Here is a 1,117,032-nt window from a genome sequence, read left to right on the forward strand (position 1 = left end):
CAACCGGCTGTGGGGAGAGGCCAGGGTGTATGATGAAGATAAAAGTGCAGTGCCCAGAGGTGAGAGTTTCAGGCGGTGCAAATATTCTTGTGTAGTCTCATCGTTGATGGGAGCCTCAAAACTGGAGTCCCCATTGGTCATTGAAAGATGAGGGCACCATGATGCAGATCTCCACGGTCTCACCAGGGTGCCTGGCATGCACAGTGACAGTGTGGTGACTTAGACTAATGACATGTCCTTGTTCTCCCCTAGGTTTGCCACCACGCACCCAATCGCAGGACCCCAAAGACCCACCCCTGATGCCAGAGTCCCGCCAGGCTCCAGCTGCGCCTGCATCACGGCCGCTCCCTGCACCAGGCACCAGTGCAGATGCCAGCACCTCGGTGGGCATTCGATCTTTAGCAAGAATGTTGGTGCACAACAGTGAGGGCACTTCACACTCACTTGAGGTGCAGGCAGAAGCAGAGTGCCCAGGGTGCCAGCGGTTGGAGGACTGCTGGAGACCAGGACGATGCTGAGTCAATGGCAAATGATGCGCCTCTGGAGTCGTCCATTAGGCAGCAGATGCTGGATATCCAGAGAGATGTGTGGGAGGATCTGACGGAGATCCTAGAGGGTAGGCGTGCCACGGTCTCCATTGTGGAGGAGTCCATGCGGAGCATCAGCACTGTGTCGACCCTCATGGCCGAGTGCACTGCCTCCTCCATTGAGAGAGTGGCGACTCTCATGGAGAGGCAGATCCAGGAACAGCAGATCCAGGGAGACCTTGGTCCAGCAGAATGCAGAGATGTGTGCAAACCTGCACTCCATCACGGTAGCCATAGGTGAGTTCCTGCAGTGGCAACACAAGAGGGAAATGGGGCACCTCGACATCCCTCCAGGTGCTCCTTCCTCTTAAGCATCTGCCTTAATCAGGGGTTCCTGGGGTTGCGTTTGGACCTGCAAGCCCTCACACATGCACTGACCTCACATGGTCAGTGTCAGTGTGGGAGATGGACAAGGCACCCAGTACCCCAGCTAGGTGCACATCCATCAATGGTGAGCTCCAACCTCATGTTGGAGCACATCCTGGTTTTCATCTCTGCAGGCTCCTCTCAGGGTGCTCTAGATGATGGCAGCAGTTCTTCTGCCCCTCTGGCGGTGCCTGTGGCATCTGATGAGGCTGTGGCGACTGGGCAGATGCCAGCTGTGGCACAGGCCGCTCCCTCCCAGGTGGGGCCAGCACAGGCTTCATTGGCCACAGGACAACTGCCAAGGTTCTCAAGGCCAACAAAAGACAGCAGAGTCAGCAGGCTGTCTCCAATGCCGCTGCCAGCGAGGGGGGAGCACTAAGACATATCACCTGCAAATGTAAGTTTAATACACCATGAGCATAAGAAGGACTGGTCATGTGTGATCTTCTGTTGTTCAATGTTTTGTTTATTTTAACTGGTCTGGGGTGAAGACCAGAGAAGGTTCTGTTAATTTGTTTTGACTGTCAACATGAGATAAATTTTCTTTTTTCATAATGGCCCGAGTATACTTCAGCTTTTTTATTTAATGTGGTTCAGGGTACGCCAGTATGTAATGCTGGATGTGGCTGGCTCGAAACTTTATTGCACAGGCACTGAGTGGACTTTGGGTGCAAATGAAAGGATCATTTCAGACATCCGGGATGGAGGTGGTAGCCCTGGCCTGAGGTTGAAGCAAATCTTTGGCAGCCTAGCTGAAGAAGCGTTGGATCAATGCGTCCCTGGTGTCCCTGCCTCCCTGGAGGTTACCGAGATCCGCCTCCACACTCTCAGTGTGCTCCTCACTGGGCTCCTCTTCTGACTCACTACTGGATTCATCATCTGCATCAAGATCCTCTTCCTCCAGTGGGTCCCCCCTTGCCAGTACCAGGATGTGGAGAGTGCAGCTTGCCACCACTATCAGTGACACCTGCTCTGGGGATGTATTGTAGTGCTCCCCATGAACGGTCCAGGGATCAGAAGCGAACCTTGAGAAGACCTATGGTCCTCTCTACTACCGCCCTTGTGGAGACATGACTGGTATTGTAACGCTGCTCTGCCTCTGTTCTTCAGTGGCAGAGAGGTGTCATGAGCCAACTTTTCAACAGATAGCCCTTGTCACCCAGCAGCCATCCATCCAGTCAGGCAAGAGCGCTGAAAACCCTCGGAACCTGGGAGTGTCTCAGGATGGCCACATGTTTGCGGGCGATTGCACCGTGGACATGGGGGAATCCAGCAATTGCTGTAAACCCTCTGGTTCGCTCAGCCGCTGGTCTTGTCCGTATGGAAATGAATAAATGTCATTTCCCACCTCAACAGAGCATCTGTCACCAACTTGTCACAACTGTGGACGGCTGATTGGGAGACTCCACACAGATCCCCCACTGAGCCCTGGAAAGAGCCGGAGGCATAGACATTGAGGGCTACTGTGACCTTCAAAGCCACTGGCATGAGGTGTCCACCCACACAGTCAGAGCTGATCTCAGGCCCAATCATTTGACAAATGGAGGTCACAGTCTCCCTTGAGAGGCGGAGCCTCCTTCAGCATTGCACCTCGGACATATTGAGGTAGCTGCATCACTGCCTGTAAACCCTGGCAGCAGGATAGTGGTGTTTGCTGTGGCCTCTTCCGCCTTGGACTTCCTGCTGGCCCTGTGCCCCTTGTGCCTGCGCCTCTCCTCCCACAGGTCCCTCCCCTGGAAGCTGCACTGGGACACCTGGCCTCCTCTCCCTTCTGTCCCTCTCTTCCTTCTCAGAGGAGGTGCCACCAGCAGAGACCACAGTCCCCATTACCAGGGTAACGGAAGGCTGTCTGATACCTGGAAGGGTCCACACGGTCTGAATTCTCCAGGGGCCTTTGGAGACACCAAGAAGTCCTGAAATGAAGCCTGGAAATGCTAAGAATGAAGCCCCGAACAGAGATGAAACTGCCAAGTATAAATAAGTAACACAAAAACAGAAACAGAAATACCTGGAAAAACTCAGCAGGTCGGGCAGCATCGGCGGAGAAGAACAAAGTTGACGTTTCGAGTCCTCATGACCCAAGTCACCAGCAGCAAACTATCTGTCAAATTCCCCACTACTGACACTGGCAATGCTGCTGAACACTTTTATCCCACCCGTGGGTAAGGTTTTTGAAATTGTGGGCTGCCCGCCTGCCTGTTTTACCCGAGGGACGAGTGCGAAATCGCACGGGCAACGAAAAATTGCCGTCAATTGGCTTTTTAATGGCCTTAAGTTAATTAATGGCAGGCACGGCTCCGACACCCACTCACACCCGCCAAGTGAAATATCGCCCGCTGCTTTACGCTCAATCAGGTCGGGTGCGCACCCACCTGCAGGACGCAAAATTCTGCCCGAAAAGCAGGACACCAAAGAAGAATTGTATCTGTCTGGAGGAGGTCATGTCCTGGCATTAGAGAATGCAATTATAATATCCCTCATTACTAAGTCCATTTGCACCAGAAATCCTGGTTGAAATCATTATATGTGATTAGTACGGAGCTGTTAAATCTTCTTCAATCTGCAGTGAACTTCTAATTAGGTACTGCTCAAAATACTGGGCTGTAAAATTAACAATGGCCACGAGAGGGAGAAGTACTACAGGGAGCACCCCATCCACTCACTGATTTCAAAATGTAATTTATTAGGTTGTGTTTGTCCTATTACAAAAGAAAGAACTCTTGTATTTAATAGTCCTTTTTATTAATTCGCAGCATGTGGGTGTCATTGGCGAGGCCAGCATTTATTGCTTATCCCTGTACAACTGAGTGAGTTGCTAGGCTATTTCAGAGGGCAGTTAAGAGTCAACCACATTGCTGTGGGTCTGGAGTCACGTGCAGGTCAGATCAGGTAAGGACGGTAGATTTTCTTCGCTAAAAGACATGAGTGAACCAGATCGGTTTTTATGACAATTCAGTAGTTTCATGGTCATGAGTACAGATATGAGCTTTTTATTCCAGATTTATTTAATTAACTGACTTAAAATTCTCCAGTAACTGTGGTGGGTTTTGAGCTGATTTAGAGTCGTTCATTCAGGAACATTAGTTCAGCTCTCTAAATTACTGGTTCAGTAACATAACCACCATGCCAGCATATTTTGCAATGACAAATTAATGTTACACACATATTAGTTATTACATCACAAAATAAATTTGAAAACCTTGATAACAAGGAGCTCTGAGTGTTGTTATGTCAGGATAAAGCAGGCATAAGGGGAAGAATTTTAAGTGCCCCTGCTGGCGGGTTTATGGGGGGGGCCCCATAAAATCCCCCCGGTTGCCCTTCCCACCGCCCTCCCACCTGCCCCAAACTGTCTGCAATTATGCGGCCAAAGCTGCCCAACTGCCCTCGCCCCAATTGAGGCCCTTAAGTGGACAATTAATGGCCACTTAAGGGCTGCTCCCTGCCAGGCCTCAATTTTGAGGCCTCTGGGAGGATGTCAGGGACAGTGGGGATGGCCAGCAGGTTACCCTACCTCAGACAGGAAAAGTGTGGGGGGGGGGGGGGGGGGGGGGGGGGGGTGCCTGCATTACTGATCTCCTTTCACAATCAGGGCCACCTCTCCCCAACACCACCCCAGCCCCCCACCCCATAAGGGCTCCCACTGCCCCTCACAACTTCTCCATGAAGACCTGCAATCCCTCTCCTCCTCACAGGGCCTCCCCTTCTGTGCCCACCGTGACAATCCCCTGCACTTACCTCCAGCCTGGTTCCAGCACTGAATCATGGGGCTGTAGCCCCAGGAGTGGTTAGCAACCCCAGTGGCGCTGCTGGGACTTTAAAGCTGCCGGTCAATCAGTTTGGCCTGCCGCTGTCTGAGGTGGGACTTCCTCCTGAATGAGGGGCAGAGGTAATTAACACTCAATGGCTGCAGGGTAGCTGACTTCAGCAGAGATGGGAAATCCTGGGCAGAAATTTTCGCCCGGTGGGTGGGTGTGTGACTGACCCACTCGAGCATGAAATGAGGCGCGTTGACGTCGGCTGAATGTGCGGATGTCAACGCGCAATAGTTTGGTTGGTGGGCGCACACTTGAGTCAGCAGCACGCCCACCGACAATACAAATGCTTGTTAAGGCCATTAAATAATCAATAACTTACAATTTTCACTGCCCATCCAACCTAACGGTTGGCGGGCAGTCGAAAAGGCCAACTGGCCTTTTCATTTTTTTGGAAACCTCATCCACGGGCAGATAAAGTTTCCAAAAGCAAATACAAATAAAATAAAACTTTTAAAATTGAATTAATAACATGTCCCTGCTCATGCGACAGAGTCACATGAGGGGACATGTTTTATTACATTTTTATTTTCTTTATTTTCTTTTTTTAACAGCACTTCATCTCCCTGAGGCAACTCAGTGCCTCAGGGAGATTATGCAGCGCACACTTGCACACATGCACCAAGTTCACACTTGGCCCGCTTGTCCTGCACCCCCCCCTCCCACTTCCCGCACAGGGACTGCTCAGCACTGCCGCTCGCATTTCATGCTGGGCGGGCCTTAATTGCCCCACCAACATGAAATCGTGGTCTGGTCCCAATCGCGGGTGGCAGTTGGCTTCCTGACCACCCCTGCCCACCCCCACCGAGCCCACCCGCCAAGGGCAGAATTCTGCCCCCTGTCACCCTTTAAGTTCTGCCAAGGTATTTGCAGAAAAATATTTTTAAAATCATCCTCCTGAAAGGCATTGTTATTGCCTCTCTCAGATGATTAAACTTTATTCGTACTATACTTGCTTTATGATAATATCAAGTATCAATTCTGGGTTCCTATTATTTTCATTCTTCAAACATATCACAACCTATGTGGGATATCAATGCGTTTGTAATGTTAGTAACAGACAACTTTACATGTATCATTTAGAACAAGATATCCACCCTTCAGGATCATGGAGGCGATGGTGGATCTACATACCTTTGTTTTAAGCAGCCCCTCAGGATCGAGGGTGACTTGCTCCGACTCCGGTTCGATGGGTTCTGAAATGGCTGATAAATCCAATACGCGATCTGTAGCTCTGCCCAGACGTGGGGCAGGTGGTGTTTGAAGAGTTGGGTAGATGGGTTGTTTGAAGGTCTGTGCGCTCATTCCAACACCTCGACTTCACCGCTGCACACTGCCAACGAAGTCTCTCGATGTGTTTGGTGCCTTCCCGAGTGAACTTTTGGTCAGTCACATGCTCCCATGAGTAGGAGGGGGTGTTTGACCTCTTCAGGGATGCTTTGAGAACATCCCAAAATCTACATGACCATTGACTGTGTTACATATCATTGTGTAAAAAATGTGTCCCATACTATACCTTTAGCCTCATGTTTGTCAAGCCCCATGCCCCTCTCTGCAGCACTCTTAAAACCCAAGTCCCACATCCTCAAAGAATCTGGACCTCACTTAACATTTTTGCCCTTCCTTTCCAGGGCTGCTATACTGCTTCCCATTGTCTTGGTAGTGACTTGCTCCCCACTGCTGCTTTTTCGCCAATGGCTGCTGCTGTCACCACCAGCATTGCAGCTCTCTCTGTGTCCTCCTGCAACGTGCCCACTGCTTTGAGCTTGTGCCATGCAGTCTGATTGCTAGAAAGCACCAACCTCAGCTGTTTAAACCACCTGTCGACCTCCACCCTATTCCCTGCTCCCTATTTCAGTCTAGGCCTGGAAGACTGATTGGTAGTCAAAGGCTGTTCCTTAATGGATCTAAGTGTACCAATCAGGGAAGAGCTTCCAAGCACAAAAATTTAAACAAATTAAACTGCAGATGTTGGAAATCCGAAAATGCTGAAAACACTCAGTAAGTCAGGCACAGATTCTGTGAAGGAAAATGCTAAAGTTGACGGTTCAGTCATAACACTTCACTAGTGGTTACTGATGAAAGGTTTTGCTGAAATTGTAACTTGTCACTTCTCTCCAAAAAGTTCAAACACCTCAGGCTCAAAGTCTGCAGTGCATACACAGAGAAGGATGGACCCACAGAACAGCTGAAAGGAATGAGCCAAACTTGGCCCATGGGTTAAGTGCCGATGCATTGTTACGCTTCAGCACGTTTAACAGGAATTTTTATCCATCTAAAGATTATAATAAGACCAGAAAATAGACTTAGTTTTTTCTAAAGTTTACAATATGCTGTAGTGCCTATAAAATACAGGGTTATAATTGATCTGTAAACGTAAATGTCTTACACCTAGTGCACATCCTTCACACTCCAAAATGTCAACATAAAACACAGAGAAAGAAATCCCGTGATTTTTCTGACTTTGAGACTTGGGAAGTTTTCTGACATTAAAGGTGCTTTATAAATGCAAGTTGTTATTGATAACTTGCTTCTCCCCAAAGGCTGCAGCTGAAGATTTGCCTCAACATGCAGCAGATACTTAATTATGGAATACACTCACTTAGACCACTTCCTTACAATGATTACTTCCACAGTGATTGTGCGCTCATCCTTAATTGCCTTTGGAAATATAGTGTTGAGCTATCTTCTTGAGCAATGCAGGCCATGTAATGAAGGTACTTGGACAGTGTTATTAGATGGGGAGCGCCAGGATTTTGACCTGTGATGACGAAGGAATGATAAATGCAAACAGCGCTCCTGAACCAGATCACAGATACCCTAGAATCCTAAAGTAAACGCAACAGGAAATAGTTGAAATTCCAGTTCACTTCTCTGGAGCTCCATAAGAGCATAAATACACATCCTTTACCCGAGGCTAGAGGAGAGTAAACCTTATTCCAATATTCAGGAAAAAAGTGATGATCTTGAGATTTAAAGACAAGTAAACTTAACAGTTTTATTAAATGCTCAAAAGCAGACAGACCATAAGCTGCTGTCAGCATGGATTCCGAACCAATTAAAAGTCAATTGTAATTTTTTTATAGATGAAATATTGTGACATGGTATTGAGATTTGGTTTATATTAGTATCGCTGATATCTGTTTGCTGGCTGTTAGTAAATGGGGTTCATTGAGTCTGATTCTTTGAGTATGGTTGTGCGCTGTAATTAGCCATCCATAGTTTACGTTGGTGGAGTATTGCAGTGTTTCCATGCGCAGTGATGTTTGCCTTAAAGAGGGAACTAATCTGACAGTACATATTTATTTTGATTTGCATCAGCCATTTTCTTTTGTGGATCTTTTAGTTTTAACATTAAGTGTCAAGTCTAAAGGTGCTCCCTCTGTTTTAATCCTAACGCGCTTGTGGTTCTATACAAGACCGTGGTCGGTTGTGTTGCAAGCATTTCTTTCATCTTTTCTGACATTGTTGTTCATGTTTTTGTAGGCCTGTCAGTGGGATTTTGTAAATATTGTTCACTTTAGTTATGGATGTCTCCCATTTCCTTCAAGTTTGAGATTTAATGACACTTTTAGCTCAAAATATAGCATGGAGCTGAAGAGGCCACTGATACTGGCACAATGAGCAGAGAAAGGGCAAGTTGTGCTGATAGAGTTGGTCAATAATGTCTTGTGACAGGTCATCAGCAATATTTGATGCTCTGTCTTAATGGATTAGCAGAGTTCAGTTGGGACAGTCATCAATGCACTACAAGAATCCAGGTAAGAAAAAGCAATGATTTCCTAGGATCAGATTAACAAACCTGATCATTATTCAATGCCGCCATTTGTATTTCCTCCTCCCACTTCCCTGCCCCCACCCCTCGCACCACCCCAAGATTATAAAGTGCATATCTATAGTTGGGGATTGGTCTCATCCTAACTGTGATGCTCTCATGGTTGAACAGCCTTCCAATACTCATTGCACAAGTTCCGATATGCATAATGCCACTTGAGCTCCCCGGAGGTTCTAGAGCTCTTGCTGGTCGATTGGAAAGTATGCTTGTGGGGATGCCAAATCAGCTCAGGTCCATACTATACTGATATGTGTGATCAAATACCATTGCCAAGTAAAACTGGATATACTGCACAACATAAAAACAATGCTGAACAATATTTACAAAAACCCATTGGTTAGCATAAGAAAAATGAACAGGTAAAAAATCCCAAAGATATCAAAAAAGACAATGGCTCAGATTTTACAGTCAGCAGTGAAGCAAGGATGTTTGGCTCTGACATTGAAGAAATCCTCGCTGAGAGATCTTCTGATATCTGTGCTGAGAAATTTACCTTGCATGATGTGCAACTGATTGTAGTGTAGTTTAATGTGGTTTCCAAGCATTGAACTGCAGTGATTCCATCAGCAGCCAATCATATTAAAGAATTCTCACAGACAGCCAACAAGGGAATGAAAAGCACGAATAATCAAATCAGTTTTTAAAAATTTTATAGAGTGAAATAAAGACTGAGATATACTAAGGGGATTAACATAGAATTTGAGATATCATGAATAACCATTAAAAATAATGATTTTTAAAAATCTGGTTTGAAAAATCTAGTAATTAAGGATAATGGAGACATTTAACAATACTCCACAAATATAAAATCATGTTTTGAAGGTCAGGTTGATTGGTCAGCAGTAGTTATTCCTCAGACCACCATTAAACGCCCAGTTACATCTCATCGAACAACGTTTAACTTTTATGGGGTTTTGAAAAGTGTTATTAGATTTGAAAAGAGGACCTCATTGGAGAGTCCTCATTGTCCAAGTATGTCCAAGTTATAAACGATTTCATCATCTTTTGTGGGTCCTCTCATGAGTAAAAAGTCCAGTAAGGGACTTGCATAAACATCCACGGAACTGGCCATCCGTATTTGTCATTGTTGGTGTTTGGGGAATCTTTTGCAGCTACACCACTTCTAGCTTTCCTCTGGGCATGTCGGAGCTTGGATTAGATGGTCCTTGAAACATGCTGAACCAAATTTCAGAGCTCACTGCCCTGCCAGCAGACCAGCTGCAGTGTTCTCTCTGCAGAAATGTGTAAGGTTCTTTTTCAGCCTGTCCTCGTATCTTTTGTACTGACCACCTTGACGTCATTTGCCCTGAAACTGTTCCCCATAGAAGATCTGTTTGGGAATTCCGTAGTCATCCATGTGGGAGACATGACCTGCCCATCCAAGCTGGATTTTCTGGTGGGTGGTCTCCATGTTGAGTTATGATCAGCCCAGCACCGAATTGTTTGTGATTTTGTCCTGCCATCGAATTTTCATGATGGACCTGCGCCGTCTTTGGCGGAAGCATTCCAGAGCTTTGCTGTGGCACCCATAGGAGATCCAGGATTCTACACCATGCAGCAGAGTGGTAAGGACAATGGTGTGGTAGAGTTTGATTTTTGTCTTCGGCTTAATGCCATGCTGCTCCCAGACACGATCATGGCGTCAGCCACAGACTAACTTGCTTTCTGCTTGCATGCATGGATATCTTCATCATTGGTGGCATCCCTAGACAGCACACTGCCAAGATATGAGAATTTTTCAACAGCCTTGTGACAGGTGCTATCAATGATTATGTTTGATTCTTTATAGTATGTTCTTGGCATTGGCTGAAACATAACCTCGATCCTGGAGACACTGATTTGGAGAACAAAGTTTTTGGCAGCACTCGAGAACTTGTTTGCATTGTCTTGATGTCTTCTTTATTGTGGGTAGTTAGGGCACAGTCTGCTTACAGGTGCTGTCTGGTTATTGCCTCTGTGACTTTGGTGGAAGTTGGCAGTCTGGAGAGATTAAAGATCTTCCCAGAATAGAGCCTAATGTTGATGCCTGCAGGCATGTGACTGGTGGCCTCCTTAAGCATTGCAACTAAGAAGAGATTGAAGAGTTAGGGAGATACAATGCACTCTTGCTTTATATCACTGGTTACTGCAAAAGCATTGGACACCTCGCCACAGGCACAAACACGTCCAACCATGCCATCATGCAGCAGGCACTGGATTTTGACAAACTTGCTTGGAGGGTAAGTGCCAAAGACTAGATTGACTCACACTACCAAAAGCTTTAGTTAGGTGTCTGAACAGCATTGGGGAGGTGGTGGCATAGTGGTATTTTTTTATTCATTCATGAGATGTGGGCATCACTGGCTTGGCCAGCATTTATTGCCCATCCCTAATTGCCCTTGGTCAGAGGGCAGTCAAGTGTCAACTGCTGCTATGGGTCTGGAGTCACATGTAGGCCAGGCCAGGTAAGGACAGCAGATTTCCTTCCCTAAAGGACATTAGTGAACCAGGTGGATTTTTATAACAATCGGCAATGGTTTCATGATTTTTTTGTTAAGTTCAAATTCCGCCATCTGCCATGGCAGGATTCAGACCCAGGTCCCCAGAGCATTACCCTAGGTCTCTGGCTTACTAGTTCAGCGACAATACCACTGCGCCATTGCCTCCCCCAGGTACCCAGGATAATGCTCTGGGGACTGGGGTTTGAATCCCACCATGGTGACATTTGAATTCATGAAAAAAAATCTGGAATTAAAAGTCTAATGATGACCATGAAATGATTGTCAAAAAAACCGATCTGGCTCACTGATGCCCCTATCTGCTCTGGCCCTCATGTGACTCCAGGTCCAAAGCAGCAATATGGTTGACTCTTAAATGCCATCTGAAATGGCTGCCACTCAGTTCTCAACAGCAATTAGGGATGGGCAATAAATGCTGGCCCAGCCAGTGTATTCCACATTCCATGAACGAATAAATTTTAAAAATGGCATATATCGATCTGCACTTCTCTTATAGAAAAGAGGAAGTTCTTGCCAGATCAATTGGTTTTGCTGATTGCTGAGGGGGGGTGGTGGGGGGTGGAAATTTGCAGTGCAACCTGTGGCAGAAGAGTGGGTGACAGACTACAATTTAAGAATTTACATGTTAATTTGCATTTGTGCTAATTCCTGAAGTTGCTGTGACAGCTCACGATCAGAAACCCCCGAATTCCAGACCAAAGGAAGTGCATCCAACACAACAGAAAAAGATGTAAACAATTATCATGCATAAAACCACACATTTAGAAGTTTCATTTGTGCAGTGCTTTATCATATCTCGCAGAAATGTTTGAAAGTGCTTCACTTAAAAAGAGTTACTTTGAATAGCCGATGAGCACTCACTGTAAACCTCACACATGAAAAATGCCTACTGGCTTGAAATGCCAGAGGGTTGCCAGGAGTGCTGGAACTTTACCTCAGTGTGAGTTAGCATCTTCAAGAGGGGAGGAGTCAACATAGAGAAAACTGAGAAAATAGGGGAAGGAAACCACTCGTACAGAGTATTAGAGAGATGCAATTGCCTGTACCACCTTAACCAGGAATGAATCACTGCCTTCAAGACAACTGAAACAACGACAACTGAAACTGAGGGACAGAATTAATCTCCACTTGGAGAGGCAGCATGGCTTTGTCAGGGGGAGATCATATCTAACAAATTTGATTGAATTTTTCAAGGTGGTGACTCGTTGTGTAGATGAGGGTAGTGTAGTTGATGTAGTCTACACGGACTTCAGTAAGGCTTTTGACAAAGTCCCGCATGGGAGAATGGTCAAGACTGGTTAGGAGCCCATGGGATCCAGGACAATTTGGCAAATTGGATCCAAAATTGGCTTAGTGGCAGGAGGCTGAGGGTGATGGTCAAAGGTTGTTTTTGTGATTTTATGTTCTATGACCAGGCGTACCGCAGGGTTTGGTGCTTGGTCCCTTGCTGTTTGTAGTGTACATTAATGATTTAGACATTAATGTAAGAGGTATGATCAGTCAGTTCACAGATGACACGAAAATTGGTGGTGTGGTAAATAGTGAGGAGGAAAGCCTTAGACTACAGGATGATATAGATGGGCTGGTCAGATGGGCAGAACAGTGGCAAATGGAATTTAATCCTGAAAAGTGTGAGGTGATTTTGGGAGGACTACAAGCAAGGGAGTACATGATGAATGGTAGGACCCTAGGAGTTACAGAAGATCAGAAGGATGTTGGTGTGCATGTCCATAGATCCTTGGATGCAGCAGGACAGGTAGATAAGGTGGTTAAGAAGGCTTACAGGACACTTGCCTTATTAGTCAAGGCATTGAATACAAGAGCAAGGAGGTTGCGATGGAACTGTATAAAGCATTAGTTAGGCCACATCTGGAGTACTGTGTGCAGTTCTGGTTGCCACACTATAGGAAGAATTTGATTGCAATGAAGAGGGTGCAGAGGAGATTCGCCAGGATGTTGCCTGGGCTGGAACGTTTCAGCTATGAAGAGAGATTAGATAGGCTGGGGTTGTTTTCCTTAGAGCAGAGGAAGCTGAGGAGGGACCTGATTGATGTGCACAAAATTATGAGGGGCATAGATAGGGTAGATAGGAAGAAACTTTTCCCCCCTAGTGGAGGGGTCAATAACCAGGGGGCAGAGATTTAAGGTAAGGGGCAGGAAGTTTAGAGGGGATTTGAGGAAAAGATTTTCACCCAGAGGGTGGTGGGTATCTGGGAACTCACTGCCTGAAAGGCTGGTAGAGGCAGAAACCCTCATAACATTTAAGCAGTATTTAGATGAGCACTTGAAATGCCATATCATACAAGGCTACGGGCCAAGTGCTAGAAAATGGGATTAGAGTAGATAGGGGCTTGATGACCGGCACAGACGCAATGGGCCAAAGGGCCTCTTTCCTTGCTGTAAAACTCTAAGACTCTATGACTAATATGTAAAAGTTTGGGGTTTGGAAGTGGGAAGAATGATACAAAATTTGCCTCACTCTCATCTCATGTTCTGAAACCAATTAGTGTTCTGATTGAACTTTTCCAGAGCCATCCATTCAAACAAAGGATTCCATAGAAGGTATGTGAAAGGGTTGTGAAAAAGATGACAGATTTTGTCAGAAAACCTTCCAGCCACTTATACAGTCATTAGAAAACAGAGAAACAACAATCTTTTTTGCTCCTGAACAAAGAAATAAGTGATCATAATAAAGGTCTGCTCAGTGAGTACATCTGTCATGAGCGAATTCGACAGATGAGAAGGCATATCAAATATCAATCACAGCCAAAGCCTGCATTCTGGTAATTGCACACACTTAGTTAGAAAAACTGCACTCTTTAATTGGTATTCCATTTGCTAGAAACACTAACATTGTGAATCCACCTCTAACATTCTGCTAATTAAAATATACATTTTTTTTAATGAATTTAAATCTTGTCCACTGGGACTGTACATTAGCAGTGTGCTCAAGGACAGGCATATTGGTTACATTTTCAATGGTTACTTTGTTTTGTTCAAAGCACATAAATGTAATATATATGAATTAAACTAACAGTTCTGTGATTTTGCTCCCTGTGGATCAGCAGACATATTTATCCTAACAGTAGGGGTGTCAGGCTGTGTAATGCACAAGACATTATCAAGGCCACTGATTCAGTGACTGAATAGCTAAATTAACCTTTTATTACATAGCCAATATTTTAGAAATTGAATTCTGCAACTGCTCAATTTTCTGTGAAAACTGTAAATCAGTGACCTTGATTATTCTCACATGAACTGATGAAAGGTCTTTATTTCAGATATATTCCAATCCCTCCAAAGTCATAAAATGGTTACAGCACAGACGGGGGACAGCGCAGAATGGCCCATTATGTCCGGGTCGGCTCTCTGCAACAGAAACTCAGCTAGCCCCACCCTCTGGTCCTTTCCCTGTGGCCCTACAAATTATTTTCTCTTCAGGTCCTAGTCCAATTTTCTTTTGAAAGCCATAATTGAGTCTGCCTTGTTACAAGTGTGAGGATTTATTAGATTGTTATGTTTTGGGGCCATGTTTTAATATAGGATAAAATGGAGGAATAAAGAGGTGATGTGACCGGATCTGAATTCTGTTGACAGCAAACCTGGGGTGTTTGTTTGTTAAAGATTAAGGGAAGGGCCAGGCTGTTTTACTGGGAAGAAGGTTCAAGGTGTTCACACTTGTAGACCATGGCGGAAGCATTGCGTTGATGATGGATAAACTGTGAAGGCAGAATCTTCCACTGTGGGGACTTAGTCCAGCGATGGGTGGGATAGTTAGTGTGATTCCCGCTGGGTGACAAGGTGGGTGAGCACGCATGTTCTCCTGCTTTTGAACTTATTAGTTATGCATCCACGAGGAGCCCAGCGAATTTTGTGGCAAGTGGAGCAGGAAGTCGCCCGCCCCACCCTTACCTCATGGGGTCAAAGGTCCTGGCACCATATCTAAACAGCACCCAGACAGACATTCACTCATTGCAGGTCAAGAGTTCCACATTATGCCTCCAGAGTCCTTGTGGCCGCAGCTCGTGCCAGACAAGCTGGCAAATGTGAACAACCACATCCCGGCATGTACATAGGTGCCTCCGGCATTGCCTTTCACTCATCTCTAGATAAGACCATTGGCGATACACCCATACACCAATGCTTGCCATTGCAGTGGTCCATGTTAACCAGCCCCTTGGCCTCACAGAGGCCCTGTTGCCTCTTGCTGCTCAGACCCTGCCAACCAGCAAAGGGTCCTCCTTCTCCTCATGTGGATGAGAGCCATTATCAATACAGGGTTTGCCTGCAGCCTATATCATCAGTGAATGTGTGAACAAATTAAAGTGATACACTAAGTAAGCATGTCCTTTACAGTTTTCCCTCCATCTCAAAGTCAACAGGCAAGTGCTAAGCCCCTCGTAGGCCTCTGTCTAAATATAGCATTACCACTCCACTCCTTCCAGATAAAGAACATCCTGGAGGAGCAGAGATGTGTGTTCCTCCCATTCATACATGGATGCGTATGGAGATATCGCTTCTTGACCAGGATGATGAGAGCCATGTGCTAGAAGCCTCACTCAGACACTTTTCCGCTTGCCTCCACTACCCTCAAGACCCTATAGAGAGACCATTGTCTAAGCAGCATAGAATGATTAACCACATGATCCCTTGTCAGCCTGACTATTCACCAAGGATGATGGAGGTTTGGAGTCATGAGTTGGCTGCCCTCCACCATCAGTGCCCCTTGGAGGCATCCACCTCCCTCCCTCCCTTCATCCCTGCCTCTGGCTGCAGCCGATGGCAAATGGCACAGTATGAACAGCAACTCCACACCTGGCTGGGATCTTCATGTTATGAGACGTATGAGTCGGGAACAAAACCTGCTGCCTTGTGGCTTTCACCATAGAGAGGAAAGCACAGGTGAGCATCTTTGACATCCAGTTCCCTCAATTATTATGGTTTCCCTTTGTTCAGCCACTTGTGCTGACCTTGAACTCCACCCACCTGAAAAGACCCTCCTTCCACCTCGAGGGATCTCACTGACTAACTGTGTGCTCAAGGTTAGTTTGGAAAAATGGTATGCGTCACCTTTCAAACTCACTCCATTGCCTTCTACCCTCCCACCTTCACCTACCATAGACTCATCCAATATCACCATTCCTCTCCCCTCTGTCATTCTTAAAACTCCCATTACCCTGGACCCTATCACTTGCCTTTCCTCCCCCCAGAGCTGACACCCATTACCCTGACCCTGCCCCCTTCCATTATCTGACCCACCTGTCGTGTCTCCTCTCTGTACCCCCACCCCCCACCAATGATGAGACCTTCACATACCAGAATTTCACCCTGGAACTGCCACCCTACAGTATCTCACTCCCCCTCTGACTGTGACTGTACCCTCCAATCACCGGTAGCCTGAATGCTCCCCGCAGGACCCCATCTTTGACACCACTGACCCCACCCTCTAAAACATTCCCCCTCCTTCCCCAGACATTCCCCCCCATCTTCCCTGGACACTCTTCCCCCCATCCCCTGAGACTCTTTCCCCACCTTCCCCAAACACTTTCCCCCGCCACAACCACCGCTATCTAGGACACTTGTCCCACCCTTCCCCGGTAAGCTTGCTGCCCCTGTCCAACCTTCGCTCCACCCTATCCCCCTCTTCTCACCTTCACCTGCCTCCCTCATCCGGCCTTGGCACAGCATTTGCTAATGGGACCCTAGTGAAGCTATGCAAGGTCCCCAAGAAAGAGAAAGCAACACCTATTGACTTCAAAGTCGTGTAAGAGGTGAAGGTTGCCAGGTGCATGCCACTTATATACAGTTGTAAACTGAACAATCTAAACTTTCGCTGGTGGGGAACCTAATTTGGAAGATTAATTTAATGTTAGTGCAGTGGCCTTTTAATTAGGATGCATGAGATGCTAATGTAAGCAAATGAGGTTCTCAACCTCATTTGTCAGGAAACTCAACCCACCTTTAACCCACCTGCAGTCAAGAGAACATAACTCACACAGTTTATCCCACCATCGAGAAAGAGGTTTTTTGCCTCCCACCAAATTAAGTGCACTTCCCAGCACAGTTCCAACAGCAGGCGGAAGCGGAAAATGCTACCTTTAGCCTTCGAATCCCAGGGAGGTGTTAAGAATGTCAATTTATACATGGTTATACATTGAACTGGCTATTTAATTCCAAGATAGAATAGAGTTAGGATCTAAAGCATAGCTGATCAGCATTTCTACCTGGATACAAGGCCCATGTGATTCATATTGTAATGCATTTTGATATTTTGTGTATTTCTGTGATGCTATAAGGCCTCCCTTTGTTTCTTTTTAATGTGTGTTATCTTTATACTTGCTTCAAAATGTAACCAGTTGTGAGGTAGACCAATGTCCTGAGCTCAGAACCAGATGGTAGAAACATAGAGTGCGGAAGAGATCAGGAGAAAGGAGAAGATATATGACCGAAGACATCAACTCTGAGGCTTAAATGAAACTTTAAAAAAAATTAAGACTGGACAAGGATACACAGACACAGATGTGTCAGGACATACCACTGGGGTGATGAATAACCACCAGACCCCCTGTTTACAGAAACTGTCTTAGACAATGGTCTCTCGGGTCCATGTGAATGGCTTTCTTCCTGCCTTACCAAGATACAGAAATCATATCCATTGCTGGCAGTTACCTGGAGACATCCCCTGTTGAGAGCAGGAAATGACCACGTGCAGGTTATCTTTACATGGCAAGGGTGGGATTGATAATCCAATCAGATGACTCGATTTAAGACATTACCTTATATGCTGAGAGATCCGGGGAGGTGATGGTGTAGTGGTATTGTTGCTTGGCTAGCGATCTAGAGACCCTCTGGGGACGTGGGTTATAATGAAAATCTGGAATTTAAAAACAAAGTCTACTGATGACCACGAAGCCATTGTCAATTGTTGTAAAAACCGATCTGGTTTACTAATGTCCTTGAGGGAAGGAAATATGTCATCCTTACATGGTCTGGCCTACATGTGACTCCTGACCCACAGCAATGTGGTTGACTATTAATGCCCTCTGAAATGGCCCAGGAAACCATTCAGCTGTGACAAACCGCTACAAAGTCACAAAAAGGAATGAAACCAGATGGACCACACAGCATTGACCTAGGCACCGGAAACAACAACAGCAAACTCAGCCCTGTCAACCCTGCAAAGGCCTCCTTACTAACATCTGGGGGCCAGTGCCAAAATTGGGAGAGCTGTCTCACAGACTAGTCAAGCAACAGCCTGACATAGTCATCCTCATGGAATCATATCTTACAGATAGTGTCCCAGACATCACCATCACCATCCCTGGGTATGTCCTGTCCCACCGGTAGGACAAACCCAAAGATGGTGCCTGGACAGCGGTATACAGTTGGGAGGGTGAGTCCATAACATTGACTCCGGACCCCATGAAGTCTCATGGCATCAGGTCAAACATGGGCAAGGAAAACTCCTGCTGATTACCATGTACCACCCTCCTTCAGCTGATAAATCAGTGCTCCACCATGTTGAGCACCACTTGGAGGAAGCTCTGAGGGCGGCAAGGGCAAAGATATACTCTGGGTGGGTGACTTCAATATCCACCAGCAAGAGTGGTTCGGTAGAAACTACTACCAACTGAGCTGGCCAAGTCCTAAAGGACATAGCTGCTAGGCCGGGCCTGCGACTGGTGGTGAAGGGACCAACATGAGGGAAAAACATACTTGACCTCATCCTCACCAACATACCTGCTGCAGATGCATCTGTCCATGACAGTGTTGTTAGGAGTGACCACGGCACAGTCCTTGTGGAGACAAAGTCCCACTTTCATTTTGAGGATACCCTCCATCGTGTTGTGTGGCACTACGACCTTGCTAAATGGTATAGACTTCGGACAGATCTAGCAATTCAAGACTGGACATCAATGAGGCGCAATGGACCATCAGCAGCAGAATTGTACTCGAACACAACCTGTAATCTCAAGGCCCAGCATATCCCCCACTCTACCATTACCTCAAATCAGGGGATCAACCCTGGTTCAATAAAAAGGAGGGCATGCCAGGAGCAGCACCAAGTGTCAACCTGGTGAAGCTATAACACAGAACTACTTGCATGCCAAACAGCATAAGCAGCAAGTGGTAGACAGAGATAAGCGATGTCACAACCAATGGATCAGATCTAAGCTCTGCAGTCCTGCCACATCCAGTCACGTATGATGGTGGACAATTAAACAACTCACTGGAGGAGGAAGCTCCACAAATATCCTCGTCCTCAATGATGGAAAAGCCTGGTACATCAGTGCAAAAGATAAGACTGAAGCATTTGCTACAATCTTTTGCCAGAAATGCCAAGTGGATGATCCATCTCGGCCTCCTCCGGAGGTCCCCATCATCACAGGTGCCAGTCTTCAGCCAATTCGATTCACTCCACATGATATCAAGAAATGACTGAAGGCACTGAATACTGCAAAGGCTATGGGTGCTGACAATATTCCGGCAATAGTACTGAAGACTTGTGCTCCAGAACTTGCCACACACCTAGTCAAGCTGTTCCAGTACAGCTACAACACTGGCATCTACCCGGCTAGATGGAAAATTGCCCAGGTATGACCTGTACGCAAAAAGCAGGACAGATCCAACCCGGCCAATTACTGCCCCATCAGTCTACTCTCCATCATCAGTAAAGTAATGGAAGGGGTCATCAACAGTGCCATCAAGCAGCACTTGCTTAGCAATAACCTGTTCACTGATGCCCAGTGTGGGTTCCGCCAGGGCCACTCAGCTCCTGACTTCATTACTGCCTTGGTTCAAACATGGACAAAAGAGTTGAACTCCCGTGCTAAGGTAAGAGTGACTGTCTTGACATTGAAGCCGCATTTTACTGAGTGTGGCATCAAGGAGCCCTAGCAAAACTGGAGTCAATGGGAATCAGGGGGAAAACTCTCCGCTGGTTGGAGTCATACCTAACACAAAGGAAGATGTTTGTGGTTGTTGGAGATCAGTCATCTCAGCTCCAGGACATTGCTGCAGGAGTTCCTCAGAGTAGTATCCTAGGCCCAACCATCTTCAGCTGCTTCATCAATGACCTTCCTTTCATCATAAGGTCAGAAGTGAGGATATTTGCTGATGATTGCATGATGTTCAGCACCATTCGCGATGACTCAGATACCAAAGGAGTCCATGTCCAAATGCAGCAAGACCTGGACAATATCCAGACTTGGACTGACAAGTGGTAAGTAACATTTGTGCCACACAAGTGTCAGGCAATGACTATCTCCAACAATAGTGAATCCAACCGTCAACCCTTGATGTTCAATGGCATTACCTCACTATCCCCACTATCAATATCCTGGGGGTTACCATTGACCAGAAACTGAACTGGACTAGCCATATAAATACCGTGGCTAAAAGAGCAGGTCAGAGGCTAGGAATCCTGCAATGAATTACTCACCTCCTGACTCCCCAAAGCCTGTCCACCATCTACAAGGCACAAGTCAGGCGTGTGATGGAACAGCCCCCACTTGCCTGGATGAGTGCAGCTCCCACAATGCTCAAAAAGCTTGACACCATCCAGTATAAAGCAGCCAGTTTGTTTGGCACCACATCCACAAACATTCACTCCCTTCACCACCGGCGCACAGTAGCAGCAGTGTGTACCAACTACAAGATGCATTGCAGGAATTCACCAAGGCTCCTTAGACAGCACCTTCCAAACCCACGACCACTACCATCTAGAAGGACAAGGGCAGCAGACAGTTGGGAACACCACCACCCAGATGTTCCCCTCCAAATCACTCACCATTCTGACTTGGAAATATATCGCTGTTCCTTCACTGTCGCTGGGTCAAAACCCTGGAACTCCCTTCCTAACAGCACTGTGGGTGTACCTACACCACATGGACTGTAGCGGTTCAAGAAGGCAGCTCACCACCACCTTCTCAAGGGCAACTAGGGATGGGCAATAAATCCTGGCCTAGCCAGTGAAGCCCACAGCCCATGAATGAATGGAAAAAAAGACTAGGGTCAGAAAGGGGTATAAAGCCACAACTCCCAAGGACATTGGGGCTGCTGCATCCAGAAAGTGTGATTTAGTCAGTCACAGAAAGTTGTGTGAGGGAATTAGTTCAGCGGACCGACCATCCGGGAATGAGCTCCTCCACACGGGTCTTACCAAGCAACTGGTGTTGTAAATATATACTATTGCTTAGTAGGTTCATAAAGGTTTTCCACATAAAGTGGAAATTGTATCCATAGTTTGTTTCGTGTTTTTGATGCCAAGTACAGGGTGAGGGCAGTGAGACCCCTAGTTAAGAGTCTTACAATGTTGTCCATGAGATGGGCTTTGAGAGGAGAAAGGTGCATTGGAAGCCATTGTAAATTCAGATTACAAGGTCCTCCTAAAAGGTACCCTGGAATTTCACAGACAGGGCAGTCTGCCAGGATCTGAGAGAGAGAGGGAGCAGATATAAGCAGCAAGTCTCTATGGTTTTCCATGCAGGAATGTGGGTGGTAACTCACAGTTGGATTGAAAAGACCGAATTCGTGAGTATTTAAATTATGGCTGGATGATTTGTCTAGCTTGAGTTGGAGGGAGAATCTCCAGGAAAACCCTTACCATGAAAGGCAGCTCTGACTTTAAAAGTTACCAGACTCGGAAAGGAAAAGGGCAAAAGTAAACCCTTGGGAGCTAAGAACCACTTTGGACTGAGTCTGGGAGGACTGAATGTCTGCTTAAGGGACAGTGTAAACTAGAATCGTGGAGTGGGATTTTCAGTTGCATTAAAAGTCAAAGGGATAAGTTCTGCTCTGTAGTTTAAATTATTATTTGCCTATGAAGAGAAGTGTGTAGTCAACGTTGCTTTTAGTTCATTTGTTGCAGTAAAAGTCTAAGTACTTGAAATCTTGTGTGATCCTTTGAGTTGATCACTGGGAGTTTGAATTCCTTTTTCAAAGTTATTGGTCTCTACAGAGATTGTAACAAATTGGGGATTTTATGGGATTTCGAATGCACAGGCTGAGGTGGGTACACTGGGATTTGCTGAAGACTAAGTGAATAAGATTTTCACAATAACTTTCGCTGCAATCATTGAAAAGTTAAAATCGCTATGTTAATTGCTGCAGTGTTCCTTGAAAGAGAGGACCTATCATTGAGTGCTCTGCAACAGTTAACAAAGGTTAATTTCAAAGCAGTGACAGAAAAGTCAGAAATAGATTTAAAAATTGGTGCCAAGAAGTCGTAGATAATTGAGGTGTTGGCTATACATTGAACCTTGAGGAAGAAAAAGTTAATCCAGATACAATGCAGATCAAGTTGGTTACAATTCAGTTACAAATGAAACAACTTGAATTGGAAAAAGAAAGAGAAAAACCTTGAAATCAAAAGACAGGAGAAAGATAGAGAATTTGAAGGAGTAAGAGAAAGGGGAAGCCTTGAATTGCAAAGAGAGAAGGAAGCCAGAAAATTTGAACTGGACAGAGAAAGGCTTTGATTATCTGGACAGAGAGTAGCAGGCAGGCTTGACAATGGGTAAGATTTAACTCCTGGACCTGAATTTCATACTTGGCGTGCACATCAAGTTAGCGGGAGTGGAAGTGGATGCGGAATCTGCTCCCAGCCACGGTCGCAATGCAAACTCGATTTCATGCTGCATGGCCCAGAGTGAAACGTGCCCTCTTAATGGTTGGAAAGGGCCGGGCGGGGGGGCGGGGACGGGAGCTTGTCGGGTGCCAGGTCCCATGGTGGCCCGGCAGATGCTTTAAAATCGGCAGAGGCAGCTCCCTGAAGGCTGCCAGGGGAGAATCTTCGGAGTCTGTCCTGGAGACTGGAACAATGGCCTCACCAGTGGCTGGAAATGTCAGCTGATCGCCTCTGGATAACTACAGCAGTAACATACCAAAATGCTACTGTACCCCTGGTGAATCCCAAAGATAAAGAATTTTCTTAGTGCAGCTCTCACTCTGCTGCCATGCCCCTTGCTGGAAGTGTGGCAGAAATTCCATTTCTTCTCTTTGAATAATTAATTCCTCCTTCATGTCTTTTCTTTGGTTCCCATATTCTCCATTTTACCAGCCAAAATATTACAAATCACTTTTGTATAGGCTTTCTTCTATTTGTTAGAACAGAAAGTTTGAATAATTTCTCAGTTAACTTATTGTAGTAAGTTAAACTCTGGTGAAACTAAATCTTTGGTCTAATTATTCAGCGATTGGTTAATGAAGCAAAGTTAACTAAAGTGCCTTTACTCTCAAGATATTTTCCCCATGAAATTTAAGGATGAATAAAAATTTTGAGTTTGGTTCCACCTGTTTACCTTAGGCATGGAGGCTTCTGTTCTGCCATGTTTTGTTAATATGTTTACTGGTGTGACCATTAACACCATATATTGTTATGTTCATTTGATGTGAGTGCCAACATGATATAAATTTCGCTTTTGTCTTAATGGCCTGAGTATGCTTCACTTGTTTTGTAGGTGCAGGGCATGCCAGTATCTAATGCTGGACATGAGTGGCTCTAAACTTTATTGCACAGGCACTGAGAGGACTTGAATTCCAAAGGAAAGGGTCATTTCAGACATCCATGATGGAGGCGGCACCCATGGCATAAGGTGGAAGCAGGCCTTTGGCAGCCTAGCTGAAGGAGCATTGGATTAAGGTGTCCCTGGTGTCCCTGCCTTCCTGAAGAATCCAGAGGTCTGTCTCCATGCCCTCAGCGTGCTGCTTACTGGGATCCTCTTCTGACTCGACACTGGATTCATCATCTGTGGCCTGTGGAGCTGCCTCAAGATCCTCTGGCTCCAGTGGGACCCCCTTGCCAGAGCCAGATTGTGGAGAGCACAATATGCAACCACTATCAGTGACATCCACTCTGAACGGTTCAGGCATCGGAAGCGCATCTTCAGAAGGCCTATGGTCCTCTCTATCACCGCCCTTGTGGAGGCATGACTCCTATTATAACGCTGCTCTGCCTCTGTTCTTGGGTGCCGGAGAGGCGTCAGAAGCCACCTTTTCAAGGGATAGCCCTTGTCACCCAGCAGCCATCCATCCAGTTGAGCTGGAGCAGTAAACAGCCTTGGCACCTGTGGGTGTCTAAGGATGTAAGCATCATGGAAGCTGCCAGGGTACATTACACTGACTTGTAGAATCTGCGTCTTGTGGCCACACACTATCTGGACGTTCATCGATTAAAAGCTCTTCCTGTTGACTAAGGCACCCGGCTGACACACTAGTGCCTTGATGGCCACATGTGAGCAGTCAATTGCACCCTGGATGCGTGGAAACCCAGCAACCGCTGCAAAGCCTCTGGCTCGCTTAGCCTGGCTGGCCTCGTCCGTTTGGAAATGAACGAATGTCAGTATCTGCCTGAACCGAGCATCAGTCACCAGCTTGATGCAACTGTGGACAGCTGATTGGGAGACTCCACAAAGATTCCCCACTGACCCCTGAAAAGAGCCGGAGGAATAAAAGTTGAGGCCCACTGTGACCTTCAGAGCAACTGGCATGGGGTGTGCACCCACATAGCTGGAGGTGATCTCAGGCCCAATCATCTGACAAATTGAGGTCACAGTCTCCCTGGAGAGGCGGAGCCTCTTTTGGCATTGCACCTTGGACATATTGAGGTAGCTGCATCGCTGCCTGTAAACCCTGACAGCAGGATAGTGGCATCTTCTGTGGCCTCTTCCACCTTGGACTACCTGCTGGCCCTGCGCCCCTTGTGCCTGTGTCTCTCCTCCCACAGGTCACTCTCCTGGAAGCTCATAAAGACAGCTGGCCTCCTCTCCCTTCTGCCCCTCTCTGCCTCCTCAGAGGAGGTGCCATCATTGGAGAGCACAATCCCCATTACCGGGGTTACAGAAGGCTGCCTGGTGCCTGGAAGGGTCCACACGATCAAAATCCTCCAAGGGCCTTGGAGACACCAATGAGTCCCGAAATGAAGCCTAGAAATGCTAAAAATGAAGCTCAAAACAGAGATGAAGCTGTCAAATTCAAATAAGCAACCAGCAGCAAACTATCTCCTAAACTCCTCATCACTCACAATGGCAATGCTGCTGACCCTTTTTATCCCGCCCTTGGACGAGGTTTCATTAAAAGTGGGCTGCCCACTTGTCGGTTTTGCCCGTGCAAAGAGCGCAAAATCGTGCGGGCAATGTAAAATCAAGTACAATTGCCTTTTTAATGGCCTGAAGTGGCACTTTAATTGTTGGCGGGAGTGGCTCCGACACCTGCGTGCGCCCGCTGACCTGAAGATTGCTCGTGTGGGAGATGACTTCGGGATGCTTGCCCAATGTCATCTCACGCTATTTAACACCTGTTCGGGTGGGGCATGCGTCCACCCGCAAAACGTAAGCTTCTGCCTCTGCTTTTGATTTGACAAGGAATATTCACCGAGCGCCTAAAGTCAGTGAGGAAGGTGCTGGAATATATTTTGTTGCGTTTGAGAAAATTGCTACAAAGTTACAAAGACCTAGAGAAATTTGGATGATTTTATTAAATAGTGTTTTGGCTGGGAAAGCACTGAAGGTTTATTCAACCCTTTCAGATGAACAGTCCTAAATTATGATATGGTTAAGACTGATGTGTTCAATGTCAATCCCAGAAGCTTAGAGAAAAAAGTTTAGAAATCTGAGGAAGAGACAGAATAAGACTTCTGTGGAAATTACTAGAGAAAAAGAAATGTTTGATAGATGGTATAGGCCATTGAAACTCGATCAAGTTTTTGAAAACTTTAGAGAGATGTTGTTAATGGAAGAATTTAAAAACATTATTCCTTCAGGAATCAATCGAGGCATAGATTACAAAAGTAGGGAGATCATGTTGGAGTTGTATAGAACCTTGGTGAGGCCACAGCTGGAGTACTGTGTGCAGTTCTGGCCGCCACATTATAGGAAGGATGTGATTGCACTGGAGGGGGTGCAGAGGAGATTCACCAGGATGTTGCCTGGGATGAAACATTTAAGTTATGAAGAGAGGTTGGATAGACTTGAGTTGTTTTTGTTGGAGCAGAGAAGACTGAGGAGCGACCTGATCGAGGTGTACAAGATTATGAGGGGCATGGACAGGGTGGATAGGGAGCAGCTGTTCCCCTTAGTTAAAGGGTCAGTCACAAGGGGGCATAAGTTCAAGGTGAGGGGCAGGAGGTTTAGGGGGGATGTGAGGAAAAACTTTTTTGCCCAGAGGGTGGTAATGGTCTGGAAAGCGCTGCCTGGGAGGGTGGTGGAGGCGGGTTGCCTCACATTCTTTAAAAAGTACCTGGATGTGCACTTGGCACGTCATAACATTCAAGTCTATGGGCCAAGTGCTGGTAAATGGGATTAGGCAGGTAGGTAGGTCAGGTGTTTCTCACATGTTGGTGTAGACTCAATGGGCCGAAGGGCCTCTTCTGCACTGTGATCCTGTGAATCTGGTCCCACCTGATTTTAAACCTGACTGTAAAGTTTCTAAACCAAAGGAAGTGGCTGTTATGGCTGATAGTTGCAAACTATCCCACAAAAGCAAAGGTGGGGACAAACCTTTGTTTGCAAACCCACAGAGAAGCTGGAGAGAAAAGGTTTGATAGAATCAGGCTCTGGTGAGAAGGATGGTAGAGGTGAGGAGACAGGTACTTCCCAGAATATTAAAAAAAGACAGTGCGGGAGATAAGTATGATTCAAGGAGACCAACATGTTACTTTTTCCAATAAGCAGGGCATGTAAAAGCAGATTGCTGAAAGTTAAAAGCTAAGCCAGTGGTATTTGTAGGTGTGTCTATTGCTTCTACAGAAAATGCTGTACCAATGAGTCAAGCTTGTAACAACCAAAACCATCTACAGTGTCTGTAGATCAGAACATTAAGGATTATGTAAGTTTTATATTTGAGGGTGAAGTAACTCCATTCTTGTCTGATAAAGGAGCTAAAAAGATAGTTATTCTTCGTGATATGGCATCAGCCCAAACCCTGATGTTAGCAAAAGGCATTAATTTCTCTCCAGAAAGTTGACTAAATAAAAATATATTGATGCAAGGAATTGATGGAGATTGTTTACTTGTTCCATTGCATACAGTGAAGTTAAACCGTGCTTTAGTCAGAGCTTCTGTTATTGTGGGAGTGGTGTCCAAATTGCCAGTTAATAATGTTGACATTATCTTGGGAAACATTCTAATGGGAAACCATGTGCTGCTTCCAGATCTCTTGAAGTGGTTAAGAATAACTTTAAGTTGTCAGCAAGATCAGTGGACTTGAAAAAAATATGCCTTTCTCTGAATCTGTTGTAAAGGACAATAGTTTAAATCAAGAGGTGCCCAAAGAGTCAAAAGCTTAGACTTCTGAGATTAAAAGGACACTGAAACCTCAGCCTGACAACAGGAGTGAAAGACAACTGGAAACAAATTGAAGCTATCTGAATTAAACCTGACTGCAGACCCTAAGCCACAGGTGTCAAAGCAAAAGACAGCAGCAGCATTCCACGCTAATGGAGAAACAAAGAGAAAGATTGCTTAAAAACATAATGGCTTGGCTGCAACTAATGCTGATGCTGTGGAACTATGAAGGTGTATTAAAGTTTTGGAGCGTAAATTAAAATTTCAAAGGAATGAAGCAATGCTCTGGTGGAGAAGAGTTGAGAAAAACTTGTGCTATATGGGGAAAAGAATTTAAAGCAATCCAGAAAATGGCTAAAGAAGCGTTTCAAGATTTTCGGACTGATCACCGAGGTGACCCTTAATGAGTTTCTTAATGTAACATTGAAACAGGAGGTGGACAATTTGGCTGTTCGGCTGGCTGAGGTGCTTTTTCCCTGGCCTGGATAATAAAAAGCCTACGGTCATAAAAGGGAAACGGAGATCGGGGTGGAATTATCCCAGATTTGCGCTAAGCGCAGTAGTGGATGGGTAAAATGAGGTTTTACCTGCCGGCCGTGATGGCGGGTTTTCACACTATATCGTCCCGAAGCCGCCACATTATTTATGCTCTCCCGGGAAACATGACGTTTCCATGGCGGGCGGGCTCTTATTTGCCTGCCCACCATCACCTCGCCATTTCACCATGCCAGGCACCATATTTAAAGCCCAGCCACAAGCACACATCTCAGTGCTTCCAGACCATGACTGCTGCCATGGAAGACATAATGGCCCGGAAAGGCAAAAAGACTGTAGCCCCCCAGCTTCAGCGCCACACCTCTGGAATGCCTTTTGGACGCTGTGGAGTCCTGCTAGGATGTCCTATACCCCCACTCTGGCTTCAGGATGAGCAACGGCATCACCAACCAGGCTTGGGAGGTGGTGGCAGCGGTGGTCAGTGCCAACGCCCTTCAAAAGAGAGCATCCACTCAGTGCCACAAGAAGATGAATGATCTCCTTCATTCCGCCAGGGTAGGTCACTCTTCTCATCATTTTCAACTCATGCTCACAAACCCACAGGGGCACACACACTGCCAGTTCAAGAGACATCACCATTCACTCTCTCACACATACCTTCATTGTCCTCATCCCGTCCATGGGACCAGTCATCACCCACACAGGCCAGGCATACTTATCATACCATTAGCACCTCCTTTAGCCAGAACCACCACTATTAACAAGCCTTTGAACTTCTGTTTATGACATCTTTCGCAATCCCTCCTTTGCCTCCACCTATCACTGGCCTTCTATCCAGCTTCACCTGTTCTGACCCCCTTAAACAGTATATATTTCACCACATTTCTACTTCCCTTCAGCTCTGAAGAAGAGTCACATGGACTCGAAACGTTAACTCTGTCTTCCTCGCCACAGATGCTGTCAGACCTGCTGAGTATTTCCAACATTTTTTGTTCTCCCTAAACTTGTCTCACTTCCTCCAAATAAAAGGTGTGGCTATGGGTACCCACATGAGCCCCAGTTATGCCTGTCTCTTTATAGGGTATGTGGAACATTCCTTGTTCCAGTCCTACTCAGACCCCCTCCCACAACTCTTTCTCCGGTACATCGATGACTGTTTCGGTGCCGCTTCATGCTCTTGTCTGGACCTGGAAAAATTTATCAATTTTGCTTCCAAATTCCACCCCTCTATCGCCTTCACGTGGCCTCTCTGACACTTCCCTTCCCTTCCTAGATCTCTCTGTCTCAATTTCTGGTGATAGATTGTCCACCAATATTCATTACAAGACCACCGACTCCCACAGCTACCTCGACTACAGCTCCTCACACCCTGCTTCCTGTAAGGGCTACATCCCATTCTCTCAGTTCCTTCGCCTCCATCACATCTGTTCCAATTATGCCACTTTCCAATACGACGCTTCTGACATGTCTTCTTACTTCCTTAACCAAGGTTCCCCCACCACTGTGGTTGACAGGGTCCTCAGCCGTGTCCGACCCATCTCCCACACCTTTGCCCACACACCTTCCTCTCCCTCCCAAACCATGATAGTGTCCCCCTTGTCCTCACTTTTCACCCCAACAGCCCCTGCATTCAAAGGATCATCCTCCACCATTTCCGCCAACTCCAGCATGATGCCACCACTAAACACATCTTACCCTCACCCCTCCTGTCAGCATTCTGTAGGGACCGTTCCCTCCGGGATACCCTGGTCCTCTTCTCCATCACCCCCAACACCTCATCCCCTTCCCATGGCACCTTCCCATGCGCTGCATGTCATCATCATCCTCCTGCAATCGAGCGACAATTAAGGCCTCCACTGTGTTCCCATGGCAGGAGTGTTATCACAAAGGATATTTTCATTGCCATAAGCCAGACTGGAGTCAAATGTTCTATGGGGTCATCTCACTGCATGTTGTCATCATCATACTCCAAAGCTCTAGTAGCTATGAGGGCCTCCTGAGTACACCTGCTTCATCTAGCCAGTGCAAGGGCCTCATCCCCATCATCGACGCCCCTGAGGACCTCCTCACTCTCATTCCTGTCGGCATCCTCCTCATCGGAGAAAACCTCCAGCTTCTCCACCTCCTCCTCAACCTGCTTGTCTCCCCATTGCATCACCAGGTTGTAAAGGGCGCAGCAGACGATGATGATGCGTGACACCCTTTGTGGACTGTATTGCAGGGCTCCACCAGACCAGTCCAGGCACCGGAACCTCATCTTCAGTATCCTGATGTTCTGCTCCACCAAGTTGCAAGTTGCAGCATGAGCCTCGTTATACTGTTGCTCTGCTGCAGTCTGAGGCCGCCACATGGGTGTCATCAGCCATGGCCTCTGCAGGTAGCCCTTGTCCCCAAGGAGGCATCCCTGCAGCTTCTGTAGACCCTGAAAGACTTCAGGAATCTGCGAGTGACTTGGGATGTAGTCATCGTGCACACTGCCTGGAAACCATGCGCATACCTGCAGGATGCGTTTCTGGTGGTCGCACAACAGCTGCACATTCAGCGAATGGAACCCCTTGAGGTTGATGTAGTTTATCGTGTGTTGCGATGGAGATCTGAGCGCCACATGAGTGCAATTGATGGCACCCTGCACCTGTGGGAAACCCAAGATCTGGGCAAATCCAATTGCTCTTGCATCCTGGCTATCCTGGTCCCAGATGAAATGCACAAATTTGTGTGCCCTCGCAAAGATGACATCCATGACCCCATGGATGCATTTGTAGGTGGACGCTTGTGATATCCCACAGAGGTCACCTGTGGAGCCCTGAATGGAGCCACTGGTATAGAAATTGAGCGCCACGGTCACTTTCAGGGCCACTGGCAGTGGATGCCCTCCATGTCCCCGTGGCACCAAATCCTGCAGTAGCTGGCAGACATGAGCAACCAGTTCCCTAGACAAGCGCAATCTTTGGCCGCACTGGTTCTTGGTCATCTGCAGGAATGACAGGCAGTGTTTATAGACCCTGGGTGTCATTAGGTGCTGACCAGCGACAGCTCGCTGTAGGTCTTCGGCAGCATGTGCAGGAACACCCAACAGACATTTCTTCCTGAGGCTGCTGGTCCTGCCTCTGCACAGCCTGGAACCTCAGTTGCTCGCTCCTCCACCATCTTCACTCTCTGTAGACCATCAGGCATACAGCTAGTTCACCAGGCTCCGTGATCTTGATGTAGTCCTCCTGCAGGATGGAAGCAAGAGACACGTGGTTAGCCTGGGTGTACTAAGAACCTGTCCTGGTTAAGTATGAAGGCCCCTTAATGATTCCCGGAGAGTGCTGCCTACCACTTGGATGGCCAGAGTTTATTGCGCTGCATGGCTGCCTGAAACTCCACCACCTCCGCCCCACTCCACCCGACCGACTGGCAGCAGTTTTGCCCACTGGACTGCATGCTGTGCTCTCAGCTCAGGTACAGGCATTCTCCTAACCTGCGCTGCACTGTTAACTTGAACCATGGGAGGGACTGGTCCAAACCTGGATGCTGACATTGCAAGGGGCTGTGAGCATCTCCATCAGTGACTGCTCCATAGCCAACTTTAGTGAGGAGATTGTACAGTGTGTGCAGTCATCCAACTGCTCTGCAGTCCGCTAAAATGCTCATGACTTTGCAGTCTGTGCTGGGGGTGGTGGGGTGGGGGAGGGGGGAGGTGAAAAGCTTTGGAGCACTTGATGGCACTTTTATGTCTCTGCATTGCTTGAGTGGGCAGATAAGCTAGAAGACCGACTCCAACCATATCAATGTGGCTCTGTCTGAACTGTCTGAGTTGCAGACGAATGGTCACTTTATACAGGTCTCCTTAATGAGTGGCCACTTTCCTTGTCCACCTTACCCTCCACCCTGAATTGTGCGCTACATTCAATGGCAGGCCCTTGCCCCCCACCCCCCACAAGTCAACTCAATGGCTGGGCTGCCCTTAACCCCGATCCCCCCCAGCATACCCCTCAAACTTGAAGTCCAACAGGCAACCCTGGCGAGCGCTGTGCAATGTTACTGTGTACTCACCTCCGAGTTCCCCTCAAAGTGCAGCCCGCCAAGTGGACATCACTTATGTGTTGTTGTGAAACACATCAGCGTGTTTTCCCGCTGATGTGAATGGATGATCCAGTGGGGGGGGCAGGATGGTGAACGATTCCGGTGGACAGGCCTAATAATGATGTGCTGATGTATTACAATGAGGTTCCCAATGCCCAATGGTGGGAAACGTGGCCCGCCATCAGCTGGCTGAGCAGACAATTGCGAACTGGTTTCACACCGTCGTAAAACCGATTGCGCCATATTGTCTGCTCACGCTACTGGACACGCCTGACGCCGATGGGCATGGAAAATTCTACCCCAGGTGTTGGAACATGGACCAAATGGTTCACAGACTGATTCTAAAGAGAAACAAAAGGACATATTGAAGCCACATGCGAAAAAGAGTTGTAACAGAAGATCTGATCTCGATTTACAACTTACACCTAATGGAATTTGAAAATCACAGGGATTGTCTGCAAGTTACCCAAAATGAATCATTTGGGCAATCTTTTAATCAAGGACATGGAAATGCTGGGAAATTTACTCAACATGAGAAAGGAGATTTACTGCAATGCATCACAGGATGCGAAGCCACTAGCAATGAAACAAATTCCCATTTATATGAGAGGAAGAACTTTAAAAATCTACGTGATGTGAACTTGAACTCCTAAATGTTAAATGCATTTGGTTGATGCAAGTTAAACATTGTGGTGCTGCCAAGAGGCACTGTTTAACGGTGACATGTGACAATACGGAAGGAGAATATTACTTGCACTGTATGTAGTAAGTTAGCTATTGAAATGTGTAGAATGTTTTAAGTTGTTATATTTTGGATAGTGTTTTTGAGAACTCATCACTGTGGTGATGAGTTTTCATCTTTTAGGGTGGAGGTGTTACAAATGTGAGGCTTTATAAGATTGTTATGTTTTGGGATCATGTTTTAATATGGAGTAAAAGGAAGGAATGATGGGGATCATGCAATCTATTTGAATTCTGTGCAAAACAATCCTGGGGAGTGTTGGGGAATTGATTGTTAAAAATTAAAGGGGGGCCCAAGTTATTTTACTGGGAAGAAGATGCAAGGTGTCCACACTTTTAGACAATGGCAGAAGCATCTGTACTGACAATGGATAGATTGTTAGTCTTCAAGTCCCAAGGATGTGTTAAGAACATCAGGTTGTAAACAGTTAAACTTAAAACTGGCTAATTTATTCCAATATAGAATAGAGTTGGGGTCTAAAAGATAGCTAATCAGCATTTCTACCTGGATACATGGCCCATATGATTCATGTTGCTATGGGGATGGACTTTAACAGAGAAAGGGTACATAGGAAGCTGTAAGTTTTAGGGTTTTGAGGTATAAAACCCTTTTAGTAAGAACATAAGAACACAAGAAATAGGAACAGGAGTAGACCATTCGGCCCCTCGAGCCTGCTCTGACATTCAATAAGATCATGGCTGATCTTCTTGTTTATCGATTTCCACGTTCCCATCTATCCCTGACAATCTTTGATTCCCTTGCCTAACGAGAATCTATCTACCTCTGCCTTAAAAATATTCAATGACCCCGCTCTAAGTTCCAAATTCTTAATTTTTAACAATGGGGTGCTCAGTTGTGTCTGACCTAACAAGGTACTAATAACTATTACTTATGAATCAAGTAGAATTTATTAAGCAAGATGTTACATTTATGTAATAAAAAACAGCGAAGACAGCATGGAAGTTTCTCATCTTTCAAGGTCATAGGATTCTTCAAGCGCTGCTAGCACAGGTGATGCCTTTCTTCTTATGTTTCTGAAGTGATATTACTGTGTCTCAGAAGAATTATAACACAGAAGCCATGGTAAAACTGTGCCAACAAAGATATTGTTTTTCCACCTTTTGCCCCTAATTCTCATTATTCCAGAATCACTTATTTAGAAATAGTCCAAATTCACCTCTTCCATTGGCTTAAGGTGTGTTGTTGCCCCACCTCTGTAACTAAAATCATGTAGACAGAAGACAAATGCTCATCTATTATTCCCTGGGACCCCAGAGTTTACATTCCATTATAAACAGGTACTAAACATTGTAGATACAGAGTAGTTACAAACAAAGTTACACCCTCTTCAATATATATTAACCCAAGTCCCATGGATACTAAAGCCATTAAGAGCAATTGTTAATAACACTTCCTACCATAATGTCAAAAAAAAAGTTTTCCTCTAATACAGATGTTTTGCCCTACAGTTGTGACTAATTAATTAAACCAGTGCAGTAAAGTCCCACCTTTCGCGACTTCCTTGTTCTCACATTCGCTTCCCCATGCTAAAGCCTTTGTACACCACATCACCTATCGCGTGAGCCATTGTTCACTTATCCATGTTTTCTTTCCCATCTCTCCTCTTTTCCTGGGGAGATGACAGCCCTGTCAGAGCAGAGACTTTGGCACATTTTAATGGGGAGATTGTGTCAAAGTTTCTGGAAGTGGAATTCCTTCCATTGGTCCTGGCCGTGGACATTTAATTCTCTTTCTTTAAGCACCTTTCCGACAGGGGTGAGAAGCAGTGTCTAGAATAATTGCAGTTGAAGTGCAGCCTGAATGGTGTGATTAACCTGGAAATGTCTGAATCTCTCAGTCCAGAGCTGCAATAACAGTTCTTTCTGTTCAATTTTGAAAAGCTTGCCGATTTTGCCTGCACATTTGAGGTGATTCATTTTTTTCTTAAAATGAGAATTATCTTTTTTTAACCTTTTCAATATATGTCTTGTATTGCTCAGAGGCGCCCCCCATCTGTCCTATACAGGTAGCACAATTTGCTGCACTGTAACTACAAAACCAATGCTGCCCTTGCGTTGCTGGAACCAATCTAATTGACTCCCATTGAAAAGCATGCTCATCTTTCACAATTTCACCATTTGCAAGGTTTCGCAGGAACGTAACCCTTGCGAATGTTAGGACTTTACTGTACATGCTTTTGTACAAAGAAACATAGAATTATAGAAACTAAGAGCAGGAATGGACCATTTGGCCCTTCGAGCCTGCTCTGCCATCCAATATGATCATGGCTGATCCTTTATTTCAATGCTATATTCCCGCTTTCTCTCCATACCCCTTGATGCCCCTAATATCCAAAAAATTATCCCTAATATCCAAAAAATTAGGAATTTCTTTCTTGAATATACTCTGTGACCCGGCCTCCATAGCCTTCTGTGGTAGAGAATTCCACAGGTTGACCCTCTGAGTGAAGAAATGTTTCCTAATCTCAGTCCTAAATGGCCTGCCCCGTATCCTGAGACTGTGGCCCCGGTTCTAGACTCCCCAACCAGGGGAAGCATCCTCCCTGCATCCAGTTTGTCTAGCCCTGTTAGAATTTTATACGTTTCAATCCGATCCCCTCTCATTCTTTTAAACTCTAGTGAATACAGGCCCAGTTAAACCAATCTCTTCTCTTCTCATGCAACAGTCCTGCCATCCCCAGTATCAGCCGAGTGAACCTTCGCTGCACTCCCTCTATGGCAATTATATCCTTTCTTAGGTAGGGAGACCAAAACTGCATGCAATACTCCAGGTGTGGTCTCACCAAGGCCTTGTATAACTGCAGTAAGACATCGCTACTTCTGAGCTCAAATCCTCTTGCAATGAAGGCCAACATACCATTTGCCTGCTGCACCTGCCTGTTTACTTTCATTGACTGGTGTACAAGGACACCCAGATCCCTTTGTACATCCACATTTCCCAATATATCACCATTTAAATAATACTCTGACTTTCTGTTTTTCCCACTGAAGCGTACAACTTCACATTCATCCAGTTATACTGCATCTGCCATGTGTTTGCCCACACTCACAACTTGTCTAAATCGCCATGAAGCCTCCTTGCATCCTCCTCACAACCCACAACCCCGCCCAGTTTTGTGTCATCAGCAAACTTAGAAATATTGCATTTGGTTTCCTCATCCAGGTCATTTATATACATCGTGAATAGCTGGGGCACAAGCACTGACCCCTGCGGTATACCACTAGTCACTGCCTGCCATCCAGAATAAGACATATTTATTCCTACTCTCTGTTTCCAGTTTGTCAACCAATTCTCAATCCATGCCAGTATATTACCCCCAATCCCATATGGTTTAATTTTGCCCACTAGCCTCTTATGTGGGACCTTATCAAAAACCTTCTTGAAATCCAAGTACACCATATCCACTGGTTCTCCCTTATCTATTCTACTAGTTACTTCCTCAAAAAACTCCAGTAGATTAGTTAAACATAAACCTTTCATAAACCCATGCTGACTTTGTCTAATCCCTTAATGCTTTCCAAGTGTTCTGTCACCACGCCTTTTATAATAGATCTAGCTTTTGGCCCAAGATGTTAGGCTAACTGGTTTGTAATTCTCTGTTTTTTCTCTCCCTCCTTTTTTAAATAGTGGGGTTACATTTGTCACCCTCCAATCTGTAGGAACTGCTCCAGAGTCAATAGGATTTTGGAAGATGACCACCATTGCATCCAATATTTCCAGGGCCACTTCCTTTGATATTCTGGGATGTAGATTATCAGGCCCTGGGGATTTTTCAGCCTTTAACCCCATTAATTTCTCTAGCACCATTTTTCACTAATATTGATTTTCTCCAATTCCTCCCTCTCACTAGACCCTTGGTTTCCTAACATTTCTGGGAAATTATTTGTATCCTCTTTTGTGAAGACAGAAACAAAATATGCGTTCAAAGTCTTCTGCCATTTCTTTGTTCCCCATTATAATTTCCCCCGTTTCTGACTGTAAAGGATCTATATTTGTCTTTGCTAATCTTTTTCTTTTCACATATTTATAGAAGGTTTTACAGTCAGTTTTTATGTTCCCTTCAAGTTTACTCTTGTACTCCATTTTCCCCTTCTTGATCAATCTTTTTGTCCAGTTTTGCTGAATTCTAAACTGCTCCCAATACTCAGGCTTGCTGCTTTTTCTGGCAATTTTATGTGTCTCCTCTTTGGACCTAATACTATCCTTAATTTCTTTTGTAATCCATGGTTGAGCCACCTTTCCCGTTGCATTTTTGCGCCAGACAGGAGTGAATAATTGTTCTGATTCATGCATACATTCCTTAAATATTAGCCATTCCCTATCCACTGTCAACCCTTTTAGTAAGGCTCCCCAATCCATCATTGCCAACTTGCGCCTCATACTCTCATAGTTCCCTTTATTTAGATTCAGGACCCTAGTTTCGGATTCAACTTCTTCACTCTCCATCCTAATGAATAATTCTATCATTTTATGGTCGCTCTTCCCCGCACTACAAGATTGTTAATTAATCCTTTCTCATTGCACAATACTCAGTCTAGGATAGCCTGCTCTCTAGTTGGTTCCTCAATGTATTGGTATAAAAAACCATCACATACACACTCCAGGAAATCCTCCTCCACAGTATTATTGCTAGTTTGGTTTGTCCAATCTATATGTAGTTTAAAATCACCCATGATTACAGTTGTACCCTTATTGCATGCATCCCTAATTTCCTGTTTAATGCCTTCCCTTACATCTCCGTTACTGTTTGGGGGCCAATAGACAACCCCCACCAATGTTTTCTGCCCCTTGGTGTTTCTTATCTCCACCCAAACAGATTCCACATCATGATGTTCTGAGCCAATATCCTTCCTCACTTTTGCATTGATTTCCTCCTTTACTAACAGTGCTACCCCAACTCCTTTCCTTATTTGTCTGTCCTTCCTAAATACTGAATACCCCTGGATGTTCAGTTCCCATCTTTGGTCACCCTGCAGCCATGTCTCCATAACTGCAACTATATCATAACCGTTAATATCTATTTGTGCTGTTAATTCGTCTACCTTATTGCAAATGCTCCACACATTAAGATATAATGCCTTTAGACTTGTATTTTTAAGCTTGTTAGTCATCTTAGCTTTATTTTGCACCATGACCCCATTTGTTTTTCGCCTTTGATTTTTCTGCCTTCCACTTTTTCTTCTTAATTTTCTGTCTTTTGTTTCTATCCTTGTGTCCCCCTCCCCTGTCTCCCTGCTTAGGTTACAATCCCCCTGCCATTCTAGTTTAAACCCTCCCCGACAGCACTAGCAAACACCGCCCCGAAGACATTCGTTCCTGTCCTGCCCAGATGCAACCTGTCCTGTTTGTACTGGTCCCACCTTCCCCATAACTGGTCCCAATATCCCAGGAATCTGAATCCCTCCCCTCTACACCATTTCTTCAGCCATGTATTCATCGAATACATCCTGTCATTTCTACTCTCACTAGCATGTGGCACTGCTAGTAATCCTGAGATTACCACCTTTGAGGTCCTACTTTTTAATTTATGTCCTATCTCCCTATATTCAGCTTGTAGGGCCTCTTGCCTTTTTTTACCTATGTCGTTGGTACCAATATGTACTATGACCACTGGCTGTTCACCTTCCCCCTTCAGAATGCCCTGCAGCCTCTCCGAGACATCCTTGACCTGGCACCAGAGAGGCAACATGCCATCCTGGAGTCTTTTTTGCAGCCACAGTACCGCCTGTCTATTCCCCTTACTAATGAATCCCCCATCACAAAAGCCCTGCCACTCTTCTTCTTCCCCTCTTGTGTAGCAGAGCCGCCCATGGTGCCATGGACTTAGCTCCCGCTACTTTCCCCTGAGAAGTCGCCTCCCCCAACAGTATCAAAAACGGTATCTCTGTTAGAGAGGGGGACGGCCACAGGGGACTCCTGCACTACCTGCCTTCCTCTACTCTGCCTGGTGGTGACTCTTTATGCCTGGTCAGTCTTTACCTGTGGTGTGACTAACTCACTGAACATGCTGTCCAAGATAATCTCAGCATCGCGGATGCTGCACAGTGAATCCACCCGCAGCTCCAGCTCTGAAATGCGGTTAGGCAGTAGCTGCAGCTGGACACACTTCCTGAACACATGGTCGCCAGGGACACTGGAAGTGTCCATGACTTCCCACATAGCACAGGAGGAGCATATCATGGCGTCTGCTGCCATGACTTCCTTTTAGATTAAGCTCATTAGTTACTCCTTTTCAAGAATACTAACTACACTAGGGATCTTATTCAACTCCAAACACTCCCACTACAGTCCAAAGTCCTCACCTTATTTTATTTAAGCTAATGGACTTAGCAATTTAATTAGTAGAGAAAGTAGAAATGGAAGTTCTCACCTTACCCTACTTACCAATCAGCTGTCTTCCCTGCGTCATGTCACTTTTTGAATCGTGACATTCACTTCAAACTCCACCCCCTGAGGGTCCTGAGGGTTCACCTCTCCTCTCTGGTGTCGGCCTCTGCTTTTCGCACCCTTTTATACTGCTTTTGCTGGCCTCTCCTCTCCAGTCTAAAATTCACCTTCTCCCAACCCTAACAGCAAATTTTAGTTAATTGCTAAATTAAAGAAAGACTGCAATTTAACCATTAATTTAACCCTGAAACTCCCTCAGTCACCGATCTCCAACTGAAGCTCTCTACTGCAGCCAAACACAGCAGTCCTGTGCAGACAAAGATAAGGTGTCATCCTAAGTGCAAACCACCTTTTAGCCATTTCTCCAAAACTGACAAAAATATTTTTTATTGGCCATGGTACAATTAAAACAACGTACAACTGCTTGAAACCAGACTTTAAGGTACCTTGAAAGTCATAAAAACCATTAGCACCAGTTCCTTGCAAACAGCTGCCATCCTGTTCCCAGCCTTAACTGTAAAGTGTCCCACTAACAGAAACTCAAACTGAACTGTTTATCAAGATTAAAATAAAAACCATAGATATTACTTCAGACCAGTGTAGAGCCTTAAAAATTAGCAGTATTATCAAAATCTTACATTGTAGGATCGGACTACAACGTTCTCCTAAAAGATACCCATGATCTTCACAGACAGGTTAGTCTGCCAATGGCTACAGCTGCTGGGTCACCATTGTGGAGGGAATCCCTCCACAGGGCAGTCTAATGTCATAGTCGTAGCCAGGCAGCAGGGAGGGCCTCAAAGGCATTCTGAAGTGCTGGTCGTCTGAAAATACCATTTCGTCTGATAATTGGCCAACTTAACTTGCCTTTAACTCAGCTCAATTGCAGGTGGGTTGCCTTTCTGCCCCCAATCCCTGGCTGGCGGTAGGGGCGGGGGGGGGAGATTGGTGTGGGGGGGAGGTGGTGGTGGTGGCAGGTGGGAGATGGGGTTGGGGGGAGATGCAGGATTGTGCAAACTGGCATGCCAGCCAGTGGCACAAAATTGCTTATCCACCTGCCTCCTTTACATTGGGGTGAAACTTTTGCTTATGGTGTCATGATTTATTAAATCAAATGATTATTCTTGTCATGGGTTAAAAGGGGTTAAGAGGTCTGGTGTGTTGATATAGGCCAAGGATTGAAGGATGTTATTCATTTATTGGGATGTGGGAAGGAGTCAAGAGTAATAATGACAGAGGCAGACTGTACAAGACAGAAGAGTAGATTTCAATGATCAATTATATTTTGATGCACTTATGCATCAGTTGCATTTTGGAAGGTCTAATACAGGCAGGAATTATACAGTAAATGGCAGAGCCCTTAAGTGCATTGACGGGCAGAGGGATCTGGGTGTACAGGTCCACAGGTCACTGAAAGTGGCAACGCAGGTGGATAAGGTAGTCAGGAAGGCATATGGCATGCTTGCCTTCATTGGCAGGGGTATTGAGTATAAAAGCTGGGAAGTCATGCTGCAGCTGTATAGAACCTTGGTTAGGCCACACTTGGAATATTGCGTGCAATTCTGGTCACCACATTACCAGAAGGATATGGAGGCGTTGGAGAAGGTGCAGAGGAGGTTTACCAGGATGCTGCCTGGTCTGGAGGTTATTAGCTATGAGGAGAGGTTGGAGAAACTCGGATTGTTCTCACTAGAGTGACGGAGATTGAGGGGCGACTTGATAGAAGTTTACAAAATTATGAGTGGCATGGACAGAGTAGATAGTCAGAAGCTTTTTCCCAGGGTGGAAGAGTCAATTACTAGGGGACATAGATTTAAGGTGAGAGGAGAAAACGATAAAGGAGATGTGCGGGGCAAGTTTTTTACGCAGAGGGTAGTGAGTGTCTGGATTTCGCTGCCAGAGGAGATGGTGGAAGCAGGTACGATAGTGGTGTTTAAGAGGCAGCTTGACAAATACATGAATAGGATGGGAATAGAGGGATATGGACCCCGGAAGTGCAAAATGTTTTAGTTGATGGGCAATATGATCGGCACAGGCTTGGAGGGCCGAAGGGCCTGTTCCTGTGCTGTACTTTTCTTTGTTCTTTGTTCTTTGTTATACCAGTCATTGAGAAGTTTGCTAAGTGACAACTTGTTTTTCAATTGCATGTACTTCTGCTTCCATGGTAACTAGGGTCACCTGCTCAGGGATGTTCATGTCCTGGCCCTTTTGGATGGCAGAGCTGTTTAGGAACAGCAAATTATAGAAATGCAGGACACGAAAGCTGGAGCCTACTGCAGAACACTTCCTGACACTTTTATGAAGTGAATTCTTCAAATGCACATCTCTGCGCTCACCTACTCATCGGACTTGCATTCTTCAACTGGGGTGTGGGGGTAGGACAGTGCTGGAGTGTAATATCTGGTGGGGTACATCTTTTTTAAATTCCCCCTCATTCTCCTTTCCTTTATACCATCTTGCTCCTCTTCCTTCATGACAATGTCATGCAAAGCTTTGTCTGCAGGGAATGGTTAGCGTACTTCTTAGCCTGCACTTTGCTGATGTACAAGGAGGGTAGGTTCAATATCCCTATGGTCTTATACTTCTACAGGTAGTAGAAGGTAGTCAGAAGCAAGCCTAAGGCAGTGCAGGTTGGTTACAAAGTGAATCTTAAAAGTCACTCAAAAAATTTATTCCAGCTGTGAGTATAAATGTCAGAAATTCAAGGCCCCAGTGCCTCTAGCCCTCGTTGCCATACACAAGAATTTGATGGCTGGAGTCTCGAAAGACAAATCATGGAAAGGGCCAAAAAATGACTGGAAATTTGGGAGGATCAATTTGTTGGGCTCAAGACCAGGCTCGAGCAAAAAAAAAATCAGAGCTGGAACTCCAGTACAGTATTGTGGGAGTGCTGCACTGTCGAAAGTGCTGTCTTTTGGATGAGACATTAATCCGAGGCCCCATCTGCCAGGTCAGGTGAATGTAAAAAATTGGCACTATTTCAAAGGAGAGCAGGAGAGTTATCCTTGGTGTTCTGATAAATATTTATCTGTCAATCAATTATTCTGATCCCCGTAGAGGCCGATAACTTTTAAAGGAAATAGATCACATGAAGCCAACAGAAAGAAAACTGATGGACAAGATTTTACTTCTTAAAACTTTTACTGTAACAAACCATCTAAAACCAACAGAATTCAAACATTAATTAACAAAAAGGTAAATTTAACTTTAAATAGTTGATACAACAAAGATACATTTCACATAGATACAAGCACTCATTTTTATTCTTTCACAGGGTGCAGGCATTGCTGGCTAATTGCTAATCCCTAATTGTCCTTGAGAAGGCAGTGGTGAGCTGTCTTCTTGAACACTGCAGTCCACGTGTTGTAGGTATACCCACAGTTCTGTTTGGGAGGAAGTTCTGGGATTTTGACCCAGTGACAGTTAAGGAACAGCAATATATTTCCAAGTCAGGATGGTGAGTGGCTTGGAGGGGAACTTGCAGGTGGTTGTGTTCCCATGTATCTGCTGCCCTTGTCCTTCTATGTGATAGAGGTCATGGGTTTGGAAGGTACTTCAAAGGAGCCTTGGTGTGTTGCTGCAGTGCATTTTGTAGATGGTTCACACTGCTGCCGCTGTGCATCTGTGGTGGAGGGAGTGAATGTTTAAGGTAGCCAATCAAACGGGCTTCTTTGTCCTGAATGGTGTCGAGCTTCTTGAGTGTTGTTGGAGCTGCACTAATCCAGACAAATGCAAAGTATTCCATCACACTCCTAACTTGTGCCTTCTGGACGGTAGACAAGCTTTGGGAGGCAAAAGTTGAATTACTCGGCACAGAATTCCCAGGCTCTGGCCTGCCCTTGTAGCCATATTATTTTTTGGCTGGTCGAGTTCAGTTTCTACACAATGGTAACCCCAAAAGGGTGTTGAAGGTGGGGTATTCAGTGATAGTAATGCTTTTGAATGTTAAGGGAATGTGTTAAATTCTTGTTGGAAAGATTACTTTGCATTACTTCCCATACAAATATGGAACAGAGTGCAATCTCATCGTCTTTCCAAATCAACCTCCCCGCTGTAGGATCTCTCACATCTCACTTAATTGTTTTAGTCCTTGAGACACATTCGCCTGTAGTCATATTCCATCTGATGCCTGGATAAGGTCAACACCAATGAGGCGCACATCTATGAACCCTCTCTCATTCAAGTCACAACAGTCCTAATGGCACAGAATTCCCAGAGATTCCCTCCTCCGACCCCTTTAAATGGTCTGGCAGGCTCTCAAAACACTGAAACAGCAGCAATGGGTCTTGTCCAATTCACAATCTCTTGTCCTTCCTGTCTTCAGCTCTCCACCCTTTTCAATTATATAACACGCACCATAACACAGCCTCTGTTCCATTCTCCAAGGCCTGCTTCACCGTAAGCATCTGTTTGAAAACTGCCAAACAGAAAACTATTCCACTCGGAGAGAATCTTGCTTGTTTTTTCACACAAATTTTCAGCATTTTCTGAGCGGCCAAACAGAAAACAGAGGCTAACCCAACCCCATTGCAATTAGCTTTCTATTCATCCTTTGATTCTTAGCTTTTCATCCCCATGGCAACCTTAGTTCACATGGGCATTTCTTGGAATCTAATTATGTCATAATCAGGAAACCAATTAACCCTAAGATAAAAGCAAAAAACTGCGGATGCTGGAAATTGAAAACAAAAACAAAAATACCTGGGAAAACTCAACAGGTCTGGCAGCATCTGTGGAAGGGAGCACAGTTAATGTTTCAAGTCTGCATGACTCTTCAACAGAACTAAGGAAAAGTAGAAAAGGGGTGAAATATAAGCTGGTTAAAGGTGGAGGGGGGGTCATTGGGACAAGAGAGCTGGATAGAGGGCCAGTGATAGGTGGAGACAACCAAAAGATGTCACAGACAAAAGGCCAAAGAGGTGTTGAAGGTGGTGATATTATCTAAAGGAATGTGCTAATTAAGGGTAGAAAGCAGGACAAGCAAGGTACAGATAGCCCTAGTGGGGGTGGGGTGGGGTGAAGGAATCGAAAAAGGCTAAAAGGTAGCGGTAAAACAATGGATGGAGATACATTTAAAAATAATGGAAATAGGTGGGAATAGAAAAATCTATATAAATTATTGGAAAAAACAAAAAGGAGGGGGAAAAATCAGAAAGGGGGTGGGGATGGAGGAGAGAGTTCATGATCTAAAATTGTTGAACTCAATGTTCAGTCCGGAAGGCTGTAAAGTGCTGAGTCAGAAGATGAGGTGCTGTTCCTCCAGTTTGCAATGAGCTTCACTGGAACAATGCAGCAGACCAAGAACGGACATGTGGGCATGAGAGCAGGGTGGAGTGTTGAAATAGCAAGCGACAGGGAGGTCTGGGTAATGCTTGCGGACAGACCGCAGGTGTTCTGCAAAGCGGTCACCCAGTCTGCGTTTGTTCCCTCCAATGTAGAGGAAACTGCATTGGGAGCGAATGCAGTAGACTAAGTTGAGGGAAGTGCAAGTGAAATGCTGCTTCACTTGAAAGGAGTGTTTGGGCCCTTGGACGGTGAGGAGAGGGGAAGTGAAGGGGCAGGTGTTGCATCTTCTGCGGTTGCATGGGAAGGTGCCGTGGGAGGGGGTTGATGTTTAGGGGGTGATGGAGGAGTGGACCAGGTTGTCACGGAGGGAACGATCCCTACGGAATGCCGCCGGGAGGGTGAAGGGAAGATGTGTTTGGTGGTGTCATCATGCTGGAGTTGGCGGAAATGGCAGTGGATGATCCTTTGAATGCGGAGGCTGGTGGGGTGATAAGTGAGGACAAGGGGAACCCTATCATGTTTCTGGGAGGGAGAAGAAGGTGTGAGGGCGGATGCGCAGGAGATGGGCTGTACACGGTTGAGAGCCCTGTCAACCACCGTGGGTGGAAAACCTCGGTTAAGGAAGAAGGAGGACATGTCAGAGGAACTGTTTTTGAAAGTTGCATCATCAGAACAGATGCAACGGAGGCGAAGGAATTGAGAGAATGGGATGGAGTCCTTACAGGAAGTGGGGTGTGAGGAGCTGTAATCGAGGTAGCTGTGGGAGTCGGTAGGTTTGTAATGGATATTGGTGGACAGTCTATCACCAGAAATTGAGACAGAGGGGTCAAGGAAGGTCAGAGATAGACTATGTGAAAATGATGGAGGGGTGGAAATTGGAAGCAAAATTAATAAAATTTTCCAGGTCCTGACGAGGGCATGAAGCAGCACCGAAGTAATCATCGATATACCGGAGAAAGAGTTGTGGGAGGGGGCCGGAGTAGTACTGGAACAAGGAATGTTCCACATACCCCATAAAGAGACAGGCATAGCTGGGGCCCATGCGGGTACCCATAGCCACACCTTTTATTTGGAGGAAGTGAGAGGAGTTTAAGGAGAAATTGTTCAGTGTGAGTACAAGTTCAGCCAGACGGAGGAGAGTAGTGGTGGATGGGGATTGTTTGGGCCTCTGTTCGAAGAAGAAGCGGAGAGCCATCAGACCATCCCGGTGGGGGATGGAGGTGTAGAGGGATTGGACATCCATGGTGAAAAGGAAGCGGTTGGGGCCAGGGAAGTGGAAATTGTTGATATGATGTAGGGTGTCAGAGGAATCACGGATGTAGGTGGGAAGGGACTGGACAAGGGGAGAGAGAATGGAGTCAAGATAGCGAGAAATGAGTTCCGTGCGGCAGCAACAGGCTGACACGATCGGTCTGCCGGGACAGTCCTGTTTGTGGATTTTGGGTAGGAGGTAGAAGCAGGCCGTCCAAGGTTGGAAGCTGTGCAAGGAAGATCTCCAGAGGAGATGAGGTCAGTAACAGTCCTGGAAACAATGGCTTGATGTTCAGTAGTGGGGTCATGGTCCAGGGAGAGGTAGAAGGAAGTGTCTGCAAGTTGACGCTCAGCCTCTGCGAGGTAGAGGTCAGTGCGCCAGACAACAATGGCACCACCCTTGTCAGTGGGTTTGATGTCAATGTCAGGGTTGGACCTGAGAGAACGGACTGCAGCAAGTTGAGAGAGAGACAGGTTAGAATGGGTGAGAGGAGCAGAGAAATTGAGACGACTAATGTCACGCCGACAGTTCTCAATGAAAAGATCAAGAGAGGGTAAGAATCCTGAGGGAGGGGTCCAGGTGGAGGGAGAATATTGGAGGTGGGTAAAAGGATCCGTTGAACGGGGAGAGGACTGCTGCCCAAAGAAGTGAGCACAGAGACGAAGGCGGCGGAAGAAGAGTTCAGCATCGTGCCGAGCCTGAAATTCATTGAGATGAGGGCGTAAGGGTATGAAACTAAGTCCTTTGCTGAGCACTGAACGTTCAGCGTCGGAGAGGGGAAGGTCAGGGGGTATAGTGAATACACGGCTGGGGCTGGGATTGGAAGACGGGATGGGGACAGAGGGACAGGCAGGGGTGAAGGGTCCTGGATGGGTGTTGGTGTGGATGAGTTGTTGGAGCTTGCGTTCCTTTGCACCTGAAAGAAAGAGACAAAGTTTCTTGTTGAGGCATGGGATGAGACGAAGAATAAAATGAAACTGGGGGCACGTGCAGCTTTGAAAAAGGGTGCGGCAGTGCCCTCACACCTTCTTCTCCCTCCCAGAAATATGATAAGGGTCCCCCTTGTCCTCACTTATCACCCCACCAGCCTCCGCATTCAAAGGATCATCCTCTGTCATTTCCGCCAACTCCAGCATGATGACACCACCAAACACATCTTCCCTTCATCCCCTGGTGGCATTCCATAGGGATCGTTCCCTCCGTGACACCCTCGTCCACTCCTCCATCACCCCCTACACCTCAACCCCCTCCCATGGTACCTTCCCATGCAACCACAGAAGATGCAACACCTTTACTTCCCCTCTCCTCACCGTCCAGTTTTTCCAGGTATTTTTGTTTTTGTAACCAATTAACCCTCTTTCAGGATATTTCCCAGTCTACATTGGTCTTAAAGGGACATCACACAAAAAGAAAGACTTCCCCCCTCCTCACCATCCAAGGTCCGAAACATTCCTTTCAAGAGAAACAGCTTTTCACTTGCACTTCCCTCAATTTAGTCTACTGCATTTGCTGCCCCCAATGCGGTTTCCTCTACATTGGAGAGACCAAACGCAGACTGGGTGACCGCTTTGCGGAACACCTTCGGTCTGTCCGCAAGCATGACCCAGACCTCCCTGTTGCTTGCCATTTCAACACACCACCCTGCTCTCATGCCCACATGTCCATCCTTGGCCTGCTGCAATGCTCCAGTGAAGCTCAACACAAACTGGAGGAACAGCATCTCATCTTCAGACTAGGCATTTTACAGCCTTCCGGACTGAATATTGAGTTCAACAACTTTAGATCTTGAACTCTCTCCTCCATCCCCACCCCCTTTCCGATCCCCCTTTTTCCAATAATTTATATAGATTTTTCTTTTCCCACCTATTTCCATTATTTTTAAATGTATTTCCATCCATTGTTTTATCTCTACCTTTTAGCCTATTTCAATCCCTCCCCCCACCCCACCCCCACTAGAGCTATCTGTACCATGCTCGTCCTGCTTTCTACCCTTAATGTCACCATTAGCACATTTCTCAGCTAATATCATCACCATCAACACCTCTTTGTCCTTTTGTCTATGACATCTTTTGGCAATCTCCACCTATCACTGGCCCTCTATCCAGCTCTACCTATCCCACCCCCCCTTAAACCAGCTTATATTTCACCTCTTTTCTATTTTTCCTTAGTTCTGAGGAACTCGAAACGTTAACTGTATTCCTCTCCACAGATGCCAAGTTTTTCCAGGTATTTTTGTTTTTGTTTTGACACAAGAAGAAAGTATAGGCTTTTTCCAGCACATGGGTCATCAGACAACATCACAAAAAAACAGGTTATCTGGTTATTATCACATTGTTGTTTGTGGGAATTTGAGAGTGCAAATTATCTGCCAGGTTTCCTACATTACAGTTCAAAAAGTACTTCATTGTTTGTAAAATGATTTGAGTCGTCCAATGGTCTTGAAAAGTGCTATATGATTGCAACTCTTTTTTGATAAATAACTTGCTGGCTTGACTGCCCTCTGCAATCACCTGCAGTCCTATATCATCTCTTAAATGCAACTTTCTGCTGATTCCCTCTCCCCTTTTAGTCCACCACGGACGATAGAGCTTTTATCTATCTTGGGTCTATTGCCCAGAACTCCTTCCCTGAACCTTTCCATCTCTCTGTGTCTCTATCTTCAAAAATCTTCTCAAAACGTATCTCTTTGATCACCCCTACAAATCTCACTCTTTCAGATTCAGCATCAATTTACTTATATAATATATAATTCACAGGCCTGAAATATTAATTCTGTTTTGTTCTCCACAGATGCCTGACTTGTTGAGTAGTTATAGCATTTTCTATTTTTGTATCAATTTTCTTACACCTATTGTCATGATCAGAAGACATTTTATATATATATATCTATATATATATATACACATACACACACGCGCATCATCCTAGCTGCTTTATAAAATTATTATTTTTCTTTTAAAATGGACAAATGGCTGGACTGATAAAATGGGCACTGCTGACTGCACACTGCACACGATGGTAGCTCTGGAAGTTTCTGAGCAGTCTAAAAGTGGACAAAGGCTGACACATCAAACCCCTGGAATGTGACGCTCCTTGCATTGTATAAACATTCCAGCGAAGCCAACATAAAGGATATTAGATGAGTTGTCTACACCAGTCAGCTTTGGTTAAAGGCAGAGGTATTTGTAACTCCTCATCTCCTACATTGTGCCAATGGTCCTATAATTACCTGCTCAAAACACGGTGCATTTTAACCCGGGGAGCCTCATTACCTGAATAGCCTCAACCCAAACTGCCCTGTCACATGACCAAGACTTGGACTGTTTGAATTGCTTTAATTATACAGCTTTTGGTTTCCATCTTCAGCCTGCAGTTTAACATCTGATGGAGCAAGCTCTGGCTAGGTTGGACAACAAGCACACACCTAACCTGACTCTGCTGGGAAACTTTTGTACTATCACCTACAGAACTGATTAAATCTCTGCATGCCTACTTCATCTTGGGACATCACCACCACTGGGCAAGTGAATCTTACACCACTGGTCTTCAACCAGTCAAACTCTGCAAAAGAATTCCTCATGCGACTTTGATTCTGGACTCATGTGAAGCCATAATTCTTATTTTTATCAGGGTCTCTGTCCTGAATCCCTTTCTTTCCCTTATCCCTCTTTTACTGTATGAATGCAAAAAGGGGCAGACATTGCAAAATCCCTTTCCCGCATTGTGTGTGTGTGTGTGTAAAGTAAATCAACGCTCTTATTTTACCTTATCTCGAGTTTTGCTGTGGGGTTATTAATAGAGGATTGGATCACTCCAAACCAAAAGGTTGGAGAACATGTGCCACCACTTATAAAAGAGGGAAATCAAAAATTAAAAACACCTTTCTGTTTACAGACGGGTAGTGAGCAGAGAAAACAGGGCTGTTCAAAGTTAAAACCCCTCATGTCATAACACTATTTATGAGGTTCCACAAGACTTTTCTTTTGGGTGAAGTAGCAAGATGCCCCTGGATGACAAAAGAGATAGAGAGTAAGATGAAGAAGAAAAAGAGTGCATGTGACACATGTCAGGTGGATAATACAATTGAGAATCAGATTCAATTTAGAAGGTTTTGAGGGGAATTGGAAAAAAAAAGCAAATATGAGAAGCAAAGAGAGAGTACGAGCAGATACTGACAGCTAACATCAAGCGGAATCCAAAAGTCTTCTATAGGCACAAAAATAGTAAAATGGTGGTAAAAGGAGGAGTGGGGCCAATTAGCAACCTAAAAGGGCATTCATGCATGGAAGCAGGGATCATAGCCAAGGTACTGAATGAGTACTTTGCATCTATCTTTACCAAAGAAGAAATGCTGCCCAAGTTATACTGAAAGAAGAGGGAGTTGAGACACTCAATGAGTTAAAAATTGATAAAAAGGAAGTATTAAATAGCTGTTATGTACTTGAATTTGAAATGTCATCAGGACCGTAAAAGATGCATCCAACGATACTGAGGGAAGTGAGAGTGGAAATTGTGGACGCCGTAATTTTCCAATCCTCCTTAGATCTAGGGGCGGTGCCAGAGGAAGGGGTGTAAGGATAAGCCCAGCAATAACAGGCCAGTCAATTTAACCTCGGTGGTGTATATTTAGGGTTCTATATCAGTTTGAAGTAATATTTATGGATTTTATCTTAACCATCTTTTTATAGTTCAGTTTGAATTTCTGTCTGCTGAGTAAGACTATTAAATAGTTAAAAGCAGGCTGAGAACAGTCACGGAGGCTGTATTGGTGTTAGGAATATGGTTGACTCTTAAATACCCTCCAAACAAGGGCAATTACGAATGGACAATAAATTCTGGGCTAGCGAGTGATGCCTTCATCCCATGAATTAATAAAATAAAGGTTTGTCTGGCTCTGTGCAATTTGTGACAAAAGCACAATAATTTTCATAATATTTTTCTGGTTTATTGTGAAGTAGGTTTATGGTTGGGTCTGTCTATGTGATTTAATTACATTTGGAGTCAAGTAGACTGCAAGCTTGAAATCAACAAAAGAAGCTCGGTGCTTGATATGCTAATGAGTAAACATGGATGCTGGCTTAACATGTACTGTGTGGAGGGAATTTGCATTTTTAGATTAATGAGGGATTTTTGGATTTCAAAGGGATCTTTGTCTGTTTACAACTAGCCAGATAAGCAAGGCTAAGGAGAGTGTTTTTTTTCCTCAAGGTTACAGACAATATTGGCAACATGAAAGTTTTGATATGATAATACTGTTTCAAAGACATAAGGAACAATAGAATTTACATATTAAAAATAGAGAAACATATATAAGAGAGAATGAAAGGCTATGTGGGAGAAGACCATGTAAGATCTAACAGGAGTATATGAAATCGCCTTAATGAAGCCTCCAGCCATTTATGCATACATCTGCTATGTAACAAAACTGAAGTTGGGGAAAAGCCATTTGGAATTCCACTGTCAAGTGGGTATTGTATTAACTTGCTGGTTCTGTTTTAAATCTAAAATCAATTTTGGACTGTTGCTTTAAAGAGGGTGTAACTGGGGGTCAGCTTAATTAGCAATTTTAAGAGTTATTATAGTAGTAATTGTAGTCTTATGTATGTGCTTGAAATCTTTTATTTTGTTAATAAATATTTTAATTTAATTTTTAAAATCTCTAAAGGTCTTGGTGGACTTATTACTTTTGAATTCAGTGCACACATCTTCTTGTAATAAATACAAATTGCAAAACCGTTGTGATAGCGCAACCAAGTTTCCCTTGTGGATTTGGGTCCACCTGGAATACATCATCTGCCACGTCATAACAAATTCAAGATCTCTTTGTCAGCTTTATAGAGATAAGCAAAAGGTTTGAACTCAGCAGCTTAAACTTAGTATGAATCCTATTTAGCTTGAATCTTATTTTTAAACAGGAACCATGTATTTTAATTAGGTTTTCTAATGCTTTGATGAATTCACCATATCTGAAGAATAAGGACATCTATGTTTCATGAAGATATCCTGCTTGGAATTACTACCAACATTTGCTGTTAATTTCCTTAGTATCTGTGGGAGTAGGTTAACATGTTTATGTGAATTGTTTGCAACAGTTTGCAGTATTGATAAGAGGATTTAGCATTGATTTTTTAGCTGCAATATGTCTCTAAAGAAGACGTATCATTTGTTCACAATGGAATGTACCTTCTGGGGCCCAAGAAGTAAGAGATGAACATCTGTCTTTGACCTACATGACTCTAGTTCCAAAGATGGGGTGATCCACCACTCCTGAATCCAAGGAGGATTGGAAAATTATGGCCAGTGCCTCCACAATTCCCACCCTCACTTCTCTTAGTATCTTGGGATGCATCTCATACAGCCCTGGTGACTTATCAACTTTAAGCAGAGGTGACAGGTGACAATAGCTAATAAAAGGAGTGAATTCAGACTATTTCCTCATCAGCAAGACTCAGAGTCTTCCTTGGCACAGTTTCACCATTGTTCCTGGGGCTTAATTCTTCTGCAACACAGTTCAACGTCAGATCACTTCAGAAACAGATGAAGAAAGACGTCTGTGCTGGCAGCATTCAAGGAAGTCGAGGGCCTTGAGGGATAAGAAACTTTCACGCTGTCTTTGCTGTTTCTTCTTAAGCATATTTCAGATCTTGCTTAACAAATTATACCTGATTCATAAATACTTTGTTAGATCAGGTACAACTGAAGACCCCATTGTTATAAATTGAGAATTCTGAACGTATATATTTGAATTAAAAGGATTTTATACCTCAAAACCCACAAAACCTACAGTGGTTGGGACGTTTCTAGGAACAATAGTTCAGGACAAAATTTATAGCTGCTTGGCCAAATGAGTATTCATTAAGGAAAGCCAGCACAGATTTGTTAAGGGCAAATCGTGTTTAACTTACTTGCTTGAGTTTTTTTGATGAGATAACAGAGAGGATAGATGAGAGTAATGCAGTTGATGTGCTGTACTTGGACTTCCAAAAGACATTTGATAAAGTGTCTCACAACAGACTTGTGAGCTAAGTTAGAGCTCATGGAATAAAAGGGACAGTATCAACATGGATATGAAATTGGCTGAGTGACAAGAAACAGAGAGTAGTAGTGAATTGTTGTTTCTCGGGCTGGAGGATGATTTATAGTGGAGTTCCCCTGGGATTGGTGTTCTTCTTGAAATACCTGGCGTAGACTTTGGTGTACAGGGCATAATTTCAAAATTTGCGGATGACACAAAACTTGGAAGTTTAATGAACTGTGTGTTAAACTTCATATTGATTTAGGCAAGTTGCTGGACTGGGTGAACAAGTGGCAGATGAAATTTAAATGTAAAGTGATTCATTTTTTAGGAAGAACAGGAGGGGTAATATTAAATAAAATGTACAATTCTAAAGGGGGTGCAGTATCAGAGGGTCCTGGGGCTATATGTGCACAAATTATTGACGGTGGCAGGGCAGGCTGAGAGCATGGTTAATAAAGCACATGCAATCCTGTGTCTTATAAGTGGGGACATCGAGTACAAAAGCAAAGAAGTTATGATAAACCTGTATAAAACAATGGTCCAGCCTCAAGTGGAGTATTGTGTCTCGTTCTGGGCACCACACTTTAGGGAGGATGTGAAGGCATCAGAGAAAAGATTCACAAGAATGGTTTCAAGGTGAGGAACTTCAGTTACATGGATAGATTGGAGAAGCTGGGCTGTTCTCCCTGGAGAAGAGAAGTTCAGAGGAGATTTGATTGAGGTATTCAAAATTATGAGACGTCTCGACAGAGTAGATTGAGAGAAACTGTTCCCACTGATGGAAGGATTGAGAATCAGAGGAGACTGATTTAAGATGATTGGCAAAAGAAGCAATGCTGACATTAGGGAAAACCCTCTTTTAACGTTGTGAGTGGTTCAGGTCTGCAATGCCGGGTGGTGGAGGCAGATTCAATTGAGGCTTTTAAAAGGGAATTTGAAAAAAAAGAATTTGCAGGACTATAGTGAAAAGGTCAGGGAGTGGCACTAGGTGAGTTTCTCTTGGATCGAGTCAGCACAGATACAACGGACCAAATGGCCTCCTTCTGTGCTGTAACCATTCCAAGACTCTATGGTGTTTTTAATCTGGAATTGGGGAATTGGATTGTAGCAGCTATAACACAGGTCTTGAAAAACTATTGCCCAGAAATTGTTTACTCCCATACAAGCTGAGGGTGTTCCCAGGAGCATGGAATTGGCACAAGCTGGCACAGATATTGAAGATGTCTCCCAGAGTAATGCTTCATCATAAAACCCACACCCTGCTCAAATGTCTCCAGCTGCGTCAGTACAGGCCCAGACAGCCACTGCATCCAGAACACCTGCAAAGCAAAAAGATACGAGGCCACCTGTATTGATTAAGCACAAGGAGATTACTAAACCAGGCTCATCCCTAGAAGCAGACACTGAAACCAATAATTATCCATCTAATTTTTTGTCTACTACACCTTGGATTTATATAGCTCACTTAGCAAAATAAAAATGTTTCACATAAGTGTTCGCAAACAAAATTTGGCAGTGAGCCACATAAGGTCACTTGCGTTGCCAAAGCCTCCAGAGCTTTGGGCCAAACGCTGGAAAATGGGATTAGCGTTGTCAGATCTTTGTTCACTGGTGTGGACACAATGGGCCGAATGGCCTCCTTCTGTTCTGTAAACGCCTATGAGTCTAAGGGGATATTAGGGCAAACAACCAAAAGTGTAGTCAAAAATTGGATTTTATGGAGTGTCTTAAAGGAGGAAAGAGAGGTAGAAAGGCAGAGAAATTTAGGGAGGGAACTTCAGGATTCAGGGCCTTGGCAGCTGAAAGCATAGCCACCAATGGTGGAGTGATTAAAATCAGGGCACAAGAGACCAGAATTGGAGCAGCGCAGATCTTGGGGGGGTGTTGTTGGACTGGAGGAGCTTACAGTGATGGGGAGGCGTGAGGCCATGGCGGGATTTGAAAACCAGGGTCAGTGAACACAATGGCGATGGGTCAATGGAACTTGGTACAAGTTAGGATATGGACAGCAGAGTTTTGAATGAGCTTAATTTTAAAACGGGTGGAAGATGGGAGGCTGGCCAGGAGTGTGGCAGAATAGTCAAATCCAGAGGTAACAAAGACATGGATGAGGGATTTAGCGGCAGAAGAGTTGATGCAGGGTCAATGTTATGGAGTTGGAAATAGGCAGTCTTCGTGATGGCCTGGGTGTGTGGTCAGAAGCTCATCCGGGAAAAATACAACACCAAGATTACAAACAGTCAGGTTCAGTCTCAGACCGATACCGGGGAGAGGGATGGAATTAATGGTTAGGGACTGGAGTTTGTGGTGGAGACTAAAGACAATAAAAATACATGATTATGAAATAAATGACACACAGTGAGCATCTTCACAAAGGCAAAGTATAAACTAAAATAAACTGGATACTGAAAAGGTAAAGTGGTATTTAAAAGTATTGTATCATTTTATTTTGGATGAGGCAGAAATCCAGGACGAAAACTCTCATCTGACCAATTATCAGTTTACTCTCAATCTGCAATGAAGGGATGGAAGGTGCTATCAAGCAATAGTTACTCATCAATAACCTACTCACCAATGCTCAGTTTGGTTCCATCAGGGCCACTTGGCTCCAGACCTCATTACAGCCTTGGTCCAAACATGGACAAAAGAGCTAAATTCCAGGGGTGAGGTGAGAGTGACTGCCATTGACATCAAAGCAGCATTTGTCTGGTGTGGCATCAAGGGGATGGGGGCCTGGGGGGGGAGGGGGGGTGGAAGCGCCCTAGTACAATCAAAGTCACGGGGAATCAGAAGGAAACTCTCCACGAACTGGTATCATACCAAACATAAGGAAAGATGGTTGTGGATATTGGAGGCCAATCATTTGAGCCCGAGCACACCACTGTAGGAACTCCTCGGATTAGTGTCCCAGGCCCAATCATCTTCAGCAGCTGCCAAGGCAACAACCCCCTCTTCGCAACCTCCACCCCACCCTCACTCAGCTTTGGCCTAGGATTCCTCGCTGATCCTGGCTTCTAGTGGACGCATTGTCGACAGCTATCACCGCTTCCAGGATACAAGACTTCCGCCCCTGGGGTCCTTGTTCCTGGGGAAGGCCCACCACGGGCCACTTAAGTGCCTGGTTGGTACTTAATACCTGCCTGCCCCAAAGGAGACGATGTGGGACTCTCGCAAGCTCTCTAGCCCTGTCACTTGGATTGAATTCTGCTCATCGTTTCTAAAATCTTTCTCACCACTGAGGTAAAAGTGACTGTTATGTAGCTGTTGGGTTTATTCTTACACCCTTTTTTGAACAATTTGTAATTCTCCAAACCTCTGGCACCACCGCCGTATCTAAGGAGGTTTGCCAGTACCTTTGCAATTTCTGCTCTCACTTCCTTCAGCATCCTCAGTTGCATCACATCCAGTCTTGGTGACTTGTCAACTTCAAGTACAGCTAGCCTTTCTAGTACCTCCTCTTAACCAATTTTAGCCCATCCAGTATCTCAACTATTTCCTTTCTCACTATGACTTTCTTCTTCCTTGATACAGACGGATACAAAGCACTCATTTAGTACTTCAACCATGCCCTCTGCCTCCATGCGTAAATCCTCTTTTAGGTCCCTAGTCAGCTTACGCTCTCCTCTTACTACCCTTTTGCACTTTATATGCTATATACTAAAGACTTTTGGATTTCTTTTTATGTTAGCTATCAGTTTCCTCTCACTCCCTCTTTACGCTTACTATATTCAGCCTGGTTCTTATCAACTTGACATCACCTTACTCTCTATCTCTTTTGTCATCCAGGGAACCCTGACTTTGCTTACCCCATCTGTCCCTTTCCTGGGAATGTACCTTGACTGCAACTGAACCATCTCCTTTTTAAAGATAGACCATTGTTTTGCCTGCCAATCTTTGATTCCAGTTTACCTCGGGCAGATCTGTTCTCACCCCACAGAAATTGGCCCCCCTCCAATTAAGTATCTTGACTCTAAATTGCTCCTTCTTGTTTTCCACAGCCAACCTAAACCTTATGATATGACAATCACTGTTCCCAAAATGTTCCCTAATTGACGCTTGATCCATCTCATTCCTCAGAACCAGATCCAGCAATGCCTCCTTGCTCATTGAGCTGGAAACATACTGATCAAGAAAATTCTCCTGACCACACTTCAGAAACTCTTCCCCCCTCTCTGCCCTTTACTACTAACAACCTCAACAATATATTAAGATTATCAAAGTCCCCCATTATCAATATTCTTTACTTTTTGTGCTTCTCTATAATTTCCCTGAAAATAATTTGTTCTTCTCTAATTTTCCAATTATAGAATCCAGCCAATACTGTACCTTTTGAGCCAGGTTGCCATTATTCCCATGACATCACATTTCCATGTGGCTCTCTGTGCCTGCAACTCACCAAAGTTATTTACCGTGCTTCTTGTGTTTACATACCTGCATTATAATTTAATTCTTTTTGCATTCCCCCTTAGTCTGACCTTACTTAATAGCCTTACCATAGTGCTACCTGTGTCTCCTAATCCTTCGTACATCTCCTGGTTCCCATGCCCCTGCCAAGTTAGCAGTAAGTGGGGAGGTGATGGTGAAGTGGTAATGTCGCTGGACTAGTAATCCAGAGACCCAGGGTAATGCTCTGGGAACCAAGTTCGGATCCTGCCATGGTAGATGTTGGAATCTGGAATTAAAAGTCTAATGATGACCATGAAACAATTGTTGTAAAAGCCCATCTGGTTCACTAATGGAAGGAAATCTGTTGGCCTTGCCTACTTGTGACTCCAGACCCACAGCAATGTGGTTGAGTCTTAAATGCCCTATGAACAAGGGCAATTAGGGATGGGCAGTAAATGTTAGCCTAGCTAGCAATGGCCACATCCCAAGAATGAATAAAAAAAAGTAGCAAACCACCCCTGTGAGGATATTGGTCCCAGCTCTGTTGAGGTGCAACCCATGTAGCCTGTACTGTTCCCACCTCCCCTAGAACTGGTCTCATGTCCCAGGAATCTATAGCCCTCCCTTATGCATCAACTCTCCAGCCACACAGACATCTGTTCTAATGTCCTATTTCAATAGACTTGGCTTAAAGGTCAGGATTGGCAACTCAACATTCCTGATCATAGGGTATTCAGATAGGATAGAAGAGGGAGGGGGGGGGGAGTGGTTTGCAATATTGATCAAGGAATCAATTATAGCAGTGAGAAGGGATGATATCCTGGAAGGATCATCAAATCAGGCCATATGGCTAGAAGTAAAAAACACAAAAGGGGCAAACATGCTGTTGAGTGTGTATTATAGGCCCCCAAACAGTCAGGGAGAGATGGAGGATCAAATTTCAGAGAAGCATAAGAATAATAAGGCAGCATTAGTAGGGGATTTTAACGACCCAAATATTAACTGGGATAGTTTTAGTGCGCAAGAAAGGGAAGGAGCAAAAATTCTTGAGTTAAGTTAAGGGAGAACTTTTTTTAGCCAGTATGCAGAAAGCCCAACAAGGGAGGGAGCAGGTCTGGACCTAATATTTGGGAATGACCCTGGACAGGTGAAAGGCATATCAGTAGGGGATCATTTTGGAGATAGTGACCATAACTCATTTAGATTTAGGATAGTTATGGGAAAGGATAAGGTTGGGCCAGAGTTCTAAAGTTCTCAAATGTTCTAAACCGGGGAAAGGCTAATTTTACTAAGATGAGATACGATTTGGCCCAAGTGGACTGGGAGCAGCTACTTGCAGATAAAACTGTGTCAGAGCAGTGGGAGGCATTCAAGGAGGAAATAGCGAGAGTCCAGGGCAAATATGTTCCTGTAAAGACAAAGGGGGGACCAGGTCTGGAGAACCGTGGATGTCAAGGGACATACATTAAGAAAAAAAACAGAAGCTTACTGCAGAGTCCCTAGAGGACTACAAAAAGTACAGAGGGAACTTAAAAAGGAAATTAGGAAAGCTAAGAGAGTGCATGAGAAAGCATTGATGGGTAGAAGAAAAGAAAACCCAAAGAGGTTTTTTAAATATATAAAGAGCAAGAGAATAACTAGGGAAAGAGTAGGGCCAATCAGGGACCATAGAGTTAATCTGTGCATGGACCTGGAAGACGTGGGTACAGTCCTCAATGAATACTTTGCATCAGTCTTCACAATTGAAAAGGACAACGCAGGTATAGACATCAGGGTGGAGGACTGTGAAATATTAGAGGAAATTAACATAGAGAGAGGAAGTACTAACGGGTTTAGTGGCCTTAAAAGTGGATAAATCCACAGGCCCAGATGAAATGTATACCAGGCTGTTGAGGAAAGCAAGGGAAGAGATATCAGGGGCCCTGGCAGTAATTTTCCAATCTTCTTTGGCCACAGGTGAGGTGCCAGAGAGCTGGAGAACTGCTAATGTTTTTCCATTATTAAAAAAGGAAGAGATAGACCAGAAAATTACAGGCCAGTCAGTCTAACCTCAGTGGTGGGCAAGTTACTAGAAATAATTCTGAGGGACAGAACATATCTGCACTTGGAGAGACACTGATTAATCAGGGATAGTCGGTGTTTGACAAATTTGAATGAATTTTTTGAGGAGGCAGCCACTCAGTGACCTCCTTGACCCTGGCATCAGTGAGACACCATACCTTTCTAGATTCATGTCTGCAGGTGCAGAAACGTTTTTCTGTTCCTCTAATTGTCGAAACCCCCATCACTATTGCACCCGTGGTGCCATGGACATGCCTCTGGCTTCATGCCCCAGTGGAAACCATCACTCTCACCAGTGAATGGTGGTTGGACAATAATGTTCTCAAAGGACTCCTGCACTCCCTGAGGGTCTCACAGTCCCCCATTTCACCTCTGCCTGCAGCCCCTTAAGCTACGAGGTGACCATCTCTAGAAAAGGGTTGTCCAGGGAGCATCCACTATATACGCCAGGGGAAGGAGGAAATTGGGAAGTGGTAGTGACTGGGTGCAGTATTGGTTATTTTATTTTTAAAAATTTGTCCTGGACACAGTAATAATGTATCTTTAGAACAGGCTGTGTGGGTTGAAATGTACTGTGTGTGTTGTATGTGTGTGTGGTTAAAGCTGAGCAATGGACGTGCAGTGTTGTGGGCGGCCAGGGCGGGGAGACACTGGGTGGCTCCGTGTTCGCTTTCCTGATTCAGGCTCTTTCTCCGTGAAGACTGCGCTCGGGCTCCACTCCCACAAACAGAAACAGGTGGCGGCAGGCGGAGGCGCCGCGTACAACCCGAAGCGGGCTGCTCGCAACACGATACACCATGAAAACCACTTCGTTTTATGCGGCGAGGGCCGGGGCGGAATAAAGAGACAAGTTTGCACAGGGGAGGAGGAGGAGGAGGAGAAAGAGGAGGAAGGCGAAAAGGAAAGAAAATCTTCCTCCTGCTTTAATCTGGGCTTGGGCTGACGCTCTTCATTTCTGCTTCGGAGAGAGAGAGATCCTTGTTGTGTACATATTGTTGTTCCCGAGAGGAGTAATGAAAGTGACCGTCTGCTTCGCGAGAACCAGGGTGGTTGTTCCTTGTGGAGATGGAGCCATCACAGTGCACAGCCTGATCCAGCAAGCGGTGACCAGGTACCGCCGAGCCATCGCCAAGGTGAGTGGGGAAGAGGAGCGGAGTGGCCGCCGACACAATGTAGCGAGCGGGGCTTCACAATGTATCCAACTGACGAGCCGGGAGCAACATGGCGCTTCCTGATATTCATGCTGGATACAAGGTTTCAGCTCCCCCTGCATGAGAGGGAAGGAGGGTGAGTGGAGAGAGAGAGAGAGAGAGGAAATAAAGTACAAACCGCAGCCTCAAAGTTACTTCTCCCCTCGGCACCCTCCACCTTCTCCTGCTCAGTTTGAAGTGAAAAGTTTTTTTTTAGTAACTTTGTCCCGTCACGAGCTCGGTTATTTGTTCCCTCTGCATCTCTGTCTCCTCCCCCCCTCCCCCTCCTCCAAAAACATAATTGGTGTGAGGTGAAATGTGGCGTCTGAGGATTGGGAGGAGAAGGTGATTCAACTCCAGCCCGAGGCTTTCCCCAAGCACGGAGGCCTCGGAGAGCTTTTCTGGGAAGTGTTTTTGACAAGAGTTTGCTTTTCACGTTTTTGAAACGATTTGTTAATCCGGTAGATCAGGCCCGACAGTGTGGGAAACGAAATCTCGGTTTGCTGAAGATCTCGAAATCACAATTATGAATGGGAATTAAAAGTGTTTCTTGTGCCTGTGCACCCACCCCCCCCCCCCCAGTTCGAGTAAATCTTGCCACTGAGGCGATTAGATTAGTTGGACCACAAAGTGGATTCTTGGGGAATCAGGGCCAGAGTTTGATGGATACATAGAAATAACCGACGCAGATGTAGCTTCAAACAACAAAAATAAATGAATTTGTTGTACTTTAGATGGACACATTGCTCCCCTTGAACTGGTGTCCAATTTACATTCACCTCATTACAGTAAGTAGGTTGAATTTCAGTTTAAAACTCGCTAAATGAGTTTTTTTTGCAAGCCTGTTGAGTAATTAGACTAGAGGTCACTTTTTTGTAAAACTGTTAAAAATTAACATGTAACCATTGGAAAATTCGGCCAATGGATCTGAAAATGTAATTTAGTTATATTTACATGTGCCTTCAGTACAGCTCAATTATTTTCAAGTTAATGCACCATTACAGTATACTAAAAATGTGTTCAGAAGCCCATTAACGTTGTCATTTTCTTTGTATAATTTGCTCCAGCACAAACAAGTTCAGTGTAATTTTCACGAGCTTGTCAATTATTTTGAAGCAGTCAGAACAGTTGTGACCTTGATATTGCTGTCACGTGCATCTTTTAGCACTTGGCAAAAAGCAACATTGGATGTTTCATTAGGACAGTGTTTATTGTTTACCACAAATACACTACATATCACTGAACACAATTTTTACATTTTGCTGTCAAATCAAGTTGGTATTTAGATGAGCTAGTTGTATGCCAAGTCCATTTGAACTGAAAATGGAGGTTTGGGCCGAGTTGGGTAATTAATTGTGAGAGAAATTAAATTGCCTGCTCTATGAATGGACTATCTTTTTGATCAATAGCTGAAGCCCATAGGAGATGTAATGGTAGATATTAATAGAAGCCTGATGTAAATCTATTACTTCATAGTACTACATAACCATTGGTTAATCATGCTTTATATCCCTGGATCATAATTTGTGATTAATTTTCTGAATACTCTCAGAGCTATATTGTAAAGTATTGATTGTGTTTACCTATAAGCAACATTTTACAATATTTTAATAATTGGCTGAATAGTTTGCTTGAGGTAATCTTTTGGATTGATTTTAAAGAATACAATGACATATCCTTTATGTGTTATAATCCTTGCCACCCAGGCAGCAAGCATTCTAATGAGGCAGTATATGATTATTGAATTCTTTCATGAGAAGCTTAATTTTAAACATGTCATCATTGACTATAATCCTGGGGGTTATCATTGACCAGAAACTGAACTGGACCAGCCATATAAATACTGTGGCGACAAGATAAGGTCAGAGGCTGGTAATTTACAGTGAGTAACTCACCTCCTGACTCGCCAAAGCCTATCTACAAAGCACAAGTCAGGGGTGTGATGAAATACTCCCCCCCTGCCTGGATGAGTGCAGCTCCAACAACACAAGCTCTACACCATCTAGGACAAAGCAGCTGGCTTGATGGGCACCCCCTCCACCACCTAAAGCATTCACTTCCTCCACCACTGACTCTCAGTGGTAGCAGTGTGTACCATCTACAAGATGCACTGCAGCAACTCACCAAGGCTCTTTCTACATCACTTTCCAAACCAGCAGCCTCAAACACCTAGAAGGACAAGGGCATCAGATGCATGAGAAGACCACCACCTTCAAGTTCCCCTCCAAACCACACACTATCCTGACTTGGAACCATATCGCTGTTCCTTCAGTGTCACTGGGTCAAAATCCCAGAGCTCCCTTAACAGCACCGTGGGTGTACCTACACCACATGGACTGCAGTGATTCAAGATGACAGCTCAACATTACCATCTCAAGGGCAATTAAGGATGGACAATAAATGTTGGCCTAGCCAGTGCTGCCCACATCCCATGAAAGAATAAATAGAAAAGTAAACTTTCTAGTCTGTCTAATGTCTAATTTTCTAATGGTCTTACACTGGATAAAGCTTTATAACAAAATTAACATTTGTTCTTGGCTAAAGCAAGTCCTTCAACATCTGAGAAATTGGTGGTTGCTTTTTAGGTAAAGAGAGGCTTTCAATCATAGTTTTAATTCCAGGTTTTCAGCAGATCAAAAAGTCATATAAAACCCTGCATTCAATTTACCAATTTTAAATGTGAAGGCAGTAAGAATAAAAGCATGATAAAGATGTATTGTGCAAGAACATTGGTTAGGAAGGAAGGACCTTGTATTTATATACAGGTAGCACTTTAGCAGGTCTCTGAGAACATTTCAAAATACTTCATAGCCATTTAATTATTTTTAAAGTGCAGCCAATGTTGATATGTAGAGAAATGTGGTGGTTGCTTTGCACACAGCAAGATCTCAAAACAGTAATGAGATAAATGTTCAGTTATTCTACTTCTGGTGGCCTTCATTGAGGGAAAACTTGAACAATTGGGGAAAGCTTGCTGCTCTTGTTCGAATAGACAGACTTAATGCTTGGTTTGCTGTCTCATCTGAAGATGAGCACCTCTGACAATACCATGCTTCTTCAGTAATATACTGAAGTGTCAGTCTGGATGTGCACATATCTTGTGGTGGAGTTTAAGCAACCCTCTCATTCAAGTGGAATAAGTCATGCAGTTTTGGATACCCCATTTTAGTTCTTCAACAGCACCTTTTAAATCTGTGATCTCTACCACCGAGAAGGACAAGGGCAGCAGACAGATGTGAAGGAAGACTGCCGCCTGCAAGTTCCCCTCCAATTCGCACACCATCCTGAATTGGAACTACATTGCTGATCTTTCACCGTCACTGTAAAAAACCAAGAACTGCTTTCCTAACAGCACTGTAGGTGTACTTAAACTACATGGACTGCTGGTGTTCCCCACCACCACCTCAAGGGCAATTAGGGATTGCTAACAATGTTAACACCCCATGAACTAATTGGGAAAAAAAAGCTGACTCTGGCTGAAACGTTGCCACGGAGAAAGCAACAGGGAACTATAGGTCCCACAAATGCCCGGGTAATTCACAAGAGATGCAAAGCTTGAACAAATTACTTTTGTTTGCAGAGAACTGGTCCCTGCATATGAATGTATGTCACTTCTAGCAAGCGTCAATGAGCCACGTTACAAGCTTGATCAAATGCCTCAGCTAGTCATAGTCAAGTTTCCAATCACTCAGCACCCTTCTCTCCTGTAGTATAAATTCTTGTGAAGGTTTGAAATTTGGCATTCTTGCATTTGTCCTGATGAGTGCAAGATGAAAAGCTTTGGCAACATGTCTCTCTTTTCAGCAATATTCAAGTTCTATACCACCAGGCAACTGTTTGTTTGAAATAAAAAGTTTTGGGAGCAATGGAAAAAGTGCAGCTTTGATTCACTAGGATGCTCCACAAAAGATGAGGGGTTGTGGTTGGGTATTTCAACCCAGCTTGAAAAAGCAATAGTATATAATTTTATGATGCTTTGGATGTGTAAATATTGAAAAATTATTTCTACTGGTTGGTGAACTGGCAAGAAGGGGGTATAATTTTCAGAATGAGTTGAAGGATTATAACACAAAGAATTACATACAATTTACAGCATAGAAACAGGCCATTTAGCCCAGTTGCTCTCTGCTGGTGTTTATGCTTTCATGAACCCTATCACCATTTTCTTCTATATATTTAAACTATGGAATGTCAGTCTGAATATTGTAAGAGAAAATTAGACAAATGTTTTGGGGGGGGGCGGGGCGGGGGGCGGTGTGGTGAGGAATGGAAATCATTAAAACTCAGCTGTGATATCTGTTGTGTCCAGATAACCTGCCAGCAGTCTCATATAGGCTCCTAACCTGATCCTTGTAAATGGTAGAGAGGGTTTAAATGATCAAGTGATGTGCCACTCAGAGTACCCAGTCTCAACCCTGCTCTTGCACTCAGTATCTATATTTCTCATGGGATATTGGGAAGGGAGCTGAACATTTTGGGCCCATCTACCCCGTTCTTAGCCAGTATTTTCCCCCATAACGCTGAGTCAAGGCTGTTTTCATGATGAACTCTTGCTGTGATATCCTGGGGCTGAAATGACTGGTCTCTAAAAACAACCATCTCTCATTGAATCAAGTATGACTCTATGGATTTGAGGGTCTTAGTGTTGGATTTTGCTAGGGCCCCTTGATGGCATGCTCAATCAAATGCTGCCCTAAATGTCAAGGCCACTATCCTTGCCTCTCCTCTAGCATTAATCTTGATCCAAGTCCGGATCGGAGTATTTCTGGTGAAACCCAAACAATATCAATAAGCATGAAGTGTCTCCTGATTGCACTATTGATGTCCCTTCCATGATTTCAGCTGTGTGTTTAGTGTCAGTTTTTGTCATTTATTCTACTATTTCTTGCTCCCTTATTCTGGAGGCATAATCACAGAACCAGTTTCTTTTCCACCATTCTCTCAGTAGAATAAAGGGAACCAGCTCACAGCTGCCAATTTCCAGAATCCAGCCTAAAAAGATGCAAGCATACAAATGATGATAAGATTCCCCATGTTCAAGTACATATTCCAACAAACCTAGCTCAGAAGGTGATGGTGGACCCAACTTTTGGATAACTAGCTTCAGACAACACAGTCAGTAAGATTACTCCACAGCCCAAAAAGGCTTTGCTAGTGGCATTTTGTATAGATTCTTTCAAAAAAATACAGAATATTAATGTTGTGGTGGCATTCCAGCAGTTCTTGTTCCTGGCATAAAGCAAGGTCTGACTAAAGCTGCCGCTGCTTTAGTTCAAATTCCAAGAGACTGTTTTCTGGAAGCCAGATTCTGGCATGTACACTACTAATCTAGTTCTCTTATCCTGGCAGACTCATAAGCCAGGTATTTCACCAGCATAGAGGTAGATTTAAACAGCAATTCTGATGGTCCTACTCTGCATAATTTTCCGGAAAACAAACAGGCCAGTAAGGTAATACTCATATTGTATAAACATATAAACACGGAGCAAGGGACACAGGGAGGCGGTGGCATAGTGGTATTGTCACTGGACTAGTGACCCAGAGACCCAGGGGAATGCTCTGGGGACCCAGGCTTGAATCCCACCACGGCAGATGGTGGAATTGAATTCACTAAAAATCTGGAATTAAAAGTCTAATGATGACCATGAGACCATTGTCGATTGTTGTAAAAACCCATCTGGTTCACTAATGTCCTTTAGGGAAGAAACCTGTCGTCTTTACCTGGTCAGGCCTACACGTGACTCCAGACCCGCAGCAATGTGGTTAACTCTTAAATGCAACCTCCCGCCTACCCCGATAACCTTTTAGTCAATAATCTGTCTAGCTCTGCCTTAAAAATATTCAAAGACTCTGCTTTTACCACCTTTTGAGGAGGAGAGTTCCAAAGACTCACGATCTTCGGAGAAAGAATTTCTCCTCATCTCAGTCTTAAACGAGCGACCCCTTATTTTTAAACTGTGCCTCTGAATCTCAGAGCTCTGCAATCTCTCACTGTTGGGCCATATGCTTTTTTATTCTTCCTGCCAAAATGGACAAATTCACATTTGCCCACATTATACCCCATTTTCCAGATTCTCCCACAAGAGGAAACATCCTCTCCACATCCACCCTGTCAAGGCCTCTCAGGATCTGAAAGGTTTCAATCAAGTCACCTAAACTCTAGTGGATACAAGTCTAACCTGTCCAACTTTTCCTCATAAGACAACCCGCCCATCCCTGGTATTAGTCTAAATCTTCTCCAAACTGCTCCCAACACATTTAGATCTTTCCTTAAATAAGGAGACCAATACTGTACACAGTACTCCCGATGTGGTCTCACCAGTGCCCAGTACAACTGAAGCATAACCTCCCTATCTTTGTACTCAATTCCCCTCAGAATAAATGATAACATTCTATTAGCTTTCTTAATTACTTGCTGCATACTAACCTTTTGTGATTCATGCACTAGGACACCCAGATGCCTCTAAATCTCAGAGCTGTGCAATCTGTCACCATCTGCTTTTTTATTCTTCCTGCCAAAATGGACAACTTCACATTTGCCCTCATTATACCCCATTTTCCAGATCTTCGCCCACTCACTTAATCTATGTCACTTTGTAGCCTCCTTACATCCTCTTCACAACTTACTTCCCTACCTATCTTTGTGTCGTCAACAAATTTAACAACCATACCATCTGTCCTTTCATCCAAGTCATTTATATAAATTGTAAAAATCGGAGGCACCAGCACTGATCCCTGTGGCACACCACTTGTTACATCCCACTAACCAGGAAAAGATCCATTTATGGCTACCCTCTTTCCTGTTAGCCAGCCAATCTTCTATCCATGCCAATATGTTACCCCCTGCACCATGAACTTTTATTTTCCGCAATAACCTTTGATGTGACGCCTTATCAAATGCCTTTTCTTGCATTCTGATATCCAAAATATTAACTGTAAATTGGACATTCTGGTTTTTTAATATAGACAGTACAACCTCAATAATCATGCAACCTTAAAGAACAATATGGGGGAAAAAAACACCTCACTGAAATACATTGAACCCTTAGTAATATTTTAAATATTTAAACAAAAACTAATTTATCACCCAGCCACATTTTAACCATGTTCAACATCCAAAACTAATCCCACAGAAGACTAAGATAATTTATATTCTGCACAAATACTGACACAAAATGTGTTAGAAGAAAATATTGCTCAAATCAAATTCTTGTTTAAAGAAAGGCTTGTAACAAAATGAATCCGTTGTTTTTTTAAGCTGTGTTATGGTTTCAGCAGGCAATGTCCGAGAATTTGCAACAGCTCGTAATTACATTTCCCAGTTATATAATGTTTTTTTTTACAATCAATTTTATGTTGCTGTAATCCTGAATAATTCACATCATTCCCTGTTCAATGCCAGACATGCCCCTTCTCACACTTTAGCCAAAAGGATGAACTAACAATTGTGTCGATTCTAGTCTGTAAAGAAGTTTGAAAAAAAAAAGGACAGGTTAACTCCATTTCGCTTTCCTCACTTGTCTGTGGAAAAAGAGTCTTGCATCCAGTCAGCGCCTTCACAATGTTTGGAATACCGTCAAAGAAAAATCACGGGAATACACTTGCATCAATTGCCACTCTATAAAGCAGAACATTAGCAAACTGCCTTAATGGCTTGCTAATGGAACAAGGCAGCACAATTTGCAAGCTTATGCATACTTAAATATTCTACTTTGGAAAAATCAACATTTAAAAAGTACATTCATTGGTGGGCAGCAAGACCACGCTTGTATTATCAACATGAACACGTCACATTTTCCAAGCTACATTTCTTATCCATGCTGTTGGGGTCAGCACCTAGCAGAGACCAAGCAATTTACCTCAAGTGAGAGAAAGCAGAGCCAGATTGTGGATTGCCCTAGTTCAACATAATTATTATTCGCAGTATTAATACAACCCTTCTCTCCTGCTTAACTGTTGGCTTACTGACCTAGTGATCTAAATGGAACTTCCAACTAAACATAAACAACAAATAGGAGGGAAAGAGTTGGACTTGCAAATATAATCCAAGAGTTTAAGATTCACTGGCAATTTAAGCTTTGCTCCCACCATTTAGGAAATCTGATGTCTCAGAATTTCAACTGTATATTAATTAAAAGCATCTTCAGAAGCAACCCTCTCTGTTCATAACGTCTATCCGCATACATATTCCAGCTAGTTTCTAACTCTTATATCCTGTAATATCACTTGATGTGGATTTCCAAAGAAAGTAAATTAGGGCATCAAACAAACTTTGAAGCAGACTTCAACCAATTTCAACTAACCAATTTCGACCAAATATTTACACAGAACAAGTTATTTTTTTTCGATGATATTCCTTAATGATCACCAATTCAAATGCACCTTTGAGTATGTAGCTTGAACACAAAACAAAAGTGACCACCAAAAGGAAAGATCTGAAAAAGAATCCAGTTTTCTTTGCATTAGCCATCAATATCATACACCATATAAATTGAGGTTATTTGACAGAAATTTGGATGCTGGAATGGAAGAGTTATGGTTCTGGGTCAGCAGGATTTCCTCTCTTGTTCATGGCTGTTCCTATGTCCTAATGAAAATGTCCAGTGCTGGAAAATTCATTTGCAGTATTTAAAAAAAAAATATTGCACCCTATATTGCCTGTGAGACAGTGTTTTATGAATAAGACCAAATTCAAAATTAGGAACCATCAATAATCTATTTATTAGCATTATACTTATGTGCTTACTGATGCTGTTATTAATCATTTAAAACCATTTTGAACTAACAGAGCAAAGGAGAAAGATGGTTCTGCCACTGTTCAATTAAAATTTGCATTCCCAGTCGCATCTACCTGCAGAACCAAACAAGGCTTAAGCAGCTCAGAGTGGCAAGAATTAATCAACATATGACAAAAATAGGTGCCAGAAAATTAATTCCAATTTGGAAGACCACCAGACTGCTAATACTTGAACCATACTTTTAGATTTTAGGTTCCAGGGAATCAGACGTGCTCAGAATATATACCCTTCAGTGTGCCTGTTCAATTAAATATGTGGGACTATTTAATTCAAACAGTGAGAACTATTACACTTAAAAGATATGTCACACACCTCTTACTACATTCTTGCTGTTGGTGCCATTTGTGCAGTGTCGCTGCATTTTAATTTTTTGCTTACTTTAATTTACCTTTTTGAGAAGGACTGCAATAAAATGCAGGAAGACATTCGTCCATATTGAAATTCATTTGCCAATTACATGGTCATTCTTCAAATTAATGACTGTCTTCCTGTAAGAGGTAGCATATTTAAGAAGCATGAGAAGGATAGATACTACTTAAAACAAATAAATGTGTTAATGGGGTAGAGGAGCAAAAGGATCTCGGGTTAAAGACACAGTGGTGATGAATAAGCACACACAAAAAAACTGGGGCTCATTTCCAGACGGATAGAATTGAAAAGCAGAGAAGTTATGTTAAACTGGCATAGAACCCTAGTTAGGACATTCTGGAAGTACTGTGAACAGTTCTGTTTTGTGTTATCATAAAAACGACAGAGGCACTGGAGAATGCCCAAAAAAGATTGACGAGTGGGGTACCAAAACTGAGAGGTTATACCCATCAGGAAAGATTGAACAGGTCTGAGGTTCTTTTCTTCAGAAAAGAGAGGACTGAAGGATGACCTGATAGAGATCTTTAAGGTTGTAAGAGGGTTTGATGAAGTTAGATATAGAGATGCATCCGCGTGGAAATATCAGGACCAGGCGCCATAAATATAAGATAGCCACTAATAGAAAATTCAAGAGAAAGTTCTTTATCCACTAGATAGATAGTAAGTGGAACAAGAAGTTGAGGTGATTTGTATAGATGCTAAATAAATACCTTTCTATGGCTTTCTCCATTAAATGTTGAGTGAGTTAGAGGGGGAAGGGTGGGTGGAGGCTAATGAGGAACATAAATACTGGCACAGACCTGTTGTGCCAAATGGCCTGTTTCTGTGCTGTAAATAATCTGCAATGCTAGGTAAGATGGTAAAATATGAAGATCATGGATCATCTGAGGAAGTCTGACCAGGGTTGAACAATGAAAACTGTAATGTCAGTTTGTTGTCTGAAAGCCTTGCTGGTCCAGGGAAGGAAAGATAAGAAGGGGGAGGAATCATGCCACAAAATACTTTTTTTAAAAATAGAAAACTATTACCTGCAGATATTCACCACTGGCAAATTAAATGATAATGTCCTTGATAGTAGAAATTGGAGATGGTTACTGGAAGGAACAGGACTGATGGTTTAACTACATTTCATTTTTCCATAATTATATTCATAAGTATATCCCCAGATGTTCCACTCTATTATCCATTTAAATTTTTATTATTCCTAAAATATTTCTGTGTAATTAATATTTTTTTTAAATTGGCTATTCCTTGAAGATGTTAAAGAGATACCATCTTGCCATCAGCCACCTAATTGCCATGTATTAAGAGATGATTCAAAATACTATAGGGTACAATATTAATCAGGTGAACATCGAAACAGAATAAACCCCTCAAGACTGCATTCAATTAGACCATGGCTGATCTGTACCTTAACTCCATTTATCTACCATTGTTCCACATCACAGAACAGCAAGTGGCAAAAAGTACATTTGGCAACAGATTTTATGCTAATCACTTCCATTTCCTACATCAGTAATTCGTGGCCTTTGTGAATGAGATTGCTACTAAATGTTTCATGCTGTGGCTCACCAGGAACCAAGATGAGGTGGTCCAAGTTTTTCACCTCAGCCCCTTGCAGCTATCTATCTGAACTAGAATGCAGCTCATGTCTGTAACAGAAAAGCAGTTATTATATGCAATATATATATTTTAATGGACAATATCAACAGGATTTAAACATTAGTAGTTTCATGCTTTGTAGCCAATTAATAGCCAACAAGTCCATTTCCTAACAATTAAATTGAGAAAACCAAAACGTCTGAGATCTAAAGTGAACAAACTACAAGACATGGGGCTGAGGGGGAGTAGGGTGATCCATTGCCTCCATTGTCCTTATAGCTGAAGTGAACATTTGACAACCAGCTGGTTTTGTAGAGCTAAGATATTACAAGACAAGTAAAAAGAGAAAACCTAAAAATATTTGACTAAAAGATCACCCTACCAGTGATCTGCATCCAAGAAATAGGAGAATGGCTATGAGACGTTGTGGCATATGAGAACAAAGCAGACAGTGAGAGTAGCTTGAAGCAGTCATGAATCAGTGTGGGTGAGTTCTATTTTTAAGCATACTCAAAAATCAAACAAAAATCAAATTTGCAACTTTTGCTTTGAACAAGGATCTCGAGTATAGAAATAGCATTATGATATACTTCATGGAATTAATCTACCCTGGATAGGCAAATTTTGGACTCTTATCATAGCCAGCTTAACTTGAAATTTGAAATATTTTGATACATAGTTGAGTCCCATATCCAATTCAGAAGCTGAATTTGGCAAACAAAACTTAGCGCTTTACTTTTAAAAATACCAAACAACCAGATAAATGTAATTACCTACTCTACTGTTAAGAATAGTATGCTATATTTTGGCCAAGTTAAATAAATCAACTAATTATAAATAAAAAGCAAAATACTGCAAATGCTAGAAATCCACAATAAAAACAACAGAAAATGCTACAAATACTCAGCAGGTCAGGCAGCATCTAAGAACATAACATTAGAAGTAGGAACAGGAATAGATCATATGGCCTATGAAGAAAAAAACAGAGTTAACATTTCAGATCAATGGTCTTTTGACAGAACTAGGAAAAGTTAAGAAGGTTTTAGACAAGAAAAAGGGAGGGGGAAGAAGGTGGGATAAAAGAACAAAAGGGAAAGTCTGTGAGATGGTGGAAAGCAGCAGTAATTAAATGCCGGAAGGCCAAAGGACAAATTAAAACAAAAGATGGTCTAGAGGAGGCATGAACGACAGAAAGATGAACAGCCGCTGTCTGAAAGCAAAACCAGAAAAAGGAAACGAAATGGGAACAGACATTACACACTGGAATTGTTGAACTCGATGATTCAAGAGGGCTGTTACGTGCCTAATTGAAAGACAAGGTGCCGTTCCTCAGGCTTCTGTTGAGCTTCATCAGAAAACTGCAAGAGGCAGAGGAGAGAGAAGTCAGCATGAGAGCAAGGTGGAGAATTAAATTGTCAGGCAACTAGAAGCTCGGAGTCATGTTTGTGGACTGAACAAAGGTGTTCCACAAAGTGGTCAGCGCAGTGTAGAGCAGACCTCACTGGGTGCAAAATACAGCAGACTGAATGGAGAGGAGTACACATAAATCACTGTTTCACCTGGAAGGAGTGTTTGGGGCCTCAGACGGTGAGGAAATCTGAGGAAAAAGGGCAGGTGTTGCATTTCCTGCGTTTGGGCGGAAAGGTGCCATGGGAAGGGGAGTAGGTGTAGATGGTGACTGAGTAGTGGACCAGGGTGTCAGAGAGGGAATGGTCCCTTTGGAATGAAGTAGAGGGGAAGATCTTTCTGTGGTGGCATCACCCTGGCGGTGGCAGAGGATGATCTGATGAATACGGAAGCTGGTGAGGTGTAAGTTGAGGACAAGGGGGAACCCTATCTTGATTCTGGCAAGGAGGATAAGAGATGAGAGCAAAAACGGGGCAGAAGTGGTCAAGGTCTCTGTCAACCATTGGTGGAAAGAATCTCCAGTTGGGGATAAAAGGTGATATATCAGATGCAATGGAGATAGGGAAATTGGAAGAATGAAACAGAGCCCTTACATGAAGCAGTGTAGGAAATGCATGAGGAAGTGCAGTCAAGAACCTCTGGCAGCCAGTGGGTTTATAGTAAATATTGTTCGATTGCCTCCATTTCTGGGAACAAGCTGAGAAGTTGAGGAAGGGAAGGGAAAGTCAGCAATGGACCATGTGAAGATTAGAGAAAGGTGGAAATTGGAAGCAAAGTTGATGAAATTTTCCAGTTCAGGCCGATATGTTCAACGTGAGAACAAGTTCAGCCTGACAGAGGGTGGTGGTGGTGAATGTAGCCTAGTTGAGCCACTGTTCAAGGGAATCATTATGCTCCTGTAGAAAAAATACTTAAAGATTCACTGAGTTCAGACTTACACTGACAAAAAGATGGCTTGAATAAAAATTAATTCTAGAAGATGGCACATATTTGGATTTTACTATTGCAGCTTATCCAACTAAATGGTTCTCAGCATAGTTTTCTTCACAACAAATATTCAGCAAAACACTCCACTGGTGAGGAGTTTCCCCTCTCCTGAAGATGTTGATTTATGCTGGTGCAGTCAGCTGGCATCTGCCCAAGAGAGTGCCATGGGATACTTTACATCCATCTGACAGGGTGGTTTCATGTCTCAAGTAAACATAGACACCATTGACAAAATAGCCCTCCCTCAATGTCCATCTGGATCATATACCCAAACCTCTTGAGTGGGGCTTGAACCCTTGGCCATTTGTAGGTAGGAGTGCTCCCACAAACCCAGAGCTGACTGTGGTTTATATCCAAGCACAATGATCAGTATTTCATTATTCCTGTGCTGCTGTGACGTTGGAGGAAATGTTGTTTTAGGAGGGCAAAAAGGCAGAGTTAATTAGAAATGCAAGGACTGGGGTGGCTAAATAATCAGAGATTTGCTTGGTTCATTTTGATAACTGAATTCTGCCTGACAACAAACTCCTCTTTTTGTCTATGACATCTTTTGGCTATCTCCACCTATCACTGGCCCTCTATCCAGCTCTACCCGTTCCCCCCCCCCCCCCCATCCCCCCCCCAAACCAGCTTATATTTCACCTCTTTTCTATTTTCCCTTAGTTCTGTTGAAGAGTCATACGGACTCGAAACGTTAACTGTGTTCCTCTCCGCAGATGCTGTCAGACCTGCTGAGTTTTTCCAAGTGTTTTTGTTTTTGTTTTGAATTTCCAGCACCCGCAGTTTTTTGCTTTTATCTTGGGTGGCTTGGTTGTTAAAGGGTGTCCAGGTTATTTATCTGGGAAGAAGGTGCAAGATTTTCATACCTGTTGACAATGGCGAGGCCATTTGTGATGTCTGCGGGTAGACTTTTAGTCTCCAGTTCTCACAGGGAGGTGTTAGGAATGTCAGATTTTATAAATGATTATACTTTAAATTGACTTTGAGAGGGGAACAGGTCATAGAAAGCCATTGCAGTCTTGGCTCGCAGGGTTTTCTTAAGATATCCCTGAACTTCTCAGACAGGTCAGTTTGCAAGAATTTGAGAGAGAGAACAGAGAGATAGAGGCAGCCATTCTCTATTGTTCACCAAGCAGAATGCAGGTGGGAGCTTGTGCTCCAATTGATGAGACCAGATTTGTGAGCATTTAAATAAGGCTGGGAGATACACCTACCTTTGGCTAGAGGGAGGAATCTCCAGGGTAACCCTCACTGTGAAAATCAGTTCATGGATTAGAAGCTATAAAAGGAATAAAGAAACAAGTCATTGGGAGCTGAGAATAGCTTTGGACTGGTTCCTGGAGAATGAAGTGCGCACTTAAGGAGAAAAGTCATGTATAAACGTGAGGTAGGGTTTTCAGTCGTTTCAAAAATTAAATGGGGAAAATTTAAGAGTAAGTTGTGTGCTGAAATTATGTTTAGGCAATGTTGCTTTTAGTTTGTTATGGTAAAAATATAGTTGCATATACTGTGGCGACAAGAGCAGGTCAGAGGCGGAATTCTGTAGCGAGTAACCCACCTTCTGACTCCAAAATCTGGTCACCATCTACAAGGCACATGTCAGGATGTGATGGAGTACTCTCCACTTGCCTTGATGAGTACAGCTCCAACAACACTCAAGAAACTGGGCACCATCCAGGACAAAGCAGCCCGCTACACTGGCACTCCACCCACCACCTTCAACATTCATTCCCTCCACCACCGACGCACAGTGGAGCAGTGTGTACCATCCACAAGAAGCAATGCAGCAACTCACCACGGCTCCATCAACAGCACCTTCCAAACCTGCGACCTCTACCACCTAGAAGGACAAGGGCAGCAGATACATGAGAATACCGCTACTGCAAGTTCCCCTCCAAGTCGCACACTATCTGACTTGGAAATATATCGTCATTCCTTCACTGTCGCTGGGTCAAAATCCTGGAATTCCCCCTCTAACAGCACTGTGGGTGTGCCTACACCACATGGACTACAGTGGCTCAAGAAGGAGGTTCTCAAGGGCAACTAGGGTTGGGCATAGCCAGTGACACCCAGATCCCATGAATGAATGAAAAAAAGTACAATTCTTAAAACTTGAAGTCTTGTCATGTGATTTAGGGAAATTCAAATATCTAGTATTCTGTCTCTAAAGGGATCATAACATGGAAGAGAGAGGGATGTGGAAGGCCTTGAGTTGTCAAATTATAATGGCACGCAATTCTGTTCATGTAACAGAGCCATTGTGATAAATTTCACATTTAAAAAAATAATTTCTTAAGTTTATTTTGGCTTCCGTCTTAACTTCAATTATAGTAATTTATTTTCTCTCTGAACATTTAAAGGTGAATGGAATCAGTGATTTTAACTTATTGGTTTTCTGTTGTGTGAGTGATTGGCTCCTTACCTGCTTGCTGTCATCACTGTCGCTACACACCAAGACATCCCCTTGTCTTGGTGCCAAATCTCTACCATTGTTGGGAAAGGGGAAATTCACACCACAGAGATCACTAAGTCTTTGTGTGTAGCTTTCTTCAAGGTCAGCGGAGAGCACCTTTGCTTCACTGTTGACAACAAAATCTGGGCCAAAAATCTAAGCTAGTCTGTGCTTATTGTTAATGTTGCAAATACTGTGACAATTGAGTGCGTGATCTGGCTGTGCTTAAGAGTCCTGATACTAATCGGGGAAAGGTTATGGCATGTATATAAGAACCTGTGTAGGGAGAACTATATGGAAGGGATAAGTAGCCTGCACTTAGGTTATATTGAGTTTTGTGAATAAACCTACGTTGAAGACAGACTGGCTCCAGCTTCTTCCTTTGCCAGATGGATGTTCACTTCATTAACACTTATTGCTGATGATATTTTGCAGAATTGCAAACCATTCTTTAGACAGGTCATTCTATTAAGTCTCTAACATTTTTCTGATGTATCTGCAAAAACAAAATGACCTTAACAGCTCCATGATACAGAAGCAATGTTAATTGGGTCCAGTTGTGTCAAAGTAATTTTAAATGTGGATTTTGATTGATCTTGTTAGGCTTTTATGTCTGGATGCTTTTGGTATGGCTCAGGTTTGAAATGGGGGAAATTTCTTTATCTCTAGCTGGACTTGTACTTTGCATTCTGTCCACAAGAAGCAGGCAAGGTCATCAGTAATGAAATGAAAACAAAGTGCTGGAAAAACTCAGCAGGTCTGGCAGCATCTGTGCAGAGGGAAACAGAGTTAATGTTTCGAGTTGAATATGACTCTTTATTAGTAATGAAGTTGTGATGATGGGCAGCATCATTATAATAATATAATTTTGATAATTTGAAAAATTGCATTTCAGTCTATGTGTTTACACAATGTGAAATGTGGGAGAGAAATGCAAATTATTCCCATTACTTACTGTAAGTATGAACACTTAATAATTTGTGTGCTTGACTTCAAAGGTGGGGTAGGATGTATCAATGTTCCATGTTCGGCCATTAGAATTTATTTATTCTGTATCAAACTCTTTGGTTGTTTAGATGTTTCATGTATAACATCTCAATAACAAGCACTTGTATTTATATAGTGCTTTTAACATAGCAAAACGTTCAAAGGTGTTTCATAGGATAGGCACTTGAAGGCAATAAACTTGCAGGGCAACAGGGTAGAGTGGGGATTGGGACTGACACTGAGATTGGGATTAACACTCAGCCATTTAAGGAGATATGTGGGCAGATGACCAAAAGCTTAGTCATAGAGGTTGGTTTAAGTTGTGTCTTGAAGGGGGAAGGAGTTTTAGGGAGAGAACTCCAGAACGTACAGCCTTGGCTAGTTGAAGGTCAGGCTACCAATGTTGGAGGGATTAAATGTGGGGATGCTCAACAGGCCAGAATTGGAGGTGCACAGATATCTTGAAGGGTTGTGATGAGAGATCAACAATTTGAAACGTAAGCTCTATTCCTGTCTCCACAGATGCTGCCCGAGGGGAGTATTTCCAGCATTTTCTCTTTATATCTTGGAGGTTGTAGGGGATTAGAGATAGGGAGGGGCGAGGCCCTAGTGAAGTTTGAAAACAAGGATAAGAATTTTAAACTCAAGTGATTAACCTTGTTTAACTGGGAGGCAGTGTTGGTCAGCGAGCAGAGGAGTGGATGGCTGATTGGGCCTTGCTGCAGTTAGGACATAGGCAAGTGTTGGATGAACTCAAATATATGGAGGGTAGAACCTGAAAGGATGGCCAGGAATCCTAAAAGGAAAGTCAAAAAACTGATATAATACAAGGAAATAAGTGAAATATCATATTCATCCAAATAGACATTCATTTCAAGAAAAACTGAAAGCATCAGTATGAAAGGGGCATATTTAACTCCTTATAGCCTCTATGGAGTTCCCTTAAGTATTGAATATTTTGCTGATTTTTTTTTTTTTGCTTGTGTGAAACTTTTTGGATTGTAAAGAAATTTGATCAAGAATTGAACCTGCTCAGAGTGTTACATTTTTTGACTTCCAAATTAGCAGCGGATGAATTGGCCATTGTAATTGTTCTGTTGAGTAGTTTAATGGATTAAGTTGTTAGTCCTGGGCTGTCTGTACATAATGCATTGTGGGGGGAATAAAGGAAATGGGCTTCAGTTCATCTGAAGTCTGTTCACGGATTCTTGTTGCAATGTAGGAGAATACGAGACCCATAATACTGTCTAGAAATACTGGGCCAAGTAGAACCTGAGCCAATCCTGTGGTCCAGCAAAGCTAAAGTGTGATATTATGTGGGTTTAATGCCCAGAATACTTGGAAAAAATGTGTAATTTACCTTCCACAAGCTTGAACCCTCAAACATGCCAGTCAGTGCTGCTTTGGCATTTTTAGTTGCATTGGCAATCTCAATATAGAAGAACATTGTCTTGGTTAGGATACCTTCATATTAAATGTCCATTGTATGTTCTTTTACAAAAACATCATGTCAGGATCTTTCCATCATCGTAATACCCCAGCATTCATCAGTGATCACGCTACATAACAACAAACTTGCAATAGAGGTAGCTACTGATAGCTCTCTAGAATATCTCATTGAGTTGTCATCCTTCGTGCATGAGACCTGATCACTGAGTATTGATTGTTGGGCTTTTGGAGGTAAGAGGAGGGGGGGAGGTGCTCATGTTCAAGCTCCATTCCAGCTGTGTCCAGGGGCACAGTTTCCAGTCAGAGTCATGGGTAGCTATCGTTCAGGATTAGGAACCTCAGCTGATTTTGAATTTAATTCCTCCTGAGCCATGAATGCAGAGGCTGATTATCATGCTCCAGCAATTGCCCTGCCTGAGATCAGCATATGGCAGATTCTGGGAATGGAACCCAAAACCTGCTAATTTAGTTTTGGACTGGAATACACTGACCCACGTAAGGCTTTTTTGCTGCTGTTAATTTCAATTCTGGGAGAGTCGTGTCTGTTCTTTTTATCCTGGCAAATCCACTTTCCTTGTCCTGGTAGCTGAATGCAGATCTACAGAAAACTCTGTCTATCATTCTGCAGCCAGGATAAAGAAGCACCAGTGGAAAAATGCCTTTGAACAATTAGATTTACTTGGCATAAATTTCTGACGGTCACAGTTACTTAATGTGTATCTCTTGTGCAATCGTCCATCTCTGCCAATATTTTCTAATAATATCTGACTCCCTCAGTTGGATTGTTGCTTTGTAATTCATTGTCCTCGATCAAAATGATTAGAGATACAGTTTGGCTAAACAGAGAGAATGTAAATCTAATACTGTGAAATCAGCGTGACTGAGGTCCATGATCGGTTCCCTTTCATTTCAAGTGCACTACCAGTACCTGTGCTTTGCAGTTGATTTCATATTAAATAGATTAGCTTTCTATTGTTTGGGCTTTGTAAAAGAACCTACATTGGCTCCCAGCCCACCCAACTCCTCAATTTTTAAAATTGTGTTCAAATCCCATTCCCATCTCTGTAGCCTCCTTCTGAGAGAACTGTACTGCTCCAACTCCAACCTCTTGTGCATTGCCCACTTCCTTCACTCCACCAGCTACAGCCATATCTTCTGTTCATAGGCCTAAGTTCTGGGATTCCTCCCCTAAACCTTTCAACCTCTTTCTCTTCCTTTAAGATACACCTTTAAATCTACCTCTTTGGCCAAACTTTTCGTCGCACATCTTAATATCTCCTTTGACTCAGTTTTGATTCTTGTCTGGTTGTGCTCCTGTGAAACTGCTTGGGATGTTTTACTATGTTAAAGGTGCTATGTAAATACAAATTGTAGGAATTATTTCTCCAAACAATGGTGCTGTTTAAAGGGATACTGTACCTGTATTGAAAATGCTCTCTCCCATTGTTGCTTTCTCTTCAGTGAAATTACAAGTTTTTAACAAAAGATGTTAGCTCAATTATCAAACAATATGTTTTCCCAATAGCTAAGGAGAAAACCTGATGCTTTGGGAATTAACTCTAAAATTTTCAGTTTTCATAGATTCTTGAGTAAATGATCTGATTAGGTCAAGCTTAAATCACAATATGTACCTCAAATCCCCAAAGGCCTCTTCATGTTTAGGATTATGGGGTGCCAAAAACAGTATGCTTTTGACTTGATTTGAAATGGTTTGGGGTGTGCATTGATGAACTGGTGGCAGTGTTACTTCGGAATTAGCATGTTGATCTGGTACCAAAGCCATGAGTTGCGCAATTATCTGTGGTGGACAACTTGTCAAGCTTTTGTTTCACATTTGGGCGGAGGCCAATTCCAGCCTGATGTGAAGCTGCAATGTAAGAAGTGCCAGGAGGTTCACTGAATTTCCAAGAATCTATATTAATTCATTTTTCTAACTGCGGCCAGTGATTTAATTTTGGTTTGCTGACAGCACAATGCAGTACTCTACTGTATGTAGATATCAGTGTGAGACTGGCATCTGTAGGGTAATTACAGGCATAGAGAAACACTGAGAAGGAAATAATTCAAACAAAAGATGTTGATAATATCATAAACTATAAGGATAAGATATAAATGCCCTCATAATCCTGGAATTAAGTTGCAACCTTGCACACACTTCATTGCAAATGTACCCTGTACTGAAATAGGCTGTCGATATACACTTACCTGGAGGATTGCAGGGTGTGCTGTTACATAACATTTTGCAGTAATTTGAAACCATTTAGTGTGTGCATTGATGTGGCAGTGCTATTTGATAATCACGTTGCTGATCTGGCACTGAAGCCAGAAGCAAGTTGCTGGCCTCCCCCCCGGTCAGCAGACTTTCCTGCTCATGTGAAAAATGGACATTTGGACAAGGCACAAGAGGGTGTCTCACATCCACGGAGCTGCACCTCATCAATAGTCAGTGCTTTCAGGAGAAAATTATGGGGTGCAGGATGCAGATGAACGTGTATATACAAATCATTCTCTGCATTTTGCTTTGGCATTTGGGTATATGTGATGGGGCAAGGTGTGCATCAGGTTACATATGTATCCACCCACTGAGTGATAACATCATAGAATGGTACTGCACAGAGGAGTTACCCGGCCCATCATGTCTGTGCCAGTTCGTGGAATCACATCTAACAGTAGACACAATTGGGAAATTCTGTGTATGTATTTCAGTGTCAGTGCGATGCCAGGTGCATCCCAGTGATTGGCTGATTGAATTAAATAGTATGTTCCTTTGGTTATTCCTAATAGGAAGAGTACAGACCGTACTCAACCAGCCCATGCTTGCAAAACTCAAAATCAAATGTCTAAAGTTAGATGTGATTCCCTGATTGGGCAGCACTTCTTGAACAATCCTGAGTACACTAATAGCTCCACTAACATCCAATTTAAGATAATTAATTGAGCTAATAACATGGCTCATTTATGCTTGCTAGAAGCAACATATGCAGGGGCCTGTTCTCTGCAAACAAAAGGAATATGTTCAAGCTTTGCGCCTTTAAAAACATTTCCCGGGAGCTTTGGGGGCCTATAGTTCCTCATTGCTTTCTCTATGGCAATACCTTGGCCAATCGGAGTTGACTTGTAAACCAGAGGGAACCCTTTCCTCCTGTAGTATAAATTGTTGGTTGAAAACTGGCATTCTTGCATTTGTCCTGATGAGTGCAACGCCTCTCTTTTCAATAACATTTAACATAATTCCCAACTTTCATCCTGCTGTCCAGAAGCTGACACTTTGCCTCCCGTACAATTAAATGCCCCCGCCTACCTTATTTCCTGCTCCTGGGATCTTCACTAGATACGGTCTGTTAGTTTTGTTTTTCTTTTCACAGATGCTGTCTAACCTGCTGAGTATTTCCAGCATTTTCTGTTTTTATTTCAGATTTCCAGAAGTTTGACAGATTGTGACCAGACCCTCTGCAATTTCCACCCTTGCATCCTTTACTAACAATGGTCCATCTGGACTGGATGCCTTTTTTATTTTGAGCACTGCCATCCTTTTAATTACTTCCTCTTTATCTATTTTTAGCCTTATTAAATTTTTCTGCTATCTTCTCCTTTGGCATCCTCGCCCTTAGAGAAAACATATGCAAAGCACCGTTAGTACCTCAGCCATGCCCTCGAGAAGAACTTTTTGGCCCCTAATTGGCATTCTTTTGTCTACACTTTCAATATTTATGTGTTAACAAAAGACATTTGGAGTCTCTTTTTACTGCTAATCTGTTCTTGCACACTGTTTGTCCCTCTTATTTCCTTTCTCAGTTCTCCTTTCTCAGTTCTCCCCTGTACTCTTTTTGTAATATGGCTTGAATTTCTACTTTTGAATCTGACATTTAACATACCCCCCCTCCTTGTGGCACTGTCCTGACCTATCCCCCCTTTCAAGGCATTCCATTGCTTACCACCTGGACCAGGTCCTTCTTCCACTCACTGAAATTAGCTCTAATCCAGTTAATTATTTTCACGTGATTTTTCCTTGTCCTTTCTCATAACCGCTCTAAAGCTAATATTCAGATCACTGTTTCCCAAAAGCTCTCCCAGTGAAACATATTCTATTTGCCTCATCTCAGTCCCCAGAACTAGATCCATTGCTGCTTCCCTCCTTGTGGGGCTGGAAGCACACTGATCGAGGAAGTTCTCCAGTACACACTTCAGGAATTACTCCCCCTATTTCCTGATACACTGTTACTATCCCAGTCTATATTAGGATAATTGAAGTCCTCCATTATCAGTACTCTGAAGCTCTTGTGTTTTTATGAAGTTTGCATGCAGATTTTCTCCTTGATCTCATTCACGCTATTTGGTGGCCTGTTGTGTACACCCGGTAGTGTTAGGAAATCGAGGTAATTTAACTTATATTTGTATTTGTGAGTATTAGGAATGAGTTTTAGCTTTAAAGTTTAAATTTGATTTGTATTTCTGTATCTGTGTGTTAAGAAAACTCAAATGGAATTTTAGTTTTACTTTAAAAAGGTGCTTGCATTTTTAATGAGGAGTTTTACGACCTCTAAAGAGAAGGTAAATTTACAAGGGTAGAAAGATTGTGCTATTGTCTAGCAACAGGGGCCCAGAGAGGCAGGTCCCTCCCACAGAGACACACACAAGATGAGAAATAGCAGTTGTTTTGGAAACTGTTTAAGTGCAGTTGGTTCTGAAAGTTGCTGCCAGGAGAGACTGGAGCAAAGGGGACAGATAGACAGTCCCAAATTAAGGAAAACCCCAAAAATCCAGGGGAGCGGAAGAAGAGAATGTCCAAAGATGACCTTCTAGTCTTAGGAAGGGTAGAAACCTAGAAAAGGTCCTGGTAAGTAAAGTTAAGAGTGAGGGGCAGAGAGAGCTCCAAGCTTCAGATTTAAATGACAAAAGCTGCAGAAAGCAGATTTAAAGTGAGAACAGCTTGCAAGAGGCAAGAAGGTCCAAAGAGACAACTGAAGGTCTGTAACTCTTTGCTATGGGCATGTGAAGCAGTGATACTGTTGATGGCTGAGTCGGTAAGAGTGAGTGTGTAGAAGACAGCTTGAATGCATCTGGTGACCCAGGGAAGAGGAACATCAGAAGGAGAGTTTGAAAACCTGGCGGTGAACCCTTGTGGAAGGCATCTGAGAGAAAGCATTGGTTTGGGAGAAGATTCCAAGGTGAGGTCGTGGAGATGGGAAACCCTTGTGTGAAGGATGGAGTTCAGTGAGACTGGTTGGCTCACGGTGTGACAAGTGTCTGGGGGATTTGAGGAGAGATCCATAGTATCTGTTTGAGGTGGCATCTGTTACTTGAGGTCAGAGTGTGGTGTGTCTGACCACAGTGTGCCATTGGTTTACATGGACTGGATACTTAATGTGTACCTTAGATTATAAGAAAGCTGTTGTAACTTGTGTTATCCTTACAAATCTGTATACACCTGCAAAAGTATAGTTGTGAGTGAAGGAGTATTGTAATATATTTCATCTTTCCTTGTTGAATAAATGTTTTATTCTTTTGTTAAAAGTTCATCAGCTGACCCCTTGCCTCTGTTCAGTAGCTACTCTGCGCGTATCTAAACAAACAAATGAAAGTTAGGATCTATCAAGCTGGGTTCCACTCTGGGATCAGGCTTGCCCAGGGGTAACCTCAGCTGGGATCATAACAGAAGCATAATAGCTTCTCTATTGTTCCTTAATTCTAATCAAATAGATTCTGTCTTTGAATCCTCAAGTACATCATCCCTTTCTGTAACAGTATGCTTGATGAATACTGTCAACCTCTTCTTTTGACCTTCCCTATCTTCCCTGAATACATTGTAGCCAGGGATATTAAAATGCCCGTCCCTCCTCTTGTTTGAGCCAGTAGTGAAATAAAAAGAATGCAAAGTAACAAAGGGCCTGTTAACACCACTGAGTGCACGGCTAATATTTTCCAAGTTCAATAGGGCTTTTAGTGTGTGTTCTGTTTGTAAATGTGGAAATTTAAAAGTTTTTATCATTTTGATATATAATAATTTTTCGGATCAACATCAGCTTTGGGTACAAAAATCTCTTCCTTTGATTCAGTTTCAGTTGTCTGATTATGCTCCTGTTAAATGCCTTGGGATGTTTTCCTACTTTAATGGCTCCATCTAAATGCAAATAATAACCTTGAAAACCTGAGTTCAAACCCCTGGATGTCAGTTTATAGATTTGAACTCAAGTTTTTTTTAAGAATCTGGAAATAAAAAGTTACCATCAGTAAAAGTAAAAATCACCATGAAGTTTTGTGTAAAAACCCAGCTAGTTCACTAATGCCCTTTCAGGAGGGAAACATGCTGTCCTTATCCATCTGGCCCATGTGTGACTCCAGTCGCACACTAATGTGGTGACTCTTAACTGCCCTCTAAAGTGCGTAACAAGCCACTCTTTTGTATGAAACAGTTGCAAATAAATACTGCCATTCTTTTATTGCCACAAGCTCAAGTTCCTTGCAGTCCTAACTTTAGCGTGGGTCCAGAAAGTGAATCTTGATGAGTAAAGACTGATCAGTGATTCTTTTTACAAAAAAAAATTGTACGGTGCTGCTTGGTTTATATTAGCCAAGCAATTGTAAAGCCTCCAATTTCTGTACTGATGTTTTTTACTTCCCTTGCTTTGTTTTTATCTGCTGCAGGTAACGAACTTGTTAAATTTCCAGTAGAAAGCTAAGTTACGCACAATATATGATGTGACTGTGCTGTAGCGTGCTTGTAGGGAAGACACACTTTTCCAACTTGGAACATTCCAAAAGTGATAAGATTCATTCTTGAAACATATTCAGGTTATTAAGCTGTGTTTTTGGGTCATGGCCCTGAGCCTTGAGTAACATTGGTGTTGTTTTGAAGGCGGTTTGGAAACTTGTAACTTGTTTTTATTTGTGTGTGGAGGGGTTGCTACTCAACATTTATAATGAAAGGAACCTGTCTTCTATATCAGTATTCTATAACTCTGTCAGAAGTGAGGACATCAGGCCAAAAATCAGTTAAAATATCAATTAAATATCTTCAAGTAATGTAACAGTAGAAATAAGAACTTTAAGCTGTGAGCTGAGCCGCATTTGATTCAAATGATATTGGTATGATTGACAAGATATCTAACTGGTATTTTCTTTTTATGGTTTTTGGAGACCGATAATTATAGTTATCATGAAACTGGCGGCTAATTCCATTTGTTCTAATACCCAAATCAGATAGTTAGTACAAAATGTACAAGGTTGCAAATATTACGAAATGTTAATGAGGGTTGGAATGTGTATCAATCCTGCATTTCTTGTTGTGAAATGATGTAATGAGCTGTTTTTCATTAACTAAATTGAGTTACTGTATTTTTGCCAACTTTTACGTAACTTTCCATCAGTGAATTAAACGCGGTCCTGTTTTATTCATACAAGAATTTAAAATCATCATTTGACTTTTGTCATGAACTCGAATCTTGCAAAACATGCAAAATTTATGAATGTGCTTGTTATGACCAGATTTGCACAATTATAAACAATATAATATCCAAGAGTGAGTGGTGCAAAGGCAAGTAATGGACATCGCTTCCTCCCCATCTCCCTAGTTGAGTGGTCTTGTTGATCATAGAATGACATTGTCTTCACAGATTCAGAACTATAAAGGAATTTGCTGCTGAAAGAAGCCATTGACCCATCACACTTTGCTGTTGTTAATTTGCTCATTGGGGCTATGTACTTTAATTGCATTTCCCTGCTGTGCCTCCTTACCTTTTGGTTTTTTTCCCTCAAATTTATCTAATTTCTTCACAAACATTGTTATTGACTGAACTTTGGTAGCCACTTGTGGTAAAGAATTTCATATTGCAGTAAGAAAACGTAGAACCTCTGCTTAAAACTGCTAAATCACATCCTCGGAATATCCAAAGCACTTTACAACCAATTAGTTACTTTCAATAACTGTTACTGTTGTTAGCTAAACAAAAGTAGCTGTAAAGTCATAATAAAGCTGAAACTGCTCATTCTTAAAAATGTGAACTTGTTCACTTTGGCAGGAAGAATAGAAAAGCAGTTTACTATTTAAATGGAAAGAGATTGTAGAACTTAGTGATAGCGAGGGATCTGGGTGTCCTGGTACATGAATCACAAAAAGTTAGTATGCAAATACAGCAATTGATTGGAAAGGCAAGTGGAATGTTAGCATTTATTGCTAGGGTAATGGAATATAAAAGTAGTGAAGTTTTACTGCAGCTGTACAGGGCCTTGGTGCAACTATATCTGGAATATTGTGTACCGTTTGGTCTCATTTGAAAAAAATATATGATTGCATTAGAAGCAGTTCAGAGAAGGTTCACTTGACTCATTCCTGGGATGAGGGGCTGGCCTTATGAAGAAAGGTTGGGCCTATACCCATTGGAGTTTAGAAGAACAAAAGGTTATCTTATTGAAACATATAAGAACCTGAGGGGACTTGAGAGGGTAAATACCAGGAGGATGTTTCCACTTGTGTGAGAGACTAGAACCAGGGGACATAGTTTAAGAATAAGAGGTTTAAGACGGAGATAAGGAGAAATTCTTTCCTTCAAAGGGTCTTTAGTATGGAATTCTCTTCCACAGAAAATAGTGGAGGCTGAGTCATTGAATTTATTCAAGGTAGAGTTAGACAGGTTTTTGATAGACAAGGGGGTCGAGGGTTATGGGGCAGATGGCAAAGTGGTGTTGAGACACAACCCCAGATCAGCCATGATCTTATTGAATGGCGGCACAGGCTCAGAGAACTGAATGGCCTACTCCTGGCCTAAGTCCTATGTTCTTATGTATTCCGCGGGTCTGGCAGCATTTGTGGAGAGAGAAACACTTTAATGTTTCAGGTGGATGACCTTTCATCAGAAATGCAGCAGTATGTTGGCTCCCATACAGTTAATGAGGTTGATGACCAGTAGGTCCATTTTTTGGTGATGGTTCAGGAAAGAATTTTGGCCAGGATGCTGGGCAAACTCCCTTTTGTCTCTTTCATGTCCATCTGAATAGTTAAATACTCATCCAAAAGGTGATAGCTGATCTCCCTGTTTCTTTTTGGAGAAAACACCATCATCTGAACCCTCCAAGAAAAGAAGCTCTTGATCCCTCTGCCCAAATCACTGCCCTATTTATAATCTCACTTTTTGTTTATTGCTTTACATAGAATTACATTAAAATTATAGCACAGGAACAGCAGATTGAGCCCAACAGGTCCATACCAGAGTTTATGCTCCACACAAGCCTCCTTCTATTCTTCACTCCTTCATTAACTTATTTAGCTTCCCCCTAAATGCAACTATGCTAATTGTCTCAACTATTCTGCATGGCAGCAAGTTCTACATTCTAATCACTCTTTGGGTAAAGAAGTTTCTCCATAGTTCTTCATTGGATTCATTTGTGGCTATCTTTAGTTTTGGACTTCCCCATAAGTGGAAACATCCACATCTCACCTATCAAACTACTTCATAATTTTAATGACTGTCATTAATTACTCTTTTTTTAGAGAAAAGAGGACCCCTGCCCATTCAGTCTTTCCTGATAAGTTCTGATGTCACCTTTGTGAATTTAAAATGACTACCTATTAAAACTGTAGCTCGGTATCAGTAAACTTTTAATTGGAGGGTGTTGCACAGAGTGCTCAGTGTTCAAAAAATGGATCACTATGAAAAACAATGTTATTTTGCTGAGCAAGCACCTTTTGTAAAGTTACAGTGACCTGACCTCAGAATATAAAATCTCCAAAGTTGTCTTTGGCAGAAATAAGAAAGGTATGTGAATATCTAGTTTTTGAGATGTGAATCCACATGAGCTTCCACACTCCCATCAGAGACTGACAATGTTTTGAGGATGGCCAGAATATTTGGTAAATAAATTCAGTGTCCAAAGCAAGTATTCCACCAGGACCTTCCTCCGAGTAAAACTGATTACCTGGGAAAGGCCATGCTTTGATCGAATGAGTCAAAAGCTTGCTCAAATCAGTGTAAGTACAGCTGCATAGCTCTCCTGCTTTAACTTCGTGTTTCCATGTTGTTGGGGTGGCACAAGACTTCATTGAAAGCAGAAGTGTCCATTTTACATTCATATCTGTTTTAAAATATTCTGAAACGGTCTCCTCAAATTTCAGAAGCTTAATTTTTTTGAGATATGTTCATGTTATTCTGAGTCAGACATTGCATTGCTGATCATCTTGTGGTCTTTCTTTCATTTCTGTATAATTATAAATATCATGTGGATAGATGTAATTAATTATAGCTTGAATAATGGACCCTGACAACATGGTAATGGTCACCTTTGACAGTAGGTAGGAATGATGATGATGAGTTGCCTGTGCAACCTCAGATGCAAAATTTTACACACAAAGGACTGATTGCTACTCCTGTGGCACCCTGTTCCCATTCATAACAAGCATGAGTTTCAGATTCTACCTATTGAAAATGCACATTATTGTGAACACAAATGAAAAGATGGCGTATTGAAAACCTGAACAGTGAGCACCCAGTCATGAAAGTTAATGCAGAGATGAGCATTTAGATATAAATTTCTGCATGAATAAGATGAAATGTGTTGGTGTATTTATCTACTATGTACAGACCAGTAGATGAGTTATTTATGAACACTGATTGGATTGTGCTATATATCACAGCATATTAGACAGGGTAGGGATGCCAAACAGAAGATTGATCCTTTTGTACAATAGTGGGACAGAAAATGAGGGCTGCAACACTGCTCATAAACGAGACAACTCGTAATAACTTGAATTGACATACAAATCCCTATTGGCCAGTATGAGCGTATGACTAGGCATTGATTAACTAGGTGTTTAGGAATTGGATCAGTAAGATTAATATTTATAAGACTTGACTTTTAGCTTTGAGTATTTAGCTTGCTGACTCACTGGCTGTATGAAAAGTTAAGTTAGCAATGGTCAATCATAAGATTCTGAGGAAATATTTGAAGACATTGCATACGAAGTTTGTAATTTGATTCTAACAAGGTTCAGAGTAGCACATCAACTTGGATTCCTTCATAAACTTGAAGGGCTAAATTGAGAAATCTAATTTTAAATGGAGTTGATCACTGTAATGGCATTTGTATTTCTAAATATAATCCTTTATTACTTCTAGAAATGTTTACATTCTTGTTTGCAAACCTCTGCCGTCTTTATCCTAACTTGCACAAAGTCCTGCTCTCCCATCAGCCTATGCTTTCTGATCTACATTGGCTCCCAGTCAGGCACCACTTCAATTTTTAAAATTCTTATTGTTTTCAGCTCCCTCCATGCACTTGTACTTCTCTACTTGTAACCACTTCCAGCCCTGCAACCCTTCAAGATATCTGCACTCCTACAATTCTGTCCCCTTGTGCATCCCTTTTTTAAAAAAATCACTCTGCCGTTGGCAGCCTTCAAGCTGCCCAGCTATGAAGCTCTGGAATTTGCTCTGTAAGCCCCTCCACCTCTCTACCTCCATTTCATCTTTTAAGATGCTCCTTAAAACCTACCTCTATTACCAAGCTTTTGGTCATCTCCCCTAATATCTCATGTGGCTCGGTATCTAATTTGGTTTGATAATGTTACTGTGAAGTGTTTTGAGGTGTTTTATTACTTTAAAGATGCCACATAAATGCAAGTTGTTATTTTAAGTCTTTTAAACTTTCTGCTATTGCCTTGTTGGCGCATCACTTTGTGTGGTACAGAGATATTCAGACTAGCAAGGTTGCAGATTCGTTCAAGCCCTGATTCATTAGCTGACTTTAGCCAGCACAACGATATGCTTTTTGCCTTCATGTGCTTGGGTGGGGTGGGGAGGGGGTGCAGGTGTCATTTGGTTGGGAAATATCAGTGAATTTTCTCAAAACCAGAATCACAGGTTTTCTGGACTTTAGATGAGGACAAGATTAGCTGCATTGCCTACATGGTTAAGTAAGTTAGCACCAAACATTTTTTTTGACTGAACAAGGAAAATGAGTTTAGGCAAGGGGTTGGTACTGAGTTAATATAAACAAAAAATGCTGGAAATAGGTCTTGAAACATCTGCAGAGAGAGAACCAGAGTTCTCTCTGAAAGGGCAAGGGCCTTTCTTTAGTTCTGAGTTCTTCAATTCAGCTCTTCAGTCCAGCATCTGCAGTAATTTGCTTTTGTATTGTGTTGGTAATGGGTTACTGTTCATGGAACCATAAATCTTGCATGAATCAAGTGTTCAGAAGAGGAGAGCAAGAAGAGAAAAATTTTGTGGAGGGGAGTAAAAATCTTGCGGAAATGCTACCCTTGAGAATGACATCGGTTAAATTAGCTGAAGTATTACTGAAACTTCGGTATTCAGTCCCCAAGTGATGCAGAAATCCACTTCTTGGCAAATGGCATAACCATTGAAATATGCTAATAGGTGAAAGAATGCCAAACGGAATTTAATGTGGAACACGTACGAAATGCTGCATGTGAGGGAAAATGACACGAACTTCTCAAATGGTTTTGAAATCACTAAAGTTGAAATTGAAAGAGACCTCATAAGTGTTAATAGATAAATGGTTAATTGGTATGTGTAGAAATGAACAAAGCCAATTGAATTTTGAACAAAAATAAAACAAATTACAAGTTTGAGAAAGTTGGTTGCTCTGGTCAGACCACATCTGGCATTTTGTGTGCAGTTTTGGCCCCTGGGATGCAAGGGAAACATTCAGGTGTTGAAAACCACAAAAGAGGAGCCATGAAATGAATCATCAGTTTTCCAGCTCTGAGTCGTGCGGAAAGACTGGAAAAACTTGGGCTTTTCAGGAGGGAGATGTATTGTGATTTGTATGGAGATGCATAAGAGGGTCAGGTATAAAATTGCTTAAAGTTGGGAGAGGATGACAAAGATTGAGTAATAGGGAAACATGAAAGGCCTAGGATTTCAGTCTTTGGCAATACTGCTTTTTCAACATCGTAATATTGACCTTGATCCCCATAGCACTGTGACACCGAAACCCTAATCCTTTATCACTGGTGGCTGGGTGTGTATACCTGATGCCATCATTTCACTTGACTCCCTGCTTACCTTCCTACATTACACATCACCTGGTATGCAGCAATCCCTTTTACCCTCTGCATTAATGCAGCATCCCCATCACCCTCATCCTTGCCAAATTCTACTGGCGCCCTAAACCCCAGAGAATTCAAGCCCGTACTTTCCAATTCACCCACAGTTTCTTATCTCCTTACTCCTATACATTTCTTTCAAAATAAACTTAAAACAAATGGCCTTCAAATTGGCTTTGTAGATAAGTGGATTCGGTCTCGCTGAGTTTCTTTGCTTTCTGACACGACATTTTGGGGGGCCTAATTAACCACCCAGCTTCTACTGGCATCTACAAAGGCTTTCGGAGGTGGGCGGGGGGGGGGGTGCTGATTAACCACACAGCTTCTAGTGGCATCTACAAAGGCTTTCCTACCTCTGTGTGGAATGCTGTGCTCCGCTAGGGTGAATGACCTGATAGAAGAGAAAAAAAGTTACAAAGTGGGCTATAGAGCATTCTTTCTTTTCATAATTCGTGGTTTAAAACTGGAGAATCTTCCCTTTGTTTCATCCTCCTGTGACAATTGTTCCGGAGTAATCCAATAACAATAACCTCCCAGTATTCGGTCGATGTAATTTCAGCTCCTCTGTCAGCATAATGTTCATTGTGTTGAGATGATAGTAAATTAATGATAAGGCTCTGGGTTCAGGTGTCCGTAAATGATTCGCTCTTTACTCATAATATGTCATCAGAACTTGCCATCTAAAACTGTGGAGTGATTATCGAAACAATTCTGTGTATATTTACTTAGCTTTTAGACCAGCAGTCAATTTTTGAGAATTGACTGGCACAAAAACTCCTGGCAAGTTGCAACATTTTGAACAGGAGCTATAACAATGGGGATTTTTAACTTCTGGTTTGTGTGGGTTAGGGAGGCTGTATATTATTTGCACTTTTAAATTAGTTTTCTTGCAAAACACTGTATACTCAACTATATTAAGTTTTAAAATTCATTTATGGGATGTGGGCATCGCTGGCTAGGCCAGCATTTATTTCCCATCCCTATTTGCTCTTGAGAAGGTGGTGGTGAGCTGCCTTCTTGAACCGCTGCAGTCCATGTGGTGTAGGTGCACCCAGATGCTGTTAGGGTGGGAGTTCCAGGATCTTGACCCAGCAACAGTGAAGGAACGGCAATATATTTCCAAGTCAGGATAAAACTTCCATGTGGTGGTGGTCCCATCTGTCTGCTGCCCTTGTCCTTCTAGATGGTAGTGGTCATGGGTTTAGAAAGTGCTGTCTAAGGAGGCTTGATGAGTTCCTACAGTGCATCCTGTAGATGGTACACACTGCTGCCACTGTGTGTCAGTGGTGGAGGGAGTGAATGTTTGTGACTGGGGTGCCAATCAAGTGGGCTGCTTCGCCCTGGATGGTAACAAGCTTCTTGAGTGTTGGAGCTGCACTCATCCAGGCAAGTGGAGAGTATTCCATCACACTCCTGGTGTGTGCCTTGTAGATGGTGGATAGGCACTCCTCTGAGGAGTCAGGGGGTGAGTTACTCGCTGCAGGATTCCTAGCCTCTGAACTGCTCTTGTAGCCACAGTATTTATAATAGCTATTCCAGTTCAGTTTCTGGTCAATGGTAGCCCCCCAGGATGTTGATAGTTGGGGATTCAGCGATGGTAATGCCATTGAACGTCACGGGGCAGTGGTTAGACTCTCTCTTGTTGGAGATGAGCATTGCCAGGCACTTGTGTGGCGCAAATGTTACTTGCCACTTGTCAACCCAAACCTGGATATTGATCGGGTCTTGCTGCATTTGGAAATGGACTGCTTCAGTGTCTGAGGAGTCACGAATGGTGCTGAACATTGTGCAATCATCAGCGAACATCCCCCACTTCTGACCTTATGATGGAAGGAAGGTTATTGATGAAGTAACTGAAGGTGGTTGGGTCTTGGACACTGCACTGAGTAACTCCTGCATTGATGCTCTGGAACTGAAATGACTGACCTCCAACAACCACAACCATCTTCTTTTATGCTAGGTATGACTCCAACCAGCGGAAAGTTTCCCCCCTGATTCCCATTGATTCCAGTTTTGCTCAGGCTCCTTGATGCCACACTTGGTCACATGCGACCTTGATGTCAAAGGCAGTCACTCTCACCTCACCTCAGAAGTTCAGCTCTTTTGTCCATGTTTGAACCAAGGCTGTAATGAGGTCAGAAGCTGAGTTACCCTGACGGAACCCAAACTGGGCATCAGTGAGCAGGTTACTGCGAAGCAAATGCAACTTGATAGCACTGTTGATGACCCCTCTAATCACTTTATTGATGATGGAGAGTAGACTGATGGGGCAGAAATTAATTGGTTTGGATTTGTCCTGCTTATTTTGTATAGGGCATACCTGGGCAATTTTCTACATTGCTGGATAGGTGCCAGTGTTGTAGCTGTACTGGAACAGCTTGGCTAGGGGCGCAACAAGTTCTGAAGCACAGATCTTCAGTACTATTGCCGGAATATTGTCAGGGCCCATAGCCTTTGCCGTATCCAGTGCCTTCAGCTGTTTCTTGATACCATGTGGAGTGAATCAAATTGGCTGAAGACTGGCATCTGTGATGCTGGGCCCTCCGGAGGAGGCTGAGATGGATCACCTACTCAGCAAACATGGTTGAAGATTGTTGCAAGTGCTTCAGCCTTATCTTGTGCACTGATGAGCTGGGCTCCTACATCATTGAGGATTGGGATATTTGTGGAGCCGCCTCCTCCAGTGAGTTTTTAAAATTGTGTACCATGATTCACTACTGGAGTTTAAAAAATTAATTCTTGGGATTTATTGCCCCATCCCTAATTGTCCTTGTTCAGAGGGCATTTAACTGTCAGTCACATATAGCCCAGACCAGATAAAGGACATTAGGGAACCAGATGGGTTTTTACAACAATCAACAATGGTCTTCATCAGACTTTTAATTCTAGATTTTTTATTGAATTCAAATTTTGCCCTCTGTCATGGTGGGATTCGAAGCTGGGTTCCCAGAGCATTACCCTAGGTCTCTGCAGCACTTGTCCAGTGATAATATCACTACGTCACAGCCTCCCTTAAGTGGCAAGACTGTAGAGTTTAGATCTGATCCGTTGGTTGTGGAATCGCTTAGCTCTGTCTATCACTTGCTGCTTCAATTGTTTGACACACAAGTAGTCCTGCATTGTAGCTTCACCAGGTTTGCACCTCATTTTGAGTCTGCCTGGTGCTGCTCCTGGCATGCTCTCCTGCACTCTTCATTGAACCAGGGTTAATCCCCTGGTTTGATGGTAATGGTAGAGTGGGGAATATGCCGGGCCATGAAGTTACAGATTGTGTTTGAGTACAATTCTGCTGCTGCTAATGGCCTAAAGCACCTCATGGATGCCCAGTCTTGAGTTGCGAGATCTGTTCAAAATCTATCCCATTTAGAACGGTAGTGCCACACAACACGATGAATGGCATCCTCAGTATGAAGATGGGACTTTGACTGTGCGGTGGTCACTCCTACTGATATTGTCATGGACAGATGCGCCTGTGGCAGGCATGTTGGTAAGGATGAGATCAGGTATGTTTTTCCTCCTTGGTTCCCTCACCAGCTGCCGCACATCCAGTCTAGCAGCTATGCCCTTTAGGACTTGGCCAGCTCAGTCAGTAGTGGTGTTGCCAAGCCACTCTTGGTGATGGACATCGAAGTCCCCCACCCAGAGTACATTCTGCACCATTACCACCCTCAGTGCTTCCTCCAAATGATGTTCAACATGGAGGAGCACTGATTCATCAGCAATGGGGAGGGGGGGTGGAAGAGGGGGAGAGCGGGCTGTGTGTGGTAATCAGCAGGAGGTTTCCTTACCCATGTTTAACCTGATACCATGAGACTTCATGCGGGCTGGAGTCGATGTTGAGGACTCCCAGGGCAACTCCCTCCTGCCTGTATACCTCTGTGCAGCCACCTCTGCTGGGTCTGTCCTGTCGGTTGACAATGGTTTCATGGTCATCATTAGACTTTTAATTCCAGATTTTTTTTATTGAATTCAAATTTTACCATCTGCCGTGGTGGGATTTGAACCCTGAGTCCTCAGTGCATTACCCTGGGTCTCTGGATTACTTGTCCAGCAACAGCACCATTATGCCACCGCCTTCTCTGGAAGGGAAATTAAGGAAGCGTAGAACCAGCAAAAAGCCATTGGCACAGCAGAGAGAGAATTTTTTTTTGTATAGCGCCTTTCACATTCTCAAGTCATCTCAAAGAACCTCAGAGCCTCTTTTTGCAGTGTAATCAAGTGTTTTCTGTAGGTAAATATGGGCAGCTAATTTATACCCAGCAAGGTCTCTCAAAATGGCCGTGAGATTAAGTAGTTCATCTGTTTTGGGTGATGTTGGGAAAGTGATAAACATTGGCCAAGACATCCTCCCTGCTTCTCTTTCTGTGGTATTCCACTCGCCTGTGCAGGCCATGGTTTAGCATCTCATCTGAAAGGTGGCACTTCTGACAATGTTGCATTCTCAATGGGGCACTAATATTTCAACCTCGATTATGTGCTCAAGTGCTAAGCCCACAACATTTCCCCTGTCAGGTTAGGATGCTCCTGCTGAGCCAATCCGGTACTTGCCAAGCTCCTAACTTTCATGCATATTATTTAGCCCAGCATTACCACTACCCGATTTATTCAAACTCTTAATGGAAGGTTTTTGCAAAGTTCCTCTCTTGCCCTCGTTATCTCCCTCCAGCAATTGTAACTGAATGCAATATCAGAATGCAATCTATTATTTACATTGGGTTGCATAATTTGTAAGTTTTGGTGATTTCTTCGACTGCCATTTACATTATTCCAGCAGCTTGGGAAACAGTTTGAACAGCAATTGAGCTAAGACAGGGATGATAGGTTGAGATAATGAAATGCTCTAGTTTGTAAAATATCTCATTCATGCCTTTGTTACCTTTAGGCTTGCCCATTCCAGCACACTCCAGGCTGATCTCCCACTTTCTACCCTCTGTAAACTTGAGTTCATCCAAAGCTCTGTTGCCTGTGGCTTAACTCACACCAAATCCTGTTCACCTCTCACCCCTGTGCTCCCTGATCTACATTGGCTCCTGGTCAAGCAAAGGCTCAATTTTAAAACTCCCATCCTTGTTTTCAAATCCCTCCACGGACTTGCACTTCCCTAGCTTTATAATCTTCTCCAGCCCGCAACCGCCCAATAGATGTGCACGTCTCATTCTGGCCTGAAGCATCCTCAATTTTATTTGCTCCACTATTTGTGATCGTGCTTTCAGTTAACTCGGATCTAAGCTTTGGAATCCCCTCCCTACAGCTCTCTACCTCCCTATCTCCTTTTCCTTCTTTTAAGGCATTTATTAAAACTTGCTTCTTTAACCAAGCATTTGGTCCTATGGCCTAATATCTCTTTATGTGGCTCAGTTTCATATTTTGTTTTATAATACTTCTGTGAATTGCCTTGGTACGTTTTATTCCATTAAAGATGCTGTATAAATACAAGTTATATTTGTACTAAAGGAATTAATTAGGATTAAATTAACAGCATTCAATGGGAACCTGACTGTACGCTTAAATAATCTTAAGTATTATATATCATATGATTAACCTTTTTATAACCCTGTTTGCCAGACATCGAAGACCATAGAGACAGGCCTGTATACCTTTTGAGGTGGTGCTTTTGGGCAGTGAGCTGCTTTACTAAGAGTAGTTTTCATCTGTTGCTTAATGATTATTAAAGAAGGAGCTTCCTAATAATTCCTCTGATCTAAACAAGAGCATGGACTGTAGTAAAATGCTAGGAGTAGTGAAGTGTGCAATGTCCCATTCACAGTAGCAGCTATTTCTCAACAGAGCTGCTTCTGTAGTTATTGACCACTTGAAGGAAAATAATTAGATTTATTTTGGTTTAAAAAATGTTTTTATATTCAGCAGCTGATTACTAGTCTACAACTCCATTTTGCAGACACTCCCAATTCACTAATTTTTGTTTAATTACAACATTAGTATAGTGCTTAGATATCCATTGTCAATGCAGTGATAGACAATTAACCTAGTTTCAAGTATATCATCATGCCACACTGGTGCATGAATCTGAGATTTTAATTTAGGGACCTGTGACTATATATGTGGCACACGGAAGCTTATTTGATGTATATCTTTCTGATGAGAATATACTTAAAATTCTTGAATTGTTTTATCACTGCTGATAAAGCAGAATTTGAGGCCACACTTCAGTACAGTCGTATTTGTCAAATAAATTACTGTCTCTTTGACCTGATGGCTTAAAGTAATGACAACGTGAATATAGTTCTTGGCATAGGGAGAGCATCAGCTAATTCAATTAATTAACTAGAAGGATATTGGTGACTGTTCAGGTACAGTAGACTGTTCATTTTACTAAGATGAAAGCAAAATACTGCAGATGCTGGAAATCTGAAACAAAAACAGAAAATGCATTTTCTGCTTTTGTTCATTTTACTACCTGGATTCAAGTCTGTCAGCCCATAACACAATGCATTTTTCAGGTTTCAGGTTTTTTAGGTTGTTAAACTGGTTCAAACAAAGCAAGGTGCAGCATTGAGTAAACAGGGGCATTGCTTGCTTTGTTTCTTCCAGGACTGTTTTGAAAATGACAGAAGTTTAGCCAGAATTGTGATTCTGCTGTGAAAAATGAATTAATGGCAGACTTGAAATAGACAAGGTTTATGAATTTGATCATTTACACCATATTGAGATTCTTTGTGGTTATTTGATCCATTTCAGGATGTTTCTCAAGAGGCGTATTTTATTCTGTGAAATTTTAAGGTATTAATAGTTTCCTCAGCAGCTACTTTTAGATATAGAAATTCCTTGAAGAATTGCTTACAGTCAAATTGAGTTGATTTTGTGAAATTTGTGAGTCTGTGAGCAAATGAATATCAATGCCATCATATCTTAAATTTTGGGGGCACAAACCACGAATGACCCGTTCACGCTTGGTTGCAGTACACCAAGTCAAGACTTACCTTGACAATCAGCCCAGTGTCTACCATGTTCCTATTGTTGACCTGAAATCTGTTTGAAATGGGATTGTATTGTCATTCAGAGAAGATAGTACTTTGACACTGGGTCTCTACACTGGCGTCCTGATTTGCTGAAGATAAATATAGCATGCTGCTGTTACAGCTGGACTGCAGTCTCTCGGCAGGCTAGTCACACTTGCTCATTGTTGGTGAAGGGAAGCCTTTGGAGATTTTGCTGCTTAGTGAAGTACTTGCACCTGTTTCAACTATATATCTCAAACATGTGCAAAAATGCCATTTTTTTTTTTAATCCTGGAAGTGCTGCTATCAATTTACTGGAATTGTCACGAGGTTATGCCCCTTTATTTTTGAAAATATGATCTTTCAACTTTCAATGGACTGGAAATTTTGCAATTTGAACAGAAGCAGAGCAAACTGCTTAAAAATGCAAGGCCACATTCCAAGGTGAAGGTGAGAAATAAGCAAATCACCCTCGGGGGAGTGTGAAGAGAGAGACATTTCCAATAGTCCAAACATCCATTGAAACTCATAACTGTCCAAGGAAGAGACATTAAAAACGCCAAATATTGGATGTCGAAACAAGAGCTGCCACAGACAGACAAACCCAAAACCTCTTGGAAATACACAATGGGTGAAGCATTTCAAGACAAGGTTGCCCAGTCACTTAAGAGAGATTGCAAGTGACACAGATAGTGTCAAGAATGTCTTCAGCAGAGGAAACATGTTGAGGGCTGTTCTCTCTCTCTTTTGGAATAAGTGTGACGCCCGTTTCGAGAAGCCCACTCGACGAGAAACCTACCAGCGAACTGAGATCTTGTAATAATTGTAACATCATCTACATCTGACCTCACCCAAGAAACCAGCTAGCCTAAATCGGCCACAGCGTTTAAAATCTATGCCTTGAGGACAGTCAAAGGACACTTAACCATATATTATTTTACCTTTTTTTTAAGTTGGACTCTTAACTACTCATATTTCTGAAATGTGTGTATGTGTGCGCCTGAATGATTGCATGAAGGCCAAATGCTTGACGTCGCATATTTATTATTTTTCCCTGGTTTAGTGTCTCATAAATTTGCTCTTCCTTGACTCAAGAAAACCTTGTTTGATTGGCTCCTTATTGTTCACAGCTTAAATAGTTAAATGCATTCTGATCTGGAAAAGGCATATCTTCATGTGAAAGTAACTTGAACCTTTGTTGTGACCAACCAAAGGGACACATTTTACCCCTTCTCACCAGGCCGTACCAGTAATTCATTGACAAATATCCCTTTGAGCTTTTATTTTGCAGCTATGAAAGTTTTGAATACTCTTTGGGAAGTCATGGTTTTGAGTCAATATTGAGTTTTGAATGTGCCATTCTTTGCAGCTCTTTTACGTTGAGCTGGTACAAATCTACAGAAACTGAGATGCTTATTGCCTCAGGAGAAGTTTGATCGAGAGTTGTCTCCTGAATTTCAAATTAGATCGGTGTGATGCTGTATAAAGCAGTTTGTATTCCAAAGGCCGGAGAGGTGTTTCATTAATATTGAATGCTTATTCCAGAACTTTTTTTCCCCAAAACCTGGTGGTGTTATTGTAGTAATTATAGTTTTGGGAAATGGGGGACTGTAGCTTTAAGAATAATTCTGTTCTGTTTGATTACATGATCTGTGTAAACTGATGTGTTAGCGCGAAGAACCTCTACAGGAGAATACTTCTTTAGTTATGGAGTTTGATGCACATGTATAATTGCTGCTGCTGCCTTGTAAATAAAGCCAAATGTTTCCACTAAGAAAAGGTGACTGATGATCAACTCTATAACAAACTGGCGACAAAGATAAATCAGATTTGGTGCTGTACCTTGCCCAGCGATTGTGAGTATCTAAGTTTGTTTAAAAATAACAGAAGATGTACTCGTCAGAAATGCCACAGTTTGGCAGAATTGATCACTTTGAGCCAGCCATAGACAATTGGTCGCAGTATATAGAACGTCTTGCATTCTTCTTTCAAGCAAACAAAAATCATGGGCGAAGAAAAGAGACCGATCCTCCTGAGCATCTGTGGGAGCAAAACCTGCTGTTTAATTTGAAGCTTGATGGCCCCAGTGCCCCAGATTCGAAGACTTTTAGTGAATTAGTGGACCTCGTTAAGGGACATTTTCAACTCAAGCCCTCAATCATAATGCAGAGGTTCAGGTTCAATTCACGGAATAGAGCCCTGGGGAGACAATTGCTACCGACGTGGCGAAATAAAAACAGCTAACGGAATATTGTGAATGACATGCTCAGAGATCGTTTAGTATGTGCGTGCAGGAAGACACTATTCAGCAAAGATTGCCGGCTGAGATGAATCTTGATTTTAAGAAAGCATTATAAATAGCGCTGGCGATGGAAAGCGTTTTAAGGTATTCATAAGCAATTCAAGAGACGCAAAGTAGCACCGTGTTCCAAGTCGGGTAGGAACAAACAGCCGAAAGTGACGCGAAAAGCTGGGGCTCCGCTGCGAAGTGGGAAACAGCTAACCGAAAAATGAGAGGAAACAGCGTTGCAGCTAAATCGAAAAATAACTTTCATTGATGTAGAAACAATCAGTCTTCTAGCGATTGGCAATTTAAAAAAAGTAGAATGTTATTTTTTGTCACAGAAGTGGATACATAATGAGACATTGCAAAGCGAGATTTAAACAGGCTTCCAAACAACAAACGAAGTCCAATGAAGTCTGTGCTGTAGAAGAGCCTGAAACAACCAATTCAGACATTTTATTCATTATTTAACATGAAAGTTGGGAAGACGGAACCAATATTTGTTACAGTGCAAGTAAATGGTAAACCATTAAAAATGGAAGTAGTCATGGGTGCTTCTACCACTGTAATAGGAGAACACACTTTCACATACTTAAATAAAGGTGATCAACAATTAAATTTGGAACAAACATCTGCCAAGTTGAAAACATACACGGGTGAAGAAATCCAAGTAAAAGGCATCATCGGAGCAACTGTTAATTATAGAAACTAATCAGCACAGCTATCAGTGATGGTGGTAGAAGGTGAAGGGCCAAGCCTTCTAGAGTGAGATTGTTAAAGGAGATTAAATTAAACTGGTTTGAAATCTTCCAGTTGAGAGCAGATGGACTACCAGAGCTGCTTAAAAAAAAAATGACACCCTCTTCAAGGAAGAACTGGGAAAAATCAAAGGCCTACAGGCCAAGATTTATGTGGACCCAGAAGCAAACCCTCGCTTCTTGAAAGTAAGACCGGTGCCATACACCCTGAGAAGGTTGATGCTGAGCTGAACCAGCTAGAGAGGCTGGGTGTCATTAAAGTGGTTCAGTTCTCAGGGTGGACAGCACCCATTGTCCCTATCCTTAAACCAGACCAGACTGTCTGGATCTGTGGGGTCTATAAACTAACAGTCAACAGAGCAGCCAAACGGGACAGGTATCCTATTCGCAAAATTGAAGACCTGTATTGCAAACTAGCAGGAGGAACAATGTATACAAAGCTTGATATGAGTCACGTTTCTCAGCAATTGGAGCTGGATGATGTCCCCCTCCCCCCTGGGAATTTGTCACCATAAATACCTACAAAGGGTTATACCAATATACACGCCTGCCCTTCAGTATTTCCTCAGCCTGTGCCATTTTTCAGAGGACAATGACGAGCTGACTGCAGGGGCTACCTCAGGTTGTGGTCCACCTGGACGATGTACAGATAACTGGATGCACAGAAAAGTAACACTTGGCTAACCTAGAGGGAGTCCTGAAACAATTTTTACAAGCAGGAGTGCACCTGAAGAAGGAAAAATGCATTTTTCAAGCAAATGAAGTCATCTATTTGGGTCACCGGGTAGATGCCCAAGAGTTACACCCGATTGAAGAGAAGGTTAAAGCAATAAGAGAGGTGCCTGCACCCAAGAACACCTCTGAACTGAAATCATTTTTAGAGATGATAAATTATTTTGGATGGTTTCTGCCAAATTTATCCACGGTTCTAGCCCCTCTGCATTCACTGCTAAGCAAAAAAAACCATCGTTGGTTTTGGCAGGCACCCCAAAAAAAGAAACCTTCATGAAAGCAAAACAGCTTTTACACCAACAAATTTGAAGAGTGTATTATGACCAGATGAAGGAATTAGTGCGAACCTGCGATGCACCCACCCCCTATAGAGTCATAAAATGGATGACAGCACAGAGGCCACTTAGGCTATGTATCCAGGACGCTTACTACAGCTGGAAAAGGATATTCTCAGATTGAAAAGGAAGGTCTGTTGTTTATTTTTGGTGTAAAAAAAATTCCACCAATACATACACGTGTGACACTTGATCAGACCACAGACCACTTTTGGGCCTGTTTAGCGAGGAAAAGGCTATCCCTCCCATAGCCTCTGCAAGAATACAAAGATGGGCCCTAATTTTGGCAGCATATGAATACATCTTTGTACATAGACCAGGAATTTATATAACAAATGCTGATGTCCTGAGTTGCCTTGCTTTGCAAGAGAATGAAGAACATGTCCCTGTTCCACAGGAACTCATCTTAGTGATGAATTTTCTAGATTTCTCACCAGTCTCTGTCAGGCAGATAAGAAATTGGACAAATCGTGATCCAGTCCTGTCTCGAGTGAGAGACCAAGCGTTACGTGGTTGGCCCCAGGAACCAGTCTCTGATGAATTGGGGCTGTTCTTCAACTGAAGACATGAGATGAGCAGTCAAGGTGGTATTCTATTATGGGGTGCACGGGTAGTAGTTCCTCCACAGGGTAGGGAACCACTTTTAGTAGAGCTACACAGTGCCCATCCAAGGATCTCCCGAATGAAGACCATAACGCAGAATTATCTTTGACGGCCAGGGATGGATGGCGATATTGAAAATGTGGTAAAACACTGCGCGATGTCAGCAGCTACAAAGGTTGCCGGTGGCAGCCCCATTATACCCATGGGAATGGCCTGGTAGACCGTGGGTGAGATTGCACATTGATTACGTCGGTCCTTTCCTTGGAACCATGTTTCTACTGATTCCAAGTGGTTAGAAGTTTGAGGTAAAGTCACCAACATCAAGCGCTACTATAGAAAAACTACACCAGAGCTTTGCTATTCAGAGGCAGTCATCTCAGATAATGGCGCTGCATTTACGAGCGCTGAGTTCCAACGATTTATCAGCCTCGGTGGTATCAACCATGTGAAGACGGCACCATCCAACATCAAACGGACTGGAGGAAAGGGCAGTACAAACTTTTAAGATAGGAATGAAAAAGTTAACAGGTGATTTGCTAGAGATCAAACTTGCTCATTTTCTATTTCACTACAGAACAACCCTTCACATTACGACAGGAGCAACACCTGAAGAAGTACTGATGAGGCGCCGTCTTCAGACAAGACTGAGCCTAATACTTCCCAATTTGGAGGGGAAGATGGAGAAAAGTCAAGGGAACTGAAAAGCGACTCATGATTTGCATAGTCGTGAGAGAGAGTTTACTGTTGGAGTTGCAGTATATGTAAAGAATTTCGGTGGAGGACCGAAGTGATTACCTGGTAGAGTAAGTTCTGTGACCGGACCATTGTTATACCACATGGAAGTGGAGGGTCAGATTACCCGTAAGCATGTGGATCAGTTAAGAAAAAGAGAGATACCCCAACAAGGTAATGTTCCACCTGTAATCATTACTAAACCAGTGGTTTCTGTTGAAGATGCTCAACCAAGGACAGACATGCCTGATGTCAGAGTGGAAGTCACTGAACTGCATGTGCCTAATGAGGTATCTGATGTTAATGCGGCTCCAGAGAATGTTTCCTACAAAAGAATCTGAAGTCACAGAGCTGCGACATTCCACACGGATCAGGAAACCTGCTGAAAGACTCAACTTGTAATTTCATGACCTTTGTAAATATTGTACTGTCATGAGATAAACATTCCGGTAAATACAAAATGTACAGAAAAGTTAAAGGGGGAGGAATGTAATGAATATAGTTTTGAGAAATGTTGGACTGCATAACCCTGAATAATAATAATCCTGTGCTGCAAGATCACATGATCTGTGTAAACCAATGTGTTAGCAGTGTGGGGAACCTCTACAGGAGAGCGCTCCTTTAGTTATGGAGTTTGATGCACACGTGGATTTGCTGCTGATGTCTTGTAAATAAAGCCAAATGTTTCCACTAAGAAAAGTTGCCTGAAAATCAATGCTATAACAGTTATGGACTAAGGACTTTGGCCCTTTCCTTAGGTTTCATAAATTAAAATGGGGCCCTGAAGTGCTTGCTAGACCTTTAATTTCTTTTCCTGCCACTTGCTGCCTGTATCCAATATTGTCTGAAACCTTGTTTCCTTTTCTGCTGTTCTAACTCCATTTCAGTTAATGGCACTTCAGTGTAGGCTTTTAAAATCCAAGTTTGTTGTTACCTAACCACCACCATTTTGCTTATCTTGTCTGATTTCCTATTCTCTTCAACCTTGGTGATGCCCTGCACTGTGGGTAATGGAACTTCTTTTTTATTAATTCATAAAATATAAGTTGGAGAGGCATGCAATAATGGTCTTGTGCTAGAGACTTATTGGAATGTGTTAATGTGTACTTTCAATAAATTACTATTTGATGGTTTAATTTGTGATTTGTTTTCATTTTAGGGGATGTATTTGTCGTTCTAGGATAGATTAATTTAAACCACTTAAATAACTCGAATAAGTTGTGAACAACTGATTTTTAAGTAATTAGTAATTGCTGATGTATCTTGTTGGGATAAACGTCAAGGCTCAGGTCATGCTCTGTGGTGAAAAGATTTATAATGGGTTTAACTAACGATGCAGAGTTAGCTGTTTTTGCATGCAAAGATGATCCCTCTTGTGTAAAATATAATCATTGTGCTTGAAAGAAATGACTAACAGAGGCAAAGGACCACAAAGGTGCATGACCGGCTTTACAGGACTAATGTACAGTGGTTTGTGAGCTTGTGTTGATATTTGATGGGAGTCAAATGTATATATTTAAATTATTCGAGCATGAGGATTGAAGAGGTTGTCACAGATTCTTGTTTTTACTGTAAAAAGTGGCAGTCCGTGAAGGTCAGTTCACCTTGCTTCTTTCTCTTAAAGGTCTCCTACCTCCATCCCTGAAGATACTAAATTATACTGGGTTATGGTTCTGGGTATGTTTGCAGCTCTGCAGAACCTGTATGTGAGCTATGGTAATGAATATTGACAAACCCTGACTCTTAATGTGCATAGTTCTGTATTGTACCGCCTCCTTCCCCAACATCCACACACAGGCATTAGCCATTGACTGGCAATCAGGAATAGGGACTGTGAATGATTTTGTTTTCTTGTTACCCTTTTCTTAGCTTGGGCTTATACTGAAGCCAATTGTGTTACTCTTGAGCTGTTTAAGCTGATGAGATCAGGTGGCTAAACGCAGACCAGAGATGCCCAATTCTGGCCTGAGTGGGCCTGGTCTGTATGGTGCAGTGCCACACCGAGTAGTGCATTTAGTCATTTAAGGCAGCATGAATACTAAACAAATTAATAAGCTTTCATAAACTCATTTTAAAGCTTTAATATTCATGGGCAGTGCCAGATGAGACTTAACGCTGTAAATGAAAAACCTTGTTAAAAAAAACTTACATCAGACTTACTTCTTGGCAGTGAAAATGCCTCGAGCCATCAATGGGCATGTTTCTGCAACATTTAAGATCACACTAGACAGCTTGTTCTTAATGACGTGATTTCTGATTGAATGATTCTGAACAGATTTCAGCAGCTTTTTGCAACTAATGATGCACCCTGATAGAACAGTGGGGAAGCAGGCAGATAAATGAGAACGAAGTCCTATGTTCACAGATACCCTGAACAAGGTGGACTGGAGCAGGCCAAGGCAGCAAATATCTCTGGTATGAACAAAATACTGTTTATTTGGGGTGGGAATAAAACCCTTCAAGGTACTAGGAAATGATGCAGCTGTGCTGCTGCATTTTGTTTTTGATTTGAAGTGGAAATCAAATTACAAAGATAAAACAGTTAACATTGCAGCTTGGCTTGTTGCCAGAACTAGGTGCTGAGCCCAATTCTGATGAAAGGTCATCAACCTGAAACGTTAACAACTCTATCTCTCTCTCCACAGAAATTGTCTGGCCAACTGTGTTTTCAGCATCTCTCCCTCTCTCTCTATCTCTCTCTCTCTCTCTCTCTCAGATTTCCACCATATGCAATATTTTGCTTTACCAGTTTGCTTGTAAACTGACTTGAGGCTGCACCACAGGAGGTTGTCTCACCTTCAGTTTGAAATCTCCAGGATAGAATTCTGCTGTAGTGTTAAAGCTTAACTCAAAAAGTGCAAAGGAAGGTGATTATTAAGAGAGTGTTGCCAGGCTCCCCCCTGTGCATTCAAAACATTGAAAATTTGCTGGCTGGGAGAAGAATCCTGTGGAGAGACATTTCTCGCTCTCGTTCTCCCCCACCCTGAGTTGAGCTAAATTTTCAGCTAGGTATTATAAATCATGTTCTGCTGGTTAAAAATCGGCACTGTAACGACTGATCTGGGATTACAGTCCTTGAGACTTGCACCGATTGGCATTGCTCCCGATAACCCTGTGCAGCACTCTGTGCTGGCTTCACCACTCCCCGTTTAATTTTCAAGCTTTCAACAAGCAAGCCGGTCACCTTTTAAATGTATTGAATTACAGAAGCTGCAGGACTGGTTTTCCTTGCACAGTGAGCTCCGGATCCCACTTGAAATATTGCAGGAGTGAAGTGAAGTTGGTTCCCTGCAGTAACCCACTAGAACATTCTCCCCACCATGGTCCTTTTCACATATTGAGCAACCAAGTGGTTTTCAGAGGGCACACTGACAGCAGGTACCTAACCATCCTCCTGCCTGGGGATCAATGTACTGTATTGAGTGGTTTAAAAAGGAGAGAATTGCGTTTTAAATGTTCCATCTGTTGAAGCTACATTTTGTGGACATGTCGCAGGAAAAGCTTATTTCTTGTGTGAACGTGTTTTGTACTGTTAATCGTTAACCAGCATAAAATTTTGCAATAGATATTGCACTCCACTGTAACCTTGTGGGTAAATGGGTAAAACCCCTGCCTGATGTGGCAAAAAGACTGGAAGGCCTGATATTCTGTTTCTGATTTACCTTGTTAGCTGATGGAAGCAGTACAGTTGGGCTCTGTCCCTGGATAATAAAGGGGCAAATATTAGTCCAAAATCTTCCTCCCTGTTGCTATCCAGTGACTGCTACTGGAGAAAGTACATGTGCTTGAACATTGGTTGAGAAAAGGAATGGGCTCAGTTGTAAGTTTGGGTTCATGCCTGCATTATAAGCAGTTGAGCGAGTGGGACAACGGAGGGATGCTAAAATTTGTGGAACCGTACCTCAGTAAGGCTATGGCCTATTGGAGAGGACCGAGGGAGAAAGGACTTGCATTGAACTTCCAATGTCCTTAGGATATGCTGAAACAATTTTGAGCCAGTGGATTACTTGTTGCGACATAGGCAAATGCAGCAGCCAAACATGTGCAGCAAAGTTAGACACAAACCAACTGAGACGAATGACCACTTATCTATTTTTGTGCTGTTGGTAAGAGGAGGAATATTGGCTTCATCGAGAAAACTGGGTACAGGGAAACCAAAATAATTTATTTGAAATTTTAGGTGGTCTATTGTTAATCCACTTGGTGCCTTTGAAATTTCAAAGGCACCAAGTTGTTATTGTTTACATTCTAATTTGTTTAAGTCATGTAAAGTTTACTGGAATGGACTGCTGATGCGACTCGAAACCTTTCTGCAACTGTTCCATTTCGTAGGCAGAATAAAGAAAAATATTTAATGCTGTTCCTGGTGTTTTTGAGGATGGAGGGGAACACACCTGGCTTGAACCTCCTCGTAGTGGCCAATGATAAAGCAGCACTGGCAGAAGTCTAACAATGGGTGTGGTGCCTAGAGCAAAGATAGCACAGAACGCTTGGAGAAAATGCATTAATATATGGTGGCTCATTTTGACTGAAATCTAATATTCTAGATTTTACAACTTAAATTTACATAAATTATAGTTAGCTAACATTTCACGTCATCCTATTCTGGTACTGAGACTGCAAACGTTTTCTCCCACTCAGGAACTTCCCGTTTTGATTTCCCCATGGTTAATTCCAATTTCAAACCAGTTCCAAATTTTAATCATCTTGTTAAGAGAAAAGGATATTTAGGAACAAATGGTTTGCAGAATAGGGAGTATATTCAGCTGTTGTGAATAAAGCAAAGTTGCTTTTTTTTTTAGGTACATTTATTCTACACAAAGTTGGAGGCACTACAGAGAAAATAACTTGACTTCTTTCCACTAAAACTTTTGTCAGATGTTGATTGATATGTCTATTTCCCCATTTTTTTGGAAAAAGTTGAATGTGTTTTGAATTTCAAAAGATATTGAAATGCTTTATTAAACCTGAAAACACTGGTGTAAACATTTTCTCAAAAAAAAATTGGCAACTGATTTGTACTCCACCTCTTTTAACCAGATACAGATTTATCTTGATCAAAGTATTAAAAGAACATTCATGTTGGGCTTAGCTTCCTTGTACTCCTTTAATCCTCATATTTTCTTCTGCAAGTACACTGAGCATTTGGAAAGTTATTGGTTGTTTGGGCAAAGCACTGGGATCTGTGAGCATACAGTCATAGGCTGCCAGCTTTGCATATCCTGTGCTATGAAAACAGAAAATGCTGGAAACACTCAGCAGGCCAGGGAGCATCTGTTTCTCTCTCCACAGTGTTTCCAGCATTTTCTGATTTTATTTCAGATTTCCAGCATCTACAACAGCTTTCACATCTTGGTGTATTATTGCTTTGCTGATTGGATTTTCTGTGTTCCTTACCATTTCTGCAGTTGTCTATATAAACCACTGACTGTGGTAAGATTCATCTTTCTCCCTCTGCTCTCCGTATCATTCTTGGAACATAACACAAGAAATAGAAGCAGGAGTAGACCATTCCGCCCCTTCAGCCTGTCCGCAATTCAATAAGATCATGGCTGATCCTCCAAATGAAAGGTGTGGCAATGGGTACCTGCATGGGCCCCAGTTATGCCTGTCTCTTTATGGGGCATGTGGAACATTCCTTGTTCCAGTCCTACTCAGGCCCCCTCCTACAACTTTTTTCAGTACACTGATAACTGTTTCACTGCCACTTCATGCTCTCTTCTGGACCTGGAAAAAAATGATCAATTTTGCTTCCAATTTCCACCCCTCCATCACTTTCACATGGTCCATTTCTGACACTTCCCTTCCCTTCCTTGACCTCTGTGTCTCAGTTTCTGGTGACAGACTGTCCACCAATATTCAGCACAAGCCCACTGACTCCCACAGCTACCTTGACTACAGCTTCTCACACCCTGCTTCCTGTAAGGACTTCATCCCATTTTCTCAGTTCCTTCACCTCTGTCGCCTCCATCATCTGTTCTGATGATGCCGCTTTCCAAAATGGCACTTCTGACATGCCTTCCTTCCTTCCTTAACTGAGGTTTCCCACCCACTTTGGTTGACGGGGCTCTCAACCGTGTCCGACCCATTTCCCGCGCCTTTGCCCTCACACCTTCCCCATCCTCCCAGAACCATGATAGTGTCCCCCTTGTCCTCGCTTTTCACCCCACCATCTTCCACATTCAATGGATCATCCTCCGCCATTTCTGCCAACTCCAGCATGATGCCACCACCAAACACATCTTCCCTTCAGAAATGGCAGAGACACTTAATCAATATTTTGCCTCAGTTTTCACAGTGGAGGACACTAGTACCACCCCAATAGTAACAGTTGTGCAGGTGTAGAGAAGGAGGAACTTAGAACAATCACCATCACTAGAGAAAAAGTACTGAGCAAACTATTGGAATTAAAGTGTGACAAGTCCCCAGGACCTGATGGCCTGCATTCCAGGGTCTTAAAGGAAGTGGCAGCGGAGATAGTGGATGCATTGGCTATAATATTCCAAAATTCCCTCGATTCTGGAAAGGTTCCAGTGGATTGGAAAAATGCTAATATAACGCCCTTATTCAAAAAAAGTGGGGTAGGCAGAAAGTAGGAAACTATAGACCAGTTAGTTTAATGTCTGTCATTGGGAAATTGTTGGAATCCATTCTTAAGGAAGTAGTAATGGGGCATTTGGAAAGTCAAAATGCAATCCATCAGAGTCAGCATGGTTTTATGAAGAATAAATCCTGTTTGACCAATTTGCTAAAGTTCTTTGAAGATGTGACAAGCAAAGTGGATAATGGGGATCCTTTAGATGTAGTATACTTGGACTTCCAGAAGGCCTTTGATAAGGTGCCGCACAAAAGATTAATACACAAGGTGAGATCACACGGAGTTAGGGATAATATATTAGCTTGGATAGAGGATTGGCTAACCAACAGAAAGCAGAGAGTCGGGATAAATGGGTCTTTTTCTGGATGGCAAGTTGTAACTAGTGGGATGCCACAGGGTTTGGTTCTTGGCCCCCAAGTATTTATAATCTATATTAATGACTTGGATTCAGGGATAGAGGTACTATAGCTAAATTTGCCGATGACACCAAAATAGGTGGGAAAGTAAGTTGCAATGAAGAAATAAGAAATGTACAAATGGATATGGACAGGTTAGGTGAATGGGCCAAAATTTGGCAGATGGCGTTTAATGTGGATAAGTGTGAGGTTATCCATTTTGGTCGGAAGAATAAAAAGGCGACTTATTATTTAAATGGAGCGAAACTTTAGAATGCTTCAGTGGAGAGGGATCTGGGTGTCCTTGTGCATGAATCGCTGAAAGCTAGTATGCAGGTACAGCAGGTAATAAGGAAGGCAAATGGAATTTTGGCATTTATTGCCAAAGGAATAGAGTATAAAAATAGGGAAGTGTTGTTGCAACTGTACAAGGTATTGGTGAGACCACACCTGGAGTACTGTGCACAGTTTTGGTCCCTTTACTTGAGGAAGGATGTAGTCGCATTGGAGGCGGTTCAGAGGAGGTTCACTAGATTGATTCCAGAGATGCGGGGCTTGTCTTATGATGAGAGATTGAGCAGGTTAGGCCTATACTCGCTAGAGTTTAGAAGGGTGAGAGGAGATCCAATTGAGGTATATAAGATGCTAAAGGGGATAGACAAAGTAGATGTGGAGCAGATGTTTCCCCTTGTGGGGCATTCTCAAACGAGAGGCCATAGTTTTAGGCTAAGGGGTGGTAGATTTAAATCAGAGATGAGGAGGAATTACTTTTCTCAAATGATCGTGAATCTGTGGAATTCACTACCTCAGAGTTCAGTGGATGCTGGGATACTGAATAAGTTTGAGGAGGAGATAGACATACAGATTTTTAATTAGTAACGGGTTGAAAGGTTATGGGGAGAGGGCGGGAAATTGGAGTTGAGGCTGAAATGAGATCAGCCATGATCGTATTGAATGGCGGGGCAGGCTCGTGGGGCTGAATTGCCAATTCCTGTTCCTAGTTCTTATGTTCACCCCCCCCCCCTGTTGGCATTCCATAGGGACCCTTCCCTCTGGGACACCCTGGTCCACTCCTCCATCACACCCAACACCTCATCTCCCTCCCACAGCACCTTCCCATGCGATCGCAGAAGGTGCAACACCTGTCCCTTTACCTCCTCATCATCCAAGGGCCCAAACACTCCTTTCAGGTGAAGCAGCGCTTCACTTGCACCTCCTTCAATTTGGCCTACTGCATTCGCTGCTCCCAATGAGGTCTCCTCTACGTTGGAGAGACCAAACGCAGACTGGGTGACCGTTTTGCGGGACACCTTTGGCCTGCCTGCAAGCGTTTCCCAGACCTTCCTGTTGCTTGCCATTTCAATACCCCATCCTGTTCTCATGCCCACATATCCGTCCTTGGCCAGCTGCAATGTTCCAATGAAGCTCAACGCAAACTGGAGGAACAGCACATCATCTTCCGATTAGGCACTTTACAGCCTTCAAGACTTAACATTGAGTTCAACAACTTCAGACCATGAACACTCTCCTCCATCCTCACCCCCTTTTTATCCCCTTTTTTCAATATTCATTTTCATTTTTTAACTTTTTTTTATCCACTTTTTAAAATTTATTTTCATTTTTATTCATTATTTTATCCCCACCTTTTATCCTATTTTCAATCTTTTTCCCACCACCGTACTCTCCCCTCGCCCCACCCCCGCAAGGGCCATCTGTCACTTGTTTATCTGGCTCTTTCCAGAGTGCTTACCCTTGTCCTACTTTATCACATGCTGCTTTCTGACCTTAATGCCACCATCAGTACCTCATTTAGCCAGTACCACGATCATTACACCCCTTTTTCCTTTTGTCCATGAGATCTCTGGCAATCTCTCCTTTGCCTCCACCTATCACTGGCCTTCTATCCAGCTTCACCTGCTCCACCCCCTTTAAATGCTATAAATTTCATTATATTTTTACTTTAGTTCTGAAGAAGAGTCATAAGGACTCAAAACGTTAACTCTACCAATCAGAGTCCACTTGGCAACCAATCAGCACTCTCTTACAGTATAAAGTTTTGTTTTCCCTGATATTGGTATTCTTGCGATTGTCCCGATGGTGCAAGACGAAAAGCTTTGGCAAAACATCCTTTTTCAGCAATACTCCAGTTCTGCCCTACCAAATGACTGAAAAACTATTTTGAGAAACCAGTGAAGTCAACCATTCCTTCGTAGCTACAGTAGTTTATTTTGTCATTTTGGCTTACGCAATTTGACAAGAGTGGGGATGATTATGATGGGATGAAGTGACAGGAGGCCAAACTGGATTACTTTGCCTAAATGTGAAGAACTGGCTTTTCTTATTTACCAAGGAAGTGGTTGCAAGCTGAAATTATTCCATGACATAACTGGTTGCCCACTTCAGCCTTGGAGGAACCCCGAGCTCTGTGAACGAATTAGGTTTGGTATCATCCACGTATGACATTGAGGCTAGAAGATGTACGAGGAGACAATCCTGACTATTAAGCCCATAGGTCCTGTTGCTTGTCAGACTATAAGAAAAACAATCTTAAAAGGATTTTTAGACACATATTGTAGACTGATTGTAATTTTGTTTTGAAGTAATGTTCTGATCATGCTGATAGCTAATGTTTGTATGTCACTTCACTTTTGTGTATTACTTAACCCTTGTGAATAGTTTAACCTTGTGTACATTGTTCAGGTGGCTTTTATTTTTTGACTCTTTTGTTGCCTCAAATGTCATTTTTTTGCTTTAAAAACTTTCAAAAACAAAATTTAAAAAAAATATTGATTTTCTTTTTCTCTGCTGGAATTGGATGTCTCTGTCGGGTTTGTAATAACTCGTGGCTTCCTGTGTGGAAGAATTCTGACTGATGATTCTGATTACCTGTTCATATTGTAGCCTGCTGCATTTTTGCACATTACCAGATTACATGGGAAGATAGAGACAAAAAAACAAATTCATCTTTGAGCTACAAATGCTGCTTACCTTACTGAGTGTAGCCTAACTTAGAACCAGATCAATACACTGAGCAGTTAAACATAGCCTTGATATATTTAGATACTTGAGCTGAAAGGCTGAGCAGGCTGTTTGACGGCTAGATGTCCAGCTTATTTTCGCTGCTATCCTGAATTATATTGCACTGAGTGCTCAAAATGTCAGAATGCAAGTTCACTGTAGCATTTAAGCTCTTCCCCACCCCCGCCACTCCTGGCAAGTTCCATACCTCAGTGCTTTCCAATGGAAGAAGTTAAAGCTCAGAAGGTAAATTAATTAGCGATAGCTCCTGTGAATCATCCCTCATAGTAGGCACAGACTTGGGGTTGTGAGCTTCAAACATAATGATAGTCACTGTTTTTCAAAGTGAATACCATGCTTCTAAAGGCAGTGGGGGCAGAGATATACATGATCCCAAATTAGGATAAACATTTTACTATGAATACCTACAGATTCTGTTATCTTCTCTATTCTGTTATAACTGCCTGTAATTCATGTCCATTATATCTCATTTAGTCGCTGACATTTGCCTTTTCTTGTGGCATGTAGGCAAAGACAATATTTGTATCATTCAAAAAGTTAATGAAAGCTACAATAAAGAGAAATGTCAACTCGGTAATTATAAAGAACCTTTCTTTAATGGAGAATGAATGGACAGCTGCCATCACTTTTCTCCAGTTAATGCATTATGGATAATTTCTTGCATTAAAACAGAAGGATCTCCTGAGTGGTATTGGCACGACTTGGTATTCAAATACTCACAAAAAAGGGTGTGGCTGTTTGACTTCACTGAGGTTTTAATGCTGTCATCAGCAGAAATAGCACAAATGGGGATTGACTTCCACTCTCAAAAAAAGCATGTATTCAAGTTCAATTTCACCTAACAGTCTTAAGGTTCTGACTTGTGTGTGTGTTTGAGTTTAGTCTGTGCAGATTTACAACAGTAAACAGTAGCGGCGAGAGCAGAACGATCCAATATTTACTTTATAGATCAGAGGACATCTTGGCACTGCTAAGGTTTTTTGTGTGATTGTAGACTGAGTGTGCCATCAGTTTTGATATTGCAACTTGTGTGTTTCCCTTGGTTCATTTAACTTTGTCTAGCTGCTGATCAACTGGTTCCTGACCTAATGTTTTGTGTGGAGTGAGCCTATATTGTAAAATAGCTGAATTTCGCAAGGGCATTTATGCTGGATGAGAGTTCATGGTGCTGAGATTGTAGTGTTGACCTTAGCATTTCTTTCTGGGAAGAAGAAATATCCCAACGCTTCGCTTGTATGTGCATATCTAATTCAGTCCCTGACATGCAAACAGAAAAACACTGAAAATGCACAGAAAGGCCACCAGCATCTGTAAAGATGAAACAGGATAATCCCTAATATGGAGACCTTCTTTAGAGCATCATTTCCTTTTCATGCCAGTAACTACTGACTCGCTGATCATATATAAGTAAAGGGTTTCAAAAGGTTATTGAACTAAGACTAGTATATTTAATAAAGCATCATCATGAGAATCTGACTGGCCATTGGGTTTCAGGTCCAGAACATGCTCCCCTGCTTACATTCAAAATGTTCTTGTTCATACAGGCATTCTGTAAATGTGGGTGTGTCTCTCTTTGTATGTGTGAGGAACTCATTGTTCATTAAGTTGGTGAATGACTAATTTTGCTGCTGACACTGCCTTCTTGTCATCGATTGCCCCTCTATTCAAGGATGATGCTTACTCTGCCATGGGTCTTCATTTGATTGATCCTTGACCTGCATGTCTTTGGGCACCTGGGGCAGGGCATCCCACGAGCTAGTGGCACAAAAACAGAAAATGCTGGAAAAACTCAGGTCTAGCAGCACCTGTGGAGAGAGAAACTGAGTTAGTGCTTCGAGTCCGTATGACCCTTCTTCAGAGAGGACTCAACGGATGGTCGTATGGACTCGAAACGTTAACTCTGTTTCTCTCTCCACAGATGCTGCTGGACCTGAGTTTTTCCAGCATTTGCTGTTTTTCTTTCTGATTTCCAGCATCTGCCGTATTTTGCTTTTAACCACGAGTTAGTGGGATTTGGAGTGCAGGATTTGCTTCCTTTTCTTCTGCCGCTGCTCTGCATCATTAAGACATTGGGACTCGCAGCGTGATGTCACTTGATGGGCAGGTTTTTGTCATTCTGAATGATTAGTAGCAAGCTCCTTCCAGTCATTAAGGTCAACGCCACTGTGCTTCAAGGGGAGCGTCGAAGTGTCTTTGAGACACTCTCTTTCCTCCTTGGGACATTGGTCATTTGAGTAATTTTGCACTGTTACACGAGATCAAAAGAATTCACATGTTACTGGAAATAGAATCATTTCAGGTTGAGTCCTGATAAAGGTCTCAACCAAAATGCTGACTTGTTTTGTTTTCCTCTCCTGCTGACCCTGTGCTGTAATTCCTGTAATTTCTGTTTTTATTTTGAATTAGATCAATCTTGCAGGATTTCAATTCCAACACAGCTTTGTTCCATATGACTGTGGAGTGTTGTTTATGCTGTGGCAATGATATACCATATTGGAAAATTTCCTAAGTTTATTTGGTCAATGGCTACAACTTCAAACTTTTTTGATTTTGTTTCATCTAATACCTATTGAGGGATTGTAATGAGCAGAATGAGTTATAACTCATTTAAACATGGGGCTCAGCTGTTTATGGCTGAGTGTTTCGGAACCATACACATCAGTGGCATCCCAAGAGTAATCTGGTTGTGCTGAGGTCACTGATCTCAGGTGGTTTGTTAGTAAGTGTGTTACTATTGGTCTCAGAAACCCTGGGGAAGGGAAAAGTCAGCCACATTCCCTAGGTTTGACCACTGTTTACTGACCCCTGTCCTAATTTATGTACATTTTGTCTGTAAAACACCATACTGGGAACATAACAAAATTTAATCATCCTGCAGCTATAATGTGGCAGTGCTTTAATAGCTTGTTGATACTTGATATTAATGTTCACACTTGAGGAATGATCATTTGGCCAAAGTACCTGAGAATGCGTGGCATCTATGTCATTGTACTCCAATCATACGGCTGTGCTACAGAAGAGGTGAAGGGGGAAACGGTTGGACAAGGGATGAGGAGAAGTCAAAAATTGTAAGGCAATCCAATTCCCAAGTAGATACCCTAAACCAGTTAACCAGAATGCTCCAAGCTTGGCTCAGCTCTGTATAAGTTGGCTGATTTCAAACATTGCAGTAGTTAATGTGCCCAGTATCCCTGACTGAGGGGGAATCAGTTGGGGGTTCTGATTCTGATCTCGATCCATATTGATTATGGAAATTCTTTGATGCTGGACTCTTTTTGGCATTAAGAACGGGAGCAGGTACAGTTGTACACATTGTAGGTTTTTTTAAACGGCGTGTTACAAGTGTGTTTTTTAAATATGCAGTGGAGAGTAGCTAACTTATCTTCAAGAGAAGTCTTTTTAAGTTTGAGGCATGTGGGATTTCAGATGGATTGACTAATTGCCTCCTGCAGGCGATTTTGTGAAAATCCTTCAATTTTCTGATGCCAAAATAGTAATTAATCTTTCCTTCCCTCCTCTTTTCCCCCATCTATTGTCATAATGATGAAATCAATTATTCAGGTTACTAGCATAATATGTCATAATAAATTACATTAAAAATGCTATTCTATTGTATGCTGGAATCAGAATTTTCAGTTAGATAAGACCAACTTATTTCACTGATTTTATAGAAATTTCATTCCATTGTCTTGTATGAAGGCAGCACTATAAAGAATGCGGCAATCCTGGCAGTATCATTGGCCAGAAAAGATACTAAAATTGACTCGAGCAGCAACACAATATACATCTGAATGTAGATTTGGATTCAGTATTTTCTTTACTACATTCATTTGCTTATCCCCAGCCATGTTATCAATCAGATGATACTTTGTTACCTTTTGGCCAATCAGGAATCTATTCAGCCACTGGCTGACTTGTCGAGGGGGAGAGGGAAGTGTTGGAGTACAATCTTAATGCATTGCATCCCATTAACTGGTCACTTGTTCCTTAGGTAAAAAAAAAAATGGAGTTGTGAAAATTTCTGAAGTAAGTGGTTTTGGCTGTCCCATTTTTGTTGTGATTAACCTGACACATTCATTTTTGTTTTAACTTGGACTCATCTGTTCCTTGGCTTTGGTCCATTTCTTGAGTACCTACTCAGGCCTGTAGGCAGTCCCAAAAGTCAGGAAATAACTTATTTCAATATAGAGCATGCATTGTTTACAACGGATTACCTACCAACTTCAAATAAAGAATGGGAATGAGTAATTGCAGTAGCTCTTGCTCTATCCTTCTTATAAAACCTTAGGGAATATGTGCAATACTTAAAATAACTCCCAAGGTAGAGTGCACTTCAGTCACATCCTTTTTTTTTTGCTGTATGGTTATTAAATCTTGTGCATCAGCCACTCTTTTCAAACAATCTTTTATTTAATATTGAAAGATTGTATGCCTTTTAGAGAATGTTGTGATAAAGTTGGGTTCGCTGAAGATTATGACACTGAAGTAAGTTTTCTGAAGACTGTATAAATAGCGCAGTATAATTAGACAGTAAGGTTCTTTCAAACATTGAAAACCTTCAATATAGACCAACCCAAATGGCTTACAAGAAGACAGTGCAACCTTAATTGCACTTTGGAATAAATGATAATTTGGAAATTCCAACCCTCATATTAGAAATCCCTAACAGGCAAAAAAAGGAATGAACAAAATCATCAGAGATTATTATGCCCTAAAAATATAGAATACAACGTTCTGTATGTAACAAAATCAGATGGTGTGTGGCTTAATGAGAAGTTTAGAGTGTAAAACAAAGACTGGGCAAAGGAAATGAGAGTGGAAAACCAGCAGAAACAGTTACAAGAAAAGACAGCACTTGTTTTTGTTCAGTATACAGCAGTTTTGGAGGTCAACCATTATTTAAAAAAATGTTGTTTATAATTTGTGATAGTTGAATAAAATATTCAACCGACATGCCACATAGTTAGCACCTGTCAATTGATTACTAACATTGGTTAATGCTGACCATGTGACACCATCAACTCACTGTCAGAAAAACTTCCACTTGTTTTTGGGTGGCTTGCTATTTATATTTTCCGCCACTGTGTCTGGTTAATCCTCCAATGCAGGCATTTTATCCACTGTGTTGGGTGTTAATTCCCCTCCATTCTAGGTTATTGAGGGTTGCTGCTCTCTTCTCTGCCTCATGTTGATATGCATATTTCCAGCATGCATTGGACATGTTTCACTGGACAGACTCATTAACCAAGGAACATGCACTCAACCTTGGAAGAGGAAAGATGCTTAGAAAACTCAGATTTAGCTTCCTTATACTGAGGGTGGCGAAGGTCTGGAATGGACTGGTCAGAGGGCCAGTGGAGACAGTGTGGGTTAAAAATTAAAAGGGAACCAGACATATATTTGAGGGAATGGGTGATAAATTAGTGTTAATTTTAAGAACTAATGTCAGGAAGCGATATTAATGTATATAATGTTATTGGAAATTATTTTTTTAAATAGAGATTTAGTCTGTGTGTGTGTTAATTGGATTGAAGCCAGCTAGTCTGGGTGCTTTAATGTATAGTAGTTTTGAGATGTAAACAGGGGTAGAGGGTGTATTTGCATTTTGTTGAATAGAGCATTCAAAGACTGGGAGTGAAATCTTGCACCTAACTCGGAGACACTAAGCAATTTTATATTGCTAGTAAAATTGGTACTATGAAAGGGGTTCAAAGGACTTGGTGATACAATCAAAATTTGTGTTCAAAAGGGACGACTAGGTATAATCTGAGAGGAGTTTGTGCAGGTCAGAAGCATGTAAGATCTAAACTTGTAAGCCTACAACTGTCTGCAAAGGAACCAAATTGAAAGGAACCTCATTTTGAATTCATAAGGTGAAAAATGTTTTGCCTGGTGTCTGTTTAAGTCTATTGGTTATTGTTACCTTATTGGAGATTAATTTGGGAATTTGTTAAAAGTTACGATAGTAGTAATTTGTAGCCATGTGTCTGTTTAATTTGTTGTAAATTAATAAATGTTTCATTTAGTTTGATGTAAAATTCTCTGGAGATCTGGTGGTCTTATTCCTGAATTTAGAGCTGCAACTCAAAACATAGGCTTTGAAAATATAGGTTATGACAATTGTTTAAAGTTCCCCTCTGGGATTTTAAATAACTCAGCCTTTACAAACTGCTGTGTCATAACACCAAGCAGATGGACTTAAGTTTTGCATTCATTCTGTACTTTTCTATGTTCCTATTCATATGAATAAGAATTCAGTGAAATTGGTGCAACCAAAAAAGACAAAACCTGAATTTATTGAGTTGTATTACACTCGAGTGAATATGCAGTGCAGAGCATTTGAGTAGTCATTTGCCCTTTTTCTTGGTTTTGGCTCAGCTAACTAATGATTCTCTCTTTATGGCAGACTTAATTATTGTTTACAAAGATTTGCTTTGTTGCTGAGCAAACAGAGGGTGCGCTTATGTAGAAAACCGGGTAGATGCAGAGTATAAAACAATATATATTTTTGTATTTTCAGAGGTACTGAGATTTGTAATCTCAACCATTGAATTTCTCTTGGGTTACATAAATAAATTTGCAAATAATTTCTGTTATGTTCTTGTAGAGATGTTACTTTTACAATTACAACCAATGGGTAACTTCCCTTTAGTCAGCTTGGCTTACTTGGCTCCAACTGAGTCCAAAGGTCTAGATTCAACTCTTATTTAGCACATAATTACTACAGGGCAGTAATGATGCATTGCTGGAGGCAGTTTAAACCGATGAGGTATCTGACTGTTATGTGGATATGAGAGATCTCTTGGCATTATGCAAAGATAAATCTGCAGTTCTCCCAGTATCCTGGTGAATATTCTTCCATCAACCAACATGCATGTGGAACCTTGTTGTGTAAATTGCTTCAGTCAGTGTTTGCCAAAGTAACTAAAATGACTAAAATTCAAACATAATCCATATGCTAAACACTTTGATGCATTCTGAAGATGTGATGAAGCCCATATAGCTGCACCTTGCATTTTTTCTTTCCCCCAGGCATAGGTTACTAAAAATAACGAAATGCAATAAATCTCACATTTGATAGTAATAGATATCACTTTTTGCTAAATCAAAATTTAATTTTGCTTTGCAGCAGATTTGAGGAACTGTATTCCTTTGTGTCTTTTTTAAAGTAGAAATGCCAAAATTTCAATACTCTGAGAATAAACTTCTTTAGTAAGTGCAATGAGAAATTTTCTACTAGCTGAAATCCACAGGGTGCATTGAATCATTAGGATACTGCACCACAGTGATGGGCATTTCCAGCCTTTTGGTCATAGTGTGATTGGCATGTATCCTAGAATTATCAGTAACGACATTGACATTTTTACTGTAACAATGTAAACATTTTTATAGTGTCTGGAATAGATTTCCTTTGCTTTGTGGCAGCCAAGGATGATGCAACAGAAGCTTGATTGTCATACAGCATTAAATAACTGGTTATATTGATGCAGTGTACTTTTGTGAATATAATCATCCTTTTTGCACAGTACTATAATACTGTTTTAAACATACAGACTTTCTTACATTTGCCCATTTGTGCAGATACAGACATCTCTATCTCCACTTATTCCTGGGATGTTAATGTGTTGGTGTATTAACCTGTATAGTACTGAATTTGTTCAAATAGAGATTCTCATTTGCTTCCAATTTTTAAAAAATAATAATTTGCTTTGTAAGTTATTTTGTGAAAGTTAGGAACCCATCTGCCACGAAAGGTTTTCTTGGAGCCAAAAACATGCAGCAGGTCTTTCAGCATTTGTAATGAATTAAGGCATGTCAACTTTTTGTTCATTAGAATTGGACTTTTTTGTAGACTCATAGGTATTTCTTAAATTTTCCTATTATGCCAGACCTGCTGAGATGTTCCACGTGTGAAAAATGTTTGATTGCACAATGGTTTAATTTTAAGGAGTCTTTATGAATTAACTCTTTGATTCATCACAATTGGGAACCCTGCTTATTTTTTAGCCTTCTGTTTCAAAACTGGATTTACTTGGTCTTGTTTCAGTCATTATCCATTCTGATCAAAGTTGACTCCATTTATATTATCCTAATATTTAGGCAGGCTTTATTAATGGACATGTTATATAGCAAAATGCTGGTCTTAACTTATTTCTTGTATATTTCCAAGCTCTTGTACTTCATTCCACAGACTCATTTATTCTTTCAAGGGATATGTGTGTCGCTGGCTAGGCCATGTCTTTGAGAAGGCTGTTGTGAGCTGCCTCCTTGAACCTCTGCAGTCAATCCAGTGCAGGTGCACTTACAGTTCTGTTAGGAAGGGAGTTCCAGGACTTTTGACCCAGCGACAGTGAAGTAACAAGCAATGTAGCTCCGAGTCAGGATATTATGTAGCTTGGTGGGGATTTTGCAGGTGGTTGTGGGTTTGGAAAATGCTTTCAAATGAACCTTGCCTGCTGCCCTTGTCCTTCTAGGTGACCGAGATTGGGGGTTTGGAAGGTACTGTCGAAGGAGCCTTGGTGAGTTACTGCAGTGCATCTTGTTTATGGTACACACTTCTGCCATTGTGTTTTGCTGGTGGAAGGAGTGAATGTTTAAGGTGGTGGATGGGGCGCTAATCAAGTAGGCTGTTTTGTCCTGGATGGTATCAAGCTTCTTGAGTGTCGTTGGAGCTGCACTCATCGAGGCAGGTGAAGAGTATTCTATCACACTTCTGACTTATACCTTGTAGATGGTGAACAGTCTTTGGAGAGTCAGGAGGTGAGTTACTCACCAGAGAATTCCTGGTCTCTGACCTGCTCCTGTTGCCACAGTATTTATATGGCTGGTTCAGTTAAGTTTCTGGTCAATGGTAATCTTCAGGGTGGTGTTAGTGGGAGATTTAGTGATGGTAATGCCATCGAGTGTCATGGGGAGATGGTTAGCTTCTCTCTTGTTGGGGATGGTCATTGCTTGGCACTTGTGTGGTATGAAAGTTAGATGTCACTTATCAGCCCAAGCCTGAATGTTATCCAAGCCTTGCTGCATATGAACCTGGACTTCTTCAATATCTGAGGAGTTGTGAATAGTGCTGAACACTGTAGTTATCAGTGAACATCTTTACTTCGACCTTAATGAATTCTAATCGTAAGGTGATACTTATAAAAGGGGTGGGGAAGACTGAAGTAATTGGACAATCAATCAGTCTTAGGGGTGAGAGGATGGAGAGCTTTGAAGCCAGGTTTGCTTATTTCAGCATTTTAGTTAACGGGGAAGAGTTCAACTATTAGATTTTCCAAAAACTCCTATATGAACTTAAATGAAAGAGATTTTATTGGTAAGTTGAATAAAAAGAATATCTCATACTTTCTGACAGGTCCCAAGGTATAGAGTGGGGCAGTGGTGATGTTGGAGGGGTGTTGCTGGATTATTAGTACAATAAAATAGCAAGACTGTGACATACTGTACATTGGATGCAAAAGTAGAGTTGGGTAACTTGCATCAGCTGACAAATTGATAGCTCCAGGAAAGATGTCAACTTGAAATCTAAACTTTTGAGAGAGGCTGAGCCCTCCAAGTAAAACCCTTAATGAAGAAAGATTTTAAGATTTTGTGTGAGGAACCTTCGAACCTGTTGTTGAAAAGGGCTGAAAATACCTCATGATATTTTGATAGATATATTTGATTCACTGCATCTTTTATTGATGGGTGTCACAGAAGGGTTATAGATTTACACTTAAATGTGTTTTTTGTTTAAAAGCACTTTTTTTTTTAAACAAGATCACTCCCTCAAAAAAACAACTTTTGGTAAATTGCTTACTGACTACTGGCTTATTATTTTGGCTCTGCATGAAATACAGTAGAATGAAGCCAGTCAGACCAATATAGATAATTATTTGTTTTCCTAGTCCCATACATCTGTTAGTAATCACCAAGCACTTTTCAGTGCAAAAAAACAATTAACACGCATGATCAAACTGTAAAGTAATGGCATACATTTGATCAAGACAATCCTATTTTGTATGGTGTTTGGGATGCCTTTGTGCATCTGTTATGGAGTTTGCTGTTCAAAGCCAAAACTGTTTTTTGCAAGTTTTAGACTTGATATTCTAGTTAGCTATGATTTTTACCTTGGCCACAGTGATGCAGGGCCAAGAGGACTTTGTAGGTAGGCACACAAATGGAATTTTGAAAATAATTAAGTTGTAGAAATTGAGAGGTTCCTCTGTTTCTGCTAAGTGTTCAACGGCCTTTTGTGTGAAACCATTCCAAAGAAAACCATTTATCGATAGGATGTCGTTTTATCCTTTTCACCAAGGTTCAAAGCTCCTGCGTTATTTGGAATAACTTCAACAGCTGACTGTTAATGCCTGCTGCTTTTGTTTTCATGGGATGTGGGCATCACTAGCAAGGCCAGCATTTGTTGCCCATCCCTAATTGTCCTTAAAAAGGTAGTGGCGAGCCACTGCCTTGAATTACTGCAGGTCATCTGGTGCAGGTACACCCACAGTGCTGCTAGGAAAGGAGTTGCAGGATTATGATCTAGCAATAGTGAAGGTCCAGCAGGCATTGTAGTTCCAAGCCAGGGTCGTGTGTTGCTTAGGAACTTGCAGGTGGTGGTGTTTCTATATGCCTGCTGCCTTTGTTGTTCTAGGTGTTAGAGATCGGGGGTTTGGAAAGTACTGTCGAAGGAGCCTTGGTGAGCTACTGCAGTGCATCTTATATACGATACACACTGCTGCCACTGCATTAATGGTGCAGGGAGTGAGTATTTAAGGTGGATGGGGTGCCAATCAAGCAAGTTGCTTTGTCCTGGATGGTGTCAAGCTTCTTGAGTGTTGTTGGAGCTGCACTCATCCAGGCAAATGGAGACTATTCCATCACACTCCTGACTTGTGCCTTATAGATGGTGGACAGGCTTTGGGGAGTCAGGAGGTGAGTTATTCACTTCAAAATTCTCAGCCTTTGACCTGTTCTTGTAGCCACTGTATTTATATGGCTGTTCCCATTCAGTTTCTGGTCAATGGAACTTACAAGATATTAATATTGGGGGATTCAGTGATGGTAATGCCATTGAATATCAAGGGGCAATGGTGAGATTCTCTCTTGTTGGAGATGGTCATTGCCTGGCACTTGTGTGGTGTGAATGTTACTTGTCACATCTCAACTCAAGGCTGAATGTTGTCCAGGTCTGGTTCATAAGGACGCGGACTACTTCAGTATCTGAGGAGTTGCGAATGAAACTGAACATTTTGCAGTTGTCAGTGAACATCCCCACTTCTGACCTTACGATGGAAGGGCAGTCATTGATGAAACAGCTGAAGATAGTTGGGCCTAGGACACGATCTTGAGGAACTTCTGTAACAATGTCTTGGGACTGAGATGATTGGCTTCCAAAAACCACAATGATCTTCCTTTTTGCTTGGTATGACTTCAACCAGTGGAGAGTATTTTCATGATACCATTGAATTCAGTTTTGCCAGGGCTCCTTGATGCTGTACTCAGTCAAATGCTGCCTTAATGTCAAGGGCAGTGCCTCTCACCCCATCTCTGGAGTTCAACTGTTTTGCCCACATTTGCTGCAAATGACTTTGTGAATAAACATTAGGTAGTTTATTCTCTTTCGAAAACAGTGTGACTGAAATTCAGCCTCAAAAATGATTGAAAAATGTTTTATGTAATCCAGAGACAAATGATTTACTTAGCAAGCCTAGATCTTTGTGCACAAGTTCTCCCTTCCTAGAAAGTGAAGGCTTGCTTGTGGTAGCTGCCATTTGTGCTGGGCATAAGAAAAAGTACTTAGTCATTTCAAAGGGAATGGAGTATAAAAATAGGGAAGTCTTGCTAAAACTATACAAGGCAATGGTTAGACCACACCTAGAAATCTGTGAACAATTTTGGTCCCCTTATTTAAGGAAAGATGTACTGGCATTGGAGGCAGTCCAGAGAAGGTTCACTAGATTGATCTCTAGTATGGAGGGATTTTCTTATGAGGAGAGGTTGAGTAGGTTGGGCCTGTACTCATTGGAGTTTAGAAGAATGAGAGACGACCTTATTGAAACAGACAAGATTCTTAGGGGCTTAATAAGGTAGATGCTGAGAGGTTGTTTCCCTTGGGGGAGAGTCTAGGACCAGAGGGCATAATCTCAGAGTAAGGGGGTGCCCATTTAAAACAGAGATGAGGAGGAATTTCTTCTCTGAGGGTAGCTAATCTGTGGAATTCTTTACCGCAAAGGGCTGTAGAGGCTGGGTCGTTAAGTATATGCAAGGCTGAGATAGGCAGATTTTTAACTAGTAAGAGGGACAAGGCAGGAAAGTGGAGCTGAGAATTATCAGATCAGCCATGATCTCATTGAATGGCAGAGCAGATTCGATGGGCCAAATGGCCTACTTCTGCTCCTATGGCTTATGGTATTATGGTGAAATCGGAATTATAAAGCGAGGTTCTCCTGACTACTTGTTCTGGATTGCTTTTTTAAAGTTTGGATTGGTTTTCCATGGAAAACTTCTATCCTCACTTTTGGTTCATACATTCTTTTATCTCAGTTGTAATTTGTTTCTATTTTATGAATGCCAATTAAACAAATAAGCGGTGAGGAATTTGCATATATCAGATATAGGGGTATAATGTGATTTGATGAAAGAATACCTGCGTAACCCCACTAGGATCAGATGTCAAGATTTGACAAATATGAATCGCACTATTTTTATAATATGGATAATTGTGCTTTTCTCCATGTTATCTGAAGCCAGTTAGACCTCAGGAATAGGGCCCACCTGGTTCGAGTTTATGAGGATGCTGTTGAAAAGTGAAGAGATTGAACATACCATTTGAGGAGCAAAGGGGAGCTTTTAAGAGGAACCCACAAAGCAGTGAGGTTTTGTTTGTGATCCTCCCAGTATAAGGCCAAAGTTAACATTAACACAGATTGGAAAATTTTGCAAGATGATTCAGTGTATGTAAAAGAAACGGCAATTTTTAAAAAGCATGTGCGTCACAGTTGAAACTGTTGGTAAAATCATGGGTGTCTTGGAATGCTTGATGTGCTGAAAAAGGTGGAGGGGGATAAAATTATTGATATGGAGATGGTTGCAATACTGCTGCTTCATTACTAACTGCTGCTGCTTTTGGGATGCAGGGATTCCAAGGGTGCGTGGATGAAATCCGCACAGCTCAATAATGGGACCATTAATTTGGAAAATTAACATCTACCTTATACTGAAGATGCATCATCTTGCATTCAGGCAGTGCCTTTAACATAGTGAAGCATCCTAAGATGCTTCACAGGGGTATTATCAAACAAAATTTAACACTGGACCATATGAAGAGACGTTCGAATAGATGATAAAAAGCTTGGTTGATGAGGTAGCTTTTAAGCAGCATATTAAAGGACAGCAGAGAAATTTAGGGAGGGAATTCCAGAGCTTCGAACACAGGTAGTAGTGAATGCACAGCTTCCAATGTTAGGCTAATTAATATTTGGAATGTGCAAGAGGCCAGATAGGAGGAGTGTAGAGATCTCCAAGGGTTGTAGAATACAAGAGACGATTTACTTTTCCATAAATTATGTCGATCGTTGGAGGTGGAACCGAAAAGGGGAGTACCTGAAAAGGTGAAGCAGCTGAAGAAGTAAGTTATTGTTCGGTCTTCATATAGCATTGATAATTGAAGGTGCTCCCCTGGAGAAGATTGCCTCAAACAATACACATGATAGAAAGAACAATAGTTTAAGTCAAAATAATTTGGAGAAAATTTCTGTCTACATAAATTAGCAGCCCTCAAAATTGCAAATTAGCAAGGCTAGACTCTCCCCTTGATGTGACTGCTTTTAAACTTCACTCATATTTATCATTGATACTGAATAACCAAAATCAGATTAAAGTGAATTATAAACTTGAGAGTACTCTCTTCTAATTTACAGGATACTGTATGCTATCAATGAACAAGCCAAAATTGAACATAATAGGGACCTTTGAAATCACATCCCTTATTTATTTTAGACAAGGCTCAATCTCAGAAATGTTTTTGTAAATATTGTATGGCCATAGTGTGAAAAAAATGTCTACAAGTTTCCAAAAGTTGTACAGGAATTCCTTTAACCATTCTCAAAAGAAACACTTGCTACTGAAAATTCCCAGGTACGTTGGTGGAATTTTGCTTCACAAATACTCTTTTGTAAGTTTGGAATTCCTTCTGTTTCAAGCAGTTTCAAAGAGTTGCTTTTGCTCACAACGGCTAGTTATACTGCAACCGTTGAATTCTGTTCATCTTTGAGCTTTTTCAGAGAATCACCTTCATGATCAAATCTGCCTTTTGAATAGGCATTTTTATTGTTGAAATACAGCAATGTTAATGCTAAGTGTGTATCTTTTTAATACTTTAAGTCAGCAAACTAGTAAATATAATTGCAGAATATTTTTGGTTTTCACATCTTTGGTGTGAATGAGTTGAAGTTCACAAGGGTGTTTTGTCTCCAATTTGGATTAACTTCAGCCCCAGGTTTAAAACCTGCAGTGAATATTATACTTCTTTTCCATTGACATGCAACCATAATGTTTGCACTGTCTGCTATTACTGTACATCTTCCATGGGTGTGAAACCTGTTGCAAGATGAACAAAAAGCACATGATAGCTATTTTGTTTTTTTGGAACATCACTCTTTCTTGATCCTCCACTGAAAACGTTTGAGGTCTGAATTCTCCCTGAAAGATAATTTGGGACAAAAAGAGAATTGAGTGCTGAGTCCAGTCCAGTGAAGTAGGCTGACTGAACCACATTCCAGCTCTGAACCAAAGCCCATGGTTACGGTCCTAGACAACCCTTGCATTGTCCTTGGACACCAGTCTTAATGGCCTGAATTTTACGCAGAGATGGTCGCCCCTCCCCGCCGCCCGACCATAAAGTGGTGGGTGAGCCAGCTCCGGTTGGCTGTCAGGCCGTTAATTGGCTCAGGCTGAGACTTCCATCCCCATCTGGGAAGAAGTCCCCCACACCCCACAAGAGCTGCCTGCCAATCAGATAGGCAGCTCTCTCGTTCCAACAGCATCACCGGGATCGATGGCCACTGCTGGGACTGTAGGCAGTTCCCAGTGATGATCGTCAAAGGAGCCAGATTAGAAGGTAAATTGAGACTGGTAAAATGACAATGGTGGCAGGAGGAGGCCCTTAAGTCACCATTAGTTGGTCACTTAATGGCCCCATTTGGCCCAAGGGCAGGCAGGCTGGCTCTCTGATGCTTACCCTGTTGCAGGTAAAATACCAGTAGGGGTACCAGAGGGAATTCCAGAGCTTCGAACACAGGTAGTGAATGCACGGCTTCCAATGTTAGGCTGATGAATATTTGGAATGTGCAAGAGGCCAGATAGGAGGAGTGTAGAGATCTCCAAGGGTTGTAGAATACAAGAGACGATTTACTTTTCCATAAATTATGTCAGTCCTTGAAGGTGGAACCTTAAAGGGGAGCACCTGAAAGTAGGGGTGGGTAGGCAACAAGCATGGTTCTGCTGCTATGGCACTCCTGGGGTAGGGGGATGGGGCCAAATAATTCCTCCCAATATTGCTTTGTCTCAGAACTGTACAACCCATCTAATGCTGCCAGGAGACTTTTTTTAAAAAAAAGTGACTCTTAAAAAAGAAGTGACTCAGTGCCTTGCCTGTGCATTTGACGAGGCAATCAGTAATTTAGTCTGATGTACAGCAGAATCAACAGGAAATGTTTTTGTTTGGTACAGCTCTTGCCAATGGAGCTGTTGTAAGTGAAGAAATTTGAACGAGGATGGTCCTTACAGTCTGCTCAAAAAATGTCAATGGTTGTCTGTCTCTTGGCACAAATTGCCAGGTTTTAATCGCCAGTTCTGGTCCAGCACTTTTCTGAGCAGGAATATGTGTGAAAGAGCAGGAGCCTGACTGAGCTTCAATCTTTCCACAATTAAGTTAATAAAACTAATAAACGCATTTGAAGTTGTAGCATTGAAGTTCATAGCTTTTGTGCACCAAGGGCTGGATGTATCATCTTTGTTTTGACTCTTACTGGGATAACATGTCCCTGGGAATCTTGCAATTTATAGACTTTTATGTTTTCTCTCTTTCTAAGTTTGTCTCTTCTTCACTTTCATAAACATCCATAAGAAAGATTTGGGTTATTTCACTTCACCCTTCCTCTTAACAGCTATTTTTTTTTACCCAGTCTGTGCTTGTGGTGGTCCTTGTCCAGATTTAATATGAGGAAGTTTCCATACAAAACCATGTCTCCCTGGAGAAAAGTCCATGGCATTGGATAATTAATATGTTTTAAGTACTGGGTATTCTTCAAATGAAATTAACATGCTTCTGAACCTAAATACTATACTGGAAAACACCACACCTAAAAGCTGTTTGCCCAGATGAATGCTGTTATGCCCTAAATTGCTAAATTACTCAGACACAATTCTATAGCAACAGTTTATGATTAACATTTGGATTTAAAGTCAAGCCTGTAGCTCAATTATAATGCTTCACATATGTGAGTCAAAGGCTTTTCCTATTGATTTGTGGGCAGAACATGTAGAGATGCTCCATTATCAAGAGCTTTCTACTGACCAAGAAAGAACTGCAGTTGGAAGATTTCAAAAGTCTAAATTATTACCCTGGGAAACACCACACCCAGCTCAATGAACTGCTGGTTGTCCTTCCTGCCTTTTGGAGCTGATTGAATCTATTGCTGCCATCACGTTTTTGGGCCTTTCTATCCTTCACTTACATTTTTGGCCTTTGCATTTGAGACCACTCAATTAGGTGAGTCCCAATTCTTCTATGCTTTTGGGAGCGTTTTCATTTGTTTTGATCATGAAGTACGCTTTCAGTGATGTGCCCAGGATGATGAACAGAATTTTTGTTATTCTGGAATCGAACTAAACTATGCTTCCATAGGATAAGTGACAGAACACATCAACTCAATTTACTTCCAGTTATGGTGCCCTAAGGAGGTGTTGATGGACCTTCTAGATATATAGCAGTCCTTTTGCTAATTAGCAGTGGTAATATCACTGAACTAGTAATCCAGAGGCCTAGCCTAATGCTCTGGGGTCTTGGTTCAAATCCCACCACAGCATATGGTGGAGTTTAAATTCAATTAATAAATCTGGAATGGCGACCATGACAACTAACATTAATCGTTGTTAAAACCCATCTGGTTCACTAATATCCTTTAGGGAGGGGACTCTGCCATCCTTACCTGGTCTGCCTTACATGTGACTCTAGATTCACAGCAACGTGGCTTACTCTTAACTTCCCTCAGTTCAAGAGCAACCAGGGAAGGGCAACAAATGCTGGTGTTGCCAGCAACGCCCATATCCCATGAAAGAATAAAGGGGAAAAAAAATGACACCCAGTCAAATAACAAGTAGAAATCCAAACTAGCTTTTCAAAAGAAAAGTAATTAATTAAAAGTTAAATGCTAACCTATTCTTTGGTAAATCACTCTTATAGCACTTGCCACTGAGCTGTGCTAAGTAGAATTTCATCACTTGGAAGATCCAAAATGGCTACCATGTTTTGGACAACAGCAGCTCGAGTAAAAAAGGTTAAGATTTCCTGAATTTGATTTCATGTTAACAGATTCATAGACTGAGTAAATTGCACAGGTGTTTTTGTTCCAAAACAGCTTGTTTTTTCCCTCAAACTTCACAGGCAGCAGATAAAGTTTGCAACATTTGTAACTCTTAACTACTTGTTGCGATGGGAACCATGCTTTCAAAGCTGCAATTTTTTTATCGCCCATTTCTAGTTAACCTAAGATGCTGTTGATGGACTACCTTCTAGAAATATGGCATCCTTTTGCTGATGATTGTAAAGAATTCCAGGATTTTGACCACTGACAATGCTGAAATAAAAGTACGTGTTGAAGTCAGTATAGTATCTGACTTGCAGATGATCCTATGATCTTGCTGCAAATGTCCTTTCTGGTGGTAGAGGTCACAGTGCTGTTCAAGTAAGCTTGGTATTTTGGACAAAATTCTGACTCTTGCTAGCACTGAAACTGTGCAGTCTGATGCTTCATTATTCGTTGTTGTCTCTATTTGTCACACTTCTTGTCTGACATCTGGTACTGGGTGAGCAGAAATTTCCTCCAACTCAATATTGGAAAGCCCCTGCCACAAACCTCATTTCCAAGCTTCTGACTCCATCCTTACCAGACTGTTTGTAAACATGAAGTCTTATTTCACCCCGAGATGAGCTTCTGATCACATATCTGCCCCATGACTAAATCTGCTGAGTTAGACCTCTGTAACATCACCCAAATCTCCCCCTGCCTCAGCTCATCTGCTGCTGAAAACCTCTAAATTTGACTTCCAATAGGCTCCTGACTCAAGTCTCATCTTCCACCTTGATAAACTTGAGCCCATCCAAAAATCTGCTGCCAGTATCCTAACTCGCATCAAATCCTGTCCATACACTTCTGCGGTTGCTGACCTATGACCTATGTTGGCTTCCAGTTAAGTAAGGCCTCGATTATAAAATTCTCATCCTAATTTGAATGTTTTGCTCTGTTAAATGTGCTGCATACATCCAAGTTGTATTTTGTATTCCCCCGACCCCAATTATCTCTCTGAACTCCTCACCTTTGCTTAGCATCTGTTTTGCCTTTTTTAATTTATTCATCCCTGGGATGTGAACACCACTGGCTAGGCCACCATTTATTAACCATCCCTAATTGTCCTTGAGAAGTTGGTGGTGGGCTGGCTTCTTGAACTTTTGCCGTTTATGTGGTGAAGGCACACCCACAGTGCCAATAGAAAGGGAGTTGAAGAATTTTGACCCAGTGATAGTGAAGGCTATATTTCCAAGCCAGGATGGTGTGTGGCTTGGAGGGGAACTTGTAGGTGGTGGTGTTCCCATGCGTCTACTGCCCTTGCCCTTCTAGGTGGTAGAGGTTATAGGTTTGGAAGGTGCTGTCAAAGCGCCATTGCCATCAAGCCAGAGGATCAACCCTGGTTCAATGAAGAGTGCAGGAGGGTATGCCAAAAGCAGCACCAGACATACCTAAAATGAGGTGTCAACCTGATGAAGCTATAACACAGGACTACTTGCATGTCAAACAGCATGATCAGCAAATGATGATAGACGGGGCTAAGTGATCCCTCAACCAATAGATGAGGTCTAAGCTCTGCAGTCCTGCCACATCCCAGTCGTGAATGGTGGAGGACAATTAAACAACTCACTGGAGGAGGAGGCTCCACAAATATCCCCATCCTCAATGATGGAGGAGCCCAGCACACCAGTGCAAAAGTAAAGGCTTAAGCATTTGCTACAATCTTCAGCCAGAAGTGCCGAGTGGATGATCCACCTCAGCCTCCTCCGGAGGTCCCCAGCATCACAGATGCCAGTTTTCAGCCAATTCATTTCACTCCACGTGATATCAAGAAACAGCTGAAGGCACTGGATACTGCAAAGGCTATGGGCTCTGACAATATTCCAGCAATAGTACTGAAGGCTTGTGCTCCAGAACTTGCCACGCCCCTAGCCAAGCTGTTCCAGTACAGCTACAACACTGGCATCTACCCTGCTATGTGGAAAATTGCCCAGGTATGTCCTGTACGCAAAAAGCAGGACAAATCCAACCTAGCCAATTACCACCCCATCAGTCTACTTTCGATTATCAGTAAAGTAGTGGAAGCACTTGCTTAGCAATAACCTGCTCACTGATGCCTAGTTTAGGTTCCACCAGGGCCACTCAGCACTCAGCTCCTCACCTCATTACAAGCTTGGTTCAAACATGGGCAAAAAAGCTGAACTCCTGAAGTGAGGTGAGAGTGATTGCCCTTGACAGAGTGCGGCATCAAAGAGCCCTAGCAAAACTGGAGTCAATGGGAATCAGGGGAAAAACTCTCCGCTGGTTGGAGTCATACCTATCACAAAGGAAGATAGTTGTGGCCGTAGGAGGTCAGTCTTCTCAGCTCCAGGACATCACTGCAGGAGATCCTCAGGGTAGTGTCCTCGGCCCAAGCATCTTCAGCTGCTTCATCAATGACCTTCCTTTCATCATAAAGTCAGAAGTAGGGATGTTCGCTGATGATTGCGCAAATGTTCACCATTCATGACTCGCCAGAAACTGAAGCAGTCCATGTCCAAATGCAGCAAGACCTGGACAATATCCAGGCTTGGGCTGACAAGTGGCAAGTAACATTTGCGCCACACAAGTGTCAGGCAATGAGCATATCCAGCAAGAGAGAATCCAGCCATTGCCCCTTGATGTTCAATAGCATTACCATCACTGGATCCTCCATGATCAACATCCTGGTGGTTCCTATTGACCAGAAACCAAACTGGACAAGCCATATAAATACTGTGGCGACAAGAGCAGGTCAGAGGCTAGGAATCCTGCGACGAGTAACTCACCTCCTGACTCCCAAAAGCCTGTTCACCATCTACAAGGCACAAGTCAGGAGTGTGATGGAATAATCCCCACTTGTCTGGATGCGTGCAGCTCCCACAATGCACAAGAAGCTTGACACCATCCAGGACAAAGCAGCCTGCTTGATTGGCACCCTATCCACAAACATTTACTTCCTCCACCACTGTTGCACAGTAGCAGCAATGTGTGCCATCTACAAGATGCACTGCAAGAATTCACCAAGGCTCCTTCAACAGCACCTTTCAAGCCCACGATCAGTGCCATCTAGAAGGACAAGGGCAGCGGATAGATCGAAACACCACCACCTGCAAGTCCCCCTCCAAGCCACTCACTATCGTGACTTAGCAATATATCGCTGTTCCTTCACTGTCACTGGGTCAAAATCCTGGAACTTACTTCCTAACAGCACTGCGGATGTACCTACAGCACATGGACTGCAGTGGTTCAAGAAGGCAGCTCACCACCACCTTCTCAAGGGCAACTAGGGATGGGCAATAAATGCTGGCCCAGCCAGCGAAGCCCACATCCCTGGAATGAATTAAAAAAAGAAAGGATCCTTGGTGTGTTACTGCCCAGTATCTTGTAGGTGACACACACTGCTGCCACTGCGTCGGTGGTGGAGGGAGTGAATGTTTTAAGGTGGTGGATGGGGTGCCAATCAAGCGGGCCGCATTGTTCCGGGTAGTGTTGGACCTTTTGAGTGTTGTGGAGCTGCACTTTTCCAGGCAAGTGGATACTATTCCCTCTTGATTTGTGCCTTGCAGATGGTGGACAGGCTTTGAGGAGTCACGAGGTGAGTTACTCTCCACAGAATTCCCAGTTTCTGGCCTGTTCTTGCAGCCACAGTATTTATATGGGTGGTTCAATTCACTTTCTAGTCAATGGTAAGTCCCAGGACAATGATAGTGGGGGATTCAATGAGGGTAATGACATTTAACGTCAAGGGGAGGTGGTGAGATTCTCTCTTGTAGGGTATGGTCATTGCCGGGCACTTGGTAAATCACTTTTGGATCCATTGTAAGTCTGAAGTGCAATATAAATGAAAGTTTGTAGGGATTGTGCTTAAGGCTTTAACAGGAACTCTTAGACTAATAAATTTGTGTTCTATTTTACTGTATGTATACATTTGCATGAGTGCAGTTGTCCAGATTCTCATAAACAGTGTAGAATTATTTTGCACATTGTAGTAAATTGGGAAGATTTATGCGGCTCTGCTTGTAGAATGCGTAATTTACTTTTTAACGTTTCAGCAAGTTAGAATACATTAAAAATTGACTTGGCTTTGCCCTTTTTGTAATTACTTGCGCTTTCCTTTGACTCTTCATGGCCTCAAGCTCCAGGGAAGGCAATACATTTTTCATTAAAATATTTCTGTGGTTGAGCTGAGAATTGCACTTTAGTTAAGGGACATGCCAGTCTGTAATGTAGCAGTCCCAGTTGTAGATCCCATTACTTTATAATTAGGAATCCCTCCAGCAGGGTTATCAATTCTTCCTTGGAGCTTTCTGTGCTTGCACACATGACACTTGATGGATAACTAATCAAATTGCATGCGCTAAATTGCATCTGGGATTTGATTGCATTTAAAAATGATCTTGCCTGATTCTGATTGTGTTCACTGATCCCCCTCAGCCCCATTATTGCACTATTTTGTGCCATTATCCCGAGAATGCCAATTGCCAATGTACAAGGCGAATACATGCGAGCAAGAAGCTCAATATTTTTTCACATTTATATGTAAGAGGACACTGCTTCTTGTCAGGCTCACATCAGCTAGCGTTGAAGATATTATGCCTAAGTGCCTGTGTAGAAATGACAGCTTTTCCCTTTCACCAATTCTCTCTCTCACACACACACACACACACCCACCACCCCTCACTGGCCACCACCCGTGAGTTCTATCCTGCATTCAAAACCAGCCTTTTCCTCGGTTTTTTGGCAGCAGTTGCCGATGTAGAGAAATTTGTGCCCACGGTAGAAATATGCTTTTATCTGACCTCAGGATGTGTTGATTTAGAGCCATGATCTCAGACCATTTGTAAGCAACGTCAGAGGAGATCAACCCACAAGCCATCAGTGACGAAAGAAGTTGTGGCCTCTTTCTGCATAACGACCTGGCTACTTTATGATTGTGTATTTTTTTTATTGTTTAAACAAGAGCCTGATTAGGCATCAAATTTCTTATGAAAATCTTCTCAAGTCTTGTGACTTGCTGACCTGATCTCTCTCTCCAGTGCACTTAGAGGTGTTCTAATTTCAGGACTCTGAATCTCGTTATTGCCTTTGTCAAAAGAACGCCTGTTACCAAATGACTAGCAGGTTGTGCTGAATTTTATACAGTCAACTGATCTGTCGTCTTTTGCAAAGTTATCCATATACATCTGAGGGCAATCGCACTCACAACTTCAATCTAATTTTTTAAGGTTGTGGCATTGTGGTATGGACACCATATTGTCTGGAAACTGTCGACTTTGGTATTGCTGCAGTGTTTCCACATGTTGTTTATACATGACCTCTTTGCCGTTACCCCAGGTGCAGTAGAAGGCCAGAATGCCTCAATTAGTAGCACAGTGTACTGTATAGATTAATCTTTTTGCCTTTGTAGTATACATACTTGTGAGATGAGGTTTGTCCACCTATTGTTGGGTATTGTTTGGGAATTTAGCTTTTAATACTGATCACCTAAAAGATGGGAAATGCATAAATCTGGTGGAAAGGTTGCGTGGAACATCTTGCCCCTTGTTTAATAGAATACATCTTAGTTCAAGTATGAGGACCAGTGGCACCTGATACCTTGAAAGCTACCACAATTGAGGAAACTTATGACCAGTTAGTGATTGCCAACAGTTAACCATATGGAGCCATTTATATTTAACAATGGCATACATTAAAATCGGTTACACTTCTAAACCAGATCTTAAGACAACAAGGTTTGATGTGTAGCAGTAACATAACATGGAACAAGGAAAAGGAAGTTGGCCCTCAGTCCACCCACAAACACACAGACCCAACCATTGACCTTCCTTCTCAAACCAATCTCTTGAGAATATCTTTCATTGATATTCTTGTAATCAAACAGAGTATTCACCATTCTGCTATCTATACAGTTCAGCTGAGGCATAATGCTGCATTGGCGGCCTGGGTCTGGGAACAAAAATAAACAGGCAACATTGATATTTGAGTTGGCTGTGCGCTCTATTAAATGTGGGCCTGAATATAATCAAGGTTGGGTTCTGCTTTTGAAGTGCTTTTATCTTCAAATGGCAATCAGTCTTGGGGTTAAATTAGTATTGTCATAATATTTTAAAGTTTTAAGACCATAGGACATAGAAGCAGAAGTAGGCCATTCAGCCCATCGTTCTGCTCCACCATTCAATGAGACCATGGCTGATCTGATAATCCTCAACTCCGTTTTCCTGCCTTTTCCCCATAACCCTTGATTCCTTTACTAATTAAAAATCTATCTATCTAATCTTGAATATACTTAACAACCCAGCCTCTACAGCCCTTTGCGGTAAACAATTCCACAGATTCACCACCCTCTGAGAAATGTTGTTCCTCCTCATCTCTGTCTTAAATGGGTGACCCCTTACTCTGAGATTATGCCCTCTGGTCCTAGACTCTCCCACAAGGGGAAACAACCTCTCAGCATCTACCCTGTCAAGCCCCATAAGAATCTTTTCCGTTTCAATAAGATCACCTCTCATTTTTCTAAACTCTAATGAGTACAGGCCCAACCTACTCAACCTCTCCTCCTAAGGAAACCCCTCCATACCTGGGATCAACCTAGTGAACTTTCTCTGGACTTTCTCCAATGCCAGTATATCTTTCCTTAGTCAAGGGGACCAAAACTGTTCACAGTATTCTAGGTGTGGTCTAACTAGTACCTTGTATAGTTTTAGCAAGACTTCCCTATTTTTATACTCCATTCCCTTTGAAATAAAGGCTAATATTCTATTTGCCTTCCCTATTACCTGCTGAACTTGTATGTTAGCTTTTTGGGATTCCTGCATGAGGACTCCCAAATCCCTCTATGATTTAGCTTTCTGCAGTCTTTCTCCATTTAAATAAAATTCAGCTCCTCTATTCTTCCTGCCAAAATGCATAACCTCACATTTTCCCACATTATATTCCATTTGCCAAGTTTTTGCCCATGGACTTAACTTGTCTATATCCCTCTTTGTGTCATCTTCGCTACTTGCCTCCCACCTATTTTTGTGTCATCTGCATATTTGGCGATAGTACATTCCCTTCCCTCATCTAAGTCATGAATATTTATTGTAAATTATTGTGGCCCCAGCACTGATCCCTGTGGCACTCCACTAACTAGTTACAGGTTTGCATCCTAAAAATAGCCCCCTTATCCCAACTCTCTGTCTTCTATTAGTTAGCTGATCCTCTATCCATGCTAATATACTACCCCAAACACCATGGCCTCTTATGTTATAAAGTAACCTTATAAGCAGTACCTTATCGAACGTCTTTTGGAAATCCAAATATATTACATCCACCGGTTCCCCTTTATCTATCCTGCTTGTTACCACCTCAAAGAATTCTAATAAATTTGTCAGGCATGATTTCCCCTTCATGAAGCCATGCTGACTTTGCTTGATTATATTATGCATTTCTAAATGCTCTGCTATTAGATCCTATATAATAGACTCTAACGTTTTCCCAATGGCGGATGTTATGCTAACTGGCCTATAGTTACATGTTTTGTGTCCCTCCCTTTTTGAATAAGGGCATTACATTTGCAGTTTTCCAATCTTTTGGGACTTTTCCAGAGTTTAAAGATTCTTGGAAGATTACCACCAGCGCATCCACTATTTGTGTAGCTACTTCCTTTAATTTAAAAATGTTGGTGTCGCAGGTAGGTGAAAGTGATGGTTTGAGGGGCTTTTCTGGAATGAGATTTGCAACACACATATGAAGTGTTTGCACTGCAGCCATTCCTTTGGTACATTGGCTTAATAAATTAACTTGTATACTTTCACTTCTCAAATTGACATAAAGGATTCAAAACAGTGACTGGAGAAGATGGCTTTATTTTGTGCAGAGTATTTATATTCAACAGATTATTTACAAAGAATCTAGTGTTTTTTTTGGAAGAACAAATGGAACATTTGCCTTTGGGCGCCACCATACTGTCATCTGCGTTTGACTGAAATCTGAAGCTATGCTTTCCGTTCCAGCATGGATGGAAATGTTATTCTTGGCATTTGTTCATAATAATAAGAACCTGAAAGGGGCATAAGGATAGGGGATCTAGGGATGTTGTGAGCAAATCATCAAAAGCATTATCCCCAGGTCAACAAAGCAATTCAAATGTGAACCAACCACTCGGATTTATTTCTAAGGATATAGAATTCAAAAGTAGTGAAGCTATGTTGACTTGTTTAGGACCCTGGTCAGGCTGCACTTAGAGTACTGTACACAATTCTGAGATCCATAGTATATAAAATACATAGAGCACAGGGGAAAGTGCAGCAGTAAGATTTGCAAGAATGGTACCAAAATGGAGAGATTTTAGCTGTTGGGAAAGGTTGAACAGATTGGTGTTTTTTACTTTAGAAAAGACAAGATTTGGGAGTGATTTGATTGTTGTGTTTAAAATTATGAATGGGTTGCACAGGGGTAAATGTGGAGAGAATGTTTCCACTTGGGAGAATCCAAAACTCGGGGCCATAAGTACAAGGTTGTTACTAATAAATCCAATAAGTAAATTGAGAAATTTCTTTACTCACAATGGGTAGGATATGGAACTTGCTAGGATAGGAAGTGGTTGAGGTAAATAGCATTAGGTTCAAAAGGAAATTAGACGACTACATGAGAGGAAAAGGAATAGAAAGATGTGCTAAAAGGTGGAGGTGAGGTAAATTGTATGGGAGGAGACTTGTGAAATATTAACTCCAGCACAGACCAGTTGGACTAAATGGCTGTATATTCAGAATGCACACTATGGTGTATGTTCTATTTAAGCTGACAAATACATCAGTGTTTTCAATAGGAATTACTTCAACATTAAGCTGTTTGTAAAACTGGTGGGAAAAAAGGCAGCTGGTCTTCAAAGATTTTTAGCAAATGAATGATATGGTAAAACAAATGTTCTGTTGGCTGATTTCACTTGGGATAAAATAGGAACCTATTAACAGGAGTAAGCCGTTCAAACCCTTAAAGTTGTTGTGCCACTCACCTAGATGGTGGCTGATCTGCACCTCAATCTCAATTACACCTTTGATCACAATATAGCGTGTACAGCACAGACCAATCGACCCAGCTAGTCAATGCCAGCATTTATGCTTCACCCCTCTTGAACTCCGATAGCATGTCCTTCTATTCTTTCTTATGTGCTTTTTTAGCTTCCCCTTAAATGCATCTGTGCTATTTGCCTCAACTATTCCTTGTTCCACAGACTTAAGACTGACTCTTTGGATAAAGAAGGTTCTCTTGAATCCTTTACTGGATTTGTTCGTGACTATCTTATAATTATGGCCTCTGGCTTTGGGCTGCCCGCAAATGGAAACAGTTTCTCTACCTCTATCCTATCAACTTCTTTCATCAGCTTCAAGACCTCTCTCAAGTCATTGGCTCAGACCTCTCTTTTCGAAGGAAAAGAGCCCCAATCTGTTCAACCTTTCCTGATAACTATACCCTTTTGGTTCTGTTATCATCCTTGTGAATGTTTTTTTGCATGTTCTCCAATGCCTGTATATCCACAGTTATCAGATGCCCTACAGTTAAGATGTTACAATTATCTTCTGTGTCTTTGGGCTTAAGAGAGGAAAGATCTGCTAGGGTGCTGCCTGTTGTCAGGGATCTCCACTAAAGTAAGTGTTTTGGCTGAAAATCGGATTGGATTCAGCAGTCCAATATTCTGCTGAAACTCAGTCATTTACTGATGAAGATTAGTCACTTACCCAAAGTACTGTCAGCGCCTGTGGAGTTTACTTTGGAACAAAAGTCAGAGCTTTTGAAAGTGGGGATAAAAATGTATTTACATTACGAGCGTGATGTGACCAATTGACCGTATAGTTCTGTAATTCATGGAGACAAAGGACACTTAGCAAGCCTTTACACTCTGGTTTAATAAGTAAACTTTATCCAAGCATAGCCATTTAACATTCACTTATTCATTAACTTTACACTGGACAAGATTAATTTTGTATATAATCCAGCACTTTTCACCCCTTGCTAGTTTAAAAAAAATCTACTCAAAAGCTTTTAACCCTTCTTGTCGTAGCAGTTTGACCTTTTATCTTTCATCCATGTCATTTGATTTCCCCCTGGTTTTGTTCACTGCTATAAGGGGATACTTTGCCATACTCTGTCATGTCTGACGATGAGTCACACTTGAACTTTTAACCAATGTTTTTTCAAATGCTGACAGGTCAGCGCACTTCCAATATTTCTTTTATTGGTTTCTCCTTTCATTATAGGCAACATTTTTATGTAAGAAAACCAGTTTAGTTTTATTTGTCTCAGCATCTAGTTGTTTGAGTGCCCTGTGTCCTAGCCTGCTCGCCTCATGCAGCCGGGCCAACCTTTCTCAGCAGCTGATCACCCCTGGTAAGAAATACTTTCTCATGAGTTGAATTTATTCTACTGACCTGAAAAACCTGTAAATACTTTCTTGGATTTACCTTTGTTTCATAAAATATCCTGCATTGTCTAAGATGACTCCTGAGGCTAAAGTACCCTAAGTTGAGAGGTAATTATTGTCATATGATGACAGCTTACAACAATTCTTGCCCTAGAATCAGAAACTTGGGGTTCAAGCTCATCTGCTGGCTTGAGCACAGCTTCTTTGCAATACTGAAAAAGTGCTCAGAGGTACTCAAGCATTGTAATTAAGGTGAATGTTAAACAGAGGTCATGTTTGCTAGCCAGGATATAAAGGACCTGTGGCTGCATTAGAAGAAGAGCAATAATTTGTTCTGGTATCCTGGAAACCTTCCTCAACCATTAAAAATATAGATTTTCTGGTCATTCATTTGCCCCTCTGTGGGTTTTCACTAAGTCCAATTTGGCTGCCATGTTTGCCCTCATAATCAGAGTGACTGCACTACCAAATTGGCTGTAAAGCCTTTGGACATGATCAAGTGCTATATAAATACAGTTTGTTGATTTGTCTTTTGGTGCCAAATGTGTAAAGTACCTTGGGATGTTTGTTTTTTGAAATGTGTGCTACTTTAGGTTCTATATGTTTGGACTGATACTGATTCAAATGTATTCTACAGGAAGTCAAAATAAAATTGCTTTTGGGTTCATTTGCATATCATTTGCATTTATATTAGCTTGTATATCAAATGATCAGCAGGGAAGCTGTGACAACTCTTGGTAAATGCTGTGTTTCAGTGGAGATTGTTGAGAGTCCATCCTCAACATGTTTCATACAGATTCCTTTTTAGATAATATCAATGTAATCCTGAAAATTTGTGGGACGTTTTGAGAACTGTCAGGCAACTCTGGTTTGCTGAATATTCTTTTTGTTAACACACAATAATACCACATTCAAGATGGTGGGCGACCTTGACTTATGGCTTTCTAGCCATTTTCTCCCTCCCATTCCTCCTAAAGAGGACTCCTTTCAGTTTTCTTTCTTCTCAGTATCATAGGATATAAAATAAATGGAAAAGATGCAATGCAAGTTCACTAGCATGCTACCTTGGCTGGGGGTGGGGTAGGAGTGGCGCTACAGTTATGCGAAGAGAAGTTGAGGCTTTGTGTAGTTCAACCAAGCAGCTTATGGAGTCTTATGAAGGAGGCCTTTATATAGTGTTACAATAAAAGAAGTTGACCAAGATTTTCCGGCCCCGCCATGGGCGAGGCGGCACCCTAGCCAGAAGTCCATTGACTTGCGGCGGGACCGGAAGATCCCAGCGGCGGGCGGGTGCGGAAAATCTCGCCCATTGAGTTTGTTTCCTCTAGTTGGCAGCAACCATGACAAGCAGGTACAAATTTAAGATAATCACAAATAGAACAAAAGCGAACTTTGTACTTGTAGGATTATTAGGATGTTGAATTCTCTACCACACATTTTGGACATGACAGAGATCAAGCAATGTGGAAATTGGGTGGGAAAGTGAAGTTGAGGTAGATCATCACCTATGAGCTTGCTGAACAGTGAAGTAGGCTCAAGGGACCCTGTGTCCTAATCTGCTCCTGTTTATGTTAAAACATTGGTACGGCAGAGCCCATTAATTCTTTTAAAAGGGAAATAATTGCTTGAAAAAGAAGCATATCAAAGGGCGCAGAAGAACATGTGATTAGACCAGATGATTCCTGGAGAAAGCTACCATCACAAACTCGAGCCAAATGGGCCTCTTTTTGTATGTTGTAACTTTCTATGATTTCAAATGGCATAAAAAGCATGCTACATAGCAGCACTATATATTATGAACCTAAGTTTTATAAGTGCCCCACAAATATTAATTTTCAAGGATTGCTGAAATCAGCTACATTTTACTTACAAAAACAACAATAATAAACCAGCAACTACAGCTTTGAGTTAGCAATTAGAACATTGCACAAAGGGAATACATGATCGATTATTTTGTCGTTTTGTTTTTATTTGGTAAAAATAACTTAAGGAATGTGTGATTGGAGTAGCAAAGGTGCATTTTTACATTAATGAGTCTCAACATGCTCGGCTTTGAAACTTGAAGACCCGCTTATGGTTGTTTAAAGCTCAGAAAACTGCAGTAAACAGAGAACGATGGTGAAAAATGTGGGTGCTTGTTTTTCTTTTCTCTCACCTGCTTAAGATGCAGACCTTTCCATTCTTATAGGCGCTGTTACAGGGGTTTTGAAAAAAAGCTAACTAATTTCTGCCAAAAATGTTCTGTTCTGAGAGCGGTTAAGATTTTTTTCTTAGTCTTTCATGGGATGTGGGCATCACTGGCTAGGTCAGCATTTATTGCCCATCCTTAATTGCCCTTGAGATGGTGGTGGTGAGCTGTCGCCTTGAACCGCTGCCGTCCATACACACTGCTGTTAGAGCTGGAGTTCCAGGGTTTTGACCCAGTTGTTAGAGGTTCCCTGCCTCAACTGTCAAGAAATCTGCAAGTTTAAAAAAAAAAGCAGATTTGCAGTGTTGTGCACCTCCATCTTTTATAAATAAAACAGCACGTGTGGCCTCCAGAGAGCTTTGATGACTGTCTTCAGAACCATAAGTTAACTTAGGAATGATAAGGTTCAGAGTGAGTCATTGGTTAGCTACTTGACTGGGAGTTCTTCCATCATGTGCTTGACGATATTATGTTTATACCTCACAATTAAAATTATGTAACAGTTTGAAGGCAGATATGTGAGGGCAAATGTTTCCATGCTCCCCACCCATTGTTAAGGGTGTGCGTAAATTGTGTATCCATGATACACAAATGAACCATTATTTCTTCACAATCTGTTCTACATTTCTTCAGAGGTGGCATAACATCTACATTGCTGTTTAGACTCTGAGATATCTCAGAAACTTGGCAATAGAATTTTTTAATTTCCACTTTTCTAAAGTGGCAGTGCAAAAGCAAAACACTGCGGGTGTTAGAAATGTGAAATAAAAAAATTTGGAAATACTCAGCTGGAAATACTCATAGGCAGTATCTATGGAGAGAAACAGAGTTAACATTTTTGGTGTTTCATTCTTCTCTAATAACCCTTGGAGGATGGTTCTAGCGTTACCAGCAAATTTCAGGCTCTTGCTCAAGCGGCAATTCTTCAGGTGTGATACTAGACTGCGGGAGTTGGTGAGAAGCCGCTGAGCTCAATCCTTTTAACTTTCACACATGCGCGCTTTCAGTGAGGGTCGCTGTATTGCAATCAAAAGCAGGAACTTCAGCCACTTGCTTTGTTCCCTCTTCCCTTCGGTTCTTAACTGCAGATGTATTGGGGGCTAAGTGAAATATTTTCACTTTTGTATTGGCTGAGGTCAAACTGTGAAGAAAGTGGGGGACTTTTTGTCATATATGACCTATTGTCATTCAATGTTCAGTCCATATACAGTACAATGCACCTACTTACTTGAGGTTCTTTTTCAAACAAATCTTGTATTGAACTGTCCCTTCCTAAGCAGTTTAGTGCCGACAAGTTCAGACTAGTAAAAGGACATGTTAAGGTTGATGTCAGGCAGTTATTTATATTGAATGATAAATATATAAGAACATAAGAAAGAGGAGCAGGCCTGGACCATTCACTGAGCCATTCAGTATGATCATTGCTGATCCACCTCAATTTCACTTCTTCATTGTCCAAGTATTCCTTTGTTCCCTTAGTATCCAAAAATGTGTTGATCTCTGTCTTGAGAATTTCCAAAAACTGAGCATCCACAGCCCTCTGGGCTAGACAATTCCAGAGATCCACAACCCTTTGAGTAGAAATAAAATTCTTATCTCAGGCTTAAATGGCTGACACCATTTCCTATATTACAACAGTGCCTACACTTCAAAAGTACTTCATTGGCTGAAAATGCTTTGGGACAACCAAGGCGGTCTATAAAAGCTGCCAGCTCTTAAATGGAAAAGTTCAGCTGGTCAACAACTCGGTCAATCTGGGACCTCCCTGGATGGTATGGCATAGCTAATCCTTTGATAGGCTACCTGACCCATTGAAGGATCACCGTTTTATTTTTAATGTTAATAAAGAGACAATTATCATGCACCCAACGAACAATTAAGAGTTGTCTTGGAACTGTTTTATTTTATGCAGGCATGAGATTTATAACGACCCTTTAGCATTGCAGCAGGTTAAATACAGATTGGAAGGCTGTCTGCCAAATTTAGTCTATCCATCTCCAACTGCAGTATCTTACTTTTTTTATATGAATGATTCCAGAGTTTGGTTGCCACTAGGGTCTCCATTTCATGAGGAGAGATTAAGTATACTGGGCCTACATTCCCTGGAATTTAGAAGAATTAGGCGACCTCACTGAAACATTAAATTCTAAAAGGGTTTGGCAGGGTAGGGTAGGTACTGGGAGAATGGTTCCCTTGGGTGGGGAGTAGAAAACTTGGGGTTGGTGGGGGGCGCTGCGGCACCACCGGTCTCAGAGCAAGAAAAGCTAGGATGCTGCACCATAATTACATACAAGCTACGAATTAAGACCAGGAATAGGCCACTCGGCCCTTCAAGCCTGCTCCGCCATTTAATAAGATCATGGCTGATCTGACTGTAACCTCAACTCCACATTCTCACCTACCCTCGATAGCCTTTCACCCCTTTGCTTATCAAGAACCTATCTACCTCTGCCTTAAAAATATTCATAGATTCTGCTTCCACTGCCTTTTGGGGAAGAGTTCCAAAACACACACAACCCGAAGAAAACATTTCTCCTCATTTCCCATCCTAATCCAATTTTCACCTTCAATATGACAGTTCTACTGAACATTTTGGATCATGAAGTAGTAGTATTCAGGTTCACAGTCACCAGTCCTGCTCCAATCAAACTGACATCAGTTCAAATTTGGAATTCAAGTGCAAGGAAGCATTGCAATACAGGTGCAGGTTCACGTCAGTTGAACATTTTAAATTTCAAAATTAACTTCACAATTTCTCTCAGCTTCTCGGAATGCCACATCCAAATTTGGTCCTCAACCAACAGCCAGGTACCCACTTCCAGCAGGATTTATAGTCAGGAGTGAATCCCTGCTGGTTTTCCCTGCTCTTAATCTAGGAACACCAAAATACCATATCCAACTTTTCCATTTAAACCCTTGTTTTTCTTATACTTTTCAAATCTGTCCATTTGCTACTCGCTCTTCAGGTTAAGATACATCTGTTTTGTGCGAATGGAAACAGTAGTGTTCCCATTGCTTAGTGCACTAGGTAGGAGTGTGATAACTGATTTTGGTGTTCCTAGGTTAGAGCATAGAAAATCAGCAGGGATTTACTCTTGACTATAAACCCTGCTGGAAATGGGTGACTGGCTGTTGGTTGAGGACCAAACTTGGATATGGCATTCTGAGAAGCTGAGAGAAATTGTGAAGTTAATTTTGAAATTTAAAATGTTCGAATGACGTGAACCTGTATTGCAATGCTTCCTTGCACTTGAATTTGAAATTCGAACTGATGTCAGTTTGATTGGAGTAAGATTGCACATCCTATATTGGTGACTACGGGGAGATGGTGGCATAGTGGTATTGTCACTGGGCTGGTAATCCAGAGACCCAGGGTAATGGCCTGGGTTCGTAATCCCACCACGGCAGATGGTGGAATTTGAATTCAATAAAAATCTGGAATTAAAAAGTGATGTTGACCATGTTGATTGTCGAAAAAAACCCATCTGGCTCACTAATGTGCTTTAGGGAAGGAAATCTGGAAATCTGCTGTCCTTACCTGGTCTGGCCTATATGTGACTCCAGACACACAACGATGTGGTTGACTCTTGGATGAGCAATAAATGCTGGCCTAGCCAGCGATGCCCACATCCCATGTTTTTCACAGCGAATAAAGAAAAAAAACTGAACCTGAGTCATGATGCAAAATGGATTGTCATATTGAGGGTTAAAATTGGATTAGGATGGGAAATGTTTTCTTAGATAGATTCTTGATCTTATTGAATGGTGGAGCAGGCCTGAAGGCTGACTGGCCTACTCCTGAATTCATGTGCATCCTGAACAAAAGAAAAGGTTGTGCTGTTATGAACTCAACTACCCCTGGGTGCGTTCTGTTGCAATTAACATTACCTCATGCTGGCTGCTTCCCACCGTATGTTTTTGTTTAAGCTGGAGATGCTTTTCTCATGTCAAGAACCAGCTGTAGGTCTGAAACCACCTCATTAACTTCTTAGTACTGTCACTGTATTTCAACTATTTTCTTATTGTGGCAGTGACAGCCCATTTATGTGAAGTTTCCATCTTTTTCAAACCTTGTATTTTTATTTTACGTAATTGTTTTCATTATCATCATTTTCATTATTACTGCTGAGTTTGGGATCAGTCCATTTAATGCTAACAGATTTTTTCACAGTGCTGAGCGAGAGTGATTATTGAATTGCCTTGTGCTTGGCCTCATACTTCCTTCACTTCACCATTGGCGGCTGTGCCTAAGTTCTGGAATTTTTGCAATTATAAAAACTTAAAATGGAGAAGGGGGCCATTTGGCTCATCGTACCTGTGCAGGCTCTTTGAAACGGTTGTGTTCAAAATCATTGGTCAAAGAATTAGAAGAGATTTGAGGATAAATGTTTTCAGAGAGTTGTTGAATCTATGAGCTCTGGTTATTGACCCACCCTCCAGACTGGATAGGTTTTATCTATCTGCTCTCTCAAAACCTCTCATCAACTGTATCAGTCACAACCTGATAATACATAATTCATAAGCTTACTCCCATACCCCCTCTTTTAGGCTTCAATCCTGTAAACTGTTCTTCCTTAAGTGCCTGTCTAACTCCCTTTTTAAAATATTTATGAAATCAACTTATGCCACCTTTTCAGGTCAAGGGTCCCTGATCCCAACAACTCTCTGAAAACATTTCTCCTCAAATCTCTTCTAAATTTTTTACCAATGATGTTGAACTACACTGGAGACTAGAGTGCCCAATCTGATAAAGATGATTAATTTAATTGGAAATACAGTTTCCTTCTATTTAATTCTCATCCAAGCTCTTTCTTAAAAGAAAGTTTGCTAATTTGTGTGTTCACTACTAGGATCACTTCTGTTTGTGATAATCTCTTCAGCCACACACTATGGACAATCGACACCATCTACATGGCCATGAAACTGCAAATCTACATGTCCATAGTAGTACCAACTGCAATCTATGCCAGCGAGACATGGAACTACATCAAAGCTGTCACATAAGTTGGACGTCTTTCACCAGCCCTATACATGTAAGATCATGGGCATCACGTGGAGAGACAGATCACCAACAAGGAAGTGCTACAGAGGATTGGTCAGAGGCACCTGCAGGACATTGTGACGGAGAGACAAATGATGCTGGAAGGAGATGTCCTTCACCTCCCGGATATACAGCCCATCAGAGTGGTAGTAGAATGGACAGCACCAGCCAGAAGACAACGACGGCCGGTCAAGGGGCACCTGATGAAGTACATTTAAGGAGGGCCTCCAAGAGTCGGTGTCATGGACAGGATTCATGTGTTTTACTATTGTCCATGCTCAAAGTGTTTGTATGTGAAGCGTATGTGTTTTCTCACCCTCAGAATGGTTGTACCAATTTAACTAACTTCAATGGCAAGCTTTTTTGTGAGTTTTAAAGTACAACTATTTATTATCCCACACTTGACTTGGAGGTTTAAAAAAAGCAACGTCACTTAGATACAGGTGAAGAAAAAAAATGGAGCTACAATTTGGGATTATTTCAGTCTCTTTCGTAGCAGGCACGTAGTTCTTGCAGTTAAATTGCCAGGAGGTTGGTAATCAGGTGAACTTGAAGTTGGGACAATTTGGCGCGAGTTCTCCCACTCTCAGGGCGTTGCTACTTATTACCTTGGCTGTTCAGTTGACTACAGCTGGTTTGATGGCTCTCTGCTGGTCAGTCTGTCACTGCAGAGCTGATTCTGTTTTAAAAGCAGGCAGCAAACATGGCTGTCTCATCCATGTGACCTGTTACAAGCCCAAAGTCCTTTTCCAAGTAAGGTGGTATGTTAGGCCGCTAAACATCCTGTGTTGTGGTTTCTCACACTTTGAGAGATTGAGACAGCCAAGGTCTTTTTGTGTTTGGATGAGGGCCCATCACAATTCAATGAAAGGTGGATGGGATCCATTTCACGTTCATCTAACACCCATTGCATTTTGATGTCCTTGGTGAAACATGGAGAATGAGGTATCTGCAAACCCCATTAACTGTAGGTTTTGGCCCAACCATTAAACAACGGGATATGTGAATCTCACAAGTGGCCACGAGATTGCTTCACCCAGGTCCATGTTTAATCAGGTATTGGATGCAGACTCTATTGTCTACAGTTAAAATGCCAGAAGTCACATGGTATTCTGCAGCCATCTTAATAGCTTTTGTGTTCACTTTTTAAAATATAGCTTTAACATTTGTAATATCTTCATGCCTGCACTGGGCATGACAGCGGGATACCACCTGGGCTGGAGCAAAAGAGATTGCAATAGACTGGGGCCAGTGGCGGAGTCTTGCAGCCCATTGTCCTGTCTGGGGCTGGAGGAACTAAGTTTAAGTAAGTCTAAGCCTGTTTTTGATGTACGATAATGACATGGACTTGGGGTTACAGGACACAATTTCAAAATTTGCAGTAAGCAATGATGAAGGTAATGTGAACTCCAAGAGGACATAGGCTGGTGGAATTGGCAGACAGATGGCAGATGAAATTCAACTGAAAAATATGAGGTGATGCATTTGGCAGTGTTATGATTCCAGCTGATGCTACTACTGGACAAATCAGATCCCAGGGTGGAACCTGGCTCAATAGATCCTAATTTTTATTTTTTGTTTAGATATGTGGAGAATGGCTACTGAACAGGAGTCAGCTAATGAACTTTTAACAAAAGAATAAAACATATTTATTCAACAGGAAAAGATGAACTATATTACGCTACTCCTTCACCCACAACTGTATCTTTACAGATATACACAGATTTGCAAGGATAACACAAGTTACAAAAGCTCTCTTATGTTCTAATGTTCACAGTAAGTACATCTGTGGTCAGGCATACCACACTGTGAAACCAAGTGACAGATGCCTTATCAATTCCTCCCAGATATTTGTCACACCATGAGCCAACTGGCCTCACTGAACTCCGTCTTTCACACAAGGGTTTCCAATCTCTACTCTCAACAAACTTGCTTTGGAATCTTCTCCCAAACTAATGCTTTCTCTCAGATGCCTTCCACAAGGGTCCACCTTCAGGGTTTCGAACTCTCCTCGATCACCACGTGCATTCAAGCTTCCTTCCATGCACTCTCTCTCACTGAATCAGCTGTGCTAACAGAACGCCACTGCTTCGCATGCCTATAGTAAAGAGTTACAGACTTTCGGTTGTCTCCTTGGATCTTCTGACTTCTTGCAAGCCTATATTGCTTTAATGCTGTGTCCTGCAGCTTCTCTCTTTAAGCTTGGAACCTTTCTCTACTCCTCACTATTAACTTCATTTAACTGGACCTTTTCCAGATTCCTGTTCATTACCTTTGACTAGAAGGTCTTCTTGGGTCCCCTCTTCTTTCTGTTCTTTGGTGAAGTCTGCTTCTTGCAGTTCCCTCCTGTCCAGCTGCTCCTGGAAGCTGGTTTCTATTTTAGTTTGGGACTTGCTAATTAATTCCTTATGACAACAAGCATTTGTATTCATAGCCCCACATCAAAGACAGCTAATCTCTTTATAACTACTTGGAGCTGTCAATCAAATTGTGAATTTATAGGTTATGGAATAAATCAAGCAGCGCCAATCCTATAATAATATCCCTCATGCTTATGTCAACAAACAGTGAAATAGAAAGCACTAATTTTTTCAACTGCATGCTGGATAGTCTTTTTTCAAAAAAAATTAAAAGGATCTGGGGATTTAGATGACTTGACAGTTTCAAAGAGCTTGTCCATTTTTTCTGCACATTCATGTCTACTCTTAACAATCCTAAAAAGTACTTTACCCCTCCAAATAACTTGTACAGCATTAGACCTTTTCCTCAAATATCTAAAACCCACTTTTGGAAATCCCAGTAACTAAATTGGACCTGTTTGAAGGCAGCTGGACAATCTCATATTCAGCTGCCTCCGTGAACCATGGATGATAAAGTACAACTTGCCTCTCTCTGCCCCCCCCTGGCAAAAATGATGGGTGCTGTGTTATGGGACAGCACCTGCGTGCTATTTTGGATAAGGCACAGAGCCCTTCTGTCTCTGCGAAAATTAATACCATTGAGTTGGAAAGAGAAGAGCTGATGTCCACCTGGAAATCTTTTAGTGTTAACTCTTGGATAACCTCAAGAAAATTACCTTGTGAACTTTTTGCTTTTATATCATTTCTACACCATTTGTAGCATAATGGATGGATGGCGTGAAGTGAGTTTCCCCACAGATTTTTACTTCCAATATCTTTGTCTCCTCCTCCTGTGAACCACAGATCATTTCTAAACTCTACTGGCCACTCTCCTGCACCGATGCTGATTAGGATTTTGGAATGTGGGTGCTTGTAGATGTGAACATGTACTGAATCGCTCTGGTTCCAGTGCATCTGCAACCATGTTGTCTGAATTTTGTAAAATTCTAAATAACATTTCAGCAATATAATTGCATCATCTTTACTTTAGATTTTAAAGCATCTTGAGAATATAATTTATAAATGATTTCCAACATTATCGTTGTGGCATCTAATACAATATGCCACAACTAAAAGTGTTTGCCTCACCTACCATTTTTAATACTTTCTGTGAATTTCTGGGTAGAGTTATGCCAACAAAGCCTGCATTAGTTGCACATTCGCCCTACATGTTTTGACATGTTTTGTAGCCTTCATCCAAACAAGTTCTTTTTCATTTTTGTTGCAAAACATACTGTTTAATTTTGGGATGACTTAACTATGAAAAAAAAGGAAATATCACCGTATAATTTTGTTTTGAATTATACAGTCGAAATGCTTGCATTGCAGATCACGCTGGGAATAAGTGTCTGTTTCACAGAAAAGTCTTTCAGTTGTCCAAGGCTGGATAATTATGGGGAGAGTCATTTCTTTGAAGGAACTCAATCATTTTTAAAGATTCAAGAAAATAGTAAGCTAAAAGATATCAGTGTTTTTGTGTATTTTTTTTTGGCCTCATTACACTCAGCTCTTTTATAGGCCAGAGCAAAATAAAACTTGCATTGCTTTTGATTTTTGTGATCCTTGCAGTACCTATAATCTTTGGATAATAATATCCAACTCATCTGTTTTCATTGGTTGTTGCTTCCTGTGGGGGCTCCGGATGATGTGGTTGTCAACTAACCTTTCTAATTGTGTCAATATTCACTTTGGAATATTTTTGTAATATAGCCATTTGTAATCCAAGTTTTCTTTTATTTCTTGAATTCCTGGGGGAATGTCCGTTTTACATTGAGTTGCATTGCTTCTACAGCACAGGAACAGGCCATTCAGCTCAACTTGTCTAGGCCACTGTTGATGCTCCACCCGAGTCTTTTCACATCCCTCTTCAATAATTCCACTAGAATAACCTCCTATTTCTTTCTCCAACTTGTGTTTATCAACTTTCCTTTAAATGCACCTATGCTATATGCCTCAATTACTCCTGGTCATAGCCATGTTCCACACTCTATCACTGTCTGAACAAAGAGGTTTCTCCTGAATTCCCTATTAGATTTTTTTAATGGCCACCTTATAATAATGGGCTTTAGTTTTTACACTTTCTATAAATGAGAATGTTTTCTCTACATTTGACCTATCAGGCACTTGCAGAATTATAAAGACTTTTATTAGGCCACCTCTCAATCTTCTGTTTTCTAGAGAAAAGAGCCCTGGCCTGTTCAGCCTTTCCTCATACAGTATATCCTCTCAATTCTAGAATCATCTTTGTGAATTGTTGAAAACTGTTTGCCTATTATGCTGTCCAATGGAGAATTTATCAGTTTTAGTGGTGTGTCTGTTAAGTCACACCTCTGACAGACTTGAGTAGCTTGGGAAAAGCCAATTTACATAACTGAACAGAAGGTGCAAAACCAAGCATAGTTGTCCAAGATGGTGCATCCTACTTTTCAGCTTGGTATAAAATATAATTTATTGTATTTGAATGTCATCTTGGTGAAAGATTTGGTGTGTTGCCTGACGTTGGTGACATATTAATACTTTATCAGCAAATATGAGAGGCTCAGTAGCTTGCTTTCTTAATTTTTTTACCTCTTTGCTTTGCTAATGTAGTACCTTACGCTGGGGTGTTATTCATGTATGAGCATTGTTGTAGACAGGGATGAAGGAGAACCAAAACCTCTGTTCCCTTCCCTTACTGTCTGTAATCAGTGTTTTGAAAGGGAAGCTGTGCGTTTCTCAACCCCTGAGTGTGTGATCAATTTGAATAACCAGCGGTAAGCTTTTCATGGGTTTAAATAAAGAGGATGATTTGTTTAGGCACGCACCCAGAAAGTATAATGCTACGTCACTCACTTAGTACTCTCTCACACGCATGTGCACACAAAAATACAGTTAATCAGAGTAGTGCACTTTTACAAGTCATAAACAAAAGAATAGTTTGTGATTCACATGTTTGGTTAATCTTGGGAAAAAAACCTGTTGCCGGCCCAGTGAAGAAGGCATTTTCACTCCTGAATGGCATTTTTGGGGGATTCAATAGGCAGAGTTGTATATCAGCATTATTGCAGCATTCCCTCGAAGAGATGGACTTTGAGCAGGTCACAAAGTTAATTACATGTAATCTCGTTGCCAGGAGGTCAGGTTTCTGTACTGGTGGGCTTGAAAAGGAACAGGCTTGGAGACCTTAGGATGTTGTAGTCTCCAGGTCTTAAAAGGTCTGCTGCCCTTTCTGCTGCTGTCTCTGCAGTTACTGTTCTCTGTCCTGCAGACAGCACATGAGGCTTTTTTAAGGAAGGTGACCAACATGGCTGTCTTACCATGTGGTCATTCACTGCTCTCTCCCTATGGTGTTGGGCTAAAGCTGATTAGCCACAACCTGGGTTTTTTTGTGCAGGCATTCACCCTGTGTGTGTGGTTGGGGGAGTGTGGGTGAGGGGAAGTGGCCTTAGACAACCACTCTCTTTGTTTCTGAAAAAGATCTATTCAAGTCAGGAAACATCTTCAGGATAGTTTCAGGATATGGATATTAACACTTCTTAGCTTGTAATGTGTCCTTTTGTCGTTTCAAGACAGTGTGACAGCTTGTGGAAACTACAGATCAAGTCAAGTGATTCCCGGTGGCCATCTTTTGCAGCATTTTAATGTCCATTTTTAAAAGGAAAGTCAGTTACAAAAGATTCCAAACTGATTCCAGTTCATTTTTCTTAAAGTTTTTTGTATAGGACATGCCCCTATTGGGCATGACAAGTATAGAAAGCAATAAAAACAGAAAATGCTAGGGGAGGTGGTGGCATAATGGTATGATGACCACAAAACCGATTGTCGTAAAAAACCCATCTGGTTCACTAATGTCCTGGCCTACATATGTCTCCAGATCCACAACAATGTGGTTGACTCTTAGATGCCCTCTGAGCAAGGTCAGTTAGGGATGGGTAATAAATGCTGGCCTAGCCAGCAACACCCATATCCCATGAATGAATAAAAAAAGTACTCAGCAGGCCTGGCAGTATTAGTGCAGAGAGAAACAAAGTTAACATTTCAAGTCCAATATGACTTGTCTTTAGAACTGAAGAGAGGTAAAAGTGTGATGGGTTTTATGGTGTTGAAAGAAAGAGGGGGTGTCAAGTGGAGTAAAAAGGAAGGTCAGGATTAGAGGGTGAGGGAGATTAAATAATAAAGATGTCTTGGAGCAAATGTCAGAGAGAGAGAAGAGAGTGGGAATGGTGGTAGTAAAGGAACAAAGCATTGGTCCAGAGTAGGTGTTAATAGCAGAATAAAGGTCAGCGCTGTCTGAAATCAAAGCATGAGAACAGGATGCAGAGTGTCACTAGGAGAAAAATACAAAATGAAGGACAGAGTTCATGGCCCAAAGTTGTCGAACTCGACGTTGAGTCCAGAAAGCTGTGAAATGCCTAACTGGAAGATGAGGTCATGCAGTGGGCTTCACTGGAACATTACGGCAGGCCGAGGACCGAAATGGGAGCATGAGAGCAAGCTCATGAATTAAAATGGCAAGCGACCGGGTGGGGGGGTGTCGGGATCAGACTGAATGGAGGTGTTCTGCACCCAGTCTGCATTTGGTGGTCTCCCCAGTTTACAGGAGACCACATTGTGAACAGTGAATACAATAGACTGAGTCGAAAGACGCACAAGTAATTCAGATCTCCGGCATCTGCCGTATTTTGCTTTTATTTAAGCATAGACAGCAAGTGTCAGTTGGTGAAGGGAAGTGTTTTAGTTGAGCTTGATTCTGTTGCGACCCATTGTTGTTGTTGGTAACAATGATAATAGGCAACATAGTGCCTTTAATGTAGAAGATGTCCCAAGTATTTGACAGGATTAGCATTCAAAAATTGACATTGAGGAAGGAGGTATTGGGAGGCGTGACCAAAAGCTTAACTAAAGAGGTAGGTTTTCAGGAGGAAAGCTTCATCTTTGACTTTGTTACCTCTAGACGTGACACTTCTAATCCTCTCCTGGCTGGCCTCCCATCTTCCACCTGTGGACTGGATGTTATTTTCACTAGTGTGGAGTTTTACTTGGAGCTGGTATACTTAGTCACTGCCTTTGTGCCCTCCAACACGGTGTGCTTGGCCAGTTCCCCGGGCAGCAGCAGGCACATGGTGGTCTGGATCTTCTGGGAGCTGATGGTGCTGCACTTGTTGTAATGGGCCAGGTGGGATGCCTTGCCCGCGATGCTCTCAAAAATGTCGTAGACGAACGAGTTCATTATGCTCATGGCCTTGGAGGAGATGCTGGTGTCGGGGTGAACCTGCTTCATCATTTTGTAGATGTAGATGGAGTACTCTCTTTCCTGGATCTTTTCCTTTTCTTGCCGCCTTTCGGTGGTGCCCTCTTTTGGGCTTTCTTGGCGCCCTTCTTGGAAATTGCTGCTTTCTTCTCATCCGCCATAGTTACAGTAAACTGAAGCATGTTGGGCTAGCAGATTGATGGCACAAAGGTGCTAGAGAGGTGGTGATGATAATTGTTGAATCTGAAATCATGTCTTTGGATCATATTTCTGAGGGGCAGCGTGTGGAGGAGAAACTGGAGGGGCCCAAGGTCAGACTCTCTGGAAGGCCCAGAGGTAATAGTGTGGGGGCAGGAAAAAAACCCATTGAGGGAATTCTCTGGCTACAACTGGATAGGAAACACAGGAACCAGGCGAGTCACCCAGAACGTTTCAGTAAGGTTAAAAACAAAAAGCTAAAAGCTACTGCGGATGCTGGAAATCCAAAACAAAAACAGAATTACCTGGAAAAACTCAGCAGGTCTGGCAGCATCGGTGGAGAAGAAATCAGTTAACGTTTCGAGTCTTCATGACCCTTCGGCAGAACTGAGTATAGTTAGGAGAAAGGTGAAATATAGGCTGGTCTAAGGTGGGGGGGCGGGGGGAGAGAGAAGTTGAGGGTGGGATGATTGTGGAGATAAGCAAGCAGTGATAGGAGCAGATAATCAAAAGATGTCACAGACAAAAGGATCAAAGAGGTGTTGAAGGTGGTGATATTGTCTAAGAAAAGTGCTAATTAAGAATGGAAGGCAGGATACTCGTGGGGGTGGGGTGGAAAGACTAACAAGGTTTTAGTTTTAGATTTAAAAATAAGGGAAATAGGTGGGAAAAGAAGAATCTATATAAATTATTGAAAAAAAAGGGTTCTGTTCTCCGAAAGGATTTCCGCCTGTCTCTTCTGCCCTGCTTACCTTCATTGCTTTCCATTTCTCTCCTGGTGTTTGACAAGGTGTTTACTAAAACCCGCTTTCACAACCATATCTCCTTTCTCAGTGACCGTCTCCGACTCACCCCATGTGGATTTCAACTGAAATTCCATCCCTCTTGTTTCGAACCCACCCAGGATTACAGGTATCTCCGGGACATAAAACGTTTCTCGGACTGCTGTTCCCGTCGCATTCTGAGATCCACACTCAGTGCCATGCGCCGCCATATGAACACACTCAACCTCTCCCTCCAGCAGCACGCCGCACCCTTTTTCAAAGCTGCGCGTGCCCCCAGTTTCATTTTATTCTTCGCCTCATCCGTCGCCTCAACAAGAAACTTTTTCTCTTTCTCTCAAGTGCTAAGGAACGCAAGCTCCAACAACTCATCGACACCAACACCCATCTGAGACCCTCCACCCCTGCTTGTCCCTCCGTCCCCACCCCATCTTCCAATCCCAGCCCCAGCCGCGTATTCACTATACCCCCTGACCTTCCCCTCTCCGATGCTGAACGTTCAGTGCTCAGCAAAGGACTTAGCTTCATACCCTTACGCCCTCATCTCAATGGATTTCGGGCTCGGCATGATGCTGAACTCTTCTTCCGCCGTCTTCGTCTCCGTGCTCACTTCTTTGGGCAGGAGTCCTCTCCCCGTTCAATGGATCCTTTTACCCACCTCCAATATTCTCCCTCCACCTGGACCCCTCCCTCTGGATTCTTACCTTCTCTTGATCTTTTCATTGAGAACTGTCGGCGTGACATTAGCCGTCTCAATTTCTCTGCTCCTCTCACCCATTCTAATCTGTCTCTTTCTGAATTCACTGCACTCCGTTCTCTCAGGTCCAACCCCAACATTGTCATCAAACCCGCTGACAAGGGTGGTACTGTTGTTGTCTGGCGCATTGACCTCTACCTCGCGGAGGCTGAGCGTCAACTCGCAGACACTTCCTCCTACCTCTCCCTGGACCATGACCCCACCACAGAACATCAAGCCATTGTTTCCAGGACTGTCACTGACCTCATCTCCTCTGGAGATCTTCCTCCCACAGCTTCCAACTTGATAGTCGCCCAACCTCGGACGGCCCGCTTCTACCTCCTACCCAAAATCCACAAACAGAACTGTCCTGGCAGACCGATCGTGTCAGCCTGTTCCTGCCCCACGGAACTCATTTCTCGTTATCTTGACTCCCTTCTCTCTCCCCTTGTCCAGTCCCTTCCCACCTACATCCGTGATTCCTCTGACACCTTACGTCACATCGACAATTTCCAGTTCCCTGGCCCCAACCGCTTCCTCTTCACCATGGATGTCCAATCCCTCTACACCTCCATCCCCCACCAGGATGGTCTGAGGGCCCTTAGCTTCTTCCTTGAACAGAGGCCCGAACAATCCCCATCCACCACTACTCTCCTCCGTCTGGCTGAACTTGTTCTCACACTGAACAATTTCTCCTTTAATTCCTCTCACTTCCTCCAAATAAAAGGTGTGGCTATGGGTACCCGCTTGGGCCCCAGCTATGCCTGTCTCTTTATTGGGTATGTGGAACATTCCTTGTTCCAGTCCTACTCCGGCCCCCTCCCACAACTCTTTCTCCGGTACATCGATGATTACTTCGGTGCTGCTTCATGCTCTCGTCGGGACCTGGAAAAATTTATTAATTTTGCTTCCAATCTCCACCCCTCCATCATTTTCACATGGTCCATCTCTGACACTTCTCTTCCCTTCCTTGACCTCTCTGTCTCAATTTCTGATGATAGACTGTCCACCAATATCCATTACAAGCCTACCGACTCCCACAGCTACCTCGACTACAGCTCCGCACACCCCGCTTCCTGTAAGACTCCATCCCATTCTCTCAGTTCCTTCGCCTCCGTCGCATCTGTTCTGATGACGCTACCTTCAAAAACAGCTCCTCTGACATGTCGTCCTCCTTCCTTAACCGAGGTTTTCCACCCACGGTCGTTGACAGGGCCCTCAACCGTGTCCGGCCCATATCCCGTGCATCCGCCCTCACGCCTTCTCCTCCTTCCCAGAAACATGATAGGGTCCCCCTTGTCCTCACTTATCACCCCACCAGCCTCCGCATTCAAAGGATCATCCTCCGCCATTTCCGCCAACTCCAGCATGATGCCACCACCAAACACATCTTCCCTTCACCCCCCCTGATGGCATTCCGTAGGGATCGTTCCCTCCGGGACACCCTGGTCCACTCCTCCATCACCCCCTACTCCTCAACCCCCACCTATGGCACCTCCCCATGCCCACGCAGAAGATGCAACACCTGCCCCTTCACTTCCTCTCTCCTCACCGTCCAAGGGCCCAAACACTCCTTTCAAGTGAAGCAGCATTTCACTTGCATTTCCCCTAACTTAGTCTACTGCATTCGTTGCTCCCAATGCTGTCTCCTCTACATTGGAGAGACCAAACGCAAACTGGGCGAACGCTTTGCAGAACACCTGCGGTCTGTCCGCAAGAAAGACCCAAACCTCCCTGTCGCTTGCCATTTTAACACTCCACCCTGTTCTCTTGCCCACATGTCTGTCCTTGGCTTGCTGCATTGTTCCAGTGAAGCCCAACACAAACTGGAGGAACAGCACCTCATCTTCCGACTAGGCACTTTACAGCCTTCTGGGCTGAATATTGAATTCAACAACTTTAGATCTTAAACTCCCCCTCCCCCCATCCCCACCCCGTTTCTCCCCCCTCCCTTTTTTTTCAATAATTTATATAAATTCTTCTTTCCCCACCTATTTCCATTATTTTTAAATCTAAAACTAAAACTTTGTTAGTCTTTCCACCCCACCCCCACTAGAGCTGTACCTTGAGTATCCTGCCTTCCATTCTTAATTAGCACTTTTCTTAGACAATATCACCACCTTCAACACCTCTTTGATCCTTTTGTCTGTGACATCTTTTGATTGTATGCTCCTCTCACTGCTTGCTTATCTCCACAATCACCACACCCTCAACTTCTCTCTCCCCCCGCCCCCCCCACCTTAGACCAGTTTATATTTCACCTTTCTCTTAACTATACTCAGTTCTGCCGAAGGGTCATGAAGACTCGAAACGTTAACTGATTTCTTCTCCACCGATGCTGCCAGACCTGCTGAGTTTTTCCAGGTAATTCTGTTTTTGTTTCTGTAAGGTTATTGGGAAAATGGGAACTTGGCAAGATTTATCTCACTCCACACTCAGCCTAGGTGCACTGAGATGATTGTAGTATTGTTGCAATCTCATTGGCTGAGATTAGCTAAATTAACCTTGCCAGTCTCTTGTAACGATTTATGGACTTGTGGTTTTCTTTTGAAATAATTATGTTGTCAGTTATATTTTGTCTTCTACTTGTAAGTGCAGTTAAAATATGAGAACAAAGTCCCAACAATTCGTTGTATTGGAGAAGCAAGAAAAATAAGAAATAAGCTCAGGACTGAAGTTGGTTGCCAATCAAGTCCTTTTGTAAAGTATTGCTTGTGCTGAAAGTATGTTGGCATTGTTGTAAATATTATAACCAAATGCACGAGCTGCAATTTGTCTAAACACTGCTTCTCTTATTTACGTTGGTTGCAAATACAATCCAAGCACTACAGTTCCTTTATGCATCATAGTTAATGGGCCGATTTGTGTGGTCTCATTGAGAGAGAAAATTATTCACAATATGCCTGCTAAAGTGGTTGTGATCACCCTACTCGCAAATTCTATGCGATGAGTATTTCCTTAATAGTGGCTGCCGACTTGGTTTTATCCTTCATGATAATTATGCATTCACAGTCAGATCCACCGAGGTCAAGCCGGTGTTCTTCTCTGACCACTGCCTCCTACTGGCGGACTGCCACTTGGAGAAGGACCTGAGGGTGGGCAGGGGGGCATGGAAGCTAAATGTGCAACTGCTGACCCCAGAGAACATTGAGGAGCTCAAGAGGGATTACAAAGGTTGGAGAACCGTGAAACCCCTCTTTGAGTCCCTGACACACTGGTGGGAAGTGATCAAGGGAAGCATCAAGAGGTTTTTCATCCGCAAAGGCGCCCAGAAAGCTAGAAAGGAACAGAGGGAAATGTCCCGACTCCAGGAAAAGATGCAGAATCTGCTCCGGCTGCAGTCGATGGGGGTCGATGTCAAGGAGGAGCTCCAAGAGGTGAAGGGCCAGCAAGCCTCGCACTTTGCCTCGGAGGCCTCCAAGATCATCTTCCGTTCCAGAGTCCGCTCCGTGGAGCAGGATGAGACGTGCTCACGTTTCTTCTTCCAAAAGGTACACAGAGAGCGCTCTGTGATCAGCAGCCTGAAGGAAGAAGACGGCTCAGTAAAGTCATCACGGTCCGACATTCTGAGGATCAGCAAATCCTTTTATGCCGGACTGTATGACGTGAAGCCCACGGACAGCACGGCCTCCCAGTCCTTCCTGTCCTCTATCACGGAGGTCTTAGACCACAGTACGCGGGAGAGCCTAGACAAACCGCTAACTCCTGACGAACTGACTAAGGCCCTCGAGTCCTTCGAGAAGAGTAAAACCCCCGGAAGCGACGGCCTGCCGGCGGAGTTGTATTCGGCTCTGTGGGACTTGATCGGCCCAGACCTGCTAGAAGTGTACGAGAGTATGCTCCTGGCCGGCAGCATGTCAGAATCCATGAGGAAAGGCATCATCACCCTCATCTACAAGCACAAGGGGGAAAGGGAGGAAATTAGAAATTGGCGACCCATTTCACTGTTGAATGTGGACTATAAGATTCTGTCCAAGGTCATCGCCAACCGGGTCAAATCCGCTCTGGAATTGGTGATTCACCCTGACCAGACCTGCTCTGTGCCAGGCAGGAAGATCTCTGACAGCCTGGCGCTGCTCAGGGATACGATTGCCTATGTACAGGACAGGGGTGTGGATACCTGCCTCATCAGCTTGGATCAGGAGAAGGCCTTTGACAGAATATCGCACACCTACATGGGGGATGTGCTCTCCAAAATGGGGTTTGGGGAGGGAATTCGAAATTGGATCCAACTGCTCTACACTAACATCAGTAGCGCAGTCTCAATCAATGGGTGGGAAACAGATAGCTTTCCGATTAAATCTGGAGTCAGGCAGGGCTGTCCTCTCTCGCCTGTCCTTTTCGTGTGCTGCATAGAACCCTTTGCCGAGTCCATCAGGAAGGATCCGGGCATAAGAGGAGTGACGATCCCAGGCAGTGGAGGCACTCAGGTAAAAGCCTCCCTGTACATGGACGACGTCGCCGTTTTCTGCTCGGATCCGCTGTCGGTGCGCAGACTGATGCACGTCTGCGACCAGTTCGAACTGGCCTCGGGAGCCAAGGTAAATCGTGGGAAGAGCGAGGCCATGTTCTTTGGGAACTGGGCTGACCGATCCTTTGTCCCCTTCACTGTCAGGGCTGACGGCCTGAAGGTGCTGGGGATATGGTTCGGAGGGACCGGGGCATGCGTTAGAAACTGGAAGGAGCGAGTGGCTATGGTGAAAAGGAAACTGGGCATGTGGGAGCGACGCTCCCTCTCCATTGCGGGTAAGAACCTGGTCATCAGGTGTGAGGTACTCTCGCTGTTGCTGTACGTGGCGCAGGTCTGGCCCATTCCACACTCCTGCGCGACGGCGATCACTCGAGCCATCTTCCGCTTTATCTGGAGGTCGAAAATGGATCGTGTCTGCAGGGACGCGATGTACAAGCCTCTAGATAAAGGGGGAAAAAACGTGCCCAACATCGCCCTCATACTGATGGCCACCTTTGTGTGTGGCTGCATCAAGCGGTGCGTAGACCCTCAGTACGCAAACACCAAGTGTCACTACGTGCTGAGGTTCTACCTGTCCCCGGTGTTGCGAAGGATGGGTCTGGCCACGCTGCCGCGGAACGCTCCAAGTAGTTGGACCGTGCCGTACCACCTGTCCCTGGTGGAAAAATTTATGCAGAAAAACACCTTTGACCACAAGTCCATCAGGCAGTGGTCAGCACGTAACGTCCTAGAGGCCCTGAGGGAAAAGGAGAGGGTGGACCCTGTGGGATGGTTCCCCGAGCAGACTGTCAAAGTCATTTGGCAGAATGCCTCATCGCCAGAACTTTCCAACAAGCACCAAGACGTAGCTTGGCTGGTGGTGAGAAAGGCCCTCCCCGTCAGATCCTTCCTACACGCCAGGAGTCTCACCCCCTCTGCACGTTGCCCTCGAGGTGGCTGTGGTGGGGAAGAGACCGTTGTTCACCTCCTTGTGGATTGTGCCTTTGCAAAGAAAGTCTGGAGAGAGATGCAGTGGTTGCTGTCGAGGTTCATCCCGAGCAGTTCTGTGACACAGGACTCTGTGCTCTACGGGCTGTTCCCAGGGACACACACCGAGACAAACATCAACTGCAGCTGGAGGATCATCAACTCGGTGAAAGACGCGCTTTGGTCTGCCCGAAACTTGTTGGTCTTCCAGCACAAAGAGTTGTCCCCGACCGATTGTTGCGGACTGGCACAATCCAAAGTCCAGGACTACGTGCTGAGGGACGCACTAAAGCTTGGGGCAGCTGCCGCAAAGGCGCAATGGGGAAGGGTCGCTGTCTAAGACCTTTCTACCACAGCGCACCGAGAGACTGGGAACTGTTTAGAGCCCCTCGGGCTGTACAGATCAAAATGAAAGGCTGTAAATGATTGTAATATTGTTTGTACTGATGCACCTGGTGATACATTTTGTAAAAGTTTAACCTGGATTGTACCCTTGTAATGTTTTTGAAATGGTTTTGAATGTGATTGAAGATTTTTTATGAATAAAGTATATTTTTACAAAAAAAAAAAATAATTATGCCAGCAGCCACTCCTCTCTTGGCCTGAGTTCCTAGTTCCAACAGTATCATCACGTTTCGTCACTCTTAATCTTTTTTTTCTGACAATTCTAGAAAGTTGCAGGCTTGCCTTTTTCAGTTGACACAAGCTTCTGTGACAGTCTCTATACCTCGTAAGATTGCTGTAACACTTCAATCTCTTTGAGCTTTAGCACCAATAAGGATTGCCGTAACCTCGATCCTTAAATGTTTGCAGTGTTTATTAAGTTGGTGAGGATTGCACGTTTTTGGGTATAGGGAGCAGTGCAAACTAGTAAATGCCTTTTGATGTGTCAAATTTGAAAGTGACTGCACAAGTAAGAACCAAACAAGTGTATAATCAGAACACACTGTGGTGTGCCACAAATGCTTCTATTCATCAATGTTGAATGAAGAATGTGCTCAAAATGCTTCATTAATTAAAACAGGAAAGTTCCAAATGACTTCCCAGCTATATTTTTGAAGCTGAATCAGAGACACTGTAGCATGGTTCATACTGACATTGTGCGTCTTACACATCATACAGAGTAATTAATTATATTTGGCCTAAAACAGCCGAGGTGACTTCGTTTTTTAAAAAAACTTGCCGTGATATGGTTAGAGGGTGCATCGGTGTTGAATGTTGAGTGCAGAATGATTGGTAAACCTGACAAACTACCTTATGGTACATGATGGCTTCCTGACTACTCCCATCATCTTGTTAACTTGCTTCCTCTCCTTAATGAATTTGGTGTCCATGCAGGGAGTGGCAGGCACTGGAGCTTAACTAACTTGTCTCCTTTGTTTAAAAAAAAGACCCAGTGAAGACAAATGACTTTTGATTCAATATGCGTTAAGGAATGTATTTGCATTTTGCCTGCGTTATTTATTTTCTATTTTTGGCTGTAATTTGCTTTGTTGGTAAGTGCAGAGTGTAAAAGGTAGATGTTCTGAGGAAGCTGAAAGTCTGGGTTTTACTGTCCATCCCTTGAAATAAAAAAAGCAAATCTGAGTTCAGGTAGCACCTTTATCAAATCCAATGAGTTATTTTTAGAATGTTATTGCTGTTATGTAGATGATCGGGACGGTCCAATTACACACAGCAAGATCCCACAAATTAGATGAATGGTTAGCGAAGGTTCCATGGAGATTTTGGAAAGGAGGATTATTAACCAGGATGCTGGGAGAGCTCCCTTTTCCGCTAAATTCTGTTGCTGGAATCCATTGACTTTGTCACCTCCAGACTTTGACTACCCAGTACCTCAGTACCCAGGAATGGGCAATAAAAATGCTGGCCTAGACAATGACATCCATGTCCCATGAAAAAATTCAAAAAACTCCCCTTATTGGCCCCCTATTTCTACCATCTAAAGTCTAAAGCTGTTCAGAACTCTGCCATAAATATATATATATATAAAAAATATATATATAATATTTTTATATGCATACATATATACGTAAATCACTTGTATGATAATTGACCATTTTTATGGAAAAATGTGTAGAGTTGCAGAACTTAGTCTCCAAAATATGATAAAGGTGGGATCATAAATTATTGGCCCTGCTGATGTATTGTATATACATGGTGCAACACCTGTATTGTAAAGTAGTATTTGCCTGCATTACCTAAGCAACTCCATTGGGGACCTGGTTGTTTATTGAAGATCTGTGCATGCACTTTCTACTATGCAACACATATTCTCTTTCTGGTTGCTCTTTGCCAATTGACTCAAAGACAGAAGCAAATCAACAGTGAACAATGGTAGAATGTGCAAATAAAAAAGATGGCTAGATGGTTATCAATGAGGAAATGTGAAATAATTATGAAAACAATGAATTCTTTCTAAACATTCAGGAGTGCCCTCCACTGAAGGAGAAGGTCAACCAATCACACCATTTAAAACAGTTTTTAAAAATAATTCAATTATCCATTTTCCTCATTAGCTCAATGTTCTCAAGTTTTGTAGCAGAGATACTGAAGAATAGCAGATGCTGTCAGACCTGCTGAGTTTTTCCAGGTATTTTTATTTTTGTTTTGGATTTCCAGCATCCGCAATTTTTTGCTTTTATCTGAAAAATAGCACGTTTCAGTATAACATGATTAAGCTTGATGAGGATAAAACTAGAGTTTTAAATAAGATGTTAATGTTTTCACCCAGAGAGTGGTGAGCCTGTGGAATTCATTACCACAGAAAGTAGTTGAGACCAAAACGTTGTATGTTTTCAAGAAGGAGTTAGGTATAGCTCTGGGGTGAAAGGGATCAAAGGGTATGGGGAGAAAGCGGGAGCAGGCTATTGAGTTGGATGATCAGCCATGGTCATAATGAATGGCGGAGCAGGCTCAAAGAGCCGAATGGCCTACTCCTGCTCCTACTCCTAGTTTCTATGTTTCTATGTTTTGCTTCAGAAAGCAGTAGAGAGAGGAAAAAAAACTCTATCCTCTTGTTTATATTTAGTCTAATAAACTGCCTGAAAAATGAGTGATTACTTTTCAAAAGCACTTTAGGATGTCTCCCTGAACACGAGGAGCATTTCATAAATACATTCTTTCTCTCCCCTACGTTTAAAAGGAGGCTTGATAAGTACATGAGTGAGAAGAGAATAGAATGACGTGAGGCCACATGGGAGAAGGTAATTAAATAGAGGTTTTTATGGAATATAAATACTGGTATAGGCCAATTGGATCAAATGTGTCTGTGTTGTAGGATTGATGTAATTCTGTGTACGATTCTGTTTGCTGACATTTGTTACAAAAATAGAAAATCATTGTAAATCAGTGGCCGTGATGATATGTTGTGCATTACATGGCATTCATACTGATAAAACTTCAAATTTTTGTATTAATCTTTTTAAAAAAATTGTTGGGTGACAACACTAAAAATCAATGCAGCATAAGTGAAGATGTTCCTCCAGATATTGGCTCCAAATTTATCTTTGGAAAAAAACTAATTTATCCCTCAACCAGCCCTATTTTCTTGCTGTATTTTGAGGTTATGAATGTGTTCTTACTGAGGCAGGGGGGTAGTTGGAGGAGAAACTGTCAAAGATTAGTATGTAGTGAATTATAAATCACATGGGTTATCAGAAAAAAACAGCAATTTTCAACGCAAGTGTACTGGAAGTAATTAAATAAACCAAAAGATGACCACCTGTCTCCATCAAGTTGATGGTAACTTTTACTTGAGACTTCAGGACATGCCAAATTAGGTTAAAGTGCTAGTCATATTCACTACTGTAGTTAATATCCATGCTGAGTGTTGTATCTTACGTAATAAATTATTGAATATATAGGAGTCCTTTTAAGTGGGGAACATCTTTGTGGCAAGCTGATGTTGCTCTCAGGCAACATCATTAAAAAGTGGGTTTTATAAATTTTTTTCAAAAAGTGCGGGTTGTGCTGCATTAACCGCCCTTGATAATCCTCATCAAAATTTTGTTTCTTGCTTTTGTGCAGTGCTACCTGCTAACCAAATAAATGGATCAGTACCAAACAACTATGCATACTAAACAATCATGTCACCATGCAGGTGCACCTTCTTTATATAGAACAAATTTGTGACACAACACATTCCCTGTTAACTGGTATGCACCATACACAAAGACTATATTGTATATTATTGCACTTTGTAGTCTGACCTGAAGAACTAACTGCACAGATTCCATTCATGCACAGAGTAATTATTGATAATGTGAAACAATGACTTTCTCTGAAGGTGCATTTATGCCATGAATTCCATTTGGAGCTGTGGTATTGGTTCCAACCAGGTATTGGTTGATACTGCCTGGCTCTGATTAGAATTTTATCACCTAGGAGAATGCACTGTCAATTTGTGTGTTCCCAGGCAGGTAACACATACCCTATCTTGTGCGATCAGTCTTTTGAAACTTTGCATTGTTTGTCTCTTTATCTCATCATGTGTGTTTATTATTTTGAATCCTCTTTAACAATGAGTATTCTGTCAGCCACACAAAGGGCTGAGAAAAGGTTAACGGCATAAGTGCTAGCTTGGCTTAGTTGGTAGTGCACTCACTTCCGAGGTTGCAGGTTTAAATACCTTTCCAGGGAGTGAGCACATAATCTGTGCCATCACTTCAATGCAATATTGATGGAGGTGCTGAGTTGACAGAAGTGATATCTTTTGGATGAAACTTGGCAGAAAAAAATGTCACTGTACCATGCAAAGTAGGGTAGGGAGTTCCAGTGGTCTCTTCACCAGCACTCCTCCCTCACCAGCATCGCCAAAAATGGACTACTTCCTGTTTGAAAACTGGTTACATACCAATTTGTTAAAATTGATTCATTGAATATCAAATGTTTTGGCATCTCTGAAGATGCATAAAGGCACTGTGTAATTCAAGTTCATTTATTCATCTTTAATGGAGATTTTCTCGCCTTCCTTCTATAAAGGTTCATTTGTTCTAGGACAAATGGAAGGAGAGAAAATTCTGCATTACACATTACATTATACAACAGGAGCACTTTAGTAAAAATTAGTTCCGTTATGGGTATGTTTGTTGAAAAGGAACAATACAAGTTAGCCTATCTTTTTAAGTATTAGATTTTTGGTGCTGAAACATGAGAAAAACTCTCCTGTAGCCCAACAGAATTTGTTTGGTAATTGTAAATCAAACTTGTTAGGTTGATTCTTTTTCCAAAAGGTTTTGTACATGGAATTAACAGCAGGCACATCCATGTTGGTGCTTGTCCACCATGCGAACAAATGGTTCTAAACACATTCTTTAAATGGTTTTCCTTTATTCATGTATTCAATTTAACATTGAATGTTGGCAATGTTTAGGACTCAACCAATAACCTTACAAGTAAAGTTCACAACTTCATAACTCTGAGTAAAGATATTTCTTCTGCTCTCCAGGTCAGACAGTTTAACTCTGGGAATGAGAGAGCTTTTAGAAATGATAATCTAGGACAAAATTAACAATCACTTGGACAAATGTGGATTAATTAAGGAAAGCCAGCAGGGATTTGATAAAGGCAAATCGTATTTAACTAGATTGAGATTTTTGAGGTGACAGGATTGATGAGGGTATGCATTTGATGTCATCTCCTACTCGCAGCTTCCCTCCCCAACTCTCTCGCCCACCACTTTCCTCTCCAACTCTCTCACCCGCCGCTTTCCTCTCCAACTCTCTCGCCCGCCACTTCCCTCTCTGACTCTCCCGCTCGTTTCTTCCCTTCCTGATTCCCTCCCTGATCCACCCGCTCACTGCTTCCCTCCCTGACTCTCCCGCTTCCCTTGCCGATCCTCTCTCAAGCCCTCACTCACAGCGAGGTTTCAGGAGAGGGAGGTGGTGAGCAGGAAGGTTGGAGATCGTAGCAAACTCCATTATTTCCCATTTGGAATGGATCTTTTTCTGTTTAAAGTTGGTGGTCAAATCAGGTGTGGAAGAACCCCATGTACCTGGGAGATGGAGTTGACAAATTACTTCTGAATAGGAGGAAACTCTGTACTTAGCTCTGCAGAAGAGCCTTGTGTATTAGAAATAGCTGGGGTAACTTTGAAGAGGTTTGTGATGAGAAATATGAAGGGTGCTAAATTTGCCATTAGAACCAACCAAATTGATACGCAGCTGTACCCAGAAAAGATTTGTGATATTTTGTGACAGGGGCTTGTAGCTAAATAACTGTTATGGATGTTATGGTGTCTTTAATATGCCAAGGAAAATGAGCTGAGCACAGTAACATATTTGTCAGGCATTGTCCCAATCCATTCTGGTTGAAGCTTTTATTATCTGCGCTGTAGAAAGTAGGTCAGGACAAGAAGTGCAAAAAAACAATTAACCATTACTAAGGTTGGCCAAAGTTTTGGCTCCTCCAAAAACCTGTGGTCCTTGCTGTTAATACTGAAAGAACAAAAATTGATCAAAAATGTTAAGTAATGATATTGAGAACCTGTGATGACTGATTAATTTTATATGTGTAGGATAAAATCTTGTCAACCTAGGAAACTCTGGGATTGAGACAAAATGACCTGGGAGACATTGTCCTCATTTCTATCAGTTTTGTGGAGAGGAATGTATCGCTAAAGATAAGCACAGGCATTTTATGTGCTTTAAATTGTACACTCCATAAGCATGTTTTATGGGATTGCCAAATGGATGGAGGAAAAAGATATCAACTCCAATCTGCTATTAATGTTAATGTGCTGTTTGAAGACCCTTTTTTCCAATCATTGTAAAAGACAAAGAGGTGATTTAATTCTGCAAGAATTCACCGAGGCTCCTTAGCCAGCACCTTCCAAACCCATGACCGCTACCATCTAGAAGGACAAGGGCAGCAAATAGATGGGAACACCGCCACCTAGAAGTTCCCCTCCAAGTCACTCACTGTCCTGACTTGGAAATATATCGCCATTCCTTCGCTGACGCTGGGTCAAAATCCTGGAACTCCCTTCCTAACAGCACTGTTTATGTACCTACAGCACATGGACTGCAGCGGTTCAGGAAGGCAGCTCACTACCACCTTCTCAAGGGCAACTAGGGATGGGCAATAAATGCTGGCTCAGCCAGCAAAGCCCGCATCCCATGAATGAATTTTTTAAAATAACGAAGAGTCTCAATGAGCTGAATGGGGAGAGCTTTCTTTGGTTAGGAGTCAATTTATGAGGGGTTATGGCAGTGAATCCCCCACGATCAACAACCTCGGGGATTGCCATTGACCAGAAACTGACCTGAACTGGCCATATAAATATTGTAGTGACTAGAGCAAGCCAGAGGTTGGGAATTCTGCAGTGAGTAACTTAGCTCCTGGCTCACCAAAGCAGTCTACCACCTACAAGGCATAGGTCAGGAGCGTGATTGAAGACTCTCCACTTGCCCGGATGAGCGTAGCTAAAACAACACGTGAAGCACGACACAATTCAGGACGGAGCAGCCCACTTGATTGGCACCCCATTCACCACCTAAGCTTTTACTCCCTCCACCACTGACACACAGTAGCAGCTGTGTGTACCAACTACAAGATGCACTGCAGCAACTCACGAAGGCTCCTTCGACAGCACCTTCCAACCGCATAACCGCTACCATTTAGAAAGACAAGGGCAGCAGATACATGGGAACACCGCCAACTGCAAGTTCCACTTCAAGCCACTCACCATCTTGACTTGGAACTATATCACCATTCCTTCACTGTCGCTGGGTCAAAACCCTGGAACTCCCTTCCTAACTACACTGTGTATGTACCTACACCACATGAATGGCAATAGTTAAAGAAGGTGCCTTCTCGAGCGCAGTTAGCGATGGGGAATAAATGTTGGCCTTGCCAGTGATGCCCACATCCTGTAAATGAATAAATAAGAAGTGAGTGGGGGAAAGGAGAAAAGTGTCAGGCAGAAAATACAATTGAGAACCAAGAGGAATACAGAAGGTTCAGAGGGGAGGTGAAAAAGCATATTAGAGAAGCGAAGAAGGACTATGAGAGAAGACTGGCATCCAACATAAAGGGGAATTCCAAAGTCTTCAATAGATGTATAAATAGTAAAAGGGTGGTAAAAAGAAGAGTAGAGCCACTTAGGGACCTAAAAGGGAGTTTACACATGGACAGCAGGGCCATGGTTGAGCTATTAAATGAATACTTTGTATCTGTCTTTACCAAAGAGGTAGATGCTACCCGGGCCATGGTGACAGATGAGGAAACTCTGTCACTAGAAGGGTTCAAAATTGATAAGGAGGTGGTATCGGATAAACTGTTGGTACTTAAAGTTGACAAGGCACCGGGACCGGATGAGATGCATCCAAGGATATTGAAGGAAACGAGAGTAGAAATTTCAGGGGCACTAGCCATAATCTTAGTCTTCCCTAGTCTCGGGGGGTTGTGCCAGAGAATTGCAAACATTATGCCCTTGTTAAAAAAAAGTTGTAAGGATAAGCCCAGCAGTTACACACCAGTCAGTTTAACTTCAGTGGTGGGCAAAATTCTAGAAACAATTATTCGGGATAGAATTAGTAGTCACATGGAAAAATATGGGTTGATAAGGAAGAGCCAGCATGGATTTCTAAAGGGGAAATGGAGTTTAACAAACTTGCTGGAGTTTTTTGAAGAGGCAACAGAAAAGGTCAATGAGGGTAATGCTGTTGATGTGGTGTACATGGACTTTCAAAAGACATTTGACACAGTGCCACGCAACAAATTTGAGATAAAAGTTATTGCTCATGGAATAAAAGGGACAGCAGCAACGTGGATATAAAATTAGCTGAAAATAGGAAGCAAAGAGTAGTGGTCAATGGATAATTTTCGGGCTGGAGGAAGGTTTGTAGCGGAGTTCCCCAGGGATCAGTATTGGGACCCTTGCTTTTCCTGATATATATCTTAATGATCTAGATCTTGGTGTGCAGGGGACAATTTCAAAGTTTGTGGATGATATGAAGCTTGTTGCAAGCTATGAAGAGGATGGTGTGGAACTTCAAGAGGACATAGACAAGTTGGTGGAGTGGGCAGGTAGGTGGCAGATGAAGTTCAATGTGGAGAAGTGTGAGGTGTTGCATTTTGGTAGAAAGAACATGGACAGGCAATATAAAATAAGGGGTGTAATTCTGAAAAGGGTGAAGGAGCAGAAAGACTTGGGTGTATATGTGCATAGATCATTGAAGGTGACAGAACAGGCAGAGAGAGCAATTAATAAGGCATATAGTATCCTGGGCTTTATTAATAGGGGCATAGAGTACAAGAGCAGGGAGGTTATGCTGAATTTATATAAGACCCTTGTTAGACCTCAGCTGGAATATTGTGTAGAGTTCTGGGTGCCACATTATAGGAAGGATGTAGACACATTGGAGAGAGTGCAGAAGAGGTTTACAAGAATGGTTCCAGGGATGAGAAACTATGAGGATAGATTGGAGAGGTTGGGACTGTTATCCTTGGAGAGAAGAAGGCTATGAGGAGATTTGATAGAGGTGTTCAAAATCATGAGGGGACTGGACAAAGATAGGGAGAAGCTGTTCCAGCTTGTAAATATTCCAGCTCGTAAAAGGATCAAGAACGAGAGGGCACAGATTTAACGTGATTTGCAAATGAAGCAAATGTGACGTGAGAGTAAACTTTTTCATACAACGAGTGGTTCGGGTCTGGAATGCACTGCCTGGAAGTATGGTGGAGGCAGGTTCAATCGAGGCATTCAAGAGGGCATTAGATGATTATTGGAACAGAAACAATGTGCAAACATATGGGGAAAAGGCATGGCAATGGCACTAGGTCATAATGCTTATTTGGAGCGCGGGTGCAGACACGATCGGCTGAATGGCCTCCTTCTTTGCCATTAAAATTCTGAGATTCTGTGATTTATTTACGCTGGACGATTGAAGCATGGATTGCTTTGCCAGAAGCAGCAACCATTACAGCTTTTATGGAAAACTGAATAAATATTTAAAGCAAAAAAAGATATAGGATTAAAAGAGAGCTGGATAGTGATATTAGTTTTTCAAAGAGTCTGTACAGGCACAACGAGGCAAGCAGCCACCTTCTGTGTTTTAAACTTCTGTGGCCTTATGGCATATGGCATGATTTGAGGAAGAAGTGGCTGGAGCACTCCCCACGTCTTTACTCGTTGTTTCTCACCCTACCCCTCTACCCTATGCCCCCTTCCATTGCTTTGCCCCACTCGGTCTTGAACTGCAAATAGCTTTGAGGCAATGAAGAATTTGCAGTATAAGCACAACCTAACACCAGCTCCTGTAGCTGATAAAATGAGTCAGTTGTAGAGCACTTCTAGAAAGGAGTTTGGTACCCTGAATTCTTTCTCCTTCGCCCTCCGATCTGATTGTAAAAAATGGAATTTCCAATTCAGATGTAAGTTGCATTTTATTATTGCCTATATGTTGTCGATTTGAATAGTTACTATGCTGACTATGGCACTTGCAGCTCTAAAGGCAGTAGTTGTACATATCAAATTACCAGATCATTGATTTAGCATTACAGTTTAATAGAATGTACCCAGAGTGATCGTTCACCCGCTTTATGGTTGTTTTTGTTTCTTTTCATTTAAACATTTCTTTTTGTTTAGTAAGCCTGTTGTAAGTTGGAATGCACAACCTGCTACCCATTAAGGCTGCTTATGTTGACGTTGTTCAGTCACTGCTTCTGCAGAGCATTTGTTTTAACAGGACTATCAAGTTCGGTGACTCCATTTGTTGTTTCCAAGCCCTGCAGAATATATTGTTGTCTAAAGTGAAGTCCCATATGGCCAACATTTGAATCCTGTCTAAATTTTACAATGATATCTTTTGGTTCTGGCTGAACTGCTACTAGAGTTAGTTGAGAAGTTACAAACCTTAAATTAAGCCCATAATAAGAAAAGGCGCAGTGTTCCCGGAAGTTTGTAATTCTTAGCTGTAACTGTTAGCAATACACTTCTCCCTGTCGAGCATTGTTGGCCGATGCTTACTTCCTGTTTATATTGTAATAGGTGTGTATACTTGTGGAAATTCCTGCCTCTTACTGCACTTCGCACCTTTCTGTGCTCGGATCCCTCGATTCAGTTTTCTCCAAGCTTGAATGTAAAAATATTGAGGCATTTAAACAGTGTAATTTAGGGGTCTTTGGTGTTTGGGGAGATTTCCAATTTTGCTGTGTATATTGGTTCTCTCATTGTCTTCCTTGATTTGCTTGACGTTAGATGAAATCACTTCATCGTTATCGGCTGCTTGACCCCACTCATACCTTTTTTCACAGCACTTGCACCAAAGCCAGTACTGTACACTATAGCCAGCGTGTCTAAAATAGCTTCATTTCCCACTTGCCACATGTGGGGAAATCAGCAGGAATCCTGCAGGAAAAGCAATCCTTAATATTAAGAAACTATAGCCTAGCCCCATTAAGCTATGTGTAAAGAGTTCCCCCGTTGAAGGAAGTGAAAGCATGTTGAAGTATTTTATTTGCTACATGACGACTGGGTGCTGTGCAGTGATTATGGAGGGTGCTGCTACTAAAAATTTCTTTGACACAGCTGCTGTCACAGTGCAGTGCATGACTGCTCACCTTTAGTGGCTGACATGTGACATGAGTATTTGCAGCATAAATGGCAAGCAGTGATTGAAGAAACCAAAGTCCAACTACAACCCCTTGACTTTCAACAGCATCACCATAGCCGAGTTTCCGGCTATCAATATCTTGTGGGGTCACCACTGACAAATTGCTTAACTGGACCAGCTGTATCAACACCTTGGTTACAAATTCAGAGCAGAGACTAGGTCGTCAGGGGCAAGCAGCACAGCTCATGTCTCCTACCATTTGGCTACCATCTTGAAAGGCTCAAGTCAGCAGTGTGACAGAATGCTCACATGCCTGGATAGATGTAGTCCCAATTATACAAGATTCTCATTTGCCATCCAAGACAGAGCCATATACTTAATCACTGGACCTACTATCCATCACCAGTACACTGCAACAGCAGCATATATGATTTGCATGATGCACTGCAGCAATTTACTATATATACACCAAAAGCACCCCCCTCTCCTGCAACTATTAACACTAAGGATAAGAGCAACAATATTGTAGGAATTTCATCCTCGCTCAGCCAGTCGGGGTCTCAATCCCAGTTCATCTCTGGGAGATTGTTACCAGATTTCCCCCATCCTTTGCATATATTTTGGACCATGTGGTGAATATGGTGGCCTGACCACCAGTTTGGCGAGAATCAAAATCCTACTGGACATTTCTGATGTGGATATTATATGGTACATCACTGGTGGATGTCAAGACCAGTGGATAAAATGCAAACCAATATTCCATCACACTCCTGCTTTATTGGTGGCGGAAAGACTTTTGGGAATTAGGAGATGAGCAACTCGTGGCAAAATACCCAACTTCTTGACTTGCTCTTGTAGCCATGGCATTAATGTGGTTGTTCCAGGTTAGTTCCTGGTCAATAATGACCTCCAGGATCTTGATGGCAAGGAATTTGGCAGTGGTAATGTTGTTGAATGTTGAGGTACAGTTGTTTGACTCTCTTGTTGGAGACGGTTATTGCTGGCATTAGTGTGACATGAATGTTACTTGCCAGTGAGCAGCCCAAGCCTGGATGTTTTCCAGATCTTGCTGCACGTGTCCATTCCATTCATTGTCTTAGGAATTGTAAACGGTGCTGAATGCATGGCAATCATCACCAACAGTCCCACTTGTGATTTTATGATAGAAGAAAGGTCATTGATGAAGCAGCTGAAGTTGATTGGACCTAGGACTTTGCACAAAAAAAATATCCTGGGCTGAGGTGATTGGCTTGGTTTGTGTACGGTGTGACCGCAGATACTAGAGATTTTTCAGTTTTACTCGGGATCCTTGTTGCGAACTTGGTTGAATGCTGCCTTGATGTCAAGGACAGTCACTCTCACTTCATCTCTGACATTTCAGCTCTTCTGTCCATATTTGATTGAAGGTTGTAATGAGGTCTGAAGCCAAGTGGGCCTGAAAGGACCAGAACTGAACGTTAGTGAGTAAGTGCTGCTTGATAGCACTAATCACTTTCCTGATGATTCCCAATTATTCCAGTTCTGTTCGTAATCAACGGTGCTGTTCTCAGTTGAATATCTGCTTGATTCGGTTGAAGGCTGCTACTCTCGCCTCACCACCTCTGCTGTTGTCTTTGTCACCTCCAAATTCAATTTCTTCAGTGCTTCCCTTTGCATTATTCACTTGCTGCTGCTCTTTCCCATCTCCAAAAGCCACCTTTACTAAGCTTATGGTCACCTTCCTTAATTCTTCCCTTACCATTGCTTGCAATCTGTTTTCATCTTAGTAATCACCCCCAGATGTTTTACGATGTTAAAAATTTCAATATGAACATGTTACTAGTTTGAGTGGGCTGAAACAAACCCATATGCCACTGCACTTGCTATCTCTATGGGTAATTTATAGGAGCAGGAGTATACCACTCAGCTATTTGAACATGCTCTGTCATTCACTTTGATCTGAGCTGATCTGAACCTCAACTCCATTGACGTTTCTTGGATCCATAAACCTTGATGCCCTTATTGAACCAAAATCTATTGGCCTCAGTTTTGAAAGCTCCAGCATCCACATCCTCAAGGCAGAGAATTCCAGGTTTCTACTCTCCTTTCCCACCTAAGTGGCTATGGTCTAATTTTAAGATTATGTCCCCTTATTCTTGATTGCATCATCGGTAAAAAATTATAGAACACTGCTTGTTCTTTTGCTGGAACTGTTCCCTGGAACTGTCAGCAGTAAATTTACACCACAGATAATGGCCATTTTAAACATAATTGACTCTATTCTCCACTTTCACAGCTGTGTGAAATAATAACTTATTGTAGCGCTTGAGTCAAAAGCCGTGTAAACACAGATCAAATGTGATTCTAAGCTTTCATTTCTGTGTGCTGATAAAACAGCTCCATCTCGGCTGACTGTTCTTTCTGTGCGAGTCTGGATTCAGTCCCCCAACTCCCCTCCCCCAGGCCCACCATTCAAGGTATTGGGTGAAAAGGTCAGACAAGAAAAAGCTTCAGTCACTTGCCAGGAGGGGGCTGGAATTCAAGCACTAGATCAAAAGTTTAGTGTGAAAACTGCATTTTAAAAAAAGTTTGTGGTCTTGGGTCGACAGTGGAGGCATTGAAGATCTGAAAACTTTGTACAGAAACCTGATTTCCATTAAACATGACCTACTTAGAATAGAAAAGCTACTTAACATGTATACCTTTTGCATCCTGGACTTGACTGTTGCTGGTCTTTACCTACTACTGTACCATGATTGTGTAAATCAAGTGATGTAACAATTTTTCCTGCTTCACTTGCAAACTGGATTTTGCATCTTCATGTGCTCTACTATGTTTTGGACGGCGGGACCACTTGGTAGGACGTGATGAGCTGTGAATCGTTTGGCCTGATGCATTTCAGCGCAAGTGAACAATACAGAGTACCAGTTATGATTCTATTAATGTAACCAGTGCAACTTGTCTTTGCTTAATACAGAATCTTGAACTGACTAGACATCTTCATAACATGATCATCTAGTTTCATTTAAATAATTATGAACTGCACATCAGGATTTTCTGTCTGAACCTGGGCAAAACTGGGCCTTGCAGTTTTCTGTTCAAAATATCATTAATTGGTTATGTGTCTGTCTCGGCACAAAATCATAGGGAAGACCTGGCAGGTAATCCTTGCTGAGCATATGGAAACACAGACTTCCCAACATGATGCGCAATGAAGGTTTTCTTGTTTTCCCAGATAAACCAATCAATTGCTTATTGTTTACAATCTTCACGGGGAAATTTGCATTTTAACTATGTTTTAGAACCTGTGGGTATACATTTTGCTTTAAAAGCTCAACATTAAAAAAACTAAGTTTGTTTCCAAATCCATTCTCTGAAAAATGGTAAATAAAAATCATGAAATTAGCTGTGAATTATTCCTTGATAAATCTGCTAGGTCATAAGCATTAGATACTGCTTTTCGGTGTTGACGTGCAACATGGGGAATAGACACTGAATAGGTAACTCCAAACAGGCTAAAACCATCATTATAAAATCAGCTAAGAGGTAGCAGAGTTGGAGTATGGTCACTTACAGGCATTGGGTCAAAGTTGATGCAGGGCTTGGGGCCAAACGCCTGAACAAATTCCACTTTAGTCAGTTTTTTTCCCTGACATTCTGCAGGTTAGTATTGTAGATAGAGTAGGCAAAAGAAAGTATAAATCTATACTCAATGAATCCCCTCAAAGTTTAATGAATAAACTACTTTAAAAGCAAAGTATGGTTGTGAGGGTGTTCAGATCTAAATCAGACTTTTGTTAGCAGAGTATGGAACTAAATGAAAAGTTTGGTTAGAGTTGGTAATTGTTAGGCAGTTAAAGGCTTTCTGAAATGTGACTGCTGCATAGCCGGATGTCTTGTACTGATAGTGGTCATTGAGGTTGGTAGTACAGGAAACCAGAAAACTGTTTCATGGCTTGTGGTAAATATAATGCTCCTGTGTCTTTTAATCAATTGAAAGCTAAAAGAAGTATTTTGTTCCCATATCTTTATGGGAATTAAGTTCCGTGCCAGAGGTTTAAATGTGCTGTCACTGGGCCTGATTAACAAAAAGCATTGTAAATGCCAAGTTAGAAAATGGAATATCATAACTTTTAATAAAACAAAGGCAAGCTTGCACTTGTTCAGATCAGAACCCGTCAAAGTGTTTCAGCACATTTGAAATGTATGTTGTTTTGTAGGTAAAGCCGCAACTAAATTGCATACAGCAAGATCCCACAACAGCAGTCAAGTGAATTACTGGATAATCTATTTCAGTGCTGTTTCTTCAGGGATAAGCAGGAAAAATCCATCGCTCCTCTTAGGACAGTGTCATGGAATTTTTTGTGTCCAGTGAAGAAAGCAAATGAGGCTTCCGTTAAACATAAAATAAGAGCAAAATACTGCAGATGCTGGAAATCTGAAATAAAAACAGAAAATGCTGGAAAAAATCAGCAGGTCTGGCAGCATCTGTGGAGAGAGAAACAGAGTTAACATTTCAAGTGCATATGACTTCTTCATTGCTAAAGAGAGGTAAAAATGTGATAGATTTTATTCTGTTTAAGAGGGGCTAGATTAGTTTTTATTCATTCACAGGATGTGGGTTTCGCTGGCTGGGCCAGCATTTATTACCCATGCCTAGTTGCCCTTGAGAAGGTGGTGGTGTGCTGCTTCCTTGAACCGCTGCAGTCCATGTGGTATAGGTACACCCACAGTGCTGTTAGGAAGGGAGTTCCAGGATTTTGACCCAATGATAGTAAAGGAACAGCGATATATTTCCAAGTCAGGATGGTGAGTGACTTGGAGGGGAACTTCCAGGTGGTGGAGTTCCCATCTCTTTGCTGCCCTTATCCTTCTAGGTGGCAGTGGTCGTGGGTTTGGAAGGTGCTGTGTAAGGAGCCTTGGTGAATTCCTGTCAACCATCTGGGGGCGAGTGCCAAAATTGGGGAGCTGTCTCACAGACTAGTCAAGCAACAGCCTGACATAGTCATCCTCATAGAATCATACCTTACAGATAATGTCCCAGACTCCTCCATCACCATCCTGGGGTATGCCCTGCCCCACTGGCAGGAAAGACCCAGCAGAGGTGGTGGCACAGTAGTATACAGTCAGGAGGGAGTTGCCCTGGGAGTCCTCCACATCGACTCTGGACCTATGGAGTCTCATGGCATCAGGTCAAACATGGGCAAGGAAAGCTCCTGCTGATTACCACGTGCTGGCCTCCCTCAGCTGATGAATCAGTGCTCCCCCATGTTGAACATCACTTGGAGGAAGCACTGAGGGTGGCAAGGGCACAGAATGTACTCTGGGTGGGGGACTACAATGTCCATCAACAAGAGTGGCTCGATAGCACCACTAGTGACAGCTGGCCGAGTCCTAAATGTCATAGCTGCTAGATTGGTTCTGCAGCAGGTGGTGAGGGAATCAACAAGAGGGAAAAACATACTTGACTTCATCCTCACCAACCTGTCTGCCATAGATGCATCTGTCCATGACAGTATCGGTAGGAGTGACCACCACACAGTCATTGTGGAGACGAAGACTTGCCATCACATTGAGGATGCCCTCCATCGTGTTGTGTGGCACTACCACGGTGTTAAAAATGGGATAGATTTCGAACAGATCTAGCAACTCAAGACTGGGCATCCCTGAGGCGCTGTGGGCCATCAGCAGCAGCAGAATTGTACTCAAACACAATCTGTAACCTCATGGCCCGACATATCCCCCACTCTACCATTACCATCAAGCCAGGGGCTTAATCCTGGTTCAATGAAGGGTGCAGGAGGGCATGCCAGGAGCAGCACCAAGCATATCTAAAAATGAGGTGTCAACCTGGTGAAGCTATAAAACAGGACTACTTGTGTGCCAAACAGCATAAGCAGCAAATGGTAGACACAGCTAAGCGATCCCACAACCAACGGACCAAATATAAGCTCTGCAGCCCTGCTTATATCCAGTCATGAATGGTGGTGGACAATTAAACAACTCACTGGAGGAGGAGGCTCCACAAGCATCCCCATCCTCACTGATAGAGGAGTCTAGTACAGCAGAGCAAAAGATACGGCTGAAGCATTCGCGACAGTCTTCAGCCAGAAGTGCCGAGTGGATGATCCATCTCGGCCTCGTCCGAGGGTCTCCAGCATCACAGATGCCAATCTTCAGCCAATTCGATTCACTCCATGTGATATCAAGAAATGGCTGAAGGCACTGGATACAGCAAAGACTATGGACCCTGACCATATTCCGGCAATAGTACGGAATACTTGTGCTCCAGAACTTGACGCGCCCCTAACCAAGCTGTTCCAGTACAGCTACAACACTGGCATCTACCCGGCTATGTGGAAAACTGTCCAGGTATGTCATATACACAAGAAGCAGGACATATCCAACCCTGCCAATTACTGCCCCATCAGTCTACTCTCGATCATCAGTAGGGGTCATCTTGCTTAGCAATAACCTGCTAATTGATGCCAGGGTCACTCAGCTCCTGACCTCATTACGGCCTTGGTTCAAACATGGGCAAAAGAGCTGAATTCCTGAGGTGAGGTGAGAGTGACTGCCCTTGACATTAAGGTAGCATTTGACTGTGTGGCATCAAGGAGCCCTAGCAAAACTGGAGTCGGTGGGAATCAGGGGGAAAACTCTCCGCTGGTTGGAGTCATACCTAGCACAAAGGAAGATGGTTGTGGTTGTTGGAGGTCAGTCATCTCAGCTCCAGGATATCACCATAGGAGGTCCTCAGGGTAGTGCCTTAGGTCCAACCATCTTCAGCTGCTTCATCAATGACTTTCTTACCATCACAAGGTCAGAAGTGGGGATGTTCGCTGATGATTGCACAATGTTCACCATTCACAACTCGTCAGATACTGAAGCAGTCCATGTTCAAATGCAGCAAGACCTGGACAATATCCAGGCTTGAGCTGACAAGTGGCAAGTAACGTTTGCACCACACAAGTGTAAGGCAATGACCATCTCCAACGAGAGAGAATCCAACCATTGCCCCTTGATGTTCAAAGACAATACCATCACTGAATCCCCCACTATCAACATCCTGGGGGTTAATTTTGACCAGAAACTGAACTGGACTAGCCACATAAATACTGTGGCTACAAGAGCAGGTCAGAGGCTAGGAATCGTGCGATGAGTAACTCACGTCCTGACTCCCCAAAGCCTGTCCACCATCTACAAGGCACAAGTCAGGAATGTGATGGAATGTTCCCCACTTGCCTGGATGTGTGCAGCTCCCACAACACTGAAGAAGCTGGACATCATCCAGGACAAAGCAGTCCACTTGATTGGCACCACATCCACAAACACTCACTCCCTTCACCACCGATGCACAGTAGCAGCAGTGTGTACCATCTACAAGATGGTACAAGTTGGAGTTGGAGCAAAATAGAAGATCAGGGATAGGTGGGAGGTCAGAAGAGATTTGACCAAGAAGTCATGGATACAAGGCAAAGGTAGTGTGAGACTAGATTATGTGCTCATCTGTGGAGTCAGATTTGAACCCATAACCTTTTCAATCAGGTGAGACAGCCAAAGCTGACACCAAGCAATAAGGTTTAACAGCTTCCTACAATAATTGTTGACAATTAGTGTTAATGGAGCTGAAGACAGAATGAATTCCTGGGAATAATTTAAGTTACTTTACTTGCTATGACATAAACCAAAGTTGTTTATTACCTTTACCTGATCCTCATAAGAAAACTTTAGGGGAAACCCCTCAAACCAGAATTCAAATTTTTTTTTGGAATCTTGCCTCAGTACAAATGGAAAAATTAGTGTCAACTTTGTTGTGACTGACGCTAATACCTATTGTTTTCCACTTGCGAAACAAGTCCCTGTAAACCTGAATGCTGTATTGAACATATTTCCAATGAAAGCTGTTCTGCTGTTTGTTGATCTTTGTATATTTGAATTGAAACCAAACCATTGGATTTTTATTTTTTAAAATAATGATTATGCCATGGAGTGGATAATGCATGGGTTGCTGACTCTCTTGGAGGGAGACTTGAATTAATATACATTGTCAAATCGATGACTGTATCTCAGATACTAATACGTGGCTTCCTAATAACTTGCCTCTGTAACTGCTTCCAGCTTCCATTTCAATTAATTTGATTATCTCTCAGTATTTTGGTAAATTTGAAGTTTTAAATAAATTAAGCTTCAAAATTTTCAGCCTCGGCTTAATGTTTCCATTTTCGCTTTTGAATTAAAGTCTGTGTGTCCAAGGCCAAGTCCAGAACCTGAGCACATAATGCAAAAGCAAACTGCTGCAGATGCTGGAATCTGAAGTAAAAGCAGAAAATGCTGGAAATACTCAGTTTGTCTGGCAGCATCTGTGGAGGAAGAAACAGAGTTAACATTTCAGGTTGATGATCTTGCATTGTATAATCTAGGCTGACACTCCTGTGCAAAATTGAGGGAGTATTGAGTTGGCAGAGATGCTATATTTCAGATAAACGATCAAACCAAGGTTGAGTGAAGTTTTCAAAAAAAAAGGTAATGGCATTATTTAAAAAAGAGCAGGGGAATCTCTTGGGGTCCTCAGCAGCATTTGTCCCATCATCATTACCGGCAAATAAAGAGATTAATTGGTTATCCATTTTATTGCTGTCTATGGCCCTTTGCTGTATGCAAATTAGCTGCCCTGTTTACTAACACAGCAGTGTGACTTTACCTCAAAAGGTAATTAACTGGCTATAAATGTGATTTGGTATTCGTTAAGGATGTGAAAGCACTATATGAATGCATATCTTTTCTTTACATTTTTGGAAAAGGAACATTCTTGGCAGCACTTCAGAAAAATACATGTTGAATATTTGAAGTAAAACGGTTTAGCTTGAAATAAATGAAAGCAGTTATTACAATAATGATAACTACTTGTGTTTATATTTGTGTTTGTGTTTGAAGTAGAAAAATGATCCCACGGTGCTTCATGGAGGTGTAATTGGACAAAAATAGATACTGAGCCAGAAATGATATTAGGATAGATGACCAAGAGCTTGGTCAAAGAGGTGGGTTTAAAGAAAGTCTTGAAGGACAAGAGGGTGGTCGATAAGTGGAGAGGTATAAAGGAGAAATTTGAGTGATGGGACAAAATGAACGCAGGCCTGGACAAGTCAAGGCATGACTATCAATGATAGGCTGAAGGGGTTGCATATACAAAGAACTCTGAATTGGAGGAGCAAGTAGTTCTGACAGCCTGCATAAATAACATAATTAATCAGTCAAAAATATGGATTTTATTTGTTTGTAGTGAAAGGTTTTGAAGTGTAGTAAGTTGAAAATGTATGATTTTGGTATCTTTATAAAGCTATAAAGAATGTTTTGAAGTGAGACATGGTTTACACAGTAACAGAAGAAATATCCTTAAAAGTTAGTCAGAAGGGCTAATTTCTCTTGTCTGGGGAAAGTCTTAGTTTATCTTTGCAAGAGTATTCCTTACAGCTCAAGCCTAATGGTCATTCTGTCCAGCTTGACTTGTTTGTAGTTGTTTTACTCAAATGGCTGCCAATTTAGTTTGGGAGATCAAAACCAATTGAGGCTAATGGAACAAAAGCAAAAAACTGCGGATGCTGGAAATCCAAATCAAAAACAAAAATACCTGGAAAAACTCAGAAGGTCTGACAGCTTCGGTGGAGAGAAACACAGTTAACGTTTCGAGTCCATATGACTCTTCAACAGAACTTAACAGGCTAATGGAAGTCCTACTGTTTCCTGGCATTACTGTAGGGATTGTTGTGATACTTTTGAGTGATTTTTATCTTCCGCTCTTTAATTTTTTATTATCATTTCCCCACGCTCTTTATAAGGTACCTTGTTAGTTGCAGTTTGAGAAGCTTTTGCTGCCTGCTTCTCTGTACATACATTATTAAGCACATTGGCAGTTCCTTGCTCACTGTTCACATTCTTAGCTTAGAGTCACAGGGTCCAAGCCTCACTCCAGGACTTGAAAATCAGAGGGAGTGCTGTATTGTTGAAGGTGTAGTCTTTTGATATGTTAATTGGAGGCCTGTCAGCTGAACATAAAAGATTAATTGCACAATTCATAGAGGAGGATGAGAGTTTTCTCAATGTTCTGGCCAAATGTTTTATCCCACAAGGAACTGCGCTAAAGCAGATGAAGATATGGGGCAGGTGGCTTAAAGCTTGCTCAAAGAGCTGGGATGTCTTAAAGGAGGAGATTGACGTAGGCAGGCAGAGGAAATTCATAGAGTGAATTTCAGAGTGTAGGACCTAGGTGGCAGGAAGTATGGCTGCCAGTGATGGTGGGCTTGCACAATATGCTGGACTCGGGGATCAGAGAGGTCAGGAGGGTGCTCTTAGGCTTTAGGAGGAACAGAGATAGGAAGGGGCAACAACATGAAGAGATTTAAACATAGAAAGATGTTTAAATTTGAGGTATCAGGAGACTGCGAGCATAAGTTGTCATTTATCTCATTGCTGTTTGTAGAGCCTTGCTCTGTGTAACTTTGCTGCCATGTTTCCCAGTAGAATAACAGTGACTACCTTCTGAAAGTAATTCATTGAATGTAGAATACATTGGAATATCCTGAAGATTTGAAAGATGCCGAATAAATTCAAGTTTCGTTCTTTAACGAAATGCTGCTGTCAGCGAAAGAGGTGAGGGCTTTGAAGAAGCAAGGGACTCTCATCAGTTCCCAGGATTAAGGTAAAAACAAAAAGCTAAAAGCTACTGCGGATGCTGGAAATCCAAAACAAAAACAGAATTACCTGGAAAAACTCAGCAAGTCTGGCAGCATCGGCGGAGAAGAAATCAGTTAACGTTTCAAGCCTTCATGGCCCTTCGGCAGAACTGGAGCATAGTTAGAAGAAGGGAGAAATATAAATTGGTTTAAGGTGGGTGGGGAGTGGGGGAAGAGACACATTGAGGGTGTGGTGTGATGATTGTGGAGATGAGCAGATAATCAAAAGATGTCACAGACAAAAGGGTCAAAGAGGTGTTGAAGGTGGTGGTCTTTGTCTGAGAAAAGTGCTAATTAAGAATGGAAGACAGGATATTCAAAGTACAGCTCTAGTGGGGGTGGGGTGGAAAGACTAAAGGTTTTAGTTTTAGATTTAAAAATAATGGAAATAGGTGGGGAAAGAAGAATCTATATAAATTATTGAAAAAAGAGCGGGGGAGGGGGGGAGGGAAAGAAACGGGGTGGGGATGGGGGGAAGGGGGAGTTTAAGATCTAAAGTTGTTGAATTCAATATTCAGCCCGGAGGGCTGTAAAGTGCCTAGTCAGAAGATGAGGTGCTGTTCCTCCAGTTTGCGTTGGGCTTCACTGGAACAATGCAGCAAGCCAAGGACAGACATGTTGGCAAGAGAACAGGGTGGAGTGTTAAAATGGCAAGCGACAGGGAGGTTTGGGTCTTTCTTCCGGACAGACCGCAGGTGTTCCGCAAAACGGTCGCCCAGTTTGCGTTTGGTCTCTCCAATGTAGAGGAGATCGCATTGGGAGCAACGAATGCAGTAGACTAAGTTAGGGGAAATGCAAGTGAAATGCTGCTTCACTTGAAAGGAGTGTTTGGGCCCTTGGACGGTGAGGAGAGAGGAAGTGAAGGGGCAGGTGTTGCATCTTCTGTGTGGGCATGGGGAGGTGCCATAAGTGGGGGTTGAGGAGTAGGGGGTGATGGAGGAGTGGACCAGGGTGTCCCGGAGGGAATGATTTCTACGGAATGCCGCCGGGGGTGGTGAAGGGAAGATGTGTTTGGTGGTGGCATCATGCTGGAGTTGGCGGAAATGGCGGAGGATGATCCTTTGAATGCGGAGGCTGGTGGGGTGATAAGTGAGGACAAGGGGGACCCTATCATGTTTCTGGGAAGGAGGAGAAGGCGTGAGGGAGGATGCGCGGGATATGGGCCGGACACGGTTGAGGGCCCTGTCAACGACCGTGGATGGAAAACCTCGGTTAAGGAAGAAGGAGGACATGTCAGAGGAGCTGTTTTTGAAGGTAGCGTCATCAGAACAGATGCGACGGAGGCGAAAGAACTGAGAGAATGGGATGGAGTCTTTACAGGAAGCGGGGTGTGAGGAGCTGTAGTCGAGGTAGCTGTGGGAGTCGGTAGGCTTGTAATGGATATTGGTGGACAGTGTCTCTTCCCCCCCCCCCACCCACCTTAAAACAATTTATATTTCTCCCTTCTTCTAACTATGCTCCAGTTCTGCCGAAGGGCCATGAAGGCTCGAAACGTTAACTGATTTCTTCTCCGCCGATGCTGCCAGACTTGCTGAGTTTTTCCAGGTAATTCTGTTTTTGCCCAGGATTAAGGACCTGAAATGTTAACTTCCTTTCTCTCCACAAATGCGGCGTGACCTTCAAGGTGTTTCCAGCAAATTCTGCTTTTGTTTCAGATTTCCAGAATCTGCAGTATTTTGTTTTTGTCTTTAATCTGTTGCCCTTGGGCCATGGCAGTCAGTTCTCAAAGCTCAGATTGCACAGTCCCAAATTAAACTTGCATTTATTTGCTGTTATCTCCTGTTTTGAATTTTAGTGTCCTGGAAGGGTTGTTAAGGCATAGTTTGTATTACAGCAACCTTATTGTTGAATGAATTCCAAATTAGAATGTCAAAATCTGTTAATAAATACAGCTTGAAGTATATGCAAATTAAGGGGAATATGCATTCAAACTTTCTCCTGAGCCTTCTCAACATTGCAAAAGGAAGCTTTTTAATTATTTGAAGTTTGAGGCATTTTCCCACTTCTTTGTTGTTCTACATGTCATTAAAATTACCCTGTAACTTGGTGTTTGTTTTATTTGGGGTACAGTACAAACATTATGCAGAATTCAGGCTTTCAGTACAACCAAGCTAGGAATTTCTTCAGAGCCACAGTGTCTGTTGCACAACAGGTGAAGTTGTGTCAGAGGAGTGGGAACAAGCCCTGAGGAAGTTCCTACCAAGTATCACGTTGGCTATTGTCATTTACTTGAGTATTTAAATGAGGCTGTGAAATTGGATGTGGCATAATTACAGAGAAAGCGCAGTGTCTTGAACTTAATCCTCCAGGCTGAAGAAAAATAATCGGCTGAATTAATGAAGGACAAATGTTAACATGTGGAAAATTGTATCTTGCTACGTGAGGGCTGATTTTTCTTTTGGTGAAGTAGATAGCAACAAAACCAGAAAACGCTGGAAATACCCAGCAGGTCTTGCAGCATCTGTGGAGAGAAAACTAAGTTCAAGTTTCAGTTGGATGACACGTTTCATCGACCTAAACGTAAACTCTGTTTTCTGTTCTTATTTCAGATTTCCAACATTTGCAGTATTTTGCTTTTGAAATAAATAGCACACCTGACTAAGAAGTCAAGTATTAGCACTATAATTTCTGTTGAAGAATTGACAGGAGTGTAGACTTCGTAGCCCAAAATTATATTAGTTCAAGTCTTCTCTCTTGCACTCTGTACGCATCTTAATGTTCACCCAATGTTAAATGATAATTGATCAGGGCTTTAAGGTAAGTAGTGAAAATCTGTTTGCACTGGTTCGTGAATTGATGATGAGGAACATGATCACAAGAAGAGAGAAAGTTTATTATAATTTTTTGAGGAGGTAACAAGCAGGATAGACAAAGGGGAACCAGTAGATGTGACATATTTGGATTTCCAAAAGGGGTTCGATAAGGTACCACACATAAGGCTACTTAATAAGATAAGAGCCCATTGTGTTGGGGGTGGTATATTAGCAAGGATAGAGGACTGGCTAACTAATAGAAGACAGAGAGTTGGCATTTGAGGGGCATTTTCAGGATGGCAACCTGTAACCACTGGAGTGCCACAGGGATCAGTGCTGCGGCTACAATTATTTACAATATATATTAATGACTTGGATGAGGGAAATTAATGTACTATCGCCAAGTTTGCAGATGACGCAAAAATAGGTGGGAAGGTAAGTATTGAGGATGACACAAAAGAGTCTACAGAGGGATATAAACAGGTTGAGAGTGGGCAAAAACGTGGCAGATGGAATATAATGTGGGAAAATATGAGGCTATGCATGTTGGCAGGAAGAATAGAGGAGCTGAATATTACTTAAATGGGGAAGAAAACTGCAGCATTGTGGGATTTGGGGGTCCTCATGCATGAATCCCAAAAAGCTTACATACAAGTTATTAACCCTGGCAACCCTAGCAAAACTGGAGTCAATGGGAATCAGGGGTAAAACTCTGCTGGTTGGAGTCATACCTAGCACAAAGGAAGATGGTTGTGGTTGTTGGAGGTCAGTCACCTCAGCTTCAGGTCATCATTGCAGTAGTTCCTCAGGGTAGTGTCCTTGGCCCAACCATCTTCAGCTGCTTCATCAATGACCTCCCTTCCATCATAAGGTCAGAAGTGGGGATGTTCACTGATGATTGCACAATGTTCACCATTCGCAACTCGTCAGATACTGAAGCAGCCCATGTCCACATGCAGCAAGACCTGAACAATATCCAGGCTTGGGCTGACAAGTGGCAAGTAACATTCATGCCACACAAGTGTCAGGCAATGACCATCTCCAACAAGTGAGAATTCAACCTTCGCCTCTTGATGTTCAATTGCAGTACCATCACTGAAACCCCACTATCAACAACCTGGAGGTTAATATTGACCAGAAATTGAACTGGACTAACCATATAAATATTGTGGCTACAAGAGCAGGTCAGAGGCTAGGAATCATGCGACGACTCACTTCCTGACTCCCAAAAGCCTGTCCACCATCTGCAAGGCACAAGTCAGGAGTGTGATGGGATATTCCCCACATGCCTGGATGAGTGCAGCTCTGACAATGCTGAAGAAGCTGGACACCATCCAGGACACAGCAGTCCGCTTGATTGGCACCACATCCACCACCGACGCACAGTAGCAGCAGTGTGCACCATCTACGAGATGCACTGCAGGAATTCACCAAGGCTCCTTAGACAGCACCTTCCAAACCCACAACCACTACCACCTAGAAGGACAAGGACAGCAGATAGATGGGAACACCACCACCTGGAAGTTCCACTCCAAGTCACTCACCATCCTGACTTGGAAATATATTGCCGTTCCTCCACTGTTGCTAGGTCAAAATCCTGGAACTCCCTTCATAACAGCACTGTGGGTGTACCTACACCACATGGACTGCAGCGGTTTAAGAAGGCAGCTCACCACCACTTTCTCAAGGGCAACTAGGGATGGGCAATAAATGCTGGCCCAGCCAGTGAAGCCCACATCCCGTGAATGAATAAAAAAAATGTTCAGGTAATAGGTAAGACAAATGGAATGCTGGCCTTTATTTCAAAGGGAATGGAGTATAAAAATAGGGAATTCTTGCTAAAACTATACAAGGCACCAGTTAGACCACACCTAGGATACTGTGAACAGTTTTGGTCCCCTCTTATGTAAGGAAAAATATACTGGCATTGGAGGCAGTCCAGAGGAGGTTCACTAGGTTGATTCTGGGGATGGAGGGATTTTCTTATGAAGAGAGATTGAGTTGGCTGGGCCTGTACTCATTGGAGTTTAGAAGAATAAGAGGCGACCTTATTGAAACATATAAGATTCTTAGGGACCTTGACACGGTAGATGCCGAGAGGTTGTTTCCCCTTTGGGAGAGTCTAGGACCAGAGGGCATAACCTCAGAGTGAGGGGGTGCCCATTTAAAACAGAGATGAGGAGGAATTTGTTCTCTGAGGGTAGTCAACCTGGAATTCTTTACCACAGAGGACTGTAGAGGCTGGGCCATTAAGTATATTCAAGGCTGAGATAGACAGATCTTTAATCAGTGAGGGAATGAAGGGTTATGGGGAAAAGGCAGGAAAGTGGAGTTGAGGATCATGAGATCAGCCATGATCTCATTGAATGGCGGAGCAGACTCGATGAGCTGAATGGCCTACTCCTGCCTTATGGTCTTATGGCCTTATTAAAAGGAAAATTAGAAGGATTTTTTCATAGAGGGTTATTTAAATATCAAATGCTTTACCACAAATGGCCATTAATGCAGAAACCAAACATCATTTAAAAAGGAATTGGAAAGGAATTTGAAAAGACATTACAAAAGTACAGATAAATTAGTTGACAGCCCCAGTTGAAAAGTTAGTATTAACCCAGTGGGCCAAATAGCTTTCTCCTGTTTTGCATTTTGTGAATCCATATAGCAATTCTGTAACAAAAAATTCCAGCATTTTGTTTTTGTTTCTGTTTCAGATTTCCAGCACCTGCAGTATTTTGCCTTTAGCAATTCTGTAAATTGCTATACTAACTGAGATTCCAGCAGTCTTTCTCTAAAGCGCAACTTTCAGTTCATTTTGTCATAGTGGCCTATAACAGGTTAGCTGTGAACATTGGGGCACATGAAGACCTAAGCAAACTATTAAAAGTTGCACAAATTGCTTGCTGTATTACCCAAGTAATAGCAATAATTGCACACTTGTAAAAAATGCACTTATTGTCAAATACTTGGGAAATGTAAGGCAATGTTTTACCCCAGCGAAACACTGGAAAGATGAAAGCTATCATATCATCATCAACCCAAAGCAGAAAACCCTGTATCCTAAGCACTGACTCCATTCTAATCTTTGACCACTGTCTCAGGCCAAATCAGGCTTTTTGCATACCATGTCCTGTTCAGAGCATAGGAGCAAGAGTAGGCCATTCAGCCCCTTGAGCCTGCTCCACCAGTTACTTATTTCGTGGCTGATTTGTATCGTACCTCCATCCAACTGCCTTGGTTCTGTAACCTTAATACCCTTGCTTAAAGAAAAATGTCAATCTCAAAATTGTTTTGCAATTTTCACCATTTGAGCCTGAGCTGCATTTCTGATCCCATATCTTTTCCATTACAAGAAATACTTCCACCTCTTTAACATTTCAGCCTCTGTCAACCTTACCCCAGCTGTCCCTAAATCCACCACTCATGTAGTTGTCAACTCTGGAATCAATGATGTAAATATTTACTTCACTGGCCCCACATCTTGCATGTGCTATAAATTACAGTGTGTCCAATATCTTAATTCATGACCAGTTCTATTTGCCCCACACTCTGCCTTTGCTGACTTGGCCCTCCAATGTCTCAAATTGGCTGTGCTCTTCTATATCTTGAAATCCTATTCCCCCTCCTCCCCAAAAATATACTTATTCTCTGACTCTGGCCTCTTGTGCGCTCCCTGCTGTTTGCCGCACCTTAATTTGCTGTGTTTGTGCTGCAATCTTTCCCTGTAGCCCTACAAATGTTTGCTTTTTATGCACTTATCCAAATCCCTTTCAAATGATACTGTTGAAGCTGCTTCCACATGTCTTTCAGGCTGTGCATTCTGGCTGGTTAAGGGCTAAATGTTGGTTTTGGGTACAGGATTAACTCCTGGCTCCTTCTCTCATAATGCTGTGGCATTTTTTTGTCCACCTGAGGTTCAAGCCTCACTCCAGAGACTGTACTCCACTGAAATGTTGATCTGGACATGTGCCAATGAGAGAGTGCTGCACATTTGATTGTGGGCAGAAGTGTCAATCTAAATTGTGCTCGTTCCTCTGGAGCAGGGCTTGAACCTGCAACATTGTTACTCATAAGCGAGAGTGCTGCCTCTGAGCCAAGGCCAATACCTACTACATACTTGACTCTTGCAGTCTAGCAGTAATTGTTTATTAGTAATAAAAGTCATCACCCTAAACAATATATGGAACAATCAAGCTTGACCTGCAATGAATGACTTTCACTTTAAATCAACAGCCGCTATTTTAGGCATAGTGCCGGTGAGCAGCAAAAAACATCCACCTCTCATTCAAACATCAGTGATCTATACAAATGAAATCGATTCCAAGCTGCACTCTGCACTCTACCTGGTTGTTTTAAAAATGAACCTGCTACAATGAATGATAACCTTGCCCCAGTCATGGAACTCAGCATTTGCCATTTTCTACCTTACCCTCTTGTGTAAACTACCCAATAAATGAGTTCCTTGACCTCTCATGATTCCAATGCTCAACATATATTGTATTCATCGTGTACATGGTAAATTTTGATAGCTTTGCTGAATTGTACAGCCCTGATAATTGACTGCATGAAGGGGTAGTTTGCACGTTGTGCTGTTTTTGCCCACAGTGTTTCAGTGGCTGAGAAACAGAAATGTTGGAAATACCCAGCAGAGGTCTGCCAGCACCTGTGGGGAAAAGACAGGTTATGTTACAGATCAGCGACCCCATGTCAAAGCTCCTAAGTATTTCGAGCATTTTCTGTTTCTCAAATTTCCAGCACCTGTAGTATTTTGCACTTGTGTGTCAGTGACTTTTGTGAAGTATTTTTTGGGACACCAGAGCTGCATGGGTTACTTAAGTTAATTGAGGGTTGAGTTTCTCTGTGCGGTACTTTCGTTCTCGGAAATTATAGACCTTGCCATTGTGAGGAACGGAGAAAATCTTATCGAAATCGCTATTTAATGCCCAATTAAGAGCATAAGAACTAGGAGCAGGAGTAGGCAATTCAGCCCCACGAGCCTGCCCTGCCATTCAATACGATCATGGCTGATCTCATTTCGGCTTCAACTCCAATTTCCCGCCCTCTCCCCATAACATTTCAACCCATTACTGATTAAAAATCTGTCTAACTCCTCCATAAATTTGTTCAGCGTCCCGGCATCCACTGCACTCTGAGGTAATGAATTCCACAGATTCACGTCCCTTTGAGAAAAGTAATTCCTCCTCATCTCTGATTTAAATCTACCACCCCTTAGCCTAAAACTATAGCCTCTCATTCTAGGATGCCCCACAAGGGGAAACATCTGCTCCACGTCAACTTTGTCTATCCCCTTTAGCATCTTATATACCTCAATTAGATCTCCTCTCATCCTTCTAAACTCTAGCGAGTATAGGCCTAAACTGCTCAATCTCTCCTCATAAGACAAGCCTCGCATCTTTGGAATCAATCGAGTGAACCTCCTCTGAACCGCCTCTAATGCAACTACATCCTTCCTCAAGTAAGGGGACCAAAACTGTGCACCGTACTCAAGGTGCGGTCTCACCAATGCCTTGTACAGTTGCAGCAACACTTCCCTATTTTTATCCTCTGTTCCTTAAGCAATAAATGCCAAAATTCCATTTGCCTTCCTTATTACCTGCTGTACCTGTATACTAGCTTTCAGCAATTCATGCACAAGGACACCCAGATCCCTCTCCACTGAAGCATCCTGAATTTTCTCTCCATTTAAATAAGTCGCCATTTTATTCTTCTGACCAAAATGGATAACCTGTCCTTATCCATTTGTAAATTTCTTATTTCTTCATTGCAACTTACTTTCTCACAATTGGGCCAGCATATTTTGGATCCATGCTTACCAGTAGCTGGTTTGAGACTGCTCACGTAAGTAGCAGAAGAATGAAGCCAGACTGGCCTGGAAGTGAGTTATTCAACCCATGCAGCACTCAATCCCTTTATTAAATTCTTCTGCTTATCATACTTAGGGATATTTGGAATGGAAAATTTTCCATTTTTTTCCAAGGTACTTGGTGTCATTATTAATTAACAGCAACAACTTGCATTTGTACAGTTCCTTTAATGTAGTAAAATGTTCCAGGGTGCCAAGGAAGCTTACCAAGCAAAATTTGACATTAAGCTAAGTCGTGAGCTATTCGGACCAATGACTACCAGCTTGGTTTATGCAGCAGGTTCTAAGTGGCTTCAAAAAAGAAGGGATAAAGAAAGGAAGACTTGCATTTATATAGCAACTTTCACAATGTCCCAATGTTGCAAACTGCTTTACAACCAGCATTGTACTTTTGAAGTGTAGTCATTGTTGTATTGTAGGAAATGCACAGCCAATTTGCATACAACTAACTCTCACAAATAGTAGTGTGATAATGACCAAGTAATCAGTTTATATGATGTTGTTTGGGGGAATAAATGTTGACCAAGAGGCTGGGGATAGCTCCCCAGCTCATTTTCGAAACAGTACCATGGAACCTTGTACATCCAAGAGAGCAGATTGAGTCTTGGTTTGTCATCTCAGTGAAAAGTTGGCACCCCCGACAGTGCAGGACTTCCTCAGTGCTGCACTACAGTGTCAGCCAAGATTTTTATGCTGAAGTTCTGAAGTAGAGTGGTTGGGGATGTTTAGGAAGGGAACCCCAGAAGTTGGGGTCAAGGTAGCTGAAAACATGGCCACCAATGGTGGATAACTTAAAATTGGGGCTGCTGCACGAGAGGCCAGGATTAGAGGAGCACTGAGGCTAGAGAAGGTTACTACAACAGAAACAACAATTTGTTATATAGCATCATTAACATAATAAAATGTTCCAGGGTGCTTGACAGGGGTGATAAAATGCAAAATTAGACACTAAACCATGGAAGGGAGGAGTAGGGGAGCTGGGCAAAAGCTTGGGCAAAGAGGTCGATTTTAAAGAAAGCAAGAGAGTTGGAGAGGTTTACTGAGGGAATTCCAGAGCTTAGGACCAAGACAGCTGAAGGCCTGGCCACCAGTGGCACTGGGGAAGCTTCTAGAAACAATAATTCAGGACATAAGTAATAGTCATTTGGGCAGATGCGGGTTAATTAAGGAAAGCTAACATGGATTTGCTACGGGCAAATTGTGCTTAACTAACTTGCTTGAGGTTTTTGATGAGTGAACAGAGAAGGTTGGTGTGGGTAATGGTATTGATATGGTGCACATGGACTTGCAAAAGGCATTTGATAAAGTACTGCACAACAGACTCATGAGCAAAGTTAAAGCTAATGGAATAAAGGGGATAATAGAAAAATGGATACTAAATTGGCTGAGTGACAGGAAACAGACTCTTGGTTAATGGATGTCGTTGGGACTGGAGGAAAGTTTATAGGCGAGTTCTCAGTGGTCGGTGTTGGGACTCCTACTCTTCCTGATATTGGTTAATGACCTAGGCCTTGGTGTACAGGGCACAATTTCAAAGTTTGCGGACAATACAAAACTTGGAAGTATTGTGAACTGTGAGGAGGATATTATAGAACTTCAGAAGGACATAGACAGGTTGGTGGAATGGGCGAGCAAATGGCAGATGAAATTTAATGCAGAGAATTATGAAGCGATTTATTTTGGTAGAAAGAATATAAAACAAAGGGTTGGATTGTGAAGTGGGTGCAGGAGAAGGAGGACCTCTACGTATACATACATAAATCAGTGAAGGTGGCAAGACAGGTTGAGAGTGCAGTTAAGAAAGCATGCAGCATCCTAAGCTTTATTAATGGGGGCATAGAGCAAGGTGGTAAACTTGGATAAAATACTGATTCGGCCTCAACTGGAGTATTGTGTGCAATTCTGTGTGCCACACTTTAGTAACCATGTAAAAGCATTGGACAAAGTGCAGGAAAACATCATGAGAGTGGTTCCAGGAAGGAGGAACTTCAGTTGCGGAGATAGATTGGAGAAATTGGGAATGTTTTCTTTGGAGAAGAGAAGATTCTCATGAACCTCAAAATCATGGTGGGCCTGGACAGAATAGATTGGGAAAAGCTTCTGCCATTGTTGGAAGGATTGAGAACCAATGGTGACACAAAGAAAATCTTTTTCATGCAGTGAGTGGTTAGGACCTGGAATGCAGTGCCTGAGTGTATGGTGGAGGCAATTTAAATCAAGGCATTCAAAAGGGAAACAAAGGCAGAAACAGAAAATGCTGGAACAACTCAGCAGGCCTGACAGCATCTCTGGGGAGAGAAATTGTATTGACGTTTTGAGCCTGTACAACCCTTCTTCAGAGCTACAGAAGTAGAAAAGGGAGTTGGGTGGGTAATTATATGGAAAAGGAGAAACTGCAGGCTTAAGAAGAGAAGGGCAGGGGGAGGAATGGCACGATTGTATTGCTCCTTCAGAAAGCCCGACACAGACACGAGGGCTGAATGGCCTCCTGTTGTATCCATTCTGTGGTTCTGAGATGCATTTAGCATCTCCCTTGGTCCTTCTCCCCATCCCCTACTAATTTGTATGGCACAATTGGGAATTAGCCTTATTTGGAGTAGCGCTGCTTTGTCATGTACGGTAAACAGACCAATAAAATGATGTGTAAATAGTCTTTTGTGTGGTTAACAGTTTTCATTGTGTAGGGTGATACTTAACAAAGAGAGACACCTAATAAAGAGTGAGGTGTAAAAGATGGAAGAATCCTTGCTGCCACATGATAATCGGTGGCTAGCTTCCTGGCTTGAAGTACTTTAATTAAGTTGAGGCACTTGTTCAAATGCCAAGAGCAATGCTGGTTATTTATCCAGTTCCTTTACCCTTAAATAGATGCTTGCAGTTGAACAAAGCTTATATGCATTCAGCTGTTATCTGGGGGATTGTTGCTCAAAAGGAATTCATATCTTGTGGCTTATACTCCAAACTACAACTAATACAGGAATTGTCCGGGTGACTTCCCCTGTATAATGTTTTTGTACACGAAGCAGTGAACACAAATAGTTGCTTTTGATGTGTGACAACAATGACAACTTGCATTTATATAGCACCTCTAATATTAGCATGCCTCCAAGTGCTTCACTGGAGCGCTATCAAATAAAATTCAACTTCAAGACATGTAAGAATTTATTAGGACAGTTGATCAAAAGCTTGGTTAAAGGTAGGATTTAAGGAGTGAGTCTTAAAGAAAGAGAGAGGGGTAGTGAGGTGGGGATGTTTATTGAGGAAATTCCAGGTCTTAAGTCCAGACAACTAAAGGCAGTGTCCCCAGTGGCAGTGATTAAAATCGGGGCCCTCAAGGGGCTGGATTTGGAGGGGTACAGATGGCTCAAAAGATCTTAACCTGCTACAAGTCCCATTCCCCTATCATCTTTGTACTTGCTGACCTTCATGGGTTCTATGATTTTAAAATTCTCATCCTTGTTTTTAAATCCCTCCATGGCCTTGCCTCTCCCTATCTCTGTAATCTTATCCAACCAACCCCACAATCCTCTGAGATATCTGTGCTCCTCTAATTCTGGCCTTTTTGTGCATTCCCAATTATAAATGTTCCACCACTGGGGCCTTGCCTTCAGTTGTCTAGACCACAAGCTCTGGGACTCCCTCCCTACCCCTCTCTGCCTCTCAATCTCTCTATCTCTCTTTCTCCTTAAAGATACTCCTTAAAGCCCACCTCTCTGACCTATTATCTCCTTATGTGGCTCAGTCTCACACTTGGTTTTATAATGTTCCTGTGAAGCTGCTTTGGGCATTTCATTGCATTAAAAGCATTATATAAGTATAAGCAGTTATTGTTCTAGGGCTAGAGGAGGTTATACAGATGGGGCGGGGGGAAACTGCAGAGCAACTTAAAACAAATATGAGAATTTTAAAATTGAGGGATTGCTGAACTGAGAGTCAATAGAAATCAGTGAGCAGAATGAGAAGAGGACTTGGTTTGGTGCGAGTTAGGGTGAGAGCAGAGTTTCCGGTAAGTTCGAGTTCATAGATGATGGAAGCTGGGAGACCAGGCAGAAGAGCATAAATATATTAGCAGGATTCAATAGTTCTCAAATATTGTGATATGTGCTAATAATCATTTAGGAATTGGTGGAGGGGGAGCAAGAGGAACACTTTAAATATTTATTTTCTATAAGCAGCTTGATAATAGACACCAAAATCTGTCCCAGTTGAATGAAGAAAATAATTTGTGCATCTAAATTGCTGTTCTTGTTCTTTAGCCAGTGTTCACATCAGAATAAAATAATTCACATCTTCACAAGGTCCAACTGCTCGAAGGACAGTGTAATGTATTTTTCATTTTGCCCTTTTTCTCTTCTGTCTTTAACCAAATGGCCTTTGTTTATCCATGAAACGAGACAGAATGTTTTGGGCAGGCAGCTCCGCTATAGAGAGCACCACAGTCAAGCCCGGGGTTGTCTTCGACTGCTGACCACACCTCAGGCATTCCAGTAAAAGCAGAATCACAGAATTTCTACGGTGCAGAAGGAGGCCATTCAGCCCATCGTGCCTGCACCGGCTCTCTGAGCATTTTAACTTAGTGCCAATCTCCTGCCTTTTCCCCATAACCCTGCACATTGTTTCCATTTAAATAATCATCCAATGCCCTCTTGAATTCCTGAGTTGAACCTGCCTCCACCACACTTCCAGGCAGTGCATTCCAAACCCTAACTACTCGCTGTGTGAAAAAGTTTTTTCTCACCTTGCATTTGCTTTTTTGCAAAACGCTTGAAAACTGTGCCCTCTGGTTCTCGATCCATTTACGAGCGGGAATAGTTTTTCCCTATCTAATCTGTCCAGACCCCTCATGATTTTTTGAAAACTTCTATGAAGTCTTCTCTTAGCCTTCTCCTCTCCAAGGAAAACAGTTCCAACTTCCGTCATAACTGAAGTGTCTCATCCCTGGAACCATTCTCATAAACCTCTTCTGCACTCTGTACAATGCATTCTCATCCTTCCTATAGTGTGATGCCCAGAACTGTGCACAATACTCCAGTTGAGGTCTAACCAGTGTATTATATAAGTTCATCAAAACTTCCTGCTCTTGCACTCTCTGCCCCTATTAATGAAGCCTAGAATACTGTATGCTTTAGAAACAGCTCTCTCTATCTGTCCTGCCACTTTTAATGACTTATGTACATATACACCCAGGTCTCTCTGCTCCTGCACACCCTTTAGAATGATATCGTTTATATATATCAGGAAAAGCAAGAGTCCCAATACCGACCCCTGGGGAACTCTACTACAAACCACCTTCTAACCCGAAAAATACCCATTAACCATTACCCTCTTTCCTACCCCTCAGCCAATTTTGTATCCATGTTGCTACTGTCCCTTTTATTCCATGACCTACAGCTTTCCTCACAAGTCTGTTGTGTGGCACTGTATCGAACGCCTTTTGGAAGTCCATATACACCACATCAATGGCCTTTCCCTCATCGACCATCTCTGTTACTGCTTCAAAAAACTTCAGTTAGTTAGACACGATTTTCCTTGAACAAATCCATGCTGACTTTTCCCAATCAATCCACATTTTTCCATGTGACTATTAATTCTATCTCAAATAATTGTTTCGAGAAGTTTCTCCACCACCGAAGTTAAACTGACTGATCTGTAACTGCAGGGCAGACCTTTACAACCCTTTTTGAACAAGGGAAGAATGTTGGCAATTCTCCAGTCCTCCGGTACCTCGCCCGAATCCAGGGAACATTGAAAGATTATTGCCAGTGCTTCTGCACTGTCTCACTTCTTTCAATATTCTTGGATGCATCTCATCCGGTCCCAGTGCCTTATCAACTTTACGTACCAACAGCTTTTCCAATACCACCTCCTTATCAATTTTAAACCCTTCTAGTGTCTGAGTTTCCTCCTCTGTCATCATGGCCTGGGCAGCACCTACCTAGTGGGTAAAGACAGATGCAAAGTATTCATTTAACACCTCAGACATGCCTCTTGTCTCCATGTGTAAATCCCTTTTATGATCCCTAATTGGCCATAACTCCTTTTACCACCCTTTTACTATTGATGTACTTATAGAATACTTTGGGATTTCCTTTTTATGTTAGCTGCCAGTCGTTTTTCATAATTCCTCTTTGCTTCTCATATTTGCTTTTTCACACCCCTTCTGCACCTTCTGCATTCAGCTTGGTTCCCAATTGCATTTGCTACCTGACACCTGTCATAAGCACACTTTTTCTTCTTAATTTCTATCTCCTTCGTCATCCAGGGAGCTCTGGATTTGTTTGTCCTACCCTTCCCTTTTGAGGGAACATACCTTGACTGTACCCACCTATCTCCTCTTTGAAGGTAGCCCATTGTTCAGCTACTGTTTTTCCCACCAACCTTTGGTTCCAGTCTATCCGGCCCATTGCTCCATTGAAGTCTGATCTGTGCCAGTTGATTATTCTCACTCTGGATTGACCAATGTCACTTTCCACAGTCATCCTGAACCTTATGATACAATGATCACTGACCCCTAAATGTTCCCCGACTGCCACTTGATCTACTTGGCCCACCTCATTCCCAAGAACCAGATCTAGCAGTACCTCCTTTCTTGTTGGACTAGGCACATACTACTGTCGGAAACTCTCCTGAACACAATCTCGGACCGCTTGTCCCTCACTGCCCTTTACACTACCACTGTCCCAGTCTATATACGGGTAATTAAAGCCCCCCATTATAACTCGTCTACGATGTTTACACCTCTCTGTAATTTCCTTGCTGATTTGCTCCTCTATCCTTCCCATTAGCTGGTAGTCTATATATTACACTGAGCAATGTAATTTCACCCTTCTTATTCCTTAGTTCTAGCCAAATCGACTCTGTCCTTGAATCTTCTGACGCGCCCTCTTTCTCTAGTACTGCAATACTCTCCTTAACGAAAAACGCCACCCCTCCTCCTTTTTCCCTTTCCTATTTTTTCTGAATACTTTGTAACCAGGAACATTTAGCACCCAAATCTGCCCTTCAATAAACCAAATCCCCATTATCACCACAACATCATAATCCCACAAGGCATTCTGTGCCTGTAACTCCCCAATTTTATTAACTATACTCCGTGCATTCACACACATGCAGTGCAACCCTGATCTAGACTTCATTACTTGCTCCCTTACTCCGACTCCATCTATTAACTTACTATTCTCTATTTTAGTACTATCTCCCTCTCCCAACATTCTGTGCACCCTGGTATGACTTTCTAACATTCTCTCCTGGTTCTCACACCCCTGCTGAGTTAGTTTAAACCATCCCCAGCAGCACTAGCAAAACAATCCATGAGGAACTCAGTTGGGCTCTGTTCAGATGCAACCCGTCAGCCTCGTACAGGTGCCATTTCTGCCAAAGCCAGCCCCAGTGTCCCAGGAATCTAAAGCCCTCCCTCCCTGCACCACCTTTCCAGCCACGCATTCATCTGCCTTATCCTTCTGTTTCTGTACTCACTTGCACTTGGCACTGGGAGTAATCCGGAGGTTACTACTTTAGACATCCCACTTGCTAATTTTCTACCTAGCTCCCTAAAGTCTGACTGCAGGACAACATCCCCCTTCCTACCTAAGTTGTTAGTATCAATGTAGACCATGACCTCTGTCTGTTTGCCCTCCCCCACGAGAATATCCTGCAGCCATTCTGTGAAATCCTTGACCCTAGCACCAGGGAGGCAAGAAACCACCCTGGAGTCACGTTGATGGCCACAGTCTGTCCCCCTAACTAAAGAATCCCCTATCAGTCCTGCCCTTCTACTCTTCTTCCTCCCCTCTGAACAGCTGGGCCACCCGTGGTGCCATGGGCTTGGCTGTTGCTGCACTCCTCAAGGATCCATCGCCCTCACTGATATCCAGAATGGAAAACCTTTTAGTGAGCGGTTAGTGGGAACTCCTGCACTATCTACCTGTTTCTCTTGGACTGTGTGGCGGTCACCCATTCCTATCTGCCTGCTTGTCCCTAATTTGCGGTGTGACCACCTCTCTGAATGCATAGTTCTCTGCCTCACAAATGCACCTCAGTGACTCCAGCCGCTGCTCAAGCTCTGAAACACAGAGCTCGAGCGTGTGCAGCCGGCGACACTTCCTGCACATGGATTCATCTGGGTCACGAGAAGTGTCCATATGCCACAGGACGGGCATTCCGCTTGGCTGAGCTGTGCTGCCATGCCTTAACCGTAAACATTTAAATCACTTTTTTGCTCAAACTGTAGTTACTTTTACTTACTTTAACCTTACTCTTGTACTGTTAACTATAAACTGCAGGTTAGTAGAAAGTATAAACTCTTCGCCCTTACTCGAACCAGCTCCCTCTCGTGTGCCTATAAATTCTTACTTTCCCTGTGCTTGTTTAGAAATTTACATTTCTGTACTCGGCCTGTTTTCAATTCCCAACTGTCTCTCCACTAGGCTGTTTTACCCCCGAACTCGCGCTGTTTTACCCCCCGAACTCGCGCTGTTTTACCCCCCCGAACTCGCGCTGTTTTACCCCCCGAACTCGCGCTGTTTTACCCCCCCGAACTCGCGCTGTTTTACCCCCCCCCGAACTCGCGCTGTTTTACCCCCCCGAACTCGCGCTGTTTTACCCCCCCGAACTCGCGTTGTTTTATCCAAGTAGAAAATTATTTTATAAAAACAAAAAACTACTGCGGAAGCTGGAAATCCAAAACAAAAACAGAATTACCTGGAAAAATTATTTTAGTTGGACCTAATTAATAAAACTTACCAAAAAGTACAGTTCCTACTTTATTGTAAACCTTATGAACAGAATACACCTTAAGCGCTTACCAGATACTCATCAGATACTCTCCAACCAATCAAATTGCTCCTTTCCTGTGATGTTGCAATTTGTTTTTTTTCACACTCCTTTCAAACGCAGCGCGGGCCGGTTCTAAGCAGCTGACAGGTCAGCCTCTCCGATTGCTGTTCCCGCAGGTGAGCCATTGATATTTATCAGGATCAGGACCTCCTGATTTTTCTCATGCACAGGCCTCGGGTTCTGAGGCAGATTGAGCACACTTATCGCCACTCCTCATGCATTTGGGTAACTTGGCACAGGCTGGGCAATGAACCCAAGACTGCCTGTTCTACCTTTCCAAGTAACATATTGTCTCTAGCTACTGAAAAATTGGGGAGCTCAAAACTACCCAAGAATTGATGCCATCCTTTGTTGTCATGGTAGGTACTTTGGTTTCTCCTCCCTCCTCTGTGTGGGTGACAATTTTGCCACTGTTTTGCTTAACACTTTTAGAACACATTTCTTAATTTGGATATTAGTTTGCGCAAGTTTAAGTTCAGATATGCTTGGTACATAGCCTTGGCAGTCATCAGGCCACCCACGTATGTTTTGGGTTCAGTTACAGTCCATTCACCTTCAGCCTTCAGTTGTGCCAGCTCTTTAGATTTTCTTTTTGTGTCCTTCTGAGCCTTTGCCAAAAATTGTGATGCAGCGCATTTGCTGGCATGGACCCTTTTGAAATGATAAGATTTCAAAGTATGTGAAACTTGTGCCAAGCTCAGTGATAGCTTTGGTTATTGGAAAGCTGCCTTGAAAACATCTATGACTCCAAGGGACAGTGAGTGCCAGGTCCACAAAGTACCAGACTTCTAACTGTTCGGCAGGGACTCAAATAGAGCAGGCATCACTTGTGGGAGTGATTGTTTATCGGAGTGACCAAGATGCACCTATTTAATAATGTTCGGCACCAACTTGTGTGTCCTTTGATTGTGTAAGGGTAAATAGCAATAAATCAAGAGAGCATAACTTTAAAGTAATCGTGAAGAATTAAAGAAAAGGCAAGAATAAATTTCTTATCCAAAGCAAATGCAATGTGAAATCCCCTATCACAAGGTACAGTTGAAGCAGAGTCTGTAACTATTAAATCATTACTTGCAAAAGCAGAGTATTAAACGGTATGGGAAATGAGCAGGAGAGTGAGATTCAACTTGAAATCAGAAAATGGTGGAAAGACTCGACAAGTCTGGCAGCATCTGTGGAGTGACATACAGAGTTAACCTTTCAGGTCGATGACTGGCTCATCGATAAAAATCGCTTCAGATATGATTGTCACTAGCTCTCCTCAAGCATTGTTTCCCATTTCACAGATTGCCCTAAGCACTCAGCTCCTGTTTTTTTTATTTAAAGCCGAACCTCAGTAGCTCTGCATGATCTAACTTCCTGTCTCCAGTCTTTCCTCGGGTTTTGGAGGGTGCCATCAGTGGCCAGCTTCTGCCAAAGCGGTTTGAATCCCTTCAATTTGACTTCTTGCCTGTTTAAAGTCACTAACCGCATTCTATGCAACTGTATTTTATTGTTTCATGCCCTTGTTGGCATCAGTGTGCACTTTAAAGCGATTAAGACTGCCACCCTTGCCACCTCTTTATGGTCCAGCCCTGTCAAACTACTCTCTATTGCCTCCTTTTCTATCTGTTTGATGCCAGCACATCTTCTGAATTGTCAGCTCCTCTCCATTAACTTCAATGTAACCTCTGATGTACCCATTGATTGGCTTCTTTCTTTCATCTATACGGTGTGCTGAGCAACATTATTGTTGAACATGCAGCTCACATTCACATGTAGGTCACTTATGATCAATTAAGTGTGTCCATCATCCCTGTCAGATTACAACTGTTGCATTATTTTTGGACTATCTGTTGAACAATTGGTTTGCGGCTATGGTACAGGAGGGCTAGTAATCTACAATCTGAGTTTAAATGTCAGCTGCATTCAACAAATCTGTTCATGTGCACTGGCAGCGGTGGGGGTTGGGAGGGGTAATATATTTGCGTGAATGCTGCAGGATTGTCATTAAAAACCCATCTGGTTCACTAATGTCCTTTGCCAAAGGACTCCAGTCCCATGTTACATGGTTAATCCTTAATGCATTCTGAAGCGGCCTACTAAACCACTTGGTTGTACAAAGAATTGCTTAGCGACGGATAATGAATGCATCCTTGTTGTCCACATTATGAGCAGAGGATGGAATGTCACTGGTTCTTTATGGTGAGAGATTCTTTGAGACTATTTCCTGAAGTGACTTCTCCTTGACGGTATTTGTATGTTCAGATTAGACCATATTCAACAGATAAAGTAGACCATCCATGTTCATTTAATATTGACCACCATCTTAAACTTGTATTTCTTTTTGATTTTGTTGTTCACTTAATTCTTTTTTCATTGAAGTTTTAAAAAAAAAACATGTTGGATAAGAATGTGATAAGAATGTAATTTAATTTTAATTTTAGGTTTAATTTGCTGTTTTATTTTCAGTGAAATCGCATTAAAACAAACCTATAGTTTTCTCCTAGTTATATGTCGGACTAAATATTCTGGCATTGACTTGAGATGCAAATAGGAGATTCGTGCCTGTTGGCTAGAAATGGCTGATGAATATTCTGTTGTCCTATGTCTGAAGAGAAAATGTGTCGGGCTGGTAATTTAATACTGTCTGCTACATGAGCTGAATCTGGCCCAGCCCCCTGTATTAACCCTCTTGAGATTACATTCTCAGTTAAATATCCTCTGGAAACCGAATATGATTTTCTTTTGCAAATACTAGAATGTAAACATAATTGGGTGTGGTGGAGTGGGGGGTGGGGGAGGGCAAATACAGAAGTATTTTAATACTGCTTACTGATGAGTTGTGCGTAAGACGGAAGAGAAAATGATGCTAGTGGACTAGGATGGATGTATTGTTGTCCACAATCCTCCTCCTAATATTTGCCATATGCACGAAGCACTTGCTGATTGAGCTGCAGTGATGTGTTACCGAAGCCCATTCCTGCAAAGTCAGGATAGCTTTGAGTAGCCTGTGATTGCTAATTCGAGCATACTTCCTTGATCCTTGTGAAAGCAAAAGCAGCTGCTTTATTGTTTTAGTATTTATTTTAAGAGTGTCTTGGTTTCACAGATAAACAACTCAAAAGTTATTTACTGTGAGGTGCACATACACTTCTGTGGGGGTAGCACTGTTATGAAAGATTTTGTGAGCCAAAAATAAATCCTTTCATTATTTTCTATTGATGTTTCTATTTTGACCTGGGTCAGGATTCTTAGACGTCTTTTAAAGCCTCTTTTACAAAATTCTGAGCTGAAACATCATCTATACAAACCAGCTTTCTTCTATTAAAAAACTGTTAACGTGTCAGTAAAGCAAATGCTACACAAGATGGACAGTATTCACTAGAACCTACCCAGTAGGCGGAAACCAGCAGCTTATTGTAGAGTCATTTAAATGTAAATGCATGCTTTTTTTTAATAGTGCAGCTTGACATAGCCAGTGAATGCTGTCATAGATTGGAACGGGCTATGGTATAATTAGCCTAACTGCCCTTGTGCATGCAATACATTTTAACATGGTATCTGTGTCATAATTTCAAGAGTAGTGTTCGGTTGAAACCAAGGAGTCTCCTAAAAATATGAGAGAATACTTGGTTGAAAGATTAAAGAGAAGTGTGTGGAGTGATGATTTTAAATTAAATAATTTAGTCCCCAATTGTTTTATTACAGTAGTGCAGTAATGTATTTAAGCTGGAGGAGCTGGTTATATTTCTTTGTGTTGTTAGACAAGGATTGGCAATGATCCCATTATTCCGAATTTAATAAATTCGGGTACAGTTGTGAGAAAAGAAAATATTTGTAATCCACAACATGTATTGTGGCTAACCTTAAGAACTAATCACAGTACCTAATTTGTAATTTCCCTGTATGGGATTATCAGAATATATTTCCCTGTGTGCCAATTTAAGAACCCTCTGCAAATTAGGTGAGGTGTTGATTTGTAGGGTATGAGTTTTTTTGATGTGATTCATCTTGTTAGCGCACTCGAACACAATCTCTGTCCTTTGCTCCCCAACCTTGGGATCCCTGAATGTTGTAATGGGCAGAAATCCAGGAGCAGAGGTCAGTGACTTGTGTACGTAAACTCTGTGTCATTGACCTCTGTTTCGTTTTCTGCTCAAACTTCAAACTGGTGTGAAGAGTTACTTATTTTTCAGAATCTAGCATCCTTAGCCATTGCCCTTGTACTTTGTATTTCCTTGTGAAGTATGCTGGCTTCAGTATGTTGTGTGCATTGATGAGGACTGGCATATGAACCCAAAGCACTTTATTCTCTCATCAAAATATGTTCTGTTGGAGGACCAACTTTTAATGTTTACTGGAAACCAAGGCAGAGTTGATTTTGATACTCACTCAGTGGAAGGCAACGCTGATTCTTAACCTTGCACTGGGGTTTTGGCTTAGATTATGCAATCAATCTAATGAACCAGAAGCAAAAATAGCAGCAATTGAACCAAGTTTCCAGGCAAAGAAATAACCTGAATTTATTTAGTGCCTTTCTTGCCAAAGCTTCACAGTTAATTAACTTGTTTACGTTTAACATTTCATGCATTTTTTTGAGGTAAATTTTACTTGACCTGTACTGTTCTCAGTGCATGGTAAAGAATTTATACACAGCATTTTAACTGCTAATGTTAACTCCTTGTTAATTTTTGACTATCATCATTCCACTGGTGCCATCATCCCGATAAGGGAAATTTGCCTTTTATCTGTTTGAGTCCTTTTGGTCTTTGCTAAGTATTCTATCGCCGAATTTAAAAGAGATACTCAGAATTGCAGTTTATCTCAAAATATATGTAAACAACACTTTTTGTAATATTTGTTTTCAGGCAACGTGCAGCCTAAAGTTATCTGATGAGATTCACCTCTTGCTGTCATTTCAATCTTGTCTTTTTTTTTGGTCTTTTTTTATTCTTTCATGGGATGTGAGGATTACTGGCTAGGACACCATTTATTGCCCATCCTGAATTGCCCTTGAGAAGCTGGTGGTGAGCCAGCACCTCGAACCACTCCAGTCCATGCAGTGTAGGTACACCTTCAGTGCTGTTTGGGAGTTCCAGGATCACCCAGCGGCAGTGAACGAATGGTGATAGAGTTCCAAGTCAGCATGGCGTGAGGATTGGAGGGGAACTTGTAGGTGGTGGTGTTCTCATGTGTCTACTGCTCTTGCCCTTCAGTGGTGGAGGCTGCATGTTTCAAAGGTGCTGTCGAAAGTGTCGCAGCAAGTTCTGTAGTGTATCGTGTATGTGTTTAGTAAAATAACAGTGAAAACTCAAGTTTGCTGTTGGAGGTTTCCTCCAGTCAACTTCTGTGGCTAATATTTCTTCCTCTTTCCATTAGGATCCAGGCTACTGGGTACAAGTGCATCGTTTGGAGCACAGTGATGGCGGCATCTTGGATCTTGATGACATCCTCTCTGATGTTGCTGATGATAAGGACCGAGTGAGTTTCTTGCAATTACTGTTTGCCTCCTTAATAATCTTGAGAATGGAATACAACGTTAAAAGTTTGGGGTACTATTTCTAATGTTTAGAAAATGTTTATGCCTGATATTACTGAGGGCTACATTGACATCATCTCTTGCAGATGGAAGGCTGCCAACCTAGATAGTTAATGTTGAACACCTACTGTGTTGGGGAAATAGACCTTGAATGAATAGATATTCTCAACTCTGAGACCAGGAGACCAGCGCCTCGTCTTAACTCGGCAGTCTGTTTCATCTCGGAGATGTACTGAAAGAAGTGCAATTGGCTTTGTCCTGCCTGGACTGCTCAGCTCTCTATTCCTATTGGAAGCGCATTTGTGATTAAGAGGAATTCAAGTTTGGTTGTGATTGCCCCTTGTTTTAAAAGACACCCACTGCCTATACCCACACATGAAGAAGGCTTCTGCTGCCTGTCTCCATTATGAGTTCTGACAGGAACTGGAGGAAACAAAAAGGTTCATATTTCTCTTTACCGTGAGGTTTCAAGAAATTAGGGGTAACTGGGGAAAGGGAAAAAGATTGAACACAACAATATGGGTGAATATAAAAGCAGAAGATGCTGAATGCACTCAGTGGGTTAGGCAGCATCTGTGTTGAGAGGAAGGATGGATTAAAGTTTGAGGCCAGAGGACCAGAGCCCTCTAAGTAAACAGCCTCTATAGGATTGAGGCAACTAGTGGGAGGAAGCAGGCATTACATCCCTTTTCCAGTGTTCTTTCACTAGTTGTGACCGGTTTACGTACAACTCCCTTATTCAACAAATTGGTAGTTTATTACCGATAGCTGGAGGTGCATTGTACAATGTGCTGTAATGCCCAGATTTGGGCTTTCAAATCCTTTGCTTTCACAATGAAAATATTTGGCTGTTGGTAAAGTTGGCATAAAGTAACTTTTTCCAAAGACCTAATACTTATTGGCTGCTGAAATAAAACAGAAAATGCTGGAAAAACTCAGCAGATCTGACAGCATCTGTGGAGAGAGAAACAGACTTCATGTTTCGAGTCCGTAAGACTTTTCAGATCAAACTATTTAGTCACTCTCACTGTTGTTAATGTTACTTTGCTATTGTGTAATGGGTCACATGAGAAATTTTCATGCAGCTAACTGCTCTGTAGATTAATATTTTTAACTTGGATTTCTGTTAAATGTCATGAGGTGAGACATTACAATACTATCTCAGCCTGAAAAATACATAGTATCACAAATTTAGATTCTGATTCTGGAGAGAGCGTTTTGAGCTCTAAGACTAGAATGGAGTGGTGGTGATTACAGATCTATTATTGTAATGTTTGCTCACCATGAATATCTGCAATTTAAGACGCTAATGTGGGGTGCGGATTTTTTTTTTGGTTAAAGGGTTCTCTTTGAACATCATAGTTATTTCTAGTAAAAGCAATCTCTTCTATAACGGAAGTGGATGTTTGCCCCCTTTCCGCTCCTTTTAACATCCTTGTTGATTGCCCAGTAAGCCTCATCTCAAGTTCCTCCAAAGAATCCTCCCTTTAATTCCTCCTTCAGCCTCTGCACTGAGTGATGACACATCCTCAGTGATTTCAGTTCCCTTTGCTAGCTCTCGAAAGTTAGGGCTCCCTCTCCATAGAAAATTTTCAATTTGTATATGCAGCCACTTATTTGGCTTTGCCATTTTCTGTGGCCTCACTGATTTAGATCATCAATGAGGCTATCTAGAACTACTTCTTCATAGTCCTCATTTTCTGCATTCCCTTACCTGCTGTTGATGCCACTTTCTTCTGCGTACAATAACTGGGGTGGGTGGTGGGGGGGAGTGGGTAGGAGAGGGGGGGAGCCCCCAACTTGCTTCTCATCTCTCAACTATTTAGCATTTACTCCTCCGTTCGTTATGACACATCTGGAGCTGTTGCTCTGCATGATCACTGCCTCGCATCCCATCCCAGCAAAGCTTTTGCCAGCCACCTCCCAACTCATGTTGGCACATAACTTAACTCCAAGTCCAAAGGGACCAAACTTGAGTGCAATTGATGTACAGTGTGCTGAGGCATCCATTGCCAAATCACATTGCCGTGTACTAGGCTTTGGAATTCTCTACTCAAACTGCATAAGATTTGTATTATTTTGTTTTGGAAAACATTTACTTGATTATCATGATGTAATTTTCAAAGCAGTCATGAGAGATGCACATATTTGGGAATTTTCCCTTAAAACAGATTTGTTGATGGAGAACTGATGTTAAATTTAATAATATTTGTTATTCCTGGTGACCATCAGCTTGGCCATAAATTGCAGTGTATGGAGCTTTGTAGTGTTTTGAACTGTCATGCAAATAGCAATGTTCAGACTTACAAAGGCACAGGTGTGGAAGGATGCATTGCACGATAGCCAAGGAATTAGTTTTTTTACATGAATAGGACTAAAATTGTTTTTTTAAAGTAAAAAGTGGCATAGGCAGGTTAGCACAAGAAAACTATAATCCGTTTCACCATTCAACAGTTTTATTTAGATTTCAGAATAGTTCTGCTACTCCGCCCCTTTCCGGTTTAACTTCATTCTTCATGAAACGCAAGAAAGATTTCTGAGGTGAAAACCTCGACTTTGTTCAAAAAGCATATAAGTGCTGTGATGAGGGGTCTTGAAGGAATTTTTCGATGGATTAACTAAATTGGGCTGAATAGTTTTCCTTATTTGTAGCTATCTTGTGGTTTCATGGGCATTGGTGGTTCTCTGATAACTTGCCCAGATAATAATTCTACATTTGAGTCTTAAAAGGTTGTAGGGAACAATTATTTTCACCTCATGTCCTGGGGTTGCTGGATATTGATCTGATATGTGAACCCTTGTGATATTTTCCCAATTAGCCTGTAGATGCGGAAGGAAGTTGCACTGTATTTGTTGAGGCTCACTAACTCGGCATGGACCAAGGATTGGATTTGGGGCCTTCCTGGTTGTCTGGTTTACTTACACAGTTGCAAGTAATCATTGATGTGTATGTGTCTGTGTACGATTTCACTGAGGACAATTGCATTCAAAATGTTTGAACTAAGAAGTTGTACTTGTCCCCATCATAGATTTCAATGAACCTTTAAAATTCAGAGCAAGAGAAAGTCTTAAAATTCTATTAAATAATTGAACTGCATGATATAAAAATGCTAATTATTACCTCTGGCAGGTCATGTGTTTATCACATTTTGCATACTTTCCAACATAGAATTTTAAAAAATAAGTTAATTAAAATAATTACAGAGAAATGTTTACTAAACAAGTAGTTGGAGTGATTTTTGAGTACGATTTTTAATTACTTTGATTTTCAGCAATATCTTGTATCGTTGATCATTTATTTTCTGCAGCCTCTGTAGAAGCTGGGTGACTGAGTGAATCCTTTCCCACACATGGAAGGAATAATAATTTCCCATTATTATTAATGGAAAATAATAAAATTGGGGACACTGGTTTCTCCCCTCTCCTTTTGATCAAAGATTTTTGATAATTAATGGCATTTTGAAGGATAAGAAAGTGAAAACGAGAGCCCACAATAATTATATTGACCCATAATTGTCCGTTGGATTTTTCTTAAAAATGATATGATCCTAGGATCTTAAACGAGTGATCACAGAATGCAGTGCATTTACTAGAGAATAAGAAACCGCCGACTGACTATAGTGCAGATGCCATTCAAGTGGAAGAAGTGAATAAGAATGTGGTAATGAGAGGGGACAGGATAGTCAGGTGGATAGACCCTGTTCTCCCTAGCTGCAACCAGGAGCTCTAAAGATTGTGTTGCCTGCTTGGTGCCAAGGTTTAGGACATGTCCTCATGGCTGGAGATAAACTTTGAGTGGGAGGGCGAGGATCCAGTCGTTGTGATCCGCATAGGAACCAACAACATAAATACAACTAGGAATGATGTTCTGCTAAGAGTCTTTGAAAGGTTAGGGTCAAAATTAATTGCAGAATATCAAACATAATCATCCTTGGATTGTTACCTGAGCCACATGCCAAATGGCATAGGGTCATGCAGATTTGAGAATTAAACGCATGGCTCAAAGAGTGGAAAGAAAGGGTTTCGATCTTGGAGTAATGGCACCAGTACTCAGGAAAGAGAGAGCTGTTCTGTTGGGTTGGGCTTCACTTAAACTGGGCTGGAACAAGTGTCCTGGCAAACCACATAAGTTGGGGCTTTACAGAGTAGGGAGGATGGAGGGGTTGGGGTGGGAGGATGTTGGTGTGCATGCACAGGGTTCAGATGAAAGGAGATTTGGACATCCAAAGAGCAAAGTCAAGGCAGCAGAACAGTGAAAAGATGTGGGTAAATGCAAGCCGAATGGGACAAGAAGGGACAGAGTTTAACAATAATTGTGCAGCAGTGAGTAATGTCCAGACAGGGATTAGTAGTAAAAAAAGAAATTATTGAACTGTGCTTTTTTTATTCTTTCATGAGAGGTGGGCATCGCTGGCAAAGCCAGCATTTGTAGCCCTTCCTTAATTGCCCTTGAACTGAGTGACTTGCTAGGCCATTTCAGAGGGCAGTCATGAGTCAACCACATTGCTGTGGGCCTGGAGTCACAGCTAGGCTAGAGCAGGTAAGGGTGGCAGATTTCCTTTCCTAAAGGACCTCGATGAACCAGATGATAGTTTCAGGGTCACGATCACTGAGGCGAGTTTTTAATTCCTGATTTTAATTGAATTTAAATTCCACCTGCTGCCATGGTGGGATTTGAATCCACGCCCCAGAATCAGCCTAAGCATCTGGATTACTAGTCCAGTGACATTGCCACTGTCTGTCCCGAAACAAAGGCAATCTAATACTTGCGGGGAACTTAAGTCTTCATGTTGACTTGACCAATCTAATTGGAAATGATGGTTTAGAAGATGAGTTAGTAAATGTTTTCGTGACAGTTTCCTGGAACAATATATTTTGGAACCACTGAGGGCTAAAGCAATTTTAGGTCTTGAATTTTGCCCTGAGGCAGGGTTAATTAGTAACCATAGTAAAAGACCCACTCGGCTAAAGTAATCATAATAATTCGACATTAAGTTTGAAGATGGCATACTCCAATCATAAACAAGAAACTTAAACAAAAGCAATGACATAGGTATGAGGGGAATGCTGCCTAAGGTTGATTGGGTAAACAGACTGAAAGGTCTGGCCGTAAATAAACAGTGGGAAACTTTTAAAGAAACAATTCAAAATATGCAAAAAAAAATACATTCCACTGAAAAACAAAAACTCTGTTTAAAAAAAAAAGACCCATCCGAGGCTAACTCAGGAAGCTCAGAACAGCATTGGATTAAAAGAAGAGTCTTATAATATGGCAACGAATAGCGGTAAGTCTGCGAATTAGGAGTGCTTTAGAAACCAGCAAAGGGCCACCAAAAAGCTGATGATAAGGGATAAAATAGAATATCGGAGCAAACTATTCAGGAATATAAAACAGATTGTAAGAGCATTTACAACTATAATAAGGAAAAGAGGATTTAAAAAAAGGAAAAATATGCATTGATCCCTTAGAAGCAGAGACAGGAGAAATTATTATGGGGAATGAGGAAATGGCAGAGATGTTGAACAAATATTTTGTGTCTGCCTTCACAGTAGACGACGCATGTTACATTGTGGAAATAGGGGATAACCTAGGTGTAAAAAGACTGAGGAAATTAATGTCAGCAGAGAAAAGGCTTTTTTCTATCACGGGATTTCTGTCACTGGCTAGGCCATCATTTATTGCCCATTCCTAATTGCCCTTGAGAAGTGAGCTGCTGCCCTGAACCGCTGCAGTCCATGTAGTGTAGGTACATCCACAGTGCTGTTAGGGAGGGAGTTCCAGGATTTTGACCCAGTGATAGAGAAGGAATGGTGATAAGAGTTCCAAGTCAGGATGGTGTGTGATTAGTAGGGAACTTGCAGGTCGTGGTGTTTCCAGACATTTGCTGCCCTTGTCCTTCTAGGTGAGAGAGGTTGTGAGTTTGGAAGGTGCTATTGAAGGAGCCTTGATGAGTTACTGCAGTGCATCTTGTGGATGGTACACGCTGCTGCTACCATGCATCAGTGGTGGAAGGAGTGAATGTTTAAGGTGGTGGATGGGGTGCCAATCAAGTGGGCTGCTTTGTCCTGACTGGTGTTGAGCTTCTTGTGTGTTGTTGGAGCTGCTTTCATCCAGGCAAGTGGGAAGTATTCCATAACACTCCTGAATTGTGCCTTGCAGATGGTGGACAGGCTTTGGAGAGTCAGGACGTGAGTTACTTGCCTTAGAATTCCCAGCCTCTAACCTGCCCTTGTAGCCACAATGTTCATGTGTTCAGTTTCTGGTCTACGGTAACCCTCAGGATGTTGAGAGGAGGGCATTCAACGATAGAAATGCCATTGAATGTCAAGGGGAAATATTAGATTCTCTCTTGTTGGAGATCAACATTGCCTGGCACTTGTGTGGGGCGAATCTTACTTGCCACTTATCAGCTCAGGCCAGAATGTTGTCCAGATCTTGCTGCATATGGACACATGTGCCTCAGTATCTGAAGTGAAACTGGAGGAACTTAAGCCTGACAAATCCCCATACCCTTCCCCCAAATGCTGGGGTTCTAAAAGAAATAGCTGCAGAGATAATGGATGCTCAGGCTTTGATTTTCCAATGTGACATCTCAAGAAAGGAGCAAGGGAGTGTAAGCTGGAAACCACAGGCCAGTTCAGCTGACATCTGTCATCTATTATTAAGAAAATCTTAACACACTTAGAAAATCATAGCATGATCAGACAAAATCAACATGATGTTACAAAAGGAAATTGTGTTTGACAAATTTATTTTTAAGTTTTTTTGAGGCTGTAACTAGTCGGATAGATAAGGGAAACCAGTAAATGTCATAGACATGGATTTCAAAAAGACATTCAGTTGCTACTCAAAAGGTCAATAGGCAGGGCAAGGGCCCATGGAGTTGGGGGTAATATTTTTGCATGGATAGAGGATTGGTTAATGGGCAGGAAACGACTAGGAATAAATGGGGATTTCTCAAGTTGGCAGGCTCTGGCTAGTGTAGTGCTGCAAGGCTCAATGCTGGGGCCTCAGCTATTCACATTCTATATTAATGACTTGGGCGAAGATGATACAAAGCTAAGTGGAAATGTAAGCTATGAGGAGTAGAGATGATGGTGTAATGGTAATGTCATTGGGCTAGTAATATAGAGGCTCAGGCCAACGCTCTGGTAACATGGGTTCACCAGGACAGCTGATGCAGTTTAAATTCAATTAATAAACCTGGAATTAAAAGCTGGTCTCAGTAATTGGTGGGCAATCGCTGCAGGAGTTCTTCAGGGTCGTGTCCATCTTCAGTTGCTTCATCATTAACCTTCCCTCCATCATAAGAACATAAGAAATAGGAGCAGGAGTAGGCCATTCAGCCCCTCAAGCCTGCCCCATCATTCAATAAGATCATGGCTGATCTGCCCGTGGTCTCAACTCCTCTTTCGTGCCAGCTGCTCATAGCCCTCAACTCCCCGATATAACTCTGTGGGGTAGAGAATTCCAAACATTCACTACCCTCTGAGAGAAGAAATTCCTTTGCATCTCAGTTTTAAATGTGTCCTCTCATCCTGTAACTATGTCCCTTAGTTTTAGATTCCCTTCACGAGTGGAAACATCTTCTCAACACCTGCCCTGTCAAACCCCCTCAGAACCTTGAACGCTTCAAGAAGAGTACCCTTCATTCTTCTAAACTCTAATGAATAAAGGCCTAACCTGTTTAGCCGTTCTGCATAAGTCAACCCCTTCATCCCAAGAATCAGCCTAGTGAATCTCTTTTGAGCTGCCTCCAATATCAGTATATCCTTTCTTTACGGGGACCAAAACTGCAAACAGTACTCCAGGTGCAGCCTCACCCACATCCTGTACAGTTGTAACAAGGCTTCACTATTTTTAAACTCCAACCCCCTAGCAAAATTCAATTTGCCGCCTTGATTTCTTGCTGCACCTGCGTAGTAACTTTGCGTGTTTCATGCACAAGAACACCCAGATCCCCCTGTGCTGCACTTCTATGGAATCTCTCTCCATTTAAATAATAGTCTGCCTTTTGATTTATCCTAAAGTGCATGACCTCAAACTTTCCTACATTAAACTCCATTTGCCAAGTTTTTTGCCACTCACTCAGCCTATCTATACCCCCTTGCAGATTCCTTATATCCTCATCGCAACATGGCCACCCGCCCCCCCCCCCCCCCCCCCAATCTATTTTTGTATCGTCAGCAAATTTGGATACATTACACCCCTCTTCCAAGTCATTATGTAGATTGTAAATAATTGAGGCCCTAGGACTGATCCTTGCGGCACTCCACTAGTTACGTCTTTCCAACCTGAAAAAGACCCATTAATCCTGACTCTGTCTTCTGTGTGTTAACCAGTCCTCAATCCATGCTAATACATTACCCCCAATACCGTGAGCTCCTATCATGTGCAATAATCTTTTATGTGGCACCTTATCGAATGCCTTCTGGAAACTCAAATACACTACATCTATTGGTTCCCCTTTATCAACTCTGCTTGTTATATCCTCAAAGAAGTCTAGCAAATTTGTTAAACATGACTTCCCTTTCACAAAACCATGCTGACTCTGTTTGATTGTGTTAATCTTTTCTAAATGTCCTGCTATTTCTTCCTTAATAATGGACTCTAGAATTTTCCCAACGACTGATGTTAGGCTGACTGGCCTATATTTTCCTGCTTTTTGTCTCCCTCCATCCTTGAACAGGCATGCCATATTAGGGGTTTTCCAATCCGCTGATCCCCTCTTGGAACCCAGTGAGTTCTGGAATATTTTGACCAATGCCCCCAACTATCCCTGCAGCCACTTCCTTTAAAACCTTTGGATGCAGAGTATCAGATTCTGGTGACTTGTCTGCCTTTAGTCCCATTAGTTTGTGAAATGCTTTGTCCCTCGTGATAGAGACTGTTACAAGATCTTTCCTCCCATTAGCTCCTTGCTAATCTGACATCTTTGGGATATTCATTGTGTCCTCCACCATGAAGACCGATGCAAAATATTGGTTTAAATTATCTGTCATTTCCCTGTTCCCTGTTATCAATTCTCCAGTCATACCTTCCAAGGGTCCCATACTCACTTTGGCCATTCTCTTTTTATATACCTGTAGAAGCTCTTGCTGTTTGTCATAACATCAGAAGTGGGGATGTTTGCTGATGACTGCACAATTCACGACTGCTCAGACACTGAAGTAGTCGTGTCTATATACAACAAGATCTGGACGATATTCAGGCTTGGGCTGATGAGTGGCAAGGAACATTTGGACTAGACAACTGCCAGGCAATCACCATCTCCAACAAGAGAGAATCTATCCATGTCTCCTTGACATTGTGGCATTGCCAATGCTGAATCCTCCACTGTCAACATCCTGGGGATTACCATTGATCGGAAACTGAATCGGATTAGCTATGTAAATACTATGGCTAGAAGAGCAGAGGCTGGAAATTCTGCAGTGAGTAAGTCCCCTCCTGATACCCCAAAGCCTGTCCACTGTCTACAAGGCACAAGTCAGGAGTGTGATGGAATACTCTGCACTTGCCTGGATGAGCGCAACTCCAACAACACTCAAGAAGCTTAAACTATCCAGGACAAAGCAGCCCACTTGATAGGCATCCCATCCACCACCTTCTATAATAACTGCCTCCACCACCAATGCACAGTGGCAGCAGTGTGTACCATCTACAAGATGCACTGTAGCAACTCACCAAGATTCCTTTGACAGCACCTTCCAAACCCACGATCTCTACCACCTAGAAGGACAAGAGCAGCAGATGCATGGGAACACCACCAGCTGCAAGTTCCCCTCCAAACTACACACCATGCTGACTTGGAAGTATATCACCGTTCCTTCATTGTCACTGGGTCAAAAGCCTGGAACACCCTTCCTAACAGTACTATGGGTGTACCTACAGCACGTGGACCGTAGCAGTTCAAGAGAGTTGCTCATCACCATTTCCTCGAGGGCAATTAGGGATGGGCAATAAATACTGGCCTAGCCAGTGCGTCCACATCCTGTGAACGAATAAATAATAAAAATAAGTAATGTTGTTAAAATCCCATCTGGTTTACTAATATCCTTTTGGGAAAGGAAATCTGCTATCCATGTTCTGGTGAAGAGTCATACAGACTCGAAACGTTAACTGTAATCCTCTCCGTAGATGCTGTCAGGCCTGCTGAGTTTTTCCAGGTATTTTTGTTTTTGTTTCGAATTTCCAGCATCTGCAGTTTTTTGCTTTAATCTGCTATCCTTACTGGGCCTGGCCTACGTCTGACTCCAGTCTGACAGCAATGTTGTTGATTCTTAACTGCCCTCTGAAACTGCCTAGCATGGCACTCAGCTCAAGGGCAATTAGGCATTGGCAACAAATGCTGGCTTGCCAATGATGCCCACAACCCATGAAATAATTAAAATAAAAGGACACAGGGAGGTTGCCAAGGGATATAGATAGATTAAGTGGGCAATAAGATGGTAGATGGAGTATAATTTGGGGGAGTGTGAGGTTATTCATTTGGTCATAAGACTAGGAAAGCAGAGTATTTTTTATAAGATGTGAAACTTGTAAATGTTCACATTCAGGGGGTACACAAAGTTAGCTTGCAGGTACAAGATGCAATTAGGAAGTCAAATGGCATATTGGCCTTTATTACAAGGGAATTGGAGTACAAGATGGAGGAACTGTTGCTACAATTGTTCAGAGCTTTGGTGAGACCACACCTGGAATACTGAGTGTAGTTTTGGCCTCGGTATTTAAGGAAGCATATACTTGCATTGGAGGTGGTGCAGCGACAATTGACTAGATTGGCCCTTGGAATGTGAGGGTTGCCCTATGATGAGAGGTTGAGTAAATTGGGCCTATACTCTTTGGAGTTCAGAAGAATTGAGAGGTGATCTTGTTGAAAAACTCTGAAGGGGTTTAGCAGGCTAGTCACTGGGAGGTTGCTTCCCCTAAATAGGGAATCTAGAATACTGGGGCACAGGGTAAGGAGCTAATCATTTATGACTGAGATGAGAAATTTCTTCACACAGAGGGTTGTGGATGCTCCATCATTGAATATATTTAAGGCTGGGATAGACAAACATTTGGTGTCTCAGGGAATCGAGGGGTATGGGGTGTGGAAGGGAAAGTGAAGTTGAAGGTGATATTCCTCTGCAGTGCATATTGGACCTATTGGGATTGAGGTTGAATTAATCTGATTCAGATTGGCACGCACTGATCTTTTTCAAGGTGCAGGTCATAAGACCCTGCCTGTTAGAAGCTGTATGCGCTTTTGTGGAAGTTAGTTACCTTCTTCCAGCAATGCAATGTCAGCTGATATGAATATATTTTTAAGCTCTTGAGAGGAGGGGGATGTCTCGATGAGAATTCTAAAGATCAGAATTCAGTGAAGGGCTACTGAAAGCACATATAGCACCAACAGTTTTTCTGGAGAGAGGGATGATTTGAAGACTCAGCAGCAGACAAATTTTAATTGCACCCCGTTCTCTCAATCGTGCTTCAGTTATGTTAATGAAGAGAGGTGGGGGGGAGGATGTAGTAATCACCCTGTATTTTTTCAGTTTCGATGAGCTTTGTGCATAGGCTGCCAGTGCTGCAGTTACTGGCATGCGAGCTGCTTCAGCTGTGCGGTCGGCCTCCGCTCCCCATTCATGATGATGTGGGGATTCATTGCCATTGTTGTTTCTCAATTTGTCCTTTTATTTTGCCGTAATCAACCTTAGACAATGCTTGTAAATGGAAGTGATTAAGTGATGTCTAATTACAGTATTTAGACTGCAGAGGTGGAGCCTATTAAATATTGAAGAATCCTGACATTGTGTTGAAATAGCATGTCCTTTGTGTGATTTTTAGGAATCAATCAGACTCTCCCATCTGAAAAGGAACATCTTGTAAGTGCTTTGATCATGTTCCATGGAGCTTACACTCTTGAGATCAGGCTGTCCTTCTAACTAAATAGAGTGTTAGTTTAGAAGGATCTCCAGGAGTAGCTTGGTTTACACATGGCCAAATTCCACTCCAGTGAGCTGTTGATAAGCTTATAAAACATTAGTAGACTTGCTGTGGCATTACATGGTAACATGGAATGTCAGAGGATACAACAGTTAGGGATAAATCATCTGTTGTTCTCTCTATCTATTCTGTCTTGACCCCTCATGTTTTTGAATACCTCGATCAATCTCTTAACCTTCCCTCGCCTAAGGAAAATAGCCACAACTTTTCCAATCTATCCCTCATCCCTGAAACTATCTCTGCTGCACCCTCCCTAAAGCCTTCACCTTCTCCCAAAAGTAAGGTGCCCAGAAATAGACACAGTGTTCCAGATGAGGTCAAACCTGTGTTTTATGAAGATTCGTCATAACCTCCTCGCTTTTGTATTCTCTGCTCCTGTTTATAAAGCCCAGAATCCTGTATGTCTTTTTAACCATTTTCTCAACCTGTCCTTGCCACCTTCAAACAGCCTGTGCACATCCATTTCCGAGGTCTCTCTATTCCTGCACCCCCTTTAGAATTGTACCCTTTATTTTGCATTACTTCTCCTTGTTCTTCCCACCAAATGTATCGCTTTAGAATTTTCTGCTTAAATTCTATCTGCCACCTGTCCACACACTCCACCAGCCTATGTCCTAAACTGTGAAGTTTATCACTATCCTCCTCACAGTTCACAATACTTCAAAGTTTTTGTGTCATCTGCAAATTGTTAATATGTACCCTGTACACCCAAGTCTAATTCATTGATATATAACAAGATAAGTATACAAGTGAGAAAGGAATAGAAGGTTATGCTGACGGAGTTAGATGAAGAGCAGACTCATCTGGAGCACAAACATTGACATGGATGAGTTGAGCCGAAGAACTTATTTCTATGCTGGAGGTTAATTGCAAGTTAAATTTGCTCTCAGTGAGCCAATTTTGCAGGACAGCAATGCTGGAAGATGAAGATTAGAATTAAGTAAAATATCTGTCCAGAGTGCTTGAAATAAAAGAAGTTTGTTTAATATTATAGTGATCTTCCGCATCCATAATTGTCAGGAAGGCTCAATTCATTTGGGCAAGGAAAATGATGGGTTGTGGGATGCCTTTTTAACGTGGTGGTAGTTTGGGGAGTGGGAGTGGAAACACTGGTTTGACTGGCAGATCCACAGGCCAGCTCAATCAGGGAGAGGGTCAGAGGTCAAGCTGCTGTCCAGCTGGGAATGAAAGACAAAACCACATAGTCTGGAGGCCAGCCCTGGAAAATCTGCTGAGACAGACGGACAGGGGCTGAGGCTTCCCGAAAAGTGAGACAATGTAGGTTTAGAGAAAACCTTGTTCAGAAAACTTACGTTAGTCTGGTAACTAGGACAGAGTGTTGTCATTTATTGCCATCTTTACTATGTGGAGTTCTGTTGAATCACGTCACAATTAGATAAGAAAACACTTATTCCTCATGTTCATTTACTGACTGTAAAATAAATTAGATCGACAGTTCATATCTGGCCTTGTTTGACGAAAGCATGATCAGACTGCCATTTGAGAGGCACGTGTGAGATTACAGTACCTAGTCTATGCAGCATGAGGTTTTCATTGTCATGGCCTGAGTCATGCTGAAATGTGGCTAGAATATTAGGCAGTAAACTACTGATTGTATGGAATGGAGATTTTTTTACTGAGAGACTGACAACACTGAATCCAAGAGAATAAATATCTAGTGCAGACCTGACACAAGTGATAGGAGTTTATATGGACAGGACATAACAAGAACATAAGAAATAGGAGCAGGAGGAGACCATTCAGCCCCTCAAGCCTGCCCCCTCCATTCAATAAGATCATGGCTGGCCTGCCCCAGCCCTCAACTCATTTATCATTCCAGCTCCTCATAGCCCTCAACCCCGCAATATTTCAAAAATCTCTCTACCACCTCTTTAAATGCTTTCAGTGATCTAGCCTCCACAACTCTCTGGGTTAGAGAATTTCAGACATACACTACCCTCTGAGAGAAGAAATTCCTTCGCATCTCAGTTTTAAATATGTCCCCTTATTCTGTAACTATGTTCCCTAGTTTGAGATTCCCCCACTAGTGGAAACATCATCTCAACATCTAACCTGTCAAGCCCCCTCAGAATCTTGTACGTTTCAATAAGGTCACCCCTCATTCTTCTAAACTCTAATGAATAAAGGCCTAGCTTGTTTAGCCGTTCTTGATAAGTCAACCCCTTCATCCCAGGAATCAGCCTAGTGAATCTCCTTTGAGCTGCCTCCAATATCAGTATATCCCTTCTTAAATGCGGGGACCAAACTATACACAGTACTCCAGGTGCAGCCTCACCAACACCCTGTACAGTTGTAACAAGACTTTCCTATTTTTAAACTCCAACCTAGCAAGAAAAGGCCAAAATTCCATTTGCATTGTATATAACATCAGAACAACTGATTTATAGTAATATAATAATCCAAATTTTATTTTTAGTAGTCGGCATACTGCAATTTTTAAAAGTGCTTTGGAGATTGCGTTACATGATTGTCCATTATTCTATGGATGAATGGCTTTCCGTTATACATCTGTTGTATATTAAATTTGGTAGTTAAGGGGCATGTTTCATCGAAAATGTTAGTGATCACTCTGGCCCCATGCCATGTTTCCAACAATGACTCCACTTCAAAAGCACTTTATTGGCTGTAAAACACTTTGAAGCATCTAGCGGATGTGAAAAGTGCTGTATAAGTGCAAGTCTTTTTTTCTGAGCAAGGCTAGCCTGCTGCCTGCAGTACCATTTAGGTCTCTGGATGGTGATGCAATGCATTTTAATATCAGGGGTGTCAAATCTTATTCATTGTAGATTTGCCCAGCTGGAATTCAGAGAGGCAAATGTTTGCACATCTTCATAGAATCACATAATCTAAATCACACACCTTGATTATTTGCTCAGAATGCACCCCCTCGCCCCCCCAACCCCCACTTCACCTGCCAATTTAGGTGAAAATCTGGGCCACTTCTCCCTGCTAAGATAATTCTCTTGTCCTCATTCTTCCCTCCATGTCCCTTTTCTTTCTCTCCTGTCACCATAAGACCATGAGGGGTAGGGACGGAAGTACTCCATTTGGCCCTTCTAATCTGCTACGCCACTCAACGAGATCATGGCTGATGTGATAATCTTCAACTCCACTTTCCTACCTTTGCCCCATAACCCTTGATTCCTTTGCTGATTAAAAATCTGTCCATCTCAGCCTTGAATATACTTAACGACCCGGCCTCTACAGCCCTCTGTGGTAAACAATTCCACAGATTCACCACCCTATGAGAGAAGAAATTCATCCTCCTCTCTGTCTTAAATGGGTGATCCCTTACTCTGAGATTGTCCTCTGGTCCTAGACTCTCCCACAAGTGGAACCAACCTCTCAGCATCTACACTATCACGCCCCCTAAGAATCTTAGATGTTTCCATAAGGTCACCTCTCATTCTTCTAAACTACAATGAGCACAGACCCAACCTACTCAACCTCCCTTCATAAGAAAATCCCTCCATACCCAGGATTGACCTAGTAAACCTTCTCTGGACTGCCTCCAATGCCTGTATATTTTTCCTTGGATAAGAAGACCAAAATTGTTCATAGTATTCTAGGTGTGGTCTAACTAGTGCCTTGTATAGTTTTAGCAAGACTTCCCTATTTTTGTACTCCATTCCCTTTGAAATAAAGGCCAACATTTCATTTTCCTTGCCTATTACCTGCTGAACTTGTATGCTAGCTTTTTGCGATTCAGCAATAAATCCCCTTGTGCTGCAGCTTTCTGCAGTATTTCACCTTTTAAATAATATTCAGCTCCTCTATTCTTCCTGCCAAAGCGCATAACCTCACATTTTTTTCCCATTATGTTCCATCTACCAGATTTTTGTCCATTCACTTAACCTGTATATATCCCTCTGTAGATTCTTTGTGCCATCCTCACAATTTGCCTTCCCACCTATTTTTGTCATCTGCAAATTTGGTAATTGTGTATTCACTTCCCTTATCCAAGTCATTAATATATATTGTAAATAATTGTGGCCCCAGCACTGGTCCCTGTGGTACTCCATTAGTTACAGGTTGCCAACCTGAAAATGCCCTACTTATCCCAACTCTGTCTTCTATTAGTTAGCCAATCCTCTATCCATGCTAATATACTACCCCCAACACCGTGGGCTCATATCTTATTAAGTAGCCTTGGGTGCGGTACTTTATTGAACGTCTTCTGGAAATCCAAATATATTATAATACTGGTTCCCCTTTATCTATCCTTTTTGCTGCTAACTCAAAGAATTCTAATAAATTTGTAAGGCATGATTTCTCCTTCATGAAGCCATGCTGACTCGGCTTGATTATATTATGCACTTCTAAATGCGCTGCTATTACATCCTTTATAATAGACTCTAGCATTTTCCTAATGACAGATGTTAAGTTAACTGACCTATAGTTGCCTGTTTTTTATCTCCCTTTTTGAATAAGGGCATTACATTGCCAGTTTTTCAATCCTCTGGGAGTTTTCCAGAATCCAAGGATTCTTGGAAGATTACTACCAGTGCATCCACTATCTCTGTAGCTACTTCCTTTAATATCCTAGGATGCAACCCCTCAGGTCCAGGGGCTTTTAGCTCCGTTAGTTTCCTTAAAACTTTTTCTCTAGTGATAGATATTGTATTTATTTCTTCCTCCCACTTTTGTTCCTTGATTATTTAGTATTGGTATGCTATTAGTGTCTTCTACTGTGAAGACTGATGCAAAGTATTTATTCAACTCCTCTGCCATTTCCTGGTTTCCCATTATTATTTCCCAGCCTCATTCTCTAAGGGGCCTATGTTCACTTTGGCCACTCTCTTCCTTTTTATATATTTAAAGATGCTCTTGCTGTCTGTTTTTATATTACTTGCTAGTTTACCCTCAAAGTTTATTTTCTCCCTCTTTATTTTTTTTTTGGTCATCTTTTGTTGGTTTTTAAAACTTTCCCAATCCTCTGGCTTAACCACTAACCTTTGCCACATTGTATGTTTTTCCTTTCAATTTGATGCTGTCCTTAACTTCCTTGGTTAACCATGGTTAGTTTATCAACTTCCTAGAATCGTTTTTCCTCATTGGGATATATCATTGTTGTGAGTCATGAACTATTTTCTTAAACGTCTGCCATTGTTCATCAATCGTCTTTTCTGCTAAACTCCTTTCCCAGTCCACTCCAGCTAACTCTGCCCTCGTTCCATTGTACTTACCCTTATTTAAGTTTAGCACAGTTGTTTCCAACCCAAGTTTCTCACTCTCAAACTGAATGCTAAATTCTACCAAGTTACGGGCACTGTTTCCTCGGGGATCTTTTACTGTGAGATCGTTTATTAAACCTGCTTCATTACACTTTACCAGATCCAAAATAGCCAGATCCCTGGTTGGATCCACAACATATTGCTCTTGGAAATTGTCCTGAATACACTCTATAAATTCTTGCTCATGGCTACCTCTGCCAATTTGATTTTCCCAATCTACAAGAAGATTAAAGTCACCCATCCAGTTGGGGACTTATTGTTGTGGTGCTTAATCCAAAAACCCTTTGTTTGTGTAGCCAATCTTTCAAGTGACTCACAGCAAACTCTCTTGGGATTAAATCAGAAGTTTAGTTTATTCACACATTCAAACTTGAGGTGGGAGAGCACGATCGCAACTTTACACACACACAAATATATGGTAAGAGGGATTTTACAACTATGAATAACTTAACAGTACAAAGAGCCACAGAAATGGATATCGGTTCGCATGATTGCCAGAGTCCAGGAAGTCCAGATCCAGACCTCTCATGGAGAAGTTGGAATCCAGGCAGGTTCCTGGCTGAAGGCAGAAGTGCAGAATTCCTTTAAAGATGATGATGGCTAAGTGAGATGAGGTTAATATTCAGAGACTTGGTCTGCTTGGCAGGTGGTGGCCAGTGGCTTCCAGCTAAATGGGCTTCGAGGAGGACTTGCTGTAGGGTGCTTGGTTAGCCTGGACTTGTGCTATCGGTTGTTTGCGGCTTGGGGTTAAATCAGCAGACTGCCCTGCTTCGGAGTTCTCACTGTGTCTCAGGATTTCAAAATGGTCACTTGAATCATGTGTCCTCCTTCCACCACAATTAGATCATAAAGGGATGTTTACCTGATGTCTGGATCTGTCTTTTGTTTTGTGACTTATAATGTCCTAGTCATTACCCTCTGAAACTATTCCGGGTAGCTATTGTCTTGGTAGACCCTCGGACTCCATGAGAGGGGTAAGCTTATAAAGATGCAAATGACATCCATTTCCTTTCAATTGTTTCTTTTTGAAATTAACATTGACAGTCTCAGGTGAGATTCCATGGGCAGCATAGAACCATAGAACCATAGCATGTCAGGGAATATCCCCAGTGCAATTCATATAATGTCTTAGTGATCACCTTACAATTCCAGACACCAGGTGACTTGTGGCAGCAATCTTTTGGTTCAGCAAAGTTCATTTTTAAATAAGCGAAAAAGAATAATGTTTGATTTCATAATTCATGATTTCTTGAATATTTTATGAACATGTCACCGTGCACATCTGTTTGGCAAAATGTGGCACATTGTGCTATGCTGTGTTGTTCAATGGCTGGATGTGGGTTCATATCTTTGAGTTGCCACCCTGTAAGGTTTTCTGAACTTAACCACACCTTTTGAGGAAATGCCAAATGAAGATCATGTTCTTCACAAGATAATTTAGTTTATTTTTCTAATTTCTTATGTACGAATGTGTGATTGGGCTGGAATTGTTGTGGTCTTCTGCATTTGTTACAAGAAAATTATTACAAAATACATAGCTAACAAGCAGGCATTTCTTGTGAATCTTGTTTTTGTTTGATGTGGTATTCTATAGGTATGTTAAATTACTTCCCTGGTTTGGTGGCATTAAAATCAGACGTGCTTGCACTTATTTCCAGCATGTTGTTGGCTGTCCCGACAAATCATTTTCAGTTGTTGACTTCGATTTGTTCTTGTGCCAGATTTCAAACAGCATCTAGAAACCCTGTTTATCTGAAGGTTGTCAAGTTATAAAATTGGATGAATAGGCTATGACTATCACTCGATCAACTTGGATCAATCTCCAATGTTTAAGTGGATCTTAACAGGTCAGGCAGCATCTATGGGGAGAGGAAGGCAGGGTCAATGTTTCAGGTCATTTTGTCCCTTGGTTAGAAATTGCTGTGTGTTTTCAGCATTTCCTCATTAATTTTAATGAGAATCTTTCTGCCCTTGCTTTCTCAAATGTTCAACAATGCAGAGAAACATTTCCAATCTTTTGCAGAGTAAAATCAAAGCACATTTTGAAAACACAGTTTAACTTTTCTTACTCAAAAAAGTTATATTGGCAATTACAGGGGTGGGCAAGGTTATGCAGTCCATCAGATCAGCTTCCAAAAGTGAATGGAGCATGAATTCAGTATTGTTTTATGGGCATGAAATGAGTGCACTGATGACCAATTTAGCAAAGCTGAAGCCTGTGTGCAATCTGCAAGGTTGTTTGCCAGTTGTTAAATTGGTCAGCTCCTTTTTGTCTTCATGCAGCTGGCTCCAGAGTCCATTTCCAACACACATTCCTAAATTGGGGTCGACTCATTCGAGCTTGGTTTTCAACCTATTGCCCAAAATTAGTTAGGCACGGAGTTGTGTCAGGTCACCCAGTTGGTGTCTGCAGTTCACCAGGATTGTGATAACGAAGCCTGAGGACTGATTTTGGAAGGCTGTCAGGTTATCCATTCTGGCGTGTCATTTGGATCACATCACACTCGACTTCTGGTGCTGTCCAATTCCTACCCTAATATCTTTGTATCTCAGTACTTCAAATATTGGTGCAGTTCTCCCGCAAGTTATACAATGTCTGCCTCCCTGCGTTACCCATTCCACTTGTACATCTCATTCTGTAAAATAAATAGTTAAATCCGAATTGTCTATGCACCTACCTCTTTTAAGTTGTGTGTGGATCTCTAGTCCTAGAATTTGTGAAAACGTGGGACATGTTATATCTTAAGCTAATAAAAACAAAGTGCTGGAAAAACTCAGCAGGTCTGGCAGCATCTGTGGAGAGAGAAACAGAGTTAGAGTTTTGTGTCCAATATGACACAAAAGACTAGGAATCCTATGGCAAGTTACTCATCTCTTCACTCCCCAAAGCCTGTCCACTATCCATAAGGCACGTCAGGAGTGTGATGGAATAATCTCTGGCCTGGATGAGTCCAACGACGCTCAAGAAGCTTGACAGCATCCAGGACAAAGCAGCCAGCTTGATTGGCACTCCATCCACAAACATTCACTCCCCCCACCACTGATGCACAGTAGCAGCAGTGTGTACCATCTACAAGACGTACTGCAGGAACTCAGCAAGTCTCCTTAGACAGCACCTTCCAAACCCACGACCACTACCATCTAGAAGGACAAGGATAGCAGGGCAATATCATGAGAATCTTTGTGCCCTTGCTTTCTCAAATGTTCAACAATACAGAGAAACGTTTCCAATCATTTGCAGAGTAAAATCAAAGCACATTTTGAAAACACAGTTTAACTTACTAATCAAAAAAGTTATATTGGTGATTACAGGTGTGGAAAAGGGAACATGGGAACACCACCATCTGGAAGTTCCCCTCCAAGCCACTTAGTATCCTGACCTGGAAATATATCGCCGTTCCGTCACTGTTTCTCTGTTAAAATCCTAGAACTCCCTCCCTAACAGCACTGTGGGTGTACCAACAGCACTATGAGTGTACCTACACCACATGGACTGCAGCAGTTCAAGAAGACAGCTCACCACCATCTTCTCAAGGGCAATTGGGGATGGGCAATAAATGCTGGCCCAGCCAGTGATGCCCACTTCCCATAAACAAATTTTAAAAAATGCTTTTATATGTTAAGTATATCTGTTCCCTTAAGGAGCTTGAATTGTACATCTCTTTGAACCTTTTGCTCAGAGCAAACAATTGCGCCCTGTTTAACTTCTTAGCGTAGTTTAGAAGCCTTAATCATAGTAATTTGCTTTTAATTTCTGCACTGTCTTCCTTGTTCAGTGTTCCTTACTGTAATATGGTGCCTAGGTCTGTACACAGTACTCCAGATGTTCTCAAACAATAACTTTGTACAGACACTTATCACCTCCCGTGAATTGTATTCTGTACCTGGCTCTCACCCTAAAACCTGGTTAGCTTTCTTTTATTGCTGTTGCACACTCTACCCTTTTGAGCTAATATCCATCAGTGCCCCCTAAATTTACCCACCGACATTTGTCCTGAAGCTTAGGGCTATGTCTGTTATAATGTTACTGTATCTTCTTTTCCCTAGTTTCAATACTAATTGTTTGTCTACACTAAATACTATTAGGTAATCATCAGCCTACCTTCTTTGTGTTAGGCTTTCCTATCCCCAATTGGTTGAAACCACTTTCCTTCTCCAAATTTGGTGTCAGCTGCCAATGCTTTTCTCCTTGGCACAAATCATTTGTATACATTACAAACAGCAGTGGCCCTAGCATAGATTCCTGTGGCACCTAGCTGGTAACTGCATGTCATGTTAAAATAAGTTGCATTTATTTAGCACATTTCATGACCTTGCATTGTACCAAAGCACTTTGCAGCCCGTGAAGCACTGGTTAGGAAATGTGGCAGCCAATTTGCACACAGCATGCTCTCACAAACAGCTACGAGGTAATGACCAAATATCCATTTCAGTGATGTTGGTTGAGGGATAAATATTGTCCAGGAGCCTGGAGAGAACTCCCTTGTTCTTTTTTGAGTAATGACTTGCAATCTTTTATGTCGGGCTGAGAGGGCAGATGGAAACGTGATTTGCCTCAATTTTAATAAAGGTCTGATTCTATTGACACCGTAACTCCAGGGAGAGCACTTGCCATACATCCTGACGTGGTGACCTACAAAAGAGCAATGCAGATGCATCTAGAGTTTCAAACTGATGGAAACAACAATATTTGTTTGAGATGTTATGCAACAAATTGCCTCAGCACTGGAAATTGTCAAGAAGTGTGGCCGTCACTTAAAAACAGACCAATGTCAAATTGTTTCTGTGATCAAAATTGAGATCCATGGACATAATGGATCAGTTGGACAGAGGTACCCCCATGATTCATTAACTCCATCTGTTATCCAGGTGTAAGCACCAGACAAATGTGCCATTAGAGTGGTGCATAGGTCTGAGCCCAGGAAAGCTTGAGTTCTCAGTTACAGCTTGGCATTTTCCTGCAATGGAGCATTGCCCCTCCGGGCACTTCAGATGTAAGTGTTAGTGGTCAGCATGGGTCAAGGCCTGGGAATGGACTCACTGGTCTGCCTTTGGCTTCAGGAACGATGAAGCATAAACTGAGGTTGAGAACAAATTACATTTTTTAAAAAAAAGATTCTAACTCCTGACACTGTTTCGATGACATCTGTGGACGTGGAAATGAGACTTCTAAGTGGTATCAGGAATCGGTGTTTAAAAAGAAAGGGTACTTCTGACATTGCAACACTCCCTTAGTACTGCAGGGAGTACTAAGGTTCTCACATCAATAGACTTGACTCCGTTGTAATCTCAGGCACTTTTGTCCATTTTTGAACATGTGGGCTGATTTCTGATCTGTGGGCGGTATCCCATTTCTCTGATTCTGGAATAATAGTGGCCATGTTTGAATGATTGCATAAGCGTAATCTTCGGCTGTCTTTTGTATGAAAGTCCACCAAAGTCTATAACACTCCCTCAATCCTAATTGCTATGCTAACCTAAGTTAAGTGCTTATGTTTTGGTTGAACTTATACCGGCATCCTTCTGTATTACAATGGGCTTTTGCAGTGTGCCTTTAGTTGCCTTGGCCTAAAGATCTGACCACTTTATCTGAAATTTCTATTTCTTTCTGTACTTTCTCTGTGTCCCCTACCCACTGGAAATTCAAATTCCATACTTGCAAGACTTATCGCTTCCTCTGTGAACTCAATATCATTGAAGATATTGCTATACTTGATCAGTTGAATTCTTGTCACTTGGCATCTTTTGGTGACACCACCATTTCCTTTTCACCTTGTTACTAAAAATATAATTCCAAAAATGCTAGGCCTTATAATATTCTTACTATTCTGACCTCCGTTTCTATTTTAGTTTCCCTGATCAATTCTTTTTACGCTCCTTCACCTTTTGACAGTTGTCTTCGTCCATCATGACACCAGTAGCTTTATAATTTAGCAACAGTCTCTTTTTTTTTGTCTTTATTCCCCGCATGACTTGCATTGTTACCCTCTTGGGTCTTTATCCTCTGTTATCCTCCTTCCTTTAGATGTATCTGTTCTGAACATAATATTTCTTAAGGTTTCCTTTTCTCCCTTTAAAGTATTGTCAGTCCAATTTGTGTAGCTCAGCAATCAGACCTTTAAAATGCATTATTCATCATCAAATATTTCATCATTACATATGGCAGCCAATGCCAGTGCTTTATTGAACTATGCAAATTTGGCCAAAAGCCTCATAGATTCCCTCCTGATTTTCTCTCCTGTGTAAAGGTGGGTAATTTGTGCTGACGTACAGTTCTGTGGACAACAACTGTGGTCATTCCATTCAATTATGGAACATTTAAGATGATTCCAATCTTTTCCTCGCTTAACATCTGTAGTTCCGCACTTCTTAATGGCAATGGTGATCAGAAGTAGGTTTACTGTTCTCCTCGCCCTAACCCACAGATGTGGCAGTCAACTCTAATGCCTTTTCTACTGTCTTGACCTAGATCAGCTAAGTAAGTCAACACTCATTGAGGAATTTGAACCTGGGCCCACCCTTGTCCCTGCTCATTTCCAGACTGAACTAATTGATCTGAGCGGTACCATTATCAAAATCCTTAATGGAATGTTCAGTCACAAGTGACTTGAGCAATTAGCGCAATTGCAATTGCACTCCCTATTATAAAGGTGAAATTTGTGCATCCCAATTGTTTTGCATGTGTAGCTGGTCAGTAGTTGAATTATATGGAGCAGGAAGAAATCCAGTTTGTTTGCGGATGTATATATGTTATATCAGTTGTCCTCTGTAGTGGTGTGGATTTGAAACCACAGTTGGCCTCATTGTGCTTAAATGAAGCATATGTCCACTTATAAAGAACAGGATGAGAACAGGTTTGGGCTGAGTTTTAATGCCCTAACTGTACCAATGGGCCTGATTATTCATGCTTCCCTGTAATCTCCCCCAGCTTTACAATATACAGCCTCCCTGAACTTTCCATTCTTCTGATTTCATCCTCTTGTGCTCTCACCCTTCTTACCCTTCTGGCCATGTTTTCTGCTGCCTAGGTCCCACACTCTAATTTTCTCTTGGTACCTCTCTCCAGCCCTCTTCTTTTTATAACCTTCCTAAACATCCACATCTTTGAGAAAAGCATTTGGTTGCCCTTCCTAATCTCCTCCTCTACTTTGGGTTGGTATCTCTTTTTACAGTTTTAAAAAAAAGTTCAGCGTGCCATATGAATCCAGGGGACTGTTCTTTTGCCGATAAACTATTAGGTCTTTTACAGAGTCCTACATAGGTAGCCTGAAACCTCATGCTATTCCTGATACTTACTGTAGTCCTGAAGACCTAAATAAAACAATTGCCAATTGTAGATAGCAAAATGTATGAGAGGTAAATATACGTTGCTCCTGAATGATATAGGCTTAACAGATGTAGAGTATGACATAATTTAGTGACACTTTATAAAAGTTGCATAACGTACAAGCAATGTTCTCCCCTGATCAACATAGGGAAACGTGTCAACCAATCATTAACCACGTTTGAATATGAGCCTTTAAAGTGAGGCCCCATCAGCCCCCTCGGACGGATGTGAAAGAACTCACTGGATTCTGATGGAAAAACAAGGGTGTACTCACTGCTGGTCAACAGGAGCTGGAATTCAAAACTCGAGGTCAACTTCTTGAGACTCAAGTTCCATGTCTTGGAGAAACTTTTGTTCGATTTGTTACTTTTAACTGTCCATATAGAACAGAGAATAATTGATCACATTTAAATGGCATCTTTAATATGGGAGGGAAAATGTTCAAAGGTGCTTTGCAGGAAATGAAAGGAAAATAGTGGCTGATAAAATGCTATTAGAAAATTGTGCAATTTGACTGATTGGTTATGAGTTAACTTATGGTTTTAAGTAGGTACGTTTAAAGAAAAAAATTGAGGCACTGGATTGAGTTTGTGTGCGTTGCTGTTTGTGGTTGGCAGCTTTTTGCCTACCTGTCCAAGTACATTAGTGTGACTAACTTAACAGTGGGTATGTGAGCCATTCAGCCGTAGCTGTGAATGAGGCTTTGCACATGTTGCACTTTGAAGCACAACATACACTTTGACATGCACTATGGGTACGTACCAGCTGCAAGATATTTAATTACATAAGTAAAGGCATGGTTTAGACAGAATTAGTGCAGTAGAGAGCATTGAAATGCAATTCATTTCACTCATACGGAGAGAGCTTTGCAGCTAGCTTTTAAGAGACTCTGAATCAATTGGATATACTGGTTATTTCATGTTTCCACTGCATGTTTTCTGTTTTACTGTTCCCAAAGATTTCTGTCACTAGATTCTTGTTGTCTTGTCTCTTGGGTATCCGGTTTCTGGGCTATATCAAGTATGATGATCAGGTTCAACTACATTGATGATTTTGATTGACATGGGTTAGCTTTTGCTTTGTGCGCTGGATGAACAAGGGGGATTGCGTGTCCCGGCAGCTGCATTCAGGGGTATACAAGTGTGGATGATTTGAATCTGGCCAAGCTCCTAGTACTTGATGCCTGTGTACTCATCAGCTTCAACCCTTTTTTGGACTGGATCCCCTGTGCAGCTTTTACAATGACGTACACTATCTCCAGAAAAAACGCTGAAGCCAATTTTCATAATTGTGGAGAGAAAATGTGCAATTGGAAACTTTCCTCCCCTATTTTCTTCTAGTCTCAAATAGGTCTATACAGATGCTGGCAGCCCTCTGGTATCTTAGCTGTGCCCCTTCATCTGTAGCACCATTACCCTCATCAACCCCCTCTGATACCTCCTCAGAAAAAAAGCAAGTTAGTTAAATCTGTGCTGGCTTTTGTTAGTTAACCATCATTTGCCCTAGTGAGTATTAATTTTGACCTGAATTATTGTCTCTGGAAGTTTCCCCAAAACCCTAGTTAAACTGACTAGCCTGCAGTTGCTGGGTTTATCTTTAGACCCTTTCTTGAACAAGGATGTAATCTTTGCAGTTCTCCGGCCCTCTGGCACCAGCTCTGAGTCTAAGGAAGAATGGAAAATTACAGCCAGTGCCTCCACAATTTCCACACTCACTTCCCTCAAAATCATTAAATGCATCTCATCCAGTCCTGGTGCCTTATCAATTTCAAATACAGACAGCCTATTTACTACCACCTCCTTATCAATTTCAAACCCTTCAAGTGCCTGAATTACTTCCTCTTTCATCATGATCTGCACAGCATCGTCTTCCTTATATAAGAACAGGATTTAGGAACAGGAGTAGGCCATTCGGCATTTCAAGTCTGCTCTGCCATTTGTTAAGGTCATGGTTTACCTGATTGTGGTCTCAACTCCATTTTCCTGTCTGCCCTCCCATAACCCTTGACTCTCTTTTCTATCAGAAATCTATCGAACTCACCATTGAATAAATTCAATTGCCCTTTCCTTGGTAAAGACAGATGTAAAGAATTCATTTAATACCTCAACTGTGCTCCCTGTCTCCATGCGTTCATGCCCTTTTTGGCCCCTAATTGTCTCCACACCCTCTTTTACTAGGGCCAGAGAGAGAGAGAGAAATCATAACCCCTGGTGCTTCTTCTGTTTGCGGGCCCCCTTATGTCTCCTCCTCACACCCCAATCTCCTCACTCCCCAATCTCCTCCCTGCTATTTTTGTCTTGAGTACAAATTTTCTGTCATAGCTGGAAATATTTTTGCACCTCTGGAATATTTGCAGCATGGTTTCCCTCTCAATGATCCAGGACAATGCACATCAGATTATCCTTACCAGGTCAGCTTATGTCCCATTGTGGTCTCCTGCATATAAACAAGTTAACACCCTGATAGGATTGGTCACCTGGAGGATTCCAGAAGCGAAGCCCTAGTCGTTCCCACACTTGATGGCTGAGCTTCCTGACCATCTCCCACTCGAAGGCTGAGATTCCCGACCTCCTCCAGCTCAACGGCCAGGATCCCTGACCTCCTCCGGCTCGACGGCTGAGCTTCCCGACCTCCTCCTGCTCGATGCCTCTCTTCCAAGCACTTACTCCCAAGGGCACTGGGGAGAGGCATTGAGTGGAAGGAGGTTTGGAAGCCCGGCTGTCGAGTAGGAGGAGGCCGGGAGCTCGGCCGTCAAGCGCAGATTTGCAGATGCTTGACGTAATGTGGTACGGGGGACAGAGGAGCTGCAATATTGTGTCAGGAAACTGTGAGGCAGGTTGTCGGGGTAAGGCCATTAACTTAACGCAGAGGCAGGCACTTTACCTTGTTCATCTTGCACTCCAGGTCTGAAGAAATCACCCACCATGCCCTTCGTCACTAATACCCAACAACTAGAACTCCCCTCACACGAGGCAAACAAGAAAGGAAGGACTGAGGGTTTTGGCACTTCCTACTAGGTCATTGATTGCTGCTGTTCTGGCAGTGTGTGGAAAGTGCTTGAGTTTGGGTCGTCTAAGAGTGTGGGCCCTGCCTTTTAACACCTTTTACTATTAAAATGCCTATGGAAGACTTTGGGATTCCCTTTAATGTTAGGTAGCAGCCTGTTCTCATACTCTCTCTTTGCTTCTCTTGTTTGCTTTTTCAATTCCCCTCTGACCCTTCTATATTCAGCCTGGTTCTCGGTTGCATTATCCACCTGACGTCTGTCATAAGCACAATTTTTCTTCCTCATCTTAATCCCCATATCTTTTGACATCCAGAGAGCTCTGGATTTCATTGCCCTGTATTGATTTGACCGAACTTTCCTCTTCATGGGAATATATCTTGACTGTGTCCATTGTTCCTTTACAGTTTTGCCTGCCAACTTTAGTTCCAGCTTATCTGGGTCAGATCCATTCTTGCCGCATTGAAACCAAGCCAAATCTTGCCTGATTTCCACGTAAATATGAACTTTCCAGCAGGAATTATTGAGAGAGCAGAATATTAACCAGGGTGCTGCAAAATTCATAATACATTGAAGCACATTTGCCTAGTGTTGAAGAGGCACTTTCAATCCTTCCATTGCAAATCCTTTGATAACTACATTAGCATATGATTACACTTGTAGCTTGGTACAGAAATGCTGCTATCATTCTTTAGTGTTAGGTGGATTTGGGGATAGATTTTGTTGCAGTCCATTACCATGCATTGGATAAACTCTGTTGCCATGGCAGTCAAATCAGAACTGCTCAACTCTCACTTCCTTGTAGAAAAGCCTGTCTGCCTGGCGGTGAACCTAATCCAATCCAGTCTAGCCCAAGCTCTCTGCTATTTTCTTCAAAGCAGTTTGAATAATACGAAGATGGCGTTAACCCAAAACTAGTAACAGAGCGAAATTTCTATGTTTTCTAACGTGTTCATTTTAAAAGGCCGAAAGAATATTCAATATGCTATTGCCCACTTGCCTAGATGTTGTCTGGTTAATTGTATGGGTGGGTTCATGTGTTTGTATTTGGCATTAATCAGCTCTAAAGCACCACACGAAGTAAAAAATGACTATCCTTGCCATTCATTTTGGTTTGAGTCCAAGTAATGGATGATTAAGCTACTTTAGCCGTCCTGTAGCTGGGCAGATGAATCTCAGAATTCAACAGTGGTTAACCCTGTAGAGGCTGCAGCTGGATGCCTTATTGTCGTCTGTAGTCAGGTTGCTAAGTTAGTATGAAAGAGGGAAGATTTCTCTTTGTTGCCATGTGAAAATAACCAGAAATCATGATGGATAATGTTGTTTTATAAGCTGATCACATGAAGTTGCAAAAAATAGCATTAGCCATTCCTTTATGGAAATACTGCTGTAAATTGAAGAGTTCAGATTGTTCTGGAACCCACAGAGGACGGACTTTGTTTGTGTGACTGTCGCTTTCGGCCCCATTTGAATAGAAAAAAACTGCAATGAATGTGAAGGAAATCTCTTGAAAAATAGTAACGGGTGGGGAATAGTACATTTTTTTTCAAGAAATATTTTCTTTAAAGAGTGGCTTATATTCCTAGTAGTGTCCCTTTGTCAAGCGAAGTGTATGGTGCCTTTCTCTGTTCTTAATGCTCCATTTTTCGCATTACTTCTTCTCTGGAACCGTCTCAGAAACAGCTTTTGACAGCTCAGTTTAAGGACACCAGGTGCACATTTAATTTGGCAGGCTCGTTCTGATCTGAGCTGAATGTCTTGGTTTTCACTGATTGCTCAGTGGGGATCTTGTCTTGCTGATTGCAGTGAAGTAGCTGAGATCATGGGCAGCTTCTCTGGGAAATACAGATCTACGGACATCGTGAATGATTCCCTTGCCTCTACTCTTTTTGTTATGGTGAGACATATTTCTTGTGTATTTTCCGCCCCCCCTTTTTTTTTTGCTCCTTCCCTCTAGGAGGTCGTTATTTAGGTCCAGCCAATCATTGAAATAGCTGTTTATGAGTCTTATTCGGGTGTTGGCAGACCATTCAGGTGTGAAGCAAGACCTTCATCCTCCCTGTTGTCCATGTGTGCACTTTCCATCAGTGGCTTTTGGACTGCAGTTAGGATTGGAAATCCCAGCTGATTCCACCCCACTCCTACCATTGCCAACCCACTCTCTATACCTGGAAAGCTATGGCCAGTTATAATGACCCAACCATAAGACTGACTGAGACAAGTTCGTGAGGGAGGCCCATAGTCTTAATGCTCTTGTTCTTTTAAAAAGCCGTCAGTATATTGGAGAAGAACACATTACTTATGCTCTGCCTCTAATTTTGAGGTGTTGACATGCTTTCTACAAGTGGGAAAAAAAACATTGGGGAGGTTAGCGTGAAAAGCTGGGAGGGAGTAACCTTTTCCTGTCTCGCAGATTTTTGTTGGAGTTTGGGGAAACACCAGACAGAACAACTATAACAAAACATCTCGAACCTTGAGAATAAACAGTTTAACAAACAAAAACCTACAGACTCCCTTGGTTCACTTTAGCCATTGTGACACAGACTGACAAGTCTGGAATTGGGATTTCTTTTGCCAGGGTTACACACTGGGGCACAGCTCACAGAACTGGTGAGAGTACAGACTGTCGCTACGCAAACCCCAAAATAAACTTGCCACATGTAAACTCTGAGAGGGTCTGCGTTTATAAAGCGAAAAGGCACTAATAGCTCAGAGAATGGTGATGCAACATTTTGTAAAAAAAAAATAAATTGTTTCTCAAGAAAGTAACGGCAGAGCGCATTATTATTTGAGATTTATGGAAAGTGCTGTACTTTTTTGCCCCTGGATCATTTACAATGAAAGAGCAGTTCTTTGGACTGGAGGAACCAGCTGGCTTTTGTGTTTAAAATTAATCCAGCTACCGTAAAGCAGATATTCTGATGGAATGGAATTGAAGAGATCAATTCGTCATTTTTTGGTTATTTGCACTGTTACTCGCCTAGGGAACACGTGTTCCTCACATGCATCTACTGTGGAAAAAGAAATGGATACAGAACGCAATCTCTGTATGATTTGAGGGTTTTCTCAGTGGGGTAGGACATAATTTAATGCTTGGCTGCTCAGAATGTAACCTTTGATCTGCAGCAGTCGCTGAGGGCAGAGGCGTGCATTGCTGCTCGGTGTGATGAAGATATCTGGCGCCTCCTTGTGGATAACTGAAAATATTGCCGAGACAAACTGAAGGATCGCAAGATTCTGTTGAAAGCTACTGAAGTTATTGTTTGCAGTAAAGTTAGAAGTGTTGCCTTGGTCGGGTTTCAACAGCTTGCCAGACAGGTTTTTGAGGTAATGATATTACAAAATAGCTGGTATAGTATCGGTCCCCCACCTGCAAAGAAAACAAAAGTTGAACGTCAGAGCAATGTGGTTGCAGCAGGGACCTGCCTGGGCTTGAAAACCTCTCCGCACGTGTTTTTCACCCCCCCCCCCCCCCCCCCGCCGCGTTTAATCATTCCTCATCTTCACAAATAGCTATGCCAGGGAAGCATCGTATCATCGCTGAATTTTTTGGAGTATACATTTTACACCTGTGTCATGAGTGCCATTTTAATGGTGACTTAAAATTTAATTTAGATCCACACCTGAGCAAGAAGAGTCAGCTCATTCCAAGGCTGTGTAATAAGAGTGCTGCTGCTTTTCTGTTTCATATTACAGGATTACCTCACATTTTTGAAATTGTTATTATGGGTTATATAAAAGATTTGCTCCTCATTGGAGTTCACTGTTTATATTTTTTGTTTTCAGATCAGAATACCACAGTAATATTTCTATTCTTGAACTTTTCAACTCTGTTCCTCCTTCTGGCCCCACTCTGAGTTGTCAAAAGTGCCATGGGCAATGGCTATTTCATCTAAAGTGTGTGGTGCCTCAGTGGGTAGCACTCTGGCCATTCAAGTCAGAAGGTTGTAAGTTCAAGCCCCACTCTAGAAACTTAAGCCTGAAAATCTGTGATAATTCAAGTGCAGATTGAGGGTGTGCTACATTGTTGGACTATCATATTTTAGAAGAGGGGCTAAACTGAGAGTCCATCTACCCTCATAGATGGATGTAAAAGGAAAGGGCAATGGTTAGCCTCCAGTATTTCAGGCTTTGATGAAAAGCCAGGGTGTATTCATTGGGGTTCTGGTCAGCATTTATCCCTTAATCGACACCTAAAACAGATTACTACTTCATTGCTGCTTTGTAAAACCTTGAAGGGAGTCAAATTGGCTGCTGTGTTTCTTTCATTACAACAGTGGCTCTCCATCAGAAGTATTTCATTGGCTCTAAAATTTTTTGGGATAGCCTGAGATTGAGAGGCACTATATACAGTAAAATCCCGATGAGTCGAATCCCAAGGGAATGGCCTCCAAATATGCGATAAGCGGAGCTTCATAATAGCCGAGGATGTCCTGTTCTTACATGTATATGTCTCTATGTAACACGATATGCCTACAAATGCGGTCCATGTCAAAGATAAAAGATTCAGATGCTGAATGAAAACACAGTAAAGCTGTAAATGTGTGAAAAAGTCTTTATTCAATTTGTTCACACCTTACATTGATCTGAACTTGCACATTTCCAGGGCTTTTCATTGAAAAAGTCTGAGAGTTAGCTCTGGAAAAGTTCCATCATCTTTTTCTGCTTAGTGTGCATATTTTGGACATGCACAGTACAATCTGCCATGTCATCAATGCAGTCAAACATGTTTTTGGTCTTCTTATGCTGTATTATGAAACCCCAGAGCATCTTTGTGACCATTGCAGCATTGACTGGGGCAACAGGCGGGTGAGTGGACTGGCATTCATTGGACTCTTTGGGGTTACCTCCTCTCTCAGATGAAGAATGTACTGCATCTACAATGGCATCATGTCAGTTCTGTCATGCTGGAATTTCCAGGTTGGTCTCCCACAGTAAAGTGAAACGTGCCTCGTCATGGGTTGGCTGTCCTCACACTGCTCCTCTTCATTCATTGTTTACAATTGTAACTCAGCATGGCTTAAGCAATTGGCGATTGTGGCTTCCATCCCCATCTTTCACACCTTTTTCATCATGAACGTGGCCTCCAGCACGGTTGGATTGTACTACTCCTTATTGATGGCTTGGATAACTTGAGCGATCAGCTGCTGTCGGTACTGGGCTTTCAGGTTCCTAATTAAACCCTGATCCACTGGCTGGAGCTTGGCCATGGTGTGGGGAGGCAAGAACAACAGTCCACTGATGCAGGGAAGTTGTCTGTAAGGATGACAGTCTTCCTTTTCTTTTATTGACCTGTTTTGTCCACTTTCCTGATCCATGCCTCAAAAATGCATGAAGTCATCCCAGCAATTTTGTTAGCCTTGTACTGCACGGGTAGTGTCTTGACATTTATGAATCATCATGGTTTCTTGGACTTCCTATCACAGGAAGCATCAGCTTTTCGGTGCTATCCATGTCGGCACAGATCATAGCAGTGACACTTTCCTGACTCCGTTTTCCCCAATTACAAATTTCGCCGTTAAAAACATGGTAAAAGAGTCCAGTTGCATCTGCTTTAAAAATGCCTCTTGGTGCATACTCGTCGAAGACGTTAGTGAGACCATTTTGGAGCCAATCATCTGTCATTGGTGCTGTAACTGCCACACCCTCACGGCTTACCACGCAGAATATGATGCTGTGTCTTGTCTTGAATTGGTCCAGCCATCTGTTGCTGCAGCTGAACTCCATGTGGCCCAGCTTCTTTGCCAAGACAGCTCCCCTTGCCTGCAGGATTGGACCAGAGATGGGAACGTTCTCTGCTTGGGTAGCCTTGAACCGTGTTAGCAGAATTCTTCAATGTTGGGATAGCCAGCCGTTTTCATCCCCTGCCTTGCCGGAGAGAGTGCCTGTTTGTTGAACTGTTCCAACATGTTCGCTTTGAGTTTCATTTTGGTGGACAAACTGGGTGGCGGAACCTTTGCTTCACATCAAGGTTTTCCACTGGCTGTATCAACTTCACCTTCTCTTTGATCGACAGTGCTTTTAAATTTCTCACAGGTTTAGCCATACTCTCAAGTTTTGTATGTCATTTCACAGGGAGATCTCAATGTCAAATGATGGCTTGCCCCGCACTCCATGATTTTGTGCTCTTGTGTGCTTTATGTTTGACTCATCCAGAATTGCCAGTGCAGAATTTTGGCTTTTCACGGGCATCAATTCTACAGGATTTGCTATTCTGCTGGTGGGAGCAGTTGACGACTTCAGCATAACTGGAATTTCATGTCATCTGAGTTTGACTCATCGCAATTTCACAGTTATTTCAAACTTAATTTGCAAGTTTTGATGGTTAATACTGATAAGCTCTTCATCTCTGTACATGACAGCAGATCCAATCTGATCCTGAACTACCTAATTGCGATGCGACCAGTTGTTGCATTTTATTATTGCCTTAACTATGGTTTCGGAATTGAGCCTAGGACCTTCCTGCCCTGGGTGGCTGAGAAACCATGGCTTTACCTTAAGAGAGATTGTGTGGCTCCTTTTATTTTTAAATCAGGTTTTTTTTCACTCCCTCAGGTGGCAATTTGTGCCAGGATTTGGGTGTCAACAGTCCTGCATTACATTAACAAACTGGTTAGTATGGATGTTATTCAGACAGATGAAAGTTAACACAGAGGTGTGTGAAGTGAAACATTTTAAAGGGCGCGCAGGAGCAAAAAGTCCCCGTAAATCTTTGTCAGTGGCGGGACAAATTGGGAAAGCTGATTTTAAGAAGAATTAAATGGGATCCTTGGCTTTATTAATGGAGAAATGGTGCACATAGAGGCAAAGCAAGGAAATTGTGTAACCTTAATAAACCACTAATTATTTCTCAGCTAGAGTACTATGTTCAGTTCTGGGCACCACACTTTAGGAAGGATGTCAAGACCTTGGGAGAGAATGCAGAATATATTTACACAGATGCTATCAAGGACGAGGGACTTCTGTTGTGCGGAGATACTTGAGAAGCTGGGTTGGTTCTCTTGGAGCAGAGCAGAGAAAATTAAGAGGTGATTTCATAGAGTTGTTGAAAACCATGAATAGTTTTGATTGATTAAACAAGGGGAAATTGTTTCCAGTGGCAGAAGGGTAACCAGAGGACATAGATTTTAAGTTGATTGGCAAATGAACCGCAGTTATTTTTTAAATTTGTTTTTACGGGACATGGGCATCATTGATGTGGGCATCGTTGACTAGGCCAGCATTTATTGCCCATCCCTAATTGCCCTTTGAGCTGCTGCGTGGAACTGCTGCAGTCCCTGTGGTGTAGGTACACACACACTGGTGTTAGGGAGGGAGTTCCAGGATTTTGTCCCAGCGACAGCGAAGGAACGGCGATATATTTCCAAGTCAGGATGGTGAATGGCTTGGGGGGGAACTTCCAGGGAGTGGCGTTCCCATGTGTCTGCTGCCCTTGTCCTTTGAGATGATAGTGCTCATGGGTTTGGAAGGTGCTGCCGAAGGAGCCTTAGTGAATTTCAGCAGTGCATCTTGTAGATGGTACACACTGTCGCCACTGTGCATCGGTAGTAGAGGAAGTGAATGTTTGTGGGTGCCACTCAAGTGAACTGCTTCGTCCTGGATGGTATCAAGCTTTTTGGGTATTGTTGGAGCTGCACTCATCCAGGCAAGTGGAGAGTATTCTATCACACTCCTGGCTTGTGCCTTGTGGATCGTGGGCAGGCTTTTGGGAGTCAGGAGGTGAGTTACTCACCGCAGAATCCCTAGCCTCTGACCTGCTCTTGTAGCCACAGTATTTATATGGCTAGTCCAGATTAGTTTCTGGTAAATGGTAACTCCCAGGATGTTTATAGTGGGGAATTCAGCGAAGGTAATGTCATTGAATGTCAAGGGGCAATGGTTAGACTCTCTCTTGTTGGAGGTGGTCATTGCCTGGCACTTGTATGGCGCAAATGTTATTTGCCACTTGTCAGTCCCAGCCTAGATATTGTCCAGGTCTTGCTGCATTTGGACGTGGACTGCTTCAGTACCTGAGGAGTTGCGAATGCTGCTGAACGTTGCGCAATCATCAGTGAACATCCCCATTTCTGACATAATAATGGAACAAAGGTCATTGATGAAGCAGCTGAAGATGGTTGGGCCTAGGACACTACCCTGAGGAACTCCTGCAAGGTAGGAACTGCGAAGATTGACCTCCAACAACCACAACTCCAGTTTTGCCAGGACTCCTTGATGCCACACTCGGTCAAATGCTTCCTTGATGTCAAGGGCAGTCACTTTCACTTCACCTCTGGAGTTCAGCTCTTTTGTCCATGTTTGGACCAAGAGTGTAATGAGGTCAGGAGCTGAGGGGTCCTGGCGGAACCCAAACTGGGCATCAGTGAGCAGGTTATTGCTAAGAAAGCACAGCTTAATAGCATTGTTGATGACCCCTTCCATCACTTTACTGATGATCGAGAATAAACTGATGGGGCGGTAATTGGCTGGGTTGGATATGTCCTGCTTTTTGCGTACCTTGCAATTTTACAGAGCCGTGTAGATGCCAGTGTTGTAGCTGTGCTGGAACAGCTTGGCTAGGCATGCAGTAAGTTCTGAAGTCGTCAGTAGTATTGCGGGAATATCGCCCAGTGCCTTCAACCATCACTTGGTATCATTGGTATCACTTGGAGTGAATTGAATTCAGTGAAGACTGGCATATGTGATGCTGGGGACTTCGGAGGAGGCCGAGATGGATCATCCACTTGGCACTTCTGGTTGAAGATTGTCACAAATGCTTCAGCTTTATCTTTTGCACTGTTCTGCTGGGCTCCTCCATCATTGAGGATTGGGATATTTGTGGAGATTTCTCCTCCAATGAGTTGTTGAATTGTCCACCACCATTTACAACTGTATATGTCAGGACTGCAGAGCTTGATCTGATCTGTTGGTTGTGGAATTGCTTAGCTAATGCTGTTTGGCACGCAAGTAGTCCTGTGTCGTAGCCTCACCAGCTTGGCAACTCATTTTTAGGTATGCCTGTTGCTGCCCCTGACATGCCCTCCTGCACTCTTCATTGAACCAGGGGTGATCCCCTGGCTTGGTGGTAATGGTAGAATGGGGGATATGCTGGGACATTACAGATTGTGTTCGAGTACAGTTCTGCTGCTGCTGATGGCCCATGGCACCTTATGGTTGCCCAGTCTTGAGTTGTTAGATCTGTTCGAAATCTACCCCATTTAGCATGGTGGAAGAGCCAGACAACGCAATGGAGGGTACCCTTAGTGTGAAGACTGGACTTTGTCTCCACAACGACTGTGCTGTGGTCACTGCTACCGATGCTGTCATGGACAGATGCATCTGCGGCAGGCAGGTTGGTGAGGATGAGGTCATGTAGGTTTTTCGCTTTTGTTGGCTCCCTCAACACCTGCCGCAGACCCAGTCTAGCAGCTATGTCATTTTGGACTCGGCCAGCTTGGTCTGCACTGGTGCTACCGAGCCACTCTTGGTGATAGACATTGAAGTCCCCCATCCAGAGAACATTCTGCGCCTTTGCCACCTTCGGTGCTTCCTCCAAATGTTGTTCAATATGGAGGAGCACTGATTCATCAGCTGAGAGGGGACGGTACATGGTAATCAGCAGGAGGTTTCCTTGCTTGTGTTCAATCTGATGCCTTGAGACTTAGTCAATGCTGAGGGCTCCCACTGCAACTCCTCCTGACTGTGTACCACTGTGCTGCCACCTATGCTGGGTCTGTCCTGCAGGAATGGTGGCGTCTGGGACATTATCTGTAAGGTATGATTCTGTGAGGATGACTGTCAGGCTGTTGCTTGACTAGTCTGAGACAGCTCTCCCAATTTTGGCACCAGCCCCCAGCTGTTAGAAAGGAGAACTTTGCAAGCATGACGGTGCTGAATTTGCTATTGTCGTTTCCGGTGCCTAGGTCAATGCTAGGTCCGGTTTCATTCCTTATAGACTTCATAGTGGTTTGATACTTTTTTTTGGGAAAAATATACTTTATTCACAAAATATCTGAAAGAACATTACAAAACATTTCCAAATGGTCATCATAAAAAGTGCAATCAGATTCAACCTTTACACCTGGATCACGAGGTGCTTCAATACAATCAATAAACACCACAGACACTTCAAGATGGCCATTGCAGACAGACAGTGCAATGAGATTGGAGTTATCGACATATATCATGTTGCACTCTGTGGTGCTTCAATACAAGTATGATACATTTAGTATTCACTACATACATTCATTGTGAGCTGTGCAAGGGGCTCTAAACAGTTTCCAGCCCCTCGGTGCACAATGGCTGAAAGGCCTTAGACAGCAACCTTTCCCCATTGCGCCTTTGCGGTGGCTGCCCCAAGCTTTAGTGCATTCCTCAGCACGTAGTCCTGGATCTTGGAATGTGCCAGTCTGAAACGCTTGGTCGGGGACAACTCTTTGCGCTGGAAGACCAACAAATTCCGGGCAGACCAAAGAGCGTTTTTCACCAAGTTGATGATTCTCCAGCTGCAGTTGATGTTTGTCTCGGTGTGTGTCCCTGGGAACAGCCCGTAGAGCACAGAGTCCTGTGTCACAGAACTGCTCGGGATGAACCTCGACAGAAACCACTGCATCTCTCTCCAGACCTTCTTTGCAAATGCACTGATTTCAGAGGGTAGTTAAGAGTCAACCACATTGCTGTTCCTGAACTAAATGGGTTTTTACAACAATCGACAATGTTTCACGGTCATCAGACTTTTAATTCCAGATTTTTATTGAATTCAAGTTACACCATCTGCCATGGTGGGATTCAAATCCGGGTCCCTAGAGCATTACCCCGGGTCTCTGGATTATTACACCACCGCCTCCCCAAACTGAGGGAGGATTTTTTATAAAACACAGCTCATTGTTATGATCTGAAATACACCGCCTGAAAGGATGGTGGAAGCAAATTCAATCGTAACTTTCAAAAGGGAGTTGAATAAATACTTAAAGAGAAACAACAAGGATTATTTGGATAGTTCGACCCAAAGAGCTGGCACATTGCAGGTAAGTTTGGTCCGGTCCTCACCTGGTGATTATTGGATGGCACTTATTGCTGAACCTATTTTTTGCCTACCGCTCAAGTGCAATATATGGGCACCTGTCATCTGTTATAATTCCTTACCGCTATCTCAACTGAGATTAGTATGCTCAGCATCACTTAAGGATTCAATCTTGTGACCGTTTTGATCTGTATGGCTCAGTACTGTAGTAGGAAATGCACTTCTGCACTAAGCTTTTGAGGGAACATACTCTATTATGTCATTGACACATGGAGTAGCTCTGGTTTTAAAATGCCAGAGCCAAATGCTAGGCTAAAAATTAGACTTTTGAGACTTGACTGTTGGTGTTACAGATAGGGGTAAGAAATTTGTTTTGCTAAAGGACTACTTGGTATAATGTTTTAGTTGAACATCCTTTAGCCTTTGACCTGGGTTTAAATACACCCTGGAGTAATAAGATAGTTATGAATCAGCTTCTGTACCCACCCTATATGAAAATCCTCAGTGGATAGGATCCCCTGCATGGCATTTCTGCTTGGATTGGCCATAAATGTGGTTGGTACAGGGGACCAAACACTTCACAGTGAAGTATTTAGGGATGAGGATAATATTTGGCTAAAACAGGTAGTGAATAGAATTTCTCAAATTAATTCTTATCATTTTCTGGGGGGGATCTAGAAAGCCGTATTTCTGCGTCTATATCTTTGTTTGAAAACGTGTGTGAAAAGAAATTTGTTTTCACACTTGTACCTCTGTGGCTTCACAGTGGTCTTTCCTCACCACATGAGCAGAAAGACATACAAAACCTGTGAGGGATCAGTCCACAGATTTAACCGTTTCAAGTCAGCAGTTCTGTTTTTTTATGGAATTGTGTACTGTATATCAGCGTCAACTAAATCATAGGGAATAGCAACAGAAAATGCTCAATCAAGTTCACCAGGAAAGAAATGCAATTAGGTTTTGGGCAGAAAGCTTCATCTGAATGCGCCTTGGACTCTCAATTACCCCTCAAAACTTCAAAAGATGTCAAGAATTGAGCAGATCGTGCAGGACTGTAGACCAGACTGCGTGAATGTGGCAGGTTTTCCTACCAGAAGGATATTGTTGAACCAGGTGACAATTCATAAATTTATTGAACTCGGTTTTTCAATATACCATAGTGGGATTGAAGCTCAGGATGAATGTTGCTGGTTCATAATCACTGCATTGCTCTGACTCTTCTGACTTGCAGTAGTTTTATGTGGTGCCAAACCAAAACATTAACTTTATTTCTTCAGATGCCATGCATTTCCAACCTTTTCTGGTTTGGCTTTTGGTCTTCATGTTTTCTCTGGTATCAAATTGGGATTCTCAGCCTCCCATTGTTCAGTTTATCTACTCACTATCTCGCTGTTGGGTGCATTCATCCATTGAACAGATGCCAGTGGATGCAATCCCACCAAAAAGGTGCTAATGTTGTCGTAAATTGCAGTCTGCAGAAATATTGAAACTTGTATAGTAATAAAAACAGAAAATGCTGGAAAAACTCAGCAGGTCTGGCAGCATCTGTGGAGAGAGAAACAGAGTTAACATTCCAAGTCCGTATGACTCCTCTTCATAGCTGTGTTCTTCTTGTGCTCTGAAGAAGTCATACGGACTCGAAGCATTAACACTATTTCTCTCTCCACGGATGCTGCCAGACCTGCTGAGTTTTTCCAGCATTTTCTGTTTCTATTTCAGATTTCCCATCAGTATTTTGCTTTTATGCTGAAACTTGTAGCTTTTTCCATTAAAAGATACAGCTAAAAAAGTAAAATGCTTTGTAACTCTCTGAACAGTTTTATTTTACCTCACAAAAACTATGTATTTTATAAGGCTTATAAGAAAAAATTTTTAAAGAAGTGCCAGTATGTAAAATCCCACAATGTAATAAGTGCCTAAATCAGGGCTTAAATTTTTACCCAAACAAAGCATGACATAGATGACTTATGTTTTACTAAACATCCTTAAGTAATAAAATCTCCTTACTCTAAGAAGATGGCTTGACCTGCGTTTTAACATTTAATCAGCGCATAAAACATTCATTCTTGATGTACAACAAATACATTTTCAGTTGACTGTTTGTTTACCACAAAAGTGTTCACTTAGCTTATGGGAGGATTAGAACTGACATCAGTACCAGCAGGGGATTTCTGATCAGGTCGGGTGGGAGATTGGGGGTGAGGAGTCAGACAAAAAAGCAGGCTACATCATCAGACTGGTAAGGGCTTTGCCGGTGACTTGGAAGCTCTATGAAACAAAGAAATCTTCAAAGTTTTGAGATGATTCAATCTTAATTTCATATTTGAGCAGAAGTTCCTTTAGCAACTTCATAAATTTGTTCTTAAATGGTTAACAATTCTGTTTTGCTCACCCCGGCATGCTTTCATTTTGTGGCTCACTTGGAGATCCGAAGATTTATGGCATCAATTGCATCAAGTCTGACTCGTTCCAGTAATTTCAGACTGCACAAACCAAAGATAAATTTGTGTGATAATTGCATGAAATGATGTTCAGCTATGAAGTATAAATATTACCTTCATTGCCTCGAGAAATAATAACTGTAAATTGCACTAAAAGCATCAACTCCCAACCATTTGTGATGGTTTGCTTTGTGGCTTGACTGAGGTCGTACTTCAAGCTATCACTTTACGACAGCAGCACGTTGTACTATTAATGGAGTTTTGTTTGGGTTCTTTCATTCCTGCTGTGGTCAAATTGTTTGCATCTCTGATGAAAGTAAATTAAGGCTCAGTGCATTGGCACTGATATAGTAATCAATGTATAGGGTTAAGAAGCCGTGTATATGTGAAGAAAAAGTGTATGTAGGTTTGATTTGGGGGTGAGGTGGGGGAGCGGTAACGCACTCAGCATTTTCCGCCAAGTCAACAATGAAAATCTGAATCATATTGACTCAATTTGTGATTGAATTAATTGATGATTATTCTTAGTTATGTATGAAAAGAGTAAAAGCTGCAGGAAATTCCAGACACTTAGTGCTGTTTTCCCCCTGTTTATTCACCAGTCCATTTCACATGGTAATCACCCTCTTCATGATTAAGTGTCGGTGCTAAATTAATTTCTACAAACTTGAATCTGTGATCCCTTGAGTTATTCTCTTCATGTAATTTGAACTAATAGTCCAGAGGATACGTTTCAAGGTCAAAAAGCCCACAGGCAGATTTTCCTGGGCATGCATCTAGATATACTGGATTGCCTGGTAATTCTTTATTGAAATGGAAGGCAAATTGGGCAGGATTTCTTTATAGCCGTGTGTGTCCTGCCTTGCCTTATTCCCTGGGATGCACTGAGTCCAGGTAATTGGCTGTGCTTGGTTGTAGACCTAGTAAAATCTCCCTTCAAGTTCTTCATGTCTCTGCTCATAACCCATACCTTGACATGAGGCATTAACCATGTGACTTTCTTCTCTGATTCACCTCCAGTGATTGTCTCCATTGTGAATCAGTGAGGTGTTTTGAGGGGTGGTCAGGGCAGTGGGGAAAAGCATAACTAGAGGCCATCAGTATAAGATGGTCAACAAGAAATTCAGTAGGGAATTCGGAAGAAACTTCTTTACCCAAACTACTTTACCCAAAGAGTGCTAAGAATGTGGAACTCACTACCACAGCGAGTGGTTGAAGTGTATCATATAGATGCATTTGGGGAAGCTAGACAGATATTTGAGGGAGAAGAGAATAGATGGTACGATGGTAGATTTTGATGAGAAAAAAATAAGAGAAGGCTCACTTGGAACATAGACATCAGCATGGACTGGTTGAGCTGAATGGCCTGTTTCTGTGCCTTATATTCTAGGTAATCTACTCTTTTGATTATATAGTGTAACATTCTGCATGTTTAATTGATAGCTATTTTGCATTTTGAACACAATCTCTCTGTTAAGTCCATTTTAGAGAGCTCTTTCAGTTTAATCCTTCACCGTTTGGATGCCATTTTTGGAATATGTATGTTGTCTATTTATTTCTTCCTTTGTGCAGTACTTTACGATTGTTTGTATGAAATGTTACTTGCCATTGTTTGTCCACTTAGATATTTTGCCCAACTCGTTTAGTACTTCCCAAGCTGCCACCTCCTGATTACCCACCTTTGTTAGTTTGATATCATTTACAAAATTGTCTAATTTCCATTTGAGCTTCTAAATCCAGATCTCACAAACACCCTAATCAAAACTACTCCCCTCCCCCATCCACCCTGACGTAAATCCTCTGTCTGATATATACTTGCTGTTATCTACGGCTCAGCAGGTTTCTTATTCAGCCTCAAGCTTTACTCTGAATCCACGCTGCTTTAATCTTAATTTTGTGTGCAATTTTGCTGGAAACTAGCAATATTAAAGCAAAATACTGCGGATGCTGGAAATCTGAAACAAAATCTCAGCAGCCCTGACAGCATCTGTGGAGAGAAAGACAGAGGTTACGTTTCAAAGAAGAGTTGTATGGACTCGAAATGTTAACTCTTTCTTCCTCTCCTCAGATGCTGACAGACCTGCTGTGTTTTTCCAGCACTTTTTGTTTTTGTTTGCTGGATACTATCTGGATGTCTAGGTAAATTAACTTATGGGATTTTTCGTAACTCTCCTGCACTGTTTCTTATCAAGGAAGCAAAGGATTGCTGCCTCAGAATCCATTTCAACTGCTGCTTATTGGGTTATTTTTGTTGTGTTAATATGTAAGTGAAAGTGCAAAATGCAATCTAGTATGCACCGGTTTGGCATGTTTTCCATCTGGGTTGATGATAATGGTGAACTTAATTTAACTCAATTGTTACAAAGCTCTATTTCCTTGAGTGGCAGAACATACGGTCAATTTCTAACTCAATGGACTCTCACAATGGAGAACGATTGAGAAGTCCATGCAACCAGGCAAAGGTTGCCATTTCGCAAAATTGTGCTATTAAGATGGGGATAATTCTATTACCAGCGACTTTTGTACATTGAGTTAATCATGTCACATCAGGCTTTATCTCCATCAATATTTTGTCCCCAAACTTTGGTAAGGTTGCGCAATTTATCACAGGGACTAATTGAGGCAGAATATCATTGCACCCTTAAACAAAATACAGATAAACATTTGAGGCAGAGGAAGGTAACAGCAAAAGAGAGCAGTGGGCTTGTTTTTGGAATGCTCCAGTGAAGGGCCATCACAGATATAATAGACTGAATGGGCTCCTTTCCTGCTGTAAACTTCTCTGGTTCTGTGATCTCGTTGAATTGATTCAAATGTGTTTTTTTGTAAGAATGTTGCTAAATTCTTGTGAAGCTATTCTTGTGTATGAATTTTTGTATTGTCAGTGATCTCTAAATGCAAAGTGACATGGGTTTGGCTAAATGGGAGCATAGTGGCTATGTAACTCGACCAGAAGCAAGATTAATAATTCAGAGAATGTGTGTTCAAATCCCATCATGCCAGTTTGAGAACTTGGATTCAGTTTAAGACACATCTTAAATGAAAAGCTAGCAGTAAAAGTGACTATAAAGCTGTCAGATGGTTGTAAAAAATCTAACTGATTTTGTCATGTACTGTAGGGAAGGAAACCCTAGTGCCCTTATCCAAGCAGACCTGTATGTGGTTCTAGCCCCATGCCTATGTGATTCCCTCTGAAGTGGCTTAACCAGCTAGGAATTCTGGTCTTCAATACTATCCAGTCATCCCTGATTAAAATAAAGTGTGTAGACATCAAGTAAGGACAAGTTTGGACTTGACTCTAATGTTCTCTCGAGTCAAATGGACTGTTGACACTCATTGTTGAGGTTCACACCTGAAGAATGGGTACTTCAGTGTCCTAGAGGAGGGCAGGTGGTGGTACATGGGGCACATTACACAGTCAGGTAGTGGCATTTCTTGGTGGGATGTGACCAATGCATCGTAGTCTTGGAAAGAAGATTTTCTCAGCAGATGAAGTTTAGCAGGCTTTTATCTGGTCCGCAGTTCATGCTTTGGAAGAAAAGAATTAGTGTAATAAACAAAGATTTAAATACATTAACTGGAAATATTTTTAAGATAAGCAATGACCATATATATGCCTGTGTGCACCTTTCTTAGTTTGTTCAAGGCTGCCTGAAAGGACCATTATGACTCTATTGGGAAAATTGAGTTACATTGAATATACAATACACGAACATTACTTATCACAGATTATATGTGTGCATATATTAGAAATGCTAAAAGTTAATTGCTCCTTTGTTGCATGTTCAGAGCTATTATCTATAGGGTTAATTTTTCCCTTTTACACCTCAAAGCTAAATTGTATTTGAGACTTGCTTTACAAAATTAATGTAAGACAATCGTGCTGACTCGTTCCTACAGCATTATACATTACTCAAAGCCCTCATAATTCAGTCAAAAACACTCCCTGTGGTGCTGTTGCTAAAAGAAATGATCACATTATGCCAATGACAATTGTCATATAGGAATGGAAATGAAGAAATGAGACATCAGTCTTCCTTCTATCTGGTCGGTACACCTGTTTGTTCTGACAGGACAAATAACAGGCCTGACACTACTGCACAGACATTGATAAATGTGGTTAATGCTGGGTCTCACCGTGGAAAATCAAGCATTACTCAGTTGTCAGAATCATTATTAAACTTGCAATAAAACCACCGCTGGCAACTTGGAATCAGTGCTTTCCAGTGCAGAGGGGTTTAATATTGGCAGCAGCAGCAGGTATCTCTGTTTAGTGATATTGCAAGTACCTCAGTACATGCATCTCTCTCACTGAGGTATATGCACATCACTGAACAGATCCCTATACTTTGAACATTTTATATATTATATCTCTGAGGTACTTACACAAAATATATATTATAGGTACATGGGATGGATGATAAGTACACAGTCATAATAAAGAAGCAAAATTGAGCTGCTCAGACTTTGTCAGGTTTTCTGCCAGTTGGTGGTGCTCAATCGGAAAAGCTCTCCGAATGGCATGGTGTTGAATTGTGATGTATGCTGCACTTATGATGCATGCTGAATTTTTCTGCATCATATCACCTATTGCCTTCAAAAGAAACATGTCTCTTAAATTAGACCTGGTGACTCCTTCATTTGTTATTCGCCTTGTTAGTTAGGATTGTGGGCATGGTACTCTTATCCTGTTAATTCAAATTAAACAAATTGTTCATTTCTACACTAGCTATGTATTGCATGTGAAGAAGTTAAAAATTGCTGGGAGGAAATGTAGTTTGAAAATTGTTGTTGGGTGAAATGAAACAAATCACAAGATGCTGTTAAGATTTTTGCAACCATTTTACATTGCTGGTGCTGACCTTTTGGACAGCCATGTATTTATTGACCATTTAAATGATAATTCTGATTTCTATCACTTGTGCTCCTTAACTCCTGATGAATTGTGATGTGAATCTACAGATGGATGAATATCTTGCCCTGAACCTGTTTTTTTCCCCCTCCCGCTTCCCTCATTGAAATTATAATGGCCACAGTTATAAAATTTTATTTTTGTGGAAGGCTGAATAATTCAATTCACCAGCTGTCTTGACTGGTTATCTGTAAATGCCATGCATTTGAGCACTGCTACAGATCCAGAAGGCTGCTTTGCTCTGTGATGTAAGACACAGATCTTTATCATTAACTTTATCTAAGTTCACTCTCTCTACAGAATTGAAATGGGAACTGCTTCTTCAGTTTAATAAAACAATTAATTCCTGTTTGTAAAAAATAAAATCAAAAAGATATCTACATAAAGGCCTGATCTTAAACTCCTTATACAGGATTCTTAATATTTTGTTTCAAACCTTTCAACAAAGGCACTTTGACTCACGTATTCAACCCCTTCCTGAATGGGGCACTGATGGTCATGAGAGAGATGAATGCCACTAATATGTTGCTTCTTTTTGTAATAAGCCTCCTTGATTTGTTTTTATAGTGCCAGCTTCTCCTTGTTTCGCATCATACTGCACCCGCTATATGTGTAATAAAGCCCTGCTGTGTTGGCAGGTAGCCAATCTGCTTCCAGGCCTCTGTCAGTGACACTTTTGTCACTGATTGCTTGGAATTGCACATTAGTCCAGGGTAACTTGCCCTTTGATCTTCTCACCCTTCCTGTGGAGAAACACCTGTCTCTTCCTTGACAGGACAGCTTGGAAGGCAGACCTGTTATGTGGGGGATGGAGGCTGCAAACTATTTCATGCACAGTGAGTCATAGCTTCTGTGCACTCTAGCATTGCATTACCTGACAAATCTGCATTGTTTTTATTTTTGTTCAAATTATAAGGCTGCAATGAACTGCAAGGCCTGGTCAATTGTGGCGTGGAACAGACTATATATTCCTGGTTGAAGTCGCACTGATAATTCCCAAAGGAACAAGTGAGTTACCATGGGAGGTTTCTCACCATGGAATAGAAAATATTTCTTTTGCAATAAGTTTCCTCTAATTTCCGTAAATGGATCACCATGATTTCAGACATTGAGATCACAAAGCTCCAAAGTGCTCAGAGATCCTTATGTTGAATTTGACCCTTTCTCTCACAGGGAATCTGAATTTGGGACCAACGTCTGTCTGTAACTTCAGTTTAAATACCATTTGAGATGCTTTTGTGAAAGAAAACAAAAACATATTGAGTTCCAAAGAAGTCATATTGGACTCAAAACGTTAACTCTGTTTCTCTCTCCACCGATGTTGCCAGATCTGCTGAGTTATTCTCCAGCACTTCCTGTTTTTATTTTATATAAAAAGATATTACTGTCCAGAGCCAGGTCAGGATTTATGGGGGCACCAAGAATAATTGCCTTCCCTTGGGCAACCCCCTGTTTACCTCCTTTCTACAGCTCCCAGGGAGCTTTTTATTTTGTAAATATATCTGTGATGTTACATAGACAAATCATTTGCTTTTATAAGGAAAATAAGAGCTCACCAACTTTATGGGAGAGGGGGAGTGTGGGGAGAGATCTGGAGAGAGAGAAAGAGAGAGAGAATAAAATGGCAATGGGTGGGGGGTGGGCGGGGGGGGGGATGATATCCAATGTGCAAGAACCACATTAGGACATACTTGACAGTCAGGCAGCTGCCTTGGCACAGTGAACAGGCGGAGAAAGAGCAGTGACGTACCTTTCAATAAAACATTTTTTTGTTTCTTGCTGTGATGCATTTCTAAGCCAGCTGGTCCCCACTTCCCTTCAAAGCAGCGGGAGACATAGACAGGATAACATTAGTGCATCTGTCCCATGTTAAAGTAGGGATGTTTTATGAACTTACAAGATTCAGACATGTACTTGCATATTTAGTGCGCTTTTTTAAAAAAAAACCCTTCTTCTCACAAGGGTAGGTATTATTTCCTGGGGCGGGGGTTCCTGGGCACCGATGAATTCTGACATTTTGTTCAAGGTCAATCTCTGCTGTGCGAGTACAGACGTTGAATGCTGCTGGGCAGTTTGACAGTCACAGAATTGTTATAGCACGGAAGGAGGCCATTCAGCCCATCATGTCTGCACTGGCTCTCCAAATGAGCAATTACCTTAGTGCCATTCCCTACCTTCTTCCTGCAACCCTGCACATTATTCCTTTTCAGGTAACAGTCCAATTCCCTTTTGAATGCCTGGATTTAACCTCCACACTCAGGCAGTGCATTTCAGGTGTTAACCACTCACTGTGTAAAGAAGTTTTTCCTCGTGTCACTTTTACTTCTTTTGCCAGTTACTTTAAATCTGTGCCCTCTCATTCTCGATCCTTTCATGAGTGGGAACAGTTTCTCCCTATCTACACTGTCCAGACCCCTCATGATTTTGAATACCTCTATCAAAACTCCCCTCAGCCTTCTCTTCAAGGAAAACAGTCTCAACCTCTCCAATCTATCTTCATAACTGAAGCTCCTTATCCCTGGAACCATTCTCATGGATCTTTTCTGCACTCTCTCCAATGCCTTCACATCCTTTCTAAAATGCGGTGCCAAGAATTGTTCACAATACCCCAGCTGAGGCTGAATTAGTGTCTTATACAAGTTCAACATAACCTCCTTGCTCTTATGCTCCCTGCCCCTATTAATAAAGCCTAGGATACTATTTGCTTTATTAACCATTCTCTCAACCTGTCCTTCCACCTTCAATGACTTATGCACATATATACCCAGGTCCCTCTGCTCTTACACAACTTTAGAATAGCCCCCTTTATTTCATAGCGAGGATCAGTGTGGAGTTCAGGCATATGCCTTCCCGCAGGAGTCAGAATTGTCATCAGAGACAAGAACATTTGTCGGTTTCTCTTCTATGTTTTTACCTACATGTGTAAGAGGGAGATTGAATTTTTATTTGTTCATTCATGAGATGTGGGCCAGCATTTATTGCCCACCCCTAATTGCCCTTGAGAAGGTGGATGGTGATGAGCTGCCTTCTTGAACTGCTGCAGTCCATGTGGGATATATTACAGCCAATTGTGACCTCCTCATCCAGTGACCAGGAGCACACTTTCAGCAGTGAACCCTGGACAGTGACTGATTCATTTTGTTTTTCCTGTGAAACCGAGAGGTGCTGCACACAATTGGGTAGCATCTTTCCTGCCACCTTTCTGAGATGGGCAAACTTGGCACAGACCAAGGACAGGACTGGAATCTTCCTGGTTTGGATCGTTGTGATGCTGATTGAACTAGTTGAGAGAGGCATTGAGGCTAGACTACCTCTTTCAAAGAAAAACAAACACTGTCAAGATATTATGATACAAGTTTACACCCTTCCTACTTCTTAAAAGTGTTGACATGGATTGGAATGTAACTCTTTGGTACCCAAGAAACCTTTATTCAAATCTCGACCTTATGTGGCAAGTTATTTGTCTGATGGTGGCATTGCTCCCTGATCCTGTTCACATTTGAGCACCTTCCAACAAGGGATTCACTGTATAGCAATGCTACAGATATGCAGCAAATTGTGCAATCTTTCTTTTATTCTCTTGATCTGGATGACGCTGACAAGGCTATGTTTATTGCTGAGCTAGTGCCCTGCGATTGTGATGATGGGTTGCTGCTTTGAACTGCTATATTCCGTTTAGTGATGGTGCCCAACGATGGTGTTAGCTTGGCAATTCCATGCTACTCACCCAGAAGTTAGGAAGGCAAGTCTGGTTGATGCTTGATTTGGAGGTGAGGATGTTCTCAAGAAGTTTGGGCTCTTTCTTTTTTGGAGTGCAGACAGAAGAATTGAGTTCTCAGGACAAAGTATTCCAATAAGGCACAGATTCATAAAATGAATATGACTACGTTGTTCATGTGTTACATTTTGCACTGTTGAGCAGCTTACTGTGGGAGCTAAAGTGAGTATAACTTGCATGTACTAAGCCACATGTTGTAAAGAGGAAAAGAATAATGCTAATAGGCTGTTCAAGGTATAAAACTTAGCTGGAAAATGTAGCCATTGTTTTGCATGCTGCTTATATCAGAACACATGGAATGATAGATACAAGCCATTGAATCAGAGCTGCAGAGTGCTGCTGTCTTTTTTTTTACAAATTTCTTAATGACTGCATTAATGCTGCGCTGCTTTGTCAGTGTAAGTTGGGTTGGGTTTAATTAGCATGCATAATAAATGTATCCTCCACATTAACATAGCAAATACTCCTTCAAGTCCGATCCAGATCAGTTTGTGCTTTTTAATTAATTAAAATATAGTGTTTAACCCATTTTTTGCTATTAATAAAAAAGGAACATTTGAATTTATGTAGCACTTTTCATGACAATAGGGCATCCCAAAGCACATTGTAGCCAATGAAGTACTTTTCAAGCACAGTTACTGCTCTAATACCTCTTCTAGGCCAGTCAAAAACACACAAATTAAGAGCTTTCATTGATCCAGTTTCTCTCAGCATGTCCCAATGTGCTTCACAGATTTTGAAGTGTGGACACTGTTGTAATGCAGGGAAATGCAATAACTAGTTTGCTCACAAGGTCTAGCCAAGACCAGTAAATTGATGAGTAGCTAATCTGTTTTAGTGCTTTCGCTCAAGTGGCCAGGACACGAGGAGTACTCCCCAAGCCTTCAAAAATTGTTAATCAGATCCAAAGATAGCTAAGAGCTCAAATTTATGTTAGTCACTTTATTCTTATAGTTTTGCTATTTAAATAACATTTCTTTGTGTTGTATGAAACCATTGGAACACAAGTGTTTGTGGTGATTTGGGTTTGAGAGTAAATTTGAAATGTATGAGGGCACTGATGCAGGTGCCCATTTTTCAGCTGGGAACCCAAGACAGTGCCAGCTTATTTACTGGAAGGAAAGGGTTGGGTGCTATCACAGGGAGGGTAACATCTGTTGTGGTTTTATAAAGATATAAAGGCACCAATCACTAATAAGGGATTGGGTAAACACATTGTGGGTTCATTTATTTAGACTAGGCACATAACATTTATACAAAGGCTGAAAGCTTGAAGACATCAGAGCTGTGTTCTGTTCTGCTCACAAGGCAAATGTGAAACTGAGACTGGATCCCACGACACACTTCCCTTCTAGTGATGTCATGCTGCTATCTCTTAAAGGCATACTACAACACCATCATACCTCTCATTGTTAAGACTGTTCTTGCAAACCATGTCCCATGCATATAAACCATATCTCTTGGTCAGTCTGTCACTACTGGATACCAGTTCTAAAGAAGTTCTGAAATGTAAAGCAGCTAGGTTGTTGAAATTGCAGCATTAGTGGAACTACAAGTGCATTGGATTCAACAAAATTAATAACAACAAAATTAAAGTTCTGATTGTTCATCAACCTGAAACATAACTCTTGTTTCTCTCTTCACACATGCTACCAGACCTGCTGAGCATTTTCTGCTTTGAATTCAACAAAATTAATTTCAGAATATTAAACGATATTCTTCTAAGCAGAGTGACCAAACTTAGTGCAACTTGTAAGAATCATATAAAGCTTCATCTGTAGTTGAGAAGGCATCAGTAATGGGATACTATTATTAAGCTTAGCACAAAAATGTACTTGGTATTTGTCTTGCATTTTACATGGCACGAGTAGAGGATAGGGCAGGCTGTTGAGTTAGCGACAGGATGTATTCGTCATTGCTTAATAAATAAATATTTATTTATTTAAATTAATTTAATTTATTTGTGTGGCACTTTGCCAATATAAATTGGGCCTAATTAAAATCCATCAAGAGTGAATCCTCCACAGTTGCATAATGAATATCCCCTCAACTTAGGTGAAAATCAAGTGTGCTTATGTTTACTAGCAATGAAAAGGTTAGCTTTTATTTATTACAGTTTCTTTTCTGCTCCACTTCTATACATAGGTGAAGAAATGTAGATAAACACTGATTAGAACATAGAAATTATTGAGTGTTTGCATGAGTGTAAATTTTCTCTTTGTTACACCACAATGCTTTTGAAATAGAGTGTATGGGAGATTTACTCACTGAACACAACATGCTGGTTATAGATAAGTTCATGTTGCAGTTGAATGAGCTGCAAGTCCAAAAAATTTGTATTTAATATGGTTTTTTGAAATGTGTTTGAACTGTATTCTTAAGGACAGAATCTACTTTCCTCGAGAGCTCCCTCTGCTGGATGCAGGAGACTTTTTTCTTCATTGGATCTGGGTGACTGGAAAAGCCAGCATTTATTGCTATTCAGAAGGTAGTAGTGAGCTGCCTGCTTTAACGGCTGCAGTCCATGTGCTGTAGGTGCTGTTCAGGGATGGAGTTCCAGGTTTTTGACCCAGTGACAGTGAAGGAACTGTGATATAGTTCTAAGTCACGATGGTATGTGACTTGGAGGGGTACTTGTGCTGGTGTTCCCATGCGTCTGCTTCTTCTTGGTGGTAGAGGCGTTAATGGACCATAACAAGACAGGATTATAATTTGAACAAAAGTAAAAAAAAAACTGCAGTTGCTGGGAATCTGAAATAAAAACAAAAGGCTGTAAATACTCAGGTCTAGCAGCATCTGTTCATGTAACTGTTACAGTAATAGTGTTACTGTTTCAGGTCAATGATCCTTCATCAGAACCATCAGGGTTATAATTTAACTTGTTCCTACTGCAATTTCATTTTTTGTTCACTTATGTTACAATCTGTTTAGATTTGGCGTGCTTAACCTTTAAGCTGGTGAAGTATGCACTTAAAAGGGATACACAGTTGTCCAAAGCCAACATTCCTCAGAGTTAATTTTAGAGTAGCATGTAGCTACAAACCTTCTGCAAAAGTACTTGAAACTAGATTTACCTGATTGAGAAAAATGAGCAAACTCCTTCCACTTGCCAAACATAGTCTGATTCAGTCTGCAGTAATTTTTAAATGTGTAAGGCTTCCTTCCCTACTATTCAGTCACATGTGCACCCCACTTAGACAGGGAAGGACATAGAGCCATGGCTATGTCTCTGATGCTGGGTTGCTCTATGAACTTGCTTTTGGAGAGTGTGCATTGAATTAAGTTGCCCTGGAGGTATGACTTCAAATTAATATGATTTGTGTTCACTGGGACCCTAAAGACTAATGATCCTAATTTTGGCCTCGCTGAATCTTAATTGCCAGGCACTCATACTTATTCTTCTACCAATGTACAACCAATTTAACCAGTCCTCCTGCACTCACTTGTTGGTCCCACTTGGTGGTGCACAAGAATGCTGGTAGGATTATTAAGGGAACATTGTAATATACATTCCTCGAAGCATTGGTCCAGTATGGAATTAATTAAGGGCAAAATTCTTATTTTGTTTAAGTTAATGTAAGTGGCAATATAATTTATATATAGCATGTGTTTCAGCCAGGTAGCAGACCATCTATCCAGCTTAACTAGAACTTTGCCCGCCCTGTTTAGGAGACAGATTTTCATGTTCTTTGATATAGGTGGGTGTAGAGCTGCCTCTCAAAAAGTACAAGTATAAATGTTTAGAGATGGAAGGGAGAATCTCAGTGCACTCTAGATTTATACTAAAGTCAAGTAGGCTTACAAATTGTCCAAGGGAGTCCAAGAGGTTACATGCAGAAAGAAGTGGTCTGAAGCAAAGCTGCAGCCTGGGAAATTTAGCTGTGATGTGAGGTCGATCCTGACTTGGGGCTTATGCTGCAAGTTTATTGTTGGTGGGAAATGGTTTAATGATTAAACTGGTAGTATAAAGAAAGAACTTGCATTTGCAACTGTGGAACATCCTGAAGCTCTTCACAGCCAATCAAGTACTTTTAAAAAGCAGTCATTATTATAATGATGGGTAAATGTACCCTAATTATGTGAAGTCTTGGAGAACATCAATGCAAAGTATTGTAGCATACACTGAGGACTAACTTAAAATCTCTTCTCCAAATGGCTGTGGGTACTTGGTCAACTGAGGAGATTTGCCCAATTTTCCACTACCGTTACAATCCATGTGTTAACCTGGGGAAGTGGCAGGTAGTTGGTATACTCTGGCAACTGTCAGAGTTGCTCCTGGAGGTAAGTTCAACAGCAGCACAGTTTAGTTTACCATTTTTCTTTTTAATACCCTGCACCGGCACTGTGAGCTAGCTGACACTTATTATGTCACAAGGAATGCTGAACCACATCAGTCATGACAACAGGTAGTAGTGAATCAAGGTATATCACCACCGAACCCCTCTAAATCAATGTTAGCATCCAACTACAAAACCACAGAGCACTTCCACACTCTTAACCAAACTATATTTCACCTCATTCTCTACAAACCTGAAAGAAAAACTAAAACTCAGCATTGAAATTGCAGCCCTGGGACACTGTTTGGTTGACATTATTGTTCCAGGATATAAAAAAGGCTGCATTTCTTGGCCAATCCTGGATGTCTTGAAAGCCATCTCTCATTTCATTTCCTGTTTTATTCATGTAATCCTTTATGTTTTTCCTTTTCAAATACTTTTCAAATCCAATTTCCTCCTGAACAATGTTGAAATCATTCCTTGCATTAGACATTTGTGGTACAAGACATTCCATGTTCCAATAATCCTCCTTGTGGGGAGAAATAATTTTCAATGCCTTTTTTCCATCTTTAAATCCTCAAGTTAACTAGTTCATCAAATAGTGAAAATAATCTGATAATTTATCCTTTGAGTTTAGATTCCCTTTACTATCTGTGTCATGCTAAATTGGAGCAATATGGAAATCTGCAGTGCAGATTAGCATGAATGATTTCAATGATCTCGAATAATCAGTGATTTAGCAGCAGAGGTGGCTGCAGTATCTGAAGCACTCTGCAAATCTCCCTTGAAAGTTGACCAGAGTTTCACTGCTTCAGTAAATCAGCATTTTAAAAAATTGGCTGCAAGCATTCAGTTTAGTTCTGATTGTAAATTAATTCCTCAAGAGGGAAAAAAAGAATTTCAATTAGTCAAATAGGTTAACTTACCCAACCATTGTGTCTCAGTCCACCAGGTCAGCCACTATGATGGATGTAGTCATGAGCACATTACATCTGGAACACCACTGCAGGCTGTCTTGGGAATAAGGGCAGCCTGCAGGTGGGCAGGCTCCCAGTTGCTGTCTCTACAGTGCATCCACATACAAAGTGGCAACCTTGACATGGTTGTAACAATTCTACCCTGATATTTTTTAAAGATTGTTATAAACTACATATTTTAACTGGCAAGTCATTTTACAGTCATTTTGCCACATCTCTTTTAAAGTATCAACACTGACACTATCATCATTTTAATTCTATTAAGCAAATACACCCCATCAGCCTCCACGTTCAAAGGATCATCCTCCGCCATTTCCGCCAACTCCAACATGATGCCACCACCAAACACATCTTCCCTTCACCCCCCCGGCAGCTTTCCGCAGGGATCATTCCCTCTGGGACACCGTAGTCCACTCCTCCATCACCCCCTAAACCTCAACCCCCTCCCGTGGCATCTTCCCATGCAACCACAGAAGGTGCAACAGCTGCCCCTTTACTTCCCCCCTCTTCACCGTCCAAGGGTACAAACACTCCTTTCAGGTGAAGCGCTGTTTCACTTGCGCTTCCCTCAATTTAGTCTACTGCATTTGCTGCTCCCAATGCGGTCTCCTCTACATTGGAGAGACCAAATGCAGACTGGGTGACCGCTTTGCGGAACACCTTCGGTCTGTCTGCAAGCATGACCCAGACCTCCCTGTCACTTGCCATTTCAACACTCCACCCTGCTCTCATGCCCACATGTCCGTCATTGGCCTGCTGCAATGTTCCAGTGAAGCTCAACGCAAACTGGAGGAACAGCACCTCATCTTCCGACTAGGCACTTTACAGCCTTTCGGACTTAATATTGAGTTCAACAATTTCAGATCATGAACTCTCTCCTCCATCCCCACCCCCTTTCCGATCCCCATTTTCCAATAATTTATAATTTAAAAAAATATATATTTTTCTTTTCCCACCTATTTTAAAATTTATTTCGATGTATTGTTTTATCTCCACCTTTTAGCCCATTTCGATCCCTTCCCCCCACCCCACCCGGGCCATCTGCCACTTGCTTGTCCTTCTTGCTACCCTTAATGTCCCCATTAGCACGTTCCTTAGATAATATCACCACCGTCAACACCCCTTTGTCCTTTTGTCTATGGCATCTTTGGCAATCTCTTCTTTGCCTCTACCCATCACTGGCCCCCTATCCAGCTTTACCTGTCCCACCCCCCTCTACCAGCTTATATTTCACCTCATTTCTCTATTTCCTTAGTTCTGATGAAGAGTCATACGGACTCGAAACGTCAACTGTATTCCTCTCCGCAGATGCTGTCAGACCTGCTGAGTTTTTCTAAGTATTTTTGTTTTTGTTTCAGGTTTCCAGGATCCGCAGTATTTTGCTTTTACATTAGTTTAGCCGGATTGCTAAGCTACTCAGATATTTAACAACTGTTTCTAAAATCCAAATGATTTAACCACAGTGTGAGCAGTATTCTCTTTTCTCCCTGTCCCATTATGTAGTAAGCATTGTCCACAGCCTAGAAGGCAGAAAGATCAACATATTGCTAGGCCTCTGTCAGTGCCATTCTGAAACCAACAACCCAGATAGTCAAAGATGGGTCAAAGAAGTAAGACCCTATTCCAATACTGTGTTAAAAATGCATAGGTACAGCCCGACAAGCAACAATGATATGCCAGCCAGTCTCAGTATTCCTTCTAGAACAGCATTTAATACTTTATTAATTGAAGCACCCTTTTTCAAATGGACTATTAATCACAGATCCCCTCTCCCTATCTTATAATACTATGTAAAGCTCATTATTACTCACTCGTAAGGCCAGCCCTGCATTATACACCCTCTGGAAGATCTCTGTGGATCCCTGTTTGAGAACCACTGTTCTCAACATGACAGGAAATGCAAACCAATATTGTGACTGGCAGTTCACTACACATATTCTCTTGTCAACCGATAAGACAATTGCTTATTAAGGATTGATCAGCTATTTACTGAAGTTAGCAGTGGCATGCATATTATTTTGTATATATAAAGAGTAAGTTCAACCTGCCCTAGGGCCATTTTGAGGGAATCCCACTTTTTTCAGAATCCAAAAAACCCAGATATTTACTAAACGAATGAAACCATAAGGTTCAGTGTTTAAATCAAAAAATGTTATGCAAAAATCTAAGAACATGAATACTAATAACTGCATTCTAGCTTAAATAGTCAGCTACATTAAAGATATGAAAAATACAATGAAAACAGTTAGACTTTAAACCGAACTTCCTAATTCAACTTTCCTTCAACACCCATTTAATTTAAACCCCAATAAACTCAAGTCAGATAACTATTTGAAATAAGAGGATTAACCACTTGATCTGAGTACTGCTTTGAAGATTCATGTAAGGGTTGAGATTTCTTTGACCTTCCGCTTGCTTCCAGCAAGCTTTTTCCTTTAAAACTCCTCCGACTATCCCACAGTTATAGACTTCCAGTTCAACACAGGGGTCGCTAACGTCTTGAGCATAGCCACCTTGGGTTAGAGCCCTCCTGATTTTAGCATTCTTTAACCCAGGATACTCGCATTGTAAGCTCCCTCTCTGTCTCTCTCTCCCTGTCTTTTCGCAGCTTGACTATCCCTAGAAGTTCAACTCACTGTTAGGAGCCTTTCAGATAACAAGAGTTTTAAATTCTTCTAACCACCACATGCTATTTCAAATGAACTCGGCTGGAAAGAGATGTTACCTGTTCTGAAGCAAGGTTGTTCTAAATTCCAAAAAAATCCTGCTTGAAATGGAGCTACATCCACAATCTGCTCACCCCCTACAATTAACTTTTCGTTGATCCTTTTTCTATTATTTCTCTCCCAGGCAAATTGGTCACATGATCATTTACTAGAAGCTAGAGAAACCTAGGGCTGGATTTTACAGGGTGCTGTGGTCCGTGGCTAAAAAGTCAATGGGAAGCCTGCCCAGAGGAAGAACTACGTCCTGCTGTTGTTTAATGATCAATTGACCATTAATAATCTGGAGTTGGGATTTCCGCCCTCCAGGGAAAGGATATTCCGCCTTGGAGAACTGCTGGCCAATCGGATGGCTGGTAGCTTTGTATTTCCAGCAGTGGCAGGCTGGAGCGTCGGCCACTGCTGGGACTACTACTGGAGATCGTTGCTGGAGCTGGAAACCAAGGTAAGTGAGGGGGTGATGGGGAAATATCTTTGGGGTCAGACTGGCAGGCCCCGGTGAGGGTTGGGAGGGGCTGCTTGGGGTCAGGTTTGAGAGGCCAATGGAAGGTTAAAGGGAGAAGTATAACTTTGTGGGGGTGGTGCCTCTGATGGGCATGGGCGATTTTCAAATTTGGTTCACCCCGACTCCAGCCTGTGCAGCTAAAGCTGCCAGGCTTCTCACCAGGCTGCCAGGCCTCCCCTTGCTGTTGCTAAAACCAGGGCAGGGGTAGAATGAGGCCCTCACATGGCCATTAACTGGCCGCTTGAGGGCCTGAATGGGTGCATGGGTGGACGGGCGGCCCAATACCTCCACAGCCGACCTTAAAATGTCATACAGGTAGGGGGCTGGCGGATCGGTGGCAGGAAGGTCACATGCTGGATTTTAAGGGCCCTCCCTGCCTTCAAACCCACCGGCGGGGGAGCATAAAATCCAGCCCTTAGTTTTTAAAGGGACCATCACGCCAACAATAAAATATAACTTTACAGGCCACCAAGTTTTAAAAATATCAGTTGTGAGCCAATGCTGGTTCTACAGTATTTTCTGCTTGTTTTGAAAGAAAACTTGGGGTAAGCAATTAAGACGGTAAGGAATGTGAAAGAAAACTTGAAAGGAATGACTATAAAACAAGGTGTCAGTGTGGAAAGCAAGTCATACACAGGCACTTCCTAATTCACACCCTGCTTTCCTGACACCCCTGTGCAAAAGGCAGCTGCTGGCCAAGAAGCCAGCAAATCGATTTAGAGGTCAAGTCAACACTTACTACAAAGTCAATTTCATCAAGCCACACTCATTGCAAAGCTCAGGAAAATAACTATGTAACCCGGCTGTTGTGCACTGGCTTAGGTTTCATCCTGGAAAGTGTTTTCAAGAGTGAAGTTGCAACAATGCCTATTTACGAGGGATAGCTCATTTTGAAACTCTGCTAAATTCAGTAAAATTGGTTCATGAAGTCGATTGGGTTTTTTATGTGACCTGGAGAGGAGGGAGGTGACAGAAGTTGGGGGGGTATCTCTAAATTCTCTGTGGTATTTTGAGTTTCCAAAAAGCATTTGAAGTTATTGCACAAAATTAAGATCGTGGGTTAAGAGGCAATCTATTAGCGTGGATTAAGGATTACTTCATGGACAGAAACAAGAGTGGGAATAAATGGGAGATTTTTGAGTTAACGGCTGTAACTGTGGAGGGGGTGATGGTGTGCTGCAGGTACCACAAGCATCATTATTTTGGCTCAGCTATTTACAAACTATATTAATGACTTAACTGAGGAGACTGATTGATTGTAATGTATCCAAGTTTGCTGACAGTACAAAATTAGGTGGGAAATTAAGTGGTGAGGAGGATGTAGGGAAACTGTAGCAGGATATAGGTAGATTGGGCAAGAACATGGCAGATGCAATACAAAGTGATGAAGTTTGGAGTTATCCACTTTGATAGGAAAAATAAAAAAGTATTTTTTAAATGGTAAGAGACTGGGAAATGTTTGCATTCAGAGGAACCTGGGCATCCTTGCATGTGAAAAAGCAGGATATATCGGATGAATACGTGGCTGAAGAGATGGCGTGAGGGGGAGGGTTTCAGATTCCTGGGACATTGGGACCGGTTCTGGGGAAGGTGGGACCAGTACAAGCTGGACGGGTTACACCTGGGCAGGACCAGGACTGATGTTCCAGGGGGAATATTTGCTAGAGTGGTTGGGGAGGGTTTAAACTAAAATGGCAGGGGATGGGAACCTATGCAAGGAGTCAGAGGAGGGGGAATCAAGGACAAAAGACAGAAAGGGGATAAGAAAAGTGATGGGCAGAGAAATCAAGGGCAAGGATCAAACAGGGCCTCAGTGAAAAATAGTGGGAATAGGACAAGTAATGTTAAAAAGACAAGCCTTAAGGCTTTGTGCCTTAACACAAGGCGCATTCGCAATAAAGTAGATGAATTAACTGCGTAAATAGATGTAAACAGGTATGATATAGTTGGGATTATGGAGACATGGCTGCAGGGTGAGCAGGGATGGGAACTGAACATCCAGAGGTATTCAGTATTTAGGAAGGACAGACAAAGGAAAAGGCAGTGGAGTTGCATTGCTGGTTAAAGAGGAAATTAACGCAATAGCGAGGAAAGATATTAGGTCCGACGATGTGGAATCTGTAGGGTAGAGCTGAGAAACACTAAGGGGCAAAAACGTTAGTGGGGGTTGTATATAGACCCCCAAACTAGTGGTGATGTTGGAAATGGCACTAAACAGGAAATTAGAGATGCATGCAATAAAGGAACATCTGTCATTATGGATGATTTTAATCTGCATATTGGGCAAATCAAATTAGTAACAATACGGTAGGGGAGGAATTCCTGAAGTGTATATGGGATGGTTTTCTGGACCAATACGTTGAGGAACCAATTAGAGAACATCCTAGACTGGGAATTATGTAACAAGAAAGGAATAATTGGAAACTAGTTGTGCAAGGCCCCTTGGGGATGAGCAACCATAATATGATAGAATTCTTCATCGATATGGAGAGTGACATAGTTGATTCTGAGACTAGAGTCCTGAATCTTAATAAAGGAAACTATGATGGCATGAGATGCGAGTTGGCTATGATGGATTGGGAAACGTTACTTAAAGGGATGATGATGGATAGGCAATGACAAACGTTCAAAGAATACATGGGTGAACTGCAACAACTATTTATTCCTGTCTGGCGCTAAAGTAAAACAGGAAAGATGGTCAAGCCATGGCTTACAAGGGAAATTAGAGTTAGTATTAGATCGAAGGACGAGGCATACAAATTGGCCAGAAAAAACAACAGACCTGAGGATTGGGAGCACTTTAGAATTCAGCAAGGGATTGATTAAGAAGGGGAAAATAGAGTACGAGAGTAAGCTTGCGGGGAACATAAAAACTGACTGTAAAACTTTCTATAGGTATGTGAAGAGAAAAAGATTGGTGAAGACAAATGAAGGTCCCTTACAGTCAGAAACAGGGGAATTTATAAGAGGGAACAAAGAAATGGCTGACCAACTAAATACATACTTTGGTTCTGTCTTCACACAGAACACAAATAACATACCCGAAATGTTGGGGAACACAAGGTTTAGTGAGAGGGAGGAACTGAAAGAAATCAGCATTAGTAGGGAAATGGTGTTGGGGAAATTGATGGGATTGAAGGCCACTAAATCCCCAGGGCCTGATAATCTACATCCCCCAACCATATGAGCAACCATAATATGATAGAATTCTTCATCGATATGGAGAGTGACGTAGTTGATTCTGAGACTAGAGTCCTGAATCTTAATAAAGGAAACTACGATGGCATGAGGCGCGAGTTGGCTATGATGGATTGGGAACTTAAGGAAGTGGCCCTAGAAATAGTGGATGCATTGGTGGTCTTCTTCTGAGATTCTATAGACTCTGGAACAGTTCCTACAGATTGGAGGGTAGATAATACAACCCCACTATTTAAAAAGGAAGGTAGAGAGAAAACAGGGAATTATAGACTAGTCAGCCTGACGTCAGTAGTGGGGATAATTCTAGAGTCCATTATAAAGATTTAATAGCTGAGCACTTGGAAAACAGTGGCATAATTGGACAGAGTCAGCATAGATTTACGAAAGGGAAATCATGCTTGACAAATCTTCTGGAATTTTTCAAGGATGTAACTAGAGTTGATGAGGGGGAGCCGGTGGATGTGGTTTATTTGGACTTTCAAAAGGCTTTCAACAAAATCCCACATAAGAGATTAGTGTGTAAAATTAAAGCGCATGGGATTGGAGGTAGTGTATTGAGATGGATAGAAAACTGGTTGGCAGACAGGAAACAAAGAGTAGGAATAAATGGATCTTTTTCCGAATGGCAGGCAGTGACTAGTGGGGTACCGCTATTCACTATATATTAATGATTTAGATGAGGGAACTAAAAGTAATAGCTCCAAATTTGCAGATGAGACAAAGCTGGGTGGGAGAGTGAGCTGTGAGGAGGATGCAGAGATGCTTCAGTGTGATTTGGACAAGCTAAGTGAGTGGGCAAATGCATGGCAGATGCAGCATAATGTGGATAAATGTGAGGTTATCCACTTTGGTAGCAAAAACAGGGAGGCAGATTATTATCTGAATGGCTATAAATTGAGAGAGGGGAATGTACAACGAGACCTGGGTGTCCTCGTACACCAGTCGCTGAAGGTAAGCATGCAGGTGCAGCAGGCGGTAAAGAAGGCAAATGGAATGTTGGCCTTCATAGCGAGAGGATTCGAGTACAGGAGCAGGGATGTCTTGCTGCAATTATATAGGGCCTTAGTGAGACCTCACCTGGAATATTGTGTGCAGTTTTGGTCTCCTTATCTGAGGAAGGATGTTCTTGCTATTAGAAGGAGTTCAGCGAAGGCTTACCAGACTGATTCCTGGGATGGCAGGGACTGACATATGAGGAGAGATTGAGTCGGTTAGGATTATATTCGCTGGAGTTCAGAAGAATGAGGGGGGATCTCATAGAAACCTATAAAATTCTAACAGGACTAGACAGGGTAGATGCAGGAAAGATGTTCCCAATGGTGGGGGAGTCCAGAACCAGGGGTCACAGTCTGAGGATACAGGGTAGACCATTTAGGACTGAGATAAGGAGAAATTTCTTTACCCAGAGAGTGGTGAGCCTGTGGAATTCGTTACCACAGAAAGTAGTTGAGACCAAAACATTGTATGTTTTCAGGAAGGAGTTAGATATAGCTCTTGGGGCGAAAGGGACCAAAGGATATGGGGAGAAAGCGGGAGCAGGCTATTGAGTTGGCTAATCAGCCAAGATCATAATGAATGGCAGAGCAGGTTCGAAGGGCTGAATGGCCTACTCCTCCTATTTTCTATGTTTCCACGAATCATGAATCGCAAAGTTAACATGCAGCTACAGCAAGCAATTAGGAAGGTAACTCATATCCTAACATTTGTTACAAAGCGATTGGAGTATAATGGTAAACAAGTCTTAGTATATTTATATAGGGCATTGGTGAGGCCACAGCTCGAGCGCTATATGTAGTTTTGGCCTCCGTACCTGTGAGCGGGCATACTTAGAGGGAGTGCAATGATAGTTCAGTGGATGGGATAAGGGGATTGTCCTATCAGCAGAGATCGAGTAGGCTAGGCATATATTTCCTGGTGGTTAGAAGAAAGAGAGGTGACCTAATTGAAATATATGAAATTTTTAAGTGGGCCATGACAGGTTAGATGCTGAAAAAATGTTTCCCCTGGTTGGGGAATCTTGAATACGAGGTCAGAGTCTTAGATTAAGGGGTCAGCCATTTAGGACTGAAATGAAAAGTCTTCACTCAAATGGTTGTGAATCTTTCTCAGAGAACTGTGGAAACTCAGTTGTTGAATATATTCAGGAATGAGGCCGATAGATTTTCGGATATTAAGGGATATGGGGATAGTGTAGGAAGCTAGGGTTTAAGCAGATCAGCCCCATGATCTTGTTGAATGGCAGAGTAGGCTTGAAGGGCCAAATGGCTTACTCCTCCTATTTCTTATGTTCTTAAGGAGGAAAATCCACTTGATTTGTTTCTGAAGATATCCTGATCTAGCAGCAAACCTGCTGTTAACAGCTCTTGAAATGGTTACTTATGTGTCAGTCTTGAATATTGCAGTGAAAATGCACCCATTGGGATATGACCAGACTCCTCACCTGCAAATAACTCATACAGTATGAGTGATGTCTCACACAATACAACACTTGATGGGGCCATGGCGGGCTAAGCTAAATTTTATTCCACTGAATCACCAAATTAGGTTATTCGCTTGTCACTGCAGGTCTTGGCTACTTTTTTTCCCGACAATTGAAGTGCCCTTGAGTCTGTTTCCAGTTAATAACTATCACTTTTTAATTTTGGAGGATGGGATGATAGAAGGAGGTGGGACACATATTGGAATCGACTTGTGTATTCACTTCTTGTGCATTGTTGCATATTCTTGTAGGTTTGTGAGGCATGTTGAACTGCTGCAATTGAAGCAACTTGCTGCTTTCCCAAAGTTTGCAATTTGTAGCACAGAATGAAGCTGATAAAATCTTGAGTGAAGGATTGTTTTTTAAAGGAAGGAGCTTTTAGCACTTGCACTTAAAAACACATCTTGGTTTATGTTTTAGGCACCAAAACCTGTATCAGCCTTTGAAGTCCATATTTTGCTATGGGTTCAATGTTGGCAAATCTGGTTGCCCAAAGGCTGAGTTTATCGTGTTGTGCAGATGGCTGAGCATGTTAAGAAAATATAGTTGAGCTTTTTGTGATTACTGTCTTCAGTTTGTGTTGGTGCTTTGTTATATTAATGAATAGAAACCTTTCATTCTGACTTCACCCGGATGTTGCACAGATTCATCATCTTCTGCCGTTAGTGATACAGTTGGGGTGAAAATATTGCAACTTGCAGTGATAAACATCTGTAGTTTGATGTTTTGTCATAACAATAAACACATGCACTTAATTCTGGCTTGCTCGTTTCCACGAGTTGGCCTATTGGGTTTGTGCTTGGAAATTGGTGTTCAGTACTCAGTTTGATACTTTTTTTGGAGGACTCAGTCTGGAGCCACAACCTTTATTTCTGACAATGGAGAGAATCCCTCAAGAGGTAATGAAATGGGCAGATGATTGGGTGTTCTTAAAATTTTGACTTAGACAAAATACACAGCAATATCTTCACACAGGAAGGAAGCTAAGTACAACACAAAAAAAAAACAAAAGAAATATTATCCAAAAACTGCAGATGCAGGAAGTCTGAAACAAGTTCAGAAAACACTGAGAAGACTCAGCAGGTCAGGCCCCACCCATGGAGAGAGCAATCTGGGTGTGGACCGTCATCAAAGTGCGATGAAAGGTTTGGATCTGAAATATTAGATGTACCTGTACTCTGAGTGGATACTTCTTGGCCTGCTGAGTGTTTCCAGCATTTTCTGAATTAGTTTAAAATATTGTGTTCTGTTTACCAAGGAAAGAGATGAAAATATAAATAAATAATTTGTCAAAGCTATTGTCCGCAGGTATTCTGGCAGACGATTAGAATGGACACAATGGATGTTTTACTCTGTTTGCTAATTGCGCTGATTTTTAAAATATATTAATATTGTTGGGACTTGGGCAGTGCTGGCAAGACTGACATTTATTGACCATCTCCCATACTCCTGAAAAACTGGTGGCGAGCTGCCATCTTGAACCAATGTGGTGTTTTGATAAAAGATTGCTGGGCTACTGTGGCTGGATTAACAGAGGTAAGTTGCAGGTTTCCTTCCGTAAAAGACAAAGGTGAACCATTTGCTTTTATGACATGGTCACTTTTTATGGATAACAGCTTTTTAAAATTTACAGTTTGTAAACAAACTAATTTTAAAATCTTAAAACTGCTACCGTAGGATCTTCACTCTTGTTCTCTGGGTTATTAGTTTAGGCCTCTGGATCACTAATCCAATTACATAACAACTACATGATTGTACTCAGTTTGAGGTTTATCTTTTCTGTAACTACTTCTGTTTTAAAAGCAGTTGCAACAATTCATTTTGTTTCTTTGTCCTCCTGGTCACTAAGGTGGAGATCAATATGCTGACAAATGGTGAAAGGCAGACAGAAAGATAGATGTAGATATTATGCACCACTTGAGTGTCAGCTGTGACTCAATTATTACTCTTGCCTCTGAGCCACAAGGTTTTGGGTTCAAGTTCCAAGTCCAGGGTTTCAGCCCAAAAATCGAGGTTGACACCGCAGTGCATCACTGAGGGAGTGCTGCACTGTCGGAGGTGCCATCTTTTGGATGAGACGTTAAACAGAGGCCTCATCTGCCTGTTCAGGTGGGTGTAAAATATCTCATGGCACTCTTCCTTTGTTTTCTTTTATTTTTTTCTCAACAAAAGTTCCTTTTACCAACACTCTGGTGCTGTTGCCCCCCCATTCTCCCCCTACGCTTGTATGTATGTTCCACTTTTTCATCTCTCATAGGTGACCACCGCTTTGTGCAAGAGACTTGACTGGGAACATTGACAAGGTATTTGACTGCAGGGGATGTAATAGCCATACTGGAACATATCCTTACCTGCACCCATGCACATGCGCTGTCACAGGCACTGCTGTACTGTATAGCCATCAGAAGTGATAAGCCAAGCTGATTCTTTTCATCAGTCCTCCCATTCCCCCAAAGAGAAAACCCTGTTTAGAGTCCAATCATAGCAGCCCCATTGATCAACCAACTCTGCACAGACCAAGGGTCCAACATAATGTATTTCTAGTATGTAAGATTTGCCTACACGGTGGCTAAATTTGCTGTGCCGGTTAGCACAGCTAGCCAAAGATCAGCATCATTAAAAGACAGAAACCTGTCGGATAGTGCTTTAGCGGTTGACAAATGCCAGTTTTTCCTGTTAGCTAAACTAGTTCCACGTTGTACACTAAGATTATTGGCTCTTGCCTATTGTTCCATTTGGTAAAAGAGGGACTATGAACTGTCAAGATTTGGACAAACAAAATTACAAATATTTTTTTTATTTCCCCCCCACCCTAGGCTTACTTTGCAAAAATGGTTTGTCTTGTAAGGTTTTTAAAAAAATACTGAGGAATTTTTTTGAAACTCTTGAGGTCCCCTTTATAAAAATATATTAACCCAACCAACAAACGTGCTCATACCTCCCTTTTATTAATGAAAAGCACAAGAACATGTTGTATTTGCCTGTGTGCCAACATCTGGCTGCACCATTTGTCCCTCTTTAATGGGAGCAAAGCAGCTTTATAAGAACAAGCAGGATGCAGTGTCACGTTTTGAGAAATTAATGACATAGACAATTAGAAGACTTTGATCTTAATCCAATCATTGATTTCTGGTAGTGATGATTAGTTCTTTTCATCTGTAGCTCCTCGAGTACAGTACAGACGCGTGATGGTCTACTGCTCATTAATATGGGGGCATATACTCTGCATTCCATTAGGAATATTTTCTCTAGCCTCCTTGTCATGAAGCTATTAATGTATATAATATTATTGGATAATATTTTTCATTTTAAATAAAGGTTTAGTCTGAGAGTGTGTCTTAATTGGATTAAAGCCAGCTAGTCTGGGTGCTTTGTGTACTAGTTTTGATATGTAAGAGAGATAGCATGCATTTGCATTTTTTTTGAATGGAGCACTCAAGAAGTGGGGTGAAAACTTGATGCCTTTCTAGCAGCTACAAAGCAATATGTTTATATTACTAATAAAATTGGTACAATGAATGGTTTTCATTGTTAAAAGGTGAAGTTCAAAGAGGCTGGTGGGACAATGAGAATTTGAATTCAATCAGTGGTGGTAGGTATAACAAAAACAGAATTACCTGGAAAAACTCAGCAGGTCTGGCAGCATCGGTAGAGAAGAAATCAGTTAACGTTTCAAGTCTTCATGACCCTTCGGCAGAACTGAGTATAGTTGGGAGAAAGGTGAAATATAAGCTGGTCTAAGGTGGTGTGGGGGGGGGGGTGCGGAGGGGGGGGGGGGGGGGGGCGGAGTGAGAGAGAAGTAGAGGGTGGGATGATTGTGGAGATAAGCAAGCAGTGATAGGAGCAGATAATCAAAAGATGTCACAGACAAAAGGATCAAAGAGGTGTTGAAGGTGGTGATATTATCTAAGAAAAGTGCTAATTAAGAATGGAAGGCAGGATACTCAAGGTACAGCTCTAGTGGGGGTGGGGTGGAAAGACTAACAAAGTTTTAGTTTTAGATTTAAAAATAATGGAAAAAGGTGAGAGAAGAAGAATCTATATAAATTATTGAAAAAAAAGGGAGTGGGGAGAAACGAGGTGGGGATGGGGGGAGGGGGAGTTTAAGATCTAAAGTTGTCGAATTCAATATTCAGCCCGGAAGGCTGTAAAGTGCCTAGTCGGAAGATGAGGTGCTGTTCCTCCAGTTTGCGTTGAGCTTCACTGGAACAATGCAGCAAGCCAAGGACAGACATGTGGGCAAGAGAACAGGGTGGAGTGTTAAAATGGCAAGCGACAGGGAGGTTTGGGTCTTTCTTGAGGACAGAGCGCAGGTGTTCTGCAAAGCGGTCGCCCGGTTTGCGTTTGGTCTCTCCAATGTAGAGGAGACCGCATTGGGAGCAACGAATGCAGTAGACTAAGTTAGGGGAAATGCAAGTGAAATGCTGCTTCACTTGAAAGGAGTGTTTGGGCCCTTGGACGGTGAGGAGAGAGGAAGTGAAGGGGCAGGTGTTGCATCTAAAACCACGGTCATTGACAGGGCCCTCAACCGTGTCCGGCCCATATCCCGCGCATCCGCCCTCACGCCTTCTCCTCCTTCCCAGAAACATGATAGGGTCCCCCTTGTCCTCACTTATCACCCCACCAGCCTCTGCATTCAAAGGATCATCCTCCGCCAACTCCAGCATGATGCCACCACCAAACACATCTTCCCTTCACCCCCCTGGCGGCATTCCGTAGGGATCGTTCCCTCCGGGACACCCTGGTCCACTCCTCCATCACCCCCTACTCCTCAACCCCCACCTATGGCACCTCCCCATGCCCACGCAGAAGATGCAACATGTTTTGGATTTCCAGCATCCGCAGTAGCTTTTAGCCTTTTGTTTTTATCTCTGTGGTAGGTATAACTTCAGTTTTAGAGTGCGCAGAGCGGAGGCAATGTGAGATCAAAAGGCAGCTGTAAGCCTCCAACTGACTCCACAGGAACCAAGTGCAAAAAACCTCATTTTGAATTCGTAAGGTGAAAATGCTTTGCCTGGTGTTTGGTTAAGTCTGAGTTGCTGTTGCCTTAATGTAGATTAGTTTGGGAAATTGTTAAAAGTTATAATAGTAGTAATTTGAAGCCATGTGTGTGTGTGTATGTATATATATATATATATATATATATATATATATATATATATTTTAACCTGTGTAAATTAATAAAATGTCTCAATTAGTTTACTGTAAAGCCTTGAGAACTGATGGTCTGATTCCTGAATTTAGAGTTGTATCTCAAACATAACACTTAAAATTATAGGTTATGACAGTTGTTTAAGGTTTCCCTCTTGGACTTTTAAATAACTCAGCTTTACGAATTGCATCGGTCATAACACTCCTGCTCCTTATGTTTTTTTTTCTACACTGCTGAAGGTGGTGACTGATTCCAGAGTCAGTAATGTCAGCCCCCTGGTAACTCATTTAAACAGTTGGTGTTTATTATGTGAGTCTGGGCAGGGAGTTTTGGTGGATTATTTGATTGTGGGAGTCATTGCAGCTAAGTCAAATCCTGCCCTTGCTTAATGTAAGTGCATAGACACACTGCAACTTTCCACTGGTGCTTATTGGATAGTGACCAAGAAGCCTAGCCAATTCTCTTTAACCCGAATCTGAGCAGCGCTGAACTGAATTATGTAAGCTCTCGGCTGCAGCAGCTGAGTTTGATTAACTCAGCACAGACCAGTGAGTGGACTTCATTCAAGCTTTCTTGTTTGTATGTCTCAGCAGTGGATTTATTCACTGAGCCACAAAAACAGCTCTGTCCTGAGTAGTTCATACTGGTACCTGTACGAAAGTTATGCTTTCCAATTATGAAATCCAAGTAAGGTAAAGGCCCTGAGTTTGTCACATAATGTGGAAAATATGAAATGCATCATTGTACAAGCATGTTTGAATGATGTGAAACCTATGGCGTCATTTTTCCAGCATCAGGTTTACATCAGTAATTTACTTACACTCAGTTATTCGCACTTTCTACAAAGGCAGTACCAATTTTTCCATGGATATCAAAAGCTTTTCGGAAAAACCAGGCATTGCATTTTTCTTTTTGTTGCCCATGTCCTGTCTGCTAGGGTTGTCGGATGATCCTATTTAAGTAATTGGCCATCTTTATAAATCTAACCCTCTTGAAATATGAAGTTAGCATTGCATTTTTTAAAAAATTGGTTGGCTGAGCAAGTTGAATCTGATAATATTGTTCTTTGTTTCCATATGGAGGTCTGACAATGCATCAGAGTCACTTCTAAGAACTAAATCCAGTACCTGATTGCCGTAGTTTCCCCATTAATATGTTGTGTTAGGAAACAATTATTAAATCTACAAATGTTTCAGTCATCTTGCTTTTAATTCTAGGTGAATCATCAAAGGTACACGTCCAAAAGATGAACTCTTTCCAAAAATGCTATATGATCTACTACGATTTCCAGCATATACAGTTTTTACTTGTTTGCGTATAGATTCAGATATTAGATTAATTTCTTGGAGCTGCTTCTTGATTTACTTTTGCAAGTTAAGGATAGTATTAGAAGACCATTACTTCTCCGCCACCCTTCCTTCCTTGAATGTGTGCATGTGCAAATAGGTGCTGCGAACAGTATCTGGCTTGGGCTGACAAGTGGCAAGTAACATTTGCAGCACACAAGTGCCAGGCAATGACCATCTCCAACAAGAGAGAACCCAACCATTGCCCCTTGACATTCAATGGCATTACCATCACTGAATCCCCCACTATTAACATCCTGGAGATTACCATTGACCAGAAACTGAACTGAACTAGCCATATGAATGCTGTAGCTACAAGAGCAGGTCAGAGGCTAGGAATCCTGCAACGAGTAACTCAGCTCCTGACTCCCCAAAGCTTGTCCACCGTCTACAAGGCACAAGTCAGGAGTGTGATGGAATACTTCCCTCTTGCCTGGATGAGTGCAGCTCCCACAGCACTCAAGAAGCTTGACATCGTCCAGGACACAGCAGCCCGCTTGATTGGCACCACATCCACAAACATTCACTGCCTCCACCACCAATGCACAGTAGCAGCAGTGTGTACCATCTACAAGATGCACTGCAGGAATTCACCAAGGCTCTTGAGACAGCACCTTCCAAACCCATGACTCTACCATCTTGAAGGACAAGGGCAGCAGATAGATGGAAACACCATAGTTCCCCTCCAAGTCACTCACCATCCTGACTAAGGAAATATATCGCCATTCCTTCACTGTTGTTGGGCCAAAATCCTGGAACTCCTTTCCTAACAGCACTGTGGGTGTACCTACACTACATGGACTGCAGCGGTTCAAGAAGGCAGCTCACCACTACCTTTTCAAGGGCAATTAGGGATGGCAATAAATGCTGGCCCAACCAGCGAAGGCCACATCCCGTGAATGAATAAAAAAAAATTGATGACACCTATGACAGTGTTTACAAAGTCTAGGTACAGGCAGCGAGAATGGCACTTGGATTGAGGTGCACAAGGACCTGGCCACCATGAAACCATAGTCCAGTTAGTATCTACAACAAAAAAGGGCAGACTCTCTTTTTGGAAGAAAGGAAGGGAAGTGGAATTAAGTTAAAAATCCAAATAGCCTGCTAGAAAAGTGGATTTGTTTCATGCTTTGTCCTTTTGCTCCTTAGAATACCCATACATTTTTAAGGCTGCCTGTTTAATTTGAAGTTGCATCATTGTCTCGTGTGGAATAATTTCAAATTAAACACTGTTTTTGTCACTTCTGTGTTAAACCAACGTTGTTATTTATGTGGAGCTTGATTTATGCTTTGTAAAGCAAGATGACTTTTTGCTAAACATTAGCATATTAGTATTTTAATGCTATTCGGTGTGGCCTTACGCTGAATCATTGTAACATTTTTGAAGCACAAGCAGATGGTAAGCTTATCACATTAATAAGACATTTTGAACACACAATGTTAAGATGCAAGGCACTGTTCAAGAACCCTTTAAGAGTGTTGGTAAATTTCAGTGTGAGTGGCAGCTGGAACAGTCAGTGACATTGATAGAACAAGCCTGTAGGGATCGAGTAGATATGTTATGAAAGGTCTGGATAATTGCTGAATGGGTAACTTGAAATTATTAATAGCTTCTTTGACAGTTGTTCCAGATTCAGTTTCAGTGTACACTGAAACCCAATAGTTGGACTTCTTTGTGCCCCTTGAAGTGGGTTGTTTTCTTGTTAAGTTTTCTTCACATGGTTCAACTCCAGAAATGTGTTGCTCTTAGCTTTACAGAATTGGAAAAAATAAGTTCTGTCTCTGGTAGGATAAGTGAAAACAACAATGAAGTGTCAGGTCTGAACAGCTGGTCTGGTTTGGAAAATTGTAGGAAGCCATTTGGCTGCACTTGAAAATTACAATGTGTGACTGTGGGAAGATGTCAGAGATCATGGAGGGGGTTCTCGAAGGCAATCTGTTAGTTTAAGGAGAGAGTAAAACTCGATATTTTTGAAAAAACAAAACAGAAAATGTCAGTTGGTTTGCCTTGTGGAGCTGTTAACTTACTGTTGGTCTGGAGTGGCTGATTCTTGCCTGGCACTGGTGTGTTCAGGTAAAGGGTTTTAGCACCAGTTCGTAATGGAGTTCTGGGATCAGTAAGTTAGAAGAAATGAAAGATAGACTGGTTGCTGGGGTGTGAAATTTTTAAATTAGAGTAACCTATCTTTTTTTTTAATTCAGTGAAATTGTGAACAGAATTTAATTATAGCAATATGGAAATTTAATTCAAAACACTTGCAAATGCCTTTTATTTAATCAGGTAGGCTAGAGAATCTCTAAACTTATCTATTGCATAATAACACAAGGAGAAATTCAACTCATTTTGGTTACATGCTCCCTATTAATTGAGGTGTACTCAATTTAGCCGAGAGAGAGGTTAGATGCAATGTCAAGATGCAGGCACTCCTGTGTGGGTTTGGAATACTGCTGCACTTTAACCAGCTATAACTGTGCAGACTGTCACGATGGAGCACTGGTCAGCTTCTGATGGCTTCTATACCCACCTTCCCAGTTAGGTCAATAATTTGCCTGGACCCAAGTAAGAGTATCACAAACCTTTCAGATTCCATTAGTTAGCTAAAGTACCTGGCCAATCATCAGCAGTGCATTGCAGTATCCGCAACATACCTTTGTTTATATGGTATCGGTTTACCAAATCTGTCAAAGAGAGATCACTTGATTTGGACAATGTTTTATGTTGCCCAGTGGATTATCTTACAACCATTTTGACACCCAAGGTATACTACTTACCCTTTCCTCGTTTCCACAAATCCTGGCAGCAGAAAGGGTTGGGTTACTAGATAAATGACAAGTGTGTTGTTTAGTCCTTGTTAGTTGGACAGCAGGTATCAGGTGTTTCTAACGGGAGATGTAAACATAGATTGTATCCCAATATTCCACAACATGTTGCAATATTAATACAAAATACAGTGTGTAAGAAATCCCACATAGCAGGTTCAAAAAACATAGAATGACAAAATTACCCGGATATCTACTTAGTACCTTAATTTGCCTATACAGGCTATATACTTGCAATTTGGGCATCTCATTCTGTTTCCCGGTCATTCCTGGAACTGCACACTTGTGCCACTAGCTGGAGCTTCATTAGCTGCAGCCACCCCAAATCTACAGAGACAGCATCACATGCACTTAAGGAATTTCACTTTGTTTGTGGACAAAGCCACAGGAGATGCACTATTTACTATTGATATGACAACACAAATGCAAAACAGTTTGCAGCTCAAATGTACTCCCAGAACATCTCAGACCTGTTTAGAGGTTAGAAGTATTTGTTGCTCAGGTAACTTGCTGATGCACAGTGTTATCATGCTGCATATAGTGATATGCTTCTAACCCATTGCTGCCAGAAAGAATGGGAAGTGAAGAAGAATGCTGCGTGTAGACTTAACACACCCTATGAGGAGAATAAGGAAACCCGAGTATACCTGTCAGCCTTTCACAATGGGGTGAATGGCCTCTGTGCTGTAATTGGCTCTTTGACTCTGGCAGACGTGCTTTGTTTTTGAGTACTATCTAACCGAATCAGGGGGAAAAAAATGGCACCACTGTCAGCCTTCTTGTTGGTTCCCAAATGTTACTTTTGGCAGTTCAGTTTTAAGAGTTGAACTTGCTTTAGAAACAGTAATTCAGGACAAAATTAACAACCTTTTGGACAGGCATGGATTAATTGAATGAAAGCCAAATGAAAGGGTCAATCAGGTTTAACTAACTTGCTCTGGTGAGGTTACAGAGTGGATGAGGGGAATGCAGTTGATTGGTGAACTTGACTTCCAAAAGTTATTTGATGAAGTGCCAAAAAGTAGGCTTGTGAGCAAAGTTAGAGGTCATGGGATAAAAGGGCCAGTAGCAGCATGGATACAAAATTGGCTGAGGAAAGAGTGGTGGTGAATGGCTGTTTTTCAAATTGAAGGAAGGTTTAAAGTTTAGAGTTTAGTTCCTCAGGTGTTGGTGTTAGGACCCCTGCTTTTCTTAATATATATTAATGACCTAGACTTAGGTATACAGGGCACAATTTCAAAATTTGCAGATGGCACAAAGCTTGAAAGTCTTCTGAACTGTGAGGAGGATCATGTTAAAACTTAAAAAGGACATAGGCTGGTGGATTGGGTGGACAAGTAGCAAATGAAATTTAATGCAGAAAAGTGTGAAGTAATTTATTTGGCAGGAGGAATAGTGAGGGCCAGTATAAAATAAAAGGTATAATTCAAGAAGGGGTGCAGGAGCAGAAGGACCTGGGAGTAACTGCGTACAAATCATTGAAGATGGCAGGACAGGTTGACAGAGTGGTTAAAAAAGCTTATGTGATTCTGGGATTTATAAACAGGGACAGGGAGTACAAATGTAAGAAAGTTGTGATAAACCTGTACAAAACATCACTTTGGGCCTCAGTTTGAGTGTTGTCTAGTTCTGGGAACTACACTTTAGGAAGGATGAGAGGGTGTGGAAAACATTAACAAGAACAGTTTCAGGGATGAGGAACTTCAGCTACAAAGATAGATTAGAGAAGTTGAGACTGTTCTCCATGGAGTGAGAAAGTTGAGAGGAGATTTGATAAAGGTAATCAAAATTATAAGGGTGTGAGAATCCCTCGCGGAGCCTCACTTAGGTTCAGAGCCGTACTATGGATGAACAGGAATGAGTGACTCAATACCAAGCCATGTATGAAAATAAGAATCTTTATTGAACAACTATTAAACAATTATTAACGATTAAAAGAAAATGAAAGAAAGATAACTTTTTGAAAAAGAAAAATAATTTTATATATAAAGTATATATAGAAAGAAAGGAAGAAAGACGACTTTACATACATACTGTATTACAAATACATACTGTACATACTCTATTACAAATATTAACCCCAAATCGGTCTGTTCACGACAGCTCCCCAAAATGATGAAATTCCCCTTGGTTCATCCATCACCAAGTCTCCGAATAACCTTACATGGGGGTGGGCACTCCGGTCAATCACATTGTCAACAGCCTCCCATAGTCTTGAGTGGTTGACTAATCTACTCCAGCTGCAGCCCTGAATGTTGGCTTCTGTGCCCCTTTAAGTCCATTTTCTGGCTCCATGCCAACCTTTTCAGACTTTTTCAAAACAAGGGTCTGGTAACCATGAGCCCTTTTCAAAGTCTCCTCACAGGCATTGCAAGGCTTTGCAGACTTCGCAATATTCAAGTTGTTTACGCATTTTCGATGGTGGCTCCCATCTGCCATCAATCACCTTGTGTGTCCATCAATCAAACTTCATCTCCTGATTCCACAACCATAGTTGACCACCCCATGTTCAAGGTAATTCATTGTCCTGACTTGTAGTTCAAGAGTTGAATAAGTAAGAAAAATTACTTCTGCAAAACAAAGACTTTTAGTTTACTAAGTCTAGCTTGAAAAGGGAAAACAATGATGTAGATGAAATACCAGCTATGAAACCTGAAGTGCTGTAACCTGCAAGGCTACGGACCAGGTTGTGGAGAAACAGTGGGCTGAATGGCCTCTTTCTGCACCGTAACCTTTCTATGGTTCTGTTGGCCAGTATGAAAAACAAGGTCTTGGGAAAACACATCCACAGTTAGTATGACTACTGATTACTATTGATTTTTATAATATAATTTTTGATAATTATTTGACTTGATTAAAGCACAGTAACAGTTTAGTTTTAAATCAAGATCTACAAAGTAACTTTAAATATTCAATATAGGCTTAAAATCAAGAGCAAAGCAGAAGTAAAATTCAAAAATATAAAATTGCAAAAAATTAGTGGCTGCAGGCATGAGGCCGACAAGATTATGAGGGGCCTGGACAGAGTAAATAGAAACTGTTCACATTGGTAGAAGGATTGAGAATGAAAGAGAACAGAATTAAGGTAATTGGCAAAAAAAAAGCAATGACGACATGAGGAAAACCTTTGCCTCAGCGGATGCTTAAGATCTGGAATGCACTCCCTGAAAATGTGGTGGAGGTAGGTTTAATCAAGGCATTCAAAAGAGAATTGAATAATTATCTGAAGAGAAAAAAAATTGCAGGGAGAAGGCAGAGGAATGGGACTAGCTGAGATGCTTTTGTGGAGAGCTGGCATGGACACAGTGGACCAAATGGGCCTCTTGTGCTGTAACCATTCTATGATTCTATTTTGAGGCTCATGATGGATCAACAGGAGCTAGGCATTCAGGATCAGAAAACCGCTGAAGGGTCAGAGGGAGTAGAGAACTCAGTGACACTGAATGCAGTTTGACCAGGAAGAGAAGCCTAAGAGTGATCATAAGCTGGGGAGACAGGGAAACTCCCAGGATAGAATGGAGGAGGATGGTAAACTCCAGAGTGGCACTGAAAAGATTGGGTGTCGGAGCCCTTTGAATAAGACTGAGGAAGGGAAAGCTCCATGTGCCCGTGTGAGAGATGGTAAGAGAGTTGTGTTGCAGACTGAGATAGTAGGGTTACAGGGGAAGACTGCCTCTGTAATAACTCTTAGAGTGGAGAAAATAATTTATCGTTTTAGGGCTGCATATAAAACCAACCAGAGTGCATTATTTTGATAAGAAAAATTCTAAAACTTTGCAGTGGAAATTGAGTTCCCAAATGCCAAAAAGAATGGGATTTTCGATAAATCTGAGCAAATCCTCCATCCTTTTATATGTAAAAATGTTAGTGCAGCAAAATAAGTTTCAAAGCGTCAAATATTTTGAAGCCACATGCTGCGTAAGAAAATAAATCTTGCTCCTTTAACCCATGTAGTTCCTTCAGATGCTTACATGCTTCCGGTTTATTTCCTTCCATATAAATGAAGGAACGTTGGCTATGCCTGCGACTTTGTGTAATTTCTGTCTCCCAAAGCATTCTTAGTTTAATAACTTGCTGTCACCTGTCTGCAGATTGTTTTCAAGTCATTTTCTGAGTTCATGATTTGTGGCGAAATCAAGCCTTTTTGTGGTTCTTCTGATGCCTTTTGCTCATGTTTTAGTTTGGCAGCTGTGTCATGGGCAAATTACTTTGCCCTGGATTTCCTGGTGGATGATTAAAGAGCAGAATTGCCAGCAACGTGATAGCAGTTTACTTGGCCGACCTTTCAACCAGGCAAATTAAAATTAAAACTGGAAATACGAGAGGGCAAAAAATGATCATTGGGGTTGTTTGCTAAAATAATGCATGTACAACTCCTCTCAATAAATTATTACTAGCGAGGAGGGAAGCCGAATCTCATGACCTCCCTATAGTTTTTTTTTGTTTATAATCTTCGTTCATGATGAATTCTTTTCGGATGGGTGCCTGAGGTCACCATGCCAGTTATTTTGCTGCTGCAAAAAAGTAGGACACCTACAAACATCCTCTGGATGATCTAAATTATTAAAGTCTGATTTTGCTGTTTTATTCTTTGTGTTTCAAGTAATACGAGATAGCACTATGGGCCAGCAGGAGGTACATTAAATACTGTCAGTGATGAGGTGATGGGTAACTAAGTCTCAAGAGGGTAGCCTTGAAGAAGGTAAAAGCCAGGACTGTTGTATAGTTGGTGAATGATCTTTGACTATGCCAGAGTGCAGACAGGCAACACTAATTAGTTTTTAAAGTTTAATATAAGTCTCTCGTCAAATAGTCATGTGCCCTCACCCCCACACCCATCACCCCTCCACCCCCTTTTTTTGGGAAATAAACAGAAATGATCCACCAGCTAGCTTGCTTCTGTTGCAATTTTTATGGAGCATCTGCTCATAGATATGAAAGTATAAACACAACCTAAATAAATGAATCAGTCGATTCAGCAGGGTGTAGCTCAGATTGGTTGCTGTTGCCTTTAGTAGTGACTTATTAAAATTTAAATCTGTGGCATTTTCCCCCATGTACATAATTAATGGCAACGAGAAAACAGAAGTAGCTACAGCCGTGAGAAGATCCTCATTGCCAGTCGTTTAATTATTGTCATTATGAATAATTTGGAAATACCTACAGTGCTTTATAGAAGCAATGAAAATAACAGACTGAGTGCTGATTATGATAGATCGATTTTGAATGCTTTAAAAAAAAAAGTAGTTTAAGTTTCAACTTCCATCCACTTATTGTGTCCTTTGCACTGAGATAATTTCTCTTTTGCATTCTTTCTATTCGTAATTAACGGCGTGGGGTGAAGAATTCAGGTTGACTTTTCTGGTGGCGTAGTGTGCATTAGTCTCGCTCCAGGACCAGATGCATCTTGTCTGAGCTTATTGTTGACTCCGACTAGTACTGATTTTTAAAAATGCATCCGGCAGCATTGCAGGATATGTCAGTATCCAGTTGCTGCTCACCAATTTTACTATATCCTAGAGCATGTAATAACAGTGGTAGGAAAGTCTAGTGGAATTTGTGTGCCAGTGCAATGTTGACCTTGGACCAAAGTGTCCATACAGGAGTAAAATTGGTTTCTTTTGTACTTTAGGACCCCAAGTGTCAAATTTGTATCTAAAACCGAATGATATGGCCCGTTCTTCATCCTGGGAGCAGACTCTGATTGCGATTCACAATAGTTTTCTGTAGGGTTTTGACAATCCAATTATTATCCCTGGCAAAATGGAAATGGAATGAAAATAAAAGATCTGCTGTGTGGCCTTGACTAAAAGATGACTGCAGAGCTACCAAGTGCTTTCAGACATATTTACTGGGTGTGATATTTGGAAAGGTGTTAGAAGGCAGTAATTGCACTGTTCTAATGTCCTAAATTAAGAAAGTAATGACATTAACTATGGGTGCAAAGAAGGAATAGTTCACAAACTGATCTGATGCCTTAAGTGTTCCATTTGAATTTCTTTTTGTTTTGTCACTTTTTTTATTGTAAATTCTTTTTAACAATTGACAGGTATGTTGTGTGGAATGCAGCACAATGCAGTTGAATGGCGAATCATATACCTTTTTCCAGTAGGACACAGTAAAATATTCTAAATGGATAAATGGTTTCAATGCCATTTGTCAGCAAACAAAACCTCAGGTGGTAAAGAAAACAAACAAAGAGACCCAATTGTTCAGATGGGTTTGGGGTGTGATGGAACTACCTATATATTGTAAAACAAAAACAGAAATACCTGGAAAAACTCAGCAGGTCTGGCAGCATCGGCGGAGAAGAGCAAAGTTGACGTTTCGAGTCCTCAGAGCTGTTGAAGGGTCATGAGGACTCGAAACGTCAACTTTGCTCTTCTCCGCCGATGCTGCCAGACCTGCTGAGTTTTTCCAGGTATTTCTGTTTTTGTTTTGGATTACCAGCATCCGCAGTTTTTTGTTTTTATACCTATGTATTGTATTTGGACGTGCTGATAGATTGAATCTTTTGAGGCTATTTCAGGCAGGGTCTTTGCTGTGATTTTGAAGTTGAGGTGCTTGCTATCTTCAGATTTCAGGTGTGCAGTGGTGCTGTCATTCCTTATGTGACCTGAGAAGGATCTAATTAAAATGTAACTCATTTCCCAAACTATATGGAGGCACTATCTCCTCATTTGTACTGCTGTGCTCATCATTCTTCTTTGGTTCATGAATACGAGCAATTTTACCCACCAACTGTGTGCAATTAGATCTAATTAAAACCTCACATCTGCTAATTATTAGCCAGGTGGGCTTGGTCCACATTTGTCATGTTATTCAGTAATTAAGTATTGCTTTTGAAAATTTCTATAGTTTGAAGACCAACCTTGTGAAGGCGCATTTACTTTGGTGCCTCCCTGTCACAGCATGCAGTTCCTTAATGTGTAATGTTGACCAATCTTCAATGTTTACATTTCCTTAGCATATAAATGTTTTAGTTTTGCTTGTAAATTAACAGCTAGGTTTCTTTAAAGGGAAGGGAAGGTGATATATCTGATGGTCCATGTCCCTCAGTGTTATTTCTAGATTGGGCTTTTCTATTGACACTCTGTTAGATGATGTTTAGCACATTGTCATTGGATGTGGAGAATTTGATTGTTTCTAGCTTGCTCTGTTTCTTTTGTGTCTTCCCTTTCCTTCCTTTCTGTTCCCGTCTGGCTGCCATTCTCTCTCTCCCCCCCTCCTTCTCTCTCTCTCTCTCCCCCCCTCCCTCTCTCTCTCTCTCCCCCCCTCCCTCTCTCTCTCTCTCCCCCCCTCCCTCTCTCTCCCTCCTCCTCCTCCCATATTTTAGCTCATGATTCATTCTCTCAACCCCAAGCTGTTTTAAGAATAAGTGGCAGAAATCCAGCTGGCTGATTTCTGCATGAATTTGAAACAGTGGGTGGCCTCTGAACATTGGAAATCAGCTGGTTTGCATGTGTTCAGAATGCGCACACGTTGACACGTTGGACTTGTTGCTTGCCTTTCCACCTAATTATGCAAATTGGCTATATTTGATGAATTGCAGCAATGTGGACATTGCAACCCTATAAAGCCCGCATTAGCTTTGTTGACACTGTCAGTGATTTTATAACAGAAACATGGAGACTTGCATTTATATAGCACCCTGTCACAACCTCAGGACTTCTCCAAATGCTCTACAGCTGATAAAGTACTTTTGAAGTGTTGCCTCTGTTGTCGGAAATGCAGCAGCCAATTTGTGCACAGTAAACTCCAAAAAGCAGCAATGTGATAATGAACTTTTGTGGTGATGTTGATTGAGGGATGAATATTGGCCAAGGCATTAGGGATAAATCTCCTTCTATTTTAAATAGTGCAATGGGTTGGTTTTTGTTCATCATACAGGGCAGCCAGCATTCAGTACTGCACTGTACTCGAGTCTCTGGGTACTTGAATGCACCACCTTGTGACTGAAGAGGCAAGAGTCAAACCAATTAAGCCAAAGCTGTCTCTTCACTTGAACAGAGATTTTTGCAGTGCTTGTAAAGTAACTAGGTTGCTGATGAGTCTTGTTGATGAGTTGTACGCTCAAAACTGAAGAAATGTCTCATTGACCTGTCTGTTTTCATGTTTCAACTTGGTCAGCCTCACAAATGCTGAGATTTGGTGCACAGTGATCTGTGGCGGTCTCATGCTCTAAATGTTATTCATATAGGTTCTAACTCAGGAAAATAGAAGACAAAGGTACTCTGAAAGGTAGAGAAAATAGGGGAAAGGGAGAAGTGATATTCTTGAAACATTTTTTGAAATTTATTTTAATTTTTTGTTACTGTAGTAAAATTTGTTTTGGCCTTACTGAATGATCTGCAGAATGACCAAGTTACCTAAAATTCACTGAAGCCATTAATGGTCTATTATTAAGTATTTCATGTTTTCCTGACAGAAGTAACAGAAATATTATTCCATGATGTTGTGTCTGACTTTTGGAGTCATCTTTAGTATTTATTCAATATTGCAGCAAAGGACATGTACATTTGAATGGATTTAGGAAAATTTAAGAATTTAAAAAACACTTAAATTCCACATCTAATTTTATGTGATGCTACTTATAACAGATGGTGCAATGACAAACTCTCCTTGTTAACTAGGAAACAACTGACAGTAGTTAGAAAGTTCTTCCCTAATTGTTGCTAGCAATACATAATGTGGTCAGTTTAGCACAAGCTCGACCCTTGGTTTCTTGGCATGTTTACACTTTTTTTTCCATTTTGTATTCGTGCTTCAGTTTAAAGCTATACCTTTGATTTGCAAATTAAAATGAATAATGCATATTTTTAAGATCAGTTTAAAAATGCAATAATATGGGATGGATTATTGCTCACTAAAGAATGTTGTGGCTTTTTGTAAGGAATGGGGTATAGAATTTATAAGGCAGTGCCATGCGATCACTCTTATGACCATCTCCCTGGCCTGTCCCCATCCCCCCTCCGCCAACTACCTGATGATATCCCATTCCTTTCCCTGTTGTATTTCGTTCATCGTTGGCAACGTCACTAATTTCAAGCATGTGAGGAATTGAAACATTGATCCCATGTTCTACCAGAACATAAGGCACATCAGTCCATTGCTACATCACCACATGGTTGCACTCTGCTTCTCAAATTGTAGGTGAGTTTTAAAATTGTAGAGTTAAAATGAAGCAATATGTATTCTGCATGATACCTTGCAATTATTGACAACCATTCTAATGGTTGTTATAAATGTACAAGTATGAATTCTAGGCACATGTGAGCAAATATATATGGACAGAAAGCTTGAGGGCATGAGCAGCAGTGCTAGATCTTCTGGGTTCTGCTCCAGGCTGAGGTGAAACTGAGGCTGGATCACGTGACATTTAAAGTGATGGCATGCTGCTATCTCTTAAAAGCATATCACAACAGCTCACTGACTTGATTTAGTCAATTATTACATTCTTGCATCAATTTTGCTTTAATTTGAGGGATGAGATAGAAAATTGTTGAAGACACCAATCCTGGTCTCCACCAATGCCCAAGCACATGCTCCCCATTAGGGCTTACTGGACAGCAAATGAGAGCAGGATCTTGGCTGATTTCACCCCTTTCCTCCTCCCAAGGAGACTTCACACATGAATTTTGTTATTCTTATTCAAATAAGACTCTGTATTTTATTTCACATGGGTCAGGAATACGCTGTCAGGTCACCCCCACTCTCAGGCTACACTCACTTTTTTATTGAGTGACATTCACAGCTAAACGGATGGACATATCCACAGTTCTTTCTCTTTGCTGGGTTGTTGTCGAAAGAGGTTTCTTAAGGTGAAGAATAAAGAAATGGAGAAAAAAATTGCGAAAATAAGCCTACAAATTTTAAATGGGGTGGGGATGGGTGTATAAAACAAGTATATTTATAAAACTGGGGGCATGCCTCTGTCAGTTCTAGGTGACCTTACCTGGAAAAACTTCAGTACTCATATAACTTCACCTGAGCAAAGGGCAGTAATTATATAAATGTTTAGTCACTTATTTACTGTTGGTATCTGCATGTATAAATTGGGTCTTGGCACACTTCCTTTGTGTAACAGGTGCTATAATGATCTGTGCGCTCCATGGCCTGTAAAAGTCGACATTTTGGTATTAAAAATGCATATTTCCTAATTGACCCAATTAGCATATGCAAATTGAAACTAATTATCATCATTTGTTAATGGGTTATCTCTAATATAATAGAATTTTCAAATGTAAGTAAAATATTTCTAATTAATTTGCATATAAATTAGTATTTTACAGACTATTTTTTGGCTAATGACTGCAGAGGTCTGCAATCATAATCATGCTGAAAAGTTTATGGTCCTATTTCTGCACTTAGTCCTGGGCTCTGATTGTGACTAAATGGGGGAAACTGCACCATGATCGGATTGGCCACAAACAGTTATTTGTTGGTAATTGTCGACTGTGGCTTTTGACCCTGCTTCAGAATTCCAGTTTCTTAGTGAAAACGCACTTGAAGAAACTCATTTAATCTGATTCCAGTAATTATTTCTCCCCTCCCCCAGAGAGTTGGGATAGGAAATGAAGTACCTTTAATTGCTATTTTTCAAAGCTGTTTGACCTTATTTCAGTGTTCAATTTCAATTTTCACTGAATTTGAGTTTTGTTCTTAACCACCGCCTCCCAGCATTTGTCCTTTCATGTTCTTAGTGCTCTGCAGAGTCTTGCTCAAAGGACCATTCATGCACCCAGTATGTTGTTCAGAAGTGACACAGCCACCCAGATGAGGGTAAAAATAAAAATACCTGGAAAAACTCAGCAGGTCTGACAGCATCAGCGGAGAGAAACACAGTTAACATTTTGAGTTCGTATGACTCTTCAACAGAACTAAGGAAAAATAGAAGAAAGGTGAACTCAATATTCAGTCCGGAAGGCTGTAAAGTGCCTAGTCGGAAGATGAGGTGCTGTTCCTCCAGTTTGTGTTGAGCTTCACTGGAACAATGCAGCAGGCCAAGGATGGACATGTGGGCGTGAAAAATGGAAATAGGTGGGAAAAGAAAAATATATATAAATTATTGGGAAAAAGGGGGATCGGAAAGGTGGTGGGAGGATATTGAGTTCAACAACTTTAGATCATGAACTCTCTCCTCCATCCCCACCCCCTTTCCGATCCCCCTTTTTTCCCAATAATTTATATATTTTCTTTTCCCACCTATTTCCATTATTTTTAAATGTATTTCCATGCATTGTTTTATCTCTACCTTTTAGCCTATTTCGATCCCTTCCCCCCACCTCACCCCCACGAGGGCTATCTGTACCTTGCTCGTCCTGCTTTCTACCCTTAATGTCACCTATTAGCACATTCCTTAGCCAATATCATCACCGTCAACACCTCTTTGTCCTTTTGTCTATGACATCTTTTGGCAATCTCCACCTATCACTGGCCCTCTATCCAGCTCTACCTGTCCCACCCCCATTAAACCAGCTTATATTTCACCTCTCTCCTATTTTTCCTTAGTTCTGTTGAAGAGTCATACGGACTCGAAACGTTAACTGTATTCCTCTCCGCAGATGCTGTCAGACCTGCTAAGTTTTTCCAGGTATTTTTATTTTTGTTTTTGTTTTGGATTTCCAGCATCTGCAATTTTTTGCTTTTTGCTGAATTACTTCCTGGGCCAGGGTTAATAAAGGAGAATCTTCATAGAATGCCGGTAGTTATAGCACAGGAAGAGGCAATTTGCTCCCCAGTGCTGGCGCTCTCCTGCAACCCCATTACCCTCAGCCTTACTTCAAATATTTATCCCATTCTCTTTTAAATAATTTTGTCTTTACCTCAATAGTGGTGAAGCACCCCATGGTCTGATAGCTTCCTGTTCAAGAACCTTTCCTTTCCCTTGCCCCTTGGTTCTTCCAGTGAGAGTCTTTGATTGCCATCCACTTTGTCTATTCACCTCTGGATGGGAGCAACCTTTCACTGTTTACCTGCAGAAAGGTCTGCAGGTTTTACTCGGTCCTTCATTGGCTCTAGCTCCTCTGGTGGTGCTGCTCCCCTCACCACACTAGTCCAGGCTATGCAGAAAACACTGACCCCAACACCCATGTCATTCCCCGGTGTCCCTTCCCCTGCCACTAGCCCCCACTTGAAGCTCAATCCACCTGATCCACATTCTCCCTCTCTCTTTACACCCACCCCACCTCACCACACTGCCCTTTAGTGAAGTGAGAGTGTTTGCTGAAAGCAGTCTGACGAGTGCAATAAAGCTTTTTGACACATTACGATTTCTTTTTGAAACTGAGCAACCATTTCCTGGTTTTGTGACTTTGGTAAACCTCAGCAGCTTAGACATGGTAACTGTACCGATACTGGAGTTTGTGGTTACGCGCCGTGGGAAGCGTGCACCACCTCCTTTGGGAGCACCATCAAGTTTAAACACGAACCCAACAGATGTAGGAACTTGATGTTACTACAGAAACGGTCTGACTTTCCTTGTGGTTCTCTTAATGACTGAAAATATAGGATTTATTTCTTGTAAATCTGCAAAAAAAAAAATTTCACATTTCTGCAGAGTAAGAGTTTTGATGTATGTGCAAAGTTCTCCTCCCTTGGGCTTCATTAAGAAGAAGATGGTGGCTGGGGACTGACAGTTGCTTTGTGAGCCACAGCTGGCTAATTTTATGAGAGCAGTTTATCAGACTGAGTAAAAGAATCTCACACAGCTGCATGCTTTCTTTGTCTCATTTCACTTTCTCATTTAATGAAACTTCTGCTCCTGGGACATTTGGATTTAGGTATTGATACTGGGATATTATGGTTCTGGAATAAATACATGAATGTGCTCGAGCAACATATTAATTTTCAAACCACATCTACCATGTATATTTGTACTTTAATGAGGTAATTACAAACGGTGCTTCCGCATCCAGTTAATGTTGAGGGAATCAAGTTGATTGTATAGCGAGTTCATTTAGATCTTGTTGGAACATTTTATTTAAGATTATTGGTTAATTATGTTTTTGCAGAAATTAAGAACACTCATCTGACTTCATTGCAAATGAGAATTTTTGAAATGGATAAGGTCAGGGTATATTTGATACACTGAACTGCAAAATGCTTACAACTATGAGATGATGGGTTATTTTGCTGAAGCAGTAATAATCCAATACAATAATATATATTTGGTAATGACAAAGACAGTAATGTTCAGATATATATAGCAAAGGTTCTCCCAACCCAGTCAACCCCGAAAATTCCTCCTCACTAACAGCAAGTGACTTGTGCCAGCGGTGGGAGATTTGTCCCACAGACTAGTTAAGCAGCAGCCTCACATCGTCAACTCATGGAATCATACCTATCAGCCAATGTCCCAGACTCCTCCTTCGCCACCCCTGGGTGCATTCTGTTTCAGTGGCAAGGTAGACCTGCCACAGGTGGTAGAATAGTGGAATGCAGTCAGGAGGAAGTGGCCCTGGGAGTTCTCAACATTGATGTTGGACCCTATGAAGTTTCATGGCATCAGGTCAAACATCGGCCAGGAAACCTACTTCTGTTTACCACCTCTTATCCAGCAATACATAGGAAGCTCAAACCCAAGCAGGACAGAGCAGCCATTGCCTTACACATACAGTCACTCCCTCCATCACTAGCACACAATGGTTGCAGTGTGTGCCATCTACAACACATGCTGCAACAACTTGCCAAGGCTTCTTCAACAGCATCTTCCAAATCCAGATTTTTGCCACCTAGAAGGACAACAGCAGCAGAAAAATGGGAACACCACCACCTCAAGGTTCTCCAAGTCTCTCAACATCCTGATTTGGACTGATATTGCTGTTCCTTCATCGTTGCTGGGTCAGAATGCTGGAACTCCCTACCTAACGTCACTGTGGGAGCACCTTCACCACACGGACTGCAACAGTCCAAGCTCACTATCACCTTCTCCAGGGTAACTTGGCATGGGCAATAAATGCTGGCCTTGCCAGTAATGCCCACATCCCAAGAATGGATAACTATATAACAAAATATAAAAGTCCACCCCCAATGCCCAAAATGAACAAAGATTCTTTGATGTTTTTTAAAGCTGCATTGCTTTTTTTCGTTTGGAGTCTGGTGCAATGTTTAAGGCTCTCTCATGAAGTTTTATATAAGGAGAGTATTTACCAAGGAACAATTATTCACACAATGAAAGCAGCATTAAAGGGCATTTAGGTAGATGTAATAAGTTATTAGTACAATTAGATTTTTATGTATACAACTTTACATTTAGTTGATCTAAAACACTCCCGCTGCATTACTTGCCTTGTTTTGAATGGCAAGACCCATCAGTACCTTCTTTTTGCAAAAGCCAACCATGCAAAATAAGTACAGCGCCTGTCACCTTGTGTTTTCCTTTACTCTTTAATTTCTGATGCTGATTAGGCGAAGCTACTCTGCTTGACAGAGTGAGAGAGATGAATTAACATGAAGACAGTTCAAATGATATGGTCAGTAAAACATGCTGCACTCACAGTGATATCTGCGAATGTTAATTCAGCTGTTTCAGCATACTGAGCTCAGTAACTTTTAAGTCTATATCCCTAATGATTGTTTAAAAACACTGAAAAGTATCAATGAAAGGAGACATTTCAAAACCGATGTTTAATTTGTTCTTCGCAATGGTTTGTGTTTCAAAGTAGGCATCGATGATGCAGCTCGACTCAATCTTTTGTTGCCCGACATAAACAGAAAACAAATCTGTGCTCACCAAATCCTAATGAAAAAATATTGACAGACCAAACTATTTTTCCTGGCAGTTGTATTTTTGTGCCTAATGCCAATTTTTTTCTGACTTCAGTTCATAAGGCATTATGTTAGTGACTCAATGCCACTTCTTCAGATGACATCTGGTGTTATCTCCATGAATAATCCATTAAATTTAGTCAAGAATGTGGTACAGTAGTTTGTAATAGTGCTGGCCACAAGTCTGCCTATCTTCTTTTGTTGGTTTGGTTAAAATTATGACTATCATGACTGGTTAGTGAGCATGCCTGCTTGTACTGTTCACTGTTAAGCATTGGTGTTTTACATATAGTTGCAAAACCAGAAGATTCCTCCCTGTAACTAATTTACCAGTTGTGTAATTTAAAAGTGTTTTCACTGAAGTACTGTGGTCCTTTGAAGGGTTTCATTCTGTTCTATCAGTGTCACGGAAATCAGCATCCCCCTAATGTGGCTGCAAATGAGAATGCGTTGAGGTGTTTAAGTGGAAACCCACCAAGACATGGATCAGAAGAAAGTCTTCAGTGTCACAGACAAAGCTTATACAGTCAGAACTGTTGCAATACATATAATTGATGCCCTGAACAATCTTCGATTGAAGGGCAGCTTGAAAATAGTTATTCTGTCCCAGACACTGCTGAATTTATCTAATACTCACAGTTGGAAATATTGCATTCTAGCAACCCAAATAAGAATAACAGTATATTCATAGGGTTGAACTTAGCAGTATACGTATATAATTGATTTTGGTCAGTCTGATGTGTACATTTAAAACCAGATTATCTAGTCATTATGTCAGTGCTGTTTGTGGGACCTTGCAATGCGCAAATTGATTGCCTCATTTCTGGCATTTCAAGAGTGACAACAATTGAAAAGTACTTAGCTGGATGTCAAGTGCTTTGGCCGTGAAAGGTGCTATAGAAACAGAAGTTCCTACTTTCTTTTACAAAAGTCAAACTACTGAGAAATTTATCCAGAGAGTTTTTGTTTACCTGGTATGAAATTACTTTTCTCTTTCCCCTAGGGGCACAATGCAACCACTCAAGTTGAGAGTATGTAGGCATAGGTTAATAGAGTGAAGGTTTAGGCAACTCCTAAGTGCATGTTAAATTAATGTTGGAATTTAACCAGTTAAGATTCTAGGCTTGAAGAACACTGGCCAACCTCTCATTACTTGACCAACTGGTATTGCTTAACCCATTACAGCATTGGTCTACAGTGGGGGGGTGGGGAACCTTTTTCTCATCAAGGGCCACTCACACATAGACAAAATTGGTTGCGGGCCACACGACAAAAAAAACTTCATTAATTTTTTTTTGAGAGAATATAGAAACATCCAACTTGCCCACCGCTTTAATGTGATGGCTGAGCCTGCTTTTCCTTAATGAGCCTTGTTATGTCTGCTGGCACAGCTTCTGTGTCTCAATCACAGCACTCCTGAAATTCAGCTCAACTTTTTGTTTGCTCTCCTTTCTTATTCTCTCTGTCTTTCTGTCTCTCTCTCTCTCTCTTTCTCTCCTTTCCCACTTTGTCTATCTGTCTGTCTCTCTCTCTCTGTCTCTCCTTCTCCTTTCCCACTCTGCCTCACTCCCAAACCAGCCCAAGGCAGTGACTCACCAACCCCAAGGGTCTGGCCAAATCCCAGTCCAAGGCTGCACCTGAGCCTGGAGCTTGAATTCACAGCTCAAAAGTTATCGACGACAAATTCAATACCAAATGCCTTTCAGACTTCATTGGGTAAAGTTACTACATCAGTAAATGTGGCCTGTTGAACATTGTACTTAAGCCAGATAATTTTAGGTAAAAGCCAAGAAAGGTTTACTTAGGGAGTGAATGGCTGCCTGCTTAAAGGATGAGTTGGTGATTTTCAGTTAGATAACTTGTCCCGGTCTATGTGCTGCGGTGCATCCATTACTTTTTTATGAAAAAAATGCTATGAAATAAACATTTGAATATTCACTGTGATGTTAGGTTTTATTTCCATAAGTTGCTTCTGAATGATTTCTCCTTGTGCAAAAGCATTTTCTCGAATAAGCAGTTCAATTCCAATTTACAACTGAAATTCAGTATTACCGTTTGCGTGTTTAACTGATTTACATGCACCCAGCTGATTTACATAATGCTAAGTGTGCCCTCATTTTGGACTATTAAGTGCCGATAACATGGAGTGCTGGCTCTCAAAATAGCACAATGGATGAAGTTTTAGCAGTTTGCTGTTGGGCACCTTTTAGTGACCGGTTTACAGCCACAGTGGCAAAGACCAGTGGAACAGTCACTCATCAGGGACATGCTCGTTTTATGCAATCTTCATACAACAAGAGACACGGTGCACACAGAGAATAAATGTCCTATTTTTCATATACAGGGTCGGGAAGGTCAGCAAGGTGTTTGTCACCTTGAATTTATTCATATCCTTTTTTTTATTAAAGCTCAGCATTGAAGTTGCAGACTCTTTGTCTTCAAAGACATGAAGTGAAATGGCTTACTTAAACCTGTCAGGTGTCTGTGGATACATGGTCAAGGATGGACCTGAAATGACATCCAGTCTGGAGATGGAGGATAAAAAGACAGACAAAATAAGATCGAATGACTAAAGACCCAGAGGGGACAACACTGGATACAGATGAGAATAGACAATGTGTGGAAAAATTGATAAGGAGTGAGGAGTATGAGACTTTCTATTGCGTATCAACCCGGGGGTAAAAGACTGCACATATAAAATGGTACTTAAGCCACAGCTTGATGCAGATTTTTATGACCTGTGACTGATGTCTCCCTTGTCAGTCTGCATGAAACTCAAAATTGTAAATGGATTTTGCGGTATATGTCATATTACTAGACACATTTTTTGGCATGTTTAAACATTGACCTGCATCCGAACCATTGTGGAAAATTTCAAATTCAACCTCAGATCAGTGGTGTTTTAACTGGCTGTACCTGGGGCACCGTTATAGGTGCTCCAATTAGAGTTAGTATCACTGCAGTAGGAAGGGTGAAAATAAGTACCCATCCCTTTTACTCATTGCTAACCTTGCTGAAAAGTGAGCATGGTGACTGGATTGGACTTGGCTTGAAAATGGCCCATGATGAGCAAGCTGTTTACATCTGGGCTTATTAGTGTGAAAAACATTTTTGGCAAGATTTTGACCACAGTTCCTATGGAAGTGTACTGCAGAATCATTTGATACCTTTGAGGAGGGAAGCAAATTTGTGAGTTCACTGCCACCTCCTCAATTAGGGATGGTCAATAAATGATGGCCTAGCCAGCGACGCCCACATCGCGTGAATGAAAAAAACAAAAAGGTGGTGGGGAGAGCAATGAGGAAGAAATTAGAGAGAAAAATAAAAATATACTTGTTCTTTATTTTTGCGATTATGGACAATGCTGGCAAGTCGGCACTTATTGCCCAATCCTAGTTGACATGATGAGGTGTTTTTTTAAATTTATTCTTTCACATCATGTGGGTGTAGCTGGCTAAGCCAGTATTTGTTGCCCATCCAAATTGAGGTGGAGGTGAGCCGCTGCCTTGAACCGCTGTGGTCCATCTGTGTAGGTACACGCACAGTGCTGTTTTAAAAAAAATTCATTTATGGGATGTGGCGAGTCGCTGGCTAGGCCTGCATTTATTGCCCATCCCTGATTGCCGTTGAGAAGGTGGTGGTGAGCTGCTGCTTTGAGCTGCTGCAGTGCTGTTAGAGAGGGAGTTTCAGGATTTCCCAGTGATAATGAAGGAACAGCGATATATTTCCGAGTCAGGTTGGTAAGTGACTTGGAGGGGAACTTCCAGGTGGTGGTGTTCCCATCTATCTGCTGCCCTTGTCCTTCTAGATGGTTGCGGCCGTGGGTTTGTAAGGTGCTGTCTAAAGAGCCTTCGCTAGGTTCTGCAGTGCATCTTGTAGATGGTACACACTACAACCATTGTTCGTCGGTGGTTGAGGGAGTGAATGTTTGTGGATGTGCCAATCAAGCGAATGCTTTGTCCTGGATGGTGTCAAGCTTCTTGAGTGTTGTTCGAGCTGCACTCAACCAGGCAAGTGGAGAGTATTCCATCACACTTCTGACTTGTGCCTTGTAGATGGTGGATAGGCTTTGGGGAGTCAGGAGGTGAGTTACTCGCTGCAGGATTCCTAACCTCTGACCTACTCTTGTAGCCACAGTATTTATATGGCTAGTCCAGTTCAGTTTCTGGTCAATGGTAACTCCCAGGATATTGACAGTGGGAGATTCAGCAATAGTAATACCATTTAATGTCAAGGGGCGATGGTTAGATTTTCTGTTGTTGGAGATGGTCATTGTCTGGCAATGTGTGTCACGCATGTTACTTGCCACTTATCAACCCAAGCCTGGATATTTCCCAGATCTTGCTTCACTTGGCCATGGACTGCTTCAGTATCTGAGGAGTCGCGAACGGTGCCAAGCATTGTGCAGTCATCAGCGAACGTCCCCACTTTTGACCTTACGCTGGAAGGAAGGTCATTGATGAAGCAGCTGAAGATGGTTGGGCCTAAGACACTACCATGAAGAACTCCTGCAATGATGTCCTGGAACTGAGATGATTGGCCTCCAACAACCACAACCCTCTTCCTTTGTGCTAGGTATGACCCCAACCAATGGAGAGTTTTTCCCCTGATTTCCATTGACTCCAGTTTTGCAGGACTGGAAGTGGCAGGACTACAGAGCTTAGATCTGATCCATTGGTTGTGGAATCGCTTAGCTGTGTCTATCAATTGCTGCTTATGCTGTTTGGCACCCAAGTAGTCCTGTGTTGTAGCTTCACCTGGTTGACATCTCATTTTTAGGTATGCCTGGTGCTTACAGATTGTGGTTGAGTACAGTGTTGCTGATGGCCCAGCCTTGAGTTGCTGGACCTGTTTGAAATCCATCACATTTAGCACAGTGGTAGTGCCTCACAACACAATGGACGGTATCCTCAATGTGAAGCCGGAACTTCGCCTCCACAAGGACTGTGCGGTGGTCACTCCTATCAATATTGTCATGTGTGTGGCAGGCAGGTTGGTGAGGATGAGGTCAAGTATGTTTTTCCCTCACCACCTGCTGCAGACCCAGTCTAGCAGCTAAGTCCTTTAGGGCTCAGCCTGTGGTGGTGCCTCTGAGCCACTCTTGGTGACATTGAAGTCCCCCACCCAGAGTGCATTCTGTGCCCCTGCTACCCTCAGTGCTTCCTCCAAATGATGTTCAACATGGAGGAGAACTGATTCATCAGCTGAGGGTGGGGGTGGGGGGTGGTACGTGGTAATCGATAATCTGTAGGAGGTTTCCTTGCCCATGGTTGACCTGAAGCCATGAGACTTCATGGGGTCCGGAGTCAATGTTGAGGACTCCCACGGCAACTCCCTCCCACCTGTATACCACTGTGCCGCCACCTCTGCTGGGACATTATCTGTAAGATATGATTCCGTGAGTGTGACTGTCAGGCTGTTGCTTGACTTGTCTGTGAGACAGCTCTCCCAATTTTGGCACAGCTGCCAGATGTTAGTAAGGAGGACTTTGCAGGGTCAACAGGGCTGGGTTTGCCCATCTTGTTTCCTGTGTCTAATTGGGTCGCCCGTCCGGTTTCATTTCCTTTTTACTGACTTTTTAGCAGTTTTGATACAACCTAAGGCCATTTCAGAGGGCATTGCTGTGGATCTACAGTCACATGTAGGCCAGACTAGGATGGCAGATTTCCTTCTTGAAAGGACATTGGTGAACTAGTTGGGTTTTTACAACAATTGACAATGGTTTCATGGTCATGATTAGACTTTTAATTACAGGTTTTTATTGAATTCAAATTCTGCCATGGTGGGATTTGAACTCCGGCCCCTTGGGTTACCAGTCCAGTGACAATACCAGTCCAGTGACAATACAACTACGCCACTAAAATTCCAACCAGCAGCGAGTTTACCCCCCGATTCGCATTGACCTCAGTTTTGCACGGGCTCCTTGATGCCACATTTGGTCAAATGCTGCTTGATGTCAAGGGCAGTCACTCTCAACTCACCGCTGGAGTTTAGCTCTTTTGTCCATGTTTGGACAAAATTTGGACCAAGGCTATAATGAGGCCAGGAGCTGAGTGGCCCTGGCAGAACTCTCAAACTAGGCATCAGTGAGCAGGTTATTGCTGACTAAGCGCTACTTGATGACACCATCGACAGCAATTTCCTGATCATTGAGAGTAGGCTGATGGGGTGGTAATTGACCAGGTTGGATTTTTCCTGCTTTTTGCAGACAGGACGTACTTGGGCAATTTTCCACATTGTTGGGTAGATGCCAATGTAGTTGTATGGAACAACTTGGTAAGGGTCGTGGCTACTTTTGGAGCACAAGTCTTCAGTACTACATGGAATGTCGCAAGGACTATAGCCTTTGCGGTACCCAGTGCCTTCAGCTGTTTCTTTATATCATATGGAGCCAATTGAAGTGGCTGAAGACTGGCATTTGTGATGCTGGGAACCTCAGGACGTGGTCAACATGGATCATCCATTCAACACTTTTGGCTGAAGATGGTTGCAAAATGCTTCAGCCTTAACTTTTGCACTGATGTGCTGGGTTCTCCCATCATTGAGGATGGGGACATTTGTGGAGGTTTCTCTTCCTGTTAGATTTTTAATTGTCCTCCACCATTCATGACTGGATGTGGCAGGACTGCAGAGCTTTGATCTGATGTGTTGCTTGTGGAATGGCTTAGCTCTGCCTATCACATTCTGCTTCTGCTATTTGGCATGCAAGTCGCCCTTTGTTCTAGCTTCACCAGGTTGCCACTTCATTTTTAGGTATGCCTGGTGCTGCTCCTACAATCTTAACGAACCAGGGTTGATCCCCTGACTTGATGGTGATGGTAGAGTGAGGCTATGTCGGGCCATGAGATTACAGTTCGTGGTTGAATGTAATTCAGCTGTTGCTGATAGTCCACAGCGCCTTTTGGATGCCCAATTTAGCAGCTATGCCCTTCAGAACTCAGCCAATTTGGTCAAGTGTGCTACAATTGAGTCACTCTTGGTGATAGACATTGAAGTTCCCCACCTAAAGTGCATTCAGTGCCCCTGCCACCCTCAGTGCTTATTCCAATTGATGTTCAACATGAAAGAATACTGATTCATCACCTGAGGGGGTTGGTGGTGGGGTGGGAGTTTGGGGTTGCGCAGTAGATGGTAATCAACAGGAGGTTTCCTTGCCCATGTTTGACCTGATGTCATGAGACTTCATGGGGCCTGGATTCAATGTTGAGGACTCCCGGGGTAATTCCCTCCCAACTGTATGCCACCGTGCTACCACCTTTGGTGGGTCTGTCCTGTTGATTGAAATTGAGGGATAGGATAAGAATGTGGAGTTGATGTGGATGCTCAGCCATGATCTGGTTGAATAGCGGAGCGGGCTGAATGGGCTTTATGGCCTGTTCTTGCTCCAGTTTCTTCAATTCTTATGTCCTTAAGCATGCAGGTGATTTGCCCTGCTAAACTCTGTGCTTTAGGCTGGCTTTTAAGGGTTGGGGCGGAGGGGACTCCCTGAGCCTTGGCTTCACCAACCCACACCGAAACACTCTGGAATGACGTCATTTTGACGGACTGGGTATTCAACACGGACAAACAAACCTTACAGGCGAGTATAGATTTCTCAGTAGCATGAATTAGAGACTGTTAAACATATTGATGGATTTGCACAGGTCAGATAGCTGCCAGACCAAATTAAACATCCAATACATTAAAAATGTCATTCCATTGAGAAGAGGAATTGCACTGTGGTGTTGGTCCTCACATCAGTATTGAAAACTTGCATGAAATATCTCGTTTCCCAGAATGTTTGTGTATTATTATTTTGAAGGCAATGGGAAAGAAATCAAATAACAGCTGAACACTTCTACCGGTTATACAGGGCCATACTTGAATGCCCCAGATTCAATCCAGGCTTGAGGTGAGCCAGCTGACCTCAGCACTGTCAAAAGCCAAGTATCTCAGCTGCTGAGAATCTGAAAATACTGGAAACACTTAACAGGTCAGATAGCGTCTGTGGAGAAAGAAACCAAGTTAGGGCGTCAGGTTGATGACCTTTCATCAGAACTGAGAAGTAATCTTGTGAAGGTTGTGGTCGGGGCTTTACAAATGCCCCTGTGCTTCTGGGGGAGGGGAAGATTTTAGAAAACGTCTGCTCCTGATTTCTGGGAATGAATAGGATTGGGATGAGCTGTGATGCCTCTCACAGCCGAGTTGCCTGTCAAAATGTGATGTTATGGTATATATGAAATTAGTCACTGGAAAACAGACCAGCTGGTGATTTGTGCCATTGGAACAATACCCCACAGAAATGCAAAACTTTCAAGTGGAGGAGAAGATTGGTGGAAGGAAGAAATCAAATGCAATCTGTGCTGGTGTGAAGTAAACTGGGTTAAATGTTCATATTTAGTCAATTCCCAAACGATTTTGTGTGTTAGGTTGAACTACACTCTTCACCTGAGCTGTGAGTACCGCCCCTTTGAGAAGTAAGCAGTGAACGTCGAGAACAGTATGGTTATGCCAGTGAGATTTGAACTGTTTTTGAAGACAGTTTTGATCAATTGTTAGCAGGCTACAGTTGGTACCCCCAAAGCAAATGCAGAACTAGGACGCCAAAAGCATTTAAATGGTGCAGTTTAAGTACTAACATCTGTTAGTTCATGCCACCCTTCATTTGCAGCTGTCTTACAAATCAGACGAATGCTGTGCTTGGACAGGCTGTACAGCAGGGGTCACTGTCGGGTTGTTGAAGGATGGAGTAAAAATTCTTCTCCCAGATGAAATGTTGTACAGCATTTACTAGGCAACGGCTTGAATTTACTAATCTTTGGCATTTGTTGCCTATTCTGACAAAATATTAATGTTTTCAGTAGTTTTTAGCTTTCATTACGGTTTTATTAAGCATCTATCAAAGTAAATGCACTGCAAAGGCGTACAATGAGACATTCAGGGTAGGAGAGGGCCCATGTTTAATTCCTGATCCCTGACGAATTGAACTCTGGTGGCAGTTCGGGGGGATTATATTTTGCTTCAGTGCACTTGGGATAGAAAGAAGAACCATTAGTTAGAATGCGTGCGAGTGTTAGCTATCTAGTGATTCTCCAATTTGTAGTACAAGTGCATTAATGGTTACAAGGATGAGGCTTCACTGTGATTAATTGTGTGTAACTACACTCAGTTCTGTTGAAGGGTCATGTGGACTCGAAACGTCAACTCTTTTCTTCTCCACCGATGCTGCCAGACCTGCTGAGTTTTTCCAGGTAATTCTGTTTTTGTTTTGGATTTCGAGCATCCGCAGTAGTTTTTTGTTTTTATCTTCACTGTGATTGTTCCCCACTCATCCCCAAGTGCCACCCACCCCCCCAGCAATGTGGTGCACTGCACAAATAGCTGACCCACTACTGCTGCTCTAGACAAACACATGGAGAGCGATGCTTGGATGAGGTCTTAGCGGTGGTTGGTGCCTGTGGAACCGGACGCACATCTGGAGGGAAAGAAAACTGGGAAGTCAGAGTACTTAACTAGTTGTAAAGTGCCATTGGTGGAAGGGGTGGGGAAATGGAAGTAAAATGGAAATAATAAAAAATCAAATTCTTAAATTCTTTCTTCCAAGTTATTGAAGATTTAAAAGTTTGAAGCACTTGGCGCAACCTACAAAGTGGTTGGAAGTTAAAGCAAAATATCTGACGTGACATTTTATTTTTCTGATGTGGGAAGATAAATACTCAAGCTCCAAGGACAGTTGTTAATGTGTTCTGCATCTTGACACTGTAGAAGCCATTGATGGATACTAAGAATTTATCAACTGATCCTATTGGGTGGTATTATCTTATCAGGGTGGAATAAATATATTCTATCGTCATCTGTGGTCTGGTTTCTCAAAAGCGATTCAGTGTAGTTAGTGCAGTTTTTCAGAAAATGACCAGAAGCAGTTGAGAGTGATTCCTTTCTTGCAAAGACACATAAATTAAGGCTCATGGCATCTGAAACTTGCAAAGGGAATTGGGAGTTTGCATGCTCAGTTGAACATCATATCTGCAACTCATAGCTTGTATTTCTTGGGTGACTGTGTCTGGAAAACAACTGTCGCTAATTTGTTTTTATCAGAAAATGACTCTCTCGCTACACAGCTAAACCTGCTGGTGTGTATGCTGCAGGACCACAGGCTTTGGGATCTTTAACCTGCCAAGTGATCTGCCAGCATTGCAGTGAGTGACAATTTAGGATAATTGGCCAACGTTTGCTAATTTCCAGCTGCCGAGGAGATCTTCCTGCAAAAACTGATAATTGTGTTGAGGTCTATGAAGGGGAAGGGAGCCTGGATTGCAGAAGACTGAATTTAAAATCCTTTAAGTTTCAAATTGAGTAAAGCTGATAATGATTTGGCACTATTAAATACTTAAATAAGAGCTATTTTCTTGGAAATGCTACATTTTATGATATTTAGCATATGGTACTGCTGCTGGATCAGCTTGAAACAACATTTCTTGTTTGTATGGAGTGAAGGATATGGCTTGACATGCTAGCAAAATGTCAACACCTCTCATGAAGTCAAATAAACTCATATTGTACCACCTAAGACATAATTATCATAGCATTTCAGCAGACTAATTAGGAATGTAATGCTCATGTCAAAGAAAGAACTTGATCTAACTATAATATTTACATCTCACTGATGAAGGCGGTTTAGCAGATTGGAAAAATATAGATTTCAAAAACATGTATTGACGGAGTGAATTCTCTGCCTTCTGTGCATAATGGCAGTGTTAGTAGAGTCTGTTATGATGAATATTATCGATCACCTAATTTTCAAAAGAGCCCTGCTACACAGATGAGCAGACCTTGGCAACTCCATTTTTCAGTGTTCTGTGGCTGTCTCTCCCCAGATTAACTACAACTTTAATTTCCGTACACTGCAATCTATCACAAGTTGGCATGTTGAAGACTATCTGCTACTATACAAATCACACCTATCCCAGCTCTGAACATTCACACAGAATATTATATTATAAGCTTCCAAAAGATGTGATAACAATTCTGTGTGTGCCATGAACTGAAGAGACTTGGCAATATCTGAGAGAGGGAGAAAGAGAGGACAAAGCAAATTTTCCATCAAAATGAAGCAGTTAGTCATGTGCCTTGAACATTACAGGATGGAAGTTATATTCTGGTTTACACAGACTATGTTGGGTCAGGAGATGCAGATATGCAATGAGGTTTTGATTTTTGTGAAAAATATAACTCGATTAAAAAAGGATATGTAGGACTAAGTTTGTGTCTACAAAGTTGTATGCATCATAAAATTTACAGCACATATGGCTATTTAGCACTTCATTTATTTGCCGTTGCTAGTTATTCGACATGAATCTAATATAATTTTCTTCCCCCATTTTAAAAAATATAGACCCAATGACCTGATTCTCCTTAAGTAACCTTTTAGAGTCCAGTGTTGCTGCAAATGCATTTTTTGATCTATTTTCTCCTCTTCCCACATGAAAATGTTGATTGTGATAAGATTCCACAGCCACTGCTTGCCACTTAGTACCTTTCCCAAATGGCTGTTATCATTACGTGAGCGCTTTGATGGTGGGCATCAATAAGTTAATGGACTGGAGGAAGCATAGGGCAGCATCGCTTCCCAGCCCAATAATCCAATCATCCCTTTTGTATTTTACACAAAAGTTTTATTGTGTTGATATCAAATATCTGTCTTTTCTGTGATGGAAGGAAATTGCCTTTGAGGCATTTTTAAACTGGAGCTTGCTTAGTTTGGATTCCTGGAGATGGATATCTGGTAACTTTCTCACTTACGCCATGACAGATCCCCAGACCCAAAATAAAGTTCTACGGTTTGGCTTCTGGGACAAAGGAGCCAGGCTCCTCAGTGTAAACAGGGAGAGACAGCCCATTATAACACCACCTTCTAGAATCTGAATTAAACTCATTGTAGTGTAAGAGTGTCTTAAATGTATAAGAAATAGTGTGAAACAGTCTACTTTTTCTTTATTCATTCAAGGGATGTGGGCATCACTGGCAAGGCCAGTGTTTGTTGCCCATCCCTAATTGAACTGAGTGGCTTGCTAGGCCATTTCAAAGGGCAGTTAAGTATCAACCACATTACTGTGAATCTGGAGTCACATGTAGGCCAGACCAGGTAAGGACGGCAGATTCCTTTCCCTAAAGGACATTAGTGAACCAGGTGGGTTTTTACAACAATTGAGAATGGTTTCATGGTCATCACTACTGAGATTGGCTTTACGTTCTAGATTAATTAGCTGACTTCAAATTTCACCAGCTGCTATGCCCCCAAAGCATTAACCTGGACCTCTGGATTATTAGTCCAGTGACATTACCACTACGCCACCATCTCCCTCAACTGCTGCCAGTAGAACAATTGTCTGCAGAAACTTCACTCTTCTTTGTGATTGCCAAGGGGGAAAATAATTGTGAAGAAAATAATCATAGGAACCTCATTGGGTCATAATATCAGGTTGATGAAAATTGGAGGAAGTTGAGTTTTTAGCTGTTCGTTGGAGAATGACAGTGAGGTGGAGCTGCTGGTCAAAGTTGGGCAGAACATGGGTTGCGGTGAAGGTCAAATGAGTTAGTGGTCCAGGGCCATAGCTTGTTTTATAGATCAGTGATTGCAATCATGCAATGCGTTGTTGAGAAATGCACTCCAGAGTTGGTTAAACAATGCAATGAAAAATAAATAAAGTAATCTGGATCACATAATTTGTGAGTGTTAGTTAACAAGTGGTATGTGCTTTGAATTTCTGTTTAACACAAATCTGTGTTCATATATTTCAGGAATTTAATTGACTTCAATAACATGTATCCTGTTTTGTGCAGTTCAAACATCAAAGAGAAAACATTGAGGTTCCTTGTGTGGTCGAGGATCTCCGTATCCACATTTTGGTTGACTTTATAATTTTGGGAGCTGAACAGGAGTTGTAGAACCAGAATAGGTAAACAGGGTGAGTGAGACTAAAAGTGGCAATGAGCTGATGAAGGATGAGATGGTTGATTACTAGGCAGTTGAAGTACCTATAGCAATATTTCCAAATAGTTCCTATGACAGGCAGGAAGCAGAAACCACTATTGTGTAGGTAATGTACTGAAAGCTGAAATAAACTGTGGTTCTTTGGCCGAGATTTAGATAATAAATAAAAGAGACATAGAGCAAAGCTGATCATATGCTCATGATGGAAGGCGGAAATAAGATGACAAAGTATTCTGATTTATGATGATGGCTTGTCAATTAATGTTGATGGCCTATGATTCATTTCCAATTTAATACAAGCCGTGGGTTCTCAAATGACTGTAAGGTCAGATTTTTCATACGGAGTGATTTCCTAAACACAGGACATCGGAAGTCAGATCCTTCCTTAATTTCCTTTGGGCTTTCTTTTGCCCAGCTTGCTTCAACCTTTTTCCGCCATCATGAAAAATCTTTTGCCATTTTTCCCGTTACAAGTATCATATTCCCATGTGTAAGTTGAGATGTCACTTTTTTCATATTGGCCTTTTGGCGATCCTTGTGCACCTTCTTGAGTAGCCTCATACCAGGCATTTGGACTAAGTGAGTAGCCCACCTTAACAATGCCTATACAACCATTGCTCCTGTGCTTGGCATATTTGGTCTCCTGAAAACCCAGCACTTCCAGCGGTAATATTGCATGGCACATAAAAGTTTTCCAGGAGCATACTGGTATAAAAATTCCAACTCCAGACTGATAAAGAGACCAGTTTTCTTACAAGATTCTGAGAAATGGTCCATGATGATCTGGAGGTCCACTTCTCTGTGGACAACAGTGCACAGTCATTGATAAACAGAAGTTCCTGAACCAGTTCTTCAGAGGTCTTGGTTTTGCACTTTCAAGGCAGAGGGGGTACCATTTGCCATCTATTCTGAAGTGACTATACATTCCCTTATCTAAGTTCCTGAACACATAAGTAAGCATAAAAGCAAACTAGGTGGGAGCTACAACCCTGCCTTGAATCATTAAAGTCAGGGACGAGGTTGGAAACTCTACAGAAGTTTCCATTATAATTGACAGGAGTTGATTGAAAGCTTAGATTTCAGTGTGACACGTTGCTCCTTGACCTTTCATTTTTGGAATGACAGAATGCTTCATACTGGACAATAGAATCAATCACATTTATAATGTAATTGTTTCCATTGTAGGATGGATAAATGAATTGGAACTTGTTTTTCTCTTCACACAAACAGAGCCGACACACATTAATTATGGGGGATTGGAAAAGGAGGATGCTGATTGTGGAAGTTCCTTCCCACATACTTAAAGTAGGATTTCCTCCGCAAATGCAGTACATCCACTAATGGTGATTTGTGATAAACATAATGTAGTCAAAACAATAAGGACTCCACAACATTGCTGTTGAAATGACTAGTCATTAGCCATATGGAAGGAGAATCTGAATTGGGAAACAGATTTGATACTCCGGGAAAAGACCAAATACCAGCCCAATTTGAACTGATTTAATGTTTTTGTTTTTCAGTCCAAGGTCCCAGGTTATAGTGGTGGGAATTGAATTGAATTTCCCAACCAGTTCACCAGCGGCCTACATCTGATTTTGCTGACAGCCTAAGGAGGATGGAGGATTTTCAACCTCTTCCTACTAATGCCCTAGCCTGCTTTGTTTTCAGACTTGAAAATTGAATGTGAGTTTTAGATAGTATGAATTTAAACTGAAAATAATCTTGGTGAATTCTTCTATAGTCTTTTAAAATGTAGTGAGGAAAATTAGTAATGAAAACACTTAAAAACTGGACTATGTGAGATGTAGTTATAAAACAATACTAACAATTTGACCCATTTTCAAGAACTAAATGATCCTGCATTGGATTCATCAGTGCTAAGGTGCATTACTTCTCATTTTGCTTTTTTAAAAAAAAATAAAGTGCATTCAGCAGCCATTCTGTTATAAACATTTACAAAAATTACTTTTCAGAGCTTAAAGGCTAAAACATCTCCCTTCCAAAATATTGATTTTCATATGTGATTTTCCCCCCCTCTATTTACAGCAAATGATCGGAAATCTGTAACCATGTGGTTCATTTCATAATGGCACGGACTCTTTAACCTAGGTTCATGGCACTATGAAAGGAAGTAAGATTGAAGGCCAGCATTAAGACAAATCTGTAGATTAAGCATAAGATCTTTAGTAATCTGGAAAGGGGATATTGTTTTGGAAAAGTGACCTACTTATGGGTTTTTAATTTTGCGAAAGATTCCTGAGGCATTGGAAATCTGAATGTTCTACTTCTGTTCTCTCTCAAAAGCTCAGTTAAATGGCAATGAATTAGGAAAATCCTACAACTAAGACTTCATTATTGGAAGAAGGATTGCAATGTTCATATTCTGTTGCCAATACATATTAATCAATTTAGTTACAGTGGTGCTGGTGAAAAATCCTTGCACCAATTACAGTTTAACCTAACCATGCAGAATTGTTAAAAATATCCATTGGGATTATAGTCTGGTAAATCGGTTGGATAGGAGCAAACGGTTGAGATTTGAGAAAAGAAAAACTTGACATTAAAAAGTGACTTTCACAACTCCTGGACAGCACAATGTACTTTACAGACAATGAAGTGCTTTTGAAGTGTAGTCACTACTGCAGCGTAGGAAATGTAGCTGCCAATTTGCTCACAGTATAGTCTTACAAACAGTAATGAAATAAATGACCGGGTAGTATTTTTAGGTGTTGGTCGAGGTATTAAAATTGGCCGGAACACCAGGAGAACTCCCCTGTTCTTCGAATAGGATCTTTTATGTCCACTTGAGAGGGAAGTTTAACCTATCGTCTGAAAGAGGACCAGTCACCCATACTGTATGCTACTTGGCAGCTTGAGTTCCAACATGTATTGATAGTTCCACTTTAATATGCAAAAATGTTACTCACAAAGGCCAAGTTATTATGCTATTACTCCTTTGTCCTAAAGGACATCATGAAACTGAATTGCTAATCACAAACCCAAGTTTAATCCCCAATTAAAATATTCTAAGGAGCTTGTTAGCGTCTTGTTTAAATAATTTATTCCGGTGATGACAATTGTCTTTTGCAGTTTTCTCCAGCTTGGTAAGTCAAACAGAAACTGTGTCAGTCTCCCAGGCTGTGCTAATCAGGTGTGACTGTTATTTTCAGTCTTTTCCACATTGCTATTGCTCTATTCACTGAATACATTGCTCCGCTTATGTCACAGTTGAGGTTTCATTGTCTCTTCGCCTTAAGAAGTCAAACATTTTTTTTAAAACAAAGGTTAGCAACATAATTTTGACTAGTAAAATTGAAATATTGAATGGAAATTTGGTATGAATAGCATTGCTAAAAACTTTCACCTTGTTGCAGTAAATACCACTGACAAAAATTTAACTCTTAACCAATATAGGAAGTTGAACCTCAGCTGACTTGTAACCTCAAGTTAGTTTACATGTAAGAATTGAATTCAGTTACTGAAAATAACCTTTGGGACTATTCGCCCCCTCCAAGATATTTAAATTGTATTTTTCGGATGTAAGTAGACCTCATGAGTATGGTAAAATTAAGCTGACATCAATCTAATGATGCTTGTTCGATACAGTCATGGAGTCCAGAACCAGCATTGTAGAATTATCTGTTTGATTTCTAACTCTGTATGTGAGAGTTTTATTTATCGAATAGAGATTAATATCTCTAAACTGAAGTCCAGAGAAACAAGTTCTGTATAGATCCATTCTTTTAAAACTTGCTTAAAACACAATAGAATCTATACAATAAAATTCTACACGATAGAATTCTACATATCTCTGTGCAGTGCAAAGTTGTAGAATAGGACAGTGTTCAAAAAGTTTTGGTACAGTAATTGAAGGAGCAGTTACCCTTGGTAGTGGCCATAGTTTGGTCATTAATCATATAGTATAACATGTCCAGGCGTGCTGTATGCTGATGTCTCCTCCATCAACAGACTGAAGATGATGTGAGCTGAGTGTTCAAGTTCACCAAAAATATAGCAGTGGAACAGAAAGTAACAATTATACTATTGGCTAGTTCAGCAGCTTTATTCTACTCTTTTGTGCCTTTTCTGAAAGTACACTTCTGCTAAGGTCACTTTTCTTTTACTCATTCACAGAATGTGAGCATTGCAGGCAAGGCAAGCATTTGTTGCCCACTACTATTTGTCGTTGAACAAGTGGTGAGCCACCTTATAGAGCCACTGTAGATCATGTGGTGTAAGTGGAACCATAGAGCAGTTAGGGTGGGAGTTCCCGGATTTTGATGTAGCGATGGTGAAACAATGGTGATATTGTTCCAAGTCAGCACAGTGTGTGGCTTGGAGAGGCGCCTGCAAGTGGTGGTTTTGCCATGCGCCTGTTGCCCTCGTCTTTTTAGGTAATGGAGGCTGTGGGCTTGGAAGGTGCTGTTGAAGGCATCATTACTTGTTGCTGTCTTTTTTACTGAGTTTATGATGTACAGTTGAGGTCGCAAATTGGTTAATTTATTTAACATGAAATTACTCAATCTGAGGATGTTGAAGAAAAATTTTCATTGATGGAAATGAAATTAGCCAAGAGCAGTTGCGTAATTACATTTGTGTAACATCACCTGAATGACCCAGTGCATCACTGTCCCCTTACTAAATTTGCCCTATCCCATTATCATTCTGACAAACCTGATCCTCCCTCTGCTAGACAGATGAAGAAGCTTTTGCACACATTCATTAAAAGTCCTGGGGTAGCTTTGTTCCCTATGAGTCTGAAACATTTTGCAAATAAGTGGCACAATTTCAGGTTTGACTTGCAATTTTCCTCTGAACAAGTTCCCAATCTCAACTATATACTGTAGTAGGGCAGTGACCTGGAAGCCAAGTGTTTCCCCCATGAGGAAGGAGGAAACTAAGGAAGCTTTGAAACCCTGTTACATTCTAGCTCATTTTTCAACAGCCCCTTATTGAGCAGCATTACCAAGAGCCTGGGAGCAATGCTTCTGTTGGTGCAGATGTGGTGTTGCATGGGAGACAAGAGAGTTTATAGTAAGGATAAAATAATTGGACCCCTTTCAGTGTCATCTGTGACAAATATTGACTCTTCAGCAGTGGAATCCATTTCAGGAAGGCTCAGTTTTACCCTCGTGCCTCTGACCTAAACTTTTCACTCCCTGGTTCCCTGAAATCACAAAGCAAGAACCCAGGTGAAGGGGACAGATCAGCATTAGCACATAAACCAGGCGCTTTTGAAGTTGGCATTGAAGAGTCTTTATTTTTAAATTCCTTGCAATGCAACTGATGGTATTTAAACATATCCTGGAGTCCAGAGCTGCCTCTGGCTGTTGTGTGTTGGGTCATGTAGCCTTAAGAATTTTTTTTTCCAACTTTAATGTAAAATACATTTGCTAAATTTTTTACAAGGAGGAAGGAAGAGAAAAGGCAAGCTAATTGACTATGTTCTTGTTATGTTGTTTTGACAGTAATAGAAACAAGCTGTTTTGATTTTAAATTGCACAGGAAATTGCTCAGTAATGACAGATAACTGAGTGGAAAAACTGTTTTCCCCTGCTTATATTGCATAATGGTAAAGTGCAGCCATAAGAGGTTAACTATTTTAAGTGTTTGCTACTTATAAAGTCTTTTCCCCGAAGTTTCTGTCTGTGTTACAATGAAAATGTTTCACTGCATTCACTTTTTAGAGAGAACCTTAATGCTGTTTTATGTGGTTGCTATGTCTGTTACACTCTGCTGCTCAGTGATTGTCCAATAGTACTTGGGAAAGAGTTAACATAATTATGATCTTATTTTGCATACCAAGTTATTTCAAACTATCTCTTGACATATGTGACAGTTTTGTACTGTGTCCTTGAGTTCATAAAATGCAGTTTAGGCTTCAGAGGAGATATCACAGGAGTGATGGGAAGTTATTTCACCTTGCATTGCTTTGGTTTTGTGCTAAGGTGCAACTTCCGCCAGAAGAAAGTAAACTTCAAAAAATGTTCCACGGCAGTCTGTAAAGTTCAAAAGGGTGCTTAAAGTTGAATGATTACTGACTGCCCCATTGCCATTTTGTTAACTTCAATGTCAGAGATTGGAACTTTGCGTGTGCTTTGCCTCGCTAAGGGCACTTTACGGGCTGGTGTTGCCTCTCTTTAAGCAAATAGTAGCCTCAGGTTGGGACCTATAATATAAGAGCATTTGTCTTTTGTTCAAAATGCCAATTTTCACACTTAGTGCTATAATATTTTCACAGTATCTACTTCAGCTGAATTTATATTCTTATTGGAAATCAGCTGTTCTGTTCATTTCAGTCGTGAATTTAAAATTAACCAAACTGATCCTTTTAAGAGTCCTCTGAAGGCATTTCCGGTTTCCTGTTTGCATTGTCATGATAAGATTGTAATTTGTAATGGCTTACACTCAGTCCAGTTTGGCAAAGTAACATGGATGACAGTTTCATTCGAGCTCCTATTAAACAGGATGTATAGTGAAGCAGTCAATCAGCCTGCAATCTTAACAAGCTCTTAATGTAGTGTGTTTTGAAAGTCTGAGTGATTTGAGATATTCGGTCTCAATACAATGCCAGTAATTATCCCCATAATAATGCTTGGAGTCACTCTGTTTTATGCTGACAGTTGACACTTTGTATCATGTGTTGGTTGGAATGATACATGTCCACGTCAAAATACTAATTGTTCTGATCAGTTCAATCCCACCTACAATTGAAAATTCCTGGGAGACAAATGACATACATGTGCCGTTATCAAAATAAAAAGCTCGTGCAAACTATGCACATCATTTTTTGACAATGCTTAGAAAACAGAATTAGATCTTGGTTGTAAACTTCAAGCTAACTTCAGAAAAGTGCAAGTCCGTGTGGGCATTTGTCAATATGTGTGAAAAAACTATTTTTAATAAATTCTTTGTCTTAGGCAGAATTCTAGCAGGTATGGTAGTGTGGTGATTATCTTACTGCACTAATAATTCAGAGGATGAGAGTTCAAATTCCATGTTGGCATTTGAGAAACCGAATTCAGTTTCAAACAAAATAAAATCAGCTATCAGTAAAAGTGAACATGGAGCTGTCAGATTGTTGTTAAAACACAATTGGTGCACAATTGTCCTTTAAGGAAGGAAACCTGCTGTTCTTATTCGGTCTGACATGTATGTGAATCTAGGCCCACGCTAATGTGACTGACTCTTAACTGCCTGCTGAAGTAGCCCAAAAGCCACTCATTTGTATCAAATCATTACAGTAAGTCCCTGTTTTACGGTGCCCTGTTTTAAGTCATTCCACATTTAGCGACAGGAGATCCAGTTTTGTGTTGGGTCTAATGCAGGGCCACGTGACCTGAAGACGCCATTTGGAGTGGCCTCTCCTGCTCACTGACACTCCCAATTCCTGCTGATCCTCCCTCTCGGTGACCCTGCCGGGCGCTGCTGATCTTCCCTCTTGCCAACTCTCTGGGGTGCCACTGACCTTCCCTCTCACTGACCCTCCTGTGTGCCGTTGACCTTCCCTCGTGCCAACACTCCCGGTCACTATGCCTCCAGCTTGTGGCTTACCTCTGCAAGCTTGCAGCTGGAAGCTGCTCTTCCTGACTGCCACCACTCTACTCGTAAATTTGGGGGAGGGTTGGTGAGCAGGGTGAGTGGCAGCAGGAGAGGTGGTGAGCTGGAGGTAAGTAGAAAGAGTCGTCATATATTTTTAATGTATTTTATTTTAAAAGTTATTTAATTTACGAGCATGGGAATTCGGCCATGTAAATTATTTCAACTTACAGGGTATAATGTTTTAATGGGAAAGGTTCTACAGAACCTATCTGCAGCTTTTACGTTGGTTGTAATGGGAAAATCTGATTGGCTTAACGTACTTTCATTTAAAGTTGTACTTTTTAGGAGTGAAACTAGAATGTTTAACGAGAATGACTGTATATGGCAGTGGATCGCAAAGATAATCCGCCTTCTTAGGGCAACTAGAGATGGATAATAAATGCAAGGGGTGCCCACATCCCAAGAATACATTTTTAAAAATTTGATTTTGAAGATAAACTGTTGTGCGTGTCTGAGACTCCATAATTTACTTAAAAATCTTGGGGTTAATGAAGTGTTTAACAAATCTCATAATTTGTTTTTGAGCTATTCATATTACCTATTTAATAACTTTTTTGCAATCATAATAACTCAAACTGCTGTTTGTGAGCACAACTTTACAAGCAATGGATGATTTTAAGTGGCGTCTATAGTGTAAGCTGCCTATGTGAACTTGGGTAAGCGCATTAATCATCTGTGATTTACAGTCTAACCCAGGAACAGAAATTGCAAAATGTAATTTAGCTTTGAGATTGGAATTAATGTTTTCTAATGTGGGTAGAAGCCTGCGTAAGATTTATTAGTCCCACTACTGGAGGTTTCATAAACGTAATAGGCACTTATGAATGATAGACTGTGGCAAATAGCAGGAAAAGAAACTGAAGCAAGGCTCTCCTCAGAAGGATACGACAGCCTTTCCTTGATGTGCGTGTGCGGTTTTGTTCCTGGGAGCCCTCTGTAGGGCAGCAGTGAGAACCCAGCAACGCGGCTGTCGGTATTGTTTTGTAACAAGCTTTTGGAAATATTGAAGTAGGTAATAAGTTTATGACCTGCCAAGCTGAGTATCCAGCTGAAAATGGGAGTTCCTCCTGTTGTGTTGCTTCCAACAAAAAAATTCCTTGAAAATTATTTTATTAAAGTAATTTTAAAAAATGTAAACCTGGTTTATCCTGGGATTATTTCACTTTGTTTTCACCTAGAAACTAATTATATATATTAAACGAGGCTTTTTGGTATTCTAAATTTCTCCCTTGCAAAGCAACATTGCAGGGATTTAATGGAACCACTGAATCAGTGATGTACTGCCCACATCCCAAGAATACATTTTTAAAATTTGATTTTGAAAATAAACTGGTGCAATGTCTGTGACTCCATAATTTGCTTAAAAATCTTGGCGTTAATGAAGTGTTTAACAAATCTTATAATTTGTTTTTGTGAAGATGTTGCATTTTTGACTTTAAAGTTCCAACCACTATCTTCTCAGACAGCAAGAGAAGATCCATATCATAGAGTGCAGCAAGTGCGAACATCACCATTCTGGCCTGAATGCGCTGGAGCAGTCATTTATTTGTCTCCAGTGATGTTTTGCTTCTCAAATCCCCTGAGCAACTCAAATGTTAGGTGTGAGGTCAGATTTGGTGCCAGAAACTGGGATGCCATGTGCTCCTTAATTTATTATGATGATATCGTCTTAAGATAGAAAATATAGGAAAGCAAATCTTAGGTTTGCAACAAGTTATTTGAAAGATCCTTTTGTCATTCGTTAGCTATTGGTATGGTATTCAAATATGTAACCACAGATCAGCCAAAATTGTTTAGATGCAATTGCGTAATGCTTCTGTGAAATGTCAAAATTTCACATGTTTTTAAGTGTCAAATTAGTTATAAGCTTACTACTTTGAATTGAAATTGTGCATACATACACACACACACACACACACACACCCACCCCAATCCCTGCCATCAGTATTGTGCTGTTTGTAGGTTGCAATACTTTTATTGAAAGAGCATGTTCCGGCAGCTTGTGTTGAGCCTAATCTTGTTTTGAGACCTGTGTTACTGCAGAAGAGGATTTGTACAAGTTCACATCTGGAAGACCATTCTTTACACTATATAACACAGGAGCTTCTAGTGGTTGGGCTACCAAATTTGATGATCGTTTCCTACTCTTTTGCAGGAAAGCTTTCAAATTGAATTTGGCTGTTGAGCTAAGCAATGACTAACTCCATTTCTTGCTGAGTGCAGATGAGCTGCCATCTGGAGATAGAAGGAATGATAAGATCTGTCCCAGGCTGAAAGACTGCAGTCTGACATGTACTAGACAAGATGATGGGGCTCTCCCAAGATCATTTTTCATGCAATATGTGGCTTTATCCAATTACATTTACTTATGCTCTTTAGAAATATGGTTCTGAAAAGCAATTGGTCTTGAGAATGGGACATGTAAAATGATTACAGTCCTTGCTGCATTCATTCTTTTCATAACTAAAGTAAATAGAGGTCATTGCTTAGCTACCTTGAGGCAGTTAAAAATGATTACCAAGCCATTCTCCTGCTTTTCAATTTGAAGACGAGGGTATTTGTAGCAGAAATATAGTTTACCATAATGATCTGACAGAAGCAAACCTATTAAAGTAACAAAAAGAATAAGATGCCGTGCTGAATAAAGGCACTTGAACATAAGTTATAATAAGTTTCATTTTAAAAAGCTCCACTCTAAATTAATCCTGCATTTGTGCCGAAAGGTCTTTGTATGGCGTTATTTTGTGTTAGCATAGGCTTACGTGGGAAGGTTTGAGTAGCTCGTGAAATGTGTTCATGTGACTGCAGTGTGCTTTGAACAGACATGACATTAGAATAGGGGTAGAAGGCAATTGTTGATTGCTTTTATCAATTCAGATTCCAGGTCGGGGCTCAGAGGCTACACTGAAACAACAATGCCAACCAGTGATATTTTTGGCAGAGCTGCTACAGTTGGGATTTCACTGCCTCTTTCAAATTGTAGTTTTATTACACCTTGACAAATTGGTTATAGAATTTGCTTCCAACTGTAGTGTCCTCCATAAGATCTTTTCTAATGCCATTTTATATGATAAAAATATCACTGTCACAATATCATCTAACTTCCCACTTCTCATACTGTACAAGTGGTAATGCAATTGGGTGCGAAGTTGGGTATCTAAATATTTATTCAGGATGAGACCAGAATATTCCTTTCATGAGCTGGCCACCAAATATTATGATGTCCAATGTAAGTTATGCCATTTCCTCCCAATGTACAATGACCACTGGCCTTTAAAGTCTAATGTAAGATCTATACTCCTAGACCCATTCTTCATATTCTGAACTCTTCCTAACTCCATTCCCTGTGGCCTTGCACAACTTCAGAGCTGCATTATGTTCTCATCTGTCATCTGAGAACATATCTGGCATGGGAATCCTACATGAGACATAGGTAGCCTCTCTTAGTCAAAGGGGTTGGGGAACTCACCTTGGAGTTTGAGATGCCATAGAAGATCAGGGAATCAACTATCTGTAATGTACTGACAATGCTGCTCAAATTTGATTCTCTTTCTCAGAAGAATGTTGTAGATATTTTGGTCTCTGGGGCACAATGCTGGGCACATCTGGTCTAGCTGATTATTGCATTGCTATCATACAGAGGTTCCAGGGGTTACCAGTGCCAAGATGATCTTGATGGCTCACCAAGACCTGGATATGGTCTCCTCATCATTCTGCCTAGATAATCCCACAATTTCAATCTCACAGCCTGCAATAAGAGGTTAGTAAGCTTTTGCTCCAGTATAGCCCAATTCTACTACAATTAACTGTACTGGCAGAAAAGTTGCATCACAAGATTTCCTGGGCTCAATTCCAAGTTCCTGATTGTTGGAAGAAGTGTTAGCAAGTTGAATTCTGGGTGTCTCTTCTATATTTTTCTGGTGCAATAAGGAGAGTTTACTTGATGAGATGAAGTTCTGTAGAAGATGACCAAAATACAGTGATTTGGAGAACGAGAAGAATACTGGAATGACAGTAAGGTGAGATTCAAAATGACTAATTGTTCAGCTATTGATGCGTCAAAGTAACGTGTACCTACCTTGTTTGGAGTGGTGGGGGGATGGTTGGTGGGAGCAAGGAGCACTGCAGTTACATCATAATATTTACCAGAAAAGTTAGTTGAATTAAAGAGTGGAGAAAAGTAGATTATTTTTATTTCACGGGATGTGGGCGTCATTGTCAAGGCCAGCATTTGTTGCCTATCCTTAATTGCCTTTGAGCTGAGTAGCCTGCAGGCCATCAGGGGGCAGTTCACGGTCCACTGCATTGGTCACATCTCGGCTGGACCAACTAACATTGCAGATTTCTTTCCCTAAAGGACATTAGTAAACAAGCTGGCATCTGCTGATAGTTTCATGGTCACCATTACTGACACGAGCTTTCAATCCCTGGTTTTTATTAATTAATTGAATTCAAATTCCACCAGCTGCCATGGTGGGATTTGAACCCGTCTCCTTAGGGCATTAGCCTGGGCCTCTGGTTTATGCATCCAGTGATGTTACCACTACACCATCTCGTCTGAAATATAGGAAAAGATTTTAAGGCCCTGATAAGGGCTGGGACTTTGGCGGGTGAGTGTGGAATTCCATGCCAGTTCCCTGGCTCCATCCCTGCCCCAGGCCAATTTTCCTGGAGATGGGATGCGGAGAGGGGGTTGTGCGGCAGGGCTGTTGGGATTTTGCAGTTGGCCTCAAGGTTCCTGGAAGAGACGAGAGCCAGTTCACCAGTTCTGATCACAGGACGTAGGAGCCATCGCTCCAGGCGGGTTTAGAGATCCTCCCTGCCTGAGTGCAGCAGCAGCCACAGGTCACATTGTACAGGGAGCTGCTGAATCTATTTTTTACTTTTAAGCTTAAAAACGTTGGAGAGAGAGAGGACACCTCCATTTTGGATTGCCCACTCCCTCACTTACCTGCAATTGCATCGTCCTGCATCTATCAAGCTGTGAGCCTCTGGCTGACCCCCTACACCTCAACACCCTCCCACGGCACCTTCCCATGCAACCGCAGAAGGTGCAACGCCTGCCCCTTTACTTCCCCTCTCCTCACCGTCCAAGGGCCCAAACACTCCTTTCAAATGAAGCAGCATTTCACTTGCACTTCCCTCAATTTAGTCTACTGCATTCACTGCTCCCAATGCGGTTTCCTCTACATTGGAGAGACCAAACGCAGACTGGGTGACCGCTTTGCGGAACACCTTCGGTCTGTTCGCAAACATGACCCAGACCTCCCTGTGGCTTGCCATTTCAACACTCCACCCTGCTCTCATGCCCACATGTCTGTCCTTGGCCTGCTGCAATGTTCCAGTGAAGCTCAACGCAAACTGGAGGAACAGCACCTCCTCTTCCGACTAGGCACTTTACAGCCTTCCGGACTGAATATTGAGTTCAACAACTTTAGATCATGAACTCTCTCCTCCATCCCCACCCCCTTTCCGATCCCCCTTTTTTCCAATAATTTATATAGATTTTTCTTTTCCCACCTATTTCCATTATTTTTAAATGTATTTCCATCCATTGTTTTATCTCTGCCTTTTAGCCTATTTTGATCCCTTCCCCCTACCCCACCCCCACTAGGGCTATCTGTACCTTTATTATCACATTCCTTAGATAATATCACCAGCTTCAATACCTCTTTGTCCTTTTGTCTATGACATCTTTTGGTTATCTCCACCTATCACTGGCCCTCTATCCAGCTCCAACTGTCCCACCCTCCCCTTAAACCAGCTTATATTTCACCTCTTTTCTATTTTTCCTTAGTTCTGTTGAAGAGTCATACGGACTCAAAACGTTAACTGTGTTCCTCTCCGCAGATGCTGTCAGACCTGCTGAGTTTTTCCAGGTATTTTTGTTTTTGTTTTGGATTTCCAGCATCCGCAGTTTTTTGCTTTAGTCTGTGATCAAGACTTGGTCTGTGCCATCCAGCATGCATTTCAGTGATGCATTTATGATGCACATAAGGTAGCACCATATTTACCTTTACTTTTAATCTTAAAAGTCGGCTTAGACCCTGCTGTTGGAAAATGCTGCAGGTATACATTCTGGGATAAGAAGGCAAATTTTTCAGTGCGGTATACAAGGCAGTTGCCTGATGAAGCTGGTGCTGATTCATGGGCACTGTCTGGCACTTGTGCCTATTGGCTTCTCAGTATGATTTAACAACATTTATGATCTTACTAACACTTTTCTTTTTCTACAACAGCAAGGTTCTGAGAGTTTAAATCCTCAAAGTATTTAACCTATGACTGGAATATGCTAATCTATCACAAAGGAATGTGGGGCTATTGGGATAAAGAAACCAAATTTATCCGATTAAATGCTAGACGCAAAAGCCCAAATTAAAACAGCACTAGTACAAAAGCAATGATAGATTAGCTAACATAGCAAAGGCTGAGGGTCAATCCTGGAACTATTTGGTCTTTAAGGCTTCATGCCCCATCACATGGTATGCTTCCTCACCAATCCACTGGGGTAACTGAAATGTTACAGTTGATTTACCAGAATTGCTGGTAGATTTGACTAATACTTTTTGGTTTTTTTTCATACGTGAAAACGGATCCCATGGGCTAATTTGCAATTCAAATGCGGAACAATCTAAAAGACAAATTCAATGTCACTAAGTAAAAATAAAAATTGGGATGTTTGATCATAGTAAAGGGAGCAACAGAAGAACACTTCCAAGCATGTTCTTACTGGTCAGTACTTCAGATGTTGTCTTTTTTAATGGAAGATTAGGTCTTTTCTTAATTACAATGTGTGGGTTTTGGAAGGAGGGATATATTCTCCTGCTATGCTTAATAAGTGACAGGTGATGACCAAAAGAAAAAAATGCTTTTTGGTTTGTACATCAAGTTTGTCCAAGGAACCTAGCCATCGGTGCACATGATCAGTGTGCATCAGTACTGGTTCCCAGCCTGGAGAAATGGGGAAACTCTTTCGAGTTACCAACAGTCACAGATTGCAACTCTTTCGAGTACAATCACAGTTCTTGGTTTCCAGGAGTGGGACATGAACCCACAACCCTCTGATTCAAAGGCGAGGGTGCTATGAACTGAGCCACAGCTGACACCTCTAAAAATTATTTCGAGTTATCAACAGATCGCATGTAACTCTTTTGAGTACATTCACAGTTCTTGGTTTCCGGGAGTGGGACATGAACCCACAACCTTCTGATTCAAAGGTGAGGGTGCTATGACCTGAGCCACAGCTGACACCAAGGTTAACAACAGGAAGGACATCTGGTTGTAAAAAAAAACCTGCCAAATCCAAAAATGCTGGTTGATATGAAATGTGATCTACCAGCGTTGTGGCGACTTGATGTAACATGGGAAAAGCTGAAAGAGAAAGGAAGGAGAGGAAGATTGAGTTAGCCCTTGGATTGAATTTTATTCTTTTTATTGTCACAGTGAATGCATACGTTTCACAGTGCTTCACATCAGGAAGCTTTCATCCCCCACAAATCTAGCTGTCCGTTACGATGGAAGCCATTGTATATCGACAACCTCTCTTAAACGGCAGTGCAATTAATTATCAATTCATCTTGAGGAGATGGTAATGATGGTGGATGGTTTGGTGGAAGTGACTGAAGATAGAATTTTGACTTGAAAATCAGGAAAGCTGCCTGCTTTTTGTAATAGCGGCACATAAGATCAACTCGAATCACTGATCACGTCGTTTTAAACTTGGTGTAAACATCTTATTTGAAGTACAGTGCTGTTAGAGTGCAGCGTTCATTATTATGGTTTCTACGGGGCTCAAGCTAAACCTTCTAACCCAGTGTGAGAAGGAAAATGCTGTTAGCTGACCCAAGTCAATATCACATCAATGTGAGAATTAAAGGTCTGAAGGATTCTAAGGATGTGGAAGCAGTTTAACACTTAACCTCCCAGATATGTATCTTCTGAATGAGATGTTCAACCAAGGCCCAGTCTACTTTCTCAGGTGGATGTGAGAATTGGAATAGCCCTTAATTTAAGAAAGAAGACAGCCTCCAAAGAAGAGCAAGCCAGTTCTCCGTGATGTCCTGGTCAATATTTATCCTTCGAACTACATCGCTAAAGCAGATTATCTGGCCAATATCACGTTGTTGTTTGTGGGACCTTAAGGTACGCAATTGGGCGACAGCGTTTCTCACATTATAGTGCAACAGTGACGGCTCTTCAAAAGTACCTAAATAGCCGTAAAGTCCATCCTGAGGTTATGAGAAGTGCCCAATTAATTGAAGTTCTTTAAAAGATCTGACAGCACTACTGAATAAGAGCAGGGAAGTTCTCCTGGTGTACAGGCCAATATTTCTCCTACTCTGCAGTAGTGATTACCCATGAACAATGATTTGTTGTCTGTGACATTCTAGGATTACTGTCCATATAAATTCAAGTTCTTTCTTTCAGTGAGGGCTATTCCAATTCATAAGATGATGGAGAATAATTTCTGAGTTGTCTTTCCAGAATTGGGCATATATCCTCATGTGGGAACATAAGAGATGAGAACCGCAGCAGGCTGTACAGCCCCTCAAGCCTGCTCTGCAGTTCCGTAAAGTCATGCCTGATCTTCTACCTCTTAATCCCACATTTGTCTCTCTCAGAAGATTGTGTGGTTTGAGTCGGGTCAGTAGATTTTCTGGTTATGCTGTGTCTGGATGGACCTGGCTTGATTGCCCAGATGGTCTTTCCTCACCCTACATTTCATAATTTGCATGGGACAGACTTGTGCAAAATGGAAAAAAAATGAGTAGGTCCATCTCATTGTCTTCTTGTTAATCAAGTGACTACATATATAAAAACAAAAAACTACCGCGGATGCTGGAAATCCAAAACAAAAACAGAATTACCTGGAAAAACTCAGCAGGCCTGGCAGCATCGGCGGAGAAGAAAAGAGTCGACGTTTCGAGTCCTCACGACCATTCAACAGAACTGAGTATAGTTAGGAGAGGGGTGAAATATAAGCTGGTTTAAGGTGGGGGTGGAGGGGAGAGAGAAGTTGAGGGGGGTGGGGTGGTAGTAGGGACAAGCAAGCAGTGATAGGAGCAGATAATCAAAAGATGTCACAGACAAAAGGATCAAAGAGGTGTTGAAGGTGGTGATATTATCTAAGAAAATGTGCTAATTAAGAATGGATGGCAGGGCACTCAAGGTACAGCTCTAGTGGGGGTGGGGTGGAAAGACTGACAAGGTATTAGTTGTAGATTTTAAAATAAATGGAAATAGGTGGGAAAAGAAAAATCTGTATAAATTATTGAAAAAAACAAAAGGGAGGGGGAAGAAACGGGGTGGGGATGGGGGAGGGGGAGTTTAAGATCTAAAGTTGTTGAATTCAATATTCAGCCCAGAAGGCTGTAAAGTGCCTAGTCAGAAGATGAGGTGCTGTTCCTCCAGTTGCGTTGGGCTTCACTGGAACAATGCAGCAAGCCAAGGACAGACATGTGGGCAAGAGAGCAGGGTGGAGTGTTAAAATGGCAAGCGACAGGGAGGTTTGGGTCTTTCTTGCGGACAGACCGCAGGTGTTCTGCAAAGCGGTCGCCCAGTTTGCGTTTGGTCTCTCCAATGTAGAGGAGACCACATTGGGAGCAACGAATGCAGTAGACTAAGTTAGGGGAAATGCAAGTGAAATGCTGCTTCACTTGAAAGGAGTGTTTGGGCCCTTGGACGGTGAGGAGAGAGGAAGTGAAGGGGCAGGTGTTTCCTCTTCTGCGTGGGCATGGGGAGGTGCCATAAGTGGGGGTTGAGGAGTAGGGGGTGATGGAGGAGTGGACCAGGGTGTCCCGGAGGGAATGATTTCTACGCAATGCCGCCGGGGGGGGTGAAGGGAAGATGTGTTTGGTGGTGGCATCATGCTGGAGTTGGCGGAAATGGCGGAGGATGATCCTTTGAATGTGGAGGCTGGTGGGGTGATAAGTGAGGACAAGGGGGACCCTATCATGTTTCTGGGAGGGAGGAGAAGGCGTGAGGGCGGATGGGCGGGATATGGGCCAGACACGGTTGAGGGCCCTGTCAACCACCGTGGGTGGAAAACCTCGGTTAAGGAAGAAGGAGGACATGTCAGAGGAGCTGTTTTTGAAGGTAGCGTCATCAGAACAGATGCGACGGAGGCGAAGGAACTGAGAGAATGGGATGGAGTCCTTACAGGAAGCGGTGTGTGAGGAGCTGTAGTCGAGGTAGCTGTGGGAGTCGGTTGGCTTGTAATGGATATTGGTGGACAGTCTATCATCAGAAATTGAGACAGAGAGGTCAAGGAAGGGAAGGGAAGTGTCAGAGATGGACCATGTGAAAATGATGGAGGGGTGGAGATTGGAAGCAAAATTAATAAATTTTTCCAGGTCCCGACGAGAGCATGAAGCAGCACCGAAGTAATCATCGATGTACCGGAGAAAGAGTTGTGGGAGGGGGCCGGAGTAGGACTGGAACAAGGAATGTTCCACATACCCCATAAAGAGACAGGCATAGCTGGGGCCCATGCGGGTACCCATAGCCACACCTTTTATTTGGAGGAAGTGAGAGGAGTTAAAGGAGAAATTGTTCAGTGTGAGAACAAGTTCAGCCAGACGGAGGAGAGTAGTGGTGGATGGGGATTGTTGGGGCCTCTGTTCAAGGAAGAAGCTAAGGGCCCTCAGACCATCCTGGTGGGGGATGGAGGTGTAGAGGGATTGGACGTCCATGGTGAAGAGGAAGCGGTTGGGGCCAGGGAACTGGAAATTGTTGATGCGACTACATGTGACTACATATACCTGTTAACACCTAGGAAGGTATGCCTGAGGTAGTAACCCCATTCTTTTAGCGGAATTATTCATTTGGTTACATGACTAACCTTATTGCTCCAGATACTAGAGTATCTATACTGTAAGTGTTATTTTTAAGCTATCTACCGACTTAATTGTGCATTATTATAGGATCAGTTTGCATTTAAAACAGAAGTAATTTGTGGGAATGCAATAGAGAAATCCAACTCATTCACAGATTATATCTAATAGCCTATTTGCTTCATTGTGATGTTTCTAATACAATACCTTGTTTTTAATTTGTGTTGCTCTCTCTATGCTCGGTGATGGAATGACCCTGCGCATCTTTGCAGTGATTGTTTAGTTTTTAGTCTCTCCTAAGCTGCCATTACAGCAGAAGTGCTTTAATTTATTCTTGAATCCATCATATTACACTGATGGTTAGGAGGTAACTAATTGCTGCAGAAATTGTTTCTCTCTATTACGACTATGAGCAGTTAGCCATCAGCCTGCAACAGTTGGCTGATTCTGATAACATAATCCATGAGAGCAAAGCTCTGGCATGCATTAAGCATCAAGATAATCATGCATATTTTAATGCCTTTAAAGACGGTGATCTTTATGTTTTAATAGTAGATGCCCAGTGAGTTAGTCCATATCTAAAAGGCAGCAGATTGTTAATATTTTAGCTATGGACTACCTTTACTCTTGTGAATTAGTGTTTGCCCAAGATGATGCAGCTTGAAAGTTCCAGCTGATTCAATGGGTAAACCAGTGCCAAGTGTGTTATTGAACCATACAAAATTGGAAGGTCCAAGGTGGAATCAACTCTGCATCATGGTCAGAAGGTTTGTGGCTTTGCGTTCCATACCAAGACCAGGGGTGCATACTAGAGTCTGACTTTCCAGTGCAGGATCTGAGTGATTGCTGCATCATAAGAGTCCTTCAGGTGTGGATATTGGAGTAGGTATCATCTGTATGTTAATGATCACATTACTCTTCGTTGCAAGGAATAGTACTATTTTGTGCCCTAGCCAATACCCCTACCTCAGTCTGCAGTGTGTTTAAGAAAGAAGAAAATGAGAAAATTTAAGGAATATTCATTATACAAAGATACTACACATGCAAGTCACACACAATGTGTATTGTATGTGATGTTATCGTAATGAGGTATGGCTGTTCTCCCATACTAATTAGGAGGTATTTGCCAAATACTACTTTCTTTTACTCACTGTGCTTTGGAATATATAGTATAATAATTCAGTTTTTAAATTTATGGTTGTCAAGTTAGTGTCATCGAGATAACTGAATGAAGATCTTAATATATCTGGCCTTGTACAATTGGTACTTTGATGTTAGCAACAAGAACTTGCATTTATATAGCACCTTCAGCTGATTAAAATTTCCCAAGGCATGTCACAGAAGCGTTATCAAACAGAATCTGACCTGAGTCTCACAATGGGATATGAGGACAGATGACCAACAGCTTGTTGAAAGAGATAGGTTTTAAGGAGGAAAGTGGGGTAAAGAGATGCAGAAGTTCAATGAGGGAATTTAAGGCCGAGGGCCCAGGCAGGTGAAGGCAAGGCCGCCAATGACGAATGATTACAATTGAGCATGTTCAAGAGGAGATTACAAGATAGGGAGGATTGATGGCATGGAACAATTTGAAAACTAGAGTGAGAATTTTAGAGTCAAGACGCTAGTTAACCTGTGTAAGTCCGTGAGCATAGGGCTGATGGGTGAATGGGACTTGGTGTGAGTTAGGATACAGGCAGTGGAGTTTTGGGTGATATTAAGTTTATGGAGATTGGAGGATGGGAGCTGGCCAAGAGGGCATTGTAATATTCAAGTCTATCAGTAACAAAGGTATTGATCAGAGTTTCAGCAGCAGATGAGTTGAGGTGGGGCAGAGTCGAATGATATTACAGAGGTGGATGTAGGTAGCCTCAGTGGTCTGTGGCCAGAATCTCACCACAGGGTCAAGTGCAACACCAAGTTTGTGAACAATTTGTTTCAATCTCAAGGTTGCCAAGGAGAGAGATGGAGTCAGTGGCTAGGGGGTGGAATTTGTGGATAGGGGCCAGACACTATGACTCTGGTCATCCCAATATTTGTTGGCAGAAATTTCTGCTTATCCAGTATTGATTGTCAGATTAGGCAGTCTGATAATTTCGTGGCAGTGGAGGGATCCAGAGAATTAGGGGTGGTGAGCTATAGCTGGATGTTGTTAATGTACATATAGAATCTGACATTGTGTTTTCAGATGATGATGTCATGGAAGGTGGGATGTAGATTTCTCATCATGCGTATGAGAAATAGGAGGAGACCTAGGATAGATTCTTCGGGACACCAGAGGCATTGATATGGGATGGGAGTAGAAGCCATTGCAGGTTATTTTTCTGATTACGACTGGCTAGTTAAGAATGGAACCAACCGAATGCAGTCCCACCATCCAACTGGACGATGGAGGAGAGGTATTGTATGATTTTCACTGGTGAGCTATCTGGGCAATAAACTCCACATTGTGATGGGTAATATGAATAAACTATCCCACTGGATTATGCTTCTCATCATCTTCATGCTGACCTTCAGGTAAATGTGCTTCAATCAACACTATTGTTGCATGTCCTGGTTTAAGCTCTTCAATTAATGGCTATCAATGATGTGAGTTGTGTGAAAGATCTTTATCTTGTAACACATTTTTGTTTTTTCGAATTTGGCAATCATCTTTATATTGATTTTATGTGGAAACAGAAAATTTACTTCACTGATTATAATTGACTGATGATGTTGAAAGACTAGATAGTAATGTTACGTGGTTGTATTGACAATCTAGACTGCTGAACACTGATGGTTTGCACTAGTGATGTCATGTAGCCAGCATGCTTACTTCTAAAAATTTCTTTTTCTGCCCTCTCCCTTTGCCCCTTGATTAGTTGGGTTACTAGATACTACCTAATTATATACAGAATCTGTGGCGCTAAGGAGCTGACGAGCATCTATTAATATTGATCAGTAACTATGCATGAGGCAGATCACATTCTCCCCTTGTCTGTATTATCATAGCCATCGGGTGTTGGCTGCTTTACATACTCTTTAGGAAGTGACTATTTTTGATTGGTAAGGCAGAACTTTACACCAATGTCTGATGCTCAAACTAATTCTAGCGCTCTCCCTGCACAGGCACTTGCAGCTTTCAAGCACCTTATCACATCTATCAACTTCCCATAGTGCTTAATAAAGAATGAATGAATTTCAAGTGCACTGACACATGTAGGGAAATGTGACAGCCATTTTCCTCAAGAGGATGCCACATTCAACAATAAAATGAGTGGCCAGTTAGTCTGTTCTTTTGGTGTTAGTTGAGGGAGCATTATTTGCCAGTACACTGTGGGAACTCCATTCTGTTCTTAAGTGCCATGGGAGTGTTTGCATTCATCTGAAATACCAGAACAGACGATCACCTTTTATGCTTCACCTTTAATGTTCACCAGAGCTATTGAAGCAGCCAGGCAGATCCCATTTACCTGTCTTACCTGAAAGGCAATGCAACACTCCCTCGATGCTACACTGGAAAACTTCACCGCTAAATCCAGTCAGCAAACATGGCAGCATCCCGAGTTGGACAGAAGATTGTTTTTTAAATGTAGCATTTTGTGTTTGGTTATAAGACATTGTTATCTTTTTCCAGTCATTAGTTTTCCAAAATTGCGCTTAATAACTTGTACAGCTTTAGCTTTTAGTCTTGTTAAACATGTTGTCCAGCAGTCCTTAATTTTGGTACAAAATAGTTCAGGCTTTCTGTACGTTTTAAGTGCAATCATGTCAAATTGTTCATCACGTGGAGTTGAAGGCCAATTTTAAGAGCTCTTTAGAAGCTGATTGCAACATTAACTACATTGCAGAGTATTCATGTATTGAATGTACTGCAATTTTATTATTTTCTGGTTAAGTGTTGTGAAAATGCTGACTCGACTACAGCAATTATGTGTACAATGCAGATATAATTCCAGCAGGATCTGGTTAGCGATCAATTTGGCCAGTAGCCCAAATGATTAGTTTAATGGACTGATCATTACAGTAGATTCCCAATGTTACTGTGGTTTAACTGATTAAAGTGCTGATTTGCACTGATCGACATTGCGATTAGCATGGCAGTTTGAGACTAAGTCAATGCAGTCAAAAATGTTTGCTGATATCAATGGTTGAATTGATATTTAAATCACTAATGTTAAGAGAAGAGGGTGAGCAGCTGATTAATGAGTTGTTTAAAGTGTCATTCATTGCTCAGCAGGCCTACAACCATGTTTTCCCTTTGCATGATCAGAAATTGGGAAACATCAGAAGATGGCAAAAGCATAGGATTCCACCAAGTAAATCCTGATCAGTACTGATCTGCATAAGCGATGGAAAATGTGCTGCAGTTGCAATAACAACAGAACTGTCAGTGTTTGCAGCTGTCGCTCCGCTGAAACTGACAGCAACTTTGGGCGTCTGCACATGTACGTTTAAACATGGATCCAGAGGTTGCAGCTTGTGCTTTCCTGCTCTTCCACAGGATATGCAGTTAAAGTCCCACAGGTGGAAATCTTAGAAATCACTTGAATTGCCAAGGAATTCCTCTCTTTAAGCTATAAGTTTCACTTTAAAAACACTTGGAAAAAGTTACACCATGTTGAATGAACTGGGTTTTGAACGGTGTTTTAAATTGTAATTATTGCTGAACAACCTCTCTGCCCCTGAAAAGCTACCCGTATGTTTATGGAATGTCAGATTACTCCATTTATGATAAACTCCATAGATTTTAATTTCAATTTAGTTTTCAAGCTTGCTTATATTTCAGCTTTCACCTTAATCCCACATGTATGTCCCAATATTTATTTCGCTCTTCTGGTAAAATGATTAAAAAGTGAAAGATAATCGGTGCTTTTTACTTCTTGGCATTCTGTCTGAGAATTCTTCAGTGTGATTGACTGCATAGCCTGCTTGATGACATCACTATTGTCGGACGCCCGGGATCCCTATTGCTGGTGCCAGAAAGAAATTAATGTTGGGAAAGGTGAAGTCTATGCCATAGAGGTTGCTAGATTTTTGGGCACAGCTTTCTTCTAGGTCAGTAGCAAGTGCTGTCACTTTGCCACTGACTTCAAAATCCAGGTTGCTTTGTGCTATTGGCACCAAGATTTTCAGCATTATTTGCACATGTTTATTACATGTGGATTCTATTATTTACTCTTCTATATGTTAGAATCCTGTAGAAATACTGCCAATCTTCCAGCTTTTAAATCACTGAAGCATTGTTTATGTGTGGTGCACGTATGGATATTATTTGTACAATCAGCCTTACAATACCCTGTGAGTCTATTACTGCTTGACTGATTGCCCAGAAATAACTGAATCTGGGCCAATGTGATAACTTAGAAGTGGCAATTGGATCCTTTACACTCAAGAGTCCCTTTGCAGAAACAATTTGTATAATTTTATTACTTGATGCAAGAAAAATACATTTATTGAATGTATTTCTTACACTGGAGAATTCAGTCGATAATATGCACCTTCTCCAACAATGTCAGATGCACGATATTGGTTCGAGGTTGTCAATGGCATAAAAACACCACTGGGATTTTCCCACTTGCTCTACTTCACCATTTTTGGAACCAATCTGTTTCCCAGACCAATGTATGAAAATGAAGCATCTCAAGGTGTAAGGTTATGGTGGTAGGTATTCCCAGCAGCTGTAGCTGTGTATCTGACAATAATAGTTGCCAAGGAAACAGTCATGCATGTGTAATTATTTTTAAAAGCTACAAAATACAGGAATGTTTAAAAAGCAGAACTTGTAAGATTTGTTGGGAATGATGAATGTTGTTGTCATCATGAAATAAGGGAAGTCCCTGTTTATTTTACTGTTTATTGCTGCTGCTTTAGGAGTGTTTAGTTTACTGAAAATGCAATTTTGTGAGGGGGGCGGGGGGGGTCTAATTTTACATTGTTAGCTGAAAATCAGAATTTTTTTACTTGTCATTTTTAAGCAGCTGCGTGCAACACATCAAAATCTCCAACTTATTTCATTTAGAAAGTTACATAAATCGGATGATTAATGGCCTACATATTGTGTTGTTAATTGTGAAATGTATTCCTGGAGGTTTCAGGACATGGCCTCCAGCCTCCAACTGCTTCACCCCCACACTCTCACCATTGGTTAGACAACACAATAAACCTCACATGCACTGCCTTTCCCATGCCAATTGGAAAGCTAAAAACATTATCACAAAAATATTCAAGTCCTGTACTACCAAGAAAATCATTATGCATGATTAGGGATAACTCTTGACTGTCAGTCAAACAGCCTCTTTCTCATCTCCAATTTCTTATTATAATTAATAAGTGGATGTGTTCAAAGAAAATGAATAAAACACTTGTTGCTGTTGTAATTTTTCTTCATAATTTCTTGCAGTAGTATCCTAGAGATTAATCTTCAATTCCTGGAGCCTCCAGGCCAATCTTGGAGGGTTGGCAACCCTATGACCTGAGGGCAAGCAGGTTATTTATTAAGAGCACAGTTAGATGCAGCTCCAAAATGGCGTAGAGGGACAGTGCCTTGGTTGGATGTCAGAACAATTTGCTAACATCGTGTCCTTGTTAGTTGGGTGACATTGGCTAGCCTACCTATGCTAAGGCATGAATATCTGGATGTGGTACTAGAATGCAGCCAGCCAGCACTTCTGGAAATATAAGAAATGTATTGTGTACAGTATATTAATCTACAAATGTGAAATCCAATTTTCAAACCATTCAAATTTTTCAACTCTTCTACTTGAAACAAATCACAGTTTAATAACTGACCACTCCTAAGTTTTGACTGGGAACTGTCTGATCAGATCTCATCCTTTTAGGCTCCAGCGCTTCACAAACTACACTTGTTGTTTTGCAAGTTTCATATCTCATTGTTATTGTGGTCTTCTTGCTAAACATATCAAGAAGTCACTTACTGTTGGTGAAGAGCTTTGTTTATTTAATGCAAGTTCTATTCCTGTGCATTTGACATTTTTGGATGGATTGCATGTAATTGTTTTGAAATAGCACTGCATAGAAAATAGGACCTGAATGCAAATCAGATTGGTTCCAATGAATTAAAGCCATTCCTCAGTAAATGCAGCTGGGAATCTGCATCAAGAATTCATAGATAACTACAGAGAGAGAAATTGCTTCGATAAGCAAGGGCATATCTCACCACAGCTACCAGGCTGAGACCAGAGTCTAATGTGGGCAACATGGAATCATCAGTCCCTGATATCATTGGGTCCATATCGAGCTCTGTCTTCAGAAAACTGATGCTCTCCACAAGTGGAACATGAAACAATTTTTTAAAGAAAATTAAACATCACTGTGTGCTAGCTGCAATTAGATTGCAGCAGGTTTGAAACAAAACTGTACAAGCTTGTATAATTTCACTCCAAGCTTGCACCAAATTTAAGTTGATGAAAAGTCTGTTGATTCAAATGGTGTGATATTTCCAACCATACATAAAAGAAAACTTCTTGAAGTACCTTGCTGTAGCCTGTCTCAGTCCAGACCCTACTGCTGGTCCCTCCCTTGAGACTGGGGCTTGTTTGTGTTGTTGTCTTCCACGACTGAAGTTAATGTATAGTTTCAGCGTTGTATTTCACCAGGGAAAACCAGTTTCTGAACAGACTGTCGAGGACTTAAAAGTCACTCAGCAGTTTGCATTAAGATGCTCCCACCACAGCGTTGGGTTTCATAGTTTTCATCAGTCATGTTCCTGAAGTTTGGAGGAAATCATTTCGGTCAGTGTGCAAAAGGTCGTAGGAGAATGTGGACGGGCCCACTAAGAAAGGCTGTGCTCAAGGGAATTGTGTAGCTTCATCAAATGTTAGAGAGATGAAAATTTCTGTCATCTTGTACAAGGGGCCTGCAAGGACACACACGAATCAATCCAAACAGGGCCATAGGACAGGTTATTAAACTCTAGGCTAAAACTCCAGCATGTGACACACTGGAAAATGCTCCAACTTTTAAAAAAAAAACACATGCTTGTAACGGAGCAAAATGTTTAAATATTTAAATCCTAAAATATTATTTATTTCAGATGGCTTTCTTACCTGGGCCGGATCTGGACAATTGTAGTTCGCTATTTTGTTTCAGACCTTCAATCAATGATGAGGTGGCCAAAAGGTGACGAGGTTTGCTGCAATTTTCTCCGTTTGATAGCGGAGGAAACTGGAACCATCCCACCTTGCCTCCCCATCTAGAAACTAAGTAGCTTTTATTCCTGTATTCTATAGATTGTTGTTTCCCCCTTATATTGGTATTCTTGTGAGATGAGTGCAAGACGGAAAGCTTAGACATGTCTCTTTTTTCAGCAATACCCAAGTTCTGTACTACCAAATGACTATTTCTATTTATCCCAGAGCTGAGTTTGCAGTTTCTGATCTTATCATTCAGTATGGTGCCTACATTAACTTCTGCTACATTGCCACTTCCATCCTTAACTCACCTGACTCATGCTGCTGACATCATTATCCAATGCTTTGCTAATCTCCAGCATCAATTTTCTCGATGTGCTCCTGACCTCCATCCTACTCAGCCCCCATCTCATGTAAAACTCGCTTGCACCTGGCACTTTCATCTTGTCAGGCCAGTCAGTTTAACCTCAGTGGGGGAGAAGCTTTTAGAAACAATAATTTTGGGACAAAATTAATAGGCACATGGGCAAATGCAGATTATTTAAGGAAAACCAGCATGGATTTGTGCTGGAGATGTCATTGCTGAACCCTATTGACTCCCTGTTTCCCAAAGCACCAAATTCAATATTCTTTCCATTTTGTTTATAAATCCCATGCACTTACCCCTCTGTACCCTTCTATATCTTTAACCTTAACCAACTTGGCCTCCTATATATATATGCCTTAATTTTTTGGAGCACTCATTAAGTCAAGAGGGTGCTGTGGGTTTGGTCATTGGCACTCGGTGCAAGCTCTCTGGATTTATATCAGTGTTTCACATAAATTTAGACAGTCAAGACTCGATACTTACTGCAAGGATCAGCCAAAGTTTTTATTTATACTATAGAGTAGAAAAGGAAAACTTAACTTCAGGGCTATAAGGAACCAGCAGGGCAGTCAAACAAATTGGATAACCCTTGAGCGCTGACATTGGCTGGAAGGACCAAATAGCTTCCTTCTGAGCTGGATGATTCTATTCTATTCTATGATTGCACCCTATCAACAAGAGCCAGTGTCTGATTTTTTTGGTGTGTTTGACTAAGCAGCACTGTGATAATGTCATGGAATGTATCAAAAAATCTTCACATTCACTATGTCTCAATTTATCATGAACTTTCTTATGAGGGTACTGAAGTAGACCCACATTGTTTATTTTTCTGCGTGAGACTGATGTCAAATGAGAATAAAGGTAATCCCAAGTAGCAACAAGCCTGCATCTAAGGACTGGTGATGTTTATCTTGTAGCACTGGTACTAGACAATGTTATAGGTGAGTGTAGTGAAGATCAAAGCGCTACTCTAGAAGTTGCACAAGGTTAAAAAAAAATAAGGTTCATCCAGTTAAGCTGCATGTGATTCCTCCCACCCTTTAGTGATACTGCTGGGATAGCTATCACGTTATAGTCCCAGAACATTTTTTAGTATTTGCCATCTCTTTCTCTTGCCCTTTCCCAGGCCCTGGAGAGGGGCCAAGGACCTGCTCTCAGGCTCCACCAATATCATTGTACACCCAGTTCAGATATGAACCTATTAGCTGCCTCCTTGATTTCAGGAAATATTTTAAATGCATTTAGAAATATGCCATTTGTATTAATTTTCTTCACACACAGTCCATGTGAAGGAGAGAGAGAAAACAGCAGCGATTATTTGTAGCAATCAAATGTAGCATACATGTGTTAATCTAGTATTGCTGTTATTATAATCAAATCTTTGTACACTGCAAATGAAGTATATCTGACTTCTGTAAGTAATACTGAATGATGTTTGCATTGTTCTGTGGTTCCTTGGATCAAATGCTGAAACAAAGCACCAAATGTGCAACTGCCAATTATTGGAAATTTAATCTTGTAAATATTGATCTTGATGTTAGAGCAGTGATGGGTTTAATGGACACACTATTGTTTGTACAAAATGCCAAAGCATTTAGGTAACCCAACAATGTGGATGGTGTTGGAGTAAAAGACTGTATAGTTGGTACAAATCTTATTAAAATTTTACCCAATTTTGTTCTTGTGTGTCACATGCACTCACCTGCTGTAAAAGCTACGCTGTCTTGTCAGCATTCTACATACGTTTAATTGGACAAGATGAGATATTTACTGCAAGGACCAGCCGAGATTTTATTTAAGTGGAAAATCACATGAGCATGTTACTGGACAATTGATCGGAGATCTCTTTCCAAATGTTGAAGCTAGTTAAATGGTGCTATATGTCTTGTAGATGGGGTTTTTGACATTTTAATACTACTCTGCTCAGTAGTAGTAAAACTAATTGTGCAATTCCATTGAGTTTTTTTTTGTACAACGAAGCGATAAAAATACGTATATAAATTCAAGAGCACAACTTTCAGTTCTAAATTTCACTGCTTAGATTGTTTTATCTGTGAAAATGAAGTCAAAAGAATTGGTCATAAGGACATTTAATCTGCCCCATAGTCCTAATCAATGCATTCAAAGAACCATCAACTAATGACGTCCCAGATTAACAAATGAGAAATTAGCAAATTATATTGAAAAGTGCCTGAGGTATCCATTTCAGTTTCTCATTTAGATAAGAATTGGTTTAATTGTAACTCCCTGATGTGTCTCTTTATTGATTTGTTTTTCATAACTGTTCTCTGGCAATATCCCTGGTACAATAATTTAAATTCCGAATGTGGGCAGGATAATGAGATGTGTGGTGTACCTTTGATCAGAAAAGCACTATATCAATGCAAGTTTTTTTCATGCATATGGGGTTTCAAGGAGCTGTTTGCAGAGACTTCAGATTTTTAAAGTTTGATAGTATTTTGAAAAACATTTAGCACTTAAGACATATATTTCATGGTCTTTCACCTATATTCAAGAAAATTACAAAGCCTTTCCACGTGATATCAGAACTTAGCACCAACAACAACCTGTATTTATGTGATTGCCTGGATACGATAAAGTTTCTAAGACATCTGACAAGAACGTTATCAAACAAAAAATGACACAGAACCACGAGGTGTTAGGGCAGATGACCAAAAGTTTGGGCAAAGAGGTAGGTTTTAAGGAGCATCTTAAAGGCGGGTAAGGAAGTGGAGAGGTTTAGGGAGGAAATCCCAGAGCTTAGTGCCTTGGCAGCTGAAGGCACAGCTGTTGATCTGCTGTTATTGCTGTCAGTCTAGCACCATGTCTGGTCTTGTTGCAAGAGTTGTCTGAGGGGTTCATTTATTTGGGGTAAATGAGATAGGAATTTACCTAGTTGGTTGAGCGCACCTACAAACCTTTGCAGTTCGGTGATATTCTTGGGCGGTGGGAATTCCTTTATAGTTTTCATCTTCTGTGGGTCTGCATGATTCTGGTTGCTTGTATGATATGACCCAGGAACTTTATTGTGGGCCTACAAAACTCATCTTGCAGCATTAGTAAGACTTCCCTTCATTGAGCCATGGATCAAAACATTGTCTAACAGGCACATGATGCCTTCCATTCCCTCTAGTACGTTGGACATCGTCCTTTGGAAAATTTCAGAGGTGGATGTGATGCCAAACGGCAGATGATTGAAACAGTGCCATCCAAAGAGTGTTGTGAAAGTGGTTCAGTTTTGACTCCTGCTCCAGTGGTAACTGCAGGATCTGCTGTTGATGTCGAGTTCGGTGAAGATTGTAATTTTTGCAAATTTGGCCAAGTTCATTGGATGTTTTTCTTGTTCCACCCCTTTGTTCAGGTGTGTCAAGTCAACGCAGTTTTGGATGCAGCCATTTGGCTTTGGGACTGGTACCAAACCAGAGCCCCGCCTGGTTGGTTTAGTGACTGGAGGAATGACCCCTTGTTGAAGCGTTGCCTCTAGCTCACTCCTGACTCTTCAGAAGTGGGTATGGGACCTTTCTGAGCGTAAATAGATAAACCTGTTTCACATTTGTCTTGAGCGTGATGTGCTACACAGTCTTCAGTTTACCCAAGCCTTTGAATAATGTGGGGAATTTCCTTCTAAATTCATTATCTTCTGTTTGGTGTTGACTTCACCAACTTTAATGAGCAGGTTTAGAGCTATGCAGGATTTTCTGCTCAACAAAGAGCACTCTTGGTTTTGAATAACATAATGTTTCAGAAATTTTCCTGTCTTTGTACTTTAGTATTGCATCAAATTGACCTTTAACATTTAGCCTGAATCCCCCTGGACCTTGGGGTTGAATAGAGGAAAGTTGCAGACTTTTTTCAGCTATGGAACTCTTGTCAGATAAAATCCAGCTCGTGTGTCCAATTTGAATTCAGTAGGGTGTCCATTGATGTCAATGTTTGCACTCCAATATTGGCTTTTATTTTCCTTTGTTTCTCCTAGGAAGGTGATTTCCTGGTTGTCAAGGCCTTGAATGCAGGTTCCTTTAACAGATTTTTCCTCCTGTCTTGTAAATGCAGATTTCCTGAAATGGCAGACTGCTATAAAATGGCCTATCTTGCCACACCTGCAGCACTGTGCAATTTGGACAGGGCATTCTTGGCACCTGTGGATCATTTTTCTGCTAGATCAGGGACATTGGAAAATGGCGGCTGGCAACTTTTCAGGGCACTCCCTGGTTGCTGCCTTTCTATACTTTCGTTTTTACAACCCACAAAGTGAATCATTTAATCGGGCTGTTTAATCGGACTTTATTCTGCCTCCATTCTTTGGCCTGTCTGGCCAGTTGTACTGCTCCACTTAAAGTTAAATCTTCCTGAGATTGTTAAAAAGTCAGAGCGGTTTTCATTGAAAACACCTACGACTATTCTATCTCTGATCAAATCGTCTTTTAACGTTCCCTACTCTCAATTGTCAGCTAGGCAGTACAATGCAATGAATGAGCCGATCCCTACGCCCTGTTTTTAACTGCGTCGATTAAATGTTGTCCTCTCTATAGCAATATTTTTACAGAGACTGAAGTATGGGTCAAAAGCTCCGATGATATCCTTGTAGGAGGCTGTCGCGTCATTCACCCTGTCTGGCCAGCTCATTGCCTGCGATGGTCCCGACGGCATATGACAAAATACTAACTTGGTCTTATTTTTACTCCCAAGACCTTAAGTGTTGCGGTACCGGGTGAAACGCCTTTGCCAATTTTACCATTATTCAGCCTGTCTGGGGCTCTATGTTTTGGAACGACTCTGGGAGAGGTATGGTATTAGCCATTTCTCAATCTGGGTCCAAGTTCCTTTTTCCCGTGCTGCTTGGCTTGTTAGTCGCTGGGCTGTCCTTGTGTTTTTCCCTCTCCAGCGTGGTTGCTGGGTTGGCCCTGAAATCCTCCACCCACTGCTCCCTACTTCTGCTGGGTTTCCCGTCAGGCCTCTCCTGCCTTTTTTCTATTGTTTCCTTGTGGGTGTAGCCACTGCTGCCACCACTGTTATTGTGCGTTTCTTAAGTTTAGGAGGTTGAGGTGTCTAAAATAACAGGTTGAATAGTTTCAATAAAGAGCAACAGTTTCATCTGGTGAAGGAATCAAGAACAATGGGTAGGGCAGGGGACTGAATTGTTGAGGGGAGATGCCTCTTTGATCTGGAAAAGGCTGTAGTGCTCTTTGAACTCAGGTGGGGAGAGGGGGAATTTGTGATTTACATGAGAATTTGAAGTGTGAACATATCACTGTGAAAGGAGTTCTGGAGGGTGGCGTGGGGAAGAATGTATCTCTGTGAAAGGAGAAAGAGAAGTAGAAAGTGAATTTCTAGGTGGGTTTGGGGCAAGTGATGGGCCTGGTTGGAAACCCAAATCTCCTATTATTCTCACATTGTTTTCAAATTTGATATCCTTTTTGAAGTTAATGTTTAAAATGAACTAGAAAGTATCTTTTTAATGTAAAAATGTTTTTTTTAAATTCAGATTTCAGATACCATTCTAAAGGAATGTCCTTATGGGAAGGAGTGGGGAAAGGGTGCAGAGGCCATTTGGAAAGGTTGTGTAGAATTCAAAATAACTGATCAAATATAACTCTCTTAATGCCAGCAATATTGACTCCTTGACTAGGTTTTTAAAAAAAAATTAAACAATAATATGTACAGACATGGAGCACCATTCCAGAGTACCTCGACAATCTACTAAAGATTCAATTTGAGATGTAAAGCGGTGCTGAGGCAAAGCCCTTTTGCTACCTCTCACCAATGGACCAAGATGGGGCTTGGAGCAAGAAAGCTGCCCACTATGTCTATCTTAATCAGTGTATGGCCTGAAGAAAGAACAGAGAGATTTAATATTGTGAAATCAATCTATTCTTTATTATTATTTCAGAATGTATTTTTAATAATGCCCAGTTTTCAGAATGAGCACCTCCCCCATAGGCTTCATTTGTATTCACAAGTCAATCAGACTGCAGTCAGAATTATTCTACACGCCTGTCAGAATGGCTGATGACAGGACAAAGTTGCTGGAAGCATTGCACGTTCCGATCTTAGCAATACATTGCATTCGCTGTGCAAGTTATCAATCTCTTTTGTGTTTTCTGATTTCTAAATCTGAGTTACATTATGGAACTTAATTGCTGGTGACTTTTATTGATTATGGTGTTTCTTAACACAATAGAGGCAGTTAATTGAGATGGGATTGTTTGGTGTGTTTATTTTATTTTCGCGCAGTTCTCAAAGATTTAACCGAGCCTGTATTTTCGGTTGGATTGCTCAATTTGCTGAAAGTGGAAGACAATCTATTGAAACTTCATCGGTCCCAGTTGTTCTAACTGCCTTGTGTCTGAAAAAGTAATTTTTAAAAATGTGAAACTCATTTCCATTATAAAAACCAAGTGCTTGAAGTGCACAATGGGAAAAAAAATTCTGATTTGGTTGTAGACCCTTCTTCTCCATGTGAGTTTACAATCTATGGGAAACTCTGTTTACATTATAGTCACTCCGAAGCAGCTGGGATGTCGATGTGATTTGACGGACTTGGCATTTGGGAGGTTTGAAGAAATATGAACTTCAGACTCCAGAACCAGCATTATGAGCGATGGACTGACTGAGGGGGCAGATTGATCAGTAAGGCTGGATACGAACTTCAACTAGTGAGAAAGGAAATTTAAGCCCCATATTGTTTAAATGTTTGGAACGATTTAACAGCTGGGGTAGTATTGCCAAAATATTGGGCCATTCAAAATGTGCCTTAACGCAGCAAATCGCAGGGGTGTGCAAGGTTTTTTCAGCCTTAACTGTGGATTCTAATACGCCATTTAGAGAGTTTAAATTTCATTTCTTTGTTTCTTCTGCTTCTGCTTTCGTTGTCGGCATCACAGCAAATATCCATATTCTGCCAACATTGTATCCCAAACTGCTGAGACAAAGAAATCTTGGAGGACTTATTCCTGATTTATCTGTCAAGGAGAAGAATAGCTCTTTTGAAAGCCTCCATGCCAATGAAATTCAAGCAGGAAACATCAGCAAGTAAAGATCAAATGCAGCGGCAATGCAGTCTTTTGTGTTATGTGGACTGGAATGCCAGAGTTAGGACATCCCTGCTCTTATTGATGGAGCTGTTTGACTATTCAAGGCATGAGCCAAATGGCCATTTCTTGGATAGAACAACAACCATACAATTTAATTCATTGTACCTGAAGCACTTTAGGATGTAAGATGGTGTCTTTGCAATCTGTTACTAATACTGATAGTTATAAAACTGGCACTATGGTTTGAAAATATAATTAAAAGAAATGACTGTTAATACTTGCATAGAAATTCAATTTAATTTAGAATTAATTTAATTTGAATCTATTAAAAGTCAGTTCACTGACTGAATGAGCGAAGAGTTATTTGGAGGCATAAAAAGCATTTGGTTTAAAATGGACAGATCAGTTACAGGATGTCTGATATTTGACTGCACCACCAGTGCAGTAATCTTATGCAAATTCAACTCTATGGGAAATGGCGCACAGTACTGAAGTATTAAATCTCCACAAGTAATCTCATTACAGTTAATTGAACAGCTTTATTAAATAACTTGTAAATAAAGCAGGTTGTTATCTTTGCTTTTCAACTCATTTTTATGGCTGATCAAATATCAGTCTGAGTTGCCAATCTACCTCACTGAAATAGGTCAAAGCTGCCGTGACTCATAGTCTGAAGATTGTAGCCAACAGGACTCCTGTAATGAAGTCTAATCATACAAATGCTGGCCTGTTGATTTTTTTCCAATGACTTTTGGTGAGAGAAGAAGCTCGTCAGTAATGTTTACTGACATGTGCTGTAAACATCAAGATGGATGTCAATCACTGATGCCTCACACCTGCAATTTGTGTTCCCTCCAGGATTTTAACTTACTGATTGATTACCAGGCTACAGGGATGTAAGATGTGGGTGCAAAGTCCCCTTGATTGGTGGGCACGCTGGTGTTTTCCCAGTCTGGTAGTGTGTTGAAAAGCCCTGCTGAGAAAGCTTACTTTGTTGGCCCAACCCCTCCTCACATTGGAAAAAAGATCTCCAGGACAATAAACTCAAATCTTTCTGCGATTACACTACTGTGTATTACTTAACTATTTGCTACAGTGGAACTGCAGCTCTTGAGTATGAGGGGGCAGAATTGGTAATCAGTACAGCTAAGTCATAGGTAAACTGTAGGAACTCTGCACACATGACAAGTCATTATTGGTAAGCACCAGGAGAATGAGAGAAATTTCCCATAAGGAGGGGTTTAGCAAGTCGTCCATGTGCCTCGTAACATCCGTTCCAGAGCTGGATTGTGTTAGTATAAGCTTAGGAGTGTGTTGTCTTGTAACCATTTAATAATCTGTGAAATTACAAAGTATTTGCAGAACAGAAACAGGACATTTGGCTCAACGGGTTCATGCCAGTGTTTGTGCTTCACGTTAATTTTGTCGCAGCCCTTGTCAATCTGATCCCGAAGGTCATCTGCCCCTAACATAAAGTTGAAGTGGGAGGAAAAATAGAAATTAGGCTAAATTGCATGGTGTTGTATTCCCGTAGAAACGGATAATGCCTTCAGTTCAGTTAAGGACAGGAAAAGGCTATTTATTGCTCTTGTAGCCTAGCTCTCCATTGTCACATTCAGCTTTGTTATTGAGTCTCCCAAAATTTTACTGATTCACCTGTCAGTCTCAAACACTTAGTATACTTTGGGTGAAGAAATTCTTTCTAATCCCCCTCTTGATATATCACTGGGGATGTTAAACTATAATCCATCAAAATTTTAACATATTGTCATTTGGTCCTGCCTGGATCTTATTGTCCTCAAGTGTTTAGTCACTTGTTTCCTGCTGCAGATTGCTGCACGTGCCTGCGTTATATCTAAAACTGTCCAAACTCTGAACAAATGTTGTGGTAGTCCCCAATATTCCTTTCCAGTTCTGGTCTCCTGCTCCCCCTTTCCAGTTTCTGCTCAACATGAGACAGAGTTACAACAGTCAATGCTGTTCCTATCGAAAATTCAAAGTTTCTCTGCTTTAATTTGGAAGGCCTAGCTCCATAGAACACTTCGGGTCTCGGTTCTCCTGCCTCACTGATGGATTTATCCAGAGGGACCTTGGGATGCCCCAAAGCATTTTCCAGACTTTTGAAATGTAGTCACTGTTATAATGTAGGAACGGGCAGCCAATTTGTGCACAGCAAGGGGCCCACAAACAGTAGTGTGATAATGACCAGATAATCTGTTTTTAGTTGGTTTAGGGATAACTCCCCTGCTCATCTTCAAAATAGTGTGAAATAGTGGAACCTGAAAGACCAGATGAAGTTTAATGTCTCATGCGAAAATCAGAATCTCCAACAGTGCAACACTCCTTCAGTAATGCACTGTGGTGTCAGCCTAGATTATGCGCACAAACCTGTGGATTGAGACTTGAGTCCACAACCTTCTGACTCTGTGGCGCAGGAAGATTGGAAGGGAACACAGCACTGTATCTGTATAATTACATTTCTGTCGTCTTCACCCATGTGTACTCACATAGCTGGACTGGCTGACATTTCAGCATGAATTCAGCCTCGGTGTTAGGAGTTCTGTGGTATCAATTGTTCTTTGCACTGCTGAGATGAGATTCTCTGAACAACCCAATTTACACTCACAGCAAGGCAATGATGTTTGAACTGCCCACTAGAGCAGTAAAAGCTCCAGGGTAGTACTGGCTTCAGCTGTTGCATTCAAATGAATTGCATTCTTTAATGTAGTGTTGTAGAGGCAAAACCATTAGGGAAATTCAAAATGAGGTTGAATGCTGCAAAATGAGAGTTTGGATTGAGTATTGATGAGCTGAATGGCCTTTGCTTGTCCTTGACTTCTCTTCCATTACGTAACAATGGGACTAAGCTCGTGCTTGGACCGGGATAACATTTTAGGTTGGGTTTGCACAGTAGGCTGTAATCCCTTAACTGGGCTTCTGGCCAGTTTTCAACTGGACTAAGCAACTGTCAGGAATGCTGATGGGTCTAGTTACATTCAATCACTTAAAGTAATCTTATAACTGGAACATTAATGAGTTGGCTGTATTATGCTACTAAATTGTGCCGTAAATGGAACCCCTGTGAGCATCAACTGAAGTTTCCAAAAATGGAACTTACTGTACTTTGGAAGGTGAGATGCAGTATTTGCTGTTTTTGGATTAATTAGTAGATTTCAGTGGCTGTTCAAAGCACCATTTTAGCATTACGTTGCTCCAGGGTTATGAGATTAGAGCACATAGAGCTAGTAATGTGACCTCCAAGCAAAGTGTGGAAAGTTTAAATGATTATATTCAACATGATTTCCTTACAATTATGCACAAATAAATGCACATAATTAACCATTGACTTGGTTTGGTTTGCGTGAAATACAGCATAACAAAATTTGGAGTTACAATGTGTCACAACCTTTTGAAGAAATCTTGGGGTGATTTCCATTGCCATGAGTTTCAGTGACTACTACTTTATGCATCTACCAGCCATTTTCTGTCTAGGTTTTTAAATGTGTACCGTGTTATGTTCATATTGATGACTGAGTTACTTTTCCTGACTCCGTTGACCAATTTTCATTACATCTTCAGGCAATTCTGTGTTAATGATATGGTAAAATTTAGTTTTCAGTTGTAGGTGAATGAAGCTTGTGGATTATGTAACGGAGAGGTAATATCAATGAGCAGCATCATTTGACTGTGATCACAATAATGGTAAAATATATGTAATGCATATGATTATCATTCACACAAGATTGTAGAGCTGAATGTGATGATTTATAACCAGCCATACGTGATGCAAGACTGGATTTAGTTCACCTACATCATAGAATGGTTACGGCACAGGAGGAGGACATTTGGTCACGTCTGTGCTTGTCCTGTGAAGGAGCAATTCACTCAGTGCCTTTTCCCTGTAGCCCTGCAAATTTTTCCTTTACAGATGATGATCCAGTTCCCTCTTGCGAGACTCAATTGACTTTGCTTCCACTGCACACTCAGGCAGTGCATTCCGGATCTTAACCACTCGCTGCATGAAAAAGGGTTTTCCTCATGTTGCCATTGCTTCTTTTGCCAGTTAGCTTAAATCTACGCTCTCTGGCTCTCGATCCTTCCACCAATGAGTGTTATTCACAATAAGTGCTTGTCGCAGAAGAATGAGTCCAAGCTAGTCTTTTACTTCATGCAGGTTCATTCTCAAGACAGCTCTGCAGCATAGCAGACTCTACCAGTCCCTTCCACACTGGAGTGTTACAGCTGCACCCATTTATAGGTAAACCAATGTCCATCACCTGTTTTAACAAGCAGTTGTCTTAACAATGTAATTGCCAGTCAACAACATGATTGTTATTGGACCTTGACAATGTAATTACTGATACATTGACAATGGGAACAGTTTCACCCTCTCTACTCTGTCCTGACCCTTCATGAATTTGGATACTTCAATCAAATATCTTCTCAATCTTCCTCTTCTCCAAGGAACACGGGCTCAAATTCTCAAATCTTTTTTTGTAACTGAAGTTCTTCATCCCTGGAACCATTTTTGTGAAACCTTTCTGCACCCTCTTGAATGCCTTCACATCCTTCCAAAATTGTGGTGCCTAGAACTGCATGCAGTTGAGGCCGAGCCATTGTTTTAAATAGGATTAACATAACTTTCATGCTTTTGTACGCTATGCCACTTTGTTAACCACACTTTCAACATGTCCTGTCACCTTCAATGATTTATGCACAAATCCACCCAAGGTTCCTGTACTCCTGCACCCCCTTTAAAATTGTTCCCTTTATTATTTATTGTCTCTGTGTTCTTCCTACCAAAATGAATCACTTCTCATTAAATTTCATCTGCCACTTGTCTGCCCATTCCACCAATCTGTCTATATCCTTTGAAAGCTCTACACAATCTTCCTCACAGTTCACAATATTCCAAGTTTTGTATCATCCACAGATTTTGAAATTTGTGGCCTGTACACCAAGGTCCAGGTCGTTAATATAGATCAGGAACAGCAGGAGCCCTAACACCGATCACTGGGGAATTCCACCATTAATCTTTCTTCAGTCTAAGAAACAATTAGTCACCACTACTCTTTGTTTCCTGTCACTTGGCCTATTTCATATCCACGTTCCTACTGTCCCTTTTATTCCATGCACTCTAGCTTTGCTCATACATCTGTTGTGCAGTACTTTATCAAATGCCTTTTTAGAAGTCCAGGTACACCACACCAATAACGTTATCCTCCTCAATCCTCTCTGTTACCTCATCAAAAAACTCAAGAAAGTCAGTTAAACATGATTTTCCCTTAACAAATCCATGCTGGCTTTCTCAAACCTGTATTTACCCAAATGACTAATAATTTTGTCCTGAATTATCGTTTCTAAATGCTTCCCCACCACCAAGGTTAAACTGACTGGCCAGTAGTTGCTAGGTTTATCTTTACACCCTTTTTTGAACAAGGGTGTAATATTTGCAATTCTCCAGTCCTCTGCCACCAACCCTCAGCCTAAGAAAGACTGGAAAATTATGGACCAGTGTCTCTGCAATGTCCACTCTGGCTTTCTTCAATATCCTTGGACGCATCTCACCTAGTCCTGGTGCCTGGCTAACTGTAAGTACAGACAGCCTATCCAATACCACAACCTTATCAATCTTAAACCATTCAAGTGTCTGAACTACTGCCCTTGTCACCATAACCTGATCTTCCTCCTTCCAGATGCAGAGCATACATTTAATACCTCAGCCATGCCCCCTGCCTCCATATGTAAATCTTCTTTTTAGTCCTTAATTAGTCCAACGACTCCTTTTCCCATCGTTTTACTATTTATGTGCCCATAGAAGACCTTTGGGTTCCCTTTTATGTCTGTTGTCAATCCCTTATCATACTCCCTCTTTGCTTCTCATATTTACTTTTTCACTCCTCCCCTGAGCCTTCTATGTTTGGCCTAGTTCTTGGTTGTATTATCCACCTAATGTCTATCATAAGCACACTTTTTCTTTGTCTTTATTTCTATCTCTTTTGTCATCCAGAGCTCTGGATTTGTTCGCCCTACATTTCCCCTTTGTGGGAATATACTTTGTCCTTGAAGTATCTCTCCTTTAAAGGAAACCCATTGTTCAGTTACAATTTTGCCTGCTAATCTTTGATTCCAGTTTATCTGGGTCAGATCCATTCTTACCCCATTGAAGTTGGCTTTCCCTCGGTTAACTATTCTTACTCTAATTGCTTCTTGTCCTTTTCCGTAGCCAACCTAAACCTTATGATATAATGATCACTGTCCCTTAAATGTTCCTCTACCGGTACTCGATCCACTTGGCCCACCTCATTCCCAAGAACCAGGTCCAGCAATGCCTCCTTTCTCTTTGGGCTGGAAACATACTGCTGTAGAAAATTCTGAATGCATTCTAGGAGCTGTTGCCCCTCTCTGTCCTTTTGTTACAATCCCAGCTGAGGTTACCCCTGGGCAAGCCTGATCCCAGGGTGAAACACAGCTTGATGGATCCTAACTTTTATATATTGTAACATATTATTGTATTTAGATACATGGAGAGTAGCTACTGAGCAGAGTCACAGAAGTCAGCTGATGAACTTTTAACAAAAGAATAAAATATTTATTCAATGAGAAAAGATGAATTATGTTATAATACTCCTTCACCCACAACCATACTTTTACAGATATATGCAGATTTGCAAGGATAACACAAGTTACAAAAGCTTTCTTATACTTTAATGTTCACAGTGAATACACTGTCCATGTAAACAAATAGGCATGCTGTGGTCAAACACACCACACTCTGAAATCAAGTGACAGATGCCACCTCAAACAGATGCTATGGATCTCTCCTCACCTTCCCCCAGACGCTTGTCACACCGTGAGTCAGCCAGTCTCACTGCACTCCGCCTTTCCAAGAATTTGCCTTGGAATCTTCTCCTGAACCAACACTTTCTCTCAGATGCCTTCCACAAGGTTTCACCTCCAGGGTTTCAAACTCTCCTTCCGATGTTCCTCTTCCCTGGGTCATCACATGCATTCAAGCTGTCTTCTATTTCCTCTCTCTCATCAATTCTGTCGTCAACAGTACCACTGCTTCACATGCCCATAGCAAAGAGCTACAGATCTTTGGACCTTCTTGCCTCTTGCGAGGTGTTCTCACTTTAAATCTCCTTTCTGCGGCTTTTGTTTCTTTAAATCTGAGGCTTGGAGCCTTTCTCTCTGCCCCTCCCTCTGAACTTCTCTTAACAGGACCTTTTCCAGGCTCCTGTCCTTCCTTTGACTAGAAGGTCTACTTTGGACTTTGTCCTCTTCCACTCACCTGGATTTTGGGGTTTTTCTTAGCTTGAGACTGGCTATCTGTCCCCTTCTAGGTTGCTTCTGCCTCACAGCTGTCTTCAAACCAACTGAACTCCCAACAGCTTCCAAATCAAAACTGCAGTTTTTTCCTCTTCTGTGTGTCTATAGGAGGGACCTGCCTCTCTGGGCCCCTGTTGCTAGACAACAGCCCAATTCTTCTACCCTTGTGTTTGCTTAACTTCTTAAGTCGTAAACTCTCATTAGAAATGCAAGCACCTTTTTAAAGTAAAGCTAAAGCTCCATTTGACCTTTTTTAATGCACAGATACAGAAATACAAATCAAACTTAAACATTAAAGCTAAAACTCATTCCAACACCCGCAAAATACAAATATAACTTACTTAAACTGTCTCTATTTACTAACACTTTACACGACTACTACCCCAGTCTATATTTGGATAGTTAAATTCCCCATTATAACTACATAATAATTCTTTGACTTTGCTGTAATTTCCTTGCAAATTTGTTGATCTACATTTTTCCCATTGGCCGATGGCCTATAAACGGCACCGAGCAATGTAAGTGCACATTTTTTGTTCCTTAGCTCTGGCCAAATAAATTCTGTCCTTGACCCCTCAGGGTCATCCTCTTCAGCACTGCAATGTCCCATTTTAAACTGCTGCTCCCCCCCCACCTTTCTTTCCTGAACGCCTTGTACCTAGGGATATCCAATACCCAATTCTGCCCTTCTTTGAGCCAGGTCTCTGTTATCACCACAACATCATATTTCCATGTGGCTTTCTGTGTCTGCAATTCAGCAATCTTATTTACCACACTCCACCCATTCACATTGATGCACTGTAACCCCCAAATTAGTCTTTATTACTTTCTGCCTCATGCTGAACTCACCCAATACCTTACCGTTTTCTACTCTAGTACCGTCTGTTTCTACCAGTATTCTATGCACCCTGGAATCCCTCTCTAGTCTTATGTCCTGCTTCCCACACTGCTGCCAAGTTAGGTTAAACCCTCTCCTCTAGCACTCTCAAACTGCCCCGCAAGGATATTGATCCTGGCTCTGTTTAGGTGCAGCCTGTTCAACCTGTACAAGTCCTATCTCTCCCAGAACTGATCCGAATGACCCAAGAATCTAAAGCCCTCTCTCTTGTACCATCTTTCCAGCCATGCATTCATTTGGTTTATCCTTCTACTTCTTACTCGCATGTGGTATTTCTTACTCATGTGTGGTATTGGGAGGTATCTGGAGGTAGCTATTTTTGAGGTCCTGCTTGCTAATTTCCTACCTAGCTCCCTAAATTCTGACTGTAGGGCTACATCCCTCTTTTTCTACTTATGTCATTAGTACCAATGTGGACCACAGCCGCTGACTCTTCACCCTGCCCCATTGAGGTACTCTGCAGCTGTTCAGTGATATCCTTCACCCTGGCACCAGAGGGACAACATACCATCCTGGATTCATATTGCTGCTGTAGAAATGTTGATGCTTCCCTAACAATTTAACCTCCTATCATTGTTGCTCTTCCAGTTTCTTGCAGACAGACAGAGCATGTACATTTGTGCCTGTTTCAGCTAAACAAGATAAGTGACAGCCATTCACTGATTCATTCCTCAGGACAATGCCTTGACCAGTCAGCGTCAAGCTCCCTGATTTAAATTTCAAACAATGCCTGGCAGTTAACTGTCAGTCACCATCAGCAGTGCATTCTCCATTGCAATGCCACTTGCCAACCAATCCGGACTCTTCACATACAGTATAAATTGTTGTTTTCCCCTTATAGTGGTATTCTTGCAAGTGTCCTGATGAGTGCAAGATGAAAAGTTTAAACATGTCTCTTTGTCAGGAATTATTCTAAGTTAGTTAAGTGAGTAATTAAATTAAGTTAACTAAATAACATAAGTAACAATGGCAGGACAGGTGTTATGTTACAGTTGTGGATTGTGGCAGCTTTTGGATGCCAAGGCGATCCATGACAAACACATCTGCAGAAAGTGTAAGCAGCTAGAGGAATTCCAGATCAGGATTATTGATCTGGAAGCCGAACTGCAGATGCTGCATGACATAAGGGAGGGGGAGAAATACCTGGACACTTTGTTCCAGAAGCAGTCACGCCTCTTAGAATAGGATCATCTGTTTTGATCAGCAGTGAGGGACGGGAGGATGTGACCGTCAGTGAGGCAGGTAATGGGACCGACAGAAGTAGTGGAGGAGCCTCAGACTTTGCAATTGTCAAACAGGGTGGAGGTGCTTAGAACCTGTGTGAATGAAAGCAAGGTCTGCAAGGTGGATGAGCAGGCTGGTCATGACACCATGGTGCAGGAAACCATTCAAGCTGGGGGGTAAACAGGAATATAGTGGTAGTAGAGATAGTAAAGTGAGGGGGATATACATTGTTCCGTGCAGCAATGAGTGAGAGTCCGGAAGGCTGTGTTGCTTGCCCGGTGCCAGGGTCAGGACATCTGCTCAAGGCTGGAGAGGAACTTGCAGTGGGAGGGGGAGGATCCAGTCGTTGTGGTCCATGTAGGTACCAATGAAATAGGCAGGACAAGGAAGGAAGCTCTGCATAGTCAGTATGAGAAGCTAGGTACCAAATTAAGTAGCAGAATCTACAAGGGAATAATCTCTGGATTATTACCTGAACCATGTGCAAATTGGCACAGGGCAAATAAGATTAGAGAGATGAATGCATGGCTCAAAGACTGGTATGGGAGAAGTTCTGGTTCTGGCTGTGGGGCACTGGCAGCAGTAATGGGGAAAGTGGGGGCGTTGGGATGGTCTACACCTGAACCGTGCTGGGATGTGTGTTCTTGTGAAATGCGTAAGTAGGGAAGTAGAGGGTGCTTTAAACTAGCAAGGGGGTTGAGGGATCAAGCTTGGGTAGATGTGGCAAATCAAGGGTTTGATTCAAAGCAGGAGACCATAATAATAATATGGGAAATGAGGGTCAGGGAAGAACAGGAAGGGACAGAGAGATAAAACCTAAGAAAACGCCAATGGTCAAGACTGGATTTTACAAAGATAACAAAAGGACAAAACTAAAGGCTCTGTATCTGAATGCGTGTAGCATTCATAACAAAGTAAATTAATCGATAGCACACATTGAAGTAAATAAATATTATCTGATTACCTTAGTGGAGATTAATTTGGGAATTTGTTAAAAGTTATGATAGTAGTAAGTTGTAGCCATGTGTGTATGTTTAATTTGTTGTAAATTAATAAATGTTTTATTTACTTTGATATAAAAACCTCTGGAGAACTGGTGGCCTTATTCCTGAATTTAGAGCTGCAACTCAAAAAATACCAATTGAAAATATAGGTTATGACAGTTGTTTAAAGTTTCCCTCTGAGATGTTAGATAACTCAGCCTTTAACAACTGCTGTGTCATAACAGGCACTACGAGAAACTCAGGGTAATTGGGAAGAGTCACCATGGTTTTGTGAAAGGTAAATCATGTTTAACCAATTTATTGGAGTTATTTGAAGGAGTATTATGCACTGTAGATAAAGGAGAGCCTGTAGACATGCTGCACTTGGATTTCAAGAAGGCATTTGTTAAGGTGCACATTAAAGGTTATTGCAAAAAATTAAAGCTAATGATGTAGGGGGTATCATATTAGCATGGATAGAAGACTTGACTGGCTGGCAGAAAACAAAGTATGCATAAATAGGCCTTTTTCTGATTGGAAGGATGTGACAAGTGGAGTCCCATAAGGGCCTGTGCTGAGGCCTCACCTTTTTACAATTTAGATCAATGACTTAGATGAAGGGAGAAAAGGCATGACAGCTAAATTTGCAGATGACACAAAGATAGGTAGGAAAGTGTGTTGTCAAGAAGACATAAGCAGGCCTTGCAGATAGTGGACAGGTTTTGGGGAGTCAGGAGTGTGATGGAATACTCTCCACTTGCTTGGATGAGTGCAGCTCCAACAAACTCAAGAAGCTTGATACCATCCAGGAGAAAGCAGCCTGCTTGATTGGCACCCTATCCACAAAATACATTCACTTCCTCCACCACTGACGCACAGTGGCAATAGTGTGTGCCATTTAGAAGATACACTGCAGGAGCTCACCAAGCCTCCTTAGACAGCACCTTCCAAACCCATGACCATGACCATCTCAAAGGACAAGGGCAGCAAGCATATGGGAACACCACCACCTGGGAGTCCCCCTTCAAGCCACTCACCATCCTGACTTGGAAATATATCGCTGTTCCTTCACTGTCGCTGGGTCAAGATCCTGGAACTCCCTTCCTAACAGCACATGGGCTGCAGCGGTTCAAAAAGGCAGCTCACCACCACCTTTTCAAGGGCAACTAGGGGTGGGCAATAAATTTTGGCCTAGCCAGTGACGCCATCCCATGAATGAATAAGAAAAGCCAATGAGCCCACACCCATCCTGTGATAATACAGTTTGACTTTTGTTTTCTTTCTCACTTGGTGATCCTGACCTTCTGCACACACTACCTGGTCTGCTTCACAGTGATCTCGACCTGCTTCCCATTCCCCCCAGTCTGCTTCACAGTGATCCCGACCTGCTTCCCACTTTCCCCAGTCTGCTTCACAGTGATCCCGACCTGCTTCCCACAACCCCCCAGTCTGCTTCACAGTGATCCCGACCTGTTTCCCACTCCCCCCAGTCTGCTTCACAGTGATCCCGACCTGCTTCCCACTCCCCCCAGTCTGCTTCAGTGATCCCGACCTGCTTCCCATTCCCCCCAGTCTGCTTCACAGTGATCCCGACCTGCCTCCCACTCCCCCCAGTCTGCTTCACAGTGATCCCGACCTGCTTCCACTCTTCCCAGTACATAGAACACTTGTTTTAATGTTAGTTAGGAAACAAGCTACAAACAATTTGTTCCTTGTTTGGTTGTTGGGATTCATTTTGAAATAGACCCATTACCATTGAGGATGGGAGAGTTTTGGCACCTTTATACACATTAAGGGCTCTCTACTTCCTAAAAATTATATATAGCCTTGCTCTGGGTAACTCTCCCTTGACTCCATTGTTTTCCGTTAACTGACCTTTTCATACAGAAAATCTTTCACTTTCTCCTGACGTTTTCTTTCTTGAAGTGTTTGGTAGTGTGAACAACGAATGACTATTCCTTCGGTTGAGGAATCAGTGATGAGAGGTCATTAAAATTTTCAGTAAGAGAGTGAGGGAGGACACTGGGAGAGACGTCTTGACCCAGGGGGAGCATGGGATGTTTGCCTTAGGGAGTGTTTGAGGCAAAGCAATTTTAATCTTTTAATGCTTTGTAAATGGGATTTGACAGACAATACATAGGAAGAGAGCTTGACAGTGGTTGTTTTGGATTGCTCTTGCAAACAGCCAGTGCAGATACAGTGACCTGACTGGCCTCCTGCTGTGCTGTAAATATTGAGCAAGTTTTTGAATGAGTGCCTTGCACCTATGACCATAATTATCAAAACCCTTTATACAAAATGGCAGTTTATTCTCATGACTTCCTACAACTCTTGAGGTCCAATGGCTTGTTGTTCTGTAAAAGCCAGGCAGGCACTGTCTTCCTCCAAGAATACAAGTGATGGCCCTGGATGATCAGTGTGAAGTGCTTCAGCTTTCTCCCTTGGAGAAGATGGAATAATTCTTTGAGCTTTGGATTGAACAAGGTAATGTTGGAAGAATCACTATTCCTAGTTACTTAGGGTTCATCATTCATATTTTTAGAGAAATACAGTGCCTGAACACACTTGAAAAATCCATTGACTGAAATGTGCTCCATTATATATCTAATATTGCCTTTCTGGCTTCCAGTTCCCTCTTCAAATGTGCACTTCAAAGGCAACTTTGGATAGTTGGTGCCAATAGTATCAGCAGCATCAGGACCTGATGAACAATAGAAGTTCCCAAGTCATAATCTAAAAAGTTAAGACCAAATATTTTGATCAAAAGGATTTGTAGTATGGATGAAGACCACCAGGTAAAGAAGAGTGAGGAGAGAACAAAGCAGAGTGTCATGCATTAATCATCCCATGCCACAAAGGATTTTGGTGGGGGACTTGGTTTAGGAGGGCAGTGGACAACATTCTGGATAAGAAAGAGAAGCAGGATCCATTTTTACTTAGCAGGTGGCCTAACATAACCAGCTCCCACATTGTTCACTAATAAACCCAATCCATGTTACATAAAGTTTCGTAAAGTGATGTCTCCACTAATCTCAGAACTGAACTCGTGGCAAAGTTCAGACATCTGTCATTTTAACCTGGAGGATGTAAAGTTTAACTGAACACTGCATCCTCTGGACAATTCTGCTGCAAATTTCAAACTGTGGACCTGGATGAGAAGTGAGCCGCATGAAAAAATTCCAATCATTCCTGTAAGTTAGCAGAATTACAGGTGTACAAATTAGAGGTAGGTTTTTAAAAAGGGTCGGATTTTCGGTATTTTGTTTGCCTAATGTTTGGACTTTGTTGAGGACCAGGGTCTTTCCTTGGTGAGAGAGGATTTTGATCTGTGAAGTGAGTGTACTACATGGCTTGCTGGAATGGTAACTGTTTGGGTAGTGTGTAGTGGAGATGTAATGGAGACAGTGGAGCTTCTCCTGTCACCTGATGGTTCAAATTCATTTGACTGGGCATAGGAGGTGAAAGATTATCTCTCTAAAGCATTGTGTCAGGCCTCAGCTGAATTATATATTATCATCAATTTGGTCAGTGATCAACAGACCCAAGTGTCTGATTGGTAAATGTATCATATATAATTATTAGCATGTACAAAACAATGCTGCCCTGCCTGCTCGAGTTAATACATTTGTTGTTGTACAAATTAAAGGAAGGTCTGGGAGGAAAAAAAGCAGGTTAAATGTGTTTTTAAATTATGAAACGCAGGAAAGTGCAGAGGGGCCACTTAGGTTGAAAACTGAGAAAAGGATCTCTAAATTAATAATGCTTCGTAAAGTGATGTCTCCACTAATCTCAGAACTGAACTCGTGGCAAAGTTCAGACATTTGTCATTTTAACCTGGAGGATGTAAAGTTTAATTAGACACTGCATCCTCTGGACAATTGGCCGCTGGGGTTTTCGAACTAGGATGGGTTGCTTGCTGCCGTGTTCAATGAATTTGGCCTTTATTGGGGGGAGATATAGAATTGTTTAACAACTGCTGCTTTACAAGTGACTATTTACACATTATAAATATAATTGGTTAAAAATGCAGGTGGTTGCCTTTTTAAGGAAAGGAAGTGTGAAGAGGTGGCAAGGTTCACCCTGTATTGAAGAGATTTCTAAGTAGCTCAGAAGTTTTTGATTTGACGTTGCTTTTCAATGACCCTGTAAGACACACAGTAGTGGCTCTAGGTCACATCAGTCGTCCGCTGTCAATGGTTGATGGTTGTTGGCCGTTTGTTAATATGACTGTCAATTAAAAACTACATGATTCACTAATGAAATTTTTAATAGCATTGTGTTAATGCCAACATGTCTCACAATAATAGATTTATATTCACGGAATAAGAATTAGAATTGAAGACTGTCCAAAAAGCTGTTTCTTTTTAATGTGTGAATTAAAATGCAGCATTTCAACTGATGTGTATTATAGTATTCATTGTCTTGTCCATCTCCGCTTGAGTGCCGGGTACATATGCATACACCATATGTGTGGGAATCTGTAGGGAACGTACCTGTCCCAGAGATGTTGTCACTCTTACTGATTTATTGTTTGCAGAGGATATGTTGAAAAAATATGGGAAGCACTTAACATGAACATCTGCAGAAGTTTTATATGAAAGTTTAAAAATAGGAATAAATGCAGCCCATAATAAAACAAGTGGAGCATGTATTACTTAAACATATGGTACATTAGGCTGAGGTCCCACGTTCATTGTTCAAAAACCCTCCCCTTTTTAAACAAAAAGTGGAACTAATCAACAGATCAAGACAGCACATTCTGAAACATATTGCAAGTTGAAGCAATTTCATTCTGTGCTGAACAGCATCATCTGAATATTAAATTTTTAGTTGAAATGTACTGTAAATGAGATTGGTAAAAAGCATTCCAAAATAACATGATCTAATTGGATCAACGTTCAGGAAACATGACTTGTTTTAAGTCTGCATCTGTGCCTTGTAATAAAAAAATTCCAATCTGATTAAGATGAGTAATAAATAGCCTTAATGGTATGATTCTGGTATTTTGCTACTTGTCTTTCCTTCTCTTATTTAAATTTCTGCAAAATAGATTTAAAAGGTTAGGAAAAAATTATTTTGACTGTTTAAAATGCCTGGCTGCAGATGATATCCAATTTCCTTTGCATTGAAAATACATTTTAATGGAAAACATGTGGTCTGCTTAGTTGCATTAAAAGGGGACTGTTTTTAATATTGACTCTTCACTTATTATATAGTAATAGATTCTTTTGAATAGATTATGGCTTCATTTGTTTCATGTAGAGGAGGCATTGATGACCAATGCCCTATGAAAGGAGGTGAGGTATTTTCATAATGTCACATACACATGTGTCATACCAAGTTAGTCAATTTTCATCTGACTGTTAGTGTGGTTTCCTTCCATCAGCTCCCAAATGCTCCTAAAACTCTGCTCAGGTTTCTTTACTAGTTTAGCCAAATACATATGCAGTTATCTCTGTTTTATATACTGGTGATTCATGCTTCAATGCTGGACATGTTGGTTTGGGAGAGAATACTGCTGTTGGAACACCTTTCTTGCCACTGGATTTGGAGGATCTTGCGAAGGCACCACTGGTAATACTTCTCCAGTGCTTTGAGGTACCTGCTGTAGGTTGTTCTAGTCCCTGAAGCATTTCCAAATGTGGGGACCTGCTGCCTGGTAAACTATAAACTTCATCTTGGGTTTTGATACCCTGTCCCTCAAACGCTTTTTTCCTCAGTCAGCCGAAGACTGAGCTGGCACATTGAAAGCGATAATGAATTTCATTGTCTGTGCCTGTCTTTGTTGAGAGGAGGCTCCCAAGATATGGAAATCTGTCCACATTTTTCAGGGTGGTGGCATTGATCTTAATCACATCCACTGGGCAGGACAGGTCATTTGTATGTCTGATGCCAGACTTCTGAAGCAAGTGCTATACTCGAGGTTCAGTGCTGGCATGTCCTCAAGCATCCCTGAGGAGGTTAAACATCTCCGCCAATTCATGGCAGTCTCTGTGACTGACCAAAATGGAGATGGTTCATTTGGGAAGGCACTGAACACATTGAGAGATTTTGTCGGGACTATGAAGAGGCAAAGTCGAGGTCAGAGCGCACAAACCTTCAAAGACTCATTTACCTGCCCCCTTAAACACTACCTGCCGTGCATGTGTCAGAGTCTGCAGACTGCGCGTTGGTATATCAGCATTCTCAGAACCCACTGAAACAGGTTGGATGTAAGTCATCCTCGATCCCAAGGGGACTGCCTAAGAAGAGTGGGAGAAATAGTAGTCATACTGGTCTGTGATAAACCTGCTATGTTCTAAATGGCACCTAAAAGTGCTATCTGCTGTGCTTCTGTGGTTTAGAATCGTAGAATATTTTGTGTGACTCCTGAAATTTGTCACGTCGCAATCAGACCTTTGGTTCAGTGAGTCACAATTGAAGTTTTTCATTAATATAGAGACTGTTACAGGATTTTGAACTGCCTGAAATTGCAAGGGGAATTTTCCTGCTGCTTGAATCTGAGCTCAGCTCTCACTTCTATGTATAGCTATATTTATTGATCGCTAACTATATGTGAACGCAGTTTTGCTCTATGGTGAATATAATGACACTGTTGCACCTTACGTCTTTGTTCTGGGAGAGGCATTCCTCAGATTGACACAGATTGGTAATGCTGAGTTACACTGCTGGTTCCACATAGCTCTATGGCCAACCGAGGCAAGGTGGATGTCTATGCAAACTCACTAAAATCCAAACTGATTCAATTACCATTGGTGAGTACCCAACAGGCCAATGGCACTTTGCTAATATTTTTTAAATATTTGAATTATGCTTAAAAAAATTAACTATGTAGTATGTTGAAGCTGATGCGAGATCACTATGTTGTTTTTATTTGTGTTTCCAGTTTTCTCTCTTCCTCACCAGTTTTCTCCCTTCGTTCCTGGTGACATTTATTCTTTAATTAAATGTGGGTTCTACAGGTGCAGATTGGCCATGAGGAGCTTGTCCCATAGGTATTATTTTTGAGTAATCCTTGACAATGTATGTTGGCTGTGCTTTAAGGGAGGTTGTGGGGGGTTTGGGAATTTAATCACTGCTCCTACCTGGCCCCCAGCCCAATCCTGTCCATGTCAGGTGGTGGCCACAGTTTCTGCCTGTAATTAAATGCACCAAAGCAATTCTGGTACCCTTATTAATTGTTATGCAGTTAGGATAAGTTGAAGTGTCATAGACTGGAGAAGAAAACTGAGACATTTTTGGCATGGCTCACTGGATAAACAGAGTCATTGAATTCTCGTTGCTTGTCAGAGCTCAATTCTGGAACTTCATTCCCACATTTTACACTTAGCATTGGTGTAAAGCTAAAATGGCTTTACATTCACACAAAATGTATAACAGAATGAGCTCGTGAATCTTTTCCATGTGTGAAGTCTGGAATACTCTGTATCTGATGCTGTCAGTGGAATAGTTTGACAGAATTATAAAGGTCAGCTTTACCACCGAGTACACTCTTACATGTTTGCTTATTTACTCACCTGTCCAGCTCAGCTTCTTTGATCTGAAAGATTCAGATCTTTGGGATTTCACCCGGAGGGTGAGTTCACCCTTTGATGTTCAGAACCATGCTTGCTTTTTACTTAGCTCACCCTTCCCCTGTATCCTCCCCCAGCTTTGGAACCCTCACGAGACTTCTGTGTTCCACCAATTCTAGTTTCTCATGCGTCCACTATGTTAATCACTTATTCTTTGGTTGCCATGCCTTAAGCTGCATGTGCCCTAAACTTTGAAATTCCCTTTGTAAATCTCTCCGCCACTCTCTCCCTTTCTCTTCCTTCAAGATGTTCCATAAAACCAACTTATTTGACCATCTAACTCTAATGTTGTTTTCTACAACTCAGGTGTTAAATTTTGATTCTTAATGCTGCTGAGAAGCATCTTGGGATGGTTTACTTACATGAAAGGGATGACATAAATGCAAGTTGTTGTTATTGTGCAGTATTTACCTGAAAAATTAATCAGAATCAAGTATATTAATGTGTTGTTCCCATATGAAGAAGGCTTTTGAGACACATCTGTGAACTGCCTTGTGGGATCTGCTCTTCCTGCCTTTGGTCTAATTAGGGCTAGCTTCCTGTGTGACATCACTGCCTAATGTTTGCTTAGTGGTCAGTGGTTGAGAATAACAAAGCAAACACCATTGTTAGCTATAATCCCACATCTTTCCCAACACCAGGAAATCAGTATGCGGCTAAAGAATTATAGATCCGATTGTTGTATTTGACAATTGCTTTCTTACAGAATCCTGCATTCATAAAATAATTGACAATGACATTTTATTTGCGGAGCTGACATTCGAGGATTTGTAGATGTTCACTTTTGTTATTGTTTCCTTTTAACCCTTATAATTCCTTATTCAAGTGTTCTGTGAATTGCTGGAGACCATACACTAATGTGCAGACCAGCAGCTTAAATCTGTATGTCATTGCCTGATAGAAAGACTTGCATTTATTTAGCAACTTATTCCATCTCTGAGAATGTCTAATAGTGCTTCATGGCAATCATTTTTGAAGTGCATTTATTATGTCGTGGCCTGACATGAATGAAGACCTGGCAAACAGTAATGGGATGAATGGGAACTTGATCTGCTGTTGTGTATTTGTTGAGGGATGAATTTTAACCGAGTAAGTTCTTGTGGCTCTTTGAAGGTTGATCTTTAAGATGTGCAGAACAGACAGGTTGAGACTTGATTTAATATTTGATCCAAACAGTGGCACTTCAAACCATGTAGCACTCCCTCAGTGCTTTTTTCTTTGAAGTCTCGAGTCTAAAACCCTTTGCCTTGCCTCACTAATGGCACACACGCCTCTGAATCAGAAAATCGTGGGTTCAAGCTTCACTCCAAAGAGTTGAATACACAATCTAGGTTGACACTTCACTGCAGTGCTGAGAGAGTGCTGCACTATCTGTGATGCCATCTTTTGGATGAGACGTTGAACTGAGGCCCCGTGTCCTTCAGAAATGGATGTAAAAGAACACATGATACCATTCAGATAACAACAGTGGAGTTCTTCTGGTGCTCTGGCCAACATCTAAAAGAAATCATGTGGACGCTTACTTCATTGTTGTTTGTGTGTAAATTAGCTGCCATGTTTTCTCCATTGCAAAGATGACTGCACTTAATGAATTGTGAAGCATTTTAGGATATCCTGAAGTTGTGAAAGGCTCTACGTGGATGCAAATCATTCTTTTATTTTCTTTCAGAAAGGCGCAATAGAGTGTGATCTGGACCAAAAATCTTATTTTTTAAATTTCTTTTTTAGTGTGGGGATGTTCAAACCAATAGCAGCACTTCATCTCTGGCTGAATCAGGCACATTTTGATGAAAAATTGTAGAAATGTTGTATCCTTCCTGTCTTAATAGTCATGTATTTTAAAATTAAGATGAATGCTGAAATTTCTTCCCCTCCTAATTATATCCACATAATAAGTGCACTTCAAAAACGATTTGATGAAACACTTAGACATTCTCAGAGATGCATTAAGCTGCTAAATAAATACACGTCTTTCTTCCTTTCTTTCTTTCAGACAGTTAAGTACAGATTTAAGATGCAGGTCTGTGGATTGAAGTATGGCTTGCAGCAATTCAAATCCAAATTTTGAAAAATGCAGATGCAAAGCAAGAGCATAAGCCCAGCTGTGTCACGTCTACCCCTCTCCAACCATCCAATTTCTTCCCTGCTCGATCTTTAGATAAACTTTCCAAACCACATAGGTTACATCTCTGCTAGACATGGAATTTGAATGCTAAATGCAAACTAGTGAAGCGCATTTTGGTTTAAGCTGAACCCATTTGGCAGCAGTTACTGAATAGCTCTGATGTACAGGGAGCAATAACTTGCTTTATGAGCATTCCAGCCTTCTCAATTGAGCCAACCAGTCGGCAAAGCTTGTTCTTGTCACATGTCTGTTTAGCAGCAAATTACATTGAAGATTCTAGTTGAAAGGATCATTAAGGTACAAAAGAAGCACTGTTTAAAGTGTATGCCTAAACTATTAGTCATGAGCATTAATGGTAGACAGCATTTTCTTTACAGAACTGAATGTAAATGTGCAGATCATAGCAGATGCATTTAGCACTGCATCAAATCCAGTCTGTTCATAGTTACTTGGCTGCCCAATATTGTTTTACAAAATCAGGCAAATAGGACAATACAGTGGTGTTTCTCCTTTCTGTTGCTACTTTATTCTTCCTCTTTAGAAATTTTCTCTGCACTTTTTTAAAAAAAACTGTTACGTATTGAAATGTCAGAATGGAACTAATCAGATCCCTTTTTATGGATAGAAAGTGGCCAACATTGGATGGAAGACGAGTCTTAATCTCATCACCTTTTATAGCAAGCTCTCAACCATGTCTTCACTATAGCTATTTTGTTGCTCCAGCTCTATATTTGATTTTCATCAAACCCTCTGCCTGTCAAAAAAAATAGTTTATTAGCTTACCAAAATTGCCTACTCTGGCTACCTTTGTGGTTTTATGGAATGGATGGATCTCTAAGCTAAATGAATGACAGCCTTGTGTAGGAGGTGGCATCTTATGACTGCTTTTGCTGAAGACCTTTCATTGGCCTGTTTGCATCTGAAAAGGTATTGTCAGTGCCAGCACAAAGCCCTTCAAAGATACATGAATGGAGAAAGTGCCATACTGTTTTTGAACTCTGCTACTCACCGTAGAGTATTATGTTAAAAAGAAAAAAACATTTTTATTCTGTGCATTTCTTCACTGGATCAAACCCCATGGCCTGCTTACATGAAGTGCATTGGAAAATTTTATTTTATTTTCCAAAAGGCTTTTTTTAGTTCATTCATGAGATGTGAGCATTGTTGGCAAGGCCAGCCAATTCTAACTGACCTTGAAGGTGATGATGAGCCACCACCTCGAATTGCTGTAGTCCATGTGGTATTGCTATTAGGGAGGGAGCTGCAGGATTTTGACCAATGACTATATGTTTCCAAATAAAAGATGAAAAATAAATTAACTGGGGAAGGACCAATTTCAGTAGGGTAAGAATGGCCCAGCTAAATTGGGATCAAACATTGGAGGCAAAACTGTAACAGGACAATGGGCTGCCTTTGAAGAGGAGATGGTTTCAGTGCAGTCGATGTACATTCCCACATGGGGAAGGGTGGAACAAACAAGGCCAGAGCTCCTTGGAAAGAAAGTAGGATAGTTGAAAAAGGGTGTATATGAAAGATGCCAGGTTGATAATGTAAGTGAGAACCAGGCTGAAACAGAAAGTTCGGAGTGTAAGTTAAAAACATAATAAGATAAAGAGAGAGTATGAGAATAGACAGGCAGCTAACATAAAAGGGAATCCAAAACTCTTCTTAAGGCATATAAATAGTAAAAAGGTGGCTAAAGGAGTGGGTGGGAGGGGAATGGGGATCAATAAGGGGATTTTCTAATGGAGGCAGAAGGCATGGCTAAGATACTAAATTAACACTTTATCTATTATTACCAAGGAAGAAGATGCTATCAAAGTTATTGTGAAAGCAAAGGTAGTTGAGGCACTGGGTGTACTGAAAATTGATAAGAGGCACTAGAAAAGCTGGATGTACTTAAAGCCGATAGGTCCAGAGTACAGAATCCTCAGTACAGAGTAGTGCCAGAAGACAGTAGAATTGCAAATGTTGCACCATTGTTCAAAAAAAGGTGCAAGAGTAAGCCTAGTCGCTAATGTGCAGTCAGTTTAACCAGGGGTATAGTGCTGCCAGAGCACATTGGTGTGCTGCTCCGGCACCTCCTATTTAAAGGCTTTAATATTATCTGCTGGATGGTAAACTCTCATTTGCTAATTGACCATCCATTCTACGCCCCACTTGAGTTGTCTTTCCACTGATCTTAGATTGAAAATCGTCAGACAATTAATGAAGTGGATTCCACTAAGTTTGGTGTTGATTTTAGTCCTCACTGCCTCCAATATTGAAGCTCCTCGTTTCCAGGAGTAACATATGCAGAGGGATTTGGCTTATTGGCGGCAACAATCAGAGCTAGAGGGAAATCCCCTCGTAACCACGTGGGGCTGCATGATTTGTGATGCAGAGGCGTCTGGCATGGAGACCATATCGGGTGACTTCTACTTGTGTTATGTGGGGCATAACGGCAAGTTTGGCCATGAGTTCTGGAGTTTGCACTCAGGCCGGACGGTGAGAGTTGACTAGAATGTCTGGAGTTTGCATTGTGTGGCTGTGTTTCTGGAGCCTGGAGAGGTTAAGAGGTGGCAGGGGGAAGGCTGGCCTCAGGGTCCTGGGTCTCTCGCTGCTGCTGCCGAATGTCTCTGAGTCAATGTGCAGCAGAAACTGACTTTAAAAAAAAAAATCAGACTTTATAACTCACTGCACAGAGCCTTCTCATAAACAGGTATTTCAGGGTCTTTGAAGCTCAAGGTTCCTGGGATCCAAAGCAGCATCAACATCCCCAAACACCCTGCTGTTTTTGCCTACTGAACATTAATTCCTTGGCTGTGATGGCCTGAGGATGTTAAACACAGTGTAGTGCTTGAATTCCCTGCTGGCAGCTTTACATGGAATTTACAGCACAGAAACAGGCCACCTCAACTATGTTGGTGTTTATGTTCCACACAAGCCTCCTCCCACCCTTCTTGACCACATTATCAGGGTAACCTTCAGTTTCTTTCTTCCTCATGTGTTTATCAAGCTTTCTTCAATGTATCTATACTAGAATCATACAATGGTTACAGCACAGAAGAAGGCCATTCAGCACATTGTCTCTGTGTCAGTTCTCTGCAACAGCAACTCAGCTAGTCCCACTCCTTCACCATTTTCCTGTAGCCTGATAAACCGTTTTTCTTCAAGTAATTATCTAGTTCCCTTTAGAAAACTACAGTTGAATCTGTGTCTGTCACCTGCTCAGGGAGTGCACTCCAGATCCAAGCCACTTGTTGCATAAAGAAGTTTTTCCTCATGTTGCTCCTGGTTCTTTTGTTAACCACCTTTGGAGTTCTTGACCTTCTGCCAGTGGGAACAGTCTCTCTCCATGTACTCTATCCAGACCCCGCCTAACAAATCTCCTCTCAACCTTCTCTTCAAGGAGAACAGCCCCAGCTTCGCCAATTTATCATCCTTGGAACCATTCTCGTAAAATCTTTTCTGCACACTTTTGAAAACCTCACATCCTTATTATTGAGGCTGAACAAGTGTTTAATGAAGGTTCATAACCTATTTGCTTTTATACTCTCTGCCACTGTTTATGAAACCCAGCTTTCTCAACCTGCCCTGCCACCTTCAATGATATATGCACAAAAACTCCAGGTCCCTATGCTCGTGCATTTCCTATGGAATTGTACCCCTTATTTTATGTCACATCTCTTTCTTCTGACCAAAATGTATCACTTCACACTTTTCTACATTAAATTTCATCTGCCACATGTCTGCCCATTTCACCAGCCTCATTATATCCTCTTGAAGCCTATCAGTATCCTCCTCACAGTTTACAATACTTCCAAGTCTTGCATCATCATCAAATTTTAAAATTGTGCCCTGTACACCCAGGTCTAGGTTATGAATATAAATCAAGAAAAGCAGTTTCCCCTCTATGTACCATCCCCCAGTCAGAAGTAAGTTTTCTGTAATTCATGTTTTTAATAGACTTGAATTAAATAATTAAACAGTTGTATAATGAAATTCTAGCTATGTTAAAGACTAATGATTCATAATACCACATGATTCGAAATAAAATGCCTACTGGCACTAATATTTTTTACTTAAAAAATATAGTTTTACTGACGTTTGGGGACTCAAATGATTAATGCATAGGAAAATAATGTAATAGTAGATTTAGAATTGACATGGCCAACACATTTCCTTAGAGCCCCAGCACCTCAAAATTTGGCAATATATCCCTAAGTTTAACCTCAGTGGTGGGAAAGCTTTTTGAAACAATAACCCAGGCCAAAATTAACAGTCACTTGGAGAAATATGGATTAATTAATGAAAGCCAACATGGATTTGATAAGGGCATATTGTGTTTACTGTAGATGTCAATTCATACACGGACATTAGAAGCTTCTAAAAAAAAAAACAATCCCTCCAAAGGTTGGGGTGGAATTGTATGTTATGTGTAAAAGTGAGCCACCGATTTGGGTGTGGGTGGTTGTCATTTTTGTCATTCGTCATACGGGCTCTGCTCTGTGTGGGCAAGTCCTAAACTCCCATGCATCTTTGCAATACAGCCCTTATCAATTGTTTGATCCTTTTAAACCATTCATTTGTGGTGTGAGAAATTGGGGCTGACTGCTAATGCAAGTATAGCATGTTGTGGCTGAAAAGGGAGTTGACTTATATGCCAAGTATATGCAAAAAAAATAATTTTTGGGGCTGTCCTAAACGCAGGGTCGACTTATACACTGCGATTTATGGTAACTAGCTCAATTGAGGCTTTTGATAACAGTAATGTGGTGTACCTGAACTTCTAAAAGATGTTTAAGTGCCACATAACAGGTTCATCAGCGAAGTCGAAGCTCTTGTAATGAAAGAGACGGTGACAGCACGGATACAAAGTTGGCTGAGTGTCAGGAAATAGAGTAGTAGTGAACAGTTGTTCTTCGGACTGGAGGAAGATATACAGTGGATTTCCCCAGGGGCTGGTACAGGGGGCCACTGCATACTTTTCTTGATGTAATGACCTAGACTTGGATGTACAGGGCACAATTTCAAAATTTGCAGTTGACACAAAACTTTGGTGGTATTGTGAACTGTGAAGAGGGTAGTGATAAACTTCAAGAGGATGTAGTCAGGCTGATAGAATGGGTGGACGTGTGGCAGCTGAAATTTAATGCAATGAAGAGTGAGAAAGATTAAGAAGAAGCAATATAAAATAAAGGGTACAATTCTAAAATGTGTGCAGGAGTTGTGGGACCTGGGGGTGCAAATGCACAATTCATTGAAGGTGGCAGGGCAAGTTGAGAAAGTGGTATATAAAGCATACTGGATACTGGGCTTTATAAATAGAGGACAAAAGTAAGGAAGTTATCTTGAACATTTATAAAACACTGTTTCAGCCTCAGCTGGAACATTGCATCCAATTCTGGCATCACATTTTAGGAAGGATGTGAAGGCATTAGAGCGGGTGCAAAAAAGATTAACGAAAATGGTTCCAGTGATGAGGGACTTTTCAGTTACATGGGTAGATTGGCAAAACTGGGACTGTTCTGCTTATGGAAGAGAAAGTTGAGAGATTTGTCAGAGGCGTTCAAAAGAAGGGTCTGGACAGAGTAGATAGGGAAAAACCATTCCTATTGGCAGAAGGTTCAACAACCAGAAGACACTGATTTAAGGCGATTTACAAAAGAACCAGAGGCTACATGAGGAAAAGCTTTTTACACAATGAGTACGTATGACCTGGGTGCACTGCTCGAGAGTGTGGCATTGGCAGATTAAATCATGGCTTTCAAAAAGGGAATTGTATAGTTATCTGAAGAGAGAAATTTGCAGGGTTACAAGGAAAGGGTGGGAGAGTGGGACTAGCTGAGATGTCGTGCGGAGAGGACAGGACAGGCTGAATAGCTTCCTTTTGAGTTGTAACCATTTCATGATTTTGTGATTCTTTAATCGATGGTTCTCTATTTGACCTAAAGATCTCTATAAAGCCTTTGCTCCATGAGGTTGTGAGCTTTAAATTATCAAGCATTATTTAAATCACTACATTTTTGTGTGCAAGTCCAAGCCATCTCAGCACCAAAGATTTTTTTTTGACTCAGATTGGGAAGGTGACAGTTATACAATAGACTGGTTAATAGCCATCACATTCATTGGTAACTTAATAAACTGATAAATTTGCTATTAACCCGAAGCTGAGGTAGAAGACTTGGTTCATAAAACACTCTTCATCTCCTGCCTGAAAATAAGTTGAAAACTTGTGATTTTCATCTGTTTTTATCTTGGTACTGGTCAGACCCGTCTTATTAATTTTGAGCATTCTGCCAAAGCATGTGATAGTTGCAGCTGGTTTGAAGCTCATGTTCGAATGTAATGTGCTGTTTTAAGCAAAGAAGTGCATTCTTTATTTCTCCAAGGAAGTCCACCAAGGCTGCCAATATTTTACATATGTACGATGCTCTGCCTGGCTTTTATATCCCTACCCTGTAGCCAGATGTTTTGTATGCAGGTTATTGTCTTTGGCAGGATGCTTACTGCTGTATATGCGACTGGGCTCATCGATGTTTGTTAATCTTGGGTCTCCATCACGTCTGGATTCTTGTTGACCAATCTGCAGCACTTTTTAAAATGTGCAAATATTCATTTAAACACATGAAGGCGACCTGTTCTGTTAGGTTAGTAAACAAAGAAGCTGGGCACCAAACTAGCTATCTATTATATCTACAGTTCTGTCCACTTATGTAGACATTTTGGGAACCATTCCAATTTTGTTGAAATTAATGGTTCCTTTGAATTGACAAGCTGAGTGGGGCATCCTGAATATAACTCATGGAAATATTAACGTTCAGTTCCCAATGCCGTGCTTTGTTTTGGACTCCTGACCACACTGTAAAGCAGGACCATTATTATGTATACTTGCCTCCATCCAACCCATTCTCCTGACTAACTGACATATTTCCTGTAACTTCATCTCTGACAGTAACCAACTCAGCACAAATCACTGATTGTCAGCCCTGACCCCTTCACCTTCCAGTGCTATGGACTCTGAAACCAGCCCCACAGCTGATATCCATTCTGATCTGGGGGAATTTGAGGTCATACTTCAAACTCGGGTGACTTGCACTTGCCCTTCCCCAGAGCGCAGTTTTCACCTGGCTGGGATGTTTGTGGGTAAATTGCTGGATGAGGAACAGACAGTTCCCATGTCATCCAAACACAGACATACATAGAATTTACAGCGCAGAAACAGGCCGTTTGGCTAAACAGATTAATGCTGGTGTTCGTGCTCCCATGAGCTTCCTCGCACCTTATTTTATTTCACCTTAACAGCATATCCTTCTATACCCCCCTCCCTTATGTTTATCTAGTTTCCTGTCAAAGGCATCCAAGGTGGTCATATCAGCTTCTATACGGTAGTGAGTTCACATTCTAACAACTTCCTATGTTTAGTAAGTTTCTCCTGAATTATGGATTTACTAATGACTACCTTAAATAAAATGAGAGAATTTCCTTTTTTTTCCCCTGTCCTTTCTGATTCTGTGTCTTCTTGACTTGTCTGTGGATAGAACATTACCCCAGTTGGGGAGAGGCAGAAGGAAATCAAATAATTTGACCTTTAATTTCAAGCAAGTCAGTATCTCTTGTCAGTTTGAACAAAATTATTTTCTAACCCATTATCCTCACAGACAAACTCATCAAAGGAAGAGTCATATGGACTTGAAACATTAACTCTGTCTTTCTCTCCACAGATGCTGTCAGACCTGCTGAGCTTTTCCAGCATTTTTTGTTTTTGTTTCAGATTTCTTGCATCAGCAGTGGATATGGGCATCGCTGGCTAGGCCAGAATTTATTACCCATCCCTAATTACCCTTGAGAAGGTGGCGGTGAACTGCCTTCTTGAACCACTGCAGTCCATGTGGTGTAGGTACATCCACAGTGCTCTTAGGGAGGGAGTTCCAGGATTTTGACCCAGCAGCAATGAAGGAACAATGATATATTTCCAAGTCAGGATGGTGAGTGACTTGGAGGGGAACTTGCAGGTGATGGTGTTCCCATCTATCTGCTGTCCTTGCCCTTCTAGGTGGTAGTGATGTTGGGTTTGGAAGGTGCTGCCTGAGGAGCCTTGCTGAGTTTCTGCGGTGCATCTTATAGATGGTACACACTGCTGCCACTGTTCATTGGCGGAGGAGGGACTGAGTGTTTGCAGAAGGGGTGCTAATCAAGCGGGCTGCTTTGTCCTGGATGGTGTCAAGCTTCTTGAGTGTTGTTGGAGCTGCACTCATGTAGGCAAGTGGAGAGTATTCCATTACACTCCTGACTTGTGACTTGTAGATGGTGGACAGGCTTTGCGGAGTCAGGAGGTGAGTTACTCGCCACAGGACTCCCAGCCTCTGAACTGCTCTTGTAGCCACAGTATTTATATGGCTTCTCCGGTTCAGTTTCTTGTCAATGGTAACCCCCCAGGATGTTGATAGCGGAGGATTCAGTAATGTCATTGAATGTCAAGAGGTAATGGTTAGATTGTCTTCTTGGAGATGGTCGTTGCCTGGCACTTGCATGGTGTGAATGTCACTTGTCACTTGTCAGCCCAAGTCTGGATATTGTCCAGGTCTTGCTGCAATTGGACATGGACTGCTTCAGTATCTGAGGAGTTGCAAATGGTGCTGAACATTGTGCAGTCATCAGCGAACATCCCCACTTCTGGCCTTATGATGGAAGGTCATTGATGAACCAACTGAAGATGGTTGGATCAAGAACACCACCCTGAGGAATTCCTGCAGTGATGTCCTGGACATGAGATGACCTCCAACAACCACACCCATCTTCCTTTGTGGTAGGTATGACTCCAACCAGTGGAGAGTTTTCCCCTGATTCCCATTGACTCCAGTTTTGCTAAGGCTCCTTGATGCCACAATTAGTGAAATGCTGCCTTGATGCCAAGGGCAGTCACTCTCGTCTCACTACTCTAATGGAAAGTCCCTTGTGCATGTGACTACAAACTAATGAGCATTTTAGTGGACTGCAGAACAGTTGGATGACTGGGCACGTTGTACAATCTCCTTGCTCAAGCTGGCCATGAAGTAGCCACTGGTGGAGGCGCTCACAGCTGTTATGACGTGGCAGATGATGTGCGCCAAGCGGACCAAGTGCGCGAGGGAAACTTGATCGCGCTATCACAATGGTTTTGCAATTCGTATTTATTTCGAAATGTGTGCACTGAATTCAGAAGTAATAAGTCCATCAAGATGTTGAGATTTAAAAATGATTAAATTGGTTAAACATGATTTCCCTTTCAAAAAACCATGTTGACTCTCCCTGATTGCCTTGAATTTTTCTAAGTGCCCTGCTATAACATCTTTATTAATATCCTCTAACGTTCTCCCTATGGCAAATGTTAGGCTAACTGGCCTATAATTTCCTGCCTTCTGTTACCAGTAGACGTAAAATGCAGAACCACTTTCAATGGGAGTGGCTGTGCAGTATCAACAAGCCAATACTAATGTCCATAATTTCTTCTTAAAAGGAACACAGCAACAGAAGTAGGCCAGTCAGCTCCTTTAGTCTATTGTGGCATTCAGTTAGACCATACCTCAACTCCATCTACACACCTTTATTTAATTTCTATTGATACCTTTACCAGAGAAATTCTATCGTTTCAAGCCTTGAAAACTTTAATTGACCCAACATTTACAGCCCCTTGGGGGAGCGAGTTCCAGGTTTCTGCTACTCAGAAAAATTCTTCCAAATTCTTCACTTCTAACTATCCTAGCTGTAATTTTCGAATGATGACCCCTTGCTTTGGATTCCCTCACTGGAGTAAAAGACCATAAAGTATTATGTTGATTTTTAAGAAGCAAATTGAAGTTGTACCTCTTATTTTTTGTTTGGTCTATATAACTTTTCAAACGTAATTTCCATCTTCATATTGTTGAAAGTTCCCTTCCTGTTTTTTTTATGGTGCTTTTTCTAGACTTGTAATCATTAGCACAATCTTGGACACACGCCTAAAGTACTGATAAAGGTGTTAATTGGTGTCTGGGACTGTTAATAGGAAGGAATGATGCAGTGAAGTGAAATCATGTTTTCTGAAATCACATTAACTCTGTACATGTTAATAATGAATTTGAGCTAACTGCCTACATGTCAAAGTAATTAGTAGAAATCTGTTGACGTGTTCCATTCGGCTTTCGTAAAATACCTAAGATAGCAGGGGACCACTTCCGATGCCTTGCTTTTAAGTTTCCAGATACAAAAAAACACCACTGTTTGTTTACCAGTGTTCAGTCACATTTCAGAGGAGTGTTTTGTTGCTCTAAAAAAAACCACTTTCAATACTTCACATCATTATTTTCTTACCTGACCGCTGAGAAACAATTTTTAAACTTTGTTGTATTTTTCATTGTTACACATATCAATTTTTAAAAAAAGTGCACCCTGCAGTTTTGCCTGCATTACAGCATGTTTGCTTTACTATGCTCCTCTATCCATCCAAAATGCTCAGTTCTCCACTGATGTTAAATTCATGACAACACTTCCACTACCATCTCTCTACCTCTGTCAGAACATTTGATGTGTTTTCTGACAATAACTGAACAGTATTAGTCTGTCAAGAATTGAATCAATTCATTTAAATAATTGTTATTGCCGATGCTATACTGGTGAAACGGTTCTTTAAAAAAACACTTCTCTTTTCCCCTTATTTAGTGAATCAAGAAAAAATGGTAATTAAGGTTGGGGGGGTCAAGAGTAATTTTTGAGTCTTATAAAATCTTTGCCCCTTTTAAAAATGTTTCTCCTCCTTTCTCATGTCACTGTCACTATATGTATGTGTGTAGAGCTGCGATCAAAATACAGCAATTCTGTCAGTTTCTGTTAGTCACCATAAATGATTTAAATTTTAAATTTTCCCTTTGTGAGAATGCAGAATGGAGTTTCTAAGTAGCCGAAGCTTTGTTCCAAGCACCGTCAGAAGAGCTTGCTTATCATAATATTCATATTCGTATCAATTATGCTTTTGCAGTAACCCCTAGAGAATTGCAATTCCTTCTCTTCACCTTGTTAAAAATATTTTTTGAGAAGTGTCTCATACGCCAGTAAGTGCAAGCAAATTGTAATAATTCAGTTCTTCCATTTATAGTGTATATCCAACACAACACTTTTCACTGTCATGGTATCTTAGCAAAGTGCTCTAATCTTGTAGGCAACTCTTAATATACGTTGTCTAGAAGCTCAGTTTAAATGGCTCACCTCAATTGTTAATTTGGCTGTTCGTTAAGGTATTGTAACAAATTTATCAGACAGCTAGCAATCCATAACCAGCCAGCCAAAAATACTACATTTTTGACAGTCACTTCAGAGGTAACCCTTTATCAATTTTTGCTTTGTGATAGTCAAAGCATAACTTTAGCACATGAAAATTACATTTTAAAAACCACAAAGAGAGACAGACATACGTATGAGTGAAGAATGGGTTAGTTTTATTGTGGGATTCTATTTTCAATGACTAGTTGAAAATAGCACAAAGTCCCATCAGCCCTTTTTCAATTGGTATGAGTTGTGCCTTGGGAGACTGGTAAACTGCATTCCTTGTGCAAGTTAAGAACATAATGTGGTACTTGCTGCTTCTGTCTTAACTAATGGTCAAAGTGAATAGTTGTAAATATGGCATAGGTTAGTGGACTTCAGCTGTGTCCACACCTTGAGTGAATCTTTAATAAGGAAAAAACAATTTTTACCATGCAGAGATTAGTTGGGCAGCTACCCATTCATGTTTTCTTTGCAACATTTTTATATATTTTTCCACCTCACTTTGACTTGTTTTTTTTATAGCATATTCATTTTTGGATTTTTGATCCCCATCCAGTGATAAGTCAGCAGTGGTTGTGCTATAATTGACCTCAACGCACTTGGGATGGGGAATGTTCAAAACTGTCATGGCACCAAATTCAACATGCCATCCAGTGACTCCAGGTGGAAGTGGGTGTGCAAGGACCTCAGGAATCGCAAATTAGGGCTTACTAATGATGCCACCTGTACTTTAGTCTTTGGACTATAACTCTCAAGGTTCTTGGATGAGGTACTGGTAGGTCACTGATGCTCATGGAATTACATCTATAAAATTAATCTGCACCTTGAGTGGAGAAAATTGTAGCTGGTGGGTTGGTGAAACATCTACTTATAATAATTCAAGGGATGTGGGCTTCGTTGGGTCGGCCAGCATTTATTGCCCATCCCTAGTTGCCCTTGAGAAGGTGGCGGTGAAGCTGCCTTCTTGAACCGCTGCAGCCCATGTGGTGTAGGTACACCCACTGTGCTGTTAGGCAGGGAGTTCCAGGATTTTGACCCAGCGACAGTGAAGGAACAGTGATATATTTCCAAGTCAGGATGGCGAGTGGTTTGGAAAGGGAACTTACAAATGGTGGTGTTCCCACCTACCTGTGGCCCTTGTCTTTCGAGATAGTAGTGGTCGTTGGTTTGGAAGTTGCTGTCGAAGGAGGCTTGGTGAGTTTCTGCAATGCATCTTGTAGATGGTACACACTGCTGCCACTGTGCGTCGATGGTGGAGGGACTGGGTGTTTGTGGATGGGGTGCCAATCAATGGGGTGCTACTGAACATTCGCTTGTGAGAAATCAGTGTTCTCGATTTTAGTGGTAAAAAGGTTTCAGATTTGCTTTCCAATCTGATGTCCTCCTACTTAGATTCTGAAAACCCATACAATAACTTTTTTTGAACTAACAAGAAGGTGGAAGCAGCCCTGCTGCCTTCCTTGTTTGTTCCTGGTGTTCAGTATCTTGCTGCAGGTTGTGCTTTTTATGGGCTTTTCTTATAAATCACTATCAGTCTCTTCACCTCCTCCCATGGGCCAGCTGGTTAAGATAGCGATGGTAAGCAAATTGTTTGGCATCCCATTGTGTAAACTATTTATGTACGTACATCTGGGTGCATAGGCACTGCCATGCCAGGTGGCTTTGCTCCGTGGCTCCGGAGCCCAAGTACCATTCATGGCAAGAGCAAATGGATGCTTCTGGTGCTACAAGCAAATCATGAGTATGCATCTATATTGTGCCTTTCACAAGCTCAGGAATTCCCCAAAGCACATTACAGGCAGTAAAGTATATTGAAGCAAAGTCAAAATGTAGGAAATGTGGCAGAAATTTGTCCACTGTAATGTCACAAATGGATAGATTATCTGTATTAGGTGTTGGTTGAGATATGTTGTTGACCAGGACAATGGGAAGAACTCCCTTGTACTTCTTTGAATAGTGTTTATTTTATATTCGCAAAGCAAACGTATCAGAATGGATTTTGGGTGCTCAAGTCTCTGGAGTGGGACTTGATGCCACAACTTCAGAGGCAAATGTACTATCACTGAGCCATGGTTGGCACCTTCAGTTGAATCCTCAACAGCCAGCTGTACAGAGTTCCCTTTGTTTTCTTGAATTATATTTACAACAGGGAAGGTTTGCAACTAGAAGCCCACTGCTTTGTAAGAGGGGTGAATTCTCATGATTAGGAGTTGACGCACATTGCAGAAATGGCTCTAAAATGACTGTCACTTTCATTGAATTATGCGTATGCATTGAAATCTAGAACTTGTGGAACATGAGCAGATTAATGCATAGAGTGCTTACCGCTCATAACTTCTGGGTGCAGTCCCTTCACGTAAAAATGTTTGATAAACTCATTTGGAGATGGAGAAGAACGTTACCTTTTTATCACAATAGCATCCCAAGCAAATAATATGAATGTATTGTTATGCAATTTGCATCATTTCATGACATCTGCAAACATCATATAGGTTCGACAAATACTTTTCCTGAAGTTGATGTCTGGTTTACAGTTTAGTTGGAGTTGATTTTGAAATATGAATGATTGTTAGCAATGTCAGGAAAATTCTTAATGCATCAGATGAGAGGGGGACAATGGAGTAATTCTTTCCTGTGTAGACAAACTGGAGTCACCATTGTATCTGCTATGGGTGAAATTCTATATCCTAATCTTAAGGAAGTCTTAGAGGATGTCCAGTCCATTTTTATAAAATTAATGTTTCCTTGCCCAAATTGACTTTGGCTTATATTATCTGCAAACTACAATTTAAATGATGAAGACCAGAACATATGGTTATAGATGGCTGTAGCAGATAGATTTAAAATTCTCACTTAACGTGTAATTATTGCAAGAGCTGGGAGTATTCCATCTTGTAAGTCCCATTCTTGGCACTGTGTTCATCCAGAGCCATACTAAATCGTTGTTTTGGTTGCTGTGGACTAAATGCAGGAGGGTACTTTGCATAGAAAATGCAGTTTTTCCTCATGTAGTGTAAGCTGTAAAAGGAGTATGATCTAAGGCACTAGGAGGGAAATTGATGGCAAAGGTCTGGAAAATGGAATGAAATAAAAGACACCAGTGGGTCTTTGGTCAACGTTAGTGACTATGACTAATTTATTTGAAAGGGCTTTCACTTTGTCTTGTATCTATAAGAATGATAATGTGTCTCTCTATGGTGCGAGATTTTGTCCCCCCCTCCTTTGTAAAAATGACAGGTTCTTTTTAAATAAAGAATTTCACAGACATGTTTTCAGAGGTATTCCCTTTTGAGAAGCATGTAACTGTGTTCTCAGAGGAGATGTTTTGGGGCTGCATGATTCTACGTTAGTGTCATATCAATCAACCTATCACTGTGGAGCAGCTCAGGCAGCCAATTTAAAATAATGAGCCGATGCTTTCCACAACACAAGAATGCATCAAATAAATGACGTTTTTTTTTTACCTTTCATGTTTTCTGCTCCATTTTTACTTTTAGGCAGCCATATAAAGTCATCTGTGAAGCTGGCAAAATAGAATCTGGAGATGTTTTAATCACAAAAAGTACCTGAAATTTAATGAAATCTGTTTTGGGTTTTATTTTTGTCCTGGTACTATAAACTCTTTTAGGGCTTGCAATTATTCATCAAACTCCTTTCACCTTTTGAGACCTGCATCTGAACGAAGTTCAAAGAACTCTTTTCTCTGATTGTACAAATTCTTAATGAAGCAAGTTTGGAGCATTCCTATCTAGTTGGAGTGAGTTGACCACCCATAATTTGGAGTCAACTTTGCTCGCAGAAGACAGGAGGCCAGTTAAAAAGGGACCTGCTGTTTTTGTGCCATTGAAGCTTATTCATGGGACATGAGAGCAGTTAGCTCTAATATAATGTTGGAGGATTGGAGCTTGCCTTCTTTATGTTGATAGTATAACATGATGGTGGGCTTAATGCACACCTGCTTTGTTTACACATCAAAATAGTGACTGCCTTTTATGTTTCACCTAACCCATGCTACACCTGATCTGGTGCTGGTGGTTGTTGTTGTACAAAGCTAGTATGGACACATGTTCCATTCCATCCCTCACATTATTAATCACAAAGTATACCTTCCCACCAAACCAACAAAAAAAAAGGAAGTAACCCAATCACAATAAAGCATTAATGTTAATTTACCTGAAAAAAGTAACGCGGTTACTGCTTTGAAATGTGAAGCAACATTTTTTTTCCGCCAGTGTTTTGATAACTCTTAACCATGCTGTTTCTCGTTGACATGCCAGTTAATCTGGAAGGTATAATTCCTCCTGAAAAGAATGATAACTTGCTGTTACTATTAGAAATACTTAGTTTCCAAATTACTTGCCTAATATAGTGGAACATTAGAAGAAGTTTGTAATTTTGTCATGAGTATGAATGCATTCTGCACATGCCATATTAAAAGACTATGGCAGAATAAGATCCTGAGATTTTAAATTATAGCTGTTAGAATTAAAATTGAAGAAAAAAGCTGCCTTTTTTTTTGGTTTATTGTTAAACTGATATATGGCTCGAAATAGACAGCATAATTCTTCATACTTGTTTAAATTTATTTTTCAAACACATGCTTTCTGTTTTGCCCCCAGTGGCAGCATTAACTGCAGCATAGCCTGTCATGACAGGAGCTATTGTGAACCCAAATGATGCATTGGAATACATCTTTCAGAAATGCACCACCTGCTGCATGTTATTCTGTGTTTGGAAGTGCTGAATCTGATAGTTGCTATGAGTGAGACTTCTATATTATTGCAGGTGATGCTGTAATTGAGGACAGTTTTGTGTTTTGGAACCTTGTTGCATCCATTGTTTAAAAATAAGGTTGGGTTGGGGAGGGTGGTGGGACTGCAGGTATGGTCAAAAAGGAGGGATTGTGAGAGGCTTTTCATGTTCAATTCTCATTCACCAGCATTGAGAGCTAGTGATGTTGGAATCAGTTTGGTACTAAGGGAACTGACCAAGGGTGTCAAAAAAGATTTTGATAGGTTGTTAATTGGTTTCCAGCTTGCTGATGTTTGTATAAGTCAGGCTAAAATTGGTTACTGCAAGCTGCTTCTGTTGGACGCAGAGCATATACTTTTGAGATTGGCTGATGTACAGAAATTAGAATGAGGATATAGCATGGTTCAGAAAGAAAGCCTTGCATTTTTATAGCACCCTACACAACCTCAAGATGTCCCAAACCACTTTACAGCCACAGTTTTTAGAAGTGTAGTCACTTTTGTAATGTAAGAACCACAGCACCACTTTTTGTGCAGCAAGCTCCACAAAACAGCAACGTGATATCAACCAGATAATTTATTCTTTGTGATGTTGATTGATGGATAAATATTGGCCAGGACGTGGGGGATAACTTGCCTGCTCCTCTTCAAAATATTGCTGTGGGATCTTTTTATGCCCACCTGAGACAGCAGATGGCACCCACCTGCCTCAGTGCACTGGAGTGCCAGCATAGGTTTTTATGCTCAAGTATCTGGAGTGGAACTTGAATTTGACCATTTCTATCAGCCATGGTTCGATTGAAAGCACTAACTTCTGATTCAGAAGGTTGTGGGTTCAAGTCCCTCTTCCTATTGAGCACAGTAATCTAGGCTGACACATATTAGTGCAGTACTGAGTGAGGGCCTCATTTTCCTTCTCAGATGGATGTCCCATGGTCCTATTTCAAAGGAGAGCAGGGTAATTATCCCTAGTGTTCTGGCCAATATTATCCCTCAAGCAACATAAGTTATCACATTACTGTTTGCAGGAGGTTGCTGTATGCAAATTGGCTGCCACGATTCTCACATTACAGTAGTGACTACACTTAAAGTAACATAACATAAGAAATAGGAACAGGAGTATGACCATTCTGCTCCTTGATCCTGCTCTGCCATCCAATAATATCATGGCTGATCTTGTGTTTCGATTTTCAAATTCGCATCTACACCTGATACGCTTATATTCTTGTTAGGCAAGGGAATCAACCTACCTCTGCCTTAAAAATATTCAATGACCCCGCCTCCATCGTCTTCTGAGGCAGAGTTCCAAAGTCGCACAATCCTCAGAGTAAAAAATTTCTCCTTGTCTCTGTCCTAAAAGGGCGACCCTTAATTTTGAAACAGTGTCCCCTAGTTCTCCACAAGAGGAAACATCCTTTCGATATCCACCTTGTCAAGGCCGTTCAGGATCCTCCCTGTCGCTTGCCATTTCAACACTCCACCCTGCTCTCATGCCCACATGTCCGTCCTTGGCCTGCTGCAATGTTCCAGTGAAGCTCAACACAAACTGGAGGAACAACACTTCATCTTCCGACTAGGCACTTTACAGCCTTCCGGACTGAATATTGAGTTCAACAATTTTAGATCATGAACTCTCTCCTCCATCCCCACCCCCTTTCCGATCCCCCCCTTTTCCAATAATTTGTATAGATTTTTCTTTTCCCACCTATTTCCATTATTTTTAAATGTATTTCCATCCATTGTTTTATCTCTACCTTTTAGCCTATTTCAATCCCTCCCCCCACCCCACCCCCACTAGGGCTATCTGTACCTTGCTCGTCCTGCTTTCTACCCTCAATGTCACCTATTAGCACATTCCTTAGCTGATATCACCACCTTCAACACCTCTTTGTCCTTTTGTCTATGACATCTTTTGGCTATCTCCACCTAACACTGGCCCTCTATCCAGCTCTACTTGTCCCACCCCCCCTCTCAACCAGCTTATATTTCACCTCTTTTCTATTTTTCCTTAGTTCTGTTGAACAGTCATACGGACTCGAAGCGTTAACGCTGTTCCTCTCCGCAGATGTTGTCAGACCTGCTGAGTTTTTCCAGGTATTTTTAGTTTTGTTTCCGTTCAGGATCTTGTATACTTCAATCCAATCATCCCTCACTCTTCTAAACTCTAGTGGAAATCAACCCAGTCTGTCCAAACTTTCCTCATGAGACAACCCACTCATTCCAGGTATCAATCTAGTAAACTTTCTCTGAACCGCCTCCAATGCATTTACATCCTTCCTTAAATAAGGAGACCAAAACTGCACACACTATTCGAGGTGTGGTCTCATCAATGCCCTGTATAACTGAAGCATAACATCCTTACTTGTATGTTCAATCCCTCGCATAATAAAGGATAGCATTCCATTAGTCTTAATTACTTGCTGTATCTGCGTACTAACTTTTTGTGACTCATGTACTAGAACACCTAGATCTCTCTGCACCTCAGAATTATGCAGCTGTTCTCTATTTAAATAATACTCTGCTTTTTGTTCTTCCTGCCAAAGTGAACAACTTCACATTTCCCTACATTAAGCTCCATTTGCCAGATCTTTGCCCACTCACTCAACCTATCTAAATCCATGTGCAACCTCATGTCCTCTTCACAATATACTTTCCTACCTATCTTTGTGTCATCTGCAAATTTAGCTACCATGCCTTCGCTCCCCTTACCGAAGTCATTGATGTAAATCCTAAAAAGTTGAGGCCCTGTGGGACTCCACTCATCACATCCTGCCAATCTGAAAAAGACCCATTTATGCAAACTCTCTGCTTTCTGCCAGCCAGTCAGTCTTCTATCCATGCTAATATGTTACCCCCTACACCTTGTGCTTTTATTTTCCGTAATAACCTTTGATGTGGCACCTTATCAAATGCCTTCTGGAAATCCAAGAACAGTGCATCTGCAGGCTCCCCTTTATCCACTGTGCATGTTACTCCTTCAAAAAACTCCAATAAATTGGTTAAAAATGATTTTCCTTTCACAAAACCATGCTGACTCTTCCCGATTGCCTTGAGCTCTTCTAAGTGCCCAGCTATAACTTCCTTAATGATCAATTCTACCAACTACAGACTAATTGGGTTATAGTTTCCTGTTTTCTGCTTCCCCGCTTTCTTGAATAGAGGGGTTATTTTTGCTATTTTCCAGTCTGATGGAGCCTTTCCAGAATTTAGCAAATTTAGGAAAATTAAAATTTGCATCGACTACATCATTAGCCGCCTCTTTTAAGGCCCTAGGATTTAAAAGTACTTGATTGACTGTAAAGTTTTTGGGATATCCAGTGGCCATGAAAAGTGCTGTGCAAGTCTTTCTCTTATATGTATATGCTGGCTTTGTTCTTGGATGGGGATCATCCAATGAGTCATTGAAATATTTTTGAAACAAATGGTTGTCCAATGATGAGAGGCTGAGTAAATTGGGCTTATCTAGTGTTTAGAAGAATGAGAGATGATCTCACTTAAAAAGTACAAGATTCCAAAGAGCTCAACAGAGTTGATAGACTTGGAGAGGCTGTTTTCTCTGGCTGGGGAATCTAGAACAGGGAGGCACAGCCTCAGTCAATCATTTAGAACTGAGATGAGGAGAAATTTCTTTCACTCAGAAGATTGTGCATCATTGAAAATCTCTACCCGCAAAAGTTACGGATGCTCCATCATTGAGTATATTCAAAGCTGGAGTAGATAAGATTTTTGACCTCTGTTGTCATGGAGTTGAGGCAGAAAATCTGCCAAGATTGTATTGAATGGCAGGGCAGGCTTGAGGTAGGCCATACGGTCTACTCCAGTTTCTATTTCTTACATTCTTTTAAGGGAGTCATGTGCAGCCAGACAATGTAAGGAAGACTGCTTCCTTCTCTACAAGACATTGATAAACGAGTTGAGTTATTACATGGACATTTACTGATGCTAGTTTTTTTATTACCAGATATTTTAAAAAGAACTGTTTAAATTCTCAAACTGCCCTCATGAAATTTGAACACTCAATCTTTGGTTTTTGGGTGCAATAGCAGTGCAATAAGCAATAACAAAAGCCACTGTTTACTGATCTATCAGATTTTCGTACCACATCACATGGTTCATCACCCATTGTGGCAACTCTTGATAACGTCAATTTATCTCTACAAGGAGGTTAGCTGTTTCTTAACGTTGAGGATTGCAATCTTGGGAAACTTTCATGTTTGTCCTAAACCTGATTGCTGCAGGAGAAAGCAAATGGAAGGCAGGATAATAGATAAAAAGAGTTATGGCCTCGATGACCTCTTTCCTTCCCCACCCACCTCCATAAAATAAACTTGTTTCTATTTGAATCCTGTCTGACCTGTTGATTTCTGCAGCACTTCCACAATGAAGTAAAGCATATTTAAGTTAACTTTTGAAGTACAGGTAATTGAGCAACGGGGTGGATATTCCATTTTAGTAAGTAAAAACATAAGCTCTGACCCTATTTACATTCATAGTTTTTAGTTTGGATGAATTATGAGCGTTTGCATTCTCCCTGAATAATGCTTTTGAGTCACACAAAATCAATCCACAGTTAATTATTGCAGCTTGCAGCCATTAAGACCTGACGTGAATCTTTGTTCTCAACGTTTGTCCTCGGTTTCTCTGCCAGTGTTCTGTTCAGCTCGCCTGAGCGAGCAATAGATTTTTAATGCAGATTCAGTAAGAAAACCATTGATGGGGGTGGAGTGAAGAGGGACACGTAATTAAGAGTGTAATACATGAGGATGACCTTCTGACCTACAGCTGAAAAAGCGCCATGTCCTGCTGTTCCCCATTGTGCATTCTGTTTAAACTTCAAGTGTGACTGCAGAATTGACGTTCCATTTTGTTAAATTACTACCAATTAACATGTAAAGATTTACACTAAAAGCATTTAAAGGAAAACTGGTATTGCTGCAGACTGTTGTAAAAGGCGAGCTTGAGCAATTAGGGTACTCTGTAAAAACAAGTGTGGTGAAGTTTTGAGGCTTTAATGTATCTTCATTAGTAAGCTGTTGCATGAAAGATATGTACAACAGCATGAAAGTGTTCCAACAGATGTTCAGCTGTAGTAAAGCGTGTGTTAAGGAGTTTAACTTGCTGCCAGTGAGGTGTTAGTTGGTATGGTATGCAACATGTAAGATTAACTAATTATTGCGGAAGCCATAGAAAAATATATATTTAGCAGCTAGGAGCATTAATATACCCCAGGGCTACAAATTTGTGGTTTGAGGTCCAATCTCAAAAATTTGACTTGAGAATCAGAAGTGACATTTCAGTACAATATTGTGGAGTCTTGCATTGTCAGGGGACTGAATTTAAACCAAGCCCAGGCAGTGATTTTAAACTTTACCTTATAGTGCCCATGGCACAATATGAAGAAAAGCAACATGTGTCTCAACAAGCAACCATTGATGTTTATGGGTTCTTACTGTATACAAACAGCTTCTGCACTTAGCTACATGAGTTATTGCCTTTCAACGTAGTGTCCTGCATGCAAAGTACTTTGATGTATAATAAATGCAAGTGCTGATACCTCCTTTCTCATGCAGTTGGTTTGGTGTCTGCATGGTCCTTTACAATATAAAGCTCAGACCCCGTTAGCCTCTATGCAGCTCATTATTTATAATGGGTTGTCTAATTTTTAGAGAGCACTGGTATTCGGTATCTAAGAGTCAAAATAACAGCTCAAATTTACTTTTAATTGCAATTGCTCAAAGGTCAGCAAGTATTATACAGTGGTTGTTTTGTCTTAATTTATTCAAGAGGATGTCAGGTGAGTTGGAATACTAGAGAACTGCTGCCTTCATAACCGTTGTTCACGTGTTCCTTTAGCATTGTTTCCTGTGTTGGCGATTAAGTTCCTCTGTCATTTTAAGTTTGCTATATAAGCATGGTCGTTGTGGTCCTCACCCAAGCAAGCCAGGAACACCCCCAGTGTTTGTTTCCTGGTCGGTATTCAGTTAACTGGAGTGACAATGGAGGCTTTATAACTGGTCTCGTAAACTCCAGTCTAAGGACGAGAACAGCCATTGGGATACCTGGTTCGGATTAACCAATGACCCTTGTTGGAGATTTATGTTAAAAGTAAGGTGAGGACAGATGGGGTTTCCTTAAAATGTCCCCAAAGTCATAAATCTCACCAACTCCTTGGGCTCATATATGAGGAATGATGATTGGTTGCGGTATCAGAATGCAGTTGGTATGCATGGAAATGTACTCCAAAACTTGGATATAAAAAGCGTTTGTGAATGTCTCCTTCACCCACCTCTCAACCACCAACCCACACCACTCAGCTCCCCCCCCGCCCGCCCTAAATCGATTTTTTCAGATTGGATAGTTTTAAAGTGCTCACGAGGGAATGACAGCAGACTATACTCAACTGGACGCGGGTAAACCGAGTATAATCACAAACGACCTTTCAGCTTCACTGTTCATGATAATTAGAGTTAGGATGGCCTTTGTTTTCAAGTTCCATGGGAATCATTGACATAGTGACACTTTTGTTAACTAAAGTTTAAAGTTGTACCAGTTCTTCTCCAATTATCTACTAGTTGATGTCAGGCCACTTTCGGAAATTCTAACAAGCCTAATGAGGCAATGTATTTTTTCACAGTTAGGACTTAACTGTTCAGGTAGGTAGCCAAGATCAATGTTCATTGCGGCATTAAATCTTTTGTCTTAATCCGAGCTGTAAACAGAGGCCAGATGTTTAGTTAATGCAGTGAACAGTTAAAAGCTTAGTCATTAGCATCCGTCTCTTTGGTCTTCGCTGGCAGATCAGCATTTTGTTTATTAAATGATGTTCCTACTTTCTATGCAGATCTTCCAGTCTTAGGGAATTGCATTGCCTCAATTCTTCTGACCTGTTGGACACGGGACTAATTTGCAGCAAAACTGTACGCTGACATAAATGTTCCTGAAGAGTATATGTAAAAGTGCAAAACTTGTACCTCAGCTTATTTAATGATTTAGTATTCAATCTAGTTGAAATTAAAATAGCAGTGATACTATTACACTCAGGAAAATGTAAAAATGAGCTTTTACTGGAAGGTGTGGATGTGAGAATGCACTGCTGTCTTTGATATGAGATTAGGCTCTCTGGCTTGTGGATATTTAGTGTGCTGAGCATCGGAACATGAGTAATTGAGCAGAATTGTATGCTTGAATGAGGATGGTGCTTCTAAGTGCTAATGTATTAGGTCAGGGATTTTGTATTGCAGGAGCGACTGGGAAGATTTAGCTCAGTGAGGTTCAGTGCTTGCATTAGGGCTTCCTGCATATATTTAAAAAAAAACAGGATTCTAGAAATATGCAGCAAGTCTGAGCATCTGTAAAGGGAACTTATTCTGGTATACCTTCATTAATCTGTCCTTTCAGTTTTTCAAATGCAAATGAACTTTATGTATTTCCAGAATTCCCTACATTTAGTTTTATTTTAGATTAACAGCATACAAAGCTTCAAAAAAAAATCTGGTTTCTTTACCTAGATTTCATGTTATTCCTCTGGTGCATAATCATGAAGCGCATGGGGACAGGTCAACAAGAGAACAAGCTAATTTTAAAAAAAGCCCAGATTTCAATTTATAAACCTATTTTGTTTTCAAAAATGTATTTTGATAAGGTGTCGTCATAAGCAAGGTGCGAAAACAGGTCAAAGAAAATTGGTTTAAATGACGGGCACATAAGCAACATGGCACAGGTAACACGGGAAACTCCTCTGACTGAGGAAACAATGGGACTAAATGGCATTCGTGAAAGGCTGCTGAATGTCTGAATCCAGTCCACTTTAATGGTGCTTGGCAACTGGGCTGAAACATTTGCCAGACTCACTCAGCCTGGTGTCTTTTACATAATTTGCTTGTTTTTGACTCCCACAGTTTGCTTTGTTACCTGTTTCTTGCTGCTCTGAATTTAAACCAGCAGTGTCAATGTTTTGAGAGATGCTGTGCTTTGTTTCCCTGAGCTCTGTATGCAAGACATTGATTTGTTGTGGCTGGTTAATTTCCGAAAGCCTGCCCAATACTTGTATCAAACGCATCCTAAGGAAATGAATAAAATTGCCATGCTGTGGAGAAAGATTAGGGAGTGGGACTAATTGGAGCACTCTTTAAAAGAGCTGGCACAAGCACAATGGACCTAAAGCACAATGGACCTAATGGCCTCCATCCATGACCATGCAGAAATGTAGAGATGGTAGAAAAGCAGAATCTTGAAGGAAGAGTGAAGCATATGGATCCACCAATAATAGTTAAATTGTAACAGCATATTTGTGTAATTTCTATCTTTTAATAAAGGAGCTATTGGCCATAGTGAATGGAATATTCAAACAGAATCTCAAGGACATGTATTATCTGTCCTTCTGGTGCATTGAGGTACAAGTGCTAGAGTAATGAGCTACACACCAGGGAGCAAAAAGATGTTTTAAGTTTTTCATCTCTGTCCCCAGATGCTGTTTTTTTTTTAATCATTATCTTCTAGCGTTGTGCATACAATTAAGAGTGAAGGGCATCCACAGATTGCAGAAAGCAATTGCCTTTCAATCTATCTTCTAAGCTTAAACAGTTTATCAAAATATTGTGATGTAAAGATGCAAATGCACTTGGTGATTTAATATTAAAATCGTATAACTTTAAATAGTAATCTATGGCTGTTCAACAATTTATAATTGTATATGGCACTGTAAATTTTAATTATAGGTTATTTTACATATGCAACTTTGAACTAGAGACCAGCCAAATTATTAAGGCACAGATAAATTCAATGAAATCTTGAGCCCTGTCTCCTAATAAGTTTGATGGAGACTACTATGGAAAGATTTACTACCGTGGATAAAAGCTCTGGATTGTTACCAGGTATCAACTCCCACAAATATAATTTAAACTAACGCAACAATCTCCAAACATAAATCAGCCATTTTGCACGTTTGTTTTGTCCACTTAGTGTAAAAAAAAGAATATTTAGTTTGTGGGTAGCTTCACAGTAAAGGAACAGTGGATGTGTGGTTCACTGGCCTCATGGCGTTGAGAGATACAAAACTGGCAGCATTCAGTTACCATACAGAACTGGAAATTCACATGTATGAAAGTTCCAAGCTGCTGTTAGTTTTCACTTGTATTTTTAATGGTGAGATTTTTTTCTGGCAAGGCATCACCAAGAATTGAAAAATTGCATTTATGTAGTACGTTATTACATCTCAAAATGTATCACAGCTAGTAAATCAGTTTAGAAGTGGACTTGTTGTTCTACAAGTAAGCACGACACAAATTTGCCTATGTACAACCAGTATCATAAATGACCACTTGATCTGCCTCCATTGGTGTTAGTTGCCTTAAGACAGGGGGACCCAATGAGCAGGGTGCTGATCAATCTAAAAAATAAACACTTTCAATCAGGTTGCATTCATTTAGTATTGCACTGGTGTGCAGGTCTAGATTGTGCTCAAGTGTTGGCATAGCACTTGGACCTACAATCTTTTGACTCTGAATGGACTGCTATTGTATTAGCCAAACTCAGTGTAAATAAGGGAGAATAGTTTTGCAAGCCTCCATCTGTACGCTGTTTTCCCCAAGCCATGTGTTTTTAAAAATTATTAATAATATTTGCCAAAGTTTCAGCAATCAATCAAAAATTATTGTCAATATTTTTCCTGTTCACTGCAATGTGTTTTCAATCATAGAGGAAGGGTTCTTCTGTATTTTTGTCAATGTCGCACAAATTTCAAAGGCTGGTGGAAGTTGCTGCAAATATCAAATGCCTTAATGAGCCAGCTATGAGTCAGGGGAGATGATGGCGCAGTGATAATGTCACTGGACTGGTAATCCAGAGTCCCAGGCTAATGCTCTGGGGACATGGGTTCAAATTCCACCATGACAGCGGGTGGAATTTAATCCAATTAACTAATAAAACCTGGATTATAAAGCTAGCCATCAGTAATGGTGACCATGACAACTGTTGTAAAAATCCATCTGGTTCACTGATATCCTTTAGGGAAGGGAATCTGCTATCCTTATCCACTTTGGCCTGCATGTGTATCCGACTCATAACAATGTGATTGACTCTTAATTGCCCTCTGCAGTGGTCTAGTGTAGTAATTATAGTTTTGATAAATGTAGGACTGTGCTTTAAAAATAATTGTGTTATAAGATCACATGATCTGTATAAACCAATCAATTGGTAGCATGGGGAACCTCTAGGAGAGGGTGCTTCTTTAATTATAGAGCTTGATGTACACATGTAGTGGCTGCTGCTGTCTTGTAAATAAAGTTCCATGTTTCCACCAAGAAAAGTTGCCTGGCAAATAAACTATATAACAAACTGGTGACAAGGATAAATCACTGTCCCTTACCCAGCAATTGAGAGTATTTAAAATTACTAAAAGAAAGGAAGATATACTCATCCGAGATGCCACAGTTTGGCAGAATCAATCCCTTTGAGCCATCCACAGATGACTGGTGTCATTATGTGGAACATCTTGGGTTCTACTCTCAAGCCAATGAAATCATGGGGGAGGAAAAGAAGAGAGCGATTCTCCTGAGTATCTGTGGGAGTAAGACCTACAGTCTAATTCGAAGCTTGACAGCCCCCAATGCCCCCAGTTTGAAGACCTTCAGTGAATTGGTGGACCTCGTCAAAGGACACTTTCAACCCAAACCCTCAGTTACAACGCAGAGGTTCAAGTTCAATTCGTGGATTAGAGCCCCGGGGGAGACCATTGGTACATACATGGTGAAATTAAAGCAACTAAAGGAATACTGTGATTTTGGTGAAACCCTAGATGATCAGGGATCATTTGGTCTGTGAAGTGCAAGATGATGCTATTCAGTGAAGACTGTTGGCTGAAGTGGACCTTAATTTTAAGAAAGCATTGGAAATAGCGCTTGTGATGGAAAGCGCTACAGGCTATTCAAGGTGCACAAAATAGCGCCATTTTCCAAGTGGGGTGGGAACGATCAGCTGAGAGTGGCACAAAAAGCTGGGAGTCCACCGTGAAATGGGAAACAGCCCCTGCTAACTGAAATTTTAAAGGAAACAGCTCAGCAGCAAATTCGAAAACTAAGTGTTATCGATGTGGAAGCAGTCATACTTCTAAAGATTTCTGATTTAAAGAGATGGAGTGCTATTTTTGTGATGAGGGCACATATTGAAACATTGCAAAGCAAGATTAAAGCAGGCTTCCAGGCAACAAATGAAGTCAAATGAAGTATTTAATGTGGAAGAACCAGAAACAACCAATTCTGACATTTATTCCTTATTTAATGTGAAATTATGGAAGGCGGAGCCAATCACTGCCACTTTACAGGTGAATGGGAAACCCTTAAAAATGGAAGTAGATACTGGTGCTTCTACCACTGTAGTAGGAGAGCACACCTTCAGATGTTTAAATAAAGGTGCTCAACAATTAAACTTGGAACAAAAATCTGCCAAATTGAAAACTTATGTGAATTACCACTGTACCTGTTTATTATAAAAACCAAACAACACAGCTTCCAGTGATGGTGGTAAAGGTGAAAGACCAAGCCTTTTAAGTCAAAATTGGTTATGGGGAATTAACCTTGATTGGCCAGTGAGATTTCAAAAGGAAGCAGGAAGAGTTCCCGAGTTGGAAAAGGAACAAGGCAAGATACTTCAGAAAGGGCCTGGAGAGTCAAAGGACCTTAACAGGATGCAAAAGGAGGGTGTAGCCATTCAGCATCCTGAGAAAATGAAGGTTGTCTTAAACAGCAGCATGGAAGAACAGCAGAAGAAACTCAAGGAGACTCTGCTGAATTACAGAATTCAAGATGAAGTGAGTGAGCTTCGCAAAGAAAAGAAAAATCTGTTGAAAGACCTTCACACACTACAAGGATCCCTCAAGTCAAAGTTTGTACCTCTGGAAAATTGCAAAGAGAAACAGGAAGAATTTAATGTCACCCTGAACAAACTGAAGGACCAGTTGGCAGAGAAGACACAGCAATGTTCAAGGTTCTAGGAGAAAGCCAACAGATATAAGAAGGAGGCTGAAGAGCTGAAAAATCAGCTGAATGAAGCTAAGGAGGCTTTGAAAGCAAAAGTCGTGGAACTTCCCAAGGTGTGAGTGGATAATGAAGCCATGGGGAGCTCAACTACCGAACTGAGACAAGTTGAGATTTCACCTGAGAGAAGTAGCTGACTGTGAAGTCAAAATGAAGGATGAGACTAAACTCTGTGGTAGAAAAAGGACGACAATAAGGAAGGAGGTTCCGAAAAGACAATGAGCAATACTACAGGTGCAAAACCTACAGAGTTACTGATGAGGCGTTATCTTCGAACATGACTAAACCTGATACCTCCCAATTTGGAGGAGAAGATGGAAAAAAGTCAAGGGAACCAAAAAGCGACTCGTGATTTGCATAGTTGTGAGTGAGAATTTACTGTTGATGAAGCAGTATATATATGGAATTTCAGTGGATGACCGAAGTGGTTACCCGGTAAAGTAAGCTCTGCAACCTGACCTTGGTCGTACCATGTAGAAGTGGAGGGGCCAGATCACCCGCAAGCACGTGGATTATTTTAGAAGAAGAGAGGTACCTGAACAAAATGATGTCCCACCTGTAACCATTGTTGAACCTGTGGTTCCTGTTAGTTATTCAACCAACGATTGACATGCCCGATGTCTCTGTCAGAGTGGATGGCACCGAACTGCCTGTGCCTAATGAGGTACCTGATGTTAATGCGGTTCCAGAGACTCTGGTTCCTGCAAAAGTTTCGGAAGTCATGGAGCTCCCACGTTCGTCACGAATCAGGAAACCACCTGAAAGACTAAACTTATAATTTCACGACCTGTCCGAATATTGTAATGTCGCGAGATAAATATCCTTGTAAATACAAAATGCATTGAAAAGTTAAAGGGGGAGGAATGCACTAATTATAGTTCTGATAAACGTAGGACTGTAGCCTTAAGAATAATTCTGATTTGTAAGACCACATGATCTGTATAAACTAATCAGTTGGCAGCGTGGGTTACCTCTAGGAGGGAGTTCTTCTTTAGTTATAGAGCTTGATGTATACACGTAGTTGCTGCTACTGCCTTGTAAGTAAAGTTCAATGTTTTCACCAAGAAAAGTTACCTGGAAAATCAACTCTATAACACCTAGCAAGCCACTCGATTCAAGGACAATTACGGATGGGCAATAAACGCTGGTCATGCCAGCAATGTCCACAGCCCATAAAAGAATAAAAAAACACGAGATGCAGTATATTCTCTTCTATATCCCTTAACAGAATGTCAGATCTGGATAGTATTTATGTCAAAATCCTAAACGCTGCTCTACAGGTGAGGTGGGGATAGGGAAAGGAGAATTAGTGGCCATGAAGAGCCCTATCAGGAACCAGTACTTTACCTTGGAGCTATCCTCTTGAGGTTGGTGAATGGGATTGTCTTTGAGGTACATGTAGCGCTGATGTCCCATGGCACAGTTTTTTGTTTCCTATCCACAAGAAAACAAATTTAGTGAGCCCAAAAGCACCAGGGAATCTCATTGATGTGAAATGTCTTTTTTTTTGACTTTGTGTCTCATAGCTCTGCTGAATAAACTGTAAACTATGGAATTGCATCTAGATTGTCTCAGGAAATCCTGAACTTTCAATGACAGCTCAAGATTTTGGACACTGAGCTACTCAGAAGAGCAAATCTGCCAGGAAGAGATACATCATAATGGTGCAGATAAGGGGAGCTGGTCACTTAGTCTGAATGCTTGGCTCTAGACAATGCAACATGATATTTTAAAGTAAGATGATGTGTGTTAAACATGCTCATGGTGGCCAGTTAAAAAGATACAAGGACTGCCTGAAGACCAGTCTGAAGAAAATGCAGCTCCTCACAAGCATCCTAACTCATCAGTTGTGCCATGGTAGAATGATGTTTGCAGCAGGAAAACATGTACGTAGCTTCCAATGGCGTGCTTTTCTAAATGTATGTTTTTAATTCTTCAATAATGTGAGTGTCGTTGGCAAGGTCTACCCCTAACTGCCTATAGTGCCTTTGACGTAATTAAACATCCCAAGGTATTTTGCAGTGGCTTTATCAAACAAAATTTGAAACTGAACCACATAAAATTTTGGATGGGTAACAGGTAGGTTTTCAGAAGCATCTTAAAGGAAGAGAGAGTAGGAGAAGTTTAGGAAGGCAATTCCAGAGCTTTAAGGCTTAGGCAGCTGAAGGCATGGCCGCCATCGAGGATGCACAAGAGGCCAGAATTGGAGGAGCGCATAGATGTTGAGGGTTGTAGGACTGGACGATGTTCAAGGTAGGGAGGAGTGAGGCCACGGAAGGATTTGAAAACAAGAATAGGCATTTTAAAATCGAGGTGTTGCCAGACAGGGAGGAAATGCCAATCAGGGAGGACAGTGGTGATGGGTGAAGAACAAAGAACATCAAAGCTTGGTGCAAGTTTTATCCAGCTAGCCCAAGAGAGCCCAAAGGAAACTGAGGAAAGATCAACATTTTATCTGATGTCCTACGTTTGAGAAAACATTCCTCATGTAAATTGAACTTAAAATCCTAAGAGTACTGATGATTTGTATTAAATTACAAACGAATTTTAAGGTTGTCATCATTGGCAACAATGGACAAACCATCAGCGTCATATGGGGTCTCTATCTGGAAAGTGTATGTCGTTCCAGGATTCGTGGAAAGGTGGATGCGAAACTTAATGAACCTATCTTCAAAGCGATGTAAGGCAAGGTTGTCTGTTGTGAAAAATTGGCATATTATTTTGCCGGTCTGTGGACTAAATAGCAGCCCGACAACAACTATGAAAAGACAGGATAAAAGACTCTATTTAGACAGTAATACTCGTAAGTTCCCAGTGCAACCTGATGGAAATCATTTTGATCAATTTAAGGATATTTGGAAGGTACTTCAATCTCTGTGACCCAGCCACTTAATGGATAAACTCGCTGATTCTTTTCTCAAAACAAAATAAACTGAACTATATTACTAGAATGGATCTAATACTACTCATTAATATGCTTGCAATTTTATCTATTTGGATGCTATTTGTTGTCACAGAACCTACACTAGTTGGCAGAGTTAGACTGGGCTGCAGGCTTCTCAAGTGCTGCTCTACTTAGAAGTCAAGAGCCAATTAGACTATATTGTTTACAATTGCTAAAACAAAATCTTAGAATTCTGATTTACCAGTCCAACTTTGACCATTCGTGAAATTGCAAAGTGCAAAAGAGTTTTAAAAGAAGTGCATTCCTTTCTGTAGTTTGCTAGGTTTTTTAAAATAAGAGTAAGACCTGTTTTTGCACAGAGCACACATGAATAAATGAAGAATTCTTGGAAGAGCTAAGGAAGCTGTGATTTGAACACTGATTTGGATACAGTGCATTTCCTTGCCAGGTTCAGTTTGCAAATTTTGAGTTCAGAATTGATGCGTTCGAAATGGAATCATCCTCAGCCTCAGTCTATTGATCAGAACTCCATTGGTGCCTTGTTTTTTGAGCAAGCTTGCAGGAAGGTTTAGCAATTTGGAGAATGTCAAAGAAGAGAGTGAGTTAAACAGTTTAGCCTCAGACTTTATATATACACACACATGCACATGCACGCACACATTCACACATTTATGTCCCGTTCTTGGTTGGGGTTCATAAGCAAAACCAAACTGAAAATGGACTTTTGGATTAAGTTTGTCTCTTTGTTTAACTTTTGTGACTGAATAGAACTGTCATCAACCAAGTCATCAATTTTCTCCATAGATTCAAGATCTTCAGCTTCTTTTCTTGATTTTTGCAGTACTGTGGATTGCCGTAATGCTTTGATTCTAAAGCACACTTATCATTACATTGGAAATGCTGCAGCAATACGCTTAATACTTCAACCATAATTATGTAAAGAGAGACAGTGGTGACCTGGAAGCCCAAATCAACCTGCCTCATTCAACTTCTATATGGAGGGAAACATACTCACTTATGAGCTCTCATTATGAAATAAAAGCTGTGCAATGAAAGGTTATAAGTGCTCACTGATAAGCTGAGTTCACAGGTTGGGCCAAGGGGACAATTTCTTTTTATCTTTTCAGAGGAATTAAATTATTTATGGTAAAGGTGCTGGGGATACTGTTTTGGGACAAGGAAGTCAATGCCTATAACTGAAGAGAGTTTACAATGCATGCAATTGATGATAGTCAGTTCTGACTAAATTATTAACATGACTGTATGAGAGATGAAGGTAACCTAGAAATTTTCTTTCCATAATTTAATGGCTGCTTTTTATTCATGTGCTGTCAATGGCAACATCCTTGTCCCTGAGTCAGAACGTTGTGGCTTCAAGTCCCACTCCAGAGACTTGGCACAAAATCTATGCTGACATTCCAGTGCAATACTGAGGGAGCCACCTTTCAGATGAGGCATTGAGCTAAGTCCCTGTCTGCCCCCTCAGGTGGATGTAAATAATCCCGTGGCACGATCTCAAAGAAGAGCTGGGGAGCTTTCCCCCGTGTCCTGGCCAATATTCATCCCTCAACCGACACCTTGAAAAAAACCAGATTATTTAATTGCAATCACATTGTTGTTTGTGTGACCTTGCCGAGCACAAATTGGCTGCCATATTTTCTACAGTGCCCACATTTCAAAAGTACTTAATTGACTGTAAAGCAATTTGAGACATGCTGAGCTCTCTGTTCTTTATTTTTGTTCTACTCGTAGAAGGTGATGTCAGCAGAGAGAGCAATGCCATTTTGGGTGATATCCAACACATTTCTACTGAAGCCATGAAATTAAGTGCGTAACCATGCTTGTTTGAAGAAGACCTGAAAAAGGTGTTGTAATAAATGGCAAAAACTCATAAACTGTTCATCTTGAGTTCATGCTGTCATCCTGTAAAGAGGTTCAGCTCACCGATCTTCCATAAGAAGGCAACTTCTCAGTGAAGTGGAATGCTGTGCTAGAGTAAAGGTTTCATAAAGGTTACGTAGAATTTACTGCACAGGAATGGGATAGTTGGTTTAATTGGTATCTCCTGGTTGAGAGGATTGCTGCATTATGGGAATGAGTGCAGCACAAGTTCATCAGTTTGCTCTGAGGCCAACTTAGCAATCAAAGAGCAGGTTTTTCTGATTCATGTCTTGTAACAGCTTCTAATTCACTACAATTTCTTTGAAGCAATTGGGAGAGGAATACCATTTTTAATCATTTAAAGAGCATTATGGAAACCTGTCGATTGAAGAAACTGTAGGCAGCTTTAAAAAGTGAAAATGGTTGAATTGAGTTTTCCTTATTGTAGTATTTAATCTTGTACACACTGACTGTCAACATACTGATTTTATAAACCTCTGTCATGGTTGCATATGCATGAATTAGGAAGAAGTACTACAGTTGAGTTCACCTTGTTTTCAGATGTCTGGCAGAAGGCAAGTGCTTGATGTTTCCAACTTATATCCAGTTCCTTTGCAATTCTGTTGTGTTGCAGGTGTGATTGAATCTGATCTTCTCAAGGTCTGATGTCACGTAGTTTATTTGAAAATAGCCAATAGGAAGCACCTGTTTTAGTCTAAATGCTTATAGAATCTGACATGTATTACATCAGAATAGATGGCTTCGCTGTTTAACAAAAATATAGCATGACTTGGTGTGGACAATAACAATAAATGCTGGTATGCATTTAAAATGAAGGCCACTCAAATGCTTTCTTGTGAGCAGAGCATGATAAAAATGTTAGAATTAATAGAAAGAATACGACCATTCTGAGTTTCAGCATGATGACGAGTGCCTTAACTGGAAAGATTCCAAGCAGGCAGTGCATTTCAATTACTGTCAATTAGCCTTGACAGTGACCGTGCATATAAAAGGTAACTTTCTAAGATCTAATTAGAAAGGTGATCAAAAATAAGCAGTGATATTATAGCAGTGATTAATTTACTGACAACTATCTTCCAATTAACATCACTGATAACCTAATGGAATATGTATACTCCACAGTGTGGTATTTTGTTTACACTGAGTTGGTTGAAGAACACTGTAAATTCATAAGGGAGAGTTGAGTGTTGCAGCAGAGTTTATAGTGTTGATTTTGAGTAGAGAGCCCAAGGGATGTGAGCATTTCTATATTTTGTCTGCACACTTATGTCTGCACACTGGCTGTCATGTGCACTCTGTATCAGACACCATTTGTAAACATAAAAATTGTTCTGCTGAAAAGAGTGGTAGCACAGTGTAGTTTGATAAAGTGGCTGCAGATCCAAGAAGTGTTATTTCTGTCGGAATTGACCTTGGCTGATGCCTGCTCTAGGACTCTTCTTCAGAACTACTGAAGAGTGCAGAATTCACCAGCACTTTAATTTTGCTAAATAAGTCTGACCTGACCTCCAGTTGTCAGTAAAAACAAGTTTTGTAGTGGTGCTAAATTTGGACATGCCTAGTGCTTGAACTGAAAAGACTGACCTCTTGGCCAGTTAATTAACAACTATCACTTAAATATGATATTTTTATTAGAACACCTGACCTTCAGTTCCATGTAAGTTTTAGTTATTGCATTAGTTATGAAATATTGTTTTCTTTGGGATTTATTTTTATTTTCCTTCCACCATTTACATTTTTGCACTGTATTCTGTGTTGGCATATAAAGATCCTTGGCAAGAATGTAATTGCTGTAGGTAACCTTCTGCTAATATCTCACAGATGGTTTGTTATGAGATGTGCAACCGTGTGCCATGCTCATATTTACAAAATGCATGTTAACTGTAAATAATTTTTTAAAATGGTCTTTTATGGCTCTGGCATCAATGTATTGCTCTGACAGTTGATCGTTTGAGGTTCCTGCATTCGGTTGTCTCTACTTCGACACATGCTGCTTGTTCCCAGAGGAGCACAGGATGTAATCTCACTCCCAATAGACAACACTCTCATTGACAACTATTCTCTAGATGCTATCATTCTAACCCTGAATGATAAAGTTAGAAAAAGAAAATATAACTACCAGGTTGGCAAATGAGACTGGCAAAAAGATATTCTCCCACTTCTGCTTCCTCACCTTTTGTGCAGGCAACAGCAGTGGATGTGAAAATGGATCAAATTTATCTAGCTGAATTGCACTTTCGAGAAAATTTGAATCTCAAAAGTCTCTATTCATTGATCCACTTCAGTGTTTTACTCTAAACTGTTTGCACTCTTGATTTTATTTCATTTCTCCCATATGTATGTTGTTCGAGTGAGAGGGGGAAGGAGGCTTGTGTGGAACGTGAACACTGGCATAGAACTGTCGGGCTGAATAGCTTGTTTCTGTCTGATAATATTCTATATGTGTATTGCCTCACACTTATGCACGTTAACTTGCATCTTCCGTTAGTCTGCCTATTCCACTTACCTGCTTATGTCTTTTTTTTCAAACAGCCAAAGCACTTATCTTTTGTAGTCAGCAAACTTCAAGATTCTGTTGTCTATATCCAAATCCAGTTCAGCAATATGCACACACAGACTGCACTGACCCCTGGAGTGCACCATTGCCAACACAACTCCAGCTTGACCAGCAGCACCCATTTATCCAAACTCTAGACTGTCAATCAACTTTCTATCTGTGGTATTGTATTCCTCCTTGTACCATGTGCCTGAATGTTTCTATCAAGCACCTTGTAAGGCGCCTCATCAAACACCTTCTGAAAATCTATATATGTGCCTGCACTACAACAGTGACTGCACCTCAGATGTATTTAATTGGCTGTAAAGTAAAATGACATGTCCTGAGGTTGTGAAAGGTGCTCTTCAAGTGAAAGTTCTTCCTTTCCTTATTTTTATCTACCATATTCCTTTTATCTATCCAATTAGTAATTTCTTCAAATAACTTTGTCAAACATGACTTGCTTTTAACAAAACCCTGCTGGCTCTCCTTGATTAACCCAGCATTTGCAAATGGTTACTAATTTTATCTGGAGTTATGGATTTGAAGAGATTGCCTACAACTGTAATTAGAATAACTGGCCTATGGTTACCCGATTTTTCCTCCTTTTCAATCTTGAACAAGAAGAATCAAATTGCTTGTTCTGCACTCCCATCACACAATTTACATATTTAAAGAGGATTGAAAGATTGTGGTCAAAGTCTCTGCTTTCTGACTTTTAGAGTACATGCCACCAGAGCCCAGTGACACATTGAGGTTCACGAATCTGTACAGAACCCGTTCCTTTTTTTAAAACAGTTAGCCCCATCAAAGGTTTCGATATGCCTTTGTGTGTCTGCATGCTCACTTATAACAACTTATAATAACTGCAAAATATTTATTAATATTTCAGCCAATACTTCATGCTCCAAAATTTTACTCCCTTGATCACTATTTTGAACAATCTTACTTTTAATTTCCTTACAAAAGCCTTAACTATTTATCTTTTAACCCTTCTAATCTCCCTTTTCACCTCCTTGAAATGTCTACTATCTACCTCATAATATAGTTCAGTGGTCATGAAAGGTAATAAGCAAGCATGAGTTCTTCCTTTCTTTTATCTACTGCATTCCTTTTATCTTTCCAATTAATACTTAAGCCCAAAGCTGTCTTTTTTGCTCCTCATCTTTAGTATTCGTCTAGCTTTGACATATACAGTAAATCTAATTTATAGATGGTCTTTAACGCAGAAAAATATCCCAAGATGCTTAACAGGAGCAATATCAATCAAAATTTGACGTCGAGACACAAAAGGGATATTAGGGCAGACAACCAAAAGCTTGGCCAAAGAGAATCATAGTATGGTTACAGTACAGAAAGAGGTCATTTAGTCATGTACTTGCTGGAACTCTACTAGTCCCACTCCCCCATAATTTCCATCTAGCCCTGCAAAGTTTTCCTCTTCCAGTGCTTATCCAATTCGCTTTTGAAAGCCACGATTGTGCCCAGATCCAAACCATTCTCTGTGTAAAACAATTCACCCTCATGTCACTGTTGCTTCTTTTGCCAGTAACCTAAAATCGATGTCCTCTGGTTCTTGACCCTTCCGCCAAGGGAAACAGTCTCTCCCCTAGACACCGCATGATTAAATCTCCTCTCAGCCTTCTCTTCTGCATGGAGAACAACCCCAACTTCTCCAACAGCCCCCCGAGACTGCTCCACCATTTGTTAAGATCATGGCTGATCGACTCTACTTTCCTGTCTACTCCCTATACCCTTTGACTCCCTTGTCAGTCTCCCTTGTGAGCATTGAACTACAGTGATGCCATCAAGCTGCCCAAGCAGCCAATCACATTAAAGAATTTTCACAGTCAACCAACCAGGAAATAAAAAGCACCAATATTCAATCATTTTTAAAAAAGATTGGGACATACAATTCGGGTTAAGATAGAAGTTGAAATATCATGAAGAAACTTTAAGAAAAATATTTTCCAAAAAATTCTAGTTGAAAAAAATCTATTAATCATAACAGAAACATTTAACAACATTCCACAAATGTAGTTTTTTTTTTTCAGGAACAGATTGGTTGTTTAGCAGTAGTTATTACTCAGATTGCTATTTAAAACCCTCTTATAGGCTTAATTTTTTATTTGTTTTTTTTTTTCATTTGTTTCTGACATTGCCAGTAAGGCTAGCATTTGTTGACCATCCCTAATTTTCTTGAGAAGGTGGTGAGGAGCTACCCCTTGAACTGCTGCAGTCCATGTAGTGTAGGTGCACCTAGAGTGCTATTCGAAAGGCAGTTCCAGCTTTTTGTCCAGCGACAGTGAAGAAATAGTGATATTGTTCCAAGTCAGGAAGATGGTGTGTGACTTGGAGGGGATCTTGCAGGTGGTGGTGTTCCCATGTGTCTGCTGCCCTTGTCCTTTTAGATGATAGAGGTCGCTAGTTTGGAAGATGTTTTGACGAGTGCTGTGGTGTGTCTTGTAGATGATGCACACTGCTATCACTGTGCGCCAATGCTGGATGGGATGCCAGTCAAGCAGGCTGTTTTGCTCTGGATGGTGTTGAGCTTGTTGAGTGTTGTTGGAGCTGCCCTCATCCAAGCAAATGGAGAGTATTTCATGAAACACTGACTTGTGCCTTGTAGATTGTGTCAGGCTTTGGAAAGTTAGATGAGTTCCTTGCTACAGAATTCCCAGCCTCTGACCTCTTGTAGCTGCATTATTTATCTGTCTGATATATTTAAGTTGATAGTGGGTGATTCAGTGATGGTAATGCTATTGAATATCAAGAGGAGATGGTTAGATTCTCACTTCTTGGAGGTGGTCATTGCCTGGCACTTGTGTGGCGCAAATGTTACCTTCCACTTATCAGCCCGAGCTTGAATGTTATCCAGGTCTTGCTGCATGCGGGCAGTCCAGTACCTGAGGAGTTGGGAATGGTATGGAGCATGGTGCAATCATCAACGAAAATCCCCACTTCTGACCTTATGGTGGAAGGAAGGTCATTGATGAAGCAGCTGAAGATGGTTGGGCTGAGGACACTATCCTGAGGAACTCCTGCAGTGATGTCCTGGGGCTGAGGTGACTGGCTGCCTCCAACCACAACCATTTTCCTTTGTGCTCGGTATGACTCAAACCAGTGGAGAGTTTTCCTCCTGATTCCCATTAACTTCAATTTTTCTCTGGCTCCTTGATGCCACATTTGGTCAAATGCTGCTTTGGTATCGAGGGCAATTACTTTCACCTCACTTCTTGAATTCAGCTCTTTTGTCCATATTTTGGACAAATGCTTTAAAGGATTGTGGAGCTGAGTGGCCTTAATGGAACCTAACTGTGTACCGGTGAGCAGGTTATTACAGAGTAAATGCTGCTTGATAGCACTGTCAATGACATCTTCCATTACTTTATTGATGAATGGGAGCAGACTGATGCTAGTTTGGATTTGTCCAGTTTTTTGCAGACAGGGCATACCTGGGCAATTTTCCAGATTGTTGGGTAGATGCTCCTGTTACAGCTGTACTGGAACAGCTTGGCTAGGGGCACAGCTTGCTTTGGAGCTAGTCTGGAGCACAAGTTTTCAATACTGCAGCCAGACTGTTGTCAGGGCCGATTGCCTTTGCTGCATCCAGGGCTTTCAGTCATTTCTTGACATCATGTGAAGTGAATCAAATTGATTCAAGATTGACATCTGTGATGCTAGTGACCGCAGAAGGAGGTGGAGATGGATCATCCACTCGATACTTGCTGAGGAAGGTTGCAAATGTGTGTTTCAGCCATGTCTTTAAAGAGCACAAAAGGAGAATTTCTTTTCCAATCAATTGATTTTACAGACTGCTGACTCAGTCGGGGGGATGAGGGAGGGGGGAGCATTCTTTGGTAGAGCAGCGAATGGGAGAGCGCAACTTCAAGAGCCCTGTATTAATCTGCGCCTTCGCTAAATCCAGTGGTTGGGGCCAGATATGGAGGGGTGATGACGGCAAATGCTGACAGTTTGCTGTCCAAAACCCCTGCAAAATTCCAGGCCTGTATATGCATCAAATCAACCCCATTCACTTGCAGCAGCGCAGACTCCAGGTATGATTGATGAGAGAATTCATCAATTATCTCCATTCTGATGGGGAGCAGTGGTGTCACGATATGCAGCTTTTGGAATTTCCTTCCCCAACCCTTCTACCTCTCCACCTCCCTATCTATCTTTACAGCCCTCCATAAAATCCACCTCTTTGACCAATCTTTTGGTCACCCCTCCTAAAAGTCTCCTCCTTTGGTTCCAGTGACTCCTGTGACATGCCTTGGACTTGGTTTTGTATGTTAGAGGCACCATACAAATACAAGATTTTGTTTCCTACAAACTATTGAAAAAATGTCAGAACTCTTTCACCAGTGCCTGCCTTTCAATGCATTGATGTTTAAAAAAGAGCAACATGGCAGAAGTGGGGTTGTGGATGTAGATGGGGCACTGGTGGTGATGGCGATAAGATGCAACTAAGTGTAAATTCAGATTTTAAGAAAATGTATCTTGTCTAACTTGATGGAAACTATGCTTGAATTCCACCCTCCCGGAGGGGAAAGTCTGATTTTTTTACGAGGTAAACATAACTTTTAATGCTACCTCTCAAGGAAGATTAACTGGCACCCTCATAGTTAAGCAAATGAACATGAAGTCTTTTATTTAATTTTTGTGAAACTTACAACGAATAGGGAAGTTCAGAACAAAGCTTTAGTCTGGAGCCACTGACACAATGGCTGGTTACGCTCACAATACCCTTGCAATTGCTATATTTCAACCAGCCTTTGTATATTCTAAATCCCATAAAGTTTCTCATCAAGGACACGCTTAAACGTTAATGGGGAAATGCTAATACTGTTAAGCAGTTGGATGCTTGCCAACTTTTACAAGATCAAAAGGGATGCATGAAAGGAGATGTTTACGTTCAGGGACTGTAGAAGCCCTTTAAGAAGCTGTGCTTGACACAAATAATGGGAGGAGGGAAAATGAGTCAAAATTCAAAGCGGTGGTGGCATTAATGGCTTTGGGCACTGCGCTGGTGTAGCAGCTCGTGATTCAATGGAATTAAGCATTAAGTTTAAATCACAAGGGAAATGTATACAATTTTGTAGGCCTCGTGTCTCACTGATTCAGTCCATAAGCTGGGTAAAAGCATTTGCTGAGATCATAGACAGCATTGGCCACTTCCTTGCATTAACCTTAAGCAGCTTCAGATCTAGTCAGGCAACTCCTGAGATTTTCCAAACTAGAGCAACCTCTGTACTGGTCTGCCTGCAATTCAGTTCCTGAGGTATCCCTTTAGGTTTTCTTTGTATAGACTAGTGTTGCTAGTTTTCTGCCAGTCCACAGCAAAATAACCACAAAAATTACCAGGAACCAACTCCAGGGTGCTGGACCTGAGCTTCAGAATCTGAATTTGAATAAGAGCGGGTACTCTAATTGTTCCCAAGTTCTAGTTGGGCATACATTCTAATTGCTGCATAGGAAGAAAACACTTCATGCAAAACATCTTAATTTTCTTATTCCGGCTGAAGATGTTTTTTAAAATGGTGGTTTCAAGTTGATTTTCTACTGCCCTGCTTTGTCTTATTGGGACCTAGCAGTATATGACCCAGTTGTACTGTTCTGAAATTGAGGAATAGGTTTGTGTATTTGTTCATGGGGCCACGTTTACATTAAGATTAGTGTTGTATAAGTAATTTCTGCTGAAAGCCAAATGCGCTGTGGGAATCTGGAGTTGGGTTTCAACCCTGACGCAAGAAACCAAACACACTGCATGGGGTGTAAATGCAGTGTGGTATACAACCTGACTTAAAAAGTGCTCAGGGTTCTCCTCGCCTCTTTTCAGGTCGTGCTGCTGAATTGTTTAGAGAGCAGAAATATTCTCTTTCTCACTCTCTTGAGCAATTTAATTCCTAAATGCTGGCCAAGAGCTTTGTGGACATGTGTATCTCGATTAATGCAGAGCTGTTTTGGGCAGTGCTGTTAGAGAAGTAGGCAATGCAAACATTTTTTTCTGGTTGACTGGAAGCCAAGCTGCTGTTTTCAGAGTGACAGACTTACGCTGCTATTTAGATGCACACTGAAACACAGGTGCAGTAATCGGCTTGCCAGTGTCAGAATACCAGTGAAATGTTTAATGTTCGTAAACTGCTTACTGTGCTGTTGGCGCACATTCAACACTTCACTGGTGGTCCAGTGCACTGTATGGATATATCTTTTAACTGCACTTGCAGTGGTTGGAGTCCTTCCTTTAGTCAAGTGGTGTGCATTACATCCTTGAGCTGTTTTGTGCTAGGGCCAATACCAAGCTGACATCTATTTGGTTTGTTACCCTGTACGTTTTTGCATCTCTGTGAATTCAAACCAGTTTTACATCAATTTGAGCACTATAGGACAACTGCCCTGCTCGTAGAGTGCTGCTGTTCATTCAATGGATAAGTTACTGGTTTCATTTGAAGTGCATTTATGAAAATGAGGACTAACCCTGCAGTCATCACATTGGTAATTCATACAGTTTAGCAGACTTGATTAAATCAGATTGAAAATTTGGTCTTTATTGAGAAACTACTACCTGTCCTCTCTATAACTTCAGTGATAATTATTGCTGTACGAAATAATGATGGAATCATTGAAGTTATGGCTAACTGCCAACAAGGTTTTTGACACACTGTGCAGGAGTTCTATTTGAGTCTTTTCAGCTGAATTTTATTGGCTGCAAGGCAGAGGTTAGAAATTTACAAATAGTTGAGATTTTGGAATGAATTGTTTTCATTTTAGTTCGGTTCATTGTTACTTCAGCCCCCTCCACCTCACCCCCATCCCTCAGTTTATTGATGATTATGATGGACCAAATGGACTTACCTCATGGATCATTTTTATTATATAATTAGTGAGACTGATTATTATTTACTTATAATTGGGCATTATTTAAAATCGATCTACAAAAATTGCGACAAAAACATGCTTGAGCACTTGACAAAAATGCAATTATTTGATGGTGTGCTTCATTGCAATAACAGAAAAGTTACAACACAAATGTTCCGTAACTGATATTAAATTACAATTCAATCCGTTTCCTGAATAAGTTGTAATTGCAATATTATTGGTGAAATATTTGTGTTATAATTGCTACATTTTGCAATGAAACAATAAAGCAAATGCTGCCATAAATCAGTAGTATGGTTTCGGCAACCGTTGAAGACAAGGTACTTGATGGATACCTGCTGGTGACCTCGGGTACACAAGTACTTAAAGATGCATTAAAGGCAACACAATACTTTTATTGTTAACTCAGTTTTTTTCCTCTACAGCTTGTTGCCATCTTTGAAGAACAAGAACCCCATCATGGTGGCGATGGTACTAGTGCTAGTTCAACTGGCACTCAAAGCCCAGAGATATTTGGCAGTGAGTCTGCACCTAACTCCTTGTCTGCGTTTCAACCTTATCAAGCATCAAGTGAAATTGAGGTCACACCCTCTGTACTTCGAACAAGTAAGTCTTTTTATATGCACATTAACTAATGCTAGAAGACTTTGAATAATAGGCCTGTGCCTTTGTATAATAATAGTAATATCATCCTGCAACTATTGTTTGACTTACTTTTAAAGTTTACTGATTTTCTTTTGTCTTGCATATTTTTATTTCCCCCTTTGCATGCCATTCATTTGAATCATATTGTCATGTGTCATCCTCTGATATCTGAAAGCAAAGAATACAGCAAGATACAGGGACAGGAGTAGGCCATTCATTCTCTCAAACCTGTCCTGTCATTCATTGTGACCATAGCTGATCTGAATCTGGTTTAAATTTCTGCTCCTAATCTCTGCCTAACGATTTTTGCTGGGATTTGCACATATGGATGACAGATGCCGAGCATCTGTGAATTGTATCCTTAGCACGACTGGAAGGTTTCGGGAGAAAGACTGGTGAGGAGAAATCAAATGGAAAAAATATAGCTTTAAAAACAAAACTGAGCAATGTTGCTTGCAGTGGCAATGCTTGCCCTCGTATAATAACGTTATCTAACATTCAGATCTGATGTCCAGAAAGAAAGTCATGTGAGGTGGTTTTTAAAAAAAGATTGAACATGTACAATTTTTGGTGCTGCTGGTGCTGTTAAATCTCCTTCTGTATAAGAGGAACAACATTCACCATACCAGATGCCCAGGGAATTACAAAGCGTCACATAGATCTGTCTTATAAATACATCACATGTTGGCACCAAAATATTCCCTGTCTTCACTAACCAACAGCCTCCCACGCTACACCCCTCCCCCCATTTTGAAATGTACCCCAAGGTGTGATGGTCCAAATGTGAATAACAGACCATGAAAATATATATGAATGTGGCCATAAGACTGGTGAAATCGGAGTAATAATGAATTCCTGGGAGCACTAAGACGCCTTTATTCCTGAAATAAGCAACTAGAACCCTGACATTTAACTAGTCCTTTATGTGACAATTCACAGAGAAAAAAACTTGTTGATGAAGAAAATCATTCTGACTTCAAGGCTGGTTACAGGATATTACTGCATTGATGTTTTAAGTTGCCTACTGGCTAAATTTCCCAAATGGTTTAACTTTTTTTGTTCATTTATTTATTGCTACTGGCACATTTCCTGTGACATTGGTCATGGTAAGACTGATGTAACACTTTTATGATGGCAGCAATGTTATGACTTGTAATGCACCAACTATTTTCTACAAATGTGACCTATGTTTAAGAGAACCTGTGTCTTTAAGGCAACAAAGTTTAAAAACTAAATAGCACCAATCGCCTGGAGTTAATTTGCTTTCGTGAAGGGCATGAGGAGATTACCAGATACTTGTCAATTTACGGTTCTTTGACAATCTGAGGACTTCCCTCACTGCCAAGATTTACTGACAATTGACTTGAAATTACTTCATTTGATGTCTTGTATACTTTTGGCATTTTGGAATGTGATGCCTGAACTGTGAGAAACAATGTCAAAACTTCTATATAACAGAGATGTTTCACCTTGTGGGGGAGTTCAAAACTAGGGGTCATAAATATAAGATAGTCACTGATCAATCCAGAAACAAGTGCAAAGACTTTACTCAGAGAATGAAAAGAACGTAGAATGTGGAACTTGCTACCACATGGAAGACTTGAGGCAAATAGCACAGATGCACTTAATGGGAAGCCAGATACTTTGAATGAGGGAGAAAGGAAGGATGAAGTAATAGGGTTAGAATAAGAGGAATTGAAGGAGTATCCTGTGGAGCATTAGCTCTGGCACAGGCCTCTTGGGCTGAATGGCCTATTTCTGTAATGGCTACATGATTACAAATTGTTACTTCAATTTTATCTTTTCTTAAATAGTTCCTTCTTAAACTATTGCTTTGGTATTTTTGTACTTTGAAGATCTATCTGTGCATTGAATACTTCATGTGTTACAACATAATTTTATTACTGAACTAGCACATTTGCTGTTGATGACATGTAATTCAGTAATTATGACCCATAATTATTATTTCTGCCCAGGGCAATTGACTATTAGTTGTACTAAGACTTGGAAAATTGCTGCAACCGATGTAATTTTTTGCTAATTGAGGTAGTATCCATGTACTTATTATGAATATGTATTGGGCTTGTAGAAACTAAAGACCACTGCTGACTGCTTCCTCCCCAGACAGCTACAAATAATGCTTTGAAAATGAATTATTTTGGTCACATGCTTAAATTACATATTCTAGTTATGTGCTGCAAAATCTTGGCTGTTACCAACATGGCAAATAAAATGAAGGATTTTAAGTATGTGAAGAAATAATGAATTCCCAGATGCAGTTTTGAAGTGTAAATGTCTCAATGGCTCTCCCTCTGTAACATGAATATATGCAGTTATTTTTTTGGATAATATCTGCAACCCCGGGAAAATGTGTTTGTGACGAGCCGATGTATTTCTGATTTCATAGCGTGATCAAAAGGTACTGGCACAGTTGGTTGACAGCGTTGCACCATTGCAACAAACTATTCCAAAGTAATGTTTTTTGTTGGTTATTGGAAAAAGAATGTGAGTGGTTTTAAAACTCCTTCCTCCAACTTTAAATGTCTAACATTGAATCCTGGTTTTAAACTCTCACTTCTGAACTTCTTTGCATTCTGTATTGAAGGAAGAAAATGTAAACCTTTGGTGCTGCATTCCACTGGCTCCTATCTGCTTCCTTTGTTTCTGAGCATCTTCATTAGGTGCCTTCTCGTTTAAGGTTACAGAATCTAAAATGCACCAAAGAAAGTAGGGTCTACAGTGCAATAAATAATTAGTTTAACTTGTCCAATATTAGATTTTCTTTTAAAGTGCATCTTCACACTTTTCCTTTTGGGGAAGAGTGGGGAGGTGGTGGAAGGATTCCTGGGCTGATTATCAGCCCATTGAACTGTGTCATAAATGCTCCTTCCATGGCCAGCAAGTCCTGGTGTGGGACTTGAACCCTGCTGCTACCGCATATGCACTCTCTAACTTGTTTTATTAAATGTTTTAAACATTTCCAGCGTTAGGGTTGCAAGCAATGTTAACAATTATTGTGCAAGTGGGAACTTATTTCATTTGAAATCCAAATGTTGCTAGCTCATAACCAGTTGTTATAAAATATGCTTGTGCATCAGCGAGTATCATTTTTCAATGTAAGTTGGTTCCTAGAATATTAGTTTTGTTAAGGGCAACATTAGTTTATTTCCAAACTTCCTCCATCATATCTGCACAATAACATTTCAAAGGTATGGGGCAGAAACAGCGTACAATTTATGAACTAACTTTGAACAATATGTGAGAAAAGCAAATGGTAAGTGCTGTTCAGATTCAGTGGTTAAATTCACAGACACCTGTGGCATGGTATCATTCAGACCAGAAATACTCTAGCTTCTGCACTGAATTCCTAATTTTGCTAGGGTGGAAATAGGATCTAAGTTGTTCTCTGCTGTTTCTCACTAGAGAGTGATTGGCATGAATGATGCTTCTCATACCACTCTTAGGAAATGGTTTCTATTGACGAATAGACCACAAAGCTACTTGCCCAGTTACTTCAATGAAGCGTGTGAATGCTGCTGCATGTTGAATTGTACCCAACTATTTCCCTCAGAAGAAAAATATTGAGCAAGAAACTGTGAGAGAGGAATGCAGAAATTAGAAAGCGTTTTACTTCAGTGATCCTCAACAGAAAGCAACAAGGCACAGGTTTCTTTTAATAAGTTAACTGAAGATTATTAAGTGGTTAGAGATAGAATGTAGTGATTTCTAGTGTATTACTGAAACTTGGTGAGTACAGTACTGTGTTTGCACCTCATTATTTTCACATTTTGTTAATATGAGACATTGCAGATCTCTAGAAGCCCAATTGCCAGAACAGAAATCTGAAATGCTGAATGAATTTAAATCCCCTTCTGTTCTGAAAAGCTCAAGTATTAATATGGTCCTGTGTTGGCTATCAAGAAAAAAATGCACAAGCTGAGATGCACTGTCACAGTTCTGATCCTGTTGGGCGTGGATATTTTCTACCCCACGCAACTTTTAACTATCACTTACTAATCCCAACAATGGCAGCAATGACTTATATGGTATCTTTAAGATGGTAATGTGCTTCACAGGAGCGATACCAAATAGAAATTTTAGACTGAGCCACATAAGGAATTGTTGGGGAAGATGACCTAAAGCTTGGTCAAAGAAATAGATTTTAAAGAATGAAAGAGTGAGGTAGAGAGGCAAACAGGTATAGGGAGGGAATTCCAGAGCTTAGGGCCCAGGCAACTGAAGACACAGCCATCAGTGGTTGAGGATTTAAAATAGGGGAATGTGCAAGAGGCCAGATTTGAGTGAACACAGAGATCACAATGGATTGTAAGACTGGAGCAGGTTGCAAAATGTGGAGGGATGAGGCAATGAATTTGTTTGAAAACAGAGGTGAGAATTTTAAATTTAAGGTGTTGCTGGGCCATGAACAAATGTAGGTCATTGTAACACTGGAGTGAGTGATAGATGAACGGAACTTAGGATGAGTTTGGATACGGTCAGCAGAGCTTTAGATGAGTCAAGGTCATAGAGGTTGGGAGATGTAATGCTGGCCAGGAAAGTGTTGGAATTATCAAGTATTGATCAGAATGGAAAACAAAATACCATTGATGTTGAATGTCTGAAAATGCTGAAAATACTCAGCAGTTCTCACCAGCAACTATGGAGAGAGAAACAGGGTTAGCACTTAAGATCAATTACCTTTGACCAGATAAGATTGGAACTAGGTGAGGGCAGTCCTACTCCACAAGATGACCGAGGAGAGTTGTTGAAGGAGGATGGTTGGCCCACTGTCAAAGACTGCAGACTGAGTCAGGCAGGATGAGGATAGAAGGTTTACCTTTGACACAGTCATGTAGTATATCACTTTGACAGTTTCTATTGTGGCAGGGGCGAAAGTCTAATTGAAGGGAAAGATGGGTTTGGATTTGGGGGGGTGGCTGCTAGTTTAAGGACTAAAGAGAGGAAAGGGAAGTTGGAAATGGGGTGATAGTTAACAGGGACAGAGGGGAGAAGAGTAAATTTTTTTTTGAGGAGAGGGGTGGTAATGGTAGATTTGAATGGCAGGGGTATCAATGCCTGAGGAGACATAAGAACGTAAGAAATAGGAACAGGAGTAGGCCATTCAGCTCCTCGAGCCTGCTATGCCATTTAATAAAATCATGGCTGATCAGATTGTGGCTTTTAACTCCACTGCCCTGCCTACTCCCCCATAATCCTTCACTCCCTTGGCAATCTCAAATCTTGAGTATATTCGATGACCCAACCTCCACTGTACTCTGGAAGAGAATTCCATAGATGAACAACCCTCTGAAAGAAGAAATTCCCCTTCATCTCCATCTTAAATGGGAGATTCCTTAATTTGAAACAGTGGCCATGGCTTCTAGATTCCCACACAAGGGGAAACACCCTCTCAGCATCTACTCCATCAAGCCCCCTGAGATTCTTAAATTTTCAATAAGATCACCTCTCTCTTTTTCTAAACTCCAGTGAGAATGGGCTCAACCTGCTCAACCTTCCTTACAAGACATACCCCTCATCCCAGGAATGAGCCTAACGAACCTTCTCTGAACTGCTTCCAAAGCAAGTATGTTCCTCCTTAAGTTAGGAGACCAAAATTGTACATGGTACTGCAGATGCGGTTTCACCAATGCCCTGTACAGTTGTAGCAAGATTTGCCAACCTTTGTACTCCATTTCCCTTGCAATAAAGGGCAAAATTCCATTTGCCTTCCTAATTGTTTGCTTTACCTGCATGTTGACTTTGTGATTCATGTACAGAGACAGCCAGGTCCTCAGCCCACAGACTTTCTTCAGTGATGGCTTGCATGGTTGGGGTAAATGCTTAGCTCATCCATGTTCAAAAAATGGCAGCCAGTTAGTGTTTCAGCACTCCTCTATATTCAACACAGTTGCTGGTAATAGAAGAAGAACCATCTTATGAGATGGTATTTCTATCCCATATTAACAACAGTGCTGTTTAGATCAAGTACAGCATTAATTACATTGCCTAAATGAAGTGGCATGGACTGTTCATGTCTCATTTGTGTCAACCTTAAGATTGATCTCCCTTTCATCTGAATATTTCCACAAAATCATATAGGGCTTTGAAGAGAACAGTGCTGCTATCAACTTTGTTTAGATCACTAATTCGCAGCTCCCATAATTTTGTGCAATTAGCACATTTGATTTTGTCAATCTGTTGCATGTGTTGCTTGTATTCTCTAAATTGTCAATGTCATGATGACTTGTGGTCTCCTCCAGATGATTGTTTTCTGACTAAGCAGTGCTAATCTTGGTCTCATATTTGTAAATGATCCAGTTACTGCAAAGGAAATAAATCTTAGGAGCGCTGGAAGATAGCAACCACTGAATGATTAAAGTTAAACATGATCTGGGGATTACAAATAGCCTATATATAACTTCTAAAGGGCTAACATTAATGCAAGCAAAGAACAACTAAAATCCTGAACCAAAGGTGACATGAGGAAGAACTTGTCTCTACAGCATGTAATTATGATCTGACATAGACTTCCTGAGAGTGTGTTGGAGGCAGATTCAATTGTATCTTTCAAAGGGAAATTGGGTAAGCAACCGAAGGGAAAGAATTTGCAGAACTATGAGAAAAGAGGAGAGGGTGGGACAAACTAAATGGCTCTGCAGAGAGTCAACACGGGCTTGATGGGCCGAATGGCCTTGTCCTGTTCTATAACCAGATCCTGATCTATGATTCCAAAAATAAAAGATAACAATAATTGGAATAATTGTTCCCTGGAAGCACTCACATGGAAAAACATGAGTAACATGCACTCTCCAAACAACAGTAAAGTCAAATCAATGATTTTGATATTTTTTATTTTCCCATGTGATGAGACTGTTGCTGGTAAAGCCAGCATTTGTTGCCCATCCCTAGTAGCCCTCAATATAAACAAGATGGAAGTCACAATTCAGCTGAAAGGCCATGATATGAGCAACTCACCAAGGAGAGATGTTATCCATCCCCCTCTCTGGCAACTGAGGCTGAACTCGACTATTTGGAGCCCTATTGTCATATTTGACCCCGAGATGAGCTTCCGACCACATATCCACGCCACCACTGACATGTCCTATTTCCGTAACATATCTTCGTAACTGAGCCCCACTCTGCTCCTGCCTCAGCTTATATGCTGCTGACACCCTCATCCATCCCTTTGTTATCTCCAGCCTTGACTATTCTAACACACTCCTGGCCTGCCTTCCACAATTTACCCTCTGTACTTTTGAGATCATCCAAAACACTGCAGCCTGAGCCCCAAATCGCATGAAATCCCATCCATCCCTGTGCTCACTGACCTACGCTGGCTCCTGGTCAGGGGTCAAAATATTTTTTTCAAGGCCTACTTTTTGTTTTGCAGGGGCTCCTTTTTCATTTTCATTTTCATTAACTCCTTTATTTGATGATGCAGTCACATAGTGACATTACCTTCTGTATTTATGTTGAATCTTTTTTAGGGTTTCTTTCTTTGGATATGTAGGACAAGTACAAAAGCCGGTGTGTGTGTGGTATTCAGTTTCCTATAAACCCACTTTATAAATAAGATATTAATTTATTAAAAGTAAGCCTTATATACTCTGTTTCCAAAATGAAAATTCTAACTATTTGGCACAAGATAACTTACATGCAAACAATCATCACTTTCCAGCATTCTTTAGTTTTGTTCTGCCAGTTCAAAATTTCTTTCCTCTGAACATTCCTGTTTAAAGTGAGTTCAAGAATATGTCAAGATACTGACTTCCAAGGGTCCAACTGTGCAATGAAGGGAATACATACAAACTAATGCTCCAGCATCAAGCTGACAACCAGATTAAAAAATGGCACCAGATTCAGAACCCTAACCCTCCCATTATCCGGTGCTTTGGTAAATTTTCTGCATTTCTCACTTGTCTTTAAAATGACATCCTGCAAACTCATCCAGGGTCTGTCACTGTGGAAAGCTAAAAAGCCAAGAACTCCATCACTGTGCAAATGGGCTGACCCATGGCTGAGTGACAGTTACCCCCCCAGGTCCTGCTCCTGGCCTCATTACTGTGTTTCTAGCCACCTCTTCCCTCTTGTTCCCTTGGCTGCTTTTCCTCGGCCTCCTTTTACCTGGCAATGGCGCAGCCGAAAGTTTCCTGCATGGCGGTAGCAGGACCAGCCAGAATAACTGTTCCAATCACAGTTCCTCCCTCCCTTCCAGCCCTGCTTCTCCTCCAGAGACACAATCTATGATTGGAGGCAAAGCAAGAGCAGGAGGGAGGGAACCTGTGATTGGAGGAGCTGGAGCAGCAGGCATGGGAGAGACAGAATCTGTGATTGGAGGACAGCTCCTCGCAGACTCTGTCTCCCACGCTCACTACCCCTCCAATCAGGGGAGATGGTGGCGTAGTGGTAATGTCACTAGACTAGTAACCCAAAGGCCCAGGCTGATTTGAGTCCATGCCCCCAGAGCATTAGATGGTGGAAATTAAATTCAATTAATTAATCAAAATCTGGAATTGAAAGCAAGTATTAATAATGGTGCCATGAAACTGTCAATGATTGTTGTAAAAACTCATCTGGTTCACTGATGCCCTTTAGGAAAGGAAATCTGCCATCCTTACCTGGCCTGGCCTACATGTGAATCCAGAGCCACAGCAATGTGGTTGACTCTTAACTGCCCTATGAAATGACCGAGCAAGCCACTGAGCTCAAAAGCAATTAAGGTTGGGCAAAAAATGTTCGCCTTATGAGCGACGCCCACATCCCATGAAAGAATGAAAAATAAGAAAGAATAAAACCACATAAGGAAATAGCAGGGCCATGAGTGAACCAGATGGATTTTTACAACAATTGATGATTGTTTCATGATAACCATTACTGAGGCCAACTTTATATTCCAGATTTATTAATTGAATTTAAATTCCATCAGCTGCTGTAGTGGGATTTGAATTCATTCACAGGGCATTAGCCTGGAACTCTGGACTACTAGTTCAGTGACATCACCTCTAGGCGGTCTCTTCCCATTTTGTTTTATAGTGCCCCTGTGAAGTGTGTTGGCACACTTATTAAATTAGAGGCACTATATCAATACAAGTTGTTGTTGAGAAAGACTGGGAAGGACATTAGTAAGGCACTGTTGACAATTTTGAGCTTAATTGGAAACAGACCGATGTGGTCCCCCAGTTAAAAAGGAGAATAAAATAGACACCAGCAGCCACAGACCCATTAAATGTAACCTATGTCCCATAAAATAATGGAATCAATGAAGAAGATTAAACATGAGTATTTGTATCATAAAAACTTGGTAAATAGCAGTCAACATGGTTGCAGGAGGGAAGGATCATGAAAGAAATTTAATGCAAGTATTCGCATTAGATGCAAAAATAACAAATATACATTCTGTTAAAATAACTATATTCTGTTAAAATAACTAATGAAGTTGAAAGAGGTGTAGGTGCCTTCTTCGACTTAACTTCAAACGCCGTGGAAAGAAAGAGTCTGAGAGAAAAAGGAAGGAAATTGAATTTGGAGCTTTTTTGACTTTTAAAAGATTTATCTTTTTTTCTCTCAGATCAGATTCTTTTCAGTTGGAGCATTTATTAGGATTTGGGAAGATATATCCTTAAGGTATTTTTATCCTTGAATAATCTGAGAATTGTGCTTCATACACTTGACATAAGCGTTTTTAAATTGCTCTTCGAATTAAGTTACTCATTAGTGATTGAACTGTTTACAGATAGTGATGCATTTCTGTCTGATTTTAGTCAGATGTTCCGTTTCTATGTACAGCCCAAACAGTATCTTGCTTTTTTTCACATTTTTTTATGGAGACTGTCATAAGCAGCAACGAGTAATCAGTATCTCCACAAAAGAGGTACATGAGACCTCACACATGTCAAGCATGATGGAAGCTGATGCGCCATTTACTTTGCCAACTCGTCAGCGGTGTTAGCCACATCTCTAACAGAATTATAGCCTCTGGAAGAAGCAATTGCAGCCTCAACAGCCAAGAATTTGCCCACCAAAGACTGAACAGCATAGTTCAATGTAGACCTAAAAAAAACCCTTCCCAGGTTATTGGGCAAGGCGGGAACTTCAGAATCACATGAGCATTTGTTTGCATGTGGGTCCAGCAGTGTAAAAGCAGCAGCCTGGAATGCAGACTAAGCAATTTCTGCCACACCAAGAAATTCCATTGAGAACAATTTGGGAAAAAATTTGTGCAATTCAAATACATCAAAAATCAATGCATTATGCATACCTTCACAGGGGACATGATTTATTGCATCATACTCTGATTGGAGCATTTTTTGCACCATTTTATTAAATAACTACTTTGTGTTTAACTTGTTTGCCTTTGCATTTTAACATATATCATGCCTTGTGGTTCCCAGGAGTTTAAAATAATCACTTATAGACTAAAATGCTGGAACTTTATCGAACATATTTCTCAGAGCACACTATGTGCGGAGATTGTTGCTCAGCGCCCTACTTTAGTGCAGCAGTGAATGATGTGGCATTATGGATATACATGTGCATAACAATATAGTTCTTAACCCTTTGCGAATAATCCAATAATATAACTTCCTCCATTTGGTTATTTTGAGTCCGTGATCTGTTGTCACTTGAGCAAAGTACTGGAGATGCTGGAACAGAAAATGCTGGACATATTCAGCACAAGAAACTGTGCCTTCGCTTTCACCTTCTCCTTCCCCACTGGCTAAGGCCCCAAACATTCCTTCCAGGCAAAATAATTTAGCTGTGCTTTCAATCTACTGCTCACAATATGATGTCCTCTATATTGAGGGGACCTAACAACAAGATTGGGCGATTACTTTGTAGGACACCACAGTTCAGTCTGCAAGCATCACCCTGAACTTCCACTTGATGTATTTTAATTCTCAGTCCCACTGCTACATTGACCTCACCTTTTTGGGCCTCCTCTGCTGTTCCAATGGAAGCTCGAAAAGCAACAGATCATCTTTTGATTTGACACTACAGTCTTCCAGAGCCCACATTAAGTTCAACAATTTCAGACCGTAATCGCTCCCTCCATCTTTATGAACAACAGGTGCTAGTAATGATTCTGCTATTATCATTTTCAGTCACTCTAGACTCATCATGTGTTTCTTTTTAAAAAAATCTAGTACCACCCCTTTTTGTTTAATCTCACCTGCCTTCCACCCTATCATGGACCTTCATTTTTATTCTTTCCTCCCCTCATTCCTTTCACTGACTGTTATGTTCCTTCTATTGAGTCGCTTTGCTCAGCGAACATGGTTACACGCCTATCTACTGGTGGGTGAGTTGGCAAACAATATACTGCAGACGCAGAGACCAATATAAGATGAAGCACATGCTGTTTATTTACATAAGAAACAAAGCACTAACACAGTGTGTGCTTCCCCAACCAGACCCGATTCTAAATTACTGATTAACATTGTAGCCCGCGCTACACAGCAATTGGGTAATACAGTCAATCTGCCCACATTCTCTTAAAGGTGTATTGCACCTGAGATTACCACACTGACTCTGTACTTAGCTAAAACCTATAACATTTTTTAGCTTTTTCCAGTTTTGATGAAAGGTCATGGACCCAAAATGTTAATGCTGTTTCTCTCTCAGCAGGCTCCCTGCCCTGCTAAGCATTTCCAGCATTTTCTTTTTTAATTTTGGATTTTCAGGACCTGCAGCATTTTACTTTTGTTTTCTGTTTTTATGTATGTTTTTTCTTTTTGCATAATACCATTATTTTGAAAATACATATGGCAGAATTTGAATGAAGTGTTAGGCAAGTAAGTTACAAAACTGCGATATATTTGGTTTATTATGATGTTTATATACAAAGAAAGACAGTGCTTTTCATGAACACAGGGTAACCTGAAGTGTTTCACAGTCAATGAAGTTATGTAGCTAAACATAGCAGCCAATTTGCACACAGCAAGTTCTAACAACCAGAAATGTAATTAATTGATAGACAATATGTTTTTAGTGATATTGTCAGAAAGACAGGAGCTGGCCAAGACATCTGAACAACTCTTCTGATGGTGCACCATACTGGTCTTAGTAAATTTTAACTGAACTGCTTGCAGAAGGTGTTAAAGGTGATACCAATCATCCTATTTTTTTTTTAACCTGAGATATTGGCCAGGGAGGGGAATAGAATTGGAAGGAGACGCTGTGGAATTTGTGGCAGGGGTCAAAGTCTTCCTGTGTTTAACTAGAGGAAATTGTAGCTCCTCTAATCTGGCGAGACAGAAAGCATTAAGAGAATTGATGAGAGCTGCACTTGATGCATGTGGAACCTGACTCGCTGCCTTTGGATGATGCCAAAGGGAAGCAGGTAGGCATGGAAGAGGAGGCAGCGAAGGATAGGTCCTTGGGAGACTCCAGAGTTAACGGAACAAGGGTGAAAAAGGAAGCCATTGAGGTGATTCTCTGGGCCCGATAGGATCAGTCGTATTCAACCAAAGCGAGGGCAGTCTCTTTGAACTAGAAAATGGAGGAAAGGCACTGGAGCGGGATAGGATGGCTGGACCCTTTCATAGATTGCAGAAAGCTTGATGGGCGAGGGCGAGTAATGTGCCAAGATCGCAGTCATGGAGGATGTCATATGACTTTGATTAAGGCTGTTTCAGTGTAGTGATGCGCAAGCACCTTGATGGAAACCCAATGTGGAGTTATGGGAAAGATTTGAATGGCAACAACATGTTTAGGAAACTTCGGAAGGTTGGAAATAGGGCGGCACTTTGCGAGGACCATGGGTTGTGGGTGGGTATTTTTGACAAATGTGTGATGCTGATTTTGAAAGCGAGTGGAACAATTCCTTTGGAGAAACAATCTGTTACAATGTTAGCCGATCTAGACAAGTTGAATGAGTGGGGAAATACATGGCAGATGCAGTATAACATGAATAAGTGTGAAGTTATCCACTTTTGTAGGAAAAACAGAATACCAGAGTATTATTTAAATGGTGATAGATTGGGAAATGTTGATGTGCAAAGGGACCTGGGTGTCATTGTACTCCAACCACTGAAAGCAAGCACGCAGGTGCAGCGAGCAGTGAAGAAGACAAATGATATGTTGGCCTTCATTGCAAGAGGACTTGAGTACAGGAGCAAGGATGTCTTGCTGCAGCTGTATTGTGTGAGACCACACCTGGAGTATTGTGTGCAGTTTTGTTCTTACCTAAGAAAGGATATACTTGCCATAGAGGGAGTGCAGTAAAGGTTCATAAGACTGATTCCTGGGATGGCAGGATTGTCGTATGAGGAGAGATTGGGCCAACTAGGCCTGTATTCACTGGAAGAATGAGAGAGAATCTCATTGAAACGTATAAGATTCTGACAGTGCTGGACAGACTGGATGCAGGGATGATGTTTCCCTTGGCTGGGGGGACTGGAACAAGGGGTCACAACTTCAGGACACAGGATAGACCATTTAGGACTGAGATGAGGAGAAACTTCTTCACTCAGAGGGTGGTGAGCCTGTGAAATTCCCAACCACAGAAGGCTGTGGAGGTGAAGTCACTGAATATACTTAAGAAGGAAATAGATTTCTAGACTCTCAAGGCATCAAGGGGTATGGGGAGAGTGGGAGTTTGATGTTGAGGTAGAGGATCAGCCATGATCGTATTGAATGGCGGAGCAGCCTCGAAGGGCTGAATGACCTATTTCTGCTTATTGTGTTTCTAGTTAGCATGGGAACCAGAGGGGAAATTGGGTGGGCAGCAATTTAGTGGAAATGCGGTCAAGAGAGCCAGATGTGGGTCTCGTAGATAGGATGTGTTCAGATGGGGCTTGAGAGGGGGGAGAGAATGTAAAGAAAACGTGGATTCAGAGTAGAGTGGGGGGTGGGCCTTGGGGAGCGTGGGGTGCATTTTTCTCAGTTGGCAAGGTGGTGGGTGAGCCACGTGGCAGGGACATCTGAATGGATTGTCTCAATCTAAAGTGACAGCGAAACTCGTTGACCCCCTCACACTTAGAGGTGTTACAGACAGGGGAGAGATGGTTCCCTCTTTTCCACCTCTTGACTGACCGAAGACAGATGTGCTAAAAAGAACAAAAAGTGTTTTCACCCTCTGCATGTTGTGACTGTTTCGAATAGACCAATGACAAGTTTTCTCATAAATTTTAATAAAAGACAGATAGGTGTTTATTACTCAACATCCAAAACTATATTCGCAATTGTAACCACGCTCACTCTTCCACAGTCTCTCACACAAGAAAAAGTAATGATTACAAAAGGAGTAGCATGTATTTAGGTCTTAAAAGTCCAAAAATTCACTGTCGCACTTGCTTCTTTTGAGATGAAGTCTTGAAACATTGCAGGCCTGTGACTTCTTTTTGGTTCACTGAAGAAGTAGAGATTGGAGGTTGATGAAGGTGCATTTGCAGTGATTTACTGCGTGCAGTAGCAGGTTTCTCTGGCTTCACTCCAGTCGAGGTGCAGTCGAAACCCTGTGGCGAAAACCTGGTTTGGTTCTTCAAATATATGAGTAAAAGCCCAAATTCTCTGCCTTCTGATGGATCTTAGATAGTGTCCTGATCTCTTGCTGCTCTCTAACTTGTTGTTCCAAAAATGTGTGGGGAAAATGCTAGTTTATTATAAAGACATGGTAACAGAATACTTGGAAAGCTTAACGGGATTAGACAAAGTCAGCATGGGTTTATGAAAGGAAAATCATGCTTAACTAATCTACTGGAGTTTTTTGAGGATGTAACTAGTAGAATAGATAAGGGAGAACCAGTGGATGTGGTGTATTTGGATTTCAAGAAGGCTTTTGATAAGGTCCCTCATGAGAGGCTAGTAGGCAAAATTAAACCACATGGGATCAGGGGTAATATCTGGTACGGATTGAGAATTGGTTGACAAATTGGAAACAAAGAGTGGGAATAAATGGTTCTTTTTCCAGATGGCAGGCGGTGACTAGTGGTGTACCGCAGGGATCAGTGCTTGAGCCCCAGCTATTCGTGGTATATATGAATGATTTGGATGAGGAAACCAAATGCAATATTTCCAAATTTGCTGATGACACAGAGCTGGGCGGAGTTGTGAGGAGGATGGAAGGAGGCTTCAGGGCTGTTTAGACAAGTTGTGAGTGTATGCAAACACATGACAGATGCAGTATAACATGGATAAATGTGAAGTTATCCACTTCGATGTGAAAAACAGAAAGGCAGAGTACTATTTAAGTGGTGATATATTAGGGAATGTGGATGTACAAAGGGATCTGGTTGTCCTTGAGCACCAGTCAATGAAAGTAAACAGGCAGGTGCAGCAAGCAATTAGGAAGGCAGATGGTATGTTGACCTTCATTGCAAGAGGATTTGAGTTCATAAAGCTGTGATGTCTTACTGCAATTATACAAAGCCTTGTTGAGTCCACACCTGGAGTATTGCGTACAGTTTTGGTCTCCCTACCTAAGAAAAGATATAAAAACAAAAAGCTAAAAGCTACTGCGGATGCTGGAAATCCAAAACAAAAACAGAATTACCTGGAAAAACTCAGCAGGTCTGGCAGCATCGGCGGAGAAGAAATCAGTTAACGTTTCGAGCCTTCATGGCCCTTCGGCAGAACTGAAGCATAGTTAGGAGAAGGGAGAAATATAAACTGGTTTAAGGTGGGGGGGCGGGGGGCGGGGGGGGTGGGAAGAGAGAAGTTGAGGGTGTGGTGATTGTGGAAATAAGCAGTGATAGGAGAAGATAATCAAAAGATGTCACAGACAAAAGGATCAAAGAGGTGTTGAAGGTGGTGATATTTGTCTAAGAAAAGTGCTAATTAAGAATGGAAGACAGGACACTCAAAGTACAGCTCTAGTGGGGGTGGGGTGGAAAGATTAACAAGGTTTTAGTTTTAGATTTAAAAATAATGGAAATAGGTGGGGAAAGAAGAATCTATATAAACTATTGAAAAAAAAGGGGGGGGTGGGAGAGAAACGGGGTGGGGATGGGGGGAGGGGGAGTTTAAGATCTAAAGTTGTTGAATTCAATATTCACCTCGGAAGGCTGTAAAGTGCCTAGTCGGAAGATAAGGTGCTGTTCCTCCAGTTTGCGTTGGGCTTCACTGGAACAATGCAGCAAGCCAAGGACAGACATGTGGACAAGAGAACAGGGTGGAGTGTTAAAATGGCAAGCGACAGGGAGGTTTGGGTCTTTCTTGCGGACAGACCGCAGGTGTTCTGCAAAACGGTCGCCCAGTTTGCGTTTGGTCTCTCCAATGTAGAGGAGACCACATTGGGAGCAACGAATGCAGTAGACTAAGTTAGGGGAAATGCAAGTGAAATGCTGCTTCACTTGAAAGGAGTGTTTGGGCCCTTGGACGGTGAGGAGAGAGGAAGTGAAGGGGCAGGTGTTGCATCTTCTGTGTGGGCATGGGGAGGTGCCATAAGTGGGGGTTGAGGAGTAGGGGGTGATGGAGGAGTGGACCAGGGTGTCCTGGAGGGAACGATCCCTACGGAATGCCGTCAGGAGGGGTGAAGGGAAGATGTGTTTGGTGGTGGCATCATGCTGGAGTTGGCGGAAATGGCGGAGGATGATCCTTTGAATGCGGAGGCTGGTGGGGTAATAAGTGAGGACAAGAGGGACCCTATCATGTTTCTGGGAAGGAGGAGAAGGCGTGAGGGCGGATGGGCGGGATATGGGCCGGACACGGTTAAGGGCCCTGTCAACGACTGTGGGTGGAAAACCTCGGTTAAGGAAGAAGGAGGACATGTCAGAGGAGCTGTTTTTGAAGGTAGCGTCATCAGAACAGATGCGACGGAGGCGAAGGAACTGAGAGAATGGGATGGAGTCTTTACAAGAAGCGGGGTGTGAGGAGCTGTAGTCGAGGTAGATATACTTGCCAAAGAGGGAGTGCAGTGAAGGTTCAGTAGGCTGATATCGGGGATGGCAGGACTGTTGTATGAGGAAAGATTGGTTCGACTGGGCTTTGTATTCACTAGAGTTTAGAAGAATGAGAGGGGATCTGATTGAAACGTGTAAAATTCTAACAGGGCTAGACAGACTAGGTGCAGGGAGGATGTTTCCCCTGGTTGGGGAGTCTAGAACCAGGGGCCACAAGCTCAGGATACAGGATAGGCCATTTAGGACTGAGATGAGGATAAGTTTCTTCACTCAGAGGCTGGTGAACCTGTGGAATTCTCTACGGCAGAAGGTTGTGGGTGCTGGGTCACTGAGCATATTCAAGAAAGAAATTGGACATTAGGGGCATCAAGGGGTATGGAGAGAAAGTGGGAATATGACGTTGAGATAGAGGATCAGCCATGATCATATTGAATGACCTACTCCTCCTAGTTTTTATGTTTATATGTGTCTTATTAAATATTCCTGGTCAGAAATCTGGTTTCTGTCATGTGGCCAACGTATCTTTTTTTATTGTCCTTACAAATGGTCTCTGATGCCCTGGCCATTGGCACACAATAGGGTCTGAATTCACCCATTCATATATTGTTGTGATCGAATAGGTTTTTTTTCCATTCGATTCTTTGGAATTCCACTCCAATGCCGAAATGTCTGCAAGTCTATTTTGAACCAGTTTCTGTAATTATTTGGATTAATGCAGCCATTAATCCACAGGAAAAGTCTGTTGCATTTTGATGACTACTTAAGTGCATTGTGTAGTTCCATGTATGTTGACAGGAAAGAAAAGAGCACCTGACCTCTCAACTCCATTTTGTTTTAAAAATAGTGTCCATTCTCCATAATTTCGCAAGTCTGTATTGTGTGAGCATGACAGGCATGAGAGTCAAAGGAGCGAAGAAAAGAGGTTTAACCAAAGAGTTTGAAAAGAAGCTGGAGGTTAACTTTGCATTCTGGGCTGCTCCTGGAGTCATGAGCAGTTTGGGCAGAGGAGAAGCCAGGTTTTATGTAATTCAGATATCTCTGGAAATGGATAGCTCAACTATTTATGCATCTAACCTGTTCATATCTGCACCCCTTGGAGAAAGGGGAAGGAGACTGAGGTGCAATTTGTGATCAGCATCACCTCATGACATGGTGGTTTAAGCAGGCAGGTAGTTGCAAGTAAAGCCAATTAGGAAGGCTTCAGAAAGGGCAAAGTGTTCATGATTCACATTCCCATCCCAGCTATAATCTTAATGTAATCATCTACAGTAAGGTAGTAGATGGCAAGAACTTTGTTAATGAGCCAAGCAGATAGTCTAGGGGATATTTTGAAAGAGCTCTGTCAAAAATCATTGTCCCTAATAAGTACGATCAGTGTAAAGGGAAGGAGGTTGGCAATATATTTTCCCTGTCGAGATCCTGGGCAGGAATGTCGGCGAGAGAGGAAGACATTGCATTTCGGGTTGCTGCATGGAAGGAGCAAGTGATCAGTGTCTTGATGGGCCTTTTTGGAGAATGTCTTGAGAGTCACAGAGGATAGCTATGGGCATCTCAAAGTTGGATTCAAATCTGGCACAGTGGCCTTAGAATAGGAAGGAGGAGAAATAGTTAAGGGTTGGAGTGGTTATCGGGGCTTTGAAGTGGCTGAAAAGCAAGCAACGAAAGCTGGTATGATTGAACTACCTGAAGGGGATGACTTGGTAGAGACAGGTCCAAGAGAGGAGTCATGAGGAGACAAAAAAAGGGAGATAGATAGAAGCAAGGGGATTGGATTTTGAGCAGCAGTTGAAACAAGACATGAACAGAAACACTGAATTCTCTTTATAAAGGCATGGCAAAGATTAGGGTAGGTCCATCCTAGTTATAAAAGGAGAACAGCAAGGGAATGACATGAGAGGCCTGGATTCCTGTGGTGGTATTGAATTGACTTGTAGATCGAGTGGAGTCAGTTTGGAACATAGAATGAACCAATGTCATGGTTTGAAGACTGCATGGAGGGCAGCTGAGCCCAGGGACTAATTGAGGTGTCGAGTATCAGTGGACAGCAAAATGGAATGATGAGGAAGCATGTAGAGTTAACTGAGAGCCAGGGAATGGTGAAAGGCAAATCCACAGGATCAGTGCAGATGAGGAATCTGGTCCACAGAACTCAGTCTAGTGAAGGGTGGTAGAAGAATTCTGAACGATGAATGGAGCCAGCAGCTATGGGAAACGAGTAGAAAGTAAAAGCTGTCATTCAGAGTGGAATACAGAATAGGATTACAATCAGCAGGAGCAGGTCAACTAGCTCAGCATAACAGATTAAACGTCCCAGCAGACAAGCGGAAAATGGAGGGGACAGGGAGCAGGCAGAGGACGTAGTCTCTGTAGAAAACATGGTTGCAAAAAATAATTGAAACCATGGGGATTGCTTTTTGTGCAAAATGCTAAACTTGCACTGTTGCAAAAATGCTTAAATGTTCAACCTTGGATCAAAATATTTTGAAGTAAGAATCTGAGCAGGCTAAACAAACCTACCTGTTTCTTGAATTTGTTTTCAAAAACAAACTACATTTTTTTTCCAGCTATTTTCCATCCGTGAATACAGAAGTGATATTGCAGGCCAGTAAATTCCATGCTTATTTGTCGATCTGTTATCCCCAAGCAGTCAGTGTAACTGAGTAGTTCCCTGTAGCATCACAATACAAATGATGTTAACACGACACTTGTGGGGTCAGAATGACAAGGCATCAATTCTGAATTTTTCCTTCTCAGGTACCTGTGATGATCTATTAATAAAAAAATTTGTGCTCAACTGGAGTAAAAGAGAAATCAAGGGATTTGGTTAAGTTGAAGAAAGATGCGATTTCAAATACTTTTTCTGTGGCCCCGCTTTTAATTCTATATCAGCATGTGTGGGAGTACACTTGTCAGGAAACATTCAAGTGGCATTAGTTCATATAATTCCTGTGTTGTGGACTACCTGTTAAAATTGACAGGTTTTTCTGAAAAAGTCCCTTTGTGAAATGGTTTTGTCAGTTTGGGCTGTGCCCATCGGGCATGAAACTTTTTCATTGTGGCGACTGACAGATCTGAGTATTATGCTCAGAAAGGAACTGCAGCTTGGGAACATTGGTGAATGATGTGGTTTTAATATTGGTGTGTCTTTTATTTAAAAAGCTCAGAGTTTTTCTTCTGGTCAGCCTAAAGGAACAACTATTTGTATTCTAAAGGGATGCAATTAAAATGTGTTAAACAAAAAATGTAAATAAACACATTTAGTGCTATAATTTATTCTTAATATTCAGAGTCAAATGTTGAAGAGCCTAATCTAGATCAGAGCCGTGTGAAGGTTCGTGATCGTGATTAGCTGACATTTAACTAATAATTTGCAATATTAGCCCACTGCTCTTTAGCACCTTTGGAAGCTGTCAAGAGACCTGAAAAAGATAATACCAGTATGGCTGTCCACGATCTGAGACTTTGATTAAGTGGAGTGTTACATACTAGCCACAGGCTAGTTGTATACACTTTGTCCCATTTAAAAAAATGTAAATCCACGTTGACTAGCTCCTGCAATGTAACTGTACTAGCTATTCAATTCCATAATGAATTGAATGCACTCTTCAGAGTTGAAGGAAGTGTTCCATTCTATTTTATTTTTGTCATTCTTCACTTGCCTCTAAGAATAAGAAATGATTTTCAAAGTATGCACATGGCTCTTAGTAGAGTAGTTACATTGGAGGTAAGTGAAAGATTCTCCAAAGACCAATCAAGGACAAAATGGGTGATAAGGAATCAGTCTGTTGTACACGCCTCCCAATCATCTCAATGTACGTGAGGAGGGGGGTGGGGGTTGGTGAGGAGGGCACATGAGAATTCCAGCAGTGCCCCTTCTGGCCTACAGGTTTTTATGGTGTCATTATCATTCTGCATCAACAGTGGTGTCATGTGTACAATGTGCTGGCACTCCAATACGCCATGCCCTTGAATGTGACCTGTGGCATTGGGTTATAGATTCCTTAAATGGTGAGCTGCCAGTCTCAGAACAAGCATGCCCCGAAGAAGAGTCAGACGGACTCAAAACGTTGACTCTGTTTCTCTCTCCACAGATGCTGCCAGGCCTGCTGAGTTTTTCCAGCATTTTCTGTTTTTATTTCCGATTTCCAGTGTCTGCAATATTTTGTTCTTCATCTTCATCCTTCTCCTCTAATTTCCCCCCTTTCCTCTCAAATTTCCTTCCAAGATATTAAAGGAGTTGTAATGTTTCATGGTGCTTTATTCTCATTATTGCCAACAAAAGTGCAAATTATCTCTCAAGTGCATTAGAGAAGTTTATATCTCCCTTGTTAGTCAAGAATCTATCTACTTTTGCTTTGAAAATATTGTGACCCTGCCTCCGCCACTCTCTGGGGAAGAGAATTCCATAGTCTCATGACCCTCTGAGAGAAAAAAATTCTTCTCATCTCTGTCTTAATTGGGAGACCCCTTATTTTTAAACCATGCCCTCTGGTCCTAGTCTCCCACAATTGGAAGCATCCTCCCAGCATCCACCCTGTTGAGACCCCTCAGGATCTTATATGTTTCAATAAGATCACCATTCTTCTAAACTCCAATGGATATAGGCCCTACCTATCCAACCTTTCCTCATATGGTAACCCCTTCACCCCAGAATCAGTTGTGTGAACTTTCTCTGAACTGCTTCTAATGCAGTTATATCTTTTATTAAATAAGGAGAGCAAAACTGTACACAGTACTCCTGATGTGGTCTCACCAATGCCCTGCACAACTGTAGCAAAGCTTCCCTACTTTCATATTCCATTCTACTTGCAATAAACAACAATGTTCCATTTGCCTTCCTAATCACTTGCTGTACCTGCATACTAACCTTTTGTGATTCATGTACCTGGACACCCAGATCCCTTTGTACCTCAGAGTTCTGCAGTCTCTCTCCATTTAGATGATATGTTGCTTTTCTATTCTTCCTGCCAAAGTGGACAAGTTAACATTTTCCCACTTTATACTCCATCTGGCAAATTTTTGCCCACTTAACCTACCTATATCCATTTGTAGACTTTATTTCTTCCATGACTTACTTTCCTGCCTACCTTTGTGTCATCAGCAAATTTAGCTACCATACATTCGGTCCCTACATCCAAGTCATTGATAGTTGAAGCTCCAGCAGTGATCCCTGTGGCACTCCACTCATTACATCTTGCCAACCTGAAGTTGACCCATTTATGCCTACTGTCTGTATCCTGTTAACTAGCCAATCCTCTCTCCATGTTAATTTGTTTCCCCCTACACTGAGCTCTTATTTTGTGTAGTAACCTTTGACATGGCACCTTGTCAAATGCCTTCTGGAAATCCAAGTGCACCTCATCTACAGGTTCCCCTTTATCCACGTTGCTTGTTGCTTCTTCAAAGAACTCTCTAATAAATTAGTCAAACATGATTTCCCTTTCACAAAACCACGTTGACTCTACCTGATTTCATTGAGATTTTCTAAGTGCCTTGCTATAACCTTCTTAATAATAGATTCCAGAATTTTCCCTATGACAGATGTTTAGCTAACCACCCTGTAGTTTCCTGCTTTCTGACTCCTTCCTTCCTCCCTCAAATAGAAGAGTTACATTGCTCTTTTCCAATCTGATGGGATCTTTCCAGAATCTAGGGAATTTTGGAAAATTAAAACCAATGTATCTACTATCCAAGCAGCCATTTCTCAAAACTCTAGGATGAAGTCCATCAGGACCTGGAGATTTGTCAGCTTTTAGTTATAATAGTTTTCTCAGTACTTTTTCCTAATTGTTTTAAGCCTCTCACTCCCTTTCATCTATCGTTTTACAATTATTTCTGGGATGTTATTTGTATCCCTTACAATGAAAACAGCTGCAAAATATTTCTTCAATTAATTCACCATTTCCTTATTCTCTATTATTAATTTCCCAGACATACACTCTGGAGGAGCAACAGTGTAGTTACTTATTCCCTTTTTAAATACCTGTAGAAACTCTTACTGTCTATTTTTATTTTTCTAGCTAGCTTTCTCTCATTGTCTAATTTCTCTCTCATTTTTTTAACTCTTTTTTTGCTGTTTTTTTTTAACATTCTGTCCAATCTTCTGACCTGCCACTAATCATTGCAGAATTGTATGCTTTTTCTTTCAATTTGATACAATCTGTAACTTCTTTAGTTAGTCTCGGATGGTACGTCCTTTCCCTAGCGTCTTTCTTTCTCACTTGAATGTATCTTGCTGACTGTTACGAAATATCTGCTTAAATATCTGCCACTGCCTGTCTACTTACTTTTCCCTTAACTTAATTTCACAGTTCACTTTAGCCAGCTCTGTCTTCCTATGAATACTTGAATGACGAGTGGACCCATTTTATTGGTGGTTAATTTGCTTGGTACTTTACAGATGGGTTTTTTTTGGATTCTGTTGTACAATCAACTCTGCAATGTTTTTGGTCCTACTTTTAAGTCATGCAACAATTGCACTGTCAATTCCTTCTGCTATTATGAAAAGAGCTTCCAAAATTTCAAGTTATGTTTGTGAGTAAATTTTTAAAAAACAGCTTTTATAGTGGGGAATCCTCCTTTATATGAAGAATTTTGTACTGTGTCCTTATTCAGATTTAATCCAGTATAGAATTGTAGAACAGCTCAGGGGAGGTCATTCAGTCCATCAGTCAATGAACAATCTTTCAAAGAGCGATCCAGTTAATCTCCTGCTTCTCTTATCACTACAGTTTTTTCTCCTTGAAGCATTTATCCAATTTCCTTTTCAAGACTGCTATTGAATTGGTAACCACCTTCCCCGTCAGGCAGTGCATTCCAAATCCTTACCATGAGTCGCATTGAAAAAGCTTTTTGTCATGTCACCTTTGATTCTTTCGCTAAGTACCTCAAATATGTACCCTTTCATTATTAACCCTTCAGCCTGTGGGCTTCAATTTTGACAATAACCCTAATATATGGTACTTTATAAAATGCCTTTTGAAAGTCCATGTACTTACTTTCCGCTCATCTACCCTCAAACTCAATCAAGTTAGTCAAACACATTTTCCCTTTATCAGATCTGTGCTAGTTCTCCTTTATTAGCTCATGCTTGGCCAAGTGGCTGTTCATTTTCACCCCAATTATTGTTTTGAAAAGCTTTGCCACCACTGACATTAAACTGACTGACCTGTGATTGCTGGGTTATTCTTGTCTTTTTTGTACAATGTGGTAGTGAGCTACATAAACCAGAAAGCTCTGAAATGGATCCCAGGTCTTTGGTTAGTTAGCTGAGTCTAACTTGGTTGGCACTAAGGGCAGTAGAAATGGCCGCACTGTCTTTGGCCTTGGGCTCTAATTCTGATGATTGGTGGTGGAGTAGCTGGCCTGTATTCACTGTCTTGGCTGTCACATGCTGCTTGGTGGAGGTGTGGCATCCATGGAATCAAACCCCGGCATGAATCATTATCTTCGGGGAAAGAAACTATGTTTTCTGGACAATTTCTGTTACTGGTACCTGTCCTAATATGCATAAGATTGGATATGTACACGTAAATAAGGATGTAAAAAGACTGGAATGAAGGAGGATTATTCATCTCATTGAGCCTGCACAGATCATATACAGTTTATAGGATCACGTACTTTCTGACAGCCATTTAATTTCCATAGGGAAGTTCATCAGAAATCGGATGATTTCTTGGTTCTAATAGTACCATAACTAACATGCCCTTAAAACGTATTTAATCATCTTTGACTGAATTTATCCACATAACCTTCAATACCATTCCTTACAATATCTATCCAGCCAGCTGCTCTTCCCCTTAATTCTTAATAAATAGCTTTTACACTGTTAGAAATTTCTACTGTTCCATGGAGATTGAAGAGTTACTTCTCTGTTGGGACTTGTACATTTTGTACTTGTATTACAAAGCAGAGCCACTAAAGGAAGAAAAATTAAAATCTTTACTGGAGCCTCAGATTTTCACTATATCAGTGACTGGATGAAGGAGTAGAAAGTTATATATCTAAGTTTGCAGATGACACTAAATTAGGAGAGACGATAAGTTGTGTAGATAGGAACAGGAATTTGCCAAGGGACATAAACAGACTAAATGAGTCGGCCAAACTGTGGCAGGTTTCTACACTGGGAACTGTGAAGTAACCCACTGTGGATCTAAGAAAGGCAGATCAGAATATTTTCTTAATGGTGAAGGATTAGAAACTGTGGAGGAGCAAAGGGATTTGGATGTACAGGTACGCAGGTCACTAAAAGCTAGTAGTACACAGGTACAATAAGTAATCCAATAGACTATTGGGATTCTGGCCCTTATCTCAAAGGGGTTAGAGCTCAAGAGTAAGGAAGTTATACTTTAGTTGTACAGAACTTCTTCAGATCCATCTATATTCAATACTGCATTCAGCTTTGGGCAGTGCACCTTAATAAGGATGTAATCGGGTGTTGATCTAGGAATGGGTGCAATACAGATTCACCAGAGTTATACCTAGACTTAAAGGCTCAAATTCTGAGGGCAGATTGCATAAACCTGGGCTTCTATTTCCAGGAGTTTAGAAGGTTTAGGGATGATCTAATTTAGGCATTTAAAATGATAAAAAGGGTTTGATAGTTTTTTTTGTATTTGCCTTATTTCCTTTGATAGGGAATCCAGAACAAGGGAATGCAATCTTAAAATCAGAATCAGGTCATTCAGGAGTGAAATGAGGAAGCACTGATTCAAATGAAGGGTAAGGCTGTGGATGCTGGGATAATTGAAATTTTCCAGATGGAGATCAATTGACTTTTATCAGTCAAGGATTTGAGGAATATGGATCAAGAGGAGGAGTTGAGGGAAAAGCAGCCACCCTCTATTTGAATGGCGGTACAGGCTTAAAGGGTTGAATAATAACAAATTGTATTCATATAAGAACATAAGAACTAGGAGCAGGAGAAGGCAATTCAGCCCCTCGAGCCTGCCCCGCCATTCATTTCGATCACGGCTGATCTCATTTCGGCCTCAACTCCAATTTCCCACTCGCTCCCCATAACCTTTCAACCTTTTCCTAATTAAAAACCTGTCTATCTCCTCCTTAAATTTATTCAGTGCCCCGGCATCCACTGCACTCTGAGGTAGTGAATTCCACAGATTCACGACCCTTTGAGAAAAGTAACTCCTCCTCATCTCTGATTTAAATCTACCACCCCTTATATAACACCTTTAACTCAATAAAATGTCCCAAGTTGGTTCTCAAGTGTTACAAAACAGAATTGACACCAAGCCACATGAAATGTTGGGACAAATGATCAAAAGCTTGGTCAAAGAGGCGAATTTAAAGGAGCATCCTAAAGATGGAAAGAGCATTAGGGAGGGGGAGTGTTTAGCAATCGAGTTGCACAGCTCAAGACCTTGGCAGCTGAAGGCATGGTCACTGATGGTGAAACGATTAAAATTGGAGATGCTCAAGAGGCAGGAATTGAAGGAACTCGGATATCTGAGGATTGCGTAGTTTGAGGAGATTACTGTGATGTAAGGAGGGGGAGGACCTGAAGGAACTTGAAACCAAAGATGAGAATTTTACAATTGAGATGTTGCTTAAATGGGAGCTAATGTAGATCAGTGACCATTGCGGGTGATGGGTGGACAGGCCTTGGTAAATCAACTCCCTGCTCCTAAAAGGAATTTTAATTTGAATGGCGATTTTATTATTTTTCATTTGAAGACAGGCACAGCTGCTCTGTACTTAAATAAATCAAGACAGTTATGTGTTTTAATGCTCTGAAAATCCCTAAAATATATCTCAAAAATCAGTCGCTTGATTGCAATTTTTCCATGCTAATTTTCACAAAAAAGCAATACGTTTAGGTTTCCTGCACAATAATATGACTGAAAACACTTTTCATAGGTGGTTTCTGGAGGATACATCTACAACACAAAATTAACAACTGCTGTAGTTTGTTTACAATGAATTTCAAAAACTTGATTGCCTGAGAGAGAAGTATCATTACACTTTTTAACACTTATACTCAATTATGACTTGCATATTATAGCTCAAGGTCATAGATAGAGGTTACAAAAGGATGAATCGATGATAGATATTATCTGTGAACATGATGATTGTAAGGTTTCAATTGAAAATATTGCAGCTGTTCCTCCTGAAATAGATGGAGAGACAGGGCATTAATATGTTTTTAAAAAAATAACATTTGTGTTATAAATTTAAGGTTCAGAGGTCTCATCTGCCTCTTTTCACAAGTGTTTCATATTTTGTTGTTTCTCAGTCAGAAGGTTGTGTTTTTAGTCTCCACTCCAGAACATGAATGTATTGTCTAGGCCAAAACATCAGCGCAATACTGAGCGCTGAATTGCTTGAGTTACCATTCTTCAGATGAGATGTTGAATTGAAGTACACTCTGCTTGTTCGAGTGCTTCAAGTATGTGTTAAAGATCTCATGGTTCTATTCTAAGAACAGAAAGTTCTCCTCGGTTCTTGGCCATCACTGCTTAAATATAAATTAACTGTTGGTTTTTCACCTCTGCCCTGTTTGTCAGATAAGATTGTACACTAAATGGCTGCTGCTTTCCCTACAATGTAAGTTATTGTATGAAACACTTTTGAGACCTTTTTGAAGGGTGTGATGAGACATTATATAAATGCATACTCTTAATTTCTTTCCATAGGATTTTGAACCAAGGCCTCGTTTCCCTCCCCCACCTCAGATAAATGTTAAAGATCCCACAACACTATTTCCAAGACCGGGGCAGTTTGTCCTTGTGTCCTGGCCAATATTCAACCCTCAATCAACGTCACGAAAGTAGATTATCTGGTCATTACCGCATTAGTGTTTGTGGGAGCTTGCTGTGCACTTTTTCGTTCATTACAACAGTTTCTACACATCAGAAGTATTTCATTGGATGATAAAGCTCTTTAGAACATCCTGAAGTTGTGAAAGGCACTTTATAAGGGCATGTCCTTTTTATTTTCCCTTCATCCTTTTGATTTTAAGCTATCATTCTTCAGCTTCTTCAGGTCTGCTAGAGCTGATTGAGACAGGAAAATATTGAGCTGCTGCCTATTTCTCTTCTCTGATAATCTTTTATCTCCCCTGTCCTCTGAAAAGGTTGACTCATTGCAGTTTCACACAGATGCCACATTGACCGGCTTAAGGCATACCATGGGTCAGTCTAAGACCTCCTGGTCTCCATTACTCAGCCACTCTCTGGATAAATTTGGACTACCTGGGTGCTTGTCTTTGAGCAGTTAGGAACGTAGTAACAGGAATAGGTCATTCAATGCCTCAAGCTTGTTCTGTCCATTCCATGAGATCATGACTGCTCTGACCTTGTTATTGTATCCTATTGAATTGCATTGCTTCCTCAGGTGGTAGCCTGACAGCATACATGCCTCCAGAGTACAAAAGGCAATGCTGAAGTATTTATAACGATCTTCAGCCAGATGGATGATTTATCTCAGCACCTTCCTGAGGTCCCCAGCTTCACAGATGGCAGTCTTTAGCCAATTCGATTCACTTCACTTGAGATCAAGAAATGGCTGAAGGCACTGGATACTGCAAAGGCTATGGGCCCTAAAACAATCCTGGCAATTGTACTGAAGACTTGTGCTCCAGAACTGGCCACACCGCTAGCCAAGCTGTTCCAGTACAGCTACGATACTAGCGCCTACCAACAACATGGAAAATTGCCTCGGTATGTCCTGTCCACAAAAAAACAGGACAAAACCCAATCTGGCCAATAACTGCCCAATCAAGCTCCTCGCAATCATCAGTAAAGTGATGGAAGGTGCCATCGACAGTGCTATCAAGTGGCATTTGCTCAGCAATAACCTGCTCCTTGAAGCTCAGTTTGGATTCCACCAGGGCCACTCGAATCAGAACCTCATTGCAGCCTTGGTGCAAACGTGGACAAAAGAGCTGAACTTGAGGTAAGGTGAGTTTGACTGCCCTTGGCATCAAGGCAGCATTTGATTGAGTGTGGCATCAAGGAATCCTGGCAAAATTGAAGTTAATAGGAATCAAGGGGAAAATTCTGCACTAGTTGGAGTCATACCTAGCATAAACGAAGGTGGTTGTGACTCGGTCATCTCAGTCCCAGGACATTGCTGCAGGAGTTCCTCAGGGTAATGCCCTAGACCCAACCACCTTCAGCTGCTTCATCAATGACCTCTCCTCCATCATAAGGTCAGAAGTGGGAATGTTCCTTGATGATTGCACGATGTTCAGTACAATTCACAACTCCTCAGATACTGAAGCAGTCCATGTCCATATGCAGCAAAGCCTGGACAACATTCAGGCTTGGGCTGATGAGTGGCAAGTAACATTCATGCCACACAAGTGCCATCTCCAACAAGAGAGAGTCTAACCATTGCTCTTTGACATTCAATGGCATTACCATTGCTGATTTCCCCACTATCAACATCCAAGGGGATACCATTGACCAGAAGCTGAACTGGACTAAGCATATAAATGCTGTGGCTACAAGAGCAGGTCAGAGGCTAAGAATCTTGCGGCGAATAACTCACCTCCTGAATCCCCAAAGAATGTCCACCATTTACAATGCAGTGGTCAGGAGTGTGATGCAATACTCTCCGCTTGCCTGAATGAGTGCAGCTCCAACAACGCTCAAGAAGCTTGACACCGTCCAGGCTGAAGCAGCTCGCTTGATTGGAACCCGATTCACAAATGTTCCACCACTGACGTGCAGTGGCAGCAGTGTGTACCATCTACAAGATGCATTGCAGGAACTCACTAAGGCTCTTTAGACAGCATCGCTGGGACCTCTCAAATTTCAACAAACCGCCTTAAAGTGAGAATAATGCCACCAGACCAAAGAGCCACCTAAAATGCCCAGGATTTGAACCTGGGACCTACTACAAATTTTAACGCACAACTCCAAAGCAGGAATCATCCCTTGATCAACAAACCACTTGCTTATCACAGCAATCTTGTTTAAACAGTTGCTTGGTAGTACAGTACTTGAATATTGCTGAAAAGTGAGACATGTTACTGAAGCTTTTCATTGTGCACTCATCAGGACAAATGCAAGAATGCCAAATTTCAAAATGATCACAGTAATTTATACTAACAGGAGAAAAGGGTGCCGATGGTTGGCAAGTCAACTTTTTAATATTTTTATTTTTGCTGGACTCCTTGAAAACCCTTGAAACACTTTCAGAAACCACTGATTGAGAACCCTTGCTTTAGATGTAACCCTGATGAGTTGATGCAGTACACCCTGTAGATTGTGTGCATATGTACTGCAGCCATCAAGTGAACTGCAATTGCCTGGCTGCTTTTGAATTTGGTGTATGAATTGCAGCCGCACCAGTTGAAGTGAGTGATGAGTATTCTATCACGTACTCGAATTCAGTCTTGCAGATATTAATGAAACTTTGAGGCATCCGGAGGTGGGTCACTTATCATGTAGCCAATCCCCTGCTGTTATAGCCATGGCTTTACTATGGCTGGTTTAATCAACATTTGGTCCATGGTGACCCCAAGATGGTGGCAGATATGGCAATGATGGTGCTGTTGAAGGTCAAAAGGAAGTGACTGAGCTTTCTAGTGTTCAGGGTGATTGTTACCTGGCATTTTTTTAGCATAATTGTTACCTGTCATTTATTCACCCTGCCTGTTATCAAGATCGTGCTTATAGGCTAGTGTGGGCTGCTTCAGATAAGTTGTGAATGGAGTTCCACATTGTTGGATTATTAGTGAACAGCATGCTCCTGATTTTATAACAGGGAAGGTTATTGGTAAAAAAGCTGGAGGCAAACAACATGAACCTCAGTGTACATGGAATTACATAGAAATTACAGCACAGGAACAGGCCATTTGACCCAGTGGTCAATGCCGACGTTTATGCTCTACAGAAGCCTCCTTCCATCCTACTTCATTTCACTCTGTAGGAATATCCTTCTATCCCTTTCTCCCTCATCAGCTACTCCCATGTGGTAGCAAGCTCTGGCTGTCTGTTTTTCATTACCAGAAATATTTGCACCCTCGCCATCTTATTCCCTGCTTTAGCCCCAGTGAAACAATGCGGTAGTTGAGTTTTCTACAGATGGTTGTAGATCAGTCCAAATAAGGAATCTCCCACTACATAACACGTGCTTGTTCTCCTGGAACTGGCAGAGTTCCCAATGAGTAATGAGCTTTGCCTTGCCGTGATTTTTGCTCATGAATACTTTGCTTTGTGCCCAATCCTTGTTTTTCACATAGGCATCAATGGCTGCATACTCACTTAGCAAATCCAGACCCAATAAGTTTTTCCCTTTTTTCCTCACCACCCCACCCAGCTTTTATGGGTGGTCACCCATTTCCTGCCCGCTGCTTCAGCATTCCATTCTATCTGTGGGATGACTACCTTCTGGAACCTATCTCCTTGCACATGTTCAATATTAAGAACAGCTGATCTTCATGCTCGGCCATTCTCAGGCAACACAACTCTTGTGATACTTTGCGCATGTGTACTCCCCCTAAATGATACCCTGTGTAAATGATACCTGTCTTATGCATGCTGCACACATTGCAAACCTGTCATTCGATGCCATTATTTCCACATTTTCAGGTGCTGTGCAATTCTTGAGTACAACTCAAGAAAAAATTTATTTAAAAATAATCAAAGGTGTCACCTGCAAAGCAGAAAACCTTAAAGTGAGTATAAATGGGGCACTTGGGCAAATACAATAGCTTTCTCACCAGGAGGTAAACAAGAATAAAAAGTCAATGAAACCTTCCAAACTGAAAGAAATTAAGTAATGAAGTGGAATATATCTAAGTCAGTGTTCCAGGGAATGCAGCTGAAATCAATCTCTAGATTGATAACTTCCGTAACTGATCCTATTTGTCATCAGAACCATCCCTGACCAAAAAAAACACTAAATTGGGAGTTTGCAGCGGAAGAATCTGCCGCCTCTGTAATACTTTGAAGAATCTGCCGCCTCTGTAATACTTTGATTTCAACACTAAAATGGCCTTTGTGTCTTGCTCCATTTGTTGCACAAACTGGAGGGATGAGGCCACCCCTTCTGAAGCTGCAGCATTTGATACATTTCTTCATTCCCCAGCTTCGGCATCTCACGAAAACCCAGTTTTGATAAATCTAGTGATAATTTGTCTGAAAGAAATTCCATCGGGAATTTAAATTTTTATGCAGTAAATACTTCTAAGGTTATTTATGCATGCCTAATCTTTTGAGAAATTAATATTTCATACCATAGCTTCATCGATGGGATGTGGTTGAAAGAAATGGCATGTGCTTGAAATATGAAACAAACATTTTAGATAGAAAGCTGTAGCAATGAATTCCATACAGCCAATAGCAAATAGCACACTGACATTATTCTGTCCAAATTATATTTGTGATCAAATCATTATCGCAGCCATTCTTAATAGATTTTGGTTTTAAAAATATTAAATTAGTTGCAAAAATTGAGTCTTTCCAGGCTGTCTGTGAGGCTCATTAATTTTAACTTATTCCATTCTAGGAAACTAAAACTGTCCATCACTGTCTGTGTTGTGAGGTGGTTTGGGGACAGATGCAGTAAGCTCACTGTAATGTGCATCACTGTGTCTGATCCAGGGTAAATAGGGGCCAACATGATTAAAGCATTCTTATTTTTGAAAAAGGGAGAAACTCTAAAATTGATAAGTATATATACTCCGGGCTAAGTGGAATTACTGCCTTGTGACATATATGACAGGATTCATCCTCCTGGCTCACTATATCCATGCATGTATGGGCTGCTGAAGAAATGTAAAAGTGATGTCCCATTACGCCTTGTTTTATCACTAACTGGATCTGCACAGCATGAATTGACCAAATGATTGCGTGAATTACTATACCCTGCTCTGAATGAGTTTTCCACGTACGTAGTGAAGGATTCCTTCACCTTTGCAAAGATTGTCTGCAACCTACATATTGATGGCAACACCTTGTGCTCATTTGATATTGCGAGCTTATGAATGTACTGGTGAAGGAAGCCATCGAGACTGGTGCCGCATCTCTACATCACGGCAATATAGTTGCATTGCCATTTTCTGAATCTGTGTTCATTGAACTTGGGAACTTAGCAACGCATCAGTCAAGTTCAGTTTTAATGACACTATGTATGCCTAAATAGATGGCGTAGACATGGGATCTCCTCTGGGCCCACTGCTCAGTAACGTTTTTGTCGGTTTCCATGAGAAAATATTTGTCTTGGAACAAGCCCTAACTTGCTTCTCCATGCATATTTCCAATATGTAGATGCTACATTTGTAACCTTTGATTCTGTAACCGTGTGTGAGGGTTTTCTTACACACCTTGATATGCTCCATCTCATACTCCAATTCACTTTTCTTGATGTGGTAGTTGAGAAATCCACAAACCGGTTCTCCATTACTGTCTACCGCAAGCCTAGCTTCACTGATCAATATGTGCATTAGGATTCGTGCAGCTCCACGCCTTATCAGCAACTTTGTAAGTAAGGCCCTAGCCATTTGCTCACCTTGCAATCTTGACACAGAAATAGAGCACATCGAAGCTGACCTTTGGTACAAGGGCTATTTTGATTAGATGATTGTTCACTGTGTATCATGCAAACTCACCGATTGGGCCAAAGGCGTTGCCATCAATATGTAGGTTGCATATAATCTTTGCAAAGGTGAAGGAATCCTTCACTATGTATGCAGAAAACTCGCTCAGAACAGGGTATAGTAATTCACACAATTTTGCCAATTCATGCTGTTTTTAAAATTTGTTTAAATAATAAACTGCTTTTGGTCTGGTAAAATGCCTGGTCTACCTCAAATTAGCATAGACAGGCAAAGTATCTGAAAAATTTGAACAACGGGTTATGCAAGCTGTTTCATGCTGCTACTGTACAGTGGCTAAACTAGTGGTATTTTCCACTATTAGAATGCTGTATCAGTACAAAAAGACGTTTTGCCTACCACACAATTGATCAACGTTGTGGATAAATTTCAGTGCCGGTACAGCACCAGATACATAGGCTGCATGTCCCAACAATTGGCTGATTGAATCAAGTAACATGTTCCTTTGGTTGTTCGTAATAGACAGAGTGCAGACCGGACTCAACCAGCCCATGTTTGCAAAATGCAAAACGAAACATCTAACATTAGCTGTGATTGTGCAATTGGGAAGCACTTACTGAAAAATCCTAGGTGTGCTAATTGCTACACTATAATCAGTTAAGCTCATAATGTGGTTCACTTATGCTTGCCAGAAGCCACATACATTCATACAATGTATACTCACCCCACGTGGATTTCAACTGAAATTCCATCCCTCTTGTTTCGAACCCACCCAGGATTACAGGTATCTCCGGGACATAAAACGTTTCTCGGACTGCTGTTCCCGTCGCATTCTGAGATCCACACTCAGTGCCATGCGCCGCCATATGAACACACTCGACCTCTCCCTCCAGCAGCACCGCCGCACCCTTTTTCAAAGCTGCGCGTGCCCCCAGTTTCATTTTATTCTTCGCCTCATCCGTCGCCTCAACAAGAAACTTTTTCTCTTTCTCTCAAGTGCTAAGGAACGCAAGCTCCAACAACTCATCGACACCAACACCCATCTGGGACCCTCCACCCCTGCTTGTCCCTCCGTCCTCACCCCATCTTCCAATCCCAGCCCCAGCCGCGTATTCACTATACCCCCTGACCTTCCCCTCTCCGATGCTGAACATTCAGTGCTCAGCAAAGGACTTAGTTTCATACCCTTACGCTCTCATCTCAATGAATTTCGGGCTCGGCATCTTGCTGAACTCTTCTTCCGCCGTCTTCGTCTCCGTGCTCACTTCTTTGGGCAGGAGTCCTCTCCCCGTTCAACGGATCCTTTTACCCACCTCCAATATTCTCCCTCCACTTGGACCCCTCCCTCTGGATTCTTACCTTCTCTTGATCTTTTCATTGAGAACTGTCGGCGTGACATTAGCCGTCTCAATTTCTCTGCTCCTCTCACCCATTCTAATCTGTCTCTCTCTGAACTCACTGCACTCCGTTCTCTCAGGTCCAACCCCAACATTGTCATCAAACCCGCTGACAAGGGTGGTACTGTTGTTGTCTGGCGCATTGACCTCTACCTCGCGGAGGCTGAGCATCAACTCGCAGATATTTCCTCCTACCTCTCCCTGGACCATGACCCCACCACAGAACATCAAGCCATTGTTTCCAGGACTGTCACTGACCTCATCTCCTCTGGAGATCTTCCTCCCACAGCTTCCAACTTGATAGTCGCCCAACCTCGGACGGCCCGCTTCTACCTCCTACCCAAAATCCACAAACAGAACTGTCCTGGCAGACCGATTGTGTCAGCCTGTTCCTGCCCCACGGAACTCATTTCTCGTTATCTTGACTCCCTTCTCTCTCCCCTTGTCCAGTCCCTTCCCACCTACATCCGTGATTCCTCTGACACCTTACGTCACATCGACAATTTCCAGTTCCCTGGCCCCAACCGCTTCCTCTTCACCATGGATGTCCAATCCCTCTACACCTCCATCCCCCACCAGGATGGTCTGAGGGCCCTTAGCTTCTTCCTTGAACAAAGGCCCAAACAATCCCCATCCACCACTACTCTCCTCCGTCTGGCTGAACTTGTTCTCACACTGAACAATTTCTCCTTTAACTCCTCTCACTTCCTCCAAATAAAAGGTGTGGCTATGGGTACCCGCATGGGCCCCAGCTATGCCTGTCTCTTTATGGGGTATGTGGAACATTCCTTGTTCCAGTCCTACTCCGGCCCCCTCCCACAACTCTTTCTCCGGTACATCGATGATTACTTCGGTGCTGCTTCATGCTCTCGTCGGGACCTGGAAAAATTTATTAATTTTGCTTCCAATCTCCACCCCTCCATCATTTTCACATGGTCCATCTCTGACACTTCTCTTCCCTTCCTTGACCTCTCTGTCTCAATTTCTGATGATAGACTGTCCACCAATATCCATTACAAGCCTACCGACTCCCACAGCTACCTCGACTACAGCTCCTCACACCCCGCTTCTTGTAAAGACTCCATCCCATTCTCTCAGTTCCTTCGCCTCCGTCGCATCTGTTCTGATGACGCTACCTTCAAAAACAGCTCCTCTGACATGTCCTCCTTCTTCCTTAACCGAGGTTTTCCACCCACGGTGGTTGACAGGGCCCTCAACCGTGTCCGGCCCATATCCCGCGCATCCGCCCTCACGCCTTCTCCTCCTTCCCAGAAACATGATAGGGTCCCCCTTGTCCTCACTTATCACCCCACCAGCCTCCACATTCAAAGGATCATCCACCGCCATTTCCGCCAACTCCAACATGATGCCACCACCACACACATCTTCCCTTCACCCCCCCTGACGGCATTCCGTAGGGATCGTTCCCTCTGGGACACCCTGGTCCACTCCTCCATCACCCCCTACTCCTCAACCCCCACTTATGGCACCTCCCCATGCCCACACAGAAGATGCAACACCTGCCCCTTCACTTCCTCTCTCCTCACCGTCCAAGGGCCCAAACACTCCTTTCAAGTGAAGCAGCATTTCACTTGCATTTCCCCTAACTTAGTCTACTGCATTCGTTGCTCCCAATGTGGTCTCCTCTACATTGGAGAGACCAAACGCAAACTGGGCGACTGTTTTGCGGAACACCTGCGGTCTGTCCGCAAGAAAGACCCAAACCTCCCTGTCGCTTGCCATTTTAACACTCCACCCTGTTCTCTTGCCCACATGTCTGTCCTTGGCTTGCTGCATTGTTCCAGTGAAGCCCAACGCAAACTGGAGGAACAGCACCTCATCTTCCGACTAGGCACTTTACAGCCTTCCGGGCTGAATATTGAATTCAACAACTTTAGATCTTAAACTCCCCCTCCCCCCATCCCCACCCCGTTTCTCCCCCCCCCCCCCCCCCCCCCACCTTTTTTTTTCCAATAATTTATATAGATTCTTTTTTCCCCACCTATTTCCATTATTTTTAAATCTAAAACTAAAACCTTGTTAGTCTTTTCCACCCCACCCCCACTAGAGCTGTACTTTGAGTATCCTGTCTTCCATTCTTAATTAGCACTTTTCTTAGACAAATATCACCACCTTCAGCACCTCTTTGATCCTTTTGTCTGTGACATCTTTTGATTAGCTGCTCCTATCACTGCTTATCTCCACAATCACCACACCCTCAACTTCCCTCTTTCCCGCCCCCCCCCCCCCCCCCCCACCTTAAACCAGTTTATATTTCTCCCTTCTCCTAACTATGCTTCAGTTCTGCCGAAGGGCCATGAAGGCTCGAAACGTTAACTGATTTCTTCTCCGCCGATGCTGCCAGACCTGCTGAGTTTTTCCAGGTAATTCTGTTTTTGTTTTGGATTTCCAGCATCCGCAGCAGCTTTTAGCTTTTTGTTTTTACATTCATACAATGTCTTGTTCTCTACAAACAAAAGGAATATGTTCAAGTCTTGCACCTTTTTGGAATTACCCAGGAGCTTGGGGAGCCTACAGTTCCCCATTGCTTTCTCCATGGCAATGCCTCAACCAATCAGAGTTGACTTGCCAGCCAATCAGCATTCCTTTCTCCTGTAGCATAAATTGTTGTGATCGTTTGAAATTTGGCATTCTTGAGTTTGATCTAATGAGTGCAAGATTAAAAGCTTTGGCTACATGTCTCCCTTTTCATCAATATTCAAAATCAGTTTTGTCAAATCTAAAAGGATAACTCCTTTCAAGGCATATTGTTAGAAACATTTTGCCAACAATCTAGATATTTCTGTATTTGAACCTCATGGATGTGTGATTTTGCTGCAAAGTTTTTTTATTCATTCATGGGATGCGAATGCTGTTGGCAATGACAGCATTTAATTCCCATCCCAAACTGCCCTTGGGAAGGTGGTGGTGAGTCACTTTCTTCAACCACTGCAGTCCGTGTGGTGTGGTACAGGTACACTCAGTGGTGTTAGGGAGGGAATATCAGGAATTTTACCCAGCAACAGTGAAGGGGCAGTGATGTAGTTCAAAGTCAGGTTGATGTTTGACTTGGAAGGGAACTCGCAGGTGCTTTTGTTCCCATGCACCTGTTGCACTTGTCCTTCTAGGTGGTAGATATCATTTATTTGGGAGGTGCTATTGAAGAAGCTTTGATCAGTTGGTGCAGTGCATTTCGTAGATGGTACACATTGCAGCTGTGTCCTGCCAGTGGTGAAGAAGTGAATTGAGGGAGTGAATGTATAAGGTAGATAAGGTGCCAATCAAGCAGGCTACTCTGTCATGGATACTGTTGAGCTTTACAAGTGTTGGTGGAACTGTACTCCTCCAGGCAAGTGGAGGGTATTCCATCACACACCTGACTTGCACCTTTTGGGTGGTGGACAGGCTTTGGGGAGTCAAGAGGTGCGTCCTTCACTATGGAATACCCATCTTCTGATTAAAATTAATATTTTAATTAAACAGTCAGATTCCCCTGGTCTACGCACATTCTAAGTCAGCTATTATGCCAGCAGTATTTATGTTCCTGGTTGGGTTAAGTTCCTGCTCAATGGTGAATCCCCAGGATCTGGATGTCGAGGGAGTTGATGATGGTATGCCATTAATTGTCAAAGGGAGGTGGTTTCACTCTCCCTTCTTAGAGATAGTCATTGCCTGGCATTTGTGTTATGTATGTTATCTGCAACTTAATAGGCCAATCCTGAATGCTGTCCAGGTCTTGTTGCATATGGACATAGACTCCTTTGTTATCTAAGGAGTTGTGAATGGAACTGGGCACGATGTAATCATCAACTTCTGACCTTATGATGAAGCGAAGGCCATTGATGAAGCAGCTGAAGATGGTTGGGCTTGTCCTGCGACTGAGATGATTCACTACCAACAATCACAACCATATTCCTTTATGCTAGTAATGTCTGCAACCATTGGAGAGTTTACCCCATGATTCCCACTGACTTCAATTTTGCTAGGACCCCTTGATATCAAATTTGGCCAAATTCTGTCTGCATGCGAACATATGAGTTAGAAGTAGGCCACTCGGCCCTTCAAGCCTGCTGCGCCATTCAATAAGATCATGGCTGATCTGACTGTGACCTCTTGCCTGCCCCCTTCAAACTCCTTGTATATCAAGAATCTATATACTTCTACCTTGAAAACATGACCTCTGCTTCCACCACCTTTTGAGGGAGGGAGTTCCAAAGACACTTTACCCTCTACCCTCTAAGGAAAAAATAATCATCTTATTTCTGTCTTAAATGGGCAACCCCTTATTTTTAAACAGTGACCCCTAGTTCCAGATTCTCCCACAAGAGGAAACATCCTCTCCACATCCACCCTGTCAAGACCCCTCAGGATCTTGTATTTTCAATCAAGTCACCTCTTACTCTTCTAAACTCCAGTGGTACAAGCCTATCCTGTCAATCTTTCCTCACAAGACAACCCACCCATTTCTGGTATTAGTTTAGTAAACATTCTCTGAACTGCTTCTAATGCATTTACATCCTTCATTAAAGAAGGAGACCAATACTGTACACAGTACTCCAGATGTGGTCTCACACCAGTGTCCTGTACGACTGAAGCATAACCTCTCTACATTTATATTCAATTGTCCATGAAATAAACGATAACATTCTATTACCTTTCCTAATTACTTGCTGTACCGGAATATTAGCCTTTTGTGATTCATGTACTAGGACACCCAGACCCCTCTGCATCTCAGAGCTCTGCAATCTCTCACCATTTAGATAATATGCTTATTTTTTAATCTTCCTGCTAAAACGGACAATTTACGAACATATGAACAAGGAGCAGGAGTAGGCCATTCAGCTCCTTGAACCTGCTCCACCATTTAATAAAATCATGGTTGATCTGACAGTAACCTGAAACCTGCATCCTACCTTCTGCTGATAACTTATCACCCTCTTTCACATTTTTCTACATTATACTCCGTTTGTCAGATCTTTGTCCACTCTCTTAACCAATCTGTGTCCCCTTTTAGCCTCCTTGTGTTCTCTTCACAACTTACTTTCCTAGCTACCTTTGTATCATCAGCAAATTTAGCAACCATGCCTCCTGTCCCTTCATCCAATTCATTTATGTAAATTGTAAAAAGTTAAGGCTTCAGCACTGATCCCTGCTGCACACCACTCATTACATCCCACCAACTAGAAAAGACCCATTTATGCCTACCCTCTGTTTCCTGTTAGCTAGCCAATCTTCTATCCGTGACAACATGTTACCCCCTACACCATGAGCTTTTATTTTTTGCAATAACCTTTGATGTGGCACTTTATCAAATGCCTTCTGCAAATCTAAGTATGGTACATCCACCGGTTTCCCTTTATCCACAACACATGTGATTTCTTCAAAGAACTCCAATAAATTGGTTAAACATGATTTCCCTTTCACAAAACCATGTTCACTCTGCCTGATTGCCTTGACTTTTTCCAAGTACCCTGCCACAACACCTTTATTAATAACTTCCAACATTTTCCCTATGACAGATATTAAGCCAACTGGCCTATAGTTCCCTGCTTTCTGTCTGTCTCCCTTTTTGAAAAAAGGAGTTACATTTGCTATTTACTTATCTAATGGCACCTTCCCCCAAATCCAGGGAATTTTGGAAAATTAAAACCGAAGCATCAACTATATCACTAGCCACTTCTTTTAAGACCCTTGGATGATGCCAATCAGGACCAGAGGATTTGTCAGCCCGCAGCTCCGACAACTTGCTCAATATCACTTCCTTGGTGATTGAAGTACGACTTCCCTTGACGTCTCTCTCACTTCACCTCTGGAATTCAGCTCTTCTGTCATTGCTGGGACCAAATTTGTAATGAAGTCTCAAACCTCATGGTCCTGATGGAACCCAAACTTAGCATTGGTGAGCAGGTAATTGGTGAAATTTCTTTCCTCAGCATATTTTGAATCTTTGGAATTCTATACCCCAAAGAGCTCTGGGTGCTCAGTCATTGAATGTATTGACTAGACCTTTGGATATTAATGGATGCAGGAAGGTGGAGATGAGGTAGAAGATCAGTGGTGATCGTGTTGAAAGGCATAATAGGCTTGAAGGGCCAAATGGCCTACTGTTCTTTTTTCTTATGTTCTTATGGTGAGTAGGTGCTACTTGACAGCACTGTCAACCACACCTTCCATCACTTTGCTGATGATTGAGAGCAGGCTGATGTGGCAATTGGTCGGATTGGATTTGTTCCCGTTTTTTTTGTGTACAGGACATACCTGTGTAACTTACCACAATGTTGGGTAGCTGTACTGGAAAAGCTTGGCAGTTAATTCTGGATCACATGTTTTCAGTGAGTTGTTCTTGCAGCCCATAACCTTTGCTGCATCTAATGTACTCAGCTGTCTCTTGATGCCATATGGGGCGAATTGGAATTGGCTAAAGATTGGTTTTTGTGAAGGTGGGGACTTCAGGAGGAGGTCAAGATAATATCTATCATGGAATAATCCCAAGGGAGGGTTGAAGGAGATCAGAATTTGTCTCTTCAATCTCTGCTTCTCACTACCTTACCCACTACCCCCACCATCTCAGCCTCCCAAAACATTATCATACCCACCTATCTTGGGACTCCTTCCACAAAGGTCAAAAAATTGAGTAATCTTGTTCTCCAGTCTGATAATTCTGCTTTCAGCGGGTCAATTGAATGTGTGTGAAAGCAGTGTGTAATCGCACTGTGAATTGGTTTGGGTGATGATGAATTTGATTATAATTAGCTTGATGAATCAGTTAGTTTTGATTGCATTAAATATACATTAATGAATAGATTTGTCACTATATAGCTATTAAGTGGTGCAGATTTGTTTTTCTAAATTTAGTGAAGTCCTATGTTTGAATCACCATGAAAGCCACGTATGCTAATGTGTTTTCCATTTTAAATTTTGTGGGGAGAGAGGGGTATAGTGGGCAAGAGGTGTAACTTGGTATAGGACAGTGGTTCTCAAACTTTTTTGCCTGCTGACCACTTAAGTATGGCAAAGGACCCCGTGGACCACCTACCAGTCCTAGGCCACCCGCTTTCATTTACCACTGCTAATAAATTGATCAGAATTAATGGGAATAATGATGCAGCTTAGATGAGATACTAATGAGGTGATATATGATTCCAAGCTGGAGAGCTTCAGCTTCAGGCTCCATTCTTAATGGATGCCTCTTTGTTTTCAGCCCCACTAGTGTCGAAAATCCAATCTTGCAGATGTATGTTGTTGGCAATGTCATTAAGTGCTTCAGAGTTGAGTTTGCAAGCTCAGGATACTCAGACCATTCATTGAGCCAAAAGTCTGTCAAACCTTTGCTGAATACCAGCTTCAGTAACCCACCTGATACAAGTTCCACAAGATTGTCAAGCTACCATCAAAAGAGGTAGATAGCGACCGTTTCAATTCAGCCCATGTTTGCAAATAGATTCCTGGTCCACTCAAATCCTGCCTCTGGTTTTGAGAAATACTTCCCGAATTGCCCATGGAGGCCCCACAAGTACGCTTTAAAGTCTTCAATAAGTGCCTGTCAATTTCAAGTAAGCAGGAAATCAGCAAGGTCGTGAAACTGCCAAATTCTCAATTGTCAGAGCGGCCACACCACAGTCCCATCTTCATATGTAAAACTTTTACTGTCCTGAAATTTACATGCTTTTCCCTGTGAGGCAAGTTTCAGCCCATTCAAGATGCTGAAAATATCAACCAAGTATACTAGTTGGGAAAGCTACGAGAAATTGAATGAATGAAAAAAAAATCGTGCATCATCGGAGAGGTCACACCCTCAACAGTCACTGTCGTGCTGACCTCTTCATGCAGTTCAAAAAGATGTGAGAGTGCTTTTCCGGGCAGCAACCAGTGAATTTCATTCCCCACCTCTCCACTCAGGGTTTTAAAAATGTACATGTTCTGTGGGCATCCTTTGATAAAGTTCACAATTTTTACTTCCCTCTTCAGAACTGTTTTCAGGCCAGCAGGCATAATCTACATAGCAGGTTGTTCACGATGAATGCTGCAGTGTGTTGCTGCTGCTAGTGGTTCAACTGCTTGGACACATGCAGATAGACCCTTTAGCCAGCCAGTCATTGCTGAAGCACCGTCAGCAAAATACTGACATATTGTGTCCAATCCACTTCGTTTTTCACAATAAAATTGTTCAATATCCTGAAAATAGCTTGGCATATTTTGTTGGTCAGCAGATATCGGCAGAACAAAAATTCATGTACTTTCTCTGAATATTCATACCTGACATACACCTGAAGATTAGCATCACTCACTATATCGGTGGACTGGTCAATTTGGAGCGAGAAGTACTGGCTCTGACGTAGGATCGACAAGCAGGCATTCCACATTTCCAGCCATAAATGTTATTTGATGCTGAACAGTATCATTCAATGGCATTCTTTGTCTTTTCCCCAAGCATTGCCATTATTTTTGTAGCAGGCTTTGTGATGGCCCATGTGCTTTTGGGGAAGTCCCTATATTTTATGATGGGGTAGTAGTCCATTTAAGAACTAGGTTTCCCTGGAAGATGAGTTCTTGTGTAAAGCAACTTGCTTCCAGTAACTGATCATGTGACCAAGCTACCTGGGTGATAAACAATAGTAAAGCAAAAGGGTTTACAAGTTAAATGTGGGAGTGGAGTGGGGTGGGGGAGTGCAGGGAAAGGAAGGGGAGGTGGAGAGAGCAGATTCTTGTGTGTGGTTGTTTTCAAGCAGTTTAGTTTAAAACAAGCTAGCTGCAGGGAATTTCTTTATCAAACAAAATTCAGTTGAAATTCTGTGTGCTGGTTAAAAGGGTTTAAAAACCTTGATAACTGAAAAACTCTACTAATAGTGAGTTTGAACTTCTGCGCTAACCAAGCTGAGAAAGGAGAGTTTCTAGATGCAAGACTCCAAAGTGAAAGTACATTAGAACCAGGAGAGTTCTGATCCCAGGTGGCTATATAAGCAATGCCTGTGTTGAACTGGGAGTCTACAACTGTGGGATAGTTGGGAGAGATTGAAGGGGCAACCTTGCTGGAAGTAAGTAGAAGGGCCAATAAACCTCAACCCTTATGCGAATCTTTGAAGCAATACTCAGACCAAGTGGTTAACCTTCCAATTTCTGATGAGTATTTGACCTAGTTTTTTGGGGGTATAAATCAAATGAGCATAGACGGAAATTTGACTTAAGAAGTTCCGTTTAGAGCATAAGTAACTGTGTTCATTATACTTTGAATATCTTTAATGTAACTTTAAGACAGCGGGTAGTTATTACTATTTCATGTTCTTTGATTTTTGTGTCGTAAATTTCTTTTGCTTTAAACAGTAAACCTCATGGCTTCATTCTTTTAGTAAATACCTGGATTTTCAGATTTCCAAAAAAAATAAAGTTACTGGCCTCTACCAAGATCATCATAACTTGATCAAGTTTTCTGCTACAGCATGATCTTTCCCAGCCTTTGCTATCAGGAATGAAACCTTGCATATAGCCTCTGTAGCATGAGCTTTTTTCCCCTACCAGCAGTGTAGTGTTATAATTGTCGATGAGCTCATTGCATTTGTTCTTAAAAAGCTCACAGGGCTTTTCAATGTATTCATTCTTTTTGCATTCAAAATGGTGTTTAAGCTTAGAGAGGATTTCATTGCTTCATTAGCCAAAGTTTTGTAACACATAACACAATAAGTGTTTGGATGTTCTTTATCACCCATCCAGAAAAATCCCATTTTCAAGTAGTCACTGTTATGGAGTCATTATTGCACAGAAAGAGGCTATTCAGCCCATCAAGTCCATGTTGGCTTTCTGTAAAACAATCCAGTAAGTCCAGTTCTCCTGTTCTATCCCTGTAACCCTGTAAGTTTATTTCCCTCATGCGCCCATCCAAATTCCTTTTGAAATCATTAATTGGCTTGAATTCCACCATCCTGGTAGGATTCCTTTTCACTGTTCATGCTCTTTTGCTCCAATTGGCTAAGGTATTGCCATGGAGAAAGCACTGGGGAATGATAGTGTTTGTTTGAAATTTGGCATTCCTGCACTTGTCCTGATAAGTGCAAGATGACAAGCTTCAACAACATTCCTTGCTTTTCACCAACATTTAAGTTCTGTACTAATAAAAAAATACACAATTTCATTACTGTTATGGAGTCATTATTGCACAGAAAGAGGCTATTCAGCCCATCAAGTCCATGTTGGCTTTCTGTAAAACAATCCAGTAAGTCTAGTTCTCCTGTTCTATCCCTGTAATCCTGTAAGTTTATTTCCCTCATGCGCCCATCCAAATTCCTTTTGAAATCATTAATTGGCTTGACTTCCACCATCCTGGTGGGATTCCTTTTCACTGTTCATGCTCTTTTGGTTAGTCCTATTGTTGTTTTGGTTTTGATTGCTTTTCTTGTTGCAATAATTTAGCTAATAATCTCTTCACTGTACTCTTGTACCCACCAATAGGGAAGTCATTCTCATCAGATACGCCTTCTGCTTCATTATACACTGCACTTTCTATGTTATTGTCATCAGAATCAAAGTGTCGTAGTTGTAGTTCACAAATCACATAATGCATAGTGTCACCACTGGTTGCATCTTTCTTGTACTTGCACGATGACAAACTCCATCGAATTTGCACTTCAGAGTACCAGTTCAATCCAATGATTCATTTTAATGCTGAATTTTTTTGGAAACATTTTTTAAAAGTTTGAAACCGGGATATTCCCGAAGTAGCAGTCGAAGTGTTTAACTTGCACAAAAAAGTTACAACCGTCAAAGCACAGCCAAAAACTACAACATAAGACTAAAAAGTTTTTAGTGCAGCTGACTGGTGTGTCGGTACCACTAGCCTGCCGGAGGTGTTGCCTGAGCCCTGACAAAGCCTTAGGAGAGAACCGACCAGACCCCTCGCCATCTGTTGCCACGCAAACTGATCAGTTACAGCAACTATAAATACTATAAATATTTTGTTACAAAAGTAATGAAATTGTGTATTTTTTTATTAGTACAGAACTTAAATGTTGGTGAAAAGCAAGGAATGTTGCTGAAGCTTGTCATCTTGCATTTATCAGGACAAGTGCAGGAATGCCAAATTTCAAACAAACACTATCATTCCCCAGTGCTTTCTCCATGGCAATACCTTAGCCAATTGGAGCAAAAGAGCATGAACAGTGAAAAGGAATCCTACCAGGATGGTGGAAGTCAAGCCAATTAATGATTTCAAAAGGAATTTGGATGGGCACATGAGGAAAATAAACTTACAGGGCTACAGGGATAGAGCAGGAGAACTGGACTAACTGGATTGTTTTACAGAGAGCCAACATGGACTTGATGGGCTGAATAACCTCTTCCTGTGCACTAATGACTCCATAACAGTAATGAAATTGTGTATTTTTTTATTAGTACAGAACTTAAATGTTGGTGAAAAGCAAGGAATGTTGTTGAAGCTTGTCATCTTGCACTTATCAGGACAAGTGCAGGAATGCCAAATTTCAAACAAACACTATCATTCCCCAGTGCTTTCTCCATGGCAATACCTTAGCCAATTGGAGCAAAAGAGCATGAACAGTGAAAAGGAATCCTACCAGGATGGTGGAATTCAAGCCAATTAATGATTTCAAAAGGAATTTGGATGGGCACATGAGGGAAATAAACTTACAGGGCTACAGGGATAGAGCAGGAGAACTGGACTAACTGGATTGTTTTACAGAGAGCCAACATGGACTTGATGGGCTGAATAACCTCTTCCTGTGCACTAATGACTCCATACTTGAAAATGGGATTTTTCTGGATGGGTGATAAAGAACATCCCAATATTTATTGTGTTTTGTGTTACAAAACTTTGACTAATGAAGCAATGAAATCCTCTCTAAGCTTAAACACCATTTTGAATGCAAAAAGAATGAATACATTGGAAAACCCTGTGAGCTTTTTAAGAACAAATGCAAAGAACTGATCGACAATTATAACACTACACTGCTGGTAGGGGAAAAAAGCTCATGCTACAGAGGCTATATGCAAGGTTTCATTCCTGATAGCAAAGGCTGGGAAAGATCATGCTGTAGCAGAAAACTTGATCAAGTTATGGTGATCTTGGTAGAGACCAGTAACTTTATTTTTTTGGAAATCTGAAAATCCAGGTATTTACTAAAAGAATGAAGCCATGAGGTTTACTGTTTAAAGCAAAAGAAATTTACGACACAAAAATCAAAGAACGTGAAATGCTACTACCCGCTATCTTAAAGTTATATTAAAGATATTCAAAGTATAATGAACACAGTTACTTATACTCTAAACTGAACTTCTGAACTCAAATTTCCTTCTATGCTCATTTGATTTATACCAATCAGCAGCCACCTTCTACTGTAGTATGAATTGATGGGACCCTTTGAAATTTGGCATTCTTGTGTTTTCCCTGATGAGAATGCAAAACGAAAAGCTTTGGCAACATGTCTCTCTTTTCAGCAATATTTTATTAAATATCATAGGTAAATATTAACTCATGCCAGAAACAGAAATATAGACATTTCAGTGTTATAAACACCAGTGCTACAAGAGAACATGTTTATTTGAAGTATTCTAATATGTGTTATAAAATCACCATGGTAATCTCTTTTTGAGGAACTTAGAAACATTGGAAATAGGAGCAGGAATAGGCTATTCAGCCCCTCGAGTCTGCTCCATTATTCAGTTAGATCATGGCTGATCTTGTACCTCAATGCCATTTTCCTGAGCTATCCCCCCATACCCCTTGCTATCTTAACTATCTAGAAACCTATCGATCTCTGTCTTGAACACACTGAGTGACTAATCCTCCTCCGCTTGCTTGGGTAGAGCATTCCAAAGATTCACCACCCTCTGAGTGAAGAAGTTCCTCCCCATCTCAGACCTAAATGGCCTACCTCTTATTCTGAGACCGTGTCAAACCACAGACAGAGAAACATCCATCCTGCATTCACCCTGTCAAGCCCTGTAAGAATTTTGTATGCTTCAATGAGATTACCACTAATTCTTCGAAATGCTGGAGACTAGGCCCGGCTTCCTCGACCTCTCCTTATAGGACAACACCCGCCATCCCGGGAATCAGTCTGGTGAACCTTCATTGCACTCCCTCTATGCTAAGTATATCCTCCCTTAGTTAAGGAGACCAAAACTGCACGCAATACTCCAGGTGCGGTCTCACTAAGGCACCATACAATTGCAGCAAGGGTTCTTTACTCCTGTACTCAAATCCTCTTGCAATAAAGGCAAACATACCATTTGCCTTCCTAGTTACCTGCTGCACCTACCTTTTAGCTTTCAGTGACTTATGAACAAGGACACCCAGTTACCTTTGCACATCAACATTTCCCAATCGCTCACCATTTAAGGAAATACTCTGCATTTCTGTTTTTCCTACCAAGGTGGATAGCTGCACACTTTTTCACATTATGTTCCATCTGCCAAGTTCTTGCCCACTCACTTAGCCTGTCTAACTCCCCCCGAAGCCTCTTTGCATTCTCTTCACAATTCACATTCCCACCTAGTTTTGTATCATTAGCAAACTTGGAAATATTACATTTGATCCCTTCATCCAAATCATTGAGAGAGATTGTGAATAGCTAGGGTCCAAGCACCGATCCTTGTAGTACCCTGCTAGTCACAGTCTGCCAACCTGAGAATGAGCCATTTGTCCTTACTCTCTGTTTTCTGTCTGTTAACCAATTCTCAATCCATGCCAGTATATTACCCTCAACCTCATGTGCTCTAATTTTGCTTAATAACCTCCTGGGTGGGACCTTATTGAAAGCTCTCTGAAAATCTAAATACACCACACCCACTGGTTTGCCCTGATCTATTCTGCTAGTTACATCCTCAAAAAACAGGTTTGTCGAACTCTGTTTCCCTTTCCTAAACCCATGTTGACCCTGCCCAACCCTACCATTATTTTCTAAGTGTCCAGTTATCACATCCTTTATAATAGATTATAGCATTTTCCCTACTACTGATAGGCTAACAAGTCTGTAGTTCCCCCTTTTCTCTCTCCTTCCTTTCTTAAATAGTGGGGCTACCTTCCAATCCACAGGCACTGTTCTAAAATCAGTAGAATTTTCAAAAATGACCAGCAATACATCCACTATCTCTATAGCCATCTCTTTCAACACTCTGGGATGTAGAACATCGGATCCAGGGGATTTATCAGCTTTCAGTCCCATTTAATTTCTCCAGTGCTACTATTTTACTAATACTAATTTATTTCAGCTCCTCTTTGTCGCTAGTCCCTTGGTTCTCGATTATCCATGGGAGATTTTATGCATCTTCCTCTGAAGACCGATATAAAGTATTTATTTACTTTCTCTGCCATTTCCATATTCCCCATTATAAATTCTCCTGTCTCTGCCTGTAGTGGGCCTACATTTATCTTTGCTAATCTTTTCCTTTATACACACTTATAGAAGCTTTTATAGTCCATTTTTGTGTTTTTCACTAGTTACTTTCTGTTTTCCCTATCTTTATCAATTTCTTTGCCCTACTTTGCTGAATTCTAAAATGCTCCCGATCTTCAGGCTTGCTACTTGTTTTTGGCAACTTTATAAGCTCTGCCTTTGATCTAATAGTCTTTAACTTCCTTTGTTAGCCCTGATTGGATCACTTCCTGTTGAGATTTTGTGCCTCAAAGGAATGTATTTTTATTGTAAACCATGTATTAATTCTTTAACTGCTAGGCATTGCCTGTTTACCGTCATACCTTTTAGTGTGGTTTCTCAATCTACCACAGCCAATTTGCCCCTCATACTTGTGTAGTTTATTTTGTCTAGGCATGAGACCCTAGTTTTGGATTCGACTACATCAGTTTCAAACTTTATGTAAAATTCTACCGTATTATGGTCACTCTTTGCAAGAGGCGCCTTTATAACGAGATTATTAATTAGCCCTTTCTCATTGCACAACACTAGATCTAAAACAGCCCATTATCTAGTTGGTTCCCCAACATACTGTTCCATAAAACCATCTTATATACATTCCAGGAATTCGCCCTCCACAGCATTAGTGCCAGTCTATATGTAGATTGAAGTGCCCCCATGCTTACTGTATTACCCTTGTTACATGCACCTCCAATTTCCTGATTTATATCATGCCCTGCATCACCATTACTGTTTGGTGACTTATAAATAACTCCCACCAATGTTTGCTGCCCCTTGCTGTTTCTTCGCTCCACCCAAACTGATTCTACGTTTGATGTTCTGATCAAAGATTCTCTCTCACTAATGTACTGACACTAATGAAACTAACGCTATATCTCCCTGAATTTTGTTCGACTTATGTAGATGTGCAATAAATCATATAAAACCTACCTTGTTGTTGCTCGCACTTAAGGTGACTTGTGCAGGACATGCAGGAGTCGTTGGTTGTGTGATGTGGTGGATTGCGAGTGGTGGTGATCTGGATTCAGACCTGTTCTCTCATGTGGCCTCCGTTGTGCCACTGCACATCGGTGACTTGCATTTTGGAACAGTTGGAGGGCCCTTACCGTCCACAAAAAGCACTAGTATAAGATCGATTAAATTACATCTGTGTTGTGCATTTGTGAAAAATTCAACTTAGCTGCCCTGCTCATTCTTTGGCTATAACCAGAATTTCTACTTGCTACTAGACCTAGAGAAAACTTGAAATGGAACAATATAGCAGGGAGCCTGCGTTAAATGTAAAGCATTGTCCCCTTCTTATCCTGTTTAACTTTCTTTCTGTTTCTTATCCTCAAGAAGTTAACTCCTGCTGGGGTACAGTTCGCCCTCCAGTGCCCTGCCTAAGTAATGAGCTGAGACTGAGTGGCAATAGGTTAATCCACTGTGGGGAATAATCTAACCTGTTTTGTCCCCACTCAGTGTCCTTGTACAGTTCCAGCAGGATTTACGGAATTAAGATTGGTGGCAGAAATTTGACCAAGTTTCCTCTCCCTTAATACAAGACTGCTGAGGCCAATTGTAATGTTACAACACCAACTAACACAGGAGAGATTCAGGACTGAAATTGGGACCTCTCTGTGGTCTAGCCTGATGAGCCATCAGAAGATATCTGCAGTTTTGTGTGTTGTTACTTCTGTTTTTATGAGGGGAAATTGAAAACGTTTGTAGTAACTATTGCAAACCCATCTTAGCAGAGCTCCCTGCAAAAAGAAAGCTCCACTGATGTATGTAATGGGGCTGCAGGCAGGTACTTCTCATTGCGTTGAGTGTGAAAGCATGCCCTTCCAAATTACATGTGCTAGTCATAGAGTTGGTAATGCCTTTTTAAAAAAAAAAACATTTGGAAGGCTTTTGGGAAAGGATTATGGAAGAAAGTGCATCACATTGGAAGCATTACCTCCCTCTTTAGGAATTGAAAACTTTTTTATATATATATATAAATATATATATATATATATAGTCTTATTTATATACAGTCTTTCATGTCCTGAGTGTGCCCTGAAACACTACTATGGAGTGTAATCACTGATATTTTGTAGCTTTTCACTATTAGAAAGAGGTTATGATAAAAATGGTAAAATTGTTTTTTTCTCCCATCAGACATGCCACTTCACGTGAGACGCAGCAGTGACCCTGCACTGATGGGTCTTTTGTCTTCTGTAACGGGACCTAACCTTAATCCAACGGAGCCCTCTCGCAAAAATCCTACCCGTTGGTCTACAACACCGGGCTTTCCAAAGCCAAGCCAAACATCTAGTAGCCTTGACAGAAAAAAGGTGGGTTTGCAGTTTTACTCTTAATTCTAGATTTGGAAGGAGGAAAGACTTGCACCAATATAGTGTCTCGGGGCATCCCACAGCACTTCACAGACGTTCAGTTTTTTTTTGAAGTGCTATGACTGTTGTAATTTCAGTAACGTGCAGCAAAAGACACAACACTACCCAATTTTCTTGGACTTGAGTATTGGATTTTCCGGTGAATTTCTAGCTAAATAAAGTTGATAAGATGCATACACTATACCCATTTTTAAAGGGTGTTTTAAACGAGCAAGAAACTAGTGAGATCTGTATCCCCAGAGAATGAGGTGATGAGAGAGGGTGATTTACTCAACCGCAACGGCTAATTTATGCAACTATGACACCATTACTTTTGCTTTAAAAATGGTAATATACTAAATTTTTGAGAAAATGGCTTAGTAAAGTGAAGCATATTGACCCTTTCATGATAAATTTACTTTTTAAAATATCACTTTAGTAATCCTATTTCAATACCTAATAGCTGTCAATGCAGAGTCTAATCCTGTGCAGTGCATTCTCTTTACTGAGTGCCTGCTGTTTTGAATTCTGATGCCATAATTCTACAGCCTATGTATTCTACATGTTTTATTTTTTGTTTCCAATCCTCTGGCTGAATCAAGTTTAATTACAGTGGAACCTACCTTAATGCCCGCAACAGAGGTCTTTTGGGAAAAATGCAACATGTAGCCTTGTGCCGAATGTATTCTTATGTAGCTTCCAATCGTTAACATGCCTTAAAAATGTCTAAAGCTGTGTAGCAGTCAATTGGCTCGAAAATGTTGGAAGCACTTGGAAATTTTATAAGACAGCAATAAAAATGATTTGAGCGTTATCTGGTGCTGTTAAAATGCAGGCACTTAGCTAGGAGATGCTGAAATAGTTTGAGTGTAAATTCCATTAATTGTAATGGAAATAGGTGCTGCATAGGAGTCTGGCTTTTAGTTACTGACGCAATACAATCTACATAATGGAGGCTCTATTATAAGAACATAAGAAATAGAAGCAGGAGTAGGCCATTTGGTCCTTCAAACCTGCTTGGCCATTTGGTCTTTCAAGCCTGCTCTGCCAATCAAGATTATGGCTGACCTATCTCCATACTGCCCTTGCTAAAATGTGTGTGCTATGAATGTGTAAAGCTTCAGTGGAGCTGGGAAAATGGTTATTCAGTTTGAACTAGATGGAAATTATTCTTTAATCCTCATCAGCTTGGATCAGGAGAAGGCCTTTGACAGAATATCGCACACCTACATGGGGGATGTGCTCTCCAAAATGGGCTTTGGGGAGGGAATTCGAAATTGGATCCAACTGCTCTACACTAACATCAGTAGCGCAGTCTCAATCAATGGGTGGGAAACAGATAGCTTTCCGATTAAATCTGGAGTCAGGCAGGGCTGCCCTCTCTCGCCTGTCCTTTTTGTGTGCTGCATAGAACCCTTTGCCGAGTCCATCAGGAAGGATCCGGGCATAAGAGGAGTGACGATCCCAGGCAGTGGAGGCACTCAGGTAAAAGCCTCCCTGTACATGGACGACGTCGCCGTCTTCTGCTCGGATCCGCTGTCGGTGCGCAGACTGATGCACGTCTGCGACCAGTTCGAACTGGCCTCGGGAGCCAAGGTAAATCGTGGGAAGAGCGAGGCCATGTTCTTTGGGAACTGGGCTGACCGATCCTTTGTCCCCTTCACTGTCAGGGCTGACGGCCTGAAGGTGCTGGGGATATGGTTCGGAGGGACCGGGGCATGCGTTAGAAACTGGAAGGAGCGAGTGGCTATGGTGAAAAGGAAACTGGGCATGTGGGAGCGACGCTCCCTCTCCATTGCGGGTAAGAACCTGGTCATCAGGTGTGAGGTACTCTCGCTGTTGCTGTACGTGGCGCAGGTCTGGCCCATTCCACACTCCTGCGCGATGGCGATCACTCGAGCCATCTTCCGCTTTATCTGGAGGTCGAAAATGGATCGTGTCTGCAGGGACGCGATGTACAAGCCTCTAGATAAAGGGGGAAAAAACGTGCCCAACATCGCCCTCATACTGATGGCCACCTTTGTGTGCGGCTGCATCAAGCGGTGCGTAGACCCTCAGTACGCAAACACCAAGTGTCACTACGTGCTGAGGTTCTACCTGTCCCCGGTGTTGCGAAGGATGGGTCTGGCCACGCTGCCGCGGAACGCTCCAAGTAGTTGGACCGTGCCGTACCACCTGTCCCTGGTGGAAAAATTTATGCAGAAAAACACCTTTGACCACAAGTCCATCAGGCAGTGGTCAGCACGTAACGTCCTAGAGGCCCTGAGGGATAAGGAGAGGGTGGACCCTGTGGGATGGTTCCCCGAGCAGACTGTCAAAGTCATTTGGCAGAATGCCTCATCGCCAGAACTTTCCAACAAGCACCAAGACGTAGCTTGGCTGGTGGTGAGAAAGGCCCTCCCCGTCAGATCCTTCCTACACGCCAGGAGTCTCACCCCCTCTGCACGATGCCCTCGAGGTGGCTGTGGTGGGGAAGAGACCGTTGTTCACCTCCTTGTGGATTGTGCCTTTGCAAAGAAAGTCTGGAGAGAGATGCAGTGGTTGCTGTCGAGGTTCATCCCGAGCAGTTCTGTGACACAGGACTCTGTGCTCTACGGGCTGTTCCCAGGGACACACACCGAGACAAACATCAACTGCAGCTGGAGGATCATCAACTCGGTGAAAGACGCGCTTTGGTCTGCCCGAAACTTGTTGGTCTTCCAGCACAAAGATTTGTCCCCGACCGATTGTTGCGGACTGGCACAATCCAAAGTCCAGGACTACGTGCTGAGGGACGCACTAAAGCTTGGGGCAGCTGCCGCAAAGGCGCAATGGGGAAGGGTCGCTGTCTAAGACCTTTCTACCACAGCGCACCGAGAGACTGGGAACTGTTTAGAGCCCCTCGGGCTGTACAGATCAAAATGAAAGGCTGTAAATGACTGTAATATTGTTTGTACTGATGCACCTGGTGATACATTTTGTAAAAGTTTAACCTGGATTGTACCCTTGTAATGTTGTTTTTGAAATGGTTTTGAATGTGATTGAAGATTTTTATGAATAAAGTATATTTTTACAAAAAAAAAAATCCTGCAGAGTTGTTAATCAAGTTTGAAGAACAACTTTGGTTTGAGGATAAGAAATAGTTTTTTTTCTCACCTAGATTCATAGAGTCCTGGATATTACAATACAGAAAGAGGCCATTCTTCCCATCATGCCCATGATGCTGCCAGTTTTGCAAATAGGGGATGACTAATTGCATTCGAGCTCCTCTTCTTTTAATGTATCATTCCTTTCCAAACATGTAATATATTCTGCTTCAGTAGCCAATTGTGATTTTTAAAAAAAGTATTTCATATTCTCTTAACGCTCTGTGAATATATTTTTCTGACTTCCTTATCATTCTCCTAATGATAATTCTCACTCTATTCCAAATTTCTTGTTGATTCATCACTCAAGGAAAAGCTTTCTTTTAGCCTCCCAAAGCTTACATAATTTTGAAAACCCTATTAATCGCCTTCTCAACATTCATTATTTCAGTGAAAAAAAATTGAATGATAGATTCATCCTGAAACCAAACTTATTTTTGTTGCTATAAATATGCTGAATTATCTACTTTTACATCATTCCCAGGTCAGCAATATCCATCTAATAATAGGTTCGTCAAACATAGCCAATTTGGTGATTTGCCAGTGTAAAGTAGTGGCCTGAGTTTCCTACCCTCTTTGACTCTCCTGTTGCTTTCACTGTCCTGTTTACACGGAATGAAAATTGATTTTCTTCTTTAATTGTGTTTATGCAAAGTAAGTGCTCTTTCTCAACAGCACCACCCCACCCCCCTACCACACCCTAGCCCCTGCCCCAAGAGATCAGATAATTGAATAAAAACTCCTCTATACGCTAAAAACATGAAAACTGAGTTTGATTGCAGGTTCACACTATGATGGAGGATGTTTTGGCTTGTTTAGGGACTGATGGGTCTTGATCTCATTTACCTTGAATGAAAATTCAGAACATGATTGTGTTACTTCAGACAGTAAATTTTGTGATAGAGGAGAAAACAGGGGAGGTGATGGTCAGTTCAGCTTTGTAGCTCAACAACACATACTTTAAGAGATTGAAGAGTTCATCAAAGAGTGCCTAAAAATTAAATGAGCTAAAAGCAAGCCCACTAGCAACACAGGGTTTTCCAGTTTAGCCTGTCATTAGCACCCAAAATGTGCAGAAAGTGCCCTGAGATAGTGATATTTTTTACATATATATGAGTGTGCCTTTATCCTTACCTTAGCCTTAGCTCAGTGAAAGCACCCATACATCAGAATTGGAAGGTCTTGAGTTCAAACTTACCTAGACTAGTGCATATAACTAAGGCAGGCATTTCAGTGCAATATTTGAGGGAGTGTTCCCTTGATGGAGGTGCCACCTGTCAAAGTTCCACTTCTGATTGGTGCGCTGGCCATCGACTGTACTTCCAGTTTTCTCCCAGGTTGCTCCTATGAGATCTGCCCTTGGTTCTGGGGGATTTCTAGGCAATCCAGAAGGTTCGGCAATCCTAGCCGAACACTACAGACCATCTACAACTCGTGCTATAGCACTGCACAATTCAAGCAATAACTTGTTTGTGGAAAAAACTTACCACTGGAGCAAGATCGAATAGGATTCCGTAGATCGTAACTGCTTTACTTATGCTTGCATAACAACAGCAACTTGTAAATTCTGATGCATCATAAATTTTATGCTGTGCATGGTTAACAATCTGAACTGAGTGAACTTGGTTTTACTTAAAAATAAAAGCTTATTGGTTGCCTGCCTAAGCAGTTCGGAACAAAATAACGATCTGTCGCTGTGTTTACTAAATTATATAGAAAGAAACAACTCCGAGGAATCCAATGAATGGACAAGACAACTACAGGAGTTTACCAAGAGATGCTGGCCATTGGTCAAATCAGTTTCAGCGAGACAATGCCCGATCTTCTTTAAGTGCCACTCATCCGATGGTGGATAAATGGCTGGAACGGCAGGAACAGGTAATTTAATGAAATCTAATTCATAGAAATATCTGCCAATTCAGCGTATTCATGAACAAAAAAACCCAAAAAATCTGCAGGTGGTGAAAACCTGAGGAAAACAGAGGATGCTCGAAACATTCAGCAGGTTTGTCAGCATCAGTTAACATGTCGGATATGTTGACATTTCACTTGCAGGCCCTTCATCAGAATTCACATCCTAATGTTGACATTTACACAGATTCACTCTGGATCGTTATGGTAACTTTGTCCAGCTGCATGTGTGTGATCCACGATGTGGAATAATTTACCCATAAATCCAATCTCTGCCAGGAGTTTGGAGTTTTTTTCCTATATTGAGCAGAAATCCAAAAGTGATGTGAGCTTAGAAAAATAATTCCTGCCACTCTTAGCAACATCCTTCCATTATGCTGGCGGCATGAGGAAATGGCCAGTTTATAATCTACTCACTGTGTTGCGCAACTTTCTACTTCATTCAAAAGCAAACTGTTCATTAATGTCATCCTGTCCAGAGCCCACTGCTAAAATAATTAAAATAGCAGTCCCATTGTAGTGAAGGAAACGTAATGTTATAGGCAGGATTTCTGCGCAGTACTCCGTAAAGCTCACAATGCTTTGGGTGCAAACAACTTACATCTACTATGCTTATTTTGTAACAACAAAAGGCAAAGTCTCAAATGTGTCATTGGTAACATTTCCATTATCTCAAGGAGCAAAATCTACTTAGCTTTGTGACACTGGGAAGATATGGTCATTCCCGCAGATAGACGTCGCGTGCAAATAAAATAAACTAAATTGAATTACTCAGACATGCTAAGTTATTGTGAAAAAGCACTATAGTGTCACTTTCCTTCGTCAGGTTTGCTGCTAGATATAGGCGCACATATGCATGATGCAGCAGGAGTTCCAGATTGGATTTCCCTGCCTCTACCATGCAGTAAGGTTCCTGATTTTAGCTTGCTTGCTAAGAGGAGGCCTGGAGCTGCCTCCTATGAAAGCCTTTTAATAGGCACAATATTACCTCGGACTCTGGTTGGGACTTGGGTTTTGTGTAAAGGTTACAGCTCTGGACTGGGAGTCTCAGTCAGAGTTAATCTGTGCTCGGGCTTCGCCTGTAAAAACTGGCCAGCAAAGGCTGACCTGAACCAAATGGAAAGATTGTGTAAATGCAGTGGGGTCAGTGTTTAGGCCACTTTTTACGGGGCATACTGACCCAACCCTCAGCCCAGCATTTCCAAATCACCCCCTGAGCTAAACTCATAAAGCGATGGGAAGTATAGGAGTGGAGGAGGCCATACTATTCCAAGTGACTCTGCTGATTCTGTTGCCCCATTCCAGTACTCAGATCCTTTTATATTCCTCCTATTTGATTACCTAGCCCCTTTCTTTTTAGATTATGTTCTGGTCTTGATCTCAATAACTTGTGCTGAAGCATCCCCTGGCCTCATGATCATCGGGGTCATGAGCCAACCTTTTCTTTTTCCCTTAGTTTTTTCCAGTGAGAATTCTCGATCTTCACCCTTCTGTTTCCCCATTTGCCCACCAGTGGAAGCAGCCTTTCACTGTTCACCCACTGTACAGTTCTCAGCTTGTAGCCAGCCGCTCCTTTCTCAACATTGCTCCAATTCACCACATGGCTGCCGCTCCCGACTCTATTGAAAATGCTTGTTTCTATATCCCACCCCATTCTCCCCCATCCGCACGAAAACCAATCCCCTCTCTTTCTCCCCATCGTACTACCGCCTTTCCTTAGCCCCCCTCTCTCTCTAACCCCCAATCCTTAACCTCTCTCTTTGAGCCCCGCCTCCCAACTCCCATTTCTCAGCCTTGCTCTTCCACTTAACCTCCAAACTCCACAACTCCCCTCCCAGGCTACCAACAACATTGCTCAGGAGATCCATGTCCCATTATGGGAGTTTCCCAGGCAATCTGATAAGAGTTGGCATCATGGTGGAGGTATGGGAACGAAAAGCCACAATTTTCCTTCGGCTCCCAATATTATTTGAACAAATGACTAAAACTGATAACTCCTGTATTATTTTGGCGCATAGGTACTACTACAGCCTTTTAGTTTATGAATGTTTTATTGATTGGACTAATTCTATCCTATAACCTTATAGGTCACTGCAGTCATATCTCACAGTGGAGAGAGAGCTTAAACATACAGGTGACAGTACACACTTAGCAATTGTAGTCTGTGTATACATATGATCCACATGACATATTTTAACAGAATTTTTTTTGATTCTGAATCTTAATAAAGGAAACTATGATGGTCTGAGGTACGAGTTGGCTATGATGGATTGGGAAACGTTACTTAAAGGGATTACGGTGGCTAGGAAATGGCAAACATTCAAAGAGCGCATGGGTGAATTGCAACAATTGTTTATTGCTCTCTGGCACAAAAGTAAAACAGGAAAGGTGGCCAAACCATGGCTTACAAGGGAACTTAGAGAAAGTATTAGATCCAAGGAAGAGGCATACAAATTGGCCAGAAAAAAACAACAGACCTGAGGATTGGGAGCACTTTAGAATTCAGCAAAAGATGACCAAGGGATTAAGAAGGGGAAAATAGAGTATGAGAGTAAGCTTGCGGGGAACATAAAAACTGACTGTAAAAGTTTCTATAGGTATGTGAAGAGAAAAAGATTGATGAAGACAAATGTAGGTCCCTTACGGTCAGAAACAGGGAAATTTATAATGGGGAACAAAGAAATAGCTGATCAACTAAATACATACTTTGGTTCTGTCTTCACAAAGGAGGACACAAATAACATACCAGAAATATTGGGGAACACAGGGTTTAGTGAGAGGAAGGAACTGAAGGAAATCAGTATTAGTAGAGAAATTGATGGGATTGAAGGCCGATAAACCCCCAGGGCCTGATAATCTACATCCCAGAGCACTTAAGGAAGTGGCCCTAGAAATAGTGGAAGCATTGGTGGTCATCTTCCGAGATTCTGTAGACTCTGGAACAGTTCCTACAGATTGGAGGGTATCTAATGTAACCCTATTACTTAAGAAGGAAGATAGAGAGAAAACAGGGAATTATAGACTAGTCAGCCTAACGTCAGTAGTGGGGATAATTCTAGAGTCCATTATAAAGATTTAATAGCTGAGCACTTGGAAAACAGTGGCAGAATTAGACAGAGTCAGCATGGATTTACGAAAGGGAAATCATGCTTGACAAATCTACTGGAATTTTTCGAGGATGTAACTAGTAGAGTTGATGAGGGGGAGCCGGTGGATGTGGTTTGTTTGGACTTTCAGAAGGCTTTCGACAAAGTCCCACATAAGAGATTAGCATGTAAAATTAAAGCGCATGGGATTGGAGGTAGTGCATTGAGATGGATAGAAAACTGGTTGGCAGACAGGAAACAAAGAGTAGGAATAAGCAGGTCTTTTTCCGAATGGCAGGCAGTGATTAGTGGAGTACCGCAGGGATCAGTGCTGGGACCCCAGCTATTCACAATATATATTAATGATTTAGATGAGAGAACTATATGTAATATCTCCAAATTTGCAGATGACACAAAGCTGGGTGGGAGGGTGAGCTGTGAGGAGGATGCAGAGATGCTTCAGTGTGATTTGGACAAGCTGAGTGAGTGGGCAAATGCATGGCAGATGCAGTATAATGTGGATAAATGTGAGGTTACCCAATTTGGTAGCAAAAACAAGGAGGCAGATTATTATCTGAATGGCTATAAATTGAGAGAGGGGAATGTGCAACGAGACCTGGGTGTCCTCATACACTAGTTGCTGAAGGTAAGCATGCAGGTGCAGCAGGTGGTAAAGAAGGCAAATGGAATATTGGCCTTCATAGCGAGAGGATTCGGGTACAGGAGCAGGGATGTCTTGCTACGATTATACAGGGCCTTGGTGAGACCACAACTGGAATATTGTGTGCAGTTTTGGTCTCCTTATCTGAGGAAGGATGTCCTTGCTATAGAGGGAGTGCAGCGAAGGTTTACCAGACTGATTCCTGGGATGGCGGGACTGACATATGAGGAGAGATTGAGTTGGTTAGGATTATCTTCGCTGGAGTTCAGAAGAATGAAGGGGGGATCTCATAGAAACCTATAAAATTCTAACAGGACTAGACAAGGTAGATGCAGGAAAGATGTTCCCGATGGTGGGGGAGCCCAGAACCAGGGGTCACAGTCTGAGGATACGAGGTAGACCATTTAGGACTGAGATGAGAAATTTCTTCACCCAGAGAGTGGTAAGCCTGTAGAATTCGCTACCACAGAAAGTAGCTGAGGCCAAAACTTTGTATGTTTTCAAGAAGGAGTTAGATATAGCTCTTGGGGCGAAAGTGATCAAAGGACATGGGGAGAAAGCGGGAGCAGGCTATTGAGTTGGATGATCAGCCATGTTCATGATGAATGGCGGAGCAGGCTCGAAGGGCTGAATGGCCTACTCCTGCTCCTCTTTTCTATGTTTCTATAATAGATTTAACTTGCAAGACCCATTTCAGTGTGTGGCTTCACATTTTGTACCAAGTAATGATGCTGTGTTTTACTGAAATAAGTTGTGGCAGCTGGTTTGCTTAGGCTTGCTGACAGATTGTCTGGAAAAAGTTACACATTTTACTTCAACTGGAAATTTTTGGGAATCTGTGTGTGTTCCTATCAGCTGAACTGTGTAAATTTGATTCTGGCCAGCTATCGAGTGGTGATGTTTCCTTGTGACTGAGTGACAGTTTGGTGTGGATCCAGTACATGTGACTTTAAATAATGCACGAATACTGCATATTTTAATGGCTTCAGTCTCACTCACTGTTAGTTAACTGCCTTGTGTAAATATTTTATTTGGAGATATAGAATGTGTGTATTTTTCCACATTTCATGTAATAAAGTATTGTTGTGATTGCCTTTTTGAAGCTGTTTTGAGGAAATAAAACTGTTTCTAGACAATAATCCTGTAGTTATGGGCAAGGGAGCTCGTAAACTGTCTGGAATGCGTTTAAAGGGGTTTGGTTCATGTTACTGTTTGTCAAAATGAAGCCTGTGTTGTCAGTAAACCTCGTCTGAACTGAGGAGGTGTTTGTGTAGGTTTTTACTCACATTGAGAATATCTCTTAATTGACTTGTTGTAAATTCCATATGGCTTCTGCTTTAAAGTGAATATGAGTTTTAAAATGGTTGGCACATTTCTTCAGTGCACAACAAAGCCTAGTAGTTGAGGTCACATGTCCCCAACTGTCATTATAGGGTTATTTTATTAAGTATATTACAGGAATATTCCCTGCACTGTGATTCTAAAATTCATTGTCTTCTGGACATGCCCTAGGTAAATTCCTATTTGGGTTAATTTTCTGCTGCTTTCTAGTGGCCTAGTGAACATTTCAAACCCAACACAGCTAAGGAATTAAATTTAGTTTACCCATGTGTTCACTTCAGATCCTCTATGCCACTGGATGGATTGATCCCTGAATGCTGAAATGCTTACCATTTATTTGCTACCACAGCAGTGCAACTGCATCTGTTTTGATCTTTTTGAGGTAAAATGCTTCAAAATATTCCATTGGCTAATGTTGAATTTTAGTTCTCATTCGTTCAGCACCGACTTATGAATAAGATAATGGTGGTGTTGCATGGAAAAAAAACCTAAACTTCCAACATATTTGCACCCTGACAATGTGATTTTTGGTCAGGTGGTTTTCCTTCATTCTGTTGCTGAGAGACACACCCATGACTCTTTTTTCCCATTATCTGAAGCCGTTTTGAATTTTCTGTTTTCTTCCTTTGTTACATTTTCTTCCACTGGAATGGCAAGGCTAATGAAAACCTGGCTTCATGTCAGGTGAGGTGAGAGCGACTGCCCTTGACATCGAGGCAGCATTTGACCAAGTGTGGCATCAAGGAGCCCTAGCAAAACTGGAGTCAATGGGAATCGGTAGACTCAGGGGTGGAGGGAATCTCTCTGCTGGTTGGAGTCATACCTAGCACAAAGGAAGATGGTTGTTGGAGGTCAGTTATCTCAGTTCCAGGACATTGCTGCAGGAGTTCCTCAGGGTATTGTCCTAGGCCTAACCATCTTCAGCTGCTTCATCAATGATCTTCCTTCCATCATAAGGTCAGAAGTGAGGATGTTCGCTGATGATTGCACAGTGTTCAGCACCATTTGCGGTGACTCAGATACTGAAGTAGTCCATGTCCAAATACAGCAAGACCCGGACAATATCCAGGCTTTGGCTGACAAGTGACAAGTAACATTCATGCCACACAAGCACCAGGCAATGGACATCTCCAACAAGAGAGAATCCACCCATCGTCCCTTGACATTCAATGGCATTACCATCACTGAATCCCCCACTGTCAACACCCTGGGGAGGTTACCATCAGAAACTGAACTGGACTAGCCATATAAATACTGTAGCTGCAAGTGCAGGTCAGAGGCTAGGAATCCTGCAGTAAGTAACTCACCTCCTAACTCCCCAAAACCTGTCCACCATCTCAAAGGCACAAGTCAGGAGTGTGATGCAATGCTCTCCACTTGCCTGGATGAGTACAGCTCCAACAACAATCAAGAAGCTTGGCAACATCCAGGACAAAGCAGCCCGCTTAATTGGCACCTCATCCACAAATATTCACCCCCTCCACCACCAAAGCACAGTAGCAGCAGTGTGTACAATCTATAAGATGCACTGCAGGAGCTCACTAAGGCTTCTTAGACAGCACCTTCCAAACCCACGACCACTACCATCTAAAAGGACAAGGGCAGGAGATGCATGGGAACACCATCACCTGGAAGTTCCCCTCCAAGCCACACACCATCCTGACTTGGAAACATATCGCCGTTCTGTCACTGTTGCTGGGTCAAAATCCAGGGACTCCCTTCCTAACTGCACTGTGGGTATATCTACATCACATGGACTGCAGCAGTTCAAGGAGGCAGCTCATCACCACCTTGTGAAGGACAACTAGGGGTGGGCAATAAATGCAGGCCTAGCCAGTGACGTCCACATCCCATGAAGGAATTAAAAAAAAATCTAGAGGAATAGAGTACAAGGGGTGGAAGTCATGCTTCAACTATACAGAGCCCTGGTTAGACCACACCTGGAGTACTGTGAGCAATTGTGGACGCCACACTTTAGGAAGGATATATTTGTCTTGGAGGGAGTGCAGTGCAAATTTACTAGAGTTGTACCTGGACTGCTAAGAGTTAAGCTGCGAGGAGAGATTAAACAAACCAGCGTTTACTCGAATTTAGAAGGTTAAAATTTGATTTGATTGAAGTTTCAAAACATTAAGGGAAACAAATAGGATAGATTGGGCAAAATTATTTCCACTATTTGGGGTGTCTAAATCTAGAGGGTATATACAAAAAGTTTAGAGTCAGATCCTTCAGAAATGAAATTAGTAAACACTTCACACAAGGGATGGTAGAAGTTTAGAACTGTCTTCTGCAAGCAGTAATTGATGCTAGATCAATTCTTCATTTTAAAATTGAGGTTGATAATATATTTGGCTAACAAACAAATCTAAGGGATATTGGGGCAAAAGCAGGCACATGGAGTTAGGTTGCAGATCAGCCATGATCTCATTGAATGGCATAATAGGTTCAAGAGACTAAATGACCTACTTCTATTTCTGGGCTATAGAAACAGAAAATGCTAGAAAAACTCAGCAGGTCAGCAGCACCTGTTAAGTCTCAGATTTTGATGAGAAGTCAACAACCCGAAACATAACTCTGTTTCTCTCTCCATAGACGCTGCCTGACCTGCTCAGTATTTCCATCATTTTTATTTTGGATTTCCAGCAACAGTAGTATTTTTCTTTTGTGTTCCTGCCCCTGTGTTCTCTGCGAGCAACTGTGTAATAACCCTTTGCAAAGGTTTTCAACTTTCGGAACATTTCTGTGAAGTTTTTGTTTTCCTTGGCCTTTGACAGCAAGTTTTTCTCCTTTTTACAATTGCCGTTCCTCAACATATGGACTGCAGCAGTTCAAGAAGGAGGCTTGCCACCACCTTCTCGAGGGCAATTGGGGATGGGCAACAAATGCTGGCCTAGCCAGTGCACTTGCATCCTGTCAAAGATTTTTTAAAAAAATCAACCCTCTGGGGTTTGTTTGTTTAGTTAGTTTTGTCCCATTGACTCGTTCTCGCCCTCTTAACTCTAAACCCTTTTGCCTTGAATGTCTTTCTAAATGAATGATGCCCAGTATGCTGCCCTAACTTTCATGAGTGTGAAATTTTTTTTTAGCTTTGCAGGAGGGTTTAACGTGGTTATCTTGCTCAGTGGAGAACTATCCTGAAAATAAGAGTGTTCAAGTTTGACCCCTGCAGAGACATTTCTGCTTCTGATTCTGCCAAGAAGCATGGTTTTGATTCTAACAAGTAGAAAGAGCTCTCAGGATATTTTTAGCAATGATGCACAGGCTGGCCCATGCTGATTTATACTGGTTTGCATAATGTTTTGAGACCCTTGTTCAGCTGTAACAACATACAGTGCCAGCCATAGTATTGCTCCAATGGGGCTCCACAGTTGAACAAGTACTATTTTGTGGCTTTTGACTAATGCTTGGTAATGTCCTTACTGCTTATGGTCATCTGAAACATTTGGCTCCTGCTTCGCGCGTATATCAATTCTGTTATGCCATTCATACTCAACTGTGAGAAATGGCCTGATGAACTATTCCATTAATGTCTCTTATAAGGGAAAGTAAGATGTCGACCAACCAACTTTCCCCTTCTCTTGTCTCTGTGTTCCTGGAAAAGTACTTTCTTCGGTTGACATAATCAGCCCTGTAGAGATGACAGCTGTAGCAAGATAGCCCTCAGTGAATTTTCCGACAGGTGCACCAATTCTGGTACCAACATGAACAGCACTGGATGTCGAGAGTAATTCACTATCACTGTGAGTAGTTACCTTGGTGAAAGACCCATCTGAGTAATTGTATGCTTCATCTTAATCAACAGATGGAATATCCAAATGTAGAGAAGAGGTTCTGAGGTGCAGGGATAATATTGTCCAGATACTCCTCAAAGCACAAGGCACTCTCTTTTTGCTATCCCTTTGCAATCAACTAATTGGCTCTCTTTTAGGAATACAGATGCCTGAGTACTTTGATGCTCATCAAGATCCAGCTGTTGATTTGATTGATGTGTATCCAAGCATTTCTGCTTCCTCCTCCTGTACTGGAAGAAATTAAAGTAATTCCCATTCCAATTCCAGTGATTTTGTTTTTGCCTTATTTGTTTTGTAGGGATTTCCCCCCCCCCCCACCCCCCAACCATGATTCTTGAGTTGTATCTATATTGCCAACAACATATGGGGCAGAATTTTTCACTTGGTGCGTGGGCGTGCGCCCAACGCAAAATAGCGCATGATGATGTTGGGAGAGCGTCCCGACATCATTGCACACTTGAGTGATATTTCGATCGGCGCGCGCGCGAGAGTCGGCAGCGTACCTGCTAATAATTAAGAGGCCTATTAAGGGCATTAACACATTAATCAACCGTGATTTTTCGCTGCCCATCCAGCGTTATGGTTGGCAGGCAGGCGAATCGGCCAGGTGGCCTTTGCTTTTTTGAGGAAACCCAATCCAAGGGTAGGGTGAGGTTTCCGATATTAATTAAAAAAAAAAAATAGTAAAAATGTTTGCATAGAATGTTCATCTCGTATATGTTGAGGTGACTGTTTCTGATGCATGGGCATTTTTTCCAGATTTTAAAATCTGTTTTTATTGCACCTGGAATCTTCAGCTCCCTGAGGCAGCTTTCTTTGAGTGCTCACCCGCGCCCGCGCTGACTTCAGCACTCGCACTCCTCCCACCCCCACCCCAGCAGCACTGAGTATTTCAGTGCGCCTTTCACGCTGGCTGGCTGTTAATTGGCCAGCCAGCATGAACTCGCGGTTGGGGGCCGATTGTGGGCGGCGGCTCATTTCCTGGCTGCTCCCCAGCCCGCCAACTGCGCCCACACACCAAACTCAAAATCCTGCCCGTGGAGAGTTTGCTGTTCAGAGCAAAACTCTGATTCCCTCCCACCACCCCCCACAAAGAATTGGAGTAATTTGACATCTGGAGGGAAAATTGCACGCCCAGAACATTTGCCAGAACTAGAATGTGTCTTTTCAGGCTCATCAATAGAAGTCAATACATGAACGTTGTGCCAGAACACACTGGCTGTGGTCTTCTGCCGCCGTTCCCCTGCCCTCATCTGCTGGTCAGGAATTGAATCTGGCCGGGTTTAGCAGTACTCCGGGAAAATGTATTCAAAGGAGGTCTGGATATCAAGATTAGCTGGAACTCCAAGTCCCTGGACTCTCTGGGTATGCTACAAAAATGTTCCTGCACCTCCCCCCACCATCCCATTTAAAGTTGGGACTATAGTCACTGCCGCACTCAGTAATCGCAGAATTACCAGAATGGGAGTTGTATGCAACATTTTAAAAAATCTGTTGGATGCGTAAGTAAGAACTACTGGTGGTGTGGAGTCATGGTTTTCTTCAAGTAGTCATTTTATTTGAGCCTTAAATGTTCTGTGCAAGCGCGTGTCTAACAGTGTTCTCTTTATATTGCATATACCTGCACATATACCGTATGGTTTGTTAAGAAGAGTTTTGTGCTTTTACTCATTAACGGGATGTGGGCGCTGCTGGCTAGGCCAGCATTTATTGCCCATCCCTAGATGCCCTTCACAAGGTGGTGGTGGTGAGCTGCCTTCTTGAACCACTGCAACCCATGTGCTGTAGGTACACCCTCAGTGCTGATAGGAAGGGAGTTCCAGGATTTTGACCCAGCGACAGTGAAGGAACTGCGATATATTTTCAAGTCAGGATGGTGAGTGACTTGGAAGGGAACTTCCAGGGGGGGGGTTCCCATGTGTCTCTTGCCCTTGTCCTTCTAGATGGTAATGGTTGTGGGTTTGGAATGTGCTATTGAAGGACCCTTGCTGAATTCCTGCAGTGTATCTTGTAGATGGCGTGCACTGCTGCTACTGTGCATTGGTGGTGGAGGGAGTGAATATTTTTGGATGGGGTGCCAATCAGTGGGCTGCTGCTTTGTCCTGGACTGTGTCAAGCTTCTTGAGTGTTGTGGGAGCTGCACTCATCCAGGCAAGTGGGGAGTATTCCATCACACTCCTGATTTGTGTCTTGTAGATGGTGAACAGGCTTTGGGAAGTCAAGAGGTAAGTTACTCGCCACATGATTCCCAGCCTCTGACCTGCTCTTGTAGCCACAGTATGTATATGGCTAGTTCAGTTTCTGGTCAATGGTAACACCCAGGATATTGATAGTGGTGGAATCAGTGATGGTAATGCCATTGAACATCAAGGGGTGATGGTTGGATTCTCTCTTGTTGGAGATGGTCATTGCCTGACACTTGGTGGTGCGAATGTTACTTGCCACTTGTCAGCCAAAGCCTGGATATTGTCCAGGTCTTACTGCATTTGGACATGGACTGCTTCAGTATCTGAGGAGTTGCAAATGGTGCTGAACATTGTGCAATCATCAGCGAACATCCCCACTTCTGATGGAAGGAGGGTCATTGATGAAGCAGCTGAAGATGGTTGGGCTGAAGACACTACCCTGAGGAACTCCTGCAGTGATGTCCTGGAGCTGAGATGATTGACCAACAACCACAACCATCTTCCTTTCTGCTAGGCATGACTCCAACCAGCGGAGAGTTTTCCCCTGATTCCCATTGTCTCCAGTTTTGCTAGGGCTCCTTGATGCCACACTCTGTCAAATGCAGCCTTAATGTCAAGGGCAGTCACTCTCACCTCACCTTGGGAGTTCAGCTCTTTTGTCCATGTTTGAACCAAGGCTGTAATGAGGTCAGGAGCTGAGTGGCCCTGGTGGAACCCAAACTGGGTGTCAGTGAGCAGGTTAATGCTATGCAAGTGCCACTTGATAGCACTGTTGATGACCCCTTCCATTACTTTACTGATGATGGAGAGTAGACTGATGAGGCGGTAATTGGCCGGGTTGAATTTGTCCTGCTTTTTGTGTACAGAACATACCTGGGCAGAATGTGTGGCCAGAATGAATTTCATTTGATCCCTGGTATTAATACCCAGTTTTGCTCTTATATGAATAAGTTTTATTTATATTATTTGTTTTCGTACTTTGATATTTTCAGCAAAATTGTAGAATCATGGAACGTTTGGTTATGTTGACTTGGGCTGTTGTGCTCTGTGAAAGATTTTTATATTTAAAGGATGGATGGATATAAACTACCATAATATGGATTGTATTACTTAAGAGTTTGATCATTGTGTGTACGCTTTTCTGAAGTACTGAGAAGTTGATGTTTCCTTTGTGCCCTGTGGTCAAAAAACTGTTTATTAATGTCCCAGAAAGTTGTTTTAGTGGCCCACGCAGTATTAAGCAATAGTACGTTTATATTGAAAACATATTGAAAGCGTTGTATTTATGTACACAATTTATAGTAGTCTCATGCTGCAATTTCCCACCCCTGCCCCTGCCTTCCCAGCAAACATGTGAAAATCACTTCTACTGCTTATGGCTCGTTATTTAAGCATTTTCTGTTACACTTGAAGATTTAAGTGCCGTGCTGTACATGTGAACTTTATGTCTTTGGTTCTTCTTTACTATTCAACTTCGGAATATGTCCTTAAAATATTTTCTGGAATTCATTCTCAAACATGAGCAGATCATTGTGGTGGTCAATTGAGTGATTTATTTGTTGATTTTAATAAAATCCTATAAAACTGCACAAGCAGAAACGCTTATTTGTTGAAATTTGTACTAAGAATGCTATTGTATCCATTTGTGATCTGATGTACACACGTAGATAGTGCCAGACAGGATTTGCTAGGCATTTGGAACTGGTTAGAGTTTGAAGACTTGAGAGCCAGATTTTTGAAAAAGATATTACTGGCAGGACTCCTTGTAACATAACTGAAAACCTTTATTCAAAGAAACGCTTGCATTTTGTAGGGCTTTTCACAACCTCAGAAATTTCCAAAGTGCCCTGTAGCCAATTAAGTACTTCTGGACTTTTAACCACTGGTGTAATGCAGGAAAGTATTGGTTGGGTGTGTTAATATTGGTGCTGGATTAAAGGGTACATATACTGTTGTAGAGATTTGTAGAGACAAGTGCTATTCCTTAAACCCTGATTTTAGCCTAACCCATCGAGCCGGGAGAGGTTGCATTCAGGTGAAAGGTCTGTTTTACAGTTCATCTGATGTTACTCTCTATTAAAGTCATTGGAGTGTAAAACAGACAGGCTGCAATAGAGAGACCTGACTCGAAACTCTATTGACCACTCCAGACGGGTTGAGTTAAAATCAAAGTTTTAATGTAGCTGCAATGTAAGGGACAGCTTAAGCTTTGCAAAGGAGTATTGATAAGACTACGCTATTTGGGATTTTGAGTGGAAGTGAGGCAAATCTATGATTTGTACTGAAAGTTTATTTATGGAACAAAGTGCTTGATCCTCAGTTAGTATCTATTTTATTACCACCTCATCGTGTTGTGAATGAAAGTATTTGTCTGGGCCTGCCTTTCGTTGTGATGCAGGCTTAGCTCTTCACAAGCACCATTCTATCAAACACATTTACTGTGTATTAGAATTGTTTGTTCTTGGAATGTGGCAAGGCTGCATTTATTGCCCATCCATAGCTCTGCTGAGAGGATGGACATTTTCTTGACCAACAGCTATTTTTGTGGTGATGGACCCCTCATAACTTAGTTAGGTAGCCTTGCTGCTTCAGGATGTTGACCCATTCTTAATGAAGTAATAGTGACCTTATTTCTAAGTAGCATGGTATGTGACTTGGAAGTGATAATGTTCCCATGGTTTTGACCCTATGATGATTGCAAGGTTGGGATGCGCTAATCAAGCAACCTACGGTTTCTGCCGTACATACTGGAGATAATACATATTGCAGCCAATACATATTGAGGGAGGCATTGGCAGAGTAGTATTGTCGCTGGACTAGTAATGCAGAAATAAAAACAAAAAAATACTGCGGATGCTGGAAATCCAAAACAAAAACAGAATTACCTGGAAAAACTCAGCAGGTCTGGCAGCATCGGCAGAGAAGAAAAGAGTTGATGTTTCGATTATGAGGACTCAAAACGTCAACTCTTTTCTTCTCCGCCGATGCTGCCAGACCTGCTGAGTTTTTCCAGGTAATTCTGTTTTTGTTTCAGTAATCCAGAAACCCAGGGTAATGCTTTGGGGACCCAGGTTCGAATCCTGAATCCTGGACGGCAGATGGTAGAATTTGAATTCAATAAAAACCTGTAATTAAAAGTCTAATGGTGACCATGAAACCATTGTTGATTGTTGTAAAAACCCATCTGGTTCACCAATGTCCTTTAGGGAAGGGAATCTGTTGTCCTTACCTGGTCTGGCCTATATGTGACTCCAGACCCCACAGGAATGTGGTTGACTCTTAGATGCTCTCTTAACTAGGGGGCACCTAGGGATGAGTAATAAATGCTGGCCTGGCCAGCAATGCCCACATCCCATGAATGAATAAAAAAAAAAGCCATCATGAATTGGTGGTAGAGTGAATGGATATTGAATTCAGTGGCAAGGTATCTGCCAAACACCACTCTATCCTGGATGGCATTTAGCTTTGAGTTTTGTTTCAGCTGCTGGCATCCTGTTGAGTGATGAATATTCCAGCACTCTGTTGACTTGAGTAGTTGATAAGAGAGGTTTTGAGGAGTTAGGACATGCGTCATTTGTCATATTATCAACCCCTGCTCTGAAGCCACAGTGTGTTGATGTGGCTGGTTCAGTTAATTTTCTGGCCAACAATGACCCGACCTGGTGGTGATGTTGGGGGCTCAGCAACAGTAATATTATTGATGCTCAGAAGGAAGTGTTGGGATATTTTTTCTTTGAGATAGTTGGTGCCTACAACATAAAGTGTTGTGATTGTTACCTGTCACTTGTCAACCCAAACCTGGATATCATCCAGGTCCTAATGTGAGTTGAGTTTTTTTTATATTAGAGGAGTTGTGAATGGAGTGGAACACAGTGAAATTGTCTTTGAATAACCTCACGCCTGATGATATGAAAGAAGGAAGGTTGTGAGTGAAGCAGTCTTTTGTGCTGTGATAGTAATTTTATGTTTTTTGTGTCACAGGACACTAGATCTTTGGTCCTGGTAATGTGCAGTCAGCCACTTGGGAGTGCTGCTGTTATATGCCACCTTTATTCCCCAAAGCCCATCCGACATTTGTAGAAACTCCTGTGACACCAGTTTCTGCAAAACTGAAACACGAGCTCAGTACGTGGGAATCACAGAATGCCAGTTATCTTAAACTGGATGTGGATAAACTGTATGTTTGTTTAATGGGCTGAAGTGGTCCTGCTGAATTGTAGTCTCATTTAAGTGTTCAGTTGTACTTCTTACAAGTTAGTTTAAAATAGGAGCACTAATTAATTAGTCACTTGAAAACCTGTAATGGGCAGAGATGGTGGAAGAAAGTTTGGTATCTCCAATGAAAATCTATTTCAACTCAGTGATGTTTACAAATGTTGGTGCATTGAGGTGGAAATCCTGTTCCTAATGTTTGATTTTGCACTTGGACTGTACACGTGCTCATTATCCTGATATCGGATGAAACGTGCAATTGCTCACTCTGTAGTTAAACAGCTCATTGGCATGTTTTGATTTCTGAGCCCTAGAGAGCTGATCTGAACTGTTTACTAAGATGCAGGAAAAGTAGTCAGGAACTGTTCAGGATTGCAATTTGCTGCATTTAATTGACAGTTTAATTTTTCATATTTGCTCTGGAGTTTGGCCAAACTTACAAGTAATATACAAGTTGGAGGAAAATTTCACAATGGAAAGATAAAATTCATATTTCAGAAGGTAATTTTTCTACATCTATTGCATTCATGGCACAACTGTCATGCATTCTCTGTTCTTCACAGAATGAGACAAATGAAATGAATGTATAACTGTTGATGACGCTAATGGTTGCGAACTTAATATCTTAAAGTCAATTAAATGACCTACTCGCAATATATAATTTACATACTTTGTTGTGTGTCTAGCTTTGTAGGTATGCTGATCCATGCACACCACAAAGATCCCACAGTCAGTCCTTGGCCTGAGCTGACCTCAGCCATGGGAGCAGTGGAAGAGCTGCTGTTGTTAACTTCCTCCAGTTAAGTTTTGAGAAGACTGAAACTGTTGTTTTTGGTTCCTGCTGCAAACTCTGCTCCCAAGCTACTGACTCCATCTCTCTCCTTGCCAAAAGTCTGAGATTGAGTCAGTCTGTTTGCAACTTTGATGCCACATTTGATCCCGAGATGAGATTCTGACCTCATATTCGCACCATTACTAATAATAATAATTCGTATGGCTGAGGAAGCAGTTATAATTGAGATTAACAACCCATTCAACTGCTTCAGCTGAAGCAATGTAAGTGCCATTAAGAATGGATCTCTCGGGGCAAAAGTGCAGTATGTGGACAATGCGCTGACTTGGATGGCTACAGTCAGAATTTGAGCTGTTCCACTTGTGGCCCATCCTCAAACAGTCGAGAGTTGTCCAGATTTTTCATTAAAAGATAAAACCCAGGACTTCAGCACTTGGGTCAGTTATCAGTTTGTGGTTGAGGATGTTTGCAGTCAACCAGGAGGTGCACCATCGAGAGGTGGAGCTGTCGTCAGTTTGTAAGGTGTGGAGTGTGTTCCAGTAGGAGCTATGGGATTTTGGGCAGGCACGTGCCTTTTCTTTTTGAGGACCTGTGTCAGTGGAAGTGATTCATTAGCTGTCAGTCAGCAGTGAGCTTTGAGGATAGTACTTTCTCTGTGGATATCAGGAGGTTCCAGTGAACATTTCTTGACTCGCCTCTTTCTGAGCTCATCTGCTGAAATCCTCATCCATGCCATTGTTTCTTCTAGGCTCGACTATTTCAATGCTGTTTTCTGGTATCCCACATTCTACCCTCAGTGAACTTGAGGTAATCCAAAACTCTGCTACCAGTGTCTTAACTTGCAGCACCCCATTACCCTGTCACCCCTGTGCTCGTTGATCTGGCTCCCAGTCAAGCAACATCTCACTTTTAAAATTCTCATCCTTGTTTTCAAATCCCACCATGGCCTTGCCCCTCCCTATCTCTGTTAACTTTTTCAACCCAACAATCTTCTGAGATATCTGTGCTTCTCTAATTCTGGTTTCTTTGTGCATTCCCAATTATAATTGCCCCACTATTGGCGGCTGTCCCTTTGGTTGCCTAGGCCCCAAGCTCTGGAAAATCCTCCTTACACCTTTCTGTCTCTCTACCTCAATTTTCCCCTCTAAGATGCTTCCTAAAATCTACCTCTTTGACCCAGCTTTTGGTCATCTGATCTAATATGGCATTACGTGTCATACTTTTGTTTTATAATGCTTCAGTGCAGCACCTTTCAACCTTTCATTATGTTAAAGTTGTTGTTGTTAGTCTGGACTGGAAAAGAAAAAAAATGAGCCTCATTTTTCTGATCCTTACCACTGTTGCTTAGCTCAGACTGTAAATACTGTGGTATGGTTGGGCTCACCAACCCTGAAGGCCCTTAAGGTTATTTAGCTTGCTATCCAGGGTTAGACATGAAGTATGGTTACTCCACAAGTTGTTGGAGGATTGCAAGATATTACAATGGGACATTGTAATTGAGTTTAAGTTGACATTTAAGTTGATTTGCCTATTTGCCTGAGGATTCGATTTTTAACGTTGTCGATGCCCCAGTTTTAGGACAAAGGGTCCACCCCTGGACTGTTATTCCTTTGCTGTCGCCACAGAGTTTACTTGATCTGCTGAATATTGCCAGCATTTTCTGTTTTTGTTCTGTTTCCTTGGTTTTTGCTATTTGTGTGATGAATGAAAATGATCGGGCAAGTACAGAGGTAGGTGGGATGCAGATTTCAGGTTACTGTCAGATCAGCCATGATCTTATTAAATGTCAGGGCAGGCTCGAGGGGCTGAATGGCCTACTCCTCCTTGTTCGTGCGTTTGCATGGCCCGAGATCCCTGTTCTACAGTTACTGATTGCTGAAAAATATCACACCAGGAATTACTTAGAGAGTGACCACTGATCAATGAGTTTGAAATTTATCTGGGAACGGGATGTTTTCATGTACAGCACACAACCAGGTAAAAATGTTAATTCTGGTGGGTACTTTTTTTGTTGTTTATGACCTTATGATCAAACCGATAAAAAGCAAAATTTACCCCTCCTTTTAAAATTAAGGATCTCCCCCCCACCTGCCAGACTGTTTAAAGTACGTTTAACGTGACTTGGCCCAAGTGCATTCCAGCCGGTGGTTGATTTATTTCCAGACCGGTTGTAACATCACTTGGAATGGAACCCAATTTTGAAAAGAAACTCACCCACCATCAGCTCTTAGTCAATTTAAAGCAGTTTCTCTCTTTGATTTCTGTACAGCTGGGTTAACTGGAATGAAATGAGTTACTATAGCCTGGCCTGCTTTCTGGACATTGCAGAGCACTGACGAATCATCACCTTTGTGTGTCTGTGAAATAAGATATGAGGCATTTTCTTTCATTCGTGAATAATTGCCCAGACTCTTGCATTCATTCAATGTAACGTGATTTTTCAAATGGTTATCCAAGATCCTTATCAAGCAAAATAATTGTGCAGTTAACGAAGGTTCAAAATCAAGATTGGAGAATCATCCTCAGTTTATATGAGGGCATAACCTAAGTTCAGCCGTTCAATTTTATTTACTTAATTGCACAGTTCAAGTGGGCCTGTCCCAGTTTGTTTAAAGAAAAGGGTGGCACAGTTCAAGGGGGCTTAAGCCAGTTTTTAATAAAAATAAATCATTTTGTTTTTTTTAAGAGTTTTGATAGGCTGTGTACCTGATTCCATTCCAATGCTAACAGTGTATGCACTTGATTCCTGCTGTCGTGGGGAGGGATGGTCTAGGCTCAATGGCAGTCCAGTAGATTATGCCTGTAAAGAAGCCCCAAATAGGCAAAATATTAATGGGGTAGTATTTTGCTAAAATCTCATGTTGTGTTCAGCTTGAGGCTGATGAAACATGGGGCAGAATCGTCCGCTCCCATTGACATCAGGTGTGTCATGGCAGGCGGGGCAGAAATTGGTTTCACGCCAGCGTGAAAACACAGCAGGATCATCTGTTGGTGTCCATCATGGCAGAACGCGGATCCCGCTGGAGGCTGGAGTGAACCCGATTTGCATCCCGGTAATGGGATACAAAGTATGGCCCGACCGGAATCGGCCCCCACACCAGATTTACCGTTAGGCCGTTTGGAAAACAAGCCGACCCAGAACACGTCTGGTCAGGTGTGATGTCCATGCTTACCGTTAGGGTCTTGCTCACATTGCGGACAAACGAGGAGATGATGATGATGCTGGAGCCCTACAGCTACCGGGACCCTGGAGAATCACGTGCATCGCGTGGGTGGGGGGGGGTGTGTGTAACGGGGGAGAATGCAGCAAGTGGGAAGGAGGGTCTAAGGGAAGGAGTTCAGAGGGGGGAAGTGGTTCGGAGGGAGGAAGGAGGAGGAAGTGGGAGGGATGGGTGGGGAGATGTCCAGATGAACATGCAAGGGAGGGGTCTGTGGAATCAATGACTGCCTCCTGGGGAGCGAACTGAAGGTGGGCGTGGTAAAAGGGAATGGTGACTATGAGAGGGGGCAGAGGGAGTCAGAAGGGTGGGAGGGTAGGATGCGTCGTTAGAGGTAGATGGAATGGCGAGGGTGGTTGGTGCAGTCTTGGAGGCAGATACGGGCCCTGGGAATGGGAAGGAGGAGGCCGGGGAGGCCAATGTGGATGGGGTTAGGATTCTCAGGAAGGTAGGGAAACATGCACATTCACCTGGTCACCGAGGAAAGACCAGGGTTCACGTTGGTAGGTGACGGTGGGGAGGTGGAAGGTGATGCCAGGAGCTTAACAGTGGTGGGAAAAGGACATTGCTGACTGGGGGAGCGGAGCTTCATGTTGGACGGTCACAGGTGCTGCATGGGAGTGCGATCAGTGGGTGGACAGAGATGCAGGTCAGCCCAGATGGAGAATCCCAGCAGGCAGCATCGAAAATGCTCGGGACAGTAAAATGAGTGTGATGGATGAAGACTCCGCGTGCATGGGAGAGTGTTTGCACAAGGTCCGAAAGGCCCTGCCACACACACATTTCTCCTTCCAGAATCACCCGTGGTCTGGCTGTGTGTAGCGGAACTACCAGTGGAGGGAGGGGGTGGGGAATGCAGTGGGAGGACCCGCGAGGTCTGCAAATGAAGCTGAAAGACAACATTACACATTATTCCGTGAAAGTGAATATATTTTCAGATTGTAAAGTGACAAAATGTGTTCACCCATGCAACCACTTGTGATCAGAATTTCTTAACTTTTCTAGGCCTACCACTTCTTCTAGGTGCTGCCCTGACATCCGCATTGGGGGTGGAGACAGTCTGTGCAATGTTTGGCCTTGTTGGCTCTGATGACTTCAGCGTGCATCCTTTGGGGAGCCAAGGCCTTGAGGGTCTTGGCTTGCTTTGGCTGTGGTCCTGTGGGCTAGCTGCTCCCTCTGCGGTGACAGAGGATGAGGTTGAGGTGGTCACAGGCAAAGGGCACTCGGAGGGAGTGGACAGCCTCTGAGATTCCTGAGTGGATGACCCAAGGGTATCCAGCTGCTGGTCCTCCTCCCTATGGGTGCCCGACGGCCCCTGGCTGACTCCTTGAAGAGTAGGGGAAGCGGGAGTGAGATCGAGCTGCTCCACACCCCTCTTGCGTTTCACTGCTGAAGGCCAACTATGGTGTCAACAATGGAGTTCAGTCCGTGCAGCAGTGCAGAACCAATGTCTTGGACCAAGGTCTTGCTGGTCTTCGCCCAGCACGGGGGTAGAAGGCTTCACGGTGGGCCTTCACCCTGCTCAGTAGGCACCTGAGAAAGGCGTTGCTAAATTTGGGGGCAGCATGCTTCCTGCCTTTGACAGCCATGACTTTCCAGCAGCTTTCGATCCCTGAGAGAGTGCAGGGGTGCCCTTTAAATGTGGCGCCCAGATTTTTGAAGGCCTGAGTTGACAGCAGGGCAGGTGAATCAGAGGCCGCCACACCAGTGATCCAGAGTGTTTCCCGGGCATGCATTATTCATGAGGTGGGACGTGCCAGGAAGGAGTTGATATGACATGAAAACCCGCTATTGCTGCTGACGGGTAAAAGAACTCTTTAACATCCGCGACTGCACTTAGTGCAAATCTGGGACAATTCCTCCCATAGTTTCATGTTTCTAACCTTCCTGGAATGAATAAGTTCAAGTTACCCAAGAGAAACAGATGCAGAAATCCAGTGTTTCTACACTAATATTTCTATTCTGCAATACTGACTGTACTTGATGAGATTAGATGGTAGATTGGCTTGCATAAATCATATGCAAAACCTAACATTGAGCTGGTGGTTAAAAAAGAAAAACTTACATTTATATAATACTTTTCATGACCACCGGACGTCTCAAAAGTGCTTTACAGCCAATGAAGAGCATTTATTACAGTTTAGATTTGGTGTTTTATATTAGTGTATATTTTGGTACATTAGTACAGTTATTCCAAAATCAAGGTTGCTCATGCACCCCATATAAAACAATGGGTTTCCTTGTTATCCAAAAATGGTTGTATTTTGCTTTATTAAACCCTTGAATATCTGGTAAAAGGAAATCTTTTTACTTAGTTCCAGGAAGTCTGTGCTTTGCGATCTGCCATTCATTGGTAATTACTGGGCAATGTTCTCACAGGTGTTAGCTCTTTCAACAAATATTCCAACAGTATTTGTGTTAATATTGTAATTCTAAGTTTGGGTCTGTTGCTGTTTCTTCTCCTCTGCCAGCTTGTGTTTGATGCTTGTTCTTCAGTTTAGTTACTTTTATACTGTTTTGGGTGCTTTTATCAGGCATATTCTATGGATAAATATGGCTTGTTCATTTCAGAGCACAATACCTTTTTTTTGTGCAGCTGCATTCGAGCTGTATCTTAGAAGGAAAAACTTTGTGGGCGGCCTGTACGATAACCTTCAGGTTGCTGCATCTATGTGGGCACGTGCAGCTTACAGGGAACATTGAGCTTGAGCCTATTGATGGAATGGAGTTCTAGACGATGAAGAGTCATACGGACTCGAAACGTTAACTGTATTCCTCTCCGCAGATGTTGTCAGACCCGCTGAGTTTTTCCAACTATTTTTGTTTTTGTTGTAAAATATTTTCATACTGTTTCTGTTTTATTTGAATTGAGGCTAGGCCTAGGCACAGGCAACTTTGAAATGGAAGCCATAAGCTTATTTTTCTGATGAGATTTAAGAGAACAGTTTGAAGTATTGAACAAGTACTGCACCGCTCTTCTCTAGATTTATCTTGCTTCTGTATAATTTTACTCATAAATTCAACTTTTAGCTTCAGCTTAAACTTTCAATCTATCAGCGTGATGTTTTTGCATCTATTGAACGGGTACCCTGTATGCATTATGTTTGGTGTATATCTCAACAGCACAGGGCAGATTGAAAATTCAATGAAAAACTAAATGTATTAGTACAAATACTAAATGTATAAGGTGAAGCTTGAGTTTATTTGTCAATGGTGAATGATCAGTAAAAATAAAACATAATTGGAAGCATCTTCCAATACTTGAGCCTCATTCTATGACAAGGGACTCAATAATGAATTAAAACCTGTTTGGAAGCTGAAGATGACTTAAGATAGTGATTGAAAATATTCTGCATAAATTTCCCTCAATGTAGAATAGAGTAAGGAGCTTGTAGAGCTAATTTAAAAAGTCCATGCCATAAATAAGCAATTGAATTTTGTGTTCCTCTGAATTAAAAAGAATCATAAATTCAGTGAGCATCATTTCAGTTATTGATTAACAGAATTAAGGATTCTCCGTACACTTCAGTTTTAAGTAGGGGTGTTTGGACTACTCCATAAGCACTGTATCTTAAAAGCAAATTGAGTATTTTCAAGATGGGCCTATGTATTAAAAAAAAAGTATTATAAAAAATTAAGTAGCCTTTATTTTGTGATTCTTTTGGCATCTTTAAAATGAATCGTTTTTCTGCTAATAATTCTGAAGATGGTTTTCATATTTTATATTCATTTCATCATAAAAGATGAAAACCGCAAATTAGACCACAAACCAGGAACTCCATAATCCACAAGGATGCAAAATCCTCTGCAACATGCTCAAACTGGCAAAAGGCATGAAGTGATGTTCCACGGGAATCAGCGGCAGGGCATGCTATTCACAATTCATATTAATGATTTGGGCTTGGGAATCAGAAGTGCGATTTAAAAATTTGAGGCTGACACCAATTTGGGGGGATAATTGAGAAGAAGAATGCAACAAAATACCAGAAGAGATTTTTTAAAAATCTTACAGAATGGGTGTGTAATTGCCAAATTAATTTCAATATAGATAAGTGTAAAGTGGTGCATTTTGGTGAGAAGAATAAGGGGGCCACATATTGCTTGGACGTTAAGATCTTAAATGGGGTCGAGAAACAAAGGACAAGTGCACAAGTCATGAAACTTTAAAAAAATTCATTCATGGGATGTGGGCATCGCTGGCTGCACCAGCATTTATTGTCCATCCCTCATTGCCCTTGAGAAGGTGGTGGTGAGCTGCCTTCTTGAACCGCTCCAGTCTCTGTGGTGCAGGTATCCCACTGTGTTTTAGGGAGGGAGTTCCAGGATTTTGACCCAGTGACAGTGAAGGAGTGGTGATATATTTCCAAGTTAGAATGGTGGGTGACTTGAAGACTAACTTCCAGGTGGTAGTGTTCCCATGTATCTGTTGCCCTTGACCTTCTAGGTGGTAGCAGTCATGGGCTTGGAAGGTGGTGTCTAAGGAGCCTTGGTGAGTTCCGACAGTGCATCTTGTAGATGGTGGTGGGAGGGAGTGAATGTTTGTGGATGGGGTGCCAATCAACTGGGCTGCTTTGTCCTGGATGGTGATCTAGCTTCTTGAGTGTTGTTGGAGCTGTACTCATCCAGGCAAGTGGAAAGTATTCCGTCACATTCCTGACTTGTGCCTTGTAGATGGTGGACAGGCTTTGGGGAGTCAGGAGGTCAGTTACTCGCCACAGTATTTATATGGGGGAGGCAGTGGCCTAGTGGTATTGTCACTGGACCAGTACTCCAGATACCCAAGCTCTCAGGGCCCGGGTTCGAATCCTACCATGGCAGAGGGTGAAATTAATATTCAATAAAAAATTGAAACCATTGTTGATTGTTGTAAAAACCCATCTGGTTCACTAAACGAATTTTAAAAATCCCCAGGATGTTGATAGCGATAGTAATGCCATTGAATGTTAAGGGGCAATGGTTAGATTCCCTCTTGTTGGACGTGATTGTGTGGTGTGAATGTTAGTTGCTGCATTTGGACATGGATTGCTTCAATATCTGAGGAGTCGTGAATGGTGCTGAACATTGTGCAACCATCAGTGATCATCCCCACTTCCGACCTTATGATGGAAGGAATATCATTGATGAAGCAGCTGAAGATGGTTGGGCTTTGGACACTACCCTGAGGAACTCCTGCAGTGATGTCCGGGAACTGAGATGATTGACCTTCAACAACCACAACCATCTTCCTTTTTTTGCTAGGTATGACTCCAACCAGCGGAGAGTTTTCCCCCTGATTCCCATTGACTCAAGGGCAGTCACTCTCACCTCATGGCAGTGCAAGTTACTAAGGCTATTATAAATAAAAAATTGAGTACTGGCGTTCATTTCTAGAGAGATAGAATTGAAGATCAGTGAAGTTTAAACTTCTAAAGACCCTTGTTTCAACTACACTTGAAGCACTGTGCACCATTCTAGTCTTCACATTATGAAAGGCATCGCGGGGGGAGGGGCTGCAAAATGGTTCACAATGGTGAAACACAGAGCAGAAGGTTCCAACCATTCTCTAGAAAATAGAAGGATGCTTGACTTGATAGAGATCTTTATGATAATGAGAAGGCTTGATAGGATAGAAGTGGAGAAAATATTTCCAATTGTGTGGGCAATCTAAAAATTAAGCTGGTGATAACTCTACTGGGGAATTCAAGTGAAAGTTCTTTAATCAAAGGGTGGTAAGAATGTGGAACTTGCTATCCCCCAAGGAATAGTTGTGGCAAGTATCATAGATGCATTTAAGGAGAAGCTTGATAAGCGCATCAGGGAGAAAGAAGTAGAAGGATAAAGTTAGATCGTGGTTTCCAAATTTTTAAGATCCCGTGAACCCTTTTCAGTAAAATGTCAAACCTCCTGAACCCCCTTGTAAAAAATAGTTTCCAGGGATTTTCTCCCTTAACTGAGAAGCTATCAAAGCAGTGATCTTGGTAATATAAAATTTATTTTTCTTAATGACACTTTATTGCACAATAGTAATAATGACATTATTTATCATTACATTATTAATTGGATAACAATGATAACACCAACATTATGAAAACAACACCACTCTTCCAAGACTTCACTTTTATAGCAGGTATCTCTTTGATTGAGCCTAAATTTGTAGTTAAACTGGAAGTTTCAATCAGTGTGATAGATGCAGTTGCTTTGATTGGCTAAACAAAATAAGTGATAGCCATTTGCTAGCTCATCCCTCAAAGGCAATGCCTTGAGCAATCAGAGTCAAGCTGCCTGGTTTAAATTTCAAGTGCTTGGCAGTTAACTGTCAGTCACCATTAACTGGTGCATCCTCCATTGCAACTCCTCTATCAATGAGAGTCCACTTGCCAATCAATCAGCACTCTCTTCTCATACAGTATAAAGTTGTTGCTTCCCCTGACATTGGTATTCTTGCAATTGTCCTGATGAGTGCAAGACAAAAAGCTTCGACAAAATATCTTTCTTCAGCAATACTCAAGTTCTGTACCACCAAATGACTATATGTTGAAAACTGTTATATTGAAGCCTTAAAGAGATAAATTTTGCTCATGGATCCTCAAGAAAATGTCTGCTAAATAAGCAAGACTATGGAGCCAGACATGATTCCCCATGTAGCTGGCGAGATAGAAGGGGTGGCGCTTGAAAAATCTAGAATTTCTGCTCTAAGCTCAAAAAAACATGCTGGATTTTTTCCCTGGGAGAGCCATCTAACTTCGGTATGGGTCAGCAGGCAATTGTGCACACTACCCATTTCTTCACAATGTGTCTAAAATATTCCAGAATTTGTTGGTTGTGATTTTATGAAATTCCTATTTTCACAGCACTTTGCTCAGCACCTCAGACATGCATTTTGCCGTGAAACCATGTCTATGGATATTGCAGTGAGCCCAAGAGGTGGTTGATGCAACCTTTTTTGTTTGAGCTACAAATCCAGAATGCTTCCCTATCATTGATATGGCCCCATGAATACAGATGCCTAGGCAACAAGACCAATCCGCCTCATTTTTTCCAAAATATTCATTAGTCATATTGAAGATATCTTCTCCAGTTGTACGTTCTTTCAGTGGACGGCAAAACAGCAAGTCTTTTTCAACCGTAACTTCATGAACATAACGTATGAACACTAGCAAGATAGCTAGATTAACAACATCAGTTGATTCATCCAGCTGCATAGTGTAATATGGACTATTTTTCACTTTCTGTAGAATTGTAGTCTTAACATAACTTGCCATGCATTAATTCTCTGCGACAGTGTATTATTGGACAAAGGAATCTTTTTTGCAGCCTTTTCTCCAAAGTTGCACTGAACTACGTCTTGTATACATGGACCAATCAAGCACTTATCTATGGTGTGGGCTCCTGTAGCTTTTGCTACTCTGTAGCTCACTCGATACAATGCTTCAAGTGCATTTTCGTTCTCAGCATTGTTTTCATTATATAACAGGTAATGTCACTTTTCCATTCAGCTAATTTTCTTAGGAAAAAATTAACAGGCTTGTCAAGTTGTGTAGGGTGCCTAGTCCCTAAGTGGAGATGAAGTAAAGAATGTTTAAAACAAAAACAGAATTACCTGGAAAAACTCAGCAGGTCTGGCAGCATCGGCGGAGAAGAAATCAGTTAACGTTTCGAGCCTTCATGGCGTTCTGCCGAAGGGCCATGAAGGCTCGAAACGTTAACTGATTTCTTCTCCGCCGATGCTGCCAGACCTGCTGAGTTTTTCCAGGTAATTCTGTTTTTGTTTTGGATTTCCAGCATCCGCAGTAGCTTTTAGCTTTTTGTTTTTAAAGAATGTTTAAGGCTGCTGTATGCTAGAACATCACCACAAATTGCACACTGTAGTTTTGAACAACAATGTATGCAAAGCCATATTTTATGTAATCGTCATCATATTTTCTTTTCTTAATAAGATACTTTCCTGGACCATCTTGATCATTTGACTTCGATTTCTCACACTTCAACGAAACATTAGCGGATGTCAACTTTTTGTTTTCCCCTGTCCTTACAGTTCCTGTTTTCAGCCACTTGCCCGTTGCCGGTGTAAAACAGTTAAATTTTTTTTAAAAAGCACACTAAGAATGCTATCAAAAGAACAAACTAGTAAATGAGAGGATTTACTCATGTCTCAGCAGACTCAGGGCCAGCTGTCCTATGGGTATCCCCACCATGACTATTAAATAAACCAGAGAGTACAAATTCTCTTAACACCAATGTGCAATATTGCTAATCTGATAGAAAACTATCCCATTAGCTATTTATAATACTGTGCACATGATAATGCTGCCTCATTATTGTGTTCTGTACATTGCACCGTACACGGTGGCAGTAAACTGTACAAACCCACCATAGCCCCCATTCTCAATCCCCCAACCCTTCACCTCACCACACGCCCCCACCTCCACACATCCCCACCCGCTCACTTCACTCCCCCAACTCCGCAGTTCCACACGCCCCCCCACCCCCTCAACAAATGCCCCCATTCCTCCCTTAGTGTGCCTGCCTCCCCCCAGTAGTAGGTATTTGCATCCACTTTCAGTCCCCTCTCCCGAATTATGCCCCAATCCCTCAAACCCCAGTTTCCAAAAATCATTAAGGGGACTTAGTTATCTTGCAAATAAGAAATCTTCAATCCAACTGCATTCAATTGCTGTTTCCGACCCTTGAACTTTGTGGATTTTGGCAGGCTTTTTGAACCACGAGGTTGTCAGGGATCAGAGGCAACTCCAATAACTGAAAAAAATTGAATTTTTAAAAATCGGCGCTCTAAAGCTTATCTTACCTTCAGGATTTCAGACGGGAGGTTGCAAGGGGAAGGCAAACAACTCCCAAGTGCACCCGACCACCAACGATTCTCCAACTGCAAGTCCTGTCACCAGGTGCCATATAAGAAACATTCTACTGGCCAACGAATGCTGCTGTTCAGAACAGCAGTAATCATTGGTCAATTTGCCTGTCAGTCAGGATGGTCTTATAATCTACAGTGACAGGCTACTGAGACATTTCCACCTCGGCCATTACGGAATTTTTCCCATGAACCCACTGAAACATTTTGCAAACCCCCAAGGGGTTCATGTACCTCACTTTGAGAACCACTGAGGTAGATGAAGAGTGGTGAGAGTAGGCCCTCGTGGAGCATGAGTAACAGCAAAGACTATTTCGGTATTATAGCCTGGTTCAATGCTGTGGACTCAATGTAACATCGTAAGTATATTTTTGCCCATGGTTTTGTAATAATATGTTCTGCTTTTTTTTTTTAAAATTACATCCCATGTAAAGTTAGCAATGTTGAGTTCTACCACATAAATTGCCCCATAAATTTATATCAATTTGGATTTAAATTCAGACTGTTGCAATTTAGAAGGGCAAACAATTCTCAAAAGTAGTTTCTTTCCCCCCACCAGATATAACTAAAGGTACCATGCTGAACAACCTGCTTGACTTATTTTTATTACTTGCCAGTTCTACCCCTGTGTGCTTCAGTTCTGATTGGGCATGAAGACAGCCTGCTGTGAAACCAAATCCAAAATTCCCAATGGTGAAGCATGAGAAGGCAAGAGGAACGAAGAGCCATGATATTGAAATTCAATTTTCTTCCCATCAGGAACTTGCCTTTAATAAAACATTTTGGTGCTTCATTGGAGCATTATCAAGGAAGGAGACATTCGGACTGGTGACCAAAAGCTTGGTCAAATGGCTTCAGGGAACGCCTTAAAGGAGGAAAGAGGCAGAGAATTTTTGGTAGGGAGTTCCAGTGGTTAGGGCCTAGACAGCTGCAAGCATACCTATTTTATTGGTGGAGCAAAGAGGATTCTGTAGATTATCCAACATGGAGTGAAAATACACGGAGTGATAATTTCTGATGGTTGCCATTGGTGTTCAGGGCAGGTGAAGTATTGAGTGGAATAACGTATTTCTGATCCTTCCTCCTCTATGATGTCAAGTGTCGTTGCTTTACTAGTTCTTTGTTTCAGTCACAGTCTAACTTCCAATGTGATGTGATAATTGTGTGTATTGTCCCACCCTCCAGTCAATTGCGGGTCATGTGACGTACTGTGGGGGCTTCAACCAGTGAGCTCTTAGCACAGGCAATCCGGGGGTGGGGGTGGGGGCGGAATCTTTCAGACGAGGGATCGAATTTAGGTGCAAGCTCTCCTAGATGTCTCCATATTGAAGTTTTACTTTTTTTTACAAAACCTGTCTGCTCCATTGAGTCATCACAACTGACAAACTACCCTAAGTGGTCTGCACACATGTTCAACTGCCTTATTTTTGATTCAATAGGAGATTCTGGGTGTCCCATTTTTCCTTTATCAAAAACTTGACCTGTCAAATGCAGGCATGGCCATAGATATTCACTGGAGTATTTGGAATTGTGTGTGTTCTTCATGAACACAATTTAAATTAAATTGCAAAAGAGTCATGTCTTAAGTGAAAATAAAATTGGGTGCAAATTGGATGCAGCATTATTCATTAAAACTTAGGTAATTGTTTGTACAAATCTTTTTACCTTTGCTAATGTTAGCAAATTGTCTGTGTGAGGGTAAAGTGGCAGAACCACTTCATGTTCTCACCATCAGTTAGTGAAGAGGAAAATATATTTAATTTTGTTATCATTTGCGCTTGGCTTCCTTGAAGAGGGACCATGTTTTGCTTTAAAGTAATGTCAAAAATTTGACAAATTTCTTCTATCCTGAGATTACTATAATTTATTGCAATATTTACTAAATTAGATTAGTAGCTGAAGTACTAGGGTGTTAGCCACAGGATGTTATAAAATAAATATTGATTTCAGGTTTTGGCTTGGAACCCTTGGATTGCAGCTAAGACATCAAGTGTTACAATAATTATAACCATTGTAGTTAATTCTGCACTGTAGTCTTCAGGAGTTGGCCAATATTTCTTTATTACTTAGGATCATTTAAAGATTTTTTTTATGTTCTAAGGTAAGTAAGTGCATTAAAAAAACAATATTTTGCACTGAATGTCCGTATGTTCTTGGCATAGATGTCTGGAAAGGCAATAGCAGTGACAGGCGAGATGATGTTTAGACAGTTGAATTATAATCAAACTTACAACTGTTTTGATAAGATATTCAAGATGTGGACCAAGACTTCAATCAGCTGTGGAAAGAATGTCATTTTAAAAATCTTCTTATTGAATTTGGAAATTCAGCTCCACCTTTTGGGAGTGCATTGACTGAGATTTCTAAAATGTGCTCTTGTCCAGAAGCAATTTGGCCAGGGACTGAACATTTTGAAAAGTGTGGGAATTTATTTGCTTGGATCAGGAGGGAATGGGAAATAATTCTGTGCACTACACAGTTGGATTAGATATTTTTTGTCTTGCTGATTTAAAAAAAAATGAGAAACTGAGGTGAAAGACCAACCCAAGCTGGAGGAAGGTTTGTAGTGGAATTCCCCCTTGGGACCCTTGCTCTTCCTGATACATATTAATGATCTAGACCTTGGTGTACAGGGAACAGTTTCAAAATTTGCATATGATACAATACTTGGAAGCATTGTAAACTGTGAGGAGGGCAGTGTAGAAATTCAAAAGAGCATAGACAAGTTGGTGAAATGGGTGGATAGATGGCATGAGGAAGTTCAATGTGGAGAAATGTGAGATGATCCATGTTTTTCTTATCAAAATGTAAGGACAGTATAAAATAAAGTGTACAACTCTAAAGGAGGTGCAGGAACAGAGGGACCTGGGTGTATATGTGCATAAGTTATTAAAGGTGGCAGGGCAAATTGAGAGAGCGGTTAACAAAGCTTGCAGTATCCTAGGCTTTATTAATAGGGGCTTGGAGTACAAGAGCAAGGAGGTTATGTTGACCTTGTATAAGATGCTAGTTAGATTTCACTTGGAGTGCTGTGTATAGTTCTGGGTACCATATTTTAGGAAGAATGTGAAGGTATTGGAGAGAGTGCAGAAGAGATTTATGAGAATGATTCCAGGGATGAGAAACTTCAGTTATGAAGATAGATTTTTCATTTAACTAACATTTTTTTTCATTATATTATTGTGGTTTATTGTAAAGTAGGTTCATGGGTATGAGTGTGGAAGGGTCTGTCTGTATGATTTAAATTAATTAGAGTGAGATAGACTGCAAGCTTGAAAGTATCAAAAGAAGTAAAGGGTAAAAGGTATTTGAAATCCTAATGAGTAAACATGGATGAGGGCCTAGAATGTAGGGGTGTGAAGGAAATCGGCATTTTTAGATAAGTGAAGGAGTTGTTTGGGTTTCGAAGGGATGATAGGATGTTTATGACTAACAAGGTAAGCAAGGCCAAGCAGTGTGTTTATTTTTCCCAAAGGTACTGACCGTATTGGCAACATGAAAGATTTTTTTATGGGAAAAGTAAATTTCCAAAGACATATAGAACAATGGAATTTACAGATTAAAGAGAGAGAAACATGCATCAAGAGGAATGGAAGGCTATGTTGGGTAGCCATGTAAGATCTAAGGGGACCATGTAAAACAACGTTGGGGAAGCTTCCAGCCACTTTTGCAGAAGTCAGCTGTGTCCAGTAACCAAGGGCGGAGGAAAGCCTTTGGAATTCCACTGTCGAGTGAGTGCTGTGGTAAACATGCTGGCTTGCTAAATATATTTAACATCTATTTTGGACTGTTGTCTTAAAGAGGGTGGGGGGTGTAGTTGGGAGTCACGTTACTTAAGAATTTTGGGATTTGTAATAGCATTAAATAACTGCAACTGGATGCATGTGCTTGAAATCTTTTTTTGTTAATAAATGTTTTAATTTAGTTTTTAAAATCTCTAAACGTGTTGGTGGACTCATTACTTCTGAATTCAGTGCACAAATCTTCTCATAATAAATACAAATTGCAAAACTGTTGTGATAACATGACCAAGTTTCCCTTGTGGATTTGGTCTGCCTGGCACCTGCCACGTCATGACAGATTGGAGAAGTTCGGTGAAAAGAAGGCTGAGAGGAGACTTGGTAGAAATTTTCAAAATCGTGAGGGGCTTGGACAAGGTAGATAGGGAGAAACTGTTCCCATTCTCAGAAGAATGGAGAACCAGAAAGGGCACAGGTTTAATGTACAGGTCAAGTATCCTTTGTCTGTAAAACCGAACACATCCAAAAACCACACTTTCTTTTGATCCCCATCGACCTTTAGCACAAGAAGCCTAGTTATTTGTCTGCAGTGCTTACATTGCGATTTTTGTGGTGAATGTGTCAAAAGTAAACTTATTACAAGTACCCTGTATTTATTATTCAGTGATGCATCTTACTTTTCTAGTCATATTATTTACTTTGCTATAGCCTAATGTAAGTTTATATGCGGTATCTGAAAACCTACATTACCTGAAATCTGAAATGCAATCGGCCCTGAGGAAGGATTCTTGACCTGTAATTGGTGAAAGAAGCAAAAGAAAAAACTTTTTTTCACATAGTTAGTGGCTAGCATCTGGAATGCCCTTCCTGGGTGTGTGGTGGAGGTAGGTTCAATTGAGGCATTCAAGAGGGAATTAGATGATTATTTGACAAGAAACAATGTGTACGGTTGCAGGGAGAAGGCAGGAGAATGGCATTAGGTGAAATGCTCATTCAGAGAGTCAGTGCAGCCTCCTGCGCTGTAACAATTCTGTGAATCTATGATATTTGCTGAATTTGCAATGTACTTTGAAGATTTTTGAAGCTGTTTTGGAAGTGTGCTTTGAAATATAGGTATAATTAAATGTTTGCGTAATGCTCCAAAATAGATAGACTATACAGTATGAAACCTTTTTAGTAGAATGATCAGAGGTCCTTGATGGAGGACGTCATAAGGAATTAGGAGTAACATTTTTAATAGTATCTTTGTAATTGCATAGGCAATGATGGTTGCTAATGTGATTAAATTACTTCCAAAGTTGATCGTTGCTCATGAGCTGAGCCTGGAACTGAGAATGAATTTAAGCTGGGACTGAGAGTCAGGGTTTTTCCTTCCATTATTTTAAACTTACAAACCAAAACTCCTCTGGTAATAGAAGATTATATGGATAGATTTGAAGGTCTTTTATAGACTTAATATTGAAGTGCAAGGATAGTCATGCACTCTGTGTGCCCGGCTGACGGTTCATGGTATCTGTTCTTGAAACTCCAGTGTTGCTTAATCTTTTTTGGCAGTTGCCATTTTCAATTTATGGTACTTAGGGACATCCTTACAAATGTTACCAGCATCTATTATAACCTAGCTAGTGGTTTTTGTTTCAACAATAGTCTAGCAATGTGTTTATACTCCAGGTTTAGCAATGGGGGCAAGTGATTTCTGTTTCGTACCAATGCTAAGCTTAAAATTAAAACTCTGTGCCCGGTTGCAACCTGCCACCAGAACAAAGTCAAATTAAACTGCCTGGAGTTGAAGGCCTGGATGTGGGCCTTCCAAAATGGCATGTGAGACCTGGATCAGGAGGTCTCACGCCTATTTCCAACAGATCCCATTTTCACCGAGGGGGTGTGGATAGAGGGAACAGGGGCAGGGCGTGACTCACAGATGTGAGAAACTCAAACTCAGCAGGGCCATTTGAACTCAGTGCTGAGTTCAAGCGGACCCCAGTTTCGCTGTAGCAAGGTTCTTAATCCACAGAGTGGGAGTTACAAATATTTAGAGTAGACATAAATGCTTTTGAAGAGCGGAAAAAGTCTGTAGAACTGTCACGCTGCGAAGTTATTTAAATCGCCAGCCCTTTAAAAAAAAATTTTAAAAACATCCTGCCTGTATCAGAGAGAGGTTAAAAATAAACTGACCTAGCACTTATAATAGCTATTTGTTAACACTACCCTAAGGGCTATGATTATGTCATTATTAATGCTTTCCACAACCTATAATTATCCCAGTGGATGTCCTAAGTTCACAGTTTGATTGACAGTTCAGAGAGGCATTATTAGATGCCTTTGATGTGGGATTATAAATGTATGTTTGTTCCAAGGTGGTGTGGAGCCAAAAGCTTGGGTAAAGAGTTGAATTGTAAGGAGAGCCTTAGAGGGGTTAGCGAGTGGTGGAGGGTTATCAGGATTCAAGAAGGAAATTGCAGAATAATAAAATCAAAGGTTAGAATTCAACATAGCCAAAAACTAGCTATGCACACTGTTAATTTAGCTCATTTGATGGTACTGAAAAATGTAGGTTCTAATCTTATTCTAAAATTTGCAGGTACAGAACTGAGGGAACGTTGCATCGTCAGAGATGCTGAGCTGATGGGATATCAAACTGATGCCCAATCTGCCTGTTCAAGTGGATGTTAAAAATGACAAAAGTATGGAATTTTCCTTACATTCTCTCCTCAACAAAAAGCAACCATGAAAAACAAAATAATTTGGTCATTCGTCATGGGCTGGATTTTATGGTTCCCCCATCAGTGTGTTTGAAGGCAGAGGAGGGCGGGGGGGGGGCTCATAAAATGCAGCCCACCGTCTTCCCACCCGGACCATGACCTGCCTCCCATTTTACAGGGAGCAGTGGAGGCACAGACGGCCTCCTCTTGGGCCTATTGGCCAATTAAGTCCCTCAACCCGCTCCTGCTGCTACTTTACCCATGGCAGGGGAGGCCCACACCAGGTAGGTAGCCCAGCAGCTTTTACAGAGTGAGCTGGTGTCGGACAAGAGTGGGGAGTGCATTTGCAGATACTGTGCCCATCGGAGGCACCAGCAAGGTCATTACCTCCTCACCCCTCCCCATCCCCCCAAATCCCCTGGCCCCTCAAAGCCAGCCCCACCACTCACAACCCCACCCCCGCCTTGCTGGGATTTGCCAGCCAGACAGGCCCCGCCAATACCCCAACCTTCTGTGCTGCAATGATTCTATAATTCTATACTCAGACTGAAATATCTTCACTGAGGCGAGAGTCTTAACCAGGAAAGTAAAACAAGAAATAAAAATTAGATTTAAATCATGTACAGGAAACAAAATAAAAATTGGATTAAGGGGGCGAGATTTTTCAGGGGTAGAGAGGTTGTCCAGTAGCAATTACCAATGAATATGCCATTAAAAATGTATATACTCTTGAATGTAATTAGCCCTAACTTTTTTGGCCATCTTTAAACAGAACTTGTGGGCAAGTACCTCAATGATTTTGGTGCTGAACCTATCAGCAAGGGTTGCACAGTGTACACCCAGTGGAGGAGCAGAGTGCCCCCAACAGCAACTTCTGGATTTCTAACGCGCATGTACAGGTCTTATCAAATTTACCTTGTAATAATGGCGTGCATCATTAGCCTTTATTACAGCAAAGCTCGGGTTATTTTCTACCAGTTATTACAGTAGAATATAACCTCTCCTCCTTGGACTTCTACTAATTGCTTTTACATTGCTCTTAGTTGGGGGGCTGCTGCAGTCAGTTCTTAAAACATGGTTCTTGTGAAGCTGCCAAAGTAAACTTGCCAGATTCAGTAAGGTCAGATGCTAGGGAAGACCATTGTTTCTTTAAAAAAAATCAAATCCATGACGTTTATTGGGGAGTTGTTGATTGTTACCAGCTGCACAAACCCTAGCACCTGATTAAACCCAATTTAAAGATGACCTTAGACTCTCTTGAATGGAACCTCAAAAGTCTATTTTGTGGGTCTCATTCTGTTTAGTTCTTGATGATTTTCTGGGCCCTCATAATGAAAACGTCAAGTGCATTTATAATCAATGCACAGTAGCAAAGGCATATAATGAAAAAACTGCAGTTGTGGCTTTGTTTGATCCTGCCATGTAGATTTAAAAACCGAACCAGATGATGGATTAGAGCAAGTGAGTTCTATACTAAGAACCATCAACCACTAGCTAGGAAACACTAATGTGTACAATGACAGAGAATGTAGTCAGGCAAATGCAATATCCTTATGAGCAGCATGTTAACGAGAAAAGCAATCATGGAAAATTAGAAGAGATGTAGTGTAAAGAAGTGGAATAAATTGGACACGGTTGTAAGAATGTTGGAAGAGCAGGTAAAATTGGATTGACGGGATTAACTCTGAAAATCCAAGGCTGTGAATATACAATTATGTGGTTATTCATAAAGGTATTCATACAGGCATCCCTTTCTAAGCTAGACCTAAAAAGAATTTGTTAATGTGTGCAAACATGTTATTCAAGTTAAATATGGTTGGCACCCAGTGATTCTGTAACCTGAAAATAATTATAAAATTAAACAGATTCATTAAATTACGCTGAGTAAATCGTACAGAAATTAATAAGAAGTACTTTCTGTCTTTTTAAAATTGTCTAATAATTGGATTAAGTGGCGGTCTTTAAATGTGAAAGTAGCTAGTATAAATGTGTTTAAATGTGTATCTTTAATGCTTCCTTATATGCTGTAGGCTTTAAATCTGACATCCTATCTTTGTTTTCCATGTCTTTTGGTGACTAGTGAATAATTTTGCCAGTTGAAATAATTATATGAAATACGGGCTTGAATTATGTTGTCCACTGTTCAATCCACTCCACTTCATGCCATCTTCAGTGCATTGATAGGCCAGATGAAGAGAAACTGTTTCCTCTGGTGGGGTGTCCAGGACAAGGGGGCACAGCGTTAAAAATAGAGCTGGACTGTTCGAGGTGATGTTGCTAAGCAATTCTTTCTTTAAAAAGGGTGGGGAAAGCTGGGAGTCTCTTCCAAAAAGCTATTGAGGTAAGGTCAATTGAAAGCTTCGAAACTAAAATTTACGGGTTTTTGCTAGTCAAGCAATTTGAGGTGCATGTGACCAAGACAAGTAATAGAGTTAGGATACCCCTGGCTGTTTTTCCACATTCCAACCACTCCATTATAGATTTCCACTTTCAACAAGGAGTGGGTTAGTAACTTTTATGTCTACAAACGGCAACTTCATCACACCAAAGGTTTTGGGTGATCACTCAAGGACTGCGGCCTAATTTTATGGACCAGCTCCATTTGACTCATGCCTCTTGCCTAAGCATGCAATAATATCTTCATATATTCTCTGTCACCAAGATCCCTTACTTCCACTTTCATAAAAATGCCCATCTCCATCCTCTTTTGCTGCTGAAGCCCATATTCATGCCTTTTGTTGCTTCCAAATTCACCGGATCCAAAGTTCTCCAAAAGGGCCTTCCTTTTTCCACTCTCCGTAAACTCGAACTGATCCAAAGGTCTGCTGCCTGTATCCTAATTCATACCAAATTCTATTCTAGGAATTACTACTCCTACTTAATAACTCGTTCGAAAAGGAACAGTGCCAGGGATAGTTGATGGGTAGCTAAAGTAATTCCTATATTTAAGGGGGTCAGAACATGCCCAGGAAATTATAGACCAGCCAGCTTAATGTCAGTGGCAGGAAATATAATGGAATCCTTACAAAAGAAGAGAATAGAAGAACATTTAGAAATGAGAAATAAAATAATGAAGAATCAACATGGATTTTAAAGACAAAATCTTGCTTGATCAACCTTATTGAAGTTTTTGAGGAGGTAATAGAGAGAGTAGACAATGGTAATGTAGTAGATGTGGTTTATCTGGATTTTCAGAAAAGCCTTCAATAAGGTGTCCCATAATAGACAAATGAATAAGGTCAGACAATATAGTGTCAGGGGACAAGTGGCAGAATGGATTGCTAGTTGGATTCACCTTCTCGAGGGCAGTTAGGGATGGAAAACAAAGACGCCCATATCCCGCAAAAGAATAAAAATAACTTCTACCCTATAACCCTCTGAGCACTGTATTCCTTCGATTCTAGCCTCTTGTGCATACCCGATTTTCATTACCCCAGAACTGGCAGCCATACAATCTGCTGTCTAAGACCTGGCCTTTGGAATTGTACCTCATTACCTCTCTCTCCTACTTTGAGTCACTCCTTAAAATCTACCTTTTGACCACCTATCTTAATATCTCTCTACATTACATGGTGTCAAATTATGCCTAATAACATTCCTGTGAAGTGCTTTGGGAAGTTTATTATTTTAAAAGCACAAATAAAAGTTTCTGTTTAAGTACAAACAAAAAGGGCAGAATAAAGAACTTGTGTTTATATAGTGCCTTTCATAATCTCAGGATATCATAAAGGGCCTCACAGTCTATGAGAGTGTATTTTGAAGTGGAGTCAATGTTGCAATGTAGGAAAATGTGGCGATAAATTTGTGCACAGCAAGGTCCCACAAACAGCAATGACATAAATGACCAGATATTTTAGTGATATTGGTTGAGGGAGAAATGTTGGCCAGGCAAAGATCTGGGCCACACTACCTGCAAGTGTGGCGGAATGTGATTCCATATTAACCTTCTCAAGGCAATTGAACATGTACTTGAAGAAGACTAATTTGAAGGGTTATGGAGAAAAACTGAGATATTGGGCAAAGTTGGGCAGCTCGTTCAAAGAGCTGGAACAGGCGCATCGGGCTGAACGGCCTTTCTCTGTAATTTGTGTTGTCAGCTTCTATGATTCTAGGACACTATCTTCCCTTATTTCAAGACTGAGATGGGATCATTTACGAATATCTAAGAGGGTAGACGGGATCTCAGTCTAAAGTTGCTTCCAAAATTTGGCACTTTCGACTGTACCGCACTGAAACATGAGTTAGATTATTTGCTCTGGAGTAGCCATGACCCATTGACTCAAGAGGTGAGAGTGCCACCACAGAGAGGAAGCTGACATCCAGTTCACTGACGTTGTTTAGTTTATGATTTGAAGTTTATTTTTATGTAACTTGACAATGTTCAAAGAAAGCAGCCTGTTCATTACCAGAGTGTTTCTGTGAAATTGAAAGTGACCGTTGCTGTATAATATTTAACAGGTGTTGGTTAATTCCTGCTAATGATATACTCAGAATATAGGAATGTTGACAAGGATATAGAAATTGGGAGAATTATCACAAAGTTATCTGCATTAGGGTATGACCTCTTTCTCTAATCTTGCATTCTTCCACTTCATGAATATTGTCAAGCAAATCCTTGCATGTCAAACAGTTTTAACAAATGTTCTTGTTTTGCAAACGTTTTGCACAGGGAAGCATATGGGTTCAGTGAAGAGATAAGAATGTTTACAATGCCATATAAGCTTAATGTTTCTTGGCATCGACCATTGTGTAACCCTGTTGCTGTGCCACATTAGGCTGAGAATGTTGCTAAATGTTTGTTTAATTTCATAGTTTTGCATTGTGACACTTTTTCTGTTAACTGCATTATAAATCCCCAACTTGATTCATGTTAAAAACTCAATTATTGGCTAAGATGATTGTGGACATTTATATATATATTTACATATTGTTGTGGCACAGCGGATGGTAAATGGTGAGCTGTTCAAATACCAGACGGAAACTTAAATACAAATTATAAAATAGTTTTGGCAGTTGTTTCATTTCCAGATACGTGCCTTGAATTCAGTAGTAATAAGCTCACCGATTCTTATAGATTTCTTACAAAGCTAAATTCAACCTTCATTAAATAGAAACAAATGGTTTTAAGCACATATATAGGTTTACCAAATTACTACTATAATAACTTCTAATCTGACTTCTAGTTTTACTTCTGTTAAGGCAACAGTAAAACATATAGATTTAAACAGATCCAGGCAAAGCACACACCCTGGACAGGTGAATTTAAAGTAATCTTTTCTCAGCTTCGGTTTCTTGCAGACAGCAGCTGGAGGCTTTTCACACTTATTAGATCTTAGAATGTCTTCCCTTGCGCACAGCCTTCTCTCCTTTATACATATTTTTCCCTTTGAATGCAATTTACTATTATTTCACTATGCCTTTGGACTTTACCTCTCTGATAATAAAAATCTATCATAGTAGTAATTTTACCAGAAATCTTTGAGAAAAATAAACACCCTGCTTCTAACTACTTCTGGCCAGGTGTAACATTTCACCCCCTCTTGTGAATTCAAGCTACTCTGGTTTATATAAAAATGCAAATTTTCCCTTTACACCTCACATTCTAAACCTTCACCCATGTTCACCAATTTAGCATTTCAAACCTAGCTTATCTTCTGATAGATCAAAGCCTTCAGACCAGCTGCCTTTAATTCAATTAAGACCCCACACACACACACGTGCACACACAGACACACGCTATTCCTACTTTACAATAAATTCCAGTAACATTATACCTTCCTGACAATATTTGCTAGTAATTCAGAGTGTTTCTGAATCGAGGCTTGGAAAACAAATCGAAGGGTTTTTTTTGATGCTGTGATGGACAGGCATAGGTTGATTCAAATTAGTATATTGGCTACTGGTTTTTAAAGCTCAGCAAAGCTGTGTCCTGATCTATGTCCATCCAACTGGTAAAAGCAAGTTTTAAAGGAAAACTGCTGTGACGTGTACTGCCGCTGATTTCACCAACATCAGCAGTTTAATATCATTAAAATTGCATTCAAGTTCTTGTTTTCCCACAGAGTCCCACAGCGCCCTGGAGTGCAGTTTGAAATATTTAAAAAGCCATCACCTTTAATTTAATTTCCTCATGAGTGAAGTTACCTGTCTGGTTTATGCGTGCATGAATTTTCTGCTGCCAGCCTGTCATTAAGCAATTTAACTTATTCTGCATTTGTGTGTCTGAATTGATGGGTTTCACTTTTAAAAATGTTTTGATATATGGTAATGCAGTGCTGTCTCGCGGTCCTCTTGACCTCAGCCTTCCCATCAGGGCAATGCACCAAATGGGCATTGGGTAGAACTTTCAACCTCAGTGGAAGTATAAAATGGGCAGGAACAGATTAGCTGAATGTTGTGGACCTTGCCAGATTTTCCTTCTAATTGAAATTGGCCGTGCAAAAAATTGCAAAACTGACTGCTGAATCTGATATTGTCTGTTGTGTGCCCCTGCCGAAGGTTTGACGTGTTGGGCAGTATCTCACTACCAGTTCATGTTACCCTTTGTGTAAAAGAGGGGAAAAGCTCTTGTGGCTGATGTCATGGATGTTTTGTTTTGTTTTGTTCTGATGATTGAAGAAAATTTAAGAACAAAATTGGAAGAGGTAGCTGCAGATTGAGGAATGACAGCTCGCATTAATCTCAAAGAAATCAGAACAGCAATGAAAGGAAGGAAAAACGGCAAAACAGTAAGACTGGATGAGATACCAATGGGGAAATGGAACTGCCTAGGTGAATAAAGGGTTCAGGTCCCGAACAACCTACTCAATTGTGTTATAATACGAGAGAAAATACTAAGGGCATGGAGGAAAACTTGTTGGTTCAAATATTCAAAGGGAAGGGAGACATTTAAGATTACAAGATCTATCGAGGAATTAAACTCATACCACAAATTTTTTTTATTCATTCACGGGATGTGGGCTTCGCTGGCCGGACCAGCATGTATTGCCCATCCCTGGTTGCCCTTGAGAAGGTGATGGTGAGCTGCCTTCTTGAACTGCTGCAGTCCATGTGTTGTAGGTACACCTACAGTGCTGTTAGGAAGGGATATCTAGGATTTTAACCCAGTGACAGTGAAGGAATGACGATATATTTCCAAGGCAGGATGGTGAGTGACTTGGAGGGGAACTTCCAGGTGGTGGTGTTCCCACCTATCTGCTGCCTTTGTCCTTCTAGATGGTAGTGGTCGTGGGTTTGGAAGGTGGTGTCTAAGGAGCCCTGGTGAATTCCTGCAATGCATCTTGTAGATGGTACACACTGCTGCTACTGTGCATCGGTGGTGGAGGGCGTGAATGTTTGTGGATGTGGTACCAATCAAGCGGACTGCTTTATCTTGGACGGTGTCCAGCTTCTTAAATGTTTTTGGAGCTGCACTCACCCAGGCAAGTGGGGAGCATTCCATCACACTCCTGACTTGTGCCTCGTAGGTGGTGGACAGACTTTGGGGAGTCAGGAGGTGAGTTATTCATTGCACAATTCCTAGCCTCTGACCTGCTCTTGTAGCCATGGTATTTATATGGCTAGTCCAGTTCAGTTTCTGGTCAATGGTAACCCCGAGGATGTTGTTACTGGGGGATTCAGTGATGGTAATGCCACTGAACATCAGGGGGTGAAATATCTTCAAGATATAGGAGAGAGTCATGAGTCAAGACTGAGAAAAGTAGTGGAAATCCGTGAAGATCAGTTCGGATCCATTTTTGTTTTCAGATAAGTGATGGAGAAATATCGGGAAGCCCAAAGCAAAATGAAGATTATATTAATTGATCTAGGGAAGGCTTATGACTGAGTGGCTAATGAGGAATTCGTGGAGTCCTTGAGAAGTGTGTTTGACTATTACAGGACATGTGCAAAGAGTGCAAATCAAGAGTAAGAAGCAGCGTGGGGGAGGATTAGAATTTCAAAGCCAATGTTGGATTGCACCGAGGATCAACACTGAGCCGCTTCCTCTCCCTGATTGCTGTTGGATTTTCTAACTGAGCAAGTCAGACAGGAAGTGCCATGATCAATGATGCACTTGACATTGATCTATGTGGTGGAGATGAGGACACCATGAGTGAGTATCTGGAGAAACTGAAAAAAGCACTGGAAGACAGGGTATCAAGATATGCAGATGAAGGATCCAATATGTGGACTGTCACAGGACAGGATCCGACGACAAGAGGATCAGAGTGAAGGTGTAAAAATTATGGGTGAAGACTTGGAGAAAGTGAGTAGTTTCAAGTAGGGTGGTGGTAGAATGTGGAAGTATCGAAATGGAAATTAAGCAATGGATTAGCTCCGGTTGGAATAGTTGGAAGAAGTGCAATGGAGTATTATGTGATAGAGAAAAGTATCGCTGAAACTGACAGGAAGAATCGACAAGATGGTTGTGAGAATGGCCATTTATATATAATGCAGAAACTTGGGCAGCATCATGGAGAGGAACAACAACTGGGTACTAATGAGATACGGAAGCTGAGGTGGATGTATGGAGTGATGAGAAAGATCAGGGACCAGTACATCAGAGGGTTGGTATGGTAAGATTGTGGAAGCATCAAAGAAAGTAGCCGAGATGAGGTTGAATTAGTATGGTCATCTGTTGCAGAGAGAGAGAGGGTGTGATGAGGCAAGTGATGGACTGCCAGATAGGAGGAGAAGAGCAAGGCCTAAGACCAGATGGAAGGATGCAATGCTGAGACTGAAACGCAGTGGTATGGGAAGAAGAATGGGTGACTTACAGAGGAGGAGATGGAGATGGGTAATCAACCACCATTGTGGTAATCCCAAGTAAAATGGGAGAAACTGAGAGAAGAAGAAGAAGAATGTTTTCTAATTAGCTGGATATCTGACGTGCAGAAACATGTCACCATATTTCTTCAGTCTTCAAATGAAGCAACTGAGCACAAATTCTGGTTGTGTTTCTATTTGGCTGCTATAGAATGCACATTTGCCTCTCTGAGTGAACATACCCGCTTTGCCTAATTGCAGAGAGCTGACATTGGAGGCTTCAAGAGCCAAAGGCTAGAGATCTCATAAAAGTGGTCCTGCTTGTTTAATCACCTAAAATCACTTAGCCTACCAGCTGCTTGTGCACCACGAGCATCATACCTAGAACGACATGGAAGTCCCAACACAAACAGGTCATTTGGCCTGGTGTTTACCCTCCACGTGACCCAATAGTTCTCCTATTATCTGTTCACGGGATATGGGCATCGCTGAAAGGCCATTCCTAATTGCCCCCTAGAAGGTGGTGGTGAGCCGTCTTCTTGAACTGCTGTAGCCCGTGTGGGGTAGATGTTCCCAAACTGCTGTTACAGAGGGAGATTTTGACCCAGCAACAGTGAAGAAAAGGTGCTATATTTCCAAATCAGGATGGTGTGTGACTTGCAGGTCATGCTTTTCCAGTGCGCCTGCTGGCCTTGATCTTCTAGGTTGTAAGGTAGGTTTGGTAGATGGAGTATAATGTGGGATAATGTGAACTTATCCACTTTGACAAGAAGAACAGGAGAACAGTTTTTTTTAAATGGAGGGAGATTGCAGAGCTCTGAGGTACATTGGGATCTGAATGTCCTGGTATATGAATCACAAAGTTAGTATGCAACGTGATTTGGAAGGCAAATGGAGTACTGTTGGTTATTGAAAAGGGAATGCAATATTAAGATAAGGATGTTTTGCTGCAGTTGTACAGGTGTTGGTGAGACCACACCTAAAGTACTTTGTACAGTTCTGGTACCTTTATTTAAGAAGGGATATAAATGTGTTAGAAGCAGTTTGGAGAAGATTCTGACTGACACCTGGGATGTGGGAACGGGGTTATCTTATGAGGAAAGGTTGGACAGGCTGGGCCTGTATCTATTGAAGCTGAGAAGAATGAGGAGTGATCTTATTGAAACATAAAATCCTGAGGGGGGCTTGCCAAGGTGAATTCTAAAAGGGTGTTTCCTTTGGTGGAAGAGACTGGAACCAGGGGACAGAGTTTAAAAATAAGTGATCTCCCAATTAAGACCGAAGTGAGGAGAAATTTTTGCTCTGAGGGTCAAGAGTCTTTGGAACCCTCTTCCCAAAAAACAGAAGAGGCAGAGTCACTGAATATTTTTAAGGTAGAGGTAGATAGAATCTTGACAAATAAGCGAGTCAAAGGATATTTGGTGTTGGTGCGAATGTGGAGCTGAGGCCACACACAATCAGATCAGCCATGACCTTATTGAATGGCAGAGCAGGCTCGAGGCGCCGAATGGCCTACTCCTCCGAAATCGTATGTTCATATGTATCACACTCCAGGCTCGTGCCTGGTAGATGGTCGACAGTCTTTGGAGAGTCAGGGGGTGAGCTTCTCACCACAGAATAGCCAGCCTTTGAGCTGCTTTTGTAGCCACAACACTTAGATGGCTAGTTCAGTTAAGTACCTGATCAATGCTAACTGTCAGGATGTTGTTGGTGAGGGATTTAGCATTGGTAATGCCATTGAATGTCACTGGAGGTAGTTAAACTCTCTATGTGTCGGAGATGCCAACTGCCTGCCCCTTGTGTGGCGTGGATGTTACTAAACACTTAGCACTCCAAGTCTGAATGTTGTCCAGGTCTTGCTGCATATGGTACAGACTGCTTCATTATCTGTGAAGTTGCAAATGAACTGACCACAGAGGAATCGTCAGAAAATATCCTCACTTCGGACCCTGTGAAAGAGGGAAGGCCATCGATGAAGCAGCTAAGGATGGTTAAGCCTAGGAAACTGCCTTGAGGAACTCCTGCAGTGATGCCCAAGCCTGAAATGATTGGCTTCCAGCAACCAAAACCTTCTCCCTTTGCATGAGATATGAATCTAGTCTGTGGAGAGTTTTCCCCTTCATACCAGACTCAATCAAGTATTGCCTTGATATCAAGGTCAGTCACTCTCACCTCTGGAATTCAACCCTTTTTGTCCGTGTTTGGACCAAGGTTGTAATGTGATCAGGAGTCAAGTGATCCTGGCGGAACCCAAACTTGATAGCACTGTTGAAAAGACTTTCCATCACTTCGCTGATGTTTGAGAGTAGACTGATGGGACAGTAATTGGATTTTTCCTGCTTTTTGTGGGCATGACATAGCTGGGCAATTTTCCACTTTTTCAGGTGGATGCAAGTTTTGCAGCTGTACTGGAGCAGCTTGGCTAGAGGTGAGGCTTGTTCTGGAGCACAAGTCTTCACTGCTACAGGGGCATGTTACTGGGGGCAATAGACTTTGCAGCATCCAGTGCACTCAGCTGATTTTTGAAATCATGTGTAATTTGAATTGGTTGAAGGCTGCCATCTATGGTGATGGTTCCCTGGAGGAGGCTGAGATGGATCATCCGCTTGGCACTTCTGGCTGAAGATGGTTGAGGACACTTCAGCCTTGCCTTTTGCTCTCAACTGTTGGACTCCACCCTCATTGAAGATGGAGTTATTGGTGGAGCAGCCTCCTCCTGTTAGTTGTGAAGGGTAATGTACAAATGAAATGACTCAATGTGGCAGAACTGCAGAGCTATGATCTGATCTTCTGGTTGTGGGTTCGCATAGCTGTGTCTATCGCATGCTACTTCTGCTGTTTAGTATGCAAGTAGTCTTGTGTTGTATCGTCACCAGGTTGACATCTTGTTTTTAAAAGATATGCCAAGAGCAGGTGTGCTGCTGACTGCAAGCAAAAATAAAAGAAAAACATAACATGCAAAGAAAAGGAAACAAAAGGGGTCAAAGATTATGGTCTGGAATTATAAACTCAATGAACATTCTATATCAGCTTCCCTAAAGATTGAGTTTCAAGGTTGTCTTGGTACCTCTTGCTATTTTATTATTCCTGGATGCTTGTCATAATGCACTCACATTAGAGCCACCTTATTATCAACAGCTTGCCTCTGGCGTGTGGAGTTTTTCTTTTTACTACACAGTGCTTGTTCTTTTTAACCAAACAGAAAGCAGAAGCAGAGAATAGAAACACAACCAATTAAAATGTTATACTAGCCATACACTCTAATATTTCTTGCTCAGGTAGGAATGAACAAATTTAACCTTTTTATTTAAAAACAAAACGTCAAAATACTTTGCGGAAGTAACATTGCGTAAAATCATAATTTGTAAAATTTCCAAAATAGTTTTCACCTCACTAAATTAATTCAACAGACAATGATGGAAAGATGATTGATTTCTATCCTCCATAGTCTGTTCTTGTGAACTAAGGCTATGAGTGGCATTTTGCTCCCATACAATTCTGACTGCCTTGCTGACATGGCTTCAGAACATTGCCCACAGGAGTCTGCTCTTTCCTTCGTGGAGCATCTCCGTGCTCTGGGAAGAGTGTTCAATTTTGTTTGCCCACAAACATTAAAAACAAGGAAAGGCAAGTTAAGTGACATCACTAAAAATGACATGATTTCTCTGGCTAGTACTAGATGGTGCTTATCTTAAGTGAATATTGCAAAACCTAGGGGCTGTATATATGTACAGGAGAGTTGCTAATAAAACCAATAAATAATTCAGGAGAAACTTCTTTACCCAGAGATTGATTAGAATGTGGAACCAACAACTCCATCTTCAATGACAGTGGAGTCCAACAGTTGAGAGCAAAAGATAAGGCTGAAGCGTTCTCAACCATCTTCAGCCAGAAGTGCCGAGCAGATGAATCATCTCGGCGTCCTCCAGGGGACCATCACCATAGATGGCAGCCTTCAACCAATTCAAATTACACCACGTGATTGAGGCGAATAGCACAGATACGTTAAAGGAGATGCTGGATAGATACATGTTGGGTAAAGGAATAGCAGAATATGGAGAGAGACTCCAAAAAAGTGCAGCACAGAGGGATCTGGGTGTTCTTCTGCTTGAGTTTTTTTTTCAATCTATTAAAGTAATTCATTGCTTAATACTGAGGTAGGAGCTAAAAAATAAAGTATCGAGTAGTACTGTACAAGTATAATTAGTCAAGAAACAAGGTTCCGAGCTAACATAAATAAGGCCCCGAGCTAGCATATTTTTTCAGGGAGTAACTAGCTTAATCGAGAGGGACATCATGGCAGGAGAACTCAGACCCGTGACATGCTCCTCCTGCAGGATGTGGGAAATGAGAGACGCTTCCAGCGTCCCTGGTGACCATGTGTGCAAAAGGTGTGTCCAAATGCAGGTTCTAGCTAACCGGATTTTGGAGCTGGAGCTGTGGGTGGACTCATTGTGGAGCATCCGTGATGCTGAGCAAGTCATGACTAGCACATTTAGCAAGGTGGTCACACCGCAGGTGAAGATTACACAAGCAGAAAGGGAATGGGTGACCATCAAGAACAGTAAAAGACTCAGGAAGGTAGTGCAGGAGTCCGCTGTGGTCACCCCCCTCTCTAACAGATATACTGCTTTGGATACTGTTGGGGGGGATGGCCTCTCAGGGGAAAGCAGCAACAGCCAAGTTCACGGCACCGTGGGTGGCTCTGCAGCCCAGAGGGGTGGGAGGAAAACAAATGGCAGGGCTATAGTGATAGGGGATTCAATAGTTAGGGGCACAGACAGACGCTTCTGTTGCCGCAAACGTGAATCAAGGGTGGTATGTTTCTCCCTGGTGCCTGGGTCCAGGATGTCATGGAGCGGCTGCAGGACATTCTGGGGAGGGAAGGTAAACAGCCAGTGGTCGTGGTACACATTGGTACCAATGACATAGGTAAACTAAGGCATGAGGACCTGCAAGCTCAGTACAGGAAGTTAGGAGATAACTTAAAATGCAGGACCTCAAATGTAGTAATCTCAGGATTACTCCCAGTTCCACGTGCTAGCGAGAGCAGGAATAAGAGGATAGACCAAATGAACATGTGGCTGGAGAGATGGTGTAGCTGGGAGGGATTCAGATTCTTGAGGCACTGGGACCGGTTCTGGGTGTCCTTGTGGGGGCTTTTGCTAGTTCTGTTGGGGAGTATTTAAACTAGTGTGGCAGGGGGATGGGATCCCAGGAGTAGGATCAGATAGATCAGATTCAGATCAGAAAAAATGGAGGTAGACCATTAGCTGGGGACATTGTGATAGACATGGAGTTACAGGAGAAGCAAAGTTTACAAAGTGTCCAGCAAGGGAAATTGACGGGGTTCAACTGTTTATACTTCAATGCAAGGAGTATTACAAACAAAGTAGATGAGTTAAGGGCACAGGTAGACACATGGCAGCAGGATGTCATTGCTATAACGGAGACCTGGCTAAAGGAGGGACAAAACTGGCAGCTAAATATCCCTGGTTATAGAGTCTTCAGACACAATAGAGTAGGAGATAAAAAAGGATGGGGGGTAGCACTAATGGTTAAAGAATCAATTCCAGTTGTGAGAAGGGATGATATACTAAATGGGTCAACAATGAGACTTTATGGATTGAGCTTAGAAATAAAAAAGGGGCAGTCACACTACTGGGATTATACTACAGACCCCCAAATAGTGAAAGGGAGATAGAAGAACAAATGTGTAGGCAAATTTCTGCTTGTAAGAACAAGAGGGCAATAATAGCAGGAGACTTCAACTATCCTAATATCAACTGGGATTCTAACAATATAAGGGGCACTGCGGGAGAAAAATTCATGCAGTGTGTCCAGGAAAATTTTTTCAACCAATTAGTGACAAACCCAACAAGAGGAAATGCAATTCTAGACCTAGCCTTGGGGAACGAAGAAGGGCAAGTGGGTGAAGTGACATTTGGCGACCATATCGGGGACATTGATCACAATTCAGTTAGATTTAGCATTACCATGGAAAAGGACAGAGATAAGGCAGGAGTAAAAGTCTTGAACTGGGGGAAGGCAAATTTTCCAGAAATGGTAAGGGACTTGGCTGAGGTGGACTGGACAGCACTGCTGGAAGATAAAACAGTGGAAAACCAGTGCGAAGCACCAAAAAGCGAGATCCTAATTGTACAAAGTAGAAATGTCCCCGACAAAAATAAGAGTGGTACTGCCAAATCTAGACCCCCCTGGTTGTCTAGAGGAATACAGGGGAAGATTAAACAGAAAAAAAAAAGCGTACGATAGGCACAAAGAACTAAGCACTGCAGATAGCCTAGACGGATATAGGAAGTGCAGGGACGAAGTAAAAAAGGAAATGGGGAAATCAAAGAGAGGACAAGAAAAAAGATTAGCAAGTGAAGTTAATAAAGATAACCCAAAGATATTTTACCAATACATTAATGCTAAAAGGTTAGTTAAGGAAAAAGTGGGACCTATCAGAGATAAAGATGGAAACTTGTGTGTAGATGCAGAGGCTGTGGGAAGGGTTTTTAATGAATATTTTGTCTCCGTGTTTACAAAGGAAAGGGAGGATGTAGATATAGTAGTCCAGGAGAAACACTGAGATATTGGACGGGATAGTCATAAAGAGAGAGGAAGTACTCGAAGGGTTGAAATCCTTGAAAGTTGATTAGTCATCAGGGCCAGATGGATTGTTTCTGAGGCTGCTGAAGGAAGAGATAGCAGATGCTCTGAGGATGATTTTCCAATCTTCACTAGATACAGGGGAGGTACCGGAGGACTGAAGAAATGCAAATGTAGTTCCATTGTTTAAAAAGGGATCAAAGGAAATGCCAAACAATTATAGGCCAGTTAGTCTTACATCGGCGGTGAGCAAATTAGTAGAATAATCCTGAGAGATAGGATTAACTGTCATGTGGAAAGGTATGGACTAGTCAGGGATGGTTAGCATGGATTTGTTAAAGGAAGGTCTTGCCTCACAAATCTGATTGAATTCTTTGAGGAAGTAACAAGAAGGGTTGATGAAGGTAGTGCAGTGGATAAAAACAAAAAATTGCGGATGCTGGAAATCCAAAACAAAAACAGAATTACCTGGAAAAACTCAGCAGGTCTGGCAGCATCGGCGGAGAAGAAAAGAGTTGACGTTTCGACTTCTGTTCTGAGTTCTGTTGAAGGATCATGAGGACTCAAAACGTCAACTCTTTTCTTCTCCGCCGATGCTGTCAGACCTGCTGAGTTTTTCCAGGTAATTCTGTTTTTGTAGTGTAGTGGATGTTGTGTACATGGATTTTAGCAAGGCATTTGACAAGGTCCCACATGGCAGATTGGTCAGGAAAGTAAAAGCCCATAGGATTCAGGGTAATGTGGCAAACTGGATAAAAGGTTGGATTTGTAACAGGAAACAAAGGGTAATGGTCGAAGGATGCCCTTGCGAATGGAAAGTTGTCTCAAGTGGTGTTCCACAGGGCTCGGTGTTGGGATCCTTGCTGTTTGTGTTATATATTAACGATTTGGACGTGAATGTGGGGGGCATGATTGGGAAATTTGCAGGTGACACAAAGATTGGCCGAGTAGTGGATAGTGTAGAGGATAGCCATAATCTCCAAAACAATATAGATGGGTTGGTGGAGTAGGCGGTAAAGTGGCAGATGGATTTTAACATAGAGAAGTGTGAGGTCATACATTTAGTGAGGTCAAACAGTTACAGGGATTACACAATAAATGGGAATATACTAATAGGGGTAGATAAAGTGAAAGATCTTGGCATACAAGTACACAGGTCCCTGAAGGCAGCAGTTCAACTAGACAAGGTTGTAAAGAAGGCATATAAAATGCTCTTCTTCATTGGCAGAGGTATAGAACATAAAAGTAAGGATATAATGTTGGAATTGTATAAAACACTGGTGAGGCCACAACTGGAGTATTGTGTGCAGTTCTGGTCACCACATTACAGGAAGGACATAATAGCTCTGGAGAGAGTGCAGAGGAGGTTTACAAGAATGTTGCCAGGGTTAGAAAAGTGTAGCTATGAGGAGAGATTGGATAGGTTGGGGTTATTTTCCTTAGAACAAAGAAGGCTGAGAGGTGACTTGATTGAGGTGTACAAAATTATGAGGGGAATAGATAGAGTGGACAGGATAAAATTGTTTCCCTTGGTGGAGAATTCTCGAACCAGGGGACATAAATTCAAGATAAGTGGCAAAAGGTGTAGGGGGGACATGAGGAAGAACTTTTTTACGCAGAGGGTAGTGGGTGTCTGGAATTCGCTGCCCGAGTTGTTGGTAGAGGCAGAAACTCTAAACTCTTTTAAAAAGTACTTGGATCTGCATCTTAAGTGCTGTAAGCTGCAGGGCTATGGGCTGGGTGCAGGAAGGTGGGATTAGAAAGGGCACCTGGGTGTCCTTGGGCTGGCATGGACAAGATGGGTTGAATGGCGGCCTCCTGTGCTGTAACTTTTCTATGGTTCTAAACACAGAAGGTTAGCATGCAGGTGCAACAAGTAATTAAGAAGGCAAATTGAATTTTGGCCTGCATTGCTCGGGGGTTGGAGTTTAAAAATAGGGAAATCTTGTTACAGCTGTACAGGGCATTGGTGAGGCTGCACCATGAGTACTGTGTACAGTTTTGGCCCCTGTATTTAAGAAAGGATATACAGTCATTGGAGGCTGTTCAGAAGAGATTCACTAGGCTGATTCCTGGGATGAAGGGGTTGACTTATCAAGAATGGCTAAACAGGTTAGGCCTTTTTTCATTAGAGTTTAGAAGAATGAGGGGTGACCTTATTGAAATGTACACGATTCTGAGGGAGCTTGACAGGGTAGATGTTGAGAAGATGTTTCTACTAGTAGGGGAATCTCGAACTAGGGGACACTCTAGTTATAGAATAAGGGGACACTCATTTAAAACTGAGATGCCAAGGAATTTCTTCTCTGAGGGTAGTGAATGTCTGGAATTCTCTACCCCAGAGTGTTGTGAAGGCTAGATCACTGAAAGTATTTAAAGAGAAGGTAGATAGATTTTTAAAATATCGGGGAGTTGAGGACTATGAGGAGCTGGCACTAAAGAGGAGTTGAGGCCTGCGGTGGATCAGCCATGATTTCATTGAATGGCGGGGCAGGTTTGAGTGGCCAAATGTCCTACTCCTGCCCCTATTTCTTATGTTCTTATGAATATGCTGACAGGGGCAGAGGAGGCTCATGTGAACCACAGACCAGTTTGTCTGTACAGCCTGTTTCTAAGCCGTATTGTAATTGATTTGCGCCACAGTCTTTTTTTTTAAATAAAGGAAATGTTCCCTCCCTGATTTCCATCTCTCACCCTATCAGTGCTGCAGTCACCCTTCTTTCCATGAGGTGCTGCATTACCCAATCCTTGGGTTTCTCCATGATATGTTTTCTCCCTCTTAAAGCAGGTTGTAGGCTACATAAAGGAAAGAGACATAGAGCAAAAAATGTGCTCTTTTTTTGGAAGAAGAAGAACAAAATGCTGCACTGACCATTGAGGATTGTTTTGGGACCATTGAGGCCTGCTCTCTGAATGGCAGCACGAATAATCCTGGTGGACAATGTGCTCATTGTTTAAATTGACTACTTGGATAATGAGGCCTTTGGTAATAATTTATTTGTTTTGAGGAACCAGCGAGGTGCTGAGGGCACCATGACTACCTCACCTGTTCAACAGGTATTGCGAAATTGCTGGTGGATGAAATGTATCATACTCCAGCCAGCCTGTGAATTAAAATTGAGCTTAGTAATTAATACTTTTGATTGCTAAGTTTTAGTGCTAACTCCAAGGCAAGTCAATGGCTTTTATTCATGGAGATTTCCCTCCAAACATTTGAATCACTTTCAGGAATCAACTTTTTGATTTGAGCTTCTGGCTATAATGAAAGGTGACATTGATGGAAGCCTGCGAGCAAGCATGTCTTTGCAGCAGAAATGTATTTCTAGGCACACCTATTCTAAAGTAAAAGGGATAAATTGGACAAAAGAATGTCCTGTAGCTGTCTTGGATCCATTGTGCCAAGTTTCTATACTAGAGCATATCCCAATGACCCCATCGCCCAGGTCTTCACTTGAGTCGCATCATTCTTCAGATTGAAAGTTTTTTTCCCTGTGCTTAAATTCTTTCATGGCTTCGCACCTCCTTATTTCTATATTCGCCTTTATTACTCTCTGCTTGAATTCTTTGTTCCACTAATCTGATCCCCGTTTTTTTTTGTCTTAACATTGGTAGCTGTGCCTTCAGCTCTAGAATTCCTATCATAATTCCTTCTAGCCCACATCTCCCTCTCCTCCTCCTTTAAGATCTTAAAACCCACCACCATTGTCATGCTTTCTAATCCCTCCTCATAACCGTCCTTTGTGTCTCAGTGTCTTTGGGACAATTTTCTGTATTAACGGTGCCTTTTAAATGCATGTTGTTGTTGTTATAGTGATAGTGATGTGTAGCATGCTGGTAAGTGTTATAGATGTTTCCTGTTATGACATTGTGACTATAGGGAAAGTACTTCCTGAGAATAGAGGAAGAAAGATTTGACAAAAGTTGTTGAGGTAATAATTTTGAAAGACGAAAGCTATCTAATCTAAGACAGACCATCCATTGCAGCAAATGCAATGCGTGAGTAATCAAAACAATATGCTAAATTTAATCAGTTTGTACAACTGAAAGATTTATAAAATTAAAGTAACGATTAGTCATAAATCCTTCTGGCCAAACATGCTGGTAACAATTGATTTTCAAACCACTTACTGATTTTTTTTTTAGTGTGACAGTCACTCTCCATCACCAGATGCACTGCAATGCACTTAAGGTTCAAGCACTGCATTGATTGAATTAAATTTTAAGGGGAGGGGTAAGAAAAACCTGTCATTAGAAAAGTGGGCCCAAGGTTACATGATGGATTATATTGAAGCTGGTTGGTTACTTCTATTTTGGATCATGTACTACAGTTAGTTGGACTCATTTTAATAACTTTTCTGGGCTCAGCTTTAAAAAGCAAAGCGGGTAAATTTCCCCCCCTTCTCTTCTTTCCTAAGAGTGTGGACACTTAGTGAGGTGCAGTTCCACAAATCAACCTCTGCCATCTCATCCAAATGGCTATTTTTGATTTGAGTCTAAAGAGTGATGTTGGATTGTGAAGGGAGTCGCTACCTTCACCTAATATGCACAAGGTCACTTTCCAGTTGATGTTCACTGGGTACTTTGAAAAATGGGAACCCTGGAATCCATTATCCTTGCTCCCAACCTGAAGCCAATTGACCTGCCATAATAATGGTCGTAAGTATGTGTCATCCATGACTCCATGGTATTATTTTGCCCGTGAGCCAGAGGTTGTGGGTTCAAGCCCCACTCCAGAGATCTGAGCACAAAATCCTCACTGACACTCTGGGTGTGGTTAACTGAGGGTGTGTTGCACTGTTAAGTGCCATACTTTGGGTGAAACATTAAACAGAGGCTCCTTCTGCCCCCTCACCTGGACATAAATGATCCTGCTGCGCTACTTTGAAGGTGAACAGCTACATTCTGCCCAGTGTGCTGCCTAATATTTATCCTTCAATCACAGATTATCTGATAATTATCACATTGCCATTTGTGGGAACCTGCTGTGTGTAAATTGGCTGCTGTGTCCCCGCCTCTGCAGCAGTGATTAAGTTTCAAAAGCACTTCGTTCTCTATAAGGAGCTTTGGAATATCCTAAGGTCATAAAAGGCACAATATAAACACAAGTCTTCCTTTCCTGCCTTTCAATCACTGTCCTGAGATCTAGCTCAGCATATGAAATCTTGGGCATTGCATATACCACCAAGAGTACTCAAAATCTTATTTTAAATGCAAGATAATTGAGCAGATGAAAGTAAATTAAAGTGATTTGTGACATGTCATACATTATATAATGACTTTTCTGGCAGAATGAAGTTGAAATGAAGAGAATGTTAACATTTCTGTTAAAGAAATCATGATGCAGAAATTAACCTTGGCTGATTACAATAAATTGTCCAAATTTTCTCTCTAAGGAGCTTCTGCTACTAATGGAGGAATTGACCTGAGATTTTCCAAGCTTGGCATATCAAAGAAAGTAGCCGAGCACAGTTTTATTTGACCTTCGCATCATCTGTTCAATTATGGATTAATATTGAATCTTAAGAAGGGACAAATGTACATCCTAATATTTGCCTTGGCAACTCGAGCAACCATAGATGCCCAGAGGATTAGGTATTATCCTATCAATTCTTATCAGACAGCAAGGCTTAAAATAGAAAATGTAATGAATTTTGCCAGCTCACAGCCAAGTTAATATCATTGTTAAATTGCATTTAACCCACATTCAACCTTCATTTGGATTATTTTTTTCTTCTGTTTTCTCTCGAGCTCTAAATGCAAACTATTATTGTAGAATGAGAAGTCATCTTCAATGTGTTCTACAACTGAACATGTTTTTCTTTCAAAGTCACCTTGTTGTGGGTGTGCAATAGATGATAAACACATCCTGGAATTGCTGTCATGTTTCAGTTGTGTGCAATTCATATTTGGTATTGCAAGGGAGAAGAATTTACTTCAAATGGATTTGAAGGAAAAATCGAATTCTGTAAGCCTTTCTTTATAACTTAGAAGTCCTAAAGTCTAGAATGAGCCTTGGTTTTCCTCAGCATCCTCTTCATCATGCCATCAAGATGCCCTACATGAAATGTAGTAATCCATATTTGCCTGTGGCGATACGTTATACAGAGATAAAATCATACAATTAATAAAGCAGAACCCTTCAATTTTGAACAACTCTGTGACATCCACTCAACTTTTCTGATGGTGATAAGAGCCACAGTTCTGCTAGTCCTCTTCAGAACTGAAGCCTCCCATCCTTGGAATCACCTTATTCATGGAATTATAAACTATAGCATTGATAGAATAGTACAGCACAAAAGGAGGCCATTTGGTCTATTGGGCCTGTTTCAGCTCCTTTGAAGAATAATCTAGTTAGTCTCAACCTTGACTCTTTTCCCACATCCCTGTAATTTTTGATACTCTTTTGTACATTCTCTGTGTATTAGACATTTTTATTATGTGCAATTTTAGCATTACTTCTTTGCTTTTGAACTCCATACATCTATTTCTAAAAACTAGGGTCCTATATGCATTTTTTACACTTCCCCTGACTTACCTCCCCACTTTTTAAGATTTTTCCATCTGGGTCTCTAATGTCTTTCTTTTAAACGTTTATTCTTTTACAGGATGTGGATGTCGCTGGCTGATCCAGCATATGTTGGCCATCCCTAATTGTCCTTGAGCTACTTTTTTGAACTGCTGTTAGGGAGGGAGTTCCAGGATTTTGACCCAGTGACAATGAAGGAATGGCGATATAGTTCCAAGTCAGGATGGTGTGTGGCTTGGAGGTGAACTTGCAGCTGGTGGTGTCCCCATGCATCTGCTGCCCTTGTCCTTCCAGGCGGTAAAGGTCGTGGGTTTAGATGGTGCTGTCTAAGGAGCCTTGATGAGTTGCTGTAGTGCATCTTGTAGATGGCAGACACTGCTGCCATTGTGTATTCTGCAAAGCTGCCTGCGTTCTCCTGAAGTCACTTATAGTCCTTTTCATGGCTAATCACACTCAAAGCAATGGTCCTAAACCTGCCTGATTTAGGACAGCAGTGTTCCCTTCAGCCTAATGCAGAACGCATGCCTTAATCGCTATATTTTTTGCCCTGTAGCCATGTTCCTTTCCATATGGCCACATTAGGCTTAATACTAATAAATAATAATTTTGTTAACATTTGATGTCACACCTTATCAAATTATTTCTGAAAACACGTGTAGAATATACCCTGAATTTTCATTAACAATGCACTATTATTTCCTCAAAGATACTCTATTAAATTTGTCATGCATAGTTCGCCTTTTACAAATCTGTGCTGGCTACCCTACTAATCCATGTATTTCCTAGTGAATATTAATTTTATCCCACAAGCTTTCTCACTGTTATTTGGCTTACGGGTGGAAATTCTAACTGATTTTATTTTTCACAAAAAAAATTTCTTCAGCCATGCCTTAATTATCTTTATTCCTGTCCCAACATTGTTTCATTTGCTATTCAATGCCCACCTCCCTATTTTGTGAACAATTCATTCAAGGGATGTGGGCTTCATTGGCTCGGCCAGCATTTATTGCTCATCCCTATTTGCCCTTGAGAAGGAAATGGTGAGCTGTCTTCTTGAAATGTTGCTGTTCATGTGTGTAGGTACATCCACAGTGCAGTTAGGGATGGAGTTCCAGGATTTTGATCTAGCAGCAGTGAAGGGCCAGCGTTATATTTCCAAGTCAAGAAGATGGATGACTTCGAGGGGAACTTCCAGGTGGCAGTGTTCCCATGTGTCTGCTGCCCTTGATCTTCTAGATGATAATGGCCATGGGTTTGGAAGGTGCTGTCTAAGGAGCCTTGGTAGATTTCTGCAGTGCATCTTGTAGATGGGACACACTGCTGCCACTGTGCGTCGGTAGTGAAGGGAGTGAATGTTTGTGGATGAGGCACCAATCAAGTAGGTTGCTTTGTCCTGGATGGTGTCTAGCTTCTTGAGTGTTGTTGGAGCTGCACTCATCCAGGCAATTGGGGAGTATTCCATCACACTCCTGACTTGTGCCTTGTAGATATTGGACAGGCTTTGGGGAGTCAGGAGGTGAGTTTCACGCTGCAGGATTCCTAGCCTCTGACCTGCTCTTATAGCCATAATATTTATACGGCTAGCCCAGTTCAGTTTCTGGTCAATGGTAACCCCAGGATGTTGATAGTGGGGGATTCAGCAATGGTAATACCATTTTATGTCAAGGGGCAATAGTTAAACTCTCTCTTGTTGGAGATGGTCTTTGCCTGACTCTTGTGCATGTTACTTGCCACTTGTCAGCCCAAGCCTGGATGTTATCCAGATCTTGCTGCATTTGCATATGGACTGCTTCAGTATCTGAGGAGTTACAAATGTTGCTGAATCAGCAAACATCCCCACTTCTGACTTTATGATGGAAGTAAGGTCATTAATGAAGCAGCTGAAGATGGATGGGCCTAGGACACTACACTGAGGAACTCATGCAGTGGTGTCCTGGAGCTGAGATAGCTGACCTCCAACAACCACAATCACCTTCCTTTGTGCTAGTTATGACTCCAACCAGCAACAAGTTTTCCCCCTGATTCCCATTGACCCTAGTTTTGTGAGGGCTTCGTGATGCCACACCCAGTCAAATGTGGCCTAGATGTCAAGGGCAGTCACTCTCACCTCACCTCACCTCTGGAGTTCAGCTCTTTTGTCCACTACCAATGCTGTAATGAGGTCAGGAGCTGAGTGGCCCTGGCGGAATCCAAACTGGCTTAAAACATCCAAAAGCGCCTCATAGGAGCATTGTCAGTCAAAATTGGATGCTGCAGCATAATACGAGGTATCGCTGTTACAAAGATATAGTTATAAGATGACCAAGTTTGGGAAATAAATATTCCAGGATACACTACATTTTGAAAAGACAGACAGAATGGAAAAAGAAGAGAAGTAGCCTTGATAGTAAAGGATAAGATAAGGACATGAGTGAGAAAGAATCTTGGCTCAGAAGAGCAGGAAGTAGAATTAGTAAAGGTAGAGATTAGGAATAGCAAGGGTCAGAAAAGATTAGTGGGAGTAGTTTATAGGCCCCCTAACAGAAGGCCTATCATAAGACAGAGCATGAAGCAAGAAATTATTGGGGAGTTTGTAACAAAGGCAATGTAGTAATTGTGGGGAGCTTTAATCTTGTTATAGACTGAACCAATCAAATTGGCAAAGGTGGTCTGGAAGATGAGCTTGTAGAATGCTTTCATGGCAAGTTTCCTGGAACAATACTGTATGGAACCAACTAGGGAGAAAGCGATATTGGATCTACTATTGTGCAATGAGGCAGGTTTAATTTGTGATCTCATTGTAAAAGATCCATCAGGCAAAAGCGATCATAATACAATTGATTTCTTAATATTCTAATTCTCAATACAAATGACATACTCCAATCACAAACACGAATCTTAAGCTTGTTTAAAGCCAATTACACAGGTAGGAGAGTGCTGGCTAAAAGCTGGTAAATAGGTATGGTGGTAAATAAACAGTGGGAAATATTTAAAGAAGTAATAATTAAAGAAATAATGTTGGTGATGGTAATTGAAGTCTCCCACCCAGAGTAGATTCTGTACCCTTGTCACCTTCAGTGGTCCCTCCAAGTGATGTTCAACATGGAGGAGCACTGAATCATCAGCTGAAGGGGGACAGTAGGTGGTAACCAGCAGGGGGTTTCCTTGGCCATGTCTGACCTGATGCCATGAGACTTCATGGGGTCCAGAGTCGATGCTGAGGACTCCCACGGCCACTCCCCCGTGACTGTATACCATTGTGCCGCCACCTCTGATGGTGACAGTGTCTGGGACATTGTAAGGTATGACTAGCCTGTGGGACAGCTCTCCAATTTTGGCACTAGTCCCCAGATGTGAGAATGGAAGGTTTTGCAGGGTTGACGGGGCTAAGTGTGCCATTGGCATTTCTGGTGCCTAGGCCAATGCCGGGTGGTCCGTCCAGTTTCATTCCTTTTAGATTTTGTAGAGGTTTGATACAATTGAGTGGCTTGTTAGGCCATTTCAGGGGGCATTTAAGAGTGAACCACATTGCTGTGGACCTGGAGTAACATGTAGGCCAGACCAGGTAAAGATGGCAAATTTTCTTTCCTAAAGGACATTAGTGAACCAGACAATTGTTTCGTGGTCACCATGCTTTTAATTCCAGATTTATTAATAGAATATAAATTCAATCATGGTGGGATTTGATCCCGTGTCCCCAGAGCGTTAGCTTGAGCCTCTGGATTACTAGTCCAGTGACATTACCACTATGCCACTGCCTCCCCCTGCTTAAAATTGCACAAGAGGCCAGAATTGGAGAAACACGAGTTCTCAAGGGTTTGTAGAGTCGGGGAAGGCTACAGTGATAAGGACAGATGAGGCAATGAAAGAATTTCAAGGTAAGAACGAGTAGTTTAAAATTGTGGCTTTGCAGAACTGAGGGTCGGTGTATGCCAATGAGCACGGATGGGAGTTAGGTTGCGGCAGCAGAGTTTTGAATGAACTCAAGTCTATGTGAGAAGTGATATGTAAATGAAAACTGAGATAGAGCTGAATGTTGATCTATTCAAACTTAAACAATTTAAAATAAAAGGAATGCTTGTTATCGGGTATTAAAAGCTTTGCCACGTGTTTCCTCAAAAGCAAAAGTATTCGTACGTGTGTCTGAAAATATCAAATCATCAACAAAATACCTCAATTGTATCACTATATTTAATTGAACCTAATGAGTTGCGTCTGGTGGTGGCTTTTCAAAGAAATACTACATGTCTAAAATTGCAGCAGATAATCAGGAACAGAAGCCTTTAACTGTAAGCTGCGATAGGTCTCATTCAGTTTCATGATATTCTTAAGATAAAAACAAAAAGCTAAAAGCTACTGCGGATGCTGGAAATCCAAAACAAAATAAAAACAGAATTACCTGGAAAAACTCAGCAAGTCTGGCAGCATCGGCGGAGAAGAAATCAGTCAACGTTTCGAGCCCTCATGGCCCTTCAGCAGAACTGAAGCATAGTTTCAACAAGGGAGAAATATAAATTGGTTTAAGGTGGGTGGGGGGGAAGAGACACATTGAGGGTGTGGTGTGAGCAGATAATCAAAAGATGTCAGAGACAAAAGGGTCAAAGAGGTGTTGAAGGTGGTGGTCTTTGTCTGAGAAAAGTGCTAATTAAGAATGGAAGACAGGATATTCAAAGTACAGCTCTAGTGGGGGTGGGGTGGAAAGACTAAAGGTTTTAGTTTTAGATTTAAAAATAATGGAAATAGGTGGGGAAAGAAGAATCTATATAGATTATTGAAAAAAAAGGCGGGTGGGGGGGGGAAAGAAACGGGGTGGGGATGGGGGGAGGGGGAGTTTAAGATCTCAAGTTGTTGAATTCAATATTCAGCCCAGAAGGCTGTAAAGTGCCTAGTCGGAAGATGAGGTGCTGTTCCTCCAGTTTGCGTTGGGCTTCACTGGAACAATGCAGCAAGCCAAGGACAGACATGTGGGCAAGAGAACAGGGTGGAGTGTTAAAATGGCAAGCGACAGGGAGGTTTGGGTCTTTCTTGCGGACAGACCGCAGGTGTTCCGCAAAACGGTCGCCCAGTTTGCGTTTGGTCTCTCCAATGTAGAGGAGACCGCATTGGGAGCAACGAATGCAGTAGACTAAGTTAGGGGAAATGCAAGTGAAATGCTGCTTCACTTGAAAGGAGTGTTTGGGCCCTTGGACGGAGAGGAGAGAGGAAGTGAAGGGGCAGGTGTTGCATCTTCTGCGTGGGCATGGGGAGGTGCCATAAGTGGGGGTTGAGGAGTAGGGGGTGATGGAGGAGTGGACCAGGGTGTCCCGGAGGGAACGATCCCTACGGAATGCTGTCAAGGGGGGTGAAGGGAAGATGTGTTTGGTGGTGGCATCATGCTGGAGTTGGCGGAAATGGCGGAGGATGATCCTTTGAATGCGGAGGCTGGTGGGGTGATAAGTGAGGACAAGGGGGACCCTATCATGTTTCTGGGAAGGAGGAGAAGGCGTGAGGGAGGATGCGCGGGATATGGGCCGGACACGGTTGAGGGCCCTGTCAACGACCGTGGATGGAAAACCTCGGTTAAGGAAGAAGGAGGACATGTCCGAGGAGCTGTTTTTGAAGGTAGCGTCATCAGAACAGATGCGACGGAGGCGAAGGAACTGAGAGAATGGGATGGAGTCTTTACAGGAAGCGGGGTGTGAGGAGCTGTAGTCGAGGTAGCTGTGGGAGTCGGTAGGCTTGTAATGGATATTGGTGGACAGTCTATCATCAGAAATTGAGACAGAGAGGTCAAGGAAGGGAAGAGAAGTGTCAGAGATGGACCATGTGAAGATGATGGAGGGGTGGAGATTGGAAGCAAAATTAATAAATTTTTCCAGGTCCCGACGAGAGCATGAAGCAGCACCGAAGTAATCATCGATGTACCGGAGAAAGAGTTGTGGGAGGGGGCCGGAGTAGGACTGGAACAAGGAATGTTCCACATACCCCATAAAGAGACAGGCATAGCTGGGGCCCATGCGGGTACCCATAGCCACACCTTTTATTTGGAGGAAGTGAGAGGAGTTAAAGGAGAAATTGTTCAGTGTGAGAACAAGTTCAGCCAGACGGAGGAGAGTAGTGGTGGATGGGGATTGTTGGGGCCTCTGTTCAAGGAAGAAGCTAAGGGCCCTCAGACCATCCTGGTGGGGGATGGAGGTGTAGAGGGATTGGACATCCATGGTGAAGAGGAAGCGGTTGGGGCCAGGGAACTGGAAATTGTTGATGTGACGTAAGGTGTCAGAGGAATCACGGATGTAGGTGGGAAGGGACTGGACAAGGGGAGAGAGAAGGGAGTCAAGATAATGAGAAATGAGTTCCGTGGGGCAGGAACAGGCTGACACGATTGGTCTGCCAGGACAGTTCTGTTTGTGGATTTTGGGTAGGAGGTAGAAGCGGGCCGTCCGAGGTTGGGCGACTATCAAGTTGGAAGCTGTGGGAGGAAGATCTCCAGAGGAGATGAGGTCAGTGACAGTCCTGGAAACAATGGCTTGATGTTCTGTGGTGGGGTCATGGTCCAGGGAGAGGTAGGAGGAAATGTCTGCGAGTTGATGCTCAGCCTCCGCGAGGTAGAGGTCAATGCGCCAGACAACAACAGTACCACCCTTGTCAGCGGGTTTGATGACAATGTTGGGGTTGGACCTGAGAGAACGGAGTGCAGTGAGTTCAGAGAGAGACAGATTAGAATGGGTGAGAGGAGCAGAGAAATTGAGACGGCTAATGTCACGCCGACAGTTCTCAATGAAAAGATCAAGAGAAGGTAAGAATCCAGAGGGAGGGGTCCAAGTGGAGGGAGAATATTGGAGGTGGGTAAAAGGATCCGTTGAACGGGGAGAGGACTCCTGCCCAAAGAAGTGAGCACGGAGACGAAGACGGCGGAAGAAGAGTTCAGCATCATGCCGAGCCCGAAATTCATTGAGATGAGAGCGTAAGGGTATGAAACTAAGTCCTTTGCTGAGCACTGAACGTTCAGCATCGGAGAGGGGAAGGTCAGGGGGTATAGTGAATACGCGGCTGGGGCTGGGATTGGAAGATGGGGTGAGGACGGAGGGACAAGCAGGGGTGGAGGGTCCCCGATGGGTGTTGGAGTCGATGAGTTGTTGGAGCTTGCGTTCCTTAGCACTTGAGAGAAAGAGAAAAAGTTTCTTGTTGAGGCGACGGATGAGGCGAAGAATAAAATGAAACTGGGGGCACGCGCAGCTTTGAAAAAGGGTGTGGCGGTGCTGCTGGAGGGAGAGGTCAAGTGTGTTCATATGGCGGCGCATGGCACTGAGTGTGGATCTCAGAATGCGACGGGAACAGCAGTCCGAGAAACGTTTTATGTCCCGGAGATACCTGTAATCCTGGGTGGGTTCGAAACAAGAGGGATGGAATTTCAGTTGAAATCCACGTGGGGTGAGTCGGAGACGGAGACAGTCACTGAGAAAGGAGATATGGCTGTGAAAGCGGATTTTAGTAAACACCTTGTCAAACACCAGGAGAGAAATGGAAAGCAATGAAGGTGAGCAGGGCAGAAGAGACAGTCGGAAATCCTGTCGGAGGACAGAACCATACTTCTTCCAAGAGGGCATTTTTTTGAAGAGAGGTGGCAGTCAATCAAACACAAAGATAAAAACAAAAAGCTAAAAGCTACTGCGGATGCTGGAAATCCAAAACAAAATAAAAACAGAATTACCTGGAAAAACTCAGCAAGTCTGGCAGCATCGGCGGAGAAGAAATCAGTCAACGTTTCGAGCCCTCATGGCCCTTCAGCAGAACTGAAGCATAGTTTCAACAAGGGAGAAATATAAATTGGTTTAAGGTGGGTGGGGGGGAAGAGACACATTGAGGGTGTGGTGTGAGCAGATAATCAAAAGATGTCAGAGACAAAAGGGTCAAAGAGGTGTTGAAGGTGGTGGTCTTTGTCTGAGAAAAGTGCTAATTAAGAATGGAAGACAGGATATTCAAAGTACAGCTCTAGTGGGGGTGGGGTGGAAAGACTAAAGGTTTTAGTTTTAGATTTAAAAATAATGGAAATAGGTGGGGAAAGAAGAATCTATATAGATTATTGAAAAAAAAGGCGGGTGGGGGGGGGAAAGAAACGGGGTGGGGATGGGGGGAGGGGGAGTTTAAGATCTCAAGTTGTTGAATTCAATATTCAGCCCAGAAGGCTGTAAAGTGCCTAGTCGGAAGATGAGGTGCTGTTCCTCCAGTTTGCGTTGGGCTTCACTGGAACAATGCAGCAAGCCAAGGACAGACATGTGGGCAAGAGAACAGGGTGGAGTGTTAAAATGGCAAGCGACAGGGAGGTTTGGGTCTTTCTTGCGGACAGACCGCAGGTGTTCCGCAAAACGGTCGCCCAGTTTGCGTTTGGTCTCTCCAATGTAGAGGAGACCGCATTGGGAGCAACGAATGCAGTAGACTAAGTTAGGGGAAATGCAAGTGAAATGCTGCTTCACTTGAAAGGAGTGTTTGGGCCCTTGGACGGTGAGGAGAGAGGAAGTGAAGGGGCAGGTGTTGCATCTTCTGCGTGGGCATGGGGAGGTGCCATAAGTGGGGGTTGAGGAGTAGGGGGTGATGGAGGAGTGGACCAGGGTGTCCCGGAGGGAACGATCCCTACGGAATGCTGTCAAGGGGGGTGAAGGGAAGATGTGTTTGGTGGTGGCATCATGCTGGAGTTGGCGGAAATGGCGGAGGATGATCCTTTGAATGCGGAGGCTGGTGGGGTGATAAGTGAGGACAAGGGGGACCCTATCATGTTTCTGGGAAGGAGGAGAAGGCGTGAGGGAAGATGCGCGGGATATGGGCCGGACACGGTTGAGGGCCCTGTCAACGACCGTGGATGGAAAACCTCGGTTAAGGAAGAAGGAGGACATGTCCGAGGAGCTGTTTTTGAAGGTAGCGTCATCAGAACAGATGCGACGGAGGCGAAGGAACTGAGAGAATGGGATGGAGTCTTTACAGGAAGCGGGGTGTGAGGAGCTGTAGTCGAGGTAGCTGTGGGAGTCGGTAGGCTTGTAATGGATATTGGTGGACAGTCTATCATCAGAAATTGAGACAGAGAGGTCAAGGAAGGGAAGAGAAGTGTCAGAGATGGACCATGTGAAGATGATGGAGGGGTGGAGATTGGAAGCAAAATTAATAAATTTTTCCAGGTCCCGACGAGAGCATGAAGCAGCACCGAAGTAATCATCGATGTACCGGAGAAAGAGTTGTGGGAGGGGGCCGGAGTAGGACTGGAACAAGGAATGTTCCACATACCCCATAAAGAGACAGGCATAGCTGGGGCCCATGCGGGTACCCATAGCCACACCTTTTATTTGGAGGAAGTGAGAGGAGTTAAAGGAGAAATTGTTCAGTGTGAGAACAAGTTCAGCCAGACGGAGGAGAGTAGTGGTGGATGGGGATTGTTGGGGCCTCTGTTCAAGGAAGAAGCTAAGGGCCCTCAGACCATCCTGGTGGGGGATGGAGGTGTAGAGGGATTGGACATCCATGGTGAAGAGGAAGCGGTTGGGGCCAGGGAACTGGAAATTGTTGATGTGACGTAAGGTGTCAGAGGAATCACGGATGTAGGTGGGAAGGGACTGGACAAGGGGAGAGAGAAGGGAGTCAAGATAATGAGAAATGAGTTCCGTGGGGCAGGAACAGGCTGACACGATTGGTCTGCCAGGACAGTTCTGTTTGTGGATTTTGGGTAGGAGGTAGAAGCGGGCCGTCCGAGGTTGGGCGACTATCAAGTTGGAAGCTGTGGGAGGAAGATCTCCAGAGGAGATGAGGTCAGTGACAGTCCTGGAAACAATGGTCGAAACAACCGGGACACCCTGGTCCACTCCTCCATCACCCCCTACTCCTCAACCCCCACTTATGGCACCTCCCCATGCCCACGCAGAAGATGCAACACCTGCCCCTTCACTTCCTCTCTCCTCACCGTCCAAGGGCCCAAACACTCCTTTCAAGTGAAGCAGCATTTCACTTGCATTTCCCCTAACTTAGTCTACTGCATTCGTTGCTCCCAATGCGGTCTCCTCTACATTGGAGAGACCAAACGCAAACTGGGCGACCGTTTTGCGGAACACCTGCGGTCTGTCCGCAAGAAAGACCCAAACCTCCCTGTCGCTTGCCATTTTAACACTCCACCCTGTTCTCTTGCCCACATGTCTGTCCTTGGCTTGCTGCATTGTTCCAGTGAAGCCCAACGCAAACTGGAGGAACAGCACCTCATCTTCCGACTAGGCACTTTACAGCCTTCTGGGCTGAATATTGAATTCAACAACTTGAGATCTTAAACTCCCCCTCCCCCCATCCCCACCCCGTTTCTTTCCCCCCCCCACCCGCCTTTTTTTTCAATAATCTATATAGATTCTTCTTTCCCCACCTATTTCCATTATTTTTAAATCTAAAACTAAAACCTTTAGTCTTTCCACCCCACCCCCACTAGAGCTGTACTTTGAATATCCTGTCTTGCATTCTTAATTAGCACTTTTCTCAGACAAAGACCACCACCTTCAACACCTCTTTGACCCTTTTGTCTCTGACATCTTTTGATTATCTGCTCACACCACACCCTCAATGTGTCTCTTCCCCCCCACCCACCTTAAACCAATTTATATTTCTCCCTTGTTGAAACTATGCTTCAGTTCTGCTGAAGGGCCATGAGGGCTCGAAACGTTGACTGATTTCTTCTCCGCCGATGCTGCCAGACTTGCTGAGTTTTTCCAGGTAATTCTGTTTTTATTTTGTTCATGATATTCTTGCTTGTTGGGCATAGGAGGAAATCTCATAGTTATGGAGTCAGTGAACTGAACTGATCCAGTTGGACCTCAGATATCCATCTTTTAGGACATTGTACTATTCACCTTAGAATGACATTTCTACCTGTGTGTGTGTTCTTTTTTAAAAAAAATACTGGATTTTTTGAATGTCAGCATCTATTACACAAAAACAGCAGCTGTGGACCCCTCTTCTTGGTAAGAATCCCAGGCCCTGGCTGTTACTATTTTTTTTTGTTAGCTGTTTATTCAACAATAACTTTGCCACCTGAAAGATCAAGGTGGAGAAATAGCTGAAGAAAATAAACAGCAGATGATAATTTAATAGCTAAAAATGAAGAAAACAAAAAACTCCCTTTATGCAGTGTTGTTCCCATGTTTGTTCAATTGTACTTGATTCCATGAGTTTCTTGATGTGGGCTTTTAGAGTGGACACTGCTGAGTAAGGAATCAATTATTGGTAGCGGGAGCTTGGTTATTGCTTTCCTTCGGTCTTTCTGCTTTTCAAGATCTCAGATGGAAGTATTATCCGAATGAAATGTTTGGTATATGAATTAAAGTTTAAAGCTGCCACTGTACAGCCTTGTGCAAACTCAAGTGTATGGCTCAAGAGTGCAGACCTGTATGCAGCAGCGTGATATGTATCAAAGCAGGCTTTCTGCTTGGTGAGTAGAACAATGCCTAGCCATTTCCTAGTATGGTGCTATTTTCAGATTTGTTTACATTAGTTAATAGCTTTGTTAATGTACTGATTTATAGTCCATTGTTTGTGCCGCCCATTGAATGAATGAATGGGGAGGCTAATGCATTTTGAGTGGGAACCACATTGTGTCTCAGGCAAAGCTTGAAATTACTTCCCTCAAACATAGGCCCTATTGTTTTTCAAAAAAACCTGAACGCTTCAGCTGTCAGATGGTGTGGTAACTTTTTTATTACTTTTGTCTTTGGGATAGCATGACACCAGATCTGCTTGTGGTCGATTCTTAATTGCTCTCTGAAGTGGTCCTATGAGCCACTCAGTTACATCACGGTCACGATAAAAATGTCTATTAAGGATAAGAAAGGTAATAAGAATACAACTGGATGGATCACCTGGCCTGACCTATCCACCAGATAAAACAAAGTTATACCCTGCACAGCCAACCCTGTGAAGTCCTTCTCACTATCACTTGTGACGTGCTAAAATTGGGAGAGCTGGCAACAGCCTGGCAAAGTCATACTCTCAAAAATCACATCTTTCAACCAACATCCCACACTCTTCCATCACCATCCCTGGGTATTTCCTATCCCACCAGCAGGGCAGGCCCACTGGAATTTGTGGAGCAGTAATATACAGTCAGGAGGGAGTGGTGCTGGGAGTCATCAACATTCAGTCTGGACCCCATGGAATCTCATGGCATCAGGTCAAATATGGGTAAGAAAATCCCCTGCTGATCCCGTACTGTTCTCCCTCAGCTGATGAATCTGTACTCCTCCACATTGAAAACCAGTTGGCAGAATCAATGAAGGTAGCATGAGGGCTCCGGGTGGAGGGTTGGGGTGGTGGGATGGGGTAAGGGGAGGTTCAGTGTCCATCATCAAGAATGGCTTGAAAGCACCACTACTGACCAAGCTGTCAAGTCCTGAAGGACACAGAAGGTGAGGAAACCAACACCAGGGAAAAATCTACTTGAACTTATCCTCACCAAACTACCTATCACAGATGTATCTATCCATGGCAGCATTGGTAGGTGTGATTACCTAGTGGAGATGAAGTCCCTTCTTCACAATAAGGACACCTCCTTCGTGTTGTGTGGCACTATCACCAAGCTAAATTGGATAGATACAGAATACACCTAAAAGCTAAAAATTGTGCACCCATGAGGCACTTTAGAAGATCAACAGCAGAAGAATTGTATTCCACCATAGCCATGGTCTGTCATATCCCTCATTCTTTGAACATCATCAAGCTTTCATCGATGAAAAGTGCAGAAGAGCATGCCAGCAGCAACACCAGGCACATCTCAGCATCCACCACAGTCTACACCTGAACTGTGCTGGGACCACCAGTATTCTTGCAAACCACATAACTAGGGAAGTAGAGAGGGTTTAAAACTAAATAGTGGGGACAAGGGATCAAATGTGGAAAAAGGTGGTATATCAAAGAGTAGAGACAAGGTCAGAGAGGAAAATAATAATATGGGAAATGAAGTTTGGAAAATGGCAGGAAGGGGCAGAGAAAAAAACCTAAGAATGCACAAAGAATCAAGACTAGATATTACAAAGATAACAAAAAGACAAAACTAAAGGCTCTGTATCTGAGTGCGCATAGCATTCATAACAAAGTAAATGAATTGATAGCACACATTGAAATAAATAAATATGATCTGATAGCCATTACGGAGACATGGCTGAGAAATGACTAGGACTGGGTCCCGAATATTGAAGGGTATCTGACCTTCAAGAAAAATGGGAAGCTAGGTAAAGGTGGCAGGGTAGCACTGTTAATCAAGGATGACATTTGTGCAATAGTTAGAGATGACCTTGGTTCAGGAGATCAGGATGTAGATAAAAACAAAAAACTACTGCGGATGCTGGAAATCCAAAACAAAAACAAAATTACCTGGAAAAACTCAGCAGATCTGGCAGCATCGGCGGAGAAGAAAAGAGTTGACGTTTTGAGTCCTCACTCTGTTGAAGGGTCGTGAGGACTCGAAACGTCAACTCTTTTCTTCTCCACCGATGCTGCCAGACCTGCTGAGTTTTTCCAGGTAATTTTGTTTTTGGTCAGGATGTAGAATTGGTTTGGGTGGAGATAAGGAATAGTAGGGGAAAGAAGTCACTAGTGGGAGTGGTCTACAGGCCCCCTTAACAGTAACCACAAAGTTGAACAAAGTATGCAAGAAGAAATGTTGGGTACTTGTGCTAAAGGGACAGCAAGAATCAATCATGGGTGATTTTAATCTATAGATAAACAGGAAGAATCAGATTGGCAGTAGTAGCCTGGGTGCATACTTTATATAATGCTTTTGAGGTAGTTTGTTAAAGCAACACATTCTGGAACCTACCAGAGAGCAGTTTATATTAGACTTGGTATTATGCAGTATGTCAGGTTTAATTAATGACCTCAGGATAAAGGCACCCCTAGGTAGCAGTGACTGCAATGTGATTGAATTTTACATCCAGAATGAAAGGGAGAAAAGTGGGGCCAAGACTAGTACTTTAAACATTAATTAAGGCAACTATGTAGGCATGAAAGCTGAGCTAGCTGAAGTGAGCTGGGATACTAGGCTAGGGAATAGATCAATAGAGAAGCAGTGGCAGATATTTATGGGGATGTTTCAGAATACTCAGAATAAGTATATTCCTACTATAAAGAAAAATTCTAAAGGGAGGACCCACCATCTGTAGTTAACTAAAGAAGCTAGTGAAAGCATCAGATTTAAGGAAAAAGCATTTGACTGTGCAAAGATGAGTGGCAGGTCAGATGATTGGTCAGAATATAAAGAACAGCAGAGAATGACTAAAAGACTAATCAGGAGAAAGAAATTAGGGCATGAGAGGAAGCTAGCTAGAAATGTAAAAATGGACAGCAAGAGTTTCTACAGGTATTTAAACTGGAAAATAGTAGATAAAGTGAGTGTTGGCCCTCTAAAGAATGACAGTGGGGAGTTAATTGTAGATAATAAGGAAATGTTGGATGAAATGAACAAATACTTTGCTTCTGTCTTTATATGAGGATATGAAAAACATTCCAGTAATAACTATAAATCAAGAGGTGGAGGGGAGAGAGTAACTTGGTAAAATTACAATCACTGGGGAAGCAGTACTGAGCAAACTAATAGAGCTACAAGCTGACAAGTCCTCAGGTCCTGATGGACTTCATCCTAGGGTCTTAAAAGAAAAGAGGTGGCTATTCAGGCAGTCGATGCATTGGTGTTAATTTTCTGAAATATCCTGGATTCTGGAAAGGTTCCATCAGGCTGGAAAATAGCAAATATAACCTCTCTATTCAAGAATGGGGGATGAGGAGATAGAAAGTGGGAAACTATAGGCCAGTTAGCTTGACGTCTGTTGTGGGGAAGGTGTTAGAATTGATCATTAAGGTGGTTATAGCTGGGCACTTAGAGAAGCTCAAGGTAATCGGAAAGAGACAGCATAGTTTTGTGGAAGGGAAATCATGTTTAACCAATTTATTAGAGTATTTTGAAGGAGTAACACATGCTGTGGATAAAGGGGAACCTGTAGCTGCACTGTACTTGGATTTCAAGAAGACATTTGATAAGGTGTAACATCAAAGGTTATTGCGGAAAATAAAAGCTCATGGTGTAGGGGGTAAAATATTAGCCTGCATAGACGTTTGGATGGCTGGTAGAAAACAGAGTATGCATAAATGAGTCTTTTTCTGATTGGCACGATGTGACTAGTGGAGTCCCGGAAGGGACTGTGCTGGACCTCAACTTGTTACAATTTACATCAATGACTCAGATGAGGGGAGTGAAGGCATGATAGCTAAATTTTCAGACAAAGATAGGTAGGAAAGTATGTTGTGAAGAAGACATAAGGAGTTTGCAGACAGATATAGATGATTTGAGTGAGTGGGCAAATATCTGGCAGACGGAATATGATGTGGGAAAATGTGAAGTTGTTCACTTTGACAGGAAGAATAAAAAAGTAGAGTATTACTTAAACAGAGAACGACTGCAGGATTCCAAGGTGCAGAGGGATCTGAGTGTTCTCTTGCATAAGTCACAAAATGTTAGTATGCAGGTACAGCAGGTAATCAAGAAGGCTAATGGAATGCTGTCCTTTATTACGAGGAGAATTGAACATAAAAGTAAGGATGCTTCAATGCTTCAGTTATACAGAGCGTTGGTGAGACTGCATCACAAAATCTGCGTGCAGTTTTGGGTGGTCTTATTTAAGGAAGGGTGCAAGTGTGTTGGAGGTGTTTCTGGGGAAGTTTACTAGATTGATACCTGGAATGAACAGCTAGTCTTATGAGGATAGTTTGGACAGGCTTGGCTTGTTTCCTCTGGAGTTTAGAAGAGTGAGGGGTGACTTGATTGAAGTATATAAGATTCTCAATGGCCTTGACAAGGTGGATGTGGAAAGGATGTTTCCTCTTGTGGGTGGAGTCCAGAACTAGGCACTGTTTCAAAATTAGCGGTTGCCCTTATAGGACAGAGATGAGAAGAATTTGTTTCTCTGAGGGCTGTGCGACTTTGGAACTCTGCCTCAGAAGACAGAGCTAGATAGATTCTTGTCAGGCAAAGGAATCAAAGGTTATCAGGGGTAGATGGGAATGTGGAATTCAAAACCCAAGCAGACCAGCCATAACCTTATCGAATGGAAGAGCAGGCTCGAGGGGCCGAATGGTCTGCCTCTGCCCCTATTTCACGTGTTTGAATCAATTGCACAGCATATTAGTGCCTCAGTATCAACTGTTCCCTTTTTTCCTGTCTCTCGGAAATTGTTTTTCTTCCCTTCCTCCAAAGGGTATTATTCATTCCTTAGCGTAGAATGGTACCACCCTCTGATATCTTACCTTAGTTGCCATGTTTCACTTGCAGAAGTATTCTGTGCTGCCAGGGTGCAAGTTATTTGACTTAGACATCACCTGGCCAAATCAGAAGAATTTCTCCTATTCCTCGACAGTATTGCTGCACCCCACCAATCCGATCAAAAATAAAGGCCAAGGCTTAAATGTAGGGAGCAGGTAGGATGACTACAGGTGGAATAGAAGACTTGAGGGGGAAACAAGCAGATTTAGACATAATTAGTTGATTGTTTTGATTAAGTTTTTCAGGAGGTATTTTCTCAATGTTGGTAGTATTGAGTTTACCAACTGAATTGTTGCTGGGATGAACAATTTTTGGGAACATTCTCTCGCTCTCTTGGGCAAATACGGTCCATGCATTACATTTTGGAATGCTAAATTAGCTCTTGGAGCACTGCAGTTGAAATGCTGCCTAAATGAAAGTCCAGCTGGTTTGCCTTCTTTGGCGCCAATGGTACAGTGAATGTTTTATGTTTAGTTCATTTCTCGTTTTCTGTTCAGTAAAATTCTGTGGGTGATGTTCACAGAAGAGGCATTTGAAAATTGTGAAACTTGCTGCACAAAATAATGTGTGGATTGCTGTGTGGTTTGTTGACTCAATTTGAATAAAGCTCTGCCTAATGTACATACATAAGGACCTGGAGAGGCACAGTGCACAAGTGGCTGCACTATCTTATCACTATCCTCAGCAGCTTTTTTTTATCCTCAGAATTATTTATTGTTCTCTCTAGTTTTGTCCACAAATTTGGACACAACTCCCTTTAGTCCTATATCCAAGTAATGGCCTGCAAAACATTGCATCGGAGTTACAGTGCAGAAAAGGCCATTCAGCCCAGCTGCTGTGTGCTAGTGTTTATGCACCACACAAATTTTCTCCCATCTGATTTCATCTAACCCTATCAGCATAAAACAAAAATAAAGTACTACAGCTGTTCGAAATCTGAAATAAAAACTGAAAATGCGGAAAACACACAGCAACTGTGGTTCAAGAAGCAAGGTTAATGTTTCAGGTTTGTGACCTTCTATCAGAATTGGGAAAAGTTAATGTAATAGATGTTAAGCAAGTGGAAGGGAGCAGGGTGTTAAAAGAACAAAAGTGAAGGGCTGTTCTAGGGTGCAAAACGTGTTTGCCTGTCATTTTAATTCTCCACCTTGCTGACTCTGACCCCTCTGTCCTCGACCTCCTGCAAAGTTCGAATGAAGCTAATCATAAGCTTGAAGAACAACACTTCACCTTACGGTGAGGCACTCTGTAACCTTCTGGAGTCAACAATTTTAGATCGTAATGCCTGCCCCAGTGTTGTTTCATTTTCTGTGTAGGTTTTGTTCTTACTATTGGTTTTCTCTTGCTTTCAGGAGGTAGCGTTTCATCATTCTGCCATTCGCAACTCATCTCCTCAGGACACATCTTTTGTGTCTTTTCATTTAATCTCTTTGGTTTTCCACTCTATCACAGACCTTCCATTTTGTATTTTCTCACCTTCCCCCTTTCACTTGCTTAAATCTATTACATCTGTAACTTTTCCCAGTTCTGATGAAATGCTGTCAACCTGATATGTAAACTCTGTTACTCATTCCACAAATCTTTCCTGACCTGCTGAGTATTTCCAGTGTTTTCTATTTCTATTCCTGTCAGCAGTTCCTTTTCCTCCTTGTGTGCTAGCTGGCTTCACCTGTACCTTGCAGTGAACAGAACTGCTGCACACCTCTAGCCACTCTGAGAAACTGCCTCTAATTCTACTGTTTTCTCCTTTGTAGCCATATTTAATCTAATTTATTGCCTTCTCCCTAATTTCATGCCCTTTATCCACCCCATCCACCATATCTTTTAACTCATCAAAGAACTCTTGTCACAATTTGTCAAGCACAATCTTCCTTCTGAAATCCATGTTGGCTGAAGCTATTTTTTTCTCTTCATCTTGACATTTAATAATTTCATCTTTAATTAACGAGTCCAATATTTTCCCTACCACAGATATTAAATTAACTGGCCTGAAATTATCAAGATTAGCTTTGTGTCGTTTTGAAACTAGGCGCCTCCAGTACTCCACATATCCATTTGGTAGAATCTTCAAATAAAATTCCTAGGGCTTCCATTATTTCTTCCCCAATCTCTCTCAGGATCTTTGCATGTATCCTGGCACTTTTTTCTCCTTTATTTTTCATTTTTGTAATAGCTCTCTTCTCACTTTTAACCTGTTCAGATTTACTTCATCCCTAATATGCCCCTTGGTCAATACTGATGCAAAGTACTTGGTTAGTGTCCTTGTCAATTCCTGCTTATCTTCTTCTAATTAACTTTCCTCTCCAGAGGCCCACCTCATATTTAACAATGCTCTTTCTACTAATATATTTGTCACATGCTTATTTTAAAAAAAAGTAACAGTTTTCATCATAGTTATTGCTTCCCTTATCATTTTTTGCTTTCCTTATTTTCTGATATTCTCTCTGATTTTGTCATCCCGACAAGCTACCGCTACCTATACCCTCATCTCTAGACAACAGATTCCTTTTTTGATTTCCTTCCAGCAATTGTTCATTCATTTACTTCAATTTTAGAGGGATATGAGCAAGGAAAGCACTTGAGGGTTTTGGCAGCAGAAGGAAGAGGTCAAAGTGGGGATATTGTGGAGGCAAATGGAGACTAATCCATCACACTCTGGACTTGTGCTTTGTAGATAGTGGACAGGTTTTGGGGAGTCAGGAGTTGAGAAGCATATGCTGCAGAATTCCCAGCCATGTGACCTGCTCTTGTAACCATAGTATTTATATGGCCAGCCCAGCTAAATTTTTGGTCAATGGTAACTCCAAGAACGTTGCTGCTGATGGGGGAATTCGGTGATGTTCATGCATTTGGAACATCAAAAGGAGATGGTTAGATTCTCTCTTGTTGGAGATGGTCATTGTCTGAATGTTACCTGCCACTTAAAAGCACCGAAACCTGAATGTTGTCCAGATATTGCTGCATGTGAGCACAGACTGCTTTAGTATCTGAGGAGTTGCAAACAGCACTGACAGGAGAATCCAGGCCATAATATCAGCAATTTAAAAGTCAACTTTCATTGTTCAAAATTGTAACCTATACTGTGAATCTAGTTGCCCTGTCTTCATGTGAGCAGCTCTATTTGATGATGACAGGGGTCAAAGTGGGTAACCTGAGATGTATGCCTAAGATTCATTCTGTGACAGCCTCTGGGAATGAAACAAAACAGGAGAAAATATATCCTGTATTAAAGTTTTGCTCTCTCTTTTTCTATATGATTTTTATACTTGCAAAAGTTATACACTGGTAATGCACATTGAGGAGTTAAATTTCAAGGTTGCATAGTAAAATGCCTAATTTCCAACCTTAATACACTACCAAATTCTTGGCTTTGATATTTAATTTCTCATTTGTTGTTTTGAGTTTTCAGCTGAGTAGCTCATTGTGCTACTTCAGTACCATTTGTTAGATTGCTCTTCTCAAGGAAGGAGCAAACCAACAAGGCCAGTTCCCCTGTAAGGAAATACATCATTTCCTGTTGGCTGAACCATGGTTTGAGCATGTTACTGCTGTGTAGTTGCCTTTGAGGAAATAACACTGACTGGAGATGGCATCGAAGGAAAACAGTTTTAAGTCTTTCCATCTTGACTGTGTTGTAATTTTTATTTTTCAACAGAATAATCATTTAAGTTATAACTGAAGGAGGAATGTTTCCACTGTGAGGAGAGTAAACGTCTTCAAATATTTCACTTTGTTTTTTAATTATCTTTTGGAGGCTATGCATTCCAGTTCATTAACTTTTATGTTTTGATTTAGCTGGTATTGCAAAACTTGCATAGCCAGTAAACATCAGCACCATCAGTAAATGCTATTATTTACAGCCGATTGCTTTTTGATCTATCACTGTTTTAACCTTCCAGTTAATGACAAAGAATTAGCTTTTATAGCTTATGAGATGGAGGTATTTTCAGGATTTTAGCCAGTTTTGATTTATCACTAGATATTCTAAGGACATTTGGTGCAGTACTTTTAAATATATTGATAACTAGAGCAAAACATTTTGTGTCTCTTCAGCTTTAGTGATTCCTTGAGTAGCAGATGATTTTAGACAATACAGAAGCATGTAGAAGAACAAATCTGCAGAGAAATTACAGAGAAGTCCAAGCATTGTAGAGTAGTTATAATGGGTGATTTTAATTACCCAAATGTAAACTGGGACAGTGGTAGTGTAAAGGGCAGAGAAGGGCAAAAGTACCTAGATTGTATTCAGGGGAATTTTCTACAACAGCGTGTGTCCAATTCAACAAGAAAAGACGCACTGTTGGACCTGGTTCTTGGCAATGAGGTGTGCCAAGTAGATCAAGTATCAGTGGGGGAACATTGAGGAGATAGCAGTCATTGTATTGTATGTTTTAGGGTGATAATAGAAAAGGATGATAGGCAATCCAGAGTGAGAATAATTAACTAGACAAAAGCCAACTTCAATGGGGCAAGAACGGAGCTGGGGCAGAAAGACTGGAATGAAAGATTGGCAGGAAAACCTATAGCTGAACAATGGGCTACCTTCAAAAAAAGAATTGGTTCGGGCACAGTCAAGATATATTCCATTGAAAGGGAAAGGAAGGGCAAACAAATCTAGAGCTCCCTGGATGAAAAAGGAGATAGAAATTGAGATAAAGAAGAAAAAGTGCACTTATGACAGGTGTCAGTTAGAAAATACAATTGAGAACCAAGAGGAATACAGAAGGTTCAGAGGGGAAGTGAAAAAGCATATTAGAGAAGCAAAGAGGGATTATGAGAAAAGACTGGCAGCCAACATAAATGTGAATCCCAAAGACTTCTATAGGCATATCAATAGTTAAAGTGTGGTAAATGAAATAGTAGGGCCGATTAGGAACCTAAAAGGGTATTTACACATGGATGAAGGGGCCATGGCTGAGGTATTAAATGAATACTTTGCAATCGTCTTTGCCAAGGAGGTAGATGTTACCCAGGCCATGGTGACAGATGAGGAAACTCTGTCACTAGAAGAGTTCAAAATTGATAAGGAGGAAGTGTTGAATAGACTGTCAGTACTTAAAAATTGACAAGCCACTGGGACCGGATGAGATGCATCCAAGGATATTGTAGGAAGTGAGATTAGAAATTGCAGGGGCACTGGCCATAACCTTTCAGTCTTCCCTAAACTCAGGAGTGGTGCCAGAGGACTTGAGAATTGCAAACATTATGCCCTTGTTCAAAAAAGGTTGTAAGGATAAGCCCAGCAATTACAGACCAGTCAGTTTAACTTCAGTGGTGGGCAAGATTCTAGAAACAATTATTTGGGATAGAATTGGTAATCACATGGAATGCATGGATTTCTAAAGGGGAAAGTATGTTTAACTAACTTGCTGGAGTTTTTTGAAGAGGTAGTAGAAAATATCAATGAGGGTAATGCTGTTGATGCAGTGTACTTGGACTTTCAAAAGGCATTTCATACAGTGCCACACAACAGACTTGTGAGAAAAGTTATTGCTCATGTAATAAAAGGTACAGTAGCAATGTGGATAAAAAAAATTGGCTGAAAAATAGGAAGCAGAGAGTAATGGGCAATAGATATTTTTCAGGCTGGAGTAAGGTTTGTAGTGGAGTCAGTATTGGCACCCTTGCTTTTCCTGATATATGTTAATGATCAAGATCTTGGTGTGCAGGGGTCAATTTCAAAGTTTGCAGCTGATAAGAAGCTTGGGAGTGTTGTGAACTACGAGGAGGATGGTGTGGAACTTCAAGAGGACACAGACAAATTGGGAAAATAGGTGGCAGATGAAGTTCAATACGGAGAAGTATGAGGTGATGCATTTTGGTAGGAAGAACATGGACAGACAATATAAAATAAGGGGTGAAAGTTTGAAGGGTGTGCAGGAGCAGAAAGACTTGGATGTATATGCGCATAGATCATTGAAGGCGGCAGGACAGGTGGAGAGAGAAGTTAATAAAGCATATAGTATCCTGGGCTTTAGTAATAGGGGCATAGGGTACAACAGCAGGGAGGTTATGCTGAATTTATATAAGACACTTGTTAAACCTCAGCTGGAGTATTGTGTGCAGTTCTGGGCATCACATTATAGGAAGGATGTGAACACATTGGAGAGAGTGTAGAAGAGCTTTACAAGAATGGCTGCAGGGATGAGAAACTTCAGCTGTGAGGATAGATTGGAGAGGTTGGGACTGTTCTTCTTGGAGAGAAGGCTAAGAGGAGATTTGATAGAGATGTTCAAAATCATGAGGGGGCTGGACAGCGGTAGATAGGGAGATGTTGTTCCTGCTCGTAAAAGGATCAAGAACAAGTGGGCACAGATTTAAAGTGATTTGCAAAAGAAGCAAATGTGACGTGAGAAAAAACTTTTTCACACAATGAGTGGTTCAGCCGTTGAATGCACTGCCTGGAAGTGTGGTGGAGGCAGGTTCAATCAAGGCATTCAAGAGAGCATTAGATGATTATTTGAATAGAAACAATGTGCATGGGTACGGGGAAAAGGCAGGGCGATGGCACTAGATCATAATGCTCATTTGGAGAGACGGTGCAAACACAATGGGCTGAATGGCCGCCTCCTGTGCCATTGAAATTCTGTGCTATGAATACGGACTGCAACCTAAATGGCGATACATTCATTCCATTCATTTCAGTATCTCTTTATTTGCTGTAAAGGTTTGTTGTCTGTCTGAGAACCAGAGGGCAGATAGAGATTCTTTTTAATGCAGTGAGTTGTGATTTGGAATGCACTGCATGAGAGGGTGGTGGAAGCAGATTCAGCAGTAACTTTGAAGAGGGAATTGGATAAATTCTTGAAGAGAAGCAAATTGCAGGGCAATAGGAAATAAGCAGCGGCATGGGGCTAATTGGATAACCCATTCAAAGAACCAGCCAAGCATGATGAGCCCAATGGCTTCCCTCTATGGTCTACAAGTCAATGATTCTTTGATCTTCCTCTGTAGACAAAGTGGCATCTGCTTGTTTCAGCAGTTTTTATACGGGTGAGATCTGAGCTCAAGCTGCCAGTTCCTGCAAGTTTGAGTGTTGTACAAATCACATGTAAAGATGCTGGGATTTGCAATTGCCAATGCTCTGCAAGACCTGCAAAAAAATGTGCAATGTGAAAAGCAACTCTCAGCTCTCCAAGTTAACTTTTACTTCTGTACTTTACAGGCCTGGTGGCACTGCCATTTCTGAGCTGAGAGTACAAGCAAGTAATCTGTGCCCAGGCTCTGCCACTGTTCCATTGTAGCTGACCACCAGGTGTTTTAGTGCATTCTCTATGGGTTAGTTTCTCATGAGCTTGTAGCATCCCTAAAAACCTGGTCAATATTGAGAATGTGCCAGATGAATGATTCCAATTGGTTGATCCATTGGAACACAAGCTGCCTAAGTGCTCCAAACTATTAGCAGAGTTTAAATAAAACATGTATTACACCTCTTGGGAAAATTTAGTTTTAAATTGGTGAAGGCTTCAAAGACTTCAATAGCTCATTTTTAACAGTTCCCGGAATCTAATAACATTGCACCTTATTCCGTGTGTTAATTGAACTGCAATACGGGTTTGTAGCTGTTCTTTGGTGTATTATTGAGAATCACTTCAATAGGATTGCAGTTTTTAACAGGGTGAAACAGTTACTCCAAAACAAATTCTAAGGGCCCAAAATAAAAAGCTGTTAGAAAGTTACAGCCAATAAGATTTTAGGTTGTCAATGCTGATGGACTGATTAAATTAGACTGAAAATGGGCTGAAAATATTGTGTGGTCTGATGACATTCAAAGTGGTTTGTAAGCATCAAGTGTCAGTTTATTCTTGGTTAGGAGCAGGTCAGTGCTTGAGCATTATCTGGATTGCTACTTCTGTGTAGTTTTTAGGGAGTGCTACGTCATTGCAGTGTCCACCTTGCAGATGAAACGTTAAATCAGAGTCTGGTCTGTGTGCTGAGGTGATGCCATAATACTCCTTGAAGAAGAACCTTGCCAACATTCCTATCCTCCCAACACCACCAAAAATTAAAACAAAAAATAAAAAATACCTGGAAAAACTCAGCAGGTCTGGCAGCATCGGCGGAGAAGAGTACAGTTGTACAAGAGCACAAAAATTAATCTTTTCACCTTTCACCTTCAATGCTGTACTTGGACATTGTATTCAACTGATTGCAGTATTTATCTACATAATAATAGTCATCGTACTTCAGAAGTAATTCATTGGTTGTAAGCCGATTTAGGATGGTGCTAAAGAAATGCAAGCTCGCTATCTTTATCTACTCATGTAGAACTTTGTGCAGAATGTGTTCTCCTTCTCTTGATACTATATATCTTTATCTTGGTGTTTTCCTTTTCTGTGTTATTCCAACTCTGGCTTCTTGTGCATTCCTCAATCACTTCACCCCATCATTCGACGCCACCTAGATCCTAAGCTCCGACATTCCTTCCCAAAAACTCTTCACCATGCCACTTCTCCTCCTTTGACCTTCCTCAAAAACCTACCTCTTTACCCAAACTTTTGCTCATCTAATCTGCTACCTCCTTATGTGGCTGTGCCAAACTTTGTTTGATAAACTTCCTGTGAAGTACCCTGGGATGTTTTGTTATGTTCGAGGCACTATATAAATGCATGTTGCTGTTGTGAAATATACACAAGTTTTCTTACTGTTTTTATCAAGTTTATATTTGGAGGGATTGAACCCACGGCATCAAACAACTACATAAGGACATTTGGGTATGAGCAGCTGTTTTGTCCAGTGTCTGGGTAGAGCCATATAAGGCAGCAGTTGGTAAACTGTATCACTGGAGAATGCTGGCAGGCAGAATCTTCACGCTGTCCATTGATAGGGAATAAATAACAACATCTGCTTCTGGAGCCAGGTTGCTGAAGATTTCCAGCCCTTGAGGCCTTGGCAAAGTCAACCCTTTTAGGTGGATTTTGGCACTTCAGTTGACAGCAGCTCTGCTTTATTTACGCTGCCAGTTTGGAGATGAAGTCAATGTTAGTGCTGCAAGGTAAAATGGGCATGATTTTTTCATAATTGGGCTAAGTATTTGGATCAATAGATACTTCCATTTCAGAGCTTATGAAATTCGGTGCGTCTGTAAATTGGAACTTATGACAGGTTGGGGAGTAGCAGCCCCCCTCCCTAAAGGAGATTAAATAAATCAGCTGGTGCAGACGGTAACCCATTCAGCAGTAGCAATTCAGCAGCACTAAGAGAGCAGTTGTAAAACTACCCTGCAGACAGACCACTAAAATTTAATTTTGTTTTTATATCCGTTTTGCTGGTCCAGCAACTCTCAAAATACCGAGGCATACAGGCATTGACTATGACTTCTAAAATCCCCTTACACGTGAAAAGACATGAACCACAGAACCATGCCAGTGTCAGCACAATAGGAGGCCACTTCACCCATAAGTATTTGACCAGTGCTCAATCCATATCAAAGCTATCTTCTGTAATCACATTCCCTTGTTCTTTCTATCTACAGATGCAACCAGAAATAGTTGCTTACAGTGTAAACTGGCAGTTCTTTTTGATTTAGCGAAAATTCTAATCTTAATTATCTCAATTCAGAAAACGAGTTTGGAATTCTGCATATATTCTTAATCAAGTGTGGTTCACTTCCAGTTTTTCATCTTTTATGTGTGTATTTTTGTGCTCGTCAGTTTGAGATGTACGCCAGTGAATATTGAAAAGATCATTTTTCTTCTTTTGCACACATCATCATGTGGTACTGCTTCAATTCAAGATCATGAATAACACCTCAGGAAAACACAACAAAGCCTTTGATCACCTATCCTGATATCACGTTGTGTAACTCAAATTTGTTGTGACTGGTTCTATGGATCACATTGGGACATTTCACTATGTTAAAGGCACTACATAAATGCAAGTTGTTGTATGCTGGGCATTTCCACCTATGCTCTCCTAATATATAAAAAACTGAACTGCCTGGAAGTGGAATACTTTGTGTTCAGTTTGAAATTTACATTTTGTGGTATTTGAGTGAGACAACAATTTTAGGGCCTGACAGTGTTAGATTATGGGAAGTTTTTATATTGTGGATCTAGACTGACACTTCCATTGTGTCAATCTGGGCTTTATTTGAACCAAAATCCCAGTACTGAAAGAGCATTGCTTTAACCCATAGCCCCACCATGTCCCCAGTGTGATTTATTTCCAGTGTTCTCTGACTGAGCTAATTTATTCATCTGCCCTCTTCCTCCTTATATTCATTGCAGCATTGCCTTTATAGTAATGATGGGAAAGAGGGGTGGTATAAGACTACCTCTCATTCTTGCTGTTCGTGTTGGTTGTATTATGATACAGGCTTCATGTGAAGTCATGTTTTGAAGTCCTCAGGGATCAGGAATATCAGATCATTTTCGCATTTGGACAGGTCTTCTAATTCTGGCCTCTTAAGCACCCTGATTTTCATCACTTACCATTGATGGCCATGCTTTCTGTTGCTCACGTCCTAAACTCTGGGATTCCCTTAAATTTATTTGCCTCTCTATCTCTCTTCTCCATTAAAATGCTCCTTAAAACCTACCATTTTGACAAAGCCTTTGATCACATATCCATATTGTGTAACTCAAATTTGTTTTGACAGTGATTCTGTGAATCACATTGGGACATTTCATTATGTTAAAGGCACTACATAAATACAAGTTGCTGGTGTATGCTGGGCATTCCTGCCTGTGCTCTCCTAATATATAAAAGAATGAACTGGCTGGAAGTGGAAGTTCCAACAGATGTACGTTAAACTGTACGTAGTGAGTAGAGTGCAATACACATTAAGGTACAGTTAGCAATGTAACTTTGATCTGCAAATTGTATTCTGCAGATTTGAGCTTGGTCTCACAAGTATATTCCCATTTTATGTGGCCCTGGCAGTTTTGAAATAAAAATTCCAAATACACTCCAGCACTTATTCTCAAGGGTAATTAGGGATGGGCAACAAATGCTGGCCTAGCTAGCGATGTCCAGATCCCGTGAAAGAATTTAAAAAAGCTTCTGCTGCAAGTCAGGTTGCTCCTTGTGCTCTTCAAATTACTAACGTTTTTGATCTGCACAGCACATTTTAACCACACCCTTAAAAACATTTTTTTCAGGTATAGTTCAGACTGAATTTATGAAATACCAATTTGCAGTAAATTCTCTGTAAAATTATAACTGTTCCTCATTGTTTATAAATGGAAATAAGGATGTTGTTAGAAATTTGTGTACTGAACAGGGTGACGAGCACTCTTTTGTTTAAACAAAAAAGAAAGACTTGCACCTATATAGCGCTTTTCTCAACCACCGGGCATCTCAAAGTGCTTTACAGCCAATGAAGTACTTTTTGAAATGCAGTCACTATTGGAATGTAGGAAATGTAATCACGAATTTGAGCACAGCAAACCCTTGCGAACAGCAATGTAATAAAGACCAGAGAATCTGTTTTTGATTATGTTAAATGAGGGATAAATATTGGCCAGGACATGGGGTATAACTCCCCCGCTCTTCTTCAAAATAGTGCCATTGAATCTTTTGCATCCACAGGAGCAGGCAGATGGGGCCGATATAATGCCTCAGATAGTGCAGCACTCCCTCAGTACTGCATTAGATTGACAGCCTTGATTTTTGTTTTTGTGTGCTCATGCTCAGGGGTGGGACTTGAACTCAGAATCTTGTGGAAGGTAAAGGAAGGTAGTGTTTTTTTTAATGATTTGTATTTAAAACATTTTTTGAGAGTTCAAGATTTCCAATTTGGTCAGCTTTATAAGCAAGAAAATAGTGACATGACTGCTCGGACTGAAGCTTCATCTGAGTTCCCACATTAGCACTAACCTTTATGTCAATCTATGAAATACTGTCAGCAACATAGTTTGTGTCAGCACATAAATATTTAAGTATCATGACAAACGCATTATCAAAGTATGTCTGGCACGAATGACTGACTCGCTTGCAGGCAGCCTTAACTTTCAGACACTGAGTGAAGATATTTGTCTAAAACACTGATTTTTAACCATGAGTGCAGTGAAAGACTGTGTTTATTTTTGTAATATTTGTTAGAAAAAACCTAGATAATGTTCACATCAGTGTTTTATTTAGGCCATTTTGTTTCAAATTTACATTTGTGCACCTTAAAAGATGCTGCTTGACCTCCAAAAATTTCAAATAGCTTGATTCTTTATGCTTGACAGATGGATTGGAATTAATGCTGGTATTCATGAAAGAAAATATCATCACCCTGAAGTAATAGTGCTGTTTTTTTCTTTTTTCCATTCACTGTCCTGATGTGTAACACTGAAGGAAAAATGGTAGCTGTTTGGTTCAGAGCCAGAATACAGACATATAGTCAAGGTTTTGTGCTTAGAGGTTCTCAGACGACATTTGCTTTAGAATTTATAGCCAGCTTATGCTTAGCCTTAATATCCTCTCAATTATTAAATACACTGTCTGTTGATGTGTGCCAAGCTCATAGGCCTCCGCTTTTCATCATTGTGCTGACTGATGCCCAAGCCCTTGAGTAACGCTGAATTTTAAGCTCTGCTGATCTACTCTAAAATTTGCTGAAAGATATTGCATTTTAGTTTTTAAAAGAATTCTGAGAAAGGCATTTATGAAAAATCCAGGATAGCATAAACTTAGTTAGAGAACTGAATGATTCCTATAAAATATAAAACCAGAATGCAGATATGAAATGTTGAAATTGCACCTTTGAAATTATAATTTGATCTTCCATCCTTCTCGTCACCAAGGCGGTATTCACCAGCCCATCTTGGAAGTTACCTTCAGGCGTAGAAAGTCCTGGAATGCTGACATCTTTGTGATCACTGTCCATAACCACTTGATGGTCAGTTGACCATTTACACACTTGTACAGTTTGGTTGCAGGTTTTCTATCCATTTCACCCCCTTTTAAAGGCTGTGACCCTAGCATGGTCCTGTATTTGGTAGCCTAGTGCTGCTCCCGAGCAATGTAGGATAGGGGTAAGTACCCAAAAATTGTAGCTTTATGTTAAAACTCTCATGTGTGTTTTCATTAACTTAAGAGCAGTTGCTACAGCCATTTGGTGTACGCTTTCTAGCGTGATACTTCATGACGGAGAACTATCAAATTTTAGTTCTTTTAAGGAATAATTCATACAAACTTGTCACACTGCCTCAGACTGGTCAGTTATCCAATGATTAAATTGATAGAATTGTTCCAGTTTGTCTTGAAATGTTCATCCTAAAGATGTTCAGAAAGATATGGCAGTGCTACAGAGGGAATTTATTTAGTTGATGCAATCTATTTCATTGTTTAAATGTCTACCCAGAGGTTCATGTTGCTATTATTAAAGTTGTACTGAAAAAGCAGCTGTGGACAAAAAAATGAATGGAGGGATTATGAGTTAACAATGATCTTTTATATTGAACTTAATGGTTAGATACTAGCAGAAAGGCATCCCATGAAGTTTCTAGTCAGAACCTTGCTCATTTTAGCATTATATTCATTATACTGAAATCCTGTTTTTTTGGCGATATTAACAATAAAATGTTAAGTTTCCTATTTCTAGTAGTGTATCACTACACTAGACAAGATGTTATTAGAGATTTACATAAATAGAAATAATCATTGCAGTATGACTTTTAAAATGCAAAGAAAAGAAAAATAGTACAATTCCTATATCAGGGCAGAAGTGGAGATGCTGTAAATTGTGTGTAATGTAGCATTATATGGGAAGCAAAGTGGTGATCTCTCTCATGCAGTAAACCCTGAAATGTGTTACCTGAGTATAGTGTACAGTGTAGTTGTGATTAGAATTGTATTTTGTGACTGGAATTTTTTTGCCGTCTTGTAGGAGGATGATGGAACAGAAGAGGAGAGCAACAGGATTGAGCCAGTTGGACGTGCTGATTCCTGCCTTGAGCATGGACAGAATTTTTCGCTCGGGTATGCTTTCATCAGTAACATATTAATTATCGCACGCTGTTTTTAGATATAGGCAGACCACAAAGGATCAGCTTGCAACGGCTATTGTACTAAGAAGTGAAGTTCATTATTGGGCAATGGAACCCGCTGAAGAGAAACCGCTAAAGTGGCAGGAAAATCATTCCCTTTTCTGCAAAATCATACTTATTAAACACTGTTGGAAACAGCGGGGAAATAATTGGTGACTGAAGTGAGAGTTCCTATTGGAATGACTGTTAATTGGTGGGTACTGTACTTCCCAAGCTTCTATAATGAATTGAGTACTGCTCAAATAAAACTTAAAAGAAAGAACTCCAAAGGTCTAAAAAAAATGCAAAAACCCCAGAAAAGACACAGCACGTCCGTCAGTGTCATGAATTTTTCAGATGGAGACGCTTCATCAGAACAATAATTCTCCCCTCCTTTTCTGATACTGACAGCTCCACTGCATTGAGTTGAAGTTTGTTAATAACCCCATCTTAACAGACAGCGACTTACTGATCAGACCACCACCTATTCAACATTCTTCAATGCTGTTTCCCCAATAAAAATGTAATATTTAGTAGCCATACCTGAATAAACATTGGACATATTTAAAAGATGATTCAATGTGCAACTTGTTGATCCATCTTCTTTGTGTTTATCTATTAACAGAGAGGCTTATTATTGACCAATTATATAGTGATGCATTTTTTTCCTGATCAGTTTTAATGCAATAAGGAAATGTAATCACAAGGGATTGTCTGAGTAGTTTGCATTAGGTTAGCGCTGTTAGATAACGTGCACTTCTGGTTGTTTTATTAACTTGCTTTTATTATTCTTGTTGACTGGCCTTTTTTCATGCTTCCAGGTTAATATTCAGGTATGCTACACACAAGTTGCAATACTTAATGTTCCAGATATTATAAAATGTTGTTATTTTTTGTAGTTTACTTCACATTTTTATGTTATTCCTATTCATAATTGTCTCACAGTGATGTGCTGAAGCTGGTTGAAGTCTCTAATGATGGAGGGCCTTTGGGAATCCATGTAGTGCCTTTCAGTTCCACAGTTGGAAGGTAAACTAACTTGTTCTGGACGTTTGGTTTTCTTTTTTTAAACTTATTTTCATATTAACTAAATCCGCAGTGTTTAGCAAATAGTAGATTTTAAAATGAAACATTTGGAAAGCTCTGTGCTCATAGTCCAGAAATTGTAGTTCTTTAGTGCAGTGCTTTATTGCAATTATGAAATTTTCCTTTTGGGGAAGTTTGATGCTCTAGTAGAGGTTTTTAAGTTGATCAGGAATATAGAATAAAATGAACAGGAATAATGCAGTTTCCACCGATAGTAAGGTGATAGTCTCTTACTCTGTAGACTTTAAAAAAAAATGGCAGAGCACTGCAACTTTAAATTTGGTGCCTTTGTGCATTCAAAATTTTATTTTTGCATATCCACACTTTGTATTTAATTTTTTTGGCCATTTGCAGTATTGCAGTTCCAACCTCTCTGACAGACTGTCTGCAGCTGAACTTGTGTGAGAGCACAGGTATTCCAAAAATGATTTTCCTCTTGACACACATGATTGCTTTTAAACAGCAGTCAGTGTTATCTTTGCCATCATTAGATAATCATTTATTAAAGCAGTATTTGATGTTGAAGGGTACATTTGATAAAATATCAAGTGTAAGAATGTAGGATTAGAAATATTGGCTACACAACTTAAGTAGGTGAAAGTAATGTCAAAAGTGATTGAAGAATGTCATGTTAAGATGGATGGTGAAATTTATTAATAGGGCTAAATTGTGCCCAGTGGCCTTTCCTATTTCTTAACAATTCTGGTGCCAGGTCTTGATCATCAAACATAACCTCGATATCAAAATTGCAATCCGAGCAAACTTTTATCAACTCCTCAAAACATGTAAAATGTTGCAGAGAGCACTATTCCTCGGAATATCATTTTTATCATGTGTTTTCTTTTAACTTCCTGAAGATAATATTGAACAACAAAAATCTCAATTCGAAATGGATTATATTCTAAGAAAAATGGTCAGCTAATAAACCTTGAAATACTATATTCAGACAGCAAGTAAATCTCATCTGTTGTGCCAGGTTGACTTAGATGAAGTGGATTTGGTTGATGGGTTTTCCAATTTGTAAGAAATTGTCTCAGGTTGTTTCTTAGTGTGACTGAGCAAAACTGGTTTAGCGAATGTACATTTTTAGTAGTAATAAAATAGATGTTATTTGCATTCTAATAATGCGGACAGCTGCAAAATAAATCATTTCCAGTTGTGCGCAGGAGCTTGAGATGTATGTTTAGTGCCCAAAGACCACAGTTTTGTTTACAACTGAAGGCACGTGTGTATTTCTACAAAAGCCGGAGCTGAATATAATACAAATATTGAATATTCAAAACTGGCTCTGTTACATCACTGATCTTGCAACTTAGAAAGGTCACAAAAGTCATTCAGTGCATCTTCACAAACAACTGACAAAATACAGCAGACAACTTGCTGGGCCTGAGCAGACTAAAAGCTAAGATCACTTAAAAACCCATTTGTCTGTATGTAATTGTGTTGCTGCATGAAATTAAATAAAAAGCTGAGAAATAGGTTAGTCCTTATGAATTCTTTGACAATTGCAGTACAGCAAATTGTTAGCTGTTCTTCTGAGCTTCTGTTGAAATTACAAGCTGTGTGAATTTTTTTTTCACTCCAGAGGTCCACACTAAATGTCAATACTGCTCAATAGCAGAAATAGAGTGAATCAAAATGACTGTTAGTAACAAAATAGTAATGACAGAATTATGTATTTGAACACCCTTTTCCCTTACTTAGTGTAACCTTGACTACTCCATTAAATGGTGGCAATTTTCCATGTGGTGAATGGAAGAGAAAAGGGTAGAGTGCCCTCTGATTCAAAAGTATTGCACACCAAAGTGTTTGAATGCATCTTGCTACTCTATCAAGTGCTTATCCCACTCTTTCGTCCTTGTTCAACCCAATCAAATTCATTTCCAACTTATCTGCAACAACAATTCACCTTATAACTGCCACCTTTACTGTAGCAAAGTGCCCCAAAATGCTTCAGAGAGGCATAAGGAAAAAAAGTGGATGGTGAGCCAAAGAATAAACTCTCAGGGGTAATCAAAAGCTTGGTCCAAGAGAATAGGTATTAAAAAGGACCTTCAAGGAGATGGAACCCAAGCCATTGCAGGCATGGCTGTTAGCTCTGAGATCAAAGGGATAAATGAAGAAAGATGTCATTGTCAGAATAATGGAGATGTTATAGGAGTTTACAGAGATGGGGAGAGAAAATTTGAAACTTGGGGAACTGGAAGCTGCCTGAGCTCAGTGAAGACAGGGATGATTAGTGAACAGGATTTGGTGTATCAGAGTTTGAATGAGGTGCAGTTTATTGAAGATTCAATGCCAGCTAGCCAAGCCCTAAAATATTTGATAAAAGCAAAAAACTGCGGATGCTGGAAATCCAAAACAAAAACAAAAATACCTGGAAAAACTCAGCAGGTCTGGCAGCATCTGTGGAGAGGAGCACAGTTGACGTGTCGAGGACTCGACACATTAACTGTTTCTCTCTCCACAGATGCTGCCAGACCTGCTGAGTTTTTCCAGGTATTTTTGTTTTTGCCTAAAATATTTGAGTCTGAAAGTAACAAAATAAGGGTCTCAACAGCAGATGGTCTGAGATCAGACTGGAGGTGTAACAGGGGTGGAAGTAAGCATCCTGTGTGATATTGGATCGGAATCTCAACTTGAGATTGAATAGAATCAGGCAACAGCCTGACATAGTCATACTAACGGAATCAAATCTTACAGATAATGTTCCAGCCACCACTATCGCCATTCCTGGATAGGTCCTGTCCATTGGCAGGACAGACCGAGCAGAGATAGCAGCACAGTGGTATACAGTCAGGAGGGAGTTGCCCTGGGAGTCCTCATCAACTCCGGACGCCATGAAGTTTTATGGCACCAGGTCAAACGTGGAGGAGTACTAATCTTGCTGAATATCACGTATGATAAATCAGTGCTCCTCCATGTTGAACACAACTTGGAAGAATCACTGAGGGTGACAAGGGCGCAGAATGTACTCTAGGTGGGGGATTTCAATGTCCATCACCAAGAGTGGCTCGGTAGCACCGCAACAGACCGAGCTGGCCGTGCCCTAAAGAACATAACTGCTACTCTGGGTCTGCTGCAGGCGGTGAGGGAACCAACAAGAGGGAAAAACATACTTGACCTCAACCTCACCAATCGCAGATGCATCTGTCCATGATGGTATCGGTAGGAGTGACCACCGCACATTGTGGAGACAAAGCCCTGCCTTCACATTGAGGATACCCTCTGTCCTATTGTGTGGCACTACCACTGTGCTGAATGGGATAGATTTCGAACAGATCTAGCAACTTAAGACTGGGCAACCGTGAGGCGCTGTGGGCTATTAGCACCAGCAGCAGAATTGCACTCAATCACAATCTGTAATCTCTTGGCTTGGCATTTCCCCCACTCTACCATTACCATCAAGCCAGGGGATCAACCCTGGCTGAATGAAGAGTGCAGGAGGGCATGCCAGGAGCAGCGTCAGGCATACCTAAAAAAGAGGTATGAACCCGGTGAAGCTACAACACAGGACTACTTGCGTGCCAAGCAGCATAAGCAGCAAGTGATAGATAGAGCTAAGCGATTTCACAACCAATGGATCAGATCCAAGCTCTGCAGTCCTACCACATTCAGTCGCGAATGGTGGTGGAAGATTAAAAAACTCACTGGGAAAGGAGGCCCCACAAATATCCCCATCCTCAAGGATGCGGGAGCCCAGCACATCAGTGCAAATGATAAAGTTGAAGCATTTGCAACAATCGTTAGCCAGAAGTGCCAAGTGAATGATCCATCTCTGCCTCCTCCAGAGGTTCCCAGTCTTCAGCTAATTCAGTTCGCTCCACATGATATCAAGAAACGACTGAAGGCAGCGGATAGTGCAGAGGCTATGGGCCCTGACGATATTCCGACAATAGCCCTGAAGATTTAGGCTCCTGAACTTGCTGTTCCCTAAGCCAAGCTGTTCCGGTAGACATCTACCTGGCAATTTGGAAAATTGCCCAGGTGTGTCCCGAACACACAAAACAGGACAAATCCAACCCGGCCAATTACCGTCCCAGTCTACTCTTGATCATCAATAAAGTGATAGAAGGAGCCATCAGCAGTGTTATCAATAGTGTTAGCAATAACCTACTCACTGACACTCAGTTAGGGTTCCACCAGGGCAACTCCACTCCTGAACTCATTACAGCCTTGGTTCAAACATGGACAAAAGAGCTGAACTCCTGGGGTGAGGTGAGAGTGACTGTCCTTGACATCAAGGCAGCATTTGACCGAGTGTGGCATCAAGGAGCCCTAGCAAAACTGAGGTTAATGGGGGGGAATCGGGGAAAGCTCTCCACTGGTTGGAGATACCTAGCACAAAGGAAGATGGGGTTGTAGTTTTTGGAGGTCAGTCATCTCAGTACCAGGACATTACTGCAGGAGTTCCTCACGGTAGTGTCCTAGGCCTAACAATCTTCAGCAGCCCATGTCCAAATGCAGCAAGATCTGGACAATATCTAGACTTGGGCTTACAAGTGGCAGGTAACATTTGTGCCACACAAGTGCCAGGCAATGACAACCTCTAACTATAGAGAATTTAACCATCGCCCCTTGACACTCAATGGCATTCCCATCACTGAACCTCCCACTATCAACATCCTGGGGTTTGCCATTGATCAGAAATTGAACTGGACTAGCCATATAAATAGTGTAGCTACAAGAGCAGGTCAAAGGCTAGAAATCCTGCAGCCAGTATCTCACCACCTGTCTCTGCAAAGCCTGTGCCATCTACAAGGCACAAGTCAGGAGTGTGATAGAATACTCTCCACCTGCCTGGATTAGAGCAGCTCCAACAATGCTCAAGAAGCTTGATACCATCCAGGACAAAACAGCCTGCTTGTTTGGCATCCCATCCACAAACATTCACTCCATCCACCACCAATGCACAGTAGCAGCAGTGTGTACCATCTACAAGATGCACTGCAGGAACTCACCAAGGTTCTTTGGACAGCACCTTCCAAACCCACGACCGTTACCATCTACAACAGGTTTGTCCAAACTTTTCGCTCGGAGGCCACATTTGCATTTTTTTCCCACACACAGGGCTGGTGAGCAAATTTTGGAAAGATAATATTTAGCACAACAGTAAACTGAATTTCCCCAAAAAAAAATTGTGGCAGAAAGGAAAGAAACAATCCCTGAGCAAAAGTAAAGGTATGTCATAACAAATTTTTACGTTAAAAAGTAGTGAGTAATCAAAATGACCAGAGTGTGAAAGGGTCATTGTGTGTGTGTATCCGGCTCACTCCCAGGCTCAGGGTGCTCAGTCACTCACCCTCACCCACTATGAGTGGCTGTGAATGTGTGTATGTGTTGGTATTGGTGATGACAGTGAGTGAGAAACCTGAGATTGGGAGTAAGCCAGACACTCACTCACACACACACTCTCATACTCTGTCACACACATTCACTCTCTCTGTCTCTCACTCACTCACTCACTCTCTCACACACAGACACTCTCTCTCTCTCACTCTCTCTCTCACACACGCACACACTCTCATTCTCTCACACACTCTCATACTCTCTCTCACACATTCACAGTCTCTCTCTCTCACTCACTCACTCTCACTCACTCACACTCACTCACACTCACTCACTCACACTCTCTCTCTCTCTCTCTCTCTCTCTCTCACACACACAGACACTCTCTCTCTCTCACACACACGCACACACTCTCATTCTCTCACACGCTCTCTCTCTCTCTCACTCACTGGCAGAATTTTTTGTCCTGTGGCAGGCAGGAGTAAAATAGTGCGCAATAATGTTGGGTGAGCATCCCAATGTCATCTCGCACCTTGCACGATATTTCGCTCGGCGGGCGCATGCGGGTGTCGAAGCAGCGCCCGCCGTTAATTAAACGGCCACTTAAGGCCCTAACAGGCCAATTGACTATGATTTTTCCTTGCCTGTGCGATTTTCTGCTCATCGCACGGGCAGGCGGCCAACCAACATTTTTGCAAACCTCATCCAAGGGCAGGATAAAAGGGGACGAGCATCATTGCCAGTGTGAGGAGTTTTGGAGATAGTTTGCAGCTGGTTGCTTATTGGTACTTGTCAGCTTCACCTCTGTGCATTCTTAGCATTTCTAGCTTAATTTCAGGACTTATTGCTGTCTGCCAGGCCCCCGGAGGACTCAGACAGTGTGGACCCTTCCAGGTATCAGGCAGCCTTCCCTTGCTCTGGTAATGGGGATTGTGGTTTCCACTGGAGGCAGCTCTTCTGAGGAGGAAGAGAGGGGCTGAAGGGAGAGGAAGCCGTGTGTCCCAATGCAGCTTCCAGGGGAGGGACCTGTGGGAGGAGAGGCACAGGCACAAGCCTTTACTTAGGTTTGCGAGTGCTACATGTAGATGCCGCCACCCCCCCCCCCCTCGCTGGCACCAGCATTGGAGGCGGCCTTGATGACCTTGGCAATTGTCCTCTGGCTAGTGAAGCCTGTGCTGGCCCCACCTGGGAGGGAGCAGCCAGTGCCACGACTGGCATCTCCCCAGTCGCCACAGCCTCATTGGGTGCCATGGTCACTGGCGGAGGGGCGGAGGAGTTGCTGCCCTGAGAGGATCCCGCAGAGACGACAGACAAACAGGCTTGTGTGCTGTGAGGTCGCTGTGGACCTCGCTCCACACAATTGATGAACGGGCAACTAGCTGGGATACTGGCTGCCTCATCCATCTCCCACACTGGGACTGACCACGTGAGGTCACTGCCTGTGTGAGGGTTTGCAGGTCCGAGGGCAACCCCAGGACCCCTGATTCTGCCCCTGGACCTGCCTCTCCATGTGAGTTGTCACTCTGTTAATGGAGGAGGCAGTGCACTCAGCCATGAAAGTCAATGCAGTGCTCACGCTCCGCATGGACTCCTCCATCAGAAATCATAGCACGTAGACCCTCATGGATCTCCGCCAGATCCTCCCCCACATCTCGCTGGACATCCAGCATCTGCTGCCTAATGGATGACTCCAGAGGCTCATCGTCAGCCTTCAACTGAGCATCGTCCTGGTCCCCATCAGTCCTTCGACTGCCGTCGCCCTGGGCACTCTCTGCCTCCACCTGCACCTCAAGTGATTGAGAAGTGCCCTCACCAATGTGCACCGATATACTAGCTGCTGCTCTAATGCCCACTGAGGTGCTGGTATCTGCACTGGCGCCTGCTTCAGAGAGCAGGTGTGACACAGGTGCAAATGAAGCCTGGTGGTCCTCCAGTGTCAGGGGTGGCCCTTCAGGATCTGGAGATCGAATGCCTGCTGGCGAACCTAAAAGGGAGAAGAAGGACATGTCATTAGTTAAAGTTACCATCCTGTCAGCGTGCATGCCAGGCACCCTGGTGAGACAATGGAGATCTGCATCATGGTGCCCTCATCCCCCAATGATCAATGGGGACTCCAGGTTCGAGACTCACATCAATGAAGAGGCTACACTAGAAAATAGTTGCACAAGCTGAAATTCTCACTACTGTGCACTGTGCTCTTACCTTCGTCTGGCACCCCCGCCTCTCCACGCCTGGTTGCACGTGGAGCACGCTGGCTCTCAAGCTCCTGGGCATCTTGCTCAAACTCCGAAAGGATTAGGAGGCTCGTGGGGCCTCCGCCGGTCCGCGACCTTTCTATTTCATTGTAGGCCATCTTCTCCTGAAACAACAGAGGAGCATTGAAAGTACAGAGGAGCACTCTGTACCTGCAGCGCCATTCCAGCCTGGCCAACCCCAGCTGAGGAGCACCTGTCATGGCACTTCCAAGTCGTGGCCCTCGAGCCACAAGGCACTCAGTCCGAGTAGCCAGGGCTCACCCCCTTGGCCAGCTCTGGCATGATTGACAGTTGGCACTCAGACTCTAGCACCCCTGAGCTCCACGGTGGGGGAACGGCCAGACCTTAACACACCTGCACACTGACCCACGCCAACACGGCGCAGCAGCTCATTGAAGCGCTTCCAGCGCTGCACCCATGTGCGCTGCACCACGTCGCAGCTGCTAACCAGCACTGCCACCTCCTCCCATGCCATCTTGGTGAGGTGAGGTGCGGTGGCCGCCGCCTCCCACCCCTGGGGACAAGGTTGTCCCTCCTGGCAGCCACGCCCTCCAGGAGGATGATGAGGCATTCATCAGAGAAGCAGGAGGGGTTGAGTGCCCACCCAACCTGCCCTCCTGCCTGCCATGTCCATCTACGCTCGGGTCCATCGTGCCGGCTCACGGAACATCCTCCGTGGCAGCCTTCCATGGGCTGCCTGGTCAGCGTTTAAACCATCCGCCATGTCACCATTGGGCCTGGCGGCCAATAGGTCCCCGCCTGCACAATCCTTCCCGGCCAGTGCAGAATGCGTTTCACGCTGGCTGGACCTTGGTTGGCCAACCAGCATGAAATCGCAGTTGGGGTCTGATCGCGGACGGCAGTCAGTTTCGCAGCTGCTCCGGGGCCTGCCCACTGCACCCGACCAACGAAGGGAAAGCCCTGCCCACTGTCTCACACTCACTCACTCACACTCTCTCACTCCCACATACACCACGGCACTGTCTATTTCCTGTGGCCTGCTGCGAGTTTGCCCTCCCAGGACCCACCAAAACTTCGTTGTGCTTTAGCTCCCCGGGCACCTACCTCGCCACACCTTTGCTTCCCTTGGGCCCAGCAGCCCTCAACACACTCATGCCCACTGGTGCCCGCTGCTCCTCCAATCGTAGACTGTTTCTCTCCCTCATTTGCTGCTGATAGGCTCACTGAGCCTATCAGCAGCAAACTTGGGAAAGGAATGGCCTGTGATTGGAGGAGCAGCCCCTTGCAAAATCTTGAAATTCACTTACTTGCATTTTGAGCTTAGAGGCCAGCCTTACCAACTTAAGAACAGTGACTCCACGGGTCACATTGAGGTTGCGGCCTATAGGCCGCCAGTTGGACAAGCCTGATCTAGAAGGACAAAAGTAGCAGACACATGAGAACACCACCACCTCGAAGTTCCCCCTTTAAGCCACTCACCACCCTGACTTGGAAATATATCGCTGTTTCTTCACTCTTGCATGGTCAAAATCCTGGAACTCCATTTCTAACAGCACTGTGGGTGCACCTACGCAACATGGACTGCAGCAGTCCAAGGAGGCAGCACATCGCCACCTTCTCAAGGGCAATTAGGGATGGGCAATAAATGCTGGCCAAGCTAGTGACGCCCACATCCCGTAAACAAATAAAAGAAAGAATTCCATTGTTCAAACAGTTGAATTTTGCCCGAGGCAGTGGCGGGGGAATGAATGGAATTGGTGGGAGAGTAAGGAATTTGTGGCGAGGTCCCACAACAATGGCATCAGTCTTGCCAAAGTTAAACTGTTGAAAATTGCAGTTCACCTTAGTCTGTATATCAAACGAGCATCAGCAAACAGCAAAATAACAACAGAAAATTCTGGATGTGCTTAGCATGTCTGGCAGCACCTGTGGAGAGAGGAACAGAGTTAACATTTCAAGGCATCTTTAGAACTGGAAATATTGCCGATATAATAGGTTTTATAATAATAGGATATAATAGGAACAAAAGGGAATACCTGTGATTGGGTGGAAGGCAGGAGAGGTTTAATGACAAAAGAGTTCATGGTACAAGGGGGACTGGTAATGGGACAAGTAAACTCTGGTCATTTGTTTGCTCTGTGTTCTCAGTCCTTTATAACGGTGATTGCACTTTATAAGTAGTTAATTAGTTGTGAAATCTATAAAAAAAGCAAGTTGGGTACTGATTAGATCCTTTCATGTGCTGTGACAATGCACTATTGCACAATTGCTTCTGTTTCAATATTTCAAAATATATATATCTGACCAGTAATTAAATTTATGCACTTGCTCTTAGTAGATGTACTCATGTGCTGCCATTAGACTTCATGACCAGCACTTTGTAACAATGCCCTCCTTTTGCGGTCAGAGGTGAAGGAATGGCACTTGCTCCTGACCTTGAGAAAAGCTGCCCACAAAATTTTTTGCAAACTCTAGAGCAGATTTCCTCTTCTCTGATGTTAGCTTGAATTTGCCACCTTCCGTAGGAGATCTGTGACATCCAGGAATTGGGAAGGCAGCATGGAGGTTAATCAGCCAGTTAAACTGCAGAATTCCCATTGAAATCAGGGAATATGAGTCACAGTTAAAGCATTGTACAGACAACAAAATATAGTTTATGGGATTGAGGGAGAAACTTAAACAACAAAACACAAACTATTTAAAAAAAAAAGTTTTCATTTGTTTAAAAATCTGCAACATTTTCTGAAGTTCCATACTTTGAATACCGTGTGACAGTTGAGTTGATGACCATAAGATGTTAACATGGATTAAGCTGGTAGTGACATGTACACATTCTGTATTATGTCCAGCTATGATAAGCAACTCAGATATTGCTTCAGTCTCAGTTCACCACAATACCGTTATCACATTTCCCTTTTGTCATCATTTATGAAGAGGGATAGGAAACATTTTACTTTGGAAGCAGCTAATTGACTTGTTTCTTGCACTTTTAAGGTCCAACTTAAACCATCAAATGCTTTATAAAAAATCATTTCTGTTTCCCTGATGCTAAATCCCACCAGGAGATATAATTTCTGAGTTGTTAAAAGTAACTTGGTGATGTTTACACTAATTATGTTGTAACAGTAAATGTTCTTTGATACCAGTTTAAAATAATTTTACATCAGATAAATGATTATCTACATTGAGGGTCCAGGTCTCACACCTTCACTGAAAGATGTTCGGTAGTCTCCCTACAATTGCACTTAATAGGATGGCTGAAATAAATATTTAATTATTCAAAAGTAAAGTTTTACTTGCATTCTACATTCTTTTATTCACACTCCATGCTCTCTCTTCCCAGATTCACAAGCAATTATCATCTTGTCATGCATTTTCTGCCCAGAAATGGGTGAAGTTGAATAGATCTTGGGGGCAGAAATGTTACTGTAAAAATACCACTTTAACTCAATAAGACCTTCACTTTGAACTTTTGTTTGGTTTTCTGTCTAAACTTGAGGAGGGGGGCATATTTTAAATGAGCATGCACAGATGTCTGAACTCAGCAAGTAAGAAGTAATAATGGCAAAAGCATTTATTGCAAGAGAAAGAAGTTCATTTCTACATTATCTTATATCTTCAGAATACCTCCCAAGTGCTTCATAACCAGTGAATGACTCTTGAAGTGCAGTCATACAGCAAATGAAATGCACATCAAGTTGATCTGTTTTTGATGGTGGTGTAGGAAGGAATGTTGTTTATAAACCAGGAGAAGTCCTGATCTTCAACCAGTGCTGTAGGAATATTTTGTGCCCACCTGAACAAGTAGATAGGGCCTCAGCTTAATTAATATCTCTTCCTAAAGAAAGCACCTCCAACAACACTCCAATACTGTAATGAATTGAGATTGTGTGCTCAAGTCCTGGAGTGCGATTTCAGTTATTAACTTTTTTTAAAAATTGTATGTGGGACAAGGATTTCATTGGCAAGGCCAGCATTTATTGTCTATCCCTAATTGCCCATGAAAATTCCATTAGCTGGTTATGAAAGTATTCTTCACATTGGGAAAAAGCTGGAAATTCCATTTTCCTGTGTTTTAGGTTTAGATGTACAATAGGAAGGGGTGATTTTTTTTGACAGCTTGGGATAAAACCCAAATTTTCCAAATGCTGTTTTCATAGAAGCCATAGAATTGTGATGATTATCTGAAGCTTTTAACACACAAACAAGTTGGAATATGTTAAATTCAACATTAGGCGCGGTATAAGCATAAACTGTAATATTGTCACTTCGGTGAAACATTGAAATCTTAAAATACTTGAAAAATGTAGATTTCTTTCATAATACTTGGTGGGAAAGTAGTAATTCCAGTGGTAATGTTATCTTACAGTGAGAAGATTTGAGCTACACTGGAGTGTGCTAACTCCTTTTAAATCTAATGAGATTTTCTAAAGGCAAGTGTAATGTAAATGTAATCACATTGCAGTAGTAGTTGAAGGGGAGAGTATTTTGCATTTCATAATGTTTTATGCACTGTATTTCAAAGTGCGAAATGAAGAGCCGTGATCATTTTTTTTGTAGGACCCTGGGCTTACTGGTGAAGCGCCTGGAAAAAGGCGGTAAAGCTGAACGGGAGAAACTGTTTAATGAGAATGATTGTATCGTCAAAATAAATGGTGGTGATTTGCGAAATACACGATTTGAACAGTACGTATCTTGTCTATATGGTGCACATTTAAGTATAAATCCTACAGTAAGATATACCATACCTTCTGTATATTTCACAAAAAGCATATGAATTGGTTGTTCTCCCTTTGCAATATAATTGCTTGTTGAAATGTAATTCACTTTGCAGTTTTGTTTCATGCGTTCACATTGACAGGTGCGTAACTGTTAATCTCGCAGCCCACATCAGTAATAAGTGTTAGTTGCTGATGTAATTAATACTTTTCTATCCAGTTAATATTTATGCAGTTGCTGCATTTGCATAAAAAAACCCTTCCATGCAATGTAATTAATGATGGTAATTATGTTAATAATCTCTGTTAAGACTGGCAGCCTTAATTTGTTAATTTCCCATCCTTCCTAAATCTAGAGCACAACATATGTTTCGCCAAGCCATGCGTTCACACATTATTTGGTTCCACGTGGTCCCTGCAGCAAATAAAGAGCAATACGAACAAGTTTCTTTTGCCGAAAAAAATACCTATTATTCCAATCGAATCAACACAGATACTCAGCCCATTGATCGAAAGAGTGCTATAAATGCAAGCTTTGATGAAACACCACAGAGGTTATCAAGAACAAGCACTGAGACCGATCACACTGCTTCTTACTCTCATCTACCTCACAATCAGAACTCGGTGTCAAAACCTCCGACAGGACAGAATCTAACTCCCCAAAGATTGAGTTCTACACCCACCACAGGATTCAGCACCAAAAAAGTAGGGAAGAAACTCAATATCCAATTGAAAAAAGGTAAGAAAATAATATGTGCTGTATGTGCTGCTGATCACCAAAGTATTGAAAACATTCTGCTTTTATTGAATTCATTGGAAGGTTTTAAGGAATTTTGTGCAACTGAAAACATTCAAATTCCAAGCTTAATAAAGCTGGCAAGAATCAATCCAAGTGGTCACATTAAAGCCATGACTGTTCAGCAATTTTTCTTCCTTTACATTTTAAAACCTGAGAATATCATAGTTGGACAGGGATATTTTCAATTTTTGTATGCAATTAATATTTGAGACAAAAAACACTAAATTAACCCTTCTATTCTTGTACTGCTTGCATTGTATTACTTCTATGTGGTGTGATGTACAGTTTATATCTAGTCCTGATACAGTGAACGATAGTGATAAATCATGCCAGAAAGCCACACAACAATAACTCGCTTTTACATAGCACCTTTAAGATGGTGAAACATCCTAAAGTGTTTCACCAAGTAGACTCCGATACCGAGGAGTACTGAAACACCTTAAGTGATAACTTGGAAGGAACTTTTGAAAATTGAAAGCAATAGCAAGGTGGGATTTGAAACCCAGTCAGTGGGACTGGGGTCACTGGGGAAGGGTGTTAATCATGAACCAGTTGAGTTTTTGTATAAACCCAGCAGCCCACAAAATACCAGGTTTATTGAATTAACTTTTGCAATTTAGTGGGATTTGAATTTACAATTTTGGGTTGCCAGTCCAATATTTTAACCAGTATGCTGTTTATTTCTGGGATGGATTTTGCTGTCTCATTGTTCAGTTGGATGAAGTTTGGGTATGTAATCAACATGGTAGATTGATGGGCTGTCAATACAAAGATGACTGTATAGTTGAGGGTGATGGTGGAGAGGTAGAGCAATGTGTTATGAAAATTGACCATTTGCTGTGGATAATGCTGCCAAGGGCCAACATGTAAATGGGGAGGAAGGAAAGACTAGCATTTATATAGTGCCTTTCAAGACTGTTTGACGTCTGAGTGCTATACTTTTGAAACGTGGTCACAGTTGTATTGTAGGAAATGTGGCAGCCAATTTTCACATCGCAAGCTCCCACAAACAGCAATATGATAATGACCAGATAATTTTGTTTTTGTGATGTTGATTGAGGGGTAAATATTAGCCAGGACACCAATAATAACTCCCCTCGCTTCTGTTTGAAATAGTGTTCTATGATCTTTTATGAGCATCTGAGAGGGCAGATGGGTCCTCATTTTAACATTGCATCTGATAGGAGATGGTATGTCAGATAATGCAGCACTCCCTCAGTACTGTACTGGAGCGTTAAAATTGATTTTTGTACTCAAGTCCTGGATTGGGACTTGAAACTACCACCTTCTGACTCAAGCAAAGTGCTACCAAGCAAGGAATTGTAGAAGAGCTGAGCATGGAGCTGAGTAGTTTCAACACATTCAGGATCTTGCAGAGCAAATGGGGGTTAGCTATATGGTAGCTAGATGAAGGTCCAAGATTAAATGCCTGGTTCTTGCTAAGTTAGCTCAGATTGGCTACAGTGGAAATTTGAGGGCAGTATTACAGTTGCCCTCAGCATGATTGGGCTATGGAGAAGAAAAATAGTTGAGATTTTAACCCTTTCTCCAGTGACCCTTCACATACTGCATAGGTATTGGATATTGGGTAAGGACAGGAAGGGGCTCAGTTGTAATAAGATTAAACATGCTTTAGACACATCAAATAAGCATCTATTTGGGCAAATTCATGGTGGGTATAACCAGCATTTACGTAACCATATCTTGGCAGGAGCTAATGTTTTCAGAAGGAGAAAAAGTTGATAAAACAAAGTCATTAAAATGAATTGATGAATTTGTACGTTAAAGACATAGTGAAAATTGTATTTGAGTACAAAGAATGGCTGCAAAACAAGTTTTTTACATGTAAAAAACAATTGAGATTTACAGAAGTTCATCTTTCCCTTCAAATGAAAAACTTCAGCTCTTTAAAGAAGAATATGAATGTTCCATACTTCAGTGAGGTTTATAGGTCATTGTAGAAATTTTTGGTTGATCCCATTCTCGTGTTTTTGTCCCTGATCTCACTTCATTTCTGCCCAGTTAAGAAACTGGTAAAAACTATTCAGTGGTGTGGTATTCAAATGAGCCACCTAAACGTCAGTGCCCAGTACTATGAATGCACAAGCCACCAATACCTCTTCTGGTTGGAGCCATTTGTAAGCTCAGTTGACATCATTTCCCCTCAGACAGTGATCTCCCAAACACTAATGTTGTGACTTCCTTTCATTACCCCCAAATACAAATAGCTTCTTAATAAATGGATAATACAGAAAGTTGCAAAGTTATACAGTAGGTTGAGGTTCTTTAACTTCTAACACTTCAGTTTGAGTTAATTCCAAACAAATCGGATAAAACATCTCCTCTACTTTACAAGCGGTCATTGACATTTGTGAAATTGATATGGTTAACCTCAGTCTAATTTTGTGTGGGCTCAAATGCACAGTGTTAAACTATTCATAGAGGCAGTGGCAGTAACCAGTGTGGCAAAAGTGTGATAGAAAACATAAGATTGTGGTAAATGGCTGTTGTTTGGGGTGGCGATGGCATAGTGGTATTGGATGAGTTATCCAGAGACTCGGTAATGCTCTGAGGACCCAAGTTCCGCCACGGCAGATGGTGGAATTTGAATTCAATAAAAATCTGGAATTAAAAGTCTAATGATGACGATGAAACCATTGTCAATTATTGTAAAAAGCCATCTGGTTCACTAATGCCCTTTAGGGAAGGAAATCTGTCGTCCTTACCTCGTAAGACCTACACATGACTCCAGACCCACAGCAATGCGGTTGACTCTTAATTGCCCTCTGAAATGACCTAGCAAGCCACTCAGTTATATCAAATGGCTACAAAATCACAAAAAGGAATGAAACTGGACGGACCACCTGGTATCGACCTGGGCACCTGAAATGACAACGGCAATCTCATCCCTGTGGACCCTACAATGTCCTCCTTACTAACATCTGGGGGCTAGTGCTAAAATTGGGAGAGCTGTCTCACAGACTAGTCAAGCAACAGCTTAACATAGTCATCCTCACGGAATCATACATTACAGATAATGTCCCAGACTCGACCATCACCATCCCTGGGTATGTCCTGTCCCACCGACAGAACAGACCCAGCAGAGGTAGCGGCACAGTGGCATACAGTCGGGAGAGAGTTGCCCTGGGAGTCCTCAACATCAACTCTGGACCCCATGAAGTTTCATGGCATCAGGTCAAACATGGGCAAGGAAACCTCCTGCTGATTACTATGTACTGCCCTCCCTCAGCTGATGAATCAGTGCTCCTCCATGTTGAACACCACTTGGAGGAAGCACTGAGGGTGGCAAAGGTGCAGAATTTGCTCTGGGTGGGGGACTTCAATGTCCACCACCAAGAGTGGCTCAGTAGCACCACTACTGAGTGAGCTGGCTGAGTCCTAACGGACATAGCTGCTAGACTGGGTCTACGGCAGGTGGTGAGGGAAAAAGATACTTGGCCTCATCCTCACCAACCTACCTGCCGCAGATGCATCTGTCCATGACAGAATCAGTAGGAGTGACCACCGCACAGTCATTGTGGAGACGAAGTCCCAGCTTCACATTGAGGATACTCTCCATCGTGTTGTGTGGCACTACCGCCGTGCTAAATGGGATAGATTTTGAACAGATCTAGCAATTCAAGACTGGGCATCCATGAGGCACTGTGGGCCATCAGCAGCAGCAGAATTGTACTCGAATACAATTTGTAACCTTATGGCCTGGTATATCCCCCACTCTATCATTACAATTAAGCCAGGGGATCAACTCTGGATCAATGAAGAGTGCAGGAGGGCATTCCAGGAGCAGCACCAGGCATACCTGAAAATGAGGTGCCAACCTGATGAACCAAGAGCACAGGATCACTTGTGTGCCAAACAGCATAAGCAGCAAGTGATAGACAGGGCTAAACGATCCCACAACCAATGGATCAGATCTAAGCTCTGCAGTCCTGCCACATCCAGTCGTGAATGGTGGTGGACAATTAACAACTCATTGGAGGAGGAGGCTCCACAAATATCCCCATCCTCAATGATGGAGGAGCCCAGCACATCAGTGGAAAAGATAAGGCTGAAGCATTTGCTGCAATCTTCAGCCGGAAGTGCCAAGCGGATGATCCACTTCGGCCTCCTCCGGAGGTCTCCAGCATCACAGATGCCAGTCTTCAGCCAATTCGATTCACTCCACATGATATCAAGAAACAGCTGAAGGCACTGGATACTGCAAAGGCTATGGTCTCTGACAATATTCCGGCAATAGTACTGACTTGTGCTTCAGAACTTGCCGTGCCCCTAGCCTAGCTGTTTCAGTACAGCTATGACACTGGCACCTACCCGGCTATTTGGAAAATTGCTCTGGTATGTCCTGTACACAAAAAGCAGGACAAATCTAACCTGGCCCATCAGTCTACTCTCGATCATCAGAAAATAATGGAAGGGTCATCACAGTGCTTGGGCTGACAAGTGGCAAGTAACAGTCACACCACACAAATGTCAGGCAATGGCCATCTCCAACAAGGGAGAATCCAACCATTGCCCCTTGATGTTCAAAGGCATTTCCCTCACTGAATCTCCCACTGTCAACATCCTGGGGGGGTTACCATTGACCAGAAACTGAACTGGACTAGTCCTATATATATTTTGGCAATAGAGCAGGTCAGAGGCTCGGAATAGTGCGACGAGTAACCCACCTCCTGACTCCCCAAAGTCTGTCCACCACCTACAAGGCACAAGTCAGGAGTGTGATAGAATACTCCCCACTTGCCTGGATGAGTACAGCTCCCACAATACTCCAAGAAGCTTGACACCATCCAGGACAAAGCAGCCCGCTTAATTGGCACCACATCCACAAAGATTCACTCCCTCCACCACTGACACACAGTAGCAGCAGTGTGTACCATCTACAGGATGCACTGCAGGAATTCACCAAGGTTCCTTCGACAGCACCTGCCAGATCCATGATCACTAACATCCAGAAGGGGAGCAGATAGATGGGAACACCACCACCTGGAATTTCCCCTTCAAGTCACTCGCCATCCTGACCTGGAAATATATTACCGTTCCTTCACTGTTGCTGGGTTAAAATCCTGGAACTTCCTTCCTAACAGCACTGTGGTATACCTACGCCACATGGACTGCAGCGGTTCAAGAAGGCAGCTCACCACCACCTTCTCAAGGGCAACTAGGGATGGGCAATAAATGCTGGCCCAGCCAGTGAAGCCCACATCCCATGAATGAATAAAAAAAAAGGACTGGAGGAGGTGCACTGAGAGCTCCACTAAGGTTTATTACTCGGAGCGCTGCTGTTTGCTGAGCAACATTATGCAGGTTCTCAAAGGTCTAGTCAAAGAGCTGGGCTTTACAGAAAGGAGCTGAGGGAGTTGAAGAAATGGAGGTGTTTTGAGAGGGAGATTGAGTGTGGGGATTAAGCTATTGAAGGCATGGCTAATTATTTTGATGGTGTGAAGGGAATTGGTGCAGAAGGAGGCTGGAGACAGAAATGGAGAGTTGCAGGAAGTTACAGATGTAAGGAGGAGTAAGTCATGAAGGGATTTCAACATAAGATGAGAATTTATGTTTGGAACGTTGGGGAGACAAGGAGCTAACCTGGTCCTAAGTCAAGGACAGAGGCGATCAGTGAGCAGGCTAGGATATGACCCTTTTTGCGCCTGTGTCAGTATTTCTAAAATTATGGAAGGTGATGTCAACTCTCAAATTATCTGTTAGGTCTAGGGTTGGCCTAATTCACAATCTCTATTTTGGTTTTGGCATGGTAATTCTTTACCTCTGGTGCCTCTGGTTCTAAACACTTTATTGCATCATCTATAATTGCCATGGATACTTTCGAAGTAGAGGATGAAATGTGCACCTCTAATTATTCTATTAGTCCTGTTTAAAGGATATGACTCCTTTAACATTAACTCAGGTTCCCAGCGTTTGCTGTTCTCTCCCACTCTGTTTCCTTCTTTGTATAACTGACCTACTGATAATACAACTCTATCCATTTTTTCCTGATTTGTCCACTCTACATTGATCTATTTTCTTTTGATTACATTACATCAGTGTACGCAGCCTAAAATCCTCCTGCATGCAATAGCTGAATTGTTACATCTTGATCTTTATTCCTTTGGCAGTGAAAAGCTTCTTTCAATTATCCAAAGGCACAACTTCATTTCTTTCACAAATCTAACCACCAACTGTAATGCTTCCACCTTTAGACCTCCTTCATTATAAGGAATTTTATAAATAGCAATGCTTTTATACAGTTCCTTATATCAGAATGTCTCGGCGCTTCACAGTGTGAGACGACTTTATTTTGAACTGAGTGATCGTTGTTTTTTAGGTAACTATCTCCCCTGACAAATAGAATCTCCATATTTCTTTAAATCTAAGGCTGCCTCCAAGAAACTTGGCCTCCTCCTGTGCTCTTTCTCCTTGCTAAATTATGCAGTGCTGGAAATCAAGATTCATTGGACAGTATCCTATGTTAATGTATTCTTTCCTGGAGACTCCGATTAGAGGAAATCCTTACCTCCACTTTCTTTCTTCCTAGAACCTTTAAGCTTCTAAATCTAAGCTTGGTGTCATTGGATTGCTATTTACTGTTTTACTTTGTCTTCGCTCATGTTGTTTTGAACCTGTCTTATGAGGAATGGCTGGACAGACTGGGCTTGTTTCCACTGGAGCTTAGAAGAGTGAGTCTTGATTTGACTGAAGTATACGAGGTCCTAAACAGCCTTGACAAGGTGGACCTAGAAGCAATGTTTCCTCTTGTGGGTGAGTCCAGGACTAAGGGGCACTGTTTTAAAATTAGGAGTCGCCCTTTTAGGACAGAGATGAGGAGAAATTTTTTTCTCTCAGTAGGTTGTGCGACTTTGGAACTCTCTGCCTCAGAGGGTGGTGGAGATGGAGTCATTGAATATTTTTAAGGCAGAGGTAGATAGATTCTTGTTAGACAAGGAATCAAAGGTTATCATGGGTAGATGGGAATGTGGAATTTGAAACACAAGAAGATCAGCCATGACCTTGTTGAAGGGCAGAGCAGGCTCAAGGGGCCGAATACTCTACTCCTGTCCCTATTTCTTATGTTCTAATGTTGTTTGTGGTGTCTGCACTCTGGATTCACCCACCACCTTGTTGTTTTCCTCTCAAAAAAGAACTGTTTTGTATATGGCGTGGGAATGCTTGAGTTTAGCTAGTGAAATGTGGTTAAAAAGTTTCATTCCTCAGCACTGAGGAAACGACAGACACCACTGCACATGCGCTGGGGCATGCGAGTGATGGAATCCCAATGAAGCGAAGCGGAATGCGCGCATGCGTACTGCCTCTCCCAACCTTCCAATTCGGAGGGGCGTGCACGTAGACTGGGTGACCTCAGCACTGACATCACTTGCTGTAATGATCACAAAAAAAGAGTTTGCTTTTGCTAATTTTGTTCTTTTTCTAGTCCCCCTTTCCGCTAATTAGGGAGTCTAGGATTATGGGGGTACAGACTAAATATTAGAGCCAATCTTTCAGAAGTGAAATTAGGAAATGCGTCTACACCTAAAGGGTGGTAGAAACTTGGAATTCTGTTCCACAAATAACTAGTTTTTGCTAGATAGATTGTAATTTTTAAATCTGCGATTAATAGATTTTTGTTATCCAGGGGTATTAAGAGATATGAGCTAGGTTGCAGATCAGCCCCAGCCATAATTTCATTGAGTGGCAGAATAGGCTCGCAGGAGCTAAATGGCCATCGTGTTCCTCGATTCTTCCCAATTTGTCTACATCAGGAACATAAAATACTGATAGTGTCAGAACATGGAGAGTTTGAACGTTTTAATGTTATTTTTAGTATGTGTAAAAACGTAATGAAACAATATTTTCTCTTCTATTTGACGGCAAAAATAAAATCCCAAAGTCTTCACCCAGATAACAATTAGAAGGTGGAACTTGCTATCACTTGGAGTTGTTGAGGTGAACAGCATAGAGTAGCTTTTTAAAGGAAAGCTAAGATAAGCATGTGAGGGAGAAAGGAATAGAAGGCTAGATGAAATAGGTTGGGAAGGAGAAATTTTGTGGGGAACACGGGCACTGGTATAGATCAGTAGCCTGTTACTGTGTTGTAAATATTAGGGGAATCAAATCAGAATGTCTCCCTGGTTCACTGAACTTCAGTTTACATGGAGGTTGTGTAACCTGCTACCTGGGGAGAGGATGCAGAACTGTATGAAACTCAAAGATGCAGGTGATACTGGCACAGGAAAGAATAATAACAAAAAAAGCTTTGCAAAACTTACAAAAACAAAGAATCAAAAGTTTTAAGACAATTGCTGAGATCAGCAAGCAAACATGGAAAACATGACTGGGTAATTAAAGGGGTTGGTGAAATATGTTATACAATTGGATAGAAGTAATTTTTACATGTATTTAGCAATAAATAAAAATTAACACAGATTGCCTCATACTCCAAACTTTGTTCCCTTGCTGCCAACTCGATGCCTGTCCCTGGCAGCAGTCTAAGCCTAAACTAGTCTGTTTGCAATATTGGTGTCACAATGATCTCAGAATGAGCTTCTGACCATGTATTTGCACCAGCACTAAACATTGCTCATCTGCTGAAACTCTCATACATGTCTTTGTTACCTCTACATTTGACTATTTCAACACACCGCTAGTTAGTCTCCCACATTCTACCCTCCATAAACTTGAGGTCATCCAAACCCCTGCTGCCTCTGTCTTCACTCACACCAAGTCCTATTCACCCATTACCCCTGTGCTCACTGAACTATATGGATACAGGTCAAGCAATGAATTGATGCTAAAATTTTCATCCTTGATTTCAAATTCCTTTGAGGCCTCAAGAAATAGGAACAGGAGTCGACCATATGGCCCATCGAGGTGCTCCACCATTCAATACAATGATGGCTGATCATGGGCTTCAACTCCATTTTCCCGCCCACTCTCCATGTCCCTTAATTCCCTGGGAGACCAAAAATCTGTTTATCCCAGCCTTAAATGTATTCAATGATGGAACATCCAAAACCCTCGGGGGTAGAGAATTCCAAAGATTCACAACCGTCGGAGTGAAATAATTTCTCCTCATCTCCGTCCTAAATGATCAGCCCCTTCTCCTGAGTCTGTGCCCCTGTGTTTTAGATTCCCTGACCAGCGGAAACAATTTCGCAGCATCCACCCTATCAAGCCCCTTTAGAATTTTGTAGGTTTCAATGAGATCGCCTCGCCTCTCTGTCTTCTAAACTCCAGAGAATATATGCCCAATTTACACAGCCTCTTATCATAGCGCACCCCCCCCCCCCTCCCCCCTCTCAACCCAGGGCCCAATGTAGTGAACCTTCGCTGTATGTCTCCAATGGAAGTATAGACTTTCTTAAATGTGGAATACTGCACACAGTATTCCAGGTGCCTCGCCGTTGCTGTTTTCTGTAATCACCTCCAGCCCCACAGCCCTCTGAAATATCCACGCTCATCTAATTCTGGCCTTTTGATTTTAATTGCTGCACCATCAGTGGCTATGTATTCAGTTGCCTCGGCCCCAAGTTCTGGAATTCCCTGCCTCTCTACATCACTTTCTTTCTTTAAAGCAATAGTTAAAACCAAGCTTTGGGTCATCTGGCCCATGTGACACAGTTTGCTTTAGAATGATGCTGTGAAGTGTCTTCTGTTATTATTATGTTAATAGCGATATAAGTTGTTGTTGGTATACTTCCTGAATTCAAATGTTACATTTATTAGGCCTAAATGCTAAACACCTTACTGCTGCACAATTGCAGAGCTGAAAGATAGCAACTATGCATATAATAAGGTACACATTTGAGCTGCCCAAGCTCTGTGCATGCAAAGGTGTTATTTTTTGACACTTGCACTCCAACTCTAGCTGCCTCTTATTGTTTTGCAACGTAAGGAACAGTTGCCATTGTTAAATTGAGGATGGACATAAAAGAATCCATAGCACTATTTTGAAGGAGAGCCGGAGAGCTCTCCTTCGTGTCCTGGCTAGGATTTATTCCTCAATTAATATCACTAAAAAGAGATCACCTGACCATTTATCCCATTGCTGTTTGTGTGATGTTGCTGTGCACAAAGTATCTGACCCAGTTTCTTCCATTCCAAAAACGTCTACTCTTCAAAAGTACTTCATTGGCTATGAAGCTCCTTGGGACGATCTGACGTCACGAAGGGCATATATAAATGCAAGTTCTTTATTTCTTTCTGACTCACTTTAGCCCTGAATCCAAGTGTCATCAGGCACTCTGAAGGACCAGCACTGACAAATGCAAAGCAAAACTCATGCTATGAATTACAAAAAAACCCCACAGAAACAGGCCTTTAAACCCAAACAGTCCATGTTGCTGTTTATTCTTCTTCAGCAGAAGTCAAAATCTCCATTTTTTCCTATTTCCTACTCTACCTACTTTTCCCCCATTTTTCCTCAAACCTGTTCTTAAATATTGGTATGTTCTCTTTATAATCACAAGCTCTAGTAATGCATTACACGGCTCTACAATCCTGTGGTAAAAATTTCTTATGATTAATTTTATGTCTATGCCCCATGTTCTGTATCCATAAACCACTAGAAATGGTCTGTTTCTAGCTGCTCTTTCTTGATCATTTTAAATGCCCTCTATCAAGTAACCCCATAATCTCATATATTTCGGGGAAAAAAATCCATGGTTTTAATAAGCGTTCCTTTATTTGTATTTCTTCATAGTAGGCCACTTCTGGTGAATCTGCATTGCATACCCAATTGCTTGAACTACTGTCCTATTGGGTGAAACTGCAGACAGTACTCTAATTGTCACCTTAATAAACTTTTATATAAATTCACAATTACATATCAACATTTATATTCTACTACTTTTCACAAAACTGAACATCCCTTAGCTTTTTCATGGTATATCCACCCAAGGTGCTTGAACATGAACCTCAACTGCCTCTGTTCTTCCACATCACTGAGCCAGCCTTAATTCCAAGTTTAATATTTTTATTTGCAAAATGCATCAGCTCACACTTGAATTTCATTACATTGAATTTCATCTGTCACTTTTTAGTCACCATGTAACCTATATCCCCTTTGGTGCTCAGAATTATTTACTATGCCTACTATTTGAATAACATCTTCAATTTTTGGACATAGAAATGTTACACCACAGAAGGAGGGCTGTTTTTTTAAAATTCATTCATTGGATGTGGGTGTCACTAGCTAGGCCAGCATTTATTGCCCATCCATAATTACCCTTGAAAAGGTGGTGGTGAGCTGTCGTCTTGAACCGCTGCAGTCCATGTGGTGTAGGTACACCCACAGTGCTGTTCAAGAGGGGGTTCCAGAATTTTGACCCAAGGACCGAGAAGGAACAGCGATATATTTCCAAGTATGGGAGGTGTGTGGCTTGGAGGAGAACTTCCAGCTGATGGTGTCCCCATGTGTCTGCTGGCCTTGTCCTTCTAGATGGTAGCTCTTGGTCTTGGGTTTGAAAGGTGTTGTCTAAGGAGCCTTGCTGAGTTCCTGCAATGCACCTTGTAGATGGTATATACTGCTGCCTCTGTGCATCAGTAGTGGAGGGAGTGAATGTTTGCAGATAGGGTGCCAATTAAGCAGGCTGCTTTGTCCTGGATGGTGCTGAGCTTCTTGAGTGTTGTTGGACCTGCATTCATCCAGGCAAGTGGAGAATATTCCATCACACTCCTGACTTGTGCCTTGGTGGACAGGCTTTGGGGAGTCAGGAGGTGAGTTGCTCACTGCAGGATTCCTAGCCTCTGACCAGCTCTTGTAGCCACAGTACTTGTATGTCTAGCCCAGTTCAGTTTCTGGTCAGTGGTAGCCCCCAGGATGTTGATAGTGGAGGTTTCGCTGATGGTAATGCCACTGTATGTCAAGGGGCGATGGTTAGATTCTCTCTTGATGAAGATGGTCATGGCCTGGCACTTGTGTAGCATGAATATTTTTGCCACTTTTTGTCCCAAGCTTAGATATTGACACGGTCTTGCTGCATTTGGACATGGACTGCTTCAGTGCCTGAGGACTCCTGAATGGTGCTGAACATTATACAACCATCAACAAACATCCCCACTTCTGACCTTATGATGGAAGGGAGGTCATGATGAAGCAGCTGAAGACGGTTGGGCCTAGGACACAACCCTGAGAAAGTCCTGCAGTGATGTCCTGGAACTGAGATGATTGACCTTGAACAACCACAACCATTTTCCTTTATGCTAGGTATGACTCCAACCAGCGGAGAGTTTTCCCCCAGTTCCCATTGATTCCAGTTTTGCTCGGGCTCCTTGATGCTATACTCAGTCAAATACTGCCTTGATGTCAAGGGCAGCCACACTCGCCTCACCTCTGGAGTTCAGCTCTTTTGTCCATGTTTAAACCAAGGCTGTAATGAGGCCAGGAACTGAGTGATCCTGGCGGAACCCAAACTGAGCATTAGTTAGCAGGTTATTGCTAAGTAAGTGTCGCTTGATAGTACTGTTGATGACCCCTTCCATCACTTTACTGATGATCAAGAGTAGGCTGATGGGCTGATAATTGGCTGGGTTGGATTTGTCCTGCTTTTTGTGGACGGGGCATACCGAGGCAATTTTCCACGTTGCTGAGTAGATGCCAGTGTTGTAGCTGTACTGGAACAGTTGGCTAGGGGTGCGGCAAGTCCTGAAGCGCAAGTCTTCAGTACTATTTCTGGAATATTGTCAGGGCCCATAGCCTTTGCAGTATCCAGTGCCTTCAGCTGTTTCTTGATATCACATTCAGTGAATCAAATTGGCTGAAGATTGGCATCTATGATGCTGGAGACCTCTGGAGGAGCTGAGATTGATCATCCACTCGGTACTTCTGGCTGAAGATTGTTGCAAATGCTTCAGTATTATCTTTTGCATTGATCATTGAGGATGGGGATATTTGTGGAGCCTTCTCCTCCAGCGAGTTGTTTAATTGTCCACCACCATTCACGAGTGGATGTGGCAGGACTGCAGAGCTTAGATCCGATCCTTTGGTTGTGTGATCACTTAGCTAGGTCTGTTGTGTGCTGCTTACGTTGTTTGGCATGCAGGTCGTCCTGAGTTGTAACTTGACCTGGCTGACCCCACATTTTAGGAATGTCTCACATTCATTCCTACACTCTTCATTGAACCAGAGTTGATCCCTGGCTTGGTAGAAATGGTAATTGGTAGAGTGGCGGATATGTCAGGCCATGAGGTTATAAATTGTGGTTGAGTACAATTCTGCTGCTGATGATGGCCCACAGCACTTCATGGATGCCCAGTCTTGAGCTGCGAGATCTGTTCGAAATCTATCCTATTTAGCACGGTGGTAGTGTCACATTCCATCCTGTTGTGTACCATCAAGGACGGTGTGGTGTTCACTCCAACCATTACTGTGATGGACAGATGCATCTGTTGGTGAGGATGAGACCAAGTATGTTTTTCCCTTTTGTTGGTTCCCTCACCACCTGCAGACCCAGTCTAGCAGGTATGTCCTTTGGGATTCGGCCAGCTTGGTGATGGACATTGACGCCCCCCACCCAGAGTACATTCTGCACCCATCTCCAAGTGATATTCAACATGATTCATCAGCTGAGGGGAAGGACAGGGGCTGGTATGTGGAAATCAGAACGAGGTTTCCTTGCCCATATTTGACCTGATGCCACGAGACTTTATGGGGTCTGGAGTCGATGCTGAGGACTCCCAGGGCAGCTCCCTCCCAACTGTATACCACTGGGCCATCACCTCTGCTGGATCTGTGCTGTCAGTGGGACGGGCGATGCTGATGGCGGTGTCTGGGACGTTACCCGAGAGGTATGATTCTGTGAGTATGAATATGTCAGGTTGCTTGACTAGTCTATGAGACAGCAGTCCCAACTTTGGCACACTCTTGGCCAATTTTGATGTTGATGTTCAGGATGACTTTGCAAGGTCGACAGGTCTGAGTTTGCTGTTGTTGTTTCCGGCGCCTAAGTCGATGCCGCGTGGTCTGTCTGGTTTCATTCAACCATTTGATACAACTGAGTGGCTTTCCAGGCCTTTTAAGAGTCAACCACATTTCTATACATTTTGGAGTCCTATGTAGGCCAGACCAGTTAAGGACAGCCATGGTTTCATGGTCATTATGAGACTCTTAATTCCAGTTTTTTATTGAATTGAAATTCCACCATCTGCCTTGGTGGGATTTGAATCCAGGTCCCCAGAGCATTTACTCCTGGTTTCTGGATTGCTAGTCCACTGATGATACCACTACACCATCTCCCCCAGGTCAGTCACAGCATTGAGACCGTTGTTTCTGTGCTGGCACTCTGCAAGAGCCACTCACCACATCCTACTCCCTTGTGGCCCTGTAAAATTTTTTTCTCTTCAGATAATTATCCAGTTTCCTTTTGAAAGCCATGAGTGAATCTGCTTCCACAACATTCTCGGCAGTGCATTCTAGATCCTAGCCACTCGCTGCGTAAATTTTTTTTTCATGTTGCTGTTGCTTCTTTTTCCCAGCACCTTAAATTGGTGCCCTCTGGTGTTAGACCCTTCCACCTATGGGAACAGCTTTTTACTGTCTCCCCTGTCTTGCCCTATCATGATTTTGAACACCTCTGTCAAATCTCCTCTCAACCTTCTCTTCTCTAAGGAGAACAACCCCAACTTTTCCAGTCTATCTTCATCCCTGGAACCATTCTCATAAATCATTTCCCTACCCTCTCTGAAGCCTTCACATCCTTCCTAAAGTGCGGTGCCCAGAATTGGACATAATACCCCAGTGTTACATGTGAACTATTACCATGCCAGCCTTAACCACTGAGTCAGATATAGTGGGTTCAAATCTCTCATCAGTGGCTTGAGTGCTTCATTTCTAGGCAGGCATTTACATACAGGACTGAGGGAGTGCTGCGGAGGGTGCTGCCTTTTGTATGAGACGTTAAACCGAGATCCTGTCTTGCCCCTCTGGTAGCTGGAGAAGAGCCACTACACCGTTCAGGGAAGAGTTAGAAGTGTTCTCCCGACTTCCTGGCTAATCATTCCTGGCTAATCAGCTAGCATCTAAGACAGATGACGTGGCCATTTATTTTGTAGCTGTTTATGGGAACTTATGTGCAAATGGACTGCCACCACATCCATTGGATTTGGCGCATCTACTGTATCTATCACCACTTCAAATATTACGAGATTTGTCAAGCAAGGCCTTTCTTTCTGAAATCCATGTTGGATCTTCTATTTGCATTCTCTCCATCTAGACATTTAGGTCTATGGCTCTGTGGAAAAACAGGTGAGTGGAATTAATTGGATAACTTTATTCAAGAGCTGGCATTGGTGAAATGGACCAAATGGCCTCCTGTACTATATCTATAATATTTAGTCATTGCAGTTTTAATTAAAGGTACCAGCATTTTGATTGCACTATGTACTTAACTAACTGTCCTGTAATTATCTGGGTTACTTCCATTTCTGTTTTCGAAAATGGGCATTACGTTGCTCGCCCTCCCATCCTCCAGCATATGGGCACACTCAGTACAAGCTTGAAATATCATTTTTAGGGCTTCTATTATTTCTTACCGGTTTCCCCTCAGGAAATCGCCTTGGGACATGTTATTGCACTAAAGGTGCTATATAAATACCAGCTCTAAGTTGTAGTAGTAGGATCTTTAGTTATGTCCCATTATATCACCCACTTTGTCCTGCTTTGCCTTAACTAGCTTCTCTCATACTTTCCTGTTATTTATTATAATTGCTCATATCTCATGCTTAACCATCCTCTTTTGTACATTAAAGAAGCTGCAAAGTCCTATTCACTCATCACCCCTGTGCTTGCTGACCAACATCAACTTCCAGTTCAGCAACGTCTTTGTTTTAAACTCTTCTTTCTTAATTTCAAATAGGCTTGACCCTCTCTATCTCTATAACGTCTTCCAGTTCTACGATCCTATGGGATCAACTATGTTCCAATTATTGCCTTTTGCACATTCCCGATTTTAATTGCCCATCATTGGTGACCATGCCTTTAGCTGCCTCAGCCCTAACCTCTGGAATTCCCTCTGTAAATCTCTTCACCTTTCCACCTCCCTCTCTTCTCTTTTGAGACATTCCTTAAAACTTACCTTTGACTCTGTCCTAATATTTTCTTATGTGGCTTGGTGTCTGGTAATGCTCCTGTGACAACATGCAGGCTTGGGTTGATGAGTGGCAAGTAACATTCATGCCATATAAGTGCCATCTCCAACAAGAGAGAATCTAACCATCTCCCCAGCATGCTGAGTTCTGTTTCTAATTGTTGTTAGCTCACCAAGCTCACTCTGGGTGTTCGAGTTTCTCATTGGTATTTCATGCAAACAAATATCTTTCTAGAAATTTGTATGTTTATTCAACGGCTTTGCCATCACTCAACTCCCCAACATCAACATCCTGGGAGTTACCATTTACCAGAAACTTAATTGGATTAGCCATATAAATACTGTGGCTACAAGAGCAGATAAGAGGCTGGGAATTATGTGGTACATAATTCACCTCCTGGCTCCCCAAATCCTGTTCACCATCTACAAGGCACAAGTGGGGAATGTGATGGAATACTCTTCGTTCGCCTGGGCGAGTGCAGCTCTAACAACTCAAAAAGCTGAACACCAGCCAGGGCAAAGCAGCCCACTTGATCAGCACCTCATCCACCACCTCAAACATTAACTCCCTCCACCACCGACACACAGTTGCAGCATTGTGTATCATATACAAGATGTACTGCAGCAATTCCACAAGGCACTTTCCAAACCCATGACCCCTATCACTTAGAAGGACAGGGGCATTAGGCGCAAGGGAACACCCCCACCTGCAAGTTCCTCTCCAAACCACACACCATCCTGACTTAGAACTATATCATCGTTCTTTTACTATTGCTGGATCAAATTTCTGCAGCTCCCTTTCCAGCAGCACTGCGGGCGTAACTGCACTGGATGGCTTGCTGTGGTTCAAGAAGGGCGGCTAATCACCACCCACCTCAAGGGCAATTAGGGATGCACAACAAATGTTGGCCCTACCAGTGATGCTTACATCCCTTGAAAGAAAAAAAAGTATTGCCTTTGAATGATTTCCCATGTTAAAGGTGATATAGAATTGCAAGTTGTTACGTAAAACTGTGATGCAAGTGCTTCTGGAAGTCTACACCTCTCCATTTGCCCTGTCCTGCTCCACGCCAACAATTCCCCCTGCTCCTCACCTCAGAATAGCATCATCCGCTATACAAGTATGATCTTCATTCCCTATGTTAGCATCCTGTTGGTTGCCTGAACTGTAATAGAAAATCTGTACTAAAGTACTAGAAGCTGGGTTGTCGCTGTCCAAATTAATTTGACCTCGGAGCTCTGCAGCCACCAGATGGAGAAGGGACTTTGATTCCATCTACAGTGCCTGAATTGAAACCGGAGCCATAATTTTAATTAAAAATAAATTCCAGTATTAAAAGAATAACTGGTTGAAATCACACCAACCAGCTTGAATGGAGAGTATTCTGTGTTCAGATGCTATGCAAAGGCACCTCATATCCATTATGAACATGCTTGTTAAATTATAATAGTAACTTTATTTTCTTGTAGATTAGAGCATGTTGAGTTCTGTTCTAATTTTTGTTAGCTCACCAAACTCACTCTTGGTGTTTGAGTTTCTCATTGGTATTTCGTGCAAGCAATCATCTTTCCAGAAATTTGTATATTTATTCTAATTATTGAATAAGGTCACTGATCCATTTCAGTCAACATGAGATGTTTACCCGCCATGATGCAAGGTAATTGACGTTCATTTGTCTTACAGAAAGGTCAGCCCGTGAACTTTTTAGCTGGCAGATCTTTTGAGGTGCGCAGAAGCATTTGCTGCTTTCAAATTTGTGTTTATAATGTAAGCCGCGTAACATATTTAAAAATAGGATGAAAGTGCTGGGAAATGTTTGAATTCCTTCCTGGTTGTAGCCTATTTGACATTATTAGTACCCCTCCCACTTCTCATGCCATGAAATGGTTGCCAGACCCATTTTCACTATCCCTCTTCCCCTTCCCCTATCCTCGCCTGTCTAATGATCAAAATCAATTGTTTTGAATTTTATTTTACATTCTCCGCCTCCCTCGGATTTAACTGCTTGTCTCCCTCAATATTCATACAACCTATAGGTTATTGCTGAAAAATTATACATGTTGGCAAAGTTTTTTGTTTTGCATTCATCAGGACAGATTCACAAGAATACCAATTCGAAAGGGAACAGCAATTTGTACTGCATGAGAAGAGTGTGCTGATTGGTTGGCAAGTGGACCCTGATTGGTAGAGGCACTGCCTTGGAGAATGCACCAGGGAGCAGCTAACTGCCAAGTTTTTGTTTAAATTCAAACCAGGCAGGTGAACTCTGGTTTTGCCATGGTTTCCCTGGTCTCCCCATTGCTATGGAGAATGAACCAGGGAATGCCTGTCCCCCAAACTTTTGTTTAGTTGAAAAAAAAACAATGCATGGACATGTTCTTTCTGTTTGCAAAGGACAGAGCCCTGTGTATGATTATGTGTAGCTTCTAACACCCGTAAGTGAGCCACACTGTGAGCCCAACTGAAAATTTTAAATTGGTTGTCAGTGTAATTCTTAGCACAATCAGGAATGTTTCAGAAGTATTGTCCAATTGCAGAATCACATCTAATGTTGGACACAACTTAATGGGTTCCATCCTGTGCTCAAATTCACCTTTGAAATGGAGCAGTCAAATGAGCTCCCTTTCCTTGATGTACTAGCTGAGAAATCTGCCAATGGGTTCTCTGCTACTGCCTATCGCAAGCCTACCTTTACTGGTCAGTACAGGCATTGGGATTCCTGCAGTTCCATGTGGCATAAGATTGGCCTTATCGGCAATCTCATAAACAGGGCCTGAGCCATTTGCACACCTTGCAAGCTTGATACTGAAATAGGGCACATCAAAGTTACCCTGCAGGATATTGGCTACCCTAATCAGATCATTGCTTGCTGTATATTGCACGCACTCATGAATGGGCTTAAGGCTGCCACTTTTGGTCCTGAAAAGTGCCAAATCTACCTCTCAATACCCTGGACGGGTAAAGTGTCTCAAATTTTGAACAACAGGTGAAGTAGGGAGAAAGCGGGAGCAGGCTATTGAGTTGGATGATCAGCCTTAATCATAATGAATGGTGGAGCAGGCTCGAAGGGCCGAATGGCCTACTCCTGCTCCTGGTTTCTATGTTTCTAACCAGTTCACGCTGCTACATTGCTGTTGGAACATGAGTGGTATTCTCTACTAACAGGATGCTGCCATCAAGCCTAAAAGACGTTCTGCCTACCACACAAATGAGTAATATGATGTATGAATTTGAGTGCCAGTGTGATGCCAGGTATATAGGCTGTGCGTCCCAATGACTGGTGGATCGTAACAAGCAGCTCACCCTTCGGCTGTTCACAACGACCAGCCCATCCTGCAAAACGTTGTGTCTAACATTAGATGTGATGCCACAATTGGACAACATTTATTAAATAATCCTGAGTGTGCTAAGAGTTACACTGACCACCAGTTTAAGAGTCAGGCTCGCAGTGTGGCTCACTTATGCATGCTAGAAGCTACATATATTCGCACACAGGGCCCTGTCCTTTGGAAACAGAAGGAGCATGTCCACGCATTGTGCCTTTTTCAACTAAACAAAAGCTTGGGGGACAGCCATTCCATGGGTCATACCCATGGCAATTCCTTGACCGATCAAAGTCGACCTGCCTGATTTGAATTTAAACAAAAGCTTGGCAATTAACTATTCCCTGGTGCATTCTCCATAGCAATGCCTCTACTAATCAGCTTCCACTTGCCAATCAATCAGCATTCTCTTCTCATGCAGTATAAATTGTTGTTCCCTCTTTGAATTGTTATTCTCGCGAGTCTGTCCTGATGAGTGCAAGATGAAAGCTTCGTCAGCATGTCTCTCTTTTCAGCAATACTTGTGTTCCGTACTGCTAAACGACAATTTAATCTACAGATTTTTAAAATGCAATCACTACTTCATCTTCAGCCTTACTCCTTATAACTATGATAGTGTACTGCAATGTCCAAAGTTGTTGTTCTTGATTTCTGTTTTTTTCATGATGAAATCTTAGGTTTCAGCCTCCCATCTCCTCTCATTTCATCCACGTTTTAAAAAAATGATCGTCAGTTTAATCTGAAACTAGCAGTATACCACAAAATGTTACACATCTGGCCCGTGGTGGCTATGGCAACAAGAACCTCCAACCATGTTTGCTCTGGTTTCATTCATGATCCCTTTGATTGCTGGATAAAGTGATTACAGTTAAAGCAGATAACTGGCATTTCAACCTTTGTCAGGGCTTGAACCTGTGGTCACATATGTGTAAAGCAGTTGTGCCACTTCTTGACCCAACTGCATTATAATGATTGATTATTGATATTTTGCATCTTTGTTGACATTTGTATAGCGTGTAAAATATTGCTGGCAACTTGTTATATTGTTATAATGCAAGCAGGATGTCATGGTAATGTTATGAAGTCTGAGAGTAAAAGTCAACCACTTGACATTTAGCAAGCCCAGACAATAGTATAAGTCTACAGTATTCAACTGTTCCTATATATATATTTTTCAATTTGTTCCGAATTTTTCATTTAGAATTTTGCTTTAAGGCCAACAACAGACTGTGCACTTTCCTGTCATTTAACGTAGGAAAGAGATTGTACCGTTTACACAGTCCAAGAATTCACAGGACTTTTTTTTTTATAGCAATAAAGGTTTTGTTCCACCATCCTGTACTCATATCTTTTATTTTATTACTTCTGACCATTTGATTATCTTTAATCTGAAACATGAAATTAATATTGCCACCTCTCTGCATTCAGGTCCCGAAGGCCTCGGATTCAGCATCACGTCACGGGACGTCCCTGTTGGTGGCTCAGCACCAATCTATGTGAAAAACATACTTCCAAAAGGTGCCGCTATCCAAGATGGCAGGCTGAAGGCAGGAGACCGGCTTCTGGAGGTGAGCGGATGCAAAAACGACTTCGCTTTTTAAAGCTGTAATTCACAGTTTGTTACTTTGAAGATAAATGTGCATTGGGAGAGCATCAAGCTTGCTCATCACTCTGTAGGTGGAGCCAATGCACTGGAATAGCATGTCCACAGTGGGTTATGGAATTCAAGTGTGTTTGGTCTGGGATGCTTGCCACATTATCAGCAACCAGCTTTGCATTTAGTGGCAGTGGCTTGTGTATTGTATGATTGTAACTTGTCAGCTTTATGCACCGTGTTCCAGCAGATGTCCTTTTTTTTAAAAAAAAAGATAATTTTGTTATTTACTTTAGTTGTAATTAAACTTAATTGGTGTTGCTTGTAAAAGGGCTTTTGCTTTGAAACGAAACATAACCTCATCGCCACAGACTACAGAATAAAAAGATCTAACGAAAGCAAATTTGAAAGAAATAGTATTGACCTTTAGTTTTACAGCTGTTTTCCAATCGAAAGAACCTACTGGGCTGTTAGCTTTCAGCTTATGTTTAAAATTAAATCTGCATTTCTGGTGCTGGTCACTGGAACTTTGCTTACCTGAGCAACCGACAATATACAGTCCTGGGAGTATTTTTTTTGATATTCATTCTCCAGATGTTAGTACCACTGGCAAGGCCAGCATTAGTTATCCTGAGAATGCGATGGTGAGTCGTCTTGGCTGCTTTCACAGTTTGATATAATTGAGTGTCTTGCTCAGCCACTTCTGAGGAGTCAGTTTGTTTGGGATTCAGTCACTTATAGGCCTGACCATGGAGTGGATCTTTTTACAGCAATCAGACAACTTTTTGAGCACTTTTACTGATAGCAGCTTGTATTTCCAGATTTTCTTAAACAGAATTCAGCTTCTCAAATAGTGAAGGCCTCTAGGTTACTATCCCTCTAACATAACCAATACATGACTGTGCCCATGCGGTTATATGTGTACCTTAGCGTTGGATGTTTTGCCAAGCATTTACTGACCTTGAAACCATTACCTGTTACTGAATACCAATGTAAAATTGTGTTGTGCCTACACAGTAAATCATCAACCACTCATCAGAAGCATATATTGAATCAGACATATACCCTGTTACTCTTGTATTTTGAGGAGCTTATTCCTGCCTATCAATACTTTTCCTTGTTTTTCTGTTCTGACATTTTTTTCACCTTACTCTATTTCAGCTACAAAGCAGCTACAAACTTCCAAATAAACATGAGTGAGATAACCAAGAATAAAATGCACAGAAACAATCAAACTGTTTTCAAGCATTCTCTTTGCGATTTTGCTCTTCCCAATGCAGGATTTTCTTTTAACCCTACCTTATATATAATGCAGTATTTCTAATATACTGTTTGCTGTCCTATTGCTCTTATTTCCCAAATTCCTCCTTGCTGTTTTCATTTTCTGTCTTGTCCTTTGCCATTTGGGCTTCTTTTCTTCCTCTTTGGTTTTATGTGGTTTTCTCCCACCGCTACCCCTGCCTCTACACTAATTGTGCCCAATGTTAGGTAAACCACAACTCTCCTTGCCTGATTAGTCACCAAGTCTACATGTCAATCCCTTTCCTGCCCAAATTGCTTTCATGGTGGTTTAGCTGTCTTCCCACTCCTGCTCACACAATGGGCCACAGGATGCCAAAGGGAGGCAGGATGGTCTCAGCTTTCTCCTGCATTGTGAAATTGTCTCCTCATGATAATCCTCCTTCCAGTAGTAGACCCTAACTTTTGTGATGAAAGTAGGAACCAATCGAGAGGGGCCGGGAGGCTTTATTCAACTGCAATCCTTCAATTTTTTATATTTCTTCACACTCATACTCAACTTTATTATGGCATCACAATATTGCAAAATGAGGGAACCCTACAGCACTACGAACTCTGACCTCAGATTGGTGACGTTCAGGAATCCGACAAATACATCAAAGGATTGAGCTACAAAGCAAACTTCAAACACGTTCACCTATCAATTAAGGGATTAATTCAAAATTCTCAGGAATACCAATTTGTAGTATGAGGAGATTCCTATCCAACTTGCTATTTGAATTTTGCTTCAGCTGATGGGGGTTCAAGATCGATCGTGCACATACCCTGGAGCAGTTACACATATTGAAGGATTTCAGAAATCAGTGTGAAGAGAATAAAAAAAACTTTTGAAGTCCTGTTGAACAGTCGCTTCAGAATGAAACTTTTTTAAAAAAATGTTGCTTTTTTTTTTGTATCCTTTACAATAAATAAAGGAAAGCTCCTTTCTAATTTTAGGGCAATGTTCTCCCATATGTTTTGAATAGAAGCTCAATTTGTTCAGCTTTGTGCTACCAATCCAACCCTGTGTTCCTGCAGAGTCCCACACAGCTGGCATTGCTGATGATGTGTTCAGTTACCTTGGTCAGCTTTTAGGAATTTGGTTAAAAATCAAATAGTTGCTCGAATCATTTTGAAGTGGTGCGACTGAAAAAAGACCCTAGTTCCTCCTGTCAGACTCCTACTTTGATACTGGCTGTTTTGAAAGATTGCACATGATGTGATATCAAACAGAAAGATATCTTTTTAAAACTCATGCTAAGTGGGGACTGGTGCAAAAGAAAACTTAGCACTTAAATAGTGGACACTTTAACTGCAACAGCTCATTTTAATTATCAACAGTTTTCGAGCCACAGTGTGAAAAATGAGCTAGACTTGTAAATGATTCCTTTGAGGACTGTGTCAGGATTTTTTTTTTCCATTAGAATATGAAAGAATTAAACTGTAGAATTTCTGTCCATCTCATGAGATGTTGCAAATTAAGAAATACGTAGTTTTGTCTAATTTTCCCATTCTGGTAATTCAGTCTTGTAAAAATGGCTGTAATAAAGCTGATAGGCTGCAGATGCTCTTAACACAAATACAATATTTTAATGATTTTATAGTCAAGATAACCGGCAGTGAACTGTGATTCATAGTTGGTGAGTGGTTGAGATGCTGCCAATATAGGATGTAGTTCATAGATACTGCAGGGCGGGACCTCGCCTGAGGCAGTGGAGTTTCCAGCTGGTTGGTGTGTGAGATTTGTGGTCAGCAAGGCCTCAATGTAATGGGTGTTGAAGAAGACAAATGGGAATCAGAATCTTCTTAATGGTGACCTAGTACCATTTTAGTTCCACTTGTATGCCAGAAGCAGTTTCTTTTCAAACAAACACAAATTTTAAAGTCTAATAATAAAATAGGCTCAACAATCAAATTGGTTAACCTCACTGCATTCAGTGTCCTCTCCATACCAGCATGTCACAAACATCCTTTGCCACACCTAATTTGGGGATCAAAATACTCCAAATCTCGTCTTTGCATTATTGAAGTAGATGTGGGATGTTAATGATGACTCACTGGTGTGATTTCAGGTAAATGGTGTAGATCTAACCGGAAAAATACAAGAGGAAGTGGTAACGCTGCTGAGGAATACCAAGATGGGTGGCACCGTCAGTCTGCTGGTTCTCCGGCAAGAAGAAACTTTCCTCCCCCGGGAGCTGGTGCGTAGAACACCGGGCAAATCAGAGAAACACTAGAATAACCAGGAACTGTTTGTTTGTGTGTTTTTGAATGTTTGCTGTTTGATGGAATCCATCTCCAAGCAATTGTGGGGGGGACTCATTTTTTTGGTGCCACATTACAATTTCAAGATCTTTACTTCATTACAGCTCTTAAAGCTAGGTGAAAACAATAATATCTTAAGTGGGTGTTATATTTCATATTTGATCACCTGGTTTCCATATTCGTAACGTTTTGCAAGGGTTTGATTCAATACTTCCTTTATCATAAATGGCCAAGGATGCAAGCCATTGTTTCAGGTGACCAAGTATAAATCTGCATGATAGTTAACACTATTAAGTTTTTTTTTGCAGAATTTATCATAGTGAGGTTGAATTTATATTTGCATGGCTGACATTTTTGTCAGTGCAGCGGCATTCACTCAAATGTAGCTCAAGTAGCCACATATACATTGCAGAGATCCATAATTGTTGTAGTGGTGGCCCTCTTGGAAAGCAACAATGTTTTTCATTAGGTTTGCTAATTAAAGGAATTGGGTGGGGGTGGTGCTAAAATTGTTTAATGTTGTGTAGTTAAATGAATGGCTTTAGAAAAATTACAATTATGCATCAAGCTAAAGTCAAACCCATTTAATTTCTTAAGAAGCCAACTTATCAAGTTATTGTCAATGCCTCAGCAATATTTGTTTCCTAGGTTTTATGAAAATGACATGCGGATGCTAAGTAACATAATTCCCTATGTGCTCTAGACTGCATTAATTATCATATGCTAAAAGTTTGAGTAGAAATACAGGAGTAATTAAATTACAAAAGGTCCAATCATCATGATCGTCTTTTTCATATTTAGCATATTCTTTGTTTAACTGTGCTGCAGGACTGCCAGTCCATGGGTGAAAAATAAATTGTAATACTTTTGCATCTCCCATCTCTGCTGATTTACTGCCTCTATGCTTCTTTCTTCAGCCAAGAGGACAAAATAGTCTGAGCCAAAGATTTGTGCTTGCCACTTTCTGTGCCAGTGGATGAAAGATATGCTTTTCAGAGCAGTATATACCCCTGCCAATAATTCCTCCCCTTGAGATGCAGTATGCTGGTACTGTGAGCCAGTACATCCAGCAGCACAGCTGAGAACCAGTGAAACCTGCCCATGGGATTCCCAATCACGAGCCCCAATCACAGCTGGGATTTGAACCTGTTTCTTTAGCATGCATGCCCAGCACTGGAGTTTCACAACTGTCATGCTGAGCAATGTACTTATTTTACTGAGTTCTTTTTTGGGGTGGTGGGGAGGGATCCAAATTTTTTATTTGGATCTGAAAATTTTTCGAAAGGCCCTTCTCAATTTCCATTTGTACTTTTTTAAACCGATTACATGTTAATTTTACTACCAAGGTAGAGATGAATTGAAGAAGCAATGACTGAGGCTTTTAGTTTTGTCATTATCAAACTTTAAAAATTGCCACTTCTATTAAATTCTTGACAGCCTTTTGACAAACTTATAATGCATAACATGATAGTTATGTAATGAAGATAGAAGTAAAAGAGATCAATTAAGCACTATATTCTAGTAACTTTTTCTCAAATTTTAAATAAATGGGAAGAAGAAAGCCGTCTACCATTTTGGATTGATGCTGGAAGACGGGAGTAGAATTTGCTTCTGCAAACTGAACCAGTTTACCCTAGCTATGCTGGAGTCAGCGTCAGCTTGATAGGTTGTACCAACTTGGTGTCAGATGATCAGAACTTGAATATACTTTGATATTTCTCCTGAAGCAAAGTTTGATGATTTGAAAAACTAATGTTTTGCTTTCAACTTTGAGCCACCTGCACTTCATTGAAACCAAACTCCAATCCCAAATGATATTCCTGATCTGAGTGACCACATAAAGTCTTGAAGCCATTAATGATTGAAGGAAAATGCTATGTTATTTAACACAAATTCAAAATAAAGTATAATATAATGTAAGTGCAACTTCTTAATAAAGTCCTCTGACTCTTTCGAAAGTAATAGGCAGGTAATAAAATCTTTAAAGCAATTTAGATGTCTACTCAGTGCACACTTGAGACCATTGCCCTTCCATGTGTTAAAAAGAAGGAAGGATTTTGAAATTCAAAAGACTCTTGGAGCTTTTCCTACCGCCACAGTAATTGGTCTCAGCTGTAAAACAGATAATGTGAAAGATGCCCATGAATACTTTCAAACACGGATTGCCTTTGTCACTGTGTTCATCTATGTAACACACATGCCAGTGCCTTCATGCCATGTATTTTTATTCTTTGTTATCTCCACTTCTAGAAAAAGGAATCAAGTCAGATGCAGGCACCAAGTGATTTGGTAAGAGTTCTGTGTTTTAAGTCATACAAACTGTTGTGGTACATCTGGCACAAAATCAAGAAAACAGTTTTGCAGATTCACAATCTTATATACTTTGATGAGCAGTTTGGATTTCTTAGTTCTTAGCACCATAACTAAAATGGAACTATTTACTAAATTGTCATCTATTTAATTTATCTTTCCTGGCTAGAAATTTGTCATTTCATGCAACATTAGGCTGCAGAAATCTCTGCCAAATTACACATACAGCTAAATAAAGCATACTATCAGAACTAACATGTGATTGAGAGTATATCTGCCAAATGTACAAAAAAGCATTGATATTTTTCAGATAGCAGCTAAGATCCACTGTGAAACTCATGAACACAAATTAGGAATTAGTGTCATGCTTTGTACGTGTATGTAGGGGAGCAGCTAGTCTGTCTTCAGAACAGGATTTATTTTATTTCAAGCCCTCTTGATATTGAAAGTTTCCAAACCATCTGGAGTGTAATATATCTCTGAGTATATGAAGTGGTTCACGAAAGCATAATACAACAGTAAGTGTGGTAGTTGCATGACCCAGATAGTGCAGCAATGGTGCAATTAAGAGGCCTTAAAAACTGTCTGCTTTGTAAATGTCATTGTGTATTATAGCACCTTTATTTGAAAATGGCTTGCTAATTACCCGTAGGTGCTTAGTTTACAAATGTATCATTTAATTTTCCTCCAATGTACAGTAGACCAGATGGGACATGTGTAAGTGAAGAGTGGTGACAATAGCTATTTGTTGCTCATGTGTTTCCTTCCCTCCCCAAGTCCCCACCGCCCAATGTTGGAACATTAGCTGAGTGAGAAATCTGCTACATTAGGTGTTCAGTCATATCGATGGATAATATTTTTGTTTACTGGCACTGCAATGTTTGCTGAACTTGGAAATGTATTCAGAGACTCTAGACTTTGATCTAGCTGCAGTTCTTATAAATCTTATCTTGTTTGAAAAACAGTATGTACTATACTAAAATGTAGGTTTTGGTGGGGGTCTCTTCCCATGTAAAGTTGAAAAAAATGTTTTCATAAGAAGCCGGGTAGTCCGCTTTGCTATTGAAGGGAATGTGAATTACTTTTATATCAGATATAAAGGAATAACTTAGTTAATCTGATTGAAAGAACTGCTTGACTTCCATTTCATCATTTCTCCATGTTGCTCACAGCTTATATAGAAATACTTAAACTTATCAGGATGTTCCAATTCTGGGGCACAAATTGTGGTAGTAGAGAGAAATTGTGTGCTCAGTAATACTTCACCAAAGTCACACACTGGTAAGCACTGCAGGCCCCCAAACAAGTTGCTAGGGCTGAGACACTGTAAATGTGAAAAATGTGAAATAGTTCTCAAAGTCGTCGTCATAATGGTGGGAAGACAATTTCAAGATTGCAGAAAACCTATACGAGATATAACACACAGGTAAAACGACTTGGGTAATGTCATACGGTATTGAGAAATGAAAAGGCTTCTAAAATAAACTGTTCCCCTGGAACATTGTTGATCAGTGATCTGGAGCATAATTGTGATTTTGAGCTCCTAACCTGCCTAACTTTGGCACTTCATGTGAGTTGTAACGTGTGAAGTGTTGACACCTTCAAAATATCCATATAGATCAATTACTTTGCGTGAGCGAGGTGCTGATAATCATTGAACAGTGTGTCGTAGCTTTAGGTGTTAATAACTGGCCAGGAGAAAGTAAGGGGAAGAAGAGAAATTTGCATACCAAAACTTATTTATGTGTTTACCCGCCTCATCTGTTGTGAATCATGTGTTCTCTGATAAGCATTTTGTTTGATATTGAGCAGAAATGCAACCTAATGGAGACATGAGGAGAAACTTTTCCACGCAGAGATTGGTTAGGATCTAGAATGTGCTGCCTCCGAGCGTGGTGGAGGCAGATTCAATCAAAGCCTTAAGATGGAATTGGTTATTGTCTGAAAAGGAAGAATGTGTAGGGCTAGGGGATAAGGTGGGGGAATGGCACTGGGCGCATTGCTTATTCAGAGAGCCAGCGCAGACTTAAGAGGCCAAATAGCCGCCTCCTGTGCTGTAACAATTCTATGATTCTGTGAAATCCTTTTCATATTCACTGAAAAATCTCTCTTTCTTTACTGTACCTCTTTTAGACGGCATGCCTATCTCATCACTCTGCTATAATCTCTAAGGAATGGTAAAGATCCTGCATTAAATGTCTCCTGAAAAATTAGTACTTACATTATAATGTAAATGCCATCTTTCCCAATTTGTGTTTGACAAATTTGATTGAATTTTTTGAAGAGGTAACCAGGAGTGTTGTTGAGGATAATGCATTTTATGTGGTCTACATGGACTTTAGCAAGGCTTTTGATAGGGTCCTTCGTGGCGGACTGGTAAAGAAAGTAAAAGCCCATGGGATCCAAGGCAAGGTGGCATGTTGGATCTCCGCAGAAAGCAGAGGGTGATGATAGAGGGATGTTTCTGTGACTGGAAATCTGTTTCTAGTGGGGTTCCGCAGGGCTCGATGCTGGGGCCCTTGTTTGTGGTGTACATAAATGATTCGGACTTAAATGTAGTGGTTATGATCAAGAAGTTCGCGAATGACATGAAAATTGCTAGGATGGTAAATAGTGAGGAGGATAGCCGTAAACTGCAGGAGGATATCAATGGGCTGGTCAGGTGAGCAGAGCAGTGGCAAATGGAATTCAACCCGGAAAAGTGTGAGGTAATGCACTTGGGGAGGGCTAACAAGGTGAGTGATTACAAAATGAATGGTAGGACCCCTGAAGATCAGAGGGATCTTGGTGTGCATACCCACAGATCCCTGAAGATAGCAGGGCAAGTAGTTAAGGTGGTTAAGGAGGCATATGGGATACTTGACTTTATTAGCTGAGGCAAAGAATACAAGAGCAGGGAGGTTATGCTGGAACTGTATAAAACACTGATTAGGCTTCAAATGGAGTACTGCGTGCAGTTCTGGTCTCACATTATAGGAAGGTTGTGATTGCATTGGAGAGGGTGCAGAGGAAATTTACCAGGATGCTGCCTGGGCTGGAGGGTCTGAGCTATGAGGAAAGATTGGATAGGTTGGGGTTGTTTTCTTTGGAGCAGTGAAGGTTGAGAGGGGACCTGATAAAGGGCTATAAGATTATGAGGGACATAGATAGGGTGGATAGGAAGGCACTTTTCCATTAGTAGAGAGGTCAATAACTGGGGGCATAGATTTAAGGTAAGAGGTAGAAAGCTAAGACTGGGCCAGCATTTATTGCCCATCCTAATTGCCCTTTAGAAGATGGTGGTGAGCTGCCTTTTTGAGCCCCGCTGCAATCCATGTGGCGTCGGTACACCCACAGTGCTGTTAGGAAGGAAGTTCCAGGATTTTGACCCAGCAACAGTCAAGGAGCGGTGCTATATTTCCAAGTCAGGATGGTGAGTGACTTGGAGGGGAATTTTCAGGCAGTGGTGTTCCCATCTATCTACTGCCCTTGTCCTTCTAGGTGGTAGTGGCCGTGGGTTTGGAAGGTGCTGTCTAAGAAACCTTTCTGAATTCCTTATTGCATCTTGTAGATGGCACACACTGTTGCTGCTGTGCGTCAGTGGTGGAGGGAGTGAATGTTTGTGGATGTGGTGCCAGTCAAGTGGGCTGCTTTGTCCTGGACGGTGTCAAGTTTCTTGAGTCCAAGTATAATCAGTGTCTTTTCAGTGCCCTTTGAGGTGTTAAAGCTTGAGCTTCGAACTTGTAACAGCTAAAATGTATTGCCCCCTGAATGAGTCAGGAGTTTTTACAATGAAGATGCATAATTAGATAATTCTTGTAATTGATTGCTGCAGGTTGTAGTGATGGCATTCCAGTGGGTTTTTCCAAGTTGATTGTGACAGACGGATTTGCTGAAAATATCAACAGCGTATAATTAGAAAAAGAAGTATCTTGAAATAGTAATTTTATTTCTAATGTGCGCAGCATTCTCCCCTCCCTATATAATTGTTTTATTTTAAGATAATTTAACATGGAATGCAGTTCTGCTATTCATCAATAACAAAATGTCACTTAAGCTACATAACAAACATTTATTTTCCCTCTACCTTTTTTTCTACTTCCTTTCTCTCCACAACTCCTGGAACCCTCCTATCATCATGCTCCCTTTTGTTTCTCACCTCCCACTTTTTAAAATTCTTTCACAGGATGTGGGTGTCACTAGCTAGGTCAGCATTTTTATTGCCCATTTCTAGTTGCCCTTGAGAAGGTGGTGGTGAGCTGCCTTCTTAAACCACTGCAGTCCATGTGGCATAGGTACACCCACAGTGCTGTTAAGGAGGGAGTTCCAGGATTTTGACTCAGCGACACTGAAGGAATGGTGATATAGTCCCAGGTCTGGATGGTGTGTGGTTTAGAGGGGAACTGGCAGGTTGTGGTACTCTGTCCTCCCACGTCCCTACCCCAATTCTTGAGACTCCTCAACCTTCCTGCTCTCCTGTTGCCATCACAGGCTCTATGCCCTCTTAGATAAGCCTTCAACTTACCTCTGTGCCTCTCATGACATCCACGGAAGGGCATTTTGAGGTACCAGTTGCTGGAAATAATATTTGACAAATTAGTTTTTTGAGGATCTAAGATAAAGATGGATAAAGGGGAACAAGAAGATGTAGTGTGTTTGGATTTCCAAAAGGCATTCGATAAGATGCCACATAAAACGATACAAGATAAGAGCTCATGGTTTTGGCATTAGTACATTAACATGGATAGAGGATTAGCTAATTAGCAGGAAACAGAATCGGGATAAATGGGTTATTATCAGGTTTGCAAACTGTAAGTATTGGATGCTACGGGGGTCAGTGCTGGGGCCTCAACTATTTGCAAAGGTAACACCTGTTGTCTTTTCTCTATTACAAGCTGTTTTCTTCAACTCCTCTTCTGTCGTCTCCTCCCTCACCTCCACCAGATGCAAGGAGCTTGTGGATTTTTTTTATCACTGAGATTGAGACTATCTGATCAGCTGTCTCTACCACTTCCTCCCTTTCCCTAGCTCATCAAATTTTATTTAAGGTTCCCCCCAGCCTAACCTTGAACTTGCGTCATCCTCTAGTTTCATCTTGTCCAGAAGTCCACCTCCCACTCACTCAACGTTGTTTCTTCTAAACTCTGATCATCCAACTTCCCCTCCTAGTTTCCATGTTAACTGACATCATTAACAGTTCTCGGTCCTGAGGTACAGTTTCCCTCTCCTTCAAAGCTGTTGTCATCGCCTCTCTCCTCAGCAAACCAACACTTGATCCCTTTGTCCTTGTAAACCACCACTTCCTCTCCAAAGTCCTTGAAGGTGATGTCACTTCCCAAATCCCTGCCCATCTTTCCTGGACCTCCAAGTTTGAATCTCTCCAACCTGGTTTTCCATTCTGCCACAGTACCGAAAAGGCACAAATGCTATCCTATATGGCTGTGACAAAGGCAAACTATCCCTCCTCATCCTCCTTGATGTATCTGCAGCCTTTGACATGGTTGACCATGCCATCCTCCTCCAATGCCTCTCCTCCAGCTTTGGTGGGACTGCTATCTCCTAGTTCCATTCTTATCCAGTCAGAGCCAGAGAGTTACCTGCAATGGCTTCTTCTCCTGCTCCCACACTGTTGACCTCTGGTGTCCACCCCTGCGTCCCCCCACCTCCCCCAACCCCACACAGGAGGATCTATCCTTGGCCCCATGTTATTTCTCATCTACCTGCTGCCCCTCAGCAGCATCACCTGAAAACACATCAGTTTCCACATATACGCTGACAATACCCAGTTCTACCTTAACCAGAAATGTTCCCTTTGAGGTGCATGTGTGTGTGGATGTCCAGCAGCCTGACGGTACCATGCAGGCTAGTTGAGTTGCACCCCACAAGCTAAGGTGCATGCATGGTTGTGCAAAAAGAGATAAATATACCTGGCATTGAAATTGGCCATACACAACAAAGAAGAATTAGAGGGAATATTGCTGGTCACCATCTCTCTTGAATCCTTCACTGTCTCTAAATGATCAGACTGCTGATATTTGGTGGTGGGTGAGCAGACATTTCTTCAATTAAATATTGGGAAGACCAAAGCCATTGATTGTCTTTGCTCCCTACCACAAGTTTTATTTCTAGCCACAGAGTCCCTCCCACTCCCTAGCAAATGTCTGTGACTGAACTAGGCTGTTTGTAACCTTGGTGTCAAGGTTACAAGGTTACCCTGAGATGAATTTCTGACCACATATACAAACCGTCACTAAGACTGCCTATTTCCACCCCTGTACCATTGCCCAATTCCACTCCTGCTTAGCTAATTCATGATGGAAACCCTCATCTATGCATTTTTTAACCTCTGGACTTGACTATTCCAATGCAAGCCTGGTCAGCCTTCCCCTTTCTACCCTCTGTCCACATGAGATCATTGAAAACTCTAATTTCACTTGTCCTCATTTGCGCCAAGTACCATCTACCCATCACCCCCATTCTCATTAGACCATGTTGGTTCCTGGTTAACATCTCAATTTTTAAATTCTCAGTCTTTTTTCAAATTCCTCCCTATCTCTGTCTTCTTTTCTGGACCCACAACCCTGTGAGCTATCTGTGTGCTGCTAATTTTGGTTTCTTGAGCAACCCCTATTTTAATCGCACCATGATCGAAGGATATGCCTTCAGCTGCCAAAGTCCTACCCTCAGGAATTCCCTCTCTATACCTGCTTGCCTCTCTCTACCTCTCTTCCTTCCTTTAAGACATTCCTTGAAATTTATCTCTTTGACCAAGCCCTCATGTGGCTCAAAGTCAAGTGATCAGTAACACTCCGATGAAGCACCTTAGCTTGTTTTAGCACATTACAGGCTCTATGAATCAACTTGTTATTGAAGAAATCTGATCACAGTAGCAACTCTGTGGCAATGGGCATTGGTACTCCCAATCACTGTATTGCAAAACATTTTATATTTAATTAATCCCTTATCAGTTCTTTAGAACCATCCTAATATCACAGCTGGAATTGAAACATACTGAAGAATATCACTTTGTCTCTTTTAATAATTGGACTAGAATCCTTCTTAAAATGTTCTTCACTGATTTATCCTGGAGTGCCAGTCAGTGCTGTTTGGAGTTTTGGCTTATTCTGGTGCACAAATGTTTCTGTAGTTCTCAAAGGCTAATGATCAGAAGTTTAGGAGTGTTAGGAAGTTGTAACATAATCTCACTTCAGTTGGCAGAATCACACGAGTGATGAACAGGCTCCATTTCTCACCTGGTTCAGAAAGCGTTTCTGAAAGAATTGTATATTGTCCATGACCTTTTAGTATGTGGATGCATACATGAGAGTAAGCAATTTTTTGGGGGAGTGGAATGTAGCCAGCATCACTGGAATGAGTTCTCTAATCTTTTACTCCAGAAATTAATGACAATGAAAATATGAAATTTGGGGCCATAGCCAGTGATCTAAACCATCAAAATGTGAAACTCCAGTCATTTTTCAGTGAAATGCTCTAACCATATTGTAGTGGCAGCAAACAGAATAACTTTCAGCCAGGCATATTATGATGTATCTGCCAGCTAAGAGAGATGGAACATGTGGAAATACTCAAACTCCCACGTTTTAGACTGAATAGGCTGAAGTCCAGAGGAAAAAAAAAATCTGGAAATCATATGCTCAAGCGGTTGTTCTTTTAAGCTGATGTGGAAATTATTTTCTCTTTTTTTTGTTTTATATCCTGCACGTACTCTAAATATAGCTATATTAGTAAGCAACGGTTGTTGATGTAATTTTCTTTGTAGAAAGGTCGTTGTACAGCTAAACTGTTGGAGAAAGAGACTGAAATAATGTAGAGCACATCAGTGTAATCCGCCTTTGCAAATGTTGAACAGCTGATTTAAATTGACTTAAGGTCTGGCCACACCCTGTGTATTAAACCTTTCTTCACCTGTTAACTTCACAATTTTTTTTGAACCTCAATTATGGTCATATTTATTGATATGATAAAAATATATCACCATGTAATGGTGGGACCTAGTTCATGCCACAGTTCCCTTCTGAATAATGAGTTACTGACTTCAGAGAGACACTGAATGAAGTTGAGAAATTTCCCATCCCATCCCTGAAAGCGATGGAGAGAAATCATTAATTTGTGCCCACAAGCTCAATTTCTCCTCAGTTTGTGGTTGTAGAATAGTATTGAAAAAAACAGTAAAAAAATTTTATTTTTCATATCAAAACTGCAGCATCAAACAAAACATGCTTGTATCACTCGAATACTGTTTCAATTTGAGAAACCTAGAAAAGGCACGGAAATGTGCAAGTGTACGTTTGTCAAACCGATTACTACTAGGTCTAAGGCAAATTCTATAACCCAATTTACCCTCTTTTTTTTTCTTTCCCCACCGGTTTTCAGCCCTCTCTCTCCTATTGTCCTGAAAGCAGTGAATTGTCACAAAAGTATGGTGCCACACAATGGTTTTCCCTCCTGCAAACCATTATTCTTTATTTGACTCCGTAGACAGTGTATACCAGCAGGCTATTTGTTATTGTGGAGAACTGGAAATTGCAACTAAACTCAGTAGATAGTGATCAGGAGTGCCTAATTGCCCCACCTTGTTTTCAAATCTGTGTGTGCCGAGATTAATTGTAGCACCTTTGTTGCTGCCCCAGATGAGCTCAATTAATCCAAGAAATCAACTAATTGGCATAAAGCAGAACATATATTGAGAATGTGAACCCATTTAATAAGATGCATTATATTTATGCTGTTATGAGAGGGAATTCAGGTTGTGTCATATTATCGCCATCTTGTTTGTTGATTTGTTAATTATTTCACTCTTTTACTGTGCACTAACATAGTGGGCATTTCTTTATGCAATAAGTGAACTTTCACTGTGCTACATTACTTTGTCTCTGTTTCATTCAACAGCATTGGGCAATTTGGAACACAAATTCCCTTGGTGAATCTGTTTCCTTAGAACTTGCATGCTGCACATTCTTTAGTACAGTTAACTTGAAATAAAAACTACTTTAAAGCAGTCATGTTGGATCAGATGAAGAGGAAATGGAAATAAATAGTTTCCTGGAGAAATTGCAAAAATGGGTAAAACATGATGGAGGAAGGAATAAAAGGGGGGAAAAAAGAAATGCAAAATGCAAAGTAGAAAAAAAATCTGTGCAGAAAATCAAAAGTGTTGCATGTGGCAGAGATGAAATCTAGTTTGCATATCTTTTTTAAACCAAATTTCCAATCCAAAATGTTCACATCTTAAACATTCTGTTGGCCAGTCACCTTTGACCTAGGTAAGTGCAGAGTTATGCATTTGGGCGGGGGCAACACCAAGTGCACTTCCATCAGGTTCATGTCAAGTGTAGATTCAAAGTTGGTCGAGAAAGCAAAGCATCTTTGTATCATAGGTAACTGTTCTCTAAAGATTCATTATTAATGCAGAATAACCATAGCCCAAGTAGCTAGATTGTATTAATAGGACCATTCAATATAAAATTAAGTGCACCATTTTGAGCATTTAGCGTATTGCATCCAATTTTGGTCCACTCATATTACGGGAGGATACAGAGACTTTAGAAAAGGTTTGAAGGAGAGCCACAGGAATGATGCCCAGCTTTTAAAAAAAAAACATTAATTGCTCAGAGAGGCTTAAGAAGGTAGGTTTGTTCACATAAAAGATGCCTAGACTTTAGGGATGTTTCAATCAGTATACAGGGTACTTAAAGGGCTAAAGTATGTGTCTATTGATGGATTATTTAAATTCATTAGATTGGGGAAGACCAGAAATCATTCATAAATTATTGCAAGGGGTGGGGATGGGTTAGATGTTAGACTCTCTGGAAACCTTCAGAGAGTTCAACCAGTTCTTGGTTGAGGCAGAAATAAGAACCAGTACAAGCATAGTTAGTGTGGTCTCATGGATGAGTTTTCAGTCACCTCAGGGGATCAGAGAAATTTTACAGATTTTAATTGGCCTTGGGTTTTTAACTGGTTTTTACCTCTCCTAGGAGATCACATGGCTGCTGGTGGGTAGGGGTTGTTTAATCCTCTTGCTTCACAAATGACAATGGCATGAGGCAAAGTTGATGGACCAGTGGACCAGATGGTCTTTTCCTACTTGTCATTTTGTATATTAATAACAGTCTTAGACTGGCTGCTACCCGCAATTGGGAATGTTAAACTATTTACAACCATAATGTGTAGCTTTAATTGTTCAGAAAAATAGCATTACTGACACTAATTAGTGGTTGTATAGATTACTAATTTGTAGGCAAGCCTCACAAGTTGTCTTCACATAGACTACAGTCATTAAGTTAATTTGTTCTTAATTTCAGCATTAAGTTGATTTGACAATGACTAACGGCACTCTAGGTAAAATTAGTTTGAAAGAGCCTTGATGAACTTTGGAATTTAATTTCGTTGATTTTTTAAAAATTCTAAACCTATGCTCAAAAACATCTGTGCTATACAACTGATAAAGCTCTTCCAGTTAACTCCGCTGAGGAGAATTTGGAGTTTTAACCTTATTGATGACAAGTTGAATCTTTTGTTTGAATTGATTAGTCAGTTTATTTTCAAATTGATTTAATTAAATAATTTTTAAAATTAAAAATGGAGCGTGAATAAGAACCTGAAGAGGGAAGCAAAGCTATGAAATTGTCTAGAAGGCTTTAGGGTACTAATTGTAAAACATATGGTTTTATAATGTACAATATTATAACATATGTAATAATAGTTCACATACATGTATTTCTGATGATTTTTTAAAATTTGAATTCGTGAATAAACCAGAAAGGTTCTAATTAACCAGGAATCATTTCATCACCAAAGAAAAACTCCTTTAATAAAAAAAAACCTGTAGGTCTTACACACAGGCTGAAGAAACCATTGAAAACTCAGTAAAGAGATCATTTAGCCCAATATCATAAAGAGAGCGATAGATCTAATTATCCAGGTGAGTAGTCTGAAACACTTTGGTGCAATAATATGAATTTGTATGGTTTTAATCAAATGGCTCCTTTGGAGATAACTGAAAGCTGTCATGACAAGTGTTGCTCTTTTGCAAGGAATTATCTCCAACAGTTCTAATCTAAACAATTGTTAAATAATATCTTGAAGGGGTTATTAAGTGTTAGTGTTTTCCATTGGTGTGCCACTTGAGCCATAATTCCCACCCTGAAGAGGAGAAAATACCTTTTTTAGCTCCTTATTGCCTTCCTTTTCTCCTCCCCTTTACATGTTCATCGCATGCATGCTACTCTCAATGGACTGATCCAACTCACAGATATTTAAATAGATTCTATCAACGCTATCCTTGGTTGACTGACAAAAAAGTGCACTTGAGCAAATTAGATCACGTATGTTGATCAAGCAGTCATTTTTTTGAAGGCACTTGAATTTTAAAAACTCCATTGCATGAATAATTTGATTGTTTCTTTATGGGTGGGATTTTTCAGATGGTAGGTTTCCATCCTGCCACCGGTAGAGATGGGGAACGCATCCCTGCCAATACTAGCTGCCTTGCAGCCTGTTAACACTCTGTGGGGTGTTCATTGGCTTGTTTTGAGACTTCCATCCCCATCTGGGCAGGAAGACCCACCTTAAAAGAGCTGATGGTCAATCTGATGGCTGGCACCTTTGTACTTCCAGCAGTGCCAGGTTTGAGTCGTGGCCACTGCTGGGAGTACAGCCAGTTCCCAAAGAAGAGGAACTAATGGGAGCCGACTGAAGGTAAGTCTGGGCTATCAGCAGGGCCTGACTGGTAGGCACAAGCAAGGGGAGTGAGGGGGCTGGGTGGGGCCAGGTTTGAGAGACCTGGGGTGGAGGGTGGGTGACGGTGGGCATGGGGTGTGTAAAAGTGGGGTTTGACCTTGGTTGGGCTTGGGTGTCTCCAGTGGGCACAGGGGGCTCCCAAAGGAGGTACCCACCAACCTGCAGAACTAAAGCTCTTGGGCTACTTGCTACGGGTAAAATAGCAGCGGGGCAGGATGAGGCACGTTAGTGGCCAACTTAAGGGCCTCAATATAGCAAGGGCAGGCAGACTACCTGGTGCCTCTATGCCACCCGGAAAACGGGAGACAGGTTGTGGGAACCGGGTAGGAGGCCAGCAGGCAGCAGGCTACGCATTGCATTTTAAGAGCCCCCCCACCTTTCAAAACTGCTGGCGAGGTACTGCAAAATTCCACCCTTTGAATTAGTGTTCTAATTTATTACTCACTTCTCTTATGTTAAATCTAAATGTGGATTCCAATTTTTAGTAAATTAAAAAGGACATTATCCAAATGCAATATGTACTTCAAAAGGTAACCAGAAATGAGTGAAGCTCATTGTATCTTTATACATGTCATACGATTTTGTTAAGTTGGCAAATACAATTGCTGCTGATGTAAGGTATGGTTAGAACCATAGAACTTTGTAGCACAGAAGTTCAATCTGTGTTTGACCTAGCTCTTACTCAAGAAACTTAGTTAATTCCTTTACCCTGTTTTCTGCCAAAATCCTGCACATGCTTATGCTTCAAATATTTTAACCTATTTTCCCTTGGAAGATGACATGTTCTCTGCCTGTGGCAAAGCAGTTCATGCTCCAACAAACCTCTGTATTCAGAATTTTTTCTAGCCTGTTGCATCACTTTCTTGCTGACTATTTTAAATTGAGGCACCCCTTATCATTGACCCACCAGGGACAATCATCTTTCTCTCTTCACCTTATCAAGACCCTTTGTAGTTTTTTTAAAAAGTCTCAAAAATCTCCTCTTTGTTTCAGGGCAAAAATGGAAAGTATCCAGCTTTGTGCTGTTACTTGGATATTCCTAAATTTATTAAATTATTGTTACAACATATTTGTTTTTTTGTGTAGTTTAATTCTGCTTGAAGATTCAGTGATCTGCGTTTAACAGTTCGTATACTGAGAAGCTTCCCAAAAAAGTTCACATGTAAATAGAAATTTCAATAACCCTTTGGGATTATAGGTACAGTTTATAAGTTTTCCAGCAATGAAGATAAATTTAACCCCTCTATGGTCTAGATCTTTGGAGAACACTGCTTAATTTGATTTGGATTGCCACTGGTTTTAGGGCAGCTGTATTTATCATTTCAATGTGAAATAGGATTCATTGAATAGACAAATGCTAAATAAAAAGGAAGAAATTTTGTAATACAAAGGGAGGATTTTGGAATTTGCTATGTGTTTGTGGACAATTTATTTTCACTTAAGTGGATGATTCAGAAATTGATAACTTGAGAGCTATTGCTACAAAAGCAAATACTGTGGCTGCTAGAAATCTGAAATAAAAACAAAAAATTGCTGGGAATACTCAGCAAGTCAGGCAGCATCCGTCAAGAGAAACAGAGTTAACGTTTCAGGTCAAGATGACCTTTCACCTGATGAAAGCCATCTTGACCTGAGACATTAAGTCTGTTTCTCTCCACAGATGTTGCTTGACCTGTTGAGTGTTATTACCTCTTGGTATAAAGGCTGAAGTTATTCATTCATTTGCTCCTGCTGGTAGGGTGGGACTCTAACCTAGAAAATTGTGTATTCCAGTCCCAGCTGGGACTGGCTTGATCAGAGCTCTGTTGCTCTCATTAAGTGCAGTTTGCTGGTACTTGGCTGAGTTGTTTAAATGAATTCTGCATGAAAGCAGAACATTCCATTTAAGGTGCAAAAAAAAATTGGAGAAACCTATTCCACCATGCAGAAGCAAAGCACTGTGTGTTATGCCATCATGTGTGACCATGACACCAGTACAGATTTCCTTATGCTGAACCAATAAGTTGTAATTACCACTGTCCTCAGGACAATGCTGTCATCAGAGTGATGTAATTCAAGTACAGGATCATTTTCTGTCACAAAATAAAAGAGACTTTATCTTATATATAATTATATATGTGTATATATGCATATACTTGTAGACTGGGAGCTGAAGAGGGGTGCAGATAGACAATAAACCAGAAATTTCTTATTAAGCTTCAAATGGCAATAACAGCCTTGGTCAAAAATAAATCACACATGCCTGTCTATTTAACATTTTTCTAGTCGGAACAATACGACTCAATCTTCCCTTGTCCTGTTTGTTGTACATGGCCCATCTGCATTTCTTCCACGTCTATCCTAGTTGTATTTGTACTTTTCTCTTGAGAAAGAGAAAATATTTTCTCTTTGTATGTCATGTCCATTTTGAGCCTTGGGGTTTAATTATTGTGTTTGAACATGTTTCAAGTTTTGACTTGATCTCTTTAACTACTGGATTTATTCCAAGTTTTGACTTCACAGAGAGGTTAGAGAGGGTTTTTTTTTTGAAGGATCTGTCCCCAAGTGGTGGTGTCCACTGGACCTTAAACATCTTGAAATGGAAACTGGCTGAAATTTCCAAAGTAAGATTTCCAAGGTGAAAAGGCTCATAGTTCTACTACGTGAAGCAGTGACTCTCTTCCTGTTGAATTGTCAATTCAACTTTCTCTTCCTATTTCTAATGAATCAAGTAAATATTTGGAAATATCCCTAAGAAAGCAATCTTAATAGCAACTAGAATGGTCTAAAGCAGACTATGGATTATTTGCTGATCAATCACTTGGAGAGACTCTGTTGGATATCTTTTTATCTTAAGTATTTTTTAAAAAATTATTCTTGGAATAAGCAAAAAATACTATTTGGTAGCACTGCTCACAACCCAATTTGCTGTGACATCATTATGAGTCATCTATTGCAATATTGGACCAGAGCCACATAGGCCAGCGTGAGTTGGAGGTTCAGGTTCCTTCTGTTGAAGGACATTACTAAACTAGTTGAGCTTTTAAACCATATTTCATGGTCACTACCCAGTTTATTGAAATCAAATTCACAACAAGCTACAGTGGGATTTAAACATCATTGCTGTCAAGCTTCCGCTGATTATACAAGTTCATCCAAGGTGGAATCTACCAAACAAGCATGAAAGATTGGTGAATTTTAAATGTAAACGAGTGACGCCCTAAACCATTCATGTTCGCGTTTACTCTGGTTCAAGATTCAATTTGCCCGAATAAGCCCCAGCCCAGAAAACTTTCCGTACCCCCTCAGGTTGAACTTGTGAAATTCTGCTGATTGCGCAGGCTCTTTAAATGGAGCTAATTTTCTTTAGCGCATAAACATGTTTCAGAAGTTTTTTCCTAGTGAACTATATTTAACCCAAGAATTTTCCTAATGTACACCTATGAATCCATTAAATTGTTCAATATCGTTTTACTTGTAGTAATTTTCAGTGATTTTAAATCAGATTGTTCACAGGCAGAGGCCTGGGCACCCTTATTAAATCTGTACCACGTTAGCACTCTTAAATACATCAAGGAATATGTTTGAATGGAAACACAAAAAGAAATGATTACATTCTATTACACCACCAGATCGTGTTGGTTCATGGAAGATTCAACATGGGTGATTATGCAAATGATTTTAACATAAATTTAACCTGATGAGTGCAGTTTCATGCAGATTTCCCAATTCTGTCCAAAGCAGGAACCCAGCCCCATAAGCTTTCATGCTGCAAATTTTTCCAAGCAATTGTATTATTTTAGTACAATTGATCCTCACTCCACTGTTGAGTAGCTTTATCATGCTACCCTTGCATGGTTCCTTTAAACAAAATCAGTACCTCTCCAGAATTTGGCTTCTCTTTGATCCCACACACACACTGTTTGGAGGAAGTACTGATGCCTTATCAGTTCTCTACACAGATGTTACCTCACCTGCTGAGTGTTTTCTGCATTTTCTGTTTCAGATTTCCAGCCCCTGCAGCAGTTTGCTTTCTGTCATCTCCAGCACCGCTTCTTGACACCTCCTCTTTATCACGTATATTTCCAAAACGCATTCAATAAGATGCCACATACAAGGTTCATACATGAGATAAGGGATTCTGGGTAATATATCTGCATGAATAGAGGATTGGTAAATGGACGGGAAGCAGAGAGTAGGGATAAACGGGGCATTTTCAAATTGGCAGGCTGTGACCAGTGGGTGTGGCAAGGATCAGTGCTAGGGCCTCAATACATAGACAAAGAAAATTAATGTATTTAAGTTTGCTGATGATACAAAGCTGGAAATGTAAGCTATGAGGAGGACGCAAAGAGGCTGCAAAGAGATGTAGATAGGTTAAGTGGGCAACAAGGTGGCAGATGGAGTATAATGTGGGGAAGTGTGAGGTTATTCACTTTGATAGTAAGAATATAAAAGCAGAATTTTCTTTAAAAGGAGCAAAACTTGTAAATATTGATGTTCAGACTTTGGCTGTACTCATGCAAGGAACACAAAATTACCATGCAGGCACAACAAGCAATTAGGAAGGCAAATAGCATGTTGGTCTTTGATGCAATGGGATTGGCATACAAGAATAAGGACGTCTTGCTGTAATTGTACAGGACTTCATTGAGGCCATATCTAGAGTTTTGGTCTCCATATTTAAGGAAGGATCTATTTGCACTGGAGGTGGCGTAATGGAGGTTCACTAGAATGGTACCCGAGGGAATTGTTCTATGATGAGAAGCTGAGTAAATTGGGCCAACGCTCTCTGGAGTTTAGAAGAATGAGAGGCGATTTCATTGAAACATGAAAAGTTCTGAAGAGTCTTGACAATGTAGACAGTGAGAGTTTGTTTCTCCTGGCTGGGGAATCTAAAACATAGTCTCAGAAAAGCAGTCAATTATTTAGGACTGAATTAGGAGAAACTAGGAGAAATCACGGTTGTGAATCTTTGAAGTTCTTTACCCCAGATGGTTGTGAATGCTCCATTTTAAAATATATTTAAGGCTAAAACAGACAGATTTTTGGTCTCTCAGGGAATCAAGGGATATGGGGAGTGGGTGGGAAAGTGGAATTAAGGCCAATGAGCAGCCTGACCACACTGATTGGCAGAGCAGGCTCAACGGGCCCCATGGTCTATGTTGTTATATCTTTCTCTAGGTCATGAATGAATCACAGCTTACTCCAGTTGATCATCAGGGAGGGCCAAAGCCATTGTTTTTGACACCCAAGATGGGCCCTCCTTTGCTACTGACTTCATAGAAGTGAGATTGTACCTCATAGCTGTTTTCTTTCTGTAAAACTGACATAATGGTGCACTTTAGGGGACAGCTGTCTGTATCTCAACAGTGTGGAAATGCATCCAATGCGATGTTGTCATTGGCAATCTAGAGGGATTGTTTCTCTGTACCTAAATTGCAATGGCTCAGTGATGATAGTGGCGAGGCCAAATTTCTACACTGGTTGAACCAGACACAGTGAAACTTCTATGTTTTGTTTGCTGGAGCTGAGGTTCAAACTCTATATACTATTTATCAACATGATCATTTACTGCCACCTCTACAAGGTTGCTGACCTCCACTTCTATCCCAAGTCCTCTGTAGCGTTATCCAGATTTTTTGTCATGTCGATGCTCAACTACTCTTGCTGACCTCCCATGCTCCACTCTCCATGAACTCATTTACTTGTTTAAAACTCAGCTGCCTGGATCTAGTTAAACAATAAACCCTAATCTCATCTTTCTAATCTATGATTTCTACCCGAACCCAGCATATTAAATTATAATCTCTCTCAAATCTTGCACTGTATCTTGGCAACCCCTTCCAGTATCATATCCCCATCATACCCTCCAGACCTCTGAATCAGTTGGACTAAATCTAAACGGTTGGGTTTTGTTACTACATTCAGAGTCTCACTCCATTTTTGCTTTGGAGTCAGTTTAAGTTTATCACTTTAGTATGCGTGTGAAGCAGAATTGCTTTCCACCAAGTCTAAACTAATGGTACAAATGCACTCATGGAATTACAATAAGTGCACCTTGAACCTTTTGAATAATTGGTAAAATGTATGTGATACTTTGCTAATTCGTGTGTTCGATTAGAGAATGAGAGACACTTGTAATTAACCATAGTCCACAAGAGACCAAGGGCATGTGGTTATACAGCTTGAGGGACACCACTCCACCTCAAGCATGGGGCAAGGCAAGGAGGCAGACCTCCAAAACTACCACAGCTGGTGCGGGGATTGAACGCGTGCCGTTGACGTCATTCTTCACCACAATCCATCCAACTGAGCTAACCGACTCCCATGAGTATGAGAGAATTGGATGCCTTAGTCTTTGACAAAATAAGTTAAATGTAGGAAGAAGTTAACCTGCATAAATATTCACAGCTCATAAAACTAGTCTTCTGGTTAATTGTACTTGTCTTAAAGCTGAAATTTGTCCCCATTTCATAAAAACGGTAGGATTGCTGAATTTAATAAACTGTTTCTTCATACTTACATCATAAGTGCTATTGATTGTTAGGATTTAAAGCCTTTCACCTTAAGCTTCAGTGGGCCATGAACTATTATTAAGGTGTGGTATTCCTCTACACCGGTTGTTGAAATAGTTATAGATTGGTAGAGTACATTGCTAGAACCATCTTGCCAGAACCATTATTAATCTAGAATTGTGCAGGTACGTATTCTTTCTTTGATGGTATTGAAGAGAGTCAGGACAGCGTATTCTTCAGCTGAAGTGTGGTTAGAGGGCATGTTTTAAGTGGACCAGGACAGAAATGTAATTCAGTGTCCGCTTTAAAGTCCTATGTTCTGTGCTAATTTTTTACTCCCAATATAAATGCGTTTCACATATTCTTGTCATGTTGTAAATAAACCCTCTCACCAATGGCGGGACTGCATTGACTGAGGTTTTGTCTTTCAGAGACTAATGATGTGCTTGTTAGCTTGCCCAGCTGAACTACTTTGCCATGTTCACATTGGCTGCCACAAAGGCTTAGAAAAAGTAGTGATTATACTTCTCAAGTGGCACTTTGTGGTGTCCTGAGGATGTGGCAACAGCTTTCAAGTGCAAGTTTTTCTTCTTCCTTTACGTTGTTAAAACTTGCATTTCCATAATGTCTAGACTGTTTAAAAAAAAAAGTATTTCAAGACACTTCACAAAATGGGATAGAGATGCAGTTAGTGATAGAGATCCATCTATTAAAAGGAGAGGAAACTTCAGAGCAATAGTCCAAAGTAAGATCCAACAGGTAGGTTTTGAGGATGCTTTGGGATGAGGAGAAATGTTGTAAGGTGCATCTAGAATGCAAGGCCATGATGGTTGAAGGCCCTGTTAATGCTGAATCAAAGGGAGGGAATGGAGAGGAATGCACAGAAGTCTAGATTCAGAAGGATAACTGATGTAAATACATTGTGCATTTTTCTTGTGTATTTTAGTAGTAGTACATCTATGTCAGTAAGAAACCCATATATTTATTGAGAATGTCTGAGTATTATCAGCAGAAATTTAATTCTTTACTCATGAGAATTTAATGTTAAAACACGTTCTACCTGGATTCTTCCAAAGCAGCCACCTCACTTACAACAAGGCTGCTTTGCTGCACCTTGCTATGCTCAATATAATTACCATCATTGTTGAATCCCCGACCATAAACATCCTGGGAGTTACCATTGACCAGAAACTGAAATGGACCAGCCACATAAATACTGTGGCTGCAAGAAAAGGTCAGAGGCTGGGAAATGTGCGGCAAGTAACTCATCTTGTGACTCCCCAAAATTTGTCCACTACCAAAAAGGCACAAGTCAGGAGTGTTATGGAATACTCTTCACTTGCCTGGTTGAGTGCAGCTCCAACAACACTCAAGAAGCTTGACACCATCCAGGACAAAGCTTGATTGGCACCCCATCCACCACCTTGAAGATTCACTTCCTCCACCACTGACGCACAATGGGTAGCAGTTTATACCATATACAAGATGCACTGCAGCAACTCACCAAGGCTCCTTCGACAGAACCTTCCAAACCCATGACCTCTACCACTTTGAAGAACAAGTGCAACGGATACATGGGAACACCACCACCTGGAAGTTCCCTTTCCAAGCCACCCGCCATGCTGACTTAGAAATATATCGCTGTTCCCTCACTGTCACTGGGTCAAAATCCTGGAACTCCCTTCCCAACAGCACTGTGGGTGCACCTACACCACATGGACTGCAACGGTTCAAGAAGGCGGCTCACCACTGCCTTCTCAAGGGCAAATTAAGGATGGGCAATAAATGTTGGCCTACCCAACGAAGCCCACATCCCTTGAATGAATTTTTAAAATTTTAAAACCCATAGAGAATGGTAACAAGAAAGGAATTTCTACACACCAAAGGAAAGAAAATAGCTAGATAAGACTTTCCTTTTTAAAAGTTTTAATGTAACAGACTAACTAAAATTAACATAATTCAAACATTAATTAACAGGTCAAGGATGGTTCATACAAAAAGATAAATTTCACTTTAACTAGTCGCTACAACAAAGAAACACCTCACATAATTATAAGCACTTGCATTAGTTCTCGCACAAATGTGGAATCACATGCAATCTCAGTCTTTCTAGCTCAGCCTCCACTCAATCGTTTCAGCCCTTGAGTTGCCTGCATGAACAACTGTATTCCATCCAAAGTCCTTGGACATGGTTCACACCAATGTCTACCAACCCTCTCTCACTCAGGTCACAACAATCCTAATGACACAGAATTCCCAGAGTCCCACTTCTCCGACCTCCTTTAGACTGGTGGGCTCTGGCAACATTGAAACAGCAGCAATGGTTCTGGTCCTGTCCACAATTTGTTACCCTTCCTGTCTTCAAGTCTTTGCTCTTTTCAACTATATAACATACAGAGTAACATAGCCTCTATTCTCAGCAACCTGCTTCAACACCAATAACTGTTCCACAACTGCCAAACAGAAAACTGTTCCATTCAGAGAGAACCTTGCTTGTTTCCTCTTTACACAAGTTCCTGGTGTGTTCTGAACTGTCAAACAGACTAGCTGACCCAACCCCCCTGCAATTAGCTATCTATTTACCCTTTGCTTCTGAGCTGTTCAGCCCCATGGCAACCTCGGGTCACATGGGCATTTCTTGGAACCTAATGATGTCATAATCCGGAAACCATGTAACTTTCGGAATAGTCCCCTGCCCTCTTGGTCTTAAAGGGAAATCGTGCAAAAGAAAATGCAGGTTTTTCGTAGCATATTGTCACTTTATACTGGGCTTAGTTGGAGGCACTGTTAAAAATTTTCTGAATAATTTATTTTTGCAATGAAATAGGCAATTTGACACTTCTATGGAAATTGCAAAATCCTTTAAAGGCCATACTCAAGTGTTAAAAGCTTTGAGCAGAAAAGGAGAGGGACTTGGTAATTTTTAAATTCTCTAATCCTTTGGCTCCTTATATCATTATATCATAAAATATCAAAAAGGCTCAAGTGAAGGTGGCACCTTAGCCCATCACATTTTTTAGAATACCAGTCTTATTGTTCTCTCAATATAGGATTTAGCTGATTCTTAAAAGTGTGTTGCCTTCTACCAAGCAACCAATTCTAGCTGTTGCAAATAAATTTGTGGAAATGTTAGATGCACAATATCATTATTTCTGTAGTAGATTTAGTAACAAACTCCATTTATATTCACTGCCATAATTGGTAAATTTAAAATGATCCAGTTTGTAATGTAAGTTTATAAAATAGAAATTGATCATTTAGATTTTTAATTCAGATCTTGTTTTTGCACAATTGTAATTCTTGTTAGGAGTGAATTAGTAGTGAATATGCAGCCCAATAAGTCTTAAAAAATAGGAATGGTTTATTAAAGAGTGTGACTTTTGAAATGCTGTCTAACGCATTAATAAGGAAGGAAGATTCAAAACTGAATTGATAAAAAGTGTTTTTTTTTAACCTAACCTGTTTGAGATAACAAATATATATTTTTCTATATTAGAAAGCAGAGGATGATGACTTGGTGCTTACACCTGATGGTACCAGGGAGTTCCTGACTTTTGAAATTCCTCTTAATGACACTGGATCTGCAGGCCTTGGGGTTAGTGTCAAAGGTAATAGATCAAAGGAAAACCATGCTGATCTGGGCATATTTGTGAAGTCCATCATCAATGGAGGAGCAGCATCTAAGGTAAGCCATTTTGGTATCCAGGGGCCAATTAAGTCTAATAATTGTTTGAAGGATACTTTTAAAAAATCTTTGTTTTTCCAAATTTCACCCTCTCCTCCACAGAATGCACTGGCTCCCTAGTGAGATAAAGCACCACTGGGTTCCAGTCACCCTCTGGTATCTACCTCATTCATTTGTGAGTCTTGATAGCATCAGTTGAGTCTGATCCTATCCTCACAAGAGATGTATGTATGTGCAGTTCCAGTAGAGGCTACTGTAGCATGATGGAAGCAGGACCCTGACTAAGTTTTCTGACCCCTCATCCAAGGTTGCTGAGATAAATGAGCACTTCTACTGCCAAAGTGGATGAGCACACTTAATTTAGCACAGATCAGAAATTGAACATGAGGCTTCTGCACCTCAGCCTTTCTATGAATAAAGCAATTTGGCATTTATCACTGGCTAAGTTCACTTAGCCATTGGGGCTCAAAGTTTGAAAGTTGACACAATTGGTAATGGCTACTTAAAAGATGTGTTCTTCAATATTTTTGATATTATTCAAAGGCATCAGTCCAGAATCTTCTGGAAAGTTTCAGCTTAACTACAGCAATAGGAGCTGTTTTATTTTTTCCTGAGGAAGTTTGTGCATAACTGATTTATGCAGGTTTTACACAGAAACATCATAAATTCATACCCAGAATTAGAGCAAACGAGCAGGTCTTCAAATGAATTATAATATTAATCAGATGTGAAATCTTAAAAAAGCAGCCTTTGCAAATCCTGCAGGGAGAAAGGTGAAGAGGCTTGCTGTGATAAGTATAAAAACATGCAGAAACATTTACAAGGGGATAAAAGAGAAATATGATTTTAAACATCGGTAAAAAATTCTTTCAATAATATAACAACTAGTGTAAGAGGCAAGATCCCTAAAAGAAGCCAATGAGGCAAATAATTAGGATGAGCATAAAATAAGTATTACAGTGGAACAGCGTATCCCTGCATTGCCAGGCAAGACGGTGGAGAAGATGCCTGCCCTAAATAATGACAATCCAATTAGAATTAGTGACTCTTTGAAATGTGATTAAAGTTTTAGTCAGCTGACAAAGGCTCTAAACAAAGACCCAAATAAAACCCCAACGATGTACAATATTTATCCATGAGTTCCAAGCGTAGCTAATTCTAGTTGGATTACCTAGTAAATTGCAGTGAACATGCATTCAGATTTAGTGATCTCTCCAAAAAAGCATTTGGCAAAGATTTTGCTATTTAACGAATGTGGGTTCCTGGGTTATAACCTGAAAGTGGCTAAGAAATTGTTATTTTAATTTATTCCTTCATAGGATGTGGGCATCGCTTGGAAGACCAGTATTTGTTGCCCATCCCTAATTACCCTTGAACTGAGTAGTTTGCTAGGCCATTTCAGAGGGCTGTTCAGAGTCAACCACATTGATGTGGGGCTGTGGGTCTGGAGCCACATGTAGCCAGACCAGGAAAGGATGGCAGATTTCCTTCCCTAAAGGGCATTAGTGAACCAGATGGGTTTGATCAATGAAAGTTTCCTTTCACCATTACTGACACTCGCTTTCAATTCCAGATTTTATTAATTTACATTTAAATTCCACCAGCTGCCATGGTGGGATTTGAACTCATGTCCCCACAGCATTAGCCTGAGACTCTGAATTACTAGTCCAGTGACATGACCACTACACCACCACCACAAACAGGAGCAGTTGTATGGCCTTTCAAAGCTGCTCCGTATTTCAATAAGATATTCCTGAACTTCGACTTCCACAGTCCTGGACTATCCCCATATCCCTTGATTTCCTTACCATCAAAAAGTTTATTTATCTCTCTTGAATATACTCTAAAATGCATCATCCACAGCCCAGGGGTGGAGAATTTAGAAAATTCATAATTATTTGAGTGAAGAAATTTCTCCTTATCTCAGACCTAAATGGCCAACCCCTTATTCTGAGCCAGCGACCCCCTGGTTCTCAATTCCCAAGCCACAGCAAACATCCTCCCAGCATCTATCCTGTCAAGCCTCCCTAAGAATTCTATATTTCAATGAGATTAACCCTCATTCTTCTAAACTCCAGGGAATGTGTGGGCCTAGTCTACTCAATTTCTCCCCATAGGACAATCCCCCATCCCAGCAATCAGTCTAGTAAACTTATATTGCACTTCCTTTAAGGCAATTATATCCTTCCTTCTGAAAGGAGACTAAAGCTGTACACTGTGTGGCCTCACCAAGGCCCTGTATGTTTGTAGTAAGACTTATATCCACTTATACTCTAATCCCATTTGTAATAATGGCTAATATACCATTTTCCTAAACGAAAGCACAAAATGTTGGAAATATTCAGCAGGTGTGGCAGCATCTGTAAACATTAAAGTTTCAGGTCCATGCCCTTTCTGGAACTGCTGGATTTACTGAGAATTTCCAGCATTTTCTGTTTTTATTTCCAATTTTCAGCATCCACAGTATTTTGCTTTAGTGTATAATTTGTCTTCCTGATTGCTTGTTGTACCGGCATGTCAACTTCCTTTAATTTGTGTGCAAGTACACACAGGTCTCTTTGAGTACCAAGATTTCCCAGTCTCTCAGCATTTAAAAAATATTCTGTTCTATTTTTCGTATCAAAGTGGGTAATGTCACATCTCCACATTACATTCTACCTGCCATGTTCACGCCCATTCACGTAATCGAAATACTTTTGCTACCTCCTTGTGACCTCCTCACAACTTAGTTCACCACCTACCTTTGCATCATCTGCAAACATTGTAATCATCTAAGTAACTGATATAGATTGTAAACAGCTGAGGCCCAAGCACTGATCCTAGCGGTATCCCACTTAGTTACATCCTGCCAACTCAAATTACCAATTTATACCTACTCTCTGTTTTCTGTCCATAAATCCTCAATCCATGCTTATATATTATCCCCAATCCCTTGAGCCCTAATTTTGTGCAAAAACCTCTTGTGTGGCATCTTATCAATTGCTTTTTGAAAATCCAAATACACTACATCCACTGGTTCCTTCTTATCTAACCTATTTACAACCCCAAACCTCAAAGAAGTCTGATAGTTTTATGAAAGGAAAACTGCATGCGGTAAATGTGGTTTGGCTCTGTCCTGTCATAATGTGATTTTTCTAAATGCCTTGTTATCATGTCCCAGTCATAAATTCTAACATTTGCACTACTACTGATGTCAGACTAACTGACCTATCATCTCCTGTTTACTTTCTCCTTCCTTCCTTGCATAGTAGAGTTACATTTGCTATCTACAGGGGCCACTCTAGGATCTAAGGAATTCTCGACCAACAAAACTAATGTATCCTCTATCTCTGAAGCCACTTTTTCAAAATGCTAGGAGGTGGACTATTAGGCCCAGGGTATTTTGTCAGCTTTTAATTCTATTAATGTTTCTTTACTAAGTTCCTTACCTTCGGTATTGCTGAAAAAAGAGACTCTTTTTGTTGAAGCTTTTCATCCTGCACTCATCAGGACAATTTGCAAGGAAATACCAATGTCAGAGGAAGCAACATATTTATAGTCAAGCTGCCTTTACGCTGTTTGAATTTCAAACAATGCTTGGCTATTAACTGCCAGTCACCATCAAGTGCTGCACTTTCCGTGGCAGCACCTCTACCATTCAATCAGCACTTTCTTCTCGTACAGTATAAATATGTTGTTTCCCCTGACATTGGTATTTTCTTGCAAATTGTCCAGATGAGTGCAGGATGAAAAGCTTCAACAAAAAAGTCTCTTTTTTTAGCAATACTCAAGTTCTGTGCAACCAAACGGCTTTTCCTTACCTTTCAAAGATCATTGGTTCCCCGCTATTTCTGGATTTTTTTTGTGTTGTCTGCTGTGAAGACAGATGGAAGGTTGTTGTTTAATGTCACTGACATTTCTTTATTTCCCATTATAATTTCTCCTTTACCTCTAAGGGACCCATGTTGACTTTTGTTAATCTGATTTTATCTACTCATAGAAGCTTTTACAATCTATTTTAATGTCACTTTCTAATATACTCGCACATTATCTCTTAATCAATTCCTTGGACCCCTATGTTGAATTCCAAAATCCTCAGGTTCGCTACTGCTTTTTGGACATTGGGTGTCTTTTCTGTTCATCTAAGTCACCTTTAAATTTTCTTGTTCACCACAGTTGGGCCATTTTTCCTGTGGGGCTTTTATTGCCTTAAGAGAATATACACCCATTGTGTGTTATGAATTCATTCTTTAAATGTTTTCTATTGCTTATTTAGTTTCCCAATCTACATTAGCTGACTCACCCCTTGTACCTATTGGAGTTTGTTCTGATTTAAGATCCTAGTTTTGGGCTTAACTAAATCACTCTGAAACTTAATATAAAATTCTATCACATTATGATCACTGTTCCCTAGAGGCCTCTTTACTATAAGATTATTAATTAACCCTGTCTTATTGCACAATACAAAATCAGAAGTAGCTTATTCCCCAGTTGGTTCCTTGACACAGGTTTAAAAAAACTATCTGGAATGCATTCAATGAACTCACCCTCCACACTATTACTGCAAATTTGTTTTGCCCAATCTCTATGAAGATTCAGGTCTCCAATGATTACTGCATTATCCTATGGAATTATGTTGGGATTAGTGAAGTACTTAATGAGATGCTTTAGAGAGTGACGTTAGGATTTGTACCATTTCAAATGCACGTTATTTACGTTAATTCGGAAACTTTATCCAAACTGGTCCAATTTGCAGACTTGGGAGAGGTGTTTAAATCAAAGGAAGTGACTCAAACTAGAAAATGAATTGGCCAAATTTGTAACGGGATGGAACAATGGTAGATGATTTTTTTTGTCTGATGAAGAAGAGAAAAACATATAAAGATGTATGCCATGAATCATGTTGAAGTAGCATGTTGATGAAGTTAAATAGATGCTCTTCTTGACCATTTTGAAAATTGACAGTGCAAAACAGTTCTCTGTTTTCATGTTCATATTGTTGAAGAAGCCATATGTTCCCTGTCTCTATGGTAAGTTTATTTTTGTTTTGTTAGCATACTTTTCAAACTGACCAGTGTAACTCCTGAGTATTTGTAGCAAAAAAAAAATGCCTTGTCAAAAGAACATTTCCTGAGTGAATTTGTTCACTGGATTTTGAATGAAAAGATTACAAATTGAGAACTGATTTGACAGCAGAGTTTTATCATGCCTTCACTTCAGGATGGTAGACTTAATGTGAATGACCAGCTGATAGCAGTGAACAGTGAATCATTGTTGGGAAAGACAAACCAAGATGCCATGGAGACACTCCGGAGATCCATGTCCACAGAGGGAAATAAAAGGGGAATGATCCAGTTGATTGTTGCCAGGAGGATAACAAAACACAATGAGGTAAGGATTAGTGTTGGATTTGATAAAATGAGAGGCCACAATATATGAACCCCCAGATAGTCCATTATTTTCCCCTCAATTGTTTTTCCTTTGAAATATAATTTTAAAAAATGCAATCATTCAATTCCTAAGGGTACCCATTTCTGTTTTTTAATTCTAAAATGTTGAGAATAATTTGTCTATTAAATATATCATTAGAGTTTGCTGTGAAACAGCAAATGAACTTTGGTGAAGAAATATAGAATTCACTCTATATCATGAATAAAATCTTATTTCAAAGATGAAGTCTGCTCTGTCTTTCTTGCAGATGCTAATATATATTCAAATATGCGTCAGATAAAAATGTGATCCCCAGAGGTTAGAGTATTTCTTAATTTCCACCTTTGTTGAATGAGCTGCTTTGATTGCCGGTTGTGGGAGGCAAAATAAATTATTTTTTAAAAAAAATTATTGCTGCTATTTCCTGTTGAAGCTTCTGTGTTTCTATTCCCTCACAAAATTTCAACATTATTTTCTTCATAGCACACAATCTGTCACATAATATTTAATACAATTAAACTTAAACCTTTTTATTTGAACTCTCTTTGAAATTCTAAAAAGTGCTATATTGCCTCAAAGAGCTAAAAGCTATAAAAAGCACTGCCCTTCCTTATATTTGTGCCTTGCACAAAGTTTGTATTTTACTTTCTAAAAATGATGATCAGAAGCAGCCTGGAATAGACTTTTTTAAATATAGAACTCACCTTGATATAACTCATGATTTGGAGTGTGAGCAGCACACCTCCTTTATGACGTCAGATCAGGATGCTTTTTGTAGAAAATTACTGTTCCTAAGCTGCCTCTTACCAGCATGTTAAAGCACAAAGCTGGTGACCAATTCCTGAGTTCCCTACGAGAAGTGAACAGATATTGTTTTTCTTTATATAAAGGTTATATGGCACCGCATTAAAGCCAAGAGGATTTTGTTGCTCTTGAGTGGAATGTTTAATTTTAGCAACACAGTCGTGCAGGACATTTTTAGCGATTAGATTTATGAATAAGAGTTTGCCCCTTGGCTCCCTACATGTTGTTTTCGCCATCATTCGAGATTGACCTGTCCTTGCATTGAAACAGAGTTTCTGTTTCTCTAAAATATTTACATGAATGGAACTATAAATGCTTCACCTTGGTTAGGACCTATTAATTGGTTGTGAGGGATGATATTCTTTGGCTTTCCTTGAATGGAATTTTATATTGACTCCCCAAGTCCCAGTAGATAATTGAGCCTTGCATTTGATCCAGGTATTTTTCAGGCTGGAAGGTTTGTAGTGGAGTTCCCCAGGGATCGGTATTGGGACCTTTGATTTTCCTTATATATGTATATAAGTTCAAAGTTTGCGACACAAAACTTGGGAGAATTGTAGACTGAGAGGTGGAGAGTGTAGAACTTCAAAAGGACATTGACACGTTGGTAGAATGGGCAGATAGGTGGCAGATGAAGTTCAATGTGGAGAAATGTGAAGTGATACACTTTGGTCCAAAAACATGGAACGACAGTATAAAATAAAGGATACTATTCTAAAGGGTGTACAGGAGCAGAGAGACCTGCTTGTATATGTACGTAAGTCATTAATGGTGGCAGGTCAGCTAGAGAGAGCTGTTTCTAAAGCATACAGTATTCTAGGCTTCAGTAATAGGGGCATGGAGTACAAGAGCAGGGAGGATATGATGAACTTATATGGGACACTGGTTAGACTTCAGCTGGAGTATGTGTACAGTTCTGGGTGCCACACTATAGGAAGGATGTGAGCGCATTGGAGAGAGTGCAGAAGAGGTTTACGAGAATAGCTCCAGGGATGTGACACTTCAATTATGAGGAAAGATTGGAGAAGTTGGGACTGTTTTCCTTGGAGAGGAGAAGACTAAGAGAAGACTTGATAGAAGTTTTCAAAATCATGAGGCGTCTGGACAGAGTAGATAGGGAGAAACTGCTCCCACGCGTAAATGGATCGAGAACCAGAGGGCACAGTTTTCAAGTGCTTTGCAAAAGAAGCAAACGCGAGGTGAGAAAAAACTTTTTCACACAGCGAGTAGTTAGGGTTTGGAATGCATTGCCTGGAAGTGTGGTGGAGGCAGGTTCAATCGAGGCATTCAAGAGGGCATTGGATGATTATTTAAATAGAAACAATGTGCAGGGTTATAGGGAAAATACAGGAGATTGGCACGAAGTTAAAATGCTTGGAAGGCCGATGCAGACACGATGAGCCGAATGGCCTCCTTCTGCTCCGTAATGATTCTGTGCACTGTATCATTTCATTTTGAGAGTTGTTGGAGAGATGAGTAGCGTCTCTCAGTGACATGCTTACTTTCAGTGAAGTAATGCTGAATTTTTGAATCATATTTGTACTTCATCACGACTTACCATCGGCCACCAGCCATTTAGGCCCTAAGCTCACAAATTCCCTCCCTAAACCACTCCACTTTTCCCTCTTCTTTTATGACTCTCATTAAGTCCTGCCAACTTAACCAAGCTTTTTAGTCACCCCTATTAAATTTTCTTTCTTTAGCATAATGTCAGCTTTTTGTCTGACTTGACCCTTATGATGTTTTCCTATGTTATTGGCACTATATGAATGTCATTTGTTGTCTAATGCTTCCAAAATAAAGGAATTATTGTGCCTCGTTTTAAATTTTGTTCCTATGTGTCTGCAGCACTTGCCTGGCACTTATGCAAGACACGCCTAGGGTAAAACACCTTTGCCTCAATCTGTGTGTCCCAAATACAAAAAGAAGTGTGTTCAGCTGGTATATTTGGTTTCCATACAGACATGTCAGTTATAACTAATTTAAAAGTGGCAGGAGGGAAGCTGAAATGAAATCTGCTGGATTAAAGGAAATGAGTTGATTCTGTTGGATGTATCAAAGATTGCCTGTAGAAGCACTGGTCATTGATTTTTCTGCAATGAGTTATCAATTGGTCTGGCTACTAAATTATGTTTTATAAGCATTGATGAGGACACTAGGGAGAGAGCTCCACTTTTCCATCCACTCAGTTATAATGATGAACACACTGTGGCCTTTTCTCCACATGTTTAATGATAAAGTACTTTTAAAAATATATTTAATTTTGTAAGTTTTTTTGCACAAAGAATACTAATTAACATTATATTACTCATAATGAGTCAAGATTATTCTGTGATAAATCGAGCTAAAAGCAAATCATCTCTAAAATCATCAATGCAGTAGAATAACAAAAGCATGAATGCTTGCCCGCACAATGTAGTTTGAGCACACGGAAATTAATATCCTTTTGACTTGACTTGTTTCCCGGGGAAATGTCATTACAAGCCTCTAATTTAACAATTGATTAGAAAAAGACCAATTTAAATATGCTTTTAGTATCACCCTATTTGTGCTGAAAATGAAGTTGTCAATTCATAATTAGATGCTCAATAGCTGTTCTGATAGTTGATTCTTAAAAAGCATATGTGATTGTGGTTTTATTCTGATTGACAAATGTAGTCTGCATCTGAAGTAAGTGTAGGAAAATGGGTTTAAATGAGGAGCTGTGTTTTTATCATTTTAAAATTCTACTTTTATGTCATCTGTATAGAGGCAGTTTTAAACCAATTGTTAAAACTAGGTTAAATGAAAATTGTCACCTTTTAATTGCAATTAAAACTAAGAAATTAAATCTTTGCTTTATGATTTAAATCTTACTCCAAGGTTCTACAATATTCCAGTCGTTCTTGCTAATTCTATAATTATGTTGACCCTTCACTGCAATAAATAGAAATAGAGCAGATAAGATTGCAAATTCGTTCCCTATCTCATTTATATTAAACTGGTAATACTTGCAACTAAAATATATATTTTTGCAAGCATGTGACCTCTCCAGACATCTGTCTCATATGTTTGGAACGTGGTGCGATTTTTCTTACCCCCTCGAGTGCCTGTGGCACTCAGCCAACTTCCAAATGTCAGGAGGAATTAGTCCAGTGCTTTGACTTCAAAGTCTTTGTCAGGAAAGCTTATTTCAGTTTGCTCTTGGCCTTGCCTGGAAGCTGAAAGAGTAACTCCAGTATATCACATCCACTTGAGATATTTACTATAGAGACTGCTTTATTACTGTTTTGTAATACCATTTGTTTAAAGATTTTTTAAATTAAAATGAGCTCTTTGTTTATTTTCCTCCAGCATATATGCACAATATTAGGTCATAAGTGTTGGTTTTGAGCAGTTTTGGATATTAAAATAATGTCACTGTAATAATGTTGAAAAAAATTGCTATTTAAAAAAAACTTGAGATCAATTAATGTCTTTTCTGGGCAACTATCATCATTCGGATTTCTAAATGATGCAGATGGGCTTGTCTTGACACTTTCGTGTGGAATGTGGAATTGGTGTTAACGAGAATTTGGAATGATATATCTGTGGTATTTAATTTGGCTGCCTTTCTGATAGTTCAAAAGCTGTTGTTTTCTGAAACTTCTAAGCTCTATAGTGACCTTTCATTCAATACAGTGCTACCCCTGTTTTGATCTTTTTGAATGTGAAAGGCTCCCTCCACTGCTTTCCCCCACCCAAGTCAAATTCATGCAGCCTTTTCTATATTTTTAAAGGTTTCATTTTTCTGACATTTTCTGAAATCATTTCTGAATAAACTACAGTACAAAATCAATTTCTGTGTACAGCAAATGATGAATAAAATTTAGTTTTTAAATGTAATTGCGATGATAGTGTAGCCCTTAAAGGTTCCAAGTCTTGTTTAGCTATGAAGCACCTGAAATTATTTTCTGGAAAGAATAGTAATATTGCAGCAGACGGTCATGAAATCCGTGAATGAGCTTGTAATTGTTCTAATGATTGCTGGTAATTTGCATGCATTCCCTTTTTTGCATCTCCCTTCCTGACTTTGAAGCAATGATTTGTGCTGGGATGCAATGCTGCAGGTGACATCCGCCATCTTGTATTTCACCCAGATGAGCGTTCTTCAAACATGAGCCTGCATCAAGGTTGTCAACTGCATATTCATCCATTGACTGGGGAATATTCAAGCTGAGTTTGTGCACCAATGACTCACCCATTTCCCTACCTGCTCTATAGCAGACATATGCATATATACATACAAATTATGATCAGGAGTAGGCCACTTAGCCCCTCGAGCCTGCTCCACCATTTAATAAGGTCATGGCCTATCTGATTGTACCCTCAGCTCCACATTCCCAGCTACCCCAGATAACATTTAACTTCCTTGCTTATCAAGAATTTACCTAGCTCTGCCTTAAATATATTCAGACTCTGCTTCTATCATCTTTTGAAGAAGAGTTCCAAAGACTCACTACCCTGTAAGAGAAAAGCATTTTCCTCATCTCTGTTTTAAGTGGGTGACCCCTTATTTTTAAACAATGATCCCTAGTTCTAGATTCCGCCACAAGAGGAAATATCCTTTCCACACTTTCAAAAAAATTCATTCACCGGATGTGGGCTTTGCCGGCTGGGCCAGCATTTATTGCCCATCCCTAGCTGCCCTTGAGAAGGTGGTGGTGAGCTATCTTCTTGAACCGCTGCAGTCCATGTTGTGTAGGTACACCCACAGTGCTGTTTGGAAGGGAGTTCTCGGATTTTGATCCACCCTGTCAAGACTCCTGATGACCTTGTATGTTTCAATCAAGTTGCCTCTTACTCTTCTAAACTCCATCGGATACAAGCCTAGCCTGTCCAACCCTTCCTCATAAAACAGCCCTCCCATTCCAGCAGCTATTAGCCAAGTAAACCTTCTCTGAACTGCTTCCAACGGATTTACATCTTTCCTTAAATAGGAGACCGAAACTGTACACTGTACTCCAGATGTGGTCTCACCTATGCTCTGTATAACTGAAGCATTAATTTCCCAGCAGGGCTACTGGACAAGAGTAGAGTCCTCATGCATCTCTGGCCATTTCTCCTGCAACTCAAAATTTGATCACTGCCATCAACTTTCTACCCCTCCATAGGATTAAAACGGCCCTAACCAAGATCATGAACTGTCATCGTGGCACATTATCCTTTCACATTGTCCTCAACCAGCTCTGCAACCTATGATGCACACCATCCCCCTCATACACTAGCTCCATGGTACTGGGTTTTCTTGGTTCTACTCTTACCAATCATCTGATCTTTTCCCACCCTCCATGCTAGTAAACTTGTGTGTCCTTTGAGGATTAAATTTTGGCAGCTGCCTCTACCCCATCTGTGTTCTACCCCTTGGCAACATCATCTGTGGACCTGGGGTACAATTTCAGATTTAAGTGGATGGGGGGGGGAGGTATTCCCTGAGTCGGAGCATGCGTGAAAGAGTGCAGAAATCTCCCTGAAGCACAGAGGTGCCTCAGGTAGATTAGTTTAAGTTCTGGAAAATATAATAAAGGTGAAGAAAAATTTTAAGGGCATGTCCCCCTCATGTGAAACTGTCACATGAGCTGGGACATGTCCATTAATTTTTTTTCAAAGATTTTCGTTTAATTAATAAACCCTTCATGAAACTTCATCCCGCCCGTGGATAAGGTTTCATGAAAAATGCGAAGGCAGCCTGGGCTCTTCACCTGCCCGCCAACCTTAAGTAAGGTTGGATGGGCAGCATTCTTAACAACTTTAATTACTTTGTTAATGGCCTTAATGGGCCTTTGACAGTTTGGCATGCCCCGCCGAGCTGACAATCTAAATGATGCGCGGTGATGTCGGGATGCCCGCCCGACGTCACTGCACGTCATTTTATGCATCAGCGAGTGGGCCCCGTCCCCACTTGCCAACAGGAAAATTCTTCCTTTGTATTCAAATCTATCATTGTGTCACATTTATATTTTTGTAAATTTCTCAGCCCTACAATTCTATTTCCCTGCCACCCCCTCCTCTGACTCTGGCTTCTTATGAAATCCACTCTGGCCTTTCTCCCTTCTTTTAACTCCAGCATGTGCAGGCCCCCACTTCCCTTTGCCTCACCATTGAAAGCTTTGTCACCAGCCGGCTTTGCCATAGTCTCCTCCCTCCCTTCCGCCCACTTCTTAAAAACCCTTCTTTGATCAAACTTCAGGCCTCCCCTCGTTACATTTCCACATATGGCTTGATGTCCATCTTTCCTTTGTTCTTCTGTAAAGAGAAGCGCTAGTGTAATGTTTTACTGTGACCAAGGCTTTATTTTAAATGCAAGCCGTTTTTCCTCAATAAATGGAGGATTAACCGCAATGACTGGTGGTTGGCAATCTGGGTGCAATGACTTGGGATAAGGGATCAATTATTCATGAGTGAGATGAAGAAAAATGTATTCACTTGGAGACTCATGAATCTATGGAAATCTCTACCCCAGAGAGTTGTAGATGCTCCATTGTTGAGTGTGTTCAGGGCTGGGATATGGAAATCAAGAGATATGGGAAGCAGGCAGGAAAGTGAAATTGAGACAGAAGATCAGCCATGTTTATATTGAAAATGGAGCAGGCTCAAGGTAGTATATGGTCTACCCCTGCTTCTATTTATTGTCTTTAATATCAAGCAATGCAGGCCAGGAAGGTTCTACATTCAATTTATGTTCTTTCCTGAATTATATTCTCTTAGTTGTGGGAGCAATTGGAAAGTTTAATTGGACCAGCTTTCATGACCAGTGACCCTTCCTGGAAATGGCAGATACATTTTTTTGCTATTCTTTCATGGGATGTGGGCATTGCTGGCTATGCCAGCATTTGTTGTTCATCTGTAATTACCCTTGAGAAGGTGGTGGTGAACTGCCTTTTTGAACCACTGTGGTGTAGGTATGCTTCCAGAGCTTTTAGGAGGATGTGTGACTTGGAGGGGAACTTTCAGGTGGTGGTGTTCCCATACCCTTGTCCTTCTTGGTGGGAGAGGTCTGGGTTTGGAAGCTGCTGTCAAAGGAGCCTTAGTGAGTTGCTGTTGTACACCTTGTAGATTGTACATGCTGCTGCCACTGTGCGTCAGTGGTGGAGGGAGTGAATGTTGAAGAAGGTGGATGGGGTGCCAATCAAATGGGCCGCTTGTCCTGGATGGTGTTGAGCTTCTTGAGTGTTGTTGGAACCGTACTCATCCAAGCAAGTGGAGAGTATTTAATCACATTCCTGACTTGTGCCTTGTAGATGGTGGACAAGCTTTGGGGAGTCAGGAGGTGAGTTACTCGTCACAGAATTCCCAGCCTCTGATCTGCCCTTGTAGCCACGATATTTAAATGGTCAGTCCAGTCAGTTTCTGGTCAATGGTAACCCCAAGGATGTTGTGTCTCAACCTTGTCTCATTCCCAACATAGTCAAATAGCTGACATTTACGGCCAGGCTCACAAATGAAGAATAGTCATTTGGAGAAAATGCTGAAGAGTTGCTGATGACCATGAAACATATTCGAGAATCAACAGGAGAAAAACTTCATTGATTTTTCGCTAAACTTAGATATTGACCGTATCTCATTAGACTTACATTTTAAATACATACCTTGGGAAGAAAACATGATGTCAACAATTCATACACATAATTGCATTTGTTACCTCAGTAAAAATTCAGTAGCATTTATTGATTTGTTTTAAACTGGAGCCTATTTCATCAGAATGTGTGGACCTGGCACAAATTGGTTAGCTACCAGTTTTGAACACTTGTGCATTTCTACTTTGTTTGCCCTGCAAACAGGAATTGGACATAATCCTGGTATAGTATTTATTACATGTTAACTGGAAAGTGGGGCAGTGGTGGGGAAGATAGGTGAAGTGAAAATGAGAGCAGTAAAGTTACTGTAATTGTGTTGAATGTGGAATGGTTACCTCTAACATACAGGTGCAGCACTGATTGTCTCAACACGATCAGAATTTTTAATGAAGCTCAAACACTTAATATATTATGTAGAAAATGAAGACAGTTCTACTGTTTAAAAAAATGTAATGTAGTTACTTTGCATTTGAGGCACTTGAGGGAGAATTGAGATAGCACTTGGTTCTCAAAAAATAGCCAAGTTTGCAGATTCATACCACTTTTTTATTAGGTACCAAAACCTGATTGCAAAAACATTAATCCATTGTGTCAGGTTGGAATTAGAATTACTTCCAATACAATCTCTGTTTAATGGCCACCATATGTGAAATTCCCAAAGAAAGAATTTAGGTTGATGTCCCTTAACTGATGGTGATGCCACATACATTAGGAATTCTTCAAAGTGCTGTCACATCCATCTAAGAATTGAGGCTTGTTTTTCCTGTTCATTTTCTGAATACAATGTGTTGCACATTTTGTTGTAAGAGACTATTCATGGGCATGGATGTGCTGCCAGTTTGTTATTGTTATGATATTGCACACTTATGGCCAAGATTGTTAAGTCCTGGGAACAGCATTGGTTAATCTCTTCCTGTTCCGCTTTCCCGTATCCTCCTCAAATCCTCTGAGGAATAGCGTGATTGATTGCTTCAGTATACATGTAATCAAACGAGGTCCCCGTTTTGTTTTACAAATGGGTCTTGTTACAGCTGGCGCATGACTTTGGACACTTCTCATTGTGACCATCTTCAGCAGTCCGTGAAAAGCAGTTCCATGTGGGTGGTCCTAATTTTCAAACAAGACAAGTCTATGCACCTCAGGACTTAAGATAGCACTGTGTTTGCTTGAGCTTTGACTTGGGAAGAAGAATCTTAACTTCCTCATGTAGGAAACCTATATAATGCAACTGGTCAACAAAGCAGTTAAACATTTTTCTCTGAGGCTCCGTAGTAGTGATTACTAGAAAAAAAAACCTTTTTTTTTAAAGAAACTCAGCGGAGAAGCTTTTTATTTTTTTGCATTCATCAAATTAAGAAGTGAGAAGTAGAATAGTTTCCAGTCTTTGCATTCGTATCAGCATCAAGTGCTATCAGAGCACAGCCAGATGCAGAGTCAAGTTCTGCAACAAAACGTAACTTAGCTGCAACCCCAAAGGAACTTCCTGCTGCTGTTGTGAATGAAATGTTAATTGAGGGTACTTCAGATTGTTTTTGGTGACTGCATTTGCAAAATTTTCAAACAACATCTCAGTCATACCAACAGCCTATCCACACAACGTTTAGTGCTCTAAAACACTGCTGCATCGAGTAGTGTAATTCTCGTTCATACCTACAGTTCTCAAAAAGGTATTTCCAAATTCTCATGTTGTCAGGAAAATAGCTGAATGGGGGTGTCAAAAATAGGGAGAAGTGTCACCTTGCACTTCCATGTGGAATCTAATGACAAATTCTTGTCATTTTAGGTTTTTATTAGTTAATGCTGTAGCATCTGAAAGGCATAGAAAATACACTTGGGAAAAGTGAAAAAAATATTAGCTGTACTGTTGTTAATAAAGCTAAAGGATTCAACTAATCAGGCTCTTAACTGCCTTTTGTGTCCGCCCCTAACCCTTGTAACTCCTGCTCATTGTCTAGTTTCTCCCACCCTCACTGTTTTGAGAAGTCCCTTTGGACATTTTGTTATGTTATGTGCTAGCTAAGTACAAACTGCTGTTGTGCTCTGAGTATAACTACAGAATTGCATTGTATTTGGGCTGTAATAATACATGTCCAATGTGGAAGTTAATTACTCTTCAAGGATAGTTTTCTGACCATATGTAAATGCCCTTATTTCAGTTTTTCAGCTGTAAATGTAGTATGCTTTAGGGCAGCTGGAAATCATAGTCCTTCCTCACTCGGCAATAAGAATGACATTCCAGTGTTATATGAACAAATAATCATTCTATTCAGATTTAGGTCTTGGCTTTGAAAACAACAAAGTTTTGGTGTTTGAAGCCACAACTATAGCTCATATCACTTTGGACCCACACCACATGTCAATTTATAAGATACTTGTTCTACCAGATCATCCTATCTAATGCAGGCTACCACAAAGTTAGTGGAATCAAATCTACCCCCCGCAACTCCTCCTCTTCCCCCTAGTGAACCCTGAATCAAGCACATACTCCATTACCAAAGATCAAATGTGTTTTCTTAATTGCCTAGAAGCAAATATCCCTGCAAACAACCTGTTTGGAAATCTTTGAATTATTCCACAATACCCACCCAAGTTATTAGTATGGTATCTGAATAGTATCAAAAGAAATCTGTTGTTTTAAAGCTCGCCCAATCCTCAATAATACTGTTGTTGCAGCCACAGACGCTGCCAAATGCCCATCATGATGGCAGAAAACTAATAGAGGGAAATTGTAAATGGGGATAAACATGCACATGGGAAAATTCTGCCACCTGTGCAGTAACAGAAAAAAATCACACTTCTGAAGGTGCAGAGGGATGTTATCCCTCTGAAAACAGATGTTATTATTTTTTGTAAAGGGACAGATTCTCCTGAATCATTCATATTACTGTCAGTTCAGCAGAGTGTTCTAGCTTCTTCCTTATTGTCGACAGTTACCCGTTGTGTATTTGTGCATTATATGTATTATCAGTAGTAGTTTTTGTGCATTTTTGAGTACTGGACTCTTGAGGTGAGAGTCATTAGTGTTGATAAACGAGGCACTTAGTATTTCAGGCACTCAGTGATGGCATTGAGCGTTTACAAGTCAGGCACAGTTGGATCAGATGCAGCCTAAAGATTCTTCTGCCATGCCTTGACATTGTGCCTCAGCCAACCTCAGGACAGCAATTATATGCCATTTTCTATTTACCCCACCAGCTACCCTGGCACCAAATTTCCAATTTCATTCACTCAGTGGCAGTTGTGGGCTGCAGGCCCACTTGGGAGTGGAATGAAATTTACCAAAACTTATTTCACATAGGGGCCATTGCGATTTCGCAGAGGCCATTGCAGCTAGAAGACTCTCATCGCCTTGATCTCAGCTAGATTTGAATCCAACTCCCAGACGTGAACAGCTTGGGTGTAATCCACTGCACCCAATCCTATTGAGCTAATTGCATCTACAAATTGAATGGAGGGCATCTTACTGGAAATAGTGGCTTATTACTTCTCATAAAACTTGACTTTAAATCAAACAGTATTGATATCCTGCTGCTTAGGGTTACATGGATTAGTTTAATTGACATGTATCAATCACTCAGAATTAGTTAAATCCCGTAGCAAATGTCAGAGCTAGTTAAATAAGCCTATTTTCTGTTTCAGAACCAAATAGAGACAAAATTTGACAAGCCTCAAACCCTGGAAAAAAGAAAATCAGCGTGTGACTGCACATGCTCCCCCATCATTTGCAACTCTAAATTTGTTATTCCTGAAAACAAAAAAATTCAATACATTGTGCATTTTACAACCTTTTGAGATTTCAATGCCTTTTTGATTTTAAAAAATACATTTCAACACTGCCCTTCAGTTGTTTCAGTCTGACAGGGCACCATGGGAGGTATTGTGCAAAGTGGCGTAGAAAGTTGGTCATTAAGCACGACTGTCATAGCAAATTATTTTGAATCTTGGTGAGGAGTTCTTATTCATTGGGTGCCCAGTTGGATGCATGCCCAGGGCAACTAGTTGTATTCCCCCATGCTGCTACATAGACCTTCAATGTAGATTTTGACTTTCTCCACAGCTCGAGACACCTGGGAGTCCCCCTGGGCTTGATTTGCCTATTGATGCTGTGATGGACGACAGAGAGCGAAGGATTTCACATTCACTTTACAGTGGAATTGAGGGACTGGATGAGTCACCCACCAGGAATATTGGGTTTAACAGATTGATGGGTGAGTCAAATAGCCATTTGATAGACCAGTTTTTCTTTATAAGATCTGATAGAGGATAATATATTTTATTTCACTGATACAGGATCACTAAAATAGGGTCTGCTTTTTTCTTGTCTAGTATTCCAATTATATGTTTTTCTGACATTGGCTTAGCGATGTTATGTAACAATGAACAGTAAAACTTTTGAAAAAGCTCTCCTTACTCGGTGAGAATTACTTTTATTCAGATCAAGACTACACACTTCACGTGACTTAGTGGTTAATGAGGCTATTAGCACTTCCTGTGAAGCAGGAAGACCAGAAAGCCATCAGCCTTTTGAAACACCTGAGCCCCAGAGAAAACATTGCTTGATTGACAGCTGCGGCTTTGTAATCTCTGCTGTCAGTTTAACAATGTTTATTTATACGGGATAGAGGTTTCAAGTGCTTGCAGTTTCTGTTATTGAAAAGTTAAAAGGCCTGGATGATTGACACTTTTACTGGGCTATAGTAAAAGCTATTTTTATGAATGAATGGCTGCTTTTAAAGCTTTTGTTTTATATATACTGCATGAGCGTGAGAGGACAGTATGCTGAGACTGTTGTGTGTTTTGTCTGCTCTGATGAGATGAGGTGCCTGGAGAGTGAGGAAAAAGTGCAGCTGCAAGATGTGTTGCCCTGAGGAGTGCTGTGCCGGAGAATGCTGGAAACGCCATTTCCAGAATGTCAATCGCTTTCCCTGATAGACCAAAGACCCCAGAGGTGTGATGCTAATGCTGTAGCTCAGTAAAAGAGCCTTGGTAAAGCCCATTTCACCGCCATTCAGGTTCCTGACCTGAAAAATGCTGTTTGATCACAGACTATTGGGAAAGTTCAACCAATCATCTCCAATGAGCTGTCCTCTGTGTTAAGTCAATATAGCTTTGAAACCTGTGCAAAGGGTGCAAATGCTAACAAGATTGGAGCTAGGATTCACAATTAACTCTTGTTCGGCTCAGTTCTCTCCTTGATTCATCCACTTGTACCTTCCTGTCATTCTTTTTTGGGCGCTTTCTCTGCACCCCACCCACACCCTCTCAATGTGCTTTGACAATAGCCAAATACTATTGTGTATACTGGAAACCCTGATGTAGATATGAGACCTCAGTGTTCCTGAAGTTGTAGGCATTAGCAGTGTCAGCCATGGCTCAGTTGGTAGCACCCTCACCTCTGAATCAGAAGGTTCCAGGACTTGAACTCAAAAATCAAGCCTGACACTACAGTGCAGTACTGAGGAAATGCAGCACCATCAGAGGTGCCATCTTTCGGAAAAGTCTTTAAAGGCCTGCTGTAGCCCTTCAGATAGATGTAAAAGACCCCGTGGCATTATTTTGATGGGGATATTTTATTTTGATGGCCTGACCCATGTTTATTCCTCATTACTCATCACAGAATAGATTATCTGGTCATTATCACATTGCTATTTGTGGGAGCTTGCTGTGTGCAAATCAGCTGCTGTGTTTCCTTCCTTACAGTAGTGACTACACTTCAGAAGTACTTAATTGGCTATAAGGCTTTAAGACGTCCGCTGGCCATGAAAGGTGCTGTATAAATGAAAGTCTTTTTAGTGCGTGATAAATTTTCAGGTGCAGAAACGGTTCCTTATATTCCCAACTCTTGTTAAACATTGCCTTCCTTTCATTAACATGAATCCATCCCTCTTGTCTTTTTTTCTTTTCCTTGCTTAAAACGGCCAGTCTGCTAACCTTGCTTTTCAGCTGTCCGCTAAGAAGTGTACAAGTGGCACAGCTATTCTCTGTTTTGCCAGGATTTATATTTCCAGAAGATATTACCCATGAGAAAGGGGAATAGGATAGTGACACTTAGTTTTGTTTGCTCTTTTATTCTTCATCTCAAAAATGTTTTCACCTAGAATTAAATTAACGTTGTTCTCTATGGCCTAAATCATTTTCTTTTTCGTTTCACTGAAAACTGCTCACAATAAATGATTACTTTAAACTGACACTGAAAAAGGAAATGTTGCCTTTGTGCTGCATTGTACAGTTATTTTCTTTTTTAATTTGCTGTGACAGTTTCCATTTCCATAGATAAACCTTTGCATAAACTGTGTGAAACTGACAGGTGGATAAATTGTTCGAGCTATGGCAGTGATAAAAAGTGAATCAAACTTCAGCTGCAATCAGCCTATTTACAGGACAGTTACACGTCGATGTTTCACTTATTGAGGTAGAACCTATCTGTTTTTGAATTGGCTGTCTATTCACATTTTCTGGACATTTTTCAATACACTCTCAGCCCCAAACCTCGAATATTTTTTCTGGGCAGCGTTTGTGAATTTGGATCTATTAAGAACGGAGTTGGGGCTGGTCCAACTTCTTTCACCCAGTGCCTTTACATCTGGTAGGCAAAGGCTTCATTGATCTCAGCAACCTTGAATGGGCTCAAATTGAGGGCCCAGCAATGCAAGGTCAGTGTTGAATGCTGTCAGTATTTAAAACTGCCCATGAAACAAAGATATTTGGCAACACTATTTCTTTGAATTGTGAACATTTTCTTCTCTTCTATTTACTCTCCGACAAAGTGATCAGACAATAGATTGTTATACTGTCTCTGTAACTGACCACTGAAAAGCATACAAGAGGTCCCGGTAATTCAGATTGGCGTATGAGAGCCATCTGTAACTAAATTCTTTGGTGTATTAATGGCTACTATCACTGTTCAGATATGCAAATGCTCCCTGTAACTAATTGCACAAAGGCACATGAGGGTTCCAATTTTGATTCATCTGAGTTAATTATTTGAGTAGCTGTGGTTACTCAGTCATTGACTATATTCAAGGCAAAGATCAGGTTTTTGCATATTAAGCGAATTAAGGAGTGTGTGGATAGTGCAAGCAGGTGGAGTTGTGGTAGACATGATCTTATTGAATGGTGAAGCAGGCTTAAAGGGCTGAATGACCTGCTCCTGCTCCAATTTCTTATGCAAACTCATGTCCCAATATCTCATGCAGCTTTTTAATACACAACTGATGTACTGTTTCACAAGATTTTTACTTCATACATGTGTAGTATTTATAATTGTGTAAAAGGGATGCATGAATATTTCTAGTTTCACTTGAAAGCTTACAGGAGAAACTGGGAAGGCTATTGGAAACTATAAATTTGCCCCTGTCAGCGATTTGAATGATTGGTTTGATTTTTGTTCAAAAGCAGGGTTAGAGATTGGTTTGATACTAGGAGCAGACGGTGCATTTATTAGTTTGAATTTAACTTTATTTCTTGAGATAATTTAGTTATGACTTTTGAATTTTTGAAAAAAAAATCTGGTCTGTGATATGGCAATTCATAGTCCAAAGATTCAACTTCTTTCCTCAAATCAATACATGCAATCAAATATGTAGCTTATAGAATTTGCAGCGAACTGGTAATTGCTTATATTCCATGATGTGAAACCTGCAGGTATTGCAATTGTTGTGCCTTTGATGTTCATTTTATTTTCTAAGCTGTAGTTAGTTCCATTTTTAAGAGCTAGCAATATTTTAAGAAACAGTTTTAGCTGGACATAATTTTGTCATCTTAAAGTAGAGGCAAACCCATTTACTTGAGGGAAAAAAAGTAAAATACTGCGGATGCTGGAGATCTGAAATAAAAACAGAAAATGCTGGAAAAGCTCAGTAGGCCTACCAGCGTCTGTGGAGAGAGAAACAGAGTTAACATTTCGAGTCCGTTATTCTGTTTCTCTCGACAGATGCTGACAGACCTGCTGAGTTTTTCCAGCATATTCTGTTTTTACTTAAGAAAAGATTTTGATTCATTAATTTTAAAGGACAATGATAATATTGTCTTGGTTGCAGTTGTGTAAGACAAATAACTACTGCATTATTAAGTTTTATCTAACAAAGAAAGGCATAGAAGCAGGAGCTGAAGAGAACCCTTAGTCCTGTAAAAACATTTTTTAAATATTGCCTGACAAAGAAGGAGATATGAGAATAAACAGTATAAAAAGGTCACAGTAATTATGGTAAATGTGGAACAATTGTCTTAAAATACACAGGTTCAATACTAATTGCTTCTGCACGTTCTCAGAATATTTAATGACTAGTTCACCAAGCTAATGTTTAGAATGAGGACAAGTTTTGGAGAATTGCCCCAGAAATATATTTACAAAGTTATTTAAGTTACCAGATTTAATTTTGTCCCAATAAATAGGGATGTGATTATTCATAAAGGATAGATATAGAATTTACAGAACAGAAGAAGGCCATTTGGCCCAAATGGTCTATGCCAGCATTTATGCTCCTCCTAGTCCTCTTCAACCCAATCAGCATATATTTCTAAAAGGAGTAAGCAAATAATTGCATCAGAGAAAATTATTCCTATTTCTAATGTGTCAGAATAGTATTTCCATGGTATAACCCAAGTTTACCCGGCCTCTCATAATCAAATATGGACTTTCTCCAGGATGTTATATCTTTCTTAACAGTGGATATCAAAAACTAAATACAATATTCAAATAAAGTTGACCAATTTGCAGAACTGACCGAGTGCTTCTTTGCTTCCATTCTCTGTAAATCTTGTAGTGAAGTCCAGCATTCTATTAACCATTCTGTGCCTGAAAAGTTAACTTTTAGAGGCTTATGTACCCAAGCCATAAATGCATTTGTTCATCTGCCATCTATCCCTACAAGCATAGTTCTCAATTTTCACTGCATTCCATCTGCCATTCTTACATCAAATGTGCGCCTCCTCATATTTGGATAGCTCAACTGCATCTGTTATAGTTCTGCCAACTTGTTTAATCTATCTCTTTCTTTTTGGCAATTTTAATTTCCCATCTTCACTATTCACTATATCTCGTATCTTAATTCCATTCTTTAACATCAAATGCAGGCATATATAGAGTGGTCTTTGGGGGATACAGTTGTTACTGCTTGCCAATCCAAAAATAGGTAAATACATGATTGGAAAAGACTAAGCAGTTCATTTAGCCAAGTCCAAAAACTAATACCATTATTCAGTATTCTCTCAAATCTTTTCAGTGCCTCTCTAGGTAATCCATTCTAGATGTTCAGTATCCTGTGCATAAAGTAGCTAAATTTAAACAGACTGCACACCTTCCCTCTTCTAAGCTTGAATGTATATTTCCTACTTATAGAGTCTGTGGTAAAATCAGTCATACTTTTGGGTTGGGCCACATCCCTTGAATGAATAAAAAAGAGGTTTACAAAAATGGTTCTGGGGTGAGAAACTTCAGTTATGATGATAAACTGGAGAAGTTGAGACTGTTCTCCTTGGAGAGGAAAAAGTTAAGAGGAGAATTGATTGAGGTGTTCAAAATTGAGGGGACTAGACAGCGTAGGTACGGAGAAACTGTTCCCACTCGTAAATGGATTGAGAATGAGAGGGCACAGATTTAAAGTGATTTGCAAAAGAAGCATATGTGATGTGAGAAAAGGCTTTTTCACACAACGAGTGGTTCGGGTCTGGACTGCGCTGTCTCAAAATGTGATAGAGGCAGGTTCAATCGAGGCTCTTAAGAGGGCATTATATGATTATTTGAATAGAAACAATGTGCAGGGTTACAAGGAAAAGGCAAGAGAATGACACTGAGTCATAATGCTCATTTGGAGAGCCTGTGCAGGCACAATGGACCCAATGGCCTCCTTCTGCACAGTAACTATTCTGTGAATGTTGAGGTAATCAAGACTGAATGTGGCAGTCACGTATGAGGGTTTAGCTTTGGTGTCAAATGGGCTGAGGCAAGGGTGGATATGGATAATTGTTATGACCAATGCAGCTGGTAAAGCAGAGTTATTTAAAAATCCCAGAGGAAACTTTAAACAACTGTCATAACCAATAATTTTAAGCGTTATGTTTGATTTGCGACTCTAAACTCAGGAATCAGACCACTAGTTCTCGAGGTTTTACATTAAATTAAATGAAACATTTTATTAATTACACAGGTTAAATTATATACATATGGCTACAAATTACTACTATCATAACTTTTAACAAATTCCCAAACTAATCTCCATTAAGGCAACAGCAACCCATAGACTTAAACAAAGCACCAGGGAAAGCATTTTCAACTTATGAATTCGAAATGAGCTTCTTTTCACTGTAGAGCCAGTTGGACCAGTTGGAGGCTTACAGCTGCCTTTTGATCTTGCATTGCCTCTGCCTGCACACCCGAAAACTACTGAAGTTATACCTACCAGCCCTATTGAATGTTAATTCTCATTGTATCAACAACCTCTTTGAACTTCACCTTTTAACAATGAAACCGCTTTCATAATACCAATTTTCTTAGTAATATAAACATATTGCTTGGTAGCTGTCAGAAAGGTGTAAAGTTTTCACCCCACTTCTTGAATGCTCTATTCAAAAAATGCTAATGCACGCTATCTCTCTTACATATCAAAACTAGTACGTATCAAAGCACCCAAACTAGCTGGCTTTAATCCATACCCATAGACTAACCTCTAATTTAAAAGAAAAATATTTTCCAAAATATTATATACATTAATAGCTTCATGACAGTAGTGTTATTGAGCTGGAAGATGGGATGAGAGGATATGATCAGAAGGTCAGCCCAGTGGTGAATCAGATCCCAAAATTACTAACAGTCTTGTTCATTTTAGGACAGTAACCTGGAAGGGGCTTTGAGCTGATGGTGAGGATACAGAATTTGTACTGGGGATCTGGCCTTGTTGATATTTAGCGGTTGGAAATTATAGTTTATTCCAGACATGACAGGACAGAGGTCCTGGAGGTGTTGAGCAAGTTGACAACAATTTGGCTGATCCCTGTGGATTATGTTACTAAGTGACAACATGATGTCACTGAGGAACAGGAAGGGATAGCAAAGTCAGATCCTTTGTATACTGTGGAGGTGGCTCAGAGCTTTCACACTGTGAATCACATTTGTAGCTTTCCTCCAATGATGACTCCAGAATTTGAATGTCATCTTTATATCTCAGCGATCAGAACCAGACACAATACTCTAGGTGTGGGCTAACCAAAATACAGTACAGTTAGATCTGAATTCCATCGTTTAGCTGTTTTGGCTATGTAGCTCAACATTCTGTTTACATTATTCATGGCTTCTCTGCATTGGGCAGAGTTTCGGGTTTACTGGGATTACGAAGTCTTATTCAACCTCATCCTGAGCTATTTCAGCACCACCCATCGAGTAGGTGTGTTACTGAGTTTTCCTTCTGTGCTCAGTATTTTGCACTTGTCTGCACTGTCATGTATTACTGTGCCCACTTGCATATGCTGCCTAACTCTATAATTTCTGAGCTGCATTTTTCAATTCTGTTGCATTCCAGTCAAGTTTTTTTTTATCACCAGGAATTTGATCACTTTTCCCTGAGTTTTGAATCCAAGTCATTGGCCCAGATTTTGCAGTTGTAATGACAGCAAAACTGTCAGGGTGTATTGTCATTGCAGCCTTGAAACTGGTAGCAACTTCTGGCCTTTGCACACGCACAATTCAATGAGGAAACCCAGAGATTGCCATCAGCATTCCCTGCTCCTCCACAGCGTGCGCTTTTGAAGTCTCCGGAGATGGAAAAGTTCGCAGTTAATCCTAAGCAACTTCCCTGATATTGAAAAACTAAATTTTATATTTGTGGAATATCAAATTTCCCCATTATATTGATACATTCCACAGGTTTTTAATATATATTTTTAAGTTTATGGTATTTCATCTTTTACCTTAATTCCATGTGTATTTCCCAATCTTTATTTTGCTCTCTGTAAAATGGTTAAAAAGTGAAGGGTAATCAATGCATTTTGCATCCTGGTTTGCTTTCTATGAGAATTCTTTAATGTGATTGGCTGTTTACCCTGCTTGCCGACATCATTTTTCCTGAATGCTGAAAATCCCATATAGTTAGCACCATTAACATTGGAAAAGGGAAAATCCACGCTACAGAGATTGTTAGGTCTTTGTCGGCAACTTTCTTTAGGTCACTGGCAATTGCCAGCGTTTTGCTGCTGACCGCAAAATCCGAGCCAAAGGCGTAAACTAGAAACAGTAGTGATCCTAACTCTGAGCCCTGTGGTACCCCAGTCAAAAACAACAACAACAATTTGCATTTATATAACATCTTTAATATAGTAAAAAAACTTAAAGCACTTCACAGGAATATTTATCAAACAACATTTGACACTGCTTCACTTCACCTCAACCGAATTCCTTAGAAGAGTACTTATTGTTTCCCACCTTTCAGCCAATTTCTGATCCATTCCCATAGTTTGCCCTGAATTCCCACAGCTTTACATTGAATTAATAGGTTTCAACTTGAAATTTAATGTAGTTATCTAATTATCAGTGAGCAAAAAGGTGATGGATAAGATACAGATAGCAGGACTTGGCATAAAATTCAGAGAGCAGAATTTTTGATGAGTTGAAGTTTATGAAGAAGATGTTATGATCCCCAGCTGAGATTACCCCTGGACAAGCCTGATCCCAGAGTGGAACGCAACTTGATAGATTGTAACTTTATTTGTTTGTTTAGATATGTGGAGAGGAGCTATTGAACAGAGTCACAGGAGGCAGTTAATGAACTTTTAACCAAAGAGTAAAACATTTATTAAACAAGAAAGGATGAATTATATTACAATATTCCTTCACCCACAACCATACCTTTTACAGATATATACAGATTTGTAAGGATAGTAAAAGTTACAAAAGCTATCTTATACTTTAATGTTCACAGTAAGTACACAGTCTGTGTACACCTGTGACGACCTGTGATCAGACACACCACACTCTGAAACCAAGTGACAGATGTCACCTCAGCCAGATGCTATGGATCCCTCCTCAACTCCCCCCAGATACTTGTTACACCGTGAGTCAAGCAGTCTCACCAAACTCCGTCTTTCACATGAAGGTTTCCAATCTCCACTCTCCAAGACCTCGCCTTAAAATCTTCTCCCAACTTTCTCTCAGACGCCTTCCACAGGGGCTCACCTCCAGGATTTTGACCCCTCCTTCCGATGTTCCTCTTCCCTGGTCCACCACTTGCAATCAAGCTGTATTCCATGCACTCTCTCTTCACTGACTCAGCTGTCAACAGTACCACTGTTTCACATGCCCATAGCAAAGAGTTACAGGCCTTCAGTTGTCTTTTTGGACCATCTTGCAAGCTGTTCTCGCTTTAAATCTGCTTTCTGCAGCTTTTGCCTCATTAAATCTCAAGCTTGTGGTCTTTCTCTCTGCCCTTCACTCTTAACTTAATTTAACAGGACCTTTTCCAGGTCCCTGTCCTTCCTTTGACCAGATGGTCTGCTTTGGACTTTCCCCTCTTCCACTCCCCTGGATTTTGGGGTTTTTCTTTAGGTTGGGACTGTCTATGTCCCCTTCTAGGCTGCTTCTCTGGCAGCTATCTTCAAAACTAGCTGAACTCCAACAGCTTCCAAAACAAACTGCTGTTTCTAGCTTTCCTGTGTGTGTCTGTGGGAGGAACCTGCCTCCCTGGGCCCCTGTTGCTAGGCAATAGCCCAATTCTTCTACCTTTGTGTTTGCTTAACTTCTTAAGTTGTAAACTCTCATTAGAAATGTAAGCAGCTTTTTAAAGTGAACCAAAGCTCAATTTGACCTTTAACACACAGATACAGAAATACAAATCAAACTTAAACTTTAAAGCTAAAGCTCACTCCTACACTCACAAAAACCAACATAACTTACTTAAACTGTCTCTATTTCCTAACAATGGGAGAACATTGCAGTAATCAAGGCTGAATGTGACAAAGTCGCGTATGAGGGTTTTGTTGTCGAGTATTAACTTACCTAGTTATGCCAAGCCATAGGATTTAGCACAGTCCACTTGGGTTGTCACTTTTTAAAATAAACTGGGGAGATTGGTCCCAATCTGACCATCTTCTTTTGTATTTAGCCTGTGAAAGCTCTGTTATTTGAACTGCTCATCACAACTTGGTGTTTTCTGCAAAGTTTAATAGCTTTGCTTCTATCCCTAGCTCCAAATCATTTAAATACTTTATAGACTGCAATTGTCAGAGAGGGTTGGGTGGGGGAGAGGCACGCGGTGGCTGCATGGTTAATCCCTAAATTTAAAGGAATAATATATAACGAAAGATTGACTCCCATGGTTGTTGTTTTTTCCTTTGTATAAAGAAGGCTGAGTGAAGATATAACAAAAGTATTTTATGTTTTGAAAGGTTTGACAAATTAGATTTAAATAAGCTTTTCTGCCATGAGCAGAAGTGCAAGGGGGTCATATTTACAAATTAAGGACAACAAAAGAAGTTAGGAAACACAGGAGGAACTTTTTTAACTAAAAGAATGATGAGAACATAAAACAGATTAGCAGCACTGGTGGCGGAACGAGAAACCTTGATAGGGTTCAAGGACTGATTCTTGTCAACAAATGGGATTCAGGATCATTAGAAATACTGTGTATAGGTAGGCTGGATGGACCAAAGGCCACCTCCTGTCTCAAACTGTTACTATGTTACTATAACTATGTTACAGGGCTATAATTTCATTGCCACATTCAACAGACATAGGTAAACAGCTTTGCTCTTGTGGTTTATGATGTCAGAAAACCAATTAATCTGGTGTCAGTCATTTATTGTCATGTTTGTTTTGTATATATAATGCTCTAGGTAGTCATGGCATGGAGTGGATGCTCCATTCAAATTATAATTTTAAACATTCCAGTGAAAATTCTGGGGCGGGGTTTGGGGCAAGTCGGGAGGTAATCATTTCATTTTCTATTGTTTTGTGTATTTACTGCTGAAAAGATGCCGATTATCTCAGGCTGCAGGAAGAATCTCAGTTCTTGTGTTCTGACAACTAGACTGGAAGGAGACAAAATGTACAGGCAATGAAGTATTTTAAGCATCTACACACGACGAATGTTTTTAACTCCTAAGTTAACTTGTACAATGTACTGTAATGAATGGCTTGTGCAATGCATAATTATAAGTCGTGACAGGATTGACAAGTGATGTTAGGAAGACAAATGAACACATCTTACACTTTCGAAGAGATGAACAAAAGCTTGTGGGAGAGGGTAATCAGTCAAGTGCATCATTACATAGAATGGAAGAATTTCACACCCCTTTCTAAAGCAACAGATTATAGTATGATTTTTTTTTTGCTGCGCGATATGCTCAACATTACACAGCAAGGGAGGAAGAGTTGCTTTTCACTTACTGGTGTGACGTTGGCAGTAGATACACAGTTGTCTGCTGTCAACAGCACAACATAGTGTGAAAGATGTTGCTTAACTGTCTTAAAATCTCCAAGCGGCTACAGAGTTACCAGTGTTGGATTGACAGATGGAAAGTGAGAAGAATGCCAATCAGAGGTCAGAGGCCTTTGCTTTGGTAATGTTCCCCTGGTACCCCATTGTGAATATAAAAGCATCCTAATGCGGACTTATTTTAGCTTAGAACTTCCTTGTACATAACTACTTCCCACTGTGCAGGACATCAGTGAAGTAAACTGCTTTCCATGTCCAGTTTACAAAATCACTTGGAACCAAAGAAATTACAGCACAGTTGGAGACTTGGCCCATAATGCCTGTTCTGGTACAAACTCTTCAGCTGGAGCTGTCTACTCTGAACCCATTTCCCTGTTTTGTTCCCCTAACAATTCTGTTTATTCTTCCTTTTCAAATATTTATACAATTTGTCATTTACTGCAAGGAAAACGGAATATAAAAATAGGGATAAAAGCAAAATGTTGTAGATGCTGGAAATTTGAATTAAAATCAGAAAATTCTGGAAAAACTCAGGCCTGGTCTGTGGAGAGTCTGTGGAGAGAGAAACAGAGTTAATGTTTCGAGTCTAATATGACTCTTCTTCAGAGGTCTGAAGAGTCATATGACCTTATTAACACAGTTTCTCTTTCCATAGATGCGGCCAGACCTGCTGAGTTTATCCAGCATTTTCTGTTTTTATTATAAAAGTAAGGTTGTTTTGCTACAGTTGTTCACGGTGTTGGCGAGACCACATCTGGAATACAGTGTACAGTTTTGGTCTCCTTGTTTAAGAAAGGATATAATTGCATTAGAAGCAGTTCAGCGAAGCTTCAGTCAATTGATGCCTGCGATTGGAGGCAGATAGCTTATGAGGAAGGGTTGGCAGGCTGGGCCTGAATCCATTGGAGCTCAGAAGAATGAGATCTGATCTTACTGAAACATGTAAGATACTGATTGGACTAGACGGGGTAGATGCTAAAAGTATGTTTCACCTTGTGGGAGAGACTAGAACTAGGGGGGCATAGTTTAAAAATAAGGGGTCTCCAATTTAGTTTGGAGATGAGGAGAAATTACTTTTCTCAGAGGGCCATGGGTCTTTGGAGCTCTCTTCCCCAGAGAGCGGTGGTGGTAGGGTCATTGAATATTTTGAAGTCGGGGGTAGATAACTCTCTTGTTAGTCAAGAATCTAAAAGTTATCGGGGATAGGTGGGAATGTGAAGTTGAAGCCATGATCTTACTGAATGGTGGAGCAGGTTCGAGGGGTGGAATGGACTACTCCTGCTCCTAATCTGTATGTACGTATAAAGCAGTTTATGTTTTAATAAACTGTGAGGTAAAAAAATTATCTTCTAAATTGTTTGTTTCCTTTGAGGTCTTTACACAAAAGAATTTTAAAAGAGAGAATTCCCATTGTTTGCCTAATCAGTAAAAGGACAGTGTTAACCGAGGATGTTGTTTGGAGGATGAAGGTGAAAGTGAAAGAGCGTTTTCTCTCATGGCTTTTAGAGCATGGAATGCTTTACCGGAAATTACTACTGGAGATGTTCACTGGTGGTTGCACAGTGTTCAGTAACATTTGTGACTGCTCAGCTACTGAAAAGAGAATCTAACCATCCCCCCATGACATTCAATGGCATTACCATTGTTGCATCCCCCATGATCAACATTCTGGGGCTACCATTGTTCAGGAACTTAATTGAACCAACTAAAAAGGAAGTTCAGAGGCTGGGAATTCTGTGGTGAGTAACTCACCAGCTGACTGCCAAAACCCTGCCCATCAGCTACAAAGCATGTCACGAGTATGATGGAATACTTTCCACTTGCCTAGGTGGCTCCAGCAACACTCAAGAAGCTTGATACTATACAGGATCAAGCAGCCAGCTTGATCGGCACTCCATCTACCATCTTGAACATTCATTCCCTCCACCACTGCTGCACAGTGGCAACTGTGTGCACCATATACAAAATGGACTTCAGTAACTCACCAAGCCTCCTTCAACAGCACTTTTCAAACCCACACCTCCTACTACCTAGAAGTACAAGCCTCCAGGTACATCTCAACACCATCACCTGCAAGTCCCTCTTCCTAGTCACACGCAACGTCCTCACTTAAAACGATATCACTATTCCATGAATGTTGCTGGATCAAAATCCTGGAACTCCCTTCCCTAACAGCACTGTGGGTGTACTTAACCAGATGGACTGCAGCAGTTCAAGAAACTGGCTCACCACCACCACCCCTCATGGGAAATTAGGATGGATAATAAATGCTGGCATTGCAACCAACACTCACATCCCATGAACTTGGTGTAGTGCCTTGGTGATGGTTAGTGCATGTGTATTCTTCATGATTCATGAGTTTCATTATTCTCAGTTTGATGTTCAGTGAACTAAATGAAGTGATTTCTCGATTTAAGCTGAAGACAGTAGCCTCATTGAAGAATTGTTAATTGTTTTTGGTATTAAATATCCTTAAGTGCCCTTGATATTAAATTGCTGAATGGATGGTTCAACAAACGATATTGTGCAAATCTGTCAGTCCACTATTTTTTATCTGTTTGTCGGAATCTTCATTAAGCATAACATTACATGCTAAACGGGTAATGTACTTATCAGGATGCAGCTGTATGAAAATAGTGTTTAAGAGCACCTTTGTTTGTAATATTACCTGTCAGTGAGGTATTCACGGCACAGAGAAACTGAAAAAAATTTCTGTCTATTAGCCATTGCCTGAAAATACATATTAGGGAACTCAGAAACCCAAGCTCACTTAAAAGCTTTCTTTATTAAATGCAGAAAATTTACATTTTGGGATTGAAGACTTTGATGGTTAGAAGGCTTATTCAACCGTAGGGTTGTGGGGTGGGAGATGGCATCACTGCGGAACATGATCATGTAGCCATATTCGCTTTTCAGTGGAAATTGCTGGATAACGATCAGGAAAGAAGCCTTAGTTAAGATTTTCCCCTCTGATTTAGCACAGATTAGAAATAGAATGCTTTTGTGCAATTCTAAACAAACATCCAGTTGTTTGTGTTTGGGCAAATTTAAGTCCTTTTTTAAACTTATTAACAAAGTGAGTTGGCGTTTATGGAAACAAACATATTTGTGGTTCACGGCATTCCTATGTGTGAACGGATCGCATTGTTTCACAACAGAAAATTATCGGTTGATGGAAAGGAAGGGAGTTTTATCATGTTCTCATTTTTCAAGCTTATAGGATTCATACATATTAAGTTTATCTATGTCTTATGACAATAGTCATATGACATATTTAAAAATACAGCTGTTCAGATGTGAGAGGCAGATGCATTTATCTAACAGTGCATTCCTTAAGCAATCCCACATCAATGAGTTTAATGAATGTTTGCATAGCCATGTCAGAAAGAATATGTTTGCCTAAAACTCATGGACTTTCCTCTCTTATATAAAAGTTTTAGTAAATAGCTAATGGTGTTCTGTTTGATATAACAATTGAGTGATATTTCCAGTTAACCAAGGAAAAAAGTGACTTCAGAAGTATAGCTTGTCCATGGTGTTAGCAATCATTTTCTCAATCATTTATCATAAAATAGTGACCAATGATAGACTTGCATTCTGAATCCTAGTCACCACAAGCTTTAATAAACGATTAGTTTCTGTGCTGGAACTGCTTCATATTCTAACTACCACTGTGCTTTACTAGAAGGAATTCCTTTACTAAGTATCTGATGATTTTCTTCTCTCCATCCCTTGGAAGTGTATTTGCTAAGAAAAAACCATACTGTAATCTGATTTATTTAATTAAGTAGGCTAAGATAGCTTGTATTCATAAGAGAAACCATCATTTTCAGAAGATCCAGCTCTGAGCGAGTCCTAGTAAAATGTGGTTGGTGGCAACCTTCCGTTGCGTAAGACAATGGGTTGTGCCGTGGCAGTCAACTGTGTTAAGCATTACCTGGTGGGGCTCAGAACCGCCGCTCTTACACGGCAGTCTCTATCTCATTTCCTGCAGAGGGAGACAGTGGGCTGAGAAGATAAACAGTTTACCGGTCTCTCTTTACTTTGAGCCCTCTTCTCGACCAGCTGAGCTTTTGGTTTCTGCTCGCTTCTTCCAATGCCCTTTCAAATAGTCAACCTCCAGAGCATTTGGCCGTCAGCAGCTGCCTCCCAGTTGTCAGTGTCAGCCATCTTTATATCTCGTTTGCAGGTGTCTTTGTAGCAAAGTTACGGACACCCAGGAGGTCATGATCCAATGGCCAGTTCCAGGTACAGAAGGCCTGTGAGTATACAGCCATCATGCACCTGATGAACGTGGCCAAACCAGTGCAGACGCGTTGGCTTAACAATGAGAATATGTTGATGGAATTAGCATGCTCCAGGACTTCACATTTGGTGACCTTATCCACCAAGATCAGGGCATTAGTACAGCTGAATCTGATCATCACCAGATATAACTCTCTGAACAGCATTCTCAACACACACAGCTACTAAAGCACTGATTGGTGTACAGATTGCTCCCTGGTGTACATTAGGGTTAGGATGCAACCCTTGAGGTTTTTTCACTCAAAGCAGAAATACTGTGCTCATATCAGCATTAGCCACTCTGCCTACCCGATAAAAACCAACAGTTCCTCGACTCGATTGAAGGTCCAGAATTCCCCCACACAGTGCAAAAGCGAAATGGAACATACTGCGGGACACGATCTACAATACTGCACTCTGAACATACAGGAAGCAATGTTAAGGTCCAGTAGCTGTTTGGCAATAAAGACTGAGACCAAGACTGGCTTCTTCGTACAGAGTTTTACTTTTAGTGCATAAAACTCTGCTAACCCACTTGTCACTTGTTATCCCTTTCATGCAGCCAAATGGGTATTTAGGTTGTTAACTAATAAATAATTGAATTCCTTTAACTGTTTCCTTCCCCAATAAGCAACAGCGGAAAATGCTGACCAGTTCAAGGCTAACATCACTGTGATGGAACCAGTCATTGCAGCCAAGCAGTCCTTTCTCACTAATTACAAGAAGGATCTGAGTAAGAAGACTCAATGTATTAAGAGCCACTTGAAGTTAAGTCCAACAGACTGCGAGGCGGTGCGCCCATGACAGCTGGTTACGACTTTGCAGAATATCATGATGTATTTTAACACAAGGAATGCTAGGGGCATGTGTGAAGGGATCAGAAAGGCAACATGTCAATCAGCAAAGAAAACTGCTCCATTGAAAACAAAGGCAGTGGAGTTAATCGTCGACTGTTGGAGAAATGGGTGGAACATTATATTGAGTTGTACTCTAGGGGGAACACTGTCACCCTGGAAGCTCTAGACACCATAGAAAGCCTGCCTGCCATAACAGAGCTGGATACTGAACCCACAGTGGTAGAGCTTAGCAAAACATGGCTGTATTTTGGCTAACTCTAAACACCTGAAACAGCAACCGCATGTATTTATATAGTACACTTATTGTAGTAACACACAACAATGATTATCAAACATAATTTGACACTGAAGACAGTTAACAAAGATAGTTGTTAAGGAGTTTCTTAAAGGAAGAGAGAGGGAGGAAGGCAGAGAAGTTCAGGGGCACATTCCAGAGCTTAGGCCTTTGGCAGCTAAAAGCATGGCTAAAGGTGAAGTGAAGAAAATTGGGGATGAGCAAGAGGCCAGAGCGGAAGGAGAGCAGAGATCTCTGAGAGTTGTAGGACTGCAGGAGGTTAGAGGTAGGAAGGGGAGAGGTCATAGCGACAATTGTTTAGTGTCACGAGTTGTTACGGCACAGAAGGAGGTTATTCAGCCCATTGAGTCCATGTCAGCTCCCTGTAGAGAAATCCCACTCCCCTGCTCTAACCCCATAGCCCTTCAAGTTTATTTCCATCCATTTTCCTTCTGGAACCATTTATCGTCTCTGCTTCCACCCCCTTATGGGCAATGAGTTCATGTTGTTACCATTTACTGCGTAAAAGAAGTTCTTCCTGACATCACCACTGCATCTCTTGCCCAAAAACCACAACTCTGTGCCCCCCTAGCTCTTGTACTATAACGTAATGGGAACAGCTTTTCTTTGTTTGCCTTATCTAAATCTTTCATAATCTTGTACACCTCTACCAAGTTTCCCCATAATCTCCTTTTCTCCAAAGAGAGTAACCCTAACTTTTCCAACTTAACCTTCTAGCCAAAATGCCTCATCCCTAGGACCATTCTGGTAAATCTCTTCTGCACCCTCACATCCTCCTGAAAGCAGGGTGACTGGAGCTGAACACAATACTCCAGTTGTGGCATAAACAAAGCTTTATAAAAGTTGAGTATAACTTCCCTGCTCTTGTACTCATTGCCTCTATTTATGAAGCCCAAGACCCCATATAGTTTGCTAACTACTCTCTCAGTATGAACTGCCTACTTCACATGAACTCGTTTTCCCTTGTACCCTTTGGAACCTTAATGTGGGGAGAAAAAAGAAACCTTATTTTCCATTTAATTACATACTCTGTGCATATAGGGAAAAGCCAGGAGCTGCCAAAATTGTATTCCAGCTGCAGGCTCTGTGGTTAGAAACTTTGTATTCAAAATAAAACCCCTTGGGCAAGAATTAAAAAATGACAATGCCCTGTGCCAGTGATGATGAAGTAATCTATTTGTACTCCAAAATTAAGCCGCAGAAATGTCTACAAAGTGGACTTTAAGTGGGGAGAATAAAAGTGCGTGACTATTGGATTTTTAATTATTTAAGTCTTGATAAATTTATGCAGAAAATAAATTGTTGCCCTTTTTACCATGTTTAAATGTAATTATTCATTTTTTTTCCACCATGCAATTAGAATAACGACTCAAAATGTCACTACAGTATGGGTAAAATGTAAGAAACTCTACTTTAACACATGGCTTGGCATTTGCAGGTGCCTGCATCCCCTTGGCACCAGAGCAGTGTTGACAATCAACTGGTTCCTGTGGCATTTATTTCCACCTTAGCTACCTGATGTGATTCCATGAAATAGTACTTCTCCCTTTTAGTGTCAGAAAATGGATCCTTGTGAAATAATTTTGCAAGGCAGGATTATCCAGACTCTCACTTTGAAATCATTCGTGGCCAGGAGCAAGCTTCCTTACATATCCCACATGTAAATATAACACCACTATCCTTAGATGGCACTCTAAAAGAAAAGCTATTTTACAACCCCACAATTGAAATAATTGTGGAATAAGTTAAAATTACTTTTAGTTGATCTTGATCTAAGCATCAAAGGCAAATATTTGGGAATATGTTCAAAAGAAAATACAAGCTGAAGCCTGCTTCAAGACATTTTTTGATTGGGTATCTAGATTTTTTATGTGGCAGAGAGAGCGGAAAGTAACCTGTTCCCTTGCTGTTCCCATTATGAATGGAAATTGAAGTAGCAACTTCTGGAACAAAAACAGAAAATGCTGGAAAAACTCAGCAGGCCGAATAACATCTGTGGAGAGAAAGACAGAGTTAACATATCGAGTGTTTCTGTCTTTCTCTCCACAGATGCTGTTAGACCTGCTGAGTTTTTCCAGCGTTTTTGTTTCAGATTTCCAGCATCTGCATATATTTTGCTTTTATCTTAGCAACTTCTGGAGAAGCATTCATTTAATTTTGTTTATTGAGTTGGCATTACTGGCTATCAAATTTGTTTTCCTGCACCCCCCTAATAATATAGTTTTTTTTTCCAATACATCAGAGGCACTGCATCAAAACTAATGAGTAAGAGATGTTGAGAATTTATTTCATCCAGAAAGTATAGGCATCTGGAATTCATGGCCTGTGAGGGTGATAGGGGCAGATGCACTCATCACGTTTAAAAGGTGCTTGGGTGTGCACTTGAAGTGTTGTAACTTAGAAGGCTACGGACCAAGAGCTGGAAAGAGGAATTAGGTTGGATTGGTCTTTTTGCCTGGCCTGAGTATGATGGGTTGAATAACCTCCTCCTTTACTCTAAATTTCTACGATTCTATGAAAGGATTCTATGAAACCTGTGGAGAGAAAGACAGAAACACTCGAAATGTTAACTCTGTCTTTCTCTCCACAGATGTCGTTAGACTTGCTGAGTTTTTCCAGCATTTTCTGTTTTTGTTCCAGAAGTTGCTGCTTCAATTTCCATTCATAATGGGAACAGCAAGGGAACAGGTTACTTTCCGCTCTCTCTGCCAGAGTGATGTTTGGTATCTAAAAAAAAAGAATAAAAATCTAGATACCCAGTCTAAAAATATCTTGAAGCAGGCTTCAGTTTGTATTTTCTTTTGAACATATTCCCAAATATTTGTCTTTGATGCTTTATTTCAATCATTAGTTGTTTTGACTGAATGTAACCTGGAAGCCCTGCACATAACACCAACTGATTGAGGTAGTGACAAGCCAATAGGCTTGTAGTATTATTAGTATTATATTACTATTACCCAAGGAGGCTTCCAAATTGGAGCCCCAGGACATGCCCTTGCAATATTGCATGTCCAAGGTGTTTCCATGCAGGTCGGGACCCTCGTACCAAAGCAGCTGCACATCTATAGACATCAGCCAGTTTTACTCGGTCACTGCAGACTGAAGCATCTACTTTAAATTGCCTCAATCTGCGGATCATTAAAATGTTGAAAGATTGGAACAAATGCTGGCAAATTAATCCTCTTTAATTCTCTCTTCCATTGTCGTCCTCCGCACCCACTGAATTGTTTCTAAATACAGTTAAAACTAGCAAAGCTATTGAAGAGTCATACGGACTTGAAACGTTAACTGTGTTCCTCTCCGCAGATGCTGTCAGACCTGCTGAGTTTTTCCAGTTATTTTTATTTTTGTTTTGGATTTCCAGCATCCGCAGTTTTTTGCTTTTAAGGTATTGAATTAGTTGCCACGGCCAAAGAACACAAGAAGTAAGAACAGGAGTAGATCACATGTCCCGTCGAGCCTGTTCCACCATTTTTTTTTAAATTACTAATTTATGGGAAGTGGGCATCACTGGCAAGGCCAGCATTTATTCCCCATTCCTAATGGTTGATCAATTCCATTTTCCCGCCCGCTCCCCATATCCCTTAATTCCCTGAGAGACCAAAAATCTGTCTATCCCAGCCTTAAATGTATTCAACGATGGGGAATCCACAACCCTCTAGGGTAGAGAACTCCAAAGATTCACAACCCTTTGAGTTAAATAATTTCTCCTCATCTCAGTCCTAAATGATTGACCCTTTATCCCGAGACTGTGCCCCTGTGTTTTAGATTCCCGTGTCTACCCTATCAAGCCCCTTTAGAATTATGTAGGTTTCAATAACATCACCCCTCATTCTTCTAACTCCAGAGAATATGAGCCCAGTTTACTCTGCGTCTTGTCAGAGGACAACCCCTTTGTCCCAGGGACCAATTTAGTGAACCTTCACTGTGCTGCCTCCAGTGCAAGTGTATTGTTTCTTAAATCTGGACTCCAAAACTACATACAGTAATCTAAATGTGATCTCACCAAAACTCTGTACAATTTTAGCAAGACTACTTCATTATTGTACTCAATCTCCTTGCAATAAAGGCCAACATACCATTTGCCCTCTTAATTGCTTGCTGCACCTGCATGCTAACTTTCTACGTTCCTTGTATGAGCACATCCAAAGCTCCAGGGGCAGATGCTATACTGTGCTGATCAACCAGCACTCCTACAGCATCTGCACAAACTTCTCTCTCTGCTGGAGGGAGGGTGCACTGCCTCAGGATATGCGTGATGCAAAGACTGTGACCCTGTACAAGAACAAGGACGACAACAGCGATTGCAACAGCTATCGAGGCATCTCCCTGTTGAGTGTCATCGGTTAGGTATTTGCCCATGCTGCTCTTGGCAGACTGCAGATCCTGGTTGAATTGGAGAAATGTAAACATAGTTCCATTGTTTAAAAAGGGATCAAAGGAAAGGCCAAACAATTATAGGCCAGTTAGTCTTACATCGGTGGTGAGCAAATTAGTAGAATCAATCCTGAGAGATAGGATTAACTGTCATGTGGAAAGGCATGGACTAGTCAGGGATGGTCAGCATGGATTTGTTAAAGGAAGGTCTTGCCTCAGATTTGATTGAATTCTTTGAGGAAGTGACAAGAAGGGTTGATGAAGGTAGTGCAGTGGATGTTGTGTACATGGATTTTAGCAAGGCATTTGACAAGGTCCCACATGGCAGATTGGTCAGGAAAGTTAAAGCCCATGGGATTCAGGGTAATATGGCAAACTGGATAAAAGGTTGGCTTTGATGACCTTCAGGTCATCTACAGAGCATGTCAACTTATAAACCAGAACTGATGGAAATCTGTTCAGCCCTGCTTGCCTGAGATCCAAGACAAAGGTGCACCCAGTGCCCATCAGAGATATTTTCAATGCTTACAATGTTGCACTATATTGAAGTACACTTTCAGTTGCAAATGGGCAGGCTCTCTCATGCCTTTAAAAATTTTGGTTTGACCATCAGCATCAGGGAATTATGATCCAGGATGGTGCTATCCCACTATCCAACAGCATTGACAATCTGACACTGGAAGTTGTTGTTAGCTTCACATACCTAGGCTCTATAATCACCTGCAGTCTGAGACTTGAAGCTGAAACCAACACACGCATCACAAAAATTACAATTTTTATTTCCAAGCTGAGTAAGAGAGTGTGGAACAACTGCAACCTGACTGAGAACAACAAACTGCAGCTCCTGCCAAATCTGCATCCTCAGCGCACTCTACAGTGGTGAGACCGAGACAACATATGCTAGGCAGAAGAAAAGGCAGAACAGTTTCCTTCCTTGTCTCAGACCTATCCTTAGTATACCTTGACAGGACAAGGTCATGAACTTAGAATTAGCATTCTTCAGGACCTCTATCAGCACACACTCATTGCTAAGGCAGTGGCGTCTGTGCTGGCTCAGTCACATTCATCGGATGGACAACGGCCGTATAGCCAAAGACCTTGTACAGTGAACTAGCCATTAGGTGGCGACCTCCTGGGCGTCCATGCCTCCGCTACAAGGACACCTGCAAGAAGAAGGCAGACGTTGATACTGACAACTGGGAGACAGTCACTGACGACTATGACCTCTGGAGGCAGACTGTTTGGAAGGGCATTGGAAGAGGTGAGCAGAAATGAAAAACTTAGCTGGCCAAGAAAAAGACCAGAGAGAACGGAACCCAATGAGTCGTGCACCTTCTCAGCCCACTGTCTTCATCTGCAGCAAATGCAGCAGAGGCTGCCATTGCTAGAGTGGGGCTCCTGAGCCACACCAGGCGATGCTTAATACAGAGTTGATTGCCACGGTGCATACCATCATCTTGTGTGATGGAAGGGCACTACTGCACAGTTAAAATGTAAAACAAGTTAGGTTGTGAACCCACAAGAAATAGGCTATTTACAAGCAGAATGCCTATGAATAAAATTGAGCATTTTCAGAAACGTGAATCAACTGCCATCTTTTTATTTTGATGTATTATGTATTAAGCAGGTACACTAGAGTTTTATTCCAAATACTACCTGCTTATTACAGGCAATCAATCTTAACACAGCAGGGGAGATCAGAGATTTAAACTTATCACAGGAAGGCATTCTCAAAGGCATGATGCATTCCCTTGAGATGGTATGAATCTTGCACTTCAGTACTAAGGCAGAGTTTGAGAATTACCCAAAGGGGAATCTCCCTTGTACTCAAAAGGTTAAAGGTGCCAGATGTTTGGTGAGGAAATGAGAGTTATTTGGTGTTTCCAAGAGAGTAGTGCAACCAAAAGAAAACCTGATTTATGTTTGATTTCAGCATTTCATTTCATTTTAACTGAAGTGATTCACACTGTTGGTGAGAAGAAAGAGAGAATTTTTTTTTTCTAGATAAGTTAGTGAGACCATTAGTTAATTTGAAGTTACACAGTAAATCAAGTATGAAAAAGTTTGCTTTGACCTGTTGGAAGCTGACCCCTCTGTTACCATAATTTTCATATTGTTGAATCAATTTGCATAATTTGGTGGTACCAATTTTTTAAGCTTAATTTTATGATTTAATGCAAAAATAATTTGTGCTACAAACAAATAGGTGTCCATTGTTCATTTCCGTACTGTAGTACATGTTTGCTGAAGACTTCAAACAGCATTTTTGATTCAGTGAAAGCCAACAAGGTTATTGTGAGCATAGGGTCTCGAGCTTTCATCTACTTTTCCCACAGAAACAAGAATTCTTAATGTTTTAAGTCAAAAATATTAAAAGCTAACTTCATACAGTTCAAGACTTTGTTTTGTTCATTATATTTAAATACTTCCTGGTGTTTTTTCTTATAAATATATGTAAGCAGCAATTCTGTTACCATTTGTAAAATAAAACACCGTTTTTTCATATTCTGAAAGGTAGGAGGATTATGTCAATTTTAGAGAAGTGTTGGCATAAGGCTCTGAGGCTCGACGTTCGACCTCCTGCAGCCCTAACTCATTTCTATGTAGTGGTACCTTTTACCCAGAGCAACACGATGCCCTCACTGCCATGGCCTCCAGTATGAGTCTGGCAAAATTGATCTTTTGAGAAGCAATATACAAACAGCATGATTTAAAAATATCGCAGATTCTTAAATATACCGAAAAGAAGCTGTGGCCTGCCAAGTGGAGTTTATTCTCTTTCTCAACTCTTCAACACATTAAGCATGTAAGCTCCTTGTAAAGAAAAGCAACTCCACTGTATATCTGGTCAATTATTTTCTTTTGTTGTCTCTTTTTGCACCGCTTCCACCTCCCTCCACCCAGTGATGCACCATTTCCCAGCCAGAAAGACAGGTGTGCAAACAACCTGCTTCTGGGTCTCTGACTGTGCTGCTGTTGAGCCAGCAGTTAAATAACTGTTGAGAGTTATTTGGCAGTGGTTTGGGTTGACTGCTCATCTCTTTACCACCACTGCCCCCCTTCCCTTCCCCCTACTCTTTTTAGTTTGCTTGTTTTTTCTTTCCTTCCCTGTGGAGGGTGTTCTGCTGCTTTTCCACAGTTCTCCCAGTAGCATGGCCAAGATCAAAAAGAGTGGTCCGGAATGAGTGCAGCCTTCCTTTCATTAATGCATTGATGTTTTCAAGCTGAGCAAGACAATTATAAATTCTTTCAGTGAAGGAAAACAGATTTGCTTTATTCATGTGAACAAATGGGATTCAGTAGTAAAATTAGTAACATTTATTCTGATCTTTAACTTGGGCTTAGGGTTTTGTAACATCTGAATCATGTAACAAGAATAAAAAGTTGATTGAAAGTGAAATGCTAGTGCCTTTGAAGGTATTTTGTAATTTTGATTATAATTCAGTATGAACTGAGTGCCAATCATCGCATTACTTTTGCGTTATTTTTGACCTAAATCCTAATTTCTGTAAACAGGTAACTACCATATGTCTCCAACGGTGAACATGACCCAAGACGACATTGTTATTATTGAGGATGACAGACCACCTGGCAATCTTCCTCGACTGTCCAACCAGTCCTCTGTGGGTTATCATCAAGAAATGAATTCTGTAACTTCTGGTCTGTGGGTGAAAGAACCAGATAAAGAGAAAGCAGATGGGTAAGAGCGCAGTTTCAATTGAGTGGTGGTCAAACTTAATACCATTCCTTCAAGCTGTTGTCACTGATATTCTATGATAAGATTATGTTACAAAATAAGGATCACATAATTGGTGATATTTTAGCAATGGCTCTCTATGATACTTCTTTCTCTTGCCACCCACTATACTCCACAACCCTTAATTGTCCCCATTCCTTTTATTTTCCTTGGAACAGGTGTTGCATTGTGGCTGCAGCACTCCATAGTCACCAGCAACGATTGATCCTCAATGTTGGCAGGCTTTTTTCCCAACATCTTGTCTAACTCTGATCTCTCTGTGCATGTTCCAGCAGAGGCCACTTGGTAGTGATAAGAAGGGCAAACTCCTAATTGAGATTTTTTTTGTTGTTTGTTTCCCACGCTTTCAGCTCCTCACTATGTTGTTTGGAGGTTCAGTGGGCAATTATTGTCACTGCCCCTCCCTGCCACCAAGATTGGCTGAATCAGCACAAATCATGAATTGAATCACTTTTTTGTCTCTGGAGCTGACAACCATGTTACCTGTAACCCTTCTTTGATACTTGTGTTAAAATGTGTTTTGGTCGGCCTGATTTGGGAAAGGTTTTATGTCACATGTTTTTCTTCACAACTTCTTCATTATTATAATTTTCAGTACGTAAAACTGCAACTTTTTATGTAAATAAACAGTTTGAAAATGTCACTGCAGACATATGTAGACTGTTCAAATAATATTGCTAGACAACATTGCACCTTCAGCATTGTACCCTAGTTCTATTGTAACCATATCCACTTAGTTTTCCAAACAAATATGTAAGCAATTGAGATGTATATCATGAAATGTCTATGGCACAGATTAGTTAATTTCCCTTTGGACATGCCCTTGAGCAAATATGTACTAATATTATGACTTATTTGCACAATTTTATAAGAATTATTAATTTTTTTAAAATATATTAATATTTCTAAAGTGCATATTAAAGCCTAGTAGCTTGTGCCAACATAGCATACTGTAATGCACTGGTGTGACACAATGGCACACTAGGTAGGTGCCCCCGTACACCCCCCCCCCCCCCCCCCCCCCCTCCCACTCTGCTGACTTCTTGATTTGTTGCACTGTAACCCAGCAGGTGAGGGATAATCTGCATCAGGGTTGTCATCTAGTTGCTTTCAACTCATAGCACTTGGTTTAAAACTGTTGCCTACTTTCAGCCAAAGAGGCCTGTTAGGATCTGCAATGGAGTGGACAAGGGAATGTATTGTGAGAGAAGATGGATAAACATCAAGACTACCTAGAATGCTCACCTGGAGCCTGAATAATACCATTGACTCTTAATATCATTCATTTTATTTCATCCACAATACTTTCATACACTGCACCAAAAAAGAAAAGCTTTTCTCATCAAACTCATTGGCTATGAAGAATTCAAAGCTCTGGAGTTCAGATAAAGCTCCATTCATTGGTAATGTAAATGAGCAAAAGGCACATTCGCTTTTTAATGCATTAATCAATTATGGTGCAATGTTGCTAGCATTCTTTGGTGCCTAGAATTTGTGTAGCATGGCCATTTGAGTTGACCAGGTAGTATTTGTACAAATGGGGGAAATATTGATGCCTGATTAAAAATATTGCTGTAATAGTCAACATGTTATAATGCACAAGCTGCATCTTAAATTAATGAAAAAAGATGAAAGGTTTCGGACAGTTTGGACTTATTTATATTTCTCAAGAGCCTTCTATGTAATAGGAAAACATTTTTTTCTTTCTTTGAGTTAAAAAAGCTTGATCTTCTGCTTAAGTGTGTCAGTACCGACAGATCTCATTATAGGCAGTATGCTTGTATTGTTGATTTGGGAATGATTTTTGAAACTCTTCAGCTCTGCTGCATTCACAGAGGCATGTCAACTCACTAAAGAATAAATAAGCTTCACATCCTAAGACTTGACAAAACCTTAGATTGCAGCTTGAGCGCAGCCTGAATTCCTGTAAATCTGAATGTGAAGCAAACATTACTGATATTGTGTAAGCTCACAGATACCATTGCAAAATTATAGTGAGCAAGAAAAAGTGAGCATCAAGAGTTTCTTTTGGATCTCTTTGAGTCTGAATTAACTATAATCTGTTAACATATTTAGTTTTGTTAATTCCAGTCAAATTCATGGAACATTTCCTTATGAGCCTGGCTTGTATTCTTGTAAACTTCTAATTCTATTATGCAGTGTTCAAGAAATGCATCAGTTGGTGGTTGTTTCTCCCCTCCTTTTCTCTTGAAGGTACTAATTCTGGCAGCAGTCTTCAGGTGCCTCACATACACTTCTTTGTGTATCAGCCCAGACAACGAGTGTCAGTAGACTATTTGGTCATGGAGAACATCTTGTTTTAGGCTGATGCGGTCTTCATCTGCCACTATACATGCATATTTTTACAGCACATGTAGCTGGATAGTGATCAGGAACATGATCTGTAGCAGATATTTCCCCTTTCTTAGCCTAGAATTGAGGTCAATTGAAGTGTTTCAACTACTGCACAGGCTGAGATGAGTTAGCTCTAAGCAGATTGGGCGCTGAATTTGGAATCATCTGGTGTGTGTTGGTCAGTATTACACAGATCTCTTTATAGAGCTGGGTTTGGAGATCTATGGCATTTGTTTGAATTGTTTATCAGAGAGTTCAAAGTGCAGGTCAGTCTAAAGTCTGCTAAAAGCCTAATGTTGTGCTAAGGATTCAGAGGAAAACTACTGTTGATTTTAATTTCCTGCTATTAATGGAGGAGATGATGATGCTGAAATGAAGGTAAGTGGTGGGATTTTGCCACCAAATGTGGGTATAATCATGTGAATTTGGGCAAAAGGTTATATAAGCAAGAGTGACAGCTGTTCTGAATTTGAAGAACAGATGGAAGCCTTTAGAAGTTAACAGTAGGTCCTTGTTCAGAATTATTTTGCAATTAATGAATGAAACTGAGGATTAATTACATTTGAACACGTCAAGAGGATGCAAGGGGTTAAAACGTGGAGGTATGAGGAACGTAGAGGTCATAGAGTCATAGAGGGTCTACAGCACAGACAAAGGCCCTTCAGCCTTGAGTCTGCGCCAGTCAAACAAGTACCTAACTATTCTAATCCCATTTTCCAGCACTAAGCCCATGGCCTTGTGTGCCATGGCATCGCAAGCTCACATCCAAATACTACTTAAATGTTATGATGGTTTCTACCTCTACCACCCATTCAGGCAGTGAGTTCCAGATTCCCAACACCCTCTGGGTGAAAAAATTCTTCCTCACATCCTCTCTAAACCTCCTGCCCCCTACCTTAAATCTATGCCCCCTGGTTATCGATCCCTCCACCAAGGGGAAAAGTTCCTTCCTGTCTACCCTATCTATGCCCCTCATAATTTTATACACCGCAATCATGCCCCCCCTGAATCTCCTCTGCTCCAGGGAAAACATAGTGATAGACATCAAGAGGATGTAAACAGGCTGGTGGAATGGGTAGACATGTGGTAAATGAAGTGTGAAGTGGTACATTTTGGTAGGAAGAGCAAGGAAAGGCAATATAAAATAAAGAGCACAATCCTGAAGAAGGTGCAGGAACAGAAACCAGGGGGTATATGTGCACAAATTATTGAAGGTGGCAGAGCAGGTTGAGAAAGAGGTTAAAAAGGCACATGGAGTTCTGAGCAGTATAAATAGAGGCACAGAGTATAAGAACAAGGAAGTTATGCTGAACCTTTATAAAACACTGGTTCAGCCTCAGCTGGAGTATTGTGTTAGATTCTGGGCACCGCACATTAGGAAGGATGTGAAGACGTTGGAGAGGCTGCAGCAAAGATATACAAATATGGTTCCAGGGATGAAGAACTTCAATTATGTGGATAAATTGGAGAAACTGGTGGTGTTCTCAGAAAAGAGATGGTTGAGAGCAGACTTGATAGAAGTGTTCAAAAGTATGAGAGATCTGGATAGACTGAGAGAAAGTGTTCGCATTAGTAGAAGGTTGGAGAACCAGAGGACACTGATATAAGGTGATTGGCAAAAGTACCAAACGGCGACATGAGGATAAGCTTTTTTTCTGCAGCGAGTGGTTAGGATCTGAATTACACTACCCGAGAAGGGGTAGAGGGGAGATGCTAGCCTTGGATTAACACCTGAAGAGAAAGAAATTGAAGGTGCAATGGGGAAATGGCAGTGGAGTAGGATGAGCTGTGCTGCTCTTGTAGAGTGCTGACACAGACTCAATGGGCCAAATGGCCTCCATCTGTCCCGCAATCATTCTATGATAATGCAGCTTCAGTTAAAAATAAAGCTCTGCTCTTTCCTAGTGTCTGATTTTATATTAATAATGTTGAAAGCTTTCCTTCCAAAAAAAATTCAAGCCGCCCACATTCAAAAAAACACCGCTAATTCATAGTTTAACTTGGTCGTCATTTGTTGACCTTCATATTTAACCCTTCATCTTACCAACTAGTTTTATCAACTGCAGAGGAGTATTCTAAGATTCTGAGTGGCAAATAATTAAGCAAACATTTCTAGAATGTTGAGGATTTTTAAAAAAAACCTTAGAGGCCAAGCTACAGGCTCCTATATAACTGCAAGTAAAGATGCTCAGAAATAAGTTAATAGAAGTATGAGCCCATTACCTGGCATAATTGGCAATTTTTAACTTGGTAGTTCAGTGGTGACGTGGGTGAAACTAATCCCAAATTTGAGTGGTATTTACTTTGTTACATATAATTTGCCTATCTAAAATTATGATTCTTCTTGAGTATCATTGAAATTAATCTTAAAACTATTTACCGCATGTGCAATCTGTTTACAGAATGTAAATTGTATATAATTCATGCTGGTCATAGGTTTTCTAAGCAAGTATCAGCAAGATTTCTTGCTAAACTTGTCATTTACAAGATGTACTACAGGAATTCACCAAGGCTCCTTAGGCAGCACCTTCCAAACCCACGACCAAGGACAAGGGCAGCAGATAGATGGGAGCACCACTGCCTGGAAGTTCCCCTCCAAGTCACTCACCATCCTGACTTGGAAATATATCGCCGTTCCTTCACTGTCGCTAGGTCAAAATTCTGGAACTCCCTTCCTAACAGCGCTGTGGGTGTACCTACACCACATGGACTGCAGCAGTTCAAGAAGACAGCTTACCTTCTCAAGGGCAATTACGGATGGGCAATAAATGCTGGCCCAGCCAGCGAAGCCCACATCCCATGAATGAATTAAAAAAAAAAAAAATTTGACCTGTGGAAGGGATGGTATTGTTCATCAAGAATGTCGGCCACATTAATATGATGTAGAATCAATTCAGAATAAGAACATACATAATATCATTTGAAACAAAGGTGATGGGGAATAATTAATATGCTGAACCTTGTCCCCACCCCCGCCACCCTCCAACCCAACAACCCCCCAAGCCTAAACAACCATTGTTGTTCCTGATTAGTATCCAGTATCTTCTGTTGGAAGTTGCATGCATGTGAATTGTTGGATTGCTGTTCATTTGTGATACTCTCCACAGTGAGGTTGCCTGCCAGCTCTCGCCATTTAAAGCACTGGAAGAATGGTCACTTTTTCAAGTTTCCAAAATGCTGCCAGCACCTTAGTGTCTCAGGATACAAGAGAAAATTGGTGAAATAATAGCTAAGATTTTTTTTGTAACTTTTGTGACCGTTAAGAACTCGTTTATGCCCAGGGTCATTGATTAGCTTATTATGTTGCAATCATTCCTAGGTATCTCTTGTTATCGACAGTAAACGCCTGGAATAAATCCTTTGCTCAGTAGCAGGCTAACTGCTGATTGCTTGAAGAGTTTGCAACCGATGTTCGAGTGTGGTTTCTGCTGTGCTGTTTGTAAAGGAATGGATGCAAATCCAGTCTCAGCCTTAAGGATGAACCTGTTTAGTGCATATTATCAAAAGCATATTTTCCACTGCACATCTGTTATGTTAATCGTGAAACAATAATCATTTTCACTTTTATATTTTCCACCCTCAGCTTGCAGTGTCATTTAACAGGGAAGCATATTCTGCTTAACAGCTCTATAATTCTTAGGAATAAATGGATATTTTGGTGCATTTATCTGTCACTTGCCCCTTAATACTATGTTTTATGTATTAGAATTGTAACTAATATTTAGGCTGGAAACAGATATTCTGTATAGGAATCTCCTTCCATAATATGTGAAGTTTTGTAATGAAGGGAATGGTGGCTGCATGAAGCACCTCCTGTTTCTTGTGATTATAGAATGGGAGTTTATGATATCACTTGAATGTGGAGAATTTTATACAATTTTCAATCAGTTGCTAATACGAATATAAAACCCACTCTCCACAGTGCATGTGCAATCAACCAAATTCTGTCCTTTCAAACTCAATTTTCTGTATAAATTCTTGGTGATCACCAATGTAACTAAGCAGCTCTCCAGAATATCATTCCAGCTCCACTATTCAACCTTGACATGCTGCCTTTCTCTAATAACCCACCCAATGCAGTATCAAGCAAACATTTGACCAATTGTGGCATTAAAGAGCCCTAGCAAAATTGAAGTCAATGGGAATCGGGGAAACTCTCCACTGGTTTGAGTCATACCAAACACAAAGAGAGATGACTATGGTTTTTGTAATTCAATCATAATAGCCCCAGGACGTCATTGCAAGTAGTGTACTAGATCCAACTATCTTCAGCTGCTTTATCAGTGATTTTCCCTCCAACATAAGATCAGAAATGGGGATGTTTGCTGATTATCGCACAATGTTCAGTACCATTCGCAACTTCTCAAATACTGATGCAGTCTGTGCATCCATGCAACAAGACCTGGATGACATTCAGGCTCAGGCTGATAAGTGGCAAGTAACATTCGAGCCACACAAGTGCCTGGGAATGACCATCTCCCCTTTAGGTTCAACAGTATGACCACTGTTACATTCCCCATCAACATCCTGGGGCTCATCATTGACAATAAACCTAACTGGAACAGCCATATAAGTACTGTGGCCACATGAATAGTCAGAGGCTGGGAATTAATGTGGTGAGTAACTCGCCTCATGACTCCCCACAACCTGTCCATCATTTACAAGGAACAAGTCAGGATAAAATCCTGTCCATTTGCCTGGATCAATGCAGCTCTAACAACACTCTAGAAACTTGACACCATCCAGGTTGTCCATAGAGGACAAAAGAGCCTGCTTGATTGGCACCCTGTCCACTACATTAAGCATTTAGTCCTCCACCAAAGGCGCACAGTAGTTGCAGTGTGTACCATCTATAAGATGCACTGAAGCAACTTACCAAGCCTTATTCAGCAGTACCTTCCAAACCTATGACCTCTACCACCTAGAAGAACAAGGGCAGCAGCCATTTCGGAACACCACCATCTGCAAGTTCCCCTTCAAGTCACATACCATTCTGACTTGGAACTATACCAATGTTCCTTCACTGTCGCTGGGTCAAATTCCTGGAACTCCCTAATAGCAGTGTGTTATATCTACACCAAATGGACTGCAGTGATTCGCAAAGGTGGCTTACCACAACCTTTCCAAGGGCCATTAGTAATGTACACATCCCATGAATAAATAAACCAAAAATGTGTGTCCTCTAAAGAAGGATAACTGTGACTTTCTTTTCTCCCCCTTCTATTAATGTATGTGTCTCTCTCTTTTCAGATCTCTGTGTACATCTCTCTATCTCTACAAATCTTCCTCCCTCAGCATCTAACCATACACAAAAATGGAGTTTGTAATTCATGTTTGTGGGATTCCTTATATGGTGTATAAATGTAGCCATTTTTCCACAGTTATTGAATGTTTGTTATGTGGTGATTCACTGCGAGTTTATACTTGAGCAGAATTTCTTTTTACAAAGGGTCAGCATCACATAAAAACCGCATTGTATTTTACAAGACAACTTTATTTAACATGCAGTGACAGGGTATTCTTTGATTGACATCACAAGTAATCACACACGAGTTCAAACACAGCAAGCCACTTTTCCTGCCAAGAGTGAAAGTGACATTTTCAACACTAGTTTGTGCTGTTTAAGGACAGCAGTTTGTCTATTAAATCTGGTTCACTCGAAGCGTAGATTTTGATAAGCAGCAATCCATACCTTGTGTCTTTCTTAGTCAACGTATTGAGCAAGTATGTTATAAAAACATGCAAGTTGTTTTGGAGCCTTTTGTCAATGAAGACAATGCCACTCAACAATGACCTCCCTACAGCTGCTGTCAAGAATTACCGTACTGTTTCTTTAATTCTTTGTTTATAGTCCTTTTTATATATATATATATATCTAAAGAATTGTGCTTTTCTGTTTCTTTAGTGTTTTAAGTCCAGATGTCGATCCTGCCATTGCCTTCCAGCGAGAGGGATTCGGACGTCAGAGCATGTCTGAAAAACGTACCAAACAGTTTGGAGATGCCACTCAGCTGGACTTTGTTAAAACACGAAAATCTAAAAGCATGGATTTAGGTAGAACTCGCTGTGTTTTATACCTACATAGCTATTTTGTCTTTTTATAGCTGGAACTTCAGATCATTTTGGGTGTTCCTACTGCCATTCTTTTGAGCATCAGGTTTATGTACCAGTTAGTAAATGACATGGTTTCTTAATCATGAGTACAAAATTATTTTAAAAATGCCCATTTTGAACTTCTTATTGCAGCCCAGTAAGCAGGGTTCAAATAGGTTTCTGTTGGTTCAGTGGAATTGTCCATAAGCAATCTCCTCTTGTTAACCAAGTCCTATATTTTCTTTATTGGCAATGACATAATACCTAGACACACATGCCAATTTGTTATTAGTTACATGATCTTGCAGCCACCAGGCCGGGTGAGGATAGATTTTCTTTTTTGTTTCCTTAGAATTGTACAAGTCCATCATTGACAATGACTGAACACACATGCTAAATGTCAAATATCTCACATTGGACACATAAGGAGGGCCCTGCCTTTAATCTATTTATTCTGCTAATTAAGTTAGAGAACAGTTTGGATAACAGTTGCCTCGCAGTATAAAATTTGAATATTGCCAAAGAGCGACATGTTTCCAAAGCTTTTCATCTAGCACTCATCAGGGCAAATGCAAGAATGCCAAATTACAAATGATCACGCAATTTGTATTACAGGAGAAAAGGGTGCTGATTGGTTGGTGAGTTGACTCTGATTGGCTGAGGCTTAGCCATAGAGAAAGCAACGAGGAACTACAGGCTCCCCAAGCTGCTGGGTAATTCAAAAAAGGTGCAAGGCTTGAACACATTCCTTTTGTTTGCAGAGGACGGGTCCCTGGAGGTCCCCTGAAAGTGTATAACTTCTTGCAAGCATAAATGAGCCACGTTATGTGCTCAACTGATTATATCAAATTGGTTGTTAATGTAGCTATTGGTGCAATCAGGATTGTTCAACAAGTGCTGCCTAATCAATCATGGAATCATTTCTAACAGAAGATGTTTTGGGTTTTGCAAGTGCAGGCCGGTTGAGTAGGTCTGTAATCTGCCTCCGACGAAAAACTGGAGGAATATATTATTTTATTCAATCAGCCAATCCGTGGACCATAAGGCCTATGTACTTGGCATCGCACTGGCACTGAAATTCACACATGACATTGCTCAATTGTTGATTGGAAGAACATTTTTTTGAACTGACAGCAGCATCCCGTTAACGAAAAATACTACTCGCGTCACCACTGCATCGTAGCAGCATGAAACGGCTCAGTTAACCTGTTCATATATTTGAGATACTTTGCCTTTCCTGGGTAATTTGAGGTAGGTCCGAAAGTAATGAGCTTTGGCCCATTTGCAAGTTTGCGCGATATACAGTGAACAATGATCTGATCAGGAAGCCATTGTCCTGCAAGATAGCTTTGATGCGCTATAGTTTTGCATCGAGCTTGCAAGGCGAGCAAATGGCTAGGACTCTATTTACAACATTGCTAATAAAGCTTAACACACAATTGAGCAACATCTTGTATGAATTTCAATGCCAATGTGATCCAGGTGCGTAGGCCATACATTATAACGATTGGCTGATCGAATCGAACAACGTGTTCCTTCAGCCGTTTGTAAGAGGCAGAGTGCAGACCGTACTCAACCAGTCTGTGCTTGCAAAACCCAAAACAAAACATCCACTGTTAGAAGTGATTCTGCAATTGAGCAGCACATGCTGAAAAATCTTGAGCTTGCTAATAGCTACAGTAGCAACCAATTTAAAATAATCAGTTGAGCTCGTAAAATGGCTCATTTACGCTTGCCTGAAGCAACATACATTCATATGTAGGGACCTGTTCTCTGCAAACAAACGGAATATGTTCAAACCTTGTGCCTTTTTTGAATTACCTGGCAGCTTGGGGAGCCTGTAGATCCCTGTTGCATTCTCCAAGGCAACATCTCGACCAGTCAGAGTCGAATTGCCAACCAATCCCTATCCCTTTTCTCCTGAGGTATTAATTGTTGTGATCATTTGAAATTTGGCACTCTTGCGTTTGTCCCGATGAGTGCAAGACAAGTTTAGGTAACAGTAGCCAAGCTGTAACAATATTACTTGGTCTCTAGCTGGAGTTTCAATGTCCGTTAATTCAGCCTGCTTAACTGCATACTACCTGGCTGGGAGAACTAAGTTCAGTACACCAGACAAATCCTAAATAAAAGAAGTAGAGAAGATAAAACATATATTGATTTCATTCCACTCGCTTCCACTACCACCACCGACCACCCCCCCGCCCACCTCCATTTCTTGAAACTGAGATCATCTTGGAAAAAATCCCGTCATATAATGTGCAAATGAATCTCAGGGTGGGAAACGCAAACACAAGACCATAGACCATAACATTATAAAAATATGAATATATAAATATAGTATTTTTATTTGACCTGTTGATCAAGACCCTTAATGCAGTGCATCACCAGAAAGATAAGTATCTAAATTGAGCTAAGCAAGTCATTTTGTTAAGAAATTGTTTAAACAAAACAAAATTGTCGAAATCTATCTCGTGATTGGATCAGCTGAGGTTCAGAAATGAAAGCAATCAAATATCTGTCTCTGAAAGCCTAATGCGAGAAAGACAGCACGAAAATGCAAAGTTTAGCATCTGTGGTGGTGAGAAGATAATCTTCTGCGTACCAGCTCTAACTGTCCAATAATCTGCTCACTGTCCCACCTCATGTATGGTTGCTTGGACCTATTAACTGTGACCACCCATGTGGTGCAGCATGAGTTACTCCTTCAAAGCATGGAGAGGCAGTGCAGAAAAATAAAAATCTTTGGTAATAAATTGGCCTGACTATAGGAGTAAATGTAAGATAGCTAATTTTTACAAATTTGTGTTTTCAAAGGGGACGACATTTTGTCTTTTTCTGAAGGGCTAACATAATGCACTATAATGTATTCAACTCACCCCTTAAAAGAAACCTAGTCCCAGACATTCACCCATGCTGCCCTTGAGCCAACCAGGTTAAAGCAATGTAAAAGGAGTGGCTTGTTGATGGCTCTTCATACCCATTTGGATAGATGCATGAACTCTGCCTAGTCCCTTCCTACCACTGAGGTTAGGAACTTGATAGAGTTGGGTGTTTGAATCAAATTTTGCATATTGGAACCACTAATTTTAATATATACAAACAAAGCATTTTATTTATTAATATTTTGAATCATGTGCTGCAGAACTTTGGATAACTCCTTTCACTAAGCGCTGAGAGGATCATTGTTGGTTATCTGAGAATGGATCCTGTATAGGATGATGTACTTCAATATAAGTTTGATTCTGTCAATGTGCTGTACAGTTTAATTCATCAGACTGGTATGTTTTTATGTCAAATAATGTGACAAAACCAGTAGAGTCAGACTTGATTATAGTAATTGATCCAGGTAATTACACAAATGATCACTTATCAATGTAGTTCATCCCCCATGTTTACTGCTGCTCAGTTCTGATCGGCATTCGAAGAAACTGATTAATCAGTTGCTCATCTTGATATCAGTGCTTGTTATAATGGTTGGCATTGGCTCATGCTGTTGCCTCGGTCACTTTAGAGATTTGAGTCTGATGGTTCAGTGTTGCATTGTCAAAAGTGTTGGCTTTTGGATGAGATATTAAACCATTGTTGAATTGGATGTAAAATGTCCCATGGACTATTCAAAGCAGAACAAAGGCATTCTCTTGGTGCCCTGCCCAACCTTCATCTCTCAACTAATATCACTAGAACAGTTTTTCTGTTCATTTCTCTAACATTGGTTTTTATGGGATCTTGCTGCGTGCAAATTGACTGTCGCAGTTGCCTATTTTAGAACACTCACTACACTGCACTTAATTGGCTATAAAGTACTTTGGAACATTCTAAGGATGTGAAAGCTGCTATATAAATGTGTGCTCTCTCTTTGACTTTTAGTTGATAGCCCTGCTTTTAGTAACTCCTAAGTGGAATTTAATCACTTGAACAATGTTCTGCTCACAGTGCTGATTCAGGACTGTATATACCAAAAAAAAAGCAAGGAAATTAAAATCAGTACTACTGATGATAATGATGAGAGGATGAGCAACTGATTAATCAGTTGATTCAAGTACCTATCAGCACTGAGGAAAAAAGACATAATAGGTGTCCAGCACAGGCTGATCATACAGTGACACAATTGCAAAGCATAAACTGGTCACAGTGAGATTGTTAAGCAGAATATATTTTAAGAAGATGTAACACTCTAACCTGGCTCCTATTTTTTTTAAAAAGTGGGATTTATGGGCTTACAAGAAATATGATTGGAGTCTTGTTGAGAGTTCTCATTTTCTTTGGTCCATGGGAAGCTGAAAATCATTTTCTAGATTTGTCTCTTCATTGAATTATTATTACCCTGCTGGAATAGTGAAATAATAGACTGCTGATTTATAACTCAATCAATGTGAAAACTACAGAAACCCGTGTGTTCTGTGTATGGCTTTAGCTTGAAATAATGCTCTAACACTAAATAAGGTAATGATTTTTAAATTAAGCTTAAAACACCTCACAAATAATGCATGATAATGAACAAATTTTTGAAGGATGGCAATTATAATCTGTGTGCCTGCTTGTCAAGAGATATGATCTGCATGACCTGTAACAACTGAGATCTCTAACTTGGAATGAGTGGGTTGGAATGAAGCACGTGGAATGGGGGATACTAACCTCATTAATTTTTGACCTTTTACCTTTTGGCAGTAGCTGATGAGACTAATCTTGATTCCTTGGCTGAACAGATAACCACAGGTAAGGATTGTCAATAACAACCCAGTTGCTGTAGCAGCCTAAGTGATGTAGCAGGAACATTGTTACCATGACTACAGCAAACAGTCATTAAAATCCCTGAGTCGTGCATTGTGTATGTTTATCACCCTTGCTGCCTGCAGTATGAGTTAATTCACACATGCTGGTTTTCACTCATTTCAAATAAATCATAGCCAAGGGAAAAATAAGATTTCTTGAGAAACTATGAGGTATGTTATTGATTGTAAAAGTCAAGCGAATTTTTGGTCAGATATTTTTATGTGGTGATCATTTCCGTCAAACAGAAAACAAAGTTGCAAACTCAACTGCGGATTGGCAATTATAAATTGGGTAGATGAAATCATTAATGAGCATTATACTTGAGCTATGAGACTATTATTGAAAATGTATTAATTTGCTCATGTGTAGCTGGAGGTAAATTTATACAGGGTATAATGCTGGCAAAAGTTTGGCAGAGACATTGTTTACAGGTTTAGGCAGGGTTTCTGGTAAAGTTAAGGCAAAAAGGTGGGGGAAGTATTGAGGAAATTCATCTCCATTAATTAGAATAATTGGAGTAAAAGTGTTGAGGTCTTGCTCAATTCCAACTTTTTTTTTAGGTATAGCATTTATTTCTGAAGCAATCTATAATTTGGGTCCTATCAGGATGAGAATGAATAACAGCTGTTTTGAAATGCCCAGAATCTCCAGAATAATAGAGTTCCAAAGGAGGCTGTTCAGCCCATTGGGCCTGGGCTTTGCAAATGAAGTTTCTAAAGTTTTCCTCCATTTGACCTATATCCTTCAACATGCTTCTGTTATACTTAACTAGTCAATTTTCTTTGAAATAACAGTGTCTACCTGAATAGCTATTGTGGTGAAGCATTCCAAGTTCTGCTAACCCTCTCTTTATCAATTGATAATCCTTAGTCTCTGCTCCCTTGCTATCAATTGCCAGCAAGTGAAAATAATCTTTTCCTATTCAAACGTTCAAAAACGTTCATAATTTAAAATAAAGCTACTTTCTCCCTCATACTTTATTCCCAACGAAGGAGAAGTATGAGAACATGTTGATAGGATGAAATGTGGTAGGTTGAGAGGAGGCTTGTGTGGAGCGTATATATTCGGCATAGACTTATTGGGCTGCAAAATGCTATGTCGTTCCAGTCTTACCTGTCTCCACGCCACTGTAAGTCTTCTGAGGTTCTAATATCCTTCTTATAATGGGGTTCCCAGAGCTGCATGCAGAGGCCCAACTGGGGTGAACCAGTGCCTGATATACATTCAGTATAATTTCCGTTTTTGAATTCAGAATCCCAGTTCTTTTTTACGACTCCTTTTCCCCTGAACTCTCACCCTGAAATATCTATGTATCTGCCCTAGTGATCTCTGCTCCTATACCCCATTAAGTATCTTAAATGTAATACTTCGTATTTCTATGCTTTGCCGTACACCCGCTGTCGATCTGCCTACTCTGCTGACCTCAACATCCTTCATTCTTCCTCTGCTGCGATTCCCTTTAGCCTGGTATCAGCAACATTTTTCTGTGCTCGTGTCCAAATCCTGTATATAAACGAAACTAAAACAAAGAGATTCCAGCCCAGATCACATCAGAGCCACCGCAGTACCCATATTTAACCATTCCAAAAAAAAAGTTGCCCCTAAACCTATTACCAACATTTTCTCTCGTTTCAAGTTTTTTTCAGACATATTTTTGCTTTTTATGTCTTCCATTTGAATTACATGAACAGATACCACATTTCCAGCATAATGTTAGTTTTTCTGCCCTTTGGGAAAATGTTTGTTAGTTACGATTGAGAGACTGTATGGAATGATTGGTAGCAGGATTTGTTATTTGCCTCAGTTGTTGGGGTGGAGTGGAAGCAGAGTAGTAATTTTCCCGTGAAGTGCATCCCTCGATTTAAGAAAAATCCCAGATGAGGAAATATCAGTAGGCCCATGTAGTCACAGGCACATCTAGATATAAAGGTTTCAATGAGAGGCATTAGGTGAAATTGTTTAAATTTGAATAGTGTGAGAAGGGGGCAATCTAGCAGCTGCTAAAATTAACTGGGAAGCAAACACCATTTTCAGCCCCCCCCTGAAAACTCATCACCCTTGTACTCTGCCATCATAGCACCCAGCTGCATTTTGAACAGCCAAAATGTTGTTTGAAGCAAAATGTTTTTGCTCCAGCTACCTTGCTTGGCAGTTTTATCCAAACAATAGTTGCTCTTTAAGTAAAAATTTCTTCCTGATATCTGTTGCAAATTCACTTTTCACTAACATACATTTTTTACTTCTTTCAATTTCCAAGTTTGCAACTGACAAAAAACTCAGTATTGTGAACCCTGAGGAGGATATAGTGATGGAATTGAGAGGACATAAACAGGCTGGTGGAATGGGCAGACATGTAGCAGATGAAATTTAATGCAGAGATATAGAACCATAGAAAAGTTACAGCACAGAATGAGGCCACTCGGCCCATTTTGTCCATGCCAGCCCAAGGACACAGAGGTGCCCTTTCTAATCCCACCTTCCTGCACCCAGCCCATAGCCCTGCAGCTTACAGCACTTAAGGTGCAGATCCAGGTATTTTTTTAAAAGAGTTTAGAGTTTCTGCCTCTACCACCTACTCGGGCAGCGAATTCCAGACATCCACTACCCTCTGCATAAAAAAGTTCTTCCTCATGTTCCCCCCTACACCTTCTGCCACTTATCTTGAATCTATGTCCCCTGGTTCGAGAATTCTCCACCAAGGGAAACAATTTTATCCTGTCCACTCTATCTATTCCCTTCATAATTTTGTACACCTCAATCAAGTCACCTCTCAGCCTTCTTTGTTCTAAGGAAAATAACCCCAACCTATCCAATCTCTCCCCGTAGCTACACTTTTCTAACCCTGGCAACATTCTTGTAAACCTCCTTTGCACTCTCTCCAGAGCTATTACGTCCTTCCTGATATGGGATGGGATACATTCTGGAAAGAAGAACGAGGAGAGGCAATGTAAAATGATGCAATTTTAAGAGGGGCGCAGGACCAGATGGTTTTGTGTACATGTATACAAGTTGTTGAAGGTGGCATAGGGGTTGAGAATGCAGTTAATAAGGCATACTTTATAAATAGAGACATAGAATACAAAAGCAAGAAAGTTATAGTGAACATTTGTGAAACATTGATTTAATCTGAAATGTAGTTTTGTTTCCAATTCTGGGCACCACAGTTTAGGCAGGGTCTGAAAGCATTGGAGAGCACGCAGAAAAGATTAATGGGGATGGTTCCAGGATGACAAACGTGGATAAATTGGCGAAGCTAGGACTTCCTTAGAGAAGAGAAGGTTGAGAGGAGATTTGATGGAGGTGCTAAAAATCATAAGGGGTCTGGACTGAATCGATCAGGAGAAACTTCCCTTTGGAGGAAGGGTGGAAAAGCAGACTACACCGATTTAGGGTGACTGGCAAAAGAACTAAAGGTGTCATGAGGAAAAACCTTTTTTACAAAGCAATTGGGTAGGATCTGGAATGCACTCCTGAGTCTGGTGGAGGCAGATTCCGAAGCAAATAGGATAATTATCTGAAGAAAAAAGGTTTGCAGGGGTACAGGGACAAAGCTGGGGAGTGAGAATAGCTGAGTTGCTCTCGCAGAGGACCTGGCTATGACGGGAGCATGGCTCCTCCTGTGCTTAACTATTCTGATTCTGCCTTTCCTTGCTAACTTTGAAATAATATTGTTTTATGCTATATTTCTTATTTTAACATTTTATATACTTGATGAGATTTTCCCATTTGCTCTTTCTTTTCTTGATTGTAAAGCTTGCCATACTCTAACATATTGTCATGCCTTCCCCTTTACACACATGATCAGGGTTGCTCCTCTCTGAAAATTCTCTAATGCATGCATGCATTTGTCAGTGTCACATTGGTACAGAATTGGAAACCCATGTGTGGGCAAAGAAGAAAACAGTTAAGGAGTGGGCCTCATTGAAGTATATAAAACATGAAAATGACATATAAGATCAACCTAGAAAATTGTTTGAAACTGAAACAGGAAAGTAGGACAATAGCATTTGAATATAAAGTATTGAAAAGTAAACCTAAAACAGATGCTTGGAAGAATCGTTTTAAATCTTTAGAGTGGTTAATATTTGGATTAATCTGTCATGAATGTTACTAAATTAGATCATAACCCCTAGAGCTTTGTGCTTTGCCACTCTAGCTGCATATCTCTGCATTCTGTGTAGCTTTTCAGCTGTTTCACTGGGTTACCTAGAAATTCATAATGATAGCCCACCCTACTTGCAGATCTCTTTCTAAGGCCGATTTTCAAAACCATTCTGTGTAGGTGTATGGCAGATTTTTTTGATCTAATGTGTAATATTTACATTTATGTTATTAAGTTCAGTTGTTATTTGTCTGATCTAAATCCTTCTGCAAATCTTCTAAGTCCGATATCTCCGCTGCTGCTGTCTATTTTAGTGTCCTCAGCAAACTTTACATGTTTGTATTCACTTTTGATATCCTAGTCATTAATGCACATTCGAAACAACAGAGTTGCAACTATCAACTCTTGTGGGACTCCACTCAATACCTCCTCCCCGCCCAAATCTAATTACATTTCTCTTGCATGTTCTGTTTTGACACACAGTAACATTTCTGATCGCCATGTATAAGTTGCAGCTCAGTCTCTCTCCCGAGGCTGAAGGACACTTCTGTGTTGGAAAATAAATCAAGTTTGGAAGAAAACTAGAATACTCAAAAAAAATTATGGGTTTTTCTGCTTCCACAGTATTGACTTTGATTTAACCTGACTTAAACAAAGTTTGAAGAGGAAATCTTAGTAAAGCACATTACCAGTGGTTTCACTAGGTATCGTTTGACTCTAACTAGGCAACTGTTATTCACCATTGCACATTGCCGACAGCTTTCTTAAATCCTGCTGTACAAAGACAAGTTTTAATTTTCTAGTTTAAATGTGACAGGTGCAACTGTCTGCTCACCTTTACTCATTAATGATCTTGTCAACACCAAACTGGTTTCACGTTCAGAGTAAGCCAAGCAGTGATCTTTGTGAGTAAGACTGTTCTGAATAGCACGACCACTGATAATGTGATCGCTGTAGTGAGAATTGCATAATGGACGGAAGAAAAATGACTAAAATGAAAGGGTGAATATTTTAAAGGCAGTGGGGACAATGCATTTTTATTCAACACAGGTTTTATAAAAGGCACAGGAAGATTTATAGTACCACTTAGAAGCTTTTATGTGGTCACTCTAGTATTTAAACCTGTATCAGTGTTACTGACATTCAGTGACATCATTTTAAAATAGGCTTCAGTGAAACCACATTTAACATCATCAGCTATCTGAAAAAAATCATTCATTTCTATTTTATTATTTATTTATGTAAAGTACTTAAAATCGTTCATATATAATCTTACATTGCAAAACATCTAGCTCTTTCTAAAGTGGTACAGCTGAAGCAAGTGCAGGAATCTTCCATTAGTTGCATTTGTTAATAAGGAAGCTTCCATCTCGAGTTGTTCAGGAGCCTGAGATCTCGGTGTGCAAAATTGTCTGTTGCTAAGAAACTCACACGATCCTAAATCAGCAATAAATTGAAAAGATTACATCCTTGAAAGGCTGAGTGTACAGATTCTTTTGTTTTAAAAAAAATATATCCTGGCCTCCTCCCTTCAGATATTTGAACTTGGATGGCCAGAGGTTAAAAGCCATGGCCTTAACCACTAAGCCACCTGTGTCCTCCAAAATAAATATTTGATTTTAAAATTCAGTTACAGAAGAAGGGTGAAACATATGTATTAGCAATTTGTTCAGTATTTTCATGTAAAAATAGTGTTTTGCATAATCCACTGTGAGAAATTCTCATGGCAGGACATTTATTTTTTTTAAATTAAACCATCATTGACATTCTCTAATACAAGTATTGAGATGCAGCAATGTAAATTCGATGCACATCTGTTAATAAAATTATACTTGCGAGTCAAATACTCAGTTTTAAGGACTTATTTCTAGTATTTAAATTGCCAGTCTTTCAAAATAACTCCTGACAGGTTTTGTTTATTTTTTTAGTGATTGAATTTTGTTTTACTTACATTTCAACAAAATGTTAAAGAGCAAACTCAGTGGCACTTGAACATGGTTCATTTAACATTTCATGAAAACAAATCCAGGTGTCATGGCCACACTAGATTGGCTGTCACATTGCTGCATGGTTTTATATAGTGGGTTTGTTCTGTGACACATTGAGGATAAAATGAGGCAGTAGGTGAGATCTACTGTCTTCAAATGCAATGAGTAGTAAGGATTGAAATGGTGGGGGGGCGGGGTGGCGGGTCTGCTTAGATCGTTCTAAATGCAGTCAACGATGGTGTCTTTTTTTTTTAAGCTAGCTAGGTTTAGATCTGGCCAACTGCATGAGAAGAGTTGTTTGCATAGAATTGTGGTTTATCCCTAAGTTTCAAAAATATATACTAGTTGTGGAATTTCCTAACATCTGTTGTGCACGTGACGCCAGAAGCCCGAACTACCATTGTCTACCACAGGCAAGACCTGCAGACTAGAAACAATCAGTTTCCATGATTTGTTGACGCTGTGTAAAATGAAACATTTTTTTTTCCTTGCACAGTAAGATGATGTACGTTGTTAAAATAAGAAAGCTTAGAGTTTTGCTGCTACACAACAGCATTATTTAAGTACTGATCGGTGGCTTCATAATGTAACAGTTAAGCATTTGATAAATGATTTTAATCTTCAAGACTTGTGCGGGCCATGAGCATGAAGCAGCCAGGCAAAGTTTAAGCTTTTGTGCAAATTGACTGTTTTTCCTTCAATAGATTTTTATCTTATTTGCAAACAAAAGCCTCCAATCTAATGTGACGTGACTTAAACTCTAAATTCAAACCATTCCTCTGAAATCTTGGCGTTTGGGTTCTTTATGTTTGTATTTTTGAAGGCAGAGACTCTTTATTTTGTCCTCATCCTGTTTCATGGATTGAGATCCAATAACTGCTCATTCCTGGAGTCCACCGATTCAAAGAAATGTGGCAGGTCTGTGCCATGTGTGCATGGTCACAAGGAACTAAACTGAGATCGCAAGCTCAGTTGTGTGCTAGTGAGGGAACTGGCTTTGAGACATTACTAAGTTCTTTGCGAGGGGATGGAAATGATTTGAATAACTTAAAGGTGTTCAAGTGACCTGATCGCTGAGCCCTGCCACTGGTAATGACTGTTTCTTGACTGAGATTAATTCACCTTCCTCACACTGAGAGATTTAGTAATACCTCCCCAATATCATCACTCCTCACTGTTTGCACTAAAAATATTGATTAGAAAAATAAAACCCTCACCAGTTACCAGACATAAGAGAACTTTACCTCTTGTTTAGACTGGACTAAACCTCAGATTTTCTAGATCAATTTTAAAACGAGTACTTTGTTCATATCTTCCAAGTTCCATGTGCACTCAGCCAAAATAGTAGCACTATGTTTTCAAGGATTTTAGAGTTGCAAAATACTTTAAAGCTGACGAGGGAGCATTGGAACAGTCAAGTCTAGAGGTGACAAAACATGGATGAGGGTTTCACCAGCAGATGCTCTGAAGGAAGAGTGGAGACAGGTGTTGTTAAGAGCGATCTTAAAGGCGAAGAAGGAGACAACTTACGAACATGCGAATTAGGAGCAGGTGTGGGTCATTCTACCCCATGAGCCTGTTTTGCCATTCAATAAAATTCGTAGCTGATCTGATTGGGGCCTCAATGTCACAATCCTGCCTCCTCCTCCTCCTCCTTAGATTCTTGACTAACAAGAAATTCAATCTACCTCTGCTTTTAACATATTCAATGACCCTGCCTCCACCATTTTGTGGAAGGGAGTTCCACAGACTCATGACCCTCTGAGAGAAAAAAATTCTCATCTCTATCATAAATGGGAGACCCTTATTTTTAAACTGTGCCCCCTAGTTCTGGCCTCTCCCACAGGGGGAAGCATCCTTTCCGCATCCATTCTGTCAAGTCCCTTCAGGACCTTATATGTTTCAATAAGATCACCTCTCATTCTCCTCAACTCCAATGGATACAGGCCCAACCTGTCCAATCTTTCCTCATAAGAGAACCCCCCTCATCCCAGGAATCAGCATTTGAGAGAACCTTCTCAGAACTGCTTCTAATGTAATTATGTCCTTTAAGGAAACCAAAACTGTACAGATGTGATCTCACCAATGCCCTGTACAACTGCAGCAAAATGTCCCTACTTTTATATCCCATTGCCCATGCAATCAATGACAACATTCCATTTGCCTTCCTAATCACTTGATGAACCTACATACTAACAATTTGTGATTCATGTAGCAGGGACACCAGATCTCTCTCTACCTCAGTGTTTTGCAACGAGTTTAGAAGAATGAGAGGTGATCTTATTGAAACATGTAAGATCGTGAGGGAATTTGATGGGGTAGATACCAGGAGGATGTTTCCACTTGTGCAAGAGACTAGAACCAGGGGATACAGTATAAGAACAAGATGTTTAAGATGGAGATGAGAAGAAATTTTTCTCTCAAAGGGTCATTAGTATGTGGAATTCTCTTCCCCAGAAAGCAGTGGAGGCTGGGTCATTGAATTTATTTGAAGACGGAGTTAGACAGGTTTTTAATAGCTAAGGGAGTCAAGGGTTATTGGGGGGCTAGGGGCAGACGGTAAAGTGGAGTTGAGACAACAATCAGATCAGATGTGATCTTATTGAATGACGGGGCAGGGTCAACCAGCTGAATGGCCCACTCTGGCTCCTGCTCCTAAGGCCTATGTTTTTCCTATGACAGATGTTTCCAGCTTTCTGTTCCCTCCTTTCTTGAATAGAGGAGCTACATTCGCTATTTTCCAATCTAATGAGACTGTTCCAGAATCTAGGGAATTTTGGAAAAGTAAAACCAATGCATCTACTATCTCAGCAGCCACTTCTTTTAAGACCCAAGGATGAAGTCCATCGGGACCTTGTGATTTGTCAGCCTTTAGTTCTAATAATTTTCTCAGTACTCTTTCTCTGGTGATTGTAATAAGTTCCTCCCTCCCTTTCACCCCATGAATCACAATTATTTCTGGAATGTTATTTTTATTTTCTACGGTGAAGACAGATACAAAATATCTGTTCAATTCATCAGCCATTTCCTTATTTTACATGATTAATTCCCCAACTCACTCTCTAGAGGACCAATGCTCACTTTACTTACTCTTTTCCTTTTTTTAAATACTTGTAGAAATTCTTACTGTCTGTTTCTATATTTCTAGCTAGCTTTCTCTCGCACTTTAATTTCTTCCTCTTTATTATTCTTTTAGTCATCTTTTGCTTTTTTTATATTCTGTCCAATCTTCAAACCTGACACTAATCTTTGCGGAATTGTACGCTTTTTAAAAAGTTTGATACTATATTTAACTTCCTTAGTTAGCCACAAATGGTGCATTCATCTCCTGGAGCCTTTCTTTCTCACTGGAATGTATTTTTGCTAAGTGTTATGAAAAATCTCCTTAAATGTCTGGCGCTGCATCCCTTAACCTAATTTCCCAGGACAGAATTTTACACCAGCATCATTCTACAGTCCCGCCAAAGTCACTGGACGTTTGAATGGCTCATCGCATTTTATAGCCCTGCCCCCGCCAAAACGGAGCTGATAAGTTCCGCCCCAGTTTACTTTAGTCAGCTCTGTTTTCTTGCCCTCATAATTGCCCTTATTTAAGTTTAAAACATGAGTATTAGACCCACTCTTCTCTCCCTCAAACTGAATGCGAAATTCAATCATGTTCTGATCACTGCTACCAAGGGGTAGAATGGTACTATGAGGTAATTAATTAATTCTGCCTCATTGCACATTACCAGATCTAGAATAGCCTGCTCTCTGGTTGGCTGTAGAACATGCTGCTCTTCAGAAACTGTCCCAAAAACACTTCATGGACCTATCTTATCTGATTTGTCTAATCTATATGGAGGTTAAAATCACCCATGATTATTACCATACCTTTGTCACAAGCCCCCGTTATTTCTTCCTGTATACCCCATCCTACAGTGTGGTTACTGTGAGGGGGGCCTATAAACTACTCCTACCAGAGACTTCCTATCTCTGTACTAATGCCATTCATAATTAACAGAGCTACCCCTCCACCTTTTCCTAGCTTCCTGTCCTTCTGAAATGTCATGTGCCCTTGACATTCAGGTCCCGGTCATTGTCATCTTGCAGCTGTGTCTCTGTAATGGCTATCAGGTCGTACATATTTTTTTTAAATTTGCACTCTCAATTCGTCTATTTTGTTATGAATGCTAACAGGCATTTAAATAGCCTTTAGTTCTGTCCTTTTACTATTTTCACAACCTCTAACCTTATCTGCTGGCTCACTCTTAAGTTTGTATGCTCTGTCCCTTCCTGCCACACCCTGATTATCATTTCCCTTATTGTTACCTTGCCTTGTCTTCTCTCTTTAATTTATCACATCTTTCTCACATTTGATCCCTCATCCCCACTATTTAATTTGGGGGAATGTATAGCGTTGGCCTCCTAACCTAAAGAAGTACATACTTGCCCTGGAAGGAGGGCAACAAAGGTTCCTGGGATGAAGGGATTGTCCTTTGAGGAGAAATTGAGTAGACGAGACCTATATTCTCAGGAGTTTAGAAGAATTAGAGATGATCTTTTTGAAACATATAAAATTTTTAAGGGCACTTGGCAGGGTAGTTGTTGAGGAAATGTAGAACATAGGGTCAGAATCTCAGAATAAGAGGTTGGCTATTTAAGGCTGTGATGAGAAATTTCTGCAATCCACGGTTTCTGAACCTTTGGAATTCTCTACCCCAGAGAGATGTTATGAATATTCAAGGCAGAGGTCGCTAGGTTTTTGGATACTAAGGGAATTAAGAAATATGGGAAAAATGCAGGAAGTTGGGAGTTGATGTGGAAGATCAGCCATAATCTTATTGACTGGCGGAGAAGGCTTGAAGAGCCAAATGGCCTACTCTTGCTTCTATTTCTCCAGTTCAGCTGCATTTGGGCTAAGGTGGGACATTGTTCAGAAGGTGGAAGTAGGCAGACTTTATGATGAAGAGGATTATGGAGTCAGAAGATAGGCAAAATATTGCAAGAAATAAGAGAGACAAGAATCAAGTTAAAATACATCTATTCTATTTTTGGCGCATATGGTGAATGATGTAGTAACTGGGATGCACATAATAAGAAGAAAGGTTATCAGGGTCTGAGATTACAATTTGAGTATGCACATCAAGCAAAAGGAGGAGGCCAGTTGGCCTGTGGCAATTTTGGAAGCCTCTTAGATGTATGTGACATAAATTTGAAGCATGAAATGAAGAAACGAATTGTGTCAGGGTTTTATGTAACAACAACTGTATTTTCCTGTGCATCAGGCAGAAATACTCAGTTTACTGCCACTTTTTTTGCCATTCTGTAGTCCCTCATAGTAATAGATTAGTTTTAACTACAAAGTGCCAGATTAGAAATATGCATTATGTCCAAAATCTGCACCCTCGGTCGAGACTGAGATACTGCCAGATTTTGGATTTAGGCAGCTTTGTGTCCAGAGAATAAGGGGACCAGGCAGGTTTTAAAGCACTGCAGTGGACTCGGGTTCTGTGTGCACACAACTCACATTGATTTTATTCCATCCTCTGGGATCAGCCCAAGATTGATTGTCACTATGCAATCAAAGGATTTAACTGAATATCAAAAAAGTCGAGTTTTCGGACAGCCAGATTTTGGATGTCCAACTTGTACTTGAATTGTTGACAGTTTCTTCATAAAAGCATGTAGAAAGTGCTAAAGCTGCAGTCTGAGTTGTAATCTCAAACCTTGTTAATCTTTCTTCCGATCAAGTTCATCGAAGTTACTCTGGCATTCATCATGTGCGGCAGAAATAGAACAGATGTATTTTAAGTCTAAAACTGTGTTTATCCACCATCTTTGGGGATCCAGAAAGCAGTATTCTGTTGTACCACACCATAGCCCCTGTCTATGACCACCCAACTGCAGCATTATCCAGCTTATTTATGTAATCCATCATTGCTTTTACTGTATGCTGGGAGTATAAGATCATAACCCAAATGACTGTCCCTGTAGAATACTGTGACAAGTATAAACATGTTCTTGCACTTGGAGTTCATGTTCCTGGGAAACTGTAGTTTCTGAGCTCCTTTTAATGTGTACTTGGACTTTTGGAAAGCTGGTGCCATTTAACTGAGACCAGACTTTAATTAGGTAACAATTAATGGTTCAATTAGCCAATGGACAGATATTTCAATCAGTATCCAAACACTGGTGTAATGTCAAAGGTTGGCTTTAGCCTACTTTTCAGCATTTTAATTTATATCTTGAGTGGTAAATGTCAAACCAGCTTTTTAAAGAAATCAAAACAAGCACTCCAGTCCCAGCATTGCTTTATTGTTTATCTATGAACAGCAGTGGTGCAGCACTGCTGACCTGTCACATTCAGTGACTGTGCTAAAATGCTCCCATCATTCTTCAAAGCAATAAATCTGTAGCCGTCCACAAATGAATACTGTGAACATTATCTGAATTATGTGTGAGCATCCCTGAGGAATTGCATGCCAGAGATGAATAATCAAATATCCAGACTTGGTCCTCAGCTACCAAAGCAAACTTAATTAACAACTTTGTATCTTGACCTCCAAGGCTCCTCGACCAGGGATGTTGGTCCTTCATTAGGACTGAAGAAATCAAGCTCGTTAGAAAGTCTGCAGACAGCAGTTGCTGAAGTAACTTTGAATAGTGACATTCCTTTCCATCGCCCACGACCGCGAATCATCCGAGGGCGGGGTTGCAACGAAAGTTTCCGGGCTGCCATTGACAAGTCGTACGACAAACCTGCAGAAGAAGATGATGATGATGAAGGGATGGAGACATGTACGTAATGTAATTGACTACAATAATTTATTCTGGTTGCAGACCCATCAGAATGAAGCTAATTGTGGAAATGCTATGATTATTGGTGCTTAGTTACATACTCAAATGGATTTTTTTTTAACTCTTCAACTTCAATGTGGGAGAAAAGGATTTTGAGTGAGCTTAGTTGTTAACTTAATCATCGTAACCTAGTGTAGATTGTACAATTTTATTTATAATCCACATATTAAATGTTTTGCTGAAGAGTTACTGAGGCCAATTTTGAATTGCTGGCTCCCTGTTCCTCACTTGTAAAGTGAGCAGCTGGTTTTTCTGCATGGATGCTGCCTGACCTCTGAGTTTTTCCAGCAATTTTTGTTTTTATTTATAATTGTAAATCTGAAGTGGGAGCAAGGGGGTGCATTTTTCAGGCAGGTTTGCAATTGGGCAAGCAGAACACCACTTTATTTCCAATGGGAGGCTGCTTACAAATGCAAATCTGGGTTTTTTGCAGGCCTTGTTTTCTCATACAAATGCTTGTGCCACTTGCCCTTCACCCATTTGTAGCAGATATTGAACAGCCTAACTGTTCAAGAAAAGGCAAAAATTGGGAAAAGCTTCTTTGTCACAGAGAGTAGTTAGAACGTGGAGCTTGCTACCACATGCAGTAGTTGAGGCTGATAGCATAGATGCATTCAAGGTGAAGCCAGATAAGTACATGAGGGAGAAAATAATTGAAGCTAATGCCGATATGGCAAGATTAAGTGGAGTGAGAAGAGGCTCATGTGGAAAATAAACATCAACATAGACCAGTTGGGCAGAATGGCCTGTTTCTGTAAATAATATATAATTTGTGTGCAGCCAGGAGGAGTAGGATGAAGAAGCCTGCAGCTGGTTAATGCCATTCAAATGAAGCCACAGCTGAAAATAGTTTCAGATTCTCTTCGTTGGCTTCCAGCAAGGAAAATGGACCATCCACCGATTTCATAACTGTTCCAAACAAGCATCAAAAGTAACCCTCACTGTCTCTGATTGAGTGGGTTCAGTTTGACATTATGCTAAGCACAGTCTTCTAGCAAAAATGTTTATCTTGTTGTTTTCTGGAGGAGGGTTCTTCCTTTGACTTTGCAATTTTAATGTGCATGTTGGAAGCTCCACTTAAAAGCCATTTGCAGAAAGGTTCATTCTAATTATTTGTGATGAAATTGAATGTGATTAAGCAAATTGGTTATGTTTATATCAAATTAATACATGTATTCCTTTCACTGAAGGCACACTTTGGTGATAGTAATCATCATGTCTGGAGTACATCTTGATGTCACTTTATACCCTGGCAGTGAAGTACTTCGCCCTCCCTGGATTGTGGCCAGTTGGAAATGGTTTTAAAAGTGGAACAAAATCATATTAGGTGGTTAGCCATAACATTCAGAGAAAGGCACTGTGATATTGTTGCGCTGATATTGTCAGTTTTAACTTGGTTATTAGCCAATCATAAATGTAGAGTGTCACACGATGTAATTTGACCCTTGCAGTGTGTTTTTGATGTCTTGAGGGATAAACAGAAAGGTATTAAGAGAAGTTTGTTGATGGTTGGGGCACAAAGAGTATAACTTCCTCTTTCAATTCTCAAGTGTGGATTAAATGCTTTCTATGGATATCACCACCTGTCAGTTAGTTGTGCAAAATGGACTTTTTTGAAGACTTGCTGTGCAATGGCTTCTGAGTAGGTAGCAAGACAGTTGTGTAAATTTTAAAAACATTTCCTTAGCACAATCCTATTCCCTGACTTGAACTTTGTCCTCCATCTAAATTTAATGGAATAAACTAAATTCTATGAGCTAAATGCAAAAATAGAATTTTTGTTGTGCTTAGTTTTCATTTTGGAAAACACTTGAAATCTAGCATGGTTTGAGGTGAAAAGGCATATGTTTCAGTCAGCAGTTACTGCACTCTTAAGCATGTGCCAAACTTTCACAAGGTGATATATCTAAATAATGATTTAGAGAAATAGCGCCTCCAAAAATCCAGTTCAAAGGATAAACAGTCGTTAAAATCAATGTGTCAAAATACAAACTTTGAATTTTTTAAAAAGCCAAGGAAGAACCAGCAAAATATAACCCTTTCAATGAGCACCAGTTCATTTCTTAATCCAGTCCCCTTGAATACAGACAATGCCATTATTCTATTTGAGAATCAATGCTTCATTCTTTATATTGGCAATGACAGCAGTTGTAGTTACCAGCAAAATTATCGGGATCAAAGTAAGAGAAGTGTTTGCCCTTGTACATATCAAGAGCCCCAGGAGAGTTGAGATTACAATTTTTCACTTGTTACTTGAGAGCAAATCGTTAGGATCTAGAAACATTAGTGGGATTCTGAATCATTAGGTTCTCATTTCAGATGTTCCAAAATATGTATTAGCTGAAGTTTAAATGTTGCCGTCAACAGTTTGCACTGTTTGTAGCCTAAGTTATGAGAGGCGTGCGTTTGTTTTGATGTTCGTAAGAACCTCAGTAAAAATGCTGCTAACACATGAATTTCACTTAGCACGGAATAAATTTGTGATTAAATTGCCAGCGGTTTTATTCTTAAACCAGTGAGGAATTCGGTAACAGTTTGATTGTGCCCCACCAATTGATACAGTTCACGTAGATAATGAGGCTTTTTTATGTCCATTTGATTTATTCCACTCGAAGATATTCCTTTAACATTGTAATAGTTCTGAAGCAGAGCAAAGCACAATTAAGCCTGCACTGCTTCAGTGTGCCTTTGATAGATTTACCAGCTTTTTACAATTTCCCCATTTAAAAAAAAATTAGTTTCAGTATCATGAGTTTCAAAACCTCTGAGTTTTTAAGTTCCTGCAATCCCTAAAACAGTGGTGGCTTGAATTGATTGCTTCTCCCTCCAAATAACAAATCAAAGCTTTGTATGAATTTGTGAAATGAAACCCAGTGTCGTATTGGGTGGAGTTGCCTAAATTATGATCTTGACCTGGTGCTGCAGTTCTCATTTAAACTGACAGCGTGCAAACTACAGGGCCTCACTGCATTTTTTCAGAAAGAAAGGACACATTGCACTCCACAAAATGGGCAACCAAAAGGTTGGTCAAAGAGGACTTTAGGGAAGGAGTCCCTGAGACCAGGACCTAAGAGCTGAAGACTTGTGTTTTCAGTGGTATGGTGAAAAGATACACAATGTGAATTCCGGTGATGCATGTGTAGGGTGGGTAGAGATAGAGGCTGAAAGAAGGCATTGAAATACTGTGGGATGAGATAATTGTGGGGTTTAAGGAGGAGGACAAAGACTTTACATTTGTAGATGGAGAGCCAATGTAGGTCAGTGAGAACTAGACTGATGGGTAAGTGGGACTTTAGTGAGGTATGTGCAGCAGAATTTTGGATAAATTGGAGGTTATGACCAATGGATGGCCAGTAGGGACAGTCTTAAAGTAATTCAAGTGACCAGGAAAGGCACAATGAATTGATCCCTGACTAAAAGTAAGACTAAAAGAAAACAAGGCAGTTCAGCCCATCCAGTTTGGTCTTATCAGTGAAGTCACTTTCAGAACCCAGTCTGACTTTTTTTCAATGCAACCCAAATACAATTTTGTCTGCTCCTTGGTAAATCTGAAATTGATCTTGTTCCCTTTTGAATGCTTCAGTGAGTTAGTATTTACTGCTTTTGCTGGCAATCTATCCCAGCCTTTAATGATTGAGCATGTTAAAGTGATTCTTTATACTATGTTTACCTTGTAGTTTTATCTTTTTATATCACAGTCATATTTGCTGGTGGTGGTATAATAGCATTACACCAAAAGATTATTCATCTAATCTACTCCTGTGATTTTTAAAAGCTTTGATTGTGCCCCTCCCTTGAATGAGAGTAGAGCGCTCCTCCAATTTTGGCCACTTGCATATAATTTTATCGCCCCACCATTGCTGGCTTTGCTGTCAATGGCTGAGGCCCTAAGCTCTGAAATTTGCTTTCAAGACCTCTCCGCCTCTTGCCTCCTTTAAGATGCTCGTTAAAACTTACCTCTGACCAAGCTTTTAGCCACTGTTCATATATCACTTTAGTGTCAAATTTTGTTTGTCAGTGTTCTGCTGAAGCACCTTGGGACGTTTTACTATGTTAAGTGTACTATACATACAAATCCAAGTTATTGTTGTATAGGAGTTAGCTTCCTTGGCCTCCCTTTATAATTAAAAACATATATTGCTTTTGCTATGTTAATTGCCCTTTACCGATTTTACATTGCACTAAGACCCATGACAGTAGCAGCTCTTGACATGTGGGCCTTGCATAGTTAACTGAGTGGTGAAAGTAAACTAGTTGGGATTAGTTCAGGTTGGTACCTGGGAAGAAGCAATGAAAATCGATCGTTCTGGCAGTTAGCATTAGCAAGGCCAGCAAACATATTTTCAGGTAGCAACTAATTGAGCATCACTCATGCTTTGGGAGCCACTGCCATTAGCATCCACCTTATTGCAATATAAAAGCAACTCATCAGAGTCTTTTCCCCCACTTCTGTGTTTTTGTTAACTGAAGTAATGTGGTGAAATAATGAGTTTTTCAAAATCCACTGTCAGAAAATCACATTGAGGCTGTACAGCAGGCTGTTAGGAAATTACAACTTTAGGGTAGAAAAAGAAAAAAAACTTACACTTTTCTATCATATTATATAGCAAGATCCAACAAACAGTAAGTGTTTTATGGTGCAGTATGAGACATAAGTGTTGGTCAGGACTCCAGGAGACCTCCCTGCTTCTGTTCAGTTAGAACTATGGGATCTTCACCTGACCTCCAGCAGACTTGACAGATCGGGCCTCAGTTTAATAGTTAATCTGGCAGACCTCCATCTGAATGCTACACTAAAACTTCAGTTCAGATAGACTATGGTGCATGGAGCTTGAACTCACAGCCTTCTGACACAGCTGATAATACTACCAACTGAGCTATCCTTGGAGGCAGGAGCAACAGAGTCAACCAAACAATAAATTCGTGTGTTCGACTCTTTTGCTGAATTAGCTGATCTCAGCAGGGGGTTGGTGTTGGCTCAAAGAGAATTTAAATAAGGCTTGGTTATTATGCAGCGGAACCACCTGCAAAGTGCACCTGTGGACAAGTGCAACCTTGGGCACAACTAGGACATTCCTCAATGTTAATTAACCTGCTAACACCACTGTTTACATCTGCACCTAAAGACTGGAAGAGAGTGAGCAATTACCTATGGCAGAGCCCTAAAAAAAGAAGAGAAAATAGGACGATTTGCCGAAAAAAATGCTAAGTTGGACAACAACCACACAACATTGTCAGTGTAATTGACGTGGTGTCACTAATCAGTATCGACAATCTGAAGATTAAGCTTGGTGCCAAGAGGAAAATCTAAACTGTTATTTCCAGCTCCAAGGGATGGTTTCTGGAGCCAATAGTTGTCTGAGTGAATGTAGCTTCAAAGTTTTGCCAAATACATTGTCCAGCTGGAATTACCACTTTTTTTTCTCCTAGATTTGTTCAAAATTCAGGTTTGAACATTCCATGCCAGTAATAAATTTGTTTTTCACTCACAGTGGAAGAAGACACAGAGGAGAGCTCCAGGTCAGGCAGAGAGTCCGTATCAACTGCTAGCGATCAGCCATCGCTGCCTGGTGGACATCCGTCAAGCACAATGGAGAAACAGGTCAATGGTTCCAGAGGCAAAGAGGAGAGAAAGAAAGATAAGATTGGGAAAGAGAGAGAAAAGAAGAAAGACAAAGACAAAGAGAAGGAGAAAGAGAAGAATAAAGCCAAGAAAGGGATGTTGAAGGGTCTTGGTGACATGTTCAGGTAAATGCATTTTTTTGCAGTTATTAATATAGCAATGTGGATCAATGCTTTTACAGCAACCATTTTAACTGGAATATTAAGGAACTCAAGTAATTACATAAGGCTTAACACTGTACAAAGTGTGGAGAAATACAAGTACAATTGGCTACTCTGCTGCAATGGCATCATTTAGTGTTACACTGTGGTTGGGCATTTTTTGGGAGTGGGAGAGGGAAGCTGATTAACTAATATATTAAATTATTGCCCAGTTAAAAATATATGGTCAGCTTTGTCTGATGTCCAGCAGTGAGAGCTGAGCTTTGCAAATGAGCTTAGCTATAATGCAATTCATGATTTTGTGAAGTGTGCAACCTGACTGACTTGTATTCCTCTCTCTCTCTATGTGTGTATATATATATATATATATAGAGAGAGAGAGCGAGATACGTTTTTACATGTGATCACCTACAACACATCTATGAGGTAAGAAATTACAAATGTAACCAATGTCGCATTCAAAATCTCCACAATGCATTTACCATGGTCTGTAAGCCGCTCTGCAATTTATAAAACAGATGCCAGTTTTTCGAGAACTTCAGTTTTGAAACACAATATTTTGGGGGGGGGGGTGGGGTGCTGATTTAGATTATGAATGCCATTTGTTAGAAGTGGCAAGTGGATTTAGATTAATTCTCTGAGTTCGTCAGGACAGCAATGCATACATGTGATAAGTCCCAGTGCTTCATAAGATTTACATTTCTCAGATGTAGAAATTCTGGATGACTACCTTATGTTTACCATGGGAGAATTGTTGCTTGTGGTTTGTCATTTATTGGAACAGATATAAGCAATGCATCCCCAGTGACAGGGGTTATGTTAAAACTATACAATTAATGATTTTTATCGATGTATATTGAAAATTATTTCAGGCTTTCTATTGCCTTTGCAAAATGTAAAGTTCCCTCTTTCTTCAAACACTTGATGTTTCAACAGCATCCCTCCAATCCAAAGAATTGTGCTGTGAGCTGGTTTATTTAGGCACATAATGACTTTTTTCAAAAAAAATATAATTTCTCAAGATGGCTTCCAATGGCAGAATTGCTGTAACAGATACTTTTCATTTAGATCCTGTGTTCTGCTAAGGGACTCTTTGTATAGCGATTGAACCTGACAGCTTCTATATGTGCACCTACATAATGTGCTGAAGTAAGTCTTCGTTCCTCAATTAAAATTGCAAGTTTTTGTAGTCGAATCTTCATTAAGTCATGGTATAAGTAGTTAAATCCCAGTAGAGGAAGCATGTTATAGTGCTCCCACTTTAGCTCAGAATCATTATTGTGAGCCTCCCAGATGGATTTGCTGGAAGACATGAGAGTATAAACTTTAGAAATGATTATGCTGTTATTTTGCCATTATGATGAATTTTCAGGAAGGCATGGAATGAAGCAAGCCCAGGGGGATTGAAATTAATTGCAACCAAAAAGAAAAGCTGTATTAGGCATTTTAAAAACATTGCCAGAACACCTGTACTTTCCCCATTATTTTCAGAAGACAAGTGATTGAAGTCCTCAAATGAGATACTGTGAGCACATTAAAGCTTTTATAGCCTGATCTTTTCAGTGGCCAAAGGCAGTGATCAATTATCACAACATACGTATTGCCACAAACTAGCTGCACTTGGTTCAAACTAAGATTTGGGATAGAGGCTAGATTTCAATCTTTGATCTGACAGAAGATCAAATATTGTTTGTTCCTTCACCTGTCTCACTCCCAATGCATAGCCTACAAATACTGGGTTGATGATAATGGTTGGTGGCTCCAATTCAGCAAGGGAAGACTGCCCAAATTCCCTTTAAAGAGACAGCCCACTAGCTGACCTAGCAGCTGTACACCACCTAGGCTCTGAATCTTCCCCAGAGCAGGATTTCCAGTTGAGAGCCACACTAAAGCACTGAGGCATTGAAAGTTAAAGCAAATATTCAGCTTTTTTTCCCTGTTTACTCAACTTGGGGGGTGCAGTTGCAAAGAAAGTAATGAATTGTTATGCTTTGCATGCAAGAGAAAAGTCCAATTGTTTTGTCAATGAGATTTTCTTTAGAATTATAAAATATCCTTGTCCTACTCTGTGATAGTTACTCCTGATGAGATTTTACTGCACCTGGTTATATTGGAGTATTCCCCTGAAATATCTTGTTGTGCGTGCATGGCACTTTTGATGCACACTGGGGGTACGGCCTGTTCACTGCCTGTAACTGATCAGGACTTAAAAGTTGCCCCTCACTAGCACTCTTGCCTTGTTACAGCGAGCTTTCACTTTGTAGTTGCATTCCTGAAAAGTGTAACTTGAAATGAAACAATGGTGAACAAATCAGATTTTCCCATTATAACCAATGTAAAAGTGATAGTTCAGTTATGTAGGACTTTCCCAACATAAAAAATGCTGTACAATGCAAAAATGTTTTATTTGCAAATGAAATAACTTTTTCATATAAATGTAAAAATATAAAAGAATTATGCTAACTCTTTCAACTTGCTTCCTGCTCCCTCTGGCCGACTCTCCCTCTCCCTCTGGCCGACTCTCCCTCTCCCTCTGGCCGACCCTCCCTCTCCCTCTGGCCGACTCTCCCTCTCCCTCTGGCCGACTCTCCCTCTCCCTCTGGCCGACTCTTCCTCTCCCTCTGGCCGACCCTCCCTCTCCCTCTGGCCGACTCTCCCTCTCCCTCTGGCCGACCTTCCCTCTCCCTCTGCCCGACTCTCCGTCTCCCTCTGGCCGACTCTCCCTCTCCCTCTGGCCTACTCTCCCTCTCCCTCTGGCCGACTCTCCCTCTCCCTCTGGCCGACTCTCCCTCTCCCTCTGGCCGACTCTCCCTCTCCCTCTGGCCGACTCTCCCTCTCCCTCTGGCCGACTCTCCCTCTCCCTCTGGCCGACTCTCCCTCTTCCTCTGGCCGACTCTCCCTCACCCTCCCTCTGGCTGACACACACTGACACTCTCTCTCTCTCCCACTCCCTCTCTCTCTCTCTCTCTCCCTCCCTCTTCCTCTCTCTCTCTGGCAGGCACTCATGTTCTCTTTCTCTCTGGCTGACTCTCGCTCTCTCTCTCTCTCTCTCTGGCAGGCACTCGCGCTCTCTTTCTCTCTGGCTGACTCTTGCTCTCTCTTTCTCTCTGGCAGGCACTCGCGCTCTCTTTCTCTCTCTCTCTCTCTCTCTCTCTCTGGCAGGCACTCACGCTCTCTTTCTCTTTCTCTCTGGTCAGTTCTCTCTCACTACTTCCCTGCTTGATTCTCCCGCTCACAGCATCTTCTCCCAAACCCTTGCAGTGAGTGAGGGTTCAGGAGTGGGACAGCAAGAGGGAGGAAGCAAATGAGATGAACTGCGAGTGGAAGGATCAGGCAGGGAAGCAGCAAGTGGGAGAGAGTTAGCATGTGGGAGAAGCTGCTCCACAATAAAGCTAATCAGGTTGTGCATGCTCCATTTAGATTCAGCATGAAACGGTGCCAAAGCAAAAGACCCAATGCTAAGTGCATATACTGGCCCTGTTATATCCACAACACTAAAACAAAATGATGCTGAATGAGGCAACTTAAAACAGGGACTTACTGCATATTTTTTTTAATTTATTTTGTTTAAACTCATTTTATGGGATGTGGGTTTCCTGTAAAATGAATAAATGAATGAATGAATTATTTGTAAAGAGTTAGGAACTAATTGTTATGAGAATCTGCATCCATACAGTCCAGTGCTATGCAACAATGTATTAGTCCACCAGTCACATGGAGAGCTGTAAGAAATGCATCTGAATCTCCAACATTTTGAGTCTAAAAGTGTGATTATTTTGAACTTCTGAGGGCTAGAGGACATAACAAGTACTTGGTCACGTAGGCTGAAAGTGTATCTGCTTCTCCAGTGAATATTAAAAATTGTGATGGAAGTTGGTTTCCACTAGAACATTTAAGTGGGATTCAGAACGAGAGGGCCCAGATTTAAGGTAATTTGCAAAAGAAGCAAAAGCATTATGATAAAAAACTTTTTCACACAGCGAATGATTAAGGTTTGGATTGCACTGTCTGTGAGTGTGGCAAAGGCAGGTTCAATTGAAGCATTCAAGAGGGAATTAGACTGTTGTTTGAAAAGGGACAATATGCAGGGTTATGGAGGGAAGGTGAGAGAATGACACTAAGCAAATTGCTCATTCAGTGAGTCAGTGCAGACACGATGGGCCGAATGGCCTCCTGCCTGTAAAAATACTGTGATTGTGTGAAAACTCTGTTGATTCCATGAAAATTCTGAGAGGTATTGCTGGGCGGATGCACAGCACTTTCCTTGCAACTAGGTATTAAAATTGATTAGTTTGTAATTCAGATTTAATTATATTGTATAGTTTTAAGTCTGTTCCGACAATCCCAGTGTTATAAGTGGCTTGGATAGGTGATTACTGAAAGATTTCATTGAAAAGGCATCATCTTGACAAATTACTAACCTCAAAGGTGGTGCAACACAGTACCATTTATGCCTGTGTTTTAATTTCTTCTGTCGTTACTGTGTTACAGTACAATTGTTCAGTTTCCCCCCCAGCAATAGCAACTTGAAACAGCTGACTACTTTGATGCAAAGACCAGAATATAGTTGTGAGTTAATAATCACATTTGTCGTGGAGCAATTATACTGGATAAAAGAAGCTGCTGAATGACAAGAAAAATAAATTGGCTACAAAACACATTTAATTACAAAATAATATCAGTATAGTCAGGGGAACATGGTGTTCATACAGGTTCATTAGGTGTGTGCTACCAGTGCCTCTTCTGATTGGTTAATCCTACTAATATCCATGGTGATGACCAGAGCTGCCAGCTTTGACTGGTGGTTGCCATGGAAATCATGTTGAGCTGGACAATAAACTGGCTGTATAGCACACCTTGTCTCTTTCTTGTGTATTATTGTGTCCTTTTGTTAATAACTAATATTTCATGCACACAGATTGCTAACTTTGCATGTGAAATATTTCCTTGAAATGTAAGTTTTCAGTTAAAGTCTAAGTGGGATGGAGTTAAAGAGGCATTTCTTTATTGGAGCTTTTATCTCAGACATTAATAAATTCCATTATATTGATGACAGTAATAAACCTTTCTCTTAGTAAGACCCTGACTGAAAAGAGGTTCACAAAAGTCATGTTTCAGACAGGAATACACATATATTAAATGGCTACCTAATATGCACAATCTGGAATTATAGGCGATGCTCCATGATGGATACCACATGGATACAAGTAGACACTTGTCCTTTCACAAATGAGGAAACTTCAAAATGGATTCAAGCCAATTTATTTTCTTTTAGTTTGCAGATAAAATATAGCTGTATATAGGAGGACTATAGCTTTGAATTGGTATTGATGAGTTTGTCATGTACGTAGATAGTCTGATAAGTGGGATGGTTTCACTTCGAACACAGATCTCCAATTAACTGGTTTGAGCTCTACTTGAAATACACTTGCTTCTAATTTGTATTGGAAAACCAGTCGTGCTTATTTAGGCACCTCAGGAATTGCATTAGGGTGAAACCTGAACAAACAGTTTCCTTTTGAATTTTTTAAATGTTGGATCTGTTAGACGGTTGATATGTGTCCTTTCCTCAAGATATATTTTAAATTGCCCACGAAAGTTGAAGTGGGGGCTGAGGCAGAGGTGGTGGAGATTACATCTGTCCAAGATTAATTTGCCCATGACTAATTTCTTTTTCAAAATAATTGATTCAGACCAGGAATGTGGTTGTCATTTGCAAGGCAGTTTTTATTGGTCATCCTTAGTTTCTCTGAGAGAATTAGCAGTAAACCATGGGGTTTCATGTAGGCCAGACCAAGTAGGTTTCTGTTCCATTCCCTGAAGGACATAAATGAACCAGTTAGGTTTTGACAGCTTTCTTTGCCATTTTTCCCCCCGATACCACAAGTATCAGATTTATTAAATTCAACTTCAAAATTTCTCATGATAAGATTTGAACTTGTGACCTTGGATTACAACTCCAGTACCATAATCACCACTACACTCTTCTCCAGGAATAATTCCATTCAGAAGGAACGGCAACACAATGACTCGGATTTTGTGGTCAGCGACAAAGTGATGGCGCTTGCCGCTGATTTCAAAATAAGCTGCCCACAAAGATCTAGTGACTTCTGTGGCATGGATTTCACCTTTCCTGGTGTTAACTTTCATTTGTGCAGTAGCGAAAGGAAAGCTCTGGCGCCCAACAGCAAGTGTTGTCATCAAGCGGGCCAAACAGCCAACCACATTGAAGAATTCTTACAGACAGCCACCCAGGAGCTAACAAGTAGATTTTACCACACTACTACTAATTTTATATGAAGAGAAATAAAGATTGGGGCATAAAAATCTATGGAATTTTCAGCACAGAATGAAAAATATTGTTATTTAATTATTTATTAATGGTCACTTAGTTAGTACAGAACTTGAATATTGCTGAAAAGAGTTGCCAAAGTTTCTTGGCTTGCACTTATCAGGACAAACACAGGAATGCCACATTTCACAAAAGCAATCTCAACAATTTATGGTGCAGGAGAAAATGGTGCTGATTGGATGACAAGTCAACTTTGGCTGAGGCATTGACATGGAGAAAGCAATGGGGAACTATAGGTCCCCCATGCTTCTGGGTAATTCAAAAAGATGCAAGGTTTGAACATATTCCTTTTGTTTACAGAGAACGGGTCCCTATGTATGAATGTACGGCACTTCTAGCAAGCAAGCTCAACTGATTATCTTAAATTGATTATTACTGTACCCATTAGTGCACTCAGGATTATTCGGCAAGTGCTGCCCTAATGCAGAATCACATCTAACGGTAGGAGTTTTGTTTTGGGTTTTGCAAGTGCAGCTGGTTGTATATGGTCTGCATTCTGCCTATTTTTGAGCAACCATAGGAACATGCTGTTTGATTCAATTTGCCAATCATTGGGACATACGGTCTACATACCTGGCATCACACCAGTGCTGAAATTCATACAAAGCATTGCATGGAGAGCCTATAGTTCCCTGTTGCTTTCTCCATGGCAATGCCTCAGCCAATCAGAGTCGGCTTGTCATCCAGTCAGCATCTTTTTCTCCTGCAGTATAAATTGTTGTGATCGTTTGAAAATTGGCAGTCTTGCATTTGTCCTGATGAGTGCAAGACTGAAAACTTCAGCAACATGTCTCCCTTGTCAGCAATTATTCATTATTTGTTATTTATTATTTTACAAATAATAATTTATTATTCCACAAATATAAAATTACCTTTTCAGAGCCAGAGACTGTTCAGCAGTAATTATGACTTAGTATGCTGTTAAAGACCCAGTTAAACCTCACTCAACAAGGCATAACCTTTTCAAGGCTTTTTAACATCAAGAATAATGGTGTAAAAAGTGCAAGTTCACATTAAATTAGTGATTTCTGATTGATTGTTTTCCATCTGGGGGGGATTTCACATCCAGTAGAGGAAAGGGGAATCACTGACGGTAGCTTCTCAATTTCTGCGTTTAACTGCAGATGCACATATGACAGATGTTGCTGTCAGTTCCACAAGTGCAGATGGTGAATGCTGACAGTTTAATTGTCTATCGCAAAATCTGGGCCATAAAGCAAAAATAAATGTTTTGAATGGAGACACTTGCAGCAAAGAATCTCAGATTTTTCCTCGACTGTAAATGGTATTTTTATAATACACACTGTTGGTTTTGTTCAATCTCGTGGAAGCACAAGACACTTCAACAGAGAGTGACATCAATACACTGTTCTCCCATCTTTACGCTGAACATTATAGATGGATTTAACTCTGCCATGAGATAAGAGAGTCAGTGTGCCAATGTGTAGAGGCTAGCTCCTCGTGTTTATTCCACCAAAATAGGATAGCCAGAACCAGGCACCAGGCTCATAGACAGCAAAAACAAAAATTGCTGGAAAAACTCAGCAGGTCTGACAGCATCTGTGGAGAGAAAGACAAAGTTAATGTTTTGAGTACATATGACTCTTCTTCAGAACTAAAGAGAAGTAAAAATGTGGTGAAATATGTACTGTTTAAGGGGGGTGGGACAGGTGAAGCTGGATAGAAGGTCAGTGATAGGTTAAGATGCCATCAGCTATTAAACCTGTTAATACAGCCAGTGGAAGAAAACTACATGTCTGCTTTCTCCTTCATTCTAACGGTGTAAAAGCTGGATTCTATAGATTTTGCTTAACAAGGAGCAGGTGGACAACAGGGGCTGATTTAAAGAGCAATAGGAAATAAATTGAGACCAAGATAAAGAGAAGAAAACAGCTAGAGATGGTAAAAGGCACAACCAAAGCTTTAAAGGAAACGAGTCAGAAATTAACCAAGGAAATGAGACAAACTAATTGAGGAACCAAGCGTCGCACAGCAGCTGACAAAGAAAATGTACTGAAATATAAGCAAGTACTGGAGCCTGGAAAAATAAAAATAAAGAGTTGTAGAGGAAGCTGAGCCTGTAGGAAATGCATAAAATTGATCAGAAAGAAGGGAAATGGCCTGAATCTTTAAAAGCTTTCTCATTACAGTGTGTGTATGTCATTTATATGAGTTGTGTAGTGATGCAGGAAATGTATTTACTTTTTCAGGAATGCCTTCTATAGACTTTTTTAGATGTGGAAATTAGACAATTTTGGCAGAAAGCTAGTGGGTAAAATATTAAGTGGGAAGCACAGGGACTTTGGCTGATTCAGCATAGCATAGATGTTAATGTGCATTTTTTAAAAAATGCTGACCAGTTAAGTAGGTGGCAACAAATGTTAATGAAGTGTGCTGGTAAGAACTACAAATCCTGGAACTCTGACACAAAATCAGAAAATACTGGAAATACACAAGCAGCTAGGTTCTCGTTGGGTTAGAGATCCTTCCTCAAAACTGAAAGGGAGGAAAGGGTCTTTATGGAACTAATCAAAGCAAAGAGGGGAAGGGAGATGAAGAGGTGAAGGTTGCAGGTCAGATGTGCTAAATATATCTTAGTACATGTAAACACCTATAATGGGTTTGATCTATTGTGTGAACAGAAGGAATGGTTTTGTTGAGAGTTCAAAAAAATAGAAAACCTGAGCCTAATTTGGTAATATGAAGGGAAACTGAAAATAAATACACCTTTGAGTTCAATGTGATGTTACTTAACTATTTATTTCAATGCATTTTATTTAGAGCCAAATTCTGACACGATATAGTTAACTCCAAATGGTTTTCTTTATTCATTCATGGGATGTGGGCATCGCTGGCTAGGCCAGCATTTATTGCCCATCCCTTGATCTAAAGGTTGAATGAAAAAAATGAACAAATATTTACAGTGCATTGCATCTCGATGCATGACATATTTAAGCTTCAACGTAATATTATTTCTGTTAGACCCTGATGCCTCTAAGGAACACACCTGGAGCGGGGTCGGAAAAAGCAGCAAGTTTATCTAATATGTAGGGTCATTTTAATGAGTTTGAAATTCAGGTTGGTGTGAACTGAAGTCAGAGTAGAGAGTAAAGTCAATCCTTATATCTGTTGCGCTCTTGTGTTTGCAACATGCCATGTTCATTGCAGTGAAAGGTTAAGGTAAGTGGGCCAAATCGCCTTCCTCTCTCCAAATACCTTTTGTCATAGATGCTCCTGGCTTTTTTAATTGGTCAAGGAGATTTGATGATGATAATAATGATGTATTTCTGCCATCTGCCAAGCTGGGTCCCAATAATTATTAAGAATGAAACACGACTCTTTTCTAATCTAGTTCAACCAATATTTTTAACATAGGAAGGATGAGGATCTGACAACTTGTTTATGTAGTTAGACAGTGTGTGAAGCAATTACAGAGACTGATTATCAGTGTTTACCTGATAGGTAGATTTGGCTGCACAGTAAATGCGCTCCCAGTTGCTGAGCCTTGTAATGGTTTTTCTCAGACACAGCAACAAGCCCAAATGGCTCTTTACTACTTGTGGAACTAGCTGGCTCAAGGATGTATTTATACCTTTAGGTCACGCTTTCATATAGGCATTTGTGGCTTGTGGATTTAAAGAATAATGAAGATGTCATACTCCAGAAAGCCAGTTGGCGAAGGATAAAACTGGAGCCAATCTTTGCACACTTTATAAGCATTTAATTGCGGCATTACACATGCACCTCCTAACCCCAACAACCAGAGTTTTAGTCCATGTCTATTTACAATGCAGGGGCGCAAGTGAATTCCCAGTTAATTCCCACCACCGACATATAATTAATGACAATTAATGTATATTTTTTATTCATTCTTGGGATATTAGCATTTCTGGCAAAGCCAGCATTTATTGCCCATCCCTCATTGTCCTTGAGCCAACTGAATTTAGTGGTTTGCTAGGCCATTTCAGAGGGCAGTTAAAACTCAATGAGCAGGAGTAGGCCATTCAGCCCTTTGAGCCTGCTCTGCTGTTCAATATGATCATGACTGATCCTCTATCTCAACGCCATGTTCCCGCTTTCTCTCCATACCCCTTGAGCCTGAAGTCACACGTAGGCCAAACAGGGTTCGGGGAGTAGATTTCCTGCCCTCAAGATCACTTTGTGAACCAAATGGATTTTTCACGTCAAACTGGCAGTTTCATGATCATTATTAATGAGACTAGCATTTTATTCCAGAATTATAAATTAAGTTTAAATTCCCCCAGCTGCCTTGGTGATGGTCCAGGCCTCTGGATTGCAAGTCTATCATCCCCCTACATATAGAAGGCATTGGTGTTGTTTAATGAAGTTGACTAGTTCACTGCTGCATTAAGTAAGGTTAAGGCTTTATATAGGGTTGACAACCCTCAAGGATTGGCCTGGAATCTCCGGGAATTGAAGATCAATCTCCAGGACACTGCTTTGTGCAATCCTGGAGAAAAATCAACAGGGCTCTGAACAAAAATTGTCATTTTCTTTGAAAATTTCTCTTTACCAAATATAAAAATATTGAAAATGGTGGGGGGAGGAAAAAAGTCTGTTTGGCTGACAGTTAAGCAGCATCCAATTGGGTAATGAGCCTTTTTCCTTTCCAATTGGTGTAGGTAGGAAGTGTGTCACAAGGAAGGATGTGTTGGCTGACAAATGGCGGAGCGCGGGAGCAAGTCATAGAAACATAAAAACTAGGAGCAGGAGTAGCCCATTCAGCCCTTTGAGCCTGCTCCACCATTCAATATGATCATGTCTGATCCTCTATCTCAATGCCATATTCCTACTTTCTCTCCATCCCCCTTGATGCCCCTAATATCCAAAGATTTATCAATTTCTTTCTTGAATATACTCAGTGACCCGGTGTCCACAGCCTTCTGTGGTAGAGAATTTCACAGGTTCACCACCCTCTGAATGAAGAAATGTTTCCTCGTCTCAGCCCTAAATGGCCTGCCCCAAACCCTGAGACTGTGGCCCCTGGTTCTAGATTCCCCAACCACGGGAAACATCCTCCCTGCATCTAGTCTATCTAGCTCTGTTAGAATTTTATACGTTTCAATCTGATCCCCTCTCATTCTTCTAAACTCTAGTGAATACAGGCCCAGTTGAACCAATCTCTCCTCATACGACAGTCCTGTCACCCCCAGTATCAGCCGAGTGAACCTTCGCTGCACTCCCTCTACGACAAGTATATCCTTTCTTAGGTAGGGAGACAAAAACTGCATGCAATACTCCAGGCATGGTCTCACCAAGGCCTTGTATAACTGCAGTAAGACATCCCGACTTCTTAACTCAAATCCTCTTGCAATGAAGGCCAACATGCCATTTTCCTTCCTAATTGCTTGCTGCACCTGCTTGTTTACTTTCATTGACTGGTGTACAAGGACACCCAGATCCCTTTGTACATCCACATTTCCCAATATATCACCATTTAAATAATACTCTGCCTTTCTGTTTTTCACACCAAAGCATATAACTTCACATTTATCCACGTTATACTGCATCTGCCACGTTTTTCCCCACACACATAATTTGTCTAAATTGCCTTGAAGCCTCCTTGCATCCTCCACACAACTCTCAAGCCCGCTCAGTTTTTTGTTGTCAACAAACTTGGAAATATTGCATTTGGTTCCCTCATCCAAGTCATTTATATATATCATGAATAGTTGGGGCCCAAGCACTGATCCCTGCGGTATACCACTAGTCAATGCCTGCCACCCGGAAAAAGACCCATTTATTCCCAGTCTCTGTTTCCGGTCTGTCAACCAATTCTCAATCCATGCCAGTATATTACCCCCCAATCCCATTTGCTTTACTTTTGCCCACTGGCCTCTTATGTGGGACCTTATCAAAAGCCTTCTTGAAATCCAAAGACACCACACCCACTGGTTCTCCCTTATCTATTCTACCAGTTACATCCTCAAAAAAACTCCAGTAGATTAGTTAAGCATGATTTCCCTTTCATAAATCCATGCTGACTTTGTCTAATCCTGTTAATGCTTTCTAAGTGTTTTGTTACCATGCCTTTTATAATAGACTCTAGCATTTTCCCCACTACTGGTGTTATGCTAACTGGTCTGTAATTCTCTGTTTTTTCTCTCCCTCGTTTCTTAAATAGTGGGGTTACATTTGCCACCCTGCAATCTGTAGGAACTGCTCCAGAGTCTATAGAATTTTGGAAAATGACCACCAATGCATCCAATATTTCTAGGGCTACTTCCTTTAGTACTCTGGGATGTAGATTATCAGACCCTGGGGATTTTTCAGCCTTTAACCCCATTAATTTCTCTAACACCATTTTTTTTACTAATACTGCTTTTCTTCAATTCCTCCCTCTCACTAGACCCTTGGTTCCCTAACATTTCTGGGAAATTATTTGTGTCCTCTTCTTTGACGACAACCAAAATATGTGTTCAATTCTTTGACCATTTCTTTGTTCCCCATTATAATTTTCCATTTCTGACTGTAAGGGACCTACATTTGCCTTTGCTAACCTTTTTCTCTTCACATATTTATAGAACAGGAATCACCTTTCCTGTTTTAGTTTTGTGCCAGACACAAATGAATAATTGTTGTAATTCATGCATTCGTTCCTTAAATATTAGCCATTGCCTATCCACTGTCAATCCTTATAGTAAGGTTCCCCAATCCATCATTGCTAATTCGCGCCTCATACTCTCGTAGTTCTCTTTATTTAGATTCAGGATCCTAGTTTTGGGTTCAACTTCTTCACTCTCCATCCTAATGAACAATTCTAACATTTTATGGTTGCTCTTCAACAAGATTGTTAATTAATCCTTTCTCATTGCACAATACCCAGTCTAGGATAGCCTGCTCTCTAGCTGGTTCCTCAATGTATTGGTCTAAAAAGCCATCACGTACACACTCCAGGAAATCCTCCTGCACAGTGTTATTGCTAGTTTGGTTTGTCCAATCTACGTGTAGATTCAAGTCACCCAAGATTACAGTTGTACCCTTATTGCATGCGTCTCTAATTTCCTGTTTAATGCCTTCCCTTACAAATCCATTACTGTTTGGGGGCCTATAGACAACCCTCACCAATGTTTTCTGCCCCTTGGTGCTTATTATCTCCACCCAAACAGACTCCACATCATGATTTTCTGAGCTAATATCCTTCCTCACTATTGCATTGATTTCATCCTTTACTAACAATGCTACCCCACCTTCTTTCCCTATTTGTCTGTTCTTCCTAAATATTGAATACCCTGGATGTTCAGTTCCCATCCTTGGTCACCCTGCAGCCATATCTCTGTAATTGCAACTATATCATAACCGTTTACATCCATTTGCGCTGTTAATTCACCTACCTTATTGCGAATATTCCGCGCATTAAGATACAATGTCTTTAGACTTGCCTTTTTAACCTTGTCTTAGATTTATTTTGCACTATGACCCCATTTGTTTTTCACCATGTGTTTTCTGCCTTCCACTTTTGCTTCTTACTTTTCTGTCTTTCGTTTCTATCCTTGTTTCCCCCTCCTCTGCCTCCCTGCTCAGGTTCCCACCCCCCTGCCATTCTAGTTTAAACCTTCCCCGACAGCACTAGCAAACGCCCACCCCCTGGCCGAGGACATTGGCCCCAGTCCTGCCCAGATGCAACCCGTCCTGTTTGTACTGGTCCCACCTTCCCAGAACCGGTCCCAATGTCCCAGGAATCTGAATCCTTCCCCTTTACACCATTTCTTCAGCCATGTATTCATCCAGTATATCCTGTTGTTTCTACTCTTGCTAGCACGTGGCGCTATGAGTAATCGTGAGATTACTACCTTTGAGGTCCTGTTTAATTTACATCCTAACTCCCTATATTCAGCTTGTAGGACCTCATCCCTTTTTTTAACATATGTCGTTGGTACCAATATGTCCCATGACCACTGGCAGTTCGTCCTCCCCCTTCAGAATGCCCTGCAGCCTCTCTGAGACATCTTTGACCCTGGCACCAGGGAGGCAACATACCACCCTGGAGTGTCTTTTGCAGCTGCAGAAACACCTGTCTGTTCCCCTTGCTATTGAATCCCATATCACTACAGCCTCGCCACTTTTCTTCCTCCCCTCTTGTGCAGCAGAGCCACCCGTGATGCCATGGACTTGGCCCCTGCTGCTTTCTCCTGAGACGTCGTCTACCCCAACAGTATCCAAAATGGTATCTCTGTTAGGGGGACAGCCACAGGGACTCCTGAACAACCTGCTTTCCTCTACTCTGCCTGGTGATCACCCATCCCCTTTCTGCCTGTTCAGCCTTTACCTGTGGTGTGACCACCTCACTGAACGTGCTGTCCACAACAATCTCAGCATCACAGATGCTCCACAGTGAATCCACCCGCAGCTCCTGCTCTGAAATGCAGTTAGGCAGCAGCTGCAGCTGAACACACTTCCTGCACACATGGTCGCCAAGGACACTGGAGGTGTCTATGGCTTCCCACATAGCACAGGAGGAGCATATCACGGGTGCAAGCTCTGATGCCATGACTTCTCTTTCGCTTAAGTTCATTAGTTATTCCCTTTAAAGAATACTAAATACGCTAGGGGCCTTATCTTGCTCCAAACACTCCCACTACAGTCCAAAGTTCTCACCTTATTTTGTTTACGCTAATGGACTGCAGCAGTTTAATTCATAAAAGAAGTAGAATTACTCACCTGACCCTACTTACCAATCAGCTGCCTCCCCTGCATGGTGTCATTTTTTGAATTGTGACCTCACTTCGACCCCCCCCGAGGGTCCTGTGGGTACACCTCTCCTCTCCGGTCTCGGCCCCTGTTTTATGTGCCCTTTAATACCACTCTCGCTGGCCTCTCCTGTCCGTCCTAAATCTCACCACCTTCCAACCCTAACAGCAACTTTTAGTTAATTGCTGAATTAAAGAAAGACTAGACTTTAGATACAATTTAACCTTTAAACCCCTTGAGTCACCAATCTCCAAGTGAAGCTCTCTACTGCAGCCAAACACAGCACTCCAGCGCAGACCCTGTCATGTGATGAAACCTCAGGAATGTCTTTAATCACAGTTGGCAACCCTACTTTTATATTAAAATAATTCAGCAGATTTCTCAATAGTGTGCTGTGCCTCCAATGGCCCAATCAGTAAAAGCACTGCGTAGGTTGCTTTCAAAAAATTCCTAGTTATGATTTGGGGAGTTGGTGGCAATGTGGCACTGTCACTGGACTGGTAATCCAGAGACGCAGGGTAATGCTCTGGGGACCCGGGTTTGAACCCAACCACTGCAGATGATATAATTTGAATTTAATAGAAACCTGGAATTAAAAGTCTAATGACGACCATGAAACCGTTGTCAATAACCCCATGTGACTGCCCTCTGAAATGGCCTAGCAAGCCACTCAGTTGTATCAAACTGTTAAAAAGCGTTAAAGGATTGAAACCGGATACGTGGCATCAACCTCGGCACTGGAAATGACAACAGCAAACCCAGCCCTATCAACCCTGCATAGCCCTCGTTACTAACATCCGGGGTCTAGTGCCAAAATTGGGAGAGCTGTCTCACAAACTAATCAAGCAACAGCCTGACATAGTCACCTTCACGGAATCTTACCTTACAGATAATGCCCCAGATACCACCACCATCTGCTCTGCCAGTGAGACAAGACATACCCAGCAGAGGTGGTGGCGCAGTGGTATACAGCCAGGAGGGAGTTGCCCTGGGAGTCCTCAACATCAACTTCAGACCCCATGAAGTCTCATGTCATCAGGTCAAACATGGGCAAGGAAACCTCCTGCTGATTAGCACGTACCGCCCTCCCACAACTGATGAATCGGTGCTCCTCCATGTTCAACAGCACTTAGAGGAAGCACTGAAGGTGGCAAAGGTGCAGAATGTACTCTGGGTGGGGTACTTCAACGTCCACCACCAAGAGTGGCTTGGCAGCACCAGTGCAGACCGAGCTGGCTGAGCCCTAAAGGATATAGCTGCTCGGCTGGGCCTGCAGCAAGTGGTGAGGGAACCAACAAGAGGGAAATAAATACTTGGGTAGTCAGAGGGTAGTCAATCTGTGAAATTCTTTACCGCAGAGGGTGGTAGAGGCTTGGTTGTTAAGTATATTCAAGGCTGAGATAGACAGATTTTTAATCAGTAAGAGAATCGGGGGTTATGGGGAAAAGGCAGGAAAGTGGAGTTGAGGATTATCAAATTAGCCATGATCTCATTGAATGACGGAGCAGATTCAATGGGCCGTATGGCCTACTTCTGCTCTTATGTCTTATGTTCTTTCTTGACCTCATCCTCATCAACCTGCCTGCCGCAGGTACTTCTGTCCATGACAGTATCGGTAGGAGTGACCACCGCACAGTCCTTGTGGAGATGATCATGTTTTTTTTGTTTATTCACGGGATGTGGGCTTTGCTGGCTGGACCATCATTTATTGCCTCTCCCAAATTGCCCTTGAGAAGGTGGTGGTGAGCTGCTGCCTTGAACTGCTGCAGTCGATGTGGTGAAGATACGCCAACAGTGCTGTTAGGGAGGGAGTTCCAGGATTTTGACCCAGTGACAGTGAAGGAACGGTGATATATTTCTAAGTCAGGGTGGCGAGTGACTTGGAGGGGAACTTTCAGGTGGCGGTGTCCCCATCTACCTGCTGCCCTTGTCCTTCTAGATGGTAGTGGTCATGGGTTTGGAAGGTGCTGTTGAAGGAGCCTTAGTGAATTCTTGCAGTGCATCTTGTAGATGGTACACACTGCTGATATTGTGCGTCGGTGGTGGAGGGAGTGAATGTTTGTGGACGTAGTGCCAGTCAAGCGGGCTGCTTTGTCCTGGATGTTGTCAAGCTTCTTGAGTGTTGTGGGAGCTGCACTCATCCAGGCAATTGGAGAGTATTCCATCACACTCCTGACCTGTGCCTTGTAGATGGTGGACAGGCTTTGGGGAGTCAAGAGGTGAGTTATTCGTCACACTACCACTGTGCTAAATGGGATAGATTTCAAACAGATCTAGCAACTCAAGGTTGGAAATCCATGAGGCACTGTGTGCCATCAGCAGCAGCAGAATTGCACTCAACCACAATGTGTAATCTCATGGCTGCATATTCCCCATTTTCCCACTACCACCAAGCCACAAGATGAACCCTGACTGAATGAATCCTGCGGCGAATCCCTAACAGCGCTTTTGGTGTATCTACACCACTTGGACTGCAGCGGTTCAAGAAGGCAGCTGACCACCACCTTCTCAAAGGCAATTAGGGATGGACAATAAATGCTAGCCTAGCCAGTGATGCCCACATCCCATGAACGAATGAAATAAATGATTCCTGCCTGTGTTGAGTTCGCTGATGTCAGTGGTGAGGACATTAGATAAGCATTCCATGGCTAGGGAAGGTCAGTCAATGTCCTCACTTTTGGAGGCATATTTTCCTCTTTCTATATTTTGGGGAAATGAAACATGTCTACTTAGTCATTAAGAAATCAAAGGAAGCTGTAACCCCAAGCTGCCAATTTTTGATCCCTTGAAAGTGTGGATGTTGGATGACAGTGATTTTATTTAGCTGTGATGTCTACTGAAGTTGAATTACCGATGGAGCCTTATACATGAAGTACTTCAGTAAATTAATTTAGAATTAGTGCTGTTCACGACTTCCTTAAAGACCTGAGGATTATCATTGTGGTGACCAAACTCGAGTCCACAGAACAGTTAACCACTTTGTTAGAGAAGAAATGATTTGCCACAGTGGAGCATTAAATTGTCCATGGCAGTACCATGTGCTGGCCACCTTTATTCACAATATTTTTCTTCTCATGTCCCTAAGGCGGCACCTGCCCATTTATGTTAATGATGGAGAAGGAATGAGATTGAAGTCTGAATTTGATGGAAACGTGTTTGAAGTAGACCAGACTAATTAGTATAAATTCAATGCATGTAACTTGGAGCCTGGTTCATTGAATATTATAGGGTTTTAAATAATCAATAAGATGACTGCATAAAATTCCAGAATGAGTAGAACCTGCTTAGGGGAATTATAAACATAAATAGTTAATTAATTCATCTTATAAAAGGTCTCTTTTCAGTGTGATCTGAAGATATTGCATTTCAGAAAGTGTCTTCCTGTGAAGAAAGCAATTTTGACCTTACACTATGAAGTAATTATCCATTTAACAGAGACGTAATAAATGAAGTTACATTTGCATTATACTGTATTGACGATAGAATTTTAAACATTTCTCTGAATAATGATGTTAGTTTCTCTGTAATTTAACTAAAAAAAAAATTCTCAAGATGTGGACATTGCTGGCAAGGACAGCATTTATTTCCTATCTCTACTTGCCTTAAGAAGCTTGAACTGCAGCAATTCTTTATATTAGATGGAACTGAAAGCCTCTAAGCTTTCTAGGGCAGTTTAGGTGTCAATTGAATTGGTGTGGTATGGGAATCATATATTGGCCAGATCAGGTAAGAATAGTAGGTTTTTTTTTCTCTAAAGGACATTAGTGAATCAGTTAACTTTTGAAGACATCATTCATAGTCATTTTTACTTGTGCGAGCTTTTTATTTCCTGATTTTTAAAAACTGAATTCAAATTCTCAAATCTGGTGAATTTGTGCTCTGAGATTATTAGTCCGGGCTCTCTGGATTATTAGTTTAGTAACGTAACCACTACACAACTGTACCCCTGACATTTTTCATCCAATATATGTTTACATTAATAAAAAGTAACAGTTGAGAATCTGAAAACTAGTTTATAAATTGAATCTTTGTGCTTCAGCTCTTTAACCAAAGGTCCTGGTGGATTAGAAAGCATTTTCCATTGTAAATCCAATGCAAACCTAATATAGATGTATTGCCGTCAAAATCTAACAGTGTAATTGCATTTTGAGTTATCGGGGTCAGTTTCCCAGTGTTATGTTTTACTCAGTTCAGCAAAGGAAATCCTCGATTAAATTTTCAATCTTACTTAGTTGAAATAGGATATACTGTTCACTTTCCTACACGACTGCTTTGTTGTGTGTTGGACATACTCCGTGTGTTTTCAGTGGCTCTGATTTATAAGTGGATCTAATCTTGTTTGTAGCTCTTAAACCCATCAGGCCTGTGTATTTGCTACATTAGCCACCTGACATCCCAAGCACTTCTCATGGGTTGCTCCATGTAAATGCAAGGGCTACCGCCTGTCTATTGTGCTGTTTTCCTTAGTTCACTGGTGTGACAGTAGCCAACTGAACTTCAATGTTACAGCCATTTATTATTCTGTAATAAAATTAGCCCAATGTTTATGCGAAAGTATTTGAATGAATATTAACATTATTGTGAAGCAAATAGGAGATGCTCAAGGCTATGGGCCAAGTGCTGGTAAATGGGATTAGGTAGGTAGGTCAGGCGTTTCTCGCGTGTCAGTACAGACTCGATGGGCCTCTTCTGTGTGACTCTGGTACCTATGAAAAGTTACTCTCTGGGGAAGAAGTCCCTGAATCACTTGAGAAACGTTTTTATTCTATACTTTGTTACAATTATCACGTTCATAAGATTGCTGTTTTGGGACTATGTCTTTAAATTTAAGGTAAAATGAAGGGGACCATGTGACCTGTCCTGAAGCCTGCTTGAAAACAGGCTTGGACGGTTAAAGATCAAAAGGAGGCCAAGATTGTGTTACTGGGCAATGGTGTAAGGTGCTCACAGTTGGAGACAATGGCAGCTGTCTGAGTTCACAATAGGTAGACTCTGAGTCTCCCAAAGTTTTAGACGGGTGTTGAAAGTATTCGGTTGTAAACAGTTATGCTGTAAATTGTCCATTTACTTCTAAGGTGAAAGAATTTGGGGTCAAGAATAGCTGATCAGCATTTCTACCCAGATGCAAGGCTAATGTATTTCACATTGCCATGGGGAAGAATGCAGAGGAAGCCATTTTTGAGATCAGGTTACAGGCTTCCCTACAAATCAATGAATATCACAGACAGACAGCAGTTTTGTGTGGTCAGCAGAGACAAGAGACTGCTTGGCTTTGCAAACTACCTGGCTTTGAGAGCTACCACATCCAGATGCAAGAGGGAGACATTCTCTAGTTGAAGAGATGCATCCCACAGCCATCTAAGGATTCCAGAAATTTGGCCTAGCATGCCAATCGTTGGGACAGGCTTTAATGCTGGTAGTGGATTTAGGAAACTCCAAAAACTAAGGGAAGTGCCTGGAGCCATTCACTCGAAGCTACTACTCGGCAAAATGGGGAAATGCGAACCCATTGGAAGCTGGGAGCAACTGGGGACTGTTTGCTGAATTGACTGGAATCCCATAGAGAGTACAATATGTGATAAGTATAAAAGGGGAACATTTTTTTCCATAGCTTAAGGTATAAATTGCCTCAAAAATAAATTAACGTTTAATCATGTGTGTGTTTTTTACTCATTTGTGTCCATAGATCTCTGAAGGCAGAGGGGCATGTTAGTGGGTTGGTGAAAAAGGCATATGGGACACTTGCCTTTTCAGTCGAGGCATAGATTACAAAAGTAGGGAGGTCATGTTGAAGTTGTATAAAACCTTGGTGAAGCCACAGCTGGAGTACTGTGTGCAGTTCTGGTCCCCACATTATAGGAAGGATGTGATTGCACTGGAGGGGGTGCAGAGGAGATTCACCAGGGTGTAGCCTGGGATGAAACATTTAAGTTATGAAGAGAGGTTGGACAGACTTGGGTTGTTTTCATTGGAGCAGAGAAGACTGAGGGGCGACCTGATCAAGGTGTACAAGATTATGAGTGACATGGACAGGGTAGATAGGGAGCAGCTGTTTCCCTTACTTGAAAGGTCAGTCACAAGGGAGCATAAGTTCAAGGTGAGGGGCAGGAGGTTTGGGGGGATGTGAGGAAAAGCTTTTTTACCCAGTGGGTAGTGACGGTATGGAATGTGCTGCCTGGGAGGGTGGTGGAGGCGGGTTGCCTCACATCCTTTAAAAAGTCCCTGGATGAGCACTTGGCACGTCATAACATTCAAGGCTATGGGCTAAGTGCTGGTAAATGGGATTAGGTAGGGTAGGTCAGGTGTTTCTCACGTGTCGGTGCAGACTCGATGGGCCGAAGGGCCTCTTCTGCACTGTGATTCTGTGATTTGTTACAGTAAAAGTTTTAAAATGTGAAATCTTGTCATGTTATTCCTTCAGCTGTTAACTTAAGTTTGAATCTCTTTAAAAAGTTATTGGTCTCTACAGAGATTGTAGCAACTTAATGAGCTGCATTCTGTGCAAGCAGTTGGTCCTGTTTACATTTGCAAGTACCTGTAGCTGTAGTAGAAGTGCTTTCCTTAAATATAAATTTACGCACAAGGTTAGGAGTTCTAACACAAAATTAGCCTTGTGTGCATTGTATATCACAATAGTCTAATAATTATTGTTGTAAATTGAGCTTCTTTGAACTGCAGAGAGTCCTAATGCCAATCTTGTCATTCTGCCTGAACATCAGGGACACACTCTGATGACCCACAGCGCGGAAGGTTTCATGTTAGTCTCATTAAATTTGTAGTTTAGTCCGCACCTTTTTAAATAGGTTTGCAGTCTGTTCATGCAATCAGGGCTTTTGGCCACGCATCTCTCTCATAGTTTTAACTGGATTAATTACCTTCATTTTAATAGTGAGAGGAAGGGTTTGTGTTACAGTATTTGTACGCATGCCTTCTGCATTTTTCTTGACTGATTACTTTTCAGTTTTTACATATTTAGCCTTGTAGCTTTATCCTTCACACTTGTTCAATGTGTATGATGTGGTCATTTTGATACAATCTCTGTAGTATTATTTTGACTCAGTAGGTAACTTTTTTTGACGTCTAGAAATTAATTTGGCACAAGTTTAATGCTGCTTACCTATGCACCACAGTTGAGAGTTTAGTTTTGACCTTTTTCTGATTTATGTAATACTATCATAGATCAACATTCAGCCACCTTTATCTTAAATTGAATTGAAGCTTTTCAAAAAAGCTTGAAAGAGGAGTGGGAGCAGAATATATTAAAATAGATCAAGAACAGGACTTAACAGGTTGGAAAGGGAAAATAAAAATCCAAAATCCATTACATTTTGAAGGGTTTACTTATGGTTCAGTTCTTCAGTCAAGCTGGAATAATGTGAATCTTCTGTTCCCTTCAGTTTGCCCCTTTGACCACTAACTACCTCAGACCATTTGGAGAAGTCTGAGTGAGTCTATAACATTTCCTCCCATTGTGAGGTAGTGGCCACTACTCTAAAACTGAGATCAATAACAGTACATGGGGGATCATAAGCCATCTGTGGTTAAGACAATTTGTCATGTCACTGATAGAAGTAGTAGAAACTTTAAACCAATAAATAAAAAAGCAAGGACTATGTACAAAATAAATGTTGATTTTAATGTAGAAAGAAAGTGTTCACAAAAGTACAATATTAAACAAATAAAAACTAGCGACAGACCTAGTGACGCCTGTCAACTGAAGTCTCTTTATGTAGATTTATTGTGCTTCTCTGTCATCACTTTCTCTCGATTAAGCTCAATTCATATGTGTTGTGGTGGTTTGATTCATTCATTCTCTATCATTGCTCCTGTCTTCTGAGAATAACAGACCTCAACACTTTTGGCATTCCTCCAACAAAGATCTCTGAAAAGTCGCTGCTACATTGCAGAGCTAGTGGAGGTGATCCCACTCCACTCTGCGTGCTTCCTTTCTTCTGCTGCCATATACTCCTGTTAATACACTCATTCTCTACTTTGCACATGCGCAGGAATCTTTACACAAATTGTGCTTAGTTTCACACTCCTGTATGTCCCACTTAGACAATTGCTATCAGGACAATTGCAATTTGCTATTGAAGTAATGCAACATCAGGTACCAGTGATCATCATCATCATCACTCAAACTTTTGATCTTTTATTTTAATAGGATAGCAAAGTATGTGCTGGATGAGAAGAAATTTCCTCTGACTATCATTGGGAATACCAAAGCCACTGTCTCCACAATCTCCATTCCCTAGCCATTGACTCCATCCTTCTCCCTGAAACCTGAGGCTGAACCAGGCGGTCCGCAACCATGGTGTCTTGTTTGACCCTGAGATGGGTTTACAAACAGATTTCTGTGCCATCACTAAGACCACTTATTTTTACCTCTGAAATGTTGCCTGACTCCACCTTTGCAGCTCATCAGCTGCTGAAACACTCTTCCATGGCTGCCTTACCTCTTGACTTTACAATTCCAATGCGCTTGTGGGCCCGCTTTCCATTTTCTATCCTCCAAAACTCTTCTACCTGTCCTAACTCATCAAGTCCCGCTCACCCATTGGCCCTGTATTCACTGACTTACATTGACTCCTGGTTAAGCAAAACCTCAATTTTAAAATTGTTACCCTTGTTATCAAATTCCTCTCTATCCCTGTAATCTCCTCCAGCTCTACAATCCCATGAGATATCTGTGCTTCTCCAGCTCTGGCCACTTGAGCATCCACCATGGGCTGCCACACCTTCAGCTGTTTAGGACTTAATCTCTGCAATTCCCTTCATAAACTTCTCTGCCTCTCCTTCTTTAAGGCTGTACTCTTATGGAGATGTGGTTGTGCAGTGACCAAGGTTGTGAACGTATTCCCATATCTTTTAGAAGGGGAGAAATAGGCAAAATGGAAAAGGAGGAGGGGTAGCCCCTGATAATTTTGCATGGGGTAAAGAAAGTCAGGAGAAGGGTCCTAGCTTGGAAAATAAAGATGTCGCTTGGTTGGACCTCCTAACAGTAGTTGTAGTGTAGGGGAAAGGTGCATGTAACGAGGGTAATACAGTAATCATGTGGGGCATTAATCTAATATAAACTGAGCAGATTAAATTTGTGATAGCGTGGAGGACAAGTTCATGGAATGCATTCAATATAATTTTCTGGATCAGAATGTCAAGGAACCATTTTATTTTAGATTTAGTGTTCTGCAATGAGACAGGGTTAATTAATAATCTTGCAGTAAATGTGCCTTTGGGGAAGAGTGATCATAATATGATGGAATTGTTTGTTGACTTTGGGCAGAATTTTCCCATCCTGCTTGTGACAGGTTTCAGGGTGGAGAATCTAGTGGGAGCCGAAAAAAAATTGGAAACCTCCCAGCATAAAAATAGTTGGCAGTTCTCCTGCTGGTGGGTTAATGGTGGGTCGGGTATCCCGCTGACTAGTGGCATGAATGCCATTTGCATTCATTACCATCTCATGAATGAGTTGCTCGCTGGAATCATATACCGCCTTCCAATCTTGCGTCACGCCAACTGGAAATCATGTCGCTCTGAATCTCATTTGAAAAAGAGTGGCACGCACAGGTCGGACCTCACTTCACTCATGACTGTGGGGTAAGTGCAACATTCATAGCCTGCCTGCCACAGCAGTTGGTCTCACTGCAATGCCAGTGGAACGCCACACTGCTGGGGCCATAGGCTTGATCTGCTCCTGGTGGTTGCCTCTGAAGTCACAAGGACACACACCGCTTTGCATCAGTACTCAGGCAGGGATCAAAGTTCAGACAGAGACCAGTATTGTGACTGGGGCTGGAGTGGGAGGGAGGGAGGGTGTAGGAAGCACAAAGGAAGATCTGGTCTGCTCCAGATGGGTGCCACCATTGTCCAGAAGGACACCACTCTGCAGCAGTACTCAGACACAGCTGAGCATTCAGAGGCTGGGGGTGGGGTGTAATGATAACAAGCAAACAGAGGGCAAAGGCACAGGAAGGTTTTGCAAGGAGTTGGATGGGGAGCGGGAACACACACAGAGCAGAGGGGCAGGAAGGCTTTGGAAGGGTTGGGGAGGATGGGGAATATGATGGATAAAGGGGTAGGAAGGCTTTGCAAAGTGTTGGGGGAACACATGGGGGGCAAAGGAGCAGGAAGTCTTTGCAAGAGGTTGGGTGGAGAGGGGGGAATACATGGGGACAGAGGCGCAAGAAGGTTTGCAAGGGGTTGGGGGGAACGGGGAGCACATAGAGGGCAAAAGGGCAGGAAGGTTTTGCAACGGGTTGGGGGGAGGGGGCACAATAGAAGAGAGATTGAGGGTTGGGAAGCTGGAGCCCGACAAGGGAAACTGAAACACTGGCAAACAAGGGGGCGAATTGGATACCACATTTATGAATGGGAGGGAATGCACACAGAGTCTGGAATAGGAAAAGCAGGGTGTGTTAGTGTGGCACAAGAGGGATAGGTCAAAGGGAGACTCATAATGGGGTGTTGGGAAGGGAGACTTCAGTCATGAGGTCCACATGGTGCATGGGCATGTCGGTAGTGATGGCCTCAGGGGAGAAGGAAGTAATGTCAACCACAACAACTATGGGATTCAGTATTACTGGGGGAGGATCCAGGTAGATTTCTGGATGCGGACAGTGAGAAAACAAGCATTGAAGCTGGTATTGAAATAATAGTGCAGAACCACCATCTTGCTCTATTCAAGTTATGGCGCAGTTAGAAATCGAAGTTTAGGCGATTCTGAAGAGGAGGGGCCTGAGGCAGTGTGGGAGGAGCACACCGCTGGTCTAAGAGGCCCACTCTGGGAGCACCCTCTAACTCGGTGCCACAACAGTAAATTTTCGTCTCATTAGAAAGACGGGAGGAAGACCTCCTTGCGAAGAAGGCCATTTGAAGCCAATGCCTTTATCAGAGCTGAAACGGATATTCAGGAGTCAATGGCTTAACACCACAGCCACTGCATCTCAACATTAACACATTGGAATGTGGGAATGCAGGCAAATGTTAAGGAGGCACAGGTGTAGCATAGATGGAGGCCTGTCATGTGCTCTTCAGAATTGACATTCATAATGAGCCAAAGGGCATCCAGTCATTAATCATGAGCAACTTATTGTTAAGAGATTGGAGCACTGAGTTAGGTTAGATAGTGCATGTCATTCAAACCTTCTCCAACCACTGAGGGATTCAGATGTTAAGTCTCAGGGATGGCTTCTGGATCACCTTGATGTGTGTGTTAGCGCCTCATACAAGGCTGCATCAGCGACAAGGCAAGTAGGGCAGAAAGGAAGCACAAAGGAAGATGGTTGTGGTTGTTGGAAGTCAACCATCTCAGTTCAAGGACATCACTGCAGGAGTTCCTCAGGATGGTGTCCTAGGCCTAACCATCTTCAGCTGCTTCATCAATGACCTTCCTTCCATCATCAGAAGTGGGGATGTTCACTGATGATTACACAATTTTCAGCACTACTCGTGACTCCTCAGATACTGAAGCAGCCCATGCCCAAATTCAGCAGGACCTGGACAATATCCAGGCTTGGGCTGATAAGTGGCTCGTAACATTCGCACCACAGAAGTGTCAGGCAATGACCATCTCCAACAAGAAATAATAGTGCAAGAGAGAATCTAACCATCATCCCTTGACATTCAATGGCATTACCATCACTGAATTCCCCCACTATCAACATCCTGGGGGTTACCATTGACCAGAAACTGAACTGGACTAGCCATATAAATACTATGGCAACAAGAGCAGGTCAGAGGCGAGGAACCCTATGGTGAGGAATTCACCCCCTGACTCCCCAAAGCCTGTCCACCATCTATAAGGCTCAAGTTAGGAGTGTGATGGAATTCTCTTCACTTGCCTGGATGAGTGCAGCTTCAACAACACTCAGAAAGCTTGACACCATCCAGGACAAAGCAGCCCACTTGATTGGCACCCCATCCACAAACATTCACTCCTTCCCCCACTGATGCATTACAGCAGTGTGTACCATCTACAAGATGCACTGCAGGAATTCACTAAGGCTCCCTCAACAGCAGCCTCTAACACCTCGAAGAATGAAGGCAGCAGATACATGGGAACACCACCACCTGGAATTTCCCCTCCAAAACAGCCTGACTTGGAACTATATCGCCGTTCCTTCACTGTCGTTGGGGTCAAAATCCTGGAACTCCCTTCCTAACATCACTGTGGACTTACCTACACCATAGGGACATCAATGGTTCAATAAGGTGGCTCACCAGCACCTTCTCAAGGGCAAGTAGGGATAGGCAATAAATGCTGGCCTAGCCAGCGACGGCCACAGCCACATCCCGTGAAAGAATAAATTTTTAAAAGTCTGGTTTAGTCTTAGGCTGCTGCCAGGAAAAGCAATGGAGTCAATAGTTATGGACCAGAGACCAAAGACAATCGCTTCAACCCTCCCAATGATTAATTGCTTCTCAGATGTGATTGAGGAAAAGAGATGAGGTTAAAAATTTGACGTACCAGTTTTTTAAAGTTTTGTTTTATTGCTATTTGCTAAGTTTGCTTATCTAATGAAGTCAAGGTACATTTAGGGGAGCAAAGTACCTGCAAAAAATAGGAATACAGATCGTTTTGTATAGTTAGGTGGCGCCATATATATGTGACGTTAGGTTGATTTTCGGCCAAATCCAAGCTAAAGCAGGGTTTTAGGGTTGTGGGCTTATTGCTGTTTCAATTTTATTGTGATGTTTGGGCGCACAGTGATGAAGTGATAGTTCTCCTTTACTCTTGGTCCTCATGGGACAGTAATAGGTGCTGCTTGGGGTGGGTAAGTGGAATGGAGGGAAATCCATACATTTTGATATTTTCAGCTCCAGTAACAGACTTTCAGATTTGTCTTAAATGTTTCGCTTTCACCTTTGTGGTATGCACATAAATTATATACTTGGAGTAGGAAGAGCAAGCGCTTCAAAGTTCCACTGGCACTTGCATTTTATAAATAGTTGACATCTAAGAGTCTATAATGAAGGAATGCACTTTAGCTGTGGGTATTTGACACATTTGATTACGGACATGATGCCACACCGGCAAGTGGAGAACAGCTCAGCAGAGAGCCCTCACCAAAAAGTATCAGACAAACAACATGGCAATTTTCTCTCTGCAATCAGAGGTCACAAATCTGGCCCATCTCACAACAAATGTTGAATCATTCACTCTACAGCTACTTCTGTGCCACTAGTTCCTGTTTACCAGCCCAACTGCTGAACAAATTATTTCAGAGTTGATGACAGCACAATAATGCACTTCCTAATGATGTCTGTTGAAAGTGCCCCTTTTATTGCACCACATAACGTGCATGCATTCATTGCATTTTGCTAGACAGGATATATAATTGAAAATCTGTATTAATTCTTTAAAAGTAGTTTTTGTCAGACAGGGAATAATTTAAAAGAATACATGAATGGTATTCATTTGTAGAGATGCTGTTATTATTGTCTTCAACACGTGCAGAAACTTCAAAAGGTGCAAATTTCTTTTGACACGTTCATTAACTGTTGTTGGGGGAGTTGGATCACAATTAAAACCAGTTCCCTTTTCACTTGCTATCCGCTTTTCAGCACAGTTTACTGAGTAACAATTAAGAGTGGGAATCCAAACATTTTTTTTTCTTTAACCTCTGCCTAGTTCAGGAATAATCAGCTGAACTATTTTCCCCTACTTAGATCAGTTAGAAAGAAGAAAAAAACTTGCATTTATATGATGCCTTTCACAAGTTCAGAATGTCCAAAAGTACTTTACAGCCTCTGAAGTACCTTTGAGAACTAATCACTGTTGTAATGTTGGAAATAATCTGGTTTTAGCCATGTTGGTTGAGGGATAAATATTTACCAGAACATTGTGGAGAGACCCCTCTTCAAAAAGAGCCATGGAATCTTTTGTGTCCAGGATTTAGGCATGGTAATACGGTACTGCATTGTCAGCAAAGCTGTGCTTTTCACTAGCCATTAAACTGGCATCTTCTACTTCTCCGGATATTCAGGCTGATGTTGATAATCCCATGGCACTGTCAATTATATATCAATTGTGATAAATTATATGCAGGTGGAGGGCGTTAATTGGAGTTTCACTTGAGCACATATAAGAGTCAAAGATGGCTTTTTGCAGTAATCAGGCAGAGTTTGTAGGAGCCGCTCACAATGTGTGCTGGTACTGGCAGAGTGCAAAGACCAAACCAGAATACCAACCAACTACCACATACAATTATATACAATACTATCAACAGTACCAACGATATTACTCTCAGTGGGGGTATGATCCCTATGCCGGCTACAGTTATGGGTACCCGCAGTATGGCACCACTGAGGCACCAGCAATAACCTCTTCCCTAATCACAGAAATGACGCAACTGTCTGAGTTTCAGCAAAATTCCACAATTACTGAGGAAACTGACGAGGAGCCCGTGGAAGATCCAGACCCAAAGTTAGATATTGATGAAGTTAACAAACAATTCATGGAACAAAGTGAAGAACTGTATGACTCCTTAATGAATTGTCACTGGCAACCCTTGGATACAATCACTTCAGAGATTCCCACTGCAGTATAAAACAATTTGAAATATATTTTTGTAAATGCTAATTCTTGATGGTATCCTGTAGGGCTATTGTTTTCCATTGTATATCAAGCAAACTGACTTCAGAGATATCTGTAATTTGATATTTCAGTCTTAAACTAAGATCTGATTTCTTACTGTTAATCCTTTTCAATACCCTTTGTAAATGGTTTGGATCTTGTACTAGTCCTTTCATCTTGGTCTGCCCTGCTAAATAAAGTTATCTTCTGTGAAAAAAAAATGACATTTACTGAAACTGTGGTGTGGTTGAGTTAGGAGATATATGCTTGTAATGTTTCACTCTGTAAATAAACATAAAAAAGAGTAAAAATTGGTTCCATTATCATCCTTAACCAACTGGCTTTCCAGAATGGAGCAGGCTCTAATTGAAGAAGAATTTCCCTCCATACCTTATATTGGTAAACTATCTGTCCCATCTTCAAAATGGCTGCCATATTTGCTATCTTAATGGCAGTTGATGCCTAATATTTGAGCTGCTTTGATATATTTAGAAGACCTGATGCTACAGAAATGTAAGTTTAGTTTTCAATTGAAATTATCTAGGATACTTAGTACATGGAGAAAAGACAAAGATGGAGGCATGTTCATCTTGTGAAATGTGTTGTTATTCCAACCAGTAAATTGTGTCTTTGTGGAAACATAGGCAAGTTTTACCCCTTCAGGCCAGCAGGCAAAATTTGACTTGTCAGAGTTGTTTTGAAATATGGCATTAATCATGTATCCCTTGTCCAGCTCTTTTTCCCATTTTGCTAAGAGGCCTGCTGATAAATCCTTCAAGTTAGTACATAATTCCCAATCGATGCCGGTTGTTGCTTAAACCACAGGAGTTCCTGCGAAACCCTATCTATTGGTATATTGGTGATCACTGGAAGCTCCCAAATATAAACAATTTTCTCCTTCACAAACTGATGGCCCATTCTCAGTGTGATAATAAATTAAATGAACATCCTATAATTGCTTTGCCACTGTGATTGGGTATAGGAATGGTGACATCTTTTTCCAAGGCTATACATGAAATTGTGTATTTTATGACCACAAGTGACCTCCCCACTGTATTGCTGCCCCACTTAGTGACTTAGTGTTCTTGGGTTTGTCACCCTCTTATTCCCAGCTAAGATCTCTAATCTCGCTTTCTTCACCTATCTGTGTTCTACTCATTTTTGTTAGTAAGGTTCAATGCCAAGTGCAGTACGAGCAGCCCTCCTAAATTGACTCACCTAAGGTAAAGGGAGGAGGAAATTATATCATAGCCTTGACAGATTGTTTACTGGATATTTTATAGCTGCCCACAGTGCACAGAGGTGGTTTTGTATTTCTGCTAACTGTAAGGTTAGACATTATAATGCGAGTAATATTAACACCTTAGCGCTAGGTACAGGCATGTGTACTTCAAGGGAATCCATCTACCCAATTGTTCAAATTATTTGGTAAAGATCACTAAATTAAATTCATTTTGAAGTGTCCTAAGAAATGAAAAATTTGGGAGTTTTTGGGATTCTAAGTTTGCTTGACAGCTGTGTCTACATTGAAGATGTGAGTAAGTTTGTGAGGGGCAGGTCCAGTGATTCTTTGTAGAATCTTTAATGGACAGATGTGTGGTCAGAAACTTCTAATTGTGGGTTTATATTTGGCTAGCAGCACTCAGCTCACCAGTCACTTCTAAACCAGCACAGAGACTGGGATAAATCAATAGTTCTTGTCTAGTTTTTTTACCATGTAAAAACTGAGCGGCCTCCTTTTCATGCTAAATAAATTTGCCTGCTCCCATTTTTATGTGGGAGGTTGGAACTGTCTTATAAAACAGTCCATCATTTTTTTGTAATTAACACTTTAAATCTAAAGACTTAAACGCAATTGTAACCTTAGAACACGTGATATATGGTTTGCAATATTTCAAGGATTTATAAAAAATATCTTTCTTCCTTCCCATATACTTAAACAAATTGTGTCCTATTTTTTGAGTTAAATAGTTGCATTTCTTACACGTTTCTTTCTACTCTCACTACAAAGAAAATGCTGAAGGATGTCAGAATCTTTATCATGTTTTCTGTATCTTGTATCTGGCAAGATTGTCTTTTGCAGTTGTATATGTGTCATAGGTTTTTCCTTTAAGCAAAGGCAAGTACATTGAAGGAATATGTGATTTTCTGCTCAGTGCAAGTCAGTCACATCCTCTAACATAGAAGTTGGTTCTCCGTTTTTAATCCAATTTGGCAGAGAATACAATTTTTTTTTGAAAAAAAGCTTTATAGTTAGATGTTAAATGAAATAATTTAGACTGGAAAAATTGAGATTGCAAAGTGAAATGCAGGGAACATTTGAAGTGTGCTGGTGTTTGTCTCTTTGACGAATTGCAGCTGTCAAACACAGTTGATGCTATTTAAATTCATTGACCTGATAATTAAGCCAATCCCACTCATATGTAATTTTATGCTTTACTGGGCCATTTATTGTGCTTTTCACGTACAGTATGTACTTGGTGTGTTCATTAAATATGCTCAACATTAGTTTATAATGTAAAATAATGTTAAGTGTATAATCTCTTTGAGAATTACTGCTGAACATAATGGAACGTTATGAGTGTAGATTGTTGATCTGCAGTCAAATCCTATTGTTGCAATGATATTCAACCCAATCTCTCTTCTAAATATATAGCGTGGGTTGCTTTATTTATATAGGTAGAGCATTGACGAAAGCACTCCTACAAGCAAATCTTGTTACTTCTCCCAACCTTGTCCCCAAAACCAAAAAGAAAGTGATGTTTATGGATGTATGAATGGGATCATGGATGTAATCTGATTCGCTATTTGTACACCTTCAAACACCCCCAGTGATACCAAGTATGTCAACTATAAATTATGGACACGGATGAATCTTAGAAGGAACCATTCAGCCCATTGTTCCTGTGCTAGTTCTTTTAAATATTTCCTTTTTGAGTACGTTGTTAATTCCAGTTTGAAAGTTACTATTGAACCTGCTTCAACCACCCTTTTCAGGTCATGCATTCCTGACCATCACAACTCCCTGCATCAAAAAGTTCTCCACATTTTCTCTGTGTTATTTTGTGAATTATCTTAACTCCTGTGTCCTCCTACCAGTGGAAATGGCTTCTCCCCATCTGCTCTATAAAAATCCTTCACCGTTTTGGAGACCTCTATGAAATCTGCCTTTAACCTTCTCTGGTCTAAGGAGAAGAATGCCTGATCTCTCCAAATCAATGAAATCCCTGAACATTGGTATGATTCTAATAAATTTCAGCACCCTCTCCATGATTTGGACAGCCTTCCGACTTTGTGATGCCCAGGATTGTCTACAAATTTCCAGCTGAGTCCTACCTACTGTTTATAAAATTTTACCATAATTTCCTCGCTTTCATACTCTGTGCCTCTATTTAAAAGCCAAAGTACCCTGTATGCTTTTTAATAGCTTTATAACACCTATTAAAGCTAGCCTTTTCCATATTTATAGTACTTCTTGGCTCAAAAAAATATATTGGAAGTAGAATGGAGTCCCATTTGGCTGCTGCCATTAGCTTTTAAGTTAAAATTAAATATTTCTATGAGGAATGGCCACCATAATCTGTGTTCCTTCTGACTTTCACTACCTTAGTGTTTTGGTGGGAGGGGGAGAAAAGAGTGAACAATAGCGATCGACAGTATGTGCATCAAATCTGTTTAATACATGCTTAAATACCCTGCACATGGAATATTATACTGGTGCTTATGCACAATTGATTTTCATATTTTTGTCCCCAGTTGTACTGAGAAACTTGGGGAGAGTAAAGGCTCCTTTATTTTGTCTTTGGAGTTGAGTATCATATATAACTTATGGTGCCTTAGTTTTTCATCCACCTTGTGCAAAAAGAAATTATAGAAGACAAAGCTTTTAATCATCAGTGCTAACATCTCCTTATGTGGCTTGATTTCACATTTTGTTTGATAATACCTTGGGAGGTTTTGATGGACGAAAGACTTGCATTTATATAATGCCCAAAATGTTTTATATCCAATGAAGTACTTTTAAAGTGTAGCTGTTGTAATTTACTGCATTAAACGTGCTATATAAATACACATTGTTGTTAAAGAAAATACTAACACCAATGCAGCCTTTAGTTCAGCTCAGCAATGCCTTGGCTTAAGTGAGGGGTGAAAAATCTACTGTTGGCCTAAGGGTAATCTTTCCAGTTGCCTCCTAATGTTCAGCTTGCTGTGCTCAAAAAATTTACAATACTTCTATTGGAAATAAATGTGATTGGAAGTGAAGGTTCAAAATTACTGTCCCTCGTGGCTTTTTCTACCCTGCTGTGAGGCTGTAGTTCTACTGCCACATAAAGCATGGCAGTCAGGAGCATAACCACATAAATTTCCATCCTTTCAGCCATAAAGTACTAAACAAAATGTTAGAAGTAGCTTTTTAGGGCATAGTACCTCCTGAAATTTAATAATTTATGGATTCTGCTCTCCATATGGAACCATATCAAGTTTTAGTAGCCTGGCTTTGCTTTATTTTCTGTGATATGTAAAGCACGGAGAAAATAGCAAGACACTTGATATGTAACTAAACAGGAGAGAGACTGGAAGATTTGTGAGGTACACTGGGTAATTGAAGTATCATCAGAAATGGTCCCAGGGTGTGTTAATAGACAATAAGACATAGGAGCAGAAATTAGGCCATTCAACCCATTGAGTCTGCTCCGCCATTCAATCATGGCTGATAAGTTTCTCAACCCCATCCTCCCACCTTCGCCCCGTAACCTTTGATCCCCTTACCAATCAAGAACTTATCTATCTCGGTCTTAAATACACTCAATGACCTGGTCTCCACAGCCTTCTGTGGCAATGAATTCCATAGATTCACCACTCTCTGGCTAAAGAAGTTTCTCCTCATCTCTGTTCTAAAAAGTCTTCCCTTTATTCTGAGACTGTGCTCTCGGGTCCTAGTCTCTCCTACTAATGGAAACATCTTCCCCACATCCACTCTATCCAGGCCTTTCAGTATTCTGTAAGTTTCAATCAAGTCCCCCCTCATCCTTCTAAACTCCATCGAGTATAGACCCAGAGTCCTCAAACGGTCCTCATATGTTAAGCCTTTCATTCCTGGGATAATTCTCATGAACCTCCTCTGGACCCTCTCTAGGGCCAGAACATCCTTCCTGAGGTACAGGGCCCAAAATTGCTCACAATATTCTAAATGTGGTCTGACCAGAGCCTTATAAAGCCTCAGCAGCACATCCCTGCTTTTATATTCTAATCCTCTCGAAATAAATGCCAACATTGTATTTGCCTCCCTAACTACTGACTCAATCTGCAAGTTAACCTTAAGAGAATCCTGGACTAGGACTCCCAAATCCCTTTGCACTCCAGATTTTTGAATTCTCTCCCCATTTAGAAAATAGTCTATGCCTCTATTCTTCCTACCAAAGTGCATGACCTCACACTTCCCCACGTTGTATTCCATCTGCCACTTCTTTGCCCATTCTCCTAACCTGTCCAAATCCTCCTGCAGCCTCCCCGCCTCCTCAATACTACCTGTCCCTCCACCTATCTTTGTATCATCTGCAAACTTAGCCAGGATGCCCTCAGTTCCTTCATCTAGATCATTAATATATAAAGTGAAAAGTTGTGGTCCCAACACTGACCCCTGCGGAACTCCACTAGTCACCGGCCGCCATCCTGAGAAGGACCCCCTTATCCCCACTCTCTGCCTCCTGCCAGACAGCCAATCTTCTATCCATGCTAGTACCTTGCCTCTAACACCATGGGCTCTTATCTTACTGAGCAGCCTCCTGTGCGGCACCTTGTCAAAGGCCTTTTGGAAGTCCAAGTAGATAACATCCATTGGCTCTCCTTTGTCTAACCTACTCGTTACCTCCTCAAAGAATTCTAACAGATTTGTCAGACATGACCTCCCCTTGATGAAACCATAAAATAGGATTTTGCCCTATTTTACCATGCACTTCCAAGGATTCTGAAATCTCATCCTTAATAATGGACTCTAAAATCTTACCAACGACCGAGGTCAGGCTAATCGGCCTGTAATTTCCTGTCTTTTGCCTCACTCCCTTCTTAAACAGGGGGGTTACATTAGCGATTTTCCAGTCCTCAGGGACCCTCCCTGACTCGAGTGATTCCTGAAAGATCACCACTAACGCCTCCACTAACACCTCCACAGTAGGCACTACTGGAAATAAGGCATCCAGGAACTTTCAAACAATTATTAACTATATACAACTATGTATAGGAACAGATGAGCATGAGGCTCTTTCCAGAGGCATCCCTGTTTCTGAGTTCTGGAGACACATGATGTATATCAGCTAGTAGCAGAATAGCTAACCACTTATATTATGGTCATGAGAGCTAAATGAAGTTAAACACTGTGAAACTTCACCGCCATTATTTTCCTAGATGCATTGAAGCCTCATCACTAGCGGCATCAGGGAAATTAAATGCAAGCACGGTTTGCAGTGAATGTTCTGGGTGACGAGATTAAAATTTCCCTGAGTTATGGTAAGTAGTTAGATGTGAAGGCCCTCTATAAGAGTCGGGTAGCATGGTCTCTCATGAATTTTTGGGCACCAGAAAAGTTTGAATGCTCTTGATAGTCATGCAAGCCATTTACCCAGACTTCATTGGAGTGCTGAAAATTGAAAGATTTAGTGGTTATAGTTCTAAATATAACATTTCTTTTGCAGGTCAAGAAATCAGTTAACATTTTGAATTCAGCTCTTCAGTAATATCTGTAATATTTTTTCAAATATTATAGGAAATACTCTGCATTTTGTATCCAGAATGCAAATATTAAAAATACCAATGGTAGTAATAACATTCACATTCCAGATGTTGAAAATTTTGAAATTGGGAACATTGGCCGTCACTATAGTATTTGATTTATAATGAGTGTTTATTGACTGGGCAAATTGCTGATTATGCAGAAGTATGTTCAATGATGCAATGAAGGGAATACCAAGTGGTTTAAATTCCTGCAGTAATTGTTTGTAAATTTGTTAGGGATTTTTGTTAGTGAGAGCTTCTAACAACAGGTAGCCTTTCAATGTTTCAGAGTTAATGTGTTGTGGGGAAGAGATATTGCTTATTAACAGCTGTATATAATTTTTATTGGGGAAGGCATTATGCCCTTGATGGTGTTTATAAATATGGTTGAAATATTTATCTGTATGAAACAGTTGAGTAACAAATTTATTCAACATGAATGATATAGCGCAATGTCACAAAATGAAGATTAATTTGCACTTGAATTTAATTATTGCACCAGATGCCTTTATAGCAGAAAGCAAAATACTGTCGATGCTGGAAATCTGAGCTATAAAATGAACTAGGAAATGCTGGAAATACATAACAGGTCAGGCAGCATCAGTAGAGGGAGATACATGTTAACATCTCAGGCCTATGATTTTTCTTTAGATCAGTAATGCCTTATTGCCCCAAAATAAAATTTCTAATGAGCAGTACTCTTGAAAGTGCAGTGGTGTATTAACAGGTATAAAACTCGATCACTTTTTCGAACAACAATGGAAGTAGATGTTACTGTGTGTGTTACTACACATGCATATTAAATGGCTCTGTGCTTGAGAACACAAACTTTGTAAAATGATGTAGAGTGCATAAAATGTGTGTGTCTTGTAATGTGATCCACCTCAAATGATTGTGTCATCTTTGCAATGGTTTAGTTCTAACAAAAGAAACTAATAGAAATGTAACAGTAGACCTCTGATAATTCAAGCTGCTTGGAGCCCAATTACTCGCAGCCATTATCATCATAGCTATTCAGTCAAAGATGGTAATGGCATTATTCTTCTTTTCACTTCACGTGCTGAATGGAATGTTGCAATTTACTTTATTGTGTTTCTTAACAATGAGTGCGTCAAACCGGAGAAAGCCAATAATTGCAAAATGAGTCTTTTGGGCCGCCCAGATAATGGGTATGAGATTGTTATTTCAACTTTATTTTGAGTGATGTACGGCTATTAATAGTTGGCCAAATGTTGGATTGAACCATGTTTGTGAGGTTTTCTTAACACTCTTAAAACTTTGAAGTTTTCTAGTGTTTATGCATAAATGTATGCTTTTCTAGAACCATTGCAAAGCCTTTCTTTTTAAAATATTTCTGTGAAGTTGATTGTCATGATTAAATAAAAGATTGAGAGATTAAATGATGACACCCCATGAGCTCCAAGACAGAGAGTTGATCTGAGATTGCCTGGTACACGCCTGAAATACCACTTCCCTTTTAGTAACTGAACATCACACTAGATTTCATTGTAAAGCAACCTTCAGCATTTGAAATAATAAACAGAATCACAGAATCTTACAGGGCAGAAGGAGGCCATTCAACCCATCAAACTGCACTGGATCTCTGAGTAAGCCCACTAAGCCCACTCCCTTGCCTTATCCTGTAATTTGCACATTCTTTTTTTTTGAGATAGCCACCCAATTCCCTTTTGAGTACCTCGATCGAATCTGCCTTCACCACCCTCTCAGGAAGTTAATTCCAGACTCCAACCACCCTCTGGATGAAAACATTTTTCCTCACCTCACTATTACTCCTTTTGCCAATTATTTTGAATCTGTGGCCTCTAGTTCTTGATGTTCTCTTGAGTGGGAACAGTTTAACACCATTTACCCTGTCCATACCCCTCAGGATCTTGGTCAATCAAGTCTCCTCTCAGCCTTCCTTTCTGCAAGAAAAACATTCCCAACTTCTTCAATCTAACCTCATTGCTAGAGTTCTTTATCCCTGGACTCGTTCTTGTGAATCTCCTCTGTACTCTCCCCAATGCCCAATCCTTTCTCAAGTATGGTGTCCCAAACTGGACGCAGGACTCCAGATGAGGCCTAACTAGTGCCTTAGACAAGTTCAACATGGCCTCCTTACTCTTGTACTCAATGCTCCTATTACTAAAGCCTTAGATACTATATGCTTTATTAACTGCTCTCTCAACATGCTCTGCCATCTTCAATGACTTATATGCATATACACTGACTCTGTTCCTGCACCTCTTTTAGAATTTCTTCCTTTATTTTATACTGAGCCCTGTCTTCTGAGCTCCCCAGCATCAGATTGGGGGTGTACCCAATAATGCACTGGGGAATCCCTCGGAATTTCACAGGTAATCATTTGCACTGCAATTGCCCAGGAATGCAAACTTCTTCTGGGCAATTGCCCTGTGCTGTGAACCACCTGAAAATGCAATTTAAATTGCAAACTTCGGATGGTTCTGACAGTAACCAATAGTTACTCAAAAAAAGTTAGAAGAATTTAAACCTTTTCTAACTCCTTGTAAAGACCCTCCTGACGCCTTCTTCCCCGCCCTCCCCCTTTCCAGGGGACTGCCTGAACCCCCCAGGGGGCTTACACCCCCGCTGAACAACCCCCCCGACTAACCAACACCCCCCCCCCCCCCCCCGGGTATTCCTGAACCCCCTGACACCACATGGGATTCGCCCCACCCACACAGGACACCGCACCCCATCTTCCCCCTACCGGCCTGACTCTCACCACCCAACCCCACCGGCCTGATCGGATATCCGACCCCAACCCCACCCCTGCAGGCCTGACCCTCCCCCTTGATCCAGCTGGACCCCCACCCCATCCCAATGTTAGGCCATCCCCCCTCCCACTGTCTGACCACCCCCCACCCTCTTCCACTGTCCAGCCAACCCCTCCCATCCAATCCGCCTGTCCGACCACTCCCCCCACCCTCTCCTGATGCCCAACAGCCTACCCACTCCCATCCGATGTCCGACCACCCTGTCCCGATGACCAACCACCCCCCATCCCCTCCCAGTGTCTAACCAACACTCCCCCGAATGTCCAACCCCCTCACTCCCCAACGACCAATGTTCCATCCCCACCCGACCTCGGATTGTCTGCCCCTCCGTCCCCAGTTCTCCCAAATACTATCCACTTACCTTAGGCACTTAACTTCTCCCTGGTCTGTTAATTTCAATTGGACCTTTAAACCTACCTGGTTTATGGGAGCTAGTGCCATAAAAAGGGGGGCCTCCTTCAATCCGATTCTGCTGGACTGCGACGCTGGACTTCGGAGACAGCTGAGCTGTCTGGATCTCGCCCAGCCTGAGTCGGAAGGTCAGGCGAGACAGGCAGAGAAGAAATTTGGTGTAGGTTAGTGGGCACGGAGTGGTAATCTGATGCTGATTGCCACCCCAAGGAAGTTGCAGCCCACTGTCTCACCACATTTCTTCTTGCCAAAATGAATCACCTCACACTTCTCTGCATTGAACTTCACCTGCCAATTGTCTGCCCAATCCACCAACATGTCTATGTCCTTTTAAATTTTGAAACTATCCTTATCACAGTTGATAATATTTCCAATGTTCGTATCATCTGCAAGTTTTGAAATCAGCCCTGAACACCACAACCTAGGTCATTAATGTACATTAGGAAGAGCAGGCATCCCAACACTGACCTCTGGGGAACTCCACTACATACCTTCCTCCAATCTGAAAAAGAACCATTTATCAATCCTCACCGTTGCCTGTCACTCGGCCAATTACTTATTCGAGTGCCTACTTTCACTTTCATTCCATCAGCCAGAATTTTGCGCTCAAGACTGTTGTGTGGCACTGTATCAAATGCCTTTTGAGAATCCATATACTCCACAATCAACGGATCTATGTTCTGCAGTCATGCCACATCCAGCCCTGGATGGTAGTGGATAATTAAACAACTTATGGAGGAGTCCAGCACATCAGTGCAAAAGATAAGGCTGAAGCATTTGCAACAATCTTCAGCCATAAGTGCTGAGTGGATGATCCATCTCGGCCTGCTCTGAAGGCCCCCAACATCACAGATGCCAGTCTTCAGCCAATTCTATTCACTCCAAGTGGCATCAAAAAATGGCTGAAGACACTGGACACTGCAAAGGCTATGGGCCCTGACAATATTCCGGCAGTAGTACTGAAGAACTGTGCTCCAGAATTTGCTGTGCCCCTAGCCATGCTGTTCCAGTACAGCTACAACATTGGCATCTACCCGGCTTTGTGGAAAATTGCCCAGATATGTCCTGTACACAAAAAGCAGGACAAATCCAACCCATCCAATTACCACCCCATCTGTCTAATCTTCATCCTCAGTAAAGTGATGGAAGGGGTCATCAACTGTACTATTAAGTGCCACTTGCTTAGCAATAACCTGCTCACTGATGCCCAGTTTGGGTTCCGACAGGGTCTCACAGCTTCATTACAGCCTTGGTTCAAACATGGACAAAAGAGCTAAACTCCAGAGGTAAAGTGAGGGTGAACGCCCTTGACATCAAGACAGCATTTGACCAAGTGTGGCATCAAGGAGCCCTAGCAAACTGGAGTCAATGAGAATTGGGAGAAAGCTCACTACTGGTTGGAGTCATACCTAAAAAACAAGGAAGATGGTTGTGGGTATTGGAGGTCAACCATCTTAATTCCAGCACATTACTGCAGGAGTTACTCAGGGTTGTGTCCTGGGCCCAACCATCTTCAACCGCTTCATCAATGACCTTCCTTCCATCATAAGGTCAAAAGTGGGGATATTCGTTGATGATTGCACAAAGTTCAGCACCATTCGTAACTCCTCAGATACTGAAGCAGTCCATGTCCAAATGCACAATAGCTGGACAACATCCAGGCTTGGGTTGAGAAGTGACAGGTAACATTGGTGCCACACAAGTGCCAGGCAGTGACCATCTCCAACAAGAGAGAATCTAACCATCGCCCCTTGACATTTATTGGCATTTCCATCGCTGAATCCCCCACCATCAACATACTGGGGTTGCCATTAAACCAGAAACTGACCAGGACTAGCCATATAAAAACTGTGGCTACAAGAGCAGGTCAGAGTTTAGGAATCCTGCGGCGAGTAACTCACCTCCTGACTCCCCAAAGCCTGTCCACCATCTACAAGGCAGAAGTCAGGAGTGTGATGGAATACTCTCCACTTGACTGGATAAGTGCAGCTCCCACAACACTGAAGAAGCTGGACACCATCCAGGACAAAGCAACCCGCTTGATTAGAACCCCTTCTGCAATCAATCACTCCCTGCACCACAGACGAACAGCGGCAGCAGTGTGTACCATCTACAAGATGCATTGCAGTAACTTACCAAGCCAGCTTAGGATGCACCTTCTAAATCCACGATCACTACCACCTAGGACAAGGGCAGCAGATACATTGGAACACCACCACCTGGAATTTCCCCTCCAAGCTACTCACCATCCTGACTTGGAAATATAACACTGTTCCTTCACTGTCTCTGGGTCAAAATCTTGGAACTCCCTCCCAAAGGATATATCAGAGTGCAGAATCAAGGTAAATACAATACTTGAAGAATTTGATAGAATTAGAGAAGGCAATAGTAAGTCATTAGATGGCGTTAGAATAAGGGGGAAAGTAAAAAATGCCATGTACCTACATCACGTGGACTGCAGTGGTTCAAGAAAGTAGCTCAACACCACCCCTCATGGGCAATTAGGGATGGGGAATAAATGTTGGCCTAGCCAGCGACCCCCATATCCTATAAATATTTTTTTTAAAGAGTTTCCTTTATCAACCCTCTCTGTTACCCCCTCAAAAAACTCCAAGTTAGTTAAATGTGGTTTTCCCTTAATGAATCCTTTCCTTAATTGCCCTGCTTTTGCCTCGGTGACTATTGATTTTGGTCCGAACTATAGTTTCTGTAAGTTTCCCTACCACTCAAGTCAAACTGACTGGTCTGTAGTTGCTGGCTTTATCTTTGCACTCCTTTTTGAACAAGGGTGCAATTCTCTAGTTCACTGGCACCTCACACATGCCTAAGGAAGACTAGAAGATAATCACTAGTGCCTCTGCAATTTTCACTCTCACTTTTCTATCTGACATCTGTTGTATGCACACTTCTTCCTTTGTATCTTCACCTCTATTCCTCTCATCATCCAGAGTGCTTTGGATTTATTTGTCCTACCTTTCCCCTTCAGGGGAATATACCTTGACATTGCCTGCAATACTTTTTCTTTGAAGGTGGCCCTTTGATCAGCCACTGTCTTTTCCGCCAACATTTGATTCCAACTCACTCAACTCAGATGCATTCTCATCCCACCGAAGTTGGCTGTCCCCCAATTAGTTATCCCTGCTCTGGATTGTTCCTTGTCCTTTTCTATGATCAACCTAAACCTTATGATGCAATGGTCACTGTCCCGTAAATGCTCTTGCATGATATTTGATCTACTTGGGCCAACCCATTGCCCAGGACTAGGTTCAGCAGTGCCTGCCCTCTTGTTGGACCAGAAACCTGCTGCTGCAGAAAACTATCTTGAACACATTCCAAGAACTCTCGCCCCTCTTGTCCCTTTGCATTATTCCTGTCCTGGTCTATATTAGGATAATCGAGGTTCCCCATTATGATTACTTGATAATTCTTGTACACCTCTGTAATTTCTTCACAAGTTTGTTTCTCCACATCCCATCCACTAGTTGGTGGTCTATAAACTACACCAGTCAATGTTATTGTACCTTTTTCATTCTTTACCCCTAGCCAGAGAGATTCTGTCCTTGACCCCTCTGGAGCATCCTCTTTCTCCAGTGCTGTAATGCCATCTTTAATCAATACTGACACTGTCCACCACCCCCCTTACCTTTCCTGTTTTCCCTAAACACTTTGTAGCCAAGAATATTTAACACCCAGTCCTGCCTTCTTTGAGCCAGGTCTGTGTTATAGCAATAATATTATAATTCCATTTGTCAGCCTGGGCCTGCAGTTCACCAATCTTATTAACCGCACTCCACGCATTCACCACACGTGCACATTAAACCTGATTTAGGCTTTTTTGCTCTCCCCCTTATTCTGATGCCATCTAATGACTTACCATTGCCTTCTCTAATTCTATCAAACTCTCCAAGTATTGTATTTACCTTGATACTGCACTCTCATATATCCTCCTTATCAGTCAATACTTCTCTACTTCCCACTGCCAGTATTTCTCCTCTCCGTTCTGAATTCCCCCTCAGGTTCCCATCCCCCTTCCAATCTGGTTTAAACCCTCCCCAACAGCACTAGCAAACCTTCCCATAAGGACCTTAGTCCCAGTCCTGCTAATGTGTAAACTGTCCTCCTTGTACAGGTCCCACCTGCCCCAGAACCGGTCCCAATGCCTCAGAAATCTAAAGCCCTCCCTCCTACTCCATTTCTCCAGCAGTGTTGAACTGCTCAATCTTCCCATTCTTATGTGCACATGGCACTAGGAGTAATCCTGAGATTACTGCTCTTGACGTTCTGCTTCTTAATTCCCTTCCTAGCTCCCTAAAATCTGCTTTCAGGACCTCATCCCTTTTCCTACCTATGTCATGGCTCCCATTGTGCACCACAACCTCCCCCAAAAGAATGTCCCGCAGCTGCTCTGCAACATCCTTGATCCTGGCACCAGGGAGGCAACATACCATCCTGGAGTCACACTTACAGCTGTAGAAGTGCCTGTCTGACAGCCTAACTATGAAATCCCCTACTACTATAGCACTTCCACTCTTCCTCCTCTCTGAAGACGGCTTGTTTATGCTCCCTGATTCAAGCGTCTGAAAACCACTTATCTAATTAACTAGCTGCAGCTTCAAGGAGAGCCTGTAAACCCCTGTTTTAAAGCTGGAATAAAACTCACATCTTCTAACCCAAAGGGCAACTTTTAGTTACTTGGCTAAATTAAAGAAAAGACTAGGCTTCAGATAGAAATTAACCCTTAAAACTCCCTCGCTCACCAAGCTCCAACTTAAGCACTCTAATGTATCCAAAGCACCACTCCAGTGCAGACTGATACATTTTCTTGCAAAACTGACATCTTGCAAAAATATTATTTTTTAATACAATGGCCCAGAATTTGCTGGAGCGTGCCCAGTGAGTTAGACTTTTTCCCTTGCCCTTCACCTCAAAACAGTTTTGTCTTATAAATTGCTGGATGTGAGAGCTGGTAAGCGCAGCAAAGGCATCTGAGACCGCAGTGAATGATGGGATAAACTGTGTATCTCCTTAGACAATAATCTCCTTAGATTAAAGGATGGAGAAAGAGACAGAGATGACCAAGAAGGAAATGGAGTAGAGTCAAAACAGATACAGAAAGATAAATAGAGGAGGAATTAAGATTAGTTTAAGAGAAGATAAAAGAGACACAAAATGAGAAAAAAAAAAATTTTAATCTTTAAATTTTAAGAAGCTCTAACGGCAATATACTGTATGTAGGATTGAGACTGCTAGTTTCAGTTGTTTGCTTTTTGGCCTGGAGAGGTTGATGGAATTGCAGAAACATGAAAAATACTTGCACCATTAACTAGCGGCCCTAACTTTCTAGGGTGAGATTAATTGGCAGTTAGTGTATAATTGCAGCAACTGCGGGAAACTCACGTATTTCATACTTTTGAATTATGCATTTTTGCTCACCTTATTGGTGCAAGATGTGAGCTTGGCAAATTTCTGTTTTCAGTGTCTATCAATTCTAATTGGCTATTTCTGTCATGTTTTTAAATTCACTTACAGGTTTTAAGTCAATTACTTTAATGTTTATGTCTTAACTGTTGAGGGTAAACTGCCATTTTTGGGCAGCTGGTAGCAGAGTGGAGCAAATCATCCAGCAACTTGTGCTAATTTGAAATTCACAGGGCATTCTTTCCTCACCACATGTTACTTAATGGTTTGCCCTATAAGCAAGGCTGAACATCGACTCTGGCCCCCATGAAGTCTCATGGCATCCGGTCAAAAACGGGCAAGGAAACCTTCTGTTAGTTAGCACCTACCGTCCCCTCTCAGCTGATGAACCAGTACTCCTCCATGTTGAACACCACATGGAGGAAGCACCAAGAGTGGTAAGGAGACAATGTTTCAAGCGGGGGACTTCAGTGCAAATCACCAAGAGTGGCTCAGTAGCACCACTACTGACCGAGCTGGCCGAGTCCTAAAGGACATAGCTGCTAGACTGAGTCTGCGGCAGGTGGTGAGGGAACCAACAAGAGGGAAAAACCTACTTGACCTCATCCTCACCAACCTATCTGTCGCAGATGCATCTGTCCATGACAATATTGGCGGAAGCATGAAGTCTTTGTGGATATGAAATCCCGTCTTTGCATTGAGGATACCCTCCATTGTGCAGTGACATCATGCCAAATGGGATAGATTATGAACAGATCTAGCAACTCAAGACTGGGCATCCGTGACGCGCTGTGGGCCATCAGCAGCAGCAGAATTGTACACAATCTGTAACCTCATGGCCCGGCATATCCCCCACTCTATTATTACCATCAAGCCTGGGGATCAACCCTGGTTCAATGAAGAGTGCAGGAGAGCATGTCAAAAGCTACACGAGGCATTCCTAAAAATGAGCTGTCGACCTGGTGAAGGTACAACAGAGGACAGCTTGCATGCCAAACTGCGTAAGCAGCAAGCAATACACAGAGCTAATTTATCCCACAATCAACGGATCACATCTAAGTTCTGCAGACCTGTCACATCCAATCATGAATGATGGCGGAAAATTAAACTGGAGGAGGAGTCTCCACAAATATTCCCGTCCTCAATGATGGCGGGGTCCAGCACATCAGTGCAAAAGACAAGGCTGAAGCATTTGCAAACATCTTCAGCCATCTCGGCCTCCTCCTGAGGTCCGCAGCATCACAGATGTCAGTCTTTGGCCAATTTGATTCACTCCACATGGTATCAAGAAACGGCTGAAGGCACTAGATACTGCAAAGACTATGGGCCCTGACAGCACTCTGGCAATAGTACTAAACACTTCTGCTCCAGAGCTAGCCGCACACCTACCTATGCTGTTCCAGTACATATACAACTCTGGCTTCTACCTGGCAACATGGAAAATTGCCCAGCTATGTCCTGTCCACCAAAAAGCAGAAAAAATCCAACGTGACCAATTATCTCCCCACCAATCTACTCTTGATCATCAGTAAAGCAACGGAAAGCGTCATCAACAGTGCTATCAAGCAGCACTTAGTCAGCATTAACCTGCTGACTGATGCTTAGCTTGGAGTTGGCCAGGGCCACTCAGCTCCTGTCCTCATTACCATGCTGGTCCAAACATGGACAAAAGAGCTGAGCTCAATGTGAGGTGAGAGTGACTGCCCTTGACATCAAGGCAGCATTTAACTGTATGTTGCATCAAGGAGGTCTAGCAAAAATGAAAGCATTGGGAACCAGGGGGAAAACTGTCCACTGGTTGGAATCAGTCCTAGCACAAAGGAAGATGGATCTGGTTGATAGTGGTCAGTTAGACATCACTGTAGGAGTTCAGCAGGGTAGTGTCCTAGGCCCAACCATCTTAGCTGCTTCGTCAATGATCTTCCCTCCATCATAAGGTCAGAATTGGGATATTTGTGGATGACTGCACAATGTTCGGCACCATTCACGATTCCTCAGATACTGAAGCAGCCCATGTCCATTTGCAGCAAGACCTGGTCAATATTCAGGCTTGGGCTGATGAGTGGCAAGTAACATTTGTGCCAAATCCGTGTCAGGCAATGACCATCTCCAACAAGAGAGAATCTAACCATCTCACCTTGACATTCAATGGCATTACCATCGCCGAATCCTCCGCGATCAACATTCTGGGGGGTTACCATTGACCAGAACCTGAACTGGACTAGCCAGAGAAATAATGTAGTCACAAGAGCAGGTCAGAGGCTGGGAAATCTGAGGAGAGTAACACAGCTTCTGACTCCCCAAAACCTGTCCACCATCGACTAGGCACAAGTCAGGAGTGATGGAATGCTCTCCACTTGCCTGGATGAGTGCAGCTCCCACAACACTCAAGAAGCTTGACACCATCCAGGACAAAGCAGCCTGCTGGATTGAAGCTGGAATGCTTCAACATTCACTCCCTCCACCACCAACGCAGAGTGGCAGAAGTGTGCACCATCTCCAAAGTGTGTTGCAGCAACTCCCCAAGGCTCTTCGATAGCACCTTCCAAACCAACGACCATCTAGAAGGACACGAGAAGCAGATGAATGGGAACACCACTACCTGCAAGTTCCGCTCCAAGTAACATATAATCCTGACTTGGAACTATGTCTCTGTGTCAAAATCTTGGAACTCCCTTCCTAACGGCACTGTGGGTTTTCCTACAGCACATGGACTACAGTGGTCCAAGAAGGCAGCGCTCCACCTTCCTGAGGGCAATTAGGGATGGGGAATAAATGCTGGGTTAGTCGATGACATCCACATCCCATATAAAAAAAAATTAAGCTTTAAACTCAGGTATTTTGTCAGTAAATGATGATATAATATCAATCGATTATTTGTGTTAATCAACTAATATCAGTCGACTAATATAGAATAATCTACATTAACCCCATTAATACCCATTATCACAAGAAACTGTCCCATATGGCCAATTGCTGTGGATAGTGTTTGACATTATTAGCAGGCACAGCCAAATAACTGCATTGTTTCATAACTTCCCTTGTTGTTGCCCACCCTTTAACACTATATATCATTCATTTCATCAATAGTAAGATGCGTCCTTCCTGCTGACTGCCAAATACTGGAACACTCCTCTTTTATCCCTATAGCCCCAATACTATCTCCCAGTTCCTTACTTAAAAATATCTTTAATTTTATAGTCTCGTCAAGTTTGAAGATAGAAATTTAGGTTAGTCCTGTGACAAATTGTTCAATGTTTTTACAGCATTTTCTGACATATTTTTGGGTATCAATGACAAGGGAATTAGTTTCAATCCCCATGCTTGAATAAATTATGTAAATTCAAGATCTGTGAATGATACAAAAATACATATTTCGCACATTTCCTGTAAGTAACCTCAATGCATTGACACCCCATCCGCCACCTTCAACATTCACTCCCTCCTCCGCCGACACACAGTGGCAGCACAGCTCAACTCAGATCTCCTGAAGCAGTCCATGTCCAAATGCAGCAAGACCTGCACAATATCCAGGCCTGGACAGACAAGTGGCAAGTAACATTTGTGCCACACAAGTGCCAGGCAATGACCATCTCCAACAAGAGAGAATCTAACCATCGGCCCTTGACATTCAGCCACATTACCATTGCTGAATGCCCCACTATCAACATCCTGGGAGTTACCATTGGCCAGAAACTGAACTGGACTAGCCATATAAATGCTGTGGTGACAAGAACAGGTCAGAGGCTAGGAATCCTGCGGCGAGTAACTCACCTCCTGACTCCCCAAAGCCTGTCCACCATCTACAAGGCACAAGTCAGGAGTGTGATGAAATACTCTCCACTTGCCTGGATGAGCACAGCTCCAGCAGCACTCAAAAAGCTTTACACCATCCAGGCAAAAGCAGTCCGCTTGATTGGCAACACGTCCACAAACGTTCACCCCCTCCACTACTGACTAACAGTGGCAGCAGTTTGTACCATCTACAAGATGCACTGCAGGAATTCATCAAGGCTCCTTAGCACCTTCCAAACCCACAACCACTACCATCTAGAAGGACAAGGACAGCAGATACATGGAAACACCACCACCTGGAAGTTCCCCTCCAAGCCACTCACCATCCTGACTTGGAAATGTATCGCCGTTCCTTCACTGTCACTGGGTCAAAATCCTGGATCTCCCTCCCTAACAGCACTGTGAGTGTACCTACACCACATGGACTACAGCGGTTCAAGAAGGCCGCTCCCCACCACCTTCTCAAGGGTAGTTATGGATGGGCAATAAATGTTGGCCTAGCCAGTGACACCTACATCCTGTGAATGAATAAAAAAAATACATTTCTTAGAGCCCACTCCTAGCAAGCACATTTCCAACTGATGCTATATTATTTTTCACACTTTCTCTTCCTCTCCTCCTTTTGTAGGACATAGTTTACTCTGTCTTGCTTTTCTGTGTCTCTTTACGTCATGATCATTAGCTTTAGTTGACTTTTTATTGTCCACATCCCTTCCACACATGTTCTTTTCTTTCCTGTGGTGCTGAGTACAAAGTCAATGCATTCCAAAAACAAATCACAAAAGAAAACATGACAGGCTCTTGAAAGCTGAAACAAAACAGAAAATGTTGGCAACATAGCAGGTCAGTCAATCTCTGTGGAGAGAACAGATGAGTTAATGTTTCAGATGTGGAGCCTTTGTCAGAATTGGAATATACTACAAATTAACAGCATGCATAAAGGAACAGAACAAAGGAAAGGGATGGAGTAAACATACACACGTGCATTTATCAGAGAAGAAAGTGCTTAAGTTCATGGCTGAAGTGATTTAAAATTCAGAACACAGAGGACACGAGAAAAATTAAACACATAATAAAAACACATAACTAGGTGATAATTGTAGGCCATTTGAGGCCATTCAGCCCATTTTTTGTTTGCTGGCTCTTTGAAAAAGATTGGTCCCTGTCGTTTGCACATAGCCCTGCAAATTTCTCCTTTTCAAGTATAAATCTAATTCCCATTTTAAAGTTGCTATCTAAACAGTTTCCACCACTCTCTTTTCAGTGCATTCTAGATCATCATGACTCACTGAGTTAAAAACAATTCTCATTTTCCCTCTACCCGGACCTTGTGCCAATTATCTTAAATCTGTGCCTTCTGGCTATCGACCCTCCTGCCAGTGGAAATGATTTCTCACATTCTTTTCTGACAGAGTAGATGCTATCTCCAGGCAGTCAAGAAGCTTGACACCATCAAAGACAAAGCAGCCCATTTGATTGACACCCCATTCAACATCTTCAACATTCACTTCCTCCTCCCCCGATGCACAGTGGCAACAGTGTGTACCACCTGCAAGATGCGCTCCAACAACTCACCAAGGCTGCTTCACAGCACCTTCCAAACCCACGACTTCTACCACCTAGAAGGACAGGGCAGCAGATGCATGGGAACACCATCACCTGCGAGTTCCCCTCCAAGCCATGCACCATCCTGACTTGGCACTAAATCGCTGTTCCTTCATTGTCGCTGGGTCAAAGTCATGGAACTCCCTTTGTAAAAGCACTGTGGGTGTTTCTACAACACATGGACTGCAGCAGTTTCAAGAAGGCAGCTCATCAACACATTAGGGATGGGCAATAAATGCTGGCCTCGGCAGGAATGTGCCACACCTTACGAAAGAATTTTCTAACATTTGGCATGGGCAGCAAATGCTGGCCCAGCCAGCTACACCCACATCCCATGAATGAATAAAAATAAAAGTGGAGGAGATAAGGCAGGTGGAAATGGAAACAGACAAAAAGTGGTAAAGTAGTGCATACTCCAGTGACTCAAGAACCTGAGAGAAGAAAAGAACATGAGTGCAGATTCTTCCACCAACACAGTAGTTGACAGAAGATCTGATCACAAGCAACATCACACTCCTTCCCCATTTCACTTCTGAGACAAAAGCGTACTTGCCCCGCACTGCCAGCACTTGCTGCAGGAGAGAAATTGGGAGTTATACTTAAGGCCTGAAATTATTAAAGTCAATATTAAGACCAGAGTGGCTGATTGAGAGGAAGCTGAAATTAGTTGTCGGCCATAGCATAAAAATGTCAATGAATCAATGGTCCATTTCATGGAAAAGATCAATTTCATTCAAAGTTTCTGGTTCTTGAACTTGCATTATCTTTATCGGAGGAGTGTAGATGGTCAAAGACAGAGCTGTCAGAATGGGAGGAGGGCAGGAAAATGAAGATGCAGTAACAGGAATGCACAGTTACACTTGAAGGAAAATGGGCATCTCTGGAACAGTGCTCACCTGATCTATTTTTGGTCATCGGGTCTCCCCACCACCTGCCTATTATAGAAGAGGCAGTACCATTGAATTTCATGCTGTCGAAGGTCTTTTGGAATATTTCAGCTCACTGACTTTGACTTGTCCCCATCTAAAAGTCTGTATATAGCAATGAAATCAGGAATAAGGCAGAAGCATTACGGAGAGCTCTCCGAGCAAAGAAAACTGGTATATTTAGAAATAATTGGGTTCTTACATTTGTTTTGAGCTTTCCTAGTTAATGATCTTACAGCTGCCATGCACTAATTGGTCAATCTTGCCATCTGATGTAGCTGTACCATGTAAGTATGTTAGAGATGAATCAACGTCAGTTGTCCATCGATTTGATGATGATGTATACTCAGGTTTGTGGGTTTCCACTCTGGGTCTTCATGTGAGTGAACAGGCTGAATCTCAACCCACATATATTCTGGCACATGGGGCAGGATGTCCCACGAGGTAGTGGGATCTGGAGTGCAGGTTTTGGTTTCTTTTCTTTACGTCTCTGCATATGCTCTGCCTCATCATTAAGACGATGGGACTTCAGGAGTGATGCAACTTGATTGACAAGTTATCGCCATCCTGAAAGATTGATAGCAAACTCCTCCCGGTCATTAAAAAGACAAAGCGTGTCTTTGAAGTGTTTTCTTTGACCTCACCTGGAAGGTCAGCCATTTAAGAGTTGAGAGAACAGGGCCTGTTTGACAAGACAGTTTTCGGCCATCCGAACATAGTGTCCAGCAGTGCATCAAAGTTAATTTTGTAGGAGATTTGCCTGAAAGATTGCGGAGCTGGCCGATGACCCTCCCATTGATTCCAGAGAACATGGCAAAAGCATTGCTGATAGAATTTCTCAAGTACTCCTTATGTATGGTTGATACCCAGTCCAGGTTTCACTGCAGTACAGGAGCGTAGTGACAACAACTGCTTTGTTCACACGGACTTGTGAACTGCTGGTCTGGTGTTGGATTTCCTGGTCTTTTGAGAGAGGTGGCTGCCAAGGTATGGAAAGTGCTTAACATATTCCAGAGGCCCTCCTTCAATATATAGGGGAGGTGGAGTATTTTGATGACCAGGTGTGGATTGAAGAGAGTTTTGTTTTGGCAACTTTCAAGGACAGGTTGCGGTTCTTGAATGAAGAGTTAAAGAGATCGAGAGTGACTTGCAAATTTTGTGCAGAGTGGGCAATGACACTGCAGTCTTCCGCAAACTGTAGTTCCTGTATATCTATGATGGTCAATTTAGTTTTGGCATAGAGGTGATCAAGATTAAAAAGTTTGCTATCTAGATAGTATTTAATGCAGATACCAGAGGGCAATTGATCTTTGATGAGGTGAATAGGAACTGCCAGGTAGATTGTAAATAGTATAGGGACTACCACACAGCCTTGTTTGACCCCAGTTCAGATTCTGAAAATGTCTGTTTCAGATATCCCACTCAAGACAGTTACAGTCATATCATCATGAAAGAATTGCAGGATAGTGATGAAGTTTCTTGGACATCCAAATCTTTGGAACACAATCAGTGTAGCCTCGTGATTTCCTGAATCAAATGTTGTGGTCAGCTTGATGAATGCAATGTAGAGTTTCTGGTGCTATTCTCGACATTTTCCTTGGATCTGTCTGGCAACAAAGACCATGTCAGTGTTTCCTCTGGAAAATCTAAAGTCACCAGGAGGATTTCCTCAGCCACGGGAAGCTGGCGATTCAGGAGAAAGCATGTCAGGATTTTCCCTGCTTTGGACAAGTGGGAAATACCTCGATAGTTTCCGCAGAATGATTTATCTCCCTTCTTGAAGATAGTTAAATTGTTGCGTTCCTGAAGTCAGTGGGATTTTCCTTCCAAATCTGTAGCATTAATGCACGGAGTCTTGATGTAACCAAAGGTCTACCAGCTTTGAAAACCTCAGCTGGAATGTCATCGGGGCTGCAGGCTTTGTTGATTTTCATTTGTTTAATTGCTTGTTGTAATTTTCCCACCGATGGTGGTTTCCCAATGGCTTCTACCACAAGGTAATGGGGGGGAGAGCCTGGAGACTATCTACTGCCACTGTGGATTCATGTTTGAGGAGTTGTTGAAAATGTTCTTTCCAACATTAAATGACGGCATTGTCATCCTTAAGAAGAGAAACACCATCCTGTAAGCAAAGGAAATTCTGTCCATTTGACCTCGGGCTATAGATGGCCCTAGTGGCTTCAAAAAAGCTTCACATCATGATAATCAGCATACTGTTGCTTGTCTCAGGATCTCTCTTCCCACCACATGTTCTTTATCTTCTAGATTTATCTTTGGCATCAGCCTTGAACTGATAGAATGCTGTCTTATTGAGTTGAGATCTTGAGTTGTTCTCCCAGGCAACGAAAGCTGCTCATTTTTGTTCCAGGAGGTCACATATTTGAACATAATTTTCATAGAAGCAGTCCTGGTGACAACAATGCTCGAACCCAATGGCCTGGACACAGGGGTCCAATACAGCTGACTTTAGTTGATCCTACTTTTCTGAAATTGAGTTGGATGTGTCAAGATTTTCCAGATTGAATGTGAGCTGCACTTGGAATTCCTCTCTTCATTCAGGCTGCTTTAGGGCTGAGCCATTCATCTCCCTCCTTTGCACAGAGATGGATAGAAAATCCCCAAATGCTGGAAATCTGAAATAAATGCCGAAATCCTATCAGGTTTATCAGAACCTGAAAGAGAAAGGTGGCATTTTAGGTGGTCCCTTGATCACAGCCTCTCAATAGGGGTTCCACCTGAACCTGTAACCAATTCTTTTTTACATTCAGATGCTCACCACCTCTGTACGTCTCCAGCATTTTCTTTTTGTATTCAGTATAAATAATGAACTTGAGGTGATTATTGTCAGATTATTGCAATGTGTGTTCTCTATGCTTCTGGACATAACTTAACCACTGTAAAATCCAGTTTGCTATTTGCTTCCAGGTCATGCCACAATATAACCTGTCAAATCTGAATCAGTTAATTCTTGATCCTTTGTTTCCATAATTCCCAGATGTGTTCCATCTTGCATTTTTATTCTGGAGTGCTTGTGCTATGTTACAATTTCAAAGCACACTTGTCAAAGAATATATTCTTGTTCCAACTCTGTTTTTGTTTGGCAAAATATAAAAGCTGCGCCCTGCTTTTATACAACATCGTATTTCATTATATGATAATTTTGATTTCTTTTTCCGCTTTCATCAGTGCACAAAGTCTTCCATCGGTTATTTGGAAATAGAGAATTTAAAACAGCTTTCTCCAATTCTACAATTCTCCAGTGCTTCTCAAAGTAGTTATTTTGTTGATTCGTGATTTTTGGCTCCTGTGGCCTCTACCTGGTAACTCCGAAATTTGGCAGGTACTGCCAAATTAAATGATCAATAGGGTCAGCTGAAAGCCTGATGCTTTCTTTTCAGCGTTATTTCTATGGAATCAGTTTGCTTGCAATCACACATGTAGTGTTACAGCAAAAAAATGGGCCATTCAGATTATCAAACCCATGCTGGGATTTTTGTATGTGAACCACCCAGTCTAATCTCACTCTCCCGACTTGCTTCCCATATCCTTTAATTTTCCTTGGGCGTTATTTTAACTTTGTGCGATGGTGTAAGACTGGCGATAGTGAACCTGCAGCCTGTTTTGCATTTCTCTGAATTGTTTATTTCTATTGGGTCAAAAGATCTTGCATTTTTCCTAATTTCAGAATGCCCCAAAGCGCTTTACAGCCAATGAAATATTTTCTGTTTGAAGAGTAGTCATTGTTGTAATGTTGAGAAATGCAATGGCCAATCTGAAGGTCCAGCAGACAGCAATGAGTTAATGATTGGTTGAAGAAATAGTGTTGACCAGCGCACAGGAAGAACTTCCCTAAAATTTTCATGGATCTTTGATGTCCACTTGAGAGGGCAAATGGGGCCTCATTTGACATCTCATCCAGAAGGTGGCTGCTCCAACAGTGCAGCACTCCCCAGCAGCGGCACTGAGATTTCAGCCAAGATTAAGTGCCCAAGTCTCTGGAATGGGGCTTGGACTCGTGACCTTATGAGTCCATAGTGAAAGTTATGCAACTGAACCATTCTTGACCTGCAATATTGTGTTTCTCATATTTTGCCAAATAGGTTTCTGCTGTCCTGTTATTACCAAAACCAGATATTTTGCTGCCTTAGCGAGACATTGGTCTTAGTTAATTTTATGTACACTTTTGATTTTTCTTTTGATATGCCGTTTTCTATTCCGTTTGTTCTTTCTGTTGCTGCTCGCTAAACCATGATCATCCTGGAATGCAAAGATAAACTTCTTTCCTTGACTGTAAATTGTTGTCTTAAACCCTTCTGCCCTATCTCTTCCTTACCCCCTCCACCAACCTCAGCTCCAACAACAAGTGCAAGGAGCTCATGGATTTTTTTTGTCTCTAAGCTAAAGTCATCCAACCTGCTGCTTCCCTCCCTTCCCCTAGTCCACCTTACCGCTGTTCCCCTGCCATAACCCTAAACTTGTATCTTTCTCTAGTTTCTCTCCTATCTCTCTGAACCTGTTGTTACCTGCCCATCTTCATCGTAATTCCATTTCGAATCCCTCCAGTCAGGTTTATGACCCCTGTCACAGTACCAAAATGGCTCTTTACAAAGTCTCAAAAGATATCCTATGTGACTGTGATGGTGGTAAACCATCTTCATCCTTTCAACATCTCTACAGCCTTTGGCACAGCTGACCACATCATTTTTCTCCAATGCCTCTCTTACTGTCGTCCAGCTGGGTGGGAGCGCGCTCGCCTGGTTCCATTACCTATTCAATGGTAGCGAGAAAATCACCTACACTGGCTTCTCTTCCCACTCTTGCAGTTACCATGGCATCCCTCAAAAATCTAACCTTGCACCCCCCCACCCCCCCACTTCTTATCTACATGCTGCACCTTGGCGATTTCATTAAAAGCACAGCATTAATTTCCACATGTATGCTGATGATACCCAGTTTTACCTCATTACCTGTCTCAACCCCTTCACTAACTCTGAATCATTAGGCCGCTTGTCCGACATCCAGTACTGAATGAGTAGAAATTTTGTCCAACTAAATATTGGGAGAACTAAAGCCATTGTCTTCGGTCCTCACAATATGCTCTGTTTCTGAGCCAGCAGCTCCATATGTCTCTATGGCAACTGTGTGAGGCTGAACCTGTTGTTCACAGCCTTGGTTCATATTTGACCCTGAGATGAGATTCTGACTACATATTCATGCTATCACTAGGACAGCTTATTTCCAACTCTGTAACATTGCTTGACTCCACCACTGCCTCAGCACATCTGCCTCTGAAACCCTTATTACCTCTGGACTTGATTATTCCACCACATTCCTGGCTGGCCTCCCACCTTCTACTCTCTGTAATCTTGACGTTATCCAAAATACCAAAATAAAACTAAAATACTGCAGATGCTGGAAATCTGAAACAAAAACAGTGCTCGAAAAAGGTCTGGCAGCATCTGTGGAGGGAGAAACAAAGTTAACATTTTGAGTCCAATATGACCCTGTGGGATGTTTCTCACTCCACAAATGCTGCATCTTCAGTTATAGTTACTCCAGCATTAGTGGCTGTGTCTTCAGCTGGTAAAGCCCTAAATTTAGCAATTTCCCTCCTTAAATGTCTCCATCTCTCTTCCTCTCTTTAGTCTTTTAAGATTCTCTTTAAAACTTGCCACTTTGACCAAGCTTTAGGTCATTTGCACTAATACGTGCTTTTGTGACTCAGGATCAATTTTATTGGATGCTACTCTTGGGATGTTTACTATATTAAATACTTTAAGAATTATACTAAATACGATATAAATACAAGCTATTGTTTTTATTACTGTCATAGTCGTCATCTCTGTCACACTCTTGCTTCTGTCTCTTTGTGCCTCGTACATGATGGATTCATCTATTTTGTTTTAATGTGTGGAGGTGTAGAGGGTCCATCAGAGCGAGCTTTATCAAGCTTCACAGAACTCTTCCCACAGGACAAGGTTAACTGGGGTTTCTGAAATGATATCCCCTTCATCCAATTGTACCACATAGCTTAATCCTTTCTTGATATAAGTAACGGTGTCAATTTTTTTCTGTACGCCAGTTCCAATTCTCCATCGTGCTCTAGTCTTTATCTCAGAACTTGCTACGTATCAAAGGTAAATCCTAATTGCATGTCCATTCATAATGGATATTCCTTGGTATATCTCACACAAAAAAAGGGCGAGCAAATTGATGGAAGGTGTAGTCGACAGTGCTTCAAGCAGCATATTTGCAATAATAACCTGCTTACTGATGCTCAGTTTGGGTTCTGCCAGGGCCACTAGGCTCCAGACATCATTTCAGCCTTGATCCACACATAGATAAAAGAGTTAAATTCAAGAGGTGAGAGTGACTACCCTTGATATCAAAGTGCATCAAGGAGCCCTAGCAAAACTGAAGTCAATGGGAATCAGGAAGAAAGCTCTCCATTGGTTGGAGTCATACCTAGCACAAATGAGGATGGTTGTAGTTGTTGGAGGTCAATCATCTCAGTTCCAGGACATTGCTACAGGGGTTCCTCAAGATAGTGTCCTCGGCCCAACCATCTTCAGCTGCTTTTTCAGTGACTTCCCTCCATCATAAGATCAGAAGTGGGGATGTTCACTGATAATTGCATAGTGTTCAGTTCCATTTGCGATTCCTCAGCTACTGAAGCAGTCTGCGTCCACATGCAGCAAGACCTGGACAACATTCAGGCTTCGACTGAAAAGTGGCAAGTAATATTCACGTGACAGAAATGCCAGGCAATGACCATTTCCAACAAGAGATAACCTAACCATTTCCCCTTTCAACAACATTACCATCACTGGACCCGCCCCCCCCCCCCCCCCCCCACCCCACTATCAACATCCTTAGGGTTACCAATAACCAAAAATTTAACTGGACCAGCAATATAAATACTATAGTTACAAGAACAGAGGCTCAGAATCCTGCAGTGAGTAACTCACCTCATGACTACCCAAAGCCTATCCACCATCTACAAGGCACAAGTCAGGAATGTGATGGAATAACCTCCACTTGCCTGGATGTGTGCGACTCTAACAATACCCAAGAAGCTCGACACCATCCAAGACTAAGTAACCTGCTTGATCGGCATTCCATCAATCAGCATTCAACATCTGCTCCTTCCACTACCGACGCACAGTGGCAGCTGTGTGTACCGTTTACAAGATACACTACAGCAATTCACCAAGTTTCCTTCAACAGCACCTTCCAAACTCGTGCTTCTTCCATCTAGAAGGAAGAGAGCAGCAGACCATAATACCACCACCACCACCTGCAAGTTTCCCTCCTAACCACACTTCATCCTGACTTGGAGCTGTATCATCTTTCCTTCACTGTCATTGGGCCAAAAATCTGGAACTCCCTTCCTAACAGCACTGTCAGAGTATCTACACATAATGGACTGCAGTGGTTCAAGAAGGTGGCTCTTCACCACCTCGAAGGTAATAGGGATAGGCAACAAATGTTGGTCTTAACAGTGATGCCCACATCCCATGAGAAAAAAAACACTCCAACCAATCATTGGCAAACATTGTCACTTGTGTCACTCTGCTGCATGAGTCCATGATTTCATCCACTGTTTGACTGTGCAGTGAGTGTACAGTTTTATTTTTTGTTAGCTGACGCATCTATGGGATTCCAGCGCTTTCTTAGAAGATTGCCCTGTATCTAAAATTGGAGGAATATGCTGCACAACTGAAAGGCACAATGAGGAGCTAGTGTGGGACTGAAGAATCCCTGGGCTTCCAGGAGGTTTACCCCAGCAGCAAAAGGAGATGAGTTTGGATTGGCATCTTCATAATTGTGCAGCAGGGTACCTTCACCACTTTTATTGCTGTATCTTGCAACAGCCCACTGGTGTAAATATCAACCCTCCATCTCCTGCTACCCCCTCATCCAATCCATGTGTTTCTTGAGCCTCCATGTGCAGTTCCACCCTCTGCACCTGCAACAAAGCAGAAAGATGAATTAATCCTTCCTCTCCCCTCCCATATTTACATGCTTCCTTCTGGCACTCCTCTCTTTAAGAATCATTCAACTCCTTATTCCTATATCCCAACATTTTGTTACATGTGTTGCACAGGGTAAGTTATTTGAATTGGTCATATTTCATTTATATTTTTTCTTATTTTTAACTAACCTCAAAATGTACCTGCTTCATCAGATTTTGACTTTATAAAATATTTTTCTATAAATGCAGTTATTATTCAGGCCATTAGTTATCACTTATACCAGAATAAGCCAACAGGTGAGCCTTTGTGTGGAAACTTTAAATTGTTGCTTGCATCCCTTAGCCCAGTTTGTATAAGTCTTTGTGAGCAACTTTATTGGAAGTCCACTAGCATCTAATAGTAAATTTCTCCAGTGGATTGGAAAGCAGCAGATGTTTCTTATCTGCACTAATATGTTTTTGAATCTTACTGGTTCTTTTGAAAATTGATACAGCAGATGAATAAAATGGCAGATGTTCATCCCCAGAGTTTGTGGATGACCTTTTAAGAATGAGTACAGACAGTCGTCTGGTAAATCATTGGAAACCTGGACTGTTGAACTAGACAAGTTTCTCAGAGTGGCTGAAAAAAAAACAAACTCGAACAACCTTTTCCTGGATAGGGATGAAAATCCTGTCTGTGCAGTGGAATCTGGGTGTGCCATGTTCAGAAATTTGCATGTAGAGCTCTGCTCAATTACACGAGGGAGGAAAGGTTTGAGTGCAATGTGACATAGGGTTAGGAATTTTCACATTCACTTTGGGTGGATGCAACACTGTGTGTGTGGTATTGTGGCCAAAAACAGATACATTTCACCCCCATTCCTAGGTCTAAATTAATTTAGCTGGGTTAGCCATGAAGGTGCTGCAGTTAGTGTCCCTGTGACAGATGTAAAAAATTCTGCCACAGTTCCCACTCCGATTACTCCTGCTTGAAAGCCTGCATAGATATTGAGCGAGGACATGTTTAGACTTGGGACCTGCCACCACTCATGGGGTGCTCATGGGAAGTGGTTTCATTTAAGGGAATTGTTTTTGGTACTGAGCATGAGAGAAATATGTGAGTGACACACAAAAAAATTGTATTATGGAAAACAAAACAGAGCTTAACTGAAATTGGGAATAAACACAAAATTCTATGATTCAAAATTCAGGCCCACAAATAATTATCAGAACTATGGACTGCAACATACTCCTGAATTAAGCATCAGAAGCTTACTGAGATTGAAGTTTATGGAGCTTCCTGCCTTTTTCTTTAATGTGAAGTAAATGAACTCAAGTACATGTATGACGATATATCAGAACGTGAATACTTTTGTAGACTGCATCACTGAGCAAATGAAACAATGTTTTCCTTCAAAAAAAAAGTTACAATAAGATGGAGACAATATTAGCCATGGGAATTATATTTCGAAGTTAATATTTAGCAGGTATACCCACAGTAAAGGATAATGTTTGGTTTCCTAGTCCACGCTGAGATCACTAACAGCTGAGATCAAGTTCAAAGTTGTACAATTGATATCAGTGTCCATATGGTAGATGATGGCGAGGTAAGAACTGTGTTCAGGAGAAGAGTCAGTTCTTACACAGGTCTGGAATTATGATTTCTACCTGATGAGGTACATTACTATTAGTGAACACCTGTACTACATTTGTGGTAAAAGAAAAATACTGTGGATACTGGAAATCTGAAATAAAAACAAAATGCTGGAAAAACTCAGCAGGTCTGACAGCATCTGTGGAGAGAGAAACAGAGTTAGCATTTCGAGTCCGTATGACCTCTTCAGAGCCCTGAAGAAGAGTCATACCGACTCGAAACAGTAACTCTATTTCTCTCTCAACAGATGCTGTCAGACCTGCAGAGTTTTGCCAGCATTTTCTGTTTTTACTCTACATTTATGGTACTTGATTGTGATTCCATGAGGGGTGGTATCTAACTGCAGAGAATCAATTTCCTGTGCAGTTGTTTGACAGGTTTGTGTTGCTATTTAGAATCAAGAAAGATGTAATTAGTGCTTCCAGTCAAAATCTATTAGGTCAACAAAGGCTTTTCCAACCCAAATCTGTAGCTTCACAGCCAGTGCCAGTGAGGATAATGAATATTGTTCCAGATCAAGCTACAAAAGAATTTCTCAGTAGATGAAGTATGTTTCTTAACAGCAAATAATTTGCTCTTCTCTCAAAATACTGCCTTGACTTTCTAAGGAACCCAGCTAGTAAATTCCTGCACCAGCTTATTGATCCTCTTTCATTTCAATAACTGCATACCTTGATTCATTCCTTGATTTAAGTTATCAAATATGATCTATACTGGGGCAAGTAGTAATAAGTCTAGCTAAAATTTTAAGAAAGTTCAGTATTACTGTCGGCAGCTTCGTTTCTGTACAGAGCTCGTGTCCAAATATTTTCCGGAACAATTGACAGGGCCAATGATGGGTGTCAGAATGTGAGGGGGAGTTAAAATGATGCTCTGCAAGTAGCTTGGGGTCAAGCTTGCAGACAGATGGAGATGTTCAGCAAAGTGATCACCTCATTTGCATTTGGACTCCTCTTCATAAAGGAAGCAATATCAAGAGCAACCGTTGCCAGTGTAACAGATGAGATGCAACGCATGTAAATCACTGTCTCACATGAACAGAGTGTTTGTAGAACTGAGAGGTGGTGATTATACAGGTGCAACCTCTTTGTTCACATGAGAAGGTGTCAAAAGAAGAGCAGATTGCTGCCTAGGTAGGGAAATAATGAACCAAGCTATTGCTGAGAGCACGCTCCCTCATCTATTATTGTATTCACTGTCCACTGTTCCATCTTCTCTGCATTGGATAACTGAACGTAGATTAGCTGACACCTCCATCTTTCTACAAGTGGGACTTGACCCGGAACTACCTCTGTCTCACCACTTAAGCTACATTCTCGTTGCTATCCTGATCTCTCTATCAATGGCCTCATACATTTAATGGGAGGCAGTGGTGTAGTAATGTTACTGGACTGGTGATCCAGAGACCCAGATTACTGCTCTGGGGACAAATCCCACCATGGCAGCTGTGGAATTTAAATTCAATTAATTAAATCTGGAATTGAAAGCTAGCCTATGACTTTGAAACCATTGTTGATTGACATAAAAACCCAATCTGCCATTCTTACCTGGTCTGGTCTGATTGTGACTGCAGACCCACAGCAATGTAGGTCCCTCTCAAGGGCAATTAGGGATGGGTACTAAATGCTGGCTGAGCAAGCAATGCCCACATCCCATAAAAGAATTAAAAAAAACACGGTTCCAATTATGCTTATCACAAGTTTCAAGACCAATATCTCACTCTTCTCCGAGGAAACTCCAAAACTCTGGTCTGAACGTTGATTTCAATCTTTTCAAACTTGAGCTTGAATATGAGGGGATAGCTAGTTTTGATTCTTTTCTTCTGATTTGTATTGATACACCTGTCCACCTTTGATGAAGACTTTGCGCCAGAAACGTTATCTTGTCTGTTCTGTCCCTGCTGAGCGTTTCCAGTGTTTTTTGTTTTGGGTTCAGATTTTTGTAGTATTTTACTTCACCCATGTACTGTAAAGATATGATTGGATTGCCATTCTCCCATAAGAATGTAACTAAGGTAGTGATTCGGGCACACTTCTATATTCATGTCGGAATCATAAAAAATGCTCCTCAATATGCCATGTAAATATATTGTCCTTGTATTACACATCAAAATGATGGCTTTGAAAGCTGTTCGTCTTGCAGAAAGCATCAGAAATCTTTGACAGGTGAATTTTGACCTATCTCAGGACCCAGAATCTCCCTATTGTTGTGTTTGCAGGTGATTTAATTGCACTTTTCATATCACCTGAAAATAACACCACAAAGGTTAGAAATGGTAGTGTGGGTACCTCAGCAAGCAAGTTCAAAACTGAAACTGGATGTTACCTACTCAGATGAGGATTAGCATTAAAATGTATTGTGTCCGCAGCTGGAATCTTCATTGATCCTAGCAAAATTGATTTTGTTGAAAGTTCCCCTACAGGTAGGAGCTGCTGCAGCTTTTTGGATTCTGTGGATGATGCAAAAGATTATAGAAAATTAGGTATGTGTTGCTCCAACACACTTAAAATTCAGCACTGCAGACCAACAAAAGAAGAAAAAGAGCACATGGCTTTATAAACAGCCAAATTCGAGCAGGCACTGCTATACCCATCTTGAGCAGGCCTGAGCTATTTTATCCTTGTTCGTTATTGTGCTGAATTAATTTTGCCTATGTATGTATCCAGTTTCTGGCTCCCTCTATATCACCCTCCAGAATGTTCAGTACCTTGAATGACCCAATCCTTGCTCAACTTGCAAATATTATGGGCCTGACTGGAATGTGGTGATGGATTGTCACCACCTTCTCAAGGGCAATTGGGGATGGGTAATAAATGCTGGCTGAGCCAGCAATGTCCATATCCCATGAAGGAACTTAAAAAAAAAAGACTCATTACCTCAAATGAAGCAACTGCGTCAGCTACAAGTCTGAACTTGGTTGCACCCAAACTGTGATGGTAGTTATCTGGTCACCTAAGGCCCACTAGGGCTTCTCTCCTAGCTCCTCAGACACCTTTTCCTTATTAGAGTGATCACCTATCAATTTTCATGCTTAGGTTCATAGAATGATACAGCACAGAAGGAGACTATTCTGCCTACCATGACTGTACCGACTCATTGAAAGAGCTATCTAATTAGTCCCACTCCCCAGCTCTTTCTCCACGCTCATGCCTCTTCTTTTAAAATTCTTGTCAGCTGCAGTCCTCCAAAGCTCCATGTTGTTCTCATTGCTGGGATTTCTTTCTTTTAGCTTTTCATGTTCTGTGACTTCAACATTCACTTTCTTATCTAACTTCCTTGGTCTTTTATTCCTCACCCAAACTCAACCTGCATGTAAGTCACATCCATGGCTGCCCCATAATTTAGCTATAATGCTGTGAGCTTTCAATCATTAACAACAATAAAAGTGACCTTGGAACTGAGATTTTTGTAAAAACCCCAACTGATTCAATATTCCCTTCAGGGAAGGAAATGTGTTACCCTTATGCCACTCTATTTTGGCACCCTTTTTCAACTCCAAGTCTGACTTCACCCCTTCCTTCCTCTAACCCTACCTTAAGACCATAAGACATCCCACCCTTCCATTGTCCCTGTACTAATGTAAGAAGTTTTAACTATCTCAGTTCTATCCTGTAGAACTCCCTGGGCAAACCACCATGTCTACTACTTCCTTGATTGTTATAGTCTCCTCCAAACCAACCTTTTCAACCATGCTGCTTTTGTGTCTGCACTTTCTTAAAGGGGCTATAGAAATAAAGTTGTTGATTATAAGCTGTCAGCCTTATTTGTGATGCATACAGTAAATGGCTTGGTGGAGGATTAGCTGAAATATTAAAAGCTATAGCACACATATGCTTGCTTGTGGTAAACTTAGACCTCTTAAGTAGCCAGCAACTAAGAAATTGTCAGATTCTATTTATGTGCCCACATTTGCAGTGTGCACAGAGAGCTCTCTTTTTACATTACTACATGAGCTAAGCTGGATGTCAGTTTTAAGTGTTTGGTTTCTCAGTTCTTCCCTTTTGGTTTGACATTCAAATTCCAGCTTGGCAGAGCAAGTCATAATGCTAATCATTTGCCTTGATGTAAGATCCAGGAACCCAGGTGGCTCACAGATCAGTGGTGAAAAGTCTGAAAATAATGTAATATTCAGCACCACTGTGTCGTGGGCTATGGTAGATACTGTACCGTACGTCTTGACAGATCCTCAGCCAAGATCACAAATCTGTGTTTCTACTACAGAAGTTGAGCCAATTGTAGAGGATTCAGAACAATACCTGCTATATCAGAGAAAGAGTATCTCTTTGAGAAAAGGGCAATGCAGTGATTTTTGGACTGTTTTTCAATCCCATCTTAAAGGGAAAGCATCACAGTATTCTATATACCTAGATACTCACTTATCCAGATACTTGCTAAGCCCGAACATGCTTAGCTTCCAGTTCTGCTCAAATTGATTGTTTTGAAATTGGTGTGGTAAATTCCTTTCACCAGAGAGAATTTTGTGAATGAGTGATAGGTAGCAACTTAACATAGGACAGTAGTTCTGCAAACTATCATTAATACAAGTAATAATTTTGCAGATGTAATGTACAAAGTGACTTTAAAGAAATTAAGAAAATTCATCATTAATTTAGTTGTTTAACTTTGGATGAAAACTGCCTCCAACATGGTCTAGTTGGTAAAAACAATGCTCACCATTCTAAGCCATACTGATCAACAGGCCACTATTCAATATCTAGTCTCTATTGCATTAACTGATCTCATTGAGGACAATGGTTCACAGTTGACCCACATAAGTTCTGAACTTCTTCAGGGTCCTGAAGCACAACAGTGACTTAAATTGAGCTGCCCCCCATAGTGGAAGATTTAGGTCATTAGGGAAAACAGATGCTGAGCCAAATAATTGAAGATTAGAAGGGGTGACCAAAGCCAAGATCAAAGACATGAGTTCAGAAGGGCTGCAAAGGAGGAGAAGAATTTGGTGAGAGAAAGGCAGAGCATGGAGCCTAGGGAGCTGAAGTCACAGCTGTCAATTTTGGCACAAAGGAATGACAACATGCCCAAAAGACAGAGGTCGAGGTTTGAAGAATTTGGTGGGGGTTGGGCATGGGGTGACATTGTTGCAGGGGCTGGTGGAGTGATGTTCTGGGAGGATTTAAACACAATTTCAAATTTGACACAGTGGGAGTCTAGGAGCCATTATAGTTACATGAGGACAGTGATGATTGGTGAGCAGCACATGGTGCAAAATGGGTTGTAGACAGCAGATTTTTTGACATGCTGAAGTTTACAAATGCCAGTTCGTGAATTCACAAAGGCATGTGTAGAGCTTTCAGTTGCAGATGGGTCGATATCAAGGGTGGAGGTGGGTGATGTACATGGGGAAGCGTAGGCAATTTGTGTGATGGAGCGGGTGTGGGCTGGAGCTTGGCTTCGGATTAAACAGGATGCCATGGTTGCAGAAAGGTCAGAGCCATCCTGAGACATTGGCTAGGCAGGGGGGTGCAGAGTGGCAAGGATGTGTTGTTTGTGACCAAGGCCAAAGTTGATGACTTCATAATTTTTTATTTGGAGGAAATGACGATTCATCAAGGACTGATGTTGGACAAGCAGCTTGAATAAGACAAAGAGAATGGTGGGAATGAGAGAGGGGTGCTGGAGACCTAGATTTACATGTCATCAGCATATATGTGGAAACTGAGCCCCATTTCTATAAATTGTTGCCAATGGGCCAGTTGAAAATGTCATTCCATAGCCCATCTGTATCTCCCTCAAAAAAAAACTCTAGAATCAATTCTAATTAATCAGTACTTAGATTGTTGTTTGGTAGTACAGAACTTAAGTATTGTTAAAACGGCTGAAAAAAAAACGCTTGCTAAACTTGTGTAAGAGCGATGAGCTACCACGAAATATATATGACAGGGTTCATCCTCACGCTCTCTGCATCTGCGGTTGTATGGGCTACCCAAGACATACACAAACGATGTCCCTTTACGCCCTACCTTATCTATGACTGGTTCTGCACAACATGAATTGGCCAAATGGTTAGAGAATAGTTAAACCAGTTTTCAGCAAGTTTTCCACTGACACAGTGAAGGACCCCTTCACATTTGTGAAGGTTATACTGAACTTGCATATTGATAGGAATGCTATGTTCATGTGCTCATTTGATATTGCTAGCCTATTCACCAATGTTCCACTTAAAGAAGCCATAGACATTTGTGTTGCAGCACCATATCATGGTGATCTAAACCCTCCACCATCGCGAGAATCAATATTCATTGAACTTATGAACTCTGCAACTCGCACAGTTGAGTTCAGTTTTAATGACACCTTGTATGCCCCAATAGCTGGTGCTGCCATGGGATCCCCTCCAGGCCCAGTTCTTGCAAACCTCTTTGTTGGGTTCCATGAGAAACATGTCTTCGATGGAATGACACCTAACCTCCTCCCCCTCACATATTTCCAATATGTCTGATACGTTTGTAATATTTAAATTCGCAGCTGCATGTAATATTTCCTTATTTTTCTTAATGGGCTCCATCCTGTGCTCAAATTCACCTTTGAAACAGTCAAATGAACTCCCCTTCCTTGACGTACTAGTTGAGAAATCTGCCAGGGGAAATCTACCACGGTCTACTGCAAGCCTACGTTCACTGGTCAGTATATGCGTTGGGATTCTTACAGTTCCACACACTACAAGATTGGTCTTATCAGCAACCTTGTAAATAGGCCCGAGCCATTTGCTCACCATGCAAGCTTGATGCTGGAATAGGGCACATCAAAGGCATCCTGCAGGATAATGTCTACCCTGATCAGATAATTTCACGCTGTAAATCACGCGAACTCATGAACGGGCCTAAATTAATCACTTTTGGCCCTGAAAAGTGCCCAGTCTACCTCAGATTACCCTGGAAGGGCAAGGTATCTCAAAAATTTGAGCTACTAAGCAGTATTTTACACCTAGATGCTGCCGTCAAGCCAAAGAGACATTCTGCCGATCACACAAAGGAGTAATGTGGTATACGAATTTCAGTGCCAGTGTGACGCTAGCTATGTATGCTGTACATCCCAAAGATGGGAGGAATGCATCGAACAGCATGTCCCAGCCACTGTTTGCAACGGGCAAGGTACAAACTGTACCCAACAACCCCATACTTGCAAAACTCAAAACACAGTGTTCAACGTTAGATGTGGTTCCGTGATTGGACAACATTTACTAAATAATCCTCCGTGTGCTAAAAATTACGTTGACAACGAATTTAAGATTGTCAGTCGGGCTCGCAGTGTGACGCATTCGCATGTACTGGAAGCTACATATATTAATACACAGGGCCCTGTTCTTTGCAGACAGAAAGAACATGTACACACATTGCGCCTGTTTCAGCTAAACAAAGTAAGTGACAACCATTCGCTGACTCACTCCTCAGGGCAACGCCTTGATCAATCAGGGTCAAGCTGCCTGGTTTAAATTTCAAACAATACTTGGCAGTTAACTGTCAGTCACCAGCACTAGTGCATTCTCCATGGCACACCTCTACTAATCAGAACCCACTTACCAATCAATCAGCTCTCTCTTCTCATACAATATAAATTGTTGTTTTCCCCTTATATTGGTATTCTTGCAAGGTCCTGATGAGTACAAGAAGAAAAGCTTCGACGTCTCTTTTTTCAGCAATACTTAAAGATTGTATATTATATTTCTGTTAATATGTAAAGCTTGGCTCAAGATTAGAAATACTCAATAACTTATGAAGTCCTCCAAACTTTAAAAATTGTGATAAGTATCAAACTTTACATGGATAAACTTAGATTGGATCCTAAAATTAAGAATACGTATTTGTGTTCTTCCTCATGAGGTACACCCTAGTCAAGTGAAAGATAAGACCATAAGACATAGGAGCAGAAATTAGGCCATTCGGCCCATTGAGTCTGCTCCGCCATTCAATCATGGCTGATACGTTTCTCAACCCCATTCTCCTGCCTTCTCCCCGTAACCTTTGATCCCCTTACCAGTCAAGAACCTATCTATCTCGGTCTTAAATACACTCAATGACCTGGCCTCCACAGCCTTCTGTGGCAATGAATTCCATAGATTCACCACTCTCTGGCTAAAGAAGTTTCTCCTCATCTCTGTTCTAAAAGGTCTTCCCTTTACTCTGGAGCTGTGCCCTCGGGTCCTAGTCTCTCCTACTAATGGAAACATCTTCCCCACGTCCACTCCATCCAGGCCTTTCAGTATTCTGTAAGTTTCAATCAGATCCCCTTCTAAATTCCATTGAGTATAGACCCAGAGTCCTCAAACATTCCTCATATGTTAAGCCTTTCATTCCTGGGATCGTTCTCGTGAACCTTCTCTGGACCCTCTCCAGGGCCAGCACATCCTTCCTGAGATACGGGGCCCAAAATTGCTCACAATATTCTAAATGTGGTCTGACCAGAGCCTTATAAAGCCTCAGCAGCACATCCCTGCTTTTATATTCTAGTCCTCTCGAAATAAATGCCAACATTGCATTTGCCTTCCTAACTACCGACTAAGTCCTTAAGGGGAATAGACCAAGACACTGAATTTCCATGGAGTGGCAGTCAGAGTAGGATTGCCACTCCATTCCTAGTTCCTTACTTATAATCCAGTTGCTCCTTTCTAACCCAACATTCCGACTCAAATCTAGTGCAGCAGGTTCTCGAGGCCTTGTGTTGAGGGCAGCAGAGTCGGAGGTGAGGAAGCCACAGCCCCTTTTTTACAGCACTTAGCTGTTTGGTGGTTAGTCCCGTTGGGGGGGTCGGGAGGTGGGGGTAGTCCCATGGAGATGAGGGTGGGGGTGCTGGCTTGGTCAGTACTATAGTTACCCAGGAGTTAGAACTGGTTTACTTCTTCTAACTTACCCTAGGTAACTATTCTGGTAAGAGATTCAAAATCATCAAAGAGTGCGATTTATATCAAATGCTTCCTAGTACACGGCAATTGTCCAACAGAAGTTTGAACTTCCTGGGCATTTGCTGTGCAATCCTTACCTGGGGTCTTCCAGGGATGGGGGTTTTCCCAGCGCATCTTTGGGATGCTCCCCCAGTTACGAAGCCCCAGAGTTCATAAGTTCCGGCCCCTAATATCCTTATATGGGCTGCCTTATACGTGACTCCAGTCCTACATCAATGTGGTTGACTCTTAAGTGCCTAGCATGCCACTCCGCCTGGACAAGTTGGGACTCATGAAGTCAGTTATTAAATTCAAAAGCAAAAGTACTGCTGAAGCTGGAAATCTGAAATAAAAGCAGAAATTGCTGGATCACTGTTCCGATAAAAGGTCACCAGCCTGAAACATTAACTCTGTTTCTCTCCCCATATATGCTGCCTGGCCTGCTGTGTATTTCCAGCGTCTTATATTTTTATTTCCGTTATTCAATTCAATGGCTAGCATTTTTCTGGCGTGATTAAGATTTCCTTATAGATTGTGTGGTCTCTAATTCCCTGCTGTGCTCATTCTGTAGTCAAAACTATGTAGTCTTGAATCCCCAGAATTTTAGTTACCCATTGGAGAGAATCCTTTTTTTTTTCCAAACATAATGGAAGTTGCCTTATGGTTGATGTGATAACACATCTCAAGGGACGACAAAAGAAGATTGAATTGCTTCTGTATTGTGGTCTGGTTCAGTCATTATGTGAATATGTAACATTCCACGTAGCCATGGGGTGTTCTTTGTTAAAGGACTGGCTTGTTTTACTGAAGTTATATATGTAAATTGTAGCGCATTCGTCCAAATGTTTTCTATTGCATTTAAAACCATACAGTCTACTTTTTTTCTAAAAAAAAAACACTTTTCACATAAGCATCAGGATTTTTGGTATGTTACAGCACTTTTATTTACATTTTACAACTGTAGAAGTTGATTATTCTTGGGAATGATGCTAACACAATGGGCCATAACTTCCTCGGAGTGGCAGTCAGCGTTGGATTGCCACTCTGTGCCCGCCTACCCACTCCAAGTTTCTTCGGTGCCTGTCTCGCCTGACTTTCCAACTTAGACCGGGCGAGACCCAGGCAGTGCAGCTGTCTCCGAAGTCCAGTGCCGAAGTCAGCACCGTCGAATTGAAGGAGGGCACGCCCCCTTTTTTTTGCAGCACGAACTGCCGTAAAGCAGCTAAGTTTAAAGGTCCTATTTGTATATGTTGGGTCAGGGGAAAGGTAATGCCTAAGGGAAGTGAAAAGGATTTGGGGGTGGGGGTGTTCAGAGGTCAGGTGGACATAGGGGGAAGGAGTCGGACATCGGGGTCGTGTTGGGGGGAGGGGGGGAATCGGATATCAGGATGGGGGTGCAGCGGGCCGTTTATTTGGAGGGGGCTGGGGGTCAGGCATCAGGAGGGAGTGTAGCGGGCCAGACATTCAGTGGTGGGGGGTGGGGTGGGAATCAGACATTCGGAGAGGTTGCGGAGGTTGGAATTTCAGGGGTGTTGGTCAGACACGGGTGTTGTGGGGGGGGATCAGGTCAGGTTGTAAGAATTGGGTCCCCGGGGAGGTGGGGGTGTGTCGGATGAGGAGTCCCGTGCAGGTGGGGGAATCCTATGGGAAAGTTGGCGGGTGGGGAATACCGTGGTTTGGGGGAGGGGGGTGGTCAGTCAGGGATGGGGTAGTCCCTTTGGGGGTCGGGGCTGTTGGGGGGGGGTTCGGTTTGGGTCTTTACACTTGTTACCCAGAAATTAGAAGAGGTTTTAATTCTTATAATTACTTCTGGGTAATGATTGGTATAACCCCAGCAGAACCATCCAAAGTTTGCGATTTAAAGTGCATTTTCGGCTGGTTCCCAGTGCAACGCAATTGTCCAGAGGAAGTTTGCACTTCTGGGCAATTGCCATGCAAACTCTTACCTGGGAACTTCCCAAAGGGATTCCCCAGTGCATCTTTGGGGTATCCCCCAAATCTGACACTGGGGATCTCAGTGGTTATGGCCCTACATGTAATCATTGTATGCTGCAACACAAGAATGCTTGTTATGTGAAGACATATGTAATCTCAGAATTGCACAGCATTGGAATCCATTTGAGCCATTGTGCCTTTGCAGGATCTTTGAAAGACCTTTCCAGTTAGACACATTCCCTTGCTCTTTCCTCAATGCCCTGCAGGCTTTCTCACTGCAGATTAATGTGCATATTTTTCAGGTGTTTCTTTTTTTACAGCATTGACTGAATGTTATGAAGGACAAAATTGATAGATCACTCAGCCACTCCTGCCCCTTTCCAATTAGCTATTCAAAAATTGCATTAAACCATTCGTATTTTGCTGCATTAAGTACACCAACTGTTGTTGGAATATGGGAATAATGGATTAGTAGTGCAGCTATCCCATGTCTGTGATGGTCAGTTATAACACTGTGCCAATACCATGTGTTATCTAACAAAATATTGATAGCATTGAATGCAGCACCAGTATTTATTTTTCCTAGATTTATTTGTCCCCTCCCAATGAATGGTGTAGTAAAATACCTCACGTGGTGTCCAAAAAGGGAAGAGATAACTTGTGTTTAACTGTCACAGCTTCAGGATGCACCAAAGTGCTATTTAGCCAGTGAAATGTTTGTCAAATGTAGCCACTGTTGTAATGTAAAGAAGAGTAGAATCAATGTTATAATACTTTTCCATCACATACGAGAAAGAAAGTACGTTCAGAAACCTCACAATACTTAGATAATCTATATATTTAGGAACATAGGGACAGGTGTAGGCCCTTCAGCCCATCTAGTCTGTTCTGCTATTCAATTAGACCATGTCTGATCATCTACCACAACACCACTTTCCTGCGCTATACCCATATTTTTTTGGATTGCCTAATGTCATTAGTATCCAGAAATCTATCAGTTTCTGACTTGAACATGCTCAATGATTGAGCTTCCACAGCCCTTGGGGGTAGAGAATTCCAAAGATTCACCACCTTCTGAGTGAAGAAATTCCTCCGCATCTCAGTTCTAAATGGCCTTCCCTTTATTCTGAAACTGTGTCTGCTGGTTCTAGATTCACCAGCCAGGAGAAACATCCTATCTACATTTACCCTGTCACGCCCTGTAAGAATTTTGTAAGTTTCAATGAGATCACCTCTCATTTTTGAAACTCTAGAGAATACAAGCCCAGTTTCCTTAATTTGTCCTCATAAGACAATCGTGCCATCCCAGGGATTAGCCTGGTGAACCTTTGTTGCACTCCATCCATGGCAAGTATATCCTTCTTTACATAAGGAGACCAAAACTGTCCTCCAGGTGTAGTCTTATCATGGTTCTATACAATTGCAGCAAGATATCTTTACTCCTGTACTCAAATCCCCTTGCAATAAAGACCAACATACCATTTGCCTTTCTAATTGCTTGCTTCACCTGCGTGCAAGCTTTTAGTGACTCATGAGTAAGGACACCTAGGTTCCTTTCGACAGAAACACTTCCCAACATCTCACTATTTAAGAAATACTCTGCCTTTCTGTTTTTTTCTACCAAGATGGATAACTTCACACTTACTCACATTATATTCCATCTGCCATGTTCTTGGCCATTCATTTAGTCTGTCCAAGCCTCCTTGAAGTCTCCTTGCATCCTCACAACTTACATCACCAACTAGTTTTGTGTCATCAGCAAATTTGGAAATATTACATTTGGTCCCCACATTCAAATTGTTTATACAGATTGTGAATAGCTGTGGCCCCAACACTGATCCTTGCGGTACCCCACGAGTAACAGCCTGCCATCCTGAGAATGATCTATTTATTCCTACTCTCTGCTTTCTGTCTGATAACCAATTCTCAGTCCCATGCGCTCTAATTTTGTTTACTAACCCCTTATGTGGCATCTTATCAAAAGCCTTCTGAAAATCCAAATAAACCACATCCACAGGTTCTCCTTTATCTATGCTACAGGTGACATCCTCAAAAAACTCCAACAGGTTTGTCGAACATGATTTCCCTTTCATAAACACCTGTTGACTCTGACAATCATATCATTACTTTCCAAGGGTCTAGTTATTACATCCTTTACTTTGCCCTGCTACTGACATGAAGCTAACAGGTCTGTACTTCTCTCTCCCTCCCTTCTTAAATAGTGGAGTTACATTTGCTACTTTCCATTGCAGGAACCTTTCCAGAATCCATAGAATTTTGAAAGATAATCATCAATGTATCCATTATCAGGTCCAGGGGATTTATCAACCTTCAATCCAATTAATTTTTTGAGTATGACCTCTTTATTAATATTAATATTAAATTAATTAAATAATTTCTTTTAGCTCCTGAAAGATTTCACAAGCCCTTTGGTTCAGTAGTATCTGGGAATTTTTTTTTGTACCTGTATTGTTTAGTTTCTTTGCCATTTCACTATTCTCCATTATAAATTTTTCTGTCTCTGCCTGTAATGGACCCACATTTTTTCTTTGCTGGATTCTAAATTGCTCCCAATTTAGCTTACCACTTATTCTGTCAACCTTATTTTTTTCTTATCTTTCATGGATATGGGCATCACTGGCTAGGCCAGCATTTATTGCCCTTGTTCAGAGGGCATTTAAGAGTCAACCATATTGCTGTGGGTCTGGAGTCACATGCAGATCAGGTAAGGATCTTCCCTAAAGAACATTAGTAAACCAGATGGGTTTTTACAACAATCAGCAATGGTTTCATGGTCATCACTAGAGTTTTAATTTCAGATTTTTTTATTGCCATGGTGGGTTTCGAACCCCAGAGCATTACTCCAGGTCTCTGGATTACTAGTCCAACGACAATACCATTAGGCCATCATCTCCTCTCCACTTCCTTTGATCTAATGCAACCTTTACCATTTTTTATTAGCTGGTTGATTCATCTTTCCTGTTGTGCTTTTGTGTCCTAGAGGAATATATAATTGTAGACCATGTAATACTCCTTTAATACTAGCCATTGCCGGTCTGCCGTCACATTTTTTAAGTGTATTTTCTCAATCTACTAATCCAATTTAAATAAATTAAATTAATCCAACTTAAATTAATTGTAGTTACAAAAAAAATTCTAAGATGTCTTTGCACCAAGATTTATCACCAAGCATAAGCAACCTCCTGCTCTTTCAAGAAGATAGGATTCTCGGCTTACAGATGAGACTGTTTACTAAATTCCAATTCAGACATACTCACGCATTGAAGCTCATGAAGTCCCAGCTCTCTGAGTGTTATTTATACATCCATCTTAATAAAATAAACATTAGCTGTTACTCAGTGCAACTTCTTGTCTTTTTTTTTACTGTTCTGATGACTTGGTAACCCTTTAAGAGCATAATTTTGCTCCAGTTTAGATATCTTACAAGATTAATACTTTAAAATATGGTTTTTTCAGATTTAGATAAAATATTTTTCCACATGGTGATGTAGAAATGTTACAGTATTTACTGGTCCAACCATATTAGTAAAGAGCTTTCCCCTGAATAAATGACCTAAATAGGACCAATTTGTTTAAGTAACCCATGTATGTGTGTGTAAAATTTTTACGTGTAAACATGCATGTAAAAACACTTCAAGTATTGGCAAAAATCCTTGAAGTATTTAGTGATCTTATGCTTTAGCACTTTCTCCAACCCAGGACCATCAGGGGTGCTTCCATTCTAAGCAGTATGGAGTTATTTATCACAGATTATGTAACATCAAGCTGTATATCTCGTAAGAGAGGAGCACTGTTTCAGAACAAGTAGTCTGAGCAGTTTGCGGTTACATAAAAACAGCTTGCATTTATAAGGTGCCTTTTAACGTAATAAAATGACAGGACAGGTGACCCAAAAGCTTGGTCAAAGTGGTGTATATTAAGAGTTTTTAAAAAGGAGAGAGTGGTGTAGAAGGTTAGGGTAGGAATTTCCAGAGCTTAAATTCTAGACAACTGAAAGCAGAGCTACCAATAGTGATATGAATGAGGTGGGAGCTGGAAAGAGGCTGGAGCTGGAGAAAAGCAGTGTTCTCGAAAATTCTGTATCTGGAGGAAGTTCCAGAGAGCAATTTGAACACAAGAATAAGAATTTTTAAATAGAGGCATTTGGGGACCAGGAGTAAATATAGGAATGATGGGTGTGAGTTAGGTATGGGCAGCAGAGTTTTGAATTAATTTAAGATAATGGAGGTTGGAAGATTAGAGGTTTAATAGGAGAGCATTAGAATATTCTCCTTTTTACCATGGGTGACCAGCCCTTTACGCCTCTGTCTCCAAAAGAACGGCCTGTGGGTCCTCCGGTTCTTACTTGAATGTAGGCCCAACCAGTCCCCATCCACCATCACCTCACTTCCTCTGTAAAAAAAAAAGGGTGTTGCTATGGTACCTGACTTCTTGTGGATTACATGGAACATTCAGGTCCCCTCCTTCACCTCTTCTATTAGTTAACCTTGTTAACTGTACCAGTGCCACTTCATGCTCTGACCCTGAAATGGAAAGTTTCATCAATTTTGCTTCATATTTCCAAGATCATAACCACTGCTCCCATTTTTTTGGCTATAATTTAATCATGTGATTCAAATGGCCATAAACCAGATGGATTTAAGAAATGAAATTACCTGATCATCTCTGCTTAATTTGTCTAAGCTAATGAAGCAGCCATGATATATTCTGTTTATTCAGTTTTCCCCTCCTCGCCTGAAGATGCTAATTCATAATAGCATGTTGCTCCGTAGGGACCATACTCCATTCGTTATGTGTGAACCTGGTCAGGAAATATCAGCATAATAATAAAAGTAAAATACTGTGGATGTTGGAAATATGAAATAAAAACAAAAAGCTGGGAAAACTCAGCAGACCTGGCAGCATCTGTGGAGAGAGAAACAGAGTTGACGTTTTGAGTCCGCTATGACTTCTTCAGAACTGGGGAGGAGTAGAAATGTGATGAGTTTTATGCTGTTGACAAAGTGGGGAAGGCTTGGTGAAGCAAAATAGAAGGTCAGGGATTGGTTAGAGGACAGGAGAGATTAAAAGTCAAAAGATGTCATCGAACACAAGACACATGGAGTGGTAATGATAGTATTAAAGTCTTCAGCTTAAATATCAATCACCAGGGTATTCAACCAAAAGTTGGACCTTTCGGCACAAATTGAGCACAAGTCCTCAGTACTATTGCTGGAATATTGACAGGGCCCATAGCCTTTGCAGTGTCCAGTGCCTTCAACCGTTCCTCGATATCATGTGGAGTGAATCGAATTGGTTGAAGACTGGCATCTGTGATGCTGGGGACCTTGGGAGGAGGCCGAGATGGATCATCCACTCGGCACTTCTGGCTGAAGATTGTAGCAAAAGCTTCAGCCTTGCCTTTTGCAGTGGTGTGCTGGGTTTCCCTATCATTGAGGATGGGGATATTTATGGAGCCTCCTCCACCACCATTCGTGACTAGACATGGCACAACTGCAGGGCTTTGATCTGATCTATTGGCTTGGTATCGCTTGGCTCTGTCTATTGCATGCAACTAGCCCTGTGCTTTAGCTTCACCTGGCTGACACCTCATTTTTAGTTGTGCCTGGTGCTGCTTCTTGCATGCTCTCCTGCACTTTTCATTAAACCATGGTTGATCCTGATGGCAGTGGTTGAATGAGGGATATGGCAGGCCATGAGGTTACAGGTTGTGACTGAGTACAATTCGGCTGCTGTTGATGGTCCACAGCACCTCATGGATGCCCAGTCTTGAGTTGCTAGATCTGTTTGAAATCTATCCCATTTAGCACAGTGGTAGTGCCACACAACACAATAGAGGTTATCTTCAGTATGAAGATGGGACTTTGTCTCTACAAGGACTATGCTGTGGTCACTCCTACCAATACTGTCATGGATAAATGCATTGAAGATAGGTAGATCAATGAGGATGAGGTCAAGTAGGTTTTCCCTTCCTGTTGGTTCCCTCATCACCTGTCACTTGTCAGTCTAGCAGCTATATCCTTCAGTATTCAGCAAGCTCAGTCAGCATTGTTGCGACTGATGGACATTGAATGTACCCAAAGTACATTCTGTGCCCTTGCCACCATTAATGCTTCTTCAAATTAATGTTCAACATGGAGGGGTATGGATTCATAAGCTGGGGGTGGGGAGTGCAGTAATCAGGAGGTTTTCTTGCCGGTGTTTGACCTGATGCCATGAGACTTCACGGGGTCCGGACCCCATGTTGAGGACACCCAGAGCCACCCCCTCCTGACAGTATACCACTGTGCTACCATGCTCCAGTGGGTCTGCCCTTCTGGTGGGACATAACCTACTCAGGGATGGTAATAGTGGTGTCTGAAACATTGTCTGTAAGGTATAAGTGTTACTATTTCAGGCAGTTGCTTGATTTTGTGCCAATTTTGGTACAAGCCACCATATGTTAGTAAGGAGGTGGACTTTGCAGAGTAGATAGGGCTGGGTGTGCCGTTGTCTCTTCTGGTGCCTAAGTCATTGCCAGTTGGTCTGTTCTCTGTAGTGATTTGGTACAGCTGAGTAGCTTACTGGGCCAGCTAACCACAATGCTGTGTGCCTGGATTCACATCCATGCCAGATAAATGATGGCAGGGTTTTTACAACAATCGTTTCATGGTCACCATTACTGGGACTAGTTAATTGAACTTAAATTTTACTCGCTGGCACAGTGGGGATTTGAGTCTGTGACCCTGGCACATTAGCCTGGGCCTCTGGATTACAAGTCCAGTGATGTTACCATTATGCCACCGCCACTCTGACTTAATAAGGGCATACTTGCCATGGAGAAAATCCAGCAATAATTCACTAGATTGATGTATGAGTTGAGGGGTCTGAATTTTGAGGAGAGACAGGGTTAACTTGGGCTTTATTCCCTGGGAATGTGTAGGTACAGGGAAGTGGGGAGAATCTACTATGGTGGTTAAAATGACCTTTCTGTCTAGCGGGGACATAATCTTACAGCTCGTAAGCTGGTTAATAATAAATCCTTGAAAAATTTCTTCACATTGGAAATGTTAATCACAATACTTCCAAACACCATAGATTCAAAGTCAATTTGTGTTTAAATGAGGAATAGCCACTCCCTAGGCAACGTTATGTGGAGAAAAGCCAGGAAATTTGATTAAAAATACAGAAGTGTAATGGCCAACAAGATGGCAGAGCAGGTTCAATGAACCAAATGTTCTATTCCAGATGGCCAGAAACTTTGGTACAGGTTTTCTTTTGAAGCCTGCTGCTAGTCCTAAACCAGAGTGGGATGATTACATTCCTGCGGTTGACAAGTGAGGAGTCTTTCAATTTGCAGTAAGGTCTGTCCTTTCAGTTTGAGATTTTAACGCGGAATTATTTGAAAGGCTGACGTTCTTTATCTCCTTGGGTTGAAGCGCTCAGTAACAATAGCTATTTACTGGGCTTTTGTTTAATTGTTAACTGTCTGCTTTTCTACATTGTTTCCATTGCTTGCCTGGTGTAAGTAATACTTTGCAGTTATAAAATTCCACAAAATACTGTCATTAAAAAGAAAACTATTTATCACATTTGGGTTCACACCTAAATTCTTGGTTGATTAACTGGAAGGGATGATTGCTCACCCTACTGTAAATAGCTTCTCTGTCAAAAACCTCTGCATTAAGTATAAACAATGCATTTTACAAACAGTATAGAACTATAGAGTGGTATTACAGAGAATGGACTATTAAAGTAGGCAGATTTACAATTCCCTAATATGTATGCTGTGTCCCATTCATTAAAAAGTAATTCTGTTCATTTCATAGCATAGCCATAATATAACCCAACTTTCAAAAATTATTGGCACATATCTGTAGACCCAATTGGTAATTCATGTTTCACAAAATCAATCTTTGTACATCTGAAAACCCAGTGGATTATTAATAACTTATTAGAAAAGGGGAGCCGGGGAAGGGAAGCACTTTCTCCAGAAACTACTCTCTTCTCAAAATAACTCCTAATTATTAATAAGAGATATCTTTAATAGACGCTGTTGCTTCAGACTATCCTGAAGGCCAACCTAGGTTTGCCCATCTCATGAAAGTTCACTTCTAACTGAATGGGCAACTAAGGTTTCTCCCACGTTGGACTGTCTTGGACAGCTTCTGGTCGGTTTCCGGACTAACTTGAATAGAAATCAGTAGAGTTGCTGTGGGCCCCATCTGCAACCTACGTCATTGCAATCACTCAGAAGCGGGTGATGATTTGAGCTTTGTGTTATTCAGTAATGTTATAAATACTTCCATTGCTGTTCACTGTAGGCTGGAGATGCACTTTTGTAACAATAGGGGTGCATCACACAATATATTATTCTGCTGCTTACATGCAGTTGTGTTTAACTTTGATGTGTCCACTTGAGGTCGCAAGGTGCAAATACTGTGCCATGCTCGGGTGAATGAGAGATGATTGCTATAACCAGATCATACATAGCATGGTTACAGCGGAGGAGGCCATTTAGCCTGTTGTGTCAATGCCGGCTCTCTGGAAGAACAACCCACCTAGCCCCATTCCCCCACCTTTTCCTTGTAGCCCTGCAATTTTTTTTTGCCTCAGATAATTATCCAATTCTGTTTTGAAGCCCTGTATGAATCTGCCTGAACTACACTTTCAGACGGATCATTCCAGATCCTCATCCCTGGAGCCATTTTCAAGAATCATTTCTGCACCCTCTCTGATGCCTTTACATCCTTACTAAAGTGTGGTGTCCAGAATTGGATACAATACTCAGTTGAGGCTGAAGAAGGGTTCCATACAGGTTTGTTGTAACTTCCTTGCTTTTGTAATCTATGCTCCTATTTATAAAGCTGAAGATTCTATATGCTTTATTAACTGCTTTCTCAACTTGCCTTTCCACCTTCAATTTTTTGTGCACATTTACCCCCACATCCCTCTGCTCCTACACCCCTTTACAGTTGTATCCTTAATTTTATATTGCCCTCCATGTTCTTACTGCCAAAATGAAACAGTTCACACTTGACTGCATTAAATTTCTGCCACTTGTTCACCCAACCTGTCCAAGTCTTCTTGAAGCTTGTCACTATCCTCCACACGCATCACAATACTCCAAGTTTTGCGTCATCCGCAAATTTTGAAATTGTGCCCTGTACACTACAGTCAAGGTCATTAATAATAGATCAAGAAAAGCAGTGGTCCTAACATGGATGCCTGGGAACCCCACTATACTTCTTCCTTTAGCCCCAGAAAAATTCACCACTGTTCTCTGTATCCTGTCATTCAACTGAGCATCAATGCTGCCACTGTTCCTTTTATTCCATGGTCTTCAACTTGGCTAACAAGCCTGTTATGTTGCACTTTATCAAATACATTTTAGAAGTCCATGTACACCACATCAGTCACATGACCTTCGTCAACCCTCTCTGTTACCTCACCAAGAAACTCAAGCTAGTGAAATACAATTTGCTGTAGGATAAGATCCTGGCATCAAAGTGAAGCCAGGCATTCGCTTTATTTATTTTATATATAAATATCTTTTTTAAAGGTGTAAATCCTGCAACCTGTTAAAAAAACATCTTCTGCTACTGCTGAAGTTTCTCTGCAGACTGGAAATGCCACACAAATTTATCCATGCAACATATGAAAGATGATCTTAAAACATATTATTTGTGATGAACATGTGCTACTCACAGTAGTTGTGCTTTTTTTCTCGGAACAACATTAATTCCTGGATCGTAGAATGTTGGTGTACTGGAAGCTACATATATTAATACATAGGGCCCTGTTCTTTGCAGACAGAAAGAATATGTACATACATTGTGCCTGTTTCAGCTAAACAAAATAATTGACAGCCATTCACTGACTCATTCCTCAGGGCAATGCTTTGACCAATCAGGGTCAAGCTGCCTGGTTTCAATTTCAAACAATGCTTAGCAGTTAACTGTCAGTCACCATCAGCGATACATTCTCCATGGCATCGCCAATTGCCAACCAGTCAGCACTCACTTCACATACAGTATAAATTGTTGTTTTGCCCTTATATTGGTATTCTTGCAAGTATGCTGATGAGTGCATGATGAAACACTTAGACATGTCTCTTTTTTTCAGCAATACTCACATTCTGTACTACCAAATGACTAATAGTAAAATTTAGTTGGGAAGCAAAATCCTTCAGCTAGAGGAACTTTTCTAGGGATGTTTACCAATCAAAAATGACAATTGCTCAATCCAATTGTTTAAACATGACAATTTGAAAAAGATATACTAACTGAAGAGGCAGTGAGCAAAGCGAATCAATTTGACTGGGATGAAAATTGGGCAGATTTTATAATGAACAGGTGATTAGCCCTGCCAGATTACCACTGAGGCAGTGAAGCTGAAGATGAACCTCATTAATACTCTGGTAGTAAGTCCACATAAAATACATGGAATTATAGAGATACCGGAGTATACATTAATAAGATAATAGAACTAACTAGGCTTGCCTGTGCAATCTTGGGACAGGGAGAAAATACTTTTTAAGAGGAACTTAGAAAAAAGTAAAATGTTAAGATTTTGGACAAGGCATCCTATTATGGATGTTGGCCCGGTAATGGGTTGTAATCAAAGCCCTATCTGTTTATTGCTGGGACAAGCTCCTTGGAAGTCTATCAACTGAACCTTTTTATAGTTATGTTAGAGCTACCCCTATAAATAATACAGGGAGCAAATGAAATGAGCGTTGAAAATAATGATCAGCGAATAGTTGGATTCTGGAGTTGCAGACCACAGTATAGTCCCATTAACCTGATGTTTAAATGGATACCTAGCTTTTCATTTTGCTTTTAAACGAATGTAATTGATGGTCTCCTTCATGCTGTGATAGCTTTGCTCCTGAAGCACTGGAGTTGAAGAGGACTTTTTTCTCAAGAGGGTCATGAAACTTTGGGATTCTCCAACCCTGAAGAGATGTGGAGGCTGAGCCATTGAATATATTCAAAGCTGAGATAGACATTCTTGAACTGTAGGAGAATTGAGGGTTAGGGGGAACAGGCAGAATAGTGGAGTTGAGGCCAAGATCAGATCAGCCATGATCTCATTTAATGGCAGAGCGGGCTCAAGTCAAATGGCCCACTTCTGCTCCTGTTTATGTTATTGCGTTTTTAGGCGCTAGAGTGTGGATTTATGCCTGCAGTTTCTCCAAGTGCCAACTCCCTGCATTCAGTTCCATCTCCGTGCAGATATGCCAAAGCTTGGGCTGCCCCCTCCACCTTCTGGAGGCAAGTTTTTGCGAGAAATTGTTGGAGAAATGGGAGCATATTTCCCCTCCTTCTCTCCCTTTTGGTCTGAATGATGCAGCAGCCAAGGAATAGCAAAGCAAAGAAAAAGGCAGAAGATAATAATGATCCATGGCAGTCCAATCACTGAGCTGGTTTGATGGTGAGTAGTTGAGCCATAAAAACCAGCAGGGTCGCCCGCAGGTGGCACCACTGTAAGGGCACTGAAGAAGGCTCGGAAAGGGTTTCCATTCCTGATCAATTTCATGGGAAGTGTATATAAGCTCTGGGTGAAGGCAGGATTAGTCTTGGCTTGGATGCCCTGCATGATTGCATCGGTGGCAATACGCATTATTTAGATTCACACATGAGCAGTGGTTACTTGTGCGGTCACTGAGCCATAGCTCACAAACAATGAGATGGAGCAGGGAGAACACAGAGCATGGGGCAAGAGGAAAAAGAAAATAGTGTGCATTCGTTTTAATAAGCCTGTCTAGTCACATTTATTTCTGCAGACAACTCAAGTTCTTGACATACCTTTATTAAGTTGTGCACTCTGCTGTTAGACCTCTTGCAAAAGATCAACATGGCTGTTACCTGTAGAAGTTACTCAGCAAAATAAAACATTGCATAATAAATAAGATGATTTCTGAGCATTTATTCAAATTTATTGTGCCCTTCAGGTTTGGAAAATACCGCAAAGAGGAAAAAGTTGGGAAGCTTGATCGTAAAGGGTCAAACAAGGGCAAGGTGGAAGAAACTCTGCCATCTGAAGACGAGCGGACACGAATGAGACAGGAGCAGGAGAGGTATGATTATGTAGTACATAAAGAGAATGTATTCTTTTTGATACTCCATGTAGAAGCTAGGAAAAGCTACCAGTCATTGCAACATGATGTGTGTCATAAATATCATAGCAGTGAAAATGAAGAGGTCTTCTCGCTGTTCGAATTACCCAGACATAAATATAAAGCAGTCTGTAGGATTCTGAATTATATTCAAGGCAACTTTTTTAAAATCTAATTGGTAAAGGAAAACGTGTGACAGAAGAATGGCAAAGTTACAAAGGATTTAACGTTGTTCCACAGTCAATGTGCACTCTCATCACAAAGTTATTTTTTAAAAAATGTTTCTAACATGAAATACAAGAAATATTGCCAGCATTTTAATATCCATCCTCATTATGCAATGTAGCTTTTATTTTTTTGGGTGTCTTATTGAAATTCCTCCAAGCAAGGATCCAAGTAAAACAAAATATTTGGCTATGTAATTGGCAGCAATGCTTAAAAATCATTATGATATTAATAGTTTTTGGTTATTTTACAATAGCTAAAATAGCACATAGACCAAGTTATTTCAAAGTACACTGAAATTGCAATTTGGATGTGCTTAGGAAATATTACTTTTGATTTTACTTTTATTTTAGTCACATCACACAGTACCAGATGGTGCATTCACAAGAAGCAGTTGGAGCAATGTGGAACATAGAAGGGATGATCTAATTGAGGTGTTTAAAATGATCAAAGGAGTTGATTGGGTGGGTAGAGAGAAACTTATTTCCTCTTGTGGCAGAATCCAGAGCAAGGGGTTGTTACCTTAAAATTAGGACTGGACCATTCAGAGATAATGTCGGACAGAACTTCTATGTTACTATAATGTTGCATCTTGAGTGCTTTTCTTTGATCAAAGCCAGCTTGGCAGACCCATGAAAATGGCACTTTGTGGTTTCATCCACACTGATTGCTGAAAAATCCTTCTTGGCTCTGAGAAGCAGCTAATACCTTTTAACATTTCTTATGTCTTCCTGCATCTTCCCCTCCCCACCCTGACCACCATTCCTTCAAAATGTATCCATGTTTGTGATGGCACTAGGACCTACTGCAAAAAAGTAGCTTTGTTGCCTGTCTCAAAATACTGATGATTGTGAAACTTGCTGGCCTGTATAGATGATCAAGTGACAATGGGAAAAATCTTTGGTTACTGGTAAAGCATATTTGTAATAAATATGTATACATAAAATGGCACAAACACAATTGCTTTGAAGACTTTTGAGCAATTTAGTGCAGAAACTGTTTTACATTGTGGCTCCAATTATTCTAGCAATCTCAAACTGTACAAAAGTAAGTTGTTATTTGGAACAGTCCACTTTTGTGTCTGTAATAGGATACAATTCATGTATTGTGTGCTTCCTATGTGAAATTTCTATAGGCTTTCTTACAAGGTACCTGTGTTTTTTAAAAACAAAATTGCTATCTTTCATTAGTCCATTGTCTCTTGGGGTGGTAAGTCTCAACAACAGGGCGAGACAGAAACTTGTCTGTCAGAATTCTACATTCTCTCAACCCCTTGACTTATTGACCTCCACGTATGTTTTTAAAAATAATACACTACTCAGTGGAAATTTGCCTGTAAATTTATTTGTAAAATAGAAGATATGTAGAGTAAAAGTCCTAATATAATGAATAATCGCTGCAACAATTTGTTTTATAACTCCTTTTTAATTAGAAACATTTTCCTGAATGCATTATAAATTTGTTTGCCGTCATTTTTGTTTTATTAAGTTTGGAGTATTCAGTCTAAACATTTTGGGAAACTGGCAGGTCTGTCTCAGTAGAAATGCAGAAATGGTGTTGTTTCAAATAAACCAGATGCACAATGGCAGCAGCACTCCGCCAGCTTTGTAAGAATGCACAATGGGATGATGGCATACTTTCTAAAATGGTGACATGAGTTCTAATTGTACTGTGTAACTTCCAGACAGGAAGGTCTCAGGTTCGATTCAGGATCCATGTTAAGTTAACTGTAAAGAGTTGGGAGAATATAATTGGCCTTGGCCAGAGAACAAAGAAATAGCCCGGGTTCCTACTTCTGAAAATTATTGTATGCCAATGCTAGAAAGTTAAGGTATCAGGTCCGAGCAGGATTAGGCATAGCTATAATGATTCAGTTTTATTTATTCTTTCAAGGTCTGTGGACATCGCTGGCTAGACCAGCATTTATTGCCCACCCTAACTGCCTTTGAGGTGGTGGTAAGCCACCTTCTTGAACTGCTGCAGTCCATGTAGTGTAGGTGCACCCACAGTGTTGTTAGGAAGGAAGGGAGCCCTGGGATTTTGACCTAGCAACAGTGAAGGAACGGCGATGTAGTTCCAAGTCAGGATGGTGTGTGACTTGGAGGGGAGCTTGCAGGTGGTGATATTCCCAGGCATTTGCTGCCCTTGTCCTTCTAGGTGGCAGAGGTCATGGGTTTGGAAGGTTCTGTCAAAGGAACCTTGGTGAGTTGCTGCAGTGCACGCTGCTGCCTCTGTGTATTGGTGGTGGAGAGAGTGAATGTTAAGGGTGGATAGGGAGCCAATTAACATGTTTTGCCCTGGAAGGTGTTGAGCTTCTTGAGTGTTATTGGAGCTGCAACCATCCAGGCAACTGGAGAGTGTTCCATCACACTCCTGGCTTGTGCCTTGTAGGTGGTGGACAGGCTTAGAGGAGTGAGCAGGCGAGTTACTCGCCATAGTACTCCCAAACTGACCACAATATTTATATGGCTGGTCCAGTTCAGTTTCTAGTCAATGGTAACCCCCTGGATGTTGATAGTGGGGGATTCAGCAATAGTAATGCCATTGAATGTCAAGGGGTGATGGTTAGATTCTCTCTTGTTGGAGATTGTCATTGCCTGGTACATGTGTGGCGTGAATGTTACTAGCCACTTATCAGCCCAAGCCTGAATGTTGTCCCAGTCTTACTGCCTACAGACATGGACTACTTCAGTATCTGAGGCATAATGAATGGTTCTGAACCATGTGCAACCATCAGCAAACATCTCCACTTATGTTGGAGGGAAGGTCATTGATGAAGCAGCTGAAGATGGTTCGGCCTGGGACTCTGCCCTGAGGAACTCCTGCAGCAATATTCTGGGATTGAGATGATTGACCTCCAACAACCACAAGCATTGTTCTTTGTGCTAGATACGACTCCAACCAGTACCCAGATCAAAACCATTTGGATTCCCATCTAAATAATATGACCTTTCATTATCTGTGAGGCATTTGAGGGATGTAAATATTACTCCCCACCAGAGAAAGTTGGGTTTAAGTGGTTACCTTTTCAAAAGCGGAATGGACACAGAAGGCAAAATACCTGCATATTTGATGTAAAACTCTTGACATATCAACTACAGCCACTTGTGGATCCATGGCCTACCAGGCGTAGGTGGTTTTTAGGAGAGAAGAATAGAAATGCAAGAAAATTAAGGTGGGGGTGGAATTTATGCACCTATGATTTCTGGTCTTCTCAGCAACTTTAACTTTTCAAACTGTTGGGAGTTTTTCGGACCCAGAGAAATGAGTTTTGTCATCCTTGATGGTCTTTTCTTGTTCTTGAACATTTTTAGGGCCACAATAGTTCAGTGCTTCATAAGTCACTGTACAGGCATGAAGATATTACAAATTTTAAAGCTATATTTTAAAAGATGGACACCAAGAGCTATGTAAGATGGCTGCTGCACCTGATGCGACTTCGCAATATTCAATTGCAGATGGTGCTGAAGCCAATATCTAATTAAAACACGGACAATTTCAGCCACTTGTGAAATTCACACATCCCTTTGTTAAGAATGGATTGTCAACAGAAATGACTATAACACATCAGCCAACTCATATTTCTGCTTTCCCATAGATAGTAGAGACATCAAAACTCAATGGGTGTTACATGAACATGTAATGAATCTCATCAACATTTCATTGTATTTTGGTGTATCCTCATCCCAAACACACAGACCTTGACTGTAAGAAACTTTCAGGGTGTGAAAAGCCAGAACACAGGATGCTTACCAGCTTAACAAACCATATTTGGATAAGACCCTTGGGCTTGTAACAGGTCACATGGGTCAAGTAGCCATGTTTGTTATCTGCTTTTAAAAATAACAACAGAAGCTGTTTTGGGACAGATGCCATCAGAAACACCATCTAAGCCATCGAACTGGATACAAGACAATTACGCAGCCAAGGTAATATACAGCTATACCTTGAAACTAGGAGAAGGACATTCCCCCAAACCTGTTCCAACTTCAAGTTCACCTGAGAGCCGATCTCCTGGCAAACATAAGAAGCCTTGTAATTTATTGAGAATCCTCTGCTTTCACAAAACCTCCACTTCAGCTAAAGCATCAACTCATCTAAGAAACTACAGGCCTGCTACAAAGGAGACTAAAATAATTCCAGGTTTTAATCACATTTTTTCCTTAATCTTTATCTAATCTTTGTGTGTATGTGTGAGTGAGATAGTGTGTAAGACATTGCGTTAAACCTCTGGGGCAGGTGTGTATTAATAAATAATCTTTATTTTTACATTCACAAAAGCTTGCTGCTGGATCTATTTAAATTGGGACAAACCACCCTGAGGGTAAGGAAACACACTAACCCCACACATTAAAACACTTTGAGCATGGATAACAATAAAACGTATAACCCCTGTGCATGACCTGACATACCGCTGAAATGTTCTGCTTAGCTTAAAATATTTTTAGGGAGTTTTAGTTATTTTGGGAGATTTTTTAACGTGTTTTTGTCACATCTGTCATTCTTCATCTGTTTGAAATCAGCAAAATAATACGTATAGTATTTATTTTCCATTACCTGAGAAGAAAATTCAAGTCAGTCACATCAACAGAATGTGTGTTGTGGATTTGTGGGGAAGTAAATGGCTTATGTTCACTGGTCCAGCATTGCTGTTGAATTTTGTGCTGAATATAAATCAGTATTCCATAAATGACTGGCCCCTGACACTAATCCGTTTATAGATTGTAGATTTTACCAGAATAAAAACATAGTTATTGTATAGAGAGAGTCCAATATACTCTGGTTCTTCATTATTCTAGCTACCCATCCGAGTATCCAGCTGTGGATTTGAATACCCTAAACATAAGGGCTCTCTATTACTTTATCCAGCAGATTATCCATGCAGTTATCAGCCTTTTGGTGAAAATTTTCCTTCCAAATTAATTTTTTACTGGTTTATACTTATGACCTCTGATTCTATTACCCTGGCTTATTTTTTAAAGTTGTATTGAGATTTACCTTACCTTACCTAATCCATTTAATATAAATACACTTCAGCAAGGTCCTTCTTTAATTGTCCTTTCTCCAGACTGTAGAGATTTAGCTTTTTTAACCTTCCTTCTTAAGTCATTTGGATTCATTCTTGTCGCTGTTCCTTACACTTATTCCAAAGCTTCCACATCCTCTTGTAGCATGCATAAATTGAGAATCAAAGACCCATTGGATGTATTCTTTGGCTAAAAGAAATGCAATGAATACTGAAGGGAATGTTGAGTTATTCAGGTTTTTTTTTGAAACATGCACAGAATTTGCACTTCAAACACTGGTTTAAGTATAATGTACAAATTAGAATTTCAATGAAGAAATTAGCTCTACAAATGGACAGAGACATAAGCGTAACTATGCGTGTAACGCACCATTTGTGCTATATTAATTACAGTGGGGAAACTATTTTGGATGGCTCATCTGCATGTGTAAATATGGTCCAATTAGCAGACTTCTGCCTTTTTAGCATAACTAATGCACCCTGCAAGTTTCATAAAGATGGAACGTAGCTTTTTAATATTTAATTAATGTGGAGTTGCAAATTATCTCTAGTTAGCATCCATGGGCATCTTGTTCTTTCAAAACATTGCAAATCAAATTTCTAAGTTTTAGGTAGAACGGAGTCACGAGTTATTGATGAAAATGTGATGATTTTAGCAGCTAACAGCCCTCTGAACCTTCTGTATTTTGCTGTATTACAGGCAAAGTAAATGGAGACACTAAGCCGAGTTTATAAAAATTGCAAAGGTCAGGATATCAGTTAAAACAGATGACTGAGGGCTTTTCTTTCTCTAATAAAGATATTACTTTTGGGTTGTATTTAATTTCAAATAAAAGCAGTAAATGGTATTACGTAATCAATTCAAAACATATAACATTAACATTGCAAACTATGGAATGAATAAAGGAATATTTTACTGCATCCTGGTTGGGTTCAGATATCCCACCAGCATTACCTTTCATTCTGAAAGAAAGATTCAAAATTCTGGGGTAGAGTTTCTGCAAATAAGATCAGTGCAATCTGGGTGAAATCGCCCGAAATAGCACAAAAATTTTAAATTTGAGTCAGTTGCACCCAAACCCACCAATGTTCAAGTTTTCCACAATCTTTTATGGTTCAATATTCAATTCACCCTCACAAATGGCTATGCCTCCCATGTTGAAATTGAGAGTTTCTGATGTTTGCTTTGATTTATTTTTTTAGATGGACAGATAATAGTAGGGACATTTTAGGTCTTTCCTATCAAAAAAATGTCATTTACAAAGGAACTGACTAGTATACGTCACTGAAACTGTTAAAAGGCTCAGAACAATTTTTTAAAAATCATTTTTGGTCTCAGGAGGAGGACTGGACACCCATATTAAGAATGGCTATTTTTGCCGATAAACCCAATTAATGAAAATGCACCAAATTACCACTTTTAAATAAGTCAAGGGATACTTTTTAATCATAGAATGATACAACACAAGGGGACCATTCAGCCCACCATGTCTATGCCAGCTCTTTGAAGGAGCTATCCAGTGAGTCACCCTATCCTGCTCCCTCCCATTGCCTTGCAAATCTTTCCCCTTCAAGTATTTACCTATTCAATTTTGAAAGTTAGAATTGAATCTGCTTCCACCAGTCTTTCAGAGAGGAATACCAGATCATAGCAACTCTTGTCACCTCTGGTTCATTGGCAGTCACCTTAAAGCTATGCCCTCTAGTTGTTGACCCTTCTGCCACTGGAAACAGTTTGTTCTTACATTATCAGAGCCCTTCATGATTTTGAAAAATTGTTTAAAATCATCTTTTAAATTTCTCTTTTCTAAGGTGAGCAATTCAGTTTCCCTAGTGTCCCTGTGGAACTCAAGTGTCGCATAACTGTTAAATCCCCTCTCTGCCCTCTCTGAGGCCTTGACATCCTTCCTAAAGTGTGGTCCTTTCTGTTTCTTAAGCTAGTTTCTTATCCATGTAGCCTGCCCCTTTAATCCCATGGGCTTCAAATTTTCTTGTGTTCAAATACCTTCTAAAAGTCCATAGTCACAATATTAAGCATACTACCCTCATCAGCCCTCTTCAATACTTCACCACAGACCTTGATCATGTTAGTCAAACAGGATTTGCCTTTGGCACATCTGTGATTACTTTCGTTTATTAGCTGAGACTTTTTCAAATGCCATTTAATTTTGTCTTGAGTATTTCTCCATCACTGACATTAGGTTGACTGGCCTTGCTGGGTTTATCCATCACCCCTTTTTAGGACAGGGGTGTAAGATTTGCAATCCTCCAGTCTTCTGGCAGCAGCCCCATAACCTAGGGAGGATTGGAGGATTGTGGCCAGAGCCTTGATAATTCCCACCCCCATTAACTTCCCCCTGTGACCTAGGATACATCTCAAACAGACCAGGCGACTCTTCTACTTTGAGGTCTGCCAGCTTTAAAGTATCTTTGCTTTACCTATTTTTTCCCTATCCAGTATCATGTCCAACTCCTCCTTCACTGCTACATTGGCAGCATTATCTTCTTTAGTGAAGATAGATGCAAAGAACTCATTTAGTACCTCACCCATGCCATCTGCCTCCACAAGATAATCTTTTTTGGTCCCTAATTGGCCTTGCCCTTCCTTTGACTAACCTTTTTACCATATATTCTAACTGTAGGTCAGGAGAGATCAGACCCTGTATTTTTAAGCTACTTAAAGCTGAATTTGGTCAATGAACATCTCAGCTTTGGGGTACTTTAGAAATTTCTGCCCTACAATCCCATTTCTGCATGTTCTGGGACAAGTACTGTACTTTGAAAGCCTGTGATACTGTAGAGTCCAAATTAGGGACAAACAACTGCACCATCCAGCATGCCTGCCATAGGTTACAATGATTGCCTTGTCATTATGTTGTGGAGCTTTGGGCTGTGCATGCACCTGTCTTAAACTGGCACAGACTGCCAGAAGGGCTTAAATGGGCGTATGGGGGCCCACATCACAAACGAGCAATTAGGTCACCTGGTTTCACAATGGAAACCATGACAACCCACAGGACATAAAACAGCAAAGATGCAGAAGATATGTATCTTTATACATGAGAGAAAGGCAGAGAGAGTTTAAGAAGTAGTGAGTTCATCAAACCCATCTCCAGCTGAGAAGATTACTGCTAAGTGCGTTAGACATACCGTGTAAAGTAACAGTGTCAGAGAGTAAAGAGAGAGAGAGAGCCATCCAAGGAGAGTTCAAGCAGTGAGTGAGTGAACAAAGACATTCTTCAATATATAATTAGCCATTTAAAGGTGAAAAAGTAAGAGCTTCGGCAGGCTTAAAAGTAGTTAGAAATTACAACAAAAAACAGAACCCAGCTACTTAGAGAATATCAGATCAGGATTTGAATTCTAAAAATATGTCTTTTTTGAGAATTGGTCTTGTAGCACTAAAGTGAGAAGTATTAGCCTTTGAATCCCTGTCTCAATGAACCTGCTGCTAAATCCTCATCCATGCCTTTGTTACACTATACTCACTGTGCCAACACACTCCTATGCGGCCTCCCACATTCTACCCTCCATAAATTTGAGGCCCTCCAAAAACCCTGCTGCTGGTATCCTTACTCGCACCAACTTCCCTTCATCTATCACCCTTCTCCTTTCAGTCCTGTGTTTTCTCCTAGTTAAACAATGCTTCAATTTTAAAATTCTCATCCTTCTTTTGAAAAGTCTGCCCCCCGCCTCCCGTAATCTCCTCAAGCCCCAGAGACCTCTGATATTTCTGTGCCTCTATAATTCTGGCTTCTTGAACATCCCTGATTTCATTTGTTCCACCATTGGCGACTGTGCCTTCAAGTTGCCTAGGCCCTATGCTCTGGAATTCCCTCCCTAAACTTAAGATGCTCCTCAAAACCTACCTCTTTAACCATCTGACCTAATAGTACCTTATGTGCCTCAATGTCAAATTTTGTTTCAGTACACTCCTGTCCAATGTCTTGGGGTGTTTCATTATGATGAAGGTGCTAAATAAATACATGTTATTTTTGTTATTGTTGAGTCTCTGGTTGTAGAAAGATTCCAAAAATGTATGGCACAGAAAGAGAGAATAAAACAATTCTCTTCTATTACGCTGCCCAATTACATTGATTCATGGAACATTTTCCATTTGTGGTTTTGCAAATAAATTTTAGCAGAATCTTGAACTGCAACCTAATCTGCACATTTTCAAAAGCAAAATACTGCAGATGCTGGAAATCTGAAATAAAAACAGAAAATGTTGGAAAAACTCAGCAAGTCTGGCAGCATCTGTGGAGAGAAAGCAGATTTAATGTTTCAAGTCATGACCTTTTATCTGATGGAAGGTCACAACCTGAAACATTAACTGCACAATTTCAAGTGAATTTTGGGGGCAACTACCCGGTTGTATCTAAAGTGCAAATTCTACCCCTCTGTCCTGAACAAAATTATTTTGCAAGGCCTTCCTTTTTTTCCTCTTGCCTGCCCCCATTCCATTGACCTGTTTTGCAAGGGTTTTTATTCTTTCCCAGGTTATCATTGAACAATGAAAGGAGCGCAATTTAAATGCAACAGAGAGACTACAGTCCAGGTAGTTCTTCAGTATTTGCTTTGCTTTAAAGAGTGTGTAGGTCAGTAAGCAAGTACATTGCTGCATCAGCAGTCAAGGCTCATTTGTTATAGATGTGCTAATGCAGTTCAGAAAGTTTCATAGTTCAGATCAATGGAGCTGATATAGTCTAGAATCTGCTCTATTTACTTAAAGGTAAACATTAATAATTAATAATAAAATCCAGTAAGTCAGTGGAGTAGTGAATAGTTAAAATACTTACCTTTTACGGTTGTGAATTACAGCCCCAGTGGTGGTTTGCATCCTAAAACACATCCAAATAAGAATAAGGCTTTTTTTTACCTACCTTTTGTGATGCTGTTCTGTGTGAAGATGCAGCTATTGGAGCCCTTGCTATCCCTGGAATTGGCCACCTTCAAGCTCTACTTTACTAACACCAACACTCCCCTTGCAATAATTGCCTGATGTTCCCACGGGACCCTGAAGTGAGGGGAATCAACAATGGTTTGCGTTTAAATAGTGCTTGTCAAATCTTAGAAACATCTGAATGCTGCCCACAATAAATGACTGAACATTATTCTGTAGACATATGGAGCAGTTATTTTCTGGTTTGCAATATCCAAAAAAAGGCAATGAGAGAAAAGATTAATACTTCTGTATATGGTGGTGGTGGGTGGAGTTAGGCCTGGTCTCAGTTCCTGTGGATCTTTAATATCCAAGTAAACAAGCAGACTAGACCTTGGTTTAATATTCCTTCTGAAGGGTGACATCTCCCAACAATGCAGCACAATTTGCCTGGGCTGTTTCTGAATTGCTTTAAAATGTGATTCAGCTGAATTGAAATGGTGGTCAGCTTGAAATCTGGCTTTGGTTACCAGCAGTCTTTATACCCAATTTTGGAGTCTGTAACATTCAGAGAACTTGGTAATGGAAGTCACGCATTACCGTTTTATTTAACTATGTATTGGGATAAGATGACATTCAGTGGAACTACAAGGGAATGAAAGTAATTTTGGGTTGTATTTATTATAACATTTTAAAACTACGATATTGAGTTCACTAGTCTCAGGGTTCATTCTAAGTTGATTATATATCAGCATAATTCCCTCTAGTATATTGCTTGATGTTCTCAGGCCCACTGGACCCTAAAGTGAGGAAATTTATGAAAGACTTGTATTTAAATAACACTTAACAAATCTCAGAAATCGCAGTGCTGCAATGGAAATGGAAGCATCCCTCCAAGATCAATGTGAAGAAAGCTTAGATTAACTGGGGCCAGCAAAAGATGACGTGCAAAGTGGACTATGATAAAGGAAGGCTGCTGCTGGCTCGATACAACCTTCAGGCGTCTGCAGCCTTGGAAGCGTTGTGAAATGCTTTTCTTCCACGTTATTGGCTCCACCATTGTATATTTCTTTGCCCAATTGCCATCTTTCAAAGGTTACATTTGCCTCCTAAAGGTGTTACTTTTTGCTTCAGGTAAAGCATTGGGATAGCTTGACTGACAGCTGTTGCAATTAAATGAATTGGACCTGTATGCTGTTTCAGTGGGTAGTGGAGTAGAATTGATGTGCTATAATCTACAGTAGATGCTAGTGGCCTCTGGCACTGTACATCAAATCTTTTGCAGTAAGATGAGAAGGGATTACACAAGTCGAAAGCTGCTGCCCTTACTTACTCGCAAGTATACAAATGGATCTTTACGAAATTTGTGTCATCTCCAATGAAAGATACAGTCAACCAAGATAGTTGGTAGATTCAATGATCATTTCAGCTTGATTGAGAACAAAATATTTCAATGTGACAAGGGTAAATAAACAGCAAAGTGTCTTACTATCACATAGTTGAATAATGTTACGGTGAGTGAAATCTACACACAAACGTACATACGAATTGGGAACAGGTACCTCGAGCCTGGCCTGCCATTTGATAAGATCATGGCTGGGGCCTCAACTCTACTTCCTGTCTAACCCCTAAAATTTTTGACTCCCATGTCAATCAAAAATCTAATTCAGCCTTAAAAAAATATTCAACGACCCTGTCTCCACAGCTCTGGAGAAGAGAATTCCACACTCTAACGACCCTTTGAGAGAAAAAGATTTCCCCTCACCTCCATTTTAAATGGGGGACCCCCTTATTTTTAATTCTGTTCCCTTGTTCTAGTTTTTCCCGTAAGGGAAAACATCCTCTCATCATCCATTCTGTCAAGTCCGCTCAGGATCTTATATGTTTCAGTCGTGTAGTATGGTAAAGCAGCTCACCAAGACTCCTTCAACAGCACCTTCCAAACCCATGACCTCTACAACCTCGAAGGAGAAGGGCAGCAGATGCATGGGAACACTATCACCCTCAAGTTACCCTCCAAAACACACACCACTTGACTTGGAATTATATCCTTGTTTCTTCACTGGGTGAAAATCCTGGAACTCCCTAACAGCATTGTAGGAGTACCTACACCATACGGTCTGTATCAGTTCAAGAAGGCAGCTCACCAGCACCTTCTCGAGGGCAATTAGGAATGGGCAATAAATGCTGGCCTAGCCAGCAACGCTGCCACTCCGTAAAAGAATTTTAAAAAATCACCTTTTATTCTTCTAAACTCCAGTGGACACAGGCCCAGCTTGTCCAACCTTTCATCGTAAGATAACCTCTTCATCCCAGGAATTAGCCGAGTGAACCTTCTCTGAGCTGCTTCTAATGTATTTATGTCTTAAGTAAGGAGACCAAATAGTACTCCAGTTGTGGTCTCACCAACCCCCTCTACAACTGTAGCAAAATCTCCCCACTTTTATATTCTATTTCCCTTACAATGTACGCCAACATTCCATTTGCCTTTCTAATCACTTGCTGTACCTGCGGTACCTTTGTAATTTATGTACAAGGACAGCCAGATCCCTCTCTACCGCAGAGTACTGCAAACTCTATCCACTTAAATAATATAATGCTTTTATATTTTTTCTGCCAAAATGGACAAGTTCACATTTTACTCCATCTGGCAAATTTTTGCCCAATCACTTAACCTATCTATATCCTGTTTCAGACAACTTCTGTCCTCTTCACAACTTACTTTATTGCCTATCTTTGTCTCATCAGCAAGTGTAGCAACGATACATTCAGTCCCTTCATCCAAGTCATTAATATAGATTGTAAATAGTTCAGGCCCCAGCACTGACCCTGTGGCACTCCACATTTACACCTTTCCAATTGGAAAATTACCATTTATCCCTGCCCTCTGCTTCCTGTTAGCTAACTAATCCTCTATCCATGTTAATATGTTACCCCCTACACCATGATCTCTTTGTGCTTCTCTTTGATCTTCTATGTGCCTTACTGCAAATCCTGAGTAATAGATTCTAGCATTTCCCAATGACAGATATCAGGCTAACTGCTTTCTCTTTCCCCTCTTTCTTAACTAGGAGTGTTACATTCACTATTTTCCAATCTGATGATACCTTTCCAGAGTCTAGGAAATTTTGGAAAATTGCAACTAATGCATCTATTTTCTCTGCAGAGTGAAGTCTATCAGGTCCTCGGGACTTGTCAGCCTTCAGTTCTAATAGTTTTCTCCGTACCCTTTCCCTGGTGATCATAATTGTTTTAGGTTCCTCCCTCCCTTTCACCTCTTGATTTACACTGCCTCCTACGGTGAAGACAAGCAAAATATCTGTTCAAAGCTTCTGCCATTTCCTCACTTCCCATTATTAATTCCCACGACGCTCTCTCTAGAGGACCAACACTCACTTTAGTTACTCTTTTCCTCTTACTCTTACTATCTGTTTTTGGCTAGCTGTCTCTCATAGTCTAATTTCTCCCTCATTATTTTTTTAGTCATTCTTTGCTGGCTTTTATATTCTGTCCAATCTTCTGACCTGCCATAATCTTGCAGAATTGTACACTTTTTCTTCCAATTGGCATGGGTGGTGCGTTCTTCCCCTAGAATCTGTCTTGCTTCCACACACTCGCCTTCAAACTGTACAATTCAATCATGTTATGATCATTGCTACCTAGAGGCTCCTTTACTATGAGTTAATTAATTAATCCTGTCTCATTGCACATTATCAGGTCTAGAATAGCCTGCCCTTTGGTTGGTTTTAGAATATGCTGCTGTAAGAAATTGTCCCGAAAACACGATGAACTCATCTTCCAGGCTACCTTTGCCACTATGATTCAACCAATCTATGTGTAGATTAAAATCATCCATGATTATTGCAGTACCTTTCTCACAAGCCCCCATTATTTCTTCCTGTATACTCTGTCCTACAGTGTAGTTACTGTTAGGGGGCCTATAAACTGCTCCCACAAGTGACTTCTTACCTTTGCTATTTCTTACCTCTACTCAACCTGATTCTACATCTTGATCTTTAGAAATAAAGTCATCTCTACTATTGTACTAAAGTCATTCTTAATTAACAGAACTTCCCCACCACCTTTTCCGAGTTTTCTGTCCTTATGAAATGTCAAGTATCCTTGAATATTCAGGTCCCAGCCAAGATTTTGTAATGACTATTAGGTTATACATATTTATTTCTATTTGAGCTGACAATTCATCCGTTTTGTTACGAATGCTACACACATTTAGATGCAGAGCCTTTGGACCTGTCTTTTTACTATTTTTGCAAGTTCTGACCTTGTGTGCTGACACACTCTTAAGTTTATATGCTTTGTCCCTTCGAGGCACACTCTGGTTATCATTACCCATGTCGTTACCCTGTACTATTACCTTGTCCTTCCCTTTAATTTATCACATCTCCCCTCGCTTGATCCATTCCCCCAACTATTTAATTTAAAAGCAAAAAACTGCGGATGCTGGAAATCCAAAACAAAAATAAAAATACCTGGAAAAACTCAGCAGGTCTGACAGCATCTGCGGAGAGGAACACAGTTAATGTTTCGAGTCCGTATGACTCTTAAACAGAACTGTTCTGTCAGACCTGCTGAGTTTTTCCAGGTATTTTTATTTTTGTATTTAATTTAAAGCCCTCCCTACTGCCTAGTTATAAATCTTGCCAGAACACCAGCCCCAGCACCTAAGGTGAAGTCTGTCCCATTGGCACAGCTCCCACTTTCCCCAGTACTGGTGCTGGTACCCATTTCTCCCACATCAATCTTTGAGCCACACATTCAACTCCCTAATCTTATTTCCCCAACGCCAATTTGCTCATGGCTCAGGTAGTAATATAGAGATTATTACCTTCATGGTTCTGCTTTTTTATTTAGCCCCTAGCTGCTCATAATACATATTCATAACCTCTCTCCTAGTCCTATCTATGTCGTTGGTACCTACGAGGACCATGACCACTGGATCCTCCCGCTCCCATGGCAAGTTCTCCTCCAGCCCCAAGTAGAGGTCCCAAACCTTGGCACTGGGCAAGCAACACAGCCTTTTGGACTCGCACTGTCAGCTGCAGAGAACTGTCTATCACTTGGCTATACTGTCCCCTACCACCACTACACTCCTGTTTACTCCCCTCACTTGAATGGTTTCCTGCACTACAGCACCATGTCAGTTTGCTTCTCCACCCTGCGGTCTCCACTCTCATCCATACAAGCTGCAAGAGCCTGGAATCTGTTGGACAATTTCAAAGGGTGAGGCTCTTCCACATGAACCTTCTTAATCCCCTCCCCTGCCTCAGTCACTGTCACAACCCCGCCCCCCCACCATTCCTGTGCGCTGACCAAATCAGAAGACACGAGCCTTCTGCAACAAAGTGTCCGGCTAACTTTCCACCTCCCTGATGCATCGCAGTGTCCGTAGCTTGGCCTCCTGCTCATTAACTCTGAGCCAAAGTTCCTCCAAAAGTAGATACTTACTACAGATGTGGCTCCCTTGGATCACACTGGTGTCCACAGCTCCTACGTACTACAGCTACAACACATCACTTGCTCTGCCATTCTTATTATGTTTCACTTAACTAATTAACTCGCTATCACCAACAACTTGCACTATTAATTTAAACCACACTAACACTGAAAACCTTACTACTTATAAGTAAAACAGGCAATGCAACAGCTTCTTACTTTCCTTCTACTGGCATTTCTTTATTAATCATAAGGAAGCTAATAAAGATACTTAAACCTTATTTATTTTTCTTAACATTTTTCTAATCTCTACTCTTTACACACTCTCCCTAATAGCAGTATACTCACCAGCTATTTACACTCACCAACCAATCAACTTGTGGCTTTCCTGTGATGTTACTGTCCACTTTTCTTTCCAAACCCAGAGTGCACCTGGACTCCCCACACTCCTCTCCTGAAAGCTAAGTGGTGTAGGTTGCAATCCTCAGTCTTTACTTATCAGTTCTCTGGCCTTTGTTCCTCCTGGATGTCCGCCCCTCTTCCGGAAGGTAAGTGGTGTAAGCCGCATTGGGCATCATTTACCTGTTCCCCGGTCTTTGCCCCTCCTACAGGTCCGTTTCTCTCCCAAAAGATAAGTAAATCTGATGTTCCTTCTTTTGTCCGTTTACCTGGGTGAGATTGAAGGGTTAGAATTCTTAACTGTCCCTCAACTGTCAAAATTTGCTTTGTTTTGTAAGTTTTGGATCCCTCTGTGGAATTCATTATTTCTACAACTCATCAATTGATCCAACTGAGAACTGTCCAAACTTTGCTAAAAGACCAGGAGTTGAACTGATGGACGAGTTACTTGTTCTTGGTCTTCTGTTGCTTTCTTCCTTGTGCTTGCCCCCCTTTTTTTTTAGTTAAATTGTTTCTGTTGAGCATATTTTAATACATTGATTTGCAACTGCGGAAGGCTTTTGGCTTCTTCCACTTTAGTTGTGTCAGCATCACAGTCTAATATCCGTTTACCACAACATTTACATGGGCAGTGCTAGCTAAACCAGACATGACCTGCTAAAATGGTGGTAGTCTTGATGATGAAACCTTTTAAATGGAAATAACCTAAAGATGGACCTTGAAGATTTCAAGTGATAACCGGGAAATAAACATGGTAACCATTAGGTGTTGCAGTTATCCCCCAAGTTTTCAATGATTCATATGGTAATATGTCTAAGATTTATCTATGTTACAATTATACATACTTGCCTTAATCCTGGAGATAATGCGGCTGCTCTTTTGGTAAGTTTCTGACTGAGATATTAAGGACCAACAAGTAAGAATACAGTTGCTGAATGAAATCAACAATAGTCTTCTATGTTAATTATTTTCTGCTCAATATTATTCAAACCCAAAACCACACATAGCATTGGTGACAATGGGTGGCAATAGCAACAACAATGGAAGAGAAAACCAAAAATATCTATGTCAAGGAAAGAGGTTACCTGTTTTACTATGCGTGTTGCATGAGTCTGCTATCCAAATGTTGACAGCGATGTCTTTCCTGACTGTATTTGACACACATACTGATCTGTTTTCAGTTGCAATTCAAAGGCCTAATTGGCGAATGAGAGATTTAAATATTAATTGGATGTAATATTACGTGAACCTGAGCAGAAATGAACTACACTGTATGCTGTGCAGAGGAACTATAGTAGCATTTGACTCTCATACAAGCAAAAGTAATTATAGAAATGTTTTTTTAAAAAAAACTACTGTTGCCATTCATCAAGTGCCTAAAGCAAGCAACTTGTGAAGCTTCCAGCTTTCACAAGCTCGATAAAATTTGGAAGAGACTGCCTTGTACGTGACTAATGCAGTTGGTGAAAGGTAGTTTCAGAATATAGATCACAACTGATTATTGCAGGTGGTGCCTCTTGGAAACTGGCAATTTGGATCAAAGAGACAACATTTTCTAGATGAAGTGTTAGATTGTCAGATAGCTAAGCAAAGAAAATGTCAAACACAGCATATGCTGAAAACACTCAGCCGGTCAGGCATCATCTATACAAAACACAGACAAGATGTTTTGGGTGTGGGCCTTTCGTTAAGTTCTGATGAAAGATTCATAACCGAGAACATATTTTCTGTTCTCTCCACAGCTCCCAACCGATTTATTGAGTATTTCCTAAATTTTTTTGTCTGTTTCAGATTTGCAGTATGTTGGGTTTTTGGCATTGTCAAGAAGTTAAATATTAAGATATTAAAACCAAATTAAAAGGGTATAGATACTTAAGGAATAGACGGTTTAGGAATAAATGGGCAAATTTTTTCATATTACAAACCCAACAAAGGACATTAACTATAATGGTTCAGAAGAGGAAAAATGTTAGTTTCGAAAACTAGAGAAAGGGTGAAGTCAATTGTGAGTAAAGATGCAAAACCTGCTATAGATTTAAGATGTACCAGTAAAATTGCTCATTGATCCTAAAGTTCAAGAAGCCAAGTAAAAATTAAACTGGATGCTGCCTCAAAGCTGAGACGAGAGAAAAGATCACTGAAATCGTTTAAAAATTATTCTAATACAGCATAATTTTTTCCAATTAAAGCCAAAAAAGCACTCCTGACTGGTAAAGTGCACATCGTGAAGAGAAATATTGAATGTCTTCTAAGTTTATGTATAGCACAAGAATCGCAGTTCTGAAAATAAGTGATGAAACAGCATTGCTGCTAAATATGTAAAGAATTTCCAAAAATCTTCATTGGTAAACTGAAGAATTTGCAAGCGAATCCCTACAACCTATAACACAAAAGATATGAAAATTTCATTCTCACGCAAAAAAAAATTTTGAAGAGCTGGAAGCAATTAATTAAAAATGATATTTAAAAATGGAGGTAGTTGTACTACTTGGCTGTTCAGTTACGTTTAAGGAAAGCCAATGATAACATTTGAAGGTGGCAATGAAGTGAATGACCATCTAATCTGCTATTTTGCTGTTGCTGGTTGAAGGGGATGGATGTTGGCTGGAAGTCCAAGAGACCTCAATGTTCTTGAAATAGCACCATAAATGAAAAAGGCAGCTGTCACTGAAGAAGTGGTCAAAGAGCCTAATGGAACAAATCTCATTACAAGAATGTTAAACCTAACGGCCCAGATTTTCTGGTCAGCGGTGAACGAATGGTGCCAGCCATTCATGACACTTGCAGTTGCCCACAGACTTTCTATGGGATTTTGTGCTGAAACGTGTTGTTAGTGCCCTCTGCAGGGAATCTAGGACCTGTGTAAACAGGGTAAGCAGCATTATATCTCCTTAACTAATCAGATCGAAGAATTATTAATCAGCTGCACAGAGTCTGAGCCAGGAAATCCAAGTTAGAATATTTAATTCAAATGTGAAATCATCTACAGAAAGACAATTAAGAGAAGGTAAGAAAGATGGGATATAGAGAAATAAGAGACAGAAAGAAAACATTGGTAAAAATTATTTAAAATTTCCAACAATTAATATCTGAAGGAATAAGACTTCATAATTGTAAAAGTTAAATTTCAGTGCCAGAGAGGTTGCTTGGAAAAATTAAGATTTTATCACTACATTAAAAATTTACTTGCGTTGGAATGGACTCTCTTTTGGGATGTTTCATGGGCATCTACCGCATAAGTACAGCAACTTCATGTTCTTTCATGTATTTCAATGCTGATTCTCTTGCTGAGAAATTGGTGTAGCAAAAGCTCCTGGAGCAACAAGGCAACTCAGGCAGCAACTTCCTGGTTTCCATGGTTAACTGAGTAAGTGCATTTGCGAAAAGTTGCTGTCCAATTTACTCAATAATAGTGAGCATCAATAGCCTTATTGTATTTTTACTGTAAAATCCACACCAACATGATCAATGTAAATAATTCCAAAGTTGGTGGAAATGAGAAGTAGCTTGAGGTTGGAAGAAAAAGCCCAACAGAATGGATTCCACTAAGGAACAGCAGGCACTTTGCAACTCTGAAAAATGATAAAGTGAACTAAATGATTTAAAAAATGATACCAACTAATGTGTTACTGGTGTGTGGTTTTCAAACTAGGGTGTTTGAGTATTCAGTTATTATAAAATAATTTTTTGAAGAAAAAAAGATAGTAACATTCATGGCAATGTTATGCATTAACAAACCTTTGTACAGCAGCTCACTCCCCTGCAGCCTCAATGAATGAGAAGGAAAGGAGCAGCAAGTCATGACAAGGTCCCAAGTTTCCTCAGTCACACAGAATGCTGACTCTCACATTTTTATGTGTTTCTTCATTGTCACTGAGTCAATCTCCTGGAATTCCCTACCTAGCACCAATGTTGGGAGCGCCATCATCAAAAGGTCTCGGTAAAGGCCCTACCTCCTCAAGGCAGTTAGAGATGGGCAACAAAGGCAGCCTTGCCAGTGTCACCCAATTTCTGAGGATAAATAAAAAGTATATTTAACTATCAGAGGGAGCCAGGTCTGAAGTTAAAGCTGTTATTTATTTATTTGAATCAATAAGTCAGAATTATTATAGAATAAAAACACTGAAACATTTAAGTCTATAAAAGGAATGAATTCTTGCTCGTGTGTTGGAGTCCAGCTCCACACACACAACAGATGGGATCATAAAAGGATAATGATTTTTACTGAGTTTTGTAAGGATGCACTACATGGCTAGCTCTTCCTCACTCTGTCCTATGTGATTGATCAAAAACATTTAACTATGAATCTGGAAAAGCTAATTAACTTCGATGTAGGGAATAGGAAGTAACATTTTTGTTGAATTTGGCAGTCTGCAGTTGCTTCTAATCTGGTTAAAATGAAGAGATAAATGTATGTTGGAGGAGCAGTGGTTTTTTGGCACATCCCAATCATAGCAGCAATGTGCATGTGTCAATGTTGGTGACTTCGCAATGAACAGAGCCAGATAGAAAGGAGACATCAGAAGCAGACGGAAAAGAGAAGGAAATTAAAAGGCTAGTAGAAAAATAATTCATTCATTGTATGAAATAAGCTGTTTTTCATTTTAAGAACAAAAACAATGGGATACACATGGGGAGGCTGTAGTCCAGTTTTGGGTATGCACGTTTATTCATGGGACATGGTCAATAAATTGGTTATATTTACTTGGATACTGCAATTCTCATTTGCTAGATATCAACATTTTTAATGATGCAATGTACAATGTTTTGAAAATCTGGAAAATGTGATTTTAAATGAGAAGTGAGATGTGACTTGCTAATTTCTCACAGTTTGATTTTTCAATTGAACAGATAAAAGATATTTTTACACACCTTGGAAAGTGGTCATCTGTAAACTATTGACCTAACTATGACCTCGCTCAGCAGTAAAGTGGGGGGTGGGGCAGGGGTTGGGGGTGGGCGGCTGAGTGGGTCCAACCCTAGCTTGTAATTAAAATGTGTCAACATTGCCCAATCCCAGGGAACGGGTTCTGAAGAGGATGACTTTTGTTAGCTACTTTTCTTTAGGATGTGATAGCCCATATGGCAGTGATGGAAGAATTCTTTTCATGTTACTTTAGCAACATCGATTTGGTGTAGCAATCACTGTGAAAGTAAACTGCTAATGAATAGCAACACTGCAACAGTAATATTGTGCTGTTACTCCCAAATTATACACCATCTTTTTTAATTAGGTGAGCAGTGGCCTACATTGCAGTGCATGTCAGAAATTAACATCTTAAATTAGTGCCAGCTTGAGGGGTCTGTTAATAGAAATTCATTGACAAGGAAGAAGCTGAATTTCATTACATTTGTGAATCAAATTTAAAACAAAATGAAAAAGTCTGGCAAAAGAAAAGTTAGCATTTCAGATAAAGACTCATCATCAGAATAAGTTCTGATGACATCTTTACTCAAATGGTTAACCTATTTTTGCTCTTTTGAAATGTATTTCTATTTCTGTATTTCTAACATTTTTGGTTTTTTTTATAGATTTTCAGCATTTGCAAATTTCTTTTCTGTTTAACTCATGACTTTAAAAAAAACCTTTAACCAATTTAATGCTTAAATATGAACTTGAATCTTCTGTAAATTCGTGTGCATTCCTTTGCAAAATGCACCATGCAGGTACTTTGTGACCCCAAGGTCATATCAAAAGAAAAATTGGGTATAGTCTTGCATTGAGGACCATCTGGAACTACTAAAGATCAGCTGGCCTATAAAGGGTCAAGCTCCAGGAAACCCCATCAATGTCCTTAGAAAGTTCCCTAAGAGATCATAATATTATTATTCTAAAGTCTGTGTTTTCGTCCCCAGTGCCAAATATTATTTGAAATATAGCCACCCAACCCAACAATTTACAAAATCTAATATCCTCAGTTAAGTTCAGCTTCTTTCTCTTTAGCCACAGGAGATTTATCCATTAATATTATTGTTTAAATAAAGTACTTCAGTTTGAAAAACATAGACACCTAATTGTTGAGCATGACAGAAAAACAGCAGTACACACAGCCATAAAATCTTACAACTGCCTTAAAGGTCTCAAAGCCCCTTGTAATCTGCCGAGCTGTTTGCCACAAGATCTTTCCTTGAATAGTGAAAATGGACATATGAGTACATATCATTCAGCCCTTATCACTTCCTTGCAAGGAGGGTGGGCTTGTTGTGGATGTTCACTGCTCCATGTCTGTCCACATCTGATGAACAGTTGGCCAATACAAGGCATGCTAAGGTTGCAGAAGACTTGGAGGTCCACGTTTCCTATTGGGATTAAGCCTCTTACTAAGCCATGCCACCTATGAAAACTGGCAAAGTGCACTCACATCATTGGCAGATGGGTTCTTACGACCTTGGCGCTTGAATCCCTAAACTGATGATATGGGTGTTATTCTAGCTGTGCTATGATGCTGGATCACTAGAGAACGTGTTCGAAGTTAATTTTATTGAAGAGTGTGAAGCACTGCAGTGATTTTCTTTTTATTCATTCATGCGATTCGGACTAGTCCAACATTTATTGCCTATCCCCAATTGCCTTTGAGAAGGTGGTGGTGAGTTGCTTTCTTGAACCGCTGCAGTCCAGGTGTTGCAGAAACAACCACATTATTTATAGGAAGACAGTGAAGCGACAGTGATATGGTTCCAAGTCAGGATGGTGCATGGCTTGTGGGGGGGGCAGGTTCTTGAAGATGATGGTCTTCCCATGCATCTGCTGCCCTTGTTCTTCTAGGTGGTATAGGTCGCAGGTTTGGAAGGTGCTGTCAAAGGGGCCTTGGTGAGTTGCTGCAGTGCATCTTGTAGATGGTACATACTGCTGCCACTGTGCGTCGGTGGTGGAGGGAGTGAATGTTGAAGGTGGCTGATCAGGTGCCAGTCAAGCAAGCTGCTTTGTCCTGGATGGTGTTGAGCTTCTTGAGTGTTGCTGGAGCTGCACTCATCCAGGCAAGTGGAAAATATTCCATCCCACTACTGACTTGTGCCTTGTAGATGGTGGACAGGCTTTGGGGAGTTAGGAGGTGAGTTACTCTCTACAGAATTTCCAGCCTCTGACCTCCTCTTACAGCCATAGTATTTATATGGCTATATAAATATTTTATTTAGGTGGTTACTGAGGGGAAGGTTAGGCTTCTCTATTTTTTAATGTAATAGCACATTAATCAGACAACGTGATGTTTGGGTGTACAACCGACATTTGATGACATGTCTGATTTTGACAGGTATTTTGGATTCCTTTTTCATATGGAGTAATTTAATTAGCCATCTCAATAAAATTTTTTGATTAGCAATTCAAATAATTTAGATTGTCAAATAATAGGTAAATGTGGGAAATGGAATTGAAAAGAAGGTATTTAAAATTCTTTTCCTTTAGATTACCTGCAGTGGTCCTGATAAGAATAGAATTTTTTTTTAATATAATTGCACAGCCAGAAGTTATAAAGGTAATAATAGTTTGACTGGCAGATGCAAGGTAATCCTTTTTGGACCAAAGGTGCTTGAAGCATTGATAAATTATCCTTTAGAGAACAGTAGAATATTGCATTTGCATGCCCTTTCAGGATTGACATTGATACTAAAGGTGTTATTTTTAACTACTAGAAGATCTTCCATGACCCGACTCATGAGTAGACTGGGGACTGGAGTAGGATTGTCATGATTAACTGCTAATAAGCCCTGTCACTATGGGAGGTGGTCTAAATGGGTGACTCCAGGTGATTGCAGCAGCTTATAAATTCTTGAGGTTAATTGTGTGGTTATTGTAACTGCTTGAAAATTCTGGCCCCAAAAACACATGTTAGAAGATTGTTTTTCATCCATAACATCGTGTGTAACCTCTGCAATGTGAAGGACATATATTAGACACAAGACTGCTTGCGCATTGTGTTAATTCCAACATTTACTACTTAGGTTCCCTCAAATAAACCTCCCTCAATTTCACCCCATCTTCAGATATCCGCTCCAAAGATGGAAAATTTGATCTGTCTCAGTTTCTGACTTCTGCTTGGCTGGCGACTGTGCCAGTCCATCTTGTCGATGGTAGGTGCACTATGCTGGATAGGAAAAGCCCTCCAGCGCCCTCACTACGTTGGCAATTTTTGTTTTCTTCCATGTGATGGAAGTTGTCTGGCACCGTGAAGTATTCCTGTCTGGCCAAGCAGCAGAGAAATCCTCGCTCAGATGATAGCCATGTTCAATATATGTTGAAGTTGGAATTTGAACCTGGACCCTCCAAATTGGAGTGTAAAGTTCTGCTGTCAAGTTACCCTCAACATTATTTAAAAAAAATCAAATTTATTAAAAATATTAAGCTCTTATCGCTCTTGTCACTTACGTGTGTGGAGAGGCCCCTCCTTGTCACAAGATGACTTGATGTTCATGAATTTTACAGAATTCAGGCAAAACACCGTGAAATTCGGGAGCGGCAGGCCCGGGAACGAGACTATGCAGATCCACAAGATTTGAATAGAGCCTATGGATCTGATGATGACCCAACATATGCTGGCATGAGTTGGTACGAGTCATCTTTAGACAGCAGGCACAACCTGATTTTAAATGCTAGACCACAGAGTGCAAGAGAAGAAACACAATCAACAGAAGCGGTCTATGCTCAAGTGAATAAATCAAGGAATGGAAAAATTGCAACTGCGGAAAGGTAATCTGATGTATTTTACGCTTGCAATCTGCTCAGAAAGCATTTTCGCAGCATGTGCTTGCCTTCTGAAAGGCTCACCATCTACACAAAGTGCTATCAGAAGATTGGTCCAGAGTTTAAAACCCACCATATTGCATGGAATGTCTGAACTGGTTGCAAATTTCCATGGTCTTTTTTTCATTGCTTCACTAATATTTCTGCACATATTAAAGCTGCAGCATATTTAACAGTCCCATAATAGAGCAAGTTGGAAAACAACATCTTTAGCAATGTGTATCTCAACATCTAATCTTCAGCTTGTTGAATATTATGGTTTGGTGTTGCAGTTTTTTTTGTTTCCCATTTTATCTAATCCTCCCTCGTAAGGATTGGCTTATTCCTTTGATAGGATTCCAAGTGGCCCATGTGAAATATCTTTGTATAGGTATTGACAGTCAGTGTCACAAAATGATTTGGCTTTGGAGGAGGTTGGCACAGGGGGAGGAGGTGGTATATCAGCCAAAGTCTTTCAGCAGTTGTGCGGGGGTAACAAAATGCAGTTAGTTGCTTTTGCTGCATGTGCAAATATATTTTGATTACCTCACGACAGCATTGAACATCAGGGAGTCAGAAGCATATATTTAGCCTACATGGACTCAGTTGCAAACAGCCACTGAACACCAGGAGAGTGAGAGTACAAAACTCATTCCAGCAGGAAGAGATGGTTCTGTTTTACGTAGATTATACTACATAATATTGCGCAAGGGTAGGAGGAATTTTGTCTCTGCACTTGCCCATCTGAAGTGCTCAGATTTATTCATATTTAGATTATTTTCAAAATCCAAAGTACTATAGATGCCCTTAATCAAGTATGTGTTCACCCCTGCAAAATATCTTTGCTTATTTTTGGGGAATCTGGCATTTGATTACCTGGTTTCCACTGTGAAAAATTAATATTTGAATACTGGTTGGATAGCAATGATAGAATTCTTGAGTGGAATACAAAGTCATGCTCTGTCAAACTCCAGCCTGAATACCGTGTCCAATTCCGATCACTGGAAAACCAGTGAGATATTCAAGTACTGGAGTCAAAGTAGAGAAGAGCCACCAAACTGATCCCAAGACAATCACAAGAGTCAGAAGGGTTAATACAGAATGCTACTTAAGACTTAAACTGAGAGTAAGACAAGAGAACCTATTGGCTCAAAGTAGAAAAAAGATATATTTTGCATCAATATCAAGAAGTTGTTCACATAGAGCAATCAGCAATATGGAAAAGTATTGGAGAGAAATATCTCTAGAATTACTTAAGAAAGCATTAGATGCCACAAGTGGGATGTATAAAATGTCTCAGGATGGTTGAAATCAGGTGGGTCGAATGGCTTATCACCTGCATAAAAATCTTGTGATGTCTTAACCATAAAGAATGCAGATCTCACATGCTACAATACTACCTGAGCCCTGAACTCACTTCACTTACTGTTCTGTGTTCTGCATAATAGTATAATGTATGTTAATTATGAAAAAGCTTATTTAAAAGGAGGAGGCAAAAAACCCATCAGGCCTTTTATGTTTGACACCAACTTTTGGTGGTTATTGTTATGTGCACAAATAAACTCACCAATTATCCTCATTCACTCACTTTTCTGGAACCACTTCATACAATTCAGGGTCTCGGGAAGCTGGAGCCTATCCCGACAGGCAATGGTGCTGGGCGGGGTACACCCAGTACGTGACTCCAGTCCATCACAGGACACACACACTCACACGCGCGCACACACAGACGCACACACTGGGGGACAATTTACCGCAGCCAATCCACCTAACTAGCACGGCTTTGGACAATGGGAGGAAACCGGTGCACCCAACGTAAACCCATACAGACACGGGGAGAATGTGCAAACTGCACACCGACCAATCATACATTTACAGTAATTATATGTAATTTATTAATATTGTAATGGATGATCCAGGATTGTTTTATAATTGGGTACAGTTTCATATTACTCCCTAGAAATTATAGCCAACTTCACTTAAATTTGTGCTTGATTGTATATGGATGGTTTTATGACACCTTTTTTAATTGAAGTTTAAGCATCATAATTTGTTGATGTGATACATGGAATAAAAGGGACAGTAGCAACATGGATACAAAATTGGCTGAGTAATAGGAAACAGCGAGTAATGGTTAATGGATATTTTTCAGGCTGGAGGAAGGTTTGTAGTGGTCCCCAGGAGTCAGTATTGGGACCCTTGCTTTTCCTGATATATTAATGATCTAGATCTTGGTGTGCAGGGGACAATTTCAAAGTTTGCTGATAATAAGAAACTTGGAAGCATTGTAAACTGCGAGGAGGACAGTGTAGAGCTTCAAAAGGGCATAGACAAGTTGCTGGAGTGAGCAGATAGGATGAAGAGAAGTGTGAGGTGATTCATTTTGGTAGGAAGAACATGGAGAGACAATATTAAATAAGGGGTATAATTCTTGTGGGTGCAAGAGCAGAGGGACCTGTGTGTATTTGTGTATAGATCATTGAAGGTGGCAGGACAGGTGGAGAGAGCCCAGTACCCTGGGCTTTATTAGCAGGGGCATAGAGTACAAGAGCAAGGAGGTAATGCTGAGCTAAAAAAGACACTAGTTAGACCTCAGCTGGAGTATTGTGTACAGTTCTGGGTGCCGCGTTATAGGAATGATGTGACACATTGGAGAGAGTGCAGAAGAGCTTTACAAAAATTGTTCCAGGGATGAGAAACTTCAGTTATGAAGATAGATTGGAGAGGCTGGGACTGTTCTCCTTGGAGAGGAGAAGGCTAAGAGGAGATTTGATAGAGGTGTTCAAAACCATGAGGGGGCTGGTTAGAGTAGATAGGGAGAAACTGTACCCGCTCATAAAAGGATCGAAAACGAGAGGTCACAGATTTAAAGTGATTTGCAAAAGAAGCAATTGTGATGTTCGAGTCTGCAGTTCACTGCCTGGAAGCGTGATGGAGGCAGGTTCAATCAAGGCATTCAAGATGGCAGTAGATGACTATTTGAATAGAAACAACGTGCAGGGGTATGGGAAAAAGGCAAGAGAATGGCACTAAGTCACAATGTTCATTTAGAGAGCTGTAGACATGATGGGCCAAATGGCCGCCTCCTGCGCTGTAACAACTCTGTGATATATTGTACTCAGCAGAAATGAATTTTTTAATTTAGCAGTTACATTTTCTCTTTCCTCACCCTCTCTTGTATATGCATGTGTGTCTATGTATTTAGAAAATATATGAGGTGGTTCTACTGTTAGAGCAATTAGTTTGCAATGCTGATGACTCTTCCATTTTAGAAAAGGAAAACAATCTTTGAAGTGTTGTAGCTTTTGTCTGTGATTAGAGAGGAAGAATGCACAGGAGATGGTAACAAGGAAGTCCACTTCCTATCCAAGGTCATGAGGCAGGATGTAGGTGTGGACCCACCCAGGAATAGTGGGCTATAATTATTATTCATGTCAGCATTTTTGTAAGCAGGCTCAATCTTTGCTCTCTTTGCTGCAGTAAAGCTAATCACAAAACTGACATTTTTCTCATATGGGTCATTACTATTGTGGTGTTTTCAATATGTAACTCACATATTGTTACTCCATTGCTTTAGTACAAAGATCACAAGTGTAGCAAGATGATCTGACATGATATAGTGAATTTGATCTGAATGATGAGAAGCCTCTTCATGGATGTTGCCTCAGCCAATTGCTGTAAAACTGAGGCAAGTGTAAAACTAAAGTTCAAGAAAGTCCCTGATGTTTGGCTGCTCTGACTATATTATTAATGTCGATCATCAGCTAACAGGGAGACTTCACCAAATTTGCAGGAGCATAAGTATTGCTGTACTGCAATATCTGCTGTAACACGAACATGAGTTTACTGCTTATAGCCATGTATCGATGTGAAATGTCTTCAGAGTACCTTTTTTTTAACTGTCATAGCCATTTTGAACAGCAAGAGAATCAACTCACTTTCTTGAATGGCTGACACACGTTTTTCCCCTTGCTTTTCCTTCTAGCCTCCCAGTAATTAACTCACCAAATACAAGTCTATGTCAGATGAACTACTTTGTGACCTCTGTAACCTCTGCTTTCGAAATTGGATTAGCACTTAATTGAAGTGCTGCCATTGTATTTGAAAACAACAGTTTTTTAAATTAATGAAAAATGTACCAGAACTATAAATTGGAGGCATCAGAGGTGGCAGAAACAAAATAAATGAATTGAGGGGTCCAAGTATTTTGTTACTGAATTTGTGCAGCTGCCCAGATAATTGAAAGTTGTCTTTTCTTGTTCTAAATATTCCTATGTCACCAGTTTGCAATATTAGCCTATTAAAAATAAGTACTTCTTTATGTTTGTAGTGGAAGTGCCTGCATTCATCACCAATTAAGCTTTTAAACCTCATTTGACTCCTATTTCAAATTGTACAGACCTTTCTTGGGAAACGAAGCTACTGTTCCATATCTTCTTGTCTTGCTTAACATATTTTTTTCAATGTTTGCACCAAAAAAAGCTATTAAGTGACCCCAAACATTTGAGAAATAGTTGCCTGATTTTGAATTGCGTTGTTATTTTCCCAAATTTAAAAATTTAGATACATGTTCAAACCATTCAGAATGAACTGATATTGTGTGACATTTCCGTGCCTTGGGCCCGTGTTGCACAGTAGTATACCTCCAAAATGTGCCTTTGTAAACAGCACTAACAGTTGGATTAGTTCCAATGTCATTTTCCTTTCATGCCCCATCTGTTTTTTGGTAGAAGTCAGCTCTGATAAAGCCAGAGCTTTCTTTCCATTAAAAGGTCATTTCGAACCCTTCGCTTGAAAATGACATTTGTGATAATAGCTCAGTAGTGAAGTTCCATGGGGCTTTAAAAAGTGTTAAAAGTGCACAGCATTCCTGTGTCAGGCTTATTCTGTGTACATTATGTGTTTGGCTGGAGAACGGAATGCAAAGCATTTTAATTTAAAACTGTTGTGCAACAGGCACATTTTCTGGAAATGTGTGCTTTTTTTCCAGGCATGGCAAAGCAGTCTTAGACAGTTGAGGAAGACAAAGGGAATCTAAAGCATGTCACACTTAACTGTAGTAACTCGTGTAAAAAGAATTGGGCTGTGTTCTCCAGATGGGGTGTTTAATGTACCTCAGCCTATTCTATTGAACAAAGGGACATATAGCTTGGAAAACTCAGCAAATAATTATTTATGGTGAAATAATACGGTTTATTTTATGAAAGTATAATGCTTTTCAAACATAGTTTTTTTTTCAATTTTGTGTATAATTTAGTTGTAGGGGAGTGTTGAAGCTACCAGCATACTCTCTGGTTGCAAGGTGGAGAATTCAGGTAACTATGAACCCTTTCACAGCTTCTGGTATATACTCAAAATCATATTGCACTCTCAGTCACTGTTTGTTCTGTGGATAGACTTTGTAATGCTGTCTGTGTATCTACGCCATGCTGTGTAGTACACCTTCAAAAGCATTGCACAGGAGGAAACACAGGCAGATTTCCAGTACACTTAACTCATAACTTTTACTGAGGCAGGTATCACTGAAAACCTATTATAAATCCTGTTGGATGCCCATGTAGTGTGACACAACAATCCAAAGAACAAATGGAACTGACAAAATTGAGATATTGTTAGTCCATTATGATCCAAGGCTTTCAGAATCAAAGAAGGTTTTTCATTTTTCATCAATATGCATTTAACTTAATATTTTATCAAATTCAGTTAGCCTTCTTGCCACCTCCTGAGCCATAATTCATTATAAATGCACAAAATATTGACATTTGGTATTTTGCTTTCTTCAGATGTACTCATCTATTTCACTTGTTAACAGTCCCTAGCACTTGTAGGACAGTGCAGGCAAATCCTGATAATATGATTTGGACATAAGTTGATTCTAGAAATTGAACCTTTTTTTCATAATTGTTAATTTTCCTGTTGTTCACCTTGTCCTAGTCGATTACAGATCCTGATGTGATATTTTAGGCTAAATGGTGCAGCGAATTTCAGCTAAAGATTCTATCCTTGGGCATAGGAGACAAGCTCACAAATGGGTTTTCAAGGTTGAGGGCTCAGAGATGGCTGCTAGATTCGTATTTAAATTAGCAGTGTCGAAGAACAGACACAAATTCACACCAAATACAATGATGCGTCACAACAAAATCACATTGCTTTTTTGTCACACTGTTTGCAGTTCAGACATGTTCCACGTGACAGGCGCAACTGAGCCAGAAAAATAATGAAATTCACTGTCATGAGATCTTGGTGCTTTGGGCATATAGATTAGAATGTGGAGGTGGTTGCCCTGAACCCTGAAAGTAATGAGCATTGTTAATTGTTAAACGTGCACTCTTGCCTTAGAAGAAATGGACCTGGGAGATGCAGAATTGCTTTCTCGCATTGTAAATGAAAGCACGATCACCATCTGGTCTTAAGATGCGTATTCTGGAAAATGCATAGCCAAAGCTTTTATTGCACTGTAATGTACGTGGTTTCCCATTTCCCAAATTAAAGATTTATTTTGCCTGCTAGATGGGCACAAAAGTGCACATGCATCTGGCAGTGTTTGAGCTGGCCCTGGCTACAACATTAAATAGGAAATGACAGGCCTTTTAAGATGGTAATACTGTATTAAGCTGTAATGCAATATACAATAAAACAGTGTTTCCACAATGGGGCCAGTACAAATCGAGGAACAAAGCTTTTAATGACATCAGTGAAAGACCATTGTGCTTCTCTGTTTAAAAAAAAAATTGCATTAGTGATACAACCAGTGGTCTGCAATTATTGACAGACACTAATGGCGAAATGATACCATTGGCTCTCAGGCTTTTGAAAGGATTTTATATTCTGAACCTTTTCCCTCTTTGTGGCTGCTGGTGAAATATATAGTTGATATTTTTTCCTGATTCAGAAAATTAGATGAAGAGACAAAGCCTGCAGTGCGGAGAGGAGATAAGATGCATCAGGTAGTGGTTTAGTTGGTGCTAAAGTTTTTTTTTCCTCTTGAATTTGGCATCAAAATGCTCACCTGGCAAGGGTGAGATGCATAATGATTCCAATTTCAATCATGAATTGTGAAAATTAGCTTGGAAAAACCAATTATATTATAGAACCTGATTTATTTTTCTCTAAATTAAAATGGGGGAAAAGCAATGTATAAAGTGAAACCATGACCACATGATGGCCTTTAAGTAAAACAGCCAAACTTGTGTTGTATATAAAGTGTATTTTAAATAGGTTTGATGTGAAACTGAGATCTCCAGGTTTACAGACACTTTCTACAGTTATGGGACAATGGTGACTTCAAAAAATGCTTCTCTGATTTTTATTGTTTGTGCAAACATTTTAACATCTGCCACCACTTTTATCAGCAAAATTAGATGCTAAATATATTGATCTTTATGCTAAAATTTTCAAAAATTGTTGCTTAAAGTTTAGTTGGCATTACTGCTGTAGTTCTATGCCAATTTCCACTGCTTAATTGTACTGCTTGATTACTATGCATATAAAATTCATTGTTTAGTTTATATAACTTCTGTTCATTTTGATATAATTCCTATTAAACTTTCCTGGATAGGAAAATGAGGTAATGATTCATGCAGGAAATATAATGTGAAGCAGTAGCTGACTCTTTATACAAGTATTCCGACATTAAGAAAGTGTAACGTTTCAGTTGCTATGTGTTTGGAATATCGTAACGTCATCCAATCCTGCTGTTTTATTTGACATATAAACTGTTACAATCCCCATAGGGACCAATAGCTTTTTATTTAAAAAAGAAATTCGCACTTCCAGTTGTTGGCTGAAAGGATGACACAACAAGATTTCACTTTTAAGACTTTTGCTGTAACAAACAAACTAAAAAGCACCATTGACTAAACAATATTTCTGTAGGTAACTTATAGAATGTTCTCCTTTTATTTTTAACACAACCAAGAAACCCATTTCACAGGTATACTTTACGCTGTCCCTTAAATAGTCAATTGATTTTCCCAGACCAGTCCAAAGTGATTGTTAGCCCTTGAGGGCTTAATTCTGTTCCTTTTAACGCCTCTTTCACAGCAAGGCTTTTTCCTGGAGGTTCTCCCTCTAGCTCAAGCTAGGCAAATCTTCCAGCCTTGTTTTAAGGCCTCACAAATTTGGTCTTGTCAATCCAAGCCACATTCCTGCACAGTGAGGCATAGGGACTTTCGGCTTCTAGCTGCTCCCTCTCTCCAGGATCTCAGCAGACTGCCTATGCCTATGAGCTTTAGGGATATCTTAGTAACCCTTCCCATCTCAAAGTCCATTTCCATTGGCTATGTGAATCACATGGGCTTTGCATCCAGGTTCAAATGCTGTATAGCTATCTTGAGATCCCAACTCTTTTTTTCTATCTTAAAGTAAATGGACAGTTTAATTCGTAACTGCTTACAATCTGACTTTGGAGACTAACAGTCTAACCACTATAAAAACAGATGCTGCTGCTATTGTCTCCAAGTATGAGCACTTTACACCTTTCCAACAAAACAACCTGGGCCTCCCTTTAATCTTTAACAGCCAAATTTCCCATGCCTATTTTTAGGTTGACTTCAGAGCAGGTCACATGACCCCCCCCCCACCTCATGTTAAATTAACGTCACAGTCTCAAAGCATAACAGTTTTATAAAACTCACATTTATAACAACAGATATAGCTAATGACTGGTTTGTTCACACTGTCAAACTCCAGAGTGTTTTTATTTTCCTAGTTTTTACCATTCTTGCTCCACAGTCAATGACCCTTCTGGTCTCCAGTTGAGATACTCAGGCTTCCATGGGACATTCATCAGAACTTTCAGAAAAACTGGTCATTGTATATAAATGGCGGCTAATCTGACACTGCCATTTTGCATCAGCACTGAAGTTGAAAGTTGTGTCCATTGTTGAGCGATCTTCCTCACTGACATTGCGAAGGCTAAGTTGTTTCTACAGTTGTGATGAAAATAAGATACTTATAAAACTCACATTTATAACAAAAGATGTAGCTAATGACTGGTTTGTTCACTGTCAAACTCCAGAGTGTTTTTATTTTCCTAGTTTTTACCATTCTTGCTCCCCAGTCAATGACCCTTCTGTTATAAGATACAGCTGTAATTATGTAACTGTTGTACGGTATAACTGTCCCTTATGTGGTTGTTAAATTATTGTTTAATAGGCCTGATGATGTTTTGCCGTGTTTAATAATTGGAGAGAGACCCTATTAAGGCAGAGGATAGATCTGGTTGCGGAAAGAAATTACTAATTAGGGTTTTGGCTTTAATTCCCAGACATGTTCCCAAAACCTTGCCTAGATTTCAATGCTAGGGTAGAGATTCTGAAAGGTATGAGGAATTTGAGTTTTACCCATGAGAGTGCTTTAAGGTTGAGAGTTGGCATGTCTAGGGAAAAATCTTTTTTAAAAAAAGTCAAAAAATATATATGTGAGTGGGATAACATTTTTTTAAACAAAAGGACTCAGAACATGTTACAGCAGGATTATCTCCTCAGGTATTAAAATGAGACATAACACTCTGGGTAAAGGAGATGAAAGTATTTGATTTGTTTATTTTTAGCATGTTCTCAGAGTGTGACTTTAATTCCAAAAGGGACAACAAGACCACTCCCTGAAACAAATCATCCCTTGTTTGCTTGTCAACTGTACAGTTTTGTGAAAGATGATCCACAACTCTTGAATTTGCTGCCAGTTTCTTCACATAAGCAGCCCTGATCTGTTTGCAATGTCATGTAATGTGTTGAAAGATACTACAGGGTGGATTGACTGAGATCAGCTTTCCTTATCTAGCTTCAGCAGTTTTGATGGAAGAATAGAATGCAAATGCAATAAAGCATTAGACGTTTCAGATTATACACACATTTATATTCGGTTTCAAATCAGATTAGCCCATTGCAATAAACAGTCTCAAACTTTCAGGCATTTTGCTTTCACTGAGTGTCTTTGATTTTCCTCCAAATCCTAAATGGCAGCTCATCACCATCACATATTCATGTAGTTGTGATATCACATTAATAAACCTTGTTCCTATTCTCTGCTGTTTCCAGCCATTTCTTTCCTCCATATCCATTTTGTACAATTTCCATATTGAAAATGTGGGGATGTGGTCAGCCCAACTTGACTGGCTTGTTTTCAATCAACTGGAAACTGATAGAGGTTCAAATGTTCCCTCTTTTCCAATTCTCTGGATTATCAATGTCAGATTGTCTCCAAGTCTTCATTTATTTTCTTTTTCTATCTTCCCTGTCCATCTACCATTTAATATTAGAACACACCCCTCTGGCATTTCCTGATTGAAATCAATGAGAGCACAGACAGGATAATAAAACAGTTTATGGCCCACCCTTTGTGTTTCAACACTGAATGCAGTGACTATCTGTGATGAACTAGGTCACAAAACCACGTCTTTGTGGTGAGTATTTATTGATGGAACCATTTTGGTTGAAAAGAAGGCTATTTAATCTTTGCAAGTGTCATTACTGCGGTAGAACTTTCAGAGAAGGATTTTCAAGCTGTCACAATCAGGTTGTTAGATCAACCAATATTTCCATTTCTATAATAGAACAGCCCAAGAAAAACCTCAAATGAGTCTAATTAGTAAATTTATCAATTACTCTAATTACTAAATACATCCATTCACTTTCTAGAACAAGTTAGATGATCTATAAATAATTTATGTTTGTACATACTTAAGTTGCATAATGAGAAAACAGCATACTCCAATCAATGCAATACTGACCTCTTAACCCCCAATCGAAAAGCGAAATTAACCCATTTTCCTGCAAACCATGTCAAAAACAGCTCTTCTGTTTATACTGCATTTGAGGGGCATTCCTGAGATTCTTTACAATAAAAATGATCCAGAATCTTCCTTCGATGTTTAAAACGTAACCATTGAGTGAATAATTGACCACTGCCATCATCATGGTAGTCCTTGGTTGAATGAAAGCTTTCACCGTTCTTCTGAGAAAGGATGCTTAATAGATTGCTCAGTAGACTGTAGTACTGTATTCAAAAATAAGCTCATCAAAATGATGAGTGTTTTACATTGAACAATAGCGGCATCATGCATTATAAAAGAGCATGCAAACAGGTTGCTTTCACCCTTTTTTCCAAAATGTTCTTAACCAACAAATCCTTTAAACTGGTAAAGATTTAATTATCCGCGTGTACTGTTTGTGATATGCCAACAGCAATTAATAATTTAAAAATACTTTAATTAAACTTCCCAGATTACAAATACACCTCACTGGCTACATGGTGATTGCAGATATTTTTTTTCGTTTTGTCAGCTGTACCAATTACTTTTGAAGCAGTAGTTTTACATGGAGGCAGATGCCTGTGTACCTACATATGCAATGAGTTGAAGGATATGTGGTCTAACTAGAACAGAGCCTCTTTCAAATTGGTGCCTAATCCGCAGATTGAGCCATCTGGCACTATGTGGAAACAAAGGGCTACAGGAAACAAATTTGCTGTCAGTACTTAAGAGTTTAAAAACTTGTATTCTCAAAGATATAATGTCCTCAGTGAGACGTATTGGTTTTTCTCTCAGCTGTTGAGGTGGTACAACATGACCTCAACATCTGTCAGGTCATGTGGCTCCTTTTGCAAGTTGTTTTGAAACCCCAGTAACTAGTGTTTTGTTTAGCCATCAAAGATTCCTTTATTTATTGGGTAGGGTTTGCATTTAGATGATCAGTTAGTATAGAAATCACACAAGTCCTTTAGGTTCATGTACATGTTAAATTTGTTCAAGAACACTTTCGCCTATTCAGGTTTCTTAGCAAAGGCCTGTATTCTACATACATGTAATGTCACCTTCAAACAGCAGAGATGCCAAGGTCAAGACATTACCAACTGTGGAGTTTTTTAATCTTATGTTTGAAGTCTGCCCATCCTATAAATTCCTGTTCATAATGTATTTGTTGGCACTTAAGGATTGATTAAGTATGTGTTTCACATGAGTCCTTTGAGTTCTAAGGATGAGCAGTAAAAATATATTATCCTGGACTGTGCTCAGAATCAAAGGGTGAGGGGTTTAGTTCATGTAAATGCATTCAATTTTCAGGGCAGGAAGGAAAATAAAACTGTGGAAGTTGCCAGCAGTCAGGATTTATTTTCAAACACTTATCATCTCATCAATTCCCTGGTGCATTTATATTTGACTCAGGATGTTGTCTCTTTAAAGAACTTGATTAACTTTGCAATATGATCCTTGCAAACTTTTGAAGGAAAAGGTGGGAGAGGAGTAAGGTGCACCACAAAAGTCCACATTGCTAATAAGCTGTCGATGAATTCTGCTTCTCTTTCATTTGATAGTTTATAGTTCTGTCCTAAGCAGACATTTTATTCATTTTCAGGTTTTGAAATGCAACGGCTGCTTTTATTTTGAGAAAATTGAAATTCTGTTTCACTTTAACCCAATTACAGCAGACAGTAATTTCTGCTCATTCAAAATTGTTTCTATACCACAGAACCGTTGACATTCATAATACACAAGGAGGCCAATCAGCCCATTTTGTCTCTGCTGGCCTTTATGCTAGAGCTGTTCCAAACTAATCTCATTAGCCTGCTCTTCTTCCCCTCCCCACCCCAACAGCCCTCTGCCTTCACCTGCTTCACACATGTATCCGACTCTCTCCTTAAATCTGTAATTGCCTTTACCTCAACCCATGCCTTATGATAAAGTATTTCATGCTGCAAAAACTTTCATCATCATGAAATTTCTTGTAATCCGAAATTGATGATTACCAACTCGCCAATCAGAGGGAATAGTCTTTCTTCATTTTAAGAACCTCTCTTAAATTTTATCTTTCCAAGTAGAAATAGTTCTACTTCCAGTATTCTGCATGCTAGCCAATGTTTTGTACAAATTTATCATTGCTTTGGTTTTTAGTATAGGCTCTTATTTCTGAAACTCAAAATGTTGCTGGCCTCTCCTATTCCTTGATTTTCTTCCAAAACATTTTGGCTCAAACTAATCCACTAAATAACCATCTCTCACCAGTTTGCCTAATGCACTAATTATTTTGGCCAGGAAAAAACTTAAGTAAAAACAAAGGGTTACTTCTGGTCATGTACTTAAGGTTATTGCAGAATCTTGCACTAATGGCAAAGACTTGCATATTATACATGATGGGCAATTGAGTAAATCAAGTGACTGTTTTGAAACAGAAAGCTACTCACAACATAATCTATTGGCCAAAATTAGTAAATTTCCTGGATACTAGTATTTTATTTCTTAGCACCAAAATTGTTCGGTAACCAAAAATGTTTCTTGTGACTTGTTAAATAACCACGCAGAGTCTGGGAAAGCTAAATAAAGCAGTCATGTGCATTGATTACAGGGTTCACTATCCAGAAGCTTAATATCATGCCTAAAATTATCTCACGATTCATATACCTGACAAACAGCCTAAAGCCTTTTTACATTGTTAGAATCCAATTTACAATAATGGGAAAGTTTGTCCTGTTTCTGGAATTCCCTTCAATTTGTTGAACCTTTTTTCTCAGTTGGACGTACAATAAATATAGCATTGTTAGAATTAACTGCAACATAGACAACAGCACAGGTAGATAAGGTGGTTAAGAAGGCATATGGGATATTTGCCTTTATTAGCCAAGGCATAGGGTATAAGAGCAGGGAGATTATGTTGGAGCTGTATAAAATGCTAGTTAGGCCACAGCTGGTGTACTGTATGCAGTTCTGGTCGCCACACTATAGGAAGGATGTGATTGCACTGGAGAGGGTGCAGAGGAGATTTACCAGGATGTTGTCTGGGCTGGAGCTTTTCAGCTATGAAGAGAGACTGGATAGGCGAGGGTTGTTTTCCTTAGAGCAGAGAAGGCTGAGGGGGCACCTGATAGAGGTATACAGAATTATGAGGGGCATAGATAGGGTAGGTAGGAAGAAACTTTTCCTCTTACCAGAGGAATAAATAACTGGGGGCATAGATTTAAGGTAAGGGGCAGGAGACTTAGGGGGGATTTGAGGAAAGATTTTTTTCACCCAGAGGGTGATTGGAATCTGGAACACACTGCCTGAGGAGGTGATAGAGGCAGGAACCCTCACAACATTTCAGAAGTATTTAGATAAGCACTTGAAATGCCATAGCATACAGGACTATAGGCCAAGTGCTGAAAAATGGGATTAGAACAGATAGGTGCTTGTTGGCCAGCTTGGACACGATGGGCTGAAGGGCCTGTTTCTGTATTGTGTAACTCTATGACTAAAAGCCCAATTCCAAGTTGCCGAATAAATTATTGTTTCAGGCCTTGCATGTGATCAACCTTGTACACTTGCTTACATTGCTGCCATTTAGCAAACTTCTTAAAACAGCCAGCTTACTAGGTAAACATTGAAGGCCTGTGAGGATAATGTATCCCTCATGCTTTTGAAGAGCAAACGTTCTGGCCCGTTTCCTGCTGCAGAGGATTGACACTGCAATGGTGCTGTGAATTTGGCGCTCTCAAGATGAGATAGAATTAGATTAGGTGGCTTAGTGTTGACATGTATATTGATCTGAGTTCAGAGTGGTTTCCTGTTTCTGCCAGTGGTTAGATTGTTGTGTACAATAACAAAACGTTCTGGTTTATGTGAAATTTGGGACCTGGAGCATCAATTATATCACGGAGGCTGTGTCATGAGGAGATAGCGTTATACGGCTCTATATTCCTGCCGACCTTTTAGAACAGCTAACATAAAATTATGCGCTTTGCTGTACTTAGAAACCTGAGGTGCTGCATTTTCCAAATCGTAAGCAACTTTATTTCTGCAGTCAGTATTTTCATCTCTACCCACATTTTACTCTTGCTTATGGGTTTTGAGTGTGATCAAACAATAATGTATTCTGAAACAGCGATTGGAAAAGCCATGTTTCCCCTTTTCTCACCACCCCCTCAGTAATATAGCTCCCTGTCGCTGGTATTTAGGTTGGAGTAAAATTTTCCATGTTAAATAAGGCACTAGAAACATTTATTCAGATTCAGCAGTTGGTAGATGCCCTTGCACATGAGAACAATCCATAGCCAGGAAAAGCCTGGTAAAGAGTGAGAGATGAGGGGATGCTAAATACTGTTAAGAAGAAAGAGCAAGCTTGTATTTGTATAGTGCCTCACTAATTCTGCACAGCATCTCAATGTGCTTTACAACCAGTGAATTACTTTTGCCATGCACTCACTGTTATGTAGGCAAGCACCGTTGTGAAATGAAAAGCAAAAGGACAAAGAGCAGTCTAGAGTAAAAATATTTAACTGGAGAAGGACCAATTTCAGTGGGGTGAGAGCAGGTCTGGCCCAGGTAAATCAGAATCAAAGATTGGTAGGCAAAACTGTAACCGAACAAGGGACTGACTTTAAAGAGAATAAAAGCAAAATACTGCGGATGCTGGAAATCTGAAACAAAAACAAAAATAGCTGGAAAAACTCAGCAGGCCTGACAGCATCTGCGGAGAGGAAGACAGAGTTAACATTTTGAGTCGGTATGGACTCTTCATCAGAACTTTAAAGGGAAGATAGTTTGGGTACAGTTGAGGTACACAGGTAAAAAGGTAGGGCAAGCAAAGCCAGAGCTCCCTGGATGGTAAAAGAGATAGAGAGTAAGATGAGGCAGTATGCCAGATGTCGAGTTGAAAATACAAGTGAGAACCAGGCTGAATATAGGAAGTTCAGAGAGGGACTGAAATAAGAAATGAGAGAGGCAAAGCGGAATATGAAAAGAGACAGGCAACTAACATAAAATAAAATCCAGAAGTCTTCTATCAGCATTGAAATAGGAAAAGGTTAGTGAGAGGAGAGATGGAACCAATGAGGGACCGAGAAAGGGATCATGGAGGCTGAGGGCATGGCTGAGGTACTAAATGAGTATGTTGCTTCTGAGTTCACCAAGGAAGAAGATGCTGCAGAAATCGTATTGAAAGAGGAGGTAGTTGAGACACTGGATGGGCTCAGCAATGATAAAGAAGGAGTTATTAGAAAGACTGGCTGTACTTAAATTTGGCAAGTTAGCAAGGCCAGATGGAATACATCTGAGGATGCTGAGGGAAATAAGGGTGGAAATTGCAATTATCCCCCTTCCTCCTGAGATATACGGATCATGGGAGAGACTGGAAATTAGCAAATATTAACTTTTCTTCGGTAAAGGGTGTGATGATAAATCCAGCAACGACAGGCAAGTCAGTTCAATCTCAGTGGTGCAGACACTTTTAGAAATGATGCTCCAGGGCAAAATTAACCGTCACTTGGAAAGCCAGCAAGGATTGGTTAAGAGCAAATCCAGTGACCCAGGGTAATGCTCTGGAGACCTGGGTTCGATTCCTGCCACGGCAGATGGTGAAATTTGAATTCAATAAAAATCTGAATTTAAAGCCATGAGACCATTGTCGATTGTAAAAAAAACCCATCTGGTTCACTAATGCCCTTTAGGGAAGGAAATCTACCGTCTTCACCTGGTCTGGCCTACATGTGACTCCTGATCCACAGTAAAGTGGTTGGCACTTAAATGCCCTCTGAATTGGCCTAGCAAGCCACTCAGTTGTATCAAACTGCTAAAAAGTGAATAAAAAGGAATGAAACCAGACGGACCACCCAGCATTGACCTAGACACTGGAAATTACAACGACAAACTCAGCCCCAGTAGACTTTGCAAAGTCCTCTTTACTAATCTCTGGGGGCTTGTGCCAAAATTGAGAGCGCTATCTCACAGACTAGTTAAGCAACAGCCTGTCATTTAAGTGTGCAGATTTCATTTAAAAACAAGCGGGGTGAGCATGCAGATTTCATTTTAAACAAAGAGCGAGGAGACTTCATTTAAAAAGAGCGGGCAGAGCAGCTGATTGGCGAGTTGGATTGGTGAGTATTTCTAGCCTATAAATTAAAATTAGGATCTGTAGTTCGTGTTTAGGTCTCTAGTCTTTATTTTCTCTTACTTAAAAACAGCTTATTAAGTATAAGATCTACACTGGTGTAACAAAATTAATTACAATAAAGTGTAAAGAGCAAGGATACTAGAGTAATTAATAATTAAATTAAATATGATAGTGATGGCAGGGCGAATGATGTGTTGCTGGTGCAGCATGTGGGAGCTGTTGGGCACCAAGGTGATCCAGAGAAAACACTTCTATAGTAAGTGTTTGCAGCTCAATGAACTTCAGATCTGAGCTGAAGAGCTGGAGTCTGAGTTGTAGGGAGGGGGGAAAATTACCTGGACTCTTTGCTCCAGGAGGTGGTCATACCCCTCAGATTAGGTCATTCAAATTTGGTCTGTGATCAGGGACAGGAGGGTTTGACTGCAGGTGAGGCAGGTATGGAGGCCCAGGGGGTAGCGTTCGAGAAGCCTCAGCCCCTGCAGTTTTCCAACTGTTACAAGGTTCTTGCAAGCTGTGTGGACAAGAGTAGGGACTGCAGGGAGGATGAGTAAACTGACCACGGCACCGTAGTACAGGGAGCCATACAAGTGGGGGGAAGAAATAGGAACATGGTTGTGGTAGGGTACAGTATGATTATGGGGATAGATACTGTTCTCTACAGCCATGAGCGTGAGTCCCGAAAGCTGTGTTGCCTGCCCGGAGCCAGGGTTAAGGACATCTGCTCAGGGCTGGAGAGGAACTGGAGTGGGAGGGGAGGGATCCAGTTATTGTCGTCCACATTGGTACCAACGACGTTGATAGGACTTGAAAGGAGGTCCTGCTAGAAGAATTTGAACAGCTAGGAGCTAAATTAAAAAGCAGAACCTCCAAGGTAATAATCTCAGGATTACTACCTGAGCCACAGGCAAACTGGCATAGGGCAAATAAAGCCAAGGCATTAAATGTGGCTCAAAGATTGATCTAGGAGGAATGGGATTCAGCTCATGGGGCACTGGCACTAGTGCTGGGGTAGAAGGGAGCTGTTCCTGTGGGATGGACTTCATTTGAACCATGCTTGGACCAGTGCCCTGGCGAATCGAACAACTAGGGCTATAGAGAGGGCGTTAAACTAAATAGAGAGGGGGAGGATTCTGGAGAGGGGTTATGTAGGCTTACAAAGCAAAAGGATATGGCAGCATTGCAGGGCAGCTATTTAGACAATGATACCCAGAGTGTGACAGGAAGGGACAGAGTGTGCAAACATAGAAAAACAGTAGCAAATAGGGTCAAAGGGGGAAAAAAATGGTAAAAAGGCAAAATTAATGGCTCTTTACTTAAATGCACGTAGTATTTGGAACAAAATAAATGAATTAATGGCACAAATAGAGGTTAATGGGTATGATCTTATAGCCATTACCGAGACATGGTTACAAGGAGATCAAAGCTGGGAACTAAATATTCAGGGGTATGTGACTTTTCAAAAGGACAAGCAGGAAGGAAAGGGTGGTAGGGTAGCTTTGTTAGTACGAGATGGAATAAGTATGATAGCAAGAAATGATCTTGGATCGGAAGATGTAGAATCCATATGGGTGGAGGTAAGAAATAACAAGAAGAAGAAGACACTGGTGGGAGTAGTCTATAGGCCCTCTGTCAGTAGCTATGCTGTAGGACAGAGAATAAATCAGGAGATAATGAGGACATGTGAAAAGGCAGTATACTAATGATGGGTGACTTTAGTCTTCATGCAGATTGGGAAAATCAAACTGGCAGAGGTAGACACAAGCAGGAAACCATAGAGTGTATTCAGGACAGTTTCCTAGAACAATATGTTGTGGATCTAACCAGAGATCAGGCTATTTTGGATCTAGTAATGTGTAATGAGGCAGGTTTAATGAATGATACAACAGGTAAAACACCGCGAGAGGAGGGAGCAGATAAAACTGCGAGAGGAGGGAGCAGATAAAACAGCACGAGAGCGGCAGAGCAGATAAAACCATGGGAGGAGGGAGCAGCTAAAACAGCTGTGGCCCCCCCTAGAGCGGGACCGGGAGGCAGTGCAAGAGGAGCGGGCGGCCTTAGTAAGATTTAAAAAGAGTGGGAGCTGAGAGCAGAGATTTAAAAAGAGCGGGAGCTGAGAGCAGAGATTTAAAAAGAGCGGGAGCTGAGAGCAGAGATTTAAAAAGAGCGGGAGCTGAGAGTCAGAGTGGAGATTTAAAAAGAGCAGGAGCTGGACTTGGGGCTGAAAGCAGTGCGAGGACAGAGCGAGAGTTCCGGGGAGACTCGGGGCTGAAAGCAGTGCGAGGATGTCATGATTCAAAAAATGACGCAACGCGGGGGGGCAGCAAATTGGTAAGTAGGGTCAGGTAAGTACTTCTACTTCTACTTTTTCAACTAATTTACCTGCTGTAGTCCATTAACTTAAACAAAATAAGGTGAGGACTTTGGACTGTAGTGGGAGTGTTTGGAGTGGAATAAGTTCCCTAGTGTAATTAATATTCTTTAAAGGGAGTAACTAACGAGCTAAATCTAAAGGGGAGTCATGACAGCAGAGCTCACATGTTTGACATGCTCCTCCTGCACTATGTGATAAGTCATGGACACTTCCAGTGTCCCTGGCGACCTTGTGTGCAGGAAGTGTGTCCAGCTGCAGCTACTGGCTAACCACATTTTGGAGTTGGAGCAGCGGGTGGATTCGCTGTGGAGCATCCGCGATGCTGAGATTATCGTGGACAGCACGTTCAGTGAGGTGGTCACACCGCAGGTAAAGACTGACCAGGCAGAAAGGGGATGGGTGACCACCAGGCAGATTAGAGGAAGGCGGGTAGCACAGGAGCCCCCTGTGGCTGTCCCCCTCTCTAACAGAGATACCATTTTGGATACTGTTGGGGGAGACAACTTCTCAGGAGAAAGCAGCAGGAGCCAAGTCCATGGCACCGCAGGTGGCTCTGCTGCACAAGAGGGAGGGAGAAGAGTGGCAGGGCTATAGTGATAGGGGATTCAATAGTAAGGGGAACAGAAAGGCAATTCTGTAGCCGCAAAAGAGACTCCAGGATGGTATGTTGCCTCCCTAGTGCCAGGGTCAAGGATATCTCGGAGAGGCTGCAGGGCATTCTGAAGGGGGAGGGTGAACAGCTAGTGGGCATGGCACATATTGGTACCAACGACATAGGTAAAAAAAAAGGGATGAGGTCCTACAAGCTGAATATAGGGAGTTAGAATGTAAATTAATAAGTAGGGCCTCAAAGGTAGCAATCTCATGATTACTACCAGTGCTACGTGCTAGCGAGAGTAGAAATAACAGGACGTACTAGACGAATACGTGGCTGAAGAAATGGTGTAGGGGGAAGGTATTCAGATTTGTAGGACATTGGGACCGGTTCTGGGAAGGTGGGACCAGTACAAACAGGATGGGTTGCAGCTGGGCAAGACCACGATCAATGTCCTCAGTGTTGGGGAGGGTTTAAACTAGAGTGGCAGGGGGATGGGAACCTGAGCAGGGAGACAGAGAAGGGGGAAACAAGGTTAGAGATGGAAGACAGAAAAGTAAGAAGGAAAAGTGGAAGGCAGAAAAAACAAGGGCGAGAAACAAATGGGGTCATAGTGCAAAATAAAGCTAAGATGACTAACAAGGTTAAAAAAACAAGTCCAAAGGCATCGTATCTTAATACGCGGAGCATTCGCAACAAAGTAGATGAATTAACAACGCAAATAGATATAAACGGTTTTGCAAATTCAGAGACATGGCTGCAGAGTGACCAAGGATGGGAACTGAACATCCAGGGGCATTCAATATTTAGGAAGGACGGACAAATAGGGAAAGGAGGTGGGGTAGCATTGTTAGTAAAGGAGGAAATCAATGCAATAGTGAGGAAGGATATTGGCTTGGAAAATCATGATGTGGAATCTGTTTGGGTGGAGATAAGAAACACCAAGGGGCAGAAAACATTGGTAGGGGTTGTCTATAGGTCCCCAAACAGTAATGGAGATGTAAGGGAAGTCATTAAACAGGAAATTAGAGACGCATGCAATAAGGGTACAACTGTAATCATGGGTGACTTTAATCTACATATAGATTGGACAAACCAAACTAGCAATAACACTATGGAAGAGGATTTCCTGGAGTGTGTCCATGATGGTTTTTTTAGACCTATACATTGGGGAACCAACTAGAGAGCAGGCTATCCTAGACTAGGCATTGTGCACCGAGAAAGGATTAATTAACAATCTTGTGACCATAAAATAATTGCATTGTTCATTAGGATGGAGAGTGAAGAAGTTGAATCCGAAACTACGGTCCTGAATCTAAATAAAGGGAATTACGAGGGCATGAGGCGAAAGTTGGCATTGATGTATTGGGGAACCTTACTAAAAGGATTTACAGTCGATAGGCACTTGCTAATATTTAAGGAACGTATGCATGAGTTACAACAATTATTCATTCCTGCCTGGCGCAAAAATAAAACAGGAAAGGTGGCTCAATCATGGCTTACAAAAGAAATTAGGGATGGTATTAGATCCAAAGAGGAGACATATAAAATTGCCAGAAAAAGCAGCAAGCCTGAGGTTTGGGAGCAGTTTAGAATTCAGCAGAAGTGGACAAAAAGATTGATCAAGGGGAAAATGGAGTAAGAGAGTAAACATACAAGGAACATAAAAACTGACTGTAAAAGCTTCTATAAATATGTGAAGAGAAAAAGATTAGCAAAGACAAACATAGGTTCCTTACAGTCAGAAGTGGGGAACAAAGAAATGGCAGAAGAACTTTATATAAGAATGAGGGCAGAGTTGGCTGGAATGGACTGGCAAAGGAGTTTTTCAGAAAAGATGGTTGATGAACAATAGCAGACATTTAAGAAAATAGTTCATGACTCTCAACAAAGATATATCCCAGTGAGAAAGAAGGATTCTAGGAAGGGGATAAACCAACCATGGTTAACCAGGAAAGTTAAGGATAGTATCAAATTGAAAGAAAAAACATACAATGTCGCAAAGATTAGTGGTGAACCAAAGGATTGGGAGAGATTTAAAAACCAACAGAAGATGACCAAAAAATAAAATGAACGTCGAGGGTAAACTAGCAAGTAATATAAAAACGGACAGTAAGAGCTTCTTTAAATATATTAAAAGGAAGAGAGAGGCCGAAGTCAAAATAAGCCCCATAGAGAATGAGGCTGGGAAAATAATAATGGGGAACCAGGAAATGGCAGAGGAGTTGAATAAATACTTTGCATCAGTCTTCACAGTAGAATACACGAATATCATTCCAAAAATACTAAATAATCAAGGGGCAAAAGCGGGGGGAAATAATAAATACAATAACTATCACTGGAGAAAAAGTACTAGGGAAACTAATGGGGCTAAAGGCCGATAAGTCCCCTGGACCTGATGGGATGCATCCTAGAATATTAAAGGAAGTAGCTACAGAGATAGTGGATGCACTGGTAGTAATCTTCCAAGAATCCTTAGATTCTGGAAAGTCCCAGAGAATTGGAAAACTGCCAATGTAACACTTTTATCCTAAAAGGGAGGGAGACAAAAAGCAGGTCACTATAGGTCAGTTAGCTTAACATTCATCATTGGGAAAATGTTAGACTATTATAAAGGATGTAATAGCCGAGCATCTAGAAATGTATAATATAATCAAGCAGAGTCAGCATGGCTTCATGAAGGGGAAATCATGCCTGACAAATTTATTAGAATCTTTTGAGGAGGTAACAAGCAGGATAAATAAAGGGGATCCATTAGATGTTATATATTTGGATTTCCAAAAGATATTTGATAAGGTACCGCACATAAGGCTACCTAATAAGATAAGAGCCCGTGGTGTTGGCGGTAGCATATTAGCATGGATAGAGGATTGGCTAACTGATGGAATACAGAGCTGGGATACAGGGGGCATTTTCAGGATGGCCACCTATAACTGGTGGAGTGCCACAGGGATCAGTCCCGGGGCCACATTTATTTATGACATAGATTAATGACTTGGATAAGGGAAATGAATGTCCTGTCACCAAGTTTGTGGATGACACAAAAATAGGTGGGAAGGCAAGTGGCAAGGATGACATGAACAGTCTACAGAGGGATATAGACAGGTTAAGTGAGTGGTCAAAAACTTGACAGATGGAATATAAAGTGGGAAAATGTGAGGTTATGCATTTTGGCAGGAAGAATAGAGGAGCTGAATATTAGTTAAATTGAGAAAGAATACAGAAAGCTGCAAAACAGGGATTTTGGGGGCCCTCGTGCATGAATCCCAAAAAACTAGCATACAAGTTTAACAGGCAATAGGGAAAGCAAATGGAATGTTGGCCTTTATTTCAAAGGGAATGGAGTATAAAAATAGGGAAGTCTTGCTAAAACTATACAAGGTGCTAGTTAGACCACACCTAGAATACTGTGAACAGTTTTGGTCCCCTTATCTAAAGGCAGTCCAGAGAAGGTTCACCAAGTTGATCCCAGGTGTGGAGGGATTTTCTTATGAGCAGAGGTTGAGTAGATTGGGCCTGTACTGATTGGAGTTTAGAAGAATGAGAGATGACCTTATAGAAACGTATAAGATTTTTAGGGGGCTTGACTGAGTAGATGCTGAGGTTTTTTCCCCTTGTGGGAGAGTCTAGGAGCAGAGGGCATAATCTCAGAGTAAGGGGTCGCACATTTAATACAGAGATAAAGAGGAATTTCTTCTCTCGGGGTAGTGAATCTGTGGAATTCTTCACCACAGAGGGCTGTAGAGGCTGGGTCGTTAAGTATATTCAAGGCTGAGATAGACATTTTTAATCAGTAAGGGAATCAAGGGTTATGTGGAAAAGGCAGGAAAGTGAAATTGAGGATTAGATCAGCCATGATCTCGTTAAGTGGTGGAGCAGACTCGATGGGCAAAATAGCTGACTTCTGCTCTTACATCTTATGATCTACTCACAGAATCATACCTTACAGATCATGTCCCAGGCACCACTATCACCATCCCTGGGTATGTCCTGTCCCACAGGCAAGACAGATTCAGCAGAGGTGGCGGCACAGTGATATACAGTCGGGAGGGAGTTGCCCTGGGAGTCCTCAATATTGTCTCTGGCCCCCATGAAGTCTCATGGCTTCAGATTAAACATGGGCAAGGAAACATTCTGCTGATTACCACATTCCGCCCCCTTCAGCTGATGAATCAGTACTCCTCCATGATGAACACCACTTGGAGGAAGCACTGAGGGTGGCAAGGGCGCAGAATGTATTTTGGATGGGGCACTTCAATGTCCATCACCAAGAGTGACTCGGTAGCACCACTACTGACCGAGCTGGCCGAGTCCGAAATGACATAGCTGCTGGACTGGTCTGTGGCAGGTGGTGAGGGAACCAGCAAGAGGGAAAAACATTCTTGATCTCATCCTCACCAACCCGCTTGCCACAGATGCATCTGTCCATGATAGTATCGGTAGGAATGACCACCACATAGCCCTGTCTTCACATTGAGGATACTCTCCATCGTGTTGTGTGGCACTACCACCATGCTAAATGAGATAGATTTTGAACAGATCTAGCAACTGAAGACAGGGCATCCATGAGGCAGTGTGGGCCATCAGCAGCAGCAGAGTTGTACTCAACCACAATCTGTAACCTTATGGCAGCATATCCTCCACTCTACCATTACCACCAAGCCAGGGAATGAACCCTGACTCGATGAATCTTGCAGCGAGTAACTCACTGCCTGACTGCCAACAGCCTGTTACCACCAAGTTGGGATCAACCCTGCTTCAATGAAGAGTGCAGAAGGGCATGCCAGGAGCAGCACCAGGCATACCTAAAAATGAGGTGTCAACCTGGTGAAGCTATAACACAGGACTACTTGCATGCCAAACAGCATAATCAGCAAGTGACAGACAGAGCTAAGTGATACCACAACCAACTTATCAGATCTAAGCGCTACAGCCTTGTCACATACAGTCATGAATTATGGTGGACAATTAAACAACTCATTGGAGGAGGAGGCTCCACAAATATCCCCATTCTCAGTGATGGAGGAACCCAGCACATCAGTGTGAAAGATCAGGCTGAAGCATTTGCAACAATCTTCAGCCAGAAGCCCAAGTGGATGATCCATCTTGGCCTCCTCCAGAGGTCGCCAGCATCTCAGATGCCAGTCCTTAGCCAATTCGATTCACTCCACCTGATATCAAGAAGTGGCTGAAGGCAGTGGATACTGTGAAAGCTATGTGCCCTGACAATATTCTGGAAATAGTACTGAAGACTTGTGCTCCAGAACTTGCCACGCCCCAGGTCAAGCTGCTCCAGCAGAGGTACAACACTGGTATCTAGCCGGCAATGTGGAAAATTGCCCAGGTATGTCCTGCACACGAGAGGCAGGACAAATCCAACCTGGTCTCTTACAGCCCCATTTGTCTACTCTCGATCATCAATAAAGTGATGGAAGGGGTCATCAACAGTGCTATCAGTTGGCACTTGCTTAGCAATAACTTGTTCACTGATACTCAGTCTGGGTTCTACCAGGGCCACTCAGCTTCTGACCTCATTACAGCTTTGGTTCAAACATGGACAGAAGAGCCAAACTCTAGAGGTGAGGTGAGAATGACTGCCTTTGACATTAAGGCAGCATTTGGCTGAGTGTGGCATCAAGGAGTCCTAGCAAAACTGGAGTCACTGGGAATTGGGGAAATCTCTCTGCTGGTTGGAGTGATACCTAGCACAAAGGAAGATAGTTAGTTCCAGGATATCACTGCAGTAGTTCCTCAAGGTAGTGTCCAAGGTGCAACCATCTTCAGCTGCTTCATCAATGACCTTCCTTCCATCATAAGGTCAGAAGTGGGGATGCTCGCTAATGATTGCACAATGTTCAGTACCATGTGTGCCTCCTCCGATACCGAAGCAGTCCATGTCCAAGTACAGCAAGACCTGGACAATTATCTAGTCTTGATCTGACAAGTGGCAAGTAATATTCACGCCACACAAGTGCCAGGCAATGACCATTTCCAATAAGAGAGAATCAAACCATCATCCATTGTTATTCAATGGCATTCCCATCGTTGAATCTCCCACTATCAACATCCTGGGGGTTACCATTGACCATAAACTGAACTGGAACAGCCACATAAATACTGTGGCTACAAGAGCAGATCAAGAGGCTAGGGATCCTGCGGCAAGTAACTTGCCACCTGACTCCCCAAATCCTGTCCATCATCGACAAGTCAGGAGTTTGATGGAATATTGTCTACCTGCCTGAATGAATGCAGCTCCAACAACACTCAAGAAGCTTGACACCATCCAGGACAAAGCAGTCTGCTTGACTGGCACCTTTTCCACAAACATTGACTCCCTCCACCACTGATGAACAATGGCAGCAGTATGTACCATCTGCAAGATGCACTGCACAAACTCACCAAGGCATCTTAAATAGCACCTTCCAAACTAATGACCACTACCATCTAGAAGGACAAGGGCAGCAGATACATCGGAACACCACCACCTGAAAGTTCCCCTCCATGCCACTCACCATCCTGACTTGGAAATATATCGTTGTTCCTTCATTGTTGCTGGGTCAAAATCCTGGAACTCTCTTCCTAACAGCACTGTAGGTGTACCTACACCACATGGACTGCAACAGTTTAAGAAGGCAGCTCACCACCACCTTCTCGAGGACAATTAGGGATGGGCAAAAAATGCTGGCCTAGCTAGTGGCACCCACATGTAAATGAATTTTAAAAATTATGTTTGAATAACTTGATTGAGTTTTTTGATGAAGTAAGAGAGATGAGGGTAATATGTTTGTTTTTATTTATTCGTTCATGGGATGTGGGCGTCGCTGGCTACCACTATGCCACTGCCTCCCCATACTGACGTAGTGTACACCGACTTCCAAAAGGCATTTGATGAAGTGCCACATAACAGTTTTGTCAGCAATGTGGAAGCTCATGGAATTAAAAGGACAGTGACAACATGAATATAAAGTTGGCTGAATGCCAGGAAATGGAGTAGCGGTGAACGTGTTATTTGGACTGGAGGAAAGTATACAATGGGGTCCCCCAGGGGTTGGTACTGGGACCACTTTTTTTTGATCTATGTTAATGTCTTAGACTTGAGTATACTTGGGCACAATTTCAAAATTTGCAGATGACACAAAACTTGGAAATATTTTGAACTGAGAGGCTAATGATAGATTTCAAGAGGACATAGGCAGTCTAATTGAAAGGGCAGATGCATGGCAGATGAAATTTAATGCAGAGAAGTGTGAAGTGATACATTTTGGTAGGAAGCATGAAGAAAGGCAATATAAAATACAACATAAAATTTCTGAAGGGGTTGCAGGAACAAAGTGACTTGGGGATATACGTACATAAATCGCTGAAGGTGGCAGGGCAGGTTGAGAAAGCAGTTACAAAACAAATGGAACCCTGGGTTTTCTAAATAGAGGTGTAAAGTACAAAAGCGAGGAAGTTAGGATGAACATTTACAAAATATTGGTTTGGCCTCAACTGGGAGTATTGTCTCAAATCCTTGGCACCACACTTTAGGAAGGGTATGAAGGCTGTAGAGTAGGTGCAGAAAAGATTAATATGAATGTTTCAGAGGTGAGGAGCTTCAGTTACATAGACAGACTGGAAAAGCTGAGGTTGTTCTCCCTTAGAGAAAAGAAGGTTGAGAGGAGATTTGATTAAGGTGTTCAAAATCAGGAGGGAACTGGACAGAACAGAGGGGGAGAAACTATTCTCATTGGCAGGAATGGTCGAGAAGCAGAGGATGCCAATGTAGGGTGAGCGGCAAATGAAGCAACAGGTGACATGCATAAAAATTTTTTGATGCAGCGTGTGGTTAAGTTGTGGAGCGCACTGCCTAAGAGCGTGGTGGAGGCAGATTCAAAAAAGGAATTTGATAAAACACCTTAAGAGAGAATTTACAGGGTGACAGAGAGGGGTGGGAAAGTGGAACTAGCTGACTTCCTCTTGCAGAGATGAACTTTTTAAATTTGTTCATGGGATGTGCATGTCGCTAGCTCGGCCAGCATTAGTTGCCCATCCCTAATTGCCCTTGAGAAGGTGGCGGTGAGCTGCCTGCTTGAACCGCTGCAGTCCATGTGTTGTTGGTACATCCAAAGTGCTGTTAGTAAGGGAGTTCCAGGATCTTGATCCAGCGACAATGAAGGAATGGCAATATAGTTCTAAGTCATATTTACATGCACCGATGGAACAGCATTTATACAAGGTCCATCAATCTCTCTTGCCTGTATTACTTCTAAACTGCTGTCCTTATATTGCATTGGCAAGGCAGCAAAGGGTCGTGATCCTACCCAGCGTCATTCTTTACAGCGCAGCACAAATAAGTATTTATAAAATTAAATAAGTGTCATGCTTTACTCAAACATAGTAAGATCTTTTTAAAAATTCACACTTGGTAATCCCTTAATAAATGTCAAGTCAAATTTAAATCTCCATCATAAACTCACTTTTTATTGAAATGTATAAGACACAAGCACCTTGTCCTTCTAGGTGGTACAGGTCATGGGTTTGGAAGGTGCTGTCGAAGAAGCCTTGAAGCGTTGGTGAATGGCCTGGTTCTGTGTTGTAACCATTCTATGATACTTTGGTTCAAGCTAGAATCGTCACCTATAGAATAACACAGAGAGAAGATGAGTTTAGCGGAACCCAAATGAATAAACCTAAAAGCAGCTGAGAGCTTGCTAATGCTAAACAGAATGGTTTTAAAGCATTCTTTGGCAAAGCTGAGGCTGAAAATTGAGAGAAAGGTAACAGGGTATCATTTCAGTTCTGAACACTTCAATGCATCTTGTTACACTGTCTACACCTTAATGCAAGCCTGCTTGAGAACACAGGTAAATACAGGGCTTCGTATTTGTCAGCTGCACAATTCGGACTTTTTTCTGGAAAAGACAGCCTGATGACATGTGTTGAGGTTGTGCGTGGCAAGGAGCACACTTCAATTGTATTATATTTATTGTTCGTGTCTTATACATTTCAATAAATTGTGAGTTTATAATGGAGATTTAAATTTGATGACATTTGTTAAGGGATTACCAAGTGTGAATTTTTTAAAATCTTACTATATTTGAGTAAAGCATGAAACTTATTTAATTTTATGAATACTTATTTGTGCTATGCTGTAAAGAATGATTCTGGGTAGGATCATGACCCTTTGCTGCCTTGCCAATACAATATTAGGACAGCAGTTTAGAAGTAGTACAGACAGGAGAGATTGATGGACTTTGTAAAAATGCTGTTCCATCCGTGCATGTAAATATTTAAGACAATACCAACACCCTTCAAACTCACTGAAGGACTGCGATTTCATTGCCCTAGTGAGGCGTGAAATTTTTGTATTAGAGATATTCCAGTATCAGCATCCACGGTTTTAACTGCCATCAATCATGCCAACCAGTTCTAAAGGATAAAAAAAAAATCATGTTCTGCTATTTCATGAAGAATTTCTGTATAATATATGTGAAGTAATAGGTAATGTGACTGGAAGAACAAGCAACTTCTGGTTCACATAATTAAGTTATAGATTAGATGGGAGACGGTGCATCGTGGGAGTGTCACTGGGCTAGTAATCCAGAGGCCCTGGCTAATGCTGTGCTTGGGTTCACAGCAGCTGGTGGAATTTAAATTCAATTAACTAAATTCAGAGCTGAAAGTTTGTCTCAGTAATGATGACCGTGAAACTATCATCGATTGTTGTAGAAACCCATTTGGCTCACTAGTGCCCTTTCAGTAAGGAAATCTGCCTTCCTTACCTGGCCTGGCTTATATATGACTCCAGAGCCATGGCATTTTGGTTGGCTCTTAACGGCCCCTTGAGATGGCCTAGCAAGCCATTCATTCCAAAGGCATTGAGGGATAGGAAACAAATGCTGGCCTTACCAGCGATGCCCACATCGCATAAAAGAATAATTTTTTAAAAAATTAGGTGTGAAGTAACAATGTCACTTTTGCAACACTGTGGCATAACACTGAAATAACAATATAACTCCAAAATTTGATGTGCCTCTGGAGGGAAGAGGTGTTAAGACTCCTTGACAGAATGGAACTCCTGTGCAGGAACTAACCTACTTTTAAAGTACTGTGGATTTCCTGGACATGTTATAAATGTAGATTTTTGTTATTGCAAGAAAATGAATTCCTCCACCTCTGCTCTGTAACATGTAAATTTAACATTTGAGAATGGAGCCTGACATATTCCTGTGAGAATTTGATAGAAAAAAGAGGTTTTCTGTAGCTACCGGTACAAACATACCCTAAGCCATCGTCTGAACCTCTCTCTTGTAATCTTCTGGCTCATAACCCCTCTCCTAAATGATGGTTAAAGGGAAGTGAGTTAAATTAATAACTTCCCAACCAAGCAATTGGCTGCCCTGGTACAATGAGAATTCTGGCATGGATATAATGCCCAGTGAAAGGGGTTAGAAAGGGCATTATCCTTTTTTTTATTATTGGTCTAGCTTGCCTGCTTGCCAGCATGATTAACAAGATAATCTATTCTAAAATTTCCTCTGGAAAAGTTCCATGCAGCTGTTTATTTTAAAAGCAGAATAAGAAATGGAGGCTATTTGTTTGTCAGAAAAAGGATTCTGGTCAGAGTTTCCTTGTCTTTGTTTTTAACCTTGTAAATACATAATTAGTTTGGCGTTATGCATACAAACATTTCAGTGGCCATTTATGTTTCCAAATGTCTCATTGTAAGGAGAAATGAATGGAATCACGGAGTAATCTGGACATGTAATCCAGTCTCTAAATGAAATCTATTTTTTTTAAATGATTTTATTCCAAGTTATTGTTGCTTCTTCCAACAGCTACCTGTTTTAAAAGGTCAGTTTTAGTAGATCTGCAGCATTATGCAAGTTGCAATATGATTAGAGATCTTTTTAGTGTGTATGTAGGTTGCACAGTAGAGAGCGGTGATTTGCAGAATGATAAACCACCAAGTGACAGGCTTCATAACTCAGAAGGAGCCTGAAGCAGGGTAAATTATAAAGGCTTGACTTGCTCAGTGATTTCTCTTTCTTTCTGAGTAAACAGTCCATATTTAGGTATCTTCTTTATATCATACTTTTATGAAGATGGATAAGGTGCATGACACTGTGACAAAAAAAGATGCTTGCTCATCATCACAGAAATCTAGCTGTGCTGCTTTGTGATGATGTGGCAGTTTCTGACTCGAACTGTTATATCCTTGGGTGGATTTAGTGGTCTCAAAGAAGAATGGAATAGAAAAATAAACCACTACATATAATGAGAGTCTGTGATGGGAGAAAAGTGCAAGGTTAATTTATGATTGACTTCTTTAGAATCACTGTGTTTATATTACCCGTTGAGCTCCATAGTGGCTCAGCAAGTTTGTCCATTGAATAGCTAAGCTGTACAGACATTGGACATCCAATGTTTAATTCTTGGCGTGTACTGCTTTAGCTGACCTTAGCCAGAGCCTATGACAAGGATTCTAAAATGACTTAAATTGACCCAGATTGGGGAAAGGGGAAAGACTTTGGCTTCTTGCTGAAAGTGTGTGTGCATGTATGGTGAGGACAGTTTTAATGTCATATTCCATGAACGTTGCTATTGTAGCTCACACTAGAACTATGCACTCACCAACAGGAAATTAATGCTTTTAGGAGGGGAGCTTAAATCCATCGAATCATATAGCACAGAAGGAGGCCATTTGGCCTATCATGCCTGTGCTGGCTCTTTGAAAGAGCTATCCAATTAGTCCAACAGTCCTGCTCGTTCTCTACAGCCCTGCAATTTTTTTTCCTTTTCAAGTATTTATCCAATTGCCTTTTGAAAGTTACTATTGAATCTGCTTCCACCACCTTTTCGGGCAGCACATTCTGGATCACAGCAATTCACAGTGTTTAAAAAAAAAATTCTCACCTACCCCTCTGCTTCTTGTCCAATCACCTTTAAAAATCTGGGACTGAAAAGCTGATGTCAGTAAAAGTGACCGTGAAGCTTTGGATTGTCGTTAAAAACCCAACTGCATTAATGTCCTTTTGGAAATGGAAATCTGCTGTCTTCATCCGCCCTGGCCTGTGTGTGACTCCAGTCCCACACCAATGTGGTTGACTCGTAATTGCCCTCTAAAGTGGCCCAGGAACGCACTTGGTTGTGTTACCTCGGGAATAGAAATTCAAGATTGGATCTGACAAATGTGGTGAGGAAAAATACTTCTACAGGCAGTATTGGGCGTTCCACTGCTACTACGTAACACATTCCAAAAGCATTGCTTGTTCCCATAAAAGTTACTGTCTGTTTGATTTGAATTAATATCTCAAAGTGTCGTGATCCTGGTATGCTAAGCAACAGATATTTGAGTACAGAAGATAGCAGAAGAAAACAACAAAACATTTGTTAAAGCATATGCCTCCAAAAGAAAGCTGTCAGAGTTGAATCCTTCGCTCATATCTTGTCTTAAAGGGTGCATCAGTATTGTTCATGCCCCTGTTATGTAGTGTATAACAATCCCTGTACCAAGCTGTACTCACTCCTCTCACGGCAAACCTGAGTGAGAGTTAGCACTCTGATTTTAAAGTAAGCTGTCATCTTTTTGCAAAGTTATTTAATACAGAAAAATGTGTGTTCCCAAATGTGTCAGATTTCCATACAGACGTTAAATCTGTATTTATTACTGCAGGAGAACCAATTTGCTTTGCTTTATTTGAATGCCTTGCAAGGCCCAATGAAAGTGGGTAGCCAGACACCCAAGACCCCTGCACTTGATGTATTACTGTTATGGAGTTGTCCTCTGAGAACCATTTAAGTCTTAGCAATTTAAGTTCATTTATACATCTATTAAAGATTAATACATCCTACAACAGTGACAGGCAAACTAGGCTCGTGAGTGGGCCGCATGAGTGACCTTCCTTCATCTCAGTGGGCTGCAAGATTGAAATCAGGCGTGCGCACTAACCATGACCCCCCTGAATAAGATTAAATACATATAATACATGCCGGATATTTCATAATGAGTTATAGAAAATGCTTAATCATTCATGTAAGAATATACCTGTCATCAACTTCAAATGGTTAAAAGAAAAGAAATATTTACCCTTGCCTTACTTACATTATACTCAGTGGGACTTCTGGTTGGATCTGTCCTCACAAGCTTTCTTAGATTAGGACTCAGGGATGTGCAGACACTTCTCAATTCGCACTAAGGTTTCCATTCGTTCGTCTGTTGCACTTCTTGCATTTGATGTGTCCCATAGCAGAAAAAGTCTGCACGCATGCAGCGCTTTGATTGGATGCAGAGGGAGCGCATGGCTCTCACAGTCAATGTTGCGTGCAGTCGGCATCCACCTCACTTCATGTGCTCTTGCTTTACATGCGTATCACTTTAGTAATACCGGGAGGAAAAAAAAACTACGCGGACAGAAACCAGTGGAATCAGGTCAACACAATGTCTCATGGGCCTCATTCAGAATCCTGATTGGGCCCCATGCGGCCCGTGGGCCACAGGTTGCCCACCACTGTCCTACAATATTCTAACACTTTCTAAACATTGCATATACAAAAGTCAGCACGTACCAATGTAATTCAAAGTCAGCAAAAGAGATTTCCGTAATCTTAAAGTTACTGGAGCTTTATCAACAGACTGCTGTGTAAACAGTTATTTCAGGTCGATGGTCTTTCATCAGATCTGATGAACACTCCTCAACATGAAACGTAATTATTTCCCTCTCTACAGATGCTGGCTGACTTGCTGACTACTTTGAGCATTTTCTGCTTTTATTCTACAAATAAGTGTTTTTTTTTAGCGTATCCATATGCTATCACTGTTTTGTGCAGTAACTTTAAAAATGGTTAATCAATTCTTTGCTGAATCGAACAAGAAACAAGCTTCAACTTCCTTAAAATGTAACAGAGAAAAAAATACAGCACTTCCTACTGTTCCAGCTTGAAGAAAACAGTGATGATTTCAATTGCTAAAACCATTATGTAAATTAAACAGGAAGCCTCAATGTGCACAATTCATTAAATAAAATGTGTCGGTTTTTTTGCTGAATTTTGGTCCATCTCCTGCAATAGAGAAATCTTCTAGCAGATTTATGTTTTTCGTTGCACTGAGACCTTAGCAGTACATGATATGAGACTAGAACAGCTATAAACCTCCACCAATCATTTGGTTTTCTTGCGTGTAATATAGCTAGAGCTCTCGCTCTGTGTTGCCGTGTAAAAAGATTATAGCCCACATTTATACCTGCAGAGAACAGCCTTAATAGCCAGATCTGAATTGTAGTCTAGTGAAGACAAAATAACTCTTCTGAAACAGGTTGGTGTTAGTGACCTATAATGTACAACGCACAGTGGACATTGGCTTTCTTGTTTAATTAACATAATGGCGTTTTGGTACTGCTTTCTTTGTAGAAACCTTTTGGATTCTGTATCTATCAAGCTTACATTGTATTCCTTTTATATTGTAGTATATTATTTCCTCCATTTCTGTTATCTCAGGTTTTTTTCTCTCTTCTTGACTCAGGTGTACAAGAACCACAGGTTCTTCCTTGATGTGACATGAGTGTTTTTTTTCTGTTAATTAGACTGTTGGAGGCAGATTTTCACCTAAAGGTGCATGTGCTGAGACTTGCTCCTGTCATTTTTGTGTCATAGTGTAGGGTAGTGAGCTGTGAACTAACAGGAAAGCTCATCAGATGTGTGGTAGATGGGTCGAAGTGTCGCCGTCTGCCAGAGCTTGCACCTGTTCATAGAGATATGAGAAGAGAGCCTTATGCCCTTTATGATTTGTTTATATGATAAGGGCTTGACAGCAGTGAAATAGCTTGTGTTGCTTATAATTATAAACTCTTCATGAATGTAATCGGGCAACTTATTAAGCCAATATTTCACACAGGGCTTATTGGCTGGGCTAAGATATTAAGAATTCCATCTGCTACGCTATTACATGAAATTGTATCACTAAGTTGGATAACCTATGCAAGTTCTGTCCATAGAGGAATGATAGGAAAAGTGCTGACGCTGCTAAATGCATCAGTCATAATGACCTGCAATAATATTGGGCTGGTATCATTTTAAGCTGACCCATTATCAGAAATTGAAGCATTCTCTCAACATTTACATTGTAATAAGGTGCATTAATCCTCCAAAAGAAATTAAGAACTTAATAGAATTCAAGGGATTAGAGGGAGCAGCAGGGCCTGGGTCTAAATCCAGCAGTAAGGACTCTGCATAATGTGTATTAGGCAGTTTATCTCATTGTTATCTGATTCAGTTTTTCCTTATGTAAAGTGCTTTGGGTCTTTTTTATGCTAATAGATGTATGAAAATGCAATTAATTGTTATAGACCTACAACACAACCACCAATAATTTGGCACTCCATTGGCGATCCCATTCTGAGGCACTATAAGAATGACTGACAAGGGAACAAGAAAAATTCACACTGATAAAGTTAGTGTTTAAGTCGTCTGCTTGGGCCAGCATTGAGGAGATATTTTTTCTCTCTGTCACGTTGAAACACAGACAGATCAGCCATGATCTTATTTAATGGCAGAGCAGGCCCAAGGGGCTGAATGGCCTACTTCTCCTAATTCATATGTTCGTATGTTGCACTTAACCTTCTTGAGAAGAATGATGTCGTATAAGGGTTTGGCACATAAAGGGCTAATGTGGGACTGAGTACAATACTGCCTACACAGTGATGTAAGAGAACACATGACCCACACCAGAATTCAGTCCAGTGTTGTACAGGGCCGTATGCATAAGCTAGCACGGAGGCAGCTCGTAGCTTGAACCCCTTACTATATATATGTGCATAGTTCTTGTAGTTAAATACATACAGTTAACCTACGTAAGGCTGCAAAGATTTCGGCCAGGATTTCCTGTGCCTGCCCAGTGTTGGGCATGTTCGGTGGCATGACCGGACAATATGGCGAGAAGGTCAAAAAGCGTTCCCTGCCATCGGACGTCGGGAACCTCATGGTAATACATCAACTAATCATTATAAGTCCAGCCCACCACACCACACCGCACCCCCCCCCCCCCCCACCTCCCCCACATCAGCAGGAAAACACAAAACACATGTTTCACATCTGCGTATATAAGGCGTGCACTTGGTGGGCTCCACTTCGCTCGGGACTTCAAGCTTTGTTTGCCTATCTTGCTTCAGTCAGCACTCGTAGTCATCTTGAAATTTCTTAGCTTAAATGTGCGAGCGATGAGTTACGAGGAGTAAGTTACAGAGGCTTGGCACCATTGATGAAGGTTCAAGTTTGGAAATTAGTTTTGATCCTCATTTCAACTAGAAGAGAGCAGTAGCTTTGCTAGAATATAATTTGTGTGGAAGGTAGAGGAAACAGTTGATTGTTCCTCAAGAAAGGTTTGGACGTTATATGTTAACTGAAGTAATGCCTTTTGCAGCAGGGAGAGATGAAGGAGATGCTTTGGCTAGGCTGTGGTAGAACTTGCGTTTCAATTTTAAAGGACAACCAATTTAAGAATGTTGGGCTGATTTCAAACAGCCTGGAGACTGAGGTTGTCTCAACAAAAGCACTTTAGGGCATTCATTATTCCTAATTTGAATTTTTTTGCGCAAAAGCAAGATTTGAAAATCAGCTGGAATCTCTCTGTGCTACTTAGGATGATGGCCAAGTGTGTGATGATGGGAGAGTGCGATAAGGAGAGTAATAAGTTGGGAAGGAAAGCAATGGCAGCAGTCCAAATTAGTGCTGGAAGAAAAACAAATCACTGTAAATAATCCAGCAGTTTCCATTCAATGTTTAGTGTATATGTTCACCAAAAACATACAAAAATGGCTGTTTGGTAGTGCAGTGCACAGAAGCATGAACTCAACACAAAGACACAGAGTGGCATGTTTTAATTCTTGGGAGTTCCCATTTGCAGCAGAGCTACCAGGATAAGGGGATTGGATCATCTATCTCCTACAGACTGAAACCAGCTTATTTTTCACCCCTCCTATTTTTACTTAGTTCTGTTGAAGGGTCATGAGGACTCGAAACGACAACTGTACTCTTCTCCGCCGATGCTGCCAGACCTGCTGAGTTTTTCCAGGTATTTCTGTTTCTCTTTTTGTTTTGGATTTCCAGCATCCGCAGTTTTTTGTTTTTATCTTTATGAAAGCAAAGCTCCTCTGCAGGAGCTTGAAATCAAGTCATCTTTCTGTTTTCTAAATTGTAGGAAATGGGTGATTTGGGGAGAAGCTTAATACAGGGGAGAAAAAAGTTGCAAACATAGAGGACTTGAAAATCAAGTCATAGTATATTCAAACAAAGATAGCATTTAATTTAAAGATGCCCAACATATTTAGAAGTTGAAACTGAAAAGCTGCCATCTAACAAGTGAATAAATGAAACATTTATTCAATAATCTTTAACATTTAAAATTTCAACAAAATCATACTGTGGTTTTAATAGTGACACAGTGGCTGCTCCATATTCAGAGCATGTTTACAGGAGGGAGTGCTGACTGAATAGTTGTGCTACTTAACTTCTGGTCCAAGGTGGACACAAAGTGACGGCAACACAGCCAGAAATGCACAATGGCGCCATCCCATCGCCCTCCAGGAATATTGAATTGGATTGCATTTTCTGTGCAAACAGTCAGGAGTGTGATGGAATACTCTCTACTTGCTTGGATGAGTGCAGCTCCAACAACACTCAAGAAGCTTGACCCCATCCAAGACAAAGCAGCCTACTTGATTCGCACCACATCCACAAACATTCACCCCTTCCACCACCAGCGAACAGTGGCAGCGTTGTGTGTGAACTACAAGATGCGTTGCATGAACTCACTAAGCCTTCTTAGACAGCACCTTCCAAACCCATGGCCATTACCGTCTCGAAGTACAAGGGCAGCGGGTAGACGGGAACACCACCACCTAGGAGTTCCCCTCCAAGTCACTCACCATCCTGACTTGGAAATATATTGTTGTTCCTCCACTGTCTTTGGGTCAAAATCCTGGAACTTCCTCCCTAACAGCACTGAGTACTGTGGGTGTAACTATACCACATGGACTGCAGAGGTTCAAGTAGGCAGCTCACCACCACCTTCTCAAGGGCAACTAGGGATGGGCAATAAATGCTGGCCTGGCCAGCGACGCTCACATCCCATGAACGAAAAAAAAAGGAGGCAGTATTAACTCGTGACTCCTTCCGCATCTCTGCAGGGGTGTGTTTAAGAGTATGGTAGAGGAAGAGGCCCAGACTTGTTGATATTTTCCCAGCTCTAAACACCAGCCGGGACTTTCTGGTCCCAGTGCGGCAGGTCCTACCCTGGCGGATGCAGGAAGCCATTCAAAAATCCATTGACTTCGGTGAGACCGGAAGGTCCCGGCAGTAGGTGGGGCTGGAAAATTGCGCCCACCGCCTCTGCCACATGCACTTTGAGCTGGCAACTGTTCCACAGGTACCTAATTCACATTCTTGTGGTATGAAGAGTGCAGTGTTTTGCTACAGTGCAAATATGTATCATGTTGCTGCTAGCAGATGCTGTTTTAAAAATAAATGTGCCAAATAAGGCAGAAAAAATTGTGCGTTTACTTCTCATATTCACAGTGCCTTTTCCATTATGTCCTAACTACAGCAGGTGGAAAGTGCTAATACAGAAGTGTAGATCTTGTGCACGATATTGTGAGGCAGAGGCCGGGATTTTCCAGCCCCGTCGTGGCGAGGCCAGCGATAGGAGATTCAGCGGCCCAGGATTGGACGGTTCCAGCAGTGGGCGGGGGCTGAAATACCCGCCAAGAGTTTCCACTTTGTGCAAACCCAACAAAATTCCGGTGCAATTTGCACTGGGGAGTTTTTTTTTCCTCCCCACCCCCAAGTTTCCACTCAAACTTATTTGCACATTGCCAAATACACAATCTGCCATGAACCAGTGCAATCAGGCAGCCTTTTAAAAAGTACCTTTTTTGGAAAACAATTTAAGCTAATGTAGCCGAAAATGGGTTTATCACAAAAAATAAGCATCTAAATCACTGTGCCAATTCACCATCTTGTGAGTCAGCTGATTTTAAATTACTGAAAATTATTTTTAAAAAATGTTGGATATTTTATATTCATTCACGGGACGTGGGCATCGCTGGCTGGGCCAGCATTTATTGCACATCCCTAATTGTCCTTGAGAAGGTGGTGGTGAGCTGCCACCTTGAACCGCTGCAGTCCATGTGGCGTAGGAACACCCACAGTGCTGTTTAGGAAAGAGTTCCAGGATTTTGACCCTGATATAGTTTCAAGTCAAGATGGTGTGTGACTTGGAGGGGAATTTGCAGGTGGTGCTATTCCTATGCATCCATTGCTCTCGTCCTTCTAGGTGGTAGAGGTCACGGGCTTGGAACGTGCTGTCATGTAACTGAAAAGTATACTACCTTTTAGTTAGATTGGGATTCCTTAGATAAATATTTTTTTAAGAAATCATTCAAAGCCTTCCAAACGCATCTAGGTAGTGTGATAGTAAATTCCTTTAGTATCATGAAAAAAATGTGACTGCGTTATCACTGCCAAACTCAAGAAGGCAGCTGCTGTGAGATCCAAGATAGGGCTAGGAATTTGGCTTGTATTGATCCAAATCATATTTTCATCACGCCCAGAACTGTACAGTAGTTATAATCGTAATCACCCTACCTATTACGAATCATTGCCTAATGCAGTTCTATATTAAATTATTGTGGTTGATTTTCACTGCAGTTGTTAAACGGTTTAAACCTTTAGTCTGGTGATACTCTGCCTCTCATAATGAGGTAGCATGCCTTTCTGTCTCCAGATTTGTGTATAATTTAGATTCACTGATGTAGCCTGAGCTGAAAATATGCTACAATATGCAAAATGCACAAAGCTAGTATCAGCATGAGCAATTGATTAATGCTTTCTTTTTGTACTGTCTCAGTGATGTCCCACATGAAATGACTTGTCGCTTGTTGTTGACTGACAACAGGACAAGAGTCACAAGACTGTAGAATTCAGAAAGCTATGGTGGCAGAGAGCCTAAAAGGAGGGCACAGTTAGCTATGGAGTGCCTTCGAAGCACAGGAAAACTGTTCGGGATATTTTAGAGATCAAACAGCTGATTCTGCCTTTCATAGCAAGGTTTTTTTTTTCCTTTTAATGTGTTGCCTGCTGTTCTGCACATGAATGAGAAATGGGATCAGGGAGAGATGGTTCTTTGGATTGGAAACATCTGTTTCTCTATCCACTATATTTAAGGAAAAGCTCATAGTGAGATAGTAAACACATTCCTTAAATTTAATCTGTGCATTATCTCCTAGCCCAGTTAATTAAGACGATAATTTTGAATTTTCATTCCATTGCCTTGATATCTGCTAGAGATGTTCCTTAGAAGTTTTAAAAATCTCATTAAAATTAGTTTTGAAATCAGAATTTCAGATAATTAATTTTGACAGCTAAAAATAAATGAAGATAATTTGAGATATCCGTGAATATGGGACTTCTTTTGCTTTTTTAAGGACCCATTTATTTATCTTGTAAAATTTCTAAGAGCTAAGATTCTGTTACTGTAAAATTTCTAAGACTCCCTGATTGTAGCATTTTACCACACTACCACATTGGTGCAAAACGATTTTGGTTGTGTATCAGTGAGAAAAGTATTAGGACCTACAGCCTGTCACTCAAACACAGAAAAGCAAAGCATTGTGGGATCCCATCCAAAAGGCATTATTCCGTGCTTTGAATTTTACCACCTGCAGCATAAATCCAGTCCAGTTTGAAGTTAAGGTAATTTGAAAGTGGAATTTAAAAAAAACAAATCAAATATTCATTCACCTATTTCCAGCATCTGAAAATATAAAAGAAAGGCCGGTGATTGGAATGCCTGCACCATCAATAGTCTGATGTGAGAATTTGCCTGCATCAAGCACACAAGTATAGAGCTCTGTTGTCACTACATCTCAATGCACCTTAAAACTTGGGTTTGTCTGCCATTTAAAAAGTGATGGTCCATTGTTACCATTCATAACAGGCAGATGCCATTTGCTTGACCCGTAATTACAGTATAAATGTAGCCTAAATTATTACATCTTTTTAATGAAGTTAATCATTTAACATTTTTGATTGAGTTACTTAAATGTTGAACTGTAAAGTGCCTTTATGAGTGTTATCTTGACTCCCCAAAGATGTGTATAGTTTTGCTAAAATGTGCCTGATGTATTGAAAAATTTTAGTCACATCAAAGTGGGGCTCTGGACACTGGGTACAAAATGATGTGCCTGACAAGAAATTATCACACTGGGATTTGAGTGAAATATAGTCTTGCAGCTTAAGGGATCTCCTCCAGTGACGTGACCTCTCTGTCAACCATCCAAATAGTTTCAGCTACCAGATCAAAAGCATTGGCTGTATTCACATCTCATGACTTTGGCTTTTTAAAACCCAGGTTCAATAGCACTGTTTATAATTTGTTGCGATTTATTACTGTGAGATGGTGTGAAATGAAGCACAAAGCACTGCAACAGATCCTGAAAATTGAATGCTCAAGCTTGAAGGTTTTTTCCGCTTTGAGACAGACATGCTCATATTTTGTACGTATGATCAGACTTGAAGGAAATCTTTGCTGGAATTCAGAACTTTTTTATTAAAGAGAAAGAATGGAATCTCATATCTTTCCAATGTGAAATGAAGAGAGGGAGCTCTTTGTCATGTTGCTACTGGCTTCCTAATTTATAATTTCAGCTCCAAATGTGAATGGCTTCCTTTCTCCTCCAGTCCTTCCCTTCGATCAAAGTGGTAGCTGTCTTATTTGTTGACTTCCCTTAGTGCCTTACCTTGTGTTGTTCTGACAATGCATTTGTTTTTTTCCAAAAATGACCAAGAATCCTGTACAGATGAGAATGACATCACATTAAGGTGCTGTTTAATGATCCGAGACATTTGACACCAGGAACTGTGTCTCTTGCTAATGGCCTGAGAAACTGCAGCCTGAAAAATAACAGACGCATCTGCTAGGGCTGGATTACTTCAATTTTTTTGCATTGCTGCTTTAGTTTGTACAAAATATAAATCTTATCAATGTTTCAGGAATATTTCCACTTGATGTGATTATACCAGACTACCAGAAATGCATGCAGCTTTTTTATGGCATTGTAATATTGCAAATGCGTTATTTTAAAAAATGTTTGGTTTTGTATCTACATATAATACATTCATTTATGCATAAACTCCCAGATGTGACCTAAATCTTAACTACTGTGTTTAATCCATGTATTTTAATATAACAACAATACATTGTTGGCCAGAGTTAATACAGTACAATATGTCCGTAATTATCACACCAGGTCTAATGTCTGATCACAATCACTGCCTGTGCTAACATCATATGGCTGCAGAGGGTTATTCGTTTTGTTTAGAAAATTCAAACACATGCAAGCTAAGAGTATGTTTATGAAAACAAAACATTGTATTTGCAAACCCAGATAGTGAGCACTCAGGAAGGACTGTCATAACTAAGCAATATTTCAGTTGCATGAACACATGGGCTGCAAGATTGGCAGGAGTGCATTTTCCAAGCCTTAGAGGAGGCGGGGGGAGGGAGGGGATGGCTGCCTGCTGTGGAGTTTTAACTTCATAGTGTGTGTATTCTGTTTTACACAGAATCCCCACCTGGAAGTCAGCCTAATCAACAGACTTGGCTTCCAGTCTATAGGAAAGCACTCTAGAGCAAGTTGCAGGTAAGAAGCTTGCAGCTGCTGATGGGAGTCTGTGGGGATCTAATTCTGAATCCCAGGGGCGGTCCGATCCTAGGGAAGCGGGTATACTTGGTGGGCTGGGAGGAAGCACCTCCTCGCCCACAGGCAATGCTGTAAAGGCATTTTCCCTGAAGCTGCTCTCACCCCCCCACTTGAGCTGCCAGACTTCCCAAGGCCTGAGAAACCCTGCTTGCCAAGGTTAAACCTGTTGGGGAAGTTAAATGTGAGACCCCCCAGCCTCATTATAATAACTCTCGAGAGCAGGGCTGGCTGAACGCCTGCGCCCAGTCCCACCTCTGTTAAACCTGAAGTGGGAGGGTTGGTGTTGGGTCAGAGAATTTTGCATCTCACCAGATTCCAACCCAACCTTTATTTCAGAGATTAAAATCGATATCATTGTCCTAGCTACAAGAACAATTAGGTGATTGTAGTTGGCACTCCGTTATTGAAGTTGCTACTTGCATCACTTCTTGTCATGAAAGAAGAACAAACTTGCATTTATCTCGTGCCTTTTCCAACCACAGGACACCCCAATGCCCTGTTGCAGCCTTTCAAGTTCTTTTGACGTGTAGCACTGTTGCAATGTAGTTCGGCCTGGAGTAACATTAATCAGTAATCGGGCTGTTTAGGTGAGTACAGTGGGATACTGCAGTTGCATGCTGTTTTGTTTTTCTATTGCAAATTTAAGATTGTTATGATCTCCGTAGAGACAATAACATCTTAAAATGTATTTGATTTTCCAGTGACCGCGGGAAGGATTACACGATGAGATTTCAAGTTTTAAAACTTTTACTTAACAAACAAACTAAAAGCAACATTGCCTAAACATTATTTCAGTAGACAACTAATACTTTAAACTACAGAAAGGTTTCCCCATTAAACTTTTTATGTGACCCAAAGCCCCCCCTCCATCGTCATATTTTACTCTAAACCTTAATGAACACTCATTTTCCAGTCCAAATCTAGTATGTGCTCTTGATAGCTTGCTTCCTTTTCCCTTTTCTAGCCAGTTAACTTCTAATCCCCGAGCCAACTTTCATGGTGAGGGTTAGCCCTCCAGTCTATGATCCACCTCGCCCTCCTCCGGAGATCCCCAGCATCTCAGATGTCAGGCAAATCTCCCAGCCTCGTTCAAATCTTCATGAACTTGCTCTCTTCAATCTGAGCACGAACTTCCACCCACATTTCCTGTGGTGAACAATTGAAACTGACTGCCTCTCTCCCTCTGCTCTCTTTCCCCCTTTGCTCTCCCCACCTGCTCTCTCTCACTCACTCTCTCTCTCTCTTGCTCACTATCGCACTCTCTCTCTCATATATATCTCAGATTAATACAATCTAACCATGCTGGTGGTTCAGGGATATCTTAGGAAAATCTGAAACCTGATCTTATAATGGCTTCCTAAGGCTGAAGCATTCACAAGAATCTTCAGCCTAGAATTGCCGAGTGGATTTTCCATCTCTGCATTCTCCAGAGGTCCCCAGCGTCACAGATGCCAGTATTCAGCCAAATCGGTTCACCTCACATGATATCAAGAAATGGCTAAAGGTATTGGATACAGCAAAGGCTCTGGGTCCTGACAATATTCCAGCAATAGTACTGAAGACTTGTGCTCCAGAACTTGGCGTGCCCCTAGCCAAGCTGTTCCAGTACAGCTACAACACTGGCATCTATCCGGCTATGTGGAAAATTGCCCAGCTATATCCGCTACACAAAAAGCAGGGCAAATCGAACCAGGCCAATTACCGCCCCATCTGTCTACTCTTGATCATCAGTAAAGTGGTGGAAGGGGTCATCAACAGTGATATCAAGTGGCACTTGCTTAGCAATAGCCTGCTCACTGATGCTCAGTTTGGGTTCTGCCAGGGTCACTCCGCTTTTGACCTCATTACGGCCTTGGTTCAAACATGGATAAAAGAGCTGAACTCCAGAGGTGAGGTGAGAGTAACTGCCCTTGACATCAAGGCAGCATTTGACTGAGTGTGGCATCAAGGAGCCCTAGCAAAACTGGAAACAATGGGAATCAGGGGGAAAACCCTCCACTGGTTGGAGTCATACCTAGCACAAAGGAAGATGGTTGTGGTTGTTGGAGGTCAGTCATCTCAGTTCCAGGACATCACTGCAGGAGTTCCTCAGGGTAGTGTTCAAGGCCCAACCATCTTCAGCTGCTTCATTAATGACCTTCCTTCCATCATAAGGTTAGAAATGGGGATGTTCGCTGAAGATTGCACAATGTTCAGCACCATTCATGACTCCTCAGATACTGAAGCAGTCCATGTCCAAATGCAGCAATAGCTGGACAATATCCAGGCTTGGTCTGACAAGTGGCAAGTAACATTTGCACCACAGAAATGCTGGGCAATGACCATCTCCAACAAGAGAGAACCTCACCATCGCCCCTTGATATTCAATGGCATTACCATCACTGAATCCCCCACTTTCAACATCCTGGGGGTTACCATTGACCAGAAACTGAACTAGCCAAATAAATACTGTGGCTACAAGAGCAAGTCAGAGGCTAGGAATCCTGTAGCGAGTAACCAATCTCTTGACTCCCCAAAGCTTGTCCACCATCTACAGGGCACAAGTCAAGAGTGGGATGGAATACTCCCCACTTGCCTGGATGAGTGCAGCTTCAACAATACTCAAGAAGCTTGACACCATCCAGGACAAAGCAGCCCGCTTGGATGGCACTCCATCCACAAACATTCACTCCCTCCGCCATGGGCGAACAGTAGCAGCAGTGTGTACCATCTAAAAGATGCACTGTAGAAACTCACCAAGGCTCCTTAGGCAGCATCTTCCAAACCCACAACCATGACCTTCTAAGAAGGACAAGGGGAGCAGATACATGGGAACACCACCTCCTGTCAGTTCCCCTCCAAGCCACTCAGCATCCTGACTTGGAAATATATCGCCGTTCCTTCACTGTCGCTGGATCAAAACCCTGGGACTCTCTCCCTATCAGCACTGTGGGTGTACCTACACCATGTGGATTGTAGTGGTTCAAGAAGGCAGCTCATCAACACCACCTCAAGGGAAATTAGGAATGGACAATAAATGCTGGCCCAGCCAGCAAAGCCCACATCCCGTAAATGAATTTTAAAAATTGCATCCAGTGACACCTTTTCACGTACTTTTGTTTCTGTATTTATATTAGCTAAATGCAGTTCAGATAAGAATTAAATGCAAGTATTCCTTACAAATGGCCTTAATGTGTAATTTGCAGAGTGATTCAAGTGGAGAATTTCAAATTTTGCTTTTTGTTCTCAGATTTGAGGTCTAATAGGAAATTTCATGGTGATGTCTTTGGATACTGTTTCATAAAACAGCACCTGAAAAGCATTACCAAATTTATGAATCTACCATATTGGTGACTTAACTAAAACACAGTTTTCCTGAGTTATGCCTCATTCCATTGGCAAGAAAACAAGCTGCCATCTCCCACACTGGTGCACTCAGTAGATTGGTTTTGATACAACTACGCAAAGTTTCCAGGATCTCATTTGCAGCTGGTAGACACCTATGAAAGGGCATATATAGTTTCAGTTGAAGGAGTGTTAGCATTTCAGTTACAATGCGTCACTCTAGCTTTCTTCTATGTTGTAATTTCTATGATGAGCAGCTTTGCTTTCTGTTACACACAAGTAATTCTCCCAAGGCATTGCTGACAAAGTAACGGATTATTTTATAAAGAGGAGTATCATCATATGACATATCTTATGCTGCTTTTAAATGGCTTTGTACCTTGAAGGCCATGCTATCTGATTGCTCTAAGTATGTCCATGCTGAGGTCATTTACAGGCTAAGTGTGGTCAGACACAGTAATGAATTCAAGGCTAATGACTGCCCCTTCTCATAACTATGGTGCATAAATTTGCAAGTGTAATAAAATCTGATAGATGGGTCTCACTATGAATATCGAGACTGAAAACATGTATTGGATGAACAGATTTCTATGTCTTAAGGGCCCTATGTTGAGGACCCACATAGGACCTCGATATGGAGTCCTACATCGCTTCACATCAAATTTCAATGAGGGGTTGTGCACTCATTAATTTGGAACATGGAATTTTCCAATGTTGTCATAAACAAAAGTAGCAAAACTGAAGGGGGTGGGTGGCTAATTGTATCGTTTTTTTGGTTGAAAGAAAAACTGCTTTCCAGCTTTTGACATTGCTTTGTTCTTGTGCCAGACTGACCAGTCCTAATCCTTGGTTTGTACTGAGATCAGTTGGAGTGATGGTAAAATTGGCCACCATACCCCAGCTAAGGCTGGGGGGGGGATTGGCGGGGGTTGGTGGAGGTGGAAACCATCCAGGATGCATGATGTTAATCACTATCCAAAGCTCCTACTGTACACAGGTCTTGGATGAGGGTTGAAATGGCCTAACCTATGATGGTCTCTGTGGTTCAGTTGCTTTCCGACACTCAAATAACTTCACTCACCCAAGAGCAATTTACTCAGTGGACTCACCTCTTTTTCTCATGGTGCTGACTCTTGGATAGCTGTAGTTCTACTGACATCAACAGCTCTCTGGTATTTTGCCGAAACAGGGCTGAATGAGTTCCAAAACCAGCATTATTCTTTTCCACAGTGAGAGAGAGAGTTTGATGTTGTTAAAAATAGAAAGGAGTGAAAATAAGCAGGAGAATTTTGTCTCTGCCAAGTTTTCAAAAAGTAGTAACTGTGTGAAGAAACAAATTGGGAGAAAATTCACCTTGAGAGAGAAGTGAGTAAAACTGCAAGCCCCAATGTCAAAGTACTGGTAAAAGTGGTTTTGGAAACAATTCAGGTCATTTAGGCACAGTCTCAGAGATGCTGCTGACATCCGTGGAACTGTATCACATTGAAAGTGAATGTCTTGATCAGAAGAAAAGGGAGAAAATTGGAGGGGGAGCAGTTTTGCTCGAGAAACATCAAATGGGATATCTGGCTTGAAAGGAAGCCAAGATTACTGGGGTTCTTTGTACTTGACTGTTTTTGCTCATTTTAAAAAATTCATCCCTATTCCTTTGAGACTCACTGATATTCCATTCCTTCTGAGACATTTTCTTGGAGCACAGTTATATTTCTTCCAGTGCTTTCTGAAATATTTATCACAAGTGCACTGCATCATCCAAATGTGCAGTTGTTACAATCATGGATAGCAGCAATTAATACCCAGATAATTAATTGTTTCAAAATCCTGGCTTATCCTGTGGTGCTCATAAGTGCACGTAAGACAGTAATAAAGCTTGAAACCTTCCATCCTGAACATTTTGTCAAGAACTGACAGGCATCATCAGAAAACATATCCTTGTACCAGATTAAAGAGGTTGAAAATCTGCTGCATACATAAATGACAATCTGGTTTGAACCTTGCCCTTATTCCAAGTTGGAAACATTTTTAAAGCAAATCATGTATTACAAATTAAACTTTTCCAAAGATTATAACTGAGAATGAAACGGAAAACTGTAAGATACATTCAGGATATACACTTAAAACATAGATTCGGATTTTATTGTCAGTTGTTTAATGTTTATTTTCAAGCAACTGGCCTGCCATCTTGACATTATTCCCGAAGTAGTTATCTGATATATAGAGGTATTAAGATTACAATTGTTTCATGTTGCTCTTTGCAGTTGATATGTTCAGTAAATGTCTGTTAACCTGAACAGCATTTATGGCTCTATCAGAATGGAATACATTTCTACTGCAGTTGCACTTGTACAAAGTGAATTGCCCTGGTAATAGTGTTTCATAGCTGGCTGGGTTTTGCCATTGTTTTTGAAAAGAAAAACTGCATTTGATAACTACAACTCTATTGATACCATGCAATAATACAGCTATGGAGTTTGAAATTTGGTCTTTAGGATAATGTCTTAAGTATAAATGGAAAAAACGATTTCTGAGGAAATCTCTTTAAAAAAAGATTTCAAGATTAGTAATCAAAATTATAATGATATGTGACTGCCCAAATATTAAAAGATATTTTTCTATAATGATTCCTTGGCTAAAAAGCACTCGGTGTTTAATAACCATATGGTTGGTAATTTAGGAAAATAACTTGTGTCGAAATTATTCTTGCATTGAATTAGTAACATATGAGAGAGGTTATGATGATTCTGGTACTCACAGAATAAGCTCGTACCTTATATAATTGCTGGCTTCAGGCCCAGCAACCACTAAATCATAACAATGAAAAATAGGCTAGTGTTGCTGTTACTGGTATGTGGGTGGATTTTCATGCAGTACATCCTTCTGATAAGACCCCAGGGTTTGGAGATAGGACTCGGTGAAGATTTTTTTTTAAATTATAGCTTCTTAGCAATGCAGCAGAATAAATGTCCATTTCCTGCTGTTTTATTGAGGTTTGCTAATTAGGTCAGAGTGCTGGAAGGAAATGACAGCGCAGTTTCATTTCATCTACACTTAATTAGCTATTGGAGAAAAATTCACTTTGGCAGTTGGTTTGGTTGGGGGTGGAGGGGGCTGTGATGGTTTGAAGTTAATAGATCAAGGAGTATTCCATGCAGTAGAAAAGAAGTTATGTAACACAAATGAATCTGTGTTCGTTTGTAGAACTTTAAAATTAGTTTTCACATTTGTAAAATAATGATCATAAAGCAGTCACTCCTTCGATATTATGGTACAACTTACAATGATTGAAACGCCTGTGCTCTCTTTAAAGAAATAATTCATAACAGAACCTGAAGTAATGTAATAGCCAAGCTGGTTGGGGCATCCTGTAATTGTTTAGCTCTTCAACCTCTTACATAAATTGTTGCCACAAGAGTGGGTTAAAGGAATGCTTAAACCTAAAATTGTTTTATTTTTTAAAGAGAATTTACCACAATCGTCTACATAACATTTGATATCCAGCATCTGGAATTCTGTTTTTCAGTGTTTAGCTTGTTCTCTGTGCCTTGTTGCTAGGATCTGGCATCTGTTGCTATGTGACATCAGCAATAAGGTGCCATCGAGCAGCACCATGTCTATCTATGAAGCCGTTTTTTTTTAAATGGGGACCAATTTTTATGTTTTGCTGCAGAACAGAATGATTTACTGTAATTGTAAATGAGTATTTCTTTTTAATTTCTACTTATTTAGCATTAACTATGTTAATTTTGTAGAATGAGTCTTTAGCGCCTTATTACAGCAACTGGTATTTATATAGCATTTTTCACATAGCAAAACCTCCCAAGGCACTGCACAGGGAAATTATAAAACAAAATTTGGCACTGAACAACATAATGAGATATTAGATCAGATAGCCAAAAGCTTTGTCAAAGAGGTAGGTTTTAAGGTATGTCTTAAAGGAGAAAAGCGAGGTTAAGAATTTTAGGGAGGAAATTTGAGAACTTAGTGTCCAGGAAGCTGAAGGCTAGGCCACCAATGGTGGAACAATTATAATTGGAAATGCTCAAGAGTCCAGAATTGAAGGATCACAGGTATCTCGGATGATTGCATTGTTTTAAAATCGGCCAGGATGCCGGGCAATATAGTTTTCTTTTGATATGACTCTTCAAACTCCTCCACCATCGGCCTCCAAAAGAAGCAAGCTGGTTATTTACAAATATAGAAAGTTGCGAATAGCTCATACCACCAATATTTTTTCCGTCCTTGTTTGATATTTGTGGAAATAAGTGGGTTAAGTTTTGTTTCTGCCAAATGTTTGGAGGGTAGTGATGAAATGAGTTAAGAGTAAGTGTGTGTGTCAGAGGGATGGGATGGGGTGGGGTGGGGGGAGAATTCCAGAGTAATAAGTGCCAGCATGATCTTTTTGAGCTCTTTTTTTGGAAACAAGTGAATAGCCTGCCAATCATGTTGTGAATCCTGATCAAGATGGTTCTTGAAATTATTCAGAGGAGCTGATCATTTCAAACCAAGTATGTGCAGCTGTGAAAGATGTCTTTATAAACAAAAACAAAACAAAACCAGGAACACCATAGCGTGATTTAGCATGTTAACTGTTGCCTGGTGTGTTATGGGTTTGTGGCAGCGAAACCATGTGGTAACATAGGGTGACCAGGTACAGTTTCATGTATGGTTCTCCAAAGATGATTTCCGTACCTTGGCTGTGCCTCAGGAGGGATGAATGAAAGGTGAGGTGAGCTTGTCATTGAGTTGAGTTTCGAAGGGCGCAGTTACAGTCACTTTTATGTTAACACATGTAGCTGCTGTTCATTGTGAAAACTGTGACATAACACTGGATTTCTAATCTAACTCAGAAGTGCAGTGGTATGATAGCCTTTTGGAAATGTTGACTGTTCTTATTGTGTTTGACACCTGGCGGGATACAACATTAAATTGGATTTAAAGAATGCTTGGGTTTGGACTCCTGGGCTATTTATAAACTTAACCATTCACCATTCTAAGAAAACAAATGCTACCACTCAAGTTTGTAAATTTTTAGAAATTTACTGTTTGAGAACAGGGCTGTGCAAGTGAGTGCAATGATCTCTTCTGGTGGTCAAAGTGTGGCTTTCACCCAGATAATGTAACATAAATAAAAACAAAAAAATGCTGCAAACTCTCCAGGCCAGGCAGCCTCAGCTATGGAGTGAGGAACACGGGTAATGTTTCAGGTTGGTGACCTTTCATCAGGTGGCATAATGGTATTGTCATTGGGCTAGTAATCCAGAGACCCAGGATAGTGCCCTGGGGACCTGGGTTCAAATCCCACCACGGCAGATGGTGAAATTTGAATTCAATAAAAATCTGGAATTAAGAGTCTGATGATGACCATGAAACCATTGCTGATTGTCGTAGAAACCCATCTGGTTCACTAATGCCGTTTGGGGAAGGAAATCTGCTGCCCTTACCTGGTCTGGCCTACATGTGACTCCAGACCCACAGCAATGTAGTTGACTTTTAAATGCCCTGTGAACAAGGACAATTAGGGATGGCAGCCTAAAAATAAAAAAAAGGTTTATATGTAAGCTCAGAGCTGAGGAAATATCAACAGGGGAGTACTCAGTAAATGACAAAAGGGATGATAGTGCAAGGAAAAAGGGGATAGTAATGGGACAAGTAAAGAAACAAAAATGGTCCAAAGCAGGTATTAATGGTTACAACAGAACCGTAACCTGTCTGCAAAAATGGGAGCATAATGGGACATAAATCAGTTTTGAGGCTGGAAGCTGTAAAGTACTGTTACCATTCTCTGGGCAAAAAGAATATGAAAATGTTCGTGTAGCAGGTCATTCTTGTAAGGCACATAAAAAGATCTTGTCATCTGCCCCTTTCAGAAACTCTTCATCTCTTTTTGTCCCTCTCTCTTTGAAAAGCTTACTTCTGCATGCTGCAGAAATTGCATCCTTATCTAAGGATACCAACACAAATAAAAACCAAAAAATTCATGGTAAGGACAGCGGCTACTGTTGATATCACTTCCTGTTTTGAAAGTCGTTAGCTTTGATTTTTTTTAAACTCAAAGTTCAAATTTTATAGAAAACTTTTAACCCTTTTAGCTATTCCAACTACTAATTTTGGTTGTTTCATTTTTTGTACTGACTTAAAATAATTTTTATATAGGTTTCAAAATGAGGGAAATGTTTCTAATCCATTTTAAATAAATACACAAGATTTGGTTCCAGTGATTACTAAAGCCAGATAAATGTTTCCCAGAATTGAATGTTATAAAGAAACGCCTTTATTATTTATTGAACAATTATGGGACTTCCATATCTTGGCATTTATTATTATTTCATTTTAAAAACTGAAGAATTTTAATAACCCACGTCTGGATTTTTCTTTCCCTGTGCATTAGTTGCAGTTACAGTTTCTAGGTTGTTTCTGCCCCATACTCTAACTACAGGGTGCCCTTGTGTTAGTAACTTGCAGAAACTTCCAGTGGCTGCACACATGTAGTTAAATGCTAAAATCAGTTAGTTGCCATCCTCAATTGCCTGCTCCTCCAGCAGCTTCACTATAACAGCATCCTGCCAGGGGGCTCAGCATTCAAATGCATGGAAGAGCGTAAATTTGAGGACCTGAGTGACAGATACACACTAAAAATGCCATTAGAATGTTAGAGCTTGTTCATTCAAGTATAAATGAACTTTTAACAGAATAACTCCTGCCTTGCAACCTTTCTGGTGGAGTCTTCAGATTTCAATTATTGTTGGAGATTTGAATTTTATTTTTCACTCTTTCTGCCTCTTTCATCTTTCTCTCTGAATTGCATATTTCTTCCCTTCTCCTCATTTTTGCTTCGGTACTTGACCTTGAGATTGAATTATATATTCTAACTTACTCTTCTTGGATTAGACGCTGCATAGCTCAATGAGGACTCTTAATCTGATTGGTTATGGTGACACTGTGTTGCATTCCTGTTCACACAAGGCCGTTCTCGGGGGCGTTGTGCTGTTTTGATCCTCTAATTACTGCAAGTTGAGGTGTAAAAGTCCACAAAGCCTGGTTAAGTGTAAATGTACAGATGGCAAATGCCATTCATTTGCTGCTGACCACAAAATCTAAACTACTATGTGTACTCTAAAACATGCAAGAGATTAGTCTGTAGTGTATATATTAGGCCTTTCTATTTTGCCTATTTGAAATTATTCAGAATCATAGCTCTATTTATGGCACAATGAAACTATAAGACTGTCATAATCAAAACTGTAAAAATTACTGAATGTGTACCACATTTGCTTGTGAAATATTCCAGCAGGGAGGACCTTTGAAAGTATATTTATCATACCTTTGGAACAATTTTTTGATTAAATTGTTGAAAGAAAATTGCCCAGAAAACGGTCATGAGTTAACTTTGAATTATATAATACACTTTTTTATGATTAAATGAAATATAATGATTTAAAGAAGTATTGATGAATTGAAGATTTTTAAGTTGTAAGATCGGATGTGTGATGGGCATTAGCTCAGTTGCTTTATAATGCACATTAGTGTTTTGCAATGGAAGTGTTTTGTCTTGGCTAAAATTTTATATATAGTAACAACTAATGCAGCAATTAACAATAATCTGCCAAATTTCAGGGCAACCCCTGAACAACAAATTAATTGATTATTAAATAAAATTGGAACTGTGATCTGCACTTAAGTGGCATAGTTGCATGTTGTTTATTAGAATGAGCAAAGATTTCTGACTCCTTCCTCAGCTACTCACTGTAGAAGGGACTTACCTAGGATTACACAGGATATATAGCATAGAAAGAGGCCATTCAACCCAACCAATCCATTCAAGTGTTAATGCTCCACTCAAGCCTCCTCCCATCTTTTTACAGCAAAATCTACCATCGTATCCACCTACTCCATTCTCCCTAATATTTTTGTCTAGTTTCCCCTTAAATGCATCTGTACTATTCACTTCAACGACTTCATGTGGTAATGAATTCCATATTCTTACCGCTTTCTTTGGGTGAAGAAGTTCTTTCTTTCTTCCCTATTGGATTTCATGATACCTATCTTATATTGATGGCCTCTAGTTATGCTCTTCCCCAGAAGAGAAAAGATTCTCTCTGTATCCACATTATCAAAACCTTTCATCATTTTAAAGATCTCTATTAAGTCATCCCCCAACCTTTTTGTTTTAAGAGAAAAAAGACTCAGCCTGTCAATTCCTGACATGTATACTCACACATTTCTGGTATCATCCTTTTAAATCTTCACTGTGACTTCTCCAGTACCTCTACATCCTTTTTATAATATGGTGACCAGAACTGCACAAAGTACCCTTTAAGTGTGGTCTAACCAATGCTCAATACAGGTTTAGCATCTTGCTTACATTTCAATTCTATCTCTCTAGATCTAAATCCTAATGCTTAGTTTTTTTTTATGGCCTTGCTAACCTGTGATGCAACTTTTAGTAATTGATGTACTTGTATTCTGATCCCTTTGTTCCTCTACCCCACCTAGACTTGCACCTTCCAAGTAGGTGTGACCTTCCTACCAAAATGTTCTTATCTGTGTTGAACTTCATTTGCCAATTATTTACCCATTCTGCAAGTTAATTATGTTCTCCTTTAATTTTTTGCAATTCTGACTATCTACCTCTTTCCCCCCACTCCCCACTAAAGGAATTGGTGTCATCCTCAAATTTAGAAATTATGAAAAGACTTGTGAAAGATTTAGAGCTTGCATGAGTTGCATTGCTACATGATTTTTCATTTACCATAGATCAGACAAGATGGGAAGCAATTTGCTTGGTAGTTTCTTCTGTTTTATTTATGAAGGGACTAATATATCAGAATTAACAAATTCTGGAAGTAGCAATCATCCTGTATGCCTAGTGTGGCACTGAGAGAATGGACAAGGTGTTTTTATTGAATATTTTATAAATGTTCCCTTTCTACAGATGAATTAATTATTAACAAGATTGATCACCTGACAGATTCGAGACACTCACATTCCCTAATAAAGTTGTAGTGCATTACAATTGCTATCAATTTTAATAATATTTATAATATTTGACAATATGTTTGTAAATGCATGAGAACCTTTTGCTATGTGCATATATGAACTGACCAGCATTTTCTTTAGAAGAAAACAAAGCAATCTTCTCTCTGTCACCAAACTCTTCATATCTCTCCTCTTCACCTTTGAAGAAAAATCTAGGGAAACAGGCTTACCACTTTGAAAACAAAAAGGGGATGGTGCTCACACAAGACCATATGACATTCCCTGTCAGAGTTATTAGGCCAACCTTTTTGTGTGGTCAGAATCTGGCTGCAAATATCTTGGATGTAACTTGAGATCTTAAACACACTGTACAAAAAACAAAATCAAATTTTTCTTTCTACAGCACCTAGGTTAAGGTAGCTGTCACTCATGACCACAAAACAATACACTTCATCCCTCTCTGTATCAGAGTACAACGCTCCCAAAACATGATCCAAATCACTCCCAAGAGAGCCAAAGTGAAGCTACACACTAACATTGCCAACCCTAGTTAATGCCTCACAAAAGACAATAGCTGAATCGTACAATGTCTGTCAGTATATTTGCAAACTCTTTGACAAACCCTGGCCCAGCCAAATCCCAAGGAATGTCATCGAACTGCCCTGCTGTCCAAATAGTGCACTGTTCACAGATGTGTCCACAACTTACTATCACAATGGCCTAATGTACGCTTCTGTAAGAGCCATGTAACAAGATGTACAGCGATGACAGAACATATAGTTGAGATTGCACAGCAAGGCCTTGACTATCTGAATGAAGGAAGAGTTAATAACATTCCGGGTGAGATTCAGACTTGCATCCTTCAATCATTTGAGGATCGAAGTGTCTTTTATCTGATGACAATGGTGCTTTAGCATTTTAAAGTTTATTTGGAGAGTCTGCTATTAATCATTCTACAATACATCAGAAATTTATAGCTGATACCAGTAAGAAAGCAAGTATATATTTTGAGGTTGGATGTGTTTGAGGACTCAAAGGATTTAATCCAGACCCTAAATCCAGGTTACATTGTCTATATCCTTGTTTTATGGAAAAACATTTAGCTGGGGAAAGTTGATACTTGAAGTAGGAAACTGTTGGGAGCAGAATGAATCTTCAGTTATGTGTGCAGAGAACTACTTGAAAGACTGCATTTTGTTCACAAAAAGGATGTATAATCTAAAATTGATCCACAGGTTCCAAAAAATTGAAAACTGTAACCTCAAAGAAGAACGTAACCTAATGCTCTAATGAATTGGAATGGCTATAGAAATGTGGCCAATTCATCTCAATTTTTGAATCATACCTCGTGGTGAAGTCTTTCTAGTGACCTGAAACCCCAACAGTGCCACATCCCGTATCACTCCTAACAGCTTATTATTAACCTCTTCATTTGGATCCTTTGATTCTTGTTTAATAGGTTTAAAGAGGGAGGGAGGAATGGGTAAGCGGATTAAAGATATCGCATGTGCATCTCTGAAACATGCAGCTGTGTGATCAGATTGCCATGAAGCAGTAACTATGGCCTTTCTGAAAATCTGTGCTTATCCCATTCTCACCATTGTTGTCACACACTTAGTTACCTTCTGTGTGAGAGGCTTGCTGGTGCTGAACTGTGTGTCACTCAATAAAGTGATCTTCTATTGCAGAGTGCTTCACATAGAGGCATCATGGTTGAGATCTGGCCCATTCTATACAGCACACAGACAATCTGTTATAGAATAGTAATGACTTGCGGCTCACCCAGTTCTTGTCTCCTCTCATCCTACACACAAACCCAAGAGCTAGCAAGCTGAGAAAGTAGTTATAATTTGTACAATTACAAAACTTTTACAATAAAAATTATTCTAAGCACACATTGCAGCCTCATTAATGCTTACTTTCATTCAGATGCACAAAGAACCAGGTTGTAAAGCATTATATATGTGTAATAACTAATCATTGCATTATTCTGGTAGCCACTACTATTTGTGATACATAAACTGAGCATTCAGTAACCTTCTATGTTCCTGTCAGGGTCAGTACTTGTAAAAGGTGTTTTACAACTGTGTCTTTATTTTGTTCCTTGCTGTGTACTTTGAGAAGTAATTGCTCTGTTCTCAGAAGGTTATTATTGCAGTTTGCACCTTTGTGATAGTCATGATGAATCTGACAACAGGATGACTCTTTGTGCAGTTGCATTCTGACCTGACACTAATGTATTTCTCTTGGATTTAAAGAATATTCCTATTTATTCACCTGAATAAGTGAACTGAGAAATGTCAACAAATCACACTGACGTATTCTTCCAGTATACTCATAAACATTACAGCATTAGATGTTGATGAAGTTAGTAATAAGAGCTGCCATCTTGTCAGTTTTGATTACTTAAACTAACGTCAAAAGTGTGGATCATTTGAAAAGATTTCACCTTGAAAGGTGTTTTACATCCATGCTATATTTCATGGTTTTGAAATAAAACCATTGTGAATGGACTTGCCCGAAGCCCAACCATCTTCAGCTGCATCATCAATGACCTTCCTTCCTCATAAGGTCAGAAATGGGGATGTTCGCTGATGATTGCACAGTATTCAGCACCATTTGCGACTCCTCAAATACTGAACCAGTCCATGTCCAAATGCAGCAAGATCTGGACAATATCCAGGCTTGGGCTCAAGTGGCAAGTAATAGTTGCGCCACACAAGTGCCAGGCAATGACCATCTCCAGCAAGAGAGAATCTAACCATTACCCCTTGAAATTCAACGGCATTACCTTTGCTGAATCCCCCACGATCAACATCCTGGGGATTACCATTGACCAAAAACTGAACTGAACTAGCCATATAAATATTGTGGCTACAAGAGCAGAGCAGAGGCTAGGAATCCTCTGGCAAGTAGCTCACTTCCTGACTCCCCAAAGCCTGTCCACAATCTCCAAGGTACAAGTCAGGAGTGTGATGGAATATTCCCCACTTGCCTGGATGAGTGCAGCTTTAACAATACTCAAGAAGCTTGACACCATCCAGGACAAAGCATCCTGCTTGATTGGCACCACATCCACAAACATTCACTCCGTCTACCACGGACGACTAGTGGCAGTGTGTATCATCTACAAGATGCATGCAGAATCACAAAATCTTTACAGTGCAGAAGAATGCCATTTGGCCTGTTGAGTCTGCACTGGCTCTCTGAAATAACATTACACTTAGTCCCACTCCCCTGTCTTATCCCCGTAACCTTGCACATTATTTCTTCTCAGGTAGCAATCCAATTTTTGAATACCTCAATCGAACCTGTCTCCACCACCCTTTCAGGAAGTTCATTCCAGACTCCAACCATCCTCTGGGTGAAAAATGTTTTCCTTACATCACATTTATTCCTTTTGCCAATTATTTTGAATCTGTGCCTTCTAGTTCTTGATGCTCTCTTGAGTGGGAACAGTTTCTCACTATTTACCCTGTTCATACCCCTCAAGATCTTGAACACCTCTATCATGTCTCCTCTCAGCCTCCTTTTCTCCAAGGAAAAGAGTCCCAGCCTCTCTAGTCTTTCCTCATAGCTACAGTTCTTTATTCCTGGAACCTTTCTTGTGAATCTCCTCTGTACTCTCTCCAATGCCTTCACATCCTTCCTCAAGTATGGTGCCCAGAGCTGGACACAGTACTCCAGGTGAGGCCTAACTAGTGCCCTATACAAGTTCAACATGACCTCCTTACTTTTGTACTCCATGCCCTTATTAATAAAGTCTAAGATACTATATGCTTTATTGACTGCTCTCTCAACATGCCCTGCATTCTTCAATAGCCTATGTACATATACACCGAGATCCCTCTGTTCCTGAGCCTCCTTTATACTACCTTTAACTTATATTGTCTCACCACATTCTTCCTGCCAAAATGGATCACCACACTCTTCTCTGCATTGAACTTAATCTGCCACTTGTCTGTCCAATCCACCAACATGTCTGTGTCCTTTTGAAGTTCAAGACTATCCTCATCACTCTTGACAATGTTTCCAATCTTCATATCATCTGAAAATTTTGAATCATGCCCTGCACTCCACAGTTTAGTTCATTAATATATATCAGGAAGAGCAAGGGTCCCTGGGGGACTCCACTACAAACATTCTTCCATTCTGAGAAACAACCATTTATCTCTCTGTTTCCTAAAACTCAGCCAATTTCTTATCCAAGTGCCTACTTTCTCTTTCATCCCATGAGCTAGAATTTTGCTCAAGTCTGTTGTGTGGCACTGTATAAAATGCCTTTTGAAAATCCATATACACCACATCAACAACATTTCCCTTATCAACCTCCTCAAAAAACTCCGGCAAGTTAGTTAAGCTTAATTTTCCCTTAATGAATCCACACTGGCTTTCCTTAATTATCCTGCACTTGTCTAAGTGACTATTGATTTTGTCCTGCCACTAAGGTCAAACTGACTGGTCTGTAGTTGCCAGCTTTATCCTTACACCCCTTTTTGAACAAGAGTGTAACATTCGCAATTCTCCAGTCCTCTGGCACCTCCCCTGCCTCTAAGGAAGACTGGAAGATTATCACTAGTGCCTCTGCAATTTCCACTCTCACTTTCCACAGTATCCTCGGATGCATCTTATCTGGTCCTGGTGCCTTGGCTATCTTTAGTTAAAATAGATTTTCTGACACCACCTCCTTCTCAATTGTTAATTCTTCTAGTGTACCAGTTACCTCCTCTCTCACCTCGGCCTGGGTAACATCATCTTCCTTTGTAAAGACAGATACAAAGTACTCGTTAAATACCTCCACTATTTCTCCAGCCTCCACATGCAAGTCCCCTTTTCTGCCCCTAATTGGACCTAATCTTTCTTTTACCACAGTTTTATTTTTTACATGCTTATAGAAGATCTTAGGATTCTCTCTTATGTTAGCTGTCAGCCTCTTTTCATGCTCTCTACTTGTTTTATTTATTAGTTTCTTCAGTTCCTTCCTGGTCCTTCTATATTCAGCCTGATTCTCCATTGTATTTTCTACCTGACATCAGTCGTATGCACACTTCTTCCTTTTCATCTTTGTCTCTATCTCTCTCGTCATCCGGGGCACTCTGGATTTATCCTTTCCCCTTCAAGGGAATATACCTTGACATTGCCTGCAATACCTTTTCTTTGAAGGCGGCCCATTGTTCAGCCACCGTCTTATCTGCCAACGTTTGATTCCAGCTTACTTAACTCAGATGCATTCTCATCCCATCGAAGTTGGCTTTCCCCCAATTAATTATCCCTGCTCTGGATTGTGCCCTGTCCTTTTCCATGACTAACTTAAATCTTCTGATACAATGAGCACTGTCCCCTTGAGGCTGTCCGACTGATACGTGATCCACTTGGGCCAACTCATTCCCCAGAGCTAGGTCCAAAAGTGCATGGCTTCTCATTGGACCGGAAACATGCTGCTGCGAAAATTGATCATGAACACATTCCAGGAACTCTCGACCCTCTTTGTGCCTTTATACTATTCTTATCCCAGTCTAAGGGCAGAATTTAGCCCTCGATGGACGAGCGGACCCCACCAACTTGGCGGGCGGGCAGCCAACCCCCGCCGCCGAAACGGGGCCTGCCGCCATTTTGAGTGGGTGGGCCAATTAAGGCCCACCCAGCGGCCTGCCCAACAGGAAGCGCTATGTGCATCCTGTGCGGCGGGGGGAGATCCCCCAACTGTCAAAGTGCGCTGTTGCGCACATGCACGCGAAAGAGCACACTGCTCCTTGAGGCAAAGTGCTGTCTCAGGGAGTTTACTGACAGGTCAGAAAAGTCAAAAAATAGAGAAATATTAAAATTATTAACATGTCCCCCTCATGTGACAATGCCACATGAGATGGGACATGTTAATAAGAAACACACAAAGTTTGTTATTAAATTTTTAAAAAACGGACATGAAACTTCGTCCCGCCAGTGGATGAAGTTTCATGAATAATCTGGAGCCCGCTAAATGAAACTGAAACCATTAGTTACCTTTCTTAACACACACACATTGTCCATAACAATCTCCACACAGTTCTTTTTTGTCTTTGGGGAATAGTGGGGGAACGTTGGAAAGATTAGGAGGCTGATTATCAACCTGTTTGAACGCATTTTCTGTGGGCAGCAAGTCCTAGAATGGGACTTGAACCTGGAGCTTCTGGCTGAGAGGCAAGGGTGCTACCAGCTGAACTACAGGACTACTCTCTATGTCATGTCATGAGGGCACAGATTGGCGTGAAAATAAGCATTGCTTCTGTTGATGGCCTGCAGCACCGCATGGCTGCCCCGATTTAAGCTGATTCAGTGGTGTGGATACTTTACACCAGACACCTGCTCAAGATTGAAAAGGGCAACAGCGTTAATTTGCCCCCAATGATAAGCTGCAGATAGGGTTGCATATGCAGATGACAGATAAGTGCAAGTGCGGAGCCATTCTATTCATCAAGCCCTTTCTTTCAGAGAAACCTGACTCCCCCAACTGTTGCGTCCAACTTCCATTTTGAAAATTACTGAGATTTTGCTTTCAGTGCCTTATCTGGAAGATCACTCTGCACAGATGGTGTGCTTCTGGACTTTGGTCTATGCTCTTGGGTTTCTCCATCTTATATTTTCTTGTCTTGCAAACAATGTTTATCTTAAAAGAGTGCTCCAATTGTTATTCACTTTAATTCTGCTTCATATCATATATCTCTATTTGTGCCCCTATTATGTGTCTGATCTCAAGTCTGAAGAGATTTTTTAACCCAATCTTCAGAAATTATTACTGATTCTGACTGGGATTGACTCTCCTGGCCTTCTCTGCAATCCTACTGGGGTTTGGATGTTCCTCTTTTGTGTTGGTGGCCAAAACCAAACATAGTCTTCAACATGGTGGCAATGACCAGAGAACTATATAATTTAATCACAATGGCCTCAAGCTCCAATCTGTTAACTTTATTGATTGATACTTTGCAATGACTGGGCAACTGATGGGTCTGTTATTACTTCCAGATCTCTTTCAGCGTACCCCCCAGCTTGTGTGCCTCCCATCCGTTCTTCCAATGCGTAATATATGAATTTAATTTGCTGTAGCTCTGCCTCATAAAACATTACTGCTTTGGATCATTTGTGAATTTTACGTTTTGCTCTGAATCTGAATCATTCATCCACATAAGGAGCAGTGGGTGTCCCAGCCTGATCACCACAGTACGTTTCCCCAACCTGACATCGCTGAATGGAACAAGATGATTTCTCCCTTTCAGCTCATTACTTATCCATGATGTGTGGCGGCCTTTCTCTTGTCAGGGAGAGCACTCTGCTCCTCTTGGGAGAGACTAGTTGAGATCAAGAGCTCACCTTGTGAGCAATTTAATGTGCAAAGTTGAATGTTGCCACTGTGTGCTGCAGCGTGGTAGTACAACAACCCATTGAGCCAACATGCTGTTTCGATGACTTAGAATTTGCTTTCACATGTAATTAATATCTGCTGTTCAACCTTCTTCCTTCATAAACAATTTTTCAGAACCACAGATTACTCCAAAGAACAATATTTTATTATTGCCTTCGGAACAAATGTATGATTACATGTTTCATTTACTGTTCAAAATTGTTCTCAACGTAAATTAACTTGTCAGCTATTATACTGCAATGAGTACACTGCATTAGATCCCAGACCATTTATGTCTGGAATATTTAAGTCAAAACAGAGAATTTGTGTAGTAAGAGAAAGCCCCAGCTACAAATGTGCAGCTGGGACAGGTTTTGTAATATTCAAAAATCTCTTTAATCTGCACTAATTACATTTATTAATTTATGATGGGGCAGGCTTTGCGGGATGCTGCTTGCTGTCAAAGTGGGCCTTGTAAACACTGATAAGACCTTCTTCAGTCTAAGCTGTACCATTAGTCAGATGCTAAAAGCTCTTTTAAAATTAAATTGCAGCATTGTCCTTTTAAAAATTACTTTAGAAAAGCTTTTATATTTGTCGTCTTTGATCTGTAGGTTAATGCTGCATTTGTCTAAAAATGTTTTAGACTTTGATAAATATTTAATTCACATTGCCTGCATTTACAGTTTTCTGATATTGGATTAATTTGCACTGCTTATAAAGGGATTAAATCATTGTATCTGTTTGCACTTGACTTAGAGTTGCTTCTTTGAGACACTCAGTTTGTGCGGCTATTGTCGCTGGTTTACCATGAATAGTTAGGAAGACTGTTCTAGTGAAAGTAGCATCTGCTGTTGATCAGTAGGTAAGCAGATGTGCACAAGAGGCATTTTTATATTTTGCATAAAAGCAATTGGGAACAAGCACTGATCAGAGCTTTGAAGGGTTTGCTGTTTAAAATATTCAAACTGAATGCATATTGAAGGAATATAGGAGGTAGAGAGAAAAGGTTGTTTGATTTGTTTTCCTGTGATGCGTTAAAATGCATTTTAATGCCCTGTGAGCACACAGTTAGAGGCAAATCCAAACAGGTTGGATACTGGGCACATAAGCACTAGGGAGGTGTGTAATCTCACATTCCAGTAGGTAACCGTGGAATTAATTTTCCTTGAATAAAGATTTTACTACACTGTTGCCTTTTGTAATTAACCCTTTGAGGTTTGCATAATATTATGCCAAATCTAAAAAGCCAATGTTGAATCTGAAACAAAGGTAGCAATATTGATTTAACTATTTACCCCATCTTCTAGCATACCATTAGTAAATAAGCATCCTTAATACTGGGTTTATTTTCTTTTTAAATTGTTGGTCAAAATGTAAGATGTTTAGATTGGAATTCATACAATATAAAATTGTCACTTGGTAGTACAGAACTTGAGCATTGCTGAAAGAAAGAGACATGCTGTTGAAGCTTTTCATCTTATACTCATCAGGACAGATGCAAGAATTCCAGACTTCAGAGGGAACAGCAATTTATACTGCATAAGAAAGGTGTGCTGATTGTTTGGCAAGGCATATGCAAAGACCTATCCTCTAAGCAAAAGGAATATATCCAGATATTGCACCTTTTTTGAATAAACAAAAGCATGGGGGACAAAAGCGCCTTGGTGCATTCGCCTTAGCAGCATCTCAACCAATCAGAGCCAACTTGCCAACCAATCAACACCAGTTTCCTCATGCAGTATAAATTGTTGTTTTCTTTAGAATTTGGCATTCTTTGTGTCCGTCCAGATGAGTGCAAGACAAAAAGCTTTGATAGCTTGTCTCTATTTTCAGCACTATTAATATATAATTGTGCATGTCAGGCAAACTGTTAATAGTATTTCCAAAACATCATAAATAAATAAATGATCCCTCCTTTGGTCTCCAACCATCATCAGAGTACAGCCAACATAACCTGCTGGTATTACTGCTACACTCCATTTTTTTTTAAACTAGGAATTTATGCATTTTTGGCACATGTCAGTTCTGTAAGTCTGTATTTTTGAAAAAAAGAACTTTAACTAACTAAAAAGAGCAATTACACTTCCCAGTGATGGGAACTTAACAGGTTGAGTGGCCTTTTCTCCCTGTTTTACAGTATATTTATGCTCTTGTCCTAAAGTCATCTCATCCAACCTGAACAGTTATTGTAGAGTAGAGAATGCTAGAGATGCGTAGTATCTATGAAAAAAAGTCGATCAGCAGCCTGGGTGTGAATTTCATCAGAAGCCTGATAAACAGTTCTACCCAAAATGTTAACTTTGATTTTTTTTTTATTAATCTGACTCGTTTGCCTTGTATTCTAGGTTGTTTCTTTTTTAATATATTTATAGAACAGCTTTGGATTAATAATAGCAACATAAAAGTGAGTCATTAAACACGCTTTTGTACCTGAATACCGTTAGAAGGTTTAATTTATTACTGCAAGAAAGTATTGACTCCATATCAATCATGGGATTTTGTGTGGGGATTAAACTTTTGAAAAAGACTATGGAGGGTGAGGGGTAGGAGCAGGGAAAGTGGACTTAGGTTAAATTAAAGCCTCACTGCAGGATTTGACACTTTAATCCAGGCTGACATTTCAGTACAGTACTAAGGGAGTGCAGCATTATTGAAGGTGTCCCCAAAATCAGACAATCTTTCACTTATTTCTAATTTGTCTTTTTGCTATGTATCTGCAGAGCTCTGTTTGCCATATATTTCACTGCAAAGTAGTATTGAATCCAAATGACTTTTCCAGACCTCAGGATTTACTTATTCAGGAGCCAGAGCATGTTTGCAATGATAACTAGTCCCCCCATCTTGAAACCAAAACCAGCCACATTTTAAAATTAGCACTCCCCATCTGAAAGCTAAAGACTGGGAAATAGTGTCCTGCAAGACTGAGACAGCAGTAGCACTTCGGACATTGGTTTCACATTGTGTAAGAAATACTATTTACGGAGCTGTGTTTGCTATTAATAACAGATATTTTCCCGCATGTAACCCATTTAATTAAATAAATAATACCCAATGAATGTATTATCCTATGATTGCATTTTCTGGGGGTTAAGGATGTGGTTGTGATGTTTAGCTGCTACTTGACCTGTCTTAAAATGTTTTAGATGCTTTGCACTTTGAAATTTGGAATATGATAACTTTCTGAAAACCTTTTAATGTATTTATAAAAAATGTAGAAGTAATTTACTGATCTCTTCAAGTGCAGTTTTGCCACTTGGAGCACAGAATCCATGTAGATTTTAACGATTTACACCAGTAGTTTTCAGATGAAGGTTAGGAACAGGTACGCAGAATATCAGAATGTGAACATTCTATTCTATTTTGCATCCAGAGTCCATTATTTTCATTCACAGTATGGATTCCACTTATAGGCTTCTTAAAGGTCTTTATAATTGGCCTTTATTTCCTTACGCTTTGCCATGGTCCAGTCAGATACAGCTCCATGAGATCTTCTGAGATTTGTGTAATGATAAAGGAGGAAGCACCTTTTAGAATGTTACTGCACAAAAGCAGGCCCATAGAAAGAAAGAATGATTTGTACTATAAATCACCTTTCACGGCCACCAGATGTCCAGCCGGTGAAGTACCTTTGAAGGCCCATCAACTCTCTGCCAATGTTTCCTCCATATTGAGCCACCTGCCCTAAACACTGTAGTGTGCTTCCTTTCCATACGTTTTAACTACTCTTTTTAGAGCAGCTATCTAATTTCCTTTTGGAAGAAAATATGAACCTTTCTTCAACAGCACTTTTATTTTTAACTTACTTTGTGATTATAGGAAAGTACATGACCAGAAAAGTTAGTTTCAGACAACCTGACCCCCTTGAATACACAGATCACTACCTATGCCTCTCAACTTCTTTTCCTACCAAGTACCTGTCCGGCTCCCTCTTAAAATTACTGATGATGTCATTTTGCGTAGCTTCCCTGGGCATTCCATTCCATACATTCATCTCCCTCTGTTAAATAATTAGAACTGATCTGTCCATTCATACTCCTCATTGTCATTCTCAGGTAGACAGTTTCTCAGAAAGAAACTTGGCAGCATTCTTAACAACCTGAAATACATCAATAAGATCCCAGTTCAACAGGTTTTGCAGTCTCTTAAATTTCTGCACTCTTGCTAACATCTTGTTGACCAGTGAAACTCATGCTGATTATCAGCATAAGTCTTCTGCGTAGACTCACCATAGCTTCTGTTCCAACAGCTCTACTTGGAATCGTCCATAATTCTGTTATTTTCTTTCTTAAAAAAACATTGTAAAACCTTTTTCTTTGGATTCCCTAAATCTTGAAGCTGTATCCTGTATCAGACCTGAATCCTGTGCATGACAGAAAATATTCCCAGATCCCAGTTTCTTAAACACCTACATAAAGCTTCTAACAACTTAGCCCCTAAAAGCCAATCTTTCATCCTGCTCAGTTATCTTCAACACATTGATACTTAATATGTTACCTACATTCTCACTTCTACCCAACCTCATTCTGTCATAAATAAAAGCAAAATACTGTGGATGCTGGAAATCCGAAACAAAAACAGAAAATGCTGGAAAAACTCAGCAGGTCTGGCAGCATCTGTGAAGAGAGAAACAGAGTTAACATTTCGAGTCCGTATGATCCTCCTTCAGAGCTGAAAAGTGGAAAGTTCCACTTCTCTTCAGCTCTGAAGAAGGGTCCTAAGGACTTGAAACATTAACTCTTTTTCTCTCTCCACAGCTGCTGCTAGACCTGCTGGGTTTTTCCAGTATTTCCTGTTTTTGTCTCATTCTGTCATACTCATCTGTAGTGAACTGTGTCAAAACCTTTGTCTATTGACTTTGCCTTTCCAGATCCACTGAAATGAGCTCATATTGATTATTGGCGATGTGATACAGGTCACTTTTCGAGCCGGATTGCTGTGACAACATACGCTTTTACATGCATGTTGTAGTCTGGAGCTCTGTATCGTGAAGGTAGAGGTTCCACCTTTCTTTCCATCATATGGCCAATCAGGAATCTCTCCCACTCTGCTTGCCATTGGTGTGCCGGATGGATTTGCAGGTTGATAGGCTGCATTATGAACACCTTCCTTGGCCATCAAGTCCTGGGGTGGAACTCGAACCCGGAGGTACTGGCTCAGAGGATGGGATGCTGCCCACTGACTGCCAATAGTGAATAGTATTATTGACCAATTGTATCCAATTTAGTATGTTAGTAAATCTGTGCTGCATTTCTCCCTTGCTTTTACATCTTTGCTTATAATGAGGTGGTTTCCTTTATTATCTCCCCCATAAGCACTGCATGCTACTATTAGTTTCAAATTTTATCCCAATTGCAGTCTATTGCTTACTAGAAAATACTTTGTAGGGCCTGTCAATCCAGGATGCTCTTGCATACTTCTAGTGGATGACAAGGCACAGTGGGAACAGAGCCCTATGAATAGCTTGTTTTATCTGAAAATAGTATGTAGGTAAGGAGAGAACCTAAAGAAGGAGAAAAATAATGTCTAAGCTGTTAGGAGAGAGGCACTACAATATAGTTCATGAAAGATGCTGTTGTGACAGGGTCATCTTGATGCAGTCTGACTCTCCAACTCACTATCTTTGAGGAAGAATTTGACCTGATATTAGTATAGCCACTAACATCCAACCTGAAAAAACAGTTGAATTTTATTCTTGATTTTGAAAGTGTGCTTGCTGCCAGTTGGGCCACTGAAGAAAACTGGCATAGGAACTCATGAAAGGAGCTTCTAAACTTGTTTTTTGCCAGCTTGAGGAGGATCATGTGGCGCACAGGATAAGGAGTAAACCATTCATCCCCCTCAAACCTGTTCCCCTTTTTAACTAGATCACGCCTGATCAACATTTGATGAATAGTGACAAAAATGTCAGTGAAATTGAAATATAGACTGATCGCAATGTTCACTATTCAAATTGCAGAGCATGTATTTAATCCCACAAGTAAGAAGTGAAACTTAGGGTTGCGATTATTTTAAAGACATTTGTTTAAAACTTGATAACATTATATTTATTTAGACTCAGATATTTTAATTTCCGTTTTGTCTCTCTTTACCTGTGGATTTTGTTTTATTGATTAGGCAATTAGCTTTAAAATCGGAAGTGATTGATGGCTGTGTTAAAATTGATTAACTAATCTGCTCTATTGATTTCCGTGGGACACCATATACAAAGTCTCTTTTAATATGGAACTGTGAGACTTTACAGGTGAAGCAGAAGACAGCTTATTTCCAAATGCAAATTAAAATTGGTCACATTTGTTTCCTGTAGAGAATTCTCCCTTCCAATTGGAACTCACTGGTGATAAGGTTACCTCATTTTGCAATAAAAATATATTGAATTAAGCATATGCAAATATATCTGAGTGGTTGATTTGCCTTCCAGTGTTGGTGATTTCCCCAGCATGAATCTGTGAATTTGATAGCTGGAAAGAAGCAAATGTTAACAACAGCCCCTTGCCAGCTGGTTCTCTCATCACTTTGCTTGATTTACACACCAGTAAATTAAAAGTGAAGCCTGCGCTACTAGTTTTGTCAACCTTGAGGTGAATTGTATTAGCTCTGCTTAATGCACTGTGTTGCTTCATGTATTTCAGTTTTTTTTCTTCCTTTCCATTCAAGTAACAGACTCGCTCCCAGTAACCACGATCGGATACAGAAGCTAAGAAATGAATTTCAACAAGCAAAGCAAGAGGAGCTAGAGGACCGGAGGCGTACATACAGTTTTGAACAGCCTTGGGTGAGTGTTTAGACTGTCCAGATGGGGACGGAGGGCAATGAACTTTAACAGCAGCATCTGCAAACACTGATCCTTGAGCCTGTATGCAGTAAAGGCAGTGAGGAGTCGCATACCTTTTGATCTGTTAACTTCTAACCCCTTATCTACATCTGTGGTGCATCATTGATAATTTCATCTCATGCAATATCTACCCATCACTGCATGAGTGGCTTCAGTCTGCGTGGTGAAACCTGGTGCTATCCTGATTAACTGGATTAACCCATTCTTCTTCAGGGACAATCTATGCTTTAAAGAAGTAATGAAGCTCACTCCAGACTGGGTGATTTATTTTGCATTGGCAATACATAATTATCAAAGCAACTGTGTTGTGGTGAGGGAAGAGTCCAGCAGATGGTGAACTTTGCTCACACAGGCATTTGTGAAAGGACTTTAAAAGAAGTTGCATGTGCAAATATTAATTTTGAAAAAAGATTTGAAACGGCCTCTGCTACTTATGAGGAGTAGAATTTTCATTTTAACGCATGCCTACCTAATGGGATTGATAATCATGACTGCTTGTACAAAACCGTTGTATGTAAACTGTAAAGCCATGCTTGTTTGTAGCTTAGGGTGCATTGATTTAAGCATATTGCCATCTTATCATGGCTAATACTTCAATGTTAGCACCATAATTAAAAATAATCACTGCGTACTTACTGTACTTCTGCCAACTATTTTCATTTCCTATGTGCTCTGCAGCTTTAGGCAGTGAGTTGATGATCCCTGTAGACAGGGAAAATGGAAGCAACAAATTGATGATATGAAGTAGCCACATACATGCAAATGCCTGGTTCTGGTGTGCTTGCATTTCAGCTGATTGCCTCAGATTAAATGTGCACGTTAAATGTGCTCATTCATTGTCTTGGGAGACAATGACCGCCCCTTTAAAGAACATGCACTGATTCCATGGCAAGCCATGTTGGATGTGAATTCTCAAGAAATAGGTATCTGGGGAAATAGTGCAAAACTGTATACTTTTACATATTCTCTAAATTGGGAATAGTGGAAGCCATGACAGTATTTAAAAATATTACTTAGGAACTGTGTGTAATGGTTACCTTGGGATTCAAAATCTTCACTGTGTTCTGTGTGATTCAGAGTTTAAAATTTGTTTTGTTCTAATACAAGATCAAGAGATTGATTTTTACAGCAAGTCACATCATCAGATTCAGATTATTTTAAATTGTTGATTGTAATGTAAGTGCCAATATTCTGCTCTTATTTAAATTGCATTAAAGATAAAATCTGTGTTTTACTTATAATAGTCTGGGTTTTTGTTTCCATTGCAAAACTAAATTGTTTCTTTCTGTGGAAATGCGTGCTACTTTCCATTGTGCACCATTATTTTGTTAGCAGGTTTCCGTTTTGTGCAGTGTTGCTTATCTTCGGGGGTGAAGGGAGAGGAGGAGGAACATATGGTCTGGGAACTAGGACTGTGAGAAAAGGTTGGACTCTGAAAGACTTGGAACTTAACTACTGTAGGTCGAAGGGCAAACTGTTGTGTATTTTAATTTCATAACAGTTTTAAACAGACTATTTTAACCTCAGTTTATAGTTTCCTGTAATGAACAGAGGGGATTCCTAAGGGGCATAATTAGCTTAAGGAATAGAATGATTTCCTAAATTGCAGGCTCAGTACATGGGTTTAAATCACTGGCTGAATTGCAGCTTGTGATGAAATCTGAACATATTGGAACCACAAATATATATATTTTCTTAAAAATTGAATTGTTCCCAGCTTCTCATTAAAAAGAAGGTTTCTGAGCTGAGTCACGAGTCAGAGTTTGCAAAACCTATGCATTCTAAACGTTACTGCATGTTTCTTTGCTTAATGATTGTATGGAAAGAGTAGGTGTTTTTGCTTTTATTAACCAAGCTACATGGTCATTTCATTCATCATCAATATTGTTGACATTTTCCAGTTATTTTGGTAGTCCTTCTCTGCCCGCTGGTGTTTCATTTTTTTTCAGTCCATGAGAATTAGTTAAATATAAATAGTGTGTAAGGAAATGAGTTGGCACCCTGCTTTTATCCTGGGGATCTGATATTTGAACCCAGAAAGAGAAAAAAAGGCTGCTTGCTTTCTTCCATGTAGAGGACCCTTAAAAGGTTTGGCAACTCTCTGCTCAGCTCTTGGCAAGTACCACAACACAATAATTTACATAATTCATCACAAATGGGCTATACTAAACAAAATTTGCAGTCGTGCTTAGACAAAGCCAGAAGGAAAATTGGTGTGGCACATGGAAATATTTATGCTGGTGCACAAGCAATTCTGAAGCTGAAAGGTGGGGTACAATCTTGAAACAAAGTTGGAGCAAGTTTATTTGGAGGAGCTTTATTCAGTGCATGTCTACGTGATACTTGATCTGGGAGCCAACTGGGATGTTTAAGACATCCTAATTTTAGTGCAGTTAGAAACTTCCAAGATCCATACAGAATTTATTAAAGGAAATGTACAAAGAACGCAACACAGGTTACCATAAATCTTATGGTAACTATCACTCATTATGGAGAGTATTCATCCAGAATTCTTGTTAAATCATCAGGTCAAGACTGCCATGATGATTCATTGAAAAATCACATTGACTTGAAGTAGAAAGTTAGCAAATATATCAACCTTATGATACAATTCACCCAAAGATGCTTAAGCTTGTAAATATACAGTTTAATACTTGAACACTGTGGCATCCTACAAACGGTAACTTGCTTTCATGAGAGCTATAAAATCCTCAGGGATATCTTGAGTACTATTGAATATGTAATAGATTCGATGTATGTGACAACTGTGATTTTGAATTTCTGCGTGGCAAGTTCTGGTCATCTCACTATGGCTCTCAGCATACTAGAGCAGTGGAAATAGTACAGCAAAGATCCAATAGAATGACACTAGTAACAAGAGTGCCAGAGTATGATGTAAGGCTCAAAATTAGGATTTTGTCACTAGAACAGAAAGTTAATGATGGGTTTAACAGAAGTTTTTCAGAACTATGCTCAAGCAGAAAAATATTGTTTTCACTGGTTGGCGGAAGAGCAATAAGGGAGTATGAACTCAAGATTATCATTACAGCAAGATCAAAGCAGAAGTTAGAAGGATATTCTTTTCACATAGAGGAGTTATTAGATCATGGAATGCTTTAGCACAAGTGGCTTTTGAGGCAGGGGTTATAACATCATTTAAAAAGTACTTGCAAAGAAAGAATGTTAAAAAGAATGTAACTCAGGCAGGGAAATGGGATTAGAGTAGATAGCTTCAATTAAAGAGTTAACACTGGTGCATACACAATAGGTTGAATGACGACCTTCTATGCTGTAATTTTTATGATTCAAACTCAGAATGAATGGATTAAATTAATTACATACTAAAATGTACATTTGGGTTTACATAAAACTGGATAATGGTTCTATTCTGACTAAAACAAATAAAGGCTTGTGCCATATCTCCCTGCCCTTGGTTTTACAGATGTGGTTGTATTCCAGTTTTTCTAACTTCCGCTTATCAAGGTCAAAACAGTTTCTAATGCAAGAATTTTCATGTTTAGCTTTAGAGTTAATACATGTTCCTTCTAATGCATAAGTGGCCTTTCAGCTTCAGCTCTTCCCTATGCCCTGCACTGCTAGGCCTTGCTCCTGCTTGGTAAAGTCTGAGAAAGCTACATTTCATTCTGGTAATGCCAAGCTCACACTTATGTCCTTGACCTTTTTATTTCTAGGAGTCTTGACAGTCTCACGTATTCATGTTCACCATCCAGGATTATTTGTGTTTTAGAATGCAGTGCTGTTTTCTAGTGTGTCTTTGAGTGCTTTGTAGCTGGAAATGATTTTCATAATTATGCTTCATTGTGTAGTATAATGTTTGTCCAAACTTTTATGCTCTTCTGAGGAATGTGGCACAAAACAGTAAAAAAAAAGGTCTGCTTGTTGATAGTTTTTAAAGCAAATTGTATTTGGTTGTGTTTCCAAAAACTATTTCTCAGTTTCAGTGCATAATACATTCTACTCTAGTATAGACAAACTCGATAAATGTTCACATTATACTTCATAGAATATTCTCCAACAGTGCTTAAAGCTGTAGTGTTTCCTTTGTGAGGCTTGTAAATTTACTATTAACCATCAACAATTTAGAAGAAGTGATCCAATTAGTAAGCCCATAATAGTAATAAAGTATGAAACATAAATAGATATTTGCTGAAATAATTACAGAAATTGATGTATGGGATAATTATTACACATAACTTCCAATGTCCAGAAATGGGTGTTAAATGTATATTAGGTGTTCTGTAATGCCAGAAAAATGAATATTACTTCTCTATTGTTGTTTTGTGTTCTTGGAGCATAAGTTAGAAAAACAAATCTGACCATTAAAAGTAAATAATAGATTCAAGGAGCGTGGGCTGGATTTTCACTACCAAGGTGGGTAGTTCGAGTTGGGAAATTTCTCAACTTGGCAGACCCGCCTCTGTTTAAAAGACTGCGTTACACCCAATTTTCGCTCCGGGGAGGTGGGGGCAGGAGAGAGATTCGGGTCCACAGATTGGAGGTGGCCATGGGGATGGGCGAGTGGCAAGGAGTGGTAATTAGAAGGTCCACCTCGTTTCTCTGGAATTTCATCCGAGTTGTTTTGAAGGTTTTAGGCCCTCTTGCCCTCATCCTTCATGCACCCACCCACACGCTCCCCATTCCCTCTTCATGGCCTCTGTGCCCTATCTATGCCACTTCCATGCCCTCCATGGCTCTTCCATGCCCATTCACCCAGTATGTACTTATTTACAGTCAGATAACAATGGCAAGGGTGGAAAAATGCTGAGGAATAAGGAAACATTCAGAATTCCTCTTTGAAAAAAGCTGCTGTTCCTACAGCCCTATTAAATTGTCAATCAGGAAAGGCAGTTGGAGTTTCAGTAACTGAGGCTCTAACCACTTCATACCTCTTGATGTTGTCGAAATAAACATTGAGAAATTGACAAAAGAGATCACAGAAAGAGCAACTTACTATAACCACTTAAAGGTCTCAATCAAGCAAAATCAACAATCCACTTCAGTTGTCAAAATATAACCCCTACTGAGTTGATGCATTTGAGTGTCTTGGCTCTCAGCCAAGCATTCATATTGAGCACAGGTGGAGAACTTTTTCAGTAGAAACAGATGGCCACACATGTATTTATTTGGACAAGATTAAGAGGTGTGAAGTATTTAAAGCCTCTGTTACTGAAATTCTAATTGTCCTGTCTGATTGACATTTTGCTCAAGTTGTAGGAACACAGCTTTTTTGAAAGAAGAAATCTGAATGAGTATTTTTTTACTTCCCCCTCAGCATTTCCACATTGGACATAGTTGTTACGTGGCTCATTGGTTTTGTATATAGTGTGCATTGGGCAAGGGGGCAGGGATGGCATGGAAGCCATAAAGGTGGCATGGAAGAGGCTATGGGGGGCATGGTTAAGACCTTTTGAACTTGCCTTTCAAAAAGTTCCTAAATCCAGACTATGGTTCACGACTCCTCTAAGGGGCCATGAGTCATGGAGAAGTTAGCCCGACTCCATGAAGATTGCAGGGAGCTGAGAGGTACCTACCCCCACAATGGAGTCAACCAGGTTGGGAGTGCAGGGTGCAGGCTTGCTGCCTGCATCTTTATCCATGCAAACGAAAATTGCCAGTGCTGGGAATGGGTCCCGTTTGCCATTTTTAGAGCCCCCGCCCCGCCGCCTCCATTCTGACACAGTTGGAGGGATGAAAATCTGCGGCTCTGTGCAACCTTTTGACTAGCTGCTCATGTTTATATTCTGCAAATCTCAGTTCTGAAGGTGAGTGGTGCCTTTCTATAATTTCAGCTGGGCCTATTGGTCTGCCATTGCAAAAGACCATGCCAAAATCTTTTAATTGACTTGCTTTGTAATTCCTCTTTAGCCCAACCCTGGTCCCTATGCTCAAAGTGGTCGACACTCTGTGTCTGTAGAGGTTCAACTGCAGCGCCAGAGACAAGAAGAAAGGGAGAGCTTCCAGCAGGCGCAGCGACAATACAGTTCATTGCCACGGTAAGCCACGAAGGCCAATGTGGCTTTATGAAGCCAGGGACTGTTCATTTTGTTTTATACCTGAAGCCATAAAAGTAATTGGCATACGAACCTACATGTAAGGTTTACATATTAACCATTTTGAATAATGAATATAGCTTGCGGTACAAAAGCATGTTTTCTCATTGCCCTGCATGCTCTGTAAATCAGCAGTGCTTGGAAACATTAACATTCTGAACGTCATAAAGGGGAAATAAAAGTGAACTAGTTAAAGGTCACTTCTTTAGTACAGTTTTGCCAGAATTACAAATCAATTTAAATAAATAGTTTTTTTTAAAACAAAATGGTGCAATTACGCTACTGCAATTCTCTGAATGGCAAAGTCAACAAAAAACATTAGCTGGACAGTATATTGCGAGTAAATTTGGTGACAGCTGTTTCCTAGTATGTCTAAATTAACCCGACAATACACACAAGGATTAGAATGTGTTGAAAAAAGACGGCTATTCAGGGGCTTTCTGCCATATGTCTGTCTTCAGATTGGTTTGTTGGCAGTAGGCTATGTAATGTTGATAATTCATCTACTTCAGTTTAAACAACTTCCAGTTGTTTTAATGGGTCAGGCAGGTTATTGGGGAACTATTTGGGACATTCTGCATAAAAGTTTTAGCACAAAAAAAACTAAACAAAAGTGAGTTTACATAAAAACATTATTAAACAAGGAAGTAATACAGTGGGACCTACTTATTGCGGACTCAAATATTGTGACTTTTTACCAAAAGAAAGTGCCTGTAATTAGTACAAACATTGTCCTGTTGAAAAAACTTGCATTGGTTACACCTCACTTACTCCATTTGTTGGACATGTGTCACAAGCTACATTGAACTTTCTCCCATACAATCCCAACACACTGAGAACTGAAACAATCCAAAACTGACACCTTTAAGCCACTTAATTGAGAAGGATCTTTTATGATTTATTCAGGGGATATGGGTGTCACTGGCAAGGCCAGCAATTGTTGCCTATCCCTAATTGCCCTTGAGAAAGTGATGGTGAACTGCCTTCTTGATCTGCTGCAGTCCATGTGGTGCAGGTAAATTCACAGTGCTGTTAGGGAGGGAGTTCCAGATTTTTGACCCAGTGGTGATGAAGAAATGGAAATATATATCCAAGACAAGATTGCGTGTGACTTGAAGGTGGTGGTGTTCCCTTGTGCCTGCTACCCTTGTCTTTCTCAGTGTTAGATGCTGTGGGTTTGTGAGGTGCTGTCAAACAAGCTTTGGCGAATTGGTGCATAACATTTTGGACACTGCTGCCACTGTGCACTGGAGGTGGGGGGGAATTAATTTTTAAGGTGGGCTGCCAGTAAAAGGGGCTGCTTTGACCTGGATGGAGTTGAGCTTTGTTGAGTATTGTTGGAGCTGCACCTATGTGCCTTAGATGGAGGACACTCAGCTTCAGATCTGCTCTTGTATTCTCAATATTTATGTGGTAGCTTGAGTTAAGGTTCTAGTCATTGGTGACATCTCCAGGACAAGATGGTGGGAAATTTGATGATTGTAATGTTATTGAAGGTCAAAAGGAGATGGTTAGGTTCTGTCTTGTTGGAGATGGCCATTGCCCACCACTTGTGTAGCACAAATCACTTATCAGCCCAAGCCTGAATATTGTCCAGGGCTTGCTGGCACAGACTGTTTCATTATCTGAGGAGTTGCGAATGGTGCTGAGCACTGTACAATTATTTGTAATCATCCCCACTCTGACCTTGTGATGGAGGGAATGTAATTGATGAAAATAGTTGGGCCTGGGACACTATCCTGAGGAACTCCTGCAGTGATGTCCTGGAGCTGAGGTGATTGACCTCCAACAACCACAACCATTGTCCTTCATGCTAGTTGTGACTTCAGCCGATGGAGAATTTTCACCCTGATTCCCATTGACTTCAATTTTGCTAGGCCCTTGATGCCACACTTGGTCAAGTGCTGCTTTAATGTCAAGGAAGGGCACTCTCATCTCAGCTCTGGAATTCAGCTCTTGTGTCCATGTTTGGACTAAGGCTGCATTGAGATATTAGGCCAAGTGAGCCTGGCAGAATGTAAAGTGTTCCCACTGGTAAGTAAGAACCGCTTGATAGCATTGTGGATGACACCTTCCATCATTTCACCCATGATTGAGAGAAGACTGATGGGGTAGTAATTTGCCAAATTGGATTTGTCCTGCTTTTTATGAACCCATTCCATCATTCTAGGTGTGATACTGTGTATAGCCAAGAATTAGAAATACAGCAATTCACTGCCATTTTTCCTTTCTTATCTTAATTTACTTTTTCTAACCTCCTTAGTGCATATTTTCATCCGTGTGTGCTTAGCAAGGAGAACATTTTACCTGCTCCCAGGTCTCTGCTGAGAGAACAAGGCATGCGAATGGCTGTAATGTGGAATTTTACTGAGTGGCATTTCTCCACATGTTCACATTAGCAATGATGGAACTGATAGTATAATCTGATGCTATAGTTGCATCCTTTTTTTAAGCAGGTGGGATAACAAACTGTCAGTTATCTGACTCTACCAGTATCTGTCACCTATCCGTCGCAACAAATATCCAGACCTCTTGGTACAGGTATTGCTCCATAGTGCAGGAGTACAGACTGTAAAACACTTAATTATAACCACTCAGCCAAGATTATGATTTATTAGGTGATATCATGCAGATACACCATAATTGCATTTATCAATAATGTACACACAATTTATGAACAAAAAAATTATGAATAATTAATATTGTCTTGGCTGGTGTTTAGTGTTTTCCCATTTGGCATTTAATGTCTCGCATACTTCCATTAAGAGGCAAAATAAAAGTAAAATTGCAGTCTACAAATTTTGCTCATTTTACTCTCTGCAGGCAAAGTAAAAAGAATTCCAGCTCCATGACTCAGGAAGCATGGGATAAAGGCTATGCCCCTGGTGATGGTTTCCAGAGTGCCAAGGACAATCCCAGATACTCAAGTTATCAGGGCTCTCGGAATGGCTACCTAGGACATGGCGTTAATGCACGGGTTTTGATGGAAACACAGGAACTGCTACGCCAAGAGGAACAACGGCAGAAAGATCATCAGCCCACGGAAGGGCGTAATAACTACGACTCTTACAAAACCAATCCCAGCTATAGCCTTCCAAAAGGCCCTTACAGGCAAGACGTCCCTCCGTCCCCTTCTCAGGTAGCCAGGCTGTCCAGATTGCAAATGCAGGACAAGGGACGGCCCTTCTATCCCTGATGTGTAGTTAGAACTTCAACATACAAGGCAATAAGTCACTTTTTTTGGGGGAAAAAAAAAACAGTTAAAGAGCTTGTTCCTCTGAATATCAAAGGAGAAGGACTTCAAATCCGTAGCAGGTTTTTTGCGATGATCTCTATTCCAGTGCCTTCAGTAATTTGAGATAAGACTCACTGGCCTTAATCTGCCTCCTTCTGTCTGTCACATTCATCAGTCGATAATACAGAAAGACTTTCTCACAGTTTGACAATCAGGTGGAAGCAGAAGAACAAGTGTGGTGTCATGAGGATCTAATCATGTGATTCTCCTCCAGACAGTGTGACTGATTTTTAGCAATTCATAGCTGGATTTATTCTGCTACCTTCACAATGCCCTTCTGTTACTGTATTTGTGAAATATGTGGCCGCTATTTCCCCCCCCCCCCCCCCACCAAATGTATACAGATGCTAAGCTTGGCATAAAATGATGCATACAGGAATTCTGTTACATTAATCCCCAGGGGGCAATTTCACATGTGACATGTACTTCAATATTGACTAGAAAATGTTCTGTGGTTCATTGCCCTTGATTTTAATATTCTTTTCTTGGAGAAATATTGTCTATCGTTGAATGGAATAGGTCACACTTCAAAAAAGAATTAATCTCGGTGTGCTTTTAGACTATAATGTTTTAAATCTGATTGAGAAAGCCCGTGGACATTGTGGAATATGTTAAAGTGCCCAGCATACCACATTACCATTCACTTATCCTTCTAGTTCATTGATGGAGAAGAGGAATAACTGCCAATATTGTGATTTCAGGGAAGAGAGGGTGGATCCAGCATTACTTTCCATTTTTTAGTACGAATTCTTCCATATCTCAGTTCTGTTTACAGCCAATGACCTACAGAGAGGAAGTGTTATCCCAAAATGAAAGATATATGAATATGAACAGCGACTGTAAGCCCTCGTGGCAACAAGCAGAACAATGCTTCTCACATCTGGCTATTGGGAAATACGGGGCAAAATAAAGAAGGGAAACACAAGATGGGTTTTTGTGCAAGTCTGTAACACAGCAAATCTGTTAGGTTAAGAGGAGACCACGTTTAATGCTTCCAGTGCCCATTCTATCTTTGTATTGCACCAGATGTGAGTGGTTATATAGTTACAATGATGTCTGTGCAAGTTCAAGAAAGGAAAAGAAGAAGCAACAATTTTGTTTTATATATATATATTATATATATATATAAAAAGACATGCAGATAAGTGACTTACATTTTATTATTGCTTTTACTGTGATACCCTAGTGTATGTTCGGGAATTTGGAAAGCTTTCCTTTAAACAATTGTTTTAAGAGCTTGACGTTCCATAAATTATGTGGAATACAGAGGTTGGAATAATTAAGTGCCTACAGTTCCATATGTGAGGAGAATGAATTTAGGTCAGTTCTCACACACTAACCATAGTGTGCACTGCATGAATCAGGAAGACTATGCCTATTTCTGTTTGGCACTTTTGTTTTGTTGTCAAGCTGTTTTTGGTCTAAGTGAAACCTCTGCACAATTATTGATGTCTTGTTTGCCTGTTTGTCATTGCCTTTATTACAATTTTACTATAATGTTTTAAACAAAATGTAAACACAGTGCAATCAGTTTTTAATGGCTCTTTTACACAGTGTATAAAACAATGTAAGACAACTTTCTTGTACATATCACTTCAGAATAAAAAAAACTGTTTCATCCCGTTTGCAATATAGTCTGTGATTTTGCTGGTTCATTTACCACATCTATGAGGAAAGTTTTCCACAAATGGGTGGGTAATTGTACATGGCGAAAGTGATTGAAGTACACTGATAAACAGTTAAAATAAGCACGGAATTGAATAACCATATGCTATTTTTCAATAAATTTTTACATTGATAAGCAATTCCAATGCTTTGAAATGTTTATCAATACCGATGATTGTCAGTGAATTTTACAGCCCAGTTGCAGAAGGAAGCCACGGCTGTCATGCAGAATTAATTGTATTGCACTTGTGGTCTTTTGGGCAGCGAATGGCAAAAACCTGATTCTTTGCACGTAAGAGGCTGGCTCTGTGTAAGAAAGACTGCAAGGTGCTGTCAAGCATTCACAAAGATAGAACATTTTGCCACAGTCTGTGGAGTTGTCACACAAGTGTATAGGAAGGATTGCAAGAGTAAAATGATGTTTCAGTGTGTGCATTTGCTGGTGTATGTACATTCTTATCCATTACATTCCTATTGTGATTATGCTGCTTACTGAGGTGGTGAGAAACAGATCTCATTGTTTGTAAATTAACTTGGCAGGTTTACCATTGGATTTTTAAAAAATTTATATGGCTTCTTACTCATTCCCCTGGATGAGAAACATAGAATAATAATCAATTGCCAGTGAGGACAACAGAAGTTTTGTTGCACCAAAAACAAAATATATCCAGTTCATTTGTTATCCTTCATGTTCCATGGATGAGGTAAACCAGGGAAATCATTGTTACGCTTGCCCATTTAATAGTTTTACCTAGAATTCAAAGCTGTGGGTCCTTGTGCTGGACTTTACGGGCAGTAGCCAATTAAACCAGGGTGGCTGCCCCTAGTAAGGACAGCCGCCCACCCCCAAGAGCTTTCAGCCAATAAGAGAGCCGGCAGCTCAGCTGCCTCAGCAGCACTATCAGGAGCAGTGGCCGTTGCTGGGCTACACCTGGAGGCAGAGGGCTCATTGTTGGACGTGTGCCCTCCCAACCAGGTAAGTGGGGTATTAGGCCTCAGGGCCAATCAGACAGGCACCAGCGAGCAGGAGCTGTTGGCGAGGGCTCACGGTGCTGTTGCTGCAGGGGTGGCCGCTGCTGTCGGGGTGTGGGTTGGAGGGGGCCCTCCATGGGCTAACGGTGCTCAAAAAGGAGGCCTCCACGACCCCTCCTACTGGAGCCCACTAGGAGACCACCAGGGTTCAGGTGGCAGCCTTCCCTCACAGTGGAAGGTCCCCAACGTAGGTGGGAAGAGGCCCTTAATTGGGCTCGGGGAGGCAGCGCAGCTCTCCACCCTTACCACTGCTCGCAAGATGGCATGGTGGTGGGAAGATGACGGACACTCCACCTACCACCTTTCTGCACCATTTTACAGGCCCTCCCACCTCCAAGCCCATCCTCAAAGGGCTGGGTAATATCTAGCCCATAGAGCTATTTACTGCACAGTAGGAGGCCATTCAGCCCACTGAGTCCATGCCTGTTCTCTGCAGAGCAATCCAGTCCGTCCCATTCCCCCTCACTCTATCCTCATAGCCCCACAAGTTTATTTTCCTCAAGGGGCCATCCAACGTCCTTGAGAAATTATTGACCATCTTCACTTCCACCATCCTCATGGGCAACCAGTTCCAGGCCATTACCACTTGGCTGCGTAAAAAAGTTCATCCTTGTGTTACCACTGCATCTCCTGCTCAAAACTTTAAATCTGTGCCCTCTAATCCTTGTACCATTGGCTAATGGGAACAGCTTTTCTTTGTTTACCTCGTCTTAACCTGTCATAATCTAGTTCACCTCAATCAAATCACGCCTCAATCTCCTGTGCTGCAAGAAGAACAACCCCAGCTTCTCAAATCTAACCTTTTAGTGACAATCCCTTATCCCTGGAACCATTCCGTTGGATCTTCTCTGCACCCTCACCAGGACCCTTATTTCCTTCCTAAAGTGACCAGAACCGGACCCAATACTCTAGTTGTGGCTGAATCAGAACCTTATGAAGGAATCTGGAACATGAGGATGCTGTCCCAGGGTAAGGGGATGATCATTTAGGACTAAGATGAGGAGAAATTCAGACCGTTCTGAAGAAAGATCCTTAACCTGAAGCATTAACTCATTCACTTTCCACAGATGCACACCTGCCAGACCTCCTGAATATTTCTAGCGTTTTCTGTTTTTAATTTCAGATTTCCAGCATCCGCAGGATTTTGCTTTTGTTTTGGCTTCTAAAAGCTATGGTTGCATGGTGAGTTTACAACTGCTATGCAGAATGATGTCTAATTAGCATACATCACAATCACTTCCCTTCCAGCTATGTGATGCACTTGAATACTGACCACCTGTGAATGACAAAGCAGCACATGCCAAACTAGACAATAAAAGATTTTCGCTTATCCCCAGATCCTCTCTCCTCACCGTCCAAGGGCCCAAACACTCCTTTCAAGTGAAGCAGCATTTCACTCGCATTTCCCCTAACTTAGTCTACTGCATTCGTTGCTCCCAATGCGGTCTCCTCTACATTGGAGAGACCAAACGCAAACTGGGCAACCGCTTTGCAGAACACCTGCGGTTTGTCCGCAAGAAAGACCCAAACCTCCCTGTCGCTTGCCATTTTAACACTCCACCCTGCTCTCTTGCCCACATGTCTGTCCTTGGCTTGCTGCATTGTTCCAGTGAAGCCCAACGCAAACTGGAGGAACAGCACCTCATCTTCCGACTAGGCACTTTACAGCCTTCCGGGCTGAATATTGAATTCAACAACTTTAGATCTTGAACTCTCTCCCCCCCATCCCCACCCCGTTTCTTCCCCCTCCCTTTTGTTTTTTTCAATAATTTATATAGATTTTTCTTTTCCCACCTATTTCCATTATTTTAAAATCTACAACTAATACCTTCTCAGTCTTTCCACCCCACCCCCACTAGAGCTGTACCTTGAGTGTCCTGCCATCCATTCTTAATTAGCACATTTTCTTAGATAATATCACCACCTTCAACACCTCTTTGATCCTTTTGTCTGTGACATCTTTTAATTATCTGCTATCACTGCTTGCTTGTCCCTACAACCACCCCCCCCTCAATTTCTCTCTCCCACCCCCCACCTTAAACCAGCTTATATTTCACCCCTCTCCTAACTATACTCAATTCTGTTGAAGGGTCGTGAGGACTCGAAACGTCGACTCTTTTCTTCTCCACCGATGCTGCCAGACCTGCTGAGTTTTTCCAGGTAATTCTGTTTTTGTTTTGGATTTGTGCCTAGTGCAGTCATCCATTGTTCAACATGGCTCAGTTCTGCTGTACACACACTCAGTGGAACAAGACTCAGGCACTGAGCAAGCTTAAACATATATTGCCATCATGGTGTTTATCACAGTTAATTGCTGTTTAAGGCCTGTGCATGTTTACCTAGTCTGTGGGGTGTATTCACCTCCAGCTGAGAGCAGGCAGAACCTGAGTGAGTAAGAAAATAAAGATCTCCTTCAAGTTCCCATCAAACATGGTAATTGTTGCCCCAGATCATTCAGGTTGAATGTCAGAAACAAACCTTTATTCCCTACATATTGTCAAAATACAGGAAAAGTATTCTCTCCATAGATACATGTACCTGTTTTGACTTCAAGGTGTTCTCTGCACCACCAACGCCACCTCTGCCCCCCACCCCATCTAAACAGTTTATCTAATATAATATTGCAGTTGTATAAAACATCATCCAGTTCTGATGGAAGGTCATCAAACTGAAATGTTAACTCTGCTTTTATCTCTCCACAGATACTGCCTGACCTGCTGAGTCTTTCCAGTATTTTGTGATTTTAAGTCAATTTTGTGCTTCAGGAACAGTTACTGGCATTTTTCAAAGGCTCCCCATATCTACTTGCTTCGTCCACTTCTACAAATGCTCTGTAAAATGCTGGCAAGCTCTCAGACGTGGCACACATGCTGCTTCTTGCATCCTGTATACAAACTGTATAGATTATATGTTAATCTGTGCTGTTCAAGTAACAGAGATCCCTGTTTCTCCATTACCATTTCCCCTGATCTCGCCCCTCCATGGCTGACTATTTCCCTCCTCCTCCTCCCTCAAGTAAGAGGAATATTCACCTTGTGCTCAGAGCCATAGCCAGAGCCCCTGAATGCAACACTTAAGCTCTGCGGATACCATAATCCCATCATACTAGATTCCTGACAATCCAGTATACATCATAATTTGAAAGAAACCATACATGTCAGATTTAATTTTAAGATTGTTAATCAATGTGAAGTTCAAGACAAGTGCAGAGCTTGTACTAAACCAAACAAATCCTTTTTTGTAAATCTTTTTCCCATCTACTGGTGTTTTGAATTTAAATGATTGAGGTTTCACTGTATCCACTGCCATTTTGAGGGATTGCTGGGAGTAGAAAGGAACATGTTCTGATTTTTGCTGTTTTGATTCAAATGCCTCACACACTTTTACTAAATTTCTATCTGTTTTGATGTGGGTATTAACTAACTGGTGCAAAATGAACCCTATACTGTTCAAATTTTGAGTGAACACCAACGATGTGTAATTAGAGAGACGCCATTGTATCTTTATTTCAGTACTTGTGTAAAAGGCCCACTATTGACAATTGTGTAACTTAATAGCATGTAATTGTACATTAGGTTCAGTGATCCTCTTCAGTAATGAAGTTGACGGTTAAAGCAATTAACTTTCAAAGATTATACCCAAATGGCAGTTGGGGTTTTATTTATTTGGAGTGTTTGGAAGTGTATTGTGTTATCAGCTGCCTTAGCTGGGGAGAGTAAGAAAGAGCTGGAAGGGAGAGGAGAATAGGCGGCAGAGAGAAAGTAATGAGTTCCTGGAATTATAGAACAATACAGCACTGAAAGAGGTTGTTTGGCTCATTGGTTTGGGCTGGATTTAATGGTTACACTGTTGGGCCCATCCACTGGCTGGAGCGCTATTGGCAACACCACCGCAGCCATTCCTGGGTGCCCTAGCAAGGTTAAAAGCCAATTGAGCACCTAATTGGTCAGCATCACAGTTCCTGTGGTAGTGCGGCTGTAGGCTTCATGAGGAGGAACAGTGCTGGAACACAAATAAGTGGGGTGGGCTTGCTGGGGCCAGTCAGACAGGTCCCAGTGAAGATGGGGAGGGGGCGGTCAGTTTAAAGGCTGGGACATCTTCCTGCAGGGTGACCCTTGCTATCAGCATCTGTTGGGCACAAGATGCCTGATCAGGAGGCCCCTTTCCCAGGAAACTGGCAGACCCACCAGAGCATACATAAAACATAAGAAATAGGAACAGGAGTAGGCAATTTGGCCCCTCAAACTGGCAACGCCAGTCAATAACATCATGGCTGATCCGCTGTGGCCTTAACTCCACTTTCCTGCCTGTCCCCCATAACCCTTGATTCCCTTGTCAATCAAAAATCTAACTCAGCCTTGCGTATATTCAATGACTCAGCCTCCACTACTCTATGGGGAAGAGAATTCCTAACACTATTGACCCTCTGAGAGAAGAATTTCCTGCTCATCTCTGTGGCTTTCCCATATGGTTTGACCCCATCCACTACTGCTGGTTGAATACCAGCGGTGGCGGGATAAAGCCCTTAGGTGGGCATTTAAGGACCTCAACTGGCCTCTGGCTAACCCTTCCCTTCCTGCCCCAGACTTACTTTGAGGGGAGTTGGGAAGGCGCTGGCTCTCCACCCTGAGCCTCCCCACCCCATTATACAGCACCCCCACCTCCCAGCCTGCTCCCAGGGCAGGGGGCATTAAATTTCATCCATGGAGACTGTGTACCAGCTCTTTTAAAGAGCATTCCAGTTGGTCCCATCCGATCCTCTTCCCCACAACCCTACAATTTCTTTCTCCTTCAAGTATTTATCCAGTTCCCTTTTGAAAGCTGCTATGGAATCTGCATCCACCACCCCACTCCAAATCCTAACCACTCGTTACACCAAATAGGTTTTTCTCAAGCTGCCTCCAGCTCTTTTGCCACCGTAAATCACCGCTATCCAGTTATCAACCCTTCAACCATTAAAAATAGTTTCTGTTTATTTGGGATTTTAAGAACCTCCATCACATCTCTCCATAGCTCACGCTGCTCTAAGGAAAGCAACCCCAGCTTCTCCACATGTAATTGTCATCTTTCATCCTGGAACCTTTCTAGTAAGTGTACCGGAGCTAAGACCTCATACTACATTTTTATGAAATATATATCTTTCGCCATGGCTAATTTATAAAATTTTGAAAACTGGACAAAGACTTTAAAATGACTGAAGAATGGTTGGCTGTGACTTTCAAACATAAGGAACTCTGGCAGTCAGAGAAGTTGACCTCGTTATCTCTGAAGAGATGCTAACACACATAGAAACAATGTGCAAGGGGACGGGGAAAAGGCGGGGCAATGGCACTAGGTCATAATGCTCATTTGGAGAGCCGGTGCAGACATGATGGGCCAAATGGCCTGGCCAATGGAGACTACTCGTCTGCTAGGACATAAGGCCTGACAAACTTCAAATTCCCTTTCAAATTCTTAATCGTTGAACATTGACAATCTCAAGAATCCAGATGAAGGGATATACATCCTTTGTCAAAGCCGAAGTGGGAGTCATGTCACATGACCCCCTGGGTGGGAGAACCAGTTACCCTGTGGTGCTGTACTGCCACTCAGTCTGCCATCTTCCATCGAGTAAGCAGCAGCTCAGAACAAGGGTTCAGTCCAGGTGAATGCATGGCCCCCTACACTATTTCTACTGGAACTTCTGTACCAGTACCTACAAGAGTATTTCATCTCTATGTGCCTATCCCATCACGGAAGTCATCTCTTCTGGAAAAGTGAATTATCCAGCATCAGTCAACAGTCTGCTGACACCACCCCACCATTGCTCACCACCCCTCCACCGCGCAACCCTGTGAAAGAATACACCGTTGGACTTTGATTCTGGACTCACGTAAATAATAATTCTTTATTCTGTGGTCTTTGCCCTGTAAACATTTCTCTACCCCAACTTGGTTGTATGAGTGAAATATGAGGCTATGTTGCACACCCCTTCCCGCGTTTTGAGTGTGTGCGAATAAACTACCCTCTGAGTTCAGCCTATCTCGAGTTTGCTGCAGGGTTATTAATGGAAATTGGATCACACCAAAACTGAGGGGTTGGGAAATACGCCACCACTTATAAAGAAGGAAACCAAAATCAAAATACCTTCCTGTTTACGGATGGGTGATGAGAGGAGAAACCGGGACCGTTTATATTAAACCCCGCCCCACCCCGTCCATACAGAGATCACATAAAGGTGAGTGCGGAGAATAGCAATGAATCACAATAGAGGTGGAAGTGGGGAATGGGGAAGGAGTCATCATATTGCAATATTTTGGTTGGGGGTGGATAGAGAAACTGGACTATGGTTGCAATATAGGACAGAGGGGATGTACTCAGGAGCAAAGGTGAATCAGTTTGAGAAGGAGGTGTTGACAGACAGATTGACCGAGTAATCCAGAGACAGTCACAGAAAAGTTAATCAGACGAGAGAGAGAGAGAGGATTGCCTAGGACAGAGAAACTGACCTGCATTCTGAGACTGGAATAAAGAATAGGGTTTCAAATAGGAATTGAGGCTGTCTGGGAATGTAATGTTTCTGCTTGATGTCGTAAATTTGATATCATGTTTGAGAAGAGAGGTGAAACAGGAACTGTGCAGAGAAGTTAAATTGCTTTAGTGGGGCGATGCTAAGTTAATTTCATGTTAGTCTGTAACATTTTGCCGAACTAGTTTATCAATTTTTTTCAAGTTGTAATGATGTCTTTACATTAATATGTAATGTTGTTTAATTTTTCTACTTGAATAATGTTATATGAGTATACTCACAGCCATTTAGTATTTATATTATAGCATTTAGCTATGGCTTACTAGCTGATAATTGGGACCACGTAGAATCATGGAATCATTTACAGCACAGAAGGAGGCCATTTGGCCCATTGAGTCTATGCCTGGAGCAACCCAGTCAATCCCATTCCCTCACTCTATCCCTGTAGCCCTGCAATTTTATTCCCCTCAAGTACAATCCAGTTTTTTTTTGAATTATTGATCGTCTCTGCTTCCACCACCCTCGTAGACAGTGAGTTTCAGGTCATTACCACTCGCTGCATAAGTTCTTCCTCACGTTCCCCCTGCATCTCTTCCCAAAATCTTAAGCCTGTGTCCCCTAGCATCAAAATCATGGACCCTAAATTAATTAAAATAATTTATGGAAGATCAGACATGCTATATTCATCCAGTCATACCATTCTGGCCATTGCCTTTAGCTTGAGCCAACCCAAGGCTGGAAGAACCCCACTTGAGATCAATTTGTGAGTTGTATGGAACAATTGGAGTCTATCATTTTAATTTCAAAGTTATCTGTATTTCAAAGGGATCTCTCTAAAATTCAGGGTCACTACGCTATGACCCCTTGTGTTTTTCACTCCAACCCAACTCTAAGTGAAAGGAAGAACTTGCACTTATAGAAAACCTTTCACCTCCTCAGAATGTCCCAAAGTGCTTTACAGGCAATTAATTACTTTTTAATTGGGTTCAATAAAATATTGTAGTCAATCTGTACACAACAACGACATAACTTGTCAGTCTTTTATTGGTGATGCTGATTGCAAGATCAATGTTTAGCACAATAACAGGAAAACTGCTCTGCTCTTCAAATAAGGCCATGACACAAAGTGAATCACTGTTTCCTCATAACAATTGAGTCTATTAACTGTCACAGCAGTGCATTTTGCCATCATGTATCCCTGCATTGCACAAGTACAACACTAAGACTGATGTATCATTAACAGTGGCTTATGATAGTGCATCTTGCCAGCACAAGTGGGATCAGAGGGCTTGGTTCTAGCAGGATAAAAACAGCACAGTTTGATTACTTGTCCAGCAGATTGGATGCAAGTAGCAAGTCCTATCAGACTTCTGAGGATACTCTGATGTTCATGGTGAATTGGAGGGGACAATGTACTCAATTATTTTGCCAGGTCGAGAAGTTCTGCACACAATCTATTGCAATTGACTAACCGGGATAGTAAGTCATAAAAGTTTACAGCAAAGTAAGGAAGTAATTAACCAGTTAATCTATTTTAATGATATTGAGGGATAACTTTTAGCCAGGAAAATTGGCGAACTCCTGCTCTCTTCTTTAAATGGCACTGGGGATCTTTAATGTCTACCTAACAGGGCAGATAGGGGGTGCCTCAGTTTAACATCTCAGCGGAAAGTCAGTACCTCCAACAGTACTGCACTAAATTATCAGCCTACATTATGTGCTCGAGTTTTGGTGTGGGGCTTAAATCAACAACCATTTGCTCAGAGGCAAGGTTTGACAATTAGCCAGAGGTTGCAACTTATCAAATGCTTTATTTTTGCAAAGTAAATGGAGGTAAATGATTACATACTTCAAAGTACAAAGGGCTTTACAATCTTGAATGCAGAAGAGTAAAAACAGGATAAATAAAACTAGGAAGTAATAACCAAAACACTGCATTTCGTAGCACTCTAGATGCAATTTTATTTGCACATCTTTGGCCAAAGGGTTCAGTTACAGGCTCATGTGCCAACTGTAACTTCCACAAATGCTGCAAAAAAAAGGCATATCAGATATTGCATATTAATCCAATGGTGGTTGTATATTTGTGTAATGATATTTTGCAAATGGTCCATGTTACATAAAATGCAACCAGCATAATGCAAACATCAAACATTCTGCTGTATATTAAATTAATGGAGAAAACAGTAAGATCTGACTAGTATAATTCATGTTCTGCTTGCATAACTACAATGAAACGGGCCTCATTGGGCAAACGCATAAGAAATGTGCACATTTCCTACTTAACAGGCAAATGACTTTTTATATTCCTTCATGCATCTACAAATAGCTTATGGCTCTTTCTTTTAAATTATAGTTGGCCTATCCTCTTAGTTTCCATTCCACAAATCATTGGAATGCTCAGAAGCATTGTCCAATATGTTAGTGGATTAAGTCATTTTATGACTTAATCTTATTCTATTCTGTGTGAACCCTTCATAAAATGTAGAGTTATGGAATGGTTAAAGTACAGAAGGAGGTCATTTGGCCCATTGTGTCCATGTTGGCTTGCTGCAAGAGAAATTTAGCCAGTCACATTTCCTGGCTCCTGCGACACTACAATTTTTTCACATCAGGTGCTTATCCAATCCCCATTGAAAGCCACGATTAAACCTGCCTCACCACACTCTCAGGCTGTATTTTATCAATTTTTAACCCCTCTAGTATCTCTACTTTCTCTTTCAATATGACTTCGGTAGCATCTTCTTGGTAAAGATAGGTGCAAAGTGTTCATTTAGCGCCTCAGCCATGCCCCCTGCCTCCATGCGTAAATCCCCTTTTTGATTCCTAATTGGCCCCACTCCTCTTCTTACTGCCCTTTTACTATTTATGTGCCTATAGAAGACTTCTGGATTCCCTGTCATGTTGGCTGCCAGTCTCTTTTCATACTCTTGATTTTCCCCTCTTATTTCCTTTTTTACTTCCCCTATGAACTCTATATTTATCCTGGTTCTCACTTGTATTAACAACCTGACATCTGCCATGTACCCCCATATTCTCCATGATTTTATTCTCTCTCTCTTCTGCCTTCCAGGGTGCTCTGCTTTGCTTGTCCTACTTTTCTCCCTCATGCGAATGTACCATGACTGAATCCAAACCATCACCTCCTTAAAGGCAGCCTATTGTTTGATTACTATGTTGCCTACCAATCTGTGATTCCAATTCGCCTGGGACAGAGGTATTTTCTACCCACTGAGACTGTCCCTCTTCCAATTAAGTATTTTCACTCTAGGTTGCTCCTTGTCCTTTTCCATAGTTAATCAGAACCTTATGATACGATGATCACAGTCTGTAAATGTTCCATAACGACACTTGATCCACCTCAGCCCCCAGAACCAGATCTAGCAATGCCTCTTTCCTCACTGGGCCAGAAATATATTGCAATACATGCTAGAGCATTGGGTCATCAGCTTCCTTTTTCCACAGCAGCTGAATAATTTACCTCCTCTTGGCTCTTACCCAACTAATTAATATCCCTCGGATAGATTTTTAAAATGTATTTGTTCACAAGTTGTGGCCATCCCTGACTAGGCTAGCATTTATTACCCATCCGTAATTGCCCTTAAGAAGGTGGTGGTGAGTTGCCTTGTTGAACCACTGTAGCTCCTGTGGTGTAGGTACACCCACAGTGCTGTCAAGTTACAGGATTTGATCCAGCAACGGTGAAGGAACGGCGATATATTTCTAAGTCAGGATGGTGTGTAGCTTGCAGGGGAACTTCCAGGTGGTGGTGTTCCCAACTATCAGCTGCCCTTGTCCTTCTAGGTTTTAGAGGTCATGGGTTTGGAAGGTGCTGTTGAAGGAGCCCTGCTGTGTTGCTGCAGTGCATCTTGTACATGGTACAAACTTGTGATGTTGCTTTAAGGGATAATATGCTAATATTATCATATTGTGATATGGATGTAAACAATCTGACCAGCAGGCATTGTTCAGAGGAGCTTTCAGTTTAGCTAGCAGCATGTGGTGTGAAGCATGTGCAGCTGTGCTTTCATGTTAACCATTACTGTTGAACCTTGAGATTAAATCTGTCTGCTGAGCAATCCTGTAGTTTGCTTTCAAATAAACCAAACCTACCTTTAGCTTACCAGTCCTATATAAGATTGGTAAGTATGTGTTAAGCAAATATAGAAATACAACGCACACTGCTGCCACTCTGCGTTGGTGGTGGAGGGTGTAAATGTTTAAGCTGGTGGCAGAGGTGCCAATCAAGTGGGCTGCATTGTCCTGGATGGTGTTGAGCTTCTTGAGTGGTGTTGGAGCTGCACTGAATCAGTCAATGGAGAGGATTCCATTACACTCCCTAGTGTCTTGGAGATGGTGGACAAGCTAGTGAACCAGATGGGTTTTACGACAATGGTTTCATGGTCACCATTAGACCAGCTTTTTAATTCCATATTTATGAATTGAATTTAAGCCACTGTTCCCAGAGCATTACCCTGGGCCTCTGGATTGTGACATTGTCCAGTGACATTACCACTACGTCACCGCCTCCTTGCTCCTTCTGCCTTCGTTTCTGCTTTGAGCACAGCCAGCCAGTGCTCGAAATTGCACTACTTTTGAGAAGTTTTTTTTCCTCAAGTTTGTCCTCAGGCATATTTGCATCTCACCAAATGCAAAATCTGACATGAACCAGCACAATCGGGCAGTGCTTCAGACGTAATTTCTATTAAAAAAAATGATTTTCATTAAAAATATTCTTTGATTACGTTTAGGAACAGTAACCAGGCCCAGTCGGATAAAATGGATTTATCACAAAAATAAGCATTTTGCTGACTGTATCTGACCTACCGCCCATCAGTAACCTGACTCTAAGTAACTGAAAATCATTTTAAAAAAATATCTACATGGAACCATTTACTAGTTGTATTGGTGTAAAAGTAGCCTGTTTCTTAGTAAATTATAAGAAATATTTAACAGGTTTTTAAAACATGCTTATTAATGTCATTGCACCCCCAAAAAAGCAACTCGTATTTTTGAAACCATTCAAAAGCTATAAGGCGCACAACCTGCCGTGGTGATTAATTCCATCTCGGGGTGGTGCAGTTTTGTAGGAGGGGCCGGCTTCTCTCTCATTGTTTTTTTAAATTAATGGAAACTTGAGATGCATTGAATGTCATTTGCCCTTAAAATTCCTTGATCTTTTTTACTGGTTTAGCCAATTTCGGGAAAATTGTGCTGGAAAGAAACCAGTACAATCGAGTGGAATGAGACCTGCCCAATGTTTTTTCAATTTAGAATTAATTTTACAATGTAATAGATTTTTCAACATTTGGTCTCGTCTAACTGTTGTTTAAATATATTTAACACATCATTTCTGTTGGGTCTCAGATCCCAATACTTATGCTCCCTGCTCGTTGAGAATGCTTTTAAAGTTTGTGAATGGAATGTATAATTCATGTACATCAACTAGTAACTGTACCAGAAAGCAACTTTCTCCAAAATTATCAGGGCACGGAGAGATAGAGCAGCATGGGACAGATGAGCTAAAGGCAATAAAGCTCTGTCAAATAATGAGAAATTAGGTAAATCAAGTTAAACAGAAGTCACAAAAAATCATAGAATGTTACAGCACACAGGAAAGTAGTCAGCCCATTTGCTTATGTTGCCTATCTGCTACATAGACTATAGTCTGCTATAGGCATATAAATAATAAAAAGGCTGGTGGAAGGAGGAGAGGGGCTGATAAAGAACTGAAACAGGGATTTACACATGGAGGTAGAGGGCATGGCTGAGGCATTACTTTGCATCTGTCTTTAGCAAGGAAGAAGATGCTGCCCAGGCCATGGTGAAAGAAGAAGTAGTTCAGATACTTGAAGCGTTTAAAATTGATAATGAGGAGGTATTGGAAATGTTGTCTTAAAATTGATAAGGCACCAGAGCTGGATGAAATACATCCAAAGATACTGAGGGAACATGACAGTGGAAATTGCAAAGGCACTGGCCCTAATTTTCCATTCTTCCTTGGACCCAGACGTGGTACTAGAGGACTGGAGAATTGCAAATGTTACACCCTTGTTCACAAAGGGCGTAAAGATAACCCCAACTACTACAGGCCAGTTAGTATAACCTCAGTGATGGGGAAACTTTTAGAAATGATAATTTCGGGACAAAATTAATAGTCGCTCGGGTGTATAATTGTAAAGGTGGCCAAGTTGCTACTTTTGTTGACAGAGTTGATCTGCAGACACTTCTTGGGTGGAAACATTAAGTTTATTTACAATGTACTCAGCAGCAATGAGATGTGTGCTTTCAACTCCAACTTTATCTCTACACTGACCGCTGAGATAGCCCACTCTATTCTCCTATTGGTTACTACAGATCATGTGATCTTGCCTAACAATTATTATTCTTAAAGATACATTACACACTAAATAAAATCATAACTACATCCTTCTCCCTTTAACGGTGGGGGGTGGGGGGGGAGGCGATGGCATAGTGATATTGTCGCTGGACTAGTAATACAGAGACCCAGGGTAATGCTCTGGGGACCTGGGTTCAAATCTCACCACATCAGATGGTGGAATTTGAATTCAATAAAAATCTGGAATTACTCCATTGTTGTAAAACCCCATCTGATTCACTAATGTCCTTTAGGGAAGGAAATCTGTCACCCTTACCTGGTCTGTCTGGCCTCCATGTGACTCCTGTCCTTACTTGCTCTGGCCTACATGTGACTCCAGACCCACAGCAATGTGGTTGACTCTTAAATGCCCTCTGAACAAGGGCAATTAGGGATGGGCAATAAATGCTTGCCTAGCAAGTGACATCCACATCCCATGAATGAATTAAAAAAAAACTCATAAATACATATTATATTTACAAGTACAAATTTTTCAAGACATTAGAATATTTACAATGGGTAAGATTCAGTCTTTCAGGTGGTTTCCTGGTACGTGTGGAACGTCGCAGCTCCACAACTTCAGATTCTTTGTCAGGAACCTCCTTTTGTGGAATTGCCTGAACATCAGGCACTCAGGTGGGCACTTGCAGTTCTGTATCCTCAACTCTTACAGGAACATCAGACATGTCAGTCCTGGGTTGAGTATCCTCAGCAGGAAACGCTGACCCGGTCATGACCACTGGTGATTTGTCTCTCTCTTCTTTAAATGATCCATATATTTCCGGATGATCCAGCCTTCCACCTCCACATGGTAAGATAGAGGTCCAGTCTCCGTACTTATTTTACCCAGTAACCGCTTTGGTCCTTCCCCGAAGTTTTCACATATACCAGCTCTCCCGTGGTAAATTTCCTCTCGCGATTATGCCAGTCATATCTAGTTTTCTGGCTTCCCTGCCTCCTTTCCATCTTCCCCTCTAAATTTGGCATTATTAAGCTCAATCTCATCCTGAGACGGCAGTTCAACTAATTCCACAGGTGTGACTCTTGTTGTTGTGTGAGGGGTAATCCTGTAATGAAAAAGATAGCGTGCTAGCTTGGTTGTCAAGGAATCAGCAGTTGGCTTTTTCACACCTGCTTTGAATGTTTGGACCAAACTTTCAGCCAGTCCGTTTGAAGAGGGGTACGGTGCAGTTTTCACATGAGTGACACTGTTGAGGCTGATAAACTGTTGAAACTCAGCCCTCGTAAATGCCGTGCCATTATCAGAAATGACTACTTCTGGTAGTCTGTGAATGGCAAAACTTTGACGTAGTTTCTCAATTGTAGCGGTTAACGTTGGTGACTTCACCTCATATAAGTCCAACCATTTTGAATGGGCATCGACAATGAGCAGAAACATTGTTCCCAAAAAAGGTCCAATGTAGTCAATGTGTAACCGCACCCAGGGTCTACTTGGCTGCTCCCATGGGTGTAACAGAGCTGTCACTAGCAACTTTTGCAGTTGCTGACATTGCACACAGTGCTTTACTAAACTTTCCATTTCACCATCCATCCCTGGCCACCATAGATAGCTGCATGCTATGGTCTTCATTTGGGGCTGTGTAATTCAAATAAAAATGGCTCTGTTCCCTTTGGAGGAACTATCACTTGTGCTCCCCACAATAAGATGCCATCCTGGCTGGTTATTTCATGTCTTCTGTTGAAATACGGTTTCATTTAATCAGATACAGGCTCCTGTGACCAACCATGCAGCACTTGTTCTCATACTTGAGATAGGACTGGGTCCTGATTTGTCCAGTCTCTGATCTGTCGAGCATATACCTGTGAGGAATCTAAGAAATTTAACAGTAAAACAAGTTCCTGTGGAACTGGGACGTGCTCACCATTTTCTTGTAAAAGCAAACGAATAAGGGCATCAGCGTTTGCGATTTGATTGCCAGACCTATGTACGAAAGTGTATTCGTATGCTGCCAGAATTAGAACCCATTGTTGTATTCTTGCTGAGGCTATGGCTGGTACAGCCTTGTCCTCATTAAGCAATCCTAAAAATGGTTTGTGGTCTGAAACAATTGTAAAATGACGTCTGTGTACATAGTGGTGAAATTTCTTAACACTGAAGATGATGGACAGGCCTTTTTCTATCTGCGAGTATCCCTTTTCTGCAGTAAGCGTTCTTGATACGTAACATATTGGCTGTTCCATGTCATTATCCATCCAATGAGAGATCACGGCTCCCACTCCAAAAGGAGATGCATCACATGTCAGCATCAATTCTTTCATCTGTTCATAATACACTGGTAGATTGGACGAGCGCAGCAATTGTTTCACCTTTATGAAAGCTTCTTTGTGGGGCACCCCCCAAAACCAATGTTGGTTCTTTTTAAGTAGAGAATGCAGGAGGGCCAGCACTGTAGACAAATTAGGTAAGAACCACCCATAATAGTTGATCATTCCTAGGAATGATTTGAGCTCTGAGGCGTTCTTTGGCACAGGTGCCTCTCTTATGGCTCTCACTTTCTCCTCAACCAGGTGGAGGCCCTGTGAATCTACCCGGTGACCCAAATAGATCACCTCCCTCGCATAGAATGCGCACTTTTTTTTCAAACACACTCCAGTTTGCAAGAAACGTTTTAAGACTTCTAAGTTTGCCAAATGCTCATTTTCAGTGAATCCTGGCACCGATACATTGTCTAAATAGACTACAACCTGGGGCAGTCCCTGCTGTAAGCTTTCTATTGTTCTCTGAAAGAAAGCACAAGCTGAGGAGACACCAAAAGGCAAACGTGTATATTGATACATCCCTTTGTGGGTATTAATTGTGACAAATTCCCAGGAGGCATTATCCGACTCTAATTGTTGATAAGCATAACATGCAAGCTTTGTGTGCGTTGTCCCTCCTGCCAGCTTGGCATACAGGTCTTCGATTTTTGGAATGGGGTGCCTGTCTAGCTTAGCTACTTTATTAACCATCAGTTTGTAGCCTCCACAAATTCAGACGCTTTGGTTGGGCTTAAGGACGGGGACTATGGGTGCTGCCCATTCTGAGAACTGAACAGGTTGTATAACGCCCAGTTTCTCCAGTCTGTTCCGTTCAGTGTTGACTTTTTCTCACAGGGCATATGGCACCGGTCTCATCTTCATGAAGCGAAGGGTTGCTTCCAGATCCACATGAATCTTGGCCTGTAGGCCTTGGATTTTCCCCAGTTTGTCCTTAAAGATGGTGGCGTAATTTCTACGTAGCTCTGGTAGGCCACTTGCTCTCAACTGGAAAATTTCAGCCCGTTCTAACTTAGTCTCCTTTAACCAATTTCACCCCAGGAGGCTTGGCCCTTCACCTGATACCACCATCAAGGTTAGCTTTGCAGATTGGCTCCCATAATGGACAGTTACTCTGCTTATGCCTTTTACTTGAATGTCTTCACTCATATATGTTTTGAACTTGGCAGTTGTTTCTTCTAAACTTAATTGATGTTCTCCATTATTCAAATATCTGAAGGTATGTTCCCCAATTACTGAAGTGGAAGCTCTTGTGTCCACTTCCATTTACTTTCATTGTAGCAAATATTGGTTCTGTCTTTCCAACTTTCAGATTAAACAATGAGTAAATGTCTGAATTTGTAGTTTCAGGCTCTTCTACATTGTAGATTTCTTTGGGCTTCTTCTTTTGTTTACAAGCCTCCTTGAATCTTTCTTTGCACTGCCTCATTATATGTCCATTTCTGTGACAATAGCAGCATTCAATTTTTTTAAACTGCCAATCACTAAAAGACTGCTTCCACCTCTATTAAAATTACTCTTCGATTTAGCTGCTGTTATTTTTCTTTATTCTTCGGCAGAGTCTTGCATTTTTGAACCCTTTTCTGCTAAGGTTTCCCACCCGATATGGAGGATGGCACCTATTTGTGCATCCTGTATTGCTTTTGAATCTCTTACTGCGCTTTCCATGACCGGCGCTATCTCTAACACCTTCTTGAAATCCGGATTCACTTTGGACAATAGTCTTTTCTGAATAGTGTCCTCTTTCACACCACACACGAAACAATCTCTGAGCATGTCGTTCAGAGTTGTACCAAACTCTCAATGTTCCATTAGCTGCTTCAAATTCGCTACATAGCTTGCAATTGTCTCACCCAGGGCTCTATTTTGCAAATTAAACCTGAACCTCTGCATCGTGACTAAGGGCTTTGGTTGAAATTGACCCTTCATGAGGTCATCAGTTCATCGAAATGTTTCAAATCTGGGGCACTGGGTGCCTTTAAACTTTGAATCAGACTGTAAGTTTTGCTCCCACAAGTACTTAAGAGGATCACTCACCTCTTCTCTTCCCCTGTAATCTCAAATGCATGAAAGAAAGAACGTGAGGCATTCTATGACTAATTGCCTGTTGCTGGTTCAAAAGGATCAACTCTCCCAAATTTCCACATTTTGAGAGGGGGTTACTTCTTCGATTCTAATGGAGCTTGCTACTTACAATTACTGAGCAAGGTACAGTGCCAATTTCTTTCTAACTTGATTTCTTCCATTTAACCCTGTTTTATCCTATCCTCATCACCAGTTTGTTGTAAGGGTGGCCGAGTTGCTATTATTGTTGATAGAGTTGACCTGCAGACACTTATTGGGTGGAAACATTAAGTTTATTTACAAGGTATTCAGCAGCAACTAGATGTGTGCTTTCAAGTCCAAATCTATCTCTATACCTACTGCTGAGGTAGCGCGCACTACTCTTCTATTGATTACTACAGATCATGTGATCTTGCCTAACAAGTATTATTCTTAAAGGTACATTACACACTAAGTAAAACCATAATTGGGTAAATGCGGTTTATTAAGGAAAGCCAGCATGGATTTAAGAGGGTAATACTGTTGATGTGGTGTACATGAACTTCCAAAAGGCATTTGATAAAGTGCCGCACAATAGACTTGTGAGCAAAGTTAGAGCTCATAGAATAAAAAGGACAGTAGCAACATGGATGCAAAATTGGCTGAGTGACAGGAACCAGAGAGTAGTGGTAAATGGATGTATTTTGGACTGGAGGAAGGTTTATAGTGGAGTTCCCAAAGGATTGGTGTTAAGACCTCTGCTCTTCCTGTTATAAGAATAACCTGGACATTGGTATACAGTGCAAAATTTGTGGTGATATGAAACTTGAAAGCATTGTAAGCTGTGAGGATAGTGTGGAACTTCATAAGGACGTAGGTTGATGGAGGTGACAGATGACATTTAATGCAGAGAAGTGTAAAGTGATTCATTTTGGTAGGAAGAATGCAAAGAGACAATATAAAATAAAGGGTACAATTCTAAAGGGGGTGCAAGAGCACAAGGGTCCTCAGTGTATATGTGCATAAATCATTGAAGGTGGCAGGATAGGCTGAGAGCATGGTTAATAAAGTATATGGCATTCTTGGCTTCATCAATGGGGGCAGAGAGTACAAAAGCGAATGAGTAATGTTAAATATATGTAAAACACTGGTTCAGCCTCAAGTGGAGTATTGTGTCCAATTCTGGGCACTGTACTTTAGAAGGATGTGAAAGTATTAAAGAGCAGAAAAGATTCGTGAGAGTGGTTCCAGGATGTGGAAGTTCAGTTATATAGAAATATTGGAGAAGTTGGGACTGTTTTCCTAGAAGAAGGTTGAGAGGGAATTTGATAGAGGTATTCAAAATCATGGACAGAGTAGATAGGGAAAAACCTCTCCCAATGGCGGAAGGATCAAAAACCAGAGGACACAGAATTAGGGTATTTTTTTTTTTATTCGTTCATGGGATGTGGGCATTGCTGGCTGGGACAGCATTTATTGCCCATTCCTAATTTCCTTTGTTCAGAGGTGATTTAAGAGTCAACCACATTGCTGTGGGTCTAGAGTCACATGTAGGCCAGATCAGATAAGGACGGCAGATTCCCTTCCTGAAAGGACATTGGTAAAAGAAGCAATGGCAACATGAGGAAAAACTTTTTCATGCAGCAAGTTTTAAGGATCTGGAATGCACTGCCTGAGAGTGTGGTGGAGGCAGGTTCAACTGAGGCATTCAAAAGGGAATTAGATTATCATCTGAAAAAGAAAAATGTGCAGGGCTATGGGGAAAATGCAGGGGAGTGGCACCAGTTGAATTCCTCCTTCAGAGGGCCAGCACAGACATGACAAGGTGAATGGCTTCCTTCTGTGTTGTACCATTCTATGATTTTATCTGAAACAATTATTCAATTATTATTGTTTCATTCATCTTTTCTTGTACACTATTTAAATTTATTCTTCAAATATTCATCCACTTCCATTTTTAAAAGCCATTATGAATTCTGCTTTCATAACTTGCTTTTAGTGATGTTGTAAAATTTATACCTTACTTATTAACTCATCTTTCAGCAGCACCATCCACTTATTAAACCATTTTGCAGTTTACATTTGCCTCAACAAGCACCTCTTACTAGTGTGCACCTTAACCTCCCTACTCTAATGGAAAAGCTGCAATTGCTCTATTGTTTCCTGATATTTAAAGCATCTCATCCCTGATATTAACTTAGTGAGTCTCTCCTCTATCCATCCCATGGCTTCATCATCCTCCCTAAAGTAGGGCGCCCATAACTGGGCATAAAGATCCTGATTTTGTGGTCAGCGGTGAAGTGACAGAAGGCTGTCCACAAAAATCCATAGATCTCTGTAGTGTGGATTTCCCCATTCCTGACATCAGTTTGAATCTGGTGCCAAGTCACAGGACCTCTTGGTGTCCAGCAGTGATGCTATCAATCAGGATAATCAACCAATCAGGTTGAAGCATTCTCATATCCAGCGAACCGGGAAGTAACTTGCACTGATCATATTTCACTTATAAAATTTTACAGAGAGCAAAATAAATGATTGGGGCATAAACATGATTATCACAGAAGCTGAACTATCAGAAACTTGTTATAAAAGAATTATTTTAAAATTGTGATTGTTGTATGGTAATTTGTTTTTCAGGGAAAGTGAGGCTGTTTGGCAGTAATTATGAGCTGATTATGCTGTTGAAAACCCGATTGCATCTCATTCAACAAAATGTAACATTTTCAAGCAAGACATATAATGTAAAAGGGCAAGTTTTTCATCGTTCAGTGATTTTGAGTTAATTGTTGTCTAGACACTTCACTGTGGGGAGATGTAGAATCACTGACAGCAACTTCTGGATTTTAATACATTTAACTGCGCAAGTGCAGGCTCCAGAAGTTGCTGTCAATTTCAAGGAATAATGGCAAAGGCTGGCAATTTTGTCATGATTATTACCATAAAACCCTGGCCAATATTCGAATTGCAGGATAACCACTAATTTGTACAATTTCTATGTTACGTCTGCTTTGATACTCAACATCCCAAATAGGAAAACCCGGGACCCTATATAGCTTTTTAACATCTCAGTCAACTTGTCCTGGTTTTTATAGATTTATCCCAACTGTTTGCTCCTGTGCTTCTTTTAAAGTTTTACCACTCAGTTGAAAATGCCTCTCCCAACAGCGACGTTTTTAGAAGTTGCTAATATTGTAATGCAAGGGCAGGTAGATGGTGGGTGGGGGGGGGCGTGAGATTTGTCAAAAAAGCATTGGGCTTCTTAGACTTAACAGCCATTCGCTGCTCCTAAATCAGCTTACCTTTGTGTGCTTTATGGTTTTCAAAAGTTTTCATACCAATAAAAGAAGCATCTGTCTCAACACATGGGTGCAACATCTAGAGGAAGGCATCACGGCATCTTTGTTATGTTTTCTTTAAACATTGGAGATAGCCTTTTCTCGTGCTATTTTTCAGCATGTTTTAGTCACACGGTGGTTGCAATGACTTTTGCACCATTTTCTTTGATGATCCTGCCACGGCGGGTGTATGTGTAATCTGGCTGGAACACATTCCAGATGATACCATTAAAAGAGAATGGATATGAGGTTGGAAAAACATACCAATTACTTCAACAGGAACTTGATAATGAAAAGCTTGAAAAATACAAGCTTGAAAATGTAAAATATATTTTAGTGTTCCAACTATCTAAAAATGACGTTCTGTATAACTATATATGTTTTGATATTTCACAAGTTGTGAGAAGTACTTTAAATTATGGTTTACCACAGATATTAAAAGTATTCTTCAAAAGACCGTGGGAACAGTTGAGACATTAGACAGGAAATTGACAAAACAAAATAATGGTTCCTTCTGGTTAGCATCCAAAAGTTTGAAATGTTTCGCATTTAACTTGAGAACTTATGTGCAATTGTGTGCCGATATAAGCAGGTTTGATCTTTGCCATGTTGAGTCACGGAAATGAGAAAAGAATATATTTAAACAGTTGCAAATAATTTCCATTACATGCTTGAAAAGACTTAATAATTCTTACATGTAGATTATGGGCAATTTCAGTTTTTGTACGTAATACAGAGAAAGTGTCTTTTTGATGGTGAAGTTTGTATCAAGAATTAATTTATTGATAGAACAAATTCATTCATGGTTCAACGGTGAACGTTAAGATGAATATTGTTGGAGAATAAAGAAATCAAGGGATCTGACTGCATGTGCTGTCTGTAATTTTTACTTTAACTGCAAAATACATACAAGCAGGTTATCAACTACTTACTGATACCTATTCAATTCTCACCACTTTGACAATTAATTTATTTCTGACTTCAGCTTGGTTGTCTGGAGGGAGATGCTACATAGAACGTACAGCAGAGAAACAAGCCATTCGGCCCAACTGATCCATGCTGATATTCATACTCCACATGAGCGTCCTCCCACCCAATGTCACCTAATCCAATCAGCATAACTTTCTATTCCTTTCTCCCTCATGTGTTTATCAAGTGTCACTTTGAATTTACCTATGCAATTCACCTTAACTACTCTTGTGGCACCGAATTCCACATTCTAACCTCTCCCTGGGTAAAGAAGTTTCTCCTGAATTTACTATTGGATTTCTTGCTAACTATCTTAAACTTATGCCCTCTAAGTTTTGGTCTCCTCCACAAATAGAAATGCCTTGGGCATGAAATTGGGCTTGGTAGCATCCATCAGTTGGGCACCATGGGTGCTGTTCGTGGACCAAAATAATGTTTGATGGGCATATGAACATTTTTGCCACAAACTATGCATGTCGCCCCATTGGGACGTACACAGCTTATGTCTGCCAGCAGTATACAAAGAAAAAGAGAAAATAAAAAGACTTGCATTTATTAAGCACTTTTCGCAACTGCTGGATGTCTCAAAGTGCTTTAGAGCCAATGAAGTACTTCTGAAATGTAGCCACTGTTGAAATGTAGGAAATGTTGTAGCCAATTTGAACACAGCAAAGTCCCACAAACAGCAATGTGATAATGACCAGATAATATGTTTTTTTTTGCAATGTAGATTGAGGGATATATACTGACCAGGATTTCAGAGATGATGCCCCTGCTTTTCTTCAAAATAGTGCCATGGAATTTTTCACATACACCTGAGAGGGCAGATGCCTCTGTTTAACATCTCATCCAAAAATTGGCACCTCCGAGAGTGCAGCTCTCCCTCAGTACTGCACTGGAGTGTCAGCCTTGATTTTTGTACTCAAGTCCTGGAACATGACTTGAACCTGGAACCATGTGACTCGGGCAGGAGTGCTACCGACTAAGCCATGGCCGAGCAGGCAGATTATGATGTCAATCAGCGTTCAACACTGATTTGACACCAGCGGTGCAGTTTTGGAGCTCAATGTTTAAGTAAATGCTCTCTCTTAACCTTACACCGCTGAAAATACGTTCAGTGGCAGGAGGGACCCCACCTGCCACCAATACTATTTAAAGGGATCATCAGTTGTGTGTGGGTTAGTCACTGGTTGATTTCTTCTGGCTGCTGGTATAATTCCAAGGTGTTTGGTGATTTCCATAATTCTTTCAAGTTACAAAAATCTACAGGTAGTGACAGATACTGCAGAACTTTTTACTAACTTGCAAACTTCTGCCCAAGCCATACATGGGTGCCTGGACTTCCTCTTGGGAAAAAGCACGACAGGGAGAATAAACAGAGGTCAGGCAGACCAGGACAAGCTGAGAGAAGAGGGAGGGGGACAAAAGGCTCTCAACAAGAAACCGTGGCCTCCCAAGGAGGTCTGCGAGCAATTCTTCCACCTCAGCCTCTGTGAGGAACAATGCGCGAGAATTCTACATTTCATTAAGTAGGTCTGTGCTGTAATCTGTCATTTGCTGCAGCCATAACTGCAACCTCGCAGGAGGGCAGGGGCTGCATTGCTAGTCCTGTGATGGTGACTATGGCGATGAACTTTCACGTGCCTGGCTCTTTTCAGACTTGAGCTGGAGATCTTAGCATCATCTTGCAGTTTGTCATCGACTTTGCATAAAGAAGTGGGCGTCGTTGGCTAGGCCAGCATATGTTGTTCATCACTAATTACCGTGGAGGTGGTGGTGAGCTGCATTCTTAAACTGCTGCAGTCCATCTGGTGTAGGTACACCCACAGTGCTGTTAGGGAGGGAGTTCCAGGATTTTGACCCAATGACAGTGAAGGAATGTTTGGATAGTGTTTGGCTGGAGGGGAACTTGCAGCTAGTGGTGTTCCCAAGCATCTGCTGTCCTCGTACTTCTAAGTGGTAGAGGTTGCAGATTTGGAAGGTGCTATCGAAGGAAGCTTGGTGAGTTTTTTATTCATTCATGGGATGTGGGCTTCGCTGGCTGGGCCAGCATTTATTACCCATCCCTAGTTGCCCTTGATTTAAACCGTGGACCTTGTGACTTCATTATTTTTGCAATTACCTGAGTTTTTGGATTCTAAAAAGATGAATAAACACGTTATTGGTCTCTACCAGGATTATAACAATTGGTGGTCTCATTCAAGATCCTTCATACGTTTGGACCAAGGGTGTAATGAGGTCAGGAGCCAAGTGATCCTGGCAGACTCAAATTGATCATCGGTGAGCAGGTTAATACTATGCAAGCGTCGCTTGCTAGCACTGTCAGTAACACCTTCCATCACTTGCATGTTGCTTTGTGGGCGTCACTTGCCATTCTGCCAAACACTAGAACTGAAAGGGTTTCCACTCCCTCACTGTCCAGCTGATGTGTGTCTATAGGCAGCGAATCATGCACCTGGTAACAGTCAGGGTGCTATCATTCTGCAGCAGCACATTTTGCTAACTGCAGGGGAGGCGATGGCGTGGTGGTATTGTCACTGGACTAGTAATCCAGAGACCCAGGGTAATGCTCCGGGGACCCAGGTTTGAATCCTGCCATGGGCAGATAGTGGAATTTGAATTTAATAAAAAATCTAGAACTAAAAGTCTAATCATGACCTTGAAACCATTATCGATTGTTGTAAAAACCCATCTGGTTCACTAATGCCCTTTAGGGAAGGAAATCTGTCGTCCTTATCTGGTCTGTCTGGCCTATATATGACTCCAGACCCACAGCAATGTGGTTGACTCTTAAATGCCCTCTGAAATGGCCTAGCAAGACACTCAGTTGTAACAAACTGCTACAAAGACACAGAAAATGGAGCACCCAGCATCAGCACTGGAAACGACAACGGTAATCTCAGCCCTGTCGACCCTGCAATGTCCTCCTTACTAACATCTGCCAAAATTGGGAGAGCTGTCTCACAGACTAGTCAAGCAACAGCCTGACATAGTCATCCTCACGGAATCATACCTTACAGGTAATGTCCCAGACACCACCATCACCATCCCTGGGTATGTCCTGTCCCACCGGCAGGTCAGGCCCAGCAGAGGTGGCGGCACAGTGGTATACAGTCAGGAGGGAGTTGCTCTGGGAGTCCTCAACATCGACTCTGGACCCAATGAAGTCTCATGGCATCAGGTCAAACATGGGCAAGGAAACCTCCTGCTGATTACTATGTACTGCCCTCCCTCAGCTGACGAATCAGTGCTCCTCCATGTTAAACATCACTTGGAGGAAGCACTGAGGGTGGCATGGATGCAGAAGGTACTCTGGGTGGTGGACTTCAATGTCTGTCACCAGGAGTGGCTCGGTAGCACCACTACTGACCGAGATGGCCGAGTCCTAAATGACATAGCTGCTAGACTGGGTCTGCGGCAGGTGGTGAGGGAACCAACAAGATGGAAAAACATACTTGACCTCATCCTCAGCAACCTGCCTGCTGCAGGTGCATCTGTACATGACAGTATCGTAGGAGTGACCACTGCACAGTCTTTGTGGAGATGAAGTCCCGCCTTGACATTGAGGATACCCTCCATTGTGTTGTGTGGCACTACCACCATGTGCTAAATGAGATAGATTTTGAACAGATCTAGCAACTGAGCATCCATGAGGTGCTGTGGGCCATCAGCAGCAGCAGAGTTGTACTCGAACACAATCTGTAGTCTCATGGCCTGGTATATCCCGCACTGTACCATTACCATCAAGCCAGGGGATCAACCCTGGTTCAATGAAGAGTGCAGGAGGGCATGCCAGGAGCAGCACCAGGCATACCTAAAAATGAGGTGTCAACCTGGTGAAGGTATAACATAGGACTACTTGTGTGCCAAACAGCATAAACAGCAAGTGATAGACAGAGCTAAGCGATCCCACAACCAATGGATCAGGTCTAAGCTCTGCAGTCCTGCCACATCCAGTCGTGACTGGTGGTGGACAATTAAACAACTCACTGGAGGGGGTGGATCCACAAATATCCACATCCTCAATGATGGAGGAGCCCAGCACATCAGTGCAAAAGATAAGGCTGAAGCATCCGCAACAATCTTCAGCCAGAAGTGCCGAGTGGATGATCCATCTCAGCCTCCTCCGGAGGTCCCCAGCATCACAGATGCCAGTCTTCAGCCAATTTGATTCACTCCACGTGATATCAAGAAATGGTTGAAGGCACTGGATACAGCAAAGGCTATGGGCCCTGATAACATTCCAGCAATAATACTGAAGACTTGTGTATCCAGAACTTGCCGTGCCCCTAGCCAAGCTGTTCCATTACTGCCACAACATTGGCATCCACCTGGCTATGCAGAAAATTTCCCAGGTATGTCCTGTACACAAAAAGCAGGACAAATCTAACCCAGCCAATTATTGCTCCATCAGTCTACTCTCCATCATCAGTAAAGCAATGGAAGGGGTCATCAACAGTGCTATCAAGCAGCACTTGCTTAGCAATAACCTGCTCACTGACACCCAGTTTGGGTTCCGCCAGGGTTACCCAGCTCCTGACCTTGTTACAGCCTTGGTTCAAACATGGATAGAAGAGCTGAACTCCCGAGGTGAGGTGAGAGTGACTGCCCTTGACATCAAGGCAGCATTTGACCGAGTGTGGCATCAAGGAGCCCTAGCAAAACTGGAGTCAATGGGAATCAAGAGGAAAACTCTCCACTGGTTGGAGTCATACCTAGCACAAAGGAAAATGGTTGTGGTTGTTGGAGGTCAGTCATCTCAGCTCCAGGACATCACTGCAGGAATTCCTCAGGGTAGTGTCCTAGGCCCAACCATCTTCAGCTGCCTCATCAATGACCTTCCTTCCATCTTAAGGTCAGAAGTGTGGATGTTCGCTGATGATTGCACAATGTTCAGCACCATTCGCAACTCCTCAGATACTGAAGCAATCCATGTCCAAATGCAGCAAGACCTGGAAAATATCCAGGCTTAGGCTGACAACTGGCAAGTAACATTCACGCCACACAAGTGTCAGGCAATGACCATCTCCAACAAGACAGAATCCAACCATCACCCCTTGATGCTCAATGGCATTACTATCACTGAATCCCCCACTATCAACATCCTGGGGATTACCATTGACAAGAAACTGAACCGGACTAGCCATATAAATACTGTGGCTACAAGAGCAGGTGATAGGTGAGGAATCATGCGATGAGTAACTCACCTCCTGACTCCCCAAAGCCTGTCCACCATCTACAAGGCACAAGTCAGGAGTGTGATGGAAAACTCCCCACTTGCCTAGATGAGTGAAGTCCCTACAACATTGAAGAAGCTGGACACCATCCAGGACAAAACAGCCTGCTTGATTGGCACCATATCCACAAACATTCACTCCCTCCACCACCGATGCACAGTAGCAGCAGGGTGTACCATCTACAAGATGCACTTCAGGAATTCACCAATTCTCTTTAGACAGCACCTTCCAAACCCACGACCACTGCCATCTAGAAGGACAAGGGCGGCAGATAGATGGTAACACCACCACCTGGAAGTTCCCCTCCAAGTCACTCACCATCCTGACTTGGAAATATATCACCGTTTCTTCACTGTCGCTAGGTCAAAATCCTGTAACTCCCTTCCTAACAGCACTGTGGGTGTAACTACACCACATGGACTGCAGCGGTTCAAGAAGGCAGCTCACCATCCCCTTCTCAAGGGCAACTAGGGATGGGCAATAAATGCTGACCCAGCCAGCGAAGTGAATGAATAATAAAAAAAAAACTTTCAGACACCGAGGCAAAGAGAAGGGCAGCTACTGTGCTACAGGAGCCATCAGCGTGTATGCATCATGCAATGAGAGCCGTGCTGCCACAGAGCAGTTGTTTGGCATGTTGAACACTTGAGCTGGAGGAGGCCTGCAGTACTCAGCACAGCGAGTTTCAAGAATGGTTGTGGTCTGCCTGCATACTGCACAACCTCACCATCGTGAAGGGACAGCCCTTAGTACCAGCCATATGATGTGCAGCTGAGGAGGAGGAGGAGCAGGAAACCTGGATATCCTCTTACTGCCTGAGTTGTCTATGAAGAACTAATAGGAGTGCAATACCAGTAACTGCGGCCAACATTCCCTGTCATTCTGTTTGTTCTGCATGTCATAGTTGTTGAAATGTACGGGCCCTTTAATTTTTTTTTGCGCAGCCGTGTACATGTTGTAACTTTAAGGGGTTAACTTGTGCTCAGCCTGTGCAAATACTTCCTGCTCAGCTTAGAGGAACATTGAGCACAACCCCAATTTGCTATTCCCCAGCAGTCCCAGACTTTACCTTCCCCCTGTCACTGTCACAGCATCTGCCTGGCCACAATGCAAAAATAAAAGCCACCACCAAAATAAACATTCTAAACCAAATTTATGAATGAAAACATGCCATGAATGAAATCATATGAAGGTTAACCAATCATCCTTGTACATTTCCGTGTGCTTTTGCCTGTCCTACGCAGGGCTCCCCCAGTGGCTCAACATGGCTGCTGGGAGGCGACGGACTTTCAGAGGAAGCAGGTTGCAGGTGACCTTGTAGAATTGGCCTAAGCCAGGCCGGGGTCTAAATGGCCCGGATTCAAACTGACTGATTCCAGCATGGGCGGTAGTAGCCTGGGCAGTATTGCTGACAGGCAATAAATAGCCAGGAATGGCAGGCTTGGGAAGGCATATGCGGCCACCTGGAGAGAGGACTGGGTTTGTTCCAATATGCCGGTGCCAGGTCCCGGCGCAACACAGCAATCTTCATCATCTGCTGGAGGCTAAGAGTGCTGGACTGCTGTGACACGCTTTGAATACTGGTATCCACAGCCAAGTTGGCAACAAGGAGCCTGAGCTGGTGTCTGCTGCTTTGGCTGCAATGGAAGTTATGACATGGGCTATTCAATGCTGCATCATTTTTGGGCACACATGCAAATGGATTTGGCCACTACATCCATGCTGGAAAAAAAAATGGGCTGCAAGCTCTGTGCAAAGCCCTGTACCAAGTTGGTGCTGGATTCCTCCATGTTCCTTGGCATTGTTGGCAGACTCCCCAATGCAACAAGCATTTTGTCCTGAATGCCCATTCACATTTTTTCTGTACGCTGGCCCATCAAAGTCCTTACCTGAGTCCTGTGCAGTGGAAACTGTGTGTGGCCTCACCCTCATAGAAATATAGAAACATAGAAAATAGGAGCAGGGGTAGGCCATTCGACATTTCGAGCCTGCTCTGCCATTCAATGTGATCATGGCCATACTCCTGCACTCTCGTCATATCCTCTGACACCTTTAGAGTCCCGGGGCAGGATCTTTAGGTCGGGGGAAAGGGCCCGCTCACCGACACGTGAAATGACGCAGGATGATATCGGACGGAACTCCCAATGTCACCCCGCGTCATTTCCATTTTCAGATCGGTGGGGGCTGAGTCAACTGCGCGCCCACCGACCTGTCAACAGCCTATTGAGGTCATTAATAAAACAATTTAGGTGATTGACAGGGCTGCCCATCCAACCGTAGGATTGGTGGACAGGCCGGGAGCTCTGGCAGGCTTCAGAAAAAGCATGAAATCTCATTCACGGGCGGGATGAGGTTTCATGAGGGTTTTAAAATTTTTAATAAAGGTTTGAGTTAAAGTGATGGACATGTCCCAACTCATGTGACAGTGAGGGGACATGTCAGGGAAATTTTTTAAACATTTACCTTAAAAGTTTTAATTCTGAGTCAATCTCACTGAGGCAGCACTTAGCCTCAGGGTGATCAGTGCGCTCTTTCACGCACATGGGCGAAAGAGTGCACTCCCGGCTGAGGGAAATCCCCCCCCGCCCGCACAGGGAGCGCATAGCACTTCCTGGCGGACATCACGCTGGCCGGGCCTTAATTGGCCTGCCCACGTAAAATGGTGGCATGCCCCCAATCGAGGGTGCTGATTGGAAGCGCGCCTGCCTGTGCCTGCCCCTGCACTCCACCCCCCCCCCCCCCCACCCCCCCCCAACCCCCCCGGGGGGAAAATTCTTCCCTCGAAATCTATCTATTTCCTTCTTAAATATATTCAGTGACTTGGCCTCCACAGCCTTCTGTGGTAGAGAATTCCACATGTTCACCATCCTCTGAGTGAAGAAGTTTCTCCTCATTTCAGTTCTAAATGGTCTACCCCATATCCTTAGACTGTGACCCCTTGTCCTAGATCCCCCAGCCAGAGGAAACATCATCCCTGCATCCATTCTGTCCATCCCTGTCAGGATTTTATATGTTTCAAGGAGATCCCCTCTTATTATTCTAAACTTCAGTGAAAACAGGCTTAGTCGGCCCAGTGTCTCCCCATATGACAATCCTGCCTTCCCAGGGATCAGTCTGGTGAACCTTTGCTGTACTCCTTCAATGGCAAGTATATATTTTCTTAGGCAAGGAGACCAAAACTGCACACAATGTTCCAGGTGTGCTCTCACCAAGGCCCTGTACAGCTGCAGTAAGACATCCTTGCTCCCGTACTCAAGTCCTCTCGCAATGAAGGCCAACATACCATTCGCCTTCTTAACTGCTTGCTGCACCTGCATGATTGCTTTCAGTGATTAGTGTACAAGGACACCCAGGTCTCTTTGTACATCAACATTTCCCAGTCTATCACCATTTAAATAATACACTGCCATTCTGTTTTTCCTACCAAAGTGGATAACTTCACACTTATCCAGGTTATACTGCATCTACCATGTATTTTGTCCACTCAATCAATCTGTCTAAATTGCCTTGAGGCCTCTGAACACCCTCCTCATCGCTCACATTCCCACCAAGTTTCGTGTCATCAGCAAACTTGTAAATATTGCATTTGGTTCCCTTATCCAAATCATTGATATATATTGTGAATAGCTGGGGCTCAAGCACTGACCCCTGCGGTACACCACTAGTCACTGCCTGCCACCCAGAAAAAGACCCATTAATTCCTACTCCCTGTTTCCTGTCTCCTAACCAATTCTCAATCCATGCCAATATATTACCTCCAATCCCATGTGCTTTAATCTTACACACTAACCTCTTATGTGGGACTTTATCAAAAGCTTTCTGAAAATCCAAGTACACCACATCCACTGGCTCTGCTTTATCTATTCTGCTAGTTACATCCTCAAAGAACTCCCGTAGGCTTGCAAACATTATTTCCCTTTCATAAATCCATGTTGACTTTGTCTAATCCGGTTGATATTTTCTAAGTGTCCTGTTATCATATTCTTTATAATAGACTCTAGCATTTTCCCCACTACTGAGCTTAGGCTAACCGGTCTGTAATTCTCTGTTTTCTCCCTCCCTCCTTTTATAAATAGTCGAGATACATTTGCCACCCTCCAATCGGTCGGGACTGTTCCAGAATCTACAGAATTTTGGAAGATGACAACCAATGCATCCACTATTTCCATGGCCACCTCCTTAAATACCCTGGGATGGGGATTATCAGGAGCTGGGGATTTATTGGCTTTCAGTCCATTAATTTCCCCAGCACTATTGTTTTAGTAATACTAATTTCCTTCATTTCCTCCTTCTTACTAGACCCTTGGTTCACTAGTATTTCTGGGAAGTTATTTGTGTCCTCCGTAAATACAGAACTGAAGTAGTTGTTTAATTGTTCTGCCATTTCCTCATTTTCTATTATAAATTCTCCTGTTTCAGGCTGTAAGGGACCTATATTTGTCTTCACTACTCGTTTTCTTTTTACATACTTATAGAAGCTTTTACAGTCCGCTTTTATGTTCCTTGCAAGTTTACTCTCATACTCTATTTTTCCCCTCTTAATCAATCTCTTGGTCCTCCTTTGCTGAATTCAAAACTGCTCCTAATCCTCAGGTTTACTACTTTTTGTAGCAACTTTATATGACTCCTCTTTGGATCTAATGCTATCCTTAATTTCTTTTGTTAGCCATGGTTGGGCCACTTTTCCTGTTGTCTTTTTGCACCAGAAAGAAATATACAACTGTTGCAATGCAAACATTCATTCCTTAAATATTAGCCATTGCCTATCCACCGACATGCCTTTTAATGAAGTTCCCCAATCTATCTTAGCCAACTCACGCCTCATCCCTTCGTAGTTTCCTTTGTTAAGATTTAGGACCCTAGTTTCAGATTGGACTACTTCACTTTCCTTCCTAACGAAGAATTATAGCATGTTATGGTCACTGTTCCTTAAAGGACCCCACAGAACAAGATTATTAGTTAAACCCTTCTCATTGCACAATACCAAATCCAGATTAGTTTGTTCCCTAGTCAGTTCCTTGCCATGCTGGTCTAAAATCCATCTCGTACACACTCCAGGAATTCATTTGCCACCGTATTGTTGCTAATTTGGTTTGCCCAGTTTATATGCGGATTAAAGTCACCCAAAATTATTGTAGCACCCTTGTTACATGCATCTCCAATTTCCTGTTTAATGCCGTCCCCTACCTTATCATTACTGTTTGGAGGACTATAGACAACTCCCACTAATGTTTTCTGCCCTTTGTTGATTCTTAGCTCCACCCAGGCTGATTCTACCTCTAGATTTTCCGAGCCAAGATCCTCTCTCACTATCGCACTGATTTCACCCTTAACTAACAATGCCACCCCACCTCCTTTTCCTTTTTGCCTGTCCATCCTAAATATCGAGTACCCTTGGATATTCAGTCCCCTGCCTTGGTCACCCTGCAGCCATGTCTCTGTAATCACAATCATATTCTACCCATTTACATCTATTTGCGCTGTTAATTCATCTACCTTATTGCGAATGCTTCATGCATTCAGATACAGGACTTGTCTTTTTAACATTTTTGCACATTTTTTTTGTACTATGGCCCTATTTGCTGCTAGCCCTTGTTTCCTCTGCCTTCCACTTTTGCTTTCTGCTTTTCTGTCTTTCATTCCTACCTTTGTTTCCCTCTCTTATGTCTGCCCACTCCGGTTCCCATCCCCCTGCCAGCCTAGTTTAAACCCTCCCCCACAGTACTAGCGAATAGCCCTGCCTGAGCAATGAGTTACTGTCCCAGTGCAACCTCCAGAAGTGCACTTGCAGCAGTACCTGAATTATATGCTGGCTGCTCACCCACTCCTTCATCCTAGGAGTGCTGAGGACAATATAGTACACTAGCTGAGATCAATTCACTCAGTATAAGCCAGAAATCAAACCTAGCAGGAAAACAAAATGCAAAGCGGATCCGGCAGCATCTGTGGAGACAGGAATAAAATTAACGTTTCAAGTCAGTTATGACTATTCAGAACTGAAGTTCTGAACACTGAAGAGGACTCATATGTAACTCAAACATTAACTCTGCTCCTCTCCACAGATGCTGCCAGACCGGCTGAGCATTTTCAGCACTTTTGATTTCAGATTTCCAGAATCCTCAGTATTTTTGTTTATTTTAATCAAAACTGGCACCTCCCTGACCCCAGTGGCTCAGTTCCACATTAGTCAGTGTATTTACCAATTGAAAGTATCTTGGTATCCTTGTTCATGTTAATTCAATAAATGCTTGTAGAAGAGCAACTGCAAATAATTTATTTTCAAAGCTTTAAATTGTTTAATGGCTCTCATGTAAATGATGTACATTCCACCAAACAGTATTATTGTGGTGGAGTAAAATTAATACCAGTCTCTTGAAAAGCATTGAGAATGGATTTGCTTCACTGGTACCAGCTACATGCAATCCGGATGGAACTGAATTATGTTGCAAGCTATACCCTGTATTTTAAAACAATGGAAGTTAGTGATTGCTGAGAAATATAAGAAAATTCAAATATGCGACTAAAAAAGGGCAATTGGGATCATCCTGTCCACTCTGTTGATCGATCAAGTCCAATCACGGATTCTATCCAAATCAGTCTCCTAATGGAGACTTCGAAGGAAAGTTAAAATACAGCTGTGTGCAATTTTGCCACAGCCCTTCAGAGGGGCTGGGCTTTTCCAAGAAACAAACAATAACTAGAATAAACAAAAAAAAATGCAATTTGATTAAAATAAAAAAAAATGCAAGTGTTGGAAACAGAAAAATTGGAAAAGCGTGGCATGTCCGTCAGCATTTGAACGGCTGGGTTGACGTTTTGTCTAGAGAATCATTGTCCGAACTCTCTGCCCGTCCTACTGACCCGCCTTTCCTCTTTACAGATGCTAATGAGCTTGTGCAGCACCAGCATTTTCGGCTTTTATTATAAACCCGGTTTTATGATATCACGTCACACAAGACCCCTGACTGTTGTGTTGTGAGGAAACTATGCAATCCTTTCAATGCAAGCAGATTTAGGATTCTTCTCAAATAGCATTAAAAAGCCTGTTGAAAGCCTCACTCTCTCTGTTCCAAGCACAAATTTATTCTACAGGCTGCAAGATTCTGCCCTGGAGATAATGATCACAAGACACCATTTCTTAGGACTATTTTCTTTCCATTCATGGGTCTCTAGCTGCTGATTCAAACTCGCGTTACTAAAGCAACAATATAATTCATAACAGAATGTTGCCTCTACGGCTTCACTGCCCTCTGACATCCCTGGATATATTGTATGGAGTTATCAATAAGTCTATCATCACTTCTAAAAATATATTTTTGCCACATTGTTATATTTTATGTTATATTTGTGGTATTGAACAAAAAGTAGAGACAGTCCCTGCTTGCCCTGATACTTATCAACACTTCAGAGTACACCTGACCACATTGCTTGTGTGTTATCCCATGAGGACCATGGACTGAAGACAATGAAACTCTTCATTTCCCCTTGGCTCACAGAACACAGACTTTTTTTTCACATAATACAAGTTACACCAGCTTGGAAAAAAATATTGCTGTTAACATTTATTAATAAGTCATCTACCACCTCTTGCACAGCTATGTACTTGCCAATTTTGTTTAATTTGTTTATGGGATGTGAGCATCGCTGGCTATTAATTGCCTGTGAGAAGGTGGTGGTGAGCCACCTTGAACTGCTACAGTTCATGTGATGTAGGTACATCCACAATACTGTTAGGAAAGGAGTCCCAGGATTTTGACCCAATGACAGCGAAGGTGATATAGTTCCAAGTCAGGATGGGGTGTGGCTTGGAGGGGAACTTGCATGTGGTGGTGTTCCCATGTATTTGCTGCCTTTGTCCTTCTAGGCTGTAGAGGTCACAAGTTTGGAAAGTGCTGTTGAAGGAGCCTTGGTGTGTTGCTGCAGCGCATGTTGTAGATAGTACATACTGCTGTCACTGTGTGTCGGTGGTGGATGGGGTGCAGATCAAGCAGGCTGCTTTGTCCTGGATGGTGTCAAAGTCTTGGCACTGCTCTCATCCATTCCATCACACTCCTGACCTGTGCTTGCAGATGGTGGAGAGGCTTTGGGGAGTCAGGAGGTGACCTACCTGCCACAGAATTCCCAGCCTCTAACCTGGTCTTCTTGTGACAGTTCTTACATGGCTGGTTTCTGGCCAATGGTAACCCCTAGGATGTTGATGGTAGGGGAGCCAGCGATGGTAATGTCATTTAACATTAGGTGTAGATTGTTAGATCCTTTCATGTTGGAGATGATCATTGCCTGGCACATGTGTGGCACATATGTTACTTGCCACTTATCAACCCAAGCCTGAATGTTGTCCAGGATGTGCAGCATGCAGGCATTGTGCAATCATTAGGGAACATCCCTGCTTCTGACCTTATGTTGGAGATGGCCACTGATGAAGCAGCTGTAGATGATTGGGCCATTTCACTACCCTGAAGAACTACTGCAACAATGCCCTGTGGCTGAGATGTATGGCCTCCAACAACCATCTTCCTTTGTGATAGGAATGACTCTAACCAGTGGACTGTTTTCCCCCTGGGGCAGAATTTTCTGCCTGTTGGGCAGGCAGAGCAGGAGGGCCGCGGGCGGGTGCGGGCTGTGCCGCCATTTTGCATGGGCGGGCCAATTCTCATACGCTGGGTGGGCAAGCAGATAGTGCCCATGCTTACATCAGCCTCAGTGTTCATGAGGAGATGAGTTCTCCCCCACACCATGTATTGCTGTTAGTCGCACATGACTAGCCTGGGGGCAACCTGCAGGAGATGCAGCTAGGCGCATACTCAGAACTCCAACACATGCCCTATTGATGGTGATGAGATTGTGGAAGGGGAGCCTCAAGGTGTTATGGCCAAGAACCATCTGCTGCCCTTGATGCTGCACATAGTTGTGCCTCCTTGCTATGGGAGCTAAGACCGTGTGTTTCCTAAAGTGATGGACTCAGAATGTGTCCAAGGTGGACGCTGGGGGGAGTTGGGAGCAGGCGTATTATCTTTGTGTGAGTGATCAGCAGTAGTGAGGAGAGGAGGCACTGGAGGCCTGATATGGGTCACTGTGGTTGGGGTGCAGCGTGCATGTGCAGAGTCCATGTGCGATTAGCCGCAATGGGTGGTCTTCTCTGTTTTTCAGGAGAAGAATGCTCATAATGTGTCTGAGTGTTCGAGGACTGGAGGCGGCCAGGCCCAGCTCATGATGTTAAGCAATTTTGAGCAGGAGGCCCCGGAGCTTGAGAGGCACCATGCGTCCAGGTCCACTGGTGTCAGTGAGGTGGGGTGGAACGGCCAGGTATTTGAGGCCAACAGTGAGATCCGCAATGTCCTCCCAACATCCATAGCTCTGATGATTGTTTAATTTGTTATTGTTACAACATTGCTCGGTCACAGACTGATAGAGTCAGGTGTGTGGATCATGGACAAAGGTCCCTCAGCCCTTCGAAGATGCGCGTGTTAAGCACCTTCCAAAGTCGCCTTATCCCATTTCCCACCACTATCCCCATGGCCTTGTGTGCCATGGCATCGCAACTGCACATCCAAATACTTATTACATGTTGGGAGGGTTTCTGCGTCCATCACCCTTTCAGACAGTGCGTCCCACACTGCCAACCCACTCTGTGTGCAAAAGTTGATCATCACATCACCTGTCAACCTCATGCCCCTTATCGTAAATCAATGCCACTAGGTTACTCATCCCTCCGCCAAGGGGAAAAGTTCCTTTCTGTCAACCTATCTATGCCCCTCATAATGTTAGAAACCTCAATAATGTCACCCCTCAATCTCCTCTGCTCCAGGGGAAATAACCCCAGTCTATGCAATCTCTCCTCATAAGTCAAACTCTCCAGCCCAGCCAGCATCCTGGTCAGCGACCTCTGCACTCTCTCCACTCCATTCACATCCATCCCATGAAGCGCATTTCACAACTGCATGCAGAACTATAGCTGTGGCCTAAGCAGCATTTTCTGCACTTGGAACATGACCTCCCTGCTCCTCTATTCTATTCCTCAGTTAATAAAGGCAAGGATGGCATTTACCTTCTTAAACACCTGATGTACCTGTCCTGCTACCTTAACAGGCCTGTCGACATGCCCAGGAAGGTCCCTCTGATCCTCCTTACTTTCCACGGTCGTTCCATTCCTCGTGTATTCCCGTGCCTTATTTGTCCTGACCAAATGCAGCATCTCACACTTATACACATAAAATTCCATTTGACATTCCTTAGGCCATGTGACCAGCCCGTCTGTATCCGCCTGTAATGTTTGGGTATCCTCCTGACTATTTGCCACCCCACCAATATTCGTGTTGTTCATTTCAGCATCATTAGAGCATGGCCGCCAGGAGCAATTCCAGATGTCCCCTCTCACACCTGAGGGCCCTCAACTGTCACCTGTGTCACACCATTTCTGCGAGGCAGGCACCAGCGCAGATACTAGCACCTTGATGGGCATTGGAACATTGGCTAGTCTCCCGGGGCACAGTGGAGAGGGCACTTCATAGCTGCTGGAGGAGCTGGCAGAGACAGAGAGTGATGATGGTGTCAGCAGTTCGGAGGGCTGCAGGGGACCAGGCACATGCTGAGTTGGTACCTGATGTGGTGCCTCTGGAGTCGTCCGCGATGCAGCAGGTGCAGGAAATGCGGCCGGGTGTGCGGGAGCATCTGGGAGTGTTACATGAGACGATGCTTCGCTTGGTGTCCATGCTGGAGGAGTCCATGCGGAGCATCAGTGATGCAATGAGCCTCATGGCAGAGCGTCAGGCTTCCTCCATGGAGAGGCTGGAGACTCTCGTGGAGAGGGGCCTCCAGGAGAACAAACAGATCCTCCCGGGGTTACACTCAGACCTGCAAGCCTCACAGCGCCAGTGGCCACAGCTGGTCAGTGCCAATGTGGGAGATGGTGTGGGCTTCAAGCTTCCCAGCTCGGTGCCCATCTATCCACAGTGAGCAGGGAGGTCCGGGGTGACCCCACATCAGCGCAGCAGCTGCCTGTCATATCTGCGGGCTCCTCTCACGGCGCTCCGGATGAGGGCACCAGCTGCTGCGCCCGTCTCCCAGTGACCGCTTCATCAGGTGAGGCTGCGACGACTGGCGTGATGCCAGCTGTGGAACTGGCAGATCCCTCCCCGATGCGCCCAGCACAGGCTCCGTGGGCCAGAGGACGGCCGCCAAGGTCATCAAGGCCAACAGGACAGCAGAGTGAGCAGGCTGTCTCAGATGCCACTCCGAGCGATGGGGCGACACCAAGACGTAGCACCCGTAAACGTAAACATAAGGCACATTAGGCACACCATGGGTTTCTCACTGGTGATTTTATGTTGGCCCTAGATTAGGGACTTATTATTTGTTTCTGCTTGAATAACGTTTTGTTTTGACTTTGTGAGAACTTCTGATGGTGAAAATTAAAACCAGGTGTGTTACCATGGCTGGGGGGGCTCCTTGGTTCTGCATTTGTATGTTTTATATACATATCATGAGTGTTTGAATAGACATTGAAGTTTATGCCCAAAGCCCTTAGTTGCACCTGATGACCTGGCAAATTTAGCACGTAAGTGGCGAGTATGGAAGCACCAGGCAAGTCTGGTCCTGCTGATCCATCTGTGGTGTGCTAGCTGCAGGTTCGTTGGATTAAAGCCTCCTGGGTATCCCTGCCTCCCTGGAGTATGCTCGGGTCAGCGTCTAACCCCTCAGCATTTTCCTGTGCATGCTCATCCTCGGACTCACTGCTGGATTCATCGTGCAGATGCATCCACTGGGTCAACGTCTTCATCATCCATAGCGTGCCCCCTTTCCAGCGCAAGATTGTGGAGAGCGCAGCATGCAACCACTATCACCGAGACACGATCTGGGGGGTATTGGAGTGCGCCCCCTGAATGGTCCAGGTATTGGAAGCGCATCTTGAGAATACTGATGGCTCTCTCCACCTCAGCCCTAGTGGTGTCATGGCTCCTATTGTACCGCTGCTCAGCTTCTGTTCTTGGATGGTGGAGAGGCGTCATGAGCCACCTTCTGAGGGGATAGCTCTTGTCACCCAGCAGCCATCCATCCAGCCGGGCTGGAGCACTGAATAGCCCCGGCACCTGGGAGTGTCTAAGGATGTAGGCATCATGGAAGCTGCCTGGATACCTTGCATAGACTTGTAGAATCAGCATCCTGTGATCACACACTATCTGCACGTTCATGGAGTGGAAGCCCTTCCTGTTGATGAAGGCACTGGGCTCACCTGCTGGCGCCTTGATGGCCACATGTGTACAGTCTATTGCACCCTGGACACGGGGGAAGCCAGCAATGGCTGCGAAGCCTCTGGCTCGCTGTGTCTGGCTTGCCTGGCCCCAGCAGAAGTGGATGAAAGTCAATGCCCGTCTGAACAGAGCATCTGTGACCTGCTTAACACAAGTGTGCACAGCTGTTTGGGAGACACCGCAAAGATCACCCACCGAGTCCTGGAAGGAACCAGAGGCATAGAAGTTGAGGGCAACTGTGACCTTCAGAGCCACCAGCATGGGGTGTCCACCCACACAGTTAGGAGAGATCTCAGGGCCAATTATCTGACAGATGTAGTTGACTGTCTCCCTTGACAGCTGGAGCCTCCTTCGCCACTGCACCTCAGACACATTGAGGTAGCTGCTTCTCCGCCTGTATACCCTGGCAGCAGGATAGTGGCATCTTCTGTGGCCCCTTCCACTTTGGGCTACCTCTTGGCCCTGCACCCCTTGTGCCTGCACCTGTCCTCCCAAAGGTGGCTCCCCTGGAGGCTGATTGTGCAGTCCTGGCCTCCTCCACCTTCCAGCCCCGCCTTCCTCCTCAGAGGAGCTGCCTCCAGTGGATATGTCAGAACCCATACCCAGGCTAAAGGGAGGCCTCTGGAAAGCTGCAGGCCCGATAAAGATTCCTTACTGAAGAGTGCTGACCTGAAGGTTCAAAGTACACAGAAAGTTGCTGGAATTCATTCTGAACTGCTGCAGATCACACCGGCAAGTTTAAAAAACTTTCTGCAATAAATACTCACAGATCAGATTGACAACCCCACTGACCCCTCTTATCCCGCCCGTGGATGAGTTTTATTAAAAAGCCGCTTACCCGCCTGCCCGTTGCACCCATGCGCTGAGCCGAAGACCACACAGGCGGCTGAAAATCGCCGTCGATTGACGATTTAAGGGCCTCAACTAGCCCGTTAATTAATGGCAGGTGCGTGTCAAACTTCATAGCGTGCCTGCCCAATGAAATATTGCGATGGCGCGCGGTGATGTCGGGACGCTCGCCTGACATCACCGCGCGTCATTTTACGCGCTGGCGTGCGGGACCCACCCCCCCACAGGTCAAGCAGAAAATTCTGCCCTTGATTTCCATTGACTCAGTTTTGCTAGGGTTCCTTGATGCCACACTCGGCCAAATGATGCCTTGATCTCAAAGGCAGTCACCCTCACCTCATCTCTTGAATTTAGCTCTTTTGCCTATGTTTGGACCAAGGCAGTAATTAGATCTGGAGCTGAGTGACTCTGCGAGAACCCAAACTGAGCATCAGTGGGCTGAGTAAGTGCCACTTGATAGCATGGCAACGACAATGTCAACTGCACTTTACAGATGAGAATAGACTGATGGATGGGAATTGGCTGCATTAGATTTGTCCTGCTTTTCGTAGATAGGACACACCTGAGCATTTTTCTGGATTGTTGGGAAGATGACAGTATTATAGCTGTACTGGAACATCTTGGTTAGGGCGTGGGTAGTTTTGGAGCACAGGTCTGCAGTACTAAGCCAGGGTGTTGTCAGAACCCATAGCGTTGTATGCAGTGCCTTCAATTGTGTCTTGATACCTTGGGCAGAATTTTGCAGGCTCGGTGGGGGCGGGCAGGGTGGTTGAGAAGCCGACTGCTGCCTGTGATCAGGGCCGGATCGCGATTTCACACTGGCGGGTCAATTCAGGCTCGCCCAGCGTGAAATGCGTGCTGCAGTGTTCCGCGCTGCCTGTGTGGGGGACGGGTAGCGAGGAGGGCGGGTGCGTGCTGGAAAAGCTCCCTGAGGCACAGAGTTGCCTCAGGGAGAAGAACAGTTTTGAAAATAAAAAATAAACAATTTTAAATTATTAAAAACATGTCCCCTCATGTGACAGAGCAGGGACATGTTCTTCATGAAATGTTAAAATTCTCATTTTATTTTTGATTGCTGTTGGAAACCTCATCCATGGACGCCCATTGGTGAGGTTTCCTGAAAAGTGCAAAGGCCGCTTGGCCTTTTCGCCTGCCCGCCGACCATAAGGTTGGGCGGGCAATGAAAAATAACATTTCATGAAATCTTTAATGGTATTAAAAGGCTGCCGACTCCCACGCGTGCCCGCCGACTGAAATATCGCGCGTCATTTTACGCTCAAGGGGGTCGGGCACACGCCTGCCCGCTCAGCGAAACATCCTGCCCCATATGAAGTGAACTGAATTGGCTGGAAACTGGCATCCGTGATGTTCGGAACCTCAGGAGGAGGCCAAGATGGATCATCCACTCAGCACTTCCATCGTCCACTCATGAAAAAGCCACCATATTAGAATTTTTAAAAATCCTTCAATAAGATATGAGTGTTACTGAGAAAGCCAGCATTTGTTGCCTGTTCCTAACTGCCCCATATCCAAAATATTTATCAGTCATGTCCACAACTGTCAGTGGGTTGAACATTCAACTGTGTTTAAAATTAGAAATGCACATTACATTTTTTAACAAGTAGATGGTTTATGGAGACAGTAACTTATACATATTTATATGTATATATAAATGAGAGAGAGAGATGTGGCTTGCTGAATTAACAATTAAGCAATTTAAATATTGAAATACTTATCTTTTCAGCCCAATTTGAACGAATTTTGTGATTACCTATTGCTCTACTGTTTGTAAGATATTAACTGAAAAATATTGTAGACATCAGTAAAACTTTGAGTTTGCACAGGATGTTTCTCATGATTAATGAACAGCATCCCAACATCCAATTGTTAATGGAATGTTGTACACCACTGGCATCGCATTAATATTAGCTGCAAACATCAGTCTTTAATTGAGATTAATTATCAGTCATTTGAGGCACCAACACGACCATGCTGGACATCACCTCTCTGACTGCGGGGCTCAGCTGCTTTCTGATGACTTCACTGATATTTTTTTTAATGATGCTAATTTTTTGGGAGCAGAAGGACCAAATCACAAGAGTGCACAGGGTCCTTTGTGCAATGTGAATTGTGCAAAGCACTTGCCTGAAGAAAAGACGTGCTTATGAGTGGCTGCTGCTGCTTAAATGCAGCATGTTCGTTGGCAAGGTTTTAATGTTTTTCAATGTGCTTTGCAATCTCTGTAAGTATAATTTTTTTCTCGTTCCTTCCCCCCGGGGCAAACTAATAATGTGATAATTTGCAGATTTGGACAATCTGGGGAAATTTTTTGTTTTAACCATGTAGGCAGTATCAGGCAAAGTGGCTCATTCACCTGTTAAAGAACCCGCCTGATCCATTGATCTCAATGAGTAGAAAATCAAATGGTCCTATCATAGTTGAGTGGTATGCTCTCTTAGAAGACTGAACAGGCAGTGAAGACAAAAGCTTATTCTGCTGTGTTTACTCTGTTGCCCTTCAACGTCTGCCTGCAGCATAAACAGAAAAGTGATAGATCAATGTTCATTAAGTGTTCAATTACTGGTCATCCCACTATCTCTGCTATCTCACAAGGACACACCTTTATTTAAATGTGACAGCCCGCCTCCCATTTCTCTGGCTGAAGGCTTAAACCTTGGTAAAGATTGATATTTCAACTTGGGATCTCCATTTAAATTAAGGAAGTACCGAGCGAGGTTTGACGTGCTCTGGTTTTAAGTTCTTATTTTTCATCAGAGGATGATCGACCAATGGGATAGCATTCAAGACAGCCGTGAAAGCTGACTCCTTGTGGTCACTCAGTAAGACATTAGATTCATTTTCCCAGTCCACTGCTTTATGCCTCTCTTCGGATTTTGTCTCCCTTTGTGCCATCCTCTGGTCTCGCTGCATTTATTATCAAAAATACTACTGAAATGGTTTAGTCTTTGTAACGAATGAGATGTGACATGGCTGATTGAGGGGGTTTACTTTGTTAACTTTAGTTTTCTAGACTAAAATCAATATCAGTTCTGATATTGCACCTGTGATTAACTCCTATGTTAAAAGTAACGTGACTTAGAACAATGTTTCTTTGTATAAGGTGTCAATCTCTCATCAATCCATCTCAGCAGTATAATTGGGATTATTCAGACAACCTGATTTTTTCCATAAAAGGGAGAAATTTATTAGGAAAGTAATAGAAAACAACTGTGTTAATTCAATTATTTTATGTGTCCTAGTACAATAGGTTACTAATCTTTTATTATTGTGGTTTTTTTTTGGCTACATTTATCCAGGTCAGTTTTATTATTTCCTGCCCCACCTTCTCTTATTCTGAAAGTGACAGTTCTATGGCTTTTAGCAGCCTGTTGGTGTCCTGCCCTGGTGGTATACAGCCCATGTATGAGCCTGTAGTGTTGGCAAGCTGTAGGACTCAGAGGGCATCATGGCTGAGTTTGATCCCTTCCACAAAGGTGCACTGTCTACTGGATGTACTTCAGCAGCTCACCAAGGCTACTTTGACAGCACCTCCTGGCCCTGCGATCTCTATCGCCAAGAAGGACAAGAGCAAAAAGATCTGGAGACCACCATCACCTCCAAGTTTACCCTACAAGCCATACAAAATCTAGGAATTCCCTGCTTCACAGAAGGACTAGCCATATAAATACTGTGGCTACAAGAGCAGGTCAGAGGCTACAAGGCACAAGTCAGGAGTGTGATGGAATACACCCCACTTGCCTGGATGAGTGCAGCTCCCACAACACTCAAGAAGCTTGACACCGTCCAGGACAAAGCAATCCACTTGATTGGCACCACATCCACAAACATTCACTCCATCCATCGTTGACGCACAGTAGCAGCAGTGTGTACCATCTACAAGATACATTGCAGGAATTCACCAAGGCTCCTTCGACAGCACCTTCCAAACCCACAACCACTACCATCTAGAAGGACAAGGGGAGCAGATAGATGGGAATACCACCACCTGGAAGTTCCCCTTCAAGTCACTCACCATCCTGACTTGGGAATATATCACCATTCCTGCACTGTCGCTGGGTCAAAATCCTGGAACTCCCTTCCTAACAGCACTGTGAGTGTACCTACACCACATGGACTGCAGCGGTTCAAGAAGGCAGCTCACCACCACCTTCTCAAGGGCAACTAGGGATGGGCAATAAATCCTGGCCCAGCCAGCGAAGCCCACATCCTGTGAATAAATTAAAAAAAGATAAACTTGGGAATACCAATACCACAAGGACTGCAAGGAAAGGCCTACCACTACCTTCTTACTGTCACTACCCTGTCATAGTCTGAAATAGCCTTTATCAAAGTCACAGATGACATCCTACATGTTGGTGACTACACTAAACTATCCCTCCTTGACCAACTTGACCTGTCTGCAACATTTGACCCAATTGACTACACCATCCTCCTCCAATGCCTCTCCTCCATCAGACTGCCTTCAACTGGTTCCATACTTTTTTATGCAGTTGGAGTCAGAAAATTGCCTACAATGACTTCTCTTCCCATTCCCAAATTGTTGCCTCTGGTGTCCCCAAGGATCTACCTTTGGATCCCCCCTATTTCTCATCAAGATGCTACCTCTTGGTGGCATCATCCAAAAACACAACACCAGGTTACACATTTCCACTGATGACACTCAGCTTTACCTCATCGCCATCTCTCTTGATCCCTCCACTGTCTCTTTATTACCAGATTGTTTTCCCAACATCCAGTACTGGATGAGCAGAAATTTCCTCCAACTAAATATTGGGAGGACAAAGCCATTGAGATCCGTTCCTGCCACAAGTACTATTCCCCAGGCACTGACTCCATCCCTGCCCTTGGCAACTATCTGAATTGGAACCTGGCCATTTGTAACCTTGGTGTGGTATTTGACTCCGAAATGAGCTTTCAACCACATAATCCACACCACCAGCAAGACCATCTACTCACACCGCTGTAACATCACCTGACTCCACCTCTGCTGGCGCCCTCATTTGTGCCTTTGTTACCTCTGGTCGGGACTATTCCAACACTCTCCTGGGCCAGACTTCCACCTCCCACCCTCAATAAACTTGACCCTCATCCAAAACTCTGCTGCCCATGCTCGTGCTAAGACCCATTCACCCATCGGCTCCCAGGACCACATTAGCTACCAATCTATAGCAATACCTCAGCAGTAAAATTCTCATCCTTATCTTCAAATCCCTCCTTACCCTCACCCATATCTCTAACCTCTCCTACCCACACAACCCTCTTGAGATCTGTATAATTTACTCTTTCATGGATGTGGGCAGAGTTGGCAAAGCCAACATTTGTTGCCTTGAACTGAGTGGCTTGTTAGGCCATTTCAGATGGCAGTTAAGAGTCAACCACATTGTTGTGGGTCTGGAGGCACATGTAGGCCAGACCAGGTAAGGATGGTAGATTTCCTTCCCTAAAGGGCATTAGTGAATCAGATGGTTTTGTTTTGAACAACAATCAACAATAGTTTCACAGGCACAATTGCTGAGATTTCAATTCCAGATTTATTAATTGAATTTAATTCCACCAGCTGCTGCAGTGGGATTTGAACCCATGTCTCCAGCACATTCAGCTGGGCCACTGGATTACTAATCAGGGGATATTACCACTACACTACCATCTCCTGCAGTATGCTGCTACAACCTCTTGCACATCTACTATTTTAATCACAGCAACATTGGGAGCTGTGCTTTCAGCTGCCAAGGCCCTAAGCTCTTGAATTCCCTTCCTCAACTGTTATGCCCCTCCGCCTCTCTCTCCTCCTTAAAGGCCCTTCTTAAACCTACCCTTTTGACCATGCCCTCTCCTAATATCTGCCTATATAATAATAATAAAAACAAAAGTCTGTGGATGCTGGAAATCCAAAACAAAAACAGAAACAGAAATACCTGGAAAAACTCAGCAGGTCTGGCAGCAGCGGTGGAGAAGAGCACAGTTGACGTTTCGAGTCCTCACGACCCTTCAACAGAATCATGTGTTCTGTTGAAGGGTCATGAGGACTCGAAACGTCAATTGTGCTCTTCTCCGCTGATGCTGCCAGACCTGCTGAGTTTTTCCAGGTATTTCTGTTCCTAATATCTGCCTATTTGGCTCAATGTTAATTTTTGTTTGATAATGTTCTTGTGAAGTGCCTTGGGATGTCTTACTACATTAAAGGCACTATATAAATACAATTTGTTGTTATTCTTAGGTAAACAAGAGGAACCTTGTCAGTGGTACCCAAAAAAAAGGACTTTGAAGACTCTTTCACACAGAGTAAAGGGTTGAGTCTTGTATCAAGCAGTGAGATTTGGGAGATGGAAATTGTTTCATAGAATCACAGAATCTTTACAGTGCAGGAGGAGGCTATTTGGCCCATCAAGTCTGCACTGGCTCTCTGAAAGAGCATTCTACCTAGCCCTGCTCCCTTGCCTTATCCCTGTAACCTTGCACATTCTCTCTTTTCAGATAGCAATCCAATTATCTTTTGAATACCTTGATCGAACCTGTCTCCACCACCCTTTCAGGAAGTTCCTTCAGACTCCAACCACCCTTCGGGTGAAAAATATTTTCCACATCTCACTTTTACTCCTTTTGCATTTTGAATATGTGCCCTCTAGTTCTTGATGCTCTCTTGAGTGGGAACTGTTTCTCACTATTTACCCTGTCCATACCCCTCAGGACCTTGAATACCTCTATCAAGACTCCACTTAGTCTTCATTTCTCCAAGGAAAACAGTCCCAACCACTCCAATCTATCCTCAGAGCTACAGTTCTTTATCCCGGGAATCATTCTTGTGAATCTCATCTGTACTCTCTCCAATGCCGTCACATCCTCCCTCAAGTATGGTGCCCAGAATTGGACGCAGTACTCCAGATGAGGCCTAACTAGTGCCTTATTCAAGTTCAACATGACCTCCTTACTTTTGTACTCAATGCCCTATTAATAAAGCCTAAGATGCTATATACTTTATTAACTGCTCTCTTAACATGCCTTCCATCTTCAATGACTTATGTGCATATACACCGAGGCCCCTCTGTTCCTCCTTTAGAGCCCCTCTCTTTATTTTATACCATCTCTCCATATTCTTCCTGCCAAAATGAATCACTTCACACTTCTTGCTTCTCTGCACTGAACTTCATCTGCCACTTGCCTGCCCAATCCACCAACATGTCTATGTCCTTTTGAAGTTCAAGACTATCCTCATCACAGTTGACAACGTTTCCAATCTTTGTATCATCTGCAAATTTTGAAATCACTTTGTGTTATCATACCATTCCAAAGTGCTCCAGCCCACATTATTTCAAAATAGTCTCCTCTTAATTTCAGCTGGTTCCACAAACCCAGGGAAAAAAATAAACTCCTAATTTTAACCATGGATAAGATTAGATTCCTTTGAAATTAAACCTTTTAAATCAGTCTTACCTGGCTGAGTAGATTCTGTTCTCACTGCACAGAGCAGGAGTAGCACCAAAAGATTCCAGAGGGATTTCATTCAGCTGGTATCAGTTTGTGATGAGTGCAATACCATATGACCACAGCATTTGGATAAGAATACTGACCGAGAGAGAACATCTTGTTTAATTCTAACTCTAGTTTTCACTGACAGCTACTTAAATCGTTTATTAACTCTTTAATAGATTTTAACTCAACTCTTGAGCCTGTGTTACTGCAAACCTCTATCTCATCGGAGTCAAATTTCAGATTAAAACACCCACAGGCTCATTCATAAATTCCATTGTAACTCAGGCCCCTCACAGTGCTGCAAATATCACATAATTACCACCACCAGGAGAGTTTAAATCACCACCATGTTACTCTTTAGAAGAAGTTAGGCCCTTTGCCAGCTTTCAATCGGGAGAAAAAATGAAAAACATCATCTGCTATCTGGATTCCATATAGAGAAACTACAGTGATTAACTTAAAGCAGTCTGTTCACACTGCAAGACATCTATTAGTGGAGACTAATTGCTAAAGAAATTATCAAGCCAACTCCTCTATCTTCATCCTGTTGCAATACATTGGAGCTTTGGCAATGATCACGCTGTTGTGGATCATGTGAAACTGAGGGACTGCCACAAAATGGTGGAACTGGCAGTGGTTAGGCATTGGCCAGAAATCGAGGGATCTATTCGACAGTGGCCAAGTAAAACAAACCTGGTTGTCTTGTATTTTTCTCTTCACTTAGAAAAAGGAAGAACTTTCAATTCATTGCAGCATGTGTATAGTGTTGGCCTCCTTATCGAAGGGAGGATATACTTGGCTCAGAGGGGGTGCAACGAAGATTCACTAGATTGGTTCCTTGGATGAGAGGATTGTCCTTTGAGGAGGAATCGAGTAGAATTGGCCTATATTCTCTTGAGTTTCGAAGAATAAGATGTGATCTCATTAAATTATGAAATTCCTTAATGATTTGATAGGGTAAATGCTGAGGGACTGTTTCCACAGCTGTAGAGTCCAGGACCAATGGGAATTGTGTCAGGATAAGGGGTTGACTATTTAGGACTCAGAAGAAGAGAAGCTTCTTCCTCAAAGGGCTGTGAACCTTTGGGTTTCTCTACGCCAGAGGGCTGTAATATTATATAATATAATCTCGATGGGCCAAATGGCCTCTTTCTGTGCCATTATGACTCTATAAGTACATAACATAAAAATTAGAAGCAGGAGTAGGTCACTTGGCCTCTTGGGCCTGCTCCACCAATCAATAAGTTCATGGCTGATCTGATTATGGCCATGTCCTCACTTTCCCGCCTGCCCTCATAACCCTTTACTCCCTAGTACGTCTGTCTAACCCAGCCTTGAATATATTCAATGACCCAGCCTCCATTGTTCTCAGATAGAGAATTCCAAAGATTAACAACCCTCTGAGAGAAGGAATTCCTCCTCATCTCCATCTTAAATGGGAAACACCTTATTTTTAAATTGTGCCCACTGGTTCTATATTTCCCCATAAGCAGAAACATCCTCTCAGCATCTACCCTGTCAAGCCCCCTCAGAATCTTATATGTTTCAATAAGATCACCTCTCATTCTTCTAAACTCCAATGAGTATGGGCCCAACCTACTCAACCTTTCTTCATAAGACATCATCCCAGCTAGCAACCTGGTGAACCTTCTCTGAATTGTCCCCAATGCAAGTATATCCCTCCTTAAATAAGGAGACCAAAACTGTACATAGAACTCCAGATGCAATCTCACCAAAGCCCTGTACAACCATAGCAAGGCTTTCCTACGCTTATATTCCCTCCCCCTTGACATAAAGGCCAACATTCCATTTACCTTCCTAACCACTTGCTGTACCTGCATGTTAACTCCTGTGATTCGCATACGAGGAGTCCCAGGTCCTTAAAATTCTTTTTAAAAATTTCTTTTGTTCTTTCATGGGATGTGGGTCTTACTGGCAAGGCCAGCCATTTCAGAGGGCATTTCAGTGTCAACCACATTGCTGTGGATCCAGAGCCACATGTAGGCCAGCCCAGGTACATATGAACAAGGAACAGGAGTAGGCCATTCAGCCCCTCATGCCTGCTCCATAAGGGCAGCAGATTTCCTTCCCTAAAGGGCATTGGTGAACCAGATGGATTTTTACCATGTAAAAGCAGAGTATGCTGGAAAAACTCATCAGGCCTGACAGCATCTGTGGAGAGAGAAACAGAGTTAACGTTTTGAGTCCGTATGATCCTTCTTCACAGCTAAAGAGAAGCAGAAATGTGACAAAATTTATACTGTTTAATGGGGACTAAGGAGAGACGGACAAAGACGGACACAAGACAAGGGGAGTGTTAATGGTAGTGGTAAGGGCTAAAGGAGGTGCTGATCGCAGCATAAAGGTAAGGAAGCGGAATGTGTGGATAGCAGGCCATGGGTAAGCACTCTGTGAAAGAACAACATGGGCTGGGGCAGGGAGCAGGGGGAGGTGGTTGGCTTAAAAAGAATAGAAAAAGTGATAAAAAGGGGATAAAACAATGTATAAATGAATAAAAATTTTAAAAATGGATTAAAAGGAGTGAAGAGAGAGGATAGAGTTCATAGTCTGAAGTTGTTGAACTCAATGTTAAGTCCGGAAGGCTGTAATGTACCTAGTCGGAAGATGAGGTGTTGTTCCTCCAGTTTGCGCTGGGCTTCACTGGAACATTGCAACAGACCAAAGACAGACATGTGGGCGTGAGAGCCAGGGTGGTGTGTTGAAATGGCAAGCGACAGGGAGGTCTGGGTCATGCTTGCAGACAGACTGAAGGTGTTCCGCAAAGCGGTCACCCAGTCTGCGTTTGGTCTCTCCAGTTTAGAGGAGACCGCATTGGGAGCAGCAAATGCAGTAGACTAAATTGAGGGAAGTGCAAGTGAAATGCTGCATCACCTGAAAGGAATGTTTGGGCCCTTGGATGGTGAGGAGGGATGAGGTAAAGTGATCGGTTTTTATGACAATGGTTTCATGGTCACCATTACTAAGACTAGTTTTGTATTCTAGATTTATTAATTAATGTCCCCAGAGCAGACTAGGCCTCTGGAATACTACCCTAGTGACATTACCACTAGGCTACAGTATCCCTCCATTTAAATAATATTCTGCTTTTCTATCCTTCCTGCCAAAATGGAGAACCTCACATTTTCCCACATTGTACTCCATCTATCAGCTGTTTGTTCAATTGTTTAACCTATCTAAAATCCCTTTGCGGAATCTTTGGGTAGAATTACGTAAGAGGAGCGTGTGCCCCGAGAGCAGAACTGGAAGTGGGCACCATTTCCGCTTGTGTGTCAGCAGTCGATGCACACGGAATTATAATTCAAATTTAAAGGGCCGGTGGCGGGCATGAGAGTCACATGCAATAATGTGGGGGGTGGGCGATACTGATTGGTGGATCCTGCTGTCAGCTGACAATGCAGCAGGTAAGGTCGGGCTATTATAAGACCTTCTTGGACATACAGGTAGGGTCTACATCATGGCCACAAATTTCCTGTCCACTTCCATTCTATCAGTACTTGGTTCAATTTCTTGTTGCATACCTTCATCATCTCTCCCGCCTTAAACTACTTCCCCCATCACTACCCTCATTATTTTGTATCTTGGGCTCCTCCCCCATCATATCCAAGCCCCTTCAACTGCACACATGTTTGAGCCTAGACAGAGACTGGTTTTACAATTCTTCCCTGCAGATTCTCCTCCGGTACATCAGGGAACAGCGGGAGTGCTCTTTCCCACAGACGCTAACAGAATATCCTCCTACCTGATCAAAGTGGCCCAGACAGAGATCGCAGCCATGGGATCCATCAAAGATCCGGGGCCCAGTGCAGGAAAAGGGTCAACAGCCTGCTCTGATCCACAGGGGTAAGTTGCATGATCGCAGGTTACCAAAGGGTGTCTTGTGGGGTCAGCAAGCAATGCATCTTTGCGACTGGGCAGCTTGGCCAGGCGTGTGAATGCATGATCAACCTCAGTACCACATGACAATGAAGGCCAAAGCATGTGCCAGATAAGGGTTTTGTAAATGTTTGGATCCAACTGATGGGTCAGTGTGTGTGATGGTGATGAGGAGGTTAGGTGGCACTTGACATGTCACTGAATCTGCACGTTGTCGTGCAGGAGAAACAGACCCACAACGTGAAGGAGAGGGCAAGGATTGCACGTGGAGTGCCTGACCTGAAGGTGCTCACCCCTGCAGAGGAAGAAGCACTGCAGATTGCAGGAGAGGAGGGCAGCCGAACAATTGCAGATAGCGAGGCTGGATTGGCCAGGCTTAAGAATGAGAATGTATCCAACCTGATGCTGGCACATGGGCACACAGGCAGCACATGAGAAAATGTGATGCGCTCCTTGACTGGGCTGATACCCAATGTGGCCCTTTTTGCTCCTCTTTACAGGGCCTTGCAATCCCAAACCCAGACCACAGTCATTCCAGGAAAGTGAAGACTCCACCTTTGGGGACAATGACACCACTGACACAGAGGCTGCACCATCACCTGCCTCTCCCACCACTCCACCAGCGCAGTTACACCCACACAGGTTGCGGAGGGGACGCATTTAGATTTGGGGCCACATTCTGGTGAGCACAGCACAAACAGATTCCAGTAGCTGAGGGAGGCTGTGCCAGACAAGGTCCCAGACACTCGGAGGACTGCTGGGGATCAGGTCCCTGCTGGCCATCTCTGCTCACGGCCTCAAGAAGCCTGCTGGAAATGTAGCAAAAGGAGCACATATGGCATAGATGCCAGAGTTCATGTGCAGATTTGCGCAAATGATGGAGGAGTCAATGCAGACCAAGGGGATGTGAGCACGTGGCTTCCTCCATGGAGAGCCAGTTCCAACATATGATCCATATGCGTTCTGACCTGCATGCCATTGCTCCACCCATGGGCTCCAAACAGCAGTGGCTAGGCGAAGCGGGGGCAAGGCAGCTGAACCCCCTCCAGGCGTCCTTCTCTTCTGTGAGACAAGGAGGTGCCATCACAGGCAGAAAAGGAGAAGGAGCACGTGCCTGCCACCCTGGGGTTTCCACTCAGGACGCCCCCAGGGCGAGCGGCCTCTCCTAATCCCCTCTTCATTGATCCCATTACCTCCAGTAGGCAAAGCTGTGGAGGATGCTCCTGCGCCAGTGCAGGAGACCTCCATTAGGCCAGAGCCCTCAAGGCCTTGGGCCTACAGAGGATGCCCATCACTGTCATCAAAGACACTGAGCACTGAGCAGACTGCCTCCACCACAGCCACACCATGGCACAATGGCTGTGAGAGGAAAATTTAAGACGTCATGAGAGCACAAGGTGGCACAGTGTTTATTAAAAAAAAGTTTAATTTGTCATATGTAAATATTGTACATTATGTGGTTTTCAATTTATTCATGTCATTGTTGAGGCTAGCTTAATCAGAAAGCTGAATGTGCTCATACATCTCATGGATGGCACGCATTGATGGCCACAGGGGAGTTGGGGAGATTTCCTTTACTGTGGAATGTGTGTTTGTGTTAAGTCTTTAATGAATGTTCATTACAGTGTCCAGTTTTGTACTCGACAGTCTGTGGGACGCGGCAGAGCGTGCAGGCTCAGCTGGCTCTCTTACATGCATTGTCGAGGGGATTGCCCGAGATTACTCTCAATGGGAATGATTGAACTGTTGCGGGTGTATTCGGGCTCGAGAGGCTGAATGGCCTACTCCTGCTCATGTTCATTCAAATCCCTGTATTTCGATGGTGAAGGATCTGAATTCTCGGTCATGATAGGCTGGTTGACCCATGTTCAAGTGCGAAAGAGATCCTCGGGAATATTCACTAGCGAGTGTGTGTGACTATGGTCTGCTCTCCTTGTTCTTCTAGAGGATGCAGGTTCGGAAGTAGCTCCAGGAGGGAGGCTGGCAGGCGTTGGTGGAGTTCCGGCGATGGGACCATGGTCATATAGGTACCTCACTCAGGCGAATCAGATATATATTAGGTTGTCCCTTACATGTCCCTTACAGACCCTGGCATCCAGTAAAGACTCATGCACATTCATGGCCTACTCCTCAGGCTCATTCAATTCATCCTCATCTGAGGAGGAGTGCAGTGCCTCCCTCTCGTCCTGTTCCACTGGCTCTCTGCATGGCATTGTCCAGTGCACAGCAGACCATAATTATTCGTGATACCCTCCGTGGTGCAAACTGCAGAGCCCGTCCAGACTGGTCAAGACAGCAGAAGCACATTTTCAGCAAGCCACTGGTTTGCCCGATGATGGGTCTGGTGGAGGTGTGGGCTGCATTGTACTCCTCGTTGCGCTGAGGGGGTGCTTTATGGGTGTCATCAACCTGGTTGAGAGGAGATAGCCCTTGTCATCCAGGATCCAGGCATTAATCTGGGCCAGGGCCTCAAAAAAAACTCTGGGACCTGTGAGTTGCACAGAATGTAGAAGTCATGAGAGCTCTCTGGGAAATGAGCACAGATGCACATGATTCTTTGCCTGTGGACACAGACCAGTTGCATGTCCAGAGGGTGAAAGTCCTTGTGATTCACTCTCACTGAATGGCCCCAGGGAGCTCTAATGGTCACATGAGTGTAGCCAATGACCCCTCCACTTTGGGGAAATAAGCAAAGACCCTGAAGCCCAATGCCCTTGCCACCTGGCTGTCCTCGCCTGTGGAGAATTTTTGATGAATTTATTCGGATGACAGAAGAGGGCATTAGTCACCTCCTTTATGCACCTGTGTGTGGCAGCCTGAGAAATGCCGCACATGTCACTGGGAGAGCCCTCCAGAAATAACTGCTGGTGAAAAAACTGAACACCAGACACCTTGAAGGCCACTGGCATGAGGTTCTGCCAAAGCACATGGCTGCAGATCTTGCTGCAGGATCCCACATATCTCTGTGACCATTTCCTGGGACAGCCTCTGTTGTTTCTGGTATTGCCTCTGTAATGTTTGCAGGTAAGTAGTTCTCATCTTGAAAAGGGGGTGATGGATGGTGCTACCAAAGAGAAAAACACTTCACATACTATGGCTTGTTTTGAAGTGCCGTCACTGCCTTTAGGTGGACTAAAGAAGTAACTGTCTCAGCATGTTCCCTCTAAGATGATAGGAAAGAGTAACAAGCCCAGAGAACCATGGATGACCAGAGATATTCAGGTTACGATGAGAAGGAAAAGAGAGGCTTTTAGCAGGTACATGGGAAGCAAATCAGCGGAGGCATTAGTGGAGTACATAAAGTGCAGGATGGAGCTTAAGAAAGCAATTAGGAGAGCAACGAGGGGATATGAGAAAGCTCTGGCTGGTAAAAGTAGGGAAAATCCCAAGATATTCTATAAGTATATCAATGGGAAGAGGATAACCAGGGAAAGAGTAGGGCTCATAAGGGACCAAGAGGGCAATCTATGGGTGGAGCCAGAGGACATTGTTAGAGTGTTGAATGAATACTTCACATCCGTCTTCACCCAAGAGAATGGGGATGAAGGTATTAAACTCGGGGAAAGAGACTGCGAGGTTGTTAAGCAAATTGATACAGGGAGTGACAAGGTAAAGGGAATATTTGCATTTTTAAATAAACTAGGTTGATAAGTGGCAAGTTACATTCATGTCAAACAAGTGCTAGGCAATGACCATTTGTAACAAGAGAGAATCTAAACCTCTCCCCTCAACATTCAATTGCATTACCCTCGCTGAATCACCCACTATCAATTGACCATTGACCAGAAACTGAACGGGACTAGCCATATGTGGCTACAAGAGCAAGTCAGAGACTGGGAATTTTGTGGTGAGTAACTCACCTCCTGACTCCCCACAGCCTGTCCACCATCTACAAGGCCCAAGTCAGGAGTGTGATGGAGTTGCCTGGATAAGTGCAGCTCCCACAACACTCAAGAAGCCCGACACCATCCACGACAAAGCAGCCCACTTGATTGGCACCACATTCACAACCTTCAATATTCATTCCCTCCACCACTGACACACAGTGGTAGCAGTGTCTACCATCTACAAGATGTACTGCAGCAACTTGCTAAGGCTCCTTTGATAGCACCTTCCAAACCTGTGACCTTTGCCACCTAGAAGGACAAAGGTAGCAGATGCATAGAAACACCACCATCAGCAAGTTCCCCTGCAAACCATCAACCATCCTGACTTGGAGCTAAATTGCCATTCCTTCACTTTTGCTGGATCAAAATTTGGGAACTCCCTTCCTAACAGCACTGTGGATATACCTATACCATATAGACTGCTGCAGTTCAAGAAGGCAGCTCACCACAACCTTCTCACGGGCAATTAGGGATGGGCAATAAATGCTGGTCTGGGCAGCGACGCCCAAATCCCAGGAACGAATATTAAAAACACCCAACCCCACTCACTCACTTACCTGATACTTTACCTCCTCACCAACCCAACCTCCACCCTAACCCCTCACCTGCTTACCTGCCACCCTACCCCCTCACCCACCCACCTGCTACCTTACCTCCTCACCCACTCACTTCCCACCTTACCCCCTCACCCGATTACCTGCCACCCTATCCCCTCAACCGCCTACCTGCCACCCCACCCCCTCACCAACTCACCTGCTACCCTACTTCCTCACCAACTCACTTACCACCTTACCCCCTCACCCGATTACCTGCCACCCTATCCCCTCACCCATATACCTGCCACACCACTCCCTCACCTGCTTACCTGCCACCCCACCCCCTCACCCACCCACCTGCTACCTTACCTCCTCACCCACTCACTTCCCACCTTACCCCCTCACCCGATTACCTGCGAACCTATCCCCTCACCCACCTACCTGCCACCCCACCCCCTCACCAACTCACCTGCTACCCTACTTCCTCACCCACTCACTTCCCACCTTACCCCCTCACCCGATTACTTGCCACCCTATCCCCTCACCCACCTACCTGCCACCCTAACCCCTCACCCACCTACCCGCCATCCCACCCTGTCACCCATTAATCTTACACAGTTACCTTCTCTCCATAGCTTTTCAAAGTGGCTTTGGGACATTTAAACTCTCTACTTACTGGAATACGGCAGCTAGTGCTGTAAAAAGGGGGCGTAGCTTCTACGATGATTCTCTCTGCTGCTCCCTGCAAGGATTGCTGCATTGCCTGAGTTTGGAAAGACCCTCCATCAAAGACAGGCCTGAAAATTCATAGGAAGATAAGCAGATAACTTTTTGTCTGACCTGGGTTGGAAATGGGTCCTACCCAGATTGGAAGTTCTGGGCCAATATGAACTCAATGACACAATTTTAAGGTGGTGCATGAACAGAGAAATCTGGGGTGTGCAGACACAAATCTTTGAAAATGGCAATACAGGTTGAGAAAGGTATTTTAAAAAAAAATCTTGGGCCCTTGGTTTTCCTCCTATATTGAGAAATAGAGTCCAAAAGGCAAGGACATTATGCTAACATTTTATAAAATGCTGGTTGTCCCTGAGCTCATGCATCCAGTTCTGGGCAGCACACTTTAGGAAATACACAGGGCCTTGGAGAGGGTGTAGAAGAGAATTACTAGAATGGTACAGGGATGAGGGACTTCAGTTGTATGGAGAGGCTGGAGTTGTCCTCTTCAGAGCAGAGAAGGTCAAGAGGAGACTTGACGGAGATTTTCAAATTCGTGAATGGTTTTGACAGAAATAAACAAATAAGGAGAAACCATTTCCCGTGGCAGAGGCTCGATAACCAGGGAACACAAATTTAGGTGCTTGGCAAAAGAAATAGAGGCGACATGTGGAAATATTTTTTTTTCACAGCAAGTTTTGTAATCTGGAATTCAATTGAAAATAGAGTTGGACAACTACTTGAAAGGAAAATATTTACAGGGCTATGAGGAAAGAGCAGGGGAATTAGGTGAATTAAATGGCTCCATCAAAGAGCTGACAGAGGCATGATAGCCTAAATGGCCTCTTTCTATGCTGTATCATTGCATAATTTTATGTGAAGAGAGCGTGTGAAAATGTCAAACAAAAAGGAAAATTACAAATATGAATTTCTCTTGTTTGAGACATTCTTGAGTTTGGTCCTGGGTTCCCATTGTTGTCAGAAACCTCTATTTAAAATAAAACAATATTCTGATGGCAATGTTAAAGATCTGGGAATGAAATATTGTGAACCCCTAATTAATCACATTTACATATAGAAATCTATTCCTAATTAACACACTTTATTAATAGGCTTTACTTCTTAATAGAATGATTGCCTTTTCCAAGTGCCTCAAAAATTGAGCTTGGATATCTGCATTATGATGAAAGTGGGGGTGGGGTTGCCTATTTTTCAATTAATCTAATCCATGTGCACAAATTAGATTGATTTAACACAGCCGCTCTAAGGTACTGTCTATGCTCACTGGCTTGGATTGAGCTCATAAAATATTGAGGAGCCTGTGTTACTCAAAGTCAGTTTTACCAGCACAATGTTCCATCTCCAAGACTCATATACTCAGTGAGAGCTTTGGGTTAGTTAATTCAATTTTCACAAGCATCAATTGTTTCTTAATTCACAAAAGGCAGCTGAATTTGAAAAGATCTGATGTCGTGAGACCTAGAAAGGCCATTTGGTTTTCAGATTTCACTGCAGGAATGTGGGCCTGTGCATATCAGGTGAAAATAGAAGAGGGGAGAAGCAGAAGAATTAAAAATAGATGTTTTCCAACAAGGTGGGAGGCAAATCACCTCTGCTCTTGCAAGGAGTGGGCACTGTACAAAAGGCAATGGAATCAACTAATTGGAGGGGAGGCTATTATATAAAAGCAGCAGCATACACTACAGCAGAGTGACATTAGGCAGTGAGGTACAGCCAAGCCCTTTAGCCCAATACAGAAAATCAACTCTACCTCGGCATTTTTCTCGGGTCCCGTAGTTTAGAAATTATAATTATTTTTGCCCATGATGGTTTTTAAAAACTGGATTACGATTTTTTGATATGAGTAAATTGACTCCAGATGTCAGCATAATTTTCACGGTAAACTTGATGCCATTCACAAATGTGACTAATTTGTATTTTTGCTGTTCATCCCTAGACAGGAAGCACTGGTTTAAGTGGTTTGGTTATGGTCTGTGTTTCATAGACTCAGTTCATATTTCTTTAATAATTGAAATAAAATCAACGAAACCCCAAACTCGGAATCGGGCAGCTAAAGTGTGCATTCATAGAGTGCTGGCTGGGTTCCGCTTACACGCATATATATTTCTATTAAAGGGGAACTGAAAGAAATGCATGAGAGTTACTGTGGAAAACCTGTAGACGTCACACACAGTCAGTGGCCCACAGATTACAGTCTATTGTATTTTTCAGAGCTTGCTACACTTGAATGATGGTCACCTAATATGCGGTACTGAAAAATCTAAGTCCAGAATTATAATATACAGTTAGTAGTTAATTATGGTGTAGCTGGAATAGTAGTGTGTTAGATCAGGGGCGCTGATCATTCAGAATACAATATCCAGGGTAAAACAATCCGCTTAATCAGCACCTCATCCATGTGCCCCTTCACTACCAGAATGACGGCAGCTTGTACTCAAGGTGTGCCCCTCCGCATCTTTCATCTAGCCTCTCACCCAAATTTTGTTCATGGCTATTTCTCTATCTTTTTTTATTTATTAATGGGATGTGGTCATCGCTGGCTAGGCCAGCATTTATTGCCCATCCCTAATTTCCCTTGTTCAGGGGGCAGTTAAGAATCAACCACATTGCTGTGGGCCTGGAGTCACATGTAGGCCAGACCAGGTAAGGACGGCAGATTTCCTTCCCTAAAGGACATTAGTGAACCAGATGGGTTTTTATAACAATCGAGAATGGCTTCATGGTCAGTGTTAGACTTTTAATTCCAGATTTTTATTGAATTCAAATTCCACCATGACTTTTTAAAAAAATTCTGCTTTTCTATCCTTGCAACCAAATGGAATAACCTCACACTTCCCACATTATATTCCATCTGTCATCTCGTGACCCACTCTTTTAACCTTACATATCTTTTTGCAGCCTCTTTGTGTCCTCCTCACAGCTAGCATTGCCACCTAGCTCTGCACTGTCAGCAAACTTAGATACATTACTCACAGTCTCTTCTTCTAAGTCATTAACATAGATTGTAAATAGCTGAGGCCACAGCACTGATCCTTGCAGCACTCCACTAGTTACAGCCTGCCAACTTGAAAATGCCCTTTTAATCCCTACTCTCTGCTTCCTGTCCATTAACCAATTATCTAACCATCCGAATATATTAACCCCAACTCTACAAGTCATTATCTTGCAGATTAACCTTTTGTGTGATAGCTTTTCAAAAACCTTTTGGAAATCCAAGTATATCACATGTACTGGTTCCCTTTTGTCTGTGTTACTAGTTACATCCTCAAAGACTCTAATAATTGGTCAAACATGATTTCCCTTTCACAAAACCATGTTGACATTTTGTTATTGTACTATGATTTTCTATGTGCATTGTTAAGACTTCCTTAATAATAGATTCCAGTATTTTGCCACAACCGATGTCAGTCTAACTGGCCTGTGGTTCCCCGTTTTCTCTTTCCCTCCTTTCTTGAATATCTGTGTTACATTTTCTAACTTTAAACCTGCTGGGGTAATTCTAGATTCTAGGGAATCTTGCAAAATCATAGCCAGTGCATCCACTATCTCTGCAGCTATTTCTTTTAGAACCCTAGGATGTAGGCCATCAGATTAGCTTTTAGTCCTTTAAGTTTCTCTAATACTTTTTCTCCACTGATATTAATTACCTTAAGTTCCTCACTTTTACTAGCCCCCAGGTTACCCTCTGTTTCTGATATGTAATTTGGGATAGGAATAGGTTGCAAAGTGAGAGACAGGAGATAGTATTTTTGTGTTTACTTCTAGTGCGAAGTAAATGGATGAGCAAACTGAGAAAGTTAACAGTTGGTTAGTTGGATGGTGCAAAAAAAAAGTGAAGATTGTCAATGAGTGTGTTTGTTTTGGCGATGCAAAGTGGCAGGTGCTGCATCTAAATAGGTTAGGCATCCAGAGGCTTGTGAGGAATTCAGAAATAGCTATTGGGCATCATTTAAATTAAACAGGGAAAGATCCTGGTGGGTCAGGAACAGGCAAGATAATTGGAAGTGAACGTGTTAGGAACAAAAATACAACATCATAAGGAATATCATGTTATCCAGACAGCAAAGGCTTGACAACCAGATAGGGAGGCGAGTAGCAGAAACTTTCAAAGTAAAGCGGTTGAATGAGAGACAAGGGAGGCAACTGGTAATTATGATGTTGTAAAAATCACAAACAGGCAGGCAGCCTAGGATATCGGATGTGATTATAACTTACAAGGGATTCATGAAGGACAAGGAAGAAGGGAATGATTGAGGGCTTGTCTTATGTGTAAGGGACACCTGGGAAATTGAGGTAGAGGAGACAACGTTGCAGGAAAAAGACACAATGAAAATCTCTACCTCCACGTGCATAATGAGAAGAGACAACAGACAGTGGGCCCTATACTCACGGGCAGTGGAGAAGCAGGAAGTGGCAAAGAAAGGTCGGACGGGCGCAGAGATCCTGCCAAGTTTAATGGTTGGATCTCATTATTATTTTTTTCCTTCCTTTTCCTGCCTTGCAGCCAGACTGGATGCTGGGTGGGAAAACCAGTGGCAGGAGGCAGCAGCTGGGGACTCTTCTAGAGCTTTGTTCTTAAAGGGATAGAATTGAAAAGTAGGGAAGTTACGCTAAACTTGTGTCGAGCCTTGGTTAGACTGCACTTAAAATATAGCGTGCAGTTCTGGTTGCCATATTTGAGAAAGGATTATAGAGGCACTAGAAAGGGTACAGGAAAGATTTACAAGGATGATACCAGTAATGTGTGGGTATACATATCAGGAAAGGATTGCCAAGTCGGGTCCTGTCTCTGGAAAAAAGGCTGAGGGATGGCCTAATAGACGTATTTAAAATTATGAAAGGTTTTCATAGAGTGGATAGGGAGAGAATGTTTCCTCTTGTGGGGAAGAGCATAACTCAAGGCCATCAATACTAAGAAATCCAAGAGGACTTTCAGAAGAAACTTCGCCCAAAGAGTGGTGAGAATGCAGAACTTGCTACCACTGTGAGTGGTTGAAGCGAATAATATAGATGCATTTAGGGGGAAACTAGACAGTATATGATGTAGAAAGGAATAGATGCTTATGATGGTAGATGTAAATGAGTGAAAATGGGAGGAGGCTTGAGTGGAGCATAAACATTGGAATGGTCTGGTTGGGCCGCATGTGCCCATGTAACCCTGGGTAATTGGGAGGGGTGAAGGCCAGAGTTTGGAGTGTGGCGATGGGAGGTCAGCTGCAATCACAGATACATTTTTAAGTGCATGCCTGTGATGTCCCATCTATTGACTTGGATAACATAGGTCAGTGAATTTTATTTGTTAAAAAACAGCATACACACATACATAGGCGTCTTCAGCTATCCCTCGATTCAAGGATGACGTTTACTCAGGTTTGCGAGCTTCTGCCATAGGTCTTCATGTGACTGAGCAAGCTGATTCTTGACCTGCGGATTTGTTGACACATGGGGTACCGTGAGGCAGTGGGATCCGGAGCGCAGGATTTGCTTCCTTTTCTTCCCTTCTCTGTTGCCTGCCTTGCCTTTAAGGCATTTGGACTCGAAGCATGTTGTAACTTGATGGACAAGTTGCTACCATTCTGAACAATTGGTAGCAAGTTCCTTCCAGGCATTAATGTCAATGCTGTGTGCTTCAAGGAGAGCTGCAGGGCATTCGTTGAATCATTTTCTTTGTCCTTGCTGGAACATTGGCAATTTGAGGCATGGAGAAAACAGGACCTGGTGGGGGAGATGCTTTTCATCCATTGAAATTGATTTTGCAGGAGTTTTGTCTGAATGCTTGTGGATTTGGCTTCAAGAAGGACACTATCGTTTGATCGATGGTCCTCCCATTGAATCTGGAGGATGCGGTGGAGGCATTGCTAATGGAACCCTAGATCAAAACACTGGCACCTCCTGGATTATGTCATTGTTTGAGTCAAAGATCTAAGTGAGGTGCTGGAGGGAGTGCACAAACCTCCAAACAACAACTCATCTACCCAACTCCACAAGTACCAAATGCCCCATATGTGGTAGTGTCTGTAGATCGCGCATTGAATTTATCTGCCATCTCAGAATCCATTGAACTGGAGTGGAAGCAAGTCATCCTCGATCCCAAGGGACTGCCTAAGAAGAGAGGAGAGGTAGATAGGTTTTCACATGGTGAGGCGCACATCACATGAGCAGGAGCAGGTACTGGAGACAGGGACATCAGGAGAGTCCCTTCAGGACATGACACTCCAAGCAATGCTCAGCTGAACGTAGATACTGAGTGTCAGGGGTCATCCATGAAAAGGGCATTTCTAGAGCAGCAGATGGAAATGTGTATGCCCCTGTCATCATTTCCAGAGGCACTGCACATCCTTGTAGAGAAATTGGAAGCACCCATCTCTAGCATGAGAGCCTTTTTTGTTTCAGTTATTTGTGCTGATGTCCACTTCCATGAAACAAGAGACCACCTGCATTAAGAATTAGACATGGCAGATAACCAAGTGATGCTAGTCCTGACCAATGGCTTGTACACTTAGTCTGTCACTTTCCACAGGATGGATAAAAAGCCTCGCTTCTGTTTTAATTCATTCATGGGATGTGGGCATTGCTGGCAAGGATAGCATTTATTGCCCATCTCTAATTGCAGATGAGAAGGTGGTTGTGAGCCGTGGGATACATACACCCATCGTGCTGTTAGGGAGGGAATTCCAGGATTTTGACTCAGCGAAAGTGAAGGAATGGTTGCATAGGTCCGGAATTTCGCTCCCAAGGCATGAGTTGTGAAATTTCCTGGCTCGCCGCATCTGCCACAGGAGGGCTACTCTGACAGACCTGATTTTTGCTTTGGGTGAGGGGGGGAAGTGCAGGATGGAGTCGGGCTCACCACCCCAATGTAGTTCAGAGGGACCGCAGGAGCTGCCGAGTGCCAAGGCCCACCTCTGTTCTCTGGGACTTCATTCCAATTGTTTTGTTAGATATTAGGCCCTCCAGTCCTCATACCCCATCACCCCCACCTGCTCCCGATGTCCCATCCATTCCGACTCATTCTTCTTTACCCACCCCATAGTCTCTTATAGCCCCCATGTCAACGTAATGCCAAGCCATGGCCCCATCCACACCCAGGGGTCCTTTATAGCTCCCATGCCAGCGCAAGCTCCTCTACCCTTTTCTCTAATACCTTCTATGCCAACTCACCCAGTATCCGCCATTGGCAGACCTCAGGAGCCATGTTGAGATGAAATAAAATGAAGTTCTAAATATCTATTACAGCCTTTTGTCCCAGACAATTTTAAAACATTACCTTTTATTGCCTGTGATCAAATATATTTATATGTGGAACAAAAACAAAAATACCTGGAAAAACTCAGCAGGTCTGGCAGCATCTGTGGAGAGGAGCACAGTTAACGTTTCGAGCCCGCATGACTCTTCAACAGAACTGAAGTGCTCCTCTCCATAGATGGTGCCAGACCTGCTGAGTTTTTCCAGGTATTTTTGTTTTTGTTTTAGATTTCCAGCATCCGCAGTTTTTTGCTTTTATCTTATTGTTTAATTGACTGTCACTTCTCTTCAAGGAATGCCTACCTTGAAGAAGTTTTGCTCTTCTCTCCGTTAGGACTTTTGTATCTCTCTTTTGCCTTGTTCATCTTCATTGCTTTCCATTTCTCTCCTGGTGTTTGACAAGGTGTTTACTAAAACCCGCTTTCACAGCCATATTTCCTTCCTCAGTGACTGTCTCCGTCTCCGACTTACCCCACGTGGATTTCAACTGAAGTTCCATCCCTCATGTTTCGAACCCACCCAGGATTATAGGTATCTCCGGGACATGCAACGCTCCTCGGACTGCTGTTCTTGTCACATTCTGAGATCCATACTCAGTGCCATGCGCCGCCATATGAACACACTCGACCTCTCCCTCCAGCAGCACTGCCGCACCCTTTTTCAAAGCTGTGCGTGCCCCCAGTTTCATTTTATTCTTTGTCTCATCCGACGCCTCAACAAGAAACTGTGTCTCTTTCTTTCAGGTGCAAAGGAACGCAAGCTCCAACAACTCATCGACACCAACACCCATCCAGGACCCTCCACCCCTGCCTGTCCCTCTGTCCCCATCCCGTCTTCCAATCCCAGCCCCGGCTGTGTATTCACCATACCCCCTGACCTTCCCCTCTCCGATGCTGAACATTCAGTGCTCAGCAAAGGACTTAGTTTCATACTCTTATGCCCTCATTTCAATGAATTTCGGGCTTGGCACGATGCTGAACTCTTCTTCCGCTGCCTTCGTCTCCGTGCTCACTTCTTTGGGCAGGAGTCCTCTCCCCGTACAACGGATCCTTTTGCCCACCTCCAATATTCTCCCTCCACCTGGACCCCTCCCTCTGGATTCTTTCCTTCTCTTGATCTTTTCATTGAGAACTGTCGGCGTGACATTAGTCGTCTCAATTTCTCTGCTCCTCTCATCCATTCTAACCTGTTTCTCTCTGAACTTGCTGCACTCCGTTCTCTCAGGTCCAACCCTGACATTGTCATCAAACCCGCTGACAAGGGTGGTGCTGTTGTTGTCTGGCGCACTGACCTCTACCTCGCAGAGGCTGAGCGTCAACTCGCAGACACTTCCTCCTACCTCCCTCTGGACCATGACCCCCCCACATCAAGCCATTGTTTCCAGGACTGTTACTGACCTCATCTCCTCTGGAGATCTTCCTTCCACAGCTTCCAACCTGATAGTCTCCCAACCTCGGACGGCCCACTTCTACCTCCTACCCAAAATCCACAAACAGAACTGTCCCGGCAGACCGATCGTGTCAGCCTGTTCCTGCCCCACGGAACTCATTTCTTGCTATCGAGTTCTGTTGAAGAGTCATGCGGACTCGAAACGTTAACTGTGCTCCTCTCCACAGATGCTGCCAGACCTGCTGAGTTTTTCCAGGTATTTTTGTTTTCGTTTTGGATTTCCAGCATCCGCAGTTTTTTGCTTTTATTTATATGTGGATGTGTGTATTTTCTTACCCTCAGAGTGATCAAAGTCAATTTAAATAACTCAGCAGCAAGATTTTGTAATTTAAAGTGAAAAGATGTTTGTTTATTTCTCACACATATGCCCCGGAGGTTAACAAAGGCACAACATCTCATTCACACAACTCACCCTCACAAAATTAGCTACAGCAGATACGCTTGAAGCTAAAACTGTAATTATAAAACATGGAATTCAACTTAATCTCTATTTCAGTATAAGCCTGATGTTTCTTGGTCAAGTTGTTCCTTTAGCTGAAGGGAGCATCTCGAAAATGCAGATATTTCTCAGTAGTTGCGATGATATCTAGAGTTGGTCCCAGAGGCGGTTTTCACAGTTAGGCTTGAAGAAGGGACAGGTTGGAGGGGAGATAGAAGCTTAGGGTGGGATTTCTGGCCCCACCCACTGCTGGGATCGTCGGGTACCGCAGAAAGTCAATGGACTTTTGGTTGGGCTGCCGCATCCCCCGTGGCGGATCCCACTACGGCAGGGCCGGAAAATCCCGGCCTTGGTTTCTCGTTCAAGATATTGTAAGTAGTTACTTTGCTGCTTAACTGGGTGCAGTGGTCAATGGCTTTGCTTGTCAGACCCCTCTCTCTCTCTCTTTCTGATGGAATTCTGTCTGTGTCTCTTAAGATGTCCCTGTCAAACAGTTTGAATTTTCTGCTATACCTTTAGCAGAGGGCCATGATTTCTGCTGTATCATGTGACCTCACACTAGTGTTGGGTCATGGTCCCAAGTAAGGGGTTGTGGGAATTTAATTAACAGTCTGAAGTCTTCTCCCGTCTGTATTTCTTTAGGTGGCCCAAAGCTTTAGCTTTGACAAGGCAAATTTGCATTTTTACTTTGAGGAGTTGATGGAGTTTTGTTTTTCTCCTGGTCAAAGCCACAGTAAGCCAATATCAGAAAGGGTATCCTTGTCCTCTAAGGAACCATCTTAAGTTCCAGTTTTATTCACTTTCTTAAATGTAGTCTTTTAAAAACATGTCTGTAAAGACTTCTAATACCATTATACAGATACTGTGTCATGACACTTTACTATAGTAAAAAAAACCTTCATTCATGAAAGCCCATTCAAAACTTTAAAAGACCCTCAAGTACTTAATCCCGAATATGAACAAACAGGTGTATATTCATAAACCCACATCAAAGACAGTTAATCCTTTCATAATCTCATTGAGTGCCAATCAAACTGTGAATTTACAAATACCTTGCTGGGATAATTACAGATTGTGGAAAGCAGCCCAGCATTAATAATAACATAATGATATCCCTTGGACTAATGTCAACACATAGCTATTGTAACTGCTAGACCAGATTTTTTTCAACTCTTACTGACACAGGCAGGCCTTTTTTTTATTTTTAAAATACTGGGAATTTAAATAACAAAGTCAGAAGGTAGTGGGTTCAAGCCCCACTCTAGACCTAATCTAAATTGAGATTTCACTGCAGTTGTCAGAAAGTGAATATGAAAGCTCCAATTGCTCTGCTTCAAAGAAGAGCAGGGGTATTTTCCAGGCCAGGTAGCATCCATGGAAAAAGAAAGAAAGTTCATGTTTCAGATCAACGACCTTTCATATTTGGCATTCACACCCCTTAAGCTATGTTTCTCAAACCAGGTGCTTTGATTTATCTTGCATTCAAAAAATTTCAATCACCAAACTAAAATTTATATTTCTAAAACATATTATTCATGAAATGGCATATTCATAACACCCTTGTTCCTCATCAGAGGACTGCGTATAGCTGCATAAGCTATTCCTATGTTGCAGTGAATGCTGACGGCAAGGCAGTGCAGATCAAGGTAGATGAAATGACTTCCAAAATATTGGAAATCACCTGTGAAGCAATGAAAGCACACTTTCAGAGCAAATCTTGTGAGCACCAGCCTTTCTCATAGGATAGCCAGCAGCTCTGCAGTTTCACTGTTTAAAGGCTTTCCAGCCCATCAGCTTCATTGATCAATGACTCCTTGTTGTGCTCTTGCCTTGATGACCCTGGTGAGTTCTGCAGGGCTTGGGAAACCTGTTAGCTGGCTGTTGAAGCCACAATTGTTTAAATATTCAAATCACTGATCTGACAGCTCCATAGGGAGTTCCTGCTCACTTCAGAATGCACTCTGGTAAAGCTCAGAAGTGAGCAGGATCATGTTGGGTTTCCAACACACCCACATTTTTCAGGCATTTAGCCCCCCTCAACCCAAACCCCCCCACCCCCACTACCCTGTCCTCCCTTGACAGTTAAAATTCTGTCCATGGAGTGAAGAGCATTGTGGGTTAAACTGAAGAATAAATGGACTTCCTTCAAAAATATAATGTGTGGCATACAGGCCAAGTCCATCTTTAAGTGAAGCAGGGGTAAATCAAGCAAACAAAACCAAAATAGGCCAATATGGAGGTTAAAGGGGTGATTAAGAAATTAACGGAGCTTGTGTGAGAAGAGGCTGAGCTGAGTAAACAGTGGACAGAAACAGTTAAAGAAGAGATTGGGTATCAGGAGAAAATGAGAAAGGAATGTGTCAAAAGATGTAAGACATAACGTGAAAAAAAATTCTATAACAGTGAGAGGGGCGTCAGGGATGAAGCTAACAGAGGGACCAGAATGAAGCTGAAAATAAGGATAAACATGATAAATGGCTATGTTTTGAAGTTTTATTTTACCAGGAAAGATACGAATAATATACCATCTGTCATCAAACACATGCCATCTGTGCTTTGGGGCTTTGACACTGGCAAAGTAGAAGGTCTAAGAAAACTAATAACTTCTTACTCAGATGAATTATATCCCAGTTCACTCAGAGAGACAAGGGAGAAGATGGGGCAGGTTGAGGCTGTCAATGAAATTGGGACGTTCTGAATGTCTGAAACAAACAAATGACTTTCCCATATTCAACATGCTCAATTGAAGTAAACTAGACCAGTGTAAATTACAAAGAAAGCGTTGTAAATTGGAAATACACAATAATTCTATTAACGTTTGTAAAGAAGAAAAGACAAGGTTTAAGTATAAACTTGGTTCTGAAGAATTGCTCCCAAAATATCATCCTGTACTTTATTTCACAGAAGGTGAGAGACGCTTTGTGCATTTCCAGCATTTTTGTTTTTGGTTCTGGCAATTACAGACCCATTAGCCAGACCTCAATAATTGGAAAAATAATGAAACTGTAGTCCAAACTACACTGGAAGACATTTTTAGACCTGTGTTTAAATAACCTAATAAACGGCAGCGAATGCATCTTCAGAAGAGATATATCTTATCTAGCTAGCCAGATAGACTTTTATTATGAGGTGACAATCCAAAACTATGATGCACTTTACCTAGACTCCCAAAAGACTCTTGATAAATGACTTAATGGAAGACTCATTACAAACAAAGGTTAGTGCATTTCACAAGTAGATCACGAAAACAGGTTTCATGGGTTAGGACTTAGGTACAAAGGGCTTAAGAGCAGGAGTAGGCCATTCAGCCCTTCGAACTTCCTCCACCATTCAATAAGATCATGGCTGATCTGGTTGTGGTCTCAACTCCACTTTCTTGTCAGATTCCCTTAACCCTTGACTCCATTGTCTATCAAAAATCTGCCTAACTCTGCCTTGAATAAATTCAATGACCACTGCTCTCTGGGGAAGAGAATTCCACATTCAAACAACTATCTCAGTCTTAAAAAGGAGTATTCTGTGTCCTCTGCCACATTGGACTCTCCGTAAACTTGAGATCATTCAAAACTTTTCTGCCTGTGTCCTTACTTGTACCAAGTCCCATGCACCCATTACCTCTGTGCTCACTCGTCTACACTGGCTCCTAGTTAAGCAATGCCTTGACATTAAAATTCTTGTCCTAGCTTCAAATCCCTCCATGTCTTCAATCCCTTCCCTATCAATATAATCTCTCCCAGCTCCATACTACCCCAAAATTTCTGCACTCATCTAATTCTGGCTCTTGAGTATCCTCAATTTTAATTGTTCAACCATTGAAAGCCCTGCCTTTAGCTGCCTAGATCCTAAGCTCCAGAACTCCCTCTCTACTCCTCTCTGCCTCATTGCCCCTTTCTTCCTTTAACACACTGCTTAAAACCTACCTCTTTTACCAAGATTTTGGCCATCTGCTCTAATATCTCCTTATGTGGTTCAGTGTTTTGCTGTATAATGCTCTATGAAGCACCTTGGGACATTTTATTACATTAAAGGAGTTGTATAATTGTTATTGTATTGAGAAACTTAAGAGGTGATTTAATTAAGCTTTCTTCAATGATAAAAGATTCAATAGGGTTGATATAGAGAAGCTATTCAGTCTGATGGGGAATTTGAAAACAAACGGGACAGAATCTTAAAATGTGAGCTAGGCCATTCAGGAGTGAAATCAGGAAGTAATTTTTATGCAATAAGGTAGGTGAAATGTGGAACTCTGTCCCTCAAAAGACTCAAAATGCTGGATTTATTGAAATTTTCAAGACTGAGATGGACAGCTTGTTATTGGATTCGATATCGAGGGATACGGGCCCAGATTTTCCTCCCAGGCTTGTGAATTATGAGCTGGGCCCTTTTGTGTCTTCCAAAGTGCACACTCGGCTTATGACTGACCTTTCCCAGGATTTCCATTTTTTCAAGCAAGAGGTGGGTTCCCTGTGCATTTTGAGAAGAGTGTGGGTGTGGAGTTGGGCTGATTAGAAGGCCCATCTCAGTTCTCAGAGATAGCAGTCCAGCTCCCAACATCATTCTTATGTCCCCTAAACCTTGCCCCTCACTCTCACCCATTCCTTGCCCCTCATACCCCCCATGCACCCTATGTGCCCCCTCATTTTCCCTATGTCCCCGCCATCACCCCCATGTGCCGTCTATAGCCACTCACCCAGTGTCCATAATGTACAGCCATGCAATAGCAATGGGTGCAGGTGAAAAAAATTAAACATGTAGCAATGTAAAGAAACTCACAACCAAGCCTATGTCATTGATACTGCAATGTAGTCTCTTGGAAAACAAAACTAATTCCTTAAGGGGCCATTAAGTTGTGGAAACATGTGAACAGCAAACCTAAGCCTGTCACTTTTGGCCTGTAAGGTGCTCAGTCTACCTCAGATTACCCTGGAAGGGAAAGGTATCTCAAAAATTTGAGCAACAGGGGAAGCTAGCTGTTTCACATTGCTACAATGCAGTAGCAACACGAGTGGTATTTGCCACTGCCCACAAGCCAAAAAGACTTTCTGCCTATCACACAAATGTGGTATATGAATTTCAGTGCCAGTGTGATGCTAGATATGTATGTCCCAAAGACTGGCAGATAGTATCAACCAGCATCCCCCTTCTGCTGTTCACAACGGGCAAGGTATTGAACTGTACCCCAACCAGCCCATGCTTGCAAAACTCAAAACGCAGTGTCCAACGTTAGATGTGATTCCACGATTGGACAACACTTGTTAAATAATCCTCAATGTGCTCAAAATTATGCTGACAACCAATTTAAGATTGTCAGTTGGGTTTGCAGTGTGGCACATTTGCATGTACTGGAAGCTACATATATTAATTCACAGGGCTCTGTTCTTTGCAGACACACATTACACCTGCTTCAGCTGAACAAAATAAGTGACAGCCATTCACTGATTTATTCCTCAGTGCAATGCCCTGACCAATCAGGGTCAATCGCTTGGTTTAAATTTCAAGCAATGCCTAGGCAGTTAACTGTCAGTCACCATCACTGGCACATTCTCTATGGCAGCATCACTTCGAATTAAAGCCCACTTGTCAACCAATCAGCACTCTCTTCTCATACAGTATAAATTGTTGTTTTCCCCTTATATTGGTATTCTTGCGAAGTGTCCTGATGAGTGCAAGACGAAAAGCTTTGACATGTCTCTTTTTTAAGCAATACTCAAGTTCTGTACTACCAAACAATTGTAAAGGATACAATTCTACGAGGTGCAGGAGCAGAGGGACCCTCGAGTATGCATGCACAAATCATTGAAGGTAGTGTGGCAGGTTGAGAAAGTGATTAATAAAGCAAATGGGATGCAGGCTTTGTAAATAGAGGCAGAGAGTACAAATGCAAGGAAGTTATGGTGAACATTTGTAAAACACTGGTTCAACCTCATCTGGAACGTTATCACCAACTCTGGACACCATCACCTTAGGAAGGAAGGGTGCAGAAAAGATTTACAACAATGGTTCCAGGGATGAGGAACTTCAGTGACGTGGATAGATTGGAGCAGCTGGGGTTGCTGGCCTTAGACAAGAGAAAGTTGAGAGGTGGTATGATAGAGGTGTTCAAAATCATGAGGGCTCTGGACATGGCACATAGGGAGAAACTGTTTAATTGGCAGGAAGATCAAGAATCAGAGAACAGTGATTAAGATGAATGGCAAAAGTACCAGAGGAAAAGCTTTTTCACCAGTGAATGGTTAAGATATGGAATACACTGTCTAAGAGAGTGATGGAGACAGATTCATTTGAGGCTTTCAAAGGAAATTGGATTATTATCTGAAGAGAAAAAATTTGCAGGGTTATAAGGAAAATGCAGGGGAGTGGGACGAACTGCAAGTGGAGAATATTCCATCACACTCCTAACTTGTGCCTTGTAGATGGTGGACAGGCTTTGGGAAGTCAGGAGGTGGTTTACTCGTCACACTATTCCTAGCCTCTGACCTGCTCTTGTAGCCACAGTATTTATATGGCTAGTCCAGTTCAGTTTCTGGTCAATGGTAACCCCCAGGATGTTGATAGTGGGGGTTTCAGTGATGGTAATGCCATTGAACATCAAGGGACGATGGTTGGATTCTCTCTTGTTGGAGATGGTCTTTGCCTGACACTTGTGTGATGCGAATATTACTTGCCCCTTGTCAGCCCAAGCCTGGATATTGCCTAGTCCTTTCTGCATTTGGACATGGTCTTCTTCAGTATCTGAGGAGTCGCGAATGTTGCTGAACATCTTGCAATCATCAGCAAAATCCCCACTTCTGACCTTATGATGGAAGGAAGGTCATTGATGAAGCAACTGAAGATGGTTGGGCCGAGGACACTACCCTGAGGAATTCCTGCAGTGATGTCCTGGAGCTGGGATGACTGACCTCCAACAGTCACAACCATCTTAATTTGTGTTAGGTATGACTCCAACCAGTGGCGAGATTTCCCCCTGATTCCCATTGACTCCAGTTTTGCCAGGGCTGCTTGATGCCACACTTGATCAAATGCTGCCTTGATGTCAAGAGCAGTCACTCTCACCTCACCTTATGAGTACAGCTCTTTTGTCCATGTTTGAACCAAGGCGAGAATGAGGTCAGGAGCTGAGTGGCCTTGGTGGAAAACTGGGTGCCAGTGAGCAGGTTATTGCTAAGCAAGTGCCGCTTGATGGCACTGTTGATGACTCCTTCCATTACTTTACTGATGATCGAGAGTAGCCTGATGGGGCAGTAATTGATTGGGTTGGATTTGTCCTGCTTTTTGTGTACAGGACATACTTGGGCAATTTTCTACATAACTGGGTAGATGCCAGTATTGTAGCTGTACTGGAACAGCTTGGCTAGGGGTGCGGCAAGTTCTGGAGCTCAGTTCCTGACCTCATTACAGCTTTGGTTCAAACATGGACAAAAGGGCTGAACTCCCGAGGTGAGGGGAGAGTGACTGCCCTTGACACCACGGCTGCATTTGACCAAGTGAGGCATCAAGTAGTCCTGGTAAAACTGTGGCATCAGTGGGAATCAGAGGGAAATTTCTCTGCTGTTTGGACTCATACCTAGCACAAATGAAGATGGCTGTGATTGTTGGAAGTCAGTCATCCCAGCTCCAGGACGTCATGGCAGGAGTTCCTCAGGGTAGTGGCCTATTGCTGGAATATTGTCAGGGCCCATATCCTTTGCAGTATCCATTGCCTTCAGATGTTTCTTGATATCATGTAAAGTGAATTGAACTAGATGAAGACTGGCATCTGTGATGCTGGGGACCTCCAGAGGAGGCTGAGATAGATCATCCACTCGGCACTTCTGGCTGAAGATTGTTGCGAATGCTTCAGCCTTATCTTTTGCACTGCTGTGCTGAGTTCCTCCATTATTGAGGATGAGGATATTTGTGGAGCCACCTCCTCCAGTGAGTTGTTTAATTGTCCACCACCATTCACCACTGGATGTGGCAGAACTGCAGAGCTCAGACCTGATCCGTTGGTTGAGGGGTCGCTTAGCTCTGTCTATCACTTGCTGCTTATGCTTTTTGGCACACAAGTAGTCCTGTGTTGTAGCTTCACCAGGTTGACACCCCATTTTTTGGTATGCCTGGTGCTGCTCCTGGCATGCCCCCCTGCACTCTTCATTGAACCAGGGTTGATCCTTGATGCTTGATGGTAGTTGTAGAGTGGGGGATATGCCAGGCCATGAGGTTACAGATTGTGTTCGAGCACAGTTCTGCTGCTGCTGATGGCCCACAGCGCCTCATGGATGCCCAGTCTTGGGTTGCTAGATCTGTTTGAAACCTATCCCATTTAGCAAGAAGGTAGAGCCACACAACATGATGGAGGCTTTCCTCAATGTGAAGGCAGGACTTCATCTCTACAACAATTGTGCAGTGGTCACTCCTACTGATACTGTCATAGACAGATGCATCTGTGGCAGGTGGGTTGGTAAGGATGAGGTCAAGTATGTTTTCTCCTCTTCTTGGTTCCCTCACCACTTGCCACAGACCCAGCCTAGCAGCTATGTCCTTTAGGACTCGGCCAGCTCGGTCAGTAGTGATGCTACCGAGCCACTTTTGATGATGGACATTGAAGTCCTCCACCCAGAGTACATTCTGTGCCCTTGGAACCCTCCGTGCTTCCTCCAAGTAGCGTTCGACATGGAGGAGCACTGATTCATCAGTTGAGGCAGGGTGGTACCTGGTAATCAGCTGGAAGTTTCTTTGCCCATGTTTGACCTGATGCCATGAGACTTCATGGGGTCCAGAGGCGATGTTGAGGACTCCCAGGGCAACTCCCTCCTGACTGTGTACCACTGTGCCACCACCTCTGCTGGGTCTGTCCTGCCGGTGGGACAGGACATGCCCAGGAATGGTGATGGTGGTGTCTGGGACATTACCTGTAAGATATGATTCCATGAGGATGACAATGTCGGGCTGCTTCTTGACTAGTCCGTGAGACAGCTCTCCCAATTTTGGCACTAGCCTCCAAATGTTTGTAGGGAGGACTTTGCAGGGTCAACAGGGCTGAGTTTGCATTGTCATTTCTGGTGCCTAGGTCGATGCCAGGTGGTCCTTCCAGTTTCATTCCTTTTTTGAGACTTTGTAGCAGTTTCATACAACTGAATGGCTTGCTAGGCCATTTCAGAGGGCATTGAAATGTTAACTGCATTGCTAACACTGGTGAAAGCTTGAATGGCACATGGTTCACTTTGTTTTGTTCAATAAGGGCAATTAAGTTCTAAATACGCCCTATGAACTCAGGCTGCCCAGTTAAAAGCCCTAGGAAAGAAGGCCTTTGAAATCAAGGCAACATTTGACTGAGTGTGGCATCAAGAAGCCCTGGCAAAAATGAAGTCACCCGGAATCAGTGGGAGAACTCTTCACTTGTTGGAGTCATACATAGCACAAAGAATGATGGGTTCTGGCTTTTGGATGACAATCATCTTAGTCCCAGGACATTACTGCAGTTGTTCCTCAGGGTAATGTCCTACCCCAACCATCTTCAGCTGCTTCATCAATGACCTTCCTTCCATCAGAAGGTTAAAAGTGAGAATGTTCGCTGATAATTGCACATTGTTCAGCACCATTTGTGACTCCTCAGATACTGAAGCAGTCCATGACACTATGCAACAAGACCTGGACAACATTCAGGCTTGGGCTGATGAGTGGCAAATAATATTTGTGCCACAGAAATGCCAGACAATGACCATCTTAAACAAGAGAGAATCCAACCCTCTCCACTTGACATTCAATGTTAACATATTGAGAATCCCCCACCATCAATATCCTGGGGGTTACCACTGGTCTGGAATTGAACTGGGTTGGCCATACAAATGTTGTGGCTACAAGAGCAGACTAGAGGCTGGGAATTCTGCTATGTGTAACTCATCTCCTGAATCACCAAAACCTGCCCACCATCTACAAGGCACAAATAAGAAGTGTGATGGAATACCCTCCACTTGCCTGGATGAGTGCAGCTTCAACACTCAAGAAGCTCAATGCAATCCAGGACAAAGCAGCATGCTTGATCGGCACCCCATCCAACACCTTAAATATCCATTCCCTCCACCACCGATATACAGTGGCAGCAGTATGCACCATCTATAGGATGCACTGCAGCAACTCACCAAGGCTCCTTCGATAGTGACTAGTGACCTCTACCACCTAGAAGAACAAGGGCAGCAGACACATGGGAACACCACCACCTGCAAGTTCCCTTCCAAATCACACATCATCTGACTTGGATCTATAATCACCATTCCTTCACTGTCATTGGGTTGAACACCTGGTACTTCCTAACAGCGCTGAGGCTGTACCTACACCACATGGACTGCAACAGTTCAAGAGGTCGGCTCATCAGCACCTTCTCAATGGCATTTAGAGAAAGGCAACAACTATTGGCCTAGCCAGCGAAACCCACATCCCATGTAAGAATAAAAAAGAAGACGGGAATTAGCAACTGTATCATCAGGACAGGTGTGAAGGAGGACTAACTGAAGGTACAAGAAACAGCTTTGGCAAAGCACCAGAATAAACAGATGCTGGAGGGGCAGAAAGACAGCAGCCAATATTTCTTTTCAATGTGTTTAACAGCTCTAATAGTTGTTTTACAGAAATTACAAGTCGAGGTAACATTGTCTCCAAATGTCTCAGACCAACTTAGTGGGAGCACCAGAATTTTTATGACAAACAGCGGAACACCAGGCTCAACTGTGCCAAGATACAGCTGTGGATTTGTTGACAGTGCAGAGTGAGACATGAAGCCTTTCATATCGACTAGAGTAATACCACCTGCTTCACTGGCATTTAGGAGTGTCAGAAGTAATTTTTGGGCAAGGGCAGGCAGTATAATTACTTGCTGCGATTGAAGTTGCAGTGAATAATGTGCTGAAGATGGAGAGGCAAAGAGGGGAGGGAACATTGACCGGCAGCAGACCTTGGGGGAGTTGGGGGGTGTAACCCGAAATGGAAAGGATTTGCTCTGGATTGCTCTGCTCTGGATGTGCTCCTCCCTTCCCACCAGAGGCCCAAGCATGGTGAACTTTAGGGCTTGCCCCCACCTCTGAACTTTTCCCCCTGCCTCTGAACTCCTTCCACCAATCTCAAAATTGAGGCTGAGTGGGAAGTGGCCCTTAATTGTCCAATAATTGGCTACTTAAGAGTCTCATTTGGGGCAAAGCGGATGGGTTGCCCCAGGCCTCACCCCTGACGATGTATAAATAATCACACTGCATGGCAATCACCTTGTTAAAGACAATTGCTAGTTAAACAGGTGATGGGCATTGATTATCCCATCTAAACAGAATAAAAAAATAACAGCTGGAATGCTGTGGGGGAAGCTATTTGTAAGTCAGTGGCACTGATGAGTTGTCTTGAAAATAAACCAGCTTGAACCAAAAGACCAGCCTGGATTAATTCTTCTACCACAATCTCTTATTGTGAGTAACATGGTAGCAGAGGATGAACTTCAAGCTTTGCTGATTGATTGATGTATATGAAGATTTTTGTCTCAATCCTCTGAGGGTAAAGAAGTGTACTGTTGCTAACAATTTAAGTTACAGAATGGCAGAAGGAAGATGCAAAATCGCAAGCTTTGACTATGCACTCTGAGTCTTATCAGCAATGGAAGGCTGAAGTTGAAATGTGGACCCAGGTTACTTCCATACCCTGGAAGAGGCAAGGTGTGGCTTTGGTGTTATCATTACCAGCCAAAAGTAAGATAAGGAATAAGGTATTTTCAGAGTGGAAAGTGGATGATTTGGATCATGAAGAGGGATTGAACCTTCTGTTACAATCTTTTGGATAAGTTTTCCAAAAAGGATGAGTTATTGGAAGTGTATGAAGCTTGGACAATTGTTGATAGGTTTAGGAAATCAGATGATCAGTCCATGGAAGATTATATTATGGATTTTGATAAATGGTACAGGAGACCACAGAGATTTGAACTTGAAATTCCGGAATTGATATTGGCATTTAAATAACTGGACTGTGCTCGCATTTCCCACATTGATAGTCTTTTAGTACTAACAGGGGTTCAATTCTGGGGGAAAGAATTTCTCCTAGATCAAATGGCTGCTGCCCTAAAAATTTCTGGGAAACAGTCGTTCCCTGCCACTTTCTTAGCAAACGCAAACAACTATGTGTAAAACAAAGGATAGAGGATTCAATGGTGGCCGAATTTTGAGGCCGACGAAATATTAGACAAAGATTTCTATATGAAGATGGGGTTAATGACAAGAGGTCTGAGAATGGTCGTAACCCTAGCCAATTTGAGAGTCGGGACAAAAAGTGTGATGACCGTAGGCGTTTAAACCTAAAAAAGTGCATGGAAATGGTTAATCGGTGTGTTCGGTGTGATTCCAGGTATCATTTCGCGATGAACTGACCACAGCGAAGGAATCGTGTTTTTGAAGTGACCCATGAGACGGATTCATCTGAAACTGAAAATGACGGTGACCGCCATGATGGAACTGTATTGATCACTGAGAGTTTGAATCCAGTGATGAGTGTTTTGATGGTAGATTCCTTCAACTGCGCAGTTCTGGACAGTCGTTGCACTTCTAGGATGTGTGGCATGGATTGGCTTGATTGCTATCTGGAGTCTCTCGGTGAGGCAGACCGGAGGAAGGTCAAGGAGTATGAAAGCTCCACCTGCTTCAGGTTCAGAGATGACAATACATTAACATCCTCCAAACAGGTGTTCCTCCCTTGTAAGATAGCAGGGATCAATCTGTTTATCAGTATTGATATGGTTTCTAGTGAGATACCGATATTAAGTCAATCTGTGATGAAGAAGGCTCAGATGACGCTAGATATGAAGAATGATAGAGCAGTCGTGTTTGGAAAAAAATGTGGATCTACATTTTACTCAGTCAGGCCATTACTGCTTATCACTAAGGAAGCCAGGGATTTCATGTCAAAATGTCCATGAAGTTTTGTCACTGTTGAGAATAAGAATTTAGTGGGAAAAAAGAAGATCTTTTGGAAATTACATAGACAGTTTTCACATCTGGCGCCACAGAAACACAAGACTCTACTTTGAGATGCAGGAGTGGTCGATAAAGGATACGATGACCTTATTGAACAACTCACTGCTCAGTGTGAAATTTGCCTTAAATATCGCAAGGCACCTCTGTGACCTGTTGTGAGCTTGCAACTAGCCAGGGAGTTTAACCATGCAGTGGCAATGGAGTTGAAAGTTTAGGACCAGGATAGGGATATTTTTTTACTACACTTCATAGATATAGCCTATGATACATAGTAAAGACAAAAGGACCATTGTTGATAAGGTCATAGAGAAATGGGTAGGAACAGAGTTAGGAACACCAATGAAGTTCCTCACAGACAATGGTGGGGGATTCGCCAATGAGGAATTTCGAGATATGTGCGAAAATTCAAACATCATAGTTATGCACAATGCAGCTGAGAGCCCATTTAGTAATGGTCTTTTTGAAAGACACCATGCGATAATAGTTGACATGTTACATATAATATTAGCTGATCAACTAGGTTGTAAATTGCAAACAGCACTAGCATGGGCAGTGCACGCAAAGAACCCTCTGCAAATGGTTGGGTACAGTCCACACCAGTTGGGTGTACAGAAGAAATCCGAAGTTGCTTTCAGCGTCATTGGATGCTCCCCCACTATAGAAGGGACTAGCATTAGCTCTACCTTTTCTGCTCATCTGAACGCTTTGCATGCAGGCAGAAAAGCTTTCATTAAAGCTGAGGTTTCGGAGATAATTCAGCGGGCCCTACGGCACCGCATAAGACCATCAAGGATACAGTTTATACAAGGAGACATGGTATATTATAAAAGAGAAGGCCAGAAAGAGTGGAAAGGACCTGGCAAGGTAATAGGAAGTGATGGGAAAGTAGTAATTGCGCAGCACAGCAATCAAACTGTTAGGGTACATTCTTCACGGCTAATTGGTACTAACTATACCTTTCCAGGTTCTGAACAGGATATAGAACGCGAGGAGGCACTTCATATATATACACACACACACACTGGGTAGTTATGAGGAGCAGACGACGGCAGATACAGGGTTGACTGACTATGAACAAAATAACACTGAGGTACAGGATAAGGCTATTCGTCCAAAAGGGCAACTACCCAAAGTAGGAATAAAGGTAATACGCATGCCAGAAGGGACCAGTGTGTGGAGGGATGCCACCAACATAGGGAGAGCAGGAAAGGCCACTGATAAATACAAACATTGGCTAAATGTGCAGGATGAAAGATAGGAGATGAAACCTATCGATTGGCAAACTGAGGTAAAGATGGGGAAACCCAGAAAGTGCAGTTTGAGTTCAGAAAGTGGCCGTGACCCTAGAAAAAAATCACGGACTTGTGAATGGGGTTCTGCCCGCATGGGGGAAAGATCATATATGTAGTCCAGAAAGGGAGAGGAATGTGAGTAGAGGCCGTAGCTTAACAAGGAGGACTAGAGAGCAAGCTAGGAATCTCAATAGGAGTAGAAATCCTTATGACCCAGATTCTAGTAGCTGCTAATAAATTGGAAAATAAGCTGATAAGGAAAGCCAAAAGGAAAGAGTTAGAAAGTTGGAAGGAATTTGGGGTATATTCTGAAATACCTGACAGAACACAGCCAGCTTTATCTCACGGATGGATATGTACAGAAAAGGTAGTCCCGGACGGCACATAAAAGGCCAAAGTGAGATTAGTAGCCCGAGGCTTTGAAGAGAGACTAGGGCATCAGAATGTCAGAGTGGACTCATCTACTGCCGGGAAAGTGAGTTTGAAATTTTTAAAATCCATTTTGGCATCCTATTCCTGGGAGTGCAAATTGATTGATATAAAGGCTGCGTTTTTACAGGGGGAGAAGTTTCGAAGGAAAGTTTTTGAAACCACCCAAAGAAGCCGGGGATGTAGGAGGAAAGCTATAGAAATTGAACATGTGTGTTTATGGGTTGAATGATGCGCCAAGAGTATGGCATTTTTCCGTGAGGTCTGTCTTGTTGAGAACGGGTTGCATTCAGTTAAAGGCAGACACCGCGATGTTCTACTGGTACCATAAGGAGAAACTAGCTGGAATTTGTATCATGCATGTTGATGATTTCCTGTGGGGACACTCTCTGTAGAATTTGAACAATGGGTAATCGAGAAGATAGAGAAGGAATTGGAGATCGGAGATCGGGGGCCTTTAAATACATAGGTTTAGACATTAAGCAGGGCAAGTCAGGAGTGACATTGAATCAGCAATCTTATCTAGAAAATGTTAATCATATCCTAATAACTCGGGATAGATCCTCACAAAGAGTATCCTGCTACCATGATGTGTTGGAGCTGAGTACCATGATGAAACATGCTATAGTTGGGGAAGTTCTGAGCGCTGATAAAACGTTAAAAAAATTAAATTCCGAGAGATGCGTGCTCAATTTTCCAGCCTTGGGTGATCCAGAAGATGTGATGTTGGTCATTTTTACAATGCTTCACATGCCAATCTTCCAGATGGGTACTCTAGCACAGCAGGGATTATCATATTCTTGGTGGGAAAGAATGATAAATGTTGCTTGCTGGCTTAGGAGGCCAAGAAAATAAAAAGGGTAGTGAAAACAACTTTAGCTGCTGAAACGCTGGCCTTAGTAGAAGCATTAGATATGGGGGTTTACTTAGCCAATATACTGACAGAAATATTATATAAGGGTCAATGTGAGAAAAGTTTGTCCATATAATGTTATGTTGATAACTGGTCTCTTTGGGATAATATTCATTCGACAAAAAGTATCACTGAGAAAAGGCTAAGAATAGACCTAGCCAGCATAAAAGAAATGTTAGAGAGAAGAGAGATCTCTAAGATAAAATGGGTTGACACAAATCACCATCTATCAGGCTGTTTTACAAAAAGAAGTGCCTGCTCTAAGAAATTGTTAAATGTATTGGAAGAGGGGTGTCTTATGCTATAATGATGAAATGAAAAAAAAATATATGGGATCTATAGATGTGGAAATACGTGACATTATTTACTTCATTGTTTCAAAAAGAATAATCTTTAATTTTATTTCAAAGCTTTAATTAAAAAAGAAAAGAGGGGGACCTGTCGATGTATAAATAATCACACTGCATGGCAATCACCTTGGTAAAGACAAGTGCTAGTTAAACAGGTGAATGGCATTGATTATCCCATCTAAACAGAATTAAAAGATACAGCTGGAACACTTTGCGGGGGGAAGCTATTTGGAAGTCAGTGGCACTGAGGAGTTGTCTTGAAAATAAATCAGCTTGAACCAAAAGACCAGCCTGGACGAATTCTTGTACTACAACTTCCTTTATTGTGAGTAACAACCCCCGCAACCCACCCCCTCCCCCAATGTAAAAATGCGACAGGTGGGCAGGATGTTGGCAAGAAGGATGCCTGGGGAATTTTATGGGCTCACCCCCACTGCCTGCAAACCTGCCATTGGGGGATGGGAAAATTTTGCCATTAATGATCGACTCCTTAACCTGCGACTATGGCCCCTAGTTCTAGACTGTCCAAAAGTGGAAACTCAGCATCTACCCTGTTAACTCCCCTTGGAATCTTATCTGTTTAACTGAAGCAATAAGTGTCTAATGGTTCATATGAGGATTGAAGGTAAGATGTTGATGTAGTTAGCACCATACTTGAACCAACTGATCTAACCATCCAACAACAACTTGAATTTATATAGATAACAACTGGATGCTGAACCCAAGAGGGCAGAATTAAAAGGGTGACAAAAAGCTTGGTCAGAAAGGTGGATTTTAAGGAGGAGAGGGAGGTGAACATGTTTAGGGAAGAAATTCTGAACCATGGGACTTTAGGTGGCTGGGAATGTACAGTTGCCAATTGTGGGATGATGGGGGCAAAAGGGGATGCATGAGGCCAGAGTTGAATGAATGGAGAGTTCTGGTAAGATTTCTAAGAGTTTTGGATGAATTGAAGTCTCTGGAATGTGGAGCATGCGAGGAAGCCCAGGAAGGAGAGCATTGGAGTTGCTGAGGCTGGAGGTGACAAATACAAGAGTGATGAAACAGGTATAATGTTTGCTCCCATCCCCACTTCAAGGTCTGTGTTAACAGACCCATCCTCATATGATGCAATGTAAGAGTTAGATTTGGAGGTGTGGAAATAATACATGCTTTGCTGAATTGACCAGACATCCAAATAGGTCGCTTGGTAAGTTGTTGTAAGTGAATTTCAATATGAAGGATTTGGCTTTAGTGTCAGTCTGATCAATAAAAGCCTGTGTTAATGATGATCATCGAAGTTTCCAAAATTGGTGACCTCAGCAGAGGTGAAGGGTGGAATCGTCCGGTCTTGTTGACGGCAGACATCATGGTGTACAACTCGGCGTGAAGGGCTGAAATCACTTTCACACCGGCGTGAAATCACAGTGGGATCATCTGATGGTGTCCGCCAAATCGGAACGCGAATCCTGTGGAGGTCGCCGTGAACCCGATTTGCACCCCATTAAGGGGGCATAAAGTAAGGCCTGACCGTAATCATTCCCCCACCCCATGCCCGATTCATCATTACCCAGTGATAAAACATGCCAGCTCAGGACATGCCTGGACAAGTGTGACGTGCAGAAGCTGGGACTTGCTGTTAGGGCCCTCTTCAGATCGCGGAAATCCGAGGAGAAGAAGATGCTGGAGGCCTACAGCTACTGGACCCTGGAAGAACACATGCATCATACACTGGGTGGATCCTCATGCACATGGCTCCACCACGAAGCAGCTCTCAGAAGGTGGGATGTCTCCGTCGATGTCTCAAGTCTGCTTCGGAACATCATAGCCTTGGCCATGAGCTGCTACAGATTATTGGTGAAGGGGGGGAGAGGAATGTTGAGCTGTGAGTGGGAGAGAAAGGTGTACCGGGTGGGGAAGGGGGTTGGAAAGGAAGGTTTAGGTGTGAATGGGAGAGGAAGGTGTACTGAGGGGAGTGAGGGGAACGAGAGTTTCAGGGGCATGAGGTAGGGTGGAGGGAATGGAGGGGTCGAGGGGAGTGAGCTTGGGAGGGGGGTGTTGAAGATGTCGGGGGGTGGTGTGACATGGGAAGGAGGTTGTAGTGGGGGAGGATGCTGCAAATGGGGAGGTAGGTGCAAGGGGGCAGGAAGGTTTAAGGAAGGGAGTTTGGAGGGGGCGACAGTGTCTGGGGGTAGGAGGGAGTTCAGAGGGGGGATGATGTTCAGGGGGAAGGAGGGACTTTGGACGGGGGAAGGTGTCTAAGGAGGAGGAAGTAAGGGTGGAGGATGTAGTAGGGATGGAGGAAGGAGTAAGTGGGGTGGAGGCAAGTCCAGGTGAATGTTCAAGGGAGGGGGCTGTGGGGTCAATGACAGTTCACTCCCCAGGAGGTTGAGGGTAAGTGTGGTAGGAAAGAATGGTGAGTGTGAGAGGGGGGCAGAGAGTGCCGGTAGGGTGGGAGGGTGAGGGTATGTCGGTAACGATAGAAGGGACTGCGAGTGTGGTTGGTGGGGACTCCGATGCAGACATGGAATGTTGGGATGGGAAGGAGGAGGTCGGGGAGGTCAATGTGGATGGGGGTGGGATTCTCAGGAAGGTAGGGAACTTGTACATTCAGCTGGACATCCTGGAATGACAAGGGTTCAGGTTGGTAGGTGACGATGGGGAGGTACAAGGTGATGCCAGAAGATCCACAGTGATGGGGTTACTGGGGAGGGGAAAGGATGGGGGACTGACGATATATTTGACCACGACCATGGTTTTCAAATCGAAAGTGAGCGGGGCCTCGTGTTGGATGGGCACAGGTGCTGCATGGGAGTGTGGTCAGTGGGTGGGCGGAGATGCAGGTCAGCTCAGATGGACAACTGAAAGAGAACCCCAGCAGGCAGCATCGAAAATACTTGGGACAGCAAGGTGAGTGTGATTGATGAAGGGTCTGTCTGTGTGAGAGTGTGCTTACACAAGGCTCTGATTGGCCCTGCCACACACACACTTCTCTCTCCAGAATCACTCATGGTCTGGCTGCATGCAGCTGAACTGCTAGTGGTGGGGGGCGTTGGGGATGCAGTGGGAGGACTTGCGAAGCCTGTCAATGAAGCTGAAAGTCAACATTACATGTTATTCAGTGAAAGTAAGTATATTTTCAGATTAATAAGTGACAAAATGTGTTCACCCGTGCAACCATTTGTTATTAGATTTTGTTAAATTCAGTCTTGAGAGATATGATTCTTTCTTTTACGAAATGGAAGGACATGGCATTATCTGTACATTTTGATGCTAACCTGGGATTTTCTTTGAAAAAGATCATAAGTTCACGATGGAACTGTCAACAAGCAGGCCTCTTCCAAGAAATTACCTGACCTTTATGGTACTTAAGGAGGATCTGGTTGTTTGTTTTGAACGGAAATCACTTTAATTGATGAGGGAAGAAAGACTGAAAAGGCAATGGTTTGTACCTTGCTGGAAATCACATGGGAGAGAGAAAAATTCTTAAGTTGTGAACCTGAGGGTTTTGAAGGCAGTTTTGTTGGAGGACAAGCTGAGGAAGGAAGGCTACCCTAACTGGCTCTCTCTCTCTCTCCCCCTCTCTCTCTCTACCTTGCCTGCGATTGTGGTGGCTATCAACCTGTAGCCAGAGAACCCTCATCTGAGTATAACTGGTCTGTATTTGGAACTGTAAAGCTGAGAGCAGTTGGTGAGAACATCCAGACGTCCACCTTCACACGAGGGAACTCCAGATCAACAAGGTCAAGGCCCTGCGAACTTTATCCTTTATTCTATAATGCCCATTCTCTCAAGCCCATCGCTGCAGAGTGACTCTATCTGTTTGTCCTGTGTCTGTGTGCGCACACTGGGGGAACTCTTTATGAAGCGATGGATAGTTAGACTTTTGGATAACCAGTACTTGCAACTTGTTAAAAAGAAGTTTTTAATCTTATATTAAACAATCGTTCTGAGTTTAATGAAAGAAGCCTGGTTGCAGACTTTTATTCTGAGCACCAGTAGGGGAAATAGATAATAGGCTATTTTGGTGAGAAAATTAAACTTTTAAATTATTGTATGGCCTGTGGAATAGTCGGGCTAGATCATACATGCACTCCTCTCACCCCAGTTGTAATAATTTCTTAACTTTTCTAGGCCTACCACTTCTAGGTGCTTCCCTGACATCCGCAGTAGGAGTGGAGACAGCCTGTGCAGTGGTTGGCCCTGTTGCCTCTGATGACTTTGGCGTGCTTCCCCTGAAGAGCTGAGGCCTTAAGGGCCCTGGCTTGCTTTGGCTGTCCTCCTGTGGGCCAGCTGCTTCCTCTGAGGTGACAGAGGATGAGGTTGAGGGGGTCACAGGCAAAGGGGACTCAGATGGAGCAGACAACCTCTTAGATTCCTGAGTGGATGACCCCAGGGGTGCCCAGCTGTCACTCCCCCTTCCTTCGGGTGGCTGCAGGCCCCTGCCTGTCTCCTTGAGGGGAAGGAGCATCTGGAGGGACATTGAGGTGCCGCATTCCTCTCTCATGTTGCCACAGCAGGAACTCACCCATGGCTACTGCAATGGAGTGCTGGATCAGGGTCTCCATGGCGTTCACCATCCTTCCTATGGAGACCTCCATATGTGCTCCTGTGGGCACCACTTCATCAGAGAGCAGGCGGACACATCTGCTCCAACTTGTGTGCCACTCTGAGGGCTTCCAGCAGCTCTCCGTGATGTTCTCCCCACCACCCCCGCCCCATTTCTGCTGACTCTCCACAATGAGTTGGAAAGCCAAATCCAGAGGCTCGTCATCTGACTCAGACCGCACAGACGCCTCTTCCCCAGCAGCCCTCAGAGTCCTAGTGAGCTCAGCTGAACCTGCCTCCTCCTGCTGCGGGTATGTGTCTGTGTTATGACCACTAGATTGTGAACCCAAGCCTGCTCTAGATCTAGGTCCCACTGAGGTGTGTATCTCTGCGCTGGTAGAAGGTGTGGGTAAAGCGCTGTGATGGGTGTCCCAGGCTGCTTATGTCCAGCTCTTCAATGGAGGAGGTGTCCTCTTGGCTGGAGGTGAGGACCTGGAAGGAGCTGAGGGACTGGCTGGCTGAGGGTGTCAGTCACTTGGTAGAATTCCCTGTGAACCAAAGTAGAGGTAATTAGTCCATGGCAGCAGAGTCAAAAGCAGGAGAGAGAGCACTCACAGTTGCATTGAGAGAGGGATGATGTGGTGCAGGATCCTCAAGTGGGTGTTCGCCGCCAGCCTCACTGTCACTATAGGCACAGTCCACATCCTCGCCAGCTAGCCCGATGGCACGCATCTCAAACTGAGTGAGTGAGGGGCCTAATGTGGGTCACTCCACCCCCTGGTCTGGGACCTCTCCCTGCAGCTGTGAGCCAGCTTCTCCTGCATGGAAACAGATGGAGAGAGTGTGAGCAGGACACATGGCACTGCGTGGAATGTTTGTGTGGTGAGTGGAGCCATGGGCGGGATGAGGACACGAGCTCCAAAGGATATGAGCCTGATGGAGATGTGAGGGTGTGTGTGAGAGTTAGTGCTGTTGTCCCTTAAGGTGTGAGATCCCTGTGGATGTGTGATGGGTTTGTGAGTGTGTGAGTTGAAGGTGACGAGGTGGTTGACTTACTCTGGCGGAACAGATGAAATCATTCATCCTCTTCCTGCACTGATGGCTGACCTTCCCTGTGCTCCGGTAGAGCTGACCACCGCTGCCGCTACCTCCTGGGCCGGATTGGTGACTCTGGTGGACCTCCTGTGGCCAGAGCAGGGGTAGAGGACATTGCGGCGGCCTTCCATTGCGTCCAGCATGAGTCCATCATTAAATTTGGGGGCTGCCGTCTTCTTTGCTTTCAGGGCCCACCTGTCACCTGGAGCAGTCCTGGTCTGTAACATGAAGTAGGCTGCGCTCTGGTGCGCTTTAAATATGGCGCCTGGAGCGAGGAAGCGCGAAGGTCACAGTGCAGCGGGCAAATCCGAGCCCGCCCGCCAGCAATCCGGAGTCTTTCCCGTCAATGCATTTATTAATAAGGTGGGACACGCCAGGAGGGGGACAAAACGGTGCACAATCCCGGCATTGCGGCCAGCAGGTAAAACATCTTTTTTTATGCCCGCTACCGCACTTAGTGCAAATCTAAGACGATTCCGCCTGAAGTTACGGCTGATAAAATGATAAAACGCAAAGCTAGGAGCATGATAAAGGAAGAGGGTTGATGAGGTAAGAGAATGATATTTTGAGTTACAGGAGTTTAATACTAGGTGATTTAAGGTAACTAAAATACAGAATGAATGTCAGTGTATGTAACCCTTTTAGATGGAGGTTGGAGTAGAAATTGCGCTCTGTTGTGACCCTGGGCTGAAGAAAAAATAAATTAATTTTTAAGTGGGTTTCAGTGAAAAAGCTTTTGTATGAAATTGATGTGATTTAGGGCCAATGTCAGGGAAGGGCTTATCTCTATATGTAGAATTACACAGCATCTCCTGTACAAAGACATGCCATTGGACCCAACTGATCGATGAGTGTTTACACTGCACACAACCTCCCCCCACCTTTAATTACTATCCTGCCCCTCTTCATACCCCTCTATCCCCTTTTCCCCAAGGTAAACGACAGCCACTCCATACTATTGAAGCATAGGATCATATAGTGCAGAAGGAGGCCATTCGGCCCATCATGCCTATGCCAGTTCTTTGAAAGAGCTTTCTAATCAGCTCTGAATCCCCTGTTCTTTCCCTATAGCCCTGCATTTTTTTTCTTTTTAAATATGTATCCAATTCCCTCTTGAAAATGACTATTGAATCTACTTCCGCCATCCTGACAGGTAGTACATTGCAGACTATCATAACTCGCTGCATTAACAAAAATTCTCCTCATCTGATTCTACTCTGAGTTCTTTTGTTAATCACCTTAAAAGTGATGTCCTTTGGTTACTATTCTTCCTGCCAGCGGAAAACAGTTTCTCCCTATTTACATTATCAAAATCCCTCCAGTTTTGAACTGTGCTGTTAAAATAATTCTCCTTGACCTTCTCTTGCAGTAGGGCGTTAGAACCCTGATTTGAAAATGCAAAGGGAATAACACCTGTTTCAGGTGTGCCTGCTGCATGACGATATTTTATTGGCCTTTACCAGTGGACGATACACAAATGGCTCGTAATGAATATGTGCTTCCTGGACCACCTTATTGGAAGCTTAGAAGGCCATTTTGCTTTCAAAAGATGGGTGCTGAAGCTCTTGGCCTTGGCCTCCTTAGGTTTGCTGGTTTATTCATTACCGCCTTTTCTTTCTATCTTAATTGTTGCAGTACTATCCCTCTTCATGTCTTCTGTCACTGTTGTTTCCTTTTTGATAGCCTCTTCAATGAAAACTGAAGCAAAGTACCTCTTTTGAATGTCTACCATTTTATTGTCATCTCCTGTGTGTTTACCTTGTTCATCTGTTGGTGGTCCTCCCCCGTCTTAATTTGACTTCTGTTGTTTTTTTTTATATCTGTAGACTAAGTTAGTTTTTCTTTTTACATTCTTTGATATTTTCAGCCATGCGTTCAATTGATTCTAACTGTGTGAGAAGGTATCAGCAGCTGAGAGCTGTTGGCACTCTCAACACAGTTATTAACACAGAGGAGAGCTGTCAAAATTTAAATCTCTGGCCTCATTCCACGACAGTTGGTGGCAGCAGGGAAGGGAAGAGTGGAATTCTCTGCTTTCCTGAAAGTCGTGGAACCCTAAGGGGGGGTTGGAATTATTGACACAGGATTGGCCAATCGGGATAGCGATCCTTTAACTAGCCAGTCACTGCTTAACATCTGGGGCTGTGCAGCAGGCAACCTGACTGAGATTAGCCAAAGTTGCTGAAATATAGATGTGCTTTTAACTTGAGACAGGAATTGGGGCAGCATGGGAGATGTGGTGAGCAACAATCCGTCTGATCCCAACCTGGAATGTGAGGCCTGTGAGATTTTAACTTGCGTGCCTCATCATCCAGTGGACTCTTGCCCAAAACCAGCCCGGTTGATATCGCTGCTGGCGGGCAGGGGTCAAAGGTTGTGGGTGATCAGGCCGCTGCTGGGAGCTCACGTCAACAGTCCCCAGCCAGGATTGTGGGGTAGTGGGGAAACTCAGCAATGGGAGTAAGGTTAAGTTGGAGGCTGGAGATGCCCAAGGTCACCCTGTGGGACCAGGAGGAGCATCCATGCACCTCTCGGCCGACAAGGAACCTTTATATAAAAAAAAGATATTTACCCAAGCCTTGTGTGGCTATGATCCTGCCTTTTGCTGACAGGTTTGAGACTGCAATTAAAATTGTGCAACTGTTTGATTGTGCCCACATGCAGGTAACTTAAGAGGAGAGTTGTAGGAACGTGTCTGGAACATGGTGCAAACCCTTCTGGGTGGAGTTGATGGTGAGTGGAAGGTTTAAACTCGGGCCTTATTTGTATAAAAAAAAGTGCGACACTAGTGCAAGATTGTCCAATGGAGATGGTCAATTGAAACCGGCCTGAAGGAGGAAAAGCGTGAAGAACTCAAGCAACTGACGTCAAGGGGCTGACTGTCCCTTAACATTCGTGAAGGTGAACGGAGAAAGATGGATCTACCTATTGCTAAACCTTGGAGAACAGGAAACCTAAGTCTTGTATATTAGTAAAGAACAAAAAGTTGACTTTTCCCTAAAGATGCATCTTTTTTGCTCCCTGTAACAGAATGGGATGGAGAATCCAAAAGACTAATTTTGACCTAAACTCTGTAGCAGTTCTGAACATTTTACATCAAAACGTTGATCCATCATTTTTCTTTACAGCAGCTGACAAATCTGGTGTGTTTCTGCTGTTTTTAACTTCAGTTTCCTTTTTTACCTTCGAATTGAAGCTTGATTGAAGAAAGCTTTAGCTAAAAGGAGGTCATTGAGTTGCAAAACCCCAGGCACATCGGTAATAGTGTTGTACACTGTACAAGATGGATCAGAGTAGAACCCAAACATTGGTGATAATACCATAACAGTGTCAACATGAAAATCAGATTTAACATTTAAAAAGGCACAGTAGGCCCATCAACATCTAAAAAGGGGAAAGGCAGGTTTATCTAAACAGGTTAAGGATCACCATATGAAATATTTTTCCGTCCTTTTTCTTTTCAGATGTTGAAAGATCAGTTGGGCATTCCCAGGATTACTTCAGATGTGCAGCTTTACTGTTTATCTCTCAAAACCTGATTTATGCTTCTTGCATGTTGTAGGGTCATTACCTGCTTGAACCTTTTTACTTTTGTCTTCAGAGACTGTAATTCACCCTCTTGTGGTTGAATAACCTGTACCCAGCACAAGTGCAAATTGAGTTTTAAAATAGAATTAAATTCATGGCCTCACAGCTCTGTTGTAAACACGAGTGGTGTTGGTTAAGGAAAGATTTCTGCTGCGTGCTAACATTTAGCAGAATCATAAACCTATTTATAACATGTTTACAATTTCACCACATACAGCAACATGTCTCCCTTGAATATTAAGAGGGGAGCATATGACTGTGGTCGAGGAGGATTAATCACCACAAAAGGTTACGTGGTAGCCCATCTCTAATCATTTCCTTGTATTCCTTGCCCGCTTTCCTTTAACACTCCCATTTCCTTCTGCATCTGACCCCAAAATACTTTACAATGGAACTTTCAAATTCTCAACTGTTTAGCCTTTGGATCTCCATTTGCCACAATACTTCAGCGGCTGTCAATCTGCTCAATCACTTCCTCACATCCGCCTTTTCCCTTGTCTCCAGGTGTAACACTTATTCTCTCCTAGGTTGGGTTTTCCATTTGCCTTTCCACCTGCCTTCACTCCATCTAGTCCAAGGGGTGTAGACTTGAACTTCCCTGGTGCACAAGTGGTTTAATCATTCATTACAAGATCTGGACCTAAATGGTCCAACCATGTTTCCCCCACGGTTCTCCACTGTCCTAGGCTTGAACTTGCATCTTTTCCTAGTTTCTCTCCAATCGCCATTCAGGGCCTCTCAAAGCTCATCTTATCCATGAAACCCAAATCCTCCTCTTGAATGCACACTCACTAAACTAGTGACCAGCCAACATTCCTTCCTGGTCACAATGCTAACTGACATTGCAGATGGCTCTCTCTTGTCAGGTACTGTCCCCTTGCTTTGCAGAATTGCCATCATCACTACTCCTCAAAGAAAATGCCTCTCTGACCTCGTAAACTGCTGCCTTATTAATTGCTCCTTTGCTTTCCAAAGTCCTTGAGCATGTTGTGGCCTCCCACATCTGTATGTGTCATGTTTGAATGTCTCCAATCTGGTTTTTGTCCCTGCTACAGCACTGAAACGATCAAATTTAAAATAGCATTTTCTGTGATTGTGACCGTGACTATGATGCATCGTCTGTTATGTTCTTCTTGACCTCACATAGCCCTGTCCTTTACCCCTGCATCCTTCTCCAGCCCTACAGGTCTTCAATTCTGGCCTCTTATGGACTCCTGTCCCATCAACTGCCTTTGCCTATACCTTCAGGCATCTCCCGAAGCTCTCTAAACTTCAACTCTCTACCTTGCTCTCCTTCATTAAAACATTCCTTGAAATCTACCTCTTCGATTACCCCTCCTACTTTTCTTTTTGTCTGGGTGTTAATTTTTGTCTGATTATGCTGCTATGGCGGACCTTAAAGAAGAGTGGTGTATAAATGCAAGTCTTTTTCTTTTTTTGGTGTGAACAATTAGAAAGATTTTGGTGAGATTATGCTACTATGAAACACCTTGGGATGTTTTCCTAAATTAAAGGTGATGTATAAACTCGAGTATTTGTTGCTGTATAGTGGGCCCTGTCACGGTGAGGGCAGGGCCGTAAAGTGTGGCGAGCCGTTCAAAAGTCCATTGACTTCAGTAAGACCAGAAAATCCCACTGGCGTGAGGGGCTGTAAAATTCCGCCTAATTGTTTGTACTAAAGGCTAAAGAAAATTGCAAGTTTTTAGGCAACACCAGCGTTTGTGCACCCATAAATGGAATGACTTTCACTCAGATGGAATGACCTGTTTGTGCTATCTGTTGGCTTACAGGCTGAAGTTTTCTTTGATCAAATGTAAATTGTGTTTTAGATAGCAAATGTTCCTGCCATGGTGCCTCCCAGCACCTATGTATAGCATTAGTGATCTGTCTAAGGGTGTGTCCTCTGCTCACTTCTCCATGCCTCACGGTCCTGCACTTTACTTTTCCATTGTTCATAAGGGCCTCCCATTTTCAACTTCAGTGACCAATGAACAACATGACTAGGAAAAGAATACATGACGTAGTTTCCCGTTGCCTTCCTCATGTGTGCTTAAAGGAACCACAAGCTCACTGTCTGTAAGGAGCTGAGGTCCCTCGAGATTCTAGCTCTTCTACCGTCACCACCGAAAATTCACTGCTTCTGCCAAGGGCCATGGCTCATAACCCTGAGCATAATCCTTACCAAAGTCAATTACAGGGCAGGGTTGGCCATCCTTCTCTCTACCGAGGTCTCAAATGGCCCTGAAACCCTGCAGTGCACAGTCCCAGATGAAGTTCAGGCCATGAGGATCATCTACCCATAAAGGGGGATTGACTGACTTCCTGTCCATGCTACCTGTTGGCTTACAGATTGAATTTTTTCTGATCGAACGGAGAATCACATATAGCCTGTGCTATAATTCAGTAATAGGTGTCTAAAACAAAGCATCTCCATTACAATTCCTGGATCTCACTATCATTTGCCGAGATACTGGACAGATAAAAAATGCACCTGGATTGTTTGAACCAAGAGCTCCACTTATGGGGATAGTTGATGCAAATGCTGCCAAAAAATATCTAGCAGAAGGTGGTGGCGAACTGCCTCCTTGAACCACTGCAGTCCATGTGGCGTAGGTACACCCAGAGTGCTGTTAGGGAGGGAGGCCCAGGATTTTGACCCAGCAACAGCGAAGCAACGGCAATATATTTCCAAGTCAGGATGGTGTGTGGCTTGAAGGGGAACTTCCATATATATTTATTCTTGTGATGTAGCTATCAAAGCTGGAATTTGGTGGGTTTCCCTAGTTACCTGGGAAGAAGATGGTGGTCTGCTTTTCTGAGCCGCAGCTGTCTGTGCCCCTGTTACGCAATTAGGTAGCTAGTTTCAGAATTTTAACATGATGACAATGAAGGAGCAGCAATAGTCCAAGTCAGGACTTACAAAGGGAATTGAGATGGTGAAACTGGAAATTCCAAACTTATCATAACTTTTTTTTATCTGGGCTCGCAAGGCAGATTTCAATACAAGTTCAAAAGAACCCGAACAGTCAAACAACTGGGAATTTTAAAAAGAAATCTTGCCACTGAAGATGGAAAATGTGAAAGACAGACTTCTGGACACCAGTGGACTTCAATTGATTTTGGCACCCAAATTATATATCAAATAGCTTGGCTCTGATATGAAACAGCCAGCTCATGTTGCATTAACATTTCAAAACCACCAGACAATCTCTGATTCATTTGATTTGTAAATATAAACGATCGACAGTACCGTGGGGAACTGACCGGCACATTCCCTCAAAACTGACAGCTGTTCTCTAGACAAATTTTTATCTTATCTCACTTCCCCACCGCACAAAGACAAAGGAATTCCTTTCAGAAAGCTTTAAATTCACAACATATTGTCCAATGTGCATTTCATGCCAAACAAAAACCAGGAGATTTCCGAGGGTTCTCATTTCACCTCAAATATTATACTAAGATGCATCAGGTGCAAGAAATGATCGGTGATGTTAATGTTTTAGTCCAGGTCTTTCAGTCTTCAGCCACAAGTAGCTAGCAGCTTATTATGTTAAATCAGCAGCTAAACCATAACAACCACTCCTCAGCAAATATTTAAAGAAAGTGACATTCCATCCTTCTCCTATTGACATGGACTTCTGGTAATGCTACATGGCAGCAAGCCAGTGATGTGCCTCTCGGACATTTCCTCACCGCAGGATTATGGGCGGGATCAGGGAGTTTTGCCAAAGCTGACCCTAGGAGCTTGTCTGGAATCAAAGGGGCATACCAGTGGAGGGCAAAGGTGCCCCCCCCACCACAGCCCCCGTGCCCCATATCACACTTCCATTGGTGTTTTGATCGAATGAAAGATGAAAGTTCATATCTTCATGAAATTTGGAAAGATCAACCGATGTGTTATTACAAAGTTTATATTAAACATTCTTACTAATGGATCGCACTCACATCAGGCTAATTTTCATATGCAGGTTAAAGGTGCCCTTTTAGTTCATAAATGGGACATGGATGCTGATGACAAGATCAGCATTCATCAGCATCCCTAACTGGCCTCGAGAAGGTAGTAGTGAGCCGCCATCTTGAATCGCTGCAGTCCACGTGCTGTTGGTACACTCACAGTTCTGTTAGGGAGTTCCAGGATCCTGACCCAGGGACAGTGATATAGTTCCAGGATGCTGTGTGGCTTGGAGGGGAATTTGCAGGTGGTGTTGTCCCTATGCATCTGCTGCCTTTATTCATCTAGGTGATAGTGGTCATGGGTTTGGAAGGTCCTGCTAAAGATAGCTTGGCGAATTCCTGCAGTGCATCTTGTAGATGGTACACACTGCTGCTACTGTGCGTTGGTGGTGGAGGGAATGAATGTGTGTGGATGTGGTGCCAATCAAGCGGGCTGGTTTGACCTGGATGGTGTCAAGCTTCTTCAGCGTTGTTGGAGCTGCATTCATCCAGGCAACTATAGAGTGTTCCATCACACTCATTGACCTGTGCTTTGTAGTTGATGGACAGGCTTCCTGACCTGGTGGTCAGGAAGTGACTACACACCTCAGAATTCCCAGTATTTGACCTGTTCTTGTAGTCACAGTATTTATGTGGTAGTTCCGGTTAATTTTCTGGTCAATGTTGACCCCCCCAGGGTGTTGATGCTGAAGGATTCACCAATGGTAATACTGTTCAATGTCAAGGGGACATGGTTAGGCATGCCCTTGTTGGAAAGAGTCATCACCTAGCACTTGTGCGGCACAGATGTTACTTGTCATTTATCAGTCCAAGCCTGAATGTTGGCCTGGTCTTGTTGCATGCAAACATGGACTGCTTCAGTATCTGAGGAATTGCCACAGGAACTGATCATTGTGCAGCCATTAGTGAACATCCCCACTTCTAACTTATGTTGGAAGGATCGTCATTGATGAGCCAGCTGAAGATAGCTGGGTCGAGGGCATTGCCTGAAAGATGTCCTGCTGTGATGCCCTGGGGCTGGATTGATTTACTCCCAACAACCACAATCATCTTCCTGTGTGCTAGGTATGACTCCAGCCAGTGGAGAGTTTTCCCTCTGATTTCCATTGATTTCAATTCTGTTAGGGCTCCATGATGTTGCATTGACGTCAAGGGCAGTCACTTTCACGTGAGCTCTGGAATTCAGCTCTTTTGGATCAAGTGCCTCTTGATAGTACTGCCAATGATACTTTCATCACTTTTCTGATGGAGTAGGCTGAAGGGGACATTTGGCCAAATTAGATTTGTCCTTTTCGTGGACAGAACTTGAAAAATGTTCTACTATGTTCGGTAGACACTGGCGTTGTAGCTCTAAAGGAACAATTTGGCAAAAGGAGTGTTTAGTTCTGACGCACAAGCCTTAAGCACTGCAGTTGGGATGTTGTCAGGACTCATTGTCTTTGCTGCATTCAGTGCATTCAGCCATTTCTTGATGTCACATGGAATGAATTAGCAACTGACATCTGTAATTGTGAATCCCTCAAGAGGAGGCTGAGAAGGATCACCCACTCAGCGCTTGTGGCTGAAGATGGTTGTAAACGTTTCAGACTTGTATTTTGCACTCCTGCTGGGCTTCCCCATCACTGAGGATGGGGATGTTGATGGAGCAACCTCCTCAGTTAGTTGTGTAATTGTCCACCACCATTCATGACTGAATGTGACAGGGTTGCAGAGTTATGATTTGATCCATTGCTTGTGGGATCACTTAGCTCTGTTTATCGGATGCTGTTTCACTGTTTAGCATGCATGCAGTCTTGTGCTGTGGCTTCAGGTTATAACCCCATTTTTGGGAATGCCTGTGTTGCTCCTGGCGTGCTCTCCTGCACTCTTGGTTGAACCGTTGTTGGGCTTGATGGTAATGATAGGCCATTGAGGTTACTGATTACAGAATCACCTTTCTGCTTAAATGCCAGAAATGCCAAAGTACCAAAATATCACTATGTTTAGCTTTGAATTGTGTGATAAAACACACCACATTAATTTATTCTCAATTAATCCACAAATAATTTGCCTGCAAAGCAATTTTTGTCCAGAGACTCAATATCAGATTGAAAAGGTGCCTGATTAAAGATGACAGTAAAACTGTGGGCATTCTAACCCGTGAATAAACTATTTAACATTTCTCACATTTAGTACCTGACTAATTAACATTGAAAAGCTGTCATTCCTGACATAAATGTTTTCTGAAATTTGAGAGAACATTTTCAATGCATAAATTTCAAAGTACCAGTGAGTCCCTGCATCTGAAGATGAACTCCAAGCATCCTTGTTGCTGTTGGCAACAGAGGAGACAAACAAGCACTCTGTTTGATTGGCTGATTTACACGCAGAAGCCTCTAGCTATAGAAGTGTAATTTAACGGATTTAGATCCAGGTTCTGCTTTCACTCCCACTCTGCTTAATTTGATGACATTTTTGAATAATCTTAGAATGTTTTAAAAAGAGGAATTGTCAGTGATTCAAATGTAAGCCTATGACAAATGAAACAAAGTAAAGTGATCAGCCAGCCTGGTAGCTTAGGGTATGAATGCTTATCTCAGAATGCAAAGATCTGAGTCCCACAAGTGACTACATATAAGGAGGCAATCAATGATAAAAGGCTATTTACCTCATCAAACCACACCACGAATTCACGTTGAAGGAGAGTGCTACAAATATTCTTCTTACTCCCAAAGCACTTCTTCACAATACATGTCTGTACTTACACCTTTGCTATTGGAACATAAAGAATTATTTTATATAGATGAAAGGTCCATGTTCTAACCTGCCCAGAAGCCACCTTGTCCCAAGCTGTAATTGATTTTCTCTCCCTTGACATATACCTTCAACCACGGTCCTAACCAGATATCCATTGAGCTTGTTTAAAAGTATTAAGATCAGTTGTTTGACTTATAATGAAATGCTCTTGAGATGCATCTCTGTACTTGACTAGTCTTCTTAAAAGCTGGGTATTAGAATGTTTATTGAATAGTCAATAACCATACCCAATGCTCCTTTTTTTCCGTGCCTGTTCTGAGCACCTCTTCATCGTGTACACATAATATGTTTTGTGTTCTCATGTGTGTATCTTGCATTTATTTATCTGCAATACTTTGGATTTTTTAACCATTTCACTTCACAAAGTATTTGGAAAAAAATTACGTTTAAATGTGTGGGTTTTTTTCAAAAACAGAGCACATTTACACAAGTTTAAAAAAACACTAAACAAAAGATAGTTAGACATTGAGCAGGTGGCTAGGCATTGAAGTTGCTTCCCCAAAGACTGAAAACAATAAACAATTTGTTAGCCTGCCTCAGTAATTGCTAATCACCTCACAGCTGAATATTAAAAGCATTCCTCCAATGTGCTCAAGTATTTTCTTCATTGATGGTGTTAGACAACCTGGTTTACAATTTCCATATTCCAGTTGTACTTTCTGTTTGAGTAGTTGAATCTTTGCTTTTACTCTATTTTTCAAACATCACCGTTGTATTCATGGAACTGCAAAAAGATTAACCAAATTTCCGGTCATATTTTTGTGGATTCTAGAGCATACTTCATCAGATTCAGATAACATTTAATTCTAGGGGCGGAAAATTACGCTTGGCATGTGGGCGCGCAACTGACATGCCAGAGCGTGAAATAAAGCGCGTTGACGTCGGCTGAGCATGCCAACGTCAACGTGCACTCTCGCGATGGTTAGATCGGCAGGTGCGCACCAGAGCCGGAAGCGCGCGCGCCGACAATTACTAGGACTATTAAGGCCATTAAGTAAGCAATTGTCCTGAATTTTTTACTGCCCATTCAACCTAATGGTTGGCGGGCAGGCGAAAAGGCCAAGCAGCCTTTGCATTTTTTTAGGAAACCTCATCCACGGGCGGGATGAGGTTTCCTAAAGCAAATAACAATAAAATAAAAACTTAACACCTGAATTAAAAACATGTGACTCTGTCGCATGAGCAGGGACATGAGGGGACATGTTTTATGACATTTTAATTTTCTTTATTTTTTTTAAACAGCGCTTTATCTCCCTGAGGCAGCTCCGTGCCCCAGGGAGATTGAAGCGCTCTTTCGCGCGCAAGCGTAAAGTTCACACTAGGCCCGCTCGCCCTCCTGCCCCCGCCTGCACAGGCAGCGCTGAGTCGCTGCCGCTTGCATTCCACGCTGGGCGGGACTTAATTGGCCCGCCGGCCTAAAATCCCGGTGCGGTGCCAACCGTGGGTCACCTGCTCCTGCCGAGCTCCCCTGCCAAGGGCAAAATTCTGCCCTAGAAGTTTCTTCATGATGCGTGTCCTGTACATATGTTATACATTCTTGAGTCGCAATAAATTGACCAGAATTTGCTTGCAGTGTTTATTTATGATGATACAAAGAATGAATTTAACACATCTGTCATTTCCTGTTTCTGATCCGGACATGGAATGTACCCAGCTGAATGTGAGAGAGTGTGAAAAATTCTAGGGCACATCCCATTTCAACTACCAACAAATTTTTATTCTATTTCTTCATATGAATTGGTAGCTTGTTCTGGGAACTGGTGTGTTTAAAAGAGGCTTGGCTTTTGTCTTTGTTAAGCTTTCCTTTCAGCTTTAACTCTAGAGCCTCTAGGCGAAGTACATATGTTTAGGATCTGAATCAAATTAAATCAAATCTTGTTTGTTGATGTTGTTTACAGCTGTTAGAAAGATGTTTGGTTTTCTAACTGGAAGCACATAGTATAGAAGCAAGGAAGTTATACTAAACCTTTATAAATCATTGGTTAGGCCTCAACTCAAGTACTGTGTCCAAGTCTGAGCAGCAAATATTTGGAAGCATGTCAGGATCTTGGACAGGGTGTTAAGGAGATTTAACAGAATGATAGGAGGAATAAAGGACAGCAGTTATGTGGAGAGGCTAGACAAACTGGAATTCTTCCTCTTCGAGCAGCATAGGTTGAGGGAAGGTAGTGGTGTCCAAAATTATTGCAATGTTTTGAAAGAGTAACTAAGGAGAAATTATTCCCATTTGGATGGGTAACCAGAGGACATTGATTGAAGATAATTGGCAAAAGAACCTGAAGGGAGAATTATTTTTAGGCAATGAGTTATTCTAATAAGAAGATAGCAGGAGGAGTAGGCCAAACAGCCCTGCTCCGCCGTTTAATAAGATCATGGCTGAACCTCAACCTCAACTCCACTTTCCTGCCTGATTCCCGTAACCTTTAATTCCCTTGGAGTCTGAAAATCTATCAGTCTCACCACTGAATATACTTAACAACTGAACATCTACACCTCATTCCACTAAACTCCAGGAAGTTGTAGGGATTGAAGGTATAGCTTTTCCTACTGTCTATGAGGGGTCACATGATTGTTCTTGATGAATGAGCCCTAATTGTGGGTAATCCAGGGGGGTGGAGTTTTCTAGTCGTGGACCTGGTTCAAGCATGTAGCTTCTAAAAGAGCTCTGTAATAAATTTACCCGTTTCAAATAGAAACCTGTCCGGTACGTCAAGTCATTACATTTGGCGACGAGAGTAAAATAGCTCCTCCACTGCACCTTGACTTGTTAATGTGAGTACATCAGATCTTGAGAAAAGAAAAGTATACTCACCAGTCATACCAGTCTTCGACAGAACCGACCCTTATGATGCGCCTATGGGAGACTGGAGCCAGATGTAGAGTGCCTTGGTTTTTATTTTATGGTGAATGAGATTACCACAGAGGAGAAGCAGAAAGCAACCTTTGAGTGTATGTGGTAGCAAGACATATAACCTCATCTGCAGTCTGATGGCCCTGAATGTCCCCAATTCTAAATCTTTTAATGAATTGGTAGACCTTGTGAAGATGCATTTTCAGCTGAAGCCATCCATAATAATGCAGAGGTTTAAGTTTAATTCCAGAGTAAGCACCCCGGGAGTGTCCATCGCAACCTATATAGACTGAGCACTGCGACTTCTGAGACACAATGATATGTTGCAGGACCAGTAGGTTTGTGGTGTTCATGACGACGCCATTCAGCGCCATTTATTCGCAGAAGTTAACATTGATTTGAAGCGTGCCATGGAAATAGCGCTAGCCATGGAAAGTGCTGCGAGAGACTCACAGGCTTTACAGAACGTGCAACATGGCGCCGTTCTTCAGTTGGGGCGGGAACCTACTGCTGGGCATGGCGCGAAAACCAGAGACACAGCAGTGAAGCGAGAGACAGTCTCTGCTGCTCGAAAAATGAAAAGGCCTAGTGGAAGTATTTCAGCAGCGATTCTGAAGTTAATCTGATACAGATGTGAGGGTAACCAAGTACCGGACACCTGCAAATTCAAGGAGGCAGAATGCCATTACTGCCATAAGAAAGGGCACATAATAAAGCAATGCAGGGCAAAATCGAGACAGCTCATAGACAGCAGCCAAAATGATTGGTGAATAATATAACAGAACCTGAAGCTGCCGATACTGATATCTATTGCCTGTACAATGTCACACAGTAAAAATTGAAGCTATTACCGTCACAATCTATGTGAATGGGAAGCCACTAATAATGGAGGTAGATAGGGAGCCTCAACCACAGTGGTGGGAGAACACACATTTAAATACCTAAATGAAGGTACCCAGCCACTGAATCTGGAGCAAACCACGGCTCAATTGAAGACATACACTGGAGAGTCCATACAGGTAAAAGGCATCACCGCAGTACCTGTGTCCTATAGGCAACAGACAGTCCAGTGATCATAGTGACAGGTGAAGGGCTTGTCTTCTGGGCCCAGACTGGTTACAAAAAATTAAGTTCAACTGGTCTGAAATAATTCAAGTGAGAACAGAAGGAGTTGCTGAGTTGCTAAGGGAATATGACAGTGTATTTTGGAATGAATTAGGAGAGCCGAAGGACCTTCACAGGATGCAAGGATCCCTCAGGTCAGAGTTGGTTCCTCTGGAAAATTGTGACAAGAAACAAAATGAATTTAGTGCTACTCTGAACAAACTGAAGAAACATTTGGCAGAGAAGACTCAACAATGTTCAATGGTCCAGGAAGAAGCCGAGAGATACAAGAAGGAGACAGAAGAGCTGAAGAACCAGCTGAGCGAAACAAAAGAGGCAATGGAAGGAAAAGTCATGGAAATTTCCACGATGTGAGTGGGAAATGAAGCCATGGGTCGCTCAACTACTGAACTGAACCAGGTTAAAATTTCACCAGAGAAATTTGGCCGACTGTGAAATCAAAATGAAGCATGAGACAAAACTCTGCGGCAAACAGAAGAAGAAAAGACAGAAATCAAACTGAAAAGGCCAATCGGTTGTGTCTCCAGAACCCCCTCTGCAGCCAAGAAGGGTTATTCACAACTAGAAAAGAAGGTTTATCAGTAATATTTGGAGTGTAGCAATACCACCCGTATCTGCATGGATGACATTTCACCATGTGTCACCATTAATGGGTTTATTCAGTGAGGATAAAGCCATTCCGCCAATAGCCTCAGCAAGAGTTCAGTGTTGGGTTTTGATATTATCTGTGTATGAGTACACATTTATGCACTGTCCTGGCTTGCATATTGCAAATGTGGACACACTCAGTTGTCTCCCATTACCAGATAGCATTGTACGTGCCCCAGTGCCACAAGAAGTTGTGCTTGTACTGAATTTCTTGGACTCTTCACCTGTGTGTGTGAAGCAAATTAGAAATTGGACAAACAGGGATCCAATTTTGTCAAAAGTCAGAGACCTTGTATTGCAAGGGTGGACAAATTCACCAGTGTCTGAAGAGATGAGACCATTCCATGCCTGAAAAACAGAGTTAAGTTGTCAAGATGGAATCTTGTGGGGATTAAGAGTGGTCGTCCCTTCACAAGGAAGAGGACCACTCTTGACAGGGCTTCACAGTGCACATCCAGGCTATGTCTGGTGGCCAGGCATAGGCGGTGACATTGAAAGCATGGTCAAGCACTGTCTCCAGTGTCAGCAACAATGGAAGTTGCCTGTTTTAGCTCTACTGCATCCGTGGGAGTGGCCTAGTCGACCCTGGGTTAGACTATACATTGATTAAGTAGGACCATTCTTAGGTACTATGTTTTTATTCATTGTAGATGCGCATTCTAAGTGGATGGATGTGTATGAAGTTAGATCACTGACAGCAAGTGCACCTATTGAAAAGCTGCGTCAACGTTTCAGTACACATGACAAAAACAGAATTACCTGGAAAATCTCAGCAGGTCTGGCAGCATCGGCGGAGAAGAAAACAGTTGACGTTTCGAGTCCTCACGACCCTTCGGCAGAACTGAAGTATAGTTAGGAGAGAGGTGAAATATAAGCTGGTCTAAGGTGGGGGGCGGGGGGAGAGAGAAGTTGAGGGTGGGGTGGTTGTAGGGATAAGCGAGCAGTGATAGGAGCAGATAATCAAAAGATGTCACAGACAAAAGGATCAAAGAGGTGTTGAAGGTGGTGATATTTGTCTAAGAAAAGTGCTAATTAAGAATGGATGGCAGGACACTCAAGGTACAGCTCTAGTGGGGGTGGGGTGGACAGACTAACAAAGTATTAGTTGTAGATTTAAAAATAATGGACAAAGGTGGGAAAAGAAGAATCTATATAAATTATTGAAAAAAAAAAGGGGGAGGGGGAAGAAACGGGGTGGGGATGGGGGGAGGGGGAGTTTAAGATCTAAAGTTGTTGAATTCAATATTCAGCCCGGAAGGCTGTAAAGTGCCTAGTTGGAAGATGAGGTGCTGTTCCTCCAGTTTGCATTGGGCTTCACTGGAACAATGCAGCAAGCCAAGGACAGACATGTGGGCAAGAGAACAGGGTGGAGTGTTAAAATGGCAAGCGACAGGGAGGTTTGGGTCTTTCTTGCGGACAGACCGCAGGTGTTCTGCAAAGCGGTTCCCCTCCCCCCATCCCCACCCCGTTTCTTCCCCCTCCCCCTTTTTTTTCAATAATTTATATAGATTCTTCTTTTCCCACCTTTGTCCATTATTTTTAAATCTACAACTAATACTTTGTTAGTCTGTCCACCCCACCCCCGCTAGAGCTGTACCTTGAGTGTCCTGCCATCCATTCTTAATTAGCACTTTTCTTAGATAATATCACCACCTTCAACACCTCTTTGATCCTTTTGTCTGTGACATCTTTTGATTATCTGCTCCTATTACTGCTTGCTTATCCCTACAACCACCCCACCCTCAATTTCTCTCTCCCCCCGCCCCCCACCTTAGACCAGCTTATATTTCACCTCTCTCCTAACTATACTTCAGTTCAGCCGAAGGGTCGTGAGGACTCGAAACATCAACTGTTTTCTTCTCCACCGATGCTGCCAGACCTGCTGAGTTTTTCCAGGTAATTCTGTTTTTGTTTTGGATTTCCAGCATCCGCAGTAGCTTTTAGCTTTTTGTTTTTATTTTAGTACACATGGCCTACCAAAAGTCATTGTTACAGATAATGGTACAGTCTTTACCAGCTCAGAATTTCAGAGATTCATGAGTTTAAATGGAATCAAACACATTAAAACAGCACTATAACACCCCTCATCACATGGGTTAGCTGAAAGAGCTGTGCAAACTTTCAAATCAGGAATAAAGAGGTTATCGGAAGCTACTCTAGAAATTTGACTTTCCCGTTTTCTTTTCCATTATTTTATGGCAACTCATTCAACTACGGGTTCAACGCCACCTGAATTATTGATGAAACACCACCTACGTACAAGGTTAAGTCTGGTGTTTCCAAATTTAGAGGGGAAGGTGGGGAAAAATCAGATTAATCAAAAATTGAATCATGATATTCATAGCAAAGCTCGAAGATTTATTGTAGGAGATACAGTTTTCATGTGGAATTTTGGATGTGGACCTTGTTGGGTTCCTGGTATAATTGTCTCAGAAACTGGTCCCCTGTCCTTCTAGATGGAAGTGGAGGATTGAATTGTTCAAAAAACATGTGGATCATCTAAGGAGTGGAGAGGCATTCCTACAACCAACCATTCCGCCTGTGATTAACGTCGAACCATTAATCCCTGAGGTGACAGATCGACCTAGAATAGACACACCCAATGTCTCTGTAGAATTGCCTAATCCTGAACTGCCACTTTCTAATGAGGTACCTGATGCTGCAGTTCCTGATCATGTCGATCCAGTGGGAGAAGATCATATGGTAGAGCTACACTGCTCTAACCGAATAAGAAAAACACCTTAGAGACTTAATCTTTAATCACCTGGCCTGTATATATGTATATGTTGTGGATTAAAATGTTCTTTGTTAATGGAAAATATAAAAAAACTAAAGGGGGAGGAAATGTAGTGACTGAATTTATAACGTTTCCTACTGCCTATTAGGGGGTCACATGACGAATGAGCCCTGAACGCAGGTAATCCAGGGAGGCGGAGTTTTCTATTCATGGACCTAGTTCAAGCATGTAGCTTCTAAAAGAACTGTAATAAAGTTATCGCTTTCAAGTCCGCTATGCCAAGTCATTGCACAAGTATAGGCCCATTCTATTCAATCTTTCCTGAAAAGACAATCCTCCCATCCCAGGAATTAATCTAGCAAACCTTTGTTGCTTCCCACCTCTAAAGCAAAGATATCCTTCCATGGAGGACATTTTATATGGAGAACAATCTAGAATGCACTACCTGAAAGGATTATGGAACCAGATTTATTAGTGACTTTCAAGAGAATTAGATACATACATGAAAACGAATGATTTGCAATGTTGTAGGGAAAGAACAGTGTAATTGGTTAAAGCATAGTTAAAGCATGGTTAAAGATAGGAGGTAATATACTGGCATGGACTAAGGATGGTTAACAAGCAGAAAACAGAGTGGGAATAAATGGGTCATTCTCACATTGGCAGGCTGTGACTAGTGGGGTACTGCAGGGCTCAGTACTTGGGCCCTAGCTGTTCACAATATATATCAATGATTTAGATGTGGGGACCAAATGTAATACTTCCAAGTTCGCAGATGACACAAAGTTAGGTGTTGTGAGGAAGATACAAAGCAGCTTCAAGAGGATTTGGACAGACTTAGTGAGTGGGCAAGAGCATGTCATTTGGAATGGAATGTGGAAAAAATGTGAGGTTGTCCTCTTTGAGGAACAGATGAGAGGAACATATGTGGAGAGTATTTCTTAATTGGTAAGAGATTAGAAAGTGTAGATGTACAAAGAGACCTGGGTGTCCTCGTTAATAAGTGTTTGAAAACTAACATACAGGTGCAGCACGAAATTAGGAAGGCTATGTCGGCCTTTATCACAAGAGGATTTGAGTACAGGAGTAGCAAAGTCTTGCTTCAATTGTACAGAACCTTAGATAGACCTCACCTGGAGTACTTAGTGAACTTTTGGCCTCCTTATCTTAGGAAGGATATTATTGTCGTAGAGGAAGTGCAATGAAGGTACACCAGACTTGTTCCCGGGACGTCAGGACTGCCCTATGAAGAGAGATTGGGGAAACTGGGCCTGTATTCATTGCAACCTACAAAATACTTAAAGGGATGGACAGGGTAGATGCAGGTAAGTTGTTTCCTGGTTTGGGAATCTAGAACCAGGGGACACAACTTCAAAATATGGGGGAAGCCACTTAGGGCTGAGATGAGGAGAATTTTTTTTACTCAGAGGATTGTGAATCTTAGGAATTCTCTACCCCAGAGGGCTGTGGAAGTTCAGTCATTGAGTACGTTTAAAGTAGAGATGGATATGGGGATAGAGTTGGGAAAAGGCACTGACGTGGATGATCAGCCATGATCATATTGAATGGCAAGGCAGGCTTGATGGGCTGAATGGCCTACTCCTGCTCCTATGTTCCTAATGGTGCTTATTGGATCGCTCTTGCAAAGGGATATGATGGGCTGAATGGCCTCTTTCTGCACCATAAAATTATATGATTCTACAGTTCTGTGAGTTATTTAGATACCTGATGTCAGTGGTATGACTCTCACCTCAGTCAGAAGGTTATGGATTCAAGTCCCACTCAAGAGACTTGAACATAAAATCTGACCTGGGGATGTGCTGCATTATTGGGGCATTGTCTTTTGGATGAAATGTCGAACCGAGACCTCGCCTACCCTCTTAGGTGGATGTAAAAGATTTAGAAGAACGACAGGGGAGTTATCCCTGTCAACCAACATCACTAAAAACAGTTTATCTGGCGATTGTCATGGAGATGAAATCTGGAGATTTCTGGACACAAATTGACAGCAGCATTTCCGACATTACAATAGTAACTACACTTTAGAATTTAGAATAGTACTTAATTGGCTGCAAAGCATTTTGGGATGTCCTGAAGTTGTGGAAGATGCTATATAAATGCAAGTTATTTCTTTAAAGTGTAAATCTGCTCCAATTAGCAAGCATATTAAACCTAGTTTGCGAATTTATTCAAATCAAAAATGCTCCATCAGAAAACTGCCCATTAATGAAAGCAAAATACTGCGGATGCTGGAAATCTAGAACAAAAACAAAAATACTTGGAAAAACTCAGCAGGTCTGACAGCATCTGCGGAGAGGGATGCCGTTGACGTTTTGAGTCCGTATGACCTTTCATCAGAACTAAAAAATATAAAAAAATATCTCATTTCTATATTTTTTAGTTCTGATGAAGGGTCATATGGACTTGAAACATCAACGGTATCCCTCTCCGCAGATGCTGTCAGACCTGCTGAGTTTTTCCAGGTATTTTTGTTTTTGCCCATTAATGAAGTCTGTGCAAATGGCGTCTTACACAACACAAGATACTCACTCCAGTTGATGAATAATCAAAGTTTATCATGTTTACAGCTCACCGGAATGGATTTTTATTTCTTATTTTGAAAGGTAATTTTCAAGATGTATTTTTCCCTTTACAATGCAGAAAACGCGATTCAGAATGAAGTAAATTTGTTTCTTTGATTTTGCCCATCAATATATCTTGCACTCATACATTATTTTCTAGAAATGGGAATGGTACAATCTGCTGCAGCATAATTACCCAGTTTGCTTCAGAATGTGACAGATGACCTTGCATGTTTCAATCATTTTTAAAAAATAAAATTTGCATTCAAATACAATTTTGGAACCAGCTTGGAAGAGAAACAAACGTTTCTTTCGCTATTACTTATTACACTTTCAATTGTTTCAAAGCAGAGCAGTTTACAGACAGTAGCAGGGGTTGCCAAAATGTTATTTGCCTTCAGCTTTGGAAGGCAGTGGCTGCTCATTACCTCCCCCCACCAAAAAAATTTAGATTGCTTTTTGTCTGATGCATATTGATGACACAGCCTGGTATGCAGTACATATGCCATTTCTACCCCCACCAGGAAATAACAAAAAAGTGCTAACACACTTCCCACCTGCAATAGCTGCCACTGTCATTTTAACAATTAAACAAGATCCAGAGGGCTTGCTTTGTATAATGTGATTTGCTGCAGGCGAGGCCCTGATAAAGTCCCTTCTGACCTACTTCCCCTTGTACCTTGCAGCACTCGTTCATGTTTCCGCTCTCTTGGTACAAGTCTGGTGTCTGCAAATGTGTAAAGTTAATTATTTTAAAATGGGATTTAAAAATATACAATGTTAATTTAACCCAGCCATTGCTTTTGTGGACCTCTGAGCGCAAATGTTACTTATTAAAAGTTTGGCTATCACATTGGCAAACGTCTCATATCAATTCTGTGCAGTATTATGGTTTAAAAAAAATATATGTTTCATTTTCTCCCCATTTGGGCCTCCCCTGATGTAATCAGACTTGTTGTACCACAGTGGACCGAATTACCCACATCACAAGCTTTTATTTGGTGTGTGCTGAAAGAAATGTGCCCTTTTCTGTCAAGTGACCTGTCCAAATCAGACAGCCACTCAAATGATCAATGCAGAACAGCGGCAATATGTGGGATGATGATTGTGGCATCAAGTGACTCTGTAAGACTTTTAGACTCCTAGCTGCCATACTGGAGACCTCGGGAGGAGGTTAAGAAGGATCAGCCACTTGGCACTTCTGACGAAGATGGTTGCCAGCCTTTCAGCCTTATCTTTTACTTTCACACGCTTGCTTCTGATATATTGAGAATGTGGATGCTCATGCAGCCTCCTCCTCTCAGTAGTTGCGTAATTATCCACTACCATTCATGACTGGGTGTGGCAGTACTGCAGCACTTTGACAGCAAGAGAGACATACTCAGGAATGGTGATGTAGGAGCCTGGGATATGAGCTGGTGCATATGATGCTATGAGACTGACCATGTCACGCTGTTGCATGGCGAGTTTGTGAGACAACTCTCCCAGTTTTGATACCAGTCCCCAGATATTAGTAAGGAGGAACTAGCAGGGTTGACTGGGAAAAGCGTAACAATGCTGCCAGACCTGCTGAGTTTTTCCAGGTAATTCTGTTTTTGTTTTGGACATTCCCCTGTCCTGTTTCAATTGCTAAGTTACAGCTGAGTGATCTGTTCAGCTTGGTTCTTGTTTTTCAAGTGCATAGGTACACACGAGTGTCTGACTATTGAGAGCAGTTAAGAGACAACCATTATGGTCTGGGACTGGTATCACGTATGGATACATTTTCACTTATGAACCAGTTGGGTTTTAACAGCGATCCACCAGTTTCATGGACATTTTTACTGTTGCCAGCTTTTTAGTTCCAGGCTTTTAAAACTGAATTCAATTTCTCAAGCTACCATGCTGGGATTTGAACTCATATTTTTTAGTTCAAGCCTCTGGATTACTAGGGCCATTGATAGGGCCAAAGGGTTACTGTAAATGGTGTTGCCGGCATTAGAGAAATGTTAGAAGTGGTACACTCCAAGGGGAAATATTGATCCACTTTTTTTTTGTGTGCGTGCGTGGGTGTGAGTGTGTTTTGGGAGGAAACACAAGGGGTGGAATTTTCCCTTCTGGGACTAAGTCCCATGGCGGGGACGGGAATGTTTCTCGCCACAGAGGCTGCTGGGAATTTGTGTGACCCCAGACTCATTAATTATGCAATCAGGGTTTCCCGACCTTTTGTGTGGTAGGATGGCTGGATGGCTCGTGCCCCGCCATCATATCTGGGCGCCATTTTTAAAAGGCTCCTGGTCATCACTGACCCACTGTTGAAGAAAGAAGGCGGACCTTCTGAAGAAAGAAGATGGACCCCCTCGAAGACACTGAAGCTGGAAGATCCACCTGATAGATGCCCCCCCCCCCCCCCCCCCCCCGCCCCCCCCCTCCAACTGCCACGTGTTCCAGGGTCCACGGTCACTGGAGGCCTCCATCCTGAACTCTGGAGGCAATCCCTGGCCTTCTTCAGGTAAGTCCCAATATGTACACACCATGTTGGTCCAGACGCATTCTGGACCAGCGTGATTTCCCGCTGATCGCCTGGACGATGGGGGGCTGGGGGCGTGGGGCAGGGGTGCGATTCCAGTCGGGCCTTCATCTGCATCCCATTAGCGGGTTGCAAATCTGTTCCATGCTGGCCTCTGGTGGGAATTGCAGCCCGCTATGGCGGGCAGGCGTGGAAGATCCCCTCGTCATTTTACGCCCGTGTGAAACCAATTTTTGGACCTCCGCCACATTCTCCCCCGCCCAACCCACCATTAAACCTGGTGCGTGGGTCATGAGAGTAGGGAGTATACACAAAATGGAAAGACACTGAAGGATATAGATAAACAGAGTCCTATGAAAGCATGAGTGCAGGTAGGCAAAACAATAAAAAAGGCCAACAGTATTTTTTTATGAGTGGAGTACAAGAGTAAAGAAGTAATGGTAAATTTGTGCAAAACTTTGTTTTGGTCACAGTTACAGCACTGTGTTTGATTTCGGGCCTCCTTATAGAAAGGACAGTAAAGCTATGCAAAGTACACAGCACAGGGTTTGTTAGAACGGTGCGAGAATGGGAAATAATGATTATAAACCCTTATTGGGCGAGGTATTGAATACAAAAACAGGGATGTAATGCTGGAACTGTATAAAAAACTGGTTAGGCCACAGCCAGAATTTTGTGTACAGTTCTGGTCACCACATTACAGGAAGGACATAATTGCTCTGGAGAGAGCGCAGAGATTTACAAGAATGTTGCCAGGGCTTGAAAATTGCAGCTGTGAAGAAAGATTGAATAGGCTAGGGTTGTTTTCCTTATAACAGAGGAGGCTGAGGGGGTGACCTAATTGAGGTGTACAAGATTATGAGGGGCCGAGATAGGGTAGGCACAAAAGATTGTTTCCCCTAGCTGGGGTGGGGGGGTCAATTACCTGGGGGCACAGATTTAAGGTGATTGGTAGAAGGATTAGAGGGGACATGAGGAAAAACGTCTTCACCCAGAGGGCAGTGGGGGCCTGGGATTCACTGCCCAACTTGGTCGTTGAGGCTGAAATACTCAACTCATTTAAAAGGTACCTGGATCTGCATCTGAAGTGCTGTAACCTGCAAGGCTATGGACCAGGTGCTGGAAAGTGGGATTAAAAATAAGCGGCTAGTTTCTTTTTATCTATTTTACAGCTGGTGCAGGCACGATAGGCTGAATGGCTTCTTTCTGCACCGTACCTTTTCCATGATTCTATGGTTCTATGAGAGTACCCTGAGATAGTGTGACGATTGAGGAGCCTGGAGGCTTTGAAAATTATGAAGATTTACAATAGAGCGAATAGATCAATTGTCTCTGGCTGAGGAGTCAGTGATCAGGGATCGTCAATTTAAAACAGAGAATGAGGAGTGAGGCTAGAAGAAACTTCTTTACACAGAGGGTTGTTAGAACATGAATGCTTTGTCATGGGGAGTGGTTAAGGGAGAGACCGTTATATATTTTAATGGTAGATTCGATAAATATTTGAAAATGAGGAATATATCAGGCCAATGGGGAGAGAGAAGCATAGTGGGCTTAGTTTGGTTTGCTTTAATGTAGCTGTGATGGACATAATGACATTCTTCTGAGTTGTAAGATTCCATGCTTTAATATTAAATAGTAGAAGGCAGAATAAAAAGGGAACAGACGCACAAGAGAAAGACTGTTACTTCTGTGGTGGTAAGAATGAGCATTCAGCTAAAGGAAAGTAACATAAATTTTGTGGAAAATGAAACTTGTTTCATATTGCTAACAATTATGATGAAGAAGGGAACAGAGGTAAAACCTCGAGAACAGAGCAGTGAGGAAAGAACAAAAGTCACTAACTCTAAAATATACAGGAGGGACATAGCTGCAAGAGGAAAAGTATTTATTTCATTTTTAAGGCAAAACCAAAGCAGAGATGAACCTGATGTCAGCTAAAGACTTGTGAACTGTGCTACAGATTGAAGACATACACATGAAGGAAGTGATAGAGTCTGCCCTAGAAATATCATTGACTCTCGTGTCTATGAAATTGAGCAGAATGCTTGTTCGAAGCTGAGATTATTGAAAAGCTGAGTGCAGCTGTTTCCCACATGCTTCTGAAAGACCTCTGTCAGTTCTCACTAAGTTCAGAGGAACGATCAAGGGAAAAATTGAAGTCAGGTCTGGCAGGGTGTGTATTGAGAAAGGGTATTGCTGGGTTTCTGCTAGGCCTGAAGAGAGAAGAATATTGCAGCTGTTGAGCATAAATGATGCCATAAATAAAGTGAATGGAAGTAACATTGTCATTGAAGCATTCAAAGAATTTGTAAACATCTTCATACTTGTTATTTAAAAAAGGGGGGCAAATTATGCATAGACTCAAAGGGCTGACTGGCCAACCTTTGCTCCTTTTCCTGATTTTCTTACAGGTGAATTTCATGCAATTTATTTCATGACGTTGGAGATTGTGCTGATTGGATGATGCTTCCTGGTTTCCCTGAGACCCCTGACATCACAGATGCCAATCTTCGGTCAATTTGATTCACTTCACACTCCACATTGCAAGGGGATTGGAGTACAAGAATAAAGAAGTTTTGCTACAGTCGTACAGGGTTTTGGTGAGACCATATCTGAGGTACCATGTGCAGTCTTAGTTTACACATTTAAGAAAGGATATGCTTGCATCAGAGGCGGTACAGTGAAGGTTCACTAAATTGGTCCCTGGGCTGAGTAAATTGGGCTTATATTCTCTGGAGTTTCAAAGAATGACAGGCAATCTCATTGAAACCTACAAGACTCTGAAAGGGCTTGATAGATGCTGAGGGATTGTTTCCATTGGTCGGGGAATCTAAAACACGGGAAGACACGGGTCTCAGGATAAAGGGCCGATCATTTGGGACTGAGATGCAGACAAATTACTTCACTCAAAGGGTTGTGAATCTTTGGAAATCTCTACCCCAGAGGGTTGTGGATTCTCCATCGTTGAATACATTTAAGGCTGGGATAGACAGATTTTTAGTTTCTCAGGGAATTAACGGATATAGAGAGCAGGCAGGAAAGTTGAGTTGAAGCCCAAGATCAGCCATGATCGTATTGAATGGCAGAGGAGGCTCAATGGGCCGTGTGGTCGACTCCTGCTCCTATTTCTTATGTTCTTATGTCAAGAAATTGCTGAGCAAACTGGACAGAGCAAAGACTATGGCTCCTGACGACATCTTGGCTGTACAGTGCTGAAGACTTGTGGCCCAGAATGAGCCACACCTGTAATTATGCTGTCCCAGGACAACTACAACATCAGCATCTACCTAATATTGTGTAAAATTTCCTAGGCACGTCATGTTCACAAAAAGGACAAATTCAATCCGGCTGAATTACTGCTCTTTCAGCCAACTCATCTATAAAATGATAGAAGGCGTTTTCCCAGCCAGAAGACTAAAGAATAAAATCTATACCTACGCCCACCAGGCGACTCAATAAAATCACTTTTTCTGTTTTTCAAAATGAACAATTGCTGGACTGATAAAATGGCCGCAGCTGACCACATGATCATAGCTCTGGAAGCTTCTGAGCAGTTTAAACATGAACAAAGGCTAACACGTCAAAACCCCCTTGCATCATTTAAGCATCCCAGCCAAGCCAACACAAAGGGTTCGTAGACGATACATCTGTACCAGCTGCTTCACCAATGATCTTCCCTCCATCATAACATCAGAAATGGGGCTGTTTGCTAATCAATGCAGTTCCACTCAGAATTTTTCAGATACTGAAGTGGCCTATGCCCACATGCAGCAAGACCTGGATAACAACTATGCTTGGACTGATAACTGGCAAGTAACTTTCATGCCATGCACTTACCAAGGAGTGATCATCTCCAACATGAGAAAGTCAGAAGCAAGTTAAACTGCAACTTCTTCATGGCATTCAGTGGCATTGCCATTGCTGAATTTCCCATCATCAACTTCCTTGTGGGGGTTGGGGGGGTGGTGGTGGGACATCCTTGCAGGGACTGTGGGGTCACTACTGAAAATACGGAACCGGACCAGCCACATAATTGCCATGGTTACTAGAGCAGGCCAGAGGCTGTGTCTCTCCCCCAGCTACTGGAGGCAAGTCAGGTTTGTGATGAAATACGCTCCACTTCCCTGGATGGGTGCAGCTGCCACAACATTCAAGAAGCTCAACCGTATCCAACAACAAAAACTTGTATTTCTGTAGCACCTTTAACATAATCAAACCTTCCAAGGTGCTGAACAAGGACATTATAAAACAAACTAGGATACCGAGCCACATAAGGAGATAATAGGACAGATAGCCAAAGAGGTAGATGTTTAGGAGTGTCTTAAAGGAGGAAAGTGAAGTAAAGAGGCAGAGTGGTGTAGGGAAGGAATTTCAGAGAATAGAGCCCAGGCAGAACCACTGATAATGGAGCAATTAAAATTGGGGATCTCAGGAGGCCAAAATTAAATGAGTGCGGATATCTCGGAGGTTGTAGGACTGGAGGAGATTATGGAGATAGGAAGATGTGAGGCCATGGAGGGATTTGAAAGCATGAATGAGAATTGTAAAATTGAGGCATTGTTTAACCAGGAGCCAGTGTAGGTCAGCGAGCAAAGGGGTGATGGTTGAATGAAATTTGGTGCATGTTAGAACATGGGCAGCAGAGTTTTGGGTGACCTCAAATTTATGAAGGGTAGGGGGTGGGAAGCTGTAGAGGAGTGCATTGGAATAGTCTAATCTAGAGGTAATAAAGCTGTGAATGAGACAAAGTAGGACAAAGTAGTTTGCTTAATCAGCACCCCATTCACTGACATAAACATTCATTCTCTCCACCTTCTATATGCAATGACTGTGGTATGTATTACCTAGAGGATGCACTGTAGAACTTGGTCAAGGTTTCTTTCGCAGCACTCCCAAAATCCACCACTTCCACCACCTAGAAGATGCAATGTCACCACCTCCAAGTTTCCTTCCAAGTTGCGCATCATTCTGATAAGCACATATATTGGCGTTCCTTCATTGCTGCTGAGTCAAAATCCTGGAACTCCCGACCTAATAGTATTGTGCAAGCACCTTCACTACACAAACCGCAGCAGTTCAAAAAGGCAACCAACCACCAGCTTGTCAATGGCAACTCAAGATGGGCCAGATAGCCTACCTATTATTGCCCATATCCCAGGAATGAAGATATATCTTGAGCTGGATTTTAGAGCTCCCCACCGGGCATGATGGGTGGCTAGCCTTCTAGCCCAGTTTCAACCCGATCCCGATAATACAGTAAACAGTGGATGCTGAAACCGGCAGCTCACCTGCTGTTTTTAAAAGATAATTAATGGCCAATTGAGCTTGTTAAATATCCAATTAACCCAATTATTATGTCGCCCATGGCTGGCATAGGCAGGCAGCTGAGCCGCAGAAGGCCATTTTAAAAAATAACTTGGTTGAAAAGGTGGGAAGGGGCAGCGCATCATTTTGGGGGTGCCCTATGTGCATCGGGGGCAACACCACCCCCCCTGCCCCCCATCTCTTTGTTCCTCCCCCATCTGGCATCCAAAGCCCAACCACCCATACCTCACTCACACCCCTCCCTAGGCTCACCAATCCCTTCCCATGCTAAAAGACGGAGGCAGTGGTGTGGTGATAATGTCACTGGACTAGTAACCCAGAGGCCCAGGCTAATGCTTTGGGAACACGGGGCCAAATCCCACCACTGCAGCTGGTGGAACTTAAATTAATAAAAATCTGGAATTGAAACTTGTCTAATGGTGGCCATGAAACCATTGTCGATTGTTATATCTTGTTCACTAATGCCCTTTAGGGAAGGAAATCTGCTGTCCTTACATGATCTGACTTACATGTGACCCCAGATCCACAGCCATGTGGTTGACTCTTAAATAGCCTCTGAAATGGCCTAGCAAGCCACTCAGTTGTATTAAACTATCAAAAGGTCTAAAAGAATTGGAACCAGACTGACCACCCGGCACTGACGTAGGTACCAGAAAAGGCAGTGGCAAACCCAACCATGTCGACCCTACAAAGTCTCCCTTACTAACATCAGGCAGAGGGTTTGTGCAAAAATTGGGAGAGCTGTCCCACAGGCTAGTTAAGCAACAGCCTGACATAGCCATACTCATGGAATTATCACTTACAGACAATGTCCCAGACACCACTATCACCATCTCTGGGTATGTCCTGTGCCACCGACAGGACAGGCCCAGCAGAGGTGGTGGCACAGTGGTATACAGTCGGGAGGGAGTTTCCCTGGGAGTCCTCAACATCAATTCTGGACCCCATGAAGCGTCATGGCATCAGGTCAAACATGGGCAAGGACACCTCCCACTGGTTACCATCTGCTGTCCCCGCTCAGCCGATGAATCAGTGCTCCCCCATGTTGAACACCATTTGGAAGAAGCATTGAGGGTGGCAAGGGCACCGAATGTATGCTGGGTGGCGGACTTCAATGTCCATCATCAACAGTGGCTCGGTCGCACCATTACTTAGCGAGCTGGCCGAATTCTAATGGACTTGGCTGCTAGATTGGGTCTGCGGCAGGTGGTGAGGGAACCAACAAGAGGGAAAAACCTCCTCACCCGCCTGCCTGCTGCAGATGCATCTGTCCATGACAGTATCGTTAGGAGTGACCACTGCACAGTCCTTGTGGAGACAAAGTCCCGCCTTCACATTGAGGATAACCTTCATCGTATTGTGTGGCACCACCACCATACTAAATGGGATAGATTTTAAACAAATCTAGCAACTCAAGACTAGGCATCCATGAGGTGCTGTGGGCCATCAGCAGCAGCAGAATTGCATGTAGCCATACTGTAACCTCATGGCCTGGTATATCCCCCACTCTCTCATTACCATCAAGCCAGGGGATCAACCCTGGTTCAATGAAGAGTGCAGGAGGGCATGCCAGGAGCAGCACTAGGCATACCTAAAAATGAGGTGTCAACCTGGTGAAGCTATAACACAGGACTACTTGTGTGCCAAACAGCACAAGCAGCAAGTGATAGACAGGGCTAAGCGATCCCACAAACAACAGATCAGATCTAAGCTCTACAGTCCTGCCACATCCAGTTGTGAATGGTGGTGGACAATTAAACAACTCACTGGAGGAGGCGGCCCCACAAATATCGCCATCCTCAATGATGGAGGAGCCCAGCACATCAGTGCAAAAGAGCAGGCTGAAATAGTTGCAACAAATTTCAACCAGAAGTGCAGAGTGGGTGATCCAGCTCGGCCTCCTCCGGAGGTCCCCAGCATCACAGATGCCAATCTTCAGCCAATTTGATTCACTCCACATGCTATCAAGAAACGGCTGAAGGCACTGGATATTGCAAAGGCTATGGGCCCTGACAATATTCCAGCAATAGTACTGAAGACTTATGCTCCAGAATTTGCCGTGCCCCTAGTCAACGCTTTTCCAGTACAGCTACAACACTGGCATCTACCCAGCTATGTGGAAAATGGCCTAGGTATGTCTGTACACAAAAAAAAGGACAAATCCAACCAGGCCAATTACTGCTCTTTATCATCAGTAAAGTGATGGAAAGTGCCATCAGCAATGCTATCAAGCGTCACTTCTTCAGCAAAAACCTGCTCACTGACACTCAGTTTGGGCCACTCAGCTCCTGACCTCATTACTGCCTTGGTTCAAGCGTGGACAAAAGAGCTGAACTCCAGAGGTGAGGTGAGTGTAACTGCCCTTGACATCAAGGCCTGCATTTGACCGAGTGTGGCATCAAGGAGCCCTAGCAAAACTGAAGTCAATGGTTGAAGTCATACCTAGCACAAAGGAAGATGGTTGTGGTTGTTGGAGGTCAGCTATCTCAGTTCCAGGACATCACTGCAGGAGTTCCTCAGGGTAGTGTCCTGGGCCCAACCATCTTCAGCTGCTTCATCAATGACCTTCCTTCCATCATAAGGTCAGAAGTGGGGATGTTCGCTGATGTTCGCTGACAATGTTCAGTACCATTAGTGACTCCTCAGGTACTGAAGCAGTCCATATACAAATGCAGCAAGACCTGGACAATATCCGGGCATGGGCTGACAAGTGGCAAATAACATTCACGCCACACAAGTGCCAAGCAATGACCATCTCCAACAAGAGAGAATCTAACCATCACCCCTCGATGTTCAATGGCATTACAATTGCTGAATCACCCTCTATCAACATCCTGGGGGGTTACCATTGACCAGAAACGGAACAGGACCATCCATCTAAATACTGCGACTACAGGAGCAGGTCAGAGGCTGGGATTTCTGCAGGCAGTAACTCACCTCCTGACTCCCCGAAGCTTGTCCAACATCTACAGTCAGGAGTGTGATGGAATATTCTCCACTTGCCTGGATGAGTGCATCTTCAACAACACTCAAGAAACTTGACACTATCCAAGACAAAGCAGCCCACTTGAGTGGCACCCCATCCACAAACATTCACTCCCTTCACCACCTACGCACAGGAGCAGCAGTGTGTACCATCTACAAGATGCACTGCAGCAACTCACCAAGGCTCTTTCAATTGCACCTTCCAAACCCGCGACCTCTTCCACCTGAAGCACAAGGGCAACAGATGCTTGGGAATACCACAACCTGAAAGTTCCCCTCCAAGCTACACACCATCCTGACTTGGAAATATGTCATTGCTCCTTCACTGTCACTGGGTCAAAATCCTGGAACTCCCACCCCTAACAACACTGTGGGTGTACCTACACCACATGGACTGCAGTGGTTCAAGAAGGCAGCTCACCACCACCTTCTCAAGAACAATAAGGGATGGACAATAAATGCTGGCTTAGCCAGCGATGCCCACATTCCATGAACAAATATTTTTTTAAAAAGCCCTGGGACTTACCTTAGTCTGGGTCCTCTGAGATCCATTGCTGTCTTCCTTGTGGGCCTGCTTACAGTCCCAGCAGCATGCACTACTGATGGGAAGAAGTCCCACTTTCAGGTAGTTAAGGCCTCCTGCAGCATGTCATCACTCCGGGACGGCTCTCCTATATTGGTCACTTTGGAACTGACTTTTGTAAAAAGGCGAGCCTTACGCCACTCACCCATCCTTAAACCCTGGCCATGTTCCCAATGAAGAGCTAAGAGTTCATATAAATTGTATAATTAAAGAATCAAATGGCTGTATCCCTGGGATGTCATTCATAACGACTGTGCCTAGAAATTGTGATAACGTCTGTTCACAGGTAGAGCCTTTTGCAAAGAGGCTCTGAAGTTCTGTAAATCCCAAAACTTTACCATTTTTCCTAAAAATCAATGTAAAACTTTGAAATTCACTGATGAATTCATGGATTGCCCAGATTTCTTAAACTCTGTGCAACTTGTGAAGCCCATATAAAATGCAACCGGAAATATAAAATCAGGTGATCTGGGCCACATCTGATCACTTGCTGCATGCACCTAACCATGCATCCTGGAGCACTACGTAATTAAAGACCCCGATGAAACACTGCAGGGAGAATGTTCAATGTTATAGCAAAAAAACGTAAATTTAATGAGCAGAAACCTGTTTGTTTTGACTTTGTACATGAAGAGCTATAGAAAGGAGAAATGTATGGTTCATGCTTTATGTCTAACCTCATCAATATTGTGGAATCATTGTAAGAACTAATGTGAAAGATGCAAAATTGCAGTGGGAAGACAAGCATGACAAAACCTTATAGCAGATGAAAGATTCATTTTCTAGTGCTGCTGTTATGTCATGTTTCAATGTACTGAGTGTCATGCCAGTGCAGGCATGAGAATATTACTTAAAAAAAAAACTGTAATGCTTTTGAAATGGACCCTGCTGCACTGTAAGTTGGCTGCCAAGGGGTCACCTGACTTTTGCAAATTCAACAGCCTAGCAAGCTTTCTGGGATGTTCCAAATTGGATTATAATGGACAAGGGTCTCCCTTGAATGGACATGCCTAAATAGCACTCTTCTGTGGAATTTCACACCTGCTATGTTCAAGGCTTACTCCAAAACACAGGGACAATAATCTCCCAGACTCTCTGATTCTGGTCTGCCATGTAACAAGGGAGGGCTATCATGACTGAGTATCCACAATGAAGTGCTAAAGACCACTATCTACCTTCTATTGCATGTTAATGGTTTTTGACCATGTCAGCTCCTTTTCTATGAAAGACCATAATTTACTTGCATTGTGTATCAATGGTCATTCATCATGTGATTGAAACTGCCCTCTGATTTTAAATTTTTTATCTAAAAACGGAATCAGGTTGTGCAGTCTGCATAATGCCAACACAACATCACAGCTGCCTTGGAGGGGCTATGGCATTTTGCCTTTTCAAGATCTGTGGGGTCTAAAGTCTTTCAAAAGCCTCCTCTAATCTATCTCAAAACAGCTCCAAGATAGCCTGTAAGAAATTGGACCTCCGGTTACAAGAGCCATCCAGGCCTGTCTACAAAACCCACTGAACAATCTTTATTTCAAAGGAACCCTACAGTCAATCCAGGTTTGACCTCAGCCATCTGTACTTACCTGAGCTTCAATTCAAGAATGGGTAAAGCTCCCTCTTCTACTGGAGTCTCAAAGACATGTGAACTGCTAACTGTTCTGTTTTGTTTTAACGGTTGTAGAAGTGCACTACTGTCATTAATTGTATCTTTCTTGGATATGTGTGTCGTATGATTGACATAGCGATAGACTTTTCCGTGGTGAGTATGTGAATAAATAATACTCTTTGTTTAAATCCATTAAAGTCTGCGCGCTGCTGATGACTTTTAAATTGACCACACACTAAAGGGGGTTGGGAACACACATCAGCCTTATCAAAACTAAACTACACTGATTGTGGACAGAATGGAAAGGGAATTGGGGGTTTCAGTCGATCTCTCTCTGCTGTCTGTAACATGAGAATAACAGAATTTAGGATGGATGTGAATTCTGTTAACCTGGGCCAACGTTAATTTAGATTGACGAGAAGAATTGACAATTATGCTGATTATTTTCTTTCTTCTGCAGAACAGTGATCTAACCATATTGAAGGAGAGCCATTTACAAAAGCATAGGGAGTACAAAGTCACCTGTTGAAGGTTATTATTGACTAGATGTCCTTTGTACCTATCTTTAGAAATCTATCATTGAACTTTTTAGTCCTAATCAAATTCCTTGGAGCAGATAGTATTTGTCCAGAGTGCTAGGAGAGAAACAAGTGAAGAGATTTGTGAAGCTTAAATGATCTTTATGAGGGTGCTACTGGACACTGATAATGAAGCACATTGGAACCAGGCTTATAGAACCATAAAACCATAGAAAAGTTATGGCACAGAAAGAGGCCATTCAGCCCATCATGTCCGCACCAGCCAAAAAAGAAAAAATTAAAAAATCTAGCTGCCCATTTTAATCCCACCTTCCAGCACCCAGTCTGTAGCCTTGCAAGTTACAGCACTTTAGGTGCAGATCCAGGTGCCTTTTAAATGAGCTGAGGGTTTCTGCCTCCACCACCAAACCAGGCAGTGAATTTCAAAGACCCACCACCCTCTGGGTGAAGACGTTTTCCTCATGTACCCTCTAATCTATCTACCAATCACCTTAAATCTGTGCTTCCTGCTAATTGACCTCTCTGCTGGGAGTAACAGGGCATCCCTGTCTGTTCTATTTAGGCCCCTCATAATCTTATACACCTCAATCAGGTCACCCCTCAGCCTCCTCAGTTCCAAGGAATACAACCCTAGCCTATCCGATCTTTTCTCATTGCTGCAATTTTCAAGTCCTGGCAACATTCTTGTAAATCTCCTCTCTACTCTCGCCAGATCAATTATGTTCTTTCTGTAATGTGGTGACCAGAACTGTACATAAAATTCCAGCTGTGGCCTAACCAGCATTTTATACAGCTCTATCATTACATTCCTGCTTTCATATTCTACACCTCGTCCAATAAAGGACAGCATTCCATAGGCTCTCTTCACTGCCTTATCCACCTGTCCAGCCACCTTCCGGGATCTGTTGACATGCACACCAAGGTCTCTCAATTCCTGTACCCCTCCCAATATTCTCCTATTTATTGCTTTATTTGCTATCCCTAAATGCTTTACCTCACACTTCCCTGGATCGAATTCCATCTGCCACTTTTCCACCCACTCAAACCATTGATATCATTCTGGAGGCAACAGTAATCCTCTTCACTATTAACTGCACAGCCAATTTTTGTGTTATCTGCAAATTTCCCAATCATGCCACCAACATTTAAGTCCAAATCATTAATATATACAACAAACAACAAGGGATCTAACACTGAGTCCTGTGGAACACCTTTCTCCATTCGCAAAAACATCCATCAACCATTACTCTTTGTTTCCGGTCGCTGAGCCAATTTTGAATCCAACTCGCCACATTCCCCTGTATCCCATGGGCTTTTACTTTTCTGACCAGCCTACTATGTGGGATCTTGTCAAATGCCTTACTAAAATCCATGTAGACAACATCCACTGCACTACCCTAATCAATCCCCCTTGTTACTTCCTCAAAAAATTTGATTAAATTAGTAACACACGACATTCCCCAAACAAAACCATGCTGACTATCCTTGATTACCCCCTCCTTTCTAAGTGACAGTTTATCCTAGCTTTCAGAATTGATTCTAATAATTTTCCCACCACTGAAGTCAGGCTGGCTGGCCTTCAATTATTTGGTCTACCCCTCATACCCTTTTTAAATAATGGTACAACGCTCGCAGACCTCCAGTCCTCTGGTACCTTGCCTGTATCTAGTGAGGTTTGAAAAATGATCCTCAGAGCATATCTATTTCCTCCCTGGCTTCCTTTAACAGCCTGGGATACAATCCATCTGGCCCTGGTGATTTATCCACCTTCAAGGATGCCAGCACCACCCCCCCACCGCCGGTACTTCTTCGCTCACTATGCTTATTGTATCTAATATTTTACACTCCTCCTCTTTAACCAGAATATCTACTTCATCCCTCTCCTTCGTGAAGACAGAGACAAAGTACTCATTGAGAACCCTGCCCACATCTTCAGCATCAGGGCATAAGTAATCATGTACATCTCTGATGGGCCCTACCCTTTCCTTAGTTATTCTCTTGCTCTTAATGTACTGATAAAACATTTTTTTGGTTTTCTTTGACTTTACTTGCCAATATTTTTCCTTATCCTCTCTTTGCTCTCCTAATTACCTTTTTTACTTCTCTCCTGCATCTTCATGTCGAAAAGATTCAAATGAATGGATCCATTAGCTTTACTTCAATCACTCGTAAAATAATAGAATTGATTAACAAGAATCAATTTGAGGATTATTTGCATAATGTAGCCCTGATAAACAGCAGGCAACATGGATTCTGAAATTGATTGGGCAACCTCCTTAACTTTGTTAAGGAAGTAACAATTCAATTGGAGCGTGGGAAGCCTTGTAACATGGGGCAGAATTTTTAGCTTGGCCTGCTCGAGTGTGAAATAACGCGTTTTGACGTTGGCCAAGTGTCCCGACGTCAACGCGCACTCTCGCGATATTTCGCTCGGCAGGCGTGCAAGGGAGGTGAAGGCGCGTCCGCCATTAATTAAGAGGCCAGTTAAGGCCCTTGACACACCATTTGTCTCCGAATTTAAGTAGCCAGTGCGATTTTTCGGCCTTCACATAGGCAAAACGGGCAGGCGGGCAGGCCACATTTTGCAAAAGCTTATCCACGGGTGGGATAAGAAGGGTCAGCAGCATTGTCAATGTGAGTAGTGAGGAATTTTGGAGATCATGTGCTGCTGGTTGCTTATGTGAACTGAACAGCTTCATCTCGCTTCAGAACTGCATTCTGAGCATTTCTAAGATACATTTCAGGACTCTTTGCTGTCTTCCAGGCCCCCAGAGGATTCTGACTGTGTGGGCCTGTCCAGTTATCAGACAGCCTTTCATAACCCTGGTAATGGGGATTGTGGTCTCTGCTGGAGGCCTCTGAGGAGGAAGAGAGGGGCAGAAGGGAGAGGAGGCCAGGTGTCCCAATGCCGCTTCCAGGGGAGTGACCTGTGGGAAAAGAGGTGCAGGCACAAGGGGGGCAGGGCCAACTGGTAGTTCAAGGTGGAAGGTCCCACAGAACACAGCACTATCCCGCTGCCAGGGTTTCCAGGCGGCGATGCAGCTACCTCAATATGTCCAAGGTGCAAAGCTGAAGGAGGCTCCATCTCTCAAGGGCGACAGTGACCTCCATTTGTCAGAGCATCTGGCCTGAGATCAGTTCCAACTGTGTGGATGGACACCCTATGCCAGTGGCCCTGAAGGTCACAGTGGCACTCAACGTCTATGCCTCCGGCTCTTTCCAGGGTTCAGTGGGGGGCCTGTGTGGAGTCTCCCAATCAGCTGTCCACGGTTGCATCAAACTGGTGACAGAAGCTCTGTTCAGGCACATATTGACTTTCATTCATTTCTGCACGGACAAGGCCAGCCAGGCTTAGCGAGCCAGAGGCTTTGCAGCAATTGCTGGGTTCCCCTGCGTCCAGGGTGCCATCGACTGCACACATGTGGCCATCAAGGAGCCAACGGTGAGCCGGGTGCCTTCGTCAAGAGGAAGGGATTCCACTCCATGAATGTGCAGATAGTGTGTGAATGACGCCTCTCCACACCCAAGAACAGAGGCTGAGCAACGGTCTAACAGGAACCATGCCTCCACAATTGCGGTGATAGACTGGATAACTAATATACCAAACTTTAGAGAAGGTATTTCCCCATTGGCTAATTAACTCAACTGAAAATACTTTACGACCCATTTGTACATGTTCTCAACAGATGTGTAGCCTTGTGAATTAAGTCCCACATGCCTTCTGGCTTTTCAGCAGGCTCCCTTCTCCCTGCCACACCAGGACGAGTCTTCTACTGTTCTTTGAAAGTCACTTCTCTAAGTCTTCTGAGTATCTATGAGCTGACTTGCAGGTGCTTTGAAGGAACAGGGCACATGGAGATCCACAAACCAGTTCTTCTTGGCATCCTACATACAAAACAAGTATTTTTCTCTGCTTTGCACAGGAGCATCTGGTTTGGTCTCTCTCTCTCTCTTTCTCTCTTTGGAGCTCTGAGTCTGAGAGTTTGTGTTCGGAAAGACCAGCTCCCTTTTGTGTCAAGGTGTGAAAACTAGCACTTGATTTTCTATAGCTTTCAGCCTGGACCCCTTTCCCCATGACACCCAAATCACTTGGGCCTGTCTCTGGGCAGAGTTTGGTATGATTTCACCATCCTCCATTCCAGAGCATTTTGTTTTGCCTTAAAGAAGACAGTTTAAAACATAACCATCTTATAAAGTTTAGCATTTATAATACAATTTAAATGAATAACTTGATTTCAAATCCTCAATCTACATTGGTCAAATTTGCAGATGATATCAAACCAGGAGGGGCAATGAAATCAGAAAAGTCAGCTCAGGAACTGCAGAATGAGTTGGTGAAAGACGGATAAGCAATAGCAAATAATACTGAATGCAAACATGTGTAAAGTACTAAACATAAGAAGGAAAAATCTTCCCAATACACTGATTCAAAGTCAACATGTTTCTGCTCGCTGAATTTACACTTTATGCAATTATGTGTGAGATATTTTTTGCAACTTTTGTCCTGGCGTTTATGCTGAGGTGCATGTACAGTCCCCTGCTCAGGGCAGGCATCCTGGTGCTGTTGCAATTTGCTCACGAAACTCGTTGGATGATTCATCCCCTCCATCTTCAACAGACATGGAGGTAGACCTTGATTTTGTGTTGATAGTGTAAAATGAGTGATAGTGAATGCGCGTTGGTTTTACATCTTTCTCGATTCTTACTTCCGTTGATGTGCAGAGTCAAGATCATCTACTCCGAGAACTTCAGGTGAAAAAAACTGAAATGTCAATGAAGTAGCTTGAATGTAGGCTGGCCTAGCAAGTAAATGGAAAAATAAACAATGATAAGTCAAGTACAGTTATAAGGATAGGCACTGACGTTCACACTCCAGTGGAGATGAAAGATTACCTACCTGCTACTTTGTACTTTGGACCTTAACAAGCTGTTATTTACTCTGTTATTGCAGTCAGTGCTGAGTGATTGCACCTTAACGAGGTGCGAACTACTGAGTGAACACCTGTTTCTGCCATAAATGCTCAACGCACTTAACATGCTGCAGATGCTGCTCGATTCTGGGCTGATTTCAACATGCTATATATATCTATGTATCCAATCTATATATGTGTGTATCTATATCTATATCTGTAATATGTATGAGACAAGCTGCTCATTTTCAGTTGTGTTGTTTGCAGCATGGATGTTCACAGAAAACTACAATTCCAATTTCTCCAAGCTACCTGAGTTGCACGGAGCCCAGGAGTCAGGGTGGTTGTTGAGTGACATATAGCTAAGAGTGAAGTTGAGGGAGACCTATAAAATGTTATATAGAAACCATGGTGGGATGTTTTAACCTGCAAAGGATGGGTGGAGAGGGGTGTGGGGGTGCGTGGATGGTGGGGCAGGCGTTTTTGTGTTCGGGGGGAGTTAAAAGATCAAAAAATGCATGTTGGGTAGCCGGCAGTAACTCTCCTAAAACAAGACCCCCTGTCAGGTGGATCAGGCGGGCATGCATTGCGAGTGGCTGTCAAGGACATCACGGCCCTGAATTTCTTTGTCCCTAGCATCTGTTGGTGATGTCTGCAGGATTTCACAGTATGCTGCCCATAAGTGTATCTCCTAGGTGATTGATGACATTTATGCCAGGGCCACCAATTACTTTCACTTTACAACCAATGAGGCCAGTCAGAATGAGAGGGCCCTCAGATTTGCGGCATTGGGTTCCGAATGGTATAGGGAGTCAGAGGTTGCACACGTGACAATCAAGGCACCATCAGATCAACCAGCAGCATTCATCAATCCAAAGGGTATACCACTCCATTGGTATTCAGCTGGTCGGTAACGCATCATGTATATCAATGCAAAATAATGTCCTTTAGGGAAGGAAATCTGCCACCCTTACCCGGTCTAGCCTACCTGTGACTCCAGGCCCACAGCAATGTGGTTGACTCATAACTGCCCTCTGAAATGACCAAGCAAGCCACTCAGTTCAAAGGGAATTAGGGATGGCCAACAAATGGTGGCTTTGCCAATGATGCCCACATTCTATAAAAGAATAAAAAAGATGTCTACGCAAAATATTCAAGAAGCTGTCATCATTCTGCGTGAGTGTAATCTCCAGCAGAAATTTGCATCTCCAAACATAGTGAATGGATCCTTGGAGACTAGGGTCAGCAGTCATGTCTATCAGAAATATCCACAATGGAGTGATAGACATGACTCAGTTAACCTGAGGCTGTGAAACCATAGGGAACACCAATGCTGGACCCGCTGTCCCTCCGCCACAAATCATGGTTCATATTCCTTCCATCTCATGGGTAGCCACTGCTCAGCTTATACACTTATCATACCAAAGCTGTTTGCTACTGGACAGGCAAGAATCAACAATGGAGATGACTGGATAATGGAAACTTTTAAAAAATTCGTTCACAGGATGTGGGCCTCACTGGCTAGGCCAGCATTTATTGCCCACCCCTAGTTGCCCTTGAGAAGGTGGTGGTGAGCCACCTTCTTGAACTGCTGCAGTCCATGTGGTGTAGGTACACCTCAGTGCTGTTAGGAAGGCAATTCGATCCAATTTCATTCCTTTTTGACTTCATAGCCGTTTGATACAACTGAGTGACTTGCTAAGCCATTTCAAAGAGCATTTAAGAGTCAACCACATTGCCATGTATCTGGAGTCACATGTAAGCCAGATTGGGATGGCAGCTTTCCTTCAGTAAAGGACATTAGTGAAACAGATGGGTTTTTCATGATAATTGACAATGGTTTCCTGGTCACCATCACTGAGACTAGCTTTTAATTCCAGATTTATTAACTGAATTCAAATTCCACCAACTGCCATGGTGGGATTTGAACTCATGTCCCCAAAAGCATTAGCCTGGGCCTCTGGATTACTAGTCTAGTGACATTACCATGAAATTTGAAGTCAAGTTTTTGGTGCATAAACATTGACGATAAATTTGACATTTTAACAGACTTTTACACACCCACATGATTTCCCTTGTGAAACTACAAATTCTTTCTCTACCGTTTCCTATCTCTTTACTGCAGTACTACCCCTGGGGTCATTCCCCTGCTCTGACAGCTGAGATGCTCTTGGTCAAAGTCCTCAGGCTTTGAAGTCTGTGAGGGCCCTGCTAAAGGCTGTCCGGTTACATCTCTGGGAACTGGGTGGGGTGGCGGTGGAGGGGGGTGGGTGGTGGTGGTGGTGGTAAGCTCAGCCATCTGGTCAGCAGTCAGCATGTGTGGCTCTGAGTGGAGGGGACAAGGGGGCAAGGAGCCAGGTTGTGTTGAACAGTGTCCCCCTTTCCATATGCCCTTTCTCTCAGAATCACACAGTGCAGAAAAGGCCCTTCGGCCCATCGAGTCTGCACTGACACGTGAGAAACACCTGACCTACCTACCTAATCCCATTTACCAGCACTTGGCCCATAGCCTTGAATGTTATGACGTGCCAAGTGCTCATCCAGGTACTTTTTAAAGGATGTGAGGCAACCCGCCTCCACCATCCTCCCAGGCAGTGCATTCCAGGCTCTCACCACCCTCTGGGTAAAAAAGTTTTTCCTCACATCCCCCCTAAACCTCCTGCCCCTCACCTTGAACTTATGTCCCCTTGTGACTGACCCTTCAACTAAGGGGAACAGCTGCTCCCTATCCACCCTGTCCATGCCCCTCATAATCTTGTATACCTCGATCAGGTCGTCTCTCAGTCTTCTCTGCTCCAACGAAAACAACCCAAGTCTATCCAACCTCTCTTCATAATTTAAATGTTTCATCCCAGGCAACATCCTGGTGAATCTCCTCTGCACTCCCTCCAGTGCAATCACATCCTTCCTATAATGTGATGACCAGAACTGCACACAGTACTCCAGCTGTGGCCTCACCAAGGTTCTATACAACCCCAACATAACCTCCCTACTTTTGTAATCTATGCCTCGATTGATAAAGGCAGGTGTCCCATCTGCCTTTTTCACCACCCCACTAACATGCCCCTCTGCCTTCAGAGATCTATGGACACACACGCCAAGGTCCCTTTGTCCCTCAGAACTTCCTAGTGTCATGCTGTTCATTGAATATTTCCTTGTCAAATTACTCCTCCAAGTGTATCACCTCACACTTTTCTCAGGGTTAAATTCCATCTGCCACTTATCTGCCCATTTGACCATCCCTTCCATATCTTCCTGTAGCACAAGACACTCAACCTCACTGTTAACCACCTGGCCAATCTTTGTGTCATCCGCAAACTTACTAATCCTCCACCCCACATAGTCATCTATGTCGTTTATATAAATGACAAATAATAGGGGACTCAGCACAGATCCCTGTGGTACGCTATTGGACATGGGCTTCCAGTCACTAAAACATCCTTCTGTCATCACCCTTTGTCTCCCACAACTAAGCCAATTTTGAATCCACCTTATCAAATTATCCTGTATCCCATGTGCATTTGCCTTCTTTATAAGTCTCCCATGTGGGACCTTGTCAAAGGCTTTGCTGAAATCCATATAAACTAAATCAACTGCATTACCTTCATCTACACACCTGGTCACCTCCTCAAAAAATTCAATCAAATTTGTTAGGCGTGACCTCCCTCTGACAAAGCCATGCTGACTATCCCTGATCAAACCTTGCCTCTCCAAGTGGAGATAGATTCTCTCCTTCAGAATTTTCTCCAATAGTTTCCCTACCACTGACGTGAGACTCACTGGCCTGTAGTTCCATGGCTTATCTCTATAACCCTTCTTAAATAGCAGAACCACATTAGCTGTTCCCCAGTCCTCTGGCACCTCCCCCGTGGCCAGACAGGAATTAAAAATTTGGGTCAGAGCCCCTGCGATCTCCTCCCTTGCCTCCCTCAGCAGTCTGGGACACAAATCATCCGGACCTGGAGATTTGTCCACTTTTAAGCCTGCCAACACCTCCAATACCTTGTCACTCCCTATATCAATTTGCTCAAGAACCTCGCAGTCTCTCTCCCCGAGTTCCATAGCTTCATCCTCATTCTCTTGGGTGAAGACGGATGTGAAGTATTCGTTCAACACTCTGCCGATGTCCTCTGGCTCCACCCATAGATTGCCCTCTTGGTCCCTAATGGGCCCTACTCTTTCTCTGGTTATCCTCTTCCCATTGATGTACTTATAGAATATCTTTGGATTTTCCCTACTTTTACCAGCCAGAGCTTTATCATATCCCCTCTTTGCTCTCGTAATTGCTTTCTTAAGCTCCACCCTGCACTGTCTGTACTGCACTAATGTCTCCGCTGATTTGCTCCTCTTGTACCTGCTAAAAGCCTCTCTTTTCCTTCTCATCGTATCCTGAATATCTCTGGTCATCCATGGTTCTCTGGGCTTGTTACTCCTTCCTATCATCCTAGAGGGAACATGTTGAGCCTTTACCCTCCCCATTTCCTTTTTGAACGCCCCCCACTGCTCCTCTGTAGATTTCCCCACAAGTAGCTGTTCCCAGTCTATCTTGGCCAGATCCTGCCTTATTTTATTAAAATCCGCTCTCCCCCAGTCCAAAACATTTTGTTGCAACTTGTCTATTTCTTTGTCCATAACAAGCTTAAATTGTACCGTGTTGTGGTCGCTATCACTAAAATGCTCACCCCACCACCACCTCAGCCACCTGTCGGCTTCATTCCCTAGAATTAGGTCCAGCACTGCGCCGTCCCTTGTTGGACCCTCTACATATTGTCCTAAAAAGTTCTCCTGTACATATTTCAAGAAATCCACTCCATTCAAGCCCTTATCACTATGTCTATCCCATTATTTAATGTTGGGAAAGTTGAAAAAATATAATTGTTGTTTTTACATACCTCCGCAAATTGTGCACATATTTGCTCCTCAATTTCCTGCTGACTATCTGAGGGTCTTTAATAAACATCTAACAATGTGGTTGCCCCTTTTTTATTCCTAAGCTCTACCTGCAAAGCTTCATTCGATGCCCACTCCAAGATATCATCTCTCCTTACTGCAGTAACTGTCTCCTTAACTAATAATGCAACGCCTCCTCCTCTTTTACCCCCTCCCCTGTCTCGCCTGAAGATTCTATATCCCGGAATGTTGAGCTGCCAATCCTGCCCTTCCCTCAACCACGTCTCAGTGATGGCTACTATATCACAATTCCACGTGTCAATCCTTACCCTTAACTCATCTGTTTTACCTGTAATACTCCTGGCATTAAAGTAGAGGCCATCCAGCCTTGCCTTACTCCCTTGAAGCTTAATGCAGCTGTACTCCCTCTGACTTGATTGTTTTACTGTATTATTATGTGTCCCTATTCTGCTAACATTCTGTGTCCCCTCCTCCTGCCGAATTAGTTTAAACTCCTCCCAACAGCACTAGCAAACCCAACCGCAAGGATGTTAGTCCCACTCTGGTTCAGATGTAGACCGTCCCACTTGTACAGGTCTCACCTTCCCCAGAAACGGTCCCAGTGATCCAGGAATCTAAAACCCTCCCTCCTGCACCAACTCTTAAGCCATGTATTCATCTGTGCTATTCTCCTATTTCTGAGCTCGCTAGCACTTGGCACTGGGAGTAATCCAGAGATTATAACCCGAGAGGTCTTGCTTTTTAGTCTACTGCCTAACTCCCTGAATTCTTGATACAAGACCTCATCCCTCTTTCTACCTATGTCATTGGTACCAACATGTACCATGACTTCTGGCTTATCACCCTCCCCCTTCAGGATGCTCTGCAGCCATTCAGTGACATCCCGGACCCTGGCACCAGGGAGGCAACACAGCATCCTGGAGTCACGTTGACTGCCACAGTAGCGCCTATCTGTTCCCCTGACTATAGACTCCCCTATTACTATTGCTCTTCCTCTCTTCCTCCCCTCCTGTACAGACAGGCTGCTTGTGGTGCCAGAAACTTGACTCTGTCTGCACTCCCTGGAAGAATGAGTGCCCTCCTCAGCCTCAAAAATGGAATACTGATTTGCGAGTGTGACCCCAAGGGACCCCTGAACTACCTGCCTGTTTCTCTTGGACTGTCTGGTGGTCACCCATTCCCTTCCTTCCTCAAGTCCCTTCATCTGCGGTGTGACCACCTCTCTAAACTTGCTATCCACGATGCTCTCAGACTTGCGGATGCTCCAGTGTCCCCAGACGCTGTTCCAGCTCTGAAATCTGAGCTTCCAGGAGCTGCAGCTGGACACACTTCCTGCACACAAGCTGTCCCGGGCACTGGAAATGTTCCCAGCTTCCTACATGGAGCACGAGGAGCACACCACGGCTTTGAGATCTCCTGCCATGACTTATCCCTTTAAATTAAACCTTTTAAATCAATTAATCTAGGGCCCTTCTTTTCTGAACTTCGTTACTACAGAATATACAAATTATAAACCACAAAAAGACCTTAAACTATAAGAGATGAAAGTAGTAAATAATTACCCGACCTTACCCACTACTTACCAGTCATTCCTCTCCCTTGTAGCCTGTACTGCTGCAGCAGGGCAAGACCACTCTTTGATGATATGAGAAGTTGGATAGCAAAGAAAATATGCAAAGAGCACCTCTTCCCCTCTGCACCGAATTCCCACTGTGCACCAAATTGCCAATACCCACACTCGCTCTGGCTGTATCTCACTCACGATGAGGTCTCCCCCCTGTTCGTGTGCATCTTCCCAGTTACCCAAGATTTGGAGACCATTTTGTGGCACTTTCGTGAGGTGCTGAATGGCTATGGTGAGGCTTTCCTCCATTCTTGTCGAAGTGGCAGACTGAGTGTGCAGGCCATTGGTGAGGGCCAATATGCACTCAGTTCTATGCCATGTCTGATGCTCCATGCAAGTGGCGACTCTTTCCATGAAGGTGGACATCAGCACAAAGGCCTGAGGCATCATGGGATTCATGCTAGAGATGGATCCCTCCAATATCTCTCCAATGGTGAGCAGTATCTCCAGAAATGCTGGCAGGATCTTGTACATTTTCTGCTGCACCTCCAAGGCTCAACACCGGCATCCAGCTCAGAGCTTGGAGGATTCTATGCCCTTCATTGGGACTCTCCACTTCTGTCTCTGTCGACAACACCAATTCCTACTCATTTGTGGTGTCAACGCAATTACCTGTCTTGGAGGCCCACTGAGATATGTGTATCTGAGCAGATGGAGGGGGTGCATGAGTTGTCTGGCAGTGCTTCCTCAGAGGACACAACCTCCCCTGAGGGCTCCTCGATCTTTTTCTGCCCCAGTTCCTATGTGATGCATATAAGACCTGTGGCAGATGATAGGCAAGAAATAAAACTGTTAAGGGGAAAATGTTCTTGTAATCATTGTGCAAATGCTCATATTTCGTCACTGAAAGCACCAAGTCAATATGAGTGATGGTTAATTGCCACATGGCAGTGTGATAACTAATTCTGTTACCTGATATCTGGGAGACCTCCAGCTCTCTATTGCTAATGGCCATGCACTCCACCACTCTGCTGATCTCCATGGTCTCCTCCTTCATAGTTCTCAGGATGGTGATTACTAAAAGGCCACGCTTGTTGCTTTACCTCTCCCTAGTGTCTGTGCCCTCTTCTCCTGCAAGAGGAAACAAGAAAACTGCTGTGAGTGTGAGAAATGAAATGTTTTGAGAGAATGGAAGGACAATATTTGTGTGAGGTGACTGTGACGGATAGATGTGAGATAAGGGTGAGAGTCAGTCGTAGCTCTTCTTTAGGGGATGTGAGGAGGTGCCTTGAGAGGGAAGAATAGGTAGAGTTGCAAGGTATATTGCAAGGTATGTCTAAGGACCATTGTGCAGGAGAATGCTGGGAAAGTCAGCATGATGGAGTTGGCACTTGAATGTGGCATGCCACTGACCTTTCCTGTCCTGATTAGGTCATTGAGCCTCTTTCAGCACTGTACCCATTAACAAGGGACTGCACTCCTGGTGGTCACTGCCTCAGTGACTTCCAACAATGGCTACAAAAGCAAAATACTGTGGATGTTGGAAATCTGAAATAAAATACAGAAAATGCTGAAAATAGGTCAAGCAGCATCTGTGGAGAGAGAAAACAGAGTTAACCTTCAGGTTAATGACCTTTCATCAGAACTGGGAGATGGATAGATTGGAAGATAAATAGATAGATAGATTGGAAGATAGATAGATAGATTGGAAGATAGATTGGAATATAGGTAGAGAGATAGACAGACAGACAGATAGCCAGATCGAGCACTTTTTCTGATGACTGAATGTCTCAAAGTGCTTTTGTAATAAACTTAGAGTGCAGGACGGGTTTCTTGTAGGAAACAGTAAACTTTATTTACAGACTTCTGGTGAGGCTACATGCTTGTTCCAAGACCAAGGCTTAAAGCTTCACCCCTAAGATTCCCCGCGCTTAGGGCTGATTCGTCTATATAGTTGCATGACCCCCATAACAGTAAGAAACGGTTTAACTTACAATTAATACATTCCTCTCCCTTTATTTTTGTTTTACCCTCTTATTTACAAAAACATCTTAACCCATACTAGATACAGTTCATGTCATTATAAATTTAGTCTTTGAGGAGGTTTTCTGATTCGGGTAGAGCGACGTAGCTCTACAACTGGAAGTTCTTCCATTGGATTGACTTGAACAGGAACTGCAGCATCAGGGACATCCCTAGACCATGGCAGTTCAGAATTATTTACCTCCACAGAGACATCTGGTATGTCTATTCTTTGTCAATCTGGCACCTCAGGGACCTTCGATTTCAGGTAGATTAACTGGTTGTTGGAGGATTTCTCGACTTCTGAGATGACCCGCATGTTTCCTAACAATCCTGTTTTCCACTTCAGCTTGATAAGATAAAGTTCCTGTTTCAGAGACAATTGTACCAGGGACCCATCTTGGTCTAGTTGCGAAATTTTGTACAAAAACTCTCTTCCACGGTAAATTCTTGACCTTTACTGTGAATGTCATGATTCACTTTCTGACTACCCTGGTTTCTCTCCACCTTCTCCTCTAAATTAGGGAATACTAGACTCAACCTTGGACAAAGTTGGCGCTTCATTAACAATTCTAAAGGTGTTAAATCAGTGGTTGCAAGAGGTGTTGTGCGGTAGCTGAACAGGAATCTCGAAATTTGTGTTTCTAATATTCCCTCTAATAGTTTCTTCATGCCTGTTTTAAAGGTTGTACTGTTCTTTCTGCTAACCCATTGGGTGAGGGATGATGCAGTGCTGTTCTGGTGTGTTTAATCCTATTTAGGTTCACAAATCTTTGGAATTTAGTACTAGTGAAAGCTGTATCATTACCTGGCACAATAACTTCAGGTTAACCATGAACATTGAAATTCTGGTGCAGTTTTTCACTGGTTGCAGACCAAATAGGTGATCTCACTTCAAACAGATCCATCCATTTGGAATGTGTGTCGATAATCACCAGAAACATGGTACCTAGAAATGGACCTACATAGTTTATATGTAGTCTCACCCAGGGTTGACCAGGCCACTCCCATGGGTGCAGTGGAGCTGAAATGGGCAACTCCTGTTGTTGCTGACACTAGAGCCAGTATTTCACCAGTTTCTCTATATCACTGTCTATACCTGGCCACCAGATATAACTCTGTGCGAACATCTTCATTTTTGAAATACCAGAATGTGCACTATGGAGCTCTTCCAATAATGGTTATCTTCCTTGCACAGGTATGACGACTCTTGCTCCCCATAATAAGATACTATCTTGACAACTCAGTGCAAATCTATTTGTAAAGAATGGTTTTAATTCTTCAGAGACTTATGCATTTGACCATCCTTGTAATACCTGTTCACGGACTCTTTCTAAAATTGGATCCCAATTTGTCCAATTCTTCATCTGTCTTGTGCGGATTGGTGACGAGTCCAGGGAATTCAATGCAAGTACCTCTTGAGGTACTGGAACATGTGCGATACTATCTGCCAAAGGGAGACGACCGAGGATGTCTGCATTTGCTATATGCACACGCAGATGGTGCATAAAAGTGTACCCATATGCTGACAAAATTAAAGCCCATCTTTGAATTCTAGCAGAGGCTATCGGCGGGATTGCCTAATTTTCACTAAACAACCCTCCCGTGGTTTGCTGTCGACCATGCAAATATTGATGGAACTTTCTTACTCGAAATACGATAGATAAACCCTCTTTTCCAATTTGTGAGTAACCTTTCTCAGCTACAGAAAAGGTCCTGGATACATATCCTATCGGTCTTTCAGATCCACCCTCCATCTTGCGTGATAATACAGGTCCCTCTCTGTAGGGAGATGCATCACAAGTGAGTATCAATTCCTTAGACGGTCATAGTGCACTAGCAGACACGACGAGTGTAAATGCTTCTTAACTCTTGTGAAGGCTTCCTCTTGCTGTGCCTTCCAGAACCACCTGTGGTTCTTCTTCAATAACAAGTGTAAAGGGGCTAACACTGTAGATAGATTAAGCAAAAATTAACCTTAATAATTAACCACGCCCAAAAAAGACTTGAGCTCCGTGATGTTGGTAGGAGAGGGTGCTTCCTTGATTGCCCTGACTTTCCCCTCTAATGGATGCAACCCTTGGGCATCCACTCGATGACCCAGATATGTAACTTCCTTTGTTCGGAAGGTGCACTTTTCTTTTTTTAAACGAATGCCAGCCTCTAAAAATCTCTTCAGGACTTCTTCCAGGTTTGTCACATGTTCTGCTTCTGTGGATCCTGTGATTAGGATGTCGTCCAGGTACACTATAACTCGAGGAAGTCCTTGTAGTAAGCTTTCCATGGCTGTGTGGAAAATCACACAGAGGACACACCAAAGGGTAGGTGCGTACATTGGTACAGTCCTTTGTGCGTGTTTCTGGTGACATAGCTTCTTGATGTGTTGTCTAGCTTGAGCTGTAGATACGCTTGACTCATGTCCAGTTTAGTGTAGGATCTTCCTCCTGCAAGTTTCGCATACAGATCTTCAATCTTTAGGTTTGGGTATTTGCCTAATTTCGCAGCCTTGTTTACCATTAATTTATAATCCCCACAGATGCGAATGGTTTAGTCTGGTTTTAGCACAGGACTATGGGTGCTGCCCATTCTGAAAATTGGACTGGCTGTATTACTCCTAACTTCTCCAAACAACATAATTCCACATCTACCTATTCTCCTAGAGCGTGAGGCACAGGCTTTGCCTTAAAAAAACCGGGATGTTGCTTCAGGGTCCATGTATTTTTTAGCTTGTAAACCTTTGATTTTCCCCAGCTCATCTCGGAATACTCTGCCATACTTTTTCAGTAACTCTGGAATTCCTCCTGTCCTGACTGGAAATATTTCTGACCAGTTTAGTTTGATTTCCTTCAACCAATCACGGCCCAGAAGGCTAGGTCCTTCACCTGTTACAACTATTGGCAGCTGAGCTATCTGTTGTCTGTATGATATAGGTACAGAGGTGATGCCTTTCACCTGTATTGCTTCTCCTGTTTATGTTTTTAACTGAGCAGCAGTTTTCTCCAAACTCAATGGCTGGGTACCTTCTCTGAGGTAATTAAAGATGTGCTCTCCCACCACTGTGGTCGATGCTCCTGTGTCCACCTCCATGGGCAGAGCCTTTCCATTTACTTGAAGGGTAACAGTGATTTGTTCAGTTTTCCTGGCCTTCAGATTGTGTAGGGAATAAACGTCAGCTTCAATAACTTCTGACTCATCTATATTGTGCACTTCATTTAACTTGACCTGATGTCTGAATGATTGCCTTGATCTAGTCCTGCACAACATGATTTTTTTGTGTGGCAGTAGTGGCATTCTGTCTCTTTAAATCTACAGACTTTGGGTGCATGATTTCCCCCACAGTGGTAACACTTTAACTTCTGGGTTACTGGTGAGCTGCTGCCAGCATTCCACTCCATGAACGTGCAGATAGTGTGTGATCACAGGATGCTGATTCTACAAGTCTGTGCAAAGTACCCAGGCAGTTCCCACGATGCCTACATCCTCAGACACTCCCAGGTGCCGGGGCTATTCAGTGCTCCAGCTCGGCTGGATGGTTGGCTGGTGGGTGACAAGGGCTATCCCCTCCGAAGGTGGCTCATGACGCCTCTCCGCCATCCAAGAACAGAGGCTGAGCAGCGGTACAATAGTTGCTACGGCACCACAAGGGCTGTGGTGGAGAGAGCCATCTGTCTTCTCCAGATGTGCTTCCGATGCCTGGACCACTCGGGGCGGGGGGGGGGGGGGGGGCGCACTCCAGTACCCCCCAGATCGTGTGTCGGTGATAGTGGTTGCATGCTGCGCTCTCCACAATCTTGCGTTGGAAAGGGGGGACACTGTGGACGAAGAAGATGTAGACGCTGTGGCTGCAGCTGCACACGATGAGTCCAGCAGTGAGTTCAAGGATGAACACACACAGGGAAATGCTGAGGGGGTAGATGCTGACCCGGGCATACTCCAGGGAGGCAGGGACACCCGGGAGGCTTTAATCCAATGAACCTTCAGCTAGCACATCACAGATGGACCTCCAGTACAAGCCTGGGCTGTAGGCTCCATATTTGAGACCTAAGTGAAAAATCTGCCTGGTTAGGAACATTAACTAAGGTCCTTGTTAATAAAGCTGAATGTCCAACAAAACACCCATTACATTATTGGAAACCATCCACCTGCAGAAGAAAAGAGGCACCCTCAGCCATGGTGACATGTCTGAACTTATTATTTCAACCAAAGAAATTTAATGAAACAAAATGAAAAAGGTGTTAAAAATCACACCAACTCATAAAGACCTCATCTCGGGCCAACACAAAAGCACCAGTGAGAAACCCGTGCTGTGCCTAAGGTGCCTTATGTTTATCTTTTCAGGTACTACATCTTGGTGCTGCCCCATCGCTCGGAGTGGCATCTGAGACAGCCTGCTGACTCTGCTGTCCTGTTGGCTATGATGGCCTTGGCGGCCGTCCTCTGGCCCGTGGAGCCTGTGCTTGCCCCGCCTGGGAGGGAGCTGCCAGTTCGACAGCTGGCATTTCCCCAGTTGTCGCAGCCTCACCGGATGCAACAGTCACCGGAAGAGGACCGGAGGAGCTGCCGCCGTCATCCAGAGCGCCCTGAGAGCAGCCCGCAGAGGTGACCGGCAGCTGCTGTGCCGACGTGAGGTCGCTTCGGACCTCCCTGCTCACCATGAATGGATGGGCACCGAGCTGGGAAACTTGGTGCCCAGACCATCTCCCACACTGGCACTGACCAGCTGAGGTAAACGCCGATGTGAGGGCTTGCTGGTCCGAGCGCATCCCCAGGAAGCCCTGATGGGTCTCCTGGAGGAGCCTCTCCACGAGAGTCGCCACTCTCTCCATGGAGGACACATGGCGCTCAGACATGAGGCTCATTGCTTTGGCAATAGTCCGCGTGGACTCCTCCACCATGGACACCAAGCCAAGCATAGCCTCATGTATCTCCCCCAGATGTTCCCGCACACCCGGCCACATTTCCTGCACTTGCTGCATCGTGGACGACTCCAGAGGCCCATCATCAGGCACCAACTGAGCAAGTGCCTGGTCCCCTGCAGTCCTCCGACTGTTGGCGCCATGGGTACTCTCTGTCTCTGCCAGCTCTTCCAGCGACTGTGAAGTGCCCTCACCACTGTGCCCCGGGACACTAGCCGATGTTCAAATTCCCACCGAGGTGCTAGTATCTGCGCTGGTGCCTGCCTGGCAGAGATGGTGTGACATTGGTGAGACTTCAGGGCCCTCAGGTGTGAGAGGGGGCCTCTGCTGCTCCTCCTCCCGGCCCTGCTCCACTGATTCTGAAAGGAAGAACAAGGACATTGGATAAGTTAACGTGGAGACAATGTCAATGTCCATCCCTGTCCCCTGGATCATTATGCACTCATCCTTCTATAAGCAATGGTCAAGCCATGTTGCAAACTTCAATCACTGAATATTCATGACTGCCATGGCTGTTGGGAGAACAATAGTGACCTCAGTGCTGGATAAACATACCTGCCCATGGCACCCCAGCCTCACCGACACTGGTGGACCTGGGCGCATGGCGCCTCTCCAGATCTAGGGCCTCCTGCTCGAAACAGCTGAGAATCGCCACCTGGGTCGGCCCTCCGTCAGTCCTTACCCGCTCGGTGGCATTATGTGCATTCTTCTCCTGAAAAAGAGAAGAGCATTGATTAGTGCTACTTGTACCTGGAATCTCTTCGCGGATGACCCACCTCAACCAGGGTGGGACATTGCAGGGCTCCAGTGCCTCCTCACCCCGCTACTGCCGAACACTCACACAAAGGTGAAAGCCTAGGGGGAAAGCCTACCTGCTGGGTTAAGTGACCAATGCCAGCATGGTACTCACCCTTCCAGAGCGCAACAGGTCGTTGAAGCACTTGCGGCACTGGGTCCAGGTGCGTCGCACCACATCACGGGAGCTCACCACCTCTGCCACCTCCTACCAGGCACGTTTAGTCATGTGGGGGGGGGCCTCCTCCTCCGGTCCTGGGGGACCACGACCTCCCACCTCCTCGAGGAGGGCAGCAAGGCAATCATCGGAAAAACGAGGGGCACAGTGCCCCCATGCCCTACCCTCCTGCCTGGCCTGCTCGCCAGCAGCGCTCTGGGGAGCCCTTCCACTGGCCATGATTCACAGCCTTTGAAAGGCTGCAGCAGCTTTTTTAAACAGGCCGCCAGGTCACCATTGGACCTGGTGGTCATTGCAGTCCCGCCGCCGCCCGCCCACTCCCGCTGTCCTCGGGACCCACGATTCACGCTGGGCGGGCCAATTGTAAAATGGCGGTGCGGACCCGATTCCGGACGGCAATTGGACCCGCGCCTGCCTGTGCCCGCTCCCGCTCTGCCCCCCTCACCAGCCAGAAAATTCAGCCCATTGTTCTAAGTCATTAAGTATATCTTTTCTTTAATAAGCTTTCTAAAATTTACTATCGAAAGAGTCCTGTTTTGCCTGAATTGGTTAAGTCTTGTCCAAGCAAAAGTACAATTCACACTTGTCAAATTGCTTACAATTGGACTTGTTATCTAAAATATCAATATGTCCAAAAGCAAAAACGAGAGAAAAACAACCTGCAAAGAGAAAGGACACAAAATGGTAGAGATTACAGTCTGAAATTGTTGACCTCAATGTTGACTCTGACAGACTGTGGAGCGTCGAATTGAAATATGAGGAACTGCAGGCTAACGCTGTGGCTGAATTAAAAAGCCATGATAAAAGCTCACTCCACAATGTTTTGGGTGCCTGATCTTCACTGTCCTCCTCCTGCAAGCAGATGCAAAGGTTAAAATTTTTCCCTACAACACAGAAGTACGTCATCAGCTCAACCGGTCTGACTCTTTCTGGATTCATAAAATTCTAATGTCCAACCAACCAATGCAAAGCAACAAACAAGAAAGCCAATAGAATAATGAACTATGTAGAAAAAGGCATTGAAAAAATTTCAGAGAAAGTGATTATCATCCTGTAAAGCGATTTTGTTGGGCATCTTCAATGATGTGTCTTGTCTGGTCACTGAGAAGCAAGTGCTGAAGGCAGTGCAGGAGCCTGATATTTAGGCCGGAATTTTTACGCCCCCGATCGGACAGGAAAGGAGGCCGGATGGCAAACAAAATGGCTGCCAAGCATGTGGCAGGAAATCCCGCCTCTTGTTTCCACCCTGCTTCATTTCCCCAAAGGCGGTGGAGGGAAGAGGTCCCAAATGGTCCCTCTCCTATTGAAGAATTCATTTACACAGTGGCGGGCTCATTAAGAGTCCGTCTCTGGAGAGTTTTTGGATTTTCAGCTAGGCGGCTGGGGTTCAGCAGCTGTTGGGTTTCTCAGAAGCTGAGAACTCTGAGAATGGAGGTGGGATGAGAATTAAAAGGCGAGTCATGACAGTGCTGTGATTGGAAGATCTAATTATCTGTGAAACAAGGTATTTTCCAAATTTTTACTTGACGTTATCAGACATGTTGTAGGACTTAGTAGTTTTGTGTGTGATGAGGAGAGCAATGAACTGCAACCTGGTTGCTCACATAAACCTCTTTTTCGACAGTTGCAGGGCAATACCTGGGCAGTTGCTTACCCACCCTCTGATGGGGTGGTTTGAATAGCAGCAGTCTAACTTACTAAATGGGAGACTTTTTTCTCATAAAATAATTGAACATTAAACCAGATTCTTGCAGTTAAATTGTTCTGAATCCTGCAGCCGACAAGCTGTGAAGTAAAAGATCAGCAAAGTAAATTTGGAAATGGGTATCTCACACAGTTGACCAAATGACTGCCAGTTACAAGGGGCCTCCTATAATTGCTTTTAGAGGCAGCTTAGGTGAGCAGGTCCGCACAATGATTGTTTTTGCTGAGGTTTTGATGCCTGTGGTCCTGAGCATTAAATGAGCAGTCCTCTTATAAAAAGAGTAGAAACGGAGACAGACGTTTCAGCCTGCCCGCTCTGGAGTTGGCCAGCCCCCGTAAAACCCCACGTCTGCCAATGAGGGTGACGGGCCAGTCTCCAGACCAAATTAGGCCTAAACCCTGGGAAAATCCTGCTTCCCAGCAGGCTGGTGGCGGAGATGGGATCAGAACACGGGGGTTGCACCAACCTCCCAATTCCCGTCTCCATCAGGAAAATCCAGCCCCTAGTGTCAAACATGAGGTTTGAGGAAAGACCAGAGAAACCTAGACTTTGGAATCTTGAAGGAAGGCATTTCAGACGTGATTGTATAAAGAGGTACATAAACGGTATGTGAAAAGACAAACCTAGAATATTTCTTTCTGCTAAATTATGAGCGGAGGACAATCTAATAAAAAGTCAACCTAGAACTGATATCAGGAAGGCTTTCTTCAAGTGGAGTGATCAAAAGATGAAACAGACTTCCAGATGGACTGGTGGAGGCAGTATCCATGATCTAGGGAACAGTTGATGGTCCTTTTGCAGGGAGATCCTGGGGGTGGCTTGAAGGCCCTTCTGGATGGTAAGATGGGCTGAAAGACCTTCCACACCCAGAATTATCTTATAGTCATTCGAATAAGTGACGGTTTGAAACTGCAAACAGGAAAAGTGATTATAATGCAAGAAAATGAAATGAGGGGGTTAGAGGTCACAACACTCAAGTCCAGACTCAACTGGAAACTGCTCTTCAAACTTGTCTGAAGAGTTAAAGAAAGAAAGATCTTTATATGGCAGCATCCTCATCGCATCCTCAGAGCACCTTCAAATGTACCACCATGATTATACATTGTGTTGCAAACGTGCCAGCGCTTGATGAAATCAGACAAGAATCAAAGACACTATTACAAGCTGTGATACAATGTGATGCGATATCACTGTAGAGATAAATGGTACAAGATGAAAGAGGCACACGGCATACTATGGATTGTAAGAAAACAAATACAAATGGCTAATGGTGAGTCGCTTTCGGAATTGTCAACCCTTCAACATTGTAAGATTGCACAACTTTGCATACAGTGGAAGCCAGAGTTATGAAGGCCAGAGAAATGTAATTAACAAGAAAGCTGAGCATACTGTAAAGTCTGACATGGCTTGCAGACAGCATATACTGGAGTTAAAATTGTTTTGCTGTTTATAGCTACAGCCTAGTGTTTTCAGAAAAATTAATACATGAGTATACTATCAATTTTATCAATGACTTTTAAGTTCAATGGATATCGACCAAGGAGCCCATGTTTGGTAGAGAGGATTTATCATTTTTTAATGAATTTGTTTTTCAGGATGTGGCATTGCTGGCTAGGCCAGCATTTATTGCCCTCGAGAAGGTGGCGGTGAGCTGCCTTCTTGAACCGCTGCAGTCCATGTGGTGTAGGTACACCCACAGTGCTGTTAGGGAGGGAGTTCCAGGATTTTGACCCAGCGACAGCGAAGGAACGGCGATATATTTCCAAGTCAGGATGGTGAGTGACTTGGAGGGGAACTTCCAGGTGGTGGTGTTCTCAGGCATCTGCTGCCCTTGTCCTTTTAGGTGGTAGAGGTCGCGAGTTTGGAAGGTGTTGTTGAAGGAACCTTGGTAAGTTGCTGCAGTGCATCTTGTAGATGGCACACAATGCTGCTACTGTGTGTCAGTGGTGGAGGGAGTGAATGTTGAAGGTGGTGGATGAGCTGCTTAGTCCTGGATGGTGTTGAGCTTCTTGAGCGTTGTTGGAGCTGCATTCATCCAGGCAAGTGGAGAGTATTCCATCACACTCCTGACTTGTGCCTTGCAGATAGTGGACAGGCTTTGGGAAGTCAGGAGGTGAGTAACTCGCTGAAGAATTCCCAGCCTCTGACCTGCTCTTGTAGCCATAGTATCTATATGACTGGTCCAGTTAAGTGTCTGGTCAATGGTAATCCCCAGGATGTTGATAGTAGGGGATTCAGTGATGGTAATGTCATTGAATGTCAAGAGGAGATGCTTAGATTCTCTCTTGTTGGAGATGGCCGTTGCGTGGCCCTTGTATGGTGCAAATGTTACTTGCTATTTATCAGCCCAAACCTGAATATTGTCCAGGTCTTGCTGCATATGGACACGGACTGCTACAGTATCTGAGGAGTCGTGAGTGATGTCGAACATTGTGCAATCATCAGCGAACATCTCCACTTTTGACTTCAGGATGGAAGGGAAGATCATTGATAAAGCAGCTGAAGATGGTTGGGCTGAGAACACTACCCTGAGGAACTCCTGCAGTGATGTCCTGGAGCTGAGATGACTGACCTCCAACAGTCACAACCATCCTCCTTTGTGCTAGATATGACTCCAATTAGAGAAGAGTTTACCCCCTGGTTCCCATTGACTCCAGTTTTGCTCGGGCTCCTTGATACCACACTCAGTCAAATGTGGCCTTGATGTCAAGGGCAGTCACTCTCACCTCACCTTGGAGTTTTGCTCTCTGGCTGTATTGAGGTCAGGAGCTGAGTGGACCTTGCAGGACCCAAACTGAGCATCAGTGAGCAGGTTATTGCTGAGTAAGTGCCATCTGATGGCACTGTTGATAACCTCTTCCATCACTTTGATAATCGAAAGTAGACTAATGGGGCGGCATTTGGCCAGGTTAGATTTGTCCTGCTTTTTGTGGACAGGGATATCTGGGCAATTTTCCACATTGCAAGTTAGATGTCAGTGTTGTAGCATATCATCTTTGTCTATATATCTTTCCATGGACAGGAGAGATTGCTGTGCTGGTACCACAAGCTCTGTGCCTTAGCTAACTAATTTCATTCCTTCCCTGGTCACTGAGACTGAATCAAGCCGTTCACAACCTTGCCATCCCATTTGACTCTGGGCTGACCTTCCAACCCTATACATTCTCCAACACTAAGATTGCTCACTTCCACCTCCATAATATCTTTGCTGGACAGATCACCACCACTACTCAACTATTCCCCTGCTTACCTGGCTATAACATAGACAATATGAGACCAGCTCTTCAGTTGGTCTCACTACTAAGGGCTAATGACCAATTATTGACTAATTAGAATTTTGGGCTGGTGCATTGCATGTGGTAGCTAGCACCAACAGCACACACAAGGGTTGATCCCATGTTCTGAGACTTTCAGTGGGGATCAGCGCTCACAGAAAGTGTATCTCAGGAAATTGTAGGTGTGTAACCAACCCACAGTTTTCTGCCCATTATGGGTTTGTAGGTGGAAAACTATTGGTTGCAGGCATGCAATTTTCTGAGAGGCACTCTCCACAAGGGCCAGTTTGTGGAATCATCCCTGTCTAACATAGTAGGCTTTAGTTTACTTCTGTAGGCCTGGGATCAGCGCCCTGACTTTTTCGTTGCAATGTCATCTATGCTTTGAGGTCTAGAATGGGAAAAGGGGGAAAAAAAATGAAACAACATATTTTAAAACATTAATTCAGGAAGTTAGCAATTGTATGTGTACACGTTACAACACTGACTACACTTCAAAAGTACTTCATTGGTTGTGAAGTGCTTTGAGACATTGCGAAAAGTGCAATATAACTGCATGTCTTTCTTTTTTATTTAATTAGTGGTTTTTTTAAGGAGAATTACTGGTAGCAATTCAAATCTTAAAGAAGAAGTCTTCCTTTACAAGACAATATTTTAGGGTGTGGACAGTAGAGAGTGAATATTGAGGCAGGGAGCTTTGATACTGCTACTGTTCCATGTGATTCCCAGTGTGAAAGGCGCTAGACAGAGAATGTGGGAAACAGAGGGGCTGGAGAAAATAAGGCCATGTTACTTTTGGGATTCACCAGCAATTGGTTACAGGGAACTGCTAAAGCTTTGGGAATACAATAGGACAACATTGAGAACTATGTGACTCTATTAAAGGATAAATGACATCGACAAACAAAAAATGGAAAATAAAATATGTTCTTGTGAGCTTGTGGTGATTTTAAATCAACTTATTATAATGAAATCAATAGTTCCTGAGGACAACTTTAACTTATGACAATGATCTAAGTGTGCATTGTAGATGCCCCAGATTGGAAAATCTAATGGAATGTATAATGAACATCCGATCCACTATTGGCCATTTTATATCAACATCAAAAGTTTAAAATTGCTCTCCTTTGAATCAAACCACTGTTTAATTTCAATGGAAACAATTCTTTCCTCATCTGTTGTCCCCCTCTACCCTCCCACATACACGTTCTAGCAATGTGTCATTAATGCTGGGCTTTACAATACAGTTATGCTTTAAAATGTCCTCCTAAATTTAAGGTGAAACAGAGCATACTGAAAAAAAGGATCTGCTTGGAGACAAGCCCATTTAATCTGGTTGCCATGGAGGAGTCAATTAAACAGAAACTTATTGCAATATCAAGTGACAGTGATAACCTTTATATAGTGTCTCACAGACAAAGGGCAGCTGCTTTTTTGAGAAGCAGAGAGACAAAGAAGACACTGCTATGGAGAAACATCAGAGGACAGTTTTGTGTTAACAACCAAGCAGGATGCTGGTGAGAGTTCATTTTCTGTTCAAAAGGAAGGGAACAGAAAAGGTTTAAGTAAAGGAAGTCGCTGAGCTTAGACTTGCTGGTAAAAATTGGATACAGAAAATTCTGGCAGGGTGGAACAATTTTCAAAGGACACTGGAAATTTCAAACTAGTGTGGCAGGGAGAGGTGTGCCTTCTGGAAATACTTTGGAATTGTTCCTCTTTGTTCTTCTATTGCTACATATCTGCCAGAAGTATGGCACACTCCAAAAGGAGTAGCTCAAATGTGTTAGTCAGTTAATGTAAAAATACCTTTTCTTTAGTTCGAAGTACTAGTTGCATGTTAAATAATGCTGCTTTTAATTTGTTTATTGCAGTAATAGTCTTAAAACATGAAATCTGTCCTTTGGTTATTTTCATTGGTCATTGGGGAATTAATCTCTTTTTAAAAGTTATCAGTCTCTATGTGGATCATAACAAAGGAGTGTTTTCTTTATATTCATTCACGGGATGTGGGCTTTGCTGGCTGTGCCAGCATTTATTGCCCATCCCTAGTTGCCCTTGAGAAGTGTGGCCACATTAGGAATGGGGAGCCCTGGCTGATTTATTTTCTCTTCTCTCTAACCCAGTTGTTGAAGCCCCAGAGTTATTGTTCCCACTACCATTACATATGAGAGCAATTAACTGCATGAATATGAAATCACATCTGGGGAGCTCTATTATAACGAAAAAGATCTGAATCTGGCAGGATGGCAACATGAAGTAATCTGAGCTTGGTATTTGCGAAAAACACAGTTTAGTCCGCACGGGATATTTTTGATGCAGCCATGCGTACTCATCCTCACTGGATTGTATGACTTTATCTTATTAGAAGGAGTTGTTTGATGTTGGTAGTGATATTAGGTTAACCACACTCCATATTCTTGCAATCTTGGGAATATTTACCTAGGGGCTGTTAATAAGACTCCTTTCAAATGAGAAGCCTAAAGAGGCTCTCTCTCTCTCTCTCACTCCCTGTGCCTTTCTCTGTTCCCTTTCCTTTCAGGCCATGTTTACATGAGCAGACAATTCAAGGAAAAGCCTTATTTTCGAACCTCATTGCAGGATTACTGCTCTCAGACTACTACATAGAGTAGCTTGACAACTAACTGACAGAATAGAGTACAATTTTTAAACGCGGTTGGATGCGTTTTACATCATGGTAGTCTTTATATTTTGTTCTGGAAAGGATTTTGCTTGTGTGGCGAGGGAGTCACATTTTCTGCTTTTTCATTGTAATCCTTTCACACTTTTAAGGTGTATATAATTCAGTAGCTCAAACAACAGATTGCAAGCATTTTGATATTTTCTTTACTGTTCAAAATTTCTATAAATAGTAAATAATATTATAAATAGTATGGTACTGTGTTATACAGACCTAGAAGTTCCCTGACTGTTTTACATGTTTGTGCTGGATCAGTTGATCCCAGCCTGGCATGGGTAGAGCTACTAGAATTGGTCCCAGTTATCAAGGTTAGGGAAGGGTGTATGAATCACCTATGATTCCTGGTGGGAAAGTGCTGAGGGACAGGGTCAGGTTCAGGTCTGATGTCCCCATAGTTGAAAAGTCTGCTGATACTGATTGCCAACATGCACCATGAAAAATAGGCACTTGGACAAGGTGATGTAGGGCAGCCAGTGTCTTGGAGTAATGTGGATTAGCCTTTCCAGCAAAGGAGGGGTGACAGTTGGAAGAAATAAAGAAGACATATGACTGTTGTGAGGTGTTGGGTGTAGTTCAGTAGGCCTTATTAAGGTATTTGTAGTCTTAGGTAGTTCAACAGTAAGGTCAGGATTTTGCATTCCGAGGTCGGTGTGTGCCTAACCCGAACACACGTAAAGTTGCACGAAAAGACATCGGGCGTATGTCCCCACATCATCGTGCACGTGTGCAATATTGAGGTTGGCGGGCATGGTGGGCATGGCGGGAGTGGGACCAGCACCCGTCGACAACTAAAAGGCCAAGTAAGGCCATTAAAAAGCCAATTGACCATGATTTTACATTGTCCGTGCGATTTTTATCTCGTCGCATGGGCAAAACGGGTGGGCGGAATTCATGTTTTTATCATTACCTCATCCACGGGCAGGATTAAAAAACCCCGGAGCAGCAGCACTTTCTCTGTCATTGCCAGCTTGTTGCTGTTTGAGGACAGAATTGTCCCAGGGTTTCTTGGCATCTCGTTTGATTGTCAAGCCTGCCTTTCAGCACCTCAGGTCCTCATCTTCCCTGGAAGGTTCCCCTGAGCATTACAGCACAGAGCTCCTTCATTTTCAAGGCACTGGTCCTCTGCATCCCATCTAATGGGGATAGTGTATTCCACTGGTGGAACCTCCTCTGAAGAGGAAGAGAGGGGCATCAGGGAGAGGAGGCCAGGTGGGCGCGGGCAGCATCCCAGGGACAGACCTTTAAGAGGAGAGGCACAGGCTCAGTTGGTGCAGGGCCAGCAGGGAGGCCAAGGCGGGAGGGCACACAGAAGATAACAGTACCTAGCATCTAGAGTGTTCACGCAGCGCTCCAACTACCTCCAGATGTCCGAGGTCCAGTGCCGCAGGAGGCCCCGCCTCTCCAGGGACACAGTGACAGCAATATTTTACATGATAGGTCCAGAAATCACCTCCAACTGCGAGGGCGGACACCCCATGCCGGTGGCTTTGAAGGTCACAGTGACCCTGAACTTCTATGCCTCCGGTTCTTTTCAGGGCTCAGTGGGGGATCTGTGCGGTGTTTCTCAATCAGCTGCATACAGTTACGTCAAGCTCGTGACTGATGCTATCCTTAGACGTGTCCGCATGTTCATCCACTTCCGGACAGATGGAGCGAGCCAGGCAGAGAGCACGAGGCTTCGCTGCGATGGCTGGGTTTCCCCATGTTCAGGGTGTAATAGATATTATAGATTGCACTCACATGGCCATCAAGGTGCCAGCCGGTGAGCCTGGAGCTTTCGTAAACAGAAAGGGGTTTCACTCAATGAATTCTCAGATCGTCTGTGACCACAAGACACAGATTCTCCAAGATTGTGCCTGTTACCCTGGGACCTCACACGATGCTTACATCTTGCGGCACTCACAGGTACCAAGGCTGTTCATGGCTCATGCACAAGTGGATGGATGGCTCCTGGGTGACAAGGGCTATCGCTTGAAGAGGTGGCTGATGACCCCACTCCATCACCCAAGAACTGAGGCCAAGGAGAGGTACAACAGGAGTCATGCCTCCACAAGGGCGGTGGTGGAGAGGACTATTGGGCTGCTTAAGATGCGCCTCAGATGCCTGGACCGATCAGGGGGACCTTTGCATTATACTCCAGAGCATGTCTCCCTCATAGTCTTCGCATGCTGTGCCCTGCACAACCTGGCAAGGGGAGACCCACTAGAGGCTGAGGAAAGTGAGGCAGCTCCACAGGCCAGGGAGGATGACTCAAGTGATGGCTCAGAGGAAGAGCTGGGGAGGTGCAGGGTGAGGACCTCGAGGCAGAGGACAGGAACCCTCATGGAGGCAGGGACACCAGGGATGCTTTGATCCAATGAACCTTCTGCTAGGCATCCAAGGCATCGATGTCTCGGCAAACCAATGGCTCTGTCTCCTTTGCTAACAATCAATAAATGATAACCCAACCCAGTACGCCAGGACTACACAACACCATACTTTTATAAGCCTGTGCTGCATCTATTCAAGCCATCCAGATAACTCAGCCAATTTAAGTCAAATAAACATTTATGTTACTTCACATGAAGAAACAAAGATCAAACAAAGTGTCCATCCCTAACATAAGAGTCAAAATAATTAATGCAAATAATGTTACCCGTGACACGCCCCTGCTGTGCTCAAGGTGCCTTCAACATATGCTTGCTTGGTGCCTGCCCCCTTTGCTGTCAGTGGTGTTGGAGGCAGCCTGCTGCTGACTCTGCTGTCCTGGTGGCCCCTGATAACCTTGGCGGTCGTCCTCTAGCCGCCAGAGCCTGAGTAGACTCCATTTGGGAGGGTGTGTCCAGCCCCATGGCTGGGCACTCCTCAGTTGTTGTGGCATCATCAGATGCAGCGGCCTCTGGCAGAGGGGCAGAGGAGCTGGTGCCCTCGTCCAGACTGCCCTGAGAGAAGCCGATAGAGACAACAGGCAGCTCGTCTGCCAGTGTGAGGTGCGTTTGCACCTCCCTACTCACCATTGATGGATGGGGACCTAGCAGGGAGACTGGGTGCCTTATACACCTCTCACACTGGCAGTGACCTCCTGAGGTCATTACCTGTGTGAGGGCTGGCAGGTCCGAGTGCATCCCCATGAACCCCTGAGTCTGCTCCTGAAGCTGCCTCTCCATGAGAGTCACCACTCTCTCCATGGAGGAGGCACTGCCTTCGGTGTTAAGGGTCAATGCAGATCTCATGCACCACGTTGACTCCTCCATGACAGAGACCATGGCACGCAGACCCTCATGGATCTCCACCAGATCTCCCTGTGCATCCCACTGGACATCCAGCAGCTGCCGCCTGATGGACGACTCCAGAGGCTCGTCATCTGCCTTGGAAGCAGCATGGTCCTGATCTCCAGCTGTGCTCCCACTGTTGACTCCCTGGGGCCTTTCTGCCTCTGCCAGCTCCTCATGTGAGTGTGATCTGCCCTCACCACTGTGTATTACCCATGGAGCCGAATACCTAATGCCCACCGATGTGTGAGTAACTGCGCTGGTGCCTGGCTCAGAGAGAGAGTGTGACACTGGTGCAGGTGCGATGTCTTCCTCTGAGCTCAATGGGGGATCCTTGAGGTCACCAGCAGCTCCTGCGGGTGGTGCATCTGCAGGAGGAAGGCAAAAGATCAGTACATTCAATCATCATAATCACTATGCACGCTGGGCGGGCTGAGGAGACAGTGGAGACCTGCTGCATGGTGCCATCTGCATTGGAGCTTCAATGGGCTCTCTGGCTACGACAGCTCAGTTCCTGATGAGAGGAGCCTGTTATGTTTCTAGTACCCACCGTACACGCATCTGTCACCTGCACCCTTACCTTCATCTGAGACCCCCACCTCACTGTGACTGGAGGAGCGAGCTGGCCAGTGACACTCCAGCTCCAGTGCATTTCTTTCGTGCTTCGTGAGGATGTACAGATTCAGCACCATTCCACCCATTCTGCGGCGCTCTGCAGTGTTATGACTGCTCTTCTCCTGACAGGGAAAAATAGCCTCATTATTGCTCCATCTCCCTGAAGGTCCTTTCCTGGTTCCCACCAGGGCATTAGGTGGGCCGTGTCACTGTGGCACATCTCACCCTGCACTGAGGCCAGTCATGCTGATATCCCAGCCTTGGCAGGGCAGGCTTCAGTGCCAGTTAGCACACGTGCTCTTTGACCCCTGAACGTTCTGAGCAATGAGCACCCGACTAAAGTTCTCCACACGGGTCCATGCCATTTCTGCACTTACTGACTGCAGCAGATCATTGAATCTTTTGACAATGATTGCAAATTGGCAAGAATCACAAATGCCATGATTATCAGTCAGATATTCAGGAGTACTGATGCCTGGGTTATTGAGATGATCATTCTGAATTGCTGGGCACCTGCCCCATAATTATATTGTATCAAGATAAATTACTTTATAGCAGATAAGTCAGATCTGTGGTTATTTAGACTACAACCACATGTGTCAATCCCATTCCACTCAGTGAAACAAACAGATGCAGTCCCACACTTGTCTCAACAAAATCAGATAAAACATAATTTGAAGAATTATGACTTTTATCTATTGACCATTAATAGCCTGTGGAAGATAAAGAAATGGATTTTAATATTATGGATTCCAGAAAGCCAAATCGATATGAGCTCATCTAGACAATAGCTATCACTGTCTAGGAGCTATAGGAACTGTCATGGATCTGCCTGGGATCTCAGCCAGCTTCTCCATCCTACCTCTCCGAGCTCTGCATGCTTCAAAAGATACAGCAGAAGGAAACGGCTTGGAAAGTGAACCTTGTACCATTAGCTCCTTCCATGTTCAAAAGTGTAGGAGCATAAAACAACTGCATCAACAAACCTGTGATTTTGTGCTTTAAAACACTTGCTTCCTGTTGTTTGTGCAATCGACAATCACTGTACACAGCCACAGTGACAACAGAAGGATTTCTTAAACCAGTACTGAAGCAGGCAAGACACCAATGGTTGGAGACTCCTCGGTGTTATATTTTTGGCATCACATTCATTTATACACATCTTTTCTATGAAAGTGCTGACAGGAGTTCAATGCAAACGTCAGCCAGTATACTAAACATGCCACTCAGTCCCTCACTTCTCATCTTGAGTAGCGAATGAGTTAAAAATTTATGGTTCCATAAATACCTGCTGACAGCTGTTTTAAAGAGAACTAAAATCCAGCTGATGAAGTCATTTCTTTCACTACTCTTATTGCTTTGTTTCGCTATGATTGTTTGGCTGCTATGTCTTATTTTGTTTTTGGCAATCAAATGTTTTTGTGCTCATTTGCACCTTTTAGGCTTCCAGGATATCTGCTTCTGGCTAAGCATTCTGGATAAGTACAAAACTCACGGCTCCTGCGTCAAGTAGATCCCCAGGACATGATTCTCATTTGAGTCATAAAACTAATCTCAGGGGAAGCTGAGCGCTTCAACTCACTTTGGCGCTGCAGAGGCCAGGGAGGAGATGTTTTCATCTGGGGAGTGCTGTTTGGTGTGTGTAGCACAGGCCAGCGGAAAGGAAGAACACAATATTAAAACTGGGGAACTGAAAATGAATGGTGCTGCAAAAACGTGTTTTCACAGGAACTAGAGTTCCTTAGTGATGGACAATACATGCAGCGTTGCTGGCATAACCCACATCCTAAGAACAAACGAAGAAAGCAAATGATGTAATCCAAATATGACCTGTCAGGCTCAGTAATTTAAGTAGAATTGGTGATGCAAAAAAAGGATCTTATGACTACCAGGAAAACTTAAGTAAATGAACTCGACACACACTGATCACAGGAATGAAAGAACCAAGTGACTATCACAGTAATTAAAGGAATAGAAAAGTGAATAACATAATGGAAGCCCTGACTTCACCACTGGGAATTATCTTCCTATTAATGGGAGTACTGTTAAACGAGAGCAATTAAAATTCTTTTATTGCCATCCCTGCCACCACACACATGCGGCTGAAATACATTGTAACTCCACCCCTGCCTCAGGCAGTCGACAACACAGTTGTGTGCAGACGCGATAGAGCCTGAATGATCTTCAACAGAACGGGACCAGCCTCATTGCTGTGAGCAAGAACTGTTCTGTGGCTGTCATCAATCTCTGTCACACACTCTTAACAGCGGTTGTTACATCTAATGATATCAAAGGGAAATTCAGCACTGCAATTCTTATGTTTCTTGTCTGCCTAGAGCTGAGAATTAAAAGAGATGAAGGAACTTACCTATAATGAGGAGATTTGGAGAAGTGTAAGATCAGCAAATTGGTACTGTTTCTATTTAATTTATTGAGTTTGACAGGGTATATTTAGAGTGTGTAATTGGCTTTTTACATTTGCTCTTAGGATGGGGATGGTGGGGATGGTTCCATTGATAAGGTTACCTGTATTAGGCCATCTCTGTTTGTCCTGAGATGGTGGAGAAATTTTTTTTTATTCATTCATGGGATGTAGGCTTCACTGGCTGGGCCAGCATTTATTTTCCACCTCTTGTTGCCCTTGAGAAGGTGGTGGTGAGCTGCCTTCTTGAACCACTGCAGTCCATGTGGTGTAGGTACACCCACAGTGGTGTTATGGAGGGGGTTCCAGGATTTTGACCCAGTGATAGTGAAGGAACGGCGATATATTTCCAAGTCAGGATGGTTTGTGGCTTGGAGGGGAACTTCCAGGTGGTGGTGTTCCCACCTATCTGCTGCCCTTGTCCTTCTAGATGGTAGTGGTTGTGGGTTTGGAAGGTGCTGTTGAAGGAACCTTGGTGAATTTCTGCATTGCATCTTGTAGATGGTACACACTGCTGCTACTGTGCCTCGGTGGTGGAGGGAGTGAATGTTTCTGGATGTGGTGCCAATCAAGCGGGCTGTCTTGTCCTGGACAGTGTCAAGCTTCTTGAGTGTTGTGGGAGCTGCACTCGTCCAGGCAAGTGGGGAGTATTCCATCACACTCCTGACTTGTGCCTTGTAGGTGGTGGGCAGGCTTTGGGAAGTCAGGAGGTGAGATACTCATCACAGGATTCCTAGCCTCAGTCCTGCCCTTGTACCCACAGTATTTATATGGCTAATCCAATTCAGTTTCTGGTCAATGGTAATCCCCAGAATGTTGATAGTGGGGGATTCAGTGATGGTAATGCCATTGAACATCAAGGGGCGATGGTTGGATTCTCCCTTGCTGGAGATGGTAATTACCTGGCACTTGTGTTATCTTACTTGCAGCTTGTCAGCCCAAGCCTAGATATTGTCCAGGTCTTGCTGCATTTGGACATGGACTGCTTCAGTACCTGAGGAGTCATGAATGGTGCTGAACATTGTGCAATCATCAGCGAACATCCACACTTCGGACCTTTTGATGGAAGGAAGGTCATTGATGAAGCAGATGAAGAGGGTTGGGCCGAGGACACTACCCCGAAGAACTCCTGCAGTGATGTCCTGGAGCTGAGATGACTGACCTCCAACAACCACAACCATCTTCCTTTGTGCTAGGTATGACTCCAACCAGCAGAGAGTTTTCCCCCTGATCCCCATTGACTCCAGGTTTGCTGCAGCTCTTGATGCCACACACAGTCAAATGCTGCATTGATGTCGAGGGCAGTCACTCTCACCTCACCTCGGGAGTTCAGCTCTTTTGTCCATGTTTGAACCAAGGCTGTGATGAGGTCAGGAGCTGAGTGGCCCTGGCAGACCCAAACTGGGTGTCAGTGAGCAGGTTATTGCTAAACAAGTGCCGCTTGATAGCACTTTTGATGACCCCTTCCATTACTTTACTGATGATCGAAAGTAGACTATTGGGACAGTAATTGGCTGGGTTGGATTTGTGCTGCTTTTTGTGTACAGGACATACCTGGGCAATTTTCCACATAGCCGGGTTGATGCCAGTGTTGTAGCTGTACTGGAACAGCTTGGCTGGGCGTGTGGCAAGTTCTATAGCATAAGTCTTCAGTACTATTGCCGCAATATTGTCAGGGTCCATAGCCTTTGCACTATCCAGTGCCTTCAGCCGTTTCTTGATATCACGTGGAGTGAATTGAATTGGCTGAAGACTGGCATCTGTGATGCTGGGGACCTTTGGAGGAGGCCGAGATGGATCATCCACTAAAAGATTGTAGCAAATGCTTCAGCCTTATCTTTTGCACTGACGTGCTGGGCTCCTCCATCATTGAGGATGGGGATATTTGTGGAGCCTCCTCCTCCAATGAGTTGTTTAATTGTCCACACCGATTCACGACTGAATGTGGCAGGACTGCAGAGCTTAGATCTGATCCGTTGGTTGTTGGATCATTTAGCCCTGTCTATCACTTGCTGCTTATGCTGTTTGGCACGCAAGTAGTCCTGTGTAATAGCTTCACGAGGTTGACACCTCATTTTTAAGTATGCCTGGTGCTGCTCCTGGCATGCCCTCCTTCCAGAGTTGATACCCTGGCTTGGTGGTAATGATAAAGTGGGGGATATGCCGGGCCACGAGGTTACAGATTGTGTTCAAATACAATTCTGCTGCTGCTAATGGCCCACAGCGCCTCATGAAAACCGAGTCTTGAATTGCTAGATCTGCTCGAAATCTATCCCATTTAACACAGTAGTGGTGGTGCCACACAACACAATGGAGGGTATCCTCAATCTGAAGGCGGGACTTTGTCTCCACAAGGACTGTGTGGTTGTCACTCCTGCCGATGCTGTCATGGACAGATGCATCTGTGGCAGGCAGATTGGTGAGGATGAGGTCAAGTATGTTTTTCCCTCTTGTTGGTTCCCTCACCACCTGCTGCAGACCCAGTCTAGCAGCTATGTCATTTGGGACTCGGTCAGTAGTGGTGTTACCAAGTCACTCTTGGTGATGGACATTGAAGTCCCCCAACCAGAGCACATTCTGTGCCTTTGCCACCCTCAGTGCTTCCTCCAAGTGGTGTTCAACATGGAGGAGCACTGATTCATCAGCTGAAGGAGGATGGTACGTGGTAATCAGCAGGAGGTTCCCCTGCCCATGTTTGACCTGATGCAATGAGACTTCATGGGGTCCGGAGTCAATGTTGAGGACTCCCAGGGCAACTCCCTCCCGACTGTATACCACTGTGCCGCCACCTCTGCTGGGCCTGTCCTGCCGGTAGGACAGGACATACCCAGAGATGGTGATGGTGGAGTCTGGGACATTACCTGCAAGGTATGATTCTGTGAGTACTGAGGGCTGTTGCTTGACTAGTCTGTGAGCCAGTTCTCCTAATTTTGTGGATTTTGGCACTAGCCCCCAGGACTTTGCAGGGTCAACAGGATTGCCATTGTCGTTTCCAGTGCCTAGGTTGATCCGTTGGGTTTCATTCCTTTTTTGTAGCAGTTTGTTACAACTGAGTGGCTTGCCAGGCCATTTCACAGGGCATTTAAGAGTCAACCATATTGTTGTGGGTCAGGAGTCACATGTCAGCCAGATTAACATGATGAAGGGAAAGGCATTAATGGTTTTGCAGTCATCATTAGACTTTTAATTCCAGATTTTTAAAAAATTCAAATTCCACCATCTGCTGTGACAGGATTTGAACCCAGGTCCCCAGCGCATTACCCTCAGTCTCTGAATTACTAGAGCAGCAACAATATCACTGCGCCATCACCTCCCTGAATGGCTAAGCAATTGTATCTACTGAGTGCTTTGCTGTGCCAAATTCAGAGCATTATAGCAAAGAATCAGAAGTGTTGAATGAAAATGAGAAATGTACACAATTTCTCTTCGGTGCCAGTACAATATTTTTCCTCTGGGTCGTTCAGAGCAATATCGAGGAGATTAATCTTTAATTTGCGGAGACAGTCCCGGATTTCCAGTAACAAGCAGTGAAGGTGAAAATTCTCCCTGCCCGAGCTACACATCAAATGCTATGATATTGCTGGTGAATTTTGCCTGTATTCTATTGAGCATAGCAGATTGAGGGATGATCTGATCAATGTGTTTAAAATGTCATAAGGTAAAGATGGAGAAATTATTTCCTCTTGCTCAAGAATAAGGGGCCAAATTAAAATTAGAACTAGGCATTAAGGAGTGAACCCGGGGAATAGCTTTTCACACAAAGGGCAGTGGAAATTTGGAACAAAAAAAAACCTGGGAAAACTCAGCAGGTCGGGCAGCATCTGTGGAGAGAAACAGAGTGCCTGACCTGCTACGTGTTCCAGCTTTCTCTTTTCTTCTTATTTCAGGTTTCCAGCATCTGCAGTATTTTGCTTTTGTAGAAATTTGGAACTGCCTTCCCAAAATGGTTGTGATTGCCGGGACAATTAAAGCTTCGAAGGTTGAGATCAATAGAGTTTTGCTAAGTAAGGATATCAAGGATTTAGAGCAAAAGTGCAGATCAGTCATGTTCTGATGGAATAGTGAAGCAAGCTCACGGGGCCAAATGGTCATCTCCCATTCCTAATTTTCATTAAATATTCTGTTTACCTACCCTACACACTCGCTCACCACTGTTGGACTGATGGTTTGGATGGGGGGAGGAAGACCCTCCTTTCTGAAAGTGCTCTGCATCCAATTCTCTGCCCGACTCCCACACTGACCTTCCTGTCACCGGCCCTCTATGTTGTTCCAATAAAGTTCAATATAAGCTCGAGAAACAGCACCTCATCTTTCAACAGGCACTTTACAACATGGAGTTCAACCATTTCAGAGCATAACTTCTGCCCCTTTTTTCTTCTTTTTGGGGAGAATTTTCACGTTGGCGTGCGGGGTCGGGCGGCACGTGCCGATGTGTAAAATGACGCGCGGTGACGTTAGGCGTGCCTCCCAATGTCACCGTGCGTCATTCAGGTCAGCCGGAGGTGGCTGTGCGCCTACCGAACTATCAAAGGCCTGTTAAGGCCATTTAAAAACCAATTTAGATCATTAACCTCAAGGTTGGCGGGCAGGCGAAGAGTCCAGGCGGCTTTCGCGCTTTTCATGAAACCTCATCCACTGGCGAGATGAGGTTTCATGAAGGTTTTATTAAATTAATAAATCATATTTTTACTTTTCATTTTTCATGTGACACTGTCACATGAGGGGACATGTGTAAATAATTTTTAACTTTATTTATTGAAAATTCTCAGTATGTTCTGAATCTCCCTGAGGCAGTTCCGTGCCTCAGGGAGATTTCTGCACTCTTTTCTGCCCATGCGCATACTGGGTGGCCTTAATTAGCCCGCCCACGTAAAATGGCGGTGCGCAGCCGATCGCAGGTGGACGATCAGCTCCCCGCCCGCCCGAGCCTGCTCTTGACCGGCCCACCCGACAGGGAGAAAATTCTCCACTTTGTGTTTTATTGGGCAGCAGCTGATGGTGATGATTCTGCTTTCCCCATTTACACCTCCGCTTGGCGCATGTTTTGTTTCTTCAGTTGTCCCGCTACCACCTCTTTTTGCCTTGCGCTATCATCCCTTTTGTCTTTTAATCTCTTCCTCATTTCTATCATACCGCAGGAGGCCAGGTGGTGGTGGGAGGGGAGGTGGTGGTGGGAGACCCCATAACAACAGCGAGGGAAGGCCAATGGAGCGGAGTGCCCATTGTCTCCCTGCTGCCATCCCATTTGGCCAGAGCAGGGGGAAGGTAGAGGATGGTCCAGCTGCCCAGAGGCCAATTGTGTCACTTAAGTAGCCAGCAGTGGCATTTTACCTTTGGTTGGTAGGACCTCCACCATGTTGTGGTTTTATAATAATATAAAAAGCACCAACCGCTCATAAGGGATTGTGTAAACGTGTGCGTTCATTTATTGAGACTAAACACATGGGAACATGTATACAGAGGTATAAAGCTTGAAGGCACCAGCAGCAAAGCTGCTTGTTGTGTGCCTACTTCAAAGCAAAAGTGAAACTAAAACTGGATTGCATGGCATACTTCCTTTCTAGTGATGTCATGCTGAAGTCCCTTAAAGGCACATTACAAGACCTGCGGGCTTGTGTGGGTCTCCTAATCCCACTCTCTGTAACTCACCGAGGGGGCCCCCTCAGCAGCAGTGGCCACCCCTGTGGCAACCCCTCCTCCCCTCACCAACAACTCCACATAGCTGGCGCTTGCCTGACTGGCCCTGGTGTTCCAGACCCTGCTTACTTGGTTGGGAAGGCGGCCTGCTCCCATTGTGCAGTCCCAGCAATGGCCACCACTCTCAGTGGTGCTGCTGAGGCTGATGAGCTGCCAGCCCTCCATTTGGTTGACAGTTCCTGTGAGTGCACATCCATCCTTTGAAGGATGAGAGTCACAACCTCAACTAATTCATTGCTGGAATGGCGAAAAATGCAGCCGGGAGTTCAACAAACTACTGAGGAGGGGTGGCCCTCCTGCTTTCTGTCCAATAAACTTCTATCCATTGACTTTGTTACTCTTCTCAGAGATGCTGCCAGACCTGAGGGCTATCTCCAGCATATCCTGTTTTTACTTCTAACTTCTGGCATCCACAGTACCTTTCTTTTGTCTGCACCCAGTGGCTATGACTCTGACAGTGGGCAGAAACTCCCAAGTTGCCAGACTGTATGGTCTTTATTAAGGTGATCTCTACCCCTTGATCTGCCATGTTTACTTTAGTCCAGCCCACCAGCTTGCTGAATGCTTTTCCTACACTAGTGATTATTGACAAGCTCATTTTTGCTTCATATTTCAATGAGTTTAGAAATGGTATTACATTATTCGTATTAAATCCGTATTAGCTTATTTGATTGTGACTGTCCATTGTGTATCAACTAGATTCACAAATTGATCAACATTAATGTCAAATATTATTGATTGCACAAATATTATTACAGGATGAAATATAAGATTATGCTGTCCATAAGGAATTGACCCAGAGTTAAACCTAGCTTTGTGTCAGTGAAAGAATAAATATGATCTATACCTTAAAATAAGTTTTTAATGAATTGTGATGTGTTCCCTGTCCAATGTGACCAGTCTATAACCTGAAATAATACTCATAGGAAGTATTGTAGTCAAAGCACTAAGGTACTATTTTTAGCCTCCTTTCATGTGACTCTAAGAATATAATAAGTAAGGACATAGGAGCATAAGAAGAAGGAGCAGGGACCATGCGGCCTGTTGAGCCTGCTCCATCATTCAATAAAAACATTGCTAATCCTTGGCCTCAACTCCACTTTCCTACCAGCTCCCCATATCCCTTGATTCCCTGAGAGGCAATAATTTCAGTACAGTCTACAAAACAAGGGATAGTCATCAGTAACTGAACATAGTTACCCTTTGCGGTTTATTCAGCTTCAAACTTTCAGAAAGCTTTTTGACTAACTTAGTGCTCATTAAGATGAGGTATGCCATGGTTGACAAATGGAACTATTTCCCAATTCAGGCACTGAGTGTCAGGATCAAAAATTCAAGATCAAGTATCAATGGAGTTAAATGCAGGAGAAAACGTCTTCAATTTGTTTGTGGCACATTGTGACTTGCCCATTGCACACGCAACTGTCATGTGGCTTTTCTGAGTAAAATTGCCAATTTTGTGTCAGTTATTGACAGCAGGACTGTCCCATATTTTTAACATTTGTCCCGCATCCCATAGGAAATCTCCCTGGAATGCCACTTGTCCCATATTTTTATTTCTGTCCCCAAGTCTGGCGCTCCTGACAGACTGAAAAGCTTGGTCTCCAAGACGGCGATGTGGGAGTCTCCTTTTGCCACTGCCTTCACCTCTTTGCCGTTAGGGTGCAGGCGCACTGGGCCAGGCACTGCAGCTGCGAGGAGAACGAATGCTAATGGTGCGAGGGGAGGCTGTACAGGCCCAGCCAGATAACAGCAGCGGCGAGGTCAGGGAGGGGAGAGAGCTAGAGCTAAGGGCCTGACTCTGATGACACCCAGAACCCCCCCTCAATCAACTCAAAATGCCTGTTTGCATAGTTTTTGCCATCAACGCTTTTGAGTTGACTGTCTAGCCCAGACCCCTGAAGAAGTAGGGGAAGATTCTGCAACTGCATGGAGTTGATCATCTCACCCATTTTGGGCAGAATTTTACATCCTGCGGGCAGGAGCGCACCCTACCCGATCAGGAGTAAAATAGCGCGTGATGGTGTCGGACGAGCGTCCTGACATCATTGCGTTCTTGCGCGATATTTTGGTCGGCAGACGCGTGCAAGAGTCGGCAGCATGCTCGCCAACAATTAATAGGGCTACTAAGCCCATTAATCAATTAATTAAGTAGTATTTTTCGCTGCCCGTCCAACCTTATGGTTGGCAGGCGGGCGGGCGGGTGGGCGGGCGAATTGGCCAGGGGGCCTTTGGATTTTTTAGGAAATCTCATCCATGAGTGGGATAAGATTTCCAACATTAATTTTTTTAAAATTTAAAACGTCATTTTCAATTTGTCCATGTTCATGTGACTGAGTCACATGTTTCCCTTGTTTTTAAAATCTTTATTTTTGATTGTAAAGTTCTTCAGCTTCCAGAGGCGGCTCTGTGCCTTCAGGGAGTTCTCTCTGAGCGCTCCCCCGCGCTCGCACAGACTTCATCGCTTGCACACCTCCCGCCCCCACCCCGGCAGCTCTGAGGTTCTCAGCCCTCGTTTCACACTGGCTGGTCGTTAATTTACCAGCCAACGCGAAGCTGTGGTTGGGGCCTGATCGCAGGCCTTTCCAGGGCCCGCCCGCCACGCCCGCCTGGTGAAGGGAACATCCTGCCCTTTGGAACACTGATGTCTCAGCCATTTGGGACACGTTGGGTATCAGTTACCCGAGTCCACAATCAATAAACAAATCAAATTTATTTCGGTACCTTTGAACCACGTAGGCAACAATTTGTGAGGGGAGAGAGAATCATTTACATATTTTCATGTCTTCATTGAGTATCTATTTTCAATGAAAATAGGGAAAAAGAATACGCCTGACAGCAGTCCCATTTCAAGGTGAAAAATGCTACAGTCCTCACCATGGGAGTAGGAACACACCCTTCTCACACCTACCCTCCCCCCCGCCCATTGTTTGCTCCCTAGGGCTTGGCCTATGCACTCCCTTGCATGATCCTAGAGTCCCTTTTTTTAAGAGTCGGTCACCCTGATTGACAGTTCTGTACCATGCCCTGGGTCTTGCCCACTAGGTAGCGATCTGAAATTGCACAAACCTGCTTCACATGGTGGGGCTGTCCAGTCTGTTTCTCTTATCTGGACCCCTGAGCTCTGTCTTTCTCTCCCTTCCATCAGTAGAAAGAGATGAGCAACTGACAAGTTGGCAGGAATTTAGACAGCAAATCATTGACCGCACTACTGGTTTTGTCAGCAGGAGTACATTGGATTGACATGATTCTCCCAGTCATGCTGCAACTGGGACTTGCCATACCAATCAACAATACATACAGAGATTTCACTAAAATGTACAGCACAGAAAACAGGCCATTCAGCTCAACCTTTCCATTCTACCATTTATGCTCCACTTGAGCTTCCTCCCATCTTTTCTTATCTAACTTTACTACCAGAGCCCTCTATTCCTTTCTCCCTTATATATATATCTAGTTCCCCCTTAAATGCATTTATATTCTATGATAGACTCTGCACTTTGCAAAAAGCCTTAGTTGTGAGATATCCCCGAGCCAAAGTGAAACTGAGATAATTCTGAAAAGAGGTGGGACGTAATTGGATTTCCTGGCTGCAAGGCCATTTCTGAGAAGTGACTCAGTGACTTTATGTTGCTATGAGGATGAAAGCTAGGTAACAGGAAAAGGCTAATAGAAGCTAATTGGGAGGGTATGGCTGTGAGTTTTATGTTTCAGCCTAGTGTCCTGCAGCAGAACACAAACACTGAACTTCTGGTGCTCAGGAGAAGAAGGCAAGTCCTTCTAAAACAAAGGTCAATTTTTCTATTCAGCATACAAGGGAATTCTTGGAGTTCTTGGTGAAGCAATGCGAGATCAAGCTAAAAGAGGCTGAAACCTAAAAACAGTGTGACTAGCTCAGGCATGGTAAAGTGCAGAGTGTTTATATCAGAGGTGGCTAGACCATGAACTGGGGTTGGGTGAAAAGGGATTCTGAAAAGTGATGCCATCAGGACTGTCGTGACCTGAGGGAGAAAGAGTTTGTAAAAATGTGCCTTGTTGGTATTAATCATGTCCGAGGACTTCAGATGGAATAAAGCTGCTTGTGAAAATAACTCAAAGGCCAAATCCAGTGAATGGGAAAAGTAAGAGATCCTACATAGCGACAGTAGAGTGTGAAAGACTTTGAGACTGCACATGGTGCCACATTTGTGCTGGGAGTGATGCTGCAACATGCTGACAACACCAAACTCTACCTCACTGCACCTCCTTCGACCCTTCCACTGCCTTTAAATTGTCTGATTGCTTGTCCAACATCCAGTACTGAATGAATAGATATCTCCTCCACTAAATATTGGGAATACCAAACACATCCAAGGCCAAAAACTCCATTCCTTAGCCATCCTTCTCCCTGGCAATTGTCAGGCTGAACCAGACTTTTTGCAAACTTGCTGTCATATCTGATTCTGAAATGAACTTTCAACCATATATTCATCCCATCACTTAAGACTACCTATTTCTCCCTCCGTATGATCACCCGACTCTGCCTCTGCCTCAGTTCATCTGCTGCTGAAACCCTCTTCCATACCTTTGTTTCTCCTAGACTTGACTATTTCAATGCTCTTCTGGCTAGCCTCTCTCTGCAAACTTGAGGTCAACCAAAACTCTGCTGCCCATGCCCTAAATTGCACCAAGACATGTTCCCCTTTCACCCCTTTCACTGATTTATACTGGCTCCTGGTTCAGCAATGCCATCAAAATTCTTACCCTTATTTTCAAAAGCCTGCATGGCCTCACCCCTCCCGATCTCTATACCCTCCTTCAACCCTACAACCCTCTGAGATATGTGGCCTGCTCCAATTCTGGCATTTTGCACATCCCTGAATTTAATCACTCCCGCCATTGGTGGCCGTGCCTTCAGTTGCCAAAACCCTGAGCTCAGGAATTCCCTCCATAAACCCTCCGCCTCTCTATCTCTCTCGCCTCCCTTAAGACCCTCCCTTAAAACCTACCTCTGTGACCAAGCTTTTGGTCATTGACTGGATATCTCCTAATGTCATTATTTTAATAATATACTGCAAAGTGCCTTCTTGTTATGTCAAAGGTAGTATATAATACAAATTGTCATTTTTGGCGTCGAAGGAATGTGTTAGTCCTTCCTCATATTTCATTTCTGTGACACTAGCCTTATCATCTCCAAAGCTTGAATATCTCTCCTGCACTTTGCTAATTAAAACTGAACACAGTATTTAAGGTGCAGCTTGGCGAGGGCTTTGACTTATTCTCTACAAACATGACTTTTTAGCTCAGCACTCTAATTGCTTCTCTGATTGCCACTGCACATTAACTTTGTCAAAGGCTTTTTTGCAAGTTTAAGTACAACATAACACAAGGGCCGGAATTTTCCAGCCCCGTTGGCGTCATGGTGGGCGGTGGGCAGGGGGGGAGCAATATGGCGAGAAGGTCAAAAATTGGTTTCACGCTAGCACGAACGTGCAGCGGGATCATCTGAAGGTCTCTGCCATGGCGGAATGCCAATCCCGTTGGAGGCCAGCGTGAAACCGATTTGCATCCTGGTAAAGGGTAAAGATTGGAATCGTGCCCCCACGCCAGATTTACCGTTACACCATTGTGGGGGGGTTGGGGGAGAAAGGTCTAGGCCTGAGTGGGAGAGGAAGATGTAGGGCAGGGGGCAGGGTAGTAAGGTTGGGAGTGGGGGGATGAAACTGTCAGGAGGGTGAGGTTGGGAGGGTGGAGGAGGGAGTACAGGGGAAGGAAGGTGTAACGGCAAGTGAATACGGCAAGTGAGGAGGTAGGTGTAAGGGGGGAGGAAGATGTAAGGGAAGGGGCTTGAAGAGGGGAAGGAGTTTAGAGAGGGGGCAGAGGGAGCCGGAATGTATCGGTAGAGGTAGAAGGGACAGCGGGGGTGGTTGGGGGGGCCTCGGAGGCACACACGGACCCTAGGCGTGGGAAGGTGGAGGTCGGAGAGGTCAATTTGGATGGGGGCGGGATTCTCAGGAAGGTAGGGAACGTGCACGTTCACCTGCACATCCTGAAAAGACAAGGGTTCGGGTTGGTAGGTGATGGTGGGGAAGCGGAAGGTGATGCCAGGTGTCGATAGTGATGGGGGAAAGGACATGGGTTACTGGGGGAAGGGAAGGGAAAGGATGGGGAATGTGCGGGGGAGAGTGCTTGCACGAGGCTCTGAAAGGCCCTGCCACACATACACTTCTCCCTGCAGAATCGCTCATGGTCTGGCTGTGTCCAGCTGAACTGCTAGTCGCGGGATGCAGGGAGGACTTGAGAAGTCTGTAAATGAAGCTGAAAGACAACATTACACATTATTCTGTGAAAGCGAATATATTTTCTGATTAGAAAGTGGCAAAATGTGTTCATGTGCAACCAATTGTGATCAGAATTTCTTAACTTTTCTAGGCCTACCACTTCTAGATGCTTCCCTGACATCCGCAGCAGGGGTGGAGGCAGCCTGTGCAATGGTTGGCCCTGTTGTCTCTGTTGACTTTGGCGTGCTTCCCCTGAGGAGTCGAGGCCTTGTGGGCCCTGGCTTGCTATGGCTGTCCTCCTGTGGGCCAGCTGCTCCCTCTGCAGTCACAGAGGACGAGGTCGAAGGGGTCACAGGCAAAGGAGACTTGGAGGGAGAGGACAGCCTCTGAGATTCCTGAGCGGATGACCCTGGGGGTGTCCAGCTGCCGCCCCTCCTCCCTTCAGGTGCCTGCGGGCCATGGCCTGACTCCTTGAGGGGCAGGAGCACCTGGAGAGACATTGCGGTCATCCTTTTCCCTCACGCGTTGCCACTCCAGGAACTCACCCACGGCTACTGCAATGGAGTGCAGGTCTGCGCACAACTCTGCGTTCTGCTGGACCAGGGTCTGCATGGCGTCCGCCATCCTTCCCATGGAGACCTCCATGCACTCAAATGTGGGCACCACTTCATCAGAGAGCAGGCAGATGCACTCCTCTGACTCGCATGCCACTCTGTTGAGGGCTTCCAACAGCTCTGCATGATGTTTCCCCCCACTTCTGCTGACTCTCCACAATAAGTTGGAAGGCTGAATCCAGTGACTCGTCATCTAACTTGGACCTTACAGATGCCTCTCCCCCAGCAGTTCTTCGAGTGCTGGGGAGCTCAGCCGAGCCTGCCTCCTCCTGCTCCGGACTCGTGGCCGTGCAGTGACCGCCAGATTGTGAACCCGAGCCTCTTCTACACCTAGATTCCACTGAGGTGTGTGTCTCTGTGCTGGTGGAGGGTGTGGGAAGAGCTGTGATGGGTCTTCCAGGCTGCTTATTTCCAGCTCTTCAATGGAGGAGGTGTCCTCTTCACTGCAACTGAGGACCTGGATGGAGCTGAAGGACTGTCTGGCTGAGGGCATTGGTCACTTGGCAGAGCTCCCTGTGAACCAAAGTAAAGATAATTAGTGCATGGCAGCAGAGTCAAAAGCAGGAGAGAGAGAGCATTCACATTTGCGTTGAGAGAGGGATGATGCAGGATCCTCACGATGGTGTTCACCGCCGACCTCACCGTCACCGCAGGCACGGTCCACGCCCTCACCAGTCAGCGCGATGGCACGCTCCTCAAAGTGAGTGATGGGCCTAATGTGGGCCACTCCACGCCCTGTCTGGGACCTCTCCCTGCTGTTGTGAGCCAGCTTCTCCTGCATAAAAGCAGGTGGAGAGAGTGTGAGCAGGACACATGGCACTGCGTGGAATGTTTGTGTGGTGAGCAGAGCCATGGACGGGATGAGGACACAAGCTCCAGAGGATGTGAGCCTGATGGAGATGTGAGGGTGTGTGTGAGAGTTAGTGGTGTTGTCCCCTGAGGTGTGAGATCCCTGTGGATGTGTGATTGGCTTGGGAGTGTGTGAGTTGAGAGTGATGAGGTGGTTGACTTACCCGGTTGGAACGGGTGAGCCCATTTATCCTCTTCCTGAACTGGATGGCTGACCTCCTCTGTCCTCCGGTGGCACTGACCACCACTGCCATCGCCTCCCAGGCCAGATTTGAAACTCTGTGGCCAGGGTGGGGGTAGAGGACATTGTGCTGGCCTTCCACTGCATCCAGCATGGGCCCCAGAGAGACATCACTAAATTTGGGGGCTGCCATTACCTTTGCTTTCGGTGATATCTGTTGCCTTATGCAGTCCTGGTCTGTAGACATGAAGTAGGCTGCTCTCTGGTGTGCTTTAAATATGGTGCCTGGAGCAAAGAATCTCTGAGGTCACTGAGTGGCGGACAAACCTGAGCCCGCCCAAAAGCGTTCTGCCGTGTTTCCTGTGACTGCATTGCTAATGAGGTGGGCCGCATCGGGAATGGGACAATACAGCCCGAAGACCCGTCATTGCGGACAGCGGGTAAAATAACTTTTTTCCTGCCTGCTACCACACTTTGTGCAAATCTGGGGCAATCCCAACCAAAGCTTTTCACTGTACAATTGTGCAAAAACGAAGAAAATTCTGACCAAATTTGTTAGCAGAAATAATTATTTTAATTCTTTCATGGGATGTGGGCATTGCTGACCGTAGGCCAACATTTGTTGCCCATCCCTAATTGCCCTTGAGAAGGTGGTGGTGAGCTGCCTTCTTGAACTGCTGCGGTCCATATGCTGCAGGTGAAAAGATTATATTTTATTTTTCTCAGACTATTACTCAATGTTAAAAAATTGTCTGTAGCCTGTGGTTTAAAAAAACTGCAATCCTTGTATTAACTTAGTTTATTTTTGCACTGACACTTTTATGGGAACATCATTCAGAGAGCACAACAGAGACTACCATTGCTGTACAATAACAAACACACATATTAATTATAGAACTAAGAAAAACCACCCAAACTGGCATCTGATTTTCAGTTACATATTTTTCCATAAACCAGACGTTGTCTAAATCAGCTTTGAAACATTTCCAGGAGGTGAATTAAATGTTCTGCTGTGAGAATATTATGCAGTTCTGCACTGAACACTGGAAAACACTTTTCTGATGTGATCATCCTACCAGGAGACATCAAAACTTGAATCGCTCTAATGCTGCAAGCTACATTGCTGAAAGATCTGCACTTTAACCTAAGTTTATTATTTGGTTGTCACATGACAACACCAAGATCTGGATTAATGAATGTGTCCTTGCTAATGTCACTGTTTAGTGCTTAAACTCTTACTTAAGTGAAGTGCTATGAGGCGCCCTGTGTCTGGAATATATTAAACCAGCAGCAAGTCTATATCCTTTAGTTTCACATAAACCATGCATTATAATATCACCCTATGGTGATTTTTTAAAAAATATTTCATTCGTTTTCAAAATCAGGTCCAGGTGAGCCTGCAAGAAAATCCCCAATGTCGTCATAATGCTGTCTATCTACAATCAAATTTCTGATTTTTTTCTGTCTTTCTTGACTTGCTGGTCTCTCCCATCGTCTGTAAGCTAGTAATGATAGGGCCACAAAGAATTCATGTTATTGTATAATCGTCACACAAGTAGAATCAGGTTTGTAAAAATTGATTCTGGTGTGCCTCTAGATCACGGTTGCCCAATAGAAATCACTGCCTTGTCATTTCCATGGCTACAGCAAACTTGTTTTAGCTGCATGGACTAATTTTAGTAAAAATCACCTTACAACAACATTATAAAAATTGAGATTATCCCCATCTAAATTTCCAATTACCGGCATTCACATGGGCCTAGTGGCTAAGGTGATCAACAACATTGCTATGGATGGAATAGCTGAACAGGTGAACAGGCCATTTATTTTTAACTCTAGAAGTTCACAAGTTCTTAAATGAAGTCCTTCACTCTCTAAGTCATAGCAGCAGCAGTGGGGGTTAACCAAAAGAGTGTCAAATTTGGCTAAAAAGGCAAAAGAAGTCACTCTTTTAAGAGGATGAGGCTGACCAGAAGATGGCCAAGTGTACCCAACTCTTTAGGAGTGAACTTAATGATCCTACCTCAGGGAAGGAAGGAGTAATGCAATGAGGTCACATGGTAGATGAATGAGATACAGCTTGATAGAATCTATCAGTAGATTTCCATGATTCCTCAAAGCCCAATTTTATGTTGCTCAAGGTGTTTAAATACTGTAGGTACTCAACAAAACCTTGCATTTATGCAAGCACCTTTAGTATAGGGAAGTGTCCCAAAGCAGTGCACTGAAGTGTACTCAGACAAAGAGATATTAGACTGGATGACTAAAAATGTGGTTAAAGAAGTAGAGATGTGGGCTTTAAACACCATCTTCAAAGAGGAGAGGGAGGTGGAGACACAGCGAGCTTTAGTAGGGAAATTACACAATAGATAGTCTAGATGGCTGAATGCACAGCCATTGATCCTGAGGAAAGAGGATCAATAATGCACAACAGGTAATAGTGGGAGGAATGCAGCAATTTCAGAGAGTGGTTGTTAGGGCTAGAGGATAGGGAGGGCCAAGGCTGCAAAGTGATTTAAACAAAAGGATGATGATCATAAATTTGAGGCATTCAGGGACTGAATGCCAAAATTGATCAGTGAGTGGGATACTGGCAGCAAAGTTAAAGATGAAGCTTATGGAGGATGGGAGACCAGCCAAAAGAGAAATCATTGAATCTGGAAGTGGCAAAGGAACGGAAGCAGGTTACAGCAGCCTGTGGGCTGAGACTGGGGCTGAGACGTGGGATATTAAAGGGGTGGAAGCAGGCAGCCTTTGTGATGGAGAGGGACTGGGCTTTGAAGATCAGCTTGGGGTCAAATAGAAGTACGAGGTTGTGATTGGTCTGGCTTTAATGTAGGACAATAGCCAGGGAGGGAAATGGAATGGGTGATGCGGGTACGGATTTGTGGAAGGGGGAGGTGGTTGAAGAAAACGGCTTAGGTTTATTCAATATTTATCTGCCCGACAACATAAATGGCTGGAGAGTTTGAGAAAGTTGATAGGGAGATAGAGCCGGATTTTCTCAGCATAGATGGGGAGCCTCATCTATGTCTTCTGATGATATTGCCAAGGGGATTCCGGAGATAACTCTGTTGGGTAGGAAGATAAACCATTGCTAGAGATGCTGTGAATAGGCAACCATGGAGCTAAGTGAAGACAATTGTAGTGAGCTAGATGGCAGAGGAGAATTGGAGGGCAGTTTTGTTGACTCTATTAAAATGATTTCAGTGAGGTCAAGAAGGATGATGAAATATAAAGCAGGATTATTGCCACAGTCGCATTCAACCCAGAATGAAAAAACAGTAAGAACTAGGAAATAAGGACCAAACTGGTTTTGTATACCTTAAAAAGGAATACCAGTAAAAACTGGGAAACAAGAGTACTGGTCCAAACTGTATTTTCCTATTGGGAGACATTGATGAAGGCCATTTCACTGCTGTTTAAGGGGAAAACTGATTGAAGGGATTCAAGCATAGAGCTGCAGGAAAGGTAGGCACTCATTTGGGAAGGATATTCAAGGCAATTGTAGATGAAAAGGAGACTGGAGATGAGCCAACAGTTTGCAAGGACAGAGGAGTTAAATATGAGATTTTGGGCCACGAACTCTCAGACCATGAACTCTCTCCTCCATCCCCACCACCCCCCACCCTGTTTTCATCCCCCTTTTTTCCATTTTCATTTTTATTTTTAAAATTTTTATTAATTTTTCTTCTACTTACTTTTCATTATTATTATTTTTAAAATTTATTTCCATTTTCATTCATTGTTTTATCCCCCAGCTTTTAGCCTATTTTCGATCTTCCTTCCCAACCCCCTCCCCTCCCCCCACCCCACCCCCACTCAGGCCTTCTGTCATTTTCCTGCATGCTTACGCTGGTCCTGCCATTATCACATTTTGCTTTCTTAATGTCACCATTAGCACCTCATTTAGCCAGTACCACCACCATTAACATCTCTTTGACCTTTTGTCCATGACATCTTTTGCCATCTCTCCTTTGCCTCCACTTATCGCTGGCCTTCTATCTAGCTTCACCGGTTCCACCCCCTTTAATCAGTATATATTTCACCAGATCTCTACCTCCCTTTCGATCTGTAGAAGAGTCATACGGACTCGAAACGTTATCTCTGTCTCTCTCTCCACAGATGCTGTCAGACCTGCTGAGTTTTTCCAGCATTTTTTTATTTTCGTTTTAGATTTCCAGCATCCGCAGTATTTTGCCTTTATTATTATGAGATTTTGGGGGTGAGGGTTGATGGCACAATTTTGAAGGGGAGTGGATCGTACCTGAGGTGGACAGTAGAAGATGAAAAAAAGTTACTGTAAAGGGATAGAAGGGTTAATCTAATAATTGCTATTGTTCGGCTTTCAAAAGGGAATTGGATAATTATCTGAAGAGAAAAACATTGCAGGCTACAGGGAAAGGACAGAGCACTAGGACTAGCAAAATTGCTGTTGGACATGATGGGCTGATTGGCCTCATTCTGTGCTGTAACCATTCTCTGATTCTATGGTGGTGTTGATGGTGGCAGGGTCGGGTGTGGGGGTTACATAGCTAATAATGTGGACGACTGCACTGCAATACAGGAAGACGTAAACAGGCCTGCAAATAAGTGAATAAATGGTAAACAAAATTCAACATCGTGAAGCACAAAATGATTAACTTTGGGAGGTGGAATTTATAGTATATGGAATATGCACTTATTCCTTAGAAGGTAAGAAAACTAAAGGAGCTGGAGGAGCAGAGATCTGGAAATAGTGATCATAAGACAGCTAAAAGTAGCAAAACAAGTTGAAAAAGCCTTAAAGCAGGTCTTCCTAAACTGTGGGCCGTGGAGTTGCGAGATGAAATTTTGGGGTCGTGATTTCCAAGACAGCAATAGCTGCCGTGGAACTCTGACAGAGTGTCAACAGCTGCGAGGTCCCTTTAAATCCTCACGTATGTTTTAATGGTGGGCATGGCCTAACTGACTGATCTTTGAGGTCTGAGTCCTGCTCCAAAAAAGGCAGTGAAATGATAGGTGCTCCTAAAAAACTGCTCAGCTTCAACAGTCCCCTCTCTCACAGCTCTCCACCATTACCCCGCAAAGCTCTCTCCCACACCCACACCCCCCACCCCCTCCCCCACCTAGCTCACAGTCTGGGGTCATGGCAAATTTCTTGCCTCAAAATGGAGTCGTTGACCTGGCAACAGTCTGCTGTCCAATTAGGCAGACCTGAGGCGGGAGTGGAGGCAGGCCGATTCCAGACTGGGCATGTTAAAAAGTCCAGACCTGTTCCTGCCTGTTCCCAAATACATCAGCATGGATCTTCTGATGGAATTAACAGCAAATGTTGAGCAGTACCGGGAAGACTTCAAAATGTGTTTAAATGTAGTTTAAAATTTAAATGTATTCCCCTCTCCGCACCATCCACCCTCCACCCATCCCCCTCCAGCCCCTCACCCACATTCCACCCATTCCTCCACCCCCTGACCCATCCAAGCCCCCAACCACCCTCCACCTCAACCCCCACTCCTCCTCCAATCCAATCCCCACCCCCACCCCTCATCCACTTTATGAAATTTTGAACTCACAAGTCCTATTATAAAAATTGGATTGCATCCAAGAGCCCATTAATCCCCCAAATAAACAACTTGACCTTAGAACTGCTAATCTCAGCCAATGTCTAAATTGAAAACATAAAAGCGATGGGAAGTGATTTAAAAATTGGAAATTGTTACTCATTACTCAGGCTACACTTACATACTGTAAAATGTCCTCTGCATTTAATCTATTTTGTGTATTTTTTAAATTCACTTCAAGACTTTTCCACATTTAAATGACCATTGTTGGTCTTTGACTTGACAGCTTGTCAGTTGGCAGAAGTAAAAGTTTTGCAAATACGTTGTTTAATGGGTCAATAAATCTTCCAATCACTACGCTGACATGGCTCACCTTCAATAACACAGATACAAATCATGCTGCAGTGCCCATAGTCTTCTGATGAACTGTAAAGACGCAAAATCATTTTGCTTGCCTTTTAAAACTCTCCCCATCTCCACGTAGCTGGTGTAAAACCCGCCAACTGCTGAATCCCAGCCGCCCTCACAGAATATCAGAAAACTTTACAAAGACAGGCTCTTATTGATCCAGCCATGATGTAAATGAAACTTGTTAATAGGATCGGGACAGTTTGGGGCCTACTCCATTTTTCGCCTTTGGGAAAATGATGCAAGGTGGAAACAGGGGCGGGATTTCCAGGCTCGCTGCTCGGTAGCCATTTTGTTTGCCGGTCCCTTGCCACCATTTCCGCCCTGTTTCGGGTTGGGAAAATCCTGGCCATGGTCTATCAAACTGATTCTCTCCTCTGATGGTGTTTCATACTTTCCGACATCCTACCAGAAGCTGCATTGATCATCCACTTTCCTCCTGTGATGATATTTCTATCCTGACCCCAATCTGACACCTTCATCACACACAGCGTATCACCTCATGTGATTAGGCCAATGGAAATGAACTGAAACTTGAGGTTAAGCCTACATCAGAAAATATGATTTGGTGTGACACATTTTTACACAAGCTTGCTATTTTCTGGCCATTTTCTGGATGGCTGTAAGTCACCATGAAAAATCCTGACACTTGGAAAGTAAACCTTACTGTTTCCCGAGGAGACACATGTTGCATATTAAATTAAGTTAAACCAAATACTTTCTTGTATTTCAACCACCCCGTGGAAAGCTGAGCAGAATCTAGTTTTATGTGTAAGGGGATGATTCCTTTCAGTAGTGAGCTCCCAATGCAATTTGCACGGTATGTGTGTCTTTTCAATTATATAAGTGTGCAGAATTAATTATCAATAAATCAATAATGTTTTAGAATTAGAATATTTCCTAATTTACAGTCTGCAAATGAAATTTTAAAATCCTGTCATATGTTAACTCATAGCCAGAAGTGCAATCCAACTATCTGTCTATGAATAATAAATAAAGATTAATGCAGTTCAAATTTGTCACCACATTTTAACCAAACTTCATAACTGGTTACTGTGATGTGCTGAACAGGGAACAATTCAACGTTATTAAGAAGCACAAAGAGGGAAGTTAGAAAATAATTCACATGGAGGGTTAGTTATACATCTCGGCCTAGGCGCGGAATTTTATGCCGGCTGGATTTTATGGTCCTGCCGACGTCAATGGGTTTTTGAACAGCTTGCCACATTTAATGGCCCTGCCCCCACCGTGAGAAAGCTGTTCCATAAGGGAAGGTCGTGTTTGACAAATTTGATCGAATTTTTTGAGGAGGTAACCAGGAGTGTTGATGAGGGTAATCCATTTGATGTGGTCTCCATGGACTTCAGCAAGGCTTTTGATAAGGTCCTTCATGGCAGACTGGTCAAGAAAGTAAGAGCCCATGGGATCCAAGGCAAAGTGGCACATTGGATCCAAAATTGGCTGAGAGGCAGGAAGGAGAGGGTGAGGGTAGAGGGACGTTTCTGTGACTGGAAGTCTGTTTCCAGTGGGGCTCTGCAGGGCTTGATGCTGGGGCCCTTGCTGTTTGTGGTCTACATAAATGATTTGGACTTAAACGTAGGTGGTATGATCAAGATGTCTGCGAATGACACAAAAATTGGTAGTGGTAAATAGTGAGGAGGATAGCCATAAACTGCAGGAGGATATCAATGGACTGGTCAAGTGGGAAGAACAGTGACAAATGGAATTCAACTTGGAAAAATGTGAGGTAATGCACTTGGGAGGGCTAACAAGGCAAGGGATTACACTATGAATGGTAGGACCTTGGAAAGTACTGAAGATCAGAGGGACCTTGGTGTGCATATCCACAGATCCCTGAAGGTAGCAGGGCAGGTAGATAAGGTGGTTAAGAAGGCATATGGGATACTTGCCTTTATTAGCCGAGGCACAGAATACAAGAGTGGGGAGGTTATGGGGAAACTGTATAAAACACTGGTAAGGCCACAACTGGAGTACTGCATGCAGTTCTGGTCACCACATTATAGGAAGGATATGATTGCACTGGAGAGTGTGCAGAGGAGATTTACCAGGATGCTGCCTGGGCTGGAGGGTCTGAGCTATGACGAAAGATTGGATAGGCTGGGGTTGTTTTCCTTGGAACAGTGAAGGTTGAGAGGGGACCTGATAGATGTGTATAAGATTATGAGGGACATAGATAGGGTGGATAGGAGGGCACTTTTTTCATTAGTAGAGGGCTCAATAACCGGGGCATAGATTTAAGGTAAGATGTAGAAGGCTAAGATGGGAGTTGAGGAGAAATTTCTTCACCCAGAGGGTGGTGGGAATCTGGAGCTCACTGCCTGAAAGGGTGGGTGAGTCAGAAACTCTCATAACATTTAAGAAGTATTTAGGTATTCACTTGTGTTTCCATAGCCCCCAGGGCTATGAGCCAAGCGCTGGAAAATGGGATTAGTGTAGTCAGATCTTTGTTGACCGACGTGGACATGATGGGCCTTCTGTGCTGTAAACGTCTATGAGCCTATGAGTAAAATTCAATCCTAGCATTTGGGGTATGCCCATTTTTGGACATGCGAAGGGCACAGGTTGCAGTGGCCTTCAGGTATTTTGGCCCTTAGCGTTGGGTTTGGGGTCAGGTTGGGGTGGGGGGGATGCGGGAGGGGAAGGTCAATCCAGTGCTGTAGATTAGGGCCAGGGTCAGATTAATATCACTGGCTGGATTGGTGCGATTTGAAGTCTGGCTTTGGGAGCAGTGGCGAGCTTCTGTTAAATTTAGCTTGGGGAGTGCACTTCTGCTCCATATTCAGGCAGTAAATGTGGTCTTGTGGCCTTGTAGGGCCTGGGTGATCTCCAGGTCTGGCTCTCCTGAACAAAACCTGCATTCCTTTATTGGCTACGGCATAGAGCATAAGAGCAAGGAGATTATGCTAAAGACTATATACAACACTAGTTAGACCACAGCTTAATTGCTGCGTGCAGCTCTGGTCACCACATTACAGGAAGGATATGATTTCACTGGAGAAGGTGCACTGGAGCTTTGTGAGGATGTCGCCAGGATTGGAGAATTTTTGCTGTGAGGAAAGATTGGATAAGCTGGGGTTGTTTTCCATAGAACAAAGAAGGATAAGGGGGGGCGACTTGTCTGAGGTGTATGGGATTATGAAGGGCCTGGATAGGGTAAATAGGGATGACCTATTTACCTTGGCAGAGAGCTCAAAAGCAGGGGCATAGATGGAAAGAAATTGATAGAAAGAGTAGAGAGAAGATGAGGAAACATTTTTTTACTCAGAGGCTGGTAGAGACCTGGGACTCATTGCCTGAAAGGGTGGTAGAAGCAGAAACTCTCACCATATTTAAAAAGTACTTGGATGCCTACTTGAAGAGTACATGCAGGACTAGTGCAGGAAGGTGGGATTAGACTGGGTATCTCTTTGCGATCACCCAAATGATCTCCTTCTGTGTCATAAATTTCCTATGATTTTTATGCTTTCACTAACTGTCTCAGGACAAACCAATTTTCAAGTTAGGGCCTCAAACAGGCGTTAGGCCTCTAATTGGTAAATGTAAGGGGCCGAACACCGGCTTTAATTTGAAAAAAACCCTTTTCTTCCGTTCTCAATTTGGTGGGTACCACACCTCTTGATCAGAAATGTGTGTACTTTTCCTGCCAGCTAAACTGGACATTATAGTAGGCCAGTTAGCTCCTGAATTAGTCGGCCATCATTCTTTATCACAGCTGGCCAATGAGGCAGATTTAAGTATTTGAAAAGAAGGAAAATGAAAGGATATAAAGAAAGGGCTGAGAGCCTCTTTCTGCACTTTATGCTATATAATTCTATTCATTAGTCCTCTAATCTTACCTCTCCCCCTTCAGTCAAGAAGGTACCTGACCTCTGATCATTGCCTTGTTCTTTTTGCCTGATAGAAAACAAGAGCTCATCATATAGAGAATTGTGGGCACAGAGCAGTGATCTGTTACAGTACTCCGCGCGTTGGTGTGTAAATAAATTATTTCGCTGTGCAGCTGGATGGCTATCAATTGCTTCTTTTCAATATTAATGTCTTGTTAGCGTACATTCAACATCCACAAACTGTCAGGAGTATTCAGAAGCTTTCAGACAGGAACACTAGCTTTGTTTTCAGGAACTGATGATTGTATACAGCAGATCTTCACACAATCCCATTCCTCATAAACTCGCTTCTCTGTCAGGGGCTTGAAACCCCCTGGATTACAGGCTGGAATCTTCATGAAGTTATCACATAGGTAAAGCAAGCAATTGGGAAGACAAATGGTATGTTAATACTTATTACAAAGGGATTGGAATATAAGATTAAAGAATTCTTCCTACAATTATATAGGAGCACAGTGCAAGAGTAAAACATAACACATGCTGGAAATTGAAAATAAAAACAGAGGATGCAGGAAATATTCAGGAGGCCAGATAGTATCTGCAGAGAGAGAAAAACAGTTTACAGTGGAAGTGGGAGGAGGCCCTTAAGTATCCATTAATTGTCCACGTAAGAGACTCAATTAAACCAAGGGCAAGTGGGCTGTCCCCGACACTAATAAAGTTCCAGTGGAAGTGATGGGCATGGCCACCCCACTGCCATCTCACATGATTTTATGACTCTCCCCCACCTGCCAGTCCACTCCCAGAGGCGAGCATAAATTCCAGCCGTAGAATCTTGCAGCACGGAAGGAGGTCATTCTCAGAGAGTTACCAGTTTGTCTCATTGCCCTGCTCATTTCCCATAGGCATGCAAATGTTTCCTTTCAAAGTAAATATCCAATTCCCTTTTGAAAGTTGCTATTGAATTTGCTTTCTTCACTCCTTCAGGCAGTGTGTTCCAGATCATAACAACTCACTGTGTAAAAAAACATTTCTCCTCATTTTTCTCTGGCTTATCTTGCCAATTATTTTAAATTTGCATCCTCTCGTTACCAATCCTCCTGTCAATGGAAATAGTTTTTCCCTATCTACTCGATCAAATCCCTGCAGGATTTTGAACTTCTGTAAGAAATCTCTCCTGAACGTTCCTTTGCTGTAGCCTCTCCAAATAACTAAATTCACTTATCCCTGGTATTGTCCTGGTAAATCTAATTTCAGAAACATAGAAACATAGAACCTAGGAACAGGAGTAGGCCATTCAGTCCTTCGAGCCTGCTCCGCCATTCAATAATGATCATGTCTGATCCTCTATCTCAACGCCATATTCCCGCTTTCTCCTCATACCCCTTGATGCCCCTAATATCCAAAAATTTATCAGTTTCTTTCCTGAATATACTCAGTGACCTGGCCTCCACAACCTTCTGTGCTAGAGAGTTCCACATTTGGTTCCCTCATCCAAGTCATTCATCCTCAGAGTGAAGAATTCTTTCCTCATCTCAGTCCTAAATTGCCTGCCCTGTATCCTGAGACTGTGGCCCCTGGTTCTAGTCTCCCCAACCAGGGGGAACAACCTCCCTGCACCCAGTCTGTCTAGCCCTGTTAGAATTTTATACATTTCAATCAGATCCCCTCTCATTCTTCTAAACTCTAGTGAATACAGGCCCAGTTGAACCAATCTCTCCTCATACAACAGTCCTGCCATCCCCAGTATCAGCCTAGTGAACCTTCACCGCACTCCCCCTATGACAAGAATATCCTTTCTTAGGTAGGGAGACCAAAACTGCATGCAATACTCCAGGTCTGCTCTCACCAAGGCTTTGTATAACTGCGGTAAGACATCCCTACTTCTGAGCTCAAATCCTCTTGCAATGAAGGCCAACATATCATTTGCCTTCCTAATTGCTTGCTGCACCTGCCTGTTTACTTTCATTGACTGGTGTACAAGGACATCCAATTCCCTTTATACATCCACATTTCCCAATATATTACCACTTAAATAATACTCTGCCTTTCTGCTTTTCACACTGAAGTGTATAACTTCACACTTATCCACGTTATACTGCATCTGCCATGTGTTCGCCCACACACACAACTTGTCTAAATTGCCCTGAAGCCTCCTTGCATCCTCCGACCCCAACCGGTTTTGTGTCATCAGCAAACTTGGAAATATTGCATTTGGTTCCCTCATCCAAGTCATTTATATATATCATGAATAGTTAGGGCCCAAGTACTGATCCCTGCGGTACACCACTAGTCAAAGCCTGCCACCCAGAAAAAGACCCATTTATTCCCACTCTTTGTTTCTGGTGTCTCAACCAATTCTCAATCCATGCCAGTATATTACCCCCGATCCTGTGTGTTTTAATTTTGCCCACTGGCCTCTTATGTGGGACCTTATCAAAAGCCTTTTGAAATCCAAATACACCTCATCCACTGGTTCTCCCTTATCTATTCTAACAGTTACATCCTCAAAACACTCCAGTAGATCCGTTAAACATGATTTCCTTTTCATAAACTCAAGCTGACTTTGTCTAATCCCATTCATGCTTCCCAAGTATTCTGTTACCACATCTTTTTTAATGGACTATAGCATTTTTCCCACTACTGATGTTAGGCTAAATGGTCTGTAATTCTCTGTTTTTCCTCTCCCTCCTTCTTTAAATAGTGGGGTTACATTTGCCACCCTCCAATCTGTAGGAACTGCTCCAGAGTCTATAGAATTTTGGAAGATGACCAATATTTCCAGGGCCACTTCCTTTAGTACTCTGGGATGTAGATTATCAGGCCTTGGGGATTTTTCAGCCTTTAACCCCATTAATTTCTCGAGTACCATTTTTTTTTACTAATACTGGTTTTCTTCGATTCCTCCATCTCACTAGATCCTTGGTTCCCTAACATTTCTGGGAAATTATCTGTGTCCTCTTTTGTGAAGACAGAACCAAAATATGTGTTCAATTCTTTGTTCCCCATTATAACTTTCCCCGTTTCTGACTGTAAGGGACCTACATTTGTCTTCACTAATCTTTATCTTTCACATATTTATAGAAGCTTTTACAGTCAGTTTTTATGTTCATTGCAAGTTTACTCTCATCTCTCCGAAGCCTTTGCATCATTTCTAAAGTGTGGTGCTAAGAAATGGACTGCGTTGATTTCTTTTTTATTCATCCACGGGATGTGGGCATTACTGGCTAGGGCATTTATTGCCCATCCCTAATTGCCCTTAAGAAGGTGGTGGTGAGCTGCCTTCTTGAACCGCTGCAGTCCATGTGGTGTAGGTACACCCACAGTGCTGTTAGGGAGGGAGTGCCAGGATTTTGAGCCAGCGACAGTGAAGGAACGCTGATGTAAGTTCCAAGTCAGGGTGGCGTGTGGCTTGGAGGGAAACTAGCAGGTGGTGGTATTCCCAGGCACCTGCTGCCCTTGTCCTTCCCGGTGGTAGAGGTCATGGGTTTGGAAGGTGCTATCTATGGAGTCTTGGTGAGTTCATACAGTACAATGTAGATGGTACACGCTGCTGCTACTGTGCATCGGTGGTGGAGGGAGTGAATGTTTGTGGGTGGGGTGCCAGTCAGTAGGCTACTTTGTCCTGGGTGGTGTCAAGCTTCTTGAGTGTTGTGGGAGCTGCACTTATCCAGGCAAGTGGGGAATATTCCATCACGCTTCTGACTTGTGCCTTTTTGATGGTGGACAGGCTTTGGGGAATCAGGAGGTGAGTTACTTGTTGCAGGATTCCTAGTCTCTGGCCTGGTCTTGTAGCCATAGTATTCAAATGGCTAGTCCAGTTCTATTTCTGGTCAACGGTAACCCCCAGGATGTTGATAGTGGGGGATTCAGTGATGGTAATGTCATTAAATGTTAAAGGGAAATGGTTAGATTCTCTCTTGTTGGAGATGGTCATTGCCTGGCACTTGTGTGGCGCAAATGTTACTTGCCACTTGTCAGCCCAAGCCTGGATATTTTCCAGGCCTTGCTGCATTTGGACATGGATTGCTTCAGTATCTGAGGAGTTGCAAATGGTGTTGAACATTGTGCAATCATCAGCGAACATCTACACTTCTGACCTTATGATGGAAGGAAGGCTTTGATGAAGCAGCTGAAGATGGTTGGGCCTAGGACACTACCCTGAGGAACTCCTGCAGTGATGTCCTGGAACTGAGACGATTGACCTCCAACAACCACAACCATCTTCCTTTGTGCTAGGTATGACTCCAACCAGCAGAGAGTTTCCCCCTACTTCCTTTTGACTCCAGTTTTACTAGGGCTCCCTGATGCTACACCTGGTCAAATGCTTCCTTGATGTCAAGGGCAGTTAGTCTCACCTCACCTCTGGAGTTCAGCTCTTTTGTCCACGTTTGAACCAAGGCTGTAATGCGGTCAGGAGCTGAGTGACCCTAAAGGAACCCAAACTGAGCATCAGTGAGCAGTTTATTACTAAGCAAGTGCTGCTTAATTGCACTGTTGATGACTCCTTCCATCACTTTACTGATGATCGAGAGTAGACTGATGGGGCAGTAATTGGCCAGTTTGGATTTGTCCTGCTTTTTGTGTACAGGACATACCTAGGCAATTTTCCATATTGCCAGGTTGATGCCAGTGTTGTAGCTGAGCTGGAACAGCTTGGCTAGGGGCCAAGTTTTGGAGCACAAGTCTACAGTACTATTGCCGGAATACTGTCAGGGTCCATAGCCTTTGCAGTGTCCAGTGCTTTCTGCCGTTCCTTAATATCACATGGAGTGAATTGAATTGACTGAAGACTGGCATCTGTGATGCCGGGGACCTCCGGAGGAGGCTGAGATGGATCATCCACTCGGCTGGAAGTTCTGGCTGAAGATTGTAGCAAATGCTTCAGCTTTATCTTTTGCACTGATGTGCTGGGCTCCCCCCATCGTTGTGGATGGGGATATTTGTGGAACCTCCACCTCCAGTGAGTTGTTTAATTGTCGACCACCATTCACAACTGGATGTGGCCGGACTGCAGAGTTTAGATCTAATCCGTCTGTTGTGGATCCCTAAGCTCTGCCCATCGATTGCTGCATCATCCCTAAAGTGTGGTGTCCAGGATTGGACTGCACTGGCGAGTGGTTCAGTAACCAGAGGGCACAGATTTAAGACAATTTGCAAAACAACTAGAGGGGAGATGAGATTTTTTCTTTTCAAGTTATTCTGATTTGGAATGCAATTCTGAAAGTGTGGTAGAAGTAAATTCAGTAGTACCTTTTGAAAGGGAATCAGATATATAATTGAAATGGAAACAGTTTCAGGGCTATGGGGAAACATTGGTGGAGGGGGACTATTGTAGAACTTGATCAAAGAGTTGGCACAGGCACATGGTCCAAATGATCTCATTCTGTACTGTCAGATTATATAAATCAATGATTTCACTGACTAATCCTATTCAGGAAGCCTCCTTCCACTCACTAGCAATCCTGTAGGAGGTGGGATGTTAACTCACCTCTCATTCCCTTACAAAATATATTGACAACCAGATGAACTAAATTGCGATGATAAAACATACTTCATGTTCTCTGAATGAGCAATTGAATCAAACTGCATCAAAGATAGTGCTTTAATTCACACTGCACACTATTTCATCTCCTTCCGCTCAAAGGAGAGGGAAGACTTCCTCAGACTAGTTCCACCCTAGGTATAAACTCTTTCCTGTTACAGGATATGACCAGTGCTGAAGTAAATAAAAGACTTGGAGAAAGAGATTACCAATTTGCAGGTTCAAAATATATGTGCTTGAGGCCACCTATAAATTCTGTTTATATATTTTTAAAAGAAAATGGTTACCTCCTAATCTAATAATCTTTACATGCAGGGTGATCAATGGGTGGAATTGGTTACCAGAGGAGGTTGTTGAGATCAGGACATTACACTTGTTAAAGAAGCAACTAGATGTTTCAATGGAAAGGTAGTAGAATTGACACCAATTATAGTTGCTCCATCATCAGTTGGGAGGTGGTGTGGGGGCAGCATCTTCAGTTGCCAAGGCAGAAAGCTCTGCAAATCCCTCCCTACGCCTCTCCCCCTCTCCACCTCGCTTTCTCTTTTAAGACAATCTTTAAAACCTACCATTTTTTTCTTAAGCTTTCTTATGTGGCTCAGTGCCTTACTTTGTTTTATAATGCTCCTGTGAAGCTCCTTGGAACATTCCATTACATTAAAAGTGGTGTAGAAATACACTGTATCTCCTGCACTGGTCTTCACATGCACAGAAAAGCAATGATATCACTCCGCTGTGCCCAGCCGGCCAAAGGTACAGCATTTAGTGCTAAAATGTGAACGCTTGGGTAATGCGAATTAAGCAACGTAAATTGGAGCCAACATTTTGTATTGTCAATAGCTTGAATTAAGTGACTTTGAGTTGGGATGCAGCAGCTGTAGCAATGGGTGTTTCTCTATAAATGCTTGGTTTGTGATCCGCATTCTGTTCATTGAACAGTGACTTTCCCTCTTAGCTTTTAGCCAGATTAATCAGCCTTGGACTTTTTGTTTGAAGGCAGCACAGTGTTACACATTGTGGACCAGGGACTGGGGTTGGGGGTGAATGGGAACTTCCCCAAGGGCAGAATTTTCAGGTTGGCAGGCGGCGCGATTGGCGAGCCTAGGGTTGGCCGGGAAATGGGCCGCCGCCTGTGATCAGCCCGTGATTGTGATTTCACGCTGGTGGGCCAATTAAGGCCTGTCTAGCATGAAACGCAGCTCCCCAGTGGCCGGGAAAGGGATGGGTGTGGGTGGGGGCAGGTGCCTGTCGGCCACTGTGTCCAATGGTGGCCCTGCGGCTGGTTTAAAAACAGCACAGGCATCCCCTTCTTCTCTGCATTTTCAATATTCAAGCTACGGGAGTCAAGTGTGGCTGGACACGGCAAGTGTGAGGGCAGGTTGGGTGGGCACTCAGCCCCCCGCTTTTTGGCCTCGCGGTTCTCCTGGAGGAGGTGGCTGATATCCTTGTCCCCAGAGTTGGGAGGAGGAGATGTTCCTCCGCTGGGGTTGTCCAGGCTGCAATGGCACTGCAGGTAGGGAGTGGACTAATCAATGTTCCTCTGACCTTTCAGGAGAAGACAAGCCATAGCCAATTGGAGAGGTCACAGCCAGGCGGTGGCCCACCCAACCTGCTGCTGTTGACCAGGTTCGAGCAGGACGTCTTTGAGTTGGAGGGCTGGCACGCTACCTGTGCAACTGTGCATGGAGAGGCTGGGGTGCCAGATGAAGATCAGAGTGCAATGCACAGAGGTGAAAGTTTCAGATAGTGCAACCATTCTAGTGTAGTCTCTTCATTGATGGAAGCCTCAAACCTGGAGTCCCCATTGATCATTGAAAGGCGATGGCACCGTGATGCACATCTCTATTGTCTCACCAGGGTGCCTAGCATGCACAGTGACAGAGTGGTGACTTTAACTGATAACATGTCCTTGTTCTCCCTTAGATTCGCCAACACGCACTCGCTCTCTGGACCCCGAAGGGCCATCCCTGATGCCGGAGGACCTCCAGGCTTCGTTTGCACTGTGTCACACCCGCTGTCTGAACCAGGCACCAGTGCAGATACCTGCACCTTGGTGGGCATTAGATCGGTGGCCAGAAAGTCGGTGCACATTGGTGGGGGCGCTTCACACTCGCTTCAGGTGCAGGCGGAGGCTGAGAATGCCCAGGGCGCTGGCAGTCAGAGGACTGCCTGGGACCAGGATGATGCTGAGTCAAAGGCAGATGATGAGCCTCTGGAGTCATCCATTAGGCAGCAGATGCTGGATGCCCAGGGATGTGCAGGGGGATCTGGCGGAGATCCATGAGGGTCTGCATGCCATGGTTTCCGTTGTGGAGGAATCCATGCGGACCATGTGCACTGCATTGATCCTCATGGCTGAGCGCACTGCCTCCACCATTGAGAGGGTGGTGACCCTCATGGGGAGACAGCGCCAGGGACAGAATCAGGGGTTCCTGGGGTTGCACTCAGGCATGCAAGCCCTCAGGGAGGACCCACTGGAGGAAGGAGGAAGGCCCTCAGGTGGTCAGTGCCAGTGGGAGTTGGATGAGGCACCCAGTATCCCAGCTAGGTGCCCATCCAACAATGGTGAGAAGGGAGGTCCATAGCGACCACATTCTGGATGATGCCAGCAGCACGAGCTGCTTATCTTCTCTGCGGGCTCCTCTCAGGGCGCTCCGGATGATGGCAGCAACTCCTCCACCCCTCTGCCAGTGACTGTGGCATCTGATGAGGCTGTGATGACTGGGGGGATGCCAGCCGTGGCACTGGCCGCTCCCACCCAGGTGCAGCCAGCACAGGCTCCACTGGCCAGAGGACAACCTCCAAAGTCATCAAGGCCAACAGGGCAGCAGAGTCAGCAGCTGTCTCCAATGCTGGCGCCAGTGAGGGGCTGGGTGGGGGCACCAAGATGTAGCACTCAGAAACATAAGTTAAAGGCACCATGAGCACAAGAGGGGCAGTTCATGGGTGATTTCTTGTTCATATATATTTGGTTTATATGTCTGTTGGTGTGGATATCAACACCAGTAATGGTAATGTCATAACGATTACAATGTGACAATAACATTAAATTTGCTTTGGTTCTGATGGCCTGAGTATACTTCACCCTTTTTCTTTCTGGTGCAGGGTATGGCAGTATATAACGCTGGACATGAATGGCTGGATACTTTATTGCACAGGCATTGATTGGACTTTGGGTGTAAATGAAATGGTCATTTCAGATATCTGGGATGGAGGCGGCAGCCCTGGCATGAGGTGGAAGCAGATCTTTGGCAGCCTAGCTGAAGGGACGTTGGATCAATGTGTCCCTGGTGTCCCTGCCTCCCTGGAGGTTACTGAGGTCTGCCTCCACGCCCTCAGCGTTCTCCTCACTGGGCTCCTCTTCTGACTCACTACTGGATTCATCATCTGTGGCCTGTGGAGCTGCATCAAGATCCTCTTCCTCCAGTGGGCCCCCCCTTGCCAGTACCAGATTGTGGACAGTGCAGCATGCAACCACTATCAGTGACACCCGCTCTGGGGAGTGTTATAGTGCTCCCCCTGAATGGTCCAGGCATCGGAAGCGCAACTTGAGAAGACCTATAGTTCTCTCTACCACCACCCTTGTGGAGGTATGACTCCTATTGTTACGCTGCTCTGAATCTGATCTTGAATGGGGCGAGGCTTCATAAGCCACCTTTTCAGTGGATAGCCCTTGTCACCCAGCAGCCATCCATCCAGCCAGGCTGGAGCACTGAAGAGCCCCGGCATCTGGGAGTGTCTTAGGATGTAGGCATCGTGGGAGCTGCCTGGGTACCTTGCACAGACTTGCAGATTATGCATCCTGTGATCACACACTATCTACACGATCATGGAGTGGAAGCCCTTCCTGTTGACGAAGGCACCGGGCTTACCTGCTGGCGCCTTGATGGCCACATGTGTGCAGCCTATTGCACCCTGGACGCGGGGGGATCCCAGCAATCTCTGCAAAGCCTCTGGCTCGCTCAGCCTGTCGGGCCTTGCCCGTACAGTAAAGAATAAAGGTCAGTACCCGCCCGAACAGAGCTTCTTTCACCAGCTTGATGCAACTTTGGACAGCTGATTTGGAGACTCCACACAGGTCTCCCACTGACCCCTGGAAAGAGCCGGAGGCATAGAAGTTGAGGGCCACAGTGACCTTTGGAGCCACTGGCATGGGGTGTCCACACTCACAGTTGGAGGTAACCTCAGGCCCAATCATCTGACAAATGGAGGTCAAGGTCTCCATTGACAGACGGAGTCTCCTTCGGCATTGCACCTCAGACATACTAAGGTAGCTGCGTCGCCACCTTAAACCCTGGCAGCAGGATAGTGCTGTCTTCTGTGGCATCTTCCGCCTTGGACTACCTGCTGGCCCTGTGCCCCTTGTGCCTGCGCCTCTCCTCCCACAGGTCCCTCCCCTGGAAGCTGCACTGGGACACTTGGCTTCCTCTCCCATCTGCCCCTCTCTTCCTCCTCAGAGGTGGTGCCACCAGCAGAGACAAAATCCCCATTACCAGGGTAACGGAAGGCTGTCTTTACCTGGAAAGGTCCACACGATCTGAATCCTCCGGGGGGCTTGAAGACACCAATAAGTCCTGAAATGAAGCCTGGAAATGCTAACAACGAAGTCCCAGACAGAGATGAAGCTGCCAAGTACCAATAAACAGCCAGCAGCAAACTATCTCCAAAACTCCTCACTACTCACACTGGCAATGCTGCTGACCCTTTTTATCCCGCCCTTGGATGAGGTTTTGCAAATTACCGGCTGCCCGCCTGCCCATTTTAATTGCCTTTTTAATGGCCTTAACTAGCCTTGTTATTGATGGCGGGCACAGCTCTGACTCACGCGCACGCACCCGCCAACCGAAATATCGTGCAAGTGCGTGATGACATCGGGACGCTCACCCGACATCATCACGCGCTATTTTACACTCGAGCGGGTCAGGCGTTTGCCCGCCCGCCCGCCCGGTAAAAAATCCTGCCCCAAGTCTCATTCTTGTACCAATACTATCATTAAGGTGATATTATTAATAATGGTGACAGCGTACTTTTTCTCCCTGTCTCCTGACGGGGCTGAATTCTTAAGCGGCATCATCACATCAAGTATCTGACAAATAAAATGGTCAGGCATGTTATGAGAATGATTCGGGCCCTTTAACTCCTAATTGTGCAGTTACAAATAAAATGACAATGAACATTGTTAAAATAAACAAGACATGCAGGGAGTTGGTGCAATCAAATCATTTCTCGATCGGTGTACACTAAACAGACGCTAACTGTTGCTTATTCTGTCACGCGCAATGTCACCATGGAATTAAACACTAGAACTGCGCATGCATGGTGATGGCAACAAATGCAGCTATACCAACATAAGTTGTTGTTGTTGTTGCGATACTCTATAAAGATGAAATCAGATGGGCTGAAGGATCATTTACATTCAAACCTATTGTGATCTTTTGATCTGAATAAGCGAATGGCCCAGACTTTGCACTAGTAATGATGGCAAAACTCTCAGCATTCGCCGTCATTACTACCCTGAATCTGACAACATCTTCTGGAGTCTGGAACGGGCTGTAGGGCCCAAATGGCCTACACCTGCTCCAAATTCATATGCGTTTATGTTTGAGTCTACGGAGCTAAATGCAGAAATCTAGTCATTGCTGTCAGTGAGTCTACACTTCTCCGGGTAGTGCGCTGTTGAAGTCTCCCCTTAGAAAGCAATAAATTAGAAATCATTGAATGGACAAGAACTTCTACTTGTCCTGCTTTCTACCCTTAATTAGCACATTCCTTAGATAATATCACCACCTTCAACACCTCTTTGTCCTTTTGTCTTTAACATCTTTTGGTTATCTCCACCTATCACTGGCCCTCTATCTAGCTCTACTTGTCCCCCCCCACCAAACCTTAAACCAGCTTATATTTCACCTCTATTCTATTTTTACTTAGTTCTGTTGAAGGGTCATTCGGACTCGAAACGTTAACTGTGTTCCTCTCCGCAGATGCTGAGTTTTTCCAGGTATTTTTGTTTTTGTTTTGGATTTCCAGCATCTGCAGTTTTTTGCTTTTATCTAAGAACTTCTACTCTTACGCTTTGTCTTGCTGTAGTAAGAGCGGTGGTAGAGGACATTGCAGAAGGCCTCTACGGTGTCCAAAATGCATTCCAGTAACATGTCACTAAACCTGGGGGCTGCAGCCTTTTTGCCTTTGGTGGACAACTTCCCTGCAGTAGTCATGGGCTGGAAGCTGTGAGATGTGTGCACGTGGCGTGATGAAGTGGCATGGTGGGCGAATGAGAGCCTGCCTGCCATGGAAACCGCATGTTTCTTGGGAATACATAACTAATGCGGCAGGTTTGGAACGATATGGTGTGAAAACCCGCCATTGCGGCCACACTTACTGCAAATCTGGGACGATTCCGCCCTCCAATTTGATTTCTCACCCTTCTTGATGACATCAGCGCTGCTGGATGCCTGGAGATCCCTTTGACATGAAGCAGATTCTAATTGATGTTAGGAAAGGGAAAGTCCCTGTCACAGAGATTGCTAGATCTTTGTGGGAAGCTTTCTTCGTGGCCAGCAGTGAGTGGTGGTTTCTTCACCGCTGACCCCAAAATGCAGCCGATTAATGTTTTAACCAAACTTAAGAAGTATTCTTTCTTCACCAGTCACTTAAAATAAACCTATTTGGATCTCTGCATCAGATTTTTTCGCAACGCTGTGCTGTTAATTGATGGACACGGGGCTCACTTTCCTAATGTCTGTCTGTACACAGTGAATTTATAATCTTGGCCAACCAGTCAAGAAATGTACCAACTGGAACTCCATAATAGAAAGTTTAAAATACATCAATAAGAACTGCTTACGTACTCTTAGCAGATGGTTACAGCTTGGCAGAGACAGAAAGTTAATGATAGAAATTCCTGTAGGCAATATTAACAGCCGGACTCTTGATGCATTTGCATAATCTTCCTCTGTAGCAGAGGTGTTAACCTGTTTAAAGTAAACAGTATTAAACAGCCAATGGAGAACTGTTAAGAGAAAGCATTAAGTGTCATTTACAACTGTTAATGACATAGAAGCTGGGAGGAATTTTTTTTTAAACATTCAATAAACTTCAATTAAATATTATCCCTTACTATCAGACAGCAGGCTCTGGTTGAAAAATGGTCATACTCCAATTCTTATGTTTAAATATCAGCAAGAATATATCACCTCAATAAGAAAAGTTATAAAATTCAACAATTCTAAAAGCTGTAATAAAAAAGGGTGTTTCTGTTTACACTGATTTACTTTCACGTGTCTTCTTTTAAATGATTCAGTCCTAATGTAAAGCCACAAATAAAAAGAAATCTTACATAAAAGCATGGAAAAGAGAAGCATGTTTGCTACAGCAAATATAGTGATCAGTAAGGTTATAAAAGCAATGGCTTTTTTGCTTTTCATTGCCATTTTCATGTCTGTATGCACTTCCTTCTTGTGACGTTTTGAGTGCTTTCTCAATGATTTATCCAACCTTCTCTGTCAGCATGTTTCAGGAGGGGAATTTTTATGAGCATTCCTGATGGTTATAGTCAATGCTAGTGCAGAATTGCTGCTGCATCCTCAAAGGATTAAGATCAGACATAAATACAAGCATATTAGAAATCCAATAGAATTTTTAAATGTGCATCAAGTATTTAGTTTTAAAGTCAAATTAAAACAAGGACACATGAGAAATATGGATCTCTGTAATCCTTCATATACAACCAATGCAGCTAAGTGGTTTTAATGATGACTGGTAATATCCAGGTAATCCAAGTCACCTCCCCCACACCCATCACAGGTAGTTGAGGATTGCAGAAAATATGCCTTGAGTGCAGTTCAACTTCTTGACAGCTCTTACATTGATGTCTCCTTTCATGTACAAGAATTGAAAATCAATTCTAGGTTGCTTTGCTAATGTGAAATTGGTGCGACTTAATTTAACGTCTGAAAAATAATAATTCCATTTCTTCAATAACGTATTGTAGATTACTATACGAAAGGGAGTTTGAAATTAATTAGTGAATTTATAGATTATTATAACATTGTACATATTCTTCAAGAAGTTAATTGTAACAACACAATTATAGTCGCATGCACAGGCCATTCAAGCATCTATGTCATGGAAATAATCCCAATTTTCCTGTTGTGCCAAAGCCCTGCAATTGCTCCCTAGATATCTATGAATCTGAGTTTGAAAAGTATGGGCCGGACCTAACGCGGGAGATTCGGCAGTCCAGCCAAAAGTCCATTGACGTTCAGCGGGAGCGGACAATCCCAGCAGCAGGCAGAGCCAGAGAATCCCACCCGAGATAGTAATTATATTTTGTCCCACTCAACGTACCAACACAGAGGGCGGAATCATCCCAGATTTACACAAAGTGCGGTAGCGGGCGGGTGCCCATGATTCAGGTCCTCAACTCAAGCACCAAAGGCACCTCGGAAGAAGAACCTGATGATGCTAATTGAAGACCTGTCGCAGCGCTCACCCACACCCTCCACCAGCGCAGAGACACACACCTAGGTGGGACCTAGTTCTAGAGTAGCCTCGGGGTCACGATCTGGTGAGCACATCGCACTGTCTGTTCCACAGCAGGCGGCAGAAGGGACTTCCCAGGTTTCTGGCACTCGGATGACTGCTGGAGCCAGAAATCGGAGTCCGAGTCAGATGATGAGCCTCTGGGCTCGGCCATAACTCAGTTGCTAGAGCTGCAAAGGCAACGTCAGGAACATTAGGAAGGGATGTCTGCTGCACTCCTCAGATTGCAAGGCACGATGGAGTGGTCTGCACGCCTTCAGACTGAGGTGATCGTGCCGGCATGCCATGCACCGAGGTCAACACTGCTAGGGTGGCAGCCGCCATGGAGACTTTGGTCTAGGGCTTCGCTCCTGCACTGCTGCATGGGCTGAACTCCATCGCTGACGCCATAGTTGGCCTCCAACAGCGTCAGCGTGAGAAGGGTGTGGGACACCTCCATCTCACTCCAGCTTCCCCCTTCTCCTCAAGGAGTCAGCCAGAGGACCTGGGAGTCCATAGGGAGGAGGATCAGCAGGTGCACACCCCGGGGCCCTCCGCCCAGGTGACTCCGGGAGTGTCTGGCCCACCCGTGTCCCCACTTCCTTTGAGCCCAGCAGCCTCAGATCCACAGGCCAAGGAGGGTGCAGCTGGCCCACAGCAGGACCCTGAAAACAGGCTGGAGCCCTTCAGGTCTCGGCCCACCAGAGGATGCCCATGAAGGCCATCACAGATAGGGCATAGCCTCAGCAGCTGGCCTCCACCTTTGCTGTGGATGTGGCTGTGGATGTTGAGGGAGCACCAAGAGTTAGGAAGGTTAAGAAAATGTCGTTTCACTGTATGGGCAAGAGTATTAATCACTTGTACATAACATTGACTATTGTAAATAAACTCCCAACAATGTCATCATGTCTATGGCTCCTTGTTATGATGAGCAGTGTTTGTGTCAGTCTGAAGTGAAAGCTTGGCTCCTGCACAAGATAAAGGCAGGTGTCTCAGCCCAGGGTCTCTTCCCTGTGCTTTGTGCAACCTTCCCAGCACACTGATGGTGTGCCTTCACTGTCACTGGACACATCAGTCATGCCTGCATCTCAATGAGGCTTATCATTGCTGCCAGAATGTCCTGGGCCGGCATCACAGAGTTCCGTCATTTTCTCTGTCTGTTCTTAGCACCATTGAGGTGTGGCTTCCCCACCCCGCATCTCGTCAGCATCTGTGTCCGGTGACAGTGTGGTCCTGAAATGTTCAGCTCACAAAGGCTCAGGAGAAGTTAAAGTTTCCCTCATGCATCACCATGATATGACCCTGTTCACAGAGCACATACGATCTCCATCGGCCAGACAGGAGTCAGACATTCACATAAGCTATGTGGAGGTCTATGGAGTGTCCCCACTGCATGTTGTCATCAGCCTCCTGGGACGTAGGGTCTATGGGCACCTGCTGTGTCACCATGACAGGAGGCTTAACACAGAGGGTATGTGCACTGCCATCAGACAGACTGGAGTCAAACGTTCACAGATGTGATGTGAGGATCTATGGTGTCACCTCACTGCATGTCATCATCATCCTCCACAAATCTAGCGGCTACGAGGGCCTCCCAAGCTCGCCTGCCTCATCTGGACAACGCAATGGCCTCAAGCCACCTCCTCACCCTCATCCTTGTCAATGTCCTCCTCATCAGAGGAGACATGCAGCTCCTCCACCTCGTCCTCAAGCAGTTTCTCCCCCCATTGCGGTGCCAGGTTGTCAAGAACGCAACAGAGGACGATGATATGTGATACCCTCTGCGGACTATATTTCAGGGCTCCACCAGACCGGTCCAGGGACGGGACCCTCATTTTCAGCATCCCAATGGTTTGCTCCACCAAAGTGCAAGTTGAATAAGCCCCGTTGCACCTTCTCTCTGCTGCAGTCTGAGGCGACATTAGCCATATCCTCTGCGGGTAGCCCTTGCCCCCAGGGAGCCAACCTTGCAGCCTCTGTGGACTCTGGAAGACGTCAGCGACCTGAGACCTACTGAGAACGTAAGAGTCATGGACACTCCCTGGGAACTGTGTGCAGACCTGCAGGGTGCATTTGCTGTGGCCGCAGCAAGTGGAAGCCCTTGCGGTTCACATACTGCACTGCTCGTTGCCACGGAGATCCAGGCACCACGTGAGTGTAGTCAACAGCACCCTGCAGCTATGGGAAACCTGAGATCTGCACAAATCCAAGTGCTCTTGCTTCCTGGCTTGCCTGATCCCGGTTGAGATGCACAAGGTTGTGTGCCTTCGCAAAGATGGTGTATGTGACCTCCTGGATGCACTTGTGTGTGGAGGCTTTCAAGATCCCATAGAGGTCACATGTGGAGCCCTAGGAGGATCCACCAGTGTAAAAATTGACCGTGGTGGTCACTTTCACAGCCACTGGCAGTGGATGCACTCCAAGTACCTGTGGCGCCAAGTCCTGCAGCAGGTGGCATATGTGACTCACCAGTTCCCTGGACACGCACAGTCTTCAGCGACATTGGTTCTCGGTATGACAAGCGCCATCTGTAGACCCTAGGTCTAGCTAGGCACCAACCCGCAACGGCTCACTGTGCCAGCCACCTTTTCTTCTTGAAGGTGCTGCTCCTCCCTCTGCCCAGCCAGGCGCCTCTGTTGCTCTCTTCTCCTTTGTCTCTACTCCCTGTAAACCGTGAGGCATATAGTGAGGTCACCAGGCTCCATGCCTCTGATGCACTCCCCCTGCAGGATGAAAGAGAGAGACGTATGGGTTAGTGTTGGTCTCCTGGGGACCTCTCATGGTTATGTGCGCGGCTCTGGCTCCGTCTCAAGGCCCCTTAATGTATATTGGAGAGTACTGGCCACCAACTGGACAGCCAGAGTTTAGTGCGCTGCATGGCTGTCCGAAACCCCACCCACCCCTGCCCCACTCCATCTGACCAATTGGTGGCAGCTTCGCCTATTGAACTGCACGCTGTGCTCTCAGCTCAGGCACAGGCATTCTCCTAACCCGTGCTGCAAGGCTGCACTGTTAGCTTGAACCATGGGGAAGGCTCGTCCAAACCGGGACGATGACATTGCAAGGGGCTGTGAGCACCTCCAGCAGTGTCTGCTCCATGGCCAGCTTTAGCAAGGAGATTGTACAACTCGCCCAGCCGTCCAATTGTTTTACAGTCCACTAAAATGCTCATTAATTTGCAGTCTGTACCTGAGGGGTGAAAAGTTCAGGAGTATTTGGTGACACTTTCATGCCTCTCTGTTGCTTGAGTGGGCAGGAAAGCTCGAGGCCCGGCTCCAAGCACGTCAATGTAGCTGCACCTGAAATATCTCAGCTGTGGAGGAATGCTCACTTTATACAAGGTTCCCCTAATGTGTAGCCGCTTCCCTCCCCACCCCCGCACATGCTTGTGCACTACCATCAGACCATGCAGCCTCGCCACCGTCACACCCACCTTGCTCCAACCGCAGGGCAGCCCTTGCCCCGACAGCGCACTGCCAGCCAGCTGGGAAAAAGTGACTTGCCTGTGCCCTCGCCTGAATGCACGGCGCCTCTTCCTTGAAGTTGAATGTGTGACCCTGGTGAGCCCTGTGCAACGTTAGTGTGCACTCACCTTTGAGTTCCCCTCGAAGGTGGCTTGCCAGGTGCACACCTTTTAAATGCTGTTGTGAATCATGTCGTTCTGAAGTCACTGCACAGTAGGAGGTAAATTCGACATGGGGAGTGATTCCGATGGGCAGGCAAGATGATGAGATGCAAATGGATTGAGATTACATTCCCGACGTGGATGGCGGGAAAGGCAGCCTGCCATTGACGGGTGGAGCAGACGATGGCTAACTGGTTTCATGACGATGTGAAACTGATTTTTGGCATTCCCGCCATATTGTCCCCCTCCCCCCACCCCACCCGCCATGACGCCCGCCGCCAACGACAGCAGAAAATTCCAGCCAGAGTATCCACTAGACAACACAAGATTGAAATATATTCCAATGAGATTTGACTGTTGAAGGAAAATCAGCACTAAAAACCAACTGAAATTATAGACATGGATTCAAGAGCTAATGTCAACGACTTCAGTGATGTGAAAACTAACAGGAATATGTGTTTTCCTTTTCACATTTAGAGTACTTAAAGGCTCCAGTTACAGGAGTGGACTTTACAACCATTGGGGTCTGACCCACTGACACAGAATGGGGTAAACAGACAGCATAAGAATCAGCTCAGGATGCCTTCCTGCTCAATTTGTACTTGCAACATCTTCTAACCGCCCTTATAGGCCAGCATTAAATATTCCTGCACATTCTCCATGAAGATATTACAATATAGAGATTGATTTAAATGACCTTCTGTTTTATTTTGGGATTTTCTCTTGGGAAATGTGCTGTTCACTCAGCTTGCCCGTAAAAAATATGGTTGACAAAGGCCAGTGATGATCTTGCTTTTCAGGAAATGAAGACTCAAAGCTGAACTGCATCAGTGCCATACCTGAGCTCTTAAAATGGGCATGAGATTGAACGTTATTCCTTGGTTGAGTTTTTTTAAGAAGGAGAAGAAGAGATGAGCAGGGAGGGCTGGATGAACCCATTCCTGCCACGCCCCTGTATCGGGCACATAGCCCACTGATCAAACCGCTGGGCAGCATTGAGCGTTGTAAAGCCTTGCTGTCTCAATCTGATATCACCGCAGGCTGAAGCTTAATGCACTTGACAGTCCAAGGCCTCTGTAGCGGCAGCGTGAGAATCACATGAGACATGTTCCCATTTTGTTGCAGTGGGTTGAGCAGCCGAAGCACCTTAAATAACTGCCTGCTCCATTACATAGCACCATTCTGCATGGTCTTGGCTTATATGAACATTTGCCTATATAAGAGAGTGAGTGAGTGAGCGAGTGAGTGAGAGGAAAAAAAGCAAAACAGGACGATAATTATATAATCCCTAAGCTTGCATGGGTAAGGTCAATACCTTCACCCTCCCCACTCGCAGAATACTTCCAATACCCAGGATTTGGAGAGTGACCTCTTCAAAAGGAATCAAGGTTTGATGCCGTCCTTAATGGTTTCCTCCTTTGCGGCTTTGCACCTTTGTGTTATTTGCCCTGAAAGTAGAGAAGTGTTGATGTTAGGAGTTTGAAGATCACAAAGGTGACAACCAAACACATACACCTGTGCGTGAGTAAATGAACATGCTTTCTGCACATACCTTTGCAGATGTGAGAGTGACAATAGCTTCCATTTTAAATTGCAGCTAGGTGATGTTACTTACTGTAGTATGGACATGTACGTGAAGAGCTGTAAGGCTGTCTGAATGCTTTGCCTGGGAATTCTGTCAAGTAGGAAGCAAAACGTTCATTATATGTATAGTCTTCCCATTTACTTGTGCATGCAGAAAGTTGGTATAGCAGTAAATAACCTCGCCTTGGCAGATATTCTGAGATTGCAAATTTCTTCCTCATTTGCCCCCAGGACCTCTGAATATTTGCCCTTTCAGCCACCTCTTCACAGAAAGACTGGATCAATCTCCGTGGAGAGGGTGGCCCATATTAAGAAATGGGGCAGACAGAAAGGGCATCCTTTTGACTACTTCGTGGGCTGGATTTAACAGTTTTTGGCAAGGTGAGGGAGGCTGAATGGAAAGTGACTGGCCCGCATGTTCCCGCCCCCACTGTCTCAGCTTAGCAAGCATGTTTTGGACGGCCAAATACTCGCTATATGGTGGGAAGGTGGCCAATTAGTCGCATGAAGTGGCACTCTATTCCAAATTGGAGTCCAGACCGGGACATCATGGGGCAGGGGGTTATGCCATGAACAGGAAGTCTGTCATAGCTATAATTTTAAAACCCCCCTGCATTCCCAATCTCTCTTTTTCTTGTGGCAGGCTCAAAAAAGTTAGTAACTGCAGTCCATAAACATACAGACTCTGCCGCCTTCACCAGCAGCATCTGCTGCCACGTGCCGGCACGATCCCGGTGACAGGCCTTTCCTTCTGCCCTTGTGCTGCCTTGTCATTTCTGCCATAAAGCTCTCCTAAACTTTTTCCCAGCTGGCACCCGAAAATTATGTTTCTTTAGAACAAAGGTCATGCCTCTCTATTGTACAATTGTACAAATGTCATCCTTAATTAACAGTGAGAGTGCAAGAGGAGCAGTGGCACCATTAACAGTGAGGGAGTGCGAGAGGAGCAGCGGAGCCATTAACAGTGAGAGTGTGTGAGAGGAGCAGTGGGGACATTAACAGTGAGAGTGTGTGAGAGGAGCAGCGGGGTCATTAACAGTGAGAGTGTGTGAGAGGAGCAGCGGGGTCATTAACAGTGAGAGTGTGTGAGAGGAGTAGTGGGACCATTAACAGTGAGAGTGTGTGAGAGGAGCAGCGGGGTCATTAACAGTGAGAGTGTGTGAGAGGAGCAGGGGGGACATTAACAGTGAGAGAGTGTGAGAGGAGCAGCGGGGTCATTAACAGTGAGAGTGTGTGAGAGGAGTAGTGGGACCATTAACAGTGAGAGTGTGTGAGAGGAGCAGGGGAGTCATTAACAGTGAGAGTGTGTGAGAGGAGCAGCGGGGTCATTAACAGTGAGAGTGTGTGAGAGGAGCAGGGGGGTCATTAACAGTGAGAGTGTGTGAGAGGAGTAGTGGGACCATTAACAGTGAGAGTGTGTGAGAGGAGCAGGGGAGTCATTAACAGTGAGAGTGTGTGAGAGGAGCAGGTGGGTCATTAACAGTGAGAGTGTGTGAGAGGAGCAGCGGGGTCATTAACAGTGAGAGTGTGTGAGAGGAGCAGGGGGGACATTAACAGTGAGAGAGTGTGAGAGGAGCAGCGGGGTCATTAACAGTGAGAGTGTGAGAGGAGCAGTGGGACCATTAACAGTGAGAGTGTGTGAGAGGAGCAGCGGGGTCATTAACAGTGAGAGTGTGTGAGAGGAGCAGTGGGGCCATTAACAGTGAGAGTGTGTGTTAGGAGCAGTGGGGCCATTAATGCTGAGAGAGTGCAAGAGGAGCAATGGGGAGATTCATAGTGAGACAGTATAAGAGGAGTGGGACCATTAACAGTGAGAGTGTGCGTTAGGAGCAGTGGGGCCATTAACAGTGAGAGTGTGCGTTAGGAGCAGTGGGGCCATTGATGCTATGAGAGTGCAAGAGGAGCAATGGGGAGATTCATAGTGAGACAGTATGAGAGGAGTGGGACCATTAACAGTGAGAGAGTGTGAGAGGAGCAGGGGAGTCATTAACAGTGAGAGAGTGTGAGAGGAGCAGTGGGACCACTAACAGTGAGAGAGTGTGAGAGGAGCAGCGGGGCCATTAACAGTGAGAGTGTGTGAGAGGAGCAGGGGGGTCATTAACAGTGAGAGTGTGTGAGAGGAGCAGCGGGGACATTAACAGTGAGAGTGTGTGAGAGGAGCAGCGGGGCCATTAACAGTGAGAGTGTGTGAGAGGAGCGGGGGAGTCATTAACAGTGAGAGTGTGTGAGAGGAGCAGGGGGGACATTAACAGTGAGAGTGTGTGAGAGGAGCAGCGGGGTCATTAACAGTGAGAGTGTGCGTTAGGAGCAGTGGGGCCATTAACGCTGAGAGAGTGCAAGAGGAGCAATGGGGAGATCTATAGTGAGACAGTATGAGAGGAGTTGGACCATTAACAGTGAGAGAGCGCGAGAGGAGCAGCGGGACCATTAACAGTGAGAGAGTGTGAGAGGAGCAGTGGGACCATTAACAGTGAGAAAGTGTGAGAGGAGCAGCGGGGTCATTAACAGTGAGAGTGTGTGAGAGGAGCAGTGGGGCCATTAACAGTGAGAGTGTGTGAGAGGAGTAGTGGGACCATTAACAGTGAGAGAGCGCGAGAGGAGCAGCGGGACCATTAAAAGTGAGAGAGTGTGAGAGGAGCAGTGGGACCATTAACAGTGAGAAAGTGTGAGAGGAGCAGCGGGGTCATTAACAGTGAGAGTGTGTGAGAGGAGCAGTGGGGCCATTAACAGTGAGAGTGTGTGAGAGGAGCAGGGGGGACATTAACAGTGAGAGTGTGTGAGAGGAGCAGCGGGGTCATTAACAGTGAGAGCGTGTGAGAGGAGCAGCGGGGTCATTAACAGTGAGAGTGTGTGAGAGGAGTAGTGGGACCATTAACAGTGAGAGTGTGTGAGAGGAGCAGGGGAGTCATTAACAGTGAGAGTGTGTGAGAGGAGCAGCGAGGTCATTAACAGTGAGAGTGTGTGAGAGGAGCAGGGGGGACATTAACAGTGAGAGTGTGTGAGAGGAGCAGCGGGGTCATTAACAGTGAGAGTGTGTGAGAGGAGCAGCGGGGTCATTAACAGTGAGAGAGTGTGAGAGGAGGTCTACTCAAGGTTGATTTCCCTTAGCCAATTTCACCCTAGAAGGCTTGGACCCGTGCCTCTCAATATTAACACTAGTAACTTTGCCTATTGGCTTCCATAATGGACAAATACTCAACTTATGCCTTTGAGTTGAATGTCTTCACTCATGCATGTTTTTAGTTTGGCAGTTGTTTCTTCCTAATTTAATTGATGTTCACCATTGTTCAGATATCTGAAGGTATATTCCCCCATTACTGTCGTGGTGTGTCCTCTTCCATTCTAACAGGTCTGCCATTTACTTTCACTGTTACAAATATTGGTTCTGACTTCCCAACTCTCAGATTAAACAATGAGTAAATCTCTGAATATGTTGTTTCAGGCTCTTCATATTGTAGATCTAACTGGGTTTTTTCTTTTGCTTAAAAGCTTGCTTGAAGCTTTCCTTGCACTGTCTCATTATATGTCCGTTTCTGTGACAATAATAACATTCGATTTTTTAAAACTGCCAGTCGTTAAAAGACTGCTTGTTTCCATCTCTATTGAAATTATTCTTTGTTTTTGCTACTAAGTCATGTTTCCTCATTTTGCGGCTAGTGGGGCTGTTTACCGCTTCTCGGCAGAGTCTTGCATTTTCACCCCCTTTTTGACTGGGGCTTCCCGCCTGATCTGGAGGATGGCGCTATTTTGCACACCTGTGTGGCTTTTGAATCTCTTACTGCACTTTCCATGGCTAGTGCTATTTCCAGCGCCTTCTTAAAATCCAAATTCGCTTCTGATAATAATCCCTTCTGAATTGTGTCCTCATTTACACCGCCCACGAAACAATCTCTAAGCATGTCGTTTAGAGATATACCAAACCCACAATGTCCTGTTAACTGCTTCAAACTTGCAAGATATTACGCAACAGTCTCACCCGGGGTTCTAATTCTCGAATTAAACTTGAACCTTTGCATTATTACTGAGGGCTTTGGTTGATGATGGCTCTTCAGAGGTCCACTAATTCATCAATATCTTTCGAATCTGGGGCACAGGGTGCCATCAAACTTCGAATCAAGCCATCATTTTTATTCCCACAATTACTTAAGGGGATCACCTGCCTCTTCTCTTCCCCCGCAATCTTATTCACTTGGAAAAATAATGTGAGATGTTCAATGTAATGAGACCAATTGTCCATGGCTGGGTCGAAAGGATCAATTCTTCCGAATTGCTGCATTTTCAGAGGAAATTACTTCCTCAATTTGAACAGAACTTCTACTTACACTCACTGGGCGAGGTCAGTGCTGATTTCTTTTCAGTTGATTTCTTCTGTTAATCTTGTTTTATCCTTGTCACCAGTTTGTTGTGAGTGGTGGCTGAGTTGGTGCTATAGATAGAGTTGATCAGCAGACACTTCTTGGGTGGAAACTTTAAGTTTATTAACAAGGTACTCAGCAGCAACCACATATATGCTTTCAACTCAAACTCTATCTCTACACAATGAACTACTGACTCAGACTACTGACTACTGAGATAGCCTGCACTACTTTTTAAAAATTCATTCATGGGATGTGGGCTTCGCTGGCTGGGTTAGCATTTATTGCCCATCCCTAGTTACCCTTGAGAAGATGGTGATGAGCTGCCTTCTTGAATCGCTGCAGTCCATGTGACGTAGGTCCACCCACTGTGCTGTTAGGAAGGGAGTCCAGGATTTTGACCCAGCGGCAGTGAAGGAATGGCGAAATATTTTCAGGTCAGGATGGTGAGTGACTTCGCGGGGAACTTCCAGGTGGTGGTGTCCCCATTTGTCTGCTGCCCTTGTCCTTCTAGATGGTAGTGGTCGTGAGTTTGGAAGGTGCTGTCTAAGGAGCCTTGGTGAGTTCCTGCAGTCCATCTTGTAGATAGTACACACTGCTGCTACTGTGTATTGGTGGTGAAGGCAGTGGTTGTTTGTGGATGTGGTGCCAATCAAGCGGGCTGCTTTGTACTAGGTGGTGTCAAGCTTCTTGAGTGTTGTGGGAACTGCACATTAACCATTAACAGTGAGAGAGTGTGAGAGGAGCAATGGGGACATTAACATAGAGAGAGTGCGAGAGGAGCAATGGGGACATTAACAGTGAGAGTGTGAGAGGAGCAATGGGGCCATTAACAATGAGAGAGTGCGAGAGGAGCAGGGTTATTAACAGCGAGAGAGTGCAAAAGGAGCAGCAGGGCCATTAACAGTGAGAGAGTGCGAGAGGAGCAGGGTTATTAACAGCGAGAGATTGCAAAAGGAGCAGCAGGGCCATTAACAGTGAGAGACTGCAAGAGGAGCAGGGCCATTTAATAGTGGGAGAGTGCAAGAGGAGCATCAAGATCATCAACAGTGAGAGAGTGCAAGAGGGGTGGGGACATCAACAGTGAGAGAGTGCAAGAGGGGTGGGGACATTAACAGTGAGAGAGTGTGAGAGGAACAGTGGGTTCATTAACAGTGAGAGTGGCTAGAGGTTCAGGACCATTAATAGTGAGAGAGTGTGAGAGGAGCAATGGGGACATTAACAGTGAAAGTGCGAGAGGAGCACTAGGGACCTTAACAGTGAGATAGTGTGAGAGGAGCAGTGGGGACATTAACAGTGCGAATGTGAGAGGATCACTGGGGACATTAACAGTGTAAGGGTGTGAGAGGAGCACTGGGGACATTAACAGTGAGACAGTGTGAGAGGAGCAATGGGGCCATTAACAGTGAGAGAGTGTGAGAGGAGCAGTGGGTTCATTTAGAGTGAGAGTGTGTGAGAGGAGCAACAGGGCCATTAACAGTGAGAGAGTGTGAGAGGAGCAGCGGGGTCATTAACAGTGAGAGTGTGTGAGAGGAGCAGTGGGTTCATTAACAGTGAGAGTGTGTGAGAGGAGCAGTGGGACCATTAACAGTGAGAGTGTGTGAGAGGAGCAGTGGGTTCATTAACAGTGAGAGTGTGTGAGAGGAGCAGTGGGACCATTAACAGTGAGAGTGTGTGAGAGGAGCAGCGGGGTCATTAACAGTGAGAGTGTGTGAGAGGAGCAGCGGGGTCATTAACAGTGAGAGTGTGTGAGAGGAGCAGTGGGTTCATTAACAGTGAGAGTGTGTGAGAGGAGCAGTGGGACCATTAACAGTGAGAGTGTGTGAGAGGAGCAGTGGGTTCATTAACAGTGAGAGTGTGTGAGAGGAGCAGTGGGACCATTAACAGTGAGAGTGTGTGAGAGGAGCAGCGGGGTCATTAACAGTGAGAGTGTGTGAGAGGAGCAGCGGGTTCATTAACAGTGAGAGAGTGTGAGAGGAGCAGCGGGGCCATTAACAGTGAGAGTGTGTGAGAGGAGCAGCGGGGTCATTAACAGTGAGAGTGTGTGAGAGGAGCAGCGGGTTCATTAACAGTGAGAGAGTGTGAGAGGAGCAGTGGGTTCATTAACAGTGAGAGAGTGTGAGAGCAGCAGCGGGAACATTAACAGAATGTGTGAGAGGTGCAGGGGGGACATTAACAGTGAGAGAGTGTGAGAGGAGCAGCGGGGCCATTAACTGTGAGAGAATGTGAGAGGAGCAGGGGGTACATTAACAGTGAGAGTGTGAGAGGAGCAGCGGGGCCATTAACAGTGAGAGTGTGTGAGAGGAGCAGGGGGGACATTAACAGTGAGAGTGTGTGAGAGAAGCAGGGGGGTCATTAACAGTGAGAGTGTGTGAGAGGAGCGGGGGGTCATTAACAGTGAGAGTGTGTGAGAGGAGCAGCGGGGTCATTAACAGTGAGAGTGTGTGAGAGGAGCAGCGGGGTCATTAACAGTGAGAGAGTGAAAGGAGCAGGGGGGACATTAACAGTGAGAGTGTGAGAGGAGCAGGGGGGACTTTAACAGTGAGAGTGTGAGAGGAGCAGAGGGGTCATTAACAGTGAGAGTGTGAGAGGAGCAGAGGGGTCATTAACAGTGAGAGTGTGAGAGGAGCAGGGGGACATTAACAGTGAGAGTGTGAGAGGAGCAGAGGGGTCATTAACAGTGAGAGTGTGAGAGGAGCAGAGGGGTCATTAACAGTGAGAGAGTGTGAGAGGAGCAGGGGGACATTAACAGTGAGAGAGTGTGAGAGGAGCAGGGGGACATTAACTGTGAGAGTGTGTGAGAGGAGCAGGGGTGACATTAACAGTGAGAGTGTGTGAGAGGAGCAGGGGGGATATTAACAGTGAGAGTGTGAGAGGAGGTCCACTCAATGTTGATTTCCCTTAGCCAATTTCACCCTAGAAGGCTTGGACCCGTGCCTCTCAATATTAACACTAGTAACTTTGCTGCAGAGAACAGTATTTATCCCCCGACACACTGTCTCCTAACACTACCACATTTAACACTCTCCTAATATTAAAATTCAGCAGCCTGGTGAAGGGAGCTTTGTACATGCAACAAAGCACCGATTAGAGCTCTTTAGCAATTGCCCTTTCTGCGGCCAGTTGGATGAGCTACAGCCAATATAACTCTGTGTCTGCCAGTCATTCACCACAGTTCACAGACGCTGGTCTGACACCAGTAGCTGAATATGACGACGGCCACAATGTGATGCCAGTTTAGAATAATTCAAGAGGACTAGGATAGGTTAAGAAGTGAGGGTTGAGGGTACGTGGAGAGGGTGCTGGTAGTGGGTTCTGTATCAAGCAATGTTACTTTCTAACAGGCTCCAAGGAAGTAGCGAGAGGTCCATGTTAAATATTTCCCCTTAGTTATCCTCCTTTGCTGTACTCTAAACTTAGATATTGCCTGACCTGCTGACTATTTCCAGCATTTCAGTTTTTATTTCAGATTTCCAGCATTACAATATTTCATTTTGTATTTCTTGTAATCTAACCTTTGCTTCCTGACAATAGGCCTAAGATCAGGAATTTGTCATATGAAAATCAGTCACCAATCTCCACCCCACTGCTGCATCACAGCTCATTGGAATGGGAATGCACCAGGCCACTGCTACCGATAAGAACTAAACCGGTAACAATATCAGCACTCTGGCTTATTCAGATTCCAGTAAGAGGCACAGATTCAGCTGATTTACTTTATTAGTTATTTCCCATTTGTCTTTTTATCTTGACATCCAAAAATTGGTAGATATACTATTATGTTAGCAAGAAGATAAAAAACGATGCTTCAATATCTGCCGAGTTACCCGATAAAATCAATGAAACTGAATCAGTTCATGTTTGTCTAATTCCCCTATCTAGGGATAGTTTCTAGAGGAAAGGGCAGGTAGTTGATTCTAAGTGATGGGTTCCTTCAGAGAGCTGGCATAGGCACAACGGACAACTGGTCTCCTTCTACCTTCTTCCTTTTCCTCTCCCTAGGTGCAGTTTATAGAAGAACATTGTCTGGGGAGGATTGCACAATCTGCTAGAGAACCTGCCCCATTTCCAGTCATTCAAATACATGGAAGGAAAAGTGTGTGGGCTCCCTCCACTGCCTGATTTTCCTCTATTTGCTGCTTTCAAGCGATACAATTACCCATGCTTAGGAAGAGGAAAATTTGTTCCCCTCATTCCATGGATCCATTTCCTATGGAACAAATAACCTGGTGAGCAAAAATAGAGGGTGGAGAGGGGGAAAATGTGAACTTGTCCACTTTGGCAGGACGAATAGGAAAGCAGTATACAATTTAAATGGAGAGAGATTGCAGAACTCAGTGGCACAGAGGGATCGGGGTGTCCTGGTACATGAGTCACAGAAAGTTAGTATGCAGGTGCAGCAAGTGATTAGGAAGGCAAATGGAATGTTGGCGTTTATTGCAAGGGGAATGGAATATAAAAGTAGGGGATGTTTTACTGCAGCTATATAGGGTATTGGTGAGACCGCTTCTGGAATATTGTGTACAGTTTTGGTCTCCTTATTTGAAAAATAATATAATAGCTTTAGAAGCAGTTCAGAAAAGGTTCACTCTACTCATTCCTGGGATGAGGGGCTGGTCTTATGAAGAAATGTTGAACATGTTAGGCTTATACCCATTGGAGTTTAGAAGAATGAGAGATGATCTTATTGAAACATATAAAATCCTGAGTGTACTTGATGGGGTAGATACTGGGAGGATGCTTCCACTTGTGGCAGAGGCTAGAATAAGGGGACACAGTTTAAGAGTAGGAGGAAGTTTACCGTTTAAGATGGAGATGAGGAGAATTCTTTTCTCTCAAAGGGCCATTCGTATGTGTAATTCTCTTCCCCAGAAAGCAGTGGAAGCTCAGTCATTGAATTTATTCAAGGCAGAGTTAGACAGATTTTTGATGGGCGAGGCAGTCAAGAGCTATAGTTGGCATAGAGCAAAGTGGAGTTGAGACCACAGCCAGATCGGCCATGATCTTATTGAATGGCGGAGCAGACTTGAAGAACTAAATGGCCTATTTCTGCTCCTAAGTCCTATATTCCTAAGCAAGCAAATTGTTTGTCTAAGGATTGGTGCAAGGCATGTTCCTTTTCCACTGTGAAAGCAGTTTTGACTTTCTCAGCAACTCAAAGTAGTATCTCGGTATCCATAGTAACATTTCTATTGTAATGATGATGGTGGTGTTGCTATAGATACTAAACATTCAGCATAGAGCATAGAGCCCGCAAGTAAAACCAGCCAATAATGAAATACACACAATTTGACCCAAGTGTCCAAGAAGCTCTGTATACATTCACTACAGTTGTGAAGGTTGAAAGCACCATCAGTTTGAAGTGTGGCTTCCATATATATGCTTTTTTAAATATTACATATGGTTGCTTTTGTTTATAGGCTCATGCCAAGAAGTAAAGGGTTGTAGTACACCTCTACTGTGAACAACCTGGTCCTTTCTCAGTCTCAATGAGTTCTTTCACACTTCGACAAATGTGCTTCTTGATATCCATGTTGTTCTGCAGAGCTCTGTGGGTTCCTGAGCAAGTTCAGTAGCTGTTTAAAAGCTAGAAAGGCATTTTGAGTAGTTCAAGGTGAGCAGCAAAAGCACCTGAAGAACATTTTAAGTCTATTTAAGATTACAAAATAATAAGTAAAATACATCACTTAATGGATTAACTCTTTTGTGCCTGTGTGAAATTGAATCTCTTGTTAGCTGGTTCAGTTTGGATGTGTTTTGTTATCTTGTACGCCTTCACTTCATATTCAGAAGCAGGTATAAGGTAAAACAGATTTGATCTGTGAATGTCCATATAAGACAGATCTGTCTCTTTTCTTTTTGACCTGTTTGTTCTGGAGAAAGATAACCTGATTGGGTACTACGATTAGCTACAATATTTTTAAAGATATTTATTCACCATATTATCTACTGCAATGTGATAGTTATTCATGATAGCCAGTGCACCCATTCCCCGATCTCAACAATGTATCTCTTCACCATTGTCCCACCACCAGTCAACAGTCCAATCAATGTAAACCTTTTATGCTTGCTCATCAATCGACCTTCTGAACATCTATAATCCAGAAATTAATCATGAGTGTCGCCACTGGAACTTGAAATGCAAAATGTAAAAGGTATTTCTTTGTTATAACCATTGTCTGTTACAAGTTATTATGCATTGCATGGGATGAATGGGCAAAATTCTGCTACCTTATATATACAGTAAAATGATTTCCTTCAGTATAATATGATCAATTAGAGGTTGGCCAATAGTCATTCAGTATTTTGACAGGCATGATCAATCAAATGATTGCAAACAATATCACTCTAATCATATTGTGGATCCCTATGGAAACTAAACTGATTGACACAGTGACTGATGGCATTTGATCTGGTAGTGAATATTGCTGTCTGCCAGCAGCACTCTGACCCCCTTTAGCAGCAGTACCCAATACAACACTAGGCTTGCACTAGCGTTTAGTTATATTTGAGTTTTATTTTTGTTATCTTTTAATTGAATTTGTAACCCTTCCCTCCCAAAAAGTGCGTAATCAGTAATTACTGTTGAAAATAATGGAGATTCCTGACCTCTCTACTGGAAAAAGCTGAAATAGTTTCATTATCACCTTTATTGAGCTATGTCTGTATTGAAGTGTTGGCTTCTAACCAGAAGCATATAGCTTTAATTTCCATCTAACTTATAATGACAACCAAGGAGAAAAATTGGATGCTAGCAGCTCAAACTAAAGATGTAGATGAGGCCAGAAGGCCAGTCTTTGGACAATCTTGGGCCTCTTGGTCAAGCACACATGGTATTCTTGTAACATTTCTAATATAATGATGATGGTGGTGTTGCTATAGATACTAAACATTCAGCTCACAGGCCGAATTGGACCCAGACTAGGAATGGAAGATTTGTGGGGTTAGGAGTGGTAGGGATTGTGGAGGTTACAGAGAGAGGGTTAGGACATAAAGGGATTTAAAAATGGGGATAGGGGATTTAAATCTGAGGTCAGGAGCCTACATGGATTCACAGGGACAATGGGCATGCAAGGTAACAATTTAAAATAATCATACAAAGAATTCAAAGGAAATTTTTACACTGAGTTAGATTTTGAATTTTCTGTCACAGTTAATGTTAAATCCATATATTTCTTTAAAAGAGAATTAGGGAAATACTTGAGAAAATGGAAAATGAATGTATATGAAAAAGCAGCAGATGAATGGCTCATGTGGAAGAAAGCACCAGTCTAGATTTAATGGGCTAAATGGCTTGTGTCTTTGCTGTAATGCTCTCTAATTCTCATTTCATGTTTATGTTTTTATTCCTGTTCTGTTCCATACATTTATAAACTTTTTTTTCACCTAGGTAAGGCAACGTTTTAATCACACTACCACAGCACTTATCTGTCTGCTACTAATCTTACGGAGCAGCGAATTTCCTTGATATGTGAATGATTATCTCTCAGGTATCTTCAATGTACTACAAAGCTGACGGAAATTGGGCTTCTACTCATATGCCATGTCAACTATTAGCCAGGAGAACAGGCTGGTTGCACTATTAATAGAGGGCTCCCCTTCCTGTGGATATAAGAGTAAAGGAAAATCTGATGCAAAGCCAATAGGTTAGGTGGATTTTTCTCAGTGGTCAGTTGCTAGAGTCCAGAGGGTTCAACTGAGTCACTTTGTCCATCTATTAGTCATCAACCCACATCAAAAGCAGTTGATTTGTTATATTAAATGCAAGTACAACAAAACTTCCATTAGCTAAATTCAGGAAAATAGCCACACCTGTCATTTTGTGTCAAATTTATAGAAACAAACCCCCTCAAAAAAGATTGAACAGATTATGCAATCCCCAGCTGTTTCCAGTCATTGGTGTTCCAGTCTTTTTGCCTGTGTTTAACAATTTAAGTCTGTCATTTCCATCGAGACAATAGGGCTATTATTCAGTTTTTTATGCTCATTGCTATTTTTGTATCTTAAAGTCAGTTCAACAGCTGCCAATGCCTGCAGTAGAAATCTGCAACGATCATCTGTACCCTGTCAGTCTGCAATAATAACTCCAGCAGAGGAAGAAATCACCAGCATGATCATAAGGAAATTAGAATGCTTCCTTCACATTCCTATACAAGGAGTTCAAATACAGAGATTCCTGTCTTCCACCTCTAAATGGCCTGATTGAATATATTTCACCAGTTCTTGACATATCTTTCCGCACCATCTTGATTCAGTTGGTAGCACTCTTGCATCTGGATCAAAACGTTGTGGTGTCACGAAACTATCATGTTTTTCATAATATTATTGTAGGCTTATGGGTGTGAATGTGGATGGTTCTGTCTGTATGGCTGATTTAATTAGACTAGAGATGCTTAGATTACAAGATTGAAATTATCAAAAAAGTTAGGTGTAAAGTAGACTTTTGAAATGGAGATGGATAAGCTAGGATGAGGGTTCCACAGATAGGGTGTGAAGGAAATTAGCATTTTTAGAAAAGTGAAGGGGTTATTTGATTTTCATAGGGATGGTGCAATGTTTGCAACTGGCAAGATAAGTGAGACAAAGAAATATGTATATTTTTCCCAAAAGGAAAAGGCCATATTGACAACATGAAAGATTTTTATATTATGGGAAAAGTAAATTTCCGAAGACATGTAAAACAATGGGACTTAACACATTTGAAGGAGAGGAACATATATAAAGGAAGATGGAAGGCTATGTAGGGGGTGGCCATGTAAATCCTTGAAAGGTACACCGGGTGAAACAGCCTTGGAAAAAAGTCTCTAGCCACTTTGAAGAAGAAGTGCTGCTGCTGTAACTAAAGTTGTGTTAAAAAGCCTTTGGAATTCCACTGTTGAGTGGGTGCTATGGTAACCTTGCTGGATTTCCTATTTAAATTTAAATCTATTTGGACTGTTGCCTTAAAGGGGGGTCTATAGTTGGGAGTCTGATTAATTAGGAATTTGGGGATTTGTTGAAATATCAAGTAACTGTAACCTTATATATGTGTTTGAATTCTTTTCTTTTGTTAATAAGTGTTGTAATTTAATTTTTAAAATCTCTAAAGTTGGTAGTGGACTCATTACTTATGAATTCAGCGCACAAATCTTCTCGGAATGTATACAAATTGCAAAACCATTGTGATGGCATGGCCAAGTTTCCCTTGTGGATTTGATCCACCTGGCATATATCACCTGCCTCATCATATCAGTGGGCTTGATTCACCAAGACTTGAGCACCTAATCTCAATACTGACAGTATTGATGGAATGAAAAACAATTTAATTTTGTGCTACATCTATCTCTACATAACCTTGCATATCAGTCCTCTGCAAGCGCATCTTCAATTGTCTTTTAAAAGTTTATATAGAATCAGCTTTCAACACCCTCCCAGGTAATACATTCAAGGTCTAAGAACTTACTGTGTGAAAGAATGCCTGCACATTTCCCCACTTCTGCCAATTATTTTAAATCTATTATCTATGGTTACCTAGCCACTTGTCAAAGTAAAAGGTTTCTCCCTACTTGATCTATCAAAACCCTTCATAATTTTGAATAGCTCTATTAGGTCTCCTCTTAACCTCTCTACTCCAAGGAGAACAATCCCAGCTTCATCTCTTCTCATAACTAAAATCTCTCATCGCTGATATTATCGTGGTAAACCACCTTTGCACCCACTCCAAGGCCTTGACATCCTGCCTAAATTGTGATGCACAAAATTGTACACAAAATTCCAAATGAGGCCTAACCAGTGATCTGTAAAGGTTTAGATAACTTGTTGTTTTTATGTTCAAAGCTCCTATTTACAAAGCCAAATGTTCCATCCATTTTCTTAACTGCCTTATCAACTTGCCCTGCTGCTTTCAAAGATTTGTGAATATGCTGTGATGACCATGTGCTTTTGGGGAAAAACCTATACTTTATGCTGGGATGCTGGCCCCATTAAGAGCTAGGTTTCTGTGGGAGATGATTCCTGGTAAAGCACTCAGCTTCCAGTAAATGATCATGTTACCAAGCTGCCTGGGAGATAAACAATAGAAAAGGGGTCAACAAGAAGTTAATTATAGGGGCAAGCAGATTGTGGGTTTAGAACAAGTCTGCTGCAGGCAACATTCCTTTCAAGAAGAGTTCATTTGAAATTCCATGTGCAGGTTAAAAGAGTTTAAAACTCTTGTTAACTGAAGGACTCCTAACAGTGAGTTGAAGATTTAGGGTTAGCCAAGCTGAGAAGAGAGGGAGAAAGAGAGAGAGAAAGTTTTAGATGCAAGACTGCAGAGTTAAAGAATGGTAGAATCAGAGGAGTTCTGACCGAGGTGGCTACGCTTAAGGCATTAGCCACGCCTGTGTTGAATGAGGAGGGTACAACCATGGGACAGTTGGAAGAGATTTGAAGGGACACCTTTCTGGAAGTAAGCGTAGCTCAGCCCTTACACAAATCTTTGAAACAGTCCTCAGACCAACTGATGTAAATACCTGACTTCAGTTTTGGGGGCGGAAGTTCAATGGGTGTAGAAGGAAATTTGAATTAAGAATTTCAGTTCAGAGAATTAATAGCTGTGTTCATTGTATTTTTAATATATTTAATGTAACTGACTATTTAAGATAGAGCGTAGTTATTAGTATTCATGTTTTTGATTTTTGTTTAGTAAACTTCTTTTGTTTAAACTGTGAACCATTTCATACTTACCCACATTGAGTTGCATCTGCTAGAGGTCTGCTCATTTCAGCAGCCTGTCTGCACCCTCCTGAAGCCTGCTACTATCCTCCTCACTATGTAATATATTTCCAAGTTTTGTATCATCTGTAAACTGTGAAATTGTACTCTGCAGGCACAGGTCCAGGTCATTTATATGTAATAAGATGAGCAATGATCCTAATACTGATTTCTGGGAGTCCCTACTGCATAATTCTCTCCGGTGTTATGATCCCCATAGGAACCAATAACTTATAAAAAAAGGTATGAATTTCCCTATGGCCTACACAAATAAATTGCACAGCAAGATTTTTAAGACTTTCACTGTAACAAGCAAACTAAAATCATCATTGACTAAATATTTCATAGTAGGCAACTAATACACGAAGCTACAGAAATGCTATGATAAAAGCAAAATACTGCAGATGCTGGAAATCTGAAACAAAGACAGAAAATGCTGGAAAAAACTCAGCAGGTCTGACAGCATCTGTGGAGAGAGAAACAGAGTTGACGTTTTGAGTCCATATAGGTTATACGGACTCGAAACGTCAACTCTGTTTCTCTCTCCACAGATGTTGTCAGACCTGCTGAGTTTTTCCATCATTTTCTGTTTTTGTTACAGTAAAGATATTCCTTATTAACTTCTTAACACAGCTGAAAACCCCACACCGTCTTTATACATTATAATGCATTCTCAACAGAAATGTAGCCTTGCGTTTAAAAATCTCAAGCTCCTCCCAGCTTTAGCAAGATCTCTTCCTGCCCCACCAGGGGGAATCTTCCAGTGTCCTTTTAAACAAAGTCCCCTTCACTCAATCTTCTGAGTATAATCGAGTGGTCTTCCAGTAGCCAGCACCCACTGGCAAATCTTTGGTCATTAACTCTTCACAATCCTTGTTTCTTTGAACAGGGGTTCTGTCCTCATCAGTGCTCTACTTGTTGACTATCCCTAAAGCAATCCTTTTCTTCCGCCTGGCATAGCAGTACCTGCTTTTGGTCTTCTCCCCAAATCTTTCTCTGTCTGACTGCCCCTAAGGGTCTCTGAGTCTGGGCAGCAGTAAGGCCAGCTACCTCATTCTTTGAGTCCAAATGTTAAAACCTGCACCTGACTTTAAATAAGTTTCAAATTGGATTTCTGTATCCATAATAAGCAGGTCACATGGGTTTGTCTCCAGGCAGATTTAGTATGTCGTCACATGGGCTTGTCTCCAGTTCCCATATGAGGTCCCATCCCATGCTCCAAACTGTTCCATTTTACCTTGACTTAAAGAAGACAGTTAGAACATAACCATCTTATAAAGTCCAACATTCGTAATACTAGTCAAAAATACCAATTGGCAATTATTCTCCATTTCCTTTGCCATTGCCAATTACCCAGGTTATTGCCATTCCTTCAGTAACATGTGTTTCTACTTTCCAAATAAGTATGTTACTTGATAAATACCATATGGACAACATCTACTACACCACCTTCATTAATCCTCTCTGTTATCGCACCAAATAGCCCAATCAGATTAGTCAGACATGATTTGCCTTTAACAAATCTATGCTGGCTGTCCCTTATTAACCCATGTTTCTCCATGCGAGAATTTTGTACTCTGCAAAAGGGTAGTTTTCCGACAACTGACCTTGACTAATGAGTCTGTAGTTACCAGGCTTATCTCTCTCACCTCATTTGAACAGGGCACAACATTTACAACCCTCCATTCCTTGACACCACTCCTGTATCCAAGAAGGTTATCAGGGCCTCTTCTATCTCCACCCTAGCTTTTTTCAGCAAGGTAGGATGCATCCCACCTGGACTGGGTGACTTGTTAACTTTGAGTAATGCCAAGCTGGTTAGCACCTCCTTTCCATCTATTTTTATCCTATATATCTATCTAAAGCACCCCCATCTCCTCTAATGAAACATTAACTTAATACTTTTCTTTTGTGAAGACAGATGCAAAGTACTCATTCTGTACCTTGGTCATGCTATCTGCCTCCAGAAGAAGATTTTCTTTTTTGTCCCAAATCAGCCCCACCATTCCTTTAACAATCCTTTTACTTTTATGTGTTTATAAAAGCTGTTTGATTCTTTATTATGTACCTACCAATCATTTCTCATACTCTTTCCCGTCCTATTTCCTTTTTCGATTTTCCCCTGCACTCTTTGTATTCTGCTTGGTTTCCTAATACAACCTTGAACCCGCTTTTCTGGTTTTATTCTAACTTTTATTTCCTTTGTCCTCCAAGGAACTTTAGCTTTGGACGTCCCATCCTTCCTCCCAATGAGAATACATTCGGTTTCTACAATGAAGTATCTCCATATTGAAGGCCTGTCATTGCTCATTTACTGTTTTCCTGGCTAATCTTTGTTTGCATCCACCTGTGTTACAATCCTTCTCAAATCACTGAAATTGGTTCTCTTCAGTTTGGTATGTTCACCTTTGAATTTCTTTGTCACTTTCCATAACTACTTCAAACCTAACTATATTAAGATCACTATTACCTAAATATTCTCCCATTGGAACACACTCCACTTATCCTACTTCATTTTCGAGAACTAGATCCGGCACTGCTTTCTTCCTTGTTGGCCTATTAATGCACTGATTAAGGGAATTGTTCTGTCCAGATTTTTGGAATTCTTCATCCACCTAGCCCTTTACTGTGTTTTTTCCATGGTCTACACTGGGATAGTTGAAGTTCCCTGCTATTACTGCTTTATTACTTTTATATTTCTCTGAAGTTTGCTGACATATTTGCTCCCCTTTGTCCTCACTATTTGGGGCTCCCGGGGAAACAGCCAGCAATGTAACAGCTCTTTTTTCTGTTGTTTAACCATATCAATTCAGGCCAGGATTTTCTGGTCCTGCCCGTGGTGGGACCTGTTGCAGGCGGGAACAGAAAATCCGACGGAGCAGCCAAAAGTCCATTGGCTTTTGGCAGGAATTTCTGGTCCCAAAACCCCAGCTTCAGTCTTTGAACCCAGATATATCGTCGTACTCCAAGCCGTAACGTTATCCTTGGCCAATACCGTCAACTGCTCCTACATTTGTTCCTTCCCTAACCCTCCTGAATATGTTGTAGCTAGGAAAATTTAGTTAAAAGCAAAATACTGCGGATGCTGGAAATCTGAAACAAAAACAAAAATTGCTGGCAAAACTCAGCAGGTCTGACAGCATCTGCGGAGAGAAGGACAGAGTTAACGTTTCGAGTCCGTATGACTCTTCTTCAGAACTGGGGAAGAGTCATAGGGACTCGAAACATTAACTCTGTCTTTCTCTCCACAGATGCTATCAGATCTGCTTGAGTTTTTCCAGCAATTTTTGTTTTTGTTAGGAAAATTTAGTTCCCATTTCTGCTAATGTTTAAGCGAGGTCTCTGTAATAGTCACTGTGTCATAACTCCACGTGGCAACTCGTGCCTGTGACCTGCCAATCTTATTTTCCATTCCTCGCATTGACACACATGCATTCCAAACCATGCTTTGTTTTTTTCCTCCATCTAATTCCTGCTCTTTCTGCACTATTGTTTGTCCTGTTGCTATTTATTCCACCCAGTTTTCCTTGCACATGTCCCCGCTCTGCTGCTACATTTTGGTGCTCTTCCATGCCTCTTTTTATTTAGACAACAAGTTCAAAGCCTGGAGAAGCCCCAATTAGAAACTTTCCAAGGTCCAGAAAACTTTAAAATAATTTGCTTTATTAAACAGCAGTACACTTGGCTATCGCAACCCTTAAAATCCCTGACACAATGACAAATTGTGCTACTTGGAGCAGGTTTTTCTGGTCAGCGAGTGGGGGTGGGGCCCGCTCGCCGATGCATAAAATGACACGGGGATATGTCAGGCGTGTGTCCCGACGTCACCCCGCGTCATTTAGATTGTCAGTTCGGCAGGCGCGCAGCCAATTCGGTTGTGCACCCGCCAAACTGTCAATGGCCTATTAAGGCCATTAAAAAACTAACTAACATGATTGATGGACCTGCCAATCCAAACCTAAGGTTGGCGGGCAGGCCGGGAGCCCAGGCGGGCCTTGGATAAAGCATGAAACCTCATCCACGGCCGGCTGATTTATTTTAAATGTTTAAATAAAAGTTACAGACATGTCCCAACTGAGGGGACATGGCAGGGAAATTTTTTAATCACCTTTATTGAAAGTTTTAAATTGGAGCTGTTCTCCCTGAGGCAGCACTTTGCCTCAGGGAGATCTGTGCACTCTTTCGCGCGCATGTGGGAAAGAGCACAGTCCCGGCTGAGGGAATCCCCCCCCCCGCCTGCACAGGGAGTGCATAGCCAAGTAAGGCCCGCCCACGTAAAACGCCAACTGGGGGCGCCGATCAGAAGCCCGCCTGCGCCCGCTCCCGCACTTCCCCCGCCCATGGGGGGAAAATGTTGTCCTTGCTCACAAAGCGAAGTCACCACAACAGTCACTTGGTAGTACAGAACTTGAATATTGCTGAAAAAAGAGACATGTTGCCAAAGCTTTTCATCTTGCGCTCGTCAGGACAAAGGCAAGAATGCCAAATTTCAAATGATCACAACAATTTATGCGACAGGAGAAAAGAGTGCTGATTTGTTGGCAAGTTGACTCTGATTAGCCGAGGCATTGCCATGGAGAAAGCAATGGGAAACGATAGACTCCCCAATCTCATGGCTAATTGAAAAAGGCACAAAGCTTGAAAATTACCTTTTGTTTGCAGAGAATGGATCCCTATGTATGAATATATGCCGCATCTAGCAAGCGTAAATGAGTAACATTATGAGCTTGACTGATTATCTTGAATTAGTTGTTAGTGTCGCTATTAGCGCACTCAGGATTGTCCAGCAAGTGCTGCCCAATAGCGGAATCTAACAATATTTTGTTTTGCGTTTTGCAAGCTCGGGCTGGTTGAGGACGGTCTGCACTCTGCCTATTGCAAACCTCCATACTGAGAAGCTCTCTTGGGCCTGTACAGAATTTTTGTTATATGCAGGGGTGAGATAGGCAGGCATCAGCAATAGGAGGGGGGAGCCGTCCAGCTGGTAAAATCACCCATGTGGTCCTCCAGATTACCTGCGTGAGCTTGAAAGTTACTTTTTCTCCCAACTTGCGGAGGCAGCAATTGCTGCCCTTGGGCCGCTCCCTGGGCTATGGAATCTTCAGAGAGGAAGGCCTTACACAGGAAACTGCTGGGAGGCCACCTCAATATAGCCGATGGCCTCACCACACTGCGGTGGGGGGTGGGGGGGTGGAATTCCAAGTCTAGAAAGTTCCGACAGGGCTGTCAAATGGCTGTCACTAGATCAATTAATTACCTCAATTGGCTGCCCATATCTGGGTGACGGGTGGCTGAGCCACTGCCTTTCCCGCCTTTGACAATATCCCATGACAGCAGGAATACATCGGTTTTCCATCCTGGCACCGTCCACTGCCATTTTACTCATCCTCCCGCCTCATAGTCCATCTCCAGAGTACCGGTAAGATTCGGCCCAATGTCTTCTGTTTTCTTTGCTAGGAAGTATCTTTGCTTATCAGGCATGACTAGGCAATTACTTTTTCCTTTTGTGTCTATTACCCTCCAGATTTTATTCTTTGCTTTATATCAAACACAAATGTCTGGAACTGATAACAAGCAGAACCTTTAAGTTCTCCCAGCTGGGTTTTAAAGGTCTGTGGGTGTCTTGTGGTGAGTATGGTTTCTGTGTTAACTACTGATTTGGATAGAGGTCACACTGTTTTTTCTTTCTGTTTCTCTCGCTCTGTATCGTTCTAGTAATTATCTTTTAACTTTGCAATGAAGCTACTGCCTCGCGTAAATGCTGATTAAACACACTAAAGATTTGAAAAGCTTGTACAATTTGTCCAGAAAACAACCTAATATGAACCTATTGCTTGTAAAGACTTTAGAAAGGAGAACTTCTTAATAAAAAAAAACGAGGGCAAATTGAATATCTGGGGACTGTGTGAGAATTTATTTCATGCCTACATACTGTTTGAATTAAACCCACCAACCCCCCGCCCACCGAAAAAAATTGTTTTGATTTAGAACTGAATCTGCTTTTCTAATGTACAAATATGGTACTGTTTTCCAGAAGGAGGCTCAGGGCATAAATTGGATCTAACCAAGGAATTCCTTCCTAATTGAAAGCTAAGGGCTGAATTAATGAGTGTGTGGAGTTTTTTTTAAATTCACTTACATTCTAGCATATAAATGTTTATTAATGCTGCCCTAGGAACGGGGAATATGCTAATTTATTTTATGTAGAATAAAGCCTCGAAGGACCACAGTAACATATGTACACCGCAATAAATGGAGAAAAGTGATTAATGCTTGGAAAAGTACCTCATAAGCAAAATGTTGAAGCAGTAAATTTTGACAATGCTTTAAAAGCAGTTCAACTGGGATAAGAATAGAAAACGAGTGAAAATGTAATTTAAAATGATGTATTTGTGGTTTTTATTTATAATAAAGCAGATATGGACCTCAGGAATTTGTGAGAACCACAGGGTACAAGGATGGCTGCTTGGTTTGACAACCTGTCACATAGCCACATGCGGCGCAGAGTCACAGATTCAACCTCGTATTCGTGCTTTCAAATGTGTTCCTCGAATAGAGTCAGGACATTTCTGAGCAAAAGGAAGGCAAATCAGAAAGTGATTTGTCCCCAAGCTGCTTTGTTGTTGGCTAAGAATGCCATTGCTGGCGACTTGGTATTGGTGTTTGACCTGGTGAGACAAGGGGCCAGAGAGAAGGAGGTCCCAGTTTTAACTCGCACCCTCCTCCCCAGCCTAGCAGAAATTAGGTGGGTGGGGGGCAGTTATAACGAGGGCAGGGCCTTAACCCTCTGATCCTTCCATCTCCCTGCCATGTCCTGATGTTAACTTACTCAGGGTGTCCTTTAAACATGCTTAATTAGGACCCAGTGATATAATGGAAGTCTTGAGTCTGCCTTGTCCCTGGGTCAACCCCTCCACTCCCCCCCCAATCTTCCTCTGATCATATCCAGTACAGAATTATTTTTAAATGCAGCCTCTTATCACCAACATACCACTTAGCTGACTGCTGGAGACTAATCTCAATGGTCCCTGGCGGCAGTTCCCTGCCACCTTATTCCTTCAACTGCCCGCTGGTCAGCTGGATCTGGCTGGATCACCAAGAAAATGTAAATGTGCATTAAGATTGGCCAGGTCTCCATATTCCTGAGCACCGTGGGCGAGCTGCCAGCTTTGGGGTGTGTGTGTGCCATACATATCCCCCTCCCCCTGCGCCCTTAAAATCGGCTTAAAGGGGACATACGAATCCTATCAAAATGAATAAATTCAGATCAATGGCCTGAAACATTAACCCCCGTTGCTCTCTTCACAGATGCTGCCAGACCTGCTGAATATTTTCAGCGGTTTCTGTTTTTATACACGTAACATCAGGGTATTTGCTGCACAAGATTAACGTGGATGAGGAAAGTTATTCAACCCACCTAAAATTACCCAGCCAGAAAGGGGCTCCACATTTTCATATTGTTTTTTCCTGAAGCGATTCCATGAGTTTTGCTTCCACTCCCTTATCCAAAAGATTATCCTGCGTACTGATCACTCAGCACAAGAAGAAGCCTTTTTTGGCACCAGTCATGAGGTTGCTTTTTACGTGTTGAGCTGGTGTTCCCCATCCTACTCTCACAATTTAAATAATGTTAAGAATGAGATTGGCGCTTAGAGGGTTAAATTATAAGGACAGGTCTGTATCCCTTTTAGTATAGAAGATTGAGAGGTGATCGAATCAAGTTGTTTAAAATGACGAAAGCGATCAACAGCGTCGATACAGTGAATTTATTTCCTCTGACGGGAGAATCAAGAACAAGGGGCAGAATTGTCCCAGGTTTGCACTAAGTGCATTCGCAGGCGTGAAAGGAGTTGTTTTACCCGTCGGCTGTAATGGTGTATTGTCTGCTTTCCACCTCATTAATTATGCAGCCGCGGGAAACATGCCGTCACGCTGGTGGGGGGGCCTCCGATTTGCCTGCCATGATGTTGCCTCGCCACTTCCTCACACCCGGGCGCCAAATTTAAACTGCAGCCGCGCACTCAGTTCTCAATGCTTGCAGCCCAGGGCTGCTCCAGTGAAGACATGAGCATGAAAGCCAAGAAGAGTTCAGTGACCCGTCACTGGAATGCCTTTTGGAGGCCCGCCGTGATGTCCTCCACCCTTGCTCTGGCCTCAGGAGGTCCAGCAATCTCACCACCCTGGCTTGGGAGGCAGTGGCAGTGGTGATCAGTGCCAATGCACAGAAGTGGCTGGCCATTCAGTGCAGAAAGAGGATAAATGACCTCAGCCGTGCCACCAGGATAAGGCAACCATCTCAGCACTCTAAATTCACACACCCACAAGGCCAGCACACATTCACTGGTATCTCACTCACTGCCACCTCAAGGGACATCACCACTCACTCTCTCACACACACCCTCACATCTTCATCTAGCCTCATCTCCTCTGGAGGCTGCCTCCTCAGCCCTCACCATCAAGAGGCCACGTGCACAGGTCAGCATGTGCCCCCCCCAACACACACACTCCTTCCCCATTACATCCCTCTCCCTGCAGCCTCTTCTCTTGCCTGAGGCCACTTCTCCCACTTCCCCAAGCAAGCCCTAGCCCTGCAGCCATTGAGTGGCCACCCGCCTTACGGCTGGTCTGGTAGGTAGAGACCTGCCCATGAGCCCTCCTAAAAGTGATGTGGTGCTGCCTATGAAGCCTGGCGCTGATGACTGTGAGTGCTGCCCAGAGCAAGGTAGGCAAACAAATCTCGATGTCATGAGTGAAATTCAGCCTCCCAGGTGCACATCGCTTATGTAAGTTGTGAAACACATTGAGAGCAGGGCTTATTGTGAGATGCTAAAGTATTTAAGTTAGGTTCCTGCTGTGTGGTGGCAGGAAACGCAGCCCGCCATTGATGGGTGGAATGGACAATCGCAAACTGGTTTCACGATGGCGTAACGCTGATTTTTGGCTCAAAATGGCTCGCCGCATTTTACCGACCCATTCCCACCACAACGGTGCCGTAAAACTCCTACCCATGTTTACCTTTAAAAGATCACTAATCAGTTTCCTTCACCGGGATTTTAACCCGGAGGCATGTTTTGTGCAGTGATCTGGCTTGTACTTGGGAAACAAAGAAGAACAGGTTTCCTGAATGTTCACTAAATATTTTTCTGTCAGCTTTGGGAAATATGAACTTGTCCACTTTGGCAGGAAGAACGGAAGAGAAGCATACTATTTAAATACACAGGAGTAGACCAGCTCTTTGAGCCTGCTCCACCATTCAATACGATCATGGCTGACCTTGGGCTTCAACTCCATTTCCCTGTCCTTCCCTTTTCTCCTTTGATTCCCTGAGAGACCAAAAATCTGTCTATCCCAGTCTTAAACGTATTCAATGATAGAGCATCCACAGCCCTCCAGGGTAGAGAGTTCCAAAGATTCACAGCCCTACGAGCGAAATAATTTCCCCTCATCTCAGTCCTAAATGTTCAGCTCCTTATCCTGAGACTGTGCCCCAGTATGGAGAGAGATTGCAGAACTCTGAGGTACAGAGGGATCTGGGTGTCCTGGTACATGAATCACAAAAGGTTAGTATGGAGGTGCAGCAAGTGGCTAGGAAGGCAAATGGAAATTTGGCGTTTATTGCAAGGGAAATGGAATATAAAAGTAGGGGAGTTTTACTGCAGCTGCAAATGGCTTTGGTGAGACAACATCTGGAATACTGTGTACAGCTTTAGTCTCCACATTTGAAAAAATACATAATTGTGTTAGAGAAGGTTTGGAAAAGGTTCACTCGACTCATTCCTGGGATGAAGGATTTATCTTATAAAGATCAGGTTGGGCCTATGAACATTAGAGATTGGAAGAATGAGAGGTGATCTGATTGAAATACGTAAGATTCCATGTGTACTTGATAGGATAGATACTGGGAGGATATTTCCAGCTGTGAGAGAGACAAGAACCAAGGGACACAGTTTGAAAATAAGAGGTTTCCCTTTTAAGACAGAGATGAGGAGAAATTTCCCCCCAGAGGGTCATTAATATGTGGAATTCTCTTCCCCAGAGAGCAGTGGAGGCTGGGTCATTGAAATTATTCAAGGCAGGGTTAGACAGATTTTTGATAAACAAGGGAGTCAAGGGGCGGAATTTCCATTTTTGAAACTAAGTGCAGAGGTTTTCGTGGCACGTATCCTGTAGCTTGAAATGGTGGGAAATCGCACCCGATTGTGCACTTGGAAACTCATTAATTATACAAAGACAAGTATCTCTCCGAATCACCTGGTAGGGTGGGAGCTGACTCGCCCATCCTGCTGTAACATGGCAGGGTCGAAGGTCCGGACGTCATATTTAAACGCCATCCAAACACACGTACCTCACTCTCTCCAGCCCACCGGTGTCTAGAAAATGCACAGAGATGTCTTCGAGCCAAAAGGAGAAGGCAGCACCCCATTTCAGCCATGAGGCCCTCCAGGCCTTGATCAGAGGAGTGCAGGTGCACAGGAATGTCCTATATTCCAGCGATGGTTCCAGAAAGCATATCAGCCTCTCCTCTCCGGCCTCAGAGGCCATCGCAGGGGATGTCAACATGGCTGGCAACCGGACCCAAAATGCCATCTGGTGCAGGGTGAGGGTAAATAATCTTATCCGTTCTGCTGGCGTAAGTCATCCTTCAACTCACTCCAATATCAAGCTCTCATCATGGCATCTTGTAATGAAGGGGCTACTCCCTTCAGGGATTTCACACAACCATTAGTAGGGGACATATTTCACCACTGACTGTCTCATGGAAACTTTCACATCGCCACCATCCCATCTATCACGCTGCACGCACTCCATCCTCAGCCCCTTTTGGGGCGGGGTCACCACACACAGGGAACATGCATCTTTTCCAACCTCTGACCCATCCCCTCTCATCACATACCTTTCTTTTGTCTTCATCCAGGGCAAGATTGCCCACAACAGAGCAGAAAGAGCCCAGACCGGGGGAGGCCTGGCTAATATAATTGCCCTCAGTGAATTCGAGGAGGCTGTAACCAAGATTGCTGCGGATGACAAGGCTCGCTCACGTGGGGAAGGGGAGATTGGATTGTCTCAAGAGCCCAGTACGGATCACACCACCATTACTTCATCACATCCTGACAATCACAGTGAGTGACATGCAATCTTATAATTCTCTTGACCATCAACCAAAGCTCTATTCTCTATGTTATAGCACCAGCAGACCGAGGTCCACAAGGCAGCCCACCATAAGTCCATGCCCCCGACCAAGAGGAAGCTCTGGAAGAACTGTCACTGCACTCACCCACACACTCCGCCAGCACAAACATACACCTCGGTGGGGCATAGTTCTACATTAGGCTCGGGGTCACCTACTGGAGGATACCTCACTGACACGCCCCCAGAGCGGTTGGAGGCAGGGACAGCCCAGGTCCCTAGCACTTGGAGGGCTGCTGGAGACCAGCCACCCGCTCAGTTCGAGTAGATGATGAGTGTCTGCGAGCGGCCACCGACTCAATGTTGGAGATGCAACAACAGGCAACGGAGCATCAGGCAGAGATTCGACAGTCACTCAGTAGACTAGAGCGAAGGATGGACGAGTCCGTTCATGTTCTGCCTGATGTCATGGTGCCAACATGCAAGGGCTTGATGTCATAATGGGAAGGTTGGCGAACACCATGGGCACCCTGGTCCAGCAGATTTTGCCGGATTTGCATTTAGCCCTGGACTCCATGGTCACACACCCTGGTGGGCACCATCAAGATATAGACAACAGGGGGATGAGACAACTTGATCTCCTTCCAGGTGCACCATCTCCTGCAGGAGTCAGGTCGGGGCCCTCGGGGCAGCCACATAGAGGACAGGCATTAGCCGGACACCCCAGGGGCCTCCTCTCAGGGCACTTCAAGGGTGCCCAGCCACTCAGAATCTCATCTGCCTGTGGACCCTATCCACTCCAACTGCTCAGGCCGAGGAGGGTGCATCTGCCCCTAAGCACGAGGTCCTTATCAGGCCGGGACTCTCCAGGCCTCGGGTCCCCAGAAGACGTCCGCCAAGGTCATCACAGACATCAGGGCATAACAGTCAACAGGCTGCCTCCACCTCTGCTGTGGATGTCGGGGCTGCACCCAGGCGTAGTGGTAGGGTTAGGATAATTAAGAAATATTGAAATTGCTTTTGGGTCACATATGTGCTGCCACTGTAAAAATATTGTACTTCTGTAAAAACATGAGATGTCTATGTAATGGCTTGGTCAACTGAAGGCGTTGTGATTATGTACATTTGACTCCTCTTATTTCAAGGTTTAGCCATCCTCCCACTCAGTGATAGTGTCCCTCTGTGATATTCGCATTCATGTGATGTCAACCTCATTGAAGATAGTTTCTGGACCCTTGTATGATGCCACGGAGATGTGTTAAAATCTTTATTGGAAGTTTGTGATTAAAGCGCTTGTAACTCTTCTTCCTCAAGAAACACCGTTGTGTGAGGGCAGCTCAGCAGCCTTGAGGCATTAACGGCAGTCGTATCTCCTGATGCCAAAAGACACGACCTGGATGGGAGGAGGAAATCCCCAACCATGTCCTCACCTCACTGGCTGCTGTAATTTCTCACTTACGTGGCAAAGACTGCTTCATGTAAGTCTTTGCATCATTTTTGTTGTTGAGTGGACTCTCACTTCCAAGAGCGAGCGCATTCAAAGGGCACTGCTGAGCTTCTTAGAGATCATGTTCTGGTGAATCATGAGGCTAGAAGGTGTAAGTGTGAATGCTGGACTAGCTCTCAAGGCGATTGGTTGGAAATCCCTTGAGATGAAATTGAATGGCATTGTGGACTAGGAGAAATGTGGCCATCTCCCCTTACCTTCAAATAACTCCCCATACATCTTGACACCTTTATAGCCCAGAAATCTATCTATTACCTTCTTAAATATATTCAGTGACTTGGCCTCCAAAGCTCTGTTGTAGAGAATTCCACAGCTTCACCACCCTCTGAGTCCTAAATGGACACCCTGTATCCTGAGACTGCGACCCCTTGTTCTAGACCTAAGATAATGCTCTGGAGACCCAAGTTCGAATCCCACCACAGCAGATAGTAGAATTTGAATTCAATAAAAATCTGGAGTTAAAACTCTAATGATGACGATGGAACCATTGCCGACTGTTGTAAGAACCCATCTGGTTCACTAGTGTCCTTTAGGAAAGAAATCTGCTGTCCTTACCTGGTCTGGCCTACATGTGACTCCAGATCCACAATAATGTGGTTGACTCTTAAAATATCCTCTGAGCGAGGATATTTAGGGATGGGCAATAAATGCTGGACTAGCCCAGCGATGCCCACATCCTGTGAATGAATGAAAATAAAAGGTCTGCATACATCCCCTCCCATTCATACATGTGGTATCCCATTCACCCCCTTGCTTGTCAGTGTTCCAGTTTCTCTTGATGGGCTCCAGCTTCCATACCCTCTGTCTTCTGTTGTTCCCCCTCTTTCTCCACCTCCTTGCAAAGCCTTCCTTATCCATTGCCTCTGTGTTCCCCCTTCCCCCATTGCAAAGCCTTCCTTCTCTATCACCCACGTGTGTTCCCCTTCCCCCACCCTCTGCCCCTAACCCCATCCCAGTCGAAATGCTGATTTCTGAATGTTCAGCCCTGTATGAGTACCGCTGCACAGTGGTGTCCTTCTGGACAGTGGTGGCACCCACCGGGAGCAGACCACCCTATAGAACTGCCCCCGACCACAATAACAGTCAGTGTCTGAAAGTTGAGCCCTACCTGAGTAATGGTGCAAACCACCAGGAGCAGACCAACCCCATAGCCCCAGCAGTGTGGTGTTCCACTGGCATCACAATGAGACTGGCACAGAGCTGTGGCAGGTAGGCTATGTATGTTGTACTAACCTTGAAGTCACGAGCAAAGTGAGGTCCAACCTGTGCATGCCACTCTCTTTCAAACGAGAATCAGGCCGATGTGATTTCCCTCTGGTGTGACACAAGATTGGAAGGCGGCACATGATTCCAGCGAGCAGATGTTTTATTGAGCATTTATGAGATGGTAATCGATGCAAAAGATGCTAACGAATGCAAATGGTATTCACAGACTAGGCAACGGGATACCCAACCCGCCATTGGGGGAATTGCAAACTAATTTTATGCCGCTGGGTTTCCGACTTTTTGCCTCTGGCTAGATTCTCTGCTCCTCCCACCACAAAACCTGTCGTGGGCAGGATGGGAAAATTTCACCCAAGGGTTATGGGGAACAGACAGAAAAGTGGAACTGAGCCACAACCAGATCAGCCATGATTCTTATTGAATGGTGGAACACGCTTGAAGGGCTGAATGGCCCACTCCTGCTCCTAAGCCCTATGTTCTTATGTTCCTAGTTACCAGCTCACAGGCAATAAGATTGACAGGCTGGGTGGGGATGCTGATCAGGTCATAGGGTCCCAAACATAGCAGGGGCCCAATCACTGGAGACTGGTGATGGATGTTATGGGCAGCAGATGGTAGTCTGGGGTGTTTGATTATGGAATGGGGAGAAGTGGGAGGTCCAACCAGGGGGGTGGGTGTTTGATAGTGGTCAGTGGGGATCAGATGGTGGTCAGGACGAAGCAGACATCACAGGGGAGAAGGTTACTGGGCAGCTTGTGGGGCCCGGAAGAAACACCCCTGCTCTTTCTGGCACACAAGCTGTGCTGTAAAGCCACTTAATGCATGGATTTAACCAGTGGATGAGGTTTCATGTTTTTTCTATTCCCCGCTGGGGCTCCTGGCCTGCCCACCAACCTTAAGGTTGGACGGGCAGGTCCTTTAATTGTTTCAATGATCCTGTCAATGGCCTCAATTGGCCATTGACAGGTCAGCGGGCACACAACTGATTTGGCTGTGCCCTCGCCTTCCTGAAAATTTAAATTGGCCGGATGACATCGGGGGTCCCCCCTGACGTCATCCCGCGTCATTTTACGCGTCGACAAATGGGCCCCGCACCCTGCTCGCCGACGGCAAAATTCTGCCCATGAGTAATGTGGTATATGAATTTCAGTGCCAGTGTGATGCTAGGTATGTAGGTTGTACTTCCCAAAGATTGGCAGATCGTATCAAATAGCATGTCCCAGGTTCTGTTTGCAATGGGCAAGGTACAGACGGTACCCAACCAGCCCGTGCTGACAAAATTCAAAACACGGTGTCCAACATAAGATGTGATTCTGCAATTGGACAGCATTTGCTAAATAATCCTCCGTGTGCTAAGAATTACGCTGACAGTCAATTTAAGATTGTCAGTTGGGCTTGTAATGTGGTGCATTTGCGTGTACTGGAAGCTACGTATATTAATACACAGGGCCCTGTTCTTTGCAGACAGAAAGAACACATACACACATTGCTCCTGTTTCAGCTAAACAAAATAAGTGACAACCATTCACTGACTCATTCCTTAGGGCAATGCCTTAACCAATCAGGGTCAAGCTGCCTGGCTTAGATTTCAAACAATGCTTGGCAGTTAACAGTCAGTCACCATCACTGGTGAATTCTCCATGGCAATGCCTCTACCAATCAGAGTCCACTTATCAACCAATCAGCACTCTCTTCATATACAGTATAAATTGTTCTTTTCTGCTTACATTGGTATTCTGGCAAAGTGTCCTGATGAGTGCAAGACGGAAAGCCTCGACATGTCTCTTTTTTCAGCAATTCTTAATTGTTTGTGTATGTTGATTGAAGAATAAATATTGGCCAGGACACCAGGAGTAACTCCCTTCCTCTTCTTCAAAATAGTGCCATTGAACCTTATACATTTCCTTGAGAGGGCAGACAGGATCTCAATTTAATCTCTCATCTGAAAGTTGGAACAGTCAGCAGTGCAGCACCACCTCAGTACAACACTGGAGTGTTAGCCTTGATTTTTGTGCTCAAGCCCTGGACTGTAACTTGTAGCCACAACCTGCTGACTCATGGATGACGTAGCTAAAAATAAAATGACTAAAAATGAAGGCATGCAACCTCATTAAAATGTTGATATGACCAACCCAACTCCCATGAATGAGCGGGTTTGGGGTTGCTTCAGTTCATGCTTCGGGTGTTTTGAATTTTGACCTTTGATCTGAACTCTACCCATTCCATGGGAGTCAGAAAAAACTCAACCTCTGTGGATTACTCAACAATTTGGATTAGAAACTCTTCGACATTGATATACATTTTTATACATATGCTAGACATCCGGCTGGTAAAAGAAGGAACAAGAAGATGGAGATCCAGGCAGTGCAAAAGGCTGAGCAGGCTAGAAAACAGAAGAAGGAGAAATGACCTAATATTAGTCTTTAAACTTATGGAGAGATTCCATAGGGTAAACCACCTGGGGGTGGGGGTGGTGGGGGAGGTCCAAAACTAAGAGCCACGAAGAAACTTCTTTACGTAGAGAATGATCAGAATGTGAAACTCACTACAACATGAGGCAAATAAAATGGGTGCATTTAAGTGGAAACTATACAAGTACTAGAAAGTGAAAAGCACAGAGGTCATGTTGCTAGAGTGGGATGAATTAAGGTGGGAGGAGGCTGGTGTGGAGCATAAACGCAGCATGTGATCAGTTGGGTAGGACAGCTTGTTTTTGTGCTGTGAACTCTCTGTACAGCAATTCCACATAATGATTCGAACCAGCCTGAAGAGCCTCAGGGAGTATCTCTGAGCTGTTTGGTCAGCCAAGCACTTTGATGACGCTTGTCTCTCTACAGAGAAAAAGGTCAATCCAGACCTGTTACATCATAGACACCAGAAGATGCAGACATCTTTGGTGCTTAACAGGTTAAATTTACACTACTTTTTAGAATTTAATTGATATAAAAGTGACTGTCAGGTGCTCAACATCGAAATGGCCTAAAGATATTCATTGACCTCTCCTCTTTTGAAAAGCACATATTATAGAAAATTGTCATTTATTAAAGGTTATAGACAGTGAGTGAATTTCTCAAAGCCTCAGGCAGCATGCATCTAGAATTAATATGAGTTCTGCAGTAATACAAGAGGTTTCAATGTACCATTCTTACTGATATTTCATTTGACTTGGAAGTAGGAAGCTTGATCAGTTTTACATTAGGTTGGTTAATTTAAAAACCCTGCTGCCCTGTTGATGGGATTTTGCAGCCTTTCCCGCTGGCAGAATCTTCCAGTTCCGCCAAAGTAATTGGGGATTTGAATGGCCCACCATGTCCGCCGCGGGGAAGCCCACCCTGGCGGGGCCGGTTTTGTGGGTTTCCTCATCACCCAGAACATTAGCATTGACTGTCGTTGGAAAATTATTCCAAGTTCCAATTAATGACCTTTGATCTATTTCATAATTAGCTGTTTTTCCTCCCTAGTTTCATTAAGATGAAAATAACACTTATTAGTGAACAAGTTAAAATCACCAAGAAAGCACAGGAGTATATAGGCATTCAATTAATGCATAGCAAGACACAAACAGCATAAATGACTTGCATTTACAAAGCATCTTTAATGTAACTTCTTTCACAGAAGGATAATCAGACAGCCAGGATAAGTGCAGCTCAAGAATCTTTACACCAGCCAGGACAAAGCAGCCCATTTGATTAGCACCCATCCACCACTTTAAACATTCAAATCCACTATCACATGCACATCGTGGCTGCAGTGTGCCCCATCTACAAGGTTCACTGCGGCAACTTGCCAAGCCTCCTTCGACAGCACCTTCTAATACCGCGACCTCTACCACCTAGAAGGACAAAGGCCGTTGTTGGTTGTCACTTGATTTGAGGATGGCGTCTATTCAGTGTCACACATTTCTGCCATGGGTCTTCATGTGACTGAGTAGGCTGATTCTCAACCCACAGATCTTTGGGCACATGGGGCAGGATGACCCATGAGGTGTACAGGATTGCCTCCTTTTATTTCCTTCTCTGATGTTGCTCTGCCTCATCATTAAGATGTTGTGACTCAAAGCTTGTTGGACAAATTGTCACCATTTTGATTAGCAGCAAGCTCCTCCCAGTCATTAATGTTCATGCTGTGGCACTTCAAGGAGAGCTTCAGTCTTTGAATGTCTTTGGACCATTTTCTTTGTCCTCCCCAGGAAAGTTGGCCATTTGAGAGTTGAGAAATCAGGACCTGGCATGGGAGATAGCTTTTGCCAATCCGGACAGTTTTTTGACCAGTCCGTCAAAGTTGATTTTGCAGGAGCTTTACCTGAATACTTCTGGAGCAGGTGTCACTGCAATACAGGAATTAGGTGATGACAACTACACTGTACTCTACAAATTTTGTTGACTTGCTGTCAAATACTCATTGCCATTCTTTGTAGAAAGCTGAGCTGGTGCCGCTGATCCAGTACTGGATCTTCTTGTCAGTCAGAGAGGCGACTGTCAAAGTATGGGAAATACTCACATATTATAGAGTCTCTCCATCAATATGTATGGGAGGTGGAATATTTGGCTGATCTCAGGTATGGGTTGACACATGAGTTTTGCTTTGGCAACATTTAAGAACAGGCCGAGTTTCTTGAATGTAGAATTGAAGAAATTGAGAGTGCCCTTGCAGAATGGGCAATGATACTGAAATCTTCCGCACAATCCATCATGTATGTCTACGGTGCTCAGTTTAGTTTTTGACACGGAGGCAACTGAGGTTAAAGATTTTTCCATCGAGGTAGTATTTAATACTCAGACCAAAGGACTCTTGATCTTTGATGAGGTGAATAGCCATTACCTGGTAGATTGTGAATCGTATGGGGGCAATCACATAGCCTTGTTTGACGTTGTTCCGGATTTTGAAAGGGACTGTTTCAGATCTCCCACTGCAGTCATATCATCTTGAAGCAGTTGCAGGATTGTGTTGGCGTTTCTTGGACATCCAAATCTTTGGAGCACAATCCACAGAGCCTCACGATTTACTGAGTCAAATGGTTTGGTCAGGTCAATGAATTATTGGTATTATTCTTGACATTTTTCTGGCAACAAAGGGTCAGAGGCTGCTCTGGGAGGTCTAAAGTTGTCTCTGGGAAGATTTCCTTAGCCACAGGAATTGGGTGAGGGCATTTAAGAGTCAACCACATTGCTGTGGGTCTGGAGTCACATGTAGGCCAGGCCAGGTAAGGATGGCAGATTTCCTTCCCTAAAGAGCATTAGAGAACCTGATTTTATGACAGTTGGCAATGGTTTCATGGTCATTATTAGACTTTTAATTCCAGATTTTTATTGAATTCAAATTCCACCATCTGCCGTGGCGGGATTCAAATCCGGATCCTCGGAGCATTACCCTGGATTACTAGCCCAGTGACAATACCACTACACCATTGCCTCCCCATGTTAGAATGTGTGTCAGGATTTTCCCTGCTATGGATAAAAGGGAAATACCTCAATAGTTTCCACAGATTGATTTATCTCCTTTGTTGAAGGTAGCTACAATCATCACATTCCTGAAGTGGAGCATGGGGGAAGTTCTTTTTCCTCCCAAATCCACAGGATAAGTGCATGGAGTATTGATGTGAAAAAGTGCCGCCAGCTTAGAAGACCACAGCTGGAATATTACCGGGGACACAGCCTTTGTTATTTTCCATTCATTTGGTTGCTTGTTGCGGCTCCCCCATTGATGGTGGTTCACCCATGGATTCTACCAGAGGGCACTGGGAATAACTTGGAGAGTATCAGCCGCCACTGTGGATTCACGGTTAAGGTTAAAAATGCTAGTTCCAGCATTGATGTATGGCATTGTCATCCTTAAGAAGAAAAACACCACCTTGTAGGTGAATGGGGATTTTGTCCATTTGACCTTGGTCTATAGATGGACCTGATGGCTTCACAAAAGATTTGCATGTCATGATGGTCAGCATATTGCTGGATATCATGGGCTTTCTCTTCCCACTACATGCCGTTTATCTTCTAGATTTGTCTTTGGGTGTCAGCCTTGAGCTGATGGAATGCTGCCTTCTTGAGTTGCGACCTTGTGTTGTTGTGTCAGGCAATGAAGGCTGCTCATTTTTGTTCTCGTATATTTCAGCATCGTTTTCATTGAATTAGTCCTGGTGAAAACGATGCTCAAACTCAATGATCTGGGCACAGGAGTCTAGTACAGTTGACTTTATTTGAACCCACTGTTCTGAAATTGGATTGGATGTGTGAAGATTTTCCAGATTGGTTGTGAGCTGCACTTGGAATTCTTCTCTTCGGTTGGGCTGCTTTAGGACTGAGACATTGATCTTCTTCCTCTGGGCCTCTTGAGCCTTGCGATGTCTTGGTGCCAGGTGGATGCTCATTGCTAATCGAACAAGTCGATGATGTGCTCAGCGGGCATCAGTCCTCCGTGTGGATCCAGCGATACAGGCATCACTTAGATCTTTGACTCGAACAATGAAATAACCCAGGAAGCGCCAGTACTTTGATCTAGGATGTTCCTTGTGGTTTTGTATTTGTCCTTCTGCCGGAAAAGGATATTTGTTATAACGAGGCCATGCTGAGCACATTTTGTCAGCAGGAGGACGCTATTTCCACTGGCTTTTCCCACCCAGTTTTCCCAATGTTCCCACTCCAGACATTGGAGTCATGGCCAACCCTGGCATTAAAGTCCCCGGGATGTTGTTTTCTTCTTTTGGGATGGCAGTGAGGATTTCATCAAGTGCAGAATAGAACTTTTCCTTAACATCTTCATCGGAGTCAAAAGTCAGGGCGTGAGAGCTGATGGCAGTTGTGGATTGGTTACAGCTGAGCTGTAGGTGAACTGTCACGAGCCTTTCATTTATACAACTGGGGAGTTCTGGCAGTGAATCCAAGATCCTATTCCAGATGGGAAAACCAACTCCATGGACATGAGCGCCACTGTCAGCCTTTCCTTTCCAGAAGAAGGTCTATATCCCTGACTTGTTCCTTCAGCTGCCCCTCCTCAGGATGGTGGGTCTCACTGTCAGCGGCAATGTCAATTTGAAGCCTTGATAGCTCATGTAATCTGATTGCCGTTCTTCTTTCCGGACGGTCACTCTTGAAATTATCCTTGAGGTTTCTCACGTTCCAAGTTGCAAAATTTAAAGTTTTCTTTCTTTGACTACAGAGATGGTGATCCCACAGGGCGTGGTTCTGCAGCCAGGGGAAACAGACAAAATCAAACAAAACAGAGGCAAGAGGCGCATGGAAATATGGTCCCTCCATCCTGATTTGGAAATATATCGACATTCGTTCATCATTGCTGGCAAAATGGAATTTCCTCCCCAACAGTACTGTGGGTGTACCTAGACCACATGGATTGCAACAACTCAAGAAGGTGGCTCACCACCACCTTCTCAAGGACTATTAAGGATGGGCAATAAATGCTGCCCTTGCCAGTGACGCCTACATCCCGTGAACAATTGAAAAAAACAATGGCCATTGAGCCAAAAAAGGTGATGACTTTCTGTTCCTTAAAATGAATGGACCTGGAGAATTATTGCAGTAGTTTATATAAGCTTTCTTTAGGTTATGGAAGGATTATTTTAAGGCAAAAGTCTAATTGTGAATTGCTTTATATTGAAAAGTTATGCAAAAGGATTACAGACAACTGATATGAGCCTTTCCTTTTTCTTTTCAACCTCCACTGAAGAAAAATCGTGCCACTATTTAATTCATGCTGCCTGGTTCTAAGGACATGCAGGGCCTTTTTGGTAAATTGGGATTTTCTTAATTTTGTTTTGACATTTGCACAATAATATAAAATTCACTTTTTGACATTAATGACAGGTGGGTGGCTGGTCAGCTGCTGAAGAATTGTTAACAATTATTATTTTAGGTGTCTCATGATTGATCGTCATTTTTCGCCATTCCTAATGGACTGCATTCTTAGTAAATGCGTATTTCCTGGTGATTTTTTTAACAAGTCATTAATTGCGATAATAAATGGGCATTATTCTTGGTTTTCGCTGAAAGAAGATCTTCACCAATTGTGGCCTGATGTAAGACTTGAATGACAGAGCAAGCTGGGCGACCTGAATGCCCTTGTCTCACTCCTATGGTCTCATGTTCTTAATTGAAGGTCCAAAACACTTTGATGGAAACAGCTCTATTTGCATGTGCACAGTGAATCAGTTCTTGTGGAGTAGACCGCTGAGGAGAAAATAAAGTTGCACAGTGGAGCACGGACACAGGCTTAACAGCTGTAAATTATTACCCTCTTTACACAGAGGGTGATTCTTTACACAGAGGGTGATCAACAGCTGGAACGGGCTGCCAGGAAGGAAGACCGAGGTCAGAACATTAGATTCATTTAAGTAACAGCGCGATGCTGTAATGTGATGATGGTAGGGTAGGTACTTTGAGATATGGTCCTTCTTCCTCCAAACCTACCTTGTGATGTGATTACTGCTATAGATGTTAAGTCTGTCATGAAACATGTTTTCTATAATGAGATGTGATTGAAAAGAAGGCTACATTTTTTATTGTCTGCTCATTCATGGGGTAAACTAGACCATGGTATTAAATGGTGCACCTCCTTTGATACACGACGTTTTTTTGTTAATATTGACTAATGCAGGAAAATATAACCTAAAGTTTGTATGGAGCAGCAGAAAATAAAGAATTAATAAGAATTTCCCAGTTAGAAGCAATTTCCTTTTAGGCCCTATGTATAATAATATCTTACAGAAAGATATACAAATCCCAGATCATCTTGTCTCCCAGCCTACTATAATAATGTATCATTGCTTACCAGTAGGCTAATTTCAAATTATTTTATTTGTTCAAAGATAATGTGTATGAAATTTATAATAAAAGGATATTTGCACTGAAGATGAAAAATCTAACAATGGCGTTTTGCAACCTTATAAATTGATGATCATTTAAACTGCAAGAAAATAAAGCTCTTAGAAAGCTACTGTGTTGAATATGAGTTCTGAAATGGCATGAAATAAAATCCATCAAACATTAATAATGTATTTCTCAGCAGGCAGCCTACTGCTTCCTGGTTTAACCATCCAGAAGTAATGTAGAGTCAGCAGCCAAATATCATCTTAGCTTTTTGTTCAGTAAATTCCAGATACACAATTTTACTCCATAGAATTCCAAAGGCTTCATGTGTGAGAGTACAGAATAACACAGGAGGGTCAGTCATAAATGAAAATCTCAAAGTTCTTACAATTTTCTACTTTGCTCTCTTTTTTTTGCTGTAGTAGAGCACTCACTATAAAAAAAGGAGTTTTTCATAGAAAGGATAATGCTTGGATAGGGGCGACAGTGCAAATAGTTTACATGTTCACTTGGTATTTAACTGATGTGTTCAACAACAATTAAACACAGCCTGCAGAACAACCAAATCCTCTAACCTTATCCAGACAAATCCGGCCCATGCTATCCAAGGGTTCTTCTAAATAGTCCTTATGTTCTTGTCATGTAGAGAAATGGAACTATTCAATACTTGCGTCTTTGAACAGTACAGTTTCGCAGCTGTAACCCTTTGATGTGTGAACACCATAAGTTACATTTGGAAATGATTGAATTTATGGCAGCAGGTAGCACCATAGGTGCCCAACACCGAGACTAGTCAGCGGCTCTCCAACACATTCAAATACACTGCAGTTCGCAAATATTGGCAAGTACATTCATGTGACAAACTGGTAGTGGATTTTTAAATCGATTCTGCCTTCAGTAATATAGAGCTGATTGTGTTTGTTATTAACTGGAGTAATCATTGAGCTACTAAATTAACTAGGTGTCAGCTGTGTCTCAGTTGGTAGCACCCTCGCCTCTGAGTCAGAAGGTTGGTCTTGATCACAAAATTTAGGCTGACACTTCAACGTAATACTGAGGGAGGTCTGCACAGTCAGACGTGTCATCTTTTGGTTGTCATGCTTTCCCCTGTATCCTAGCCAATTGATATCCTTCAACCCCCATTACTAAAACAGATGATCTGGCCATTATCTCAATGCTAGTTGTGCATAAATTGGCTGCCTTCCACACTTCCTATCTTATAACGGAGACTAATCTTCAAAAGTATGTCAATGACTGTAATGGGACGACCTGAGGCTGTGAATGGTGCTATGTTAATGCAAGTTAGTTTTTTTTTTCTTCTTTATTAGGTTTACTGTCTGAGAGTGGGCACATACATAAATGTTTGGGAACAGGACCAACAGCTTCATCCATTTTCGAAGGAGTAACACCTCTGAGTCAGGGCAAACTGTGGAGCAAAGATAGGGTGGATTTTAATGACCTGTCTTGGTGCTGTACAGCAGCACATTGTAACATTGTCTCTCTAATTGTATTAATTGATTAGAATTTTCCAAAACATTTAATTTGCTTTCGAGCATTCGTAACAAAGCAATACAATTTTGTGGATTCATTCCTCATTCTGATGTCCGGCTTTTCCTAACCCAGTATTGACCAACAATATTTCTATCTGTTTGAAATACAATAAATGTCAATAAGGTTGTTATTATTAATAGTTCTCTAAAGTAACACTTGCCCTTTATCATAAGGTAAACGTGTAAATATACGAAAGGCAATGATTTTTAAACAATATCTGAAGATGGATACATTAAATCGACACAGTTGTTCTTTTCAACTGATGCACGCTTTCAATCAGAAATATCAACTAGCAAGGAAAGTGCTGTCATGTACCATCACACAGTGATGGTTTCAGCTTTGCAGGAAGGATGGTCCATTGCATGTTCTGTGGTTAGACCTTATAGATAAATAATCAAAGGCTTCTGGGTTTTATGAAGCAAAGCAGTGTACTTAGTACCTCACTATAATTGAGCACTTAGCTCTGAACTTAAATGTCACTAGTTCAAGCCCTTTGACTGCCCGTCACTCAAGTCGTGTTGCCTTGGTTAAGTGCAATTTATCAATTTGAAACCAGACAGCCTCACAGCACCGAATGAGGAGGAGGAAGAACTGGCATTACTTTGTCCGAATCATGCTTCCTTTTGGCCTATTATAAAACAACATGGGTCATTAAATTCAATGGGGACAAAGCCAACTGGATTTAATGGCATAGACACAATGGGTGAATTTTAACATCCAAAAATGGATGGGTTGGGGTCAGGTCAGATGTTGAAGTCCTACAAATCTGAAACCTGACCCCCAACCTACCTCCAATCCACTGACCTCCGCTCCCAGGATGCGGGTTAACAATTTAAATAATTTAATTTGGCTTGCAGCCTCTGATTTAACCTGCTTTGCAGCTATTAGAGTGGGCATTGGTTATCCCAGGCCTCGGAAGACTGGCAACAGATGGGATGCGAGGACGGCTTCAGAGAGAAGGCAAGTGCCATTACAGCACTGATTGTGGCCTAGGAGGCACGAGACTGCCTCCCACTGGTTCCCCCAAGCTCCCTGCCATATGAAGAGCCCTGTAGTTAGGGATTGCTCATTGGTCACCCCCAGGATTGGACATTAAACATCCCCCTGCAGGACCAGCTAACTGCTCAGACCCTCAACAGGGTCGGGGATCTGTTGTAATATGCTTTTAAGGATAACAACATGACATCACTGGAAGGGAAACAGGTCATGGGATCCAGTCTTAGTTTCACTTTTGCTTTGAGCAGAACACACCCACACACAGCACTGATGCCTTCCAGATTTATACCTATATATAACTGTTCTTGTGTGTCTAGTCTTAATAAATGAATCCACAACGTGTTTACCCAATCCCTTATGAGCGATTGGTGCCTTGTGTCTTGTGCAGTTTTTGTTTCCTTTTTTAATTCATTTTACAGAATGTGGGCATCACTGGCTGGGCCAGCATTTATTGCCCATCCCTAATTGCCCTTGAGAAGGTGGTGGTGAGCTGCCTTCTTGAACCACTGGAGTCCCTGTGGTGTAGGTACACCCACAGTGCTGTTAGGGAGGGAGTTACAAGATTTTGACTCAATGACAGTGAAGGAACGGCGATATATTTCCAAGTCAGGATGGTGAGTGTCTTGGAGGAGGACTTCCAGGAGATGGTGTTCCTATGTGTCTGCTGCCCTTGTCCTTCTAGATAGTAAATAAGCCCAAGGTATTATACCATTATAATAACACCACATGGTGATTAGTGGTGGTCAGATAGGTAGCAGCAAGATTAAGTATAGGTATGACATGGTGAACAGGGTTAGATCATGCTACATGGCATGAGAAGACCCTTGATGTTTTGGTCAGACTGCAATGAAGTCACGGCATTGGATAGTGTTGAAAGCACAGCGCGATAACTGCAAAGGAAAGCTTTGGAGACACCGCGCTGAGCTGGTGCTCAAATAAAGAGCTGGTAAGCAGACGGATCCCTCTTGGTGAGATTGCAGTGCATAGCCTGTTCCAAGAGTGGGTCAGCGCGGTGAGAGGACCAGCACCAGGACAGCTCAGTCAGGGAATGCAAGTGACCAGGGTGTGGTCTGGCTCAACAGTGAGCAAGGGAGAGTCAAACAACAAAAAAAAACCCAAAAAAATGTCATAAAAATTGGGCCAGAGAAGGTTGCGATTATAATGCCTGGCTTCGGGAGCTGCTGAACAGTAAATTGATTCAAAAACAAAGATGCCATTACTCCCTAGTGCATTCCCACCACAAATCGGCTTCATGGGCAGATCTTTGGAAAAGCACACGAAAGCGGCTACAGGGACACTCATCCCAGATGCTACAGAAGAAGAAGGGTCAAAGGGTTTTTGCCTTAATGTCTGTAAAATTCCCCGGTTTGAATTGGGAAGTAGCTGGCCTACTAACCGAAATCAAAATGTTTAAAGAGTGTACAGAGCTATGGTTTCTTGATTCAGTGGCCAGAAATTTAACCCCCTCAGGGGGGTTGTGCGGGGGACGGGCGGGGGCAGGCGCGAACCTGATCGACGCATGGAGGTGCCTCAGGGAGATTTGTTTCAGTGTAGAACTTTTAAATAAAGGACTTTTAAACATTTGAAACATGTCCCTTCATGTGACAGTGTCACATGAGCTGGGACATGTTAATGAAATTTTGGAAAAAAGTTTACTGATTTTTAAAATCCTTCATGAAACCTCATCCCGCCCGCGAATGAGGTTCCAAGAAAAATGCGAAGGCCGCCTGGGCCCTTCACCTACCCGCCAACCTTAAGGTTGGACAGGCAACTCATTCAATTGTTTTAATTAGTTTTTAATAGGCCTTAGTAGGCCTTTGACAGTTCAGTGGGCATGCAGCCAAGTTGGCTGTGCGCCAGCCAAGCTGATAATCTAAGGGCAGCATTTGCCTGTCGGTGAGCAGGGGGCAGGGCCCGCTCGCCGACGGGAAAAATGACGCGTGGTGACATCGGGCACGCGCAGTGATGTCACCACGCGTCATTTAGATTGTCAGTTCGGCAGGCGCGCAGCTGAGTATTAAGGCCTGTTTAAAACTAATTAAAGCAATTAAATGAGCTGCCCGTCCAACCTTAAGGTTGGTGGGCAGGCGAAGAGCCCAGGTGGCCTTCGTATTTTTCATGAAACCTCATCCACGGGCGGGATGAGGTTTCATGAAGGGTTTTAA

General features: G+C 42.2%; 1 protein-coding gene across 7 annotated transcripts; it reads left to right on the forward strand.

Moving 5' to 3' along the window:
- Nucleotides 1-59,743: 59,743 nt before the first annotated feature.
- On the forward strand, nt 59,744-875,014 carry pard3aa (par-3 family cell polarity regulator alpha, a). Of its 7 annotated transcripts, none has more exons than XM_078537538.1 (25): nt 59,744-60,233; nt 208,920-209,021; nt 406,802-406,982; nt 458,311-458,486; nt 463,367-463,528; nt 550,130-550,221; nt 551,214-551,297; nt 563,420-563,545; nt 563,934-564,316; nt 585,223-585,362; nt 588,739-588,867; nt 591,182-591,220; nt 612,977-613,165; nt 618,365-618,535; nt 631,031-631,181; nt 655,725-655,908; nt 664,226-664,374; nt 669,085-669,132; nt 681,829-682,059; nt 687,612-687,867; nt 771,665-771,790; nt 796,238-796,501; nt 865,431-865,548; nt 871,495-871,622; nt 874,503-875,014. In XM_078537538.1, exons 1-25 carry the CDS (start codon nt 60,114-60,116, stop codon nt 874,873-874,875), a joined length of 4,122 nt encoding a protein of 1,373 aa, XP_078393664.1. In that variant the 5' UTR covers nt 59,744-60,113; the 3' UTR covers nt 874,876-875,014. The 7 variants fall into 7 exon arrangements, with proteins under 7 accessions (XP_078393664.1, XP_078393671.1, XP_078393678.1 ...); XM_078537545.1 differs by having other exon boundaries at nt 669,088-669,132; XM_078537552.1 differs by lacking the exon at nt 796,238-796,501.
- Nucleotides 875,015-1,117,032: the final 242,018 nt, after the last annotated feature.

This window comes from Cetorhinus maximus, chromosome 3 (genome assembly GCF_964194155.1).
Source record: "Cetorhinus maximus chromosome 3, sCetMax3.hap1.1, whole genome shotgun sequence".
NCBI lineage: Eukaryota > Metazoa > Chordata > Chondrichthyes > Lamniformes > Cetorhinidae > Cetorhinus > Cetorhinus maximus.

What these genes read in the sequence shown, in the direction of transcription:
- pard3aa (XM_078537538.1), top strand. Translation starts at nt 60,114, where the DNA reads ATGAAAGTGACCGTCTGCTTCGCGAGAACCAGGGTGGTTGTTCCTTGT. An exon ending in TGCAGGCACCAAGTGATTTG is followed by an intron (nt 591,221 to 612,976) that starts GTAAGAGTTCTG and finishes TTTCTATATTAG; the next exon opens with AAAGCAGAGGATGATGACTT. An exon ending in ATGGAGGAGCAGCATCTAAG is followed by an intron (nt 613,166 to 618,364) that starts GTAAGCCATTTT and finishes CCTTCACTTCAG; the next exon opens with GATGGTAGACTTAATGTGAA.